At 38.9% G+C, this 1,127,446-nt stretch overlaps 4 protein-coding genes, 1 long non-coding RNA gene and 1 pseudogene across 16 annotated transcripts; 3 read left to right on the forward strand and 3 right to left on the reverse strand.

Moving 5' to 3' along the window:
- Positions 1-20,740: 20,740 nt before the first annotated feature.
- On the reverse strand, positions 20,741-21,135 carry LOC119825388 (annotated as a pseudogene).
- Positions 21,136-169,746: 148,611 nt separating this feature from the next.
- On the forward strand, positions 169,747-903,556 carry Zbtb20 (zinc finger and BTB domain containing 20). Of its 10 annotated transcripts, XM_038344647.1 has the most exons (12): positions 169,747-169,894; positions 277,552-277,600; positions 345,937-345,981; positions 462,367-462,440; positions 565,762-565,806; positions 737,994-738,033; positions 847,755-847,855; positions 849,856-849,907; positions 855,233-855,395; positions 855,765-855,952; positions 888,671-890,275; positions 898,097-903,556. In XM_038344647.1, exons 9-12 carry the CDS (start codon positions 855,385-855,387, stop codon positions 898,516-898,518), a joined length of 2,226 nt encoding a protein of 741 aa, XP_038200575.1. In that variant the 5' UTR covers positions 169,747-169,894; positions 277,552-277,600; positions 345,937-345,981; positions 462,367-462,440; positions 565,762-565,806; positions 737,994-738,033; positions 847,755-847,855; positions 849,856-849,907; positions 855,233-855,384; the 3' UTR covers positions 898,519-903,556. The 10 variants fall into 10 exon arrangements, with proteins under 10 accessions (XP_038200575.1, XP_038200567.1, XP_038200577.1 ...); XM_038344639.1 differs by lacking the exon at positions 855,233-855,395; XM_038344649.1 differs by lacking the exons at positions 849,856-849,907; positions 855,233-855,395.
- On the reverse strand, positions 343,472-354,506 carry LOC119824495. Its single transcript, XR_005287101.1, has 3 exons — positions 354,462-354,506; positions 344,310-344,733; positions 343,472-343,843 (listed from the first exon to the last, which is right to left on the reverse strand). It is a non-coding gene; the product is annotated as an uncharacterized LOC119824495 (long non-coding RNA).
- Positions 903,557-927,751: 24,195 nt separating the features above from the next.
- On the reverse strand, positions 927,752-942,831 carry Tigit (T cell immunoreceptor with Ig and ITIM domains). Its single transcript, XM_038344390.1, has 4 exons — positions 942,704-942,831; positions 940,803-941,132; positions 935,864-935,961; positions 927,752-927,979 (listed from the first exon to the last, which is right to left on the reverse strand). The coding sequence occupies exons 1-4, from the start codon at positions 942,765-942,767 to the stop codon at positions 927,752-927,754; spliced, it is 720 nt and encodes a 239-aa protein (XP_038200318.1). The 5' UTR covers positions 942,768-942,831.
- An 89,981-nt stretch (positions 942,832-1,032,812) lies between these two features.
- On the forward strand, positions 1,032,813-1,036,671 carry LOC119824235 (olfactory receptor 2AE1-like). The gene is made up of 2 exons (XM_042055812.1): positions 1,032,813-1,033,313; positions 1,036,477-1,036,671. The coding sequence occupies exons 1-2, from the start codon at positions 1,032,813-1,032,815 to the stop codon at positions 1,036,669-1,036,671; spliced, it is 696 nt and encodes a 231-aa protein (XP_041911746.1).
- Positions 1,036,672-1,047,797: 11,126 nt separating this feature from the next.
- On the forward strand, positions 1,047,798-1,100,175 carry Drd3 (dopamine receptor D3). 3 transcript variants are annotated; one of them, XM_038345963.1, is made up of 7 exons: positions 1,047,798-1,048,067; positions 1,068,793-1,068,905; positions 1,083,874-1,084,016; positions 1,093,177-1,093,373; positions 1,094,460-1,094,537; positions 1,096,986-1,097,331; positions 1,098,099-1,100,175. In XM_038345963.1, the coding sequence occupies exons 1-7, from the start codon at positions 1,047,798-1,047,800 to the stop codon at positions 1,098,293-1,098,295; spliced, it is 1,344 nt and encodes a 447-aa protein (XP_038201891.1). In that variant the 3' UTR covers positions 1,098,296-1,100,175. The 3 variants fall into 3 exon arrangements, with proteins under 3 accessions (XP_038201891.1, XP_038201893.1, XP_038201892.1); XM_038345965.1 differs by lacking the exon at positions 1,094,460-1,094,537 and having other exon boundaries at positions 1,097,049-1,097,184; positions 1,097,284-1,097,331; XM_038345964.1 differs by lacking the exon at positions 1,094,460-1,094,537 and having other exon boundaries at positions 1,097,049-1,097,331.
- Positions 1,100,176-1,127,446: the final 27,271 nt, after the last annotated feature.

A 1,127,446-nucleotide genomic window follows, 5' to 3' on the forward strand; every position in this document is an offset into this window, starting at 1 on the left:
ATCAAATCGGCTGCACCTTAGCCTCAGGAAGTACTGTCATCATGCAGCTGGGGCTGTGAAGTTCTGAAAGCCAGTTTGGTGTCTGAAAGTGCACAGTAATTCTCAAGGAACCTTCCCTACCAAGTCCGAGTCTCTTGAGCTTGAAAATGTATCCTCTTTATCATAAAACTTTCAAATCTGTTTGTCTGACAACATCTTCAAAAAGGTTACAGACTCTCTGTGGGCAGAAACTGTATCTTATGTTTGCCTCCCATGCTGATGCTAAGACAAATTATTTGGACATCCTAGTTAATAAATATTTTGATTTCGGAGTCTGTAGAGACAAATATGTATAAAACACTCCCTGGCTGCTGTGGGGAAATGGGCTAGGAAAATCATTCTCTTTGGGCAGGAGCTTCATTTGTAGTCTTCCCAGTGAGTATGGATTGTGTCTGGTTCTCCCAGGAATCAAGGCCCCATCCATAAATTTGCCTTATCTTTATGGGTATTATTTAGGCCAGCGGGAGAGATGGATCAAATCCATCCTAATTAATCAACATCTAACAAGATGTAGTAGAAAAAGACTTTAAAGATGAACATGGACGACCGTTTGAGAAATTAACATTATCCCTAAGGTCAAAACAAGTATTATTTCACATTCAGATTGAGATTACTGCTTCCAGGTAGCCACCCCAGGTGCAGTGACACCCTCCACACTTGCTGTAGACTCCTCAGAATTTTAGATAAAACAAAACTATATCAACCCAAAACCCCAGATTGCTAGCAGCCTAAAACCTTCATGGTTAGTCTGAGACCTCTGCTTCTGGGAAGCCGTGTACAACACGCATAATCAGGAGAAAAAACAGCCAAAAAGTAAGCTTTCCCAGGTCTCAGCAGAATCTCAGCACACGGTCTTCTGCTCTCATAAGTGAACTCTCATCTTTCTCGGGGAAGAATGAGCTAAGTTTTGGAGTGCACGTTCATTGATTTAATAACCCGAGAAAAAGAAAAAAAAGGTAGCAAATGACCCCCCCACACACACACCACAGTCCATGCTGCCACAGTGTTTAAAAAGGGTACCAGAATCCAGCATCCACCAAGACCGAATTCGATATAGGAGAATGATCCACTCCTTCCTCCCTCCCAAATAGCAAGAAGCCTTACAAAATTGAGAAAGGGATGAGGGATGTATGGGTACCTCCAAACAGTAGAAACCCTCTATAACCACCACCCTTCTTTCTAATTGGCATTTGAAGCATTTTTTGATCATTAGGTTTAAACATTAATAGCCATTAATAGGAAAAAAACTGGGAAACTATGTAAGTCTGCTGTTTAGAACCTTGCTAACAAATGCATCCCATCAGTTTGCCTGATTTTCTCAGTACATGTACCTCTATACATTTCTGAAATAAATTCTGCTGCTTCTCTCCTGCCCCTCTACAGTACAGTCCTCTGTCCAGACACTCGGTTTAGCATCATTTTGTAATACTGATATTGCCCCTGCCTGATTGACTTGCAAAAGGACTGTAAATACAATAGCATTGGCAGCTTTAGCATTTTCTAATCTTCCCAAAAGAAGAAAGATTCTATAGTTTTCACTAACATTCAGTTGCTGGAGAAAGCAGCTGATGCACTGGCTATGCAAGGCTTGTAGTATATACACTCCCACCAAGCTGCTATCACCTTCCCATATACATTTTGGCCATCAAGAGCAGAGTTTAGGATTTATGAAAATCAAGCCGATTCCTTTTCAGATCATAGTGCCTGTAAGTGAGCAAATGTTGACACTTACCTAATCTTTACCAAGTCAGCAAAGTTAGTAGCTGTTGTCCAAAGGACATGCCAAGAAGCTAAGACAATACTTGAATGCCAACTGGCCTCTCAAGCAAGAGTCTGCGAGACCATGCCCTGCTTTCTTTCTGTCTAATATTTACACATTCGAACATGACAGCATAATGTATGTTTACTCTGATTGCTAGGTCATTTTCTCTTCCCAGCTATTTGGTTGATAATTGCTCTTCGCTATGCTTCTTACATTCTAAATGAGCAACATGCTAGTGCTGATGGAAGTTATGTGTGCCATTTTTATGCTTTGCCATGAAAAGAAGCCATGGTTTACGGGGTGCCAACTGCAAAGGCTGATTCTGTATTGACCAAATCAGAAGCTGCCATGTTTTTGTGTAGCATTTCAGAAGTTGTAGCTGTATTTGTACAAAAATAATAATAGTGATTTTGCATGATGCACTCATGTTACTGGTTAGCTGACAAACAAAACTATCTGTTCTAATTGATTCTTTATAACGAATACATGATCTAAATAAAAGACAACTGTTTCTTCTCGGCTGTAAATTTATAAGCCTAAACTTTGGTTATCTTTCATCTGGTTTCAAATGTCTGTTCCAGCTATAGAAGCACACTGATACCCTTTAAGATGGAGTGTTTCCTGTCTAGTAAAACCCTTTGAGAAAAAGCATTCCTCCTAAATTCTAATTTTAGAATATACCCAAATGGCAACTTTTCAGCCCTAAGCATCAAAAGAAAGATAAAAGCTGACAGTATCATACTAATTTCTGTTTCCTGATGTTTAGGGTAAAGCCCAAGAACAACATGAGCAGACCAAGGTGCATTTCATCACTCCTGGTTTCAGGAGAGCATGTGTTCAAGCTCGTGTTTGCAGAGCTGTCCAGAAATGAGCCCACACCCACCCTCTCTACATAAAGCTTGCCTCCATGTGGACGACACCTGCCACTAAGGCAGAAGCACTGTCCTATCCTAACAAGGACCAGAGAGGAGCAGACAGAACCCAAGCATTGTATTCTGCCCCAGGTTGGCTACAGAATGGATAATTAGTCCTAGTGCTTGCCCCATGGGTTTGCAATTTAAATTAGGCAGACATTGCTGGGATTTAATTACAGGTGTTCCAGCAAAACCAACAGGGAAGCCTGGTACTTGCTGATTGTGGATGTAGAAATGTAGCGAGAAAAAAAAAATGTAAGGTTTAAAATCATAAGAGAAAATAAGAAAGAAGTAAAGAGCTGCTTTTAAAGAGTATCATAAATTTAAGGAAAAGTATTGTGCTCTGCATGCAGTTTAGAACACTAAAAGCAAAGAATGCCACTACCAACGACATGATAAAAGTCATTCTACAATGCTCTTGTACAGTTTCCTCTATCTGGCCATGTTTCTTACCTCCAAATTTGTTCCGCTGGATTGCACTACCTTAATGTAAACATTAAGAGAGCATATCTACCATTATTCACTCTGTTTTGGACTCAAAAATTTCCAGGTTTGACCTTTCATGTGCGTTTGTTGGCGGTTGGTCTTTTGAAACATTAAGGAAAGATACCTAGGCTTGAATGATGGTGTCTTACTCACCTTTCTTTCTTAAACGCTAAAGAAGATTAAAGAACGCTCTGTGTTTGCAAAATAACATCTGGTGTACCCAACTCACCAGAGGACTTCAAAAAAACAAAAGAGATTGTTGGAAAATGTAATTAATAAATGCAAAGCATTAAAACATTGAGAGTTGAAGCTCATTGACATTTTCTGATCTTAGAAAATTTTGAAAATATGAATTACAAGAATATTTATCTTATAGCTCTAAATTATAACTAAAAGACTCAATTTCTCACTCTCAAGCAGCCAACACCCCAGGATAGCTCCCTGCCATTAAGGCAGCAGCACTTTCAAAATCAAATCTTAATTTGATTCTATAAATCCAGAGACTACATGGGAAATTGCAGTTCCAGAATAGCTATAGCCTAGATCCTTCTTATTTCCCTTTAAGGCCTCAATCTTCCGTGATAGAATGCGCTTCAAATAATGTCTGTGCTGCTTTTCAGTTGATTGGGGGATATTTGTCTCAGAATGCATGCCGGACTACTGGTAAATTGTGGTGTCAATAAAATTGTCACTTGGCTCTCTGGTCTCCCTTTAGTTCTCCTGCCCTTGTGATCATCCTCAAAAGAATTCAGATGAGACAGAGTATAATGTAAAAGAGTTTATTACAGAGTTAAGTGGAACACTAAAAAGGGCAGAGAGAGAATGATACCCAAAGAGACCATTACATCGCACCCAATCTACACTTTAGACAGGTTTCAGACTATTTGTAAAGGCTCTGAATCGAAGAGCTTTTTGAAGGACATTTTTCCTGTCTAGGTGATTGACAAGCTGACTTGAATTAAGTGACTGTTACAGAAATGGACCATGTTGTGTCTTTGGTTTTGTTTTTAACAGAAAGTCTCCTGCTATACAGAAATCTTGTAAGGCGTAAGGATACAGTAGTCAGGTTTAGATAGTTACCAATTCATAACCTTCCAAGAAGTTCAAGATGTCACATTGCCTCTTAGAGCAAAAACTATGATTGAGGTTCAATTCATCTGACCAGTAATTAGAGTATTGGAGTCCTGCAACTCCAGTCTTTGGTTTAATAAACTGTTGATTATGAGAGACAGGTCCATCCCTGGTGTCCTTTAAGCCTACTAATATCCAACTAGACAGCTAACAAAATCACCACCCATAAATCCCAGAAAAAATCAACATCCACAATATTATGGTTTAACTATGAAGAGTTCTCCCAAAGACTCAAAAATTAGAAGCTTGGTACCAGGGAAATGATGTTTAAAAGTGAGTTTTTTGAAAAGTGATTGTTTTATGTGTTAATAGATTCATCCATTGATGGATTCTTAATCTGGTGGTATTACTAAGAGGTGATAGAAACTTTAATAGTATGCATGTAGTGAGGAGCTGTTGGGCCGCTTCCCGCCGCCCAGCTCCTGCCCAACCGGCTCCTGCACGGCTAGCTTTACACCCGAAATAACAACACACAAATTGTATTCTTTTAAATACTGCCTGGCCCATAGTTTCAGCCTCTTATTGGCTAATTCTCACATCTTCCTTTAACCCATATTTAGTAATCTGTGTAGCACCACAAAGTGGTGCCTTACCGGAAAGATTCTAGCGTACGTCCATCTTGGGCTGGAGCTTCATCGCTGTCTGGTTGCAGAGGCAGAGCAATTGTCTGAGCCATCTACCTCACTTCCTTCTTCCTGTTCTGTCTACTCCACCCACCTATTTTCTAACCTATTAGGCCAAGCAGTTTTCTTTGTTAATTAACCAATGAAATCAACAGATTGATAGAAGACCCACCTTCATCACTATGCAAGCTAGTTTTTATGTCAACTTGACACAGACTAGGATCATTTTGGAAGAGAGGATATTAATTAAGAAAATGCCCCACCAGATTGGCCTGTGGGACATATTTTTTGTTTAATGATGGGGGGGGGGGTTCCAGTCCAATGTGGGTGGTGCCTTCCCTAGATAGGTGGTTCCAGGGTTGCTTAAGAAAGCAGACTAAGCAAGCCATGAAGATAAGTCTGTACTCTTCCATGGTTTCTGCTTCAGTTCCTGCCTTCAGGTTCCTGCCTTGAGTTCCTTTCCTGACATGTCAGTAAAAGACTATGACCTAAGAGTTGTAAGCAGAAATAAACCACTTCCTCTCCAAGTTGCTCATAGGCATGGAGTTTTATCACAGCAATAGAAACTCTAATTAAGACAAGAACGAGGGGCCTATGGAGGAAATAGGTCACTGGGGACATGCTTTAGAATATACCTTGTCCCTTCCTAATTAGTCTCTTTCTCTCTCTCTCTCTCTCTCTCTCTCTCTCTCTCTCTCTCTCTCTCTCTCTCTCTCTGTCTCTCTCTCTCTCTGCCGTCAGGTGACTTCTTTGCTCTACCATGCTCTCTGCCATGGTTTTTTTAGCCTCACACAAGTCCAGAAGCAATGAATCCACATGACCATGAACTGAAACCTTTGAAACCACCATAAAGTTGACTTTGTCAGGTTGTCAGGTGTTTGTGACAATAATGGGAAACTTATTAATGCACATTAAACAAAATAACTTGGATTTTTGGTGGGCCCAGATCTCAGTGGCCACTGGTATCTTTCTTCAGGTCCTTCCTGGTGTAGATCTGCCATCCAATTTTTCTATCAGAGTTATAGGTAGTAGAGATTTCATCATTAAGACTTTTACCAGTCTATGTATGTGGTTGAGCAGTGTTTCCAACCTTTCCTGTACACTCAGTATTAAATCATTAAATTAGGAACTATAACATTTTAATTAACTAGAAAGTGTCTTATATATTGAGCGATAGGAAAAGTTTTATCTATTGGCTTCCACTCTAACTTAGTTGCATCTGTAATGTCATACGTTTGTCCATGTACATCCTCCATGATACCTGGGCATATTACTAGGAGGCATTCTTGGAATGAATACCCTGACACATGAAAGAGTAGAACAAACATCAAAGCTCAGGGAAACTTCTGATCAATTATTCAAGTTCACGAACACTGTAGTGAATTTATTAGCATTTGTTATGCCCATATCATGGGACCCCCAAACAAGACCACCACAGATACAGTATCCAATGCAAATACATTGGGGTTTATCGATTACAAATCATAATCCAAAACACAACCGCAGTGGGGGAGGGGGTGACACAGACCCAATTCTTCAGGGTAAGGGATTTTATTAAGGGAAAAACCACAAGCAGGGTGTCACAAGTCTTGGTGTTTTGGGATTGGGTAAAAGTATACAACTTTGAATTTGCTGGTTGGGGCATAGGGGAATTTCAAAACAGGTTAATTGGGTACCTGCAAGGACATTTGAACCAAGCAGATGTTGTTTGGACACTCTGGTGGGTCACTTTGACCAGGGCAAGCACAGTTTCTTGGGAATGTTTATGACTTTGCTGGGCAGCATTCAGTCCCCTAGTAAAGTGGAGTTCTTTCTTAAAATAGATTTTGTTCTGATCCTTCACATTCAACTGCTTTTTTCCCTCAGCTCCCTTTACTTTATTCATCCTGATAATAAAAAACACAGAGGCTACTCAGCTGCCCACCAATTCAGCATCCATCATAAACTCCTGGCTACCTTCCAGTGTGTCTTAATCCTGAACACTTGGCTTCACTTGCCACACATATCTCTATCAGACTTTCTTGTCAAAATGAAGAATTTTAAAATAGTGGAAGTAGACTATGAAAGACTGATAATTATGCAGAGTCCAAGGTTGGCTGTGGCAGGGAGCCAGCTCAGGACAAGCTCTTCTGAACACTTCTGTCTTTCTTGAGTAGCAGAAAGAGTTCAATCACATTCATCAAAGCTTAAAGTGCTTTGAGCTGCCCCTCCAGAGCCCTTGGAACAAGCCGTTGCCTTTTTCTGTCTCATCCAGAAGCAGCCTAAGTTGTTCCATCCATCTATTAGTTTTCTACATCTGGTACAGTTTTTCCAACTTTCCACCAGGGCTTTCTTTTAAGAACCAATGGTTGTTCAGAGACTTCCATTTCTCTTTCTCCAAAGAAACCTGGGAATGTTTGATGGGCACAGGAAGGGGGAGATGGTAGAGTTGGAATATGTGAGACAAGTTTTATTTTCAGAAACTCTAGTTTCTTGTTCTGAGCCATGTATGGAAAGAAATTTTTCTGAAAATGAAATACAAGCAGCTGTGAGAGTAAACCAAAAGAAAGAATGGGTCTGGATCAGGTTCAACTTAAGTATTGATTGACGGCCTAGAATGTGCTATCACAGGGTTAGCAAGCAACAAGATAGAAAGCCTGTAGTGAGGAAGGGATTAGGGCTCTACCATCTATTGTTCTTGGTGGTACCTATCCTGTCCGCTGACTAAACAGCTTACATTGTGAATGTAGGAAATTTTTTTTGTGGGGAAATTTTGCCTTCACAATACCCTTTTCTTTACCCCTGGAAATAAAACACTGACTTTCCTTGGGAAGCATTCTTTCTTATTGCTAATCCTCTACATTCAGATAAAACTGGTTCCCTCACCAGCTATGAGGAAAGACCAGAGTCTCAGGCTGAGGTAATTAGAGCACAGTCTTCTCTGGCCGCAGTGAATAGCTCAGAGAAAGGCATAAGCCAATATGACAACCAATCTAAACTAGTATGAATGTTTTTTGGAGCTACCAGTGTTTTCTAAGCTATAAAATAATGACCTGGACCTATTGGCAACTGTATTACCAATGAAAGAAAAAAATACTCAATGCAGAACAAGTCCGGAAAGAAAAACAACCTTAAAGACATCGTTTGAGTCCTAAGATCAGCTTTCCTGTAGCCATTCTTTTCAAGATACTCTGTCGACTGAATCAATAATACCCCATTTTTCAGTTTGAACCAAAGTTATATTTACTGAATTCAAAGACTACCAACAATCTTTTGTAATAAAAAGGAAAATTGTAGTTAATCTAAAGGATACTTTCTTACCTTAAAGAAATATAATTTTATGAAATCATATTTGAGTTTTATATATAATTTTACACCTTTTATCTTAATATGCTTCCCAATGGAAAAGAACCTACAAAGAGACAATGTGTGGACTCATCTGGTAATTTAGAACGAAGGGGAAGCTGCTGATCATTCATGAACGGGAGGGTGTGTTTATTGCGCTCACAACTCTTCTTTCGACTTCCTTTATCTTCTGCCTCCTGATAAAATGAACACAGGAGTATACTCAGCTGTCCACAATTATAAGCAGTAAAATATTAATCCAATTCTAAAATAACTTAGCAATTCATTTCAGTTTGTCTAAAAGATACGGAGACACTAGAAATCTCCTATGGAAGTAGAATAAAATCACAATCTCAAAGCATCTACGCCTTTTAAGAGTTCTGACAATGGATGGGACTTTGCGTAGTTGTTTTGTTTTGGGACTACTTTTGGGAGGATGGGGTTTGTTGTTGTTTTGTTTTGTTTTACTCTTTGGGGCCTGCCACTCAGCACCCAAATAAATACACAAAGACTTATTCTTACTTACAAATGCACATTCTTAGCTTGGCTTATTTCTAGACAGCTTCTCTTAAATTATTCTGACTACCTTTTGCCTCTAGTCTATGTATCTTTCTTTCCTTCCTATTCTGTGGCTGATCGTGTGGCTGGGTGGCTAGCTCCTAGCATTCTCCTTTCCTTTCCTTCTCCTTTTCTCATTCCTCTTCCTCCCATTCTTCCTCTTTTTTCTTTCTGCATGCCAGCCCCATCTATCCTTTCTCCTCCCTAGCTATTGGCTGTTCAGCTCTTTATTAGACCAATCAGGTGTTTTAGGCCAGGCAAAGTAACACAGCTTTACAGAGTTAAACAAATGAAATGTAAAAGAATGCAACACATCTTTGTATTGATATATAATATTTGTTGAATATTAACAAATATTCCACAGCATAAACAAATGTAACTAATATTCCACAACAAAAATACTAAGAGTTTAATATGTCAAATATTTCACAAAACCTTATCCTACTATAAACTTTATTAAGAGTAGGCAAACTAAGCCCCCTAAAAAGCAGCTTACCAAAGGTCAACTACAGATGAGGGCTTGGATTTGAAGCCATGTCCATGTGATTCTAAAACCTCTTACCTCAAACACCTTGTCATATCTTAGCTCACTCTTATCTTCCCGTCCCTTCCCTACCATTATGGTTACCAAGAGTTTGCAAGATGATCTTCAACCAACTAACTCAACACAGAATCCTGAGGTGCTCATCTGCCCATCTCCACATTCCTGGCTTTGCTCACTTTAATGTGAGGATTCTCCACTCTCCAAGCATTAACAACTCAATCCCTCTTAGGAACCAGGGAGACTCAGGATCTGTATAGAGAAATGAAAAGAACACACAAGGAGTCCTGAAATCTTTTGTAAACAACACATACTAATACAGACTCACTGCAGTCCTCTTTATACCAACCCCAACTCTAAAATTGGTGCCAAATTTTATTGAACTATATAACAAATGCAGTAGCCACATTGTTATTAAATTCTTCCATTTCCTTCTGAGCCTCTAACCCTACCACAACAACTCTCACAACAATCTACCACGACAGCCTACCACAACACCTAACACAACAACCTACCATGACATCTACCACAATAACCTACCACAACAGCCTACTATAACACCTACAACAACAAGCTACCACAACACTGGCCATAACAACCTCCCATGACACCTACCACAATAACCTACCACAACAACCTACCACAACAACCTACCACAACAGCCTACAATTCACACCTATAACAATTACCTACCACAACAACCTTCTGTACTACCTGCTCTCCTCTGATCTTCCTACCTGTAACCCCACCGGCAGGGTCAGCTATTCAGGGTCCTCTGAAGGGGCGCTAACCTGCAAGACATGGGCTGAAGAAGAGGAAGGAAACCAAGCAAGATTCTATTGTCAAGGTCTCCGTTTATTGGGGTGAAAGTTACAGCTTATATACCCTTGAATGGGGTGGAGGTAGGGGTAGGCAGGAACTTTGCCGGGGTAACTGAAGGTCATCAGCCAGCACCTGGTGTAAGCCGAAGCATGTGATTCATTAACATTGGAGTAAGGGGAGGGTTCCGTTAACAGATATGATCCATTAGCATTGGAGTAAGGGGTGGGTTCCGTTAACAGATATGATCCATTAGCATTGGAGTAAGGGGTGGGTTCCGTTAATGGATAGCTCTCAAGATAGTGGGATGAGGGGTGGGTTCTCTGTAAACATCCTTAGGGCAATGACCTCTGCTATCCCTGTAAGGACTTTGGTCCCTGACAAATCTATCCTTAGGAAAATGGTCCCTGACACCTACCCACCTTTTCTGCCTCTATTTTCTCCTGCTCTGAATGTTCCTTGAGACAAACATAAAAGACTCTTTCTATCCTATTATTTCCCAAAAATGATATCCCATGGTCCAACAAAATGCATCTCTTCTTGTTATTTACTGAATAGTTCAAGAAGATTTACCATGGTCTCCATGGTGTGTTGGCCTCTGCCTACCTTTTTCTCACCTTACCTTTTTTCATGCACTTTTTATTATAAAGCGCTCTGATTGCTAGCCCCTGAACTCAGCTTGTGTTCTCAACTCCGTGATCCTGTGGGCATTGTTTACTCTGCATGAGCTGCATTTTCCCCTTTCTCCACCCACAGGACTCCTATTTCACCCTGAAAGACCCAGATTATATTCTATTTGTTCTGAAACACAAACAAAAATTTACTCCTCCTCTCAGCACTAGGGAGTTTACTGACATCATGACTTCCATGATGCTTATCCCATATTACCTTCCACTAGTTATGAGTGGGTGTTTCCTCCTTCCCACTGGGTAGTAAGCTTGTAAGAATAGGACTTCCAAATTAGACTTTAGTACTCCACTCAAGTGTCTGCCCCACTGCCTTGACTAGAAGGGATATTGACCCAATAAATGAATATATGAAATGTGTAAAACACTGTACATTCTGAATGCAAGCATTTTTGTCCCGTAGTTATTCTACTCTTGTGAAGTCCCTCCTACACTGAATATCCAGTAAGATATAGTAGAAAAGGTAGAATGTGACTTCCAAAGTAGAGTCATGAAAGACACTACAGTTCTTTAGCTCTCTGGAGTAGTTTTCAAGGTGGGGGACCAAGATTTCTTGCCAACATCTAGTACTGATTGGCCTACTACGTGAGAAAGTCATTTCAAAAGTGGATCCTTCTGTCCAAACCAAGATTTCAAATAATGGCATCTACAGATGACTTCTTAACTACAGTCTCCTGAGAGACCCCGATGCAAATCTGGCTGGAATAATGAGATGATGTGTGTCTATTACAATTTTAAGACCCTAAATTTTAAGGTGATTTGTTACACAGCAATAGATAATAAATAGAGTCCATTACAGTGATATAAACACAGGCAAAAGAAAGTCTAAAATTTTATGCTGGCTTTGAAGAAAAAATTATAATATAAATGGGAAGTAATAAGAAAAAAAGAAAGAAAACCCTTCAGAAATTTAAATGCTTAAGTTATAAACTCAAGATTTTTTTCTTTGCTAACAAATTACTAAGATGTTGATTTGAGTCTCTGATTCTCTTTGTATAATTCTGATCTGTAAACCATTATCTCTAATTCATAATTTTTTATCTCTAGTTTATAATTTTAATGATCAAGCAAGCTAACATTAATAAGTATCATTTGCTTTACAATGTTAAATTCCAGAAGTGGTTCTAAGATATTTCTGGCAATCCTAGAATGTAGATATTCCTATTGTTCTCATTCTACTGAAGAGAGCACTAGTCCCACAGACATGAAGTAACGTACTTGATGGTTCAGAGGGAGAATTTGACAGACTTAGTTTCACATAAAGGCAGATTTATAGACCAAATTGGATCAGGATGCTGTATGAGATATCATGTTCCCCATAAGAACTGACATCCTTCATAGAAGTCAATAAAAGAATGAAAAGTACGTTTATTGAAAATTAGTCATTATGATTAACTCATATGGTTACAATCTGGTCTTATCCTGTTTCTTTTAGTAAGTGAAATTGTAAAGCAAAGCTGAGTGACCGCCTCATTCTGAACACACTCCAGAAACACTCTTCACTTCTTGAGTGTATTTATCTCCAGCCTAGTGAGATTTGAAGCTCCTTCTATTCTAGTTGGGTGCCAAAGACTGATGTCTGAATCTAGATTGTAGCTGTTGATTTTCTAAATAGAATAAAAACCCATGTACTCCTTTGTTGAAATCTAGACGGAACGTGGTCAATCAAATAGCTACAAATTGAAGGAGATCTTTATTCCGTCTTTGTATTTTAAACAAACACTGTTCCCAGCTCTGAGGAGGATATGCGGTCTGTGAGACATACCTTTAAGAAGCTTACAAATTCCTTACCCTCCTTGCATGTTTGCCCTTTTAAGATATCTGGTGTAGTTACCAACACCACACCTCTCTTCTCCACATACAGACGTGTACAAACACAATCATACAATGCAGTGTGTGTGGAGGCTGTTGCTGTTAGTTTTATAAAAGCAGAATTTCAACAATTACCCTATTGTTCCTAAATAACAGCATGTCAGTGGATAAATTTGTTAACTCATTCCTGATAAAGTTTACCAAATACTCAAGAATATTTTAAGTTTTTCTACTCTTATTCTACTGATGGTCATTTAACCGTTTTGCAGAAGTTTTTATCACCACAAATAAAGCACCACAATTTAACATACTTGTGCACATGTTCTACAACAGTAGTTTTCAACCTTCCTGACGCTGCAACCTTTTAATAGAGTTCCTCGTGCTGTGGTGACCCCCAACCATAAAGTTATTTCATGGCTACTTCACAAATGTAATTTTGTTACTGTAATGAATCATAATGTAAATATCTGATATGCAGGACATCTGATATGCAACCACCAAGGGGGTCCAGATCACGGATTGAGAACCACTGGGCTACTCCATGCTTCTCTTTCTGAAGGATGAATTGTCATAATGAGACTATTGAGTCATGGATGTATGTTTTAAATATTTAATAGAAATGTCTGGATTACTCTTTGTACAGAGGGAGTAATACTTCATGTTGCTAAGGGCCATAGCAATCTAGGAGGGTACTGGTTTTCCCATATCCTCACCAACACTAGATCTTTTAATTCTGTAGTTTTTGTTAACTGGTTAATTAGGAAAAAAGGTATGTTCCTGTTGCTTTAATCTTATTTCCCTACTGATAAGGAAATATGTATTTTAAAATGTTTATAGAACACATAGTTTTTTTCACAATTACATCTATTTTTATCATTTTTAAAGGATCTTTTCTTAGCAATATGTAGAATCATGAAGGAGTCTTCTTAATGAAATAAATAGCAACTCAACACATAATATACAGAATCAGAACTTATTCACATTTTTTGTTATAAATGATAGTTTCCAATCGATCCATTTGGTTTTTTTAAGTCATATACCATCTAAACTTTTATAGAAAAAGATATTAATATTTTCTTTTATTGTTTCTGAGCTTGATTTCTGAAGGGAAGGTTCTTGCAACCCCAAAATTATATAATATTTTTATAAATTTTGTATTTGGCTCTTTTTGGTTTTTACTATTTAACAATCATTTGCACCTTAATAGGGTAACCATTGTATTAGTCCAAGTTCTCTAGAGTAACAAAATTCCCAGAATTAATCTATCTTCATACATATAGAAAAAGGATTCATTAAAGTTACTTAGAGGCTGTGGTCAAGCTAATCCACAATGAAAGGTCCAAGAATCCAGCACCTGTTCAGTCCACAAGGCTGGATGTCTCAGCTTATCTTCAATATATGCTAGGATTCCAAAGAAGTAGGCTCTAATATGATGAAAATACTTGTTTTTAAATTGAAGGTGAGGAATTATATGCAGTATTGGTTGCTTTTCTAATGAACTGAATAGTCATATATTTATTGGGCAGATTATATTATTTGCTTCTCTAATATACTGCCTGATATCCTGAATAGTTATTCTGATTTAGTAAGCCTACCACAGAGTTGGAGAAATTACTCAGTGATAGAATGCTTGTTGGGTATATTAGAGACCCTTGGTTCAGCATTGAAAATAAAGATCTCCAATCCTGGGAAGGGGGTGGGTGGGGATCCCTCAAAGCATATCTAGATCTATGCTGTTTCTATTAACCTTGGGTTTCAATAATCCTTTTCAATTTACAGACTTAAAAAAAATCTGTGGATTCAAAGAGCTCAATAAGCAAAGTGCTTGCTATATAAATATAAGGTCCAAGTTTGGATCCTCAAAAGCAATGTAAATGCCAAATAGGCATGGCAACCTGCTTTTAATGCTGGTACGTGGAAGATAGAGACATGGATCTAACTAGTAAGCTGGCTAGCTAGAATAGTGAAATCAGTGAGCTCTGGCTTCAGTCAGAGACCTTGTTCAATACACAGTGTAGAGAGCAATCAAGCAAGACATCTTGCATCAACCTCTGACCTTCACACGCATGTGCACATATGTGCCCACACATATGTAAAAATAAGCACACATACCACACCTAAGCAAAATAATATCTATTATTGTTTGAGTCTTCAATTTTCCCCTAAGTCTATTCTCCTTCCCTTCTTTCTTTTTTCTTTTCCATTACCTACACATGCCTTATCTTCTGGTTGCTTATAGCTATTCTGCTAGATCCTCCACATCATGAATCCACTTTCAGAAAGTAGCCCATCTTTAGACTTTTCTGTTTGTCTGCCTGCAACATTTTTTAATGTTTTAAATCTGAAAGATATCGTGTGTGATGTTGCCACATTTTTTTAGCATTTTACTCTCTTCTTTCTAAAAGCTTTTTTGAACTCTTCCTCTCCCTTGGTGGAAATTATTGATAAGAAATCCTTGCCTAGGAAGTCTCTCTGTGAGTGCCTTGACATGGGGGTGACTTTTGTTTGTTCCTGAGTGTGTTCTACACTTTAACCTCCCTATATGTTAAGTTGTATGAATCATTCGTCTGGGACAGAACAAAAACCGAAACTTCAATTAAGAGTCAAGGAAAAGTAAATACCAATTTATTATATACGGTGCCAAAGGTATCTCTGACGGCATATCTTGTTTTCAAAAAGGAGTATGTTGTTAAGTCATTTTGAAATTTAAAAGCAGTTTATAATACTGAGAATCTAGGAGTTTTAAAAAACTATAAATGCTGATTTTTAATAGGGGTATATTTAGCATCTAGATATGAGTCAGAAGCAGGTAGAAAGTGTAGTTGAGTCATTGTAGCTGACATCATGAATTAATGTAACTTGTTTAGGATATTGTTCACATTTTTAAATATCTAAAATATTCTAGCAAAATTTAAAAAGACATTAAAAGCAAGGTGGTGGCATGAAGAATGGGGGCAAGTAGTTACTACCCTTTATCTTCACAGTATGTGTTGGAAGGAGAACTTTATGTTCTTTCTGGAAGTAACCTCTAATAATCATTGATGAATTGGTATCTGAGAGGAAAGACAGCAATGAAGAAAAATGTAATTCTTCAACTAGGAAAAATGTCTCCATTTCTACCTCAGAGGCTATCCCAGTCTGGCTGTGGTCTGTGAGGTCATGTCATTTCCAACAGGAGCAGTAACTAGGCAGAACTGTACCTTATCTCCCATTATGCTAAAAAACCAATTATGGTAAATACTATTGCCTGGAGGGGTTTTCTGAGTGACTGGGTAAAGATCAATGCAATAACCTCGGACCTTAATATCAATATTTATCACAATTTTCAAAACTAATCTATTATTGAAATTTATCTTTCAAAACATAGATTGAACGGTTAACGTCTGTAACGCTATTCATATTTTGATCCTTTGGTGAAAAGAAATTGAAGAAACATAGCAGAACAAGTAATAAAATATAAATGCCAAATATTTACTAAAATAATAGTCCATGGAAAATGTGACGCTCTTATCAGATCAATCCAAGGAGACTTATTTAACTGACTATAGCCTTTAATATAACTATCAATCAGATGCACTGGATATTCAGTGCTTCCATTTCCCACACACTTCAAAAAGCTACACGTTTCTGCAATTCACATAAATAATAAATTGTCCTTTGTACAAAGATGAGCCTTTATTGTTCTATCAAGACGGAAGCCAAATGGAAAACTGTATCCCCAGGCACAAAGGGGCTGTGATCAGAAGATGGAAGATTTAAAATGAAATTAATGTTGTAAAATAACAAAGAAAATACTGAAATATATACTGAGAAAATAGTATCTAAACAACTGCATTAATAAGAGACGTGCCCACAAATAATGAGCTATTTGAAATAAATGCAGCATTTATCACAGGCAGTGTTTCTTCAAAAGAAATGGAAAGTTTTGGGCCAGTCTGTCAGGGCAATGATGCTGGTGGTGAAATATCTCACTTTGATGTCTCATTTTATCAATGACATTTTTGGGAAGAACTGGGCCACACACTGTGTTTTAGTTACTTTTCTATTGCCATAATAAAAGACCATAACCAAAGCAACTTATAAAGGACAACATTTAATTTGGGGTTTTCTTACAGTTTCAGAAAAATACTTCGTAATCATCACGGTGGGAAGAATGGCAGCGGGCAGGCAGGCATGGCGCTAGAACTGTAACTGAGGGCCTACATGTTGAGATAGCAATCACTAGGGGGCGGGGGGCTTGGCAGAGAGAGGAAATGGCCTGGGCTCCTGAAACCTCACATCTTATCCCCAATGATACTTCTCCTCCAACAAGGCCACACTTCCTGATCTTCTCAAACAGTTCCACAAACTGCCAAACAAGCATTTAAATATGTGAACCTATGGGAGCTATTTTCATTCAACCCAGAAGACACTGTGTTTGGGTCACAAGGCCCCAAATATTTCCCACCCCAGCATGCCATTGGGAAGTGATTTGTTGCCTGAGTCTTTATCACAATAAAGCTCAGGGAACGCTGTAAACACAAATGCTTTAATAGCAGACTTGCTTATGGGAGTGTTGGACAAATATGGTTGACTTCTTAAATTTAACTGTGCCAAAAACACTCCCACTTGCTTTCTCTGCGCCCTCAAATAGTTCATAGGCTGACCAATTAAAAGAGCACACTGAGCCACTATTCCAGGGACTGAATGTTTCAAAAAAAATTAGTGGACTTCTGGTTCTTTTTTGGACATTATTATTACCAAGAATTTAAAGATTTAAAAGCTTCACTCCAGTCCCTGGCATCGATATAAACAAAGAGTCTGGAATGCTTGAATGAAAACTTCACCCCAGCTCCTGAATCCATATGTCCAAAGAGTCTGGAATGTTCAGGTGAAAGTTCTACCCTCCCCCAAGTTCCCTCCCCCATTTCTCTCCAAACAATGACTGCTCCCCAGAGATACTCAAGAACACTCCTACAGGCTATTTAAACTGCCCCCCAGAAAACAAATACATGGTTTTCCAGTCTTTCTTTCCTGTCTTCTCTCTGGGGGGCTGAAAAGCCATCCAGAAGCACTGTATCCTTTAAACCTGGGCTTTTTCTAATTTGGTTTGATTTGGTCTGGTTTGGATTGTTGTGTTGGTGGAGAGGCTAATTGGGGGCAGAAAATTTTTAATCACACCTTCACCCACCTTATTTTAGGCACTGAGGTAAAGTTGATGTGGGATTTCCCTCTGTATGCTGTGATTACCATTGGTTAATAAAGAAACTGCTTTGGACCTATAGCAGAGCAGAATTTAGCTAAGTGGAAAAAAATTAAACTGAATGCTGGGAGAAAGAAAGGCAGAGTTAGAGAGAGAGAAGCCATGTAGTCTGCTGGAGACAGATGCTGGGAACTTTAGCCGATAAGCCACGGCTACATGGCAATACACAGATTAATAGAAATGGGTTAAATTAATATGTAAGAGTTAGCCAATAAGAAGCTAGAGCTATAGGACCAAGCAGTGATTTAATTAATACAATTTCTGTGTGATTATTTCAGGGCTAAGCTGCTCAGAACAAACTAATGGCCTCCTAACTACAAAAGTCTTTAGCTATTTCATTCTCTCTTACTCTAATGGTGTTTGAGACTAAAGTTGTAATATACAAATTCAGGTTTTAAGTGAGAAATGAAAATAAGCAAGTAGCCTTTCAACCTAAATTTAAATCATTAAATATGTTGATCCTGCTGCTGATAAGTAAAAGATTTCAGAGTTTTTTCCAAACAAGAGCTCTTGCTTGAATAGCATTTTCAACTTGTTGATTCAAGAAGTTTAGATAAACTGGCAGTATATCAGTCAATACAAAATTTCTAAGAGCTGTGGGTCAAATCTACTATTTAATATATGCTCACTAGCAATGATGCTAGTGAACACATAATAAATAGTTACTACCTGAATGAAGTGCCCAAGTTTCTCTGAACATTCTCTGGAAATACATACTACCAGGACATGATTTTAGCTAAGGCCATGGACCTTAAAAATCGTTTTAGGATTGAGATTAGGACCAGCAAGGTCTCGAGAGATTTACTTTAGTATTAATGTCAGAATTTACTCCATATACATTTACAGATTCAGTGGCCTAGATTGAAGATGATTACCAAGGACCTTATGAAATTAAGACTATGCCTCAAGTCTGTTGCCACTCTGACTTTTTGAGGGTTGGTAAAGCCTACAACTTTGCATCAGTTTGTTTTAAACGGAAACCGTTGTGACATATCTCCTAAAATTATTCAAACTGTGAGATAGCTTTCTAGGCACCAGAGAGATTCATAAACCAGTGACAGCAGCAAGCATAGCCTTCTCTAGTATATAGTTGCTGACCTCTTTCTGGTACTGTCATCTTTTCCAGTTTTTAAAAATCAGACTACTGTTCAAAATCTGCATCACTGAAGGACCAGTGTTAATATAGCAGCACTGCAGAGTCCTCAGGTGGGAAGCCACTATCTCCTCCACCTGCATGGGTTTTCTATAACTGTTGTACCAACTTTCTATTTATGGCAACTCATTGTGGCCTCTAAACTTTATCAGGTAAAGAATATTTACTTTGTCCTGCTTCTAGAAACCTAATGTTACTTGCTTCTTCTAGTTTCTTGCCTGAATGAAGACTTCTGAATTGAACCCACAGCATGCTAGCCTTCAGAGTCTGGAGGGGACAGATCAATGGCTCCCAAGCTTATTGTCTTCTACATTTCATGTCTGCCCATCAGCCTTTCATATTCACATTCCAAAATTTCCCACTATCTTCATTGCTTAATTTCCAAATCCATGGCAATTTCTCTTTTTTCCTTTAGTATTATTGTTATTATCACTATGGGAGGGGTCATTTACCATGTCAAAACCACAGTGTGTACATGAAGGGCAGAGGACAACTTTGTGGAATTGATTCTTTCTTTCCACCTTTAGGTGGGCTCCAGGAATGGGATTCCGGTCATGGGGCTTGCTTTTACCCCTGAGCCATCTTGCAGGCCCCTTTGCTGGCAATTCCTGTTAATAAAGTTCTGGCTTCTTTAGCTCCTTCTGAGGACATGCATAGCCCTTCTAAGCCTTCTAAAAGAGTTTTGGTGTGACATTTTATAGCATCCTCTCAGGAGACTCCGGGGGATAAAGTTCTGCCTGTTCCCACATGCCTTTCCTGTGTAGGTGCATCTCCCCAAGAAGTGACGCAGGCACATATATCTTCCTCTCCTCCTCGAGGGAAGAGTGATTCACTGAGGCTCTAAAGGTCCTTGCACTGTAGTAGAATCCTCTGCTGTCTCTCAGCAGCCTCCAAGCCCATAGATCTTTTAAGGCTTGGCAAAAGGTTTGTGGAAGACTTTTAATTGTCTCTCCTTTACTTGCAGAACAATCAATAGTTTCACTGAAGTAAACAGTTTCCTGACATCCTTCTCAATCCCTCACTGCAGTTAAAAGCATCCACAGCACTGCCTAATTAGTTGGATGTGAGAGGAAATGACGTGCGTTTCTTCTGCATCTTGCTTGTGAAACAATTGGGTATAGGATGCTCTAACTCCTTTTCCTCTTCCCTTTCCCACTGGTTGCCTAGGAGATGGAGAAAACTGAAACTGCTCTCTTTTGAACCCAGATGAAAGCCTGAGGTTGAGATTAACAAAACACATCCTGCCACTATGCAGAGAGAGAGAGAGAGAGAGAGAGAGAGAGAGAGAGAGAGACAGAGACACAGAGACACAGAGAGAGACTATTTTATTCAATCCACTGGATTTTAGGCTCTATTCTTGACATTTCTTTTGAGCTATCATTCACATATATTATTCAGATCTTAGCAGGCTTCACTGGGAGGAATAAATACCTGAGTCCCTAATAAAATCCTTGATTGTAAAATTTTGTTATGAAGCACCTAAATGGAAGCTAATAATAGCTTTAATGTCCTCTATGGACAATCAGAAAGGACACTGTTTGTGGTGGCTGTGCTCCTGATTCTGCTTTTCACACTCAAGAAAATTCTCAAGAGTTTAATACTTTATTTTTTTTTTTGGCAGTTCTCCAACTTTATTTGAGATTCAGTAGGTTAGTTCTCATCCACATTGACTGTCTGTAGATTTTTGAATGTGGTAACAAGCACGTAAGTTACCGATGTGTAGAGTTTGTTTGGTGAGTCCTCATCCTCATTACATTTTCTGGACAAACGTACCCGGATACGGTATGGAACATTCCTTATTCCTTTGGCCCAGAAGGTTTTATTAAGCCTGGTATCAATCCGCACATCTGAGTCCCCATCTCCTTCTTGGCAAATTTCCAGATTTCTTTGAGTGCCCTAGGAGCACGCTTCTTGAAGCCCACACCATGGATGCGCTTGTGAATATTGATAGTGTATTCTCGGGTCACCACCTCGTTGGTGGCAGAACGGCCCTTCTTCTTCTGTCCACCCTTTTTTGCGGGAGCCATTCTGCTGGGCCCAAGCTGGAAAGGACCGAGTTTAATACTTTATATCTGCTCTAACCCAGCAGAAATGCCCAGCAACTTTCTTTAGTAGATGAATTTATCTAAAGAGAGAGGTGATTATGTCTCCCTTCAAAATGACTGAAGGCATGACAACCAGTCAAATATACTCCAAACAAAATCTGAGGAAAGGATTTTTCCCAACCATTATGAAAATAAATGATCTTCCCCAGTCCCTTCTAAATTGTTATTTTGTTGAAGGCACCTTCCTCACCTTTTAAGGACCAGTGAGTTAGACACAGCTTGAACCTGGAGAATCTTCATTTCTTGAAGTTCTGTGAGCATCCCCACTGACTTCTTTTCCATGTAGCAGATCACCCCCACCAGCTCTGCATATCATGCCTCATGTCCGCAAGCCTGGACCTTGATCCTTCTCAGGTTAATAACATCTCCGCAATATTTCATTCTTCTCACCAGACTAAATTTTAAGGTTGACCTCTAAAGAGAGGCATGCTTCAGTGTTGCTCAGTCCATCTGCTGAGGGATAATATTTATGTCAGCACATAAGGGGCTTTGGTCTCATCCACAAAGGTAATCAAAGTGTCATACTATCAAATATCACATTCTGTCTAAGAAAGCAATTTCACATTTTTTTTCCTGTTTAGTTCATTCCCAAAGATCCTATACCACTGTACCATGTCAAATAAATCATTCGCCAAAAGGACCAAAAACAACAGAGAGGTAGTCTCTTCTGCAAGGGGAATAAGAAAGTACGAAGAGATCTTTGCAGCAATTGTGAACCACAGGTTATTATGAAGACACCTCTTTCAACATCTGGAGATACTCTCCTGGAACATTATAGACGATTCTGAGAGCCACTTCAAAGATAGCCAAGCAAAGAGTAGATGTTCTTTGTTGTCATGACTACCAGGAAACACTACTGTTAACCATGGTGTAAATCTCAGTGTCATCATATTTAAAATAATAACTAGAGAAAAACAGAAATTCTTCACCAAGTGGGTTTCGAAATGTAAGAAATGACATATAAAAACTTTTTCTTCGCATCTCAACATCTGCTTTCTAAACTTAAGACTCCTCCTAGAAACATGTTGGCTTCGTTTTATCTCCCTTCCCAACTGACTTAGTATCTCAGAACAACCTGGAATTCAGTATATGTCATTCCACACATTCCTCTAAGGAAGCCACCCGTCTTATTTCTCTCAAAAGCATCTGTATTGTGCAAGCAATATCCTATAGATATGAAATGCATCTTTCTGCTCCATGCCATTCAGTCTGTACCAATCACGACCAATACACATTGATTCCAATATGCTTCACAATCTGCCCTGCATATGCCATTTTACTAAACACATACAGTAAATGGAAGAATAAATGACGTTTTTAGCATTAAGTACGGGGTTACAACAAGCATTGTCCCTGGGTTGCCTGCGTTGTGACTGACACAAGAAATAGATCGCTAATATTTCACAGAATGTTAAGACACATTAGGATCATTCTGAAGAGACACAAAATAATTCAGTTTGCTTTTCATCCTGGATTGCTATTACACACTAAACCTTTGGGAAGGCATTCTGACCTCTTTGATGTACCATCTTTACTGACTCAATTGCCCCACCTCAATTACTGGAATGAAATGTTCTCTGTGAACAAGAGATTTTGGAAACTGTACCTTAACAAAAAAAATATATTATTGGACTCAGTTCATATTCCCTCTTCAACTCAACTGACAAATATTCAACTCCGTAAAGTAGATGGAAGCCTATATATTGGTACCTACACTTATAAAATGTACATTTTTAATAATAAAAATGTATTATTTACCTAAGAAGTAATTACCGAACATTAACTGTGCCCACTTCCTCTCTTTCCATCTACGCGACATAGTCTGTTAGGTACCTACAATGCTCTTTTAGCAATACCAGAGCACTGTCAGCAGCTCTACGGTGTGCTCTTTTATTTAGCTTCTTTTTCTTTCAGTGGCCTCTGCACAGCTCACTAGTTGACACTGGGAGATGAAAAAGAGAACAGCAAAATCCTTGGAATTGTTCTCATAGCTGGGTTTCTGTAACATAAAACCTAACAATCCTAAAAATGTATATTTTCATACATTACAATGCCACAGTACGTTGTTGCTTAGCAAGCTAAGTAGATTGGAATATAAAGTGCTTCCGGTGGGAAATGAGACAGACAGAAGAATGTCTTCCTGCTTTCAAATAAGCTAGTCAAACAGCTCAGTCTGAGAGGCAGCCTGTGTCAGTGTGAAATAATACCTCCCTCTCCCTCTCCCTCTCCCTTCCTCCCTGGCTTCTCCAGGGAAATGAGTCACACCTGGCCATTGCCCTTCATAAGGTGTTTGATGTTCTAAATTCCCATCAACCCTGCGCAGCTAGATGATGTCAGCCCAGTTGACACTGTTAGATCCCTGCGCTGCTTACATCAACTCCCTGTCGTTCGGGCGTCAGATGAGTGCAAGGGATGGAAGGGGGGGCAGATCATCTTCTTAGCAATGAATGCCACCGAATCCCACATATCTAGAATCCTGAGAAGACATCTCGCACTTTGTGTTGGGGATTTTCAGTGCTATCCAAAATTTCAGTTAGATTAAAACACTGCCACTGTGAGGCAAAAAGAAACCACTCATCCTCCTCCCGTCAGGGTGTGTGTGTTTTTACAGTATTTCACATCCAAATGTCTATCACCAAAGTACACTAATATCCACATCCTCATGCCATAATTCCCAAATTCCTCTGGGATGTACTTTCTTGACTTTCTAGAAACAATCTTACTTCTGCTTAAAAACAGGAAAAGCTAAAATGAGATCATTTTACCATCCCTTACTAGGCAAAAGTCAAAGATAGGTGTAGGTACATAAAATATACAATTAAGTTAGGAGGAAAAGAAAGATGGTTATGCTAAGAAGAGAGAAATCCAGATAAAGAAGTATTTCCTGGACTTACTTGCAAGGCTAGAAGCATTAAATAAGAAATATAACAATACGATGAACTCAGACAGTTGCAACCTTCAGATTCGTCCATGTATTGATTATCCTGGGGAAGGCAGAAAAGACTTTAGGAAAGAGATCTAAAAGGTTACTTTGGAAAATGTTACAGAGCAATGACCAATAGAACCTTGCTCCCTGTGCCATAGCTGTCAGAAAACCCAACAATGAAGATTTAATATCCACTCTTCCAGAACAATCGCTCCAAATTATTATATCTCAGCTCTTTATGCAAATGCTTTTTGTTGCTTCCTAGCTCTCTTTATGCACACCTACTTACTCATCTTAGTACCATTTCTGGGTACAGCATTACAGAATAGCTTCCCCTATGGTACTTAGAGACACAAAAATACTATGTGATAAGTATTCTTATTAGAAATATCCCCAGGGTGCTGAGACAATAGAAAACCAAAGGGAAAGGCAAACCCAAAATGGGAGTCCTCAGGAATGGCATGCTGAGTCTTCACTGTTTCGTTTTGTTTTTATAATTGCAATTCAATGATAATATTAAATGCTAATACGTTGTCCATCAAACACAACTATAAATTTTTGGTAAGTAGTTCCACGCGGTACAGAGAGTGCATTTGTCTGACAACTTACCCAGGTTATGCAGACAATTCCTTTGACTTCCATGGTAGGGGAAATCTGTCGTGATCAGAGAGGGGCTCTGTCTTCAAATCCCAAAATTTGAATTGGTGAGGCTGGTGCCCGGGGCATACATAAAATCCATGTTGCTTTTCTCTCCCCAAGCAGATTCCCTTTTGTGCTGTATTCTGCTTAGCTTTTGTTGGTCGCTCACCAACAAAAGATAGAGCCCAGACTAAGTGGTAGTTCAATGATAGAAAGCCTGCCTCACACTGGGGTACCCTGAAAATGGTCCTCAGTACTACATACACATACACACACAAAAAAAAAGGCCTCTGAAAATCCACTTTTACATTTTTGTTGCTGTGTACTCTACAGAACGTCCTAGCCGTCCTTGTTCACTGACCTAACGCCCAGGTGTTAGGACACGCTTTTGGACCAGGAATGGTGGTGCATGCCTTTAATCCCAGCGCCACTCAGGAGGCAGACTGGTGAGTATCTGGGAATTAGAAGCAGCCTGGTCTATACAGTGAGCTCCAGGCCAGCCAGGGCTACAAGCAAACAAACAAAAACCTGGGAAGAAAAAAAAATATCAGCTTTTGCTGAATGAGTATTTTATGTCTTTATACCTCCTGACTTGAATTCCTATTTTATATCTGTCGTTTTAGATCCTTGTTTCATAACCCTTTCCATGTACGTAAAGGCCATCATTTTGTAAAGCACACTGGGGTACATAGGAGAGTCGATTCCAGTCTATAGGCGCCTCCTAGTTCCCCAGACACAGCACTCTAGGGCAGGAGCAACAAGGCCTGCTACTTGGGAAGTTCTTCCTGTTTCAGTCAATTAAAAGGGAGAAGCCACTTTCTTCCACTCTTCTTTTGGTAGCTCATCTTTGCTTCTCAACATTTCGTGCTATTTTTCTATTAACTTCCAGGTTTTTTTTTTTTTTAAAGACACTCCTGTTTGGAATACTTGCATGCTGCTTATGGGAATGTAAAGAGGAACAGATGCTATGGAAAGTAGAATATGAGGCTCTTCCAAAAACCGAGCACAGAGTTATGTAACCCTGCAATTCCATTTCCGTTTATATATTCAAAAGAATGGGAAAGTAGGCACTCGAGCAGGTGTTATACACCCATGTTCACTTCAGCATTGTGCACAATAGCTGAAAGGTGGAAGTCACCCAAATGGATAAATAAAAGATGCCATATATATATATATACAATAGAGTATTATTCAACCTTGCAAAAAGACTTTGGTAAATACTACAATATAGATAAAACTTGAGAAAATTGTGCTGAGTGAAACCAGTTAATTGCCAAAAAGTAAATGAAGCTTGTATGATTCCGCCTTATGTGAGATCCCTAGAGAGTCAATTACATACAGGTGAAAAGTAGAATTGACGGATTCCTGGGGTTGGAGGGAAGGAGCAATGTGAAGACAGTAAACGTCACATCCATAGTCTTAAAATTAGCCAAAGTAGTAGATTTTCTGTTATGGAAATGTCACTCTAATTCTTAAGTGTATCCTTTTAAACTGTATTCAAAACAATTAAAATTATAATCATTTTTCCTGTAACTACTTTGGGGATGACTAATGGAACGTCACACATTCTGATTTGCTCAGACATTTGAAAAGATGGAGTAGAGATCTGTCAACAAACTCTCAGTCTCTCTCTAACCCCGGGTTAGCCTTGGCACCACTGGTATGTGTTGTCTAGATGGGCACCTAACATTCCAACATCCTGACCTAACATGAAACATCCTTGTCATTTCAGAACGGATCTCAACTTGACTTCTTCGTCACAAGCACAGCCTCGTACTCCTTTCCATTCTCACTTGTGCCTTAAATTTTTAATAAAATGTGATTGATTAGCATGTAAATGCAAAGGCAAAACCTTTATCGACCTGCACTTACATTGATCAATGCTTCTAAGAAATGCAAAGCTCTAGTCCCTTGAAGATAGACCATCATTTTGGACTGGCAGGCTTTCATGGTGTGCCTAGCATTAGATTAACACATTTTGTAAGATGTGTCCCAACAGCATAGCACAGACTTAACATGACTCAGTGACCTGCTCTGCTGTTTCCACACCTTGCCTTTCTAAGGTAAAATTATACATTGTTTTTCTCTCACTCAACTTCCATGCTGTCTTTCTCACCTTCATTTTAGATGCTTAATTTAGAGCCCTACATCTCATTCTTGGGCAGGAAATCTAAATTGAGGATGGGTTAAAGAGACAGCCTATTGGGAAATGAGCATAGGCAGAAAATGCTGTATGAAAATGGTCATTTTGCTGTTACAGAGACATGGATGATCAACATAAAGAAAATAGCTAGAAGCATGACTATTTCAGATCTAAGAACAAAGTTTATTTACCAGTTTGATCCTTGAAGACTCAAAATGCAATTATGATAGAGCAATTTTAAGTCTTGTTTTAGTTTCCTCCTCCATGGAGCTTACACTATGTCAAATTCCCTTTCACACAGTAGGTCTTCAGTTCCAGCCCACGGTACCTTTGTCTTCCGAGTCAATAAATGATGTCAGCGGTTTATCAGTAAGCTGCTTATGGGAGGAAAATGCGGGTGAATAAAGTTTGATTATGTTATTTTCCACACCACTGAGGCATGGCCTTGAAGAGTTATGAAACAGCCTCTGGAATCAATACCTACATTGGGTAATAACAACAACTTGGACAGGAAGAAACAAACTTGGGTTTTGTCTTAAGGAAATGAAAAGCTAATAAAGTATCTGAAACACAGAGTGGATAAAATGAAATTTGTGTTTAGGGGCATCAACAGTTTAGAGATGAGATCATATTAACTACCTTATTTTTTTCAAATATTAAGTCTTGGGTTAAGTCATGAATAAATTTCGGCCATAGGGCTGGGGAGACAGCTCAGTCTGCAATGTGTTGGCCACACAAGGACTAGAACCTACATAAAAACCCCGGCAAGATGACATACACCCTAGACTCTAGCACAGAGGAGGCTGAGGCACAAGCCTCCCTAGGGTTTGCTGGCTAGCCAGTTTAGTAGAAACTTTGATATGAAGTCATAGACTGGACCCTATCAATAACTTTATTATTATACTAGCTGCCATCCAGAGTTCACGGTGTCCAGTTTCCTTATCAGGAACTCCCACACACATTGTTGTTCCATTGAACTTTTTCATGTGGAAATCTGATCATGTCACTCACCACTTTGAAATCCTGCAATTTTAAATTAACTCCTTCGTATGAGGCCCTTTGGCTCTGACCTATTAGCCAAGCTACCCTTTTAGCACCATCTCCCATCACGTCCAGTGTTGACATGGTAGCCATAGTCAGCATCTTTGATTGGTTAACTCTTAATCAAAATGGCAAACTTCTTTCAACATCATTCACTATAGAAAAACAGACCACCTTTTTGCCCTGTGCTCTACTACCATTTGGTATATGTTTGATGATAACTTAGCACATTAGATTCAATCATTCATTTACATACCTTCTTCTTTCCTCTAAGTCCAGGACTTAATACTGTTCCCATTGACATCAAGATGAATTTTGCACATTTAAAAACTTAAATTGCATACAAAATTCTGTGCATTGGTATGGACAATGTAGGAAAAATGAGTCTACAAACATCAAAAGGATCCACAACTCCCTAAAAGGTAAATGCCATTATCACCCCAGGCTGTGGGCTTTTTTTCCCCTAAGCATAGAACATAATTTTATCCATCATTGTATAACCAGTTTATTGAAGAGTCTGATCTCTGTGGGACATAAACATGAAACAGTTTTATTTTTCTCTAATCTTTACTTTGAACTATGTTCTGTCAAATCATCCTGTCCTGCTCTTTAATGACATCTCAGACAAAGCTCATAACTTTTCAGTCCCTTTCAGTTATTAAAAAAGACCAGTTCACATGTTTGGCTCCCAATTCAAACAAGCCAGTTCTAAAGAGCCCCCTTTGAAACAATCAGGAACTTAAACATGGACTAGTATTAAAGAAAGACATGAAGTCACTGTTAGGATTATTTGATATGATGAAACTGGTTCTACCTTTACTTTTTAATGCCTAAGCAATACAGACACACATAGAAGTTGTTTTCAAATAAAAACTATGTGATAACTAGAGCTTGAATTATATATAATATTTTAGAGAAAACATAGGAACAAGAGGAAAGCAAGATTGACAAAGTATTGATAATTATTGAAGCTAGAACATAGGTTTATGAATAGTTAATAAAATATTTGCTATTTGTATGCTTATTTGAAATTTTCCCAGACAAATGCTTTTTTATTTTCTTACAGCTATGTTTCAAACAGTATTCTCACTCATATCCGGTAGCCTGTTAGTGTCAACAACTAGTTCTGCAGAAAATGTAAAGAAAAAAAACCCCTGATTTCCAGCATTTTGCAACATAGCTGGTGTAAAGTATCCCTCCCATGGTTAATTTCAAATAAGGTGGTGCAACTGATGCACAGAGCACATGGTGGCATAGGTTTTCTGCAGACATGGTAGACCTAAATGGCAGCAGAGAGTGAAATAGTTCACAAGTGCTGAATTAAGTGCTTGCTGCCTGTGTTTTAAGATAACAGAATCTACTCCAGTTTCTCTTCACATCAAACTGATCTTTTCAACCTAACACATTCATGTGATGGCATGTTAGGAGAATTTATTTTTCAATGGTGCCTGTATAACAATTGGCACACAAGATTCCTGAGCATTTCACAACCACCAGTCACGGAATACTGCTGCAACTGCCCAGCCAACCAATCCAGGCTATAAGTGAAGGACACATCCTTTTCCTTATGCTCTGCTCTGAGCACAGTCAGGCCATCTTACTCAGGCATAAGAGACCAGATGTGGAGGCCAAAAAATGTGGGCCCATTTCCACCTAGTATGTGGATCAGAGAGTTGGAGGTTGCTCAAATGATTGGCAAGCGTAGTTGCATGTCCCAACTCAGGATGTGATTGCTTGATTCTTGTGACATTAAGATAGCTCCATTCAAGCCGGGCGGTGGTGGCGCACGCCTTTAATCCCAGCACTCGGGAGGCAGAGGCAGGCGGATCTCTGTGAGTTCGAGGCCAGCCTGGTCTACAAGAGCTAGCTCCAGGACAGGCTCTAAAAATAAAGCTGCAGAGAAACCCTGTCTCGAAAAACCAAAAAAAGAAAAAAAAAAGATAGCTTCATTCAATCCTAACAGATGGTCAGGATATGCAAACATATTTCTGCTGGGGAGTGGCTGTCTTCAGGATACCTGGTCTAGAGCAGCTACATTGCCTAAACAATGCCAATGATATGATATCTCGGAGTGTTAAAGCCATTGACTGTTTGAGTTGTCCTTTGAATCATGTTAATAAAGTCTTTTGTCACTCCCCCCCCCCCATTTACAGTGGATATAAAAGCTATGGAAAAATAAACACGGACAATTTCAGTATTCACTAGAAAATCCTCCAGGTACTGTTCTATGGTTTCTGTCTTATCATTTTTCATGAGTCTTCATATTCTTTACTGATATTTCTAAATTCCCATGCCCCTACCTTGGCAAGAGGTATTTTTGTCCAGGCTGGTCCTCGACAGCCAGGGAAAAGGAAGACAAGGAAATGACCTCTGCTTTTTATGCACTCTCTTCTTATGTCACCCTGAATCCTTCAATCAGGTTTATCCCTTGATTGACATTCCAGTTTGCTCCCGGTCTCCTTCCCCATGTGTTTGCCTCAAAAGACTTAGATACACAACTCTACAGTATTAATAAGTGCATCCATCTCTCGTATAGGAATCAATTTTTCATGGATTATATTTTGAAGCAAGAAGATGAGAGATACATTTCCCCCTCTTAATAAACACTGCTATGATATTGACGCTTTAAATTACTGAGTAAGCACCCTCTTGGCTTTAAGTATAATGTATCTATCCATTATGTATAGCTGTTTGAAAATTCTAAGTAGTCCAATCCAGGCTGTTAGTTACATATGTCTGTTCTGTACTCTAAATCATATGACATCAACTTAACAGTTAGAAACAATGCGTATTTTCACATTCCTATTGAAAAGACTAAGTCTATTTTGACTATTTTCATATTTGCTTTCAGTAGATGAAACAGACATAATAAGACACCTAAAAGTTTTACTGTACTGAAGAGATTTTAGAAATACTAGTCAGTGCATAGTCCACTTATCATCTTTATTCATCTGAAAGAGCACAGGTTTATATGGATTTCCAAAGTACAAATCAATTCTAAGATTGAATCTTAAGCCACTTGATTTGTATGGTAGATGACTCCTTTATATTTATATTGCCAAGGTCATGCGTTGCCATGCTGAGAGGATATTAGCATATTCAACCAATCTCTTACTGTCCTGAAAACTTGAAATTTCTCACACATATGCACATACAAATTACCCAATTAGTAAACATCAAAAAGGAAGGAAGGAAGGAAGGAAGGAAGGAAGGAAGGAAGGAGGGAGGGAGGGAGGGAGGGAGGGAGGGAGGGAGGGAGGGAGGGAGGAAAGGAAAGAGAAAGGGAAGGGAAGGGAAAAGGAAGGAAGGGAAGGAAGACAAGGGCAGAGATAAGAAGAAAATAGAAGGGAAGAGGAGGGAAGGAAAGGAAAGGAAAGAAATGGTACACTACTAAGTAGTGGACACATCTCTGTAACTCTTATTTAATAATTATATATCAATGAGGGAAAATGCTCCTTTTCAGATGAGGAAACCAATATGAAGCATGTTGAAGTAATATGGTCACACAGATAGAAAGTCAGAAAGCCTGACTAAAAGAGAATATTTTTGTTCTGAAACTTACGATCTTCACTCAAAACGCAGAGTCTTCTAAACAAGAATACCTTTCTGGTTGACTCTGTCTTCCCATGACAGTCCAACACCACCTGCAAAGCCACATTTAAAGTTTCACAGGTGCAAATGTAGAAAGAGGAAGAAAACAAGTGCTGGTATCTAGAACACAATGTTCAATACGACTTCAATCCCCTCCTCTCTGCCAGGTTCTCCTAAACCAACACATAGAAACAAAAAAGCACCAAGTCCCTGGATTGCTGGCTATTATTACAGCATGTCTGAAGGAATCTATTCACTAATTTCCACACACAAGTGACATGAGAAGACATATCTGCCACTCACCCAACCTATGTCTGTTGTGAAATATTACTTTAATTAGGCAAAGACGTGTTAACATTTGTTTATGCTGTGGAGTATTACTTTAACTGTGTAAAGGTGCGTTTCTTTTCTTTACACTGCATTTGTTTGATGATGTAAGGATGTGTGTTTAATTATATAAAGAAGTATTCCATTTGTTTCACCTTGCCTGACTAAGGCACATGATTGGTCCAATAAAGAGTCAAACAGTCAATAGCTAGGCAGAGAAAGGATAGGCAGGGCTGGCAGGTGGAGATAATAAATAGGAGAAATCTAGGCTGAAATGGAAGGAGAGAAGGAGGAGGAGAGTGAGGGAGAAAGGGAAGAAGCCAGGCAGCTGCAGCCAGTAGACGTGAGAAGCAGTGAAAGTAAGATATGCAGAAAGAAAAGTAAAAAGTCCAAGACAAAAGACAGATAAAGAGAAATAGGTTAGTTTGAGTTAAAAGAGCTGTCCCAAACAAGCCTATGCTGGGCTGAACATGCATAACTAATCAGAAGTCTCCATTTGAGAGCTGGTTGGCGCATGCTCCTGTATTTGTGGGTAAAGACAAGTGTGTGGAGCCCAGTGGGGAGGAGGGCAGCCTCAAATGTTGTTCCTCAGGAACTGGCTACCTTTATTTTGAGACAGATTCTCTCACTGGCCAGAAACTTGTCAAGTAAACTCGGTTAGCTGACCAGAAATCCCCAGGGATCTACCAGTCTTCTCCTCCCCAGGGCATGGATTATATGGTTTAAGGGGAGTGGACTCATGTCAGCATGTTTGTACAGTAAACATTTTACCAACTAAGCTATCTTCCAAGCCCTTAACCTTAGCTTTTGCTTGTTTGTTTGTTTGTTGCCTGCCCTTATACCAAACACAGTGGTTCAAAAGGAAAAGTCTGGTACCTATATCAATGGTTCAAGCATGGTTGGTATAAACAGGGAAAAGACAAGCATCCAGTCATCATCACCAAATCTATTGAGCTGGAATTAATCTACCTTTTTTGATGCCAGTGTACATAGCCACACCCAGATTGTCTATAATTCTTTGTGTTGTTTAAGATCACGTTTGATTATAACCAATCAAGAGAGTTTTATTGGGGAGTGGTTCTTCTTAGTTAGATATACTATACATTGATAAAAGAGAGAAAAGGGTGCAATGATGCCCGCACAATAAAGTACAATCAAGGGTGGATACAAACACAAAAATCATAGCACTCTGGTAATAACAGAGTGAAAGTGAGCAGCAGTGGAAGCCCAGATGGCCCCAGAGGCCTCACTGCTTTGCATAATGATCACTGATGTGCATAATGATAACCTTGAGTCATCAAGAAAAGGTTAAATAATGTTCAAGCCTCTGTAATTAAGGAGACAACTTAGTGTATAATCTACTTTAGAAATATTTCCCTAATAAATTCCTGAAAACTTACTTGAAATATTAAGTAAATAAAATTTACATTCTAAAGCAGGGATTCTCAGCTTTCTTAATGCTGAAACCCTCAGGTGGTGGTGATCCCCCACCCACAAAATTATTTCATTGCCACTTCAAAACTGTAATTTTGTTATTGTTGTAAACTGTAAAATAAATATGTGATATGTAGGATATCTGATATGTGACCCCTTAAAAGTGGCATGACCTACAGGTTGAAAAACCACTATTCTAGAGTCATATATTTCCCAATAGCTTAGAGTCTTTGAGACTTGCCTAAATTCTTAATCTTAGTTTTTTGTTTTTTTTTTCTAAATGGGATATCTAAGCCTAAGCCTAACCATACCCCACTTAGATAAAATCATGAGGGCATGATCCTTGTGATTAGATTTAGAATCATTAGAGAACGTCCCTCTGTCTGTCCTCACCATTGGAAAGCACAGTTAAGAAGGCATTCAAGAACTAGTCTCCAGAGCTCAGTTAGATGGACACCCCAGTCTCAGGATTCCCAGGCTACAGCTTAAGTCCCACACACAGTCTATGGCATTTGTGATGGCAGCCAGCACTGCTATGACACAGTTGTACCACAGAACCATGCTCAGAATTTATCCTTTCCCACTCATTGTCAGGCCCTTAGGAAAGGATTTCAGAATTTTACATTTCCATTTCTAGGACAGTGTGGGAAAGAAACAATCTCCCTAAGGAGCAGTAAGAAAGAATTCAAAGACGAAGCTGGCCTTTTGGAATCTATTTTCATCAACTCTTTTTTTACAGCAATCTTTTGATCCACCAAATTTCCTCTGAGGGCACACCACTAGCAGTCTGGTCTCTTCTGCAGTAAGAGATGGTAATGATTATCTCTAAATATCTTAGGGGAGAGGAAAAGCATAATTTAAACCATAAAGATAGCCAAATTATAGTGTTATTAATCAGATGAATTTGTACTACTAATACCTTTTTTTCTGACATAACCATATAATCAAAACCAATTTCTGAAAAGAGTTCTTTATTCTAATAAAGGGGGAAAATCAAATCTCAACATTTAAAGATCTGATTGGAAAACTTGTGAGAAAAGGATCCACGGACTGTCACTCTTAACTATGATCCACTAAGATATTGATTAGTTCTAACTACAGGGTCTGGAGAATACAGCCAGACACTTTCCTCTAACAGTCTTATTCACTCAAAGATCAGATTCCCCTGAAAAACACAAAACTCCCATTGCAAGAAGGAAGAAGGCATGCTGCTATACTCAGACAGAGAGCATCACAGAATAATCACCTGTCCCTCTGTCCCCAGCTTCAAAAGGACCCATTTGCCGTGGGAAAGAATAACTCACACTAGAAGCCTTTTTGAAAAGCCATGTGAAAACCCACTTCTTCAGAAGCTTTTAAAAATAGATCCCTTACATGAAATGAATTTAAACAGAGCTGCTGTGTCAGTGTCAATGGTATCCTAACTAGACATCATACGCTACCAGATGAAACCCCCATCGAAGTAATAACTTATAGCATTTTTAATTGTTAGTCAATGGAGTTTCCTGGATGTCCAAAAATATTAAAGGCTTGGCACAGTGTGAAAAGGCCAGAGCCCTGGAGAGGCTCCTGGTGAAAGTACAGCCCAGCTGCAGCAGGAAACCCTGGCATTTTGGAGATGCCAGTACCATGGGATGACCGTTAAGAACAGCACCAGCTGTGGAGTAGAGCCAACATGAGGCTAGGAGACAAGCTGCGTGTGCTGTGGCAAGCCTTTGGGGGCCAGATTGTGAGTACTAAATGTCTGACATGCTGAGCTTCTCAGTATTACAGGACTTTGGTTCTGCTTTGATCTGATTGTGCCTGGGTCCTGGGTCTTCCCTTTTGGAATAAGAAGTCCTTTTATTTTGCAAGAGTCCATAGTCAAGAGAATTTGGAGTTTTAGGACTGTGGATCTTTTAAAAGTTGTATTGTTTTAGAGAGCCTTGAACTTCGAAAGAGACAGCAGACATTTTAAAGAGATTGGAGTTTTAAAGTGTTTGACTGTGTAAAGACTGTGGGACTGTTGAAAGAATGCTTTAGCAGCATGGTATTGGCATAAAAACAGACAGGAGTACCAGTGGAATTGAATTGAAGACCTGGATATTAATCCACACACCTTCGAACACCTGATTTTTGACAAAGAAGCCAAAAATATCAAATGGAAAAAAGGAAACATATTTAACAAATGGTGCTGGCATAACTGGATAACAACATGTAGATGAATGAAAATAGATCCATATCTATCACCATGCACAGAACTCAAGTTTAAATAGATCAAAGACTTCAACATAAAGCCAGTCACACTAAACCTCATAGAAGAGAAAGTGGGAAGTACACTTCAACTCATTGGCACAGGAGACCACTTCCTCAATATAACCCCAGTAGCACAGACATTGAGAGAAGCAATTAATAAATGGGAACTCATGAAACTGAAAAGCTTCTGTTAAGCAAAGGACACAGTCAATAAGACAAAATGGCAGACTACAGAATGAGAAAAGATCTCATGAACTCCATATCAGACAGAGGTTTGATCTCCAAAATATACAAATAACTCAAGAAATTGGTCATCAAAAGAATAAATAATCCAATAAAAAAGTGGAGTACAGACCTAAACAGAGAACTCAACAAAGGAATCTAAAATGGCTGAAAGACATTTAAGGAAATGCTCAACATCATTAGTCACCAGAGAAATACAAATCAAAAACTCTGAGATTCCAGCTTACGTCTGGAAGAATGGCCAAGATCAAAAACCCTGATGACAACTTATGCTGGAGAGGTTATGGGGTAAAGGGAACACTCCTGCATTACTGGTGGGAGTGCAAGCTGGTACAGCCCCTTTGGATATCAGTATGGTGATTTCTCAGAAAATCAGGAAACAACCTTCCTCAAGACCCAGCAATACCACTTTGAGATATATATCCAAAGGATGCTCAATCATGCCACAAGGATATATGCTCAACTATGTTCATAGCAGCTTTGTTTGTCATAGCCATAACCTGGAAACAACCTAAATGCCCCTCGACTGAAGAATGGATAAGGAAAATGTGATACATTTACACAATAGAGTACTACACAGCAGAAAAAAATAATGGCATACATAGATCTAATCTACATGGGAAGTAGTAAAAGACAAGATCTCCTGAGTAAATTGGGAGCATGGCGACTATGGGAGAGGACTGAAGGGGAAGGGAGAGCCAGGGAGGGGATTTGAGAAAAATGTATAGCTCAATAAAATCAATAAAAAAACAATTAAAAAGAAAGCATGTTTTATGTTGTGATATGGATGTTAATATAAGATCTTGGGGGATGAACAAGAAAGAAATAGTTGTGATTTATCAGCCAAGTGCTCATGTGTCAAGTTCACAAAGGGTCAGTTGTGCTAATTGGTTTTTATATCAACTTGACACAAACTATAGCTATCTGAAAAGAGGGAACCTCCGTTGAGAAAACTCGCCCATCACATTGGCCTGTGGGCAAGCCTAGGGTATATTTTTGTGACTGATGGTTGACAGCGGAGGAACCAGTTCACTGTGGACAGTGTGACCTAGAACTGGCAGTCCTAGGTCTTATAAGAAAGCAGGCTGAGGACAACATGAAGAGCACAGTTAACAACACTGCTTCACAAACTTTAAAAGAACTCCTGCCTCCTGGTTCTTACCCTGTTTGAGTTCCTTCCTCAGTTAAATGAGTTGTGTGCTGTGTTATTGTAAGCTGAAATAAACTCTTTCCTCCCCGAGCTGATTTTGGTTATGGTATTTCTATCACAGCAACAGAGGTACAAGACTGAATGAAAATGAGGTGAGACGAACACAAACATGCATGACCATCTGCTTCCTTACTGTGGACACAATGTGTCAGCCGTCTTTTACTCTCGGTGCTATAACTTCCTCGCGATAATAGACTACATTATCCCCTAGAAATGTAAGACAAAGCAGGCTCTTCCTTCCCTAAGCTATTTTGTCATAGCAATGAGACAAGCAGCTCACACAAACCCATAACTTGTTTATATGAATCTACATTGTAGATAAGAGGGTCAGAATAACACGAAACTGGTGTTACCAAGCAGGATGAAATCTAAAGTCCATAGCTGGGAGAGTGAAAGCAGGCCTTGCAAGTTCATTTCAATGCTTACATTTTCAAAAGAATACCCAGGATTCAGAACAACAACAACAACAACAAGGACTTAGTTTTATTGTTCTGGCTAGAACTGGAAAGAAATAAAAGAGAATGAATGAATGAATCAATCAATCAATCAATCAATTAATCAATCATTTAAACCCAAAGCTCCTAATTCCTCTTTCTCCTATAGTATAGGAAGTTTTCAATTTACAGGAAAAGTGAAATAAATTCCAGGAAATGTACATATTTTTGCTGAGAGTCAAGAGAGGCTGTGAAAATTTTCTGGAACACTAGTTCCTTCTTCTCTAACACCAAGGACGCTGTGTGAAATCTCTCAGCATGGGGAACTTTCCACCCCTAGGGCCAGGAGCTTCACAACTCCACAGGGAAAGTTCTAGATTGGGCAGTACAAAAGGACAAGTAATTGTTGCTTCTTGCTGGGGTTGTGAGTGGGGTGGAGGATGCTGGCCACCTGGGGCTTGAGTGAAGCTTTAAAATGCCTTCAGGAATGTTGAATGGTTTGTCTCAAATTAGTTAACCGATTAAGCTGATTAAGTGCTCTTGTTATTCTCCCATCCTGTGGCCCTTATAAATAAATTTAGGATATTTCAGAAATATTCTGAATGTTCTCTTATCAGTAGACACAGACAGACAGAAATTTTGAAACAAATAGTTCTGTAACTTGAGAGGATTAAACTGTTTCAGACAGTTTCTATTAAAGAGTTGGTGGGTCTTTCTGGAAGCTTCTAGAATGAGCCGGAAAGTTATTTGCAGTTTTATCTTCCAGGGCTAGAGCTTACTGCTATGGGAATGCAATCCTGATGGCAACAGTGAATGACAAAGCAGAAGACATCACAAATGGCTCACATTCTCATCCTGTGTGCAAGCCTGTTTCCCCAGTAATTTAAAAACCCCAACTACAGATTGCACACAATGCTGAAATATGCCTCTTGAATTTTCTGTTCTCATTTTTTAGCTTCAAAGTCATCATCTTTATATCAGATCATATAATCTTCCTCCTTGTGAAGTTTCATTACAATTTCTAAGTCTTTGCTAAGTAAAAAACAATCCAAATAAGGTAATGAGAAGCAACTAAAAGTTTTTCTAAATTAGAAAGAAAAATAAGCAACGTAACAACGTCTCTAAAGTCATCATGGATTTCGTGAGTATTTTCAATATAATTCATTCATAGAGTATATGTTTTGAGGTTTTTTTCTAACATGGGTGATTGTTAGGCAGTCTCTGTTGTTTGTAAGACAGTGCTAAAATAGGATGGCTTGAATATATAAGTCTATTGTATCTTTTTTCATAGCAGTGCTAAGTGTTTAAGGATCGCAATTGTAAAAAAAAAATCCATTTTAATGTGTCTTTATTTTTATTACACCAGTTTGTCATCAACAAAACACTGTGAAGTTTCCTAAGGAGAGAGGAGCTCCCTGCATTTGAAATGTCTCTGGAAGAAATGTTTTTAATTATCACTGGTGTTATTTCAGATGCTGTGTTAGTCATGGTGCCGCCATTGATGGCCTCCCCTATGAATCTGCTTTGATTGTGAGCATGTAAAAGACATGACGCTTTTAGAAACCATCTTGCTCTTTGTTTTCTCACTTTCCTTACATATTGTTTGTCGCCTCATCAGATGTCATAAGGAAGGGGATTTGAGGTAAATTATAACTCAGCAGGAGGCTTCATCTCAAGCTACAACAGGAATTCTCTGTGAAGAAAGAAAGAAACAATGGTTGGATCTGTTGTACTTACCACATCCAGTCTTGAGCCAAGCTTCCTGGCTATTTTCTCAGTTACTCATAGATTCTATTATGTCACATTCCAGGTTTTTATTTGGTTTTGTTTTTTTGTTTTGTTTTGGTTTTTATTTTATTTTTTTATTATATTGTACTTTATTTTTGTTTTCTCGAGATAGGGTTTCTCTATGTAGTTTTGGAGCCTATCATGGTACTCACTCTGTAGACCATGTTAGCCTCAAACTCACAGAGATTCTCCTGCCTCTGCCTAAGGAGTGCTGGGATTAAAGCTTTGTGCCACCACTGACTGGCTCACATTCTAGGTTTTAAACTTGTGTAAATGGATGTTTCCTGTCCCAACTGCATGGTCCCAAATAACCAACTTAGAGGCTGAATATAAATTATAAATGCTCAGTTGATAGCTCAGGCTTGTTACTAACCAACTCTTACACTTAAATTAACCCATATTTCTATTTATTCTTTGCCATGTGGCTTGGTACCTTTTCTCAGTACAGTATGCCCATCTTGAGCTCTCTGCGTCTGCCACAACTCTTGACTCTGCATTTTTCCTTCCCATCATCCTTAGTTTGGTCACCCCTCCTAAACTTCCTGCCTGGTTATTGGCCAATCAGCATGTTATTAAACTAATTTGAGTGACAAATCTTTACAGTGTACAAGAGGATTAGTCCACAGCAAACATGTACCAAAGAAATGAATTTGCCTCTATCCTACATTGTATGATGTAGCTCTTTTCTTTTTTTCTTCCCCCCACTCTTAGTGTTTTGAGAAAATGTATTATTTTGTACATTTCAATACAGATTGACTTTGAACTTGGGACCTTCTGTTTCCACTTAAGTGCTAGCATTGTAGATCTATTCTACTATTCGCAGTCTTTCTTTTTAAGTTGTTTTCTCAGTGCCCCTTTGGAGTCTGAGGCATTAAGATAAGTCAAATGTGATATTAAGTTTTCTAGAATTATCTTAGTGCCATTAAATGTTATTATGTGGGAATGCAAAAATTCAAATGAAACAAAAATCAAATGAAATAAGCCATCACTGACTCTTAACACTGAATAATTAATTCTCAAATCATAATCTGCATCTTTATAAGTATTAGAGGGGAAAGGTTGGAAACTGTAATCTCAAAACGTGGGAAGATGAGCACTGCTATTTATCTTGATTAAAGTCTTGAATGATTTAACTAAAATTAGCCAGAGAAGTGCTGACAACTATATTTCCCCAAAATGTGGTAGATAATGTTCAAGAAGTTTATAAAAATATCATTGAGAAAAATAAGTTGATTTTCTTGGGGTAGTTGAGGAACTTGTCTATTTCCATTCACCTTTCAAGACTGCAAAGGATACAAACCTTCTTCGAACTTCAAATACTGAGATTAAATTTGAACTGTCCTTGGTCACTCTACTAATATATGGAGGGTATTCAGGATTTTTTTCTCAAAAGCAAATGAAATAAATGAGTCATCTTTTAAAATCGCAGAATGGCAAAGAGTAGAGAGATACATGGAGATTTCTGGGAAAATATGTAGTCACAGAACAAGAGATAAAAAAAAAACCCAAAAAACCACCTACCCAGGATTCATTTCAAACAGTTTCTATCAATGGGGTTTTCTTTTTGTGAGACATATATACTGAGGTAAAATATGAACACAGGAAAATAAATCCTTTCTCAGAAACCACTCCATTGATTGTAGCAAATATATACAGTTGTGTAATATCTGTCAAAAATAGGACAGAGAACAATTTTATTGTCCTGAAAACCTCCTCTGTTGCTTTGTGGCCTGACTCTCCCTGCAAGTCCAGCCAACAATGTGGTTTGTTTTCTGCCCTTATCATTTTGGCTTTTCCAGAGTATCATACCAGGTACACAGTGGGTAGCCTTTTGAATGATTCCTTTCACCCAGCATAGTGCCATTGATGCTCAACCACATTGCCCCAGTCATACAGTTCCTTGCCTCTGGTTTACTGCAGCAGCCAGAAGTCCTGGTGTAACACAAAGTGATGAGCAGATGCTGCTTTTGTTTCCTCTTAGGAGAGAGAAGCTTCACCTTGACACAAGCTCCGCAGTTTTCATACATGTCCTGAATCAGGTTGAAGAAGCTCTGTCAATTCCTAATTTACTGTGAATTTTGCTGCTGTTTCCGTTGCTGTTATTTTAAACTATGAATGGACACTGAATTTTTTAAAATGAGAAGTTAGGGCATCTATGATAAAGATTGTGATTTTTCTCCACTATACTTCTGATATGATGAGTTATGCTGATTGATTTCAAATGCTGAACCATTTTTACCTTTTCAGAATAAAACCCATTTACTCATGATGTATTATTTTGTTTTTCTAATATTTTGTTGATGACTTTAGCATCTCATGTAAGATATATATTGACTGTTGGTTTTCTTCATTGGTGGTGCTTTTTCCTGTGTTTGTAGCAAGGTAGAATATGTTAAGTCTTCCCTTTATTTTCTGAATAAGTTTGCATAGACTTGCTTTTTTCTTAAAATTTTATTAAATAAAAATTATTAACTCAATTTATTTCATAGACAAGATTACTTGTATTATATATTTTTTACTTATAAGCTATAATCATTTCTGCCTTTTAGGAAATATATTCATCCCCCAGCAATCAAATATGTAGGTATTTATGGAATTGTTGCAATAATCCCTATCCTTTCCCTGCCTGTCTGAAAACATCAACAATGATGTTTTCCCTTTCATATACAATATTAGTAATTTATGTCTTCTATTTTCTTTCTTTTCTCAGTCTTGTTTAAATGTTTATTGATAACATCAGTCTTTGTAAGCAACTAGATTTTGGTTTCTTTTGATTTTTTGGTTGTTTTTCTATTTTTGTTTTCTGGTATTAATGTCCTTGATTTCTACTCTTGTCTTTAATTTTCTTTTTGTTTTGTTTTCTCTGAAATTTAATTTGTTCTTCTTTCTTCCCCCTCAATTCTTAAGGCTTAGAAAATGACTTTTGCACTTTTTTTTTTGTTTGGTGTTTGGTTTTCTCAAGACAGGGTCCCACTTTGTAGCCCTGGTTGGCCTGGAACTCACAGAGATCTGATTATCTCTGCCTCTCAAGTACTAAGATCAAAGTGTGTGCCACACACCCAGTACTGCATTTTTAGTTTTTAGTTTTAATTGTTTTTATTGAGCTATATTGATAGAGGAGGGTCATCTGTCTATGTACTTTCATTGGTTAATAAAGAAACTGCCTTGGCCCTTTAATAGGACAGAAAATTAGGTAGGCCGAGTAGACAGAACAGAATTGTGGGAGAAAGAAAGCAGAGTCAGGCAGACACCTCAGGCAGACACCATAGCTCTCCTCTCTGAGATGGACGCAGGCTAAGATCTTTCCCGATAAGACACCACCTCGTGATGCTACACAGATTACTAAATATGGGTTAAAGCAAGATATGAGAATTAGCCAATAAGAGGCTGAAACTAATGGGCCAGGCAGTGTTTAAAAGAATACAGTTTCCATGTAATTATTTCAGGTAAAACTAGCCGGGTGGCAGGAAGCGGCCCGCTGCTCCTAATACACTATATTTTTTCCTGCTCCTCACCTTTTCTCTCCCCTCCCCTCCTACCCTCTCCCATGGTCCCCATGCTCCCAATTTACTCAGGAGATCTTGTCTTTTTCTACTTCCCATGTACATTAGGTCCAAATATGTCTCTCTTAGGGTCCTCGTTGTCTAGGTTCTCCAGGATTGTGAATTCTAGGCCAGTTTTTCTTTGCTTTATGTCTAAAAGCCACTTATGAGTAAGTTCATATGATATTTGTCTTTCTGGGTCTGGGTTGCCTCACTCAATATGATGTTTTTGAGATCCATTCATTTGCCCACACTCCTCCATTGCTGACGGGAGTATAAACTGGTACAGCCGCTTGGATTTCAGTATGGCGATTTCTCAGAAAACTAGGAAATAACCTACTTCAAGACCCAGCAATACCACTTCTGGGTATATACCAAAGGATGCTCAATCGTACCACAAGGACATGTGCTCAACTATGTTCACAGCCGCATTGTCTGTCATAGCCAGAACCTGGAAACAACCTAAATCCTCCTCAACCAAAGAATGGATAAGAAAAATGTGGTACATTTACACAACGCAGTACTACACAATAGAACTTGACACTCTTGTATGAATTTTCCTGGTGAGATAAAAAAGAAAAACCTGCACAGCCAAGATGAAGCAGTGACCCCAAAGAAATGTGCGTCCACACTCCTCACAGTAAAGCAGTGAGTTCTTAGGAGTTAGCTACAGAGAGATAGGCAAAAGGGTTACTAACAGGACTATGGCCGCCTCAAGAGCAGTTGAATCACTTAAAAGTCCCAAGCCAACACAGGTAACAACCCAGGAAAACCCACGTGCAACTTTCAGGCAGATGTGCTACTATGAGGTTTGCTAGCAATTATTTACAGTTTATATTACTTTAAGAGGGGACTGTGTAAGTCTTGTGAGTTCCATGAACCTCTCCCATCTCTCCATGAAAGAATGTTCCAACCCAGAAAAAACAGTCAACATCATACCTCTGCATCTGTTTCTTAAGTGTTTGCCTGTAACGCCTTCGTTACTCTCTACGAAAGGTACAGATCATGCTACTGTACCGTTCGGGAGCCAGGTAAGGGCATGGAGATTAAAGGAACACACGAGAGACATGGGTTATTCTTGAGGAGAGAATGCCAAATGCCATTGATTCAAGCTTAGGAAAAATCTTATATACCTAGCTGCTGCACAATAGAAATCCCCCCCAGGCAGGTAGAAAATTACCAGGCCCAAGATGAAAAAAACAAGGGCCCTACAGCTAACCACTATGGGGGGCAGAGGGAGCACAGGAACAAACAGAAATTGCAGTAAGATGCTGGCTAGAACCTGTCCTCAAGAAGGGTAGACCTGTGGGCCCTACATTTGCCCTTTTCTCTTCAATACTCTCCAAGTACTAGAGGAGATGATACATATGTATGATTATTTTCTTTCATGACTGAATCCCTGGGCTGCTGTGTCACGGCGACCGTCACTTATTCTTAGAAGTGTGATTAGTTAAGAGTCTCTACAGTAACAGTCACCCACTACACAAGGAAGCTGCTCTTAACAACAGTAGCGCCAATCTATAGGAGTAAGCATAGTAAGGCTTAGAAGGAATTTGACAGACACATTCTATCTATTTAAATAGACAATCACAGCAATCTACCAGCTTGGGCATTATCACTTCCTCAGATGTAGGAGTTTTGCTGTTGCTTTGCTTGGTGTGTGTGTGGGGGGGGGGGGGGGGGGGGGGGGGGGAAAGACAAGTATGTTGAAGCTGGAGAGGCAGCCCCAGGTGTTGTTCCTCAGGAACTGGCTACCTTTATTTTGAGACAGAGTGTCTCACTGGCCAGAAACTTGTCAAGTAAGCTTGGTTAGCTGACCAGAAATCCCCAGGGATCTACCCGTCTTCTCCTCCTCCCCAGGGCATGGATTATATGGTTTAAGTGGAGTGGACTCATGTCAGCATGTTTATATAGCAAACATTTTACCAACTGAGCAATCTTCCAAGCCTTTAACCATAGGTTTTTTGCTTTTTCGTTTGTTTGGTTGTTGCCTGCTTTAACAATACCAAACATGGGCTCCCTCCTGTTGGGAAGACCTAAAGCCCAATCAGGAAATTATGGGTTGCCCTCATAGTCATTGCAACACTGTTGCCTCAGTTGGGCCATTTTGTCTCATATGCTGATGGTGTTGACAGAAAAGCAGCAGAGCTCAGAAGGAATGCTGGTGGTAATCACTTCCCAGAATCCTGCAAAACACCCTTTAGGACCATGACCACTCACCGACAAGGGTGGACAGGTCTCCATATTGTGAAATCAGGCTCTGGGATATCTTGAGCAGTAAGGACTTGCTGTCTAGTTGGAACATGCAACCAACAGCAGTGGCAATGGCCTGTATCCCGTGAAGGTTTCTTTAGCTTTTCTAATCACTAACTCATAAGGAGATATCTTACACGTGACCCTGGGGTTTTATCCAACAAGCTTATGACTCAGGAAAGTGTCCTTTTCTACTCATGTGTGGTGTGCATTTACTTAACTCCCTTAACTGCCATGTTAACTATTCTACCAGAAGCTTTTTTTCCAAATCTACAAGACAGTCAGTTCAACATTATATACTGAAACCCACTGATAGACAGTATGCAAGTTCTTTCAGGGTCCACTGCTATCTTTCTAAACAAGCAACAATAATCCTGTTATTTAGTAGCTAAGAGGATACTTAAAAAAAAACTATCAAGGCCAAATACTACACAATAAGATCTCATCACTTATGTCAACTCTTAGTCAGATATCGTGGCATATATCTTTAATCCAGCACTTGGGAGACAAAGGCAGGGGGATCTCTGTGAGTTCCAAGCCATCCTGGTCTACATAGTGAGTTCCAGGACAGTGAGGCCTACACAGTGAGACCTAGCCTCAAATCAATACAAGAAAACAAAGTTTCTGCTGATTGTTCCATCCAAACAACAAGGGCAATGTTATTCACATAAGCATGGGTGGTGGACACCGCCCTTGCTAGCTCTCCATAATTCACAATAATTCTCCATAGCCATCTGGCCTATTCATACTGGGTCACTGCCATAGACCACTCTTCATCTTCCAGATAGGTTTGGTGAGTCAGCTCGCACTGCTTGTCCTGCACTGGCAACAATAATAAGCGTAAGACCATGCATTCATGGTTTGCCCTGCTGGTTGAACAGGGTGACTAGATTTGACACCATCCAAGCCAGGTCCATGGCCAGCTTCAGTGTCTTTCTTCCTCAGTGACATCTGAATGCTGAATGGACCCTGGCTGTGAAGATCATAGAGACTCATATTTACTTGAAGGAGGGAAATATACACAATATACTCTGGATGAAGGGTTATCGCCCAGCCCTTACACCCTGGAACAGCCGCCTTTTTTTTTAACCAAGGAAGTCAGTCGTTCACACTTTTGTGAATTGTTTCTTAAGCTTTAAAGACTCCCAAATGCTTCTCATCTTTTAATTCCTCTGGGAATTCCAGCTTGACACAAATCTTATCACATTTGCTTCCAAATTTCCAAACAGGTCCTTAATCCACTTCCCTTTTCATCATCCCTTACTTAGTATTTTAATGTCTTACAAACATTATTTTAGGCTGATTATGAAATCATTCAAACCCACCACAGCCTTACCTACCTCCTAAAGGCCATGTTCCACCATGCAGTTTAACAAAGCTATTATGACTCCATATTATGTCCAAGGTCCCCATTGAATTAACTTCTTTCTAAATTCTCTGCTGAACATAATCCTACTGGCTTGGTAGCAGAAAACATTGTCTCTCCATGCAGAGCTCCCTCAAGAACAATTGTTCTTTATATACTGTGTTCTAGTCTCTGATATTCGTGTCTACATGGCTAGTACAACCAAGTGTCCATAATGGTGAGCATATGTGAATCCAGAAGGACTGGTTTTCCTCATATTACCTCAGTTTATCTAGTAGTTATATCAAGGAAGAATAAGCATATAAGCTAGTGGGTTGCAAGGCACATAGGGTGATCTTACTGACATCCATTTCTCCCAATTGCAAAACACAAGTCATCTCTTGCATTAAAATCATTCCTGAGTCAAGTAGTCTAGAAGGAATGTATTTCCCCGATTGTTATAGTTTCCTATATTAGGCTATTATTAAGTTTCTCATCTACATACTGAATCATGGATTTTCCTTTCCTCTGTATTAAAAGTTGAACCTGACGTATTGCATCTATCATTTCTACCTCATTCTCAAAGTCAATTTCTCAGGGATTCCAAGTTGTTTTTTTTAATCTCAAGGAAGCACAGATCTACTTTGTATTCTCCTCTGCAACCTAAAAGCTGCATGAAATGGCAGCCAGCACTGCCATCTTACCTATACCTTTTCCTCACCTTTCCAGTCAAAGCAGAGGCTAGTGCAAAGGAGAGTATCACACAGTTTTCCCCATCTTAATTCTTCCCTCTCGTGGGTAAATTCACATGGGAAGAGAGCTTAGCCTCAGCTACAAGTCTTACTACCCAGAACAGGGCCTATGCAAATACCATCATGGGCTGCTTACAAACCTATCTTATTTTTGCTATTTTCAAAATAGTATCTTGTTTCCCCTCTGTTTTCAGAGCATCCCCACACTTACAAAACAAGAACCCATTTACCAAGATTTACCACCCCAAACATAGAGAAAAATGAATAGTTTGGGGTTCCCCCAAGTATGCTCTTTCCTAGGATTTCAGACTCCATTACTAGTCTTATCACCCATGGAAGGGTACTGTAACTGCCACTATAGCAAGAAGGCATTCCATCCTATCCCATAGCTACATCAGGATTTATTACATGGATACTCCACCCTCAGAAGAATCGGCCTCAGTTGCATGCCTTCTTTCCCCTAGCAAAAGCTATCTAATCTCTCTCCAGAATCATCTATGGCTCTCTTGGTCCCTGTTCAAGCATCGGTGCACTACCATTAATTCACCTTGGGAGACATTTTAAAGTTTATTTATCCCAAATGGGAAGCCTAAAGATTAAAGAAATTATTCCATCCAAGTCCTGATTAGTAAACCAATTAGTTAGTTTCAGATATTTACAAGACTATAGGTAACTCAAATACAGCTACATCTCTAAACTGTTCAACAAAGCATAAAGAATACCTTGGGCAACTAGAAAGAAGTTACACAGCTGAAGAGTCTGTCTCCATCCCTAGTAGTTTATTTAATTTTTCCCCAAAATTTATTTATTTTAGATATGTGTTTGTGTCTAAATAGGTGTGTGTGTGTGTGTGTGTGTGTGTGTGTGTGTGTGTGTGTGTGTGTTTACTCAACGCATGCATGCAGACGCCCTCAGAGGCCAGGAGAGGGCATTAGACCCCCCTGGAACTGGGTGAGCCACCTAATGTGGGTTCTGGGAACTGAACCCTGATCCCTGAAACAGCAGGGAGAGCTCTCAACCACCGAATCACCGCTCCTCCTGTTCTGTTTATTTTATATAAGGTCAGAGAGGGCCCTCACAAGACCTGAGGGTTTCATGAGCCTCATAAGCCTCCCCTCATCAGTGAGTGTTTCAGCACAAAGTAAACAGCTACAAAACAACCTCTTCTTTCCTAACATAAAAATATAGTCGCACACCATGCTTCAGCAAAGGCTTACATTTTGGTTTATTTTGTTCTTGTTTTATTAATTTATCATATTTTCTAATTTTAGCTTTTGCTACTTTGTTAGTTTATAGATTACTTAGAATTTTATTGTTTAGTTTTCTCAATGAATGTAGATTTTCCAATATAAATGTCTGGTTTAATTCTGTTTTTGTTGTGAGTGTATTCTCTGTGACTTCAGTTCTCTTTCATTTCTATAGGTTTGTTGTTGTGGTGGTTTGAATTAAAATGGCCCCTATAGGCTCATAGGTAGTAGCTTTGAGGTTTCAAATGTTCAAGTCAGTCTAGTCTCTCTCTCTCTCTCTCTCTCTCTCTCTCTCTCTCTCTCTCTCTCTCTCTCTCTCTCTCTCTCTCTCTCTCTCTCTCTCTCTCCTTGTTGCTTAAGGATCCAGATGTAGAATTCTCAGCTACTTCCCTAGTACCATGTCTGTCTACATGCTGCCATGCCTGGTGCTGTCACAATAATGGACTCAGCCACTGAACTGTAAGTCAGCTCTAATGAAATGTTTTCCTTGATAAGACTTGACATGGTCATGGTGTCTCTTCACAGCAACAAAAATCCTAACTAGACATAAGTTGGTACTAGGAATAGGCTATTGCTGTGATAGGCAAGATCAGGCTTTTGTTTGGAGGATCTGCAACATATTGGGGATTTGGATTAGGAAAGTAATTGAATGCTTTAAGTGAGGCTTAATGGGCCATACAAGTAGAAGCATGGAAACAGTAGTACTAAGGGTAATTTGAACTGTGGGGTCCCAGCTCAAGAGGTTTCAGAGAAGAAGAATTTTAATATCTGTCCTAGAAACTGTTCTTATGACATTTTGGTGAAGAATGTGGTTGCTTTCTGCCCTGTCCAAAAAAGTCTGCCTGAAGTTAACTTGAGGAGTTATGGATTAACAGCTTTGGCAAAAGAGATTTCAGCACAGCCTAGCATTGACTGTGTCATGTGGTTATTAATGGCCAGTCTTACACAGATTTATAATGAAAAGGAGCAAGCTGAACAAAGAAAAATACAAAATATGCAGTTTTAGGAGAAAGGGGGTACCATGAAGTTTAATGGAGCTAAATTCTGTGTTCAAGAAGATAAAAAGAATAAAGAATAAAGAAAAGCCTATTGTTAGATGAAATAAAGAGAGTGGTGATGTCACAACAAGACCTCACCCAGCTAAGCTTTCAACTTGTACAAAAATATTAAAGAAAAGTTTGGGGGCAGGCATGGTGGCACAAACCTTTAATCACAGTACTGGGGAGGCAGAGGCTGGTGGATTTCAGAGTTCATTGCCAGCCTGATCTACAGAATAAGTTTCAGGATAGCCAAACTTAGGCAGTAAAGGAAGCTACAGAAAACAGAAAATATATTTGAACAAGGGGGGCCATGTTTCAGCCCCAGCAAGCAGCAGAACTTGGCAGCTTCGGCTAATATGGCTTTAGAGACAAAGATACAAGAAGGAGGTTATGGAATCTCCCTCCACGAAAGAAAACCACCGGGGCTAGGCTTGTTTCAGGTGTATTCCTGAATAGAGGGTTAGAGAGGCCAGTGTGTGAAACTGCAAAGGTAAAGCCTGGTTTGCCTTGGAGACTCCAAGATGTTGGAGATGCCAGAAGTTTAGGATATCAGCTGAGGAAAACTGCTAACAGGGAGTGGAGTCAGCCCAATACTACAGTATTATAGTCAATAAAACTGAAAGAAATTGGAAATCTGAGGAACATTTTAACATTAAACATGGAGATGCAGAGTTTTATGTTTCCAGCTGTTTTTCAGCCTTGCTTTGGTCCAGTATTCCTTCCCTTTTGGAATGGTAATATATATCCTATGCTATAATATGTTGGAAGTAAGTGATCTGCTTTTTAATTCTGATTTTATAAGGGATTACAGTTAAGAGATTGCCATGAGTCTCAAAAGAGACTTTGGAATTTGGGACTTTTAAATAGGGTAAACTTTTATAAACTTTTAGAAGACCATGAGGACTTTTAAAGAAGGGTTGAATGCATTTCTGCCTTATGATGTGGTGGTTTGAATAGGCTGATAGTGAATGGCACTATTAGGAGGTGTGGGCTTGTTGGAGGAAGTATGTCACTGGAAGTGGGCTTTAGGTTTCAAACACTCAAGCCAGGCCCAGTGATATGCTCTCTTCTTGTTCCTGGGGATCCAGTTGTAGAATTCTAACTACTTCTCCAGCTCCAAGTCTGCCTGCATGCCACCATGCTTCTTGCCATAATGATAATGGACTAAGTCTCTGAACTCTAAGAAAGTTTTAGTTAAATTCTTTCCTTTATAAGAGTTGTCATGGTCTTGGTGTGTCTTCACAGCAATAAAAACCCAAACTAAGATAGTAATATATCTCAGAATATGGGTTACTGTATCAAATGATCCATATGAATTTGTACTTAACATATATTCTGTTGGTGCTAGTCTTCTAATAATGTCAATTAGTTCTGATGATGCTTATTATCTTACATCCTAACTGATTATCTGTCTCGTTTTTTTATATTACTAAGTATTGAATTTGTGAATATACTTTTTTCTTTTATTTCTATCAACGTTTGCACCTTGTAATCTGAAGCTTTATTGTTAGGCACATGTATGTTTAAGATTATTATGCCTCCTTAGTTAATTCTTTAACATTATATAACATTCCCAAATAAATTTTGGTGTCCTTCATTCCTTTCTCACATATACTTATGAACAATGCCTTACAGTTTTTGATTTCCGTAACTACCCATGTGGAGGAGGAGCTGGCTGCTTATATGTCCCAGCCGCCTGGCTAGCTTACACCTGAAATAACCGCACAGAAACTATATTAAGTAAAAATTGCTTGGCCATTAGCTCTGACTTCTTATTGCTAACTCCTACACATTAGTTTAGCCCATCTTCATTAATCTGTGTATTGCCACATTGCAGTGGCTTACCAGAGATTCTAACTGGCATCCATCTCCGGCGGAGGATCCATTTCTCTCACTCTGCCCTTCTTCCTCCCAGCATTCAGTTCTGTCTTCTCTGCCTACCTAAGTTCTGCCCTATCAACTAAGCCAAGGCAGTTTCTTTATTCATTAACCAATGAAAGCAACACACAATAGAAGGAACTCCTACACCATTTCCCCTTTTCTGTTTAAACAAAAAGAAAGGCTTTAACTTTAATATAGTAAAATTATATATAACAAAACAGGTATTAAGCAAGGATTACAGTTACAATATTTATATCTACTTTATCTCTTATCATAACAAAGGAAAGCTATATTATTACTGTTTATTCTTCAACTCCATCAAAGACTCCAGAAGGATATAATATTACCTAAGTAAACAGAAAGCACATTGTAAGCAATTTCCAGAATTCTAGAATTGACAGAGACATCTCACTGCCTGAACAGTCACACAAAGTTTTTCTGTAGTATTGGGGCATCCATCTTCAGCCTACAGGTCCATAATATCCAGCAGACTTTTCCATGAATCAGAAAATTTTAAAGCCAGTTCAGTTATTTTCTTCTGTATCCTGCAGAATGTCTCACAGACTCTTTCATGAACCAGGAACCACGAAGGATCATCTCACATTTCGGCAAGTTTAGCAGTTATCTCTCTGTGGGTTCTTCATGTCCAGTTTATGCAACAGTCCAGGCAAGGGCAGTTTCTTGCCCAAATGCTAACCAACTCCATGAGGAACTTCTTTGATGCCCATCTGCCTCAGGAAGTAGGTCGGTGCTGCCAGGAGCAGATGTGTCTCATTGTCATGAAAAGCCCTAAGTTATTAAAACATTTTAAATGCCATATTTTAAATGCCATAGTCTTTGAACAATATGTTTACCAATGGAGGTCAAGAAACAGCTAAATGATGGAAGGGCAAGAGACTTCAAAGAGTGAGACAGCCCAAAATGCCACAGAAAGCATATCTAGGCTTTTAGCCAGTAACCAGATGAAAAGGAGCTAGACAGGAGAAATGGAAAAGGTTTGCTGTTTTCTGAGTTACCATGCAGAGAAGCAGACAGGTTAAACACTACTACCGTAAAGAAGTATTGTAAGTGGCTATACCAAAAAAGTTTCTGGGGATCATAAATGCATTATCTTTTACTGAGAGGATTCTTTGTCTTCCTTAGCATGTCAATCGGTTTTCCTGGAATGGAGTCTCCTGGCCAGGTGATAGATAGACTCAACCAGATTGACTCTTAAAGGAGGAATCAATAGTTGATAATGTTCTAATCTTTGGACCAGATCAGAGTTCTATGTTCTCCACACCAGGCCAAAGGTATTCCATTCTTTTAGATAGAATGCTGGGGGTGGGGGAGACAACTGTGCAATTGCATTGGTTTTGATTATAGTGTAATTGGGGGGAAATAAGTGATGGGTCTAAAAATGACTACAAGCGAGGAACCTATCCTCAATGACCTCCAAAAATTTCTATCTACCTATCTAACATTACCCTCTCAAAACTTTAGGACCTAAAATCATTTAAGAGATGGATTAAGTTGGGGAATAGTCACTGTTTATCCCACCACTCAAGAATAAGACCACTATCATAATTTAAAGCCAAATTTGAAGCAAGCTTTAATTAAATACTGGCCAAATGGATGGTCAAGTTCATCTCTGGGTTTCCAGAAAATAGCCTTGAATCAAGTTTTGCAGAGACTTGAGTATTTCCCATCAGGTCCTGTAGAAGGAGCGGCTGGGTTCGCGCCACCCGGCTAGCTTTGCCCAAAATAATTACATGGAAACTGTATTCTTTTAAAACACTGCCTGGCCCATAGTTTCAGCCTCTTATTGGCTAATTCTCACATCTTTCTTTAACCCATATTTAGTAATCTGTGTAGCACCACGAGGTGTGGCTTACCAGGAGAGATCTTAACCTGCGTCCATCTCGGAGAGGAGAAGCATGGAGACTCACTATGGCAACTGCCTGAAGCGTCTCCCCACTGCCTGCTACCCCTTTTCCCACAATTCTGTTCTGTCTACTCCGCCTACCTAATTTTCTGTCTCTTAAAGGGCCAAGGCAGTTTTCTTTATTAATTAACCAATGAAAGTAACATAGACAGATAACTCTCCTCCATCAAGGTCCAATCAGGGGCAAGCTTACATCCTGTCGTATTTCCTACCTGTGAACTTCTCACCCACATGTGATCAAGCACATCCTGTACAGATGCATCAAACAAACTTGTTTAGGGGAATGAAAACACATAGCTTGTTATCTCCCATAAAAAAATCACTTCCAGCATTTCAGGAACTATCTGTCTTTGGGCAAGGGGCTTGCCGATCAGGGACATTTTTGTTTCATGGATCACTTAGGCATAGTAATTAAAACTTGAAATGTAACTTTGGCTCTCATAATCCCATTTCTACTAGTAAAATCTCAAGATCCAAGCCCAAAACTGCTCACCAGAAGGGATTAGTGCCAAGACTGGGGTTTGGCCTGACCTCAGTAAAGCTTCCAGGCAGGAGTGATTCATTTAGGAGAGGAGAGAGATAACAAGAAAGCAGAGATCCCTTCTGGCATTCCTGGCCTTGGGCCAGGACAAAAAGGTGTATTTAGCTTCAGGCTAGGGATAAGAAAGGAAGTACTGCTTTCAGGGTCCCAGTCCCTAAAATTACCTATCTCCCATTTTCATCAGTATATTACAGTGATCTGCTGGTCTAAATTTAATACATTTCCTGAGAACGTAGGAAAATACATTGGCAATAATTAGGAGGAAAATTAACTCCACATAAATCTTAGAATGTGCATAGGCCTAAGTTTTCCACATTGTGAAATTAGGCAGTTAGTCTAGATGTACTCAAAGATCTCTTCCTGTGAGGGTAGCCTGCTTGAACCACTTGCCTGATGTAGCCTTTATTTTACAACCAAAGCATTCACATCCTAGAGAGATTTCCAGTCCCTAGTACCCAGGACAGGATGATCTACATCATCACTTGCTACACTTATTTGAAGTCACTATTCAGTTTAAGTAGCAGTGGTTTTAAAATCCTGAAGCTTTCATTTCAAAAGAAATGAAAATATTTTTGCTTTATGTCTCAAATGAGCTAGAAATTTTATATATATATATATATATATATATATTGCTCAGTGTTTACGTGAGACAAATGGATGCCGAAGGGGTTAAAGGTCAGAGTTTTTTCTCTTCCTCTGTGAGCTCCCTGGATAGGATCTGCTTCTTGTTCTGACCTCAACTGTGGCAAGTGGCAAATGCTTTGTGGCCTCACATAGCAGCTGCATGATGTCATCGGCAATCCTTTCAGGAGCTGCAGTCCCAGCTTCTTTTCCTTGAGGGAGTAAAGCACTTCACTTGATCTGGCTAAGATTTGGCGTATTTGTAACTGCTGCACAAATTATCAGTTATTATTTGGTATTCATATTAATGTCCTGGTTTTCTATGATTCATTCAATTCAGTCCTTTCTATTTAGAAAGAAAGCAATGACCTCATTCTTTGCTGGATCTGAAATCAGTCGTGGTGACTAAAACCCCTGTTCCACAGAAAAGAAAGAAATCAGATGACCTATGCTCTGACCCTTGACTTGATATTTACAGAAGCTAATTATGGGGAGGGCCAGCCCTCCTTTATCTCTCAAGGACATTTGGTTAAGGTCTACTTTTTAAATAAAAACAGAAAGTTATTCAGAGGGCTCCTTAAGGATGTAAACAGTATGAGGGCGTCTACTGTGAGAGTTAATTTGGTGTTTTGGCCATCAACATCGATTTTTCTCAAAGTCAATCAAGTAAAATATGGGAGGGGTTATATGTCTCTCATTAAAACCAGTATTTCACTAACAAAAGAGAATCCTTTATCTGGTGGTGTGGCATTAGAGGTCATAGAGACACAAGTCTAATAGCTTCTGCGTTAAACCTCTCTCGGTTTTCACTACCACGCCCCTGCCACTGCACCTGCAGGAAAAGAATTGCATGCCACTGTGCATTGCTTAAAGTCTAAGGTCACTGGGGTGATAAAGAGAAGAACGCTCCTAAGACAGAATGCAATCACTTATCCCCACGGTGCACATAAATTACTTATTTGCCTTTAGTATAATTTTAATGCTTACAAATACAGGTTTAAGAAAGGTAAACAAACATTCAGAAGAGGGGAAAGAAAAGCAAAGCATCAAGTAATTAAAACAATAATGGAAACACGCATTCCTCTTTCTTCCCAGGCTTTTTCTGGCTAGCCTTTCTCAGCGTAAAAGTAGAGGACTGAATTCTTTTGTTCATTCCAGACACCGCCCTTTTGCAATCTGAGTCTGAGCAAGACTGCCACGCCCAGTGAAGGGACAAAGGCAGAAAAGGGGACACCCTGGGCACTGGCACAGCTCCACTCACTTAAAGAGGAGTCATGTGTTGGTTTCACTAGCGTGGCTGCACACATCAGCTACCATCTCTATAAACAAACAATTAAAACAGGAACTTAAAATATATGTATGCTCTGAAATTCTATCTGATTAAAGTATTCTTTTCCTAGAAAGATATGGAGCCAGAGGTTTCTACGAGTTTCAGAAAAAGGGTGAATGCTGCCCCCTTTTGACCAAGCGCTGGATGCACTGTGCAGTCATAAACTAAAATGAAATCTAGTGGCCAGCTAGTGGGAATAAAGATCCTACTTTTATAATGAAAAATCTTGGAAGCTGGGAGGCTAAAAGGAGCTCAAAGTTTAGCTAGTAAAACTCTCAATGGAACTTTTATAGTTTTCGGAAAGATTGGTCATCCTTCATTCATGCTTCTGTATTATCTCAGCTGTTTCTTTCTCTTTTGTAGACTCTTAATTCTGCCTGGAATAATCGTTTGAGCTTACTGTTCTGTTCTGCAAACAGTGACAATTCGATACTCCTTGAGAGCACGAGCCACTGCCACCACTTCCTCCTTGCCCCTCTTCCTCCTCTTCTTGCCTCTATAACAATCAAAACCTTGTGCATAGCGGGTGCTCAAATATAAATGTTTTTGAAAATTAATGTCTAGCTGACATCACTATAGTGTATACCTTTGAACAATTGGTTCTTTCTGAACTAATAAATTCAGCTTTGGTTTAAAGTCAAGAAATTCAAATAAGTGGTGTTATTCTTTAATCTAAGAATCACATAAACTTTGAAACATACATAATCAGTTGATTTATAGATTATATACACCGAGCACTAAAGTGTATGTTATATGCATAAAAGCTTTTAAAAAATGAAAAATTCAAAAAACAGTCACTTTACATACAGACATAATGTTGAGTGTAAGAAAACTGACTTAAAAAAGAAAAAACCTGATATGCAAAAAATGTGTGTGTGTGTGTGTGTGTGTGCCTGAATAATACCTTGTTCTAAATCCTCCAAAAAGTGAAGTAATGTGCAATGCTAGGAGCATCTTTGGAGGAACATTGGTTAGAAGAGAGCATGCAAATGACTTCTAAAATGTTACTGTTTTATTTTTTAATTCTTGAATCTGGAGGAGACTCATTAAGCTATACACTTATGATATGTGCGCTTGTGTGCATTATGCTTCATTAAAAAAAATTTAAGCAATATTTTTCTCAAACCCCAGGAAACAGACTTGCAAATGAGCTGGGGCACATTCTCTCCATTTTAGACCTCTGCTTTAATTAATGACGCTAATCAAATTCTCTTAGCTATTGATCAGACAGCAAGACATCTTCAATATGTGGACATTTTCTAGCAGGGATATCTGTACATCAGTTTCCAGTTGCTATGGCAACTACCAGGCGCGTACTCTCCTTGAAAACAAACATGTTCTTCCTGCCCTCTCAAGCCACTGATATATTAATGCTCAAATGAGAACGTTATCTCATGCATGAGATCCTATTCTGGGGGGTAAGGTGGGTGCTTTCACAGTGAAATTTCATTTGTAGTTTCTCTGCAAAATGGCCTCATGGCCATGAATTTGAAAGAAAGCAAGGAGATGTATATGGGAGGGTTTGGTGGGAGGAAAAGAATGGGAGACAAGATGTAACTACATTAGAATGTCAAAAGTAATAGAAACAGTGTTTTTTTTTTAAGTAGCCTCATGAGTTCTTGTGAAGAGTATTTATTACATTAAAATGTGAAGCAAACAGGACCTGTCAAACTGTTGACACTCAATAAATTTCCATTACTGGGGAAATGTCCTGCCTGATCTAAGTCAGAAGACCCATGTCCTAGGCATAGCTCTGCCTGCCTTTAAGGTGGAACTTGAAGTGTGGCAGCAAATTTCTTTTTGCCTTAGTTACTCCAACTGTACAATGATCAGATGGCTTTGACGTCACGAAGGCTCTGTTTAGAAGGGAATAGTGACCGAAAGTACAATACGAACTCTGCAGCTGACTGGGGCTCAATTTGTCCCTGCTACATGATTAGGATTTTATGACTTGCAGACCAGTTACTTCCTTGGCTTTTCACTTTATTACTACAATTTCCTGTGAGAGTATAATTTCCTGTTTTTCTCTGGCCTTCCTCTTACTCTGCCTTCCCACATTGTGTTGCTGGATCATGACGTTTTGAGGAAAGATTCTGCAGAGTCCTTTGTGACCAGCCAGTTAATTCTAGATGAGTCCCCAGGCACGTTGGATGAAATTTTTGGTAATAAGGCCAAAAAAAAAAAAAAAAAAAAAAAAAAACGGATTGGCTTCTGTTGAAAGGCACAGCAGGAGGAGAGGATATTTTAAAAGGAGGATGTTCATCATTAACTTTGCAGAAGCAAGTAAGAACAATGCAAAGCAATTGCTATTAAAAATGAGCAAGATGATTCTAGTCAAGGAAATTCTGTGTCGTATTTTAAACAGAAGACGCACAAGCTAGAAAAACAGGACAAATCTTAAAACAAGAGAAGACATTTTTAGAATTGGGCACAACTCCAGAAACTATATGAGTGCTGGATCTTTGACAGTTAATACCTATGGATGTAGGAACACACACACACACACACACACACACACACACGAGGTTGAAAGATAGGGAATGAGGTCATGCACTATTAAGGACCCTGTGACGTTTGAGCAGAACAAATGAAGAAGCACATAATGAAGAAATCGATTATATGCAGCCTTCCTGTTTATCTCACTAAAATATTCCTGAGACAAGAGCTGAATAAAAACTAAGATGGGAGTCTTTGAGAACAGAAGAATAGGTGAATATGATAATAACAAAGCAACATGAGAAAGGAAAAACGTGGAAGGCTGGAGTTAACATCAAAGATAGCAAGAGTAACAGAGAGAAGCAGCCCACATTGAGCGTCTGTGGAGAGAAGGATCGATAATAGAAGAGTGTCGTCATCTGTAAGACCAATGTGTATGCCGGGACTATCCATGGGGAAGTCCAGGATTAGTGGGACTGACCTACACTCTGAGGATGGTTGCTTTAAGCTCCTCTTAGAGAAGCTTCATGTCAACATGCAGATATACAAATCTCTCTGGCAAGGGTGAAAAGTTTTTTGGAGACTTATCATTGACTTGGTCACATAAAGTGAGCTCTTTCTGACTGGGTGGAAAAAGTTTATAGTCTCCTGAAGCTATGTAGTTTCATTGTATGTATGTACTTCATTACTTTACATGCAGGAGACAATGATGAAGCATTCTTCACTGTCTTAAATGCAACTATTGGGTGGCATTTCTCCTAGACCTATACTTCTACATCTGTATCATAGGTAACAATCACTGAGAATATTGTTATGGTTCAGATTTGCTAGATCTCTAGCCTGAGATTCTGAATTCAGGCGCCATTGAAGATGCCTATACCCCGGTAACACTCATACCGCAATGATGATACACTATTTATATCGAAATAAACTTCCAGTTTGTAACAGTAGAAAGAAGCATTAAGGATAGCAGACACATGCTAGGTTATCATTAATTGTAGCTAGACTTTGAATTCTTTATTTAACAGCAAATATAGTTATATGTAAGAAATTCACTGCCCATGTGGAGAAGCATTGCAATATGCTGTGGGAACTCCTTCAGTCAATAGCCTTTAAGATACCGGCCCACTTTGGGAATGGTCTCACGTATTATAAATGCAGATGAAATGCATATATGGGCCTCCCACATGACAGGCAGAGATACTCACTGCTGGGTGGTGATAGTGCACACCTTTAATCCCAGCACTTGGGAGGCCGAGGTGGGAGGATCTCTGTGAGTTCAAGGATAGCCTGGTTACAGCGATACCACAGTCCACAGGACTCAACTCTATAATAAAAGTTTGGTTGAGTAACTTTGGGACCTAGAGACAGATAAGCCTCTAAAAACAAAGGGAAAGAAATGGGAAGTCAATTTTTACCAAAACTCAAGAGACCAGACAAGTAGTTAATATTATTTCAGTGTAAATTTTACATAGAGGGGGCAAAACAAACCGACTTGGTAGGTAAATAGAGGACTTGGTTCTCCATCCTGAGGCATTTGGTCACTATCTAGTACACATGCTAAACTATCGAAGACAACAAAGTGAAGTGATTAAATCTATGAATGTATTTTAAAAATCATCCCTGCTAACATGGAGAGTGTAGGGTGAAACCAGAGTGCAAACCAAGGTGCCCTATGAAGCGAAGGAAGGGGAATTCTTCCGTGTTTATCCTCCAGAAGCTCAGTTAACAGATGACTGTGCTTTCTGTTTGGTTTTGTTAATTTGTTACTTTATTGTGCCTTTTCCTGTCTTTTATTTTTTTTCCCTAGGACACGGTCTCATTATGTTGCCCATGTTTGCCTCAAACTCCTAAACTCACACAATCCTCCTGCCTCCGCCTCCTATATAACTGGGACTACAAGCCATCACACCTGGCTCTAGATCATGCATTTTAATTTGTGTAAATGTAATCATTAATTTTGACCAAGAAAATAACAACGGAGTAATACGCTAAGTGGATTAGAATTTCAAGATGAAAGTCTTAGATTAATCCATGTTTTCTTACATGTGAAAAAGAACGTGAAGCAGCCACCATTCTCGGCATTCTGAAAGAAATTCTTTGTCCTAAATATGCAAAAAGACATGTTACTTGAGCATGTGAATTAACCACCAATCAATGAGCAGCTTGGAAAAGATTTAGAAAAAACATTATATTTTTTCTTATATTTTTATATTATGCTCTGTTAGATTCCATTAATTTGAAATATGGAGGGTTTATTTATTCATTTATTTATTTATAATTTATTTATTTAACTGAGATGTATAGGTCATAACAAACCAAATTAGTTTCTTTTATTTTGTATTTTTTATTAATTAATTTATTTATCTATCGATCGATTTATTTATTTTTGAGACTGTATGTCTCTATAGCCCTGGCTTGCCTCAAACTCACTGAGATACACCTGCCTTCAAACTGCTTTCTATACCAGAACCTCATTTAATATAGTCCATGAAAACCATTTCTAGTTCCCTGACTGCAGGCGCTCAGCAGATTTCCTAGCCAACATCACTGAATTCACCATTTGTGGATATGGGCCTAGACTCTCCTTTACGGCTGTCTCCTTTCTGTTAACATCCCATCCCCAGCACCTCTATGGTACCAACACTGACCATTCAATTATTCCCCACCACCACCACTGGCATTCCAGTTACTCTCTCAGGAACATTTCCTTTCCAATCATGGTTAGGCACTGCTCCTCCCTTCAACTGCTCTGAAAACTCAAAACCTACCCCTCATAGCCACAATTTGGTAGCAAGTGGGCCAGTCCCTGCCTCTGACCTCTTGTAGGCTGTGTGCACTCTTCCCTGTCGTGGTGCTTTTGCTCCCGATCATGTTTTGCTGTGTTTTGTTTTGTTTTCCTATCCTCACTCTGAAATTTTACTTCTAAACTCTGTGTTATCCTGCTTTCCATCACAAGCTCACAAAACAGAAAGCCACGTGTTGGCTGCAGTCTCTGAGGCTCTAGAGAAGATTCTGCCTTCAAACTCACCGTGGCTGGAGGAATGCAGTTCCCTGTGCTTTCAAGATTTCATTGCCCTGTACCTTTGATGCATGGTCCCCTTTATCTTTGAATCAATCATTTCTGGCTCTTTGAGATTTCAGAGGTCTACTATCAAACAGAGAAAGATGCTTTCCGAGGCTCGCATGATTGCATTAGTTCTCCCTGGATAATCCAGATAAGTGCCATAGTCTAAATTCTGATGACTAGCAGCCTTAACAGCATTGTCAAAGCCCGCTTGTCACCTGAAGTAGCATATTCAGTAGGATAACCCCAGAAGTCAGATTATGGAAACCAAAATTCTTCCCAACACATTGAATATCCTGTTTGGACTCAAATGTTAATTTTTATCTGTTAAGATTTTCAACTCTAATTATGCATTATGACCAAGTGGAAAGCATTATCAGTTGATGCCCAATGCTCTCAAGACTATCTAAAATTGAATATACAAGATTCAGGTCCACCTCCATATATGTGTTGTGTTCAGGGAGGGGTGCCCATGTATGTGAGGTGAACATGTATTTATGTAGAGGGCAAAGAACAGTCCCATCTGTTGTTCAGGTATCATTCCTCTTGGGTTTTGCAACATGATTTCACACTGGAACCCCCCAGTTAGTCTAGGTTGGCTGACCAGCGAGCTATAGGGAGTCACCACATGACACTGGAATTTTAGCCACATAACACCATACCTGGATTTTGCACATGAACTCTGTGAGTCAAACTCAGGTTCTCCTTCTCGCATGACAAGCCTTATGTTTTTAACTAATACCAGATTCTAATTGTAACCCAGCCTGAGAATCATTGTACCTTATTCGGCCTGGATAGTTACTTACTTGGCAGATATACTTTGGATTATCCCTCTTGTAGTACTAGGTCTCCTGTCCATGTCTTCATCCCTGATCTGCCTTGTTGCCCTTTCCTACCCAATCTCTAAAGTGTCTGCAATGAGGAAATGAATCCTTCACAATTATCAGACCTTCAGGTCGCATGTTCTAAACATTTAAATCACAGTTCTAATGTGACAGTCCCCTCTGTGTGCTATGATTACCATTAATGAATAAAGAAACCGCCTTGGCTTGTTGATAGGACAGAACTTAGGTAGGCGGGGGAAACTGGACTGAATGCTGGGAGAAGGAAGGTGCAGAGAGAGATGCCATGGATCTGCCTCCAGTGATAGACATGTTGAAATTCTTCTGATAGGCCACGACCTCATGGTGATACACAGATTAATAGAAATGGGTTAAATTAATATGTAAGAGTTAGCCAATAAGAAGCTAGAGCTAATGGCCCAAGCAGTGATTTAATTAATATGGATTCTGTGTGATTATTTTGGTTCTGGGTGGCCAGGACAAACAAGCGGCTCACTCCCTCCAACACAGTTCAAATGTGTCCTTTACAACATTCATCTCCTGGGAAACTTTTCTAATCATTGTATAGACTTCAAATATTTAGACTGCTGTATAGCCACTTTTGAATTTATGCTTCAGTACTCTTTTCAAAGGGATATTTGAAATTGGCAAAAATTTCTTCCTCTGCTGCATTTGACTTAATTTCCTATTTCCTACCCAAGTATCATACACAAGACCTTTTCTTGGAACACAAAGCAATTCTCAAGGAAGTCTGTAGTTTAGTATGGGGGAAAAAATATGCGCTATGACATTTTAAAGAATTGGATGTGACAGTCCCCAGACATTGTCTGTGAACACTCTTTTCCTTCCTTGCTGCAATGCCTACTTTTAAATAATAGTCTTTTTTTTTTCTACTTAGTATGTGGTTTAGCCCATTATGTTTATAACCTACAATAATTCAACATAGATGTCCTGTAATGGCTTCAAGTTCAATATACTTCAAACAAATTCACCAGCTAGTGAATGGATTACTCAACTGTCAATTTATACTTCTTAATTATCATATTTTCATACAAGCTAACCCTATACAGGGCTCTCAGCTAAAGTAAATGCTACTTAGACACACACACACACACACACACATATGACTATAATATATATGTATCTTTGTGCACACATGAACACATGACTGCACACACACCTCAATGCCATATATATACATATATATATATTTATATATATATATGTATATATATATGTGTGTGTATATATATATATAATTGTCGAACAACACATTGAGCTGCCATGTCGGGAGCCTCCTTTTTAGGATGACTTCTGCCATGGTTCTAGCTGCATGGGTTTCCTAGCTGTGGTGGGTTTCATACATTCCAGGGTAGGAATGTGAGGATTAGAAATATCAGGTGGAAGGAACAGAAATAAGAAAGAAACACAGAGACACAGAATACTAAAAAGGAGGGAAACTCAGCAAATACTGAATGCTGAGTTTTCCTGAATTTAATTTGTATACGCTTTTATACCCTAATACAAAAGGGGGAAGAAGACAAAAGACTGCTTTAACATGACATGAAGGACAACCAGAACAGTTACTTGCTCCAGTACCTGAGACATCAAGCCATTAATTCCTGAGAAAAGTATTTGATATTTGGAGCAGTAAAACCACCCTAGACCAAGTATCCTGCAGGCAGCCACTCCCTAAGTCAAACCTCCTATTTCTTTGACCTTGGGTCAGTGTGGAATGGATCAACTTCTATGGATCATCTTAATGTTCAAAACACCAGATAACCACACCCTAGGTCATGGTGTGTAGCCACACCTGTTGTCAACAACTTTGAGTGAGCAAAATAAACTCAAACTCTCTGACCTTCAAACAAGTATTAGAAAAAAAATCCTAAAACAGGCAACTCTGCCAGAGCAAAGAAATCCAATTAGGTCAGATCAAAGCAAATTAAAATGCCCATCATTTTATTAAATACGGTGCTCTCGGGTGGCTGAGCACATGGCGGGGAGACAGGAAAACGGGGAGCACATGCAAACCTGGAACCACGCGTTTCTCCTCTGGGAGCCCACTTAAATACCTTATGGGAGTGGACCTGGCATGCTGGGATTTGGAGTCCAGACCAATGTGACTCCCAGGCCAGCAGGCTGGGTTTTGGATGCCAGGAATTGGGGCTACACTCCAGACGTAACAAGGTGGAATAGGCTCACATTTTTGGGTCTCCACAGATTATTTCTCAAAAAATAATAGATTTTCTAAAAGGAAATCAAAAAAAGGCAAAATATCCTCATCAGAGGTTTGTGACTTTTTGCTTTACAATTCAAAATCTCATCCCATTCATCCCTTTCTGTTCCTTTCTGTGGTAGAAAGTTAAAACATGTTAACACATAGATTGGTATTTATTTTATTAAATTCTAGTGGTGCTGAAAATATAAACCATTTACCACAGCCTTGAGACCCTGCAAATATTGACTCCAGCCCTCCCTTACAAATCATATTTAGGACCATTACCATGCTTTCATTCCAACTTCACTGATCCTTCAGTCCCTAAAATGCACCACTATGACGATATTGCTGTCTGGATCCTGCCCATCAACTTGTTAACCTCTGCATCCATAGCTCAAATGATGCTTCTCCAAAGAACTTTTCCTTACCCCCTTCTGCATGAAATCAAATAATGAACATCACATTGCTTTTCTATTAGACTCTGTTGTTCTGATGCTGTGCCACTGTTCACAATGTTAATTATCATAATTGCTAATCTTTAATGTGCATTAAATGCACCACTAGATTATAATCAGTAACCTGTCAGGAACCATGTGATTTTACTTTCTTTTATATGTAGGGCTTACTACAATTTCTAGTACTGAGTAAATAGTCTCCTTGCTAAACAAATAAATAAGCATGCATTCATAACTTTATTTGATTCTACAAATTTTTTAAAGAGGGTAATATAACTTGCTGTGATATTGTTCTGGGGTTCAAAAAGACTAATTTTACTTTCTGATAATGGAGGAATAATAAAGCTGTAGTAACAGAAGAGTATACCTGTTTAAATCCCATCTAATTGCAATTTTAATTTATGTATAATATATAATTCATATGTACATATATAATTCTAAGGTTAGAAACACCCCAATTAGTAATTTGATTACATTTATACATCTTTACTATGTTATGATAAAATGTTGGTCATTTTCATCTGATCAAATCTTAAACACTATTTAAGGAAAGAAACAAACCTTATACACTGATAACTGGTTTGATCTCCTCATTTCCTGCTTGTCCACATTCCAAAGAGTAAACATAGCCTTCCAAATGGCCCTTCATTCATTCATTAAGAGTGACAGATACTTCTTGATGATAGTGATTTCCTGAAATCCAGCATTAACTGATAGTTTTCCTCTAGGGAAAATAAACATTTTAACATTTTACAGTTCTATTGAGTTTGAAAAGCACACGCCCTATAACTAGCTCCACTATAGATTATTATACTTTTTCCAGCCAATTATTTTTATTTGTATTATCAACTTTACTCTTTGTTAATGTCCTAGTCTATGTGTATAAGTACTCTAGAGTTCTGTGTAGGATCTCAGAAGAGAGTTTCTATCAAAAACTGTCCTTCCTTGCCCTCTAATTGTTTGTTTCTCCATGTTTTTGTTGGTAATAAATTGATGAGTCTGACTTTACCATAATGGCCACACTGCTATCTTGTCCAACTGAGAAAACTCTCGAGTACAAAGTACTTACTAGATTGAAATCTTTTGATTAGTATTAAAATAGATATTAGTCCTGTTATCATTCTTCTACAAATATTACCATTTTTAATTCTGTGGTGGCTTGAATGAGGACAATCCCCATAGGCTCTTGTATTTGAATGTTTGGTTCTCAGTTAATGAACTGTTTAGGAAGGATTAGGAGGTTTGGCCTTATTGGAGGAGGTGTAATACTAAGCCCAGTAGCCCAGTTTCTCTCTCTCTCTCTCTCTCTCTCTCTCTCTCTCTCTCTCTCTCCCTCTCTCTCTCTGTCTCTCTGTTTGTATCTCTCTCTGTGTCATTCTCTTTGTGTGTGTGTATGTGTGTGTGTCATGATTGTTTCAGAAGGTAAGCTCTTAGCTACTACTTCAGCTTCAGATAACTGCCTACTGCCATGCTCCCTATCATGATGGCCATGGACTCACCCACCAACTAAATGCTTTCTTTTTTTAAGAATGGTTATAGTGCCTCTTCACAGCAATATAACAGTAATTAAGACAAACTTCAAAATAAAAAAGTAATGGTTTTAGTCAAACAAGTGAATTCCTAGACATTCCACAACTCTACATTGTTACTTTACACAGTGGAGGGTAGATTATGTTATGATTTTTATGCTGGCCTGCAGTGTCACTTGGGTACACTGTCCCTTTAACAGACAAGCTCCACCCACTCCCAGTCTGTCTCCCCCCCCCCACTGAGGCAAGCCTGCCTAGGCCCCCCCCCCTCTCTCTCTCTCTCTCTCTCTGTTCCTCTATTTCTCTCTCTTTCTCATCTTTCCCATACCCCCTACACTCCCAACACCCACTAAATAAACTCTCTATACCCAAGCTTTCTCTGCATGATATATCTGTCTGTCCCTTACCTGCCATGGTACCCACACCAGCAGTGGAACCTACCAGGGTCAGTAGCACAGTAAATCATAACAGACTAATCTCTGTTAAAAATCAATCCACTTGTAGCAAGCCAGGAGATAGCTCAGTGTACCTTGAACTTCTACGAACTTCTGAGCATAGCCATACCTAACTCTAACTTTTGTAAAAATTTTACCTGCTTTCTCAGGTCATACAGTTTTCTAAAATTTTCAGAAGTTCTGTGATTCAGTAGCACACAATTATTTTCATTATCTCATTCCATTCCCAGATATTTGGATGTGTCCTTACACGTGCAGATTCTGCACTCAGGGTGCTGTGCTATCATACTAGGGAAAAAGAGACAATAGAACTGAATCGGAGGTAACTATTTGACAGTAGTGTTGCTCCTTAAGAAGGGATATACATTTGATCAGTTGAGGTTTATGCTAATATTCAGGGGATAACACCTAAGAGGACAGGTTACTATAAGAAGAAACTTTCAGTAGTACTACTATAGTAATACTATATTCCTATTCTTTTTTTTTTCAGTGTTTCTTTTTTGTTGTTTATTTGTTTGGTTGTTTTTGTTGTTGTTTTCTGTGTTTTTGTTTTTGTTTTTGCTTCTTATTGTTGTTGTTATTGTTTTGGTTTTGGTTTTTTCGAGACAGGATTTCTCTGGGTAGCCTGGTTGTCCTGGAACTCATTCTGTAGACCAGCCCTGCCTCGAACTGTCAGAGAGCTTTCTGCCTCTGCCTCCCAAGTGATGGCAATAAAAGCATGCATCAGCACCACCTGGCTATGTTACTATTCTAAAGGCAGGTTAATACAACTTGAAATGACCCTCAAAATAAGGCCCAGTTCTCAGGGAACGCAAACAAAGAAGGTGGGGTGGTGTCAGGGACCATTTTCCTAAGGATAGATTTGTCAGGGACCAGCATCCTTGCAGGGATGGCAGAGGTCATTGCCCTAAGGATGTTTACAGTGAACCCACCCCTCATCCCACTATCTTGAGAGCTATCCCTTAATGGAACCCACCCCTTACTCCAATGTTAATGGATCACATGCTTCGGCTTACACCAGGTGCTGGCTGATGACCTTCAGTTACCCCGGCAGAGTTCCTGCCTACCCCTACCTCCACCCCATTCAAGGGTATATAAGCTGTAACTTTCACCCCAATAAACGGAGACCTTGACAATAGAATCTTGCTTGGTCTCCATTCCTCTTCTTCAGCCCATGTCTTGCAGGTTAGCGCCCCTTCAGAGGACCCTGAATAGCTGACCCTGCCGGCGGGGTTACAGGGTGGGATGAGGAGACGACAAACTACCAGGTAAATGGTTTGGAGATGAACCAAAGCAATTGCCTCAGCAGGAAGCTGGATGGCAAGCCAGAAAGGAAACATAATCTGGCACATGAACAGGCTACATATGTTGAACATTACTGGGCATATTGCTCCTTACTGTAGAAGCAGGTGCAGAGATTTCTGCCTGGGACACTGAATGACAGACAGGAAACCATAGGCTATTTCCAGATCCTTCTTCCCTGAAAATCTGAGCAATTAAAATAATGGCAAGTTTAGTTTTCTGTGGTCTGTAGGGCTGTAGAATTAAATAGATAGGAGGAAGATCATTAGTGCTTAGGTCTGGGTAAGTGTCAGGGTTTCTATCGCTGTGAAAAGACACAACGACCATGGCAACTCTTATAAGGAAAATGTTTAATTGGGGTGGCTCCCTTACTGCTTCAGGGGTTGAGTCCATCATCAGCGTTGTAGGAAGCGTTGTGTCATGCAAGAAGACACGGTACTAGAGAGGTAGCTGACAATCCTACATTTTACAGGCAACAGGAAGTCGACTGTCTATCACGCTAAGCAAAGCTTGAGCAAAAGAGATCTCAAAACCCACCCCACAATGACACACTTCCTCCAACAAGGTCATACCTACTTCAGCAAGGCCATACCTCCTAATAATGCCACTCCCTTTGGGGGCCGTTTTCTTTCAAACTACCACAATGATATAATGGGGAAAAAAACCAAAGGACTAAGAAATATATACTCCTGAGACTATGAAAGTCAAATACCTAGGAGATACTCATGCATTTACAACTGTACTATCCATAGCTGCTACTCCACAAAACTCAGAATAGTTGAAGTGTGTTGAAATATGTATAGATGATTGCAGGTGGCACATGAGCACGTGAGTGTGCGTGCGTGCGCGCAAGCATGTGTGTGTGTGTGTGTGTGTGTGTATGGTGGTTTGAAAGAAAATGTCCCCCAAAGGGGATGGCACCAGCCTTGACAAAAATACCACTTCCCAGGGTAGGGGTGTGGGGATCAGAAATATAAGAAAAGAGTATAAAGATGCAAAAATAATAAAACAAAAATAGAATAGTATTGGGAGTGAGTGCCAGTGAATCCTGAAATCACCCATATTTAATTTCCAGCTGCTTAAAATACCCCACCCCAAGAGATAGGAGTAAGATAAAAAATGCATTAACATGATACAAGGAAATGAACAGACCAGTTGAAGGTTGCAGGCTACAGCCTTAGTGAAACATTCTGTTGCTAGAACAATACAAGTCACACCCACATCCTAGTCCAAAACATTCTGTAGGCTGACCACTCCCTGGGTGGAATCCAATGCTATCTCCTTAAGGGAACTGGAACCTTAGTTGAATCCTTAGAGTTTTGTTTGAGGTAGAAACATATCTACTTCTCTATTCCTGAAACACAAAATCTGCATATTACCACACCTGTTGGTAATAACCTTGAGAGAGCAGAACTCTCTGGTCTAAATCTAAGTAGGACCTTTGTTTGAAGTAGAAACACAATAACACAATAGAGGTAAGTTTCCAACTCTCTGACCTTTGAAGAAGGAGATAGGCTCTCATTTTTGAGCCTCCTTGGCACTATTAGGAGGTGTGGCCTTGTTGGAGGAAGTATGCCGCTGTGGGGGCAGGTTTTTTGGTACCTTTTACTCCAGCTTCCCTCAGACTATCTGTCAGTTGACTTCCTGTAACCTCTGAGTCAAGATGTAAAGACTCTCAGCTCTAGCACCAAGGCTGCCTTCACACAACCACACTCCCTGCCCTGATAATAATGGACTGAACCTCTGAACTGCAAGCGAGCCACTCCAATTAAATGTTTTCTTTATAAGAGTTGCCGTGGTCATGGTGCCTCTTCACAGCAATGAAAACCCTACAACAGGGATATAACTCAGTAAAGTGTATGAGTATATGAGTTTAATTCCTCAGAATTTATATAAAAATGCTGCTTACCTTAGCATCTCCAACATTCTAGTGTGGATCACCTGAAGGTCACCCATGTTCATTAGGTTTGGGAGTAACTGAGATGACGAAGTAATATCCAATCTACTTTCTGTGACTCTTTCACTTGTAACTTTATGATAAGGACTTTTAATTTCAAAGTCAGGGTTCATTGTATCTATTTGATTTCATATTCTTTTTTTTCCTTTTCTTTTTTTTGGTGCTGGTGATTGAACACATACTTCTCCATTCATGCCTTTAAGAATGATTAACTGATCCGGGCGGTGGTGGCGCATGCCTTTAATCCCAGCACTTGGGAGGCAGAGGCAGGCGGATCTCTATGAGTTCTAGACCAGCCTGGTCTACAAGAGCTAGTTCCAGGACAGGCTCCAAAGCCACAGAGAAACCCTGTCTCGAAAAACCAAAAAAAAAAAAAAAAAAAAAAAGAATTATTAACTGGGTTGGAAATGCAGTTTGTTTGTATACCAGCCTAGCATATACAAGATTCAATCTCTAGTACCTCATAAATTAAGCATGGTAATAGCACACTTCTGCAATCCCAGCACTTAGGAGGTAGAAGCAGAAAGATCAGGAATCGAAGGTCATGTTTCATTATTATGTAGTTTTCTTAGTGAGTTTGGGGCCAACTTGTGCTATGTGAGGCAATGTCTCAAAAAAAAGGGTGAAATAATTGATGCCTGTTTTGTGTTAGGTATTGAACTGGATATTGGGAAATTAGCAATGAGTAATAGCATTCCCTTCCCTGTGTTTTTATATCCAGTTACAAATATCCCAGGGAGGCTGGAGAAGTGTGTTAGAGGAATATGGAACAAGGGGAAGTAGTGTTACCGAACTAGGGTTCTTTTTCTCTACCTTTATGAGAATTGTGGATAGCCTAGAAGAAGCTTGCTGACAATCCCAAGGCTCAGTGTAAGGGTCGGGACAACAGATCTACAGGCTTATAACTCTATGCTATGGGCTTTAGAAGGTAGAGCTCTAGGCATTCTGGTTGGAGGGTTATATCATTCTGAACTTTAACTACCAGTGACTCCAGCATTTCACAGGTAGTATTCTTAGCTCCCAGCCACAGGGAGGGGTGAAAGTAGATAGGAGCATCTAGAAATTCTTTCTTATATGACATCTCTCAATAAATTCCTCAAACGCCAGAATCTTCAGCCATATAAGGATAATAGTTTTCTAGCCCAGGGTATTTGAGGCCATTTGCTATTAAACTGTGGCAGCTCTTTACAACACTTCAAGGTGACTAGGAGCCATTGTTTCTCTTCTTTAGCACCTCATAGTCCTTGTCTTCATTACATCTACTGCCAACCATTTCTAAGCCTCCACTCTCTGGAATTCTCAGCTAACCTCTGGTATGCTTACAGTGATGCTGCCATGTTTGTTGTGTGCTGCTACAGCTTTGATGCCAGCCACTTCTGCCAACTTCTGCTGATGTTACCGGGCCCCATCCACATACCAATGATAAAGACCAAATGTGGAGAAGAAAAGACTAATCAAAAGCATCTTTTATCATGCCCAATATTATAGCACCAGAGGGGGTAAGGTAGCAAGGGAGGGTGCCTGTTTATACAGCTAGAAGGAGGGTGTGGCAAGAGTGTCTGAACCAATCTGTCAGTCATTCACATAAATGAAGGACTATGTTTGGACCAGTCATGGACTGTTATCCTTCTGGTTTCCATGGAAACAACTACAGAGTCTATTGGGGTATGATGGCCAAAAGTATGGGGAGAGTGTGGCATACTATGGAATCATTGTAAAGGTCTTCTTGCACATTCCATGACCCTTCTTTCCAGAAAGTTCAAAGTTAATATTCAAAATTCTACTAAGGTAGCTGACAGGCTTGCTTTATTTCTTTTATCTCTTTAAGATGCACAGATTTGATATTCTGATGACACCTAAATGCTCTGCAATGGTGGTTTATTTACACTGTGTGGCTGCTTTCATTGATCAAGATTCTGCAGCTGGGGCACTCCGCATCTTCTCCTTCCATTGTCGCACTTTTATTACAAGGTTCCTGGGGACCCATACTACCCACCCACTATTATAAAATAACAAGAGAGAGGAAATTTATAAATATTAATGCCGTTCTTTGGAGAAAAGGCATGCCAGTTTTTATTTGATGGAAGTGAACATTGGTAGCTCATTAAAATGTTGGCTCAGAGTTGTAGTCCAGGAAGTCAAAAGGTCTGGAGATGAAATGTAGATCTGCTTCTAAACTATCCCCTCTTCCCAAATAACTCCCAGGACTCCTTCAATAAGCTTGTCTTAGAAAAAAAAATCCTCCTAGAAATGAATCTAGCAGGTATGGTTTAAGAAAATGTAGCCGCTACAATAAAAAAGTGTGGCCCTTAAATGTCTGTATGGAAATCATCCCTAAAGATGATTACAACTGATATCTATGTCTACTGCAGACCTGACAAATAAGAACCCTGATGTCCAAGAATCTGTGCTGGGAAATAGTTCTTTATATAAATCTTTGTATATTAAGTTGTAGTAGGACTGACTATACTGAAGATTTTAATTTGAACTTTCATTTTTCTTGATATCAGTGCCAATTTCCAATGAGTAAACTAAGATTCATATTTATTGATTCAGATTCCCTGAGAGTATCATTGCAAAGACATTCTGACAAATGCAGGGCTTAATCTTAGCACCACACCCCATGTTTCTAAAAGCTTTAAACAAATATTTTTTTGCTTGACAACTCATTAAGACAAATATGTGCTGAAGGGCAGAATTTCTCAGGTGGTCAAGAAAATTGCCTTATCCAGGATGGGGAATTAGCATTTGTAGAGCAGCGCTGACTTATGCTGTGAGAGAGGGGAAAGAAAAACAAAAGTATAAAAAGTTATCAGTATTTAATATTTCAAAATAGAAAAAAAATCATTTACCTGACTTAAAATTTAACATGGCACCATAGAGATGGTTCAGTAGTTAAAAGGCCTGACTGCTCTTCCAGAGGACCCAGATTAAATTCCTAGCACCCACAAATGACTCCCAACTTTCTATAACTCCAGTTCCAGGGAATCAAACATCTTCTGGTATCCATGGATATGGGGCACACTCGTGGGTACATACATGATACACAGATATATCGGCAGTTAAAGCACCTGTACACACTAAATAAAATTTGAAAATAAAAAATAGCAAAATAGTTTATCAAACTAATATGAGTTTCTTATCTTTCCATAATACTTGCTTTTTAAATCCAAAATAATGAAAAGGCAATTGTTTTATCTAAGTGCTATAGAAAATGGTGTGAATATCTATCTATAGTGCCTGTATAATACTTGGCATATGGTTAATGAAAATATTGCTTGATTAAATTATTTGCATTTTACACCCATTTGGTTATCAACATACTATGGAAATAAATTTCTCCTAGGATCAGTAGAACAGAATTTCTTCAACACTAGATCCATAAAACACCATATTTGATATAACATAACTTGCTTGTTCAGTGTCCCACTAGTAGATATTTACTTCCAGTTTTATAGTAATAACAGAAAGATTGAAATAGCCAGTGGTATCTTTTTCTAGTTATTTCTTGGGACTAATTCCTAAAACAAAATTGTTGAGCAAAAGTTTGCATATACTTAAAATAATGCCTTCCTGAAATGTTGAGTCACTAGGACATAATAAATTCTATTAGAACTATTTTTCCATAATTGATACTTCTAGCAATCAGATATATAATATAATTTTCAATATTTTAATTTAAATGTACTAAATTAACATTGAAAAGGTGTCTATTTTTTACTCTTGTTAGCTGATTTGTATTTTCTCTACATTTCTTTTGACTTTAATTTTTCTAATAAAATAAAGTAGAACAGTTTTATTTTTTAAACTTTGATTCAGAATTGACTGATTTCTTTTTCTTTTCTATGTTTATATTGACAAGTAAAAATCATATTTATTTGTGATATATAAAATGCTGGTTTGCTATATGTACAATGACAAACCATAGATTCTAATTAGAAGGTATGATATGACATCACATAAAAACCCATGATTTGTATAATGAAAGAAGGAAGAAAACTAAAATCAAATAAAAATTTAGAAAGACTGTAGTCAGACTTTCCCTGTTCTGCCAGTCAACTGCCAAAAAAACACATGGGTACTTCTTATTAATTATAAAAGCTCAGCTGATAGCGTAGGTTTGCTGTTAACTAGCTCTTACAACTTAAATTAATCCATTTTAAGCAATCTACATGTTGCCACATGACTTGTGGTATTTGACAGTCTGCTGTGGGACAGTACCCTGTCACTTGTATTTTAAATAAATGCTGATTGGCCAGTAGCCAGGCAGGAAATATAGGCAGGGTGACCAGATAGGAAGTAGAGGCAGGGTAATGAGAATTCTGGGAAGAGGGAAGTTTCAGTCTGCAGTCAGAACCCATGAAAGAGAGGAAGCCAGACACAGAGCAAGCACCCTGTACGTTGTGAAGATATGCTGTTCTCATCGGTTTAATATAGAGCTAAATGGCCAATAGCTAGGCAGGAGGAGGTATAGGCAGGGGAGAGAGACAGAGAAAACTCTGGGAAGAAGAAGGGTGGAATTGCCAGACAGATGGAGAAAAAGCAAGACATGCAAGACAGGTGTTGACTGAGGTTTTTGTCCTGTCTAGTCCTGCTGTCATTAAGTCCCAAAGAATCACACAGAGGTCTACATTAATTATAAACGGATTGGCCTAGTAGCTTAAGCTTCTTATTAACTCTTATAACTTACATTAGCACAAAATACTTATCTGTGTTAGCCATGTGGTTTGGTACTTTTTTTCAGCGAAACAGTCACATCTTGCTTGCTCTGTGTCTGGCTTCCTCTCTTTCAGAAAAAGTCATATGAAAATTACTACAATTACATAAACATTATAAAATATAAACACATACATATATAAAAAGAATTTAAATGGAGTTACCCCATAATGGTGCAACAATGCTCCTATTATACTCACCAGGCTAACAAACAACAAGCAGAAAGTCAAGGATGGATGACTTTTATTGGAGTTGTTGGACAGGGACATCCCATAGATTCCCAAATATTTCAGGCTATTACCATTGCTCTTGGCTACCCTCTAGAACTTGCCAGTAAAGTTCTATTGCTGAAGATATCATACATATACTTGAATATAGAACATGGAGAAATCAAGCTGGCACTGACCTAGAAGCTTTATTCCTATTGGTTAGCTTTCATAGTGCTAGAAGGAGATATGTATACTACTGGAGGAGAAAAGTCACCACCAATTTTACACAGCTGTGAACTTTGCAAGCTACAATATTGATCAGCCTGGCAAGATATGCCCTTTGGTGCAATAGTGGCACAAATGCCATGGTAATAACAGAGCACCTTCTGTTTGGATTTAAGGTCCACTCCAAAAGATGGAACCAATACCTGGCACAGCTATCTGGGCCAAGAACCTGTGTCTAGACAGGTTATAGGCTTTAGAGGAGAAACTGCCACTATTATTTTGTTGTTCTACTAATGGGACATAATATTAAAACAACTCTAAACCCCATCTCATTACATTTATAGGTTAGTGAATTTCTGCACCCTCATCATAGAAGCTTCTTTTTTTACAGTACATGGAAACTAACGCAAAGACCCAAAGTCATGGTATAGAGAATAAATGACTGTGGATTGCTCAGCCCTAAATAGAACTTCTGTACTGCAACCCTTACCTCCTAAGACTCATGAATCATTTCAAAGGAGGGAGCGGAAAGATTGTCAGAGTCAGAGATAACACACAAATACAAGGAAACATTATTTTCCAGACACAACAGAGCAGTTAAACATATGAACTCACAGCAGCTGTGATAGTGTGAACAAGACCTGAAGAACCTCAAGTCAGACAAAACCCAAGCATGGAATGGGAATGTGGGTATTAAGCTAAGAAGTTACTGGTAATTAATAGTTACTGGGAGAGATGGGGTGAGGGTAGGGGAGAGGAAGAGAGAGAGGAAGATTATTTTTTTTTTGGTTGAAGTTCCTGGTAGGACTAACTTTCTCCATTAGATGGCAAACACACCCAACAGGTTTGTTTTCTTTCTTTGTTTTGTTTTCCTAATGAATGAGCATACAAAGTTGGATAGGTAGAATCTGGAAGGAGATAAGGAATGAAATAAATATGATCAAAAATAGCATATGAACAATTTTTTAAAGTTGATTATTTTATTTTTATTTTGTATGTGTGTATATGATGTACATGTTGCCTGTGTAAATGCAAGTATGTGTGAGAGTGTATGTGCATGTGTGTCAAGATGGTGAAAGGGCATCGGATGCTCCCCTTGAGGGTCAGTACTCACCTTTCACAATGTTGAAACAGTCTCTCTACTGTTCACCATGTGTAGTCAGGGCTATCTGCTCCCCAAGTTTACTCCAGGGATTCTCCTGTCTCTGTTCCCAATCTTACCACTGAATGAAAATGAATGAAATTCAGGTCTTCATATTTACAAACCATTATCCATTGAGCCTTATCTCCATGAATAATATGCACATAAAACACATACCACACACACACTCACACGCACAATGTAGTGATATTTATTTGAATTTTAATGAATACAGCTTGCCTGAAGACCAGAGAGTAAAACAACCCCACTGGTCAGCCTTACAGACCAGACAGTGGTTGACACACACCTTTAATCTCAGTAGCCACACTAGTTTGCTGTAAAAACCAGGTGGTAGTGGTGCACACCTTTAATTCCAGCCCTAGAGATGAATATAAAATGGGAGGAGACAACTCTCACACACAGTTTCATTCTGAGATTCCTGGAGGCAGGATTGCATTTCAGTAGAGGTAGACTTAAGAGCCAGTGGCTGGATATTTTGCTTTTCTGACCTTCAGGTGAAACCCCAATATCTGTCTTTGGGTTTTTATTAATTGTGCCACACATACACAGTCTCTCTCTCTCTCTCTCTCTCTCTCTCTCTCTCTCTCTCTCTCTCTCTCACACACACACACACACACACACACACAGTATAGGAAGATCTTCTTTCTATGTGTTGCTTTCATTGGTCAAATAAAGAAACTGCCTAGGCCTTTTGATAGGGCAACCCTTAGATGGGTGTGGTAGACAGAACAGAATTCTGGGAGGAAGAAGGCAGTGTGGTAGATGCCATGGCTCTCCTCTCCAAGATGTACACTGGTTAGACTTGTGCAGGTAAGCCACAGTCAAGTGGCAATACACATTAATGGAGATGGGTTAAACGAATATGTAAGAGTTAGCCAATAAGAGGTTAGAACTAATGAGCCAGGCATCAATTTAATTAATACAGATCTCCATGTGATTATTTCAGGACACAAGCTAGCCGGGCGGGCCGGAACAAGGGGCCCGGGCTCTTAATACTACACACACACACCAAAGAGAGTTTCAAGAAAAGAGAAAAGATGGCCACAAAGCAACAGACTTAGCCACATATGATAAACAAACTCATAGAGAGGTTTTCAGGAATCAAAACCTAATAATATGGCTAATATTTTATCATGATGACATATACTTACTAATGTCTTAAAATCATGTGACATTGTAAACTCTAGGAGCCAGAGTTAAAGTAAATATTTCTTTCCATGCCTTTGAAAATCAACTAAATTAAAACTGAGGCTCAGAAATAATTATAGATTTGTTTCTGTCCATAAAACTCCCCCAAAAGTTCATTTGGCCATTCTGCAGAAATATACAGATAAGTCATTCATTTTCTTTCTTTCTTTAGACATAGTTATGTAAATTTTTAAATCTTTCAAAATTAGCAAAAGACCCATAGAAAGAACCACAGGTCACACTAGAGTTACATGTTACTAAATAGTAGCACAAAATAACAGAAATGAATTCATTACTTTATGAACTACCTTTGGGGAAGAGAGGGAGGACAGAGCTGGACTAGCAATCAAAAATCCATCATCTGTCAAGATTTTGGGAAAATTAACCCCATGTGTCTATTAAATTCACATCTCTGAAAAGAAAGTTCCCATTTCTTCCTTTGATAGAACCACCTTAGTGTTTGAGCTAATCAAGTCAGCAGTGTGGAAATTCTGTGAAGCACTCATCAACCAACTCTAAATGACCAAAGCAAACAAACAAAAAGACTGAACTACAGAACCGCCAATTTAGCCTCACACTGCAGGCACCGCCAAAGGATTGCAGGGACACATAAATATTTTGAAATATGTTTAAATAATGTGTCCTGACTACTAGTAAAAAAATTTTCCAAGCAAATGTTATTTAAAAAATGTTTGGGCTATCCACAAATGTTTTTATAAGCATTCCAACCAGGCAAATCCTGAAGCCTCAGGAGAAAAAAAAAATATATCTGGCCAACAGGAAAACTCTTAAAAAAAAAAAAGCTTAATGTTGAAGAGAGTGTTACCTGTGAAAATGTAGACAAAAATATTTGAGCCATTGGGAGGGTCTATAAACAAATGTATGCTTCACCATGAAAACACAAAGTCAGAAACCAGAATATACATGAAAAGACCAGTAAGGAGCAAAAACAAAAAAAGCCCAAAGAAATCATTATGAGACAAAACTCCCAAAGTGCCATTGAGTTCATTTTGCGTTGGCACCTACTGCTGGGCGTAGGGCCTGCCTTTAAGTGTGGTTTGTATACCCAGCGAGACTCCATCACAGAAAACTCACTTTCCCTTTGCAGGCAGCTGCAATTGGAGCTAACTTCTGCATTAGGGATGGGGTTCATGCCCAATTACCTCCTCAGTCCTGGACCTCTTCCTACTTCTTTTTGATTAATTGTAAAAATCTGAGGGCAAACGTGATTATTACTACTTTGTAGGTTGAACTTATTAGTTAGTGTTTTTAGAAACTTATAGCACTGGTGCCTCTGACATTATAAAATAGATTTTGAAAACACAGTATTCTTTCATTCCTTAAAAAATAGAATATATCAATGACTAATATTAAGAAAATGTGTTATGTAGTACAGGAGCAAAACCAAAAAATGTGGGGGAATATATAAAAGTCTATTGATGGTTTGTTTTGATTTGATTTGATTTTTAGATGGATGTTTACTGTCTGACTTCTATGTAGATCATGCTGGCCCTGATAGAAATATGCCTGCCTCTCCCTCCAGAGTGCTGGGCTTCAGGCTTACACCACCAAACACTGCTGATGTGTTTCTTTAACGACATTTTTTTGTTGTTGTTGTTGTTTTCTTAGACAGGGTTTCTCTGTAGCTTTGGAGCCTGTCCTGGAACTAGCTCTTGTAGACCAGGCTGGTCTCGAACTCACAAATAACCATTTACTATTTTTTTATCCTGTATCACTGTCTATATCATATTGTATCTGAAGATACAGCTCTTTGTTCCCAGTTTCTTTCTTACTTTCCCGACCTAACTAGTACAGATTTGAGATGTCAGATACTGTGTAAGTCACAGCAAGCTTCTTGCTTGAGTTCCCTAAACTTCCAGATCTTTCACTTCTGCTTCTGGTCCTCCTCATCCCTCAAGTGCAGACAGTGTTGAAAGTTCTGAGGTCAGTCTGTCCTTCCATGCTGACTCCTTTGCTAACTCCAACCATGTAGACAATATGATAAGTGCATGGTGGTTTGGGAGGACAGGCTATTCACCTTTCTTTCTGGCCCTACTCCGCTTCCATCAGTACCATTTGCAAAAGCTAAGCAATAGGAACAATCGCAATGTCCTTGAATGGATGAGTGGATAATGGAAATGTGGTAATTACACACCATGGAACCTTGGCAGTCGTAGCATAGATGAAATTCTGTTATTTGTTACAGAGATGGAAATGGAGGTCATAATATTAAGTAGAATAAGTAATACACAGGCATAAACTACATGATATCACTTACATGTGGAACCTAGAAAGGTGGATATCATGGAAGTTGAGAGGAGAATGGTGGTTCCTAGCAGCTGGCAAGAGTAAAAAGAAGTAAAGAAAGACTGAACAATAGGGAGTAGTTCATAGTGAGATAGGAGAAAGAATGTCTGGTGTTCCATTGTATCCAGTGGTCTGGAAACCACTGGGGATGACTGCACTGCACCTTTCAAAAAAATGGGTTTTCAATGTGTTTACCACTAAGACGATAAAAGTGGTCCGTACTCCTGCTGAAGAGGACTACCTACAGCAGCAATCCTGAAATTTTTATGTGTGTACAGCCCAAGGAACAGGGGCTAGCTACCCTCAGTAGGAGGTCTTTGTAGGAGAACAGTCTCAGACTGCAGTCATTCCTAAGGAAGAAGACAGGCTGCCATAGCTCGTTTTCATACACACTGGTCAAACTTTTGTAAATACTCACATTTGAATCAAGGGAAAGCTTTACCATTGCCTCTGAGCATCACCTGGAAGAAGCCTTTGACGGTACACATGGGTTTGGGTCTGAAGTATTGGTGTCCTGGACATGACTATTCCCATGGCAGCAATTCACACTTATTCAGGACTTTAGTCACACCTTACACATTCACTCAGGGGTTCCATGGCTGCCAAACCTGTCGAATTAAGTTTGAAACATTTTTTTTTGTCATTTTCTAGGTTTTTACTCCATCCTCACGATGGTTTCCTCTGCTGTGAAGAAACATTTTAATTTGGTGTAATCTTGTAGAAGGGGTGGGTGCTCACAGAGAAGCACTGGGGAAACCAGGAATGTCAATCACTCAGGTTGTCTCCTCAAAACCAGAAGGCTGAGAGTGGATGTTATTAATGATCTTAAGACCTTTGCTATCTACAGAGCTAGACCTCATCCAAATCCCCAAGAATATTTATCTCAGACTCTCCCTACCTAGATTTTTATCTTTAGGTTTGTTTCTCAGTGTTTGAATCCATCCTAAAGTGACCTGTACAGGTACTTGATAGCCTGCTGACCTTTACACTATCGGTATGAGTGAGACAAGGCCAGATTCTTCCCTAGACCCTTAAGCTAATAGAAGCCGTCCTCTTGGAGAAATGACAGAACAGTACTTTGAGTTGAATTTCTATATAATTATGCCTCCTTGTGCACCTGGAATTGTATTACACCCGGAAACTTTTTTTTCCCCCAAAATGTACTGTGTTTAAATGTACTTAAAAAGAAACTGCCTGTGAAGAATTTTAATGGGACCTTGATTGGGATTGCATTGAATCTATAGATTGCTTTTGGTAGAATTGCCATTTTTACTATGTTGATCCTCCCAATCCACGAGCAGGGGAGATCCTTCCATTTTCTGGTATCCTCTTCAATTTCTTTCTTCAAAGACTTAAAGTTCTTGTCAAATAAATCCTTCACTTCCTTGTTTTGATTACTAGACTTTTGAAGTATCTATTTGAAGTCAGCTAGTGAATCGTCATTTGTTTTTCTCTTTTTGGTTAAAATAGTTTTGGTTATTTAGAATTCTTTAGTGATTCTATACAAATTTTAGGGTTATTGTTTCTGCTTATGTGAAGTGTGCCACTACGCTTTGATAGGGGTCTGTGGACACCAGACATCTTTTTAATTTTTTATGTGTATCCTCTAAAATTTCTTTCATTGATGTTTATGTTTTTCAATATGTAGTTGGGCTAAATTTATTTTTAGGGTTTTATTTCTGTGTCTATTGCAAGTTGTATCCTTGATTTCTATGGCAGATAATTCGCTACTGGTATGTGCTACTTATTTGTGAAGGGTGATTTTCTATTGTACAAGCTTGTCAAAATTCATTAATCAATTCTAATATTTGGAGGCAGAATAAAAAATCTTGACAGACCAGTCAGTAGAAGTGCACACCTTTAATCCCAGCACTCAGGAGGCAGAGGCAGGTGAATCTCTGTGAGTTTGAGGCTAGTGGGGTCTACTGAGTGAGTTCCAGGACAGCCATGGCTATTACACAGAGAAATCCTGTCTTGAAAAATAAATAATAATAATAATAGTAGTAGTAATAATAGTAATAATAATATAAAAGATAAAATAAAAATCTTGACATTATTAAGGAAACCAAGAATTTTAAACTTCCTTTTGAACTTGCCCAATTTCTTTTGCTCTTCATGATATAGAGCACAGCACAAGATTTTCTTCATGTATCCTGTGTTCATGAACTAGAATAATCAATATTGTTAAAAAGTTCACACTCCTACAGGTTCACTGCCCAGGTAGGACTGTCCTAAAGTATGTTTTCCCAGAATTATTTAACTTTTTAAATATATTATAACCCATAAAATGTATGCATTTCACCTCTGCTATGGGTTCTAGACAGAGCTTTTATCTTTTACACCATACTGTCAAAATTATGGTATAACTATAGTTTGCTAAATAGATGAGTAAAAGAATGAGAGAGCTGGAACAGAGATGAGATTGTAACTAGAATAAGCAAGGAAGTGTAGTAAATGACTTCTCAACACCAGTTTCAAGAATCATTAGTTTAATAACCACAGAAATTGACCGCAGGTTAATTGTTCCCACTTGGTTTCTATTCTTCTCATGATGCTAGGCATCTTCCACCAGATGGCCTATATTCATAAGCTGTCTACTTTGACTATCATATTTTTCATTTTCATTTTAAAAGTACCTTAATTGACTTCTTATGTAATTTGATGGTCATAGCAAAAATTATTGGTAGCTGCAGAAATGTTATCCTCTTCCGCTTCTTGAACAGCTTCCCCCTCATCAACATCCTCCACCATATGATAGAATCATTGCAACTAAAACCACGCTGACATATTTTTATCACTCAAAGTCCAGAGATTTTAGGGTAAAGTCATTTTACGTTTTATTAATTTAGAGAAATAATCTCATTTATTCACCAACAGAATATTATGTAGAAATGAAATATTTTTATTGAGCTCTACATTTTTCTCCTCTCCCCTCCTCGCCTCTCCCCGGAAATGAAATTTTTTCACTGCTTTAGCAATACTCTGTGTTCCTGTTTGCCCCTCTTCTTGTAACTCCTGAGAGTCATAGGTTATTTTACTCTCTTCTAGTTTGCCCTTCTCTAGAAAAATCACATGGTCAAAATTGTACAATTTTTACATGTACTGTGGCCTTTGTAATAGATCTTCTGGTTTTCATAGATTGAAATTTCTTTTATCACTGAATAATATTCCATCATTTGGCGTCTTAGTTATTTTTCTACTGTTATGACAAAACACCATGACCCAGGAAACTTATAAAACAAAATGTTTAATTGGACTTCCGTTCCAGAGGGTCAGAGTTTATGATAATAGAGCAAAGGTATGGTGGAAGGAACAGCTGAGGGCTCACATCTTGATCCTAAAGCAGAAGGCAGAGAGAAAGAGAGAGAGAGAAAAATACCAAGAATGGCACAAGTCTTTTGAAAGTACAAATTCCCTCCAACAAGGCCACATCTCCTAATCTTTCCCAAATAGTTCCACCAACTGAGGATTAAGTATTCAAACACAGAGCCCTACATCTGGAAATATTGTAATTTTTTTCTCTCATTTATTAAAGAATATGTTAGTTGATACCAATTTGGGTAATAATGAAACACCTACTATAAACATCTATATGCAGGTTTCGTGTGAATATAAATTTTTAATTTCTCTTGACAATTTACAAGAAATTAGTTCCTGGATAATATATTAAAAATACCTTTAGTTTTGTAGGAAACTGTCCTTATTAAGTTGGTTATGAAAACTGCATTCTGCATTCTGTTCATCTTTCTGGGCAAAAGAAAAATTGTCCCCCATCTCCTCAAACCAAGCAAGAAAGAAATATTAACCATATTCTATCACAGGTTAATTGGGATGTATCTGACTTCTCTTTATTGAGCTGGGGTCGTGTGTTTCAGGGGAAAAGAACACTGCAATAAAGTACTATTCTTATTCAAAGTTACCTTCTGCTACTGTGACTCATGAAGGAGTTCTGATGGGCTTTGTTCAGTAAGATAATAATGCACTACTCATTTCATAGAGGAGAAAGGACCTGGAAAGTTTGTACAATAAAGAAATGATAAATGTTAAATGATAATCATTTTACTTGATTTTACCATCATATAACATAGGTGTACTAGAATAATAGATAATATACCCCATTAATATGCAAAATTTTTGTGTTTTATGTAGGAAGTTTTTTTAAGTTGGTATGCTGAAGAGTTGGTCCAGTGGGTTACTATTCTTCCAGACAACCTGAGTTTACTTTCCAGCGTTCATATCCGTTCCAGCTCCAGTGGATCCAATGCCCTCTTCTGCTATCTGTGAGCAACCGCATGGCAAACACTCTTATACACTCATATACACAAATAATAAGTAAAAATAAATCTTATGAAAATATTTCTCACTACATTAAAGTTTAGTAATTTAAAAAGTTAAACAAAAAATGTGTCATACAACCTAGTACTGTACTCTCAGTGTTTCCCCAAGCTAAAGAAAACATGCCAGCCTTCTTGTGATAGCCAGTATCTGAAACGATATGCTTGGATATCAGTCAATGGATAAAACTATGTATGAAGTGAGCTAATAAAAAGTGTACATGGTGTGATAGAGACAATGGGTCAAAATAATAAGATTCTGACTCTCTTTCTTCTCAGGAATACACCAAATAAGCATCTTCACAGTTGACTTCCCTCAGAGTGTCATGATCAGTTCAAGCTTTTACCAATGGTGCTATAAAATAGGGGAAGGAATATTCAATAACCAAGTCGGTTTCTGACTAGAAGATGAGTGTTGGCTCATCACATATAAAGCTTCAGTTATAAAGTCTCCAGTGACTTGGGTTACAGTACACCAATTCTATGAGCAGAGGGGACTGGCCATATACAGGTCTCTCTAGACCATAATAGAAAGTGGCTTTGTGTATATATGAGAGCACTTCCAGGGATTTATATATTAAAGTAGTACAGAAGAGAGATTTTTTTTAAGTAGCTCTGTTCCACTCTATAAGGGTTTCCTGATATGTTCCTCCAGTGGCTACTTGGTAGTTTGACTTTAATTAACTTGCACTGGGGAGTTAAAGGCATGTGCAAATACTGACATGCAGACAGCTGAAGAGGCATTTATTCCAATACCACAAGTTCCACTTACATAACCTTTACCAGAGGAATGCAGATTAAGCTTACAGCTCTGGAAGCAGACGGAATGCCATTTTTGTATCTGTCTACACTGGAAAACAAAGATGTAGGTTTAGACAAGGCTGCACATACTTCCAGGAGTTTGGCTTCTTGGAGCAATTTTAAAAAACAGGAACAGGAATATACATCTCCATTACTCTTTTCAGAAGGGGTTTATGGAATACACAGTAGTCTGACCAGCTGGACACTAATGGATGTGAATCAGGGAACAAATTAGGGCTAATAAGCAATAGCTTTCTGGCAGTCTGAGTTCACAGAACTCAATGGCTGATGTTTTTTTTTTTTTTTTTCTCAGATGCACCCAAGGGTTAGTTAAGGGCCTATCTGTTTTTGTTGGAAAGAGGTGGCTATCACAAAGTTTTACTACTACATATATTCTACTCAAGGGACTAATTCCTTAACTTTTTTCCCCTTAGTGTGGAGGGGACTTTGGATTCCAAACTGACCTAAACGTGCAAGGAAGAAAAACCCAGAACAGAACAGACCAGGTTCTTTTCTAGTATATTTGTCCCTGGGACCTGAAATTATAGCAGGAACTTAGGTGTGTACATTTGCCTTGAATGGAGAAGAGTGAAAGATAAATGTTCATATTCAGACCCACTGTGGGCACAGAACTATAGCACCATCCAGCACACCAATATACCACTGATCATGTTTAAGCTATGCCTAGCCCATCTATCTGGATCAGACCCTAGCAGTCTCAGGCTCCAGACAGGATGTGATATAGCTTGAACCCAAAATAGTCTCCCAAACAGACAGCAATCTGAAAAAACAAAAAGATTTCAGAGGCATCCCAACACCTAAACTAGGTGAAAAAACAAAAAAATTTCAGAGGCATCCCCAAACCTATGAGTAGGTGAAGTTCTGCCAGCAGAGGTTGACATGATAAAGGGAGGTCATTGCCTTTCCAAATATGCAGAAAACAGTAAAAAGACTCAAAGAAATGAAGAGGCCATGGAACTTATTCCAAACAAAATAAGATGACTCTCCTGAAACAACGGAGAAGATGGACTTACATAATTTATTTGGTGGAGAATTAAAAACAATGGCCAGAAATATGCTCATCAAGATCAAGATGGCAAAATAAGAGTGAGCTGAGCATCCCTAGACAGATAGGCAGTGCTAAAGAGTATCCCACAGAAGCTGCACAGCAGAAGGGCATGACAACTGAATTGCAGGTTTAAAAGACATGCTCAACAGCATATTAGACTATACAGTAGAAAGGATAAGTGAACTCAGACTGGCCCCTGGAAAATCTTCCAATCTGAGGAGCAAGAAAAACAACAACAGCAAAATAAATAAATAAATAAATAAATAAATAAATAAATAAATACATACCCCTCCAAAAGGAAAGCAGTGATAGTAGTTTAAGAGATTCACAGGATGCCAGCTAGAAGAAGAGTTTATGCATTGCTGATGTGCCACAAGAAGAGAATGTGTAGAAGGAATGGCGGAGGGCCACTTCCCGCCACCCGGCTAGCTTTATCTGAAATAATTACACAGAAACTGTATTCTTTTAAACACTGCCTGGCCCATTAGTTTCAGCCTCTTATTGGCTAATTCTCACATCTTGCTTTAACCCATATTTAGTAATCTGTGTAGTACCACGAGGTGGGAGCTTACCGGAAAGATCCAACCTGCATCTGTCTCAAAGAGGAGAGTCATGGCGACTGCCTGAGGCATCTGCCTGACTCTGCTTTCTTTCTCCCACAATTCTGATCTGTCTACTCGCCTACATAATTTTCTGTCCTATTAAAGGGCCAAGGCAGTTTTCTTTATTAACCAATGAAAGTAACACATAGACAGATGACCCTTCTCCATCAAGAATGAGAAAGGAAAATATATTTTAAAAAAAATAATGGTACAAATCTTCCCAAGTCTGAAAAAGAAAATGGGAAGTCCATAGGGCATCAAATGTGACAGATTCAAACAGGACCACATCAAAATACCTTAGAGTCAAAGTGTCAAAAGAGACGACTTAGAAAGAAGCAAGAGAAAGCAAACTGTTACAGATAGAGGATTCTCCCTTAAACTATTAGTGGTTTTCTCAGCAGAAACCTTGAAAGTCAGTAGAGAGTATGATGAGATACTCAAAGTTGTAACAGTGAGAAATACTACTAAGCAAGGCTACTGTACCCAGTGATTTTGAAGTTCAGAATGGAGATGTGATAAGGCTTTTCAGGAGGGAGAGAGGGGAGAGAAGGAGAGAGAGAGAAAGTGAGCTGCATTGATCTTCAACTTTAAGTATGCTAATTGGCACTTTAAAAACATACAGTGTGGGGCTAGAGAGATGACAGATGACTCAGTGGTTTAGAGTATTTGTTGCTCTTGCAAAGGACCCTGGTTTGGCTGCCAGCACAAGGAGGCTTATAACCATCTGTAGTAGTTTAAATGAGAATGGCCACAAGAGGCTCATACTTAGTCCCCAGTTGGTGAACTGCTTAGGAAGGATTAGGAAGTATGGCATTGTTGGAGGAAGGATGTCAATATGGTTGGGTTTTGAGATTTCAAAAACCCACACCAGGACCAGAACCTCTCCTCCCTCTCTCCCTCCCTCCCTCTCTCTCCCTCTCCCTCTCTCTCTCTCTCTCTCTCTCTCTCTCTCTCTCTCTCTCTCTCTCTCTCTCTCTCTTTCTCTCTCTCCTTCCCTTCCTCCCCTCCTTAACTCCCCTGCCCCCCAGCTCTATCTGAGGATCAAGATATAAAGCTCTTAGCTACTGTTGGAGTACCATGCTTGCTTAATTATCACCATCCATGATTATCATAAACTAACCCTCTAGAACTGTGAGCAAGCCCCATTTCTTTTTAAAATTAAGTTGCTTTGATCATAGTGTCTTTGCACAACAATAGAACAGTTACAAAGATACCATCTGTAATTCCAGTTCCAAGGTAGCCAACTCCTTCGAGTCTCTATAGGCACCAAGCACACACAAGGTATACATATATGTGTAGGTAAAATGCTTATGCATATAAAAGAGATATAAATGTAAAACATTCAATATGAAAACTACTAGTAACAGTAAAAAATCATTGTTAAATTCCAACATCTGTAACATGAAGGTCAACAAGCAACCCAATTATGTCTCTAGTATAATGGTCAAAAGGCAGAGCTACACAGAACAACGAAGTGACAATGATTTGTTTTTTTAAAAAAATACGTGTGCCGGGCGGTGGTGGCGCACGCCTTTAATCCCAGCACTCGGGAGGCAGAGGCAGGCGGATCTCTGTGAGTTCGAGGCCAGCCTGGTCTACAAGAGCTAGTTCCAGGACAGGCTCTAAAAAAGCTGCAGAGAAACCCTGTCTCGAAAAACCAAAAAAAAAAAAAAAAAAAAAAAAAAAGAAAAGAAAAAAAGAAAAAAATACATGTGCTAGAAAAATATAAAATGTGACAGCAAAAATATCCATGTGAGAGGAGAGACAGTGAAAATGTAGGGTTTGTATATGGAAAAGGAAAAAGAATCTTCTATCATCTTTATGCAAAGTCTTTTCCATTTAAGATGATTTATGTTGGCCACAGTGTAATGAGAAAACAGCAACAACAAAAACCCAATAATAAATTTTTAAAAGCTGATGATGCACATAGGTTTGAAAGGTAACAAAGTACACCACTATAGAGAAACGGCGAAACACAGAACAAGATGAGAACAAATAGCTGGGCTTAGTGGGACAGCACCTTTAATCCTTACCTGCAGCTGGAAGCAAAATCAGGTAGTTTGCTGTGAATTTCAGGCCAGTGTGTTTTAGTTACAGGTCACGTGGGGCTACATAGATTGGAAGGGGAGAGGTGGAGGAAGAGGAGGAGGGGGGAAATGAGGAAGAGGAGGGAAAGGGAGAGGGAGAGTGAGAGTGAGAAGTAGAAGGAGGAAGAGGAAAAAGGAGAAGGAGGGGAAGGAGAAGGAGGAGGAAATGACTCATAAACAGAAAACAACTATAAATTGCACTACTTAGTCATTTTCTACTGAAAACAGTCTTAAATATGGGAAGCCTAGGAAGATGGATGAGGCACTTAACAGTACTTCTTACTCAAAGGAAAAGGTTTGTTGTTGTTGTTGTTGTTGTTTTAATGGAGAATGAAACAGCTCCTGTTCGTGTAGAGTGTCAAGGAAGCATGCTGGGATACAGTGAGAACGAAATAAAGAACCTTTGGAACACAGACACTGCGGACCATCTTGTTGAGGAGTAGTGGACTGTCTTGTATTGGCTGGAACAGTTTTAGAAAAGAAAACCCTCTCAAAATGGGGAAAATATAATGGAGGGTTCTCAACAGTCCATAGTGGCACCAGGGCGCCCTATAGTTTTCCTATTGGAGAATCTCAGACTGCCAACATGCTGTAAGCACAGCTGGAATGATGTCAGGAAGTATGTGTCCTTACCCTAGTGCAGAGGGGAAACCCATTTCAGGTGACCTGCTCCTACCCAGGCTTCTGCTGCTGCACAGCGCTGTTTTCAAACCAATGATGACTATGTTCCACCTCTACTGACCCATACATCTCACTCTTCTGTACTGCTGAAAACGTTCCAAATCTGTGCTCTTCTCCAATCCCAATAAGTACAGACTACATGAACATTATAGTGACTGCATTCCTCATAGTCCTGGAATATTAAAATGTTCTCTGTGCACAATCACCTAAACCTAAGACCCACTATTATACAAAATTGCCACATCTTCCTGGAATGCTGGAGAGAATCCAGCTTTGCACAGTTCTTAGAGACACAGGTACACAATCCACAGGAGAAAAGCCACACAGTGCACTATTCTGAGCTAACTGGAGTAGTCTTACCCTGTAGTGATATATTATTTGTGTTTTAATAAATAAAGCTTGTCTGAAGCTCAGAGGGCAAAGCAGCCACATTAGTCAGACACACAGGCCAGGCAGTGGTGACACACACCTTTAATCCCAGCACTAGAGAGGAATATAAGACGAGAGGAGACAAGTCTCAGGCTCAGTCTTCAGTCTGAGGATTCATGGAGGCAGGATCACCCATTTCAGTCTGAGGGAGAGGTAAGAGTCAGTGACGGGCTACTTGGTTTTTTCTGATCTTCAAATTGAATGCCAATATTTGTGTCTGGGTTTTTATTATTCATGCTACATCACACTTTTATGGACAATGAAGATTAACACTGTGTGACCATAGATGTGTGTGCTGTACCACATCTTCCCATGAATATGATAACAGTCCTACCCCTAGACTGACATGTAAACTGACATATAAAGTCTTTATTTGTTGAGACAGGGTCTCACTATGTAGCCTTGGCTGGCTAGGAACTCACTATGTAGACCAGGCTGTGGTGTGCCTCTGCTTCTAGAGTGCTGGGGTTAAAGGCAAGTGCCACCACACTCAGGTAAACTCTATCCGGCCAGGCATGGCACCACCCCTACCTGGGCTAGTGGAATAGACACACAGCAAGTATCTCACCAATATTGCTGTATGGAGCAGAGTTTCCTGGGCCATAAGAGGGTCTCTATACCCATGAAATCTGTAGAGACAGAGAGACAGTTTGATACACCACTGCATACATTATATCCAAAGCCATGAACTAGAGTAGACAATTATTTATATATACTTCACTAAAGTATTTATGTGGAACAAGGGCCAACATATCCTATCAAAATAACAGTCAAAGATACAACTTCAGAAGAAAGTTCTCCTAAAATGGGTAGAGACGAGATCTTCCAGATATGTGAATATATGCATAGGGACAAACAAACAAACAATAGAACAAGGCAACTCAAAGCCTTGCAAGAGACCACAAACAAATTAAAATTAATGAAGTACTTGAAATTCAAAAGAATTGTTCCAAGTGAATTCAATGAGATACAAGAGAATGGAGAGAAAATTCAGTGAAATCAGGAAAGAAATTTATTATGTCAAGAAAAATGTCAGCAAAAAGATAGATATAATTAAGAAGAACCAGCAACAATATATGTATTTCTTTCTATTAGTACATGGAACATTCCATGGAATAGAACTTGTATTAGAGCATAAAATGTGTCTCCACAAATGTTCAAAAAAATGAAATCATACTATATATCTTTTTCTACAACAGAAAAAAACTAAAGTTAACAATAAAGGAATTCTAGAAATTATACAAATACATGGAAGTCAACCAGATAGTTTTGAATAAATGACTGGTTATTTAAAAAATCTAGCCTGGTGGTAGTGGCACACGCCTTTAATCCCAGCACTCAGGAGGCAGAGGCAGGCGGATCTCTGTGAGTTCAAGGCCAGCCTGGTCTAGAAGAGCTAGTTTCAGGACAGGCACCAAAGCTAACTTTGCTTCAAAAAAAAAAATCTAAAAGGAAAGTTTAAAAAATTTTTGAAGAAATTAGAACAGTGCAAAATGGATGGAACATAAAAAGAAGTAACAATATTATGTAGTAATAAATGGTTAGGTCATCAAGGTTAATTTGATGCTCTTAAATATATGACAGAAACATTTGGATACCTGAAAATAGCTAGACCACAATGCAAGACCACTGGAATATTTTATAACACTACTTAAAACTTTTGACAAAATCCAGCCAGAAAATAAATGAGGAAACATTAGATCTAAGCTACTTAAAATGGAGCAGAACTCACAGACACATAGAACATTATACCCTATATCAACAAACACATGTCCATCTAAAGAACACATGAAATGTCATATGGTAGGTCACGAAACAAGTCTTAACAAACTTACAAATACCTAAGCTATATTCAGTATATTTTCCAATCATTATTATTTAAAAAGTGAGATGCAGTATCCAAAAAAGTCTTGAGCAAAAATAATAAATCTGGAAGTACCATACTACACAGATTCACATGTATTACAACACCATAGTAGTTAAAGCATGATCAGTTACAGAGATGTGCATCTGTCCCCCAGCTACAAGGAGACTGAAGTATGGGGGGTTGTTTGAAACACAAAGTTTGAGAGTAAGCAGACCTACTTTAAAAAACTATCAAACCACAACAAACACATACGCAAAAAGAAAATTTATCTTTATCTTGGTTTTTCAAAAACCATCAACTTCAAAAAGATTAAAGACTTACATGTAGTATTTGACACTGTTAAAACATACTTTTAAAATGGCAAAAGACAAAAAGTCTACGACATTGATATAAGAAGAGATTGCTTGATCGGAACTCCTAAAGCATAGTGAAGAAAATAGAAATAAGTAGATAGCATTTCACCACATAAACAATCTCTGCATAATAGGAAAGAAAACCTGAATCAAGTGACAGCCCGTTTATCTTAATAACTTTTCTATTGCTGAGATGAAGCACCATGACTAAAGCAATTTATAAAGGAAAGCATTTAATTGGACTTACATTTTCAGCAGGTAATGTCCATGATGATGGAGCAAATGCATGGTGGCAAAAACAGCTGAGAGTTCACATCTTGGTCCATAAACAAGAGGCAGAGAAAGACACACTAGGAATGGCACAGGTCCTTTAAAACTTCAAAGCCTGACCTTTGTGACACACCTCCTCTAACAAGGCCACATGTCCCAATCCTTCCCAAACAGTCCCACCAACTTGCAGTCAAGTATTCAAATATGAGCCAATAGGAGTCAATCTGATTCAAACCACCACACTATGGGTTAAACAAAAGACTTGCAAATCCTATATAGAACAAGAATACAAGAAACTCTAACCAGTAATAAGAAAATTAAATAACTGCATTTAAAAATGGCTACAGGCTGGCCAGATGGTGGTAATGTATGCCTTTAATTCCAGCACTCTGGATACAGAGACAGGCAGATCTCTGAGTTCGAGGCCACTCTGGTCTACATAGTGAACTCCAAAATAGCCAGAGCTACATCAAAAAACTCTTTCTGAAAGAGCAACCCCCCCCAAAAAAAAGCAGGCTTGAATAAATGTTTTCAAAAGAGTAAATAAAATGGGCAACAGATATTTAAAACTGTTCAACATCCTATCAATAAAATATAATCACAATGTAACTTCACCTCAAAACTTTTAGATTCTACAACAAAAGAATGAAAGATATACGTTAGCAATGACATATAAAAAGATGAAACCTTTATATACTATTAGTGATGTTATAAAATGGTGCAGTCATTTGGGAAAACATAGAAAGTACTCAAAAAACTAAGAATCATCCTGCTATGATCTAGTAATCTCAATACTGTCTGTATATACAAAGGAAACAAAATCAATATGTTGAAAGGTATCTGTGTTTACATGCTCCTTGCAGCATGTTTTATGATAGCCAAGAGTCCATCAGTAAATATATGCTAAATAAAATACAGGATATAGACACAGAAAGTGTTCAGCCTGAGAAAAAGAAAATCCATCATTTCTGAAAATATAAGGTGAATGAACCTGAAGGTTATAATGTTAGGTCAAAGAAGCCAGGCACAAAGAAATAAATGACATATTTTCTCTTATGTGAAAGCTAAAATTGACCAAACCTGAAGAGAGTAGAATAATGGTTACCAAAAGGAGTTGGAGAGGAAGAAAGAGTAGAGAAATTAGCCAAGGGTATAAAGGATGAGTTTGGGGAGAGGCAGTTGGAGGGATATTAGGAGTTGAGAGCACTCTTGCAGAGAAACCAGATTTATTTCCAGCACCCACATGGTGGTTCACAAACATTCATAACTACATTTCAGAGGATCCAGTACCCTATTTCAGATCTCCACAGGTACCAAGCACACACATGGTCACACACACACAGGCAACACTCACATATAAAATAAAATGAATACAACTAAAGTTTAAAAATGAATAAGTTCTGGTGTGTTATTGTCCTGGAAGAGGTCTATAGTTAATAATGTGATGTGGGATTCCTCTCTGTATGCTGTGAATACCATTGCTTAATAAAGAAACTGTCTTGGGCCTGTGCAAGAAATAGAGGTACGTGGAAAAATCTAAACTGAATGCTGGGAGAAAGAAGGGTGGAGTCAGAAATAAGCCATGAAGCAGCCACCAGAGACAGACATGCCAGAACTTTGCCTGTAGGCCATGAGCCTTGTGGTAAAATATAAAATAATGGAAATGGGTTAAATTAAGATGTAAAAGCTAGCCAATAAGAAGCTAGAGCTAATGAGCCAAGCAGTGATTTAAATAATATGGTTTCTTTGTGATTATTTTGGGGGTTTGGGCAGCCAGGAAATGAACAAGTGGCCTCCTACTAGAATAATGGATTGTAAGTTTCAAAATAATTTTAAAAGATGATACTAAATATTTTTAACACAAGAAAGCATTGCATTTGAGATAATAGGTATGCTAAATTCACTGAATTTCCCATTCTACAAAAAATGCACATAACAGTATCAACCTTCAGCTTATAAATACATTACATTGCTACTTATCAATTAAAATTAAGGTTGAATTTAATAATATGATATATCTGTGAAGGGAAAAATATTCAGCAACCAAAGAAAGAATGTTGACAGAGGTTTCTGTTCAGCCTGGTCCTGCAGCCATTCATTCCAAACAAACACACAGAGGTATACTACATTAATTAAAAACTGGTTGGACTATTAGCTCAGTCTTCTTACTAACTAATTCTTACATCTTACAGTACCCCATAATTATTTGTGTTAGTCTCATGGCTTGGTACCTTTTATTAGCAAGGCAGTCTCATCTTGCTTCCTCTGTATCTGGATGACAACTCCTGACTGAACCTTTCCTCTTCCCAGAATTCTCCTGTCCTGGTTGCCTCACCTATACTTCCTGCCTGGCTGCTGGTCAGTCAGCATTTTATTAAAATACAAGTGACAAATTTTTACAAAATACAAAACCATTGTCCCACAGCATCCCCCTCTTTTTTCAAAACAAGAACTCTGAATCCCTTGTTTAGCTTTCTTCTTGATCCTTATCTATAACAACTTGTAAATGACATTCTAAACAAAGGCAAACATCCATAATCCATTTTTTGGGGGAATGTGGGTATAGTTTTCTGATTGAGAACAATGAAAATCTTAAGGGGACCTGAAGAAAATTTTGAATTATAGTCCAGTACTCAATGGAATATTCTGTGAGTCTTGATCATCTCAACCAGCAGTCTTGAAACTTTTGGATGCAGAACTCAGAGGAAACTCCAGCAGAGGTCCTCTGAAATGTTGGATAATCTGGACCATCTGCTTTTATTGGAGACTCTCCAGGGGGTCTTCTTTGATCACACCTGATTTTTCTTAGATCAGAATGAATCCACAGCCTCCCATTTCCTGTGCAAACAAAAGCAAAACCTTTTCTCCAAAGTAATATACCTTTTGACTTCAATTTTGAAGTTAAGGCATTTTAAAAATACATATGTTGGATTAATGCAGCAGCATTTACAATCAAATGTCTTTTAGCATCTATTGCTCCTTCCTCAGCAGTCAAGCAATTTGAAGACAACACAGTAACATACAGTATCCAGACTCTGGTATTTTCCAGCTTTACGTGGCCTTATTTTAAACTCCATTTCTTTTATTTTTATTTTTAATTGTTGGCTTTTTGAGACTAGGTTTCTCTGTGTACCTCTGGCTGTCCTGGAACCCACTCTGTAGAGTAGGTTGTCCTTGAACTCATAGAGATCTGCCTGCCTCTGCCTCCCAAGTGTTGGGATTAAAGGTGTATGCCACCACACCTTGAACTCAAATAAATCTGCCTGCTTCTGCCTCCCAAGTATTTGGATTAAAGGTATGTGCCACCACACCCAACTACTTATTTTCTTTCTTTTTTACTTTAAGGACTTTATCATTTTTCTTTTCTCTCCCAAGCCTATATATATTTTTAAACACACTGTAAGTCATTTAGAGGTTTTCTTCATCTTTGAATCTTTACTGTATATATCTCTTTTTCTGACTACATGAGTTTTTAATTTGCTAAGCGATAGGGCTAGGATTAAAGCCGTCGTGGCTTTGATAGCTACATCTACCCCATTCCTTAGCTGTCTGAGAGTTTAGCCTCATGGTGAAAGTACCAGTCAGAGCCATGTTTATTGCCACAACTCTATGGAGTTTCGAGATCTGTGTAACCACCTAGAAGCACACTGTAGGCTACTCATAAACACCATTTAAATGTTTTGTGGCAGGACCTCTTAAAAGGGCTGCAAAGTTTTTTCAGCTAAAGCTGAGTCAAGAAGCCTCTCATAAATGAGACATGCTTGCCTCTAGTAAACAGAGCCCACCTGAGAAAATGCTGCTACCAAGAGCACCAAGTTTTAGAGCCTGTCCTGGAACTGGCTCTTGTAGACCAGGCTGGCCTTGAACTCACAGAGATTCACCTGCCTCTGCCTCCCAAGTGCTGAGATTAAAGGTGTGTGCCACCACTGTCTGATGTGATAATTCTTACATTTTACAGTACCTGTAATTCTTGTCTGTGTTAGCCACGTGGCTTGGTACCATTTATCAGTGAGGCATCCTCATCCTGCTTCCTCTGTGTCTAGATGACAACTGCTGACTGAGCCTTTCCTCTTCCCAGAATTCTCCTGTTCTGGTCACCCTGCCTATACTTCCTGCCTGGCTACTAGTCAATCAGCATTTTACTAAATACAAGTGGCAAATCTTTACAAAGTACAAAGCCATTTTCACACAGCAAAAGAAAACTACCAATACATGCTACAATTAGGATAAAGCCAAAGTACATGCTAAGTGGAAGGCATCATACCTGAAATGTTCCATATTGTATATTAATTGCTATTTAATATCTATACAGGTAAATTTTACATGGATTTTACATAGATCAATTATTTTATAGGGCTGAAAGTATGCATTAAAACAGTGCAAGTGGACACAGATGTTTCATATATTATAAACATTAATTGTAGCAAATAGTTACAAACCAATCTAAATGTGATAAAGATCACCGAATGGTGTACTTTGAGTGAATACATTTATACTACAAAAATTATACTTCACTACAGCTTTTTAAAGAAGATAACTTTTAACTAGGCTTGGTGGTGCATACCTTTAATCCCAGCAAGGCAGGCAGATCTCTGAGTTCAAGGCTTGTTCGTTCTACAAAGTGAGTTCCAGGACAGTCAGGGCTACATAGAGAAACCCTGCCTCAAAAAAAAATAATGATAAAAGATAACATTTGCCAGCTTTTCCTTCTCTGCTTTTAGATGACACACATAGTAGGGGCTATTTTTATTTTTATTTTTTTTCAGCTTCCTGTGCTTTTTAATTTTTTTCCATTTTTTATTAAAAATTTCCATCTCCTCCCCTCCTCCTCCCCCTTCCCTCCCCTCCCTTCCACCCCTACCCCCACTCCACCCCTCTCTAAGACAAAGAGCCATCAGGGTTCCCTTCACTATGTTAAGTCCAAGGTCCTCCCAGCTCCCCCTAAGTCCAGGATATATAAGAAGGTGAACCCAAAGAAAAACATATAGTTATCCTCCTGGATACTGGAAGTAGACAAGATTGCCGGACAAAAAATGGGAACATGGGGGTGGGGTGTGATGGGGGAATGGGGGGATGGGGAGAGAAAAGTGTGAAGTGGAGGATGGGAAGAGCTTGGGGGAATAGGATGGTTGGGGTATAGGAAGGGTGGATATGGGAACAAGGAATTATATATCTTAGTTAAGGGAGCCATTCTAGGGTTGGCAGAGACTTGGCTATTTTTATTTTTGAGAAATAAAATATGCATTTGTATATTGAATTAAAATTCTTCAGGCAAGATTTTGTAGTATTTCTATTTAAGAAGTAAAATTATCACTAAATGTGTTTCTTATAATTTTATAACATAACTTCACAGTTCTTTAAATTTAAGACACCAAAGTGTGGCAACTTACTATGCCATACAATCCTGAATTGTATGACAGAATCATTTATACATATTTTCACAGTATCTTAATTAGTGATGAATTATCTTGCTTCTTAGGAAATATGTGACCTATGATTTCATAAAACTTAGTCTAATAAATCAACAATGTTTGCTTTGTATAAACTTCTAAAAACACCTATCATTTGCTTTCATGCTCCATAGACATTATTTCTTTAAAATAAATGGACCAAATAGTTGTTCTTTTAATTTAAAGTTTTAAAATTATCATTTCTGATGAACCAGATAATTTTTTAATGTAGATTTTAATTTGGAGTCATTTTTTAATTCTGCCAGCAGGTGGAACCCTTTAGATTTATTTTGTCTCACAGCACCAGATTAAACCAACCCTTTGTGATCCATTTTCAGTTTTCAAAATAGTTGGATTTAATGTTTGTTTCTGGAACAGAATGTGTATGCAAGAAAGTCAATATATATTCCCTACAAAATTTCTTTATTTATGGAACACACATTAATATATTTAATTAAAGTTACAATTTTATAGACACTTGGTCAAATTATACTTGTCATAGAGTAAATTCTCAAGATATCCTTTGTGCCTTTAACAATAAAGAAACACATAACCTAAAGGAATCTCCATTCTATGGAATAAGGACTTTCAGATGCTTTCTGTAGTCAGATAGTAAATGTCTAAGATTTGAGGGACTTGGTTTGTCTATCAAAACTGTCCATTACTATAGTGGTGCAAAAAACCCTACAGATAATATGTGGGCCGGTTTGGTCTTTGAATCATGGTTTTAACTTACCCCAGCCCTTGGTCAGTACCTCCTAAACTTGAATGTTAATCTGAATTAGCAGAATGTGTTAAACTTTAGATTGTGAGGTCAGTTCTCCAGAGCAGATGATTAGGCACATCACTAGAAGGACTTGAGGATACACTTTACTAATATGGTGCTGATGTAGTTGGTTCCAGGTAAGACTTTATCCTGGAAGTCAGACTGTAGTCATATCATCATTTCTGCTGTTTTATTATTTGCTTTTAACATTTTCTAGTTTTTGCTTATTGTGTGTGTATAGTGGTGTGTGTGTGTGTGTGTGTGTGTGTGTGTGTGTTTTACATGAGTGCTGGTATCCAGAAGAGGGCATTGGATCCTTTGGAACTAGAATTATAGGTAGTTTTGAACTGCCTGATGTAGTACTGAGAACTGAACCCAGGACCTCTGGAGGAGCAGCAAGCTCTCTAAATCATTGAGCCATCTCTCTAACCCCCCTGCTGCTTTATTTCTAGAACATTAAAAAAAAAACAGGTGAAACAGATATCAAAACATGAACTTGTGATATTTCCTAAAGAGACAATTTGTAAAGAAAGAGATTGGGTCAATGGGAAGTAAGACTTTATATTGTGACTTGCATGGTTCAATTATCACCATCTATTAGAGAAGAGTACTTTTTTTTTTGCTAGGGATGATGCTATAGAAAATACCTCTTGCAGAGGCTCACAGGCTGAAAATGTGTTGACATTAGTATGAGAAGGTGAGAAAAGAATCACCCACCACTGCTTTCATCCTGACATAATCCCTATATTTTAATGCATGTTTTTACATAGCTAAAATCATATTGCACATTTAACTTTGAAATACAGTTTCTTAAGCATAGTGATCAGAATTGCAACCCTTGTGATTAAATACTATTTGTAAACATCATTTTTAATAGATATGTAATTTCCATTACATATAAGTATATTTTAGCAACTGTTCCTACCCCATCCATAATTCTTGGATATTTCTGTCTCGGTGTTTATTAGAAATAATCTTTCTGTGAATCTCTTGGTGCATAAATTTGTCTTTATTTCCGATTTCTTTCAGAATGCACAGAAATGGTATTACTGATATTTTTAAGCAATATGATGCATATTTGAAGTATCTTGATTATAACCTTAGCCTCAGTGCATCACAGGGACAACTACACTACACCTGTCCAGCACTGGCCATTTTCACTATGTTTCTTTGTTACATACACACACACACACACACACACACACACAGAGAGAGAGAGAGAGAGAGAGAGAGAGAGAGAGAGAGAGAGAGAGAGAGAGAGAGAGAGAGAGAGAGAGAGAGAGAGAGAGAGAGAGAGAGAGAGAGAGAGAGAGAGAGAGAGAGAGAGAGAGAGAACTGTGATTGGCTTAATGGCTTAATTTAAGGGAAAACTCCCTCTCCCTTTCTGTGTCCTGAGCCAAACCCCTACTCCATTGTTTGTTCATCACGCTGCTATAGCAAATGTCGTAAACTGTATAAAAACAACAGAAATTCCTGATAGCTCTGGAAGCTGGAAGTTTACAATCAAGGCACTGCCATGCTGTGGGTCTTGGGAGGACCTGTTCTCTTGGTTTTAAATGATGGCCTCTTCTTGTGTTCTCATAAGGTAGCACAAAAACAATAACAAAAAGTGCAGGATATAAGACAGTTCCTTGGGTCTTGTTTAATAAAGCTCCAGTCCTATTCTTGAGGCCTGTGATGATTAGTTTTAATGTCAAATTTCTACAAATTATAATCACTTAGGTAGGGAATCTTGATTGAGAAACTGTCCTGATTGTCTTACCTGATATGGGAAGGCCCACCTTAAATGTGGGTGGCTCTTTCTGGTAGCAGCCCAAATAAAAGTGCAAAGCAGAGGAAGATGACTACGTTTTGTTTTCTTGACCTTTCCTCTTGTCGTTGAGTTGATTTCCCGTGTTGCTGTGGCCAGTTCCTCCACTGATACCAGAACCGGTGTTTACAGGCCTAGGGAACTAAAGATCAGCATCTTGCTAGAAGCCCTCCAGGTTCCCAATGCCAGTTTTGGACTGCTGAAGCACAGAGCCTCACGGACTGGGCAACTAAAGGGTTCTTGGCCTCTTCAGTGTGAGATAGCCATTGATTACTATGACAACTGAGACACCCAGCCTTAAGATCCAAACAACTACTCAGCCACTCACTCAGGTGTGAGACAACTGTTATGACTATGTCAGCATAAGATGATTGATAAATTGCACATATATTATATATTGTGCACATATATTCATATATATTAATTATGTGTAATATATTATGTATAATATATTAATATATCATATATATCACACACACAATTGATTTATTCTATCAGTTCTGTTCCTCTAGAACCCTTAGTAATTCAATGCCCTGGAGACTTATTTAAAAGTGCACCTATAGCCGGGCTGTGGTGGCGCACGCCTTTAATCCCAGCACTCGGGAGGCAGAGGCAGGCGGATCTCTGAGTTCGAGGCCAGCCTGGTCTACAAGAGCTAGTTCCAGGACAGGCTCTAGAAACTACAGGGAAACCCTGTCTCAAAAAAAAAAAACCCATAAAAGTGCACCTATAATACCATTATATAAAGAATTCTGTTTCAACATATGAATATTGGTAGGACACAAAAATTCAGATCACAATACCCATTCACTCTCTCTTACAGGAGACTCCCTCCAGTCTCTGTGCGTGCACACACACACACACACACACACACACAAATGCACTTTCAAGACACTTGCCTTCAGTGGCAAGCATGACATTCTTGAGGTGGTTTGGTGATTGACAGAAGAAATACTTGTATGCTCATCTACAAAGGCAGAGAGCAGAAGCCCTTCCCAGAGTGCTCCAGCAGCTTCTCTCCCTGCATACAGCATGACTTGAATCAAGCCATGTGTGCTGGGCTGAGACAAAACAGAAGAAAGGATGACTTCACTCTGGAAGAAACCGCAGATGTGTGGCTGTCACTCTAACACTCCTTGCCTCAGGAAAATGCCCCCAAAAGACCACAGGGAAGAGAGAGGAAAAGAGAGGCATCACAAATCTCTGCTCCACTTGACTGTGAACACATGTTTTGATGACTGGTTTTTCTATACCTGTCTTGGTTTGGGCTAGAGTATATTTATGGATGAGTCTGTAGCTCTTTCCTTGCAGAATGTTTCCCCCAGGGGCCTAACCAAGATTATCTCATAGAGTCACAAGTTCAATAGAGAACTCAAAACCCATCTGTCTTCATTAAAATTTATTATAGGGGGGGATGATAGAAAAGAAGCATTATTGACTATACTAAAATAAAAATTGGTGACCATAATCATAAATTGTAGGACTGTTCTTCTCTGCTTTGTACTTCCTCCCTCAAATTGTTTTCAGTCAAAAGTTTGAGGAAAACTCATTATTATAAAAGAAAAACAGCTCTGACCCTAGGAAAATTCACCCTACAGTGTCCCATCCAACGTATTTGACCTTGCTTTCCACTATTTCCCAGTAGATGCTAACATTATAAGCACCCTAGTCCTCTCACTGTCCTGAATCAACAGCCATGCCCATGTCTCATTGTATCAGCCTCTACTTCTTGGATCCTGTGATTTCTGCCCCTGGAGCCATTCTTAACACCTCCTCATATAATGTACTCATTTAAAAACCAATATAAGCTTTAGACATGAAAGGAAATGATCTTTATCAGCGTTCTTGGGGCCTTCTACCTAAGAATAAGGCTTTATTCCCAGTTATCAGGCATTAGCTAATTGTTGAAGACACTTGTATAGCCCTGGGTGAGAATGGGAATGCAAAGGAAGCCTTAGTTGCATGCTCACGTAGTCTAAATAGACTTAGAGCTCCCAAGTCTTTCCCCTATCAAAAGAGTGAAGGGAGTTCTAACATGCACAAAAGAACTAAGACAGTGAATATTAAACTACATTCAACAGCCGGGCAGTGGTGGTGCATACTTTTAATCCAGTACTCAGGAGGCAGAGGCAGGCTGGTTTCTCTGAGTTTGAGACCAGCCTGATCTACAAAGGGAGTTCCAGGACAGTCAAGCTGTTACAAAGAGAAACCCTGTCTCAAAAAACCTCTATTCAGCAAGTTTCTTAAGGAGGTGTAATGTTGAAGTACCACAGCCAACCCAAGTCCCCAGGAGGCACTGGAGTAAATTAGCACCATGACTCAGATCTATTTTATCATCAGGAAAAACAAGAACCCAAGAGTATTTCTCTTTACAGAATGCTAAATATCAGAGGGGGAAGAAACTGCCTCTGATGATGCCAGGGCTGGCACACGCAGCCTCTGAAAAATTCTCCCTTTACCCAACTACTAGGTTTTGACAATTTAGAAGCATTACATATGGACCTTGAGCCGAACATTGCAAGAACAAGGAAGTGATCCCACAACGATTTGACTGGGTTTCTGCACCTCAGCAGAATAGTTTCATTTCAAACTAAATTTAATTGAAAAAAATCAGTTATATTTCTTGCAAGCTGACCATATGGACTGAGAATCAACACCAAATTTTTATTATTTTCTGATAGTCTATTCCCAGGTATGACAGCCTCCAACTTCCGTTAAAAGGATATTCAGAAATGAAGCGACGTTTAGGCAAACATATCTACATAGTGTGAATGTTTCGAACAGTTGGTGAAAATACTTTTGCATCATGTGTTTAATTAAGTTGGTAGTCAAAGGAAGCCAAAATAGTTGATCGACTATGGTTATATCATTGATAGCGTCACCAAATTTGTGGAAAGAATAACAGCAGCAGACACAAGATTCTGTATTTATATTTCTTCTCGAACTTCATGACGAAAAACATAAAACTGTTCAGAGTTATTTTAACATTAAACACATTCATCCCCAGAACTGGAAAATGCTAATGCTTTCCTATGCCCATATGCTGAATAAAATTCAAAGTAAATAGAGCTAGCATATTTTTGGAATTGCTACTATAGTCATCAAAGCAATTAAAAACTCATCTCAAGGTGGTTATTATAGAAGTACTTATTGTTATTTATATGTCTGAAGAAGACATGCTTCTGTAGTGGTTTTATAGTACACACATGAATAATATAAAAAAATAAGAAAATATATTTATTTCAAAATTTTCTGGATTGGTTTTAAGACCCAGTTTTCTGGTACAATATTTTAAAAAAGAAGTATTTTCTATACTATGACATGTTTAATATTTTAAAAGAAAATTACATCTACAGACAGAGAAGAATCATTGGATTAATAATAATAATGTTTAATTGCTTGACTAACACCTATGAGTTTTAATTTATTTGACTAGCTTGACATGGCATTCTCATAAATTAAATTGCTTTAAAGAATTAAACACACAGTTCATCCTATTTTATCACCTAGTTTACCTTTTCTGATATATTTACCAATACAGAAAAAACACATTTAAATTCTGCTGTAGCAACCTTATCTCTATTACGCTGAATATTATCCTAAAGAATAAGAATTTTCTAGAATCACTTTCATAGTTCTATAATTATTCTCATATGAGATATTTTGGTGTTTAATCACAGATTAAACACATGTCAGATATAGAAAAACATCTCATAGTGACTCTTATATTGCTATGTGTTATAGGTTTGAGTCATGTTATGTGCCTGGGGAATTTTTGTTATTATCTTGAGAAGGTTTCTAAGCGGCCTCCCTCATTTCCTTGAAACATGTATAGTTTACTGCAGAAACATGTTAACTAAATATAAATCAGGCTAAAACTACTAAATAATAGACACACTGAAGAAGTGGTTGCCATGCTTATGAATGCTTCCAGCATATTAATGGTAGAGGTCATCTACCTCTGTGCCGTGAGAATATAACTGCTGTGGCTGTGAAAGGAGCCTGTGTTCCGTCTCCACCTCCCCAACACACTATAATAATTAGGATGACATTTCTGGCCACCCTCTAAAGCCAGGATTTTTCCCTAGATGGACTCTTGATCTCAGGTCTTGGGTTTTGACCTATATCACTCAACAATCCGCATGTACTTCTTCACTGTGGTCAAGCATCTATGCCACCCTGCTCTTTCCATGGTGCCTGTGAGTATCACTTGACATTACAGAAAGAAGGCAAGGACAATCTCAGCTACCAATAGATTTTCTCTTCCAATACGTGCTTGAAACTCCTTGTTTTCTAAATATTGTATTGGATTTAGCAACAATACTTGGAGCCTAGATCAACAAGGATTGACATTGTTATGCATGAACTTAAACGGGAGAAACATTTCTTCTTGGAGTTGGACTGGATCAGCTTTTTTAGCTTGAGTTGTGGTGAAGCCATGACACTGAGTGCCTGACATGTCTACAACCCCATCCTGGAAAAAGTAAAAATATCTGTAGTCTCATTTTGAAGACAGCTGCCTGTTTCTATTAGTTTTTGCTATGTGACAAAAACACAAAATAGAAACAACAACAAACCTTTATTTCTTAGTGGTATTGCATTGATTTAGATCATATATCAATAGATATATAGGATGGGCCCACCGAGGTGCTCAGTTGGGACACTTCTACCTTTAAAGTAGCTCTCATTACTTTCTTGGGCTCTATCAACTGGTCCCAGCAATGGTGAAGAATGCAAAAGAAGGAACACAAGTCCCTTTAACTTTACCCGAGGCTCCACAGTAGCTTGTTGACAAGTCTATTCATTCATTTAACTAAAAAAGGTTCCATGGCCAGGCTCAAAATAGGAAGAAAGGAAAAAAATTCTGCATCTTCAAACAGGAGGAAAATGAAGCCCCATGGCAAATGGTATTGATTTGGGAGAGTATTATGATTTTCTGTACTACCTTGAGCTTTCCTTTTTCTATCAATCATTTGTTGTGTACCATGAACTCACTACTTTTGTAACACAGACTGGATTAAGAATCAATGTTTATTATTTATTTTTTATTTTCTTTCTTTCTTGTTTGTTTTGGGTTTCTCAAGATAGGGTTTCTTTGTAAAGCTGTCTCAAAAACCAAAAGAAGAAGAAGAGGAAGGAGGAGGAGGAGGAGGAGGAGGAGGAGGAGGAGGAGGAGGAGGAGGAGGAGGAGGAGGAGGAGGAGGAAAGAAAAAGAAGAAAAAGAAGAAGAAAAGAAAAAAGAATCACTGTCTGAATGTTTGATTGCTGAGCAGTAATCTTGCAGCTATCAATTTTCAAGGTGATGAAAAGTAAGAATTCTGTACAAAAGAGAACTTTGGCTTGGGTTATAACTAGTTGATATGATTTGATATTTTTGGCAGGTGGGAAATTCTGCAGCACACACAGAATTGAGCAATCAAAGCAGGCAAACGCTGGGGGACACAGAATGTAAAGGCAATGGGCAGAGAGCATCAGGCACAGAGGATGTTGGTCCCAAATATGTCTACGTCTTAATCACCAGAGATCCTAAACATTACTTCCTGTGGTAAAAGGCTTGGTAATTCATTATAGCTGTAATCAAGAAACTAATGCAGAAGCATGAATAACTAAAGCTGTCTGTCAGAAGGAAGAAAGCACACAGAGGAAAAGAGCCCAGCAACAGGCACCAGTAGTCACTATAGAAATGGAAGTAGGTCAAGAAGGGAGTAGCTGAGTCTCCACAGTGAACTGATACCACAGACAATGGTTTTGGCTTCTATTCCAAGTACTCTGCAGTCTAAAGTGTCTAGCATTACTCGAAGGATCATTAGCTCTGCTACTAGTATTATATTAGTTTTTCTCTAACTGATCTATGTCCTATTTGCACATTTGAATACCTACAAAGTGGGGTAAATTGAGTGAGATGGTATTTTTTATAACACAGAAGAGGCTGACCTACAGTAAGGTATTACTCTGTAGCTTTGGAGTTAGTCCAAAAGCTACAGAAACTAGCTCTTGTAAACAAGGCTGACCTCGAACTCACAGAGATTCACCTGCCTCTGCCTCCTGAGTGCTGGGATTAAAGGCGTGAGCCACTACCGCCTGGCTCAATTTAATTCATCATAAATTCTTTTCCAAGCAGTGGAGGATTTTTTTTAGCATCACCCATGGCTTTCATCCAGTAGAAACCTTCTCATTTACAACCCTACTTATGAAAATCATAAAATGTCTCTAGATATTGCCCAATGTACCCTGGCTGTCAAACTCACTCCTGGTCAAGAATTACTGAGTCTTATTGTATTAGTTAGATTTCTGTTATTATAACAAAACCCATGATTATTAACTTTTAGCAAAAGAGAGTTATTTGGGCTTACAGTTTCAGAGTGTATCTGTAATTAACCAGGTCCATGGCTTTTGTGCACGTGGGAAAGCAGCCTGTTAAGACAGGGAGTGTGTGACAAAGCAAAGCCAATCACTTTGAAACTAAGAAGTGAAGATAAGGATGAAGAAGGGGTTGGAATTCTACTATTGCCTTTAAGAGCTTACCCACAGTGGCATGAACACCTCCTACATGGCCCTATGGTTATTGGTTCATAGCACCTACTGGGAATTAAGCCTTTACCACAAGGATTTTTACAGGACTTTAAAGTTTCAAAATGGCAAACATTAATTTCAGCCTTCTTTATTAATGGTGATTATTATTATTAGGATCTTAATTACTTCTGACTAATGTTCAGAATTTTGATAGAGAGAAAGAGAGATGATCACTTGCTTTGTGACTCTGAGGTCATTTTCAATTCTGTTTGCTCAGACATTGCTATCAAATAGTAATGGAGAAATGTTATCTATTCCACTAAATTACTACATGCATGTGTGTGTATATATGCACACATATACACATGCACACTCACACTCACATGCTCTCTCTCACGCACATACCACACACACACACACACACACACACACACACACACACACACACACACTGACCTCAGAACAGGTGTCAAAAACTTTTCCTGTAAAGACCAGGATAGTAAATATTTTAAGCTTTGTGGACCATAAACTCTTCATCTCTTCTCAGTTCTGTTGTCACAGTACAAAAGCATTCATACTCAACATGGAAACAAACTAGAGTAGTTACCTTTTTAAAAAATGTATTTACCAAACTAGATAAGAAGCTATATTTGGCCCAATAATATTGTGTTGGCCCATGGTTTGGAACACGCCTGTCACATAGTAAACATTCAGTTAAGCGTTGAGTACTTTTACCACTTTCTACACCAGTTCTCACTCTCAGCTGAAGAAGAAAAACTTCCCAAAGACCTTTACTATTTGGTTTTAGTGATTTTCTTCAATAAGTGGTCAGACATTATGGTTTTCAATGGCAGCTTATAAAATCCAAAGACAAAACTTGGAATGTATACAGGCAGCATGCCCTTAAGTCATGTCTTTCTTACAGAAATCAGGATGGATTAGAATCTTGCCTAAAATGTATGCGCTATTTTTTCTTTTAAACTGTTTTTATTGAGCTATATTTTTTTTCCTGCTCCCCTCCCTTCCTCTCCCATCCACTCCAACCTTATTTCATGGTCCCCATGCTCCCAATTTACTCAGGAGATCTTGTCTTTTCCCACTTCCCATGTACACTAGATCCATGTATGTCTCTCTTAGGGTTCTCTTTGTTATCCAGGTTCTCTGGGATTGTGAATTGTAGGCTGCTTTTTTTTTTTGTTTAAATCTAAAAGTCACTTATGAGTGAGTAGATATGATATTTGTCTTTCCGGGTCTGGGTTACCTCAGTCAATATGATATTTTCTAGATCCATGCATTTGCCTGCAAATTTCAAGATGTCATTATTTTCTTCTGCTGTGTAGTACAGCGTTGTATAAATGTACCACATTTTCCTTATCCATTCTTCAGTTTAGGAGGCTGTTTCCAGGTTTTGGCTATGACAAACAATGCTGCTATAAACATGGCTGAACATTGTTTTTGTGGTACAATTGGGCATCCTTTGGGTATATACACAAAAGTAGTACTGCTGGGTCTTGAAGTAGGTAGTTTTCTAATTTTCTGAGAAATCAGCATACTAAAATCCAAAGCAACTGTACCTACCAGTTTTCACTCCAACCAGCAATGGATAAATGTTCCCTTTACCCCACATCCTCTCCAGCATAGACTGTCATCAAATGTTTTTGATCTTGGACATTCTTACAGGTGTAAGATTGAATTTCAGAGTTGTTTTGATTTGCATTTCTCTGATGGCTAAGGATGTTGAGCATTTCTTTAAGTGTCTTTCAGCCATTTTAGAGTCCTCTGAGAGTTTTCTGTTTAGGTCTGTACTTCATTTTTTTTATTGGATTATTTGTTCTTTTGATGACCAATTTCTTGAGTTCTTTGTATATTTTGGAGATCAGGCCTCTGTCTGATGTGGGGTTGGTGAAGATCATTTTCCATTTTGTAGGCTGCCATTTTGTCTTGTTGACCGTGTCCTTTGCTTTACAGAGCTTCTCAGTTTCAGAAATTCCCATTTAATAATTGTTTCTCTCAGGGTCTGTGCTCCTGGGGTTATATTTAGGATGTGATCTCCTGTGTCAATGCATTTAAGTGTATTTCCCACCTTCTCTTCTATGAGGTTCAGTGTGGTTGGTTTACGTTGAGGTCTTTGATCCATTTGGGTTTGAGTTTTGTGCTTGGCCATAGATAGGGATCTATTTTCATTCATCTACATGTTGATATGCCAGCACCATTTGTTGAATATGCTTTCTTTTTTCCATTTGATTTTTTTTGCTTCTTTGTCAAAAATCAGGTATTTGTAGGTATGTGTATTGATATCTGGGTCTTTGATTCAATTCCATTGGTCCTCCTGTCTGTTTTTATGTCAATACCAGGCTGTTTTCAGTACTGTAGCTCTGCAGTAGAGTTTGAAGTCAGGGATTGTGGTGCCTCCAAAAGTTCCTTTATTGTACAGGATTGTTTTGGCTATCTGGGTTTTTTTTATATGAAGCTGAGTATTGTTATTCTGAGGTCTGTGAACAATTTTACTGGGATTTTGATGGGCATTGCATTGAATCGGTAGATTGCTTTTGGTAAGATTGCCATTTTTACTATGTTAACTCTACCTACCCTAGAACGTGGGAGATCTTTCCATTTTCTGGTGTCTTCTTTAATTTCATATTAGTCACATTTAAGATTTAAAGTTCTTGTCATACAAGTCTTCCACTTGTTTGGTTAGAGTTACTCCAAGGTTATTTGCAGCTATTGTAAAAGATGATGTTTCTCTGATTTCTTTCTCAGCCCATTTATCATCTGTGTAAAGGAGGGCTACTAATTTTTTGAGTTAATCTTGTATCCTTCTACATTACTGAAGGTGTTTATGAGTTGTGGAACTTCCTTGGTAGAATTTTTGGGGTCACTTATGTAAACTATCATATCATCAGCAAATAGTGAGAGTTTGACTTCTTCTTTTCCAGTTTGTAACCGCTTGATCAACTTTTGTTGTCTTATTGCCTTAGCTAGAACCTCAAGTACTATATAGAATAGATATGGAAAGAGTGGACAACCTTGTCTTGTTCCTGATTGTAGTGGAATCACTGGGAGTTTCTCTCCATTTAGTTTGATGTTGGCTGTTGGCTTGCTGTATATTGCCTTTATTATGTTTAGGTATGTTCCTTGTATCCCTGCTCTCTTCAAGACATTTATCATGAAGGGATATTGTATTTTGTTGAAGGTTTTTTCAACAACTAATGAGATGATCATATGGGTTTCTTTTTCCTCTGTAATGTTTATATGGTGGATTACATTGGCAGATTTTCATATATTGAACCATCCTTGCATCTCTGGTATGACGTTGACTTAATAATGGTGCATGATTTTTCTGATGTATTCTTGGATTCGATTTGCCAGTATTTTATTGAGTATTTTTGTATTGATGTTCATGAGGGAGATTGGAGTTAGTTATACTTTTCATTAGTTGTGATGAATGAAAAGTAGATATAATATTATAACTGTAATTCTTGTTTTATACCTGTTTTATTATATGTAATCTTACTATGTTAAAGTTAAAACCTTCCTTTTTATTTAAACAGAAAAGGGGAGATGATATATAAAGCCCTTCTGTATATGTATTGCTTTTATTGGTTAATAAATAAGAAACTGCTTTGAGTCTACAGCAGGGCAGAACAGAGGCAGGAAAAACTAAACTAAATGCTGGGAGAAAGAAGGTGGATTCAAGGAGATGACATGTAGCTCTCAGAGGGGAAAGATGTGAGCTGTCATGTGGAACCTTGCCGGTAGGCCACAAGCCTTGTAGTAAAATATAAAATAATAGAAATGGGTTAGGGCTAGAGAGATGGCTCAGAGGTTAAGAGCATTGCCTGCTCTTCCAAAGGTCCTGAGTTCAATTCCCAGCAACCACATGGTAGCTCACAACCATCTATAATGGGGTCTGGTGCCCTCTTCTGGCCTGCAGGCATACACACATACAGAATGCTGTATATATAATAAATAAATAAATAAATAAATAAATATTTTTTAAAAAGAAATAAAGAAAACTTAAAAAATAGAAATGGGTTAATTTAATATGTAAGAGCTTGCTAGGAATATGCTGTAGTGATTGGCCAAGCAGTGATTTAATTAATACAATTTCTGTGTGATTATTTTGGGAGTCTGGGCAGCCAGGAAATGAACGAGTGGCCTCCTACAACAGGTTTCCCTTGTATTTGGGGCAAAGATGTTCAGTATTGAGATTTCCTTTTGATGAATTTTTCCTGTGACTAACATGAAATGTCCTTCTTTGTCTCTTTTGATTGATTTCAGTTTGAAGTCTGTTTGTTAGATATTAGGATAGCTACACCAGTTTGTTTTTTAGGTTCATTTGATTGAAAAAAATTCCCCAACCCTTTACTCTGAGGTGAAGTCTGTCTTTGAAGTAGAGGTTGTTTCTTGTATGCAACAGAAGGATGAATTTTGTTTTCATACCTAATCTGTTAACCTGCATCTTTTTATAGGTGAGTTGAGTACATTTATACTAAGGAATGTTAATGACCAGTGATGCTAGTTCCTGTTATTTTAGTTTTTGTTGTTAATGCTGTTATTGTCTATGTTTCCCTTCTTTGGGATTTGCTGCAGTGAGGTCATTTATTGTTTGTGTTTTTGTGGATGTAGCTTACTTTCTTGGGTTGGAGTTTTCCTTCTAGTACTTTGTGTATGGCTGGGTTTGTGGCTAGGTATTGGTTAATTCTGGTTCTGTTGTGTAATATCTTGTTTTGTTCGTCTTTAAAAGTTTTGCTGGGTATAGTAGTCTGGGCTGGCATCCGTGGTCTCTTAATGTCTGCATAACGCTTGACCAGGACCTCTGGCTTTCAATTGAGAAGTCAGGTATAATTCTGATATGTTGGCCTTTATATGTTACTTGGCCTTTTTCCTGCACAACTCTTAATACTCTTTCTTTATTCTGTATGTTTAGTGTTTTGATTATTATATGGCAAGGGAACTTTTTTTTAATTCAGACTATTTGGTGTTCTGTAAGTTTCTTGTATCTTCATATGCATATCTTTCTTTAGGTTGGGAAAGTTTTCTTCTATTACTTTGTTGAACTTCTCCTTCTTCTATCCCTATTATTCTTAGGTTTGGTCTTTTCATGGTGTCCCATATTTTCTGGATATTTTATGTTAAGCTTTTGTTATATTTAATGTTTTCTTTGATCAATGAGTCTGTTTCCCGTATTGTATCTTCAGCGCTTGAGATTCTTTCTTCAATCTCTTGTATTCTGCTGTTCATGCTTGCATTTGTAGTTCCTGATCATTTTCTCATATTTTCTGTTTCTTTAGTTCCCTCAGTTTCTGTTTTCTTTATTGTCTCTATTTCAGTTTTCAAGTCTTGAATCATTTCTTTCATCTGTTTGATTGCCTCTTCTTGGTTTTCTTTAAAGGATTTGTTGATTTCTTACATTTTTTTCTTTCCTTTCCTCCATTTCTTTGAGGGAATTTTTCATTTCCTCTTTAAGGGCCTCAAACATTCTCCTAAAGTTATTTTTTAGGTCATTTTCTTCTGCTTCATCTATATTTGGGTGTTCAAATCTTGCTGTTGTAGGGCCACTAGTTTTTGTTGGTGTTGTGTTGCTCTTTGTGGTGTTGTGTGTATTCTCACCTTGTCTACCCATCTTTTCCTCTGATTTGTATATTTGGGACTGTGTTTCTGGTGATTAGTCTTCCAGATGCCAGTGGATCCAAGGCTTAGATAGTTACTCCTCATGGTGCAGTCAGGGCCATGGTTCCAGTCACCCTGGAGGTCATTTGATGTTCCCAAAGGTCACTTAGCACTCCCAGGGACCACTCTACAATCCCAGGCATATTTCAGCCCTGTTCCCACAGAGGTTGCTTGCTTGGGGCTGCTCTGGCAGAGGTCACTGGCTCAGGCCTGCTCCAGCAGAGGATGCTGGCTGGGCCTTCCTCAGAGAAGGTTGCTGGCTTGGGCCTGCTCTAGTGGGGGTCGCTAACTCAGGTCTGCTCCCTTGGAGGTCACTGATTCACATTGGGTCCTGCAGAGGTTTCTGACTCGGGTCTTCTCCCTCAGCAGTGGCTCCCTTGTATCCGCTCCTGTGGAGGTCCTTGCCTTAGACCTACTCCAGCTGAGGTCACTGGCTCAGGCCTGTTCCCCAGATAAAGTTGAACCTGTTCCCATTGAGGTCCCTGGTTTGAGCCCAGTTCCAAAGAGGTCTCTGGCTAGGGCCTGCTCCCTCAATGGTCACTCCCTTTGTACCTGCTCCTTTGGAGGTCACTGCCGTGGGCCTGCCCCTGTGGAGGTTGCTGCCTCAGGCCTTCTCCAGTGGATGTTGCTGGATCAAGTCTGCTCTTGTAAAGATTGCTGCCTTGAGCCTGCTCTGGCTGAAGTTGCTGGCTCAGGCCTGTTCCCACAGATGTCCCTAGTTTGGGCCTGCTCCAGCGGAGATCCCTGGCTTGGGCCTGCTTTCTCAGAGGTTGCTTCTTTGTACCTGTTCCTGTGGAGGTTGCTGCTTTGGGTCTGCTCTGGCTGAGGTCATTGGCTCAGGCCTGCTCTGGCATGTGCTAGTTTTTTTTTTTTTTTTTTTTTTTTTTTTAAAAAAAAGCCACCCAAGAGCAATTCTACAGTATTGGTCTTCCACAAAACCAACAAAAGTGATAATCTAGGATAATCTAAGTTTCTTCACCAATGTTCTTTCTTTCTTTTTCTTTCTTTTTTTTTTTTTTTTGTTTTTTGAGAAAGGGTTTCTCTGTAGCTTTGGAGCCTGTCTTGGAACTAGCTCTTGTGTTGAGGACTGACCTCATCAAAAATTCCTCTTGCAAGAGTAGTGGCATGGGGTTTTAGAAATATAGGCAAAGAATATGGAAATGTGTGAGGAATAACAGAACAGAAACGATAGGATACTACCTGGAGGGCATTCCAGTGATTACTGCAATTGTCCACATTTATTTTGCCATTGCTTTTATACCCAATGTAAGGGGGGGGGGGGGGAGAAGGTAACAAAAGACTTTATTAACATGATACAAAGGACAACTCAAACAGTCAATTGCTTTATCACTCTGAGACATCAAATCATTAACATTTTGTTGTTTAAGCTGGGAGCTGCTCTAGACCACATAAGCTGACGGCAGCCACTCCACAGGTGACTTCATAATTACAAAAGAAGGAGCAGAAGTTCAGTTGCATATCCTGACCACTTGTCCGGATGGTCTACTTGAATGAACTATTTTAATGTTAAAAGAACCAAGCAATCACATCCTGAGTTGGGATGTGCAACTATGCTTGTTGATCATTTGAGCAACCTCCAACTCTCTGACTGTCAGACAAAGTGGAAATGGGCCCACATTTTTGGGCCTTCACACTCTTGTAGACCAAGCTGGCCTCAAACTCACAGAGGTCCACCACGGCCCGGCTTCACCAATATTCTTAACTATTAAGTCTTAGAGAACTTTGAGTTAGTCACAGTTGCACTTGGATTTTAAATGATGCACATTCAAAACTAAGCCCCCAATAGGAGAAAAACAAGATAATTTATTTGGTATGAAATGCATCACTAATAACTTTTCTGTTTGCTCAATACACCTTTTACAAGTGTTACTCTTCCTGTCCCAGCCAACCAATAGTTTGCGGGAGAGAAGTCTTGCTTTAAAATACGACCCATCTTCTAGATACTGTTCATTTGCTTCTGGGGTGAAGTCCTGGTCCTGCTTTGGCTGATCTTCCTCTTCCTTTTCATGGGAGACACTCTGGGTCTTCCTCCAGTTTGTTTTAGAATGTGAAGCGGCACTATAATCAGCTTATGCTGCTCTCTGAGACCATATATGTGTATAGAGACCCACTTAGTGGTGAGGAAGGAAAGAAAACCTATTTCCAGTTTTATCGCCACAACCAGAAAATTAGCCTTTAATTATTGTAATTAAATGCTTACACATGGTTCTGGGCTTATAGTCAAGTTTTTTAAAAGTTTTATTAAAAATTTGTCTCAGTTACTATGAGGAATGATAAAGGAGGTTTGTAGCTATTATTCAGGCCAACGCTTTTATGTTAGAATTCTGTTCTGTGTGTTCTTTAGAACTGTACTGCCCATCACTCATCTCACAGTCCAGATCCCTCCCTGGCATGGGGTCTCACTTGGTGTACTGGTTAATTTTCCTTTATAAAATAATTTTATTATTCATGTGTGTATGGTGTGTGTGTGTGTATGCTTGTATATATGAACATGTACGTGACTACCGGTGGAAGTCAAAAGTGGGCATTGGATCCCCCAGGGCAAGAGTTATGGGGAAGTTGTGAGCCTCTGGATGTGGATGTGGAAGTTAACTTTGGACCTCTGCAAGAGCAGCATGTGCTCTTAACAGTTGAGCTAGGTTTTATAGCTTAGTTACTTTTCTTGCTAATGTGACAAAATACCTTCCAAAAGCAACTCAAGGATGGAACAATGGTGTCATAGCTTTAGCTGTCAGCTTGACCCAAATCTAGAGGCATCTGGGAAGAGGGGATGCCAACTGGAGTTGCCTCAGTAGGAAAGGCCTGTGGTCATGTCTGTGAAGCATTCATTCTCTTGGTTGCTGATTGGTGTAGGAAGGCCAAGCCCACAGTGGACAGTTCCATCCCTGGGCAGGTGAGACTGGTTAAAACAGAAGGTAGCTGAGGAAGCCAGAAAGGGCAAACTAGTGAACAGCTTTCCTCCAAGTCCCATCCCCCACTGTATGAGTTTCTGCCTTGACTTTCCTTAGTGAAACCTTTTTCTCCTCCATGTTGCTTCTGGCCAATGTTTCTTATCACAACAGATAATAAATAGGACAGAAGGTTTAATTTGGTTCACAGTCTGAGAGTCCAATCTTTTATCCTAGGGAATTTGAATCAGGGGCTCGGAGTGGCAGTCCGGAAGTAGAAAGCAATGAACATTAGTGTTTATTTCTTTCTCATTTTTACCCACTGCCCAAACCATACAGAATGGTGCTGCTCACATTTAGGGGGAGCCTTCCTATCTCAATTAATTGAGAGTAGGAACCTCCTTTACAGATGTTGCAGAGAGGTTGTTTCCATGTTGATTTAACTCTTAGCAAGTTGACAGTCATGATTGCTTATCACTCTTGGCTTTACAAAGCACTTACTAGCTCTATGCTTACTGCTCTACTCACACTGGTTCTGGTGCCCCATAGGACATACTAATTCAGCAAAACAGCCCATGAAGGCATTATAGTCTATCACAGATTATGCCTGACTTTTCCCAACTCCATCTAATATTCCTACCCATTGGTCAATGCCTGAGTGAAGAGAAGCCAGGCCTAAATGAGGTTTGAATAATAAGCTAAATTAAACTGTGGTTTCTTTTTTAATTGTTGCTGACGGCTACCCTAGTCAGCAATTGCAACTCCACCACTACCAGCGGTGGTTAGGCTGCAAAAGCTGCAGGCTGAGGAAATTGTTCCCTCGGGTATTGACTCTTTCAAAGTTACAAAAGGAACTTATCTAAATCTCTGTCACTCCCATTAACTCAAGATTCAAAGGTGGAGGTAGAATCCTGCTGCCCAAAGAGGCTGAATAGTAAGCAGCTCATCTCACCTTGCACTGGTGTCTCCCAAGAAGCCCTCATGCTTCTCCTGACCCCTCCTTAAAAACCCTTCTCCACCTGGCTCCTCCCTACAACTTCTGGTCAGCTAGTGGCTGATGTGACCTTCTGACCTGTTTGTGGTTTTCTGTCCTGCCCAGTTCCTGCAGCAGTTGTTAAGTCCCAAAGAAATCACACAGAGGTCTACATTAATTATAAACTGATCGACCCACCCATTAGCTCACACTTCTTATTAACTCTTACAACTTGTATTAGCCCATTATACTTACTATGTTAGCCACATGGCTCAGTATCTTATTCGGCGAGGCAGTCACATCTTGCTTTTTCTGTGGCTGGGTCAGGACTGCAGAATCCTCTTCTCAGAATTCTCCTGTTCTCATTGCCCCACTTCTACTTCCTGCATGGTCACCCCACCTATACTTCCTGCCTGGCTACTGGCCAATCAGCATTTTATTAAACAAGTACAAGAAACAAATGTTTACAGGGTAAAACCATTGTCCCACAGCACTGACCACAGGTGAATTTTATTTAATCAAACACATCTGTGTCATGAAATGTTACAAAATTTTATAAAATGTAACACACCTTAAAATAATATTCTACACATTAACAAGAGTTTCTCTTAGAAATATAAATTACAGGAGCTTCTCAAAAGACAGAGATAAAAATAAACTCATGAAAGAGCTCTATCACATTAATAATAGAAGCCTCGTACTGGGTATTTCTAGCTGCCTTGAATCCAGAACAAGCTGCCATCCTACCACAGCATAGAGTTTTACCCCTGAACTCCAGGAGAGTTCACCTTTTGCATTGTGTGAGTTAAGATGAAAACTATCATTGAGTCTATTTGACAAGGAAATGGAAATACCTTTCTAAAACAGCTGTTATTGCAAGCTTACTTGTGTTTTGTACATAACACGTACATCTTTTTATTTAGTAAGATTTCAGTCTTTTACCTTTGTTAAGGCCAGGAATATTATGCATTCTCCCCAAGGAGTTAGCTCAGTTTTCCAACACATTGAGATCCTCAGAAACAGCCTAATAAATTGAACTGACAGCAGTCCCAATGTGCCCTCTAAACTCAATTTTTTAATTATACCAAAATGTATTTGCTATCTATTACATATATATATATATGTATATATATGACAGCTAAATTTTACTTTCATATGTGAGAAGTCCTCCAAGATGTCTTCTCAGACTAAAAATGAGCAGAACAGGTTATCAGTTATTTCCTTCTGAATTTAATTTACTTTCTGATAGAAATCAGCCAGTAACTTCCTCAAGCAACAACTATGTATTCATAGAAACAAATGTCTGTTGGAAAATCTTTATAACCCTCAGTTCTTTGTAGAAATAAAAATCATACCTGAAGAAGTTTTTTTAAAAAACTATAAAGCATTATAGTGAGAAATTGGAGTGACAGAAAATACGAAGTAATTGTATTATTAGCTATATAGATACCCACCCATCAGCCACACTCACTCTCAGAATTGGGGGCGGGTTATTTATTAGACTTCAACCCTACCCACATCATGACAGCACACCAGCAGTTCATTATATATAAGTATACAGAGTAACTCTGCAAGGTTTAAATTTTTCCTGTCTGTGCTGTTTTGACATTTTCAACTATTAATCTTTAATAGAAAAGATATATCAAAGGCAGGGTACCTTGAAAATACTTTATTTGGCAATATTCTTAAATTGTATTTCATAACTTTGATTCTTTCCTGGAAGATCCTTGAATCTCAAACTTTGATAATATTTTAAGAATAAACTTTAACTTAAAAATTGCCCAATAAGTTCTTAGCAAAGCAATCATATAATAACATGTTTTAGAAAGCTTGCAGTATCAAATTACTTGCAAATACTTTTTTTCTGATTAAAAATTGACCTAAGTGTTCCCTTAATTCCAGAAACCAGCCATGAGCACGTTCCTATTTCTCAGACTTCTCAGACCTTATGTTCTTTGAAAACTAGACTAAGTCATACACGATAAGAAAGGATTGGAAAAACCTTTCTTATTCAACCAGTGTCTCCTACACCATGATTTTTTCTTTCACTTTTCATTTCCAGAAAAACAGGTATCTTTGCTTTTGCACAGCAGTATTGTTACAAATCCCAAGTTTTACCTCCCACGAAAATACCAGTTAATTATTTCATAATCCAGATAAAAAATCAGCTTTTACAGTTTAAAAATTCTAAAATGTGATTATTTTAGTCAGCATGTCCGTGGCAGTAGAGAAGAATAATTTCCATTGAGGATATAAAATAGGACAATTGCAGATGTGATCTAAGAGCTCATTACAGGCTTTTACAGCATTTTACATTTTCTTTGTGTGCTTTGCATATACTGATTAAAAAAACAAACAAACAAACAAAAAAAAACAAATTGGAGTTTGCAATACCCCTGCCTCAGGTAGGTCTTGTGATGCCATAGTTTGAACAGTAGATGTTGACATATGTTTTTTGTCATGCTTTGGTAATTGTTGGAACATTGTAAATATTTTCATTATTGTTATAATATCTGACATGATCTCTTTGATATTGTTATAGAAATTGGTTACCTCACAAATGGGTCCTATATTGGAATGGTAGACTTGGCTAACAGATATGTGTGCCCTGACTGATTGTTCCATTAGCCAGCATTTCTGCATCTCTGCATTTCCTTGGCCCCTTCTAGCCTCTGACATACAACAACATTGAGTATTGGCCAAGGAATAGTTCTGAGTGCTCAAGTGAAAGCAAGAATCATGCACGTCTAATTTTTAATCAAAATTACAAATGAGGATTAAGGAAGGGTGTAGTTTAGCAGTTAGAAGGCTTGCCTGGCGTATGTGAGGTTCTAGGTTCAAACCCCTGTGTGCGCACACACACACACACACACACACACACACACACACACACACCCCACAAAAACAAAAATGAAAAGATTAATAACATTAAGAATCTGAGGAGAATACATCAAAAGCCAAGAGTAGTTACCTGGTATCAAAGGATTAGTCAAGCTGTGACTGCAAATGGCATGTTTCTGGAAGAAATTAGAGGCTCTACTTCAGAGAGCACGCATAGTTGATAATAAAGTAAAACAATGCCATTACAATTGCAGATGTGGAGAAAGGGTTAGTTGTCTAAAGAGATCATCCAGCTACAGATTTATCTTAGGCCAAAGCCAGATCAGAGAAGTCCTGACTAAAATTCTTTGGTTTTATGGAAGGTGGAGAATTAAGGAAAGCACAGAAGAAAACTCTGAAGCTAGCAGACAGAGGTAGGGCTCTTGGGGGTGTAAGGGAAGAGGCCTTTTCTCAAGGTAAGAAATGCAAGATGACCCAGCATACACTGAGATGTTAGGCTCAGAATCTAGTTGGGATGACAGAAGGCGGCTACACACAACCGACAGAGTTGACTGTAAACAAGGCACCCACATAGAGGAAGAAGCCTTTAGCTGGGACTACTTTCTCCTCCTAAGAGAACACTCCCATTTTCAAATCTTTCAACATGGGCTGAGTGTTGGTCTGGGCTAATGCGGCTGTTGACTTCCAACTGAAGCCAGCGCTCAGTTACGGGCGTGAGAGGCCTCCAGCCTTTAAGAATGTCTACTCTGCCTGTGTTCTATAAGTGGAACAACAAAGCCTGGATGACAGCACATCTGCTTACAATATGGGTTACTAAACGTTATAAGCCCATTGTTCAGACCTACTGCTCAGGGGAAATAACCAACCACACTTCTTTCAAAGTCTTAGTGCTCAGTGACATCAAGCTTTGGTCATCTAAGAGCTCTGAATGAGATATAAAATGGGATTAATTTTATTTCTTCATTTCGCTAATGAAACATCTAATCTGCATCCCATAGATAAAGGGATCACTTTGAATTTTACTTGCATTTTTCTTTTCTTTTCTCTCCTCTCTCTCTCCCCTAGTTACCATCCTTCTTCCTTCTTTTTCTTCCTTCCTTCCTTTTTTCTCTCCCTCCCTCCCTCCTTCCCTCCTTCCTTCTTTCTTAATTTTTCTGTTTCTTTTTTTCCACCTTACACAAAGCCTCACTTTAGCCTAGACTGACCTGGAACTCAAAGGAATCTTCCTGCTTCTACCTCCTAAATATAGGGATTTCTGGAATATGCCCCCAACCTCCACCAAAAAACAAAACAAAACAAAACAACAACAACAACAAAAAACCCAGTTTCTTAAAACTACAGCAATTCAGGTCCCCAGCACACACATGAAATACACATGGGTGTGTACACGTGTAATCTTAGTGCTGGGTTGCTGCAGCCTCTCTCTCTCTCTCTCTGTCTGTCTCTGTCTCTCCCTGTCTCTGTCTCTCTCTCTCTCACACACACACAGGAGTACACAGAAACACATACACTACACGTACACACACAAACTAGAACTTGCCCCACTGATATGCTTCAGGAAAGATTCACCATTCTAGATCCCATTGAGATTGCTAATTATTGATAAGAAGAGGTCAAAATAGGAACATTAATAGGCATTAGGAAGAGGTTGGTACTGGTCTTTTTGAATGACAGAGAGATTCAAGACTATAGGTGAAGAATTAATTAGTGATGTGATAGAATATTAAAGAATAGAACTAGAAGTGGAGTCTGCAGATTTGGCTAAGTTGCTATAATTCTGTGATAGAAAGTTAACAGATATTGAGTAGCTACTTACAGATAGACAGTGGATGCTATTTTTTGAGATTGAATCTCCTTGTAAATATGCTGTGATTGTTGTTGAAATGACAAATAATTTGTGCCATTGAATCAATTTAGTTGACAAAGTAGTGCTAGAATTTGCAAAGATTTTCTCCTATTTTCAAAAGAAGTTTGATTGAGGACAAAATACTATCAAATTTCATCACAGGCTACCCAGAAATCTCTTTATGGAATGGTCAGCTGATGAAACAAACTTCATTACCGTTTTATTTTATGGTCAAAATTCTTCAAAAATCAATGTTGTTCTATGAGTGCCCATCAACACGGAGCCTCAATCTCACAGTAGCTAAGTGACTGACTCACTGGAAGCTCCAATGGCCATTAGAACTTTAGCAGCCAAGTCTTTTTACATATGTTATTTTGTAGACATGATGCGTAACAAATAACTTTTATATATACTGGTACAGGAAACGAAAACAATTTGTGACTTGTTTTATTGAGAAAGGCACTTTACTCTAGCAGTGTGGAACTGAACCTAAAGTGTCTCCAAACTGATCCTCTATAGTACACAACTATTGTTTGGATTCACTTCCAAACACCTCTCTGCCAACAGAGCTCCTTTCAACCTTTCCTCTCAATCTGATGGAATCTTGAAGAACCCGAGGCTCGAGCAAGCCTTAGCACAGGAACTATTCCTGTGCCGACTTGCAAACTCAGGACTTCGGATGAAACAACTGAGATACATTCTGGTATCGTGGGCTGTTACTTTCTCCTCATTCCATCTGACCTTTCATCTGTCATACAGACACCATTGGGCTTGGGACACACTAGTAAAACTCCTACTCTCGAGGGTTCTCCAGCTTAGTAGAAACCAGCCAGCAGAGTTCAAATACTCCTTTCCGAATAATGCTAGATCCAGGATTGGTAATGGATGACATTGGTAGTCACAGAATAAAATATAGAACTGTCTTAGTTAGGGTTTCTATTGCTGAGAAGAGACACCATTACCAAGGCAACTCTTGCAAAGGAAAATATTTCAGTAGGGCTGGCTCACAGTTTCAGTTTTCAACCTTTATCTTCATGGCTGCTTGCAGGCAGACATGGTGCTGGAGAAGGAACTGAGAGTTCGAGATCTTGATCTGCAGGCAACAGAACCAACTGTGTGCCACACTGAGTGTAGCTTGAACATAGGAGACCTCTAATTCCACCCTCACAGTGACACACTTCCTCCAACAAGGGCATACCTACTCCAATAAAACCACACTTCCTAATAGAGCCACTCCCTATGGTGAGAATTTTCTTTCAAACCGCCAAAAGGACTACTGACCAGTTGTTCAAAGACTGGTCATTTTGCTCTGGTGTCATGTGCATCCACAGGGATGTGAAAACTTACAACAGCTTCAGATGGTACACAAAGACTATGCAAATGTGTCCCAGAAATTTGCTCAAACCTCATCCAAATCATCACTACATCTGGATTTCTATCTATTGCATGAACCAATAAACTTATTTGCTATTAATTAACATTTGTGCTGAAGATCACATAGCTAATACCTGAAACTTTTTTTTTTACCATTTTTGCTATTATATGATAATCATGTCAACTGAAATAAAACAAAGCCACTGTAAAAGAGAACAAGAGCATTTGGTTGCTCTTGACATCTCTTGAGGTACCTACTTTAGTGCAAATCAATGTAGTGTCTTTTTCATTTACATTTGTACAAGGTGGGTTTATTCTACTTGCAAAATGCAGTCCTTCCTATTTCCCTATTGTCTCTAAGTTGTATGATACAGGGACTATGAGAAATTATTTGTGTATTCTTTTACTGAAAAGCCTATCATGAGAAATAAATTTGAAAACAGAACAGGAATGAAGCAAACAGCATGTTCTTTCAGAATTGAATAACTACTGGTCAGAAAAACTCTTACTTTTTGCTTCAAACAGTAAATTGCCCATTTTAACAGCTAGCACTGACTAAAATGTTCATGCGAAGTTAAAAACTGACTTGAATATACTGTCTTCTTAGTATTTGCTTAATGATGCTTCTGTTTTATCCCATCAGGTAATTATAGGTTGCTCTAGACTCTAGGCTCCAAAGCAGGCTTAAGGCCTCCCCTTTCTAAAACCACTATCAAGACAAAGAAAGTCTCTATGTATTAGTATTAAGAGCTTTGAGAGGCTTTAGGGCTAAGAGCTAAATCTCATATAGGTTTGGCACTCATGAGGCTTCATTTTTCTTTCTTGCTTACTTTTTTAAAATCTCCTCTCTGGAAGCTTTCTTTTGAAAAATTAAAGAATTACTTGTTTACATCTATCTATCTATCATCTATCTATCTATCTATCTATCTATCTATCTATCTATCTATCTATCTATCTATCTATCTAAATATCTATCTATCTATCTAACTATCTATCTATCTATCTACTGGTGTGTGTGTGTGTGTGTGTGTGTGCGCGCGTGTGCGTGTGCGTGTGTGTGTGCACAGTATTCCATGTTGCCTATGGATGTCAGAAGACAACTTCTGGGAACTGGTTCTCTGCTTTGTCAGCTGCAGGGACTGAATTCAGATCATCAGGTCTTGGTGGTCTGTGCCTTTACCTACTGAGCCATCTCACCAGTCTCCCTTCTATAAAGAAATTTTCTTCTTTATAGGAAGATACTGCTCTAGACTTTTCTTCCACAAACTAATTGCTAGAGGAGTTTTGATACTATTGGACTAGCTGCTTTTGTTTCCTATGACAAAATTTGCTGTCAGGAATAACTGCAGGAAGAAAGAGCTTATTTTAGCTTATGGTTCCAGAGAGATTTGAGTCTATCATATGAAGAATGGAGTGATTGTGGCAGTAGGTGTCTGCAGCAGTGGGGGTGTGAGACAATGGCTCTTCACATCATGGCTGAGCAAGAAGTAGAAATGGTTGGATTGGAATCAGGGGTAGGTACAGCCTCCAGAGCCCCTCCTGACCTCCTTCCTTTGACGAGCCAGGACCTCATTTCCCAAGGCTCCACAGCCTTTAAAAAGGTACCATAGGCTGGAGAGTGATCATTAATAAATGAACCTATTTAGATTTAACCTATTTAGATTTAAGTCATAAGAATTTTCTGTGTGTTTTTCTTCGCCCTACACCCTGACAAATGAGCAGTACAAACAAGCAGACCATAAATACACTGACAAATAGAGAATGAAAATGAGAGCATCTATAAAGGGGATATTCCCATGAGATAATGGGGAAGATGTTGTAAGATAATTCTATCACATACCTTATATGACATTCCATGGTGAATATACGAAATCCATGGATTTCTCATGATTTTAACCTGTATCTAGCTTACAAAGTATTTTAAAAACTCATTGCATATGTAACCACTGGACACCTAAGAAAGATTGAATGGGATTATTAATTTTTTTTACATTAGGCTACATGTTCTGCAAGGCAAGACAACCTAATTTGTCTTAATACACCAAACATTCAGCAACGCTAGTTTTTCAGTAAACATTTGTTCAATATATATAAAACCTGTAAGAGTTCAAACTTCTGTTGTTCCTGAGGCACAACAGAAAAAATTTTTCAATTTTTTTATGCTTTAAAGTATACAAATCACATTTAGATCATTATGTGTATATATATGTATAAATAATAGTAACATAAACTGATATTTTAAAGATGGTTTCTGCATTCTCAGTACAGAAAATGTTATATTGCTTATATAGTGGAAGGCTAAACAGGACAAGCAACAACAGCAACTAAAGGCAAACACTCATCTAGTATGTACAAATTCAAGGAAACCGGTTGCTCACAGTTAATCAGGAGGTAGATCTTGGGAATTAGTCTTAGGTCTGCCCTTTGATTTTCTGTTTCTATATGGAGGAACTCAAATTTGTTCACTTTCATTACAAATATGGAAAGCAATAAAATAGTTGAGGATTAAAAACTACTAGGGGTTCTAGTGAAGATGGTTACATACTCCTAGACATAGTTCCCAAATATAAACCATCCTAGTTTCCCAAGAATATACTTTCCACATGCTTTAGACAGTATTAATTTTTAATGAAATCCTTGGACATTTTAAAACCCTGGGATCCAAAATCAGTCTTCTGCTCCCAAATGAGTTTATTAGTAGCAATCATAACAGATTGTGTGTGTATATGTATGGATGCATGTATGTATATGTATGTATGTATGTATGTATGTATGTATTCAATGGCATTTTTCATTCAAAATTACAGTGGTGTAGTTGCAGAATTTCCAATACTATTTGTACAGTATGCAGCAGGATTTAAAGAACATGCTACATTTAAAAAGCAAGGAAAAAATGCCTAATTCCTTGTGTATGACCAGACAGGGGTGGACATGCCTTCTTAATATGCTAAGTAGAACATATTTACAACTTGTGTCTCAGGTAGGCATCCTGTTTAAAAACTTTAAAAGAACTTGGCATCTGAAACAATCCTTATTTAGGTATACTTCATGAGCCTGGAAACATTAAAATTCAAACTAAGGTATTAAAAGTTGGAGTGACTGAGGGGGGTGTGTTTAACAAACCTTCTCTGGAAAGCAAATTGAGAACGGATCAAGTTTCGCTAGGATAGTTTGGGCTGCATCATTTAAAGACAGGAACTAATCTCTCAAATGTCCTCTGTGCTTCTTCTTCCCCAGTGATAGCCTTTACTGAGAAGTACAATCTGTCTTTGGTGCAGTTCACAGGCTTTGTGACCTCTGTCACCACGTAAAATCATGTGTGTTTTTTTTTTTTTTTAAATCTACCTGCCTCTAAACCCATTACACTGATATCACAGAGATAGATCTGGTTTTAGCACATCTGGGTCCATGGATTCGAGTGGTTTCCTCGGTCTTCCCTCATGCTGGAAATTTATTTCTTGTTTTTGTTTTTCCTGTGTGAGTACTGATCCTCCTCCGTTGGGCAGAGATTTCTGTTTCGCCTGGTCCTGCAGCTGTTCATCCCAAAGATACACACAGAGGTCTACATTAATCATAAACTGGTTAACCCATTAGCTCAGGCTTCTTATTAACTCTTACATCATACATTGACCCATAATTCTTGTCTGTGTCAGTCACGTGGCTTGGTACCTTTTATCAGTGAGACATCCTCATCTTGCTTCCTCTGCTGTCTTGGTTACAACGGCAGACTGAGTCTTTCCTCTTTCCAGAATTCTCCTTTTCTTGTTGCCCTGCCTCTGCTTCCAGCTGGGTTTCTCCACCTATTCTTCCTGCTTAGGTACTGGCCAATCAGCGTTTTATTAAAACAATACAAGTGACAGGGTACAAACCATTGTTCCATAGCACTTCTCCCCACATCCTCTTGTGCATTTTAAATAGAACTGTCAATCATATTCCCCACCTCCTATCCATAATGGCGTTTCCCCCCAGTAAATGTAATCAGTATACCACACCACAAATATCTGTATCCATATTGCCCTTCTTCCTCTTCTCCTGGCACCACATTCTTGAGTCCATTCTATCCTAATCAGGTGAAGTTTTGTAGGAAACTGCTTATGGTTTTGGCATAACTCTTCCGTTTACAACAAAGCTCGAAGAGAACAAAGAACCAGCATTGGAAGGAGAGACTGGGTCCTAAGCACAGCAGGGGAAGCTTCTGCAACTCCAGGAAGAAACAGCACGAAGAGCTTCACATTTCTACCACATCGTGGGGTTGCTGGTTCAAGATTTTATATAAAGTGTGCATGGGCAGAACTTGTTTCACATCTGGGGTGCATGTGTGTTTACAAGCACCCTCCTCAAGTGGCTTTGCATATGAATCATCTAACCTTAATGTTTTGCATATTGTCCTGACAAATTTTGCTGTCTAGTTCAATTTATGCTCCTAGGAAAGGAAGATTTCTATTTTCATATTTTCATAGCTGTTAATGTGCCTTTTAAAAAATATAGTGAGGTCATGTATAGAAAAGCAGTGCCTATTCACAAACTCCTACAAATATTAAGTGATTTGTATTACATACAGGCTTGTAAATTCCCTAATGGATCTCAAAACCATCTCTAGTTGACAATAAGAGCAGCCATCACAGAGAATGGTTGGTTTTAGGAAAAACTGGGTCTATGGGTTCAAGAAGTTCCTGAGACTTTCATTATATTGTACATTTACTGCTTTTATCCTGTGCTTCCTTTGAGTACTGGTGATTGAGGGTCCCTTAACTCTCTCTCATATGTAAATATTTTATAATCTCTGAAATTATATGGCATTTTATTTGTCACATCATTGAGAGTGTGTTTCTGCTACTGGTGTTATTATTTTAATGTTATATAGCTTATACAATTATGATATATAGGGCATTATATATTTTTTGCTAAATATATTAGGTGCCCTCTTTAGAGTCTAAGTCCTCTGAGAGCAGGGACTGGTCTGCTCTGCTTAACTTTTGAATTCAATATAGTGATAAGTTGAGTGAATTCTAGTTATTCCCAACTTTTAGCAGGGTGGTATTTTATATACTCCCATGTTGTATATGCTGCACATATACACAGCATAGTAACTGGTTACTCCTTTTTTCTTCTAAGAAGCAGAGAACTCCGGAGAAAAATGCCAAGTCTTAGTTTCCATATTCCTCTCCATTTAAAAATTTATTCAGTGTGATGTACATACACTTAGTGTTTGTTGAATGAATTAACAAATAGCCCACCAAAAATCTCTCTTCTTATCATCAGTTCCGTTACATGCTAAAGAAGAAAGCATCTCATGCAGCACCATACGGCTGGGCTGTTTGCATCTAGGGAGAGTAAAAACACAATAGTCAGAATAGCTGGGCAATGTGAATATGAACACAGCTACTCCTCGGCTTCAAAAGCATTTTAACAACAGAGCTGGGCATTAAAACATGCAGGTAGTTGTAAGACCCAAGGCCTTACCTCCTCACTGTCATTTGAGTTTAGGTATTGTACAGCCTTGTCCTTATGCCTCTTTATCAAAATCATCACGTTTCCAGAACACTGTAAAGTGTCTCTAAATACTGCTAAGAAACGACGTTTTAAGAATTCGCAGCAGCCAATTCCTATTTAGAGTTATGGGTTTAACTACTTGAACACTTTTGTTAAATTTGACCTAATTTTCTCATGTAAAGTGGACTGTTCTGCCCGGACTATTTACTGAAAAACGTTTAAGGTTCACACAAATTTAAGAACATCTTTCTACACTCAGGTAAAGTCCTTAGCTTCTCTTATCTTTAAAGCATTTTCTGGATTCTGACAGCCACATCCATAATCTTCAGGACGGACTTAATGTACTAATGAAGTCAAGGCCTTGTGCTTTTTTTCTTATCAGGGCTGGTTTTGCTAAGGTCTACCAGACTTCTACTTAGTCAAAGCAAGCGGTTGGTGTTAAAATTATTTGGTATGTGTCAAGAAATCCTAGGTTAATTCCAGATCTAAACTTACTTCAAGTCTACCGGAAGCTATGTATCAAGTCCACAATATAACACTGTTTTCTGTACTAATAACTAATATTACAAATAACAGTTTCTTTGTATGCCTGTGTTTCTGACAAATCCCTTTAGTGACAATTAAGCTCCCTAAAAAGTGCTACTTTTTTATTTCGCCAGGAATGCTTTTTCTTTGTAGAGTGAAAAGCTATTCTTTTTTTCCATCTTAGTCCTTTTAAGGAATTCTTTTCAGGAATCTATCCTTGGCTTCCTGCTGGCCTCGGGCCTCACCCCCCCCCCCCCTTTCTCCTCCACCCCGCCCTTGCCTGACCAGTATTTGTTAGAATTTGGCTCTGGGAAGTACTGAGCTGAGTGACAAATGGATGAAGATGAAGGTTTTATTGGAGCATCTGAACTGCATTTAATTTTCCGTGTTGCTTTTATTCCTCTTCGCTCCCAGGATATTGAATTTTGTGGGCTCCAGTTGGGTCGTCAGTACTTCAGGCGTTTAGTAATAAGAAACATAATCTGCTTTTTCCGGTAGGATAATAAATCCTCAATGATATTAAAGGCGGCTCTGTGCAGACTGTTTTACATGGTATTTTCCTGTAGGAACATACTCGCTCGGAGTCTCAGCAAGGCTCCGGCCTCTGGCGCCCAGGGCCACTGGTCCCTCCCACCGCTGGGAGCCTCCCGCTCGCTCGCACGCTCGGACTTCAGCGGCCGGCGACCACGACACCCCTCCTCCCTGCCCTGTATCCCCCCCCTCCCCCCCACTTCTCCCGCCCCTTCCCGGCGCGCCAGACAGCGGGTAACCGCCGCCTCCGCTGGGGCATCCCGGCTCCATAGGCGGCGCGCGGCAGACACCTGCCTCTCACTGGCCGCCGCCGCTGCCCCTCACCCCGCAGCCCCCGCGACAATTGGCCCCAGGCCGCCGCCGTCATCCGCTAGCCACTCTTCGAGTCCCGCCTCTATCCTCGGGTCATTTAAGTTTATCACAAATAAATAAATAAAGGAGGAAATAGAAATGCGTAGAAAGTAAAAGCAGTCGGGAGGGGGCGGGAACCTGGAGGAGGAGGGAGGGGAAGCGGTGGAGTAAACAACCAAACTTGATCGTGTCTGTCTCGACCAATCACCGGTCACTACAGTCCGGTCTGACGGCCTCTGTCAACCAATAGTATCCCAGCTCTTGGATCACTGAACAAGGAGGGACGACTGGCCGCTCTCCACAGGGCTCTGGTGGGCGGCAGGGGTTGCGACCGTTGACCAATAGGCTGTTAAAAATGTTCTGAATGAAGCTTCCGCCCACCAATCGATGTCTGAGATAGCGGATTGGGTGCCTCCTAGGCCAATCAAAGATGACAGAGATGAGGGAAGGGGCAGTTAGGGGCGGGGCCGCGGAGGGGAGGAGGAAGAGTGCATTTTGTTTATGGGCGGCAACCTCACGAGGGCCGTCCAATCATTATTGGACCGTTGAAGCCCAGAGTGGCATGAGTTCCACCCAATAGTTGTCCAAGCTGGAGGTTCGCGGCTTCAGGCGCCCAATGTGGGCCTTCAGCCGAAGAAGTAGGGGCGGGGGGAAGTTTAGGAGTTGAGGAAAGAAGATTAAAGAGCGCGAGGAGGTAACGCCAAAAACTCTAATTTGTTGTGGGGCGGGCGGGAGGGAGGGGTGTGTGCCTGCGGAGCGCGGCCGGGCGTCTGCGAGTCGCCGGGAGTCGGGGGTGGCGGGCCTCGGAGGAGGGGGCGGGGTGGGGCCGCGGCGCGAGTTCCGAGCCGCAGCCCGGGGCTTCGGCCCCGCCCCGTCAGCCCTCCCGCCGCCCCTCCTCGCGCCCTCCCCGCGGCCTCGCGCGACCCTGCGGGGAGGGTCGGCGGCCAGCTCGGGCGGGGCGTCCGGTCGCTGCCACGGTGTCCTGTCTCTCTCCTCTCCTTCCCGCGCCTGGAGCCGCGGCTTTCCAGAAGAGGAGCTGAGGGGCACTGGCCGGGGCTCCGGAGCTGTTAGCGCCGCCGGCTCCCGCCCCTCTCTTCTCCCTCCCTCCCTCCCTCCTCCCGTTCGCTGTCCGCCAGCGCGGAGGACCGGCTTCTAGTGAACCCGGGGCGGGACGGTTGGCCCCGCCTGCTCGGCTGGCTCCGAGAGGCTTGGGGGGCTTGGCAAGAGACGAGCCCTGTCCTCCTCTCGCCTCTGGGCTACTTCGAGAATAGTTAGGAAAAAATGTTAACGGTCTTTTATACCTTGAGACACAAAACAAATAACAAAAAACAGCCCACCCCCAAATATTGGGGGGGGGGGGGGTTGAAGTTCAAACGTGGTCCTCTTAATTGTTTTAATGCATTTCTCTGTGTGTGGCTCTCTGGGTCCCTTTCAGCCCCTCCTCTTCCTAAGGGGATGCAGAAGAGGCAGGAGGCAGGGATTTCGTAAAAGTTATATTGATAAACACACTTGCACAAGCATATGTTAGGCGCACACACAGACTATAAACATTAGCGAAAAACACAATATGGCGTACAGCTACGCTACCTAGCTCGGTAATCCGATGATCTCTTACTCCTAACCGGGTCAAATGAGGTCGGCAGAGGGATGACAGCTCTCTAGCAGAAAGCTGAATGGGATAGGAAAAAATTTGGAAGCCTGTGGGTGTGTAGTACTGTCTTCAGAATCATTGACCCAGACTTAAGTTGAACATGTTACCTTTGTAGACAGTGATAATTGCCTTTACTATTTTTTAAACACTAAAAGTACCAAAATGTGACTAATGTGGAATGTTCTCACTCTGGCCACATGGGAATCTCTGCTGATCAGCATCTTAGAGTATACAGTGTTTTCAAGTGAACAGTGTTCTGAGTTACTGCTGCAACTTGTTGCCTTTGAAAAACTTTAAAAAAAAAATACAAGTATCGTTTCGTGGAAAATAGTGTGAACTCTGAATTTGAGGAGTAACTGACAAATTCACAGATGATTTACTTTTGTTTCTGGTTCAGCTCCTGTCTCAAGGACCTTTTTCCATATCCTGGGAATAGACCTCACCCTCTCTGCCTGTCCACAAATGTGTGTGACATGTCACGATTAGACTGCAGTCTGTAGTTTTACTTTACAATTAAGTATGACTCGACTCAGGAAAAGGAGGAAGAAACAAGCCAACAAACAGGTCACTGAGTCTCATTCCCTTGCTCCATGGAGTTCTTACTAACTCATCCCAGTCCATACACAGGTAGTACATGGTGCTACGCCAGTGCCATCGCCTCTTCAATCCTCCCTAGCAAGGTTTTGAATAGTTGTTGAATCCCTGCGGGTTCCAGTCTGTCCTCTAGCGTAAGATCCCAAGATTGGGGTTGCAGAGCTTTACATTTGAGGACAAATGGTACTGAACAGATGAAGAGTAGAAAGTGGAGTTTTCTGGAAACGGCTGAGCTGCTTAGTGAGTCAGGCAATGAGGTATTTTGGGCTTTGATTTCAGGTCTTACAATGAATGACATGCACACCTTTAGACGTGATCAGGTGACAAGTATACTGCTTACTAGACTCCAAAGCAATAATGCCCTTTCCAGATTTACTTCTAATGTTGTTGGGCTACAGAAAGAAGCTTAAAAATGATTAAGAATTACCCATTTCATGGAAGCTGCCTTTATATTTATCTGTCTAGATAGGCCAACATTTTGGGACTATCACTATACCAAGAAAATAGAGATACAGATCTGGTGTTTATTGGCTAGGTACAATTTGAAAGTATGCAATGATGGAGGAAGAGAGGCATTTTATACCTGAGAGCTAGAGTGGTGGCTTAGGTCTGTTAGATTTGATGCCTGCCTTTTTCTTGTTTAGGTGGAAAAGTTTTAAGACACATCGCCCATTCCCGTTTGCCTATAAGAATTTGATTCCTTGATATACGAAGAAAGTAGAGGAGAAAAGTCATTTTAAATGAATTATTTTTGTGTCATTTGTGAAAGTTTTCAGGAGACTTTATAGACAAATTGGACTTCCTAAATAAAAGCCTAGACTGATAACGAAAGCATTTTAGAAAAGCGATAAAAGCTACAACTAAATTCATGTAAATGATTTATAACAAATGCATTTTAAATTATTTCAAATCTCTTCAGGATAAGTGGTAAGGAGAAACTTCTCAAACATTTGTGATACGAAAGTGAAAATCCTGTTTTTCTTACACGGGTGGCGGTAGTATCAGCTCGTGGAAGACAGTTCTGGATACTTGAGACAGTGAAGCAAAGGGGAGATTGTTGGTCCCTGTGGAGCTTCATCATCATGCCCATACCACTATATACTCCACATCGCTAGAGATTTTTTTTTTCAAAAGTTAAACTTCAGAAATCTAGCTGCTTTTGTGTTTTACAAACTAGAGTTTTAAAAAACTTACCAAATCTGAAGGTGTAGAACGTGTTTACGATTGCCAAATAATAGAGGAAGTACTCAGTTTATTTAAATTATTTATGGTCTTTGTTATTGTGGAATATTTTCATAAAATTTCAGCAATCTTTGACAGATGGGGTTTTAAATCCTTCATAATTTTGATCATGTCTTTGGAATAAATGGAATTTTGCTTTGTAGTAAAATTTTGTGATTTCACATTTACTGTAAATTTCGTATGTAGCACTGTCTTGTTACCAAAGTGATAAAACAGATCCTAAAGTACATGTTAATTTTTTGCATAGGATTTATTCGAGGAATGTACTTGAAAAATCAAGTATATCTTTTGTAGTTGTAGTTTTAGCAAGGGAATATAAAGGTTTTATATAAAGGTTTTAACTAACTATAGATGACTGCTTCTTGCTGTATATGTACAGACCCTTGTATATACTTGGCTTGCATAAGAGGGCTGAGGGAAAAAAACAGATTTTAAAACTAGTAGAATCACTTCAGCTGAGTTTTCTTGTAGAAGAGTGGTGGAAAGAATGTTAGAAACTGTTTTCCTCATTCTAGTAGGAATGGCTGATGAGTGTGTGTGTGTGTGAACATGCGTTTACAGATGAATGGTTTATGAAGAAAGACACAGTGTAGTGCTGGGTAAACCCTTTCTTGCCCTGTGGTCCTTGACATGGAATGTTTTCAGTGTTATCAAGTGATTTTGTTTGACACAGTTTGTTGGTTACCAGAACTTTCTTGTGAGCAACATAGAAACACAAGCTAATTAAATCTCTGTAAATTTTATAATCCTTTGGGCTAAGATGTTATTGCGGAAGTTTTAAAAGCATGACTATCAGGCAGTGCATAAAATGAATGAAAACTAAGATGAGAAGCTCGTGGAACTGGAGTCTGCATAAGATGATTGGGACAAAGTGAGATGTCCCTAGTACAAAAGATCCTGACATGTGTCAAGTTTTTATGATAATAAAATCAACACGACTAATTGTATTAGAATTTGAATTTCTAAGGTAAGTCTGAGTACAGTGCATTTTAAGTCAAAATTTGGGGTGTTATTGGCTAGACATAGTAATTTCTTTGCCAGAGATACTAGGCTGTGTGAGGGCTAACCATCTGTCAAGTGATAGAGACAAAGGGAGGTTTTAATATACTAGTCTAAAATCTCTACAAACTTGTTTTGAATTGTATTGTCACTTTGTTTTGGCCTTCATACTCTGTGTTGAGTGTGTACTGGGTCAGTGACCCCACTTTGTTTTATGAACAAACCATTCAAGGCCAGATAAGGTTATTGTCACAGCTGATGAAATCTAGAGGCAAGATAAAATATGTTTTGATTTTGCTTTCATGTAATGATCAAAAACTCACAAGTGGTTTGGCCACCCGCTAGCAATTATACAAATGATTTCAAACATGCTTATTTTCACCCATCCAGTCTCAATTTTGGGTGTCTTTTTTTTTTTTTTTTGCTTTATAGAGTCAAGCTTTATATTTAAGCAAATTCCTGAGCTGTTTGGAAGAAAAAAAAAGTAGCAATAGGAATCCAGATTGCCTGTTTTAGGTACAATATGGTGTGATGTGAAATTGAAACAGCAGATTGGTGAGAAACTTCAGTTTCAAACAAATATAAACTAGTTTGTTTAGTGAAGTTATACACAAAACAGTCTCTATTGACAGGGCAGCATTATTATTTTTTCCCAGTAATTTCTATATCTTGAGGTCACCTTGGTTCTTTAGGTCAGCAGCCTATTTCTGAAGTATCATCTAAGGAAAAGATGTCTTAATATTGCTGCTTATAATGATATACTTAGATATCGCAGGCAAGAAATTATTTATAGCAGTGCTGATTATATCAATAAAAATAGCAATATTAATACTGAGTGTCAAAATCTACTCTTGACAGTCTGAAGTAAATAGAACTATAGTCAAACAAAGCAGCCAGCCTGTCTTTATTGTCAGCTCATGAATATGCACTTCAGGAAAAATATACACACAGTTTAGAGTTGAGTATACCAAATCTCTTTTCTATTACTTTGGATTTTTATTTTTAAAGAAAAAAAATTTTGATTTAACAAAAGACTAAAAAGATTAGTATTTTTAGTTTTGCATTTCTTGGTTTCCATTATCATGCTGTCATTGGTAAGTATCTTGAGATTTGCCTATTTCTACTTTGGGGCTTTTTTATATATGATCAGAAATTTATTTTTTCTGTACCTTCATTTTTAGAATTCTGATTGCCATTGCAAAAGGAGCCATAAGAGCCTCTAATGATTGATAAAACTAAATCAAACTGGCCATTGTATTTATATCTCATCCCTCCTTCCCTCCCTCCCTCCCTCCCTCCCTCCCTCCGTCCTTCCCTTCCTCCCCTCTCTCATGGTACCTCCCTTCATTATTCTCCCCCCATCTTGCTTCCCCTTTTCCTTACCTTCTTCCTTACCCAGCCCTCTCTTTCTGATGCTCAATATATCTCTGGCTGTAGAAGGAGCTGCGGCCAGGCCTGCTTTTCGTCCCACCCGGGGTTCCCGGCCACCTGGCTAGCTTATGCCCCGAAATAACAACACACAAATTGTATTCTTTTAAACACTGCTTGGCCCATTAGCTCTATCCTCTTACTGGCTAATTCTCATATCTTGCTTTAACCCATATTTAGTAATCTGTGTAGCACCACGAGGTAGTGGCTTACCGGAAAAGACTCAGCATGTCTGACCTGGTGGCTGGCTCCATGGCGTTTGTCCGAGGCATCTGCCTCACTGCCTTCTTCCCAGCATTCTGTTCTGTCTTTCCCACCTACCTATGTTCTGACCTATCAGGCCAAGCAGTTTTCTTTATTAATTAACCAATGAAACAACAGATAAACAGATGACACTCCCACATCATCTGGCTTTCTTTAGACATTAGAGATGTCCTTTTCTGTGGTTTCTATTCTATTTATGTGGTTTCTATTAAACATATATACATATATATGTATATATGTGTGTGTATCTATATATACACATATAAGTTTTCATTAATATATGTATATATGTATATATATAGATACACACACATATATAAATTTTCATTAATTATAGCCAATTTTGGTCTTTTAAAATTATTTCCCTGGTAATAGATAGTTAAGTAAAATATCTTAAATCCAGAAGAGGGTTTTATTTTATTTATTGATTGATTTTATTGAGCTATACATTTTTCTCTTCTCCCCTCCCCTTCAACCCTCTCCCATGGCCCACATGCTCCCAGTATGCTCAGGAGATCTAGTCTTTTGCTACTTCCCATATGGATTAGTCTGTGTATGTTTCTCTTAGGGTCTTCATTGTTGTTTAAGTTCGTTGGGGTTGTAGGCTGGTTTTCTTTGTTTTATGTCTAAAAGCCACTTATGAGTGAGTACATATGATATTTGTCTTTCTGGGTCTGGGTTACCTCACTCAATATGAAGTTTTCTAGATCCATCCAGTCGCCTGCAAATTTCAAGATGTCATTATTTTTTCTGCTGTGTAGTACACCATTGTATAAATGTCCCACATTTTCCTTATCCATTCTTTGGTCGAGGGACATTTAGGTTGTTTCCAGATTCTGGCTATGACAAAGAGTGCTGCTATGAACGTAGATCGGCACATGTTCTTGTGGTATGATTGATTGAGCATCCTTTGGATATATACCCAAAAGTGGTATTGCTGGGTCCTGAGGAAGGTTGTCAGAAGAGGGCATTAAAACTTACAAAATTATCTACCTTTTCAGTCCCTCTCATATTAAACTTTAATTCTTTTACATTTTTGCATATGGTAAAAAATCTGGATATAGAGTTAGTAGAGGCTAATTGACTAATTGACTAATTGTATGACCTTTGGCATGTTCTATTATATGTAATATGTCTCAATATAGTGATACTTGCTTTCAAAAACAGCACACTATAAATGTAAACACAATATTAGTTACTTGTTATCTTTTATAATTAGTAAGAATAAGTTTATTAGTTTGCATATATTTTTCTACAAACTCACTCTAGTTCAGGAAGCTACTTTAATAATAGAATTTATTGATTATTCTTTGTATCCAGCATGAAGTTGTTTAATTGAAGAAAGATGGCAATAATAGAATGAGTTATCTAACACTCATTTTCTAATTCTATACAATAAATGTCTTGATGAATAGATACATATCTTCAAGGAAGAAAGGTGAGTTTGGCTTTTATACCCCTACTCTAATAATTGAGTAACTAAGCTCCATCTCCATGTTGATTTTACTTAACTTGTAATGTTTAATTATTGCATTTGATTTTTGATCCTACATTATACCCATCCAGGAATAGATTCACATAAGAGGAATGATAATAAAGGTAAAGAAATCTGACTATTTTTGGTGTAGAATAGTGGAAAGAATCTGTGCTAGAAAAGGCTTTGAAAATACTACATTGTTGTATACTGAAACACATAACTGCTTGTAATTCATGTGAAAAGAATTGATAGATCATTGTTTCATAATAACCTTGGGGTTTTCATTTAAAATTTCAGTCAGTTTCTTTAATTGACACACATTTCTTTTGCTGGTATGAATGGTTATGAGAACTTAAAGCTATTAAACAGCACCTATTCACAAATGCAAACATTTGCAAAAGTACATACAGTTCTGAATCTTTCCTCTTTCCTGCACCTGTCCACAGCCCCAGTGTTCCTGATTACTAATCATGTAACATTTACAGTCACTTCATAGGGCCATTTAAAGTAACTTTTCTAATAGGATCTTTAAGAAAAATTATGAATCAACCATGAGGTTCAAAAACTGGTATGTTTTGATGTGTGTAAATGATGAAAAGATAATTGTGATTGAGAGAAATATTTGGGAACGTTAAATGAAATTCTACACATGTATTTAGAATTATTGTAGATGTGCCTGAAGAACATAAGCAGAATTTTTAGTGGCAGTCAATCACATTGAAAGGAATATTAAGTTGTTTTTTTAAAAATATTTATTTATTTATTATGTATACAACATTCTGTCTGTGTGTATGCCTGCAGGCCAGAAGAGGGCACCAGAACCCATTATAGATGGTTGTGAGCCACCATGTTGTTGCTGGGAATTGAACTCAGGACCTTTGGAAGAGCAGGCAATGCTCTTAACCTCTGAGCCATCTCTCCAGCCCTGAAAATTAAGTTTTTATTCTCATATTAAATGTTGTCAATAAAAATAACCACCATAACACAGACCCAGAAGGACAATTATATATACTCATAAGTAGTGTTTATACATAAAGCAAAGAAAACCAGCCTATAAATCACAATCCCAGAGAACCTAGACCACAATGAGAACCCTAAGAAAGACATACATGGATTTAACCTACATGGGAAGTAGAAAAAGACAAGATCTCCTGAGTAAATTGGGATCTTGGGGACCATGGGAGAGGGTTGGTGGAGGGGAGAGGAAGGGAGGGAAAGAGAGAAAAATGTAGAGTTCAATAAAATCAATGAAAAATAACCATCATATCAGTTGGAGTCCACATTATTGAATGTTTACTTTGAGCTATGCATGGATTGTATCTGCACTTTTTTCACATTAATTCCACATTTCTATGAAACAAGAACCTTTATTATCTCACTCATAAATGTAACTAAGGCTAAGAAAGGGAAATGATATCATTCAAAGTTACATAGCTAGTATATAGCAGATATGATTTCAAATTCAAACATCACTCTAATGAATGTAAGCCATAATCACCAGTCTCATTCTGAGACCAGTGCTTGCCTAGATTAGTGCTGGTAACTTTATGAAAAGCATACTAGGTTTGGAGAGGGCTCTTCAGAGAGACTCAAGGGACAAGACTTGTAAGTAGGAGTAATAGCTACTATGGTAGACTCTAGCTTTACATTTAAACTCTGTAGAATTACGTATTTTGAGAGTGAATTTATCCCATTTGAACAGTAAATGAATTCCATATATACTATCTGATTTGGTTTTATGGCAAACAATGAGGTAATTGCATATTAAAGCAGGCTGTAGAAGCAGGAAAAAGGAAAAACGGAGTAATAGGTTGAAAAGAAAAACTAAATAAACCGTTTTGAGTAACCAAGAACCAGTGATCATGGATACATAAGGTCAAGGAAGAACAGAAATATACATTGAAACTGACAGATCCTACTGATTTTTAAAGGTCTTTGTGTTTATTTTTGTTACTTTTATTCTTAAAGTTGCTTCAGAAATCAGTATCTACCATTAACATGGGCCACCAAGAGTTTGTAATACAAAGATATGTTTTATTTTTTATTTTCCTTTTGGGGAGTGGGTCTTAATAACACTAGCCTGGAGTTAGGCGATAAGTTTAATTGCACTGCAGAAAAAGACATTTTATTACAGTAAGCGGTTTGGTTAACCACCTATTTATTCTTTAATCTCTGTCACCCAATTTTGAACTGTTTCTGGAGGAATCTGTAGGAGTCTGGTTAGAATCCAGTTTTCAAAAACACTTGTTAACTTCCGAGCGGTTTTTATGGCTATGGGAGGTGAAAGATCTGATATGTTAATTTTATTTAGTTCATTATGAAATTTAGGTTTTGGTCTTTCATCTTTACGTTCACAGAGTTAAACCAGGCTCTGCCAAGCATGTCATCGGAGAGTCTAGAAGTTTTGTATGTACTTTAGTTTTTCCTTGATGCCATTAGCCAAAGGGAGGTTCAGTTCTTTTTGACAGTATAATATATATGCTAAATGCAATTCATATTATCAGCTCAGATAAAATCAGTGTACATGAGTTTGGATTATTTTGAATAGTCAATGCCTGTGAATGAAAAGTAAAGTACTTACATTATTTTAAGACAGATTTTCATTATGTAGCCACTGACTGGTCTGAAACTTGTGTAGACCAAGTTGTCCCTCAGTTAACAGAGATTTGCCTGCCTCTTCTTCCTGAGTGCTATGATTAAGATCTGTGCCACCATGCCTAGCAACATAATCTTTTAAAGTTAATTACTGTTTCAAATTGTTAATTCAAACCAGCCACTTATGTATCCTCTGTCTGTAAGGTACTGCAGGCATCACATGCTTTTCAGAGATGCTGTGCTTGTTCTGATAAGTCTACACATGTTAAGCTCTAGCTTCTGAATACTGAGAGAATGAATGGCTGAAGTAGCTCCTCTGTGGTCTGACTCTTCCTTGTGACAGTGTTTCAGATGTTTATTTATACTCTGACTTTAGCACATTATGAAATAAAGTGCAACAGTAATTTTGTATGATTTAAATAGTTATATCACTGAAAAGGTACTGTACTGCTAACATTTTTTTTTAAACATTTAACTCATGCATGGCAGCTTTTCTCTTCAGGCTCACTGTGAATGGTACTTTTGTATTTGTTCTTTTGACATACTGTGGTACCTAGTCTTCTTAATGGCTGTGTTGTTTGTATTTTACTATCCTTTATGTAATGAATTTTTAGAGAAGCACCTTTGAAAATTTGGGCTTATAATAAAATTTCTTGTTCTGGAAAGGGGTTACGAACAAAGCATTATTGGGAAGGTAGGCCTTCTTAGCTAAAAGTCAGTATAGGAAAAGTGAACAGATATTCTTTACAGTTTTGATGTTCATTATAAAGTAAGTCATTCAGATATTCATGATGCTCATTTTAAAGTACACCAAAGAGTATAAGAGCCAAAAGAAAATGGTGATTCTTTTTCTGTTCTTCTAGGTGATCTCTCTCTCTCATTCATCTTAGTGTTTTGCTATCCAAAAATGGACAGCTCTTGTGTAACATAAATTTTATTTAATTTGATGTTTCAAGTATAGTTTAACTCCTACCTAACTTCACTTACACCATTTGAGAAAGGTAACATTTAGAGTCACATCACATCATCACATTGAGCTGCAGCCTTTTTTTTTTTTTTTTTTTTTTTTTTTTTGGTTTTTCGAGACAGGGTTTTCCCTGTAGTTTCTAGAGCCTGTCCTGGAGCTAGCTCTTGTAGACCAGGCTGGTCTCGAACTCACAGAGATCCGCCAGCCTCAGCCTCCCGAGTGCTGGGATTAAAGGCGTGTGCCACCACCGCCTGGCTGAGCTGCAGCCTTTTAAGGACACGTGGTGTTTTGTTTATCTTGATACCTTTAGTGCTGTATTGGTACTTGTCACACAAAAGGGACTTGTTGGTCAGAATATTTTACATCTATTTGATGAATGTCTTGCTTAATAGTTATCCATTTTCTTATTTTCAGCTGATTCTGGCTCAAATTTAATTTTGTGTAAGTTGTCGTTACCTCCTATAAACATCCTCAGCTTTTCCCTAGCCAGACAACTTTACACATGCTTATGGTCCCTCATCCTTTTAACTACTTAATGAAATTCTATCATGGCAGAAGTTCCAATAAAAATTATATTTACTGTGATTCAGAAAAGAAATATATCAGATATATCAGATACCGCCATCAATGGTAAGGCAAATCTACTTGGATCAATTCAGGATATTGTGTGGGACAGAGTACACAGCATTATGTTACCTACCGATTCAAGGATGAAACCCAAATTTCATATCCTACATGCTTCCTATCTAGATAGTAGGAAATAAACCACAGTACTTTGTGCCCTTCAGAGATTACAATTGATATTTTGAACATTTTATATGCACTTTTAAATTCCTAAACAAGAAATGGCTACAAACTTTCATATAATTAAAGTTTCTCACTAATTTCATTCTATTGTCTAAGTTACTTAGAAACTGGGTCTAGTTAGACACCTGATTATTTGTGATATTAAGAGAGCAAAAATGTAGTTAATCAAAACAATATGGAAGGTGAAGTCATGTGCACCATGTGGGGAACGTTTGAACATCTGTATAGTGAGTGGTATGCTTTTTCACATATGCAGGACTTGCTAAAGCATTCGGAAAATTTATCTGATTGCCCAAAGTTAAAATTTGTTTTTCTTCTAACTGAAGTCACAGAAAATTGATTTGAAGTTGTATTCAAAACAAAAGATAATTTTGTTCTGGAATAATTAAGAGTGGGATTCCACTAACATTCACATAGGATGCTTAGTAGCTGTACTATATTTTGAGATCTGTTTTGGAGAGCATATGGAAAGCACATCATTTTTTTTTGTTGTTGTTGTTTTATAGTGTATTCAGGAATGTGCTTTGCAAGGAAGCTGCTGATTTGAGGGAATAGTTACAGCACTATTCAAATACTTTTCAGGTCTGTAGACTCCACCTCACTCTCAGACTTCTATTTGTGGATATTTAAAACGAGTTGACCTGTACGTGCTTTTCTCCCTTTTCACCTCCAGTACGAGATGCTTCTTTCTGAATGCACAACTGACATGACTCTTTGGGCAGAGTAACAGTATTTTAAACATTTTTTTTCCTTCAGTGTGTGAGCAATTAAGAGAAACATGCTCAACTGGGCGGTGGTGGTACATGCCTTTAATCCCAGCAATTGGGAGGCAGAGGCAGGCAGATCTTTGTGAGTTTGAGGACAGCCTGGTCTACAAGAGCTAGTTCCAGAACAGGCACCAAAACTATAAAACTACACAGAGAAACCCTGTCTCAAAAAAACTAAAAAGAAAAAATAATAAATGAATAAATACAGAGAAACCCATTTCTGCGCTCCATTCTGGTGGGCATGCTGACTGGTACTTGTCAACAGAGCAGCAGCAGCAGGAAAGGTGAGTCTCTGGGCCTTTTCTATATAACTGAAGTGGGAAGATCCCCTCCCCTCACGTCAGTGGTGCCATCCCACAGACTGTGATCCCGTACTGAATGAAAAGAAGACCTTCGCTGCTCGCTACCCTGACTGCAGATGCTCCATGACCAGCTGCTAAGAATATAAAATAATAAACATAGAAATTCTTGTTTCATTTGTGCCCAACATCTCCTCCACTCAAGCCATTAATTATTGAAAAGCAAATCTCAGACATGCTATTTCATCTGCAGCCAGTCAGTGTGAATCCCTATCGTTTTTTTGTTGCTGTTGCCCTCAGACTGCCACACATGTGGCATATCACATGCTACACCACACACTAAATAAATAAGTCTAATAAAAAACTAAATTAAAAACAATGAGCCCAGATAATAAATTGCCAAAGGCATGGATTTTTTTTCCTATTTCAAAAATAAACAAATAAATAAATAAATAAATACAGAGAGAGAGAGAGAGAGAGAGAGAGAGAGAGAGAGAGAGAGAGAGAGAGAGAGAGAGAGAGAGAGAGAGAGAGAGAGAGAGAGAGAGAGTTGCTCAGTGTACATATCAAAAAGCAGCAGACATTGGAAGGAAAATTTAGGCTTCAGAATCCTCTGGACTGCTCTGATCAATCTTTATTCATGTTAAGTATTCCAATCTCCCACCCTTCAATAGCCAAATGGTATCTTTTCTGTCCCCAGTGCTAAGCAAGCAGAGGTAGAAGAGCAGAGATTGTCTTCCATGTGCTTTGGCAGGGAATTGGCAGAATGTCTGCTTTTCATCCTTGTGCTATTTCTGCCATTTAGGGTATTCCAGCTACCAGAGTTGGGAGCCAGTGACATCGCAACAAAGCCTAGCAGATTGCAGCACATGGTAGCAAGTACAAGGGGGAGGTTAGGTGGGACAACAGAGCACACACCTCAAGTTACTGCTTCCTGTTGGCAAAAGTAAGTGAAACTCGAATTTGAAAAACAACAGCAACAAAAAAGACCATCAAAAAGTACTCAAGTAATGAATTTTAGATACTAAGAAACATCTCAGTTGAATAAATCAATGAATGAGTCAAAGAACAGTGTCGTTTTAAAAATAGGAATTAGTAAACTAAAAGGGCAAATCAGGAGATGTATCAAACTTAGAGAACAAAGATAAAATGTGGAATGGTGAATAAAGATGGTCAAATGTGGAGGCTATTGAAATACAGCTTGTGAGCACTAAGAACTACAGAGGGGAAGTTAGAGCTGCTAGAGGAAGGTGCCTAGGCAGCACCAGAGTACTGAGCACTAAAGCACTCAGCAGTCGAGAGCTCCAGGCACCCTGTGTGGTCGAAAGGGCTTACTGATTTGTGGTCTTACCTGAAAGAAGTGTGATACTTTAAGGGCAGTATGGTAAAAACACTACATTTTAAAATGTGTGATGTGACTGCTAAAGAGAAAGGGCAGATTTTTACAGAGGGGAGAAGTAGCAGAGTCTATAGGACTTGAAGCGGCAGGACTAGTGCAGTGTCATTTCCAGACTGAGAGTCACAGAGAACACTTCTGATTCTATCCCACCTGGAAAGCAATGGAACAGAAAATATCCTAGGCAAAAGAAGAATGGTGCCAGACAGAGTAAGGAAGTCTTTAACACATGAAATCAATAAAATGGTAAAGAAAACAGGAAAAACTAAATTCTAAAATTGGCTGTTTAGAAGGATCAGTATGATATAGAAACTCAAATTGCTTTAGTTCACTGTAAACTATGAACATTGATACAAGAGTAAAAACCAGATATCAGCTGGAATAAAAAATGTGAAATGTGGCAAGATTATAGGAAATAGGTAATTTTCATTTAATTTAAATTATTTGAGGTTGTTGAAAAGTATTTGAATCTTTTCATTTCATGTACTACTTCATTTTGATAAAGAATGCAAAAATTATAGTTGAATTGTAGTTATATTTTCTTATAGAATTTAATGTAAAAATCTAAGTAAGATACTAACAAGTAATACCAGCATCAGATCAAAAGACTATTAGAGTGGGTCTTAGAAGATTTTTAGGTAGAAATAAAAATATGACTAAGCAGTGGAAACATCATGCTAATTGACGACACTGATAAGAATAACACCTTTGCCGGGCTGTAGTGGCGCACGCCTTTAACCCCAGCACTCTGGAGACAAGCGGATCTCTGTGAGTTCGAGACCAGCCTGGTCTACAAGAGCTAGTTCCAGGACAGGCTCCAAAGCCACAGAGAAACCCTGTCTCGAAAAACAAACAAACAAACAAACAAACAACAAACAAAAACACCCCCGAAAGAACAATATCTTTAAGAGAGTGTGTTATTGTTTACTTTTTGTCTTCCCGTGGGAGGACTTTAAAGCTATTAGTTGTCCTTTGGTAACCACGTTAGCTATATTGTATAAGGTTTTAAATAATTTTTCCATTTCAGCGATTGCTAGGTTGCTTTTTATCTGGGAGTATATTTTCAAATATGTAGTTCAGTTTTTAGCTGTTTTGAAAACAAAATTTTAATTATGACATTCTGTAGTCAGAGAACAAAACATTCTCTTTTCTAAAATAAACACAAATATTAGGATATTACTCCTCTCCTAATTTGGACATATTGATATGAACAGGACAGTATATGAATATAGAAATTTTTTTTTTTTTATTTTTCGAGACAGGGTTTCTCTGTGGCTTTGGAGCCTGTCCTGGAACTAGCTCTTGTAGACCAGGCTGGCTTACGAACTCAGAGATCCGCCTGCCTCTGCCTCCCGAGGGCTGGGATTAAAGGCGTGCGCCACCACCGCCCGGCTAGAAAAATATTTTTAATGTTCTTTTATTTGTCATTTAGTTTTGGTGGGGCAGATTCTTACTCTGTAGCCCAAGCTGCCCTAGAACTATGTAAATGAGCCTGGTCCTGAACTCATGACAGTCATTCCACCTGAGCCTACTAAGTGCAACACCATTCTCGGTTTAATGACTAACCTAAAATTTGTATTCACTTATCTGTTGTCTTTTTAAAGGTAAATTTTTTTCTTCTTTTTGGTTTTACAAGACAAGGTTTCCTCTGAGTAGCCCAGGATGGCCTTGAACTATGAGATCTTCCTGCTCCTGTATTGCAAGTGCTGGGATTAAAGGTGTGTGCCACCGATGCCTTGCAAAAGTCAGATTTTGTAATTACCATTTATAAATGTAGGCAAAATCTTTACATCATGCTGCATTTTTCTTGTCACTATTTTGCTCAGTATTTAATTATTGAGATTGATCTACACTGTGCATAATTGTAACTCAAAAGTTTGCTTTCTCTTGAATATAAAATGGGTGACAGGTTCCCAGTGTACTTATCACCTGTCTTGTTTCTTGTTTCTTTCCGACATTTTCAAGTAATTTTCATTGTTCTGCACTTAGACTGGAGATGCTGTTCTTAGGTGTGTAATGCTTGATGTTAGAAGTGGTTGTCATACTGCTTTTCTGAGGTCATGTCAATCATTTGTATGGCCACCATTGGTACACATAATATTCCGGTTCATCTTTATTCTTTTTGTCTTATAGTCCTGTCAGAATTTAAAATTTTACCACTTACATGAATAAAACACATCCATTTTGGTCTTAATTTGAATTTTCTACTTACCAATTTGACTGTGAACACGTTTTTTTTTGTTTTTCTCCAAAAATGATTGTTCATATTTTCAGCTGTTTTTCTTGTATGTATCCTTCCTACTGATTTGTGTGAGTTCTTTATATTCTAGATACCCTTTCTATCTCTTAGTTTATATCTTGTCTTTTTATATTCTTTAGCATATGATAATTAGTAGAACTAGGTTATCATACTTACGGTCTTTCATGGTTGATGCATTTTCTGCCTTTTAATAAATTATTCCCTGAAGTTGATTTTTGTACATTATATAGAAATTAAATTACAATAGTTTTCTAAAGGGAAGCACATCTCTGGCTACATTTGTTGTTGTAGCCTTAGTGAGTTGCCTTACTATCTTTTGTGAGTGTCTGTTCAGACAAGGCTTCTTTTTTTGTGTTCTTGGTTGATTGACTAGCCCTATACCAGCAATACATTTCCTTAAGTCAATAAGCGTTTATAGCCAAGCTGTAGTGGCACATGACTTTAATTTCATTATTCCAGAGACAGTGGCAGGCAGAATTCTGCGTTCAAGGCCAGCCTGAACTATAGAGTGAGTTTCAGGAAGCTCAGAGAAACCCTGTCTTGAAAAAAAAATTAAATAAACATTTGTAATAAGTACTTATGTATATAAAGACAAATGGCTCAGACTTTTTAAAATTTTCTTTTCCTTGAATGTCAGTGTTTTCTTACTGCATTCAATAAACTGTAGTTTTAAAAACAGGTATATATGCACATCCATACACATGTATACATACATACATAATAGACATATATTTTAATATCTGAAACTTGTTGAAAGCAACTACTTATTTTGGCTAAGGGCTTAATGATACTAGTTTATTAGATTTAAAAGCTAAAAGAAATAACAAAATGTAGTATAGATTTTATAATACTCAAACTAATTCACTTGAAAATCCAAATTCAATCCACTTATCCTGATTTGAAGCTTGTATCATAATCTCTTATATTGTATGTATATATTAATTTAGCAGTTGTTTATTTAAAAGCAAGCTAGTGAATTGGATCATGTTCAATTTGGATCATTATTATAAATTGAATTCATATTATAAATTTAGGTCTTATCACTATGTGACAAACAGTGTTTAAATGGTTGACATACTTAGGGTCATTTGTTTCATAAGGATCCTAGTTAATGTTATTATATCCATTTTAAAGATGAGAAAGGCCAAGAATAGTTGAGTAGCTTGGTTCCTGTGTATGATGAGTTCCAATGGCATATGTTTATAGTGCTAATCAGCAATGCCTTGAGAATTTTTCAGTTATTCTTCAGTAAAAGTAGCTTTATGATACCTGTCGACTTCAGCTTTTTACCTATCTAGTCTCAGTACCAGATAATTTTATTCTGGGGAATCAAAATGACCATTAATATCAAAGCCAATTTTGGAAAGGAGTAGAAAAGAAAAAGCTGATAATATTGGAAAAATCTGGAGATTACCTTGAAAATTGTGGGTTGAATAGATGGTTTCTGGGTTAGTAGTCAGTGGGTTGTATATGTGATATGCATCATATCTTAGCTGATATTTAGCTTTAGCCAATGGAACGTGTCTCACTCATTTACTCCTGCTTCTTTCAGGTGTCCAGAACTTGTATAACATTATATTTATTAGAGAATTGACAAGTGTTTCTGTGCACTGTTTCTTACAATGAAACCCTCTTTGACAAGGTAATCTGCCTCCGTTCTTAATCCTTTTGTGTTTTTAGAATGCTTACCTCTTTTGTTTTCTATTTTGTCTATTTTGATTTTAAAATAAATCATATGGTCAAATAGGCAAACACTGCTTTCTTAGAAAGTTACATTTAGTTTGCGATTAATCTACTGCTCTAGATACTGATTGTTTAGTTTCTCAGGATAGAGAGGGGTCTGGGTTATAAGAAAAATGGATGGCCCCAAAGGCATTAAGTAGTCATGGCAAGGAACTGACATATGAGGAGTCTTTAAGAATGTCTCCTTTTTGCTTGTTTGGTGTCTTTGGGGAATGAAAATTTGAAGAAGTAGAGAGAGGAAGAGCCTTTAATAACCTGGACTAGATGTCACAGACAGAGAAGTATGGTGCTCTGACACACAGAACTACTGCAGAATGCAGGTCATTTGGAATGGAACAGTGAAAGGATTTTAGGGAAAATCATGCCTGTTTTCAGTGATTGGAATTTTAAGATGAATTTACTAGGTTTTTACATTTTGATTGACCAATTCAAGAGTAGGTAAAACTTTGAAATTGGAAATTAGGAGGCCAGGCCAGGCCACGGTGGCACACGCCTTTAATCCCAGAACTCGGGAGGCAGAGGCAGGTGGATCTCTGTGAGTTCCAGTCCAGTCTGTTCTACAAGAGCTAGTTCCAGGACAGGCTGCAAAGCTACAGAGAAACCTTGTCTCGAAAACAAAACAAAACAAAGAACAAAAATGAAAACAATAAGAACAAAAGAAATTAGAAACTGGAGGGGTAAGCAGTAGTTGGTAGGTGATCCAGGTTTGTGAGCACAGGCCTGTGGTAAGGTTATGGTGAGGAGGGAATGAGGGTCAGTGGACACTCAGGTACTTAATCAATAATGCATTAGAGGTGTACTTAATAGAAGGCAATAATATATATCATGTAGACATATTAACCAGGATATTCAGCTATTTTATGAACATGTGGTCAGTAGGGTAGAGGAGATCAATACACAGGAAATGTTGATGTATAGTATTCATCAGAAGAGCAGGAACACGGATTTTATGGAGAATCAGAAAAAATTAAAGGCATAAAAGGGTGGTGGTGCCTTTTGATTGAATTAAAGTTCATGGAGAGCCAAGGAGCTCAAATTTAGGATGCACACAGTAGTAATTTGATTTGATTTACATGAAATATGCAAAGGAATAATTTTGATTAGTTTTTTTTATCATTTAAAAGAGAATTGTGACATCTGGAGCCATGGCTCAGCTGTTAAGAATACTTGCTATCTTAGAGGACCAGTATTTAGTTCCAAGCACCTATATGGGGTAGCTCACAGTGGACTATGACTACAGTTCTGGGATGTCAGGCACCCCTTTCTTGCACATACGTATACTCATGCACACACATACATGTTACTAAGTAATTTTTTTAAAAAACAAAAGAGACTTTTGAGCAAGAGACTTGCTAACATTTTGGTTAGGAAAATAGAGAAGATGACTAATTTTCATCCCTCGTATTTGCAATCAAGTTACTAATAAGGGCCAAAATATGAGAAGAAACATGTTTATATTTAATTTGATGCTTTAAAACTTCAGTTGGGCTTCATTAGTTCTTTCATGTTTAAGTCCCTATCCCATTATAAATTTGTCTGTTATCTCTACCTTCCAATTTTTACGTTTTCTTTCATGATGAAAATCGAGATAGTTCACTGTAACTCTTTTTCCCAATCCAGATGTTTTAGGTAAATATGTTTTCAGCATAACCAATTGTAGTAGTCTCTGTCTTTACTATTTAGACTGGAAACTGAAATGAGATTCTGAAAGCTCAGAAGAATCCTCCAAGGTCCAGAAAAATGTAGCTTTATAAATATTTTAAAAAGAATTTGATATTATTTACTTTATATTCTAATTTAAAATTCCAGAACCTAAAAAGGGGAATGCTTTCTTAAGCACATAAAAAGATGGACTGCATGGGTCATAAAAATAAACTTAGACTTGGATATACTCTTTTTTTAAAAATACATAGTATCAGTTCTTTTTCATATAGGTACTTATTGAAAATTTGGCAGATTAGTGATTTTTTTTAAATTTTAAACTTGATAAAATTAATCTTTATGATCTTTAAATAGTCCATTTTTACTTATTTTGGAGACAGTTTTACTATATTGCACCAAGTAAATTCTTAAACCTTGGAGTCACTTCTGGCAGTAATTTAAATGTTTTCTTATGTTACTTTAAGACTAGGTGTACTGGTTACTTTTTAATTTGACACACTCTAGAGACACCTGAAAATTCAATTGAGCAATTACCTCTATTGGATTGGACTATGGGCATGTCTTTGGGGGCATTTTCTTGCTTCATGGATTGATATGGAAGGACAAAGCCCACCGTGGTAGGTGTGACAATTTGTCAAGTGTTCTGGGGTGTAAAAGAAAGCAGACTGAACAAACTTTGGGGAGTAGTCAGTAAACAGTGATCTTTCATGGCTCCTGCTTCAGTTCTTGCCTCCAGGTTCCTCCCTTGCTTTGGCTTTCTTCAGTGTTGGACTGTATTTCTTTCCCCCCCACCTGCTGAGCCCCTTCTCTCCAGTCACAACAACAAATAGCAAACTAGCATACTATGCAAATAGTCTACTCATCTTTTTTATATTCAGATTATTCTTTGTTCTGGCTGTGATTGGGTTGTGTGAAATTATTAAACAATAAAAATATTATGTTGGAAGAAACCGTAAGATTTAAAAATTTTATTACGTTACACATTTATTTTTGTTGTGTGTGTGTGTCTGTATTGGCATATTTGTGCTGCAGTGCAGGTGTCCGGAGGTTAGGTTTGAGGACAACTCTTTGGTGTCTGTCTTTGGGTCCAGGAATCTACCTCAGATCATCAGCTTTAGCGGAAAGTTCCTGTGCCTGTAAGACCTATATAGAGTTAGGAAGTATACTTGATGGAATGATGCGTGTACTAGTTTCATTTTTTTTTGCTAGTGTTGATAGTTTTATTAGAAATTAAGTAGTTGATTTACAGGTCCTGATTTTTTTTTTTAAAAAGTACATTCTTTCTGAAGAAGGTATCTTTAGTGGGGTTTGTAGAGTTCACACAGATTGTGTTTGTTTGCTTGTTTTTTTTTTTTTTTTTTTATGTCCGTGTGTTTGTCCAATCCTAGGTTTCCTATCTGGCCTCTGGCTCCTGGCCATCCAGGCAGTGTAACTTTTTATTTGGAAGATCTCATAAAAAATGTTTTAAGTTAAATTCTTTCATAAAATTATGGAATTAGAGTCGTGACTCAGTGGTTAAGAGCTCTGACAGCTCTTCTGGAGGATCCAGGTTAGATTCTCAGCACCCACGTGGCAGCTCACAACCAGTTTTAACTCTGGCTTCTGGGGGATCTGATTCCAGCCCTTCAGGCCTTTATAATCACCAGGGAACTGACATACAAACATATGTAGACAAGGACCCATACACACAAAATAAAATAAGAATAAACAGTGGCAAATAACTTCACTGGTGTTAGTGAGAATTAAGTTAAAAGGTTGTTTTAAAATTTTTGGTTTAGCTTTGTTTTGTTCCTGAGATGGGGATGTAGCTCAGGCTAGTCTTAAACTCACTACAAAGCCCTGGCATTCCTCTGTCTCCACTTCCCTAATGCTGGATGACAGGTATATGGCACCATGCCCAGCTCACATATAACTGCAATAGTTCTGTAAAGAACTTTCAAAACTGTTATGTGATAGACAGATATAAAGTATTAATATAAGTCATTACTGGTTAGAAGAAGTCCAAAATATAGTAATTTGGGGAATTTCTGTATCAGGAGGAGGAAGGATTATTATTTAATGACGTGTCATGGGTTACACTGTTTGTATTGAGAACAGTTTGTGGTTGAGAACATTTAGTCCTATGAAGAAACCGAAATTCAAAGAAAATGGTAGCTTGTTTTATTCATAGCTAGGAAGTGTGGATGCTTGAGTCAAATCCAGGCTGGTTTGACTTTAATGATCATTTTGTTTTTGCAGATTTACTCTACTTCCCATGTATCCTAGGATGTAGTATCTGCACCTGAATAATCATGACAATGATGAAAGCTAATCTTTCAGGTCCTCAGTCACATACAGTCATGCCTCACACGTATTATTCTTCCCTTTTCTTTCAAACATTCCATGTTGATCTGCCTGCCCTTTCCTTGTGAAGGCAACATAAGTTAGATGGAAAACACGAGCTGTCAGATATGACCACATAGCTAAATATTGCACATCACGAGCTAAGTCTTCCCCATCTCAGCTTTCTTACCTGAAGGAAATTGCAATCTCAAAAGTAAAATAATTCTTCATAAAGTTAAAATTCTTAACTTTAGCTAAACAAATGGTAGACTTCATAGTTCCATTTGATTTTCTTTAGAATAGGCAATTGATTTCAGGTCAGTTGACTAATTCCCTACCTTATACAGAAAGTATCTCAGTAAAGCCACCATGGAAACATTTCTTATCTGAGGTCTGAGTAAGGGCACACTGCAAATAATATAAATAGCCACGGGATGCTGCGTTTTCAAAAGGTCTGGAGAGTGTTACCTCTTCCTGCAAAGATATAATACAGTACAGATAAGAACAGTGGCATGTGTTGTGATATCTGTGTAGTTAATTGCTTACTCCTGTCAACAATTGAGTTGCTGTAATTTTTGTAGACAGTAAACAATGTTATAGTAGCACCCATATAGCTCCACCTAACACTTCAACAATGATTGAGAACACAGTGTCTGCAAAACATTGTACTTTGTGAAGACACGATGGTCACAGCAACAAGGCTTTGCCTCCAGGAGCCTTAACGTTTTCTGAAGGACATAGTTGTGGAAACAGCCAACTCTCTGTGCCTTAATACATTTTAAAATTCTATACAACTAATCTCTTATTTCCTGTAATATTCAACAAGTGGTCTTTATGTATCCATTTCAATCTCCATTTCCTTGTAATTTTCACAAATGTTCTTTATCAACACTATCCTCAGGAATTAGTAAACTGCTTTTTTAAAAAAATTCCTTGTACTGTGTGTGTTTATAACACATGTTAACTCATTATCAGTTGAATGGAGTCTTCATTACAACTCTGATATAGCTATCAGAGTTATTCTTATCCTCATTTTTATAGATGTGATCTGTGTCATGGTTAAGTAACTTGCTTTTGGGTAGCCTATATATATTTTTCAAATTGGAGCTAAAGGCGTTTGAAAATAGTGTTCTAAAACTTGGAACATGTACTCTAGGAAACATGCAAGGTGACTTTGAAAATAAAACAAAACTTTTATGTATATTCTTATTTGTAAGAGTTTAAAGGTTAAAGTCTATTAATATTTAGTACATAGTAGATGCTGTCAGTATCTGTTATATGCATAGTAAATTATACAAATCATCCTGATTGGGAAAAATTTATTTGATTGAGATTGGAACTGCTAATTTTTATTTAATTTTTTACAAAAATTTACTTTGATTCTTAGATCATATTACCTAGCTTTAACCGAACTAATTATTTTTATTTGTGGGGTCTTAAGATAAATTTATTTTTATTTAATTTTTAAAAATTGATTTTTTTATTTTACATTCCAACTCCAGTTACCTCTCCCTCTGTTTCTCCTGTCTTCCCCATCTCACTCCCTATCCACTCCTCAGAGGGGATAAGGCTTCCCTTGGGAGTCACCAAAATTTGGATACCAAGTTGAGGCAGGACCAAGCCTCTTCCCGTTGAATCAGGCTGTGCAAGGTATCTCACCATGGGTAATGGGCCCTAAAAAACAGTTCATGTACCGGGATAAGTGGTCCCACTGCCAACCCCCTCCCAACCCCCTCCACGCCAAACAAATTAAGCCACATAACCATTACTCACATTCAGAGGGCCTAGTTCGGTCCCATGCAGGTTTCCCAGGTGTCAGTCCAGAGTTCATGAGCTCCCACTAGCTTGTGACAGCTGTCTCTGTGGTTTTCCCTCTTATGATCTTGATCCCCTTGCTCATATGATCTCTCCTCCCTCTCTTCAACTGAACTCCAGGAACTCAATCAGTGCTTGGCTGTGGGTCACTGCATCTGCTTCCATCAGTTACTGGATGTAGATTCTATGATGGGAATTAGGGTGGTCACTAATCTGATTACAGAGGAAGGCCAATTCAGGCCCCTTCTCTACTATTGCTAGGAGTCTTAGCTGAGGTCATTTTTCTGGATTCCTAGGAGTTTCCCTAGCACCAGGTTTCTCCCTAATTCCACAATAGCTATCACTATGTAATTGCTTCCCCCCTCTGTCCCTCCTTCAACTTGTCCATCTTGATCCCTCATGTTCCCATCTCCCATACCCTCCTTCCTATCCCCCTCCCAGTTTACCCAGGAATCTTAACTACTTCACCTTCCTGGGGCCCTCCTTGCCTGTCCCTCTTAGGGACTTTCTTTATACCTAGCTTCTCTGGGACTATGGACTGTAGCCTGGTTATCTTTGATCTTTTGCCTTACGTCTTTTAGCCTCTCTAGGTCTGGGCTACCTTACTTAGGATGTTCTTTTCTTTTCTAGTTCCATCCATTTGCCTGCAAATTTCAAGATTTTTTTTTTAACAGCTGAGTAATACTCTATTGTGTAAATGTACCATATTTTCTTTATCCATTATTTGGTGGATGGTTATCTAGGTTGTTTCCAGGATCTGGCTATTATGCATAATGCTGCTGTGAACATAGCTGAGCAAATGCCCTTGTGGTATGCATGCACTTTCTTTGAGTATATGCCCAAGAGTAGTGTTGTTGGGTCTTGAGGTAGGTTGACTTCCAGTTTTCCCGTCATACTGATTTCCAAAGTGACAATACAAGTTTGTAATCCCACTAGCAATGGAGGAGTTTCCCCTTACTCTTTATCCTCTCCAGCATAAGCTGTCATCAGTATTTTTGATCTTAGCCATTCTGACAGGTGATGGTATCTCAGAGTCATTTTGATTTACATTTTCCTAGTGGCTAAGGTTGTTGAGCAGTTCCTTAAGTGTCCTTCAGCCATTTGAGATTCTCCTGTTGAGAATTCTCTTTATAGTTCTGTACCCCATTTTTTTATTGGATTATTTGGTATTTGGATGTCTACTTTCTTGAGTTCTTTTCATATATTTTGAAGATCAGTCCTCTGTTCGATGTGAGGTTGGATGAAGATCTTTCCCCATTCTGTAGGCTGCCATTTTGTCTCATTGACTGTGTTCTATGCCTTACAGAAGCTTCTCAGTTTTAGGAAGTCCCATTTATTAATTGTTGCTCTCAGTGTCTGTGCTACTGATGTTATATTCAGGAAGTGGTCTCCTGTGCCCATGCATTCGAGGCTGCTTCCCATTTTCTGTTCTATCATGTTCCATGTAACTGACTTTATGTTGAGGTCTTTGATACACTTGGACTTGAGTTTTGTGCATAGGAATAGATACAGATCTATTGGCATTCTTCTACATATCAACAACCAAGTATGCCAGAACCATTTGTTGAAGATGCTTTTTTTCCCCCGTTTTACAATTTTGTCTTCTTTCTCAAAAAATTAGGTGTTCATAGGTGTGTTGATTATCAGGGTCTTCAATTTGATTCCTTTGATCCACATGTCTCTTTTTATGCCAATACCAAGCTGTTTTTATTGCAGTAGCTCTATTGTAGAGCTTGAAGTCAGGGATAGTGATGCCTCCAGAAGTTCTTTTATTGCACAGGATTGTTTTGGCTATCCTTGTGTTTTTGTTTTTCCATATGAAGTTAAGTATTGTAGCTGAATCAATTCTTATAAAACATAACTGACAGAAAAGCAGAGTAAAGATAATACTGGTAAAGATAATACTGATAATTCAGTCACATCTGGAATAAGAATATCTTAGCATATACTTACGAACACTTTGTCAGTTACATTATAAATTAAAAATAATTTAATAATATTTGGCAATGTGTCAACCAAATTAATTCTCAAGAAGTGTCTTTGAAATGTAGATTTACATTAGCCATCACTACAAATGAATCTCAGTTTATAGTGTACCTTCAGATTTTTTTTAATGATGTTAGACTACCATCTCATTGTAAGACATTAATATCTAAGTATCCAAGGCAGACTGGGTGGCTCATTAGGACCAAAGCAATTTCCATGTGAGCATGATGATCTGATCCCCAAAACCATCTGAAAAGGAAGAACCCTGGCTCCTGAGAGTTGTTCTTTATCCTGCCACATACTGCATGACACACATGCTTACACACACATACATATATAGACATACACAATAATAATGACAATAACAATAAGTATTCATGTCACAAAGTTACACATGTGCTAGGCCATTTAATATTTTAAAACAATAGTTTTTCTTCAGTAATTGAAAATTTTTCACATGTATAGAATTTACTTGCTCTTCCCTACCTCAGCTACCAGCTACCAGCTACCTCAGAATTCACCAACTTGCCTCCCTCCCAACTTCATGTTCACTTTTTATTAGTATTGTTATTAATAACCACTTGGATCCCATTAACACTGAGCACATGTATATGAGCATGGGATCATCCACTGTGCCACGGTGATCTACCAGCCACACCTACAAAGGACATTGCTTCACTCTTCCTTAGTGTGAACCAACTACTAATAACTCCTCAGCTGGGGTGGGGCTTGAGGATCCTCCTCCATTTGTGCTGAAAATTTAACTTTTGATATTGTACAGTTGTATTGCAGGCAACCACAGATGCTGAATTGATGTGTGTATCAGGCATCTAAAATTTAATATGAAAACCAAACATCCTCTTGAAACACTGTTCATAAGAGCAAATATGGCCAAAATAATGTGTAGCAAATTGTATGACAAGGTATATCATATTTTGTCAGCAGATGCTGTAACAAGATGCATAGGGAACATTTCTTAAAACTTTGAGGAATTTCAACAGATTATACAGTATGGAAGGCTTACTTGATAGTTAAATGACAGTACTAGTGTTTGTCACACTTGAGTTGAAGGTATTTGCTGTGTTCAGTTTTAGTAAGAATACGAACTATATATCTCACAAGTAACTAATGCTAACTGCTGAAGGCATCTGCTAAGCAGAAAAGTATTGTCAGTAAAACAGTGCATTCTGGGAAATTTATAAGTAGATTTAAACATATTGGAGAGGTTGGTCATATAGATTTTTTTTTTTTCTGGGTTAGGTTACAACATGACATCTGAATTGATTCACTTGTAGACAAGCTATTTTTGCAAAGATACTGTAATTAAAAGTTTATCTAAATGCTATAAGATGCTATTTAGTATGATTAATTTGTTTTTTAACTGTCAAGCTTTAAATATAATAGAAAATATACTACCAGGTATGGAGATAAAATAATATTTTAATAGAACCATTGTGAAACTTTGAAGGAAGATGGGGACTGTCCATGAGTTTTATTTTACAACTTCAGACATATTAGTTACTCTGTGGCAAACAGTTGAGAAACAGTACTAAACTTACGGCTGTTGTGCAGCTTTCTTTCACAGTATTACGAATGTTCTGTGTTGACTACAGTTTGTAATGTCTGTACTGCCCCGTCTTTCTTACATTTTAGAAGTAATTATACTTTTTTTTTTTTTGGTTTTTCGAGACAGGGTTTATTTTTAAAGTATATTTTTATACTTTAAATAAAATCTATTCTTCAGTATTTCATATTGAATGATTATAATTACTTTTATGATTGTGAGATTTTGTTGCCAAAACCAACATACTTGTAAAAGTACTTACTGTGTTTATTAAAAACTGTACAAAATGCATCTGCATAGTATTATAAATTTGGAACACATAACTCACTTTAAAGTTTTGCAAATGCAGTATTTAATATGTTTAAAATTTTATTTTTAAAAATTTGAAGTACATCTCATAAGAATTACTGACATCAGGAGAAGATAGGGCTTTCCTAGCTATATTCAGGCTGTTCTTGGAAACCAATCATTGTGAATAGTGAGCACAGTTAAAGCCACTCTTCCTCAATTTGGTCTACTGCTTTGTGAGGCTTTCTTTGCAACCTCTGTAATGTAATCATTACAGTTACTGACACATAATACCATTTTTTCTAATGACTATTTTGTAATATGTAGAACTACGCCAAGATGGAACCAATGTCACCTTTTATTTAGTTAAATCTGTTTTATTGTTTTTAGTGAAGGAAAATGTTTAAAAATATTGATAAAATTTAAAAATCTAAAATGTTATTTTTCATTTAAATAGACAGTAAATTACTGTCTATTGTTATCCTATAATATATAGAATATGGTGGCATATGTTTGTAACATTTATCAATAACTGAGTATACTGGGGTGTGGGCGTCTTTTAATCAATGCCACTACACTGATTTAAAAAACTCACAGTGGAGGAACATAAGAATGTTGAATTCAATTGCTAGTCTGTTGGAGAGATGAGGAGATGGTTTAGTGGGTAGAGTGCTGCAAGGTTGATGACCTGAGTTTGTATCTTCAGGACTCATGTAAAAGCCTGGGCAGAACAGCGAGGTGGGTGGACAGCTGGATCTGTGAAACTTGAAGACAGCCAGTCCTCACAGAGTCAGTGAGCTCCAGATTTAGTGAAAAACAAACAAACAAACAACATGGAGAGAAAAAAAGGTGGCAATCTTTCTTAGCATTGTCTGTCTGCAGCTAAAGCAAGACAAAGATATAGCTAGCCAGAGTTTACAAGTTCTGCTTCTGAGCAGCAGCTGCACCCCTAGTGAGGGTAAAGAGCCAAGAAACCCAGAGTTCTGTAAGTGCCTGGTGGGCTGGACTTTGCAGTCACTTTCTTGTGGGTGCTGCTGTTCTATTTCCATTGTTGCCATCACTAGCAGCCCTGAAGGCTAGATCCTAAGAGCTCCATATTGAGGAGGCTGCTCAAGCACCATTGTTGAAGCTGCCAATGCCAAAAAGCAAATAAGAAAAAAAAAAAAAATAAAAACAAAAGTAAAAAACTTTCCCTTTAATATTGTGAAGGCAATGCTCTTTCTTGCAAAGCATTCTGGGAAATGTAGTTTTCAAGTTCCACCACAAAAAGCATATAAGAAAAACCAGACTCATCCATTTGTAGACAAATAATTTTAGCTAATAAATGTAAGTCATTAGCATACACTATGGTGTGATGGTTTCTATTTTTAAATCTAAACTTTAAAATTTAGTAGAAAATATGTAACAAGGTATAAAAGAAACTTAGCAGAATCTAATTTTAGGCAAGAACCAGGAGTCCAAAATAATTTAACTGGTAGGGAGTACTGTTTCTAAATTTGGAGAATTGATTGCTCCAGAGCATAGAAGAGGTAAACGCACTGGTCAAATTACATTAATTCAATTTTTGTCATTTTATTTTAAAAATGGATTTTGGTTTGTTACTGAAAGCTTGTAACATGAGGGGCCAGGCCTGCTTGTTTGTTTTTCTGTCCCGCCCAGTACCCCACAGCCGGCAAGCCCCAAAGAAATAACACAGAGATCTTTTTAAGTTATAAAGCTGATTGTCCCATTAGCTCTAACCTCTCACTGGCTACTTTCACATCTTAATTAACCCATTTTTCTGGTCTATGTTAGCCATGTGGCTCAGTACCGTTTTTCAGTGGTTGCAGATCTCATCCTGCTGCTTCGGTGGTCTGGGCAGGAGTGGGAGGAATCAACTTCCTCCTTCCCAGAATTCTCCTGTTCTCATTACATCATTTCCACGTCCTGTCTGGCTTTCCCGCCTATACTTTCTGCCTGGCCAGTCAGCGTTTATTTAAAACATGATTGACAGATTACAGACAATTCTCCTGCACCAAAAGCTAGAGTTGATATTCAGGAAACATCAAATATTTTATAATGACTACTATCTTATTGCAAACACTCAATTAAACTGCTAAAGCACAAACAGTTATTGAGTGAGGTGCTGAGACAGTGACATTTGTTGGAGAAAATTTGTAGGAATTTTGAGTTTGTTAGGCAAAAGCCATGAGACTCATTAAGATGTTAACATGTTTATTACTCTTTATTTGCTGTTTATTACTATTCTATACCTTTATATGTGACATGACAAGAAGCATGTTCTAGAGTCCCAGGTCATTAAGTTTATAAAGTTAACTTCATTATAATGATGCTTTCTTCCTTCCTTCCTTCCTTCCTTCCTTCCTTCCTTCCTTCCTTCCTTCCTTCCTTCCTTCCTTCTTTTCTTTTCTTTTCTTTTCTTTTCTTTTCTTTCTTTCGTTGTTCCCTTGTTTCATTGTTTGTTTTATGACTCCTTTCATAATGATTCCAGATTTCATAACCATCAGTGCTTTTTCTTTTTCATTGACTGCTAAAACTGCTTGTCCTAGTGCCTTGACACTTGATTTGTGTTATTTGGCACACCATTAAGGATGTAGGGACTATTCTTTGCAATGTGGAAAGTTCAACTAAGTAAGTGGTTAAAATGTCACCAGTTCAAAATAGAATCTTGTATTTTATTTAAATTAGTGATGAGTCAAAATTTAAGGATATTCAACATGGCTTGAATTAAAAATAGAATTTGCTTTGTACAGAATACTCTAACTAAGACATTATTGACAAACTACTTAAAGCTAAGAAAGTGGTAATTTTGGGATACACAGAATAATTAAAATATAACTTAGTGTAATTTCAAATTTTCATTTTATGAGAATTATGTTAAAGTGTTTAACATGTGTTCTGGATATTTGACAATTTACTATTCAGTATTTTTTGTTAATGATGGTCAAAACATTTTTTAGATTGTTCTATAAAAATTTTGTATTTAATAATTTTAAAAGATTATGACTATAAATTAATGATTGTCAGAATTGAATGAGTTTTGTTGCACAAACAGTAACAACAATAACAACAAATACTGCTTTTTTACCCATTTGGATCATTACAGTGGCCTGTTGCCTCAGAGGACTTAGCAGGTTACTATTATGCAGACTCTATTAATAACAGACTTCATAATCACTAGACATGTTGCCACTGCTTTTTCCAACTCTAAAATCTGGCTTATGGTATGTTTACTTTGAAAGTGTCTGTCTGTCTATCTATTTGACTGTCTATCTCTTTCTGTTCTTGGAAAGGAACCTAGGGCCTTATACATTGTAGTCAAGTTCTGTACCACTAAGCCACACTTCTAGTCTTTGGAAGTTTATGTATGTATTTTTAAAATTTCCTTATTTTATGTCTATGTGTGTTTTTCTTGTGTATTTCTGTGAATCACATTATGCCTGGTGCTCGTATAGGCTAGAAAATGGCATCAGATTCTCTGGAAACAGAATTACAAATGACAGTTGTGGGTGCTGGAAATTGGCCATGAGTCCTCTGGAATTGCAGCCAGTGCTCTTGACTACTGAGCCATCTCTCCAGCACTTTGCAACTTTTTCTTTGAAAAATGCTACTTTTCATCATGCTTTCTGTAAATTTCACTTTGAGAAATTTATTAAGCTCTTCCTTAAAAACATGCAAGATAAGTATTTTTCGAGTCATTTTGTCAAGCCCTTTTTATACAAATCAGTGTCTTCCCTCCCCCCTCCCTACTTTCTTCCTTTCCCCCCCTCCTCCCTCCCTCCTTCTGTTCCTTCCTTTCTTTTCCATTTAGGTTATTGTTAGGCTTGACTTATGTTATTTAATAGATACGTGTCTTTGAGATTTTATATTTTTACCTATAAGATTGGGACATTGACATTACTTTCTTATAAGGCTTTGGGGAGATTAAATAAGATAGTGCTTGTAGCCTAATTATAAGTCTAAAGCTTATAGCTGTAACACTCAAATGTGTTGGGCGCCATTCTGTAACATGTGGGTCCTGCTTGTTGGGGTTTCTGTCCCGCCCAGTACCCCACAGCCTGCAAGGTCCCCAAAAAAATCACACAGAGGTCTCCATAAGATTATAAAACTGATTGGCCCATTGGCTCAGGCTTCTTATTAGCTCTTATAATGTCTATTAACCCATTTTCCTTATCTATGTTAGCCATATGGCTCAGTACCTTTCCCAGTGGGGCAGGTCACATCTTACTTCTTTGGTGTATGGGCCAGGACTCAGGAGAAATGAGCTTCCTCCTTCCTACCATTCTCCTGTTCTCATCGCCTCACCTCTACTTCTTGTTTGGTTGACTCACCTATACTTCCTGCCTGGCCAATCAGCATTTATTTAAAATATGATTGACAAAATGCAGACAATTCTCCTGAACCATATAGCAGTGTTAAAATTTATTCTAAAACGTTACTTTCTCTAGACTTTCCTTCTAAGTGGATATCGAAAACTATTGAGTTAAGATGCTTTTCATGTCTTTCATGTGTGTTTAATGTTTTCTAGAAAATTCACTGCTGTACTTTTCTGGTATTTCTGACATTTAGTATATACTGTACATATGAGTACATATATATTAAAACTCTAAAGATATCCTAGCTTTTGGCTTTGACCTAGTTTGTTGAGTAGGGAGGACTGAGTAGAAAATGGGAAGCTCAGTTCATATGTCCTAAATGCTTTTTCTAGATCCAGGTATATATTATTGCAAATGTCTTTTGTATGTTTTTTATTATATTAGGTCAGCATTATTGATTTTTGTAATGAAAATACTTTATTCCATTCATTTTCTGAAGATAATCATATCATTTAATGTAAATATATAAGGTATTAGCTGCATTAATGGTATAACAATCCTGTAATTCAGCATTAATCTCTATAGTTATTGTTCCCCATGGTCTGAGCTGTCCTGTATTTGGAAAAGGGAAATTGACTCATTTCCATATGTGAGTCATTCTACATTAAAGATACTTTTGATTTCTTCTACTCAGGATTTACTATTTCCTAGCCATTGTTCACTCCAGTAGTTACTCCACGAAATCTTGAGGGGAAACATGCATATTGCAAAGCTTTTAGTATGTGGGTGAGTGAGAATTGACTTCTCTTCTGATTCTTTTGCTTTTCATTACACTATTGTGTAAGAATATAGACACCATCAAACTTTGCCAGAAGTTTTCAGAAAAGAAAAACATTTATATTGCAAAATTACTCTTAGAATTCTAGATCAAGCTTCACTCCTGAGGGGAAAAAATTCACCTTCATTGACGGAATTTCTCATTGCTTGCTCGTTCATGCCATTCTCCACTCTTCCTCCTCCATTTCATCTGTTTCCTAACTTCAGATTGTTGCTTTTTTTTACCTAGTACAGTTTAATCACATGAGAAGGTTATCCAAGGTGTACCCTAATCCTTCTAACTTATCTCAAAGTGTTTTACTCAGGTACAATTGTTTCATTCCTATAAAGAGACTAGCTTCAGATTTTTTTCTGGAACATTTTCCATGCTTGAAGAAAATAAATAATAGATAAACCAGTTGCATATGGGGGTTGAGTTTTCTTCTTCAGTAATGTGCAGTCTGCTAGCGGGCCAATGTGATGACTGAATAGGTTAAGGCACTTGCTCCCAAGTCTGACAACCTGCGTTTAATAACAGAATCCACATGGTGGAAGAGAACCTACTTCCCCAAGTTGTTCTTTGACGTTCACATCAACATACTGTGGCACTTGTGTGGGACATACAGACTGGCATAGTATACACACAGACACACAGATACACGCTAATAATTGTAAATAAATACTTAGAAATATATTAGAGGACAATATCTTTTTTCAATATTTTATTGTGTATTTGTCCACAAGATCTTAAAATAAGGATATTTTTATATGTGAATTATTAAATTTGAAAGTAATACTTGCAGGTTTTTTTTTTAAATATCCTTATAACTCAAATTTGTTACTGATTTAAATTACTATTATTTGTGAAATCTATGTTCTGTTGTTTGTTTAAACATTTGTCTTGTTTGGGGTTTCTATTGCTGTGAAGAGATACCATGACCATGGAAACTCTTATAAAGGAAGACATTTAACTGGGTGACTTACGGTTCAGAGGCTCAGTCCATTATCATCTTGGTGGAACGTGGCAGCATGCAGGCAGACATGGTGCTGGAGAGGGTATCTGAGGCAACCTGTGCAGGCAACAGGAAATGGTTTGAGATACTGGCATAGCTGGAGCATATGTGAGATTTCAAAGCCCACCTCCACAGTAACACCTTCCTCCAACAAAGCCACACCTCCCAATAGTGCCATTCCCTTATGGAGGCCAGTTACATGCACAGTACCACAGCATTCATGTGTGCTTGCACTCATTCAAGAAAACTGTTTTTCTTCAACTATGTATCAGCTGCACTGCCAGGGGCCAGATCAGAGAAGTGAGTAAGTGATCTGCTCTGTGTATGGTTTCGCATGGTTTCAGTCCCATGGAGGAGAGAGTCATGTAAAATCCTCCAGTGCTGCAACTTGCCATAACAGAGATATTCCCAGTTGAATAGTTTATACATTATGGCTTCAGTTTTTAGGTTGAATATTTGTTGATTATAATTGAAATTAGCTATTTTTCTTCCCTTCAAAAGTTTATACTGTTTGGCAGTATTAGAAAACTGACTTATCTACAATCTCTATTAAATTTTCTTGGTTGTAATATGATATAGTTTTATTCAGATGTCCAAAATTTAGAATTATTATAGAATTAGTACATATAGAATTAATTTGATGATGGTGGCTTCAATGACAATGTCTTCTGTTTAATGTAACAATGGACCGTTTTGTCTGGCTAATCCTAAACATGCCTTTTCTACCCTTTTACTCAGGTTTCTGAAATTTTCCATTTCTGCATCATGACTCCAGTTTCCTCCTCTCTTCCTCTTTATAATAAAGGTATCTTTGGAAGATCCCACGTATTTTCCTGTTAAGTCTGTAATATAAAAATATTAATGACAACCAAGGAAGAACTCAGGAAACATATGATTTTTATTAGTAAATACCTTTCAGATTTGTTTTTTTGATTTTGAGAAATTAAAAAAACCTGCACATTTTTGAAGTGCTTATTTATCAAGATAATTATGACCAAGATGTATTGTAACTGAAAACAATGAAATTTCATATTTTACAGCAGTATTTACCACTCATTTCCCTTCATCTATGTACATATACTGTTCCTTAGAGAATTCACTAGACATTCTGAGAAATAAATAAGCTATATGTATAGATCACATTGTATGTAAACAAACTAATTGTAATCTCAGACTCTACCTCTTCTCTTTATGTATGTACTCATATGCTTTCATAAGCTTTATTTTAAATTTAGATTTTTAGAGGCTTGTGTTTAGCTTATTGAGGGGTTTAAGGTACTATTATATAAAATACCACATTTAGCTAATGTTATTTGTGTTAACTAGATTGTTTACATGCCCATTCCCTATTGTTCTGTGAAGTTTTCAAGGGCAAGAATAGTGTGTCATATTTTAAAATCTTTTCATCTCCAGTACATAGTATGTAGACAATATGTTACATCAATGCATAAGGATCAGAACAAGGGTAAGTAATTTATTTAAGAGTGAGTCACAGTATAAAAATTTAGAATATATCTGAAAAATTCACAGTTGAAAGAGATTTTATAAAATCTCAGACTTTTATTTATTCATTGTTTTCTTCAGATTTCTTACAATCGAACCTTACATTTCTGTTCCCTTAGACTACAGAATATTGGAGTTGTTTTATTGTACTGTATGTATTTATTTAATCCATTAAATACTTGTAGCACTATATTAAGTATATGATGTTTAGACTACACAACTTTAAAAAATCTTTTTTGGTGTATGATGTATGTGTGTGTGTGTATATATATATATATATATATATATATATATACACACATGTATGGGGTGTGTGTGTGAATGCATGTACACACATGCTTTCATGCTTGCTGATTGCAAAGTATGTCACTCAGAGGATAATCTTGGGCGTTGGTCTTCTACTTCAGTCTTCCATTTTGTTTGAGGCAGGGCCTTATTTGCTGCTGTATATATGAGGCTAGCTGGCTTGTGAACTTCTAGGGAATTCTTCTATCCCCACCTGTCATCCTACCTTAGGAACACTGGGATTACAAAATTGGCTTGGGTTCTGGAGATTTGAGCTCAGAGTCTCACATGTGTGCAAGCACTTTATCTACTACGGATCCATCATTATACAATATTCAGGAATACTGGACAGAATATATTTTATAGTTGCTATACCCATAAGCCAGATATATTGAGAACTTGAGAACTCCAGATATTGAAAAATTTACTGTGTTGTATTGATAAGCAAGGCATGATGCATTGAACCCACAATCAATGTGCTTTATGGCTGGGTGAGACATTAGCAATCACAAAATATTTGGGAACACTGAAGTACAGGAATTAAACCATGAGATCTAAACCAAATAGGCTCAAATCCTATTACCACTAAATTGTGTGATTTCAGGTGATTATTTAATCTTGTGTTTCTTTATCTTGAAAATATGGTCTAAAAACAGTTCTTACCTCATAGGGTCATTATTAAGATTTAATGAGTTAATAAATGAAAATGACTTAGAACATTTCCTTATACATAGTTAGCACTTAAGTATGGGCTATCATGATAATTGCTAGGATTTCCAATCCAATTATTTCCCTTAAATTTAATTTTCATTATATAAAGAAACCTAAACTGTACAGTTACATGACTTTTCAAGATATGCAAAAATTAGCAGTAATTCTGTGTCCTGAAAACAATATTTTTGTTTTAGTTGTTATTAGTGTGTATGCATGTTTGTGTGTGTGTGTGTGTAATGCTATTGTGTGTATGACAGCATATGTTTGGAAATCAGAGAACAACTTTTGGGAGTTGATTCTCTTACCCTGGGTTCTAATAATTGAAGTTGGTTTTTCAAACTTGTGCTTTTGAGTGTCTTTATGAACTGAATAATTATGTCTGCTCCAGAAACAATAATTTTTAAACTTGATAAGTATAATAGACTTTCTTCTTATTTTTAATCATGTATATATATGTGTGTGGCATAATTGCATGTGGGCTCTGGTGGAAAGGCCAGAGGCATAGGATCTCTCTAGAGCTAGAGTTAATAAGCAGGTTTGAGCTTTCTGATGTGGGTGCTGGGGACTGAATTCTGGTCCTCTACAAGAGCGGTACACACTCTTAACTGCTGAGCCATCTCTCTGTTCCTAATAGTTTTTATTGTTTTTAAAGGACTCTTAGGCTTGTAGGAAATTAAAGGGAAGATAAGAGATTTCTATCTTGCCTCGTGCCTACCTTAGTATCCTCTCCTTGTCAATCATGGTCTTTATTAGAGTGCTGCATTTGATATAATGATTCACTTTGTCCAATTATTATCACTCAAAATGCAGTCTGTACATTTATCATCCTTGATGTTGTACATTCTGTGGGTTTGAACAAAAGTATTGTCACATCTATCTGGTCACTTTTACATCGCATTGAGAATAATTTTAAATCCTTAAAAGTCCTCTGTGTTTCATTTATTCATCCCCTCTTCACCATAACCCCTGGCATCATTGCTTTTTTTCATTATCATTTACAATTTGTCTTTTCTAGTATGTCATACAGTGGGAATCATGTAAATTGTAACCTTTTCACATTAGCTTCTTTCACTTGGTAATAAGAATTTAAATTTCCTCCATATCTTTGCATGGCTTTGTTCTTTTTAGCACTGGAAAACATTCTGTTGTCTTGATATATCACAGACTGTCCAGTCATAAAATAAAGGACATCTTGGTTTTTTGCAAGTTTAGGGAACTGTGACTATATCTCTCTTAGAGCAATATTGATTTTGAAAATAGATTTGTCAGTAACTGTCAAGTAGTTGCAGTATTTTCTACGTTTGACATTAGTGAGAGAGTTCTGGTTGCTCCCATCCCCACCAGCACTGGTATCAGTGTTTTGGGTTTTGGCTATTCTAATGAGTGTGTGGTGATATGTCCTTGAGGTGTGTGTTAAAGCTCTTTGCCCAATTTTTAATTTCATTGCTTGATTTCCCATTGAGTTTAGACATTATTTCATATTTTAGATAATTGTCTATCACAAAATTTGTCTTCTGCAAATATTTCCTAGCTTTTCATGGCAGGTATTACCACTTTCTCTTCTGTATCCTTCACAGAGGAAAAATGAAGTTTAGTTTACTAATTCTTTACTTGTATCATACCATTAGTATTTTACTCAAAAATTTCTTCTTATAGTTTTGGAGTCTTCAGGTTTTGCATTTTACAAATATTTTTCAAAGCATTTATGGTTTGTGTTTATGACACTTTTTTTAATGTTGTGTTGTTCCTGCACTATGTGTTGAAAAACTGCTTTTGTTCCTTTTTAAATTTTGTTAAAGATCAGTTGACGTAAGTTTATGTGGATCTGTTTCTGGCCTCCTTTTAAAATCCATTGATGTATTTATTTATATAGCCAAAGCCACACTGTGATGATTATATTATAGCTTTACAATAAACATGGAATTACCAGGTAGAGCAGCAAGGGGCAAGATGTGTACTAATATATTGGATGACTTTGAACTTGTTAGGCTTCTAAGGGTGACCATTAACTTGTGCTTCATCTTTTCCACCTCCTCTAAATGTGGGATTATAAACCTAAAACACTATGCCCAGTTTTAGGAAGTGCTGGGATTGAACCCAGGCCTCTGTGTATGCAGGCAAGCACTCTGGCAACTGATCTACATATACCCTACCCAGCTCAGCAAGATTGTTTTTGTTATGTAATGAAATCCGCTTTGAAGTTTTAAGCACAGTATAAACTAAGCCACATAAAAGAGTGGTTTTACACTTAGTATATGTAACATCATTGGTACCAAATCTAATGTTGAAATAAGATGCATTCTCTTACCTTTCATTTCTTGTGTGAATTCCTTTAGAAAGATTTACTCTTTTTAATGTTTTTTTAAATGCATGCAAATGATATAGTCAAATGATATAGAACAGTATTAAGGAAGATGGTTGTCTGCACAGATACGGTAATCAGGTATGGCATACTGTAACAGCAGTTGTTTCAAAAAATAAGGGATAATAAGAATGACTTGCAACCAGTCCTGTTTTGTGATGTTGGTCATTCTACGACTGAAAATACATTACCATTTTGGAAAAGGCATCTGGGATTTGGCAAAGGGTGTGGGATGTACATGGTGGGACCAGTAATATAGTTAGCACTGTTTTCCTGGAGCTAGTGTGTGTGTAAATTTGGTTAAAGATACAGGGTAAAGAATTTCCTTTTTTTTTCTTTCAAGGAAGATTTATTTAAAAGCACCAGTTTTAGTTTTTATTTCTAATAAAAGATAAAAGGTTATTTACCATAGTTTTAGATCCATATTATATGGAACTTTGTCCTGCTTGAGTGGTAACTCCCAGTGGGTTTGTTTCCCTGGTATACTGTGTGTTGTATGCATTGCACCTGTTCATACAGACTGCATTACATTGTGGTGTTTGTATAGCTGGATGCTTCAAACAAGAAACCAGTCTGCATTCTTCTCGGGCACTAGCCTATTAGCAAGTTAATTGAACTTAATTCTGTTCTTGTCTTCAATTTTGTGTATGGTCTTGGTTTATTTACAGAACAGTGATTTCTTCTTTGCAGTTATCAGTTTTGTCTGAGATCAGTTTTCCTATTGTATGAAGTCTGTTTTTTACAGTCTCCTTTAAGACTGCTCTGACTTTAAAATCATTACTAGGCTTTTGTCAGAGCAGATTTGTTGACATTTTTCTCACATTAAAAAAATAAATTTGAAAAATTGCACAAATAAGCTATGCAATTCCCTATTTCCTGCTAATATGCAAAAATGTATTTATGATAATTACACACGTACTGTTGTGCCAGAGCTGAAACAATACATTCCTCATAATGGAGCATAAATAAAGAAGGTGGAGCCAGCTGCTCTTAAACTGTTTATTTGCAAGCAGCAATGCTATAGAGAATGTACCTTTTTCACTCTGTTAGTCTGAAATACTGAACCTGTTGCTGCATTAGACGAGTTGCATTTTGCTGGATAGGGGAAGGAGGGCTGTCTGCTGTCTGGTAGGAGGGCTTTGTCTGTGCCTCTCTCTCTCTCTGTTTCTTTCTGTTTTTCTTTCTCTCTCTCCTCTTTCTCACTGGCTTGCTTGCTCTGTCTCTGTCTTTCTCTTTCTCTCTCTGCCCCCTTCCCCTCCCTCTCTCTTGCTCTCTCTCTCTCTCTCTCTCTCTCTTCCCGTCTCTGTGGTTTGTAAGGTAGGTTGCAGTGTGTGTATATACACAACATCAAGAGCAGGAAAATGGACTCATTAGGGAGGCAGGCAGTCATTACCACTCACACTGTACTTCCAGGGAGACACCGATTATGAGAAGAGAAACTCAGCGCTGGGGAAGAAGGTAGGGGCAGACAACTTTCATAAAAACAACCCTGCCTCCTCAGTCCCCCTGTATTCATCATCTTATTTAGTCCACAGTGCTTTTATGCTTTCTTTGCTTGAATTTTAATTTCTGTATTTAAATTTGACAGAGCTAATGCTAGCTTAAAATTTGGAACATCTATAGGAGGCCTACCCTTTACTAATTTTCCTAATTATTTAAGGGTGTGACCTTGTGATTCAGTTTTATTAGTTTAAAAAATAATTACAAACAAGCCTATTTTTCTTACTAAAGTACCAAGTAAATCAGAATCTTTCACTCTTTTAAAACAAACTCCTCCGTATGTTTTCTCTGCTTTTCTTGTCTGTTTATGCAATTCCATCTGTCTGTCTATATATCATGTTGTCCTTATTTATTGCTAACTGGTTTTTGTTAGTTATTTGCCAGTGAGTTTTAGCTGCAGTGCCAGTGTGATTACTACCAAAGTGAGACTCTTGTTCTTTGTTTTACATTGAAGTTTAAAGTCCATATTTACAGTTTAAATCCTTGAAGCAGGTTGCATACTTTATACCAGCATGCTTGTTTGATGACATTGGACATAAGGTGAGGGGTAGTCCTTTAAGGTGTGCAAGAATCAAGTAACTATTTTTGCTGTTATATACGTAGAATTAATGCAACAGGGGGCTATATCTTCAAAGGAATTGGGGCTCTTTTCTAACTTTATTTTAGAGATGGATTGTTGCATTTATATTGATACTACTGTCGTTAGTAAGAATATATACTTTCTTAACAAGCAGTTTTTTATCCTGGGACAGTTTTCTTTTGGTTTGTTTATTTATGCTTGAGGAGGGAGTATTGGGGGCTGGCCTTTTTTTTTTTAAACAAAGTAGACGCTATGGAGTGTATCAGGCCATTTTGTGCAACAACTGTAAGTATTCCCTTAACAATTTTGAGACTATAAAAATGTACTTGTATTGAAAATTTGTATTTGAGGGATTCTTTTTCTTTTCTTTTTCTCATGGTGGAAAAGAAAGTTATATTTTAAACTAGCTTTCATTGTTGAGGAGTTTTCTAGAAAAGTGTTTTTCAAAATTTCAAGGAGTAGTTAGATAAGATCCATTTGAAGAATACTTTAAAATAGACTTTTATTTGCGTTTGTACGAAAGTAAAACTTTTATTCATCTGATAAAAATTAAGTCAGACTGAGAGATACATAAATGTTTTCAGAAAATAGGCGAGCGGTAATAGGAAATGGATGCTGATCTGTGGAGATCTTTGATAATAACAATCACCTTTTTGTAATACATTATTTATTTACTATAAGTGGCAGACTTTCCCCTGTTAATTCCATTAGGCCTCTCTGACAACACAAAGAAGTCCATAAAGCAATATTCTTAACCCACCTGGGACACAAGAGCAGACTCCTCAACACATTCTCAAGGTTCAAACCTAGTAAAATGTTTATTAAAAACCCATTATTATGGAAGGGTAGTGAACTTTTGCTACTAAAAGACTTTTTTTTACCTCTTCTTTTAAAAAATTTATACTGAGACTTTTTAATTTAGTTCTTTTTCTCCACTGTCTTTTCAGCTGGAAAGGGCAGCTTTGACCAGGAGCAGTATAAACCTGAAGTGCATTCAGTCAGTCCTTCCAGAGGCTGTTTTCTTCCAGGGTCCAAGGAAGTTTAGGGGGAGTCTGTAGGAAGTATGTGTTAACATTGTGCATGATAATTGGGGTTTTGATGAGAATTTTTCCCAGTTTAGGCTGATCCAAAAATTTGATTTAAAACAAAAAGGTCAGAAGTGTGTCTGTCCCATGCACCTGTTATTTTTGGTATTATCACTGAGAATTATCTGAGAAGCTCTTTTAAACAAAAGAAATCTTTCACATATCTTTTGATCAATTGCTTTAATGTTCATGCATATTTATGGGAATATTACTGTATATTTATGTACATAATTCATATTTATATGGATCAAAGAATCACAATTCCATTGCTGATATAATCTAAATATTTCACATTGTGTTTTTACATTACCCACAAGTAAACACCAAATGCAGCAACTCTCAAAAGAAAATGGAAAAGGAAAATTTTAGTCATTTCTGTAGTGGTTTTAATTTTTAGAGTGTGTTTTCTTTTGCATTATAATTCTTGGTTGGCCTTCAGTAAATTGAAAATATTTTTAGTATGAAAAATAATCTTGCCCTTTTCTGGGAGGAACTGTCACAATCTAAATACTGCAGGACATTGTAAAATGTGCATAAGTAAACTTAAGGCCAGTACCCTCTGCTGCACAGGGATTTGGAAAGCTGAAAGCCTTGCGTCACAGGAGGGCTATAGAGTGCCAGAAAAATTCATTAACCAGGCTTGCTGGCTTTGGTGGGCTCATTCCTGTTTAGGTCCCAAAGCCTGACACTGTCAGGTCACATTGTGTTTCATTTTATGTTGGAGCAGACAGTTATCTAACACACCCACATGAGGAAGTGCTCTAAAGCAGTTATTTCATGCTTTGCCATGCCCTGTAGCTAAAACAATTTGGTATTGAGTGACGAGTGTGTGCTTTTTAACTCCTATCCGATGAAAATCAGCTTTGGTCTTTGAAAAGCACCCAGACAGTGGAATGCCAAACAGTATGATTCAAATGCTAAGCACATGCCAGTTTAAACTTTTTAATTTTTTTAACTGAGGGACGAATCAGATTATTTTTAATAGAAAGACTGTGATTTCCTGCATCATACTCAATAGGGTCTCAAAAATCGCAGATACTTTTTCTTCATATTTTTTTCTGCAGAAGCCTGTATTCGTCAGAGGGAAGCAGCTGCATACTTTCTCCCTGAAACGTTAACAAATAAATGGCATTCCTGTTTATTTATCTATTTTTGAATTTTAATGATTAGTCCTCGTGCTAATTAACAAATTCCTGTATTCATAAAATCTGGCACTATATAAATAACCAATTGTGTGATTATCTACACATGTTCTGGCTTTCTATAAATATAGAAATTATTGGTGGATGTGTTCATGGACTTACCCAACCCTGAGTAGTGGCTGGTTATGCTGTCTCATAGAAAGTCAAATTCAGGCCCTGAGCAACGTGTTGCTCCGAGGTTGGCAAGGTGCGTGGAGGCAGCATCTGGCTCCTGTGCTCATTGTAATCTTTTCTGGCAAAGGGAGGTCTGCTGTTGACATTCTTTGAATGCTACAAGTCCAGCCTTCTTCAGCTGCAAGGGTGACCTCTTGAGAGTAGCTGTTGATAATGGGCATTGGAGCTGCCCTACCTTGGAGCTACTTAAAAATATACAAGTTACATTTTTTGTTCATTTGTTTTTTGTTTGTTTTTGTTTTAATTTCTATTAAAAAAGCCCATTTCAACTTTTTTGACTGGTAAGGAGCTAAGCTAGTTTAAGTCACGTAGTATTGAAGAGAAAAAAATCTAAATAGTTTCACTTATTGACTTTATAAATTACAAGCAAGTTTTAGAAATTGCTTATCACAAAGAAACAGGTTATCTTACATACTGTCCACACTGTCAGTTGTGTAAAGTGTATATGCAAGTGCCCCCCACTTAAAAATAATTTAAAAAATAATTTTAAATTAGCTTACATAGTAGCAGGTTTCCTTATGATTTTTTTGTTCATACTTAGTTTTGGTTGGCTTGTGACTCCATCAACTTGCAGAGTTCCTTACCTAGTTTTTCTGTGTGCCTATGTATTCATGTGCCAGTGCCACAGTTATAATTAAGCAATCTGTTCTTTGCTTAGATTTTGAGGCCTTTAATTTTTTTCATTTTATATAAGACATTTTGCTATTTTATGTAATCACTTAATTAACAAGCCACTTTTCATTTGTGACTGAAAATCTAAAGACTACATGCATATTCTACAAATTATAGAAAATGTATGACTTCTGTTGTCCTGTTACATAAATATTTATATACCAATATTGATATGAATTGTATTTATTTAATGTACCAAGAATATTTTTGAGCTATTTTAGAAACAGTAGTAGAGGCGAATTTCTGATGGTGTGAGAAGAAATAGTGCCACCTACCTGTTTTTAGTGTCATGCGTGTGGAAGCTACTACAACAGGTGTGTTCAAAGCAGCATGTAGGAGCTTATCAGAAGTGGGACTTTTCTGTGACTCTGCCTCTTCCTACAGTAATACTGTCATGGTCAGGTGTCCTACTGGTTGTGCACTCAGCTGAGGGAAAATTATCTTTGACTTTGGTTTCATAGCCTCTCTTCTACTCCAGGATCAAGCTCTTTGGTGATTCTGCAGTTCACTTGAAAGTAATCATCTTGAGGACATGGAACTTTTGCCTTTTTGGAATCTTGACACTCAACTGAAACTCCAGGCGGGTGTTTTGTAGTTCTGTTAGGCAATGAAACTCTTATGTAAGCACTTTAACTCAGACAAACTTAGTTACTGACTTCCAAGTTAGAAAATGAAGAGAAGGAGCAAGGACAGTTGATCAGTTCATACAGTTGTCAGATGGAAACCAAACATATTCTAATTATTTCTGAATATCTATGCTTTCATTTGAAGCTGACTGTAAGGATGCTGACTATTATATCCTGTTTGCCTTTTTGATATTAGAAGTAACTTTGGTATTGAAGACTTCTCTGTCTCCAGATATGATGATGAATTTAGTGTTCATATTTCATGTTATACAATTAAATATCAAAAATTTATTTGAAACATTCTTATATTAAACTACTAATGTCAAGAGTTATATTGAAAATACATTTATATATAGTAGAATTGGAGTTTTTGAAGGCTAAAACAATGCTCAATAAATTGAAACCATAAAGGTACAAATGGTAACAAATATAAATTACATATAGTATTATTTTGCCCTTAAACTCACTGTGAACCTTTTTTGAAACCATTAAATTTGTTACATAAATTTTAACAGTTAGAAGGTTTAGTTTTCTCTTTTTATTAGATTATCATATGCTTTTGTTTTAGTTCTCCTTTAAATATATCCTGTAAATTTACAATCCAATTGTGACTTCTTGTTGTGGATTCGTTTTGGAGTTTGAACTTCCAAGCAAATTAAATGTAATTGACAAGAATTAAAGGAGTGTTTCAATTGGTGTAGGCATGCCACCTTAGCATTTAGTAAATAAACAAAAAGCTAGCAGAATATTTATTCACTTTATATAACTTTTTGGTTCCTGTATACATGAATGAAAACTGTATGACTGTCATTTTAAATAAAAACACTTTTCTAGACATCCTTTCTTTTGTTGGCTAATTAAAAGTTAGGCAAATACTGTTGGAAGGGCTGGGCTGCTTTACACTATTCGTTGTTAGTTTGTTTTCTTTTTAAATATTGGACACACTAAATTTCCTCTTGATTCAGTAAATACACTCCTTTCCTGTACATACTTCTTACTGTCTTTATATTCCTGGTTGTATAGTCTTACTACCATGGTTTTAGACAGGATAAAAAGAACTACATACAATACTTGTAACATTTTCTGGATTCTTACATCAGCAGTGAACTTTATTCCCTTATTTTATCCCTACAAGGGAGAGAAATAGGTGTGATTAAAAGTAAATGAAGATAAATTGAGATAATATAGGTAATACTGCTGGTGGATGGAGTGGGTGGAAGAAAAGAACTCTGTGTCCAATTTTGGTAAAAACCATTTGACCCATCCCTGCAGCTTTTGTTTTTGTCCTTCTCAAGCAGATAGATGTAAATATTCCATTTATCCCAGGACAGATTCCAATGGTGCCACCAAAACAAGGTCATAGAAGAAGTCAAAACATCTCACATTGCAGTACTCTCAGTGCCATGCTTCTTTTTGCCCTTTAATCCTTGGGTTTTGAGTTGTGAGCAGATTTTTATATTGGTGAACAGATTCATTTGTTTTTGTAAGAAGTCTTCCTAACAAAGCCTTTTCCAAGCCTGTGCTGAAGCAGTACCATGAGCTGAATGAAGTTGAGGGAACTGATCTCGTAAGTTTGTGTGTGCTTCCTCTTAAAGTCAAAGGATTTTATATAAAAGAACAACAAAACACCCTCTAAACTTTGCGGACCACAAAATGGGTTCAGGTTTTGTTTTCCATAATAGCTTTATGAAACCAATTTTTAATAGCTCATACTACCTTGTATCCAGCCCGTTTGGTGGTTTTCTTTGTAAATATTGAATAGATATGAATAATTCTTTAGTTTTAATAAAAATTATACTCTCATATTCTCATTATACCCACCAGCAAGAAGATAATCGAGGTCTTACAATAGTTTCATTCTACTGAGTGAGCTTGAAACATATGAACAAGAATTTGGAACTGATATTTTCTTGGTATGTTGAGAGAAACTCTACAGTTTCCTACAAAAAGCTTTTGCTCAATAATCAGGTGGTATTAATTAATGCAAAAAAGAAGATTTAAAGTGGCTGAATCTGGAGGCCTTGTTTCTGATCCTGACTGATTTTAAAGAGGACATAATTTCTGTTTTGAAGTTTCTTTGAAAGTAAAACAGAGTAAATATTTCTCTAATTTTTTTAGGTAGCTATGTCTTTAAGTCTATCTGTTCATATTTTCTGTTTATAAGTTAAAAGTGTATGGAGGAGATTTGAGTTGGTAACGAAGAAAGAATAAAAGAAGCCTGTGTGGTCTCAGAGAGCATAGCACTTTAATTTTAAGGTGGTGGTTATCGGGGTAAGTAAGTGTCACAATATATTATTGATCTTCTTTAATGATTCAGTGACTGCAATAAACCAAAAGTGTTTTTTGTCAGGCTAAAGGACTTAATAGTCTGTGGGTGGTTTGATAAAAGACAATTTTTAACTAAATGAAGTGCAACATGGCTTCTATGGCTCCACTCCTTCCCACTGGCCACTAGATGGAGAGACGGTCCGTGTCCACAGTTTGTCCGTGGTAAACAGCTCAGTCATGAGTTTCTATTGGTAAAGCCGAACTGTATGCCTTTGGACATTTTTCTGTACTCAGACATGACATTTTGGAAACGCCATCAGAGAGTATGTTGTCTTCTATAAAAGCTTGATGTGATTTTCGTGAAATTCAAAATGATTTGCTCTTCTTTAGGCCCCTGTAAATGCTGACAGACACAGGAGGCTGGCCAGTATTACAACTCTGGTTTTAGCTGCCACAATAGAGCCTTTGCCTCTTTCAAATTTGTCCATTTAGAAAGGGCCCTGAAATGAATGTCAGCACGACAGTGCCACCTTGTGTCCCCGTTGCTGTGAGAGTAACTAATGCATGAGTCAGTGAAAAGGAAAGAGCTGGACATTCACAAAAATTTTGCAAAGTATTGTAAGCTTAGCTTTTGCATTGATACAAAAATCCTTGTAAAGTGTTTTAGTATGCTTGAGAGTTCTTTTCTTTTCTTTCTTTCTTTCTTTCTTTCTTTTTTTTTTTTTTTTTTAAAAAAAACCTTTATTCTTCTCTCATACATTGCATCCCAACCGGTTTCCCCTCCCTCTACTTTCCCCAGTCCCTCCATGCACCTTCCCCCTTCCCCACATCAACTTCTCCTGTTTCCCTTCAAAACTAAACAATAAAAAAAGCAAACAACAACAAAGCCAAACAAAAACAAAAAGTACAGGTCTCCTAGGGACATCCACGGAACATGGCCTAACAAATACAGTAAGACTGGGCACACACCCTTATTTCAAGTCTGGACATGGCAGCCCAATAGGAGGAAAAGGGTCCCACATTCAGGCATTCTTAAGGAAATGTTAGTATCTGTGTGTTTCCCCTCCCTCATACTAGTGTATATTAAAAATTCTTTTAAAATGCTGAGTGCAGAGAGGGATGTGCTGAGAATTAGAAATGAAGAAGATAATGCATAAGAGATTTTCACTTAGTTCTTACCACTTGTAAAACTGAAATTCAGCATACTGGACAGTGAGATATTTTCTCCTTTGAATTCTGATGGGAACTTTTATATGCGCCACTTTTAATACTACTCTTCACATTGGATTGCCGTTGTTTCTAAGCATATATGGAGTATAAGCCCTGAGTTGGAGATTGAGGCTTATGTATTAACTGTCATTTTTATGGCATACAGAATTGTCAGTTAGTTACTTAAGATCCACATGAATACTTACACTGGTTAGTTTATGACATATGCATATCTTTCTCTGTCTCTGTCTCTGTCTCTGTCTCTCTCTCTCTCTCTCTCTCTCTCTCTCTCTCACACACACACACACACACACACACACACACTACTCCCTAAGTTTTAAATGATTTTCTTTTTTGGAAAAACACCTTTTGTCTTACCTCCTTTTCAAACAAATTCTTTATAACGTTACTTCCTTTTGATATTAAAATGACCTTTTATTTTTTTGCTTGGGAAAACTACTCCGGACTGTGTGTTGTAGTTGAATGTGGAGTCAACACTCAGTTTCTAATTCTAGCTTCACCACTGACTTACTGTGCTAATGTCGATGAGATTGACCCTCCTATGTCAGTTTCCAGAACATAAAATCAGTGATGATTTTATTGGCTGGCCTGGTCTTACCTTTGCATTATCATTGTACCTCTGGGGTCTTAGTTTTTGGATTAATACTTAAGCTAAAAGTTGAAAATACTGTTTGTTATCTCATAATTTAAAAGAGAAAACTCTTATAGGGGTTACATTTGATATGAACAAGGCAATTATAACTGAGTGATATTCCAAGGTTTTGCTTTTTATTAAATATTTAGTTTGGTTGATTGGGCTACCACCGTCTTTCTGTGCATTAGTTATAAAGTAAGTCAAGTAGAATAAATTTTTAAGTCAATTTATTTTTTTAAAAATTTATTTATTTATTATGTATACAATATTCTGTCTGTGTGTATGACTGCAGGCCAGAAGAGGGCACCAGACCTCATTACAGATGGTTGTGGACCACCATGTGGTTGCTGGGAATTGAACTCAGGTAACCTCTGAGCCATCTCTCCAGCCCCAAGTAGAATAAATTTAAAGAGCAAGATAAACATGTTGCTATAGAATTATAGACTACTTGTAACCTATGCATTATTTTTATGTTTTATTTATAATATTTAAAAGTCATTGTTAAGTTTTAAATTTCACATGTTTTTGTATGAATTTTACACTTGGGTTCTCAGTCCAAATATCTCTGAAAATACAAACAAACTTATGATTGGATAATTTGCTTAATTTCTTATATTTGACTTTATAATTTTTTAAAAAAGTAATAGTAGATTCTGCCTTTCCTCTAACCCCTCATAAGATTGTTGTGAGAGTTAAATGAGTTCATGCTATAAAGTTTTTGTAAGCAGTAAAAGGAGTGTAAAGATACTAGTGATAGTCACTGCCATTACTGCTGTAATCAAAGAAGGGCTAGATAATAAAATCTAAGTCAAAGCAAAACACACACTTAAGAACTTTAAAATTTGTGGTATTTCTTAGCCGGGTTGCTTCTCTGAGGCAGCAGACGCTTTAAAAATGTTCTTGAAATTTTCTATATTTAATTTTAATAACTAATAATTTTTATATTTAAGATAAGATTATTTCCTTAAATAACTTTTTAAACCTATCATTCACAAGTTATTTTTGATCATGTTATTTATTAAGTATTTAAGCTAATTTTTAAAAATTACTATGGAACCAATTACTATGGAAAATGTTTTCGGTATTGCATTATTATGCTATAGTTCATAGGTTTTTAAGTATCAGTGTGCATAATAATTGCCCTAAGGCCTTTCTTAAAATTTAGCTTCTCGTTGGTGGTGGTGGAGCACGTCTTTAATCCCAGCATTTGAGAGGCAGAAGCAGGTGTATCTCTATGAGTTCAAGGCCAGCAAGAGCTAGTTCCAGGTCAGGCACCAAAGCTATACAAAGAAACCCTGTCTTAAACAAAAACAACAAAATCCAACCAACCAACAAAAAAAAAAAAAAAAAAACAAAAAAAAAAAACAGAAGAAAAAAAATTCAGCTTCTTAAGCTCCAGTTCCAATAATTAATTGTTGAGTAGAATTTGGGGATCCTTCATTGTAGCTGTTCCAAACACTTTAGGAAAAGGTCAGTTGAGTTTTATGTCTTCTGCATATAGCCATGTGTGCATCACTTTCAGCAAATGTGGTTTCTCTAGATTTCTAGACCTTGTTCTCAGATCCCATTAAGCAGTATTTGGATATATATATATTATATATATAACATATATATATATAATATATAATATATATAAAATATATTATATATAAAAGCCACTCCATATATACACCCATATATATGGTGTATATATATATATATATATATATATATATATATATATATATATATATACACCAAAGCTACTCCGTCATTTTTTTGTTACAAACCTTGAGAATGACTGCTTCTTTTAAAGGTATGATGTTAACAGTATGTTTATGGTTGCATCAAATTTATGATTCTTTAACTAAACGCAGGCATATTTTGCATGTAGAAGACTAGAGTCAGTACTTCCATGTATGAAACATGTAGTTTTGCCTTATAGTCTAAAAATTAAGGAAGAAGGGCAATACTTACTTTTTTTCACACAGATTGCTTAACCTAGTCTTTACCTACAAGTCTGTGTAGGCAACGATTAAAAAACCTACAGTGATATTCTGCCTATGCTTCAGATAAAAGACTCTGTATAGAATGCATTGCAAAGTTTGTTGACAGCTGAATATGTCAAAGTTAAGATTCAGAGTCAGTGTTCTTTCCACCATATCACATCATTTTTCCCAAATCCATGAATCTTTATCAAATTCCCATTATGGTAAGTGTTAGTGTCTAATTTTGGGAGGCCAAAAAGTATATTAATTAAATTTTTATTTTTCCATTGAAAATGATTTCTGGCTAGAGGTAGAAATAAAGTGCCAGTAGTCAAAAGGAGCCTACTTAGTTCTACTAGTTGTAATTATTGAGTTCTTAAATAGCCTTGCCTATAGGCTCTGTAACCCCTATACCTTCATTATGAAGTGTTTCCTAATAGAGTAGGAAAGATAGACTTGTAATTGTTAAGTGACTCACACACGATTGCGTATCTAATAAGTGGCAGAACTTAGTTTAAATACTGGTTCAATGTATTGTTGGTAGCAAAGTTAGTGCTCATAATATATCATTGATGACTTTACAGTTACTTCCCAGAATTAGGTTATACCTCCATTTGTCAAACACAAGTCACCAAATGCTAATAAACTTTGTAGAGTGTATGTTTGTTTCCTTTATAGGCAACATACCATCTTGCCACATTGAATGAGTTCAGAAATTTCTTTCTTTAATCTGTAAAGTTTGAATTACAATGTAATACTATAGGGAAACCAGTTGAAATGAACAGCCTTTTGTTTATTTTTTTTTAGTGTTAAATTTCTTTAATGGTACATTATTTGAATGAAAATTTAAATCTTTCCCAATATAATAAGCTAAGATACACACAAAATCTATAGTATAGCTGTTATTGTTAGCCTTAAAATAACTAATTTATCTTTAAAATACAATGTGTTAATAGAACCAGTGTATTAACAGCTCTATACAGTTAAAGTATCTGACCATGGAACATTCCAAATGTTCCTGTTTGAAAAAGAAAGTCTCTGAATAAGTGACAGCCAGAATGCACAGTGTGACATACAAACTTGTATATTTCACACTTACCTTTGTATAAATTGCTAAACGTAGTGTTTATTCATTTTTATAGACTTAATAATACTTTGCATGTGTTAGAATAGTCACAGTGTAAAGAAACTCTGGTGTATATCATCTGTGTTTAACCATAATTTTATAAATTAAGATACTTGTATAATTTGAGAAAATTTTAATGACAACCTAATTTGTATATTAAAATTTTGCGTATTTATGTATATAAAGAGTCACAGAAATACTAAGTAGGGGAATGTAATCTTTTCTTTAGAAGACTTTCAAAGTTTTGTTGAGTTGCATTACCTTTGAATTTCTAAGAGTGGCCTTTTCTCAAATGCCATTCTTCTAAAGTATCATCTAGGGAAGAACAAGGGTGAGATCTTAAAATTAACAAGTTTACCTACTAATTTTTTCAAATATAAATATTAAAACCTGATTTTGTAGAAAGTCAAATTTAGCAACAGAGCATGATTTGGAAAAATTTGTCAGTGATTTATTTAAGCTCCACAGGGAGAATCATGTAGGGTCTTTGAATATCCTAACTTTATTTTGATTTGAGACCAGCTTAAAGGCTGTGTCTATCCTAAAACAGTTCTCCATTTTTCTGAGGAAAATTCCAGAGGAGCTAGTAGTGGGAGGTAGTGTACGAACAATGACCCTTTTGGGGCCAAATAAGCACTTTAGCAGAACTCACTCCTTCCCATTCCTTAAACCAAAGCATGTCTTGCCCAGTGGGTATGTTTAATTTAGACATCTAATTTTATTTCTTTGCAAACACACAGGAGTCAGAAAACTTGAGGTGGGTAGGGTACTACTGATAGCATGGCGGTGAGGTTTTGGCTCAGAATGAAGAAAATGTCAAAGATTCTAGCCAGTATAGGGATGTGGGAAGCAATTGGTATCTGAAAATGCTTCACAGATTTGTTGCTTTACAGATTATGAAAGAGAAGCTAAAATAGGTAAAATTACTAGTTACAGTTATACACAGCAGTTTCTGTTTAGCGAGAAAATCGCTCAGCCTAGTTCCTCTGTTGGTCAAGAGATGTTAAATCTCTGCACCTCCTTCCTTTCCTCTGTTTCTCCTATTGCTGTACTATCTAAACATTGTTATGGTGATAGTCCCAGGCTTAGAGGTTGGTTGCAGATACATATGGAGCACTAAGGGTATTGATAGCAAGCTCATCTGTAAAAGGGCAGTGTGCATCCTTTTAAACATGTGCTTCTCTTTTATTTGGATCATATATGTAATAATCGTAGAGCCAGAAACTAACATGTTGTTGAATAAGTAGATTCTGTGTACATGGCAGAGATCTAAATATGGAAAATGTGATGGCCACATATTATAAGGTTTAAAAAGCAGCTTCCTAATCATGGGTGATGACAGGATTTTGAAGCAAACCTAGAGTAGAATTTCCTATTAATTTGATATTGTTATATGGATTTAGGGTAGAAACAATCAAACTACCTCAGATATCTCGTCTGCTTAAATATTGTGGGAAAATTTCTTCTTGGTTCTAGTCTTACCTGTTAAGGATGGATCTATTAGTCAACTTCTCACTGTTATAGTGTGTTGGGAGTAGTGAGATCCCAGATCCTGAATTTCTTGTAATCCCCTGATCTGAGTGCCTACAGCTGCTCTGAGCACGAGACCTTCAGGAGTTCCTGATGGCAGGAGAGTGGTTTCTGGTGGGTTTGGCTGGGGCGTGGCTATCTCTATATAATCTGCCCCTGAACATAATAAAGGGGGCATTCTTGGGGGAATTCAAGGATGATCCGTGTCGCTGTCTCTCTGTCTGTGTGTTTCTTTCTATTTTAACCTCTAGTCCCTTGCCGGAATCGCGAACTGGGTGCTTGCGCACTGAACGCAGACATGGGGGGTGCGGTGCGCGGCAATAAATAGTGAATATAAAAATCTGTGGATGTTGTAGGGTCTGAGCAGTAGCATCATATTTAATTATAATGCCACTTTAGTTTCTGTGTACCAAATGAAACTAAAAGCTGAGTTTTATCTGGTCACCAGAAGCTAATAAAATAACTGCATGGAAGGACTTAGAGGGGGATGGTTCACACATAGTCCAGTACACTCACCAGACTTCAAGCTTTGATTAGTGAATGTATGAGTTATTCCCGAACTTTAATGCAAATCAGGTAGATGACTCCTACTGATACATCCACAGCTGCCCACAGCTTTGTATTCTAGTCTAAGAATTGAAATTGATTACTTGAGGCCAAAAGCAGCCATACATTTGATCCACCAAATGTGTCCTGTTCGCAGATCCCTCCTAGTTTCTTTGTGGAGCCTGCTGAAAAGTTTGTTGTGTTTTCCTGTCACAGCAAGAGAGTCAATAGCGGCAGCATGCAGAGGCCAATGGTTAGGATGGAGACTTTGTTAGAAGTAGAACACAGTCTTCCAACGTTATGTTTCAATTCATACCAACTGTTAGGAAATCAAATGTGGTTCTGTACGAAATATTGCAGAATGCTTAAGCTAGGAGCAGCTAAACTAGAAGTAACCACATAATATCTTCTAAGAATTTTATTTTCCACTCCCAAGACATTTTCATTTAGACTTCATCCTTTTAAAACCTTCAAAAAAAAAAAAAGATGAAATTGACAGCCTTAAGGTGACAGTAGCCTAAAACTATAAAATTATAGTTGGTGCAATTGGGTATTCTCGGGGACAGATAAATATGCTTTTGTCGACTGCAAATAAATTGTTTAGTTAAAGTTCCTGAGAAAAATAAATACTTATTCTTAAGAAGTTATTATGAATAATTTAGGATGGAAAAAGAAGTAGTAGTTCAAAATTTTCCTTATACAGCTTAAAAAAGTATGAGTTCAAATTTGTGTGAGGGAGGAGGAGAATATTTTATTAATTGCCATCTAAATATGCAGCTCCAAGTTTGTAGACATCTTTCTAAACCAGGATATAAAGACTGTAGAAAAAGGTTCTTGTTTGGAAATTACATTTCATATGACTAAAAACACTAAAGTTTCTTGTTATAATAAGGTAAAAATGGTTACCAAAGAAACAAAAGTTTCTTATCGCTTGGCCTGAGGCAAATGTGACATATTAAGCTTAAAATGAATTCTCCTCTCAGGAGTGCACACAACTCTTATTAATGTCTTGGAAATTATGCACACATAGGAAAAAATGAATACCATTTTAGAGATACATTTTAGAAAGCAACCATTGGGGTGCAGATGCTGTAAAATATGTAATGTAGATATGTTAGCCTCAGTGAAATTTTGCTATTTTACCTTTTACTGAGACTTAACATTGTGCAGAACGATTTGTTTTTGTCTTAAAAGGGGTCTTTCTTTTCATGGTGGCTAGGTTCCCGATGGCTTGAAAGAGTTAATGTAGTTTCCAAGAGTGCCCAACTTCCTTCCAGGGAGTAGTGAGTGCATGTGAGCTAGTCTGGCTCCAGGATATTTGTTCACATCCCAAAACCAATTTGGCACAACTTAAAATGTCTGCTAGGCAGAGGAGGATTCAGTGTTGTTAGGCCACGCAATTAGTGCTTTATTTCATGAGCACCAAATTCATCCAGTAGTGTTTTGTTTTAAAGAAGAGCCTGAAATTCACAATAACGGGTTTCATTTATCAGAGCCATATGGGACTCACCATCTTTGGATATATTTATAAGGCTTTCACAAAGAAGAATCCTGAGGCATCTCAGATTTCACGGATTGGAGGGCAATCTGGATGAGGATCGGTTTTGGAAATGACGAACTATCCTTTTATATGTACTCTCCAGTTTCAGTAATCCTTGAGAAGATCCAAAAAGCCAGGAAAGAGTTAAGTAAGCCTCAGCTTATTAGCTTTATTGGACAATAAAGACTATGGTTTTTATTCTCAGATCTGGTTCAAATGCCAAGTGTACCTTTGATGTCGAAATTTGGCCACCTAATCTCTGTAGTTTGTGATGTGGCCTCTGTGAGTGAGAGGGGAGGTGGGTTCTAAGTCTCAGCCTGTTTTTTTTTTTTTTTTCCACTTTCTGCTGGTTTGGTCTTGGTTATATGTCAGTGGGTTGCTGGGAAGCTCTAAGTAATAGAGTGAACTGGAAGTTTAACCATGGTGCTTTTGATAAGTTATAACTCAACATTATTTCTGTGCTGCCTCTTCCTTTCCTTAACTGTAATAATTGAGGGGGTAATACAAGGTGTTCCTGAAAGTGTTAATGTAAATTGATTTTTAAATAAGTTTTTTCGTCACTGATATGTAAACTTAGATGTTTTTCATAAGATATTCCTTCTGTGGTTCACTTGCCTATCATTTTATGGTTTCATATTTTATTTGGCTACTGATGACCTGTAAGCAAATATGTAAGAATTCTTTAGTTAAAATAAATGTTTTGAAGTATTGAGTACTAATATGTAATAATGACAACCATTAATTTTATTATAACATTTTTGGATTTTTAAAATTTTTGGTTCTTTTAGGCTTATTTATTTATTGTTTCGGAGTACTCTTGGTACTGACTGGTAAATTTGGACAAATTTGAATATGTACAAATAGTGAATAGTACTGTCACCATTGCTGCTGCCTGTTGAAACCTATATAAACTTTATGAGAGTGGTGATTTCAACTTTTAAGTTGTTATTGTAAATTGGCCATCACTTGGAATGATTTTTGTTCATTTTAAATATTATTTTATTGCATTTGCCTTTAGTTTTCTGTCATTGAATTTATATTAATGATTTAAATACTTCACTAGTTAACAGTCTTTTTATTGACATGCTTTTGGTTTCTCAGAGAATGATCACTAATTTTTTTCAGTTATAAGCATGTTGAATACAACTAACTTATTAACTCTTTATTCATATTAATTTACATCTTAAATACTATTTTATAAGAAGCGAAAAAGCCTCCTTCCCATTTTTTTGCTAATGTGTATTATATTGGATAAGCATAGTAGTTAGATTTTTATGACATAGCACATCTGGGGTGGGCACACATGTTTTGCTGTGGGTTGTTTACTCATATAGGCCAATGAGGCTGCTGAAAAATAGATAGAAAATTGGAATCATATAATAAATTATAAATGCTAAAATCAACTGAAGCATTAATTGTGCTGAATGTTTGACTGTCTCCTTTTTCCCTCTATTTTATTCTTAGTCAGATGTTCTTAATTAGAAGTGTACAATGAATTATTAAAAATTCTTAAAATTAAGCTTTATAATTTTTCCTCTTTCAAAAAATGATAGGTATTATGAACCAAAGAGACACTATTTTTCTCACTCATAATTTTATTATGACCTAAAAATGAACTCTGTTGATGCTTGGAATTTTATATAAGGAATTCTGAATATTCCCTTTGTGAAAGCAGTAAAGGATTTGGGATAGTTGTCAACAACAACGGGAGTTAAAAATGGTACAGAGACTCAGGTTGGAATATACAGCTGTAGATAAATGGTGTTTTACAATACTTTGGAGTTATTGCAGTACAGGTTGAGGGGATCAGATAGGCACTTGGGACAAAAAATATGTAGATGTAGTGTGGTCAGAGATCTATTACTGATGAATCTCCCTAGTGAAGGACACAGAGGATAACGAGGAAATTATTCAATGGAGTATATATGTAGTTGATAAAATATTTGAATGCTGAGAAGACAGTGTTAAGCAAAAAAATAAGGATTTATACTGTAATGGCTAAGTTTTCTGCATTTATTTTGAGGTTCTCTGGTAGAGATGAGTGACTCTTAGATGTAATTAATGCTCATCATATAAATAGGACCACAAATCATTAGTATTAAATATTTTTTTTGCCTGTGATGGCAGACCTGTTGAAGTTTAACGTGTGGTCAGTTTCTGTTCATACTTTATAATAAAAGTAAAGTTTGTCATTTTATTCAAGTTATGTCTACATGGGGCAGATGTGTAGGACGCTTGCCCATATGGACATATTTATGGAATGGTTACCTCTGGCTCCTAAGTCTGTTGTCTTTTTTGTCTAAGTTTTGCTTTGTCTCCATCCCTGTTACTGGATTTCTTCTGTGTGGAAAGTGAACGCTTGACCTCATCAGTTTACATTTTTATTTATTTTATTTTATTTTTTTTTTGCTATTTTGTCCTCAATTTGTTTTCTCTTCAAGAATTAAGGCTCAAATATGATGAGTTTTAGTTCTCACACTCAAGATGTCTTCCTTTTTCTTTCCTGTCCGTTTGTCCATATGTTTGCTGATCCCCGATAGGCTGTTCAGTGATACAGCCGTTTACTATCTGTGTGTGTGTGTGTGTGTGTGTGTGTGTGAAATTAGCTAATTGGTGTTAGCAGAAATATTTTCACATGTTTTATAAGCAAAGTGCAGCAAGGTATATAAATGTAGATGTGATCCAGACACGCGCACGCTCACGACTGTCACTGCTCATGCATAGGCGCTCAGAAGTAATTAATGTTAATAAGATTTTAATGTGCTTGTGAGATCATAATGAGGAGAAATGAATGCTCTGATTAGGAAAAGGTAACTGTGTGTGTGTTTTGGCTTAGAACAAGATTTCAATTTTTATAAACCGCAATTTTAGAACTTGTTTGTGATTGCATCAATTGGTTTTTATTTTCAAATTAGAGGTCTGTTTAGCCATTTGAATGATTAACCAAATAAATGGGTGAAACCCTGATCATAAGGAATAGTGCAGGTTTTCATTTGCAAGGCGGTGTAACTGTGCAGCAAGGCTGTGTTGTCTTTTGCCACTGCACCAGTTTAACATCACTTAAGAAAAACAAAACAAAAAACCCTTTTCAGAAGCCACTTGTGGAGACAGTGCTTAGCTTTATAAATGTAGATGTTGTCTATATGCTCCAGAGGCACCGGTCAAGCACTGTTAGCTATTGTATCTGAGATGCCCCCCTGCCACTTGGTTGGTGGTTCTCAATCATATATATGATGTGGCTCAAAATGTTTAATTAGAAATTTTCAAAACACCCAATATTTTTCTTCCTAAACATAATCTTTACAAATTTTATAGACTTATTGTCTTCTATGGTAAAGTACAGTATTTCAAGGTAGTCAAGATTCTGTCCCAAAATGGACTCAAATACTACACAGCCTACAGACAGATGATAGACTGGCTTAAAGCAGGATGGACACTAGGGTATTTCTCCATAACACTGCTTTGGAAAATATTATTTACAGAGTTTTAAAATACATCTGCATTATTATTACTTTTAATTATAGACTAATAGAAATTCTTTTTAAAAAGCTCTGTACTGTGCCTGTTATAAATCATATATGTATTCTATAATATGATTAGAGATAGAAATACTAAAAGATAAAATTTGTCTTGAAATTTAAGAATTTTTGGATATGATTTGAGATATAGGGTGCAATAGTTGGTATCCAACTAGATTACAGACACAGCTCAGGTGCTGAGGTTCTCTTTATTTTACAATACTTTTGCTTGGATTTAAAAAGGAATAAGCACGATCAGAATTGGTTGTACCAAACAACTGTGAGATTTCTCTGATTCTCCAATAACGCTAAAGTTTTACTTCCTATAGAATTATGAGAATGATGATTATTCAGCACAACAAAGCATTTTTTTTTAAAAAAATTGTGAGTTTACTTTCTTGGGTCTTATGTAGAAGAACAATTTGGAATAGTTTTCTTATTGTCCTTATGTAAAAACTGACTGTTTAGTTTCCTAGTACTTGCAAGATATGGTAAAATTTCTCATAGAACCAGAATCATTTCTAGATTTTTCCCTCCTGGGTTTATTCCTATGCCAGTTTCACATAATTTTAACGATTATCACCTTATAACATGTTTTAATATTTAAGGTGTTAGTTATCAACTCATTACTTTCCTTGTTCAGCGTTTTCTTACTCAGTTGTTATTCAAATGAACACTATAATCAGCTAGTAGAACTTGAGGAAAAGAAGAAAACACCTTGAAAATGTTTGATGTAATTTTTGGTGTCCCTGACTTGACACAGGGCTAATGATTATCTTCATGGTGATAGGCTCTCTTATACAGAACCCAACTTTTCATTTATTTAATAACTTTTGTATCTTTGTAAGTGTTCTGTGGTTTTCCTCATGTAGATTTAAACATTTGTTATTAGTTTATTATATAGTATTTTGTTTGTTTTTCTGTTTTTAAACCCTGTTGATTTACCTTCTAGATATTCAATATCCTATGCAAGGTCTTCTCTCCCATTATATTTCCTACTACCTTTGTGTTTTAACACAGAGAGACTCTTGTTTGCATGTTCACTTTGTGGCTTTCTACATGCAAAATTATTTTATATGTTTGTGGTAGCCCAGGGTAGATTTGAGACTGATTATAGTACATAATATTTGTGAAACTATGGCAAGTTATTTTGAATGTCCATTTGAGTTACACCACAGATTTCCATAGATTGAGTCTATAAGCAACAAAAATTTATTTGTCACAATTTTGGAGGATCAAAGTGAACAAACTAACTCTCTCTGGTGTTTTCTTTTGTAAGGGTGATTCTCAACTTCATTAACACTGAGGTGTGTTTTCTTCATTTGCCAAGTGTATGTTATAAAACAAAACTTTTGAAATATTGTGGGAAAATAAGATTATATGGTAAAGTACCTAATATTTTACCTGACACATAGTAGGCATTCAGTAATTTCCAGTAACAATTACTGAAATGTTATATAGCTTATTAAGATTATTATTATGCATGTTCAGGCATGTGGCAGTTAGAGGACAACCTCCAGTTCCTCAGGTACCATATACCTTTTATTTTTTGATACAGTCTTTCCTTAGTCTAGAACTCACCAAGTAGGTTTGGCTGTCTGGCCAGTGAGTCCTAGTACTCCAGCTGTCTTGGCTGCACTAGTACTGGTATTCCAAGTATACACATAACCAGCCACCATTCTTGTCCTTTTTTATTCTGTTGTTGTTGATTAAAATGAAAACATTAAATTCATGTTCTTATGCTTACAAGACTCTCCAGATCCTCAATATATTTCTTAAAATATGGCTAATATGTTACTGAATTATTAGTTTTTTCAATCAAGAACAGAATGGATAAAACAAATTAAAAAGTAAAGTTCTTAAGGAACATTTGTGATTTAAATATTCAGTATTTTCATTTCCATTTTTCCGTTCTAATTTTGACCATAGCATTCAATAGTCCATACTTCTCTGAAGTGAAAGAGTAAGTTGAAGAAATTTTTGATCACCTTCAGTGTCTACTCAAGGCAGTTCTTACAGGGCATTGATTAATCAGTTATCAACTGTACAAATACAGGTGATCATTGGGCAAATTTACTAATATTTTTGGTAACCTTTAAATGAGTGTCTGAGAGTTAAATATCAAACACATATGAACTCATAATGGTATCCATACAAGAAGAATAGTTTTTTTTTCTAGAGTATTATATAAGACTTTTTGATTTGCTTAATGAAAAATCTACAGTTGGCACTTCAATATCCCAGTGTCTTTTAATCTTCTACTCTAATTTTCTAAAATGGATATTGTCTTACAAACACATTGCTTAAGTTCATTTGATATAATCTATTGCTTAAAAAAATACCAACTTCCAAGGTTCATATTATTCCCATTTCTTGGTGTGTCAAGGGTTGAGTATGATAATTCTTTATTAGTTGTTAGTTGTTTTTATTCACGTTATTTTATTATTAGCACTGTAAGCTCTCCATTGGAAATGTTCACACATATTTTCACTTACATATATTCATGCTAATAGTGTTGTTCTATGCTTAGAATAAATGAAAGATCATTTGTGTGTGTGGTGCTGTGTATGTGGTACATGCAAGTATGTTTGCAGATGTGTGTACACATGTATGTGCATGCACAAAATCCCAGTTCAACAATAGGTATATTTCCTCATTTGCTCACCATTTTTTTTTATTCTTTGAGATAGGGTTTCTCATCAAATCTGAAACTCATATGTTCAGCTGGTTGCACAATGAACTTGAAGGATCCTCCTTTCTCTGTGTTCCTTCTAGTCAAGGCTGAGATTACAGGCTCATGACATCCTGACATGTTTATTTTTTTTAACATGACTTTTGGGGACTTGAACTCAGGTCCTTTTGCTTGCATGGGAAGCATATAACTCCCTGAATCATCTCCCTAGACCGGGAACATTTTAGTTATTCACTAGATATACACGCAAAGTGACAGATAAAGATTACTAATATTGAAAAAATGTAAAGGTGAAGTCTAATTACATCAGTGTATATGAAATTTTTAGCTGCTTTGGAGCAAAATTTCTGAGACGCTGTGGGAATGAAGAATAATTCCTTCAAAGAATTGTGGGCACATTTTGCCAGACTTCTGGCTTAGCACTGAGTAAAAGCATCTCCTACAGCTTCATTTTGCTTTTTTATTCATTCATGTCAGAAACAACATAGAGAATCTGAGGCACAAAGTATTTTTATGTGTTGAAATTTTTTATGAACAGAAAGAATATATAGATGAATTGTTGCATAAAGTCCCACAGATAATTAAGGCTGGAAAGTAATATATTATGTTCATAGAGTTTGGAGCAAGGTATTAACCCCCACTCTGAAGTTTATTGATTGTATGACTGTATGCAAGTTACTTAGATTGGTTGTGTTCCATTTTCGTTCTCTAAAAAGTGAGGTTCAAACTAGTGCCTGTTTTCTATGGTTGTTGTGAGGACCAATGATTATCACAGCAAACAATTCAGAGGAATAGCATCTTGAGCTCTCTGCAAGATCCAATGTCAGTCGTTCAGAGTGAATACCCAGAAGGTGAGATGCTGTATCATCTGATAATTCTATTGTTAAGTTTGTTAATTTGCGGACCCTCCATACTGTAAAATGGAGACACTATTTTAAACCTTTAATAACAGTATGCAGGAGAGCCAGCTTCCCTGTTTCCTTACCTACGCTTGGCTTTAGTTTTGTTAATAACCATTATAGTTTGATTTATCTTGATGAAGACAGGTGGCATTGAATATTTTAATACTTTTTATTTTCAAGATTAAATATAATTATATTATTTCCTCATCTCCTTTACTCCCTCCAAACCCTCTAATGTACCTCAGTGATATTCTCAAGATCTTAGGCTTTATGACTTAATCAATCACCAAGGTTATTCCTCTTATTACTAGTGTATTGGAGGTAAGTTACAACAAGTAAACGTTTGAGTAACTTATTCATAACCTAAAACATGTAACATAGTTTCAGTCCATTTATAAAAATTGTATTATTGGTATTTATATTGCCTTTTGTTGTTGTTATTATGCTAATATAAGTTTAGATATTAATCTTTTATCAGGCATCTGATTTACAAATATTTTCTCCTATTCCACAGATTTTTTTTTACCCTATTGTTTGTTTCCTTGGCTGTGTAGAGATTTTATTTTAATCAGGTCTACTTATTTGCTGTGTAAGATTTTTAGGTAGAATTTAATGCTTTTGTTTTTCTCTCTTTGCTTCTAGTGTTAGACCCATGATATCATTTCTTTGATTGTAGTGATGAAGCTTTCCTTTATATTCTTCTTGGAATTTTATGCTTGATGTAATAAGTTTAATTTTTAATCTATATAGAGTTTATTTCTGTGTACAGGGTAAGGGCCTACTTTTATTCTTTAATTTTGTTGTGTGAATATCCGTTTCCCCCAGCACCAGGTATCTTAAGAGACTGCCAGTATATGCTTAGTTTCCTTAATCAAGACGAGTTGAATCTATATGTGTAGTAGGTGTATTTCTGAGCATTCTGTTTTGTTGCATTTGCCATATGCTAGTCTTAGGCCAGCATGAAACTTGATTTCTATTGCTTTCAAAGTGGGTTTTGTGGTATTGATTTGACTATCATGATATATTGGTCAGTTCATGGTATATTAATGATATATCAGTTGTAAGTTTATAGAATTTACTCTGAAGGTCACTTTGTGCAATTTATAATGTATAATATTTAGACTCCCCGTTTATAAACAAGGTATATCTTTCCAGTAGATGTGTTTTTGTAACTTTCTAGTAAATGTTTTTGTGTCTTCTAATATACGATCTTTCACTTTAGTTAATTACTAACCTTTTTTCTTTTTGATACTAGCTTTGTGCTTTTTAAAATGGAAATATTTTTCATATTTCCTTTTCAGAGAGTTTATTATTAATACATAGAAATGCAACATATTTTTGCGAATTGATTTTGTGTCCTGAAACTGCTAAATATTAGATTTAACAGCTTTTTTTTTTCTTTCGGGAATACTTTAAGGTCTTCTCTAAATAAGATCTTGCTGTCTACAAACAGGGCAGTTTTACTTTTATTTCTAAATTAATTGTGTTTGTTTCTATTTTTTTTAACTACTCTGGCTGTTGGGGAATGGTAAGAGTAGAAATTTTGGAAAGGTTTTTCATTTCTTCTGGTGAGAACTGATCATCGAATTTTCACATGTGGAATGTATTTTTTTGAGATATTTTCCTTCTCTTGTTTGCTGTTGAATCCAAATTATTGAAATCAGGGCCTTGCATGAAATAACAGCACTTGTTGAGTCCACTGTACACTGTTGACAACAGCCACAGAACGGGACAGCCTAAAGACCCAGCTGATGATGGATCAAGAAAATGGGATACACGTATATGGTAGAATATTATACAGTATTTAAAAATTAGAAAATTCTCTTATCTGAGGCAACATGGATGAAAACTGAGACTGTTATGTTAAAGTACGATAGCCAATCACAGAAAGACAAACAGAACATGACTGTACTTACATGAGCTATCTAAAATAGCCAAATCACTTGAATTGACAAACTGAGTGGTAGTTTGCTGATTGGGAGAGAGAAGGAAATGGGGACTTATTAATACATGGTTATAAAGTTTAAATTCTTTAAAATAAAACAGTACTAGAGATTTACTCTACAGCGTTGTACCTGTGTAGTTATGACACTTAAAAATATCAAGCACTTAAAAATTTGCTTAAAGGATAGCATTCAAGCGGAATCTTCTTAGCAAAAAAGGCTAAAATAAAATAATAAAATAGAATAAGTTCTCAATAAATGTTAAGATTAGTAATGTTAGATAAATCAGAATAAAGTTAATAGCATATTAATAGTATTAGATAACCAAGTAATACATACAGTATTAAAAAGGATGACCATGTTGTCATTATGCTTGCAAAGATCTTTTCAAATTGAAATATTTTTTAATTCTAAGGAGAGAATAAATTATGGGTTTTGTTACAAGTGGATAATCTCCCGTTGCCTTCATATACTTTTCTTTCATTATTATCCCTTTACTTTATTGTATTTATAGCTTTTTCTACTCGTTAGTTATAGGTTATTCTGAAAGAGTAATTCTTTTTTTTTGGTAATGGACTTAAGGATCAATGGTCATTTTGTATAACTGGTGATTAACTTTTCTGAATATTTTTGAACATTGCTTTGTAAACTCAGTTTTCCTTCATGTAATCATCCTTTTGTTGAGAGATGATAGAAGAACGGCTGAGAGGGCAGCGGGTGCTGGAAGTAGGGAAAAGGATCAACAGTTTTAGAGCCCCTGCAATGCCAGACATTTATCTGCAAGAGAAATGCTAGCATTTTAAAGTTTGGATATTTGTAATAAGAACTTGACTGGGTTCTGATGGGGTTAACTAGAGCTTGTAGAATGAGATGTGGGGAGTTCTTTTCACTTTGCCATCTCTTTTAAGGAATTGGTCATCTCTTAAAGTATTATCTGACCCAAAATACACAGTACAAAACGTTTGGATCACTAATAGCATCCATGGAAATATTTTTGTTATTATATACCATTTCACTTCAGTTCGTTTGTGAATTTTGTTATTCCTCTTAGAGTTAACAATGTAAGGAATATCATTTATTGAGTTGCCATTTGTGCTCATATCAAAACAGTATGATAAATATTAATATTAACTTACTATTCTTAAGAGTAGCCCCACCCCCACCCCCTACCTGGGAGGACTCAGGGTAAATGAGATTAATCTTTGCAAGGCTACCTGTCTAGTCACAGTAAAGTTCACTTGACCAGTGAGATTACTTTAAAAAGTGATTGATTAGTCTAACATAAATTCCATTATGAGTGATTAAATAAATCTTTCCCTTTTATTCTGTAAATAAAGATGGTGTTTTTAACCAATGTATTATTCTGTATGGCAATTAAATTTATCATCCAGTATGCCCAGTGTATCAGACAGAAATGACCAACACCTATTCCTTCATAGTGCTTTAAACTCCAGAGTAACATGGAACCTCAACTTAAAAAGTAAAATAAATCAATTATAGTATCATTACCACAAATGGAAAACTCTGCAAAGTATAACCAATTAGAGATCTCCTGTCTGTTTATTTTTAAGAATACTCATGCCTGGGTATCAGTGGAGATACAAAAGTCCAGCTTTCCCAAGTCCTGCTTTAAGGAAGCCTAGTTGCATGTCTTAGCTTCAAAAGAATACTTTCCTAAGTATTTCAAAATGTCCGGCTGGCTGCCCCAGCCATTCTCTTTGGAAGTCTCTTTGTCATCCTCATGGCATATCCCTCTGGCATGCATGACCAGCTGCAAGCTAAACCCTGTGGAATAAGAACTCTTTCATCCTTTTGTGTGATGTGTTTCGTTTTCGGAGTTTGGATGATCCTCTTCGACTGCAGCAGCAGCAGGCATTGTTAATTTCAATAGGCGGTATGGATGCACAAGAATAGTCATCATAGAGAGACAGGCTCTCAGACCCATCCCTTCATGCCATGGTGCTGTGTTAGATCACTTTCCCCTGCTGGATGAATGGTCAGAGAGAAGGGATGCAAACAGTACCCAAAATAATCCAATTAAAATTCCTTGAATATTACTGATGTTCACCTATAGTTTTCTTAACTTCCTAACCTATGATTAATATCTCTGACTGGTAGAAAGTGATAATGTAAACATAATAATTATAAGTTCCCTATTTATTTGTAAATGCACCCACATTTTGTAACCTGAATACTCATTTCTATTTGGTATGGTAAAGTTGAATATGAACAGTTTTGATTATTCTCTCGGTCTCTTTGCTAATATCATCAAAGCCACTGTCAGGACTTGCTATGGGACACTGTTGAGCATCTCAACTTCATTCTCTGTTTACAGTTTGAAGTACATTAGTTCATCCTGTGCACTTTAGTTTTATTGAGTTTCTAGTGGATCAAGCTCTTCTGCCTACATTGTTTTGTTCCTTATTATCAAGAAGCCTCTATTCCTGCTTGTTGGTGATACCACTATAATCAGGAAAGTAATTTAAGCTTTTTATTTCTGTCTTTGTGATTAAACCCAAGACCTCACACATGATATGCACATGTCCTATTAATGAGCTATACTCACAACCTAAAATTCAGGCTTTATGTTTCAGTATTGTAATTTTTAAAATAACTTCCCCTTCCTCTAGTTTTATGTGCAAAATATAAAGAAGGGTTTCTTGTACTGATAATTTCTATGTACATTAGATGATTGATAGTTTTCATCTATATTATATATTTCTAATCATATATCTGTGAAGTAGAGACAACTTCTCTGTCTGTCTTTTTGCTTTCTCTTTCTTCTGATAAGACTGTATAATTCAAGGAGGCATAGTGAGATATCCTACATCAAATAAGTTCTGACTGGCTGCACCTGAAATTTAAATTCAGATGTTTTTCCTCATATAATGTTTGGATTCCTCCTGGGAGGTAGAAAGTTTCTCTCTTGGAACCTAACTTCATTTATCAATGTTTAATGTGTGAATGAATATATACTTCCTTATATTTTATGTATTTAAGGTGGAATTTTGTGATTTTAGGTTTTAATTGGTGTAGTCTCCTAGAATTCCTAATTAAAGATAACAAGGATTTTGTTACCTTTGCGTGTAGATTTTTGATGTCACTATAGAAAAGTTACTACTATTAGTTGTAAACATACATTTTAGAAATCACGTTTCAAATAGTAATATTTGCAATTGGAGGGTAATAAAAATACATGCAAAGTCCTCTGAGCAAACCCTTGTCTTTGAGCAGATACTTTGGAAAAAAGGTTCATTTTATTTGTTTATTCACTGATATGCATACTCCAAGTGATTTATGTTTGTTTTAAAATTTCTTCATACCAGTTGAATGTGCAATTATAATTTAATTATGCAAAGTGAAATATGAGCATAAAAATAAAAAGTTTGTTCGTTTTGTGAAATTTAAGTTAAATCTTTTGGGAAATATTTTTAAAGGTGATTCACTGCAATAAATTGTATTTTAAATAGGTGTAGACCAGGTAACGGTGAAAGACAGTGGAATTGTTCTATAGTGTCTGGAGAATGATCTGTGGTAACCATACTTTACATTTTGAATGCATGTCATTATTAAGTGTGTAGTAAGCCAAAGTAAAAAATGTAAGTAGCACGTTATAGGTAGCAAAACTTCAAATTAGGCACTTAAACACCCAGCAGAGATTCACTGGAAGCTGAGGCAGCCAGGTAAAGTTCTTGATAAAATTCTTGGCAGAGCAGTGTCTGGTGTGGGAGGTCCTTCTGTCTATGTGCTGCTTTTATTGGTTAATGAATAAAGAACTGCTGTGAGCCTATGGCAGGGAAGAACAGAACTAGGTGGAGAAAGCTAGGCTGTATTCAGAGAGAAGCCTTGGAGCTGCTGCCAGAGATAGACACTGGGAACTTTATTTGGTAAGCCACACCCATATGGTGATATACAGATTAATGGAGATAGGTTAAATTAATATGTAAGAGTTAGCCAATAAGAAGTTAGAGATAATGGGCTAAGCAGTGTTGTAATTAATAATAATCACAGTTTCTGTGTGATTATTTTGGGTAAAGCTAGCCGGCAGCTGGGAACCAACAAGTGACCTCCTGCCAACAAATTGGTGTCCACTTGGCCAACTAAAATCCACTTTAAACCTGAGAGGTCTTGAAAAGGAATTCTAGACACAGAAATATAGAGTTTAATACAGTTCTTTGCTTTTTGCTGGCAGTGTGCAGCATCTCCTTTAAGAGAGATTTTCCTGACTCAATTGTAGCAAAAGAAATATGCTGCACTGTTTTGAAATGCTGGCCTTCTGGGCCACACTGCCAGTGTGAACTCTAATTCTTTCTCTGGCGGTCCGGCTATGGAGCATTTAAATGGGGTTTGAGAGCAGACTGCTACAACTTGCTTAATGACAACATAGACATGCTGTGTGCCTGAAAATGGGCTCCCCGAGCATAGCTTGCACTAAACAGACCTCTGAACAGACCTCTGCCCCACCACTTTGGTCTGGTTGGAGCAAACAGGAATTACCGTATTTCCCTTAGCAATGGTGCAGCTTAAGTTTTTAAGAATCGCTTAGCATTTTAAGAAGTGCTCCAAGACAGTAAAGAATTACAGATACACAGTAGGACAAATTCAGACATAAAAGAGCTCTTAAGGCCGGGCGGTGGTGGCGCACGCCTTTAATCCCAGCACTCGGGAGGCAGAGGCAGGCGGATCTCTGTGAGTTCGAGGCCAGCCTGGTCTACAAGAGCTAGTTCCAGGACAGGTTCTAAAAAAGCTGCAGAGAAACCCTGTCTCGAAAAACCAAAAAAAAAAAAAAAAAAAAAAAGAAAAAAAAAAGAGCTCTTAATGGGTCACAATGTTGGAAAAGTGTACAAAGGCTTGGGAAAGAAGAAAAAGAGTATAGAGAGCTGGAAAAGAAGTAAATAGTTTTAAAAAATAAAACAAAGTCTTTAAAACGAATAAAGAAAAATAAGCCACATTTAGAGGGAAAATTCACAGTGAGTCTGGATTATGTATATAATTGTGTTTTCTTTAATTTTTTTTAACTGTAATGGAGCTAAGTACAGAGACATTTCATTTTATGGGCTGCTAAGATAAATCAGCATGTATATTATACAGGCATCTTGACTTCAGAATTTGGGTCTAAGTATATGTTGCTTTGGAAAAGAGGTTCTTTTGTTTTCACAGAGGATGAGAACCTCTGGATTCATTCAAGGCTAATATGGTTTGATGGGCTAAGACCCCATGAAAGGTTGCCTTGAACACCCCTCAAAAATTAATTTGTCCAGTAAACAGCAGGAAGCAGTTTGGAGAAAAACTATGGCCATATTTCTAAATATTGTTTGTAAATGTTTTCTTTACATTTAAAGGGGGATATGCTATAGAGATTTGCAATGGTATGGATCTTGGTTTATTGATAAAAATTTAAGGTCAATTGTGTTATACTGTTTAAATGTATTTCTGATCTTGATTAAGGTATTGTGTTTGTGCAATTCATTTAAAAATATAATGTATAATTAAGAAATATAGGCCAATAGATATTCATCTATAATAGTCAAGTTTGTAGTCATGTTAGTTAGGTTTTCTAGATGTATAGAGATATATTTCCGTTAGATAGGTATTCTTTAAATCTTTCAGAGACCTTCAGAATATGGCATTTAAAATGTTTAAAAACTTAAGACTTTTTTGACAATGAGACACATATGCTCCTGGCAGCATCAAGCTACTTCAAAAGGAAGATGGGCATCGAAAGGTTTCTTATGGAGTTGATTAGCAATTTTGGCAAGAAGCTGCTCTTGCCTGGACTGCTTAATGAACTGGACATACAGGACCTGCAGAGAAATGATTGCTAAACTTGCCTAAAGGTGAGATGATCCTTCAGGGTTCCTGCTTCATGAAAGAGTCTGTGAGACATACTGCAGGATACAGAAGAAAGTGACTGACAAAGTGCCAATATAAGTCAAACTGTCTTTGAGATTCCCTGATTCATGAAAAAGTCTGCTGGATACTATATGGGCCTGTAGACTGAAGATGGATGCTCCAGTGTTACAGAAGAAGAGTGACCAGGCAGTGAGATGTCTCTGTCAATTCTAGAGTTTTGGAAGTTGCTTACAATGCATTTTCTGTTTACTTAGGTATTTTATCCTTCTGGAGTCTTTGATGGAATTGAAAAATTTATAGTTATTTAGTTTTCCTTAGTTATGATAAAAGATAAAGTAAATATAAATATTGTAACTAATTCTTGCTTGATAACTGTTTTGTTATATATAATTTTACTATGTTAAAGTTAAAGTCTTCCTTTTTGTTTAAACAGAAAAGGGGATATGGTGTGGGAGGTCCTTCTGTCTATGTGTTACTTTTATTGGTTAATGACTAAAGAACTTCTTTGAGCCTATGGCAGGGAAGAACAGAACTAGGTGGGGAAAGTTAGACTGTATGCTGGGAGAAAGAGGGCAGAGTCAGAGAGAAGCCATGGTGCTGCAGCAGATACAGATACTGGGAACTTTACCTGGTAATCCACAGCCACGTGACGACACACAGATTAATGGAGATGGGTTAAATTAATATGTAAGAGTTAGCCAATAAGAAGTTAGAGCTAATGGGCCAAGCAGTGTTCTAATTAATACAGTTTCTGTGTGATTATTTTGGTTCTAACCTAGCCAGGCAGCTGGGAACCAACAAGCTCCCTCCAAAAAGTGTCCCCTTGTGAGGCTTGCACTGAAAGTAACAAACAGCAACAGCTAATAGATAATGTCAAGTCCTTTGCTGACAACATCCAGCAGAAACTAGCTGGGTAAGTTTAGGCAGTCAGCTGGATTTCCTTTCTTTCTATGTATAAGCTTCCCTTTTAGTTTCTCCTTCTCACTTTGGTGCTTTTAATGATGGAATTAACAATAGTGACATCTGTATGAAGTGGCTTACCTTCTAGTTGTTTTCAAGGACACAGTTTTTCACTTGGCCTGTTTTGTTGTTTTCTTTTCACGGGGTACAAGCAAGTCCCCTGACAGTGGTTTTGGAGGAAACTTTGCGAGAAATATGTTTGTGTCTGAAATTGTCTGTATAGGAATTATTCCCATTTCATTTCCTGAACCAGCTTCTTACTGAGTTCAAGCAACACATGTTCCAGGGCAGCTGCAGATTACAAAGATGAATGTAAGAAATCTGTATTGATCTTCCATTTACTTTGCTTTTCAGGTTTCTTTAAGTTTGTATTGACATAAAATAAACCCAAACTGGAAATCTCCATGACTTTATTATCGTATAATTTAAGTAGGAAGAATAATTTAAAACTTCATAGAATACCAAAAATTAGTGATAGCCATTTGTCTTATTATAAGGTTGATAAATGGGGACAAAATTTTATATTTTAATTTTATATAAAATGAAAATATTAACTTTATTTTTATACTACTTGTCGTGTTCCTGGGTATATAGGAATAAAAGAAATTTTACCTAGTTTTGTTGTTTGGATTAAAATGGTCCCCATAAGTTCATAGGGAGGAGCACTCTTAGGAGGTGTAGCCTTGTTGGAATAGGTGTGACTTTGTTGGAGGAAGTCTGTCACTACAAGTAGGCTTTGAAGTCTCAGATGCTCAAGTCAGGCCCAGTGTCTCACCCTGTTCCTGTTATCTACTGATCTGGAAGTAGAACTCAAAGCTACTTCATCAGCACAATGTCTGCCTGCATGCCACCTAATAAGATTTTATTAATATACCTAATAAGAGTTTTGTTTTTAGTATATGAGAATTAATGAGATCTAAAGCATCCAGAATAATACCTGACTTTTAGAAAAGTTATTTGTCATCAGTCATCATTATCATCTGTTACTGAGACCATCTACTTTAATATATACATTGATGTTACAGACATAGTATTCTTGTTCATTGATTCCTGTTACTGAACCACTTCAGCAACAAGACACAACTGGTTCTGCTTGGGTTATCAGAAGCTTAATTGTTTTCTATAACCCATCTTATCCCCTCCCTGTTCAGTAGCTATGTACTCAGTCTACCTATTTGTTAAGTCTGATATTTTATGGAAGACTCCTTCCTTTTTCATATGAAATTCCTTTGCCCAACATGATATGCAGAACTCCTTACTAAGTACTTATAATGTAAAATATTATAGCTATAAATGAATAATGTTACAAAATTTTAGTTTTCATGCTTAATATTTTTATATTATATTACTGTCTTTCTTTTGATTTGTTTGGAAGAAAAGAAAAGAAAATGTAATTGCTGTCTTATAGAAAAAAATCCAGGGTCAGTAGAAATCCAACATCTTTGAAAAGATGTATTTATGTGCATGAGTGTTTTATTTGTATGTATGTATATTTACTGCACTTGTGTCTGGTACCATATGAGGCCAGAAGATTGTGCCAGGTCCCCTGAAACTGAAGTTACTGATGTCTGTAAGAAATTATGTGGGTGTAGGGCACTGCTAAAACATCTTTAGTGCCCCAATAGATTTTTTAGTTAAATTTTTGGCTGATTTTTAGTTCAATAAAATGATTAATATATAACCATAGGAGATCACAGTGAAGAAATATAAAGAAAGGCCTTGAAGTATTTTATGTGTGACATACTAAGATGGCAGAAATAAGGTGTGATCCACTAATGATTTTTAATTAAGAAAATGCTTTTGTTATTTGTATTGAGACATATTTCATAAATTGATTAAGGAAGAGGGATAAAAAGAGATGAGACTAGAATCTGTGAGTAAGAAGACAGAAATTACCAGGTTTAAGCTTGATGAGAAATTGAACGAAAGCCATGACTCCTAGGACTTTAAGACCTTGTTGGAAGGTAGAGTGGTAACTGGTTGGAAGAGCAGGAATGGAATGCTGCACAGGAAAGGGAAAGCTTAAGATGGTTTATCAAAGTGTGACTTAAGTTACCGAAGTGGTGTTACTTATAGAGAAAAAGACCATTTTAAAATAAGGTATAGGGCAGCCATAGGTCATAGAGTAGGAATGTGTTGTATATGTGTGTAATGTGTATAATTTAGCTGTATTTCAAATATAAATTTACTTTGAGAAAACATCATTTGACCCAGGGATTTATGAGACTGAAACTTAGGGTATGTGCCATGCTAAAACAGTTGATTTGAGTTTCCTGGGAGAGTATGGATTAGAAATTTTTGTTAAAAGAAGATGGTCAAAATCAGATAATTCTTCTTGGTGTCGTTCTTTCCCATATTTTTCAGTGGAAGATTTCTTCTGTTTTGTTTTCTAAAAGTTAGGATGATGAATATAAACATTTTATTTAAACTTAGCCTGCGAATCTTGAGCAAGTAGTTACTTTAAGGACTTATTTAGATGAGGTTCAGTATAATGCAGCAAAATAAAATTCCAGGTATGCAAGTTGATTTTTAAATAACTTCACAGATCACACATCCTGAGGATTTTCATTTTCTCATTTCTAAAATATGCATATCTGAGCTTGAGAGGTGACTTAGCTGTTAAAAGCTACAACTGCAACCACAAATATCAAATACTCACATAGATAATTTCAGAAAATATTTTTACAGTGAAAGTTTTGATTTAACACCTAATCAATAGCTTAATTATATCTATTGAATTAACTTTTTCAGAAGTGTTTGCAGAAGTTTTCCAGGTAAACTTAGTGATTAAGCAATTATTTCCCTGTATTCCTTCACAGTAAGGGACTAAACATCTAAATAATAAAAAGAAAACTGTCATCATAAGAAAGTGGAAACAACATATGAAAGAGATAGAAGATTTGGAAAATATAAAAGTAATTACTACAGTGAGAAAGCTGAATGACTGGAGGGTATTGTATCAGTTAGAAGCAAGCCAGTTCCCATTCTAGAACTGAAGAATTGGAAGCACTATGTCTCATGAGTAGCAGGAGCTGAAAAAAATGTAATTAAAAATATACCATGGTAATTCCATGAAACTAATAGGATAATATAGGAAAGGATATTCAATTAATGAGCATTTAAAATATACTTAAAGAATAGTTGGCTTTTTTGAAAATGGAGTGAAAATTTTAGTAGTAGAATATAGAGAAGATAAGATGAAGTCACAAAAATAATCCATCAAGCTGAAAATCTGACTAAGATTTCTAGACAACAGAGCCTAGAGAATGATAGTAATGATAGTAAATCATCAGAAAATGATGGAAGTTTTTGATAAGAAAATACTTGATTTCTACTTTGAAAGTGTTTACTGAATATCCATAAAATATGAAATAAATAACCACAAAAGTATATCACAGGAAACTTTAGAATGTCATTAATGAGTAGATAGCAGAAGCTTGTAGAGAAAATAATAAAATCATACATCATTTTAAATATCAGAATGTTATCTGACATCTGAATGGGACTAATCAAAGCTCAAAATCACGCCTTTAAAATTCTGACAAAATTACATATAACATGTAACTGTATGCCCAGTAAAACTTCTCATCAATGCTAAGGGTAAAAAGATATTTTAGGTACATGATTTACCACATATACCTCCTTTTGTTTCTAAGAAATAATTCCAGGATATGCTATATACAGCAAGGGATAAATGAGGAGAAAAGAATAATATAGGATTTTGGAACTTAAAAAATGAGATAAAATGGTAAAGTGAGGCTTTTGAATACCCAGCTGTAAGTTGCTTTTAAGAATATGGCATTTATTTGAACTGGAAGATGGAAAACTCCAGGAAAGTTTGTCCTCGTGAGACAGATTGGAATAGAATTTTTCATGCTAAAGAATATGAAATATTAAAAGATATTTATGTAGATCTTGGGAATGGGGGTCAAGTTACAGTATTAACTGTGGGAAAGAGGAATTGATGCTCAGGTAGAAAAGCTTTCAAAATGGATTGCTGTTGTAAGAGGCCACTTGTTCATTTCCCTGACGCCAGACTCCTGAAGTAACCACACAGAAACTATATTAATTAAATCACTTTTTAGCCAAATACCTTAGCATATTGCTAGCTAGCTCTTACATCTAGAATTAACCCATCTCCATTATTTTATATTTTACCATGAGGCTTGTGGCCTACCAGCAAAGTTTCAGCATGTCTGTCTCTGGCAGTGGCTCCATGGCTTCTCTCTCATTCCGCCTTCCTTCTCCTAGCATTCAGTTTAGTTTTCCCCACCTAACTCTATTATTTTGCCCTATCACAGGCCAAGATAATTTCTTTATTAACCAATGGTATTCACAGCAGGCAAAGGGGAATCCCACATCAGACTACTTGACTAAATATTGAGAAGATGGTAGGAAAGGAAGAATGAAAGGAAGGAAATTATTCATTTTCCTTGATAGGACATTAATATTTATATTATGTTGAAATTTTATAAATCTAGATAGCATGCAGTATAAACATGATTGTAAGAGTCAGAGGGTTAGGGACTTTGCTATAAGATTGTCTCCTAACAATACCAAAAACTTAGCTGTAAAACGTCACAAACATGACGACTCACGAACGACAAGGACACCAACAAACATACCAGGCTGCATGGGGAGAACCCTATAAAGCCTCAAATTCAAACAACTCTAGGTAAATGTGAGGCTGGGAGCAGAAGAGGTGATCCTCCCCAGGGAAGATCCCATCAATTGGTTGTCTAGTGCCAAATGGTCAGCCCTAAAAACATTTATGACCATACAAATAAATACATACATGTGTGCATTAACAATTAGCGAGAAAAGAATCATATTTGAGGAGAGTGGGCAGGGTTATATGGAAGAGTTTAGAGATAGTAAAGGAAAGGGAGAAATATTGTAATTAAAAATACAATCTCAATGATAACAGCAAAAAAAAAAGAGATAATACAATGAATTTGGCACATTCTGAAAAGTTGGCTTATGCAATATTTCTGTTTGTTCATTTTTTTTTGAAGTTTCACTTTGTAGCCAGGTTGACCTGGATTTCCATGTATAGACCAGGCTAACCTCACACTAAGAAATCTATCTGCCTCTGCCTCATGAGTTCTGGTGTTAAGGGAATATGCAATCATGCTAGGCTTGGAACATTTTTGTATAAGTTATGTGATATTAAATAATAAGCTTTGTAAATGTATTATTGCTTTGAAAACACCGAAGAAAGGAAAAAATTAAAAATTCAAGCAAAATAGGGCCAGGAGGTGAGTGAGAAGGCGTGGGAGGAGAAACGAGAAGGGTAATGATATAATTTGTATTATAATTTCAAGGAAATAAAACTATTAAGAGTGCCTCATCTTAAAAAATTATTTACATTCTACTTCATTATTATTATTATTATTATTATTAATCTTTCGCAGGCTGGGAGAGGGTGCCCATGACTGTGGAAGTCAGATGATAGCTGTTGCAAGTCAATTTTCTTTTTCATCATGTGGGTCTGGAGGTTGTTAAGCTTGGGCTCAAGCATGTTTACTCACTCAGCCATCTTCTGCCATTCATTCAACCTAAGATTCGTGCATGCTGAGTGTTGGCAATTTGTGTCCTTTATATATTACGTGTTAAAATCGTAATCTCCAGTGTGGTAGTATTTGGACAACGGGCCTTTTGGTGGTAATTAGGTCATGAATATGGGACTTCTGTGCTGAGTTGAGTACTCTAATGGAAGAGTATACTCCTTTTGTCTTTGCATTCTCTATCACTTGAGGAAACAGCAAGAAGGTGAGCATATGCAAATCAGGAAAAGGCAGCCAGGACAACCCGACTGTGCTGGTGTTCTGATAGCAGTCTCTCAGCTTTGGAACTCTGAGAAATGAATTGCTGCTTACCACCCAGCCAGATAGAAGACTAACTCAATGAAGCGTGTGTGAGTGTGTGTATATTTATCTGGAGCAATAGATTTATTTGCTGGCATTGCTGAAATGTTGGCATTCTGTTATTGCGAGTAATATTATTTGTTAGAGGTTCCTCTTATGCAGGAGTGGTATATAGCCTTAAGTGAAAACCCATATAGAGGAATCTAAGAATTATTGCTACAATTTTCAGACGTTAAGCTGTGTTCTAAACAAAGTTATTAACACATGAATGTACAAGGCGAAATATAAAAGACAGAATCCTTAATCTTATTTGATAGATCAGTGCATTTATTAAATGAAGAACAGATTCCTCACATTCTGATTAGTATTTAAATAATTAATACCTTTTTTACACATCAGCACCCACATGTTTAGTGCACAAATTATCATGGAATGCTTTTATCTGTTCACTGGATCATTACCTATTCATCTATGGAACTATAAGGCACTATTGTTGTGGCTTACAAAATGTGGAGTTATGCAATTCTGTGCATGCAGTTAAGAATTTAGATTATCCTTCAGTAATCAGAAGCATGCTTTGCCAAAAATCCAGTATGAGTGTGCTCAAACTATCAAGTGCCTTTTGAAGATTTTATATAAGAACTCACAATAAAATCTCAACAAATAAACAAACAAACAAAAAGCCCATAGCAGGTTTGATAGACAAAAGTGTTTAACAGACATCTTCAAGCCTTCTTGAGAATTTTTAGAACTTTCGAGAGGGAAAGGCAGAGAACAAGGTTTAAAAAGGAGGGAGTAGAGCCCTTTCCTTTTTTTTTTTTTAACCAAGGACATTTGGTATTGAGAGGAAAAGGGGAAGAGGAGGAGAAATGAAGACAGGATAAGATTTGTCTCAAAGATTTGTTTTGTAATTGATTGCAGCTTATAAAGGTTTTCATTGATGGAGAAGAGTAGGGAGAATTGTAAGTTTCAATGCTGAAGCTTTGAAGAGTTGCTCTGTTGTTGCAGCTGCTTGGGCAGGCTCACTCAAACATCAATGGTGCATTGTGGCAGTTCGTTTTGCTTCCCTGTTTCTAATGGACATTCTCCAGGCAATGAAGGGCAAAAGGGCTGGCAATGCTCGTAACCGGCATAATAGAAGTCGTTGGACCAGTTTTGAGTATGTGTGTAAGCAGAACACTTGATGATAGATTATCTATGGCCAGTGTGCACTGATGTTCAGAAAGCATTTTCTGGCAAATTAGTTCAGGCAGGCATATTGTACTATCTTCTTGTAGTATGGAAGGTATATTATTTACTGTTTCTCTAGTGGTCAACAAAAAGAAACAATGGGGGTAGCTTAAAGAAAAAAATAGACTATATTTAGGACCTCCAAAATCTTTCCCTTATAAGATAAAAATTAAAATATTAATTTCTGCTGTTCATAGTCTCATCTTTAAGAGGATAACCATATAGAAAATAATAAGCTATATTAAAATATTCTATTGTTTTCTTCTTCCTTAAATCAATTTTTCCAAAATTGTAATTTATGATTTTATTTGTCCTTTTATTAACATGAACTTTCATCAGATTTGAGAATTCGCCTGCTGTTTGATAGGTAGAACAGTTACTTAGGATTTTTGCCTGTCCTAAGGAGGTAATACAGAGAAGACAAAATAACACTGTTTATGTCTTTCTCTGTGGATAATATAAAGTAGGAATAGAAAAGAATGGGTGGGGCTGTGCAGTTTTGTAAATTAAAATAAAAATTCACCGTGTTTGGCAGTTCTTTCAAGGATAATGCTAACAGTTTTTAACTGTGCATTTATATACTGTATGTGTTTTTAAAGCATTGCCTCTATATATTTTTACTTGATCTTTGTTGATCCTGAAAAAAAGGAAGAATGTTTTTTTTTTCAACTTATAGTTGAGGAAATAGACCTAGAAAAGCCAGCAATTAGTTTTGAGTTATAGATGAAGGAATTCACTTTATTTGATCATTATCTATTCCCCAAGAAAATGTTATTACCTCCATTTTTACATGTTTCAGCTGAAATTAAATATTTAAAATACTGCCCTTTTCCACAGCGCTCATGGAATCCAGAACTGAGAACTGTTGCTCCAAAGCCTTTTCTTTGTTTGTTTTTTTGTTTGTTTGTTTCTTTCTCTCTCTCTCTCTCTTTTACTGAATGTTATAATTTTGAAATATGGAGAGTTGAAAAGTATAACATAATTCATACAGACCAAATGTGTAAATTCTTAAAGATAAAGAATTCTACAACCTGCAGTATAAACTTCATCTCCTATAATATTCTGAACTGAGGTAATGAATGTGTAATTAGCACCATGTAGAAACCAAGATACATCATTATTTCACCAAGATCAAGTCATGTCATGCTTCTAATACTGTTGTTCATTTTCTGATAAAGTTATCTAGATTTTTAGATAATAAAATGTTGTAAATATGTGCTATAGTCATATAATGCCAAATAATGATAATATATTTAGATACATTTATGATTTATTTTGATAATTTCACATAAGTATTTTTTAAATTTTATTTTCTGAGTCACTTATCTGTTAATGTCTCACCAAATACAAAGGTATTCATATCCACTGTGAGATGTTCTTTTACCTTTTTTGAGATTATAATATAATTACAATGCTTTTCCCTTCCCTTTCCTTCTTCTTCCAAACCTTCCTATATGCCGCTCCCACTCTCCTTAGGCAACTGAGAAAAGCCAATTTCAGAGAGGTAGAACTTGCCAGGGTAGAAAACGCCAATCGGTTGTCCAGTGCCATTGATCAGCTCTGAAAACACACACATAAGCAACATTATACTGATTAAGCAAGTTTTTGATTTTAGCCAATCTGACAGGAGTAAGATGGTATCTCAACGTTGTTTTGATTTGCATTTCCCTGATTGCTAAGGAAGTTGCGCATGCCCTTAAGTGTCTTTTGGTCATTTGAACTTCTTCTGTTGAGAATTCTCTGTTCAGTTCAGTGCCCCATTTTTTAAATTGGGTTAATTAGCATTTTAAAGTCTAGTCTCTTGAGTTCCTTATATATTTTGGAGATCAGACCTTTGTCTGTTGCGGAGTTGGTGAAGATCTTTTCCCAGTCAGTAGGCTGCCTTTTTGTCTTAGTGACAGTGTCCTTTGCTTTACAGAAGCTGCTCAGCTTCAGGAGGTCCCATTTATTCAATGTTGCCCTTAATGTCTGTGCTGCTGGGGCTATATGTAGGAAGTGGTCTCCTGTGCTCAAGTGTTGTAGAGTACTTCCCACTTTCTCCTCTAACAGGTTCAGTGTGTTCAGATTCATATTGAGGTCTTTAATCCATTTGGACTTGATTTTTTTTTTTTGCATGGTGATAGATATGGATCTACTTTCATTCTTCTACACGTTGACATCCAGTTATGCCAGCACCATTTGTTGAAGATGCTTTCTTTCTTCCATTGTGTACTTTTAGCTCCTTTATCGAAAATTAGGTGTTCGTAGGTTTGTGGGTTAAGATCCGGGTCTTCTATTCGATTCCATTGGTCGACTTCTCTGTTTTTATGCCAGTACCAAGCTGTTTCCAATACTGTAGCTCTGTAATAGAGTTTGAAGTCAGGGATGGTAATGCCTCCAGAAGTTCCTTTATTGTATAAGATTGTTTTGGCTATCCAGGATTTCTTGTTCTTCCATATAAAGTTGATTATTGTCCTCTCAAGATCTGTGAAGAATTTTGATGGGACCTTTAAAGGGATTGCATTGAATCTATAGATTGCCTTTGGTAGAATTGCCATTTTTACTATGTTGATCCTCCCAATCCAAGAGCAAGGGAGATCTTTCCATTTTCTGGTATCCTTTTCAATTTCTTTCTTCAAAGACTTAAAGTTCTTGTCAAATAGATCTTTCACTTCCTTGGTTAGAGTTACCCCAAGATATTTTATGCTATTTGTGGCTATCATGATAGGTGACACTTCTCTGATTTCCTTCTCTGCTTCCTTATCCTTTCTATATAGGAGGGCAACTGATTTTTTGGAGTTGATCTTGTATCTGGCCACATTACTAAAGGAGTTTATCAGCTGTAGGAGTTCTTTGGTGGAGTTTTTCGGGTCGCTTATGTACACTATCATATCATCTGCAAATAACGAAAGTTTAACTTAAGCAAGTTTATTGTTTAGTAATGTGTGTGGTGTGTGTGTGTGTGTGTGTGTGTGTGTACACGTACGTGTGCTCGTGCACGTACTCGCATGTGTGCATGCACGTGAATAACGGTGCACAAGAGGGGCCATGTATTTGGAGCTCTTTTAGAAGAGAATGAAGCATCAGCGTTTTCCTTGATTACTATCAGTTGGTAAAGAAGCAAGAAAAAGATTTGAATATTAAGTGGCAAATATATTATTAAACATGCTTTCATCTTGGATTAGAGGAAACATACCATTTGCAGAGATGACATCTTAATTGGATCTTAATTAACAATCAGGATCTTATAGAAAAAGAGGAAAGGATCACAAGTAGTAATATTTGCTCACATCTGCTGAGTATTGTTTTTGTTACTTTTCATGTCTCTATGACTGAAATACATGTCATACAATGCCTACAATGATTACTGAAGGACGAAAGGTTTATTTTGGTTCACAGCTTTAGACTCTTCAGTCCATGACTAATTGGCTCCATGTATTTGGACAGAACATCTCAAGACAGTGGGAATGCATGCCGGTAAAGAAACAGGAAGTGACTAGGGACCAGAATAACCATTACATTCATGTCCCCAATGATCCACTTCTTCCAGCTAAGTCTGCCTCTTCATGTTTCCACCACTTTGCAAAAGACCACCATCAGATGAAGTCTAAGACACATAGGCCGTTGGGGGATGTTTAAGAGTTAAATCAGAGCATTTTGCCCAAGGCCTCAAAGGTTCATGGCCATCTCAAAATGAAAATTATGTTTAGCTCACCTCTAATAGTCCTTTTAACATTACACCATCCAAATATCCAAGTCTGTTTTGAGACTTTAGGTGGGCTCTTAGATACAAACTTTATCAAAATACTAAATAAGTTCTACTCTTCCAATGAATATGGCATAGCAAACATTGTTCTGTAAGAGAGGAGAGGGGTACAGTAAACATTGAGGCTCTGAAGAAGAAGATTGGACATGGAATACACAGGATCAAAGCAAATGCAAACCAAGAAAAGCATGAAATTTTATATGGGTTTTCAGTTTGCAGAATATATGTTTTCTTTCCATAGTCAATTTTATTTGTTGCTTGCAACTTTTCTCATCAGGTGTTTCATATTTCTGACATCTCTACCACTTGGGGTTCCCATTGCAGCTTAGGTGTACACTTCCACTTTACATTTTCCTCTCAGGGATTGCCTACACAGATGTTGACCCTGGCAAACATTCCTCCAAGGTCTTCCTCTGAAATCTTGGCAGAAATCTCTGTGGCTCCATAACTCTTGTATTGAGCATGTTTGCAAAAGTAACATCACATGGTTAATACCAAGTTTTTCCATCAGTTTGAAAAGTAGTCAGACCCCTCTAAGACATGGCTGAAGAAGGGAAGTCTGATGAGACAACATCCTAGGCAGTTCTGTGCTGCTGACAAACCTTGATGGTACCTCAGAAAGACCACCGCATTTTAATAAAACCCAACAAGTCCTAAGGGCAGTATATCTAGGCTTGTCCTATCAGATTTTTGAAAGGAGATACACAAGGACCAACCTAGTCTGCAAGTTATTAAACAGACTTAGACTTGCCATTGCCTGAAGTAATTCATCAAAATTTCAAACACAAGAGTCGAAAGTTTATACTTTAGGGATTGACACCTAACTAAAATTTATAATGCATTAAGTGCTGAAATATATAATTTTTAAACAGAAGCAAAACCACCAATAAAAGTAGGCCTAGAAAGAAAGATAATGGTATTGGAATAGAAACATTTTGTAACAGCTTTTATAATATACTAAAAGATTTAAAGGAAAACATGATTGTAGTGAAGAGAAATGAGTGATATAAAATAGGACCAACTGGACTTTTTATAACTGAAGATATAATTGAAGTAAATTGTATTTCACTCTGAGAATAAGACATTTGATACTTAGAAAAGATTGTTAATTATAAGACACAGCAGCAGATAATGTCCACTCTAAACACTCTGAAAAACAAGATTCAGAAAAAACCCACAGGATATACAAAGTTTCAGAGTTTATGTCTGCAATACCATGAAGCAGTTTATAACACCTAAAAGTGAATACAGAGAAAAGGTGAAAAAATATTTAAACAAATAATGATGCCAACTGAATATGAAAGATACAAGGATCTTAACCATAGATATTCTAAAAGCAATGGAAATCACATTAAGATAGGTTATACTGAAACTGCTGAAAAACACCAAGAAGTGGGTATGGGAGTATAGGTCTGCAATGCTGGCACTGAGTAGGTAGACATAGATAGATCCTGGAGCTTGCTGGTGAGCCAGTCTAACTGCATCAATGAGTTCCAGGAAACTCATATCTTAAAAAACCATATCTTAAAAAAACAAGATGGAGGGGAAAGAGATTGTTAAGAGCAATTGCTCTTTTTGCAGAGGACCTAAATTCTGTACGTAGCTCCCACATGACACACAGCTATCTCTAACTTTATTTCCAGGGTATCCAAATCTTTTTCTGGCCTCAGAGGGCACTAGACACTTAGGTGATACACACATATACATGCTTGTGAACTTTCATCCACTGAAAATGAAAATTAATCTTTAAAAAATAAGGTGGAGAAATTGAGGAAGCTATATGATATTCTTTTTCTGGTGCATCACCCACATCTGTACAAACATGAGCACATCACACATACAGAGAGAGACCGAGGAGAGGGAGAAAAAAAATCTCAAAAGGTTATAGAGATAATAAATATTTGGCATAATTACATATAGAAATAATTATCAAAAATATTTTTTTAGAAACCATATAAACTAAAAACATTGTAGTGGTGTTAAAAGAAAAAAATCAAGATACAATTTTAAAATATTTCTTTTTGACGACAGAGTCACATCTGTGTCCTACAAGTGTTAAAAGAAGTATGGTGAGAGTAAGAAAAATGACACCAGATGAAATGGAAATTTTTAATTTGTAATAACAGAAACAAGTATCAGCAATGGGAAATATATAGATAGCATAGTTTTTCTTTTGAAAGTTTAAAGATACAGTCAAATGTTAGTGGCAGCATATACACACAGCTCACACACACGCTCACACCAAAGTTTATGGTGTTTTTATGGATTGTGTAATGACACAATACAGAGATTGATGAATGTTTCCTGTTTTTCTACTATCTATAAACTTATTTGCTTAAATTGTTGGTTATATCTGAAGGACATAAAGTGTTAAACATGCAACATGATTGTGGCACCTTCAGGAATAGTTATAGTAGTAATGAAATCTATAGAAGACATTCTGGGAGATATAGTTTTGTTTGTTTGTTTTTAAGATTTGTATAGATCACAGTGTCAAAGCAGCCAATTTTCAACTATACAACTAATTGTTTCTTGGTAATGATAGGTAACCTTAAATATTACTCCTGTTTTGATAAATAATACATACTGTTACCTTTCATTTCAACTTATGAATTCTTGGAGTAAAATAGAACATTGTACTTGACTCATAATGTTTGGCTTTGAATATACTTAGATAACTGCAGTCCTCTGAGGTGATTCTCATAATCTCTCTGAGCCTAACTCCTAGCTTATAGTATCAAGAAATTAGTTTAAAAGCTCCCAGACACACTAAGATTTTGACTTTTGAGCTTGAGTAGCAAAATTTGAGAAATAAATGATATTATATGGCTTTTGGAAATTTCAGCCCTTCCTTGGAAGACAAATGAGAACTACCATGTCCAAGCTGAGGTAGTACCTGTGACTGGTCTTTGTGAGCAGACAGTGCTCAGTGTCCTTGCCATTGTGAGAGATACTCTCCTTCACAGCTACTACTTTCCCAAATTTGTTTTTTAAGGTTGACTCAGGATTTTTTGTGCTGCATATTTGAAAAGTGCTGTAATTTCTCATATGTTAAAATTCTAAATATTTAAATTTACTAAGCAAATATTGACCAGGGAGCGGCAATAGGTTGTTATTCTGCATACAGAGTAAAGAAATCATTTAAACAATATAACATGAAAGCTCAATTTAATTAGAATTAGAATTATTGATAGTTTATAGGAAAATACATGGCTGTGCAGAATGGGGACAAAATGACCTCAAATTGAATCAAATGAAATTGCAATCTACACTAATACTGAAACATTCCTGTAGCTCGTTTTAATTCTTTTGCCCTTTCACTTTGTATTATATTTTGTCTCATAGAAGTTTGATTCAGAATTTAAGAAAATAAATTGGTTTACAGGGCATTGAGATAAACAGGAAAAACTCTACTCAGCTTTTAATATGAAAAATTTAAACTGTAGAATGAATAATAAAGGTTAGATGAAAATGTAGACTATCATAACATTAAGTTTATAAGTATATTTAGTTGACACAAACATAAATTTACTTACAACCAATTAAAGTGAAATGTATCTCTAACTATTTAGTCATGCTCTCACAGTTCCACATAAAAGGGCCAGTCATGCAGAGCAATGACAGCTAGCTACTTTCAGTCTTGTGTAGCACGATTAATAAAAACCCAAAGACAGATATTGGGGTTCAATGTGAATTTCTTTGAGACTGAACAACTGCAGAACCAGGTGGGACAGAAACTTCCATTTAAAGCCCTGTTCCCTTTTAGGGTGTGAACATTTTTTGCCATTCTGAATGGTTTCTACTATTTGATAAAAGCTTAGAAAATATAACATACAACCTCAATTCAGTTGAACTATGTTCTGTGATACTTAAATGAAATTAAAATGAGGCCAAATGAATCAACATATAACAAATAGTTATAGGGATTAAAGAACAGAAAATCTATATTAGGTGTGCAGAGAGGATACATAGTTTATAATGTGTCAGTATCTTTTGAAGAGATAGAGAAATATTTTAGAACAGTATTTCACTTGTTTGAATTTCAGTGAAAACGTAGAATCTGTTTCATGTTTACGTGTCTGCACTAATAATTTTTATTTCAGGGGAAATATTGGAAAGGGAACCGAAGAGACCCATATGAGACCCAAGGTTGAAGTTTCAGAATTTAACTTGACTTTAACTGTCAATCTGACTATGGGGAAAGAAAGATTTCTTGACTGCAGAGATTTTAAAAAGTAATTTAAAATGAATTAATGAATTACATTTTTTATCGGTAGGAATCAGGTTTATTTAAATACCAAGTATTTATAGTGCCATTTGATGGACTTCTGAATAATTTAGTCTAAGGAAATTTTTGCTTTTTAGTCTTCTAAATTTTCTCTTTAGTTGTATATAAAAATTTTAGTATACAAATTTATACTAAAGTGCCAAATGACATAATTTTTTTGAGTTTTTTTGCTTTTTTAAAAATTTTATATTGCTTTATAAATAATATCATTCAAAATTTCCACTTCTTCCCCTCCTCCCATTTACTTCCTGCTCTCCCACTCACCTGCCCCCTCCCCCTCCAGTCCTAAGAAAGGGCAGGGTACCCTGCCCTGTGGGAAGTCCAAGGCCCTCTCCCCTCCATCCAGGCCTAGGAAGGTGTGCATCTGAACAGACTAGGATCCCAAAAAGCCACTACATGCAGTAGAAACAAATCCCAGAGCCATTATTGTCTTCTCAGTCAGCCCCTGTTGTCAGCCACATTCAGAGAGTCCGGTTTGATCACATTCTCATTCAGTCCCAGTCCAGCTGGCTTTGGTGGGCTCCCATTAGATCAGGCACACTGTCTCAGTGGGTGGACCAACCCCTCGAGGTCCTGATTTCCTTGCTCATCTTCTCCCTCTTTCCGTTCTTCAACTGGACTTTGGGAGCTCAGTCCAGTGCTCCAATGTGGGTCTCTGTCTCTATCTCCATCTGTCGCCGGTAGAAGGTTCTATGGTGATATTCAAGATATTCATCAGTGTGACTATGGGACAAGACCAGTTCAGGCAACCTCTCTACTGCCCAAGGACCTAGCTGGGGACATCCTCATGGACACCTGGGAACCCCTCTAGAACCCAAGTCTCTTGCCAGTTTTAAAATGGCTCCCTTGATTAAAATATCTTCTTCCCTGCTCCCATACCCGCCCTCCCTCCATCTTAACCATCCCACTTCCCCAAGCTCTCCCCAATCCTCCCCTTCTCCCTTCTCTCTCAGTCACTCCCTTTCCCTCCACTCTACCCTCAGCCCCCATGCTCCCAACTTTTGCCCAGCGATCTTGTCTGCTTCCAATTTCCAGGAGGATCTATATATGTTTTTCTTTGGGTTCACCTTATTATTTAGCTTCTCTAGGATCGCAAACTATTGGCTCAGTGTCCTTTATTTATGGCTAGAATCCACTAACGAGTGAGTACATACCATATTCATCTTTTTGGGTCTGGGTTATCTCACTCAGGATAGTGTTTTCTATTTCCATCCATTTGCATGAAAAATTCAAGATGTCATTCTTTTTTTCCACTGAGTAGTACTCTAATGTGTGTATGTGCCACATTTTCTTTTATCCATTCTTCCATTGAGGGGCATCTAGATTGTTTCCAGTTTCTGGCTATTACAAATAATGCTGCTATGAACATAGTTGAACAAATGCTTTTGTAGTATGATTAGACATCTCTTGGGTATATTCCCAAGAGTGGTATTGCTGAATCTTGAGGTAGGTTGACACCCAATTTTCTGAAAAACTGCCACACTGATTTCCAAAGTGGCTGCACAAGTTTGCATTCCCACCAGCAATGGATGAGTGTTCCCCTTACTCCACATCTTCTCCAGCATAGGTTATCTTTGGTGTTTTTGATTTTAGCCATTCTGACAGGTATAAGATGGTATCTAAAAGTTGTTTTGATTTGCATTTCCCTGATAGCTAAGTAAGTTGAACATAACCTTAAGTATCTTTTGGCCATTTGAACTTCTTCTGTTGAGAATTTTCTGTTCCATTCAGTACCCCATTTTTAATTGGATTATTTAATTTTAGTGTCTAGTTTCTTGAGTTCTTTATGTATTTTGGATATCAGACCTTTGTCTGAGATGGGGTTGGTGAAGATCTTCTCCCATTCAGTAGGTTGCCTTTTTGTCTTAATGACTGTGTCTTTTGCATTACAGAAGCTTCTCAGTTTCAGGAGGTTCCATTTATTCATTGTTGCTCATATTGTCTATGCTACTGGGCTTATATGTAGGAAGTGGTCTCCTGTGCCCATGTATTGCAGGTACTTCCCATTTTCTCTTCTATCAGGTTCAGTGTGGTTGGATTTATATTGAGGTCTTTAATCCATTTTTACTTGAGTTTTGTGCATGGTGATAGATATGGGCTGGCGAGATTGCTCAGCCATTAAAGGCTAGGCTCACAACCAAAAATTCTTTGAGTTTTTAAGTTAGATATTTTGTTGCTTTGTCTGGGACAATCAATGGTATGAAAAAACTCTGGTAGAATTCTTCCTAATGGACAAGTAGATCATTTTTTTTTCACTTTAAGACCATTTAGGAAGAATGATAACTTTCTGAGTACAGAATGTAGTTAGTTCTGGATGATTCTGATCTGTTGACTGCCTGGTTTTTAGTGCATTGTATAATATTAGATACTAGATAGGTGCTTTCAACTGAGAAACATCAGGCCTATCAAATGCAGGTTAAGTTTCATCAGTTAAATTTAACTTTGCAAAAAGTGGAAAAGAACTTGCTGAAATTTGTATCAAAGGAGAGACACAGTGTAAGGTACATTGTAAGGCATATTAACAGTGATAGAGAGAATAGTTTTATTAACCAATTTAGGAGAACAGACCATCCTTGTGATATTAATTTAGCAGCGTTAATATGTATCTCAGTAGTCAGTTTACAATTGTTGCTAGCTCACACAGTTACTTAAAACAGAAAGTCATAATCATAATCTTAGATCTCACTAATTTTAATTTATGGTCCCTAAACTTTTACCTATAACATTTCAATTTGAAAACATCACCTCCTCAGTAGAATCCTAGGCATATGCTATATTCAGTCTTTCCTTGTGTGCTATCAAGAAATTCTTATTTCCCCTTCTGATGTTCATGAAATTATTGCTGTGAGTATGGATGTAGATAATGTATTCTCACTAGGACTAATTTTATGCAAACAAAGCTTCTGTCTTGTTTCTTTTCTTTGTCAGTGAGGTTGTCAGATGATTCCCCAAATAAAAACTTGCAGTTCTTATTTATTCAGTTAGTATTTGAATACCTTAATACTGTCTTCAAATATCGTTCTTTTTTGTTTTGTTTTTTTATTGATTATATTGAGCTCTACATTTTTTCTGCTCCCTCCCTCCTTTTCCCCTCCCCTTCAACCGTCCCCCAAGGTCCCCATACTTCCAGTTTACTCAGAAGATGTTGTCTTTTTCTACTTACCATGTAGATTAGATCCATGTATGTGTCTCTTATGATCCTCATTGTTGTCTAGGTTCTCTGGAATTGTGATTTTTAGGCTCTTTTTTTGCTTTATGTGTAAAATCAACTTATGAGTGAGTACATATGATATTTGTCTTTCTGGGTCTGGGTTACCTTAGTCAATATGATGTTTTCTAGATCCATCCATTTGCCTGCAAATTTCAAGATATCATTATTTTTTTCTGCTGTGTAATACTCCATTGTGTAAATGTATCACGTTTTCCTTATCCATTCTTCACTTGAGGGTCATTTATGTTGTTTCCAGGTTCTGGCTATGACAAACAATGCTGCTATGAACATAGTTGAGCACATGTCCTTGTGGTATGATTAAGCATCCTTTGGGTATATATTCAAAAGTGGTATTGCTGGGTCATGAGGAAGATTGTTTCCTAATTTTCTTAGAAATTGCCATACTGATATCCAAAGGGGCTGTACCAACTTGCACTTCCACCAGCAGTGCATGAGTGCCCTCTTTACCCCACAACCTCTTTAGCATAAGTTGTCATCGTTTTTTATCTTTGCCATTCTTACAGTTGTAAGATGGACTATCAGAGTTGGTTGTATGTCTGACTTCATAGATGATAGGATCATTATAATATCAAAATATCGGACACTCCTACATGGTGACACATAAGAAAATATGTTGCTTTCAGGGTTAACCAGAGAAAAATGTTAAAGAGACTATAGAAAAAAGACACCTTGTCTAAAAGTATAAAGATTATAAAAATGTCATAGGTAAATTAATTCTCAGATGATTGGGCAAGGCTGGTTAATGTCTCTTTACAGTTCACCATGTCTAGTGAACATATATGCTTTATACCTATGAAGGATGAAGATGTAGAGTTAAGTTAGGACATGCATGGATTAGTGTAAATCCTTTGTAAGATAAAAATCTTTAATAAATACTCTTTTGTACTTCATCTAAAAAATCATGGTTTTAAGGCAAATGTTAAAGAAATGCTTATTTAAATGTAAATAAAAATTCAAAAATAGTCACATCTTTATAACCAGGAACAAATTATTGGTTTCTCTTCCTATGTGTGAAAGAAAGACAGATGGATGACCTTTTGGAGTAGTCCTTACATAAACTTCGTGAGAATTGCAATTGTGGTTTTCATTCATTTTGTGAAGCTTATGGTTGCTTTGAAATGTACACAGTAATAATCACCTCAACATTTGTTTTAATTCTGCCAAGATTATTTATCTTACCTGAAATGACAGACACCTCTGTTGGGATATTATTATGAGTATCATTATAATTTATCAATATAAATCATACGAACCCAAGATTCTGACTTTAGCGTAAGTTTTAACCCATTATAAATAGGCAAATATTGAGATCTCAAAGTGGATATTGCAAAGGCTTTTGTAGAAATTTTTCCATTTTGGAAAAACCATCACAAGATACAAAGCTATGATGTCTCTCTGTGAGCTTTTGTGTACATAGTCGTGTCTGTATGTGTGTATATATACATGTGAGCATGTGTGTCAAAATCTACTTCAAAAGAAACCAGAATTCATATTTTATATAGAAGATTGTATCAACCCTTTGTGATTACTAGTTTTGTTTGCTACCAAGTCAAGATGATAATATCTCTGGGATCAAATAATTGACACAATTTTAACTCACTGTGCTTGGAACAAACCTCGCAGCATTTAAATTATGATAATGATTGTCATGTTGAATAAATTTTAGCAACTTTGGGATACAGCTTCAGATTCTTTGCATTTCTATGCATTTCTTTCAAATTTTTGGAAATTTCAACCATACCTGCAAATAGACTTTAATAACTATAAAATTATCATACTCTGTTCTTTTGAGAACATTTTATTTTTATTTTTAAATATTTATTTATTTATTTATTTATTTATTTATTTATTTATTTATTATGTATACAATATTCTGTCTATGTCTATGCCTGCCGGCCAGAAGAGGGCACCAGACCTCATCACAGATGGTTGTGAGCCACCATGTTGTTGCTGGGAATTGAACTCAGGACCTTTGAAAGAGCAGGCAATGCTCTTAACCACTGAGCCATCTCTCCAGCCCCTTTTGAGAACATTTTAAAAGTAAGTTTTGCAACATTTATAGAGTAAGAAAATCTAGTAGAGGCAGAGAAATGTCCTTCTTTCTACGTTTGTCCATCATGCAAGGCTGTAGAAGGCCCATAGAGGCAGAAATACCCAGTGCTAGAAAAAAGAACCTCCTTTCATATGTCATTCATGGTTTGGGAAGACTAAGTATTTCAACGTTATATAAATGTAGTACTAGAAAAATAAAGTGAAGAAAGTTGATAGAACAGAAGAACTTAATTTATATAAATTTCATAAATGTAAGCTTCATTTTTCTTTTTCTGTTTTTGTTTGTTTTATGGTTTTCAAGACAGGGTTACTTCCTATAGCCCAGAGTGTCCTGGAACTTGCTGTCCTGACCATTCTGGAGTCCAGTCCATAGAGATCCGCCTGCCTCTGCCTCCCAAATGCTTGGATTAAAGGTGTGCGCCACCATCACCTGGCCATTTTTATTAATTCTAATTTAAAATTTCCTTAGCCTTTTTTTCCCTTTTGTATTATGCTTAAAGGGTTTGAGGAATAAGTGTTGAGGAATCGGAAGGGTAGAGCAACGCTGCTGTGATACAAAAGGAGACTATTGGAGAGGGAGAGTGCAGGGAAGACATGGGTGAGGGAGAAGAGGGAAGAGAAACCACAGAAGAAACTCAATATGAAAACGCCATGGTGAAAACTAATGCTTTGTCTGAATAAGAAACAAAGAGAGTGTGGTAGTAGGATGCCCACGTGTGCATGGCTGTTACCAGGTAGAAATTATGTAGGATGCCCATGTGTACATGACTGTTACCAGGTAGAGATTTATCTAAGCATTTTCTATCTAAAGTGCACATCCATACTTGAATTTCCTGTAGTATAGTGAAAATTTGAGGTGGGAATGTTCCGACATTATGCCTTCTGTTTTATACTGCTTTGCTCATTGAACTGTTTCTGCAGAGATCCTTTTCCTGTGGCAGCCACGGCATCTGATACCCAGGAGGCACACCCTGCTGTAGAGGTAGACTCTGCATCTCAGGTCTGTTACCCGAGAGAGACAATGAGTCTGCTCATGGCTGATACTTTTCTGATAATGTTTCAGAGTGAAGTCTTTGGAATAAGCATTGTTTTCACTCACATAAGAAGGGGATTGTATATTATGAAACCCGATTTTTACTTCCGGAAATTCCTCGACTGCCATGGCAGTTTTCTTTTTTTTGTCTACCTTTTTTGGTACTTTAATTATGAATACAATACAATCTTTATGTGGTCCCCCATAGTTTCCTCCCAAATTATAACATGAGATTTTTTTTGCATTAATGATACTATCAATTCCACAAAATAATAGAATAATAGTAATATACTCAGAGGGCACAGATAAAAATAAGGTAATAGGCATAGAGAATCACTAAGCTTCAGAAAGTCAAGCGATTATTTCCACTTTTTAATGATGTTGGCAAGCTACATGATTTGATAAGAGTTTTCAGGTTTTTTTCCTTCATTGCTGATGTGTAACCAACAGTATTTTTTCTCACATTCTTGAAGTTCTAGAAGGGTCTAGTGTATCTTATCTGTTGCTCAGGCTTGGGAACCCATGTTCCAGCATGGTATCCACTTGAATGTTAAAAATTTGTCGAATTTTGAAAATTAGAGTTATGCATGGCTTAGGATTTTATGCCCATTACTGTCAAGAAGCTTCAAGTGTTAAAATAAGGGCTTAGATTTTGGGTGTGATGGGTCTGGTGTTGGCAGTTTTCTTAATAGTAAAGCTCTGTGCTGCATCACGTGTCCTGGGACTTCCGCGTTCTGTCCGTTATAGCAGCATTTCTCTCATTGCTGTCTGTAGTCTTGTCACCTGTGGATTTGCCATCTTTGTAGTTTTGCAGAAATAAAAAGACAGTGAAATAAATGTTCCATTCTTACAGCATTAAAATGAGAAATTATATTTTCGCCAACTTCCACTCTTGAAATTCACACAAAAATTTACACAGATTTATCTTAAATAACAGTATGCTAACAGCATTTAATATGTATATCCTGGCTAATACTTTTTATATAACTTACAGATCATATAAGTTGTTACACTTGTCATTTTTCATTGTTACATTTTTGTTATATACTCAATTCAAAAATATCAATAGAAAAATTAAATTCATTTAGTATAAAAATGTTAATGAAATTCTTAAATACCAAAGTATCGCTAGTATAAACAGTGCACGTTGTTGTGGAGCAATAAATGCACGTTCAGTATTGTCCTGGAGGAAGTGAGTTACAGGTGTGAGGGTTTTATACACACGTTGGGAAGTGCTAACAGGAAGCTCAATGATGAATTACAAAGCGCATTCCCGCTTTGTTATTACTCTGTTGTTTTTCCTTAGTCCTTGTCAAATAATCAAAGGAAGCTATTGAAGCTTTTTTGGCCATTTTTTTTAATGGTTTCTGGTATGAAATAGATTACTTTTGTTGCCAAAGGTGAAAGATCAGATCTACAAAGGCTTTCTTCAGAGTTGCTCTCCTTATAGCAAAACTAACTAGCTACAAGTAATGCTTAGAATTGCTTTGAAACCAGGATACCAAGCTCAGGGTTATGAAGATGTATTCAGAGAGGAAGCAAAAGAAACGACTGAGATTTTATATACCACACCGTCTGTTGTATCACCTAATGTGTATGCTGTTTACTCTTATATTGTAATTGGAGATGCTTAGTGAGCTCCTAGCATTTATGCTATGGACAGCTGAGGCAGGAGTGCTTGAAGACTTTGATTCAGCTTGTTACTATAACCCCAAACCAAAGCAGGTATTTGTGTTGAGCTGTGATGTTGACAGGCGAAGCTTCCAGACATTATAGAAACTATTCATGCCAATAACAGGGAGGGAGGAGGGATCATATGCAACATAATATGTTTTTGTTGGAAGTTACTTCCTAAACTACATCTGCAAGTATGAATGAGAGATGAAACAATGTTTTTACATAAAGCTTGAATAAGTTCTTTTCTTTTAATTTTAAGTACCCTATCAGTTCATATCATATATAAATCATATATATTTATATGTATAAAATCATACATGGAGCATTATATGCAATGTATATATTAAGAATCCATATTTTATATATATATATATATATATATATATATATATATATATATATATATATGCTGCTATCTTCAACTAAATCATGATCACCATATTAGCTTTAGGCTTAACATATGTGTGTGTGTGTGTGTGTGTGTGTGTGTGTGTGTGTGTGTGTGCCTGTGTGTGTGTGCCTGTATTGAGGATAGCACCTTTTGTCTAGAATATAAAATGTTTGTGCAAATGATTAATTGATTTCTAAGAATTTGATTTGTTTTCAATATTGATATATTTATTTAGTTTGGGGTAAGGAACTGACATTACATTGATGGTCCCATTTAAAAGGATTTTCAGGTGTCAAAAAGTGAAGAAATATTATTGTTATAATGGCTTTATAGTTCTGGATCTTACCTAAGGTTGGAATGAAAAACTACTTTTATCTAACAAGTTGAAACCTTTAGGATTTTAGGTTTGAGTGTGGCATAGTTATTGACTTAACTGTTTGACACATATTGAAGGTAGTCTTCACTGCTTCAGTTTTCCATAGCTCTAGCTAGTGTTTAGACAAATGGAAATGTATGACAGAGCTCCTCTAATTTACTACTGATCCAAAATATTTTTCATTATAAATCATGTTATTCTGACTAAATGAAAATAAAAGCAAAAAATAATTTACTCTGGCTAAAATTTTTATGTGTTCATTTATTTGTGTGCAGCTTCTCATTGAGCTCTAGTGTGATTCACTGAAGGAACTGTCGTACTGGACTGGGAGCAGTTACATTTTTTAAATATTGGTAATCCTTATGTTTTTTTCAGGTGTCATAGCAGATGCTAATAATCTGAGAAAGAACTTTTGGGTGATTACAAAGAAAGTCTGGAAGAGAAAAGGAAGTGATTCAGTGCTGAATTAGAATTTAGGAAAGGAATGTAAAAGTATAACAGAAAACCCCCTATTCTAGGGTTTTCCTATCATTTTAAAAAGTAAGGTTGAATATTAGATTCACATGTTCTACCCTTGTAATAATTTTTTTGAGAATTTAAAGCACTTTGAATTTAATTTAATTATCTTTTTAGTTTTTTGCTACTTGGATTTCTTTGAAAAAATATAAGGTCAGTCATTAAAATAACAATATCAGTAGATACATTTCTGTATAAAAATTAAATTTAAACTTTTAAATTTATGTAACATTATTTAATTAAAATGAAAAGAATTATATAATATAGACATGATAAACTGATAATTTTATCATTTTATGATAAAATTCAGCCCCTGAATAAAAATATTGAAATAGAGTATAAAAAGAAATCATCCACCTTCCTTAGTTTTTATGTATGATCTAAAATATGTATTTATGTATATATATATATGCATAATAAGAACGTGTGATACTTGTAGTTATTGGAATGAAAAGGAAGTCAGGAAGAATGTTGACTAGCTGACTTGATGAAAGACATCTGAAAATTCTTATAAGAAATTGCCTATTGGGTTCCACAAAATCTTTTGTGGTTTTGTTTTTGGCTTGAGAATATTTCATTCAGGTTTCCATCTGTGAGAGAAAGTCAGGGGAAAGTTTCTGCATATATAGACATTAGCATGTTAACATATTTACTTTCTAGAAAATGTTAATGTAAAGTTTTAAATTGGTGTTTCCTTTACTCATAGAAGAGTTTTTTCTTCTATGTGATAGGGTATTAAGCATTCGGGACATTCAGACTAGCTGTAAGAAATTTTTGGGACCATTTCCGTTATTTTTTAAATCCTTTGTAAAATTAATGCTTATACTGTTTTCAAATCATTAAAAAGTTTTTGTTACAGAATACTACAACGCTGCATCATTTGTTTTTATTATTTTAAGTGTGTGTAAGGTGTGTGTGTCTGTGTGGATATGTGAATATGAGTACACATCTATGTAGAGGCCAGAGGCATTGGCTTTCCTGGAATTGTAGTTATAGGCAGTGGCTGCTCTTTATGTGAGTGCTGGGAACTAAACTTGGGTCCCTCGCACAATCAGTAATTGGTTTTAACTGCTCAGTCATTTCTCCAGCCACTCTCTGTTAGATTTTTGCCTTCTTTCCAGTGGTTTGATCTTGAACTATTATATACTGGATTTTTGGTCATAAAGGTGGGAAAAAGAAGGAAAAAAACCCAACCTTTTTGTGTATTATTCGTGTTCCTGTTAGCCCAGTGAAACCCAATTGTAATAAAAAATAAAAGCTCAAAATCCAGCCATTGGTGGCATATAATCCCAGAACTGAGGCAGGTGGATCCCTGAGTTTGAGGCCAGCCTGGTCTATGGATCTAGTTCCAGTACAACCACGGCTATATAGAGAAATCATGTCTTGAGAGAGAGAGAAAAAAAAAACCAAAACAAGAAAGCAACAAAAAGTTAAAAAGCCCAGCTCAAGTATCACCTCTGTGACATCTTACTTGGTTGTTCTAGGAATGTGTTTCCAAAGGATAGGTTTCTAGAATCAGGCTCAGTACTTTGAAGATTTTAATTTTGTGCATGTCTTCTTCCCCCCAACAGATTATAAGCATAGGTCATGCCCTTTATGCCTTTGCAGTCTTTGACATGTACTCTAAATAAACATGTTGAATGAGTGAATGAATGATTTAGCCAGTGAAGTCATTTAAAGTTTCATACAGGAATATTTTTTATGTTGAGCATATTCTTTCATAGCCTGCCTATATCCCCTCCGCCATCCTCCTCTGACTCCCATTAGTCCCCATAGATATATTTGTTTCTACATGAGCGTGTGTGTGTATGTGTATATGTATATATATATTCGTGTATCTATATAAAATATAAGAAACACAAATGAAAGATAATATATATGTTATTCTGAAACTGGCTTAGTTTGCTAAATATGAATATCTTCAATTGCATTCATTTTCCTGCAAATGACATAGACTTGTTTTCTATGGCTAAAAACCCCTCCAGTCTGCCCACCTATCATATTATACAGTACACTCCTGACCATCATAATGTAAGATTGCTCTTAAGAGTGACCTAAGGCAACTTTTCTTTTTATATAAATACTTCTGGGCTCCTTCTGAGAAGGTGAAACACCATCCAGGAACAGGCTTTATATTAAGAGTTAATATTCACATCATCTCTCTAGTGGTCTTAACTCATTACCTTAGCATATTTCTTAAAAATACACAGTGAATCTAGTTTCAAAGTTTCAGATATTTGCAAGTTTTACCAGTTTTTCCACCCAAATCCTTAGTCAGCTTGTAACTCCCTTGGCTGCTCTGTCCTATCCTGTGTGTTGTAATTCTAGTTTTGCACTCCCTTTCTTAGAATATTATCATATTTCTGGGTCATTCTGTATCACTATATTGACCATGTCATCTGACAGCTGTAGATTGGAGTGAAACCCATCTCCCTCATCTCGATAACTGTTATTTTGAGTATGCAGTTCTAGACTAATCTCATCTTTCTGTCCTGTTTTACACAGTTGACTCATACTGACCTCACTGGAGATGCTGTTTTTTTTCTATGCCCAGATAAAGTAACAGATCACTGAGATACTAACTGGTCATCATGTCAGAAAAGTGGTTAGTAGCGTCTAGAGAGGGAGAGAACAACGTTTTAAGTTAAAAGGATAAACGATTGTTGAATTAGGTATAAACAATCCATTTACTAAAAGATGGTGAAAATATAATAAACTGTTTTAAGCTTTTAGATACTGACTTTCATATTGTAGCAATATTATTCAAATGTTATTTGTGTACACTTTGGAGCTACAATATAATTAAATTAAAAAACACGAATTGTTTGAGAGTTTCATATATGTTTTGATCATATTCACATCTTCCACCAACTTTCCCTAGACCCATCCTGCTTCCCTATCAACCCATCTTTGTGTGTGTCCTTTATTTTTCACATCCTTCAAGACTAATTTGTGCTCTTCAGATGTTTTTGAATGTGTGGACTTCCATTGGAATGTGACAGACTTTTTAGGGACTACATTCCTAAAGAAAATGTCATTTCCTTCGCCCCGTGGCTAACCATGCTGATAGCTTCTTGGTCAAGGCTAGGCTTCCCAAGCCCAACTCATATCTCCAAGCTGGGATTTGGTCTGTGTTGGTTTTGCACAGGATTTGTGCACTTAAATTTGAATGTTTTCTTTAAATTTAGTATAATGATATAATAGATTATTCAAACATATTTTTGAAATATATGTTTTACATTTACTGACAAACTCATTTCTCTAAAACACATTTTTGCATTTAAACTATAATAAAAATGCAAGGTAAACATGACTTATAATGCAAAATATATATTAAAGAAAACTTTACTGGAATGAGCTTAGTCTTTTAAACAAGTAATATTTGTTGCTTTTATTCCTAACTTGGATATTTAGTAATTGTCTGAATAAATACATGTAATGATTTATTAATATGATTGTGTTTCTGTCTATTTATATTCCCTTTAACTCTATAAAATGTATACGGCCAAGTATGTTGTCCTCTTGTGTAGTTCTTTTACAATGTTTTATATTGTTATTCACACAAGGTACAAGTTTTGTTATTGAAAGTTGTTAATTGGTTTATGGGCACCTACAAAATAAAGGGATTTTAGTATTTGCTTTGTTATTATTGTTGATTGCTAGGTACTAGTTAAACCACATTAACACTTACGTAGACTTTTCTTGTAGGTCCTTGACCCTGTTACATTTATAATTACACATTGGTTTGAGATTCAAAGTTTAACCCTGAAACTCTGTTCTAATAAGATACATATGACTGTGTTTGGTAATTTATGACAATGGAGAAAGTGGGAGCATCTGTGTGAAACTTCATTTTAAATAGTTTTCTACAGGTAACACAACCAAGTTCATTATTTAATTACATTTTTACCATTTTTGGCTATTTATTTATGAAGGTAGAATTCTGTTAATATTAAAACCAAAAATAATGTATATCTTGATGTGGATATATTTATTTAAAAACAACACTCAAAACAAGATTTAAATGAATGCATAACTATGTATGGTTTATACTGTTTAGTTTTTAATTTTCACTAATCATCACCTACTGATTATTCCGTCTACACCCCAGATTAATTCGTCAATTTCTGCGCAAAACCCTTAGCTGTCTACAGCTGTGTTGGCACTCTTAAGATTACTGTCTCCTTCACTACTCCTGTAACCGTGCTTTCGATTGACTTGTCTGGAAGACTTACTACCTGGCTTGTATTCCTTGATTTTGGAGTTAGATGTTGAGTTCAACAATTATTTTGCTACTTTTTCAGTGCTTAGGATTTTGTTCATTGTTCTTAATCTCTTGTTTGTTTCTAAAAAGGTTGTTAGGTGAAGTGATGGTGGTATTTTTATGAAGCTGCTTCTCTTCAACAAGAACTCAGTAAATAGTAATTACAGCTTGCATTATTGTTAACTGTATTTCAGTGCATTGCTTTTGCATCTGTTCCTTGACAGGTTTTCTGACCATAGCCCTAGCTATTTGTATATCTCTGCTGATGGAGCTGAATCTTAGTTTGGAATGCTTTCTGCTAATCTTGAGGATTGTTTTTAGTGTACTTGGTGTCTACTTATTATGACTTCATAGAGAGGTATAGGGGTCTCGCTGAGAATATTTCTGTGTCAAGGGAAATATATAAAAATATATTTCTTTTTAAGTTGAATCATTACCACAGTGAAAATTCATAATGCTTTTCTACCAATTTCATCTTAATTGTAAAAATTTACACATATCAAAATTTACTATACTATTTTTATTTAATGTACTTTGACTAAAATATGGAACATTTAAAATTATAAATTATTATGTTATACAACCGACTTAAAAATCAAACATTTTTAGTGCACCATTCAGTGATAACTCTTTTCATATCGTGTAAAGATCACCAATATTGGTCTTTAGAATTATTTTAATCCTGTAAACTGAAACTCTATATAGAACCAAAACTCCATTTTTCTCCTTCATTCCTTGACTAACATTCTGTTCTCTGTCTTTATGATTTTTAACAGTTCTTAATGTTACATTACATATAAATGATTCATAAAATATTTGTGTTTGCTTTCTTTTATTTAGTGTGATGTACTAAGAACTCACCATGTTCTAGTTTGTGTGGGAATTTTCTTCCTTTCTAAGGCCAAATAGTATTTTTTATTTATATTCAACATTTTAATCATTTATTCATTACTTAACACTGTAACTTTTTTGAATAATGATACCATGATTATGAATGTAAAAATATCTATTTCATACCTTGTTTTTGGACATATAACCTGAAGTTGAATTGTTCGATTATATGTTAATTCCATTTTTAAATTTTGAGGAGCTGCTCTATGATTTTCTGTGTGAGCTGTACCATTTTAATTATGATCACAGGTTTTCTGTTTCTCTATATTCGTGTCCCAGACTACTTTTCTGCTAGTGATTTTGGTGTTAGGCATTCTTCTGGGTATGATATTTGATCTTACTGGAGGTTTGATTTACTTCCAAATAGCTAATGATGTGGCACATACCTTCAAATGTTTTTGGTTTTGTTTTTGTTTGTTTGTTTGTTTTGAGACAGGGTTTCTCTATAGTTTTGGGGCCTGTCCTGGAACTTGCTCTGTAGACCAGACTGTTCTCAAACAGAAATCCACCTGCCTCTGCTTCCCAAGTGCTGGGATTAAAGGCGTATACCACCACAGCCTGGCTACCTTCAAATCTTTTTTTTTTTAAATAAAACATTCAACTTTAGGACTTACAAAGCCTGGGTTCCAGCGAGGAGCGCAGGAAAAAAACAAAAAGGAAACGGGAAGCACACCTGCAAGTTTTATAAGTAAATCTTAGCTTAAGGGGAGCATACCCCACAAACAAGGTGATTAGCTGAGGTTCTCCTTCATTTCCCCCTTTTTACTAAATAAGACAGAACCAATCCAAATACAACTATATACAATAGGAACAAATAATAAATCTTTACTGACCATTTGTATATTGTTTTTGGAGAAATGTCTGTTCAAATTATTTGTCCATCTAAAACCTATTTATTAGGTATATACAAAAATAAATATTTGTACATAATATGAATGTAAATGAGATTTGTATTTTTTATATGGTTTATTTTTTTATATTTAAAAATTTCCATCTCCTCCCCTCCTCCTTCTCCTCCCTCTTCCCTCCCCTCCCCTCAACCCATACCCCCCTCCCTCCCTCTCCAGGCCAAGGAGCCATCGGGGTTGAGATTTGTATTTTTAATGTCTAAATTAGAGTATCTTTTTTTTTTTTTTTTTAAAAAGGGTCTTGGTACCTGTAGTGAGGAGCTGCAGGCTGCGTTCCTGCCGCCTGGATCCCGGCTGCCTGGCTCCCGCACAGCTAGCTTAAAACCTGAAATAACAACACACAAACTGCATTCATTTAAAAACTGCCTGGCCCATTAGTTTCAGCCTCTTACTCACATCTTGATTAACCCATATCTAATAATCTGTGTAGCACCACGAAGTGGTGCATTACCGGGAAGATTCTAGTGTAAGTCCATCTTGGGCCGGAGTTTCATCGTGTCTGACCCAGAAAGCAGAGGCATGGCGATTTATTAACTTCCCTCCCCAGCATTCTGTTCTGTCTACTCTGCCCACGTAAAGGCTGGCCAATCAAATGGGCCGGCCAATCAAATGGGCCAGGAAATTTCTTTATTAACCAATGAAATCAACTCAAACAGAATACCCTCCCACATCAGCTACCCTTTAAAAAACTCATTTGACCATACATTGTAGAGTTATATCTGTTTCTATTCTATTGACTGTGTCAGTCTTTACTGCAGTTCCTTGCTGTTTTGGTTGCTCTATCTGAATAATAAATTTTAAAATCAAAAGTGTTACTTTTGGAAGTGTTACTCATTTTCAACATTGTTTTGAATGTTCTCTGGTAATCCATGGAAATTTTTGTATAATTTTATCAGTTTTTTAAAATAAAATGGCCTTAAGAATTATACAGATTGTATTAAATATATAGATCCCTTGAGTAATATTGACAAATTTGCAATATTAAGGCTACCCATCCATGAACCTCAGGCATCTTTCCAGTGATTTACCTCCTTAGTTCCTTTTGTGATGTATTTTAATTGTTATTGTGCATTTCTTTTATTTTCTGGAGCAAGTTGATTTTTAATTAGTCTATTCTTTTTGAAATTGTTAAAATAGAATTTCCTTAATATCTCCTTCCTATTATTTACTTAAAATATATGTAAATATAGCTAATGTATGCATTACATATTCTGTATTTAATCTTCTGCTTTTCATTCAATCTTTAGTATTTCTGTATATGTATTTATTTCGGTTCACATAATCTGTTGAGAGCTAATTATTCTTCTTTGCTGAATTAAATACCTCTGTCTTTCTTTTTAATAATTCCCAGTACTATTTAATGGAAATGACTACTTGTATTTTCACTCTGTTCCTGATGATAGAGGAAAAGACTTTGGCCTGTTATCACTGAGGCTGAACCTGGCTGTGGGTTCTTATATAGCATTATGATGCTATAAGTTATGTATATATGTATGTATATGTATCTTTTCAATCTATTGACAATTTTTCTGTGAAAGATGTTGAGCTTTGCCAGTTTTTCTTCCTTAATTGAGGTGACTTTCTGGGATTTCCCTATTTGCTTGTATTACTGTGATCAGTTTTCATACTATAATTCATCCTGGCACTATGATGCTAGCCATTTTAGTAGTGTGCTGTTTCTTTCCTATCTTGTAGTTGTGATCATCAGTGCAGAGAGGCACGCTTGTCTGTACTTACCTTTTCTAATTTTGCTTTCATGATTGAAGTAGATCTCCACAAGTGTCTGGGAATAGTCCCTTCTCTACATCGCTACCTCTCTAGACGTCTGGTGGTGTTTGTCAGTGTAGCTGTCAGGAGTAAGGGTTTAATTTTGACAATTTCATTATTAATTTGATCTCCTTACTAGTTTCTGTATTTGTTTATGAATTTGCCCAATTTATTTTGTCTTTTTAAAGGAATTTTTCCATTTCTTCAAAATCATCGAAACTGTTGGCATAAAGTTGCTTATACTATACACTTAGAATTCATTTCTGTTTCTATAGAATTGAATCCTCACACTCATTTTCATTTCTTAATATATCAGTATGTAATTTTTATGAAATTGTTGTTCTTTAAAAAAAAAACTGGAGATAATGAGTGCTAGAATTAACCAATAGCTAATAGACCAGCAAATGAACCTGTTTCTACTTAGCGAGTCAGCAGAAATATTGTGTGAGAAAAGAACTTGTAGGGTAGAGATGAGTGGACATATGTGCCAGACACATACGGGAGGACGCCGTGTATAATACTGACAAAGTACAAATTTAATAAAAATTAATTAATAGCCACTTTGGATTTTTCAAAGTTCCCTAGTTACTTTACTGATGTCTGTGTTGGGGCTCATTTGTTTTATTCTATAATTCTTAAAGTTTTGAAATTAAGTTGTTAATTTTGATTCTTTAAAATTTTTAGTTTTTATGTAAATGTCTAGCCATAAAATTCCCCATAGCAGTTTTTGTTTACCGTATAAATTTTAATATGGGATAAACTTTTTTGTTTACTTGTTTCGAAGTTTTTCTCAAATTCCCTTGTGATTTTTGTTTGGTCCATTTGTTATTTAAGAGTGTCTTTGTATTTAATTTTCAGAATTTTTTGTTTTTCTTTTGTCACTGATTTCTAACCTTACCCAATTCCAGCTCTGGAAGATACCTTGATCTTGATCTTTTGAAAATCTATGGGTACTAAGTTTGACCTAATATATTTTATAAAATACTACATGTTCACTTGAGAATAATGCATATTTTGTTAGGTAGTATGATCTATAGTTATTTAATAACACTGAGCATTTTTTACATTACCAGCAATATAATTTTATATAATCCTATACCATACAAATCCTTATTTGTATGATTTATTATTCTTTTAAATTATGTATGTGTATGTGTGTTTTTCAAACGGGAGGTGGTATGTATGTGTGAGTGCAGGTGCTTAACGAGGCCAGAAGAGAGCATCATATCCCCTGGTGGTGGAGTTCCAAGCTGTTATGAACCATCTGCTGTTGGGGCTGGAATCTGAATTCTAGGACTCTGCCAGAGCAGTCAGCACAAGTTCTTAACCATTGAATCCTACTGTCAGCAGATATCAGCAACATTCTTTGCAATTTGCTGTCTTTATAATAACTGTGTAGTGATCTATTAATACTTCATTCTTCTTCCCATATCTCCTATGTATATTTTCTTTTTCCTTATAACCCAGATTCCACAATATGTATTTAAACACCAATGAAGTGATTGTTTGTGATTTCCAGTGATATCACTCATTCAGTCAACCCCTTTATTTGCTTATGGGCAGGACTTTTTTCTAAAATGAGTTCAATCTAGACCACATTAAAGAAAAACAAATGATTTTATTTTGTCTTCTTTTCCCATCAGAATTATTATAAAACATTTTTGAGATATTAGCATCATCAAGTAGACCCACAAAGTCATGGTACTTACCAATGGTTAATTTAATCCATTTAAACAATTAGAATTTTCCCATATTTCTTGAAAGTGCAAGGGAGCACAAGTTTGTCATGATAATATGACACTAACTTATCCTTTGATAAGGGTGTTAAGAGCAAGCAGTTACATGTACTCAGGGTTGGATGGCATGCCCTGATTTTTGTTGACTAGTGACCTCTAAAACTTATTACATTTGTGTCCACTTAATATCAAGCCACCTAATGGAAGCACATTTTTTCCACCAAATCATTTTGTACTAATTCAGTACAATTTTGCCCATTTAATATCAATTGACACTAAGCGATTTCCTGTGCAATGTCAATTGAAAATCACTGATTTCCTGCTAATACAGCACTTAGTGTCAATTTCTTTGTGCAGGAAAAGCATTTTTTCAATTAGTTACACCATGTAATTTTTTGTTTTTAGTTGTTTCCATGGACGTCTGATAATAATTTTTTTAAACAAAGGCATAAGGGAAAAATGACTTTCCTCTTGGGAATTAAGTAATATAAATCCCAGGATTTTATTCTTCATCTATAAAAGATCAGATTTATTATTGGAAACCTTTCAAAACATATCAGACAATATGGGAACAGAATGACATTTGAGTTAAATAGGAATGTGTGGCTTTAGCCATTGCACATACTCAGCTGACGGGAGAAAATACTTTGGCCAATAAAAAATTTTCAGTGTGCTAATTATATTAGAAGACCTACAATTTCATTATTAATTAAAATTAGTCTTTTGTGGTAGAGGAATGAATTTTAAAAATTATTACATGGTCTTACAGAAAAACTGGGACAGCATTATCTTTTCTATTTTATGAAAGTAGGAAAGTTTCATAGATTTCCCAACTAATAGAAACATTGCTAGAAATAGGTCTTAATTCCAATTGCTTACTAGGTTTCTTTGGCAAAGTAATAGCCCACACATATCTATTCTTCTCCATGGTGATAGGGAAATGATAAAACTGGAGTTGACCACCTTTGTCTTAAAGAGTTATGACCCATGAATATAAAACCAGAAGAAATAAAGATTAAAGATGTTTGTGTGTGAAATGTTTATTAGCATACTAAGCTGTTATAATGTTGGCATATGTAGTAAACTACTAGCTAGACAAAGAAATAATGTCAGTGTATAAAACGTTCTTCTGATGAGAGAGGACAACATGCATGAGAAACAATTAAACATCAATTAAATGGTAAACTGGTAGTCTGTAAATGGTATATGTCTTTAGATTATTGGAAAGATTACTGTGTATAATTGGGATACTCATTGAGTTCTGCCCTGAAGGAAGCTTCTGGTGTGCCTTGACAGAAGGCCAGATGGATTCTCATGCAATTTCTGTCTCTCCTTACCTTTCTGTTTTCTTACAGAACATGAGCATTCTTAAACTATTTGGCTCGGTGTGAATATAGTTCCATTCTGGAAAACCCAAGAAGAGATTTTGGAAATAATTTGAAATAATATTTCAAATGTGTACTATTTGACAAATACTGTACCAGAGTTTGGACATACAATGAGAAATAACCCACTGTCTTTTCAAAGTATATCTGCATCTATATCTGTCTATAACATTGTTAGTGTAAAGTATATTTGAAAATGTGTAACATTTTCCAATCACTGTGGGCAAGGTAAGGACACAGTGTCTATCTAGTCTGGTAATTTAAGAGAAACTTGTTTTTATTTTAGGGTTTTATACATTAGTAATGCATACTGCTTTTCCACTATTTCTACCCATTCCTGTGCCCCTTCCAAACTCCTCTGTATGCCCCCACTGCTCAAATTATTGACCTCTTCTTTAGTTATCATTGCTGTTTCATGCATGCACACCTTGTTTGTATGATTAGAAAGACCTCTAAGTTAAGATTTAAAAGTCTCCTATATTTACTTCTAGTTTTTTTTTATGGTTTCATTGTTTACATATAACTCCTTAAACCATCTGGATTTGTATTTTGATATACAGTGTTAGATGGGCTCTAAATTTACCCTGTTCTAAATATTTAATCAGTTGTCCCAGCACCATCAATCGAAAAAACCTATGTTTTCCCCACTGATTTAAAATGCATTATTTATCATATGCTAAATACTTAATTTACAAATGGGTTTCTTCCTAGCTTTTGTGTTTAGTTTCCAGCCTTTCTGTTTTTTCTTTTCATTTCTACCAGTTTCTGTATTCTTCTGTTGGATTATGGTATTAGTTATTATGACCCTTACCATATAGATAAAACTTGCTAAATACAGTTTCATTTTTCTATTTTTCATTTAAAATGTTATTGTCCATTCTTATACATTAATTTTAATTAATAATTTAGTCACTTCTTCTCTGCTTCCATTTGCACTTGACTTAACAAGAGTTATATTGTGAATTATTTTAGGAAGGATTAAAGTATTTTTCTAACTGATAAATATGTAAAGAAATATATATCTTAAACATATATTTTAAATATATATTTTTAAAATTATACATTTTCATCATTGTTCAGAAAAGGTTTAATAGTTCCTTAAGTGTTCATCTCTATTTCAAGTTTATCTTTTCTGACCTTGTATTCCCAATACTAAGTTTTTGCTTTGTGATGTTGCAAGACCTGAATTACACAGTAATTGGTAGGTGCCAGCATGTTCTTTCTCTTTGCTTCATTGAGAAGCCCTCTAGTGCCTCACCATTTAGTGCTATGTCAGACATTTTTGGGGGAGTGGATGCTTTAAATTATAATAAAATGAATCCTTCTAATAATTTCAACACTAATGTAAATTTACAAAAAGTGATTTTTTTTCATGGTTTTTTTTTTATTTAAAAATTTCCATCTCCCCCCCCTTCCCTTTCCTCCCCTCCACCCATATCCCCCCTCCCTCCCTCTCCAGGCCAAGGAGCCTTCAGGGTTCCTTACTCTATGTTAAGTCCATGGTCCTCCCAACTCCCCCTAGGTCCAGGAAGGTGATCAACCCAGCTGACAAGGCCCACACAGAGCTCGTCCACACCATAGAATCCAAGCCCATCGCCATTGTCCTTGGCTTCTCAGTCAGCCTCCACCATCGGCCACATTCAGAGAGTCCGGTTATGTCGCATGTTCCATCATTCCCATTCCAACTCGATTTGGTAATCTCCCCTTAGTTCTGTCCCACTGTCTCCATGTGTGAACGCACCCCTCACGGTCCTGACTTTCTTTCTCATGTTCTCCCTCCTTCTGCTTCTCATCAGGACCTTGGGAGCTCAGTCTGGTGCTCCAATGTGGGGCTCTGTCATTTTCTTCATCTATCGCCAGGTGGAGATTCTATGGTGATATGCAAGAAATTCATCAGTATGGCTATAGGAACTGGCCTTTTCAGGCTCCCTCTCCTCAGCTGCCCAAGGAACTAACTGGGGGCGTCTCCCTGGAAACTTGGGAACCCCTCTAGGGTCAAGTCTCTTGACAACCCTCAGATGGCTCCCTAAATTAAGATATATGCTTCCCTGCTCCCATATCCACCCTTCCTGTATCCCAAGCATCCCATTTCTCCGAGCTTCCCCCATTCTCCCCTTCACGCTTTTCTCTCCCCATCTTCCCTTGGCCCAGTCTCGCCCAACCCTCAAGATCCCAATTTTTGCCTGGCTATCGTGTCTACTTCCAATATCCAGGAGGATTACTATATCTTTTTTGGGGGTTTACCTTCTTATTATCTTCTCAAGGATCCCAAATTATAGGCTCGATGTCCTTTAATTATGGCTCGAAACCGATTATGAGTGAGTACACCCCATGTTCATCTTTTTGGGTCTGGGTTACCTCATTCAGAATAGTGTTTTCTATTTCCATCCATTTGCATGCAAAATTCAAGATGTCATTGTTTTTTACCGCTGAGTAGTATTCTAGCATGTATATATTCCACAGTTTCTTCATCCATTCTTCCACTGAGGGGCATCTAGGTTGTTTCCAGGATCTGGCTATTACAAATAATGCTGCTATGAACATAGTTGAGCAAATGCTTTTGCAGTATGATTGGGCATCTCTTGGGTAGATTCCCAATAGTGGAATTGCTGGGTCCTGGGGTAGGTTGATCCCAAATTTCCTGAGAAACCGCCACACTGCTTTCCAAAGTGGTTGCACAAGTGTGCATTCCCACCAGCAATGGATGAGTGTTCCCCTTACCCCACAACCTCTCCAGGAAAGGTTATTATTGGTGTTTTGGATTTTAGCCAATCTGACAGGTGTAAGATGATATTTCAAAGTTGTTTTGATTTGCATTTCCCTGATAGCTAGGGAGGTTGAGCATGCCCTTAAGTGTCTTTTGGTCATTTGAACTTCTTCTGTTGAGAGTTCTCTGTTCAGTTCAGCGCCCCATTTTTTAATTGGGTTAATTAACATTTTAAAGTCTAGTCTCTTGAGTTCCTTATATATTTTAGAAATCAGACCTTTGTCAGTTGCAGGGTTGGTGAAGATCTTTTCCCAGTCAGTAGGCTGCCTTTTTGTCTTAGTGACAGTGTCCTTTGCTTTACAGAAGCTGCTCAGCTTCAGGAGGTCCCATTTATTCAATGTTGCCCTTAATGTCTGTGCAGCTGGGGTTACGCGTAGGAAACGGTCTCCTGTGCCCATTTGTTGTAGAGTACTTCCCACTTTCTCCTCTATCAAGCTCAGTGTGGTCAGATTAATATTGAGGTCTTTAATCCATTTGGACTTGAGTTTTGTGCATGGTGATAGATATGGATCTACTTTCATTCTTCTACAGGTTGACATCCAGTTATGCCAGCACCATTTGTTGAAAATGCCCTCCTTCTTCCATTGTGTACTTTTGGCTCCTTTATCAAAAATCAGGTGTTCGTAGGTTTGTGGTTTTAGATCTGGGTCTTCTATACGATTCCATTGGTCAACTTCTCTGTTTTTATGCCAGTACCAAGCTGTTTCCAATACTGTAGCTCTGTAATAGAGTTTGAAGTCAGGGATGGTAATGCCTCCAGAAGTTCCTTTATTGTATAAGATTGTTTTGGCTATCCTGGGTGTCTTGTTTTTCCATATAAAGTTGATTATTATTCTCTCAAGATGTGTGAAGAATTTTGATGGGACCTTGATGGGGATTGCATTGAATCTATAGATTGCTTTTGGTAGAATTGCCATTTTTTTTTTTTTTTTTGGTTTTTCGAGACAGGGTTTCTCTGTGGCTTTGGAGCCTGTCCTGGAACTAGCTCTTGTAGACCAGGCTGGTCTCGAACTCACAGAGATCCGCCTGCCTCTGCCTCCCGAGTGCTGGGATTAAAGGCGTGTGCCACCACCGCCCGGCTAGAATTGCCATTTTTACTATGTTGATCCTCCCAATCCACGAGCAGGGGAGATCCTTCCATTTTCTGGTATCCTCTTCAATTTCTTTCTTCAAAGACTTAAAGTTCTTGTCAAATAAATCCTTCACTTCCTTGGTTAGAGATACTCCCAGATATCTTATGCTATTTGTGGCTATTGTGAAAGGTGATGGCTCAGAGGTTAAGAGCATCGCCTGCTCTTCCAAAGGTCCTGAGTTCAATTCCCAGCAACCACATGGTGGCTCACAAAAAGTGATTCTTATAAGTTGCAATTTCAAATGACATACTTATGTCATCTATCTTTATATATGAATATTCATATAATACACATATATGTTAATAGTTCCCTAGTAGTGAATAATTTTTAAAATTTCTTAGAGTGAATTATTATCCATTTATTATTTTTCTTGCTAATAATTTATTTAAGAAATCTAAAAATATATAAGTGATATAATTTTATTAAAACTGTTCAAAAAAGTGAAATATATAATTAACTTGAACTTATAGTAGTCACAATTTAAAATGTAAAAAGAAAAAGGTAAGATGAGTTTTAATGATATATTTCACTTAATCCAATATAATCAAACTATCTCATCATAATATGTTAGCAATATAAAAATATTGTATATTTTAGAGTTTTAAAAAACTAAGTTCTCAAACTCTGATCGTTTTATACTTTCATCCTACCTCAATTCAGGAGAGCCACAGCATAGTGCTCAGTAACCAGCTATACTGTGAAGTCACCTGACCAAGCACATAGTAGGTTCAAAAAATGAATTAAGAAATTTCATATATTATTCTATAGGGTTTTTTATTCTTGAAAATTAATGAAGTTCGATTTTTCATTTAAATTGGGGTTTTGAGATGTTGCTCAAAGGATATAAAATTTTAGTACAATCAAAGGAGTCAATTAAAGAAATTTACTTTTCAATGTGATAACTATCACTAAAAGTGTATTATAATCTTGAAAAATGATTATAACATGTTCCCAGTATACCAGAGATAAACAATTGGGGCACTGTGATTTAGTTTTGTTGTTGCCTAAGAGTTTCCTAAAGAAGCATCTCACAGTTGAGGGATGCAGTTTATCATTGGGAGGTCATGGTAGGAGCATGAGGATACTGGTGACATTGAATGTGGATGAACAGTTGTGTTTAGCTCAGATTCTCCTTTGTATTCAGTCAGTAACCTAGGTCATGGATTGTTGTCACCACGTTTAGGATAAGAATCTTCATTTCCATTAACCTTGAGTTGATACTTCTTTATGGATATGCTCAGAAGCTTGTATATTCAGTGATTCCAGATTCTATTGAGTTTGCAATAAATATTGTCATATAACGTGAATGTTAACAGACTAGACTTAGTAATTCACACCCACCCACCCACCTACCCTCCCACCTACCCTCCACCCTACACCTGTATGTTTACATATGTATATACATATATGCATAATATATTACAGTATACTATACATATACACATATATGGATGTAATTTTTTGCTATATGACAACAGTAGTATTTTTTGATGTTTTATACTAATGATCTTAAAATTTCCATTTGTACTGTCAATTTTGAAAGCTTTAGATTTTTAGAATGTTACAGATTTTATTGAAATTTTCAACTTTATTATGTATTTGTATCTAATAATACATATTTCAGTATTTTCTGAATATTTATAGTATATGTCTTCCTCTTCATTTTTTATATTTATGCATATTTCACATAACAGAAATTTCTAGGGTTGATTTAATTTAGCTTAATTTAAAAATACTTTTATTGTATATATTTCTAAATTCTTATGTTTTAACTAGGTAAAACAGTGTTTTATAATTTATGTTTTAAATATATATTCCTGATAGCAGTATGGAACTAGCAATTTAAAAGAACATTGGCACCAGGAACTTCCATAATGCATTATTATTATCCATATTAGTTATCATATGAAGTAAAGTTAGTAATTTTTTTTTTACTTCACTGGTGAAACAAGGGGGAAAACATAGTGCATGATAGACCGCAATTTTACAGCCTGCATTATTCAGAGTTGTTAATATGATGATTTAGAATATTGACTATTGTTTTGAGTATTTGGAAAGATAAATATGGGTTGCTTTCAATTATCTAGAATATGTCATGACTGTATTGCTATATAGTACAATCAAACCATATGAACTTAGAACTTTGAGTTAGGATTAAGTTCATGCTATAAAGAAATATTTGGAAGCCATCCTTACCTTTGGAAGAGTTTGTAAAATAAGTTGTTGAATAGGAAGGGAGTGAATATCCATGTAAACACCTAATTAAGTACCACTTTAAAGCAACTGTTTTATTTGTATTTTCTATGAATTACATGGCATTTGATATATGTGCAAATGAGCAACTTTCCTTTAAGAAAACAACAGAGTTTTATCTTGTGCCAAAACCAGATGAAATTAGTTTGCATTGCTCATCTTTTTCCAGATAGTAATTTGGAGATTATTTTAGATTTATTTTATTCTATGTATGCGAATGTTTTGCCTGCATGACTGTCTATGTACTATATATGTTGCCAGTATTGGTGGTGGTCATAAGAGAGTATCAGAACTGCTTGGACTGAAGTAATGAATAGTTAGTTTTTGAACTATTGTGTGGATGCTGAAAACAAAATCCTTGTCTCTTTTACAGGAGTAACAAGTGCTCTTAACTACTGAACCATCTTCTAGCCCACAATTAATATTTAGATATTTGCCAGAAGTCATGTATAAGTATATTTATCAAAACCAATTTTAATAGAAAATGAAACAATACAAATATTCAAATGTTGGAATAACTAGATTAAAATTTTCATCCATAGTATATTAAACAGTTATCAAAATACATATTAATGCTTGTTTTTTATAGGATAGCATTACACTAAGTGAAAATACTATGTTTCAAAACTTTGGAAAGCGGTTCTATTTTACATACCATTATAACTGGAATTACATGTTTTGGGTGACAAGACACACTTTAAAAAAGATATTATTGTTGCTTTTTAGTGTATTTACATTTTAAAGTCACAGTTTTTGGTAATATACAAAATATCCTGTGTTCATTTGATCAGTAAACACAGATGACCAAAGGAAGGCTTGTTAAAAGCTAACACAAGGCAGGTTGTGTGTGTGTGTGTGTGTGTGTGCGTGCATGTGCGTGTGTGTGTGTTAGGATCAGGGTGATTGCAAATTTGGAAAAATAGCGAGCCAGTAGAGGACTAAACAGAATCTACTGGTTCTGCTTTGAATGCATAGAAGAAAAGGAAAGTCTATAATCAAATGCTACCAATTTCATTTTTTTCCTTTGACTGACTTTGCTTTTTCCAGAAGGAGGTCTAGGATGTTGTTGTAGTCTTGTGAAAAGTGGTCAGTTACCAAAAGATTTCAGGTCTAAAAATCCCACTGTGCAGCATGGTGGTAAAGTGCTCTGAGAGTTTTCAGGCAACCAATGGCAGCACTGGGGCTTTCTTTAGAACGTGCCTCTGTAATGTCATGAAAATCTTTGGCAAGAAATCTTGTTATTGCCAAAATTAAACACCAGCTTAGTGACCTGACAACACACACACACACACACACACACACACACACACACACACACGGACATGGACACACACACGGACACACATCATAAATGAAGAGGACATGCTTAAAATCAGCATTTCTGTGGTTTAATATGATTAAAAATAATTCTTACATATAATCTTCACACATGAATAATGAATACTGCATGGAACTATTCTGTGATCAAGAATCTTAAAATTTTTTAAAAACGTTACCTTTTTTTTAAAGAAGTTGTACATAGATTTCACTAGAAGAAAATGATTTGGTGTCTTGGGTGGCAGAGTTTGTCAGAGCTCTCAGAAGTGAGTTTTTGAGGTAGAGTCGGCTTTAAAGTTGTTTCCCTCCTACCCTCTTCTTTCCTTCCATCTTCTTTCTCTTCCTTCTCTTTTCCTTTCCTCCACCTCTGTACTTTTGTTTGAGAGACATATGTACAATATAATTTTGGAGTAGATTTTAATTTACAATTTCATAGGTGTTGCCTTTAAAGTTTTTAGCAAAAGATATATGGCTTATACTGTAAGTAGTCACGTTTATCAGTCTTCAGTTGAAGATCTCTGGAGTACTAAAGTTTTGCTTGGATTAGTTTGATTAACTTGAACAGTACAATTTTTTTTTTTACAGTTTATGCTTCTTATTTATTTATTTTACTTCTCAGCTACGTTCTTCTTTCCAAGTATTGTATAGTTGCTAGTAACACACTCTCTAACTTCTGACCCAAATATTTTGTGAGTTAAAACTCTAAATGCTTTGCTGTGTTATTTTAGAAACTATATGTATGTTTGAAAGGCAGTTTGTTTATATCTGAATATTCAGGAGTTATTTTTACCATTAAGTAGACACTACTTTGAGGAAAATTATTTGTGATGACATGAATTTATTGTAATTTACTTTTATATCAGGTACTTACTGTGTTTTACATAACATAATGTTCTGTACACAATTTTTCACTAATACATTTTACTCCAGTTTATACAAGGCAAATTAGCCCAGAGACTATAGAATCATTAAGATTCTTGATGTAAGGAAAAATCTCTTTGGCCCCCATCTACACTCACACATAGTGGTCTCTCCTCTGGCCTTCTGCAGTTTTGGATTTTTTTTTGTTCTTTTAAGTCACAGCTAAAATATAATTACTTAAAATCAAACCTATGATGGTTTTGTCAGATAACTTAATTTGTAATACACTGTTTTTCTTTTTTTAACCTTAAAAGATTGCATTTTAATGGCCCTCACGTTATTCCCATTCTTATATTTTTTTTATTAAAAATTTCTGCCTCCTCCCCGCCTCCCATTTCCCTCTCCCTCCCCCACTCCCCCCCCTCTCTCCAGTCCAAAGAGCAGTAAGGGTTCCCTGTCCTGTGGGAAGTCCAAGGTCCTCCCCCCTCCATCCAGGTCTAGGAAGGTGAGCATCCAAACAGGCTAGCCCCCCCACCCTCAAGCCAGTATATGTAGTAAGATCAAAACCCAGTGCCCTTGTCCTTGGCTTCTCAGCAGCCCTCATTGTCCTCCATGTTCAGGGAGTCCGGTTTTATCCCATGCTTTTTCAGTCCCAGTCCAGCTGGCCTTGGTGAGCTCCCATTAGATCAGCCCCACCATCTCAGTGGGTGGGTGCACCCCTGGCGGTCCTGTCTTCCTTGCTCATGTTCTCCCTCCTTCTGCTCCTCATTTGGACCTTGGGAGCTCACTCCGGTGCTCCAATGTGGGGCTCTGTCTCTATCTCCATCCATCGCCAGGTGAAGGTTCTATGGTGATATGCAAGATATTCATCAGAATGGCTATAGGATCGGGTCATTTCAGACTCCCTCTCCTCAGCTGCCCAAGGAACTAGCTGGGGACATCTCCTTGGACACCTGGGAACCCCTCTAGAGTCAAGTCTCTTGCCAACCCTAAAATGGCTCCCTTAATTAAGATATATACTTCCCTGCTCCCATATCCACCCTTCCTTTATCCCAACCATCCCATTCCCCCAAGCTCTCCCCATCCTCCCCTTCACACTTTTCTCTCCCCATCTCCCTTTACCCCCATATCACCCCACCCCCAAGTTCCCAATTTTTGCCTGGTAATCTTGTCTACTTCCAATATCCAGGAGGATAACTATATGTTTTTCTTTTGCTGGAGAGGTTGTGGGGTAAGGGGTGTAGTGTGGAGCTGATGGGCTGCGTTCCTGCTGCCCTGGCTCCTGCACGGCTACCTTTACACGCGAAATATCATCACACAAATTGTATTCTTTTAAAGACTGCCTGGCCCATTATTTTCAGCCTCTTACTCACATCTTGACTAACCCATATCTAATAATCTGTGTAGCACCACAAAGTGGTGCCTTACCAGGTAGATTCTAGCGTACGTCCATCTTGGGCTGGAGCTTCATCTCGTCTGGCTTCTCTCTGAGGAGAGGCACGGCGGTCTGCCTAACTTAGGAGAGGCGTGGCATCTTACTGATCCTTCTACCTCACTTCCTCTTCCTGTTCTGTCTACTCCACCCACCTAAGGGGCGGTCTATCAAATGGGCCAGGCAGTTTCTTTATTAGCCAATGAAATCAACTCAAACAGAAGACTCTCCCACATCATTTCCCCTTTTTCTGTTTAAACAATAAAAGAAAAGCTTTAACTTTAACATAGTAAAATTACATATAACAAAATAGTTATCAAGTAAGAATGAGTTACAATACTTATATCCATTTTATCTTTATCATAACAAAGGAAAACTTTAACTATCTATCCATTCTTCAACTCCTTCAAAGACTCCAGAAGGATATAATATTACCTAAGTAAATAAGAAGTAAGCAACTTACAAAACTCTAGAAATGACAGAGACATCTCGCTGCCTGGACAGTCACCCAAAGTTCCTCTGTACCGTTGGGGCATCCATCTTCAGCCTTCAGGCCCATAGTTTCCAGCAGACATTTCCATAAAGCAAGGAATTTCAAAGACAGTTCAGTCACTTTCTGCTGTGTCCTGCAGAATGTCTTGCAGACTCTTTCATGAATCAGGAATCCCGAAAGATCATCTCACTTTTAGACAAGTTCAGCAGTCCTCTTTCTGAGGGTTCTCTATGTCCAGTTTATGCAATAGTCCAGGCAAAAGCAGTTTCTTGCCCAAATGGCTATCAAACTCAATAAGGATCCTCTTCGATGCCCATCATCTTCTTGAAGTAGATTGGTGCTGCCAGGAGCAGACATGTCTCATTGTCATGAACAGTCCTAAGTTATTAAAACATCTAAAATGCGATATTCTGTAGTCTTTGAAAGATATGAAGAATGCCTATGTAACTTAAAATATCTCTATATAGCTAGAAAATCTAACTAACATAACTACAGGTTTTAATATTATTGATAACTATCCATTAACAACCTATATACATTACATTTTTAAATGAACTACACAATCAAAATACATTAATCAGTATCAGAAATACACATACATATAACAAAATTTACCTTAAATTTAAATCACTAAAGCAAAATCCATATCAATGCAAATTATTCATCTCCATAACAAAGGGGTACACTCATCCATTGCTGGTGGGAATGCACACTTGTGCAACCACTTTGGAAAGCAGTGTGGCGGTTTCTCAGGAAATTCGGGATCAACCTACCCCAGGACCCAGCAATCCCACTCTTGGGAATTTACCCAAGAGATTCCCAATCATATTACAAAAGCATTTGTTCAACTATGTTCATAGCAGCATTATTTGTAATAGCCAGAACCTGGAAACAACCTAGATGCCCTTCAGTGGAAGAATGGATGAAGAAAGTTTGGAATATATACATATTAGAGAACTACTCAGCGGTAAAAAAAAAAAAAACAATGACATCTTGAATTTTGCATGCAAATGGATGGAAATAGAAAACACCATCCTGAGTGAGGTAACCCAGGCCCAAAAAGATGAACATGGGATGTACTCACTCATAATTGGTTTCTAGCCATAAATAAAGGACATCGAGCCTATAACTCATGATCCTAGAGAAGCTAAATAAGAAGGTGATCACTGTTTTCCTTTTGTTTTCTACACTGTGCACCCCTTTGTGTGAGAGTAAAGTCTCCACAGGGATAGAAAGATTCCACTGCTCTTTATGTCTAGGCCCTGAGTGAATATCTGATGAATAAATAAATGGAGCTTTTCTTTCTCTAATCTCATATGGTTTCATCATTATAGTGACAGATTATCTGCTTGACAATATAAGTTTCCTTTAAAAAACATTTCAGTGCTTTTTAAATGAAAGTGTGGAATATTGAAACTACATTAAACTTAAAAATTATTTTTATATTATGTATGTGGTCATGATTTATACCTGGGCCTATGTGCCACTGTGTGCATGTATCAGGGGATGACTTTATAGAATTGTGTTTTTTCCTTCACCTTTAACAGAGTTTCCTTACTTTGAGCATTATTCTTTGTTCTGAACGTATTTTATTTCTTAATCAATCTAAATATGTATGTTGTATGTTTTAGCAAGTATATTAAGCATAAATCACAGCATCATGGAAGTAAAGGGTACTTTTTTTAGACTTTAGATATTTTTGTCATTCATCTGTGTCTACAGTTCTGTTTCTTATGGTCAGATTTCAGAAGACATATAGAGACAAAAAGCAACTCATCTAGTCTGAGATATGTTTTAATAGTCTATTATCAATTTTTAAAGCTTTGATATTAATATATTCCAAGTTTATAGTATTTATCGTCTTAGAAATGTTTGGCATCTTAGCAGTTTCACATTTTGTTGCCCTGAAAAACTTAGAGGCAAACAGCAGTATCAAAAACTTCTTTTGCATTCAGTCTTTTCAAATGTGAACATATTTATTTGTTCTATGAAATCAAGTAAAATATCAGTCATTACTTGAACTCCTAGAAATATCTCACCTGTATGTATTTGATCATTGAGTTCACCAGATATCTACTAATTTTGAATAAGGGAGATTATATTTCATAAAATTAAAAGAAAACAAAAAAAAAGAGTTTGAGAAAATAAAACTAAAGAAACTTTTATGCAAAAGGTGCCAAATGAGCTTGAATGGCATAGACATTATTTGATCTAGTTTGCTAACTTCAAACCATTCAGCATTTCTCTGTGTTCTTTTTTTCCTACAGATTCAGCCTTTTCTTTTTGCTTTTCTTTCTTTTAACTTGCATGCATAAATATACATCTATCTGCCAATCCAATCTGCTGTTATACATTTCCATTTTATATTGTTAAAGTAATCCATTTGGAATATTGGTCTTATTTTCTTCTCAAAACTTCAGAAACAGTTTTTCTTTTTCATCTTCTCAGCCCACTGAAAGATGCCTAATACCTAAATAAATGAATAAATAAAAAATAGCTTCTTTTCGTCCCCATTCTTGTCTTCACCCATAGGCTAAAGTTTCAGTGCTGCAGAACCTAGGGTGTTATGTTTACTATGCAAGCACTCTCCTTTGCTCCTAGGTCTTCAAGCCCCATGTATATTTTTAAAATTCTTGCTCCTGAGAAGAGATTCCTTGTGAAACACGTAGATTACTACTTCTTTTTATCTGAGGTCATTTTTATGACTTACAAAGCTGCAGAAGCGGAGGACAGAGAATGTTGCCACCATTGAAACTTCTTGTCTTGCTTAGGTCCCAGGTCTAATTGTTACACAATTGTGTGCATAAATTCCATAAAAACATACTTGTTATTTTCCTGTAGAACACATAGTTCTCTAGGCCCTTGTCTGCTTAGAAACTTGCAACAATGAGAAAGTTGCTGCTGGTGTGTCAGTGGAGTGCACTCACAGTCTGGTGTGTCAGTGGAGTGCACTCACAGTCTGGTGTGTCAGTGGAGGAGTGCACTCACAGTCTGGTGTGTCAGTGGAGTGCACTCACAGTCTGGTGTGTCAGTGGAGTGCACTCACAATCTGGGGTGTCAGTGGAGTGCACTCACAGTCTGGTGTGTCAGTGGAGTGCACTCACAGTCTGGTGTGTCAGTGGAGGAGTGCACTCACAGTCTGGTGTGTCAGTGGAGTGCACTCACAGTCTGGTGTGTCAGTGGAGTGCACTCACAGTCTGGTGTGTCAGTGGAGTGCACTCACAGTCTGGTGTGTCAGTGGAGTGCACTCACAGTCTGGTGTGTCAGTGGAGTGCTACTTCAAGACTCAAAGTGTCTGTTGCCGAAAATGAACCTGTTATGCCTAGTGTCATTTCTGGTTCATGCCTTTTTTGGTTTTGCTTTTCATTTGCTTTTTTTTCTCATTAAAATATTGACTTAAACATCATGTCATGGGTTTTGGCAAAAACAAACCAAGACAAGAAAAGACAAAACAAGTTCTTTATTATACTGTCATTTTCCCAAACTTAAATGTTTGTTGTCATCATATAAGAGCTTGAGACAGAAAAAAGATATTCCAGTAAAACCCTGTTGAATCTTATACTGACATTGTTTCTGGTAGTTCCAATTTGAGGAAACAGCATGAGAAAAGTAGGGAAAGCTAATTGTTACCCCTCTTGTTTATGCCATGCGATAGCTCTCAGATGTCCAGTACTATCTTTCAGGTAGATCTCATTGCTTATTATTTTAATGGTAACTTGATTAGAATGTGGCAAATTACACAAGAGAATTACAAAAAAATAAGAAAACAATGATATTATAGGCCTTCTATTTAAAACAAACAGTGAAGTGGTTTGTGTTTAATTAAACATACCACATTCTCACAACATGATAGGTAAATAAAGTCATTTTTTTGACCTTATAGTCAACATAGTTCTCAAGAAATATGATAGAAATTAATACTTTGCTCTGGCCTCTTTCATTGTAGTGGATCAAAAAGCACAGATATAGTGTAATATACTTCATAGAGATATTGAATGTAAATTGAAATACTTGTTGAGGATGTACAAAAACACATTCTCACTAGTGCTTTCCCATGACTACTTTCATAATAAGGACTCTGAGTTTTTGAACTATTGAGTATTTTGATTAATTTATAAATTCTTTATGATATATCTTGTGAGTAAATACCATGTTCTATATATTTGCTGTAATTTGGGAATAAAATGATGTACAGCTTATGGATATTATTATTCTAAATTAGAAAAGTATCTTCTATAGAAATGTCTGTCTCTCCACCAATATATCTAGGAAGGTATGATCTATTTACTAGTAATCTATCTTGGATTGTATATACACATATATCAATTCATCTGTATGTTCGCTATGTATCAATCCACATTTATGTACACATAATGCTATGTATTTCTTCAAATATATGAATATTTACTTTTAGATAGCGCCATTAATGATACTTTTAATTTTGTACTGATAGGAAATATTTAGTTCAGTGACATTTATAGCCCAATAATTTTACCCCAATTAAATTCTGTTTATTATGAAACTTTTGTTTGGGCTTTTTCTTTAACCGTTATCAGCCAAAAATTAAATAGTTATCAATCCATTTATAAAAAATTTGGGGAACTTGTTATTTTGTATGAAGTTTATTTCTACTTATGTAATTCACTAACGGAGATGTCTCAGTTGCCAGGAATTTCTGCCAGCAATTGAAAGTAGCGACTGCTGAACTAAAAGTGTGGATCATTGGGTTATCAGTGTACCATTCCCGTCCTTTAAAGGAGAGGAAAGGGCTGAGTTATAAAGCTTTCAAAAACCGACACTAACCAGAGGGTATAAAAATAATTTCAGCAAGACTGTTGTGTCCTTAAAGTTTATGAAAAGCAAACAGAGAAAATAATTGTGTGTGTGTTATCTCATTTTTTAAAGGTTATCCTTTGCATCTTTTGTTCTTTGATCTCCACATGAACAGAGACACATGAAGTGGCAATGAGGCCAAGGTTGCTAGATGTCTTGGCACTGATTAACTACTGCAATTAGCACCATTTAGATTGATAGTTTTCCAAGATGAAACCATGATTTGGACAAGAAAAACAAAAAATTATGACACTTGTGAAAGTGACATGACACTGTCCAGGAAGAAACAGAAAAGAAATAGAGCTCACCTCAAAACTCTTGAATATTTGAGAAATTGATTACATGATAAGACCACTTCAATGTAACTATAAGCCTCTGACGACTTATTAGTGCTTTGGTGGCATTAAAGCAAAATGAAAAGACATCAGAGCAGCCTGCCTTAATAGCTTACTGGCTTGAACCCTGATACATAATGTTCATGTAATAGTTTATGGGTGACTGCAGTAAATTGGTAGTGAATGTTTTCCAATTTTTTGGCTCTTCCTATCTGATCTGCTCTCAGAGAACATTTTGTTCTGAGAGTATTATGAAAGCAATTGATCTACTTTAGAAGTTGCTTGACAGTTTTAATGTAGTGATAACTTTTCTCCCCTCCAGATTGTGTGAAGTTTTTTTTTCTTTTTTAGTCTTTGTAACTTGAGTCAAATTATAGTCAGGTCATATTTGAGTAGTTTGGTGTTATATATCAACAGGTCTGATTAAATACTTCTAAGTAGTACTACAAAAGAAAAATCTAATTTTCCAATGAATTTGTTATCATTGTCTATTTAGATAGAAGTTTACCTTTACTATCCTTGACAGACAGTTTTAGAGGACTAATTTTGAACCTGAATAGCTTGCTGAGAAATTGTTTTTTATCATATTGAAGGATTTTAAATTTTTGTAAAATAAAAATTCGGGGCATTGAACTAGTTTCGTTTCTGTCACTGTAATAAAATACTGTGACAAAAAGATATTTAGGGGATAGAGTATTTTAGTTCACAGTCTGTCATAACAGGGAGGTCAAGGCAGCAAGAACTTAAACCATCACCCCAACAATCAAGAGCAAGGAGAAACAAATGCATACATACTAAGTGCTCAGAAAGCTTTCTTTACTCTTGGACAGTCCATACCAGAGCAGCAAACCAGGGAATGGTGCTGTCCACTTATAAGGGTCTTCACATATAAATTAAAACAATCAAGAAAATCCCCCTCCACATTCCCATAAGTTAATCTGATATTGACAATACCTCATTGATGCTATTACATATTTCAAGTAAAATTACAGTATTATAAACAAAGATAGAGTGAGGATTGCCTGAGATTTATTAATGAAATTATGTAATATGGAATTTTCTGGGCCATTTCATACCATCTCTGCTTTGGTTCTTTAAGCAATGTATGTTTCTGTAATGGATACAGTAAAATAAGAAACTATCGAATGAATAGAAATTGAAATTATCTCTATGCTAACATTAGAGCCATGTAGAATTAGAGTTCTTTGAGATTCTTATTCATTCTTCTACTTTTTCATGTGCCTAAGAACATTTGTTTCATAAAAATTTTATTACTCTTTTAATGGAATAAGGGAAAATGGCAATTTAGAAGAAGGTGAGATAAAATCCTGGACATATGAAACAAAGGTAGATGGTGTTTGAGCACTATAAGGGTAGTAAAGTGAAGCCCAGTCCTCAGTGTAGAACCATGCAAAGCAACAGTCATTGTGATTCTATGAAACTATGAAGATATCTTAGAAATAAACCTCATAGGAGGGGACACCCCAAAGAGAGAAAGGGAAAACATGAACAAGTGAGAATCAATGAAAATAAAGTTAGAAACAATTAGAGAAGAAATAAATATCATACCAAAAATAGCAAAAGATCTTAGGAAATGTCAACTAAGAACAGCAATCTGAGTTAGAGAAAAGCACATACAAGTAGAGTGTTCAAGAACCAATAGGAATGGAAATGACATTGTGGCTCTTTCCTGTTAGGGGTGAAGCAAAGCACATCTAGGCATTCCAACTCTGCAGTAAGATTAGTTGCTCCTTTTCAAATGCAGTTTGAAACAAAGAATTGAAAGCCAAATGACTTCTGCCTTTTGAGGTACCCAGTTTTTTTGATAAATTAATTTGTTTATTTGCTTGTTTATTTTACATCCCAGGTGCAGTTTCCCCTCCTTCTTTGCCTCTCAGTTCCTCCCTCCCACATCCCCTTTGCCCAGCACAATCCAATCCTTCTCCATCAACCTGTAGAAGAATGAAAGTAGATCCATATCTATCACCATGCACAAAACTCAAGTCCAAATGGATTAAAGACCTCAATATTAATTTGAACACATTGAGATTGATAGAGGAGAAAGTGGGAAGTACTCTACAACAAATGGGCACAGGGAACCGTTTCCTATGCATAACCCCAGCTGCACAGACTTTAAGGGCAACATTGAATAAATGGGACCTCCTGAAGTTGAGCAGCTTCTGTAAAGCAAAGGACATTGTCACTAAGACACAAAGGCAGCCTACTGACTGGGAAAAGATCTTCACCAACCCTGCAACTGACAAAGGTCTGATCTCTAAAATATATAAGGAACTCAAGAGACTAGACGGTAAAATGCCAATTAACCCAATTCTGTTCCAAAAGGGGCAGGCTTCCCTTGAATATCAAGAGAGCATGGCATATCAAGTTTCAGTAAGACTAAGCACCTCGCCTTGTATTTAGGTTTGGAAAGGTGACCCAGTATGAGGATTAGGGTCCCAAAAGCCAGTAAAATAGCCTGAGACAGATTCTGCTCCCACTGTTAGGAGTCTCAAAAGAAGACCAAGCTACACAACTGTCAAATATATGCAGAGGGCCTAGGTTAGTCCCATGTAGACTCCTTGGTTGTTAGTTTAGTTTTTATCAGCCCCTATGTGCCCAGGTGAGTTTATTCTGTCAGATTATGCTGTTCTTAACTTCTCTGGTTCCTATAATTCTTTCTCCTCCTCTTCTATAGGATTCCACTCTGCATAATGTTTTGCTGTGGGTCTGCATCTCTTTCTATCAGTTGGTGGACTAAGCCTCTCTGATGATAATTAGGCAAGGCGCCATTCTGGATCACAGGAGATGGCCAGTTCAGGCTATGTGTTTAATGTTGCTAGGAGTCTTAGCTAGAGTCATTTTTGTAGATTCCTGGGAGAGTCCCTATTCCAGGTTTTTTACTTGGCCCCAAAACACACATCCCCTCTCTATTAGTCTCTTTCATACTCTTCCCCTCTGACCCCCCACAACCTGATTGTTAATATTCCCTTCCCCACTCGCCCTCAGTTCAAGAAATATTTTCTATTTACCTATTCTTAGGTTGAGGGATATCTAGGTTTTTCCAGGTTCTGTCTATTATAAATATAGTTACTATGAACATAACTGAGCAAGTGTTTGGTATGATCGAGCATCCTTTGGGTATATATATGGTATAGCTAAGATATTGTGTCAGATTGAGTTCCAGTTTTCTCAGAGAGTGCCACACTGACTGGCTGTCTTGGTTTGCACTCCCATCAGCAATGGAGGAGTGTTTCTTTTGTTCCACATCCTCTCCAGCATGAGCTGTCACTTGTATTTGTGTTCTTGGCCATTCTGACACGTGTAAGATGGAATCTCAGAGTTGTTTTGATTGTCATTTTCTTGATTACTAGGGATGTTGAATGTATCCTTAAGTGTATTTTGGTCATTTGATATTCTTCTGTTGATAATTCTCTATTTAGATCTGCACCCTAGCTTTTAATTGGATTATTTGGTTGTTGATATCTAGTTTCTTGAGTTTTATATTTATTTTGGGAATCAGCCTTCTGTTGGATGTGGGGTTGGTGAAAACCTTTTGCCATTCTGTGGTCTGCCATTTTGTCATATAGACTGCGTCTTTTGCCTTACAAAACATTGAGTTATATGAAGTTCCATTTATTAATTGTTTATCTTAGTGCCTGTGTTGTTAGTGTTCTGTTCAGGAAGTTTTCTCCTTTACCAATGTGTATAAGATTACTTCCTGCTTTTTTTTCCTATGAGGTTTAGTGTGTCTGCATTTATGTTGAAGTCTTTGGTAAGGTTGTCCACTTTCTCCATACCTATTCAATATAGTACTTGAAGTTCTACTTAGAGCAATAAGACAACTAAAAAAAATCAAGGGGATACAAATCAGAAAGGAAGAAGTCAACTATCATTATTGTAGATGATATGATTGTGTGTGTGTGTTTGTATAGACCCAGAGGTATCACCATTTTTGATTTCAGGCACTACTGTGAACTATAGTAATAAAAACTACATGGTATTGGCATAAAAGCAGACAGGTGGATCAATGGAATTTGAAACAAAGAACTAAATCTACACACCTATGGACACCTGATATTTGATAGGGAAGCAAAACATACAGTGGAAAAAAGAAAGCATCTTCAACAAATTATGCTGGTCTAACTAGATGTCAGCATGTAGGATAATGAAATTGATTCATATCTATCACAAAACATTTCTATAACCACATAATGTTTATATAAAATGAAATTTTAACAAAACTGATAAGTCTATGAACATGGTTATGTTTATATCTATGAATTATCACCAATAATGCCTCCCTTGTGACAAATTCATATATATATGAATATATAAGTGTATATATGAATATATAAGTGTATATGCATATTATCAAAGAAGAGTCTCACAACTTGAGTGTGGGTGTACGTATGGGGGAGCTTGAAGGACGATAGCTGGGAGGTGCTGGGTGGAGGAAAGGGGAGGGGAAAATGATTTTATTCTATTTCAGTTGAAACATGTTAAAAAAAAAAAAACCTCCACAACCAGTGAAGATCAATTTAGATCCAGTGGTTTCAATGTGCTTCAGATGTTTTGGTAAATCACATGAAAATAGTTTCAGTGAGAAAGTTCCTGATCTTTGCAAAGAACAGTTTCTTAGAGGAGTAATGTGAAACACCATAGTCAGGTATAGATACATTTAGATAACTAATAGGCCAGCCAGATGGAAGAACGAGTCTTGGAGTAAACAGATCTTAAATTTTGACAAATATTTTATTTTTTTCCATTTTCAAACATTGGTTGGGTGATCAGGAGAATGGAATTTAGAGACTTTATTTGGACAGTACTCACATTCTTCTGTGTAAATTTTCATTTTATTTGAAATCTTTTGCATTTTTAATGCATGACTCTTGGTTTCTCTTTATAACAAACCCACTGAAATTAATATTAACACATGAAACTATGTCTAGTTTCTATATGTCTTTCATTTTTTTCTTATTTCTATATGATATTCAAAGTTTCCTAGAATACATTTATAATACTTCTGTTTATTAATAGCTCTTGTTTTAATTTTGGCACCTTTTTCTGGAATATATTCTCATTTAATTTGATATGTTTCAATGACATATATTTCTTGAAGGTGAGACTAGTCCTTACCTCTTTTAAAAATAAAGGGCAAAGGCCAGCATGATGGCTCATTGGATAAAGGCACTTACTGCAGAAACCTGGTTCCTATGTTTGATTTCCAGACCCCATGTAAAGATGAGGGTGAGAACCAACATCACACAGTTGCCCTCCTACCTCTACATATGTACCATGGCATGCCTCCTCCACTATAATAACAAATACAAATTTAATAAATGGTTGGAGGCTGGAATTTATTTTGCAATACTTATTTTACTTTCTTTTGTAGTAGTTCTTTAAATGTACATTTAAAAATATTTTTATTCATTTATTTTGTGTACGTGTGTGTGTGTGTGTGTGTGTGTGTGTGTGTGTGTGTGCCACAGTATGAATGTGGAGGTCAGAGGACAACTTGTAGGAAGGAATTTTCTCCGTCCACTATGTGGGTTCCCAGGATTAACCTCTGATTCTCAGGGTTGGTGGTAGGCACCTTTACCTGCTGAGCCATTTTACCACATCCATTTTAATGCTCATATTTATTTATTAATTTCCTAATTTTTAATATTTTGAAAATCTTGTGCAAGTATATAATTTATCATGATCAATCCCCCTGACACACACCCACACATACACATGTGCATGTGTGGACAAACACACACACACACACACACACACACACACACAGAATTCTTGCAAATTTGTTCAGTCTCTTTGCAACATATATTCCATACAAACTCATATCTTCTTTTTTGTTTGATTAACCCAACAAATGTTCATATAAATATGAGTGTGGTGTCATCCATGAGTCATAGGCAGCTTGTCAGTGGCCAGCTCTTAAATACAAGTGACTTACCTTTCTGCAGCAGCTGTTAATTGATAGTAGCCTCTCAGCTAGAGGCTGGGCATTGGATGCCCTTTCCCTTTTCCTGCTGAAAACGTTAACTGGTTTGAACTTGTGCAGTCTTGTTTAGCTGCTGTTAGTTCATGTGTGCAGTAGTAGTCATGTTCAGAAGACAGGATTTCATAGTCTTTCTTTGCACCCTTCTGTTCTTTCTGCCTCTTAGGATATATTCCGATTCTTGGAGGAGGTGAGTTGTAGTAGAAGTTCTACATACATAGTAGCACTCAGTCACTTCTTGTCAATTTGTACTACCCTCTGCAATAAGAAGATTCTCTAGCCAGAGTGGAAAGCAGCATAATTCTATGGATGTAAACATAAATATTCAGAAGGCAATTTTACACCATTACCATTTAGAAAATAATCTTTTGTTTCTCTGTTTGGCCCATGAATTCTTCAGCTGTGGTCTTTGACATTATTAAAAAGTACCAGAGAAGAATTAAGAATCCTCTCTTGTGGCATTGGACTGTAATAATAATAATTAAATAAATTAAATATTTAAATTAAATAATAATTAAAAACCCAATGGTTACTTCATAAACTTGATATTTTTACATCAGTGAACATATCTCACCTAGCTGGCCTGGTGGCCAGTATTAGAGCTTGTAGGGTTCAAGTGGTGGGTAAGACAATTGATATCTTTTCTCCTCCAGGAGCCTGCAGCACGTCTCTACACAATAAAAGCTAGAAACTTATGATGAGCTCCTGGTTCAGTTTGGAAATTGATTTCCTTATACAACTGAAGTGTGTGTCTTCAACAATAGGACTTACTGTTTAGTTATGTTGGGCAGCAAAGTTAATGATTACTTTTTAATGAGTCCAATTAATGTATAAGAGTATAAAACATTCATCCAGATGATTACCATAATAGTTACATTTTATATGGTATTTTGTATGTAGGTGTGTGTGTGGTGACATCCGGTTTAGGAAATGCCACTTTTTTATTTTATCTCAGTAATAACTTGGATATCAAGATGAAAGTTTGTGGTAGCTCACCTAAATATTGACCCCTGTTTCCCAGTACCGGGACCAACACAGATCTCTTTTTACTACAGAAGGTGGCTAGTGTGGGCAGTGCCAGGGCTTTTTAGATTGAAGTCCAAAGGTTTGCCAATTATTTCAGAATTGTCAACTAACTAGGGGAGTTACATTTTCCTTTACAAATATACAATTGTAGTGTTCTTTGAGAACAGTTTACATTTGGATCTAGCATTTTTGGTGCTATACCCTTTAGTGGCGCTTAATTGAGAGTGATGGTTATCAGTCTCACGGGAGGTAAAGTTATTTCAAACACGTCTTCAGTATTCTCCACAAACTTCAAAAACTTCAATCTTGAGAAGTCCTGACATGCCAGTTTTTCTTTTTGTGGGGGGGGGGGGGGGGATCAATTTTTCTTTTTCTTTGGAACTTAGCCAGTCTGCAGGGAAAAATAAAACTTGTTGAGTTTTTTTTAATATTGTGGAAATAGGAAAGATGTTAAGTTATGGTGAAAAAAGACTCAAAAGAATAATCCATTGGGAGATTGTCAGTCTACTAAGCTAAGAATAACACTCTACTTTCACTATTTATTAAAAATTGTATTTTTTCCTTTAAATATTCTTTTGAATACTTCTGGGGTACTAGAGTACTACAGAAATACTTGATTTTGTAAACATAATGATCTGTTAATGTGTATTTTGTAACATGACGGGCTGCTTGTTGGGGTTTTCTGTCCTGTCCGGTTCCCACAGCTGTTTAGTCCCAAAGAATCACACAGAAGTCTCCATTAGATTATAAACTGATTGGCCCATTAGCTCAGGCTTTTTTATTGGCTCTTATCACTTATATTAACCCATTATTCTGTTCTATGTTAGCCATGTGGCTCAGTACCTTTTTCAGCAGGGCAGGTCACATCCTGCTTCATTGGTGATAAGGGGAGGAGTGCAAGGAATGGGCTTCCTCCTTCCCAGAATTCTGCTGTTCTCATTGCCCTGCCTCTACTTCCTGTCTGGTTGACCTACCTGTACTTCCTGCCTGGCCAATCAGCATTTATTTAAAATATGATTAACAGAATACAGACAATTCTCCTGCACCATTTCCCCCTCTTTTTTTTTTTTAACAGAGGAAAATATCCATAGTCCATTTTTTGGGAATGTGGGTGTAGTATTTCAGGCTACTTTCAGCTGGTTGGGGGCGCTGATAATCTTATGGAGACCTAAAGAAAATTTAGAAGTATGATCGAGTCCTGACTGGAGTATCCTGTGAGTCTTGATCATCTCAGGCATCATCTTGAATCTGTTGTGGGTGTAGAACTTAGACACTGGGCCATCTCTTCCTACTAGAGATTTCTCAGGTGGTCTCCCTTGATCAAGTATGATTTTTATTAATTCAGAATGAATCCACAGCCTCTCATTTCCTGTGGAAACAAAGCAAAATCTCTTCTCCAAAGTAACATACCTTTGACTTCAATTTTGATGTCAAGGTATTTTCAAAATACCTGTCTTGGATTAATTCAGCAGCATTTATCAGCAAATATCTTTTAGCAGCTGTTGCTCCTTCCTCAGCATTCAAACAATTCAAAGAGAGCATAATAACATACAGTATCAAGATTCTCTGTGTATTTTTCATCTTTACATGGCTTTATTTGCAAATTACAGAATTCCATGCCTTTAAATGTCTGAAAACTATTCCATTGTGTGCATATATTACATTATCTTTATCAATTTATCTACTGATAGGATCTGGACATTTCTGGCTCCCTCTCCTTGGCTGCCCAAGGAACTATCTGGGGGCATCTTCCTGGACACCTGGGAACCCCTCTAGAGTCAAGTCTCTGCCAACCCTAGAATGGCTCCCTTAATAGAGTAGGGAACCCTGATGGCTCCTTGGCCTGGAGAGGGAGGGAGGGGAGGTATGGGTGGAGGGGAGGGGAGGGAAGGGGAAGGAGGAGGGGAGAAGATGGAAATTTTTAAATATAAAAAAAAAACCATGAAAAAAAGATATATAATTCCTTGTTCCCATATCCACCCTTCCTATATCCCAAACATCCTGTTCCCACAAGCTCTCCCCATCTTCTACTTCACACCTTAAAATTTTTAACTAATTCATAATACTTCTGTGTGCTTTCTGTGTGTGTGAACCTGGAGCTCCCAGGGATGTAGAGTGGAAACCTTAAAGTATGGGGAGACATGTTTATATGGATCTCAAATATACAAAACTGCTTGACATGCTTATAGACATATATGTATCTATATGCATAAACAAAATAAAGATAACCAAGATGTGACTAAATGCATACACATTAACGTGAGGAAAGTGGTTATTTCCAGGGGAAAAAGAATGGAATGGAAAATGTAGGGGACTGTTTTACATAGAAAAATCTATAAAAATATCTCAAGAAAGCATGCCAAATGGTAACATTTAAAAATATAAGTGATATGTATTTGATAACTTATTACATTAATTATGTCTCTTTATATTTTTGAAACATTTCCAAATAAAAACAAATAATGACAAAAATTGTGTGGGTCAGTTGTAATCTTTTTTTTTGTCTTTGATGTAATTGAGTCCTTTCTTTTCCTTAATCTAGATGAAAGTTTATCAGTTTGGCTTTATCTTTTAAGAAAAAATTCATTGTCTAAGTACCTTTTTTGTTTTATGTTTTGTTTCCTCTCTCATTTATACTTAGCTCTTTATTTTTTCTTTCTCTGCTTATGTTGCTTGTGTTTTGTACTTGTTTTCTTATTTCTTGAGGCCTAGTGTTAGGTGGTTGTGAAACAGGATTTTTCACTGACAGGTACTTTCCCAGTTGAAAATAATATTTTTAGATGGGCATTTATATAGCCATGTTGTTCAGACAAAAATTCAGTTGCTTAGAATTGCCTACTTTATAACTTATGTGAAAACTCTAGCTAAGAGAAAGACAATAGGTGTGCTCTGAACTGAGAAGCTGGCAGTTTCAGTAACATATTTGAGTTTATTTTGTATCATAGTCATTCAGAGTTATCAGTTATTACATACAGCCCTCCAGATTCAGCTGCTAGAGATTCTACTGTGTGAATGGACTTACAGTTTTCCAGTTACATTGTTGGATGTTAAATATGTCTTAGTCTGCTCTCCTGTGCCTTGCCTTTCCTTCCCCTCCCCTGTTCTTCTGTCTTCTCCGTTGTGCCCCTACTTCCTCTCTCCCTCTTCTCCTTTATTATTTTCTCTTTTTAGTGTTTCTATTACAGTCAGTTATATAAACATCCTTGTAAACATTGCTTTGTGTATATGTAGGAAAACTTGCATTTCAGCTGATGAGTTTAAACTTTGAAATTGAATGGAAAATAACTCTATAAATGTCTCCCAGCTTCCTTTGTTTCATCATTTCTCAAGCTTTAGTTATTGGCAGATCTTTAAATTTGGGGGTAAAGAAATGGGAATAAAAGTATATCTATTTTGTGCTTCAAATTTATTTCTCTAAGGATTACCATCTCTTAATACTCTTTTGACTAATTAAGTTTAATTTCCACTAATATCTAAATTATTTTAAGCAGTTTAAAAATTATATTGAATAGCCTTCATTTTTAGTTGTTATGTAATATGAATATAAAGCTTTTGCTTGTTACCTATGTTGCATACATATTCTCATATCTATTGCATGTATTTTATTAATACTTATATTTCTTTTTATTTTAAGAAATGGGTGTTTTTTTCTACATAATTCTTGAAGGTACATGTAGCTAGTTTTGTTTTTAATTTTTTAGTCTGTTCTTGCTATATAGATGAGGCAGACCTATCTATGTACTCTAGGTTGGTCTTCAATTGAGCAGGACTCTGCTGTCGCATCCTTACAAACGCAGGACTGCAGGCAAATGCTCATATACCTTTTATGTAGGATCATTTTCTAGTGAAGATTCTTTCTTGAATCCTTGCAAGGTGCTTAAACATTTCCTTCAACCATTTAAAGCAATATCTTCCTCTATGTACTAAGCAAAAACAAGTTGTGATGTTTGATGTTATCCTTGAGAAATAGTTAAATGCTGATTTGTGGTCCCTCTGACGTGTTACTGGCTTTTACAGTTCGCATGACTGCTACCCACAGCCCAAGGTAAAATGTAGCTTTCTGCAGTATTTCCAGACTGTTCTACATACTTTCTAACGTAAAGCTTATGGGTGGTAATGTACTAACCTAGGGTGTACTTGTTCTTTCTAGCCTCTCAGTGGCCTCAGGCTTTGTTGGTCAGTATGTCATGTCAGTTATTTGGATATGTGGGCATGGTGCCTTCTGAAGCCATCAAGCCTTCAGTCTCAGCCTGCTTGCTGTTCCTAAAACCCTTTTTAAAATCTTTCTTACCAACTTGGTTCACTGTCATTAGCGAAATTATGTGGAATATCTCTGTGTTTGAAAGGAAAGTGACACATCTGTATCTTTGGAAGCAGCCTGTCTTCACTTCTGTTAGTTTCATTGAGACTTTTATGCTAATTTTTAAGGTTGTTTGTAATTATTGCCTTATAGAATATGTATCGGATTTATGTACATGACACTTCATTTGAATCTTGTTACCATCATTTTTTAGTGGTTGACATACTTGTTTCTGTATTGTCTTGCCAGTAGTCATATGCAGTTTTTAGAAGATTAATATCATTCAAGTTAACTGATAACATTATGTGGTGTGTGTGTGTGTGTGTGTGTGTGTGTGTGTGTGTGTGTGTATTAAGGACAAAAGCAGAGAGAAGGAAAATGGGAGGGAGGAAGAAAGAACTGTTTATGAGAAGAGAGCGATAGAGAGCGAGAGAGCGAGAGAGAGCGAGAGAGCGAGAGCGAGAGCGAGAGAGAGAGAGAGAGAGAGAGAGAGAGAGAGAGAGAGAAAGAGAGAACAGTTTAGGAGAAGAGAGAGAAACTTATAGAGCTTTGGGTGATTAGACAGACTGTACCAAGAGCACTCAAGTCTTCAGCAAAGTTAGTTTTAATCTTTTTAATCTTTTCAGTGAGGCAGATGAGCTGGGGCTAAGGCAGATAAATCACTGCAATCCCTTTGTACTCTCCCCTCAGCTCATGGCACATGGCATTTTTGTTTTTTACATGTAAATGGGTGCTATTTGCTGATACTGGAGTGAAGTTGAGAGGTTTGCACTTAGCCTTAATTTTGGCACTTTATGATTTGTGCTCTACTTTTGGCCTTTCTGAGTACAGAGTAAATGACTGTCAGTTTGATTGTGTGTGAAAGCTCCTCTTCTATCATGGGATATTAGCAGGAACCCAGGAGCAGCAAGGCTATGTTCTTTGGAAAATGCTTTTCTTCACCATGATGAGTACCCGTATAGCAAGAGCATAGCTAATAACACCATTCAAGTCGCACAGTGAGATGCGAACACTTCATCCTCTTTGTGAATATCACAACATTTTTTATTCCCCTTCATATTAGGGAAAATAGTCTCTCTAATTATTTCTTTAATGAATCAGTTAGTATATGGAGCTTTTGAAAATGTTATTTTCCAGATAGATTCAACAATCTTACCATCTTTTGTGTAATTTAGTGGTAAGCTTTCTGCATTCATCAGACCTGGGAAGGTCGAGCATTTTATGACCTCAGAAAGCTTGATCCTTGTTTTGAACAGACAATCACCTAAACGCTCCCATTATTTAGACCAGATATTTCAAACGTCTCAAGGTTTACTTTTACTAGGATTCTCAAGTGTTTTCTTTTACTGAATACAGAATTCAATTGAATTCAGTTCTTTTATGTTATCCAAATTTTTACTTTATGTTTTCCTCATTTTATTTTAAAAGATGCTGTTGTATGACATGCTGATGTAACTTAATGTTAAACTTTGCATTTAGATGTTACAGCTTTGGCATTTCTGCAAGACCCTAGTTGAAGCTAAAAAATATATTTTGACACTTTGTAGTTGAGAGATTTATGTAGCTAGCACAGATAAAACTGGATGACAGAAATGTAGAGTGAAATTTATTGGTTATTCTGAATGTTTGGGTTGGAATCTTCATGAAAACATCGGCAGTGGCATTCACTACAGAGGCTGTAGGCATAATGGAGAGTAGAAAATTGTTACCAATTAATAAATTGACTACTGGATTAGTTGGTAGATACAAAGGTGCCCTTAGGGGGTCATGTACCACATAATTTCCTATATCTCCAGTATATATAACTATATATAACTAGATATCTATCTATCTATCTATCATCTATCTATCTATCTATCATCTATCTATCTATCTATCTAGTTATATATCTTAAGTATATATACACACATATTTTTATATATTTCGTATAAAAGCAGTGTGTATAATGTGAAAGTTGAGCCTAAACAACTTATCTTCCTTGCACTTCATCTAATTAAAATATGATTCTAAATGCTCCTGTCTCTATTATGGATTGCTCACTGGTAGGTTCACTCCAAGTGTTTAAACATACTCCCATCACTTGTTTTTGTATTAGGGTACAGCTATGCTCATTTATCTTCATTTTTCTGTACTTTGCTAAGTTTAGACTATCATGGCAGTTGAGTAGCTAAGAAAGAAACCAAATGACCTAAAAAGCCTAAAATTGTTATTTTGCCTCTTACAGAAAACAACTGCTATTTCATGGTGGAGGAGAATCACTTTTTAGCCTGTTGAAGTATTTGAATCATAATAAAGTCTGGAGGAAAGTGGCATGCCTGTGTGCACACAAGTGAAAGACTGAATTTCTGTTACCGCACTTAGGATTTAGTTTCACTCTGAGTCCTCCGTGTTTTGTAGGAATTGACCTATCGTTTTTCAGTGAAGGTATGAAATGATTGTCACTGTTACCTTCAGTTTCATTCAACAGGTTTTGGCATCATAAAGAATGTGGTGACATATTAGTAGTGTGAAAGGGAATATGAAAGGGATGACGATGGAGATAAACAATGCCTGTTCTTTTCATATGTCAAGTCATTTGGCGTTTAATTCTATAGCATTCTCATTTTCCCTTCAAATTAGTCTTGGATTTTTCTATCATATTTAGTTATATTAGGGATAGAACATTCATCAGTCTAAGATTAACTTTAAAAATTACTTTGTGCATTTTAGGTGCTTAATAAGTTTTTATGACTTGAATATTAATGTCCTAATAACTTTTATGTATTCATTTATTCATTATTCAGGTATTTGAGTGCTTACTATGTGCCAGGCATGACATCTAGGGGCCAGTGGAATGGCAATGAACAAGACAGATAGCATCTCTAATAAGTGAGTTGGACAGTGAATAAGTTTATAATTTAAAAAAATGGTAGTGATAATCTAGAAATCAGAGAGTGAAATTGGGTCAGGAAATTTCAGTGAATTAGGTCAGGAAAATCATATAGCAAGATAAAGTTATGTCATGCTGTTTGAATTGAGAAATGAATGTTGAGAAAGGGAACCCTTTAGGGAATGATCATGAAGGGCTGTCTTAAAGAGCAAGTTCAAAGCTATAAAAGTGGCTGATAAATATGATTCTATGCATGAATTATAGAAAAATATGTTTTGTGTGTGTGTGTGTGTGTGTGTAAGTAAATTTAAGATCTTACATGTTGGGCTGTGTAAGAATGTTAGTGGCAACAAGGCATGAGAATAGGTTCTTGTATGTTTTTCTAGATTTCCAAATAATTTATCAATAGTCTATAAATAGAAATGTTGATGTATCTGAACTAAAATGAGAGTGACTAAATTAATTACATATAAATGAATTATGAATGAAAGATAAGTACCTGCATAGTGTATATAAAATAAGGAAGAGTGAAAATAAAAGTATTGAAATAGAACTCAGGAAATTCACTATTAGTACTTGTTCTTTTGCCCCAAGACCAAACATTGTTGTAAAGCCACTATCTGGGTTGTGCATCCTCTTGAAGCAGTCTGTTACTGAAAAAGTAGGGAATGAGCAGGAAAATTTAAAAGAAATGTGGATTCAAGTAAAGCTGGAGAGTGGCTATGAGAATATAGATTTTAAAAAGTTGCTACAGAACAATTAGGACAATTTTCTAAGAGGAAACCATAGGTGTGAAAATGTCATCATAATGGCTTTGTGGGCAAGCCTGTGGGGTATTTTCTTAATTGCTGACTGATGTGGGAAGGCTCAACCCATTGTAGGTAGTGGTACCCCTGGTAAGATGGTCCTGGGTGTATAAGAAAGTAGGCTGCACAAACAGAGGGAAGCACACCCACTAGCCACATTCCTCCATGTCCTCTGCTGCAGTTCCTGGCTTGAGTGTTCTGCCTTGAGTTCCTGTTTTGATTTCCCTTAGTGGGAAGAGTATGAACTCAGATAAGCCTTTTCTTCCTCAACTAGTTTTTAATCTCAGTTGAAACCTTGACTAAGACAGTATCTAACAAGAAAGTTGGGACTGGAAATGGGTCATATTCAAAATGGTTCAAAATCATTCCAAAGCCCACATTCTCAACTAATGTCAGCCTCACAGAGTTAAACTTATATATCGGTTGTAAGAAGACAGAATAGTGTGTGGGGGGGAAACGATATGTTCAAATTAGTGCTCCAAGAAGTGAAAGGACTAAGCTCCACATTAGTAGAAAGAAAAGGCAAAAGCAGAGAGCAATACTAGATCTGGATATGAATGAATGTTATGATACTATAGGGAAGGAGACTGTACAGAAAAGGAATACAGAAATGGTGGAAAAACTGAAAACTGAGTGCATGTGAAGGAAATAAATTTTGAACCAGAAAATATTCCAAAGTTTTTAACATAAAGAAATATAGAAAATTATTAAACCTTAAATCATTATAAATGAAAATTTAATTAGTTTTATAACACATTACCTACAGTTTTTCTCTGTTACATTTTGGCTTAAAGTATGAAGTTCTTTCCCTTATCTACTCCCTTAATGTCACTAGGTCTGATGTAGAAAATCAGCCTCCTGTATCAAGGTTCTTTGTTACTCTCTTTTCCATCTCTCCATTTGCTTTCTGCCATCTCTTCTTTCTGTGTATCTAATTTTTTTAGGGTTTTACAGACCCTGCCCCATTTTTCCCATTTATATTGTTGCTTGCTAGTATCTTCTTGTTTGCATTTTTATGTAGTGAGGAAGTTAAGTAGGATGAATTTTATAGCTAAATCCTTTAAACCATAAGTATGTGATTTATTTATTTTTTGGTATCAGCCTCTGCTTTTCAGGAATCTACTCAGTAAACAAAGACTAGCTCACTCCACGCAAATCCTGGTCTACAGATTGGTTGTTCTCTGGTAGCAATCTGTCAGGCAGAGTATATGCCAAAAAAGTACTTACATTCTGACATCCTTGACCCCTGAAGCAACTTGTCTGCTCTTACTGAACATGCATATCTCTTTAACATTTTATTTCATTGATGCTATTTATGACTAGAAAAATGGAAAAAAATTATACTTTGTACCTTTCTCCAGACAAATTAGTAATAGCAGATAACTTTCATCATGATAAGATTGTACATTTAAAGCCGGGTGGTGGTGGCGCATGCCTTTAATCCCAGTACTCGGGAGGCAGAGGCAGGTGGATCTCTGTGAGTTCGAGACCAGCCTGGTCTACAAGAGCTAGTTCCAGGACAGGCTCTAAAGCTGCAGAGAAACCCTGTCTCGAAAAACCAAAAAAAAAAAAAAAAAAGATTGTACATTTATTTTATTCCTTGGTCAGTATTTAGGATGTATATCACTTGATAACCCAACCCTCCAGAACAATTTCCAGAAAAGATATTATGTGGTCAGTTTTATTATATGCTTCCAGATTTATTGAGATTGTATCTTATTTTTCCATATCGACACTCTGACAAATTTATAATGGTATACAACTGTCAGTGGTCAAATATGGTGCCAGTTTTTTAACAATTTACAACCCCCAAATGAATTTACCTGGAAAAAAAAGGCTCTGAATGCTTCCTGTATTGTAGCAAAGAGGTGAACTTGTGTTAAATACAAGCAAGTCTGTAAACCCTATTAGTTCATAAAAGTTGGAAACTTGTCATGTAGTATATACTATATGACTCATAAGAGTTGACTTTGCAGTCAGACTGGGTAAGAATCCTGGTAGAGGAGGCTCCTTCAACTGGTTGCTTAATTTCTCTGCTTTGTTTACCACAGTAAAGTGGGAATAACAATACTATCTTCCTCCTAGAGCATACTTGTGCAGACCTTACAGAAGGGAATGCTTATGTGTTTGCTGTTATCATTTAAATTTTAGATTTAAAAAAATTACAACTTGGCAGCTTTTTCTCTGATCCTGATCTCTCTGAGAGTTATGAAATTATAAAGATAGTGTTTTTGCCCAATCTAAATTATGTAGTGATTTGAAAGTGCCATTTTGTTCTAAATCTCAACTTGTGGTACAATTTTTCTAAAGGAGAATATTTAAGATTTACCTGGGCCTGATCGAAGCAAAATTTACACACCATGTAAAAGGCAGGAGTGGTGTTAAGATAATAGCTCATTATTAAGAGCATCTTCAGAAGGTAAATTTGAACAACATTTGGATGTTATGGGTCATGTTTAGCCAGCCAAGTCTCTGTGTCTTAAGTATTTAGAGCTCTGAAAATTGGAAGGCAAAATGCTTTCATGTGTGTCCCTGGACAGTGGAGATCTTAAATACAATCTTATGTTTATCTTCACTTTTCTCCAGAATAATGCCTTTGTTTTTTAATTATTTTCCCTTGTGAACCCCCACCCCAAAAGACTACATAATATATGCTCTGAAAGCAATGTATGTATTTCGAAAAGGCAAATTTACATACCGTAATTACCAAAGCAAACACGTCAACAAGTATATCTTAGACTTTATTAGAAAGAACCAAAATATACCTTTGTCTCCTCCAAAATAACTAGAGTATTTAAGCTCATCTCAGGTAACCAGTGTTTCTGAGTGCCTAGAAGTGGTCAGTCTTTAATCTATTAGCTAATATGGCACATCCAGAGAAAATGGTGATTTTGTCTGCTATTCATTATTTTTAATCTGTTTCATAAATTATTTTAGCATTCTCTAATTTCATAATTGTTTCTTACAGTATTATAGGAATTATAGGAGTGTTTTCCCATTCTGTAGGCTGTCGTTTTGTCTTGTTGATGGTGTCCTTTGCTTTGAAGAAGCTTTTCAGTTTCAAGAGGTCCGTCCCATTTATTAATTGTTTCTCTCAGTGTCTGTGCTTCTGGGATTATATTTGGAAGTGGTCTCCTGTGCCAATGCGTTAAAGTGTGCTTCCCACTTTCTCTTCTATGAGGTTCAGTGTGGCTGGCTTTATGTTGAGGTCTTTGATCCATTTGGACTTGAGCTTTGTGCATGGTGATAGATATGGATCTATCTTCATTCTTCTATTTGTTGATATCCAGTTATGCCAGCACCACTTGTTAAATATGCTTTCTTTTATCCATTTGATATTTTTTGCTTTTTTGTCAAAAATCAGGTGTTTGAAGGTGTGCGGATTATTACCTGGGTCTTCTATTCAGTTACATTTGTTCCTGTCTTTTTATACCAATATCAGGCTGTTCTCAGTACTGTTTGCAGTCCGGGATTGTGATGCCTCCAGAAGTTCTTTTAGTGTACAGGATTGTTTTGGCTATCCTGGTTTTTTGCTTTTGCTTTTCCATATGAAGTTGAGTACCGTTCTTTCAAGGTCTGTGAAGAATTTTGCTAGGATTTTGATGGGTATTGCATTGAATCTGTGGATTGCTTTTGGTACGATTGCCATTTTTACTATGTTAATTCTACCTACCCAAGAGCATGGGAGATCTTTCCACTTTCTGGTGTCTTCAGTTTTTTTCTTCATGGATTTAAAGTTTTTGTCTGATCTCCAAAATACACAAAGAGCTCAAGAAATTGGTTGTCAAAAGAACAAATAGTTCAATTTTAAAAAATGGAGTACAGACCTAAACAGAGAACTCTCAACAGAGGAATCTAAAATGAGTAAAGAAATGCTCAACATCCTTACTCATCAGAGAATGCAAATCAAAACAACCCTGAGATTCCATCTTACACCTGTAAAAATGGCCAAGATCAAAAACACTGATGAGAACTTATGCTAAAGAGGTTGTGGGGTAAAGGAAACCCTCCTGTATTGCTGGTGGGAGTGCAAGCTAGTACAGCCTTTTTGGATGTCAGTTTGGCGATTTCTCAGAATATTAGGAAACAGCCTTCCTCAAGACCCAGCAATACCACTTTTGGGTATATATCCAAAGGATGCTCAATCATGCCGCAAGGATATGTGCTCAACTATGTTCATAGCAGCATTGTTTGTCATAGCCAGAACCTGGAAACAACCTAAATGCCCCTTGACTGAAGAATGAATAAGGAAAATGTGTACACATTTACACAATAGAGTAGTATACAGCAGAAAAAAATAACATCTTGAATTTTGTAGGCAAATGGGTGGAGCTAGAAACTTCATTTGGAGTGAGGTAACTAAAACCCCAAAAGACAAGTATCACATGTACTCACTCATAAGTGGTTTTTAAACATAATGCAAAGAAAACCACTCTACAAATCACCTTCCCAGAGTGGTTTTTAAACATATTGCAAAGAAAACCAGCCTACAAATTACCATCCCAGAGAACCTAGAAAACAGTGAGGACCCAAGAGGGACATACATAGATCTACATGGGAAGTAGGAAAAGACAAGATATCCTGAGTAAATTGGAAGCATGGGGAGCCTGGGAGAGAGTTGAAGGGGAGGGGAGAGGCAGGGAAGGGAGTAGAGAAAAATGCAGAGCTCATAAAAATCAATAAAAAAGATAAAAAGAAAAAAGACGTGTGTCACCACCTCCTGGTTAAAGGGAAAATAAAAGAAATGAGTGTTTTGCTGGGTGGTGGCAGTTCATACCTTTTCTTTCTAGCCTCTGGGAGGCAGAGACAGGCTGATCTCAGTGAGTTCAAGGCAAATCTGGTCTACATAGTGAGTTCCAGGACAGTAGGACAGTCTCACTGATTCACAGAGAAACCCAATCTCAAAAAAGAAAGAAAAAGAAAAGAAAGAAGTGTTTTTTTAAAAGATTGTTTCTAAACCTTTGTCAGTGAGTTTAATGTAACATTTACATTGAATACTTGTACTCGATCTGCTCAGCACTGTTGTGAAACAAATTATATGAGAGAGAAGGGAAAGATGGAGGAAAAGAAATTTTAGTAATATTTGAAATGTTAAAATGTGTTCTACTTATGCACTTGTGAAAGTAGTAATCATATTTGATGTATTTAAGTTTGTATTATTAAAATGATTTAAATATTTTTCAGTAATTATTCTTTGGCTACTTAGGAAGGACAAATATTCTAAATTAAAAAAAATTAGTTGAAGGCAATTAAATAAATAATTCAGTAGTGTATTCTGTTTACCTCTTAATAATTAAGCAGGTTAGACTCTGTACTCTTTATAGTCATTGAATTTTAATTTATTAATTTTGTTGGTGTGGTGGCTTTTAAGAATTTATTTAAGATATTCTGCTATTGGAGAATAAACGCAAACAGTAATTCTGTTTAGTGAAACAAAGGGAACTTTGAAAGGAACAAGTATGAAAAAAAGTCAGTTGGACTTGAGGGTTTAAAAATTAGTGTTATGTAAACAATCCCTCTGAACTTTCTCCCCCTCTTCACATAAAGTATGGTGCCTAAAAAATAGTAAGTTTAATTGACTCAAAGGCATCGCTTTTGGTATTGCCCAAGAAGTTCCTCCCAGTGGATTTGTTATGATTTTTCTATAGACTTCATGCAGGGCTCAGCGAGACCTATTTTGAAAATTTTTTTGTAGTCACCTCTATGGCTTATCCCATCTCAGTGGTGTTGCATATTAATAATGTTCAAAGCCAAAATGATTGCCACCACCTAAGGGACCACCGTTATGGAAAACTAGAACTCAGTTGACCTTAAAATTTTTTCAGTGTCTTAAAAGTTTGAGACTCTTATACTTGAATACACCTCATATTAATAATGTGTGCCTCTTCCCTCTTCATCTCCTTCCACATCCTTACCCTGACACCCATCTCAAATTCATGTGTAATTATTGTTATACACACACATGCACACACCTTTACTGATTTCCATTAGTTATTTAAAAATTTATCTTACTTCTTTAAATAGAAAACAAGCTATCTTTTTTTTATTTTACATACCAACCCCATTTTCCACTCCCTCCCCTTCTCCCATCTCCTCCACCTACTCCCTCCCCACCCCCATCTACTCCTCAGAGAGGGTAAGGCACATCTCTTTGGGGAAGGTCCAAAGCCTCTAAGCTGAGATAGGTATCCATCCAAAGAGAATAGGTTCCCAAAAATCAGTGCAAGCAGTAGGGGTAAATTCTTGTGTCACTGTCAATGGCCCCACAGTCTACTCAAGCCATACAATTGTTACCCGCATTCAGAGGGTCTAGTTTGGTCCTATGCTGTTTCCTTCTCTCTCCAACTAAAGTTGGTGAGCTATTAGCTCAGGTAAGCTGTTTCATGGATGTCCCCATCATGGTCTTGACTTCTTTGCTCATATTCTCACTCCTCCCACTCTTCAACTGGACTTTGGGAGCTCAGCCCAGTGCTCTGCTGCAGATCTCTGCCTTTGTTTCCATCAGTTGTTCAATGAAGGTTCCATAATGATATTTAAGAAATTCATCAGTCTGACTACAGGGCAAGGCCAGTTCAGGTACCGTTCTTTATTGCTTAGGGTCTTACTGTATGCACATGACTGTAGAGCTGGTCACTTAGGCATGTCCCTGAAGACACCCAGCTCTCCCTCTGTCTCTCATCCATGCTGGAATGTTAACTGCTGTAGCCTTATACAAGTCTTAGATAGGCAACCATAGCTATTAAGAGTTTCCGAAGACAATATCTTGCATCAGTCTTTCTGTCTCTCTGATTCTTACCATCCATCTGCCATCTCTTTCAATATTCCCTAAGCCTTGGTGTACGCATTGTTTAATAGATGTCTTGTTTGAGGGTGGATACTCTACAGTCACTTATTCTTTGCCCTTTTACCAGTCGTGATTTTCTGTAATAGTTCTGTCCACTAAAAGAAGAAGCTTCTTTAATGTGGGGTGGGCGCTGCACCAAATATATGGGTATAATGATAAGTATTAAAAAGGCAGTTTTTGTCTTATGCAGCAAAATTGATACATTTGTTTCCATACCACTATGTGCCTAAAAAAGTCCTCACCATGTAGTTAAGTAGATGATATACACATATTTCTAAATATCACTGATTATTTTGTTTACTATATTTAGATATATCAACTTTATTTCCAAATGATAATTAATAGGTAGAATTTGTTTCTCCTTGTATGTCTTTGGAAATACTGCCTTTAATCAATATGTTGTAATTGCCATGTGCTTTGCTTTTCTAATACCACTGTTTTCTTTCCAATTATTCTTCAGTCTTTGTAAAAACTTACTTTATTCTATACACGTTTGCCATGGAACTGAGATATTTATTTCATTGAAATTTATATTTTAAATTTATCCATCTTTTGACTGGTTGTTTGAAGCTCATAACTTTTGCTAGGTTTAGTGGCACAGGGCTGTAATCTTAGATACCTGGAGAGTATGACAAAAGACCCCGAGTTTAAGGTCTGGGCAATTGAGTGGCACTCTGTCTAAAATTAAAAGTAAAATAATAAACATGGATACAGCTTAGTGATAGGTCATGTATCAAGTCCTCAGTTTAGTTTCCAATATTGCAAACAAACAAATAACAGCAAAAACCCAGAATTGAACATGATAATTTCACATTAGTTCAACAAAGATTTTTTAAAAATATTCATTATAAGAAAACTTGTGCTAGTGCCATGAATACATAAATGAAGCAGATATTGTTGTATAGAAGTCCTGTGTTAGAGAAAAATGGTGTCAATCAGATAAAGGCAGACAGTACTTAGTCAGGATACTGGCTTACTTAATATTGACAACTTCATTTTATCTTTTCTGATTAACTGTTATTATTTGGATTTCTAATTTACTGGCCCTAGGCATATTTTTCATTTTTTCTTTGTATTTTTATAAATCTGTGGAAGATTAATTATTACTTGATACCTGTTAGATTGATTCAGGCATATGAAATGTGGTGACTTTTTTATATCTTCATAGTCTGTTTATGTTTCTAATTAATTAAGTGATAATAGTTGTCTTCTTTTCAGTTCTGTAAATGTTTATTGAGTTCTTGTTAGGCACTATTTAAAGAACTTCAGAGAAGATAAAAATTAATACATTCGACAGGCTTATCTACTGAAGAAATCTGGAATTGATAAAAATAGTAATATAAAAATAATAGTTAATGAGCAGTCAGCTTGTTGTGCACTGCTCATGGTATTTAAAGAAGATAATGTTTGTCACCATTCAATCTGGTGACAACCAGGATACTATTAGATACGTGTTTTTAGTCTTTCACTTTATCATGTGGGTTTCTTTCTGTTGTCACCTCTTGTAAGAAATGTTTTTCCCAAACTTATGAAGATAGCAGTTCATGTAGATCTCTCAGCACTGTTATTTTGTGTTGTTCTACTTCACTATCATAAATCTAATAATTTGCCTGCTTGTTTATTTTTCCTTTGTTTGAAAAAATAATACTGGTAAACTATATTGTAGGAATTTGAGGTTGCTAAAGGAAAAAGTTTAAATTAGTATATAATGTGTAATTTCTTCGAGTTCTAGATTACTTCTTTGTATTCTAGATGTAGAGATGAGTGGTTGGTTCATAGATTGGTTAGTTTGTTCATTCTTTTATTCAAGAAATGCATTTATTGTCTAGACCCCAACAGACACTAGTGAAGATAGTGCGAAGAAGACAAAGGGCCTGTCCTCTTTACTCCACTCTAATGAGGGAGAGAAACAGTAAATAAAGCTCAGACTTACATGGTATTGTGTAATGGCGAAATTAATTTTCTCTAATGTCTTTCTCTGGACCACCTTATAATCTGATTTACTCCTCTCTTTTGTCCCTGATCATCCTTTTTTTTTTTTTTTTTTTTTGCTATCAGTGGTCTTGATTCTGAATCTGTTCTCCTGTGGCTCCCTAAGGCATGCTGCAGCAGAGGAATTGGGATATTGTTCCTGTTCTTGCAGTGCAATGGCGCTGTAGTTTTCCTTTTCTGGACCCACTTGTCTGTCAGCACAGCCTAGATTTAGGTATCTTTTATTTTGCTGGTGTGGTTTCTTGCTTGCTTCTTTGTTTCTCTTTGCAAGAATGTTGTTGAATATATTTATTAAAGATCTAGCCAATTAAAATCCTCAGACTTTTTAGATGGGGGTCTTTCATTGTAGATATACTGGCTTATAGGATTAGCTTATGTTTATGTATTGCATTTCCATTAGCAAAACTGTTTTTGAGATTGTAAATGACCAAATCTCTGTGGAGATTTTTAGTAAATATGACAATAAGGTCATCATAGAAATTTTATAGCAAATTTAGAAAGATCACTTTCCAAGGACATCAAATATTAAGATCAAATTTTAATGGGAGAATTGATGGGGCTAAATCTTCTTATAGTGAAATTTATCAAATTGTTTTCTGAAGCCTTTTTAGCATCCTGTTTGTTTCAGCTCCAGTCTCAACTTTGATTTTATATTCTCCTAATGTATGTGGTTAGAAAGGAATCTAAAAGGGTCTTCTCTAGGTGCTTGGGAGATGGCTCAGCAGGTAAGAGTACTTGGTATACAAACATGAACCCAGTTCAAATCTCTGGCACCCACATGAAAAAAATAGATACGGACAGTTATTACTGTAGCCCTCAGCACAGTTCAGGTTGGTGAGACTGTGGATTAAAGGATATTTCTGGCCATCTGCCCAGCTCTTAAATTCAATGAGAGAATTCAGGAAATAAACCGGAAAGTGATAGCAAGGACTCCTGATGTTCTCTGGTCTCTGTACACGAGTATGTATACACCACACATATACATTACAAACAAATAATTTCACACAGATAAATAGAATGGAATAGAACTGTTTAAAAAAGGAACAGCTCAACCATTTGTGTCTCCATTCCTACCCCAGTTCTTGATCAGCCTTGCTACGAAGCTCCACTGAACATGTTACTTTTGCTGCTTTGTATCTTTCTATCCTTTTTACTTTTCCTTTTAATTATCTGTGCTTATGCAAACATTTTAACCTTATCTATCATTTTTATAGAATCTGTATATTACCTTTATAGATAATGTGCCCTCACCGATTTGCTGGACATTGTAGCTCTTCACAGAGTGTTTAAGTATTAATATGCAGAGCAGGAAGAATTCTTCAGTTGGTAAAGTGCCTGCTGTTCATGTACCATAGCATAACTGTACAAAGCCAGACATGCATATTCTTGAAACCCTACTGCGAAGGAGACAGAGACAAGACAGTCACTGGGGCCTTGCTGGCCTGCCAGTCTACCCTAATTGGTGATGTGTAGGTCAGTAAGAGAACCTGTCTCAAAGGAGGCAGATGGTGGATTTCTGAGCATAATTCCAAAGCTTATCCTGCAGCCTCCAAACACAAAAATGTACATATGTGCACATGAGAAAACATGCCTGCACACACATTCAGAAGCATAAAATTTGAAAGTAGTAATATGCAAATAATTGAATATGGAGTATATTGAAACCTAGAAATCCTTGTTAATATCATTTAGGAAACTTATTGCTACTCTGTCCTTTCAGAAATGTACACATAGTGCTTGGCATTGAATGTGACACGATTTTCTGAGAATCTCTACTGCTTGTTTTCAGGACTTGTAATGACTTAACTCAATTTTTTCTTAAAACTAGAGATATTACCATTCATGAAATCAACTACATTCTTTTCAAAGCTAATCCTTAAGACATTACTGTAAATGTAAATGGGTTCTTGACTGATTTCTAATTTTAAGTATTTACTTTTTTTACAGATAAATGAGTGGAGTGTTTGAAGTGCCCTTTGAGACTCTGAAGCTGAAGGTAATGTCCAGTGATGTTTGCCCATAGGTTTTATCTTCATGAACATGCTTTATTATGTTTAAGACCTTGGATTTACTACTTAAACTATTTCTTTATTGCCTTTTAACAATTAATCTCTACCTCAAAATAATTTATAATTACAAGTAAAACAGAAAAAAACCCCTGGCATCTCACAGTATTTAATCCTAATTGGTTTATGTTATACTTCTTTCTACAAAACTATGTTACACTTTCCACTTTTCCTAGTTTGAATTCTTATTTTAAACCTTGCCCTTTCTTCAAGTGGGCATATTGACTCAAAAGCAGAAACTAATTCATGCCCAGGAATAGCTTTACAATTACTATAGGAGGGATGAAAATGCTTTCATTGGAGGCATCCAGACTATTCCGATGACATTTAATAGCTTTAGATACAGAAGTCCAGATTGCGGGCAGGAAGATTATAATAGACTTGGGTTCCTGCATTGTATAGAAAGAGCTCATAAGGCTTAAGAGAGGCTTCTTAGACAAGAGGGTGCTGTAATTACTTTGCTTCTAACATGCATGGTTAGGTCTTCCAGAGAGAATAACATGCTAGGGCAATTTAGTATAGAAGAGTAAGTCACAGATTTCATTGTAGGGGTTGGGGCGGTGTGACCCAACCAGCAGTGGTGAGTACACACAGTTAAGCATGTATGACAGCTTGTTTTAATTCCTTTACACCAGTGCACACCTCAAGCATTCCATTTAACAGTGCGATGTGCAAACTGTTCCAAATGCAGCAGCAGTACTATCACCTGAATGTCAAAACTGTCAGACAGCTTTAAATCAAATCTTTATAACATCTTACAGAACCATCCAGCCCCAAGACTGAGGTAACAAACTCTGAAAAAACTTGATTCCCATACTTCCAAATAGCTCCTGTATGTCAACAGAGTAATGTCAAAGTTCTAATTCATCTGCTTTCTAATTTTAACCTTTTAAGGATTTTATTTTATTTGGCTTAATTATGGTATTTTCTACAAATTAATGATAAATGCCTTGATTAATAAAACCAAATGTCAAGGAAAATGACAACTTGATGAAAAATTAATACTAGGCAATATTTTAAGATACAGAGGTAATAAAGATGTATTCTTGAACCTCATATTTCATCGTCTCTTTCTTGAAGGTAGGTAACCAGAATTCTCTTGTAAGTTTCCACAACAACATATGTCTATGCATTTAATTATATAGTTTCAGGTATCTTCATTATGTTATTAGAAATAATTTATGTTTTGAGAAATATATTTCTAATTTATCTCTTATGTTATTAGAAATATATTCCTAATTTATCTCTTGTACTACTGTATCATTCATTTTTATTTTCCATACTCCAAGTAATGCATATTGTGTAATATTTATAGTAATGAGGTTAGCACAATGAGAATTCAGTTTTAAAGTTTGTGTTTGTGCCTCTCTCTCTCTCTCTCTCTCTCTCTCTCTCTCTCTCTCTCTCTCTCTCTGTTTCAGTTGTCTCGTGGTATAAAATTTATCACTTTTGACATTTGTTTAGTTATCACCATTTTGTCTAATGAATCACCAGGTCAGCTGGCCTGGCTGGCCAGAGAGCCCCAGATCCACTGTCTCTGGCAGCCTAGTCCTTGGGCCACAGTGCATGCTTCCATGCCACCTTTGTGTGGATGCTGTGATCTGTACTCAGTCCCTATGACTGCATAGCAAACAGTATTTGAGTATTTGTCTTTCTGAGACAGAACTCTTTCACATAATATCATTATTTCCATTTTCATTTATATTCCTGTAAACATCAAAATTTTGTACTGTTTTCATTTCTTTTTCTATTTTCATAAATTTAGGAATTTTATTGTGATCACTTAGATATTTTAAGTGTTATATAGAATGGCATTATGCAGTATTAATGTCTGTGCTATGACTTTATATTCATATTTCACCAATAAAGCTTTACATCAAACAAAGGAGGGCACAGTAACCGCTTCAGTATTTTTTTGTTTGGTTGTTTGGAACACAAAGACCCACATAATTTATTTATTTTTTTCTTTATTTTTTCCTCATTTTTTTTTTATTAAAGATTTCCATCTCCTTCCCTTTTCCTCCCCCTTTCCTCCCCTCCCTTCCACCCATACCCCCTCTCCACCCCTCTCCAAGACAAAGAGCCATCAGGATTCCCTTCACTATGTTAAGTCCAAGGTCCTCCCAGCTCCCCCTAAGTCCAGGAAGGTGAGCAACCAAACTGACAAGGCTCACAGTGAGCCCGTCCATGCTGTAGAGGTCATGTTCATTGCCGTTGTCCTTGGTTTCTCAGTCCTCCTCCACCGTCAGCCACATTCAGAGAGTCCGGTTTGGTCCCCTGTTCCATCAGTCCCATTCCAACTGGACTTGGTGGTCTCCTGTTAGATCTGTCCCACCGTCTCAATGGGTGAACGCACTCCTCACGGTCCTAACTTCCTTGCACGTGATCTCCCTCCTTTTGCTCCTCATGGGGACCTTGGGAGCTCAGTCCGGTGCTCCTATGTGGGGCTCTGTCATTTTCTCCATCCACTTCCAGGTGAAGGTTCTATGGTGATATGCAAGATATTCATGAGTATGGCATTAGGATCTGTACATTTCTGGCACCCTCTTCTCAGCTGCCCAAGAACCTAGCTGGGGGCATCTTCCTGGACACCTGGGAACCCCTCTAGAGTCAAGTCTCTGCCAACCCTAGAATGGCTCCCTTAAGTAAAATATATAATTCCTTGTTTCCATATCCACCCTTCCTATATCCCAACCATCCTATTTCCCCAAGCTCTTCCCATCCTCCACTTCACACTTTTCTCTCCCCATCCCCCCATCCCACCCCACCCCCATGTTCCCATTTTTTGTCCGGCAATCTTGTCTACTTCCAGTATCCAGGAGGATAACTATATGTTTTTCTTTGGGTTCACCTTCTTATATAGCTTCTCTAGGATTTTTTTTACGAATTATAGGCTCGATGTCCTTTATTTATGGCTAGAACCCAATTATGAGTGAGTACATCCCATGTTCATCTTTTTGGGCCTGGGTTACCTCACTCAGGATGGTGTTTTCTATTTCCCTCCATTTGCATGCAAAATTCAAGATGTCATTGTTTTTTACCGCCGAGTAGTACTCTAATATGTATATATTCCACAGTTTCTTCATCCATTCTTCCACTGAAGGGCATCTAGGTTGTTTCCAGGTTCTGCCTATTACAAATAATGCTGCTATAAACATAGTTGAACAGATGCTTTTGTAATATGATTGGGCATCTCTTGGGTAAATTCTGTCAGCCTGTAGAAGAATGAAAGTAGATCCGTGTCTGTCACCGTGCACAAGGCTCAGGTCCAAATGGATTAAAGACCTCAATATCAATCTGAACACACTGAACCTGTTAGAGGAGAAAGTGGGAAGTACTCTACAACATTTGGGCACAGGAGACCGCTTCCTATGTATAGCCCCAGCAGCACAGACATTAAGGGCAACATTGAATAAATGGGACCTCCTGAAGCTGAGCAGCTTCTGTAAAGCAAAGGACACTGTCAATGAGACACGTCTGCTCCTGGCAGCACCAATCTACTTCGAGAGGAAGATGGGCATCGAAGAGGCTACTTATGGAGTTTGTTAGCCATTTGGGCAAGAAACTGCTCTTGGCTGGACTGTTCCATAAACTGGACACAAGGAACCCACAAAAAGAGGACTGCTAAACTTGCCTAAAGGTGAGATGGCCTTTTGGGGTTCCTGATTCATTAAAGAGTCTGCGAGACGTTCTGCAGGACACAGCAGAAAGTGACTGAACTGTCTTTAGAATTTCCTGCTTCATGGAAATGTCTGCTGGATACTTATGGGCCTGTAGGCTGAAGATGGATGCCCCAACAGTACAGAGGAACTTTGGGTGACTGTCCAGGCAGCGAGTTGTCTCTGTCATTTCTAGAGTTTAAAAGTTGCATATGACTTGTTTACTTAGGTAATATATCGTTCTGGAGTCTTTGATAGAGTTAAAAAATAAATAGATAGTTATAGCTTTCCTTAGTTATGATAAAAGATAAAATAGATCTAAATATTGTAACTGTAATACTTGCTTGATAACTGTTTTGTTATATGTAATTTTACTATGTTAAAGTTAAAGCCTTTCTTTTTTGTTTAAACAGAAAAAGGGGAAATGATGGAGGAGTGTCTATGTGTTACTTTCATTATTAATAAAGAAAACTGCCTTGGCCCTTTAAGAGAACAGAAAATTAGGTAGGCGGAGTAGACAGAACAGAATGCTGGGTAGCAGTAGTGGGGAGACGCTTCAGTCGCCATAGTGAGTCTCCATGCTGCTCCTCTCCGAGATGGACCCAGGTTAAGATCTCTCCTGGTAAGCCACACCTCGTGGTGCTACTCAGATTACTAAATATGGGTTAAAGGAAGATGTGAAAATTAACCAATAAAAGGCTGAAACTATGGGCCAGACAGTGTTTTAAAAGAATACAGTTTCCGTGTAATTATTTCGGGTGTAAAGCTAGCCGGTGGCCGGGTGGTGGGACGCAGCCCCGCCGCTTCACACTACAAAAAAGGCAACCTACTGTCTGGGAAAAGATCTTCACCAACCCCGCAACAGACAAAGGTCTGATCTCCAAAATATATAAGGAACTCAAGAGACTAGACTTTAAAATGGTAATGAACCCAATTAAAAAATGGGGCACCGAACTGAACAGAGAATTCTCAACAGAAGAAGTTCGAATGGCCAAAAGACACTTAAGGGCATGCTCAACCTCCTTAGCAATCAGGGAAATGCAAATCAAAACAATGTTGAGATACCATCTTACACCTGTCAGAATGGCTAAAATCAAAAACACCAATGATAGCCTTTGCTGGAGAGGATGTGGAGTAAGGGGTACACTCATCCATTGCTGGTGGGAATGCAAACTTGTGCAACCGCTTTGGAAAGCAGTGTGGAGGTTTCTCAGGAAATTTGGGATCAACCTACCCCAGGACCCAGCAATCCCACTCTTTGGAATTTACCCAAGAGATGCCCACATAATTTATTGTCAGTGACGTGGGCTCACTTTGGCCATCTGCTCATGTAGTGGCATTCTGGTCATACCTATGAAAAGCAATCTTTGCCAGCTAAAGTTAGAATCACGTCTGTGTGCAGTAGACTAGGATCTTTTAGTTTGATGTTTTAGTTGCTCTGCATAGTAGGGTAAGTAAAGGTAAGTACTCGCTAGTACGCAGTGTATGCCTTTTCCAAGTGAAAAAAAAAATACTTCAGTTTAGGGTTCCTGGAATATTTGCAGTAGGAAGTGGATTTTGTTGAATCTTCCATTGTTTGGCTTCAGGTTTTATTGTTTTTATGTAGTGCTTGGTTTCAGGCATCCAATCTGTACTAGCAAAGCCTTTTGATGGGTAGTGGCTACCAACATTGCTACCTTTGGTGCTTCCATACCTTTCATGTCTAATAGCTCTGTCAGCTGGTTCATCACTTCTTAGTAATCAACAGAAACATTTCCTGTCCTGAGGAGGCTTTTTGGTTTTTGTTTGTTTATTTTTCTTCCATTGCAGCACAAGGCTTCTATAATGCACTATCTCGATACCTGCATTTATCTATAAGCAAAATCATTCTTATTTCACCTATCAGTAACAGGTACCCCAATTCTTTGACAGATCTTAAATTACATATTCTCCACTGTGTTGTGTCCCCTTATTATTTCTGTTTATCCTTATATCAATTTATTTCTGCATATCAACCAAGTATTTATTTTTCTTTAGTTATTCATTAGTTATAGGATTTGATAAGGATCTGAAATACTACACAATGTGTAAGATTATGTTTTCATTAAGATTCTAGCTATTTAGGTTTTATACTATAAGAAATTGTTGTCTTTCCTGAAACATCTATGAACAAGTGAGCTAAAGTGAAATACAAAATAACTACTGAAAACTTTGCTTGGTGTCCCATCTTTTAAGTTTAGAAATGAGGCTGTCTGTCTGAGCCTACACAGACTCGCTTTAAGGGAGTTGGGGTATAATGCTCTAAACCTGATGCTTGAATTAACACACAAAACAATTAGCTGATTTTCTGTGAACAATCTGAATCTTACAGAAAATTTAGCAGTTAGTCTCTTATCTACATAAAAATGTGCTATAAATAAATTATAATGGGTCAAAACTATATAAATTCTCGGTTTTGAAATATATATGAGAATTAATTTTTTTTCTAAATGTCTTTTTTAGCATCTTTTGGAAGGGCATTATTTGTTTTAAGCCTAAATTGTATTCTGGAAAATCAAATTATTTAGAACTTTTGTATGGAAAGATTAATATGGATCATAAAAATTTTATTCTATGGTGCTAGAGAGATGGCTCAGTGGTTTAAGAGCACTGCCTGCTCTTCCAAAGGTCCTGAGTTCAATTCCCAGCAACCACACGGTGGCTCACAACCATCTGTAATGAGATCTGGTGTCCTCTTCTGGCTTTCAGGCAGAGCACTGAGAATACTGTATACATAATAAATAAAGAAATCTTTAAAAAAATATTCTATATAAGTACTAGTAAGAATAATCATGATCTAGAAACAAGAGCCACCCACCTTATTTGTCTCATTTGGAAACCTGCATTTATTAACTGACTGCAACGTTCTCATTAAATACACTTTTATCTCAGCCTTTCCTTTTTGTCTTTTGAGAAGACAGTCTCAATACATAGACCATGCTGGCTTTTAATTTATGGTGACCATCCTGCCTTTATTTAATGAGTGCTGAGATTACAGTCATGTTCCATTCCCTAGCCTTGAGTAATACTGTCTAATCAGGAAAAGAAATCAAGAAAAAAATGTAGATTTTTCCCCCCAAAATTCTACTATCATTCTTTTTCCTTAACTACCTACTATCCTTCCAAATGCTCTGGTCTCTTTTTAGATTTCTTTAGTGTTGACAAGGTGTTTTCCATTTCTTTAATGAAGTGAGAAATAAATTAGCATGCATTCGGGTGTATTTAAATTACTTACTGTAGTAATGCTTAACATGTCTTTGTAATACTCTTGAACTCCTACCCACAACTAATTAGTGACTTTCAGAATGAGAGAAGATGTTAGTTGTGCAGTAGCTCTATATTTACTAGTGATCAAAGGAGTGTTACTAATGTGCTTGTCAGTATTAGAAAAGAGTTAAGTAAATAAAGGGCCAGATGGTTGCGCCCAGAACCTATCAAGAGCCCAGTATGTGTGGGCTGGTCCAGCAGAATGACAGAAACATTTCCCAGGCCAAGTGGAACTAGAGTTTAGCTTTTGCTAATATCAAGAAGAATGTGTTTCAGATGTTTTTAATGGTGTGGTGATTCACATCTGCAGATCTCATTGACATTAGTTACCATGAGAGCCACATACGCCTTGCATCAAATTCAGGCAGTTCACAGGTCTCAGCTAAGCCTCTTGCCATGAGTCATTTTGGCATACAAAGTAAAGTAATTACCCTGGAAGCATTTTGTAGGTTCAGAAAATATTTTTATTTATTTGTTTGTTTGTTTTTATCTTACAAAACTCTATCTTTTCCTTTTCCTCCCCCTTTTCCTTTTCTACTGGCATGATGTCTCAGTCTTTTAACCTGCTCAATGCTGGGTAATTATGCACAGAAAAAAGAGAGTTCTGTAGTTGTGTTTTTAATGATTCATTTTAGGTAGATATTTGTATCTTCCAATAGATTATGTGACTCACGACACCATGGTACCTGGTAATATAATATGGTACCTGCCACAGTGCAGGGCTCCAAAAGGAGCTAGGGAACATTTGTTTAGTTCTTTGTGCTGCCAACTCAGACTGATTAGGATATAAGGAATAGCAGAGCCCTGTTCTGCCTGTGTTGCTCTCTCTTCCATAGCCCATGTGTTGCACATACCATTTCCTTCTCAGGCACGCATCCTTATACCTTTTCATGATATCAATTTTATTTCATAAATACTTTCAAAATCCTCCAAGTTTTTGAGTTTCTAGGATAGATTTTTTTGGATCTGTTAATTGTTGAGCAGGTAAGATAAAATAAAACGTGTATTTTGAAGCATTTTCTTCTTAAAAGTCACACCAATAATGCTTGAGGAGATTAGCTAACTTTAGGTCCCTGCCTTTTTTGTCTCCATCTATTCTTTCCATTCTCTCAACATTTGTTGAGTGTTAGCTCCATGTCAAGCACTTTATAGATGGCAAATACGTTATTGAGCAAAAGAGGCATATAATTATTACACCTAAGGAGAGTATCTTCTAAAACGGAAATATTTTAAGACATAAATAGAAATTACAAATGAAGATACTTAATTAAATTCCTCATTTTACTCATCTCTGTACTCTGCCATGGTTTCAGAAATTTGATGTGTAGTGGAGGCATTATCTCCAGTAGCCTGCATTTTAAACACTGGACTACATCTGCATTGAAATGATAGAAGAGCCATATTTCTTTTCACCTTGTCTTAACACAGTTTAGGTGGTTTGAGTACAGACATAGATACAAACAAGTATTTTGCTCCATGATGAATTCTAAGAAAAAAAAAGTTTTTCAAAACTACTTATACTATCTGATATAGACAAGCTGTAGGTGTGTTTTCAAACCTTAGAGCTTGCCAAGGAATTTCAATTTTTTTTAAATTTAAAGTATTTCTTTAAAGTAACTTTTGTTAATGACATATTATTAATCTCTGAGGCAGGTTTAGTAATGGAGAAGAAAGAGCAGGTGATAGAAGTATTAATATTTTTCTCTTATTGGTCATGTCATTTTTGTGCTCTGATGAGACTGTCCATTATGCTTCTTGTTGGGTTTGTACACCACTTGGCTTTCCAGACTGGTTTCTCATTCAGAAGTCATTGCTCTGGACTTCAGCCTTACTCAGTGAAAAGAGGCCATTTCCTTCATCAGCTGTCCACTTGGACATGCATTCTTTATACTCTTAAAATATTTTGTATGCATCCAGTGTTTATTAGATGGATTTGTCAAATTACTCTTAGATAACCAGTTTTTTAAAGTTATCATTTGGGCTGTGACCTTTCAAACTGTGAATTATAAGGTTTGACCGTTTGGTTCACATTTTGACATAACAGCTATTAATTATAGTTTTTAAAGGACATTTTATTTCAGTTATAATTTGTGTTATGAAAACAGTTTAAGTGTTTTCCCCTTTAACTTTCAGGAATAACTACTCAAATACAAATCCATATCTATCTATAGACCTATAACTATGTAGTATGTATATTCCATTACTGTGAGTCATTGAACTACACATCAATATTTTTTTGAAATATATTTGTGCATTTTATACCGATTCATTGTGACATATACCTGTGGATATTTTTCATGTTCTAATTCTTGAGTTAACACTAAAAGCACCCTTATTTTGTATATTTTATATTATTTTATATAAGTCTACTATGAATAACTATGACTATCAGGATAAAAAAGCCTTACCAATAAAATCTAAGTGCATCCTTTTACTTTTCCTTAAACAGAGAAACAAAGTTTAGGTGTCTAAGAATGGCCATTATCAAGTGAAAATTTGAGTGTTCTGATGATGATTTGAAGTAGTGTGGTATAGGCAAATATAAACTGTGAAGTGGTGGCTGCAAATCTCCAGAGCTGAGACTCTGAACGGGAAAGGACATGGCAGAAAGGTCAGTGTAGGTGAGCTCAGAAGTATGTAGATTTCTGAGCATTGATATCATCCATATTGTAAGTGGAGAATTTAGTACATTTAATTGAATCAAAGGAAGATGATCATATAGCTAACAATAATAACACACTTTTATGTTACTAGTTAATATTATTTAGATTATTTGTTTTTAAATTTGTCTCTCACATTTTGTATACTAAACTTAGTTTCTATTTCACACAATTAAATTTAAGATATTTTAGAAAAATAAATACTTAAAATCTGATTAATCTCCATAAAGACTCATAATCACCCATTTGTATTTTAAATATATCTGAAATAACTAGCTTGGTTTTGTTTAAATTATTGTCTGCCATAAGGGAAGTGTCTGGTCTCTTACATACTGGATATTTTGCCTCATGGAAGACATTTCTCTCTGTGCTTGACTATGCACTTCAAGATGGTTTGTTTCTTAACATTATAGAAATATGTTCATTTGAATTCCAGAAATATGTTACTGTCTTAGTTGACTCTAGATACGCAAGCAACTTCTTTCATTAACAGACGGACATGATTTGAGAGTGACTTGTTGACAGCTATGTGGGAACGTTTGTTTATTTATTTATTTATTTTTTTTTTTTTAAGGGTTTAAGAGATAGTTTATTCTGAAGCCAAAATGAATGACCAATAGCCAGGGTGCACAGATAAAGATTATCCAAAATTAGTATGTGTGTTTTGTACTTCCTATCTTGAAATAGCACTATACTTGGAGTTTAAATTGAGTTTTAGCCTTAGTTCCACTGCTGCTTCTTATTAGGGTAAGTTACTTCTTCTCTGCACTACTCTCCAGAAAGGAAAATAAAGAATGAGATCTCTTTCAAAGAGTTATGGTTAGGATTGGAGATATTAATAAAAATATTGAATTCAATGGCTGACACACAGAATATTACTGATAACTAATGATAATTTAAATTGGAACATTGTTCACCATTTTTTCAATCAGTAAGGCATTTCCTTTAATAGTTTCTATTTTTTGATACGTTTATTTCATTTTTCTCTTTACCTCATGAGCTTTCTTTTTTCTATGATTACCTAGGTTCTTCATGTTTCCCTTTGAACATGAAGTTGTCATATCTCCCAGTGTGAATTTTAAATAAGAGACTTATTCTTTAAACAGAAGTCAGGATACTGCAACAAGGGAGTAATGTTCCAAAAAGAGGAGAAAATTTTATCATAGGCTAGGTGTTTATTTTTTTCTGAAATAATAAAAAATCAGAACTTATCAGCAGCAAGTAGCCTTTTCTGATTGAGTATATAACTGAGATTGCATTATTTACCTCTTAAACCTAGTAGTTGGAGTTGCCTTTGCTTTGTTTTCTAAAAAGGAAAAAAACAACAAAGACTGTAGAGATAACCCACCGAACATGAGATTGTAGTTTCAAACCATACATTAGGTAAAGATTAATATTCAATGAGCATAAGGAGCTCAATGTATTGAACAATGGCAAAGGAACTTGATATTTTTTAAAAGAAGACAGAAATAATCAAGAGATGAATAAAAGAATGTCAGACATAAATAATAACCAGAAAAAGACAAATTGAATTATAGTAAGCTAATATTTTATACCTGTTAAGATATCTTTTATTTAGACGCTAGAGAGGTATATACTGCTGGCATTGTAAAGACAAGGAACTCTGTACATTGTTGGGCATACAGATTAGTAACAATTGAAAATATTGTTGAAGTCACTCAAAAGACTACAAATAGAATTGCCATATCATCTAGCAATGTCACTTCTATTATAAGTTCAGATGTATGGCAGAGCACATGGAGGAGGCATCTGCCTCCAAAGTTCAATCCAGTGTTGTTCATGGCAGCCAAGATACATAAAAAACCTAAGTGGTCGTCAGTAGCTGATACTGGAGTACTGATACTCAAATTTAGATGTGTTCTATCTTTCCATCTATCTATCCATCCGTCCTCTGTCTGTCAGCCCGTCTGTCTGTCCGTCCATCCATCCATCCATCCATCCATCCATCCTTCCATTCAAAATAGGAATTTATTGTTTATATAATCACCTTGTAATTTTTAAACATTATAAACGCTGGGATATCATATTCAGTGAATACTGTAGGTACACAGCTGCAGATTCTGCATTATCTCACTGATAGGTGGAATCTTAAAAAGCTACACACAAAAGCATAGTTAAATGGTACTCACTAGAATCCCTAAAGTGCTGGGAAGTGGTGACGAAAGAAGATGTAGGTAGTTAATAGGTCTTTTTAGATATCACCATGATGGTATTTAGTGCATTACAATTTTTAAAGTTGTTACAGAGTAGAGTTGCAGTTTTTTTTTTACCAGAAAATTGCCCAATGTGACGTATTTTATGTATTCATATGTTTTTGGACATTGTGTTATACACCATATATATGCATATGTATTCAATTTTAAATTGCTAATAAGTTGAAATTTAGTAAATTTAAGGCAAAAATATATCATGGTGTATTCAGGTAGAATTTTCCAAAAGTAAATAATTTCTGAAATGAATTGCAAACAGAGTTTTGTTTCACCAAATAAATATAATCATTTGTAAGGTTCCTTATAACTACATGGAATATATATCCAATAGCTTCCTTTCATATAGCTTCCATTGCTGTTATCCATTTTAGGAATTATTTTTTCCAAGGTACAAGTATTGAGGTTTTTTACCTGAATGAACGGAGTTCTAGTAAAAGATGCTGGAAGACTTAACAATTTTAAAATAGTTGTTCACAATGGGTACAGTGAAACTCAGTATAATTTCTAGATTTAAGATACCTTGTCCCTGGCTTTTCAAAATACCTAACTTTACTTTTTTTTTACTTCTCCCATTACGTAAAAATCAATGGAGGATGACATTGAAGTTATTAATTTGTTTTCAGTCTACTCTTCGAGTCCCTAACTTTCAAATTTCTTTCCTATTTGCCCATCATCCCTTTTCTTGGCACACAATCTTTGCTCAGTTTATAGTTTACTGTCTTTTAAACATTCTTTTCTAGCACCTTTACCCTTCCTGCTCAATGAGTCTCTCATGGCCCTCATATGATCAAGAAACAAAATTCTATTCCATTAGTTGAGTCCTTGCTCATTTTTCTAATGCAGAAGGAATCAATCCTGTGTCTCCTCAGCATTTACTCATGAACAGTAAGACTGCACATTGTGTTACAGTTTGTCTTGTGTTTTCTACATGGTAAGCTTGTTGAGGAAAGGGACTGTCTTATCATCAGTGTCTTTAACATAGAAAAGAAACCCAGTAATATTCTTTAAAGAATTAATTAATCAATGAACAGACTTAGAGAAACTAAATTGCCAACCTCACACACAATAAGAACTTAGCAAAGGGGTTCCGTAAACACACATATTCTGTATGTAAACACACATTTCTTTGACTCTTTACTGGATTTCATTCAGGTTGAGCATTTGTGCTCTTAAATTTCTATCTTCAGTAATGAAAAGAGTTTTACTCTGCAGTGAAGTTTAATGTAATTAAGGAAAACTCTTTTTAGGTTAGGGAGAGGACTTACCCATTTGCTTTAGATCTCAGTGTTTGCAATGATGTTGAAGGAGTGACAGGACATTTTGAAAGAGTTTAGCTCTCTATAGTTTTATTATATGTACCACTGATGGTAGTTTGAAGCTTGAAACAGTTTTATATGTATAAATGTACTCAGAGACTGGAATTTAGGCAAAAATTAGCCTCTTAAGTGAATCTGTTTGGAAAGCATAAAATGACATTCTTTTCCCAAAGAAAGATGTGGTTGTTTCGAGACTGCTCTCACCAGTTTAATGGTGTCTCAGCTGAACAGATGCCTTCCTTGCTTTCTTCTTTAGAAACTGCTTCATAGCTTTAAATGCAGCATATACAGCACACACAGGCACTATTAACAAATCAGAATGAGGCCAGGGGAAAACTCATCTAGGATCCACACACCTAAATGCAGTTAGTAAACAGAGACACTAACTCTCATTAAGCATAATTAAACCTAATATTGACTGTAAACTGTTACTTACCTTAAACTTCTCTGTAGAGAGAATGGAAAGGGATTAACCTAGCAGACTGGGACATTAATTACTACCTATTTCACATTAAAGTTACCATCAAGAAAAGCTATATTCATAAATAAAACATAGGAGGGATTGAGAGACGGAAAATATGTAAATTCATTTTTAAAAGGAAAGAAAGTGTATATAAAAAAACAAAAAGAGGACTGTGAGTGATGCCAGCCTCAGCAAAGGGAACACTAGCTAATTACTACAACAAATGGACTAAAATAATCACAGAGGTATGTATCTTTGCCTCTGACTGACAGGACCTGCTTCCTAGGAGACTTGGCTCAGCTCAGCAAGAGGTTTTTCATGTACCCTTCCTGCCACTTCTTCAGGCTACTGAGGGTTTAGGAGAGGATGTAGGGACTTGGGAGAAATACAATCCTCCCCCCCCCTTTGCAGTCATTAATAGCAGTTTATTTATGAAATTTATTATAAAGACTAGAAATGTTTGGTTTGTCAGTGAGAAAGCACAGTGTATTTTGCCCCAATCAAAATGGTCTGGCAACTGGTCTCCTGCTACTATTTAATAATCTCCTTCTTGGGTGCAATCGAAAGAGTGTGTTGTGAAGAATATAAAAATGTCAGCTAAATTTAAGATCTACTGTTAAGTTTTATATTATGCTGTGGGCTCAAGGGGGTGGATTGAGGAGAGAAGAATTTGAAGAGGAAGCAAAGTGAGGACAATACAGACATCTACTTGCCTTAGAATATTCTTTCTAGTACATCAGGCTGTTTAGGCTGCTACCGATGACCTGGTTTCTATTTTCTTTCCACTGAAGAAGAGGCATGCACTGAGGATGGAAATTCCTATACTTCTGCTGGGTGGGTGTTTTTTTTGTCGCTGAACCCTACATATATTCTTGGCTTAACTGTACTATTCAATCATAGTTTAGATTTAACTTGTTAGGCTCTTAATCAGGTTTTGGAGCTATTGTGCTAATCTTTTTCTTTCGGATTCTCATAGGCAAGCACCAGTGTAATGTAGTAGTAGTGACTATGAAAAACTGAGCCTAGGAAGTAAGCCTGTAGCATTTCTTAAAGGGGATGAGGAATTCAGTTTAGAATAAAACTCCTGATTTTTTCATCATGAATTTAAAGTAAGTTTCACAGGTTATGTGTTTAACTAATGCAACAAAAATAATTAATGGACAAAAAAGTCTATCCTTCATTTCACCCATTGAACAAAAATTCACCAACTGATTGGATGACAGAGGATGAACAAAAACAGTGAGTGTGAGAGTACTTCTATCCTCTGCTCTTGTAACAATAGTGACATTACGAAATAACCATAACAATGGCATTCATATTAATCAGACATATTTATACAGAATTAGTGTTGGCTTCTGCTCTATATTACCTTTAATTTTACATGAACTTTTATTATCTGAGCATATCAAAAGAGACATGGTGAATGAACAAAGAGACCCTGTTATGAGACGAGTATTATTTGACATTTTGGGAAGCTCTTATTATAGGGTTTCCTCTTACATGAGAACAACGGGAAGGTTGTCATAGTTTCTCTATTAGAGACACTGTGGATTTTTAAAACAGAAATGGAGCCTATTTTTTTTTCCTTGAAGAAAATCATCAATTAAGAGAATTGGAATTATCCAAGAATTCCCCTGGAGGTTAGCTACCCTGACCTTGTTTGATCGTTTGAAATCTTGACATTACAGGGCATATCCTGGTGTCATGGTTTTTTTCCTTACAAGCCTGATAGCTAGCGGTTCAGTTATCTGGAAACACCTGGTTATAACAAAATAAAGAAAATTTAACTTTCACTCTCCTGCAAACCAGATGCTTTTTGCTTATTTGTTCATTTATATGCCAAAAGAGAATAGTTCAAAGTAAATTATCTTGAGGTCTTCCCTGGCATATAAACAGGTCTGACTGGGATTTATGGTCATATATAAAAAAGTGTCAACTTGGTTCTTGTTGAATTTCCTATTAAAACCACCGAGCATACATTTTAGTCTCACCAGTTACCACACGTTTATTTTGTCTGCAGCTTGGGTTAAGATTTTAAGTCCAAAGAATAAAGGTAAGACTGTTGAAAGGAAAATAGAGGAGTCACTACAGCTGAAGCAAGTCTATTCTTGCAGCTGCCTGTGATTTTTCCAGTGGAGAAAGTAGAGGCCAGAGCTACCACCTGTCATTGATCTTCAGTTAACCCCCACCCCAAGATGACAATCATTGGGGAAAGTTGTTTAATAGCAAAATGCACCAACAGTTTGACCAATTGATAATTTATCCCTCTCTAACCTTAGACTTGTAATAGCATTTATAGGGATTAGGATTTCTTTTTACTCCCATTTTGTTTTCCTAAATTTCATGTTAACAGGCACTGTGTTTGATGTTTAAGTAAAAACAAACACCACTCCTCTATGCAAAAATGTCTGCCAGGGTTGGAATTTAAGCACATAAAAACAAACTACAGCTTTAAATCACACACGCATGCACGCATGCATGCTTACCCACACACCAGAAAACCAAAAACATGTTAAAATCTCCAATAAACTACTCATGCAGAATAGGAAAAAAAGAGATTTCCTTTATAATTTTAAATATGTAAATCAATTGAAATACTTAAATTGAATTATTTTAAAAACTGTTGTTCAATTTTGAGAGAAATCTAATATTTTCTATTACGTTTTATGTTTTAATTGGGTATTAAACAAAAAGTGATTTTCTCTGTGGCTGTTCTGCTTCTAAGTAGATGGACACTTAAAGTTGCCTTAAAATTGGAGGGAAGATTCTTTTGTTTTGAGTTTCCTTGGCTTGCATTTCTCTGCCTTTTCACTTTGAAGACATTAGCCCAACAAGTTATCTAAGAAAAGTCTTATGTGGTTTCTGTGCAAAAGCAAGACATTTAAAGCAGTTTACATTTCTAAGAGTTAATAGTATAACTTTGCATTCTTCTTATTATATGTGTTTTTAGGAAACTTTGTTAAATGTGGAGAAGTTAGGTTGAATGACAAGAGTCTACACATCCAAAAAAAGTTCAGTGAGCTTTTTAACTTCAGAATGTGTTAGTTTTAATTTTCAGAAAATAAATGTACCTGCAAGTTGCAAAATGTGTGTGTTGTGTGTATCTATCCTATGACCTAATTTAAGAGGTACTCATATTATAGGTATATACCTTGTTTTTAGTAACAAATCTATCTTTTCACATGAAAACATTTACTAACGTTTATTATTTGCTAAACTTAGATATATACAAATAAAATTACTTAATATGTATTTTGAAATGGTTCCACAGGCTGTGGTTATCTGAGTAAAGGACTCAAAAGAAAATACTGTGGGAATGTAAATTTTACTTGGGGAATTAATTAAGTTTTTGTGAGATAAATTAGTGTTTGCATGGAAATTGAAAGCAATTTGCTTGGTGGAGGGATGGAAATGGCTGCATTGGAAAAGAATATTCTAGAAGAAACTAAGAGTACACATAAAAGGTGAGGGAAATAAGATTAATAATGCCTGGGTTGTTCAGAAGTATTATGTATATATAGTTCATTATTAAGCGGAATGTGGCTATGAGAGGACTGAATAAAAGATCATAATCATATTCTAAAGAGGTTGTTTTGTATTCATTTTGAGTTTTTGAGTCATTGGAGAATGTAATTTAGGTTGTGTGACTGAAGATATAACCTATATCCACAGTGGCTGAAGAGGTGTGAAAATGATGGCAGACTCATGACTGACTCTTCTTAACATTAGTGAGATGTGAGATATAGTGACCATTGTAAAGATAGAAAATACTTGCCTACTGCCCACTGTCTCTTTTCGTATGTTCAAGTTTCTCAGAGAGATATTTATACATTCTATTTATGTTTTCTGAATTATGCATCAATTCATCTCTGTCTGCATCAAGGGCTTCTTCTCTCATGCCACCAGACTACTGCTCATTCAGCTCTCATTGAGCCTTTGGTTTTGAAACGTCTGAATACTTTCTTCCTTTATTTTAAATGATCTTGCTTTCTTGGTTTTCCTATTACTTGCCATTCATTCATTAAGTCTTAGATGAGCATTTTCTTCAGCAAATAACTTTTGAACATACTCAAGATATATATAGATATATATATCTATATATCTTCTGATGATGCATATAATTATATAATTCTTGGTTCTTTAGCACTGTAGCACTTTAAGATATCCTAGGTAATGCTATGTAATACTTTTAAGAATTGTTTTAAGTCTTAGAAATGAGAAGTAGCTCCTACATTAAAGCTGGTGACTTTACTTAGATACCAGATCTACACTTAAAATAATACACTGCTTGGGCATGACTTTGTGATCTCAGCATATGGGAGGGTAGAGACAATACAACAGTTTATAATATCGAAAATACTCTACTTGGTGGGTCTCATTCCAAGAAGTGATCCTGTCTCCAAACCAAACCAAACAGGTGGATAGCACCTGAGAAACCACCCCTGAGGTTATCCCCTAGCTTCTACATGAACACATACACATATGCAATCCCCAGACACACCCTACACATTACAGTCTTGAGTTATCACTAGAGATAACTCAATATCTGCATCAAGAGCTTCAACACAATATAAAGGGAATTGTATTTTCTTCTAATTTGTAAAATTTAAGAATTCATGCTGTTTGTGTTTTACTTGAGCAATTATTAATCTTCCTCTAGTCTCACTTTCTTACTGTACAACATAAGGGAAATTGTTTAGTCTTTCAAAAATCTGTGATGCTGTCATTTACTACTTTGCTGTCTGAAAAGAATGTACAGATGACATTTGAAATTCAATAGTCAATATTTATCAAAGCAGTTTCCCATCTTTCCACCTTTCCACTTTACTCTTCATATTCCATTTCTTGTATCTAATGCACTTTCATCTTTGTTAAGTACCTGGTCCTAATTTCCTGTTGCTTTTGTGCTGATTTTTTTTTATCATTTTAACAAAACCCTGAAGAACATTTGTTTTGGCTCATATATTCAGGAATTACAGTGAGGGTCAACTTGTTTCATTGCTCTGGGCTGTGGAAAGACAGAATACAGCAAGAGCACATGGTGTTTACTTCATAGTAACAAGAAACCGAAGTAGTAGGCAGGTCCAGGTGTAAGACAGACCTTTCTAAGACACATCCTCCAGTGTCCTCTTCCATAGTTGGTCCACATTTTAGTAATCTGTTCAGATTTCTAATGTCTCAGAGAATCAGCCCATTGATTATATTTAAGCATGTTTCATCAAACCATCTCTATAAAAGCATTCACAGACATACTCTGGAGTGTGATTCTAATATCATAAGGTATATCAGTCTATTCAGCATTTAAAAAGTTAAATGAGCCCTGCATTGGTAGTACATGCCTTTAATCCTGGCAGTTAGGAGAAAGAGGCAGGAGTATCTCTATGAGTTTGAGGTACAGAGTTAGTTTCAGGATAGCCAGGCCTGTTAGAGAAACCTTGTATTGAAAAGCAAACAAACAAAAACAAAACAAAAAAAGCAAGGAAAAAAGGTTAAATAACATGTATATATCCAGAATTTTTGGGTATAGTTTTTATTGTGAAGCTTTATTTCAGACTTTTTGAAGACTCCAGGTAGATTATGCATAATCATTGCTCCATTTATATATACTTATTTAATGACACACAGATTCTAGACATGAAAGGCTCATTTTCCATGTTGGTATATAGTTTTCCAAAAGTATCTCTGAAAAATAAATTCCTGTTTTATTCATATTCATACTGGCTACCTTCGGATATAAAGGCCTTTACTGTAAAGCATTTTCTTTATTATTTGGACACAATGTCAGTTTTTAGTTTATCAATTAAGGATGACTGTAATATTTGTCATTATTCTGAATCTGTAACCTAATTTGGATGCTTCAAAAATATATTTGAGTTGTAGAATGCTATTGTTTTCAGTCTCTCAGTCTCTTCTCAGTCTGCATTTGTCTGCGCGCATGCATACTATTTTTATTAAATATATACTAATGATGAAATTCCTAAGATTTTTCTTGGAAAAGAAATCATACAATTTAAATATCTTTAAAACTTAAAAGATTTTATTCCTAAATTGCTGTGTATTGAAAAAAGATTTTTTTTTTGTGGAGATAGTCAGAGATGAGTGTGTTTTTAGTACATTTGTGGCTAGTGACATGCATGAACTTCATTAATAGCAATGTATGTTGTGTCCATTTCATTTTGCTAATGAATTTGGAATCAGATTGACTTGTGCTGTGCAGATTTAATTGTCAGAATAAGTATTTAGGGTATTATACACATTTTCTATAAGGGCTTAGAAAGCTGACCTCTGTCTCAGCTTTGAAGACAAGCTCTAACTACAGGACACTTAGATACATCCACCTTTCCTTAGGTATAAACAAGACTAGTTGTGTGTGGGTTCATATTTTGTACAGAGGGTGACATCATCTCCCACATAGTATTTCAAATTTGTGGTCATCAGGGAAGCACTACTGAATCTATAGAGATCAGAGCTGTGCGAAGTCCTGCAGTGAATGGGTGACTTAGTATCTATATTGCAAAGAAGAGATACCATGACCATGCAACTTTAATAAAGGAAAACATTTAATTGGGTGGCTTCCAGTTCAGAGATTCAGTCTGTTTTCACCATGATGGAACATGGTGGAACACAGTGATCTGAGACACTGGCATGGTCTGAGCATAAGTGAGACCTCAAAGTCTGTCTCCACAATGACACACTTCCTCCAACAAGGCACACCTACTCAGACAAAGCCACACCTCCTAATATGCCACTCCTTTTGGGGGACCTTTTCTTTCAAACCATGACAATGGGGGATTTACTTAAATGGAAGCTAGACCAAAACTCAGGGCTCATAACTGCCTATATAGAAATGCAAGAACAGCAGCAAAGAAGTACTTTTAAGACAAGCGGCATGCTCAGATAGCCACAAGTAAATACAATTGAAATGCAGATTTCATGAGACTATATTTACTCTATGTATGATACACAAGGATACGCTATATTCTATTATCTTTTAATTATTTCAATTCCATTTCATTTTGTTGTAGTCTAGCCCATTCTAGCATGCCTTTATTTTTCTTTTGATGCAGCAAGTAGGGATAAAGTAGGGCACATAGAGTACTAAGGACTGACCTTCTTTTGCATTAAAGTGTCCACCAATCTTAAAAGTGTTGATAGTATAACTTGGAGTTTAAAAAAGTTTTATAGCTCATTAAATGTCCTGGTGAGAACAGAATATAAGTGATAATTTCTGGGGCAGCCTTTAGTTTGATTAGGTTTCCTTCTCATCCAAGCAAAGTTCCTGATTTTCTTGTGAGACTACAATCTAAGAAAGATCCCCCCCCCCCAAGAATTGTAGATTCAGATGTTAGTGGTCCAGGCATAAAGTCTCACTGCCTTTTGCCCTTTATTGCCATGACAACAAAGGGAGATAAGCAGAAAACTCACATCCAGTTTACCAGCAGATGAACAAGGTTCATGAAGGTGACACAGAAGCAATATGTGATCTTCGTGTCACGTCACTCCTGCACTATAAAATGACAATTTAACATAGCTGGTTTCCTGCTTGTATAATGCTGGTTCAAACATATGTGGAGCCAAATAATCTCCATGTTTGGGGGTAACAGACAATTTATCTGGTGGTATAAAGGGTACCAAGTTTCTTGTCTTGTCAAAATCAGAATAATGAGAATACTAGATTAGTGTAATCATTTTAAGGTGCATAGTTGCCAATGGCAAGTCTATCATTATATTGTAATTTTCTTATGTCATTCATCTACTTGGGCCTAAAATGACTATACCAATTAAGTGTAGTCCATGGTTCTCATTTGAGGGAGAGAAAGAGGTTAATTTGAACAAAAGCTTCCCTGGTGATTTCAGGATGTCTTCCTCATTCTCTTTGTAGATAACTTGTATGTTCTATTAATATCCAAGTCATCAAATGACCTGTAGAACAGGTCACCATAAAGAGATGAACTGAGCACTGGGGATTTTCTGCTGTCATCCTATTTGCTCACGTGTTATTCTGGGTACTGGTCCAGTTGTTAGGGTGAAAGGTCAGTGTTTAACTTCACCCCTTCCTTTTTAGTGTTGTTCTAGTTACAATGTTGAGTTGAAAGCTTATATTTGGGAGGTGAGATCACTACAATAATCTTCTATGCCTAAGTTTCATTAGGATCAATGTGCATTTTTGTAGTGTGGCCTATACTTAGATGGTAGTTCATAATCCTTGGTCTTACTTCTGTCCTAGACACATTTAGTACTAAATGTTTATATGCATATATGTAGTCTAATTATAATGTAAATTTGGAAATATTTGACACTAGACTTTAAAATGGACTTGACAAATCTTTAAATCAAATACACTGTAAACCTTTGTCTAGTACAAATTTCAAAATCCTTCTCCCAGTTACTCTCCACTCAGTCCATCTTTAAAATAGGACACTTCCCTAATGAACTAAGCACAATAAAGTACTTCTAGAACTTCCAACCCTTTATTAAAATATATTGCTTAGAACAGAAGAGCTATTAGACTAAAGTCAAACATGTGCTGGAGCAGTGAATGCCGCCTCCTTTCCCTCTTGGTACCATCATTTCTGTTGAATGATAGTTAACATTGACCCATCCTCTTACAGCCAGATATGCCTTTCTTTTTGAAGGAAATAACTGATTTCACAATTTTGTAGAAAAGTTAACATTATGAAGACAAGAACTTGTTCTACTATAGTTGTACAGTGCAAGAGGAAAATTTTGTTTTTGGATCAAAGTCCATAGAGTAGTTTTTATTAAGTCAGAGAAGCCCAAGATCAGAAGACTTGACAATAGTTCAACCAAAAAATGAATTCTTTCCCAGGGGTTAGGAATGAAAGCAATGGAATATGCAGATAAAAGGTGAGAGAAATAAATTCTCTCTCTCTCTCTCTCTCTCTCTCTATATATATATATATATATATATATATATATATATATATATATATAATCTCAGACACTCACATTTTGTTTATATTTTTTATAACCACTTTGAACCTGGATACATATAAATGACTTTTAGGTAGAATGAATAAGTAGACTGTGAAAGGCATGGTCGTCCTGTTCCTGTCTATTAATATTTAGGAACTTCCCCAGAAGTTTCAGAGTTTATTCATAGTCATGGGAGAGATAATTATATTGATGATTTGGACTGCAGAAGAGGTGGTAGGTAGACCTTTATCTGCCAGCTAGCTTTGGCAGTAATGATGCTATTCACCTCAAGGGCCATTTGTTCTGTAGGTTGAAGCAGACTTGACTTTTATTTGACTGCCAAGTAATTTCATGTGGAAAAACTATTACTCTTTTGTAGGTAGGAGAGATTGATCCTTAGCAATGATAGCTATAAGCAGAGGGAGCTTTGTTTACCAAGTTTCTGAGTATCAGCCTGGGCAGATCAAGGTTATCTAGCTTTATAAGATGCTGTTATAGCAAATATTCTGAATTTTTCTGAGATGGACCATCTTCTAAAATACTGCATCTCAACCCTCATCTGAGGAGCATCAATTTACAGTAGATGTTAATAAGCACAGAAACTCACAACTGGCTAAGAATCAGGGAATAGGAGACTAGAAAATGTGCACCTCCAAGGGGAATTTATATTTCTCCCTACTGCCCTAAATGGAACTTGTATACCAGCAACACACACACACACACACACACACACACACACACACACACACACACACACCCTCAGGAATCATTATAAAAAAAGTGGCAGAAAGAGTGTAAGAGCCAAGAAAGTAAAAAAAAAAAATAATAAGAAACTTTGTCTTCTGAATATAGCAAGGGAGCTACATGTAAGAACAGTTGTGACAGGATCCACAAAACCCATGTAAGCCCGAGGCAGTGGAAATTCCAGCATGGAGAGGTGAGCTGCACATACAGTTCCACTCTGCTGTGAGCTATTGGGAACTGTTAACTTTTGGGAGATGGATAGACAGTTTTCTCTCGGTTCATCCGTGGTTAAAGTGACCATACTCCATCTAAGAAGTTTTGGAAGTGAGGGGAGAAGAGAAAAATGTATAGCTCAATAAAAAACAGAAAAAAGAAAAAAGAAAGATGGTCATTAAGTTAACTATAGGGAAGAGTTTTGAGTTTTAAAATTATGCTCTATTCGGAGCCTGGCACATCAAGTTGAGGCAGAACCAAGTCCCTCCCCTCTCCAGTGAGGCTGAGGAAGGCATCCCACCATTGGGAGTGGATTCCAAAAAGTCAGCTCATGCATCAGACCCCAATGGGAGGACTTACCCTTTCTGGGGAGTGGATGACGGGTGGGGTCGGCATAAATAGGGGGAGTGGGAAGAGTGGAGAGGGACAGGGAAATGTGGTTGGTATGTAAAATTAATAAAAATTTAAAATAAAAATATTATGCACTATTAATAAAAAATTGGACAGCACAAAGTGATTTGAAGAATTTAAAAAGAAAAGAGTCATTTTGATTTGCATTTCCCTGATGGCTAAGGATATTGAACATCTCAAGTGTTTCTCGTCTAGTTGAGATTCTTCTGTTGAGAATTCTCTATTTAGATCTATACCCTATTTTTAAGTGGATATTTTAGTTTGTTGATATCTAGTCTCTTGAGTTCTTTATATATTTTAGCAATAAGCCCTATGTTGGATGTGGGGTTAGTGAAAATCTTTTTTCATTCTGTGGTTTGCCATTTTGTCCTATTGATGGTATGCTTTTCCCTTACAGAAGCTTTCCAGCTTCATACTGTTCCATTTATTAATTGTTGATCTTAGTGACTGTGCTATTGTTTCTCTTCAGGAAGTTGTCTCCTGTGCCAATGCATTCTGGATATTTTCTCACTTTTTCTTGTATCAGGTTCAGTGCATCTGAATTTATGCTGAGGTCTTTGATCAACTTGGACTTGAGTTTTGTACAAGATGATATATATATCATATATACATATACATATACATATATATATATATATATGGATCAATTTGTATTCTTTTGCATGCCAACATCCATTTAGACCGGCATCATTTGTTGAAGATGCGTTCTTTTTTCAGTTGCATTATTTTGACTTCTGTGTTGAAAATCGGGTATTCATAGGTCTGTGGATTTATATCTGGGTCTTCAGTTCAGTTCCATTGATCAATCTTTTTATACCAGTACCAAGCTGTTTTTATTACTGTAGCTCTATAGCAGAGCTTGAAATTAGGCAAGGTGGACCTCCAGAAGTTCTATTGTACAGGATTGTTTTAGCTATAGTGGATTTTTTTTTGTTTATCCACGTGAAGCTGAGTATTGTTTTTTCAAAATCTTTAAAGCATTGTGTTGGGATTTTAATGGGATTGCATTGAATCTGTAGATTGCTTTCGGTAAAATTGCCACATTTACTATGTTAACCTACTGATTCTTGAGCATGGAAGATCTTTCTGTCTTATAATATCTTCAGTTCTCAAAGACCTGAATTCTTGTTATATAGGTTTTTCACTTGCATGGTTAGAGTTACACCAAAATATTTTGTATTATTTGATGCTATTATAAAGGGTGTTGATTCTCTGGTTTCTTTATCAGCCCATTTATCATTTGCATATGGGAGGGACACTGATTTTTTTTTTTAGTTAATCTTACAATAGACCATTTTACTAAAGTTCTTTATCAGCTGTTTGAGTTCTCTAGTAGAGTGTTTGAGTGTCCTGGTAGAGTTTTGGGGGTCACTTATGTATGCTATTATATCAACTACAGATAATCCTACTTTGACTTCTTCTTTTACAAATTGTATCTTCTTGATTTTTTTTAGTTGTGTTGTTTCTCTAGCTAGAATTTCAAATAGTATATTGAATAGGTATGGAGAGAGTGGACAACCATGTCTTGATTATGGTTTAAGTGGGATGACTTTGAGTTTTTCCCCATTTAATTTGATGTTGGCAATTGACTTTAAAAATGACTCTGAGATTCCATTTTACACCTGTCAGAATAGCTAAGGTCAAAAACACAAATGACAGCTTATGCTGGAGGATATGGAGCAAGGGAACACTCTACCATTGCTGGTGGGAGTGCAAACTTGTACAGCCTCTTTGGAAGTCAGTGTGGCAGTTTCTCAGAAAACTGGCAATCAACTTACCACAAGATGCAGGTATCTTGGGCATATACCCAAAGGATGTTCAATTATACCACAAGGATATTTGCTCAACTGTTTTCAAAGCAGTTTTATTTGTAATAGCCAGAACCTGGTAACAACCTATATGTCCCTCAGCAGAGAAATAGATAAGAAAATGTGGTACATGTGCACAGTGGGGTATTACTCAGCTATTAAAAACAAGGAAGCCAGGAAATTTGAAGGCAAATGAATGGAACTAGAAAAAAAAATCATCCTGAGTAAGGGAACCCAGACTGAGAAAGGCAAACATATATATATATATATATATATATATATATATATATATATATATACTCACTCATAAGTGTATATTAGCTGTAAAATAAATGATAACTATGCTACATTCCACAGTCCCAGACAGACTAGGTAGTAAGGAGAATTAATGTGGGACACCCAGATCTCCCCGGGTAGGGGAAGTATAAGAGATTTTGTGAGTGGACTGGGGGCAGGTGGGGGTGGGAACATGAGCAGTCAGGTTGGAGTCATATGGAGGGGAAGAGTGCTGATGCGGACTGCTGTGGAGGTGCTTCAGGGTCATGTGGAATCCTGTCACAGGGGAATCTCCCAGGAGGACGCCAGCTTAGACCCCCTAATAGTAGCAGATGGGTAACCTGAACTAGCTCTCTCCTCTGTCCTGATTGGTGCCTGGCTATTGTCATCAGAGAGGCACCATCCAGCAACTGATTGAGGAAAATGCAGAGACCCACACCCAAAAATTATGTGGAGTTCGAGAATCCTGCAGAGGAGGAGAAGAAATAATTGTAGAAGTCAGTGGGGTGAAGGACACCAAAGGAAGGCTCATATAGTCAAGTAACCTAGGCTCATAAGGACTTTCAGAGACTGAAAGGGTAACAAAGAACTAATGAATTTAATATGTATATACACATTATAATATTAAAATTATATTATAAAATTAAAAATTAAAATATATATTATATTACATTCATTAGTTCTTTGTTACCCTTAGAAATATGTATATATACATATCTATATCTATATAGATATATGCTAGAGAATGTACTTATCATGCCCCAAATCTTCTTTAACTTTGAGAAAGGTCTGTGGTAATTTCCCTACTTTTAATGTGTTCTTTAACACACTGGTACTGCCAGTCTAATTCATACTTATTTTCATTAAAATGTATAAATTATACAGAGTAGTGTGATCCAGTTTGCTATTTTTGTACATTCATGCAACATAAAGTTTGTCCTTTTTACCATGTGCTGCTATTCCCCTGCTCCCCTCACATCCCACCCAATATTGAGTTTAACATTTTATTTTTACATTCTTCATGTGTAAGAGTACATCTAGTACTTGTCTTTGCTGTGCCTTGCCTATTTCACTTAATATAATGTACTGTCATTTTATCTAGTTTGGCTTTAAAATCAAATGGCAGGATTTTACTCTTTTTTTATTCTTTTTTATGGACAAATGGTACTCCACTGGCACTAGTACTTATTTTACTTTCTTTGTTCTCTATGTACATAATTTATACTGTCTTGAATCTGGTTTCTCTAATCACACCTTGATCTCTGTGGTTCCTTGTTATCCCAATCAGGGTACCATGCTTACTCCTGAGTAATGACAGCACTAATTGATAATACTCAATCCCTAGATTAAGAGATACAGGCAATTAGTAGACTATGAGAATCAGTCTTCTTGGGCGAGCCTCCCACTTGTTATACAATTGCAAGAGATTATTCCTAAGGACATACAAACAACACTAAATGAAAATATCAGGGTGTGTATGTGCATGTGTGTGTGTGTGTGTGTGTGTGTGTTAACAATAATAATTCAAGAGGACATAAATTTGAAAAGGAGGGGGACGTGTGAATTTAACAGGACAAATGGAAGGATAAGATGGAGGAAGAGGTAGGAAGGAATTAAATACAGTACTTACACATGAAAATTTATAAAACTAAATATTTATTGGTGTGCAACAGTGGTCTGTATTCTGTTAATTATATTTTAAATAACACTGATTGGCCAGTAGCCAGGCAGAAGGTATAAGCAGGACAAACAGACAGGAAGTAGAGGCGGGCAAAGGAGAGCAGGAGAATTCTGGAAAGAGGAAAGCCCATTTCTCCAGAGTCCTGCCCAGACATAGAAGAAGGAAGAAGTGACTGCCTCACCGAAAAAGGTACCGAGCCATGTGACTAGCATAGATGAGAATAATGGGTTAATATAAGTTATAAGAGTTAATAAGAAGCCTGAGCTATTGTGCCATTCAGTTTATGATTAATGTAGACCACTGTGTGATGTCTTTTGGACTTAACGATTGTGGAAACTGAGTAGGACAGAAACCTCAGACAACAATACATAACTGGTGTTTGATTCTTGTGCCCTTTCTTGGACTCTTTTCCTTCTGTTGGTTTGTCTTGTCTAACTTTGTTTTGGTAGTTTTTATTTTATCATATTATATTTTGTTATATTTTTTTAAAATAATAAAATGAATTAATGAATGAACAAATGAAAACCTGGCCAGTAGGGTAAAGGTTGACAACTGAGCTGTCACTTTCCCTGCTGGAAAAGGAAAAATCAGTTTTATCTAATAGGGTGACACTGTCCAAGACAGGCTTCATGTTCAGAAGTAGCTGACCAACATATAAATGGACTCTACAGTTGTTTTTGTTTATGTATTGTTTTGTGTGTGTGTGGGGGGGGGTGTGCTTATATTTGGTTATAGTTTTGTGGGTATTTTTATCTTTTTTTCTTGAATGTGGTTTTACTTTGTTTTCTTGATTTGGGGAGGTTTTGTTTTCCTACTGAAATTTTGTTTTGTTTTGTTTTTGAGAAATAACTTAATACTGGGTGGATAGGCAGGGGAGAGGCACTGAGTGACTTGGATGAGGGGAAGAATATGATCAAAACACATTTGAAATTGTTCTAAATAATAAAAAATACAATAAAATTCAATAAATCCCTTTCATCTTTGAGTTGAAAAACCAAAAAGAATGAATTAATATTGAAATAATTTATATAGCCACTTACCTGCCACTTTACTGATAATATAAGAAAAAACTGCTTATTATATATAGGATAATTTTACTTACTAAAATATAAATTTCTAATTTTAGATTATTTTTCCAGATAAAAGTCACCGACATTTTTATGTAGGGTTCTCAGTGATTTACAAATGGATTTTAAAAGACAGATATTTAAAGAAAATAATTCTACTTCATTGCAGTGAGAAGTAGTTGTGTTATATAAATGTTTAAGCAAAGTTGTGAATCTATTTTCTCCAAGTGTGGTAGACTTTGCTTGCACCCAAGGCCGGTAGACCCTCACTACTGGAAAGCTTCATTTCCGTTTCTTTTCCGTATGGTCTCTTTCACACAGCTATCTATCTGCCTTTGCTGCTACAGATCTTCTCTCAAAGCAGTTTACCTTTATTCCCACTGAAACTGTGCTTACCCTTAGTAACATTTCACTAACCGTATTTATATTTATCTAAACTTTTATGAATGTAGTCAGTTAAAATCAGTGGGTTTTTTTTTTTGCAACTAGCCATATTTTTTTGTAACTCTAATTATTGGGTTCATCAAAGTCCTCACTGATTTCCTATCTACTTTTCCATTAATGTGAAAAAAAGCATTGGCAATTTAATGAAGAATTTCCTTATTTTTTTTTCCTGTTTGTGCTTCATGTGTTTTGAGACTATTGTTAAGGACATATCCATATAGAATTGTTACCTCCTATTTACTTGTTAACTCTTTATAAATTACACAATGTCTTTCTGTATCTCTGGTGATATTCACTTTGAAACCTGTTTTTTCAAATTAACATGGCATATCAACTTTGATTATAATTTTCTTGAAGCATATATGCCTCCAGATGTGTGACTTCTGCACCTGCTGATTCAGCTACCTGCAGGAAAAACAGCAATAGCAAAAACATCACAGCTTTACAGGACATGTAAAGGCAGTTTCTAGTCATAACCTCTTAAACCGTAAGGAATAACAATTGCTTAGAAGCATTTAAGTTGTATTAGATATTACATGTAAAGAGAGACCCTCTAAAGTGTATGGGAGTGTATGGGTAGAGTACATGAGAATTCTGTACCATTTTATCTCATAAGAGAGGTCCTGGAAGCAATTCTTTTGCAGATAATTAGAGAATACTAACCGTTCTGTCCTTTTTCTTTTAAATTATTTATACCATTATATTTGAATACATTTTCTGATTAGTTATGTATACTTGGTTCATGTTTTCACCCCTCTGGTAATTGCTGCCTTTAAGTGATATGTTAGTTCATTTACATTTTTTGTTATTGGTAGGTTTCATATTATGTATACCAGTTTGTGACTTACTTTGTTTATTTTGTTTTCTTTAATCATTTTGGTTAATTTTTAAGTTTCACATACAGAGTGATGAACACTAGATTTTCTTATGCACGAGTCATTATATTACATTCTTAGTCACCCTCTTGCCTTCATGTACTCCCATTTCCATTCCTGTTTTTCATATCATTCTCCTCCTCATAAATCGTTCTCCCTTTTGACTTCATGTCTTATGAATTCTGTTGTCCTTCCTTTGCACACAGCCTTCATCCCTTAAGGTCTCTTCCTCTCCTTTCATACTAGTCTTTCTATGTTCTCTTCCTTGTATTTTGGCTCATTCATAATGGCCAGTCTAGCATCTTTGTCAGTCAGTTGCAGCATCTGTATTATTTCATTTCTTTATATGTCTCTTGATTCTTTTCCCATCAAAGTTTGTTTTCTTAGTGCTCGTATACAAGGTGATTTGGGATTATGTCTCAGGTACCTTGAAATTGTGTTGGGTATTGTAAGTCTTGTTTAGATTCTTTAAAGAATAGTGATAGGTTTATATTAGTGAACAGTTGAGATGGTTGGAAATTAAAAGATTCTTTCTATGGTTTCAGTATCAATTTGATTTTCATTGGTGTTCAGATATGTCCTGCGTGTATATCAGTGGGCTGTCTTAGACTTTGACAGTAGACTGTTGGTTTATGTAATTCTCAATTTCTTTTATATGCAGATTAACACCAACTTCGTACATAAGCAGCTGAAGATGAGGTTGGATTTCATAACAACTTTATGAGATCACTTTTTTGACTTCTTTTTTTGTGTGATCTTTTTTTTTTTTTTTTTTTTTCTTTTTTTTTTCCCTCCTCCTCCCCCCTCCCTCCCCTCCTTCTCCCCTTTCTCTCCCCTCCTTCTCCCCCTTCCCTCCCCTCCCCTCCACCCATACCTCCCCTCCCTCCCTCTCAAGGCCAAGGAGCCATCAGGGTTCCCCACTCTATGCTAAGACCAAGGTCCTCCCAACTCCCCCCAGGTCCAGGAAGGTGATCGACCAAGCTGAGAAGGCTCCCACAGAGCCCGTCCATGAAGAACAATCAGACTTTACTGGTGTTTTTTTTAGCTATATGAAGCTCTCTTTTATGGTTCTCCAGCCAGTAAACTAAGGCTTCATTTGCTTCACTAATCCTCATTTCTATCACTTTGTCATGTTTTAGACCAAGTGGCTAAAGAATAAATATATAACCAGTGGGAGTTCATTCAACTCTATGTTAATTTTATATTGTTCGAGTGCAAGAAAAACTGCATAGAAAAGCTTGTGAGATAGATCACTGACTGAACTTCCAAAGAATGTGGTTCAACTCCCAGTACCTGCGTTTTGGCTAACAACCATCTGTAACTCCAGTTCCAGTGGATATGAAGCCCTTTTTTGGTCTCTGTGGGCACAAGACATACACATGGTACACAGACATACATACAAGTAAAAGACCCATACACGTAAAAGTTTTTGAAAGGAAACATACATATAAATTTAATTTTAGATATAAAAGCAAAATAAACTTGTATTCAATGGACATATTCACATATGTGTCGCCCAGACCAAAAGACAAAACACAACATGATGATACAGATTCTTCTTTCTAGTCCCCACTTCCTCTAGATAGTCATTAATATAATTTCTAATAAGTATGTTAATTTTTGATCGTTTGTGATCAATGTTAAAACAGTATATATTATTTTACATTTGATTTGTGTATATGTGTGTGAGCATCTTCCTCTGTTACTCCATACTTTAGCCCTTACAAGGAGTCTCATTCACACGGAAGTTTGCCATTTTATCTAGACTGGCTGGCAGTGAATTCTCAGGCTTTGCCTGACTTAATTTGCTATATCAGGATTAGAGGCATAATTTTTCATTACTTTACAATATTTCTGTTTATGCACATTAACTTGTATCATATCATGTTTTATCTCTTCTAAGATAAGGGAATTTAAACATTTTTTGTGACCCCCTTTACCTTAGAAATATTTACATGACTTTGTCATATGGATATATAAAATAGGGAGAAAAATCAAACATTAATTAAATAATTCATTTAAATTCTTTGCTGTAAATATAATCTTACCATTTATTAAAGATAAAGTAAAATTTATATGGTAATGAGCCTGACATGCTTCTTTATTTTTGCATAAAGAAATCTTGACTGAGTCTGATGCTGCAGGATGGAGAGCATCTTCCATGTATTCCAGAGTTGAGCAGTACTTTTATTTTATAATCAGTACTGAGAAAGCATTTCGCATAAATAAGATAGTATATAAATTGAAGAAACAGTTTTGCTATTTAAGAAAATTTTAAAAGTTCTGTACTAATCCTTACCTTAAATCCATTTAACCCTGTTTGTAGGAGACTTACATTGCCAAATGAAATGTTCACCTTTAAAACTCAACTTTCTAATGCAAATGTCATTCAAATACGTATGAATTTTATCCATTCATATTAAAGAATGGCAGTAAAAATATTAAAAGCCATTTTATTTAAACCATTTATGTTTCTAAACAGACTGGTATGTCATGTACAAGAACAATTCATAAAATCTAGTAGTTTTGAATCTGAACTCTTTCAAGTAATGGTTGTTGGCATTGTGCATGGGACTGGGCATGTAGTGCAAAATGAACATGTTATGTGTTCAAAACCAAGGCTGCAGTGACTTCAGATGTGGCAACTGGGCCAAGTGCTACCAGAAACACCTCAGATCAAACCATCTGAGTTTGAATTAACATTCGGTGCTTGTGTGCTCAGAATCATTTTATTTCTCCCAACTCCATGAAAGATTTTGACCTTCAGTTTATAAAGGTGTATTGTAGATATATATGTAGCTAGTTTCTAATTTGGGACCTATCACTTTCTAGTACATGTGGCCTTCATTTCTAAGTATTTTTTTTTTTTTTTTTTTGGTTTTTCGAGACAGGGTTTCTCTGTGGCTTTGGATCCTGTCCTGGAACTAGCTCTTGTAGACCAGGCTGGTCTCGAACTCACAGAGATCCGCCTGCCTCTGCCTCCCGAGTGCTGGGATTAAAGGCGTGTGCCACCACCGCCCGGCATTTCTAAGTATTTTTATTAGATAGGTACAAAAAGTATTATTCTCAATATATTTATATTTATCTTTAGTAAAAACTGTTTCCTCTATGAAGCCCTATGACACTTCCAATACATTGAATCCTTGCCTATCTTTTACATCATATCTTTTCTAGTATGAGTTTATTTTGATTATTTATGATTTAGATGTCCTCTTTTGTAATCTGCATGCATTAGTTTGTTGCAGCTTTTAATACCTTTTGTAGGCATTACTTCCTATTTGTCTGTTTGGATTTATAGTTGTGACATTACATATACAGACTATATTTGCAGATAATTTCTTTTACTCCCAGACTCTCTTTTTGCTTTGTCTCTTGATAACAAAAGGATTTTATTATGATGAACTTGGACTTATTTGCCCCTTCTTTTACAGTTAGCATATTACCTCGTATTCAAAAACAGAACAAACTGCTCTGCCTACCCCAGTATCATGGAGACATTTTTCTCTTATCTGGAACTATATTGTCATGAAAGTTAATTAGTTCATTTTACCTGCAATTCATTTTCTGTTATGTGTGTGACAGGGTTTGAGATGGGAAAATTCATATCCTTTAGGACATTTGGCTCATTGATTTAACACCATTTGTTACAGAGGCTATTATTTTTTTCTGAGTCATGCCAATATGTTTAACGTAAGTGTTTGGTATTCGTGGTCTATTTCAGTCTTTGTTTTGTTCTCTCTCTCTCTCTCTCTCTCTCTCTCTCTTAAGGTTTTGCAAATGTTTCCATCCTTTATTTTTTATTATTTATTTATTTTTATTTAGAATTTCCACCTTCTCCCCTCCTCCCATTTCCCTCCCACTCCCCCTACCCTTCGCTCTCCAGTCCTAAGAGAAGTCAGGGTGCCCTGCCTTGTGGGAAGTCCAAGGCCCCCAACTCCATCCAGGTCTAGGAAGGTGTGCATCCAAACAGACTAGGATCCCAAAAAGACAGTACATGCAATAGAATCAAAAATTAGTGCCATTATCATTGGCTTCTCAGTCAGCCCTCATTGTCAGCCACATTCAGAGTCTGGTTTGATCACTTGCTCATTCAGACCCAGTCCAGCTGGCCTTGGTGAGCTCCCATTAGATCAGTCCCACCGTCTCCGTGGGTGGGCACACCCCTCGCGGTCCTGACTTCCTTGCTTATGTTCTCCCTCCTTCTGCTCTTCATCTGGGCTTTGGGAGCTCAGTCCAGTGCTCCATTGTGGGTCTCTGTCTCTTTTTCCATCCATCACCAGATAAAGGTTCTATGGTGATATGCAAGATATTCATCAGTGTGGTTATGGGATAAAGCCAGTTCAGGTACCCTCTCCACTGCTGCCCACAGACCTAGTTGTGGAAATCCCCTTGGACACCTGGGAACTCCTCTAGAGCCATGTCTGTTGTCAACCCTAAAATGGCTCCCTTAGTTAAGATATCTTCTTCTCTGCTCCCATATCCACCTTCCTCCATCTCTATTATCCCACTCCCCCAAGCTCTCCCTAATTCTCCCCTTCTCCCTTCTCTATCCCCATTTCCTCTTCCCCCCAATCCACACCCACCCCCTGCTCCCAACTTTTGCCCGGCGATCTTGTCTACTTCCAATATCCAGGAGGATAAATATATGTTTTTCTTTGGGTTCACCTTCTTAATTAGCTTCTCTAGGATCATGAATTATAGGCTCAATGACCTTTGTTTATGGCTAGAATCCACTTATGAGTGAGTACATACCATATTCCTCTTTTTGGGTATGGGTTATCTCACTCAGTAAAGTGTTTTCTATTTCTATCCATTTGCATGCAGAATTCAAGATGTCATTGTTTTTTACCACTGTATAGAACTTAAGTGTTTATGTGCCACACCTTCTTTATCCATTCTTCTATTGAGGGGCACCTAGGTTGTTTCCAGGTTCTGGCTATTACAAAGAGTGCTGCTATGAACATAGTTGTTGTATGATTGGGCTGTTTTGTTCTCTTAACCTACATGTTTACACTTCTACCAACAATGTTTTGCTGAATATATCGAAAAATCTTTATATATGGTAATATACAACTTTCACATATATTTTCTTAAAATTATTTTTGCCTTAGATTTCTTCTGTTTCCATACAATTTTATGATTTGCTTATTTACTTTTACAATTAGTGTAATGTCTTGTGGTTTAAGATCATGTCTCTGAAATATGAATATTCAATCTACAGATGCCTTACATTTCCTATTTTTTAGTCTTTCAATATTCACTTTTTAAAGTTTTTTTCATATTTTCACAATTAATTATAATTTTATTTTCTCTTTTATGCATTTATGTTATTTTTAAATTAATGAACTTGTAGGAATCTCTACATTGTTAACAGAGAGAGACAATATTCGCTAAGTTACTTTTATGCATTATTTTACAAACATTGCAAATACCCTGTTTCAGATTAAAGTTGATCTGTCTGTAGTTCCTGGGATAGCTGAATTGTTTATACCAACAGTAAGTTCAGTTAATTTTTTAATGTTAATCAGTCCTTACATACATTTTTTTAAAATTTAAATTGAGATGGGTTTGTCTGTGTTTCTCTGCCTATCCTGGAAGTCTGCAACTTGCTCTGTAGACTAGATTGGCCTTGAACTTGAGAGATCTACCTGGCTCTGCCTCCCAAATGCTGGGATTAAAAGTATGGTCCACCACCACCTGGCCTAACCCATTTATTCTTAAAATAAACTGTTTGACATTGATGTCTTGCACTTTTTTCCATAGGGAACTGTATTGGCCTTGCTATGATGAGATATTCCTGGCCTCTCAAAGGAATGACTGTTATATAATTTACTGTATCCAGTGTTCTGGTTGGCTGAGCTTAGGGTTTGTAGCTGCACTGTTATTTAAGTATGTTAGAAAGCATCCCTTTACTTCCACCCTGGAGTTTATTTGTAATATTTGATGTTCTTTTGTTTGTTTGAAGGTTTTGAAAGATTTTAACTTTGAGATATTTAGGTCAGAGAGTTTCTTGTAGAAGGTAAATCTCTCTGCAGGAAAAGCCAAGTAGATCTTTGTAAGGTTGAAGCTAGCTTTGTCTATATTGTAGACCCTGACTCAAAAAAAAAAAAAAAGGAAATAATAAATGGAAAAAGACATTTTTTGTGGACATGCATAAATTTATATAGAATTTATGTAGGCCAGGTGGTGATGGTGCATGCCTTTAATCCCAGCACTTGGAAGACAGAGGCAGGCATATCTCTGTGAATTTGAGGCCAGCCTGGTCTACAAGAGCTAGTTTTAGGATAGGCTCCAAAGATCCAGAGAAACCCTGTATCAAAAACGAATGTGTGTGTGTGTGTGTGTGAATGTCTGTATGTATATATGTGTGTTGTGTGTTAGTTTCTTTTAAAGATAATATTTCTTATTTCTTCTTGTAGTCATTTTAGTAAAATATGTTTCTAAGGGATTTGATCATGTCTATGAGTTTCTAGACTCACTAATATGAAATTACTCTTTCTTTCCTTTGATTATACTTTATTCATTGCATAGACAGGAATGTGTCACTTTTCATTCATTATCAGTTGTTTTTTCACAAGACCCTATCCCTACCTAACTCAGAAGCTTCTCTAACTGATAACTGTTTGCAGGGGAAAAATGCATTTTCTTCAGTGGAATCTCAGTGGGCATACACACTTCTCTTAAGGGCAAGCCCCATGGTGAGCAGATGGCCAATACAATGTGTTCTCAGGGTCTCTGTGAATGGGCTTTGTCTCATACTGCCTTAAGTGGGGATTTTTAACCTCAATCGTCTTTTGCTTATATATTATGTTTAATGATTTTGTACTTTTATGGGTTTTGTATGCATGCATGAAAGAACACACATACACATGTGTATGTCGACATATGTGTGTTTTTCCCGTATTTTTACTTTTATTTAATTTTTAAGAAAATTTCCTGTTTGCTTTCGAAAGAGAGAAGGTGTAGAGTTGGATGGAGGGGAGAGAGGAAGGATTTAGTAGGAGATGAGGGAGGGGACACTGATCACAATATATTGTATGGAAAGAAATTGTACTTTCAATTTTAAAACACTGTCTTTAAAGCCTATAATTTTAGAGAATTTTTATTTTTGTCTTCCCTGAATTTATTTTTTTTGTTAGCTTGAGTCTATTTTTTTTACTTCAAAATATTTATGATTAACATTTAATTTGTACTTTTAGAAATTTTGTTAAATATTAGTAATTATAATCATTAGGCAACTTAATAGAACTTTAAAATTTATTCCTCTAGCTTCCTTGAAACCACACTGTTTAAACATCAACACATGGCCCATCACCACATAGAAAATAAGAGGAAGAGAGAGCTTTTCTTGCCTCTAGTCACTACCATTTTACCCTGTGTCTTAGTGAATTTTCTATTGTTATGTTAAACATGATGGAGGCAACATTTAGAAGAAGAATTTAATTGTGTTTATGGTTCTAGAAGATTAACCATAATGGTAAAACAGAGTATAATGGCAGGAAACAATTGAGAGCTCATATCTCAACCAGAACAACAAGCTGGAAGCAGAGAGTTCTACAGGTGTTTTGAAATCTCAAAGCCTCACTCCTTGCTGTGACACACTTCCTCCAACAAGACAACACCTCTTAATCCTGTCCATACAGTTTCATCAACTGAGTAGCAAGTATTTAAGTATAAGAACCTCTGGGGCCATTCTCATTCAATCCAATACATTCTACATCCTGGCCCCTCTCGGCCACATTGTAATACAACTAACATTTAGTCTAAATTCAAAAATTCTCATCGTCTTCATATTCTTAACACTGCTCTAAAGTCCAAAGTTTTTTTCTGAGACTCAAGCCAATCTGTTAGTTACCAAATCCTCTAAGAAATAAAAATGCAAGTTACACATTTCCAACATACATTAGCACAGAATACACACTGCTGTTCCAAAAGGGAGAGTAAGAGTATAGTGTGATACAAGATTGAACCCACAAGTCAACTCCCAATCTTGTAGCTCTGTGTGTGACTTCAAAGGCTTAGATGGCTTCTCTTTTCTTACTTAACTGCCTGCAAAGCAGTCCTTTCCCAAGCTGCTTCTACTCCCTGTATGCAGTTCTCCTTGGCAGATGTCTCCCAGGTCTGACATCTGTAACATATAGGGTTTCCCAGTTCAACTCCGGCTTCACTTACACAGATTACCACTGTGATATTACTCTTCTTCTTTGAGGATCTTCATACAGGGACTATGCTGCCACACATTGTCTGGTAGCAATGGTTATTTTTAACCTTGGAGGAAGATTCTACAAACCCTTTACTTAACAGTCTTTTATGACTCTAAAGCTAGCACCATGTGGAAGACTCTGCAACCTTTGGCTGCCCACTTGGGATGAGCCCTTAGCCCTTTTGCACATTTGCAATGGATTTTGTGTTGTATCTTTCTAGGAGCAGAAATACCCTGAGCCATTTCTTCTTTGGCATCAGAAGCTTTGCTGTGTGGGGTCTTGCTGTGAGGGTTGCATGTCCTTTTATTTCATTGCATGTCAGCCTTCCTTTTAATGTCTTTATCTCTTTTAGAACAAATCTTGGCAATGGTGCTTTTCTCTTCAAACTGTGATTTTTGTATATTTTTTATGCCCCATCTGTTCTTTTAAGTTGTACACCTGCCTGGGAATGATCACTAATAAACATACAACACAGTCAATATTAGGGTATCTTGAAATCTCCTCTGCTGAAAATGTTTCCATTACTTTTTACTTTAGGCTGGGGGTAGTCTTAGGAAGAAGGAAGAAAGCAGTGACATTCTTAGCCACAATATTACAATAATGGTCTCCTGGGCAGTGGGAATATTATCCCCTCTGAAACCTCTTGAGCCTGGGTCTTCATAGGTCTTAGCATCACTGTCTTTTAAGCTCCTACTGTAATGTCTCATTAAATTCTTCTTAGAGTGTTGAACCCCTTTTTTAGTCCAAAATACCAATGCCGTTCAATTTCCTGGTACTAACTTCCATGTTAGCTACATCTCTGTTATTATGATAAAATACCATGACAGAGGCACTTATAAAAGCAGTACTTATTTAGCCGTATAGTTACAGAGGATTAGAATCTATGATGGCAAGAATAGCTGAGAGCTTATATCTCTAACAGCAAATAGGAAGCAGAAAGAAAACATTGGGCATGGTACAAGTGTTTCAAAGCCTTAAAGAACACACCCTGACACATCTCATTAGCAAGGTCATAATCCTTCTCAAACAGTTCCACCAACTCAGGACCAAGTATTCAAACATATGAGCCTATATGGCCATTCTCATTCAAATCACCACACTTTCTTTGAGTATGACATTTCTGTGTTCCTCATAAAGACAATGAGATCATGTAGGATTGACACTAACTTAATGTTTTCTTGTTTTATCTATGTTGTAATAAGGAATTCTTAAGTACTATACATTATTCTTTTTGGTGTGTTTTTAAATTTTTTTAACTGACATTTATTACCAAATCACTTATGTTAACCCTATATTGTAGATGGAGTGAATATTTTGGTAATGATAATTTGACCCATATGTCATATCTTAGCTGTTCTAACAACTCCAAAGCATAAAAATTTGTCTTTCCTCTTCATAAAACTTGGTACCCTGATTTTTAGTTTTATGCTCAATCTGTCATCTGTCAGTACTAGTTAGGAATCTCCAATGTCTACTGTGAGATACTGTTTTATAATATAAAGGTTACCAAAGTATTTTGCCTTCTTTACACGATGTTGATTTTGCCATGAAATTTTGTTGCTTGTTTCCTAGTACCTTTAAACAGTTCTGAAAAAGAACTTCATTTTATTAAGCTTTTATACCCTTCTTTTCCAGCAATGAGGTGGTTTTAAGCTATTCCATCAAAACAAAACTGGAGGCCTTCTTGTGATGTGAAATGGATTTACACAGCATTTAAGGAAAGGTGGTAGTTAACTATGGTATGTATCTTCACATTGTAATTGTGAAGATATTCTACTCAATTCATATGTATTTCATACTCATATCTCTATGAAATTCTTACCAATATTTAGATATAAATATTTATAATCTTGAAAACCTTTGCTATTAAAGTTTATTTACTTTAAATAAATGGATCCATCTACATAGTTACATTCATTTCTCAAGCAAAAATTTTGTTTTTCTGAAGTTGGAAAACTATCCAGAATTAAGCTTAATTAAGAATTAAGTAACATGCATTTTGTATCTAGGAATTCAGCCCAAGGAAATAATTTAAATACAAAAAGTAAAATACAATTTTTAAGCATAGTGATTCTTATTACGGTCTTTAAAATATAACCAGAAAAAAATTTCTGAATTGGTCAAGCACTTGTGACTGATTTCTTCATTAGAGTAGTGTAGTAGTGTAGGAAAGAGCATAATAGCATACAGTATCCTTCTGGAGTCTTTGATGGAGTTGAAGTATAGACAGATAGTTTTAGTTTTCCATTGTTATAATAAAAAATAAAATAGATATAAATATTGTAACTGTAATTCTTGATTGATAACTGTTTTGTTATATGTAATTTTACTATGTTAAAGTAAAAGCCTTACCTTTTTGTTTAAACAAAAAAAAGGAAATGATGTAGGTGGGTTTTCTATCTATCTGTTGGTTTCATTGGTTAATTAATAAAGAAACTGCTTGGCTTGATAGGTTAGAACATAGGTAGGCAGGGAAGACAGAACAGAATGCTGGGAGGAAGAAGGCAGTGAGTCAGTTGCCATGAAGCCAGCCACCAGGTCAGACATGCTGAATCTTTCCCGGTAAGCCACCACCTTGTGGTGTTACACTGATTATTAGAAATGGGTTAAGCAAGATGTGAAAGTTAGCCGGTAAGAGGCTAGAGCTTGGGAGCTCAGTCCAGTGCTCCAGTGTGGGGCTCAGTCATTTTCTTCATCTATCGCCAGGTGGAGGTTCCCTCACGGTCCTGACTTTCTTTCTCATGTTCTCTCTCCTTCTGCTCCTCATCAGGACCTTGGGAGCTCAGTCCGGTGCTCCAATGTGGGGCTCTGTCATTTTCTTCATCTATCGCCAGGTGAAGGTTCTATGGTGATATGCAAGAAATTCATCAGTATAGCTATAGGAACTGGCCTTTCAGGCTCCCTCTCCTCAGCTGCCCAAGCTCCCAAGGTCCTGATGAGGAGCAGAAGGAGAGAGAACATGAGAAAGAAAGTCAGGAACGTGAGGGGTGCGTTCACTCATGGAGATGGTGGGACAGAACTAATGGGAGATCACCAACTCCAGTTGGAATGGGACCGATGGATCATGCGACCAAACCCGTCTCTAGGAATGTGGCCAAAAGTGGGGGCTGACTGAGAAGCAAAGGACAATGGCGCTGGGCTCTGATTCTTCTGCATGGACGGGCTCTGTGGGACCCTTCTCAGCTTGGTCGATCACCTTCCTGGACCTGGGGGGAGTTGGGAGGATCTTAGTCTTAGCATAGAGTAGGGAACCCTGATGGCTCCTTGGCCTTGAGAGGGAGGGAGGGGAGGTATGGGTGGTGGGGAGGGGAGGGAAGGGAAAGAAGGACGGGAGGGAAGGGGGAGGAGGAGGGGAGGGAAGAGGGAGGAGGAGGGGAGGAGATGGAAATTTTTAAATATAAAAAAATAAACCATGGGAAAAAAAAAGAGGCTAGAGCTAACGGGCCAGGCAGTGTTTAAATGAATACAATTTGTGTGTTGTTATTTCGGGTATAAGCTAGCCAGGCGACCGGGAGCCAGTTGACAGAAAGAGGCCCAAAGCTCCTTCTACATGTGTGCATTTAATATTGTATTAATTTGCAGCATATAATTCAATAATTTAAAGGAATCACCATATTTTAGTTCTTGTGTAAAAAAAAATCAAGTCATAATGTGATGTGACAAAATGTGCTTTAGTGTTCTAATCTAAATATAATCTAATATCATTTATGGGAAATGCATATTTCAAGCTCATATGCCCTATGTCCCCATACTTTTCCTTGAATAAAAAGTATCTGTTTGCTGTTTTAGACCCTCTTGAATACATCTATGATTAACAGAGTCTGATTATAATATGGTTAATTCGGGTGAACCTAGAAGAAGGGACATTATCTATTCTTTTCTGACTTTGTTTGGACCATAGAAAGAAGCCATTAGTGCCAAACCCTTTCAAGTTTTTTCAACTGCTTCCATGATCCCCAGTTAAGCAAACATTTCTCCAGATCTAGTTAAATGACATGTATGATATACTGCAAACTATATTCCATATTGTTATTCACATATAGCATGTTCATATTTCTTTTTTATTTAAAATTCATCAACAAATGATCTGTGGAACAAATATAAGATAATAGGTGATATTTATATTTTGCTAGTTGCTATAAGCAATAGCAGTAGTAGAATCCATGTTACCTGCTTGTCTTCTCCTAGAAGGCAAAGAGTTTGTACTTAGCTGAAATCACAATCATTTATATTTGCTCATGGAGCTATGCATTTGTATATTCATTAGTGTGAGCATGTACATGAATTTATGGTTTGTTAGGTGAGAGATAAATCTTACTGTTTCTTCTCTTTTGAGAAAAAAATTTTACAAAATGTTTTCTGTTAATAATCTTCCTACTTTCTTTTGTTTTTCATCAATTTTATTTTCCCTCCTTCATTTCCAAGGTGTCCCTGATCATCTGATTCTTATTAGATAGTTAAATTATGCACATGCCAATCTCTGTGTCCCCAAACACACATAGCTAATCAAGAGTAAAACCATTTATTGTAAATTTACTTCTAGAATGAGTCCTCCTTTCTCTGATTTTGAGGATGGATAGATGCTCATTATGATCTGGTAGACAATTATCACATGCACATTTAGAGTGTAGGTAGACAGAAGAGTGCTCTGTGCTAGGTGTTGAGACATTTGATTTTAGTCATTTAAAGACAAAGATTTAAATGTGCTTGTTTAAATTCAACAAGCCCTGAGAGCCATGAGGCCTTTGGGGTAAGAGGTGCTTAAAACCAAATAGCATAGGAGCTGAAGAAGTAATTATATGTCAGATTGAAGGTGGAACTGAACAAAGTGTGAGCAGATATGGGAAAAGGGAGATGGCAAACTGAATTATCCCCTAGGTATCTACAGGCCAATAAAGCAGGCAAGAAAAGATACATGTTCATACAATTTTATCAAATTTTACAAAATACAATTCTTCGCAAATGATTAGCTAGTCTGATTTCATCTTTACTATATTTTTAATTTTATACAAAATGATTTTAAAAAATCCTACTTTCAAGGATTTTTTAGTAAAGAATACAAAGTCTTTATAATGCATTGTGTATTCTGAATTCAGTTTGGCAGAATCTAAATATAAAATAATTAGAGTGAAATTTCAATATCCTTATTCTCTTGAAAACCAACCTTTTGAAGCCCACTGCTCTCTTCCAAAATGTTGTGTGATGGGCAAGATGGATGGTGTGAATTGCTGAGGAAAATCTAGGCTTTTTATTAATTATATAATTTTTCAAATTTTCACCTCCTCCCCCTCCTCTCATTTTGCTTTCCCCTCCCTCTCCAGTCCAAGGAGCAGTCAGGGTTCCCTGCCCTGTGGGAAGTCCAAGGTCCTCCCCCCTCCATCCAGGTCTAGGAAGGTGAGGATCCAAATAGACTAGTTTCCCACAAAGCCAGTACATACAGTAAAATCAAAACACAGTGCCATTGTCCTTGGCTTCTCAGTCAGCCCTCCTTGTCAGCCACGTTCAGAGTCCGGTTTGATCACATGCTCCATCAGTCCCAGTCCAGTTGGCCTTGGTGAGCTCCCATTAGATCAGTCCCATTGTCTCCGTGAATGAACGCACCCCTCGTGGTCCTGACTTCCTTGCTCATGTTCTCTCTCCTTCTGCTTCTCATTTGGACTTCGGGAGCTCAGTCCAGTGCTCCAATGTGGGTCTCTGTCTCTATCTCCATCCAACGCCAGATGAAGGTTCTATAGTGATATTCAAGATAATCATCAGTGTGGCTATAGTAAAGGGCCAGTTCAGGCCCCCTCTCCTAAGCTGCTCAAGGAACAAGCTGGGGACATCTCCTTGGACACCTGGGAACTTCTGTAGAGTCCATCTCTTACCTACCTTCAAATTGCTCCCTTAATTAAGATATATACTTCCCTGATTCCATATCCACTCTTCCTCCATCCCAACTGTCCCATTCCCCCAAGCTCTCCCCATCCTCCCCTTCTCACTTTTCTCTCCCCATCTTCCCATACCCACATCCTACTCCCACCTCCAAGCTCTCAATTTTGTCTGGCAATCTTGTCTACTTCCAATATCCAGGAGTATAACTACATGTTTTTCTTTGCGTTCCTATCTAGCTTCCTATCTAGCTTCTCTAGGATCATGTAATATAGGCTCAATTCTATGACTAGAATCCACTAATGAGTGAGTACATAACATATTCATCTTTTTGGGTCTGGGTTACCTCACTCAGGATGGTGTTTTCTATTTCCATCCATTTGCATGCAAAATTCAAGATGTCATTGTTTTTTACGGCTGAGTAGTACTCTAATATGTATATATTCCACACTTTCTTCATCCATTCTTCCATTGAGGGGCATCTAGATTGTTTCCAGGATCTGGTTATTACAAATAATGCTGCTATAAACATAGTTGAACAAATGCTTTTGTAATAAGATAGGGCATCTCTTGAATATATTCCCAGGAGTGGTATTGCTGCGTCCTGGGGTAGGTTGATCCCAAATTTCCTGAGAAACCGCCACACTGCTTTCCAAAGTGGTTGCACAAGATTGCATTCCCACCAGCAATGGATGAGTGTACCCCTTATCCACATCCTCTCAGCAAAGGCTGTCATTGGTGTTTTTGATTTTTAGCCATTCTGACAGGTGTAAGATGGTATCTCAAAGTTGTTTTGATTTGCATTTCCCTGATTGCTAAGGAGGTTGAGCATGACCTTAAGTGTGTTTTGGCCATTTGAACTTCTTCGGTTGAGAATTCTCTGTTCAGATCAGTACCCTATTTTTAATTGGGTTAATTAGCATTTTAAAGTCTAGTTTCTTGAGCTCTTTATATATTTTGGAGATCAGACCTTTGTCTGTTGAGGGGTTGGTGAAGATCTTCTCCCAATCAATAGGTTGCCTTTTTGTCTTATTGACAGTGTCCTTTGCTTTACAGAAGCTTCTCAGTTTCAGGAGGTCCCATTTATTCAATGTTGCCCTTAATGTCTGTGCTACTGCGGTTATACATAGGAAATGTTCTCCTGTGCCTATATGTTGTAGACTCTTTCCCACTTTCTCTTCTATCAGGTTCAGTGTGTTCAGATTGATATTGAGGTCTTTAATCCATTTGGACTTGAGTTTTGTGCATGGTGATAGATAAGGATCTATTTTCATTCTTTTACAGGTTAACATCCAGTTCTGCCAGCTCCATTTGTTTAAGATGCTTTCTTTCTTCCATTGTATACTTTTAGTCCTTTTTCAAAAATCAGGTGTTCATAGAGGTGGGCATCATCAGTTTTATTTAAAATCCTAACTTGCCCCACTGCTCACTTTTTGAGAAGATAGGAAGGAAGCAAAGAAATAGACTCTGGGGGTTTGAATCATCTCAGAAATTCTCACCTCTTGTTAGGTAACTCCTAGTGCTAGCAGCAGGCCTTAGAAATGACAGGAAACCCGATTCATTCCCCTTCCTTTTTTCGTATTTTTTATGAAGGTAAAAACTATTAACATAAAAGCCAATATTGTTAGATTCAGCAATTTTCTATAAAAAGACGGTGTTTTCCATTTCTGCAAAGAGTTCTTAAATAAACTAACTTTCAATATGTAAACAAGTACTTTTGTCTATGAGGTTTTAAAATTACTTTTAAGGTATCCTGCAAAGGGTGGATTTCATTATAGCATTTTTATGTATGTGCATCATACTTTATTTGTCCCCTCCCCACTATATTCCTCTGTCACAAGTACTTTTGCTGGTCATTTTTTTTAATATAAATAACTCCGTTTTCTTTCCTGTCTCATATATTCCATTTTAAACTGAAAAGTTCTCAGTTTTGAGGAAAAAAATTATTTTAGATTTTTAAAGACTGCTTTGTCGTAGTGCTGTGATGATGAGGCGATCCTAGAGTTTCTAAATATTGCAGTCTGCTCAGTTATTTTGTACCACATAGTATGCAAACTGAGGATGGTCTCATTCTGTCCTGACCTGTCTGTGTAATTCACTGGAGACTGGGTGGAGAAAGAGATGGAGAGAGAAAAGGACATCCTGGATACACAGTTTTTGCATATGTCCTCCATTGAAGCCATGCTTTAATGTGAGGAAGAGGAGTGCAGGTGACTTCACTTGTTTATTTATTCACTAAATATTTAAAAGCACCAATTCTTGTCCATGCATAGAGATAAATTTTGGCTCAACGTTTGATAAAAACAATACCTGCTTTAATGGAGGGTCCCAATTTGAAGGTTTTTTCTGTCTACCAGGGCACTCGAATAAAAGAGAGCTGTGGTTTGCATCCAGTAGGAGGTAACAGGATGTCAGACAACTGAAGGAACAGATTTAGTGCAGTGTGAACTTCTATACTGGGGAAGGCGAGAAGCAATCCTAGTTGGAAGAGTGTAGACACCCAGGCCGGTGAAGCTTTTCCTGAAAAAGTAATGGCTAGTTGAGCTCTGTAGGATAATAGGAAGGAGAATTTGTCTGAGAAGTGGCTTAGAGTGCCAAAGGGAAAAAGAGGGTTCATTTTAGGTGTCAGGCACACTGCAATACTGTAGTAAGGTTTCAGTAGATCAATAGATACATCACATTCACATTTTAAGTGCTTTAAAGCTACTCAGAGGGCAACGGAGAAGGGCATAAATGCAATCTATTTTAAGTGTGGCAGGAAAACTGGATTTAATGACCATTAGACACGCCTTGAGGTAGACAGATTTATATGCTGACACAAAGATGGTGTGGTGGGACAGAAAACTTAAGGAAAGAGATGGTTTGAAGTAGACAGCAAACACAAAAGTAGAGAGACAGTTAACTAGGGAGTCTCGGAAGATTTTAACTAACGTTTTGTGTCCAGATCAGTTTGGAGGCTGAGTGTGGGCTGGCTACAGTCTCTAAGTTTGTGTGGCTCACCTTAGCTTTTGCAGAGTCTGCTAGTGCAAAAGGCAGATCCTGCTTGCAGATTGAATTTTTACCTGGATTGCTGCTTTTCTTTTCCATCTCCAACTCACTCTTTGTCTTTAAGACTGTTTGTTGCTAGCCTCAAGATTCTACCTCTCTGAAGGCTTTAATTGCCAGGAAGCTATTACAGGCTTAAATAAATAGCCTTTTCCAAGTTAGTGATTAAATGCCCTAACCATATTGGCCTTCAAAGGGTGTAACTGCGAGGGAATGGTATGCTCCTTCCTAGAGGATTCTACTAAGAAACACTTTTAGTGTGGACAATTGCCACAGCCTGTTTGATAGTGTTCCCTTTATAATCCCCTTCATTTATATCTCATTAACAAGCTACTTTAAATTTAGTGGCCTAACCACAAACACTTGTTATTTGGTACATTTCTAGAGTATGGCAAGTGTCTTAGTTATCATGTCTATGCTGTGGGGAAACACCATCACCACAAACAACTTGGGAGAGCGAAAGGTTTATTTCACCTACACTTCCCACCCCAGCTCCCTATGGAAGGAAGTCAGGGCAGAGACTAGGCAACAGTGTGGAATGAGGACCTGATGCAGAGACCATGGAGAAATCCTGCTTTGTGGCTTGCTTACCCTGCTTTCTTGTTCACACCAAGGCCACCTGTGTCCACCCACATTAATCATTAATGAAGAATATACCCCCACAGGCTTGCCTATCTGGTGGTGGCCTATTCTCAGTTGAGGTTCTCTTTTTCAAAGTAACTGTAGCCTCTATCAAGTTGACAAAACAAACTAACCAGGTTAGAGGGGTGTGACTGGTTAGTTTTGCTTTCCTTGGTAATAGTTGGGTATACCATACAGCCTGACCCCAGTTGATACATCAGCAGTGCAACCCCTAAAGGGCCAGAGAACATTATGGAAGATGATGACAAAAAGAGTCTAAGAGCCTGAAGACCAGGGTGCTTTCTCCAAAATAATGTCTTTTAGACATGACAGGGATGCTGATGCATGCATGAAATATCTACACTATTCTTTCCTAACAAGACATTCATAATGATCATATCAGTCATCATACTAATGGGGATGGGGTAAATTTCACAAGCTCTGCTACCAAAGGAAGATCTACAGGTAGAATCAGTTTTCACTGGAAATTAGATTCCCCATAGGTTATCTAATCCTAAATAGTCAGCTTTAAACACAGGTATATATGAGCAAGTGTCACTAAACGGACTTAGACACATACATTCTTAAGATGAATCTAGATTTATGAGTTGTTATATATATATACACATGCATATATATGTATATATATATGTATATATTATATGCAAGAAGCAAGGAAGTATTTTGGGAAGGAAAGGACAAGCAAGAGAGAAGATGGAGGAACTTAGTGTATGTGTGAGCATGCACAGTGTACTATGATATATCTGTGTGTTGGTTTGAAAAAGAATAGATCCCTATAGATCCATATATTTGAATGCTTAGTCATCAGGGAGTGGCACTGTTTGAGAAGGATTAGAAGGATTAGGAGGTGTGACCTTGTTGGAGGATGATGGGTTTTTGAGGTTTTAAGAGTCCATGCCAGGCCCAGACTTTTTGTCTTTCTCTTTCTGCCACCTGTAGATCAGGATGTAAAATTCTCAGCTCCAGGGCTAAGCCTTCATGTATGCCACCATGCTCCCTTGTATGACAGTCGACTAACTTTCTGAAACTGTATGCAAACCCCTGGTGAAATATTCTTTTATAAGAGTTGCTGTCATCCTGGTGTCTTTTTACAGCAATAGAGCAGTGACTAAGATAACATATATGAAAATGTCAAAATGAAGTACATTACTTGGTATTAAAACTGAAAAAAAAGAAACAAGAAAAATGTAGGATGACTACTGAAACACGCATTAAACTCAACATTGAATGCAATACATGTAGCAAATGTAGCTGATAACTCTTGCTGCTTGCTACCTTTTCTGAATGGTTTTTCTGGCATAAATATCTTTTACTCATTATTGTGAATTATTTCCTCTCGTAATTTATTTATCTGTTTTTGTCTGTCTGTTTTTGTTTTGTTTTGTTTTGGAATCAGAATCTCACTGCTTGGAACTTGGAGACCAGGCTGACCTTGAACCAAAAGAGATCCTCCTGTTTCTGCTGGTATGAAAGACATGCATTACCACTCCCAGCCCCTTTATGTGGTTTTAATGTTAATATTATGTGGGTTTTTTTTTGTAAGAATACTGTGCTTTAATGTATTAAGTGGTCCATTACTATACATAGTATCAACCTTAACCAGTTTTTGTACGTTCACCAGAATTTAAAAGTAATTACTTTGTACAGTATAATTTACCAACATATAATTATATGTTTACATTATATCATTGTTTTTAGTTCAGGCTTTTGGCTATATTTTAGCCACTTAAAATTTCCGGTAAAACAGTTTTCATTTTAGTATTAAAACAGCTTGAATATTTAGTTCAAACAATGGAGGCATGTTTATAGTTTATTCATTTAATTTCCTAAAAGTTTTGTTTATTTTCCCCCTCATATGTATCTACTTTATTCCTTTTTTTTAAAAGTCGAATGTTGACTGAGGTTTCTTTCTCAGCTGGTCGCACAGACTTTTAGTCCCAAATAAACATACAGAGGTCTACATTAATCATAAACTGTTTGGCCTAGTAGCTCAGGCTTCTTATCAACTCTTATAACTTATATTAGCCTATAATACTTGTCTCTGTTAGTCATGTGGCTTATTACCTTTTTCGGTGAGGCAGTCACATCTTGCGTCCTCTGCATCTGACTGCAGACTGACCTTTTCCTCCTCCCAGAATTCTGTTCTCATTGGCCTGCCTCTACTTCCTGCCTGGTTGCCCTGCCTATACTTCCTGCCTGGCTACTGGCCAGTCAGCATTCATTTAAAATACAAGTGACAGAGTACAGACCATTATCTCACAACAGTTGAATACTTTATTTTGTGGATTTTGTACATTTGTTGTTTTCATTCACTTGACTCTTTCTGCTTCTCCATTTCCTGGTGTTCCTTTACTGTAACTTTTGTAATCTCTTGATAATTTACTCCTATAGTTCCTTTTAACATAAATTTAATGCTACATAGATATATCTTTGCCTGAGATTTGATTATCTGTGTCATGTTAATCTTTATATATATATACATATGTATGTGTGTGTATATATATGTATGTGTATATATGTATATATATATATATGATCATTGTCATGCTTTTTTATAAGTGGTAAACTTTCATATTTTCTTTATTCTTAAATCTGTAGATTTCTCAAAGTTCTGATTTTTAATATGCCCATTATTGTAGTTTTGGTAAAGGACATACTTCAGAGGTCCAAGGTTAATTGCGCAAAAGGGATGATCAAATACTTCAGCTCTTTGTACTCAGACTCACTTTGTGCTTTGACATAAGGTCAGTTCTTAAATGTTCATGTGTGCCTTGAAGGCATGTATATCTTATAATTATTAGATACAAAGCATCATTAGAGCTTTAATATTTGTTAATTAGATTATTGAGTTGTTAAATTACCATTACCTTTATTGGCCACTTGGCAATTGATGATACAAATAAAGTAAAAAGCTTTATTATGATGGAAAATTTTGCCCTGTTTGTTATATATGTGCTATTAAATGTTTAGAGAAGTAATATACTTGTTGATGAATTATTTCATTTTTATTATTCAATAACTGTTTTTATTCCTAAGAATGTTTTCACTGAGAATGTAGAGTTGGACATTAATCTAGTTACCTTGGGTTTTCTACTTTTTCATGAGAACATATTGTCTAATGTTTTAGCTGTGATTTTGTCAGCAGTGTGCTTCAGCAGTTTACAATTCACACTAGTACGCTATCAGAATATGATTGATTTTTGTTTATTTGATCACTTGTATGCTTAATTAATTGCTAATAAGCTATTTTATATTTTATATTCCTATCAGTTTAAAAAATTCCATTATGACTTATGAGAAAACATTTTGGGAGTTTAAAGGAGAAATGGGGATAGATATGATCATGTTTCATTGTATACATGTATAAAACTCTCAAAACAGAAAATTAGATAAAATTTACTCTGTTGTATTATCTGAATTTTCTTAGTATTTTTTATGTTAAAAATTGTACAGTTCAATTTAATTTTCTATCTGAAATTAATTACCTTACATATTTTATAATCCTTTAAGTATTCTACATTGCTTTGCTATTGTGTCATTCTTTCAAACTATATAAAAATGTGGAAGATTTCATCTTGAGTACATGCTTTTGTTATATAATGTTTTATCTGTTCCTTTTATCCTGCTTTTACACTGACCCTTGTTTAAGGTTCCCTGGTGGTGCTCCTTCCCTTGTGGTTTTCAGGAACTCGTGTTCATTTGAAAGTTGCTGAAGGTGTGTGTATTTTTCCAGTTCCACACTCTGTACTATGATGCTTAACTGTTAGATACAATGAGAGTGTTTACACCATGAGCATCAGTAAAGAATAGCAGTCTATTGCCTTTTGATTTTAGGGAATAAATCATGAATAATTAGCAAGATAACACATTAGTATCCTTATTTTTTTATTATTTCTCATCCACTATTCTGGATTTCATTCACTTATTTTAATATATACCTTTATATTCCATTAATGAATGGTTGATAGGAAACTGTAGGTCTTTATTAGAAACTTGACTTCTACTTGCTTTTAATGATAGTATATTTTAGTTGAGTATATAATTTTGAAGTGCTTTCAGCATTTCAGAGACGTTACTCTTTTATATGTTCCAGCTTTGCTGTTGAGGAGTCACTTACCTGATTAGTTGCATTTCCTCTTTAGCTAACCTGGTTTTCTCTTTGCTGCTGACATCTGTAGAGGTCTTGCATATATACCTCTAAGATTCTTTCATATTCTGTTCGATTGCTTTCATTAGTGCTGACCAAGATGAGGCAAATTCTCTTGCCCCTCAAGTCAGTTTTCTTCTGTTGGTTTCACCAGGGGGAACCATTGATAATTAATTAGCAGTTAACAGGAAAGAAGAGTGAAATATTTCATTTCTAAAATTTTATTTTTTTATTCCCTGTCTTCACGGGAGACAGCTAATGCTATTCTGTCAAAAACTTTGAAGTTATATTGTTTTCATATATTTTGTTCATGTGTTTCTCTGCTCCAACTCCTCCCAGATCCTCTCCCCTCCTAATCCCTCAACTTCAACTTCATATTCTTTCTCTCTTCCTCATTCTGTCTCTCTCTGTGTCTCATGTGTGTGCCTTTCTTTCAACTTGCCTAAAACACACACACACACACACACACACACACATACACACAACACCTTAAAACCATTAAGCTTATTTTTGTTGACCACTATTCCTCAGCACAGGGCCTTCCATGTAATGTGGTTGATATACCCAGTAACAGAACATTGCAGAAACTTACTTTCCCTTTATAAGGAAACAATAAATGCAAATAGATTCTTATTTATGGCTAGAACCCTATATCTGTTCTACCTCTCAGTGCTGGAATATTATGTGGCTTGAACTTGTGTGGATCCTATACATGCTTCCACAGTATCTGTGAGTTTATATATGCATCAGTGCTGTTGTGTCTGGAAGACTTTTTCTTTGGAGTCTTCCTCTGCTTCTAGCACTTTTACCATCATAGATTCTACATAGATCTTTCTATAAGGGGTTTGATGAAGACATCCCATATGGGTCTATGAGCTCCAAAGTCTCTCAATCTCTATACATTGTTCAGTGTGGGTCTCTGTGTTAATGTCTATCTACTGGAAGCTTCACTAATGAGGGTTGGGGGATTCACTCATTGTTGGGTATATTATTTGGGGTTTCTATTGCTGTAAACACCATGACCACAAAAACTCTTATAAACTAAAACATTCAAATGGGGTTGGCTCGCTTACAGTTTCATAGGTTCAGTCCATTATCAACATGATGGGGAGCATGGCAGCAAATGTGGTGTTGGAGTAGCTGAGAGTCCTACATCTTCTGGGCAACAGGAAGTCGACTGACTCACTGGGTGGTATCCTGAGCATAAGAACTTAAAAGTCAGTACCCACAGTGATGTTCTTCCTCCAACAAGGCCATACCCACTCCAACAAAGCCACACCTCCTAATAGTGCCACTCCCTTTGGGATTATGGGGTACAATTACATTCAGACTACTACAGTGGCTATAACACTGTATCATTGGGAGCCATTTTATTGTTGTTTTCCTTTAACAAAACAATAATTTTAATTTTCCCTAGGTATGTAACCTATTTAGTCTCAGGTTCTTGGCCACATTAGCACTGCCAGGTATGGGTTCCATCTCATGGAGTGGGCCTTACTCCAACAAATAGTAATTGGTTACTCCCAGAACATTTGTGCCACTTATTACACCAGTAAATCTTGCAGGCAGGTTGCTGCTGTAAGACATGGGGTTTGTTGTTAGTTGATATTGATAGTTACTTTTCTCCCACAACAGCTTTTTGAGTACCTTCTAGAACCATGAACACTATTAGTAGGAGGTGAAGCATCTAGTTGGGCTCGACTTCTCCTTGTTGGATGACATAAGTAAGTGTTACTCTCAACCACAGGGCATTACCATAATGCTTGTAGAGAGTAACCAATACCCTTGGCAGTAGCTGCTTATGTATGAGGAGTTCCGTGGGATGCCTTTCGCTAACAGTTCACAAAATCTACACCATATCGGCACTGGAGATTTTTCTTGGTGGCATAAGATGTCTACTTGGGGTATCAACTCCCCTATTTTATTAGTGTAAAGTGGCAGCCAATATATCTGATAGAGGATTAGTGTCTAGACTATATAAAAAACTAAAAGAAAATCTGAACATTAAGGAAATGACCCAATTAAAAAATGGGGTACAGAATTAAGCAAAGAGTTCTCAAAAAATGAAGCATAATGGTTAAAAAACAAAGAAATATTAAGCATATTTAGTTATCAGTAAAATGCAAGTTAAAATTACTTTAACATTTTATCTGTCTTTAGCCAGAATGGCCAAGGTCAATAAAGCATGTGAAAACACATGCTGGTGAGGACACTGGGAAAGGGAGCACTTACTCATTTCTGGTGGGAGTACAAACTTGTTCAGCTACTATGATTATCAGTATGATAGTTTCTCAGGGAGCTGGAAATAATTCCTTTTAAAAATCTTGTTATACCACTCTTGATCATACCCAGGGTCTCTACATCTTATGGCAGAGATACTTGCACATTCATATTCATATCTTCTGTATTATAATGTCAAAAAGAAAAACAAAAAAATGTCAAAAAGTTGGAAAGCACCTGTATGAACTGATAAGTGGATAAAGAAAATGGGGTAAAGTTATACAATGTAATACTGTTCAGCTGTTAAAAATAAATTTATGAAATTTTCAGATAAATGGATAGAGCTAAAACAGTAATTTTGAGTAAGGATAGCCTAGACCCCAAAAGGCAAGTATGCATGCTTTTTCCTTATACATATTGATGGTAGCATTTTATCCTTTGATGTGTATGCAAAAGAGGTTATGTGCCTAGTAGTGGACAGGGTGGAAAAGAGGATCTCCCAAGGAAGGGAAAGCAGAATGTGCTATTTTGGAAACAAATAGGAGAGGAACTAGGAGTAGGATTAAATGAGAAAGGAAGCCAGAAAGGAAAGTAAAGGAGGGAATTTGGGAGGTGAGAAATAACAATAAAGCCTTTATCATATGAAACCTACTAATGCTATTTCTGATTATAGGGACATCCTGTTGCCTTTCACTGTGTCTCTATTGTTAATCTCACATCTATGTCACCCTTTCTTGGTTAATCAGTCTTTTCTACCATGTTCTTAATATTGTCTACCTCTAAAAATTGAGTAACTTACACATTTTGCATTTGACATTTAATGTATTTCAAGTCTGGAAAAGATTAATCACTTCAGGTATTGTCATTCTTTATTTTATCATTTTCTGTTATTAGATATATGATTGGAAGATAGTCTTTTAATCATGAAAGGTTGAATCTTGCTTATAAGATACAAACATAAATGTGAATTTTCCAAGTTCACTAAAAAAGCAAGTCTTTTTATAGAACATTTTCAAATAATTAAAAAAATGTTGAGATACTTTAATTTTCAAAAATATAATTGGATTTATTGTTTGTTAAAATAAATATTATAACAACAGCATAATGTAATAGTAACAGTAAAATAACAAGCAACCCAATTCTCTTTTAGAAACAAAAGAAATAAATGTATATATCAAAACATATTTGAACTACCTGTGCCATTGACTTTATAAAAGAAGAATAAATATCAAATGGTATTAATAGTTTGTTCTATTAGTTTACAGTTCGTTTGTTCAGATACCTAGTTTTTTTGTTTTGTTTTGTTTTTTGTAGACAGAGAATGCACTTTCGTTTCCCATCCACCCAGACGTAAATAATGACACAGAAACTATACTAATTACAACACTATTCGGCCAGTGGGTCAGGCATTTTCCCAGATAGCTCTTATTTCTTAAATTAACCCATTTCTATTAATCTATGCTTGCTGGTAGTGTTCTGGCATCTTTCTTCTTTAGCAGGTGCATCTCTTTAAACCTACCTACTCGCTCTCTCTTACTATATATAATATGTATGTATGTATACATTATATATATATAATATCTGTCTGTGTGTCTGTGTGTGGGTGTCTGAATGTGTCTGTGTTCAGATTTCCTGCTTGGCTTTATTCTGCTAAACCATTGGCCAAAATAGCTTTATTCATCAACCAATAAAAGTAACATATATACAAAAGGACATCCCACATCATCTTTCCTTTTCTGTCTAATTAAAAAGAAAAGTTTAAACTATTTTTTTTTCGACACAGGGTTTCTCTGTAGCTTTGGATTCTGTCCTGGCATTATCTCTTGTAGACCAGGCTGGCCTCTAACTCACAGAGATCCACCTGCCTCTGCCTCTCGAGTGCTGGGATTAAAGGCATGTGACACCACCACCCTGCTTAAAAAGTTTTAATGTTGATGTGATAAAATTACATATATAAAATTGTATCAAGCAAGAATTACAGTTATAATATTTAGTCCATTTGCATTTGGTAAATGTAAATTTAGAAAAATACTCTGTCATCTATTCTATCTCTGTGAGTCTAAAATTTATATCTAAATTATCTTTTATCATAACTAAGGAAAACTATAATTATAACTATCTAGTCTTCAGCTTCATCAAAGTCCCCAGAATGATATAGTGTTACCTAAGTAAATAGGAAGTGTATCATAAGCAACTTCCAAAGTCCTAGAAATGGGAGACATCTCGCTGCTTGGACAGTCACACAAAGTTCTTTTGTAACATTGGGGCATTCATCTTTAGCCTATAGGCCCATAATATCTGGCAGACTTTTCAGTCAAGCATGAAATATGAAGATCTGTTCTGCCTTGTATGGCAAAGTTTGTCCTGCAGAATGTCTGGAAGTTTCTTCTGTGAAGCTGGAATCCTGAAGGACCAGCCTGACTTTTGTAAACTTCAGCAGTCACTTTTCTGTGGGTCCTGCATGTCCAATTCCTATAGCATATCATCAAGAAGTCCAGGAAAGAGAAATTTCTTCCCTAAATGGCTAACCTTGTCACATTGAAGGCAAATTCCATAACAAGATTTTTCAATGCCCATCCACCTCTTTGAAGTAATTGATGATGCCAGAACAGACAAGTCTCACTGTTGAGAAAAGTCTAATTTCTCAAAGCACTTTAAATGCCATATTCCATAGGTCTTTGAAAGTTTTGAAGAATACCTGATTAATATGACTACAGTTTGACTATTATAGATGACTATTAATCCATAATTTTTAAATTATACATTGCATTTTTAAATGAACTATATGAACATAATACCTTAAAAAGAATAGAAATATATATGTCACAAAATTGACCTAAATTTGTCTCAGTAAACCAAAGTCCTTATCAATGTATTCATTTCTTTTCTTTTTTTAATAAAAAGTAAATAAATACATTATACATTTATTGCTTAATTATAGTACATGATTTCAAAAGGAAAAAAATATAAAAAAGTATAATTTTAGTGTATGAATCTTGATATCAGAGAAATATTTCTATTCGCTTTTAAAAAAGCATAAAACATTTCTTACAATGTATGAGCAGATGAAATATAGAATTTATCACTTAATGTAATAAAAATTTTAGAAATTTCCAAAATGAGAAATAATTGGTGAGAACTTATATTAGTCATTTATAAATATTAGATGGAACATTCATTATGATAGGAGACTTCAAAAGTTATTAACAGTATGACAGTTTTTTCTATTTTATTATTATTTTTTATTAAAAATTTCTGCCTCCTCCCCACCTCCTATTTCCTTCCTCCTCCTCCTACTTCCCTTCCCCTCCCTCTCCAGTCCAAAGAGCAATAAGGGTTCCCTGCCCTGTGGGAAGTCTAAGGTCCTTCCCCCTCCATCCAGGTCTAGGAAGGTGAACATCTAAACAGGCTAGGTCCCCCCAAAGCCAGTACATGCAGTAGGGTCAAAACCCAGTGCCATTGTCCTTGGCTTCTCAGCAGCCCTCATTGTCCATCATGTTCAGGGAGTCCCGTTTTATCCCATGCTTTTTCAGTCCCAGTCCAGCTGGCCTTGGTGAGCTCCCATTAGATCAGCCCTACCATCTCCGTGAGTGGGTGCACCCCTGGCGGTCCTGACTTCCATGCTCATGTTCTCCCTTCTTCTGCTCCTCATTTGGACCTTGGGAGCTCACTCCGGTGCTCCAATGTGGGGCTCTGTTTCTATCTCCATCCCTCGCCAGATGAAGGTTCTATGGTGATATGCAAGATATTCATCAGTATGGCTATAGGATCGGGCCATTTCAGACTCCCTCTCCTCAGCGGCCCAAGGAACTAGCTGGGGACATCTCCCTGGACACCTGGGAACACCTCTAGAGTCAAGTCTCTTGCCAAGCCTAAAATGGCTTCCTTAATTAAGATATATACTTCCCTGATTCCATATCCACCCTGACTTTTTCACAACCATCCCATTCCCCCAAGCTCTCCCCATCCTCCCTTTCACACTTTTCTCTCCCCATCTCCCCTTACCCCATTCCCACCCCACCCCCAATTTCCCAATTTTTGCCCAGCAATCTTGTCTACTTCCAATATCCAGGAGGATAACTACATGTTTTTCTTTGGGTTTACCTTCTTATTTAGCTTCTCTAGGATCACGAATTATAGGCTCAATGTCTTTTATTTATGGCTAGATACCAATTATGAGTGAGTACATCCCATGTTCATCTTTTTGGGTCTGGGTTACCTCACTCAGAATAGTGTTTTCTATTTCCATCCATTTGCATGCAAAATTCAAGATGTCATTGTTTTTTACCGCTGAGTAGTATTCTAATATGTATATATTCCACCCTTTCTTCATCCATTCTTCCATTGAAGGGCATCTAGATTGTTTCCAGGTTCTGGCTATTACAAATAATGCTGCTATAAACATAGTTGAACAAATGCTTTTGTAGTATGATTGGCATCTCTTGGGTATATTCCCAAGAGTGGCATTGCTGGATCCTGAGGTAGGTTGATTCCCAATTTTCTGAGAAACCGCCACACTGCTTTCCAAAGTGGTTGCACAAGTTTTCATTCCCACCAGCAATGGATGAGTATACCCCTTACTCCACATCCTCTCCAGCAAAGGCTATCATTGGTGTTTTTGATTTTTACCATTCTGACAGGTGTAAGATGGTATCTCAAAGTTGTTTTGATTTGCATTTCCCTGATTGCTAAGGAGGTTGAGCATGACCTTAAGTGTGTTTTGGCCATTTGAACTTCTTCTGTTGAGAATTCTCTTTTCAGTTCAGTGCCCCATTTTTTAATTGGGTTAATTAGCATTTTGAAGTCTAGTTTCTTGAGTTCTTTATATATTTTGGAGATCAGACCTTTGTCTGTTGCGGGGTTGGTGAAGATCTTCTCCCAATCAGAAGATTGCCTTTTTGTCTTATTGACGTGTCCTTTGCTTTACAGAAGCTTCTCAGTTTCAGGAGGTCCCATTTATTCAATGTTGCCCTTAATGTCTGTGCTGCTGGGGTTATACGTAGGAAGCGGTCTCCTGTGCCCCTATGTTGTAGAGTACTTCCCACTTTCTATTCTGTCAGGTTCTACAGAACCTGTGTGTTCAGATTGATATTGAGGTCTTTAATCCATTTGGACTTGAGTTTTGTGCATGGTGATAGATAAGGATCTATTTTCATTCTTCTACAGGTTGACATCCAGTTCTGCCAGCTCCATTTGTTGAAGATGCTTTCTTTCTTCCATTGTGTACTTTTAGCTCCTTTATCAAAAATCAGGTGTTCATAGGTTTGTGGGTTAAAAATCCGGGTTTTCTATTCGATTCCATTGGTCGACTTCTACTGCCTGTTTCTCATTAGAAAATAGGAGGCTTCTAAGAGATAACTTTTATCTTAGTTAGGGTACTGTTGCTGTGAAGAGATACCATTGAAGGGGCGTGGTTGATCGGCAGTTATGATTCACCAGACTAGCTTTAATATATATAATTCAGCTTTAATAAAGGAAAGAAAAGGGAACTTACAAATTCAAGGGTCCAGCGAGGAGCGCAGGAAAACAAAGAGCAGGCAGGCAGCAGGCCCGCAAGATTTTATAAGTAAATATTAGCCTAAGGGGAACACACCTTACAAACAAGGTGATTGGCTAGGCTTCCCCTTCACACCATGATCATAGTACCTCTTATTAAGGAAAACATTCAGTTGTACTGTCTTACAGTTTTGGAAGTTTAGTCTTTTATCATGGCAGAAATTATGGCTGCATGTAGGCAGACATGGTGCTGGAGATGGAACTGAGTTCTATGTCTGGATCCACAGACAGCAGAAGGAGACTGTATGCCAAACATAGCTTGAACATATGAGATCTCAAAGTCCTACCCCACAGTGACACACTTTCTCCAACAAGGCCATGTCTCCTGTTAGTGTCACTCCCAGTGAATGAAGCTCATAAACACACTAGTTTGTGGGGGCCATTTCTATTTAAACCACCATAATAACCAAACATGACAAAATAAAATGTAATAAGATGAATCAAAAAACCATCACATTAAGGCAGACAAGGAAATCTTCAGAAGGAAAAGAGTCCTTCAGAACAGGAACAGGAATCAGAGATTCACTTGAGGCATCCCATAAAATACTAAAGCTGAAAGCTATAATATCTGCAGAGAGTACCTGCCACAGACCAGTATGGGCTCTGTGATTGATGCCTCTGTCTCTCTTCATTTGAGCCTTGTTTAGTTGATTTAGATGGCCTTGTTCTCATGTTGTTCTCCTTCCGCTCCCCTCTGTTTCTTACACTCTTCCTGCCTCCTCTTCCACTGGGTATCCGGAGTTTCAAGAGGAGGGCTCTGATGGAGCCATTTCATTTAGACTCTCTCTTCTGCAATTTCTGCCAGTATCTACATCTGTTCCCATTTGCTGCTTAAGGAAGCCTGTCTGTTGGTAACTGAATAAGGCACTGATCTATGCAAATAGCAGAATATCATCTCGAGTAATTTTATTGAACTTTTTTATGATCAGTAGTGTTTCATTTTATCTTTTATCCTAGGTCTCAGGCTGGATTGTCTAGTTTCTGGTTCTTGGTTATCCAAGCCTTGAGGTTCCATCTCATGGTGTGAGCCTACGTCAAATCAGACATTTATTGACCACTTCTATAAGTTCGTTGCCACCATTGCCCTATCTCTTCTTGCAGACAGGACAGATTATAGGCCAAAGGTTTTGTGACTGGGTTGGTTTTTGTTTCTTTATTGGTAGCCTGCAGAATACCTTCTTACACCAAAGACACTACAATATAGAGGATAAAGGCTCCATGTAAAAATATTTTTAGGATACTTAGTCATGAAGGTAATAGTTTATAAATTTAATCTCAAAGCTTTTTTTGCAAGTCATAATGAAGACACTTCTCCACGAACCTAGATGATACTATTTTTAATGACCTAAGTGAGTTAGCAACTTGATTTCCTAATATCTAAAGAGGCATCTGTAATAAAACTCAACCCATAGGAAGCTAATAACTTTTCTGTACTCCATAACATAAAGCCAGACCTGTTAAATATCAGTTAAGAATGCAGCTGTGCTAACTAGAAGTCACTAAAATGACATAGTAAGAAAATATCTTCTCTAGGTGTAATAGCTAATTTTAGTTGTTAATTTCACACACCTGAGAAAAGTAAACCTCAGTTGGGGGATTGCCTCCACCCAACTGGCATGTGGTTGTGGCTGTGAGGTATTTTCTTAAGTGCTAATTGATATAGTGGGCCCAGTCCACTGGGAAGTAATAGCCCTAGCCAGAGGTCCTGGTCCATGTTAGAAAGGTATCTGAGAAACCAGCCAGTAAGCAGCACTTCTCTATTGTCTCTGTTTTAGCTTCTGCTTTCTGATTCCTACTTTGATTTTCCCTGATGGTAGATTATAACATGTAAGCCAAATAAACCCGTTTCTCTCCAGAATTGGTTTTGGACAGTATTTATCATAGCAACAGAGAAATCTTAACCGGTACATAGATCCCCAACTCCACTGTTGTTCATAATAGTTTGACTCCATATGACCCAAATTGTATGAGAATTTGAAGACAAAACACTTTTCTCAGGATATATGTTGTCTTTCAAGCCAATTTAGAAATGAAAGTAGAAAATTAGTCATTGTGCACTCTCTTTTACTTTTAAGCCATGATCAAGGAACTAGATGTAACTAACTTCTCACAATTATATTTGCTCCTTATTGCAACAGCTGGAGTCATGTGATTCTCTTTAGCGTATATAATAACAGAAACATAGGAGCCAGAGAAATGACTCAGCATTTAAGAGTACTTGCTACTTTTCCAGAAATCCTGAGTTAGGTTCCCAGAACCCACATCACATAGCTCACAACCACCTGTGATCCAGATACAGGACAGATCCTTGCACTCATGTACTCATAGTCACATGCAGAAATAAACACACATAATTAAAACGTTTTCCAAAAGAAAAAGTAGCAAGGCTTATGTGTGATCCTTAGGGATGCCACAATACCTTGATTTAATTCCATTTGAATGATTATTTTGTCCTTTCTTATTGTTGCTGTTTTAATTGAGTATTTGGAACTTTCTGCCCAGAAATTAAATAGTATTGAGACACAGTAGACCTTACTCTTTCTCTTCAGTAATATGGATAGTGCTTATGATGCTGGATAAGGTATTTTGTGTTATTAGTATTGTTATGTATCATTTCCTGTCAAGTGTTCACTGAGCATCCAGCCCAGGGTGTAATGCATGACCAGTAGGCTTTCTTTACCTCTTGACTTTCTGTTTAGTTACAGTAAAGTAGCCTCTCCCTCCTCATGCACCTATGTTGCTACTATATATATATATATATATATATATATATATATATATATATATATATATATTCATATATTCCCTGTAAGGAAATGCTTACTTTATGGCAGACACTGCTTGTTTCGTTATATGCTGATGACAGTAAGCACTGTAAATAATCCTCTAGGGTCGGTATTATGATCACCATTTTAAATACAGGAAATATGTAGCTTGCCTGAGATCTAATGGTCTGGTGGAAAATTCTAAGTACTTAGTCATCAGCCTCCCTGGTAGCTTTGTTGCTGCCCAAAGATTCCTTAAACTTTGGCCAGGGATCAGTGATCACAGGAGTCGCTGTTTTATACTTGTCACCACTTCACAAGGATGGACTAGTTGACCTCAGCCTTGTAACTATTAGGGCACTGGCTTCAGAGGGACTAAAGTTATGACTGTAGACCAGAGAGAAACCTTTCAGGTACAGAGAGAATCCATTAGCTGTATCTTTTTATCTGTCCAGTAAAAATGGGTCTACCCTATTTTCCTTTCCCTTGTGATGTTGTCATAACAGTGTCTTCAAGAACAGTTAACAAGTAACTAACTTATTTACTTAAGTGGCTGATAAATAACTCTATTCTGTTAATAATTGTCTGTGTGTTTCATGTAGCTCTGTGTAATCTGAGACAATCTTACATGCCTCACATCGCAAATTGGATCAATATTTCTTTGATCTTCTTATCCCCAGCAACATGAAGCAAATCACATAAATAAAAATTTAAATATTTAACATAATTTATGACTACATTTTGTAAGTGATGAATACTAATAAGTCTGGACGTTTAGCCAATGTTACCTATATGTAAAATTTCACTCCACTATATAAAATAATAGATGTAGCATACATTTTCTTCTTCTAAAATTTATAAGTTCTCAGAAATACCTTGAGCTGTGTTCTATTTTATCTGTGTTTGAACTTTTCCTACATATGTTTAGAGCTTTTAAATGGTTGGCACTGTGGGGATGTGTCCTTCTCTATCTTTTAACACATGATGGTGATAAATGCATCACCTTGCACACAGTAGATGCTCACTGAATGTTGCTGGCCTAGTGGATAAATTAGTCTATACTAGATACAACAGATTTTCAGTCCTGAGTTGTACTTGCCATCATTTCACTCTGCATAATTTAAAAAGTTTTACCAAGATGATTAAAAATGTGTTACTGAATTACTGTGTAGATCCTAGAGTAATGGGATGAAAAAGACCCTGTGTACCCTGATGAGGAGGCAGAGTGTGCTCTCTGTAGGCACACCTAGTGGGTTTTATGTGTGACTGAATTAATTTATTTCTGAAAGTTAGATTTATGATTTCCATATGGTACTTTACAATTTTTCTTTCACTCTACTTTACCAGTTAATATTTTATTAGTATAAAAATAATGTTTATTGTTGTTAATTAGCTGCCTATGAACCTCAGCAGAACAAAATTTAAAGACTTAGTCTTATTCAGATCTAATATCTTGGTATTTATATGTATTTATTCCATTTTTATAATCTTCAGTGTCATACTTTCCATGCAGTTGATATTATAATGCTTATATAACTTACTGCTATATCATACATTTGAAGATTTACATAAAATTTAAAATGTTTAAAGTTCACCTTGAGTTGCAAAGAAATATTTGTATGGGTATGATATGCCTTACTTATTTTGTTAGACATTCAAATTTCTTATAATTTTCCAATACCATACAATTATCTTTTACATTTTATTCATTTACTTACTTACTTAGGTCTCTCTCTCTCTCTCTCTCTCTCTCTCTCTCTCTCTCTCTCTCTCTCTCTCTCTCTTTGTGTGTGTGTGTGTGTGTGTGTGTGTGTGTAAGTTGGAACTGAAGTCAAGAAACTTGTAAGTCAGAGGACAACCTAAGGAGTCAATTCCTTTTTTCCACTATATGGATCTCAAGGGTCAAATTCTAGTCTTTAGAACTGGCAATAAATGGCTTTACTTACTGAACAATTTACCAGCCCTAAGTTATGCTTTAACATAGATTTCTATTTGTTTTCTATAATGTGAGGAGATGCCTAGAACTATTGAGCCAAACTTTCAAACTTTGACTAGTGACTTTCAGAAGCTTCTTGGCAACTCATGCTTGTTGTTGTAGGCTGCTTGTTTGTTTCCCAGCCGCCCAGACCTGAAATAATCACATAGAAGCTGTACTATACAATACTGCTTGGCCTATTAGCTCTCACTTCTTATTGGCTAGCTCTTATATATTAAATTAACCCATTTTTATTAATCTCTGTATCGCCATGTGGTTGTGGCCTACCAGTAAGGTTCTGTCTGGTATCTGGCATCTATTTCCTGTGGAGGCCACATGGTTTCTCATTGGCTCTACCTGTTTTCTCTCTACATCTTTCTGCTTGGAATTCCTGCCTTTCACCATTCTGTGCTGCATTAGGCCCAAAGCAGCTTCTTTATTAACTAATGGTATTCACAGTATACAGAGGGGAATCCCACATCACCTTCATTTTTCTATCAAAACAAAAAGAAGGTTTTAACTTTTTTTTTTGGTTTTTTGAGACAGGGTTTCTCTGTGGCTTTAGAGCCTGTCCTGGAACTAGCTCTTGTAGACCAGGCTGGTCTCGAACTCACAGAGATCACCTGCCTCTGCCTCCCGAGTGCTGGGATTAAAGGCGTGAGCCACCATCGCCCGGCAAGAAGGTTTTAACTTTAACATAGCAAGATTACATACAACAAATCAGTTACCAAGCAAGAATTATAATTACAATATTCATATATACATTATCTTTTATCATAAGGAAAACTATAATTATAACTATCTAGTCTTCAACTCCATCAAAGACTCCAGAAGGATATAATATTATCTGACAGACTTTTCCATGAAGCAGGAAATTTCAAAGACAATTCCACCTATTTTGGCAGTTTGTTGGTCACTTTCTTCTGTGTCCTGCAGAATTTCTGGCAGACTCTTTCATAAAGCAAGAACCCTGAAGGGACCATCTCACCTTTAGACAAGTTCAGCAGTCAATTTTTTGTGGGTCCTGCATGTCCAGTTTATACAGCATAGCATTATGCAGTTCAGGCAAGAGCAATTTCTTGACCATATGGCTACCTAGCTCCATAAGGAGTTTCTTCAATGCCCATCTTCCTCTTGAAGTAGATTGGTGCTGTCAGGAACAGATGTGTCTCATTGCCATGAAAATTCCTAAGTTCTTAAAACATTTTAGATGCCATATTTTGTAAGTCTTGAAAGGTTTGAAGAATAACTATCCATCTGAAATATTTCTCTGTACATTTAGAAACTATAAGCTTGACTATTATAGATTACTATCTATTAACTTGTATTTCTTAATTATAAATTACATTTTTAAATGAGCTTCACACAAATGCAATACCTGAATCTAAAGCATAAATATACATATAACAAAATTGACCTTTAAATTTGTATTAATAAAGCAAGATCCATACCAATGCAAAGTGTTCATCTCTATATCATATCCCCCTTACATTTTTCACAGAAATTGACTGTGACCATTAATCACTTACAATTAACCCTGTTTAAGATAAAACAATCATTTATAAACAATTTTTGGGAATTTGGGCGTAGTTCTCTGTAAGCTGTAGTTTTTCACATTCATGGAGACCTTTCAGAGAATCTTGGTCCATCAAACCACATTAGTCTGGAAAGAATCCATCTACAGGAAATAAAAGAGAACCTTGTTTCCAAAACAACCTATCCTTAGAACCATATTTTGACGTCAAGATACCTTTAAAACATATATATTGGTTTAGCTTAGCAACCTGTACAATGAAATGTCTCTCTGTACTTAACTCATTCACAGTCAAAAAACTCAAAGAAATCACAATAGTATACATAATCTAAACTCTCTGTGTATATTACGTCTTTACATGGCTTTTTTTTACTCCTTTGATTTTTTACTTACTCTGTCTCTTTAAAGACTTTCATTTTTAAAGCCATTTACTTCTTTATATAACTAACTATATTCTTTTTCTAATTTCAAGCCTATGTACATTTATCCAACACTGTGTGAGCCATTTAGAGGTCTTTTCCATCTGAACTGGTCTTTATTGCATGCTGTATCTGTAATTATTTTTTAATTGCTAAGAGGGCGTGACCAGGAAAAATTCTATGGTCCTTACCTTTGCCTCCACCCAGTCCAACATGGCCTCTGAGAGCCATGCGTGCTTCGCCAGCTTCAGGGTTGCAGAGGGTCTATGTCACCATTACACAACCAGTAGTGTCCTACTCACAAACCCCATTTAAGTGCCCAGCCTCCTGAAAGAGTCAGAATTCATGCTTCCAGCACAAACCAGGAAGGCACTGTTTCTTATACTGAGTCAGTAAGTCTTCTGTTAAATGAGCTGAGGTACTACTATTTGCAGTCAGCAAACAGAGCCCATCCGGGGAAAAAAAATGCTGGCTATCAAAAAGCCATGCTTAACTTTGTTCTTTTGTGTCTTAAATTCCTTTCCAAGCTCTCTTAGGTTTTATGTGGATGTAGTCAGCCCCACTTTGGCGTACCAGTCTTTTGACAGAAGCTGCACAGTTCCCGGCCACCCAAACCTGAAATAATCACACAGAAAATGTATTAATTGCAATACTTTTTGGCCAATAGCTTAAGCATATTTCTATCTAGCTCTTACATATTAAATTAACCCATCTCTATTAATCTGTGCATTGCCATGTGGATGTGGCCTACTGGTAAGGTTTAATCTGCGATCCGGCGTCTATCTCCTGCAGTGGCTACATGGAGTCTCAATGATTCCCCCTACTATCTTTCTACATCTGCCTGGAATTCCAGCCTTGCCCTACTCTGTGCTTTAATAGGCCCAAAGCAGATTCTTTATTAACCAGTGGTATTCATAGCATACAGAGGGGAATCCCTCATCACATGCTCATGTCCATTTTATGTATTTTATTGAACCATCATAAATATCATTACCTATACACACCTTTGAGCAAGGTTTACTGACCTTTATATGTTGCTTTTATCAGCTGTGTTTAGACATATACATTTTATACTTTATTTTATATTTTAAAAGAATTATTAAACTGTCACTAGTAGCCTTTTTGTTATAATGTTCTACCATCTAAACTCAGTTTTTTCCAAGTGTGATTATCAGCTGCAGTTTTAATGAACATTCATGGTTTTCTTTATGAATCCCTGCTTTGCTGGTAGCTATGTGTGTTGGGCTGAGGTATTATGCATACCCCATGTGCTAGGATGACTTCTAAGGGACTCAGTCTGGAATAGCACTGCTGTAGCAAAGTAAAGGAGCATTCAAAATTTTCTTTATTTCGTGTGTGTGTGTGTGTGTGTGTGTGTGTGTGTGTGTGTGTATGTACAGCTCTATGGAAGCACTTTGCTTTCTCACCAGTGTTCCAGCAGCATGAGTACAGATGAACTGGAGGAGTTTTGTTTCAGAGAGCAGCAGTCATATTTGTATTAGCAAGGCATTAGTCCTGGAAGAACACCAAGCGAAAAAAAAAATAGTGTTTTTCTTGTCTTTTAGTGAGAACATTTGTATTGTAGGGGCCATGGTGAAAATTAGTCCCTGAGTGACCCTGCTGAGGTACTCTGTACATACATTTAGATATATGAGTTAGGGTGGACTGAAATGCCTATAGACACATATACATATAAGCTACTCCACCTTCTTTATGCACTGCAGTCCTTCCTACTTTTCTGCAGAAGTTGTCTCGCTATAAATTCTAGCTTTGGTTCATTAATTTTTACTTAGATGACTTCTTTGTTTTACATTTCAGAGTATCTGATACATTGCAAGTCTGTTTGTGCCTCACCCTGCACAGGTATGTGTATGACCTACCTATGACTATTTAAATGTATGTATCAACTGTGGATATATCACATTTTCTATATTGAAATTGTTTGTTGAAGTCGTAATATGCAAATGTTAAATTTTTGATCTATTGTCTTATTGACAGTTCCAAAGAGCTGTAACTTTGTACATACGTTGCATTGCAGTTCACAGTAAGAATCAGGTACACATTTCTAAGATTTGATGAGGCAGAATAATTTTAATTACAAAGCATTCATCTGGTGAAGATTACGCAGTATTTTTATAGAACTGTACTGTTAAAGCGACTGACAATATGAGGTCAGATCATTGAAGAGTCAGCCTTTGACATCTCTTTTTTATTTTCAAACTTTATTGTTTTCAATTTTCTCTTTTTGTAGAGGTTGCTTTGAGTAGGGAGTGCCTGCAGATCCACTTTCTTTTGCACTCTCTCAAGCACCAGATAAATAGAGAAGGGGTGGGAATATTTGCACCTGTTTAAAATTTCAGCCATGCTGTGTTGTGGTTCCTGGGCAACAGGCAGGAATTCTCGAAAGCTTGGTTGCACCTGCTCAATTGGTGCTCACAGCTGTGTCATATGCGAAGGAAGCACAGATAAGCTTGTCAGCAGTTTGCCTGTGCTGTTGTGTGTTTGTGGTTTGTGTACTCTTGAGTTGGAGAGATAAGAGATATAGCCCATGGACTGTTACAGTGGTCCACTATAAAACTCACTGGTTATCATGTCCAAATATTTTTACTTAATTCTTTGTTTTGTGTCTCAAATATTTTTGCATGTCATGTCTGCCTTAGATAATGTATGTGCTGTGTAGCTCAGAGAATGTATCTCTCGAGAAAACTGTGTTGATAATTTTTGTCCTAGGAGAGATATTTTGTGTTTGGCTTGATTTTACCATGTTGGCAGCCCCACTATGTGGGGCTGGATGTAGTTATTGATCCATTTAGCTGAACAGATTTGAAAGCATTTGGCTATTAGTGGACACATGGGGCATATTCAGAAAACACAAGAGTATATTGTTTTTCTTGTATGTAAGTCTTTCCTGCAGTTGGGGTTGAAGTGGTTGGGGAAAAAAGTGAAAATTAAATAGTAAATCCTAGAAGAGGGGCTAAAATACACATGAAGTTTTAAGGCAGCTATATTATCATTTAAGCAAATCATGTTCCTTGGTGTTTTCCGAGAATTCCTGGTAGTGGTATTAAGGTTCTTTTGTTAATGGCTTTATGTTCTGACAAATTAGTATATCTTTAAGAGACTTGAACTGTTATTGAATTTACTGTAGGTAACGTTCTATAAGTGAAATAAAAACAGCTGGAATTTTATATAAAGGTATTTAATTAATTTATTTATTTGTCCCAGATTCCTGATATTGAAAATTTATTCATATGGCTTATATTATTCTCCTAGAAATACTAGGGATTTTCCATGAGAATTTGATCACACAAATTTTAAGTCGTAGAGCTGCTGTATTTTTCCTTCTGTTAGCATACATGGAATCTGGTTTATAAATAATAAATCAGTGTAATATGGCCTGAGCTAACCTCATGGGAAGTAGGAGAATACACATAAAGAAGTGGAGGCACGCCTGTGTCTCCTTAACATAGTGCCTTGTCCATAGCAGTTGGTCAGTGTGTGTTGAGTGAATGCATATGGAATGACGCATGCCTGGCTGACAGTGTATTAGAAATTAGAGCGACTGTGCCCCAGAGACACGTGGCCTGTTAATGCATTTTGGATGAATATTGATGGGCTTACTTAACTTTTCACATTGCTTGTTAGATAGAAACAAAAATATAGATAAATCTTGTTTCTAAAAACAAGTGATGATGTAAAATCAATCCGTTGTCATTGTTATAGATCAAGAATTAAAATACCAGTATTTTCTTTATCCTGATTTTTTTGACTATGAGGAAAGTAATTTTTCCTCCATTATACACACAAATTCTGAGGCATCCATACTTAGGTTCCATGGCACCTTGGAAATTCTTTGGAGCAGAGGGATAAGCAAACCCTCTGTTAGATTATCCGGGACTTAGCCTTCCACACTAATGATGTTCCTTCCATGCCTAATTCTAGCTCACCAGCTTCCACAGAAATAAAATGTGTCTTGACTTTCGTTGGGTAAGGTAAGATCAGGACATATTAAAAGCGTGTGTAGTTGTCTTACTAAGCAGAAATAATGGAGCCTGTATTTACTATCTACATATTTATAATTATGGTTTCTATCCACCACTAAATCCCAATTGCAAATACATAACAAAGGTCATATCAAAACAATGCAGCTAAGACTTGCTCTGGGCCCTTCTAGGATTACATTGTGGAGCTTGAGGTAAGCACTTTAGAATGATTCCAGGTCTCAAGCCAGTAATAAATGCTGAATATGTCCTGTTTAGGCTTCTCAAGTTTGATGAGACTTGGGCATTTTTTTTCCTATGGGGACAGTTTTTTCCCTTTAATTACTGGGTAAAATTCCGGTATCATGGACCTGTTTTATAATCCCTATCCTTAGTGTTAAGCTATACATTTCCATTACTCTCAAAATGAGAAACTAAGAGACTAGCCATAAATATGTGAGCTAGAGAGAGCATTAGTCACAGTGCAGACAGATGTCAGCATAGCAGTGATTATGTAAAATCTCAAAGACAAAATGTCAACCATAGGACATTCCAGGGCAGAGACTCAGCTTCCCTGTGATTTCACAGGTAAATAAAGGAAGAAAATCTATACTTATTGAGAAGATAGCCTGACTAAATGTAATTCTATCCTTCCTACCCCTTCCCCTCCTTATTTACTTCTTTTATTCTATGTAGCCATTGAGTGCCTGCTCCTTGCTTGACTCAGTAACAAACAAATCAACATCCTCATCTTGAAAGGTCATAATGACAAAGAGGAGAACATGGATACATCAATAGGATTTTTTTTAGTTTCACCACTTACTATTAAAGGGACCCAGTTGAATCTCTGTTCTTTTGTTCCTCATTTGTAAAATTAGAAGAATATTTAGATTGTATTAATGCAGTGAAAGTTAGATAGGTCATGTAAAATATTAGTGCAATGGTAGCACACAGCACATGCTTTAAAAAACCTTTCTTTTCTGTGTGCCCACTTCTAACACTACGGCTGCCACCATCATGATGACTTTTGGATATTGAAGGAAGACCATTTAATTAGCAGGGACCTGGCATCTTGGTGTGGAATGGCTAGTAGATTTTCTCAGAAGTAATAGCTAAAGATAAATATGCTTCTTTGACTTTAAGGGAGATTTCATAAAAATCATCAACCAGTTTACTGAATTAAAAGATACTAATGTTCATTTTTTTACATTTTTATAATTCTAGAATATTTATACATAAAATTTACCCTCCTTGCTTTTTTTAAGGTGTCTAGTTGAATGTTTTTAAATGTGTGGATAATGCTTATTCAGCCACTACAGCAAACTATCCATAAAACCCGTTCATCTTAGAAATTTGAAATGTTGGAAACACTAAAAAGAACTTCACATTCTATCCTTCTTTCACTTCTTGAAAATCAGTTATGTTTTGTTTTGTTTTCTTTCATCTCAATAATTTGACAACCCTATAGGTAAATTAACAAAATATTTGTCTTTCTGTGTGGTTAACCCATGAATACACATAACTCCTCAAGAACCCACTTTCTACATTTTTAAAGTCCAAAAGTGGAATTGGTGGATCATACGGTAATTCTGTTCTCATAAACTTTTGTGAGATTACAATCAAAATGGACAGAATCATTTTAGTTTATGCTTATGCTTGTGGATGGCCTTGGATTCTTTGTATGAGGAATTGTTGGAAGAGTCAGTTTCCTCATGAAAGAATCTACTGCTTATGTGAGTTCAAACGATTTAAGATGTCTGTGAATACCCTAGATACGATATGTAGTGGGAGCCAATGATGATTTTAAAATCATGGGCTGTGCATCTCTTGCTCATGTTTGAATATAGGATAGTCAGATTCAAAATAGCTGGCACGGAAATTCCAGTTTGTTTACACTTTATTTTTCACTACAGAATATAGAACTTATATGTCTTGAGTCACAGACAGTTCTGACCGTGACGGATCAACGTTAACATGGTATTAGTAGATGTTTATTCCAAGGTGTACAAATTTACTGTCATAAGTGAATATTTGTTTCCTTGCAGTTTTGAAGTATGAAATCAAATTTTATAAACAGCATTGATCACTTCTCTTTGCTGGTTGACATATGAATCGACATCTTTTTTCTATATCTCTCCACAGTGTCTTCCCTCTATTTATGATTGCCTAGTGTTCAAATTTCTCTTTTAATAAAGGACAAATCATATTACTTATATCTAAATAATTTTACATATTTTAGTATTAGAAGTTAGGACTCCATTATCATATTCATTTTTTTTGTTTTTTTGTTTGTTTTTCAAGACAGGGTTTCTCTGTGTATCTTTGGAGCCTCTGTCTCACTAGCTCTGTATATCAGGCTGGTCTTGAACTCACAGAGATCCTTCTGCTTCTGCCTCCCTAGTTCCGAGATTAAAGGTGTGCACTACCACCCGGCTGTCATATGCATTTTTGATAAACATTCGTGTGTGTGTGTGTGTGTGTGTGTGTGTGTGTGTGTACCACATACATGCGGGTGTTTACAGATGCCAGAAGAGAATGTCAAATCTCCTCGAGCTAGAGTTACAGGTATTATGATTCACTCAACATGGTTTCAGGGAACCAAACTTTGGTCCCCTAGAAGTGCTGTACACCCTTTTAACTGATGAACCATTTCTCCAGCTCCCAACAAGATTCTTTTGTTTTTATTGACAAAATTAACTTGGAATTGTTTTATTAATATTTGAATGGCTTGGTATACTCAGTCTCAAATATAGGTCAATGTTAATTTCCCTCAACAGAAGTCAGTATGTATGTGTGTATACACAGGCATGTGTAACTGCTAGTACTTATAGTAACAGTTAGGTAAATGTTATTTTTTTCCATTTTATATGGGATAAAATGAATGTCTGAGTAGAATACCAGCTCTTGGTTAACACTAAACAGCTAATAAATGTTAGATATGAACCTATTGAGATGATATTTTTAAAAATATTTTCATAACTGAATCAAAAGTATCTCACATTCTTAGAGCATTTTTAGTGGTGCTTTGTTGTGTAACTAGGACTGAAGGTACTCTGGTCAGCTCAAGTGTGGCAAGCATGGCTCTGGCAGGCCTTGCCCTTCTCCCCTATTCCCTCTGCTGTACAAGGAGCTGTGGAGCTGCGCCCGCCACCTGGCTAGCTTTCCACCCGAAATAATTACATGGAAACTGTATTCTTTTAAACACTGTCTGGCCCATTAGTTTCAGCCTCTTATTGGTTGATTCTCACATCTTGCTTTAACCCATAATTAGTGGCTTACCAGGAGAGATCTTAACCTGCATCTGTCTTGGAGAGGAGAAGCATGGCGACTGCCTAACTTTCCTTCTTCCCAGCATTCTGTTCTGTCTACTCCGCCTACCTAATTTTCTATCCAATTAAAGGGCCAAGGCAGTTTCTTTATTAACCAATGAAAGTAACACATAGACACTCCTCCATCAATCTGCCTTGCTAAAAAGTGTTAGATTATATTTTTAAAGCTAGTCACAATGGTTTTTTCTCTTATTTGGCCACTTCCTCATTCTGAGGGCGACTGCTAAGGTCCAGCTACCAAAGTATTGAAGTGCAGCAATCAAAAGCCCCCTCGGCTCACCTAATTAACATGCCCAGTTAAAATTAAACAGTTAATCCTAACATGGCATTTCCCCTTGTACCTTTATATACTTTGGCTTTTGTATTTGCCACGTTGTCTGTCCTCGGTCTAGAAGCAGTCCTTTGTCTCCCTGGAACAAATATTTTCTCCCTTTCCTTGTCCTTTCCCCCTTCTTCCTCTTCCCCTATTTCCTGTCTTTGTCCCTTATCACTGCTCTCTCTCTCTTTGGGGCAAATAAATCTCCTTTGTGTTAATAACTTGGTCTTGGGTGTTCTAAGATGATACTGATCGCTTACAAGGACCATGCCAAATTGGAACACTATGTTATTGTGTCGATGGCCAACCATTGTCTGCCTGTGTCTTCACTCCTAAAATTTGTTGATGGTTATCTTTAAAAACTTAGTACCTTAACTCTCCCATATTTTGTGAAACATTTGGATAAGTTGGATTCTAAGTACATGCTTTGTGAATGTATTCTGTCCCCCATTTGTGTGGTTATGATTGTCACTGTGAACCAGGACATACCTTGACTCTCTTACCCTATACATTTTCAGCCTATCTTGTGACATTTTCCTCCTTCCCTTCCTCCTCTCTTCTCTCTCAAGCTCACTCTTAACCCCTCACTCAGTCTTTTTCTCCCTACCTTCCTCTTTTTTGTCTCATTTTTCTGTTTCATCATTGTTTTCTTCACTTTTTACCAGGTACCATCTGATTTTTCTCTTTTATGCAGTATCGCTCTGAGTGATAGACATTGAAAGGAGTTGGTGCTTCTGTGCGAGTCTTTGCCTTTGTAGGTGCATGCTGTACCCTGTCCATGGCCTGATTGTTACTCATTCGCACTAAAGCACAAGGAGCCTATGTACCTTCTGTAAGTTTCCCATCTTACCACTGAAAACATTTTGTTTCTCACTTTGAAATTTCAAAACAGAACTAGCTCATGGCCCAGTTTCACTAATAATTTTCTTAAGTAACCATTGTACTCATTTATAAGATTGTTTTCTACCCACTGTCTGTCTAGCCTGGATTAAAATTTCATATATGTACTTTTAAAAAATTGATTAGCTGGAGAGCTGCCCATTCCTCTGTTCTATGTAATAAGGATTTAAAAAGTGCATGCTGAATTCTGTATAGTGTAATTAAAACTGACCCACATTTGGACCTGAGTACACCAGGACTTAGCCAAACTTGCCATGAGCTGAGTTCTGGTGGCAGATGGGAACTAATGAGGACACACTCCACTCCAGAATTTCCCAGCTGCTTGGCCCCTTTTTGTACAAACAAGGTTTGGAGCAAAGTCTGGATCCCAAGAGCATGTTCTGTAAATGTGCTGTGCCCAATGGTTGGGAAATGTTCTCACAAAATTATGCTGCTTTGAGGGACCCTTAAGACTTCAGCCACTGTCCAGTTTAAAACCTAAAAATTCCAAGGGGCCTTTAATGGTATTGCCACCCAGTTTTTAGTTTTAAATGGAATAGAAATTAAACAGACCCCATTTTTTTCTCCTTTTCCTAGCAATGATGGGGAAACCATTTCTACCAAAACCTGGATATTTGTAAGCCCCTACTTCAGGGACTGTTGTACCTCATGAGAGGCTATGTCGCTTTGCAACCTATGGATCTCTTCAACTGGTTTGATGTCCTGGGACTATTCAGGCAGATGTAATTGAATCAGTTTGAAGCAGCTGTAGCTGGCATGTGGTCTCTCAGATTGCTAGCACCTGCTTGGTTTTTGCAACTCACTGGAGTGAGAGAAGTGCCAAAACCAGCATTGGTCTTGGAGCAGTAGCTCCAGCACTCCAGCTCTTAAACATCCTAGCCCTTCCAGCCTCGCCACACAGTCACCGGTGCCTGAATTAATAAAACCCTTTTGTATGATTATGTCTGAGGTAGATGTTTCCTTCTCATTCTTCTCAGTATGCAGATTCTGACAGGATTGACCACGAGTCCAAAAAAATCAGGCCGGATAATGGTGATCAGGTGGCTTTGGGTCTCTCTTATCATTAGACCACTGGGTAGCCTGTGGTTTGCAGAATCATTTAAATGAACAAACCAAATTCATTTACTGTTCCAGTATAGTCTTATTGGCACAGAGAATGAGCAGTTAATGTATAACAAACTCTGAGCTGTTGTGGAATATGATAAATATACTTTCTTAGCAGGGGGAGGGGAGAATGGGACTCGTTGTATAATGTAAGAAGTAAACTAATTGACATGGATTGTTTCAGTAATCACTCTGTACAGGATAATACACTATGCTAAAGTAGAGATCAAAATCCTAGGATCTCAGGAGGTGAGCTTTTTAAAAAATATATATATATATATAGATTTGCCATTTTTAAAAGTTGTATATCGATTTTCAATATATTTATATAACCTTTTCTTTGTTGCATTTAGTTATTTTGTCAGAATATACTTAATCTCTAATCTTGCTGGATCCTGATGTTTATTTGAGTTGAGATGTTAATTTATATTTTCTTAAAATGTATTGTTTTAAAATTTTATATGTTTTAAAATTTTTCTAAAGAAGATTTAATGTTGAAGTATGTTGACTGAGGTTTCTTTTGTTGACTGAAGTTTTTGTCCTGCCTAGTTTCTGTCCTACCACCAGGTCCCACAGCTGTTTAGCCCCAAAGAAATCATACAGAGGTCTATATTAATGATAGACTGGTTGGCCCATTAGCTCAGGCTTCTTATTAACTCTTATAACTTATATTAGCCCATTAGTCTTATCTGTGTTAGCCACATGGCTCAGTACCTTTTTCAGCAGCGTAGTCACATCTTGCCTCTTCTGTGTCTGGACAGGACTACAGAGGAATGGGCTTTCCTCTTCTCAGAATTCTCCTTTTTTCATTGGCCCACCTCTACTTCCTGTCTTGTTGTCCCACCTATACTTCCTGCCTGGCTACTGGCCAATTAGCATTTATTTAAAACATAATTGACAAAATACAGAAGTGTCCCACACGGTAAGTATTTTACAAGAAGCTATGAAATAGAATAATAACTAGGAGTAGGAAAAGCCTATTTCATTATTATTAGAATGTTACCACGTTGTAACACATCGGAGCTGGGAGAAAATGTACTGTGGTCTTAACCAAAGGTAATATTTGTATTTGAAGACAAATAGCTTAGATTTTTAAATGACAAAATAAGGCAGGATCAATGTCTAAGGAATTTCTTAGAATTGTTATACCCTTTTCTCTTCTCTACTGTCCATGGAATGCATCCCTATTCCATTTTGGTTCTCTTGCCACTGACCCAGAATCCTCCTAAAGATAGCACTGTAGACAACCGTTGCCAATTGATGGAAGCCGTGTGTAATATGAAACCTGCGTACAGTTGCTGGGAAAGTATGACATTATTAACTGCTAAAGCTGTTTATGGGAACAGAGATCTCTGTGATCTTGCTAGGGAGAAGCTAGGAGTTGACATGAGTCTTGAATAAAAATAAAACATAGAAATTGATTTTCTGAAAATGAGAGGGAACATTGTGAAACCAGGGAGTAATGTGTGCAAATGAGTGTGTATGTGAATTTATTAGCAGAATCAATGATGATGATAAGACCTCAGTAAAACATGAATGCTTAATTCTCTGCTAGACTATCAACTGTGCCATGGTGTGTTATTCATCATATAATATGTCTTCACAGAGATTATCACTGACTCCTCCTATCTACGTTTAGCCTCTCATATGATGTTTCTTTAAGGGTTTTTATTCTTTTCCTCCCATCTATGATTCAGCAGTTTGAGAAACCTTCTCACTCATAATCGGGAGTATTCAAAGAGGTCTTTGTTCTCTGTAAGTTCATATAAAACAGTATTTTTTAAATAAATAAACAAGTAGTCTTATAAACATTGAAGCACATTATTTCATGTGGGTAATTTCTGTTCTACATGTATTGGTTCATTTTACTGCAAATCTCAAGTTTCACAAGAAGAAAATAACTTCATGTAGTAGGAAGAGTGCAGGGATTAGGAATAGATCTGGGCTTGAATTGTCTGATGCCACTTCTCCAATGTGGCAATGGGCAGTTCTTCATGTACTCTTGGACTGAGTTCCTCATCTGGACTATGGAGTTGTCAATAGACTAAAGCCCTCTGAGATGGGTTCTCCCTCTTGCCGTCACCCCTATAACTCTAGTTGATTATTCAGTGCACGTTGTTTGAACCATTACCCAACTGTATTTGTTTTTCCTCACTGTGTTTGAATACCCCATTGTTTATATCCACATGTTAACTGAACTTATAGTGTGGAAAGATCTTTGTTTCAGAAAGAAATCAAATTTTCAGTCTAGATTTGTAAGTACAGTTTGTCTACATCTTTAGACTTGATGAGATTGGATCAGAAATTTGGCTAAAATTTATAAGCCACAGAAACATTTTGATTTTTTTATTAGTTCCTGAATACCAATTAGTATTAAAAAACTAACAACATTTGTGGTTTTCTGGCTAACTTCCTTCAATATTTCTTTGACCATGAAGAGATTAATCTGAATGTCTTCATGTATTATTTTGAGGATCTGAGGGAGTTTCTCAGTTCTGATATTCTGGTAAGATGTATGAACAGCAGAGCAGAGCAGTAGTGGCACACACCATTAGTCCCAGCACTAAGGAGGCAGAGGCAGGTAGATCACTGTGAGTATGAAGCCAGCCTGGTCAACAAAGCAATTTCCAGGATAGCTAGAGCCCTTATACAAAGAAAAAAACTATTAAAAGATATTTTACCCCCCCACACACGATTTTTTAACCATTTTCCTGTTGTTAAAATCATAAAAACAGGTTTTTAATGTAGGTTCTGACTTTTTTTAAAGTTACAGAATTGAAAAATTTGGATCCTCTGAATTTTGAGCTTTAAGTGATTATATCTATGTAGCACAATTAATAAAAACTCAAAGAATTTTTGTTCAACCTGAAGGTCAGAGTCAGCCACTGGCTGTTATCTCTACTTCAGTCTGAAATAGTGATCCTGTCTCCAAGAATCTCAGAATTAGAGTGTGTCTGAGAGCTGTCTCCTCCTGTTTTATATTCTTCTCTAGGGCTGGGATTAAAGCTATGCACCACCCGGTTTCTATAGTAAACTAGTGTGGCTGCTTAGACTGTTTTACTCCCTGATCATCAGGCAAACTTTATTAAAATACAAATGAAATGTCATGAATTGTGTATATAATGCTAGTGTGTGTATGTATGTGTATACAAATATATTTATACACAAAGATATATATACACACACAATAAATAAGTAAACTAAAAATGGACTAGAAGTATTTTTACTGTGCCTTAAATTTCTAGAGCAAACAGGATAGTTGACTTCAGTGTTACTTAGGAAATAGTTAACTTTGTGTATCAGGAGACATTTCAAGCATAACCTTTAATCATGCTAGGCTGATGCCCCTAGCAAAGCAATGTATACTTATTAGAGTCATTGCCAGTATCAGGATAGTATATACCCAAGGCCAAAAGAAAATTGATTTTTCCCCCTGTAAATTTGTCATTTGAAATCATATTCAAATTTTCGTCGATCAAAAATTGGTACATTTACTCTCTAAATTCAGTCTTCAGCAGCATAAACAATTTTTCATTAGGCGAAAGACTTGAATTATGTCCAATTAAGTAATTTCAAACATAACCTTGGTATTAATTATATGTGATAATACAATATTCATTAACTATTCACCTCAGTATAACTTAGAATTTAAAAATACAAATCTATTAGTTTTATATTTTTAAAAGATGAATAATAGTATTGGACTGGATTCTGGCTATGTTGAAAGGGTGATATTATCTCTCACCAAGTACAGGTAGTGTAGCCTTTGTTAGTTAGTTTGACTTGCTACTTTAGAAACCACTGACAACACTTTCAGTAAGGTCTCCAGTTGATTGGTCTGTGATCTTCTGTCTATTGGGGACCTTGCAGTCACCAACTGTATGTAAGATGTTTTTGTCTCTCCTCTTTCTTAGACTTGAAAACTCTGGTGACCATGTACGACATACCTGACATTGATGTAATACATTGCTACAAAATGTGTGGCTTAAAACCATAGAAACATACTTTTTATAGTTCTTAGGTCAGAAATCCATGTGTAGATGCAGCAGCACCACATTCCTTCTGCTGGCTCAAGCGGGGAATCTGTTTATCAGAGTTCAGATGGCCCCCTCTTTTCCTCATCTATTGTTACTGCCACTTTAAACTTCATGCATCTGTACGTGGCTTTCTCCTCTGTGTGTGTCTCTGTGTTCTTTCTCCTTTTCTTATAAAGATGCCAGATATTGGATTTAGGTTTTATCTTAAAACAAGAATGATTTTCCCATGATCCTATGCATTCACTTATTAACGCCTTATTTTTCTTTCCTCTAAGATTAGCAGTGTGCACCTGGAACTTAGCACCATTGCCTCTTAAAAGTACAGGACAATCTGATGAATGTATTTAATGTTTGCTATCACTCTGTTTTAAGACTATATCTACAAAATATACATTTGTTAAGCGATCAGGACAGAGAGGCTAGCATTGCAGGAGAGAATTGCAAGGCATGGCCCAGAGGGGTCACTTCCTTTTGTGGGGGTGTTGAGATAGGGTTTCTCTGTGTATCACTGACTGTCCTAGAACTCACTTTGTAGACTACATTGGCCCCAAACAGAGATCCACCTGCCTTTGCTTCCTAAGTGCTGAGATTAAAAGCTTGTGCCTCCATGCCCACCAAGAGGTAACTTGCTAATATTATGTAGCCAATGAGTGATTGGGGGAGGGTTTAAACAGCTCTTACCACAGAACAGAAACCTGTGTTCTTTCTACTTCTCCTAACTGGATCCTAAGAGAAGGAGGCAATTTTGGGTCTCTGTAAATAAGGATCAGACTATTAGTGTGAAGGTAGTCAGAGACAGTGAAGTGTAGAGTTCAGTCATTCCAAAAATAATTGAAAACCACTGGAAGCATTTATTAACCCTTCCTACCTCATAATTAGAACTTTAAGTCAATAATTTCAAAATTTGAACTTTGGAATAGACAATTAGTGAAATGATTATATAAATATTACTTGCATTAGCTATTGAACAAAATAGTTTTCTTTGTGAACTTTTGTTCTCTGCAAACATATTATAGGACAAAAATTTTAGAGATAAACATTATACCTCCTTGCTATAGAAAAGAAGTTAAAATGAAAATTTGAATTTATAAATACAAAATTATGATTTTTATCCAAAACATATTAATTAGGTGAATATACCCTAGTTTATCTCTTCTTCTAAACCCAGTTGGAAAATATTTTTCTAGATTATCATTTTCTTGTTTCTTTTGGGCACTGGTGATTAAATCTAGGCCTTCATTCATGCTGGGGCAGGCACCCTCCCAGCGAGCTATATCCTTGCCTCGTTTTTTAGTTTTTATGTTTGTTTGTTTTAAGACAGTTATTCAAGCTGGTCTTTAACTTGCTGTTTTTCTGCCTCAGCCTTTCATGTAGCTGAAATTTCAGGCCTTTCATACCAGTTAGATTGCAGATTTCCTCCTGGTATAGGTAAGATTTGATCCTGGGCCCCAGAGAGTAAGAATAATAAGAGAATAGTAATAGTCTGAATTGTAAGAGAACCATCCTGTGTTTTACACAGCAAACATGATAACTGGAATGGGTATGTTTAGACTGCTAAACAAATAATAAACTGGCAAAGAGGATATATTTACGAAGTCCTTGGTGATATTCATGACATACAATGGGAAAAAATAGTCTAAAGAATGGATGGAAGTGGGGATAGGAGTCGTGAATAGCCATTCAGAGAAAATAGCACTCACTCTGCACACGGCGTGTAAAGGAGCCAGTTTTAGGAAGGGCTGCAGAAATCTGACATCTAGAGACTTAGAGGTTGCCAAGGGCTGCATATTGACAGGTGTTGCAGGAGGGGAGATCCTGGTGTTGACTTGTCTGTCACAGGTTATTAGATCTTCTCTTTCTCCTAGTAACAAGCAGGACCATAAGAAAAGTGTGTGAGAGGACTGAATACTCGCAACCATGTCTCTGTCACATGTGACAGACTTTGTGTTGTAAAACAGAGTGGATTTGGCCGCAGAAGGAAGGATCTGATCTGTGTCTATTATAAGCTCTTTCTAGCAATTTCACTGTTGGTTCTGCTAACAGATTCCAGAGGACTCAGGGATTCTTGAGTCTCTTTTTTTTCCTCCTTAGGTCAGTCATCATTTTTAAAAGATATATTTACTTTTATTTTATGTATATGAGTTTTTTGCCTCTGTGTGTGTGTGTGTGTGTGTGTGTGTGTGTGCTATGTCAAAAGAGTCCAGAAGAAAGTGTCAGATCCCCTAAAAGTGGAGTGACAAATGCTTGGGAGCTAGCTACCTTGCGAGTTCTGGGAATCAAATCCAGGTGTTCTGGAAGAGTTCTTAGCTCCTGAGCTATCTCTGCAGCCTGAACAATTACTATTTAAAGTAATATTATCATATTTTGTTTTCTTTCTCTGCATACAAGACTGAAAATTAGACAGAAGGCCGTACGAAATAGACTTGAGTGTTTTTGTTGCTAGTATTAATGTCATGACAGATAGCCCATGATTTAAGACAGAAATTTTTGGGAACATATACTTACCTTCCCAGTAGTTGAACATAGAGAATCTTTTAGTCTCACCTACATTTTCATCTTGAAATAAAAAATTCTACCAATTGTTTGTTCAAAATTAAATTATTACTGTGTAAGAAGATTAAGGTATTTGGTGATGAGCTGATGACATGTATTGTTACCTGAGTTTCATAAGTGTAGTCAATATTCCGTTCACCTCATTGTTTAGGTTTTCATTGCTTAGTGGCACAGCATGAAATGTGTAATACTTGTGGGGCAATTCAGAAGAAAGTAGTCAGTCTGCTGTAAGAATTACAAAAGCAGATTAAAAACTTAGTTCACAACTGATTAAAATCTTAAGTATCAGGATTTTTTTAAACCAGCAAAACTAAAACTCATTCAGTGCAGTCTTGAAGAGGATCCAAATATCTCACTTTGCAAAATAAACTGTCCTGTGATTAATATCAGCATTGTTATTGGTTAAGCCCTCAAAACTACTAAGGAAATTCACATGACTCTATTCCTGTCTCAATAATAGAATCTAAAAAGGAGTAATGGAGTACTTGATTTTCCAAAAACACTATAATACATAATTTCCATTATATTATTTAGTTGGCCCTGAAAATTGTCATCCAACTCATACCTGAGATAAGAGCCTTTATAAAAATCTGTTTATATGTCCAGAATGTTAAGTCACTGTGATGAAAGCCATTATTGTACTGAAAACGTGTATCATAATTTAAAAGCAAGATAGAGGGTGTTTCTTATAAGTTGGAAAAAAACATATTTTGTCCTGTTGTAGACTATAGCTTTTATATGAGTGCTTGTGAAAATGCATCTATGACTTAAAAACTAATTTTGACATTTGTCTCCTTGTAGTGAGGAGCAGACGGGCTGCGTTCCCAGCCACCCGGCTCCCGGCCACTGGCTAGCTTATGCCCCAAAATAACATCACAGGAATTGTATTCTTTTAAATACTGCCTGGCCTATTATTTTCAGCCTCTTACTCACATCTTGACTAACCCATATCTAATAATCTGTGTAACACCACAAGCGGTGTCTTACCAGGAAAGATTCAGCATGTCTGCCTGGCGGCTGGCTTCATCACATCTCTCTCCCTGAGAAGAGGCATGGTGGTCTGCCCCAGAGAGGAGAGGCAGGGCAACTGTCTGAGCCATCTACCTCACTTCCTTCTTCCTGTTCTGTCTACTCCACCCACCTAAGGGCTGGCCAAGGCAGTTTCTTTATTAACAAATGAAATCAACAGATAGATAGAAGACACACCTACATCATCTCCTCGTGTTGTGTATGTAAGAGCATTTATGGGGTACATTAAGAAATAAACCTGAGTTGTGTCCGTGGGTTGGCAGGCAATAAGGAGTGCAATCAACACTCTTTAGATCAGTCTCCTTTGGCAAGTTTTTACAAACTTTGTTTTAAAACAAAAGGTATCAGAGCCAAACTGAGACCTAGAAATACTGCTCATGCAGGCAGTGATGTAGCATTTAAAGTAATATTTAATATATTCAGTTTTCCACATTTTTCAACAGCTACATTACTTGCTTTTGGTACAAAAACATGGTTACAGTCTGCATACAAAACACTAAATAGATACTTGTTCATTTTAGTAGATATAGATACTCAAAATTGATATTTAAGTTTCCAGAGTATTTTTCTACCATTCCCTATCAGATTACAGGCTTATAAAGAGCATAAACTGGGGAGCTGTTAGGTAAGGTGCTGGGTATGTTATCTGCTGATTCAGTTGTTCTACAGAAGAGGGAACAGCCACAGCAAGCTGAGTGTTTTGCTGTAAACAAGTGTGGTATGGGAAGTTCAACAATCTTTTACTTTTTGAGTACAGTATTCTTTCAGTTTTGCTGTGGCACTAAACAATTTGCTTACTCTTTCTATTTTCTAATGTATACACATGTTTCCAAAGGTTGGGTGATTCATAAAGATATGCAAAGAAAATAATGGCTTTATCAACTTACCCTGTTCATCCAAGAATATAGCAAATCTAGCAAAATACACTTACTGAACTTAATAATAGAAATGAAATCAATGTTCAATAAATGAAATCAATATTCAAATATTTGTAATTTGTTTCTTCAAAGTTTAGTTTCAAAGGTAGTCACTTAAGGCAAGTTGTGGTGGTACATTTTTTTAATTCCTGTCTGCTCCGGAGAGGCAGAGGCAGGCAGATCTCTGTGGATTCTGGCCAGACTGGTGTGTGTGGGTGCTGTGTGTGTGTGTGTGTGTGTGTGTGTGTGTGTGTGTCTGTGTGTGTCTGTGTATATTGTTTTACAAGTTATCCAGAGTAACATGGTAAGATACCATTACAAATAAATAATTAAACAAATAAATAAAAACCTGGCACTCTGGGGGTTGGGGGAGATCTCCACAGGAAATAATAAAGAAATCCTAAAAGAAAAATAATTGGTTTTGTGCCTGTTAACAGCATATTCCTGGTTTCCTACAACCTCCTCAGTAGAAGATATTAGCAGTTATTTATTTATCTTATTGGAAGAATGAAAATTATATTTTATCATTGTTTTTGTGCAATTTATATCAGGTAGATTACATGATATTTTTAAAAGTTATTGCACATTTACATTTCTTTTTCTATGCTCTGAATATTAAAAACTTTGTTCTTTTCATTGAGTTTTCATTTTAGTTTTCATTTTTTATTTTTTTCCAGAAACCTTTTACCAATTTGTTTAGCTTCTTTGTATAAAAGTTAAGTTTTAATGGTGACTTAGTAAAGCTGGGAGCTAGAGAGGTGGTCTTCCATTGGGAAAAGCATACCAATTGGTTATTCAGTGCCAAGCCATCAGACCTGAAGACATACATACAAGTGACATTATAAAGAATCAACAAGTTATATTTAGGAATATATGTATATATGTATATATATATATATATATATATATATATGTATATGTGTGTTCTAACAATGAAAAGAGAGTCTGTGATTTGAAAATGTGCAGGGAGGGAGTATGATGTATGCATGTATGGAGTGCTGGAGGGGAGAAAGTGAAGGGAGAAATGCTGTAATTAAATGATAATCTCATTTTTTAAGGTACTTAGAAAAAAAGTGAAGTTTTGTATTCAAATTTTTAGTTATTAATTTTTTTAATCCCTTAATATACTTGTGTATCTGTACTTACCAGTCATTTACTTTTTGTTAGAAAATCTTGTATGAGGAGAAATTACTCATATTTTCTTTAGCACATTTGTGGTTCATTTTTTAAAATATTTATATCCTTGCTTTAACTAAAATTTTCAATATATATGCTTTCACAAATGCATTTACTCTTGTTTTTTAGTGGAAATAGCAGTTTTATTTTTCACTTGAAATGAAAGAAACCCCTTTTGTCCCGTAGACTTCTTAGGATGGCAGAGATTAGCACAGAGACAAAAGAAAAGAAAACCAGAAATGTCAGAAGTGACATACAGTTTTTGAATCCATCACTGATGTCTACTGTTTGTAACATAGGAAGTCCCAAGAAATTCTTTCATTTATAAGAATAAATTATTATATTTTGATTGTCTAAGCAATGATTAAATCAGCAAAAGCATCATAGAGTAAATCAAACCCCTAGTGAGATTCTTTCAACAGCAAATACAGTTCATATGGTAATGTTAATTTTACTTACTTAAGAAAAGCACTTATCAGTAAAACCCTGTAACTGAACAAGTGAATAAAAACGTGAATGTTGTAATTTGAGCAAGATGCAATAACCACGTGATAACTTTGTGTCTTGAAAAGTTGGCTCCACGTAGTCATCATTATTAAAAGGCAATTTTTTCATGTAATTTTATTTAGTTTTCAAAGGAGCTTAGGCTAAGGATTCTGATAGCTTGCATCTTTATAATGCTTTATTTTAAAAAAAAAAGCAATTACAGACGTTGAATATTTCGCAACCAAAGAATCTTATAGTGTTAAATATTTATTTGGTGTTAGAGAAGGGTAAATATGGCTGGGGCAATCAAGAATGTTTCTCTTCTACTTTCAACTTAAAATTTTTCATTATTATTTTTGTGCATATGTGTGTTTTGCCTCCATGTATATTTGTGTGCCACACACATCCCCATTGCCTCCAAAGACCAGAAGAGGATATTGGATCCCCAAGATTTGGACAGTTAGAATTATAGACAGCTGTGAGCTGCCATGTGATACTGGGAATCAATCCTGGGTCTTCTAGGAGAAGCAGGAACTGCTCTTAACTGCTGACCTACCTCTCCAGCTCTATTTTTAATATCTTTAAATCATATGTAATCATATAGACTTTTTATATTCTTATAACACACCTAAATATAAAACTATTTGAGAAATTCAAAATGTTAGAATAAAGATAATAAAGTCATGTTTGATATATTTACTATCAAAAGAAAGTTATTAATGTATTTTTAAAACCATGGGCTATGCTCACGATGTATAGTTATAGTTTGCCATTTTTTTAGCTAGCCATGTGATATGAAAATATCTTTTTGTTAATAAATAATTTTCCTTGAAATATTTATGCAGTCCATAAATGTATGCTATGCCATCTCAATATCTCTTACTTGTGCACGTGCAAGTTGCTTCCAATTTTTCTATATTGAAGGTAGAGGAATATCTTTGTGAAGATACTTTAAAGGACATCCCTGATAAATGAAACGAAGGCTGTGATCTTTTTAGCCTTTTGATGTGTTTAGCAAGGCCATTTGTGTGCATGCACACATCTATGGCTGATCTGTACCAGCATTCCGTAAAAGGAGCTGTCTGCTCATATCACTGTCTGTTGGGAGCAGAAAACTCTGTGACCCAAAGAAAGTTCTCAGTGGTTTAAGAAAGGAGAGAAGAGAGTGACAGGAAGAGGTCAAAGAAAGTGGACATTTTTGGTTCAAGACTTGATCCATGCTGGTAAAGGCCATAAAGTATAGCTTTCCTCAGAGTGAGCTTGTGTTTTACAGGCAGGCAGTCCTGACAGTGCTAACTTGGCATGATTGAATGTCCCTGTTTGCTTGGAGTCAGTAACCTGACCCTTCAAGCATACCCACACATTCAGTGATTGAGACCACTTACTCATACTAATCATTGCATGCAGAAAATACATAAAAGATTTGTATTCATCACTCAATATGTTTTGCTGCTCAAGTGTCATGAAACATTCAGGGTATATTAACTGGCAAATGCACACCTGGAGTATGTTCTTAGCTTTAGAAACTGCTAATTTAAAAAAATCAAATATTTAATTTTGAGGGAAAAATCAGTTTTGGATTTTGAGCATATATATCATCTTTCATTTTGGCCCAATTAACCCAGCAGGTGTGTGTAAATTAGGTCACTACTTTGTCACCGTGGTAACACGCATTGGGGAGGTGGATCTTAACTACCTCTAGCACAGGTGATGTTGGCTGAGTTAGTAATAAGAGGTGCTTTTAAAACAAACACCATGAATTTAATATGTTACAGTGTAAAAAAAAAACAGTCTGATGCTGCGTATCAGCAAATAGTTCTCTATGACACAAAGCAAGTACTGCCTGAAATCTCCATTAACGAGAAGGTTTAATGAGCCCGAGAATCAGAAATGTCATGTAAAATGTACTGAAAGTGTCTGAAAGGACAGATGCTGCAGCACCATGAAGTGATGGGCTCATTTCTCATGGAACAAGGGATTTGGGGGTCGGAGATCAGTTCTCTAGAACTTAAAACTGTTTTTAGAAATAAGTCGTGATTTTCAGAAGGCCTGTGACTTTCTGATTATTTACTAGTTTGTCTAGAATCTAGTCAATGCTTAGTTAGAGGTGTTTTTTGATTTTCATTTGTAAGGACTGTGCCTAATACTTTCTTTTGTGTGCTCTATTTTAATCAATATTCATAGTTGCTCATGGGGTAAAGCGTTGGCAGAGTTGGTTTCTGCCAGCACTCCAGCACTGATACTGTCTCTAACTCAGGCTTCCCACCAGGTGGAAAATCAGACATGCCTCAAGATCGCGTGTAGCGCCTGTGCAATCTGTTTGGCTGTCGAAGGCTCCAAATCATGTGGGCATTCTGCAGCCCTACAGAGTGGTAGAATTTCCTCACTTATCACTGACAAGTTCACACCTCTTTTGGTCATTAAAATTGTAAATGTGCATTATCAGATGCAAAAACACAGGCCAATGATCTTAAATCTACTTCTAAGGAGAAAAGTCTCAGGCTGTTTCAGCCTCAGACATCGGTGCTGTTGTTTCCACTGTGCCTATGTTGCTGGTTCATAGACAGTTCTATAGCTTTCAGTTGTCTGCATGTCCTCCCTAACATCTGTATTACTTATTGTAATTTTGAAGCAGTTTTATTCCTTATTTTTCAATGTCCTTTAAGAAACTTGAATTCCCCTCATGTTTATTTTCACTTGGTTGTGACCGCAGCTTTATTACTTATTTTGTGTGTTTTCAGTAGTTAATATTTACAAAACACTGAACAAACTTTCTGAGATTGCTTTCTATAATCTCTCTCTTTGTGCATCAAGGATGAGAGTTACTAAAGGAAGAGGCATAGTGAGTCACCGTGTGACAGTGTGCGTGTGTGTGTGTGTGTGGGGGGGTTACTTCCTAGGACAGTCAAGGGTCCTGGTTTTCAGGTTTATTTCTCTTTTTCATTACCCAAGAGCCCTGCAGGCTTGGAGACTCACAAAGGGACACCTGAGTGGGGAACAGTTGACTCAAGTGCTCTTTACTTGTAACTTGCCTTGTGTGGCCGTCCTCTTTATGTTCAAGTCTTCATCCCATCAACTCCCCAGTGGACCTGGAAAAGCTTTTATTTTGAAGAGTGGTTTATTACAAAATGTCCTGAAGTCTCAAGGAAAATCTATGAACCTAGTGCGGGTGAGAGTATGCTTTGTTCACTAAAGAACAGCAGCCAGCATGAGAAGATCTGGTCTGTTCAGCAGTGAGGAGAATAGCAGCCCAGATTAGTATTGGAATGAAAAATTTATCAAAGGATCCGAGGTTGTTTTAGAGATAGGACACTAGGAAAAATAAAGGGGTTGAGTTATCAAATATAGTAAAGGAAGTTATGGGAGAATCAGGGAACTTGGACCTGAATTGTGGTAACCATGCTGTGGGTGGGTGCAGACACTTAAACAGAGTAGTTTCTTTCATTGTTTGATGAAATAATTTTTACCCGTTTTAAGTAGCATGTTAAAAGAGAAAGAGGTTGGTGTGACTGAGACAAAGAGCTTACACAGTTATAGAACTGGTTGGGTTTTATACCTTCCTTTACTGAGTATTGTCCTTCAGTACAATACAGAGCCATTTCTTTGTTCTCACAAGCTAGCAGTTAAATTGTATGTAAATGTATGCAAATTAGATGCTGTCTAATAAAGAGAGTCATTAGATGGAAGAAATATTTAGTTTAGGGAAAAAAAGCAGGTGTATTGTGTAAAAGAAAATGTAACACTACAAAAAAGCCCAAACTTCTGTGGACAGTTATAGAAAAAATTATTAAAATAGATTTCTAAAGACTTACATCTTCTTGACCTTTCCTTTGTGCTTATATATATGTGCTTGTTTTAAAATATTTACATATAAAACTAGAGGATTGGCTTCTTTCCCAGAATTACTGGAAGCACCTTCCCAGGAACATTTGGACTTGAATAATCTCCACAGCAGCATTTTTTGAATTAAATGAAATGTAAAATGAATGATTATCCCAAGAAGAAGCTGTTCTTTAGGTTGGTAAATGCCCATGGTCTCTTGACAGAAATCCTTGCATCGGGTCTTCCTGGTTACTTTTAGTTTACCTTTGAGGAGGGAGGGTTCTGACTCCATTCCAGACTCTTAAAAAATTCCTTAAAAGATATATAAACTGTAAGTTTCTTGAGAGAAGCTTGCAATTTGTCATGGTCAGTGCCTTGTTCACTTTGTAATGTAACCACTAGCTTCTTCTAGACACTTCCATCTTGCTCTGAGTGACTACATGTGACTAATGCCTTTTTTGATCAGATATATGGTTATGGGTATGTCAAATAACCTTGTAATCCCAGGGATTAAGGTAGTGAACCAGTTCCCATGTTTGTTTGTAGCACTTATATAGTAAAAGCTTATTTTTTTCTATTTCCAAATCCTTTTATTAATAAACTTCAGTAAAAAAGGCTGTAAGGACAAACAACAGACAGGCCCCATTTCTCTAGAAGGAGGTGTGCTGAGGAGAGAGGACGGTAACTGGGGTGGAGTTCTCTTACGTTCCTGTCTCCTCAGAGGGAAGAAGTCAGTCAACAGACAGTTGAAACAAGGATTTACTTAGGAAAAGGAGGTAAAACTCCAGAGACCTGGAGTGGGTCAGCCCCAGGGAAGGCAGGAGAGGGTCAGCCTTGGCAGGCAGTAGAGGTCAACCCTGGGCCAGGGCTGCATTATTGGATTATACATCATGGATTTGATTTTGAGACCAAGTCTCATTATGCAGCTCTGTATGGCTGGAAACTTGTTATGTAGACCAGGATGGACTTGAACACCGATCCTTTGGTTTTTCCTGTTGTTATCATGGTTATAGGCATTGCCTCCATACCAAGTTCTATACTGTGGATTTAAAGAATTTCTTATGGTCCCTGCTGTCTTATGACAGCATCACTAGTTTCTCACCTTGCAGTCCTGCCTCCGTTTTGTACCACACTTTTGCTCATGTGCCAGCCTGCCAGGTTTATTACTTCTCACAAGAACTTAAGTGAAACTTGGGTGGAGGTGTGCAAAAATGGCTCTGCTAATGAAATGACAATAATGGTTTGATGAGCGAGACAGGTTTCCTCCTCACTGGACGTAATTCAGGACAGAAGAGTCCCTGCAGTTTTCAGTTGTCTGCCTTTTTCTTTCTTTCTCTTTCTTCCCTTCTTCCTTCCTTCCTTCCTTCCTTCCTTCCTTCCTTCCTTCCTTCCTTCCTTCCTTCCTTCCTTCCTTTCTTTCCTGTCTGTCTGTCTGTCTGTCTGTCTGTGTCTCTCTCTGTTCCCCCCCCCCATCAGGATGCTCATTCATGCACAGGTGGCAACTGGGAAAGTGCCCTGCTGCCATTGCCTTGGTTTCTGATACAGTCGAGGGAGGCTAGCTGTGGCTTCCAGATACTTCTCCACAAAGGTACCCATCTGGCAGCACAGCTATCAAATACAACTGGGCTTTCCTATGTTACCTCCTGCCTAATCTTTGCCCAGCCTGTTAGATCTAACAACAGAAGAGGTAGATCCAGGAAGAGTTTGGGTGAGGGCTTTAATATACTGTATTGCTATTCAGCTTCCTCAAGTCAGCCATGACAAAGATGTGGAGTGCCCATCGCATGTGTCTCTCTTGCAATGTTTGTGGGAGCAAGAACAGGTTTACCAGCAGCTCTGGGAGTTCAGAGTCCACAAAAGGAGCTGTATATACAACCATTTAGTACACAGAGGTTTGAAAAGTTACAAACACAGTTTGGGAAAATGAGGCAGAAATTCTGACCACCTACGGGGGTCTCAGAGATGGTTCCTTAGAGGGAAGGGAAGTTGAAGTAAGAGCTGGCAAAGAACAGATGGTTGGCTATGATGGGGTATAGAAAAACAGGCTCTCAAAGTTCTTCACCTCGAATTCCCAAATTAGTAGAAAAATACTAGATTTTCTTTTATTCTCTTGTGAATTTCTAGGAACAGCTTGACTTTAACCTCTGTGGAAACACAAATGAGAGCCGTGATGGATACAATAATTACTACAGTAAAATTATAACTCTGAGTCATATTTATAATCATATTCAGTCATTGACTGAGAAATATGAAAAATTAAGCAAAAAAGACTTTATAACTTTTTGATTTGAAGACATTATAAGTATAAAATTGTATTATTACTCAATCTGTGATTCTGTCTATGTTGTGAAGTCATGTTTGGGGGGTGAGAGGCTTAGGGACCTCTAATAGGATGCTTCATTTATGTCTGCTAGTATACAGACATATTTTACAATATATTTGTTAAACTCTTACTTTGTTTTTATGGCAACCATTGAGATATCATAATTAGTGTTACCATTTTCATTATCAGTATGAAGGGTGTGAGGTCATAAACACTGAGTCACTTTGCTGGGATCACACAAAGTAAATGGCCATACCACGCTTTCCTGATAAGCTGTCTAGTTCCTTTTCATTGGAACAGAATCAACATACATCTTGGATTCTAATTTTATTCTAAGTGTTTTCCATTGATTTGGTGTTATATTCTCATTTTTCTACTGTAGTAGGCATGGCATATCAAAGATTGAATAGAGGGAGACATATATATGAAAAAACCTGAACATTTTGGTATCTGAGAGTGTATATAAAAACCGTAGTGGGCTTGTGGACTGAAAGAATTTGAATTTGCTTTCTTGACTTTAGAGTTACAGAAAAGATTTCAGTGTGAGGTGCAAGATGTGCTGCATTGAACTCATCTTGGTGTTAACCAAAGGGATGAGGGACTAACAGCTTTTGATATTACTTAGTGCTTATTATTGTTATTATTATTATTTCTTTTTAATTATGCAAAGTGCTAATCAGTTTGATTATGCACAGTGCTAATCAGGTTAATTATGCAAAGTGCTAATCAGTTCTTCTTGAAGCACACGAGGAGAGCAGAGGTGCTGGCGGTGAATGGCGTAGCTGGATGGGGGTGGTCACGGCAGTCATTCTGTATTAAGATAGGAGAAGACAAGATAGCAAATGGGATTTATCTATGAAGGTAAAGAGGAAAAGAGAAAACTATGGGCACATGCAAGATTATGGTTTGCGCAGGACAGTGTTTAGAATGCTTTTCCCCCTGTTGTATAGTTTGACTGGATAGTCTGATATATTTGAAGGTACTCATTTGAAGCCAGAAAGTCTGCAGAGGGAAAGAAACAGAGTATTGTATAGCTAGACAAGTTGTCAAAGCAACTTATTGTAGTTGGCAAGCACCAAGTCCTGGGAGGACAGTAGAGGAAGTAGAATCTAATAGACCTATACATGAAAGAGGGCATCAATAAGGAGAATTGAAAAATTAGCAGAGTGTCATTCTGATAAGATAAATAGGGCCACCTCACTACTGTCTTGTAATTGGGCCGGCCATCTGTGCAACATATTTCCTGAGGTGAACTGAGGGCTGGCTTCTTAGTGCTGGCAGTAGTCTCTGTTGAGAGTGCTGATGACGAATATGACAATAAGGGTTTATGGAATAGCTCCTAGTTGGATCAGCTTGGTTGCCACTGGAATCAAAGTGAATTTTAATATTAACTTGCTGGTCTGTGCTTATTAAGCTGGGTAACTTCCTGTGAAGATGAGCATATAGCAATATACTCACATGTTTTTATAGAACAATGACCAGAGAGTTCCCCTAGGAAAGCGTTTTTATTCAGTCTTGTTCTGTTTGATAAGCTATCGATGAAATGTTGCAATACCTGCTTGTTTAAATGAATTCACAGAACAGACACCATTTCAGGTTGCTAAGTGAATATTCACATTTTAGAGAACTGTTTTCAGTCTGTTTGACTTTTCCTTAACTTTAGAATTTGAGCTGGAGATTTATAAATTATTTGGAAAGAGGAAGGTCTGATTCCCCAATTATTATCTGACAGTATTTTCTTTTTTAAGCGCATGTCCAAGCACAGCTCTTCTTCACAAACACCTTATGTGAACTGGATTTCTGTCCGTCCAAACAGTGATAGCAGCCCCACAGAGACGGAGTCACTGGTGGATCCTCCATCCCAGGGCATATTAATGACTTATTTGTCCAGACAGCATGGATTCTTTGATAAAAATAAGCTTTCAATTTTTATTTTTTCTTTAACCACTACCAATTTCCTTTTCAAATATGAAGAGAATGACATAAATCTTTGGTTTCCAAGGAGAGTCTGGAAAGAAATAGGTTGTTAGAGGACAGTGCCCACAAATTGAGAAAGCCTGTTGGGGGCCCTTTGGGAATTTGGCTGGGAAATTCTGTAATAAGTAGTCCTTCTGCTCTGCTTTGTAGGAACTTGGTTTTAGAAATGAAACATTGCTTATGTTTTCCCCACTCCTAAAAACAAAGAAAAATATGTAGTATCCATATTAACACTTTAATAAAGTATTTTGAATCATTTCTTAATAAACCTGAAAACTAACTAAAGGGTACCTTATAAATAGACTTTTGTGGTATATACTAAACCCTTGATTCCTTCTGAAGGCCTTTGAAACCAACAGCATTGTGACATAGACATTTATAATGCCACTTGAAAGTTTCAAGGAGAAAATTATGTGATTCAAATGGCAAATGAAAATGAATTTAGTAAGACAGCAAATATGGCCTATGCATTTATTATGTATTTGTACTCATATCACAGACATACTTGTACATATAGACCTACTCATTCCTTCATTGAAACCAATGTTCTCTGAGTAAACAATTTGCAAAAAATATATGCACTGTGCTAGTTACAGCACCCTGAATTCTCCTTGGTACTGGAGACCCTGTCAGCCAAAAACAACACAAGTCCTTGGCAGGAGGGTGCTTAGTGATAGGATTAAATGGTATTTACCTCATGATTTTCAACTCTAAGAAATTGATTGTCAGAGAACAGTACCCACAGATTTAGAAAGTCTTTTGGGGACAAAACTTGTATGTTTTACTTGTTCTCAAATTTTCTCCTCACAGACGGCGTATAAATCAGGTACTTGGCTTCAATATTCAGTTATGTAAAATTAAAATGTCCTACTAAATTATTTTAAGGTGAACTCATCTTATATACCATGTATATATTGCTGACCATGAAATTAATTTGTACATTACCATGAGAAAAACCTTAGAATTATATGAATTTCTTTCAGACTCTCATCATTTTGCAAATAAGTAATTGTTGCTGCTTTTGTTGTTGTTGGTAATCCCAGGCATACTCCCAGTGTTTGGGTTTCTATTGCTGTGGCAAAACAACATGACCAAATAACAAGTTGGCGAGGAAAGGGTTTATTTGGTTTATACTCCATATCAAAGAAAGTCAGGAGAGGACCTCAAACAGGCCAGGAACCCAGAGGCAGTAGCTGATGCAGAGGCCGTGAAGGGGTACTGCTTACTGACTTGCTTCCCATGTATTGCTCAGATTGCTTTCTTACTGAACCTAGGACTCCCAGCCTAGGAATGGCCCCACCCACAATAAGCTGGGCTTTCTCATATCAATCACTAATTAAGAAAATGCCCTACCTCTGAATCTTATGGAGGCATTTTCTCAAGTGATATTCCTCCTTCTAGATACCTCTGATTTGTTGAAAGAAGTTGTTGTTAGCATGAAAGTATCCAGAACACCTGGCTTGGATTTCATGTTAAATTGAATATAGATATATTTGCATTTTGAAATATTTTTGTGTTTCAAACCTAGATTTCCCAGTTACTGCTGAGAAGGTCATAAAATATTTGATCTCCCTCAAAGTTTGGTTCTCTCTGTTAGTCGAACTAAATCATGTAAACCACGGCATTCAATGCCCAGTGGCCCATAGGAAGCTATGACTCCTATCTCAGTTCATCTTTATTTTTGACAAGAGTAGCTTCCCTAACTCTGCTACCCAAATACCACAGACCAATGCAGTTCCTTTTGTCTGGTCTGCTTTTTTTTTTCCATTAAGCTTGTTCTTAAATTTCCTACTTTCTCTTCCCTTATAACTTTCTTGTTCTTCTTATGTAATTTGACCACTCCTCAACTTAATCAGTTTTTGGTGGCTTGTGTTTATTGTATGTGACATAGTCTGATATTAGCAATAAGAATTATATACCTGTAATTGAAGCCAATTAAATAGAAATGTATTGTCTTAATCTGGACTGTATCTTAATTGTTTGTTGTTTTATCTTAACTATACTGGAAAGTTCTTGAGTGTGAAAGTAACAATTTACATTCTTGTAGATAACCATAGCCCAGCTGTCAGGGATGGATAGGCTGTAGTGGGATGGTAAGGGAGAAAGGAAGAACAGAAAGATTTTTTTTTTTTTTTTTTTTTTTTTTGGTTTTTTGAGACAGGGTTTCTCTGCAGCTTTAGAGTCTGTCCTGGAACTAGCTCTTGTAGACCAGGCTGGTCTCGAACTCACAGAGATCCGCCTGCTGGGATTAAAGGCGCGCCACCACAGCCCGGCTGGTAGAAAGATTTTTTTTTTTAATTCTTTATTTTTTTATAAAAAATTTCCATCTCTTCCCCTCCTCCTCCCCCTTCCCTCCCCTCCCTTCCACCCATACCCCCACTCCCTCCCTCTCCAAGCCAAAGAGCCATCAGGGTTCCCTTCACTATGTTAAGTCCAAGGTCCTCCCAGCTCCCCCTAAGTCCAGGAAGGTGAGCAACCAAACTGACAAGGCTCACAGTGAGCCCGTCCATGCTGTAGAGTTCAAGCTCATCACCGTTGTCCTTGGTTTCTCAGTCGTCCTCTACCGTCAGCCACATTCTGAGCTCCCAAGGTCCTGATGAGGAGCAAAAGGAGGGAGATGAGCAAGGAAGTCAGGACCGTGAGGAGTGTGTTTACCCATTGAGACAATGGGACAGATCTAACGGGAGACCACCAAGTTCAGTTGGAATGGGACTGATGGTAGAAAGATTTTTAAAGCACCTTTTAAAAATGTTTAAAGTGATCAACACAGAATGGGGATTCATTTCTTTTTTAAAATTTATTTATTTATTAAAAATTTCTACCTCCTCCCCTCCTCCCATTTCCCTCCCACTCTCCCAACTCCCCCTCCTTCTCCCTCTCCAGTCCTAAGAGAAGTCAGGGTGCCCTGCCCTGTGGGAAGTCCAAGACCCCCCCCCCCATTCCATCCAGGTCTAGGAAGGTGTACATCCAAACAGACTAGGATTCCAAAAAGCCAGTACATGCAGTAGGATCAAAATAATGGCACATGCAGTGCCATTATCATTGGTTTCTCAGTCAGTCCTCATTATCAGCCACATTCAGAGAGTCTGGTCTGATCACATGCTCGTTCAGTCCCAGTTCAGCTGGCCTTGGTGAGCTCCCATTAGATCAGTCCCACCGTCTCAGGTGGATGCACCCCTCGCGGTCCTGACTTCCTTGCTCATGTTCTCCCTCCTTCTGCTCTTCATCTGGACCTTGGGAGATCAGTCCAGTGCTCCAATGTGGGTCTCTGTCTCTATCTCCATCCATCGCCAGATGAAGGTTCTATGGTGATATGCAAGATATTTATCAGTGTGGCTATAGGATAAGGCCAGTTCAGGTACTCTCTCCACTGCTGCCCAAGGACCTAGATGGGGACATCTCCTTGGACACCTGGGAACCCCTCTAGAGCCATGTCTCTTGCCAACCTTAAAATCGCTCCCTTAAATAAGATATCTTCTTCCCTGCTCCCATATCCACACTTCCTCCATCTCTATTAATCCACTCCCACAGGCTCTCCCTAATTCTCCCCTTCTCCCTTCTCTCTCCCCATCTTCCCTTACCTCCACCCCACACCCACCCCCATGCTCCCAACTTTTGCCCGGCCATCTTCACTCTACTGGATGCTTTCTTGAGAAACTGGATGAGAATTGGAATGTTTTTCAGTGTGTGTTTCTGACTGGCTGCTGGTCTAAAGTAGGTATTATGTGAGACACAAGTTCATTCTCATATTCCCACAACCACCAGCACAGAGAGTGAAGAAACGAGTTGTAGATGTGTGTGATTTATGCTATCACTTATCCCTGAATTTAAAAGTTTAAGGAAATAGAAGGAGAATGTCAAACCAGAATGGACCCTGACCCTGATTCCATGTGTGTTTTCCTAATGCAGTTTTTACTTATGTATTTTCACTTTTTACTAATCAGATAAACAAAGTTTCCTGTTAACCATACCAAACTTGTGTGTAGGTGAGAGAAGAGACTTGGACTTTTCAGGCATTATTTGTGATAGCCATAATCTTCACAAGATTATATGGTTAAGTAATCAAGACATTTAGCAAGTAAGACACTATCAATTAGAATACTATTAGCCATTATTGTTATGTAGGAATTAAAGACCACCTTGGGTAGCTCTTGAGCCATGTAACTATGCTCTGTACGATTGACTAGCCATCATTTATATTTGATATTACTTAATTGATATGTCTGGAAACTTGATACTATCCCAGTACTAACGTCAAGGACTCTGATGATTTCCTAACACGCACTACACATTTTTTTTTTCTTTTTTTGGTTTTTCGAGACAGGGTCTCTCTGCAGCTTTTTTAGAGCCTGTCCTGGAACTAGCTCTTGTAGACCAGGCTGGCCGCACTACACATTTTTATGCAGTACGTTTTATCCAAAATCAAATGTCCATTTTGGAGTTCTTTCTTAAAAATATCTTCGTATTCTGAAAATGATACTTTTTTTCTTATACTTTCATTTTCTTAATGTTTTAGAAAGGGAATTCTGGATGGGTAATGTAATATTAAGCATATGTCTACACAAAGTTTAGAAAAGCTGTGGCCATCAAAAATAAATATTGGTAATAACGCTGATGCAATTTCACACTTGTAGTTTATTGTGAGAAAACAAAAAGATTTGCACAGAACTTAGATAAGAAAGCAAGCTTGCTGATTAGCAAAAATATAAATGAAGGCATCTGCTGGTGGACTTGTCTCCTTGCTTCCACTTCAGAGAGAGCACCGTAAGTCAGATGCAGTTTTTATATCGTCAGCAGTATTGGCTCTAATATTATTTTAAAGGGAAGCAATCACATATTTTAAAACAATAAAATATATAATTATATGAACATATTGCTGCTAACAAATTTACCATAATATAAAAAAGAGGTAACGATATTTCTAGTTACAGAATCTCACAGTTTGGAGGCTCCTTTATGCTTTGCCTCTTCACTGTTGTGTTTAGTTTTAGCTTTATTATCTTCTGCCCAGTAGGAATGCAAGCAAACATGGAATCTCTGAACCATCAACAAAACTACATGCTCTTAACTCTGCCTTACCCTTAGGTGTATGCTGAAGTCACTGTGAGATTCTTCTGTTTGGGTTTGATAGGCACAGTCTTTGGGTAGGAATCAAGTTGCGCTTTTCCTTTTGTGCTATGCTCTAGTCTAAACTAGAGACACAGAGTCTGGTTGGAGAGCAGTTTCAGCAGCCATCCTCTTTTGAGTATTTGAGAAGAACTCTGGAAGGTTCCTGCTATGATCTATAACAAAAATGGAAAGTATGCCTGCAAAACAGTAGAGAAGTGGTAGAAAAGTCAGGGCAAAAACACGTGAGTGGATTCTGCAGAACTCAGTCGACAATTTTTAAGTTGGCTATACATCTGTGAGTTCTGATATTAACTCTGTTTATATAAGGAAGTTGAAGAAAATAAAAAGCCTTAAGAATCAGCTGCAGATTATTGTCAGGAAGTAGCAAATGATGAGATGATACTCATAAAAAAGAAGTTGAAAGTCTTTGGCTTGATTTAATAGTTATGCTGGTTAGTTTTTGTCAGCTTGACATAAAGCTTAGTCATGGAAGAGAGAACCTCCATTGAAGAATTGCCTCCTTCAGATTGCATTCTGGACATGTCTTGGGAGCATTTTCTTGATTAATAATTGATGTGAAGAGCCCAGCCCACTGTAGGCAGTATTAACATGGATAGGTGGTCCTGGATTAGACAGAAAGACTGGGAGAGCAAGCCAGTAAGGAGAGTCCCACTGTGGTTTCTGCATCAGTTCCTGCCTCCACTTTCCTGCTTTAATTCCCTTGATGGTGGCCTATATCCTCTAAGCCAGATAAACCTTTCCTCCCTTGTTGCTTGTATCCATGATGTTTACCACTGCAATAGGAAGCTAACTGAGACAATAGGCAGGGAAATCTGTGATGTATGAGTGGATGAATGAAAGGCAGTGTGTTAATCTTAATAAAAATAAAAGTCTTGGCAGATATTGAGGAAGTACCCAACAAAACTTCTTTTGTATTAAGTAGACCTGATAAGCAAGCTTTTGAGGCAGAATCTGAAGAACACAGGGGAATCATTTTCTTCCTAAGTACATTAATTCAGTATTCCAGTGAGTCTAGAACTAGGGACTTAAAAATCTTTCTTTCTTTTTTGACACTGACATTACTCTAGTTACCTCCGATGTTTCATTCCTATCACTAGAAAAGATGGAGAGGTGCTAGTAACTCCACAGAAGCAGCTTGGATAGATACCAGAGGATGCACAGAAAGGCCATGGCCTGGTAGGAATGTTTAATCAGAGCACTCTTATCAGTTGGGTTGTTTTGCCTGCACAAAGGTGACTGACTGTTAAGGTAATTAGACTGGTTATCTGCAGTGTCTCAGTTCCTGGGTTCCCTTTCTGCCTGGGCAGCATTTCCATACTGAGTTGCTACAGTTGCTACTTTTATAGTGAAAAATAATTAAACCAGTCTAAGTATATTTTATTATAAAACTGATGAAATGTCTTGGTACAAGCTAATGGAATATGATAATTATTTATTTAAAAATGTTTTTATTGTCCAGTTCCATTGACCATGTGTATCAGGTACAAATGAAGATCCTCAGTATGGTAAAGGACTTAAGTTTGCATAGCTCTGCTTGTTTGGACATCCCTAAACAGGATTCATTTCTTCTATTTATTGACAGTACTCTTTATTCCTTTGTAAAATTATAATGTACACATCACTAGCATATATTTGGTTGCATAATGAGAGTAGGTTTTTAGTAAATGTAGCCAGAAGGAAATATAAAAATTCATTGCACTAGTTTTAAGGCTTCGGGTAAAAGAGGTTTGTTCTGTGAACCTTGAATTACATAAGACAGAGTGCTGTGTTTAGGAGACATAAAAGCAGATTAAAAATCAAGGAAAGCAGCATTGCTTCTCCTTGGAGAGTGCTTGGCTCTTTATCTGCTAGAGGAAGAGGCAGGAATTACTGCGATTCTCCCTGCTCTGATACTGAGAAGTCTGTCAGTTGTGGTTACTTGGAGAATTTTGGCAATGATACACAATTTTCCTTGAGAAAAATAAAAATAGATGCCATATATTGGAATTGGACATGATTTTTTATTTGCTTTTATTTTCATTTTCCTTAAAAATCATTTTCCTTCCTTTCCCAGCAGTTGTAGCTTCTTTGGTTTTTAGCCTAGAGGGTAGGGGAAATATAGGTCCCCCGAGACTGAGTAAATGTCACTTATTTTTCTTTTTATGTGTACTTGTTAAAGGCATCACACCGACCCTAACCTTAACTAAACAAAGATATTTGGGAGACTTGGCAAAGAGTATGACTCTTATGTGCTGAGAAGCGTTCCAAGCTTGCAGTGTAACCCATGTAACTGAAATGGAATTGTCCACCCTCAGCTAAAACTAAGGGTTTATCTGAAAAGTTGAGGTGCCCATCTTGTTGTGTAGAGAAGTATTTTTAATCTTGAGTGCCTTAGAGCTGGGATTAAAGTTAGCAGACAGAAATTGGATTGGCTGGATAGAGCACAGTGAGACAGAAAACAAGCCTGAGCTTTTGTGTTAATTCCTTCATTGTCTCGTAATCTCTTACTTCCCAAAGTGGAGGGCCACCTCTGTCATGTACCTGGCTGTCATGGTGAATCATGGCGATTCCCTACCAGTCAGGAAAGTAACTTTTAGTCATCTTGTCTAGGACAATCCACCTGATGGTGGTTGCTGTCTTTACCATTTACTCCCCAGGAACAGTCTGGGGGTTTTGTTTTCAATTTGTGTCCTTCTTTTCTTCTAAGATTCCAGTGCTCTTAAAATGTCATGCTCCTCTCTGGCTGTGGTGGGGCACAGCTTTAAACCCAGAACTCAGGAGGCAGAGGCAGGGTATCTCTGTGAGTTCAAGGCTGGCCTGGTATGCAAAGTGAGTTCCAGTACAGCCAGAGTCTTTACAAGATAACCCCGTCTCAAGGAAAATTTAAAAACATCATTTCCATTCTCTGGACCTGTTGTTTTTGCTTTTGTTAAAGGAACATGCTTTCCATGCTGTGTTGTATTATCTCCTGGTTTTCACTAGGAAATATTTAAGCTGCATTCATGGCTGGGTTTGTGTGCATATGTGATGTATTTACATGTTGTATTGATCAGAGTACTTGAGAGAAGAGAACCTTTAGCATCCATACACTTATAGAAAGAGGTTACACAAGAAAATGAATCACAGTGTTATGGAGTCTGTTTAGTCCCAAGGTCCACAGATGGGTGAGCCAAAAGATAGAGGCCTGAGCATGGAAAATCGATCAGATGGCATTGCTACAGTCTGAAGACCACCAGGCTTAGGAAGAACCAGTGTTACAGCTGGAGTCAGAGGAAGGAGAGAGGCCCTCTCACTTGCCAGGAAGTCACCATTTGATTCTGTTCATATCTTTGCTTGATTGGATAGGGCCCATCCATTTAATCCTGACAGAGATGCAACTCACAGTTCTCTGAAGTAGATTTCATTGCTTATTATTTAATATTTGTTTATATTTTGTCAAATAGAATATCTCTCTTTCCTACTCACTGCTTAACAATAGATAGTTAACCTTACTTTACTCAGATAATACTGACTAAAGCCCATGTTCAGTCTCAAAGCTGGTTCCAGAGGTTGTTGGTTTGACTTCTGCAAATAACACAAGCTGTGGACACTAAATTTTCTTACATAAAATGACCTACTGTTTGTGTATAACCTACACACATCTTGAATATTTAAAATCATGTTTAGATTCCTTTGAATATCTAATACAATATAAATGCTATATAAATATTTGTTTTACTAGATTGCTTAATAATGACTAAAAATGTACATGCTTATCAGATAAACATTGTTTTAGAATTATTTTTGATCCATGGCCATATGAATCCTTGGATGCAGAACCCAAGAATATGAACAAATCATTTTAATTATTAAGTGAAACAATTTGTGTAAAATACTCAATAGTGACTAATGTTTTATTTGTGTACACAGAAAATTAAGGTCCATAGTGATAAAGATCTGGTCCAAAAACCATAAGTGAATGGTAAGAATGAGCTTTGTACTTATGCTGTCTTCTTCCCAAGTCAGGTGTTTAGTTATCCTGTCTTAGGCTTTGAAGGGAGCAATATAATGGAAGGGCTGAGCTTGTCACATTAGCCTCCCTGAGTTAAAGTCCTCAGTCTCTCACTTGCCAACAGTTTAGAGAAGTTCATGTGCTTCCTCATCTTCAGAACAGGGATAACAACATTCATGAAGTAAAAGAGAAGTTAAATTATTTCTAGGAGTAGTACCTTTATCCATGAATTTTAAAGAAACAAATTCAGACACAAAAGGGAAGGGCTCATGGAGAGGTTTCTGCATTCATCCTCAAATTATGATATCTGGCACTTGGATTTAGGGACAATGTAGGAAATCAATGGAAATATTCAAAATATGTTAATATTCTTAATGTTACAGATAGCTTTCTATTGCAATGAATTTGGAAACAGTTTTGAGATGGTAAAAATCATGAGTTTTGTTCAGAATATTTATCTTTAAACTGAAATTGAAACTAATAGATAAGAAGAACTTGTTGTAGAATGCATTGTGCCTGTGAAGTGGGGGAATGGTGGATACACCACTTCAATAAGAATTTGCTCTTTGAAAGGTGCATAAGAAGATACAGAAATTGAGAATGTTATATATGACTTTCAATATGTCAACCAAAAATAGCTGAAAACATAAAAGCCATGAAGAAATACTTTCCTACATCTCCTTGTTTTCAGACAAATATATTTGCTTGAAGATCCAAACACACTGGAAATAGACACCATGGGAAATCATCGTTGTGTTGGTGTAGGAGGCTAGAAGTGTTGACTCAGTACACGATCCTTTTTGTAATGAATTTAATGCCACATGCTTCAGTTTTCTGTGTTCTTTCAGCCCTGTTACAATAAACACGATTTTGTAGGAAGAATAAGAATGTTATTAATGTTTATAAGAGATAAGTGAGAAGTTCTGGTAGAATTCTGCATTCAAACCATCGGGATGGAGGAGGGGGTGGATGTGGGAGCAGGGAAGTATATATCTTAATTATGGGAGCCATTTTAGGGCTGGCAAGAGACTTGACTCAGAGGGGTTCCCAGGTGTCCAAGGAGATGTCCCCAGCTTGTTCTTGGGCAGCAGAGGAAAGGGTGCCTGAACTGGCCTTGTCCTATAGCCACACTGATGATTATCTTGCATATTACCATAGAACCTTCATTTGGTGATGGATAGAGATAGAGACAGAGACCCACATTGGAGCACTGGACTGAGCTCCCAAGGTCCTAATGAGGAGCAGAAGGAGGGAGAACATGAGCAAGGAAGTCAGGAACGAGAGGGGTGCGTTCACCCACTGAGACCGTGGGACTGATCTAATGGGAGATCACTAAGGCCAGTTGGAATAGGACTGATGGAGCATGTGATCAAACTGGACTCTTTGAATGTGGCTGACAGTGGAGGCTGACTGAGAACCCAAGGACAATGGGGCTGGGCTTTTATTCTGCGCTATGGACAGGCTCTGTGGGAGCCTTGTCAGTTTGGATGCTCACCTTCCTGGACCTGAGGGGTGTTGGGAGGACCTTGGACTTCCCATAGTGGAGGGATCCTTGACTTCTCTTTGGCCTGGAGAGGGAGGGAGTTGGGGTGTGGGTGGAGGGGAGGGGAGGGAAGTGGCAGGAGGGAAGGGAAGTGGCAGGAGGGGAGGAGATGGAAATTTTTAATAAAAAAAATAAAAATAAATATTTAAAAAAGAGATAAGTGAGAGGTTGAGTTTCATTTGGTCATTATGAAACAAAACTCCAAGAGAAAAAAACTTTTTAATCCTTGGAAGTGTATTAAAAATAACATTAAGTGCAGGCTATTAAGGGAACCATAAAGTTCATATGTAGACTAAAGGGAATGTGTCAATAGAGAGGAGAAAATTGTGGGAGAAAAATTTAAGAAAAGTATATATTATGTTACCTTTGCACTTTGATATAGTCCTCAATTTCCTGTAAATTTTGACATATAGTAATAGCTACAAGTTTGACTTCTGTTATTGAATTATCTGTAGTCCATTTGCCTCTTGAAATTTGGGAGTTTTTTCAGAATAGGCAACAATTATGGTTGTTATCACATGAAAGCTATTAGGAAACAACTAGAATTGTATGCTAAATATCATATGAAGTCGCTACTTTTTATGATTTTATTTTAAGAGAATTACAAAACTTTCATATATATATATGTATATGTATATATGTATATATATATATGTATATGTATATATTGGCAATTGACATGAACTTTAATCAAAGGGAAGAATAATTACTAAGAAGCCAAGGACTGGAAAGATGTTTCAGTCAGTGAAGCACTTATGTTCAGGCCTGAAGACCTGAGTTCAGATTCCTAGCACCCATACAAAAAACCAACCATGGTTTTGCATGCCTATAATCCCAGAACTGAGACCATGGAGACAAGAGAATACTGGAGGGATTGCTGGCCATCCAACTCACTAAATTGGTGAGCTCCATATTGAGTGAGAGATCCTTTGTCCAAAATAAGCAGGGGAAGGGGAGTGATTGAGAAAGATGATGGCCTGTACGTATACATGCTTCCACATGCATGCACACATATACAAGCACATATGCAAACACTTGTGCATATACAAAACCACAAAGTTTTTGAATAGGTTAAATAGGAATAAAGGAAAGAAGATATATTTGATCTTGAAAATCTTTTTTGCTTTGACTAAATAAACAAAATGAATAAAAATGTCAAATACAGATGTTCAAGAAGGTTCTGATTGAACTCCAATGAATCTTCTCGATTGTATAGCTAGAGACACTGTCAATGGACAGGTACATTGAGTGACAGTGGAGTGCTTGGGGTGGTTTTATCACTGCCAAGAAGGTACATTCAGGAAAGTAATGTGAAATAATTCTGAATGTGGTAATGTTTTACATGTAAATTTCAGTGTACAACATCATAGAGCCAGGAGGTAGAAGCAGATTCTCCTAGTTTCTTTTGTTTTATTATTATTATATTTCTTTATTTTATATACGTGTGTATATGTATGACATGTGCATGCCAGGGACAGTTATGGAAATCAATTCTTTCCTTTGACCATATGGGTGTTGGTAATTGAATTCAGGTGATTGTGCTTGGTGTCAGGCAGCTTTACCAGCTGAGCTGTAACATTATTCTTTATATCTAGTTTCTTATTTTGGTATATTAGAAATACAATACCATGTCTTAGCTTATTTTCCTTTATCAAGGAGTGGTTAGATTGCTTTTCCTAACATTGCTGAACTCCTACCTCAAAGGTAACATTTTCTGCTTCTGATTTAGAAGAATAAAACTTAAGGTTACTGCTAGTACCAATGGTACATATTAAACTTAGATACCCTTCACTCCTGACTTTCTCATAATGTAAGAAGTCTGTAACATGTCTAAATAATCCATTTTCAAGAAGAGTTAACTACAAAAGCATATTTTTCTGGTCTAAATGTGAATTGGTCAAAATTGAGATTATTTTCAAGTAGCTAAGTAGATTATCAGGGTGTGATATTAATCTTGAAAAAACTAAAGAGACAAATCTCTGCTGTGTCATGCATAAGAGACTTTTCTAGATAACTGAGATAGGAAGATCCACCTCAACTGACTGATGTAAAGAAGCAGGTGACCTGAGCACTGATATTCATCACTCTCTGCTTCCTGCCTCTAGATGCAGTGTGATAACTGTCTCATGCACATGCTGCTATGGCAATCCCTCAACTATGAGCCAAAATAAACTACTTCCTTAAGCTTCCATTTTCTGTTATTTTGTCACAGCAATGAGACAGGTAACTAATATGCAGGGTAAAATATGTTCAGATGTGCATGTATCTCTGCAAGTTAGGATTTAGTGTGTTATTCTTTAATGTGTGGTGATTTGAATGAGCATGCCCCATAGGCTCATGTGTTTACATACTTGGTCCACAATTAGTAGAATTGTTTGGGAAGGGTTAGGAGGTGTGGCCTTGCTGGAGGGTGTGTGTTGCTGGGGATGGGTTTTGAGGGTTCAAAAGACTTAGGATGTTCCCAAATCACTTGCTCTCTGCCTCCTTTTTGTAGATCAGGATGTAAGCTTTCAACTGTTTCTCCCACCATGCCTTTGTTTCTCCGTCATATACCTAACCCTCTGAAAACTGAAGCCCAAGTTAAGCACTTTCCTTTATAAATTGCCTTTGTCCTGGTGTTTTAGCACAGCAAATGGAAAGTAATTAAGACAGGGGTATTATTTCTGAACTTCTGTTTTAGTTGTAGGTATAACCTACTTTGAAGTAGTCCAAATGAAACCATATTTGTGTAAGGTGAGAACTACGAAGAATAACGATTAATATATAACTCACATCCTTCAGAATCCATTTGGTTGTATGAATAAGTCTCTCAAAACTTAATCCAGTTATCTAGGTAATTATCACTCATCCATTTTATGGGTATTTGATTCAATTAATCATTATTCTTACATTTTTCTATAGTTTCCTCATGTATTTTTTTTTTTTTTTGGTTTTTCAAGACAGGGTTTCTCTGCAGCTTTAGAGTCTGTCCTGGAGCTAGCTCTTGTAGACCAGGCTGGTCTCGAACTCACAGAGATCCGCCTGCCTCTGCCTCCCGAGTGCTGGTATTAAAGGCGTGCGCCACCACCGCCCGGCTTTTCCTCATGTATTTTAAACAATAAACTCGATTGTTGAATAGTCTGTAATTTAGGGAAGAAAATGTTAATAGCAAACAATACTAACAGATTCATAGGCATAGCTTGCCTACAATTGTACTTTATACTTACATACTCCTCCAGACTCACAGAAATGGTATAACCTCTAAAAACAATACTTTTTCTTCCAATACTTGGCACACAGTATGTGATCAATAAATCTTTGCTAAACAAATTCATACTTTTGTAAAGGGGATCCCTGTTCTAGATCCACCCATATATGATCAAATCAAATCTTTTTGCTTTATTCCTAATGAGAAAATTATGATGTGGTGTTTCTAGCTTACAAACATAGCCTGTTCCACAACTCAGACAGGTAGTATTGAGTGGGTGGTTGTTTTCTGACTATTTATTTGGGAAAATCATTGATTCGTACAACACTTGCTATGGCTTCTGGTCAGATCTAGGCTCTGGAGATTGACATGGTATTAAACAAGACACAGAGTTTTATTTACATAGACTCAACACACTGGTTCTTAGAAGTATATCTCTTAGAATTGTGTCTAACACATGACATAGATCAATATTTGCCAAGCAATAATATTCTTAGAGAGTGCCCTAATATTTTCAAGGATGTTCATTCATTCATTTGGAGCTCACAGCTTCTGGACTAAACAAAATTCATGTGGAACAAGTAGGTAAGAAAAATACAATGCTTTAGATATATTCTCATTACATTTCATTAATCTTCCTGGGCACCTACTTCTAAAACAGAATCATCTTTCTACTTGCTTTTATCTTTGTTGTGTGGCCATGATAAGCTAAGGTCATGTGATTCTCAGCTAAAAATAATGAAAATGTGATAATATTCTAATTCTCACAGAGCACAGCATAACTTAGTAAATTAATGTTTGCATAGTGCTTAGAAATCTGAGGTTGAAAATTGCTGAGAGAAATGTACAGAACTATTATTGCCACTAAAATTATCATAGACAATTTTTTCTCCACCAAAAATGACCTCACTGAATTGGTGTTTATACTGTAAAGCTGTATACCACATTAAAAAATAAATTAACAAATAAATAAATAATAAGATGTTCAGTATATATCTAAATGGAAAACAAATAATGATCTGTCCTTTCATTATAATATGATTTTTAAAAATTGCCAAGGAATCACTATTGGGGGAAGTAAATGGCATTTAAGACCTGATGATTCACTAGTCTGGACAGATGGGTGATAATATCTTGTTACATAAGTGACAGGTGGCACCCCAAGTGTAATGGATTCCAAAGTTCTGATTTTTGCCTCTTCTTATTAAATAGTGTTTGGCTTGGGGCAGTAACTACTCACTCTGATTCTAAGTAAAAGAATTAGTTGATGGGAGGGCGAAGGTTTCGTTTTGGGTATGTGGTGCTGCTGGTGGCTCCTTAGTTAATCCCATCCATGCTTCAGCCTGACTAACCTGAGAGGTTGCAACTGTTTCCTATCAAAAAGCTGTGATTTCGGAACAGGTCTGAATGTACTCTTCCTAGAATGTGAGTTCTTCACACAGCTTTCTATACCATTGAGAGTGTTAAGGATTGTTACTGTACCATGCTTTCTCATATCCTTAAAGGATGGAGTTTAAGCTGCAAAATTTAAAGAAGAATAAATTAACACTATTTTGTTCACTCAACAGATTTATAGTGATCACCGACTACCCATTCCGTCTACTAAGAGCAATTCACAGTACTCATAAACTATGAAGAATCAAACAAAAAAGTACTTGGCTTCCATAGTACTTCCTCTGTTTTAGTAGGGAAGAGAGGAGATAAATAATAAATATATAATTTTAGTAAAGAATAAATGTCATGAAAGAAACAAAATCCAGTCATTAAGGGTGGCAATGACAACCTTCTTAGCTATGTTGATAGAGTGAACTGGAGAATAACAACATACTTTACAAAATGACTTCTAGTTTCAGGTTTTAAGATGCTTTCTTGATATTTGTAATTTTAACAGGAACATAAAAGGTGCAAATATTTTCAGTCAGGTGTCACAGGACTCTGTCTCCTCACAGAACCCAACTACTCACTCTGTTGTTGAGAGAGAATGCCACAAGACAGTGTGAAGAGACCCGCTTGGAGAGTCATATGTTATTGTGGAAATTGAGGCCACACCTCAGGGTTCTTACTCTTGTTAATAAGAGAATTTAAGAATTGAATTAGGTGGAACATGAGGATAATTTTATTAGTTTAAAAGAAAAGTGCCATGGCAGGACAGAAAGTGAGAGGAGAAAAAAACCATGTTATTTGTAAGCTAGTGCATGGTAGAATGGTGACAGGGATATGGATTCAGGTAAAAAGAGGGAAACCTGAGTCCAGAGTGAGGAAGCATTTCTGCTCAGACTGACTAGCATCTAAAAGAAAGAGAGAGAAAGAAAAAAAGTAAAGTTCATTTTCTGAGTTAGAAAATACAGCTGTATTGTAGTAACTCTCAGTACTGCGGGAAGCATGGAGTTTCTGGGATGGAAAAGTACATTTATCTCATTAAAGAGTTGATTCTTCCAATCTCTATAGCATAGTAACGGGTGAACCATTCTTACTGAGTGGCGGTCTCCTTGCCAGGTGATTGACACGCTAGTCTTCCTCGTAGGTACTCTGTTGATCAGGTGAGTGGCAGTGGAAAATGGATTAGCTCTTAAAGGAAGGGAAAGTAGTATGTGATGCTTTAATCTTGGAGCTGATCAGAATGTTTCGTAGTAGATTCCTTTCTTTAACCATGAGGATTTAGCTCTGCCTTATTAAGCTGTAACAAAGCTCTGGGGGAAGACTCCTGTAACATTCTCCCCTGGTGATATGCTAACCTTCAAACAGTTTATGAGGTAGCCTGAACAGGACGTAAGTACAGCCCATTTTCAGCCTGAAAACCTAAACTTCCAGTTCCAAAGCTGTTTAGCAAAAGTCCTGTTTTTGGACTGAGCATTGCTCACCCTCACAGACAGTCTCCAGGCAGGGTGCTCAGTTATCAGAGATAGGAAGTCAAGGCTTCCTCTAGGCAATCCTGGTCTGAGAACCAAGGACATTTCCTGCTTCTAGCTGGGGAACAATAAAGGAATTGTTCCCTTTGAGAATCCTTGCCTCTGAACTGCTTAGCTAGTTTCTGACTCCTGTCCTCAGCATTGACTCAGACCCTGAGGGAGGCTCCAGGTCAGTCTGGTCTTTCTTTTCAGCCTTCTCCACTGGTTATCCACTCCAGCAGCCATGAGGACTGTATTTTGTGCTATTGTAATTCTTAATTCTATTCTGTCTTGGAAATCTCTAATTTTTCTGAAGAACTGACATTTCTAATAGAATGGCAAACATCCTTGATTGATTTTGTGAAGTTGAAAAACTTAAATCATAGTATTTTTCTTTTTCCTTTGATTGAAAAAAGCTTTTTTTTCTCACATAATATATCCTGATTATGATTTCTCCTTCTTCTACTCCTCCCAATTTCTCCCAATCCTCTCCCATCTGGACCCACCCCTTTTTATCTCACATGAGAAAAGAAACAGGCTTCTAAGAGATAATATAATAAGGTAAAGCAAAACTTAATACACGGGAATAGGAAAAAACAGACAGATATAGATGCAGAGACCCATTTGTTCACACATTCAGGAATCCCATAAAAATCCTAAACTGGAAGTTATAATATATACGCAAAGCACTTGTGAGGTAAAAAAACAGAAAACATATAAGTATAAATAAAATAAAATTTTAAATTTTAAAAAGAAACTTAAAAAAAAGGCCCTGACATGACATTATGAGACAAGGACTCTACAGTGTTGTTACTGAGTTCATTTTCTGTTGTCTTCTACTGTTGAGCATGCAGTCTACCCTCAGTAGTTTATTTCTCCAGGAAGACTCCTTGAAGAACACTAAGGGTTTTTTGTTTGTTTGTTTGTTTTTGTTTTGTTTTGGTTTGGTTTTTCGAGACAGGGTTTCACTTTGGAGCCTGTCCTGGAACTAGTTCTTGTAGACCAGATTGGCCTCAAACCACAGAGATCTGCCTGCCTCTGCCTCCTGAGTGCTGGGATTAAAGGGGTGTGCCACCACCGCTGGTGAAAACTAAGTTTTTTATTTGTAAGTGGTTACTAATTGGAGATAGCTTCTGGGTTAAGGATGGAGGCATGTGTCTATTTCTCCTCTCAGCACTACGACTCCATCTAATGCAGATCCATTCAGGCCTGTGCATGCTGCCTCATTCTCTGTGAGTTCACATGTGTATCAGTCCTGTTGACTTAAAGGTCACTATTTCCTTAGGGTCCTCCATCCCCTCTGACTCTTACTCTCTTTCTGAGTCTTCTTCTGCAGGGTTCCCTGAGCTGAGAAGAAGGATTTGATGGATATACTCCTTTAAAAAGGGCTAAGTGTTCCAAGGTCTCTCATTTTCTGTATAATGGTCTGCCTGTGGGTCTGTGTATTTATTCTCAGCTGCTTAAGGAAGAAGCTTCTCTGATAATGGCTGAGCAAAGAACTGATCTATGAGTATAGCAGAATGACATTGCCATTTATTTTCTTAAAGACCGGTATTATTTGGTTTTCCCCTAAGTCCCTGGGCTATTTAGCCCAAGTTCTTGGTTACCCAAACAGTTTTGAGTATGGGTTCCATCTTGTGGAATGAACCTAGTCAAATCACATGTCAAGTAGGGTATTCCCACAAACTTTGTGCCACCAGCCTGTCTCACCCGCAGCAGCACACCATTATAGATCAAAGGATTTGTTGTGGGGTTGGTAGAAAAACTTCCTCAGTTTTAAAAACATTTTGTTTCTACCTCTTCAATGGAGGCTTCTGGCAAATTACTTTGTAAGACAATCAGATATTAATTTTGTTGGAGTTTCTGAGTGTTTTGTAAATGTTAATTATAACATAAACACTATAGTAACTGTAGTTGCTTGAATAGGAATGGCCTCTACAGACTCATGTGTTTGAATGCTTGTCCCATAGAGAATGTCACTATTAGGACTTAGAGCCTTGTTGGAGTAAGTGTGGCCTTGTTGGAGGAAGTGTGTCACTGTGGAAGCGGGCTTTGAGGTCTTAACATGCTCAAGCTAGGCTTAGTGTAGCAGTTTTTCTCTACTGCCTACAGATCAAGTTGTAAAACTCATCTTTCTCCAGCACCTTGTCTTCCTGCATGCTGGCAGTTTCCCACCATGATGATAATGACTAAACCTCAGAACCAGCCAGCACCAATTAAATGTTTTCCTTTATGAGTTGCCGTGGTCATGGTGTCTGCACAGCAATAGCAACCCTAACTAAGACAGGAACTGTAGTTTCAGAACATAAGCATGGATTAGTCCTTAACTTCTTTCATTTGTGAAAGAGTATTTCAAGCCTGAGATTTGAACGCGAATACAGAGCAGTGAGGAAGAGCATGTGTGCCATGTCAGTGGCACTGCATTTGTGAAGTGCCCGTGCACACATGTAGACTCCTCTGCTCTCCACCCCATGTCTTTACAAAAGCTTTTATAATCTTTTCTAGTAGACTGCTTTTGTTTAGAGCGTACCACGAGCTGTAATATAGAATATTAGGCATGAGTATAGGAATCTATAGTGATGTTCTGGTATCTGAAGAGTAGATACAAACTTATGAAAACAGTCATATAAAGCAATTTATTGCTCCCTGAAATTACAAACTTAAGTTATAAAAGTGCATGGATTTTGAAACAAAAATAGGATTTTTTTAATGCCTAAATTTTACAATCTCCTCCTCCAAATTAATGGTAGAAAGTGTAAGAGGAAAGGTTGGGGTGGGGGTAGGAGAGGGGAAGAGGAGGTGGGAGACACAGAAACTGAGAAGCAAAGAAGAACCAGCAGGAAAGGAAAGAGACGAGATGAAATGCGTCTTAGAAACCCATGGATTTTCTGTTTTTAAAAATTATCAGTTTATCTCATACAATCTTGAAAGTTTGAAGTTGACTGGTTTACTGTAAGAAGCATTTAGTAAATGCAATTTTTATTTTTAATAACTAAGGCTCAAATTTCATGTGAAATCTCACACCAGCCCTCCAATGTAATTAAGTTTATGGTTTTCCCAGGCACTTCAAAGACCCGTGATGTGCTGTTAACAACATTTTCCCCCTCCGGGATAAGGAGTAGGACACCACAGCAGTCATGCTGCAGCTGGCTGTGTGTCTCAGTAAAGCAGGCACCGAGTGATGCAAGGTACTAGATATTCTAGTGTAATGTATCTCAAAAGACTCGGGACAAAGAAGTGTGTTTACCTGGAAGTCTAAAATGATAAGATGCTGGTTCACGTGTTTGAATAATAAAGAATATAAGGCAAAGCCTGTGTGTCCAGGCCAAGGAGGGCATTTGCACTGCACAGGTATTGCTGAGGGCTCAGTGTGGCATTGTGGCAGGGATGTATGCACTGGAGATTATAGTCTGGAGTCTTAAGAGTAAGGCAAATTGATGTCCTATGATTTCTTCTAGCATCACACACACATACACTCACAAGTAGAGACTGCAGGTGCTCCTTTTTTATTGCACGATGTAAAGAGAAAATGTAAAATGGACAAGCTTTCCACAATCATGTTCTCTTCATCAAGCTGTTATTGTTATTTTAGTGAGTCCACTAAAAAGAATTATCTAGAGCTTCTTGTTTTTGCTTCTTTGTATACTTGATGAATATGATTACCATTTTACCTCCTGTATTTAAACCCCTCTGCTTAATCCCACATTCTGTGTAAAAGCCATGTCTGTGAGAGCTTGTTCCCCTTCCTGTGATAGATTTTAGAAATAGGACTGCATTTATGCAGGTGCAGTCAACACATTTTGGGCTATTTCCACTGACTTGTGCAAGTACAAAATGCCCAACGTAATTAAACTAAGATTAATAGAGACTATTAGTAAAATAAATTTGTTTTATGAATGAAAATCCCATACTAATTCAGCACAGCCTTTCTTTGACAAATGTACTATACTCACTTATGTAGCACATCATTATATGCCTAGGAAGCAAATAAACATTTGTCAGGCTCTCTTCCAGAATTTTCTATTAACCATCTTCTAATTTTTTTCATGTGGCCTGCAAAGGGAATCAGAATTTACTTTGAAATGGAACAAAAGATTGGCCTAGTACTACAAGGCCCAGTGATTTTCAGGATCACAAGAAACCTTTACTTAATTTTCTTCTGGAATTGTTCTTAGTCTTCTCTTTTCTTCACTTTAGAATTTAAAGCATACTATTCAAAATGGCCACCATAGAGGGGAGGGGAGGAGGGAGCGAAGGAAAATAATAAAGAACAGTAGCAACCGAGTTGATGCTATATAAATAAGCACATTTGCTGTGTCTCTCTTCTGCAGTTTTTATGTCCTACTGATGAGGGGACTGGTTTGAGATGTAAATTGCTTCCCTTTGATTGAACCAGGGAGGAGATGTCATGTAACTCATCTCATCAGCATAGAGCATTGTGCGCCTTTGGTGAATTATAGGATAACAGAGCTAGGAAGAATTCCTTAACCTCCTTCTGCGGCTCTGGTCCAGTGTTTAATAATCACCAAAGGGAAGGTCTTTCCCTCCATTTACCTGACTGCCTTCATCATTTTAACTCATCTATTCCTTTCCTGTCCTTAAATAATTTTTGAAAGATCACTGGAAAGTACCACTGGTTTATTTGCTGTAAATAATGTGCAAATGAAAATTAGGTTGTGAGGAGGGGTTTTGTTGCTGCTGTTAATTTGTTTTAGGTAGACATCACTTAAAAGATTGCTTTGGGAAAATGAGAAAAGTGATGAAGAAATGATTTCCTGGAAGTATTTACCATGTTGTCTGGCTCATCTGGGTTTAAGAAAAGCCAGTAGGGATAGCTGCAAAGAAAACAGGCTCTCAGCATGGTGGGTAGGCTGGAGCAGAGGATCGGGTAGGGGTTGGAATGCCTTCTCACATCCTCCAGGTCACATGCTGTATGAAAGAATATGAAAGAAGAATCCGGGAAGGGGGCTTAGAACAAAAGAACTGGAAATGAGCCTGCAGTCTAACTGCCCAGGCAGTGCTCAGAAAGCCAGGGACTTTTAAATATATATATGAAATTCAGGGTGGATATCACAGCCCTATTAGGACAGCAAAGCCTTTCTTTCCTCCCTTCCTATTAAATCTACATTTTGAAGGTGGATGGTGCTGACTCATAAATTAAATTGGAGTAATACATACAGTGTATATATATTTCTGTCACTTTGTCTCAAATTAAACACGAACCTTCTCCCCTGACAAGATGATAGAAAAGTTAATTGCTCGCCCTGGCTTTAAATTGGAATTTGAATTTGCAAAATGCTAAAGGTTTATGAGATCTAAATCATGAGGAGCTTAAATTACATTCCTGTGATAAAATATTAATAAATCAATTAAAACATAAGCCGAGTATAATATTACTTTTTTGTCGGAACCTTGAACACAATAATTCATTAGGGTGTAGTGCAGTAACAATTATTGTATCTTTTTTTAATTTTCTTTTTATTAGTTTTTTTTGATAAATACATCATCAGATAACATTCCACATGGTAGATTATCATCCCCCTATGCAGCAGCTAGAAATCACTGTACCCCTAAACAAGAGCTATGCTCTAAATTATCTGGTGTTAGTTGTCCTTGTTAGCATCAGCTGCTTCCTTTACTGAAGGGGTATTTTCCTCTTGGGAACATCTGTTCAATGCCAGCTCTACCATTTTGCGGTTTCTTAATCTCTCCTCTAAAAAATGGGTATAATCATCATAATATTACCTCAGCGCTGGCACGTAGAGACAATCAGTCAATGCATATCGAAATCCTTTCCACATGGTAAAGCTCCAGATAATGTTTATTATTATTATTATTATTATTATTATTATTATTGATTAGGACTATTGTATCTCTAGGAGGGCTCTTAGACATCACTGAACAATCAAACCCTTCATTTTAAGTATGAAGGACCAAAAATCCAGAGAGGTTAAGTCATTTGGGTAAGACCACACAGCTAGACAGGGAAATTGCAGAAACTAAAATCAAGACTTAAAACTCATAACTCAGGGCATTTCTCAAGTCCTGTTCCAGTGCTTCACTCTTTAAAAATACTAGAAGATTTGCAACAAGGTTCATATGCCATTCTAGCTACATTATTTCTAATCTAAAATTATTTCCCTTTGAAACATTGTGTGTTATAGTGTGTGTGTGTGTGTGTGTGTGTGTGTGTGTGTTTGAATTTTATTTTTGTATTGTATTTTTGGACTGATTAAACATTAGTCATTTTAGGCATAATTTTCTAAGGGACCTGGTGGCACAAGCATGTATTCCCACAGCTGTCAGGAAGGGGCTCATTTAGCTAAGGAGAGAATGCCTTCTCCTGCTGCTCCCCAAATGAAGACTCAGCAGTCACCTTCCTTTCCTACAGGGTTCTGGAGGAGGCAACAGAAGAGAGGAGGTCTTTGTCTTTAAGTAATTATCTCATGTGGTGATGGACAAAGATTCAAGGACCACAAGTTTATCTCCTTAACAGCTGTCCTGCTCTCTAGCCCCCACCTTGGCTTTTTTGACCTGCCTCTCTCTCCCTCACGTCCCAGGATTCTCTGTAGCTTGCTTTTTGTTTATTACAAAAATAAAGAGCACTATTGCTATAATACTGATTAGAGCTACCTCAAATAATCACTGCCCAATTCCCCGCCCCACCAGTGACAGTAGAGAAAGTCAGGCTCAAAAGACTGTAGGTCAATCTGAAAATAAGGCTGCCTGTGACTGTATTTGTTCTGCTGGCCAGGGATAGGACAGCCTGACAGTGTTTTCATTCCGTTTCGTTTTCTCTAGCATTTTTAGTAGCAATAACAAGATCAGCATATGCTAGTGTTTTGAAGACATATATTAGAAATGTGAAATGTTTGTGAATGATAAGGCATTATATAAACTCTACCTAAAATCTATAATACTCTTCAAAGCTTCTCAGGCAGAGTGGGAAGTTCTGTGAAGTTCATAGCAGCCTCATAGATGTTTATTACTCAGTGGTGGTCTGGTTTTATAGAATATTCAGTCCATTATGGCCAGAGGAAGTATGGTCTCTGTCTTACAGTTTTAAGACTAGAATCTATTATTTTATGGGAGAATTGAAGATGAAAAGTCAATAGAAACAAAATGTTGAAATTAGGTGATTACTCAGGAGAAACAATTAAAAATTAGGTCTTTAGAAAAGAAAATACCATTTTTTAAAAAAGCATCATGATTGGGAATGAATAACTGAATTAAGAGCTTCCATAAATTACACAGCAATGTCTCAGTCATGAGTTTTTACTTAATCTATATTTGGAACATAAAATAAGCTAACTGTGTATTTAAGAAAACAAAGGAGATTTGTTAAAGCCCGAGAATTATACATACTCTGTAACCCTATGCATTATCTTTGATTTTGTGATCCATTGATTGGGCCCATATTATATAACAGGCATTATGTAGAATTAATCTGATATTTTCCTCCTGATATTACTCATTCAACCCAGGGATATTCAACAAGAAGCACAAGACCCAAGACCAGAGCCAGAAGTCAAACATGTCTAACTGCCAGGTGTTTTCTCCTTTATTAATTACTTAAGACTTAAATGGGGCAAGTTACAACAAATGGAACAGAAGGCCTATGAAAATATATGGGAGAAAAAGAAGCAGCAAAATATATTGTTTCTCTTAAAGGGTGCACTGGAAACAGTTTCATATTGTGTAGGATAAACTTCTCTAGATGTTTCTGTTATCTTCGATAGCATCATAAGTGTTTCCTATGGATCTTTCTTTCTTAGTAAAATACTGATTTTGTTCTGCTTTACAAATCATTTTCTATCTGTTTCTCCGTTGTTTACACATAGAAAACATGTGGAAAGAAAGGAAGTATTGCTCCTCATGTTTCTACAGACTGGAGAACTGAGTCCTTGTAGATCCCTTTGTTTGCTAGAGTGTTCCAAGTGACAGAAAAGCTTTTCCTACAGTGCTGTGTGTTGGAGGACAGGGGCATGGAGTAATGTTCAGTCAAGTCCCATTTTATGTTTTGAGGCAGGTCTCTCCATGAACCTGGAGCTTGTTACCAGGCAGGTCGTAGGAATGTTCCAGCAGTAGGATTATATAAACCCTCAGCTTCCTGCCAGGTCCCTGGGTCCTGGGGTTGAACTCAGGTCCTGTGGATACAAGGCAAACCCTTTACCGATCGATCAAATCCCCTCCTGAGCCACTTAGTACAATCTACTTTTACAGTATCAGCTCACTGTATTATTTTAGAAAACAGGAAATCAGAGTAAAGCTTTCCAGTTTAATGACTTAAAGCATGTTGAAGCATAAGGTCTGGGGAGAGAATTCAATGGATAAGAGGACTGGCTGTTCTTTCAGGGCTCCTGGGTCCAATTCCCAGCTCCTAATTAGAAGCTCACAATTATCTAACTCCAATTTTAGGAGATTTGACAGCCTTTTTTGGTCTCTGCAGGCATCAGGCACACAAGTGGTGAACAGATATATATGCAGGCAAAACACATATATTATATACATAAAAAAGTAAAGGATGTTTAAACAGTTAATTAAGAAATTTACAAATATGCAAAGCTTTATTTCTCCTGTTAGAGGAAAAGCAATGGGGTAGCCAATCTAGAAAGTAAGGCGGTGAGGTTCGTTTCTCATAGGCCACGACTTCCTGATACAGATTGGGATGCTCCAGCTTCTTTCCTCCATCTACTTTTCTACCTGTCTTTTTACAACATGACTTGATTTTACAGCGTTGTTTGGAAGCCTGGTAGAACATAGGTTTTAAAGAGTCTCCTACTTAAATGCAAATATGTTTATGAAAGCAGTAATACAGTATTCCTGGAATGTGGATGCTAAAGTTGACAAGAAATGACCAAACACTTACTTGAGAAAAGGGTTGGAGAAGGACCAGTAATTAAAATTGTTTTTACCAATTAAGAGGAAATAAACAGGAAATGTCATTCTTTTCATCTGTTCCCATGCAACAATCAAACACAAATGAGACACATACAAAATCTTTTTCATTTTTTTAGAAGACAGGCTCAATCAAAGTGTATAAATCACATAATACCAAGTAGCTCTTCTCTCCTGTGCCCTCCTCTCCTCTCCTGTGCTCTCCTCTCCTCTCCTCCTCTCCTCTCCTCTCCTCTCCTCTCCTCTCCTCTCCTCTCCTCTCCTCTCCTCTCCTCTCCTCTCCTGTGCTCTCCTCTCCTGTGCTCTCCTCTCCTCATCTGTGCTCTCCTCTCCTCTCCTGTGCTCTCCTCTCCTGTGCTCTCCTCTCCTCTCCTGTGCTCTCCTCTCCTGTGCTCTCCTCTCCTCTCCTGTGCTCTCCTCTCCTCTCCTGTGCTCTCCTCTCCTCTCCTGTGCTCTCCTCTCCTCATCTGTGCTCTCCTCTCTTCTTCTGTGCTCTCCTCTCCTCTCCTCTCCTCTCCTGTGCTCTCCTCTCCTCTCCTCTCCTCTCCTCTCCTCTCCTCTCCTCTCCTGTGCTCTCCTCTCCTGTGCTCTCCTCTCCTGTGCTCTCCTCTCCTCTCCTGTGCTCTCCTCTCCTGTGCTCTCCTCTCCTCTCCTGTGCTCTCCTCTCCTCTCCTCTCCTCTCCTCTCCTCTCCTGTGCTCTCCTCTCCTGTGCTCTCCTCTCCTGTGCTCTCCTCTCCTCTCCTGTGCTCTCCTCTCCTGTGCTCTCCTCTCCTCTCCTGTGCTCTCCTCTCCTCTCCTGTGCTCTCCTCTCCTCTCGTGTGCCCTCCTCTCCTCTCCTTGTATACTTATACCTGTGTACATGTGCCTGGATGTCATTGGATGTCAGAAGAGGGTATAAGATACTCTGGAGGTGGAATTATAGACTGTTGTGAGCCAACCAACATGGGTACTGGGAACTGAAGTTGGATTCTCTGAAAGAGTAACATGTGCTCTGAACTATTGAGCCATCTTTTCAGTCCCAAGAATAAACACTTTTAATTATGATTTTTAAAGAAACATTTAGAATTTACAGTGACATGAGGACATTTAGAAGTAGATAAAACACTGTTCAGAAGAAAATCTATAAAGCTAGGCACTGTTCCTACTAGAACAAAATTATAATGAATACATTATAGTATTATATTGTATTATATTATATTATAATACTCAGCAACATGGATAGGAAGAACAAAAAAGTCTGCAAAACAGGAAGAAGGAGTTTGTAAAAATAAACCTAAAAATTACAAATAAGAATTTTTTTAAAAAGATAAACTAATAAATCAGAGTTAATTTTTTCCAAGAGAATAAAATCTATAAACAAGCTAGTTTCAAGTGATTTAATTCCTCAACAAGAAAGCCACAAATGCACAAGTAAATAGTAAACAGAGAAACAATTCAAGAAATGAATTAAATTAAAGCAACTACATTTCCCCATATAAACTTAAACCTTCAATGTGATAGATGAATTCAAGTAAATATAAATCACAAAAGAGATCCAAGAGAGATAAGAAATTCAGATTGGAGAACTATCGCTAAATATATAGACGCATGCATATATACTCAGGGTGGCATGGTTGTGTTAGACTAATAAGATAGTAACCTCTGTAAGACCTCTATAAGATACATGTTTATTTTTTTTACCCCAACCTCTTTTTGTAAAGATGTGTGTGTGTGTGTGTGTGTGTGTGTGTGTCTTTCCAGAGAGGGTGTCAAAACTCCTGGAAGTGTTGTTAATGTATTTGTGAGACACCCTGTGTGGATAAGACTGTGACCTCCTGTCTTGTGGAATATCAGCAAGTGTTCTTTACTACTTGGCTACCCGGGCAGAACTACCTCTTAAATCTTAAATTTTTCGCCTCCAGAATACATGCTTAAGAAATGAATTCACAAGAATTTCTGCTGAATCTGAGGTACATACCACCTTTGCTTTACCAACTTGTGTGAGGTCAAGCATCAGATAGGCTCTTTATCCCCCGCCCTAGTTTCTTTTCCTTCTAAGGACAGAATGAATCATGAAAAGAGCATTGCCTTTTTAATTTGTTACTTCTTATCCTTTGTTATAATCTACCATGTGTGCCACCATTGCTCTGTGGGTTTTTTTCATCCCTTAATTGAGGCCTTTGGGCTAGATGTATGGTTCTTGTTCTTTTCCAAGGAAAGTGTGTATATGTAACTAATTGTAGGTTACACAGTCTTTAAATTCTCTCTTTCTCTGCCTGAGTTCTAGAGCACACTAGAACTCCTTTTCCCCTCATTTTAAATACTGACCACAGTTTCCCCTCCTTTCTCTCTTCCCATTCTCTCCCCTCCGCTCCCATCTACCCCCTACCCATCTACCCACTTCTCCATCTCCATTCAGAAAGGGCCAGGCCTCCCACGGAGTTGGTCACAGCATGGTGCATCAAGTTGAGGTAGGACCAAACTCTTCCCCGTATAAAGACTGGACAATGTAATCAGCATTGTCAGTTAAAAGCCATCTAAACCTCAGGGACAGGTCCTGATCTCACTACTAGGAGCCTTACAAACAGACCAAGCTATACAACTATTACACACATATAGAGGGCCTAGATAGGTTCCATGCAGGCTCCCTAACTGTTCCAGAGTCTTTGTGTTCCCATAACATCAAGTCAGCCGTTTCTGTGGGTTCCTATGTCATGACTTTGACCCTCTGGCACCTACAATTCCTCCTTCTTTTCTTCAGGAGGTCTCCCAGAGCTCAGCCCAGTGCTTGGCTATGGATCTCTGCATCTGTTTTTCAGTTATTAGATAAAGGTTCTGTGATAACAAATAGGGTAGTCACCAATCTGATTACAGTAGATGGCCAGTTTAGGCACCCTCTCCACTATTGCTAGGGCTCTCAAGTTAGCTTACCTCTAATATTTCCCAGCCTGAGGACCACACTCTGAAACCCCAGAGAAAGGTTTTCACAGTGAGAAGCACAACAGAGATGGAAGATCCTCTGGAAGCAGCACCGTAATTCCTTACTGTAGGATCTTGACATGTTAGGGAACCTCTCTGGACTTCAGTTTCCTCATCTGTAGATGGGAAGTAGAATAGTATTTATTTTACCTAATTGTAAAGATTACATGGATAGTACATGTCTTAGAAGAGTGAACTGTCATAATGTCTGCCCTTAGGATGTAGCATGATAGCATGTAGAACAATATGCTTATTTTCCTCTCTGTTTGTTTTGCTCATGGCTGTAATACCATCTTTGCCTTTGTGACTCTGTGTTAGGGCTTATTTTCTGCTAAGTGTATAAGTATTGTTATAAGTAGGCAGTTTGGAAATTCCTGACTAGAGTTAACTAGGTTGCAGAAGGAAGTGATTAAACTAAGGATAAACTCAGTACTAGTTATGGGAATTGTTTTTCTAAATTTCCTGATTATTGTTTTGTTTAATTTACAAGAACATATTCTGCAACTGAGATATAACTAATGTCTTTGAAAACCACAATAGTGTGAAATATAAAGTTATATTTTTACTTAATGATAAATATTGTTTTCCTTAGGTGGCACTTAAAATCTAGAAATTAATAAAACCCAACCATCCTTTTGTGAGTCAGCATATACATGCTAATTGTAATTAAGAAACAAAGAACAAACCATATGACAGTGGTGCTTACCTTCAGTCCCAGCACTTGGGAGGTAGAAGCAGACAAATCTCTCTGAGTTCAAGGCCAGCATGGTCTACAAAGTAAGTTCCAGGACAATCAGGGCTACATAGAGAAGAAACCTTATCTCAGAAAACAAACAAAAACAACAGCAGCAGCAGCAAAGAGAGAGAGAGAGAGAGAGAGAGAGAGAGAGAGAGAGAGAGAGAGAGAGAGAGAGAGAGAGAGAGAATCTATACTATTATAGTCATGGGTAAGATACATGCTTCATCTTTATTTTCAACTTTAGAAGCATTTTGGTAAGATTTAATCATGGCAAAGGAGAAAATTTGTTCAAGGTATTATTCATTTTCAAAATATTGAACTAGATTTTTTGGAGTCAGTTTTATCTTGAATTTATAAATAGTTATATGGAAACAACTCGTATAGTTTCAAAGACTGCATGGGTTGTATATAGAAGATAAAATCCAAGGGTCTTATACTTAAAAGAAATACTGATTTTTGTTGAATTTCAAAGAAAATAATTAGATTATTCATATTGCTTGGCTATCATAGTTGTGCTCTGGCTTCAGCTTGCTTTTTAAAAAATGCAGTGAGCTCTTTCCTAGTGAGTCAAGAACTCTAAGTTCTTATGATACATATATTTTAGCATCAAATTTAATATTTTGACAATGTATGAACCACATGTGAGCACTTTCTCTACAGGTTTTCTCTTGGGCGGGTGCCATCTGTGGTTTTGAAGCCAAGTGCTCTGCTGGGGCAGAATAATCAAATCAGAGTTAATGGGGTGACCATCTAAGCAGGGCTCTTTGTCATTAAGGTCCACTCTTGTGATAGTAGAACATTATCCCGCTGATTGGATTTGTAGGAAGGCATCCACCTGTGGCCCGTGTTGGCAGAGAAGAGATTGACTGCAGAGGCAGCCCTGGCGAAGAAGAAGCAGGAGGTAGCTGTCCTGGACAGCAGAGCTTTGGCTGGAGAGCCACACTTGTAGGATGGCATAAGCAATACAAGTGTTGGGTGACTCACATTATTTGGTTGATTTAGGTCCCAAAGTAAAACAACCAAGAGCAGACGGTTAGAATCTGTACCATTAGAACGGAAAGATTTCTCTTGAGCAGGGGAAAAGCAAGTCCATGGGGAGATGCCGAGCCAGCTGATCAGACAAGATTTAAACACATGGAGCCCTTTACCTCCATGTCAGGGATGATTTTGTGTTTGGATGAGAGCTATTGTAAGAATTTCCATGTCTGTTGGGGGCACTGAGGTTCTCATAGACTATGGTAAACACAATTTGGCTCACATGCTCTCATAATCAGGCTGACTTGCAGTGAAACAGAGAGTGCTCTATAGCTGTGCCAGGCCTCTAGCAGTACCAACTGTTAAATAATAAACAGGCCCTGTTTGTTGGCAGCCTCTTCCCCTCCTGCCAACATGGAGTGCCCATTTTCTGGGTTTACCTGCCTGCATGTGTTCAGACACTCAGAACAGTGTGTCAGTTGTGAGAGGCAGTGATGGCGTGGACACATCAGTCTACATCTAATCTGCTTAGTTCATTATTCCCTCAGGGCAACGGGCAAGCTAGCAAACATGAAATGCTTGGGCAGCACAAACAATGGCCATGCTGTTGTTCTAGTTAATGGTACAGGCTTTGTAGAGTGCACTGGCTAATTGTTTTTCTTACGTTTATTTTCTCTCTCTATTCTTTTCCTTCCTCTGAATTGGTTTGGTAGGAATAAGGAGTATGGATTGGGGAGGACGAGAGTAATTCTGACAATACAATGCTTCACTTCAGGAATTTAGAATGTATTGGGCTACTTCTTTTATCTTACTGGCAAGATATGTTTGGTTGATGCGCACTGATGTGTACTTGAATGCATAAGTATTTTCTGAAGGTCCACAAGGTACATATAAGAGAAGGTGCACACACTTGGCTCAGTGGACTTGACACACTGTAACGAAAACATCACACACAGTCCATGGTGAGGTCAGCATTCTCCCTCATAGTCCATCATCATATGCCTGTGGTAGAGCTGCGTAATTAAGATCCAAGTTGGAAATAAGATATTCACTCATTCTCATTTTGATTCATTCTCAACCCCATCCCTTTCACTGAAATAAAAGGAGTCCTACAAATACTTCATGTAGTCACTACCATATCTCCTCCTCTCCACACCCCACAAGAAAAGTTCCCTTGATAATCTTAGTTTTAAAATGCCCAAGAAATTTCATATGTATCACAAATGCAGTGTCAAAAATAGACTCTTCAAATTCCCACAAACCCTCCCCAAGCCCCAGCAAACCCAAGATAATCATGTCTAGGAATAAGCTTTGGGTTGCTAAGTCTAAGTGAGACACATTCAAGTAGGAGTCGCTAAGCATCAAGGGTTGCTATGAAGCAAAAAAAAAAAAACAAAAAAAAAAAACCCTTTCTGCCTGCCTGCCTGCCTTCCTTCCTTCCTTCCTTCCTTCCTTCCTTTCTCCCTCCTTCCCTCCCTCCTTCCCTCCCTCCTTCCCTCCCTCCCTCCCTCCCTCCCTCTCTCCGTTCCTCCCTCCCTCCCTCTCTCCGTTCCTTCCTTCCTTTCTTTCTTCTTTCCTTCCTTTGTTTTTGTATGCCATTCTTTCTCATAAGTTAGGTGAAAGGCATGCCCTCAACTGTTTAATGGTAATATCACTATGAAAAATAGCCCTTTTTACAGGTTTCTGTTAGAATCCATTTGTTTAAAATTTCCATTCACATTCCTTTGTAATGATAGCTCCCACGTGATGAAGCTGTTCGTTGATAGGGATAGCAAAACCATTTGCTTACATGAAATGAAATTTCATTCTCAGATCACTAAATATAGGTTAAACTGGGGTAATAATTCAGTCTTTTTGACTAGGATATTTTTAGATAAAGAGTAAATATTTGAATGAGGGACTCTACTAAAAGCCCAGCCAGTAGTGGTTCAGAAAGTTAGGGTGTCTAGTCTTTTCCTGAATTCATTTTCAGCAGTGTGTAGTTGAAGCTGATTTCCATTTTCTTTTCATGAAAAACTCAAGACCCCCTTTCTTACTATCTTTTGAGAAAGACCTTGTTCATTCAAAGTAAAAAAAAATATGTTGTCATTTCCCTTAAATTTATGTTAATTTTTGAGATTTAATTTTTTAAATCTGTAGGCAGAGGCTGTTTGTTCGTCCCGGCCACCCAGACCTGAAATAATCACACAGAAACTAGAGTAATTAAAACACTGCTCAGTCTATTAGCTTGGGCTTCTGATTAACTAATTCCTACATCTTAAATTAACCCATTTCTATTATTTTATTTTTTACACGAGGCTCGTGATTTACGGGTAAGGCTCTGGATAGTGGTTTGCATTTTTCTCCTGTGGTGGCTACATGACATCTCTCTGACTCCACTTTCTTTCCTCCTCTATCTTCTTTGAATTCCTGCCTTACTCCAATCTACCCTGCTGTAGGCCAAAGCAACTTTATTCATTAACCAATAAAAGCAACACATACACAGAAGGACTTCCCACACCAAAATCTAATTAGCATAGTCTCTGAGTGCTGGGATAGAACCCAGAACATCTTGCATGTGGGATTAGTGCTTTTGTTATGACTTATACCTCTGCCCTTTATTTAGTATATTCTTGGACAAGATGATTTATATGGAATTAACCTGGAATGGTTCAGAAACACTAGCACTAAATTCATGCAGAAACCTTTATTTAAATGAGGGGGAAGAGGCTCAGAAGACTAGAACTGTAACTGAGGAGCTGGTGGTTTCTAGGGTATAGGAAGTCAGTTTTCTTTAAGGGTGTGGCTTCTGCTTTATTGACCTATGGATGTCCCCACAGCCATGACTATAAGGGTAGTATGAATTTGATGAGGTGAATTATCAGCATTATATATATATATATATATATATATATATATGTGTGTGTGTGTGTGTGTGTGTGTGTGTGTGTGTGTGTATTTAATATATATTTATTTATAATATATAAATATAAGTTTATATTTATAAATATATAAATATATAATAATATATTAAAATATTGTATTATATATAATATAATATATATATAATTTCAAAAAAGAAATCAAAGTTAGAAGTGTGTGTGGGAGATCTGGGAGGAGTAAATTTGATCAAAATGCATTAAAAGATTGTTGTTTTGTTTTTGTTTTTGTTGTTGTTGTTTTGTTTTTGTTTTTCGAGACAGGGTTTCAATGTGTAACAGCCTTAGCTATCCTGGAACTAGCACTGAAGACCAGGCTGGCCTCCTCAAACTCTCAGAGATCCACCTGCTTGTGCCCCCTCCCCGACTGCTGGGATTATAGGTGTGTGCCACCACCATCAAGCTGAAAGAAATTCTTAATGAAATAATAAACATGTTTTTAAAGATAGAACAACTTTATAACAAATAATGAGTTGTGTTCACCATATTTCCTACTGCATCTTCATCATCCTTGATATGAACTTCTCAAAAGTTTCACCCTAACAAATGAGGCCCAGGTTAACTTTCCTTCATATAAGCCATTTTTCTTGTTTCTACTAGGCCTTCTCCCAGTCATCTGATCTCTGTAAGCCATTAAAATCCTCCCAGGGAGTACTCTCTGCTGGAGCATTTCTCTGATCCCACATTCCCGAGTTCCAATGTCTAACCCATTGTTCACAGAAAGGGAGATAGCCCAAGTTTTTAGGATCACCCCTCAATGAATAAATAAGGTCTAAAAGAAATTTCGTCTTCATTAGAGTGTATCAAATGAACTATGATTTCATATGTAGGCATGCATGGTGTAGGTAGATATGCATCCAACACTATCTATTCTACCCTGTGATATGTTGGATGTAACACACATGTCACACATGTCTATTGCGTGTCCTTAGCTGTGGTGACCGTTGTTCTCAGAGGGTTAGATTCTCAGCCCCACGAACACGAGACTGGCTGTTTCCATTTCTTCCTTTCACTCACTTGTTCATGTGTCTGTGCTCACTTGTTCATGTGTCTGTGCTCACTTGTTCATGTGTCTTTGCTCACTTGTTCATGTGTCTTTGCTCACTTGTTCATGTGTCTTTGCTCACTTGTTCATGTGTCTTTGCTCACTTGTTCATGTGTCTTTGCTCACTTGTTCATGTGTCTTTGCTCACTTATTCATGTGTCTTTGCTCACTTGTTTATTTTCTTGAGCACCTACAAAAGCCCCCATGTATCTAGAAATTATAACGTTTTATATGTTTTCACTAGGCCCTTACTTCGTAGAGTCAGAGCTTGTATAGCTGCACATTAATAAACTACATTCTCTTATTGCTCATAAGAAAAAAATCTTTCACTGCCTGATTTAGTTTTTTATAAGAATATTTTTGGTGTACTTAATAGAAAATACATACATGGTTACAATTGACTTTGGATGTTGGGAAAACAGGATTGCTGGAACAGCACTTAAATAAAGGGAATAGTGCTGACCTACTTAGAGAAATTAATTATGAAAGAAAAATAATGGATTATAGTAGCTGATAATGGTTCTGGGGCTGCTGCTGGTTGAAATCCATCCTGAGGCTTATTTATAATTGGCACAATTAGAGTTTTTGAGAATTGAGCAGCCTTGATTTATTTACAAGGGTTCACACAGGACTTGAGTCAGGGGGAATGAAAGGGACAAAGGTACAGAGGATTTACTCCTTTAAACTTCAGTTCTGCAGAATTTCAAAATCACATGGTAGGATAGGAAATCTATCTCCAGAGAAATAATGCCAGGTTCTTAAACCAGCAAGATTTTAAAAAATACAGGTCCTTGTATCAACCAGACTTCATATTAGATCTGATTAAAAAGCTAAATCATACTTTAAATTTAAGATCATTTTGTTTTCTAGGATTCTGGTGACTAAGTTTTTATAATATGCATCTCATAATTGTAATGGTTCATTTATTTGTATGATATTTATTAATATTGAAACTTAGTATGTGCCAGGTGCTGCTCTATATACTTGGAAACTGTAGTAAAAAAACAAACAAACAAAAAATTATGTGATGGGTAATCTTTGCCAACCAATTATCTTTAAGAGGTGAGACCAAGTTAGGGTGTGACTTTCTGGGACCCGGGAAAAAAATGTCATGTGGCCCAGGTGCCCTCTCTCCCTCACAGCACAGCCAAGCTTGGACTTCTTGTTCCTGTTTCATGAATTTTCCCCTTACAATAAATAAAAATATAATTGTTTATCTTTTAGCTAGCCTGTTTATTTCCTGAATCTAGTTAACTTCTATAACTATGTAGTTTTCTAAGAGTTGATTAATGTATGATTTATATAAAATAGAATAAATTGATAAGGTATATTTCATCAAAATTAAAACTTTTTATCAGGCAATGGTGGCACACACCCAGCACTTGGGAGGCAGAGGCAGACAGGTCTCTGTGAGTTCAAGGCTTGCCTGGTCTAGAGAGTGAGTTCCAGGACAGCCAGGGCTGCTACAGAGAAAAACACTATTTCAAAAGATAAAAACAAAACAAAACAAAAAACAATAAAAAAATTCCTTTTCTCATTTGGAATTATTATTAATGCAGTAAAAAATAAGATACATGATATACAAAAATATTTGCCAATAAAGTATTTACTAGAGAATTTTTAATATTTGGTACATTAAGAAAACATACTGTGTTCATTGATCAGAAGATTTAGACTATAAAAGGCATAAACACATTAAAAATATGCTCAGCTTTCCAACTCTTAGTCAAACTAAAGGCTTGAGCACACTTTTTGGGATGGTTGAAATTAAGTAGAGTAACCACACCATTTGTGAGACTGTGGAGAACTAGTCAAAAGGTGAAATGGTATATCTGTCTTCTTTGAAAATAGTCTGATGTCTTTAATTTCATTTAAACTGAAACAAATTTATATGTGATCTATCAATTCACTCCTATGCATGAGGAAGGAAAGCTAATGTTTTTATTAGAGTTATACACAGATGTTTCTAACAGCTTGGTTTGTATTAGGTAAAAATTGTAAACAACCTGTATGACCATTGAGAGGCAGGGCTAAACAGATAACAGTGTAGCAGATTACTACAAAATAATGAATCAGAGTGAATTATTGATACATGGATACATCTCATCTATGGCATATAAGGAAAGGAAAGTAAGTTCATACTGTCTGATCTTACTTATATATGCAGTTTTAGGAACTGGAGGCTAATGAGTAATGGATGATAAGAAGTCAAAAGTTTCTAAAGCACACTTTTTTAGGGGTGACGAATAACTGTTATCCCATTGTGGTAGTGGCTTCCTGGGATAATCAGTCTGTCAAAGCATCTAAAATTTTATACTTTAAATGTATGTGTTTAACCTTTATTAAGTGCACCTCACTAATACTGTTTCTTGGAGAAACAAGAGTGAACGAGATGTAGAGCATGAGCGAGGAGAGGGTCGGTAGCAATTCCAATAGGGCATAAGCATCCCCATTTAGTGCTGAAATAACCTCACCCTCATATGGTTTCCTGTAGTGCTTACTCATCTATGGGAATTAGGTTCAATACCTCTATACCCTTATACCCAAAACCATGGAGGGAAGCCTACATCTGCTATAACCCTACATATACCATATTTCTTCCTATATATCCCACAATCATAATTAAGAGTCAGAATGAATGAAAGTGAGGATGTTGAATTGCAGTACAATTTTACATCATTAGAAGCTCATATTCTAGGAAATCCCTTATAGGCTCCCTGTCCACTTTGGATCCCTGAAACACATCACTTTCTCCCATGCCTGTATTGTATTTGAATGATTACCATATCTTTTTTCCAGCTTGGACTGTCTCTCTGTACTGCCTTCTAGAGCTCTTTCTTTGAATGACCCATAGATTGCCAAACTCACCAGTGTGACAAACTAAACTCCTCTCAAATATAGTCTTCCTCCTACGATTGCCATTAAGTTTTCAAATGGTGATTCCTACTCAAAATCCCCTTGAGCACCACATCACTGATCCCTAGTCGTTGATCTTTTCCATAAGCCTGTCTTTAATAATATCTAACTATATCAGAACTATCTCTGTAGTTCAGAGAGCCATCTAGTTTTGCCTAAATGTTTGCAATAGTCACTTTTACCCTTAATATTAATCTTGCAGTCTAGCCGCTGTCTCTTGCAGAATGACTCATGTTTTTCCCTCATAGCAGCCTCCGATTTTTTTAAACATTCTTCATTATCCTTTCTTTCCTTTCGTGTTCACCTCACTGAGGTAAAACAATTTCTTAAGTCTATGTTACAACTAATTTTCTCTGGGATGCCTTCCCTGATTCCCTAACTAATTAAATTTTTCTTACAGTATATTTCTGTAAATGTATGCTTTGTCTATTTATTTGTTTATGATAAAGGTCTTATAAATCTCTGGGTGACCTCACACTTGCTTTGTAGTTGAGAATAACCTTGACACTCTGATGTTCTTGTCTCTATCTCCTAAGAGCTGGAGTCATAAGCCTGTGCCGCTATGCATGTTTGTGTAATGCCGGGTGTCACACCCAGGGCTTTGTGTGTGGTAGGTAAGCATTGACCAACTGTGCCACATTTCCAGTTTGCTTTGTTTTATTTTTACTGGTTATTTTACCTGAAAAAAATTTTTTCTATTTTTTTAAAAATACATCATTTTGCAAGCATTATCCCTAGTACCAAACATGACACCTTCACATGGAAATTGATGAAACATTTAATGAAAGCTAATTCAATGAGTGAATAAAGAAGTAATTTTTATATGACTTTTTGATATAAAAGATAATTTGTTACACTTTTGTTTGGAAGCTTGTTAGAGATTTTTAAAATTAAGTTTAATTTTCATTGGAAATGTGTATGTTAATAGAGAATGCAATATTTATGTATTTCCCATTGTGTAATGTTTAATTATGCTTAAATATTCTTAAACATTTATCATTTCTTTATGGTAAAAACTTGAAAATCTTTTGGATTGTATAGATAACATGGTTATTTGTAGCCTTTCTGCTGTACAGTTGCAAACCTCTTCTAATTCCTGCCTAATAGAACTTAGTGTCTGTTTCTCAACCCCTCCAGTATCCCCTCTTCCTCATTAGCTTCTGCTTTCCTGCACTTACAGTGGGATGGCATTACATTGTTTGTATTTACTAGACTTTCTTTCTCCATTCAGCAGTTCAGAGACTTCCTGTTTGTTTCTATTTTGTAGCCACTGTAAATAATGGTATAATGATCATGAGAATGTAGATGTCCCTTTACCGTACTAATTTCAAGGCCATAAGTGCAAAACTTGCATACTGTTTTCCATAGTGATGGTGCTTCTTTACATTCTTGTGAACAGTGTACAAGGCTCTCCTTTTCATGAAATTCTCACCATTATTTGTTATCTTTTGTCTTTTTGAGAATAGCTGTTCTTAATGGAGTGATATGCTATCTCCTTGTAATTTAAGAATTTTTTTATTTATCATTCTTGTGTTTGTGTGTGATGTCAGTGTATGAATGTGGACACATATGTGTCATAGCATACCTGTGCAGGTCAGAGGACAACATTTTAGAAGTTGGTTGTCCCTTTCCACCACTGGATGCTGGGATGGAACTAGGGCTAACAGGTGTGCCGCATGTGCTTTTACTCACTGGCCTTCATTGTGGTTTTGATTTCCATTTCCTGATAATTTGTGACATAGGATATTTTTTAATAAACTGTTTCCTGATAATTTGTGACATAGATATTTTAATACAACTATGAACTCTTTATCATCTTTTGAGAATGTAAATTCAGGTCTATTGCCCATTTAAAAATTTTGGTGTTATTTTCTAGTGTTTCTTTTGGGGTATGAATATTAACCCCCTTAGTAGATATATATTTAGCAAATCATTTTATCCAATTTTTGTTATTTTTTTCTCTCTATTGTTTCTTTTGCTGTAAAGAAGCTTCTAACTTTATTTATCTGTATTTTATATTGTTTCTAGTGCTTTTTTTTGTCTTACCCAGAATATACTTGTTAATTCCAATGCCTAGAAGTATTTCTCTGTGTTTTCTTCTAGTAGTTTATTTTAGTAGTTAGCCTCACATTAAGGTCTGTAATCAATTCGGTTAATTTTCATAACTGACAAAAGATTGGACTGTATTTTCATTGTTCTGTGTGTGTGAACAGTTTTCTCAGCACAATTTATTTCTCCAGTGAGAACATCTTTGTCAAAAATTACCTCATTTAGATGTATGAGTTTTCTTCTGGGTACCCAATTCTGTAACACATACTTACGCTGGTACAGTTCCGTGAACTTCTGGTCAGTGCAGCTTCATACTATGTTTTAAATCAGATGATGTGTTGTTTCCTGCTTTGTTCTTTTGATAAAAAATAACATTAGCTATTGTAGTTGTTGTGTTTGTACATGTGTGTTTGTATGTTTCAATATGTTTTAAAGAATTTTATAATTCTGTGAAAAGTGTCATGAGTATTTTGTTAGGAATTACACTAAATCTCTTCATCATTTTTGGTAATGAAGACATAATAAAAATAGTGGTTCTACCAATCAATGAACATAGTATATTCTCCTGTATTTATGTGACTCTAATATCTTTCTTCAGTGTTCTGTAATTTTCATTATAAATATATTCAATATTTTTGGTTATATTTGATCGGTGTTATAAGTTGGATTGCTTTTATGACATCTGTTTCAGTGATTTGCCATTGATGTAAAATAATGAGTTTTGATTCTTACATATTTATTTTCCCTTCTGAAGTTTGTTATCTTTTTATTATTTCCATACTTGGGAGGTTTAGGATGGAGTCCTTTCCAATGTATGAAATCACGTCACTTATAAATAGTGACAACTTTAATTTTCGTTGTGCTTCAGTTCCTAACAAAATAGAAAATCCTTAGTTCTTAGAATTTTGTTTTACCTTTGTTATGTGTATTTTGAATAGCTCTTATTAGAGTCTCAACTTTCTATAATTAAGGAGTTATTCTAGAAACTGCAATACCTGAATTGCTTAATTCCTATATTATTTTTCTGAGGAAGTTTCTGCTATTCCATCCTTATCTGTTTTCATTAGGGTTGACCAAAGGTACCATGTTAATTTTGTATCTCTGTAGAGATTAGTGTACTATTTTCAGTTTTATGATGGTAACAACTAGGAGAAATCTGTCAACTACATTTTGTCTCTAGATATAGCTACCTTATACGCAGGCCAGTAGCAAGCATTCTCTCATAATGTTCTGATTTATTATATTATAAACTATGTAGGATTTTAGGAATAAGACAGGAAAAGTGTCATACATATTATGGTTCAACTAACACCTAAGGAATTACTTTTCAAATGTCCTAGGTACTCAGTTTGGATAAAAGATCCAAACATTTGGTGAACAACAGTGGTGGAGCATTTGGAATTATGTAACCAAATGCCAAATAAATCAGCTTCTGAAGCTCTAGTAAATACTTTACTAAAATGTGTGTTGACTCTCAAAAAAGTTGTGTGTGTGCGTAAATTTGTATTGCATACTTTTATTATTAATAAACTGATGGAATGATGGGCAGAAAGCAGAATGTTTTTTAAATATTTAAATTAATTTTTTTATTTATGGGTCTATTTGTGTGTGTGTGCACGTGTGTGTGTAATATGTGTAATGAGTGGAAAGGCCTTTGGAATCAAGAAACAGGTGTTATTTCATCTGGACCTGCAGATAGAGGCTTTGGTCAGGCACTTTAATTAGGTGTTTGAGACTGAACTTTGGTCTTTTCTAAGAGCAATATGTGCTATGAACCACTAAGCCATTTCTCCAGTCTCTGAAGCAGAATATTATTGGAATGCCTATTGTAATCTGCTGGCATGACCTGTCACCTGGCAAGCCCCGCCCACTCCCAAATCTCCCCCCCCCCCCCCACCCCCCGCCTTATTGTATCTCCCTCTGCCTCTCTAGCCTGTTCTCTTTCTGTCTGCCCTGCTTCTGGAGAGGCAGCTTCTGTCTCTCTTTTCTCCCCACCTTTTCCCCTCCTTTCATTCTACCCTTTTCCTCCCCTCCATAACCCTTTAAAAAACTTTATACCCTAGCTCTCTCTGCATGGCTTATCTGTCTGTCTCTCATGCTTTGTGGTCTCCCACCTACAAGGGGACCCATCAAGGCCTCAGGTCACCCCGATTTATAAATGATAACAATGCCTACAGTGAAGTACATCATGAATAACATAACCCACAATGATCTGCAAGGGAGTTCACCATCACTTCACTAATTAGAAACTTGAAGATCAGATATAAAGAGTTGTTCAAAACATACAACTAGTACAGAGAAATCCTAGATCTAAACCTGAATCTGTTTCCCTCAAATTTTCCTTCTTTTATTTTTCCAGATTATAATATAATTACATAATTTATTTTCCCCTTTATTCCCTCCAAATCATTTCATATATACCACTTGCTTTCTTGGAAATCCATGCCCTCTTTTTTATTAATTCTTCTTACATGTTAGGAGTGTGTGTGTTCTTGTTTTATATGTGTGTCTGTATGTGTGTACGTATAATGTAAATTGTATTGCTAACATGTAAGTCTATATCATTCCTAACATGTAACAAGAACACATATATTCATAACTACACATGCTCAGTCTGTGTAATGTGACTTGTATGTATGTTTTAAGGGCTGACCATCTGGTACTGGATAGCCAGTTGGTGTGCTCGTCCTTGGAGAAGACTGTTCCTCTCACTCTCAGCATTCCTTAGTTGCTTGTAGTTCTCTGTAGAGGTCAGGTCTCCTGGGGTTTCTCCTTTCCATATGGATTGTTGTTGTCCTTGTTAAGCTCACATCAAGTGTTCTGTCTACTGCATTACTTTCCTCTTTCAGAGATGTACTTACTGGTTTGGACTATATTATTTTCCTATGGTTGCCTTAATAAATAAAAACATATTTAATGGCTGAAGCCATTAGAAGCTTATTCTTTCAAAGCAGTGAGACCAGAATCTGAAATTAACACATTGACAAGGCTGCACTTCCTCTCACAAGTGTGTGAGAATCAATCTTTCTTGCTCTTTCATCTTCTGGTGTTGCCAAATATTTCTTGGTTTGTAGTTGTATATTATTTTAGTGTATGCTTCTGCTTTCTGCCATTTGCTTGTTTTTTCCTCTTCTATCACTTATATGAATGATCATTAAATTTAAAGTACACCTTAGTAAGCCGGGCGGTGGTGGCACACACCTTTAATCCCAGCACTTGGGAGGCAGAGGCAGGCGGATCTCTGTGAGTTCGAGACCAGCCTGGTTTACAAATGCTAGTTCCAGGACAGGCTCCAAAGCCACAGAGAAACCCTGTCTTGAAAACCAAAAATAAATAAATAAATAATAAAATAAGGTATACCTTAGTAGTTAGGATAGTCTCATCTAAAGATCCTTAGCCCAGTTACACCTGAAAAGACTTTAATTAATTGAATTTTTAATATTTGTCTATTTTGTGTATCTGAGTGTTTTGCCTTTGTGTATGTACATATACCACATGCATTCCTGGTACCTGGAGAAGTCAGAAGAGTGCTTCCTATCCCCTGAAAATAGAGTTACAGGTGTTTGTGAGCCATCATGTGGGAGCTGGAAACCATCTTGGGCCATCTACTTGAAGTTAACATTTGGTGACCACCTCTCCAGCCCTAAGCAATGGCCCTTTTTACAAATGTGATCTCAGTCACAGATTCTGATGGCATTATGACTTGAGCATTTCTTCTTTAGTGTTACCATTCTACCCACTACACTTAATGTTCTAAGAACTACTTGGAAAGATTCCTGCACTGTAGGTATGCCTTTGGAATATTGAATAGATAAAGCAAAGGAAAACACACTTTGTAGTGAGGAGCTGTGGGTTGCATTCCCGCCCAGCTCCCAGCCGCCTGTCTAGCATATGCCCCAAAATAACAACACACAAATTGTATTCTTTTAAACACTGCCTGGCTCATTAGTTTCAGCCTCTTACTGACATCTTGACTAACCCATATCGAATAATATGTGTAACGCCATGAATGGTGTCTTACCCGGAAAGATTCAGCATGTCTGACCTGGTGGCTGGCTTCATCACATCTGGCTCAGAGAGGAGAGGCAGGGCAATTGTCTGAGCCATCTACCTCACTTCCCTTTTCCTGTTCTGTCTACTTCACCTATCTAAATCTTGCCCTATCAAAAAGCCAAGGCAGTTTGTTTATTAGCCAATGAGAATCCTCCATCAACACTTTTTGCAGAAATGATGAAAATTTTGTAGGTTAGTAAGTGAGTACATAGACAGAGACAAACAGATCCAAATGATAGGTTAATGCTATTGACGCTATGGCCACCAGTAGAATATTGGTGCTACTCTATCATCATTAGGACAGGAATAGTGACATCTTGTTAGGAATGCTAGTAATACTTTCAGAGTGGTTTCATTAAATTAAGAATCATTTGCCTGTTTGGTTATAATTTGTTCTAATGATACCCCTGTTTTCTATATGATGCAGTCCCCAAGTCTAGTATAATCTATTTTGGTATTTCTCCTATAAATATCTCAACCTCTAATCTTTGTTGACTTTCAAACATGCTTCCTTCCCTATCCGTATTTGTTCTTTTGTAGATGTGTAGTTTTGTACCTGATGTTAATATTTTAGGATTTAATGAATTAGATTTTTCATTATTCTGAGCCTAGGATCCACTTCTGACCTTCTCTAAACTGTCTGAGTCTAATTGTAATTGGGTGCTGGATCTCCAAATTCCAAAGTCATATAGTCCCTTTTTATTTAAGCCTTTAAGGATTACAGAGACTACAAATGCATCGTTATGCTCATTCAAAGTTGTCGAAATTTGATGATAATAAACCTTTCTAGCTTGTTGTCAGTATACTAAATGAATCAGAAAATTTTAATTATCTTTTTAGTTAAAGGTTCATATTAAGTTAGTATAGTTAGGAAATATAAGTTCCATTTTGAATTGGATATGATTTATCAAATAGCATTGACCTAAAAATATGATGTACCTTATTTTCTCTAAAAAGAAAAAACATTTTTTATATTTATTTGTCATTAATAAGAGGTACAGTTTCCTCAGTGAGATTCTCACTAAATTTTCCTTTCTAACTAGTTATTAATTGGAGATAGTTTCTGGGTTGAGGTGGGAGTCTGTGTCCCCTTCTCCTTTCAGCTTTAGGGCTCCGTCTGGTGCGAAGCCGTGCATGCCCTATGTGTGCATGCTGTGTCAGTCACTGTGAGTCCTCATGCGCTTGTCTCATGTTGATTTATGTTACAGTTTTCTTGATGGACTCCACCCCTCTGGTTCTTAAGGATAGAATGGCTCAAAGAAAGCAAACTCCACACATCTTTGGAGGTTCCTTGTTTCCTGAAATTTTGTCAGTTTTTTGCTTGGTTTTATTATTCTTTATCTATTTATTTTTTTACCCCCTTTTTGCATATACATTATGGCTTCTGGGTTTGTGTTTTTATGGGATTTCTAAACATGAGACTGCGTGTTTCTCTGAGACTGTATTCCTTGTGCCTTTTCTTGGGCTTTTTTCCTTCTCTGTGTTTGTTTTCTCCTAGTCTGATTTGTTTGTTTTTGCTTTATTTGACTCTATTTTAATATTATCCTTTAGAATCCTGTTTATTTTCTAATGAGAGACAGAAGGTGAATCTGGGTGGGAAAGGAGAATGAGAAGAACTGGGAGGAATAGATGGAGGGGAAACTATAATCAGAATATATGGTTTGAAAAAAATCTATTTTTATTAAAGGAAACAACAAAATAAATAAACAAAAATCAGTGTAATTGTTGATATTTGTTTGCTGCCTTCATTTTTCAAGACTCTAGATGAACTATTTCTTGCAAACTGTTTGATAGTTATTCACATGGTGCTCTTAACATTATCTAACTCGTGAAGAAATAGGCTATGCTACTATTAGTACTCTGCTTATGCGCTGCAATTGAATTTACTTGTTACCCTTTTGTTTTTATTGGCTTGCATGTCTCTGTTTTAGTGAGCTTTTGTTGATTAGATGGGTGGCTTGGAAAAGACCCTAAGTTTTGACAGGTTACTATATAATACTAATAAGTAAAAATGCTTTTCTAATAGCTTATTTACTGAATGCTAGAAAATATCCTGTGCATAGGTGAGCAGTTGTGATAGGCATCTTTCAAGGTAGTATATAATGGTCTCTATGTCCTGTGTCTATACTTTCATATATAATTATCTTTCTTTTGTTATTGACTGGGGCTAGTGTGTTGCTTCTGACAATGAACAAAAGCAATAGAGTGTCAGGATAAAGAAAATATTTTGAAATGGCTGAGGTTTTTATCATAGCACCTCTCTTTTTGCTGGATAAAATTGCATGGAGAAAGGCCCTTGTCAAGAGGTCATCCTGTGAAGAAGTCAAGGCTGCCAACAAGTTAGTGAGTAATTTGGAAACAGCTTCCTCATTCAGTTAGAGATATAAGGTGCTACCTCATATTGGGTGATTGCTTGATCATAACCTCATGAGAGACTTAGACTCAGAGGTACCCCCGTACACACCCATATTCCTAACTCAAAGAAACTTGACTAATGCTTGTCCATTTTTTAATCTACTATGTTTTGGAATAAATTCCTACAAAGAAATAGAAAATCAGTGTAGAAATTCATCTAAGGGATACACCCCTTGTAATTTACTCTCAAATGGGAACAACACCCATGAACTTAAATATAAGATATTTAGGTATAGATAAGGCTGACACTAGTACTTACTTCATAAAGGAAAATTGTGTAGGGTAAAATAAATTGAGTATGCTCTGTATATCATGATTGGAGAACAAAAGACTTCTATGTAGAGGTTCTAGTTGATCTTAGAAAGTGGGAAGAAAATAAACCATATGAAGATCTAGTAAATGACATTACAGGGCAATATTTATAGTTATCATAAAGTAAGTAATAGTTGTATCTTGTTTTAGGGACAAAACAAAAGGAGCAAAGTGGTAAAAGAAGTTGTGGCAGGAGATCTGAAAAGAGAGATGAACACGAATGATGGAGACATTAATATTTTATGATTTTGAATTTTAATTTTATTCTTATTGCAGCATAAACTCACTATGATTTCATACAGTGGAACAGTGTAATGTGCCCTGTGTTTTAAGACTACTCTAGCTTCTGCTTTGATACTAGATTACAGAGGCTCAAAGTGGAAATGGGAAACTGGAAGGAAGGGAATTGTGATTTGAAGTGCTGATGGCCGAAGTGGGGAGAGGTGGCTGGTTTGGGAATGTGGTTTGGGGTGGGTTAATAGAGCTTATTGAGAATTATGCAGATGCTGGGGGTAACATGGATGAGCCCCTGGACTTTATTCTGATTGACTAAGAGGATGGTGGTGCCTTTCATGAGAGACAGAGTGAAGCTTAATTGGAAGTTGGTGATGAGGTTGATGTTGTAGAATCCAGAGTTTTGTTAGGTATCTGTTTTTCTTCAGTATGTAGAACTTCAAAAATGTGCTCATTAACCTCTATTATGTGTTTTCAGCTAGTTTCTTTCTTTGACAAACCACCTGTGGTATCCCATAATATGTTGTTTCGTGAGGGTTGTGTGTGTGTGTGTGTGTGGCAATTTTTTTCAGAGACTATTTGAATGCTGAAATAATATACAATGACTCTCTCAATACACTTGAGTTAATCAGACATATTTTTATATATAATTCTGTAAAATACTCTGAGGGGAAAAATAATTTTTTTCATTAAAGCTTTATTAAAGTGTAAATATCAAATACAAGATAACCCTTGGTCTCTCCCTGATTCAGTATTTGTTATATCTTCTTATTATGTTTTTCCTATTCATTAGTGGTTAATTCATTCATGTTACCTTACCCACCTTAGCAGTTTGTGTAGCTTTGAGGGAAGCCCTACAAGTGGAGTCAGAATTGGGGTTGTTACTACTGTGAAGTCTATAGTAAGAGCCACCTATGCAATTATGGTTACATAGGTGTATCTACTCATTCTATAAAATCAGAGGATCCAGAGAAAATGCAATTAATATTAATAATGCTTGATAATTATAGAAAACAATTCATATGTCATATAGAATGTAAACACCCTTGAGTGTCTGTGGACTGCCAAATATGAGTTATGCTGTAGTTCACTGGAGTATTTAGATACCAAGATATGAGAAAGTACATAGCTGAGATTTGATCTGCTAAATTTTGATCCAATGCACTGCAACTCCTGTGCATTGTGAGATACTTGTATGAACTCGTGTATTATAAAATTAAATTGTATTGTGTAGTTCATTGTATTGTTCAGTCAGATTTTGATATCCTCATTTTAAATAATTCATGGGAAGAAATGATCACTTCATAATGCCACAAACTCACAGCAGGCAAAACTAATTTTACACAATATGAAAACAGATTTTATTTATTTAAAGGGAATATTAAAAAAATACAACAACAACTTTTTTGACACCAGCTGCTAGGAAATAAATAGAATACTTTATGACAAATATCTAAATCTATAAAAGCTGTTCCTGGGAGAGCAAGTTGTAGATTGTAAAGATACATTTATGTGCTCTGGTCAGTACTGGAAACCATATTTTGAGTGAAACAAAGCTTCCCATTCTGCTTAAATCTGTGAAATATATTATGATGGTGGATCAACCTTACAAAATCTCTCCCTGTTCTAACCATGCTAGTGAAGGGGTGAGATGTAGTTTTTACACCAGTCACCCCTGTTAGTACAAATAGTACTTAGAAGAAATTAGCAGTGTTCTTGTTTATAAGTGCTCTCTTTAGGTAGGTAGGTAGATAGATAGATGATAGATAGATAGATAGATAGATAGATAGATAGATAGATAGATAGATAGACAGACAGACAGACAGACAGACAGACAGACAGATAGATAGATAATGTTATTTATAACAGCATCCTAAACAGACTTGGACTGGATCTGAGAGAATAGAGTGTTTGAGATGACCACAGCAACCTTCCTTCCATGGTGACTTTAGGGAACTATAATAAAACAAGGTAAGAATATAAAGGGGCCATTTTCTCTGGGACAGTTTACTAGATGAACATTTTTAGAAAAGCATGACCAGTAGTAAATAATCTAAGCTTGCTATATAATGTGACAGTAAGTCCTGATCTGATTCAATGAAATTCCATTTGCAGACAAATAATGGAACTCAAGCCATGGTCATCTGGGCTTAATCTAGGTAGCATGAGGATCTAGGGCAGTAGGTAGTTTGTAGCACTTCCAGAAGCAACAGTAAGAGAACAAATGTGGAGAAGGAAAGGTGCTGTGGTTAGAGAACAATGAGATAGACACAGGAGGGAAATGAAAGAGCAAAGTCTAAAATAAATCAGTTTACTACTTGTGATGAAAACACTCTGTTGGTAATGTACATGTTGTTTATTACACTTTATTTAGAGCAGAAAGACTTTTAATTTAAAAATTCTTGCTGATAGTGGGGGATGTTGATATGAGGCTAAGAGACTGACTCCACACAGAAGTTTATTATTATGTGATAGCTGCTGAATTCCACACATCTTTTTGTACTGTAATATAGGGCAGGCTTATGCCATAGTATAAGTGCTTGCCTCTGGTTGGTTACACATTTCCTTCTTAACAACTTATAAGTTAGTTAAGAGTGAGTATTTCTTACAGTTTTGAAAGGTTACAAATTTTAATTTACCAAAATATGGAACTATTACCTTTAACTTTTCAATATATAAAATAAAATAGATGGAAAATGCTCACTGGATAAGAGCATTTGCTCTACAAGCATGCAAACCTAAGTTCTAAAACCCATCACCTATATACAAAGCAGGATATGTCTGCACATGTCTGTAATCCTGGAATTGGAGGGTGGAAACAAGCAGATATCTGGAGCTCACGGGCCAACCAGCCTTGCCAAAAGAGCATGCTTGCAGTTCAGTGAAAAACCCTGTCTCCATGTCCTGTGCCTCCATGCTTATGTGCATGCACCGTGCACATATATCCCATACACATATATAGCCCACACAGCATACATACAAACTGTAATGTATCTTCAGGTTGGAAATCATCTATAGCATGATTAATAAAAACCCAGAGACAGAAATTGGGGTTTGACTTGAAGGTCAGAAAAGGAAAACAGTCAGCCACTGGCTCTTTCTTACCTCTACCTCAGTCTGAAATGGCGATCCTGCCTCCAAGAATCTCAGAATGAGACTGTGTATGAGAGCTGTTTCCTCCCATTTTTTATTTCTCTCTAGGACTGGTATTAAAGGTAGTGTACCACTACCATCAACTAGTGTGGCTACTGGGATTAAAGGTGTGTGTCACCATTGCCAGGTCTGTAAAGCTGATTAGTATGGCTGTTTTATTCTCTGAACCTCAAGCAAGCTTTATTTATTAAAATAGAAATGAAATATCACTACAAGTATTAGGGAATATTACCAGACTGTTGGTGGGTGATGTATCCAGTGACTTTCTTTGTTTTCCTTGGGTGATGATATTTAAAGTTAAAGGACTTCCTTCAACCTCCGTGTGTTAGTACATTTTAATATATCCTTTAGCAAGGTTGTACTGAAAATAATTGAAAGAACATTGGGATTCCAGCAATGAAGGTCTAAGTTCAAATACTTCTTTTTAGAATTGGTGACCTTATACAGTTCATTTCAAATGATGGAATCTTTCTGGTTTTAATCTGTGAGATGGGGCTAACAATACCCATCTGTGAGATTCTTTGGATATTCAGTGAACTATAGAAAAATTTGGGAAATGATAAGATGTGATTAAAATGATGATTTCATCCTCTAATGAATTCTTGATAAATTCTGTTTCTCAAAGGCAGCAACCTTGCATTTTGAGGGATGACTGTGCATTTATAATGTAATATGTCTGAAGTGACTCCATTTCTACTGCACATTTCCTGCAACCCACCTAGAATTATAATGCAAACATTAGTAAAGCAAAGCTGCCACAGCAGTGCTGGTATCAGGAGACTTGGAATATATTGTAATAATATTTGAGCAAATCATTGCATATTTTATATATTTTTATATTCCTATTTTTCTTAGATACAGAACATATATAACTTTGGGATCTTAATGAAAATGAAGATATAATACCAGAGATCTCCAAATTTCTACTTGAATTTCTCTGATTTTTCTATGATTCTTTCCTTTCAGAATATAAAATTCATAATCTATAGGTTAAAATCGTTTTTATTGAAGATAGATTCTTTTCTTATATATCTTGATTGTACTTTCCCTTCCCTCTCTTCCTCTCAGTTCTTCCCCACCTCCATTCTCCTGTGCCCTTTCTGTCTCTTAATAGCAATAAATAGGTTTCTGAGAGATAACAACCAAACATGACAAATAAAATATAATAGGATAAAGCAAAAACTGTTGTATTAAAGTTGGACACAGCAACCCAAAAGGAGGAAAACAGTCCCAAAAGCTGGCATAAGAGTAAGAAACCCACTTGCTGTCATAGTCAGGAATCCCATAAAAATGTTAAGCTAATACCTAAAGTATGTACTTAGAGACTTGTGTAGACCTGTGTAGATCCTGTGCTTTCTGCTTCAGTCTCTGTGAGTTCTTATGCACATTTCTTAGTTGATTGAGAGGGCCATATTCTACTGATGTCCTCTTCATCCTCTCTGATTCTTGGTTACCCTAGCAGTGTCAGGTATGGGTTCCTTCTCATGGAGTGGGACTTACGTTAAGTCAGATATTAGTTGGCTACTTCCACAAGTTCTATGCCTCCATTGCCCTAGCATATTTTGCAGGTAGGACAGAGTGTATGTAGGTCAAGGGTTTTTGATTGAGTTGTTGTCCACTTTTCTCTTTCAGTAGCTACAGAGTACCTTCTCATACCAAAGGCACTAGAACATAGGGATGCAGGCCCCATGTAGGCGTAACTTCCACTTCCCTATGTTCAATGAGTTGTATAGATGTTGTTCTCAAAAGTGGGGCCCTGCTGTCAGTTTTTAGAGAGTAACCCTTTGTCTTAGCATTAGCCTAGGTTGTTTGGAGATTTCTATGGGACCCAATTAAAGGCAGCCCAGTCTTGCCACTGGAGGCTATGACTGGCTACAAAAGATAGCTAGTTATACTTTCTATCTTCCATGACTAGGCGTCTTCATTAGGATCACGTCCATATATTCTAGGAAGATTCCACTGCACTAGTTTGCCACTTCAACACTCTCCAAATGCCCTCCAGTTCCAGTCACCTCTGGATGTACTCTCTCCCTCCACCCCTCCCCCTACACATGATCCCCACTCCTGCTTCCATTCCCATACACTGACAGTCTCCCCTAAAATTTATTCTATTTTCTGTTCTCAGGGAGATCCTGGCATGGCCACTAGATCCCTCTTTACCTTACCTCTCTGGGTTTACAGACTGTTGCTTGGTTATTTACTTAATGGTTAATACCAACTTAAAAAATGAATATATACCACATTTATCTTTCTGCATTCACTCAGAATGAGTTTTTCTAGTTCTATCCATTTGCTTGAAAAATTGGTGATTGTTATTTTTCTTAAGAGCTGAATAATACTTCATTGTGTAAATCTACCACATTTTCTTTATCCATTTTTTTGTTGAAGGACATTTCGGTTGTTTCCAGTTTCTGGATGTTATGACTAAAGTTGTCTTGAATATGCTTGGACAATTGTTCTTGTGATTGGTTGTAGAATCCTTTGAGTACAAGCCCAAGAGAAGTACAGCTGGGTCTTGAGGTAGATCTTTCCCCAACTTTCAAAGGAATCAGCACATTGATTTTCACAGTGGCTGAACAAGTGTGCTCTCCCTTCAACAATGGAGGAGTGTTCCCTGGCTCCATATCCTCTCCAGCATAAGCTGTCACTTGGTGATACTGGTCTTAGTCATTCTCACAGGTATAAGATGGAATCTCAAAGCAGTTTTGGTTTTCATTTCTCTAATGACTAAGAATGTTGAGCATTTCTTTAAGTGTTTCTTAGCCATTTTCATATCCTGTATTAAGAATTCCCTGTTTAGATCTGCACCACATTTGCTTATTCAGTCATGCATTTTTGTTTATTCTATTCTGAGTACAGTTATTACGTTTAAGTATGTCCCTTAGTTTCTAATCTCTCAAGGAATTTTATCATGAACAGATTTCGGATTTTGTCAGAGACCTTTTCTATACCTAATGAGATGATCATGTGATGTTTTTCTTTCAGTTTGCTTATATGGTGGATTATATTTACTGATTTTTGTGTATTGAACTATCCTTGTATCTCTGGTATGAAGTCTACTTGATCATGGTGGATGATCTTTTTTATGTGTTCTTGGATTCACTTTCAAGTATTGTATTAAGTGTTTTTCATCGTTGTTCATAAGGGATATTGGACTGTAATTCTTTTTTGTTGTCTTTATGTCATTTGGGTATCAAAGTAACTGTGGCCTTATAAATGAATTGGACAATGTTCCTTCTGTTTCAATTTCATAGAATAATTTGAGGAGTTGGTGTTAACTCTTCTTCAAAAGTCTAGTAGAATTCTTCACTAAAACTCTAAGCCTGGACTTTGTTTTGGTTGGGAGATTTTTTAATGACTACTTCTGTTTCACTGGGAGTTTTAGGTCTATTTAAGTTATTTAAATCTGATCTTGATTTAACTTTATTAAATGGTAGCTATCAAGAAAATTACCCATTCTTTTTAGATTTCCAGTGTGGTGTAATACAGGTTTTTAAAGTATGTCCTTATGAATCTCTGTATTTCCTCAGTTTCTATTGTTATACCCCTTTTTTATTTCTAATTTTGTTAATTTGGATATTCTTTCTCAGTGTGTCATTTAGTTTAGATAAAGATTTGTCTATGTTGTTTTTTTTTCAAAGAAGAAGTTCTTTGTTTCACTGGTTATTTGTATTCTCTTTGTTTCTATTTTATTATTGATTTTGGTACTGAATTTGATTATTTCTTGTCATCTATTCTTCTTAGGTGTGATTACTTCCTTTTTTTCTAGATCCTTTAAGTGTGTTGTTAAGTTGATAGTATAAGATGTCTTAAATTTTTTAATATAGGCACTAAGTACTATGAAGTTTTCCCTTAGCACAGGTTTAATTATGTCCCATAAGTTTGAATATGTTGTGTATTCATTTTCATTGAATTCTTGAAAATCATTAATTTCTTTCTGTATTTATGTCATGATCCATTCTTCACTTAGTAGAGAGTTGTTTAGTTTCCATGAGTTTGTAAGCTTTCTGTTTTTCACTTTCCATGATGGTCTAGTAGAATTCATATAGTTATTTCAGTTTTCTTATATCTGTTGAGACTTGCTTTGTGTCCAAGTATGTGATCAATTTTGGAAAAAAAAAATCATGTGTACCAGAGAAGAAGGTACATTCTTTTGTGTTTGGGTGAAATGTTCTTTTAATATCTGTTAGGTACATTTGTTTTATAACATTTGATAGGTCCAGTATTTTTCTGTTTAGTTTTTGTGTGGATGACATATCCATTGGTGAGAATTGGATACTGAAGTCATCTACTATCCGTGTTTGAGGGTTATAATCGTATGATTTAAGCTGTAGTAGTGTTTCTTTTACACACTTTGGTGATTTTACATTAGGGGCATAGATACTAAGCATTAAAATGTCATCATGGTGGATTTTTCTTTGATGAGGATATAGTTTTATGTCTCTTTTGTTAAATATTTAAGTGACTACATCAGCTTGCTGTTTAGATCTATTTGCTTGGACTATATTTTTCCAATTCTTTATTCTGAGACAATAACTATCTTTTATGTGGAGGTGTGTTTCTTGGATGGAACAAAAGAATGGATTCCATTTTTATACCCATTCTGTTAGCTTTTTTATTGCAAAATTAGAGATAATTGATATTGAAAGATTCATTGATTTCTGTTATTTTGTTGATGGTGGTAGTTGTGGTGTGTGTATTTGTATGTGCATGTGTGTGTGTTTCTTCTTTTATTTTGCTGCTGGTGTGAAATTATTTACTTCCTGTATTTTCATGGGCATAGTTAACCTTCTTAGTTTGGTGTTTTCCTTCCAGCATTCTCTGTAGGACTGGGTTTGTAAATAGGTAGTGTTTAAATTTTACTTTTTCATGTAATATCTTATTTTCTCTGTCTAGGGTGATTAAAAGTTTTAAAGGTTATAGAAGTCTTGGACGACATCTGTGGTGTCTTAGTGTCTGCATAATGTCTGTCCAGGACCTTCTGGCTTTTAGAGTCTCCATTGAGAATACAGGTGTAATTCTGATGGGTCTGATTTTATATGTTACTTGGTCTTTTTCTTTTGAAGCTTTTAATATTCTTTTTGTTGTTGTTCTGTATGTTTAGTGCTTTGATTATTATGTAGCGAGGGGACTTTCTTTCTGGTCCAATTTATTTGGTGTTCTGAATGCTTCTTGCACCTTACCTAGAAAGGCATTTCCTTCTTTAGGTTAGGAAAACTTTCTTCTATGATTTTGTTGAAAACATTTTCTGGGCCTTTGTTCTGGGTTTCTTCTTCTTTCTCTATACCTATCATTCTCAGATTTGTTCTTTTCATATTGTTCCAGATTTCCTACATGTTTTGTGTCAGGGGACTTTTAGATTTAGCATTTTCTTTGATCAGTGATTCTATTTCTTCTATTATATATTAAGTGTCTGAGATTCTCTCTTCCATCTCTTGTAAATTTTTTTGGTGGTATACATATGTTGTTTCTGTTTGAATTCCTATGTTTTTCATTCCAGAACTCCCCCAGTTGAGAATTTCTTTATTGATTCTATTTCCAATTTCATGTCTTGAACAGTTTCACTTATTTCCTTACACTATTTGTGTTTTCCTGGATTTCTTTAAGGGATTTATTCATTTCCTCTTTAAGAACCTCTATCATATTCATAAAGGCTATTTTAAGTTTTTTCTTCTGCTTCAGCTATGTTAGAATATTCAGGGCCTGCTGTGGTAGGCTAACTCTAGTGGAGACATATTGCCCTGACTGTTACTGTGTTTTAAAATGGACATCTTGTCATCTGGGTTTGGAATGTCTATAGGTCTAGTTGCTGGATTTTTCTTCATTGGGTGGATGCTTCTTTCCTTGGTTTCTGTTTTCTTCTTGATTTTCTGATCAAATGGTAGGTGTGTGATGCCTGTTTTCCTGGTCTGTTCAACTGGTGTGTGCACAACTAATGCCTGCTAGTGTTGGAGGCTGGGGTACTGGGATGAGTTGGGGGATGGAAGGTTTGTGATCCATTGGGGATGGGGTCAAACAGGAAAGAGAGACCATAGCAGGTTTTCTGCTACAGAGATAGGGGTGAGACTGGGGGTGGAAGTGGATTAGATCTCAGGAGCAATAGGAGAGATGTGGGTCTGCCTTCAGCCTACTTGCTGCCCTGGGAGGAGCAGACCTTGGGTTAGCATGTGGTGCCTGCTAGGATCCACATTAGATGTGGGCAGACAAGAAGGAAGACTGCAGCTGGTGTTGTTCCTGCCCTGGGGTCGAGACTAGGACATTGGGTCTGTGGAGCAGAGAGAAAAAGGTCTGCTGAAAGCCTGCCTGTTTTTTTGCCAGACAAGCTCTATATGCTAAAATCTGGGCTTTATGTTTGCTTCAGGCTGCTCCTTATAATGCAAAGGCTAGAGTGAGAACTAAACATCATTCGGAGGCCTTCTTATAGTTAGGAAATTGTGCATATTCTAGAATGATCATAATCATCTTTGCCTGTTCACTCTAAGTCTGCAAGTCAACCGTAAAACAGAATATTGAACTAAAATATTGTCAGATTTTATGTGGGGACATAAGCAGCCCACTTGGAGAATTTCAAGTCAATGAAAAACCTAGGCTCTCAAAAAATGGTGGATAGCACGTAAGGAACAACACCCAGTGTTGTCTGTACTCTGACATCCTCACATATTTTCACACACACATGCATTTTTATAGGTAGAAACAGACACACACACATCCTCAGAGGTTGAAATACACACATACACACGCAATTATCCCCACAGGTAGAAATATGTACACATACATATACATACTCACGGGTAGAAGTACACGCATACACACATTCATGTTCACATGTAGATATATATACACACATATACATACATGCATATGCAAACACAATTCTCTTTTAATGTTGTCTTTGAATATGTAGAATTTTAGAAATGATACCATTTATAGACTAAACGAACATAGAGTTGTCATTTTATTATAGAATAATGTCCAGTGCTTGTTTAGAAGATGTCAGAGAATTGTAATTAGTGAATTTGGGATGGTATCTCCTTAACTTATTATAAATTTACTTTTTTGAATAAATTGTGATATATTTAGTGATAACAGTCTTGGTATTGATATCAGTCACATGACTGAAGATCTTTCAGTGAATAATAAGTCACATGGGAAACAGTGGCACATTCAGCCATAGCAAAATTAATTTTTTCATTAAAATAAAAATATATATGCATATATTACCAAAATATGATGCGAATTAAAAGTAAGATGAATTTGATAAGAAAGACAGCTCAAACTAGATGCATTTGTTAAATTGTTGAAGTGTTTTTAATCTTTAAAACATTTTGTATATATAACCTTTTTAATCTTTAAGATATGTATATGTGTGTGTGTTGTATATATAATCTTTTCCATCTTAGAGTCTCTCTCTATAAATATATATAAATATATATAAATATATAAATATATATAAATATATAGAGAGAAATATATCTCAAATATATCTTTATATATGTGTGCAGTGTATTTTGATCACATCCATACCCCACTCCCACTCTCCAACTCTTTCATCCACTCTTGCACTCACACAGTGTAATCCCTTCCATACTTTATGTAGTCTTTTTAATGTTTATTTTTAATAGCCAATTGAGTTCAATTATTACTGCATGGATGTGAGGTTGCCAGCTAATGCACGGGCAACCTACCAGTAGCCATTTCTCAAAGGAAAGCAACTGCCTTCCTTAGTAGTTGTCAGCTCCTTATCTAAGAATGAGAACCTGTTAGCTCCTCTGTCCTTAATGCAGTAATTTTGACTGGCTCAACATTGTGCAGCTACTACAGTTGCTGTGTTGTTCATGGGTATAATGACAATGTTATATCCAGAAGACAGCATTTAAAACACTCCTTCTCATCTCTACCATGGCATTCTTTCTTGCGCTTCCTCTCTGGTGTTTTCTGAACCTAGGGGTAGGAGGCAGTTACATGGTACACATTTCCCATTTAAGTTGGTTGTTTGGATTGGTTGGTTCATTGGTTGATTGGTGTTTTTATTTTTTATTTTTGTTTTATCTTATTTTATTTTATTTGAGACAGGCTTCCTCTGTGTGACAGTCCTAACAGTCCTGGAACTAGCTCTTGTAGACCAGGCTGGCCTTGAACTCACAGAGATCCACCCTCCTCTGCCTCCCGAGTGCAGGGATTAAAGGTGCGTGCCACCACTTGTCCCATTTGGGATAAGCACTCACAGTCACTCATTATTAGCACTTTGTTTACTTGGAAGTCCCAGTATAAACTGCTCTACAATGCAAAAAACATAAATGTTCTCCAATCAAACTGGAGAGCATCACAAATCTACAAACCAAACCATAAATATTAATTAAGAATGTAGTTTGATAAAAAAAATCACTTAGAAGACAACAATACCGTATAACTTACCCAACATAAGCTTTCCTATGCTTACTACAGACCAGGAAAAAATTTTCTGCTGTGGGATTTTTTTAGAAGGTGGATGGTTACTCCTGTAGCAATGGTGCAGCTATTATATCGGCCACATCTTGTCTGACAGATCGGTATTACAGAATTCAGGGTAGAGTGTTAAGTAAAACCTATTTCTCTACTACCACTATGCATAATATTTACTAGAAATAAGAATATTATCCAATAAGAAGAAAGTTCCCCAATTATAGATTGATTTCTATATGCAACCAGAGAGTATATATGGTACCTTCAGAAATAGAACAATGGCAATCAATATACTGTAATGTTGTAGAGGGTTCTGGAGAAACCTCTTGACTTGTAACCTGTAGTGAGTTTAGCATGGTGACATAATTAGGCCAGATGTGACAGAGGGACAGATTCTGTGGATTAGTTGGAATAGAACTTTGGGTTACTATCACAGATGTAGTGGTAAATTTCCCTTCATAAAACCACAGTGGCTTTTGTTTTTCAGGAGACCCATCTATAGACTCTCAGAGGCTTATTCTCTTTAATGGAAGTAATGCAGTTAATCTGTGTGAAACCTCAACAGATTTGATATTAAATTTCACATAAAAAGTTGGTAATTAATAACAGTCTTCACACATAATTAGCAATGAACTTTGAACAGGACCTGCCTAGGGGAGTAGGATCATAGAATTCTAGAATCATTTCATTCTCGCAGGAGAGACATAGGCCCTTCCTTTGCTGAATAGATAAGAGTATATAAATTTAGTAGCCAGGAATCTTTCTGCCACGGACTGTAGAAAATATGGAACTAGAAACAAGTGTCTAGTTCCAGTATAAAATGCCATTCACTATGGAGTTTGAGTCATTCATTTTAAACATTACGGTCACTCTTGTACAATGATTTAGGCCATTCTTTCTTAGCTAAGCATTTAGCCACTCTGGTAACATCAATGACAAACATTCATGTAGCATTTCCCTAATTATTCACTGTAGTCTCTCTTTTAGATATTAAGGCCTTTACAAACTCGATACTATGTTTATATCAGAGTTTTCAGATAGAGCTAAAACACAGTGACTGGGAAAATAATGGAAGGAAGCAGAATCAGTAAACGGTAGAGCCTGGTTTCGAACCCAGGGCAAAGGGTTCTAGACTTCACACTCTGTGCTATGCAGCTTTGTAAGTGTTTATTATGTAACCACTTGGAAATAACATGGATAAATTCTCTGTGCTCAAAACAAACAAATCAAAAAAAAAAAAGCAAAATTCACAAGAATTGAAGGAAAACCCATTATTTAAAAAAACAAAGTTGGGATAACTGGATGTCTACACAGAAAGGAAGGAACCGTGACAGAGATATGGTTAACTGTGGTGAAGTGAAACATTGCTTGCTCTCAGTGAGTGTGAGCAATGTTAGATCTGAAGGGTGGGATTGAAAGGACACAGTCATGGCTGAGTACTGCAGCACGGTGTATCAGGTAGACAGCCTTCATTGTGTCAGGCTGCTTGAGTGACACTAATGCTAGGGACAGGATTGGTACTCTGAGGTAGTTCATTGGCCAGAGTTAAAGAGCATCATTAAATTTATTCTGAAGCTATATTATAAAGCATTTAAGGACCAGAGCTGCAGATAGTTCAGACTTTGAATCTTCACACTGTCCTTTAATAGTATCACGTATTTAGTTAAGTTACCTGATCCTTGTCTGAATTCCAAGTTTTTCATCTCTAATTAGGATAATTGTACTAATCTAGGTTCAGGGTGAGGAGGAATACGTAATATCAGTCTGCAAAAGCTTAGCACTCTACCAGGCACATAGTAAGACTGAACATTTTAGGAATGTAAATTTGATTTATTTTTCAAATATGGACTATAATTCCAATTACTCTCTTATATGGAAAAGAAAGCATGGCCTAGCAGGTAATAATAAGTAGGGCTTTATACCTATCAATCTCTCACTGCTTTTGGATAAGGGGCCTTGAACTCTGAATTGTGAAGAGTGCTTATAAAGGAAGCTTTGTAAATCAACTTATTTAAAATGCAGTAGAGCAGCTTATGATTTAAAAGCATCCTGTGGTGTATCCTTTTATAATGCGAATAATCATCTCCTAATTTATCTGTTCTGTAAGTTCAGTTTGGCTTAGTGTGTCTTCTTAAAGCAGAGCGTACACCTGCACTCTTGTTCCGACAAGGTAAGCAGTCCTTTCATGCTGGGAAGACTTTCAGAGAAATACTAGGTGCCTCTTGGATTCAAGATGGCATAGGGCAGTAACTGCAGAGGCTCACAAGGCCCCTGTTGTCAGGAAGAGCATTAATTATATTTTGTGAGGCATCCATTTTTAATGAGCATGCATCCTCATGTAGGTCAGTAGACCTAGACTGTCATGAGGATCCCTGAAGCCTAGGACTGTTGCCTGGACTGAAGTTACAGAAAAACAATTAGCCATACCTCCTTTTTCTGAAATTTCACTGGAACTCAACATGAAATTGTGACATGCCACACAAATCCCTATGAAAGGACGAGTAGCGTGGGAAGCTGTGTGGTAGAAAAGGCAGTGGGCGCTATGAACTGGGAACTCAACTATATACTACTGATATGTAGCAGTACAGATACCGAGAAGGTGTCATTCACTCTTCCTGTGTGCTTGCTTCCTATTGTATATTAATTACATTGGATTTACATCTCATATGTAACTTTTAACTAAAAAACTTTACTAATCTGATTCATAAAATAAGGTGAACTGTTTCTTTCTGTCCAATAAAAAGAAGAAAAGAATCATAGAAAGAACACTTATGACTAGTTAAGAGGTTTTCTTATCCCAATCAACAATGCTTGTCACTCTGCCTCAGCTTGATCCCTTTTTTGTAGATGTGCAGATTTATAAAACATTTTATTTAACCACGACGTAGAGCTGAATATCGAAGTGGGCAAACTCAAACCAAATGAGTCTTTTCTACCATTAGCCAGCAAACATTGACCTCTGTTTGGAGACACTTGGATGTATTTGAGATAAAATGACCTTTCCCAGAAATTAATTATATCTAGGACTAAAATAATTACATCTTTTCATTGATTCTTTTTATTTCCACAGTATCCATGGGAATTTTGCCAATTCTTCATAGAGCGATTTAAGCTTATTCATACCTAACTTGGATGAAGTACACTTTAAATATATGCCTGCAGCTCTGTTGTCTGCATGATGAATGGAACAATACCATGCATCAAATTCATGAACATAAACTATGTGGTACTTCTCAATGCCAGGTCCTTAAAAACTCAAATGACTATTTTATAAGAGCTTGGAGAGCAATTCAAACTTTCTGAACTTTTCATACTTTCTCCACCCACTCAGGATGTTGAGTGGAACTGTAAGTCATACATGACAGATGTATCTGGTATCAAATTGAGAATTTAAGATATTTCATGCAGATTCAGGAATTATAAATTATAAAAGGCTACTATATAAGCCTTGATTTTTTTTTTATTTGTCAAAAAAATTCAAGCAGATTTTAAAGAAGCTCATGAACTTAACTCAGGTCAGCTAAGTGGTAATAAAACTATAAGTTTAGCCAAATTGGAAATTCTGAGAAAGCTTAGTTTTTCCAAATCATTTTGAGATTTAAACTGCCAGGCCTAAAGATGTGAAAGCCACCATATCTGACAATAAGTGTGACACAATTACCATGGCCATAGTGACCATACTCAAAGCATAAAAATCTTTGTATTACAAAGATGAAGAAACAGTTTACTCATTTATTTGTTTCAGTTCTCCAAAACAAAAATATACTCTTGGGTATGACATTCTAATTTTAATAAATAAAGACAAATCCTTTCACCCTTCCAATGGAACAAATATTAAAAATAAATTGTGTAGTAACAAAACCATTTTGGTTTTCTTAATATATGTTAGGAAATGATTTAGCCTATTGAAAGCAGCTATCATTAGTGATAGAGGATAATAGAATTCTTAAAAGTCAAAAATGCAAAACCACATTTATAGAGAAATTATAGTGTAAGAAGTATATTTTAAATTTTATGATATCATATTAAAACATATGACCTATATATAAAGAAGCGTCAAGAAATATGGAGTATATATTTGATCTTATTGGGGTATCAATCTGTAGACATCCCTTAATATCTCATGGCTCTTATGTTTCTGAAATCTATTTGTACAACCCACAGAATAAGATGATTACAAAGAAATTTTTAAAAATTATTTACCTCTGTATTGAAACAGAAGATATGGGATTCCCTAATGGAGTCCAACTAATGCTAGGGCAGAATGTATTTTCTAAAAAATACCTAGTTTTATTTCTGGAGAGTAGATAACTCATGAAAGCCCAAGAGCACCCTCTAGTGAAGCTTCTGTAATAGACCTGAGGGGGCTTTCTCCTGACCTCGCTGTCCCTTCCCAATGACCTTTGGTTTTCCATATTTAACACTGGATTCCTATTATCACAGGCCTAAGGGGGCTTTCTCTTGACCTCACCGTCCCCTTCAAATGACTTTTGATTTTCCATATGTAAACACTGGATTCCTATTATCTGGCCTTAGCAATTTGAAGATCACAGAGGTAGTGTGCTTGGAAAGTACATGTAGTGATAAAAATACTTAACTCCTAGGATCTGCTATTCATTGTTCTCATGGCTTTGTTTGTTTCCACTCATACAGTACCAGTCTATGACCAACAACTCTAGTATCTGTTAAAACAGTTTTCAAAACTAAAGAAATATAAGCAGTACAAGTCTGTAACTCATTTGAACTTTTGGGTTCTTTGTAGTACATCCAGGGACATTTTTATATTTCCAATATTAGGAAAATGGTCAGGGATATTTAGGTGATCTCTGTGGGTTTATAGGGTTGTGAATGGGTAGATAAAGGAACTCTAGATTTGACCAGTGTACACTGTATGCATATATTCAATTGAACTTTATAAATGTGTACAATTGTCGCACATTGATCAACAATTAAATAATTAAATAGTTTGAATATGTAGGAAATCATTAAGTGTTTTACATATGTGTTTCTGTATTTTAGAAAGGTGATTATAAAGGGTTTCTGTCTTAACGGAAGTATTTAAGCTGTCAGTATATCATTCACATAGATTAATAACTATACATAACAATTGAAACAAGGTTAATCATTACTTGATTTTATAAACAAGCTGACAAAGTGCAGCAGTTGGAAGGGGACTTAAAGATTTAAACCTCTCCACTTCAGACAGAGGAAAAGCCCTGGTGTACCTAAATTTTAAACCACTTGACAAGATGATACAAGTGCGTAATGAAAGCATTAGGGCACACCAGAGACTCCTTGTGCTCATCCCAGTGCTCCTATGCTCCAATAGCCTCAGTGTTAAAGCATATGTAATCTGATTGCATAAGCTCATTCTCACCGATTGTGGACAGTTCTTCATGTTAGAGTCAAAGTGTGTATCTTACGAATACTTCTCTTACTCTGTCTGCACTCTGTCATATAAAGGAGTAAGTTGCTATCTGGGTTACTTCCAGGCAGAAGATGAATTAATTGTTATTTAATGAGTCCCGTTTATTCTTTAAACACTGTGCCACACTGTTTACCTTCTGACTTACCCTTCAGTCAGATAATATTCTAGCTTTACTAGTAATCATTCCTGTGAATCTCCCTTCACATTTGTCTATGTTCCAATGTCTTTACCTCTTGGTGCTCACAGAACTATTTTATTATCATATAAAATAATGTTGAACATTGTTAGTGCTCATTAAATTCAGTATCAGTATTGAATAGTGGCATCTAAATTTTAATGAAAACAGGGTATTCTTGTGAGTATCCAATAGAAGTCATAGCAGTAACTCCATTAAATAAGACTTTTAGATGTATTATCTGATTTCTGGAAAATAACCAAGCTATTTCACATGTATTTTTTTTCCTGGAAAATAACTGAATTTCTACGTATTTATACTTGAGAATTTCTCTATAAGAAATGGTATTTTGACAAGACAAATTCCCTATCAGCTCAGCAGAAGTATATGTTTCAGTCATGTTTTAGTTCAATACCATGTTCTTAATCTTGGCTTTAACTTTAGTTAAAAAATGCCTTTTATTATTGTTAAGGTTTGGGATGAGATGAGATGGATATTTATGACAAATTAAGTCGAGTGTCTTAATTTCAATTATAATTTTAAAAGTATCTAATGTAGTGGATTTTATTTCCATTTCTTTGCCTGCTACACTATTCTTTAAACACAGCCTGGTTATTTTTGTTTATTTTAAGAATCATAAGGCCAGCAAATTTTGGAGTTGGAAGTGATCATGGCTATCAAGGAGGCTGGCATTTTTTAGATGAATAAGTCAATACTTCACAAGAGAAGGAAAATGGAAGTATATGATTTATAACTTGACTTTCACGAGTAAGCCTCTTTCTTTTGCTAAAAATAGTTGACTCTAGAGAACAGCTGTTCAGTTTTACAGGAGTTCTGACCCAAAAGATTGACCAACACTGTATTAGCTAAACATGAACTACTCACACTGCATTAGAACTTCCCATTTAACAGCACAGTGCAGCATGTCTGCCTGGCTAGCTTTCTATTTTCTTCCAACTTGCAATGATGTAAAAGACCACATTGAAACCCATAAGTGAGTACTGTTAAATCATTTTCTTCTTTAGCTGTAAGTCTAAACAGTTTTAATAATGAGGCTGCATGGTCTCTGCATGGTCTACTAAATATTTTTAGGAAGTGGAAACCCCTTCTGGAGTTCTGAGAGAAACATCACTTCTAAAATGCCTTTAAAAGTACTCCAGCATAAACATTACAGTGGAACATTTCATTAGCTTTTTGAGAACAATAAAGAAATGTGGAGCATAATAGGCTAATATGTTTAAGTGGCCTTGGTAGAACCCTACTTAACTCAGTGGGATTTTCTGCAGCATGCAGAGGTGGAAAACCATTCCCTACATACGTATTGTGTAGGGCTGCTCCTTTCCCTATTCCATGCAGTGTGTATCAAAGAGAGGTGACTTTCCTCCTGCAATTCTAAATGAAGAAAATCTCAAAATACAAGTTTTAGAAGCATCAATATTTAGATGGGATGATCATTAGCCAACAGTGCTAGTCTTTGGCATTCTGGATTATTGCAAGCTAGAGGAAGGAATAAATTAAATATTAGCATTTCCCAGGCTCTTACAGCTTATGTTACCATTAGAAAATTAAGATTCTAAAATGCCTAAGAAAAAGTCATGATGTAAGCCAAATCCTATTGGTTACAAATTACAAAGTCTAATTCAACTAATGAAAAATTATTTTGCTACTTATGCTAAAAATCTATCCTGCCAAATATTTGAATGAAGTAAAATGATAATTTAATAAAAAACAAAGTGGTAATTTTTAGTGATTTTTACTAGAATTCAAGTAACTGCACTGAGTACACTGCTGGACGTGCAGTGTGGTCTTTGCCAGTACTTCTAGGTCTCGGGGCTTCTCTTTTCTCTGATATAAATTGGGACTCATTAATCCTAGGGACACTGTGATCCTTGTAATTTACTTAAGCTTTTAGGGAAAAATGTAAATTAAGTGTACAATTACAGTGTTTTAAGCAAGTTCAAATAGACTAAACAGATAGCAAATTAAAAGTATTAAGTATTTTTCTTTATGCAAATAAATTGTCATCATCAAAATTCATTGGAAAGTCTGAATTCATGTTCATGTGACATTGAATTAATGATACAAAGAAAAAGCCTTTTTGAATGGCAGACAACTCTAGTGGCTGAAGTAGCATATTTAAGCCATTATGTTTGTTTGTTTCACTTACTGTCAGACCCTGTCTTCAAAATAGTATAAACTAGTTATATTGATAGATGGGATCTGTCTTTCAATTCCAGGATGTGTTTTCTATCAAATTTTCTCTTCATTGGTTTTTGGAGTCTATATGCAAAATAACATATAAACACAAATGTAAAACTCAGCTGTAATTGTTCCTTAGCAGTTGGGGACACGTGCATTCCTTACGATGTATACTTAAATTGTAAATATCAGCAGAGCCACTCAGTTGGCGTGTGAAAACTCTCACATAACTTATTGAAAACAATATATATGCTTCCTCCTCACCCAAAGGATCGTTTCCTAGCTACTCTACTTGCTCCAGTGGAATCTCAAAAATGCTCCTGACTCTCCAAGTTAGTCAAACAAAGAATCAAGTGGGTTTATTTTACAATTTACCCTTAAATATGTTTGCTAGTTTTGAAATTCTGATTTTGTGCTTTGCTTGTGTAATTCAAAAACAGCTTTAGTTTAAAAACAAAAATTGGCAAAAATACTAGTGCATTATGTGTTCTAATCACGTATGGTGTTTTGAAAAAGACTCAAAATTGACAAAAGTGTTTCACTGTAATTACAGTTCAAGTGCATGGATTTTCTTTCTCATAAATTGTATAAAAATAAAGACAACAGACTTCTTATATGTTTAGTATATGAATATTAAATTGTATAATTGTGCTATAATATAAAATATAAAACATGTACAGATGACATACATTTTCATGGTATTCATGGCATTTTGTACTTTTTAGTTTATGTTCAAGTCTATAATGTAACTTAGCATCAGTTTCTAAAGTTTGTGGAGTTCTCAGAAGATTTATCCAGTGACATGGTTAACACTCAAACTCTAGTATCAGTGGGCCAAATTTTCCCCTTTCATAGAGTTCTTTGGTTTTTCTAAGAGAACTTTTTTTTCTTGATAATATATAAACATAGAAAGAAAAGTTTCTTTGGCTCATATTGTACTCATGAGACAATGATAATGGTGAAATCCTTTTCATAATCAGGACCTTTGTAGAGATTGCCCAGGTATTCTTAGCCAAAATCTCTGTCTCATTGTACACTACTCCAGGGCAACATGTGGTGTGCCAGCTGGATGCCCTCCCTACATGCCTCAGGTGGCCACATTTCAATGGTGCTTATAGAGAACAGGCCAAATTCTCATTCTCTGTGTTAATCAGTGGGAGAATTCCCATAGAAAATGCGATGGAAGCATATTTCAGGCAAACTCTAAGAGATCAGCCATGTGATTAGGCCAGGACATTTTACAGTTTTTCTGTAGAATTTCTATGGCATTATTTTAGTTGACCAAAGAATGCTAGAAAAATTTAGAGATACTTGGAATTTGAAATATCTTTTTATTCCACTGTGAGTACTTCAAAGAGAATTCCACATTATTTTTCTTAGATACAATAAGAGTTTATCTTGATTTATAAACTCAAAGACAACTGATAAAACTATTAAATCATTCTGATGGGATAATTCTCCAATAATTTTGAAAGGATCTGAAATATATTTACTGAAATATCATTGTAATATTCTTTTTATTTAAATTCTGGTCAGTTCTACAAACATTTAATAAGTGTGTACCATGTGTAAAATACAATAGTAGATACTTTCAATAGTTTTGTATATAAGCTTATAGTTTTGAAAATATGTTCATATTTATTTTCTTGATTGCGGTGAGGATTTGCCCTTTAATTATTTCTTACATAATTTGCCTAAAGTTTCAGATGTTGTACTTTGGATTTGGGTAGGGAATTTGTTTTATGTTTCTTTATTTTGGTTGAGCCTGGAGACCATGTGGACATTTAGTTTTCCTTGAAGGAAAAATAAAGGCTTATGACTTTGTCATATTATATTGATGAGGGTTAGAACTAGTACATTTTCTCAGAGTCTCTGTTGTTTCACCTGACATTAGGCTCAGTCATGAGTGCATTTTTAATTACCTAGTTGAAACTTTTTAAAATTCAGTTAAACACAATAATTTTATTCTCTACACTTAAGGAAATATTGATTTAGTCCATTCCATATATTTTCCTAACATAAAAATGTGACTTTTTCAGAAGTTATTCATTCCTGTTACTTACCATTCTATTAAATATTCGTGCTCTCCTTGAATACTATAAGTGCTCTGCAGTTCTAGATAAAAGGTATAGATGTTGTTTTCCACTTGACATATACAATGCCTTCTAGTGTTCTTGCATCTGATTCACCTTGGCATTTTCTACTCCTGTGTTGCTGTTACTTTTTTTTATAATTTCTAGCATCTTTCTTTCAAGCCTACACTGAAATATTGAAAACAACCTAATGTTTACTTTGATCCATCAATTTTATTTCGCTTACATTTAATGTCGAAGTAGAATTTATCTACACTTTATCAATCAGATTTTCTAAGAATTAAAAAATCAACTTCACTAGGCATTGAGTATTATTATTATTTTCATAAACTCAAAATTTAAAAATCTTGTTGGATTGATTTTTTTATAGTATCAAATTTGCAGAAAGATGTTCTCTAGGAGCCTCATCATTTATGTCATTTGGGGAGTTTGGCCCAGAGGGCAGTCATGTTGACCCCATCTGCAAAGGCTGGCTAAACTAGAATCTTGGACTATGTAAATCCCATTCATCAAGGTCCACATAAAGTAAAGTAGGTGGGGAGCAGGGGGACAGATGGTAGGGTCGACAGAAAGAAAGTTGTTGTTGACATTGATATAGACCCTTCTTCTTGCCAGAGTGACTCCATGGACTTCTTTTGGCATGAAAGCCTAAGCCAAAGCTATCATATTAATGGAAGGTGAGCTGCAGGCACACTGGAGAGATCTAGACACAGTAGGTATCTAGGATTGGCTTAGATTCTGTCTATCAGCTTGAGTGTCACATGTAGTTGATTGATGTGCAGTGGCGCCTGAAAGTGCTGCTTTGATGTTGAGGACTGTGTCATAAGGTTCCTGATATGGTGCACATGTCTGGATGGAATTGGACATTGACAATCTATGCCCATGCCAAGCAACACCAGACTTGAGAGCATTATTTTGCGGATCTGTAGCAGATGGTGAGTGCAGACGTTTGGAGGGGGTGTGCCTTCAAACACAATATAGAGCCAACAAACTTAGAAGGTTATTGCATGTCTTGACTTTGGCAGCTAATTTTAAACATTGACAAAAATTTCACATACTACCCATTGTTACTTTGAAAATACTAGATACATTGGTGTTCTGGGCAAAAAAAAAAACTATACAAAACAAAAAATACTATTCTCTGTGTTGGTAAAGTTGGTTGGAGACAACTCTTGGTATTGGTTAAATGGACAAAGTAAATATTTTAGATTGTACATTCTCAAACTTGTTACCAATATCAATAATCTTACTTATAAGTAGACTGAGGAAGGGGATTCAGAGTACTAAAATGTCCACATTCTATGGTCCAGTGTGACACTTAAGACTGATTTTATTTTCTTTGGCTTTCAATTTGGACTGAGTACTGTGTTCTTTAGAAAAAGAAAAACTAAGAAAGTAAGGTCAATAGAAGCATCTTATTGGAAAATCCCAGATGAAGTAGCTTTATAATAATTAGAAACATACAAAACAAATGATTTTTCCTAATATTTGCTGTTTTGCCTTGAGTGGAGTCTGAACATATATAAATCCATTTTCATATCACTTCTTTTTAAAAAATACAAGCTATCGAAGTAAAATATGCTCCTTAAAAAGAATTTGAAAGCAAACACATTATAAAGCAACTAAATCTTAAATCTATTTTCACCATCAGCAAGGTGTGACTCTAGGATTTTTCCCTACCTCCTTCTAACACATGCACCACTTCAAAGTATATGTGTTTGCATGTGAGTTTTTAAATAAAAATTGGGTGATATGGTATGTATTGTACTTTCTTATCATCAGTAATTAGATGACAGTTATGAGATACCTTCAAATTATTGTGCCTTGTGTGCTAACAGTTTTCAATCAACTCCTCCATATTTGGCACTACCGTGATTTTTTTTTACCATGATTTCTTCTACTCTGAGGATCCATCTTCCCTTAGGGGTGAATTTCTGGGTTAGAGAATGTGCACTTGAGGTTCTTTGGATACCATTCTCCAAATTGGATGTGAAAGGAGATTTCTCAATAATTTTCTCATCTGTTTTGAAGAGTATCATAACTATTTATCAATTTGGCAAGGAAAACCAGGTTTCTTTTGTTTTGATTCACATCAATTTGATTAACACAGAACTAGCATGATTTTCCTATACTTCTTTGCCATTGTTTCTTTCTTTTAATAAAGTGTTTGCTCTTGTCCTTTGCTCTTGTCATCATACTGATTTGTAAAATTCTTTAAATGTTTTTAATTTTGTCAAATATTGTTCAAAAATGTTTTCCTTTGCTACATCATTGTCTTTGCTATTGTTGTTGTGAGAAAATTAAGCATTTATATGGGCAATTCTGTTTTTATACTGTCCTTTGTTGTTATATTGTCCAATAGCTTGAAATTGAGTAACTAGTCTACATTTTTATATTGATGTTTTAGCTATTATGATAGCTCTGGTTTATTTTTTATTTCTTTAAAGCCACTTTACCATGACATGAATTGAGTATCTTATGTGTCCTTGGCTGAATATTATTAGTCTTCCCAACCCATCACCACCACTCACACACGTCATAGCATTGCTGCATAAGATGACAGCCACATTAGATTGACAGTCTTTCTTTGGTCCTCTCACTTTTTCTGTGTTGTTCCTTACACCTTCACAGTTTATTCATTTATTAGGTCAAAGCCTTCATTGTTCTGTCTAATTTTCTTCTCTCTTCTTCCCTCATGTCCCTTTATCACTCTCTGCTTGTTTGTGACAGAGTCTTATATAGTCCAGTCTGTATTTGAACTTGCCATGTCAGTAATGATGGCATTTAAACCCTGATCTCGGTGTCTCCCAAGTACTAGCATTACAGGAATGGATGCAACCCCTTTAGCTGTTTTCCTCTGTTCAAAGTTATTTTTGATATTTTCACCTACATATTATTCATAATTTTTTTCTTCACTAAGTTCATAAAAGGTCACAATAAAATCTTATTATACCTATATTAGTGTCGTTGCAATATTTAACATTCATATTCAGAACTATACAGTATTTTCATCATGAATTGTTTTGTTCACAAGTCAGTCTTGTCGTCTTATTTGTCTGCATTCCCAAATTCATCAGTGTAGATGTATCATATTCTTGTCATGATGGGATTGTTTGAATTCTGTTTTCCAAAATTTCAGTAGAAAACCCATGTCTTCTCTTTTTAATAATTAAAATTAGTTCTTTTTACCTAGCTGTTAATAATTCCCTTGAAATTATTTTGAATTTTCAAGGCAATTAGCTTATCAGTCAACAATAATAGTTTAGCCTTTTGTCTTAGTTATATGTAAAATCCAGCTTTATTAATTAGAATTTCTCAATCATTTAAGTGATCATTGTGATAAGAAGCATACTTCTTGATTATATGTGTAGTAATGCCTCTATCATTTTTCATAGTAAAGATTAAAATAAATATGCTTTGTTATGTTGATAAAGTAAATGAAAATTCTATTTTATTTGAGTATTAGAATTGCTTTCAAGTTTATATACCAAGTATTGATAAATATTGTGAAACTCTAACTGAAAAACATGGAATTTTTCTTGCCATGTATTTTTAATTCAAATCAATTTATTGCACATTTATTCCACACTTGCTTTGTACCAGAAAGTTTTCACTAGGCATTAGAATTTAAGTACATTGGCCTATCCCTTAAAAATAAGATGTGATGATTTGGAAAATGAGAAGAAATAACTTAAAGTAATTGTTTTCTCATTGTTAAATAACCATTGCATTATTAGAAAACAATTTAGATTTATAATTTATTAAGAAAAATTCTAAATAAGAATAGTTATAAAATTTCTTAGTGCCCCACTAAATTTATAAACTCAATAAATTATTCTATATAATTAGAAAACTGAATTTCTCATAGTCAATCCCTGTCTCATGTAAAATGACATGTGCTCTTTGAGGAAGTCACTTTTGCAAAACTGTGAATGGGTTTTAATGATCCTAGAGTCCTTTGAAACACTTGTGACATATCACTAGGAATTCAAACAATTGATGTATTTTGGTACTAATTTTATTGTTTCAATTTACTTTATAAAATGTATCCTACTTTTCCTTTCTTGTGATATAACTTATCATTTGTTTTATTTTATATTTAAATTTATTTTATTTTGCTCATTTAGACAGTGTTTGTAAATATTTTTTGTTTTTAAGCTACACTCTTTTGACTATATTCTTTCCTTACAATTTAAACCAATAAAACTGCAAATCTTTGTAGTATCAATTTTTATACATTATGCTTGTTATTATTAACTATAATACTGGAAAACTCAGTTCACATACTTTCAAAGAGATTGCTTTATTTAGTTAGATGTAAGAAAAAAATAAAACAAATGGCAATGAAATATTTGTACTTTACATTAACTAATATATCTAATCAATTTTTGATCTTTTAGCAAAAGTAGTAAAACATGCAAATTACCTGTTGCATATGTACCTTCCTTTGAAATAACCATTATTTCCACATAATTATTATTTACAATTATTTAATCCCTTGTTACTTGTAATTTTATAATGTATTTCCAATATTTTATTTTTTTATCTTTTACTTTAGAACTAACTACACTGTCTAGAAAAGTGCCTGTACATGAACCCACACAGTATTGTTATTAGTGGTGATAAGTCCTTACAAAATGACAATACTTTTGAGTTCAACTGAAATGTATATTTCTTATTTATATAATGTTTCTTATTTTTCATAATTGTAATCTTACTTACTGTTAAACACTATTATATATTCCTAATTAAACAAAATATAGCTTTTTCAAAATAAAAGGTGATGTTGCATAGAAATAAGATTAATGTAGAGTAAAATCTTTGCTTTCTTAATCTCTCCTTTCATTAAATAGCTTCTCCAGTTCAAAGTAGGAGAGGTCTTTGTGGCAACACAAAGTTAATGTGTCTGCCAAAGGGGAGCTAGCAGGAAATGTTGGCATTTATTAAAGGAGACTATTTTCATCTTTCAGACTTACATTCATTTTTTTATTCTATAGAGACTACCATTTTAAACTTTAGCATTCTTTATATATTCTTAAAATATTTTATTTTGTAAGATTTTATCCCTTCTCAATTTTAAGTACTGGCATCAAATGATATTTGTCTCAAACCGCAATACTTGTCCCTGTGGAACCGTTGTTCTCTGTTAGTACATAAGTAATACTATTGATTAACAATAGACCTTCCAGACTTCTAGACCTTTCTCAGCCACCAATTCCCCGAACCTCACTATGAGCCTCTTGTGCGGTATCATTTGTGTGAGGTCTTCATAAATGTAAATAAATTATACACAGCACACTTCCTCTATTTACCCAATTTACTATATTGAAGCAACTGTCTTCATGGAACACAGATTGATATATTGTGTGTTTCTGTACTAAACCAAAGTGAAGAAGGCGTTTTATGAATATTTAACAGAACCTACTTCATAACAGTTTTTAAAGTATTTTATGAATTGTAGATAATCTGAGCCATGGGATATGATGTAATTCTACATAACCGAGTTCATAGAAGATAACTCCTCAAACAGAATTGGATTAGACTCCTGAGAAATATGCATTGGGGTGTTTATAGCACTTTAACTTTGTAAGCATATCTCACATTTAATTGTGCATATTACTTTTGTAGTATTATAGCAAATATAGCAAGAATGAAAATACAGAAAAAGAGGATACTTTCTAAAACAATTTGTCTTTGTTGTAATACACATTTTTTTGTCTAAACATTTTAGTTCCAAATACGCCACTTTGTATCTTTTCAGAAGCAATTGCTAACTTCCATATTTTCAGAGAAAATTTGTCGTATCTGCATGATGGTCAATTTCTCCCTATACAAAATTAGAATTCCCTACTTGAAAAGATTACATCAAACAAAATCTGTGCTGTAACAAGTTTTAATAACTTCTTAAAAGTTGATAATATCAAGCTTGTGGAACATAATGCTACTTGATTATTATATTAACTTACTCAAAAATAATACTGTAGAAATTGCTCATTTTTGAGCACATACAAATAGTAAGATGAAGAGGCAATTCAGTGATTTGTAACAAGTTAAACTTGGTAAAATCAAATTGGTACTGTAATTTTCTCACTGGTAGCTAAAATATGGTTTATTAGGTAATCTGCTTACCTCATAATCCGGAGGGTCTCCCATGTTATAAACCTGATATGTCAGTCTCTGCTTGAGAGTCAAAATCAGGAGGATCCCTTTAGCTTTCTGGCCAGGCCAATCAGCAAGCTCAAATTTTGGTGGAAAACATTGTCTCAAAAAATAAGATGGAGAATGATTGAGGAAGATACGTGATATTTACCCCTGGGACTGTGTTCACACATATACAAGCACATACACACACACAAAAAATGTATCCCATTGAAATAGTACCTTAGATTGCAATAGTGATGATTATTGTTGTGCAATCAGATTATTGATGCTTGTAATTATTTCCTATACATGTCTATATTTTCTATCTCTTTCTTTACCTTATAATTATTATAATTAATTTTCTTCTTTGACAATGGTATGCATTCATATAATGCATCCTAGTTGCCCTTTCCCCACCATCTTCTCTCTCATCACTATCTCACCACTGCCCCTCACATTCATGAAATCTTTTGATTTTTTTTTAATGAACCACCGAGTTTAACAAGGGCTGTCTGTGTGGCCTTGGGTTTTAAACTGTCCATCAGAGCCTTCTGAGCTTACCTGGAATACACTAGTGAAGTCAGTTACTACCTCTCTCCATTATTAATCAATAGTTCACCAGGGTCAGGTGTGACACAGGGAATCTCCTATCTTTGATGGACTGATAACAGGCCCAGACCCAAGAAAAGGCAACTAAACCTGCTTTGAGATCATGATTGCAATGACTCTGTTCTTTTTCTGAAGATGTTCCTATTTTCCTTCTCTTATATTCTCTCCACCCCAGTTCTGCAGTGCCTTGGAGTGAACCTTTGAAGTGTTTCGTTTAGGGCTTGGTATTTAGACATTACTTATTCAGCATATGAGCCTCTGCATTCTTCACAGTTCATTGCAAGGAGAAACTTGTCTGGTGAATCTTGGTATAGCATTTATCTATGCATATAAATATGAATATTTAGAAAGCATTTTAATACCATGACTCTTTAGCTAAGTTCCCATCTGCACCCAAGATCTCCTCTCCTATGGGGTTTTGAGTGGGTATACAGTACCCAACATGAATGCCTTCCTGTGGCTTGACCTGATAATAAGGTGATTGGTTATCACCATCATAGTCAATATTGTGCCAATAGATATATTTTGCTGGGCAAAATTTGTGTTGTTTGCAGGATTCACGGTAGGCTAGGATCTTGATGACTTTCATCTTGGAGCAGCCCATACAGTACCTTTTGTAACTATAAAAACCTGCAAGTAGGAAGGAAGCTTCCAGATCAGTTCCCACTTGACTTCTCTATATCTTGTAGCAAAGGTGTATGTTTAGCAATAGAGTCCTATCATCCAGTTCTGATGGTCAAGAAAAGGAATGATAAGAGCTTATATAGTTCAGGGGCAAGATACAAGTTCAATGAATAACCTTTGTCATGAAAACAATGAGGTGAAGGTCAAATGGGGCAAACACGAAATGTCAGCTTCTAGCCTTCCACACATGTACATGTGCAAACACACATACACGCACACACAGTACATATATACAAACAAAAAAGAATTTTGTTTGTAATATGTACATTTGGAAGCACTGAACTCTGACCATCTATGTTGAAACTTGTGCAGAAAGACTGCTTGTTTGTCTCAGCTGCCGAGAATCGGAATAATCACACAGAAACTGTATTAATTAAATCATTGCTTGGCCCATTAGCTCTAGCTTCTTATTGGCTGACTCTTACATATTAATTTAACCCATTTCTATTAACCTCTGTAAAACCATGTGGTTGTTGCTTACCAGCTAACGTTCCTGCATTTGTTCTCTGGTGTGGCTACATGGCTTCTCGCTGACTCCACTCTTCTTTCTCACAGCATTCAGTTTAGTTTTCCCCACCTACCTAAGTTTTGCCCTGCTATAGCTCCAAAACAGTTTCTTTATTCATTAATGGTTATCACAGCACACAGAGGGAAATCCCATATCAGAAACTTGCACTATAAATACTAAGGCTGAAAGAGATATATTTACAGAAAGTTTTTCAGTGTATGAAAAGGATAACTATACAACACTGTGAATATTGTGGTAAATCTTTTCCATGAGAAAAAAGGAATATTTTGTATGACTATTTCTTTTTTCTCAACATAACCTAATGATATCTGATTATAACTTATTATTTTCAGTGTTAAAAAATATAGATCAGACAGATATTCCACTCTGGATTTTCTTAGAGTGTATGTAGGGAAAAAAACACAGAAGAACCACAATTATTTTATGAAGTTTTTAATATATTCTGTTCCTTAAGTTATTCATTTGGCTGTCATTTGATGACTCTAAAATTTATCTATTTTGTTAATATTAAAAACAACTATAATTTTGGGATTCATTTGAGTCCTCCAATACAAAATGCAAAGCCTAACAAAATACATAGCCGAAAAAATACACACCTATTTTACATGAGAGACCAGCCACAAACGTTCCAATCTAGAGGACCCAGAATACATTTAAGTATTTGTCTCCATGGCCTCCCAGGTCTAAAGGTAAATGGGAGGTGGACACTCTTCAGTTTCATTATAATAGTTAGGATATTGACTAAGTGATAACCATATCACACAGGGTAATAAATTTCCATCATATTCCATGTTCTAGCTTACTCATATTTTGAGCAGCATATGTGGTGTTTCAGGGTCTTATGAATTATATTTCTGATTTTTCAATTGGAAACAGCAATCCTTATGGGTACAGGTTCTTAGAAAAAAAGTGAATAGCTATAGCTGTGACATCTTCATGAGTCAAGGCTTAGTGAGGATTTTTCTCTGACATTTTGTAAGTGTGAAGCATTATTTTTGGCCCAGAAAAAAAAATCAGATTTCAGAACTAAAATTTTATACATTTTGTATTTCTCCTGCACTGAGTTTAATGTTTTCTTATTCTTCTTGGTGTCTTTGAAGGACAAATTTTGAAATTTTCTAAAAACACATACTACATGTTTATTTTATCTTATGTGATATCAGTGATTTTTTAAAATCTATTAATAAACATAAATGCACTATATAAGTCTATTCTCAAAGTGAACTTTATTGTGGATCTTCACTTAAAGAGTTACGTTTATAGTAAATATTATTCTGCCTTTCTATAAAGGAACTTCATAATTTACCAGTTTTTAATTCAAATGGAGGTTATCCCCTTAATATTTTCATTAAAAGTTTGCCTTGAATGAGAACAGGAAACCAAGAAACAAGATAGTATGGTCATCCTCTGATGAGGCAATATAATTCTAGCTCTTCTCAGTAACTAGATTCTCTCAACTACGTGTGTGTGTGTGTGTGTGTGTGTGTGTGTGTGTGTGTGTGTGCAGGAGTGCGTGCATGCGCATGTGTTTACATTGTCTTTTGACTTAGGTTATTGATTTGTTTTCCCTTTTATTGAAATAGATTCTTTTCTCGTGCAGTATATCTAGGTTAAAATTTACTCTTACTAATTCTTCCAGTTCCTTCCCACTTCCTCTCCCATCCCTTTCTGTCTCTCATTAGGAAAAAAAAACAGGCTAGTAATAGATAACAACAAAACATAACAAGATAAAATATAAGATAAATAAGAAATTGCATTAAAATTGGACAAGGCAACCCAACAAAAGGAAGAGTCCAAAGGCAAGCATAAGAATTAGAGACCCACATCTTTTTTTTTAAATATTTTTATTAAAAATTTCCACCTCCTCCAACTTCCCTCCCTCCCCCCACCCTTCCTTCCCCTCCCTCTCCAGGCCAAAGAGAAGTCAGGGTTCCCTACCCTATGGGAAGTCCAAGGTCCTCCCGTTCCCCCCAGGTCCAGAAAGGTGAGCATCCAAACATACAAAGCTCCCACAAAGCCCATCCATGCAGTATAATCAAAACCCAGTGCCGTTGTCCTTGGCTTCTCAGTCAGCCTCCACCATCAGCCACATTCAGAGAGTCCAGTTTGATCACATGCTCCATCAGTCCCAGTCCATCTGGTTTTGGTGAGCTTCCATTAGATCAGTCCCACTGTCTCAGTGGGTGGACGCACCCCTCACGTTCCTGACTTCTTTGCTCATGTTCTACCTCCTTCTGCTCCTCATTTGGACCTTGGGAGCTAAGTCCAGTGCTCCAATGGAGACCCACCTCTTTACTCACTCAGGAGTCCCATAAAATACTAAACTGAAAGCTAGAATATATACACTGCTTACCTGGTGCAGATCCCTGTGCTTGCTGTGGTGCCCTGTGCTTGCTTGTTCAGTCTCTGAGCTCATATGAGCTTAGCATAGTTGATTTAAAGGAACTTGGTGTCCTCCATCCCCTCTGGCTCTTACACTCTTTCTGCCTCTTCTTCTGCAAGCTTTCCTGAGCTCTGATGGGAGGTTTTCGATGGGGACATTCCCTTTAGAGTTATGTGTTCCGAGCTGTGGGTCTCTATATTCATTTCCATCTGCTGCAGGAGAAATCTTCTCTGATTATTGCTGAATAAGGCATTGATCTATAAGAATGGCTTAGTATCATTAGGAATCATTTTATCACTACTTATTATGTATTTATCTATGAACAGTAGTATTTGATTTTACCCTAAATCTGGTCTATCTAGTCTCTGTTCCTTGGTTACCTAAACATTGTTGCACGTGGGTTTGATCTTTTGGAATGGGCCTTAAGTCAGACATTGGTTGTTTACTCCTACAGCCTTTGTGTGGCTATTGCCCTAGCATATTTTGCAGGCTGGAGAAGATTGCAGATTTAAAAATTGCTGACTTGTTTGGTATATATGTTTCTCTTTTGGTAGTCTTGGACTCATTGGCATAGGACAAGACTTTCTAAAATAATCCTGATAATGAAGGCACTAAGATCAATAATAAGTGGGACCTCATGAAACTGAAAAGCTTCTATAAGGCAAAGGATACTATCATTTGGGTAAAGCAGAAGAGTACAGAATGGGAACAGACTTTTACAAACTCCACATCCAATAGAGGGCAAAATATATAAAGAAATCAAGAGCTGAGCATGGTGGTGTACAATTTTAGCACTAGTACTCGTAAGGCAGAGGCAGGTAAATATCTGTGAGTTAGAGGACAGACTGATCTACAAAATAAGTTCCAGGACAGCTAGGGCTGTTATACAGAAAAACCCTGTCTCAAAATATAAGGAAGAAGAAAGAGGAGGAGGCAGAGGAGAAGAACTACTCAAGAACTTGATATGAAAACCCAAATAATACACTTTAACAATATGGTACCAGATCTAAATAGAGAATTCTCAATAGTGGAAACTCACACTCTGGGATATGTACCCAAAGGATCCTCATTCTACCACGTGGACACTTTCTCAACCATGGTCGCTGCTGCTCTATTCATAATAGCCAGAACCTGAAAACAACTTAGATGTCTCTTGGCAGAACAGTGGATGAAGAAAATGTACTTTTACACAAAAGAGTATAACTCAGCTATTTAAAAAAAATGACATCATGAAATTTATAGGCAAAATGATGAAACTAAAAAAAAAAGTCATCCTGAATGAGGAACCCAGATCCATAAAATAAATATATTTATTTGTTTATATGTGGGTATTAGCCTTTAAGTAAGTGATAACCATGCTATACTGTGAACCTAGAGAGGTTAGGTTTAGAGGAAGGAACTGAGGGAGCACATGGATCTCCTTGGGAGGGAGAAATAGAATAGATTTTAAAAGTGGCCTGGAGGTTAAGGGGACTGACACAGGGGAATCAGATGGGGACACAGAGGAGAAATGGGTGGGGTTGAGGGAGGGAATGTGGAGAGAGACAGCTAGAAATGAGGGGCATTTCAGCAGTAGTATGGAAACCTGAAATATATGAAGGCTATCCTAATGAAGTCTCCATAAATAATGGAAGAGATGAAGTCCCAACTGACCATTTCTTGATACTAACAAACCTTCCAGTACTGGGACTGGGTTATATCCAGTTGAGTTGTTGGCCAAAGGGGTACCATGGAAACAACCAAACAAACCAGGCTGTTGCCAAGACAATAAGCTACTTTCCACAAACTGAAAGCAAGTTCCCCTTGCTGAAGACTAGATCCACATGACTAATTGAATATGGAGAGGTTTATGTGGTGACTAAACCAAACCTTCACTCTATGTGCTAGTGTCTTTGGTATAGGAAGATACTCTTAGTTGTATTTTTAAAAAGCAACTCTTGATCTTTCATAAGATGTTTGACAACTTCATCATTTCATCATTGTGTGTTCTACTCACATTCCAATCCAGACCCACCGTAACTGTTTCAGAGTTGAAAGGCATTTAGAGTGCTTGTTTCCACAAATTTTTTAACTCTTTAAAGATTTCCAGACCATGGATGATTTCTTATACAAGTGTTACTATATTAAAATTTTTATTCATGCTGGTATAAATTATATATACACACATATTTTACACACACACACACCACACACATATGTGTGTGGTGTGTGTGTGTGTGTGTGTGTGTGTGTGTGTGTGTGTGTGTGTAGAAAATATAGAGATATTTAGGTCCAGCTGGACCTAAATTACTGAATTGCAAGGAAAAGATTAGGCAATGTACAGATATTGAAGAATGCCAAAATTGTTTATGTTTGCTGTGAAAGTCATAAAATATAGAAAGGAAGGAAAGAAGGAGGGACAGGAGGATGGAGAAAAATATATCTCTAACCTCTAAAGTGTGGTGAATAAGGAGGTTCTGTATTTGGAAAACTCACGTACAGAATATAGGAGAAACACAGTAGTTCTAAACAAGCTCGCAAAGTTTTTTATTTTATTTTATTTTATTACTTAAATACCAATCCAAATTCCCACTCCCCCCCCCACTCCCCTCCCACTCCCTCCACAGACCCTTCCGCCCCACTCCCCTCCAATCCTAAGAGAGGGCAATGTACCCTGCCCTGTGGAAAGTCCAAGGCCCTGCCTACTACATCTAGGTTGAGCAAGGTATACATCCAAAAAGAATAGGATCCCAAGAAGCCAGTACATGCAGTAGAGACAAATCCCAGTGTCACTGTCAGTGCCCCCTCAGTCTGCCCCAGCTGTCAACCCACATTTAGAGGGACTTGTTTGTTCCCATGCTCCTTCACTCCCAGTTAATTTGGAGTTGGTGAGCTACCATTAGCTCAGGCAAATTGTCTCAGTGGATGACCCCCTCATGGTCTTGAATTGCTTGCTCACACTCTCACTCCTTCCACTCTTCAACTGGATCTTGGGAGCTCAGTCCAGTGCTCCAATGTGGGTCTCTGCCTCTGTTTCCATCTGTTGTTGGACGAAGGTTATGTGGTGATATTTAAGATAATCATCAGTCTGACTACAGGGTAAGACCATAAGCAATAGAGGAGAGGGTGTCTGAGTTCACAAAGTTTTAAAGTTAAAGCAAAAAGAAAAAGTAAAGAAGTTTGAGTACGTGCAGCAGAGACACTCATTAATGCCTGAATTCTAAGTAGATACAATGCCAGAACTCAAAGCAGTTCTAAAACAACAAAAAAAATAAGAATTTTATATCTAGCAAAACTATCTTTAAATATCAAGATAATATATTTCTCAGATAAAGAAAAAAGATTAATAATCTTATATGTACCTACTAAAGAAAAAATTAAGCTAAAAGGGATTGACACTAAACTGATTAAAATTATAAATAATAATAATAAAATAATATATTCAGCTTTAGTAATTATGTGGTGCCATTGCTTGGATGAGTCACTTGTTATAGATGATAGTTCCCAGCGAGGATCTTTGGAGGAGCTTAGTAGGATGGCTTTATGTCTCTGAGGTTGTTGTCTTGTAAGAACTGCTGGGTTATTACTGGTCCTCAGTTTCATCATGTTTCCTGGCCTATGAGATGAATGATTTGCTTTAACATAGCCTCTGGCTGTAATATGAAGCTCACTCTAAGCCCTCCAATCAGGGAGGAACTCTCAGAATTTAAGAGAAATATCCAATTGCTTTATTAGTTACTTAACCAGAGTGCTTCATTATAGTGACAGTAAGATGAATAGCATTTATAGGTAAATATATTTATAAATATATTTATAGAAATAAATAATAAGCTTAAATCAAAAAGGAAGAAATTTAAAAACAATAAGAAATTAGTACAAATTAACAAAATTAAAAAAAATAAAAAAGAAAAAGTTCTCTATTGTTAGTATCTGATGTCCAAGGAGTAAGGTGATTAATGTGGCAGAAGTACTTTGTGCTGCTGGTTGGATTTCAATAACATTTTTTTCATTGTCAAAAAAAAAAAAAGAAGAAGAATTAAGTTGAAATGAACCATTCTGGAAATACTCAGGTTAACAAGGCTAATCTAGGATAAATATAGTACTTTGATAGGCCTGTAACTATCAGATAAATAAAATCGATAAGGCCAAGGTGGAAGAGAAAAGGGAGAAGGAGGGAAAGTAAAAGAGACAAACAGACCCTAAATATAGATGATTTTCTTGATAAATTCTACCAAAAATATAAAGAAAAATAGCACTCTTTGACACAATTTCCATAATATATTAAGAAAATGAGGTTGAGGATGATAACTTGCAGTCAGTCAACAGACAAAAGTATCACAACAAACAAAAAATCAAAATCAGTAATTATAATGAAAATAGACACCAAAATCTTCATCATACTTTTCAAATACAGCAATATGGGAAAGCATTTGTGAACCCTGATCAAGTAAGATTCTTCCCAGAAGTGTTAGGTTAACTTAAAATCCAATAACCAATTAGTGTAAAATATCACATTAATAGAATATAAATTGGCCATCTTTTTTTTAATAAGTACTATTCATTTTTGTTTGTTTGTTTGTTTTGTTTTTACATCCCAACCAATTTCCCCTTTTTCCTCTCCTCCTAGTTCCTCTCCCCTACCTTTCCTGCATCCACTTCCCCTTCTCTGTTTTTCTTTAGATATGTGTGGGACTCCCATGGATAACAGCTAGCCTTTATATCAAGTTGTGGTGAGACTAGGCACCTCCTTTTCTACTGAGGCTAGATGAGGCATTCCAGTAGGAAGAAAGGTCCCAAATGCAGTCAGCAGAGTCACAGACAACCCCCACTCTCCCTTTTAACAGTCCCATACAAAGACCAAGTTATACAGAATTGTAACATATATGTAGAGGGCCAAGGTCAGAATTGACCATCTTAATAGATGCATATTAAAAATTTTAAAACCCACTATCTGTGACAGAAATCTTAACAAACTTGTAATAGAGGTGACTTCTGAACCTTATAAAGGCATCTATGAAAAAATCTATATTATAAATTTAAAGATGAAATCTTGCTGCTAAGTTTGGGAAAGAGGCAAGGTTGTCAGGTTTGAACTATTGTATTTAACAATATAATATAAATGTAACTTAAGTTCAGAAATATGAGAAAGGGAAGGAAAAGAGAAAAGGGAAATGGAAGAAAATCAAAGACCCAAGGGATGGAAATCAGCAGAAAACTGAAGCATAAAAAGATTTTTATTTGTAGATAGTGTAATCTTGTATATAGAGGATTAAGTAATGTGCATAAACAACTTATGAACTAATTAGGAGTTTGGTAAATTAACTAGATGCAAGTTCACTCTAGAAATCAATTTTCCCTTTGCATACCATCAACAGTGAAATAACAAAAATTCCATTTGCAATGGCATCAAAAATAATATTTTTTTCAAAAACTGTTAAGCTAATTCTAACAGTTGAAATTGACACAATAGTTATATTCCTTATTAAAAAGAAAACTAAATTAGATTATATGAACTATGTTATCTAAAACTTATTATTCAAATTATAGAAAGAAGGGGTATAGTACTGGTATGTAGAACAATGGGGTGACATTAAGTGTCTAGAAATTTAATCTTAGTTTTGTTCATTTGGCTCTTTTCAAAGGTACCAATACAATTTGGCAATGCTAAGTATTCTCAAAGACTACATGACTACTTATATTTTTTACATATGTCTCACAATCACAAAAATTAGCTCAAATGCATCAATACCTAAATTCAAGTGCTAGAATTAAAAATTTCAAGATGTTTTGGATGAAAATCCTCATGCCTTTGTTTTAGGCAAAAAAAAAAAAAAAAAACAAAAAAACAAACAAAAAAAAAAAAAACAAAAAAAAAACCCAAAACCCTGATTTTTAAAATAAATAAATCTCAGTAATGATTGGACTGGCAAGATAGGCCGGCCCTCTGCTGCAACAGTGGCACAAATGGTATGGAAGTAGTCAGTCACTGTCTTTTGAGTTAATACTCACTCCAAAATATTGAATCCATTCTTGGTATTGTTAACTAGGCCAAAAATTCATGACTCAGTAGGTCGTAGATCCTTGCGGGATCCAATATTTTATTTTTCAAATTGAACGTAGTATTAAACTGTCCCATAAGTTCTTATCTTTATACCCATAATAAAGCATCTCTCAGCTGTTGTTTTAAAGTTTCTTTTGGCAGTAGATATGACTAATCCAGAGAACAACAGCTGGTCAATGTATCACACCTTTTCCTCCCAGATTCAGGGTTTTTCAAAGAATAGAGGGCAAACAGATTGTAAGAGTCAGAAACAGTAGACATCTATGGTGAAACTATTTATTGAACATGTTGGACACACGAACTCACAGACATCATGACTGCATATACAACCTGCATAAGATTATCCAGACAAAATCCCAGCCACGATTTTCATCCCTGTCTGAGAATCTATTGATAGAGGCTGCTGAAGGAGGTTAAGTTTTCTTCTAAGATACTGTCCCTGAGAAGCTACTCTATGTTCCAGTAAATGGTTCAACATCCTTGCATATACAACCAGCATTAATTAAACTGAGTGGGTTCATACAAAGAAAGAGAGCACATGAAGTTGGAGGAAATAGGAGAGAAATTGGAGGGGAGGGAATGGAGAGTAAATTTGATAAATATTATATGCATGTATGAAATTTTCAATAGAAATATGCCTACAAAAAAGAATGAATCAATAACAAGAACTTCAACACAATTAAGAACTTTTGAACTTCATGATAGAAGTGAAGTGATAAGCCATAGTTAAGAAAATCGCTACAAGGTTTTGAACAGATCATCAATGTATCATAATTGTTAATGTTATTTATAAATCATAAACTATCTTCAGAAAATAATATTTCATAGTATGATACAGAATCCAATTTAAACTGTGAATATTTTGAATAAATATTTCATGCAAGAAGAAATAGGAATTGCTGAAAACACAGGAAAAGATGCTCAACATGATTAACCCTAGCGAAAAGTAAACTTAAATCATAAGACACCACTTCATATTTCTATAGTAGTTATAGTTCTGTTTTTTTAAAGGTAGTAATAAATATTTGTGAGGATTTGGAGAAATGGAACCCTCCCACATACTGGTGTCAATGCAGAATTGAATAATCCATTTTAAAAAGGCTGGAAATTTCTTAATTAAAAATAAGCCAAGCCTTAGGACCCAACAATTCCACTTCTAAATCCTTCCAAAGAGAAATGAAAATATACATCTACACAGGGGCTTTCATAAAGCAAATGCTCATGGTGGTATTATTCACAGTAGCCAAAATATGGGAGCTGCCTTACATACTTTAAAAATGGGGTGTACTATATAAATTCCATTCATCAGAAAAATATATAAAGGCAATTTGGATTATGACAAGAATTTTGTCACACTGGATTGTGCTTATGATTATATTACTCTGAATTTACTCAAAACCATTGATAGTAAGGATAAATACATTTATTGTCTTCTTGACACAATGTATGATTACTTGAAAGTTAGTCTCAATGAGGAACTTCCTAGATTAGCTGTGGGCATTAATGTGAGGGATTTCTGAATTGGGTTCATTGAGTTTGGAAGACTTACTATGAACTTGGACTATACAGTTTTCTGGGCTGGGCCCCAGAGTGAATGCATTGGAGCAAGGGAGCTTAGTTCTGGTATGCATGTATGGATTCGTTGTTCTTGTCTGGGGATGTGCTGTGATTAGCTATTTCAAGTTGTTTTCCTTTTGACTTCCCTGTTGATAATAGAATGTAACCTGGAATTGTAAGCCAAACAGACCCTGTCTCTCTTAAGTTGTTCCTTTTTTTCTCAGAGTTTTCTGTCACAGCCACGGGACATGAGACTCAGACATATTTTCTTTAAGTTTTCTACCATGTAGTGCTAAAATAGAAGTTTGCTTATTAAGACTATAAGAGTCTGATACCACATAACCAAGTAACCAAAGTCAATATCCTCAGTGATGTGCCATGTTGACATCATATACTGCCCAATACTATAATAATACATCTTTTTGTATACATCTCTGGAACTCATAATTCCAGAGATTTATGAGAAATAAATTTATTTATAAGAAAATATTAGACAGATTCAAGTTTAGTAACAGAACACAAAGTATTTTATCTTTTTCAAAACTGTGAAGGTAATGAAAAACACAAAACGTTGTCACAGACCAAAGAAACTGAGAACACAGCCATGCAGTTTTTGTCATTCTGAATGGAATTCTTATAACAGAAAAAAAGATACTAGTAACATATATTCGACATATAAAAAGAATTGATAACATATATTATTTGACATTAACAGAACATTAAAATTAAAAATCATTTCAGGTGTGAAAAAAGCCAACTATGTTTATTAAAAGTTATATTTTAGTGACCCATACTAAAGTCTCTATGGTTGAGTGCTGTGTTATCTGGGATTGTCTTTTAAATGAACTGGTGGAAGCAAAACTGGGAAAGAGAGTCAGTGGCACTCACTCACCATACATTTTACCATTCCACATGTTTGAAAGTTTCCATAATAAATTTTTTTTTACTTTATTTTTTTTTAATTTTTCTTTTTTTTTCATGGTTTATTTTTTTTATATTTAAAAATTTCCATCTCCTTCCCTCCTCCTCCCCCCTCCCTCCCCTCCTCCTTCCCCTTCCCTCCCCTCCTTCTCCCCCTTCCCTCCCCTCCCCTCCACCCATACCTCCCCTCCCTCCTTCTCAAGGCCAAGGAGCCATCAGGGTTCCCCACTCTATAATTTGCTTTTAAAAATTTATTATGGATCAAGGGGAGCCTTCTCAGCTTGATCCATAATAAATTTTTAAAAGCAAATTCAATTGAAAAACAAATTTCACTATTTGCATTCTCTGTTGACCACAGTCACGTCTTGTTTTTTAAGAGTCAAATATGTGCATCAAAATTAGTAAGCCATAAGAAGACTTACTGAATGTGCAGAAAATACCCTGATCAAGATAAAATCAGGGCTGAATACTTGGGAGAACATTAGGAGAAGTGCTTGAGTTCACAGACTCCTAAACTGCAGTGCTTCTTGTTCTTTCCTTGGAGCTCTGTGGTCCACTGATACTCTGCTATCTCAATTCCTATCTGCGTGAAGATTTTAAAATGAAGTAGAGTGTGGTCAGAAGCCACTCTTGTTCCTACTCAGTGCTTTTAGGATCTAAGCACTTCGCCACTGTGTCATAGTTGTTTGATTCAGTGCTTTCTTGGTGGCCTTGTGACTTGTAGCATGTGTCACTGTGAAATACCACATGTACTGCTGCTCTGGCGTCCATACAGAATCTAGTGCAAAGTTCAGAGCTGCCTACAGAGAGACTCCTTCTCCAGGCTTTGTAATTTATGGCAACGTCACTGTATCATTGAATATTGACTATGATCTAGAAATCCTTGCAGTTTTGTTCTGACTAGATCATCTACCACTATTGTTAATTTTACTACTGCCTAAGATTAATTTTTAAAAAGATTTTAGAAGTCTGGTGGTGGTAGTACACGCTTTTAATCCCAGCACTTGGGAGGCAGAGACAGATGTATCTCTGTGAGTTCAAGGACAGCCTGGTCTACAGAGCTAGTTCCAGGACAGGCTCTAAAAGTACAGCAAAACCCTGTCTCAAAAAACCAGAAAGAAAAAGAGAGAGAGAGAGAGAGAGAGAGAGAGAGAGAGAGAGAGAGAGAGAGAGAGAGAGAGAGAGAGAGAGAGAGAGAATTAGAAACTGATACATAAGAAGAAATTTATTCTTAGTCAGGACATGAATAACAGGTCAGTTTTCAAGGTGGACTCAGTGTGCAGTTGTGAGCATGAGAGTTGGAAGCTGTGAAGCAGAGAGTATGGCCATGATAAGGCCCTGTCCTGATTTTCTGCCCCTCACAGTATTTCACTTTCCTTAATGACCTGCCTCAAGCAGTTCCTACCTACCATTGTGCAGGAGGCGGACCAGTGACAGAGTTAATGGCTTGTTCAAGTGCAATGAAGAGTAGCAGTGTTCATATCGAAGACAACTGGTCCCACTTCCAGGTCCATCTTTGGGCCAAAATATGTAGTCGCCAACAGTGAGTTGGCGACTGTATTTTTTGAGTTCTGGCGCAAAGTAAGATCCATCTGTTTTGCCCAGCCGTTTGCCTGAGTGCCACAGAATGGTCCTGTTATTAAGCTTATTTGTGGTCCTATTTGAGGTTAGGAATAATGTAAATAAACCTCAGTCCTCCTTTTGATGAATACAGCCCAGGAATTAAAAGTGGTGGTGTTGGTACTGTAAGTGAGGCTGTGTCTATTTTCTCAATTGTGCTGTTTTCTTTGGATAGAGAAACAGACATTTAAGAATGAGTTTGTCATCTGGAAGGATAGTTGTGACCAAGTTTCTCTCAACAGGATACAAGATGTTATTTTTGAGCTTCATTACCCTTACCAGAGAGAGGGAGAGAGACAGAGACAAACAGAGAGGGAGAAGCCGGCAGAAATGGAGAAGAAAGCAAGTCACAGCACAGGGAGGGGGGTGTGTATGACTTAATGGTGACTGTTCATAATGAACTTTATATTTTTGAATAGTTGTGTTTACTGCGCATCTGCTGGTTTGAGGAAAAGGAAATCTGACTGAACTGAACTGATAGTTAATACTTTCTATGTGTGTATTCAATCTGCTTCCTCTCACCTTTTGAGCCAGACAGTGATTCACTGACCACATGTTGTTGGTGAGAACAACACCAGTTGCAATTCAGATTTATCTACAAATGGACTCTTTTTCTCTTTCTTAATCATTTATCAGGGGTTATTGTTATTCCATATAATTTTTGGGCACAGTTATTTTTGTCAGTGTCTTTCATGAATGTTTGGTTGCCTTATAAGGATATATGTGCTCTCCCCTCCTCTCATTCAGTTGTCCCTGGTGACGCCTCCATAATTTCTGTCTTTACACTGGTGCATTTTTAGGCTAATTCAGGCATTTGAGAAGCAGAGGGAAAGTTTAGTAAGTCAGTCAGTAATTTTTTTTCAAAAATCTAATCCCATTCATGGCTGGATTTAATATGAAATATGGGCAAGTTTGCATTTAAAATGTATGTACTTCAAATAGACACATTGCCTAAGTTATTATTCCATATATTTCAAAGGAAAACAGGATTTGCAAGTTAGAACCAGATGCATTTTCTCATAATAGGTACAATTTCAGGGGTGATTTATGATTATGAGCTCATATGTGGAAATATTAAAATATTACTTTGTATTATGTGAGGGTCAGACATAAACCCAACACAATCAGTGCAACAAATATATATTAAAAATGCTGTTTTAAAGTAAAATAAGGAAGATAATTATACTAGCTCCATTTTGTATTTAAAAGTATCTTTTTCTAAACACTAATGTGTTATTTATTTGAAGCTAAAAATAGGAATGACTTAATGTACTGTGTTGTGATTCTTTTATTACTATTGTTTGTATTTGAAGAAAAGATTGAAAAATAAACAAAGTGTTTTAAGCCCAAACTTGTGGGATACAGTTGGAGAGCTGAATGCCTGGACTCTTAATTTGACGCTACATAGAACCAGAGAGTTAAACCAGGATGTCTCATTCAAATCCTTATGATTTTTCTGTCTTACACTGATAATATGGAATAGGAAGTACAGTATGACATGAAGCAGGGCACACAAACATCCTATAATATAATTCCGTGACCATTTTGTATTTTGTATTGCTAACTATGCTTGTTTACCTCTAGTTTCCAGCCCCTCCCCCACACTCAGGCATTTGTAACCATAGATTAGTATTTTTCCCAATGTATTGCAGTCATAGTTTTTCTTCATCATGGATATTCAGATCCATAGAATTTTTTCCTATAGATTCAATATTTTCCATATTCTTTGGATTGTGAAATTTTTCTCTAGGATGTTTTTCTTTAAATTACTTAGGTTGTTACTGAATTCACTTTGGAAGTTTCTAGCCATACCACTATGAAGTCCTCAGTATGGAGGGAGGTTTTTTTTTTCTTTCAGAATTACCTTTGTTTCCTCTTTAGATTCTATTATTTTCATTAAGAAACTACTCTGGGAAACGGTTTTTTTCCTCTCTCTCTCTCTTTCTTTCTTTTTCCCCCTTAACAGGAATAAAAAAGCTCCGCTTGACTGGTAATGCATTGCTTTGGATGGGGAAACATTATGAAAGTTTAATTTTTAATTAAATCTGAAATACCAATTATAACTGAAAGAGATTTTAACCTGTTTCTTTTCAGACTGCCTGAAGTTACATTCTGAGACTGAAATCACTGCACCTTATAAACAAAAGATTGAGCGGCACTGTGTCCCTGTGAGTAGACGCTTCCCGTCCCTTCCTCAGTGCTTCTGTGACCAACCCACAAAGGGACAAAACCTATCATAGTAACCGACAAGAGGGAAAATCTGAATGTCCCTGAAGAAATCTATCCTTAAATGGTTTCCTTTAAAAAAAAAGTTATTGAGCTCAGTGTTTCTGGGTGTCTTTTCTTCACTCGAAATTATGAAACCTTTCTTTTGAATTTCATTAGGGAGGGTGTCGCCCACTGTGCATCAGCACAGTGACACACACCCTCTTTGGAGAGCTTTGTGCATTTTATACCACACTCTTAAGAAGTAAAAGAATTCTTTTGAATCAAAGTAGATTCCGTTTTCTTTAGTGATGTTGCTAGAAATTTTTAGTCTTTGTGTCAATGGAAATGAAAAGTTCATGATGACATCACAAGATTCTATAGCCTTGAAGATTTTGGGGAAATCTAAGTAAAAATGCATAATTCCCTTGTGTGCGTGTGTTCCCCATTCTGCTATGAAGCAGTCAAAATAGCACATCTTATGTCTTCCCGTGAGCTACAAGGCTGTCTCTCAGAGCCCCATTGTTCCATAAATGCATGTCAGAGTCTACCACAGTCTGCTCTACCCTTATTTAGCTGCTGTTTTGTCAATGTACTTGGAAGAACAATTAACATTTGGGATTTCAATGTCTGAAAAACAGGCAGTGAATAGAACTGGAGCAAATAAAAGATTCAGATGCCCAGGGTAAGAAAACAGAAGCTCATAGTTGGTGGAAGAGAGAAAGAAAATCACTTTAATGCTGCATTCAGAGTTGGGGAATACTGAAAGGAAAGATCTTTTTCATATTTTAGATCAAAATACAGATTTTAGCAATAAAATCCAGGTTTATTATGCCTTGCTAAGTTTTACAGTCTGATGTTTTCTGTCGAAGTCTAAAAGCACCATCTCTTCTGTTGTAGTGCTGGGTGTGGGGTCCCCTTACTGCACCCCGGCTTCCTCAGCGCGGACCATCTCTTCCGTTGTAGTGCTGGGTGTGGGGTCTCCTTACTGCACCCGGATTTCCACAGATGGGGTCCCCACGCAGAGAGTAGGACTACTTCCTCCATTTTCACTTTGCTTCACTACAGTCTGTCATTACTGACTGAAGACAGTCCTGAAGCTTGCATGTCTGCATCCTTCGTTTGAGTTCTGTTCTTTTTTGTTTATGTGTTTTGTTTTTGAGAGAAGTGACGCAGGGGGCACTTTGGCAACTTGGGTTTGTTGACAACCTAGACTAAATAAATAAGTAACAGTTGCTAATTTTGTCATAATTTTAACAGTTCAAGCCTACAGATACTAAGGACTCTAAAAGTAAGGATTCGTTCAGGTTTTTTCCCAATACTTATCACAGTAATTGATAAACACACACACACACACACACACACACACACACACACACACAAAACCCTCAAAAAAACCAAAAAACTATTTTTTGCAGCACAATTATACAAGTTTTTTTAAAAGTCAGAGATTTGAGAGTATTTATTGTGTAGAGGAATCAGGTAAAGGTTTTTGTAGGTAGAAAAACAATTATTAATAATTTTCCATAGACCATGCTTCCATTCATATCAGGCAGGGCATCAGCCTCTTGTTCTTTCATCACTGTGCTAATTTACACTTCTTTTCCTGGCCCAGAGAAGAAGTATCCATTCATATACATCCTATTGGTGTGTGAAATAGTCTTCAGTAATTTTCTCTCTAAGTCCTGTGTTATTTCTGATGTAGTAGAATTGACTCTGATCTGCCTGGTTTGGGGTATTGGCCACATGGTCTCGCACGTTGACTGTATGTACAGCAGACATTTGAGGGAAGTGAAGCAAGTGTTGCAGTGAGTGCTGGCTTAGGAGGACAGGGTCTTGAGAAGTGGCTGTGAGCAGATCTTTTCATTGAGGCAAACATCAGAACCCAATCACAGTCCCAGTAAGACTACAGTATTCTTTACAACTCAGATCTGGCTAACTAACATTTCCAGTCACCTCTCCCTAACTCTATTTAAGATTTTTTTTTCTGAAAGGAATTCTTTTTTCATTTTTGTGCAGTCAGCTTTCAGTGATTCAAATTAAGGCTCTCATAAAATTTAAACTCTGGGGGAAAACTGGATTGATACAATTTAGGCCTAGTCAATTCTGCTACCATATTAAAAACCATTTAAGATTATCAATATTCCTTATAAATTATTACACATTTTTTAGGGTGGAAACCTGAGGTAAAATTGATGACAGGGAACAAACTGTCATAAAGCATAACAGCAGCAAGGAATGTAAAGGAATGGAAGTCTAACCTCTCATTCTGAACAGTAAGTTGAGGCACAGGTAGTGCATTGAGGCTATGACAGCCATACTGACGACAAAGATAGATCATTCCTCAACATGTAGACCTGACAGAAGACCACACCTGGATGCCGAGCTTCCAGCATTCCTCTGAAGCAGCGTAAGCAATGCTTTCGGAGAGACAGATCTCCTTTTGATAATTTTGAGAATTATTAACTGTTTACCAATTAACCTAAAATTAATGAATAAAGCAGTGCTCTGTAACTATTATCAAAACTTTTTTTGTTAGCCCTACACATTTTGATACTAAACCCTTGGTTGTGCCCTGTGGTCTCTATAGACAAAATTTATTGGTTCACTTAATATTCATTTTAGTGATTGATGAAGATAGTTCACTAGAAATTTCCATAGTAATTTGGCCTATAGTCTTGAGAATGAAGCCTGTATACCAAACATCAAATTCAAAATTGCCAGCAGTGTGCATGGTGTCAAAGGTTGCTGTTGTCAGGTACCATTCCTCTGAAAGAAAGTTTGTGGTAGGAATGACATAAACTTAAATAATTTAAAATGAATTAATTACTATGGTAATTTATGTCACCATGCTCTTATTAATTCTATAATTTAACAATCCAGACAGGGGAGCATCAGGACTTGTTTTACCCAGAGTCAGCTCTTCGACCCATATTTTTGTTTCTTAATTTCATTTTACCACACCCACACTGATGTGGGAGAGTCTTCTGTTTGAGTTGATTTCATTGGTTAATGAAGAAACTGCCTGGCCCATTTGATTGGCCAGCCCTTAGGTGGGCGGAGTAGACAGAACAGAATGCTGGGAAGGGAAGTTAATAAATCACCATGCCTCTGCTCTCTGAGCCAAACTGCAGTGCCTCTCCTCAGGGAGAGAGATGGGATGAAGCTCCAGCCCAAGATGGACATACGCTAGAATTTTCCTGGTAAGACACCACTTCTTGGTGCTACACAGATTATTAGATATGGGTTAATCAAATGTGAGTAAGAGGCTGGAACTAATGGGCCAGGGAGTGTTTAAATGAATACAGTTTGTATGTTGTTATTTCGGGGCATAAGCTAGCCAGGCGGCCGAGAGCCGGGTGGCGGGAAGCAGCCTGCAACTCATCACTACACCACGCCTTTTACTTCTGGCCTTGAAGTTGTTCGAATAACTGGGTGCAAAAAGTTAATGGCCTAAGCTTTGTGTCCCAACAAGATGAAACAGATGTGCTTTTATAAGTACCCATGGAAGCTTTAGCATACAAAGAAAAGGATATCATGGCATGAGACTATCAGAATAGAGTTCTAGATATGCTTATCAATAAACTGCTCTCTTCAAACTTCTCTTGCTTCTTTATAATAATTAACATTTATTATATGCATCCTGATAGCAAACATGTTACCAGGGTCATTAATACCTTTATTGTATAATTAAGGGGTTTTTTAATCTGTTTGGTAAATCTCCTAAAAATGGAGTCATTAATTCATTTGTCAACTATGTTTGATGTTAAGAATATATAAATGAGCCGGGCGATGGTGACACACGCCTTTAATCCCAGCACTCGGGAGGCAGAGGCAGGCGGATCTCTGTGAGTTCGAGACCAGCCTAGTCTACCAGAGCTAGTTCCAGGACAGGCTCCAAAGACACAGAGAAACCCTGTCTCGAAAAAAAAAAAAAAAAAAAAAAAAAAAAAAGAATATATAAATGAGTTCCGAAGTCTAAGGTAAATTTCTAAACTCTTAAAGAATCAGACATTAATTTAGTACACAGATAATAACAAAATTGCAGATTTTCTCCATAAAAAGAACAATTTATTTAAGGAGAATATGGGTGAAATAAATCTAATTTTAATACCTACTAAAGTTTTTTTTTTTCCTGAGTTTGAAGAGAGTTTGAACCTCTAAAATTTAGGACTAATAGCTTAGGCCACATTTTCCATATGCAAAAATCAAGAAGAATGTTGACAATCTTCTGAGATAAGGTCAGGTTCATTTCTTTTTAGTTAATAATTATTAAAGCCCTGTTGCTGGTTAATTTATTTTTCTGTTCTTTACATATATAAAGAATATATGCCAACAATAAGTTTCACTCCTAGACTCCATTTTCACTGATAAACCTTAACCTTATCTTTAAATATTATTTATAATTTATTTTATACAATTACGAGAGGCCTAGAAGCAATGAAAGCCTTGAAAATTGTTACTTTCTACAACTATGCTAAATTTCTAGATTGAAGAACCAATCAGATAGTTTAGAAACAGGTTGCATTAATATCCTAGGAAGTCAATAAGCAAGAATAGAGATACCTAACGTGTTTTCAAAATGTTGTATATCATCCTTTTCAGTTTACACATAGAGAGAATGTTAATATTAACCATAGAAAAGTAGGTTATACTCTAAAAAAAAGAAAATCTATCTGTCATAACTCAGAAGGCATTATCATTAGAGAATAGTACAACAGCAAAGAACTTTAGGGATTTTTTAAATAAAAATCAGGCCTAGAATTCTTATAACAGTAAACTATATGGCCATCTAATTAAACAATTATTAGTGGGAAAACAGGGCCTGTAAACCCTAATTCTCAGCCATATTACTGCATCCAAGCCACCTAATAGATGATCCAAGTCCTTCCTGTAATCCCTTCACAGTCTTGGGTGAAAGGGGATCATTTATACAAGAGACAAGTTTATGCAGAAGCCTCAGTTAATAAATAAAGGAATAGTATAGGTGACTCCCATTCTCTTCACTTCTTGTACTAGATGCCTTCTAAGAGTTGACTGTCACCATTGCTACCCACACTCTGCAACTGCTCAGCAAAGAACCCTTTCCATGTTTTAATGAAGAAACTTAGCCCCAGGAAGTTAAGTAAATGCAAGAACACAAACCTAATATGTGAGCCTAACAGATTCCAACACTGGGGATCTCTTACTTAATATTTTTATCTTGTGTGCTTTGGTATCACCTCAGCTGATGTGATCTCAGAAATCATTATATCCTTAGTGGTCTAAATGCCTTAAAATCTGAAAACTGCTAAGAAAGTAAAATGCTACATTTACAAAGTATGTCCATTCCACATAAAACTGTCACATCAAACTCTTCCATGGCATCAGAGCGTCATGTCAAAGTAAATTATCTTCAGAAATTATGCATCATAGTGAAATCGTGAGCCAACATTCACACACAGACTCCACTTGTTTGTTTTTCTGCTTGTGAAATAGTGTTTCATGTACTCAGAGGATGTCAAACAATTTTCTATGTAGACAAGACTGACCTTTAAAACTGCCTCAGTGTTCCACAACTAGAGTTACAAGCATGCCCCTTCCTGACTGACTTTTTCATCATCTATCCCAACACTATGACTACTTTTCTGTATGCTCTTTAGTTTTCTATGGTCTACATAGTATGGCCATTTAGGTTATAAAGAACAATAGTCATACATTTTTTATGTACTTCCCAAGAAGAAGGAATGTTGAGAGAATGTCTTTAAAACTGAACTATGTTATCATGTTTTCAAACAAACATAATGGCTTTATGTTTTCTTCATTGGGAAGTGAACTGGTAAGACTGGCTGGTACATCTCTGAAGTTTCTTAACTCAGTCTTTGTTTTTCTGTGTTCAACACCCTAATCATGTCATAAAAGATGGCGCCAGTAACCTGGAGCCCATGTAAAATACTTTTGAAAAGTGAATAAGAAGCAAAATGACTGTGCTAATTAAAATAATAAAAAGGAATAATTCAAATGATTTAATATTAAAATTTGTTTTATTAGATTTTCTTTTTCAGGATTAGCTTTATAGCATGATGAGAGAGAGAGAGAGAGAGAGAGAGAGAGAGAGAGAGAGAGAGAAAGAGAGAGAGAGAGAGAGAGAGAGTACATTTTACAGTAGGTATAAGGTTAAACATTATAAAAATGTGAAACAAAACACTGAAGCATCACCGAGAAAAGAATATCATGAGAAGTGATACCAGAACTGAGGAAGTTGAGGTAGGAAGACAGTAAGTTTCCAGTCAGAATGGGTGAGATGTATAGTGAGATCCTGCCATTTAAAAGGGAGGAAAGTGAGAAGGGAGAGAGAAGGAGGTAAAAACATTTTTAAAAGTAGGACTTCCAGAAGAGCGTGCGCACACACACACACAGACACACACACACACACACACACACACACAGACACACATGGCACTGACACCTCATATTCATTAAACCATTATCCTGAATTTCCTTTCGTGTACCACTTTAGTAGCAATGCTTATTCTTGTTTCTGAGGAACCCATTTGGATTTCTTGATTTGAGCGACTATTCTAAAACCATTGTCACCGGTCAATAACAGCAGATCAGGGAATGATGTGCAGCATCAGATGTATATAGTACTGTATATAAATATATTTATATAGTATAGCCATCTGTAGTACTCTGTCTCCCAGAACTGCTGCTGTGCTCACTGCCTGAGTCAGACCTCTGGATCTGTGTTTCTATGAAAGCCCCTGAAGATTCTTTCCCTCCTCACAGCGTCTCAGTTAAAATCACCCTTCCTGCTTTGCAGAAATGATCGTTGTTATTTGTCTCAGCATCTATTTTGTGATGCTACTATTAGGCCTACATCAAGAAAGTATAGTGATTTCAAATTACAAAAACAAACCAAAAAACAAAAACAAACAAATAACCAACTTATTTGGTTTCCTCCACAAGAAAAAGAAACTTTACAATAACTTTATGTTTTGCTAAAAATCTAATTCTGGTTCAGTATTTTGTTCTCAAAAGAATTTTAAATGGAAAAACAGTTTTAGTAAGAGGAAGAAGACAGGTTACCTCTTCATGATTGAAAAGAAGCAATTAGGAAAGAACTTTTTTACCCTTTGAAACAGCAAATTTCCAAGAAATTAAGCACATGTATTTTCATAAGGAATAAAGCTCTGCATTTCAATTCAGGTTGTCCCACATTGGCTTTAAATGTGTCTCCATGTCCCACAAGGCAATCTGAAAACTCCATTCTGAGTCACCTGAGAGAGACAAAGCAGGTCTTGCTGAATCTTGATTCTTCCTGGGGAAGACTAATGCAGAATGAAGCTTGTGCTTATGTGGATTCCCAGAGCTATAAATTATTTCCCAAAATTGCTCCAAAGGCATTCAAGAATATAAATAACGAGGTATCAGTATTGGAAGTATTAGTACTAGTATTAGCAGATCCAGATATTTACCAAGGTGCTTTACTTTGTGCTAATTTAACTATATAAATTTTGTGAAACTGAGTTGTTGCTTTTTCTAAATTCTTAAATATTGTGAATACTGTAGGCTTTGATTTTCTGATTAGTAGTCAATACTTGCATAAAATTATTGTTGCTCTCATCTTTGTGGATTTTTGGTGTTTTTAATTCTTACAGATTGGGGCTGGTAAAAACATCATTCAGAAAGTTCAGGGCCTAAATAGACCCTGGCAGTTTAGTAAGTTCACTTAGACTCATTTAATTTAGAAAGACTTGTCAGTAAATTTTCATACACTGGGCCTTGGAGAAAATGGGAAAATATTTGGCATAGTATGAAATGTTCTTGTGTTGAGTAACAACTGATTCTAGCAAACTACATGAGACAATGACAATGTGATGCTCTCTACATCATCACTGCACAGTTACCGCTGTGGAGGCAGCAGTTGTGACCCAAAGCAAAGCGTGAGTAGACCGTCTGGACACTTGTCTCTGTCTTGCCCTGCAGTGCTGTCTTTTCCTTATCTATAGAGGGCACTTTCTAAGATGGGAAGGAGTCAGATGACATGGCTGAAATATTTAGAGTTCTAAAGGATGAGCGTAGTTAATCAACGTCACAGATAGAAGTAGAAGTAAAGATCACTAAGAAGTTTTAGGAGTAAGTGCTTTTTCGGATCCTTTAGTGGTTTGAAATGCCTTTGTGTTTAGGCAGCCATATAAGGAAATACTGTGTTGCTACTAAGAGTTGTTCACACATTGGAAACAATGGCTAAGTTGAAGTAAGATATTACTTCTTTTAAATATTTATTTTTAAATGATGCTACAATAAACTCTCTGAAGTTTTTCTCAAATTAAAAAAATTACAACTGTTTACTCTCTTATTAGGTGCTGATTTTCCTGAGTAGAAGTGAAGATCATGAACTGATTTTTCTTTCTCAGTCAGTGATAGGACACTGGTTAAGTCTCCAGTCTGTATAAAATTTTTGCGTGCCAAAGTAAATTTAATAAGTATTAATTTCATTAATTAACTACACATTTAAATTATTAAAGATTACACAGACATAAGAAAAAGAATGAATTCTATATAGACAGCTATTGACCTTCAATAATGATCACAGTTTATGAAAAGAATAAATATTTTGGGCAATTAATGTTTTAAATAAATATATTTTATGCATATATGTCCCTATGAAAAATGGTACAGACACTTCCCAACATATTCTTTACCTTGGTTGTCACAGAATTCACAACAAAAAAAGGACTTGGAGAAAATTGCTAAGCTTTATTTTAATATTTTATTGTTTAACTAGTTACAATGAACATCTATTACTAAAGAAACACATATTTTATATTACTTCATCTTTAGTTTTTTAAAACGGGGGATGAGAAAAATAAGGTACATTCAGAGGTTTTAATTTCACTTGTGTTTTTTCAACTTGTTTAATACAAAATAAAATAATCCTGCAAATAGATTGATTCTTTAATTTAGCAAACATTCCCTGAATCTAGACTGGTGCTGACTTTCTTGTGATCGAGTATTAAAGGCGTATGTGTGTGTGTGTGTGTGTGTGTGTGTGTGTGTGAGAGAGAGAGAGAGAGAGAGAGAGAGAGAGAGAGAGACAGAGACAGAGACAGAGAGACAGAGAGAACAACTGAGTATATTTTTGTTCACAGTCATTTATGGAACCACAAAAACTAATAGTTGCTCAGTCAAAAGTAAATAAAACTAATTTGCTTCCTTGGTATGATTTATGTGACGAAATGACTAATTCAATGTGCATGGCAATTTAAAAGTTGTTGCTCATTTTTCTTGTACACTGATCATCTGTCCATTATAGCCACCACCAATCTCTCTTTCTTCCCTTGTCTCTAAGGCGACATTCAATGCCCCCCTGAAGTCTGGCTAGTCCACTTCCCTGCCCAGTTGAGTTTCTTCCTGGGCCAGTGTTTTTTTATAGTTTCTGCTGTAAATTTTGCTGAATTTTATGACATCCTTTATGTCTATCTATCATTAATTAAGAAATAAAGAAGAAAATACAAGAAAAATCTAAACTATTAAATGTTAGATACAACGTGGATTATTAATAGTAAATCTATTTGCCTTGCCCAGATATTTTGCTTGAATTGATCAGGTCTAATAGGGTCTAGCTGTCTAATAGACCCATGTAGGAAGCAAACTCTCATGTGAGATTTTCCTCTGTATGCTGTAATTACCATTAGTGAATAAAGAACTGCTTTGAGCCTATAGCAGAGCAGGGAGGGCTAGAGCAGAGCTAGGCAGGGAGGACTGGACTGAATGCTGGAAGAAAGAAGGGCAGTCAAAGAGAACCCATGGAGCCACTGCTAAGAGACAGATGCTGGAAACTTTACCAGGTAAGCCACAGCCACTTGGCAATGCACAGATTAATGGAGATGTGTTAAATTAATATGTAGGAGTTAGCCAGTAAGAAGCTAGAGCTAATGGGCCAAGCAGTGATTTAATTAATATGGTTTCTGTGTGATTATTTCAGGGCTAAGCAGCTGGGAACTAACTAGCAGCCTCCCTCCTACAAAACTCTTATTCTAAATCCAGTTAATTCAAATTTAGTATCCATCTCCATTTAAGAAAATGATTTCCCTGAGTGATGACTTCCTTTTCCTACAGAAACTAACATGGTTTTATCACCATAAGCTGTATATTTCTAGGTATCATAACATATATATTCATGTGACTTACACACCAACACACTTAGCTAAAGACCAACTAGAATATGTAATTTACTAAACATAGAACTTACTGTTACTGAAGTAACTAGTTAAATACAAAATATGACTGACCAAACATAAAAAGTCATCTTTAAACTATTGTAAATAAAATGTATTCCTAAAATATGCCTTAAGTTTGGCTAGTAGAGTTGATAGCCAAAAGATAGAAACAACCCAAGAGTCCATCTGTGGGCAAATAGATAATCAAAAGGTATACACACTAGGGCAACATTTAGTCTTAAGCAGAAATGAATTCTTCCCTATGCTACAACATGAGGAAATGCAAAACAAAGTGCTCAGTAAGTGTACAGCTTGTGAGCCAGCCACATAAAGTCAAATCTTAGATGATTCCATGTACATAAGAAACAATATGCTCACATTAATGGAAAGGAAAAATAGAATACAGATTTCAGAGAACAGGGATGGGGAAAAGGATGTTTTCATGTATGGTTACAGAGATTTAGTTTGGGTAGTTAAAAAAAATGGACATGAATGTTTGAGATGGTTGCATGACAATGTGAATATGTTTAAGGCCTCTGAACCACTTGTCTAAAAACATTTAAGATAACAAGCTTTATGTTATGTTTTTCCATGAAGGAAATATATTTGAAATTATTTTGAGTTTTAGTGAAAGTGGAATGTGATTTCATAGTTTCGGAAGAAAACTGAGCTGTGTACTATGGAAAACCACTAGAAGAGTTTGGGAATATAATAATTTATTAGCTTGAAGAACAATCTCTACTTTGCTGTTGAGACTTGCTGATTTAGGAAATAGAAACACTGGTATTCTCCTCCATTCCCAATCAGTAATGACTGTAATAAACTGCAAGAGACTCTAGTTTAAAGAAGCAAAGAATTCTTTCAAAATGTTTACTTTGGTGACCTGATGGTAAATGCATGGAGGTTTCTTCTTCAGTTTTTTACTTCTTACCAATTTTTACCAATTTATCTTGTTGCTAGGGAAAGCCGAGCCTTATTTGTAGCGGGAGGCCACTTGTTCGTTCCCAACTGCTCAGCCCTGAAATAATCACACAGAAACTGTATTAATTAAATAACTGCTTGGCCTGTTAGCTCTAGTTTCTTATTGGCTAACTCTTACATGTTAATTTAACCCATTTCTATTAATCTTTGTATCGCCACATGGCTGTGGCCTAACAGCTAAAGTTTTGGCGTCTTGTCTCTGGCAGGGCTCCATGGCTTCTCTCTGACTCTGCCCTTATTTCTCTCAGCATTATGTGTAGTTTTCCTAGCCTAGCTCCTCTCTTCTATAGCTCTGCTTATTGCTATAGGCCCAAAGCTGTTTCCTTATTCATTAATGGTAATCACAGCATACAAAGGGAATACCATATCACTTATTGAAGTTCATATTTCTCCAGAAATTCCATATGCTATCAATTGATCCTTTTGTTTCCTAGATATGTCGAATGTTTTCTATTCACTTCAGAAATCACTTAGTAATCATTTAATATAGCATTTGTTGGAATTCAGCACATATATATTCACACAATAACCACCATTACTATCAGGATACAAAACAGTTCTTTTACCGAAAAGAGCTCTCATCTCATCTCCATCTTTGCTCCCACCACTGACCTTAGACAACTGCAGGTGTCTTTTTATCCTTGTTGTTTTTTCAGTAAGAGAATTATATGTATGTGAAATATAGCATGGAACCTTCTAAGAAAGACTTACTATACTCATTATGTTGTCAAATGCCAGCAGTTTCTGTCCTTTTAATTTCTGAGTAGCATTTCTCTGTAAGGACGGACCTTAGAATATTTAGTCAAACATTCATGAAAGACAGTTGTAGTTTTTCACTTTGAGCAATTATGAATAGAATTGCTATAAATATTCTTACATAATTTTGCATGAAAACTAGTTTTTGTTTGTTTCTGAATGGTAATATTCAAGGGTAGGATATTATATTTATGTATGTATGCCTCAATACCATATGTTTTTACTAAGTGACTGCACCATTTTTATTCCCACCAGTGATGTACAAATTCCAGCTCATTCATATCCTTGTAGCTCCTTGTTATTGTCAGGATGGTTTTCTTAGTCACTGTAATATGTGCAATAGAAACAGCTTTTTCTTTTAGGTTGTAAAAGATAATGTAATTTAAAGGATGTCATCTTACCTACCTCCCATCCATAGAACTTTCCTACTCAGGTACTAATAATATATTTCTGATACCATTTTCCGTTGCACATACACACTCTTCTTGTAAGTAATGTTTTTCCTATGAATTTTATTGATTTAGTTTTTCAACTTTTTAAAAAATGATTACCTAATAAGATGGCCTCTCTGTATTTAAATTCCAACGTATTATATATAATATATTTAAATTATTATTAATATACATATATTTATGTGTGTGCATACATTTATATTATAACTGATGTAAAAATAATGCACTAATTTAATTATATTTTTATTGAACATTTATTTACAGCATTTCACCAAGTTAGGTGAAAAAGACATAGTAAGAATATAGTCTATACAATTATAGTTTTTTGAACTTCTAATGATGAGGAAAGTTTTGTATAGTGTGTATTCATGATGGTAAAATTCTTTGAGTTCAGTATATGCAGTGTTTAATGAGTTTTATATTTTTGGAAAAGTGAAAACATGTTTGTGGAAGTGAATACAACTTTTGCTGAGGAGTAGAGGATAGTGGTGGCAGTTATAAAATCTCTATCACAGTGCCTCATGACTAATAGATGTCTATGTGTTCTTAGCAATTTTTTCCAAGTTGAAAATTTTAACCTTATATTGTATCTTATTAGGATTTACCTCTATCTACCAATTTTGGCAAAATTGTTGTTTTAACAAGTACTTGACTTAGCAGTACAACATGATATAATAAATTTGATAATTATATTTATTGCTATAGGATGCTGTACACTGACATAAAGTTCTAATTTGATCTTATAATCTCTAAGAGAAGTATCATATTGATATACTCTATTTATATGGTAGTTCCAACTATTGATGTTCATAACCTTCTAAATTTTCTCCTAACATACTGATTAGTCTCTGGTTAGCATCACTTCTAGTGCTCTGTTTGCTTCCTAGACATGCTGATCAAATCCAATAACTTTATTTCAGGATGTTGACTTCAAGATTTTTATCACAAAATTCTACCATAGCATCTTAACTAACTCCAAGCTTATGAAAGCAAAAATGAGCTTCATACATGTTTTCTTACACTCTATCCAGCCATTACAAAAATAAAATGCATCAAAAATATGTATTTATACTACTAAGGTTTTCACAAGATGTTAGTTATTATGGGAGGTTGCGGACAGTGGTCTCATCCTATATTGATGGAGTGGATGAGGTACAGCAGTTCACAAGGATTGGAAGAACTCATGGGAATTTGTTAACAGTGCTTATCTAGGGGTGACAAGAATATTGCAGAAACAGAGAGGCTCTTTACGTTGAAAAATTGTAGCTTTGTGGTTTTTTAAACTTTGTGTTTGGGAAGGGGTTTTAGTGTATTTTGTCTGAGATTTGATTGACAAAAACACACCATTTAAAAATATATAAATATGATGTAGAAGGTATCAAAATCAAGCAAATTGACACATCTATCACCCCATTTTTGTGTTGTGCATGTGTTACGAACAAATAAGACATTATGTCTTAGCAAATTTAAAGTAAACCATCCAATATTATTAATAAAGGTAAACTGATAAAGGACTCTTATTGGTTAGTAAAGAAACTGCCTTGGCTTTTTGATAGGGAAGGATTTAGATAGGTGGAATAGACAGAACAGAATGCTGGGAAGAAGGGAAGTTAGGCAGACGTCATGCCTCTCCTCTCTGAGACACACGCCATGGAGCCAGCCGCCAAGTCAGACATGCTGAATCTTCCCGGTAAGCCACCACCTTGTGGTGCTACACACATTAATAGAAATGGATTAATCAAGATGTGAGAGTTAGCCAGTAAGAGGCTAGAGATAATGGGCCAGGCAGTGTTTAAATGAATACAGTTTCCATGTAATTATTTTGGGTGTAAAGCTAGCTGGGTAGAGGGACACAGCCCGCTGCTCCTTCTACAGTAAACCATCAAATATTATTAATAATGGTCACCAGTTTGTACTATAGGTCCCCATATTTTATTCCATCCATAATTTCTATGAAGTCATCAGACTTGTTAGTTTGTTATCTATCACTTTGAGTTGTAGGTGTGTTCAATTTATCTAATTGAGAAAATATGACATTTGGTGTCAAATACCATAGAATTTCTTAAAAATATAAAAAATTTGAGTATTGTAAAGTAGATAATGTAATATTTTTTCCTTAGTAAGGGTAAAAATAGTCTGGTTATTCTTATGTAGAAAATATAGTCTGTGTGGCTATAAGCTGCTTGCTTTCCCCACTCTCTGAGAAGACTATTAGTGAATCTACAAGCTATTTGACAAACCCCCATAACTAGCCATAGGGGTTTAGTAATAACAACAACAACAAGAAAGCAATTTAAAAATCATATTTCACAAATTCACCTCTAATTTATGTGGCTATTAGTTTATGGTGTGAAATATTAGAGTAGACTATAAAGTTAAATGAAAAAAGTTCTCTCATGTGGGGAGATTCTGCTGTCGACTCTTGCTTTCTTCCATTGCATTTCTGAATTTCTCTCTGCATCACACCATCTAATGCCTTCTCAGGAGAAAGATTTCCTTCTGTGATGGTATTTTAAGGCCCCGTGGAACTACAATAAAATCTAAAATAGTCTAAGAAAATAATTATATACAGGAATAACTATTTGCTGCTGCAGTTATTAGGATTTATGAAACATAGAGTATGTGGAGGTCTTTATTTCCTAAACTAAATAATGACAAGTTAAGATGACCATGATTGAAAAGACAGTCCATCAAATCCCTGAAGTGGTGTGAATTCTAAGAAGCCACCCAGTATTCTAGCTTTTATTTCTAGATCATGAGGTTAGAAATTATGAATCACATTTGTTAATCCTGTAGACTAAGAACCATTTCACAGTGAACATTTGAGGTTGACTTGATGACAGGGACTGTCTTTGGTTTCAACTTATTATTATCTTTTCTAGAAGAATATCATGTTCCTCACCAGCAACAGTTTGTTGCCAAAAATGTGCTTATTGTTGCATTTCAAATTTTATTTTAAAAATCATATGATTTGTTTTAACTCTTGTTATGTACATACTTGCAGATTATAGCATCTCTGATTTTGCTTTCTGTATACAAAGTGTAAAATACTTATTGTGTTTTCTGTGATAGAAAATGTTTACCAATCCCTTATAGATAAGGAATCTAAAGCCCAGAAAAGTTAAATGGTGCTTTAGAGGTACTAAATTCCATTGGTTACTGTGCTTTCTACTTATCATGGTTCTGGGTGCCTTGCAAGTAAGTTAGCTGCTCATTTCATTAGCTTCTTAACCTATAATACTGTTGTGAGCATTAAATGAGGAGGTGATACATGGAATGATTTTAAAACTGCTATTGTTGCAATAATTGTTGCCTATTGTTAAATCGAGTGTCAGTGTGTTCAATTGATGGGATGTCCTAAAGAGACTTAGATTATCCTAATTTTTATAAGTGGGTTGGAACCATCACATTTCAGATATGAGAGAAAAATTTTATTTATTTTTATTCTCATTTTTGTAGTATGGTTTGTTCATACTCCTTTAAGTCATCTAAAGAACAATAGAAAGACATTTTATACTTCTAAATTACATTGATTACACCTACTATTGAAGGGAAAACTTAAACGTAGAACACTTAAATGACAGTCCCTAGAATAACCTGCCCTGAGTCTGGAAGATGGGACCTGTGGGTCTCTCATCTTTCTACCCAGAGGACATTCTTATATATCTAAAGCTCCTTGAACAGATTACATTTTTAATGATTAAGCTCTTATTTTTAATTGTATTTTATGCAATAGTGCAATTTTGAGTCATTCCTCATTCTTCCTGTGTTATTCACACAAAACATATTTTTCCCAGATTATTGATATTCTTCATCTCAAACTACAAAACTATCATCCTGAACTACATGGAACCGAGTGAGGTAAAGGCCCTAAACATTGGATCCCTTATTACATAGACCTGTTAGGTTTTTTTTTTTGAATACTCATATTTTTATGTTTTGAAAGGGCCCCCCACCATTTTATTTTTCCCAAAGAGTTAGAATAAAGAAAACCTATTTTTTGCTGTAATAAAATCCAGACATCTAGTTTCCCAAGAAGATCCGCTGCTTGGTTGACAATTTCTAGGAAAATGATTGTTAAAGGCTATAGGTTATAATGAATTTTCAAAAGTATCACAACTAAAAGACCGTCTCTAACCTTGACTTATTAAAATGACAAGAATTGGTGTAGCCTATAATTGCTTCCTGTTTGACTCCTATCTTGTGTTTGCTTAATTTACTGTCCCAAACAAGATCTTATTCTTCTCAGACCTGTAGATTTAATCTCACAAAAGAAAACACTCATTTATTTTTATTTTTTTTTTGTTTTTTGGTAACTGTTTAGTACATCAGTTTCCTTGACTTCCTGTCATTTATAATAAAAATGTCTCTTAATATAAAAAAGAAATACTTAGGAAAAGTTGCAGGGATGTTTACTTTAAAAGAAATTAACAAAAATTTATTTGTTGTTGATGCATGCAGAATTAAATATGCAGCCCAAAAGGCAAGATTTAATCACAGATAAGACAAGTAAGACTCTTATGCAGTAGACTATTCTGTAGATAAACAAGATTGAATCAGAAGAAATCCTAGGCCACAAGTAACCACTAGCACTTTATTTTTGCCTAAGTGTAGTCCTGATAGTTTTATAATGAGTTTAAGAATAAATAGGTTACAATTATTTGTTCTCATACCATCTAGTACTTCACTTAACATAACTTTTATTACTGTGATATTACTAATTTGATTGTTTAATTCCCAGGCAGGTTTCACATGAGATTTAAAGAATTAATGCATAAATAGATACTCAGAAATGAATGAATTTGTAAGGGACATTATTATTTTATTTATTAAACTGAGTGTTATTACTGGGCCATATGCATCAACTAATAGTAGGCCTTTCAAATATATCAGGAAAGGGCATGTCTTTGATGTTTATGTCACCCATTCTCAGATCTTTCCACTTATCTCTGCATATCACCCAATTTTCACATTAAGGGTATAATGCTGTTTTCACAGAGATAAAGGATTTGCATGAAGACCTTGCACAGATATTACCCCCTACTAAAATTACCTTCATTCCCCCAGGTATGAGTTATTGCTTCTTTTATGAAGATCTCCCACAGCACATTATTGAGGACTCTTTAGACTGAATTTGTTTTTAGAGTTTTCAGTGGCTTATTTAGTTATATCTGTCCCACACTGCACTTCACTCCTGTGCTTTGCAAACTGCCATGCAGTGGATTCTTAAATATTTGTGCATTAAAACAGACAGTTGTTAAAACAAAAAAAATAATTTGTATGTTATAATTCAAAAAATTTTATGCTACCTTAGAGTATTAATCCCAAGCAGAGAGATGAGAATTCCATTCCCAATACCACAGGAAGTCAGTTCAACCTCGACACTGTCCACAACTGAATAGGCGTACCTATGAGAATCTTGTGTCCCCCTCCCCCAATAGCCACTGTTATTAACTAACTAGTTGAAGTTTTCATACAATGCATTCTACTCAAAATTTATAGAATAATAATTAGTGGGATAATTTTTGTTGGTAGGATATGTCTGGATAATAGGGCAAAAGGAACATGTAGATAAATGCTTGAACAGCAGTGGGTCCATGGCAAAGATATTGGGGATTGGAGAGGCTCATGTAAGTTGGGCATTGCTTGCTACAGAGTTGGAACCTTCATTTCCCTCTGTGAGTCTTCTCATATGTTCTCCAGATGAAAGGTTACACACATGCTGGCGAGTGTCTTCTCCACCCTTGGTTTCATCTTTGCCTTGTTCTGTTTTGAGATGGTATCCATGCTGTATCCCAGGCTGGACTATGAATACATCACAGTCTCCCTGCCTTAAAAGAGACATCTCCAGTTGCTTTCAGCCAGGCCTGAGTGTAGCGTTTCAGTTTACACTCATTTGTTGTTTGATTTCTTTCTAGTTTGGTTGTATTTTTCTCTTCCTCCTCTTCTTCCACTTTACTTCCTCCTTTCCCGTTTTTCTTCGTTCTCCTCCCCAGTTTTGTTCTACTCTTTTTTTTTTCTTCTGAGACAATGACAGTGTTTTATTCTATACAGTTTATGCTGGCCTTGAACTCCCTGTGTTGACTAGCTGCCCTAATCCTGGGGCTGGAATTAGAGCCATGTGCTAACATGTGCAGTTCAAAATTATGATAATCTCAGACTCAAATCTGAACAAGGCAGTCTGGATCTTTTCCTCTCATCATTTTATTATTTATATTACAGCAGAATATTAGTATGAATTAATTTGAGAGTACATTGGAAAACAAAATAATTTCAAAAGTCTGTTTTTAATGAGAAAAGCCTCACTTCTGAAATAGTTAACAAAATTAGTAGGGACAGCTAACATTTATTGATTTCTACATGCTAGGCCCTGTTCTAATAGATTATATGCAAAGTTATATCAACTATCTTCTTATTAACACTTGGTAGAGAAACTGAGGGATAGAGAGGAAAATCTTTGAAAATGTATTTTTATTATGTGTATGTGTTTGTGCATCTCTGTGTTGGAAAGGATATGCGGTTGAGTGTTGGGGCCAGAGGCATAAGGATGCCTCTGGAGCTGGAGTTACAGGCAGTTGTAGGTACTGGAAACCACACTCAAATCCTGTACTAGAGCAGCATACTCTCTTTTTTTTTTTTTTTTTTTTCTTTTTTCTTTTTTTGGTTTTTCGAGACAGGGTTTCTCTGCAGCTTTTTTTTTTTAGAGCCTGGCCTGGAACTAGCTCTTGTAGACCAGGCTGGCCTCGAACTCACAGAGATCCGCCTGCCTCTGCCTCCCGAGTGCTGGGATTAAAGGCGTGCGCCACCACCGCCCGGCTCAAGAGCAGCATACTCTCTTAACCACAGAGCCAACTCTCCAGACCTGAAATGGGGGGAAATGTTCAAGATTAAAGTATTTGGCAAAGTAAGATTTAACCTCTGAAAGTCTGATCTGAGAGCTTTCAAACAATACATATAGTCCTTACACCAACTCTTTAAATCACAATTTATGTTTAGATGATTTCTTCAAAATATTCATGCATTTCTCTGCTTTTTCCTTTAATCCCAGCACTCGGGAGGCAGAGGCAGGCGGATCTCTGTGAGTTCGAGACCAGCCTGGTCTACAAGAGCTAGTTCCAGGACAGGCTCCAAAGCCACAGAGAAACCCTGTCTCGAAAAACCAAAAAAATAAAAAAAAAAAAAAAAATTAAGAAATGGTCTTTATTTTGCCTGGTGGTGGTGGCACATGCCTTTAATCCCAGCACTCGGGAGGCAGAGACAGGCAGTTCTGTGAGTTCGAGGTCATCCTGGTCTACAAGAGCTAGTTCCAGGACAGGCTCTAAAAAAGCTGCAGAGAAACCCTGTCTCGAAAAACCAAAAAAAAAAAAAAAAAAAAAAAAAAAAAGGAAAAAGAGTTAGTTTTAGGAGAGCCCCTAAAGCTACAAAGAAACCCTTTCTTGAAAAACCAAAAAAAAGGAAATAATCTTTATTTTAAAGCAGATTTAAATCATCATCATCATGTTTCCCGTTTCCCTTCAGTTTACACATGCTCAGAAAATAAGAGTTGGTATACAATATAAAGAAATGGTCAGTTATCATATTATAAATACAGGAAGTATGTATGTGTTTAAGACGAAATACACTGTCTAAGCTGCCTGTGTGTTTAGGGTATTAAAAATTTTTTCAAAATAGATGTTACCAGCTTTCCAGCAAGAAGTCAAATTCAGATCAGAGTATGTGTCTCCACTTAGAGCGGTTCTCTTTTCTTCCCTCCCTCAATAATTTTCTTTTTCTTAATTTTGTTTTTCTCTCTTATTTTTTAATCTTACAGCCATTTCATCTCAGTAAAATCTTAAAATGGCCTCTATTTAAATGCTCACATATTATCTTTAAATTTACAAAATGACAGATTGGATTAGCTGATCATAAATCACTGGGGAAATTTTATGATCTGTATATTTGATGGATTTCCATGTTATAGAGAAAAAGGTATATAGTAATCTGTAAATAAGATACATAAAAATAGTCATTGATATAGAACATTTTTATTAAGAAATTAAATTCTACTTTTATTCCTTATAGACTTTTATTTTGAAATTGACTAAGTTGCTTCCAAAAAAAAGGAAAGAAAGAAAAGAAATTAGTTCTGTTTTTTTTTTTTTGTCTAATTTATCTATATGAAGGGGGCTCTGCAAATCTATCCACTTTGAAGACCTCAGTTCATAATCAAGAAAATTTGAGCAAAGTTTATTGGAAATTTTACCAGAGTAACTAATAGCTTGAGACTTTGATTAATTAATCTCTTAAAAATACAATGACAAAGATATTTAGAATAAATTCTTGTTCATTTATAGGGAATGCAAATATGTTTTTCATTTTCTTAAATCTTGGCTCTACACTTTAAAATCTTTATTCAACTCACCCCCTTTTTTTTCCTACAGCAAATTTATTCCACTAAATTCCCCTCCTATACTGGCCACACAGAGTAGAGGTACTTTTCAGATTTTTACCTATGCTAAAGAAACTAAAGAACTATAGTATTGGGATTTTGTTTATTCAGTTGGTTGGTTGGTTGGTTTTTTTTTTAATTGTTTTGTTTTTTTGAGACAGGGTTTCCCTGTAGTTTCTAGAGCCTGTCCTGGAACTAGCTCTTGTAGACCAGGCTGGCCTCGAACTCAGAGATCCACCTGCCTCTGCCTCCCGAGTGCTGGGATTAAAGGCGTGCACCACCACCGCCCAGCTGGTTGGTTGGTTTTTTTGAGACAGGATTTCTCTGTAGCTTTGGAGCCTATCCAGAAACTAGCTCTTGTAGAGCAGGCTAGCCTCGAACTCACACAGATCCGCTTGCCTCTGCCTCCTGCCCAGCTGTACTAGGATTTTTAAAACTTTTGTATGTTTGTTTCTTCAGCATCTAATGGTCTGTTTAAAGACTTGCAAATCTAAATAGACCAGTCCCAACAGATCCTGGGCCTTCTGTGTCAGTTACTTACTCCAAACACATCCTTGGTATAATAGGTCTAAAAGAAAATAATTAAAGGAAGAACAATGTTCCTGCCCTCAAGGAACTTGATAGGGTTATGATGATGAATGGAAATATTAACAATTACCTCATAGGTTTTTGTAAAAATAACTAAGTTTATGCTACTGTGGAAACATGGATAGCTATTTCATACCATGAATAGGTATTGCATCCTATCCAGTAAGGAACACATAGTGTTAAAGCAAATAAAGTCATGAAGCCTCATGAGTGTGAAGGTGGGCTTTACAGAGACTCTTCACAGCACAGGTGGACCTCGAAATGCTTCTCAACTCTTGACACTTAATCTGCCGTAGGTCAATCTGTTAGTAACAGGAAATGGAAAGGGAAACAGGCTGAAATTCGTATTCTTCATGTTACCTCCTTATTGACGATGTTGGAAATAAAGACCAGAAAAGTGCTTGCTGCTTTGAGACATCTTTCTTTGGGTACAATAGTTAGATTAGTCATAAGTCAATTATTTATTAAAAATAACCTCTATTCTTTGTTTTAAAATACAATGTTAAATTAGTCTTCTCTGATAATAAGAATGTAGTAAATCAATAAACAACCCTCTTACTCATGTTCAGTCATCAGACTGTTTACTTCAAGAATTTTATCTATAGTTGCCTTTCAAATTATAGAAAATACAGTCAGCATTTCTTACTGTTTTTTTCTGTTTTTTTTTCCATTGGTAAATGACCTACAATCTTTTAAACTTCCCAGAACACTATTCCTTCATTTGTACTATTAATCTAGGTTTCATATTGATTCCAAAGACTAATGATTTGCTTGTTGAAATGCTCAGTACCTCAAAAGAATCATGGGAATTTGTGTGCCTTGCTATTTCTTTAATTTTCTTTTATTTTTTTTTCTCTTTTGCTCTTGTATGTGGAGTACCTGTGTGGTGAGTGTGTGTGTGATGTGTGTCTCTGTGTTGTGTATGTGTTTTGTGATGTGTGTGCTATGTGTGGTGTATGTGTGTGTGCTGAGTGTATGCTATGTGTCTGTGTGGTATTTGTGTGGTATGTGTCTGTGTGATATGTGTCTGTGTGGTGTGTGTGTGGTGTGTACGTGTGGTGTGTGCGTGTGGTGTGTGTGTGTGTGTGTGATGTCTATGGTGTGTGTATGTGATGTCTATAGTGTATGTGTGTGTGCTGTGTATGTTCTTTGTAGTAGCAGGCCACTTGGTTGTTTCCGGCTGCTCAGCCCCTAAAAAATTCACACAGAAACAATATTAATTAAATCACTCTTAGGCCCATTAGCTCTAGCTTCTTATTGGCTAACTCATACATACTAATTTAATCCATCTCCATTAATCTCTGTATCGCCATGTGGCAGTGGCTTACTGACAAAGTTTCAGCATGTCTGACTCTGGCGGCAGCTCCATAGTGTCTCTCTCTCCACCTTCCTTCTCCCAGCATTCAGTCCAGTTTTCCCCGCCTACCTAAGTTCTGCCCTATCAACAGGCCAAGGCAGTTTCTTTATTCATTAACCAATAAAAGCAACACATAGACAGAAGGACCTCCCACACCAGTGCTTTGTGTGTATATGTTGTGTGTTCACATGTGTATGGATGCACGTGTGTGTGCAGGTATGGTGCTTTTTTTGTCACCTGTGTATGGAATTTCCAGTGTTGATAGTAAATGTCTTTCTCAGTCCTCTTTATTGAAGCAGACTATTTCACTGAACTTGGAGCATACCAGTTTGGCTGGCCTTAAGGGCCAGTTTGTCAGGAATTCTGTCTCCTCTTCATACACAATGGGGCTACAAAAAGGCCACTACACCAACCCACATTTTACTGGAGTCTAGAGATCTGAATGTATGATTGGGCAACAAGCCTCTTTCCTACTTAGTCATCTCTCCTGCACTTGCTTGAACATTTTGTTGCTGCAAATGCTACAGATTTTTAATCATAGAGTAGAGAAAGTGATATACTAAGTAGTGTGGTTAAGCAGCAGTTATTCTGCTGCTGTATTTTCTCAACTAGTTTTAGTGTTTTAACATATTTAAGTATTGTTGAATTTAAGATATTAAGTAAAATAAGCCAAGCCTGGGCAGTAAGTAGAGCATGCTCTCACATATAAGTGAAAACAAAAAGAAACAAATAATATCAATCAAACCAAAATAACTATCAATTTCACAAAAGAGGAAAGAGAAAGGGAGGTAAAGACATGAAATATTGGATGCTAAAGTCATATAATAAAATAAGTCATCTATCATATATAAAAATTATATAATTATGTAAGAAGAGAGGATTTGAAGGATTCTAAAATACACATACACAAGATAAAGTTTAGGCTCAAATATGAATTACCTTGTTATTTTCATAGCTTCTGTGTATTAACTTTTGTACCATATTCCATGAAGTGAAAAATTGTTGCATGGTTTTAAAAATAAGAATTTTAAAAGAGTTGCTGAGTTTCAGGTATAAATTATCTCATATAAAACATTAAAAATAGATATCCTTTGATTAGCTAAAGGAAGTTACCAAAGGTACAGGAAGAGGACCTTCAATTTCATTGTATAGTATGTATTTATCAAATATAGTTGTATGAGGTTATGGAGATAGCTTAGCAGTTAAGAGCACTGGCTACTTTTGCCAAGGACTGTGTTCAACTCCCCGCACCTACATGGTGGTGATCACTGCCTGTAACTGCAGTCAAGGGCATCTGATATCCTTTTCTGGTCTCCATGGACACCTGGCATACACAGACATACATGTTGGCAAAACACCCATATACATAAAATAAAATTTACTTTTAAAATTTAAGTATATATAGATCTTTTCACTAAAGTTCAGTATATTGACAATTGAATTTTGAAAAATGGGTGGTGGTATCTTACATATAAATGGCCAGTATAAAGAAAAATATAAAAGGTTTGTGATATTTCATGAAATACTCACACTACCTTAGAAAATTTAATCCTTTTCATTCTCAGTCTGTGTAATCTTCTCAAATTCCTTCTGTGCTCTCATTGCCTTGTTTATGCTAGTTCTCAACTTGATGTAGCTTGGTTATTCTTAAGAGTTCCTGGACAGCCACGTGGAATTTTGTCTTCAAATGTTGGCACTCTGTTGTTTGTAGTGTGTTTAGCCTGAGACTTGGATGACTTTAGAGATTCTGAACAACTAGGTTTGGAAACAGTTACCACCTGTGCTCATTTCCTATGGCTACTGTATTAAGCTACTACCTTCTTAGTGATGTAGGACATCTGCACCTTATACTCCAATAATAAATGGCCTCCTGTTCTGCAGACGACAAGTTTAATGTCGGCACCAAGTGTCCAGGTAAGGACAGTGATGCATTCTTTCTGGATGCCATAGTAGATTATCATTCCTGCCTCTGCTGACTGCAGATATTTCTTGGTTGTGCACATAATACTCATCAAAGTAATATCTGGTTCCATGGTCACATTGACTTGCCCTCCTGTCCGTAAACAACCACCTTCTGTCAAGTATTCGTGTGATTTATGTGGTTGTATTTAGGGCCCACTTAGAAAATTCAAGAAAATATCTCTTTGAGAAAACCTCAGAGTCTCCTATTTTAGCCATATAAAATAGTATTTATAGATAGAATTATTAAGATTTGTGTATTTCTGATAGAAATGTTCAAACTAACACATTGTCTTTATCTAAGTACCTATTATCTAACTCTTGCCTTGACTCACATCCTTCACTCTCATTTTAGGTCAAGTGAAGAAGAGAGTGGAAGGAGCCTAAATGGATGGAGGAAGGAGCTTGTAGAGAAAGAGATAGATAGATGATAGGTAGGTAGGTAGGTAGGTAGGTAGATAGACAGACAGACAGACAGACAGACAGATGTTAGGTAGGTAGATAGATGATAGATAGGTGGATATATAGATATATAGCTAGATAGTAGGTGGGTGGAGGGAGGGAGGGAGAGATGGATGGATGGATGGGTGGATGGATAGATAAATAGATGATAGATAGATAGATAGATAGATAGATAGATAGATAGATAAATGGATGTCAGTCCTGACTTTGTTGTTTGCACTGTGTTCTTTAGTTGAACCAGTTAAACACATGACATAATGGATCCTGGCATGAAGACTTTCAGGATTAGATGAAGCTAGCTGCCTTAACAGTGGTCTGCAGATTGGTTTATTTCATGTTCTCTTTGACCTGATTCCCATAATTCTCATCTTAATAATGAAGATATCTCAAGAGACTCAAACTTGTTTCTGTGTTCCGCGGTATTAACCGTCCTCCATTACTGCTGAAAGCAAGGCAAACACACCAAAGGCTGAAACCGAGGTCAGTCCCCTGTCCTGATGCATTCAGCAAACCTGCGTGCCATCACAGTTGTTCGTGAGCATTTATTCTCCTGCTACATGATGCGGAGGGACACTGCAGAAAGGTGGCGGGGGAAAACATCTGGAAGAAATCAATTTTCCAGGATCAAAGGGCTCCCTGTGTAGCCCAGAGGGTCCTCAGAGTACTCCTCAGAGCAAACAAACAATTCTCCGGATGAGTCACTGCAATTTTTTTTCCTGCCAAAAGCCCATATGTGTTGCAAGAGCTCAATGAAAAGAGATGGAGAAAGGAGAAAGGAGAGAAAATGAAATTAAAGGAGGCAAAAAAAATCCCTTAAAAACTTTACATATTAATAAGAAAAAATGTAAAATGATTATAATCATTTCTTATATCTAGCATTCTCAACATTATGCAACTTACATTGCCCTAGCCTAGAATAAAATCATGTATACATAAAATATATTTAAAGTCACAAAGAAATGTGGCAAAGGAAGGGTAGTGGAGGAGACTACAAGACTTTGAAACAACACATCTCTAATACAGGAAAATTGGCGGAGGGGAGTGAAGCCTAAGTCAGTGTCCCAAACTCTAGCCAGTGGCATTTTACTGAGGAAAAAAAGTTACTTATGAATCAGTACAGCCATGCTTTGTTCTGCATGAGTGTTTTAATAGAGCGAGTGTAATATAAGGATCAGGTGGGCTCATGGGAATGGAACAAAAGGTTTTGTAAAATTAAAGCAAAATAATTATAGCTCTAGGTGCAAAGCGAGCATACTCCAGCAGTTGATAGCAAGGACCTGCTCAGAGCAGAGAAGGGGAGGGGCACTCTGGAAGGTTTTTTTCTTTTTCTTTTTTTTTTACTCACTAACAAAGGCTTTTAATAGGTAACAGTTGTAAAGCATCTTTGAAAGTAATTAATGCACCCACACAAAAATTTATTAAAATGAAAATTTAAGGAATTGTCTAAAATGAATTAATTAACAAAAAAAGAACATCATGCCTTTCTTATTTTTTAAAGAAGGAGAGAAGGTTAAGCGGAGCAGATTTTTGTGAGATTGCATTTTAAAATGTTCTTGGTTTATTTAGTATCTGAATAGCCCTTAAAGAGAGAGTTGGCGGAATTTATTATCCACCCCTTTTAGAAATACTAAATGGGGACAGTCATAAAATGGGGATTAATTAGCCACATAGGAGCTTTACAACCCCTCGATATTATGATATCTGTTTACAAAATTTCCAGAGTTTTAATAAATTTTCAGAGACCTATAGGAAACCGAAAAGGACATTCAGAAATGGAGATAGGTTTGTGCTGTTCCTCACCTGGCCTACTCCTGTGCTCTGAGGCCAGAACTCTGCTTCCTGTGGCCCTCTGGAAAATGAGGGCAAATCTGCAAGGTATAGGACTTATCAGTTTTACCTCAGAGAATTTCTGTCTCATGAGGAAAACATTGCACTGAACCCTTCTCTACAAAAATACTTAGCCGTGGCATTTGCTTTCTATTCTGCTTTCTTTTGTACTATCCCATACCGAGATACATTTGCAAAGTCAGATATGCGCCACCCAAGTGAGCATTTACTCTTTGTTGTGAAAAGATCACTAGCTGATGACAAAAGTTCCTACTTTAAGGCTATTGTTGTTCGTTATACCTCAAAACATTCAGAGCTGAGCTTGTGTAAATCCTTGAGGATAGTGGCCTGCTAACCTCCCGTGCTGCAAGTCATTGGATATCATAGCCTTTCTTCCAATATTTTCTTATTCTACTAAAGCAATATTCTGGTGATTTCCTTGAGGAAAGTATTTCTGAAAGCCAGTTCAGGTAAAATATGGAGTTGTTTGGGGGGATATTCGATCACACCAAACCCCAAGTTTGCATTTGCATTAATGAAATAAACTTAACCTTGAGTCAGGAGGCCGCCTTTAGCAACTAGTTAACAGAAAGTAATCATAGAGCATCAGAGGGCATCTGGAAAAGATAGAGAAACACAGGAAGTAGTAGGGTGGGATTTGGAGTGGCTCAGCTTTTTCTGGTTTGGCTAAATTTGGGTCTTTCTGAGAAGCCAGCAAAGAGAAAAGGTTAGCAAGTTCTGACCCAGCCTCTCTGAGCTGTCAGGTTTTTACCCCAGCCTTTGACTAGTGCTTCTTTTATAAATAGAACGATAGAGATTTAGTTAAGACTACCTTTAATGGCAGTGACAGAACTGATGTAACAGAATTCCTACCAGGCTATGACCTGAGCTGCCAGTCCAGGCCATTGCCAGAGAAGCATGCTGAAAACTGTGGAGTGACTGAAGTAGCAGTGGATTAAGACACAGCTACTGTGTCCAAGTTAAAACAACAGAGTTGTGAAGACAGCCTCCACTAGATACATGATTATCACACGAGTTTTGTGATGGCAAAAGCACACTGCGTTTACATACCATATGCATGTATTTGAGTTTCCTTTGTCTTCAGTAGTGTTAAAATATCCCTTATCGTGCCTTTGTAGTCATTTGGACTGTCTTCAGATTGTTTATTTTTAAAAGACATTTTATTAGTGGTTATGACATTGTAGCACTGCTCTGATATCTTTGCTTATGAAAAAAGGCAAATTTATAGTACTGATAGAGAACATTGAGCACTCCATCCTTTCCTTATGGTCTGTCCATAATCCTGGTAGAACTCCACTTCCTCTGGAATGTGATTTAAAAACAAGTGAAATTTAAAAAAAGGCATGGGACTAGAGAGATAGCTCAGCTGTTAAGAGCAGTGACTGTTCTTTCAGAGGAACAGAATTCAGTTCACAACACCCACATGGGACCTCAGAACTCTCTATAACTCCACTTCTAGTGGCTCTATCCCCTTCTTCTGGCTTTTGCAATTACCGGTCCTTCACATGGTAAACAGACATACATGCAGGCAAGACCCCTACACATAAAGTAGATAAACAGATTTGTATGAAGATAGACATACAGACATACAATTTTAAGAAAGAAAAAAATGATATATAGTGCCAAGAACTACCTGTCTTCATAGGGTAGTACCTGGCCCAACTCCGCCATGTGAATTGAAGCTAATGTATCTATATGGATCTGTGATCTGGGATAATATATCTTTCTGTTCATGCTATATCGAATTACCATCAACTTAGCATTTACAACAGATCTGTTATTTCACTGTTCTCTAGCAGTTTACCTTGGCTCTCACCAGTTTCTTTGTTCTTGGTTTCATGAGGCTGTCATAAAGGTCTGCATTGGTTGAGTTCTTTCTGGGTCTGAGAAAGATTCCAATTCTGAACTCCTGTTTTCATAGCTCTGAAATGAAGCTCCCCCTTTCCTCGCTGCTGACTGGCCGAGGCCATCCATAGCTCTGTGAGTGCTGTCCTCATATCCTGTGGGATCCCTCTGACTTCCCCTTTTACTGAATCTCTTTTTAAAATTTTAGTCCTAAAAGTTATCTTTGTTTAGGTTGACTTGAATGAGCCCATCTGCACGGTCTGTAGTAATCTCACTGTTGAATGATCATAACGATAGCTACACCTGTATAGTTCCTCTGACATATACTGTGACAGGATCATGTACTAGATATACTGGCTACTGATTTATAGGAATTTTGGAGGTATAATTATTTTGCTTATCACAGAAAATTGTAAGAGTGTGCCATTTCAATGATGTATATTTCAGGTAATTCTGAGTGTTGGAGTTGAGAGTGTTCCCAGAAGTAAGTCAGTTTACTTAACGACTAGTATACTTTTTTCCTAATATAGCTTATAGTACTTGGTAAAACTGATAGTCCAACTTGAACAATAAGGTCAAGTAGAAACATGGGCAATAAGAATAAGGCCAGGAATTGGAGGCGACATTCACATGCATCTGACAGCATTGTTCAAGATTGACTCTGATGTTTGGGATATGGGGTTTCTTTGGATATTAAGAAAGAAATTCCAGCAATTCCACAGGATTATGGTTTCTCTTATACTGTTTTACTAAGGAATAACTGAGCTTGCCAGCAACTTAGAACCTAGTATAATTTAAAAGAAAATGTCCAGAGATTAGAAAGATAAGGAAGGAAAGTTTCCAGTAAATAAACAGAATTTCCCAAGTAAAAATGGAATGATTAGCACAGTCAAATTGTAAAACTTGAATACTAACTACAAATTTTAGTCTAATTGCAAATAAATCATAAAGATATATTTATTAATGTTTCAAATGTCAGAATCTAGTTTTAATTTAATAAATCTTACTTACATAGTCAATTATCCACTAAAAGCAAGGATAATTATAGGTAAATATGTGTTTATATTTTTCTCAAAATATATTCGGTTGTGCTATTCATGTATTTATGTTGGTTTAATTTATAATTGATTTCTGAGTTCATAATTGTATAATTAATAATAAAATACAGACATAACGAAGCATTATTGTTGTTCTCATAGGACAAATAAACTCACAGTAGCCCCCATGCATGGACACATTCATAGGATATGTGCAAATCTTCTGAACATATATAAAGTACATGTAGTTCATTTAGGTATATCTATTATATCTGTTTCACTTCTTAAATAGTGACTATACTCTGTACAGAATACCTCATAAGAGAACATATTTTATACCTATAAATTCACATGAACGTACATAGCATCCTCCTTTGTTTCTAAAACAAGAAAGTGTTGGTGTTTAAACAAGTTATATGTGATGAACACTGAGTGAAGTATAGGACAGCATAAACTTACTATGTCAGAATTAATTGTCACCTTCACTATTTCACATTAGATATATAATATTAAGAATGTCAGTTAATCATTTGTGGCCTCAGTTTCCTCACCTATTAAAATAAGAACGAAACTTCTCTCATTTATATTGTACAATTGATGTTCCAATAAAATGAACTGAAGTTAACTTAAGGCACCGAAAAATTATAAATTCCTATGGAAAACATTTTTATGAAATGATTTCTGTTATTATGGTTAAAGAATGGTCTGCATCTTCAAACATGAAATCTAGATAAAAATGGAAACTAATTTATTGCTCTATTTTTGTGTCTGTTTTAGTTATGGTTTTTTTGTGTCTGAGGAGTTTGTAGTTACAGTTAAGTAATTAGTAAAGAAAACAATTTAGTAAAGAAAACAAGCAAATTAGTATGTAGTTGGTTTTAATGTTGTTACTTGTGCTAAAGCTAATCAGGACAGTATTAGTTATCACTGAAGTGACTAAAAGGGAAGACTTTAGAATTAATGTTCAAAATATATAGAATTGCTATAATATATCTTGCTTGATAATTTTCTCTATTTTGTTATTTAGTTCATTAGTAAAGCTATATCTTACTTAATTCTAAATTTTAGTAACAATAAATTACAAAACTCAAGAGCATCCTGGTTAAATGGGAATCATGGTGGCAGGTGTGTGTGTGTGTGTGTGTGTGTGTGTGTGTGTGTGTGTTTGTGTGTGTGTGTTAGCAGCAGGCTGTTTTCATTTTCCATTCCTTGTCTCCAAATCCTTGCTCTCAGGCATGTATTTTGATTTGACAGAGATAAATAAATGTTTTTTCAGCTAATGGATGATTGTAAGGTATTGGGTTGAATTTTAAAGTTTGCTAAGTGCTTTGAATACATACATACATGTATGTATCATTTATGTGTGCATATTTGTGTGTTTATATGCTCACCAGCATACATGTGCATAACTGTGTGCATTATCTACAGGCATTTGTAATGCGCTTTCTCTTTATCCTCTCTTTGGAGATGAGGTTTATCATTATTTATTCCTGAAGGAGCCACTGGACCTTACAACAACTGAGCTTTGTAAATTAAAGAGCTGGGTATCCAGTTCAGTTGAAAGTAACCCTTCTTCTGTCTCTTCCTAACTATTCCAGTTATAACCCAAACATTTGAATTGGCATGGGTGACAGAAGAAGAAAGGGCTAGCCAGAAGGAAGGGCTGACTCTTCCTTCCTCTCGTCCCTACTGTTACCCCTGTATTCTCTCTTTCTATAGTCCTTTTTTCCTTCCCCTTATCTCCATTCTACCCTCCTTCCATCCTCCTTCCCCTCCTTTTTTCTTCAACTTTCTTTCCTTTCTTCTTTTATTTCTTGTCTTTTTTCCCTTTTTTGACCTCTCCAGAGCCTACTTTGGGTGATGGTCAAACTTTATTGAATGCTATTATTTTTCTTGTCCTCATTGATTCAAACATTATCACTTTTCTTACCACTTCAATTTTCAGAACATTCTTCGCTGTCTTCTAAGAGTGCCTCTGTTCTGAAGAAATTATTTTTACATAAGAAGACGGAGAAATTAGGGGAAAATTAATAGCTATGTGTCATTCACATTCATTTTCAACATTTTGGCTCTCTGTTTGATCTTCATCTAGAAAATATTTTCTCATTGAATACAATAAATAATTGATTTAGGAATAATTATTATATTAAATAGATTAAATGAATGTGGAATTATTCTATTCAGTAGTATAACTGATCTCTTTAGAAGACATAGACAGGACCATCTCCAAGTTCTATGGAGAACAGAAAATGAATTCACATTACAGGTTGAAACATGCTATTACTGTAGAAAGGAACTACATTTTCTTTACACCCAACAGTATATTTGTATCGTAGCTATTATTTTTTAGTAAAAATAAGTTTTAAAAATTAAGAAAGGTTTCTCAGTCCTCCTCCGCCATCAGCCACATTCAGAGAGTCCAGTTTGGTCCCCTGTTCCATCAGTCCCATTCCAACTGGACTTGGTGGTCTCCCGTTAGATCTGTCCCACCGTCTCAATGGGTAAACACACTATTCACGGTCCTGACTTCCTTGCTCATAATCTCCCTCCTTCTGCTCCTCATCGGGACCTTGGGATCTCAGTCCGGTGCTCCTATGTGGGGCTCTGTCATTTTCTCCATCCAATGCCAGGTGAAGGTTCTATGGTGACATGCAAGATATTCATGAGGATGGCAATAGGATCAGGACAACGGCAATGAACATGACCTCTACAGCATGGACGGGCTCACTGTGAGCCTTGTCAGTTTGGTTGCTCACCTTCCTGGGCTTAGGGGGAGCTGGGAGGACCTTGGACTTAACATAGTGAAGGGAACCCTGATGGCTCTTTGTCTTGGAGAGGGGTGGAGTGGTGGGGGTATGGGTGGAAGGGAGGGGAGGGAAGGGGGAGGAGATGGAAATCTTTAATAAAAAAAAAGAAAAAAGGAAGAAAGGGATGATTGCATTATCAAAATGTTGCTAAGCAGAGTTTCTTGTAGAATTTTATTTTTCCAGGTGGACTGACTTACTGTCAAAAAGTCAAGTTGATTATTCTTTGAATTAATTTGATAATTGGCTGAATAACATGTTATTGCCAGTTAGAAAAGGTAGAGTTTTAAACTGTGTAGTAAAATAGTTGCTAAGACTATTTGGTCATTTTTGTTTATTTTTCTTAAACACTCCAGTGGAATAGTTCATGTAGTTATGACGTCCTATTTTATGTTGTATTCTTCCTTGACTTATCTGCTGTATGTGCATAAAACACACACACACACTTCCTATTCCACCATTGACTCTTTTGAGAAAAGTAAGCTTTTTACGTAAAAGCACTTAGAACATTACTTTTAGAAGAGTTTATTTCACTCATTTAATTCACAACTTCTTTGTTGTTGCTATATTTTGAAGAACGTTTAAAAACATTATGTGTCCAGTGTGCTCTGAGTATGTGTGTGCGCGTGCGTGTGCATGCTCATCCACATATGTGGACGTCCATAAATGTGCAGTTACCATAGAGTACAGATTACTTAGAGCTGAACTTACAGGTAGTCACTTTCCTATTTGAGTGCTGGGAAACAAATTCAGGTCCTCTGGAAGAACAGCAAGTGAACTGAGCCATCTACCTAGTTCATTGGAGAACTTCTTTCCTTTTTTTTAATGCTACTAGGGACTTGAACCCAGGGTGTCATGCACCTCAAGCAAGAATTCTCCCAGTAAGGAATTTGCCCTGCTTGTGCAAGGCTTCTTGGAAGTTTTTTAAGCTCACTTCCATATTATTTCCACTCCTACCTTCTCTTACTCTTTTTTAATCTCATGACTTTGTTTCCAGGAGTCATTACACTTAGAATCATTTCCAACTTCTCATCTAAACACTTACCTTTGAATTATGGTATAGTTTCAAATCCTGCTTATGCGAATTCTTTTTTTTTTATCATATAATTGCTTTTATTTATGTGGTAGATCATTGATTATGGAGTTTACCTCTTACCCATTTTTGCCCACCCCTTCCTACTACAGTGATGTTCTTAGAGTCAGTTAACAAATCATTATCCAGGTGGTTAGCTACGTGAAAGATTTTAATACATAGAGGAAATGACATTTCTTTTTTTGATTTTTCTTTTTTTATTAAAAATTTCTGCCTCCTCCCCGCCTACCATTTACCTTCCCCTTCCCCCTCCACTCCCCCTCCCTCTCCTGTCTGAAGAGCAGTAAGGGTTCCCTGCCCTGTGGGAAGTCCAAGTTCCTCCCCGCTCCATCCAGGTGTAGGATGGTGAGCATCCAAACAGGCTGCCCCCTCCCAAAGCCAGTATGTGTAGTAGGGTCCAAATCCAGTACCATTGTCCTTGGCTTCTCAGTAGCACTCATTGTCCGCCATGTTCAGGGAGTACGGTTTTATCCTGTGCTTTTTCAGACCCAGTCCAGCTGGCCTTGGTGAGCTCCCATTAGATCAGCCCCACCATCTCGGTGGGAGGTAATACCCCTCGCAGTCGTGACTTCCTTGCTCATGTTCTCCCTCCTTCTGCTCCTCGTTTGGACCTTGGGTGCTCAGTCTGGTGCACCAATGTGTGGCTGTCTCTGTTTCTATCCATTGCCAGATGAAGGTTCTATGGTGATATGCAAGATATTCATCAGTATGACTATAGGATCTGGCCTTTCCCTGCTCCCTTGCCTCAGCTGCCCAAGGAATTAGCTGGGGGCATCTCACTGGATACCTGGGAACCCCTCTAGAGTCAAGTCTCTTGCCAACCCTAAAATGGTTCCCTTAATTAAGATATATACTTCCCTGCTCCCATATCCACCCTTCCTATATCCCAACCATCCCATTCCCCCAAGCTCTCCCCATCCTCTCCTTCACACTTTTCTCTCCCCATCTCCCCTTACCCTCATCCCATCCTGCCCCCAAGTTCCCAATTTTTGCCCGGCAATCTTGACTACTTCTTTACACCATGATTCTTTTATAAGGTAGCCTTTTCTCTACCAGTAATGTTTGTGAGTTATCCCATCCTCATTAAGCTGCCCATCTTAAATAAATGTCAGTAGCTCCATATTTACCTTCCTTCCATAAATGTTTCCTTTTTGGTTTTTTGAGACAGCATTTCTCAGTGTAGCTTTGGAGCCTGTCCTGTAACTTTTTCTGAAGACCAGGCTTTCCTCAAGCTCACAAGATCCACCTGCCTCTGCCACCCGAGGGCTGGGATTAAAGGTGTGCTCCATCACCGCCCAGCCCATAGATGTTTCTAAGAAGCTGAAGACTTGCTGTTCCCTGTGCACTGACTATAACTTTGTTTTTAAATCAGTGTCCTGTAGAATAACTTAAAACTAAAAGTCTATGTTCTATGTATTAAATCATCTAGATGCCATTCAAATCCAATACTGTTTTGTATTAAGGAAGAATGAACTGGTCCCGAGGAAGAGTTCCTGACAAGTGAAGGGCCATGTGGAAGTGCCATGCACTTTTTGCCATTTGTTTTATTTACCCCAGGAATCTGCCCATATTTTAGGTTCTTAAACTCTTTTAAGATAAGCCTATAAGTGATCATGATAATATTGGAAAATTGGCATAATATATGAGGTTATAATTAAACTAAGAATATAGCAAATGTTCGAAACTGACTGTCTTGCCTAGTTCTTGCCTTAGAAATTACCCACTATTTTCGAATTGAGTAAGGTATGAAATCATATTGGATGATAAACTAAGTATTTATCTACAGTGTCTGCCAGACTTAGGTTATTCAATAAATAAAATACTAGATTACAGTTGAATTAAGATCAAAGGCTGTGAGTGGGTGAGGATATGTGGACTTTTAGTCTTAACAGGTTGTCCTCCTGAGCAGGATGCAGGGCCTGTAGCCCCACATGCTAACCAACCAGGGGGGCCCTGTGCTTCTCAGGACACCATGCTGTTGAGCCTCCCACTGTGGCTCTGATTTTGGCAGCCACACCAGAATCAGCTCTTTGATCCTTGGAGTGGCTCCTGCCACAGTAAGTGGTTCTGTTTGTTTTGTCCTTCCTTTTGGTCATTACTCCCACCTGGCAGTACAAGACAAAAACTAGGAGGTGGGAGGGAGTAGTGAGAGGACATTTTTGGAACATGGTATGACAAGCATGAAAGGCTGCCTTCACTGACCTGGTTCTAAGACCACATCGCTGTCATGTCTGCCAACTCATTAATGATGAGTTTATTTTGTATATCACACAAGAGTGCTGAAAAGAACATTTTCCCATTCTGTTTTCTCGTTACTGGGGTCTTAGATCCACCATAAAATGCATCCATCCATACAAAACAAAAGCAGCTCTACCCCTTGCATTTTTATAGTCTTCCTCCGTAAGTGTCTGGATATTTTTGTAAACATCTACTTCATTTTATGCTTTCTTACTAGAAAAAATAGTATCTCCAAGATATTTAAAAATAAATTAGGATGTCATCTTTTCATATAAATATCTTGTTTTAATATATATTTTGTTGAAAAATAATTTTATCAAGTACAGTATGCTATGCTGATCTATGTATATATTTGTGAAAATATTTAACCAAGATTATTTACATATCCATAAATTTACTGGCAGGACACTTTATTTATATTGTCAATAATTTTGTAGTAGTCGCAGTTTACATCAATACACCATTTGATAAAGAACATAAAAATGATTATACCTATTTTATAGTGAGGTGCTGAATGCAAGATGGTTCTACAAAGCCAGAAGACATACTGAAAAGGCATCAAAGTGTCCAGGGTTAGAGAAACACTAATAGTAATATGGAGGATACATGTGATTATACTAACTGGTGACTTCTACATGTAGTCCCAGTTAAGCTATTCAGTCTCTTTTAAATAAAATTTAGCCAGGTAGTGGTGGCGTATGCCTTTAATCCTCAGGAGACAGAAGCAGGCAAATCTGAGTTCAAGGCCAGTCTGTCTACAGAGTAAGTTCTAGAATAGACAGGGCTATACAGAGAAATGCTGTACCAATCAATCAATCAATCAATCAATCAATCAATCAATCAATCATATAAATAAAAATAAAGCAATGTTATATTAATTTTAATTACAGAGTAAACAAAACAAAAGGACAAACAGGCAGAAAAAAATTCTTTCCTAAGATTAGAAAATGTCTCTCAAAGCAACTATGAACTCAAGCATATTAATATATTCATAATAAAATTAAAAAGGCTCACAATCACTTGATGAAAACAAAAATACGAAAGAAATTTCATTCATGTCCCTTATCTTGTGTGTGTAATGGTAACTTTATTAATTGATTTGATATATATTTATTGAGAATCTATTCGGTTTCAGAAACTGGAAATACTAGCACCAAGAGATGAACAAGGCATAGTTTACAAGAAGTTTATAATTTAATCACCAGAGGCTAAAGGAAAATATCCACCTCTAAACAGAAAACTATAAACATAGCACACATATTCAGAACAACATGCAATGGGGTTCTTCTCTGTAACACAGGAACTGTTTCTGAAGGTAGAACTGGAGTACAGGGGTGGAAGAACATTCTACGGGAGGTATCTATATTCTGTCAGCTGTTTCTTACAGACAAGTATTGCAGAAATATTAGAAACATTTTCAAAGAAAAACTATCAGACTACAAAATCCAGTTTGTTTTTAATAACTTATTTATATTTATTGTTTAAAGCAGTCTTTAATAGTGTTTTGTGTCATTTGATCCAAAAACTATTCAACCTTGATTCTGTGCATTATGCTCCATTCTGAATTGTTAAAATGCCATATACTATGCGCTTCTCAATGAGCTTTAATGCTGTACATCTTCAGTATTTTTTTATCCATTAATAGTTGTTTAGGAATGAGGGAACTGAGAATCAGAGAAACTAAATATTTTGACCCTGGGCATGTAACTAATAAGTGAAAAATCTATTTTTCAGGCTCAGATATTTCTGACCCAAAGTCTCCCTTCCTCTTTTTAAACTACTCTTTTCTTTGTCTCATGGTATAGATGACTTTGCATTGGTTCATACAAGTATATGTGGTTTGAATAAGGGAAGTGTGTCACACACTCTTGTGGGCTTGCTAGCTTGCTTTAACCACTTGAACCCATGTCCAACACTATCAGCTTTCCATTTTTTTCTCCTAATGCATCCTACTAGCCTGGAGATAGCATCATATTACATTCCAGTTTTATTTGTGAGGGTACATTTACATTCACTTTTAAACAACTCAAAACCATCTAAGTTTCTTAGATTAAAGACAATATGAGAAATGGTATATGTGACTTTGTAATTATAGTATAATTAGGCTACTTTTGTTAGGTATTTGTTACAGAGGTCTTTATACTTAGGGTTTTACTATCCAGTTTTACTACATGTGAATTTTATTATTTTTTAAATTAAAATAGAAATGAGACCTTCCTCAATTTTTATGGTGATAAGTGAGATGTTTATGTAAACATATGTTTATATAAAATTCTTACATCAGTCACCAACATATAGAGAGTACTCAATAATCTTAATTATTATTATAAATGATTGGTATATTAATAGGTAATGCAAGCTTAATAAATATTTAGTGAATGGATAAATGAACTATATAATTTCTTTAAATGGCTACATATGACCAATGTATTAGTTTGATATTCTGAATGCTTCTTTACACTTTGCATATCATATAATACAAATGTTCAATAGCCCTAAGAATGTCATTCAGTTTCCAAAAGGACTTAGTAGCTCTGAAGGAGCCATGTTAGGAAATAACATTTCTTTCCCCACTTACCATTTGCAGCTCTTTGTACTGCATAGCCATTCTCTGTCAGGAGCTTATGTGTGGCCACTAAGTAATATATACTTTCCCCTTCTTGTAATAGTCATGCAAATATGATTTATCTTTTAGCATAATATAAATAGAAGTGATCATGTATGCATGTGGTGAGCAAAAGATAAATGGTCAGGAAAACACAAAAAGGCAGCGTGTACTTCTATACTCTGTACTTTCCTGAGACACCCAGAATACATTGAGAACCAGAAGGGCAATGCACATCACTTTCTGAGCCTGGACTAGAGATGCCGCATACCTCCCTGAAGAAGGCAAGTCATTATGGTTTGAGAAGGACTTTGTTTCTTAATACATTTGCTTTTAAATCCTGAGCTGTTTACTGTCTAAGGCATTTATCTGATATTACTATGCACTAAATCCCTCAGTTCCTAGAACTGCTAATCTGATTCTGATAATAGTTTTAGAAAGGGTTCAAAGGTTTACCTCCCGTAGAATGTTCTTCCACCCTTGTACTCCAGTTCTACCTTCAGAAACAGTTCCTGTGTTACAGAGAAGAACCCCATTGCATGTTGTTCTGAATATGTGTGCTATGTTTATAGTTTTCTGTTTAGAGGTGGATATTTTCCTTTAGCCTCTGGTGATTAAATTATAAACTTCTTGTAAACTATGCCTTGTTCATCTCTTGGTGCTAGTATTTCCAGTTTCTGAAACCGAATAGATTCTCAATAAATATATATCAAATCAATTAATAAAGTTACCATTACACACACAAGATAAGGGACATGAATGAAATTTCTTTCGTATTTTTGTTTTCATCAAGTGATTGTGAGCCTTTTTAATTTTATTATGAATATATTAATATGCTTGAGTTCATAGTTGCTTTGAGAGACATTTTCTAATCTTAGGAAAGAATTTTTTTCTGCCTGTTTGTCCTTTTGTTTTGTTTACTCTGTACGTATATGTTCAGCAGGGCTCAAGTGTACTTTTGTGAGTGATTGCATGATAGAACCACATGGAAAGTGATAGTAATTCTCACTTTGGTGTACATGCTACCTGATTTAGTGCTTTGTTCAAGCACTTCTATCTATATGCTTTTAAAAGATGCATGGGTAGTGTCCGTGAGCTGGGAAAGTCTTAATTTCAACCAGAATTCTTAGACCAATAACTGTGACCTACCTGAACAAATCCCCCATTGTTGCTTCCTGTTTTGAGGACTGGACCTGAGAATATTTATAGGGACTAACTGAAATGTCCAGTCTCATACAGCCTAAGAGAAACCGAGACACTTACAACTCAAACTTCTGTGTTCCTGGCTGTTACACAAGCTCACTGAGAAGTGCTGTATATGTCTGATTTCTCAACTTCACCATGCAGTAAACTTTTGCAATCCCGAGGCAAGAGACCTCCTTTGTAAATGTTGTCTGCCCAGGGACAGTGTTGGCACCCAGGAGGCCCTAGCAGATAAAAGTGGAAGAACATATGGCTTCCATCTGAGTACAAATTGGTGAGCATAACATGGTAATTCAGCTGCAGTGTCCCTACACTGTAAACTGAAGGAGTACGCTTAGAGGTGTTTATAAACGGCGTCTGAATTCTCCCACTCTGCCCCACCCCCATTCCACTGTATTTTTATCGGCCTGAATCATAGCCATTCTGCGTCGCAGACTCACTGTGTTATTTGTGAAAATGGCCAGCATGTGGAATTATTAATTAAAGCTAACAAATCACCCTGACGAGCTGTGCCCTGGCATGGCTGAAGGTTGATTGGCGAAAGTGTTCTCCTTTAGAGAAAAGACTTTTTGTGCTTATGACGCAGTCAGGGACGGATTATTGAATATGCAAGTTAGAAGAAAAATCACAGGACAAGCAAATTGAGTATTTACTGGCAAATAATTGCTCTCTTAAGCTGTGGCTCTCTTCCTAAATTCTTAACATTCCCGAGGGTTAGAAAGAAACACAGAAAAAATGCATCGGTACAGAGTTCATTTTAAAAAAAACCACATAGACTGATGTTTGAGACTTGTTCAGGTAAGTGTGATTGTGTGTGCTTGGGAAGTGAACGACCAAGCAGAAGATGGGAAACATGGCTGGGAGTCTGGTGAGTCATTATGGGAACATGCTCAGCATATTTCTAAGTTGAGAATTTAGTTTCCGTGCTACATTTATTGTGAAAGTTAGAATCATGAAAAGGAAAAAGTGTTTTCTCAAATTGTTTGTCTTTATTAGCAGAAAAAAATGTGGTAATGTTTTGTCCCAAAAATAGTTTCACTTTTGCTCAGATATTTGTGTCCATGTACAAATAATGATTTGATCTAAAGATCTGTTGTTATTTTCAATGTTGTTAATTATGATGCATCTTAACAGTGTCCCAGACATGTGTGGGGATAGCTATTGCATTTATTTTTTTAACGTGAACACTCTTTTACATTAGAACCTAGCTGGTACTTGTTGAAATTTCTACAGGAACATGAAGTTTTGAAGTAGTTGTTTAAGCTTTGCACTCCTATAATAACGAAAGTGTTCTTATTGTCAGTATGTGTGTGTGTGTGTGTGTGTGTGTGTGTGTGTGTGTGCACATGTGTGTTTTATCTGGAATCTTGATGAGACTCCTGAGTTTTGAAGATACTGTAAGATACAGGAAACAACTTTAAAATCTTTCAAAACTAAACACAGTGCATAGAAATATAGAAGTATGGAAATAAGGCTCATGTATAAAATGACGATATTAAACAGAGACCCTTTTTAAGTGCAGTTAGACTATGTGAACAGCACCACAAAAATGTGTGTATGTACTGAGGATGAATTACATGTTCTTTGAAAACCTAGAAAAGGTGCTGTCATCGACAACAGACTGTTTTTGAAATGAAAATAATTGGCTGGCGAAATAGCATTTTAGGCTTATATTAACTCCGAATAGCATGGATTTAAAACAAAGACATAAATATAATTTAGACTAAATTAACTAATTAATAATTGCAAAGTGCTTTAACAATAAAACATCGACATGATAATAATAATAGGAATAAGAATAAAATGGAAAAATCTAACAGTTACACAAAAATTAAACCATAGTCAACTACATAAGCTTTCAGAAACTCAGTATTTTCTAGTATAAATAAATGAAACAGATGTTTTTTGGCCTTCTAATCTGTTTCTTTTGCCAAACATCATTGTATTAGTTAGGAGTCTTTCCTTACTATATTCTCTGTTTCTTGAAGATTAGTTTGTTTTAGCATGTAGGCTAGAGCTCAAAAGAAAGTTTAGAAAATGTATTTTTTTAAAGACTGAATGAATCCCCACTGGATCAGTTTTCCTCAGATCATGAGACAGCTTCCTTAAAGTTTCCTGTGAGTATTAGAGAGCAAATTTGGTCCGTTATTTTGAAATAGCAAAGAGGGCATTTAAAGCATATGTTCAGAGAGCAAGCCATCTGCCTTCTTTGTTATAAGTATCACAGCATTATGAGGACTTGGAAAGGCTTGAAAATTGAGCCAAAGTCCTGATCAAGATCTTAATACCGAGCACTCTGATTTATGTAAGTGTTTAGCTACCCCATCCCCCCTTATTTTTAGAAAATACTGTTATTACTTTATGATACGTACTGCCAAAGTGTTATAGAATGATATGATCCCATGGCAAGTTAATGATGATCTGATCTCTTTCATTTAACCCACTAAATATGAATATTTTGTCAAGTTTTGAGCTTGTTATTGGTGCTGAAAATCACAGTGACTTAGAGAAATAGAAGGTGTTGACTATTGGAACAAAAATGAAATCCAGCTGCTAACTTCTGAACTATGTGCAGAGAAGTTGTAGAAAGCATGCATGGGCCAGATTCAAGCACTACTGTAACCCAACTGTGTTGTAGTGAGAATATGGATCAGTTTGAGTTGTCTATAAGAAGAGGGGTTGACAGCAACAGAAAACAATACAAGTGTAAATTGGAATTATTCCTAGAAGGCACTACTATATTTCCTTAGCAACTGGAAGGATTTGAAAATCAAAATATAATAAAAGAATCAAAAATCATATTTGGTTCTAAATGTAGTAATACTTGTAGTGTTATCCTGAACATTCTATAGTGGTCATGTAAGGACAGACCAAGATGAGTGCAATTATAGGATATCTAACTTGCAAACAGAACACTTCTCCCTTACCTAAACTGTACTCACATCAGACCGGCCTGGGTAGTTCTTTATCAAAGGGAAGCAAAGTCAGATTACAAATTCTCAGTGGTTTTCAGGAGCATGCACTTGGATATGTTGATTGTGTCAATGACCTTTTTTAGTCTAAAAACTAAACAGAAATACTCTAAAATACCTACAGTTGATATTCATATCAACAAAATTAATGGCCTGGTGATAGAAATGATTCTCTAGTTCCTATAGATCGTCTACTAGTAGAATTTTAATTTTGTACCTCTACAAATTGCAGAACTACAGGTGAATGTACCTGGTGAATGTTTCATTGAGTAGTCTTTAGCATATGAGAAATCTGTTATTTTTAGGAAGTTAATTTTAATAAAGGAATTTGTGTGTGCTTGATTTATATACCAAATGTACATGCATGCACAGATACATATTTTAATTTTGCTATTTTTAATACCTTGTTCCAATTAAGCAATTTAGATGGGTTGACAGAAATAAACAGATAGTAAAACAAAGTACATGAATTATAAGAATGTAATAAAGATAAAACAAAATGATAAACCAAAATAGGTATAAAAGTGGAACCTGACATGAGGTGAACACAGACCACTCACTGGATAACTCAGCCTTTTGGCAGTCAAGTAAACAAGTGTGACAAGTTATGCATTCACAGCATCTGCGAAATGAAATAACTTTTCTCATTCATCACTTTTTTTGTAAAATGATGTACTCAGAATTTTAGAAACAACAGTGCTAAGATGTCAGGAAACTTCCATGAAAAGAATTATGGGTTAAAGTCCTAAAAATTCATCTTATAAGTAAATGCAGCCTTTCCTTGAGACGCCGACGTGTTAGTAATCTCTTCTCTTTGGATAAGAAGATGTGTGGAGTTGAGGTGAGGGAGGAGGTGAAAGGAAGAGAGTGAGAGGATCAGGACTGGAATGGGGGAGAGGGGATGTGAGTACTGTCAAGTGGACCAGACCAAGTTCTTATGGACTGTGGGGAGTTAAGAGGAAAGGAAATCTTCAAGCTATTAAGTGTAAATAACTAATTATATATTGTTAGGACAAGTCAAACAGACTACTTTTGTTGTAGCCACTGAAGCACATTTTCCCACATAAACCTCTTGAAGCAGCGTCGCTGTCCCTAGTTGTGTATAAGGCGCTGCTCTGTGGCAGCCGTTGTTTTCCACTTTCACTTTAAACATATTTGGAGTCTTTTCAAAGGTTTAAAAGGTTTATTAAAAAGTCATTTCTGCCTTAAAATTTAGCATTTTTCACCTTTGCCTTCTCTCGTTCTTCAAAAATTTTAACAAGCTGTCTAGTCTTCTCACAATTTTGATGATTAAGTCACATTCGATGGCTAGTCATCACTTGCAAAGGGTGACACATAGTGATTTCTTTATATACTGCCATGAGGCCAGGCCCTGGAAAGCCACACAATGACCACCTGTAGCAGGAACACTAAGGCAGTTGTTAGAAATTTAGAATTCCCAAATCAAAAGCTGTGCTTATGGCACTTGAGCATCTACAGTATAGAGGATTTTCTAAGTTAGTCATGTACATTAGAATTTGAAAACAAGGGTTTTAAAACTGACCTTAAACTTTATAGTATATGAACCACAACTGGCGAATATTCATTATAACATGAACTAAACACTAATGCATATTCAATATTGTGTGATAAGTGTCTCCTAATAAAACTGAAACAGTGTAGCTCAGAACAAAACTGACGTGTTTGAGGCCTTTAAACCACATACCAACATTTGAAAAAATTAAAAATATTTTGCTCACCGATTGAGAACTATTATATACTAAGTCACATGTTGGCTTTGACTACTAAAAGATGGTCTGTCTTTTGTGTAAAAAAACTATACAACTAGAATAACCTTATGTTATTAGGATATTATTTTATCTAAACTAAGATAATTGTAAATTTATATATAAACTTATCTTGAGATCAGGTGGTACCTTAAGAGTCTACATTGTATTACATCACACTGGTCATATTTTCAAATAGTAGGGCCCTGGCACCACTTAGAAGATGGGAAAACAACAACTCTGCACTCTGTGGAGCCCTTCATTTTCCTCAGTGGGAGACTGTCTCCTAAAACTGAGTTAGAAGAAAAGGAAACATTTAATTGAGGGTGCTTGCTAACAGCTTCGGCGGACCAGTCCATTATCATCACGGTAAGGAGCATGGTGGCAGACAGGCAGATTTGGTACTGGAAAAAAAAACTGAGAGTCCTACATCTTACAGGCAAAAGAAAGGTAGTAAGAAATTTCAGAGCCTGCCCTCACAGTGAGGGACTTCCTCCAACAAAGCCACACCTCCTAAGAATGCCACTCCCTCTAAGATTATGGGGATCAGTTACATTCAAACTACCACAAGCAATCAGCTCAGAAATGGAATGAGCTTTTCTGTTTCATTGGTGGTTTGTTTTCTGGAAGTTTTGTGGAAACTTCCTCATTATTTACTGGACAACAAAGAAACTATTGTATGAATTTTACCTCTACTACTACCTCTTATGTTTTACTTTTAAGCATATACTTATTGGAAATTTCTTTCTGCCATGACCTTTCCTGGGAACTAGAGATGACAGCCAAAATAATAAAATATTGACTTCAAAAGGGTTTATATTATATTGGACTAGAAAGGGATAAAATGACTCAACAAAATGTAAAGGAATATATGTACAGAAAAAAAAATGTGCTTTTTGACATGGCCTTCTCTGTTCCCTATGATTTCCATTGTGTCATAGTGTGGGATTTCTTTTCTTCTCTGATGCATATACAAAATAGTCCCGTGGATTCAGGAGACTTCCATGTGGGAAACATCTGCCTAGGAAGTCTGTGTATTATTTAGGGAGTCAACCAGTTGTTTTCAGTTCTGGGTTCTTAGAATCTGTCCTCGGGTTTTTCATTGAGCTGATTGGTAGGTGCTCAGGACGCATTGTATTTTAAGAGATCAACAGTCTATATTGGAAAACTTAGATACAGTAGAGACTGATGATTAACAATACTATGTGACCTCCATAAGGTCATCCATGGAACAAAGTAAGAAACACAATGCTAGAAAAGATTGGAGAACAGAGCAAATTTTAGCCGCCTAATAATAATACTAAAATGAAAGAAATTCCGCAAGTGAAGTTCTAAGTTTCCCTTTGTTCAACCACTGTCATGTGCCCATAATGAAAATATTTTAAATAATAGGAAAGTATATTGAAGGACAAGAAGTGGAGGGGGGCACTGTTAATTTCCTGCCTAGAGATGCCATTTTTTATTTACTTTTATTGAGCTATACATTTTTCTCTGTTCCCCTCCCTGGCTCTCCCCTCCCCCTTTAACCCTCCTCCAAAGTCCCCATGCTTTCAATTTACTCAGGAGATCTTGTCTTTTTCTACTTCCCATGTGGATTAGATCCATGTATATCTCTCTTAGTGTCCTCATTGTTGTCTAGGTTCTCTAGGATTGTGATTTATAGGCTGGTTTTCTTTGCTTTATGTTTAAAAACCACTTATGAGTAAGTACATGTGATACTTGTCTTTTGAGTTTGGGTTACCTCACTCCAAAATGATGTTTTCTAGCTCCATCCATTTGCCTACAAAATTCAAGATGCCGTGCTGTGTAGTACTCCATTGCGTAAATGTACCACATTTTCCTTATCCATTCTTCATTCGAGGAGTATTTAGGTTTCCAGGTTCTGGCTATGACAAACAATATTGCTATGAACATAGTTGAGCACATGTCCTTGTGGCATGATTGATCATCGAAAGAGCAAATAATCCAATAGAGATGCCATTTTTAACATTCATGGGGTACTTTTTCACTTTCCTCGTTCTCTTTGTATGAATGTTTTGCCTGAGCGTGTGTGTGAGTACCATGTGCATGTGCCTGAAGCCTAGAGACGTCAGAAGAGAGCTCAGATACCTGGAACTGGATTTACTGATGGTTGTCAGTGGCCATGTGGGTAATAGGAAATGATCCCCAGCACTGGGGCCTTTGCAAGAACATTACAAGCTCTTAGCCCAAGCTATCACTCAGACTCACTTCAGGCACTTTTTAAACCATGTATTATGTTCTAAGATTTGGCTAGCTAGTCACACCTTCTCAGAAGGGAGCATTTTAATTGGCAAGTGGTATGAATAACAGCATCTCAGACTTTGACTTGTTAGCTATCTTCAAGTTTGAGCATATAGACCAAGTGGGTCACAAACCCAGTAGTATAGCTCCATCAGCCAAAAGATGTGTTTGTGTGTGTGTGTGTGTGTGTGTGTGTAAAACCCCCAAATCTCAAATGAAAAAATGAACTAATAGTAGTATCATAATTGGTCTGTATTTATGGTCTCTAGTAAAGTTCCTGATGCATCTTGGTACATAAGGTATACTCAGTAAATGGAACCTGCTACTTAGTGTAATAACCACAATAATAATAAGACACAAGCCTTTTAGACAATAATCATAAGCTCGTTAATATATATTAATATGAAACATCCATTAATGTATGAGTATATATGTTATGACATTTAAAATTGCTTTGCCTAATATTTGACACACAGGAAATCTAAGATGTAAATTTGATATATTTACATTCCTTCACAGGAAAAGTGCTATAGTTATTTTAGTTAAAGGAAAACATAATTCAAAATTCCCAGGCCATCTCAATCTTATGAAAATAGTAATAAAAGCAAAAACTATGCAAGATTTTTTTTTGCTGAAATTACTAATTTGGGCTTAATGCAAATAAATAGGCTATATAATGTGATAGAAAATAAAAAGGGAAATACTTGAAAAATTCTTAGGTGAATCCATGATCCAAATAGTATTAATTGGAAACATTTTAAAGATAAAAAGGTATTATTGCTAGCTGCAATAGATACATATGGAAAATGGTTGCAGAGATTCACAACATAAAAATAGTTCATTGCTAAATTCGAAATTCTGTTAATGTCACCAACAGTGGGATGTGAAACACAAATGAATTGTGATGACAGTTGAGTACCAAGCTGCTGGTTTTTTCCCTCTCAGAACTGTCCGTATTTGGCTTTATATTTTCCTCATCCTGATTTAACCCATCAATATTTGTACTTTCTGTAACTAACACCACCTTGGAACGTACACACTAAGGATTTCATTTCTAAACCTTCTTGCTTCCTAGTAATCTTGCTCTAGCTTTGTTACCACTGACTTCTGTTGGTCCCAGAGTATTTTGGCCCCTCATTTTAGAGTCTGGCTTTTGAGCACTTTCTTACTTGGCTCTTTGCAGGCCTCTGTGTTGTGCCTTATTCTTCCATTTCTCTTATCTGCTTAAAGCCTTTCCGCTCTTCATGAGCTGCAGGCTGTTTGTTTAGAGCATATTTCTTCTCACCACGGTTTTAATTTTGGGCACTTACTGTTATCCTAAGAATCTACATTCAATTTTTATTATAGTTTTTAACCTAGTTTTTCTAAAATATCACTCTTCTCCTTTATGACAGGTTCTCTATGATCTTGGGTTTTGGGAGCAAGACTTATTTTCTGAATCAAATAAAATTCCCTTCAAATGCAGCAGCTCCACACTAGCATAAGCTAGCCTGACCTTTGGGAAATGTCATTAAAAGAATCTCTGAAGAGTATTTTTAAATACCCAAATCATTTAGGCTTAATGGCTTTTGTAGCATGGATATCAGACCTACCTAACTCACAGAGCAACAGGCCTAGGAATATTTTTATGTGGCTTTCACTGTGCATGATGTCTAAGCTGACATTTATTGAGTGCCCGCTCTGTTCTAACCATTATAGTCTTAAAGCAATCCTCTGTAATACTTCATGTTCTCTTCACTTAATAGATGAGGAAATTGTAACCTCAACTTTCTAAATGATGGAAGTCAAGGTTCCAGTATGCTAAAGATGCGCTGTGAATTGAGAACAGGGCAGTAAAGTAGAAATTATCAACTTTGATGTCTATTTTTATTCTTTCAATTGAAAGTGAAGTATGTATGTTTTTTAAACTGAACATTTAGTAAAAGCTTAACATTGCAAAGGATCTTCAAAAGGTAAGAAAAATACTGAGCCCAGTTCCCACCCTCCAACACTGTTTCAAAAATAGATTAATATTGATACATTTACAAAACTCAATATGACTTAGTATTTCTACCTTTCTCTTAATCTCATGTCTTCTACTTGTTTTTCTGTTAATACATTCAGTACTTACAGAATATTTGCTTTGTAAGAGTCTTTTAAAGATGGATATATCATCCTATTTACACTCATCTTTTTCATAGATGTAAACATTACAAAGTTATTGAATCATATTCATTTAGAGTGTTAATAAAAATATGGTGAAAATAGCACATATGTATGCTATATCTTGTTCTGCCTCCCCGCCAAACACAAAATTTGTTGACATGAGCAAATATCCAAGTGAAAACAGGACATCATTTTAAGTTTTAACATTTGTGTGTAGTTGTATTCATGCTTGTGAAAAATATAGAAGAGTTAAATATTTTCAATACAGATTCACTATAGATATAATCCAAATCATAATATATTTGTAAACAATGTTTGAGTCTTGTGTTTCTCTGGTAACGTGATTCTGTGAGGAAAATGAAACCAACCACAACAAAACTCTCTTTCTCACAGAATAAAATGAGACTTTCTATCACTGTTTTGAAAAGTGGTTGAACAGTGACTAACCACTCATTTACAAATATTGTTGTGGCCATTTTAAGCTGTCGACTGGACAGAATATGAGAAAAGTCAATAAAATGGTCTGTTGTGGATGAAACTGTAATATACCATTAAACTATAATATATCATTAAAACCAATTCCCTCTCCTTGTTTTTATTATTGCATTCCACTAAGGTGCTGGAAAAAATGAGCCAGCTTCTACTAGAATGAAGTGTCCAGACAAGGAAGTCTGTGAATAATTAAGAGAATAAACTAGAGTAGAAGAGAAAGACAGGCAGAGAGACAGACAGAAGGGAAGGGAATGGAATAATGGAATCAAGTGGAAAAGATTATGCACTGAAATATGTTGAATATTTCAAAATATAAAATTAATGGAAGGGAAGAACTTTTCTTCAAAAGGAAATACTTTCCATCCTTCATCAGCAGTGCAGAATTGATGGCCTGATAATAAAAGGGCTTTTTAGTGAAGTTGCTGGGAAGAACATGGTCATCACAGAAGCTTCACTGGGTGTTCAGTTGCCCTGGGCAATCTGATCAGCATGTCCTTGTTTCTAGAACTAAGTAAACCAAATCAGGATGAACGACACATGGTTTAATAGTTAACTTTCAGAACAAGGGGCAGGGAGATGCTTTTATGCCATCATCCAGCCTTCATTCCAGTCTCATTACTGAAGTCCGCACTGAGCGTATTTACAGCTTTCCCGAGAGCCTAAGCTTGGCTGAATCCTGAAGATGGAAATATAGCTTAATGATCTCCTTGTTCTGGAGTCTTCCTAATGCAGGTGAATCCTTCTGATCAATCATTTTCTACAATCCAGATTATTGCTATAAATGTTATTGTTGTGATTTTTTTTTTAGCATTTTTTTATCATGGGAGGTGCCTTTCCATTTTTCTGTTCTTAAACTATGTAAAAGTCTTGTGACTGCACTGAGTTTTCTCTGAGTCTCTGAGGAAATTAACGTCCTCTCCATGTTGGAAATAATTTGAGATAGTTTGAAAAGAACTTGGATATGCAAGTCCAATCTTGCTTTTTCACAGACCAGACACAGAAAATATCATAGAAACAGGCTTTTATTTGACAAAAGGACAGAACAAATGAAATAAGAAGATTGTATTTCATGGTTTATTCAGTCTATGAGGTTCAGGTGAGTTTGACTCGTGATCTTTTACCTTTTTCTCTGCTTTCCTGGAATCCAAAGTAGACACTTCTTGTAGACTTGATAGACTTTCCTACTATTAGCATCTCTTTCATCTGTCAAAAGGAAGCTGCAACCATAGACTAGGTCTTACCATACTTAATGAACAGGTGTTTAGGTTTTCTGCACAAATATTCCAAATAAGAGAATGGGGGCAGCCTCTTGTTAAATACCAAATTCATGGAAGTTATCGAAGAGTCTGATATGGTTTGATATTAAAGAATAATAACTAAACTAAGTAATAACAATAACAACAGTTAACAAAGCCATGTTTCTTAATCTCCTTTTTCAATTGTATTTTTAAAAAAACTATAAATATCCTCCAGCAAACAGACTGAGCACATACCTATATTTTTGGTATGTGATCATATATTTTTATTGTAGTTCCTGCCACACATTGACATCTCCGATGTTTAAGAATCATCATGTTTGTGTGTGTGTGTGTGTGTGTGTGTGTGTGTGTGTGTGTGTGTGGCTATTCTATTAGTGTTACCATTTTTTTCATTCTCTGCTTTTATATTGATCTTTATGAATACTAAGTGACTCCTTTTCTAGCCTCCTTGTATACACTTGGACATATGGGTGTTGTCTGTATAGTGTCTTTGAAAGGGAGAAAGCAGCAAGAATAAGTTTTGAACAATATTTTACGAGTATTATTGAAAAATTAGCTTCTGTATATTCTATATACATACACAGCAGCTGCATAAAATGCAAATTCTATTCATATCTACTCCCTTCTGCATTTATTACAGTGACTACTTCTGTTACAGCTAAGCACTTTATGCGATCCCTCTTACTATTATTTGCCACCTGATCATTCCAAAGTACTTTTGACAATCAGAGAATTTCATTAACAATCCATTCTCTTGCTTTTTGTTTTTCGGCACCTTTGCATGTAAAAGTATTCAACATCTTAGTAGCTATCTCAGATAAATTACAGAAAAGTGTTGAGTACTTTAGACAGGAGGGGGATGGCAGGGGGGAACCATCCCAAAGCATTTCCTATCATTCAATTTGTGTTTTAGATGATTCAGATAGTGCTATAGAAGTCTATATAGTCAAGAAAAACTCAATCCTTCATAACTACTTTTGTTTATTATATTCTCCACCATTGTAGGAATCAGAAGTGTTACATGAGGAACATATATAATGCCCACACTTTACATGTAATACTACCTTCTCAAAGCAGGATTCCTATTGACCTAAATGCCCTTAGCTCAGAACTATAGGTGCCAATCTGTTTTTTAAAAGCTAGTGCTATTTTTTTAACTAAAAAGGATTAAAACTTATTTATTAAAAGGTTCATTGTCTTTCTAGTGGAGGGTGCGTGGTCGGTACCTTAACAGTTTGATTGAATTAAAATCAAGTTCACGCTGGGGTTTCTTTTGCATCTCTACTCCTTGCTTTCTCTTTGACTCCAGGCTAATTGCATAACCTCTGGCTGACTTGTGCCTCGTCTACACATTCAAAGTAAAAATCAGAAATGAGGCTGTTATCCAACTATTGTAGGCTCAAACATTATTTCTCTAAATATTTCTGAGAGAGAATTTGAGATTCCTGATACAAACCAAACCAAACAAACAACCAGTTTTATGAGCATTCTCCTGTAGTCTTAGACAACAGTCCTATTGGAGAGTATCCAATATGATCATACTCAGATGAAGATCATTGAAATAATTAGACTACAGATAATGCTTGCTCCCCCCATCCACCAAGCTTCTGATTCTGACTCAAGAATATAAACTTACCCGTTTTATTTCTAGCAAGTCCTTAGTGTAATGCTGAACAAATGACGCTTCCTCATGCATTGCCCTAAGGGAAATGCAGTTCCAGTACTAAAAATCTACATAAAAACTCAGTCTCTTCATGTCATGGCAGTAAAGTGTTGGAGTATAGACACAAACCTAGACCTTTCAACTTCGAATCTTACTGTCTTCCCAGGACAACCGGTTTCCCTTCTTTGACTCAGTGTTTTCAAAGGCTATTGTCTGCCTTGAAATACTACATGAAACAGCACTGTAAAGCACAGACATTGGATCTTCCCCTCCATCTTGTTAAGTTGTTCTTGTTAAGTTTGTGAAAGAGTCCATTTTAGTTATTAACTTTGGCCCAAGAGTGTTTTAAGGGTAGACTTGAACTCCTACTTGGATAATGAGAACAATAAAGAAATGAGTCATCTTCGTCTTCACTCCTTTGTCAATATGTAGAAACGTACAAGCAGGTTTATTTACCAATTCAACTGTGACAATGTTTCATTTCAAAGTTCTAAGACATTTTCTTTCTTTACATAAACATGACAGCAGAGAGTGGCAGGGTGGATGGGGGAAGGCAAGGGAAAGCTACAGCAAAGAGACTGAGGATATGGGTTCTAGACTACCTCACTCCTCAGGAAACATCTGAGCTTCAGGAAAGCTTGTACTGCATACCAGGGTGCTTCCCTAATTGACTGGGTATTATGGTGATGCAGGAAGGCCTCATTTCATGTCTGGATTGTTGTACAAGAAATTCAGATTTAATTCTTCTGGACTACCACTTGATTGTTTATAACATTTAAAATATTTGGTAATTATAATATGTAATTTGAGTAAGGAATTACTCTTATAAAGTGTGAAAGCTTAGGTTTTAAAACCAGACAGATAGGAGTTCATATCTTGACCACTCAGCAATTTTAAACAAGTTATTTCATGTCAGCTTTTGCTTTCTCGTTTGTAAAATTCAAACAGTAATATTCTTGTAAACTGTTTCAAAATTAAGTGAAGTGATAAATTTAAAAATTCGGTATCATGGTGATTGTCTTATGATATGAATCTATCACATTAGCTGGAGCTAAGCATCTCACTTTCTTTATATGTAAAGTAGTGGGAAATCACTTTTTGAAATGAAGAACAAATATCTTAAAACTCTGTATGCACTGGCTGGTGGTGGCAGCACACCCCCCAAAATCCCTCGTTATGGGTACATGAATGCTATTTTGTCCACAGTATCGTCTATAGCTTCATTTTCTCCTTACTCCTGATGTAGAAATACTAGTTACTCTGATTTCTTTGTAACCATGGTACTTGAAAGAAGTTACTTGAAAGAGGATGGATTTATTTTATCTTGCAGTACTATCTGGTTCATTCCATTATGGTGGAGAAGACATGGGAACGCACCCAATTGAGGGGAACTAAAAGCGTGTGATAAAGGCTTTTTCACATCATGATAGAGCAGGAAGCATAAAGAGGCCAGAAGCAGAGGTAGGCATAGGCTCCAAAGGCTACCATAGGCCACCAGTAATGTACTGCAAACAATAGGCCCAACCTCTTCAAGTTTCTACAGTCTTCTAATATCAAGCGAACTGGTATGGTACACGTCTTCACAACGTGAGCCTATGACAGACCTTGAAACTCAAATTATAACAATTCTGTAATTATTAGGTGAAATCTTTAACAGGTTTAGGCTTTTCTGTGGTATTTTGCCAAGTATGGCTACTTCCAACTAAGACTGGATACTGGAAAATAATATAAATTCACTAAAATTCTCATAAAGATAATTGAAATATTGTAGACCATTGAAATACAGTCTTAAATAAGTAGAAGGCAGAGTTTTGAAGGTGTGTCTAAATAAATGCTAGCATGCCCCTGGAGTTGCTGGTCAGCCATCACCCACTTGCTGTATAAACTTAATCATTTGTAGCTTTCATCTCAGAGCATAAATGATGCCTTTAACCTGCTAGTTGAACATGATTCTAACTTAAATCCTTTTCAAATTCCCTGAGTTTTTACTGTAAGTCCTAAATAATCATGAAAAAGTATTTATATATGTGAGTAGGTTAAAATTATGGTCATCGTGACTGAAAAACACTATTTGCTTAGTTCTACCTATGTTTGCTAGGGTAACTGTCAATCATTTTACCTAATAACTTTAAAAATTAGATCATTTTTGAAAAAACCATCCCATGTGTCTCTTGAAGTAAGATGTTTTTGGATGGACTGAAGGGAATCATTTGACTGTCCAATAAAAGTGCAGATGGTACCATTTTCCTTGACTCATCCCACAGTGCATATGAATCAAGTCACATGCCTAAATTTTGGGATTTTTGTAGCACCCTGTCACTATGTTTGGGGGCATATAAAATACTATTTGTCTGGCTTTTAAGTTTGTGGATCTTACACAGTGCCTGGCATGGAGATAGGAAGGACTTTTTTTTTCCATTAAACTTTTACTCTGTTTTGAAAGGAAAAGTTGAAACAGAGTCCCTACTGAGATTTTAACATGTTCCATGGTGGTAACCATAGGAAATAGGGAAACAGGAAATTTCTGGACATAAGGAAGCCAAGGAGTCCTTCTCAGCCTGTCCTCACCTCTCAGATACCAGTTGGGCTCTATAAAAGTATTTTTATCTAGATGCATACTTAATGATTTATATTTCTATAGTCTTATGCAGACAGTAGAAAGAATATTACTGCTGATAACCAAAATGCTTGTTTTCAGAACAAAACTCAGTTCTTACATTCTGGAGGAACTGATGGAAACATTCATCCAGATTCTAATAAGGTCAAATCGTGGGAGTTTGCATTTGAAAAAGTCCATTTAGCGAAGTTAGAAGAATTCTCAAAGGATGTCATAATAAAAAATGTATATAAAGTACAGCTATGAATAAAATACTTTTGGGAGGGCACAAACATGGACATAGCATGATGACACTGTTAAATTTAGGACAGATACATGCCACAAACACAAATATTCATATATTTATCTCTATCACGTCTCATTCTTTGACCCAAGCTCCACATGGCAAAACTGAACTCTACTCAGCTTCCCTATTTGAAAGTACTGTATCACTTAAATCAGTGTGTTTATCAAACACAGTGGTGTTCTTCCCTAAAAGTGGAAAGACACATTTCAATGACTGTTTATAAAGTGTCTATACATTTATTTGTGTGTGTTTCCTACCTATAGGGAACATGTTTTAAATTCACTGTCACTTAAACTCTGTTAAAGGTCTGCCATCTCAAGAACATTATACCTGGTCAACTAGTTTCTATTTTCTTTCATCATGCTGTAGGTATTATGAAAGCTATCCTAAAGATACCACTTTCTATTCTTGTTACATTTAACTGTTGAAATATAGAATCCAAGTAGTGGTCATAGCTGCTAGCTGTGCTCAGATATGTGGCTTTTCTTATATCTAGAGTAGCACCAAACTTTTAAGGGCTTTGTACAGTCCCGTAATAGTAAATTAAAAACAAACAAACAAACAAAACAGCCTCTACCCAGATCAAAAATACTGCTTCTGATAACTCGCACTAACACCACTATTCTCATTCTTAGCTAAACCACCCAGATTTTATAATCTTAGATTGCCACATTATATAGTTAGCTTCTTCCATAGAACATTTTTGAAAGATGAATACTGTGTATACATAACCATGATAAATCACCTAGCTACAGAGCTTGTACAGTGAATGTGTGCCCAAAGGCAGGGAGGGGGAGGTTTGCTCAAGAAACTGGTGGGAAAGCACAATGATGCAGCAGCATGCTTGCGTTGTGACTCACACTGACAGCCGATGAGCTGTCACTCAGTGATGTCACTAGATCTTAACATTACCTTCTAGATGCCTTCTAGATCTTAACATTACCTTCTAGATGCCTTCTAGATCTTAACATTACCTAAATAATTAAAGCAAAAACAGTTTTCAAATGTTTGCAACTATATAAAAATTTCAATCTGTAAAGAATAGGTTTCTCACGAGAAACATATTTATATTATAGGGCAATTTTCTTTTTGTTAAGCTCTTTTTTTCCAAATGCTGGAATCTAATTTAGCCGAGTCAAAGGCTCTGGTTGAAGGGGCCAGTAATGGTTCACTGTGGTAGTTAAACTAATAAAAGAAACGAAGACACAAGAATCTTAGAGAAGTATATAATTTAATGGCATATGCTGTGTTCCCTGAATTCTCTAATGTTTGACATGGGATGAGCTGAAAGGATTTTTCAGACAATGGCAAACCCTGGTGAGCTAGACGAGTTTTTCTGTAAAAGTGTAGTTCTCCAACTTCATTGTACCTCGGACACTGGTGTACATTGGAAGGACATGTCCCTGCAGATTCTCGTTTGATGGTAGTTCCTAGGTGGGCCTGTGGGTCCTCGTTAGGACCAGCTCCCCTAGTGATTTTCTAGCTGATATTCTGGAAACCATCTCTGAATTTTCTGGCAGTCGATCAGCGCTCTTGCATTCGGGATATGTGGTGACTGTTTATGGGCAGAATTGAAGAGATTACTTAATGTTCTATTCTGTAAAGCCCCACAGACAGAACATTTTATTTTTTTCAGTCACATATCTTCAGAATTTTTTCTGTTTGTGCCTACGAAATTTGCATGTTTTGGCTTAGGAAGGAATACAAATAGACCAGCTTGGTCAGAATTTTTACTTAATTGGCATTATAGGATCTATCAGAATAGGAAATCTTTACATATTTTTATGCATATGCCCAGATATCTTCACAAAACTAAAATAGATTTTTAAAAAATAAAATGGTTGTATTTAATGTATTTACACAGCTTTGTCAAGCAACAGCAATGACATCTAATCTGACCTCTCACAAATATTCAGGCTTATGAGGATAAATAAGAAACACCCCCATTACTAAGAAAATATTATTTCATGAAAGACAATCTCTCTCTATTCCACATATTCAATTCCCTTGTCATTTTACATTATAAATAAATAACAAACCAATTTGGCACATGCCCACCGATTAAAAATAAAAGTTGTCAGAATGAGAGGGGAAAGACAAAAATATGAATTATTAATTATAATATTAAGCAGCACAAAAAGCCTAACATAAAATGATACCACCTAGAAGAAATTATATCAAAATAAAAATGAGACAGTGGTTTAATACTCATCATAAAATTGCATTGTTGTAATTTTAGGTATTTACATATCTAGTACTCATATCAAATTTGATTAAAAGATATTTTCATTATTGTAGAGAAAATTTACTTGTAGAATAGTTATCATAAATGAAAGTATTATTTTAAAATCATATCCTGACTAAATTATCTTACTGACCTAGTAGCTATATTCACTGTAACGTCACATTGCTGCATATTATTTTTCAAATGTTCAACATTTTGGAAAACAAAGAATGCCTAATTAACAGAAAGCATGATTAAAAGAAAGCTTTTCTGGATGTTGCTTAGAAGTTTACACCATTCATTATGGACTGGGAATTAATATTTTCCATACATTAATTTGAAACAAATATATATTGAATACTGGTTAATAACATAATACAGACTTTAATCAGCAGACACTGATGGACAACAAGAAGTGCCAATATTGAGGAAGGCTGGAAGTATTCTTCTGTGTCTTAAGAAGCACTTTGGCTGTGATGCATGTGTGTGAGTGGGAGTATGTGATAGCACACACATATGAAGGGTGATATGAGTCATGAGAAACTTAGCCTTTGCATTTTGGTACTTTAAATGTTTATTTTTGATTATGTTTCTTTTGTTTCACAAACTACCTTAAAATTACATTTGAAAACTAAAAGCAGTTACCAAATAATTTGCCCACATTACCACATATAGAATAATCTCACAAAAGTTAATATAGATGAGCACTTTGTTCCCATGAATAACAATCCTGGTTCTGTTTAGTAGTGTTTTTAATATTGTAGGAAAAACCTCCTTGACTTGTGATAAGTTTGCTTGTTCCATTTCATTTGGTTTTGTTCTATCTTGATAGTTTATTCTTTGAAGCGTGATGTTACATTACAATCTCCATGTCCTTGCCAATTTCTTTGTTTTTAATTTTAAGTGAATCTAGTACTCACTGAAGAGTCAGATCCATATCCAAGCAAAGGACAAAAAGTCCTCTTTTTTTTCATTTTTACAGTAAACCAACAATTTTGTTTTTGTTGCCTCTATGACTTTTTTTTTCGAGCAGCTAAATGCTTACAGTCCTATTTTAGAAAAAAATTTTTTGTCACATAATACATTGGCACTATCTGTCAACATGGGTTCTTTTTTGGGGGGGAGGGTTCTAATATTAATTTACATTCCCTATGAGTTTCTAGCATTGACTCTTAGAAAGCATTATGCTTGGGACAGGACAGTTGGCTCTGTGGTTAACAGAACTTTTTGCTCTTGCAGAGGATCCAAGTTTGATTCCCAGCATTTATTTACATGGTAGCCCACAGGCAAATGAACTTCAGTCCTAGGTTCCTGATCTTTCCGTCTTCCTTAGGCACCAAGGGTGGCACATGGTGCACATATACACATGCATGTAAACCACACATCTAAAAGGAAAACATAGAAAACCTCACCTCACTGTTATTACTCTAAGCATTTGCCTGGCCCCTCATCCACAGTGGTATAGCCACAAATTGTCCCCACGATGTAGATCATGCACTAAAGAAGTCTTATAAAGCAAAAGTTTAATTTCCATTACACTCTCAGCTCCAGTGCCTCTGTGATCAGAGGACATCAGTCCTTTCAGTGTTACTTTCTTGTCCAGATTGTTATGCAGAACTGACTTTTCTGTCTCCTGTAGTCTTCAGTGCGTCAGAGTGTTTATTAAGCTTGGTCTTCTTTTGTTAATCGTGTAAGTTTCATGGCCTTCCATTTTTCTTAGTTTATTCCTATAGGATTCACTGATTTTCACTGTGAATAGCATGTCACAGCTGCTGTCATCAAGTGCTCTCCTCTGCTGTGATTTTTCCTTTTTCAAACAGGGTCTCCCATAGTCAAGGCTGACCCCAAATTGTTGTGTAACTGAAGGTAACCTTAAACTCCCACTATCCCAGCCTCTGCACCTCTGTCTCGGGGATTGGTCATGCGCCACTGCACCTGGAGTTGATGTGCTTTATTTTAGGAATTCTTTGTTTGCTCAGTTTTGGTAAATGTTAGTCCCAATAATTGTTCTTCTTTTAATTTTAGTTATTAAATTGCTGAGTAAAGTGAAAGTAGCATAAGCAGTGCCAGAAAACTAAGTGCAGGATGAGCGGGTGACTTCTCGCAGCTCTGATGAATGAGGCAGAGATGAAGAGATTGTAGTTAAAGAACATTATAGAATCAAAGAAAAAACACTTTAACAAGCATCATCACAGAATAGAGGAACATATTATCTATAAATGATTATTAAAATCTAATCATAAAAAATAACCCAAAGAAAGCAACTGGCATATAGATGTGTAAATGTGGAAATGCTTACCTTTGATGTTTATTGCAAGTTTTTCATCTGCAAGGTAACAATTAAGAAACATGCATTCCTTACCTCAATTATCTTTACTCCAAATTCATGAGAATAGGTATTTGTTACTTTATTAATCCTGGGATTGTGAAATAGTTTGAAAGATCATTTATTAGAATACATTTAGGACTTAGTATTAGTTATTTTGCTTTCCTGATTCTTTATTATTTAGAGACAGTTTTAGACATTTTTAGACAATTTAGAGACACAGCAATAGTGGATGTATTATCTTGAAGTCTTCAGTTTATTTAAGTTACTTTTCAAACTTAGGTTCCTTAAGAGCAAAAACCTCTTTGTTTGCTTTCTCCATCACCATATGACCATAAGAATTGCTGCAAAGTGTTTCTTCGGGTCCTTTAACTACTATCTGTGTGTGCTAAAGAATTTGGAGGAGTTTAGTTCTAGGTACTGGTGTCATTTCGTCTCCTCCACAGTTCTACCTCCACTTACCACTGTGTGTTGCAGATAGCAAAAGCAACCCGGTGAATGGTGAATACCAAATCTTTGTGTTTCACACTAGACGTATACAGTTCACAATCCAGAGGCTCTTCTTGATTATGCTTTTGAAAACTCCCCTAATGCAGGAAGGAGAGGTCTAAGAGTGACAAAAGAGGAATAAGGGAGCTAAGTGCTGCAGTGGAAGAAGAGAACAAACCACTTTCATGAGCAAAACAAGGTACTTCTGGCACCATCAGTCCCTTCCTCAGAAAGCATTCAAGTACAATAATAGTGACCAGGAATCAGAGCTGCAAATGAAATGTCAAGCACCCCCAAAATGAATCTGGCCTGACGCTATATCATATCACCATAAGAAAGAACTAGGAAGATTTTCAACCCTCTATTGACTTTTGTGTCCATGTAGATTTAACCATAAGGAAACCAACTCTTGGGAAATCCAGACCTTATTGAGCTCTATGTGATGAGCCAGTGAGGTAATGGGAGTAAATACACTGTACTACGAATGTACACAACCTGACTAAGTCTGTATTTATAAATGGGTAACATTTCCTAGCAACTTATTTGGAAAAATCATTTTTATAATATATGTGTTTACACAAAACCAATAAAATGTCTTGTGTGTGTTGGAACATTTTGCTTTTATGTCTGGTAGACCATTTACTTTACCTCCTCTTCAGTGTCTGTTGGAACATTTATTTTATATTCTCCATTTCATTCCTGTTGGAGCATTTATGTATGATTTGTTTGTTACTTTTATCTGTTGATCTTGCCCTCCCCATATGCTCATGTCTGACTGGCCTAGTTTCCCACATTCAGTATGTGATCTCTAGCCCTTCTTAAATATTAATTAGTGTAATTGAATTCCCTCCAGTATTTCTAACCCCAGGCACCTGAATCTCAGTGTTTTTATTAGAACTGATTTGCGCATTTAAAGCCCAACCTGCTTCCCCATCCCCCATTGCCCAAACAACTTTTCTTGATTAGGTAAAGGTCGGGGTACATGTTTGCCTCAGAGAAAGTCTGCATGGAAAATAAAAGCATTATATATTACACCTTTTTCAGCTAAAGGCTGAAAAATACAAAGCTGTTTTGGATCTTTGGCAAAGGAAATCATCCAGAGTAAATAGGAAAAGGCTGTAGCTCTCTTTAAGTACACTAACGGGGTTTAAGAACTGCCCTTAGACAGAGCCATGTGTGGAGAGATGACATCTGTTTAAAGTCCCCTCTACTGTTCCTGTACCCTGGTCTCTCTCTGATATTTAGGGTGCTTTGGTAGTTTCTCAGAAGTGACACTTTCCTGGGAAAGTAGCAGGGAAACAGAAGAGATTGTGAAATGTGGGATAGAGTACCCCTGAGGAGTGGGAAAATTCGTCAGTAAGATGCAGTTATTGCCTGCCCTATCTCAGGACATAGGTTGAAAACAAACAGCTGGAGATAGGAAACTGTCTCATTTGTAGTAAGTTTGCAAACTCAGTTTGGGAGAACAGTTTGGTGTTAGTGTGGAGCAAAAGTCTGGAGTGGATCACTAAAGCAAGGAAATGGAAAGGTGTGTTGTGTGCCCCTAAAATAAGTGCTTGCTAGAAAGTAGAAGGGCTTCAGTGAAAGTTCATTCACAATGTGTGACACGGTCTCTCCTGAGCTTGCAGAAGACAGTAGCAACTCCAGTAACTAGAGACAGATTAGCAACTCCCTAAATGAAAAGGCCATGTTTGTAGACTTTTAAATTTTATTGTAAGTATATTATTGTTTTGCCTGTGTGTATGTTATGCACCATTTGTGGGTTTTCAGAGGTCAGAAGAAGGCATCAGATACACTAGAACTGGAGTTACAGATAGTTATGATCTGCTATGTGGGTGCTGGGAACCAAACCTGGGTCCTCTGTAAGAGCAGTGAGGGATCTTATCCACTTAGCCATCTCGCTAGCCCCAGTCATTTAATTTTATTTTTTAATTATCAAATTTGTTGATAATTTCTTGCATGCGTATAGTGCATTATGATTGTTGTCACCCTTCCCCACACCGCTCCTCATTCCTCACTCCCATTTAACCACCCCTTCCGATACTATGAATTGCTTTCAAGTCATTTTGTTTTGTTTTGTGACTCAGCCCAGTTTAACCAGGACCATTTGTGTACCCGTGGCTATCCACTGGAGCCGAGTGGGCTCCATTAGTGGGTCCTTAATTGAAAACAGTGTCTGCTTTTCACCCAGAATCTGTCAATAGCCAGTCCTCAAGAGGGAGGGTAGCCCTTTGAAGCCTTCCCTGCTCCTTGGTTGACTGCTGGCAGGTCTAGTCTGCTGCAGGCAGTGACAGCTACGATGAGGTCATTAGTGCACTGATTGTGTCGTGACTAGAAGACAGCATTTCATGATTCGCCACATCGTTCAGCTCTTTCATTCTTTCCACTCGCTGTTGGGATGTCCCTACCTCTTAGAAGGACTAGACAAAAAGTCCTGTTCAGGGATCAGAACTCAGCTTTCATCTGTTCTCTACACCGTGCTCAGCCGTGGGTTTCTGTACTCACTGCACAGGGAGGCTTCTCTGATTAAGGCTGAGGATAGCCTTTGTCTATGGATATGGACATACAAATTTAGAAGTTAGCTTGATGCCATAGTATTTGTCTAAACAGTAGCCCAAGACTTCCTTAGCTATGGAATTTTTGATGGGAGCATTGGGTACAAACAACTTACTTATTGTTAACAGAAAGATCGTTCTTACAGAATCATACAAGGGTGTAATAGGATTTATCTTGGCCCCTGAGGTGTTGGATTTTGATGTTGTTGTAATTGTTGTTGTTTGGTGGTTTAGGTGATTATATGTTCACCATGTTTGCAGCCGATTGGACTCCACATGCAAAGAAAAGTTGAATAAAGTAACTAGGTTCCCAAAGTGTATTGAAAAAATACAGTGAGCCATATCTAACCATATAATATTTAAAGTAAATAATAGAGGATTCTGTGTTTGCATTTTAAGTCTACTCGTCAATAATATGAGGCAAAGATGTCTTAACTCTGCACAAGAAATCTAAACAAACTGAAACATCTTTAGAAGTGAGTGACCAGGAGATTGGAAGAATGAATTGAATCATCTGAGGAATAGTTAAGGGAGTTAGAATTGTTTGAAAATCTGAAAGGCAGGAACAAAGCTATCTTCATATATGTGAAGGGCAACTGGAAGTTGTCTACAAGGTAATTTAGGTTGCTTTCTGTTATTCCAACAAGAACATGAGAAGTGATAAAACCTTCAAAAATACAAAATTCCATTCAATATCAAAACTAGTACAGTAACACCCTTCTATGTTCAAAGGTTGAAAACAGAAAAGAGCAGGAAATAAATTAGATTACAGGATAGATCTAGTTCAACCTCCAAAAATGGCATTTCCTGACTCTTTGTTTAGGGACATTTCTTGAACCGCTCATAATCAGTCAAAAACATTTTAAGCAGTCACTTTAATGTGACTTTAAGAATTTCCCACTGTACACAAAGTGGAGAGAATTTTAGTGTTGTTAGTCAATTAGAGCTGTCAAAAGAGACCACCACAGACTAGAAGTTTAGACAGGAGAAATTTATTCCTCAGTTTCAGTGACTAGAAACCTAAGGGGTCAACAAGTTTGGTTTTTTCTGGGGACTCACTCCTTGCCTTGCAGATAACCATCTGCTTGCTGTGTCCTAAATGACCTTTTGCTGATATGACTGTGGGGATATCTGTGTCTTCTTCTCTTTAAAAAGACAATTCCCAGCCGGGCGGTGGTGGCGCACACCTTTAATCCCAGCACTCGGGAGGCAGAGGCAGGCGGATCTCTGTGAGTTTGAGACCAGCCTGGTCTACAAGAGCTAGCTCCAGGACAGGCTCTAAAAGCTGCAGAGAAACCCTGTCTCAAAAAACCAAAAAAAAAAAAAAAAAAAAAAAAAAAAAGACAATTTCCTGTTGTATTAGGGAACAACCTTATGGCATTGTTTAATCTAAGATACTCTTTCAAAGGTCCAGTCTCCATAGAGAGTGACATTAGGGCTTAGAACTTCAACATCGTGGTTGTAGAAACAGATAGTTAATAACAGGATGAGATAACCTGAAATCATAATTCCCTAAGTCCAAGGTAGTTCAAGCAATTAATTTAGTACTTGTACAGTTGTTATTTCATTGTTTAATATTAATGACTCTGCTGATTCTGGTAATTTGTCAATAAAAATAAATCCAACTTGTTTAATAGTGGCACACTCTTACAATCCCACTGCTTGAGAAGTAGAGGCAGGAGAATAGATCAAGATCAGACTTAACTACATTGTAAGTTTAAAGTAAGGCTGGTAAACATAACACCATTTTAAAAAATACCAAAAGTAAAATTCAGAAGCCTCTATAAACCAACTCTAAAATTGTTCATTGCCCTAAAATCTCATCATAGCATGATGCTTATCCAGGATATAGAGCAATCTTCTTTCAATAAATGTTTCTTTTAATATCCAAAAATTCAATTTTAATTTACAAATATTTACACTTTGATACACCTCCCTTGACTTCTGCTGCCCAGTTTACCAATGTGGCTTCTGGTAAAACCTCTGTCTCATGTGGAGGACCTTGTTTTCCCATTTTTAAATGCCCTAAGACAGAAATTGTGTTGTAAAAAAATCAGTAAGGATAACATAACTCTCAAAGTAAACAAAAAAAAAAAAAACAAAACACTGCATCACAGATCACAAATAAATGCATCTAAAGAGTAAAACTAAAAAGTGGTGTTAGTTTATCAATGAGATTTTAAAGTCTGAATTTATAGCTTTGAGACTGTTCAGAAGAGTATAAAGATTTGACTTTGTCCATAGATGTCCTGTTTATGCTTGTTTTACTATTTATATATCTCTACTAACATAAACACCAGTAGCTTAAAGTTAAGACTTGGTCAGAATTTAACACTTTAGGTTGGCTATTCTCTTGGTTCATTTTTCTTGCCAATAGTGCTATGCTGTGAACATGGTTAGATTAACTTGTGTCTGAATATTTGGAGTGACTTTTCAAAGTTAGGAATGGAAATCAGGGAAATGACACATCCTCTCCCTTGAATGAGCCTCCTTGTGCAGTCTAAGTAACATTGGAAAGAAATGCATCTTCACAAGGAAGAACCCAGGAAAGCTGCAAGTGACAGCACAGCTGGTAGAATGCTAGCCTAGCACACAGGAGGACCTGCGCCATAGCACCGCAAAACCAGGCAAAACCCCAGAATACTGCAATTCAGTCAGCTGCCTCTGGGGAACCATTCCTGCAACTTCATGCTTTCAGTGAGAATTGAGTCTGTAGTGTGCTGGGAAGTGTATAGTAGCACCTAGAATTGGGGCATCTACACTCAAACCAAGCTTGTTGCCCTCAGCAATCTCCATATTACTGTAGGAGATTCCATGTAGCATAGAGCTCTATGGGTGCTTCTTGTTCGAGGTACTTTGCTTGACACAAAATACATATTTAGGAAAGATTAATTTCTTTACATTTTTCACCAGTTCTTAATTCTGGCCTCCTCTGGTGGGAATAATGTTAATATTATTAATATTATATAATATTAAGAAACCTACAGGATTCTTGGAACAATCCAATAATATGATGTGAGACTATAAACAGAAACACTTTATAAATACTATTTTTTCTGCTAATGAATGGATGGGGGCTTAGCTAGAAATGGAATTGTGACTAGCCAGGATTTTACATTCATGCTGCTTCCTAAGAGATGTTACAGACCTCATCTTGTTTTCTTTTAAACTACCTGATTTTCAGAATGAAGTGTTTAGCAACAGGTATCAAAAATTATGTCTATTTTCTGTGGAGGATAAGAAAGAAAATTCGTTGCAGTCCCCCATCCCACAATTACTGCTACTGCATTCTCTTTCCTTTAAATACAGAAAGATTATTACCTCTTTGTGTCCATAGGCCTCTGGGACCATGGTGGGTACTGTCATTATTTCTATTGTATTGTGATAATTATTGTTATTAGTATTAATTATACTTTGTAATTATATAGCATATTTTAAAGATGGATAAATGGCTAGGAAATAAGCTTGTTGTTATTGAAATATTATTATGGTTTAGACATTTCTATATCTATCTTAGACTGTTTTTACTAACAAAACTTTTATATGAATCATCAGTTACAACTTTATTAAATCCTACCTTTGAAAATAAAGTACTAACCTGAAAAATACTGCATTTTTATACAAAACTCTTTATTTTTAATTTCTGCCCTTTAAAATGGTTTTTACAGTATGGTTGCTATATAGTAAAATTTCTCTTGAAGAACATTTTAAAGCAGAAGGTGGGGGTGATTAAACAGTGACCCACACCTAAGAGGAAAGGCCTTAGTCCTTCTAACTGCTGATTGCCTGTTGAAAATAAGGGCGAAGCAAGGTAAAGTGAGACTTGTGATTTTTAAGGCTAGTATCATAGTGTTGTCTAGCACTAACTGATAGAGGCTCTTTTGAATAGAAACTCCATTGTCTTTGGTCTCATGATACTGTTATTTTCGATTCTTAGCTAGCATTAGAAGTAGTTCCCAGATTGGTTGGCCCAGATTTATTCTCAGCATGGGTCTCCTTGTTGCCACAGTTTGGCACCTGTGCCAATAAAAAAGGAAGGTCAATGTAAGAAGTTTGTCCCCAATAATCTCCATGGAAGTTCTTCTCTGACTTACTTAGTAAAACTTCAGAGGAGGTGAAAGAGCTACTGCTATTTGTTCATTTACTACTTTGGGGGAATTTTCCAGGTTTGGGAGTGATCTTACCACCTTCTCCACCTGACTCTCCTTAGGAAAAAAATACCATCTTTTCCTCTGCTGAAGCAGTGGGTGTCAAGAGTTATTAGTGGCATTAGCATGGCCAAGGAATGCCTTAGAAATGAAGAGCCCCTGATCTCACCCTGTTCTACAGGATGGAAATTGTATGTTGCATGTACAGTGTGTATTGAACAATCTACCTGAGTGATTCAGATATTCACTACAATCTGAGAACCAATGTTCCAAAGAGATGTTGAATTCCACTAAGAAAATGTTTTGTCAAAAGATATACCAAAGATATACAACTCATTTTTCAAAACTGGCTATTATACTCTAAGCTCATCTTATAGCTTTATCCTGAAGTGTTCAGTAGCTTCCTAAACTCTTCTAAATTCTAAAATGATCCTTGTGCTGTTCTGTAACCAAATGCTGTTCACTCTGGATTATCCAACTCAGATCCTCCTTGCAAAATACTCACCAACTGTGCGACTATTCTCTTAGTTTTGTCTTCCTAAATCTCTTAATGCCTGTGCAGTTCATTTCAGGCTTATCTTGGAATATTGTATATATGCTGCAAAAATTCTGTTTTGATGATCATTGGTTGTATTTCCAAATCACCAGAGTTTCCTTAAAAAATTAATATGACCGCATTTCTGACACCTTCAGTAGCTAACCCTAGCTCACATGGTGTACTGAAAAGATTCTCCTTCTGACAGACCCTTGACCATTAGGATACTTGCCGTCTAGTAGTCATAAGTGTTCTCATGAGGATGTCTGGTTTGCCCCCAGCAAAATCATGTGTTCAATGACCATCAGAGAGCACCCTTTACTTGTGTAATCATTTTTTAGATTATTTTAAATTTTTAAAATGTTCCTCCCTCCTGCTTTCCCTCTCTCCCTCCCCCACAAGTGTGTGTGTGTGTGTGTGTGTGTGTGTGTGTGTGTGAGAGAGAGAGAGAGAGAGAGAGAGAGAGAGAGAGAGAGAGATTCTTTGTGGTTTGTGCACATGACTGCAGCAACCGTGGAGGCTGGCAGAGGGCATCAGATCCTCTGAAGCTGAAGATATAGCTGGTTGTGTTACCTGATGTGAGTGCTGGGAACAAAACTTGGAACCTCTGCAGAAGTAGTGTATGTTTTTAGCCTTTGAGACATCACTCCAGTACCCCTCCCTACATGTTGCACCATATACAAGAACTTTGAAAATACAGAATTAATGGTTATTTTTAGCATGATATTATATTGTAATGTCTAAGCACATTTCTAAACTTTTTCCATCCCTTTTTTTTAGGAAAGTCTTGGAATTGGAAATGTTTAAATTTCTCATTAGATTCAAAACCGTCTCTAGCCGGGCGGTGGTGGCGCACGCCTTTAATCCCAGCACTCGGGAGGCAGAGGCAGGTGGATCTCTGAGTTCGAGGCCAGCCTGGTCTACAAGAGCTAGTTCCAGGACAGGCTCTAGAAACTACAGGGAAACCCTGTCAAGAAAAACCAAAAAAAAAAAAACCATCTCTATTTAAATTTAAAAATATTCACTGTAACAAACTAATTTATCAGTTGCATTTAAAATGTCCAATTTTCAATTATACATTGATTTTATTATTAGTTACCATTAATGCATTTTTAAAATACTTTGTTCTCATTGCCTTTAAAAGAAGAAATAAATGATTTTGTTTATTTAAAGAACTTACTGATTTTCAGAACGCTATTCTATATTCTTATAAAAGTTAAAAGAATGAGTTGGTAATGACTCCAACCCATGCTTGTCTACTCACATGTACCTAAAGGATAATTATTCAAGAACTGTGTTTATGTGAAGAAAACTGAATTTTTTAATGTGATGAGCATAATGATACTCTGAAAATATTATATTTGCACATGACTTTCATGTAACTAAATTCTGTACCTAGAATGCACAGGCTCCTCTGGATCAGGTCACACACCATAGTTACTTTAAAAATAAATATCCGATACAATACTGAAAGTCCTCCCAATCCTGTCAGGATCAACCAGATTGTTACAGAAGTGTGTATTCCTAGATTCTACACTACAAACTGAATCAGCACTCTGGGACTGGAGCCCAGCAATTTGCATTTCTAAATGATCACTTCCAGGTGACGCCTATGCTCAGTAAAATTTGAAAGCCATGTCTATTTGGATTCATTCTCTACTTGCCTGGTGAATGAAATCTTGCAGAAAATGGATCTGTGAGTTTTAAACTGTTTGTTTTAGGCAGGAAGTCTAGGTGACAACCTTCAGCAATTACTGTGTTTGCCTTTAACAGGCTGTTATTGCATTCTGACATTTTTTGTGTACTGGGCACTTTTATCTAAATTAATATAAAACCCCAGTAGTTCTGTGAGATGCATATTCTTGATCCCCATATTGAAAGGATGTTCATTGAGGCTTAGAGAAGTAAATATCTGAAGACAGCCCAACAAGTTAATTGAATTCATTTTGACTCTAGAATATGTTCTTAAAATCTGAAACAGGGCTTAGAATATCAAAGCCAAATCTTTTCAATCATCCCTTTCGCTTTCTAAAGACTCCTGCATTGAGGGCTTAAAATAGATGACGGCTAATTTCAAGTTTATGTCCAGACTCGGAAATTCTGTGTCAGGCAACACAGTCATCATAGATGATACAGTTGTAAGTGATGTTACCAAGTGATTGTCTCAATCAGTAAACATCACCTTCAAGGTTATAACCTTGAACAATGGAAGAAAAGGCACTATACATCTGGCTGTTTCATCATCTACCTCCTTCTCTACTGCCCTTTGGAGACTGGAATATGTATTTTCCTATGTAAAGGCTAGTAGAATGAGCTTTTTATTTTCTAATTAAGAGATTTTCCACAACAACATCAGGCCTCATTTCCCTTAACAATGGCTTGTTTTGATAAATCTTTTGCAAATGCAGCTGGTATACTGTCTAGCTGACTCAACGCTTCTTAACTCTGGCTACACTCACATCACCTACTGACTTGAAGAATATACAGATTTTTGTTTCTTAAGTCTACAGATTCTGAATCTTTTGTTCTAGAATGGGGACTAGGTGGCCCATTGTTTATAAAGCCTCATCATTGCATCTGTGAGAATCGCAGGATTGACAATCATTGATCCAATACATTACTCTATAAAAATCCAGAGTTAGCAAATGCATCAAAGGAATAAGTATAGGAAGGAAAGCTTCTCTGGAAGTCCTACAATAAGCTCTTTGAAGCAAAAGTCGATCCTTTGATCAAAAAGAAAGGCTATTGTTTAAGCCAGGCATGTTCAGATTGAGTCTGGAATGATGAAAAAACAAAAGAGAACAAAAAAAAAAAAAGATGTCATTAGGACGTGATAAGTGGAACTATGGCGCATCATTTTTAAAATGCCATGCAGGCAGATCATTAGTAGCACACGCTACTAATCCCAGCACTCAGGAGGCAGAGGCAGGCACATCTCTGAGTTCAAGGCCATCCTAGTCTACAAAGTAAATCCAGGACAGCCAGAGCTACACAGAGAAATCCTGTCTTGAAAAACCAAAAATAGACGATATATAAATAAATAAAATAAAATATAATGACATTTGAAAAGACCTGCTCTCTTGAACAAGCATTCTGTAATAGAAAATGAAACCATAGAAATCGCAACATGTTTGAGCCTATTTGTACTTCCTTTAGAAAAAGTAAAATAAAAGTGAAGGGCATAACCTTGTAAATGTATCTCGATCTGATGTTATTTTTGCAAGTTAGACAGATATGGGGCCACCAGTCAGACAGATTAGGAGCTAGCTATCATGCCGGAGCCCACTCTTCAAATCCTAGCACTAATCGGAATGATAAAGAGCCACCTTTAGATTAATCCTGCGCTGGACTCTAGACGAAAGAAGCTGCAGTTTAATTACTGGATGAAATTCACTTTGTCTGATCTGCCTGTCTTTGCTGTAATGTCATAATATAATCAGCATCACCCCTATTTGAAACACGGAGCTGTGAAGTCCAAGGACCTGTGTGATTGGAAGAAATAAAATGATGCTCAGACAACAACCAGCCACGGTGCAGTAATTACTCAAATCTTGTTTTCATCTGTATGTCATTTTACCATTGGCTTGTCATGACAGCAACTGAGAAAAGGATGGAAGAAAACCTGATTGAAAAGGAGGGTGACCCACCCGTTGGAATCAGACAAGGTGTGGGAGGAAAGAGCCTTGCTGTATAAAATCTTAAGGCTAATTAAACTTGCTTTTTTTCTTTAATATATGTCCCACTGGCTGCTCAGAGTCCAAGCTAAACCATTCAGCTAATGTCTCCCTGCAATTAAAATCTCCTTTTTAGCTGGAACTGTAGTTTCTGGGTTTCTGAAAATAATTTATTTTTTCTTTTAAAACTGGCAGTTTTGGCAGACCCCCCCCCCCCCCAACACACACACTTAGGTTTCCGTGTAGGTTTTGCAAATTTTTAAAGAAACAGAAGAGAGTTATAGTTTGTCTTCACTCAGATAACAACAGTCTTTGGGCTTTAGTTTCTAGGTTTGTATGGACCCACTGCTATTACATAGTACCATTCAACCTACACACACACACACACACACACACACACACACACACACACCTGAGTCATTTCCCCATATAACACAAATGCTTAAAGTAACTAGCTCTGTGTTATATAGTTGGAATTATAATTAAGTCATGATTTAAACAAAAATTCATTTGACTCTTCAACACTGCTCCCCTTCATTCTCACTTTTGACTACAAAATCCATTTGTTATACCAGTCCACATATTATTTTTAGTAGGCTCTATATGCTAAGAAGTGTACTTTCCTTCAAATGTACACTGGTGCAACCAGAAAAGAAGAATCTGTTGTACCTTTTGAAGAACTTTGAGATTTTCAGGTTTCAGTTGTTTTTGTAACTTCCATTGTAAAGAAATACTTCAACTCCAAAAACAATTGAACTATTGAAAGCAAATGTTCAAAATGAAGTAAAGACAATCTTTTACTTCCAACCAAATTCTAACATCAGGAATCCCAAGGATCCCTGGGCCTAATGACTCATATGAACAGGCGTTGAAGTCTGTGGAATCTAGGTACCTCCCCCATCACCAATACTAATACCCTCACACACCTATGACTGGAACAAGCGGCACTCATAGGTTAAGAGAGTGGGCTGTAGAGGCAGATGGCCTGTGTTTAACTCCTAATAATATAAGACATTGCTTAATTCTCATCTATAAAATGAGAACCAGTGTTTTTTAACCTCTTAAGATTCACCATGCAGATGAAATGGGTTAATCTATAGAAAGTGCCTAGCACAGGACCCTGCACACAGTAGAATATTAACATCATTACTTCCCCTGCAGTATCTCTGGAGTATATTATCACTTCTCTCTTGCACTGACACCAATAAGTCAGATCATATAATTCCTGTATTATTAGAGGCATGCTCTTCTTGTGCCTCTTTTGTTTCCAATTTCTAAGTATTTATAACAAAATTGGACTTTGATCAGGCTGGCGCCCTACTTACAAGCCTCTAATTCATGTCTTTTGCCACAGGACAAAAATGTGTCCTTCAGCCCAGTGTTCAAAGATACCTTCCCCATTCCATACTCAGCTGATCACTCAACACCATCTCCTGTTACAATCCCAACTAACATGTTTACTTGTTTCAAAATGAACCTTCCAGCTTTCGGCTTTTTTGCTCTTACTCATGCCTGAGTCTCACCTGAATCTCATGATCACTACCCAACTCCTACACATTGTTTTCAAAGTTCAACTTAATGTTTTCATCACAATGAAGTTTTTCATTGTCAGGCTATAGATATAAATGATAGTATTTGTTGTCTCTAAATCCCCATCTTGAACACCTAAATTCCCTTGTATTATAATTGTCTATCTCACTTACCTTAAGCATAGGTCAGTGTCTCCATGCACATTAGTGTTTATTCAACAGCATCTTTCAGAAATCCCAGAGGTACTTGGTCCAGGATTAATGAACATCAAATGAATAAGTACTCAGAATATGGAGTTATTCCTTTGTTCTTAACCTTTTCTCTTTTCCAAAATTACTTTTAATTTTGTGCTTTCTCTATGTCAATTCTTTAATTTTTAACATCTCTTTTTCCTTAGTCTTCTTAGACACTAGCACATAAAATCTTTGCATTTTCAGTCATCCTGCCACTCTCTAAGCTGGCATGTTCATATGGACTCTTAGGGTCATCTTGCATCCTCCATCAACCCAGCAGGGGATACATATTACCTATAGAGAACAGATATAGGATATTTAAAGAAAAGATGAGTTAGGTTAAAGTATCTTATAAACTGTAAAAGCTTTACAAAGACCAAATGTAGTCTATATTAATAAATATATCTCTAATACACATGTCTTTGTGTAGTAAATGTTTTTTTTAATATTGGGCATAGTGGTACATGCTTTATTCCCAGCATTATACAGACTTAGGAGGGGGAAGTTCAAGACCACCCTGGTTGGGCTAGACATGACTCCATCTAGAAATAGAGAGAAGGAAGGAAAGAGGCAAAACAGAGAGAGGAACCCTCATAAGCTCTATCATATTTGTTGAATTTAAACAAAATCCACATCATGTTGAAGAATTTTCTAATACATTTCTACCTTTCTCAAAATTATCCTTTTCAAGACACATACTGTTTGCCCTTGCTCTCTGTACACTGTGACTTTCCCTTGGAATTTATGGAGAAATGTCTCTTTACCCTACATAGGGCCCCAATAGACCAAAGAAGTGTTTCCAACCATGTCAAGCTTGGTGAATCAATGACTTATTGGTCACCGTCAGGAGTGTGACTAAAGTAGTTTGCATTACCAAAAAGTGCCAGCCTAGCATGGGCAACATCTCAGCAAAACTACTTCGCTGCCATCCTCCAGGCAGCCTTCTACTTCCTAAACACTCTAGTTACCCCACAGGTCATGTGCATGTACCACAGGGTACAGCAGCTGGGGCAGGCTGGGGCAGGCAGATGATAGAATCTCAAGTGACAGTGTGATGTTTCCTCTTCCTTCTAAGAGGAAACATCTGCAGCAGAATTTAAGCAGAAAAAGAAAGCATCTTCTCCTTGTGAAAGTCGCTTGCTGGTAATCACAGCCCTGCTATGATGGAAGGTGGTGGTGGTGGTTATGTCCATTCTAGGAGAAATAGCTCTTCACCTACATTTATGGGGCAAGCAGAGGATTTCCTTAAGATACCCTCTGGAATGTTGCATTTAAAATAAGTTTTTTAAGTCAGAAAGCAAATTTATTTTTAACGACTGACAGGAAGACTCTTAATAGTTCCTAAATGTTCCTGAAATAGCATTAAAAATAAACCAACTTTATCCCTACACCTCCGGTATCAAGATAATGCAGTGTCTTTGACCATGTAGATTTTCTGCATGGATATTTTTGAGTCAGAAATCCCCTAACCATAAGATATTATTTGTGGTAGAGCTAACCAGGTACAACAAGGGCATTTCTGACTTAGTCTAATGCCTAGATCCACTTCTCCCTATACTAGTAGTTTCATTAATTGGAGCTGAATCAGTGGACAGTTAGAAAACTTAAAAGCACTTTCTTTAACAATCCAGTACTGTGGAGGGTCATTTTATTTTTGTTTTACTATTGGTAGAAACAGGCCAGGCAGATCAACCTTCATTATATTGCTTCTAATTAAAGACTGACTATGGGAAGCCTCAGGTGAGATTGAATAGCAGCCTGATAATATGTATCATCTAGTCTTTGTTGGGGATCTTTTTGCTGTTGAAAGAATAGAGGGGGAAGAAAGGAAAACTTATGTTTTGTGCACATCCTCTCTGCATTCTCCTGAACTTGAGCGGATTCATAACCCTGTGAGTTTCCTTTCCCGTGAGGCAAGAATTCATTGTTCTAAGTCTTGCTATCATAGTGATAAGTACCAAGTGGCTCGTTTATTGTCTTTGCAGCCCCCATGCTCCTCTTCCTTACTGTGACCTCTTCTCCTAATCAAACCTGCTTAGGACAGAGAAGAAATCTTCACTCCTTCCTTCTGACCTTTTGATTCCTCCTACGTGTTTGGAGTTTTGAGTTAAATCTTTCAAGTTAATATTTAACCTATGAGAAAACTTTACAAAATTGCTAGTTGACAATCAGAGATTCTTCTCAACTCCAGATTAATATGGTTAAATTTTAACACAGTGGAATAGCTCACACACCAAAATAATAATAATAAATAAATACATATATAATTAAAATATTAACTCTTTGGATTATCCTGGCATGATCTCATGGCTCAAAATAGAATATGTGTTTTACTCTAGATAGAAGAAAAAATCGTTAAGGACCTGAGAGCCTGACTCTGTAGCTGAATCCAAGTAGAAAAGAGAGCCAGAATCTCCTGGACAGCATGAAGCATGCAAATGGCGATGACCTCCTCCTCATTCTTTCCCTCCTCCCTGCCCCCACTCTTCTCCTCTTAAAAAAATAACCTTTATCCAAAGTACAGTGGAATATGACTTTAATCCATTTGGGGGGGGGGTAGACAGAGGCAGGAAGATCTCTGAATGTGATTCTAGCCTGGTCTCCAGAGTGAGTTCCAATATAGCCAAGGCTCCGCAAAGAAACCCTGTTTCTAAATCCAACAGAGAAAAAAAACATAACCTTTATTCATTTTCTTGGCATATCTCATCAAATGGAAGACTTTTGAGTTATTTGTTAAATGGCATTTTTGGATAATGTTTAGCTTTGGTCAGCCTTAGGCTATTTTGTGGTACTTTATCATGCCAGTGATCAGAGGTGTTGCTAACCTTGTAAATGGGAACATTTCTTCTTCTGAGCCACCAATGAATGTAAGCTACACTGAGAGCAGAAAACAAAGCTAGTTCAGGAGGATGTTGGGTTCCCTTAAAACAAGTCTTCATGCTTCCCCCTGCTAGGATTCAGTCTAGTACTAGAAACATATTAAGGTGACTTCAGCTTACTTGGGAATGGCTTTCATCTTTACTTCTCGCCATGTATCCATCAAGGAACAATTACTAGAAGAACCTGAGTAGAGTAATTAATTGAATCAGGTAGACCAATGAAGGAGTACATGTGTCTTTCAAGTCCTTTGTGGAGGTCTCTGTGAAATCCTGTCATGAATTGGAAAGAAAATACCTGCTTGGGGCTTATATAAAATGTATCTGTATGGGAAATTTATAGATAAAGCATGAGTTGTTGATATTGTGAAGCTGGCAGTAAATTTTACCATGAGATATGATATGTAACTCATAAGGTTCAAGTTAAACCCAGGGCTGGATTTTTAGTTTTTTTTTCTATTTCAGCCTGCATTTGAAAATCATAAAGTCAAACATTCAAAACTCAGATATCTCAGAAGTACCTTCTCATAACTCATTGTTTGGCCAAATGTGTTATTATTATCTCAGTGTGCAATTTGAGAATACTGAAAGCAACAGGTGTTAAATATGACAAGATTTCAGTGGATTCTATGTGCCAACTAAGGTGATAAAAAACACTAGAAAGCAGGTATCCTAGAAGAAAGCCCCGGTGCTTCGAGAGGGGACATGGTTAAACAAGGAGCTGAGCGAGATGAGAATATGTGACCAGAGGAGCTGACAGGAGTGAGTGTGCTGGAGTGAACAAAAGGACGATTGGAATAGTTTGGGGAAAGACCGTGAAGTGAACATATGTCTATAGCAAAGATAATTATTTAAGTAAATTTTTCTATAAAATAAAGAATGAAAGTGAAAAATAGCTAGAAAGAGACATGGAATAAAGATATTTCATATGAAAAAAACCTAAATTATGGTGGCTTTCTGCATTTTTTAAAGATGGATTGTTTGTTGGGTTTTGATTTTGCCTCATTTTGTATTTTGTATTTGTTCAAAACTTCACCATTTGAAAAATGAGTAAGGGTCAAAACCTTCAATCTGGAATGGAAAAACATATACAAGAGTCAGAATCAAGACAGCAAAATGTAAAAGACATCCTCTAGATTCAACAACTCTTAACCTAGTTGAAACTCTTCCATCTTCCATGAGCTTGACTAGAAAGCATATCTGCCAACCTGCTCCTTCGACTGGCAGCATGAGTGTACCAGGGAAGAGGATGAGCACACCCACATCTTCAGAGGACAGTGGAGTTTCTTCTCACCACATTCCACACCCCACCCACTTCCCCAGTAGCCATTGTCTTTCTAATTCTACTAAAACAGAACCAGGATCTCAAGAGTTGGGGGTCTGTAGTTAAGTGTAAAGGAACAACGGTCCAACACCAAAGCGTTTACCAGACTAGAGAAATTGCATATCAGTCTCATTTCAGCCTATAGAAAACCAATATTTTAATCACAAAATGTTAGTGGTGGAAACTCCTTCATAATATCCTGTCATTGGGTTTACAGGCTTTTAAAAGCAGAGAGAATGGAAAGAGATGATCAAAAAAAAGATAGAAGGGGAAGTTAGGGAAATGGAAAGTGAGAGAAGCGATGGCAGAGGGTACAAGTGTTGCTTAGTGTGGGCCCTGCAGACCAAAAATTATTGTGTTTCTAACTCTATTGATTTTTTTCAGCAGCTGATATTTCAATCTGGGTGCAGTGTGTCTGTGCGTCTACGCATACTGTCAAGAAGAAATATGATAGTGTCTTAAAAGATTAATAATATCGCTGGTCCTCTGGAGGCCTGTCTTAATTCACTGGCCTGTTCCCTGGCATGTACTGTAATTTATCTAGTCTGATTTGAATAGCAAATGGCAATCGGCTGCCATTAGGGAAATGGGCATCATTCTTATTGATCCAGCATGGGTTGGATTTTATTTAAGGAGAACTGCAAAATGTTACTACCTTCAGGAAGAAAGTCTAAAAAGGGAGCTTTTTGTAAGTGTGTTTTAGAAATGTTCTACCTTAAAAGGAAGGTTTGGATTGTAGATTTAGGAGAATAGATGAAGATGTATAAAACGCGACATGTACAAGCAATTTTCAGCATAATTGTTTACCATCCAGAAAGAGTTCTCTGATTACTAAAGGGAGGCCACAGGTCTCAGAGGTGAGAATGCCATAGGGGATGCCCAGATCTTAGCTAATTCATTGTTCAATTCTATGTGAAGTTCCTAATTCCTCGGAATGTTTGTCAGTCAGTAAAATGGGCCAAAATATCAACTGATGATACATAAGTCTTGTTCAGTGCCCTGGAAAACTTAGATACTATGATAAGAATACTATGATATGAAAGGGAAAAAAAGATCCTATTTGGCACTAGTGGGTTCAGTATTTTGGCGTTTATTGCTGCTTTAGAAGAGACAGTTCATGTGCTGTGTGGAACAACTCAAACTAGTCGCCTCAAATTCTCATTAGCTCTTGTGTGCATCCTTTAGGTTACCACTGCATATGTTGACTTTTGTGTTCATCTGTTAGTGGCAGACCTAGACCTGCAATTTTATCTTGTTTCACTGCATCCAGGAAAGCTGCCAGGATTATGGTGGCAAATGTAGGAGTTAGTGAATCCCGGGTCTTTCTGCCACTGGGTGCAGAGGCTGATTGTGCCATTCCTGTTAGAGCTTGTTGGAGATTTACTGGGAAGGAGCCCTTACATCCCCTACCCAGCCCACCCTTCCTTTGTAGTCAGGAGCAGAGGAAAGGTGTTTGCGACAGAGGTGGCTGGGGAAGGCTCATTGCTACTGAAATTCTTCTCCATTTCACCTCCGGTTGTTATGGAAAGAAACGATAATGTGCTACAGGAAATGGCCAAGTATAAAAGCAATAAAATAAATTGAAAATGACTTTGTTTTTTTGAGCGGCAGTAATTGCTATATGTTGTGATGTTTGCATAAGGAATTAGTTAATGTGTAGCAGAATGGCATGTGATACTTTTTATTTGCCTGATGACTATAGTCTCTGAGTGAATGACTTATTAAGGTTAATAAAGAAAAATTTGCTTGTGACTTGTAATGATCCAATTGCTAGAATTTAGCATCCCCTTATGCATTGTTGCCTAAAGGGGAGAAGAAAAAAACCCACACACATTAATGGCCGACTGGCTATGATTTTTTATAGTGGTGTGAGAACAAACAATGTCTTCTAAATTGTTGGTCTGTCTATCTTTCTGCCTGCCTGGGCAGGAACGTTATGGCTTTCTTAATTCTCTTGTGTGATTTATCATCCTAAATTCATTGTTTTGCATAACTCTGCTCAAAATGAAGAAATGTCATTATTTTGCAGCGAAAAAGTTGTCATTTGCATAATGCCTGCCATTAATTATTGTGAGACTAATGCAGTTGTTGATATTTTTAGGGCACAGTGGTACAGCCTGCACCTTGTATAATGTCATTCTGAAAACATTGGTAGTTAATAGGTGCCACAACATTGCACAAATGGAAAAGAAGATGATGAAGAAGAAGGGGACACAATGGAACAGGCTGTGATCTTTATTTAGCTTTTTTTTTTTCTTCCCCTGAAATGCTTAGTGAGGGAAGACTATAAAAGGAAGCGAATAGAGCAGGAAGCTGTGACATCCCAGAGAACAAAGGGATTGAAAAGCAGAGGTTTTCTATTTAGGCTGAATTAGTGTAACCTGGGTTCCAGCCAGTTTAATGGAGGAAGTCCTGTCTCCACTGTTTTGACTTACCTGCCTAACCAAAGTCCTAAACAGAATGCAGGGTTGGGCTTTTAAAACCATCAATTAGGATAAGAGTTTGCTCTGAAACATGTTCATCTTGTGGAAGAATTCTCTCAGCTAGGAATTTGGCCAAAGTTAAGAGGACACACCAGGGTTTTATGAAGCAGAGCGCTAAAGGATGATTTTTCAGGTTTTCATTGACCAGTCTTCTGTATTTCACCTATTTCACTATTTGTACATAGGACTTGCAAAAAGCAGAAAAATACAGTGGTGGTAGTGGAAGGACAATTTATTTCCTCTCTATTCCCTGCCACAGAACTCTCTCTTATATCTGATTTTTTTAGGGCAATACCTACTAAGACTTTCTATTACCTACTTCACAGGTAAATGAAAGTCAGTTATAAAAATTCAATCAGAGATGAAACTCATTACCCTGAGTCTGGGAGGCATAAATATTATAAATGTAGCTAACTGTTGATCTTTTTAGTCATGGGAACTTAAGAAAAAAACAGACATACATCAAATAGAATTTTTTTCCTAATTTCACTGTTTCATGTGTATTATAAATTTAGATGTTTCTTTTTATCATTAAGTTTAAAAGACATAAAAGAAATGAAACTTCAAAAGTAGAGTGAGTTGCTAAGACTGACCAGAGATATTTAGGAAAAACTAGTGCCCTTCAAGGCTTAAAAACTGCCATTCTCAACTCTTTGGAAGATGAAATATTTTTCCGGCTACATAATACAAACTCTGATGGTTATTGTGTGCTCCAAAGCCAACCACTATTCTGGAGCTCCCAGAAAGCCAGATGTTCCTCGTGAGGTGGCAGTCGGGCATAAGCATCATAAGGCCTCCATTTGTCTCCTGACAAATAGCTGAGCAGAATTCAGGCTGGGGTGGCTTTGTAGATCCTGCCCTTTGTAGCTCAACTGCATGTGTTTAATCATGGGATATGCAGAAAACATGTATTCTGAATTGGAAACTTTTAATTGCTCATAGTGACATCACCATCATAAATTACCACATTTGGGGCTATAAAAAATAGATGAGTCCATGTGTCAGTTGAGTAGTCTCCACTGCTAGTCTCACTTTTTCCTGTTTTCTGAAGTAAAAAAAAAAATTGTCCTAACACCCTGAAATTAATGTCCTTGATTATAATAAAATCAATATAAACATGCACTCTTAAGACCCAACTAAGAACTCTAAAGTGCAGGGGAAATCAAAGAAAATGAAAGGAAAGGAAATTTATGTGTTGTATGTTGTACTAGGATAACTAAGGCTGATTAGGTCTTAATCCTCTGGCATTTCTAACTTAGTACTGCCAAGATGTCTACCATGTATTCTAGATACATCTATAGAACATGTATAAGAAGAGCACATATAGCTAAGAACTGAATTATTGAGATAAACCATGATAAATGTGGTCAACTTGTCTGAAGCCTCATAATTTTTCATCTCAAGAAAACCAAAGCTGTTGGTGTCCCTAACTATGATGGATACTCACAAGGTGTATTGGTTTAATAGTTACATTTTATGTTTTGTCATGTCTGCTATTGCTTCTGTATTTGAAAATCCTCACATAGTTCATGAACAGGCTGCTTTCAGGACCCACTTTTCATGGCATCCATTTGTTAGACAATTTTACCTTACTCTAAGAGGGTTTGAGGAAAGAGGTAGAGATTTTTATGCATTGAGTATCTATCACTTCAAAAAGCAACACTCCTAATAGCAGCCTCATAGTAAATACAGTATCATCTCTGATTCCTGGCATTCATAAAGCAACTTCAGAACTCATCTTACAGGGTAGGAAACAGGGTAGGAATCCATATGTTAGTTGGTATGATTTTAATTATCTAATATCTGAAAATGATGCAGACTGGCATTCTCTAATATGCACTGATTGCTGCCAGGTCTTCTAACTTAACTTTGCTTTAGAGGTTTTTCTCCACTTATAGTCAGACTCCAGTACTAAAAACCACATATGCAAGATGTACTATGTTGTACTATGAACTGTATGTACAGTTGTACATAGATCAATACAGTCTATGGAGGAAAACTGCAAGAATTAATTCTATATAGCATCTTTCTAGTTGAGCGCTTTGTTTTAGCAGTGAGATCGCTTGACACTCATAAATTTTAGGTATAGAATATCACTTAAAACTATTGTTTCATAGATAAGTTTATGTTTAATAAGTATTTATTGAGGTGCTATCCTACTCAGTGGTGTTCTAAGTAGGTAGATACAAAGATGAACTGTAGTTGTTACTTTCATAGAGTAAATGCTGCACATAGATACATTATTCCCCCTCCAAATTATTAGTTTCTGGAGCTCAAGATCCTGTTGTGTTAGGAAAAAATCTCAGTCACAAGCCTGGAGGAGATAATATCTTTAGCCAGCTGTCTAGTTTGACTTTACTCTTCTAAGAATTGCATTATAGAACGCTAACTGCAGCGTGTAGGTGTTTTCCCAGACTGGCCTGAGCAGTCAGGTGTAACGAACAGAGGCCACCAGGACTCTCCAGAGTTTCACTGTGCTATGAAGCATAAATGTTTTCTATTTAAAGTTTATATGACTGAGATGGGATTTATAAGTACTGGAACACTTTGTTCTCCACTTCCCCATTCAGTCATTTAGTAGGCATCAATCACCTGTTCTATTTCAGACATTGTTCTGACTATTGGGAGGACAGTAAGAAATTGAAGGCACTCCTCCCCCATACACCATGAAGCTTATCTTGAGGTAGGAGAGACAGCCAACAAATAAACAGAAAAAAATATATTTTAAATAATGAGATTTATGGAGAAAATAATGACGTATAAGTTAGAAAACAGGTAAGCTGTAGAGAAAATGCTACTTGGAATGGGCATGTAGGAGAGATCTCACTGAGAAAGATACAGTTTGAAAAATATTTTAATAATGAGAAACTTACCATATGGTGACTGGGGGAGATTTTAGTGAGAGGAAAGAGCTATTGTGAATGCTTTAGAGCGAAAACAATTTCAATATTTCAAAGAGAGCAAGATGAAATGGTTAGTTCATATGAAGGGAGAGTGACCATGTAGATAGACAAGGGCTAAGTCACAAAGGTCAATATAGAGACTGACAAGTAGCCATCTAGTGGTTTTGGAAGGGATTTGTACCCTTGTGTGGGAGTTAAAAGAGGTCTGACTACCCTGTGGACAATTGTCAGTGGCAAGGGTGGGGAGGAAGAGTGATGAGAAGCTACAAAGGCTGCTCAAGGATGTGATGGCAGCAGAGCTGAAAGGGAACTGTGAGAATGCTGGCTAGTTTTACGGCAACTTGACACAGATGGGCGCCTCAAATGAGAAAATGCTTCTATAAGATCAAGCTCTAGGCAAGCCGTGAGGCATTTCCTTAAGTGATTAATGTGGGAGTACCCAGTCCACTGTTGGTGGAGCCACCTCTGAACTGCTAATCCCAGGTTATATGTGTTCCATAAGAAAGCAGGCTGAGCTAGCCAGAGGGAGCAAACCAGTAAGCAGCCATCCCATTGGCCTCTAAATCAGCTCTTGCCTCCAGGTTCCTACCCTGCTTAAGTTACTGTTCTGACTTCCTTTGATGACAAATTGTGATATAGAAGCATAAGCCAAATAAATCTTTTTCTTCCCAAATTGCTATGGTCATGGTGTTTCATCACAGCAATAGTAACCCTAACAAATACAGAGAGTGAGTAACTCAATTCTGCCAACATGATAGTAGGGCTATAGGAAGAGACAGCAAATGCAATGAGTTCCAGATGTTCTACCTAAGCCACTGGAGAAATAGTATCATTAACTTTGGGGAGTTGGAAGCTATGAGGGTTATGGAGGAATGAGAGAATTTAAGGGAAGAAAAAAATTGTTTTAATTAGGGGGTCTATTGACTTTAAGATCCTCATACAAGTGAAGAAATGTTGTAGGTGTTTAGATACATGACATGGGCTAAGACAAGAGCATTGGGCAAGACACTTAATCTATTTTTATTTCTATATACATATTTTCTTTATAAGACTACAACAAGGAAGGGATGTGCTCTTAACAATTTTTGAAGATAAATATGCATATCTTATATGATTTCAAGTGCTAATTTTATTTTACTATTCTTTGAAAGTGTGATATTTGTGGAAAGTATAGCAGCAAACCAATATGAATACTTACTGAAGACATATGTAGTTTCCAATCATACTGAGAATATGACAAACATCAATTATTATCTGCATTAAAATATGGAGTAGAGAAGGATGAATATTCTGTGTTCTTTTTTGTTGGGTTTCTTAAAGTAGGGAAATCTGTGTGGCTTATAAGGGATTGAAACTTGGAACTTGGGCCCAATTTCTGAAGTACAGAGGATTTAAATGGGCAGGAAGGGACTGCAGGAAAGCCATGATGAGAGAAGTCACAGGAAGATGTAGACAGAAGCTAGCTTTCCCTTAGTGGGAGAGCAAGGGTGAAGAACATGAGACCAGTCAAGGATGAACAGAATTTGTTTTCATGATTTGGAGAGATGAATGTAGAAAGGCTAGCTAGAGCTAAAAAGCATCAACCACCCTAATAGTTCATTTGCCCTCACCTCTAGTGTTGCTTGTGGAGCTTAGAATGTGGATGTCTACCTATTATTGGAGACCTTGGTTATAAGCCTTGAAAGAGAACTTGTATTTCCCCATAGAGAGCCTGTTTCAGAACATTGCTCCTTCATAGGGCTGCGGTATTAATCAGAGGTACTGTTTCTACATGGGCGGATTGCTATGCTAAGTAGAGTGTTTTCTCTTTGCAGCATCAGTTCTTCAGTATTCACTGAAACTCTTAAGTATCATGACTCAGCCTTTGTTCATAGACCTACATATTTTTTTCCTTTAGTACTAACATACTTTATTCTTTTCCTGTCTTATCATTTTGGAATACTGTGGCTCCTCCATTTTATATCTGCTTTATGATTGCTTACAGATCATGTGTGGCTGGATGTGGGCATATGAGTAAGAGTCACTGAAGGATGGTCACTCTTTAAAGCAATTACAAGCAATTTATAAACCACAGAGAATAAAAGGATTGAGTTGTATGTCTGATTAATAATATCATGGACTAATACTAGGAAGCCTGGATTTAAAGTAAATTTAAGTCCAAACTTAAGGGCTTAAGAACAAAGGGGCTCAGAATCCCTATCCTTAACTTCACCCTAACTAACAGTACATTGGGAAATTTTCTATAAGAAACCAATGATTAAAATCACATAGCTATTAGTAGTGTCTGATTTATTTAAGGGATAGAGTATCTATTACAACTATGTCTCCCCAAAGCTTAATGTTTTAGAGTATGACAGTCTATAAAGCTAGGAGAAGGAGAACACCTAAACTGATGCAGTTACTTCATGACTTGAGAAGGAAGGTTTAGATAGATTTACTAATACTTATTAAGCAATATTTTAATAATTACAAGCATTATTTTACCATAAAATAAATATGCATTAATTATGAACATTTCAAGAATAATAAAAATCATTTGTAATTCTTTCAACAAGAAACAACCAGCGATAATGTTTCCTGTTGGTTCCATATTTTTTAGATATACTTTTCAAACATTTAAATCAATGGTATTTAACTAAGGAATATATTGATACAAGAAATTTCCTTTTATGTTATTTGGTTATGCTTTTTCATTTGTTTTTTTATGCCACTAAGTAGTATCCAAATATTTTTAATATTTGCATGGCATACCAGTAAATGGATATATTATCATTTATTTAATCAACACTCTATTGTCAGATAAGGTTTCCTATTCTTCACAATCATAAGTAATATGACAAACCTTCTTGCTTCCAAATTTGTATGTAGATTTTTGATTACTTCTTTTGGATTGTAGACACACACTTTCTGGAATAACAGTATTCATATCGTTTTAAGTTTTTGACACATATTGCTAAGATGCTTAACAGACACTGGAGCATTCTTTCTGTGGTAACTTCCTAAGAATTCCTTTCCAAGGGTACATTGCAAGCCATGCAGTTCCTCTTTTCTGAGTCCTGTCTCTTCTATGGTCATAGCAAACCTGTTTCCTCCCATGTCAGGTTTATACCCAGAACAACCAAATTGTGTCTGTAGTCACTGCTGATGCAAATAAGACAATTTAAGTAGTATAAATTGACAATAGGATTACTGTGGATTCCTTTTGTCTGCCAGTGCTGGACAAGCTTTGTCCATCCTGGATAACAAACCAGAGAAAATAAAGAAAGGCACTTTCATCTCTTTGACTCAGATCACTCACAGTGTACTAGGCACTAGACTGCACTTGCATGAGATGTGCGTCCTGCCCTTGGAGAACCTATAACCCTATGTACCATGAGTCCCTAGGCATGATATGAATGTAGACTTCCAGGATTGTGACATATGGTAAAGGTACTTAAACGACTCTGCAGACTGCAAGACACCTGTGATGTGTGCATTCAGGTGGGTGGTAAGAATGTCTTGATATTCACGCAATCTGGGAAAGGAACTGTGAATATACTCATACTAACACTAGGATACTACAGAGCACTCAAAGGATTGGACAGGAATAAATGGAGACAAGTATAAACTAGAAGAAATAGCCAGTGTTACTGAAGGAGAAAAGCCTGCTTGTTTTCATGTTTCCCACTGGGTCTGGTCCAGGGGCATCTGTGCTGCTCTTAGGATGTAGTGTTCTTCATATGGTAGCTAAGCGTTCCTGAGGTTTTCTTACCACACAGGGAAGAGCACAATGCGGGTATGCAGACCATTTTCGTGTGAGGACAATGGGAAAGTATTTGGAATCAGGCCTCTTGTGAAAAACCCGAAAGGTTGCTATGGACCTAGGACCTCCTGCAGTGTTAGAGCACTGCCAGGCAGCTTGTGATTCTGCCCAGGGGCACAATGGGGAATGGGAGCTGCCTGACTGGGAGTTAAAGAAGTAGGAGTGATGATTCTACTGCTTGGACCAAAAAATCTGTCTGCCATATATTTGCTCAGCTGAAAGGGCCAGAGTTAGCAGGACAGCTGTAGCAGTGACATAAAACTTCCAGTAGTCCTTAGAACATGCGTAATAAACGACATAGAGTGAACATGAAAGCAAGCTATTTAATAACATTTTAATGCTTGATTCTGATCTCTTAATTAAAATGTGCATAAAAGAAAACAATGGCGAGCATCTGTGTGTGTTATTGGGATGGCACGATTTATGCTGCTCCCTGGGCTTTTCTGTTCACTCCTCAGTGTGTGAATGTAGGAGGGTTTTTGCTTTGAGGCCCACAGGGTCTGGGTCCTGGCTATCTCCTCTGGGTAGTGGTTGTGTCTTCTATTTCCTCACATGAAATGCTGTATAGCTTGTTCTCTGCCTAAATTAAACTGCTCTCATCACTTGATCTGAATACCACCCTTCACCCCACCCCCTAACCTGAAACCCTGACCTAACCCTGACTCACCCTCATTATCTCAGGAGACATACACAACATTACCTAATGTTTGGAGCCTCTGCAGATAATCTCAGAGAGCTCTTGTGAAAGCATAGCCCTTTTGGAACTGTGACCTTGCAGCAATTATTACTCTGCTGGACACTGTGGGAATTTAATGTCAAGACACAGGAATTCTACTTTCCCCTGATTGTGAGATTTTTTTTAATCATCATCATCATCATCATCATCATTATCATCATCTTCACCATCATTATTGTTACTGATGTTAAGAATGTAACTCAGAACTTTATTTTGCTCTATTGTTTAGTAAAAGTACCAGCTATCCCAAAAGCCAGGAGTGTTTTGAAACACCTGAGATCTTTCACTGGAAATGTGACACTATGAAATGCTCTAATTATTTCTACCTTTACTTGGGCTCAGTCTAATCCTGAAAAAGTTAATCTTTAATTAAAGAAAATGTTACTTCACATCTCTGATTCCCAAGAGAGCTCCATGTCATGGACTCAATAGAAGGTCATGCCCAAATGTCCTTCTAAAATACATAACGTTAATACTTAGTGTTCCACCTCATGAGAGGGACTTTGTGCTGGGATTGTCTCTAACCTAACGTTGTTCCTACAAACAGGGGCTTATAGTTAGGGAGCCAGATTCAGAGAAGTTTTTGTAAATATTGGAAATCCTGAGGTTCAAATTCAAATCAAGCTTTCTCTTTCAAGGCATAATCTAATTATAGTAATCCCTATAATGTAGTTGTTCCATATTTTATAGACAGGGACTATATGCTCCAAGAGCCCAGTGAAATCTACCATTTTTGTCAAATGTCTTAAACTTGTCTTGATACTATGGATTTAATTCACAAATAAAGAGCAATTATCAATATAATACATGAAGAAGTTCATGTGTGGATTAGGGTAACTTCTGAGTGTCACCTCTGTAGTGTATTGTGTAGTGTGTTGTGTAGTGTAGTTTAGTGTGCTGTGTAGTGTGCTGTGTAGTGTGCTGTGTAGTGTTGTGTAGTGTGCTGTGTTGTGCGCTGTGTCGTGTGTTGTGTAGTGTGCTGTGTAACTTCTGAGTGTCAGCTGTGTAGTGTGCCCCAAGGAGTCTCCACCCCACATGAAACTTCCCCATACAAAGGTCTGTGTCATCAGCAAAAGTGTGAAAATCTGTTTTGGAAAGGCTCACAAGTGGCTAATCTCTGAAGGTACTTAGACAAGCTTGCCTGCAGTATACAGACATCACTTTAGTTCTGTCTGTCTTAGTTGTTGTGAGTGGGGCAAAATACAGTTTGGAAGAATTAACCTTGTCCTTTTAATGGAGATTTGTTTGAGAAACGCTGTTCCAGCAGATGTGAAGAGGTAGGCTTTGGTTCTGCGTCCTGTTTGCCTGTCTCTGTCAACTTACAACTGCTTCTGTCTGATTGCTGTGATCCTTGGATGAAAAAGCACAAAAGGTTGCTTCGATTTTAAACTGCATAAGAACACCCTTTGGAATAATTTTTTGGCCTGAACTTTGAATACTTCAGTCTTGTAGATGAGGACACAGAATTGACTTTATCTGGATATATGGTCCTTATACATCCTTTCCCTCCCTTTACTGTTTTCTCTGAAAAACAAAACAAACAAACAAACAAACAAAAAAACCTCTGCCTTCAGTTCATTGTGTTGTCTAAAACAATGATTCGATTTATATGATCACTGGTCTGTATTGGTGGGACTGGGTGGGCAGCGAGGTGATAATCAGTGTAGAGCAATAAGCTATCTGGGTCTGCTGTGAAGCATGGAACTTGAGAATCACAGGAACTCAGCCTTTATGACTTCTAGCCTGGGCTGGTTGTTTGGGTTTCAGAGCCCAAGACATTTCAATCTGTAAAATGAAAAATAACCAAAATATCTATTTTATAGGGGTAGTCTATGGATTAAATGAAATAATATGTGTAAAATGTTTAGAGCAATGATGGTTGCTTATACTTTATGCAGTAAAGAACAAAGATGGGGAAGAGAAATAGCCCAGTGCTTATGACCTCTCATTACTCTTCTAGAAAACCTAAGTTCAGTTCAAAGTATCGTGTCAGGCAGCTCACAACTACCTATAACTCCAACTCCGAGAGCATTTTGTTCTGGCCTCCGTGGATAGCCACACTCATATACACACAGATAGATACATATAAACATAATTAAAAATAAAATATATGTTCTTTAAAAAGACAGAAGGAAAGTGTGGTAAAGAGGATAATTTTGCTGACCTTAAAATAAAAGTTCCATCACTTCAACTCAGCACAGTGCAAAGGCCACTTGACTAGAAGATAGCACTGGGGTTCTCACTCCACCTCTGTCTCCTGATAACTCCCAGCTGTCTTTAGCATAATACCTGTTTGCTCGTCTCTGACATGAGTGAGAAGGAATGCATGATCTCTATTTGTCTAAGTGGATTTGACCTGAAGACGGTCAGTGAGGTGCCTTAGAGCAGTGCTTAGTCTCAAAGGCCAACAGTCAAGTGTGGCAGTCGGCTCTACGGTTAAGCTGTGCTTTCCCTGAGCCACTGTATCCGCATGTATGCTTTTGCTCTTTGTATATTTGTTGCGTGTCTGAGTATTTATGCACCTCCCTGGCTGCTGAAGGAAGCGCACTAGAATACATTCTTCTGGTATGTGTGTTTATATTTAACACACACACACACACACACATATATATATATATACAGTATGTGTGTATATATATAAATATATGTCTGTGTGTATGAGAAACAGATGCACTGTAGGCAGATAAAGCAGATAAATATAGATCCAAATAGAAGCATAAGCATATAAATATAGACGTTATATAGTGTGAAAGCAAGCAGATCAGCACCATTTCATTACTGCTTCAAGTCTTTGTAATAAAGAGTTGAAAATCAGTTAACGAACGTTAAAATGTTTGACTGAATGACACTGACAGATCAGAAGGCACAGTGTAAGGTAAGAAAATAACCTTTCTTTCAACTCTGAGGAGAAATTAGTAAGAAGCTTTATTACTTTTAATTAATTGATTTATGAAAGTTTTTAGATAGTAGGCAGTGTGGTATTTTTAATAGTACAAATATGCCACTTTTCCCACCAAAGAATGAAAAATAAGTATGAATAGAAACACTGCTTTAATTTTAAAGATTTAGCAAGGTGAAACCTGGGCCCTTTTTGTCCACAGGCTTTCGCTTTCCCTTGTTCCTGGGGTTAGGCAGGTAGGTTGGTTCCATGCTACATTATTGTTCCCAAGCCCCTCTGAAGTCTTTTAGAAAATGTTCCCAAAGGAGATATTTGAAGCACAAGGCCAGAGTCACCATTGTTAAGCTAGAGTCGTGGGGATGCTTGCAGTTGTGTTCAGTGAGTGTGTTGTGAGAGTAAAAATGGCCTTCCATCTGTTACTTTCAGATCACTGTCTGTTCTCACCAGTCAAAATAATTGGTTGTGAGTTTTTGCTCTGTTTTACTCTGTTTTATGAGGAGGATGTTGTAAGTTATTTTCAGCTGGTTCAAGTTAACTGAGTACATTTTGCTGTCAAAAGTTATACATTGGTTATGTGTTTAAATATGATTTTAAAAAGCAGTATCTCCATTTTTCCATAAACAACATCCATTTCCCTCAGAGATCTCCTCTCTTCTCCAGATTTGTTGTAAAAGCAGTTCAAAAAGCTAAAATCTGGGGTCCTCTGGACATGTGCAGATTCACTGCCCACTCTCCCCAGTGTCACAAAGCCGTCCTGGCAGCTGCGGCTGTATCCCCACTGTTTATTATACTGGGAAGGGGAGCACGGTCCAGCTTTCTCCTCCTGTTACCCCTAAGTGAGGAGTTAATGTCCCCTCCTTCTCCCTCCACTGTGATGTCATATGTGAGGGATGCTCTCGGCAGAGAGCAGGAGAAAGACACAGTACCGCTGCAGAACGGATAGTGCTCCTCCAGAGCGCCGTCCTTCGCTTCTTTTTACTTAAGTTCTTCATCTAATTATGATATTAGATATATTTTTCTTAAAACATATCCAAAGGTCCTGAGAAGCACTCATCCCCAGCTTGTGCGTGCATGTGTATGCACACATGCATGCATACACCACACACACACAAACACACACACACACACCACAAATTCATGTAAGCCCCAAAAGTCTACATTGTGGGGATAAAGTAGATATATTTTCCATTTCATACATAATTTTAAAGAATGCTTTATATTATAATGTAAACATAAACTCTACAGTGGTTCAGACTGCAGTCTTTTAGAATGTCTCTATTTGTTACTTGATAAGCTGTAATGTTATCTTAAAACAGTAATTATTTGTAAAGAAAACATCGGGGCTGGAGATATGGTTCAGTGGTTAAAAGCATGCACTCCTCTTCCAGATGACCTGAGCTCAGGGCTTAGTATATACAGCTGGCAGCACACAACTTCTGGCATCTGTGGGCAACTGAACTCATGTTCACATACCAATACATGATCACACAAGTATACAAAAATTAAAAATAGGAGCTTGAAAGATGGCTCAGGGGTTAAGAGCATTTACTATTCTTGAAGAGGACAAAAGTTTGGTTCTTGGCACCCATGTGATAGCTCACAGTCTTCTATAACTCTACTTCTTGGATCTAGCACCCTCTTCTTGCTTCTGTGAGTGCCTGATTGCACATCATGTACAAAATCTCACACAGGCTCATAAACATAGACATGATAAAAAGTAAATAACCTTTAAAGATAAAAATGAATCTTTTTAAAAAGAAATTAAAAACATAAAAGATTATATCCACTTAAAAAGATGCAGTAAAGACTGGGGAAAGGAATCATTTATTGAAAGAACTGCACACACAGCCATACTAAAGCTATGTATGGCCTCTTCTACCTACCAAATATATTAATATTTTAATTTTGAGGAAAGCTATGGATGTATACTCTCTTCTTATTTTTCATTTGTTTCCTTTTCTACTGGATTAATATATGTAATGTGTATCTTTCATTAATTATTTTATATCAGTTGCCAGAAATTTTGGCAAGATGAAAAGTAATTGTATACATATATGGAAATACTAATATTGTACTAATCATCTGATTATCTATGTATTGTGTTTTTAAAACTCTCATTTAGTATAAATCCTTTACTGAAAATTTTAAGATAGTAAAAAACTTGATCACATTTATTGAATCATATGAAAATGTATACTTGTTTTCTAAGACCGTGATCATTTCCATCATACCAATCGCATACCAATCGCATAAATATGGATTCATTAATTCTGAGAGTCAAGCAAGAAATGTAGTGATGATTTGTAGTGATGGAGCAGCGGGCTGTGTTCCTGACACCAAGCTCCTGGCTGCCTGGCTAGCTTATGCCCCCAAATAACAACACACAAACTGTATTCATTTAAACACTGCCTGGCCCATTAGTTTCAGCCTCTTATTAGCTAATTCTCACATCTTGCTTTAACCCATATTTAGTAATGTGTGTAGCACCACAAGGTGGTGGCTTACTGGGAAAGATTCAGCATGTCTGACCTGGTGGCTGGCTCCATGGCATCTGCCCCAGAGAGGAGAGGCATGGCGATTGACTAACTTCCCTTCTTCCCAGCATTCTGTTCTGTCTACTGCACCTATCTAAATCCTGCCCTGTCAAAAAGCCAAGGCAGTTTCTTTATTAACCAATGAGAGTTTTCCATCAAAGAACTTACCTTTTGGGGAAATCATTCATTTCCCACCCCTTACTTGGAGCATAAATGAGTTGGCTTTTATCATTAACGAGAAAGAATTTTTGTTTAGATGGCTTCATATTCTGCTAATGATTCATTGTGGTGTATGTGTATGTAGTGTGTTAATCCAGTTCAGGACTCACTTTACAATGTTTTGATTACCTCTGCCTCCTTAGATAGAATAATAACAACTCTGTAACAAGATTGCTTGCTAATTTGTAAGTCTTTGGCCAGTGCTAATTCAAAGTAGGCTAATATTAAATGAAATAACAAAAATGAAGTACGTAGAATATGCTCAGTGTTTTAATTGCTTTTCTGTTAACTTCAGTAAAACACCATGACCAAAGCAACTTACAAAAGAGTTTGTTTGTCTCATGGTTCTAAAGGCTTAGAGTTCATAATTGTGGGCATAGCATGGCTGTATGTGGCATGCATGGTGGCAGAAACAGGAAACCAAAGCTCATATCTTGAAATGCAAGCCCAAAATGGAGAAAGCAAACTGGTAGTAGGCAAGACTTTTTAATCTCACAGTCCACCTCCAGTGATTTGCTTCCTCGAACAAGACCATATCTCCTAAATTTCCCCAAACAGTGATACCTGCTGAAGACCAAAGTGTTCAAATGTCTGAGGCTATGAGGGGTATTTTTCATTCAAAACCACTACACCCAGTAAATCCTAGTTTCCTTGGGCCTAGTGAATTAAATGGATAACTACAATTTTTCTCTCTATCCTTCAACACCACTTTGACTTGGGAGACAATGTTAGGAAAGCAAGATCAAGGGAATATTTTAATTATCATCTTATGCCCACTCTGAGAAGAGATCTGAGGAAATCATCAGAAATTCTTTTCTGTGATTGTAACCATAAAACAGAGTTAGCCAACAGAAGTGGGAGACATTTCCACACAATGTTGCTGAGCTGCTGTTCACAATAAATGAAGCGATATACATTAAGCTTCTTCAGTTAATAGACAATCCTGTTATTCCTCATTTTTGTACCAGGTTAACAGCCTTTATTGCGGAGTAGATGTTCACCTTGGCTCCTGGAGATTAAGGATGTTGATTATGAACTACCCTTATTAAGAAAACTCGCAAAATTTGAATACTAATGCCATTGAGATGACTTAATAGTTGATGTATTTTTAGGGAATAAGAAGGAAAAAAAGAATTTTCCCACTGTAAGGTATCTGAACTGCATTTCAGCCTAGAATTAATCATCACAGCTGAATTATAAATCCCGTAAGAGTAAGGTTCATAATGGAAACAATGACACAGCCTTAATTACAGGATTCTGGCAGCCATTCCCTTAATATCCAGAGACCTCCTTCTCATGTCCAAATTTCCTTTTCACCTTCTTAGACTTCATTTGCTGTGTAACTGGAATTTTATATGCATCTTCCCAGATTCTCTAGGAACTGAGAGAATTTGACCTGAATCATTAGCTACGTTGAGCTATTGGGATTTCTCTGGACCTCTTCCCATTTGTGTGTTAATCAGTCTCGATATCTATATCGCTGGCATGGAAAGAACTTAAAGGGGAGCGGGGAAAGGCAGCCTGGTGTTGTAGAAAATCGGTGGTCTAGAGATCAAGATGCTTTGCTTTCCATCTTTGATGAGATACTTTATGCAGACCCCAGTTCTGAGGTCTAGACAGTGGTATCATTCAAGAGGGAAGCCTGTCAGCTGTTGATTACCCTTGGTGCCTACTAGCTTCAGCACTTCTTAAAAATTTTAAGTTTTTGCACAAGACTACATATATTATTAAATTTATAGTTTTTTCTTCATACTTTTTCTTTAGAATTTCAGAGTATTTCAGAGCTTTTTAGCAAAAAAATGACTTCTATGTGAGAAAAGAATAAAGAGAAAGTGACTAAACAGAAAGTAAGAGAAGAGAGAAAACTGAAGTCAGGAGAGATCTATCTGCCAGACACAGAGGGGAGTAAGCAGGATCTAGTCAAAGATTAAGATAATCAGAGCAGGACTGAGAAGGAAAGTAACAATTTCAACAGTAGCCTCACGTTTAAGATGAAAAAATAAGTATGAGATAGCTTTGCGGTGAACATTTTACATAATGTAGGGACTTTGTGTCATATAAAAGAATCTTTGAAATCATCCTCTATGGCACTTTAAATAAGTTTCAGTTTATACACTTTTATTTAGTCTGGGAGATTGAAAAACTACGTGTGAACTTTTGATACTAGGACTAGGTCTGTCTCAAATAATTGTTCCTCAGAAAAATTAATCTCGAGCCTTTGAATATATATATATTAAAATATATATATATATATATATATATATATATATATATATATATATGAAGCAGAAAGGCAAGTACTCATCTGCTCTCCAGATCCACAAACTGAACCATACAGCATATGCCATTGGCACAGACTCAGCTACTCCCTGGAAAATTTGTTGAATTTACTTACATTAAAGGGATGGCCAAAGTCACAAAAATGGTTTTGGAAGTGTGACTTAAGGTTGCACCGAAATTTCTGGAGAGCTGACAGGATGATGGCCCCTGCCTCAGAAGCAGCATGGCTACCATTCCAGATGCTTTTAGTCGAGTCTTAACTGCAGTTCTGGAGAATTGCAGCTGTATTTTCTTTCCTAAAGGTCTTATTCTCCAATTAACTGTGAGATTGCATTTCTGTCTTCCTAATCCAGAATTTATTTTTCTCATAAAACTCCTGTTTAACCAAGAAAATGAAAATCAGTATATTCTTGGTTGCCCTTCTGTTAATTTAAATTTGCATAACCTAATCAAAACTCAACCTGCTTTGCCCTTCAACAAAAAGCCATATTCTCTTCTGTTACTAAGTGGCTACATTCTTCTCAGTATTTTTTGAAAGATGAATTATGTTGATATCCCATGACTTTTCCTTTAGAATATGTCCATGAAAATTAAAATGGACTTTTTTTTTGTGCCCAGGAGTGAATTGAAAAACTAGACTGAAAGAACAGGTGGAAAACTAACACAAAACTTTGCTGATGTTATCAGTATTATAATTTTTGTAAAGCCTTTTTTTGTAATAAATTGGAACTGAGGTCAACTGACCCCAAGCTAACCACCTGCTATTTTCTTTACATCATTATTTTGCCTGTAAATAAAGGATACAGTAATATAGGCTAAGATTTCATAGAAAACATTGAAATGTACTTTCGAGACTTTTCTATGTTCTTTTCCTACAGAAATGTTTCATCCATAATCATTTTATTGTTTCAAAAAATATTTACTATGCCCAGAGATGGGATTAATGTATTAGGTACTAGATCTACAACTGTGTGTTATTGCCTCTTGTCCTCAGTATATCTGACGACAGGACAGAGTGGAGATTCGTTTGACCGTGTGAAAAGGAATGACAGTAGGATGAGCAGAGATGCTCCATCTCGTCTTTTCCTCTGATAAATGTGATTTTCCTAGTCCCCACTTAAAAACGTGTCCAGGAAACAAGGCCGCTGCTCATCTATCTAACCCTGTGCTTAGTCAAGAGAACATCTATTTCTTTCTCTGTCTTTCTTATCCTAGTGGTTGATCTCAACCTCGGGAGAGTCCACAAGTATTGGACAGTCCTGTACCTACAGGAAGAGTGAATGTCATGGATACTCCTGAGTATAAACTTTGGGAACTCATAATCTAGCATGGAAAGCACTAAGCAATAGTGAAGGATAGAAAAAGCCTTTTTCCTTATGCTCCAAAGTTAAATGGTCTCTATACACACACTATAAGGAATTATTCCAATTTATTCTGCAACTGTTGTGCATAAGTTTGGGTTCTTCCTCACTTTGGCTATTTACTTTTTATTTGGGGCTTTTCTGTTAAACCAAATAACCTGTGCCCTATTACCTTGCAAAGTTGTATGTGGCCTCTTAAAGGATTTTTAAAGAATTTGGCAAAACAGAAATTATCTTTGTTTTAACAGTAAGCCCATGAATCTTCCAAAGAATGTTTGTAGCAAGAAAAACTAGTGGGCCCTCACAGTAGTTATCACAGACACAGATTCAGAAATGCATCTGGAGGTGGCAAACTGCTACAGATGGAGAAGTTTAGTCAGTTCAGTGAGACTGCTTTCAGTAAATTGAAACATTAGTACTTTCAAACACTGACATGCCAGTAAACTTCGTTAGAAATAGCATTGGGATACCAGGGTTGCTTTCAGGGTCACCAGCTCAAACACATTTTCCTGAGACCTGAACAATAGCTGAAAGTCAGAGCCAAAGGAAATAAGGAGGGGGTAAAAAGAAACAACCCTCATTTCAAGCATTAGGATTGCCTCTCTAAGTACTTTCAGACACCTCTTCTGGCCTTCTTTCCCCCATTCCTGTCCTCCACCTTCTCTTTTTACTCCTTTCCCTTCGTGCCCTTTTCTTTTTGAATTCTTTCTGAATTCATTAGGTGTCATAGAGTAAATCAATAGTAAGCGTTAACCGCCCACTCCGTATTCAGTTACACAACATCGCGTAAATGGTACACAGACAGAAAGGGAAAAGCACACACAGCTTTACATTCAAACACTCTCACAGAATCTACTTTTCCACAGCCAAAAAGGAAATAACAGATGGGGAAACTTACAGTTTTTTCCCCCTTTCCCAGACTGTTTAGAAAGGAGTTAGTTAACATCCATGGCCATTTCTACTTACCCTAGGCTGCAGCAACATCCCCTAATTGTCACAGCCATAACTGGCCTTAAAACGGATTTTGTGAATTTCAGTGGTGTATTGGAGTTTCCAGGTAATATAAAACTAAAGTTATTCTAAGGCAATTTTACTTATTTAATGAAGAAAATTAATTGTAAAGTGGAGATAAGGAAGATGACTGTGAGCTTACATGTGCTTCCACTTGCAATGTATTCTGGTGTAGTATTTATGTAAAAACAACTCAGTAAACTCCTGTTTCTCTCCCTTTTTAACTGTAAGTCTCTAACCTTTTTTTCTCATTACAAAGTACATTCAAACCCCAAAGTCTCAATAAAAGCAAATATCTAGATGCTACAATAGGATTAATTCACACTCCCTGTAGACTTCCTCCTCTAAATGACAGTTCTATGTATGAATCTTAGCTTCTGGAATTCTCATTTAGTACCCCGTGCCACACTGCTCCTTGGAAAACCTTCAGATTCATTGCATCACCTTCCTTTAAGTCTCTAGTATTTAAGAATTTCTCTCTCCCCGTCCCATCTCCTCTTTCTTCTCCTCTATGCTTGTTATTCTTTCTCCTCTCTACTTTCCCCTTTCTCCTCTCCTCGTCTGTCTTCTTTTTCTTCTCCCTTCCCTCTCCTCTCTTTTCTTACTCTTCTTTATCTTCTCTGGTCTCTTTGTGTCTCTGCACCTCTTTCTCTTAACTCTCTCATTCACTTTGAAGAATACTGTTTCCCAGCTTAAATGGAAACACAGTGGTGTTTGTATGTGCTTTATCAGACTTTCTTCTATCCTGAAATATTTTGTTTCATTTACCCTAATGAGTTCTCTGAGAACCAGGCATTTCTGTCTGATAAGGATGGTGGAAAGAATTGAGGGTTTGTTTTCGTCTTCCTTTTTAGTGACTGACCATCCATGCTTCTAAAGGGATATAAAGTGATAGGAGGACAACACTGGACACTGTAGATATCTGTTAAACCATCTGATAGACTGTGCTAGTTCTAATCAAATGAAGGTTGGTGAAGGCTGAGTGGGAAAGAGAAGGCATGGTCTTTACAATACAAACACAAACTATTGAAGAATTGGCTTTTTATATTTTTAATCAGTGTCCTACTTTCAGTTCATGCTTTCTTTCTGGATGTTACAGCTGTGACGTAGCAACGAGTTTGGTTTATTAAAGATCTGAGGCATGTTTTTCTTTATTATTGTGGGTTTTTTTAATTCATACTGTGTCATGAAGTATGCTTTTCCTTGATTATTGTGTTTTACTTTTTAATTCATACTGTACAAAATTTATGCATTTTCTTATAGGTTAGCTTATAATTTAAAATTCCTTTGTATGGAAAACTGGAGCATGCAAAGATAAAAATCAAAGCAAGCATATTTTGCCTGGTTTTTCAGGTTTCGTTATGCAAGTATGGGGATTTTTATTATAACAATTGAATGATCAAGATTATTGGCATTATTGTATTTCTGCATTTATTATTGCATAGGGTTTTTTGTTTTAAAATGAGTCATGACTAAACGAGTAAATATCTTAAACAGTATCATATATACATTTCCTTCCAACTCTTTTTCTTCTGTATAATATCTGTAGCTCAGTGAACTGCTTATGGAAAAATATTGACATGAAAATTAATCAGAACACTAGTGTTTAGCCAGAAAATTATATTCACACATATTTTCTACATACCCCTCTAAGTCTATTATAGCTGATCTTGAATTCCAATATGCAATTATGCATATTTGTACCACATTATAAAAAATATCCAACTTTATCTCTATTTGTTGCTGTTGGCAGAAGTGACAGTAATGTTGCAAGAACCTCAGCCATTAACTTAGCTGTCCAAGCAGAAGTTCTTCCGTTGTGCCTGGGACATAGAGCAGCTTCATAAGTATTTTCTGATATCAGAAAAATATAAAATGCATTCCTTAGAATTCAAGTTTTGCATAATTAATAATCTATAACCAATATATTAATCTATATATGCAGTTTTCTATATATATAGGAATTTATTCAGAATACCCTAATTTTCAAATGAATTTTTAAAAACTGAAAAACCAGAACTCTTAAGGGAGTCAGCATTTCTTCATTATCAAAAATAGTTGTAGACATCTGGTTAGGTGGAAGGAGGCAGAAGGAAAGACCTAACATGTTCCTGCCACCTTGTGTCAGATAGCTTCCATATATATCCATCTTGGTGGGTTTTCACACTCTGAACCCTAGGTAGTCAGGAATGGATTTGAAAGTTCACTTTATGGCAAGCAAGTCTTCTCAGGCCACCCTGTCAGCTGTCATCACAGTCCTGGGAATACAGAGGCTATGTGTACTTTCTCATTTGTAATGCTGGATCCACGTGGAGGCAAGGCTGCCAAACTTAAACTTTCTCTTCCTGTGCCATGCAAAGCAGAAGAGAGTTTTGACTTTTTTGTGATATCTCTTAAATCTACACAACCCTTTCAACTCCATTTCTCTTCTCAGTGTTAGATACTTTCTAATTTTGAACAAGATCCTCAGTCACCAACAGCTCTTCAGACAGTACACTTACCTAGCTGTTCCTTTTGCAAAGTAGCAGCTTTGTAAATACTTGTTTTGGTGCGCTGGGGAGAGACTCACTGGCTCTCCCACAGCTCTGCTCAGGCACGGAAAGGGTGACAAGAAATTGGAAGTGGAGCCTCAGTTCTAGCATTGGAGACATCATCGTAGGTAATAAGGAAGTCCTTATTGCCCACTCTTACTCTTCATTAGCACTGCAATCTAACCAACTGAGCTGACTGGCTGGTTGCTCTCATTCTTTATAAAAGCATCAAATCTCAGAAGTCAATTTTACATCTCTCCTAACTTCCTTTCAGTGGTCATTGTTGCATAGACTCATTTAAAAAACTAATTTTTGTCAAGCTACCTTGGTGATCTTCATATGTTAGGTGTTAAATATTTAATGTTTTGGCTTTTCAATATACTCTACCACAATCTCCCCTGAATTTTGGCTTTTCTTATGTCCTCTGAATAGTTACTTTTCTTTTCCTTTGTATATGTAGGTCCTTTCATATGAATGGACTCTGTCATGTAAACTTTCATTGCTTGTGGCTTGACAAATTTCAGATCTTTCTGAGTCATGTTTGGAGTAGTTTAGTTATGTTACGTCTTCCTTCGGCTGTCATTATGGTACTTAGTAGGTAGGGTGACCTCTGGGAAAACCACCTGTGACTTCTGAATTCTTAAGGCAACTGATAAGAAAAACCATGTGGAAGGATGAAGACAAGCCTACTGTTAGACAAGCAGTTTCTAAAATGTAGATTACATAGCACTGGAGACTTACCTGCTTGCTCCACGGTTGAAGATGTTTAAATGTTCATTTGCATTCTATGATTTTATAACTTAATATAAAAGTTTTAAAGCTTTCACTTCACATCTGTGCTTATCTTACCTAGCTTGGAATTGAAAACCATACATAAATTTATAGGCATGAAGGAAGTAATTCACCCCACAAAAGCATGAGTGTATGGTCCATCGCTCATTTTCTCATTACTGACACAAGACTTACATTGAGAACATGAATAACAAGCACCAAAGCAAGAAAAGACTGATTTGCTTTTATTTATAAAATGTTTTTTCTTTTATTCTTCCTGTATACATTACATCCCTCCAGTCCTTCCAGGCCCTCTTCCCACCTCCCCTCTCCCCCAGATCCACTCCTCCTCTGTTTCCCTTTAGAAAAAGAGCAGGCTTCCCAGGATGTCCATGGAACGTGGCCTAACAAGTTACAGTAATGCTAGGCACAATCCTTCATACCAAGGCTGGACTAGGCAACCCAGTAAGAGGAAAAAGGTCCCAAGCCCAGGCTAAAGAGTCAGAGACATCCACTCCCACTCCCAATGTCGGGAGACCCACAAGAACATCAAGCCACACAACCATAACATATATGCAGAGGACTTAGCTCAGACCCATACAGGGCCTTAGTTTTTCTTCAGTCTCTGTGAGTTCCTTTGAGTCCCACTTAGTTGATTCTATGGGCCATGTTCTCCTGGTGTCCTCCACACCTCTGACTCCTACAGTCCTTCCTCCTCTTCTTCCATGGGTTCCCTGAGCTCTGCCCAATGTTTGGCTGTGAGTCTCTGCATCTGCTCCCATTTGTTGCTCAATGGAGCCTCTCTGATGATGATTGTACTAAGCACCAAACTATGAGTATAGCAGAATATCATTAAAAATCATTGCACTGACTTTTTATTTGCTTATTTGTCAGTCATGTTTGGTTCTATCCTGGGTTTCTGGGTTGTCCTGCCTCTGGTTCCTGGCTATCCATGACGTATTAGATGTAGGCTTCCTGTCATGTCATGGGCCTCAAGTTGGAGAAATCATAGTTTGACTACTCCCACAATTCTTTGCTACCATTACCCCATCTTGCAGGCAGGACAGATTATAAGTAGAAAGTTTAGTGGTTCAGTTGATGCCCAGTCCCACTGATAGGAGCCTTGCTTGGTTATAGATGGCCAGTTCAGGCTCCTTATCACCCAATACTAGGAGACTTCACTAAGGTCACTCCCTTAGATTCCAGGAATTTCCACTGCACTTCTACATCATTCCCCAAATGCCCCCCAGTTTCACTCATCTCTTCCAGTACTCTCTCCCTTTATCCCTTCCACCCTACAACTGATCCCTCCTGTTTTCATCTCACCTGCCCCTAGTCCACCTGAAAAATTTATTCTATTTTCCCTTTCCAGGGAGATCCTTGCACCCCCTGACTCAAGCCTTTCTTGTTACTTAACCTCTCTAGGTCTATGGTGTGTAGCAGGATTATCCTTTACTTAACAGCTTCTAAGTGAGTACATACCATGTTTGTCTTTCTGCACCTTGGTTAACTTACTCAGGATGATGTCAGGAACTTTTCTAGTTCCATCCATTTGCCTGCAAATTTCATGATGTAATTTTTTAACAGCTGATTAATTAATTAATTAATTTTTTAAGTAGCTGTGTAAATGTACCACCTTTTATTTATCTCTTTTTCAGTTAAGGGACATCTAGGTTGTTTCCAGTTTCTGGCTATTTTGAATAAAACTGCTATGAACATAACTGAGCAGATTTCCTTGTGGTAGGATGGGACATCCTTTGGGTATATGCCCAAGAGTGTTATAGTTGAGTCTTGAGGTAAATCAGTGCCAAATTTTCTGAGGAACTACCATATGGATTTCCATGGTGGCTGTGCAAGATTTCACTCCTACCAGCTGTGGAGGACTGTTCCCCCTCCTCCACATCCTCACCAGCATTAGCTGTCACTTGTATTTTTGATCTTAGCCAATCTGACAGGTGTAAGATGGAATTTCAGAGTAGTTTTGATTTGTATTTTCCTGATGGCTATGAATGTTGAACATCTCTCTTTAAGTGTTTCTCAGCCATTTGAGCTTCCTCTGTTAAGAATTCTCTGTTTACAACTATACCCCCACTCTCTAATTGGATTATTTGGTTTGTTGATGTCGAGTCTATAAAATGCTTAATGAAAAGTACAGTAAAATTCAAAGAGAATTGCAAATTCTTGTGGTTCACAATAGTTTGATTATTTTTATGCAGACCAAATAATTAACTATGAACTTAACCTTCTCAACACGGTACAAAGGGTTAGCAGACCTCTCATTTACTGACTAGCTCTGGTTAGTAATCATCAAGTTAAAAACATCCAGGCACTCAACAAGTCACTTGTGATCGAGACATAATTTTGCTTTTATTCCCAAAGGGAAGTATTCTCTACTCTCTGTAAAATATCAGCAACCTGGGTCCCGGAAGAGTGACACATGTATTATTTTGTGTGATTGCCATGTTTGTCATATGTTAAGATACGTACCAACATTTACAGCATCCTTTTCCATTTCAGACTTTTACCATCAACAATTGAATATTTTACTAAGATTGCTGCCTGGTAAGTGAACTTTCATTGTCTCTAAATTGCTGTCCAAAATATTGAAGTCCAAAGAAATAAAATGTATTCATACCAAATTTGTCAACTTCAAACTAACAAAAAGGAAATATACCGGCTGTAGTGAGTTTACCACAAGAATTAAATTTGAACAGAATGTATTTGGAAATTGGTAAAATATAGAGGAATACAAGCCATTATCACAGTATTGGTAAACATTTTGAATTACTTTGGCAGACATGGGTGGAAGTATTGAGATGACTTGTTTAGAAGTCTTTCCAGAGAAATTTTTTTCCAGCCATGAGGTGAAGCTAGCCACTGATGTCTCCTATGGAGAATGCCATAATTTTGGCATTAAGAAAATACACAGAAAATCTTTGGAAAACATTTTATCTTTCTTTGAACTTCTGGTTTGTATTTTAATATTCTGTAAGTCTGAAATGTATTTTCTTCTTTTGAATATTAAAAGCAAACATAGCCACTCTTGTATCTATCTATCCGCAGAAAGAAAGGGGAAAGACTCATTGGTATATGAGTAAACAAGTCCAACTCTAGTGATGAATGGCCCAGATCAGAGCTCAATGTAAACATAGGCTTAAAATTTGGCTCTGTCTTCTGGTGAGACTGTAAAATTTCTAGAAGGGTAGCGTTGTGTCCTCTGCACAGTCATGGTAGTAGGTGTATAAAGGAGAGCATGGCAGGGCAAAGGGTACAGTTGCCGGTCATCATCAAGTCAGAGTCCTGGGAGGGCTGAGTTTGCTGGAGGCTGGCCGCAGTGAAATTCACTGACAAAGGATTATGGCCTTGCCTGGCATCCCACCCTTCTGCCTGGCTCTCTAGCCTGTGTAGTCATGAATGGCATAGTCACCAAACCTTTAAAAGTTGCACTCTTGAGTTCACTTTACATGAATGGGCACAAAATGAAGAAAATTGTCTCTTGGGGTGATAAAGATAGCTTTCTAGTGGGAACTTTCCATGTCCCTTGCACATAATCCATAGTTGTCACTCTGTTGTTTCTAATTCTGTTGCCCATCTATCTCTGTCCCTGAGTGTATCCAGCTTGCCCCTGAAGGCCACAGCCTTTAGCACTGTAACTCCCTCTCCCTCCCTCCCTCCTGTTTTATATGTTTTGCTACCCAAAATAAACCTCCATCCTATCAATGTGAGCTTAGTGGCACAAGGGACAGGCTTACTTGGAAACTAATTTGTTGCTCCCTTTCCATTCATCACAAATGATGTCATCACAGAAGAGCCAGAGTTTCACACTCTGGCTGACTTGTAAAAAAGCAGCTTCCTCCCCTATTGCTCTCCAACCCAGAGAAAGTGTTTTCTGGTTTTGTGATCAGATACAATGTGTATTGATGATTTTGTGCCTTCAGGTGTATTTTACTTACAGGCAGGAAGATGTAAAATACAGGACAGCGCTGTGTGTTTGCAGTTTCTCTGTTTTAGTAAAAGAAATCTCCTAGGGAAAGAACATATCTTTCCACTAATGAATAAATATTTATTTTCATTTTAAAATGATACATGTTCATTAAAAATAATTTGGAAAAATATATAAGACTAAAATGAAGAAAAATTAAAGTAATTATTTCTATAATTTAAATCAACCATTAATAATTATTTGATATATTTTCTAACTCTCATTTCCCCCTGAGGACATATTTTTTGAATATGCAGTACTCAGAATGTCTCTATAATTGTTGTTCCTTCTTTCAAAATTTAACTTAAGAATTTTGCATTTAGTTAGAAAGTCTTTATAGACATTTTAAATAAATTCTATTCCTATAATCAAAATACCCAGCAAAATCATTGTATTTTAACTTTTTGCATCTCCATTATCTCTTGCATATGAATAGTGAATGAATCAGTCAGTAAATAATGGATAAATGATTGAAAGTTCAAATGAAGTATATATTTTTTAAGATTATTTTGTGAAATATTTCAAATACAGGAATGTAGGTAGATTACAATAATGAACTCCCATGCCTATATCATCTAGTTTATTCAGTGGCTTAACTCGTGGCCTAGCAGTTTCCAACTGTATTGTCTTGTTGTTTTGAGGCAAACCTCAGATATCATGGCAGTTAACTAGTTAACTAATGTTTCAGGTTCATCAGGATGCTTGTACATGTTGATGTTTAAAAAGTTTCAGATAAATAGTTCTCAACATTATATGGAATACTGTTTTTCTTCTTAGTGTCTTGGCCTCACGTTTTCTAATATATAACAATTGATTGTAAAAATCTTTGTAGCTTGTTTTATAACATCCTCAGGCACATCTGCAAACCAAAGAGCAGTTTAGTTGATGAGAGACAGTTCGTACAGTTGGATAGATTTCTGGGGCAAATGTTTTTCTTGGGGAGATTTTTCTTTTGTTCTTGCCTCAATTCTTAGATGAAAACTTGCATGGCAGACTTACACAGGATTAATTATCTACATTATTGAACATATGCATGTAATGTATACAATTATTTATCTGAAGTTAAAAAAACTTCATCCTCTGACTACTTAGACCTCCAATCTAACTGCTTTAAGCACATACTAGATAAATAGAGAAAAACTACTTAAACCAAACATAATACTGTTCAAACATTTATTTTTTAAATCTTTTTGGACAAGTGTAAAGCATCTAATAGTTATGTGGGATTCTTAAATCTGAAAGGGGGAGCTTTTATGAGTCCTGTTTTATATATATATATAAAACAACTATACCCATACACGCACAGCTCTGTGTCTAGGGAAGAAACAACGCACTGCAGAGCAGTGCTGTGTCTGTTGCCCCTGTGCTCCTAAAAGCATCCTAGAGAAACTTCTACAAGCCAGTTTTCCAAAGACAGACCAGATCCGCCACTAACGGGCTCTACAGATGCAGAATGGTCTCTTGGGACTGGGCTTTCTGTAGAGAACCTATTTATGAGTTTCTCCTTTCTTGCTGTCTTTGAATTTTCAGCCAGAGGCTGTTTGTTAGTAGTGTGTTTTCCAACAGGTGTTTCATACTCATCAGATATTCAGGATGTATAACTAAGTAACACACTGCCTCTGTAAAACCTGAATTTATGTGTTACTCTGGTCTATTTAATCTTAGGCGCACAGTTTCCATTGGCCTCGAAAGTGAGTAGCTAGAATATTGATGTGCCTAACCCTTCGAGAAGAAATAAAAGGTTTCTCCACCACACTAAATCTCTAGTCTAGAAAAATATGATGGCTTACAATATGGACACATACAAAATATTTTCAGTCTGAGCTGCTAGGAAAGGCACATGGGAAAAAAAGAAAGAAATAACACAAGCAATAAACTATGCAATCCCACAGAACACCTGTAGACATTGCTTCTCTGCATGTAAACAATACAAATTCTTTTCCTCTTCCATCTCTTTTCTGAACATTGTTTTTACTCTACTCTGGCTTGGCATCACCACCATTACAATATTAGCTAAAGAACAAAAACGTGCCTGGTTCATTCAGGCAGGAATGACAAGGGAGGAACAAGCCATTGTTCCTATATTTTATAGCAGCTCACTTTATCATCACTGCTTGAAGATAACATACTAACAGGACAAAATTATCATTTACTTACATCCTTTCCTTACATGAGATGCGTACTATGTGCCTATCATAAACCTGAACTATTGAAAGAGTAACCACAATTCTTTCTGGTTTGTGTATTATACCATACATCCAAGTTACCGACCAAAGCTTCACCATCATAGCAGCTGTAGTAATAATTATCACTAATAAAATGATAGTATTTTCTTCCAGAAAGAGCAGGAGAAGCCATCTCAGAAGTAACTCGGGCTTCCAACAGACCAATAGGCTCACCACATACTGATAAAAGTTCTGCTCTCTAAAAGCCTGGAAAGTAGCTGGTGTTTCTTCCTTCTGTGCAGCTGTTTGGGTCCTGATAATCGGACACTACTGTTGTATTTGTGATCTTGTATGTCACCAAGCTACAAAACAACATTCTGAGACTAACATAGCAATCCATACTTCTTACCTCATATTCTGAATTAAGTTCAGTATTATAGTTGAATGATTCTGCTTATTTTAAGGCAGGGACTCCATTGTCAGTACCCTGCATCATAACAGGATTTTCATTGCAAATCTGAAGATGCTGCTAACCACAGCAAAAGGAAGTGGAAGGGTTTGTTCATATTACTAAATCTATTCCATGAACCTGCCATGTTTTCTGGGAAGTCTTTATTGAAAATATATTATACAATTGTGAGCAGTTGCCATGAGGACAAAAATTGTTATTCCCTCATCAAGATAACTTTTCTGATTCTGTTTCATGTGGAAGAGAAGGGAACAATGAAGTGTCTACTAAAGACAGATATTCAAGGAGATAATTGCATAGTCAGCTCAGTCCTTTGGAATGCTAAGGAGGAATCCTGTCTCTTCTTGACTAAGATCTCCAGTGTGAACAGGAGATGGGAGATGGGTGTGGAGATGTCTTCCATCTGAGGACTCCTCCAAAGGGACCCTCTGGGCTCCTATGGGAACCACTGTGGAGACACTCCTGCTTTGTTGGTGTTGTCATCCTGTCACTGTGAGTCCATCTCACGTGTGTGGCATGGACTTCTGTAACCTTTGAGGAGTGAGTGTACAGACTCTTGTGATTAATTATTTAAAGAAGTTTTAGCTCTTAACTATTTTTCTTACTTTGTTCACACAAAAGTTGATTTGTAAATCATGTCTTTGTTTGTTTTTGTTGTTGTTATTGTTGTTGTTGTAGTCCACAATGCTCATAAAACAAAAAAAGAGAGGCTGTTTATAAAAGAAATTACAATGGCAACCTTGTACTTTCTCTAGATGGTCTCACTTTTTCCTATTTGACTACATCAAGGCCTGTCTTCTAGAAAGTGTGTTTCAGTTTTGCTAGAGAAATGATAGAGAAAAATAAATTCATATTTATAAAATATTGTCAAATACAGCATGTTAGTTATGTTAGAATTACAATTATCACAGTTCCATCAAACCCTTTTCTACTAACAAGTCTTCAGTATCTGGTCAGTCCTCCAAGATAGAGGCAAGAACAAGGAAGAAACAGCAGCTACTTTTCCTGCTCTTGAAGAACAGTTTATCACGATGAGATGGGTAGATGGTCTATTCGGAGCCATGGTTGTTCTGGGGTGGCTCATCCTGCCTTCTCTGAAATATATAAAAAAATTCACAGTTTCCTCCAATTAAATCAAAACCCAAAGGCCAAGGGGGTCTCTAAGATTGTCTCCAAGTCATTCTTTCTATAAAATTTACTGATTTATTTGTTATTATTTCAATAAAAAAATTTTGTTAAGGAAATGTGAATCATTTTTTCTGTTCCAATTCCTATTATATATTAAATGTTGTTTTATTCATTTCAGTATTAAAATAAATCCTGATGGATCGCTGTGGCCTGTGCATTTAAGAGTCAGTTCCTTGCAGGGACTCTGTTGTCAACAGGTGCTCTTGCCCTTGTCTTTTCTCATTCTGCCTGTGGCGCCTGTCACTAGCAGTCAAATAAGGACAATTTTACCATTCTCTCCTGCTGCTCTAATTTTTTTTTTTTACTGCCGGTGCATGAATTTGTTATTCTTTATAATTCCCTTTGAAGTTGGAAATCCAAGGGGAATCTAAAACCGACCAGATGTTTCTACTGCTGGAGAGGGAAGAGAGTCAGGATTAAGTTTAACAAAAACTTGGTCTCTAGGAAAAAAAAATCATTTCAGCTGGAAATTACCTTTAAATGCATTCATTTGCTGTATATCTGTATTTAATTTACATTTACTAGCCTTGTGTAGGCAATATCACCTATCAATTTAATTCGAGTAAAATTCATAAATTTTGTGAGCAAACAGATTCCTGTGGTTTGCTCAGAGCTATTTCCTTTATGGAATTTCAGTTCTACGACCCGGGGTGTTCCCGTCTTGTGCTTTACTGTGAGGCTTTGCTGCTGCCGCTCCTGATGTTGCTAAAGGATCATTATTATGTCACATCAGATTTGGAGGGTCAATTCTGCCAACTGTTTCAGAGGCTGAGGCCAGGGAAGCCTGAAATTATGGAGAGAAGGAAAAAAACGCTGCCCAGATGGCTAGCCTTTGTACAGAAAGCCATTCTTTTTAGCCGTACGGTGATCAGCGCGGGAGTCAGTTTTGATGATGAGGAAGCGTGGGGGTGGAGAAGGAAGTTTTATGGTCTTTCAAGGATTCAGTTGACATCACAGGCAATGCGAACAAACAAAAGATGGGAAAGGGAAAAAGAATAGACTCTGGACACAGTAAAGTACAAAGACAGTAGAGTCGATGAGAGATAATATTTGTGGGTTTTCACTGTGAATAATCAAGACTTCCGGCACCCGTCCATCGTGGGGTGGGGGAGGGGAGAACTATCAGTAACTAAATTGTACACGAGTGTCAAAAACCAGTCCAAATAGCTGTGTGGTTTGTCTCAGGCTTCGCAGGGCATTGGACGGAGGAGACGGATGTTACTTGTGGGCTGCAGGAAGGCACTGCTCACGCCATCCTCTCCCTGCTTCTCAGTTCCCAAGGCTTCCCAGGGTTTTCAGGATGCTAAAGAAATCCGAGTCACTGCTCTGTGCCCTGACCTGCTGCATGGGCTGAGCTCTGGAAATGTGTTCTCCAGCTCACCACGCAGTTTCCTTCACTCTCTAGGCGTCAATGATTATGTTACGTTTATTAAGTCACAAGTATCAGCCTGTAGAAAGAGTGTAGAGGGAAAAGACAGAGAGGAATCACTTTAGCAGCTGATTTTGCTTATTTTAAGCAGCTTTCCTCATTTTAAAATATAAAAAATCCAGGCCCTGGAACATTGGGTGATTTGAATGTTCTGTAAGAATTTGAAAAAAAAAATAAAAAACATTTTTTTTTCTTCTTTTTTTTTCCTTAACCATTTGTTTGACATTCAAGGACTTAAATTTTCAATTTAGTTCTTTAAAAATAGGTTGAAATGAGGGTGTTTTCAACCTAAACAGTTTGTCTTCTTCCTCTTTTTTTCTTATTATTTATTTATTATTGCTATTACTATTCTTCTTGGTCAAAGCAGATGGTATGAAAAGCATTTATGTTGGTCTCACTGCTGACAGAGCTTAACCTAATAATCCAAGACTTGGAACTTAGTCCTTCAATAAAGGAAACACTGTTTGAGGTATTTTCCATTCAAACCAGCATCAAAAGTTTTTAATTAACACCATCAGAAATTAATGGGCTGAATACAGGACAAGGTTTCTACAAACCCCACGACCGGGAACAACAGCAAGTGGGCTCCATTGTGCCTGTTTGTATTTCGTGGTGTATTTTTATGGATTGACTGAAGCGCAGTCCCAGCTGCACATTTGCCGCAGCGCCTCAAGAGAGACCTGCAAAGGCCGCCTCCCTCCAGCAGTCTCATTTTGCTCACTGATTAGTGTCCTGAGTTCTTTGTGATTGTAATTGGTTAGAAAGTTTGAAATTAGCAAGTCCTTGTCAGCCATGAAAGCTTTGAAATCACAAGGCCTGATCCAGCCATCAAGCCTGCTGAAGCCTAATGGCTGGCAGAGTAAGAGCCTCCCGAGTGGTGAACGTTCTCAGGCCACAGGCTGGATCCCGGTCCCCATTCAGCCGCCCTTTGGAGGGCCTTGTCTCAGATGGGGGCTTTGTCTAGGGCCTTTTCTTTTGCATCCGTGAAGGCTGTTTCAGGATGAACAGATTTTGGACTAATAGAGGTGGGGCATTGGGAAATGGGAGCAAATGGGTAGAAGAGTGAAGTAGGTTAAGGGAACAAGGAGAAAGAAAAGAGAAGGAAGAAAAGTGCATGAGAGAAAAAGACCGGATGTACAATGGAAAGAGCTTTGTAAATATTAACATTTTGTTTCTTTGCAACTGAGTTTAATGTCTCGGGGTGGAAAACACTGAGGGATCTAAAGGGCTCCTGGGTGCAATCTATTTGACACTTTTAAAAAAAATTATTAGCCTACCCATTGTCAAGGAAAAGCCACTTAAGTTCATGTAACGACTGTAACCTGCCCCACACTGCCCTGCTGTTAGTTTTGGAAATTAAGAATATAATCCTTTCCTTTATACATTATAACACAGGAATGATTGATTTATCAATCTTTTAAAACCACCAAAGTATTTATTGTCAACCATAACATGAGCCTCCAAACCAGTGTGTTCCAGAAAAGTCCTCTGCTGCTTAGTCAGTTGTGAAATAAACTTAATTACCTCCTTATAGCAAGCTGCTTGGGTACAGCTGTAGGAAGCAGAGTACGTCAGCAATGTTGAGACAGCTCTAGAAGCTTACAGACCTTTTAATAACTTTCTATAAAGTACTCATTTATATCTGAAACCTTCAAGCTTAATACATGTAGATATAACTCTTAAACTTTCAATTTTCTTCCATTTTAGTAAAATCTTATAAAATATGAACTGAAAAGCATATTGACATGAATTCAAAATGTCAGGACAATTTTCAATACATCTTGGCAAGATGATATAAAATATCACCATTATTTTTAATTTCCCAAAATTGTTCAAACATTTTTTCCCAAGCACAGAAAGATCAATACATATCAGACTTCTTTAGGATAATAATGAATGAATGACTCCTAGGAACTCTGCTTCCTACCTGAACACTTTAGGATTTATGTAGTTGGATTTTTGTTTTTGTTTATGTTGTTGGTTGTTGTTGTAGTTTTTCCTCTTTGGGGGGTGGGTGTGCCACCAAATAAATACATGGAGACTTATTCTTACTTATGAATGCTTGGCCTTAGCTTGGGTTGTTTTTAGCCAACTTTTCTAACTTAAATTATACCATTTCTCTTTATCAGTGTTTTACCTCTGGATTTTTACCTTTCTTTATTCTATGATTTTTTTTTTCTTCTTACTTCATGGCTGACTGTTGGCTGGCTGGGTGGCTGACTGGGGGGCTGGCTGGGTGGTTGGCTGGGTGGTTGGCTGGGTGACTGGGTGGGTGACTGGGTGGCTGGCTGTGTGGCTGGGTGGGTAGCTGACTGGGTGGCTGGCTGGGTGACTGGGTGGCTGGCTGGGTGGTTGGCTGGGTGACTGGGTGGGTGACTGGGTGGGTGACTGGGTGGTTGGCTGGGTGACTGGGTGGCTGGCCCCTGGTGTCTAACTCTTCTTTTCTTACTCCTCACTCTTCTCTCAAGCCTAGATTTCCCCTCCTATTTATTTGCTCTGCCTGGCAGCCCCACCTGTCCCTCTCTCCTGCCAAGCTTCTAGCTATTCAGCTCTTTATTAGACCAATCAGATGTCTTAGGCAGGCAAAGTAACAGAGATTTTCAGAGTTAAACAAATGCAATATAAAAGAATGTTACACATCTTTGCATCATTAAACAAATGTTCCACAGCATAAATAAATGTAACACATCTTTAATATTCCACAACAGATTTATTTACTCTAAGATTTGGCCTGTTGAAGAGTTTAGACATGCCCTATGTGGAGTATAATTGAGAAAAGATGACTGTTTTACCTTCCTTAAGGGTACCAGATCAGAATGTATGTGTGTTATGCACCTACATTTTTTCCTTTGAGAATTTCATACATATATTTTGGTATTTATCTCCCTCTCCTGACTCCTCCCACCCAGATTCTTCCCTGCCTTTCTCCTCCCCCAGTACTTCATAGTCTCGCTATCACCCTCTTTCCTCCCCCACCTCTCTCTCTAATGAGTGTAGCTTAGGTTGGCCAATAACTGTCTAATGTGGGGCCTGCCTCTGGAGTGCAAGGTCAGCGCTGGATACACCAACTGTCATTCCGTTCAAGAAAACAGGCTTTTTCCTCTTCCTGCAGCAGTCAAGGGACAAAGTCAGCTAGGGGTAGACTTCTTGCCTACCACCTCTCCCCCATGATGGGATTTCATATGCTTTGTACAGTTCTTGTGCATGCACTCACAGTTTGTGAGTTCATTTGTGCTTCTCTCTAGTTGTGTCTGAAAAACACTGTTCTCTTGAAGTCATTCATCAACTCTGGCTCTTACAAACTTTCTAGCACCTATGCCACTTAGATCCATGAGCCCTGAGGGATGGCTTTGATATAGACTTCCCATTTAGGGCTGGGCACTCTGAAGTCTTTTATTCTCTGAATTAATTCCAATCTTCTGCAGGGAGAAACTTTGCTGATGAGGAGTGAGTGGTGCATGAATCCATTGACATATCAGTGAATGATTAGAACTCATTTTATTGTTATGTATATTTAGCTGAACAGTGTGATTTGTTTACTCGGGGTTTTTGACATTATTGACAGTATCAGTATGGGCTCCATCTCAATAAGTAAGCCTTAAATCTAATCAGAGTGATTGGTGACTCCAATAACACTTGTGTCACTATCATCATGCCAGTGTCTGCCCCTAAGTTTTATAGGCTAGTATGTCATCTTTATCTGCTATTTATGCTTAATCCTTTAATCTACTGACTCTAGCAGTCCCTGAAGCAATTCTCTTCAGCCTAGGCTCCTCCTGGCTGAAGTATACTCTACATGCTCTTCTTCCGTATCTTAGTTCTTTGTTATTGCTATGATAAAATGCCATGACCAAAGAAATTTATAAAAGAATCATTTAATATGGCTTTGGTTTCAGAAGATTAGAGTTGATCAGAGGAAACCTCATATCTTGATCCACAACCATAAGACAGAAAGAAAGAGGATGATGTGGGAGGGTCTTCTGTTTTAATAAAGAAACTGCCTTGGCCAGCCCTTAGGTGGGTGGAGTAGACAGAACAGGAAGAAGTGAGGTAGATGGCCAAGTCAATTGCCATGCCTCTCCTAAATGAGACAGTCGCCATGACTCTCCTCAGTGAGACAGATGCAATGAAGCCAGCAGCCAGGTCAGATATGCTGAATCTTTCCCGGTAAGACATCACTCGTGGTGCTACATAAATTATTAGAAATGGGTTAAAGCAAGATGTGAGAATTAGCTAATAAGAGGCTGGAACTGATGGGCCAGGCAGTGTTTAAAAGAATACAGTTTCTGTGTAATTATTTCGGGTGTAAAGCTAACCATGCGGGAGCCAGGCAGGATGAAAAGCATTCCTGCCCGCAGCTCTGCTCTACAAGAGGAGAACACACTGGGAATGGCATGACTCTTTGAAACCTCTAAGCCCACCCCAGAGACACACTTGCTCCAACAAGGCCATACCTCTTAATCCTCCCAAACAGTTCAGAATACTTGGTCCCCAGCTGATAAATGAAAGAACATATATTTTGGTTGATAACCTAGAAGTTGTAATTGACTCAGAGGAATGTGTGAGGACCTAAATATTTTTCTCCTATATAAGGATGGGAGAACGATTGTAAATCTAGTCATTTGGTAATAATCGCAAAATCGGTATATTTGAAGTATCAGTCAGTTCAATGGATTTCTGAGCATTGCTGAAAATCCATGAAGCCAGGGTCTAAAGAGAAATGGCAAAGTCTTGGTGCCTTCTAACAGAAATATAAGATTGATTCTTATATTTCTGTCTGTACTTACCGCCAAGGAAGAGTCCACTTTTCATGAGGCACTAATGAAGCTTGGAATACAAATGGCAATAAGGTATAAAGAGGATTGCTTCAGGGTGTGATGACCAAGATAATCATTTGATACTACATACATCCTTCCAAGCTACATCCAAGAAGTAGGTTTAGAAATACTCCAGAAGGAGGCTTCAGATTCTTTAAGTGGCTTATTTTGGGTCCAGGTTAGTACAAAGAACATGATATGTTATGCTGGTTATAGTCTTTCATGAAAAACAATTCTTCAATTTTAAACAGTTTGCTAACCTTTACTATGTAAAGATAAACCATTAACAATTTTAGAATTTGTCACCCTACAAAAGTCTCTCGTGCCTCTACTCATTTCATTTCTTGTAATACTCTATCAGTCACCTCAAATTACTAAACTCATTGCCAACAGATGTAGACATGTACTAAGCCCACACATGATCACGTCCATTGCTGGGAGTCACAGGAAAGTCATGTGGTATATGGATAATGTTCTGTTACAGAGAGGAAGTAAAGAATTTAGGTGCCATTACAGCCTACCTCTTATAGTATGGGTTTGGACTTAGAAACATGTAGCCTGAATGAAAACGCTAAGAAGCAACAAAGGCACTCCTCAGTAGAGGCTGGCAGCGCATTTTCAATTGGTTCATCTCTAGCCCCTTCCGCAGCTTTCTTCCGAGGTTTCCTTTGAATCTCAGTAATGATAACAACTCAAGAGAATTAGAGGTCAGAGAAAACACACTAGTTTGAAATGAAAGCATTAGTTTCTGTTCAAGTTCTATCACTAAATAAGGGCAAAATTACATACGATTCCTATTGATCTTGCCCTCAGTATTCTCACCTCTAAAACAGGACTGTGACTTGCTAGAGCTATTCTTTTTACTTCATATGAAAATCATTTATTGGTATTGTCAAATATATAGATTAAACTACAAGAGAGTAATTAAAATCACGTGGTATATGGAAAATCATACTAAATAATCTTTCAAAATTTTGGATACTGTTATACTTATTTTTCTGTATATATAAACCATTTTTTTTTAAAAAAAATCTGTGCAAACATACATATCCTACCTTTGTTATCTATATCCATAGTGGGAAAATAGTCAACACCATTTTACTCTGTTTCTTGCATTACACATCCACTATCTTTTTAAAAGTAACTTCTTTAACTTTTTTGAGATTAATATAATTACATCATTATTTCCTTCCTTTCACCCTCTACAACCCTCCCATGCATATCTCTTGCCCTCTTTCAAATTCATAGCTCGTTTTCTTGAATTATTGTTACATATATTATATGTCTATATAATATATGTGCATGTATATTTATATTTCTTTTTTTTTTTCTCATGGTTTATTTTTTTTTATATTTAAAAATTTCCATCTCCTTCCCTCCTCCTCCCCCCTCCCTCCCCTCCTTCTCCCCTTTCTCTCCCCTCCTTCTCCCCCTTCCCTCCCCTCCCCTCCACCCATACCTCCCCTCCCTCCCTCTCAAGGCCAAGGAGCCATCAGGGTTCCCCGCTCTTAATGCATAAATACCTTTCTGTTGTATTTCTGTGTATTGTCACTTTTGTGTATATGTTTTCAGAGCTGACCCTTTGATTTTGGATAACTTCAATTTCCTTTACTAAGGAAGACTGTTTCTCCACTCTCAGCATTCCTTAGTTGCTTACAGTCCTTTGCATAGGGCTGAAGCCTTTTAAGTTTTCCCCATGATGTTATCATGTCTAGTCACGCCATCCTAGTTCAACCTATTGAAGTATAGATGTTGGTAAGTCTTCATAGGTGTAGTTTCTGACATTTCTCAAGACACAATCTCACAGTAAGCTCTATTCCTTTGGCTTTTACTATCTCCACATTCACTGCTCATTTTATAAAATGTAATATCTAAAGCCTTCAAAAAATGAAATATACATTAAAACTAAATTATTGTGATAATACTATGCTTGTTATTATAGCATTTTATAACTAAAGAAAAGGATAGAAAGTAACATTAATGAAGGCCAACTTTGCACCTTTGGAAGCGTGTTTGGAACCCCCTTTGTCTTTAATGTCTTTTCATTCTAATGGGGGAGCACTAAAGACAGAGATACCACTCTGAGGACATTGGTCTCTGAAGTCCACCTGCATAACTGCTGACTAGCTTTAGGATTCTGTGACACTTTGTTTTTGTCTGAGTCTCTCTCCAGAAAAGTAGTAAAGATCATAATGGTAGCATTCACCTAAAAAAATTGCTTTGAAGATTCAGTCAGTGAATATAAGCAAAATGCTTACAATGGTAGTAGTAAATATTATCTAATATTTTCTGTTGTTCAGTGTCTAATGCCATACTTTCATAGTTAGCCCTTCTGTTAATCCACATTGTTTCAACTTCTTTGGTCTAGAAGTGGATTCCAAGAAGAAGCAGAGTGATATAAATGCAAAAGACTAAGGGCTTTAGTTTTTTCAAATTCTTTTTCCACAGCTTTCAAATAACGTGACCTCCAGGAAATAGTTTATATTATGTGGTTAGTTATGGCTTTTTTTAGAATGAGCAAATACTAGCTATCTTAGTGTTTTGATGAGGATTTAAATGAGAAAGTATGTTTAGAATCTGTTATCTTGCCTAGATGATAAATGACTCAGTAAATGTTAGCCATTTATCCCTTGCATTGGTATTAAATTGCTTTGTTTGTTTTAAAAACTAGTATCAATGGACAGATTAATCATGCATTTTTATAAGCACCACTCACAAAGTAAGGTGGTAAAATATATACCTAAAGACTGTGTTGGCAGCGATGCTCAGAGTGAGCTGGTACATTTCTCAGCTTTCTACAGTTTATCACATTTTCCTGACTCTATCATGGTTGTACTCAGGTAGATGTAAAAATGTACCCATTGTTTGTTTGATCCAATAACAGTCTTTATCAAACAATAGGCTTTTCTTTTTTTCTTATTCTATTGATTTGATTTGAAAGATTTTATTCAAGTGAGCAGAAAACATTCTATAAAGCAGCCTTGTAGTTCCTTTGGTGAGCATACAAAATTATTAAATGAATTTAAAATTAAGGCATGGCTGATCAAGTGAAAAACTCCATATTATCTATCTAACAGTTACCAAGCATTGGTTCTGGCATTGTAGCATTTGAACATCATTACTTAGTCAAATACATCAATACACCATGTTTCTTTGCTGATTATTATTTGTCAAGTTCGGATGAAAGTTCAAGGCCAATACCCTCAGGCTCTAACCATCTTGAAGTTAGATAACTCTTGAAGGAGATAACAGAAAATATTACATCCATATACAGCAGAGAGAAAGGGATGGTGGTCAGGGTGCTATAGAAAGTCAGAGAAAAAGGTAGATCCTCGGGGGAGTGAAAAGAAAAACTTTGAGGAGGAAGTGGCCTTTCAAATAGATTTTGCAAAACAAATGGGATTCTTTATCCCGGGGGGGGGGGGTAGGGGGGACCAAGATCACCTACCCAGGGTGAAGGCAAGTCAGGAGAAGAACACACTGGGGAGTCCCTGTGCCTAAGAGGGGAGGACTTAAGTGTGAACCACTGGGGTATGGTGGAATTTCATAGGAGAAACACCTGGATTTCGGGGCAGATTCTGCCATAGGCTGGAGTTCTGTATAAGCAAGAGAGTGGGGTGCTCCAAATTTGCCTTTGTGAAATCAGAGGACAATGACATGTCCGGGTCGGGCTTCCTAAACACTTTACTCATCTAGGAATCCAGTGGTGCCCAGCTCTGAATAGCTTAGAGATTTAGACAATTTTATGCCAAACCATATTCTTTTAGGGTAGACATCTTAGCCAGTGGAAGAGGTATTCTGTCTGAAATAGATTGAGTAGTGAAGTTAACCTCTGTGAAATTAAGGGGGAAAAAAGCCTCTGGGTTTGATCACCAGAATTGCAAAACTAAAATAAATAAATAACTTTCCGAGTATATAATTTCTCGTCTTTAAAATAGTTTTTTCATAAGTATGTAAAATAGTATCTGAACTTGAGTTTGGAAATAAGGTCTTACTGCATAGTCTTAGGCCACGATGACCTTCACAAATACAAGCCTGTCTCTGCCTTCTTAATGGTGATGTTAAGGGCATATGCCGCTATGCCCAGCCTGAATTTCCTTTTATTTTATTAGAAAGCCTTTAAAAAATCAATCAGCACCAAGATTAGACTACCTATCCTGCCAAGTTGGAAGTATCTTGTGTCAAGCACCTGTGCATTTCCCCAGCAGCCTCATCGCCTCTGTTCTCTTGCCAGCTACATTCCCACAGTCTTTCTCAGGACAAGTTTATTCACGCAGTCTCATTATTTACTACAATAATGGATATATATATATATATATATATATATATATATATATATATATATATATATATATATGTTTCTCTTTAATGTCAAGATTTGGGGGGTTCTTTTTATTGAAAGTCCTTTCTGAAATTATCAAGTCATTACAACTTCCAGTCAAATGTAAGAAGTCAGGGTTCTTCAGAGCATCCCAGTATAATTCAGGCTCCCACAGTACCCATCTCAAATACTTTAAACAGACACTGTTGAAGATCACAAACAAACAAACAAACAAAAAACAAAAAAAAACCCACTCATGCCACCGATATGGAGGCAGAGATACTGTGATCTGATGGCTCCTGGAGAGTCTCAGACAGCAGTGTGGTAGTCCTGTCTTGCCCTCTGTTCTTTTCTTCCTATGGTGCATTTGACTCTGTGTGAATTCTACCTGTGCATCTTTTAGCTCTTGACAGAAGAACGGAAGCAGTTTGCAGAGTAACGCTAGCATTAGTTGGCAATGCCAAGGCTCCAGTGAAGGTTTTTTTTTAAGTTGAATATGTTCTTGTTTTCTTGTTTGTTAATTTGCAAAGTCAATCCAAAAGTGAAGAAAAAAATCAAATTTTGCCAATTTGAAAAGAACAAAAACAGCTAAAACCTCCTTTTAAAATTTTCTAAGCTATTATGAGATTACAGACAAAAGATTCTACATGAAAGATTGTTTTGAAAAAAATCAGGTGGTTTTGCCTTTCTTTCTCACTTCAGAAGTCTTTGTCAGATATGAAAAAGAAACATACTCAAAATGAAGAGTAAATATAATTAAAATGGTTCCTTGACTTGTCATATAAGCTTCTTATGGGCAAAATCTGTATAAATCTAATACTATGAAATTTGGGCAGAAAAGAATAAGAAAGAGTGGGCAGGGAGAGAAGTTTGATTTCATAAGAATATGCATAAAAATGATAGTAGGAGAAGTGACATTAAATCCCTAACTGCTTTTGATGAGAACATTTTGATGTATTGCTTTATTTCTCCTACAAGTCTTGCCATGTGACTGGCATACAGTGTCTCTTCTTCATAGCTAATAATGAACAAATGATAGTACACAGGCCACATTAGTGTGCTGTAAGCGCGAATTTTCTCGTAACAGGAACAATCAACAGGGCAACTGTTTTAGCATAAAGGTCTCATAGTTATTAAATATCTACCTTAAATTTATCATTTAGCAGGTAGTATGGGGTTGTGATTAAGCATTTACATTTTGAACACTTATTAGCTAGGTGAATTCTGTAAGCCTAAATTTCCTTTTGTACAAAGTAGTGATTATTAGAGTCCACTAATCAGAACCTTATAAAGAGAGGCAAATTTTGTAAGATAACACCCTAATGCAGTTTGTAGTATTCCCGGCACACAGTAAGTAATGTCTGTATTCATTTTGCATAATATATAGTAAAGATAAACGTATTACACATAGAGTCTTTATACAAATTAAATGCATTAATATATGTTATATATATTTAACATTCAGGAAGCTGTATACAAAATAATAACCATTCATATTGATTATTCTCTCAGAAAAGAAACATAATCTTCCTGGGGAAAGAACATATGTATTAATAGATTAAAATCAATAATAATGAAGTTTATTAATCATTGACCTCCCATTGAGCCTTAACATTCACTGTCCTGTTTAACATAATGGCTAAATGAAAAGTCTATTACTATTCTAGACACAGGAGGAAACTAAGGCACGGCTGAGTTAAGCACTATGAATACCTGAGCTTGACCTTTCCTTCTGACCCCAAGCTGTACTTTTACTTAAGAAAAGGGAGGGGCTGTGCACAATGGAGTAAGTGTTCAGACCAGAAGAGGAACAATACAGATGAATCAGCTGCTGCGGAGAGGTTCAGAGGAGTAAGAAAGGCTCATCTTCAGGCACCAAAGTAACATACCCAATTACACACAATTATTCATCTTCTTCCTTTCTGTGGTCTCAGTTACCAGGATTCATCCATAGTCAGATAATATTTAATGAAAAATACTATAGGTAAGTCTACATAAATTTTCAGTTTCCTGCTCTTCTGAGCAGCATGATGAAATCTCACACAGTCTCACCTTTCCACACTAAGTACACTACCCAGTTACTACTGGTAACTGTCTGGGTTATCAGATCAACCTTTTCTGCTATCTCAATTTTTATATTAAAATGACCTTTATTTTACATAATAATAATTCCTCTGAGTAAAATTAGTGATACTAACAATTTGGATGTGCTAGACATACCTTGTATTTTAAATTAAAGTGAAAAGCTTATCATAGTTATGTATTACATGAAAATAAAACAGTATATTATACTGGGATAAGTACTGTCAGTAGTATCAGCCATCCTCTGTGAAGTTCTCTAACATATTCCCTATATGTAACTCAGTAAATATAATCATCATGTAGCTGAGGCTAGCTCCATAGGTTTAAACTTTGGATCTACAAGTTGACTGTGTTATCTTGAGAAAGTTTCTAATTCTTCTGTTCTTCTGTTTTTTCATCAATAAATGGAAAAATGATAATACAACCTGGTAGAGTTGCTATGGAGGTTAAATGAGTTAATACATATGATAACCATGGTGCTTAGGATGTCTAAACCTTAAATAAGTGTTGACTACTGTTGATACTACTATTCCTATTGTTGCTGCTTTTGTATGTTATGAATGATGGGACTACTTTCAAACTTTTCCTTCTTGCAGTGCCTTTACAATGTTAAAACAAACAAACTAATATTTTGCAAGTCTGGAACATCAGAACATCAAAAGCATTGTTTTTCTTCTGTATCTCAAGAGCTATACTTCAATAGACCATGACGAGAAAGGAAAACACATGTCAGAGGATTCTATTGTATATTTAAAGAAAAGAAATTCAGTAAGAGTATGTTGCTCCTCAAGTGATTTTTCTTCCCCATGTGTATTCCCATTGATATTTCTCACTTAGCTTTTTTTTAGAAGATAGTAATGTCAAGTTTTTTTTTTAAAGAATATTGTTATTTTTACTTTTCTGGACAAATAAATATATTTTAATGTACAGAAAACTTTTAAAACACTATTGACAATACTGTGGTATAGCGTGTACTGTCACATGTAGTCTGTTTTGTTAAAAAGCATAGTAATGTGCTTAGTACTTAAATGAACAGAAACCCCCTTTCTACACAGTGAAAAGAGGACAGTATTCATTGACAGGGATCTGAAAGGAAGAGCATCCCGAGCTGTGCCTTTCGCACAATTCAGACGGCTTTTCTACTTTGATGAGAACAGCTAGTTTGGCTATACAAGGGCAAAGAATACAAGATGGCTAGAAGGCCAGGGCATTGGCAGTGCCATTATTGTCACAGAGCGACGAGTATCTGTTTAGGAAAGATGGGATTTTAATTTTAAAGTGCTTGTAATCTAGCTCTTGGGCAGCACTTAGCTGGGTATGGTTGTGTGCTAGTGACCCCCACAGAAGCAATTCAAAACATGGCCCTTGCTTGTGCCCATTTCAGAAGCCCTTTGAAGTCAGGCAGCTATACCACAACTATTATATTTTCATGTTTTGTTTCTAAATGGATTATTTAAACACAGATCACATTTAAAATGCTCTGCAATGTTAAGCAGTACGTGTCCCAGGCCAATATTCTATAAATCAAAAGCATTTCAAGTTTTTACTACTTCATACAAAGTCAATTTTGCCTCTGTTTCAGTTCTTTAAAATTTTCTCATTCATTATTTCATTGATCACTCTACCTTATAGACAGATGAAAGCTTAGTTTAAGATTTTATTAAACAATTTGATTTTATACTGATTTAGTTTATAATCCATTCACTTGGATTATACCCACTCTTCGTGCTGGATATTGAACAATGTCAGTTAATGATTTAACCTAGAGCAAGGTGCAACATGCTCTTGTTTGGGTTTTGTTTGCGGCAGATGTAGTTGACTGGTTGGCTGATAAATTGGTAATTTTGTGTGGAGGAAGGGATTCCCTGTTTGTTTCAAAAGTCTCACCTTCCCACTTTGCTTTATGGAAGTACACAGCATCTCTTTATACCGAAACGATTTTTTGTGTGCTCCATAAACGGAGTTAAAACTTACTCAGGGCCTCAAAGCCTGTTCATTACCAAAGACCCTTTCTAGCTAATTGTTTGTCTTCTGGATGACACCTGACCCAGTGCAGTTGCTAAGCCCAGGCTCTCAGGCATTCCGAGCATTCCTATGAAGGTTTCTATCGCCTTTTTGTTTTCTTTCCTATGCCTTAATAAGAGATTGGTGTTTAGTATAGAAAACTCCTTGGTTCAACCCCCTCAGGTTTTGGTAGGAAGAGCTCCATGAAACTAATGTGTGGAACAGATAATATCAGAGCCGAGCTCAGTGAAATTCCCTTGAGTCTCTACACAAAAATATGTTCTGAGAGCAAAGGTATCTCCTGGACATTTAACTTGCCTATATTTAAAGGTAGCTTATTCTTCCCTACTGTATGTTTTAGGGTATATCCATGGGGAGTCAAGTTCACAGCAAACTTCTAGTTCACAGATTACCTGGAACTTCATGCAACCTTTATCACTGTTCTTCACATAGGAAAGTATTACCGGCAATATGAATAAATTAGGAACATATTCTAACCAAGCCAAAGCATAGTTAAGCATTTTAATAATGCTAAATTTGAGATGTTGTACTGATGAGATATTTTCCATACAAATAAAGAACAAAGTATATAAAACCCCAGGACTGGAGCTGAGTTAGAATTACAATGCAGCTGTCATTTTTGCATTTCCTGCTTTTCATGAAACATTACTAGTGATCCTCTGTCATTTAAATCAGTTGAGACTGTGGATTTATCTTAATTTTCACCCTTTGTTTCCCCTTTTTGTGATAGCAGTTATGAGATATGATGATGTAGAGTGTTTCTGCTTATAATGGTTTCAGCCTTGTCCCTTGGCAGACTAAATCTTCTGGCTAATTCACTGATCAGTTAAATAGTTGAGGTTATTATTATTATAATTATTATTTTACATTTATATAGCACTTTTCTCCAAGGGTTTCAAGGCATTTTACACACAGTAAATTACCAAATAGAAATTAATCCTTATATCATCCTGTGGGGTAGATCCACTCACATTAATGAAATTCTATGAAAGTCCCCTTGTGTCACAGCCCTACCCCACTCCTCAGTGAACCTGCCCTTCCTTCTCAGAAAGAAAGTAGAAGGCTCATGGCATTGCAGAAAAGGATAAAAGAGAGATCCTTAGGAAAACGATCCTATGTCTTGACTTTAGGGTTCTGAGCTTCCTGGAAAATAAACTAATGGGGGCAACCAAACTGTAGGGGAACCTCTCACCTTGTAGTTCCATTTAATTCTTCAGAGGACAAGCTGGGGTGTTATCTTGAAGTATTTGACTGTCCAAAACTACATAGGGGTGCAAAATTCAGATTCCAAGACTTTCTAACCCACAGAGGTTCTCATTAAATTGGCGCAGAAGAACTCTGGGTTTTAACTCCAGTAGATTTGGAGGCCAGTGGAGCTTAGTGAAATGAGAATGACTAAGGGAGAACTGTTACTACCCAGTGTACACACCAGAACTGTTACTACCCAGTGTATACACCAGAACTGTTACTACCCAGTGTATACACCAGAACTGTTACTACCCAGTGTATACACCAGAACTGTTACTACCCAGTGTATACACCAGAACTGTTACTACCCAGTATATACACCAGAACTGTTACTACCCAGTGTATACACCAGAACTGTTACTACCCAGTGTATACACCAGAACTGTTACTACCCAGTGTATACACCAGAACTGTTACTACCCAGTGTATACACCAGAACTGTTACTACCCAGTGTATACACCAGAACTGTTACTACCCAGTGTATACACCAGAACTGTTACTACCCAGTGTATACACCAGAACTGTTACTACCCAGTGTATACACCAGAACTGTTACTACCCAGTGTACATACCAGAACTGTTACTACCCAGTGTATACACCAGAACTGTTACTACCCAGTGTATACACCAGAACTGTTACTACCCAGTGTATACACCAGAACTGTTACTACCCAGTGTATACACCAGAACTGTTACTACCCAGTGTATACACCAGAACTGTTACTACCCAGTGTATACACCAGAACTGTTACTACCCAGTGTATACACCAGAACTGTGTAGGGGCCAAACGTACCAGCAAATGCCGGCGGTACCGGCGGTTGTAGGAGTTAGAGAATAACCACGATAGTCCTTTTATAATTAATCAGTTTTAATACAAGGGGAGATAAGGGAACTTACAGAACCAAGGGTCCAGCGGAGCAGAAGGTACGCGGGGGAGAGCAAAACGGGGCTCCTTCCGGCGCCCCATCCTATTTAAGGGGAATGCTACTCCGCTGGCGCAGCCACGCCCCTGAACGCAGGGATTGGGCCAACTGCCCCAACATCTCCCCCTTTTGTCTAAATAAGACAGATTCAGAAACCAAATACAACTATATACAATGGGAACAGATCATATAAAATTACAAGAAGTAAACAAGGCCCGGAGCAAGGTAGGCCTTTGTCTGAGAGCTGCTTGGCCTGCAAGGGGACCTGAAAGTCTGCAGGAGGATCCATCGTGCTTTGGGGTGAGTGAGGAGTGAGTGCCCGAACCGCGGCAGCTGCCCGGAGAGGGACCACCGACTTTCCACAACTCCCCCTGCCACCAGCACACTTCCTGCTCTTCCTGCAGGGGTTATTCTCCCCGGATACTGCCTCTCTCTTCCTGTCCCTTCCCAGCTTGCACCCAGAATCCTCCCCCCCCTCCCCCTGCCTCATCCTCCCGTCTTTGGGGCCACAAAATCCCACAGCTCAGCCTGTTTGGGCTCTGGGGACCTGGAATTGAGTGCACCCAGGCCGGTGGGAGGTCCCCTCCTTCATTTGACTGCCCGGAGCAAGGTAGGCCTTTGTCTGAGAGCTGCTTGGCCTGCAAGGGGACCTCACAGTCTGCAGGAGGATCCATCATTCTTTGGGGACACCAAACACCTCCGCGCTCCTTTTGAAGGAAGAGATGGGCAGGCGCCAATGCAGGAGCTCCTCCAACAACATGAAAGGCAACATGACATCACCACAAGCCAGACATCCCGAAACAACAAGAATTGAACACCCTACCCCAGAAGATATAGAAGAAACCGACATTAAACAGTACTTTATAAAAATAATAGAGGACCTTAAACAGGAGGTAAAAAACTGCCATAAAGAAATGGAGATGACAAACAAAAAGGTAGACGAAATAAATAAATCTCTCAAAGATACCCAAGAAAAACAAGAAAAACAAGAAAAAGCAATCAAACAGGTAAGGGAAACAGTACAAGACCTGATAAATGAAATGGAGGTATTGAAGAAAACACAATCTGAGGGACGACTGGAAATGGAAACTCTGAGTAAACGAACAGAAACTTCAGAGACAAGTATTTCCAACCGAATACAAGAGATGGAAGAAAGAATCTCGGACTCTGAAGATACTATAGAGGAAATAAACTCACAGATTAAAGAACTAAACAAATCTAACAAATTCTTAACACAAAACATTCAGGAAATCTGGGACACCATGAAAAGACCAAACCTAAGAATAATTGGGGTAGAAGAAGGAGAAGAATTACAACTCAAAGGCCCAGAAAACATATTCAACAAAATTATAGAAGAAAACTTCCCCAACCTAAAGAAGGATGTTCCTATGAAGGTACAAGAAGCCTACAGAACACCAAATAGACTGGATCAAAAGAAAGCATCCCCACGCCATATAATAATCAAAACACAAAACATACAGAATAAAGAACAGATATTAAGAGCTGCAAAGGAAAAAGGTCAAGTAACATATAAAGGGAAACCTATCAGAATTACACCTGATTTCTCAATGGAAACCATGAAAGCCAGAAGAGCTTGGATAGATGTGCTACAGACACTTAGGGAACATGGATGCAAGCCTAGACTATTATACCCAGCAAAGCTTGCATTCACCATTGATGGAGAAATCAAGATATTCCAGGACAAAAACAGATTTAAACAATACGCAGCCACAAATCCAGCCTTGCAGAAAGTAATAGAAGGAAAATCACAAACCAAGGAGTCCAACAACGCCGACAATAACTCAGGCATCTAGCGACCCTTCACCAGCACAACTAGAAGAAGGGAAACACACAAACTCTACTACTAAAAATGACTGAAGTTAACAACCACTGGTCATTAATATCACTTAATATCAATGGACTCAATTCACCTATAAAAAGGCACAGGCTAAGAGACTGGATACGAAAACAGAATCCAACATTTTGCTGTTTACAAGAAACACACCTCAACCACAAAGACAGGCACCTACTCAGAGTAAAGGGTTGGGAAAAGGTTTATCAAGCAAATGGCCCTAAGAAACAAGCGGGTGTGGCCATACTAATTTCCAACAAAGTTGACTTCAAACTAAAATCAATCAGAAGAGATGGAAAGGGACACTTTATACTCATAACAGGAAAAATCCTTCAGAATGAAGTCTCAATCCTGAATATCTATGCCCCTAATATAAAAGCTCCCACTTATGTAAAAGAAACACTTCTAGAACTCAAGGCAGCCATCAAACCACACACACTAATAGTTGGAGACTTCAACACTCCTCTCTCACCAATGGACAGGTCAATCAGACAGAAACCTAACAGAGAATTGAAAGACTTAATGGAGGTAATGAACCAAATGGACTTAACAGACATCTATAGAACATTCCACCCAAATAGGAAAGAATATACCTTCTTCTCTGCGGCTCATGGAACCTTTTCGAAAATTGACCATATACTTGGTAACAAAGCAAACTTCCACAGTTACAAAAAAATATTAGTAACCACCTGTGTCTTATCGGATCACCATGGATTAAAATTAGAATTCAACAACAATGCTACCCCCAGAAGGCCCACAAACTCATGGAAACTGAACAGTCAACTACTGACCCACACCTGGGTCAAGGAAGAAATAAAGAAAGAAATTAAAGTCTTTCTTGAATTCAATGAAAACAAAGACACAACATACTCAAACCTATGGGACACAATGAAAGCAGTGCTAAGAGGAAAGTTCATAGCACTAAGTGCCCACTTAAAGAAAACGGAGAAAGCACTCATTGGTGACTTAACAGCACACCTGAAAGCTCTGGAAAAAAAAGAAGCAGACTCACCTAGGAGAAGTAGAAGACTGGAAATAATCAAACTGAGGGCAGAAATCAACAAAATAGAAACACAGAAAACAATCCAAAGAATCAATGAAACAAGAAGCTGGTTCTTGGAGAAAATCAACAAGATTGACAAACCCTTAGCCAAACTAATCAAACGGCAGAGGGAGAACACGCAAATTAACAAGATCAGAAATGAAAAGGGGGACATAACCACAGACACAGAGGAAATTCAGAAAATCATTAGATCTTACTACAAAAGCCTGTATGCCACAAAATTGGAAAATGTAAAAGAAATGGACAGTTTTTTAGATAAATACCATATACCAAAGTTAAACCAGGACCAGGTAAATGCTCTAAATCGTCCTGTTAGTCGCGAAGAATTAGAAACTGTTATCAGAAACCTCCCTACCAAAAAGAGCCCAGGACCAGATGGTTTCAATGCGGAATTCTACCAGAACTTCCAAGAAGACCTAATACCTATACTCCTTAAGGTATTTCATAATATAGAATCACAAGAGTCACTGCCAAATTCCTTCTATGAAGCTACAGTTACCCTGATACCTAAACCACACAAAGACTCAACCAAGAAAGAGAATTACAGGCCAATCTCACTCATGAACATGGACGCAAAAATTCTCAATAAAATACTGGCAAACCGAATCCAAGAACACATTAGAAAAATTATCCATTACGATCAAGTAGGCTTCATCCCAGAGATGCAGGGCTGGTTCAACATACGAAAATCTATTAATGTAATCCATCATATAAACAAACTGAAGGAAAAAAACCATATGGTCATCTCATTAGATGCTGAAAAAGCATTTGACAAAATTCAGCACCCTTTTATGATAAAGGTCTTGGAGAGATTAGGGATACAAGGGTCATTCCTAAATATAATAAAAGCTATTTACAGCAAGCCGACAGCTAACATCAAATTAAACGGAGAGAAACTCAAGGCTATCCCACTAAATTCAGGAACACGACAAGGCTGTCCACTCTCTCCTTATCTCTTCAATATAGTGCTTGAAGTTCTAGCAATAGCAATAAGACAACATAAGGGAATCAAGGGGATTCAATTTGGAAAGGAAGAAGTTAAACTTTCATTATTTGCAGATGATATGATAGTATACATAAGCGACCCCAAAAACTCCACCAAAGAACTCCTACAGCTGATAAACTCTTTCAGTAACGTGGCAGGATACAAGATCAACTCCAAAAAATCAGTCGCCCTCCTATACACAAAGGATAAGGAAGCAGAGAGGGAAATCAGAGAAGTATCACCTTTCACAATAGCCACAAATAGCATAAGATATCTGGGAGTATCGCTAACCAAGGAAGTGAAGGATTTATTTGACAAGAACTTTAAGTCTTTGAAGAAAGAAATTGAAGAGGATACCAGAAAATGGAAGGATCTCCCCTGCTCGTGGATTGGGAGGATCAACATAGTAAAAATGGCAATTCTACCAAAAGCAATCTATAGATTCAATGCAATCCCAATCAAGGTCCCATTAAAATTCTTCACAGAGATTGAGAGGACAATAATCAACTTTATATGGAAAAACAAGAAACCCAGGATAGCCAAAAAAATCTTATACAATAAAGGTACTTCTGGAGGCATTACCATCCCTGACTTCAAACTCTATTACAGAGCTACAGTATTGAAAACGGCTTGGTATTGGCATAAGAACAGAGAAGTTGACCAATGGAATCGTATAGAAGACCCGGATCTTAAACCACAAACCTATGAACACCTGATTTTTGATAAAGGAGCCAAAAGTACACAATGGAAAAAAGAGGGCATCTTCAACAAATGGTGCTGGCATAACTGGATGTCAACCTGTAGAAGAATGAAAGTAGATCCATATCTATCACCATGCACAAAACTCAAGTCCAAATGGATTAAAGACCTCAATATTAATTTGAACACATTGAGAGTGATAGAAGAGAAAGTGGGAAGTACCCTACAACAAATGGGCACAGGGAACCGTTTCCTATGCATAACCCCAGCTGCACAGACTTTAAGGGCAACATTGAATAAATGGGACCTCCTGAAGTTGAGCAGCTTCTGTAAAGCAAAGGACATTGTCACTAAGACACAAAGGCAGCCTACTGACTGGGAAAAGATCTTCACCAACCCTGCAACTGACAAAGGTCTGATCTCTAAAATATATAAGGAACTCAAGAGACTAGACGGTAAAATGCCAATTAACCCAATTAAAAAATGGGGCCCTGAACTGAACAGAGAATTCTCAACAGAAGAAGTTCGAATGGCCAAAAGACACTTAAGGTCATGCTCAACCTCCCTAGCTATCAGGGAAATGCAAATCAAAACAACTCTGAGATATCATCTTACACCTGTCAGATTGGCTAAAATCCAAAACACCAATAATAACCTTTGCTGGAGAGGTTGTGGGGTAAGGGGTACACTCATCCATTGCTGGTGGGAATGCAAACTTGTGCAACCACTTTGGAAAGCAGTGTGGCGGTTTCTCAGGAAATTCGGGATCAACCTACCCCAGGACCCAGCAATTCCACTATTGGGAATCTACCCAAGAGATGCCCAATCATACAACAAAAGCATATGCTCATCTATGTTCATAGCAGCATTATTTGTAATAGCCAGATCCTGGAGACAGCCTAGATGCCCTTCAGTGGAAGAATGGATGAAGAAACTGTGGAATATATACATGCTAGAATACTACTCAGCGGTAAAAAACAATGACATCTTGAATTTTGCAGGCAAATGGATGGAAATAGAAAACACTATTCTGAGTGAGGTAACCCAGACCCATAAAGATGAACATGGGATGTACTCACTCATATTCGGTTTCTAGCCATGATTAAAGGACATCGAGCCTATAAGTTTGGGATCCTTGAGAAGATAATAAGAAGAACCTCCACCTGACGAGAGATGAAGAAAATGACAGAGCCCCACCTTGGAGCACCGGACTGAGCTCCCAAGGTCCTGATGAGGAGCAGAAGGAGAGAGAACATGAGAAAGAAAGTCAGGACCGTGAGGGAACCTCCAGCTGGCGACAGATGGGGAAGGTGACTGAGCCCCACATTGGAGCACTGGACTGAGCTCCCAAGGTCCCGATGAGGAGCAGAAGGAGCGAGAACATGAGGGAGAAAGTCAGGAACGAGAGGGGTGCGTTCACTCATGGAGACGGTGGGACAGAACTAATGGGAGATCACCAACTCCAGTTGGAATGGGACTGATGGATCATGCGACCAAACCCGTCTCTCTGAGTGTGGCCAACAGCGGGGGCTGACTGAGAAGCAAAGGACAATGGCTCTGGGCTCTGATTGTTCTTCATGGACGGGCTCTGTGGGAGCCTTCTCAGCTTGGTCGATCACCTTCCTGGACCTGGGGGGAGTTGGGAGGACCTTGGTCTTAGCATAGAGTGGGGAACCCTGATGGCTCCTTGGCCTTGAGAGGGAGGGAGGGAGGGGAGGTATGGGTGGAGGGGAGGGGAGGGAAGGGGGAGAAGGAGGGGAGAGAAAGGGGAGAAGGAGGGGAGGGAGGGGGGAGGAGGAGGGAAGGAGATGGAAATTTTTAAATATAAAAAAAAAATAAACCATGAGAAAAAAAAAAAATAAAAAAAAATAAAAAGGATCATTACGGAAAAAAAAAAAAAAAAAAAAGAAGTAAACAATATCAGGCGAGGAGTATATAACGAAAAAAATTTTTTAATCACTCTACTTTGGGAAGTCTAAATAATCTAGAAGGTAGCTACCATTATCTAATCTTCAACCCCATCAAAGATCTGAGAAGGAGAGTAAAATTACCAAAGCAACCAGGAAATACAAACGAGAAGCTTCCAAAATGTGCAACACAAGACAGAGACAATTGACTACCTGGGCAACCACACGAAGTCTTGATAGCAATGTTGAGGCAACCAACTTTGGCTGAGGCCTGAAAAAACCTGACATACCATTATACAATGGCAAGGAACCTTTAGTAGAACAATCCTATCCTGTCTTGGCAAGATAAGACAATTCTGTTTTATCCACTTATGGATATTTTGTAGTTTAGTCAGTAATGGAGGTATGGGCTTTTCTTTGCCCCAAGGCCAGTTCTGCCAAGTAGAAGACAAACTCCCAGTGGAGTGTCTTTGGTGCTCAACGTTCTCTCGGGAGTAGAGCATTGTTGCCAGGAGTGATTGTGTCTCATAAATACAAAACTCTAGGTTAGATTAAAGGCCATGTTCTACAGCTCCTCAAAGAGGTTGAAGATTATGCTATCTATACTAAATACAACCTCTATGTGTCTAAAAAACCTGATTGTCCTAAATATAAATATGACCAACATATAATTTTTAACACTTATGTAACTGTATGACTAATAGAATAGACAACTGTGCAATAAATGAAGACAATGATTTCCAAATGTGAATAGGGTCCTTACATAAATAACATCTGAGGTAGAAATGTACAGTGCAATATGGTAAACAATGTCATTACATAAATAATATCAGAGGTAGAGATGTACATTGCAATATAGTAAGCAATGTCAATATAACAATTGTTTCAAACAGAGGTAGTATCATACTCTCATACAATGTTCAATATATCAATATACAAGAATCAACACTCATATAGTTTTTTTTAAAAAACAATAACTCACAAAAATCAATTATTCCTTCAGATCACCAGTTAATCCCTCCCTCCCCCCTTTTTTTTAATATATATATATATATATACATGTAGATATACATATAATTTATACCCCTGAGTCCATATAAAGCCTTTCACAACCCGACCACCCTATACCAGCCACCAATTAGTGTCCCTAAATCTGAGGGTAAACTTTGTTGGGAGGGGGGGCGTCGTCATCCAAGATTGTTTTTAGCTGACATAGGGGCGACTTTTCTTTCCAGGGGTTCCTGTGAAAGCAAATACACCAGAACTGTAACTACCCAGTGTACATACCAGAATTGTTACTACCCAGTGTATACACCAGAACTGTTACTACCCAGTGTATACACCAGAACTGTTACTACCCAGTGTATATACCAGAACTGTTACTGCCCAATGTATATACCAGAAAATGACGGCTCAGGTAAGCAACATGTCACAATATTTGGCAGACCCAAGATGAGATGCCAAGTTGGCAAATCCTCAAATCTGTACTTTTTATTATATTAATACTTCAATGCTTCCAGGAAAGGGTACGCTGGGAAACAAATATAACAGAATTTAAATGTAAAGAAGTGGAGAGGGCTAGAGATACAGGTGCAGCTCATACCTAGCGTATATAAAATCTGTACTGGCTGGTTTTGTGTGTCAACTTGACACAAGCCAGAGACATCAGAGGAAAGAACCTCAGTTGAGGAAATGCCTCCCATGAGATCCAGGTGTAACGCGTTTTCTCATTTAGTGATCATTGAGAGAGGGCCCAGGTCATGGTGGGTGGTGCAATCCCTGGGCTATTGGTCTTGGGTTTTATAAGAAGGTGGATTGAGCAAGCCATGGGAAGCAAGACAGTAAGCAGCACCCCTCCATGGCCTCATATCAGCTCCTGACTCCAGAATCCTGCCCTGTTTGAGTTCTTATGCTGACTTCCTTCAATAATGAACAGTAATATGGAAATATAAACCAAATAACTCATTTCATCCTAACTTGCTTTTTAGTCATGGTTAGCAATAGAAACCCTAAGACAAGGTCCTAGAAGCAGTGCACAGTACTGCAACAACATAAATCAAAATAAAATAAAGGAGAAAATAGCACATGAAGAGTTGTGTTCTTATGGACTGGCATATACTGGCTCCTTCAGAAACTCAAGTTCATTTGGGTGCCTAGGCATGGAGAACTATCTCCTATACTTTGGCATTGTAGCTCTTCGTTTCAGGGCCCTTGATCCCTCAAACAAGCTACTCAGTCAATTAACTATAACCCACTGAGTACCTGAACTATTTGTAGTGTTGAGTTGTTCACCCTGTGTGTGAAGTGTGTCTTCTGTTTAGTGTCACCAGGAGATAAGTGTAATCATTTTTTTTGTTCATGGGAGTAGACTGTTTATGAGGTTGGATAGATTTTTTTTTGAGGCAGTCTTATTCCACAAAAGTGGAGGGAGTATCTGACATAAAATAGATATAACCATTTCAACTATTATTTTTCAATTTAATATTTAGGACAATTTCATTTTTTATTTACCAAATTAATTTTTATTCTGTTTTCTTCAAAAACTGGGCCAAGGCATTATAGTAAGAAATGTACACAGACATAGTAGATGCAAAGCTCTGAATTCCTTGCTCAGAGGTGTGGGCATTTCATGGGGAGGTCCAGAGGCACTTGTGGGATATAGTTAGGGTTTTTAGAAACCAGAAATACGGGAACATGGAGTTGCTTGTGGTAAGGATTCCCACAATACTTCTTTTCCGTGAGTACTAGAGTCAATTGGATTGAGAGAATCTGTAGTCTTTTTCTCAAAAGCATGTATCACTTAGCTATGGATAGTAATTATTGTTGTCCTAGTGAAAAGTTTTGAGTCTCGCTAACATACTTTCTATTCCTGGAATCTGGCTTCTGCATCTACACTTCTCATCTCTGTTCATGTATATGGATGTGTTCATGTTTGTATGCACCTGTGTGCCAGTGTGTGCGCATGCATATGGAGAACAGAAGTTGCTATCTGGCATCGTCCTCAATTGCTTTCCACCGTATGTTTTGAAGCAGGTCTCTTGATGGAGCTGGGGCTCGAGATTCAACTAAGGCTGGCTGTCAAGCTTCAGGGGCATTCCTGTCCCCACTCCCCAGCACTACGATTACAGGCCCAAGCCCATTTGGCACTTGTTTTTTTAAACATGGGTGCTTGAGATGTGAACTTAGGTCCTCATGCTTGCAGTGTAGTACTTTCCCTATGAAAATACATTCCTAGAACTCTTCCCATCATTTTCTCTTTAAACACTGTGATTATTCTCAGTCACTGAAAGGACAAATTTCATTTAGAGTTTAAGGAACCCAGGCAATGCATAAAAACAGCATTTCTAAGTGGGTGTCAGTTGCAAATGAAGATGCATTTATAGACAGTAAACAGTATGCTCCTTATGAAAGTGTTGTTTGTTCCTGGGCCTTTCAGGTTTGCTCTCTTCAATATCATTTTATGCCCAGGGTGGGTCAAGATTTCTCTGTGACTATGTACAACACTGCTTTAAGAAGAAAAGCATAAAAAGTCTGATTACAAAATTAAGCACAGAGTCTTGAAATAAGCCAGGCAAGTGAAGGATCCTTGAGTTTAATCCATTAAATTCAGTCAATTCACCTCTGAGTATCCCCATTTTGGGCTTTACAAAGATACTTTTAATAAATATTACTGTTTTATATAATAACAAGATAAGTTAAGGATAAAGTCCTACTTTATATGTGTAGTCTTTAGGTTAAAAACAATAAAACATTGTAAAAAAAATACCATGACTCTACTTACCAACAATTTAGCTGATTCCATGTCATGTTTGTCTTTGTTTATTCAGGATAACTTCAACATAATACAGGTCAATAAATACCATTAGAGCAGACATCTCTGTGGAGCCTGGTATTTTGCACAATACTTACGACAGTAAACTAAAAGTCAGCAAAAATGTCAACAGTTGCTTTAAATTCTTTGTAATGGGATTATAACTGTATTGTAAAACTAATGAAGAAACTAGCATAGATTGTGTTTGACTAGTTGTCTCCTTTCTCAGAGTTGTTAAAGATATGAGACATGGCAAGCTCACAGCATTTTGCCTCTATCACCCATTTTTAAACTTAATTATTTCATTTTCCCCCTATTCTTTTGGGTATATTAAGTGCAATCCATAAGCATATTACTAGCTAGCTCTTATATCCTAAACTAACCCATCTCCATTAATCTGTGCATCACCACAAGATCATGGCCTACCAGCAAAGTTTTGGAGGGCTCCAGTGGAGAGGTCCATCTCCTGTAGCAGCTACATGGCTTCTCTCTGACTCCACCTACTCTCTCTATATATCTTTTCCAGCCAGGCTATATTCTGCTAAGACATTGGCCTAAAGCAGCTTAATTTATTAACCAATAAAAGCAACACATATACAGAAGGACTTCACACACCATTTCCCCTTTTCTGTTTAAATAAAAAGATTTTAACTTTAACATAGTAAAATTACATATAACAAAACAGGTATCAAACAAGAATTAGAGTTACAATATTTATATCTAATTTATCTTTTATCATAACTAAGGCCAACTATAATTATAACTATTCTTTAACTCCAACAAAGACCCCAGAAGGATATAATATTATCTAAGTTAGCAGAAAATACATTGTAAGCAACTTCCAAAACTTTAGAATTGACAGAGACATCTCGCCGCCTGGACAGTCACCCAAATTTCTTCTGGAACATTGAGGCACCCATCTTTAGCTTACAGGCCCATAATATCTGGCAGACTTTTTCATGAAGCAGGAAATTTCAAAGACAGTTATACCTATATTGGCAGTTTGTCAGTCACTTAACATTTTAATTGAACTGTTGTAGGATCTAAAACAATCTCTACCATTTTGCTCTAGTTTCCTTTCTGGGAAGGAAGGGCTTATTTGGCCTAAAGGTTTAGGTTACAGTTTGTCACTGTGAGAAAATTAAGGCATCAGAAACATAAAGCAGCTAGGCACAACATAGTTAAAAAAAATAAGGAGAATGAATTTAAGTGTGCTTCTGCTGTGCTAGGTATTCACGTTTATACATTTCATGATCCCCTTCCTAGGGAATGGTGCTACCCACAGTCAACAGGTCTTCCCACCAAATTAAACTCAAAGTAATTAAGATAACACCTGCAGACTGCTCAAAGGCCAAATGTGTGCAATCCCACATAACACTTTCTTCCCAAGAAGTTATAAATTATATGTACATTTCCCCTTCTCCAATCCTCTGCTATTAGAACATTACATTAAAGTATATAGACAGTGTGTTTTGGAATACAGTATAGAAACTTAAGTGGAAAACAAAATGGTAATAGCATCTCAAAAATTATTCAGTTTTCATCTTCTTTGTGGCTAATCCAGTTGTTTCATTTCTGTAGCGTCTGTACTATTACATGTACTACATAGAGTTCTGTAGCAACTGTACTATGTGTATTACGGTACTACACCTGTAGCGTACTCCCTGCACAATAGACCACTTGCCAGTTTGCTAGCAGGGAAAGAGGCTGGAGATTTAAACACATATACACAGAGACAGAGAAACAGGGACACCGGTCTTCCTTGAAACAAGGTCAACTTAATTGTGCTCCAGGGAAGCTTTTATAGGGACCCTTAATTGATAGCCATGCATGACCCAGATCTTGGGATTTTCAGCTGTAAAACCCACGAGAGTTCACTCCCTACCATCAGGAACTCAGGAGGGTCTTGTGCTCAGAGCAGCTGCAAACACAGGAAAACAAGTTGTTTTGCTCAGTTCACTCCAACAGGCAAAGGGTCTTAGGCAGGCAAAGAAAGTCAGGGGTCCAGGGGTCTGCAGCCCCCAACACATTTCTGTTTTCATCTTTATTGATCTCCATACTGCCCACCTAAGACATAAATTCTCAGAATTCTAAGTAAAAAGAAAGAGCCAATCTTAAGGTCATCAATACAATTTATCGCCTGAACCAACATGAAATGGGTAGATCTGTGCAAGACCGCACTGTACCCAGGAGCAGATGCTCTCTGAGCAGCAAGTTCAGGCAGCCTTTCTCATCAGGAAAATAGACGATGCCTTTAAAAAGAAAACCTCAAGAAAATTTAAATGTCACACTTTTAATTTTAGCATAATAATTATTGCAAGTTGTAATTTTTATTTTTAAGTTTTATTTACATTTGTTCTTCCTTGCATAAGTAATTGTTCCTCTTTAACAGAGTACTGTTGGGTTCAGTTTTTGCAGAACAGAAGTGGCTTACTTAAAAAATGTTTTTATACCTGTTTAGAGGTCTGGTTTGCTGTCCTATGTGAAGATGACTTTTGTAAAGAAAGGTAGCTTTAGCTGCATTTGCTCTCAGAGAACAGTGGGGTTTGAAGCGATTGTTTGATGATGCATAGGGAAAATGCTTTGTGTGCATAGAAAAAAAGCAGAATTGTAACCTTTCATAATTGACATGGCTATTTAGAAAATATATTCATTGCTTTTTATAAACTGCTTTAAAATATCTCCATAACAGATAGTCTATGAGTTCAGATTTTACATTCTCCCTTGAAGAATTCAAAAAAAGGATATTAGCATGGGTGGTTCAGTAATATAAAAGTAAAAAACAAACAAACAACAGGTGCTTCAGTCTGTTTTATCATTTGGCATAATTATTTACCAAAAGATACTTGAAAAAGTAATTTTGACCAAGTTTAATTAGCACTGTGTCCATATTTGTTCACATATATATTTGAAGTCGTGTTGCCTGTTAGCCACAGCTTTCATCCATCCCATTGACTGTGAAATTTAATGTTCATGTGGCTTTCAGTTTAAGGCTAATCACTGTGCGCTTTTAGGTTCATACAGAAGTTCTCTCTAGCATTATGACTGAGATTTTGGATCAGATCATTGTTTGGTAGAAACTCTAAGCATTGTGGGGTGTGCAGCAGTGTTCCTGACCTCTGGTCACTAGATTCCAGTAATACCATTAGCTATGGGTATCAAAATTATCTCCAGACAGTACCAATTGTCACCTAGGAGAGAAGATGGCAATGTGTCTGTCAGCTGAGAGCTCCCGAGTTCCTAGCATGCGCTACTGGGATGAGTGTGCTGTTTGCTATAGTTACTCCTTTTTTATTTGCTCATTTATAGTGGAGCAGAGAATACATTTTCATATGAACTGAAGAAAGTCAGTAGTCCTCAGCTGAGACAAAGATAGATCCTTCTGTATAACTCTGATAGGTTATGTTTTTAAGAGTCAGTTACATAGGTGCACCTCAGAATTTCATTAAATGACTTTCATTAGAGCAGTGAGTCTAGGATTCTTCATAGATGTATATTTTATACTTCTTATTTATTTATTGACCTTCTTATTATAATAATATTTCTGAAAAACACACAAAATTGGCATACTGCTATTGATTTAACTAAATCCCCCTCACAACATTTACCCGTCTCAAATAATTTGGGGGTAGAAATTTCACCCTCGTAGCACCTCCCTAAAGAGAGACCTAGGCAAAGGTGAGACAACAGGGAAATCCGTGGTGGCTTTGAGGCAGGAAGATGGCAATTACACAAATGGAACTTCACTACACTGATTTCAGGTTCTGTGTCTGCAAGTGAAAACTGGAGATTACTTGCCAAACAAAGAAAACGAAATCTGCTTAACTTTTGAATTAAGGTACTTAGACTGAAAAAGAGACTTAACCGTGACTGTGAAACTCGTTTGTCCCCACAGTCTCCAGGGAATAATGTGCTGCCACCATTCCCACAGACAGGAAACTGGGGAGTAACTGGCTCAGTACCTGCTCAGAATCTCTCAACTTGTAAGGGTAGAGGGGGATTCTAAAGCAGCCATTTCTCTTCAGCCCTTGATCACTTACGTCCTTTTAGATTTAATAGAACTTGAAGTGAAACATTGACTGGATCTCAAGCACTATGAGTCAGGTACTTCTTCAAAAGAATACAGAAACAAAATAACCGACTCCTTCAAATGAAGGGAGGGTAATGGTCTGAAAGAAAGCCCCCATCCCTTCACACACACACCCAAATTATGTAACTGTTGCATGCACTTGAAAGCAGTATCTTGCCATTACATTTTTTCATGTAATATCCCAGGTCTGTTCAGAGTTTCTAAGTATTTTGTTTGGTTTATTTTTAAGTCTTTTTTTTAAAAGTTGTTTATGGCATTATCGAACTATAATAAATGAATTCCCATTCTTTATTAACTGTCAGATAATACTGTCATTAATATTTTTTCAATAAAAAAAAACAGCTAATAAATTGTTTAACACTCTAACTTGCAGTGATACCTGGGAGAATGGAGCCTAAAAATGAGGCAGACTAAAGTCTCATGCAATAAACATCTTTATTCAGAGGTCAATCTGTATCCTAAGGGTTTAGAAAGGTCACCTGAGTAAAGTTCTGTTGAGTTCAAGCTGTGTATAATCCCAAGGACAAGCAACATGTGGCAAAAGCTTGTTTTCCACAGAGGCATGTAAACAAATAACAATAGCCAGTTGTAATGAATAATCTAAAGCCAACCCTCTCCTATCTGCTACTCTGGGAGGGGCATGAAAGCACATTCCAAGAACAACTCTGGGTTTTTAAAGAAACTGAGATCACAAGATTCTTGTCTTGTTTCCTTGGCGTTTCCTCACAAGTACTCAGAATTCTCCTCATACGACTCCATTCTTGGGCCATGTTCTGACAATAAATAAATTAAAATTTATTATTTTCTTTCATAAAAGGGGTCATAGCATTTTAAAGCTCTATCTGCTAAAAAAAATTCCTAAGTCTGTAACGTTGTGGTTGAAATACCATTTGAATGCTATCTTCTGTAAAGCTATAAGGAAACTAAATAACTTATATAGTTTGTATGTAAAGTAAAGTGTCAAAGTAACCATCATTCTTTATTTTTTTTAATTATATGTCCAGAAGATACTTATTTTTAATGTTTGCATTAACAGAAAATGGTTTTGGTGGTGTCTTTCTCAGTAAAAGAATTTCCGTGGGATTTCCACTCATAAAATGGCTCAAAGGAAAGAAACACACTTTCCCACCTGTCTGTTTATTTCTAAGAACTCAGTGCAAGTTTTCAAACAAAAGACAAGCAGTTTGCCGTGTATACGGTACTCTCACACCCTTTTCAATGTGCCTGTTTCTTTCCTTGCAATGAAGGAATAGCTCTCCTCTCACTTAAGACCATTTCAGCAATTTACCAATCCCTAGTGTTATAAAATCTCAGAATTACGGATTCACTGTGTCCAGATTCTGAACTGTACTCTAAAACTGAACCACTTGCCAAGTAAGAAAGAGGTTGTAAAGCTTGTCATCATTCACCCAAGTATTTATAAGCAAACCCAAGTTGCATTTCTTTCTGTCTACATACAAAAAGAAGTTGCTAATATTCACTGTTACCTGGTAAATTGCCAAATTCACGGTGAATAAGCAAATTATAGGAAGAAAGTTTAACAGGTATTTTGTCTTTTGTAATGCTATAGAAGTTCTGTGGATTACAATATTTCTATGGACACAGAGAAATCAAAGTATTTCTTAATTGTATGAAGTGTGTTACACTTCTTCAAGGCAATGTATTTGGCACTGCTGGCTTTCCAGTTTAGATAGTACTGTGATCATAACCTCTTGGCTCCTTGCTGAGGATCTAGAGGGGTGGGGAAAAATCAAGACAATTGGGTGAGATAGGCTTAAGATGAAGTTTGCGTTATGTGGTAGTTAATCCCCAGCAAAAAAATGAGAATATGATAAATAAAGGCTATATTTAAGAGTAACAGTGCATCCAGGATCCAGACTGAGCTGGATGAGGCAATCAATGAAGTGTGCTGGATTGATAGATGAATATAAAGACCCAACATCACAGGTTCGCTAGTCCATAAGCTCAAAATGGGGGAGAAATTATGCTTGTTTTGAAACTTCCAGGACAGGATAGTACTAAAAAATATCAATATAATGTCTGTTAAGTAGCATTTATTAGCAGTTATGTTTGGATTCTTATAATGAATTGTTATGATAGCACAAAATACTTTGTTCTCTACTAACCTCTTAGATTTAGCTGGAATTCTTTAGTGAGGCTTCTGTGTAAGAGACAGTGGGCTGTTAGGTTTCAGGACCAGAGTCCTCCTCCATTTCCTGTTGTTGTTGTTGTTGTTAGCATAACTGCCAAGGGCTTTATTTGTAAAATACTATAAATTTTATATTATTTTCTCTATTGACAGCCAAAATTTTAAATGTCTTTTTGCATACAAACTCCGTGGTTTTCAAATCCATCTGGTTAAGATTTTAGCTGTAGCTTTTCATCCCTCCTAAGCTCCTAACATTTTGGTTGTTTACATTTAACCTTCTTTTTCCCGTGAACTTGAACAAAAACTGTGCCCACACCAGCTCAATTCTTCCCTGGCCCAAAGGCTCAACTCAGCCCACACCCACAGGTAGTTCATGGTACCCTCCTTGCACTGGGTGCTTTTCTCATTTCTTCAAGAAATTTGTTGAGTTGGTACTCTATGTGAAGCATGGTGTGAGAACCTGCAAGGAGCCAGCCATTTGTCAGGGTGTTTGACTGTGTTTGTCCTGTTACTAACTGCAGAGAATATTGATTTGTTCTCTGCTCACCATGCTCTGTTTACCTTTTCCTTGCTCTGAGCTTCCTTTCTTTTTAAGCTACTCCTAAAACACTATGGCCATCCAGGTTTTCTCATGTTTATTTTATATATATAGATATAGATATAGATATAGATATAGATATAGATATAGATATAGATATATGAAGCAACTATGCACTGACTGACAGATAAAAATTTAATTTAATTCAGGATCTGGGCTTAGGCTAGTACTATGTGTGTATATGTGAGTGTGAGTATGTGTCAAGTAATATGAATAATACATCTATGATAAGTGTTCTCAAATGACCTACATCTAGCACTATTTTAAGAATTGTGTACAAACGTATTTCTGTGTCTACTGAGGCTGTCCTTGGGCTACAGTTATTATAATGATTATACAGTGGATCGATAGAGTTGTTTATTCAGTTTTCTTTCTTAGATCTATCTAAAACATAGGAGTAGTTTTATAGTTTTCCATCTAACTATAGTTTCCAAGAGGTTACCAGCACATCCACAAATAGTGTTTCAAATTCTCAGGTTTTTCTGGGATCGTGCGACAGGGTATGTATCCACAGGGAACTGCTGCAATGCTCAGATTGTCTAAATACAAGTTCACAAGTTCCATGAATATTTACTGTAAAGTTAGAAGGAACTCTGAAATCACTAAATTGCTGTTAAGTGTCAGGATAAACCACTTCATTTTCCTGAAGGAAAACGGCATTCTTTTACAGAGCAGATGTCTGATACCTAAGATGAAATAACAGCACAGACCCATGCAGTACCCATGGAACCCTTTCTGAATGACTAGAAGCCCGTGGTTAGTAGAGTGCAGTGTGGGCAGCAACCAGAAACAAAACGTGTCTACAATGTGACAGCAATGTCGGCCTCCATGGAGTTTAACTCACAGCTGCTCTTTCTCTTCCAAATTCACATTATAAGCAAGTTTTGTTTACTCACAAATTCATGAAACGGCTCCAAACAGCAAATGGTTTCGGGAGTCAGGCAGAATGAATTAATGTTTGGCTTATAATGTGCTGTGTTAGTAAGGGAGTGGCTACATTACCTGGCTGCTTACCCAGCAGTCCAAGTGCTTAAAGAAGACAGAAACTCAAGGTAGATAAGAATGCCTGGACCAAAGGTATACCTGAAATGTAAACTTAGTTTGAATGGAGATTAGGTAAATCATTTTAAAAATAATGAGTGAAGGAGCAAACTTGTGCGTTAAAAGGAGTTAGTTGTTGAAGGAAGGTTGGCAAACTGAACTTTAGGCTTAGTTTGACAGAGCATTGCTAAATGTGTGGATGCAGGGATCGATGTCCTCTGAATCACATCTTTTGGTGTTTATGTTACGCCAAGCAAAGGTCACAGGAAAGTACATTCTCCTCCCTCAGCAGTGTGTTCCTTCCTGCCTGCCTTCCTTTCTTTCCTTTTTTCCTTGTTTACTCCCATTTTCCCCCTCCAATCTGTGAATCAGTTACTAAGCAAGGACATTTTTATGAGCTTTCCTAATGCCAGAGACATAGAGTGTTGAGGTAAATTGGAGACAAAACATATTAGAAGTACTGAACTTTTTCCTAGGACCCTGAGCACAATGTGACCATTCTACTTAGCTTTGGGCCACAAACTAAGCATTTCACACAGACCTGATCAGTTTCTTGGGAAGTTCTCCCTGTTGCTTTTCATAGTTTAGATAATCCACTGAACAATACTGATTAAATCAGTTGCCTGTAGGCAATGGCAGAAGCCTAAATGGCTTTCAGAAAAGAGAGACCTCAAACCTTATGTTGTTCATTCTTCCGTCTGTCTCTCCCTTTTTTCTTTATTTTCCCTATTCTCTTCTTCTACGTGTTATGTATTTCCTTATTTTTCCTGTAATATTCTCTCCATCCAGTGCAGCTGGAAGACCCCTTTCCCTCCCCTTTCCTTCATCTCTCCCACCTCACTCCTCCCATACATCATCTGTGTCCTTGTTTGTCTTTAAAATTCTCTTACCAATGTAGTTAGATAGACTGAAGTCGCTCTGTCCCTATTCTCTTCATGATACAAGTTTTGATTTTAAATTGTATGTTTGTGTTGTCGTGCTGATTTGAAGATTTTTTTTTTTCTTGAAAGTTATCCAAAGGGTGGTTATACAGCAGTGTTATGGAAGGTCACTTGGCATTGGTTTCTTGAATCTGCTTTTCTAAAACCAGGCAATTACACTATCATTTAATAAACCTTGCTTTCAGAGTTCACTTGAAGAAAGCTCGTAAGATTTAAAGTGGGGGGAAATCCCTAAAAATAAAAGTTAGGCTAGGCTAGGCCAGGGTGGGAAATTCCATTGTGGCTAGAAGCCCATGGCAGGTAGAGTGGAATTTAATGAAGGAAACTGCTGTGTTTTTGTGTCTTTCTGTATGTTTTTCCTTTAAAACCAAGAGCTGGGCAGGCATCCCATTCGACCTGACGTGACCCAAGCAAATTGCTTCTTATATAAAAACAACTGCAGACTTTGAGAATGTGAAAATGCACTGTATCCTTCTCCAACTGAGAGAAAGGAAAGCCTGAGAAACAGGCCAGCCCTGTCAATGTGAGGCAAAACTACCACTCCAGCCTGATAGAGGAGATTAGAGCAAGCTCCCTGCTGCCAGTGGGACTTATTATGTTAGGCTCGCTCTTAGTTTTCCTTATTTTCTTAAACAAGCACAAGCAGTAAATGGAAAATATGTTTTGTAAAGGCAAGTTTTCTCTCTGAGAAGGTACTAATATTCATGGTATCTTAAGCTTTTGCATTGAACCATCATTTTAAAATTTGTTCTAAACTAGTATTTAACACGAAGACAAAGAGAAGTATTTCCCTTTTCCGTTAGTCTTGGGCAAGCACAGAAGAGGAGTTCAGGGTGTGTCCACTGATATTGCATTCAGATGTGTTGCCTTGGCTTGTGTACTGACAGATTTATTTAAAAAACAAAGTTTAAAAAATGCATTGTGTGCTCTTGAAGTCTCTTCATAAATCTTTTCCTTTATGAATTATTTTGATCACAAAGCTGCTTGTTTAAGTCGCTGAAGGACTATTCTCCATAAAAGAGAATGCCTTCATTTCCAAACCTTCAGTTCAGAAGCCAGCAACTTCCCCCCGAACAGCATGCAGGGATCCAGAGGCCAGAGGAAAAAGGACTGTAAATGTCCAGACTTGAACCTTAAAGTCATAATCCAATTCAGAGTTCCTGCGGTTCACATGTTGTTAAATTGTGGACCCAGAGTCCATCCTTTCCTAATGGATGATTCAGTCTGAAATGGTGATTCTCTTTCAGGAAAAACACAAACAAACAGGGAACTCAGCCTTTGATGCAGCTGGTCTGTCAGAGGGCGGAAGGTTGGAATTAGAATACTCTTCAAGCTGTTGCTGAATAATGAAGGGTAGGGCTTCCTTGTTGGGCAGCTACCTCAGTCCCCTGGGAGTTCAGAGGACAAATGTTACCTAATGTGTATAAAGACTTTAAAAGTTAAGTTGATTACAAGCTGGTTTAAGATTGGATGAAACTGTAAGAACTAAGGTCCACCAGAGGGATCAGAGAGTACTGATCACTGCCAGGGGTCACAGACTCCAGTGGACTCTCAGAACTTTTCACAGCTAAAGGGTGGTTAAGAACCAACAGGACAGAGTCAGGTTCTTAAAATGGCTAACTTTTGTAAAATCATACTAAAGAACCTTCTACATAGAGCAGCATGTATATGCATAGATGAGCTTGATGACTGTCATCTATGAGTTAGGTAAGATTCTGCCTAACTAAAATGTAATGTACCTGAAGACTGAATGTCACTGTTTGTTTGGTTACCATTTATCACCTACAATATTGTTGAGAAATAAAGGCAAATAATTAACAATTGGTCTGTTACACTGATTTTCTGGGGTGATTGGTCTGGTAGAATGGTAGGTACGTTACAGGCCAAAGCTGGAAGAGATTAATCTGAAACAGAGTTCTAAAGGGCAAGAGAGATGGCCAGAATTGGACAGGGTGTTTCAGGTTCACTGATTCGAGAAATATTTTTGGTCACTCATTGCTTCAGTCTTCGGTCTCCATTTTGCTACCTCTTAATAAAAATGACCAAGAATTATATGAGAAGATTCAGCAACAAATTGCTAATATGAGAGATGGAGTAGGATATTACCTGGGGATGTATCCCATCAGAATGGGTGCCATGTGCCTTGGATATGTTTCATCTCAGAGTATATACTTATTGAAAATGCTTGGAAGTCGACTCTGGAGCCTGGCATCTAACTGTGTTACCTTGTATTTGAGATGAGATTCTGATAGTTTTTAATTGTTTCTTAATAAATACTTCTTTAGATGTTTAGAATAAGGCCTAAAAAGATCAGTGAGGCTGAAGATACACATTTTTGTACTGTCACCACCTTGTCCACATGCTACTGATCTACCAAGCAAATAAGTCCCCAAGGTAGTTTTCTTACTTATAACTCTGTCTAATTTCTTTTGTACACAGTTACAGTTTGTATTCAAAAGTAGGACACAGCCGGGCAGTAGTGGTATACTCCTTTCATCCAAGCATTTGGGAGGCAGAGGCAGGCAGATCTCTCTGAGTTCGAGGCCAGCATGGTCTACAAGAGCTAGTTCCAGGACAGGTTCCAAAACTACAGAGAAACCTTGTCTCAAAAAAAAAAAAAAAATCAAAGTAGGACACATAGCATGTTCCTATCTACTATGACTCATTTGTTAATGTGAAAAAATTCTATTTTTCATAAGGAAATGACATTCTACTGGGGGAAGGAGAACTATAGACACTTAAATTCTATTCAGTTCTTCAAATGAATGTAAATGTTATAAAGACCTAGTGTAAAGTCATGACTAGAATCCTAGAGGAGACCAGGTTAAGAGATGGAGTTTTAAAGTTAGAAATGTTTGGTAAATTTCTTAGGCTTACACTTAGCAGCATAAGTGTAATAATTTAGAATAATAATTAGAATGATAATTTAATAATAATTTAGAAATGCAGAATTTCTACTAAAAACAACTGAAACATATAAGGGTTCAAAAACTGTAACACCAAGCAGCCACAGTGTTAAAGTCATCTGCCAGTAATGTCATTATCTACTGTGGTGAAAGTCTGCTCCAGCAGAGAACCGGTGTGATACACCCAGGGATAGTGTTCAGATGCAGCTCAAGTATCTCTGGTCACCTAGGCAAATAAACCACATACAGTTGTGTTCCATAAAGAAGCCAGTAGAAAGAGATACGTCGATGATTCAGAAGATGGACTTAGTAGATGAGTACCTTAAAGCAAAAGTTAGAAACATATTCAAGACAAAGAAATTAAAAAGGAAAAAAATGAGAAAATAGACAGAGAAATGGAAAGAACCAAAAAACTTAAATCATAATATCTAATTTTTTTAATCTTTAAAGATATGTAGAGATTTGAGATAACATAAAAAATGTAACTAAACTTGAACATAGTATAATAAAAATTAGGGTAAAGACCTAGGTCTTGGACATGAGGCACAAATAAATAAATAAATACCCTGAGAGGAAAAGGGGCTGAAAATGCATCAAGTGACTTAAGAAGCAGTATCAATAACTTTCATATAATCTGTTCAGAAGAAAGGGGAGAAATGGAACAACATTTTAAGGTACAATATCTGATACAAAAATAACTTGTTAGATATATGTAACTGCCTATTGCAGTTAGCATAAGAATGTATGGTACTTGAATGATAATTGAAGCAATCATAACTGAAAATGTCAAAAACTTTGTGAAAAAATCATTTATAGGTATAGGGTTCAGTTTCTAAAAATCAAAAAAGAGAAAGGCCACGAAGTATCCAAAAGGGTGAATGTTGCCAATTAGGGGAATAATTAAACACCAACTGATTATTTATCATAAATGAAATTTCAACTTAAAATGCCTAAAAATTAATAAACAGGAATTGTGTTTGCAACAAAGCGATTGTCTAATAATAAATACCTGTTGTCAATGCATGCTCTGCAATAATTTTGAAAGACGATGCGTGTGGCTCTGGAGAAATAGTACTGCGGCCCTAACTCTAAACTGCAAGCAAGCAAAATCACCAGTGTCATAGGCTTCCATATTAAGAAAGAAAAATATATTACTTTAAAACCCTGTGTAAGAAGTAGGGGATAAAATTAACCAAAACATGAGTCCACCAAATAAAAATATCAAAAGCAATAAGGCAAGAAAAATAAAATCAAAGCTATAAAAACAGGAAATGAAGATGTATAACTCTTTTTTCACGTAAAACTATGATTACTAAATTCAGAAAAATCTTAGTGGATATATAACCACTAGTGCTAATAAACACATTCACATCACAGACTCAGTATACAAAAGTTTTATATTCATATATTAGTATAAAATAATATAATTGAAAGGTTTAAATAAATTTGCTACAATATATCTGGGCAGTGGTTGCACACACCTTTAGGATGTGTTCCACCACTTAGGAGGCAGAGGCAAGTTGATCTCTGTGAGTTCAAGGCCAGCCAGGTCTACAGAATGAGTGCAAGGACCACCAGGACTATACAGAGAAAACCTGTCGGAAAAAAAAAATACAAGAATTTAAGACTATAAAATAGTCGTAATGTCTTTAACCCAGTACTGTGTTGTACCTAGATTCAAAACTACTAAAAAAGACTTAAAAGAAGTATTCATGATTTCTGAAGATACATGGTTTTAAGATAGCATTTTCTGCCATATTGATTTAGAGATCCAAAACAATTACAATTGGGCCTGGAAACATGGCTAAGCAGTTAAGAGCATTTTCTGCCCTTCTCGAAAACTCAAATTTGGTTTGTAACCCACAGATACCTGTAAGTCCATCAATAAGGGATGTGACACCCAGTCCTGGACTCTATAGGCACCTGCACACAAGCACATAAACACATACAAAGCAAATCTTTCATCTAATGTTAGAGAAAATTGTGAACTATATTTTACATTTTATATAGTATCAAATAAAAACAGCGATATGCAAAAAGGGACACAGAGAAGAATAAATGGAAATGACTCACACCACATTATTTCAAATTCATCTATAAATATAGTAATTGGGTAACACGATGTCTATCACCAGTCTCTTCCATGACAAAGTAGGTTGTGACAGCAGACTATAGACTTCAAAGAGCAACCTCAAGCATAAGTAACCAGTTGTTGGGGGGGGGAGACAAAGTAATTTAGTTGGAAAGGAAATTATTTTCAACAACTACTAAATTATTAAAACAACTACTTAGATGTAGAGAAAAACTTTGACAGCTAACTCTCATTATATCCTAAAATTAATTTGATATGCCTGTATTAAATACCTATACAAAACATTATGCTTCTAAAATAACATGTAGAAAAGTAAAAATCTGTCCTTGAAGTGACAAATATTTAGAGGCAACAGAAAGCCTTATACATAAAAAGAATAACTGATAATTGAACTGTATCCAAATTCAAATTTCCTCTGAATAAAAGAGACAGCAAATGTTACACCAGTGGATGGGCACAGAGAAACTGGAAGACACTCCAGTGCATGTGTCAGTAGAGCATTAGTGTCCCGAACACAGGAGGCTACTCCCTGCACATTACAGAGTCCTCTATTTACAGTGGCGGAGAACTAGAAAACCTCTCTCATATTTGCTAGAGAAATTGCACAATAGAAGAACCACTTTGAATCAGCGAGTCAGTGTCTGATAGCTCAAACACTTATGTGTCTCATAATGTCACCGTCCTATAGCTATTTATTTACCAAGATGTTCAGAAAAGTATGCCCTCAAAGAGACTTAGACAGAAATGTGTACATAGTGACTTTATTCAGAATTTTCTAGAGTTGGTGTTGTGGCTGATTTTGTGTGTGTGTGGGGGGGGGGGGTTTTGTGTGTGTGTGTGTGTGTATGCACACGCGCTCCATCTTGGCACAAGCTAGAGTCATTTGGGAAGAGAAACTCTCAATTAAGATTGGCCTGTAGACAAGTCTGTGGGGGTATTGTCGTGATTAGTTATTGATGTGGGAGGGTCCAGCTTACTGGGGGCCGTGCCATCCTTGGGCATATGGTCCTGGAAGCTGTAAGAAAATGGACTGCACAAGCCCCAAGGAGCAAACCAATAAGCAGCATCCTCCATGATCTCTGCTTTAGTACTAGCATCCAGATTCCTGTCTCACTTCCTTCCATGATGAATTATTATGTGTAAGTGTTAGTAAAATCCACCCTTTCCTCCTCGTGTTACTTATGGTCATGCTGTTTTATTACAGCAATAGAAACCTAACTAAAACAATTGGAAAGATGCAATGGATATACAAAATAGGATGCCAATAAGCAAATAAACTCAAATAGAATAGATTATACACAATATTGATGGGAATCGGAACTGTCTACAAACACAAAACAGAACATGAGGAGAAAAACTATTATTTGAAAGTTTACAAAAGCAAAATAATTTATGGTGACAAAAATTAGAGTGTTGATTTTTTTGTGAACTGTAGGAATTGACTGGCATCTGGCTCAGGGAATTTCTATATCTCTCTCTTAGGATAGTAGTTATATGGTAATCATTTATCAAAATTCTTATTACGTGTTTTAAAATATTAGTTTCAGGGTACAAAAGCAAAAATAACAAATAAGATTACATCAGATGGAAAGGTCCTGTTGATTGATGATCCATTACTGGATATATAGCCAACAAAAGCAAAACCTGTGTGCTGACCAGACAGACTCACCCCGTGTTTATTGAAGCACACGTCACAACAGCTCAGAAATGCAAACAACATTCTGTCAACCAGCTGATGAATTAATGGGTTAAAAAACATGGAGTATTTGTACAATGAAATAATATTCAGCTATAAAAGAATGGAATCCTGTCAATTGTGGCAGCATAGAAGGAACTTGAGAGCAGATAATACACTAAATAAAATCAACTGTTCAGAGACAAGGACTTCGTGACTTCGTTCATGTGACATCTAAAGATGCTGTTCTAGAAACTGAGAGTAGAGTAGTAGATATCTGACACTGGTCAGAGTTGATGGGGGAAGAAAGAGGCCAGTTTATTCAATAAATTTCTCATTTACAGTTAGGAAAAGTATATTAGAAGATTCTGAAAAACACTGTTTTTTTAATTTACTGATTTTTATGTGTATTGGTGTTTTGCCTACATGTATGTCTGTGTAAGGATGCCAGATCCTTTAGAACTGAAGCTTCAGACAGTTGTGAGCTACCGTGTGGGTGCTGGGAATTGAACCCAGGTTCTTTGGAGGAACAGCCAGTGCTCTTAACCACTGAGCCATCATCTCTACTGTAAACTTTTTTAAAACAAAAAGAAATAATTTTGAATGTTTTCAGCATGAAGAATTGATACATTTTTGAGAAAATAAATGTTTATCCTCAATTGACATATATCAAAACATCACATGACATTCCATAAGCACAGATAATTTTTGCATCAATAAAATGTTAATTCTTCTGCATAGAGTTTTTACCTTGATTTTTGACAAACTCATATTTGACTCTAATCAGTGCTCATCTAAAAGGGCTTTAAAACCATGTCCCTAGACTCTGTGTTAAACATTTTTTTCTGCCCATGATTCTGACTGCAAGAGATGTGCTAGAACATAAATTGTCAGGATTCAAAACTTCATGGGACATTCAGCGTTGATGAGAGATAACCAGTACCAGGTATAGATACGGGCTTGCAGTATTCCTACTTAAGGCACATTCTCTCCAATAGTTCTTCGTGCCCTCTCCTGTCAACGATGCTGTCTCTCTAACTATGCTCCAATTCCTAGTGGAGTGGGGAATTAATCCAAATTTACCTTCTTTTAATTGCAACTTATAAGACTAATAGCAAACTGTAGTTTAAAAGCATCAAAAATGTCTGAAGTTTAAAAATTATTTTTCCTTTCTACTATCCAAACAATGCTTTTATTTATTTCCTGGTTTCTCTATATTTTTAGTTAGTCAGAGCCAAAAAAAAAAAAAAAAAAAAAAGAATAATTGAATACTCAAAGCTGATAGCAGGCAGGATTTCAGTTCTTTTCCAAATGTAAGCTTCCCTCTTTTCTGCACCTAGCTGTGAAGCTCATGTTCTTGCAACATGATTTTTAAGACTGAAAATTCTGCTTTACCTAAAACAGCTTGTGTTTAGCTTATTCAGTATGATTGGGTCTTATCTGACCCAGTCTTTTACTTCTTGATATGCACTTCCAACATTACCTAAGACTGACTATAATGGGAGTCTCTCTTGCACTCATAGTGAATATTTATTAAAGCACTTAATACCTGAATTATGAAATGCAGACACAAGCACATTAACCTGGCTGAGTTATTTCCTTTCTCGCTTTTTTAAGCACATATTTTAGCCCTGTCTATCAACGCCAGATGGCAACTACATTTTGATACACTGAATATTTACCAAGTCATGTGGTATGCTTTTGAAGTATTTTTTATAGCCCTTTCTTCAAATGAGCTGACTCATCCTTCATTCATTTATTCCTGCTTTTAACAAGTTGTATTTTTAGAAGTTTGACCTCAGCTTTATCAAACTGATGAAGGGTGTTTTAAAGCGATGCGTCCGTAGTTCTGAAGGCCTGACTGCACCTTCCATCTGTTATCATGGTACATACTCAACTTTTAACATTAATAATTATTCATTCCTCTCATTTTCATAAAACTTGATTCTAGTTGCATAATATTGTTAGCAATGAGAAATATATTTGTGCATAGATAGCTTTAAGATATTCAGGAAACTAAAAGTGTTTATGATTAAAATGACCATGAAAATAACAACTTAACAACTGATGATTTTTTTTTCCATGGCCTACATAAAGAGCCAGTGAGAAATCCACAGTAGAGCTAATGCTAGGACAATAGCAATCATGACTGTAGTAGTGCCAGGAAGAGGACGTACTACGAGATTGTGATAGTATCTAAGGCCCTCAGAATACTGACGTTCACATTTCTTTGATCTCCATGAAAATACGCTTTTATGGGAGCCAATGTTAAGATTTCATATAGACACTAATATTTCTTAATCTAAGGTGATATAGAGTTAGGAGATAAAACGTACATAGCATTGAAAACTATGGCTGGAGGTCAGTACATATTTTAAGAACTCTTTTCAATTGGGCTGCAAATACACTTTTCACTTACTAAGTTTTATGGCTTCTGGTCAGTATAGGATAATGTGTATCTTTATTTTTACATATCTAATTTATGCACTGCTGATTAGTCAAGAGTATAGGCCTGCATAAATTGCAGTATTTACTTTCATTTTAAGGGACAGTGCTCTCTGTATCTTCGTGGTTTTAGGTCATTGTGTTGGGAATTACCAAGCCTCATTCTTGACCGTGTCAGTGATCTTCTATTGCTACATTTTGAGCTTTAAAATGCATTTGCCCAAATTCTAATTAGACTCATGGGTGTTGTTTCTCCAAATTTTCTCTTTATTTTTGATCAAATTTGATTCTTCCATTAGGCTGTTATTCTAGATTACTGTTACAACAAGTGCTGCCTTTTGGAGAGCAGCCTTTCTAGTTTGTGAACTGGAACATTAGTATTTCATGCAGCATAAGTGAGAAATACAGTTCTTACCAGTATGCTCTTATGGACAGAAGATATTGTAGCTGTGCTCTAGCAATGCTTTAAAATCTGGACACAGAGAGCTTCTCTAACTTTGCTCATTGAGCCTTTGAAAATATAAATCGTTAAAGCATAAAATGTCACAATGTCTTAGACAGCAAATAAGTGGTTCATATTACACAGGATGATTATATGTGTTAGCAGTATTGAAGTAGTAGTAAGAGAGTGAAAAGTAGACTTATTAATGAAATAAATAATTATTAATTGCTAATACATTTCTTGGTAAATTTTCAGCCAATGATAACATAATAATGAAAGAAATGTCAAAACAAATTAAGATTTTGATAGTTTAATCAAAACAGCACAAAAAATATTTAATGTAAATTTACTTAGTTAAAAGTACAACTTTGTTTCCTCTCTGATAGACAGCCATTTCAAAATATAAGTAGAAAAGATGTTCAAAATTTTATCAATTAGCAAATAGAGATTTCAGCAAGATGCTACCTAGTCCATTACTAAATATTCAAAAGCTTAATACCACAGGATTCAATAATTTTCCTTTCTCTCACATAAATGTCATAATTACAAACCAAACGCAGATAATAGAGGAATATGGAGTACTCAGTGAGTAGTGACACCATACATCTTACACGAATTCCACAGGTAATTTCTGAGTCAGAGATGACCAAGCTGAGGGTGACTTGTTCAACGTCACAATGATAACCAGTGGAGATGGATTCTGAGCCTAGATGACCGTGATTCTAGCATCTTATAACACCTTTCACACAGCCTCAGTAAATTAGTGGGCAGTCTTTCCAGAACCTCTGCCTCACTGTGGATTCCTGAGCTCTCGAAGCTGGTCTTGGGGCCTTTTGTTCTTGGGTTCTGTATTTGAGGATGCACTACAGAGACAGAGGGAAGCAGGAAGGGGAGAATGAGAAATAGAATTGACAAACATACCTTTGCAACTCCCTTTTCAGATAACCCTGTGCTTGTTTTCCAAGAGTGGAGCATGAAACTACCTTGTCTAAGCTCCTTATAATCAGCTAATTTCGAGTAGTTTTATTTCTTTATTACATATATTTTAAGTGAGATACCTGTGTGTATGATGTGTGTTATATGTATATATAATCATATTTATATACATTTGAGCATGGGTATATGTACATGTGTGTGCATGCATGTGGAGATCAACATTCTACTTCAGTAGTCATTTTCAATCACTGTCCACTCAATTTTTTGAGATAGAGTCTATCACTGAGCCTGGGGTTCACCAATTTCACTAGACTGACTGGTGTTCAAGTCCCAGAGATCCTCGTGTCTCTACCTACGCAGTTCTGAGATTCCAAGCATGCATCATTAATTTTTATGTGGGTGCTGGGGATCTGAACTCAGATCCTCATACTTGTGCTACAGCATGTTGCTAGCTGGTCCATCTCCCTAGCTCTATAATCAGCCATTCATTAGTAACTCTAATACAGAATTCTGAGTCTTTTCTTTCTGAAGGTATTTCATAAACCTTTTCATCTACCTAATCTGCATATTGTACTGAAGTTATTTACCTTCCAATGTTTTGCAAGTTCCCTTAGGAATACCCTTAGCAACTGCCTTTCCATACAAACTGCCTGGGAAAGTTTAAGAGGATCAAACCCCTTGTAACTAAACAAAATAGACCTTTTGGATGGAAATTTAATAGCAAATTATATTGGCAGCATTACAGGGGGATGAATGAAACTTTTGTTTTCTTTATATTTACAGTAAAAAAAAAAAGTCCACTAGCTCTCTGTCATACAATAGGGTGGATGAAAAAATTATTTTTTTTGTTTTTTGTCTTATTTTACAGTATATCTTGCTTATACCACATTCTATCAATTCACCCTCCAAAACAAACCTTTAACCTGGCCTGTCCGCAATTGCCTTTGCCAGTTGCACTAGGCCTTGACTGGAACATGCGTTCCTAATGGAAGACGACTTTTCAATGGAAGAAATGGTATGTCCACCAAATATATAAATTCTGTGACAAGAGGAAAGGACGTACCTTTCATTCTCATCAAATGAGGCTACATGAGGCCGTCACAAACTCCCTGTACCCTCATGGTCCTGCTTTGAGAAGGCATTTGGGAGGGGGATTGACAGAGAGACTCGACCTTCCTTCTTATTCTCTGCTTTCCAGATAGTTTATCTTTCTAGTGTAGATGTTTTATAAAACTGAGAAATCAGGGGGAAATGGTCTCTAAATTATATATGCCCTGTATTTTAAATGAATGGCCCCAACCATTGATAAAAGGTAACTCCCCATCAGAATTTCCTGTCCATCTCAATAATTCTGCTAAGTCTTTTTATTCTGTTAGAAGTTTTTTATCATTATTTGGGTTTTAAGGCATAATTCATTCTTTTTAATCAATCTGTTTTCTCCCTGTATCCCTCAAAACTCACATATTTTTTCAGTGAAGAATTAAAAATGAAATTACTTTATCTATATGGATTTTGTGTGTCTGTGTATGTTCCTGTATATAGGTACATTTGGAGGGTTACATGTATGTGTGTGTGCATGTACATTTAGAGAACAGAGGTCAACTTCTGATGTCATTCCTCAGATGACAAGTAGCATTCATTTCTCTTTTTTTTTATTTTTTGAAGATAGTCTCTCACTGTCCTATAGCTCACATGTAAACTAGTCTGTAAATAGAGATTTCTCTCCTGCCTGTCAGGTTCCAAATAAACATTCAGAGTCTTATATTAATTATAAAAGTCTGCCCAATGGCTCAGACCTATTACTAGCTGTTACTTTTAAATTAACCTATTTCTATTTATCTATGTATTGTCACGTCATTTGTGGCTTTCATCAAGCTGCAAGTATGTTGTTCCTCGGGCAGCTGAGTAATGCCTCCCAGAGTTTGTATTTCCTCTCTTGTATTTCTACTTGGATTTCCTGCCTGGTTCTATCCTGCCTTGCCATAAGCCAAAGCAGACTTACTTATCAACCAGTGAGAGCAACACATATATTCACAGCATACAGAAAGACGTCACACAGCACTAGTCTGTCTGTCTGTCCAAGGAGCCCCACACGCCTTCTGGTCCTGTCTCCGTAGCACTAGGATGGCAGCTATGTATCCCCTCCTGCACCTTTTTGATAAAGGGGGTTCTAAGGACTGAATTGAGATCCTTGTGTTTACACAGCATGAACTTCACCAGCTGAGCCTTTGTCCCCAATGCTATAAATAGTCTTAGTATAACATTCTTTGTAATTGTGTCAAATCAAAGAAAGGTGTTGTGTCCCATGCAGTTGCCTAGTAAAGCTATGGTAAGTAAATCCTCAGTTCATTTGGTTTTTCAATAATGGAAGTCTACATATATTAAAAGTATATTTAGTTTAAGAATGATTCGATTTTTCTTCTCAAGGCACCTGAGGAAAATAGCCAAACTAAATAACTGACCTTTAACAACACTATCCATTGTAAACTGATGCCAGCCAGAAAGACAGCAGGAAACAACTGGCTGCAACTGTGATCATCTCTCATATCAGCAAATGAGGCCAGTCTCCAGGTTGTGTCATCAGCATAAAGCAAGTAGTCCTGGAGTGATTGAGAGAAAGGTGTGACGTAAGGTTGCAATCATTTGACTCTGTCATTAACTAAGCTAGCAAGTTTCTAGAGTATGATCATATACTTTTTGATAAACATTAAGCAATCATATATGGTGATTCTTTCTTACCTGTGTGAGAGAACAATTAATATGTTTGTAATATATATATAATCTTCCATGTGTGGTAGCACACACCTTTAGTTCCAGTAGAAGCAGAGGCAGGCTAATTTTTATGAGTTCCAGAACAACCTGGTATACATAGCAAGTTCTATCCCAGACAAGACTACAGAGTGAAACCATATGCTTTCATAAAGAAGAATAGAATATATTTGATATTCAGTCAACTCACAGTTAATTTTCTAAGCAATAACATCAAAATTAGAAAAAAAATGAACTATTTTTCAAGTAACAAAATTGATGAATCATGAAAATATATTTTAATAAAGATCATTGAATCTCAGCTTACTATATATTACCATAAGAACATTTTATAAATTATGTAACCAGTTTACACATCTGAGTCCAATATTATTATTCAGTACATATATGTAAGCACACAGTTTATATGTGGTTTATAGAACTGTGTGAAAAAGAAGGCAAAGGAAAGATGAAAATGAAAATCAATATGGCTGTTATTTCAGTTGGGTAGAAACAAAATATAAGGTAGGCGTAATTATCTGGTTAGTTGACATTATTGTAAAGTTTCTAGTTTTTGTTTCTAATTTCTTAGTGTCTGATATATCATTAGAAAATAACAGTATGAGTTTCTAGAGAAACAGTCCCTCTTTGGTTAAGAGCACTTACTACTTACCACTTCCAGAAGACCTGAGTTTTGTTCCCAAAATCCATATCAGACTGCTCATAACTGGCTTTAAGTCCAGCTCCATGGAATCAAACTTCCTCTTCTTACCTCTGCAGTCAACGGTACACATGTACACATACATATCCACCTTCCCAAACACACTCCCCACAACTAAAAAGAAATTAAAATACTTTAAACTAGCTATATGAGTGAATGAAAATACACTGAACATGGACTAATGATGAGTATATGACAGGTATCAAAATAGCATTAATGAAATTCAAATATCAAACATGCTAATACCACTGGTACCACCCTACTAGACATACTTTATACATTATCTACTGCTGTGTAGATTACCCCAAAAGCTTATGGCTTAAGAGAATAAGCAATTATTGTCTGTTGGCAGAACCTGCTCCAGTAAGTCAGCTAGGGTACCTGGAGGAAGGCGAGAAGATCAAGGAAATGGCAGATAAAAGAAACTGAGACAGAAACACAGGATAGATCCAGGAGGTCTGTTGACCAATACCAAACATCCCAGAGTTTATTTCAGAACTTGCTTTTATATGGATTAAAGGCAGAAGGCAGAACAAAGAGCAGTGCAGTCAGTTAAATACCTCCCTGCACTGTCCTTGGGAGAAAGCACAGGCAGGCTCGCTATCTATCATTTGAGTCCTGCTAGCAGCAAGCAGTTTCTTTTTCTACTTGGATGTACCCTTAACTGGCACTCACCAGCCTGTGTCTTAGTAGATATTGTCTTCTTTCTCATGGGCAAATGCTCTTTCCCATGGGCTTAATCAGAACATTCTCACAGCCGTCAAGGATATTGGAACAGGCAGATCAGGCAAGCTTGAACTCAAATGATTTTTAAGTCAGAATGGACTCCAGCAGATGGAAACTGAGTTACTTGTGGGCTACCAAAGGCTCTCAGCAGTCTCGTATCATTAGGAGGTCAAGAAATGGATTAATGAAGTAGTTTAGGGTCTGTCATGGTGTTATAGTCATAATATCACCAAGGGCTGAAAAATGTCAAGCCATGGTATCTTGAGTTGGAGGAGTCTTGTAAGGTTTCTCACTCACTTGGTTGAAAAGTCAGGAGGACTGCTTTGGTATCCTTATGGGAGGTTCTGGCTTACCCTAGAAGGTGAGAGCTAAGTAATAAAATAGAAGCGGTAATTCCTTTGTAGACAGAAGTTTCTGTCCTGCTGGGTCCCACAGCCGTTCAGTCCCAACAAAACAGATGGAGGCTTATGTTAATTATAAACTGGTTGGCCTATTAGCTCAGGTATATTATTAACTAGCTCTTACAACTTAAATTAACCCATGATTCTTATCTGTGTTTAACCACAGGATTTAGTATCTTTTATCAGTGAGGCACTCTTATCCCCATTCCTCTGCATCTGGCTGATAATCTTATGGGACCAAAGAAAATTTAGGATTATAGTCAAGTCCTGACTGGACTGTTCTGTGAGGCTGGATCACCTCAACCAGTCCTTTGAAGCTGCATTTATTTTATGATTGAATTAGTCACAAAGTTCCATGATGTTGAAAACTACCATCATTGGAGTTTTCTTAAAGACTTTCCAGTATATCTTAGAATTCCATCTTGTGACCTCTGGCAGGAATAACTATGAAACAATATAAAACAATTAGACAACATTTACTTTTATTTCTGGAATTTGTTGAATTGATGGTGAAACCTGGGAGCTTGAATTGGGTGAGTCTTAGAAGGCAGGGTCACCGAGGTGTAGTACTAAAAATTAATTAGAAATAGATTCAGAAAAAGAGTAAGCTCAATTAAGTTGTTATGGTTAAATATTTAAGAACTTAACTTTCATAGGCTTCTAGACTTGTTCTATCTCAGAAAGATGTTGGCAATTAGGATAATTTTCATTCTATGGTACCCTAGCTACTGTCCCTCTCCTAGACAAAATTTTAAAATATCTGTATATTCTCATTTCCCAAAAATGAGTGATTATACTACCCGCTGGCTCTACTCCACCCAAATTTTCCATTTTCCACCCTGAACTGTTTGTTCATTCCAAGATTGCCAATATCAGTTAAGTGTTGATCATATTCTAGAACACCAAAGTAATTAGCAATAAGGTGTGAATGAGGTTTACAGGTTCACAAGGAAAATTTGCATTTTAAAGAGGGGCTTGTTAAACACAAATGAACTCCTAATAGATGGAATGTGTGAGAGAGGATTTCTTTCTGCAGGGGGTGGAGGAAGATTTCTCTTGCTCCTTTTCAGTCCAGAAATAGATACCCAAGAATGGGTGTGTTGGTACATGCCTTTAATCCCAGCACTCCCAGAGGCCGAGGCAGGTAGATCTCTGAGTTTGAGGCCACCCTGATCTGCAGAATGAAGAGAGAGAAACCCCGTCTCAAAAATCAAAGCAAAACAAACATACAAAATCCAAGTCGCGTTGGCATTCTCCAACTGCTGCCTCCATGCAGCTTCTTAGCAATTACTGCCAACTTCATCCATCCTAACCCTAGCAAAGAGAGAATTATCTGTTAAAGATACAGTTCATTGATAAAATTGTGTCTGTTCCTGAAAACCTGTTGCCTGAAGGTAGGCCTCATAGCCTTAAATTTTTAGAGTAGTTACTTTAAATAGAAAGAAATGTCATAAAAAACAGGATGGGCTTTAAAAAAAATCCACTAACATATTCAGATGAAAGATAATTTATTCCCCCCAAATTCTATAATTAGTAAAAGTTCTGAAGAATTTATTTTTAAATACGTACAAAAGAAAACCTCTGTACAATTGTCCAGTATTAACTATTTTAATTTTTTTTTTACCAAAGCTTTTCCTTTAAGAACCTGCCTTTCATTCTCTGACCCCCTTACACAGGACTGACCAGTTTCCTCTTTAGAGCCTGTGGGTGCCAATATCCATGCCAGGTGTGACCCCTCTGTTGCTCAGGAAGGCAATAGAGACAGCCTGCTCCCATGAGCTTGTCTGCTTGGGTCAGTCATGCTGCTTTTCATAGAAGTATCCTGGAAATTGAAAAAGAAGCACTCTGTTCATAAAAATAAAGTAAGAAGAGCTATTAGTAACTTTGAGCTTTAAACAGTGTTCTCTATTGGTTTTTTAAATGTCCTTACAGCCATTTTAGAATTGAGTTAGCAATAATGATGTTCGCAGAACTAATCTGAATTTGCCAACAAAATAAATAGTGGAATTAGGATTCAAATCCAAGACTCAAAGAGTTTCACCGCAAAGCTGTGGTTTTTTCATTAGCAAATTTTAAGGGAAAATATACCTTTTTGTAAATTAAACTAAACATGCTTACTAAAATCAAAGCCCAAGACAGTTCACACACTGTAATTGATCAGATTTTTTGTTCTCATCTTAAACTTGTAGATAGAAAGATCCTTCTGGGTAAAGCCCCAGGGATAAAGTAATGGATTTAATTTCTATCTTCCTCTTCATGAACATTGACCAATATTAATTTAAATTTTCTCTGCAGAATTATTGTCAGTGTAGTGTAAATAACTCTTAAGCTCATGCTCAGGCAGCATCCTAACTGGAGTGCTTTTGACAGTGAAAGTGGACACTGGTAAAATTTGCATTTGAGCAATCATAGGGAAAATGGAACTCTCCTGAGTCAGTGGGGGATATGATCACCCAGCCTAAAAGGCATCGTTCTAAGTAAACTAGTCACAAACCGAAAATCCTGTGAGTTAGCTGGTACTTGCAAGTTTTTGCAGTGACTAGGGATCAACTACATGGGAAATAGGAAATCAAGGCAAGTAACATCAAATTTCATTTTGGGTGTGGAACTATTCATATCTTAGAGTAGCATGGAAACCAACATTTTCCTTTTGAAAACAAATACCCTATTGCTACATGCTATCTATCCATCCATCTATATGTTGCCTTAAATGTCTGCCTATGAAGTGTTCTGTTGTAAGATGGCCCTAAAGTATCACACCTATTATCAGGTTCAGAAATGGCAGAAAGAGAATTGAGCAAGTGTTGCTAACCATTGCCGAATTGTTGGGCAGGCCTTCAAATAAGATTACTTCCCATCCACCTAACTTAAGTGTTCCCACAATCAATGAAAAGTTCAATTTATTTTTATTTGTTCCTTTAAAAAAGGGGGTGAACACATGTTTTTCTGGTAATTTTAACTTTTCTTTGATGTAGGAAGTTTCCCTTCTGCACAGCAAGTTGTAGCCTAGAAGTGGTAAAATTGTCTAGGGGCAAAATAATGAAACTTTTTTGTGGAATAGTTCACAATGAAATACAAGATGCATTACATAATGCAGTCTTTTGTTTGTGGAGCCTTTGACAGAATCCTCCGATTTTGGCTGACGGTAAATACTGCCACCAAAGTCTTCCCTAACTTTAGGCAACTCTGTCTTTTCCTCTACCTCCTGCCATGATTATTCTGGCTTCTGATTAAATCACACCTTATGTTTAAAGTCACTAACCTAAAATGACCCGAAGCTACTTATTTCTCTCCTCAGCAGGTCCCTGTGACTGGTAAGATTTGGAATGCCTGAAAATAGCCTCTGCCCCAACTTAGGCAGTCCATACTCCAAGCAAATGCTACAGCGGGTTCTCCATTCCGATTTTCAAATCTCAGGTGAGAGATTTTGGAAGCTAATTAGCATGCTAAGGAGTCTGTGGCATTTAGGTGATTCACAATCACACAATCTAAGCAACAGGGAAAGAATCTTGTTGCTAGGAAGACTGAGGAGAATAGCTATTTGGTAGGCAACACTCTCTAATCTGACTGTAATGACAAAAAATAAAAGGGAAATTAATGTGAGCTGTAAAAACTAAAATATAATTTATGCAGAAGGTAGGCATAAGGTGCATTACAAGATAACTAAAGCAATTAGATTGATAAATGAATACTGATTGGATTCTGCCAGGGAAGAGCAGAGGCTGGAGAGCAGGAGGAACAGCCAGGCTCTACAGGGTAAGTGGCCACCGCCTCCCCACTTCTTTATTCTTCAAAGATAAGAGCTGAGGCTCCTTTCTCCCCTACCAACTCCAACGTGGTCAGTACTTTCTATATCATAATAAATGGGCGACTGTGATTTGAGTGCAACATTCAGGCATGACTGAAGAAATCACTGAGATACTAGAAAGGAAAACTGAAATTGAGGGTCCCCTGGAACACTAAGATTGAAACATATTCTAATATGGTTGTTACATACAGGATACTTTTTAGAAACTACAGACACAAAGGATGCCTTAGCAAGATGCAACAAGCAGTGGCAGCTAAAGTACCAAGTTAGTAATTAAAGCTTGATATTTGAAAGCCAAGTTGTATTTCTGGTACTGGGCTTTTGTAATACACAAATAAGTGTCAAGTGCCATCTGAAGACTGTTGCTGCCACTTGCTCCCCTTCCCTGTTTTCTGTTCTCTACAGTCTCCCAGAATTTTCAGTGTTAAAAAGAGCTTTGCAAAAATAAAACGTCATTAGCTGGAGATTTCTAGTTTACAATAGTAGAAATTTATACTTAGCTAGTTTCCGTACTTGTCATGAGGATTCCAATCAAGACGCTTCTGGTCAAGCAGATTGTTAATTTCCATAATGAATTGATCCTTTTATCAGGTAATGACCTTCTTTGCTGATAATGACAGTCTGACTTAATCAGTCTAACGTGGTTACGATTTCCATGGAATACACTCTGCCAGCCCTGCCTTTCAGTCTGTGTGTGTCCTTCAAGCTAAAGTGAGCTTCTCTTAGGCAGATACTTGTGTGGATCTTGGTTTTGTTGTAAATGCCCTTTCCTTTTTAATCCTTTCATGTGCTCTGTGTCTTTTGATTGAGGCATATAAATGTTTATTTCAATTTTAGGTAAAGATTTATTGTGTCATTTTGCCCATTTCGGTGTATTTTGTATTTCCTTACTTCCTGTTTTCCTATTTTCCACTGTGGTTTGATGTTATGTTGTTCTCTTTTTCTATTGGTTCCTTTCTCTCCCCCGCTCCCTTTTCAAAGTGATTCATATTCTTTCATTATAGTCTTCGTGGTGTCCAGTGTTTGGCAATTTACCTTTGTCAGTGAGTTCTCCCCTTTTCTATGTTCTCAATGCTGCAAATTAGCACCCTTTCATTGCTCTTCTTTGATGGTATTCTTTTCCTAGGTGTATCTAGTTGTGATGAACCCCCTCAACCTAAGTTTGTCTGGGGAAGTCTTCACCTTATTACCTCCCTTACAATTCAGGACAATCTTTCTGTCCACAAGGTTTTCAGTTAATGGTTTACTTCTAGTCTCTTTTAGCCTGCCAAGTCCTATGAGCAAACTTCTGAACATCTTTCTTAAACTCAATTGTTTTTCTCTTGCTATTTTTAAAAATTCTTTTTGCTTTTAACAATTTGATTACATAATGCCTTGTACATACCTCTTATGATTTAGTTGGATTTCTATGACCTTTAGGAATATTTGTTTCCCTCCCTGGATTTCTTTTCCCTTCTGTTTCTTTAAATCACTCCTCCTCTCTCTCTCTCTCTCTCTCTCTCTCTCTCTCTCTCTCTCTCTCTCTCTCTCTCTCTCTCTCTCTCTCTCTCCTGCTTTTAATACTTCCATTAATATGTTTATGGTTCATATCTTGTGAGTAAAACTAGTTCTTTTTTTTCTTTCTTTTCTTTCTGTTTGCTTAACTGCATAATTTTGAAATATCTGTTTCCAAGTTCACTGATTCTTTATTTGAATCTTTGTCTGCTTTGGAACACAGCACCCTAGTGAATATTTCTGACCAGTTTCGTTTCTTCAGCTCTAGTCATTCTTGCTTATTTCTGTACTGTTGCTGTTGTCTCCCTCTTTATTAACTTCTCATTTTGATCTTGTTTCCTTTTCCTGATTTTGTTCAGTTGTCTTAACTGTTGGTATATGCTCTTTTGCCAATCACCTAGCTTCTGTAAGACAACTGCTTTGAATTCTAATTCTTTGAATTAGTCAATTCACAGTTCTCCAATGCTTTCAAATTGGTTGATTTGTTCTCTTTGATTATGTCATGTTTTCTTGATTCTTTGTATTCCTTACAAATTCCCTTTGTAGTCTGGAGGAACAACTGCCCCACCACCCCCAGACTGTACAGAGTAGAATTGATGAGAATAGCTTACGGGTGATCATTACTTGATATGAGAGAACTTGGCATTGCTGGTTACTCATGGTCACCTATGATATGAAATGGAAATGAGCTACACAGAATAGCAGAAATTTTAGGAGGAGGCCCTGCTTCACTTCCTTCTCTCTTTCATGGAGGAAAACCTCAGTTCTGCATATTTTACAGATCTTTCAGAGAACTAGATAGAACGACTCACTTCTCCCTCACCTTTGTTCCTATGTCCCACAGACCTGGGGTCCTCAAGTGAGACAGGGCCCTCAATGGGGCTAGACAGAAGCAACCCCACAGGAGTTTTCAGGCAAAGAGCTGCACTGCCTAAACTTACTCAGTTGTCCACAGGGGAACACATGGCCTATCAGTAGTTGGTATTGAGTTAAGCTAGTTTGGAGGAGGTAATGGCTCAGTACCATGAAATTACTCACATTGCCACATAAATGTGCCCTGTGTCTTCTCAGTACTAGTGTGCTTCTACTTCTTAACTAGATTCTGATCAGAATATTGGGTTCCAATAGCATTATTAGAGCTCTGTTTATGGGTCAAGACGCTAGGTAAAGTTTTATAATCTGCCATCACACTAACTTCATCCCTATTTGTTGTTCATTAGACCTTAATTTTGCCTGGAAAATATACCAGTGACTTTCCAAATATGTAGAGTGTTAAGATGTGCAGCATTAGTAACTTAGCATGGCCAGCACGCCTGTGTAGCCATTTAATGAAATTTACTTGTTACTTTAGATTCTGCCTTCCTTAGTTACATTAGAATATATCAGGTTATTTTAGTTAAATAAGTCTTCATTGTTTGAAATTATATGTTAATTTTATATCTATATCTATATATCCATCTATATAGATATATCTATATATATAGATATCTATATAGATAGATAGATCGATAGATAGATATAGATATATAGATATGTTTATCTGTGTGAGTATATGCAGATGTGAGTGCAGGTGCCAGCAATGTCCAGAAAAAGGAACAGGATCCATGAAGCTGTATTTGGAAGCAGCTGTGACCATCCATTGTGGGTGCTGGGAACTGTTCTTAGGTCTTCTACAAGAGGAGTATGCACTCTTAACTGCTGAGCACTCTCCAACCCCTAAACAGTGCTTCATATTTTGACAAGAGATCTCCTATTTATTTTAATTGGTTGAGCAATTTTACTTTCAGTAGTAGAACCTTAAAACAACTCTGCCAAAGACTTATATTATTAATATTGACCTTTTTATAAGTTACTGTGCTGCTTAGACTTTTGTCCACTTGATATAAGCTACAGTCATTTGAGCCAAAGGAACCACAATTGAAAAAAATGCCTCAATTAGATTGCCATGTAGGCAATTCTGAAAGGTGTTTTCTTGATTAATTATTGTTGTGGAAGGCCCCAGTCCTCTATGGGTGGTGAGACACCAGACAGCGGGTCCTCAGTTGTAAGGAAAGCAGGTTGAGTAAGCCATCTAAAGAATCCAGTAAGCTGCATTCCTCCATAGCCTCTAATGTAGTTCCTGCCTTGAATTCTCTCCATGATGGACTGTAAGATGAAATAAACCCTTTCCTCCCCAAGTTGCTCTTGGATTTATCACAGCAACAGAAACTAAACTAGGACAGTTACTTTTTTTATTGTTCACAATAAGGCAACATTATCAGTAGTTACTTTCAGGTTCAATATTTTATGTTATTTTTCAGTTTAATTTAACATATATTAATTAATGGAATACTTATATAACACAAACTAATGAGGTGCAACCTGAATGGATGCAGAGATTGAACAATGTGATGTTTTTCATGAAATAGCTGATAATATGATAGTCAAGACTGAGATGTGTATCCTCAATCCATCCTAGCTCCTTGGTTTTGGCATCTCATTTGTATATATGGTTTATTCCAAAAAGGAGAGAAGCTCATTCCTGTAGGAGGAGGCCAATAGTTCGTCCCGGCTGCCCAGAACTGAAATAATCACAGAGAAACTGTATTAATTAAATCACTGCTTGGCCCATTAGCTCTAGCTTTTTATTGGCTAACTCTTATATTAATTTAACCCATTTCTATTAATATGTATATTGCCACATGGCAGTGGCTTACTGGGAAAGATTCAGCATGTCTGACGCTGGTGGCTTCAATGGCATCTCTCTCCCCACCTTCCTTCTCCCAGCATTCTACCTAGCTCTCCCCGCCTACCTAAGGTTCTGCCCTATCAAGAGGCCAATACTTTATGCATTAACCAATGAAAGCAACACATAGACAGAAGGACCTCCCACACCACATTCCTTTAGAGTTGTCAAACAAAACATGGTCTTTGAACTATCACTTTACTATATATACATTTCTATATCACTTTCCTTTGAAAGATTTTAGAGCAGTCCAGAATCATTAGATCATCCATCCACAAAGTAGTTCAGTGCAATTAGAAAACAACAAGAAAAATGTAATTATTCCCTTTCTGGCTATTGGAAAGCTGGATTCTGAGTTTCTTGGAATTCTATAAACCAGTGAGTGAGAACAGCCGCCGAGGATGTACAGCTTCCTTTGCATATCGCACATTCCACTTCACTCATTACTCACGACTTCTACCGAGCATAGCCATCTTCCACATCTGAACATCCCTTATTCCGTATCTAGGGGCAGATAGCTATTCATTTCAGTGCTGTCACTAGAAAAGCAAAAAGTATAGTGCACAAATGGAATGCCTGCAACAGCAGACATGCTGCACAAGTTGTAATGCAGTGGAGTGCATAGTTTAGGCCTTGGTTTGCATTAAAAGTGAAAGTAAAAGAAGTGAAGAAAAGATGAGTATGCTTCTCCCCAACCAGTCCGTGAGCCCCATACTATGAGCTCAGCAGGTAGAAAGAAACCAGCAATTTGGGGAGGTGAGAAATCATTCTAATTATGGCAACCTAGAAACTTGTTTTCTTGGTAGCACTAGAATTTTCCTCTTTTGAAAGGTATCAGAAGGGAGAACAGATCTTTATAAATCTCAAAAGAGGCTCTCTAGCAGTGGCCAATTGTATTTCTTTCTTTACTTAAGCCTTTCTGAGTCATAAGTGAGTTATATTCATCTCTCATCCCATGATTTTCGTAGTAAAAATAATTTGCATCTGAAGCCTAGGAAAATGTTTGACCTGCACAGTCGAATGTTTAAACAGGTGTGTGCTGCCTTGGTCCAGCTAAGGAAGGTAGTCCTCTCCCTAGAACCCTGCTATTAGGAGAATGTTTCTTATGCCAGCTTTTGGGAGCTCATGAAGAAAGGCTCAGGTGATACTTAAGTCTTATTACCTGGTTACTAACCCACTTTCTTCCTTCTGCTCTGTGTTCTCATGAAGAAATTGGTTTAATAGTTTCAAGATATTATTAAATACATTCTACATTAATATTATATGTCCTCTTTGAATCCAAGTGGCAATACAATAGAATTTCATTTTATAAATAACACCTTTCAAGCTAACACCACAGGGCACAGTACAAAAGAATCAAAATAGAACACAAATGCTGTAATCAAATGCAGACCCCAGGAAGGCTGATTAAAAAGGCATGTTGCTAGTAAGAGCAGCCGACAGGGTAAGTATAGTGGGTCATAGCAGAAAAGCCAGCTGAACAGAAGGGCAAACTAAAATAAAATGGACTTGCCAGGCCATTTCATAGGGATTTACGATGCTCTGTTTGCATCCTCTCCTTTCAGCTCAAGAACTGAATGTGAGAGGTATGTGAATGTGGTCTGGAGGGAGGGCTTCAATATGGGGACATTATGTTTCCCCTCCGTATTTATATGTAACACAAACAAAAGAAAATCTTAAACATATCTACATGCATCTGAAAGAGATGTGAACAACCTGATTGTGAGAGAGGATTGTGGGAGTATCCAGAAAGCCTTGCCTCGCTAGATGTTACTGTCAGTTTTCAGAAAGCATGACTTGAAACAAGATCTGTTCCACTGAATGAAATGAGTATGACTTGTGACCAGGCCTAGGGAAACACAAGTGTGGGGGTGAGGTGTGTGCTTTTTGTGCTGAGCCTCCTGAAGTATACTTTGTTTAGCACTCTACTGCTCCGGTTAGAATCTGTGATCCGATCTCTGTAACAACCAAACAATTCTCTCATGTCAGAGGTTTCTGTTTCTAAACTCAACTTCTATTTAAAATAAAAATTTCTTTAATGAATTAAGAAATCAAGCCAAAAAAAAGGGGTTTGGCTTGAGTATGCATCTTACCTACATGTAAAGCTAGTTCTAACAGCAATCCATGTAGGGCTTCTTCCATGCACTGCCTGTATGTATTTAAATGCTTATCGTTTACTTAAGGAAAAGGGCATACAGAAATATTAAAGTATTGCTCTAACTCTGTGACTTCAGGATAGTGACCCTTCACCCCACACACACCAGAATCTCAATGGTATGGATTGTTAGCATCATTACATACTTTATCATACTCCGAAGTTCGATAAAGGCAAAAAAAAAAAAATAATAACCTTGATTCTCTCTTTTTTTCTCTCTCTTCTAACTGCAAGTCAGTATGTTTTAGGTTTTTCCTGTAACTATTCTTCTGCATTGATATACTTTCAATATTAAACAAAAAAGCATCAATAAGAGACCAGTTGTGTTCATTAGTTAGGCTTCTGGCTATGGCCACGTTAAGTATTTTTGTTTGCCCACTGGCCTAGCATACTGCAGAAGAAAGGATTTTCTTACTGGTTCCCACTCCTTGTGCATTGTTCATAATTTCCCCAGAATTTGCCTTCTTTCCTTTGAATAGCTTTTTTCACATTCTTCGGTATGACACACACCAATACCCTGGTGCTCCAAATGAAAACAGATAGCAACCCCACTACCTGGTCTCCACCCACTTGTATCACATACCAGATAGCCACACAGCCATCCCAGGAATATCTTTTGTTGCCACCCAAGAGTACAGGTACCCAACAATTCCTATTGAGAAATCTCTCTGGCACTTGTTTGGCATTCAGTGAGTAGTGTCTAGCCCTAGTTGAACAAAGTCTATATCCAAAATCAGAAAGGGATTTGTGTGTGGTGTGTGTGCACCCAGCCAGGCCTGAATCCTCATCTAAAGGTCAAAACAACTTTTCCTTGAGCATGCAGTCTCAACTCTACAGTAGCAACTATTTCTTATGTTTGTTGTTCTTTTGTTTTTTAGAGTTATCGTTATTTCTTATAATGTCCTCTTCCATTATCACAACCACCTTTTCTGTTGATAGTTCTTTACTGTAATGTGACTTTTCTCTTCTAATGGACCCTGCTTCATACACACTGAAATAATATTAAAATAATCTGTAATACTAAGGGCTAGAGGAAGTCAATATGTCCATAGAGATCAGATTACGATCGGGGCTACATGTTAGATGAACAAAATGTTTTAGGAATTCTTTGCTTTAGATATAAAGGCAGCAAAAAAAGTAATGCTGAACATTATGGCTTTACTGATCCACACTTTAAAGGATTTTATTATTGTATGCTATAGATAAAGCCACAGAAACATCTGAATTCAGATATAATTTGTTGACCTTAGAGAAGGTGTCAAAACCCAATAATTATATAGAGTGAATTTGTAAATTATTAATAGTGGTAGCCATCATTTATTGAGCATTCAGTAATCTTCAACACTAATTTATTGGATCCTCATAGCAATACAGATAGATACTCAAACTCTTTCTTGCACATGGAGAGAAGCACTGGCCTTCCAGGTGATACTGCTAACAAATTTTAGACAAAAGAAAACTGAACCCAGCTCTTCCTGTGATCCCCAGCGCTTAACAATCACTCTACTTCTAAAAATTAAGCCAATTACAGGTTACCGTGGGAAATAAATAGGGCATCTGCTGAAGGCAGAGATTTGGGGAGGAGATGCCTTAAGAATCAATAACATGTTTAGCACATCTTCAGATATTTCCTACACAGACAACCTATTACTTTTACTTCACCAGACCTGGACAAACTGAGTGAGCACTGGCGATGAAATTCCCAGAACCTCAGTGTTAGCAGAGCTTCTAAAACGCAGCAGCTGTACTCAGGGCCAAGTTGAAGGCAGATGAAATATTAACAGCAGTTCTAGCAGCAGAAAATGAAATATGAGATCCTGTATCAGAAATTATTAGTAACCTGTTAAAAGAAATGCTGAAAAATGGCAGTTACCAAATTAAAACTGGGAAACAGAGCCCAAATGGGAAATTTCAAAAAGTTTGGAGGAAAATAAATGACAGATTGTCCTCTTGGCTCTTATTACTATGCCATCCTAAATCCTGCTTGGCAGTGGATGGTGGAGGTGAAATAAGAACTGCATCACTGCCAGCACTGGTCCTCAGATTTGTAGTCCTAAGTGTCTGTGATAGTGTCTGGGACTGATTGGAAAAGTAGTTGGAGGTTGATAGCATTTGAGCTTTATCTAAATTGAAGAGCCTGGAGACTCTTATTATGAAAGGCTTCCTCTCATTTGTGAATTGGCCCCTTTGCTCCACTTTTGGATGGCTGGCTTCCTCCATGCAGAGCTACACTAAATGTTCTACATGGGAAAGCTATTCTCCTTAAATGCCTTCAAATTTAAAGTATCTGAATATGTTCATGTTTATGACTCAGAATATCTAACGTCAAAAAGAAAGAGGGGAAACAAATAGAAAATATTCAGCAGTAAATAAAGAAGACATTTTTTCTTTAGTAACTGAGAGCAGAAAATTATTATATGCAGAGTTGTTGAGCATTTGCTGCCAGAGGGAAGAAAAAGGGAAATGAGCTATAGAACCATAGAATCTTAGTGTTGGCAGAGACAACAGAGTTCATGCAGTCCTACCCTATCATTTTTCAATGAAGAGACTGAGACACAGGGAGTTAAGGGACTTGACTTGCCCAAGACACAGAGTTGTTTACTGACAGTCATGCCAAAAACATTTCCCAACGCCCCATACAGAACTCTGTATTTCAGCATGCTGCTACCATTCTCTACTGAAAATTAACACTAATACAGCCTGAAACATAAGAGGAATTCAGCATCTGTGGAAACCAAGAGGCAGGATGATTTCAAGGTGGAAATCAGGATGGGAAGAGGAAAGAGAACGAGGATGATTGTTGTGACTCCTCAGACACGTTTTTTAAAAGAAGGCATTTGGTATCATTTTGCTCTCTCATCCTCTCCTCCAAACAGAATGGAAAGAAATGAACTTGTTTGTAATAACTAAAGTTTACATGGGTTCGGATCTGATTAGCTTGGGGGATTCTGCATACATGTTATCTCCAGATGTAGATGGCTGACAGGGCGCATGCTTACTGATCCTGTTAGTTTTTTTTTTTTTTTTTTTTTTTTTTTTAAGCTGGCTGACGCTCTCTTACTGTGAAATGCTTCCGTGAATCCTTAAGTTGGTTTCTGGGGAAGGATGGTCCCTGTCTGTGGAACACTTCTGAAAATCAGAAAGAACTTTGAGATGTAAAAATTATCTTCTCTTAATCCATGTACTTCTTAGAAACCAAATGCAGGATTGAGCCATCGTAGAACTTTTACTTGGCTTTGTGACTTAAATGAAATAATTTTCTGTTTTGTAAACATAGAAAAATTTATAGTAAACCAGTACAGAAGAAATAAGGAAAATGTCTCCTTAAGCTTTGCTATCAAACAGCAGTACAAGCCTTTTAGAGCAGTCTGATCCTTTTCAGAATAGAGCAGCCAGAGAGGGGAGAGTCGGCAATATGATGAAAACTACAGATGGAATGCTTTGCAGGAAAAACGATTGTGTACAAGAGGGCTCAGGAGAGGACAGGAGTGGAGTTGGAAAGGAGGGGCACTGAAACAAGAGAAGATCGGCTTGACCAGATCTAGTAAAATATTCCCTGCCACAACCACTGTTCCATGAAGAGATTGAGCCAAGAAGCCTGAATAAACTAACCTGAAGTTCACTGCTGCCATTATTGTGGGAGGCATCATGGAGAGCACATCCGGACTTGTGTTACACAGTAATCACTGCTGGGTGTCAGCATTCATCAGCCAGATGGTCAGACCCACAATTAATCAATTAGGTTGGGACAACCAACCGGACTAAGTTTTCCCCTTTGGTAAAAAACACTCATCATGTGGTCAAGACCAATAGCGCTTTTATACTGTTGCTTTTGGAGTAGCTTCTAAAAATTCCTCTTCTTTTTTAGGCCTCTAGTTACTGGACACTGTCAGGTTTTGACAACATAGATGCCCCAAATCAAGGTTTTCATATAACAGATCATCAGCATTCTCTGTGTTCACATGTAGCGCTTAACATCCCACGCGAAAACAAGCTCTTCAGAGCAGCATGCTAAGCCATACACTCAGCTGATTTGACTGTAGATTTTTCTGCTGGTTCTACTCAGTCCAGTGGAACAACAATGCCAGAGTTTCTTTAGTGGACACTCACAGATGTGATATAGTGATCTAAGACTAGTAGTAATAATAGTAGTCTCTGGTACATTCACCATTGGACAGACACAGCCATGACCAAAGTGGATAAAAACCAACTCAGTCTTTGTAATGCTTCAGTAAGGATGATACTGTCACCCCCCTTTCAACGGGAAGGAAACAGACTAGGAAATTCATTGAATATGTGATAGGATGCTTGAAGTGATATGCTTCTGTGGGATAAAAGGTCTGGAGATAGTCTCGTGTCAATGTGAACACACACTTGGGCATTAGAGATAAAAGCTAGGAATGTGTTCTAGATCTTCATGGCTCCTCTTCAGACTTCCATAAAGTTGTCCTCTAGTTTCTCTGCTCCACTGACTCATTCCGTTTTTCATGGCATACAGTTCCAAACCACCACACTTGAGATAGCCTTCTCCTTCTGATGCTGATAATTTTCAATATCCAGCTCAGTAAGCTTATCGAGATACAGTGGCTTGGTATGTTTCGGTTTGTTTTTAGGAAGTTTTTATCAGTTGACTTGCGGGACAGTTTGCCTCTGTGTTGCTGATTGACTTTTTTAACTTAAATTTTTCCTGTCCTTTCATTTTGACTTACCTCTAGCTATTTTAGAGTGTACAGGAGTGATGTTTCAGAATCCTGGGGGTAGGGATGGCCACTTTCTAGCAGAGCCCTATTTACTAAATAAATTTCTACACAAGCACCTGTTGTTTAGAAATACAGGCACAAGGCAGCATCCCCTGTGTGCGCACCATTAAACTGGCAGTGTCCTCTATTCTCTAGGCTTTTTTCTGCTGTCAGTCTTGATGGAGAGAGTGCTTCTCTTTAATGCTCTTTGGGCAGCTTATATAAGGATACAGTCAGTCCAAATGTTCACCCTTAATGTATCAGTTATATACGATTACATTGTTTTATGAAATATACTACTTCTCTACACACTGCTGTGCTTTGCTTTTGTTTTGTTTTGCTACTTAGCAATTGGGAAACCATATCAAGATGCTGAAACAATATAATATAAAACTACCTGTTTTTACTTGAATTTACAGCGCATGGGATAAGTAGGTGCTCACGTAGTAATAATGGCCAGAATGCTTTAGCCTTCAGAATCTGTTTTGTTCTTAAGAATCTGCCATTCTTTCTGCAGTTCTGTATTCTTTACCCCAGAGCTGATGAAACTCTTTCATTGTGGCCTGCAGTGCCCTGCATATTGCACAGTTGAGTCTAGGCTGCTTTTCTGCTTCATTTTGCTCCTGACCTGCCCCCCCTCAACACACACACCCCAATGCTATTCCAGGCCTGGCCTCTCATGACCAGAGACTGCTGACTCATCCTGGCCTGTGCCAAGCTGTGCAGTCGCTTAGTGATGTGGACAGGAGTCGAAGGACTAGAATGAGCTCACAGAACTCAGTTCACTTGTTGCTCACGGTACAGTCCAGCATGAGCTGGAAATGTAGGAACCTCAGCCTCCCGAGCAGAAAGAGTAAGTAGATTAAACACAACTGCATCTTCAAGTCCTCAACAAGCAGGGGACGGTGGTGGGTGGGGGCTTGCTTAGCATGGCTCATGGCCGTGGCAAGGGTATTCCGGGTCATCAGGAGTTTCCCTTTGTCCTCTTTTCTCCTCTCCTCCAAAGTTGCACCCTCCCCCCCTTCCCTGAACTTCCCTTCTGAAAATGTCCGGATGGTAGAGCAATGATCTGGGCAGAAATGAAATTTTGTTAATAAGCAGCCTCCGCACGAAACCCTGGAACACAGACTGCTGAAACTGCTCAGTGTAGCCTGTCTACTGGGAACTCACATGAACTTCCCAACAGAATTCAAGGACACGAGAGAAGCTTCCCCACTTTCCTTCTTGATTCTCTTTTCCTTTCTGTTTTAAGAGAGGTAGTTTCAGGAGACATGGCTGCATTCTGGTGTGGTGCAAAGTTTTCCGTCGGGAGACAATAATGTACATTCCTCTGGCAGGACGGGATAGTTTTTTTTTTTTTTTTTTTTTTTTGGTGTGTGTTTCTCTTGCTGTTGTTTATTTATAAGACATTTCCTCTCAGTTAGTGGAAGTTAGATCGTAAGAGGCTCCAGTGATTTTCCTTCCACCACCCCCCCTCCCTAATTTCTGTGCTTCAGCACTCTGGAACACTGTGAACTCACCAAACTAATCAGAGCAGGGAGCTTAACAGCCAGGCCTGGACACTCTCAAGAGACTGTGCTGCTTCTCAGCCGTCACTCCCTGGATCAGGAACCACAATCCTGGTGAGTGGTGAGGCTCCAGAATTTGATGTAGCAAGTATTCTATTCTTGGTGTCTCTGAGACAGGCAGGAAATAAAGGGTATTTAATTTTTTTTTTTTTTTTAAAAAAAGCCTGACACACAATCAAACAGTGATGGAGATTTTTAGTGTGTACAGTTGAGCACCCTCTGGACAATGGCAGAACCTAGAGACTCTGCTCAGGAGCAGCCTGCAGGTATAGGTTTTGCGCTGCCACATAGGGCTGTCAGCCTTGACGTGCCTAGCAAACATGCTTGTGGGAGGAGGAAGGTAGGTGAGTGACTGGGGCAAAGAGGAAGAGCTCAGGGTGGTGGGAGGGGGAAGTGAAAGTGGGAATAATTATTCCTCTGAAGTTTTCCTCTGTTAACTTCTGTTCTGAGTAGCTGTGCCGTACGCACAGTACTCACATACCTAGCCAAGGCAGAGAGAAAATCTGTAGTAGTTGTAAGCTACAATAATGTTGCTCGTGTTCTCCCTTTAGAGATCACCTTTTCAAGTCCTGGTCGCTCTTAACTGTTAGGAGCCTCTCCCCATCTGACCTTAGGAAAACGTCATGTGTCACGCCCTATTCTTTATTTCTCTGTTTTCATGCTACTGAGCAGAAGAATGCAGTGAGACGCCGTATATGGTTCCAAGGAAATTTATCATCTTGACAAAGGAAACTGATGATTGTCTTCACAATGTTAAACCCAAATATAGTATTGTCCTCAATTTAAGAGACCAACTGAATGGGCTCTGGGAAGTTGTCAAAGGAATGGAATGGGGTAGGGGTGGGGTTGTAGCCTGTCTGATATGTCATAGTCAGTAGGGACCTTCCACATCCTTCTTGGTGATGAATACCCTCCCTGGAAGGGATATGTGGAATGAAGTTTTGTCTTCTGCTTTCAGGTCCCTACTTTAATTGCTATTCTAAAGATATTCAGTTTTACTGTGCTTTCTCATCTTTCTGAATTCAAGAATCTGACATGCTCTAAAAGATTGAATGGGAAAAAAGAGAAAGCCAAAACCAAAACAACATGGTGGTTATAAAATTATTTGACGGTGGGGCATCATCTGAAGTGAATTGCTCTTGGAGGGGGAAGGAGTCTTTGGTGTTCCCAATATAGTTCTCATAGGCTAAAACTTCCCAGACCCACAGCTCAGCCTAAGGGCCACTTACTCGATGTCCTTAAATATTTGGAAAGAGATGCCACTTCATTGTTTTCACTGTCTTTGCTGTTAACAGATTGCTAGTAACACATTACTACGGGCAAACTGCTTTAATAATAGTTGACTTTACAGATATGTGTCTTGCAAGTCTTTATGTATTTGTGTATATACCTTTGTCCAAACCGGTACAGTGATTCCATATAAAGTATTGATACTTACCCTTGGAATTTTGTTTGCTGGTTTGGGTGAGTTGGATTTTTAACCACAGAACTCGTGCATGTTCATATGCCCAACTGCCCTGCAGATACCATGTGCTGTTACAATGTCATACGAGGATTTGTCAGTGACCTCTTGAACAAACCCAAGTTCTAGCACAACTCCTGTAGTTTCCAAGGCTCATCAAATTCCTTAGCTACTTTGTAAAAGGAAGCTACTTCAATTAAGTTAGGGCCAGAATGGGAAAGCCTCGTGTGGTATAGACTCCACTTCTATTAGCCCATGTTAGTAACTGCTACACTACTTATATGGACAATCTATTGTGAGACATTTTTAATTTATTTGTCATTTTCTAAAATGGTGAACAACAAAATGGTGTTAAAAAACTTTCAAACATGAAGTTGGGTGCTGGTGGCGCTGGCCTTTAAAAGGGATGTGGATCCCTGTGAGTTTGAGGCCAGTCTGGTCTACAGAGCAAGTTACGGGACATCCAGGACTGTTATGGACAAAAACCCTGTCTCAAAAAAAACCAATAAGTAAATAAATAAATATTTGAACATGACTGAAGAAATGTAAGGAGCTCTTAGTCCATGGCCACCCAGAGCTACCTAGTAGTCTGTGACTCTCTCTGCTATGATTCCCAACAGACTTGAGAGAGAAACTTAGTCTCTGTGGGCTACACTGAAGACAATTGGGTCTGATAACACCTGGAGACAGTTTATTCTCAAAAAACTATGACTGTACATAAAAAATTTGTAAGCAACTTTAGGCAGAGAGTGTAAACACATTTACCTAACATTATGTCCCAAAAAATTATATTTTATAAATCTAATCTGCCAGAGATATTTTCTTATAGCTGCTAAGATCTAGAGTTGTATATGGTTATAAAAAATTGTCTTAGTGAGTTGATAAGAAGTTAGAATTTGATTAGTACATATTTTGTTGGAGGGAAAATGATGTTTTTGCATAAGCTGACATAGCATAGCCGTATTCATATTACCTGGCTTTTTCCAGTCCTATATAAATAAGCCTTTAATAACATACTATAACTAGGTCAGTTTTCCAGTGTTCATTTGGAAGTTTTAATTTCATTAAATTTATGAAGATTCATGTTTCAAAATATATTTTTTCTTGCATAAAAATTTTAGATGGGATCATCTCCTATATGTTATACTCATTTAATTAGTCAGTAACAACTATACACAAGTGAAATTGCTAAATAACCAGATTATGATTGCTCCATTAAGAAATTATTCTATCTTTTCTTATCTTTTTGGCAAAATTAATACTAAATGAAGAAGTTGTTCTATTTGTACAGAAATGGTTTTGGGTATTTTCTGTGATTCCCTAGGAAAGACACATGCTCTATATGTTATAACAAGTTTTTGGAACATATATATATGGTTGAGTATGTATGTTAACATATAAATATAAGCCGGGCAGTGGTGGCGCACGCCTTTAATCCCAGCACTCGGGAGGCAGAGGCAGGCGGATCTCTGTGAGTTCGAGACTAGCCTGGTCTACAAGAGCTAGCTCCAGGACAGGCTCTAAAGCTGCAGAGAAACCCTGTCTCAAAAAAAAAAAACATATAAATGTATGTATATGTGCAAAACCATGTTCTTATATTTTCAAAGTAAGATTTTACCTAGTTTTTCTTGACTTTGAATTTCACACAATATTTTTAAACTGGCCATAAACAGAGCTAAGTTGACATTTTATCACATTGATAATACAGACAATTTATGTAGTTATTTATGAACAGTGTCTTCAAATGGGATGATCTGATAACTGGTAAATTTAGTAATTATCCTTGATTAAATATGCATGACAGATTGTAAACCTAAATTCTATTCTGCAGAACTTCAAAATATTAATTGTTGTGTTTAAGAAGTAGCTTTAAAAAGTAGAAAGAAATTAAATAGCTAATAATTAAAATCGAGTATATTTAATGAATTCAGTTTTGTAAAACTTAATACATATACAAATGACCTAGTTTATTCTTTTATTCCTCAGCTATCCAGTTGTATATTAAAAGCATTAATACTGTTCTTATATATTAGCATCAGAATATAATTTCCCAGATATCCTTGCAAGATATCCAGTCAATCAGGTCACATTTTCCTTGTGAAGCTTTCCATGATAAGCCAAGGTAATGATGATATGTTACTGATAGCATTTTTAAAGGCAGCAGCCGTCACTTATCTTATGCTGCCTTGGATTAGAAATCTCTGTATAGACAGAGGGTATTATATTTTATGTTTGTGTGTTCTTCCCCTTCTAAACAATGTCATGGTGCCTCAGTCATAATGAAGGAGCTGGAAGATCAGTGGCTAGCTAGTGGATGAATGAATATGTGTATTCATTAGCAGTGAGTATCTCTTGCTTTCCTTAATGGCAGCATGTCTAGCAAACAAGTCAATAGACTTTTCTGTCTGCATCCCTTACTAGATCTGAGAACTGCAACTGTTCTAGCCATCTACTGAAGTAGTTTCTCTAATCCCATGAAGATTGGGCCATTTCTAATGGGACATGGAGGTCTTCAATTTACAGTAGTTCCCTTCATTTTCTGGGACTCTTGTTAGGTCAGATACCTAACTTGGTTAGCTCATGAAGTCTGAACATACCTTATTACTTGTAATGTTCCATGTTAGCTGGAGCTTCTCCAGGTTGTGAATGTGACTCTCCCCTTCCTCAGAGTCCACAGCTGAGCAGCCAGACTGGTGGAAATGCAGAGGTGCATGAACAGGTTCTGAATGTTGTGAACTAGACAGGAGATAGGTGGAGCAGACGGGCAACACAATAAAGAGCAGGGGCAGGAGGACAGGCAGCCAAATCATTTGCACTGTCTTAACAAGCACTAATTAAATGCCCTGTTTGAGGTAAATAATAGCTGAACATAGCCAAGTTCAATTGTTTCTGATCGATGAGGAGAGAAATTGGTAGATTCACTTGGTGCTGCTTCAGTTGTTAAGCCACAGCCCACTGAGACACCTTCAGAGAAGGGGCATCAATTGAGTCAGCCTCTAGTGTGCCGTTTGCTGTGTCCTCACTCCAGTGCCCTGTATGATGCCCTGATATAATAAACCAAACAGCAAGTGTACATACTATGAAGAAACATAGTAAACAATAATTAAAAGAAAAATGTATGACGTGGATTTTAATCTAAACTGTTGGTGGTCAATCAGCATGACAATCTCCAAGTATTTGATCCTACTTTCTGAAAATGGTTTTCCATTTCTAAAAATGATTGTCATTGTGTCCATGTGTGGTATATAAGTGAGATGCTCATTTTTGTATTCTTTTAAATTTTCTCTCTGCACTCTCTAGTAAACTGAATTCCTAGATGTAAGCAGCCAGGGGAGGAAAAGAAGATATTCTCATAATGAATATTTAACCCTTGAACAATGGAATGTTAACTCTGCAGATATGCCAAAAACTAAAATGTGAATTTGTTCTCATTTGGGAGTTAACATGTAGAGGACATTTCCAGTAGCACAAACTTGGCACCAAATAACCTGTTCATCCTCAAGCTACAAATATCACATTCACCTTCCAGTTCCTTCTGGCAGGATTTGTAGTCTGATGGCCTCTCGGGTAGTGTATACAAATCACTCTGAGGGACAAAATTGTATGAGTGCCTAATCCACTTTTGAAAATGAAAGAAAAGGATCTATTTTATGAAAAGCAGCAAATATGGAAGGATATAAATTGTAATAAAAGATATTAGCACCTTCACCTCCTGCTAATTGCCTACCTAGTCAAGAGAACAAAATGCTGTAATAAATGTTATAGCTACATCATGATCAGAGTACAAAAAATTGTCTACATTTCAATAGCAAATTAAAAAGAGAAGAACAAACCAGGTAGACTTAATTTAGGCTTCTAAATTAAGGGACTCATCTGCTTCATTTTCCTAAGAAAGATAATGGTACCCATTTGACTGACTTGCCAGTGTTTCTGGAGGATGAGTACAAAGTCTGTTTCTCCATTATAATCACTAAACATGCTTTTAACATTCATTCTTTTTTCATTCACAAAATACTTTTTTTGGTTTTTGGAGACAGGGTTTCCCTGTAGTTTCTAGAGCCTGTCCTGGAACTAGCTCTTGTAGACCAGGCTGGCCTCTAACTCAGAGATCCGCCTGCCTCTGCCTCCCGAGTGCTGGGATTAAAGGCGTGCGCCACCACCGCCCGGCCACAAAATACTTTAGAATCTGTATTCCATCAGTTTTTATTATAGAAGCTAAAGATTGGTTGATAAACATATACTCATTGAGGACCTCAAACTATATAGCCCACACACTTCCAGGGCTGGGGATTCTAGAGTACATAAACAAAGAGAAGTCCCTATTCTCATATTATAGACTGTCTGGGAGAAACACATGAGGAAATTCATATAGAAAGTACATGACTTGTTAATGTTAAGTGTTGTGGAGAACAGTTAATCAGGACAGAGAAAGATGGGACTTAGGTTGTCCTTTAAAATTGCATGGGGACCACATTTGAGACAAGGTTCATTGGAAGCAAAATTTTGTATGATTCTGTACAAGTGCATCATCAATGGAACTATCTAGTGCAAAGGACTTGGACAAGAATAGTGTGGTTGAGTATAGAAGTTTAAAGTTTAAAGTCCCTGGAGAACATGGAGAGTGGGAGAGGAGTGGAAAGGTTGGTCAGTTTGGAGAAAAACCTCCAATGTACAATGTACTATTAGAACAATAGGTGACTGTAGTAAGTTACTATACATCTCTGGAAACTAGATTTTTCTGGAAACTAAAGTTTTCTCACCATAAAGAAATGATAATTATTTAAAAGATGAATATATTTAGTTTGATTTAATCATTGTATGTATGAATTTATGCAACATATATACATATATAGTTACTGAGACATTACATACTCTGTTAGTATATACAGTTTTATATTTTATGCAGATTTTGAGAATAAATTAAAAAATGAAATCATTAAAATTTATATCAATAAAATTACATGCAGTGTACAAAAATGAATATACCAGGCAGCCTGAGTGATAGCAAAGATGATTCTATAGAGGGATCGAATGGAAAATAGGCAGTGTGAATCTGATCACTTAGCCTAGAAGCATGCTGATGTTAAGATGATAGTTCTGTTATCAACTGTACAAAGATTAAATAGGGTATGACCTTAAGTTCTCATTACAGGGGGGACAGATGGAGATTGAGCTTGAGATAATGTCATATACTGATAACTTTACTGAAGGATGTTCAAAGAAACAGGCTCCAAATATTGTACAGCCCAAAATACCCTGGAGTAAAGCATCAAGGAAACATTACAGAGAAGGAAGCAAACCCATGCTGGCTGTGAAGGATTCTCCCAGAGGGCCAAAGAGAAGGAAAGAATTTGGTGATAGGAGCAGCTGAGGCAAAGGCTCTTAAGTGGGGAACAGGTGACAGATAAGGAAGAGTGTTGGTGATGTTTACTTGTGTGGTGGGGAGAATGGTGCTGTGTATGTAAGCAGGGAACAATCATGGTGGCCTTGATTGCCTTTCAAAGATGCTTTAACTTCTTTCAGCATTTGGGGAGCCATTAAAAGGTTTCAAGTAGAGGTTAATAATCATTGTGTTACAGAAGATCACCCTGGCAGCAGAAAGGAAAGGATAGATTGTAGGAGTGGGACAGGAGAGGCAGGAAAATGAGTTAGGGGGCACCTTAAATTGTTCAGGCAGGAAACAATGAAATAATGAACTAGGACAATAACTGTGGGAATAGGCATAAAGGAGGAGACTTGTTCCAGAGATAACTGACAGAATGGACACAATTTAATAACCTCTGGGCCTGGCATGAAAAGGAGGAGGAATTCTGGATTGCTCCCAGGTTCCTGCCTTATACAACTAAACAAGAAAAACTGTGAGGAGTAAGTCATGTAGGATGGGGAAGATGATAAACTTGCTTTTGAATGTGCTTAATTGTTGGGGGAGCACCAGACTCATGTCCAGTAGGCAGTTGGGTTTACTCAGGAATACTGGAGCTGGATCAGCGACAAAGATACATGCATAGCTGCCTTCTGAATCATCAGTATCATGGTTGAAGCTCAAATTATAAAGTGGATATTTCTCAAGGAAAGTACGATGAAGTAAAACAAACTGGATCAGACTGTTGGACTACACCATGTTTATGAAACAGAGAAGAAAGCGGAGCCATTAGAGATTATCACACACTTTTATCTATGTGCCTGTCACTGTGCTAGCTATACTGGGGAGGGGAGCAAGATGAACAGCCCCAGAGCCTACCCCAGAAGCACACACATTTTGCACAAACATAAGAGGTTAATGTTATTATCAGCACCAACCATAGGGCAGTACTAATAGTAAACATCCAAGTGTAACATAAAGTCATATAGAATCTTTAATTAGACTATTATAAATTATAGGCAAAAGTTTGCTGCCTGCAATTTTGCTATAGAGTTCATTTCTGATTTCTCTAATGCTTGTATGTGTATGTTCCAGTGTTAGCATGGGTTCAAGCTATTGGCAAAACAAGCCAGGTGTAAATTATGGTAGAATTGAAATCGATAGTGCTTTGAAGCACTGGAGTGCCCAGTTCACATCAGGGCGTGCGTCTGTGTTCACTGAAACATGGCTATCAAGTGCACCCCGAGTCATTAGATGTGTTATCCAGTGAATAACAGCATAATGATATTTTAGCAGAGCTGCCTTATGATAAATTCTGCTTTAGTGAAACCCCATATACAGAGCAATTTCTTCTGGCCGTGTATATTGCATGGCAAAGAAAGGATATCCTGCTGCGTATCAGAAGGCTGTAATTTCATTTAGGGGTTCTATTGACATCGTAAACTGCAAGAGCAGAGCTCAAGTGGCTATTTAAGTCATAGGGACTTCAAGCTAAAATTACTGCCTAGTCCTAATCGCCACCTCCAGGGGACTCTTGCCTATACATATAGGCTTTATGTTTCTATCTTTGTGTCTATAAATACTCAATCACTTCAGGGGATGAAGTGATAAGCTGTTCTAAAATATGACAGGTATCTGTCACCTTTGCAGCTGACACAGGCTTAAGGGCTGAAAACAGTTTTATTATTCATTGAAGGTCAAATGATAAAGGGGACCCACCTCTCTCACAAACTACACACACACACACACACACAAAACACACAAGAGCTCATTGTCTGAGCAGCTGGCTTTTCTGTTTTAAGACATAGATACCTAGTTCAATATTAGGCTTTTGCACACAATCACGCTAGAAAATGAGGGATTTCTAGATGATCATCTCCCCCAGCCTACAAGACCTTCTCCCCTCATAGCTCTTCCAGTTTAGCTCAGTAAGGAAGAAACATGGGAGCCATCCATAACTCCTTCTTTTAAGGCATCCCTAAAAATTACTAAAATGTGTTCCTTCTGACTCTTTTTAAAATGTGAGTGTATGTGTGGTACATGTACACATGCATATGTGATTGCATGTGTTTGGGTGTGAATGCATGTGTGGAAATAGGAGGTTGATATCAGGAGACTTCCTCCATTACCCTTTACCATATCCATTGAGGTGAGGTCTCTCAGTTGAATCTGGAGTTCAATGGTAAAGGACTATTCTAGCATGCTCCAGGACTCCCCAGCCTCCACTTTCTAAATGCTAGTCTTACAGACAGAATGCCACACCCAAACCTGGTCTCTCATCATCACACATACTGTTTGAGTGGTGAGCGACTTGACTGCTGAGCCATCATTCCAGCCCTTGGCTCTGTTGATGATTAGCATCCTCCTCATTGCCACCTATTCCTGTTGTACAGGATCATGTGTTAGAAAAAATACAGTATGTTCACAAACAACATGCATACTCCTTACCACCTGGAAATACCTGCTTGGTCCAGCTTTGAGCTTGCATTTTACCCAACTTGTTTATTTCCAAGAGCATATAGAAGGAATTCATCATTGATTGAGGTGGGCTAATGATTGATTTTAGCTTTAACAAATTTCTAATATATCATCCCATTGTGGGCCTCATTCCTATTATCTACTTGCTGTGGCTTGGTTTCATCCTTCTAATTCAATAAATAAATATAGAATAAATAATGTTTGAATGGATACCCTTCTGTTATGAGTCTCATGACATAAATACTAAGTCTGTTTGCTTTAACATGCTAAATTCTGACTTCACTGTCTACCTAGGCTATTCTGCCACTTTCTTTCTTTTTTTTTTTTTTTGGCCTTCCAGTCCAAATTCTTCATTGTTCTTGTGTTCTTATCTAATGTGAAGCATTTAATAGACCCAGTTAAAATAGGAGGCCTGACCCCTTTGTGCTTCTCTTTCTTCAGAAACTATGAACGCCACCCTAGAGCTGTACTCCATATGTATGTTTCTATCCCATTCGGAACTTGAATCACCTTACAGGTGGTTCATAATTCATTTGTATTTTGATCAGATGCCCTTGTCTCTAACCTTGATTCTGTTCTTTATATCATGTTATCCATATACACCTTTCTGTATTTGTTACATTTTCAGGAAAATATAGCAGTAATAAGTGGATAAAATGGATATTAGCCACATGATGAGAAACAGCATTTAACCACGTGGGTAGACTGTCATATCATTTATTTGCCACCCACACTGATTCTTACCTTGGATCTCTGATGAACATCAGAGACCTTTGGCCCTGAACCTCATCTCAGGCTTCCTGTACCTACTACTTCCATATGCTAGTGCCAACAACATCCAGAGGTTTACTAATGTCAAGTTCAAATGAACAAAATCAACATTAGCATAGCAGTGTATCTAAGAGCAAACAGCCATAGGAGAAAGAAAGACCCATCATTGTTAACCATAAAGTCACTGGCAGTTACATTCTGATATATATTTATTATATTTCCTTGATTGCCACTGTTTTTGGATTCATGAAAAATGTGAGAAAAGATTATAGAAGAGGTAAAATTTGAATTTAAAAAAGTACTATGTTGAACTTAATTAGTAATTGTCACAATAGTTAACAATGCTACTGATTATCAAAGACACAATACCTGCTCACAAGGATAGTAGAGCTTTTATAGTTTTAGTGCTAAGATTAGCAATTACTTCCTAGAAATATCTTGATGGGATTGTTAGTCTGGTATTTTGTATCAAAGGAGCACTAAAGAATGGCAGTGAGCGCTCTGGGACTCTGATGATAGCAGCCCACAGTATGTGTAGAAGGCTTGGTGGTAGGAGGAGGACTTCTGCAGGAGAACTAGAAGGTAAACTAGGTGAGTAAGACGTGAAAAGTCATTTAGAGATAAGGAAAGATGGATCCAATGTTATGAGTTGTGAACACATGTTAGTGGAAAGGAAATTCAACCAGCAAGAAGAAGGTGGTGTTTAGAAGCGAGGAATTTAGAAAAAAAAGGTCCATGTTATTGAATGTTGGAACCTAGATTAGCAAAGTCAGATCGAGTCTAGTATGCTTTATTTGTGTGTGGTGATAGCAATGACTCTTTCACAGAACACAATAAGCATTTTTTCAATAATAATCCTTTATAGGCATAGTCGAAGAGCGCAAAAGCAATGTTCAAGGAGTTAACTTGCCTGCACTGTAAAGTATAGACTGAGAAAGTTGAAGCTAGTTAGAGACTCTGAATGAGGAGCCATTGCAATAATTAAATTGTAAAGCAGTCAGAACTTAAATACATTCACAATTGGGAGATGAAAAAATTAGATATTTCAGAAAACACAGCTCTTTACATTTTTTACCTTCTCTAATCTTCGTCACACCAAACTCTAACTTTGACACTATCATACTTCTTAAATTCTAGCCCTTTTGATAAGATTTTCATCAAGTCTCTTATTCCTCCTGGGACAGAGCTAGCTAGATTAGGAGTTAAGCACCCAGACTTACTCAGACTTCCAACAGATAGTGACTCTATTCTATCATGCTCTTAAACAACTCTTGAAGTTTGACAGCTTGGAACATAAACTCAGAGGCAAAACAGGTTCCTCTCCAGTCTCCTTAATGATTTTTCTGGGTTACTTCACAGATCATAGACTCCTGATCCACAAAGGAGGTTCTGGGAGAGCATTTATTCTAAGTTCCTAATTATAATCAGTGTAAGTTTTTTTCCTTCCTTTCTTTAGTTCTGCTAAGTAAGCAAGGAAAAGAAACTTCAGGGAACTATATTGCAGTAAGGATGTCAAAACCACCTCAGACTCTTGCTATTACACCTTAGACACGGTTAGACATTCCCAGGGCTTTCTGGGATGTAACACTCATTGTCTTACTTTTATTGTGTTCACACATCATGACTTGCATGCATCCAGTTGATGTTTCTTTGTACAGGTCTCACATTTTTTGAAAAAGAATGATTTGGTGGATGTATAATTTTTATGTGGAACTCTCAGTTGCCCAAAAAATGCATATTTGTTTCTAACTTAAGGCAAGAAGCTGATTTTAAGTTGGTTTTAATAGTAGTCATTCAATACTTTCCTACTCTGAATCCCATGTAGATATGATCGTGCATTTTCTATTATCGATGGATCTAGCAACATATGGCTCATAGTAGAGCATGGAACACATTTGTTGAGTTTTTAATTTCATGTATTTTGAACACGGACAGACCTCTATGAATTTCTGTTTTAGGTGCTGAGTTCCTAATGTGGAAAATGCTTCCTTCTGTATCAATTTATTTCTCCCTAGATGTTGAGTTGCAGATATGTACTGGGCCTAATTTTGTCCACCAGTTGAGGCATGGAATTTGAATATAACTTTGCTTGTCAAATATGTTTGTCTGCATAGTGCAGAATAGCATCATATATAGGAAAACTATTTGCAAAATTAAAGAAGGACTTATGAATAGAAAACTCATGTGCCTACCATGGATTGACATATTTCTACCTAAAACTGATATTAAAATCTGCATATTGATATTTTTCACACACTTGTAAGTAACAATTCCCACTCTTAGTTTGATATCTATTTAATAACAGTGTTAGCTAAAATATACCAGAGGTAAGCACATGTTAGTATTTCTTCATGTTTCTTCCTAAAGGGTAAGAAAAGAGCCTGATTTGCCAATTAAAAGAGGTGGTGTAATGGGACTTTCAAAGGGCGAAAAACAGATTTTCACTAAGGTGGGCAGTTCCTTTTCCTGCTTACTTCTATTTGGTTTGTATCATCATCATCATCATCGCCATCATCATTATCATCCATGAGATAATAAAAGGCAGGCTGGTTTTCCTGTAGATCACCTCTAGCAGCATAGAAATGATTAATCTGATCAGTGAGATGACAGTGCCGTGAAAATGGCTAAAGAACCTCCCTATGCAGTTAAAGAGTATTGACTAAGCAAATACTTTTAACATATTTAATTAGAGGTCAATCTTGGGAATTGTAGGTTGATGCTTCTATGGATGTAATCCTTGTTTGATATTTTGTTATTGATAAATTACTAAAAGTGTCAGTGAATGTTTATCAAGCCATTTTAAAGCAGGCTGAGTTTGTGGTTTACTGTGAGTCTGAACCAACTTCAGAGGCAACAGAAGCAGTAAAATGAGGTCACTGGTGAGGAATGAAGGGTCTGTGAGCTGATGTGACCAAGGTTTGTCTGTGGAATTATTTCCCAGATATTCCTGACCCCTATTATTCACAAAGTCACTTGTGAAGTGTGTATAGTTCTGAGTCTCCCTGTGGTGGTTTAAATGAGAATTCCTTCCCCCAGAGGCTCATATACTTGAATGTTTGGTCTGCAGTTGGTAAAACTATTTGAGAAGGATTAGGCGGTGTGATGTTGTAGGAGGTGTGGCCTTATTGGAGGAAGTGTATCACTAGGGGTGGGTTTTAGGTTTCAAAAGCTCAAACGAGGGCCAGTCTTGCTCTCTTTCTGCCTTTTACCTTTGGATCAGAATGAAAGCTTCTAGCTTTTGCTCCCGCACCATGCCTGCTGTCTACCATGCTTCCCACCATGATGTGCATGGACTGACCTTCAGAAACTCTAAGAATTACATGCTTCTTTTATAAGTTGCTTTTGTCCTGATGTCTCTTCATAGCAATAGAAAATTAACTAAGACACTACCTTAGCCGTAGAGAACAGGAGCTTTCAGTGAATACTCTTGGCCTTAGCATCTCAAATCCAGGATCCATCTTGCCAGCCCAAAACTGATCGCTTGTTCTAGGTTCAAACACTTACACATCCAGAGAGGGAAGGAAAATTATACTTTGGCTAAATACAAGGGACATAGATAAAGCGTTAACATACACAAAATGGCCATGGCTGAGGATCACTACAAAGCTATATGGAAACTGCTTGGCTGGTCATAACAGAAGACTGCCCAGGCATCTAGTCCTGCTCCAGGTTCACAGGTAAAGATGGAGAAGTGTCCTGGTAGAGTTCATGTTTCTATTCTCCTTTGTCGGCTCAGCATGTCTCCTGTGTAAATACACATGTGACTGTGGCCTCTGCACTCATTCACACTTCAGGAAAGCCTGTGGTTTCCTTTCCTCCCTCCATTTTAGCAGTGGGCTGCCTGCAACCTTTTGATCAAGATGACTTTGTACGTTCCATGACTGAACTCAGCTGTGCCAAACATCCTTGAGGAAGTTGACATTTGTGTGCTTTGAAAGAAAAAAAAGAGAAAAGTGAATCCCAACTGCTTCCTCCTGCCCTTTTGATTAAGAGAACGGTAAGTCAGCAGGAGAGGTGGTGCTTTTCACAAGCAGGGGTGTGCAGCAACTGATTGGTATCTTTCTTTGAAAAAAGTGGGGAAGATTGATGTTAAACAACACTAATCAAAGTTGATTACGGGACTGAATGAATTCATTGATGGGAAGGAGCCATGCTTACAGAGACAACAAAAGAGATTAGATAATAGTCGGGGGGATCGTATTGGGAACAGTCTGCTCATTGCTGACAACCAGGAATTCATGCTCCTAGCTCCTTAGCCATTTCTTGAAATAGGCATTTGAGAGTAGTAACTGCAGTTCTCTGTCGGGAACATTCCCTACACTCTGCCTGGATGCCTCTTACTGTTCATTTGGGTCTTGTCCTCCCCGACACAATGGCTCAAGTGCTTCTTCGTCCCAATGATGGCGGGCATTAAGCCTTAGCTCTAGTCCTTTAAGACATTGCATTGGCTATCTGAAACCACCTATGGTTTCCTTAGTGGTCACACTCTGCCTTGCTCTGACCCATTTTAATATTTTCAGTTACACTTACCTGGTGTCTCCTCCACCCACTGTGATGTAGATCTCCTTCATCCTTCAAGTTTCATTTAAGCCACCATCTCCTCAAAACGTTCCATTGCGTTTCTTCATTAAAAGGTGGAGCCTCACACCTCTGCTCTCCCCAGGAGATTGATGCTTAACTTAATTACAAGTGCTTATCGCTCTGTGTTCTAATTAGGTGGATATTTATTTTTCCTTTTTCTCACAACACAAAAATATTTTAAAACAGTAACTGTGTCTTTCATCTTGTTATTGTAACTACTAGCAAGATGGATGTTCAGTTAGTATGAATGAATGGATGGATGGATGGATGGATGGATGGATGGATGGATGGATGTTTCCTTTGTCCCTCTTTCTCATTCTACAGTCATCTCCTAAATAAAAACAGAACTCAAAGGATGAGATTCTTTGATGACATGGATAACTTACTGGTTTCCTTTTTGTCAAAATCGTAAAAGAGCAAAGTAAATGGACAGTCGAGTATAGGATCGCTTACTCCTGCTCTTTCTCATGGCTTCTACACCATTCCACAAAGTACTCTGACTAGAACATGAGGAAAACTCTGGGAACTGATAGAACGAGTGATGCTGTCATTTCTAACCAGTGAATAAACATGTGGCTTATCACAAAACTTGGGCTGCTGCTATGTGACAGTTAATTACAACCTGTCAGTTAAGGCGATTTCTCCTCTAGGATCCCCTCGAGTACTTGAAACACATCATCAGCTGAATGTTACAATCTGCCCACCTTAAAAACCTTTTTCACCTACTAAAACCACCACATGAGTGTTTTAGGAGATTGATGAATATTATCTACTTAATAAAGAGATACTAACCTTTAATAGTCTCATAGGTTTAAACTCAAGAACTGTGTTTTCTTCTTATATATGTTTTTGTAGCCCCTTTAGCAATATCCAGAAGTACCATTTTACCCCTACTTAAACAAGTTGTATTTTCATTAAACTCCATGATTTGTGACAATTGTGTTGACAGAAAATGGTATCTCTGAAGTGTTCATTTTCATTTTTCTGTTATAAGTGATGCTAATCATCTTTTGATATATTCTTCTATAGGGTAGCTCAGCTCATCACTTTTTCTTTCTATTGATGTATATAGATCCTTTGTCCTGTTAGCATCTTGGTATTTATATAATACAGTTAATAACAACTATGTCTGTTTTAAAATTTTTGCTTTTGTATTTTTTGCCATATAGAAGTTAGTTTTACTTATTACTGTGTGTGTGTTTTAAAAAAAAAATCCATGAAACATGGTGGTACACATTCCTGTTTGTGGGAGGCAGAGGACAGTCATAAATCTAAGACCAAAAATGTGGAGAATATGATTGTTATTTCAGTAATAATAAGCAAAGTAATAATTTTAAAAATATTTAAACTCTATAAAAAGTTACTTCATGAGTTAAATTAGTTGGTGATATTTTCAAAATATATATAGTAATAAGCTTAGGGAGAGAGGTTTATGCAAAATATTTTCCCCATACACATTAAATGTTTCTTTATGCTTCTCTAACGTTGCCTTTTTGATTGGGCAGTGGTGTTGCATGCCTTTAATCCCAACACATAGGAAGCAGAGGCACATGATCTCTGTGAGCCTGCTCAACAAAGTGAGTTTCTGGACAGCCAGAGCTGTTATACAAAGAAATTCTGTATCAAAAAATTAAATTAAATTAAATTTAAAAACCAGTCCTCATTAACAAGTATTATAGATGCTACAGATACAATGGCAACTAAGACGTCATGGAGATACAATCCCTACTCAGAAAGCTAGCATTTGGATTGGAGGGGCAGAAAAATTAAATAGCGCACACATATTTTATCAGAAATAGTAAGTATAATAGAGAACAATAAAGGGGGGAGATCTCTCAAGAGTATTGCAGTGAGTCTGAGACCAGCCTGAGATACATAATGAATCTTGGACCAGCCCGGGGTACTGAATGAAACTCTTTCAAAGAGGCAAAACAAAGCAATGCATAGAATAAAGGAAGCAAGCAGAGAAGAACTGGGAAAGGAGCATTTTTTGCAGTGACCAAAACAAGAAACTCCTAAACATTTCACAGTGACCTTCAAGAGGTGTATGAGAGGATCTCAGAGTAGACCCTGTAGTGGAGTGACTTTTTGTGTCACACAGGGTATGAAGCTGGTGACAGCTTTTGTCAGATTTGTCTTTGGCTATCTCTCTTGTTCTCAGAATTCCCATTTAGCCAACCTCACTACCTATCTTTAAGCAATACTTAAGAATTTATCATTGATAATGAAGGACCAATGCTGATATGATTAGGAGCTGGCGAGATTCTTGTCCAAATTCTGTGACATGATTAACCTCGGAAGATGAATCATAGTAATCAGCTGAGTAGGGATCGTTGCATAGGACTTTCCCTTCCTGCACTGATGTAGTGGTGTCTCCACTGTGGAGCCTGGAGAATCAGAGGTCAGATGCAGTGTCCCACTGTCTCCTAAAAGGGGAAGCAGTGCAGTTGCTGACTGCACTTTCTTAGTCTATGATTATTGACAATATTCTTTGATTGACACATTCTTCCATAATCTAGAACTGCTTGTATCTTCAACTGTTGTCCCACTATTCCCTTTCACAGAGCAGATGGCTGACTCTTCCCAATGTGTGATAACCTTTGTGATAATGTTGTTTACTTAAAACGACTTTCTTAATCTAAGATTCTGAAATCCTCCAGTACTTAGCGTAAAGTATCATCCATCTGGAATCTCCATGTACTAGCCATTTCGTGAAGCCGCAAACCATCTCTTTTATCTAGGTGTTTATTTAAAGTATCTAGCTATTTTGCCATTAGTTGTTGCCCATCTCTATCTTTATAGAGAATAGAACATGGAAAGAAACAGAAAGAATACAGGGAAGAGTAAAACAAAAGTAATTGTGAGTATATTCTGCTAAGTGCTTAGGACAAAGTCCTGAAAATAGTACCAGTGTACCTTGTTTGGATTTTCTAGACACAGAAGCTGTCTGGTGGTTTCCTGAACTGCCAGAGTGTACAGCATTTTCAGGGAACATGGACCAAGCTCTTCTTTTAGAATGTATGAGATTGTTTTTAAGCTAATGACCCAAGCTGGCTCATAAAAGTGTGCCTTATAGTGACCTCTCAGTATGCCTCTTGGCATACTGAAGTTGGATCTTGTTTCCTACGATAATTCTAAGGATGGTAAACTGCAGCTACGGATATGTCAGGATCTACTGGGTAGAGTACCTACCTAGTTTCTCAAGGTCCTGGGTTTGATTGCCAGCACCTGTAGTATCAGAACTAGATATATAATCAGGAGGATTAAATGTTTAACGTCATTCTTTGCTACATAGTGAGTTAGAGACCAGCATGGGCTACATGAGCCTCTGTTTCATCTCAACCCACTCCAAAGAAAAAAAAGATAACAACATGAATACATTTAATTTCAATTTTATACCCCAATAAGTTTTATTTGCTATTTTAAACATTACTTTTTCCCAAGGTCTAGGCAACAGATGGTTTATTTTGTAAATTCCATTTTTTCTGGATATTTTCCACAAATAAAGGGGTGTGCCGAGAGAAAGAAAAGTTAAGGAATTAACTTATGTGAAATTCTAGATACTGCAAGAAAAAAGCAAGCTCTCAATTGCAACAGGTTGTTGACATCTGGTGCATTATGGGAGTATGAGCTTCACCCCAGTCAGTAACCTGACACACTCATATCTGATGAGACCAAAGAGAGAAAATAGCTCTTCAATCCCAGAGTCAGGTTCAGTTATGAGTTGAAGGTGAAGTCAGAACTATTTAAGGTTTTGTTTTATTTATAGGCCTCACTATTAAGTGTAGGGTTTCCAAGAAAGTAAAAGACGAGTTTCCAACCCTGAAGCCTTCTCACAGAATGAGTATAGTGAAGCTAATACAAGTATCATTAGTACATATGACTGAAAGTTGTAACAGACTTGCAAAGTGAGCATGTGGGATCTCACCTAACAGTTATGCTTACATGAACAGAGGAGTTCCCAGTGGGGCGAGGGCCTTCGTGAAACACTGCTGATGCATAACTGTCCCTCTGGGCCCTGCAGCTGGACAAGAGGGAAGGAAATTACCTTGGAAACTGCTGGAATAAGTCAGGACTTACCAGACCAGGGAAGCTGAGGAAAGGGAACAAAGAAGACCTAAAAGTCTCACCATCCCATGGACTAGTCCAGCAATCCTCCAAGACCCAGCCTCTACCTGAACCCTGCCTGCCACCAAGAGTCATCACAATCCCAATTGTTGTACCTTGTAATTGCTCTGTGATTTGAAAATAGAAGTTCGGCCTATACATTTTCGTAATCACCTCCAGAGAACATCCATTATGCAAGAGGGAGCTTTATGATAATGATAATGCTTTATTTTAAACATACTAAGTACTGTCATCAAATTAGCTCATTGGGGTCCCACAGTAAACCTCTGATGGATACTATCCATTGTAGAGTTGAGGAAAATGGAATGCTAGAAATATTTTACATTGTACTTGAATCCTGTATGCTGTGCTGTTTCTCTTCTATATCTGTTTATCTTACACACACACACACACACACACACACACACACACACACACACGAGTAGGGGGGAGAACATACGTGCCATAGGAATGGTTTAGACCTCAGCACCACTGTGGTGATGAATGTGCATGTGGAGCTCTTTCCACACACCATACCACCTATGGAATATAAAGACTTTTCCCCTGATTGAGAATATAATTTACAAGCTAACCACTCCATACCACAGAGTCAGGATTATTATCAGATGAGAAATTACAAGGTATTTTTTTATTTTTTAGATGTTATGCTCATTCATTACTTTCATCTTTCTTATAATTAACAATTGCATTTAGATAACTTAATTTGGAGATTTTCATTATATATTACATATTTTCCAACATAGAGAAAATAATGAGAGAAAAACATACATCATGACCTTGCAACCAAGTACCTATGTTGTTTGCCTTTCAAGCATATGATTAAAAGCAACAGAAGAAAAAATACATAAGTAGAAGTAAAATTCTCCTTTTGACCCCCCCCATGTGTTTTATGATACAAGTGCATTCTATATCCCCTGAGTAAAATGTTTATGTATTTGTCAGTATATAAATGTCCCCTTGTTTTATTTAAACAAGAGATTATCCCATCTATAATATCTTGCAATTCTATCATATAATGATTTTTTTGTCTGCCTCCAATTACATAATGAGAAAATTAACAGCCATTATAGAGGAATTGCTAGATTTTAGTCTAAAATCACCCCAAACCTCCTTGCTGTATGATCACAGAAGAAAGTACAGTCCATGAAAGTATGTATTGTGCATATATGTGGCACATCACAAAAGATTACCTTGAGCCTTAATGCTGCAGGGTAAAGCTTAGCACTGTAAAATACCAGGGTGGCCACAGGCAAAGCAGATAATGTGTCTTTGTGATCCTAGATGGATTATGGTCTCACATGGAAGTTAGCATAGTTCTGGAGACTTTTAATGCCTTCGCTGATTACAGTGTCTGAGATTTTACTGCAATTTCCATCTGAGTTAAAACTGATTTTGTCTTCAAAATAAAAGCCCTTTTAAAGGGGGGAAATAACTATTTTTCCCATGTCAGAAAATCTGAATCCTTCCTTTTTATCTCTTAACATAAGAAATAAAGGCAGTAAGAAATCACTGAAAAGTTGACGCCAAAAACAAAACCGTTACTGAGTGTTCCAGCTACAGACATTTGTTCTTAAAGTGCCCAATGTCATTTCTCAAAGCAGAGAAAGAGAACCAGATGCAGAAAAAAATACTTATACCAAGGCTTACTGTAATTCTAGTAAAAAGGCAGTTGGAGCTTTGTGAAGCCATTTTGCTGCATATTTTTAAAAATCTGCCCATAAACTTTTAAATAGGGAAGAATTTTGTTTGTGGGCATTGGTGTGATTGATCTGAATAAATGTGGAAGTTGTACATCTCTAATACAGAAAAGTAAATGAACAAGCAAGCCACATTCTAACCTTGAAAGTGTGACTGCTTTTAATGACACAATGTATCAAGGTCAAGAGAAGATGCCCTCAGCAGATGGAAGACTTTGAAAGTGAAAAACCTTCATTTCCATTTCTAATGTGTTGAGTTGCACATGGTTTCCAAGGAATACTTTGTTGTTACAGTTAAAGCCTTGCCTCATTTCTGATATTGTCATGTGTCAATTCATAGCTTTACCTAATGCATTTCCCAACAAATATTTTCCATGGGAAGACAGGGGAAAACTGAAAAGGTAAACCAGGTAGATGTCACTACTCTCTGTGGGACCCCAGAAAAGAAACTAAGGACACAACTGAGGCTTGGCAAGGACCAGCCATACCACCTTGACTTCTAACCTTGAATCTCTGTTAAGATCTGGACTAGCCATCATCCTACCTTGACTTCTAACCCTTAATCTCTATTAAGATCTGGACTAGCCGACATACCACCTTGACTTCTAACCTTGAATCTCTATTAAGATCTGCTTATGGAATGATTCCTGTGATTATCTGTATTTGTGGTTCCTTACTTTATTTTATTTTGAATTTATTTTTTGGCTGAATTAAACATTATTTGTATTTGAACCACACTTCATTCAAGAATAGTTTTACAAAGCTATTCTGCAACATGCATCTCACTTAACTTTTTAGATATACACAATGAAATGATTAAAGGTGCTGCATTCTTAGGTAGCACAATGCATCTGGAAGGTTTGCTCTTATATTCTTTGTAAAGATCTCTGAGCTTTAGAGATGAGATACCATGTGCCTTCCTGTCAGCCTTATGGAAGCAGGGTTTTTTCCATTTCTTTACCTACTTCTCATTCTGTGTTCTTTCTTCTTGCTCTTCCATTCTTTCTCAGTTTCATGAAAATTCATTTATCTGTGACATTTAAAGGCTCTGTCTGAGAGGTGTCTGGAGCTGTGGCCGGCTGTGTACATCAATAGCTTCTTAGGATCTGGCACTCTGTCAATATTTGGGGGCCTTGATAACCGCACTTAAATGCAGAGCCTGCCAGCCATCAGGCTCTTAGTGCCTCTGAAACAAGTCCGAATGAGTGCATATTAGCATGTCAGAGCTTTCACAACTGGCGACACAGGGTAGTCAGTATGCAGGCATCTTACATGTGTCTTCTGCACCTTTCAGTGTTCCTTGTTTACATGATGTCATTTTCTACTATATATTAAAAATATGTCTTCAAAGGATACTCTTGTGAAAACCTAAGTAAAATATGCCATTGTACAATCTGGATTTGGTATGTTTTATAATATATGAGACAATGATATATTGGCATTATATTTTTAAACTATATTGTATCACCAAATTGTATATTACTTAATTTTATTATATGTAAATAACACTTTTTAAAGATTAACTGTAAAACCAAAGAGAAAATTCTGTGGCATTTGGTCCAGAGTTAATTGCTATTTCTAAGGCTGATGGGACCTTCTAATGGAGAAACTATCCTTATTTTGTGTTTTTAACATGTTTTGATAGAGATTTATCAACATGGAGAAGGGGATTAGTGAATTGAGAGATAAGGCTGTTCCATAAAATACAAGCTATTTACAATTTCAAATACTTCACAGTTCCCTTCTGTATTTAAGTGACATGGTGCATTTATTTACTTATACATCGAATCATGAAGCTTTCGTCATACTTTCCCATGACCTCTCCTAAGTTGTGCATTGGCCTTTCAAGGTCTGTGAGAAAGAACAATATTAGTAGGACATCTTAATTACTGAACTATTATGTAATATTGGTCCATTTTGTAAATGTGTCCATTGCTTGATATAATATTACATTTGGAATCTGAAATTTAAAGGGGATGAAGAAGGTGAGAGTTGAACAGATGTCAGTCTTTTCCTAGGTTCTTATTTACAATCTAAGAGAAGTGTAATTGACTTTGCCAAATTGCAAAAATTTAAGTTATGCTAAGACCATAATTTAGGTTTCTAGATATCCAAGAGAATAATAACCTTAAGCCCTTAATGCTCTTTGATGGACTCATGAAAAGACCTCTTCCTTGGACTCATTTGGCCACCATAACTCCTAAATTAAATAGATTCAGGTCTTTCTCAGTTTTGACTTTTCAGTTCAGATCTTTATGTAGTTCCCAGATCTGCTATAATAACCCTATATTTTAAAGTGTCTATTAATAGTACTGAGAAAAGAAATACCCAAGAAACATCATTAGTGCGGTTTCAATACAACTGAAGATAGACTTAGGACCTCTAGGGCCTTTAGTGTTATCTCAGGATGGGAAGTTTCTATACCTGTTTTGTAATTATGCGTCTTTTAGAGGTCTAAAAGTTCATGTCAACAGCTGCAACATTTACAAAGCCATCATTGTGTAAGTCCAGTTAGCTTTTATTCTTGCTAATAAGAAGTTCCCTCAGAAGGAAGTTGTCGTCGTTAAGAGCGCAGCAAGGATGGACAAAAGAAAATCACAAGGATTCCAGACACTGGAAATATGGCAATATAAGAAAATACCCCCAAATGAAGAATGTTTTTTAGACTCATCTCTATTTTAAATAAATTTTTGGCAAAATTTTGATGCACTTATTGCAAAAGTAGAGGCCTCTGCCCTTGTTTTTGAAGAAACTTTGCAAACAACTGTATACTTCTACATAATAAATGTCTTCTTCTGCAATAATTATATACTTTGTAGTTTCCTCATGATGTCATGGTGGCCTAGATGCTACCTGCTCAGCCAAAAATTGAAGGTACTCTGACCAGAAAAGCAGAATATGAAGTTAGCTATGTGAATCTCTTAGAATTATAAGCTAGGAATAGAATTGGTTAGGCATTCACAAGAGTAAATAATATTGATAGAAAATGTGCAATGTCTTATATTCTTGTTATAAATGATAGGTTTTTATAGAAAGAAACTTTTTAATATATATCACCCCAATATAAAGCAGAGAAAACAGTAGATCAAAATAAGTAATCTCTTGTCTGTAAGTGAAACAAATAGCTGCTTATTAATGACATTGTTTTTATATCCAGCACAATTTTAAATGCTAGTCTAAACTCAACCTCTTGCATAAATGGTACAGTATGGTGATTACCCAGAAAAATTGCTACAGTGTCCTCGTTCGGCTTAGCATTTGGAGATGATGGTATTTCACATTCATCATCATTGTCTCCTCTCCACCAAAAACAGAAAAAAACCTCCCTTTTGGGAAACATGCACCTGAACACAGACATTTAATACTTCTAACTGCAAGCTAAAGACATAGAAATCCAATTCCCATCCTATTTGACCTCTCCCTGGAGAGTTCTGGTAAAAACCAGTTTACCAACCATCAAGTCATAGTAGGACAAGGGACTTCATTGATATGCCATCTTATTTTCTTGTTGGGGTTTGGCTTTGATTTGGGGTTTTTAGTTTTGTTGTTTTATATTTTTATTTTTTTTCAGAAAGAGTCTTCTCTTAAATCTGTGTTTGTTTGGAGTTGACTTTGTGACCATAATAGCCTCAAACTCATGGAAATCCTCCTGCTTCAGCCTCTTAAATACTGGAATTACAGACATGAGTCCAATACCTACCTTGTTGTCTTCATTATTGGCCCAGTGAAAGCTCTTATGGACCAAGGGTTATAATACACACAGCATAACTACCCGAGCTTTTATTGAATTTTGCCTCTGATGACAAGGAAAGATTTCTTGCACATTTATTTTATGCCAATCACTTTGAAATTCTCAAGAAATAACTAGTGAGGAATCGGAGTCAATGTGGAGAAATGGAGAAGTGAAGAATTGACCCATGCAGCCAATGCTGAAGTCTGGTGCTCCTCTACATGATCTGGAAACATGTTTCCAGTATTGGCAAGACCAAAATATATAAACTATTGCGAGAGTCAAGTTGGGTTTTCTTTAAAAGTATATTTTAAGAGATAGATATAAAAAAAAGATGCAAAATCACATCAACCACAGAATACTATAGTTTCTGAAGGTTTATAAATTACTGTTCCATTAGGGTTGAAGCATGAGGAATGTTTATTTTCAAAACTCAGTGTTTCATGCAGAATCCACTATTATTTGGGGGTTGGGGAGCCAAAAAAACACCAGGACTTTTAAATGTACTTTACCTGGGTGAAGGCAGTGCGAGCGCCACCAACATTTGAGTAGACCTGAAATGACCACATGTTAACCCTCATTTTCTGTAATAGCTGGGATACTACAAACAAAATTTTTAGTGCATTCCTTTGTATATATAGGGATTTGTTTTTGTTTTTAAGTATGATATACTTGTAAGGGAAATGGGATCACATTTCAACTTGGTTTTTGATGTCATTACTCAAATTCAATGACCCACTATCACTACGTTCAAACCATCCTCTCCCTATGATAAAGTATTTTTAATTTATCTCCCCAAATACAAAGCCAACGTTTTTTGATATATTGACGATGAAATAAGGAGAGTGTTCTACAAAATGTAATATGGAGAAAAGATGTCCTTAATTCAAATATTTCTATATGCCACACTTTTTCTACCTCATTATTACTTTTCTAGAAACTAAAAATAAATGGGTAAATAAGTCATCATTACTAAAGGATGCTCGCAGATTGGTTAGGTAAACATAGAAGCAGTAATTACAGTATATAGGAGATTGACTATGGAAGAAATTCATGTTAAGGACATGGACAGTCCTTGTTAAGCCCATAGTATTAATATAATTGTTATAAGATCCTTTATAGGATCTTCAGAAGTATCCCTATCTGAGCAATAAACTATATGGTCACCCTCTAAATAGCCATATTAGTTAAATCTACCTGTTGTTGCCTGGAAGATTTTTCTACAGAATAGGAAATAAGCTAAAAAGATTAAGGACACATTGTCATGGGCATCACCTGTGTACAAATGAAAAGTTACAGAGGATAACTCGGTACAAATGAAAAGTTACAGAGGATAGGCTAACCAACCTTCATTCCTCTCAGGCTTGTCATGGCACTGGAGTGGAATTTAACTCATGCTGGGTGAGGGAATGACAAAGCGGGACAGTATATACCCAGTTGTAATTATGTGTACAAGGGTTGTTGAGCAGAGTCTGAGTGTCTTGTGAGCAGGCATGGCCACCAGATGATGAAATACACTAGTTGCTGGCTTCCTAGCATCCACAGCCATATTGTTTTCTTGTAGCTTATGATTCCACAACACAGGGGAGTCTTCTGAACTAAACTGTAAGAACTCTGAAGTGGTAAATGGAGAAATAGCATTAAAGAAGAAGAAACACCAACCACTTGTGGCCCACTTTGAACATAGTTTAAAAAGCCACCAGGCCGTGTAGTATAGATGTCACAAAGCTCATTTTTTGCAGTACAAAGAAAACAATAACGAGAGTGTGATATTTAGGAAGCATGCCTCGCTCATTTGGGCACACGCTCACTTTAAGATGAGGTAGCTGTAAAGTCTTGCTCATTAGTTTGAGTTACATAGCTCTAAGTCAACAATTCTCAACCTGTGGGTCATAACCCCTTTGGGGTCACATATCAGATATCCTGCATATTAGATAATTATATTAAGATTTGTAACAGATTGTAATGTGCAGAATTACAGTTCTGAAGTAGCACTGAAATAATTTTATGGATGGGGTCACCAGAACTTAAGGAACTGTATTGAAGGGTCACAGCATTAGGAAGGTTGAGAACCACTGATCTAAGTTACATTCAGATGAGAAGGAGTCGAAGCTGTTGTCAAGAGACACATAGCAGACAGCCAAATAAAGAGACATTCTGTGCAGTTTGAAGTTCCACTGGTCCTCGTGTCATCGTAATGGTGAGATGAGTGTCCACCCTTCCCAGTACCCAAGAGGTGTCAATAAGAAACTCCTTAAAGCTGACCTGGGACTGTACATTGGAAGCAAACTGAAGCTCTCTACATGCAGCAGAAGAAAGGAGTTGGTATGAACACACTGATGCCATGGAACACTTTGCATTCACAACAAATATGTGATTAGCTTAGAGCCAGTTACCTCCTGCCCAGAGTGCAGAAGCAGGATTCAGCGCTGGAGAAAGAATGGCACCAGGATGCAGCTCAGCTTCCCTAAAGCCTAAGAATGGTGACAACATACCAAAGCCAGAGTTCTCTGTTCACCTTTCTATCTACAGTTGTGATTTCATTTTTAAATTTAGAATGGTTTCCGGTGAACCAAAGAGAAGTTTTGTAAAGATAGTAGAAATGGCCTTAGTTCTTCAGTGATTTGGAGATAAAGAAAACTAGCTATAGATCTCTGCAGCTTACATGTTTATAGTAAGGTTTAAATGCTTAAGTTTTAATTTCCCCATTAAAAACTGGGACTTAAATACTATTGGGTTATGAAAAGATTAAATACATACATATATTGTGTAACATGTGTCAAAGGATTGTTAAACAAATTTTTTAGGATTTATTTCATTTGGGGGGGGGTTGAGAAGATGCCCACAGAGGCCGGAGGAGAACACTAGATACCCTGCAACTAGAGTTACAGGTGGTTATAAGCCACCCAATATGGGTGTTAGGATCCAAACTCAGGTCCTCTGCGAGAGCAGTCCGTGCTCTTAACCATTGACCCATCATCCGTCTCTCCTGCCCCAACAATAAATGGTTTACCCAACAGGGATCACTATTATTTTCTTATCACTGTTTGTAGCTACCTGGTTTAAGGTCTGCTTCCATTTATACCATTACTTCTTAATATATCACTTTGTGTTCCACCTTTGACCTCCTTCCCCAGATACTGTCTGTGTCTCTGCTTGAAAACATATTGCTATGTTCTTTAAGAGTTACACTCATATTATTTATAAATTCAATCCCAACTCAGACCACATGACATTTAGGGAGGAATTATTCGTGAGTTGTAAAGGAGAATACTAACACTGAGTCTTGCATGTAAGAGGAGTAAGGGCTGAGGACTCTATTATTATCACCAGCCTCTTCATGGGAAATGACTTGCCAAAAAACCACTGGGAAAGCCTCGGGTGAGAAATGTTGAAGTTTTTATGAGAATCTCTAGAATTTTTGAGTCTTAAGTCAGCCAAGCATCCATTTACTCTGAGAACGGCAGTACAGGATGGTCCCTTGTGCTTTCCCGCCACACAGACAGATAAAATGTTCCCCAGAACTGCACTAGTCCTCCAGTTACCTGTGGCAAGAGGAGGAAGGCGCTGTAAATTCCCTGCTCAACAGCCAAAGATCTCCTTGTCACCAAAACTATCATATGTTAGATCACATGTCGGTGTCTGAGGCAGAGCCAGGCCTTGGTGTCTCAGGGTCTACTTGTTACCAGTGAGTTTATGTGCCTTGAAGCATATGGCCTTGATATATGATCCCAGAGCAAAGGAGCAAGGTATTTCGAGCTGGCCACAGTTTTATTGACTCTCCCAGGCTTGCTTTGTAGTCATTCCAATAAACTAGATGAGAAATTTCTGATGTTCCAAGCTATTCCATCTTCAGGACTCCATTTCATGATTCAGAGTCCAACAAAACAACTCCAGTGCTTTTGTGTGACACTCTGACCACAGGGATAAATAATTGCTTCGTAATTCTCTTTGAGGCAGAAAATTCTAACATGGAGGAACCATTTCCCCTTAATAGGAGCCAGAAATCCTGTAAGTGCTTGAAATGGCATTCACAAGTCTGAATGGTAAACAGATAAAAACAGGAGCGTAGCAGTTGCACAAATGACTTGCTTGTCACAAACTTGTCATTGCAGTAATCTAACATTTCCTTCACAGAACCCGATGAAAAGTATGGAACAAACAGGCCCTGCTGACGTTTTGGCTCCACTAAGCCTTCCTCCAAGCTAACGTGTCTGCAGCATCTTCCAGTTCTAGACCCTTTATTTGCTGAAGTTAGCTGATGCTGTACATGTGAAAGAAATGTTTGACTATTGCATTAACAAGTCGATGACAAGCAAGTTATTCCTGCAATTGAAATACTGCTGCTTTTAGCAGGCTACCATTTTGACCTTCACTTTATAAAGTGAAGAACCCTAACAGAGAAGAGCACCAGCAAGATATCAGCATTCTTGCCTCAGACCTGTGCAGATTAACAAAGACCACCTGACTGGGAAGTAGGTACGATGGTATCATGGGCCTAACAGACAGCTCCATGAGAGTTAGGGAAGATGTTTTCTAGTAGAACATTAATGCTCTGAGCACATTTGAACTATCCCAAGGATTGCCCTTCGGGGATTAAGTGTACTGAAGAAAATTAAATTCACTGTCTCTTGCATTCTCTCCCCACCCACATATTTGTGCACACACAAGTGTATGCTTTGTAGAATGTTGATGTTTAGGAAACTATTGTATACCAGCTTTTACACATACTGTATGCTGCTTCTTGAGTTCTTTTTCTTAACCTCTTTCTCATTCATATCTGCAGGTATTTAAACCTAAGCAGAGCCACACTCATATCGCCTAACTCATACGATCTTACTGAACCTCTTTTAGCCTCTCCACAGAAAGATTGCATCGCCCTCCAAGCTGTCGCCAGTTCATTTACAACATAAGCTACCAGCAGGGAGTGCTCATACACTGTGCAGCCTCCAGTCCTGTCTGTCTGAGGAGCCCTCCTCCTCTGGGGAGCCCACCCAGAGTGGTTCCTGTCAAGTGGACCCAGACCCATCTACATACAGAGCCTGACTGGGGTCTATGGTAGAGACCTGCCTATCCCCTGGTCCCCAGGGTTCTGCTTTGTTGGTGTCACAGGATATCAGCACTTAGGACAATGACACAGTTGCCCTAATACTGTCCACTTATTCAAACAGCTGAGCTTCTCTTGTTTACCAAGGTGTCAGGTGCCTTGCATTCCATTTAGGTTCTCTGAGTGCATTAGGGACATTCATAGTGTCTGATGTGGTTTAAATATTCCATTCTCTGGCTTAGTTTCTGGCTGATGCCACGAGTGCTTTTATTTTCAGAAGTCTTCTATAAAACGGTTATCATTGTTCAGCCATGAGAACCAAATTTCTTGCCAACATCATGGTGGGTCATAACTTTCTTATTACTTGGAAAATTGACCACAAAGCTGTCTCCCAGGTGAACTATTTCGAGCTCATCCAAATATCTCCTGCTGTAATCGATACCTCTGCTTTATGAACCTCCTACCTCAGAGGACAGGTGTGTTGGAAGTGTAAGCAGAGGGCCCTTTGTAGAATTCATGATACTGTCCCTGGAAAAAGAAGTGGGGCAATAGATTGAAGCAGTAATTCAAAGTCCCTGAAAGAAAATATGTGAATGAAAATTTAAATTTTAAATGGAGTTTTACCTTTTGTTTCTTTTTTAAAGTTAATGCGATTTCCATAATGATTTTGTGTTTTCTTTCTTAATAGAACTTAAATGGCAGAGAAATGATATGTTGTATTTAATTCAGAAAAAATAAAAATCTTTTTATGGGAACTCTTTTTACATGTGCATTAGAGAATAGATAGATAATGGGAGACAGGAAGGGAGAGGGAGGGAGAGAGAGGTATGTTCTCTTCCTATTCAGAGAAAGAACTCACTAGTGTAGTGTATGTGTGCACTTGTTTCACTGTGCATATACCTATTTGGTTATTTTAGCAAAGAGAAAAAAGAAGAGAAGAAATACCTCCTGCACTGGATAATGCCTTTGCACTCACAGAACTTTAGGACAAAAACGAGTTTTTATTTGGATGACTTTGTGTCTCACTCCCACTTAGGGTGTGCTCATAGATGTTAAGGCCCAAAGATACTTAATAAAGTGAACCATACACACACGATAATGAGCAAAACAGGGCCCCAAACAAGATCTAATTTGTAGTCTAGGCAGTCACCTTCAGAGAATATGTATTTTTAGTTTTATTTTCAGCAAAAAGTTTCCTTTTAATTATATGCATGATTGTGCTTAAATGGAACAGGACATTTGCTAGTGTGATAACTGGGACTTCATACAAGCTGTGCTACCTAAGGAACATACAGGAGCAATCTGAACATCTTTATTTCAAAGTTCTACTTTCTCTATGTAGTGTAAAAAAAAAACCTTTGTTATTTCCATTAACTCCCCCCAACACTTTAGTAGAGTTCACAGAAGCACTATTCCCATCTTATACCTGGAAACAGGTTCCAAATGGATATTTTTTTAATAACTAAAAATAACTGTTCACCTTAAGTAGGCCATAGTCTCCTATTCCTGGAGATTTAAAAAAAAATCAGACTAATGGAAATCTAGTTTATATCTCCACTTTCAGCCATGTTTGAGTTGATCTTTGTAATTGTTAGTTTTGGCAAAACACTGATTAAGTCAAAACATGAGTATTTTTGTTTGCTTGGGTTCCCTGTGTTTAACAGAAGATAAATGAAATGTGCATTTACCTTTTTGCAGTTACGATAAGTATACACTCATTATTTATGCAAAACTTATTTTTTAGGGTTTTTTGTTGTTATTGTCGTTGTTTCATTTCTGGTTTTGCATCTCCAAACATCTGTCCTGTAGCTGGTGATGAGAGTAGCAGTAGTAGCTGGCAGTTTTCCTCCACGTTGTGAGAGAAAGAGAATTGGCTGAAATAAAACCTTGCTTTCCATATGGTCAGCTTGCAGTGCAGCGTTGAAAAGGTATTGTGTCTTGTTTTCTGAAAGCGAAGGTGAAACTTGTGAGCAAATAGCAGTACTGCTGCCAAATCACCTGTTGATTCGTATCAGAAAAGCGCTTGGCAATGCAAACCCCTCTTCATCTGCTGGATGGAGGCCTTTGTTTGTTGGGAGCATTGGTCTGTATCAAAAGCATATGCTTCTGGTCACTCACTTAAGAAAGCCTAAGATTCTCCATGTGTATAGAAGTAAACGGAAAATTTTGCTCATGATTCAGTGATGTGATCACTGTATAAAGTGCTTCTTAATTGGTGGAATATTGGCTTCCATTGAAAGAAACAGAGAGAAGGTGATACTTTTTCTTCACATCCATTTAGATTTGGGAAGACAGTTTTCTCAGAGTTACACTTTTGTAATGTAAAGTATTTCAAATACATAATAGTAAAAAGAATAATCTGAAATAAGGAATCCAGAACCCAGGTTAGAAAACTCTTAAAAATTTCTAATATTTGTTTCTGAACTTGTTTCTATGTCCTTAGTCTGTTACTAATTACAGAAAAGTAAACAACTCAGTGTGTAGCATCTATATATGTGGCAGGACCTAATCCACAGTAAGCCCCATTCACAGAGCCCAGGAAGAGCCCTTGCCCTTGGTAGTGTCCCCATGGCTTTAGCAAATGGCTAAGACAAGCAGAACTCTTTTGTGTCCTATTAGCATGACTTAGCTTTCTGTAAGTCATACATTACAGCTTCTATAAAATGAATTCTTCTGTATATTTTCACTAAACATTGCTAAACAATGTTTTTAATGTTTCCCACTGGCAAACAAGTTCACGTTTTTATGTATATAAATATGGAAATTGTTAAACTTAAGAAAATGTGTGTCAAAGCTTACAAGCAATATAAAATGCTCTTCAGAAAGTGCTGGTGCCTGTTCATACTGTCCATAGCAAGCTCAGAGACTTCTCGGGAGTCACAGCTAAAAGAGTCAGACCTTTAAAAGGTCTCTAGCCAGTAGGGACTTAAACAATATCTCCTTTAGTTTCGCTTTCTTTATAAGCCTTCGGCATTTCCTTTGTGTGTTGCCTGTTTGTATTCTATGCTCATTTTTCTATAAGGCCGTTCATCTTGCTTTTGTTAACTGTAGTGAACTCTGTGTTGTCGTGGACTTGGTGGTGTTGCAATAGTGGTGTCCAGATTTTTGTTCCTTTGACTTGTAAAGATTGCAGATATCTTTGTCCAATTTGCAATTCATCTTTTATGGCTGTAGAAACTTTTCTAACTTCTCATTTTGATACCGTTATTCTTAGTGGTATTTTCCCTGGTATTTGTTCTCTGTGTCACCTAAAACATCCTTCCTGTCTATAGCCAGTATAAAAAAAAAAAAAACACTCTGTTTTCTTCTACCACCTTGTTCTTGTTTGTGTTGCTTTTCAGAACAGGTCTTTTTCTGGAGGCCTCCACCTGAGATTCTCCTGCCTAAGCGTCCCAAATGCTATAATCACATGCATTTAAGTCCTTCCCCAGCCTTTGTTCTAACCGTTTTAAAGTTTTTTCTTTTTTATATTTAGATTGTTAACTTCCAAGGACTCTTTTTGTTTCTGATATATTACATGTAGCCTAGTTTATTCTGTTTTCATGTGCATGATTCAGTAATGTCAGCATCATTAAATAAGGTAGTCTTGTTTGATGCTGCTATTTGATCTCATCTTTCTCCAACAGCAAGTTTGTCCTTAGGCTCTGTTTCCTCCAGTGCACTTTTTCCCTCACTGGCCAAATACTGCAGTGACTGAGTCACCATGATTTGGTGATATCCTTGCTCCTTAATGCGAATTCTGGGGCTGGTAAAGTTGGTCAGTGCTCATGCTGAATTTATTTATAATTACACTAACTTCAAAAAATAACCTACAAGATCATGGCCATTTTGTGTGTTTGTGTCAATTATATATGTCCCTATATTTATTTAGATCTTCCTTCATGTTGTTAGTAATAATTTATTAATTTCCACAAAGATGTATCTAGCCTATTATATTTAATTTTTCACATCTGACAGGGTTTGTTCATTATTCTAGACAGACTCAATTTTCCATTTCATTGTTTATTTGTTATTATTGGTACATATTCAGCAAGCTTGCCAAATCTCCTTTTATTTCAAATAACTGATAATTCAAGTTTCCTACATTACCATATATATCATCAATAAATAATGACGCTTTCTTATCAATTCTAAAATATTCAGTTTTCTTTTCTTGTCATATTACATTTCAAAACTTCTATTTGTTATTAAATAGAATTAGATTGGGAATGTATCATGTTACTTGCTTTGGTAACGTATTTTGGAAATACAGTGTTTGCATGGGATTTTGATAAGTATTACTTTGTTACAGATGCTCCCATCATTTATAGTTTGCTAAGGAAGTTTAAATCAGCAATAGTTAAACTTCTCTAATTCACTTTTTGAAACAATAATATGAAAGTTCCTTTTAATGTTTTAATATTTTATATGATGTTAATAAATTATCTTATTTTAAACACTACATTTCTGGAAAATTTATACTTAACATATTTTTAAAAGGTTAAAAATTTTACACTTAAATACAATGTATATTTATCATACCCATCCCTCACCATGCCTCCTGTTCCTACCACACCACTCCCAATTTCATGTCCTCTTCTTACATCTTTAATGACATACTAAGTCCAATTAGCTGCCCCTGTGCACATGGTATGGAGCCATCCCTTACAGCCTCAGCAACATCGCATGAGCCTGAAGACCACAGACTCATCCTCCCACGGCAACTATGGCTGCAGCCATACCACCTTTAATGTTGACAAACTTACCTGTCAACACATTTTTAAATGATAATGTTTTAAGACTGCATATGAAATATTAGGTTTATTTTGGAATTCTCATTATTTTTGGTCTTTATCTCTATCCCCTCCTATCTCCCTCTTGGTTCCCCTCCGTGTTCAATAACGTCTCTTCTGTAATCTTCCATAAATGTTTTATTACCTTTCTTTTTCCCAGGGTGACTTCTTTCCCTATGATGATCTTTTTGTTTTTCTAGTTTCATGCAAACACACACACCCACACACCCATTTTTTTTCTCTTGTTACACAATGTTGATATATAGCCCAGCTGGCCTGGAACTTGCTAGGTCAGTGCTCTTCCTCTTAAAGTCCATGCTACAGTCATACTGCAGCATACCTGGCTGCTCTCTGTAGCTGGCGGGAAGATGTTGTCACTCGCTGTCCTTTCTCATGGCTGGTAATCTCTTCTTTCTGTCTGGAAGCTGTAAGGAGCTCTGTGTTTTGTAGTTTCTTTCAAATGTCACTAATAACAGATTGATCTCAAATTTCCAATCCTGAACTCGGAGTATACACTTAAAATTTAGGATCAAATTTGGAAAAATTCTAAGCTCTTCTTCAACTGATCATTTCATTACAGTTATCTCCATTTTCTTCTGTAATTCTTACAAAACATGTGCATGCCTCTGGGTCAATTTACCTTATCTTAACTGCTGTTTTTAGTTTTCTGTGATTTATTTTCCAAATGAATTCCTTAAAATTACCTTTCAGGTCATTTAATTTTTTCTTTAAAATTGCACTATCTTAAGTTATCCAAACTAATGAATTTTTATCGTCAATGAATGTGCTTAAAGTTCTTAATATTTTAGTTTTCAACTTATTTACCTATTCATATTTTTTCTTTGTTTTTATTTAATGCTTTACTATTTCCTTATACATTTTACTACATTATATTTAACACCTCAACATATTTATGTGAAATTTATTGCTATACTGTTCTTTACAATAAAATTCATTGTAAAGAACTAAAGATAATTGATTTTATTGGTTGTTCTCCTTGGTGTTAGCTTTATTGATGCACGTTAGAATTTTGTCTTTAAGCTAATGCGTATCATAGACTTTTCTTTCTTTTTTTTTCCTTCTTTCTTTGCCTCTTGTCTCTCCCTCTCTCCCTTCCTCCCTCCTTCTCTACTCCTCCTTTGCCCTCCCCCTCTCTTTTTACTAATGCCTGCATGGTGACTCTGCAGATAGCTCTGTCTGGGTCCTTGAGTTCCTGCTGCATATACCCATCTTTACAGTGAGAGGTCAGTATCCCCTCTGAAGGAATATTTTATCATAAGGCTATTTCATCATCTCCTCCTCCCAAGGGTTAAAGTCCTATTTGATAGTTAGGTGACAATTGGACAAACATCTGGCACCTTCTTGTTGCAATATGGCAGAATCAGGCCTACTTCCTGTGTGTGTCTTTGACTCCATCACTGGCAAGAGCTGAGCATCCTGCCATGTGTCTGTGCTTCTTTGTTTCATGTGAGTATGCCTGTGGCTTTAGAACTGTTCTCGTTCACTGATTTTATTTCAAAAAGTAATAAGTAATCATCCTTTAAAAGCTATGCTTCCTTTTGTTTTCCTTATACTGAATGGTTTTTTAACAGTACATATTAGAAAACAATTTTTTTAGTTTTCCGCCTACTTTTGTGCATGTAAATATGTAATTAATTTATATTTTATGTATTTATGTTACTTTGTCATTGTTTATGATTTTATTTACATATGCACTTATTTATTTGAAGTGCTATTGGTAGAGCCAAGAGCTTCATACATGCTAAGCACTGTATCAGAAACAATATCATGCTTTTTGTATATGTGCACTGATATGTTCCGGTGTGCTGGCGTGTGTATGCGGGGGACAGAGGTCAACAGCAAGCAGCTGTTTCCATTGTTCTCCATCTTATTTATTGAGACAAGGTCTCACCTCTTTTATACACATCATTTAATAATGATATTGTAAATTACAATTATTATTTAATACTAATTGTACTTAGCATATAACCATATTTCTTTCTCTGTAGTTGTTATTCCTATTCTATACAGTAGGAAATTGAGACAAATAGGCTAAATAAACTGCACTTAAGAAAAAAATTTTAACTAGTTAACAAATATTTGAATCCTGTTTTGCCTACTATAAAACAAGTATCCTTGAAATATTATATTATGGTGAGATTTTGTTCTTAAATTTGTGAATATTTATTTTTAATAAATAGCTTGAAATAAGTAATTTCTAGTTTTGTAAAGAATATATTTGGTCTTACCTCTAAAAACTTGTTTCTTATTTCTGTTCGTGCTTTTATAACTTCTTGGTTCATTCTCTCTCTCTCTCTCTCTCTCTCTCTCTCTCTCTCTCTCTCTATCTCTCTTCTCCCTCCCTCCCTCCTTCCTTCTCTTTCTCTTTTTAACTGTAACTAGTTTGTATTGTTCACTATCAGTCTATCAGTTTTCTGATTTTTAAAACATAGTCTATTGTTCAAGTAAAAATTACTCTTATTTTTTCAAAAAAAAAATCCAGAACTGTTTTTAGTTATCAAAATTGTTAAAGTTATACACAGCATGAAGTGAGAAATTTTAGATTATCTTTCTTCATTCCTCTTCTGTCCCTAATCCTCGTTGTTGTTGTTGTTCCTGCTTCTGCTGCTGCTTCTGTAGTACACTATGTCAAGTATAGAATATTAATTTTTATTAGTGCATCAGTAGAGAGATAAACAAAATGGCTAGGTCTTGTATTTGGGGTAGTAGAGAGCCTCTAATACAAAGTAGGTGCTTAATATTTAGTGTTGAATGAGTCGAGTTTGTTATGTGTGTCTGTTCACACAGAAAGAAAGAAAAAATAGCTTAGATATTAGATTCTTCCTTTGCTATAGACTCACTCTTTTCTTTAAAATTGAATTTTATAAACTATCTTACCATCATATAATTAATAAATACTTTTTATTGTTATTTCTTTTGTTAAGCAAACGCATGCTTTATGATTGACTCTTGTATAAGCAATGGATAGAAGGTTATGTGCCCCTTGAACCTTGTTCCTTCATAACTTTTTACCTATTAGCCCCTTTCTTCCTGTACCTCTGCCCCTCAAATAACAAATCTAGTTGGCAAATCCTGCTTTCAAATTAGTAACTGCTGTTAAGTTTTCTTGAATGTGAGGTAGTAATTAACTAGCAATAATTGTATCATATTAAATGGCTGTTAGCCTGTGACCTTCCAAAATAGTTCATGTTGTTTACCATTTAAATGGAAGCATTTTAAAGTGCCTCTCATTTATTTTTAAGTCTAAGCCTTTAAAATCTCTAGATATACTCAGTAGTTCTTAGAAAATAGGCTTTTTTTTGTCGTTATTGCCTAGAATCTTAATAATGATCTACAACACGCTAGAATGAAACTACCTAACTTTTGTCATAGCAAAGCAGGTTACCTACAACAATGCATAATTGCAAGGCAAAAGCAAAGTATAACCGGGTCATTTGTTGATGTGCAAATTTTATGGAAATTTTAATGACATGTTTCATTGATTTATGAGTACATATTATTTGTGTTGTTATAAGAAAACTCACACATTCTATGTGGCATGATTTTTAACTATTTTTTAAACATTACAACAGATAAAAATTAAACTGTCTTCTTAGCTGCTTCTATTCTTTAAATTAGAAAAATGATTTTTGTTACTCTCTAAAAGCCAATGAATTAGGACTCAGAACACAGTTTGTAGTCTCAGTTCTGTCACTGAGCTCTCTGACCATGAGTAATTCTTTGAACTCTTTGGGTAATTTTTTCTTGACAAACGATGAGTGGTGGAAATGGCTCTAACATCTCTCATTAGCTTATATGTTCTAGTGTTGTGTCTTGTGTCTTCCTGTGCATTATATATAGAAGTACCCACATGTAAAAACTTAACTCATTTAAATTCCACTTAGCAATAACATAAGTTGGTCAACCAGACTCATGAAGAAATATCCAATAATGTGATGAACCTTCCTCATCACAGTTAGCCAGTTAAAATTGGGAGCTACTGTAGGTTCTTCATCAGGACAGCACTACTTTCAAAAGTACTTTATGGCATTGGAGTGCAGAATGAGACACAGAGGAAGAAACCTAGAACACAGGCTTTCCTGGCTTTCCGCCATGGGTCTGGGTAAGATAAGAAGAGTTCTGAACACAGTGAAATAGTCAATAACAAATCAGAAGCAAAAATTATAAAGATGCTGAGATGTGTGTTATTTCCAAAAAGAACAGCTAAGAACAGTTTTTAAAAGAAAAAAAAACAAAGAAAATGAACATACAGATGTCTAGTCAATATGACAAAGTATATAACTTACTAGTACTTTAAGGCTTGACTTATTTTAAAAAGTAAGTCTCCTTGCTGGTAAGTGTACAGCAAAGCAGATGTCCATATAGTGATAGTGAGCTAGTGACAAAAGCTCTGTGGGATGATATGACTTATTACAAGAACCTTTGATCAGAAATTCCTCTGCTGACTCTTCAGTCTTCCGTCAGTCTAGCCGTCTGTCAGAACAGACTTCAGACCCAGATCTGTGCACAAAGTGTCCACCATAATGGCATATAAAAGAAAGGGAAAAGCCGGGCGGTGGTGGCGCATGCCTTTAATCCCAGCACTCGGGAGGCAGAGGCTGGCGGATCTCTGAGTTCGAGGCGAGCCTGGTCTACAAGAGCTAGTTCCAGGACAGGCTCTAGAAACTACAGGGAAACCCTGTCTCCAAAAACCAAAAAAAAAAAAAAAAAAAAAAAAAAAGGAAACATAATTTTAAATATTCAAAATCTAAAGATTATTACATAAGTAATGGAAAGTTCATATACAGCTTGCATATCAAATAGATATTTGTTACATTGTTTTTAAAGCTGTTTTAATAATTTTAAACAGGAGAATTCTTATGATGTAATGTAACTGAAAGTACTCATTCCCAAAGATACAAACTTGTATATACAGTCCGTCTCAACTTACAAAATAAAAGTCTCTTATTAGGATGGATGTGAAGAGCAGTTACCTTTGTATGGTGGAATTAAGTGATATTTTATTTGTTATTTTTCTTCAACTTTCCTAATGTTCCAAAAACATGGTAAAATAAGAGTTTTAAGCAAATGGCAAATAATCTAAATAGCAAATCACAAATCTGATAATTCAGTTTAAAGAAAGAATACATGTCTAATTTCAGCTATTCATCTTCTGAAATGTATGATCAGCCTCTACTTTGGAATTCTTGTTTATTTGGAGGCGGGGGTGGTACACAAGTGTGCGTTCACCCTGGGGCAGGCACAAGAGTCCCTTCTCTCCTTATATTTACCATGTGGGTTCCCTTAGTATCAAGCACCTTTACCAACTGACCCATCTGGTGGGCCCCTACTATGACATTTCAAAACTTAGTTTCCTATATAACCTTATTGTCCTTGGTAACTTATGCATTTAATGCGCCCAATTTACGTGCATGTAAAATTATCTTCTCTTACACAAAGAAAGTACATAGCCTAGATTACTCAGTGTGTCTCCTGTTGGCCTCAGCTTCTAAATTTCTAAAAAAGTGTTAACCTAATAATAGCATTTTGAGTAATTGAGACAGATGAAAATGAAGTAAAGGATAGTCAGTATGTCACTGTAGAATAATTTTATTGGGTAGAATAAAGTACTGCTGATAAATTTATTAGGCACACTCTTCAAGAATAGACTCTCAACCGACTTCTCTCTATAAAAATGAATAAATATAACAACTTAGTTGGCTCTGTACCCAGAAATTTGGCCGGAAAAGAAACCCAATTGGAAAGAATGAACCAGATAAAGTTTTATCAGTTGAAAATATACAAGAAACTTAGTCTGCCTCTTTTATGACAAAATTGTATAATTATAAATGCCATCTTCTTTAAAATCCAAATCCCTTACACTAGCCAATGACAAAGTATTAAAATATCTAAGTTTCCAGAGCTCACCCTCCTTCCCTTCTGCCTAGAAAATGAACCACTCTTTCTCCCTCAGGCCTTCCATGGCCGTTCAAGTTGACTCAGGACCATTTGCACCAAGCTCTGCCTATTTTCAAAACTATGAATCTAGGGAAGGCAGAGACTGTCTTTTTGCCTCAATTTCTGACAAACTACATGATTAGTGAGTATACTGATGAGGGACTAACATTGGCGTTTTTATGATTTCAGTGCCAATAAATAATCTAAGAATAAAGTCACTATATACAGCCTTGAACTGTGACTAACTTCAATAAAATTTAGGCCATTGCTTTCAGTTAGATGATAGTAAGTTAGGAACATCTTTGTAAGTGAATGTCAAAATAACATATCTTCTTGCAAAGCTGTGGGTTAAAGTAGTGTAGTTCTTAAGAGCTTTTATAATTTTAATATAGTAACTTCTGGGCGTCACAAGTTTTTAATTGTCGTGACACCCAGAAGGTACTAAATACCTCTGAATCTCAAGTTTCTCATTTGAAAGATGGGAACAATAATAATTCTATCTCACAGCTGTTCCTGTGGCTATCAGATGAGGCAGTGCTTATCAAAGATTATACCTTGGCCAAGCCATTGGCCCCTAAGCCAGGATGTACTGGCACATGCATCTTGACTACTGGATCTGAGCATCTGAACATACAACCAGGGCTCTTATTTAACACTTATTGGTATTTGGTTTTGCTAGAGAAACATTGCTGCCTCACCTTTCAACTCCAACCTCCTAAAGGCAGGAGAGAAGAATAGGGAAGACAGGGTCAATTGAGAAAACTGAGTGGCTATGGCAAATTATCAGTTATTTTATACTATTTGGACTAATGATCTGCATTCGTCCAAGCTGACTTGAGAGGACAGTTGAACTTTACAATAGTTCTCACATAACTGGGAAGGCTGGCTATGGTAAAGTCTGTCTCCTGTTGTTTTTTCTTATGGAATTGCTATCTATAGAACTGAGATGAATAAGCACAATTGAAGTGCAAAAAAAGCAAAAAATAAATAAATAAAAAAGCAAAAAAAAACAATTGAAGTGCAAAGTGTTAAACGCATGCTTCGATTTAGTCAATGCATTTGCACGTTGAAGTAATTAGGGTGTATTTAAAAGCATTCTGCTTGCAATACTTTGTTCTCCATTTCCTACAAATCAAATTAGTGAGGGGTAGATTTGATTTTTACATCATTTTGAAAATATTTTCTTTTTCTTTTTTTAATTTCCTTAGTATTACATTTTTACAAAGTTCAAAACACAACCAACTGTGACTAAATTCATAAAAACAAAATAAAAAATCCAAAGGACAAGAAAATGAAAAACAGCACCAAGTTATATACAGTAGAGCAATGTTGATCATACCTCACAAATGTAACTGCAATAATATACCTTATCCATGTCTGATCAATTAATAACAAATATTTAGGTTGCAAATAGCTCTTTTACATTGAACGAGAACCTCAAATTTAATTATTCATCTCAATGCAAATAAGTATGAAAAGAAAGCCAGGTCTGCTTTGAAAATTCTGGCCATCTCCTGTTTTCACTGTACTGTATGCAGTGTCGTGAACGAACGTGAAGAAAGAGTAGAAAGGCTGCTTTACTTGCTTGTTGAAAAAGCATTCAAGCAAGATTATTTCTTAAATAAAGTTTGATTTTTGGAGCCATCAAACAGTTATGGAACTGTGTAGCATAAACAAAGACAGATAACTTAAAGCACCAGCTTAAATAGAGTTATCTTTGGTAAGTTATTTTACCTCTCTGAGCCTTAGTTTTACCCCTGTAAAATGAGGGTGACGGTGACTGTAATTGGAGTTGTGGCAGCGTGTGATACTGTATAATGCATGCTTAACAGGTGACAGCCATTAGTTCAGAATGTAGAGACTAAATGAGACTACTCCAAGTTGTGCTTCCAGAGGCTATTTTCATGGATGGCAGATTCTAGGGTGAGAATTTACAGTATTCCTGAGGAAGCAGGGGTTGTTTTGTTATCATCTCTCCTCACCCCCGGATTGTTTTCCTTTGTTGAAAATTAAAAATTTCAAACAGTATTAAATGATATCCTTTATATTATTGAAGGAGTAAACCTCACCAATACAATTTATTATCATATTATTCTATTGATGGTGAACAGTACTTTGGACTGGTCAGATAAGTGTAGTTTCTACTATAATCTTAATGCCAGTGTAGTCCAAGAAGAAGCAAATAAAGGAGAGAAAATAATGGATTTTCCCCCCTTAGGAAACAGAGATGGTGCCCTGTTTAAGCCTATGTCAAATATAGAAAATTTTAATTGTTTGTTGAATGAATTAGGAGAACAAAATACCAAAAAAATATTTTTACAACATAAAGAAGCTACTAAAAACAGTATTCTATGCATATCATTACAGAGCACTCAGAACTTGCCTGTGTGTATGAATCTTCCCTTACCTTAGCCTGGGTAAAATGGCAGCCATATTTACTGAGAGCTATTCGTTCTTAGTTGGAAGTAGATAAACCAGAAGAGAAAGCTGACCTTTTACTCAGAAAGAGCCAAGTGATAACAGCTAGTAGAAACCATTGGATTTTCTAATCCCAGGGCCTCATTTCCCAGCTGAACAAACTAAATGATGCCAAAACACTGGGTGGCTAAGTTTGTTGGTACTTAGACTTGAGTTTCCTGATTCTGGTCCAGTTCATTTTAAAATGTACCATGCTCCATTTATGTTCCCCAACTGCCTGCCTCCTGGTGGTTTCCATATGCCCACAATGGTGGTTGCTCCTGTGAGCAAAGCCGTACAAGGGAGCATCTAGCAGTATCTCCAATTAGAATCACCTCATGTATTATGGTATTCTCCATGCAGCCTAAAAGGTTACAACAAAGAGATGTTTTCATTCTTAAATTCAGAATTTCTCATTAAACATTAAAGAATATTGGGTTATCATTAATAGTTAACAACTGATACAAGTTATTGCAGGTCCTTTTCAGTGAGCAGTAGATGGAATTAGAGGGGATGGAAAACAAAGAACATTTGTCATTTAAAAAAAACTGAAAGGAGAGCTCTATTCTCGGGACATTACACCAGGGAAGGCAAGGTCAGGTAGGATGTGGCACTGGGGGCCAGAAGCCCCAGAAGCTTTTCTGTACCTTAGAAAACCGGATAGGACAAGAGGTAAACAAGTAGGAGTGGGTGGGAGTGGTGGAGTACTACAGGGAGACAGCCAGTTGGTCCTTGGTGCATTCTTTTTGGTCTTTGTAACTCCTTTGCTCAGTGGCGAGGTTTTGTGCTCACATTGTTGTGCCCTGTTATATTACTACTGTCGTGTTATTTCAAGAATTCCTTGAATCAAGTATTAATGACATCCGTGAGAAGAGAAACACAGTGTTTGCTAGGTAAACATCTTCCCTCCCACCCGAAGAGTTGGGGGAGGTGGGGTAGCGTTGATGGGCTCTTGATGGTGAGAACTGGCACACCAGGGATTTTTATAAGCGACTTTCCCATGCGCCACTGAATCTGTGCTTTAGACTTTACTTGTATACCAGCTGTGCATGCAAAATCTCATAATTATTCTTACTGTATTAAGCATTTTATAGCAATTTTAGCTCTAAAATGCTATGCAATAGTTTTTATGCAAGTGTACCAGACATGTAAGCTGTTCCAATGAAAACATTTCCTTTCTTTTAGACACATGGTTTTAGGTTTCCAAACTTAGCTTTTTGCATTGATGGAAGAATCTTTAAGACAGACACCAGGTTTTTTCTTTTTCTTGTCTCTTCTGGGGGGTTGCAGTGGGACGTGGGGTTGGGCGGTGGGGGGGGGGGAGGGACAGTTGGATTGTCTTGCACATATTTTGCTCCTTCAAACAGCCTCATCAGAAAAGGGAGCATGTCACAGATTATATAATGCTGGTGTTACAGTGTTGCTGAGAAGTGCTCTCTCTTCCACAGGCTGCCCTGTCTGTGAAGAAAGGCACTAAGAGAGGAAGCAGATGATCTCTGCATCCTTCCAGGATACAGTGGCAAACAGGCAGGGAGAGCTTGGACTTAACCTCTGTGCAGAAGGCTGAGCCCTGTAACACTGCTGAGCATGCTGCTGAGCCCTGCAGTGGCAAGTGTTGGGCCTGAGCCCAAAGCCTGGATGGAGTTTGAACCCTTGGCATTCTGGCCCAGGGCCAAGTACTATCAATGGAACCCCACTGACACCTTTAGTTATTCTTCCTAGATTAGGATAGTAATTTACTTGTCTCTTTGATTTTAAGTGTCTGGTTTTGTTTCCAGATGCCTCCCAGCTCATCTGTATTCCAGGGGTTTCAAAAGACTTTAACCTCATTGGTTCTTTACTTTGTCAGTTCCATTTGGTGAACACGGGAGGGATATAGAGATTAGAGAGGGCAAGGGAGGGCCGTGCGTGCGTGCGTGCGTGCGTGTGTATGTGTGTGTGTGTGTGTGTGTGTGAGAGAGAGAGAGAGAGAGAGAGAGAGAGAGAGAGAGAGAGAGAGAGAGAGAGAGAGAGAGAGAGAGAGAGCATGTGGGGAAAGGCTTGGTGAGGCTGCATGAGTAAATGAAAGGCATATTCACTGTCAGCATATCAGCTACTATACTAGAGCAATTCGACTGGAATTCAGGTTTAAGAGGTGATGCATAGGACAGTGTGGTAAAAATGCTATTCGACAGATTCATGTGGAAAAACCCTCTAACCAACCGTTGTCTCAGTCTTTCTAAAATGATTGCAGTATAGGAAAAAAATGGAGAAACCATAGAAATTTTATCCTAAAGCCAGTAAGGTAACAGCACTTGGATTTTAACATGCAATAGTCAGAAAAGGGATCTATGCATGGGTGTCATTCCATGTTTACAAGGGCCTGTCTAGCACTGTTTATTGATTTTATTGCTGTTTTTCCCCAGGACCCTGTAGATGGATAATTGCTGGAAATGCCCATCATTATCACAACAACAAATACAACCATTGCACTAAGAAAAATATGCACATAGGTCCCTGCGAGCAAGCATCAAATGGCAAGGAGGAGAATCACACAATAACATGTGCAGCTATAACTCCAGGCAAACACACACACTCAACACCCTGTGTAGCCATTGCACTGAGAAAATACACACGGCCCCCTGTGCAGCCATCACACATCAGGAAAACACACACGACACCCCTATGCAACCATCACACCAGGCAAAAGCAGGGACATAAAATGCTAAGTCAATAGGAATGAACAGCTCATAAAAGCCTACTGGAATATATCACATCACAGCCAGGTACATCTGTTCTCAGCACTAACCATTATCGTTAGCTTCAAATGCTTAAAATCACTGCGCATCCTCAGGTCTAGGGACAGATTATTCCAAGAAGATTCTGCTAAATAGATTTGGCAATGCAGTGAAGGGGACCTCTACTACATTAAAGTGATGCATTTTGCATCTCAAAGGCTGTCAACTGTATTTAGAGGGATTGTGTGATTGAAGAACAATACTCTAGGACAGGATAGCAATTTTTCTGGCCCTTCTAAATCTGAAGGTGATTTTTACCCCAAGTTGAGCTAAGTGTGCAGTTGAATTGGGTAGCTCTCAAACAGGGAGGTGACTAATAAAAGCAGAATTGAAACTAGCTTTCAAGTTGTGCTGCAAAGGAAGCCACTGCATCCTGTTTTAAGCTGGAACTCTCAGGTGGAATGTTCTATGAAAGGTCTTCGTAAGGTCAGACTTCAAGCCATCAACCAGAGCTAAATAAGTAGTAACTACTGTCCTTGCTTCACAGGACTGCATGCCCCTCAGGGGGAAGAAAGGAACCACCTACTTCTTCTTTTGCCAGTGCCTTCTCTTTATCCTCTTGCCTTGGTCTGTGATGTTATCCAAACCGTGTGACACAGGGTCACCACACAGCAAGGGAAATGCTGCATGTCCTGAAGATTAGCCCAAAAGAACTGGGGAGGAAGGGTTTCAAGTTTGCAGTTCTGTGTTTCAATCACGGTAGCGTTTCGTGTTTCTGCGGAGTGAGTTTCTACTGAGAAGTTTCAAACTAGCTTGTTAAGAATGATTTACACCATAATTCTAGGAAAAACAAATGTGAGTGACTGAGATTTGAAAGGAAAGAGTAGGGGGGAAGTGCCAGACCAAACAAATCCTAAGTAAAGAGGGTGGCTTTTCAGGGGTGGCATTGGGAGTTTTGCTTGTTTCCTTACTTTAAAAAAAATGAAAATGGATTATTGGTAATTGCATCTTTTACCTATCAAGAACCAAGCAAAGGACAGCAATTGCTTCATTGGCTCTATGCAAGAGCAGATTTCCAGGAAGACAGGTGTTTCCCTAAATTCGCATGACAACATCTTAATGAGAATGAACAGAACTGAAAATGAGAACTAAGAATTCTACTTTTATTTTTTTTTCCAACTGTGGCAGAAAGGGTTTTGTTAGGGTGAGAGAGAAGCATTTTCCATAAAACAATGCCCCAGTGACATGAGGTAATTACATGGTGACTGGGACACACCGCATGGTTTACTGGTGAAATTGCATGATACCTACGTGATGACTATAGTGACACTAGTTACCGCTGCCGCATTATCTCCTGATAACTATATAATTAGTTTGTGTCATCAAAGCCCCTAAACGTATGCCTGTTCCAGCTACTCTGGTAGGAAAAAAAATAAACTTTTTTGCAAAGGGAAAAAAAGCTAATGAAGAAAGTTGCCAAGAACAGATATTTTGTAATCTGTGCTAAATCTCTGCTGGAAAACATGAACAGTAACGAAGCTGAGAAGACAGTAAAAGAAATTCGGGGCAAGGTGCCAGACGCCCAGACGGAAGGAGAATGTGGACCAAAAGATTGCGACAATCGGGTAATTATGGTTTATGAATCTCAGCTTTAATCTGTAGTTCAGTGAGTCCTGATTAAATATCTGTTAAACACAATTAAAGTTTGTTTTTGTATTTCACCGTCTTGATCAGAATAATTAGAGACTGCGTGTTTCATGTCAAAAGTAGCAAGAGGAATTTTAGTGAATGAACATCGTTTTTAAAAGCCATTTGTAGCACCAGCTGTTGGCATTATTTTATATTTTAGTGTTATCAGCATAAAGATGGCCCTCTGGATGCTGAACGGTTTCCAGCAGGACAAGGATGGTGTGCAGTTGAGATGGGCCTGTACTGGTGAAGCACGCATGCCTAAGGGCTTGTGCTCTCTACAAACAATGCAGGGGAGATGGAAACCAGGGAAGGGTTCAGGTGAGAGGAGAGGGGAGCCAAGCTAGGCACTAAGAAGCAGGGGAACTTCTTGTGGGGTAGTAATCGTTTACATCGGCATCCACGGGCAAGGTGGCTTGTTGAGATAGCTTGTATATTGTGGCTGAAGGAAAGACTCAGGAAAGGTATGTTGGAAAAATACTAGTACTCTTTCCTGTCCGTGGCTAGAGATATGAGTCTAGCTCCTAGAGTTGATAGAGGAAGGTACAGAAAGCATTTACCATATTAATTCTTTGTGGGAAAAACTGAATTCTGCAAGAAGGCCACGTTTAAATATAAACAGGATTAAATAAAACTAGGTAAAAAAGAGGGAGGTGTATACAAACCAAAGCTGAAAGTAAGATCCCCACGTTCTCGTGCCAATAGAGAGGCTAGTGAGTTATAAGTTACCATCTCTTTAAATAATTTGAGGACACCTTAAAATATCTGTATAGCTTACCATGGTATGAGCTTAAAGAACTGATAAGATATTATCCAATTTGTTATTTGAGATTTGGGTACCTAGAATATTTTCATTCCTGTTGTAGATCAATGGCCTCCAGAGAAATGTATACACTAATGTTAAGAACCTATGAATATGTTGTCTGACATGACTAAGGAACATTGTGCAGACATGATTAAAGGTTTGAAAATTATCCCAGATTATCTGGGTAAGCCTAACTTAGCCACAGAGGTCCTTAAAATAAAGAGTGAGGCACAAGGATCACGTCCAAGAGAGGCAGGGGTCAAGGAGGATGTGCTGCCAGTTTTGAAGATGCAGAAAGGAACCTTAAACCAAAGAATATAGGCAGTCTTTAGAACCTGGAAAGGTTAAAAAAAAAAAAAGAATATAGGCAGCCTTTGGAATGTGGGAAGTCAAAGGAAGTAACTCTCCCCCAGGGTCCTTCAGAAAAAATAAGGACATGCAGAAAAGATCATGATTTCAAGACTTCTGACCTCCAGTGTGGTGACAACTTTGTTTTGGGGAGTTTTGGATGTTATTGGTTGTAGATTATTTATTTATTTTGTTTATTTGTGATGCTGAGGATGGAACACAATGTCCTATGCAGGCTAGGCAAGTGCTTTACTAATGAGCTGCATATACAACCCAACAAGTGTGTGTGTGTGTGTGTGTGTGTGTGTAAGTGTAATTTTGGTTTTTTGAGACAAGGTTTACTCTGTAGCTTTGGAGCCAGGAGCCAGTCCTGGAAACTAGCTCTTGTAGACCAGGCTGGCCTCGAACTCGCAGAGATCCACCTGTCTCTGCCTCCCAAGTGCTGGGATTAAAGGCTTGCGCCACCACCATCCAGCTCAAATCTATATTTTTAAGACACTAACTTTGTGTTACTGTGTTGTAGTGACAATAAGAAACTAGTATGGTCTCATGAGCCTGCTTCATAGACGTGAAATATCTTGTAAAATTATCTAATTAAAAGAATAACTTAGTATGAGAAAAATAACAAACTTCTGAATTTACACGGCTAGGGACCATTTCCAGACTTTCTTTGTGGCATCATTTTTAGGTAGCACATATGATAATGTGCACAAGAAAACCTGCACAGTAAAGTCAAGGGCAAGTTTAATCCCATCCCTCTACCACAGCATAGCAGAAGTACTATCGTCTCAGGAAGAACTAAGAATAATTAGTTTTTCAATGGCATTGTTTATAGAGATTCCTACCCTCTCCTAATTAACAATTTCTGTTGATCATCTGATGAAAAGAGTTGACCCTCTCCTAAAAGAGTAAGTCACACCCCTAAACCCGCAAGCCTGTGGGTTTCAATTAATTATCAATGGGTTACAATTGTCAGCCACAAAAACACTACAGGAATGACTAGACTTGTAGGATTTGAAACCAGAATTATGTAAGATTTATTTTTTTTTCCTTTTTTTTTTTTTTGTCCTTTTTTTTTTTCCTCATGGTTTATTTTTTTTTTATATTTAAAAATTTCCATCTCCTTCCCTCCTCCTCCCCCCTCCCTCCCCTCCTTCTCCCCTTTCTCTCCCCTCCTTCTCCCCCTTCCCTCCCCTCCCCTCCACCCATACCTCCCCTCCCTCCCTCTCAAGGCCAAGGAGTTCTTAACAAGAGGAATTAGTTGAGCCATTAATGTGCTCTGAGGTCCTGGCTTTTAATTACGAAAATAAGCACTTTTGATGCTAATATACTAGGAAAGCACCTTTTTCTTTTAAAGCTTTTAAAGGTGTGTTTGAAGACCGATGAGGGCAAAGGTGGTGCTGTTGTCCTTGGCTCACATCATTTAGTCATTCATTCATTCATCAAATATTTGTTGAGCCCTGTCTGTTCTATTAGAGACAATGGGACTGTATTAGTGGGCAGGACTCTAGGTCTTCTTTCCTTCTGAAGCATTCTAATTAGAGAAGATAGGTAGTGTGTACAGCCTGAAGAGGGAAATGAAGAAAATAAAGTGTAGACTAACAGAGATGACACCTAAAAAGAAATCACTCATTTGGTAGTTGAATAATGCCAGAAATAGCTATATGAAAGGGAACCATTGCAAAAAAAAAAAAAAAAAAAAAAAAAAAAAGCTGAAAGTAGAAAATACAGATTCAAATAAGGCAGGCATGTGAGTTATGAAAAGTCACTGAATGAGAAGTAAGTTAGAGATGTGGTCAGAAGAGGAGTCAGCTAGCAGGGTAGGCAGGTGTCTTGGGAAGAATTTTGAATTTCTAGTTGTGATGGGCAGCCCCATTGATTTATGTAGAAGAATATGAGTTAATACTTTAAAAAACATTTTATTTGTTATACTGAGATCAGGGAGCAGAGAACCAATCCCAGCTAATAGTTTGGGTTTTGTTGGTTCTGTTTCCTTGGTTTTTGTTTGTTTGTTTGTTTTTTGAGTTAAAGCTGAAGATAGAAAGCCATCTCATAGAAGTATAATATGATGCCTTGTGGAGAATTTTGGGTTCTTAGTTTGAGCAGCCACCAAAAGTAAAACTGGTTTATGGTGGGTAATATTCCTTGCCTGTTTGGTCATGTGAAATTTGTGTTTAGGCCTTAAAATGTTCTTCCTGAAAGGAAAAGGAAGTGTGTGCACAGTCCAGTGATGTTTCCAGTGAAGTTGTGCTATTTGGGAGAAGGTGGGTGGGTGGGTTGTTTAAATAACTGGCAAAGTCATTGGGAATCCAAAACCTCAATGGGTGAGGGAATTACTGAGACTGGGGGCCCATTTTATTAAGACTCGCTACAAGACTGCCTTTGTTTTTGAAAACTAACCAAAATAACAAGTCATTTAGATCATTTTTCTATCATTTTAAGAGACAGATTTCAATGACCTGTTCCTTCACCAACCTTCAAAGTAGTCCACAGAAAAGATTGCTGCAGAAAGTGGTGGGAATATACAGTGGAATTGAAGGAGCCTCAGGAATGGAAGGGATTCTGTTGTGTTCATGAGTGGTTCCCAGTCGAGTTAAAAGGTGTTGAAGTCTAAGGTCAGGTATTACTTCAATACTTGGGTCCTTTGTGAGTCTGGGAGTCACTGGTACTGCTTGAAGGGAGTCCAAGTCAATTTGTCTTTGTCATCTCACTAAAACACTTTAATAAGAGGAGAATCATTATGAATACATCCAGGAATAATGACCTGTGTGTAACTAGTGATTTATTGATAATTTATGAACAACTTAGTTTCACTAATACTTTAAAAATCACATTAAAAATTTCTCAGTGGTAATTCATAAACAACACATGTTGGCAAAGTACACGATTCTATATGGCAATATAGGTAGATGATCATTCAAGAGAAAATGACTTGGAGCCTTTGAGGCATTGTTGAGATTGCATATTACCATGTCAGGTTGGTATGAAGAGATGAGAAGCTTCAGTAGCTCTAAGTGTAACTGACTTAAAGTTGATGTTTAGATTTCATTGTCAAAGTACCTAGAATTACCTTGTAAACTCCATGAGCATAGCAGTATACTGTCACGGATTAGGCTTATTCTATAGATCAAAACCATTGACTACTATATATGGAAAGTATACTGTAGGTACCTAATACACTTGGCTTAATTTAAATGAGGTGTTAACAAGGGGTTTTTGTGAGGTGGGTATCCAAATTGGAAAATCCTCTAATAGAATTCCCTACCCTCCAGCTTCCCCAGGCTCTCCTACTATTGAAACACTCATCCTTCCTCTAGGGAGCAGAATACAAGCTATCCTACCTAAAGTTCAAGAATAACCCTTCCCACATGAAGTCATGTCAAAGCTGAGGAGATAATACAAGAACTCCTTAAAAACAGTACCCTTCAAACTAGTCTGTCTGAAAATTCCTAATAAAACTGGTGGTTAATCCCCCCTGATTTGTCTATATCTTTAGGGTAATAAAAGTGTCTAAATCACAATGCGTTCTTTCAGAGAGTATTATCAGGTGACTTAATATCTCTCTGGTCAAAGACACAATGTGTCTTTGTATACAACCCTGAATTGGATTGACATTTCTAGCTGACACTTTACATCAAAGGTCATTTTGTTCAGCTTCATTATCTCATACTTCTTATTGTCTTCTAGAACATTCCTAATGCTCAAAAAGATTTTTTCCTCCACACCAGTGTGCTAAGAGCTTCCAATTTCATTATCTCATTGGTGTATTTCATTAATTATTAGGATCTACCCAATTATGAGGTTTTTATTCCCAGGAAAGTGTCTAGTCTCCTCATTAAAGGTATTAAATAATCAGAATATTGTGAAAACTAAACTAAAGCTAAGGTGGGCAGAACCCTGAACTGACAAAGGCATAGACCATTTCTAAATGGAAAAGTCTTTCCTAACCATAATAATTTCATAAGGGTCATCCATTAGTAAATTTTGTTGAAATGAAATGACTCATTCTAAAACATTTTATTTCCTTCATTTATGTATCAGGTTGAAAGACAGTTTCCACAGCAGAACTAGCAGATGTTTAGATACCATGTCCTAACATGTACTCTTTAATTTCCTACAGTCTGTATGATCATTATGCCCTTAAAGGAGAAAACAGTATTTTTTTAAAAAGTGATTAAAGGAGTAACAGACTTTGTAAAAAAAAAATAGGCTTAGTCATTACATGTTTAATGTTATTCAGTTATTAACAAAACCAAAATTAAAATGATTAGAAAATAACTGTAGAAATATGAAATCTAGGAAGATGACACCATTGCTAAAAGTTCTGAGAGGCACAGGCTGATGTTTGGAATGGAACTGTCACAGTGATAGAGCAAATTCTGAACAATCTACAGAGTGCAAGGATCCTATGTGAAGATATTTGACAATAAATGAGATTGCAAGGAAGATAGGGAGGATTTAAAAGCAAAGGTCAGAACTGATAAATGAATAAGTATTTGAAAACTGTGAATCTGTGCCACACTCTATCCTATCTTGTAGAAACTAAATGCAAATAACCCTGGTGATGAAGAGAGGCTCAAGGGGAGAAATAAGTAGTTACCCTTGTACTATGTGTTATTCTCATCTCTTCATATGCACTTATATAGATGTGGGATAGTGTTGCCTTCCATTGATGGGATTTAAAAAAGAATAGGGAATGAAAAGCAGCAATACCTATAATATCTGCAATGTAACTTTGAACAACTGTGGTCCAGCTTCCAGTTTCAAGCTGCTTGAATCCTTCTCACCAACAGGTCCAAATATAATGCTAACATGTTTAGGACAATTAAAGTCAGCAGGGTCTGTGGCTGCCTAACCTAGGCTTTATTGTGAGCTGGGTAAACAGCCACTTGTAATTTAGTCAGTAAGTGCAGGTCTTTCATGATGGGCATACCCACCCCACTGAAAACCGATCTGTTTCCACACTTGGCAGTGGCATTCACAAGTCCCCTACGGAGCGTTATCCCATGCCTGAGGGTCATTACTCTTCCACAGAAGCACTGACAGTTGTGATGAATGGGGGTACCTGGGAAGAGAAGTGTTTGGATATTTAAACAGATTACACTTTCCTTTTAGAGCAAGAGACATTAGATCACATTTTCGACTGTCTATGTATATGGACAGTGAGGATTGTAGTCAGGGCAGCTCACATGTGAACTTCTAAGTTCCAGATGTTGTAGACAGAAATCCTGTGCGGAAAACAAGCTGGATTTTGTTTGTCATAGTATTGTGTGTACTGCAGAGCAATTGGTGATAGCCATGCATAAATGCTGAGATGTGAGGATGACAACAGGCATGAGATTCTGTCCATCACCATTATCTACAACGGGACGTATTACCTGCTGGCCAGTAAACACCTTATTCATACCATCTGCAATGAATTAAGAAGTGACGAGAAGAATCAGGATCAGTTTGGGTTGCACTGCTATTGTCAAGTTCATTTTCTTCTTTCGTGGCCCTTTAGTTATTTGAGAGATGTTAGGGGAAAATGGACAATGATGAAATCCAGGAATAGCCCTCAGTGGCAGATCTGATAATTACTAGGTTTTTGTCTAGAAAAAATTACAAATATAATTTTATTTCAAAAAAATATGTTTTATTTACTTATTTGCTCTGTGTGTGTGCACACGTTCATACACAAAATGATGATGATGATAATGAGGAAGGTTAGAGAACAACTTTTGGGAGCTTTTTATTTCCTTTCATCATATGGGTCCCAAGGATCCAACTCTGGTCATCAGATTTGATAGTAATCATCTCTAGCCACTGTACCATCTTGCTGGTCCACAGCTACCTTGTTATGGAATATGAGAAAACACAGGCCCTTATCAATTCTGCTTTTTCTGTTTTTCCTTCTCTTTAATTTTTTTTTAAGCTGGAACTAGAAACTAGTGTTTGCTTCTTTTAAATTGGTGCTGACAATGGTGGGGACTCTTTCTTAAGAATGTATGTTTCGACATCAACTCTGAGGCAAAGCTGCCACTGGGTCCTGAGAGACTGTGCTGACTACTTTCCAGTTTACATGTATACTGATTGCTTTGGCAAATGCAAACTCCCTTTGTAACTGTTTCTACTTGAAATGGGCCTGGAGTATTAAAAAGGTACAGAGGTCTATTGGTACTGGAAGCTACTAAATTAATTTATAGAAGTCACTTGGTTGTCTGTCCAGATTACACACCCTGTTGCAGATACTCCAGGGCCATGATCAAGTAGAGATGTGTACTAACTCAGAGGACACAGCAGGAAGATTTGCCTTTCATCCGTGTGTTGCCTCTTACCAGTAGCACCTCCTTCCTTCATCTTCCTTTTTCTTCCTCAGACATTCTATCAGTGTGGAAGTAACTCTCTGTTCTCTTACTGTGAAGTTGAAGAGTCTTGGTGTGCCCATAGTGCTGTTCTGAGAAGAGACCAGTTGTGAACTGAGAATATTGAAGATCCATCCTTCTGAATATTTGTGTATGCAGTGGGATTTCACTCTCAGAAACACAGCTCATCCTCCCCCCGAAATTGCACTAGTGGGTAGCAGCATAGGAAGGAGATTATATATTACTTCATCTCCTTACAGAGAAAAGGACATGTGCTGAGGGAAAGCTTTGCTTCTTTTAATGATTTCAGGCATCCCTTGTCTTTAATATTTCACTAAAGTGGTCCTTGGTTGGCTTTAGAAAGACGCTCTAGTGAGAGAGGAAGAAATAGAATAATGAAAATGATGGCTTCATCTATGAAGGCTTTCTAACCAAAAGGGATAAACTATCTGTGACCCTCATCCTCAGATATTAGTGACCTGACAAAGACAGAAACATACCTGAAGCTATGACTACCTCAGTATTTCCTTGAGAACTGATGTGTACCATGCTATAGTTTGCCAGGAGATACCAGTGCCTGTGTCACAAGCTCATCTCTGTGTTTCTAATAGGAAAGACATAACCCTTTTGGGAGATGTTTTGGGGGACTTGCTCTTGTGGGAACAAGGAAGATGAATCATCACACTGTGGGAATAGGGAAGCTAGTTTGCAGAACTTCCCAAAGGAGTGAATGAACTACATTCTCCTTTCTCTTCTCATCTATCCAATCCTGAACTTGCACATTGTATTAATTCTACAATGATAAATGTATTCCTGATGCCGCCGTGGTACCTAAGAAATATAGACCTTCCTTCTTTCAACTATAGACATTTTTTTCCTAAGGCCAAAAGAAAAAATGTTTCCAAAAGTCCTAGTCACAACTTCCTGGTTTACAAACTGTAAGTCTCCACCATGGTCCTGAATAGACAAACAACAAGGACCATGAAGGAGTTCTTGACTGTCTTACTAACCCTGTTTTAGTAACCGTGTCTTACTCCACCAACCTCCAGAACTTGTACTGTTTGTTTTGGTTTTTACTTTTATGACAAGCATAAGTCACATTGCTGAGTGTAGAAACCAATGACCACAACAGGAACATATTTGGTGGGGAGGGAATACAAAATGTAAAACTGAGGAATAAACCATAAATACCTCATTTAGATATATGTATTTCAGAGAAAAACTCAGTATTATTATTTTCCATTAATTTGGGGCTATTAAGAAACAAAACTAGGAAGATTTAATTTGCCTATTATTATAGTGGCTATGAAATGGGATTGGTTGCTGAATGACTGAAGGAAGAAAAAATTGGAAAAGTCATGCAAAAAGTTTTCAAAAGTCACTATTTTCTGATTCTTTTTGAACTGTTCTTAAGTTCTTAGTGTTATTTCTCTTGGTAAGAGTTCCCAGAGAACTTTGAACAGAGACAAATAGTAAGAAATACAGTAAGCCTGTGTGAAGTGACTGGATGCCTGGATGTCTAGAAAAGTCTTTGTTTTTAGCTGAAGATGATGCTATTTATAGAATTTAAAGTGTTCCTAAAAAATAAAATGTTTGGGAACTTTCTTTCCTTGAGGATCATATGAACAGTTTCCAGAAATGTCTAGGTCACAGTCAGTGTGCATCTGTTCATAGCAGCACATCTCCTTACAGGCTTTCTGACTTACGGAGCTATGTGTCTTAAAAGTGAGGCACATAGTTTTATTGATTACTACATAATAATTGGCAACTTGTCCCACAACTATTTGTAAAAATAGAAACTGAAATGTTATCCTTGATGTTCATGAAAGCATATTTATCTGGATATGCCACTTTAAGTTTTTAAAAATACACTTATTTGTTTATTCTATGTATGGTCTATGTATTCTATCTATTGCATGTGTATGAGTGTGCCATGTCCCAGGGATCAAATTCAGGTCCTCAGGCTTTGTCACAAGTACCATCATCCATGGAGCAATCCAATCCCCCGCCCCTCGGATGTTGCAGTTTTGATCAGCAATCCTTTCTTCTAGATGATTTTTCTTATCTACATCTGTATCATCATTTGCAACTGTCAAATAAGGTCTTCCTTACAGGCACCTCTTCCTTGAAGCACTGGCTCTTCACTTCCCTATGAAATGAAATCCATCAGTTCTTTCTCTAAGCTCCCTCACCAGACACTTCCATGCACTTCCTTTATGAAACTTGAAGCTAAATTCACATCACTGCAGCTTTGTCTAATCCCTCTGATCTGGATGCACTCTCTAAATTCAAGAACTTGATATTGTGTCTTAGTACCCAGTAGGTACTCAATAAACACAGACACCAAACCAATGTTCTCTTGTTGTGAACAAGAATGCTGCTTCAGACTTTCCTGTGTTAGTGGCCAAATGATGATAGACTGGTAAATAAAAAGGTGCTGCTCTATTCAAAATTAGAAAGCCCGTCAGTGTCATTTGTAAATCCTGTGACTCTGTAAACCTTCTTTGTTTCAGATACTGAAGTATCTTCTACTGCAAATTATCTTTCTCTTTAAAAATTATTTTAGGCTTTTTGTTTTCAAAGAATAGCCCGTAAATTATTTCCTTTAAAAGAAAGAATAAATTCAGAAACCTAAAGAAAATAAAGAAGTCAGGATGAAACCATAAAATAAGAAATCCAAACCTTTCCCTATGTAGTAAATGAAGCAGCTAAAGGCACATCAACACAAAATATTACCCAGAGAGCAAACCACACATTTACTGACCATTTGTCCTCCAGACTTCCTCTAGAAAGGAAGAGGAACTGTCACTCAAGAATGGCAGTCTTGTCTAGCATCATGGTTACTCAAAGCTGTATACAAATCAGCTTGCATTTGTAACTTCCCTTTATTGGTAGTAAACATGGGTCAGTTTGGTTAATGTATATATTCTATTCAAGTCATCATGGAAACTATGAAAAATTATGTCAACTTATCACTGAACCAGAATATAATGAGGAGATATTCTGATCACATAAGGAACATAGATTCAAATGTGATAAGAAAGGAACAGGAGAATAATAGAAGATAAAGTTATAGGAAGGTAACTGAGGAAGTACAGTCTAATGACGCGGCATAGTATAATAGATTGGTGGGGGCAACTCCGCAAGCAAGGTAGCATTTGGTATAAAGTGGACTTAGACAGGGTTGCCGAGAATATAACATCACTACAAACAAAAAACAAAATGTTTTGAGAGGTCAGCTTGTAACTCATTGTGAAATAAATACTGTCTGCAGCTTTCTGGGAAAGAGTCTTCCTACAGTAATGATTTCAAACATGAGTAGAGGGGAGAGAAAAGTCTCAAAAGCCATTAGTAAATTGTGTCCTAACCTGGACAACATTCTGTGTGAAAGCCAAATTTTTGTTTACAAAAATCAAATGGAGTAAAGGAGAATGAACTATACTGTCTAGATTGGAGACAGTAGGAGCCATTGTGGTACTGGTAGCTTCGTGCTGAAAACATTTAGCAGCAGGATTACATATTGAACATTGAAAACATTTTGCCATTAATTTGCTATCTTAGAAGTAGAAGTAGAAATACGAGACTTGTAAGATCTTACATGCAGTTACCCCGTTTACTATGCCACACTACAAAATAAGCACTAAACCCATTGCAAAGAAAGTATTTAATCATAAGCAATACATAGGATGACTTGCTTAAGAAAGGGTCTCATTTAAAATGATAGGGACTACTGAATGAGACTATATAAAAATGAACACAAAAAATACCACTTAGTGATGTCTAGTGCAATGTCATGAAGGATTTCATTTTCTTCAGCTAAGAAGAGCATCTGCCATTAATAAAATGGCTATAGAATTGTCATATTTAATATTTTCTCAATAGCCAAAGGTTAGAAATAAATATAGTAATACCTTGGCATATGAAGTGTTTTGTTATTTCTTTTTTTTTCTATAACCTCTGTGAGAAAATTATTATCTTATCCATTGTAACTTCACTTTGCAGTATGTTTTAGGCCTTACACATCAAATAGACTGCTGCACCAGGTTTTATCCCTTGACTTTGCTTTTTATTAATGTATGCAAAACAGCCCAGCCATGTTTTTAAACTTGGTATATTTTAGTGTCTTCATAGATAAACCTATTTCTAAGACGACGTGATCTCTGGACTCTTTTTTTTTCTTAAATATGAGTCACACAGCTGGACAGGGAGATAGAATGAGAGATCAGTTCTGAGTTGGTTCCTAGATTTTCATTTTACCTCAAGTGAGGACCAACAGGGACCATGCCACTGGGTTCCCACATGGTACTTGTACAAAATAAGTATGTTTTCCTTTCTTCTCTCACTCATAAACATTAAGGGATCCAAAATATACCTATGGTTCAGTTAGCACGTCCCTAAGGTCAGAATCTGAGTGAAGCATAGAATATGCACCTGCACAGTGCTGCCCTGGGATGGGGTGGGGGGTTACTCCAGTTAAGGACTCCAGTTAAGGTGGAACTGCACAGAAACAAACACACTGTAACCCAAAGGCATCTTATTCACTGGCTTCATCCAAATGCATAAATGCTAATTAAGGAAAAAAATATGCAAGTACACTAAGAGAAATTACTTGATTTTCAGTCATATTGAGAAAGCACATCTGTCACTAATGAAAGCACTACTGTGTCAGTGGCCTATGAATTACAAAAAACAAAACCAACATGAAAAATGAAAATGAAAAAAAATGTAGTTTTAAAGTATTTTACATTCAGAGATAGAACGTTTTTATGTTTCCTTATTGTAAGCCTTACACATGGTCTTCTTGTATACCATAGACAGAAAAGACAATAATACACATCTAATAAAGAATTGGTCAAGTGAATAAAAATGCAGGCTGTTTATAACATAGCAAAAGCACCAGTCCTGCATGTGTCCTCTTTTCTAGTTCTTGTCTGTGGTGCTCTTTCCTCTGGTCTCAGCACTGTGGCTATTTTAAAGGTCTTTCTTCTATTTGTCTCTCATTTCCTTTCAGCCAACTACTAATTCTGACAGTTCTCTCCCAACAATATCTCTTCGGTTGGTTTCTTCTCTTTCTTTTCAAGGCGGGCCTTCAAAAGAGTAGCCCTTAACTGCATTCCAGACCACTTGAAATAGGCTACTCTTCTCTTAGGCTGTTCTCACAGACCTCTGTTTTCAATGATTTTTTTAAAAAAATTGTTCCTACCCATCATTCATACTGTTCTTTTCTTGATCTTGGTCGTTGTTGGACCTTTTCTCTGGTTTTAAATTTAAAGTCCTCATCTGTCTGAACACCTTCTCAAGTACCCCGCTTTCTCTTACTCCATTCCAAAGTCCCCATCAGCGTCTGCTTCCCCTACAAAGGAATGAATGGGACTTTAATGAAGCAATCGTGGTGATCTCTGGGAATCAATTGAGCTGGTTCCTCAAACAGCTCTGTCTCCCTGTAGTCCTCTGCTCTTCACTTCTGAGGCTTTAGCCAAGTCATTTGGCTTTGTCCTTTTCCTTTTCCATGCTTGTTAGGCTCCTGTTCCACTCTGTACACTCTTCACCTCTAGAATTTACTCCATTAAAGATTCTTTTCCTTATCCTATTCTCTATGCTGACATCATTGCACACTCTTTGTATCCCTTTGTATTTTGACCTTCATTAAGCAATTTAATCAGTGTAGGTGTCTTATTTCCTTCACTCACAGCAAGAATTGTAAACATCTTCAGAGATCAGAGTTTATCTCTTAAGTATGGTGATGAATTCTCCAGAGTGTTTCTTTAGTAAATGTTCACTTACTTGTCTGGGACTCAATGGCCACTGAATTCTCTGCCCTTCATTTTTAAAATGACAGTTGTACGTTACAAAGGAACTCATTGTATCTGTAGCCTGTGAGTACAGAGCAGGATATTGAGAAAGTTGAAAGACCGGTGACACATTCAGGACTTATGCTGAATGTTTGACTGGGAGATCTTAGACATGCGACGAAAGTAACATATGTTGTCTGAACAGGCAAGAAATTTCAGACAGTGAACGTTGTTCATGACTCAGTGGAGAAAGGTGGCTTTTTCTAATTGTTTTGTTTTATTTCATTTTTAACAACTCGATTCAAACTAGAGCTAACTGAAAAGGGGAACCTTTGTTGAGAAAACACCTCCATAAGATTGGCCTGAAGGCATGCCAGTAGAAGCATTTTCTTAATTGATGTGGGAGGGCCCAGCCCATTGTGGATGGTACCACCTTGGACAGGTGGTCCTAAGGTGTTTAAGAAAACTACCCAAGTAAGCCATGGGGTTCAACTAGTAGGCACCATTCTACTATGGCCTCTGCTTCGGTTCCTGCCTTCAGCTTGCTGTCTTTAGTTACTTCCTTGAGTTTCCTGCTTTGACTTCTCTCAATGATAGAGTGTGACCTGAATGAAGACTGAAATAAACCCTTTCCTCCCTAAGTTGCTTTTGTCATGTGTTTTATCAAGGCTATAGAAACCCTGAGACAGTTGCCCAATATTGTTATACAATCCAAGTGAATTTATCTGTAAATGTAGCCGCACATGGGCTGGAGTCTGAAGACGTAGGTACACAATACGAGCTAGTGTGACTAAATTAGCTGTCAGAGAGTGACCTGAGAAACAAACATGTTCCAGTGTGCTCCAGCTGTGGCAGCCTAGTGTTTAAGAATTATCAAAAAATCTGTAAGAGAAGGAAGAGACCCAAAAGATATTCCCTGTTTATGAACTGTAGAAACTCAAGGTTCCAGAAGGGCAGCAATTATGTAACAAAATCTCCTTCCAATCTTCTTTGAGCCCACCAAATAAACTCCGATGGAAACACACAGATTGCTGCAGGGGAATTCGTTTCAGGACTAAAGAAGACCTAGAATTAAATTTTACATCTTGTTCCAAATCATGGACTCTCCTTGAAAGTGTACTAAAGGCTTTCTTTTTTGTCATGAAGTAAAGAACCATTTTAGGAAGATGGTTTGGATTTAAGATTTGAAGAGGCCATTTTTTTAACTAGAAGCTTGTTGCATGTACTCTAAAGTAACTGTGGAGACCCTCTTCTTCCAGCCTGATGAGTAGAAAGAGACTACTGAGAAGTCCTTATTATCTCTGCCATGGGTTATTAATGACATGAGCACTCTAACTGCCATTGCTAATCACTACCTTATTGCAAGGTAGGTATCAGTGCCTGTTTACAAGTGAGAATAGTTGGTGCTTAAAGTGATAAGTGCCTCCTCCATAGTATACAGCTTGTAGTTGCTTTGGTAAACACTCTGGAGTCTTGAGTACCAAAGCTAGTCTTCTTAATCTCCATACACCACTGCCTTCTAACTAAACAATGTAATGCATGTGAAAGCACTTTTACAAACTATAAAATGGAATACAAATGGTACTTTATGAGGGAGACAGCAAGTCTTGGGAAGGGCAATTTTCAAATCACCTTGAAGAAATAATGGCTTTTACCCTGCATACCCTAAAGGCTGTAACAGCTCTTTTAGTTATATGCAAAAATCTGAGGATTATTCTTCTATGGTATCCAGAAGCTGAGAGTTTTATTCTTATTTGACTATACTAACCAGAAGCACAAATACTCAAAGTAGGTTTTCCCCTTCTTCATATACAGGGATGTATATCAGTAATGCCATACCAAGGAGGAAGAAGCAATGCGAGAAGAATTGTTATATCTCAGTATAGCATCAAATTCATGAGCCATTTCACTTTAGTTTTCTTACAGGGTTTCTCCATGACCACCATATGAAATAGGTAGTCATTCTTATTCTTATTTAAATAGGTAGTCATTTAAATTTATTGTTAGAGTAAAATTAGTTCCTAGAGATACTGTCTTCCATATTTTGGTAGTATGTAATTAAGAATGAATGAGGGCATCAATGTTGCGATAGTTCACATAGCTGAGGGGCACCCTTCACATTGAAAGTCGGGTTTAAACAGCAGATAGGTAATGTTATTGTTCTTAGGTATTTTGAGCCTTTTTCAACAATTTTGTTACTGATTTGTTTTAATAATTTAAAAAATGACTCTGGTTGACTAATTTTGGCATTTCAAAAAGAAGCTAATAATGTGTCAAAAAACACCTAAGTGATTTAAATAAACCACTGTTTCTAAAGTTTTGAATGAAATGAGATTTAAATGATCATGTCTAAATTTTATTAATCTCTATAACCAAATTCACTAAGCCCAACTTCAGGTGGTCTTTACCTAAGGGTAAGAGAAGGAAAAGTATTATTGATCCTGTGAGAACAGAAGTGAGGCCCCTTGTTCCCTGCGCATCTAGCACAGTTCCAGAAACATGAACAGTGCTCAGTGCATAGTTACTGCGTGCCATTTCTCTTGATTTCAGGATGTTCCCCCAGAGTAAGAAGGAAATGCTAAACCAATAGTATTTACCTATTTCCAGAGTTATTTTCATCCTTCCTCCCTCTTTTCCCCCACAGCCCCTCCAAGTTTTTCAAGACAGGGTTTCAGGGATTCTCTGTGTAGCCCTGGATGGTCACTCTGTAGACCAGTCTGGCCTCGAACTCAGAGATCCACCTGCCTCTGCTTTCCAAGTGCTGGGATTAAAGGTGTGACCTAACACACAGAGCATTTTTACTCTCAACGGCAATTTTTGTATGAAATCTTTAAAGAATTCAAAGCCTTTGAGTTAAAACTATTATAGAAAGCAACCCCCCTCCTCAGAAAACAGTCATTGTTCTTGGTTTGATTTCATTGTTACAACCCTTAGTTTCGCTGTCTTCAAAGTGTGTCCTAGGCTAATACATAGTGAGATAAGCTTGGAGAATAGAAGTCCTCGATGTAGGATTTTTATTATTATTCATGTTGTAAACCAGTTATTTCCTAAGAGAACTCATGCGAGCTAAAAGTTCATGGTTGTCCCACTTTGATTCCCTGTTGCTGTGATAAAACACTGACCCCAAACAACTTGAGGAGGAAAAGGTTTACTTTAGCTTACAGCTCATCATTGAGAGAAGCCAGCAGGAACTGAAGCAGAGACCATGGAGGAATGCTGATGGCTGGCCTATTTCTCCTGGCTTGCTCAGCTCTCTTTCTTATATAGCCCAGGCCAAGCTGCCTAGGAGTGACCCCACCCAAAAGGGAGTGGGCCCTTCCCCGCCAACCAGCAATGAAGAAATGGCCACACTCATCTATCTGATGGAGGAAATTCCTGAACTGACATTCCCTCTTCCCAGCTGACCATAGTTGGTACCACGTCAACAAAAAACAACCAGCATAAATCACCTTAGGAATTATTCAGAAACTGAGCCAGGCGGTGGTGATGCTCATCTTTAATCCCAGCACTTGGGAGGCAGAGGCAGGCAGATCTCTGTGAGTTCAAGGCCAGCCTGGTCTATAAGAGCTAGTTCCAGGACAAGCTCAGAGATACAGAGAAAACCTGTCTCAAAAAACCAAAAGGGAGGGAGGGACGGCGGGACGGAGGAAGAGAGAAAAATTATTCAGAAACTGAAGTATCAAAAGGTAGGCCCCTTGTTCCAAGTTACAGAAAAGGGGCTGCTACTTATATCACTGCATGTAGTTCTGACTCCCCTATGTGATGCCCAGCACATTGGACCAGTTGTCCCTGTGTTTTCAGAGAAGCCTCATCTACACACCATTGAATTAACAAGAGAAACCAACAGGACTCGGAAAAAAAATTAGCTGTGTACGTCTTTCTGGAGGTCAGATGTGTGAGGTTTGTTTGTTAGTTTCTGGTTTTGTTATCAGCTGTATTTCATACATATGTAATCCGTGTATATGGCTCTTTTTACCGATCTCGTTATCACTGCAGAATTTTAAGATTCCGGGGAACAGTTCGTGACAGGGAATGTGCTGGGATCAGTGCTTTAAATGACCTGTTAGTTTCCTCAGAATTACTACTTGGTCTTTGGGAGGGAGTTTGTTTTTCTGAGTGGATGTGCTTCAAGCCACACCTGTGCACCTCCCAGCGAGAGAAACATCAAGTAGGTAGAGCACATGTAACTTTTGCGTGCCAGTCTGCTGGGCGGCAAATGAGATCACTGTTACAGGGCGAGCATTTTTCCTTTTCATTCCGCAAGCTAAATTCTTTGCTTTCATATGAAAAAGCCCTGCTCTTTCCCCCACCTGCATCCTCACTCCAGACACCCCAGCACATTGATTTCCTCTGTGGAGTGGATTCCTCTCAAGGAAGGCTGATCCTGCCTCAGCTGCTCACTCATATGGATACTCCTGGGCTCCACACCGTCCATCCATGGCAGACTTGGCCATTTTTATTCATTCCTGCCAGAATGCACTTAGGAGTCTTTATTATAGCTATGGTTGAGGTGGCATTTTAGCTTTACACCCTTAAATGTATGATTTATAGCTTTCTCCCTAAATTGCATGTTGGACTAGAATTTCTCAAGCATATTTTCTGCTTAGACAAAAATGTTTCATAAGACAAGGAAAATATTAGCCATGATACCCAATATTCAAGCATCCATTTAACTCACCTTTTTTAGTGTCAGCTGATGTACTTGATGTGTCGTGTATTGAACATATGTGGCACTCAGTAATAAACCATAGACTAATGTGTGCCATATAAAAGAAAAAGTCCTCTTTGTACCTTTCAATGAAATGAATATTAAATAGTCTAGTTTTTTCCCCAGAAACCTCTGGAGACGACCAAATGATAGTTAAATTGTGGGTGTTCCTTTTCTAGTGCTGATAGTTGATACTATAGCATAAATCCCAGAAGAGCTTTGTAGAACCTTTATGACATACATTACTTCATTTAATCTTTGTAACAGCCCTACAAAGTGAGTTGTTTGGTGGCTTTCCTGTTTTGTGCTTGTTTTGTTTTCCTGATGGCATTGAAGGCAGTACTGTTACATTAATGATGCAAGGTGGTTAGCTAAGCAGTTTGCTAGGAGTCACCTTGGCTCACAGTAAGTGACTTTAATAAGAGTTGTGTCCCTGTCTACCAATCGACAAAGCCTTTGGTTTTCTGTAGGATGTACCTACAAACAAAAATACATAGTCTTAGTTAATCTCTCAAGTATTATTTTCATATGGATATCCTTTTGTGGTGTGTTGCAGGAACTAGCCAATCTATCATGGAGCACAGATTGTTTGGTCTGTTACATAAATGTCCTTTCCTTTTCTGTAGAACGGCCAGTTTTAATCAGAAGGACAGGTTGAAGAATTTGTAGGGGGAAATGGGCAAATTCTTGAATAGAAATATGGTAATTACTCAACTGGGACATAATCTAAAATTGTATTGCTCCTTATTGTTAAGTATGTTATGTTCTAAGCAGACATTCACAAGTTCAGTTCTGAACTGCTATGCTTTACGTTTTCCCCCAGGAAGTGTAAGTCACATGTGTAAATTACACATACATTGTAGAAAAGCATTTGAGGACTGTTGTTGAAATGGGAGGGTGGCACCAGAAACCTTGATTTTAAATTTCATGACTTTCGTACAGTTAGAAGCTCAACCTTAACATTACATTAACTTAGCTTTTTGCATTTAATTATAGATATTGGGCTAAAGCAATGGAAGTTAATATTTTAAGTCTCCATTAATGGTTATAATCAATTTTTTGTATTTTTTTACTGTGATAATGAAAAGGGCATTTAACCTGGACAGGAATTAAATCTGGGATTCTAAAGATTAGCATTAAATCTGATAATGTGTTTTCCTACTAGTCCCCAGAAACCAGGTAATACACTGCTATATCAAGAGCTTCCAGGTAACAAGAATTTGAGCATGTCCTGGGGTTCAGTAGTCCTCTTTGAATCGTCGCGGTAGCATTGTGTTTTTAGTTTCACAGCAGGATGGATTTTAAGCAAATGAAGGTAGAGATTCAAAGATAAAAGGAATTGACATAAAAAACTAACTGAATTGCTTAATTTGTGAATTTAACCCTGGACCACGATTCTTCATTAGGGATATTTGCTATACTGATTCAGTACCAAGCACAGGGGGCAAATGGGACAGAAAGGGCACTAACTATTTTGAAGATGACACTAGGAATTTGGAGGGCTCTTAATAATTAGGTACTTAAGCTCACCTAGAGGAGTGATTAGTGTGCAGAAGTGGCGATGTGCTCCAGGAACACAGATGTATTAGAACGGAACAAAACGTCCAGCGTGCAGCCTGACAGCGATGTGGAAACATGGTTCCCGCTGCTTACTCGGCCTCCTGCAAGAGCCACTTTGGTCCCCATACACGTGATCACTGTGATACACATATATCCTGACCATGATGGGCCTTGAGCTTGTCTCATATCTTTATTGCTAACAGTTAGTTTCAGTTTCTCTCAAATAACACTCCTGATTTTCCCACACCTCTTTTTATGAGTGAAATACCTTTATCTAAAAATACCTATGAATATTTCTAATATATATTCTTTAAAAGCTTGTTTGCAAGCAAAAGAAGAGGAACATCCATAGCATAAGAGACGTGGCGAACACATGGTAGGGTCTCATTAGGGCCTATGTAAACAAAGATGGGTGACTCATTGTTACTGATGTAGCTCCTAGTCTCAGGAGGGCTATGAGGAACTGGGTGGGTGGATATAGTCCAGTAAAGGGATAAGACCAAAAGTGATGGTAGAATGGTAAGGAGGAGGGGTAAGAGTCACCTGTGCAAAGCATCATGCATAAGTATGGAAGGGTTAGTAAACAGCAAGGATGTAGCATCACGGACAGAACCTTAGAGGGGAGTTTGTTCTGGCCTTGCAGATGACATGTGATTAAAGCAGTGCCCTGTGTCTACAAAACAGTTGTTGCTTATACCATAACATATGCTGGAAGTCAACTATGCACTGTGTGCATCTGGAAAATCCACAGTGCTTTGTAAAACTCAACGTTATCACTTCTCTGTCACCAACAGTGGTGGAAAATCCACCTTGTTAACCAGGTAATTCAGACCAAAATTCATTTCACTAACATATGCAAGAGACTGTGGAACTAAAATGCTGATGCATAAATTGTGTGAATAATACCTCTGACCAAACTTTTGTCATAAGATTTGATATATTCTGGCCATGGACTACCAGAATAATTGCAACTTTCCAAAATTACAGTCTTCTGAAGCTAGGAGAGAGAAACTTAGAACTGGAAAAAGCCTGGACAATCATACATTAAGAAATGACAGAATGAAAAAGGAGAATTGTGCTTTTCAAATGTCAAAATTTAAAATGCTAATAAAATCCAATAAACAGAGTATTTACCATGGCTATGGCAACTAGGAAAGGTTAACTTGGGCAGGGATTGGAAAGTGTTAAAGGTGCAGACGGACAGCTGTCGATGAGGACATCCAGCACAGGCTGAGACTCCGTCGCTGGCGTGCGCTCCAGTCATGAGGCAGCTTCTTTGAGCCTGCACCGACTGTAATGATTGTTTAGAAGAGATTTGCTTAGCACACATATTATTTCATAACTGTGCCTTTTGTGCATAGCAAACGTTACATTTGACTCAAAGTGAGAAAACTGTTCTTAGGTTTAAGAGTACCAGTTTGAAAAAGATGACAGAATGCTCAAATACAAGCAGGACCTGTCTCTACACATCTCAGACAGAAAGCAGAATATTCAAACATGTGTATCTTGCACTTAATTTAAACTGCGTGGTTGGTTACCTGTCTCTCTGGCAATTCAGTATAAAGTTTTATTACTGTGAAATAGAATAGGGTAGGGATTTATGTCACACAAAAATGAATTTCCATGGATGGGAACACACATGAAATAATTTAAGTAAGCAGTATGTCAAATGAAAATAGAAGACGTTAGAGCTGTGGCACACGGTGAAGAAGGGAAAGAAGAGGTTTGTGCGGTAGATGATAAATACATCACAGTGAGGAAAGAGAAGGGACCACGGCTGCTCTAGTAGGTTAGGACTAATGTTGAAGAACGTGGAAAAAAAAACACTAAAACTGAATTTTAAGCCTAAGAAACCAAAGCAAATTATTAAATAGGGCAGTTTCATTTGTATGTCGAAGAAAAATATATCACTTCAGTATGATAGTTCCAAAATGTTCCATTTCGTTCCAAAATGAACAACACCCTCAAAACTGGAATGTGGTGAGGTATAGCTGAGAGACATCCTTGAGTTCCTTTTGCCTCACAGGACTCCTTTCTTTCCATTAATTCCTTTGATTTCAAATTGCTAGAACTGGAAAGTAAAAACATTTGCTTCAATCGTGAAAGAATGGATCTATGAACAGCCTCCCTTACTAGCAGTGTTATGGTTCTATGTAGGCTTATAATAGAGCTGTGGCATTATAGAAGGGTATGAAAAATTCATATATATGTGTACAAAATTCAGAGTAGTAGATATTTGACACAGAGTTTAAGAATCCTTTTTTTTAATATGCCTTCCACTTCTCTAGTCCTTAAGCTTAGACCAGAAATACTAAAAGCATTGTAAAATGACTGTAGGATTTTAATTAGCTAGTTTCAGTAAGAGGCACAGCAGAGGAGAGGAATAGTATAATGTCCTACTTTGCTTTCTCTTGCTGTGATAGAACACTGTAACCAAAAGCAACTTGGGGAGGAAAGAGTTTGTCTGTCTTACATGTCCCAATCATAGTCCATCACTGAGGGAAACCAAAGCAGGAACTCAAGCATAGACCATGAAGGAATGCTGCTTAGTGGCTTGTTACCCATAGCTCGCTCAGCTTGCTTTTCTCTACAACCTAGGACCACCTGCCATGAGTGGTACCACCCACAATAGATTGGGCCCTCCCACATCAGTCATTAATCAAGAAAAGGTTCCACCTACAGGCCAGTCTGATGGGGCATTTATTTTCACAATTGAGCTTCCCTTTCCAAGATGACCATAGCTTGTGTCAAGTTGATAAGGAAACAAAACAAAACAAAAGCTACCCCTAACCAGCATGGTAATTGCTTAGAAGTAATTAGAAGTGATACTTCGAAGCTGATGTCATACTCTGAGAAAAGAAGACATAGGAAGGAAGAAGAGCTGAGCCCTGGAAGGGCAGAAATTCTCCTGCTTTGGGACTTGAGCTTAAGGTGCCAGATGCTGAGAAGTCCCAGACTACCCAGGACAGCACAAGTCATGCAGAACTCAAGCTCTACAGCAAGGTCTTGGCTAGAGCTGGAGAGTCGGCAGTTCCCTTTGAACACATGGTAGGTCCTGATTCTGGGTGAGATGACTCAGTAGAGGTTTACGGGGGAAATTCCGGGGAATGATACTAGAACATTCCAATACTTGGGAAGTAGAGAGGACAGAGGAGCCAAAGACAAGATCAGAAAGGATCAGAGGGAGAGAGAGAGAGAGACGGAATGAGTGAGGCACTGTTATTAAGGAACCAAAGGTTAACTGTCTCGGGCACAGCACTGGTAAGCTTAACTAAAACTGAAACTAGAAATACCCAGCTTGGACACAGAGAAGCCGATGCTGACACAGCATGCCCAATGTGCACTGTTCTGCTTGAGGACACAGTTGGAACTGTGATCCCATAGTTGGTAGAAGCCCAGTGTGAGTAAAAACTTGTTAATTTTTGTTTATATGGTGTGTGTGTGTGTGTGTGTGTGTGTGTGTGTGTGTGTGTGTGCGCATATGGGCATATGCATGTAGGTGCAGGGCCCTAAGGGATCCAGAAGCCTTGGATCCACCATGAGCTGGAGTTACAGAAAGTTTGTATGTGGATGGAGGAAACCAAATTTGGGTCGTCTACGAGAGCAGCGAATGCTCTTAACTGCTATGCCCTCTCCAGCCCTGAAAGCCCTTTTTATACACTCCTAGTTCTTATCCTCTTTACTTGATATTGTTCTAATTTTTAGAAACAATTCCACATATGCTTTTAGACTAGCTGTTGTTAGGAAGACAGTGCACAAAATATATTAGAGAGCTTTGGTGGGCACAGTATATTTCAAAACCAAAAGTAAATGTAAAAAATATATTATCGTCTACCTACATAGAGTAAGTCAAAAAGCTGTGACACTCTTTAATCAAAACTATTTTTATTGCCTGTAATTTCCAAACCAGCTATGTTCTGCTTTGAATTCATTGAAATAACTATAGAGTTTGAAAAGAATGAATAAAAATACATTTATTATACCCAAAGCTCTTACATGTTAGTAAAAAAATCAACACACGATAAAAAAAACATAGTGAGACTTAAATGGTCTCTTAGAAGAGAATCAGTGTGTCTGGTTTGGGGGAGCTCTTACTTTAGCTAATATTACATTCTGTAATATATAAACCTGCAGGGCTTAGTGGATTAATATAGTAGAAGTTTCTGTTTTGCTCATGTAAAAACTCATCATGGATTCAGTTTGGCAGAGACTCAGTCACCTCTAGGACATAACTTCTAGGGTCACCCTTAGTGTCACATACAGACAGAAGACTAGAGAGGAAAAAGAATCAAAAACAGAGACCTTCTTCTGAGCCAGACTCAAAGGAGTGTGTGTCATTCCACCAGTATCCCACTGGCCAGAGTGTGCTCACAAAGGCTCTGTTTTCATAGAAGGCTGGGGGAAGGAGGTTAGCTGCATGCTGAAGACGAAAGGTAAAGATCTTCTGAATAATTAGTTAGCACCAGCCTAAAGGCCAGAACTCTTGAGTAGGATTGACTGCAGACAATAGAGAACATGAGGGTGCTACAGAATGGGAAGAGAATAGTGAAGGAAAAGTCCACTCCAGCACCCACCCCCTTAGGCAGACAGTGCTGTAGGGCCATGCCGGCTTTCATAGAAGCACCATACACCAGTGCTCTCTCCCCCGAGAATACCACCCAGTTTCAGAAAAGGGACTCTGCCATGCAGAGAAGTTTACTTAGCTGGATATTAAGTTTATTAAGGCAGAGAAGAATCATGGGTTTTTACCTTAAAATACTCCTGTTTCAGAGGTGAAGTGCCCAGGGAGGTCCTAGAATTCACACAGTGAGTCATTGTTGAAACAAGAACAAACCCAGGCCTCTCAGCTTCTTCTCAGTGCTTTCTGTAATCAAAGTAAAAGGTTGGCATTTTTTACCACAATTATGCAGAAATAACCATGGAATTTTGTCATAAATTAGCTTGGACTTATTTTAATTACTATTTTCAAATTAAAAGAAATCAGTCAGTGCTGTTATGAAATGTCTTCTAAGGATAAATAAACAGAAGACATACTTATTCTTAGGGGGACACATCATATATTCTATTCTGAAGAGCAGTATTATATGCCTTCTTGTGTGTGTGTGTGTGTGTGTGTATGTGGTGTCTCTTAAAGACATTTAATGTCCACAAAAAGATAGATGAAATAAACATGTTATTGTTATTCTTTTACCCAAATTTTAAAAGAAAAGAGAACAAAAGGCGAATGACAAGTGAGATAGATGGCTATAATTGGGTCAGTGTTACTTTTATTATTATTAGATTTTAATTGGCATGGATGCTTAAATGTATATCAAAATGCATGTCACAGCTTTTATAAAAAATAAATTTGACTTTAGAAAGCATTTTCTTTAGTGAGAATAATAAATTATCTTGGAGCTTATGAGTCTCCACTTTTAAAAAAAAAAGTAAGGTCATATTTTAATTAAAAGATAAAGAGAAGTACTCAGTGTCCAAGTAGTTAAAATCAGGATGATGTAAACAACAACAACAACAAAAAAGTTCAAAGGGAAATACTCAACCCAGCTTCAGAATAATTGGCCCAAGGATACTTCTTCTAGAGACTGAGAAGGGCACCTTTGAGGAACCTGACATCACAGTGTAAGAACATGCACTACTACAACAAAGAAGTTCCCTACATTTACTCATTTCATCTAATCAGGATTATGATTGTATTCTTCTATTAAACAATAGGTGTTTTGTATGTAATCATTCTTTTTTGAAAATAACAAGAAAACTGGGTGGTCAGCCTCGATTATATGAAACATACATAATAATAAATTAGAGCCCTGGGTAAATAACATATATATTCTTAAATGCAGTGCAGGTGTATGCAACCTCACCACAGCCTGTCAGTCTTGTCCATCTGTTTTTCATGAGGAAGTTAGGCAACTATTTTTTATATCCTAGAGGCAATGACAAGATACTGCAAAGACCAGTAAAACATTTAGAAAACCGAGCTCTGAGACCACCTCCTAATGAATATCTAACGATCTGGCTGTTTCTGGGTGAATGTATGGTGGCAATATTCTACAACCCTAAATACCAAAGAACCTTCTTTACTTCTGTCCTCAGAAGCAGTTTGGAATTGCCTTATCTATGCACTGGCTTATGATAAACCAATGTTTCTGGGTTGAGGCCAGAAACTTTGTCGACCCCGTGGACTGCTTGCCCTCCTGTGAGGCTCCAATCAGGTTCTTGGACCTGCCATCTAGTGGCCACTACAGAAACAGGATGATCATAACATTTTGGACTTCACTTGAAAAAAATTTAAGTGGGGCTGCAAAGACTCGGGGACTCTCTCTGCTCTTTCAGCATAGCCCCCTCCTCTTTCATTAAACACACTGGCGGTTTCATACAGCAGCTTCAGTCAGACCATTTGTTAGAGGCACAAGAAAAACAGATTTTTCATGCAAAACGATACACTTCCCACCTGGAATAAGAAAAAGAGAAAAAGAAAGTCTTCCATTATTGCAGAAAGATCTGGAGTGGGAAAGGGAAGTGGGGAGGGGGAAGGGAATGTGGAGGAACAGACTGGTACTCTGTCAAGTAGCTCTACTTATGAGACTAATTCTTACAAACTGTGCACCCAACAGAGTAAACCTCTTATTTGCTGCTTTTCTCTGATCCCCTACATAGCTGTAATGTTCTGCTTGTTTTTCCCTGTCCTGTAAAGCACATAGGCATCTGATATTATACATAGTGTTTGCAAAGGAACAATTTGCAAATGAATTAAGCAGGTAATCATTAGAATAGAGGTCCTTGGAAGTGTGTGTTACTATAACAAAACCCGGTAAGAGGCCAGTTTTGTTTCATTGTTTCTACTATGGTTCCTGCTTGTTAGTTCTCTTTTATCCAGGGATTCCTGAATAGAGTGGAGAAATGCATGGCGGGCTATCATTATTATTTATTATTTGTCAAAGAAACGAATATACAGAGCAAAGGCCAGTTTGCAAACTATTCCAGGCAGTCCACAGGACCTCATGCACTAATCTTCGCAGGTCCTGTAAAATGTGAGACAGAATGAAGACAGATGGGTGAATGGTACTTATTCAATATCTTAAATATAGAACTCAGTTGTACAGGTGCGTCTTCAGATGTTATTTGAAAGAAGAGACAGAATATCTTGGCATTGTGTCATTTATTCATAAATATTATAAATTTTATATTATTTGAGAAACTATTCTAAATATACAAGGAGGTTTAAAAGAAGGTGTGAAAGCTGATTGATTTCTTCAAGTGAGACAAAGAGCAAATTGAGAAGCGGTGACTGATAAGAAGAGAAAGAGAAAAACCAGGCCAGTAACGAAGCCAGGAAATAAACACCAAGAGGACACATGAAGTTTGACAGACAGGAAATTGTATATTAAAAATAAATAGAAACTAAAAACCAAGGGGGAAGATGATCTTGGCAACTATGTTCTTAATATGCTAAGAATTGCCGAGAGAATCCAGGAGCAATAGTGGATGAACAACAATTTAATAAGGAAATTGCAGTGCCAGGAATTCCGCATGGCAGAGGACTTAGTTCTGAGCTTGAAGAAGGTATTGATATAGCAGGAAGATTACTATGATTTGGGTAAGACAGAAAGAAAGGCAATAAAGGGGTAGAATTTGTCAGAATGTTGAAAACATACTGGGAGGAACTTAACCAGTAAAGCCACAGTAGGTTTGTTTTGCTTTTTAGCATCTATAATATACCGACATTGTGTGCAGTTCTTATTGGTTGTACCAAAAAGGTGAAATCATATCTCTGAGCTAAAAAAATTAAAAATATTTTCAAAATTAAAGAGATTAGCAAACCTGAATCAGCTGGGAATGAGAAGCAGCAGATATTAGGGACAGCAGCACTTTGGAATCAGGAGAAGTCAGCGGACCTCACAATAGGGCCGGGAAGGCTATGCTTGAAGAACTGGTGTTTAGGAAACAGACAACATTAATGTGATGAAATTGATCGAGACAGAAATTAGCAAGCTGGGGATGCAGTGACCATTGAGTGGGATGGGGGCCAGTGGGAGAGTACAGTCTGCTGGTCAAGTGAGGCTGTTGTGTGAGAAAATACTGGCTGGCATCTTAGTAAGCTGTGGGTCATTCATTCTTGGAGTACTTATTGAGAGCATATTGTATTCCAATCCTGTAATGGAACTTATTTTCCGAGAAGAAAATAGAAACTGCCTCCCCAAAGAAAGAACAAAGCAACAATTGCATGGGGAAGACTCACTTCAGAAGGTAATGAGTGTCACCGAACAGAGCAAGCTGTGGCAGTGAGGAGAGAGATGGACGGCTGGAGTAGTGATGAAGTCAACTGGGGAAAGAAAGGAGGTACTTGAAAATGGAATAGAGAGAAGAAAGGATGGAGTCGGTGTTTACAGCTGTGGACTCTAAGGAATTCAAGTTTTTAGACACCAGAAAGATGGGAAGTGAGATGGAGAGTTGAGGAGGGTTATAGAGGCTCGGGTTCCCATCAGCCCCCCTTGTTATAGTAATGCCCTAATGCTTAGCCCCTACTCACCAATTCAGTAAGTTTCTTGAACTCTCTTGATCTGCCCTCTGCCCTACTCCGGCTACTCATTGCTATGGTTGTAATTTTGACATTTTAATTACTAATAATTACAACTGCCCATAATCTCAATTACAGGCATCCACTCTCCAATTACCACCTAACATCTTCATAGCCCAATCTCTCTGTTAGCCCTATTACAGCAATTTCTGAAGCCCATAGGCCCCCTAATTTATTAATTTTTGTCCATAGACTCTCATATTCTCACTTGATTATGTAGTTTAGGTTCCGAATAATATGCACCTCACATCCATCCTCCACTCTTACCACTCTGTGCTTTTCACTGTAGGGATCCTAACCAGCTACCTGCCCTGACCCAAACCTGCATGCCAACTGAATCAAAGCAAGCACATTGACAACTCTCCCTTGAATTTCATGATAACAGCAAGAGGCCGTTGGTGCTGCCCACAGCACCTTTTTCCACATCTCTGCAAGACTATTTCATGTATTTCCTTTTTTCTGACTTCCAACACGTCCTTCCTCATGCCTTCCTTTCTCCTTCACTGGGAAAGAAAAACAATCAAAAAGGAACTTCAGATGTACTTGCTCCCCAAAAACCCCACCCTGTCTACATTAGTGCCCAGTGCATTTTGTCCCTGCACCACAGACAAGCTATGCACCCCTGCCTCAGTGTCCTCCCTGTGTGTTAAACCCACCTCTCCCGTACTCGTGAATAATGTTTCTGAAAAGGCCTGCTTCTTTCGCGTGATTTATCCATTTCCGTATCACCACTAAATAATTCTTGTCATTATACAGACATCTTGTAATACCTCTTGTCCTAAGCATTCTCTTGGCACCCACCCTCTCTGACAGCTTATTCTCCCAGGTAGTGTTAGACATTTCCCAGAAATGTCTAAGACCTTCCTGGACTCTAATACTGTTCTTTAATTTTCTCTTGATATTTCTCCTATTAGCTTTTTCTCCAATAAAAATAATGAAACTGGTCCCAGTGATTTCCATGTAGCTAAGCTCAGGACCCAAGTCCCAGTCCCCCTGTCCTCATCTTGGCCTTGTTTCACCCACAGAAGCATTTCCTGCACTGGCTTTCAGGTCATTCAGACACTCCTTCTCCCACTTCACAAGCCTCTCTCTCAATCTCTGGCATCTCCAAGATGGCAACATCAAAGGGTCTTAGGACTCTGAACTACTTCCTTCCTTTTTCTCCAATCACTCTATTTCACTATATTCATACTGGCTTCGGCCCTAGCTTGTGTCTCTAGTTCAAACTTTGTTCCTCCTTAACATTTCTGTTGCATGTCTGATGAGCATCTTAAAGTTAACATACTAGGAATACATATTTTATCTAAAAAATATGCAATAATTTTTCTTGGTAAATGGTATCTCCATCCTTATAGTTGCTCAAACTGAAAAATATATTTCTCTGTCAGTCCTTCATTTCTGTTACAAATCCAACCAGCAAGCAAATGTTGCAGTTTTACCTTTAGCATACCTCCACATCCTTACCTTCTACCTTCCGGCTCTGGCTGTAGCAGATCCAGGCCGTGCTGTAGAGGAGGCTGCTCTACTACGTGCACTGTAATTACACTCCAGTCACGTCAGTTCTCTGCTCAGAACTCTCGCTGGTGGGAGACTTAGCTCACTAGAAAGAGAAGGCCAGATAAGTGGGGAACTCCACAAGCCCCTCTCCATTTCGTTCCCCATTGCCTCTCTATTCTCAGCTAGGGGTAGGTCCTTCTCTCCCTCTTCCCAGCCTCCCAAACGTGTGCAGTGCAGGTCCTTTGCATGTGCTTTTCTTGCTGTCTCAGATGTATTCCCTGGATAAAGCCTGTTTAATCATCATTAGGCTTGTACTGAATCTTCCCTTCAAAGCAAAGCCTTACACAGCCTGCACAATGCATCCAGACTCTGACCACTCTCTCTACAACTACCATGATTCAAACAGCTGCCTGGAAGCCCACCATTAGCTTCATGGCACTTGAAGTTACTTCCTTTAAACATGTGTTTGATTTACAAAGTGATGTCCACTTGTAATGGACTATAAGGCCCATCATCATGAGGCTTTTTGTTTTTTGATTTTGGTCTGTTTTGCACTCCAAGGCATCTCCTGCGCCTAGAACTACACCACTGCATGCAGTGCTCAGTAAATATTTTTAGATGAATTGTAGGAAAGGGTAGGCCTTTCTTGCACTGACTTGAAAGAAATTTTTATTAAATGCAAAAAATAATATTGTGGTCTGGGACCCTTTATTCTCCATGGCAAAATTTTGAGATTCTTCAAAATTAATTTTGAAAATAAGAGTACTTATGCAGGTTTATTTGGAACATTTGATAGGCTACTATTTCTGTTCAGTGCCCAAAGCAGCAACATTCAAAGCATTTATTTTTCTTTTTCATTCAATAAATGTTTGTCAGGGAATACGGACACTCTAGACAAGGCGTACCATGTGTAAAGACTCAGAAACATAGGAGAACATAATATGCTGGGCCTTTGAAGGAAGTGGCAGGCAATGCTAGCCTGAGCTGATGTGGAATAGGGATGTGAGAAGGATTGGGAGAGATGTGAGGCCAAAAGTTGACAGAATCCAGGACATGGTTAATGATGACATCACACACAGTCTCCCTTTACCACTGTGGAAGTTATTTAACAGATTAGATAAGAGTAGAACTCCGACATACAGGAGGGCATGACTGGAAATTTCCCTAAGAAAGCATAGACTTAAAACCCCTCATTGTCAACTGACTCTAAAAATTGCCAACATGCTTATTGGTGCCTCTACTGCCTCTGACTAATGGTTGAAATAGTTTGAGGTTCCAGATTTTCTGTCTAATAAGTAACTTCATTGATATTAAAAGCATTTCTTCTTTATACAAAGAAAAATTTAAAGACATGGATTAATATGTATGTATATTCATAAAAGGTAAAGATATAAAGAAAATTAGGCTTATAAAATTTGTAAGTTTGAAAAGTTAATGTTGGTTTTTAAACCCAATTAGCTGAAAGTCTTGCTTTCTCTGCACAAAAGAGTCTTTTAGTTATTTAAAAATTGCATTAGATTTGCATGTCTATATGAGGTGATAATTATTTGAGGGTGATTGAAAAGCAACAGATAAGATATATTAGTTGGGCAAGTGGGTGAATAGTTAATGCTGTTTACTCCCATGGGGAACAAAGGAGAGAAAAAGTTTGGAGAATATGAATTAGCTTCAGACATGTAGAATGAAGGATCCTTTTGAGACATCCAATTGTATTTTCTCCTATATTATATATAAAAATGTTAGTGTTCAAGAGAAGACTAAGGACCCGAAATGCATATTTGAAAGGCATTTTTAAAACAGGGAGAAATGAATGTCCAATACAGAGTGGACATATTACTTTGAAGTGTTATAAAATATTACAAGACCACACATCAAAAAATGTGCCTGATACATTTCTCCTAATTAGCTCTCACCCATCATGACACAACATACACCCTAGCTTTAGTTTTCTTTCTATTTAAAAACTTCAGTAACTTGATTCCTGACCTCTTATATTCCAGGCATGCCTTGATTTCTGTAGTTATGTACATCAAAATTGTATGGACAAAAAAATTGTATGCGCAAAACCCTCATTGCCTTTTGGAACTATGCATGAGTTTGTTTACAGATGAACAACACCCACATTACTTATCTATTGTATTTTCAGAGTTCCTTTCTGTGCTACATTATATCCACTGGCTATGATTTCAAACCATGAGGATATTAAAGGACACCTCTGTCTTAAGCATTGGGAGGAAAGACATCTTTATTCTAGAAACAGCCACTAAGAACTTGGGTAATACCCAGGCCAGGCTCACATCTTTAATCCCCAGCACTCAAGAGGCAGAGGCAATAGGGGTCTGTGTGAGTGTGAGATACACCTGGTCTTCATAGTAAATCACAAGATAGCCAGGGCTATAAAGTGAGGCCCTGTCTCAAAAATAAAAATAAAATAAAAATAAAAATGAAACTTGCTATATGGTATTTCTGTTGTTGCTCCTGTACCTTTCAAATGTGTGTTCAGTGCCCCATATTTGAGATTTTCCAGAGCAGTCGATGAGAGGGACACTCGTGGTAATTTTACCATAGTTGTAATTTCTGTTGTTTCCACTTCCTAGAATCTGTGATCATCTGGGAATTCTCTCTGACGTGCTTCTCTCTTAGAATTCTCTTTTTTTTTTTCTGGTGTCTTATCTGTATATCTTTTAAAACTTCTAAAAAAATGTGTCTTCAAGTTGCAGTGCTGTACTCTTAATGTATTCAGTCTCTATGGTAACTGGATTACAGGCCACAACATCATGATTATTGGAGCTGACCTCATAGTGGAGACACTGGCACATGCCCTGCCCTGGCAACTCCCAAGTTTCTCCATTGGATTAGAAATCAGATCCTAACATTTCGATATGCAGGACAAGTAAGGCAGCAGAGGACATGCTATAAACACAATCTCTCTAAGGAGGTGATATTGTGATTTGATGGACTACCTTCTCATGATAAAGGTAGCCTGGAGTGCTGATCCTGACAAGACATCATTAAACTGGATTTGAGAAGGAAGTTCCTTTTCTTACTAGTGTTTGAACAGTCTGGTTTTACTGAAATTAGACAGTCTTCTCTGGTAAACTCAGAGAAATTAACAATATTCTATAAAGAATTATTCACTGGTATTTTGGGTACAATCTTTCATGCATACTCCCAGCAAGTACATATTGCTCTAGTAGGGGCAAAAGGCAACTCTGATTTTCTCCAAGCATGCCTTAGTGCAGGGTTAGTTCTGTTTGATTAGGAGAGGAATGAAGAAAAACAGTGTGGCCCCTCTGGAGTGCTTCTTCCAGGACAGCTTCCTCCCAAACGCAGGGCAAAACAGATTCCAGTGTACAACACAGTAGAAAGAAAGGTTCTAAAGCAGGACTCTATAGACTTGGCCCAACTAATATTTAGAGTTAGCTAGATCTGTGGTGTGCAGTGTAAGATACTTAGCAGCATTCCTGTGTCAGGAGCAACTTCTTGAACCTTAACAAATAAAAAGACATATGTTCCCTAATGAGGACAAAAATGGCACCAGACTGCAAACCACTGTCCTAAAGCAAGATGAAACTCCAGTAAGAAACGAGATGGAGACTCCCTTAAAACCCCAGAATATTGGTTTAATTCATCATCCAGGGTATTTTGCAGGTTCAGAAGAACCTGAGTTCAGATCCTAAGCTTCCAGGTATAATTGGGCTTAGCTTTGTACGTCTGTAACCCTAGAGCTGTGAAACTAGAAGCAGGTGGTGGAGACAGGCGGACTACTGGAGACCACTGGCTGCTGGCCAGTGTAGGCAGATTTCTCTGTCCCACCAGCCAGCTCCCAAATAATCACATAAAGACTTCTTATCAATTGGGAAAGCTGATGGATATCTTAGGCTTGTTCATAAGTAGCTCTTATAACTTAAACGAACCATTTCTAGTAACTTACTTCCTGTCTCATGGCTTTATTACCTTTACTCTCTGCTGCCCATGCTGCTCCATGCCTGACTAGCAACTCCTCCTGCTTCTTCCCAGGGTTCTCTCCACCCTCAAAATCCTGCCTAGCTATTGATTGTTTAGCTTTTTATTAAACCAGTCACAGTGAGCTATCTTCACATAGTGCAAAGGAATATTCCACAACAGGCCAGACTAGCTTGGGGTTCAATGAGAGACCATGTCTCTAAAAAAGGGGGATATAGAACAACTAAGGAAAATAGCAGCATCTACCCCGACTTCCAAATAGGCACATGTGCACACACCCACATAAATACAAACACGGAGAGAGTTATTTATTGATCCTCTGCTGTCTACCAGGCCTTCTTGTACTTACCAGAAACATAGCTGCAAGGATGGAACCTATGAAATGTGTGTTCTGGAAGATGTGTGTACTGTGTTTCCAACCAGTAAGATTCCTTTCCCTCCAAACAGCCTAACAGTAAATGCTTCCAGCCAACTAAGGGCCAAGGAAAGAAAATACAAGTTCATATTTGAAGATTCTTTTCCGTTTATGAACTTCTAAGTGGCTTTGGGTTAAAATGAAACTTGGCAAGTGATTAATTCACATGTTTTAGCTTATAAGGTGTTTTGATCATTTTGGGGTGTTTTCAAAATAAGTGGTGAGATTAGGGCTTTATCCCCCTTCTATTTTTAGTCCCTGTCTTTTGGAGAGTCCTTCACTTTTGATTAGATTTGGTGCTCTTAGAATATTTGAAAAATGCTTTCAAGTATTTGAAATGTGTATGTGGGTGAATGAGATGAGGAAGGAAAAACTCAAGACTTTGTGATCTTAGCTTAAATAAATAATACACACCTCATCCCCACAGTAGGTTCAGGCACCATGTCCTCAAGAATCTCTACTCTGAAAGCACTGGTGGGCAGTCCCTGAACCCAGGGTCTTCCTAGCAACCTTCCTATGCTCTTAGTAGGGTCATAGGGAAATAACTGTGACATTCCCTGCCCATGTTTTTTCCAGACTGTATAAATACTGTGGGAGCCAGCACCAAGTCTTCCCTGAGTACAGTCCTGACATCTGCAGCACACAGGCATTGCTTAGCGTGTTGAGTGTCTCACTGACTAATGGAGAAAGCAGCTGTGGAGGAGCCCTACCTACGCATTTCAAACCTGTACACTCACTAGCACTTACCCGACCCTCAGTCTGGAAATTCACTGGGCTGGTCATTATGGTGGAGACTTTGGAGTAACATGTTTGCTCTAATACCAGTAAAACTGTTTAATCAGAAACTCTTGAGAATAGTTAGAGTTCATCAATCTTAAGGATATTTTAGGTCTATGCAGAGATGCAAGGATGTGAGAGCAATAATAAAGATGTATGATTTAAGAATATTCTTAAGTGTTGCCAGTGGCCTGAGCATTTCTCAAGACTTAAAGGGTTTAGGTAATAAGTTTGACAATAGTAAAATTGTCTGCGTGAGACACAGGATAAAGTTACATGACTTATTGCAGGTTTTCTTACTTAATTTCTGTTTCCTCTTGTAGAATTTAAGGTCCTAGAAGGTATAGAACTTGATCTGTCAATGCTTTTATCCTCTGGGCCTAGAAGAGTGTGTGGCTTATCACAGTTACTCAGGAAATGTTTGTTGAATGAATGAGTGGTAGACATTCTGTCAGTAGTGTGTGCCGAGTGATTCCTCACTTTTTAATGAACTGCACATGCAGTAGGATGGTGACACTCTTGCTCAGTCATTCAGCATTCTAGAACAGTGCCTTGCGCAGTAGACAGTGGGAATCTGATGAGGAGAGAAGCTTAGCTTTCCAGTCTGCTCAAGGATATTTTTAATATTATTTAAATATACATTACTTTAATATATTATACATATATCACATATTATATTTATATTCTATATATTATATAACATATGTATTTATATGTAATATATAATTTGCTAATAGAACTTTGCTAGACCAAGTTTCACGAAGACTGGTTCCTTGGCTTCTATCCAGCTTTTCCTGATTTTTCTGTTCACCTTTGGTGTGCATACTGGAACTTAGAGACGCTTCACCCAGCCTCTACCATATCTCCATTTGGCATTCTCCCCTTGTTTGTCATTGTTCAAACTCCCCCTTTCAAGTAAGGACATCAGTCTAATTACTGTGCTCTTTCTCTCTCCTCTCTCTCTCTCCTCTCCTCTCCCCTTGCTCTTCTCTCTCCAGCGTAACCTCCCCTGGGTCATAACTGCAGCTGTGTTCTCAAACTGCAGTCTGAAGTACCAGGCAGGGAAGAGGGGTTGTACTAGAACCTTAATCTATGAACTTAAGGAAAACACATTTAAACATTAGCTTCTCAAAAGAAACTTTGTTTTATGAGTCTGTATAGAAATAATTTGGTGATCTCCAATTGGACTGTTTTGTGAAGTTTATAGATAGTAAACACAAGTAGTCGAAGGGGCCTGATTTTACAAAGCCTATTTCTTGAACACCAAGGAACCTAATATGACAAGACAATGAGTAATGTAAGAAAAGCTGCTGAAAGGTTTCAAAGGAATTTGCATAGGAAACAAAGGAGTTTATTGGGTGCTTTATTTTAAAGACGTCAGAGAAAGAACATGGGAGTTAGGTTAATTATTTCTCTCAATGTTGTGGCAAAAGTACCTGACAAAAGCAACTTCAGGAAGGACACGTTTTGGCTCCCAGTTTAAGCATACAGTCCGTCATAGCCAGGAAGGTGCGGCAGCCAAAGCAGTTCCCAGGCAGCTGGTCACATTGTGCCACGGTCAGGAAATAGAAAGAGCAAATGCTGGTGCCCTGGGACTCCAGTCTGTGAGATGGGGCCTCCTGCATTCTCGGCAGGTGTGTCCTCCTCAGGTAAACCCTCTGGAAACACCCTCAAAAACACCCTCCTGAAGGCTTATCTCTGTCAGTGATTTGAAATCCTGCCAAGATGACGAGTAACCATCCCAGAAGTCAAAATCTATTGAATGGTAAAAATCTTAAAAGGGTGAACTGCATTGAATATAAATTACTCATCAATGGCAGGCAGTGGTGGTGCACACCTTTAATCCCAGAACTCGGGAGGCAGAGGCAGGTGGATCTCTGTGAGTTAGAGGGCAGCCTGGTCTAAAGAGTGAGTTCCCAGACAGACTCCAAAGCTACAGAGAAACCCTGTCCCTCTTCCCCAAAAAAATTACACATCAATAAACTTGACTTTAAAAAGAAAGAAATGGTAATAAAGGATGAACTTTTATAAAAGCAACTCAGAAGTTTTTGATGCTCATCACAACAGTTCTGATTCACAGTTCAGCCAGAAAACTTACTTCTTGGTGGCTGTGATAAAATACTATGACAGAAAGCAAAATGGTGAAGAAAGGGTCTGTTCTGGCCCATCATAGCTACAGCCTTCCATCTGGTTAGGCTTCTAAATGGCTCATCCATGTCTCCCTCTGTGAAAGAGGGCTGTATTGGGAAGGGAGTTGATGATCAAAGATTAGCAAATTATCCTCCAGTTTAGGACTCCCAGGGCTTGATTCCAAAGAATATCTTAGCAAACTGTAGGACAGGTCCAGAGCAAGTAGAAGGTATAGTCATTGACAGATGCTATTATTAGCATAGCTCTGTGCATCATCCGTAACAAATGTATGCCCTGCCCAGAGAAGATACCCAAGATCTAAGAAGATGGGCCACCATCTGGATCACAGCTTGTACCTGAAACTGAAGGAGACTGGTCAAAAGCACACAGACTCCCATGGAATCCGTCTATAAGATGAGAACAGAAGAGGCTAGCAAGTCCAGATAAACCCACAAGTGACAAAGGTAGGGAAACCAAAGAATAAAGCTGTGTGCACCATAGTCCTTGTGCTTACATAGGTCAAACAGCACAGTAAAATAAGCCTTTTTCTGATTATTAAAGAAAAAAATTGATGAACTTGGCAAACAGAATGTGTAATTAGAACACAGCTAGATAAATCAAATTTTCATGGCTGACAAATAAGAGTAAGGAAACTTGAAGTTAGTACTGAGGAGGGAAAGAGCAGGTCCACAGAAAAAAAAGTGCCTCATTTATTAGTTTGTTATAATTATTGTCCTTCTTGGTGACTTAAGATGATAGCCACTAAAGTATGTTGGCAGCAGTTGCAACGACAAATGTAGACCGTTGTAAAGCAGAGGCGTAAGTGCTACAGTATGACACTGGAGTAGGCGGTCAGTGGGCTCTTTGATGTTAAGGATGAGTTCAGTGTCCAACATGAACCATGGCCTCTGCTTCCATGGTGTGGAAAAGGGGCTTGGCTTACTGCCAAAAGCAAAGAGTAGCAGGTCCATCATAAGAAATCAAACGAAATGATAGTAAAACTAGAAAATCCAAACAGAAACTAAGTAGAAATAAAGCATTGCAAAGTAAATTCCCAGTTTCAGCTGGAAACCATACTTTTTGGTAACTGTGATAAAAATACCATGGCAACAAACAAAATGGCAGAGTCTGTTCTGGCTTAGTGTTCTTGAGGGCATATTGTCCATCATGGCAGGGAAGGCATTGCAACAGGAGCATGAGATTAGCAGATAAGTCAGGTAGCTGACTGGTCACATTTCATCAACACATAAGAAGCAGAGAAAGAGAAGGCCACACTGTAAAGCCTCACAGTCCAGGCCGAACCTCTCTCAACAGGGTCTGCCTCCTGGAGGTTCTGTGACCTACCCAAACAGTGCCACCAGCTGGAGCACCCTTCAAGAACATTGGTCTACAGAGAACATTTCTCTTTCGAATCATGTCTCCAGGACTTGGAGAAGTACCAGGCTATGTGGTTTTCTGGTTTGTGCTCAGCATCAGTCAGCAGCTTAGGCGATAATGAAGAAGTACAAGGTCAGGTTCATGTGAGCTCAAGAACTAGGAAGGCACAGCTGGAAACCACAGACACTGGGACTGAAGGAGCTGGGAGGCCTTGAACTCTAATGATGGAGAGGAAAAGAAAATGAAGATTCATATTTTGAGAGAAAAAGGGAAACCATTAAAACCAAAAACTGTGGTGAACAAGTAGAGTTCTTCTTATCTGAAGCCAGAGATGTCCTAGGAAGGAAATCTTCCCCTGCCACACATATATTTGACATAGACCTCAGAGAAGCCACAAATCTGTTGGAGGGATTAGAGTCTGTCCAGAAACATAGCTGTGCCCAGGCTTCTTTCCCACTCTCTACTCTTTGTCAGCTTTGCTGGTCTATGACAGAATCCAGGGGTAACTAGATTTAAGACAGGAAAGGTTTCTCTTGGATCATAATTTTGGAGGGTTTTGTTCCATAACCCATTTGCCTATTGCTTTGAACCTATGGGAGCACACAGTATTATGGGAGACATTTGTGGTGGAAGAAACCCATTTACCACAGAATTGAGTGCAAAAAAAAAGAGAGAGAGAGAAAGATAGGGGCTGGAATCCCACTGTCTCTATCAAGGGCATGCCTTCTTGCTAGCAGGCCCTACTTCTTGAAGGTTATGCCACTTCCCAGTGCACCACAGACTAGGAACTAAGACTTTACACATGAGCTTTGGGAAGATATTCATGGTCCACATTGTAGCATCAGCCATATTCACCACCATTATCACAGAACGTTGATCGTAAAGGAAGAGCACTGTGTCTGAAAGAGAAGAAGAAATAGAAACCTGTCATGAGTCAAAGGTGATTATCTTCACAAGAGGCAAATGCAGTGCTGTACGCCAGTCTCACATCCTACACTTCCTCTTTGCTTCCTCATATCAGATGTTTTCGAATATTGCTGCATCTTCCCAACCTAAGGTTCAAATAAAGAAAGCCCAGAAACTTAATATTAATTTGAGTTTTGTGGCATATTTCAAAACAGGTTCTGTTCTCACTGTGTAGCTAAGGCTACCCTCAAACTCACACTATCACCAGCTCTGCCTCAGTATTGCTAGGAACACAGCGGGTAACACCACACCCATCTCATCATACTAAATTTTCTCCCAAAAACAGTGGCCAAGGAAGTTAGTGTTTGGTTAAATAAAACTTTCATTTGCTTTGTAGATAATGCTGTGCACTAATCTCTTCGGCCCTGTACATTCAGATAAACCTGAGCCCCCCCCCCACTATGTATTTTAAGGATGGCTTTGTTCCTATGGGCCCTGTCTCCATATGTCATCCTAGCAAAGTAACCAACCATGTATTCACTGTGAGATACCATGCTCTAGTTATCCTAATTGCTTGAGTGGACTGAAATGAGCATAATATGTAGGCTTCAGTAGTTTCCTAAAGCCTGTGAGAGAATTCCTAAGCTTTTTCTCTTGGTCCTGTCTATATATAAGTTAAAAAGAAAATAATTGGGGGGGGGGGTGTTTCAATAGGCATTTCTAAAGAGGTCCTTCTTCCTCTGAAAATACAAATCCTTGCAGAATTCCATTTTTTCCTTGTTTTTTTCTTTCCTACTCCTGATCCTGTTATAGCCCTCTCTAGCAATGCTGAAACCCAGCTGGTCTGGAGATTAATATGACCAGACATACCATGAATTTTTTAAATCTCAAAAGTCCCAGTTTCTGCTTCTTCATCAATCAAATATAGGTTATATATGTGTGTGTGCATGTGTGTATGCAATATATTATCATAAATCTCTAAATTCTTCTCTTTTTGCCTCAATTCCTCTTAAATTATTCCTGTTACTTGTTATAAATAGGTAGGGAAGGATGTGAGGAGCAGAGAGACAAAGGGTGTGAAGAGGTAAAAGACCGAAGCAGTGGGAGGGCTGGGAAAGGGATCCAGTGCAGAGGTGGGAAATAGAGTGGCTGCCCACTTCCTTAGTCTCTTCAGACCACTCCCTGTTCTCCTTTCTGCCTAATGCCTTCATATAGCTTCTTCTAACAAATGTTTCCTACCTTCCTCACACATGGAACACATGGAAATCTCCAGGCCAGCATGTTAACATACTTCCCAGGCTAACTAAGCACCTTGCTCATTGACTCCAGGGACTGGACCTATTTCTACTGGGTCCACCAACTCCCTGCCCTATGTTGGCATGGACAGTGTTAATGGCTGATGTAAGATTGGAAAAACTTAAGCAATAATTTGTTTTTAACTTCATTAACATTCAAAAAATAAACAAGTAAACTACATGTTGAATTCATTAAATTTCTCTTCCACTGTTTAGGAATATAAAAACTGCATTTTTTAAAGAGGGATTGATTGGTGTCATGTACGTATTTGTTCACTTCTGTTTATGCAAGATAATAAGAGTATTGCCAGGGAGGAGGAATAATGGTATTTATAATTCGATCACTGCTGTTTATGAGAGATGAAAATGTGTGAAAAGAAACTAGAGGGAGCAGTGATGCTCTTTGCACACATTAAACTCTTCTATTGCTGTTGATAAGATATGGAGGAGGAAAACTAATCCAACAGCTGTGGGAAAGTTAGTGTTCCTAGCGTGTGCTTATCATTTGACTCAGTGGCTGGGTTCAAAGCACTAAAAGGTAATGACAGAGGCGCCCCCTTGCATAGAAGCACACGAATGTGTACTCCATTAGGTCTTGAGATCTAGATTACCTAAGAGTATGGTCCTCTGGTGAATACTCAGATGCTTCTGTCTAGGAGAGTGGAAGATGTCATGATAGGGAGACCAGTGACTTGAAATTTGCCTATAATTTCAGGTGTTCTTCTTAGGGATGGGCTTGAATTCATTGTTCAAAAATGGAAGAAAATTTCATACCAGGTTGTAAAGATCCATGTCAAAAACTTTAAAAGTTCTCTGTAGACTTTAGGATATTTTTCATGTCTGTTTAAGAAAGAAGGAGAATTAGAAGTAGGACAGATTAGCTGAGTTGCTAATGTAGGCCACAAAGAGTAAAGCCGTCCATGAGGGGTTAATGGTTGTCATGGAGCAAGTGCAAAGAGCAAATACAGATGACAAAGAGGGCTGGTTTGGGTCAGGCTGTGATAGTCACGATTACTCTCTAAAGTGAAGTAACGGTAAAAAAAAAAATGGAGACACAGAACTCTCCAAAGCAGAGTAGAAGATTCTCCATGGCAGGATTCAATCTGAGTAGGCTTTGAGAAAAACATCTGTTGGGCTAATGAACAGATACAGAGTTCCATCTGAAAAATGCTTCTCACATTCTCTTCATCCAAAACTAATTCTCAAAGTTCAGAAACCTTAGCAGACTTAGTTTTGAGAGTTGAGTTTTAATAAAAGCATAAAGTCACTAATTTTTCAATTTTATTCTTTGTAAGCTCCATTCCTCACCCTGTCTCCCCTCATATTTTTATTGTCAATTGGAATAATTTTCCATTAAAGTGATGGGTGATGGATCCAGGACAATAGTGAAGGTGTACTTTTTTGGGCCTTGAAGACCCTGGAAACTTCTAATGGGCAAGAGGGTGCTTTAAATCACAGTATAGCCCTGTTGTTGCAGGAAGACCAGCTTTAGCCAAAGCCTGAAGATGCAAACATAAGAGTTAATGTAGGTTGCCTGTCAATGGTGCAGTGTAAATAATTGTGCCTTGCTCAGCTCCGGGCGTTGTTCCTAATACCAGTTTCTCCCATCCAGCACTCTATGTGGCACCCTTACTTAAGGGTGCTCAGAGAGCAGGGTAGGATATTGTAGAACTTTTGATAAGGCCTTTAGTTCCAAAGCAGGACTGGAGACACTTCTGCAAGAATTTTAAATATTAGATTGTTTCTTATTGGACCATGTCCATTATAGGCAGAAATGTAAATTTGTCCGTATTTAATGGTGTGTGCATAAAAATCATTTTCAGAGGAGGGAGAATTTGAAAGTTCACACAGATTGGCATCCTCTCTAGCCGGTGGTACCAAACTGAACCAATTTGGAGAGTGAAGGAGATATGATAGTTTGTCTCAGGTACAATATTCAGAAAAAGATCATCTTCTTCTCTATTTACATCTAAATTTTTATAACTCTGAAGCCATGTACTTGGTAGAATTCAAGAAGATAGCACAAAATTACTCTTGTTAGTTAGAGAGATGACAGATCTTAAAATCTGTTGATTTCTTCAAATAGTTTCCTCCACCACCTAGAACCTGCTTGCTTTGCTTCATCTGGCCGAAGTGTGTTTCTATGATTTTATCCACAGAGATTTAGCAGAACCTTACACCTCCTGTCTGAAATAATGATGTTCCTTTCTTTCGCTATGACAAAAGACACTCTACCCTCTCTGTCCATTATGTTAAAGGTGGTTTTTCTGCAGCACGTGGACATATTCTGTTAAAGCTTTTTCAGTTCCATCACGTTGACCAGCTGACTCCATTCAGTCACCACCACCATCATGTTCAGCCTTTTCTCCTGTTCTGAGAAGTTAGAAAACAGTTATCGTAAGAATTTTAAAGGCATTCACTTTGGCAAAAATAAATCTGGAAAACATGAGTCTGTTCCTTGAAATGGAAAAAAGATGAGTTATTTCGTTCTCTGCGCAGCCCTCCTCTTGACACTGTTCAGAATAGGGAAGGAAGCTGAGGCCCTTCTTCCCGTTTTGTTTCCAGTAAAGTGCAGTACCTTTTCAGTGTTCTCTCTAGAGGTCAAGCTTCTCTGCCTCCTCACTGGGCATTGTTTGGTACTGAGAGTGGACACTGCAAGAATCTCAATGATTGAGAAGAAGGGTTTCATTCAAGGATTTAAAAAAAAAATATTTCCTTACCGTTGGACAAAATGCTATTTGAAGAGATTTTAGGGTTCTGTGACTGTTTTGATGTATTAGGACAGATATAGTCCTTTTCCTCCAGTGCTAAGCTTTCCTACTGACAAGGTAAAATTCATATGATCTCACTGCTGCTGCGTCATTTAAGATACTGAGGAAATGTGTGACATGGGATACAAATGCTTAGTATAAGGGTTACTAGCTCTGTGGAGCTGTGGTAGGTCACTTCCCAAGAAGTAGATCGTGGGGTCACAGGAAAGCTAGGATGACTGGAGATGAGAAAGGAACCCTTTTGTGTGCTGGGTCGCTTGGGCATCATTGATCAGAGGTAAATGGACTTCCCTTGAAGTCTGGCGCAGGAAACTGACAGACGCTGAAAGTGAATGTTGAAATTTACCTCTGCTTGCACTTAAAAATCCTGTCTTCTCGAGTTCTTCTCTTTTGCCTTATTTTTTTTTTTTTAGGTCTCATCTTAGAAGCAACATAATTTCTTCCTAAAAATGTGGCTGAAACCCTTATATTTTCATAATTTTTTCACAACTTGCTATGGGTTCCCAGGTAGCAGAGCACAACTCAGCCCTGTTTTGGTCTGGAGGATTCCCACTAGGTTGTTTACGATCTAATCCTTTCAGAAGTGTGAGGGTAAAGAGCAGCCAACAACCACTTGTCACTCCCACACCCTTAACAGGTGACTGCAGGAATCCAGATAGTGACAGGGGGATGGGTTCTCCATGGTAGAAGAGATAGATTGTAAGGTCTTCTGAGATTATGCTAGTGAATAGCTAGAAACTCATAGAGACAGGCCATGGGGGGTGATGAATATGCTTATGAACTTCCAGTGCAAACCACTGGTGTTGTCTCCTTTCTGAATAAATTGCTCATAAGTTACTAACAGCAAAACTTTATTTATAGACTGTCTGAACAGAAGATCAAAAAATGCTTATAATTTGAAGAGAAAAACATGTATGTATCTGTCTTAAACATTTTTACTTGAAATTTTGAGCTATAACGAAAGTTGTTTTTTTGAGGTAGAGCAGGTGATAAATCGAAATTTTGAAGAGTGCAGGATAAAGGCTAATATCATCGCACATACACGGGGAGGGGGAGAGAGAGTGTGTGTGCTTAATACCTCTTTTATTACCTATGAAAAAAACTAAATTTGGATCTTGTAGAGACAGTTAAGAAAATGCAAATTTCCCTAAGAGGAAGTATTAAAACAATCACTGAGTAAAAACTGTTGTGGGGAGGCTACAGTTGACTGGGAATGTCCACAAAGAGACAGTCCCTGTCCACTCGGTCATTTTTCTACAGCTGCCTAGTGATCAGAATATGGATGTGGAAATCAGAAGGGAAGGAGGGAAGGAGGCGGGGAGCAAGCTTTATGAATCTAACAACCTGCATTAAGCCTATTGTGCCACAGCTTTTCAAAATCCAGGCTGCTGGCAAGCTTGACCCTTTGCTGATCAGTTCATTCCTGGTGTTTGAAACAGCCAAAGCAATGGCTACATGTACTAACCATTACACTAGTTAGGTTATCCAAGGTAGCTGAATGCTGACTTTATTTTCTGCACTGATACTGAGCAAAATATCTCTTTTGAAAGGTCCTAGACCTCTCTCCTCCCAGCTCCTGATCACAGCAATAAACAGTCTCAAGAAGTCATTAGTGAGGCAAGCACAATCTCCCCTGACAAGTCAGCTATGAAGAAATTGGCATAGTTTGTCTCTTTGATTCGTGTTCTTATGAAAATAATGGGTTGGAAAAAACTACATTTCCCTCTCTCGGTCTCTTTTTATTTCTCTTTACCAGTTACATTGAAGTTGATTTGGGGGGCTGGGTGTCTAGGTTTGCATGTTTCTAACAAAAGTTAGGAACTGCTCAAAAGTTTTAATAGTCAAAGTCCATCTTTAGAAATAGCGTTCTTCTATACTGTGCACTGCTAATTTCTTATATGTGTATATTTTGACCTTGCTTGAATCTGTGCTATGGACTGCCTGTTGATTGGGACGTGTCATTGTTTTGCTTCTAAGAGTTGGGCAGTAGTTCAGGGAGCCAGTCCTAATCTGAGCCATAGATAGAATGGGCTCATCTTCTATTTAAGAAATATGGCAAACTGCTTTAAATGAATTTGGTTCAGACAAGGTCATCAGAAGCATTTATCTGACCCTTGTGCTGTGTGTAATGGACACTTCTACTGAGTTCCAGAGCTGCAAGGTTAAAGACAAGAAAGCCAGTGACCTACCCAAGCTCTCGGGGAGTCAGTCAGTGCATGGGAATTCCAAAGCATATGGGACCCTTTCGTCATTTACAGGACCTGTTCTCTGGCTCTCCTCATCTCTTTGAAGTTAGATTTGGGAATAATAACGTTGAGCATTTATATTATATTCTGGACTTTTGTTCTATCTTTTTCTTTAATTGAAAATTTAGTTAATATGCATATTCAATTCCAGACTTATGTAAAAGTGAGCTAAACTTCTGGGATGTAAAGAATAAACTGTTAGAATGTTGTTGGTCTCTAGCTCACCATTATGCTAAAACTGAAGTCGATTCTAAGACATTTTTCCTCGATTTTATTTGTGTCATGGCACTTGGTAAATTGAACCAATACCTAAGTACCACATATACTATTTTTATTTTAATAACTTACTATCTGTATTGCCTAATCTCGGCTTAAGTTTAGGATACATTTTATTAAACTGTATTATGGTTCTGTGTAATTTGTAGGGTCATCATTTTATCGGATTTTGTTGTCATCTAAGGCTAAGTAGAGCTAGTAGGGTTATTGAATTCACCCCCTGGCTGGAAGCAGAGCTGCATTTCTTCAATCCAGAATAGATGAGGATCTTTCCTATTTAAAAAAAAGCTGTGAAGAAAGAAATTTCATAACTACTCTTTACAGTCTATATGATTATTTACGACTTAGCATATTTAGGGTGTTCATCTTGAAGTCTTAAGCTCTTCACTCAACTATTTGATATCATTTGGCCCAAGGACAGAAATGCCAATCATTATCCTCTCTGTAATGACTCTTCTTATAACCAGAAAACTATGAACATACAGTTTGGACCAGCTACTTTTATTTCTGTAGCTCTTTTTGGGACAAACAGGCCTGTTTTAAAAGCTCTGTCATATATGTTTCTGAATCAGGCACTGCATATTTTAATTCCACTGTACTGGCTTGGAAGTAACCACAACTTTTCATTTTATCTTGATGGACAGAGCATTTGTGGTCATTTAACCTTGAGGTTTAAACTTGGTCCCAAAAAAGTAACTGACTCATAGCATTGGCTAGACCCAGGAATAAAGAGCACCAGTCTTCCCAGTCTCAAAGCTCATCTTGCCCCCACTCCTCAAAAGCACTAAAATTAACTTTTCCTTGACCTCTCTTTCTAGTGCTATTTATTTACTGATTTAACGACTTTTTTCTATCATCTTTGTCTCCTAAAATAGACAGATGACATTTATTCAACAAACATTGGACTGTCATGCTGTGTTTAACACACTTTGCAAGGTTTGGGAGATTCAAGTGTGAACTGTCAGCAAAGGCTGGGAGACATAGATGTTTTAGGCATGCGCAGGGAAAAACAGAATAGTCTGTCACAGTATATAAAGAAACCGTGGAGGAGAAAAACAGAGATGGGTTTGGGCCAGATTACAAAAGGTCTTGGATGCTTTTAAGCAAATAGTTGTTCATGTCAAGGACAAAAGTAACACTTTGCAGTCTGCATTGCAGAAACTGCTCCAAAGTCCTTAAAACACAGATCTTGTTTATGTTGTCCCCACGGCTTAGTCAGTCATTGGGTCCATATACCTGGTTCCTTTCTATCTCTTGATATGTGTGTCATCTATTTTCTTTGTATTTTTAACCATTTGAGGGAACCATCTTATCAGTGATTCCCCTCTGTTCTCATTGATCTGGATACTTCTCTCTGCTTCTGTGTGTTCGTATTTAGTCTATGATCCACTGCACCACTCACTTGTTATTCTCTGTGTTTCTGGATAGAGAACTATTGGAGTGTTTGCCTTATAACAACAATCTCTATAGCAAATGACATTAATGGTAAGCTAGAGCAGCATTGTGTGCCTCTAATAAATTGGCCACATGACATCAGTGAAAGACCTATTAAGGTCACACAAACACACCGAAAAAAAGTCAGATTACTATAGGGTAAAAACCCTAATGCCCAGTCCATTTAGAAACTGTAAAAGCTAATATTTCAGAAATTAGAAAAACACACAGAGAGCAACTGGAATTCGATTATAAAATGTACCTAAAATCTACTTTTTGGGGGAGGGGAACGACTTTTAAGTTGCCAGGATGAAGGGGAGGGGAAGGAACTGATGATGGATATGATCATGTTTCCTTCTATATATGTATGAGATCCTCAGAGAATAAAAAATTATAATTAAGATAGAACCCATCTTACATACAAATTCAATCCCTGTCACCTCTCACAGAATCACTGCTTTAACTATTTGTTTTCTCAGACTCTGTTCCATAAGCATCATGAAGAGTAAGAGACTTGTACAGGGAGGGGCAGGTATTTAACTGTGTCTTGGCAGAGACTCCATAGGCCATACTGTGCCGACTACTGAACTTCAGTCTTATGTCCTCTCTTTTCACCTGTGTTTACCTTATTTAAAAAGAGATGTTCTTCAGTTATGTTATGACATATTTATGATTCTTTTATTTCTTGAGATAGATACAAAACAATACAGTCTAGTAAGTCAGGCTTCAACATATGAGTGAGTATTATAGCATTTATGATGTTTTCTAATTGACCAAAAGAAATGGAAACACTGCAATAACTGCAAAGGGCCTAGAGTTGCAAAGGATCAGTGTGCATCCGTGCTCTGTCTTTAACTTGAAAACCTTTCTGCAGGTTTATGTTTAAAACAAAATTTTTTTCTAAGCTTGAGAATTAAAAACTCCCAAATGCAGGGTGCATGAAATGCCATTAAACCTAGCATAAAACTTCTTGAATCTGTCACATAAAGAAAATGATGTATCCAGTGTGAAGATGGAATATCAATTGACAGGAGTCTATGGAGCTGGCACTCATTCTTTGAAACACATGTGTCTAAAATTCCAATAGCCCCTCAGCCTTTGGAAATACTGGAAGTCAAATGATATTAGCAAATATGGGGAAAATCATTCTACTGTTTGGGATGACTCCCACATATGAATTACTTAATACAGTATTTCGAGAGCACTGGAAGAGTATTTAAACATTATCCCTATCCATATCCTATATGGATATCCATCCTATAAACCCACCCAAGTTCTAGAAAGAATATTGAAAAGACTAAGTAGATTAAAGACGTGCCTAAGAGGTCATTCCTGTCTGCTTGTCATACCTTTTACCCTCCTTAGCTGAAAGGATGAATGTGGAACTTGAGTTCATCTGAATTCTTCAGCTCTGTCATCAGAGCTGTGACACATTCTAATTTTCTGATTCATCTGTGATGAATAAGCACTCCCTTCCCTAGTCACAGTCCTTGGAGTAACCAATTTTGTGAGTTATGATGACTTATTTTTTTTCATTTCATTACTGAATTATTATTGTTCCCTCTTAGCAAAGCTGATTTCCCTCTTTGTCCCCCAGCGTTAACCCCATATGCAGAAGAGCCCACTTGGACGGTAACATCGCCTGAGCTCCAAGCTGGTTCAGAGTAAAAAACTGACAACCAGACTTCTGTTTTTAACCCAGCCAGATACCTCAGCTGGCGAGCAGCTCAGCTTCCTCACCATAAAATGGGTATAATAATAGCTTTCCTTTACCGCTGTGAAATATTTAGAATGCAAATCAAGCCAAACCTACCTCCTTCCAAAGTGAAGCATAAACCAGCATGCATAATCCTGAATGAGGCCAGATTTCAAGGGAAAACCAAGTGGGAAGCACCTAAAGGTGGTATAATTTAGTGGTAAAAGTACGTGGACTTTGGAATGGTGCAGACCTACAGGCCAGTTGATTTGGGGTAAGTTTCCTAATTTCTGAAATCTCCTCTTTTTTCTAATAAGTGCAGGGTAACGGTATTTCTTCCTTATAGCGTGGGTTCAGGGATTCACTACCAGTGCTTCTCACCCTTGCACTCAGGCAGGCCTCAAGAGTGGTCCAACATTCAGGATGCCTGCTGGGCACTGCCCAGTGTGCCACAGGCAGGACACGTCAGGGAGGTCTCAAGTATTACCCCTGAAAATACATATGTTTTTTTTTCCCCTCCTTGGTATGTTCTTGCTTGTTTTGCTAAAGTAGGAGTAATGCAAGGCCAAGAGCATCTGCTTTGTTTCTTCCAAAACATCCAAGAAAAAGTTAATGGGGAAATGGATACATGCACAAACAACGGTCTAAGTTATTTACCCTCAAGGGAAACCAGCCGTCAGGGAAGACTGCCATGTCTTAGTATTGGTGGTTCTGCGCACCCCATATTGCTTGCTCCCTGCACATCCCTGGGCTGACACAAATACAAACTCGAGAAGCCTTTCTTTACCAGATGCCTGAAAGACATGGGGTCCTTTGCACCACTCTCATCTCTCCACCCCACACTCCTCTACCCATTGTAGTAACTATGCCATGGACATTTTAAAAGAAATTATCCTGGCTGGACAATGGTCAAATTGCATTATATGAATCATAGAAGTATTACAATGAGGTCAATTGTTTCATACAATTAATATATGCTAATAATAATGAATGAGGAAAATATTATAAAGGTCCAGGCAGATAGAGGTCTAGGGGACCTTAAAGGTGCTTGTATTTCTGTAATCACACATCTTTACCTACTTACAGAGCTCGTTTTTAAATATTTTCTTTCCTCCCAGCATCAGATTATGCTTGTTTTAAACTTTCTGAAGGCAATTTAAAGAAACTTTTCTTTGCTTCCTCCCCCAGCCTCCCCCAAGCCATGGGTAAGCAGCCTAGAGGGGTCATGCATGGGCTCATTGAAATCTGTTGGTTTTGAACTTTCTCAGACAAGGGTTCTCCCAGGAGCCTGCACCATCTCTAAATGCTAAAAGGCACTGCCCTAGAACATTATGTAAATTGAAATTAGGTGAACTAACCATTTCAGTTACAATTAAATTACAACTAGGTCCTCGGAGATTGACACTTTTGGTATCACAAAACTAAGATTAGACATCAATACACATCACTCCTCCTGCCCCTCACTTGGTGAGTGCACACACTGCTGTGTTTTAATGTCCTGAATTATTTGGCCTTCAAAGTTTTATATCCTTTGCTACACATTTGTGTGTTGAACCTGGAATGTTCAATGCAAATGTTTTAAATCCTATGCAAAACTATTCTACTTAATTCTTTGCATTTCATATGAAAACAACTTACAGACATATAAGGTACATATCACTCAGGTGGAAAGGGCATGTATCAATACAGTTTCAACTGAGCAGAAGTAAATCTATGTAGATTAATACATATTGTAAAATCACATAACAGATTGTAATTCAATCAAGAAGGAGGGACCTCTTTGACAGTTATGGACACTTATGAATTTTACATGAACTGTGAAATTAAATTTTTAGCCTTAATATTAAATTTGGGAATGCTTTTATTGTTTTGCTTTAATATACCAGGACAAACTTATATCCCCAAAATTTGCAATCTAACTTTGTTTTCTCTTAAACTGTAATACACACTGTAATTTTTCTCTCCATCTTAGATTTTTGTCATTGGCAGCCTGTGTATCATTTGACACCAAGGGAGATAGTTTGTTAGTCTTCACATGTGTTAGTCAAGCTGATAATGTTCTATCATCAAAATTTAATTTTAACTAATGTTGTGAATAATTGCTCCTTAAAGTTCAAATGTAAACCTTACCTGCTCAGATGTAAGAATAAAAACACCTGATACAGTTTTCAAAGCTCATAATCCATTTTTGAACGTTATTTGGTTTATAACATGTAACAAATAAGTGCTAATTCAGTACGTTTTATAGAACAATCACTAATCATATTTCCCCTTTCCCCCCCAAAATTAGAAATTGTGCTCAAAGAATGGGGGAAGAAGAAAGAAAATTGAAGATAAGGGATAGGGGAGGAGGTAAAATGGCAAAAATATACACAGTGCAGTACCTCAGTGTCTTGGCTTGTAGAGAAGACATGAATATACAAAACTATAGTCTTTGAACACTAGCCCCTTTTTGTTTTGTATTTCCAGTTTGTAAAGACTTTTAATAATTCATACATAATCTAATTTCCTGCAGTTTTCATTAACCCTCTCAGTTTTGTGAGAAAATGTTAAAGCACAAGAGCCCCAGGTGTCCCTGGCACTGGTGCACACTGTGAGTCGGGCTGCAGGTTTTCTTCTCAGCTCCTGCTGCCCTGCTGGGATCACCACCATTCACAGCTGCATGGGCACAGACAGATTTCACGCTGACCACGCGGGGAACATGTTTCCTGAGAGCAATCTCTACCATGGTGCATTTGTCCAGAAAACCTGGGAAGTGAGGGCTCTTGAATTTAGTTTTCTGCTTTGGCCTTTTTCAGGATCATCCTTCAAGTTACTATCCTTTAACAAACTCATTTTGATACTTTTGGAGGCTTTCTGTGGAGTGATTAAGAACGTCCTGTCAGGTGGCCACAGTTTGGCAGTACATAATCTCATGAGATATGGGGTTTAGTGGAAAGGTTTCTGTTATCTTGGTTTCTTTGTCTAGAACAGGATCTGTCACAACTCTGGTGATATTCCAGTAGTAATTGGTATTTGTTGTGTAGTTTGAGTACTGTAAGGGAGAATAATTAAACTTGTAAACATAGGATGTGAAACTATCATGGCGCATTTCCCCCAAACCTGAAAAGTGTCATCATGAGAGCCGTGTTTGGAGTGCCGAAGTTTTTGTTCCAACCACGCTGTCACAATGTCTCCATAAACAATAGAGCTCTCTGCAGCACAGAAATGTTCTGTGTGAGGTAAGGCCACTGAAAGCCACACGTGGCTCCTGAGCACTTGGAATATGACTGTGTGACTAAGGATCTGAATATTTTGCTTTTAATTAAAGTTAAAGAATTTAAGTACTAAGAATACTGTACTAAGCAGTATCACTCCTGTAGAAAAGCTGTCTGTTGGGGATCTGAGAAAATGACAGGAAAGGTCGTGGCAGTTTCTATACTAGGATATACTGGCAGCAGTCAGAGCAAGGAGACTACAACTCTTGAAAATGTCTGAAGCTGGATATTAATAATTTTGTGCCTATGGTGACAAAATTTGGGAGCAATAAGTCCCATCATTATCTCAAGGTTTTGTGTTCCTTGCTGTATTCAGTTTTGTGTTTAATTCCTTGTTTTTTCTTTCATTTTCAGTTCCTTGACCATCAGTCTTTTGCCTGTTCCTGCTCTTTATGTAAGTAAAAGTGGTTTTTCTACCTTTAATGAAAGTGTTGGATTTGCGAAGCTCTGGGCTTTGGTGTCGTATTTCCTCGTTGGCTTTCACTGTGGTGTCCAGCATCCATTTAGTATGCTTCAGTGTTTTTCCTGCTTGGAGCTATTAGTGTACTGGTGAGTTGTCCTCTGTGAGAGAGCCCAGAGCCCAGCCGTTGCCTTCTGAAAAGACTGCCCTTTCCCTCTCTGCAGCTGCTCTTCTGAACTGAAGCTTACAGTCCACAGCCAGATCTCAGCAACAGTTGGGCTTTGCTCCACTGTCAATCAGTGGGCAATTATTTATTCTCCAGTTATTCACTCATCCCTAGGTCCAACCATTTTTAATTTTAATTTCTAGATCAGAGCTTTCATTTATTGACAAAATTTATAATATCCCTTTACCAAGAAGTACAATACTGAAAAGTAAATAGGCTAAAAATTTGTGCAAAATTATAAAGTCTAGGAAGAAAAATAAAAGAAATCCAGGATTCACATGTGCCAGAAGGTTCAATAGAGTGTATCATTTCTTTCCAGAAAAAGAAGGGACAATTTGGGGGGAGAAATGTGGGGGACCTTGATTTTAAATGAAAAAGAGAACATTTATTATTTAAAGACCAAACTGAGTCACACTGAGCAGATTTGGATAAATATTACTTTGGACTGCTTGGAAGAGGTTCTGGGGCAATGAAACCAAATAATCAAGTCACTACCAGAGGCACCACCTAAGAAACCCTACTGGGAGAGGCAGTCAGCTCATAGCCTAAGTAACCATGGGTGTCCCTGTAGCTGCATTTCCCTCTGTCCCTTCTTCACATTGTGTCACCGACTCTTCACTCTGTGGTAGTTTATGGGTTGTAATGATCTGCACCAAAAGAGGTCTCTGGTTCCACTTGTGTATGGCTTCTACTAACATCCTAGAAACTTGTGGCAAGCATATTTAAGAAAGTACAATTTACCAAAAGATGCTGAAGTCGAGTGTGACATTTTATCGGATGTAGAAAGGAGATTGATGGATGGATGGATGGATGGATGGATGGGTGGATGGATGGAGAACACCAAAGAGGGGTGCTGGTGGTCTACAACGGACAAAGTCCTACCTGCCCCTAAGCATTCTTACTGCCGGTTCTGTGTTGATAGAGTTGGTCTGCTAATGTTTTGGAGGATGTCAGTGTGCACGCTCATGGTTTACCACAGTGTATCTTCATACCCTTCCCTCCATTGTTATCTAGCACTGCATATTTCTAGTCCTCTGACTGGCAAATCTTTCTGTAACAGTTCTTTTGTGTAAAAACAATTCGCATAATAGCTCGGTGTTAGACAAGGCATTAATCCTCACATCACCAGAATGAGTCAGCACGATATACTCCTGCCTGCCTGGCTCAGCTATTATGACATCAGTGCTTTAGGACAAGCCCCAGACACAAACCATGTAGGAGACCCGTGTCACTTAGTAGAAACTGAGGGGAGACCTGTAGTTAAAAGGCTGTGTCCAGCTCATAGGAAAGTGTGAGGCTGATTCTGGGCTGCATCAGTCATCAGCAAAGCAGCTCCAAGTAGATCCTTTTTCTTTCCTTCTTTCTGTCTTTCTTTTTAAATCTTTAAAGCAGAAGTAAGGCGGGGAAAAGAAAAACCTGTAACAAGCTAATAGTCCATTCATGTACTCATGACCTTGTCCCACCCCAGGCCAGGCTTCATGCTTGCTTCACTTGTTAGAAATCCTCAAGTTGCCTTTATGCCAGCAGGATGACAGGGCCAGTAACAGTCTTGTGTCCTCAAGTGCCCCAACAGACACAGCTGATGGCTCCGAAGGTGGTGCCTTAGAGGCCCATCAAAAGCAGAAGAAAAGTTCCTTAGGAACAAACCAGAACATTCCCCCCCCCCCCCCCCGCAGTGCCTTTAGTCCCAAGTGCCTCTTCGATGACCTCCCTTGGACAGGTGCAAATTTCAGTCCCTTTTCACTTTCTGTCCTTGGCACTGCATCCAATGTCCGAAACTGGAATTGACCCAGATTTAAATATGAGTTGAATACATGCCATTCTTTCTTGCAAGGGTTTTCTGTCTCGTTATTCTTCAGCAGAAACAGAAAGGAAACGCTACAACCTGCCATGCCGCCTTGATGAAAAAGACTAGGTGTGTTTGGGAAGCCCAGTTCTTGTAAGCTATCCCTCCATGCAGACGCAGACATGTTCTCAGGACAGTACTTTATAATATTAGCAGTTAATCACTGGAACAGTGGTCATATGTGCCCTTACTGACATTCTCTGCTAAAAAGAGATGCTGCATCGCAGCCTCCTTCCCTCTGTCTTACTCTCATCCCAGCCGCTGTGATAACCATCAGAAAATGCTTCACCCCTGGGATTTTCCACCTTCACTACATTGCTGGTAGTCGCCTACCATGCTTTGAGAGCTACTGCTACTGCATGGCGTGGATCTGATTAATTATTCACAGTCCTTTATTTAGTTTTCAGTCAACAAACGTTTATAGAAAGCTTGTAACAGTGCTCGGTTCTGGGAACTCTGAGATAAATGAGAAATACTACATTTCATTACAAGTGGCACAGTCTGGGGCTGGGGGTACAGCTCATGCTAGAGTGCTTGTGGTAGAGCTCAGTGAAGTGGAACAGGAGCACAGGCCTGGGCTTGACCCACGACAATGCAAAAAGAGAAAGACAAAAGCCCTCGCAGTCTCCACGGGAAGACGGGCACGTGTGTGAAAGCTGCTCTGTGACAGGCCCTGGACTGCAGGGATTTACAGGTGCCTACCCATATAGGAGGTGCAAGCTGACTCACCAACTGAAAGTAGTGAGTAGGGGTTTACCAAGTGAGCACAAGAGAGAAAAGAAACGGGCTCATTGTCAGGGCAAAAAGCAAGCATATTTAAAAGTGTGGAGGCGTAAAGTACCTGCCAGATCTAGGCATTGAGTACTCTGGTGTACTAGAGCATGGAGGACTAGCAATTAGGCAGGAGTTAGGCCAAAGGGTCTCTGACACCAAGCAAAGGAGTTTAGACTTGATCTTAGAGCCTTGAAGATATTTTCTAAAAATCTAAAGAAATTGCTTAAGATTTGACCTGTGCAGTAGATAGAGTGGAGAAGGGAGATTACTTAGGAGTACTGGCGTAGGCGTTAGTAATTGTGTAATTCCAGCATGTCTTTATCCACTGAATAATCCTCGCCTTCTGGGAGAAAGGATGATGTGATGCAGTCCCAAAATTAAAGCCAAACCATCCTTATGGGTGCTCCACCGAAGATCTCAGTGTGTGCCTCACCTCCATCTGAGCTGCTGTCTATTGGTCTTGGAATATAGGAGGGTCTTCTGCCCATATTAAGAATGAGATAGGAGGAAAGAGAATATAGAAAAGACAAAAGCATTTCTTAATAATGGCTCTCTAAAGTCAATCAATCCCCGATTTTCTGTCATCTTTCCTTTGCTGCCTTTTTCTAAGCAAAATTTCCAAGCCATTGAACTGAATTGCAACTTATGCACAGCCGGGTGTTGAAACAATTCAGTATATTCATTCCTTCTCTCTGAATTAGAGTTCACCATAAGTGTGCTTTTCTCTTGTTCACTTTGGGCTGCCAGGACAATTTAAAGGAGAATTTCAGCAGCTTGTGTCTCACGTACCATGTTCTCTTTGCAAACTGGAGTATATGTGTAGGCGTGTTTAAGTTGTCTCTATATTGCTTTCTAGAAAGGTTTGAGAAGATGAACAAGACGAGGAGTAGGGACCTATTAAAAGCCCAGCTCCCCCAGTGACCTGAGTGCAGAACGTAGGCTGGTGATCAGATGGTCAATTATGTGTTTGTCAAAACACAGTGGGCTGCATTCCAGACTGCCAGCTTTGGAGGCCCAGCTTCTGCCAACCAAATGTCATCTGGGAACATGCAACACTGGGCACTGTGAAGGAGTTTGAAATAGACCATGCCACAGCCAACCTACTGCCAGTCTTATAGCACCAATATGGCATGCACAGCCGGGCCCCATGTTTCAGAGCTCAGGAATTCACTGTACTCAATTCAAGGGGTCAGATGGGTTCATGTTTTCAAAGCCTATGTTCTCTGCTTTGAACACTGTGACTTGTTCCTCAGCAATTTCCAAGGGATTTTTCGAGTCACATCTCTGTGGAAACCACTCTTTTTGCGATGGTTTTGAGAGCCTTGTAAAATGTCCCGGAGGATGGGGGGGTGGCAAACCTGCTCTGACAATGACTGTGACTCCTATGAGGGATTCCAGCTCCAAGGAAATCACGTTAAAGGTGCATAGCTTTTAAAATATCAGGAACCACCTTGGCAACTTATAAAAAGCAGAAGGGCTTTGCCTATTTTATAAAGTGATTTGCATATACCTGCATAAATAATGTCCCCACCTGTACTTTTATGCATTTAGGTTGAATAAATTAAATTCAGTGATCTTTAAAATATTCTGTGTCTTTCATTACTGAGGCACCATTTTCAAGACCCTTCCTCTTCATTTCCCCGCCCTGTGGTTGTAAAGACTATTTAATTTTTAATCTTTTGGCTAATTCTGAAAAGTAAAGTACGCCGCAGACCAGTCCGCCACAGCCAGGGACATCGCCTCCCTCTGCTTGAGTCTCACTTTCCTTTCTGTCACTGGACCGAGAAGTCGATTCCCCCAGAGAAAACGAAGGAGTATATTATTAATGTTAAAGCAAAGCCCAGGAAAGGATTAATACTCAGCTCAGCGATCTTAGCTTTATATTAATTTTCTATTAGCCTTTTCTTTCCTTTCTTTTCTCCTTCCTTAACTCTCTTGCTCCCCAGCTGTTTCTCTCTGTCTCTTAACAAGGTTGTTATATAGCACAGGGTTACAGACCTGTGCCACCATAATTGGGTTAATCTTTGCTTTCTTTGGCCATTCCGGTGCCCCTTCAGAAACTACTTGTCTGCTAACTCCTAACAAACAGTTATGACTTGGGTTTTCACAACAGACACTGTTCAGTAGACTAGCCCCAACCACATTCATTCTATAAGATATTAGGCATTTGCCATGTTTTGTGAAGAATCATGTATGTTTAATGGAGTTGAAATCTATAGTTATTACCCTTGCTTGTTCTAAAGGAACTTAAAGTTGAGTTAAGAAAAGATGTTAAAACTGTTGAATATTTTTATATGCACATTAGACAATAAGTGACAAAATTCCAAATGGAATACTATAACCCAGAAAGTACAATAGGATTTCATTCTTAAAACTGCGTCCTGAGAGCTGAAATTTTTCATGTTAAATGTGATGCAGCTGAATCTTGAAAAATGTTTTTTTCTTTAACCAGGTTTAGATCTTAAATGAGGAAGACCAGTGTTACTTAAGGACCACTCCAAGATTCTAACACTTAGGTTATGTTTTGCTTCAAGTATCATCATCTTACATTTTAAAAATGATTTTTAAAAAAGACCTGAGAGGTAACTCACCAGGTCAAAGCATCATTGGTAATACAAGCTTGGCTTTGTGACTCAATCACCAGAACCCATGGAAAGGTAGAAGGAGAGGATCTCCTCCACAGTGTTGTCCTCTGACCCATATACACATCATGTACACAATTCATTCATTAATACAGAAATAAATCTTCAAGCAATAGGAAAAATGGTAACTGAGAAAATAATTTTTATGGCTGTTGGTTGGAAGATGTAACATAACATAATGGTAAAGGCAAAATGAGCTCCATGACCCTCCTGCCTCTGCTTTACATGCTCAAAGCATGAGAAGTGTATGCAGATGTGAGCAACACCTTGCCAGGTCACTAATCTTCACTAGTCTGAGTAGAAAGAAAAAGAAAGAAAGATAGTAAAATTTTGCTAATAGACAGTGTGACAGATCCATTGGACTTAATTTGAAATACAGACCAAGGGCTATCTCACCAACAGGATATTTCATCTCTGGATTTCATCTACCTGGAGAGCAAGAGGAGGATGAAATGAGATAAAACTGGAAATGGAACCAGTAGGACAAACTCGCACTTGTCTAAGGGGACATGCTGGGGTCAGAGTCAGTAGTGCTGTGGTTGTTCTAGATCCCTTCTGGTGGCTTTTCAGAATCTCCAAATTACTACAGTTAGAACTTGAAGGAATCAGACAAAAATAAAATTGATGAACTAAATAAAACCTATGGGAAAAAAATACAATGCTCATATCTCTGATTAAATTAATAGTAGCAACATTTATTGAATAACTGCCTTGCTCTGGATACTGTGCTATTTAAAACAGTTATCTGATTTAACTTTTTAAAGTACACTATTAAGAATATGCTCTTACTATAATTGTGCAAATGAGGAAACTGAGATTTACCATGTTGATTAATTTTTCCACAAATACTTAATAAGTGTTAGAGATAGAACTTTGAATTGGGACCATCTGTTCTTAAAATCCATGGCCAAATTTCATTCAACACAGACAAGTGTCTACTAATGTTACAAATATAATGGTGAAGAAAATAGGCATTGTCTCTCCTCCTGGATCTTATAATCTGAGGGCTATAGGGCAGATATTAATTAACTGGTCAGACAAAGAGCATATACTTTCAATCATAAGATGCTTACACTTACTATCATAAGATGGAAGTACCAGGTACTCTAAGAGCAAAAGAAGAGCAACATCTACGTGAGTATGGAAGCTTCCAGAATCTTTTCTGGGGAAATAGCATTTTTATCTAATATCCGAAGATATAAAGCAAAACATTAGGTTGGGTAATAGGAAAGAAGTGCAGGCGTGGGAGAGACATGCTTGAAGGCCCTAAGTAGAGTTGGAAGAAAGGAGTGAAGAAAAGAACAGCCCAGTCTGAAATTGAACACATGCATAGGGCCTGACAATGCTAGGTCTTCTGTACCCATGTTGTAAGGATATTTGGAGAATGTTTTAGAAAGGTGTGGTTTGGGGTATTTATCTTAAGAATTGGAAGCTAGTTCACATAAAAACAAAAAGCAATGTATTGGTAATTATGTATTGGTAATTATCCCCAATAGGAAGCAGCCTAATTACCTTTGGTGGGTGAGTGGGTAAACAAACTGTTGCACATGCACATCATGAAATGCATTCATCACTAAAAAAGAATACACAAACTTGAATCAATTTCAAGGGAATTTCACTAATAAAAATTAAAATGGTCCATTTCAAGATTGCAAACTGTTATCTATATGTAGAACCCTTGTGCTTAAAAGAGTATGAGGCTAGAGGACAAAGTTGTGGTTGATAGAGAAAACAGAGTAGAGGTGGAGGTGACCAGTGCTATAAAAGAGAAGCATAAAGATGTTTGCAATGGAGGGGAGGTACCAACTAACGGTCATTGTGTGTGGTGGTAAATGATGCTGTTGGCATGGGTAAAAGTGCCCAAATACAGGTCTTGATGGAGAATCCCAAGACTGAGATTTAAGCAACTTTCACCACTTAATAAACTGGTAGAGAAAATGAAATCTGTAAATTATCCTGGAGGAAAGAAGGAGACAGCTAAAATTGTTATAGGTCAATCAGAAGACATGAACACAGAAGGCAAGAGAAGAGTGTTTCCTGAGAGAGAGAGAAGAGCGGAGGTGAAACCTATACATTCTGTGGATCTATTTGAAGGGTGCAGTTGACCTTTGTTTTGGTGGCCAAAAGATAACTTGCTTAGACTGCAAGTGTGGACAACTAGTAGATGCTCTGCTGCGACAGCAAGGAAAGCGAGCTATGTGACGGCATGAGCGCAGACATGGGCCAAAGGCGTTTTCCAAAATGAAAACATTGGTGCGTTTTTGCGCACATATGGGAAGCCCACAGATGAGAAGAGAGATTTGGTTCACGAGAGAAAGAGGAAGACACTATGTTTAGCAGTGAATGGTTCGGTTCTTGATACGACTCAAATATGAGCATAAGAGGAAGGGCACCTATCATTTGAAGGAAGAGGGAGCAAGAGCAGATGCCAGCCCTTATATAGGTTTGAAGCTGACAGATTATGAGGTTTCCCACATGATGGCTCCTAAGGGGGTGAGAGCCTGCCAAGACTAAGTGGTAAAGAGATCTGATAAACGTTGAGGTTTGAAATAGTTCTGGGCACAAATGGGTTTGCAGTCAACCAAAGAAACATAGCAGGAATCTCCTTGGCAGTTCAGAAGACACACTACATCTATTCTCTCTCCCCCTGCTCTCCATACCCAGTCATGATGTGTTCTCACGTTTTATAATTTCCCTACAACCACATTAGCTGCTTCTGGAGGCTCCTTACAGAATTCATTCTCTCAACAACCTGATTAAATGCCAAGAGTTCCTGCCGCATTGCCATGCCTCTAACGTGCACCACACAGACAGGATTTCTTTCATTATCATTTTGTTAATATATAATCAATTATGAATAAGTAGATAATCTACTTGAAGTGCAGTGAAATGTGAATTTTCTCTTAAGTTTTAAAAGCTGGCATCTAATGACACAAATTGCTATTTAAAATTAAAAGAGAGGAAAGAGAAACTAGAGAGAGGAAAGAGAAAAAAGAATGAAAACATAGAGGGGAAAGTAAAGAAAGCTAGGTCTATAGAAGAACCTGACACAAAACTCATCTTATTATTCAAGGGAACTCCCATTTGAAAGAAATAAATGAGCTTCTATCCTAATGGTGATCTACACTGGTAGTTTAAATGAGAATGCCCCCCCACCACGCGCACCCAAATTTGAATGCTTAGTCATCAGGGCGTGGCACTACTTGCGAAGAATTAGGTTTAGGAGTCCTGGTCTTGGAAGAGGTGAGCCACTTTGGGGGTGGGCTTTGAGGTTTCAAAAGCCTACACCAGGCCCAGTGTCTGTCTGTCTGTCTCTCCCCTCCCATAGATCACGATGTAAAAGTCTCAGCTACTGCTTCAGCACCTGTCGAGTGCCACCATGCTCTCACCGTGACAGGAATAAGCTAAGCCTCTAAAGCTATAAGCAAGCCCTCGGTTAAATGCATTCTCGTATAAGAGTTGCTTTGGTCATGGTGTCTCTTCACAGCAGTTGAATGGAGACTAAGATCTAACACCTCCACAAATGGCCTACAGACCTGGAGGCATACCAAGTACCGTAGATCATTTGAGCTCCTCCTGCTAGAAATGTAAGAAGACACCAACAGCATCTGAGGGAAGGCTCCTTACTCTCAGAAAGCAGAGAGTTCTCAAACTACCCTTAGGAAGATTGGTGGCAACAGTGACCTTTCCCATATGAACTCGGTCCACTATACTAGCTTCCCTTTAGGAAGTGACATTAGGACCATTTGACTCAAAACTAAATTGCAAGTACATCTGGGTAAAATTTAGCAGCTGTTGAGTGAAGCAGCTGTATTTTTTAATATTTACTTCTTTGATGATTCTATAATTCACATTTATCATAAAATATTAAGAAAGTATGATATAAAGAGAAAACATTAATAATCCCACTCACTGTGTAGAAAAACTGTTATTAACATATTCTGGCACCTTCTTGTCCCTTCTCTATATTTTAAGATATAATGTATAAAGTCCTGTAATATTTTAACTTATTAGTATAGAGTAAATACTTCCTTGTGTAGTTATAAGCTCTTTGTAATCTCACTATAATATCTGAATAAAATCCTACATTATAAAACTCCCAGAATTTACCTGAGTGACCTGCAAATATTTAAGTTATTTGTAGAAAACTTTTAAAATTTTTTTTAAAAAAATCCTTTATAAAGTGAAACTGCTCTGCATTGCATCAAGTTCTCAAAATGGAAAGTGGAAACCAGAAGCAAGGGGCAATGCTGCAAACCAAGGAGGTGGTCAGGGAGTCTCTTCAGGTAAGACAGCAGCTATTAACTGTGAAGGACTAGGAAAATCAGGCTGGATTTGAGAGTAGTTGAAGGATTTACCTAAACTTTTCTTACCCCCAAATTAAATGCTTCAAATTTTAATTCTAAGAATTATACACATTTAGGCATTTTTTTTTTTACTACAGTTGATCTTAGTTAAAAGGATGAGAAGACATAGGCATTTTAACTAATTTGTACAAATTTGTGCCACACATATATATATGTAAAACCTTTCACAATCTCTCAGCCCAGAGGCAATCTCTGAAAATACATGGGAAGTATACTCTCATGCATATCTATTTGTCTGTTCTTTTTTCTTTCTTCTTGTTTCTTTCCAAACAAAAGGAAAAAGAACTTGCTTTTGTATAGTCTGCTTTTCCACTCAGCATTGTAAGCTGTTTGCCATGTTAATAAATACAAAGCTGCAAGGTAGAGACAGCAGTATTGTACTCCAGTTTATGGTTAATACGTTGACTGAGTCACATGTTGATGAGCACTTGTGATAGAACTGTTTCCTTACTTTTAAATGCTGCTATGATGGTTGTCTTTATATGCACCCATGCATGCATATTCTTCCACATACTTTTCTGATAGTTTTCTTAGGATAAATTTAAAGTGGAGGAATTATTAAAATAAAGTATGTATGTTGCTGCACTGTTCTGCAGTAAAGTTCTATCAATTTAATGCTTCAATCATCAAAGGAAGATACTACCCATTTCTCTTTATCTTCATTAATTTTTTACTCTCAAGTATAATTTTGCAATATAAGTAAAGCTTTCTTATTAGGGGTATATAATATATTTTCCAAGCATTAAACTCAAACCTGGATACTTTAAAATTCATTAAATTATATTACATGAAATTAAAAATTGCTATAGAGAAAAATTTTTAACCTGGAAAATTATTTCTGAGAATTGTGTAGTACCTTAAGAGTGACTATAAACAACAACAACAAAAGATAATTTTTAATTTTATTAATGGTGTATATGTTTTTATATTTTAATGATTGATTTTACTTTTTAAAATCCTTATCATTTATAGTATTTTAAATTATCTTATTAAATTCAACTTTTGTCCTTTAAATTAAAATTTGGAAAAGACAGTTAATGAGTCTAACAGCATGTGGCTTTTGATTCTCATTCTTTATTGCAAAATGGTGCTCCCTAACTCCCTTAAGGTCAGTCACTTCAGGCCCTGTTTCTCATACTCTGTCAGCCACAGCCACCCTCACTACTTTCTGGGCAGTGCTGTGAAGAACAGAGCATCAGTAGGGAAACTAAAGGTGTTTGGGGCATGGGGCTTAGCCCTTCTTGATTATGTATACTCCTGGGATTAGTTGGCATCCCCGTCCTTCGGTTGTTCATCTGGGCTCTCCTGTCAGACTCCAGAACCCTAAAATTATTGGAAAGGGAGAAATACACAGTAGCAACCTTGCCTGATCTCTGTCTCCAAGGCAGGATTGTCACTGTTCGCCCACCAGATGTAGATAGAGATTTCTGGATATTCTCCTAAATAACATACTAGAGACCTTATTTTCAGTGTCCTCACCCCCACCTCCAACTCTCATGTGTGTTGCTGCATGCTTAATGAAATAGAATGTTTTCCAGCAACTTCAGGGAAAGTGAAAGACGCTGGGAAAGCAGAAGTGGCACACTGACAGTGTGACCCCAGCATCCACAGTGGGAACTGTGACAGGTTGCCGTCCGTGTTCCATCTGGGCTCTCAGGGTGCATTCTCTGGGCTTTTCAAAGGAGCAGGAGTTGTACAAAGCTGTTGTGAGTGATAATTGGAACATTCCTTCTGCACAAGAAGCACAGTTGCAGATGATAGATAGAGGGGTATGTGTTCCAGGGTACTTTTTCTTCCTTTTCCAGAATATGTCTGTGAAAGCATCATGTCTTGAATCCTTACACAGTGTCCAGAAAGGAAGCAAAGACAGAACAGTGTGTCCCTTCAGGCCAACCTCAAGCTAAGGTGAATGGTGGAAACAGGAAAACTAAATCAGTCTGCACTCTATCTCAGCATCACGTGTCCTGAGAAGTGAGAGCTGTGGTTGTGGCCCAGTCTTCGGTATTGCTAGTAGCTTTTCCAGAGCATGAGGCTGACTGCAAGTCCTTAAGATCTCATTTAATTGTGTTCTTAGAGCCATCATACATGCTTCTGTAACATGACCTCTATTCAGAAGCCAAATAGTGGCACAGGAATGATTGACACTGAGTGGCATTGATGTTATGTGTGTTCTTCATGTTCTCTTTCACCGTTTTCTCCCAGATATGGTTACCTAGTCAAAGTTGGTTCGGGTTGTATGAGACCGTGTGTCTGTGCACTGTGAATTCGCAGCTTACTTGTTCGAAGAGTCTTTCTACTAGGGCTCTTGCTGACATGAGTTACACAGTAAGTCTCTGTAGTGGTGAAACCAAGACCTTGGGTCTCCTTGTACACTGTCTGTCATCTCAGGGTCACTCTTCATTTCCTTTGGTAAAGTGTTGAAAACAGATGAGGCGTCAGGCATCCCTTCCTGACCATTACCTAAGATTAATTTCCACACATTTGTTTAGAGCAAGCCTCTCTGCCTTCTTATGTGGTAGACCGCTAAAGTGGGTTCTTCTTTAGTCCCTCCTTATACACATCTAGGCTTCGTTGGTATGTGGGGCACAATTATCACCTCTGATTTAAAACTCATCCTTTAAGTGATCAAATCTGGTGTCCTATAAGCGAAGATGAACAAAGGGTGTGCTGCAGTCCTTTGATAGGACCCTTCAGGCTGGTCTTTACACACTGATCAAGAGCACAGAAGGAGTAGTGGAAAGTCTCCTGTCAGAATATTGGGGAGGGTGTCTGTTTTCATCCATGGCCTTGAATCATATCCACTTGGTTTACTTTCTGTCAGTATCTCAACACACTCCTCCATCAGGCCTACTGCACTTTCCGGTAAAGAATAGAAGGAATCTAAATAGCACATAGCTTAACTAGTCTAGGGAAAGTACCTTTTGGTCTTGTGTGTATGTCCCTCCATCCTACTTAATGAGAACTACTTTCTAGAACAACACTCAATAGAATATAAAGGGAGGCCAGGTCACTCATCCCTAGTCCTTTATCTATCTAGAAAAAAATGGGCAGGGGGGGCAGATCAAGCATATAGACTCTTATCTGAAAAACTGCTTTAGAGATCGGAATCTGAGAGAATCTTATTGACTACTGTTATTTGGAATGTTTCCCTTAATCCAGTCCACAAAGATAAATACTTTGAAGAGTTCCTTGTGGATTGTTCCTGACTTCTTCCTAGAAAATAGTGCAGAGTGGCTGGTTTCATTCAAATTCAAGAAAAACCCTTTTCCCATCCATGTGTCTTAATTCACTATACTGAATACCCAAGTCTGGGTAATCTAAAAGCATAAGCTTATTTTTCATAGTTCTAGAAAATAAGATATACAAGATCAAGGTTCCAGCAGATTCATTTCCAGATGTGGGCTTCTACAGTGCAGAGATGGTGCTTTTGTCATGCTTTTAGCAAAAAGGCAACTGCTGCATCTTTATGTGGCCAAAGAGAGAAAAGCAGCATCCTTTACATCTTCATACAGATGCTGTCAGTTCATGGAGGTTCTGCTCCCCATTCTTCTCAGCTCTTCAAGATCTCACTCCTACCACTATCACATTGGCTATTTCATTTCGATAGATGAATTTAGGAAGCCACTCTCCATCACTTGCCAAGGATGAATCTGCAGTCATTTGGGTTAGCTCCAACCTCTCTTAATAAAAGATATGTTCTTGAGAGAAAATGTTCACAGGCTTTGAAACAGGAAAAGATGCAAATAGAAACCAGAATAACAAATATGAGAACTGTGTGTTTTTTAATTGCACCAGTTACCCTCAAACAAGTTAGGCATTAGTAAAGATACAATCAAATACCTGTCCTCTACCCACACCTCTGATCCCAGCGCTTGGGGGTAGAAGCAGAAGGTTCCCAAGTTCAAGGCCAGCTTCAGTCTGGGCTACCTGGGAGCTTAGACACAGATGGTTTTCAGAATTCAAGGCTACCTTTAACCTGGGCTAACTGGGAGCCTATTTCAGAAAGTGAAAACAAACAAAGTATACACTCTAAATACTCATTTGTTAGGACAGTATCAGGTTTCAAATTGTTCTTTTACCAAAATTGTTTCTGTAAAAATGACTTTCCCTACAAAGAATAGCACATTAATATTATTACATAGGAAGAGTATACACCTTGGCAGTCACGGTGACTTGAACAGGTAAGCTCAGGGTCCAGATACCCAGAAGTATGACGTCAGAGCTACGAATCTTTGCTATCTCCCCCAACTATCCTAGATTGGTCATGTAACTTCCATTTTCAGCAATGCTAATTGGTAAGGGATCTTTATTTTGTTACGATGGTATTATTCCTAGGTCATCTGCACACCTTCATCTGTGTGCCAGGACCTCAAGAGACTACCATAGTTGAATGCACATGCAGGCACACACAAACACACACACACACACATTCTCTATTGATCTGGGCTTTTCTTCTGCCCATTAGATGCATTACAAATCTGCTTTTAATGGGCCTCTCTGTATCCCAGCAGAAATATTTCTGGTGCTCTCCTTGTTCCCACAACATTTGCTGGGTGCATATTTAATATGTTTTAGCTTACTGCCTGAAGATGGAATCAGGGACATCTACCTGCACATGACAGTGCTTTGGCTCTTGCAGTTGCAGAACTTAATGTATGTATCAGTAATGAAAATCTTAATTAAGAAAGCTGCATCATTGTCCACGAACACTCGTTTTTCTCCCCCTGCAAAGCCCTTTGTGTATTGCAGTATATACCTGGTCCAGACAGACAGAGCCCTCGAAGAGCTTGTCTGGCAGATCTTCTTTTGATTATTAACAGCTAGCAAATGACAAAGTCTCACTTCCTTTTGTCTTGAAGCCGAGGCTTGAAACAGCAGAGAACACAATGTACTGTAGAGTTTGTTTGTGTTTTTTGAAACTTGCCTTTATTACGCTGGTGAGTTTAAAAATCCGGCAGTGTTGATCAAAACTAATTTAGGTAACTTAGAGTTGCCAAAACACTAGCAGATGCATATTTACACATGTACTCTCAGAGAACTAAAATGTTCCGTATAGAAACAATGCAAAGCACGAAAAGGGACAATTTCAAGCTATCTGCTCACGTTTTGGGGACCTTTGGTCTCCAAAGCTGGAAAGCTGCAATGTCCCCATTTGTGTGAGCTTAGCAGTGAGACCTTTGCCTGTGCCAGTGTGCATCTGCCAATTTGCCACTTGGGCAGAAAGTAAGAAGTTTTGGAGGTGGGGTAACTGTGTACAGACAACAATAACTATACCCATAAAAAACACAGACAGCTTCAAGAAAACCCTATTGAAAAGGTGGCCTAGAACTTAATTATCTTTATGAAACAGTGCTCAATTGTATTTTAATAAGCCCAAATCATAAACTCCAAAATAAAAATTAACTTATGTTAAGCTGACTCAAAAGCTTCAAAGCATTTTATTTTCTTCCTGTTAATTCTATGATCTTAACCCATGGCCTACATGGCAAGAACTGAGTCTCATGTTCTCACCCCCTTACGCATTCTTCAGCCTTCTACATTCCCTAGGCTTGTAGCTTGCAATGTTAACCCATTTCTGGAAGACTAATATAAGTAACTGAGCTGGGCTCCAGTCGTAGACTAGGCCACTCCCACCTAAAGATGGTCAGCAGTGACTATTTAGGACCTGTTGTCTACATGCTGTACATGCATGTCTTTCCAGTCTGGGTGTGAATGGGCAGCCACACTGTCTTTGATGGTACTTATGTGCTCTTAACTTATCCTGGTCTTAGGATTTCACATGCTTTGTTTCATTTATTTTCAAAATCGCTGTAATTTTGAAGATAATGGTCAGTTTTTCAGGTTTTGGAATCAAGGAAAACGTGTGTAAATTTTCTCTCTGTGCCTCATGAAAAATGTAAGGAAGCTTCGTTATGGGAAAGTTAGTTTCAAGGAGTATGATTTATTAATATCTCAGAGTTACAGTCATAACATATTTAATTAAGGTTAAATATGAAAAGTAAATAAAAATCAAATTACACTTTTTGTAGTTGGACCACACCACAATAAGCGATAGAGAAGAAACTCATCAGGACTCTTGATTACCAGATAAGAAACTGTAGACAGATTGTATTAATCTGATTGATTTCTATTTTCACCAACTATTAGCAAATGCCACCAGAAATCCTAAAATAACTGGGAAGTACTTGATATAGGATGATAATGCAGGTTCATGGTCTAAGGTATAGAAGAAGCTCACTGAATGTATGAGAAATAAAACAATGAGTAATTTTTGATAAATAATTGAAGGATAACTGGGGTGCTTTTAGAGAGACTCACTAAATTTTCAATTTTTCTAAATTTTTCAATTATTCCTAGAGTTGGGTCATGGTGATCCACAACTCGTGTATTGAGGTCAGAGGATGGTTCAATGAGAATTGGTTCTCTCCTCTCAGCATGTGGTCCAAGGGGACCAAGCTCAGGTTGTCAAGCTTGACAACAAATGTTTTTGTCCACTGACTGAGTAATTGTCTTAATTTTAGAAAGTGTTTGATTAGTAGTTAGAATTCCAATAAATTACTCAGTATTGGTCCTCAGCTTGCCAAAAAGTACGTATTTGAAAGAATATGAAAATTCTAAATATTTGAAATTTAGGTATATTTATTACAACCTGCCTATGAAACATACACACATATAATCACAACACAGTGTAAAATATATTACCTCTTGTGAGTCATCAATAAAAAGGCTTGAGAATAAAAAAGATCTGTCAAGGTAAGATCTTCTCACACTGGCCATATATTTACAATTTGCTCAAAATTTAAGAGTGACTAGACTCACTAACAGTGACAGCCTTTTCCTGACTCACCCTCTGCTGATCCTCTCCACTCACATCTCTCTTCTTCTTCTTCTTCTTCTTCTTCTTCTTCTTCTTCTTCTTCTTCTTCTTCTTCTTCTTCTTCTTCTTCTTCTTCCTCATCATCTTCTTCTTCTTCTTTCTCTTCCTCTTCCTCTTCCTCTTCCTTTTCCTCTTCCTCTTCTTCTCCTTGTTCTGTACGTGTACGTGTACGTGTATGTGTATGTCACAGTGCACATGTGAAACTGAGAAGACAACTTTCAGGAAATAGTTTGAGCTTGGCAGCAAGCACTTTTTCCCACTGAGCCATCTCACCGCCCTGTTTCCTCATCATGGCACTGCCTGAAGTATTATATATTGGATCAGCTGTGGCCCAGTCTATAAGCAAAGGGATCAAACTGGCTTAGGGCAAAGACGTGTCCTGTAGCTCCAGCAAAAGGTCTTTAGAAAGTATGTTAGCTGACTACCAGGGTGCTTTTTGGTTCAGACCTGGCTACCCTTTGCTGTCACATGGAAACTCATCCCTGTCTGTGCTATAAATGATCCTTGCAGCAAATGTATGCATTGGTTGTCTTGGAGCATCAGCTTTATGTTGGTGCTTAATATGACAATCGCAGAGCAACATACAGTTAGGTATATTTAAACGCCTGCTACTTCCTTATTCCAAAAGTACCTTTAAACATAGTAATAGCATTTCTTTCTATGCAAACCTCTGTACATAAAAAGGTTTACATTTTAAACAAACATGTTCTTTGAGATTTATCCAAATTCAAAAAAAGCATCTGAAAATTTTAACAGCTGAAAAACACTTTCTCCTTGCTGAGAAAACTTAAACCTTGCTAGGCTTTATACAACTAAAAAAAAAAAAAAAAAAAAAAAAAAAAAAAAAAAAAAAAAAAAAAAAAACTTCTGTGCTGAAAACCAGCGTGAAAAATCTCAGCATGAGAGGTTGTTGGAATTGTTTTTTTTTTTTTTTTCATAGAGCTAAAACCAATCCTTGGTTTTAGAGTGATACCACAATATACATATGCTTTGTCAGAAACAAAGGATTTTTTTGTCAAATCTAATTTCAAGGGCATCTTGAATAAAAAATAAAAGGGCTAGAGGCAGGCTTCTTCAGCAGTGATCCAGCATCTGGAAGCACAGGTTGAGGGCATCATTGTATCAACAAGGTCTGGAGACACTGCTAGCCCTGGGCGCTTTTTGCTGTCCACAAACCCTGAAGCTATTTATTTTATTATGGTCTCACTCCGTCCTTAGCCCAGCGTGTCTCACAGGGGAAGCACTGCTCTGTGATGGTGCCCTGGACTTTGTTTCTATTTGTTTCAGCACTTAAGTAAATGGTCTCATAAACGGTCTGTTACCTGCCATTATGACCTACATGCATTTGCTGAACAGTTTTTCAAATTAAACAAAATTATGTGGTAGTTTCTAGAAACCAGAACAATTTTCAAGACAGTATCCAGTGAGAAACATGCAGAGACACGTCCATTTGAGTGGACGTTTAGGATATAGATGCTGTGCTGGGTACATAAGCTCAGGACAATGAAAGAGGCTAGACAGTACAAACAGGAAGGTCTAACTTACTTCTGTAATTACTGCATGCTCTTATTAGTATACCTATGTGGAGCTGACTGTAAAATAGACCCACATGTGTGCTTAACACAAGAGCATATTCCTCTTAATAGTCTCAAGGGTATAAAATATACAAAGCAAGTTTGGGGTGGTTTGTTTGAGTTGGGAAGTGGGGATGTTATTGTTATTTTTTTCTGGGTTTTGTTTTTTTTTCTGTTTTTATTTTCTGAGATAAACTAACTCTGTAGGCCAGGCTGACCTGGTACTCATAATATAGCTTAAGCTAGTCTTAAATTCACAGTTATCCTCCTGCCTCAACCTCCCCAGTGCTAAGATTAGAGCAGTACACCATCACACCTGACGCAGAGCATTTCTTTACCATCCCCCTGGTTACTTTTGGAATATGCCAGTAGGGATAGTGACAGGGGTCACAAAAAGGAGGCATTGTGCAACAGCCGACCTCTAACACAGACATGGTTTGTCTAAGGCCTTACTTGAAACAGGTTTAGCTATTTCCAGACCTCGTCAGAAAAATCTTCAGCACCATGCTTCAGTATAACAGAGTAGAGACTGTCAAATTCCCTGCCTTCCTATTCACCAAAATCCAAAATAGAACTCACAATAACTCCTTCCATCTCTTCCCTCTAAAAAATAAAAAGAACCCACTGTGACCCCCCAGGGAGAAAGAAGCAAAAAAAAAAAAAAGAATCCAGTAAATAGAGCCAGCCCTGAAAGACAAATCCCCAGCTGTAACTCTAGCAAGTTTGCTGAGTATCGTGAGCTTGCTAGAGCTGGCACATTTTTTATAAGACAGATGCATGAACCTGAGGCAGAGGAATCGCAGCATCCCTGGTGCCTGATGCCTTGGTCTAAGTAGATCGCACAACCTAGAACGAAAGGTCCAGTCTTCCCTCTCGCTGTCTGTGTATTTCCCTAGTTTATAGAAAACTACCTCTTTCAGACTTTCACAGCATTCTTCTAAACACAAACTTTTAGATACTTAAAGTCATGTATATAAATTTGGGCTTTTAAAAAATGTGTGTGCTTAATAATGTCTTATTTCAGAAATAGTTATAAACTAGCTATAAATACTTGGTTAAAACCAAGTTGCAATTAATCTTTTGTGACCAGTTTTTGAAGGCCTTCCATGAAGTCAGGCTTGATATTTGAAAAACTCTTCAGAAAAGTGTTGGGCACCTTCTGTGCTCCAAATTGAATTGAGCTTGTATCATGCTTCATTTTTTTTAAATGAATTAATTTTTTTTCCAGTTTATTTATTTTTTATTAAAAATTGCCATCTCCTCCCCTCCTCCTCCCCCTTCCCTCCCCTCCCCTCCACCTATACCCCCACTCCCTCCCTCTCCAGGCCAAAGAGCCATCAGGGTTCTCTACACTATGTTGAGTCCAAGGTCCTCCCAACTCCCTCCAGGTCCAGGAAGGTGAGCAACCAAACTGACAAGGCTCACACAGAGCCCGTCCATGTCGTAGAGACCAAGCCCATCACCATTGTCCTTGGCTTCTCGGTCAGCCTCCACCATCAGCCACTTTCAGAGAGTCCGATTTGGTCGCATGTTCCATCAGTCCCATTCCAAGTGGACTTGGTGGTCTCCCATTAGTTCTGTCCTGCCGTCTCAGTGGGTGATTGAATTAAATTTTTTAATTATTAGACTTAAAAATATTAAATTTTTCAATTAATGTGCATTTTGAAGCATAGCATATTTTATAAGTGCCCGTTTTGTTTCTGTAAAATTCTTTTCTAGAATAAACACTTTTAAATGGGTAACACTGATGAAAGTGAAAGAAAGAAAAAGTATACCATTTGCAGAAGTCCAACTTAATATCCAAAATTGGGACAAATTTAGACTAAACTTTAAAATCGTTTCCAAGGATAAAGATCCTAACTCCTGAAGCAGGATAGTTAGCACACACCTGTAATCCCAGTATTAGGCAGAGTCCGGAGACTGGGGCTCAAGTCCAGCCTTGTCTGCATGGCAAGTTGGAGCCTAAGCTTCAGGAAGCTCTAAAACAACAACATAAAATTAGAAAGACCCAAGTCTTTGAGAAAAAGAAGAGTGCGACAAAGTCCATTTGCACGCACGGGGTGGGTTCTGGGACTCGGGTCTGTATTTGAGAAGAGCCTCTGGTGATTCCTGTTCCTTTGTAAATTAACTCATCTTCCAACTTCAGATGCTTTGGCTATAAGAATAGTACTCTTATGCCAGTACTCCACAACAATGCAGATTATTTTAACATTCTTACTATCTTTAGAATAAATGTTTAGCCTGAAAATAAAGATGAAGAATACTTAAAGTACATTATTTCTGGTATATTTACAAGTTTATATGTTACATTGCTTTACAACACAGAATCCATTTCTCAGTAATAGTATAGAAGTATTCAATCCAGATTATCTCTTATGATCCCTACAATGGTCCTGTAAGTTACCATTTTATACCATCTTTTAGGTAAGGAAACTGAATCCAAACTCACACAGCTTTGGCTGCTTCCCTGTTTAAGTAAATAAGAAGTGTTGTGGTCAGATTTTGAATAGAAAGTTTAATTCTCAATTCTAGCCTGTGGAATTGAACACACATAGACTAAACCTACTATACACAAGATGTTCATCATATTCATGCAATTTTTAACCTTTTATAGGCATTTCAAACATACACAAAAAATAAAAATAATGTCATAGTGAACCATTGCAGGTCAGTTTACTATGCTTTTATGGTTACTACCTCAGGCTAAATTTATATATATTTGCATATATAACATGTATGAAATAAGTTAACTGTTAAAATACAGAGGACTGTGTACACATAGTATGACATGTCCATTAAGTATAGTTTTTGACACATTAAAATGTTTATAAAAATATTTTAATGGCATGGACTATGCTGCATATATTTAATTAAAAAGCAACTAATTTAATTATGTATATGTTATGGTCATAATAATTTTCTAAAAGTAAGAGATTGTGAATCGTAGATTTGTGGGAAGTTTTAGATATTTCTTTTCTTACTTTTAAGTATATTTTTAAATTGTATGCCATGAGTAGATTTTATTAAGAAGGATTAATACTTCACTAACACTTAGAAGAATATATACACATATTCAACTATAAAGAGAACTTATCTACCTGACTTCATATTGTCAATTTGGTTTATGTTGTAGGACATCTCATGAAACAGAATTTTATCACCCCCCCCACATTTAAATAAATATTTCTTACCTTACTAATTTTAAGTTTTGAGATACAATCTCGATTTTATATGCCTGTAGATTTTTTCAGAACATGCCACAATTCAAAATTTTCTAAGTGTTTTATGTTTATTATCTTAATATTATATATTCTGTTTTTGTTTGTGCTAATGGGGGTATGGAAGTATAAAAATGATGCTGTACATTTGGATATTATTTGTGATCTGCCAGCTGTTCCATGTGGCCTTAACCATGTGCTCCTTATTCTAAAAGATTGCTTGCTTCTGTGTTACTCACCCCTGAACTGCAGGAATATTTTTAGTCCTAATGTCTTCTTTTTATAGTCTTCATTTCTCATCTTTGGCTATCAGGTTACTTCTTGAGCAGGCAAGCCTCTGAGAGCCTCGTTTCTTCCTTGTGTCCTTACTTTTAATTTGCTTTGGTCAAGAAGACAAGCAGGCACCTATGTGTAGCCTGCGTCTAGCCCCATGCTTACCTTTTCACTGGACAAGCACAATGAACTTGTCTGCTAAGTGCTGGAGAGGATGAGCTGACCAACCAGACATAAACCCTGCCTTCAAAGAAGCTTTCACCTAGCAGGAGAGGAGGCTGTGTCCCTGTGAAGGAAAAGCATTTTTGGAGTTCAGGGGAGGGCTGAGCATGAGCTTACATGAAAATGGGTTCAGACCCGAAAGGTAAGGGTTTGAACAAAGATTAAAGGAAAGCCCATCTCTGAAGCCATAAGCAATGTGTGGAGGGATAAAAGGGGTAAAGAATCTGCAAAGAAGTGGTTGAATTTAACTAGAGCATGAAGTGTAGGAAGGTGAGTAGTGGGAAATAAATGGCCAAAGCAGACTGGGCCCAGAAGTTAAAGGACTTGATTACCAGGCCAAGGAATCTGAATTTTATTCAGTGGACAATGGGGAGCTATTGAAAGTTTTCCGTAGGAGACTAGCACAGTCAGACCTGTGCCTCCAGAAGATTAATCTGGCAACAGTGAAGCAAAATGGATTGAGGTAGAGAGAGACCAGAGGACAAAGCAAAGGTGGGAGACTCACAGCAGTCCAGGCAAAAGGCAATATAGGTCCTAAGTAGGGCATGGGCAGAGGGACTGAACAAGACAGCACTGATTTATGGCACATGGCAGAAGAGAATTAATCCATTATATTTGGAAGCCAGGGATAGCCCGGGACCAAAGATATCTCTGATTTTGAGCCCGAGTGGAGCCATAAACAGAACCAGGGCAGCAGAGCAGGAGCAGACCTGGGAGGGGAGAGCACCAGTTTAATTTCCTACACACTGAATGGTGCTGAGTGGGTATCCGTTAGCTGTCTACTGGGCTTCAGGAGACTGGAGACTGCAGGGCAGAAGGAAAGCCAGGATTGGGTATAAGTGCTTTGGAGTCATCTCTGCCTCGCTGGACCGAGAGGCAGAGGCAGAGGCAGAGCTAATTGCTGCAGCTTGTGGAATTTGTGGGTGGCCTATTTCGTGCCAGTTTTGCTGCTTGCTCTTCCTTTTTCCGTTCCTTCCTCCCTTCATTCCTTCCTTCCTTTCTCCCCTTTTCTCTGTTCTTGGGAGGGAAGTGCCTAAGTTGCTTAAAGAGAAGTGAATCATTAATTCATGCAAACATAAGCTATATTCTAAAATAGTTACAAATGTATCTAATGGAACCAGTTCCATATCATCCGCAGCCTTTACTGTCTCATAAACTGTATTCCCATGTGACTATAGAGAGGTTTGTAGATTGCTCTTAAGACAGACAAAACTGGTAAGACCATGGTCCTTCTAGCTGACCACATGTAGCCAAAACCGACATTATGTCAGCATAATTTGGAGAAGACAGGGGAAAGGGCCAAGGTTGAGGGATCTATCTGTTTTAAACCTTCTGGAATAGTTGTGATATACAGCCTGGGCTACATAACCTGCTAGGTTAATCCCATTTCTTGTATTCATTCTAAAGCTTTATCAATATTTAGACAAAATGTGCATTTTCCACAGCTCATAAGTGAGAAAACATCCAAAATGCAAATTTACTGTCAAAATTCAGTTCATGTATAACAAAATACTCCCCCCTCTCCCCTTTAAGTTAGAGGATGATATACATTTGAAATGTATGTGAAAGGCACTGTAATTTTTTTTCTCATGGTTTATTTTCTTTTATATTTAAAAATTTCCATCTCCTTCCCTCCTCCTCCCCCCTCCCTCCGCTCCTCCTCCCCCTTCCCTCCCCTCCTTCTCCCCTTTCCCTCCCCTTCCCTCCACCCATACCTCCCCTCCCTCCCTCTCAAGGCCAAGGAGCCATCAGGGTTCCCCACTCTATGCTAAGTCCAAGGTCCTCCCAACTTCCCCCAGGTCCAGGAAGGCACTGTAATTTAGAGCCCTCCTGGGACAGCATGAACTGGGGGTTTGGAAAAGGAAGAAAGCCAGGCAAGATGAGCTGCAAGCTCACATGCTCATTTCCAGCCACACCCAGGGACTGTCTACATACCTACAGTTCAAGGGTGGCTGGGCCTGCAGCTGATTTCAGTGCTTTCGCAGTTCTTGTCGAGTCATGTCCTTGTGCTGCTTCTGACTGTCCCTGTCACAATTTATATATACACATTTCAGAAGTAACTCTCCGCAGGCCCAGTGCTGGTCCAGAGTAGAGGCCAGTGTCTTTAACACAGCCCTGTCTGTGTGCTACACATTCCATATTTCCTAACGTAACTTTCCCAGAGCTCACACGGTTCCGGCGTTGTTTTGGCATTCACAGTGTACCTTCTAATGGTGCCATGAAAACTGAGGCATGCAAAACTGGCCACACAGGAAGGCAGGCCAGGATAGAGACATCCAGTCCTTCTCCACTGTCCAGATTTTCTTTATTCCAGAGGAGACTCAGTTGCCAAATGACACACTGGGCTGACTGTCTTTTAATTTAATATGTTAGAATTTGTAAATCTGAAAATTACCAACTTCTGAAGTCATTTTGACATCTCATTTTCTCAGTCAGTGTTTATTGAGGAGGTACTCAGTCTGGGGAATTTTATTCAGTTGTTAAACCTAGAACTAGCGGCTAGCGGAGTGATTCTGATATGTCCTACCTACCACCAAATGTTAGACCTGACCTAAATTCAGAGCATCACCAAGTCGTATCACTTCCTTATCTTTATGGAACCCTGAAGAACATTTCTCAGCATCCTGTTTTTCTGGGCAAAGCCTTCTGTGGTCTTCATCTATGTTGTTCCCATCACTCTTCTTCTCTTCTTCAGCCCCTTGCTTCCCATTGCCTTTCCCCAGGCTGTGCTTCTTTTGCCTTAATTCCACTCAATTAGGTAAGCTAAAGGCTTCATTAAAGTCATTTATCATAACGTATGGATGAGGTTCCTCTTAGAGAAATTTGTGCTTCAAAAAGTATTTTGCTTAAAAATTAAGTTTGCCCTTCTCCTCTTCTTCCTCCTCCTCATCCTCAAGCTAAAACATGTAAAGACAGAAACTTTTAATAAGTCCTTGTGACATATTCTCTTTATTTTCTGCTACCCAATTAAAAAAATTTTTGAAGAACATGAAAATTATCCAAGCATTCCTATGTTTAAACCACCACTGATAACTCAGTTCTCCCTCTCTGTCTCAGACCTACATGCCTGAGATGCAACAGGATTTCTCTGGGGTTCCTTCAACCATGCTGGACCCACTTATTCCAGATCTGTTCCCAGTACAGTTCTTTAGACTTGGATCCATCTTCCACTTATATTAAAACACTGTTTCTTGATTCTACCTCCTTGGACTTTGTTCATGTATAGTTAACTATTGGTTAGTGAAGCAGAGAAAATCCAAGCTATTGAGTCAGATGTGGTTACTAGACATGACCTTTAGTCAGTCATTTATCTTCTCTAAGCCTATTTCCTAATATATAAAATTAGGGGCATGGTAAAGATTACACATGATATGTGGATAGGTTCAGGAACATTTCATTATTAACTCAATATATGTGTTATTGTCATTAATTACTATTTCTGTCCCCTCCAATAACTTTGATTTGGAGTTCTCCTACTGATTACCTAAGAGAATCTCATTCTTGACTGCTACAGGCTGGTCAGTACTAGTGTCGTGGGATACATTTTATAAACAAAATAAATAAAGTCAGAGACCACATGTTTCCTGAATCAAGACTTAGGACCCAATTTTATCAAAACAAGCATATTCATAGGTATAACAAAGGACACAGTTTGAGGGTTAGGGATTCAGTCCCATTGGTAGATTACTTACGTGGTGTGTGCAAAGTCCTGGGTCCAATACCCAATTCTGCATAAACCATGTATGGTAGTGCATACCTGTAGTCCCAGCACTCAGAACGGGGAGGCAAATGAATCAGGAATTCGAGGTCATCCTTGGCTACATAGCAAATTCCAGACCCTTGTCTCAAAAAAAAATAAAAATAAAAAAAATTAAAAGGCAAAATATCACCAGGTAGTGGGAGTGCATACCTTTAATTCCAGCACTCAGGGAAGCAGAAGACGGCAGATCTCCATGAGTTCAAGGTCATCCTGGTGTACTGAGTGAGTTCCTGGACAGCTGGAGAGACACACAGAGAAATCTTGTTTCGAAAAACCAAAAAAAAGTAAATAAATAAAAGACAAAATATAAAACCATGAGTCTTCAAGAAAATCAAAGGTCTCTTGTAGCTATCCTTAAATATGAATTCCATATAATAGACAAAGGCAAATTTTAGTCCCAAAACAGTGCTAAATACAGTTAGCATTGTCTCCCAGTAACTCATTGTATTAAGAAAGGAAAGCTGATCACAGTGGGAAATGTTGTCAGCTTTTCATGGAGGTATTTTCCCAGAGAAAGAAGACTCAGAAGGCATTGGAGAATTGAGTACAAACTCTACCACTTAAAATGCATAGGCAAAAAGACAAGCTAAATTGGTCAGATTCTTCAATTTATCCAAGTCTTAGTTCCAAGTCTTAGTTCCTTATCAGTAACAGATTGATGATACCCATCTTGAAGGCATGTTGTGAAGATTAGAAAGCGTATATGGAACTCTGCCTTAATGTTTGGTCTAAATAAGTGTATTTCCTGGAAATCTAAAGCCAGATTTCTCTTCAAGATGAAAAAGAAACTGTAATTATGCCCACTTTCCACACATAACCAAACTCTATAATATAAAAACAAACAAAACTTATCTAACTGCTGTAGAACATGGAAATAAACATTTTCTGTAATTACTTTTTAAACCCCAATTTTCCCACTAAGTATACACAGATAATCAGATTGACTATAACTTAAGTACCTTTCAACATAGATTTCTAAAAGGGATCTTTCAAAGGCTTCCTCATATACTTTAGGAGAGGAATCTTCTGTTATTTTGTAAGAAAAATCACATACTCTGAGACAGTCATTATGGTCTGCTGACATTTTAGGGCAAAGCACAGAGGAACCTAGTGTCCTCTCACTTTACGGGAGTCCCCATTCCCATGTAGCTAATGCCTCATTTCCAAGTAGAAATACTACTTTCTAAATAGATCTTGAGCATTTTAGATAAGTTGAGAAATTATGTGCTGAATATTTTTTATTTCTTATTTCTAATGAATCAGTAATTTTGACCTTCGTTCCATATGCCTCTTTAATTTATGGTGAAGAAAATAATACTGATATTTCAAAAATTAATACACATTCTCAAGCCACCAAGTTTCCAAATTATGATATTTCCAATGGCAAATGAAATAGCATGCTGTCCGTGCAGTTAGTGATTTGAGGCAATTTGAACATCATGATAAGAGAGGGGGAATTACAAGCAGTGTTATAATTAAAGGTCTGTTGATTCTTCAGTTTAAATGCCATTGTTGAAAGATTTTTCACTCAGATGTCAAAGTCTGTGGCCAGCCAAAACTTGGCATGCTAGAACCGAGCCTAGGGAAACATTGTGTTCTACAGATTGAAAAACCAAAATCTGTTAAGAACAGAAATGTTGGGCTTGGTCTGATTTCTCATGAATCAGAACCAGAACATAGCCAAATACCACCTCCTCTTTATGAAAGGAAGTAGTGCAGGTGGATCCTAATGGGAAATGTTTGTTCCCATGGATAATGAACGGAAATTATCATTTGATATCAACATACAGTGCCAGGGTTACAGTCATATTATTAAAGCATGTTTCTTCGAGAAGTTCAAAGTGAGTTAGAAGCTGCTTCTGGTTAATTCCTTGTGGATGTGAAATGGGTAGCAGTATTTATATGCTTCCCAAGGTTTGCACTGAGGTTCAGATTCTCCATATCTCATTCCTGTTAGGAGGAACACCTGAAATATAGCACTATTTGCTTAACTTGCTTCCTGGAAATAGATTCCCACATGCTATGTTTCCCTAGAAAGAGATTTCCAAATACCTTGTTTCCCTTTCAGTTTGAAAGCTATAAGCCCATGGCCTGGAGCTGCATCTAGCTAGCCTATAATTTTTGTTCTTAATTTATATTTGATCTGTGGAATATTTTAAAATAATTAGATCCAGCTTTTAAACACAAAGAGATTTCCAAAATATCCAGATTTTTCTGGCTTCTCTCGAAAAATTGAAGATCTGGCAGCATTAAACCCGCATCCGCACGTGGCACCAGTACTGGAACAGAGTGGCAGCTGCTCCCTTCAGACAAGCCGCGTACTCTCCAGCTTGACATCCCCATGGCTCCATATTTCTGTCACACCCACTTCTCTCATTTTCTCTGCCACCATGGCTCAGCTCTGAAGGACCGAGACTTTCCTTTCATTGCTTGTGGTAGTTATGTTAATAGTCCTTGCTTACCTGGCTATAGTCCTGTTAAAGCTCTCAAACTTTTTCCCTCCATATGACCAATGCAAAGGCTGTGCTCAGTGATACTCACAAAAGTATTGATCAGATAGTGAAAATCAGATGGCAAGAAAATGGCTACAAATAGGGCTTGATTTACTATATATTAATACATTCACAAAATAGAATATTGTTCAGGACGTTCAGTATATGCCTCAAAAGAATGCAGGTCACAAAACAATGTGTACAACAATATTTTTTGTAGGAGAACAGTGTATTCAAAAAGGCTGAAGAGATATGTAAAGGCAATGTTAGAAAAGCATGTGTGTATACAAAAGTGCTTATGCACATAAGTTCATAAGGAAAGCCCAATAATAGCTCTTGGAGATGTCCCACATGGCTTCCTTTCTCCATTTTGACTCAGGGTTGAAGCTGTTTCCAGTTCTCCATCTAGAAGTGGTTTTCCTCCTTACCTTTATTCTGTATACATGGATGCAATGAAATTAAGATTCCTGTAGTTGTTTTAAATAATAGGAAAGTCATTCTTACTGGGCTACATGCTACATTGCCAGCAAGAACCCCTGTTCCTGTGCTGGCCTTAGATCTGCTTATTCTTCTGAAGCACCTTTGGATGTCACAAAGAATTACTCAAATACTAAAGAACACACAAAAAGAACTTGAAACAGAAACACATACAGATGAACTTAACACAAACTCTTAAAGGCCAAAACCTAAACTTATCACAGCAAAGATATGCCAGTGTGAAGAAGCAAAGCTCCCAGGCAAAAGGCTGCTAAGTGTTGGAAATTCTACTGATCCTAATACTTAGCACAATGTCTGGCAGATAGGAGAGGATCAAAAAATTGCTGAATAAAATTCAAATAAGTTCACACTCCCACCAAGGAATAATTTTAACCTTCGTATGAAGAATCTCCGTTGTCTTTTAAATAAAAATAAAATAATGATGTTTGAATTTTACTGGTTGCTCTTAAAACATCAGTATCATTTGTCTCCCAGCTAGTTTAATACAGTATTTTTCAAAAAAGAAAAGTTTAGTTTATAATTTTGTAGCTTCATGAACCTAGAGAAAGAATACAAAAGAATAAGAGTCTTTTCTTTCAAAAACAAAAAACAAAAAAAAACCTTATTTAAATTTTTTTTCATTTTACGTACCAACCACAATTGCTCCTCCCTTCCTCCCACTCTCCCCCTTCCCCCCACCCAACCGGAGACAGTCTTTTCAAAGATGGGTTCTATAAGGACAGCCCTAGCTCTTAAATATGCCTGGGTTTGCCAGCTTCATTGTTTCAGACTTGGCTCTTGACATCCAACCTCTGTTTCTGGAAGCATTCTTCCCTTTTGTCTTCACAGCCTCTGTTCTCAGAGTTCACCAGTTTATCTCATGGTCCTTCTTGCTATTTTATCCGCGTTCCCTTCATCTTTCTGTCAGTGTAGGCTGCCTTTCTTTGCTTGTCTCATACTCCTGGAATCTAATCAGTTTTTTAAAAGTTCTCCCTAAAGATCTGAAACTGATGCTGCCCTGTAGATTCTGGAACCTTCCTACAGAAAATGAAATTATTCTTGTTCTGCCCTTGGTGTCTCCAGTTCCAACGACTGTCTCTTTCAGTGTCACAGAAGCCAGCCAGGTAGATCCCAAACACACTGTGCTTCGCTCTCGCCATGTTCTCACTTACCTCATACCCCTAGCCTAAATCACATCCTTGCAATTTCAATTGTTGAAATTCTCCCATATTCTAAAGTCCATCTCACACACATAGCCTTTTTGGTTGGTAGTCCTCGAGCCGCTGAACCATACAGAGTCTTATTAGCAACTCTTATGATTCCTCCCTGGTGAGTTTTAATCATGTGATGCTTATATTCCAACTATAAGGTTATTGACTTCTTAATCATCTTTGGAGCTATGAGGTCCTAGTAGGTCCCTTTGCTCACAGCAGACATGCATTAAATATATATTGAATTAAATTGAATTTATAAGCATGTTAGGACTTGAGTGATATAGAAAGTCCACCTTGCCCCAAACATCTCCTCTACTTTTCAGATCATAATAACTTGTTGGGAGCTTTCTTTTCTCTAGATATGGGGATTTCCTATAAGTTTTTTTGGGCCTGGAAAGTAAACTGTTGGCTATGTAATTTTTGATTTTGCTTTCAACCAAGAGACAATGATCATCTACTAAAGTAGTAAAGAATAAGTCAAAGTCAAATACATGGTGGAGGGTGAAGACTAGGAAAGAGACCCAGAAAGAGGCAGGAGTTTAGGTATGTTACTTAACCAGTTGAGTGCCTTCTTAGCTCATCTGTTAAAGTGCATGATAACAGTAATTTATACCTTGTAAAGATGTTATTAGGTCTAGCCAAATAGATGTAAAGTATTGAGGATAATACCTGACATGTTGTAAATGCTAATAACTGGTAACTGTCATGAAATAGCTAAGTGTGGCTTACATATATATACTTCAAATATACTCATATATAGTAACTATCCGTATATGATAAATAGATAATACATATACGGATTTTTATATAATAATTGTTCTGTTATTCCATTCATGGCAAGAAACCTGTGGATAATCCATGTGGGACCTTAAGCTCCTGATGATACTGGATATAAATAAGAGACCAAATATTATCAGACAGGGCCCAGTTCTAAGCACACTTCTGCCACCTCCTAACTGGGCACAGCATAGAGTCACTGACCCTGTCTGAAATCCAGCTTCTCACCTGGAAGTTGGGGTAACTCTCTTTGTCTTTCTCTTCTGATCCGAAGATTGAGAGAGTTTCTGCCCCCTATTCATCCTAAGACCAGACTTTGTTCTTGCAGTGAATGCTGTCCTCTTCTTGACCTTCACCATTTATTTTCTTGACAAATTAGGTTGCAGACATTTTGTCCTGAACAAACTTAGAAGAAATGACAGGCACTATTTCAAAAAAGTGGTGGCTGTACTGGCTACTAATTTCAAATCATTAATAATTTAATATAATAGTGAAAAGTTGAAATGTGTACCAATTTATATGTTCCAAGCCTAATGAAGAACAAATATGTACCAAACTGTAGCTAAATCCTTAATCTAGAGCACACTTACTATCCAGTCAGGGTTGTTTTTTTTTTTTTTTGGAAAATGTCTTCTACCTATACAAATCATTAGTTGTACCAATGAAATTTTACAGATGATAGTTTATTTTAAGCAAGGGAATTTAGAATTTTATTGAAAAAAATTATATCCCAGTTAGTCCTATTTGAAGAATATATAAGGGTTCAGGAGGGGAGACAAAACCAAAAAAAAATACAGTTTTGAAAATATCTACAAACTCCAGGCCATTTGGATCTGAGAGAGAAAGAACCTTATAGTGTCCCTTCTTGCATTTAGCCTTGTTCTTGTAGTGCTGTGATGTGGCACTTAATGCTCCAGGGGACCTAGAGCAAGTGTGACAAATGCAACCAAAAGTATCATGAAAATGAGCCCCTTAACAGCGTCTGAGCTGGTCTGCAATGGCCTCCGGAAATCCCCCCAGCTATTCTCGTCCTTTTTATCTACTACATTCTCTGACTCAAAGGGAAACCTCACTTCACCTCCTTGACCAGAATTGAGCAGACGTTGATTTGGCTACCTGGTGCTTTATTTATTCATTCATTAGTCTTCACCATTTGTATTCCAGTAGAACAAAGGAATATGTCTTTCTTTGCATTAATTTTAAGGATGTGCAAATATATGTCTGCCAGAGTATGCATATTTATATTTATGTAATTTATTTATGTAATTTATTTATGTAATTTTATGGCTTTAACTTAAAATATTTCCAGTCAGAATTGAAACAGCGGCTTGTGATATTCAGATGTATTCTTTGCACAACTACATTAATGATTTATAATAAAATATACTATGTATATGTATATGTAAAATATACTATGTAGAACCTCATGGTCAGTGTGATTGTGCAGAATGCCTGTACTTGACACATTAGCTGACTTCCTACAAGTCTTGCCCATAAAGGGAGCATTTTAAAAGAGAATCATGTTTTCCATTCACTTCTATAATTAGTCAGATTAGGTGTCACATGGAAAAAATAAGAGGCCCAGTGCATAATCTTTTTAAAAAATTAAGAATTGCAACTTTCACTTCAGTGATAATGATGCATTTATCTATAGAAGTTTTATGTGCATTAATTGCCCCCCAAGAAAAGCCAATAAGAAGTGAATCCAATTAAACAGCAGATAGTTTAGACGCAAATGTTCTTTATAAACCACCACTGGACGCAGAAGGAAACTTAGAGAGTGTTAAGTCAGAGCTTGTTCTCCTAGTTAAGAGTGCATAGCAGAAAGGGTAGGATTGAGTTCACAAACCTTGAAACAGCGGCTTGTGATATTCAGATGTATTCTTTGCACACAACTACATTAATGATTTATAATAAAATATACTGCAAATTCCCCTCTGTTTACAGGACTCAGAGTGGGCACCACATCCTCATAGCTGCTTAAATAGCATTAATATAGGAGCTTTTTCTCTGAACACAGAATACAGATTTCTTTAAGCAATTTGACTGTTCAAAGCAGTAACTGTTTGCTTTGGGGCAGAATGCATGTTCCTGTTCTTATAAATCTTGAGCCAATGTCTTTGCTACAAACTTTCCTACAGGAACACTTGTTGAACTAATGAACATTTCTAAATAGATCCTTGGGGTTAAGCAAGTAAAGAATGGCCTTTGAAGATATTTTTAAACCCTTAGTACCAGCTGTATGTGCCATGCTTTTTTCAAGTTCGTAATTCTGAATTTATTCTTACTTAGGGAATCTTTCCTAAGTCAAGTTGGTCAAAACGGAACTATAATAAATTCTACATCGCTATCTGCTTAGTGTGCAACTAATCATGAACAAAAAGAGATCATGTGGGGAGTTAAAGAAAATTCATCCTTAATTACCGCTTTAGTTATAAAGTGACATATTAGAATTGCTCAGTGGGGACACTGTGGATATATGTGCAACATACATGTGAAAACACATACGAGCTACCATCCCCAATGTCCTATACAATTCACTCTCCTGCTAAGAGTAAGTAATCAAAATAGCACCACCAGTCAGGATCCTTAGTTCACAAAGCATTCTCATTCGTTTTAATTCTTAGAACAATGTGTTTGCCAGGGCACACGTCATCCGCATTTACAAATAGTATGTGAGGTTTGAAAGGACAGATGACTTGCTTCAGGACACAAAGTTCTTAAAGGGGACAGCTGCCTCTCCTGACTCACACATTATGAGCGGCTTAGCAGCAGCAGGAACCCAAACTGAACCTTTGCATCCCATAGCCATCCTGTAAGGCACAGAGGAACTCCAAAACGTGATGTGGAGTCTTTACTCTCCAGAGGAAGGAAGATTCCCTCAGGCCAAAGGGATATATACTACAATTCCATGCAAGAAGAAAAAAATATGTTTCACAGTCTTCTGTGAGGTGTTTTTTTCCTACTAGCAAAGAGGCCTTTGTAAATACTGAATTTATATTATTTAGATACCGAAGAAATCCTGATCATTTTCTATTAAAATTGTGATTATATTTAACATGGTTGTGTTAGTCCTTTACAACCTGTGAGCAATGTGGACTTCTGTATCTAAAAAGGATCTCAATCTTAATTTGAACAATCCTTCACACCTTCTAGGATTTATGCTTTTTTCACTAAAATTTAGGTGAACATAATCAGTTTGGGTTCCGGGAATACCTTGTTTTAAAATGTTGTCTGGAAAGCCCAGTTATGATGAGTTATGATGGACCACCTTTCTCAAAGGAGAGGACCTGAATGCTGAGAAAGAATCGTGGTTGTGAATCCCACAAGCCACAGACTTTTGTTGTCAGTACAGAACCCAAAAAGTTGTCACTAAATTCTGCAATCCAGTGAATATGGAGATTTTCAGATAAAAAAAAAAAAAAACTCAGTACTTGGTTCTAAAGCCTAACAATGCCAGGGACTCTTGTTTCTCTCTATCACACCCTTCAGCTGTGTACAAGCATCCGGTCAGCATTGGAACTGACTGCTTGCAACTTGACGGTTTCTCTGTGTAACCCTGACTGGCCTGGGATTCATTTTGTAGACCGGGATGGCCTCCCACTCACCGAGATCCACCTGCCTCTGCCTTCCACCTGTGATTAAAGACATGTACCGCCACCACCCAGCTGAGAACTTGAAATTTCTGAAGCCTTAACTGTTACTATTTCAGAGTCTCTGTCAATATAAAATGTCATGATGTCCCCAATACCTTGGTCTTAGAACACTTGCAGTCCAAACTGACTGTTCTTCCACAATAAGTAATGCTGAGTTGTGATTTTTATTATTTACTATTTTAATAAATTCCTTTGCATAAATGTAATTTGCTCTATCTTATAGGTAATGAGATCAAGATCATGGTCTAAGGTCACATAGCAAGTTTTAGAGCCACAGTTATACCCAGGCTAGCAAATAATCTCTTAGTTCAGCATGCTTTTTCATAGCCTTGTTTAACTTCACAGATTTACCCAGTAACAGAGGTTCTTTAGAGTCACATAAAGGGCTTGCCAAAATATAGATACTGCGGCATCTACCTCGACGTATCTGATTGAGCAAGCCTAGAGTAAAAGCCAAAGATTTACAATTCCCGCAAATTTCTAAGCAGCATCAATGTTACTGGTCTGAGGAGCATTCTTTTAGGAGCACTGATCAACAGACTGCATGTGCCAACAGTGAGACAAGAGGTTTTCTGAAAGAAGTTAGCTCCAGAGATGGTACCTTGAGCTGCTTATTTCTCCATTTCTAACCTCCATTGTGAAAGAACACTATGGACTGAGGACTAGGAAAAAAAGACTAGGATTTTGAAAGAATTCAGACCTTCTGGCAGTAAAACATTGGATACTAATGGCTGGAGAGATGGTTCCAAAGTTAAAAGCACTTGCTGCTCTTCCATAGGCTAGGAGTTTGGATCCCAAAACCAACATGGCAGGGTCAGAGAGTCCCAACTTCCAGAGGTATCTGATGCCGTCTTGTGGCTTCTGTGAACACCTGCATACATATAGCATACACAGAGACACATACACATAAATAAAAGTAAAAAAGAATTGGACACTGAGATTCTTCAGCTTCCTTCTAACTAGAATTTCTGTTGTGAATTAACTAATGTGTCATCCCTCAGCAAGTGTCAATATATGGATCTTCAATGGACCCCTTCACAGCATGATTTTTTTAATTTTTATTTATTTATTTTATTAAGCTATACATTTTTCTCTGTCCCCCTTCTCTCCCCACCCCTTCAGCCCTCTCCCATGGTCCCCATGCTCCCAGTTTACTCAGGAGATCTTGTCTTTTACTACTTCCCATGTAGATTAGATCCATGTATGTCTCTTTTAGGGTCCTCATTGTTGTCTAGGTTCTCTGGGATTGTGGTATGTAGGCTGGATTTCTTTGCTTTATGTTAAAAAGCCACTAATGAGTATAATATGATATGATAATTGTTCTTCTGGGTCTGGGATACCTCACTCAATATGATGTTTTCTAGCTCTATCCATTTGCCTGCAAATTTCAAGATGCCATTATGTTTTTCCACTGTGTAGTTCTCCATTGTGTAAATTTACCACATTTTCCTTATCCATTCTGCGGTCGAGGAGCATTTAGGTTGTTTCCAGGTTCTGGCTATAACAAACAGTGCTGCTATGAACATAGTTGAGCACATGTCCTTGTGGCACGATTGAGCATTTTTTGGATATATACCCAAAAGTGGTATTGCTGGGTTTTGAGGAAGGTTGTTTCCTTATTTTCTGAGAAATCATCAAACTGATATCCAAAGGGGCTGTACCAGCTTGCACTTCCACCAGCAATACATGAGTTACCTTTACCCCACAACCTCTCTAGCATAAATTGTCATCAGTGGACAACATGTTTTAAGAGCATGGCTTTGTGTGAACCTAGGAGGAAGTTCTTACAGAAAGAAGAAAAGACTCATCCATAGTTTGTCAGCCAGACACTGTGACTGATAAAGGCTCTTGTAACATGAGCCCAGTTAGAACCAACAAAGTAATATATCTGCCGAAATGAATTTTAAAAAAAAAGCTAAGAAATTTTAGTTATAGCAAAAGATAATATCCAGACAAATGTAGATGATGGTGCCAGTATTAATTTCCTGGGCTTTTATGACAAATTACCACAAGTCTGATACTGTAATACCATGCATATTTATCCTCATTACAGTTCTGAAAGCAGAAGTCTGAACCTGTTTTACTGCACTAGAGTCAAGGTCTTCCTAGAACTCATTCGTTTTGGACATTCTAGAAGACAGTTCACCTTCTTACCCTTTCTGTCTTTGAAAACCTCGCACTCTTTGGCTTGTGGCCCCTCTCTTGGACAGCTCCAGCTCCAGCTTCTTCTGCCAACACATCAACTGACTGAGCCTCCTACCTCTTTCTTAGAAGAACTTGTATTTATAGCCTACCTAGGAAATCCCAGATAATCTCCCCATCTTAACAGTGTTTGCTTAATCACATCCACAAGACCCCCTTGGCCATATAAGGTAACCTACAGGTTCTGGGAGTTAGGACATGAGTGTACTGTGAGGCTATCCATCAATCTGCCTAGCACAGTTCCTTTGCAATATGTTCATAAAACTAAATGTATAGTTACCCTTTATTATCATCAGAATTTAAGACTTATTTTAATAGAGTTTCTCCAAAAGGACAGAGAGCAGAATTGTGGAAGCCAAGAATACGAAAGACATCTTGCAAAGTATGGGCATGGAGAGGGATAGCGGAATTTGACTTTCAAAATGGGTGCTTTTCTTCAGTTGTTTGACCTTAAGCTTATCAGATAAGCCATGTCTACAACTTAGCTTTCCTAGGCTACCAAGAAAACAAAGCATCTGCTGAAGACCTTTTTCTTCTATTATATCACTGAATTGCATTTTAAAACCAAGGTCTTGCTAGCCATCTCCAATGTTCCAATATTCTCTTCTAATTAAAAATTCACTTGATTTTAGAATATGAACTCTAAGGACTTTCTGTAAAAATAGTGGTGACACTATAAAAATAAGTAAACTATAAGTACTTTCATTGGCTAATTTTGATTATTCATTTGTTTGTTTGTTTTGTTTTATTTGATTTTATTTTTGAAACAAGGTTTCTCTGTGTAACAGTCCTGTTTCTTTGTCCTGGAACTCACTTTGTAGATCAGATTGGCCTCAAACTCATAGAGATCCGATCCACCTGCGTCTGCCTCCAGACTACTAGGATTAAAGGCCTGTGCCTTCACTGCCCAGTGACTAATTCTTAAACATCCTACTGAATAATATCATTTAGATCATCAAATCACTAGTGTTAGGGTAATATGCACACCTATTTTATGCATTTAGGGCCTAGATAAAAATGTGGTCAGGAACTGTCAAGCTATTTGGTACTTCTGGCTTTTATGGGATGTCGCCTACCAGTGTGAGCAATAGTCATTTGAGACAATACATTAAATATGCTGGGCAGTGGTGGTGCACACTTTTAATCCAAGCACTCAGGAAGCAGAGGCAGGTAGACCTCTGTGAGTTGGAGGCCAACCTGGTCTACAGAGCAAGTTCCAGGACAGGCTCCAAAACTACAGAGAAACCTTGTTTCAAAAAAACCAAAAGAAAAAAATGCAAAACAAAATGGAAAGGCCTTGTTCCCATAGAGGTCAGTCTCAATACATTAGTGACTAACAAGAAGGCAGTCACTGAGAGATCACTGAGCAGTGCCAAAGAAATGGGGACAGGCTGTTTGTTTATTTGTTTATTTTATTTAGACCTGTTTGCAGATAAGGTCATGGAATTAACCTATGATTTTCAAAAGGAAATAGGACTGGTTTGATACAAATCTCCCTATAGCATGAGGGTCACCCCTTAAGCACCGACTTTTAAGTGATTAAGTGATAAGAGGACCACAAAGAATCATTTGGAGGAAGTTTGTAAGAAAGGAGACTTTCAGAGCTGAACCGGAAAAGGTGCTTGACAGTAATATGTGGAGCTATGGCATTTATCAGTATGTGCAGAGTATGCATGGAATTTTGAACTAAAAGCTGGAGAAGCAAAGGTCTAAAAACTCTCATGCATAGTAAATAAATTAACCCCTTTCTCTGTTTCCCATACGCCTTACATTTGGTGGTTTATTCATGTAATGTGTTCACCAGTAAAGTGTCATGTACTATGTGTGAAGTTGTTTGTGCATGTGATTAAGATATAGGCCTCTGGGAGCTTCTTGTGGTGTTGTGTGCATGCAGCCAATCTTTATAGACCAAAAGTTCTTCAGGAAAAGGAGAGGGTGTGTCTACTTTTGACTGTCAAGCTTCTGAACTTGCTAAACAAGGCTTTCTTGTAAAATGTTTGAGTGTTTTATAAAGCAGCTGCCAAGGAAGTCAGGGTCTGTTGGCCGAATTGCTAGCTATTCTAAATGAGACTTATATTACTATGCTATATGTAGTACCTCATCTTTTTGTCTACTCTAAAAAGAACAGAAATTTCATTGACATATTTATGCTAAAAAAATACATAGAATAAAGAAATTATTTTATCATAATCAGGTCATCAGCTCTTGAAATACCTAACCGTGTGTGTATGTGTGTGTGTGTATTATTAGAATTCTGTCACCAACAAAATGGTTTAATAATCTGTTTATTTTTTTAAAAAAAGAAAGAAAAATAAAAATCTGTTTGAGTGCCAAATAGAAATCTTAGCTTCAACTAGTTCTCTTGTTTTATGATGACTTTCATTCTTTTCCCTATTTATTTATTTATTACATGTCCACTATACACTAACCATTTAGTGTGGAGGGGGAAGTAGCAGCCTGAGTGATTATGCAAACCTTAACAATAACTACATGTTTGTGTGTGTTCACATGCTTTTTAAAAGAGCATGTCTTTGACAGGGAGTGAAGGATAGCATTGTCAGGGGACAAATTAAAGAGACACGATGTAATTATCCAAACTGGAATTAAGCCAATTAATAACCTGTGTGCTAACACTACCCTCAAAGTGCTAAAAATACCATCAGATACTTAAATGCCCTGGTGGTCATGGTCAGCAGTCTTCCCTACCCCCAGTCTCAACCCTGTGCCAGGTGCATGCACCCTGGCTTCTGACGGAGGGCTGCACCTGAGAGGCACCCAAGAAACAGTCCAAACTCCCAAGCTTCTCTAACATAATGATGAGATTCATTATTTCTACTAAAAATTTTTAAATGCATTTTATTCATTTACTGTTCATTTAATCTACTAGCTTGTGAAACCTACTGGATGCCAGCATAACTCTGTTGTAGAGAATGCAGGCTTAAGGTCATATTGCCTAGGTATAATCCTAGCTCTGTTTACAGCTCCGTAATTTAGCAAATCTCATGAGTTCACTGTAGTTGAGTCTCCTCTGCTTTGAAATGGAGACACAATGTTGCTGTGACAGTAATTTATAATAGAAGTGCTGAATCCAGAGCAACTGTCCCAGAATGTACTGGCTCTCATGCTTACTGTGAGCCAGGAAATATTCTTGAATTTGGAAATAATGAAATTTTGTGGCCTTCAGATGAACTAACATCTTGTAAGTTTAGATTTTATAATTTTAGGGTTCAAAACTTCATTGATCTCCATTGCCATCCCTTTTAATATAAGTCTACATCTTCCATCTTTCTTTCTTGTTTGGTTTTATGTCCTGAATTGCCAGGTTTCAGATAGAACACACTCGGCACACCCATAGTTCATAATTGTGCTTATTTAACCTTTATATTAAGCCCTCCACAATAATTACCAGGCAGTTACAAGTCTGTGTATTTCCCTTATATTAACTGTCTCTACTATCTTCAGCTGGGTCAGTGCCATCACTTTTAACAGATGGGAAAACTGAGGCTCTGAGTAAAGCTCTGTCTCATGAAGTGTTAGAAAGCTGAGCTGGCTGAGAAGCCTATGCCCTCCATGTGCAGCGTGTCAGCATGCATTTATAAACACCTCCCTTCCCTGCCCTGGGCTTCCCCTATCATATAGTTTGAGACCTGCAGGAGGTTCAGCCAGTGTCAAAATCAGCCCTTTCTCTCTCTCACCTCCAGACTGGCTGTGGATCTTGTATTTCTGGCTAGTCACAGCAGCTATTGGTAAAGAGGTCAGTGTGCAAATAAACTAAATCACACTGGCTCTGACTTCTTTCGGGTGCCTTGCTCTTGAGTGGCTTCTAGGTGCCTGACATTCTTTCGGTTTTCTCCTTTCACCCCAAGTCGCACTGTCGTTACTGAAGCATGACTGGCAGGTTTTGCTTTTATATACATCATGATTCTTGTTTTAGGACGAGAGGCTTAATCTCTCCAGTAACATCTGATGGCACTGTTCTTTTTAGAAGCACCCCCTCCTTTTAAAACGCACACCCTCAATTTTCTGTTGTCAAGAGAGACCTCCTTACTAAATGTGATCATGTGTCCCCAAAAAGATGTAATCAAATTCATGAGCAAATAATACAATTGCCCCCCCCTTTTTGGTGGCTAGTTTTCAATTGAAATATATCAGAAAAGTTGCCCATTGCTAATCATCAGGTAGAAAATCTCATTAGTAATCTAAAACTCTGTCATAAGCTTGAAGACTCAATCCCTTTCACCCACACTGTGCCCGTATTTTGAAAATGTGTTGTCTGAAAAAGCCACATCTTCTTACATGGTGGCACGTAGCAGATGATGTTCACCGAGGAGATTGTGAAGTCTGGGCGAGGTTTTGGCAGATCAATCTACTGCCTGTATTAGCTTGAAAATGTAGCACAAGCCACCCCTTGCTCAGACAGGACCTTATAATGTTACATTTGTCTGCTCTATTCTAAGAATGAACAGAAAACAAACAAAAAATATTTCCCCTTGGATATAGACATTTGGGGTGAAATGGAGGGGTTTGCACTATTTCTTAGATGGAAGAATCTTGTTATCCTGGAGAAAAGGGTGATTTTCATATCCATGGGGCCGGAATCTTTAACGAATTCTAGTGGTTTGGTGATCCATGAAACAGCTTTCCAGCCTTCTAGAACTCGGGGTTCTAGTATTAACACAGTTGCTGCCTTTGTGATTTATTGCTCTGAGTTTCTGGGCCTCAGTTTCCTCCCTTGCTGAATGAAGGATGGGAGAGGTTCATGTCTGTGTCTTCTCCCAGCTTTGTATTTTCTGAGTCTGCAAATCGCCTTCAGTGTCTGCCATAGTCTGCCTTGCCAGCTATGTTTGTCACAAAGATTAATCCATTTTAACTGTACCTTGGAGTGCACCCGGGAGAGGAGGATGGATGGATTGTTTTGCACCTATTATTGCATCAGAACTTTTGCCTTTTTAGACAAGATCGTGCCATACCTAAAATCCGTCTGCCTGTCTGCCCACTGACTTTGTCTATACTGATCTCTTTCCATGGTGCCTCTTTTTCCAGCATCCATCTCCCTCCAAGATCTAGATTCGGCATCGGACTGTACCTGTCTTGTTCTCTGCAGCATCTGTCTGCTACACTCCTAGGCCATCATTAATAAACTTTCACACATGACACACAAACCCCCAATATGCTGGCACCTGCTTACAAATATCTGCGATTCATAAAACTAGGGGAGAAAACTGCATTTTTTTTAAAAAGACCTCTGTCTAGTGCCATTTGTATCTGCACTTTTTGTTTAGTTGTAAGTTTTAATAGTTCCCCCTTTGAGGGTTTGTCAGTACGAGCAGTATTGCTTATCAGAACACACCAACAGTCTTTTTGTAATATTCGCTTTCCCCTCTGGTTCAGCCGAGCCTGCTGACAGATCATTCAAATTCAATTGTTTTATGTCTAAGCCGAACAGCTAATTAAAGTAGGGATGATTAACCTGACTGGCAGTGTCGCTCTCCCTCTCGCGCTCTCTCTCCCTCTCCCTTTCTCTCTCTCCCTCCCTCCTGTTCCAATCAGTCTTTTTCTCACACACTCTCTCTCCTTCTCGGTGTGTCTCTGTCTCTCCCTCTCTCTCTCCTCCCTCTCTTCCTCTCTCTGTCTCTCTCCCTCCCTCGTTTGCGCTCTCTCTCTCTCTCTCTCTCGCTCTCTCTCGCTCTCTCTCGCTCTCTCTCGCTCTCTCGCTCTCTCTCGCTCTCTCTCTGTCTCTTGCTCTACTGTTTTTTTTTCCCTCTCTCTCTCCTAAACGTGGTCTGCTTGCTGATGGCAGAATGGCACTCGGAGATTTGTGCATTGTGTCTGGTTTCCTACGGGCAGGCTGACCCAGTGCCTCCAGGGACTTATCAATAGACCACTCAGAAGAGACACAGACAGGAGAGAGGAGGAGGGGTGGGGGGAGAGAGAGAGAATCAATATCAAGAATAGAAGGAGCTCCGAAGCCATTTTTTTTTTTAAAGAAGTATCGGGACTTGGGAGAGGGTGACAAAGAAGGTTTTTCAAAGAGGCAGTGGAGGAGGTTCTAATAAATTTGGAAGGAAACAGTTCCCTGTCTTGGGAAAAGGAGAACTCCTGACTGATTAGCATTCACACCAGGTATGAGATGTTCTACCCCTTATCACTGTGTCGCAACCGAGGTGGAAAGGCTTTTTTTTTTAAGGAGACTGAGCGAGCATGTATTTTGCTGTGTTTGTTGTTGGGGGGTAAGAGGGGCGGCGTGAGAAGCTGTGGGCATTTGTGTATGGGAGCAGGGAGAATGGAAGCAGTACACGGGGGTGGGAGAGAGTATGGAGTGTGTTACTGTCTTCCCTGTCTTTGTGCACCCCTGGGGGGTACCCAAGTTCATTTCTAGCAGGTGGATTTAGACGGGAGTTACTTAACGCTTGACCGCCAGTTTTGAAAAAAAGAAAAGAAAAGAAAGAAAAAGAAAAAACGCTGCTTCCTAGGGTCTGTTAAAAGGAAGCTCCAATTTCTCTCTCCTCCTCTCTCTCTCTCTCTCTCTCTCTCTCTCTCTCTCTCTCTCTCTCTCTCTCTCTCTCTCTCTCTCTCTCTCTCTCTCCCCTTCCCTCCCTCCCTCTCTCTCCCTCTCCCCCATCCCTCTTCCCCTCTCTCTTCTTTTTTTCCTCTTCTAACCAGACAGCGGGAGGGTTCCTGGCTCCCAGCCAGCCCAAAAGCCTCTAAGTGTTTTGCACTTGTTTCAGGGAGTAGCTGCCCGGGGATTTTTCAGCATTTTCACTGGAGAACAAAGAGTTCTTTACAAAGGGAGGGGGGGGCTTAATGTCTGATATATGTTTTTCTATTTTTATTAGTTTTTTTTTGCCTGAAAAAGAAAGAGACAGGAACAGAACATTACTCTATAAAGACACAAAGACAGTCAAAAGAAACATAGTTATCTTTTCTCTCCATCACCCCACATATATACATGAAAAATTAAAAGGAATGACTAATTAAGTTGGCTGTGTTGCTCTTTTCTCCTCTTCCAATCTTTCTGAATTCAACTGTTCCTCTGTTCACTCTGCTGTTCTTTCCTCCTCACAGTAAAAGTTGCTCAGGGTGTACCCTCTCCTAGCATGTCTCTACCATTTTTGTGTCCCTAAAATCTTGTAGGAGAAAGAGCAAGAGTCCATCAAATGATCAGTTTAGTTGCAAGAACATCCTCTACTTTTGCCACTTGGGTAAAAAGTTAATTATGGAATTTGAGCTCCCAAAACAGCAGTGGGGTCCATCAGTTCATTTGATCTCGCAAGTCTTTGCCTCTATCTGTTGAGAAGGCATCACTGTGTCGCTTGTCAGTTAAAGAAAGGTAGTAAGGGGTAGATATTTCTCTTTTCTGTTTTGTTTCTATGACATAAATGACTAAACCTCCAGAGACATTACTTGTCCGCTTTATGATATATTAGTTAAAGAAAAATGGAGCCTGGACAGAGGTTTTTCAACAATTCTGATAGCTACGTAGTTTTGTGTTCTGTTTGATGTTTTGCCTATGTGTGTGTGTTTCCACTATGAATTTGTGTTTGTAGCAAACATTCCAGAATTCTTATCATTTTCAAATTAGTCCTCTAACAAAAGAAAAGAAAAATCAGGATGTAAACTGTATGTGCAAAGTGTAGTAAACAGTTTTATGTTTTAATACATGCTGTACACTTATATTTTTATACTAATATCCTTGAATTATAATCCCAGGGAAATGCTTTCTTTCCAGAAGTTCTACTCTTAATGCATTTATATTTTAATTGTTGTTTGATATCTTTTGAAGGTTCATAATGGACAGTAAACTGAGCAAAGGGTAAAAAGCCACAAGCGCCACAAAAACCGAAAATACAGATTAGCTAAGCACCTAACTGCACATAACTGTGGCTCAGAGGAAGCAACTACAACAGTTGTTCACGAATCAGAAACTCTCTCCTTTCTTCCTCCCATTTATGGAAAAAAATATAATCTCTTCGTTATCCCCGGGAGTGGAAACTCTAAGAAATACTACAGACATACACATTTTCCCATATTTATGAAATGTGTGTCTCTCTGTGTTTCTTAAGGGCACAGTGTTTCAGGGGCAGAGGGCAACGCCTCACTAGTCAGCCCTCCTGACTGGGAGGTCCGAGTGCCTTGTGTTTGAAGTAACTTGATAACAAGGAGTCTTTTCGGGAACCCTTCTATGTGTGTGCTCCTTCAGTAATGACCCTCAAATTAAACCTGGCACTGGGTGGCCGAGCTAGCACTTGACCTCATGGAAAGATACTAGAAGTAGGGAAGTTTGGGCAAATCCAAAATTTCTAGGGTAGATCACTTGTTACAGTTACATGTTTTCTTGAGGAAAATTCTTGGATTGCACTCAGATGTCTATATTGTTGTAGAATTTGTAATGCTTTTAATACTGCTGAAGGAGTAAATGATCCTAAAATGAAAGTCAGCCATCAAAACTAAAAGAAACTAAGTCTTTAAAAAGTTTTAGATTGAAAGCAAAGAGGTTTGGAAATTTTTTTCTCCCCCCCCCCCCGACTTGCTTTCTTTTTTTTTTTTCTTATGAACCTTATTTGTGGCTGCAGCTGTTGTACCTGCATATTTGGGTTTGTGTGTGTCTCTCTTCTCCCTACCCTTCCCCTCTCTCTCTCTCTCCCTCTCTCTCTCTCTTTCTGGCTTTTGATGTGACCAGATTGTTTTCTCAGAGGGACAGAGGGACTAGGAAGAGGCTGTTGCTGAAGGCAGCAGTGGCTCTCCTTGCTCTAACGCAGGCAGGCAGCTCCCATCAGCTAGCTGCACCGGCAGAGTACACTGAAAGGTGATAGCTGCCATTCTGGGATTCTTCGTAGATCTGACCTGAGAGGAACACATTCACAGTCGAGGAGAAAGGGGAGAAAACTAGAGGAGGAGGAAAGAAAAGCTCTTTGAACTGGAATACACTGGCCCTTTCTTCCTGGAGGCAATCCGCTCTGGTGCTTGGCGACGTGTCCTGCACTATCAGATATCATATGACTTTCTATTTAGATTTCTTTTTGGAGAATGGCCTGTTAGGACTCTGTTTGTTTTCTTTTATTTAATTTCCTTCTCCCTTCACCCGCTAGTTTTGTGTATGTGTGTAGTGTGTGTGCACGCATGCATATGTGTGTGCAATTTTTATCTTTGTTTTTGTTCTGTTGACCTGATGTTTTATTTAAGGACAAAGCTTTAATTATTTCAGTATAGTGGTTTAATCACTTGCCAAAAAGAAACCTCATTCTGTGCTTTTTTGGGGGTCCATTTTTAAACACATCCATTATTACCACAGGAGGCTGCAGCTCCTAAATGCCTGCTGGTCAGACCTTGGCCCACTCCCTCACCTTCATATTCCCCTCCTCCTCTGCAGCACGCTCAGCAGTGTGAGTTAGGAAACACCTGTGCGGAGTTGGGAGGGAAATAAAAGTAGAGGCAACTTTTTCAAATCTACACTAGTAGTTTCACTTTAATAAACTTTTTTTCAATCCTTGATTCCCCCCGGGCACCCCCTCCCCCGCACTTTGTTGAGCTGGAAAACATCAGAGATAGTTAAGGACATGTCTGTGGAGCTTTTGTGAGGCCAGCTGAGCACCACTGGAAAGTGGAGCAGGAGATGCAGTCCATTCAGAGACTTAAGAATTAAGTAAGAGGTTTAAATACGCTCTTTGAGATCGGTGGGGCTGTTCGCTCAGGGTTTGGTGAGAGATGGTAAATGGGGTATTTAGGGCATGCAAGGCAGAGGAGGAGAAATTGCCAGACAGGAGAGAGACAGGCATTCCTGCTGCAATTAGGACTTTTAAAACCTTAACTCAATCAAATTTTTATTTTGTATATCTCAAAATTTAACTGATCAATGTGTGATCGGTTACCTTTTCATGCTAGCAATGAAGAACAGTTATACAGATGATTATTGCTGGATTTACCCTAAAATTTGATGTGTTTCTTTTTTGGTTTTGAAGAGTTCAGATTTTAGTTAGAAAAATAAAAGTATAACTTCTCTCAATATGTATAAGTTTGTCTATACATTATTCTTGCCATACAGAACATATCAGATCCTGATTGTGTGTGAATGTGTTTGTATTACAACACACGAGACTGCCTTAAAGGTTCAGGTGACCGCTACATGCTTCAGACCTGTAGCTTTTAGTTTCTTGTTACTTGCTCTGAAATTATTTTTTATGAACCTTTAATGTGCAGTGTCTTTTCATAACTAATGGTGAATTTTGTTGAAACTCGAAGAGAAATTTATTCCACCCCTTTAAGACTACCCAAAGGGGAAGGGAGAACTATTCTCCTTCGGCTCAAAAAAAAAAAAAAAAAAGAAAAGAAAAGAAAATTTTTTTAGAAACCTTTTTCTCCCAATGGAAAACTCCAAAACAGCTCTGTCTCAGAATGTTAAACTTGGCATGGATAAGAAATGTGAGTTTTGCTTTGTTTGAAGAAATTTGTTTTTGAGACAACAATGTTATAAATATTTTTAAATTGCCTGCTGAGCATGCGCTGTCTCTGACTTTATTCATAGTTTTAAATACACACCAAAGTGCAGTCTTCTGAATGGCCACAGGTAAGGCTGTCGATTTGTGTGATCCTTTTCTGAGGCACCTTCAGTGAGTCTACTCAGTTTTCCAGAAGGGAAAGGGGCAAGAGCTGAGTTCAGACCTGGATACCCTTCTAACTCTCATAGAGAAAAAGTGAATTGCCCACTAAGGCTTGCACACTGTACTTAGGGTAAGTACTATTCAACTTTTCTTTCCTATACGAGTTGCCTGCCTTAACTTTCTGGCTTATTACTAGTAGAGTAAATGGAGAAAAAATTAACTCAATGAGGAATTAGTCTGAAACATAAGATTTGCAGATTTTTAGGAACATCTATTGTGCATAAATTCAGGGATACGCGAATTTGCCAGTAAAATGCTGGAAGCTCAGTGCTTACAGAGCAAAGATGTGCTAGTCTGAACATGTCTGATCTCATCTGGAATCGAAAGCTAAATCTAGGTGGGCCTGTAATAATACCAGAGAAGGAACACATGTATCTTTTGTGCGAGCTTTTTTTTTTTCCCTTAAGCCAGACTTCCAAAGGCAAATGACAAAAGAAGTAGATTCTCCTCTCATTGCCTTGGTCCTCTACTTTCCTTCTGCAGTTCTGCAGAGACATGCCCAGGTGTTCTTGGTTGTTGTTGTTGTCATTGCTGCTGAAGTGCAGGCTTTCCTGTCACTGATGGTGACTCTTCCCGTTTTCCAGGGACCTTTACCTCCGTGACTCGGTGTGATGGTGCTTCATGTAGTCAGCTCTGTCAGGTCTGCAGTGCCCTCTCAAGCTCTGTAATTCTGACTGATTCTTACTAGAATGTAGCTCTTCACTGGCTGTTTGTGATAGCTGTGGTGGAGCTCTTTTTTTCATTTGTGGGGCTTTCATAACTACCCAAACAGGTCACCCTCTAAGATGAAATTTCTCATACTTATTTGTGATTCAGAACTGAACTTGTCTTAAAAACATTTTTTAAAAATATAGTTAGCCATTTGGGTTTTTGTTTGTTTTCTCTTCGTATTTTCGTTTTATTAATTTTAATAAATTCTAAAAAATGTAAATGATCATATTTTTCTAACAAAATAAATTTTGATATGCAATGCTTTTCTAATTCGGTTTTCTTTAAGTGGTTTAAGATTAAATTTGAAAAAAATAGTGTATTAAAAAGAATATTAAGACGCCTATAAGTAGCCTACTGATATTTCCAATACCCAATTTGAATTCATTTAGAGTTTTATTTTCATTTGTCATATTATCTTCCATTGCCAATCAGCATTACTATATGCAAGGGTGTGTGTCTGTGTGTGTGTGTGTGTGTGTGTGTGTGTGTGTGCGTGTGTGCAGGTATGTTTTAGCACATATGCATGCATACTTGCATATACAACAAAAGATACACAAAGCCACTTAACATTTATATTAATTCTGTTTTTACATAAAAGAAAAAATTAGAAAACTTTGGTTATTTTATCATTTTTCTGTAATTTGAAAATCCAATAAACTGTTGCCTTTCTCTGATTATTATCCACATATGCTTTTAAACATCTGTTTATGTTCTTATAAGTTACCTTAATTTCTATTTCATAGGTCTTACACACTCCTGCATTTTATGAGATGTATTAATGTGGAAGTTTATTCAGATACCACTTGCTTTATTGCATATCTGTTAGTGTGTTAACAAGTGGTTTGGGTTTTTTTATTTTTTTTCTTTTCTTCTAATTAGAGAGACTATGTGTTTCTAAATGTCACTAGTATTCTGAGGAAGAAACTGTTAAACCTGTGATCTCCTAGAAAGCTTTCAGACAAACCGAAGATACCATCTTTACCTTGCATTTGTCCAAGCTGTACCATTAGCAACCCAGAAAAAAAAAAAAAAAAAAAAAAAAACAGTAATAAGTATTTCTGACCATAGAACTAGGAACTACTACCAAAGAAAATTGTGGCATATGTAGGGAAATGCCAGGACCTTTTCCAATAAAATCAGCTGTTTCATGCTTTTTCTCCCCCCTCCCTTTTAAATTTTGTTTGTGACTTTTTTGGCTTGCTGAAGCATTTCCCTATAATCTTAGGAAGCCACAGCAAATTTTCAATGCCACAGCAACACTGTAGCCAAAAGGAACCAGGGAGCTGGTCCTGGGGGCTGTAGCCTTTCTCAGGAATCATACAAAGTAGGAGGAGTAAGGACGCTACTCTTTTTTTTTTTCCCCCAAGTTTATTCAACCTGCCAGGGACAGAGTTTTTCTTCGTGCATATTTCCTTCACCTAGCTAAGGCTTCTCCTTCATTGTCAATGACTTTCCATTGCTTCCGAGAGATGTTTCACATAGCAAAGCATTCTGTTTTCACTTTATATTGAAACATGGAAAGCTTTGAAAACAGGGAACGACAAAAGAAAGGGGGCTTAGGGCATCTGGGAAATATCTAAAAGAGCATTGGGCTCACAACTAGTTATTTAGATGGTCATGTCTGTAACTTATCTCTTCTCTCCAGGGCTTCTCAGGGTTAAAGGAAAGAAGGGGAGAACTATAGGGTTCAAACTGTGATCTAACTGACTCAGTAGATGGAGCTCTTCCCCCTAAGTCTGTAGTTAAATTAACGTCCCACTGCAGTTTGTGGGACTCTGTTTTAAGGTGTGTCATGATACACACATAAAATCAAAGCCTGTGTATCTGGAGAAAGAATTTTCTGGCACTTTTAAAGACAGAAAGCATTTGTTCAGAAAACAAGTCTGCAGGGGAGCAGTAAGGACAGGGTGGGAAGTGAGGTTTACCTAGCTAAATTTCTCCCTCTCGTTCTTGATACTCCTAAGTGTGAAGTTAAAGCCTAACCATTTTCCTGCAAAGGACTATAACCCTAGGAAAACATATAGCATGCACAGTGTTTGGCTGTGTTCGTGACAAGCCTTTCAAGCTATTTGAACTGTACAGCTCTCCTTTCATTTGTCTCCGCAAAGGAATCTTAATGCTGTAATGCAACTGTTTCATCTAGTTAGTGGAGAGAATCTGGCTGAAGTGCTACAAATTCTGAACTGTGACAGCACTGTGGATGGCAAGGCAGACTTGTAAGGTGTTTTTATAAGAGCAAATATACCTTCAACAATGACTGAAAATAGATCTCTACCGTCTATTTTAATATAGAAAGAAATACTTGTTTATTTCTCTTTAAATTAATCAAAGTGAGTAATTGCCACAGCATTCTTGTCAGTTTGTATTATCTTCAGTACCAATAATCAGTTTGATCATTGCTCTTCCCTGGTGCCAGGAGGGAAAATATATGCATGCAAGATGTAATAAGTTCTCTTTCTTGGTCTGTCTTCTCACAGACTGGAGGTGTTATTGGGTATTTCTTGTTAAATCACGATAAGAGCATTTGGACAAAATAGAACTGGCATTGGCCTTCCTAGCAAAAGAAATAGCATTTTTAAAGGACTTGGATTTCCTTTGCACACCACGTGTCTGCGTTTGATACACTCCAGGAAAATAGAGAGGATGAGACAAAATTCTTCCTAAGCAGCCGCCGTAGGCCAAACACTGAAACAGTGCCAGCCCGGACCAATCAGGCGGGCTTCTCAGAAGATGCATGCTTTCTGAGTACTTCTGTAGAGAGAAGAGGGAGGAAGCCCTTGAAACTGCATTCACATGAATGAGTCTTCCCTAATTTAGGTGAAGTCCGTGGTAGTAAATTCGATAACTTTGCTTCTGTAAAGCAGAATATCTGAGTTTCCTGGGCCAGCTGAGGTTCCCTGAGTGTTGTTCTCTCACATCTTTTAAACAAAAGTATCTCTCTGAATTTAAACAAGTGAAAAACTTCTCACAGAGAGCAAAGAGTAAAATTAATGGAAAATCAAAATCAATTCCAAACCCATTTCTGGCATGATGAGAATAACATTTGTGCTGTGTTTAAAGCAGTTTAACACAAGAAAATGATAAAATGATCAATATACTTAAAGCCAGAAATAACCAGGAGAGAGCAACCTGCAGCCTGTTCCCAGTTCTGAAACCCTACACTTCAGATTAAATGTGAAAACAAATGGCTGTATCTTTTATAAGGCAGCCCTCGGAGCCTTATAACGTAAACAGGACTGATGAGAGGCCAGTTATCCAGTGTTCTATTAAAGCTGTGTTTTTAGAGTTTAGGATAAACATTTCTGTAGCTACACTGCTGTGCATTTATTTATATGCATGCACATACCATGACCATAAAAAGAACAGAAGTTAAAAGACATGGGCATTGTCTGTGAAGGACATTACCACTCCATAGTCTTTATACTAGAAAAGAAAATTTAAAAAAAAGGCTTTAAGTAAAGCAAAGAAATGTTTTAGGCCACATCAGAAAGTCAGCAAATGGTCAATGTGGATCAGATTTAATATTCCTTTTTAAAAAATACTTGAATTCAATGCATACATAGATATGCATATTTTATATTTGTTGTTTTAATTTACTCTGAAGGATTTAAGTTGACATTAAGAAATTCTGAACCTGTGGATTCAAGGTCACTGAATGCCACTATCTGAATTTACAAAATTCACTCTAGTCTTAAGATTTTTTTTCTCCCAATTAGCAATCTGTTGTCACTATATCAGAATCATTTCACTGACAAGGTATTTATTGATCATGTAAAATAACATATCTACTTGAAAGTATCTGAAGAAATAAAGACGACAAAGTCCAAACACATTTAATTTTGTTGAACTAAGGTGCAGTAGGGATGATGATAATTCTAACAAGCACCATGACGAATGTAACTACAGAGAAGCATGTGTGATTACATCAGTAAGAGTGAACTCATCGAGCAAGGTCAGGAGGGGCAACTCAGAGGCTGTGACAGGGTAGGGACTAATGATTAGTTATTGGAGATGCTTAAAGCTTGTGGCTGGGAACAGTATTAACTGATATTGAAAAGAAGAGTCAATTAATTTTAAAATGGATAGAGAGGCAGTACTTTTCCTATAGGGTATAATCAACAACAGAATTCAACTCTTCCAGGGAATTACAATAACATCATAAGCTTCGGTTGTCCAGGACAATAATGGTTGTAAGGAGATGTTGTGCATATCTGCTTAAAGAGTCATAGGCATGTAACTTCTAGAACCAGTTGTCATGCTATTGATTAATTTAAAAAGCTCAGCTTTAAATGTCCAAAAGCAAATATCAGTGTCATAGAACCATGATCATCATTGTATCTCAAAGACTGAATGAGCCTGAAGTATCTCAGTAAAAGAATATTTGGCTATCAGATGCAAGGCCATGTAAATTTTATTCTTTTTATATACATGTATATGTGTATGTGCATTTGTACATGTGTGTGGGTGGTTTGAATTTGGAAAATAGAATTTTAATGGGAAAGTTTAGAACAGAGAAAGTGATGCTGTACTGATTTATCTGGACCAATGTGCTATACACATACCATGTGTTCTAAACAGGGAAAAGCAGTGAGCTTTTCAGAGAAGAAAACTCACGCATGGCAGAGTGACAGCTTGTTCTTAAACTGAGAAAGGTAAAAGTGGGACATGAAGGGAAGTTCCCTGGCCACTGTGCGCTCCCACCCAGGACAGACCTGTAGAGCTGGAGAGGGTTGATATCCAGAAGCAACTGAGAAAGAGAACAAAGGCACCAAGCCTTCTGGGTTCCTGTCTTGGCATCAATCACCTCACCTTAAGTGGGGCACAGGTTAGCCTGTGTGGCAAGGATACCTTTGTATTTTGGAAAATGGTAGAAAAGCACCGTCCAAGTCCTAGGGGCTCTCTAGCATTTACACTGCCCCCCCACCTCACAAAAACAAGACAAGGAGAAGAGGAAAAGGAGAGGGAAGGAAGGAAAGAACTTTGTAGTCACCACTTTCTTTTCCGAAGACAAAGCCTTCCTCCTGATGAGTCTGTTCAGCTCGTGCATTGAGTCCCCAGAGTCTCACAGGCATTGCTGATTCACCGAGCTGACACATGCTACAGCCCGAGCTCCTCCTTGTCTCCTGAGCATGCTCCACATTCTCTACCCCTTTCTCCTCAGAGTATAGAAGCAAATTCTCCCTCTTTAATATGACACCTTGTATATTTTACAGACTCTTGTTATATTGTTTCATAGATCAGCTTCTAGTTTATAAAGTGAAAAGCAATTCTATATAATTTGGGGCAATGTACATAATTTTACTGAGCTTTTCCATCTTTGTAAGCAAGACAATAATGGTCACCTTGCTTGGATATTATAAAGATTTTTAGGACGTGCCATCATAAGGTGTTCAGCATAGTGAGTACCCCATTGTTACCACTCAATATCAAATTTATTAGTACTGTCACTACTATTGCCCTGCTTCTAGGTTTTTCCCTTATATTAAAAGGGAAAAATAGAGTTCAGCATCTTATCACCCAATGTATAGGAGCTGGATAAAAAGTTGTATAGAATATCCTTATGCAAGCCCCTATTAACCTGTTCCTTCCTCACAAACCTCCTTAAATTCTCTCCCAGAGGTTTAGGACAGTGGTGGTCTTAGCTAGTGCTGGCTCACATACACCATAAAAGAGTCAGTGTTGTCCGCTGTGGACTCTCAGCGCCACACTGTCTTTCAGCTTCCCCACAGACCTCACTACTCAGGATGGCTCTTTGCAGCAGCCCCAGAAGTGTCTGCTTGTCTTCATGGTTTATGTGATTGATGATATTGTTATCACTCTGTCTGTAACTTGGTCTAGAAACTTTCACTTTGGAGAGCTGGTCAAGGTCTCAAATTTAATTTTGGCTGCATTGGTTATAAACCAATTATGTATTCGTTACATTTATAGATTCCCTCTTCAGCTATATGTTTTCATGGCCACTGAGAGCCCCTGACTCTGTGCTGACTGTGCTAGATTTTACTTTAGAGACCTGAAAACAGCAGTGAGGCTTGGTGATCACTAGCTGTCATCTTTGGCTTTTCTTCCCTTAATGGTCTAATCTTAGCTAATTTTGAAGAGTAGGCAAGAAGGGAAATTTTAATTGTTCAAAATATGGTGTGGTAATTCTCTATTAATGAGGTTTGTGGTCAATATAGTCTTCCTATACATTGTTGTTTTTCCAAACACATAACACATATTTTATAAGGGGAAAAAACACTAAATACATGAAAATGATTTTCTTAAGTAGAAGTATATAAAGGCAGATAGAGAACTAACTAACATTAAATGCAAGGGTTCGGCTGTGGGCAGAGCAGCATACAAGGGAAACTGAGTGCATATGGGTGCTAGTCCTTCGAGATGTTGGTGAACAGTGAGAAAGTGAAAACGAAGTCAAAAATGTGGGCATGTAAAGGATGGGCTGACATCAGGTTATGCTGAAGTCAGGAAGAGTGTTGCCTTTTAATCTGCCAGCGTTACACTTATGTGAGACAGAGCTGGTATTTGTGAGGGAAACAAGGTCACATTTAGGGGAACTGGTAATTCGATGAAGAGCTTCGATTTTGCCAGAGTAATAATGTTGGCATCAAAAGAAGAAAGTTTTGCAGTTTTCTGTGTGTGCACTTGCTGTTCCTGGTGTTCCTGGTGGGTGGCTGAATCATCCTGATGGCATTCAACAGGAACCAGCTGCTGGGAATATTAAAATGCATGCATTTAGTCCTCTAGAGAGACAGGAGCATCTGCAGAGTCTTCCTATCTTGATGGTACAGAAAATCCCAGGGCGCATCCTCTAGTGGTTTTCACTCTATTCATTTATACATCTTCTCCTCATGGTTCTCATCAGCGCCCAGAGTCCTAACTAGAGTTAGCTGGGGTATCGGAGTCCTAAATTCACACCAGGTTCCAGAGTCAGACAGTGAACTTGCCGTCAGGCTCTCCGGATTGCAGCCTCAGGGGCTCCTCTCTCTTGGCCTGCTTGTCTCGCGAAGACTCAGCCATACTCAGCCCTCTGCCTAGGTAAAGGCTGAAATTCCCCTCTCCTACAGCTTTGCCAGGATATAAGCCTCTGCATTCTCCTTTGTACTGATAAAGCCTGTGCACCTTCTGCTTTCCTTCTGTGTCTTTTGTTTATTTTATTTTGTAATTATTGGAGGGTTTTGGTTTTGGTTTTTGAGCTGGTATCAACAATTGAGGAAAAGGAACGTGCAAAGAAGAGGTCTACACTCCATAATCTACTAAGTCTTTCCCATCTCTAATATTTATGAATAATGTATTGAACTGATGGAAAAAATGTTGAATATGTTCATTATGAATTATATTCATCAGTGTGTTGCCTGGAATATAAAAGAGCAAAGCAGTTGCAGTGTCGCTACTCACTTACAGTACACGTGCTGGTACAACAGAGCTCTGTACCTTGTGCTAGTCCTCTGTGTGCCTTCCCCAAGTGCACACGCGGCATGTCTGAGTAGTAACTGCAAAGGGGGTACCTGATGGAATGACAGACGGCCAAGGTTCAGCCCCATTAGGAGTAGAGTCTGAGTTCCATGCAAAAGCAGCTCTGGAGAGGGATTGATAGTGCAGTGTCCTGTAAAGAGAGTGACTTTCACATAGCAGGCATTACTCAGATATTGTCATGACTCGGAGAACGTCACAGTCCTAACCATCAGAAAAGAAGCTCACAATTTTGATCTGGATTTTTCCAGATTAGCACAAAAAACTAATTTGTTGCCATTTGGAAATCGACAAGAAATAATGGAAGAAAATTCAGAATTGAATACTTGTTTATTAGGTGTAGCTTCAAAATTCATTCTGCATTTTTTCTCTACTAGTTTTCCTTCATTATTATATTACATTTAGGATTTATTAAAGTAAAATTGTATTTCCTAAGCACTCACTAGATGTCATTAGTAGACACTAACCAGAAACATGACAACAGGCCAGAAATTTGGGGTGTTTTTTCGTTTTGCTTTTTTGGTAAGACAATCAACAGAAGAGGTAACAGAGTTAACGTAATTTCAAAATAGCCTATCCCTGCCTTCATGAGGGTTGAGCCAAGACAAACCATGTAGGATCAGGGACTGATCGGACACAGCCATAATGTTCAGGTGAGGACATTTCCTAGTAAAAGCAGTTCAAGTGAAAGGTAGGACCCAGCTTCAGCCTTTCTGGGGCCCTCAGGAGAACAGTAGGCATTGTTGAACACAGACTGCCTCAAAAAAGCCTTTGCTCCTGCTTCTGTCACTTCGGAGCTCTTAGGAGGAGGAGGAGCTGGAATACATCTCGGGAACGAACTTTAACGTTACAGTGACCATTACCTCAAACAAAGTGTCCCAACATTATTTATAATCACACATTTTAAAGATGTTCTTTCTCTCCTATGGTCTCTTCAAAAGCTAAAATCCATAACACCTCATAAAAGTAAGCATAAACTTAAGAACAAACACAATTACCAGTAGTTTATACAGTCTCAGACAGGAAGAAAGAAAGAGGGGAGAAATAAATAGTAAAATACGCTTCCAGGGAAATTCCACCATCCAACATTTACATCAGGTCAGGAGTACTGATGCTCCAATTCCAGAGCAGCGCTTGACCCAGAGGAGCCCAGACAGCCCAGTGTGGTAGGATTTACCCAGCTCCACCCTTCCTGTCCACGGGAGAGTGTGTGTGTCAAACAAATAGAAAACCCATATCCCCATGTACTTCACAGCAGTATTGCTAAGGCCGATTATACGTACATATATAAATGTACATATTACAACTTCCTGTTTACAGGAGGGGAGAATTGTCTTAAACGAAATGAATCAGGGTTTTATGTATGCTTCTGTTGTGAAGGTCAGTCACTTTTTAAATATTTTTAAGGCCTCCTCTGCTAATTACCAATTTTTAAAACACTTGAAAATGATGAGTGAGCCTCTCTCACCTCACAAAAGAGAAGGCTTTTGAAAGTGAGTGTCAGTATAGAGATTTAAACATGTTTCCCCAGACAGAAGAGTCCTAATGATCTTACTGAATCCAGTACAAACCCATTGAACAAAATAAAAGGCAAGCTGTGCCAACAGATATCTTTAAAAATCTTAAATCCTGGATATAGCAGTTGATTTAGTACGAAAGTCTAATTGTGGCTGTAGAGGTAAGCTAGTTGTATGCTATACCCAGGTATGATATAGCCTCTGCCTCAGTGAACTCTCAGCAGCTGAGATTACCCACAAAAGACCTGCACACGGCTGGAACTGCTAACTTTCCATCACAGAGGGAAGAAGAGGTTCATGAGGCTGCCCTCCTCCCCAAGGATTGATGGACAGTTGATAGTTCCGGGGCACACCATCCCTTCCTGAGAATGTATAGACAATCCCCAGTTGCTGAGAATGAGGCATTCTCTTCAATGAAGTAACCACTTCTAAGTGGCCCATGCTCCTGTGAGTAACCATAATTAAACACATTCATGTACGAAGCTAGACTTGAGTAAAATCTGTTCTTTGTTTTGTTATGGATGTCCTATTTGGAGTGAATAGACAGATAGACATTTGTTTATCTCCCCAGGAAAAGTTCAGATAACATGTTTTAGAAAATGAGATAGAGGCATATATAGAAAGAACAAAAGTAGTCGTCAGTTCCTAGCAGCATCTGCCCAAGCTGTTGGTCTGTCTGACAACAGTCGGGCTCAGTATATGTAAGCCTGCTGTGATGACCGGGAACGAGGCTGTGTTCATCATACTCGATACTGCAATTATTCTTTTGATGTTGGTCTTGGGTTTTTAATCTCTCTTTTCCCACTTCAGTCCTCACTGGAATGTTAATGACCTGAGGAGGGCAGGTGAAGATAAATAAATGTAAATTATTTTTTTAGTCATCACTGCTATCCTCAATAGCATGTCCTCTGGCCTCTTCCAAGCATCCAGGAAAGAGCAGTTAGCTTCCATGGAGAATGAAGTCATAGCTCCAACTTAGAATAAGCAGAGGAGAGTAAGGGAGTATAAGCACAGTGGTAGTGAAACAAGTAAGTTTCTGCTGGGCTGGGAGCAGGTCTCCTGTTTCCTATATTTTTTCCAAACTGAAAAGGATTATTGTAGTAACGCGCCTATGCTTCTGAACCTGTGTGCACATGCCTAAGACCTGCTCATGGTAAGGCCAGAAAGAAATCACAACTTGCATCCAGGAAACCGCCATCCTTTGTAGTAACTTCTGGCTGTTTTGGGTTCTGTTTTTGCAAAATGTGTTTCAGTTCCCAGACATTGCTGGCCTGGGTATGCTGAGAGCATGGCAACGTAGGGATTGGTGGGTAGAACAAATACAGCAGAGTTCAGTGTATTCATAATCTACCAGGTCTGTAGGCAGGACCCCAGATTGTTATAGTCCGGGTCGGATAACTCGGCTGGGCCCTTATTCTAAGAATGCAGGGTTAACTGAGAGCTTTGAGGACAGTGGTAAACGTTTTTTAAGTTTGACTCTTGGTGACAGTGGAAATAGAAAGCCTTGGGACAAAACGATAACTAGAACCGGAGCCAGCTTCCTGAATGCCCAGCCTACGCTGCTGCACAGGGCCACAGTTTGAACAAACACCATGCTCAACCTCATGCTTCACTGAGGCTATCTTGAAATTCTTAATAATTTCTAATAAAAGGCCCCATATATTGCATTTATCCCTGAGCACTACAAATTATGTAGCCGGTCCTGCCTGCTTGGAATTTATCTTTTCCTGGCATGCCAACTGAAGGTATCAGTCACATGTCTTCTCTTACTGAAAATGATCCCCTCTTTTGATTCCTCAGAAGCTTATTCCCCTATTAAACTCTTTGAAGATTTCTCTCCAAGTTATGTGGTTCAAAGAACCCATCTTTCTTCCTTCCTCCAAACACCTCAAGATGACTATGATCAAGGTGCTCTTGGTTTATAATCAAAAACTCTGTAGTTGCATTAGCCAACTTATGTGCTTGCTTGCTTGCTTGCTTGCTTGCTTGCTTGCTTGCTTGCTTGCTTATTTTTGAGGTTTGAGCTGTTTGGTTTTTGTTTTACTAAAGGCTAGCGCCTGGAAAAATAGTTATATCATGATACTAAAGCATTTACCCCACATTGTTATTAAAATGGGCATCAGCCATCAAACTGAATATTTAAAAACTGCATCTTGCATTTAGGTTAACTTACCTGTGGTATTGCTTGGCCATCATATAATCAAATGCATCAATCTTACGAAAACAAGTTGATCTTCTAGTCCTGATCTTGGGCTGACACCCTCTTACCTCCATGCCACCGCTAGTTATGTGTTCTCTGCCATCCTCACCATTCCTCCTGCCTCAGCTCTTAGTAAGCCCTGCACCACTCTCATTGAAAACAATAACAATGGCATTATTAAAGGATTTTGTTCTTTGGCCTAATGAGAATAATTGTTCCTGACTGTGAGACGTAGACAGTAATCCTAGCTTCTACCTTAGTTTGTGTCAATTACACGACCATAATGTCTGGACCAGACCCTTCAAAGTACAGGAGCCTTTTCACAGTAACAGCCTTCTCTGAATATACAGGCCTCGTCTCTTCCAGTCAGGTATACACATCCCATTTCCCTATTAGGAGGAGGGAAAGACAGGTTGACCAAATTCCTGAAACAGAGTACACATGTCTGGCTCCTAACCAATTTCCAAACATCCATAGCTGAGAGAAAAAATAGCTATCAAAGCTGGGGGAAAGATCCCGTTGGCAAAGAAGTCTCCTATCACCTCCTATCATTTCCAGTCAACCTAGTTAATGCCCACGATTGCTGGAGGACCCAGAGTGGCACTGATGACCTAACCCCAAGCTTGGAAGAGCTGCTTCTTCTCTCTGTCCCTCCCCCTTCTACATCTCCTCTTCCTTTAAAAGGAAACAAGAGGAGTCCAACAGAGAGATGCCAGACCAGGTAGTTTTTTCTAGTTTAAATACGAAATTGGGTTTGCCTGCCCTTCCTTGAAGTTTGCAAACATTTTAATGATTAATGACTTTTTTAGCTAGGAACATCACAACCAAGTCACCACAGGAAGTCCAGATGCATAGCTGATAGATAACCCATGGTTTCCCCAATGAGGTTCTCCTTGGGTCCTCAGATCCAGAGAAGCTCCCACCAAGAACTCAAAGAATACTTCAGTCCTTCCTGGTCATGACCACCCTGTCACTCTCTTCTTTGCCGGCAGAGCCCAGGGTCCTATGTTAATTTGATTCCCTCCTTCAACCACCCTTATCCCTAAACTATGTTTATCCCTCTCCCCACCCCCAGTTTCAATCCAAAACTTCCTTCCACTGCTGTAATTATTGGGATTGAAGTGGCCAAAGCATGGAGACATGAGTGGCTTAACCACACGATGTGATGTTTGCATTTCCAAAGTGCTGCAAATTAAAATGTACTTCACTAACAAGGGGCATCGCAGGCATCTTGCCTGCAGTGGGTGGTTATTCCTTCTGAGCCAAACTAGACTGCCTAGGCTTAACCATTTTCCTCAGTGGGAGTAGATGTGTTCTTCACTTCACCCCACTTCACTATAGACAAAGAGAGGAAGTGAACTCAGAAAAGCAATCTTTTTCTAAGGAAGAGATAAAGAGGAAACGTAGGTAAATAATCGATCTCGGGACGGTTGCTGAGGGTCTCCCATGAAAAAGAAACCACAATAGTACCTTTTGATTTTGCAGAAAAATAAGTTTGTATTTTAGATAGTAGGTAAGGCTATAAGAATAGTACAAATAAGTTTAAAACCTAAATACTTTGTCAAGACTCTGGCCTCCAGCAAACTGTAAGCAATTCACAAATCAGAAGTCAGTCATTTTGGTGGCGGGGGGCTGTTTACATTTGAGAGTGTAATTGGCTCAGAGGGAATCCAGATTTCCTTCAAGGTCACCAAATTTAGCAATAGAATTGAGTTTGGGTCCATGGGCTCCTCAGACAGCCTAGATTTTCTCCGTAGTTGCAGGCTCTGCTGAGAGGAGGGCAGCCTTCCCTTCTAGTCATTTCTCTCCACTAGCTGTTCTTCCTGTGATTCCAGAGAAAACGTTAGCAGAGAATTAGAGGGAGACTGTGGGGCATTAGGGGGACATTAGCAACTATTGAAAAGGCATTCTGACCTATTTCTCGAGTTATCAATGTAATAGTATTTGTTGCCAGGAAATGCACCGTTGAGGGCTGGGAGGCTGGATTGCACTAGCAGCCTGTTCTCGGGGGCCCTCCAGTTACAGGAGGTGGTAATTCTAGTTAATAAAAGGGTGAACTTCAAACACATTTTAACCAAATCAAATTGTAGCAGGAAATATCGTATTACTGATGTTCAGGCCGGACTCACAGCTGGTAACATAGTCAGTTCATAGGCCCAAATTCTGACTTTTCAGCGTTTTCAGATGCATTTCTGGCTGCTAGAGAGTTCCCCAGGCACATTGTTATGAAGGAATAGGAGATTTTTAACTAATGTAAAAGCTAGGATAAATGAACATTTTTTATTCTTGTTAGACTTTTTATAAGATTGTCAGATATTCAAATAATATGTAACCAAGCCAAACATCAGGTGGTTGATATGAAATCTAGAGCCAGAAGTTTAAAAAAAAATTTTTTTCTTGTTTTGTTTTTTTTCCATGACATGTTGGCAAATGATAAAAGCGATTCACTCTGCTAACCAGAGATGCTGGGCAGAATTCCCCCAACACTGATTTCATGCCATGAAAAGCACATGGAGTCTGGCCTGGCAAGGCACAGCGTGCAGCACAGGCTTTGTGTCCTGTGGCTCGAATTTGAATCCTAGCGTAGCCCCTCCTGGTTCTATGGCCAAGGAAGGTCACACAACCTGTGAACCTTAGGATTGCCGCATAGAAAGTGGGCATCATTCTGACATCGATGAATCCGACCTTCATTGTTCAGGAGGACCAAATAGGGTGAGAGAGAAACCACATAAGAAAACAGTGTCAGGCAGGTGCTGAAGTGTTCGGAGGTGATGGTAGCTATCTTCTTCAATTTTGCTTTTAGAACGGTGATTTTAAAAGACTTATTTCCCCAGTAAAACATATTTTGCTGTGATAAAAATACTGCTGCCTACCCTGAAGATCGACCAGGCCAAGTCCTGTGAGACTGGGAGACCTCATCTTAGACACAGTTAGGCCTGAATTTCCCTTTAGTGGTCTGTACTGAGTTCTCGCAGTCAGAACCTAGAAGAAATTATAACCAAGGCCATTGACCCATGAGCACACAGCCCATACTGCATGTAAGCAGAAAGTTCCTAGGACCTTCATGGCTTTTGTTTGTCCTACCGCACAGAATTGGGAGACCTGCCAGACACCTTTCTGTGGATTGTCTACTGCCTGGATTTTTTTTCTAAACTTCTTCTATGTGCCTGTGTCTCCATTTTCAGAGATTAATTTTGATTTGGTTTGCCTACACTTATCATGCTTTAAAAGCTTCCCATTGTGGGTAGATTGTCTCAAATTCAGGATTTGAGGGTGGAAAAGGAAAATTCTGCTCAAATGTAAGCACCATGGAATCAAAGAAACAGTAGGATTTTTTGTTTTTGTTTTTGTTTTCCAATTTCATTCTTTGAAAATCCAGACAACCTTGAATTCTTTACAAAAGCACATCAGCAAAGCTGTCCTCCCTTCTCTTACACACGCACAGACACATGCACACACACGGGGCGGGGGGGGCAGAGGGGCTAAAGCACATCAGCAAAGCTGTCCTCCCTTCTCTTACACACGTACAGACACATGCACATGGGGGGGGGGTCTGTTCTTGAAGATGTTCAAGGACAAAATGTTCATGAGGAATTAAAAAATCTAGAAATATGGTTATTATGTTTAAAAAATACAAAAACAAACAAAAAACAGAACTAGAAGCCAGGACATCAGAATTCTGTTTCTTGCTGCCCTTCTTGTTTGGATCTCAGCCTGTTTCCCTCCCCAACCCCACTGACATTACCTCCAGGGAACATGGGTTCTCACTCATTCTCTTAGAATGGATCAGGGGAGAATTCATTTGTTACTGTTTTGAAAGACATTTTGATTCCTGTACCAAGGGCAATGTACGTGGGCACAGTATTTGCCTCGTTTGAAAAGATGAAGACCTGAATTATTCCTCCCATCACTCTTCAATGGGTAAAAGAATGAACTTTTCACACCAGCACAGGAAGAAAACGATGTCATTAGAATGTCGGCTTCTAACATGGTATTAATAATTGTATAAATATCTAGACTTGATGCAGACACACTGGCCTTGGCCGGCCTTCAGGTGACTTTCACTTTATCCATGCCTGCCTTTGGTAAATGTTAACTATGGAGTCGCACACAAGAGGCTCTTGTTGCGCCTGTGTATCTCTCCTATACAGCCCACCATGTGCGCTGATGGCTAGTTAGCATAGCTTAATATGGAGGCCTTCCTTTTCTGTGCATTGACCCATTTAGTATGTCAGCCAAAGGGCTGGCCCATAACCAAAAGGGCTTACTTCTTCTATCTATGCCTCATAAGCATACGTAGCTGCAGCTCCCTGGACCAGAAGGACAAGGAAAGGTCTGGAGAGATAGCTCAGTGGTTAACAGCACTTCCTGCTCATGCAGAGAACTCAGGTTTCCATCCCAGCGCCCATGTCAGGCAGCTCCAGACTTTCTATAACTCCAACTCCAGGATTGAAAGCTTCTGCAGGCGCACACACACAGCACATACACACACATATACACATACTCTTCAAATACTAAAACTAAATAATTTTTAAAGAAGTAATAAATATCGTGAATGTTGTGATTTGAATAAATAGATTTACCAATGACATGTGAATTTTAAGAAACATGTTTCCTTTTCTGAACTCCGTAAATGCCTATCCAGAAACTAGCTAGCCCACAGAGATCATAATTCAGTTGTATCTGTAAAGTGTAAGGATGTTTTTCATTTCCGTTTCCTTTCTAATTTATAGCTTATAGATGTCACTCCTTCCCGCTACTGCATGCTTTGTGTCTTTGTTGCTGAAAGTGATCTTAAATACCTGCACTCATGGAGCTCTCCTGCCTCAGCCAATGTGCCAGGCATCCTTCCCATCTTGATATTGTCACATGGTAAATTTTTAAATGACTGGCTGTTGATTTTTTAATTAAAATACCATAATAAAGCAAGAATTTCTCCCACTTCTTTTCATTATTACAGTCAGTTGAGTCTTTACCTTCAGACTTTGTCTATCCTGTAACACAGAGGTCCTAGGATTTTAACTTGAGCTCAGAAATAGTCTTGAGTTATAATCTGGCCTCCTCCTCATGGTTTCCATGGGGCTGATGAAAAGTTACATTCTCTTAGTGAGACGAGGGATCTTCTCTTTTTCATAGGACTGTTGAATAGTTGGATGACACAGCTATCTATATAAATAACCTTTTAATTCCTAGAAGAAAAAAAGACACATAAGACTCATAGCTCCAGATTGAGGAAGCTTTGGCATCCTCACACAAATAATTTTGTACATCCTACAGTTCAAACCTACAGGTGAAGGTTTTATCCCTCCAGGCTTTTAGGGTAGGTGCAGACAATTCTGTAATGCCTGTCATTAACTGTGACCTCAGTCCAAATGAAGCAGCTGAATTAAACGAAAAGCTTCTTCTTTGCTCTGCAGCCTGACTGAATTCCATCTGCACAAAGTTATCTGAAGCTAGTACCCCGGTATTGGGTCACAGGAAGTGATACAGCAAAGAATTCCAAACAGACACATTGTTCTAGTTTGTCGTAGGTTCTGCCTCCACAAGCCTGTCTAGCAGGGAGCTAAGAAAGCCAGTCTCTCCTCAGCTAACATTCTGTTGAGTCATGTTTACTGTCCCCCCTCAAAAAGGTTCCAAAAGCAAATGCAAGAGGTTACCGAAGGCAGGGCCATGTGGCGTACGCACTACTGAAGTGAGAGGCATAGCGTGCACCTGCCTTGTGGCTGTGGCGGGCCATCTTGACTGCGCCATGCCACAAGTTAGCATTTTGGATGAGCAATTGCCATTCTGTTGTTTTCTTCTCAACACATGGTGTTCAAAAACAGTTAAAAGAAAACTGTACCCATTTGCTCATCCCAGAAATCTAAAATTTCAAAGACGCATGCCAAACTAATTTTCACATAATATTTTCCAAGCTTCCCCCCCCCCCCCACTGAGAAATGATGCTTCACTTTTTGAACTCTTGGTGTCCTGGCCTGGGGTAAATGAGTGTAGTTTCTCTTTAAATGGCATTAAACATATCAAAGCAGGATTATATCTGTCACTGTCTCTCTCTCTTGTTTTTTCTAATGGAATCAAAATCCTTCAGGGAGTGTCCCAAATCCACATTAATGTCTTTGAGTGCTAATGTCTCCACTGGGACTTTCACGTTAGCAAAATACAAGCGTGTGGTTCCCCTGTGCTGTCTGTATTATAAAGAGATGAACTGCTCATCCCTCATTGTCCATGGCCTTCAGCTAGTCCATGCACCAGGGTAGAAGATGAGTTCGGGGAGGGTCTGGGTGCTGTTTATTCTTTCTTGGCCCCTTCTCTCCCTTGTGCAGTTTGCCCAGATAGCTTCTGTGAGTGCTGTTTCTAACGTGGGTGAATCTGTGGAATGCCAGCCATGAGTTTTATCAAAAAGGCTAAGCTGCATATCTGCCAGTCCTGTTTTTATCTCTGTTCTGATGGTGAAAAAATTGTGCAAATACCCAGAATCATGGCTGTTGACATTTTGTCACAGGGTATCTATCGGTCATGTGTCCCTTTGATGGCTAGAGGGTAACATGCCTATTTATTTACTTCACTCCCTTTTTGCCTCTTTAGCAAAGCAATTGGAATGATTTCTTTTTTGTTAACTTCTGATTATCAAGTATCAGTACTCCATCATGGTATCATAAGTAGATAATAATTATAAATAGTAGACTCTAACATTACTAATAAATAATAAATAGTTCATTATATTTCATCTTAAAATGGACCTTTTACATGCATTTAATTATGCCCTGTAAATCGTAGTATTTCTTTGTTGCTGTTGTTGCTTTGTTTAGTTGTTGTTTTTGTTTTCTGAGACAGAGTTACACTACATACCCTGACTGGAATTCGACTTACTATGTAGACTAGGATGAGTTCACAGCAGTCCTCCTGCCTCAACCTCCCAGGTGTTTGGGTCATAGGCATAAATCTGCTCATTCAGCCTTGGTACTCCTTGGATAATTGTGAATTAATTCTTATATGGTGGAGAAAGGACTGTATGGCTCTTTAGAACCAGCCTCAGCCCCTGTCCAGTTTCCTTCTTTAGCCCACAGAAGGCTCTGTTGTGGTCCCAAATGGGACAGCCATCAGGATTGAAGCCCAGGGTACAACTGTCAAGTCTGCTTGAAAGTGTTTTGTTTTTTCCATCTTCTACTCCCCATTCTTTTTTTTCTATCCTTTCCACTTTCTTCTTCCATATCCTTTCCAGTGTTTTTCTTTTCCTTCCTTTCCTGCAGGAAACTAGATAAGGACATTTGAAACTGTTTGTATGTGGACAGGCTAAGCAAGGGATCTAAGGTTGTTTTAGATGACCGCTCTCTGTAGGCTTTACGTGTGGAAGGATACACAGATGTTTCTCTTTTCTATTCTTTGCAAAAGACAAGATTAGTCGATAAGGTGAAAAATGTCAGCCCTGGGTGGGACCAGCAATGTACTCACCTTTAAACATTTTTTTAAAACAAATCCTTATTTACTGGTATTGAATGCAGAATTAACCAGGCCAGAGTTTTATAGGGTTGGCTCAGGTATTCTGTTACTAGTTTTGAAGAGTTATGTTTTCATTTTGGGGGGTGGTTTGTTTGTTTTGCTTGTCCTTAAGCACTGATTTCGATAATAACTTTGCAGCGACTGATAAATTATCTATTGAAAAAAACTACCTTTTAAACATGAGTCATTTGAATTTTCTACATTAATATTTGGTGGGGTGGGTTTAATGTTAGTGTCTTCATGCTAGTTTAAATGGTAAGATGGTTGAAAATGTGAGTTTGTACATATGCTAACTTCTGCATAAAATTAGCATTGTGAAATAAATGCTCACTTAAAAGATCACCAGTGGTATTTATATATATTTTTTGATCTTTGGGTTTCCTTTTTAGTAGTGTTTGGCAAAGAATATAAGATCAAATGTTGATCGAAATGTGAGTGCCATAATTTACCTTTTAGATTTGTGAGTCTAATCAAAGCACAGTCTTACCATGCCACAGTTTGTTTGCCTGAAGAAAGAAAAGTGACCATTGCTACTCTGAAAGGTCTTTATGATGATTAAATGAGATGGCATGTATATCAGCCGATAGCACCTGAAACATGGTAGCTATTCACATACTGTTTCATCCTTCTTGCCCTTGGAGGGATACTTGGGGAATGTGGTCATGCCTTTGATCTCAAGTTTACCACTAGTAATTTTTCTCATTAACTAGATTGAGTTAATGATACTCATTAGGTTTTAGCCACTGAACTTTTGTTCATCACAAGGAAGCCATTGTTCTCTGCCCTATACTACAGTGTATCTGGAAGCAAACTGATTTGGAGTCTGGCTGCAGCCAGGTTCCTGCTTTGTCTCAAGTCTTTCTCACCTTGACCTACATTCCCAGGGCAGAAGAGCAGCCAACCAGTGAGTCCCAGAGACCTCTGTTCTGGAGCTTCTGGGGGGGCGGGGGGGCAGCGAATCTGGGTGGGATAGCATTTCCAGTGTCTGAGTCAAATACAAGCACAGTTTATACATTCTCTCATGAATCTAAAGTAATTATCATGACTGGTATTAATCTAGTGGAAACTAATTGTATATAGCTATTTGAAGTAGTTACAGTGCAGAAATAAAACAAGTATATTATGAATTCTTGTTAGACAGAACAAAATCTGTCTAATTGTGTGTTTTTGCTTTCATAATACTTGCACAAGTCGGGGCTCGACAAATGTTTATGGAACAAACAAATTTATTTAGTCAGAAGTTCCTGGGCCATGATAATAACAATTATAACTCAGTTTCCAATGGTTACTGCCTCAGAAAAAAAGTATATATATATATATATATATATATATGTATGTATGTATGTAGTATCTACATACCTCTCCATGTCTACATATTGGCGTATATATGAATACTATTGAAATAAGGAATTATTTAGACACAAAGTCATAGGAACTCAATTAAACCAGATCTCTCATAACTCCTAATCCATCTTCGAACTCATTGCTGCTGAGATTGCCAGCTGCATACTTACCTTTCTGACCACTGGCAAGTCCTCCATTTCCTCATTATACAGTGACTAAATGATGACGTCATCTGGAAACCCTTTCAACTCCAGAATTCCATCCGTTATCCCTACTGAGAGATGGTGTGTGCTTCTGAGAAGTGTGCTGTCGTTGAACATAGTGCAAGTCTTTTCTTACTGTTAAAAATCACAAATGTACTCCACTAAGAGGTTAGAAACTAATATTGGTGTATGGTGTGGTATGGAGTGTGTATGTGTGTGTATGAGAGAGAGAGAGAGAGAGAGAGAGAGAGAGAGAGAGAGAGAGAGAGAATTATGTGTGTGTACATGTCTGAGTGGGTGTGTGCATGTATAGTGCATACATTTATATATCTGGGTATATGCAAGATTACATATAATGAGATCAGTTGTCTTCTTTGCTCTCTCACCTAGAACTAATCCATTAGACTAGGCTGGCTGGCTACTGAGCTCCGGGATCTGCTGGGTTACAGCACTGGGTTACAGATGTACTGCTGCACATATCTTTAACATGAGTGCTAGGGATCTGAACTCTGCTCCTCATGCCTGTACAGCAAGCACTGTACTGACTGATTCAAATAGCTAAGTGCCAGCTGCAGATACTTAGTTATTTGTGTATGTAGTAAGGTACATATGTGTGTACATTGTATGCACATACATGTTCAAGTGTATTCAACTGTCCTTGTATGTGTTGAAGTCAGAGATTATCATCATATGTCCTCCTCCATTGCATTCCTCCTTATTTATTTGTTTGTTCGTTCATTCATTTATTCATTTATTTATTTATTTATTTATTTATTTATTTATTTATTTATTTATTGGGGGCGCCTGTGCCAAAGTACGAGCATGGGGGTCAAAGAACAACTTCCGAGAGTCGGTTCTCTCCTTCTACCATGTGGGTCTCAGGGAGCAAACTCAAGTCATCAGGCTTAGAAACAGGTGCCATTTCTCTGAGCCATCTTGCTAACTCCACCTTGCCTTTGAGACGAGGTCCCTCCATTAGCCAACAACCCCCTGGAGTCCTTGTCAGTCCCCAGCCCCAGAGCTGAAGTTATAAGTACATGCCATGAGAAGAGCCTGAAACCTAGCCCTGTAAATCCCTTGCTCTGGCCTCCACTGGGGCAGTGCTTCTCTGTAGGAAATGAGGTTGCCAGTTCCTATCTACCTCAGTCACCTCGCCATGTCCAGAGTCGTTCCTTTCTGGTGGCTTGCCTTTTCCCTTTTGATGCCTGCATATTTAATGCTGTGTCTGACAGAGCCTGATTGTGTCCGTCATGAAAAGGGTTTATGTCATTAATATGCTGATCTGGCTCATGAAATGGAGAGTAAACTGCCAGTGTGGCTCAGTGCTGGAGTTGCCCCTTTTTCTGCTCTTTTTACAAGGCGAGAAAGACTCTAAAGTGTGCATTTTGGAATATCTTTTTCTCTTTTTACATTTGAATTTGGAAATCCTCGTTAAAGGGACAGTTCTGAAATGTTCCATTTCAACATCTGCCTTTAGATGTCCACATGTCCCCCTTGCTAGATGACTTTATGGCTTTGAGCACCATTTCCTTTTAGTTTCTGTGAGTATGTTGTGCCCTTGTCTTCCCTCAGAATAACTGTGGCATCCAAAGGATAGTGACTGCCCTGGATGGTGCTTTTGGATAATCCAAATAAGCACTCTGTCTCTGTTGCCTTCCCTCTCTCCCAAGTGCTCCCCCACATTCCTGATAAGAGTCTTAACATTTAATTCCTTTATGATAAAATTCAGTATTCACCCGGACCCTAGATTCTGATGAATGCTAAGAGGAGACTCAGAAAACACACACCCAGTCTCATTCTGGAGACCACTTTACAGTGTAAATGGACAGCCCTTGGGGGAAGCCAGTCTCCCACATGTGATTGGAAGGGGAACAGAGGTATTGCCTTCTCTGCGTCAGGGCCTCCTCTTCCCCGGGCTACAGTACAGTCCTGCTCTTGCTTAATTAATCCATTAAGGTCTATCTTAACCCTAGTCAGTAATGATCGAGGGGCTCACCGGAGCCATCCAGAAGGGGGGAAATTAGATGGATAATGATTTTTGTGCTGATGATGTGTTCTGTCTTTTTATATAGTTGATCCCGTGAGAAACATATTTCTTTGGTGTATTCCTGATGATGTTCTCAAGACAGATATATTACAGAGGAATAAATCAGGCTATTAGACATTGCTAGTGTCTAATTCTTCATGTGTAAAATCAGTGTTTTAAAATCAAAGCTTTGTAAGAAATATTTTTAGCAATACAATGGCAAGCAAGGAGTAAGCTAACTTTGAGAAATTTTCATTTCAATATTATTTTTCCTGCACTCAGATACTATTATAGAATATTTATGTTAACCGCCTTGTTCTGATTGCTCCCTCCTACATCAGTCAGTAAACTGTTTAAGAGGATTTCTCCTCAATCCAACTCAACAAGTGTTTACTGATACCTGAAGTGTGCATAACAGTTGACAATTCTAAAAAATCAGGAGGCTTAAATGGCTTTATGTAGCTTAAAATATTAAAACAGGACAGGTTGTTGTTTGCTTTAAACAGTAAGTTGAAACCAAGACTAAAATAGCAGACCAATAGTTGAATGGTATTGGAGGCCACTATATATTTTCCTATCTTCATTAATTTATAAGCAACACCAATGTACATTTAAAATGCACTGTGTATTTTATAAATGCTATGTAGAAAGACAGATGGAGTAGTTCTTACCTTGATTTAGAGAGCTAGCGGTAATCATGGAAATCTCTGTGCACAAGTGCAGTTTGAGTTGTAATTTGAGTGAAAGGAAGATATTCTTCAGTGCATGAGGGATTATTCCATAGATGCAGGCTCATGTGAGAAAAGTTCAGAGATGGAGAGAACAGGCTTTCAGAGAGGAGAAGCTAGAAGGCACAGTGACTCACCTATTAGATTGAGGTGGACCCAGGTGGCACCAACTGATGACAGGTTAGAAGAACAAACAAGCTTATAGGGGACTTTTGGCACAGAGAGTCTAGAATTCACAACTGGGCTAAAGTAGCCTAGAAATCCACTGGAGGACTGAAGACAGAATGACAACAGTCAGAACGTGGAGCATATGTTTAGGGTGAGGGGGCAGTTTCCTGTCCTAGGTAGAGTGTGATCAGAGCTAGCCAAGGATAATAGTGAAAGGGTATATTTTAGTTAAGATCAGTCTAGGAAAATTTCTAGATTTGATAGCTGGCTATATATAAGTAATATATTTTCAAATGTAAATCTTTAGCAAAATATTAGGCCATTGGGTATGACATGGACAATCGTTATACATAATGTGACAAAATAATTTAAAAATAAAGATAGATGATCTTTATTATTTGGAATTTGAGGTGCTAGCAACAGCCATTCTAAAAAGAAGGCATTAACCAACTTAGTTAACCTACCTGAGCTATGAGAAAAGATTAAATAAAATGGATCTTTTAATGTATGAATATAAGAAGAACATGCCATGGTCCTAAGATGGTGCTGTGAGGGACAGCACATTCAGGAGATATTAAGGGGATGTTGGGGGAATCGTTGGAAGAATATTTGATTCTTCTGAATAAACTGCAGAAGCCAAGGATAGAGAAAGAAGCCATTTAAACTTTTTCAGAAGGAAAAGCAAAAAAGAGGAAAAGGGAGGGAGGGAGGGAGGGAGGGAGGGAGGGAGGGAGGGAGGAAGGAAGGAAGGAAGGAAGGAAGGAGGAAGGAAGGAAGGAAGGAAGGAAGGAAGGAAATTCAGTCAGGCCAGCTAGAAAGGACATTATAGGATCAGCTCATCTACTACCTGAACTATATATGGGAGAAAGGAAGCCTACAAAGAAGTGGTAGCTTGGTCCAAGAAAGTAGAGCAACTTACAGAAAGGCTAGGGTGTAAGGTTAGAGCCTTTGATCATAGCTAAGTGCTCCTTCCACTGTGCCGCTCTGCCTCAGTAAAGAACTCCAGAGACCACTTGCGCACATCACAAGTCAAGCAAAGGACTGAATCTGAGTAGAAAAGGCTAACACAATGTAGTAGAAATGTTTCAGCCCCCTCTGGTCTCCTTAATGAGGCATTCACCATGCTTATAGCTATGATTGCTTGTCTCTCTGTGCATCTTTTCCTCTCCTGAATCCATTGCTGAGAGCCAGGGAGAAATATTAAAATCCCTACCACTGTGGGCAGAATGATTAGCAGCATAGTAAATGGTTTCAAGTAAGTCAGAGAGTCCTTTATTACTTGCTGCTATCTGAAGCACATGTGTTGAGAACACTCACAAACACAGCTATGTAGTTTTACCACTGTTTTCAACTTAATATCAAGAAAATGCGAGAGTCCTTGTTGAATAAAATAATTTTAAATGAGCCTAGGTTTAGTGGGTTTAAAGGAGAAAGAATGAAACTGGAGACTCCCTCACAGTAATCAAAACTGAGAAACTGGTTTGCTTTGGACCTTGACTGCCTTTCTTCAGCACCGCAATGCAAGGATTTAGCCAATCTGTGGTCTAGAAAATGTGCCATGCTTTGCTTGCTAACTATCATTAAATTGGTCCCTTTGCTTCAGGAAGACCTCCTAGGTTTGCCTGGCAAGAGCCATAAACTTGAGCCCATGCTAACTGTAACTGTAAGGTCTTGCAGGGGATGGGAGAGATGCCGTGCAGTTGTGACATGTTGAAGGGGGCTCCCCTGCATAATGTGATCCCTGTCTTTAGGAATAGAGCTTTGCTCCCATGTTAATACATTCTGGAAATTGCTCAAGAGGCAGCTTTGGCATTAGAATAGCAACTTTCAAAGCAGTGAACGTCAGCACTTCTATTTCTCCTTCTTCTTGGCGTGCACTACGTGAAGTTGGAAGGACTAATTGGCTAAATGAAGGGACTCAGTGTGGCAGAGTTGAAATCCTGGCATGTAAATGGAGAGGTGGGGAGAGACTTAGCATGCATATCTATATGGCCTCCCTTTGTGAATTATCATAATAGAAATGGTTCTGCCCCTTCTGTAGTTTCCCTGCGAGATGAGTTGGGGTGTGAAGTGCATGGCACAGAAATTCAGCATGCTTTGTATCTGTGATTACTTGTCTCTGTGTGCATCGTTTCCACTCCTAAATTGCATGTTTACCTAAGGTTGCTGAATAATACATTGTTTTAAAGGATGTGTCTCTGAATTAAGGTTTTCATATGACAATTAGAATATAGTTGTATACAGCTGACTGCTGATTTTAAAAATAAGTAAATGACACTTGCAAAAGCAAACAAAGAAATCTCATACTTGTTTCATAGGTGTTAGGTTTGCTTCCTTGACCTCTACCAAGCATTTGAAAAGCATGGTCAATAAGGAGACCAGGCAGTTAATATGGCATTGACTCCCTGTGACAACAGTCAATGTAGCATGTGGGGTGGAGCGACCCTAGCGTCCTCCACGGGCTTCTTATGAAATTATTTCAAGAGACGCTCCATGGTTCATTCTTTAAGCCTTGGTGAAAAAGCCACAGTCAGGAACTCAAGTGGTTCACTGACTCTGACTTCCAACAGCACTTGAATTGTCACAGTGGGGACCAGGTATATTTCACAAAATTTACAGTGGAGCATCACAGTGTTTTGTATGGCTTGACCTCTGAATTATGACAGAATACTAAATTCATCACATTCTCAAACCCTGGTTTAAAATGCTTGATCTGAGTTACGTGTGAGGAGAGTAGGGTAGCCAGTGCCTCATCTCACAGATGGCTGCTACCAACTTACCCCTCAACATTTGAGGCAAGAAAGGAAAGTTGTTTGGCCTTTGCTCTGAACATTCTCTACTAATCTTTTCCCATTCTTATGAGTTATGGAGCTTTGAGTATCAAGGCTGATATCAAAAGGAGGAATTGGATTTAAGTTATACACTCCTAATTTTTTTAAACAAGGTTTTATTGTGTAGCTCTGGCCTGAAATTCACTCTTTAGACCAGGATGGCCTCCTACTCAAAGATCCACCAGCCTCTGGCTCCTTAGTGCTCAGATTAAAGGCATCTGGTTGGTTGCATCATTTTATTAAAAAAACTAGTACATTTATGAAAGGCAAGTCTAATACATTGGAGTAATTGTCCACAGTTGAGTACCTTACAGTTGGGTCCTTTTGACATACCCTGTAGATCACTGATGAAATATTTGTAGTCATTAGGTACCATTGTATGAAATGTTGGGGTTAAAGTGTTCTTTGGAAGTGTGATGTTAAAGGAGGGACTTAGGGGATCATCTACAAGCTAAGTGAACAGTAGCTGCTTCGATCAGATTTGAGGGTGCTGGATTTGGTTTTAAGATTCAGTTTTAAAATGTTGCCCTTTGGCCTTAAACCATAGTGGGGGTGGATCTGCCTAGAGAATAACATTGGTATGGCTAAACCACAACAGCCAAATGATAGAAAATGACCTTTCCACATTGGAGAATATCCAAGGGGGTGAAACACACTTCTGATTCTGTCATTGGTCAGACTGCACTAAAGGTCAAGGAGATTGACCCAACATATGTAACCCCATTTTCCAGTAGCTTGTGCCATAATTTCATCACCTCCTCGGTAAGTAAATAGGAATGTACAGACGTTGTTCTCCACAAATAAGAAACAGAAAACACTGAGGCTGTGGGCGGTTTGAGTACCTTGAGTAGAGCCATCTACATACTCAGCACTAGGATTGAAGCAGGGCTGGGTCAGTGATGGGATCAGCAGAGTGCTATTTTCAGGACCAGGCAGAACAAGTTATATTCACTTCAATGCATCTTAAACTCTAGGGGAAAAATGCTGCACAAATACGTGGTTGTTTCATGTTTTCTCTGTAGATTTTAGAAAGGGAGCTGCAGTTGAAGGTAGAATGTTTTTGCTTTTACAATCTTATCAGCTAAATTACCAGAAAATTCATATTCCATGTCAAGCTCACATACAGTAAATAATATCAGTTAGAAATTGTTCATAAAATGAATCATCTTGCTGTGTTCTATGTTCCTCATACATCAGATTAAAATGAGTTTTGTAAGCACTTATAGATTACTTCATAAGGTCCTACTTCACAGGCGCAGGTTTATAGATCTCTGACACTAGGGAGGTGACAGCAGCTATTCCAAAGGGGCCTCTGCCCTATTTTTTCTTCTTTTTTTTCTTTTTGTCTGAGTACAGCTGTTAAGTGAGCTTTATACCCATTGCAAGAAATCCCAACCCTCATCATCAAGACAGGTAGGAAAGTCGGGTCATGTTTTGAGCAGAAGTTTGAATGGTCTGTTTCTTCTAGACCCCATTGCCATGCCTAAAGCAGAAAAAAAGCAGATCCTGAGAGCAGAAATTTCACCCAAAATGTTGGTTTGAACATTCACAGGGCTGGTAAGAGGCTCGTTATGCCTTGCTGTAGAGTGGGCTTCAGTCATTCTGTGCATGTACACTAAGATGAGCCAGAAACTAAGAATGGCAGAAGCATGATATGTTCACAAGGTGATGAACTTTAAAAAAAGGGAGTGTTTCCCTGAGATAATAGTCTACCAGACTCAAAGAGATTTTCATACACACGTGCGCATGTGTGCGCGCATGCACACACACACAGAGAGAGAGAGAGAGAGAGAGAGAGAGAGAGTTTTATATCTTACATTTTTTTCTTTCTACAAGAAATTAGCATTCAGAAAGTTCTGTTTCTGAATGTGTCCTGATGTGAATCTAGATCAGGAGTGCATCTTTATGACTGGGTTATAAACCATCATAATAGTGAAGGGTTGAAATGGAATGCCTTCAAAAGATAACCTAGACCTACTGCAGGCTTGAAACTCTATTAGCCTAGCTATTAAAACCAGGAGGACAAACTGTTTCTTCCCTGGATACAAAAGCTGTTAGGCTATGGCATGACCCAGTACAAAACTTTTCTGAATCTCTCTCCACTTTACAAAACGTCGGCTCATTGCTGCCGTCTGCACTGAAGCTGTTTACAGCTCTGTGCTAAGTGGAAAGTTCAAATCAATTATTGTCCATTAGAGTTTAGGTATAACTGATGAAATATCCCCAGAGGAGTATTGTAAATGTATCAAGACGTCCTTCCCCATTATAGAAATGGGGACGCATAGTGAATTACTTACCTTCTCTCTTGCCCTTAATGCCTCTGAAAGGCTGCTGGGCAGACAGAGCTCCTCTTGTCTTGCTGGGGTTTTGAATGAGGACTTCACCATTTGGTGAACATGTGTCCTGAGCTGGCAAAAGTCTAGATTTAAGCTTACTTTCTATTCTTGCTAAGCTTTCGTGTGGATATAAGAAACTAAAAAATAAAAGATTGATAGACCATTAAAATGTTAAAAAGTAAGTTCCCTGGCAGTCGCATTCCTTTTGCATGGGTAGTGTCTTGCTAACAGTCAAGTGAGAAAAGCTTTGACTGGATGTTTAGCAAGTGACACTGAGAGTCAGTGCTGGGTGACTGTGCCAGGAAGCTCGTTCCTCACACTGGTTCCTTGCCTTAGTCTTCTGCAGCACAGAAAAGGGAGATTCGCTCACAGCTAAGCTGAGGGGTGGGGACTGGCTCCCCAGACACTGCTATGTAGCTACAGGACCTAACAGTGATTTTCACCCTGTAAAAGCCAGAATCCAGAGGAAAGCAAACTCTATTTGCGGTCTGCTCTAGTGGGACTTGCTTTGAAAGTATCTTTGCTTATTGTCTTTCCTGTTGGTGCCCCTCAACAGTCTCCATGCTCCAGAGATCCCAAGGCTTAAATGGATGGACTCCTCTAGTCATAAGAAAGGCTGGGTATTGCTCCCTAGAGGGCTGTGATTGTTCAAACACCAGAGAAGTGATAGAGGAAGATCAAAGAAACATCATTCTCCTGTGTCAGCCATCCTTCCCCTGTGTGCACAGGTAGAGGGAGACCTTTTTCTTCAGAGTTAGTACTATTTGTCACCAGTGGCCACCTGGAGAAGGGGCAGCAGAACACAGTGCCACACTGGCTACAGTCATAATGGGGATCAGATTTGTGTTTAAAATAGAACGCTGATTTCTTTGAGTTGAACACCAAGGAGAACTCCAAGATGTCTCGCTTCTGACAGCTCTGTCCGTGGTGCTAAGCAGGAAGGGGCTCCATTTCCTCCTTGTGACCCCCAAACTGTTTACCCGCAGCTCTGCTGGGGCTTCCATTCATCTCGCTATAGAGACCTCAGTGGATACACAGAAAATCTGATTAGATGAGAACAGAGATTCCAAAACATTTCTCAGGTCATATTAAAGGTTTGCTTTTTTTTTTCTGGTATACCTTTTTCTAAATCTACCACTTTATTTATCCATTGTATATGAGTATGTGCCCATATGTGCAAGTGTATATGCGTGTCAGTGCACATTTGCCATGATGTGCATGTGGAAGTCAGAGAACAACTCACAGGAGTCAGTTTTTTCCTATCGTGTATCTTCTGGAGATCAAACTCGGGTTTTCAGGATTGGCGATGGGCCTCTACTCCTGAGTCCTCTTGCTGGCCCTGGTTTCTTTGCAATGGACCAGGAGTCCTTGGAATCCACTTTGGATTGCCAAACCATTGCTTCTTTACCAAATCAGAGACTGTGAAAATTGTCACTCTCTGATGTGTGCCTGCCGTAGATACCTCCCCTGAGAGGTATAGTTATGGAAAGAGCGATTGCTTTGCTGCACTCAAGAGGTACAGGACGTGCTCCTCTTCACTTGAATTGTTCATTCTACTTGGTTTATCAGTCATGGGGGCAAGAGAAGACTGTACAGTTGTTTCCACTTGATATTTTAGAAGACTTCTTTAACATTTTAAGTATGGGGCTAAAAATAGTGACTAAACTGTAAATCTTTTCGAAAAAAATTAATATGATACAAAGAGAACTGCCTTCCCATCTCCCCTGTGTCATAACGACAAAATGCTAAACATCTCTGCAGCTCTGTAGCTCTCCTTGCTGGAGGTGAAGCCTCTGGTTTCTCTACCTGAAAACAGCCTAACTGGGAAGGCATTAAGTATAGGCTGGAGCACCAATGTGGGTTTTTATTTCTTGTCCTGCCCGCCGCTGGGAAAGCGTGTTTACTCAGCCTTCTCTCCAGCCAGTGTCCCTGTTCTGAGAGCCATTTGCCTGCCGTCTTCTGAGTAACAGCCAGCACACCCTGGAGATTACTGATATGCTTGCTCAGATTGAAGGAGCAGGACTGATTTTCAAGTTTCTTCTAGCCATTATTTGTGTTCCAAATTATCTTCCTGAATCTGTATTAATTTTCTGTTTCCAAAAGTAAGCTCCATGTATTTCAAGGCAGCAAGTTGCTTTTTCACATTTTCCAGGGAACTGGTGTTTTTAATGTCATGTGAGGACAACATTACACAATGGGTCTTTGGCAGGGACACACAGAAATGAATACCGTGTGCGAACAAACATTAAATGGCAGTCTTAATTACAGAGTTTGACTCTGTTGTTTTTAATGCCCTTCAATTTTATAATTTGATGGAAAATGCATCAACACAGCTATTTTCTTCCTACCCTAAATGATTAAGGATTGATATACCCCCAAACTGTAGTAGCTCCTCAGATCAGCTAATCAGGTAGGCCTTACATTTTATCCACTAGAGGGCAGTAGGGATACACAGCCATGCCAACCAATATGTGCAACATATGGTCATTGTGGAAACATAGTAGCCATAGCTTTCAAGTGTATGAAAAATTCCCATTGCAGTGTTGCTTCACTTATAATTATATTGAAAGTAAACACTAATTCACAGACAGACTACGCATATTTCAACATACCCCTCTGGTGTTTTGTCTATTCTAGTTTAAAATGCTCTGAGTAGTGAAACTTCTCCTACTTCCCTTGGGAAGCTACATCAAAGCACACTTGTTTTAGATACCTGTTCTTTTAAAACCATACACTCATATTAGTCTTCCTTCAGGTTCATTTAGAACTCTATTGCATACTCCATTTTCCCTTGTAGCAAAGCCAGTTCCATCCTGCAAAGGATGTTTACTGAATACCCATTGTGTGGAAGGCATCACTTAGTGAGGGGATATCCACAACTGGCAAGCATTGCAACACTCGGACTGAATGATTTCATGACTTTAAGATACAGAAGAAGCTCTTCCAAACCAGATATAAGAAAAAGATGTTGACCTAAATTATAAAATGAGTGACATCCATAAAGCTGTCATAACAGGAAAAACTTTAGTTGCACTTAGATTTCTGTATTGAAATTCAGAGTATCAGAAATTAGAAATGCATTGTGGCATCTAATATCACCTGTAGAACTGTGAGCTTTACATTTGACTTGACAATGAGATCATGCCAAGGGAAGGACCTGGATGCTGACCAGTGAAGGCTGATCCTTTGGCACCGAGGTAGAATTAGCCGAGAAGTTTAGGACCTATTTATAAAGCAGAGGCGATGGTTTGTAAACCTCACAACAATGTTCCATCATCCGTTTTCTATTATTGGCTCACTGGCTTCAGTCCCAGTGCCGCTACACACATTGCATGATGGGAAAGTAACCAAGATGACGCACAGTACCTTGGTTTGTATCACCAGTTCCTTAGTGTACACTATGACCATTACCTATCTGAAGGGAGGGTTGGGAAAATCCAAGAATTCACGATTACACTGAAACTAGAATGTCCTTTTTCCCCCTTTACATTAGAGACAGGTCGAGGTTATTTGCTAGGTTGAGCCTTTTCCTCTGGAAGGATTTCCATGAGGCTGTCCTGATCTCCAAGGATAATCCTACACATATACACATATGCAAGGAAGAATGTTCCACCTCTGAGAGTAGAATGGAACTTTGCAGTTCTTGAAATAATACTGGCTTCTCTTTGCTCTTTCACATCCTTAGAGCCAATGTAGAACATAACCTATTCTCCAGGGTCTTTGAAATAAAGGGCTTTCTTTTGTCAATTAAAGAGGGAAAGAATGTGCTTGCATAGGCTGGCTGTTCTTTAGAAAAGGAGTCGAGAAGGATACAGAATCTTCATGGGAATCTACACAATAGTCCAGACTTTCTATCACAAACAAAACTTACATCTGAAATTTGTGTCACCTGTAATGAAATCCACAGGAGTATTTTATATGGAAGTAATTAACTGCAAATGTTCAACAGCCATTTTTGTGTTTTTGTTTGTTTCAAAATACCAGAGGTGATTAGGCCATATTATGAACTAATTGCTTACTTAATTTATTTAAGTTGAAATGAGTTCTTGAGTTATACAGGGCCCAAAACAAGAACTCATTACTCCATTCTGCATACCACTGAAAAGAACAAAACAAAGATGTTAGCGCCTTTATTTCATTATATTGCAACACACCAACGTTTTGAGCACTGATGAGGACCCAAGTGGTCAAAACATCTGTATTTGGTAAGAAAGTAAAACAAATAAATGTTTCCCCCATCATTTACTTCTTCCATTGATGTGCTGAAATTCAAAATGAATGGCCAAAGGTAATAAAATGGTGTGCCTTTTTTAGTACACTTTCCTATGGAAAGTTTAAACGACTCCTCAAACATATTTGAAAACAGTAAATAAATAACCTACAAAATTCAATATTTTCTTAAATTTGGAAGTAAACCGCAGTCATTCCTGGGCTGGAGACTCTGTACACCAAGTTCAAACCAAAGCATATTTTGGTATTTTGATGGTTGAGTTATAACCCCCTGAAAAGAGGACCTCATTGTGTGCAGTGAGTGAGGACAGCTGCTCCTGCAACTACAACCAAGCTACTAAAAGAAAATCACTGCATGCTGGTCACTGCTGACCAGGACATGTGAGAGTTAGCAATCCACTCCACCAGCAGTGAGGGGAGCTCTCTCAGTGCTCTGATTGCCTTGGCCTGATTCTACAAGAGAAGAAAAGAGGAAACAGTACACCTTAAAACCAAACCGAAGCCCCAAATGTTAAAAGCAACTAAAGATGCTAACAGTCTTCTGGGTTCTAATTCTCCTTTTTAGTGTCTTTAAGGTGTGACTAAGGAATTCTAATTAATGTGTGCCTGACCACATTAGCTAGGTGACTAGTATTATTAAGCATTCCTATATTTTTGTATGTCCCTCTCCTGCGTGATTGTAATTATCTGAAGCAAAATTCAAGGAGGGGTTATTGCCACTTTGATCACTGTGCACCCCACACCTTAGCAAACTGTATGCAAATGTTTGAAAAAGATAGTGACTCAAGCTATATTACTGGTTGACTACTTTGGTTCCGACCCCTCAAAGGATTGGGGTGACTGCAATAGAAGCAAATTTCTGTTTCCCATGTGAAAAGTGAGGAAAATGAATCTGTCATTTTCGTACCCCAGCTAGATGCTGTGAGCATTTGACGGGTTGGTAATATAATCTTAATAAACTCAGGGAGTTTGCTGGTGATTAATTATCTCTTTTTTGGAAGAGGTTGCTAGGAGGAGCGCTCTCAGCTGGTGAGAAAAGTACCAAGTGATCATTGTCTTGTTGTGGCGTAACTAGTTTAGCAAGACCACAGCCTCAGCATAAGTGAAATGGTACCTTGAGTTATTGTGCTCATGGCCCCAGACAGCCTAGTGCTGATCCTCATGCTCATTTTTGGCAGCTATCCATTTTAGTTTAAATTAGAACCTGTGACTATGAAAGCTTTTTCTTCTCAACCCCAAGACATTTAGTCAGTGACTAACTGTATTAAGAAGGTACTAAATACAAAATACTATACTGGGCCGTCTTATTTGCTTGGGGTTTGAGTCTGTGATGTTAACCACACTAAATCCATGGTGTAATCAAGTAAACCAGCCAGGCAGCACTCACAAAATCGGGACTTTCTATTCACAAGGAGCCCCTCACTGCACAGAGGAAGCCATTTGGAGCTGGTCAGTCTTGTTAACTCTTCCCCCTCTGCACATGTGGTTCACATGGAGCTCCAGAAGCAGAGCACGAAGCCCCCAGTCAGACTTGTGTGCCGTGTTCTATCCTCAGCATGCCTTGTTTATCAAGAAGTTCTTCTCTGGGATGGTGTAGGCAGTCAGCGCTGACATTTTCCCTGTATTATCTTTCTTCTTTGATGCTGATCAGTTAAGCAACTGGCATAGCTTTCTGAGTTCAGTAATGACACATCCCCCGGCCTTGTTTGCAGTATGATCCATCACATTGGTGTCTGGAGAATGTGCGCCTTTCTATGGACATAATCTTAAGCAATAAAAGGGTTTCTCAAAGATTCATCTATTTTTTTCTCTTTTTTTTCTTTCTTTTATTTTTTATTGGTTTTCTGAAACAGGGTCTCTTTGTATAGTTTTGCTGCCTGTTCTGGAACTAGCTCTTGTAGACCAGGCTGGCCTAGAACTCACAGAGATCCACCTGCCTCTGCCTCCCGAGTGGTGGGATTAAAGGCGTCACCACTGCCCGGCTCATCTGTCTTTTCTTAATGATGTCAGACTATATTAACTTTTCCCCTATTGGCCACTGGCACTCTCAGAGTGATTCACCTCCAACTATTTGTGAAAGTCATGCATTGCTTCACAGAGTTATGAAAACCTGCAGTATCTGTGGATAAATATTTAAGGAAAAGGAAAAAAAGAACAGAAATGTTCAGGAAAAAAAGAGACCCTGGAAAAGGTTTAAAGAGGACTTTGTTATTAACTGGACCATTAGTGACAGATCCTAATTACTTGTAAACATATAATTCTGAATATTTCTGGGCAGTACTGATACATTCCTTTAGTCTCAACACTCTAGAGGCAGAAGCAGGCAGATCTCTGAGTTTGAGGCCAGCCTGATCTACAGAGTGAGTTCCAGGTCAGCCAGGGCTACACAGAGGAAACTCTGTCTTAAAAAATAATAATAATAATAATAATAATAATAATAATAATAATAATTAATTCTGAATATTGAAAAATAAACCATCTCTGTTTGCATGAATGAAAATTAAGGTGTAGATATTCAGTAACATAAATTTTAAAAGCTCATTAAAAACTCTTAGGACATTGATTGTCTCATAACTCTAAGTTAGCAACATCCTTGTAACACAGGCGCCTAAGCAGAACTGCACTGTCTTCAAAACAGAAGCAAGTCAAACCCATTTGGTTGGACCCACTAAGTCTATGAGAGTAAACTCTGGACTTTCTCTTCCACCTTCTCTCCATCCTAATATTTGGGTGTTTTGGGGGCAGTGTTTGTTTCATCTTTCGATTTGAAAGACACTAATTCACCATTAGAATTACTAACACAAAATTTATGAAGTCTGGTGTTTGATTACTTCTTAGATATTATGTCTATTCAACTGCATGAGTATAGGTCAGAAAATCTATAAACACTTAGTAAGTGGAGAAGAATCAGTTGCCATTAATAAACACAGACTGCAAAACTTCATTGTGATGCTTAGCTGTGTGTTACTAACCATATGCTCTTTCACTTTACATCGTGTTTGCTCCTTTTCTTCCTTCTTAATGGGATCTAGAGCTGTCATTACTGTAAGATGTAGACATACGCATGGTCTGCTAACAAAAAGGTACAGCATGCAGTTTAGATAAAGGGAAAATAAAGAAAAGGACCAGATAGCTCTCTCTGAAAGGTCAAACTAGTCATCTCAAACTGTTAGCACTTCAAGTCTCTGGTCAAAAAGGCAGCAAGATGAATGGGCAGGTAAGGGCAGTTGCCGTGAAACACAGCAGCGTATGTGTTCACACACACACACACACACACACACACGCACACACATTTATATATTATATAAAAAAAAAAACAAGTATTTTTTAGCACTTTAAAGCCCCAAAAGTTGGCAGCAGATTTTTGGGAACAGATAATCGTGAGTTCAAATCTCAGATCTGCCTCTTTGGAGCCCTGTGACCTTCTTCTCCTCTTGGAAGGTCTCTGATTCAAATTCTCTCACTTTTATCAGGGAGGTAATTACTTCAGGGAAGCCTGGCATGGTGTGGTTCAGGTAATAGGACGTAGATGGCCACAAGTTTGAGCATTTGCAGGCTTTCTGGCCCTCCTGTGCCTGCTTTAGCATCATAATTGCCCCATAGTGTCTTGTGAGCAGGTGGTTTTAAGTAAACCCCCGATGGATCAGGCTCATGGTCCTTTCAGATTAATATTCAGTTTCAGCCCACAGCCCCAGGAAACTGTTAGGTCCTTGTTGCTGACTTCAGGGATTAATTACCTTCCTTCACGAATGTTTCTCTGAATAACTCTAAACTTATTACCCATGAATTTAGCTAAACTTCGTGATACTATTTCTGTCATCGACCTTTAATGAATTTTCAAGTTTCCAGCCTTGTGTGTAAAGTGCTTATTTGCTTAAATACTAGTAAGATTTTCTTCCTTGTGTAATGGAATTTAATAAGGGAATACATTTTCCCCTTCCCAGGCTCTTCATCCCTTTATAGACTATTATCAGATCCCTGCCTTGACTTGACCATCTAAACAGAAGGCTTCATCTCATATCATGATCAGTCTTATCCATTTTGTTGTTTATCTCGTTTGTTTGTTTGTTTGTTTGTTTTTGTTTTTGGAGCATTTTATCCAGAAAGGGTCCCACACATAGCTTGCCATTATCTTCTGCTAGAATTGTTGTGATTTAACTCCCCTTCCCCTGTCAAAATTACATTCTAAGTATACTAAAGGCTCCAAGCAAAATGGTCTTAATATAAATGCAGTTGCATCTGAGCCAAGGTTCAGCTTAGAGACAGCTGGCAAAATGTTCAACAAACTGGACCAAAGAGAAAGAATCATAACAAAAACATGATCTGTCTGTAGCAAAGTGAAAAACGTGCCTTAAGGAAAAGCAGGAGGCTGACACCCCACACGCACATACACTGCCAGAGAACCTGAGAAAGGAAGGCCGCAGAACATTGCTCCGCACCTTGTTCCTCTCGAGCTGGTCTTAGAGCACCAGAGTGCCCACAGCAGCACGGTGAGGTTGGGGTCACTAGACTGTGCTGCAGTCAGAGGCGGGGGTTGCAGTCTGACAAGGGAGCAGGAATCTGGGACTAAAGAGCCTCCACACGTTAGCATCTTCAACACGAAGATTTGAAATTGAAATGACTCATTAGGAGTGGGTGGCAACCTACTGTTGAGGTACTTTGTGAACCCAAGTTCAACATCCTAGGGAGAAATCCCTTCAAGTAGTGAATGATACACACAGGCAGCCTGAGTCCAGTCCTCCTGAGTTTTGTCAGGACTGCTGACACACCAGCCTGAGCTTGGCACCACTGCCTCTAGAAGTAAACACGCTATCTGTCTAGTGCTTCATAGAACATGCAGACAAGGTATTTCACGCGATTTTTCTCCTGTTGGTGGACTGTTTATGTTCTCATCTCATGGATGAGGAAAACTAAATTATGTGCACAAGTATAGCTGAAAACTGAAGCGGGACTCAGGAACAGTATGATCCCGAGCCTTATGTTCTTGCCATGTTGCTATCATGAAGATAACAAGGTCATTTCCAGACATTGTCCTGAGATTAATCTGGCCTCCTGTAGATGACAGCAGGACTCATGAGATCATCCTGAGACTTGGCTTTTTTCAAATGCTAATGACGCAGACTTCCTTAGCCTCCTCAGAGATTGCTAGGTAAACCTAGCACCAACCTTGTGTCTGGACAGACAGACGGTTGAAGAAGTCATTAATTGGATCTTTTCTTGTTGATTTGTTTTAGCTTCCTTTCCACGTTAAAATAGTCTTTCCACTCCTTAATTCAAATGTGTGTCCATATAATTTTAATAACTATACCCCACATCTCTTGGGCCCTTCTCTTCATCCCTGAATGCTCATGGTACATTCTGAAAAACTTTTGCCAAGCAGATAATGGGTGAAGATCATTGTATTTCAGCTCCCTGATCCATTACACTCCTGCCTTTCACCAGCATGCAGAGCACTGTGTTGTTTTTTTTCTAACAGAATAAATTAAATATGAAAGGGAAGGACTAATGTAATTCAAATAAACATGTTAATGACCCTATTTTTCCATTTGGTAACTAGACCGGATGTGGTGGAATGCCAGGGTTTTTTTTGTTTTGTTTTGTTTTGTTTTTTTACTGAGCCTGTAATTTAAAACTTCGAACAAGGACACTTTTTTTTTTTTTTGCTTTTATTTCCATCCTCCACCCCAACCTCTTTCATTCTTACAGACACTCCTCACTGTCCAAGTAGGGAACACGAAAACTGTCCCCATTGCTGCCTGGAGTCATGGGCGACCCCGGTGGTTTATCTCTATGGGGTGGCTCGTGAGTCTGGAATTTGAGTGGGCATGGGGAAGGAGGCCACTGGCATATGTTGCACCTCTTCAAAGGCTTTGTGGCCGAATTTTGCAGATTTTACATGTGCGTGCTTGTGCTCCAGGCAGAACTTCAACACTGAGATGTGGGGACAGATGAGCTTTTAACCTGGGAACTAGCCATGCATTCCAGCTACATTTTAGCAAGAGTTAGCTCCATGACTTAAGAACTTTTTATGACTGAAACTGAAACCCTAGCTAAGTCCAAAGGTCCCAAATAACCTCTATCCTCCACTACCTCTCTTGTCTCCCTTGCATCCAAAACAACAACTTTCCACAACACCCTCACACACACACACCACATACACACATACCACACACACTGCACACACACCACATATATATACATACCACACACACACCACACATACACACACCACACACACCACATTCATACACACCATATTCACACACATTGCACACACACCACACATACACCGCTCACACAAACCACCGGAAGGCTAAATGCAAAGCTCGTCTGTCCCTCATGCCACATGTCACCTGTCTGATGCAGTCATCAGTGTGCTCAGGAGCCTGAATTTCCCCACACTGTGCACGTTTAGTCTATTTCTCATCCACCCTGGAATGTTCTGTCCCTTTGGCATTTTATAGGCTAGAGCCCGTTATCTTGTTGCCTCGACTTTAGTCACTTTTCATTGTGTGAAGGAAAACTTTTCCATGTGAACAAATTCTGTGTGTGTGTGGGCACGCGCATGCGTGCGTGCGTGCGTGTGTGCGTGTGTGTGTGTGTGTGTTTTCCTAACTGACGCTGGCGGGAGGAATGAAGGGGAGAGGAGGCTCTGGCCCCATTACTTCCTGTTTGGTTTTGTTCTGGAGAATGCAGACCATCTGTGTCTCTCTGATGCTTTTCTTCTGTAGCCACTGTTCTCATTCTGATAGTTAATGTTGTTAGTTTTCCTCAGTTCTCACTAAACAATTTCCTATTCCCCTTCCAAAAACTCCTAAGCCCCTCATTAAATCTTTCTTCCTGAAATTTCTTATCTTAATAGCACCTCTGCATGCTGTTCTGTCCCCATTAAGGCCAGGATACAAATTAAGTAAATGATAATGGGAGAGAGGAAAACGGAGAGAGGGAGAGAGGAAGCCGTAAATGAGAGGGGAGAAATTAACCATGCTTCTTAAAATGGAGTCCGACAATTCTCAGACCCGGGTCCCAAGTCCTAACAGACGCTGTTCACTAGAGCTTGCCTGTCAAGAAGAGGGGCATTTTTTTCCATATTGGAGATGCCTGTGGAAATCAGATCCCCCAATGCAGACCCTGAGAGAGTTCCTCCCAGGGTTACTTTCGTGGCTTCATAGAATGGTTGAGATTGTCCTTTCTTATGGCAATCTGATGAGCTTTCTTATAGTTATCAGAATTTGTGGAGATATTTTTCTGAGATGGCCATATTCAGGTTCTGTATACTTGAGGATTTCTTGTTTGTCAAACCTGTTTTCCTGTACAAAGTCTCTAGGCAACATCCACTTCCATACCTTATGGGAAGCTGACTTCTGTGTATGCTGGGTAACTCCACGCCATATGGAAATCTCCCTCTGTGTCCACTACTTGAGGCTGTTTCCTGAATACCATCTTCATGTCAGATGTCTTTTCAGTTTAGAACACAGGATTTTCCCATTCGTGTTTAAGACAAAAATCAAAGAATTCCCCTCTTCTGTTCTTAAGGTCAGGATTAAAAAGCTAAATAAATTCCAGGTTTCCGGCTTCCAGAATTGTATTTCAGCCAGTTTGAGCCTAACATGTGTTCCCAACAATCCACTGGAAAGTGAGGGGTAGCCACGGCCTTCCTGAAGAGCCAGACAAGGGTTGGCGAGGCTGTCCTGCTCGTCCCTGCTGCAGCGCCTTCAGCCAACACATGCCATTTAATCAGTGATGTAGTAAAATGGGCCTGGTACAGTCAGCAATAGCTAGGCCAAAATCGATCGGCTATTTTTACAAAGAAAAAAGAGGGTAGAAAATTGCTCTTTTAATCAGGGTAAATCAAATCGTGCCTACTTGCCTTCCACCTGTAGCTAAGTGTGGGCAAGAGTGGCCTGCTTGATGTTAGCACTTCCATGTACTTCCTTTCTCCTGCTTATCCCCTTGGGTGGAGCACCAGGGTATCTTCAGAACTGAGCTTTCCCATCCACATGAGAAAAGCTGTGCTGTTTCTCTCAGGGGAAAATATACCTCCTCTTTGCCCCTCTTAAAAGATTTGAATAAAGTCATAGTGCACCCAGCCTCTCCTGCCATTTAGCTTTTTCCGCCAATCGTGAAATCATATCTGACTGTGACATCACAGTGTGCTGCTCCAGGCTGCTGTGTGATGTATTAAGGCGAGGTCTGTAATTGGGTTAGCAGGACGCACTAGGGGCACGGGGTGGAGAGTGAGTGCTGTTCTCCCAGTAGGCGCTGCTCTAGGCAGTGTGAAAGAAACTGCCAGGCTAGGAAGGGTTCCTCTCCCCAGGGACTGTGAACTCCGGTGCTCTGTCTTCCTTTCATATATTACCAACCAATGAAATTAATCTTTTCAAAAGGAAAAATGTAAACTGTGCTTTGTTTTTAATCTGCAAGAGAGTTGGGGGTGGGATTGCACTGGTGGGTTTGTTCTGCAGCATTGATTTGTGACCAACAAAGGAAATGTCTACTTATGAGACACAAATCAATGCAACCAGACTGCGAAAGTGCAAACAGAGATGTGAGAAAATTATTCAATCGTTAGTCTTCTGTGGAATTTAAAAACATAGTCTTTTGGTTGCTCTGAAACCTACCCACACCCACCACCACTTCCGCCAAAAAAAAAGACAAATGTAAATAGAAGACAAGAAAGGAGGCCATCTCGTGATTTTAGAGAGAGGAGACAAGGTTATGAGATTCCTGAAAGATCAGAAATGTTATGAATGAATTTCAGAACCCATTTAGTGTGGATTTCAAGCTTTCGAGTAACTGGGCCTCTGCTTTTGTGGGCAGCAGCTTTGGCTCCTGTAAAATTGACAGCTTCTTCTTGCAGACTCTGCTTATCCTAAAGTAACCCACCTTAAAAAATTAACAGACATTATTAGTAAGCATATGGAAATGTAGGCAAAGTGCTAAAAATTATTTTAAGAAATCACCAATTTTGACAAACTGGGAAAGGGACAAATGACATGACTTAGCTGCAAGTATGAGTTGTGTCCTATCTGTGTAGTTTGCCATTTTGAGAGTGCCAACAGGTGAATCCCTTGAATGCTGACTTCCAACTAAGAGTTATACCAGCAGACCTGATAGCTGTGGGTCAAATGTGGTTACCTCTTCCCCTGCACCCACAGCCTAACATTTCTAGTCTGCTTAGAAATCCTATTTCCAGAGATAGCAAAAGGTAAATTCCAATACTTTCCCTATCCTAACTCTCACAGACTGTGAATTATGCTAATGTCCCCTTGTGGGAATAGAAGAAAAGATGGTTCGATTACATCGCTCAACACTTACTATAATAGCTTTCTAGTATCTTTATGTCCGTCAGTGTCCAGACAGGCCAGAGCCTGGAAACACCAGGCTACTTCTACTCCATTTTTTTCTGCCTCCGCTCCTCTAATGAAGTCAGTTCCTGCTGACTCTCTCACCTGATCCAACAAAAGCACTCTTACTTCTCCTTGACCTCATGTTAGTCCGTTGCCTGAGGAAAGCAACGAATGGAAGGGATCAGATACCTACCAAATGAAGTAATTAAGGATGAGTTTCTGGCCGAGCCAGAAACTGGCTGAAATAACCCTTCAATAAAAGCACATAATTTTTCAACTCTGTTATACTCTAACACTTTGCAATCCAATTCTGGCAGTGTAGACCTCTGCCTTATACCCCTGAATCAGAGTAAAGAAGGACCTTCAAGTGTTCAAATGGGTCTCCACCAAATCCTGCATTCAAAAGTGGTATTGTAAAAAATAAATAAATAAATAAATAAAAAAAAAACAAAAGTGGTATCGTCTTATAAGCCTTGTATATCTGCTTTTCCAACCCAAAGCAGTTTAGAGAATGCACTTACAGGAGGCTGAGAGGAGACGGTTCTGAAAAACTGTGACGGTGATGGCCCGTGGGCCTGGCAATAAAGACCTGTAAGAGAAGAGGCGAGTTCTCCAGAGAAACACGAAAGTCTGTCCCTGACAAGCAAGAGTGAAGATAATTCACAAGGGTGACCTTTATCATAAGAAACAATTAGGTGGTAGCAGCGTACTCCAACAAGGACAGGAATATCTGAAGGGTCTCTGTTTTTGTAAAAGTTTAGAATATGTGCCACTGCTCATAGCTTATGTCATTAAAATTTAGGTGGAGATTTTATACTTACATTACTTTTGTTTATTTGGTAATTTTTTAATTTAGAAAATGTAGAAATGGTTTTGTGATGGCATTGAAGAGCAGGCTAGCCAAAACTGCTCAGCATGGACTCCTTGAAAGGCTGTTTACTCTTGAATATTTTTTTAAGTCCAGGTATCTGGCACTAAAGTCTCTCCTTCCCATTGACCATAGCTCTGTACTGTACTTTGTCATCTGGGGTAAGACACAACTGCTCATATTTAGCTGATTTGCTCTGTTAATGTGTCATTATAACTGACCAGAAACATGGTACAAGGAGTTGTTTGTGTGTTTTTTCTTTGCTTGTGCAACTTCCAAGCAGAAAGTGTTCTTGAGACCAGATGGTAAAGAACAGTCAACTGAAAGTTCTCCTCTGCAGATGGATTGATGTTTCATGTCCTCTTGAAGCCAGTTCAAACATATTTGTGAATGCAAGTCTTGATTTAAGTAACCCTTACTCTTCTGCTAGATCCTGTTCACCTGGCAAGGAAAGGGGCTAGAACATTTAGTTACATGATCTCTGAGGCCAGCTGGGCAATGCAGCGGCAATGCCACCATCGTGTGTAGTTCAGCTTTCAACCAGATGAAAGTTCATCACATTCTGGACACAGTAGATCACCAGGCTACAGTGACCACCTTGTGTTTATGACCAAACCGATTTTCAACACTGTTGTTTCAAAAATAGTATACTTTCTTAGTGCTTTTCTTATTTTTTTAATTTTATTTACCCAGCGTTCAACTTGGCATGTAAGTTTTGTTGGGGTGGTGGTTGTTGTTGTTGTTGTTTAATCTGCTCAGCAATTTGGAAGTTTGCTTGGAACACAGATGAGTTAAGATAAAAAGCTGTTTTTCAAAAACTGCCTCTAGTAAGTAAAAATGAAGATACTATATCTGAATGAATGTGGAAAGTTGTCCCTCTGTATATTTTTAAAGCTCCTCAAAACCATCCCAGTTCTCAGCCAAATGCAGCCTACCCAGATTGTCTTTAGGAAAGTAGCAATTCACAGAGACTGCAGTTAGCTGCATATCAAAGCACACTCTCACTTCAGCCCCTGCTCATAGCTCCACCATTTTAGACTATGGTGAGAGATGCCAGAGACCTACCATCTGTTTAATGGGCTAATTATGTTTAGCACATGCCTGCTTCTCAGTAATACCATGAGTGAGGTTGCCAAACATCATACAAATGTATATGCTTGTATATATTTATATATAAATACACACATAAATAAAGTTGTATACATATATAGTAGCATTCAGCATTTCTGTGCTTTATTCCATATTTTCCTTCCTAGACATATCATGGCCTTCAGTTAAGCCTAGCTGGGTATTTTCAGAGTTTGTGATGATATATGGTGGGTGGCTCAGACCGAGAGGAACAGTAATTGAGGTACTTGAGGAGGTAAATTTGTGTGTGTGTGTGTGTGTTGTGTGTGTGTGTGTACACCTCTGTCTTTGCCTGTGTTAGCTGTACTCTATATTCTTTCTCTTAAAATCTTAACTTACCTCTATAGTCAATGAAGCCAAACTCATGACACTGTTTGTTTCTGTATCAAATATTTTGCTCCTCCTTTTCAGAAACTGAGACTTATTCTGCTTAAGCACACAGCTACAGCTTTCCTCTCAGGTACTCTCTATATTGAGTCTGCTGTTAAGGCTGGCATATTTCCCCCTTTATGATGATTGTACAACCTTTGACACTGTTTCTAGTGGTCTCAGAACTCTTCCTAGGTGTGTGGTCTCCAGGACTCTAGTCACTACAAGAACTAGTTTTCAAGTGCTAGCCAAGGAAGTTATAACTGGGTCCCAAGTTGGGCCAGTCTTAGCTGCCTCTCAGAAATGAGGACCAGACAGTGTCCAGAGGCTTTTGAGCAGGAAAAGAGAGGCAGACAGGGGGCATTCTAGGTGAAGGGAATGAAAGCAGCAATGAATAAGGCAGAGATGGAAAGGAGCGAGTCATGGGTAATCAGAGTTCCTGCTCAGGATATGATATAAGCTCTAGGTGCTGGGCTTTCTGTGTGGCTCCTTTGTCTCTGTAAGGCTAGCTCTGCAAGCTCTGGACCCGCTTGGCTTGGAGGATGCATTGGCCTGAGAACTATTGGGAGAAATACTCACGACTGTGTACCAGACTCTAAACCCAATATGTAGCATTAATTTTGAAAGGGAGAAAACAATCACCAATAGGAGACTGTCGTGGATGCATTTCGTTTCGTCTCTCCTGAGATGGAAGTGTCTTTTTAAAGCTCCCTGCACCCCCACAGCAGTAGAATGTTTTACTCTACTGCTTTAACTAGGACAGATTCTTCAAACAGAGCTGGTTTGTCTTATTTGTTTTGCTTTTGCAGATTTATGCTTACCAGGGATTTTTATAAACAAGTTAGAAGGAGGAGAAATAGCCAAGATGTAAATAGTCCAATCAGATAAGCTTGCATGAGCTTGGTGGTGGCTTTGTGGGGATGGAGCCTCTTCATTAGTACACGAATGATTGTTTTCACCTCAGGCATCAGTCTGATGTGAAAGGAGACATTGAAAGACAAAGAAAGGCAAAAAATATTACTGTTTTTTTTCCCTTGGATAGATGAAAAATACTCACCTGGGTATATATTCCCTGGCTTCTTCACCTAACAACACAACAAGCACCGGACACTGATCAGAAGCAACTGATGAGCACTGCTTACCTAAACAAAGAGGGGGAGCTGCTGCCTCCTTGCTCCTTTTACAGCCCCACAAAATACTGTGACTGGAGGGAAGCCTAAGAGCAGCCCTCCTAATGCCCAGTTTCACATGCGGGAATACGCATTTCCATGCTGTACCTGTGATCTACGAGAATTTAGACACAGATAGGGATTCAAAATCTTCTGAGGTACCCAGGTACCATTCCGTCACACCACCCTGTAGTTTCTTCAGTTCCTCTGCCATCACTTTAGAGAATTCTAACTTGGCTTCTTCTAGCAACACTGCTTCTTTGTATCTTGATTACCAACTGGCTTCTCAATTAATTGCCCTGGAGAAGTTTATTTTATAATAAATAATTACCGGGTTCCTATAAATGAATCTAGTAGTTAAGATGGGCTCTCAGATGTATCCTAAATATTGCACAAATACAGAGAAGCTTACCAGATGGACATCTACATCTTCTTGTATGACTGCTAGAATACCTATAAAACTGCCTCAGACCATATTAGGCTTTTCAAATTTCCAGAGCTTCAGACATTTGTTAGGAGGTGTAAGCAGTGTGCTGAGAGTTGCTCGTTTGCCCCATGAGTTCAAACTAGCAATTCCCACTATCATCAATGACCCCACTTCCATCATCAGACCAGTTACTACTAACGGATTGCCTACCAGCCTCAAAACCAACTGGACTTAGTATTTTGCTGGTGTTTTACTCAGTGTAGAAGAGAAAGAACATGGTGAGTGTCTGGCATGGTCTAGCTCCCTTTTGTGAATAAGGAGTCCATAACTGACAGCAGACAGTCAATAAATGGTTATTGAAAGGGGCAGGAAAAAGTATCAAAAAAAGACTCACGAAATCATTTGGAAATATTAGTTCCAAGCTTCTGATACAATGCCGTGTGGTTTGTTGCCCACATATGGTTATTGTGATCTACTTGTCAGCAATGATCCAGAAATACTTTGCTGTTGCAATGCAAAGTAACATCATAATCCATTTTTACACTGTAAGTGTGTGTGGCCCACCAAGTCCTTGCTTAGATGCCAGACTCACCACTGTGAAGAAACTGGCTGACATAGTGCCTAAAATCCCAGGTACGTGTAGTCATCTCACACAAGCATGGATTGAGCCTGGTATCTGAAACCAAGAAGACAGGCAAAACTCTGTTCTTCCCTAAGTAGGAACCATTTGGCAATATTCACGATAGTTAGAGGGAATAGCCTTTGTGAAGAAAATTGTGGTGTCTCAAGGCTGTTTTTATTAAAACATTTAGTCCACCAGCATACCAATTTTAAGAATAATTCAATTCACACAGCTTATGAAATAAACAGAAGAGTCTAGCCCCAACAGCTGCATCCCACCACTGCAATCCTGCGTGATGCAGGGCGAGTCAGTGGTCAAGATCCCTCCCACTGCTCTGCATTTAGATATTTGTGAGGGGGGAAAACTAGAACTCATTTCCTTTAATATCCATATGGCATGTAGCAAAACCACCAGAGAATACTAATCAAGATTTTTTTGGTCAGCTTTAGCCAGATGTTCAGGTAGCAATAATAATAGAGCTCTTCTCCTCCCTCTTCTTTTCTTTTATTTGTTTTCTTCTCTAATCCAAAGCTTTCCTGCTGTTACGGATTGGGGTCACTCCTAAAGGAAGTAAGCAAAGTTCATCCGATTTGCAGGAACACACTCTACTTTGACAGGTGACTATCTCATTGTGCCTTTCAGTAGCCGGTGCAACTGAGGAGCTTGTGGAATAGCCAGGCACTGGTCCTCCAAGGACAGTGCTTGGTTTGAACTAGTCTAATCCACTGTTTCAGAGTACAGAGCAATCAAAGGAGAGAAGAAAGTTTTCGTCCTGTGTACTTAACCAAAATAAGTAGCAGGATATAATCTCTCTGTCTGTAATTCTCCATAAAGTTTTCCATGATATATGGGGGTACTGACTCCTGGGGGTGCATACAATAAAGTTAGATCCTAGGTGTGACTTCCCATAAGAGGAAAATATGAGGCAGTGAAGAAATACAAACGTATCTTTGTAATATTTTTCCTCATAAGTGTTTTAACTCTCTATCCAGACCCCATTTGATCCTCAATCAATAGAGTGATCTCATTTAGTAAGATTGCTTGCTTTGCAATCATGAGGACTTGAGTTCAGAACCCCAGTAACCCACATAAAATGCTGGACATAGCTGCATGCTCCTGTAATCCCAGAATTGGGATGCAGAGTCGGGGAGATCTGCAGGACTCACTAACCATCCACTCTTGCTAGTTCAGAGTGACCCGTCCTCAAAGGAATAAGGCAGAGAGAGTGACACAGGAACAGACAGGACATCTGTTTCTGCCTGTCAAATGTGGGTACCACTTAGAGATAAAACATACATACACACACACACACACACACACACACACACACAAAGAACTTATCGTTGTGACATTTTTAAGTCATGCTTTCAGCATTTCCTATTACTGGGATTTTGGTTAATCATCTTAACAGGTGGCTGGGAGGAAATCACGTGTGAAAAGTCCTCCTAGCTTATAGCAAAACAGAAGATAGGCTCGTGAGAGAAGTGCAAACCCATGAATGTAGATAGCCCCCCACCCCACCCCCCCCACACACAAAGAGAGTAGTCCAGGAACACTGTGTGATGCTATATGTCCTGCATGGGGAGACACTGGTGCCCTGTTTTCAGTTCCTTTTCACTCCCTGGAAATTTATACAATAAATAGAGCCAAGAAACTTTGGAATATACTCTGGTGAAACATAAAGGAGATGAGAAAAAGTCCTTTGAAACTCCAATTTAACCAGTGCAAGCGAGCAGCCAATACAGTGAAATAACTGTCTCCTTTGTGCTTTGGGTTTGATGTTTCTGTACACTAGGAAGGAGTCAGAGAATATATCTGCCTTGTGAGTTTAGAGCCTTTACTGTTTCAAATACTTTTCAGATGAATGCTTGTTTCCTGCACTTCCTTAAACAAGTTCAGTTAAACATATTGGTTGTACCACGATGCATGATTATTCAATACATTACAAAATACAGGAAAATCAATTGGGCCATCCTCTTTCTCCCTTCACCCCCTCCTGTCTGTCACACTGTGTGAGGAATTGAGAGTGTGTGCATATGTGCATGCATGTGTGAGTGTGTCTGGGAGGTAGACAGATTCCCTACCTGGAAATGGCTTGCTATTATTAGATGTTCAGTTACCAGGGGTTATGTAAGACAATTGAAGCTCTGTTTTTTAACAGAGACATGATTCATGCTGCTTGTAGTAACAGTAACCACCTCCGAACGAGACAGAAACCAGACGCAGACAAAGGCTGGAGAAATCAATGCCGACTCCGTGCACCATTCTCCTGATACCCTCTGCCTTTCAGTCAGGGCACTTAGGTTATCAGGAAAGGAGGCTTCTGCTAATTCTGGACCTTTTCTGTCTCCGGAGACTGCCGGATAAATTCATGTGTCTGGAGCTAGGCACAGGAAAAACCGGACTTCAGGAGCAGTGACATCCCATCTTCCTCCCTAGGACCTTGCCAGGATTCAGACACTCCTGGCAAGGAACAGTGCCTGCACCTGTGCTAGACACAGGCCTCTTCGTGCCTTCAAGTTAGACAGCATAGAACTTGAGTGTTGGGCTCCCCCACTCTCAGAACTTCTCCAGGCGATGCTTTCTGCATGCCGTTGGAACAAAGAATGAAGTGGGTATTAGAGTTGGTTGGTACCCCTTTAGTACAGCATCTCCCCAACTTATAGAAGACACAGACTCGCTTCTCAGCCCTCACACAGACTCAAGACCCTCCCCCTGGTCCCTTCAGACTACACCAACTCCACACTGCTCATAAATTTGCACGTCAGCCTCACAACTGTGTGGGACAGGCAGTGTGTGTCAAGACCACCTTTCAGGTGAGAACCAGCTCAATGTTTAATGGTAGTTTTTTCTGTCCGTGATTTTATATGCGTGTGTTTGTGTGTGTATGTGTGTGTGTGTGTGTGTGTGTGTGTGTGTATTCTTAGCTGTAATTTTATATATATCAGGTTGGTGACCTGACTAGGGTCACGCAAGTCCTCTTTGCAGATGCAGAGAGAATTGCAGATCTTGTTCTTAGTCTGGGATTCTCAGGTTTGCTACAAAGTTTGGTGGTAACCAGAACATTTTTGAAGAAAAATTAAAAATTTAAAAGAAAAAGAATTTTCTGCTGAAAACTGTGTTTTAGATTACACTCATTTGCCAGGCAGCTGAAATGCCTCCCCTCCCCTCCTCCCTACCCCAGGCCTTAAGTGTGTCATCTGTGGATCATGATGGGAACTCACTCTTAAAGAAAGTAACCATGCAACCGTTCCTGTGTCTGCCCCAGTGAAGTAGAGCGTCCCCAGCAGTGTCTCCCGGTCCCTACCAGTGACATCTCAGAAAGATGCTAATATCCTAGGCTTCACTCAGACCCTGGAAATAAGTTACTTTGGCTACAAAAAGAAGCTGATTTCTGATTGCCAAAGCCTCCCAGGACTCAGGAAAGAGCAGCCCTGCCCAGCTCCAGCCCCACGGGCAGGCTGCCCTTCACTCCCTCTCACCTATGTAAGCCACCCCAAAAGACAGCTCGGAGTATAGAAACGACAGAGAACTGTCTAGCCATATAGTCTCATCAAACCAATAACCCCGCAATAAAATTTCATTTTAAGAAATACTATTATTGATTACTAGTCATGACCAAAATCATGATACAGCCTTGAGACTTTAAACTATGGACTATACAGAATTTCATGAATATTTCTGCTATCTCACATGCTCTTTCCCTATTTTAAGTTAAAACATTATTAAACATTCTCATTTATAAAATAGTTTTTAATTAAATCCTCTGTATACCCCTTTTTTAATTGAGAAGGGGAGTGAAATACTTCATAGACTCTATTTCATGAGTACTTACTCTTCTTATAAATTATGAAAGCCGTCTGTTCCCATAGTTTTTGTCAGGAAGAAAGCTGTACTCTTCCTTCACACAGTCAAACTCCCTGTTCATGCACCAGGAACTGTGTTTCTAGCCCCAGCCTCAGCACAAACTTACTATTAGGAATTAGGTTAAGTCTCTACTTCAGATAACATCTAATCTGCAGAACTCAGAGTCCTTTGCTATCTGGTTTCTCTGCACTGGCCTCGGAAGGCCTGCCCTGGGCTATCTGTGTGGTGGCAGGAACCAGTTTTATGAAAAGACAGAACTCACTCTTTGGGGGTTTTGTATTGTGTAAGTGACTGCCTGGCTGCCTTAGCTTGCACAACCCAGTGTGTCCCCAGACTGATTGGAGGTGAAGGCTAGTATATGGGTGAAAGGTGGCAGGGAATTCCACAGACATTTGCTGCATGCCCTGCCTTTTATTTTCATCAGGTTACCATGATTTAATGATTATAAATGGAAATTTTCCTTGGTGTAAAAGCATGTTCCAGGGCTTCCCTTCATGGCTTGTTTGCTGTTCCTTATTCTGTTATCCTTCTCTCTGTTTGGTATCAACTAAGGCAGAGTCGTAGAGCCAACAACAACAGGGCAGCCTTTTGTGGGTCTAGTCATTTTCAAAAGCCTAAGAGACACACAGTGGCATTTGTAGAGGCAATGGCAATAATAGTAGATGGTGTTTCTTTTCAACAAAGTATACGTTCTACCTGGGCCTTTACCATCCTAAACAGTCCCTGAATGTTTAGGCCTCCAATAACTGTGGCAACCAATAACATAGTTATGACATCCTAATTTGTGCAGAGGCCTGCAGAAAGTGTTGATGTTTCAGTAAACTTTGAGGAGGCCTAGAGGATTGACACACTTCCAAATGATACAGAAAAAAGACAGTAAACAATAACTAGTTAAATGCTAAGTCAGTGTCAGAGGTCAATATTGGGCAAGGCATTCCTAACAAGAAGGTTTTATAAGGAACATGTCACTTCTTACAGATCTTGTGTAGGAAGAAAGTTGTGGTACACAAACAAAGGTGACAATGATGATATACTGTTAGTTCCAAAATGGTGTGTTCAGAAGCTTAGGGATACAAATGTGTTTATCTTTTTGACTCCTAAAAATTAACAAGTTAATATAAGTGGAGTATTAACAGAAAGACCCTATTTTATAGTCACTCAGTGACTTTCACCATAAGAACAAAAAAAAAGCTTTCCCCTAGTTTTTCTCAGGCATTTTCTTAGGTGAAATAAAATTCTATTAATCTAATAAGCTTGGGTAAATATGAGTCCTCAGCACCTGTCTCCGTGTATTTGGTGAGCATACAAGAGAGAATAAAGCATTCATGGCTTCCTAAATTTCTTTGACCAAAACATTTTTTAAGATTTTTTAAGTAATTTTTGGGTGTGTCCTTGTGCAGGCTTGGAGGCTGCATGGAAAAGCATAAGCACAAGTGGAGGTCAGGCTGTGGGAGCTGCCCGTTCTATCTTTCTAACCCAGGGGAAGCTTCCTCGGAGTTGGCAGGAGTTGCTTTCACAAACTAAGCCATCACACCAGCTCAACTTTTAATTTTAAAAATGAGTTAATGTGTGTACATGGGAGCTTCGTCTGCCTGTATTTCCAAGCACCTTGCGTGTGGCTGACGCCAGCAGAGGTCAGAAGAGAGTGCGGGATCCCCTGGAACTGAAACTCCAAATTTCTATGATTGGACTTGCAGAGTCTGGGACTCGAACCAGTGTTCTCTGGAAGAACAGCCAATGCTTTTAACATTGGAGCCACCTTACAAAGCTTCCCTCCACACACCCCAACATTTTTCTTTCTTATGATGCTTTTTACGGTACTAGTATTCTGTAAACTCACTCTAAGGCATACCACCTTAAAGGATTTGAAGATCCTTTAAAAGAAGTGAAAATCAGATGAGAAATGATGTTGTACTGGTCAGTGCTGTTGAGAATGAGCACACCATTGACAGCAGGGAAGTGTCAGTGATGAAACCAGTAGGCACAAGTGAGGACTGGAGAGGAGAGCCTGGGAGGGGAGGATCAAGTGTGGGGAAGAAAACCAGAGGTGCTGAAAGGAAGCTAGAGCCCATAAACTTAGCCTGTTGCTGTATGTGATGCCATAGCAGCCATGCCCATCAACTGAGAAAGAAAACAGAATGAACAGGACTTGGCAAAAGTCCGATACACTAAGGTTTGCACATGGAAACAGTGGGCAGGGTTGGAGGTCCAGACGGGAACAGGTAGAGGGGCCCCTGCACCAACGACATCAGCAAGCAACAAGTGGTAATCTTGATTCACATGGTGAAGAAATTAGTGGGAAACCCTGCACATCAAAGTTGAGGATGGGAAACCTGAAGGTTACCAAGGACAGAACTCAATGGTCAGTGATGGACTGAGGTCAAATTGAACAAAGATGCTTAGTGAAAACAGCAGGAACCAGCAATTAGCATCCTGATGTCCTAAAATGGTGAAAAGTGGGCTCTTTACACGTTAAGAAAGGCAAGTTTAAAGCTAGGGTTGAAAGAATTGAAGTGACATGTGAGACCTCAAAAAAGTAATTTAAAGAGAGGATGAGGGCCAAGTAGTAACTGAAGAAGGGTAATGAAGGCCTATGGAAAAGAAATGGTGTGGTGGGCCAGAGTATAGCTCAGTGGCAGAGCATCTGCCTAGCATGCCAGAGGCCTCAAACTCAGTCCGCAGCATGTAGGGCAGGGATAGTGGTGGTGATTTAGATTCAAGTGTTAATGTAGGGAGGGCATGAATCAAGTGTGGAGGGTTTTAAAAAGTACAGAGATTCAAAAGAAGACAGTAGAGGCCCCTGATGGAGTTTCTAACAAAAGTCTGGTGAGGACCCAGATGAAGAGTACAGGAGTGAAGGCAGGTCAGTGGGTTAGTAATTACAAGCTGCTACACGCTGTACCTCAGGGCAGTGTGATTAAAACCTGATATTACATCCTTTGCTCCTGTCAGCTTTGTGGCCTATGGCGAATAATCATCTTTCATAAACAACCTCAGCTTCCTTGTCTATGTATAAAATACTTTGAAGAGTAATTGTAAGACATGAAGTTAAACAGTGAATGAAAAAGTATATTTACCATGTGATAGCATTTAGTTTGTGGTACCCAAAATTGTCTCCAAGGTGAAGGAACAGAAAAGGGAAAGTGAAATTCTCTTAGAGTGTGTAATCTGGGCCAAACCTACTGTGATGCTTCCCCTTACTTGTTTTTCCAGAAAAGTATAATGGTTAGTTCAGGAAATATACAAGTGACAATATATAAAATGATGATATACCAGAAATCATTCCGGACAAAAATCATGCATCTGTTAGGATCCTTATTTTAGAATTTAAAGAAACCTTAAAGTCACCGAGGCCTGTGACAGGCTCTCTAGACAGGAAAATGTCCATTAAAAATGACTTAGGAGGAAAGGGATGGGTGTGCTATAGCTAGGTTTTCATTTAAGCCAAAAAATATCATGATCTATATATCACCTGATCCTATATATCACCTGATCCCCAGCTTTCTTGTTTAAATAAGAATCAACTACCTGGAATACTAAGACTTTGGTGATGTATAACTCTTATTAACAGTTTGTAAATTATCAAAGACAAATCAGGGGTCTCTATGGAAAAAAATTAACATAGATTTACTGTGACAAACAGTCAGACTGATTTCACTCTCTCTTGGCAGGGCCATTCCTGGGGTCTTTGAGCCATCCGAGGTATTTCTCTTGGGCACAAATATTAACCGGTGGTTAATTAAGGAGCTAAACTGTAAAACTGGAAATGGGTCTCACAGCATCAAAAAACTGAAGCTGGAGTCCCTGCTCAGATGGCTATGCTGTCTTTTGTGCCTTCCTTGTTTAGTGGTTGTCACCGGTTTCCATGAGGAGGGATTACTAGTAGTAACTTGGGAATTCATTCCAGGTAATTAGTTAAAAAGTTCAAAGTCAAATAGATTTCTTAAACAGGTTTAATGGCTTCCCAGGGTGATGAGCTATGTAGTTCCACCTTTTCTTCTCGGGAGGCTATTACACTTTTAAGAGATCTTGAAATCATAAAACCCATCCTTTCTTTTTACAAATGGAAAGTTCATCCACCTAGAGGTCAAATATCTCACCTAAGGTCATCCAATTGAGATTTTTTTGTTCCCCTCTCCTTTGAATTCTCTATGAATATCTCTCTCTCTCTCTCTCTCTCTCTCTCTCTCTCTCTCTCTCTCTGTGTGTGTGTGTGTGTGTGTGTGTCTGTGTGTGTGTGTCTGTGTGTGTGTCTGTGTGTGTGTGTTTCTTTCCCACCCCTTCCACCCCCCCCCCCACACACACACACTGGACTCCTCACTACTGACTATCTCTTTTCTTGCATTTCCCCTTGTGCTGTGAACTCTCGTGCCTCAGAGTCTGAGCTCGTGGGTCTGTGCTTTAGTAACCCTCACCACTGACTCACCACTTCCCTTAGAGGGAAGAAATGAGGGAAGTAGAACAATTTTAAATTTCCTGTGATCTTTGAGACAGTTTTTTCTACACCTGGGAATTGCTGTTAGACAATTAAGGTTAGTAAAGCTCATTGAATTTCTCAGAGGAAAGGTGTTCTTTGAATTATTACCAGATAATTATTGTTAAAAATAACAATAATGTAAAAATGGGAACGTGGCATGTTTGAGACATTATCATTTTGAAGTTCCAGAAGTTGAGAGAAGTAAATGGAGATCTAGAAACAATTGTTTGTTGTTGTTCACAGAAACCCCTGAAATTGTTATGTCTGATGACTGACAAACTGGCCCAGAATCAGAAGCCATGTTGTTCAGCTGAACTGCCCCCTCAAAAACAAGCCCCTATTAGAATAGAAATGTCAGATGTAAGACCTGTGGTACCCAGACCTGTAGCATCAGCATCTCCTGGGAACTTGCAGAAATGTAGAACTGCAGACTACACTCAGACATGCTGACTCAGAAATCCTGGTGATTTGTGTGCCAGTCAGAACTTGAGATTGATAGAAGACACTCCCATCTCTAATTAGAAAGGGATTAGAAAGGAGCACTGCATATTGGTAGTGTCAAGGCCAGTTCCTCACAGTGACTGGAGACTCGCAGGGAAATGACTCCCTGTGGGGTCATAGCAGGAACCAGCAATGCACTTGTGCTCTGTGGAAACTAGTTTCGAGTGACAGGAACACGGAGTCCAATGAGGTGCCTGCAGAGTCTAGCCTCGCTATCTTCAGCGTTCTCATCAAAGACTTATTCCATGAGCTCACTGAGTCATTGTCCCTCCTCCGTACATGGGGCATATTACTCAACATAGCTGGGAAGGTCAAATGAGAATGTTTTCATATATGCAAATGGGTGGTCCCTGAGAGAATATAGATGTCCAGGAAATAGTCGCTATTGTTTTCACTGCCGTTTATGTCACCTTCCACCCTGAAAGTACTCTTCCATTTTACATTAATTTGGGGATCTCTGAGCAGTGAGGAGCAAAGGCCACAATGAAATCAGCCCTCAGCAAACAGTTCCATAGGTGACATGCGGCACTGTGTTCCATAGCTGCTCTGAGCCGGCTTCCAAGGCAGGTGTGCAGAGAAGTGACCCTCTGTCTGTTCTGCATCTGACACCATCAAGAGACATGCTGGGGTCTGAGTGTGGACTCTGGAGCCCAGTGGTGACGCAGAGGCAGAGAGAACAGCTGGAGCCCAAGCGTCTGGGTGGAATCTGTGGCACCAGCCCTCAGAATTACCTTTTAACTTAAAAACTAACTGCGCTGGATATGGAAGTCATTAAAAGGGAATAAATATGAAACCCTATGAAATCACTTTCACTGAGTCTTTTTTAAAGTCTAACTATCCTTTAAGCAATCAAACATGATGGACCACGCAGCAGCACTGATTAATAGACCCTCAACTGTGTTCAGGCACCTGAGTGGGGAAATAAGGAAATAGGGGTAGAAGGTAGTTTGCCAAAAACTGGAAGATCATAGCAGCAGGATGTGAAGGAAAGTGGTTTGATTAAAGGACAGGAAGATGATGCCTCTGTTTAATTATAAATTTCACACTTTTTAGTAAACTATTATGTGTCCTGAACATGTACATTTAACTAATTACATAGAGGATATCTGTGTATTGCCAGGTAATTGTTCACTGCAGTGTGGGAGAATATTGATCAATGATTTTCTTTATTACCATAATGTAGTTGCCAGGAGATGAAAAAGACGATAGTTCAGTGTGGCAAACTGTTAATAATCTCTAGCCAACAGTTTGATAGAAAGAGCAGTGAACAGTTTCTGGGCCCAATTTTGCTGGTAATGTAGCTGCTAAGGCAAATGGATCAATTCGTTGCACCTCTCCACTGTACAGCCAAAAAAGGGATTGATGGATATTACCGTCTTCTTCCTCTGCTGGGCAGCAATGAGTTGGCAAGGCCTTGTAGTACCACAGAGCCTATAGTATAGACTGATGTTTAAGAGGAAGATCTCCTGACCAGTGAGAATGAGGGCTAGCCCCTAGGAGCCCTAATCTGCTTGCTATGGGAAGCACCACTATCCCAAGACAGTTGTTTTTGGTTGTAGTTTTAGTTTGGTTTGGGTTTGTTTGTTTATTTGTTATGTTTTAATTTTTCATTTAGAACTAAGAAAAAATGATTCTGTTTGAGGTCAGGAGAAATGGAACAAAAAAATATTTCTTCTATTCCTGGAGGGAAACAAGGCAAGAAAATGAGAAGTGACTTAGGGCAGCCATCTGCACATTTCCAAGGAGAAAAATAAGTGCAAATTTCAGCAAGTCCAGAGCGCGAAGAGTGAACAAAGCTAGCTGGGGAAAGAAGTGTTAATGCAGCAAGACTGCCAACCGGCCATAATGAATTTAACCCTAGAGTTACTGTAGCCTGTTTCCAGCAGGACCTTAGCTGAAGTGCGAGGAGCCTCATCCTAGTCTTCAGTCTGCATTTATCACTCCAGTGGTATTTTCAGTATTAACATAATTATTACTGCTGGTAATATTAGAAAAATCTGCTTCTTCGCTTTTATGAACCACTTTCATTTTAAGGTGTTATTGAACTATAAAATGGTATTTATTTGCTCCGCTTGTTGAAGCTAATAACTAAAACAAGTTTGTTATTTTTGAAACATAGTATACCAGCAAACTCTCCCTGTCCCTGGTCTGGTCTTTTGGTCTGATCATCACTCTTGATGGTCTGGTGGGCTTATTGGTATTTATCAGGCATTGATAGATATTTAAAGACACAAGACCTTTTATATCAGTTATCTTTGCTTAGTTGCTAACAAAGCTAGGGCCTTGAGAAGTTGTCTCCCTTAATCTCTGCATAGGAGCATGAGGACAGTGGAATAGATGAGCTTCAAAGCCTTTTCAGTTCATCTCCAGTTTCTATGCCTTCGAAGCAAGATTACTTATTCTTTTGGAATTCCACTCAGCCAACATCAGTGGAGCACACATCCATATGCAAGGAATTGTACTCTGGAGGTAGGAAAAGAGAAATGGTCCATATTCTACACATGATAAAAGGACATTGCCAACACCCCTATAGCCAAAGACAGAGTCACAAGAGCAAAGCTCAATAAATGCATTGGACCACAAGTCTACCTGATAGCAGAGACTTCAGGAGAAAGACCCAAGGATACACGGATACAGGACGAGCTGTACATGTTTCAGCTGGCTAGAGAATGGACAACCGTGTGGAAATATGATTGGTCAAAGGAGTGTGACCTAATGGTGGTAGACTAAGCACAGAAACCCAGTAAGAACTGCCACACCAACTCCAGTGTCGTCTGTGTGACATGACATATGTCATTATGCCGGACGGGAGCTACGTATCCCATGGGACTAGGCTTCCTGGAGATCAATGGCAGAAAGCCCGGTATTGGCCATCCTTGGGGCATAGACAGGTTTCTCGAGTAACTGGCTATGCAGGATATGGGCTTTGCACAATATCTTTTTAATAATGATAGTCTTTATATATACAAGGCAAGAATTATCTCTTCAGGAACAGCTCTGAGATAGGGAAGCACAGTATGGGAATGTATAAGACTATATCAGAACCTTTGTCATACACGGGGTGTATGATGAGCAAGGGAATAGATGGGTTAATGTTGATGGACAAAGACTGTTATAGTATACTTTGAACTTTATGGATAGGCTTGCTAGATCCCAACCCCATGGTGTCTGCTGCATAAGAAGGTACTAAAAAGTATATTTCAGCAGGTGCAGAGAGCTGATTAGGCATATTTGGTCACTAGATGAGATTTAAAAAAAGGGTTAGAAAGAGGAAAGGCCATGATAGCGATAATGAGACAGAAACTCTCTATTCATAAGATGAAACCACTTGACTGAGGTTTACGTTCCCAAGGACAAGATTTCCTCTTCTAAGGATGCTTTATGTCTAACACCTGTCCCTGATAATATGCTTTTCTTAAATATCGCTGATGTGACTAAAAGAAGCTTTCATACTGTGCCAACCAATGACATATGACCTTCTGATTTGTTCTTTGTTTGAATACTACATAATGAAAACATGAATTCAGTAAAATCACAGCAGATTCCAAGCACTCTCTTGTGTGTTGTGTCTCTGTCATTTGCCGAACTTGTGCCTTCCTGTGTACCAAGACCCTGCTTCTCCCACGGTCTGAGTGGCTCCCCTGAGCCAGTCCGTGGCAAAGGCCTGTCTTTTCAGATTCTTGCTGGCCTCTCTGTGCAGCATTCCTTCTACTTGGGTATGGACAGGACCATTCCTTAACCTGAGGTCTGAAATCCACTTCCAAACAAGGTACGCCAGAACATTATGCCCTGTTCCTACACAGAAAGGCTAGGGAAGATTAGAATGGTATTTTTAAGCTTTGTGATCTGCTCTTAGGAAACAGGTTCTCATTTCTATCTTCTGCTCTGCAGAAAAGAATCTCTTACTTCTGTGACTTGCGTTACGATGAGAGGAGGCAGGACAGAGGGGGACAAGAAAGGGTCAGAGAGAAAATTTGCTTCTAAGGCTATTTCTGAAGCATCCACCCTGAGATATTGTCTCTGATTTTCAAGAGTAGGGAGAGAAATGATACAAATGGTGATTGGAATCAGTAGAATGTTCCAGGGGATCCTGCAAATCAGTGCTTGAGGATTCAAGGGCATTTATTTCCCTTTGAGAAATGTTTCCTAAATGAGGTGGCATCTAATGGCCCATAAGGAAGCTGTATGTAGGCACTGGAATGAGAGAAAAAATGGCATGAACATGTGGGAAAGAGTGGGGCCTTGCTGATGTAAAGAATGAACTAGGCCGGGCGGTGGTGGCGCACGCCTTTAATCCCAGCACTCGGGAGGCAGAGGCAGGCGGATCTCTGTGAGTTCGAGACCAGCCTGGTCTACAAGAGCTAGTTCCAGGACAGGCTCCAAAGCCACAGAGAAACCCTGTCTCGAAAAAACCAAAAAAAAAAAAAAAAAAAAAAAAAAAAAAAAAAAAAAAAGAATGAACTATCAGAACAAGAATTGAAAATTGGATCAGGGCCTCCATATAGCATACTCAATGTCAACTTGAGACACTTGAATTTAATGCAGTAAACAAAAGAGTTTTGCACACAGGAGGAACACATTTTGGGGGAGGTGCTCTAGAACACTAATATAATCAAGGTAGAAATGTCAGATGCTGGTGTAAAATGAAAAGAAACTAGCAGAATGGAGGCATTCAGGAAATGTCCTCTGACGTTCTGGCCGCAGGTGGTAAAGAGGTAATGGTGTTGGATACCAAAGAAGTAGATTCAAGAAAGTTGGCCAGAGGAAGAGCTGCGGACTTGGCAGCTGATTGGATATGGAAACGCAAAAACATCAGGATAAATGCTCAACTATAGACAAGCCATGGAGTAGAGGTTGCCACAGGTTTGGAGGAAAAAAAATGAGGTCTATTTTAAAATTTCTAACTTTAAAGAGCCTGGTAATACTTGACAGAGATATTAATTTTTGAAGAATTCGAGACCCTGAACTGCTCATCTTTTCCAAGGGTCTCCTAGGTACAGTATGCACAGTGGGTCAGCAAATGGTGATTGCACTGGGCAGTGGCTGACTTAAGAAATAGGTCTGGAGCGCTGCAGAAAGCAAGAGCTGGAGATAGCCAGCGCTGTAGACTCTCGGGGAAAGTGTTTGTTGAGGTCCAGGCAGGTTTTCTAGATAAAGCCTGTGGGGTAAAATGTTAAAGAATTTACCTTTCAAGGCAAGAGGAGAAGGAAAACAAAGTACTGGACACAGAGCAGCAGACTGGAGACAAGAAGACAATCAGGACAATGGCTTGCCCAACCACAAAAGTGGATCAGTTTCAGGGACAAAGGGGACCCTGAGCAGGACAAAGGCAGGAATGTCAGGGTTGAGGGGGCAGTGAGCTAGAGGCCCCTGCAGACAGATCATAATCTACATCTTCTAAGACTGTACTCCCTGGGGTTAAAGATAAAGAAGGGAGACTCTTCAGTTCCCTGCAAAGGGAACAGAGAGAAGGCAAGAATCCAAACCAGGTAAGTGGCTGTCTTCAGGCAAAGCAATGCCTGACTAGTAGCAAGGAAGAGACTGAAGGGAGTCAAAAATACAAGAGCTGGGATACACAGGGACACCATGCAGTACTGCTCAGCCTTTCAAAAGAAGGCAGTCTTATTGCCACAACATGAGTGAACCTGGAAAACACTAAGTGAAATAGTCCAGGCCTAGAAAGATAAACATAGCATGCTCTCTCTTAGAAATGGAATCCAAAAAAGTCAAACTCATAGAAGTGGAGACTAAAATGGTGGCTAACTTAGGCTATAGGGATGTTCAAAGAATACTAAATTTCATTTAGACATTTTTCTAGTCTAAATAAAAAATTTATTCTAGACAAGACATAAGTTCAGAGATTTTTTTCCCCCTCTTCTCCATTCTCTTCCTCCAGGCAGCTGCTGAGATTTACAGTTTACTGCCTACTCTAGGATAATTTAAAAAAAATAAAACTATCACCACAAAACATAATATGTGAGGTAATAGATATGCTAATTACCTTGATTTGTCTATCCCACAATGAACACAAACCTCAAAACATCATGATAGTGTTATGTTATATGTTCCACAAATAGGTATAATTTATGTCGGCTAACAATCAACCAGTATGTGTAAAATGTCAGAAGAGTTGACTGGGCCAACTTGGAACAAGGCTGTCCTCAGTCTCTCTGGTCTAACCTCCACTCAGTTTCCCAAAGCTGCTTTGCACTGTAAGGATACTCCAGTGTCTCAGACCATACCAGCAGTCAGCAGAAGCACCATAGGAGAAAGATGCAGAACCAGCCCAGTCATGTTTCTTAGTTTATTTCTTTCAAAAACCGTTAAATAAATGAGCAAAGAATGCTGTAATCATGACCTACTCATTTAATGACCTTGTTTGGTTTTGTTTTTTTGTTTGTTTGTTTGTTTCTGCTAGATGCAGACGCTCTCTGTCCCCTGCCCCAATGAACATCTGCACTAGGCCCAAACCTTGGAGTGACTTACCTGAAGAGTAACACCATTTGTCTGAAATCTGTTGTAAGTACCTTACGCCTCCAGTGAACTAGTTTACTTTAATAGATGATGGTGGTGGTGGTGGTGATGATGGTGATGACAAACCACACAATTACAAAAGCAGGTACAATTACAAGTAGCTTCAGCCTTTAGATGCACCTTCATCTCTTAGGTGACCAGTCCCACTACCCGCAGCTGTTTTCAGCTACCAGCATTCATTGCATGCATGCCCAGGTAGTGTCCTCTCCCATCTCTCTCCTGCCTCCTGGTGGCTGTGTCATGTTTGCCTCTCCCAGGATGGTGGTAGCTAGCTACCCTCTTCTGTTTATGCTCATCGTTTGCCAGTCTATTGAACCTTGCAGTTGCTTGTCATTTCATGTCACCCTGGTCAAACCTCTGAGCCAGCGTAGCCTGGCTATACCTCCCTGATCTCTAGGACACACCCCATGTTATTGTCTCCTTGCAACTGTAAGCAGCCAAGGCTTCCTTTTGGGACTCTAGGCTCCTTCCACCGTATTTCCAACCCATCAAGACAGGTCTGCTTTGCCCTCTGGGTACATGGCTCTGTGTAACTGATAGGATTCCTTGTACACATGGCATTTCTGTAGAAATATATCCCTCACAAGGAAATAAGACAGGGTAGGAGAGTCAATATCCACAGGCAACTAATGAAAATCTACTAATCATATTAAAACTAATAGATGAATATATGCTTTTTTTCACGAAGAAAAGCCAAAAATTTGAATTGTTTAGATGCTCTGCATGCAAAATAATTATACATTTAAAAAAGAAATCTCCTTTTAATTGTACTTATTAGTTTTCCTGTACAATAGAAGGCAGGTAATGGGATGGTGATTTACCAAAGTCTCTGTTACTGGAAAACGCTAAACCTGAGAGGCTTATACTCCTCTTAGGTCCAGGTAGGACATTTCACATTCGTATTACCTAAGTCTTTAGCTATTCTAGCATACCTCAAACCCAAAGAAATGAAGCTAGAGTTTTGTTTTGAGTCATTTTACCTGTATTGCATTTGGTCTCTTGACAATTGATGACAGTTGATGATAGCTGGTATGTAGGTGATAAACAGGCCTTTCTAGCCAAGATGGGGAATGAAGGCCATTGAGGAACTAGGGCTTACAGACATGAGAGAGGACCATAAGTTGTTTCTTTTGCCTATAATCACACAGGGAACTTAATTGCATAATTTATCCTTATGTTCAAGCACAAGGAGTCCCTTAGAAAGCCTCACATCTGAATAGTTTCTCACATCTGAGTTTTGCTTCAACACAAAGTGATGCCCGTGCCAAGAGCACAGTCACGCTAGCGTATAGAGTGGTGTCGAGGTTTGCGCGCGCGCGCTGCGACTCCTCCATCCTTGTGCTGCAGAGAATGCAGACCTCGACCTAAGAACTAGTACCTGATCTCTCTTGGGATTGCAAGGAAATGCCCAGTCAGCTGTTTTTTGCCTCAGGGAGGTGTTTCATCTTCCCCTGGGCCCCGGGGCATGGGCATGTTGGCTTATAACCCTAGCAGTGTCTGCTCTTCAGAGACTGCTTCCCTACATACATGAAAGAAAATAGTCACCAAGGCGGGAACAATATAAAAACGGGAGCTTTACAAAAGTGGGTCCCTTCCTGAGAGGGTCCTGAGAGCTGCCAGGGCTCTGCACCTGTTCCCAAAGTTTGAGAGGTGATGGTTGAGGCTAGTGCTGGGTTTTCTCACATTACCTGCACACATGCTCAAGCCTGCCGACTTCCCCCTGCTGCTGTGATCCCGAAGTGAGAGGATGTGTATAGAGGGCCTGGCATGGCAGAGATGAGTGTGTCTACACCACTAAAACTTGCTGAGCCTTCAGTGGGTGCCAGACACTATTCTGGGCACTGGGATACATCAAGGAACACAAACAAATCCCTACTTGTGAGCTTACATTCAGTTTCCCTGCTCTATAAATGACAAACAGACAAAATAGGTACATAGAAGCTAACCAAGGACTGATTTGATTTTATTTTCCTTTTTCCTTCCAGAAAGTATAATTGAGAGGAAAAGTGTGAAAGAAATGCAAAGGGGAAACAATAGGTATGCAAATGAATCTTGCCACCCCACCTCCCAGTCCCGGTCCTCGCGCATGACCCAGAGGCTTCTCAGGACTCCAGTACCCAGGCTCACCTGTTCTCTAGCTTCCCTGAAAATCAGGCCTAAAGAAGACTTCTGTAAGAGTGTGAGCGCCCACCCTAGTGCCATCCTGACTCAGTGCAGAAATGTGCCCCGCTCTCGCCTTCCAGTTCCAATGCGGTAAAGATGAGGTCAACAGCTCTCCATTGTTGCTGGTCTCTGGTGCTTCACCATCGCTTGAGAGTATCCCTTGGTCTCATCTACACCTTGGGACACAGCTCCTTCAGCAAACTCCCTTCAGTTAGAAGCTTTACCTGTAGCTGGGCAGTAATGACACACACCTTTAATCCCAGCAATTAGGAGGCAGAGGCAGGAGGATCTCTATGAGTCTGAAGCCAGTTACAGAGCTAATTCCGGGATAGTCGAGGCTGCACAATGAAACTCTGTCTCAGAAAAAAAAAGAGGGGGGGCTTTACATGTACCATTTATTTCCTGTCAGGATCTCAACTGCAGTGAGGAAAGACACTGAAAAATATTGTAAATCAGCCCTGCTAAGAAGAAGGGGGAGAAAAGATTGAGATAATAAAATGCTTTAATCATGAAAACATTTTAAATTAATGTGAGAATACTGGGCCAAGTTGTGAAAGGATAAATTGTAAGAAGGCGTGATAAGCAAAAGTCCTGTAGGTTGGTTTCATGAATAGCCTATAGTGTTCAGGCCAGTGGGCCACTGCAGGCCAAGTGCAGCTTGCTTGACCCTCAGCTCCAAGGAGCCCTAAGTGCAGCCGCAGCAATGAGAGGCATGTGTGAACAGAAGAGAGGTGGGGGCAGGCAGTGAGGCCTGGGTGGAAAGAAGAGTTTGCTCAGTACAACAACAATCCTTTTACCCTTGCCCCTGGCCGGGAAATTCAAAAGATGACTGCAGTGGACATGCCTTACTTACACAGCTAACTGAACACCACAGAACTAATATTTTCCAAAAAGCTTTCTCATAGACTACTCGCTCCTGGGCCAGCGCTGTGCTAAACACAACCTGGCTCTTCTCCTTTATTCTTACCCACACCCCACAGCTGGAAGGTATCGCTGTTCCCATTTTACGGATGGGGAAGATGGAGACTCTGAGATGCAGACTAACCTGCCTTGGGCAAGTGGCTGCTAGCTGGTGGAGCTTAGTTTTCCTAAACTCCCCTCCCCAGGTGGCAGTAGTCCTTTACTTCCACCCCAACCCCTCCCCAGACACTCTCCAGTGTGAAACAGAGGAGGATAATAGTTGCCACTCCAAAAAGGCTGATCTAAAAGACTGAGTGATTATTTATGAAAGTAACCCTTTCCTAGCCACACAGGCTGCTAAGTGAAAAGCTGTTCATGTGCAGGAGAGAGCGGTAGCCCACTGAAGGGAGAGAATTGGGAGAGAGAGAAAGAGAGGAAGCACTTGCCTCTCCACAGACCCTGGAGACTGATAAGAGCTCACGCAGATAAAATATTTATTTTTCCATATGTTGCAGAAAGCATTGCCATCACTGTATGTGTGCAGTATGTGTGAAGGAGTGTGAACTATATACATCCAACAGCACCATTCTGCCTAATTTCCATGCATTTAACATGCTTAATACCTAGCAGCACATCCATATGTTTTAATGCATATTTCTTTGCACAAACAATATGGTCTAGTTAGGCAAGAGCCAGCATCCACCACAGCCTTACTCACTGCTATCTTTCAGCCTGAAACTTTCTGTCAGGACCAGCACAGGGAGAGTTAAAACACAGAAGGTTCTGCTGGCTAGCTCGACTGCCCTTCACCTTAAACCGCCTTCCTATTTCTTGAAGCAGCCTTTTTCTCATAACAAAAATGTTCACAGTGGGGAGATGAAAATGTTTTTGTTCTCTTTGGACAATTGGGACATGTTCAGTCAGAATGTCAGCACTGACCGTTGAAAGGCGGGTGCCTGCGGCCACACTTTTTTTTTCTTTTTCTTTCTTTCTTTTTTTTTTTTTTTTTTTTTTTTTTTTTTTTTTTTTTGAATGCAGAACTCCACCAGTGTGGCGGGAGGAAGTGCACAATGATTGGCCTGTTTTTCTGTGGAAGTGTTCTGGGTACACCCAGTTTTGCTTTGCATATATTTACGAAACATCTGCCCTTTTCTTGTTCTGAAGTCTTTCTCCGTCACAGCCCCCTTCCCCTTTCCCCCGGTTTTTCTTTGTTGTTGTTGGCCTGTCTGACTTTTTCGTTGAAGTTTTCATTTTCCGGATGAGGGGCCACCTCATAACAGTGTATAATTTTAACGGGGGGGGGGGGGTGGCGGGGAGAGAGAGAGGGGGGGGGAGAAAGAGAGGCTCACAGCAGGCGGGGAGAGAACAAACTTGAAAGAGACTGAGAGGCCAGAAAGAGCTTGGCAAACCAACCTTTGGCATGGTGACCAGGAGGAAGGTTCTGGTAGGAGTTTGTTCTCTGAAATGCTGCCTGGACTCAGCCAGTGTGCTGCTGCCCTCTACAGGTTCCAGGGGATAGTACAAGCTACAAAGGCTTGTACAGACACATCCTCAGATGTGCCATGTTTATACAATCCTTTGTATGCAACCAAAGAAGGCATTTTCAGTTAATTACAAGAGAGCTTGCTCTTTCCTCCTTAATAAACCACAAACTGAAAAAATGGGTCATAGAACAGCACCTGTGCGTGTCATACAGATTGGTGTTATGTGTTGCTGTTTCTTGGCTTCAGAAAAAGGAGTCCCAAAGAATTGTGAAAGAGGTTAGGGTGGGAGAGGAAATGCTCAATGGACAGTATTCCGTGCTCTTGCTATGGCAGGGAAACAGCCATGGTAAAAGAATAACTATAGTGATACTAAGCAAATGAGGGAAGGAGCCAGGTAGGTTGGTCTTGAATGTGTCCTTCTTGCAGAGGAGGCTGCAATGCCCCTGTGCCATGGACAGATGCCCAAGGTGATCGTAGACATAAGGTGAGGCACAGATATCAGGCAGGTATCAAAATCCAATTCAAGACAAGAAGCAAAAACGTAAACAGTGCAATTTCTCCAGGGTTAATTTAGAGTCATTGGGTGGTTTGGCAGCACTGGGGCTTGGAAAAGAGCACCCTTAATTCTCCAAACCACATGTCTGAAACTAGCTCAGGCCTTGTCTGTAAGCACCAGAGGTCATTTTCTTTTCTGCTACATGATAATGGTCATTGGTGTTTTGTCCCTATATTTAGATGAATTGCAAGGACCAGCCACTCTTATTAAATACTCTTCATGTAATCAATGAAAAAGCAACCAATCCAGGTTGATTCCACTGCTGCATAAAAACTAGGAAACTTAATTGAGATTCAGACTGGGACTAGTCTCCAAGTGTACTTGAATTTCAGCTCTGTTTAATTCCATCAGCAAACAGCTATTGAATAGCTGCTGTGTATAAGTTGCCCTTGTTCACAGTATAGACTAAAGAAAGGGTAAACTCTGGGAGGACAGGACCCACACTGCTCAACCCATAACCTGTATAACACATCGCAGCCACATGGTATTTGTAAAGTGGATGTGTGAATGAGTGAATGAATGAGCTGGGAGGAGCAGAAAGGCAGAAGGAAAGAAAGGATGAAGAGCAGGACTATATCAATAACTAAAGCATTCCCCTTCCCACAGGGAGGTTATTCTCTCATAGAAGTAATAGCATATAACTAACAATGAAGTGAGGGTTGATGAGGAAAACACGAATCCTGAAAGTACTGAGAGATTTCAGGATGACACAGAGAAGAGTCATCCTTTCTGAAAGAGGGGACACACAGCAGCATATCGTGGAGCTGGCATTTACTAAGTATGAAGGCTACATCTCTTTTCATCAGGCAGAGAGGAGAAAAGACTGGTCAAAGAAAGAACAGTGATGGATAAAGTTGAAGAGCCCAGAAAGTACATCCCAGAGCTCTGGGGATGATAAACAAACCATGAAACAATGTAGGGCAGATAAGGAATTGACCTTGACTGCCAGGCTATCAGGTCCTGCAGGATTTACTGATTGGAACGCAGCAGGACAAGGGGGCTAGGGGGTGGTGAGCAAGATAGTGGACACCAGCATCCATCCTGGACAGGGAACAGACTTGAGAAGACTGCAGGGTAAGCTGAGGCTGAGGAAGGTGAGCGCTGCACCTGGGGCTTCTACAGCAGACCACACTGCAGGAAATAGACACCTGAGCAGAAGCATGGCTCTCCCAGGGGAAACAAGGGGGGAGGGGTCTTTGGAGACTTTGATCTTGGATGCTTTCTTAATCTGACAAACCAGAGTAGCAGATTCTTGGGGGTCCCCAGGTAGGCATAGGATTCAAGGGTTAGTCCCAGAGTTGCCCCTTCAGCAATGAGACTTGTTTTTTAGATGTTGGCTTTCTCGACTTTGAAAAATATATCGGAAAGCCCCCCTCCCCCAATTCTAATCTTTACCATACTATTCTGCCTCGTGCCCTCTGAAGAAACAGATTTGATTTCACAACCTGTTGGACTGAAAACACAGCATACTAATCATAACACCATATTCTGCGAGGGCAGATTTGACTACCCAGTACAACACATTTCAATACGAAATATTCTGTATACAAGTCCAATGCCATGCTCATAGAAACAAGGAGAACATGGAAACATAGCGACTTACAACAAATTATGTCCCACACATAATCTATCCAAAAAAGAAAAAAAAGCATACTCTCTGGTTACATAGTGATAGAAAAAGACACAAAGCCACAGAAACTGGGGACGTGTTCAAGGAGGAACTCATAATCCCTTTTTTCTGGGGTCTGGGGTCCATCTGCTCTAGATGTTGATTGCTAGTTACTATCGTTTGCATTGCCACGGGGAAAGGAGCCCTGAACTGACTGATAGCTGAACTGTTTCCCTTTCTACTCCTGACACTAAATACCACCACCACCTTTCTCCTGCCCCTGAGGCAATCTCTTTCTCACAAGGCAAATGCCACTGGCACTCCTGAACTCCGGGAGCCTGGACTAAACCAAAGAACAAAGAGCATCTTAAGTCCTGGACAATAAAGAGGAGGGTGGAGAGTAATGTGTGTCCTCTTTCCCCCTTAGCTGCAGGAACCTGAGCTCCTCCTAACCACTCTCCACTCTTACACCACCCCTCTCATCTGGACAGCCTGCAGATAGATCGAGGTTCTGATTTGAATTATGAACTGACTTAAAATAAAACTAATAGGAACAGGAAAGTGGGATACTCCACAGTGTGCTCCAAGAACAGACTTAAAGCTAGAAGGAACCTTGTAGGGCCCTCTAATCTAAGCCCTTTATTTTGCAGATGAGGAAACTGACGCCCAGAGAGGTGAAGTGAGGTGCCCAAAGCCACACAGCAAGTTGCAGGCACAGCTAGTACCGTAGCTCAAGTCTCCTGACTCCCAGTCCATTGCTCTTCCCATTACTCCACGGGCCTGTCTCTAAGCTTCCCGACAAATGCTAGAACGGTAAACCTCCACAGTATTTTTTCCAGACCCTGTTAAAGCTCTAAGGGGGACAGGATGCTTTCTTGGATAATGTCAGCCATACGTAGCTCAAGCTGTCTAAAGTTCTGGGACAGGGTCTTTTTATACAGCCAACAGAGTCCAAATGTGGTGCTGTTTGCTTGGCCCATATGCTTTCATGTGTTCCCAGTTAGGCCATTACTGGAGGGAAAAAAACAAGAATCAGCTTGTTTTAAAACAAGGGACATGCTGGACTCCCTCCCATCCCCCTTCAGAAAAAAAAAAAAGTCAAGTTATCTTTAACAGATTCTAAAAATGCCTTTTCCCAAATATGCAGTCAGTTCCTTCAAAGGGCCCTTTGTTTATTCTCAGGAAGAAACCCAAGACAGCTGAAAACCAGAAGGCATCTGAGGAGAATGAGATTACTCAGCCGGGTGGATCCAGCGCCAAGCCGGGCCTTCCCTGCCTGAACTTTGAAGCTGTTTTGTCTCCAGACCCAGCCCTCATCCACTCAACACATTCACTGACAAACTCTCACGCTCACACCGGGTCGTCTGACTGTGAGTACGCCAGTGAGGTGACCCTGTCTCCCCAGTGTCTGCATGGGGCTTCTTTCCTGCCCCGGGGTTCCGGCTGTTTTGTATTCAGAGCAAGCTGTTTCCATTTAGTCTTCCAGAGTAGTCAAGAGTAGCATGCCGCCATTTTGATCCAGCCAGCGTCTATATGTTCTCAAAGCCAGAGTATCTTTTAAAGCCACGTGACTAGGCATTTGGCCTCGAAATGCTGATTAGTTACATGGGTCACATTCTCTTTCACGAGAAACTCACAAAAAGAAGTTGTATTGCGGCTTACTGATTATTCTTGCTCTCAGTAACAGCACTTCTACCGTTACTAAATGGAACAACCAAATATGGACCTCAGAAGGCCAGTGAGACACAAGGAAACAACCATTTCCAAATTATATAACCCGAGTCAGATTTGCATTAGTTATTGGAGTCTCATGTAGCTTGGCTGAATTTCGGTCTTTCCAGTTTTTAATTTATTTTGAAGTGGTTAAAGGATAGCATACATTTACAGAAGAAAAGAGAATGGCTTCCAAGAATTCAAAAGCCACCCAGACTTCTCATAGCCAATAAGAACGCAGGTTAAAAATATTTTTTAATTAAAAAAAACTGCCTACGGGCTAAATTTGGAAATGGGCACTTAATGAGAATCGTCACTATTGAAATCACTTCTTTGGTGTTTATTTTTGCCATCTTCTCACTAATCTAGAAGTCACTTCTTAAATTCTATTTTAAGAAAGTTGATAAATCACATTAGAAGGCTGTTTTTTGTTTCTCGAGTGTAACCCAGTACTTGAGAGAGGAACACATGTGTTGACAATACCAAACTGAAAAAGTATTCCTTTTAGCTTCAAGATGCCCAACAAGTCTTCTGAACTGATCTCTCCACAGGGTGTCTGGTAACAGGCAGAGAGCTGGCATAATAGAGTGAGTTAAATATACCAGGAAAGCTTTATTTCCCAAAAGGGCTCCATTTATCCTGTTCCTCCAAGACAAAATTTAAAAAAAAAAAATCTCCATTAGGCAATCTCTTGCTGTTATTTCTCTCCCAGCAGAAATGTAAAATTCTGCAAGGAGGACAAAGGGTGAATCTGGGCGATCCCTCCCCCACTCACTTGGCCATCATGGCCTCTAGACAGGGGATGTGAGCTGGGACAGGGGTTGGGCTTCAGCCACACTCCAGCTGTTAGATCTGAGTCACTCAGTGCCACGTGATCTGTGCAGCCAAACTTGCAGCTTCTGTTTCTAGTAGAGGGCGGAAGCAGGGACTTTATCCTGGGGACCATCATCATAGTCACGTCCATGGCTTTCTTGCCTGGAAGTCTCCTGCCTAATAGTAATTACAGGAAGAACTTGAAAATAGCATGGCACAGTGCCCCACAGACATGTGTCCACTGCCCCTGCCCACTAGGAAGGTGGCTTTCCCTCTGGTGAAGCTGGAGTTTCAGTGTACACCTTCATCACCTGGCTTCCTGCCATACCTATGGGGAAGGTTGCATGGGATGGCCAGAGCCCAGAAATCCAGTACAGTCAAATGAAAGCTTTGCTGAGTAGAAAAGCCACTGTGCTCCTCACACTGTAGTAAGCATCCTCTGGCCAGGCCTCGCTTGCCCTACTAGCCTGGCATATGTGGAAGGAACAGCAGGAAGGTGCTGTCAGTACAGCCCTGTGGAAGCCGACAGAGTGGAGCTCAGTCGGTGTGCGAATGCAGTTGGAAGGAGACTGAAATAGGAGGAGAAACTTCATCTCCGCTGTCTTGAAAGTCACTTTGATTTTGCCATTAAGATGTGTAAGTCCTCTCCACACCGACCTGTTGTTGAAACGGATTCTACTTCTCTCTAAACATATTTAGATTGTAGTTTGTCCTGATTTGAGCCTACACTTAAAGGAAGATTGTTTTTAGGAAAGATTCACAGAAATCTGTCCATTTGGAGATTGCCTGAGAGAAGACAGGAAAGGAGTTTATTTTAAGCTGTTAAATTTTTTGGATGCTCTTCTTGCATTCAAGAGGATTTTTTTTTTTTTTTTACTTTCAAATGTCATTCTTGCCATAGATTAATTTAAAAGCCTAATTTCTTTAAGGTAAAATATTCAGTTCCTATTTAGAATGAACAGATTTGGGGCATTTAAAAATAGTGTCCTTGACTTGTTAGTCTCTTTAACTTCAGGAACATTCTACCAGTCTGTGGTGTTCCAAGCTTTCACAAGTGCTTGAGTTTTCATAGCACCTTTTTTATTTTGTTGTGTGCTTAGCAAAATTATTCTTAGTCATGGCTTCCTGTCCGTCAGCATGATTCTTCCCAACTTACGGATGAGAGAACTGAGAGAACTGACACCTCACTGAGGAAGGATTTGCTGCCGTGTGCTCACGTGGGTGCTGACAAGAGTTTACCAGTTTGCTCTCATTCTGATTGTCCAGAACTCTCTGCTCAAAGCGCAAAGATGGTATTCCTAGCTATGAACCGGCATCTTGGAAGTGTGTGGCTACTCATAATGGTGATGTGATTATAAAAACACAGTAGATAAATCATCCCTGCAGAAGAGAAGTCAGCTCTGCTGTAACTAGGAGAGGTGACGAGCCATGGTGCTTGTGCATATACCCATGGAGAGATGACCATTCTAGCACCTTAACTGATCAGTTGGCTATGTAACCTGCTGTGCCATGGCACTTCCGCCTTGGCCAAATATACTAGTGATGTCCAAAAGCAGAAGTCACATAGTCGGATAGGCTTTGCTTCAGCGAGATGCTGTTGTTATCTTGCCACAGAAATGCATGCTGTTTGGCAGTGCACTCCCCAACACAATTTCCTCTCAGCAATACTCTACCATTTCCACGGAGCTTGTCACCTCTACACCATTTCTGAAAGCATAATGGTAAACAGCTTCAGATGACAAAAATAGAAGGCATTAAGCTGAATTTGGGAAGAGAAAGGGTACAAGAGCCCTCAGTGTTTGATAGAGCAGTTAGCCCACCAAACAGGCTGTGTACTTCAACAGGACAAAACGTTGTCAGCAGCACAGATGAAGGCCTCCATATGAAGAGCCTGTCCTGACAACTGTCAAGCTGTAACCCATCACATCATACTTGTGAGATAGAAGCAAACAGAATTTTTCCTTGTATATCTCTTCCATCTTGTTTCCCCGCCCCAGACCAGGCTCCCTTCCATGGAAGGGAGAAGCACTTCTCCCTTTGGTGGCCCTCCCCGCTTCTACTGGAGGTCTGCGCTAGTTCCTCTCGTCGGAAGCTGACATCCATGGTCACTCACCTTCCAATGTTTCTGTGTTGGACTCATCAGACCGTCTAGTTCTTGTGTCCTTGCCAAGATGCATTTATGCATTAACAGTTTTTATTTATTTTTAATTTAACCTTTACACATTACCAAACTGTTGCGTGGGTGGGTTTAAGTTTAGCTGTGTAGGTAGCATGGTGCTGCTGGGGCTGCCTGCTGTCGAGGAGACTGTGGGTTCTTCTTTTCCTGTCTCCTGCCTGCCATCTTCCCTGGCCTTCTCGCTTTCAACTCTTCCCTTCACTCATCCAAGGCCCTGTGATTAAATTTTTAGTACACTTGGATCATTTTGAACTTTTAAGCAATTTCTGAGAGAACAAAACAAAGAGGATTTTTATGGCAAACTCCATTAATGCCACATTAAGGCTGACATTTTAATTACCCCCAAGTCAGGAAATGCAAAGTTCAGGTTCCCACAGCAACAGAAACTGTCCCCTTGAGTGCCGAGTGCAGCATCACAGCAGACTCTTTCATTGCGTGGTTACACAACACCGGCAGGAGAACATTGTTTTTAGCCATGTCTATGGAAAGAAGCAGCCTTCACCCTTTGTGGCTCGCTGGAACTCCAGTTGAGGATGTGAGCCTTTAGCGCCCCTCCCGAATCCATCTCTGTGCATTATCCTGTAACGGAAGACATGCTCTCCATGTGCACACAGATAGGATTAAAGTTGCTGTGGGGACATTAACTCTGGTTTCCGGACTTCCGTGCCAGTCACATTTAAACCATAATGTTGTAATTTTTGGCATGTAATAAATGTGCATTTCATGTACACAGACAGAAAGAAGCATAAAATGTATTTTAAAGAGCAATTAATTACTAACTTTGTGATTAAAAAACATTTGGTGCATGTTCCTTCCCATTTAGCATCAGCTGCTGGTCTTAGCCAGGCCTAATAGATGACATACTGTGTCCCATCCTGGATCTCAGATGTACTTACTGTATGTTCCTGTTCTTCTAGATAATTAATTCCTTAGAAACGCTGTAGGGGGAAAACAAAATGGAAGGAATATGCAAGCATGTAAATAGGGTAAGGGAGACTTTGAAGGAAATGATTCATTTCTGCAAATAAACCTCTGAGTCCCTGATAAAGAGCCAGAAATCTGCTAAGTGGGTGTAGACAAAGGTTTCTGGCCACCTTGGAGCATCTGGTCTTGGGCTGTAAGAACAACTTGAAAGCAGATTTTCCCTCATGAATTCCAGGCTTGCCCAGTAGAGGAGTGACTTCCCTAACTCCTTAGGCTTCAGAATTTATTTCATTCTCTAATGTCCAGAGTGTATTTTCAAACTAGTAGGGGTGGGGAGTTGTAGGGAATTCAGGTAAAAGGTGGGCTTTACAAAAGAACCTCTCATTTAGAGAATAGTGTTTTCTTCCTGTGCATATTAATCTGGTTGACCCATTTGTGTTAGAGAAGGGCATGTCTCAAAATAACTGAACGGGATTGTGAATAAAAGGGATCATTAGCAATGTGCCGCCGTGGCATGGTCTTTGAAATGCAAGTGCTTGGTTGTGTAATGGAAATTAGGAGACATAAAAATTGTTCTGGAAAGGTGTGTGGCTTAAACCCCAGCCCAGCCTTGGGGAGGTGGGGGCATGCTCATTGAGGATCCTCCTGCTACTTGCTCATTCTCTCCTGTCATGCATTCCTTTTTTGCTCAGTTTGGTTGCATATGGTATTTAACCTTTAAGAAAGAAACTTGAGTTTTCCAGGGCTCTGATTTGCTGTTCTTAGGCTGTCTCTAAGTGTGAATGTATGTCTGTGTGAGTGAAACTGCTCAAGCAAGTTTGAAGGGCTCTCTGGCAAATTTGACTGCGTGTTCAGAAAGTTTCCAATCGGAAAGCTGATTCAGTGTAAAACCTTCCAAAACCTTCCTGAGGCACCTGTTCACATGGAAAGATTGGGTTTCTGTTGGAGGTGCTCAGAAGGCAGTGTTTGTAACTGAAGATCTCTGGGATGCCAAAAAAAATGAAAACCATTTTGGCCCCAGAAAACCTCTATAAATGTTCGAAATGTATAATCAAACAAAGACTTCATTTGGATTCTGATGCGTGTATCTCAGCAGATGTGTCTAAACTAACTGGAATCCCACGGGGGCAGCTGAACTGGATTTTGGTATGTCTTGATAACTGAAAGAGTTATTCTTAGACTTTGGAAGGACAAAAATGGTCCATCTGTGAAGAACCGTAATAGAGACATGGCAAAAAAAAAAAAAAAAAAAACAGCACCCTCTGACAGAGTTATTTATGGAATTTAGGACAAGTTGGACAATCCTGAAAACATTTTGGGGTCACACTAATCTGCAGGAGAAATGCAGCCCAACTGGGGAGAGGGGAATAACAAGCACAGATAGTTACCATCCTATGGCATGGCTAATTAATTTCCTAATAAATTATGTATCAATTAAGTAGTAAAGAGAGCACTGGTAATGGAAGTAGGTACTGCGGCCGCCTCCAGAGTGCCCAAGTTCCCTTCTCTTCCAAGTTCCAAAAGGAACCTAGTGTTTATCTTCCTTTTCTTCCTAACAGTGTAAACTGATTTTTTGCTCTTCTATTAACCAGTACGTATGGATTTTATTTCTTTAAAAGAGTCTTTCCCTTTTTAAAAAGTCACTTCCCTACCTCTGAGTTAGTTGACATATGATGTTTTGGGGATTGTTTTTGTTACCTTGTATACCCTCCTTTTCCGAGATTTTAATGCTGAGAGCAGCACTTACCCATTAGAAGGCCAGTTGTTTGTTTGTTTGTTTGTTTGTTATTGCTCTGATTGTCTATTGCTTTTATTTATTGTGCTTAGGGTCACAGTTTTTCTTTCTAAGACATCTTTGTAGGCTCTTGTCTTTCGCTCAGTGAATGTGGCACTGGTTCTGAGTCAGTGTGCCTCTTGGAGAACTCACTGTGAACAGCAGACTCAGGACTGTTGGTCAGTCGGTCAGTCATGATGTTTGCAAGGCAGAAGGCCTCAGGCCTGGTGCTCTACAGGATGCTGTTTGCCAGCTGGGTTCCAGTGCTTGGAGACTTAAATTTGTGTGAAAAGGAGCAGATACTGTCAGAAAGGGTCATTGAAAATGCATCCCCGGCACCATGACCCTCGGCAACCATTCACTCGCTCAACTTTTGTGTGTAGAGTGCATGTGTCCATGTACTTTACTGCATTCTATGGGTACCCAAAGGTCTGTCATCAACAGTCTTAGAATTTAGTCTATGTCTTCAAAACACCATTATCTTAGAATTCAGAGTGGTTATGTAATACACTGGAATCCATTAACATCTAGTTAAGTTTATTGAAGAGGTTCCAACTGACCTCTTTTGAAAGGTGAATAAAATTTCATTGAATGTGAGGCATTCAGGTAAAGTATGACAAGTTTGCACTCTAGTTCAAAACTTTAAAATCCTCAGGAAGGGTTTTAAAGAAACTTTTCACTGTCAAAACTCTGCTTAGGGAAGGCCTAACTTAGCAGCCGGTATGTGGGGCATACAGGGATGAGAGAGGCCAACTGGAGAGAGGAGAAAGCTCAAGAGACATTGTCAGTAGTTCACACTATTGGTAACCTGAAGGGAGCTAGGGATAAGAGGAGGAGGAGCAAATGGAGGTCCCAGGAAGCCAGACTTGTCAGACTAACATAGGGGTGAAAACTCTGGAAGACTAAGGCTACTAAATAGATAAGGGAAATTATCATAGGTAATACCACCAAGATACCAAAAACAGGAGGTTTAGGGATCTGGGCCTAGTGGAACAGGTCTACTCCAGTCTTAACCACTCAGGAGTCTACTGCAGGAAGATTACAAGTTCAAGACCTGCCTGGGGAGCAAAGTGAGTTTAAGGTCAGTTTGGTTATCTTATCAAGTCTCTTTCTCAAAAAAAACAAAAGAGAACCCAAACAAACGGGCAAGCAAGCAAAAACCACAGAAGAAGAGAAATATGGCTAAAGATACAGCTCAATGGTGGAAGTTTGCACGGCATGCCCAGGGCACTGGGTTTAAGCCCCAGCAAGGTTTTGGAGAACAGAGTTCATTTCATGCAGCATAAAGCAAGGAACAGGAGGTATCCCCACTGGCAGCAGGATAGTGAGTTACAAATGGGGTCCCAGATTACACAGAAATATTTGAAATTAGGGGTAGGAAACCCTTTGGCCAAGAGGCCATAATTTATACCATAAATACAGGAAACTTCAAAGAGGACTTTGTTGAAAGAAAAAAAGGGGGAAATAGAACCTGGGGAATGTTTACATTGAGTGATAAGAAGAGAACAAAGAATCTTCAAAGGAGGAAAACAAAACAGAAGAAAAGATCTGAGAGATAGGAGAAGACCAGGAGAGTGAGGGATCCTGGGGAGGGGATGGGTCAGCCACAGATAGCAGGATGGCAGCAAACTGGGCAAAGGTCACCTCAGAGTGGCTGTCCTGAGAGCAGAATCGGGTGTCTCTCTGTCTCACAAACACACACACCTCTTATGATCCAGAGGTATTCAGGGACAAGCAAGATAAAGCAACATTTGCTAACAACTTTTTAAAAGAAATTTAATGATTTAAAGAATGTCAAGTAACTCAAAGATGGGATCATGAGTATTTTTAAGATGCCAGACTCCCAAGCCCTGTTAGGAGCCCAGAGTGGGAGTAGGAGGTGGGCAGTGAGTGAGGGGTTATGAAGAAGGACTCCTTTAGTAGGTACAGTGAGAGAGAGAGAGTTGGTCTCGCCCACAGGACAGTGCTGATAGGAAGACTGTGACAGGAACTGAAGGCCCAAAGGATCCGGCGTGGATGGCACCATTGCACTGGTTCCTCAACTGCCACTCTCCTGTCCTTTGGCTTAATGAGAGCGAATGTTTTATAAGCATTGTTGGATGTCTTCTAGGATAGCTTCACTGACACCCATGTCACCTGAGGACAAGCATCAGATACTTGGAATATGTAAATTTTCTAACAATGCTATTTGAAACATAATCCTTTAAAGTACCCCTTCCATCTTCCTTGGCTGAGAGACCCCATAAAAATAGCTGTGTAGTTACTTGGAACAGCAAACAGGCCTCTGTATCAAACATCAGGAGGCATCCTCAGCTTTATTTTTCAGACCAATGAGTTTTAAACCTGACTACTTAAAGTATTTACTTTTACTAATAGCTAAACACATTTCAAAAGCCGTTGCCATCTGGACAGAGTTTCTGACATTGTTTCTACTTCAAGATGGTGATCTGGAACCAGTGTAATCAAATATTACTTTGTTATTAAGTTACCTGCAAAACTAAATGAAAACTATTTTATCATCACTGGAAATTATTTGAACAACCACAAGGAAGACTCTTGAACATTCTACACAATTTCTCAAGGCAGAATGACTTTAAACTTGATAGTAAATTGGCCATATGAAGGTTTTCCTGTCTTCCCCAGTCCCGAAAGCATCCTCTTACTTACCTTGCCCAAGCCATCTCAACATTATTCCTGTCTTCACCTTTATATCACGATCAGAAGTCAAGGCATACAGAAATTTTAAGGACACTTGGTAGAACACCAATTAAGGAATTTCAAGAAGTGATCACCAGATGAGCTTTGCCATCTAATCATTTGCTGTCTCTATTCTCTTCATACCACGGCCAGGAATTATATGGAAAAGAGACAGTGGAACAGAGAGGCCCAAGCATACCCGAGATGCTGAGTGTAACTATCCGATGAAAATGCAACGTGCAGACTCTGAGTGCAAACCCTTAAAGGAAAGAACGCCTGCCTTTTCCTGAGCAGATTCTGAGGGTCTGGGTGTGTTGCCAGTTTTGAGAGAAGCTCCAGAAACCAAGCCCATCCCATCTTACTGCTGACCTTTAGTTCTTGTAACCTGAATAGGACCTTGGGACTGCCTGACATCTTGAAAATCTTACCTTAAGATACTGAGAGATGGGGCCAGAGAGATGGTTCATCAGGTAAGAGCACTTGGCTGCTCTTTTAGAAGACCAGAATTCTGTTCCAAGCACTCACATTTGGCAGCTCCAAAACTCCTGTAACTTCAGCTCCAGTGGCTCCATCACCCTATTTATCATTCACTGGCTCCCAAATGCATGTAAGTGCATGCACACAGTGCACGCGCACACACACTCCGAATAAAGAAATGATCTTTTAAAAAGATATTGAGAGATGCTCTCAAGCAGACCTGCCTCCTAGAGAGTAATACAAGCAGACTTTAGGCAAAGCATAATTCTGGCTCCATCCCACTCCACAGTAAACTTCTGACCCAGAGGCCTTAGTCTGGTTGCAGGAAGTGAGCCTCTCTTGGGTGTGTGAGCTCCCAGAGAAGACGATGCATGCACATATTCACTGTTTGTCTGGACAGTTGAAGCTCCGACCCGAGGTCAGAGGTGAGAAGGAAAAAACAGATGCCTGTCAGCATCTCCCTCCTTGAACCTGCCCTCCAAAAGGAAGCAAGATCCAAGGAGGAAAGGTTCCACATTTATCCAAATTCAGCATGACTTCTGATGACTTTCAGGGTCCTTCACTCTGCCCAAGAGGCAGGACAGCTGTGATAACAGACTCTACGCTGTAGAATTTCTTGGTTCATGGGCTACAGCTTTGACCATGGGTTGTTGAGGAAAAGTTTTCTCACTCTCAGGGTGTAGTTATACATAAATTTTAGCCTGTAAATGCAGTTTACATGCTTTTAATGACTATTCTCTGCTTTTGTTTCCTTGTATGCATAGTATCTATTCCATAAATTATTGTCAAGAAAGATTAGGTAGAGTGCTGTTTGTAAACTTCCCAAAACATCATTAGCACCAGATAAACAGCCAATCCTCAGTGGTTTTGACCACCAACTAATAGCTGCTCCTCTTCCTCATCTTCTATTATTTTTATATTTTGGGTCTCATAGTCCAGGCTAGAGTTGAACTTGGAATCTTCCTGCCTCCTCCTCTGGAGTGTGAGTATTACAGACAGGTGCTACCATGATAATGTCAGTTTAGATGGTTCAAATTAGGATGACAGTTGTATCAAGTCCCATACTTCCTGAGAACCACTGGATCTCTACATCCTCAGTCTGTAGAAGAAAGCCTGCCAATTCCCCTCTTCTTGTCCCTCTGAATTCAGGCCAGGAAGCCTCTCCACTGATGTCTTTGCCTTTTTTAATCTCTACATTGTTGATTTGCTTTCCTAAAAATGAAAGAGGACTAATATTTAGTAAGCATCCAGTGTGTCAAATACATTGTCATAGCATTGTTATAAAAGACCACATTTATATAAGATAAGGACATTATCTGGTGGACACTTTCTCCTTGTTTGGAGGAAGGGTGAGAATAGGACCTTAGTGCTGGATGGTAGCGTTCTCAAGAATTTCTTACGCACCCCTGCATTCTCATCAGTGGGAGGTTTTCAAATGATGGAGAAGGGAAAGCCCTTTATTTTCTCCCAGATGTCAGATCTGCGCATGCCCCGTGTAAGCTTTCCAAGTCCAAATACATGAAGAGAACAGAAGTCAGACCTTGAAACAGACAGACCATTGTTCCTCTACATCAGAGAGCCTTTTGCAAAGAGAAATACAAGCCAAAAAAAAGTATCTCTTTGAAAGACAGTCTTCAGTTTTCATAATGGCTTTAGAGTATCTTGAGGTCATTCAAAATCAGGTACCGTTAGAAAAGTAAATGTGTTTGAAGGAGTAGAGGATTACTCTTTGTCACCTGACCTGGCTACCTTCTTCATTTCTTTATTTTTCTTTCTTTTTTCTTTTTCTTTTATTTATTTTATTGTTGTTGTTGTTTTGCTTTTTTTCATTGTTGTTTTTCAAGACAGGGTTTCTCTGTGCTGTAACAGTTCTGGCTGTCCTGGAACTCTTCTTATACCAGCATGGCCTTGAGCTCACAGAGATCCACCTGCCCCTCCCTCCCAAGTGCTGGGATTAAAGATGTGTGCCACCACTGCCCAGATGCAATTTTTCTTTCTTTCTTTCTTTCTTTCTTTCTTTCTTTCTTTCTTTCTTTCTTTTTTCTTCCTTCCTTTCTTTTTTTTAAGATTTGTTTATTATGCATATACAGTGTTCTGCTGGCTACAATGCCAATAGAGGGCACCAGCTTTCATTATAGGAGATTGGGAGCCACCATGTGGTTCCTGGGAATTGAACTCAGGATCTCTGGAAGAGGAGCTAGTGCTCTTAACCACTGAGCCAACTCTCCAGCCCTGCCTTCTTCATCTCTAAAGAAGTTTCCAGTAGTTAAAAGGAAAATGCATTTAGGCTCGTTGGCTTTGTCCCCTTCTTGTCCTCTGGTACCCACATAGTTTTGGGTAGTATGTAGAGATGGTTTTGGACATTTGCTTCTCTTGCATCCTGAGTGTTTCTGCTGCTGGGTGTAGAAATGCGAATTGCAAGGACACACATGGAGGAACTTGTTCTTCAAGTCTTCCTGTAATAGCTGCAGATTGAAAGCCAAAGCAGATTATGTGCGAGTCTGTATACATCCCAAGTCAGAGCTTTAAGACATTAACTTCCTGAGTCATGATTTCTGCATCTTGTGTGCAGAATTCCTTAAATCACATGTTGATGGCTAATCAGCGGAATCCAAAGACGCAAATTAGATGGTACAATATTTACAGAGAAAATATATGTGTAGCTCAAAAGATAACGATCTTCACAGCTACCATCCCATCCAAAAGGAAAAAAAAAAAGTAGTAGTGTTGCGTCTGAACTCTCAACATTGTAGCCAAGAAAGGAGTCCATCTAACAGGAGAAGGAAGCTTAAGACAACATTTTTTGGTAGCAGGGGTCCAAACCCTCAGTAAGAATGTTTGAAGATTCAGAAGGAACACCCTGCAATTCCTGTTATCCAAATAACATTATTATCAGCACATATATATGTATATATATAATATAATTTTGTTATTGAGAATATATAATTAATTTTTAACAATATAATAATATATAACCATGAAACAATTTTTAAAATATATATTTGATAGTTTCTTACATGTATGTAAAGAATTTTAGTTATTTTCACACATATACACACTATCTTCTCATCCCCTTCCCTCTCCCACTGAAACCCTTCAATTTCACCCAGCAATTTCACTTCCTCCCTTAATGTGAGTGTGTGTGAGAGGGTGTGTTTGTGAGAGAGAGAGAGACTCAGTGAATTTAGTTAGGGTTGCTTGTATGAGCATTGGTGACAGGTTATGTCACTGAAGAAAGTGACACCACATTCCCCAGTCAGCATTAAATGTCAGTAGTTCCTCAGGGAATTATGGGACCCCTCCCCTACCATGAAGAAAAGTTGAGGAGTCTAGTCTTGTGCAGGACTTCTGTGTGTAACCACAGTTGCCCTGGGTTCATGAATGCAATGGCCCTGTCATTCTAGAGCACCCCTTTTGCAGCAGCCCTCCCTACCCTCTGGCTCATCCCTTTCACGATGTTCCCTGTGTCTTGGAGGGAGTGGTAGATGTCCCAGTAAAGGCTGCGCACTCTTCCTTCCCTTATTCTCAGCACTTCAACCAGTTATGAGTTTGGTTAACCACTGCCTGCTGCAAAACAAATCTCACTGATGAGAGCAGCACTGATCTGTGTATATAAACAGGACAGCTTAGAAGGCAGTTTGACCACATGACCACATGTCCGTTTACCAAAGTGATAGTGGTGGGCTTCTCTAGAACCTGTGATCTCCCACATACAAGCTCTTGACAAGGTTTATTGTACAAGGCTTGAGTTCCTGCCTGTGGAACAGGCCTCAAATCCAATAAGAAAGAGGTTAGTTACAGCCATACCATTCATGCCCTGGAAGCTTTAATAAAGAAGAAAAATTGTGTGTGTGTGTGTGTGTGTGTGTGTGTGTGTGTGTGTATGTGTGTGTGCGCACACGCATATGCCACAGCATATGTGTTGAGGCCAGGAAACAATTGATTAGTTCTTTCCTTCTAACATATGTGTCCAGGATTGTAACTCAGCTCATCAGGCTGAGTGGCAAGTATCTTTGTCCATTGAGCCATCTCAAAGGTTCCTCTGCTAGCTTTTGTAACTTTATATGTTAATATTTATTTATTTATTTATTCATGCATTTATTTTTGTCCTGCTGTGAATTGATTGGCCTTGGTGCCTTCTGTGTGCTAAGTAATTGCATTGCCTCTCAATCTTCAATCTTCAGCCCCCTCCCCCTGCTGCAGTATTGAATACTACTTAGTACAAGCAGAAACCCCATGTACAGAAATCTGGTCTTGTCCACTCTTAACCTCTATGGTCCAGTGAAGTGCTTAGCCATAGTAGGTGCTCATGCTTGCAGACTGGATAAATAAAGGCAGTAGGGAGAGCTTAGGGAAGGATGTTACTGAGCATATTGCCAGACTATAAACTGAATTGAACTTAGCCACTCAGCAGACCTACATAACAAATTACATTACAGATACCCTCAGGTTTGTATGCTGGGAAAACAGAACACTTTCCGTTGGGTGTAGACAGCTACATATTTTGGTTCTAATAGCAATATGGCAGGGTTAAGGTCAGCTCTGTAATATAATCTGGTGCCTGTTTTTTCATAGATATCATGGAAATAGATACTTCTTTTCAAGATATTCAAGCAGATGATTAAGTGGAAGCTCTAGAAAACCTTGCAATAACAAAACGAAAGGTTTCACCACTTCCATGTCCCCTCACTGCTGCATGGTGTACAGTTTTCTGCAGCCCCAATCATTCTGTCTTCTGTCCCCTTCTTCCCAGGTCCAGTCTTTGTCTGAGGAACACAGCATGTAACTGTTAGTGTAGCAAGAAGACAGTTCTTGAGAAATCCAGTCCCCACACACAGAGTGCTCCCAAGCTCCTCCCCTGGGAATGGCATGATTTGATCAGCAGCAGGCAGAGCTGGCCCAAGGAAAGAAGAGCTTGGCATGAAATCTTAGTGCCTTCCTGCTGGAAGGGCCCTCAAGAGAGTTGCTTCACGCCCACCCTCCTTCAACTGGCTGGACAGTAGAAAGATGTGTAGGAAAACAAATTCCTGGCTGAATGACTAGAGGATTGAGTGAATGAGAGATGAGTTCACTGCTGCAGAAGTCTCTGCCATCCCCCTTGAATAGAAAGGCTAACTTTGAAGCCACTCTGCTCTCCACGGCACAGTTTTGTACAAACTCAGCTGTGGAATATGGTTGCCATCTGCTGTGAGCACGTAAGACTAAGGAAGTATTGGGGTGGGTAGGAGGAGGCTGGGAGGAAAGAAAATAGGCACTTAAAATGAGCTAATAATCTCCTTTGTGTTGGAGTCTGGATTTCAGAACATCAGTCCCGTATTTTAAGAACAAAACACCAGTGTGTCTTAGGCCACACCAGGCGCCGGCACATCAGATAAGGCCTGCGCTGTGTAGTGTTCAGCCACAGAGCCTCAAGAAGTTCTGAAAGTGAAATTAGAGGAGCAAACCAAGGAAGCCAAAATGGGAAAGCACTTGGGGTAAAATACAATCAGAAGGACTCTGCAGATATGTGTCTTCAGGGTTACCGTAGTTCAAACATGACTCTACTAATTAAAGACTCGGAAAACAGTCTAAATCCCAAGAACATAAAGATCTCTAGAGTAAAGGAGAGACTTCTCCACACACTGCAAAGGAATTGTAAAGCTTCTGTGCAGTCACAGGAGGAAAGTGACCTAGCTATTGTGCATTGTTGTGCACTTACCCATTGATTAAGAGCCATAGACTGCTGCACTGGCAGCAGGAGTGGGTGGTCCTTTACAAACAAAAAGCCTAGTAAGCAGAGCCGGTAACGCCAAGAACATCTCTGAAAAGCAGTGAATAGCTCCGAGAGCTTCCTCTTTCCCTGATATTATCTGTATAAATTACTGGTTATGGCACAGAGTCATGTTGATAATTTATATACCAAAATGACATGCCAGAGAATAATAATTAAGCTGAGATGTACACTAGTGAAAAAATTATCCCAGTGAAGTTTACTTTTGAGAAAGATTAGCTAATTAGCCAAGTATGACATTTGAAGGCAAGTCCCCTTCTACCCTTAATAGTGGCTCTGTCTCCACTTGGAGGAATTAGCAGGATAGAGAGTCAGACGTATTTGCTGCTGTGAAAAAGAGAAAATTCCTTCAGAAATATAAGTGAGGAGACAGTGACAACTGTAGAAAAGCAGAAGATGCGGTCACCACGCATGGAAAGTGACCTTAGGGCCCTGGAATGACCAAGCCAGGAAATATTTGTTGGCTGTACAAGCATTGGCCTTGATTCCTATCTGCCATCAGAGGCAAGTCATACACAGCTGTGATGCAACCACAAAATATTATTAATGTCCTCAGTCCCTCTCGTGGACAGATTCTGATCTGAGGAGCCCAGGGTGCCTGCATACTCTATTTGCCTTGTCCCATGACATCCCCATGAAGCATCTTCATTTATAGATGAAATAACTGATTCTCTGTCTTTAAATGTGAAGTGATTAATAGTCATGATACTGACCCAGCATACTCTGCTATTTTTCACATTATTCTGGGTTTCTCAGACAAAGGACATATTTTATCTTTCTCATTATTATTTTTAATTAGTTTTCAGAAAAGTCAAGATAAAAACAGAATCTAACAAATATCCCATAGAGATATTTGGTGTTCTCTTTTCTCTCAAGAATAAATTAAGATCAGATCTTTCCTGCTTCTCTGGGCTGGATCTCTGTAGATAGTCACACTCCCATGCCAGTTTGCAGACGAATAAGGGTTCATTCTAATGACTGGATCACAGTCCCTTCTGTGAAGAGCCTTTTCAGTTTCTGTCTGGACACTGAATACTTGTTTTTGGTTAAAAACTTTAACAGTCTGAACTGAAAACTTTTTAAAACATTCCTAATATACAGCCTGGCTGTGAGCTTAGCAATAAATTTAGACCCAGTACGTGAAAAGCCAGAGAGAAAACTAGTGGCTTTTATTCTCCCTGGTGACCTGCTCTAAATGCTGCATATTTACTTTGTAAATGAGGACACCCAGTGGCCAGCAAGTGAAAATATTCTAAACAACCCCTGACACTTAACAGAAATATAAAGACCAGTTGTCAACACTCACTGATAAATCGCTCCTAGCATCTACTACCAAGGGCATTGGCTTCCCTGAGTCAGGCAAGAGTTGGGCCTGATAGTTTTCTATGCCATTTCCCACATTGCTTGTCTCTTCCCATTTCATGTAAGTGTAACTCAGCTTTGCAGCCCATCAAATCTTCGGTGACAGAAGGACCTGGTGAGCTGTGTCTTAGGACAAATGGAGTCAGGAGGATAAGAATAGCATGGCATATATCAGAAATAATAAACAAATGAGTGTAGTTTTAAAGACGTGAATACATAAACTAACTACATTAAACCTTAAGTTCATATTAAACACAAAACTGGGTTGTTAACTAATAAGAGAAGGTACGAAAATTACAAACAAAAACCCACCCAAGAGGAAGAGCAGACATGGGCCATCGGGAACTAGAAGGACCCCCTAGAACAACTAGTAGGAACACCTTGGATAAAATAGGCCCTGAGCATTGCCACTCCCTGTCAGCAATACCTATACAGTGTCATGGAGAGCTGTCCAAAGAGGTACTCAGAGAAGACAAACCAGTTTGGAGGGAGTGTGTCAGACAGTTTTAGGGATCCAGTTAGCTATATTTGTAGTTGTGCTTGTGGTTATAGTTGGAGTTGCCGTAGGTTAGGCATAGTTGTCTTACAGCAGTAAGAGAGGCACAAATGAAAAGGGAGGAGGCACTAATTCCTCAGCATTCAAGTGTGTGAACCATTTCCTTGTTTTTCTCAAGGAAATTAAACCTAAGACTCCTGTGACCAAGTTATGCAGAAGTCTAATGTTGCCTCAAGACTCTCTTCCCCTCTCTAGATCTGTTCAAAACATGGAAAATCTAGGGAAGGGGCCAGATCCTTTTCCACAGTGAGCTATGGCGTTGGTATTGCTTGACTCTTTGCAAGGATGCAGTTGAGTATAATTCTTTAAACTTCTAGGAAGTACTTTACTCGCTGTCTTTATAGATGTCAGCAACATTGAGCCCAAGTCCCAGGAGATCACTATTTCTCTCAAATCAGCCAATGCCTTTTTATGTCCAGTCTCCAAAAGTGTGACAAGCAGTACCCTACAGAGGGTTGTGTACAAGTTGACTTCTTCCAATTTGTTTTGTTTTTGTGGCTATTAATGAGATAGGAGCTCATCTCACAGCTTGAACTGACGAGTCTCCCACCTCAGCCTGTGAGTCCTGTGATCACAGACATGAGCCACCATGCTTGGATGCCTTTAATATTATAAAAGAAGTTGATGGGTTTTCTTCCCAGTAATATTACCTCAATCTAATTTCAAAGCACCAAACTCCCACTTCACATCTCAGAAAGAGCCCAAATTAATTCCTTTGAGAAAACCAAATTGAAAGAAATAAAACCCTTCCTTCTATGACTTAATAAGTTCTGAAGCCACAACTCCCTGGGACAGAGGAGCCCATATCCATATACAAACACCTAACACTTCTACCTACAGGCGGAGGAAGAGGAGAACTCCCATAAAAAGTTTCTTATTTATATGATAACAAACCAGAAATTAGTAACTCCACTTAGAACTCCCAGCCAGTGGGAGGTAGGAAAAGCAAGAGCTCAGTATAAACTCTAGGAGTCTTAAGAAACATCCCAGAAAAAGGACAGTCTTGAATAGGTGTCATGGAGGGTATATAATGTTTGGTAAGTAGAAAAAGCCTAGTAACTTCAGAACTCGTAATGAGTGGAGCAGAAGAGAACAAGGAATGAATGTCGTCTGGAGAATGTAACTCGGTGGTACTTAGTTGGCCTAGCATGCCCTAGACTCCATCATACAAGCTACCATCCCCCAGGTGAATGATGACCACAGTATATGTGGGGATTGGCAAAATGACCAGACTCTTGTGTTTGGGGGAATGCCATGAAACTCAAATCAAACCAGATTGACAAAGTGAGACAAGATGCATGGCTATAAAGATTCATAGAACTCAATCCTTTTGCTCTAATCTGTAAGTAGATATTGTAAATATTACAGAGTAATCTGTAAGTAGATATTGTAAATATTACAGAGTATGGTGTGCAGATATAATAAAATTAAAGCAAGGTGTTCCTTGTGAGTGTAATTGTGAAGTATGTTTTCTGCTCCATTTGCTTCCTGATGCTTCCCAAGGCTTCTGAGCTCTGTCAACACTTCAGCACTTACTTAGCCTAATCTGCACCACAGCACAAGAAAGGACTTACATGTTCTTTTTAAATTTCTTATATTTTGCATTTGAAGATAATTTTTCCTCATTTGTATGTATTCATTCGGTTATGTTCCTGAATAAGACATGGCCATTTAAATACAAGTATATAATATACATGAAGCCCATTCTATAATGAGTCACCGTAAGAGGGCATATGACTTACAGCTACTTTGTGTCTCAAGATGGCCAACACAAATCACCTCTGAGCCGCCATGAAACCCTTCATCTAGCAAAGTATTGGGGTGGAAGGCCTGCACTGCTCAGTAAGACAATGCGTAACAGTTCCGGTTCACAGCTTCCATAAAGAGAGATCCTGCCTATTACTGCCAGCAGTGCTCCCATTAATTCTCACTGTCATATTGGAGGTGGCGTTGTGTTTTGAAGACCCAGCAGAGCACATCTCTGCACGAATCTGAAGTTCTGCTTGAGAAACATTCAAAACAAAACTGCACCTAAGTTTGGAAGAAAGTTCAGTGTCTTGGAAGCTGTGTGGTAATTTCAGTAGGAAAACATTTACCTGACACTATGGGATCTTATTTCTCACTCACTGAAATCTAGACCACAGGGTTTCCTAACTCACAGATTAATTTTTGTAACTCTTACCAGTTGACAATTTCTAAAAGAATGGTATTCTACAGAGTTGGGCTGTCTCATTACAATTACTGAAGTGAGAATTTAATTTTCTCCTGTAAAGTAAGTGCATGTCGATATGGAGGTGAGAAGGAAAACAGACAAGTAAGAAGGTGCTAGCTTTTATATAAACACATTTTAAATCTTGAACTTCTTCCCCAGAAAAGCAAAAGCCTTGACTTCTCAACTATACTTGACTATATAGGCACCTCTTTAAGGCCTATCCAAATCCAAGCTCAGACTGGATAACTCTGAATTTAGGTACATTCTTCTGTTCCGTTTTGTATCCCACCCATGGATCTAGCATCTGTGTATTTTTGTTCTCCAGATTTTGGGAACAATGGAAAGGGTTACAATAGGGCAGCTGCTAAATTTGTAAGGAAAGAGCTTTAGGGGAAAAAATGCAGTTCCTAAAAGGTGCTTCAAAGGTTTACAATGTAGGAGGATTTAAAGACATCAACCTCAGATTTCTTTGGCTTTTCTCCATAGTCCCAGCAGGTGTTTCCTCCTAAAAAGCCATTTCATTTCAAGTCTGGACAGAGGGCAGAGGTGTTGTTCAGAATGTCTGGAATTCTCTGTCTGCTTTTGTTCTGAGTGAGAGTTTAAGCTCTCACAAACACACACTGAGACAGTTAGCATCCACGTTTTACTCCACTGGGATCAGAAGCTCAAATCGTAGACATCCATCTTGCCTGCTGTAATAGTTAATCCTAACAGTTACCTTGGCTGGATGAAGGACTGCCTAGAAACACAGAAAGCATTGTTTTCAGGGATGGCGGTGTGTGTTTCCAGAGAAGCACAGCGTGTGAGTCTGAGTGGATTCTCCCTCGGTGAGAGTGGGTTCCATCAAATAGCTTGGAGACTCGAAAGAACAGATACAGAAGGCAGATAGGGATTAGCATTCCCACCTGAGAGCTAGGTAGGGCTGTCTCCAGCTTTGGACATCAGAACTGTAGGCTTCCTAGCATTTGGAATCCAGGGCTTATACCAGGAGTCTTAGTTCTAAGGATCTAAGGCCTCTCCACTCATCCTGAGCACCACTCTGAGCCCTCCAGTGTCCTCAGCCTGCAGGTGACATGCAGAGGACTTCTCAACTGCCACAACTGCATGAGCCAATTCCCTTGATAAATTCCCTCTCATATGTCTATATTACATATCTTATTGATTCTCTCCCTCTAGGGAACTCCAACTAGTACATATTTCAGTATCAAGAATGACTCTAAAGGAACTGAATCTGAAGGATGAGTTTCCTTAGTTGATTTTAAGATTTCTAGAATTGACTCTCTAATCTGATGAAACTGAAAATGTTAAGAGATCTGCTTAGTACAGAGAGAACCAGGAGCCTACGTGTAAATTGAAGGGGTACACAAGATAAATGTATTCCATATTCCTGACTCACCACTCATAGGAAGCAAGGAGTTTAGTGGCTCTGTCTATTGTACTTTCAAACATTCTGGAGAACCAAGGAATATGATGCTGGTCAGTTGCAAATCTTCGAGACTAAGACGCCTTGGCCCCTGTATAACTTACTGAAGCATGTCCAGAGTCAAAATTTCTCTCCTAACATCCCAATGCACAAATTGCTGAAAAGTATACATGCCCTCATCATGAAGTTAACTGAATTATAACAGAAGTTGAACACAGCCTTTCATGATATCTACTGTTAAAGTGAGAAGGACATTAATTGGAAAGGTATGGCTGAAACCAAGGGAAGAGGGGAAGAGGGGATCCATTAAGTCGGAATAGAACTGTTTGTGAAGACTAATGGGGCATGAGACACTGAGCTCCTAAACTCTGATGAGATTTGTTTGCCAGTGGAAGTACCCACTGTCAATGTCCTCCCCTTTCCTGTGCCCTACAACAGAGTGGTCTTTGTACTCACTACCATGCTGCATGGCTGCTGGTTCCTCTCACCTCTTAAAGGGACTGCCCGCCTACACAGGTTTTGAACCTTCCCTGTCTGTCTGCAGACACTGGCTGTCCTCATTGCCTAAGAAAAAATTAGTGGTCTCTCTTAAGGTGCCTCAGGGAGGATAATGTGACCTCTCCTAAGGCCCCACCCTTTTTGATTTCTAGACAGAGAATCAACTTCAAGTTTGATCAGAATCCCTAAAGTATTGCACAAAATAGGCCCATGAGAAGGTATGCTACAAGCTACAAGAATCACCTGAGAGACTTACTTTCTGCAAGCAGAATTCTAGGGACCATGTGGGGAACAAGTAAGAGAATAAGATAAGTCAAAGGGAAATAAATTTAGATCAGCCTGAATGTATTTACTTATTTACAATTGAAATTTTTTACAGATTGTGTTGGGGACCAGTCACATACATTTTGGTTTGTACACAATTCTTACCACACATGTGAAAGATCTAAAAGTCACATATTGTGATTCATTATTAGCATATCTTCCAGTGACTTTCCATCTTCAAACGTGGAAACAAATTTTTGCAAGAAGATATGAAGTACCAACATCCTCACATGCTAATTCATCATCCCAGAAGTCACAGCAGGTCTCGGGCCTGTACCACATGCGCTGCACACACAAATTGCCTTTCACAGCACATTAACAGCATCATCAGGAAAAGAGATGCTCACTACCAAGGGTGCTGCACAGCACACACATGGTGACAAGACAGTCGTCTAATGCAGACATGTTAAATAGGTAACTATGACACCAAATTTCCATTTTGTGTGCTTTGTATTACAGGATATAAAATTAACATCATATGAGATGTTAAACTGAAAGCCAAGACAGTCACAGCCTCCCCTAATTAGATGCCCCACAACTTTTTAGTTGTATCAAAAGTAAACAGCATCCAAAACAAGACTTTTCCACTGGTGCTGCACCATGGCTTTCTCCTCCTCTTCCTGTTCTTTGCCACCACCCCTTCCCACTCGGAGTAGGTGAATATACTCTACCCTTCCAGTTTCCCTAGGCCTTTGACGTTATTCCTTGGCACTCCAGAATGTTCATATCGGCCCTCTTGATCCATGTTACAGCTAAATGAAAGCGTAGTGTTTTTCTTTTTTTATTGATTTTATTGAGCACTATATTTTTCTCTGCTTCCCTCCCTTCTTCTCCCCTTTTTTCTTAATGCTCTAAGCTGCAAAGAGAACTGTGGTACCACCACACCTGGTTTGATTTCTCTCACCTATTTAGAACTGGATAAATGGCTTTTCTCCTTCCTACAGATGTTATTAGGACCACCAAAAAACTTTGGTTTACAGGTATACATAAAGCACTCTTATGGTATCTGAGAGACAGCTCAGTACCTAGGTGCTTCTGTACAGACCTGACAACCTGAGGTCTATCCTCCGTTCCATAAGGTAGAGAGCCCACTCACAAGAGTTGTCCTCTGAATTCCACATGTGCTCTGTGGCGCACAGAAACACACCCCACACCCACAGGCAGATGATAGCCAGATGAAAAAATTTTTTAAAAAATATGTTTAAGTTGTACGAGAAGGGAGTCGAGCAGCGAGGCATGTGTGGGGTTGGCTTCTGTCTTTCATCACAGCCAGGGTTCTCCTCATTCTTAGCTCCTCCGTCTTCTACAGATAAACATGGAGTTTCTTGGTTAGCCACTTGTGCCATTTTTCTCTTTCTTTCCCTTTTCTCTGTTGCTTGTATCTTTAAAAAAAAAAATCTGAAGATTTGTCTTTTCCCCTTGCTCTTTTAGCTTTCTTTCAGCTCTTGCAAAAGTAGACTCAGCTGACAGCCCTGATAGTCTTATCTGGTTCTCTTCCTTCACGGAACCCAACTGGCTGTCCTTCATGGATGTCTTAGCTGCAGGAAGGGTGTGTGCTGGGTACCTGAAGGCAGAAGCACACTGAGTGCTTTCTTAAACCCGTGCTGCCTGCCAGCTGCAGACAGAGTTCATCAGTACGGGCCCATTAAACAGAGAAGGTACATTTTGTTGCAGTTTAGAGAGGGAAGAGAAGCACATCTGTTCGGTTTGTTGACTTCCACATGCACTGAAAGAGCATCAATAAGTGTGACGTGGAGAAGTCCAGTGAAAGACTTCAGAAGCTTAGGGAGCTTGGGTTGGTAGAGTGTATTTGCCTACTTGTCCAGAAGGTAGGCCTTTCACCAGCTAGTGCTTCAAAAGAAGCACTTCCTAAGGGGCAACCCAGGGTCTTTGAGGAGCTCTGTGAAGGTGTGTTTCTGTAGGCCCACCCATAGAATGAGACTACCTGTCACTCAAGTGGAGAATGTAAATGCAATGAGAAGAACTGGCTCTGGGAAGACAAGGGCCAAGCAGCAGCATCAAGGTGGATGTTTACAGTGCTGGGCAAACAGGCAGAGCGGCAAGCAGCATAGTGTAAAGTATGGAGATCCATGGCCTTGGCTGATTAATCCCGGCATTTTTTGTAGAAAGACACTAGGAGGCCTGCCATGGTTTATATAAGCAGAAGAGTTTTAGAAAACGTGAAAAAAAGCTCGAACTCAAATTCTACAATCAGAATAACATCTCCTAGTCAGTTCTAAGAACTGAGCTGAATGAATGCAAGGCAGAGCCATCACTTTATCCTACCAGTAATGTGTTCTGTTCATCTTTTCCCCATCCTCTCCAAAGAGACTGACAGCCCTTAGCAGGGTAACTATGCGGTGGGAAAAGGAAACAATCACACTTGATGGGATGAGTTGAAATGAGCTCTATAACACCGATTCCAGGAGACCACAATGTCTCTTTAGCTGCCCAGTCAGAGGTTTACAAAGATGAGGTGATTAGTAGGCTTGGGCTCCATCCTGACTCATCGTGGGTTCTCACATCTGTGCTATATGTGTTCCTGCAGCTCTGGAATTCATAATTATGACAGGAATACTTAGCACCTGGCCCAATGGAAGAGTCAGAGCTGCCTTTTCCTAGGAAAATAGTAAATAAAATTCATATGTCCCCAGAGGGCTTATGAAGATTAAAGCCACCATCAAGGACTTGAAAGATGCCAGTGTGGTGATTTCCACTTCAACGCCACTCAACTTTTTTATTCGGCCTGCACAAAAGACAGATGGATCCTGGAGAATGTTAATAGACTATTGAAAGTTTAGCCAAGTGATGACTTCAGTTGATTAATTTACAAGATGTAGTTTCATTGGTTGAACTAATCAACACTTGCCCTGTATTTACCAAACAGCTATTGACCTGGCAAGTGACCTTTTCTCCATACGTGTCCATAAGACCCACCAGAAGCATTTGACTTTGTGCTGGCAAGGCCAGCAGTGTATCTGCCCCACAGTTCCCACCTCAGAAGCGTATTAGCTTCCAAAGGTCTTGATCACACTTCCTTTTGGTGCTACAGCACCGCTCCTTTACATAGATGGCATAATGGTGTTATGCTGGTTGGACCTAGTGAATGTAAAGGATCAAATACTGTGGACATATTAATAAATTATTGTCAAAGGGTGGAGAGGAAAATTCAGGGCCTTCTACCTCAGAGAAATTTCTATGGCTCTTAGGCTCTTCCCTTCTAAGGTAAACCATGAACTGCTACAACTGGTATTTCTTACAACCAAAAAGAAGATGGGAAACAGCACAGTGCACAGTGCCTGAGTAAGTTTTGACTGGTGAGCATGTCCTAAAAGCACAAGTAAGTTCCATGAGGGAGTAAATGGTGTCTCTTCCTACTATTTCTCATTGGCCCTCCCAGCCTACATCTCTGATTCTTAGACATGATCTGATCAGATGAGAGAGGAAGAGAAGATGAGGACCTGATCCATAGACAGTTGTATACAATATATGGGCAACAACTGAAGCAGCCAGCTGCCCTTCTGAGGGATTCCTGAAGAACAATAGTAAAAGGAAACCTCAATGGGCAGAACCTTGAGCAGTATTCCTGAATGCGCATTTTGCTTGCAAGAAGAAGTAGGTATTTAGTAATGTCCTGTTCCCTTGTTTATGACAAGAGGACATAACAATGCAGAGCTGCCCCCTCATGGTGGCAGAAGATCTGAGAAAGAAAGGAAGGTACCTCAATCAAGGTCTACCCTTCACAGATGCACTCTAGTGACCTCCTGCAACTGACCCCACATCCTAATTTCTTCCAGTAACAAAAGATGTCTAGTGTTAAGGTTGGTTTAATTGTCAAGGTGACAATCTAGACTCACCCAGAAAGGAAGCCATAATAAGGGCCTGTCTAGATTAGGTTGACCTGGGGACACATCTATGGGGATTTTACTTTGATTAATGGGAAGACCCACGCACTGTGGGTAGCATCATTCCCTGAGCAGGAAACCACACTGTATAGGAATGGAGAGAGTGAACTGAGCAAAAGTGTGCATTGATTCTTTCTTCTCTGCTTCTTGACTGTAGATGCAATGTAACTAATTGTCTCAGGCCCCTGCCTCTGTTCCTTACCCACAGTGATGAACTGTAATCTGAATTGTAATGTACAAAAGACCCTTTCTCCCCTAAATTGCTTTCATCGGGGGGTTTTATAATAGCAACAGGAAAGGAACCTAGTACAGCTAGAAACCTCAAAAAGCAACTGTGAGCATCTGCCAGGGTATCTCCAAGTTACCAGGGTAAGCATGTACAATTGAGAAGACGAGTGAGAAAGACTCGCCCTCTGTAAGGTGGGTAACATCTAATTGATTGCTGATCTAGAGAAAATAAATACAGAAAGAAATTGACATTGATATCCCTACTGACAGCTGGAACTTCAAAACATATGGTTTACTGCCAATTGGGTTCCAGAACATATACAAGCCACCCCCTCTCTGGGTCCCTGGATACTAACTCAGCCTAAACCTGAGAGTCACACCATAGGTCTCCTTTGTTCTCAGATTTTCAGACCTGGACTGAACAGTGCCACCAGGATCCCAATGTCCCAGCCTAAGATGACCTGCCACAGGACTTCTTAACTTCCATAATTACAGGAGCCAATTTTCTTAATAAATCCCCCTTCACATGTCTATATTAATATCCTACTGATTCTGTGTCTCCAGAGAATTCTGATAAGCATACAGATGATGTGGTAATACTAAAACTGGGTTTTTAGTTTATGTTTGGAATTGGTTCCATAAGTTATTGATTAAGTACTTGCAGACTGATTTTTTACTATACTTTGCTGTGACCTAAGGATTTAGGCTGACTTTCAAAATTCAATAATTATTAAGACATATATTTTTATATAACTGGAAACAAGAAATCAAAGTTGAGGTAAAATAAATTGCTAATAGAGTAAATTTGGATGAATTTTTATATAGGACAGCACATACTGAAGCCTACTCAGTTTCTATAGTGTGACCTAAATCTTGACTCCAAGCTCCTTTCTAAGCAGAGCCAAGAGAGGAACATAATCAGTTTTTTAACCTGCAGATTACAGAAAGATCAAAGGAGAATGCTGTTCCCCGAACAACGTGGGTATCCAGGCTGACTGGTTAATATCCTTCAGATATGTTTGGGTGGATATCTTCTTTGTTTTAGATTTCAATGCATGTACATTTGCTCTGGGGTATTCTCAGTAAATGTTTCACTAATGAACTAGTAAAAATCCAAGCAACGCTCACAGCAGCTTTTACCATAAGTCAGTTATATTTATTTATAATTTTACCATGTAGCCAGCAAAGTTTCATTCTGTCTTGGGCTCACAGCAGACTTGGTTTAAAGTTGGCAAGCCAGAGATTTAGGCTAAAAGGAAGAAAGAGCCTATGAGAAACCAATAGGCAAGCTGCCTGGGATTGTTTCTTCCTTTGGACCTATGAACTCCAACAGTGAAGTATATCTAGTTTCAGCCTTCAAACAAATTTCAAAGGAAATTAGACAAGTGGAAAAGGAAATTAGAAATGAAATATTCTGCTAGAGTTTGGGGTTGGCCTTAGTGTCATAGAACAAGAGTTTTCCTAGCTCTCAGCTTTGCTTCCCAGTTGCCCATACATAAAACTTAGTAGAACTTAATCAGAATGGAAATGAAGGGATGCAAGAGGGGAGGAGAAGAGAGGAGAGGAGAGAAAAAGAAAGGGGAGAGGGGAGGGAGGGGATGAAAGAGGAGAAAAGAGAAGAGAACAGAGAAGAGGGGAGGGAAGGAGAGAGAAGAAAACAAAGGAAAAGGAAGACAGGAAGGGGCGGGAGGGGCAGAAAGGAGAGAAGGATTGTTACAGAGCTTTCAGCTGACCCTTATTTCAAACTTCATTTTGTTGAGTGAATTAGAAATGTATATTCGGTTTGCTTTATTCATTTTAACCTTCAAAAAGTTTTCAAAAATATCTCATCCCCTTATTCTTCTATAGATTTATATAAACTGTCAAAAGAAATATGTTCTGCTAAAACCCAAAAATCAAGTCAAACTTTGGGAAACAAATGCCTTCAGCAGCTGGAAACAGCATAGCCCGGCTTCACCTACGAGGTGTCCACCTGCGCTAGTAGTCGGTTATCTCCGTGTCCCTGTGCTTGGAATCTTATATGGCTATCGTGGACTATCCTTTTCTAAAAATCAACTTTGACTGAAGATTGTCTACCTTCTTGTATAAAATGTTACCGACTTTGGGCCAGGAGATGAGTAAGTGGGGACCTTGAAGCAAATGCCCCAAACCCAGGGAAAGCCTCATGCCGCAGCACAGGTCTGTACCAACAATGTTCCTGGAACAAGACTAAAATGAGCACATTGTTTGAGGCTGAGCTCTGGAGACCTGGCCGCCTCTGCGGGCGCCTAGTTCACGTGCTGAGTAACTGGTCTTCCTTTGGTACTACTTTGATTTAGACCTGTCGATTTGACCAAAGTTCACACTAGCTTTAATTTGAAACCGTGTATTTCCTCTTTTTGCGGCCTTGCCTCCCCTTCCCCCACTTGCCCAGCCCCCTTCCCTGCACCTTATACTTGCACTCCTCTCTTTTAAACGTCCCTTTGCTCTCCTGCCTGAGAAAGGACTGGATTTCACACCTAATTAAAAAGATTGCATTGCCTGCTGTTCCCTTTCTTGTTCCTTTCTCTTATTCGCAGGCAGCTTTTTATTCTCATGCTAAGTCTTATCCGTGGACCCCTGCGGCTTGCAGGACAGGCTGGGGCAAAGTTCCTCTAAAGCTGAGCACCCGGCCCCCTCACCACCCATTTCTGCAGGCAGATTTCACCTTGGGGACTCAGCCCTGCTCCAGCCCCATCCATTTGTGTGCTCACATAACCGTCACTTAAGAGTAATGACAACCTCACTGTCCACAGGACATTCCTTGAATGTTCCCACTGAGTGTCATCACAGACTGACTTTCTTGCTCTGGTAGAAAGCCAGGTGGGTAGGTTATTCTTTAAAATGTATGAAGAGACCTATTTTTAATAACACTCTTCTCTTTGCCATCAGTTTTATTGTCATTCCACTGTGGGTTTCCTTAAGGCAATGTGGCATTTTCAGATACACAAAAATCTATGTAAAGTTGTGTAGTTTTGAAGAGTTGGGATTTCCAGGGGAGAGAGGTTAGTTGGTTTGGGGGTGTTGGGGGGTTTTGTGGGGTTTTTTCTTGGTTATTTTGAATAGCCCAAATGCCTATTCAGTGTCAGTCTCGAAAAGAATGGAGTTAGCATTTTCACACCATTCCTTCCTATACAGTCCTGAATACCATCTAATCAAGATTTGTTTTCAATGGGGGGGGGGAGACAGATCTACAGTAGGCTATTTCAAATTTATCCCATTGGAATCTATACATTAATGCCCATTGGATGAAAAGGACGTGCTCACAAAAGCCTGGACTTTGCCTTACTGTGGCAGAAACTTTCCCACTGTATTCGTGTTAAAAATAAAAGCAAGCCTGGGAAAGGAATTGCCTCGGCATTGTGTGCTGGAGGAGTGAGGCGTGCTTGAATGGAGAGGCAGCCTTTCCATCACATCTGTACCACTATCAGCAAAAGAGAAGTCAGCCTTTCATGGCAGCTCGCTGCGGTGGGGGCCCAGTGTACTGAGGGAGATGTTTAGAGTCTTGTCCGTAGAAATCCAGAAGGCTGATACAGTCAGCTTGTATCTTTGTAGCTTGTAGCTTGTATAGTTTTCCTTTTCTTCTGTGGTTCTTAGTGAAGTGGCTGAAAACAGTAATGTAATAGTCATATTGGCTATATAGCAAAGAACTTCATTATTTAGATTTGCTAAATCTTCACGACAGCTTTGTCAGAGTTTTCTCATGAAATTGTGTGTGTGTGAAAATATGTAAGATAAAATAGACTTTTAGTACTCCCTCTCATCTCTTAAGCAAAGTCTGTCACAGCTTTTAGTCTCTGTGTCTCTTTTTCAAAGGAGAATGAGCGTAGTCCTAGATTCTTAGTAATTCATGTGTCACTCCTCATAGAACCAAGAAGTATGGGTTCTAATCCCAACTCTGCTACTTGTTTGCTTGATGCATACAACTTTGATCAAATCAGGAAGAAACCTTAGAACTATAACTTCCTCTTTCCTCACAGAAAACAGCAATAATATCCTGAAATTTACCACAAAACCTGCGAAAACAAAGGAGGTCTTACGTAGAGAATTTCATACTGTGTAAAATGCTATAAGGGCATTAACAAGGGTAACGTTTGGGAAGGGAATGCTCCTTAGAATCGGCTAAAGGAAGTCAGCTGGGTCATCTACCTCTGCAGTGCAATCCCTGTGAGTGGCACCACGGTCACATATGCAGTGAAAAGATGTCTAATAAGCCCACCTTGCCCAGAGATGGCGATCCTCCTGCCATCTGTGTACAGCCAGCTAACTTTAGCTTAAATGAGAGAGAGGCTTCGGTGACAGTGAAAGCATGTGTAGAAAGTAATACATTTGTGTCCCAGGACAGATTGGTTTATTTCTCCTAAATAAATAGACATATTGTACACGCTGACATGCTTACGGGACGTGTTTAAGTTAGATGGCTGCAGCTACGGTGAAGTGCCCAGGCCTAGAAGCAGGAAGGCTGGAGGAAGTCTTTAGCTTTCACTTGAGAGCTGAATGGACCCCTGATGTGGCACACAGGCCAATTGCTCTGGGGTTGTTTACTACAAGATACAGAGATCTAGGCTACCATCCCTGTGAGGCTGCTCTGTTCTGAAAGCCCACTTCCTTGGCCTCTCTCAACCTGAGAGCTCGGTTATGGATTCATGCTCTTCTCACCGTTGTGACCAAATTCATGACAGAAGAAACCTCAAGGGACTGTCCTAGCTGGATTTATGTTCCTGTGTTAAAGACCGTGTTCCAAACTAACTTGGTAAGCAAAGGGTTTATGGTGTTTTACAGGTTAGGGTCCATTACGGAGGAAAGTTAAGGCAGCATCTAGAAGGGAAAACTGAGATCTGAATATATTGTCTATAAAAAAAATTTTTCAAGAAAAAAAATGGAGGAAGGACAGAGGAAGTGAGCCTCCAGGGAGAAATGAAGCAGAACCTGCAGGAACACTGTGTGGTCCTTTGAATAAGAATGGCCCACATGGGTTGAGGGATTTGAATGCTTAGTCCTCAGGGAGTGGCAATCCTTGATAATGATTAGGGGCTATGGCTTTGTTCGAGTAGGTGTAGCCTTGTTGGAGGAAGTGTCTCACTGGGGGAGGGCTTTGGGGTTTCAAAAGCCCTAGCGGGGGGGGGGGGGGGGGGGGGGCAGTATCGCTCTCTTCAGGCCTACGGATCTAGACGTGGAACTGTGAGCTGGTTCTCCAGCACCAAGTCTGCTTGTGTGCCGCAAGGTCCCCACCATGATGATAATGGACTAAACTTCTGGAACTGTAAGCCAGCCCCACTTAAATGCTTTATTTTTAAGAGTTGCGTTGGTCCGGGTGTCTTTTCACAGGTATAGAGCACTAAGACAGCGTGCCTCCCAACTCCTCAGCCTCGTTTTTCACACTACCCAAGACCATCTATCTTCCCAGGGCTCTCCATCAATTATTAGCAATCAAGAAAATGCCCCTGTAGCAACAGGTTAATCTGATGAGGCAATTTCTCAATTGAGATTCCCTCTTTCCTGGTTTATGTCAAGTTTACAATAACTAAGTAGCCCTGGGAGGAAAGATTTTTCTTGGATCGTGGTGTCAGAGGGTTAAGCCCAGGCTTGCTTGGCCCCGGTGTAATAATGGACATATATGGCAGGCGTGGTTCTTCACTGCATTATATATAGGAAGCAGAGAATTCGAAATGCCACAGCAGGATCCAGCCCCAAAGGGACCCTTGACCAGTGATTACTTCCTCCAGCCAGGCCCGCCCTCCTACCTTTAACCACCTCCCCAAATAGTGTCTTACTTTTAATCTATTGAGGGCTTAATCAGCTCAGTAGGCCAGACCCTCATAATCTAGTCATCGACGATAATTCCCTTTCAGACAGAACCAGAAGTGTTCCTCACTAATCTTTCAGGTACTTCTTAATCTAGTCATGTCTTCTGTCCAAAGGGAGCATTGCAGATTTTGAAGTGACTGTGTGGTTTTGGCTGAAGAATGACTTATAGAAAGGTATCTTGAGAGACACCCGAGAGGTGGGGTAGAAAATGGGGCGTCCTGCGACTGTGCGGTAGACGTCTGTTTTCTTCTCAGCATGGAGCGATGCTAACATTAGCACCTGGCTAGACAGCCTGAAACATAGGGATGGGAGTTGGTCAGACGCGCAGAGCTTCCACAGAGATTATTTTCTTACTCCTGGGGGCTGTTTAATACTTCTACAAAACATCATATTCCTCAAAGTAAGCTTGTATCCCACCTCTAGATCCCTTCCTGCTCTCCTGGCCTAATTATCAACAGTGCTCTCTTTCACTCTGAAAGTGGCCATTTTGAATAATAAATGTGATCGCCTAGTGTGACCACACTCAGCACATCCAGCTCCGGCCTTTTAAGACATTCTTACCGAGTACTTTAATTCCAGTACTTGGGAGGCAGAGGCAGGCAGATCTAAAGGCCAGCTATGTAGTGAGTTTCAGGACCACCTGAGTGACATAGTGAGAACCTACCTCAAAAAAAAAAAGGAAAGAAAAGAAAAATCCTTAATTAAGCATCAGCAGCACCTGTATCACAAAGAACCATCCTTGAAAATGCTCAGACTGCCAGGGACTGTAAGAAAAGTGCAGGTACAGAAAGCAGCCAGAAAATGCCCCTTCTGCAGGCAGATTGCTTTCTGCATCTCTCCCGTTACCTGGAAAGGATGGTGGAAGCTGTTTGCTAAACATCTTAGTCTGGGTTGAATTTTCCTAGAATTTTTACTCATATCGGATATGATAACTTGCCATGTATACTAGGAAGGGATTAATTTTTAAACTATGACTAATGATACTGCCTATCAATAAAAGTAAGAAACTTCAGTAGTAACTTGAGGAGAGGTGAAATTAAAATTTCCCAAAGGACTTGGGATTCGGCCTGGCCAAAGTAAAGTGGAGTGTTCCCTAAATTCAAATACATCTCGGTCCACTCTGTTCTTCATGCAGTAGCTACAGAAATAGCAGGCAACAACCTATCTGGTTATCCTTTGAGAAGACAACTTTGCCTGAATTTTTTGGGTTCCAGTATGAATGTGATATCCCATATAGCTGGAACACTAAAACCAGAGGTGGGGAGAAACTCAAGGTGTTGGTTGCATAGGCTGTGTGAGCAGCCTGACCAACTTGTGTGCATCTACAAGGTTCTGGCTACGAGTGTTAGAAATACAATCAGTGAAATCTGACTATGTGCCCTGTCTTGTATTTGCCTCACTGTACTGCAGGTGACATCAGTTGCAAGGGGATGACCGAGCGCATTCACAGCATCAACCTTCACAACTTCAGCAATTCCGTGCTCGAGACCCTCAACGAGCAGCGCAACCGTGGCCACTTCTGTGACGTGACGGTTCGCATCCACGGGAGCATGCTGCGCGCACACCGCTGCGTGCTGGCGGCCGGCAGCCCCTTCTTCCAAGACAAGCTGCTGCTGGGCTACAGTGACATCGAAATCCCATCGGTGGTGTCAGTACAGTCGGTGCAAAAGCTCATTGACTTCATGTACAGCGGTGTGCTGCGAGTCTCACAGTCGGAAGCTCTGCAGATCCTCACCGCTGCCAGCATCCTGCAGATCAAAACAGTCATAGATGAGTGCACACGCATCGTGTCTCAAAATGTGGGCGATGTGTTCCCCGGCATCCAAGATTCTGGCCAGGACACACCAAGAGGCACACCAGAGTCAGGCACATCTGGCCAGAGCAGTGACACGGAATCAGGCTACCTGCAGAGCCATCCACAACACAGTGTGGACAGAATCTACTCGGCACTGTACGCTTGCTCCATGCAGAATGGCAGCGGCGAGCGCTCCTTCTACAGCGGTGCAGTGGTCAGCCACCACGAAACTGCACTCGGCCTGCCCCGTGACCACCACATAGAAGATCCCAGCTGGATCACACGCATCCATGAGCGCTCGCAGCAGATGGAGCGCTACCTGTCCACCACCCCTGAGACCACACACTGCCGCAAGCAGCCCCGGCCCGTGCGCATCCAGACTCTGGTGGGCAACATCCACATCAAGCAGGAAATGGAAGATGACTATGACTACTATGGGCAGCAAAGGGTGCAGATCCTAGAGCGCAATGAATCTGAGGAGTGCACGGAAGACACTGACCAGGCCGAGGGCACCGAGAGCGAGCCCAAAGGTGAAAGCTTTGATTCCGGGGTCAGCTCCTCTATTGGCACTGAACCTGACTCAGTGGAGCAACAGTTTGGGGCGGGAGCCACAAGGGACGGTCAGGCGGAACCCGCCCAACCTGAGCAGGCAGCAGAAGCTCCAACTGAGGGCAGTGTCCAGCCAAACCAGCTAGAAACAGGTGCCTCCTCTCCAGAGAGAAGCAACGAGGTGGAGATGGACAGCACAGTGATCACTGTCAGTAACAGCTCCGATAAGGGCGTCCTGCAGCAGCCTTCAGTCAACACATCCATTGGGCAACCATTGCCAAGTACCCAGCTCTATTTACGCCAGACAGAAACGCTCACCAGCAACCTGAGGATGCCTCTGACCTTGACCAGCAACACACAGGTCATTGGCACAGCTGGCAACACCTACCTGCCAGCCCTCTTCACTACCCAGCCCGCGGGCAGTGGCCCCAAGCCTTTTCTCTTCAGCCTGCCACAGCCCCTGACAGGCCAGCAGACCCAGTTTGTGACAGTGTCCCAGCCCGGCCTGTCCACCTTTACTGCACAGCTGCCAGCGCCACAGCCCCTGGCTTCATCTGCCGGCCACAGCACAGCCAGCGGGCAAGGTGAAAAAAAGCCTTATGAGTGCACTCTCTGCAACAAGACGTTCACAGCCAAGCAGAACTACGTCAAGCACATGTTCGTCCATACAGGTGAGTGCTGCTTCTCTCAAGACTTGGCAACAGGGTATTTAGGGCTGTGGGAGGGGCAGAACAGGACAACTGGTAGAAGGGGAAGGGTTGGAGTCATCTTTCAAATTTCAAAGAAACCCCACTGTGTACCCCTTCTAGAAGTCTAGCTATACCCGACATAAGAATGAAGTACCCCAAACCATAAAATCCCTTTATGGGAAAAGGATGTCATAGGAGTATGCAGCCTGCAGAAGAGAAGAGTCAGGGCATCATATCCAATACCTAAGTATTGACGCCGTATAGGTCCCAAAGCTTGCTCGTTGGAGACAGATTGCTCAGGCTGGCCCAGTTACTTACTACTAAACTGTGCCACCTTAGAAGAAATCACTTAACTACTTGAGAGAAAGAGAGAGAATAGTAGTGATGTCCTTGTGCTGCTTGGAGAATTAGATTAACATGACTTGCAGGTGCTCCTAGCATACTAGCACTGTGTAAGTTGTAGCTGTTGTTACCATTATTAAGATGGCTGCCAAGAGGAGACATTAAGTTTGTTCTATTTGGCTCAAAAAAATAAGATAAAATGGAACTGGGCAACTGAAAGCTCTACAGAGAATCTTTCAACTATGTAAAAGAAAAAGTTGAACAAGCTGCTCAGAGCAGTTTGCTTCTCCAAAGGACTGGGCTTCTGTAATTTAAAGAGAGAATGGATTGTTTCATAAAGATACTGTCCAGAGTACTTGGGAAAGATAATGGTTCCCTGGACTCTACCACACCAGAGACAAAGATCTGCAGACCTCCGAGGCTGCCCTTTCCCTAGCTCTATAATAGGACTCAAATAGAAGTGTCTCCATATAAGAGATCATCTGTGTGGTTATGGCTTCACATAGGTTCTCTTAGAACTAAAGTCACCATGCACAGCAACAATCATATTTGAAATTCTTACAAGAGTCATTCTCTTGGCAAAAATTTGAGTCTAGAATAGTTAAATAAAATCATTTGTCAAGGAATACTTACATACTTGAATTCTAATACAGAGGAAATATTCACTCCCCAGAGCAGCCTAATTTCTCACATCAGGCTAGCATAAATCTAAGAGATAGAGTATAAAGCACATTTATATATATGACTATACATGTAAATATATATATATATAGTACATTAAATATATATATATATATATATATATATAGTACATTTAAGTAGAGGACTAGAAGAAAAGGGAAGACATAGATAAATAAGCACACTCCATATGCAGTTGAAAAACTTGAAACAGCACAATGCCTAAGCTGAACTTTGCCCTCTTTGTAGTTCAGTCTAACTCAGGACATGATGGTAGGTGTTGTGTGGCTGTATGCCAGTCACTTGTGCTTGAGTTTTAGTTTTCACACTGCCTAATACACACAGAGATTCACTGCTGAACTTAGACAGAAAATTAGGTAGTGGTAAGCCACTATATTTACTTAGGGCAAGGGCTAATGCAGCGATAACCTGAAATCAATCGAGTTAACCAAACAGCATTTTTTAGTAATGGAGTATTGTATTGCAAATGTGCTTTCAAGTAGTTTTATTCTTTTCATCAGAAAACAGCTGATTTAACAGCCATGAAAATTAAGAATTAGCACAAGTGGGAGAGCCGTTTCTGCAAGTATCTCTTTAGCCAAAGTTGACTTTGTTAATCTTGGACCATGTACATATCTTCTCTCCTCTTTAGTGTCTTCTATAGTCCCATCAGATAGAAAACATATACATCCTGTTAGATCATGTATTGAAATAAATTTGTAACATAAAACTCACATCCTACCCCAAATTGTCCTTTCACTGTATAAATGCATTTCTCCAGTAGATTCACCAAGGAACCCTGTAGTTAATCCAAGTAAGTGGCTTTCCCTGTGATAAAAATCAGCAATGGTTTTACACACCTATTTATTACAGAAGCAAAAAGCTATAGGTAAAGTCATTCTTATAAACCTGAGTTGTATTCAAAGTGTGGTCTGCACAATGCAGTAAATGATTAAGGTCCTCAGTAAATCGGGAGCTGTTTGAGTGTGTGTGTATACATATGTATCTACATGTATATGTTTGAGTGTATAATATACATACACACACAGGCACTACTTCTGGAAACAATATTGTACCTATGCCAACCAGACAATTAGTTCTTTTTTTTTAAGATTTATTTATTATGTATACAACATCCTGCGTCCGTGTATGCCTGCACACCAGGAGAGGGCACCAGATCTCATTACAGATGGTTGTGAGCCACCATATGGTTGCTGGGAATTGAACTCAGGACCTCTGGAAGGGCAGCCAGTGCTCTTAACCACTGAGCCATCTATCTAGCCCCAGGCATTTAGTTCTTTAAAAATAACTTGCCCTTTCATTCTAGAGTCATTTGGCACTGGCAGTTTAGAAAGTTCATCTATATTTCAATATTGAACATGGAAGCAAAAGAATTATAGAAAAAGAAAGCTAATACCGGTCTTCTTTCATGGGACAAAGTCTCCCTTCAAGAGACAAAACAGAGGTCAAAATAAAGAAGTGAGAGAGATCAGAAGACAGAGGTGGAGGATGTTAGAAGGATGAGCCTTGGTGTTGCCATGGATATCGGCAAGCAACTTAGCAGGGTATCATATATTTTATCTGGAAACTCCAGGTGGAACTTTCTTTTAAGATCCAAACTTAGGGCATTTTACTTTAAAAAAAATCTATAAATGAATATGGGCTAGCGTATGTAGTTTCTTAGCAAATGTTTGTTGAGTGAGTATGGAAATGAATGTTCAAAATGTGGACATGCTTTCCAGGAGAGCTTAATTCAAGGAACTTATACATAAATGCATTCTTTTCTCTGCACGACTTTTAGATTTCTTTCTTTTAAAAAAAATAGCTTTAGAATATATTGTGGGGTATCTATATTCCCACTTGTGGTTTTTTAACCAACAAATTATAGTTCTTTGGGTTTTTTTTCTGAATCATATTATCAGCAGCCCTTCCATTGGTGATGCGTTTTAGCTCATTGATATCCTTTGCACTTAAAATAATTCTGCTCATTTCTTTGGGAGCACAGTTTTTCAGCCATGAATTCAGTGTGGAAAGTAATAGCTGTAACGTATCAGTGTTAGCAATAGGGTTTTAGGAGAGCACAAGACAGTGGTTTGGCCATCTGTATAGGAAGTGAACTATTAATTCTGTCAAGACAGCGGATATCTTTTTAGAGGAGGAAAGCCACGTTGTGAGTGAGTGACTTTAAACAAGTTCTAGTTTGAACCTGAATCACAGTTTTTCAAGTCTTAATAAAAGGTTACTCTGAGGATTAAGTAATGGATACAAAAGCACTAGACTATAAATGCTGTAACATTATCACAGCCACTTAGGAATATATATTACAGAAACACCATGCATTTTCCAGCATGTTCTAGGGGGAGAGAACTGCTCAGGGTGGAAGGAGGAGTCAGCAAGGGTTAGGCACTTACTTACCTTACTCTCTCAGCTATTGTTCATTCGCTGGCTGATCTTTAGAATATTAGCACAAAAGTAACAGAAGATAGCATTTTCTGGGGTGTTAATACTGCCCCACTCATAATACCACTTTAAGAGGTCAGGTGATGTAGATCATGTTCCCCAGGTATTTAAAATTCTACTTAACTTAATCAGACTACCTGGACTGTCAGTGTGGCCACAGATGTTTGTGAATGTGTGGGTTCCCAATTGGCAGTCTTTCTTAGACAGTCAGCAGGGACCAGGCAGAAAGGCCAGCAGGTGATCGTATGAGCTCTATCCTGTTGCTACATGCCCTCCTTCACCAGACACCTCAATGAGAGCAGCTACGCAGCCCACTGAAATCATGCTGTTGGGCTGCAGCTCACTCCCACTTAGTACCATGCTTTTTCCCATTTTCTGGTCCAGTCTTCATTTTCCCCATTCACTGGACCTGCACTTCCCAGAACACCTCTGCTCCCTCGTCCTCTGCGTTCCTTACTGCTTTATGTCTTACCAAGATTCATGCCTTGGTTTTCTCACCCCCTCCCCCACTATCCACACTGTGGTCACCCAAAGAGTAGTAGGCATTGTGGTACAGCAGAAGATGGAAAGGCAGAGACACTGGGAGACATAGGTAGAGCTGAAGACTGCATTTACTGTTCTTTACACAGCCCAGGAAAAACCCTGACAAGAATAAGAAATAATCAGTAGAATAAATGAGTTCTTGCTGAGCCCCCAGTGCTAAGATCACAATGCAGACTTGGGGTGGGTGGACCTGTTATGATGGCTTTCACTGAAATGGTGTGAACCCTCTATACCCACTTACTAATCATTATCTTTCTTTATTTCTCTCCTTGTCTGTCATAATAGAGTTAAGTATCAGACCTGACCCTTGAGGGGTTAAAGAGCAGGCATTGAAAAATTGAGCAAAACATAAACTTTTACCAATCCATCCTTGAAAAGCCAGGATAGGACTCTGCCCTGGTTCTTCCCTTGATGGTTGGCCTTTCAGCCTCCAGTGCTCAGTTGCTGACAGGCAGGAAATTCCCTGTCTATGTTTGGGTTGACATTTTGTTCTTGGTACCACTTGTTCCATTAACATGAGTAAGTAAGAGTAGACTGTATGCCTCGCTTTTAATTACTAGCTTCACTAAAACAGCCTGCTTTGGGGATCATCTGAAAATGTGTTTCTTTCTTTCTTTCTTTTTTTTTTTTTTTGGTTTGGCTTTTGTTTAACTCAGTACTCACTTTCTTTTGCAGTGAAGGGATTTCTCAGTTGGTTTACTTTATCCTCATTTCCTGCAGGCTGAATGGAACAGTTTAGCTTTCTTTAAAATGACCTGTACTTTGTACTAAGTGCCTTCCCAGTTTCCCAAACAAATCCACATGCATATGCTTCTGGAACTATTAAGTATCAATAAGGAAAATGAGGCTTAGAAAGCCTAGATTAACATGCCCTAGTCACTCAGTCAAGAAACAGAATTCATATCTGAGTCCTCCAGAAGGGAGGATTCTTTATGCCCGCTGCCCTTCGTGTTGTGGCTCACATTTCCTCTTTGCATTTTGTGACCCTTCCTAACCGTCCGGACTTGCTGATGTGAACCGCAGGCTAAATCTGGAAAGCCCTCTGTGACTGTTTCTCACTTGGAGAGGCACAGTCTCCAGATCATTCATTTCGTGATTACTGCCCCGTTTCCTTTAAGGTTTGCCATAAGTGATGTGTAGGGATGGAACATGTAATGATGCTAAATGATGCTGTTTGAAATCCTTTCACAACAAGAAGAGCAGTCCAGGCAGATGTGAGGGGAAAACACACCTCCGTCATCAGGCAGACCCTGGAATGGCCAGCTCCAGCATCTCAGTGCTGGAGTAACTACAGAGAGTACCATCCTCAGAGTAGCCCCCAGGCGCCTTGTGTGTACTTTTCTCACTCACAGGCACTCCATTTCCTGTGGCAGGCTAGAGAACCGAATTCTTTGTCCTATTTAAAAATGGGCTGCCAAAGCATTGAGTGATTAAGCAGGTTGCCCTCAGGTCATTTGCTGACAAGGCCAGGACTAGAGGCCTCAGGGGTTGTGGACCACCCTGAGATGAAGATCAGTAAATCCACAGAGCCCTAGCAAGTGCTTGGTCCAATCTATCACTCACAGAAGGCAAAACAAACCCAGAGAGATGAAAACACTTAAAAAGCCCAGGGTCACACAAGTAATTACTGGCATAACCATGCTACATGCTACAAACAATGGGCAGACGTATGAGATGGAGGGAAAGATGGCAACTGTGAAGAATCCGTTTATAGTGGATTAGAAGGGTGTGAAAGGAAAGAGCCTTGGTGACCTTGCCTAGAGGAAGTGCGCAGTCAGAGGTGAGGGCTGTGCACCGCAAGAGCACTTTAACAGGGAGATTCACCTTCCCACCAGCAAAAATGCCATCTGCAGTTTAAGGCACGCTTCCCATTAAAGGTGGCAGGTGGACATGTTTGAAGAGCTAGTTGGGCAGCTTCTCGTAGCCACTGTAAATTGTACCGAGAGTACAAGTATAACAAAGAGCATCTGAGTAGCAAGCGTGTTTACTGCTGACAGAAATGCCTCAACTAAAAATAACATGCATGACTGTCCAAGGGGATCTCTCCTTTACAGAAACTTTACCAGTGTAAACACTGTGCGTAGGCTGAGATCTTTAGCAAGCTGGATGTATTAGTAAGAAGTCTTCCCCCAATTCTACTATTTTAATCTAAAAATTATTCTCTTAGCCCTAGGAGCCTCTACATCATGCATCCTCATTAGAATGAGGAATTCTAATTCTTTAATTCAAACCCCCTTATTTTAGACAATGCCAAGAAAATTGTCTAGTGAGAGAAAGTTCCCCAACGTGAAGCGTGAGTGTGAAGCATTCAGTCCAGACTGGCCTGATATAGGTGCAGTGAATAGGCCTTTGCTTTATTGCTCTCATGCCCGTGGCCTCCTTCAGAATGGGAAAGTGAGAAGACCGCTCAAGGCTCTGTGGAAATGTGAGCTAACTCAAGTTATATTTCAGATATTCAGATATTCAAGCTGATATTTCAGATGTTGAAACCTTACCTTAGAGGATCTCGAGCTTGCGGTTTTGCACACTGTGGAGCAAATGCTACTTCAGGCTATCGGTAATGAGGTGGAAGAGGTGGATCACACACTTTAGAGAGTTCGTGTCAACCATCAAAATCAGAAAGCAGCAAGTGCTGAGAACCAATACTACTAATAAAAGCTGGTCTTTAAGCAGTTATACAGTGTGGTGTCCTAGACCCATAGACTTTACTTCTAGAAGGTCACTCATGTGACTGTTCAGTGACTGTTCTTACCTTAAGATTTTTAACTAGCGCGATCATTTAGTTTCAGAGCCAATGTTAGACAAAGCAGTAAACACACAAGAAAGAAGGGCTTGTGCCAGCTGGCTAAGGAAAAAAAAATAGAAAAAAACTATTTTAGAAATTGACCTAAGAGTTCAAAAAACATATGGAATCATTTAATGGGGGAGGATGTAGCCTTGTAATAAGAGTGCCATGCAAGTATTCCCACACCGCCCTTGGTGGTCTATAGAGTGATTCCATATGTATTTCATGTCAACACCGTCACATGAGGTAAGTGGGACTGTGTACCTCGGAGGCTCTTGGTGATTTGTTATAATGGTGCACAGTGCATCCATGCCTGTGCTTGAATAGGGCCATGTGACTCAGAGATCAGTAGTTGGCCTCCGCAGTCAGTGAGGCCAGTCTGCAAAGCAGTGCAGTCAGCACAGAATAGCCAGATGACTAGATTTCAGTCCAGGAAGATTTTGTGAGACACAGATATACTGAAAGTGTAGACCAGCAGCCCAGGCCTACCGTCAGTAACAGGTGTATACCAGGTCAAATTGTGGAAATGGAGACTTTCCAAAAAGAACCAAGTTATGTGACCAACATTCTCACTTCCCAAAGGTTTTACTGCCTCCAAAGATATTCTCTTCGTTCTTCGTTCGCTAATATTAACCGGAAATATGTAAATCCTTAATAATGGCCCCGTGAATGATTCCTGTGGCCTTTTTTCCTTTTCGGGTGACCTTTGAAGAGTTCGGTTGTAATATGCTGTTACTTTCCAAGAGAGCCAGTTTTGGTCTTAGAAATGGAAAACTCTAGGCTTTCCTGGCATCCTTGAAGCAAACTTCCTCTGTGTAAGAAAGCCAGGAAGGCCTAGATCTTTCCAACCAGGATGATCCTTGAAACAATCGAATTTTATTTTATTTTTTAATGTTTTTGTTTTTCTTTTGTGTTGTCTTGTTCTTCTGTCTCTCGTTCTCCCACTTTGGCCGTGTCTTGTTCCGTCCTGCTGGCTGTCTCTCGCACATCACCAGGTGAGAAGCCCCATCAGTGCAGCATCTGTTGGCGCTCCTTCTCCTTGAAGGATTACCTTATCAAGCACATGGTGACGCACACAGGAGTGAGAGCCTACCAATGCAGTATCTGCAACAAGCGCTTCACCCAGAAGAGCTCCCTCAATGTGCACATGCGCCTGCACCGCGGGGAGAAGTCCTACGAGTGCTACATCTGCAAGAAGAAGTTCTCCCACAAGACCCTGCTGGAGCGACACGTGGCCCTGCACAGTGCCAGCAACGGGACCCCTCCGGCAGGCACGCCCCCAGGTGCCCGCGCAGGCCCACCAGGCGTGGTGGCCTGCACGGAGGGGACCACTTATGTCTGCTCCGTCTGCCCAGCAAAGTTTGACCAAATCGAGCAGTTCAACGACCACATGAGGATGCATGTGTCTGACGGATAAGTAGTACCTTTCTCTCTTTCTTATGAACCAAACGAAACAACAACAAAAGAAACAAACAAACAAACAAAAAGCTATGGCACTAGAATTTAAGAAATGTTTTGGTTTCATTTTTACTTTCTGTTTTTGTTTTTGTTCCGTTTCATTTTGTACTCCACGAAGAACTGTATTTTGCCTGCTGGTACATTACATTTCCGGAGGCTCGGGCAAATAAGACTTTTCCCAGTCTCCCTTGGATGGTGGCCTTAAGGCCTGGTAGTGCTTCAAGAGCTCCACTGGTTGGATCTCTAGCTACTGGCCTCTAAATACAACCCTTCTTTACAAAAAAACAAAACAAAACAAAAAACAAAACAAAACAAAAACAAAAAAAGCAAAAAACCACACACAAAAAAAATGCAAAACAAAAAAATCTTTTAAAAAAGTTAAAAAAAAGTTTTTAAAAAAAAAAGACAAAGTTGTTTTTCCACTCGTGAAGAGCACTACAAAGTCTATAAGGAGATGTAAAGGCCTGCTGTCTGTAAGTACACCGCTCACAGTGTTTCAGTGGAATTTCACAGTTCTGGCCACTTGGACTTCATAGTAACCAGTTAAAACTGTAATATCGCTTCTGCTGAGAACCCAGAAAAGGCCCTGCTGTTTCCACCTACCACTTATTAAAGGGCTGTGGGATGGGAGGGGGGCAGTGAGCCCAGTGGTGTGGGGAAAAAGTGGCATGGCAGGCTTCTCCCCCAATTCTGCCCAGTCCACACACCCTGGCCCACCTCCGCCACATCCCCCGCCCCTTTCAGCAGAAGCCAGAAGACTTGGACAAGCAACAGTGGCTATCGTATTTATTCAGTGTCTTCGCTGAGCCTCAGCCTCAGCGCAATCAGGAGGGACTTTCACGAAAGGCAGGAATGCAGAGAAAATGGTAACAGATTCGCACCTATGTTTCTAGGTACAAGAGAAGGATTATTTCCAACAACCTTTGCAAAAAAAAAAAAAAAGTGTCAGGATATATTCTTGTGGAAGAGAAAAAGAAAGAGAGATGGAGGGTGGGGGGAACAATAAAAGTTCTTGAGGCTTTTTTAATTCAAAATTTTATAGAGGGGCAAAAGTGATGTTTACCAGATAGAATGCTGATTTTTTTAATATATTTACAACAGTATTTGTGTAAAAAAAAAACAAAAAAGTGAGATTGTTAAAAGTAATTTTTTTTCTCATTTTGGTTTTGCATACACTGCCACCAATCCCTTCTCATTTACTTTGTCTCACACACACACATATATATATATATATTTTTTTGGTAAGTCAAGACTGTTAAGGTTAGCGATACTGCTTCCAGATAGAAAGAATTAAAGGCAACTAAAGTTATATTTGAAAGAGAGGAAGGATATTTTCTTCATATTTTTTCTTAAGTTTTTTATTATTTTAAGTATTGCCTGGGTTGCTGAGGGCCTCAGAGGCCCGCCCACCCCTGCTGTAATTTCAACTGCTGCTGTGTTTTGCTGTGTAGATCTTTGACTTCTGGCTTAAGTTGCTCCACTGAATACCCTTCCATTGACCCATCTAGAATCCTGCCCTTTCTCCTGGGAGGGACGTGATCCTTTAGCAGATTTCTTACTTCTCCAAAATTTTCACTGAGCTCTTCGGATACTAGAATTTCTTTGCTTTTATTTCTTTGATGAAACACTAGTAGTCTAGAGATCTTGACAGAGGGGGGTTGTTTCGTTTCTGGTCAGCCAGGAGCACTCCACAAAGTTCTCCCCTCCCACTGTGTGAACATCACTATGAGAAGCCTGTTACAGACCACAATGCGTGGATGCCAAAACTCTTTCTTCCTTTCAGATGTCATCCCTAGACTCTTTCCACCATGGCTAAGAGGGCTAAAAGATGATCTCTCTAGCTGATTATTAACCCTTGCTTTTTGGAAATTAACAATTTCCCAAGCTAACATCCAGTGAAAACTGGCCCTGAATCTCTGGTGTCATCCCAGATACCACTCTTTCTAGTTGGGATTTCTCTCTTTTGTCTTGATCAAGAAATCATAAGATTTTGCAATTATATACAGTATCTTGAAGGAATTCCAGCTCAGAAATATAACTTTTAAACCTAGCTAATACTCACAAAGTAGTTTCATGACTGGGCATGTTTTAGCATACTTAAAAGGAAAAGTAAATATTTCAATAATGCAGAAACACCAAACTACATTTTTAAAAATAAGAAAAGAGGGTATTTTTGTTTCTAAATTAGTCTACATTTTAATTTAACTTTCCTCCTAATTTTCCTGTTAGCATTTTATTTACCAAAAAAAAAAAAAAATGCAGCAAACTAGGGAAAATCTTCCAAGGCAAGCAACTCTATACTGACTACATTGGTTTTATTCATCCATTCTAGACAATTGGCTACATTAGATCTTTTCCGGATGTTCTTTGTGATGTTTCGTAGTTTGTACAACTGGAGTGTCTGTGCAGTCTGAGTCGTCTTAGGGTGCTTCAGTCAGTGGATATTTTGCTAGGAGTTGTAATGGAGATTTGGATGGTTAGCTGACTACTGGGGATCACTCAGCGTGATTTCTAAGAGGACAACCAAGAACATGTGTGGCCTGCTTTAAAAATGAGCTTCAGAAATGCAGAGGCCCTCTCCACCCCACCCACCTGCTGGTTTTGCTGTTGAAAGGGTCAGTAGTGACCCTTGCCACCTTACCACCAATAGAGGGAGCATTAAGTAACTACATCATAGAATCATTTTGATATTTTGAAAATAACCCATTAGAAAAAAAAATGACGTTGTGATAATTTTTCTTAATCTGGAGGAAAAACGACATAAAATCACTCATTGTATAAAACAAATGAGAAAAGGTCAAACCTAGTTTTAGTTATTTTCATTGTTGTCAGGGGTACATTTTAAATAGTGTCTCTGTTCAGTGCTTAACAAAGCAGGCAGAATTCATATTGTTTCTGGTAAAACTATATTGAGTGCCATTGGGCTTCCCCATCCTCTCCTTAAATCTGAAAAGACCCATTTGCCTTAATGCTGTTTTGCCACCGTCAGAAGCTAAGAGACTGCGTTAAAAATCCCATGTTTGTTGTAGGGCATGTAAGAAAAAGAACAGGCGACTGGAAGCCCTGATACACAGCCTTTCCTTAATAAGGGAATATCTCCTTTAAAGAGGGCGGGAAGACCCCTAAAGAATTCTCGGTAAGGTCCTCCTCCCTAGGCTCATTCCTACTGTATTTTTTTTTCTCCCAAACATCTCACAGCCTAAAATATTTGACCTTGTTCTCTAGAACTGGGAGGACACTAAACTGGCTCTCAAGCAAAGACACATCTACAGGTCCAGTGCTACATATTCAGCCTCTAAAGGGTGGCCCTTCCCGCTAACCGACAGTTCAGGAGATGAGCCTGTCTGCACCTCCTCCAGGAGATGCAGGTGCCTGATTGTCCATGCGCCATCCCTGACTTACAGCCACAAGTGGGGGGGGGGGGGGGGACTCAGTTATTGGTTTCCAGTCCTGCAGTTTCTATGATGGATGCTGTCAGTGCTTTTAAAACTAGAAAAGAAAGAAAGGTCTTTGTAGTATTCAGGAAAACATACAGAGAGAGAGGGAAGCAGATGTTCCAGACTGGAGGCCTAAGGGGAAGTTTGAGGAACGAGAGCCGGTACGCAAAAGCACACTAGTAGAATTTTTTAAACAGAATTTGATAAAGAGTCTGAGGAATATTTGTCTCAACACGTTTATATAGAAATTATGAAAAATAAAATTCCCTAGCATTAAAAATATCAATAGTGTCTCAGCATGGTGGGTCGTGTTTCCTATATTAAATACCAACATTTGTACAAAAAAGAGCTCCTAACTCTAAAATATACCCCCCAAAAGACAATAATAATGGATGTTCAGTTCTACAATTAAAAGCAAAGAATTGAGAAAAACTCTCCCCTCTCCAGTAATCTAAAATGAAAATCTATATCAAAGTATTTTCATTGTAAATTTGCCCTCACAGTCATTTTGCAGGCTTTCCCATCCCAGTTCTGTTTGCCAGGAATGAGGGTAGTAAGTAACCCTGACTACTGCCTCGTATCCTGGCATTCCTTCCTCCCCGTATCTAGTAGATCCCAGGGGCCTTGGCCTTAGAAAGACGTGGGTTTGCCTTCTTTCTCTAATAATCAGAGAGCTTTATCTTACACCGTGATATCATGTAAGAACCAAGAAAACCCTTTCCAGCCCATGAACAGGGATAGTTTGGTATCTGAGGCTAAAGAGTGAAGGTTTCCTCTGGGCGAGCTGTTCCATGCCAGTCTTCCTGTCCTGATCTGTCTCCATGTGCTTCCATCTCACACAGTGGTGTGTGTCCTGCCCGTGCCCCAAAGCAGTGTTTTCTTTCTGCAAAGAAGTTAGAAGGGAAGCGCTGCCTCCTAAAACCTTTCAGGTCCCCAGGAAAACACAGTCCAGTTCCTTGTTGCTTTCCCATTGCGGTCCTCTAAGATATCCCAACACCTTTGCCCTGAGCAATGATGGAAGTGAGATGGCCTGGCCAGGATGCATGGCAGATCTGCCCCTCCTGAGCCTTCCCCAGTGCTGCCGATGGGGTCGTTTAATTAGTTAGGGCTGGCCATGGGGGGTATATGACCCCCCCCACATCAGGTTGGCTCTGCTGTGGCCGGTGTGGCAGCTGCAGCGGAGTGAACACAAAGGTGTAGCCAGGAGCGGACAGGACGCGCCCTGTGGGGAGAGAACAGGGTGGGAGGGGCCTTTTCTGCTGTGACTTGACTCTTAAAGAAACCCTCCAAAATGAATTCTTTAATTTAGTAATGAGTTGAAGTCCAGGGTAATGGAAGCTCTGGGGAAGAGAACAAAAGAATTGCACAATGTATTCAGTACCCAACAATACCAAACCAGAAAACATCCAATCACAAAGCTAGCAAGTTTGGCAAGAGGTACTTAGGGAAACCTCCAGCCTTTTCCATGGGTAGGGTCCGCAGACTTTCTTTTGAGTGATTTCTGGCTCGAAGAAACCTCTTTACTCACTAGAAAAGAACTTTTATTTAAATGACCAATTTTGTCCCCCAGGGGAAAAAAAAGAAAGATTTTAAAAAGACAGAAAAGAAAAATAGGACACTAAAGACAGAACCATGTGAGTTGGTGACAAACAAAAGAAAGGGGACACTAGAATTTCAATAGACTCCCCAATTGGTTGGGGGGGGGGGTGCGGGAAGCAAAACTACCCAAGGGCCTCCAAGCTCCAGACTCCCAGTTTGCTGGGAGGGGACAGAGTGCTTGATCTGACCCAGCTGCTGCCTTTCTGGGGCTGAACATAACTTCCCAGCTGGGACCATGGCAACCTCCTCCGTTCTATATTTTCATAAGGAAACAGGACTGGTCTCTTAGGTGGCATGGGGCAAACATCCCAAAACAAGCTCTGCCCTGTGCCCAGGCTACTTTTCTGCTTGACCATGGAATCCACAGCAGTAAGTGGTGTGCATCATTAGGTCCCAGGAGTGGGCTGTGGGACTTCCGGTCCCTCAGCGGAAGAGACAAAGATGAAGGCTGGCAGTTCACACGTTCTTTTTTAGAACCGCATGTCTCCTCCTCACTGAAGGAGGAGTAGAAAGGCCCAAGACAAGAGTCTTAGCACATGACTGCCTGGCAGCTGCCCTTCTCCCGTGTTTCTTTAGGCCCCACAGGCGAAATACTGAAGTAACCTCAGCTAAGGAATTTTCACAAGAAACCGTTAGGCTGTAGAATTATTGCCTTAAGTTGGAAACCCTGGGGGAAAGCAGACAAAAAAAAATTACAGAAAATAGAAGGCTCCGAGGATAAGAACTTTTGCTTTTTACTGGTTCCACAGTCACAAAAGTAAGCTCTATTCATGCCTGAAGACGAAACAGTGACTTCCTGGGGAGGCACCAAACTTGTAGGGGAACCGGCTGCTTTCAGGAAGCAGCTATTTCCTGTCTACTCTGTTTCATTGGTAGGTCGAGGCTGAATGTAAAATAAGCATGTTGCTAAGTAGCGAGTCCCGTTAAACATAATCACAGGTGCCTGGATGAGTCTTAAATGTCTCCCTAACAGGGAGAACAATCCCAACATCCAGCTTTCTTTTTATATATAATCTGGTTTCTACAGTCTGCACTTTGTTCCACCTTGGAGTGCATTTGGTTTATCTTGTGGGTCTTTGTGTAAATGCAGAATCAAAACTTTCAAGTCTTTAGTGAGGAGGCATATAATCTGCATATCACTGACGAAAGTTAGCCCTCGTCCATGAAGTCCCAGCATCGGCAGTGCCTGAAGACAGTCAGGCTCCCCTTGGATCTCTCGCGAATAGAGAGGTACTTTCACGGGATTCTGATACACCCGCAGCAGAGAGAAAGGAGTTAACCCCACAGGAGACATCTGTTTCTACTGCTGTTGTAACAGTTGTTGTAGCCCGAAGCATCAGTTATTTGCACACAGATGCCATTAACAAAAGTGGCTTAACCCATCCAGTTTGTCCCAGCTGCTGGCCAGAATGTCTGCAGGTGAGTGCACCTTATACATGTGCATGCATGGTGTGAGGTGCTCCTACTATACCAGGAAACTTCATTCATATTCTAAAGAGACAACAGTGTAGACTTAACTTGGGAATTTCCAGTAGAGTCAAAGGCCCGACACCGTGCATATACCTGCTTTTTTGCTCCATCACCTTGGTTGTTGCATCAGATGAGGCTTTTAGAGCATTGGGATGTAGCCCAACCATCAGTAGTTGGTATATAGCCTTTTAAGGAGAAACTTGAACAAATGCTACACTTCTGTGGATTTACTGGTGAATGTGTGTGTGCGCACGTACGCGTGCGAGCACACGACTACGCACATTTGTATGTTTATGTGTATTTATGTTGTCTGAGTGTGTGCGTATCTCTCAAATGAAGCCCACACAGGCAGAGTTTCTGGTGCATAGATACAGTTGCCTCTCCTACCATTGTGCTCAGACTCATGGCTCTCTTCCCAGGAAGCAGTCACCTGCCCACTCTGTTGCTTTTTGTAGTATTTCAGAGTTGGGAGAAACAAAGGCAGCTTGTTGGCTCTACAGCAAACCCACAGGGACAGGCTGTTTGCCTCCAGAAGAGCGTGGAGTACACATTTTTCAACCAAGGAGCAGAGGGAGCCATCCGAGACACCCCACAGGACTCCCAGAGGAGAGGCACCTACCCAGGCAGGTAGCACCCAAGCATCCCAAGATGAAGTGGCCCTGAGCTCACTCTTGTCCTCTCTGGAACCTTGGAGACTTTAGAGAAGGAGCACGGTCTGCAGATCATAGATAAAGACTAGCCCCAAGCATGTAGTCCCAGCTTGCAGCGTGTGCACACACTCAACACAGGAACTACATGGGAGTCCTGCTCTCAGACTGAAACTCCCTGATGCCGCCTGCCCCTGCAGGACATCCTTGTCATTCACAATCTGTGTCTCCTGAAACCAGTGTGGCCTTCACCAGTCTTTCCAGGATGGGTTGTTTGCCAGTCTAGCAAACCAATAGAATACAGAGGGATAACTTGAAGGGAATCAGGGGCGCTCGCCCACGTCAGGCGTTAAAGTAGAATGCTCCTCTAGTATTGTGTATTGAATGACTGGACTTAGCTCTCATAGGTAACTCTGGATGGCTTGATGACCTAGAAACAGTTGGATTTAGTTTTCTCACTCCCATGCCCTTCTTTTACTAGATGATTTCTTTCTCCCTGTCCCCCACCTTTTGTGATATGTAGATTATTTCTGCTTTACAGAATTCAGAGGGCCTTCTTTCGTCTTCTGTTTTAGTGACATTTCCCCTTCCCCCAGGCAGTAAGGCTACTTACCGTTACAAATATTTTTTTGGTTTGTTTATTATTTCTTTCAATTTCTTACATATTGTCTTTCTGTAGCCAAAAGAAGTCTGTGACTGTAACCACAGGTATTTCTTTTTACTGGAAAAAAATTCATTTCTTGTTTTTATTTGTATTGTTTTAATTAACTACTAGTGACTTTGTGGAAGACTATGGTTACTATTTAGGTATGCTTAGTTAAGTACAATACACTACATTGCAGTGTTTCTGAAACCTAGAACATACACATTATATATAACAACTCTATATTGAAATATATTACATTATATTCATTTTAACTTTGAATCTGCCAATGATCATGAGTTGACTGAAATATTATTTCTTCACATGTATCACCCATCACCACCTGCTGCAGTTACTCTGGTGCATTTAATGACCGTTACGGTTCTAGTTTGCTTTTTATATTATCAGCTTCAGTATTGTCTTTAGAAGATTTTAGGATTTTTTTTTAAAGCTCAGACTTAACACATGTAGGAAAGTGAAAACTGTTTAAACTTTAAAAAATTATTTTGCTGTGGCTAATACAAAGAAGTGCATATTCCATGTGATCGTGTTTAGCTGCCCCGTCAACACCTGAAGAGCAAAGGAAGTGAGAACGTGTCTGTGATCTTCCCCTTTAGGACGGCCGTTGTCTGTATTTGCTTTAAAAAATAAGACCACGGAGCTGCTTGTCCATCACATGATCTGACCAGCTATCATAAGCTGCATTTCAAAGGGCTGCTTTGGTGAGAAGCAAAGACAGGGAAGTGCCTCACTGTCCTGACTATATCTCTCGAAACATTGGGTTTCACTTTTGATCCTTCACCATCTGCCCTCTCTTTTTGATATGCCTGCCATTATTTTCATTGGTCTTCAGCATTTCCCTGGAGGCATCTTGGCAATATACCATTCATTTCCCCAGGAGATTTATTTTTAAACTAAAACCACATTTCTGGAAACTTTTTGCAGACAGAACTCAAAACAGTATATGACATTTTCCAGTCTGCAGACCCCATAAGTTAGTGGCTCTTGGTTACCTGGCCCTTAGCATCTCTACTTGCTTTCTTCTTTAGCCAGGCCACCAAGGGGACATTTAGAAACCAAATAGCTTGTCTTCTAACAGAAGCACTTTAAGGTCAAAACTTTCTTCAGCTGCCCCCAGGTATTCTACCAAAAGTCTGGACATCAGAATCAAGTCAGCTGAACCCCATCTCATCCTTCGCAGTCTGTATTCGGGACAAAATGAAGTATAAAACCTCCCCATGGCGGACCAATATTTAAGCTTCTCAGTGTGACTACACCACCTTTTCCTCCAGTCTTCCATCGCCACTCCGTATCTCCCAGTTCCATCACATTCTGCTGTGCCTACTCAGTGTGTCTCTGCCCCCAGCCCACCCTCTCCTTAGCATCTTCCATTTGTGAAGCCTGGCATTCATTAGGACTTTCCTTTAGGCTCCTTTGATGATGCTAAGCTGGAACCTAGTAGGAAACTACTTACGTTTCATCTGTTTTTAATGAAAGACATGTCAGCTGAAAAGAGTGATTATGAATTGAGTGGTACTGAGGTTGTCCCTTCAGTGACCAGGTCTGAGGTGAACTGTCCTAACTCCATTATTTAGGCTTCCCTTTCTTTGCCAAATTCTCATCATGTCTTCTGGTTTCTTTTTAAAGGTAACTTTGAGCTACCCAATCATTTCTTCAGTGCTTCCCCCCAAAAAAATTTACATTCTGAGCCCCAGCTGTTCATGTCTTTCTTCTCCCTCCCTTCTTAGCATCTTTCTTTAAGTGAGTTCATAAACTTGGGACTCGTAGGCAGAATGAAACATGTCTTCATTTCAGCTTCAGATTTTAAAGGTTGTCATGTCTTTTGAGAGTAGGAGGACCTGAGTCACAGTTCTAAATGTCAACTGTACTCGTTGAGATCATTAATTCCTCTCACCTTTACATTAAACCAAAGAGAAGTATTTTCTTTTCTTTTTTTCTATCTTTTTTTTTAATACCATGGTTTTCAGATTCTTGATATGAGTAGACCATTTCTGAGGGAGGAAAAAGCCTCCCATGTTGATTATTTCTGCCTGTGCTAATATTTAGCCAGTGACATGTTTGCCAGATACTAGATTCACAAGAATCTGAAGAAAGAGGTAACATTTCAAAATAACTTTGGTAGCTATTTATGCCAAAAGCCACTTTTCATTTAAATACAACATAAGAAAAGTTTGAGAGAATTTCTTCATGTATTACATTTTTGAAAAGCCAAATATTGGTTTGTCTGAAACTTTGAAGGGTAATTTATTAAGGAATAAGAGGATCTATAACGTTTATCAAGTGCTTGTTTTATAAACAAAAATTGCCTCAGCATAAACATAATATATTTAAAAAAAAAACAAGAAGAAGGATAACTGGATCCTATATTAGATTTGATGATCAGGACTCAGTTTATAAATACACAATATGTTATTTGGCCATTGTTCTAGAGCTCATTTCAATTACAACTTTCTGGTCTCCAGAACACTGATAAAGAAGACTAAAGGCATTGTGGGCGTAGCCCTTTGGGGATACTTGTAATATCATTTCACAGTGACCCTTTAGCACAGTGTTCTAACTTGCTATGATCCCACATTGTCTCTTTGCTCATATGAATATGGAGTCTGAGACAATTTGGAATGCACAGGCACTTACTTCCTGCTCTACCTTGACACTCAAAATCCATACTGAAAATGAAAAATGTAGCATCACTTGGCTTGAGGCTTGATCCAACTTTTGTCTTAAAACAATTTATAACATCCATTTGCACAGAGAGCAGTGAGATAAATGGCAAGTTCAAAAACCTTCTTGAGGCAAGCATCTCTCAGGAAGTCACCACGTCTTGAGGCCAGTGTTTACATTGCTAAAGACTTTGACCTTTGCTTGGCATGTCCTCCAACTTAGTCTTACCTTTGGAGCTCTTCCATTTCAGGCTCTTGCTGTCTCTTTTGAAAGTATTCTGTATTGAAAGAAGTCTTGTTTTCTGGCATTGCTTTCTAAAGGCCTAGAAGACTCATTCATATTACTAAATACTGTCTGTCATTTCAAGTGCAGTATGGCATGGGAGAGGTCTGGGTCAGAAAGATCTCATTCGATCCGCTTGATCCAGGCTGCCTGCTTGCCATTGTTTCTTCAAGGTCCCCAAGAGATCCAACCTTAAGATCCAGGCTTTCTCACCACAGCCTCTTAAGTTCATCACAGATGAATGTCCAAATCCTGTTTAATATTCTAGAGGCTCCAGGGTGTGAATTCTTATTGCTCAGGAGCCTCCTGTTTTTACAGGCTGGCATCTGTCAAGAGCACCGACAGCCCCAACAGTAACTAATGCAGCACAATAATGGTCAGAAATGCTAGAGTGTGGATTTGAGAGATTAGCAAGTGATTTTTTTCTTCTTTTACCCGTTTTGTTTAGTTTTTTTTAAAGCCTGCATACTCCCCCCCCCCCCCCCAACGTATTTCAGAAAACCTGCATCTCATTTTACAGTTAGGTAGTTTTAGTTTTGTGAGTGTAGATTAGGAAATGTTCTGGAATTGAAGCTGGTAGCAAACAAGTTTATTTTCTGCACTGGACGTTAGGACAAGTGTGCATGGATGCGATTCCTTCAGAGAAAGTGAAACATGGTACAGCAAAAGGACAGAACTTCTACACACTAAACAGTTGTCTGCTATCTGAAAACCTTGATGTAAGCATAACTATACCTTCATAGAAATCTGAAACTGGAGGAATGTGTATTTTAGTATTTTTTTTATTGTTTTCCTTTATGTCTTCTCAAACTAGGGAAATGTTTTGATTCTCTGATTTGATTCTGTCCCTGCATATCAGGTGACTGTCCCCTGCCCCACAGTAGTCTTTTGCCCCTTAGTGAAGGTTTTTCTTCACTCTCCCAACAAGAAGTCCTTTCTCATGAAAGTCTTAGGCTCCTCTTTTGCTGTCACTTAGAGCTTTGAGGAGAGAAATTCTGCCTGCACGTTGAGGGTAGAATAGTTAGAATACATTCCTTGAAGAAGAAACTCTCTTTACTTAAACAAACAGGTCTGGGCTGAGGACTGGGACTGAGTGCTGCTGAAAGTCAGCTCCGCCTAGTGCAGGTCAGCATGGCTCCTCAGGCCTTTCTTGGAATCAAGCTGGGGGTAAATTTACTTTCTTCCACTGGGCTGTTTCTTATGAATATCTAGTACAAAATTCCTAGGGAAAAATAATGAGCATTAATAAAATGTCATCTGATCTGTCCATTTTCATAAGGCAGGATTCCAGTCCTGCTCATTTTAAGCTGCCTGTGTTCATAAGGTCTTACACGTGGAAGCATGCCCTTGTGCTTCACCCCTAACCCTCCCTGTTGCTGAGATGGACCTAAGCAGGAAGTCTTCTCCACACTGTGGGTGCTTCTCCTGTCCATGCCCAGCATAACAGAAGAGAAAAAACACCAAATTAAAAATGGGGAGGGGAGGTCGTAGTACTTCATCTGAAGAATATTTTGTGAAGCTCAGCTTAACTTACCAATAGCTTGACAACCTTTTTATAACCTGGCTTTTGTGCTATGATTTACTTTCTTGATTCAAACTTGGGAAATAAATGCAATTCCAATGAAGTGAACAGAAGGAAAGCAGGGGGAGGACAACGTAAGCCAATGGAACTAAACTGATACAATTCTTCATTCTTAAAACCTGTTCTCAGGGTTACCAAAGAATGATGTCACCCCGGTCCTGTCATTCCTTCCCATCTCTCTTTTTGATGGTTTTGAGAATTAATATAACCATACTCTTGTGATTCATAACTTCTCTTCATGCTATCAGGACTTTAGGTAAAGAGTGTATAGAAGTCCTTGCCTGCTCTGCACCGAATCTGCTTTTCAGGGCACATGTGACGTGTGTATACAGATAACCAAAAATTGACTAGTGTTTTGATAAGGTTTTGCAGTGGTCTGAAGTGCTTAGCTCACAGCTTGGAGATCTTTAAAAACAAAACTAGCTATTCTCCTCTTGGCTCTTCATGGGACAAATCTTGCCTTGGAGTCAGCAGTAGAGTCAATGGAGAAAATGCCCAAAGATGCTTGAGCAGTAAAATTTCATCCTTACTCCCACCGATGTAGACTTCAGGTTTCTAGAGGAGCCTGCTAAAGTACACAGATAATTTGCTTAGGCATATCTAGTTAAGATCCATTTTGTACCACTGTTAAAGAATTGTGGTTGTCAGTTGAACAGAAAGTCCTAGTAGTCCACATCCTTCACAGGTGAAGGTAAGAAGCCAATGACAGAGAAAGTCTACAATTGCTTTGTTTTTAAAAGCCCCACTGTGCCAAACGGCCTTGTTTCTTTCTATCTGACAGTACACATTGATTCTCCTGAAATGCCAGCGTGTGTGTGTGTGGGTGAGAACAGTCAGGCAGAGTCGCATGTGCAGAGGGAGGCTCAGAGACACTGGAGACAGATTCTTGAGGGTTACCACGTGCCAAGTGCTTCTCCAGATTCACCCTCGTGGTGAATCCCAAACTGACTCGTATCAATTTTCAGCTCTATAAGCATCCCATTGCAATTGTTTTTTAACTGAATAATACAAGAAGAGTTACAATGCAGAATCTGCATTTTAGCATAGTAATTCACTTTGTATTAATAGTTCTACGTTTTGCTTAAGTGTCACTCAGTTATGTGTACCAATTTAGAATCCATCATTTTGAGAGAGGCCTTGCAATCTGTGGATGTGGATGGATGTCTGTATCTCTGTGTAACCAGGCAAAAACAAAACACAACAAAAAACAAAGAGGAATGACATGAGAGAAAAGTGATCAGTGCAGAAAGCGGGCCTATTGATGTCATGGAAGGTGGCTGCTGCTTGTAGACCTTGAAGAATAGCTGATTCTGCTACGTAAAAGGAGCGCTGGACTGTTAAATTTAGGAAGCCGAAAGGTTCTCGCTTTTCTCTCTGTACTCATCTCCCTTAGTACCAGTCACCTGACATGAGAAAACCATGAAGAAAAAGCACTACTGACCTTTGCATTGAGTAGCCCTTTTCCTCCTCTAATCCCCTTGATTGCAGCTCAATGATATGACCCTCCCTTCTGCCTACCAGCTCCATGTTTGGAAGCATAATACAGAGGTACAAGCTGGTGGTTCTCTCCTTTGAGCTGAAACAAACAGGAGCCACAAAAGAGATGAGTCACACAAGTCTCTATTCCCTACTTTCCTGCACTGGTACCCTTTAGTAAGAGCTGCTGATGGTTGAGCTTTGAGTCTGTACTCATTTTTAGTAGGGCTTTTTCTTTTTCTTTTTTCTTGCTTTCTTTTTTTTGGCTTGTGGGATTTTTTTTCTTTCTTTTCTTTCTTTTTTTTTTTTTTTTTTTTTGCACTAAGCATAACAGCACTGCGTTGCACTACTGAGATGTATTTATTTATGCCAGAAGAGTGTGTTAGGAAAGGGAAGAGAGAGGGAAGCTGGGGGACTGGGAACATCACAGAATGGGGGAATATCTCCATTATTGTCTGAGCAGAGCCGGAGAGAATCTGTGGAATTTTTTGCCAACTCTTGATGAAGTCTAGAAACTGCTATGCTGACAAAGCCTGCTTCTTATTGTATAGAAGTGGGTTAGTGCAGCAAATGGAGAATATTTCAGTAGAAATGTATCCAGTTTTGTTTCCAAATAAGCTTACAATAAAAGCCACAAGAGTAAGAAAGCTGACTGGGCTGACACGAAGCCTTCATCTTGGCTCACAAAACACCATGACACCTCTCACTACAGCACGCCTTGGTGTGCCTGAGGGCCATGGTGTCCATGTTCAGATACCCTTTCTATCCATGGCAAGACCTAGATCTGGGTAACCAAAGAGGAAGGCCATGCATGTGGTGACACTGTAAGGTGACAGTAAGGGAACGGTGCAATAAACACTGCCAACCAGTGAGGTAAAAGGCTTATTCTGAAACAAGGTAGGCCAACTAGAAAACTGGAGGAAGGGTTGGAGGTGTCATCCGAATCCACAAGCTGCTCTATTCTAGACTATCCTTAAGCAGAGACCTTGATAGTGCCTAAGAGTTGAGAGTTGTTGCATCCCCCCTAACTTTTCAATTTATTATTATTGCCTTTTTCAGTCTCAGAAGCAATCGGAGTTTGACAGCTCTTCAGTAATTATTAACGAGAGGGTCTTGTACCACAGGACATGCAATAGACTGTGCTGGGAGTAAGCAAGTGTGGGGAGCCTAAGGATGACAGCTTCTGACAAACGGTGGTCACAACCCATACTGAGTTTCTTTGAACACTGCCCCCCCCCCCCCCGTGAGGGCAGTAGTTTGGAAAACTCCCGGTTGAGTCACTTTCTCCTCCCTCCCTGTCCCAGTCTACCTTTCCAAGTCAAAAGTTTCTTCTTACATAGACGGAAGTGGCAGCCTTGCTAGTTAAACCCCACGTAGAGCATTCCAAACTCACTTAGGCAGCCCCGTAGGCACTCAAAGCATCACCTGTATTTCAAGTAGAAATTCTAAATAAAAGACCTTAACATACATAGAATGCATAATGGGGAAGCACTAAGAGGACATGGAGACACCCACCCAAAGCTATGAGAAGAAATAATTAGCCTTTTAAAGAATATCCTCACATTGACTATTCTTGGATACCTTTCTTGAGACTTTAGGGCACAAGTTTTTCTTGAGACTTGGATATCCACTCCAGTCTGTCACCAAAGATTTTCCTCTCCAGATCCCAGCCTCCTCTGTCCCAGGCAAAAGTACCATAATAGGCCTGGGGATGCTTTCAGTGGTCAGCGAGGACACCCTCCTTCTCTTGACAGTTGTAATTTAGATCATGAGAGCGGAGGGGCTACTCAACAATCTCTATGACTTGGGAGTTAGTTAAAAGGTTAAAAAATACACAGTACTACTTGGCACTGTAAACTGTGTGAAATACATCTGTAACCTGGAGGCATGTGGAGAGAAAGGAATTCCCATGGAAGAAAGTGAGCTAAATCATTTGGAACCAAGCAAGGATCATTAGTGAGAGAGTCCTTTGGCAATACGCAAGAAACAAGAGCAAACCATGGCTCTGTGTGTCCAGGGCCAATGACAGTGGCATGTGGAGATGTAGACAACAGCCCCCTGGACTCAAATACCGAGAAGCTACAGTGTTGTGGGATTTGTGGCTGAAATGTTTATGCCATAGCAAGGGAACTCCATGATGTGTTGTGATAGTGCCTTTCTTGATGTAGCAAGTGACGTATTCAGTTAGGCTTTCTGGACCACTGCCCCCATCTTCTGAAGAGCTCTGAGGGATGAAGGGATAGGATATTGATTACCCCTGAAATGCTGTGATTTGAAGATATTTGCACTAGATTCTAAGCTCTCCTTTAATGAGAGAATGAGAAAAATAAATAAAGACAACTCGAAGTTAAAAGAAACCCAAAGCAATGTGTTCTTCTAACATATCCCCCTTCACTACTACATCTTCTCTCCTCCCCTTCCCTCCTTTCTCTCTTCCTTCTCTTTCTCCTATTAAAGGAAACTTCACATTTGTTATTACCAAATCCAACCCATAACACTTCTTTTTCTTTGTTTTTCCCGCAACACTAAACCGTCAGCTCATCCGTCAGTCATTGGCTGGGGATAGCTAGTCAAGAGCCTTTGTCTGTACTCTGCTTGCCTTCTCTGCCTCATCAATGGTGGACAACAGTGAGTGATAGGGAGGAGAAACAAACTAGACCTATCCAGCCTGTATGGAAGCCAGTGAGTCTGGATTTATAGCTCATCCAAAAGTATGCTTAGAAAGAAAATGAAGCCACCGTGTTTTCAGCACCTGATGAAGGTAGTGCCCGAAGTTTACCTGCTTCTTCTCTCTTCTCTTTCCTGCCTTGTCACCATGTCCTCTCCACCAGAATTTTACTTCATCTCAGATATGTCACCAGAAGAACTATTTGATTCCTTGGTTTCTCTCTTTTTCAGTAGGATTAAAACCAAGCAAATACTGTTAGCAACTCCCTATGGTTGGACAGTTTCCCAAGTGATATCTACTTGATCTTGATCATCAATTCTGATAACGGAAGTTTTGGCTGGCTCAAACATCTGTCAACTTTATGTTCATTTTGTTTCCATTTCCATTTGAATCTCGAGTGAGAGTGGAAAGGTAGACTCATGGGAAAGATTTGGAGGCTGAAATTCTAGGGTATAGCTTGTAAGAAGTCTGTATTATCCGAATTAGAACTTTCTACACTTGTTTCCAATTTACTGTTACCCTGAATATAATTTCTATTACATTTATTGTTATTTTTATAAAGATAGAGTCCATTTGCTATGTCTAGTTGAGTGCTCTTTTTCTATTTCCCCACATGGATGCAGTACCAACCTGTTACTTAAATATCTTTTTATTATATTGTTAATATGTATTCTACTGTAGACCAAAAATATAAAAACAAATTTGCCCATTTTAAACATATAAAGAATCTAGTGAGTAAGGATGAAGAGAAAAGAGGAAGAGCAGTGGTTAACTGTGTTGTTAGAAATCTAATCTAAGAGTAGCCTTACCTGTTTTTAACCAGTGCTTGCCAGTCACACCATAGTTGGGATTATATTATCTTGACTTCTTCATGCTTATGTTCTACAAATCTTGTTTGTCTGTTTTCTTTGATGTAATTGAGGTTGCACATGATGCTTTTTTTTGGGTAATGCCTGATTTTATTGTACTTTTATCAGTCATTTCCTTTGGAAGAATGAGGGGGAAAGTTTTATTTCTTCTTTTAATTTAAATTTTGTTTAATGCACTGGAAATAAAATTGGACACATTTCACTGTTTAAAAATCAGAAACAAAACAAAACCCCAAAGAAAGAACCAGCAAGCAAATAAGTAAGCAAACACAAAGACAAAAGCCACAGAAAACAATCTGTGCTTATGAAATATACATATAAGCTATATCTCACATGAGAGATAAATACTGTCAAGTAAGAAAAGAATCATGTAAGCTACACTGCAGAAAACTATCAGAGGAAATTGAGTTCACAGTGTGTGGAGAAAGCAGGCCGCTCCTTTCTGAGGAGAGATGTCATTATTCCAGTGAGAACCAAACAAGCTGAATGTGGATAAGATGAAGGAAGGAGTAACTCCGACCTTCCTTATGCCACTGGAGCTCTGGGTTACTTTTTATCACGTGTCTCAGTGACACACACACACACTGCTTGAGAAGGATTTGTATCCGGTGCACGTATGTGCGTGTGTCAGTGCTTGGTTGGTCCTCGTGCTAATTCATATGGTTCTCTGAGACTTACCAGTACTGGTCCCACAACATGGAAGCCCGTAAGTGGTTCACTGAAATAGGTGTGTGCTAAGAAAGCACTTAAATCCAGCCTGTTCCCTTCTCCAGCATCGCCTAGTACAAGGCCAGCTGCCACACACGAGCGCACGGTGAGAGCTCAGGCACAGGTTACTTCTCTTAGCCAACTGGCTCATTATTTGCTTCAATATTTGCTGGGTTTTTCTGGTTTTGTTCTGTTTTAGAATGGGGTGGGAATGGATGTAACTTCACAATCCTAATACAGTAAAGTTTTGCATCTTCCATATCTTATGCAAAAACAGACATTTAAATCAATAAATAATTGTGCCCTAGACTGAAAGTTAATGTTTAGGAGAAGGAAAAAATTGTTGGAATTTTTTCTACATTTTTTTGTGAAGAATCTTTTTTGGAAAGGAAGGATACATATTTTTGTTGTGTAATATTTTCTATTTTTGAATGCATTTTATTGGTACAAGACTGTTTTTTTGGTGAAGACATTATTTAAAAAAAGAAAAAAAGAAAAAAACTAATCGAAAAGTTTGCCCTTAAGGATATGCTGCAGTTTTGAGGTTAAAAATAATAACTGATTCAAGATGCGTGTTAAAAGTTGGGATTATATTGTTGTTTTTTGTAATTGTTACAAGAAGTTTGTACCCACTGCTGTTTATTTTGTTTCAGATGAGTAAGTAAAGGGATTGTTCTTGTTTTATTCTTTTTTTAGAGAAAAAGCTATTTATGAAATGTCAAAAACACTGGACTGTGAGTTTAAGTGTGGAAGCATTTTTACCACCCTGTGTCTTCAACCAATTATGGGAAACCCCTTTTCTCTCCCCCCCTGCCTTAGCCTTGCCAAATGAGGAAAACATAACAGCTCTCAGATGACAGAAGCCTCCGAAGCCCTGCTTTAATTTTTATGGTCTGAAAAAGTCGGAAAACCAAAGTTAAATTTGTTTCTGGAATCCCACTGTCCATAGTCCCTTTTTTGTATACCACAGCCGGTTGGCTCTGCCTCTCTATCTTGGATCATTGCCTTCTTAGGAACCTGGGGTCATCTCTGCAGAGAGGCCTCGAGGCGGGTGAGGTCTCCGGTAGTGAAGTGGGAATGGGACTTCAACCTTCCCAGGGCAGCCAAGCTTCTCCATGCAGAGAAAGGCTGCTGAGAGCACACACAGCTAACTGTGTCTGGAGGGGCTGCCTCTGTCACCTTCACCTTCGGCTTCTAAGACCTTGCAGTCCCAGGGCTCTGCCTTTCTCAGCAGCCCACGTTCCGATGATGGGAGGGGCGGGATCCAAGTAGAAAACCCGGCTCCGGGTTCTGTGAAGTCCCGGCCCGCAGGAGGTAAAGCAAGGGACCACTCAGCACAGGGCCCTTGCTGCCCGCCCGCCCACCTCCTTTTTGACTTTGTGGATTGTCCATCCATCTGCTCACTGTGAAGATGGAGAGGCAGTGTTTCCTGAGGCTGTTCAATAGCTTTTCCATATTTTTTCAACATTGAAAAAATAATTTTTAAAAACTGTGATATTTTTAAAAAAATCATTTGGCTGGAGGGAAGGGAAAAGGGAACCACCAAAAGCTGTAACATGATTAACTGGAGATATTTGTAACTGGGGCACTTTTCAGACCAAGAGAGATCATTCTTTTCTGGACCCTAAAGCAGCAAACTCTTGAGATGTCAGCGACAAAAAGCTGAAGAGAGGCTTCCTCCCCCCCCCCCCCCACTCCTTTCCTCTCTGTCTCAAAATCTCTCGCTGTCTTTTCTAGCTTCCCTTGGTAACTGTCCAATGGGCTTCATACTTCAAAAACACGTGTACACACACACTCACGAACACACAGATACACACAAACAAAAAAATTCTATTTTTCTGGAGGATCGTGGGACCGAATTAAAATCATGTGCCTTCATTTTTTTTCCTTTTATAGTTAAATGAACCTCTTCCTTTTTAGAGTGCATTGGGTTTGGTATTGTTTTTAGGAGAAGAGGGGAGGCTAAAGTGTTTATGGAAGATTTTAGGCATCATTTAGAGGAGATTTTTTTAAAAACACATTCCCCGCTAAATGTTAAACGAGAACATCTCAACCCCTTCACATTGCACTGTGCACACTTAGGAATCAAGCAGACACCTGACAACCTAATCCCCGGGATTTTAGAGCAGTTTCTGAAATCTCTAGTTCGGTGACTTTTTTTTAACTGTTATTTTATCAAAATGAGGTGAGTGAGGCAAGTTGCCTTGTTCTCCTAACTTGGTGCTTTTGCTTGTGGGGGTGGGGTGGGGTGGGCGTGGGGAGGTACAGACAAAGGGTGCACTCCTACAGATCTCTGGTGCTGAAGGGCCTCTAGTTCCTTTCAGAACAGGTGTTTGACACGCTCTGAAGTCCACAGGTGAATGGTACCACACGCAATATTCTGATGGAAGAGGCAAGAGGCTCTCTGAGGCGGGGTTTTGCTTTTTTTCATAACATTTGATTTCGCTGGTGCCTTATTCCTACTCGATGCTGGCACTCACATACCCACAGAACAAATGCTGATGTCGGCCTCAGGAGTGAGGCCCTCTAGGTGATCCTTGATCGTGTGGGGGCCATGGGACATTGGAGTCAGTTAGGGAAGGAACTAGATGGCATCTCTTAGCTGGAACCACACAGGGGCTGCCCAAGCCCAGCACAGCCAAGATGAGCAGTGTGTGTGCAGATGTGCACACACAAGCACGCACAGACACACAGACACACACACTCACACTCACCCAGTACCCTCCTCCTCTTCTGAACTCCCCATCCTTCTTCATTTCCTATCTCTGCCTTCTCGTAAAGGTGCTGCTGCTGCTGCTGCTGAGGTGCCCGGAGTCCAGAATGCCCAGTAATCACTCAGGCACAAGCCTGGCACTGCCACGTCAGCCCTTGGCATGACCAAAACCAGGTTTCTCTTGCCTGGGGCTGAAAACCATCAGATTTTTCTCATCAAAAAAATGTTATCCAAGAAATCAGTGGATTACAGTTTCTCTGCATTGAAAATGCACTTTAAAAATTCAGAAATGCTCCAGACTGTTTGAAACACACGGAGGGAGCAGGGAAAAGAGAATCATGTGCTAGTGTCTGAACCCAGTTCAGCTTATCTCCAGTTGAAACCATATACACTATATTATGTATAGATGTATACACAGTTCCTATATATGACCACATATATATGGTGTATATATTATACATGTACAGCTGTGGGTACGTGTGTGTGCATACACACACGTGCACATAGCCTATCAGATGCTCATTATTACACAAACAGCAGCAGAGGAAACACGGTTGGACTCTTGCAACAGATCACAAAAAATAAAAACAGCCACTAGCAGTGACTTTGGTTATTTCTGTATGTTCATAAGGAATGGATTGTAACAACGAAAAAAAGGAACAGTGTTAGCGATAGAGGAAAGCTGGGCGGAACCATCTTGATCCAATGGGAATGCAGTAATGTTCTATGCCATTTCACCAGTTATTTCTTTCAGTCATGATGATTTGAAGTTTTGGCTATTAAAAATGTCTTAGACTCAAGTGACTACATCCAAGTGAACCAAACAGCTACAGTGAAAGCCCTTTTCAGTAGGAAGATGTCAGAAATCTCAAAACCCTTGGCCTGGCTCAGAACTACCATGTGCAAACCAGAACTCTCTCAGCGTTTGAAATAAAAACTTTCAAACTCTTTTGAAGCACCTTAGCGTGGCCATCCATTGACGAGTGGGTGCCACTTTTTCCTTGAGCACCTTATTGACATGTTTGCTCTCTGCTGTCTCGCTGTTAACGGTTAGCCGAATAACTAGCTGTTAACACACACGCACGCGTGCACAGACCAGACATCTGGGCACGCGTGTTCTCAATGAAGTTTACTGTGGTGACTGCTGAAAGGCGAACTCATGTCCTGATTGTCCTGCCACAGTGCTGTGATAAGACTAGAAGAAACCCTGTCCCTGCACGACAAAAATGTTCCTTATCACGTTGTATATTAGGGTGGGAAGGAATATGGTCCCTTTTTTGCAATTGCTACTGTGTATACACACGTGCACACACACACTGTATAGTCAGACATAACAAACACATATACACATAGCTCATTTGTCCAAGTGATAGTTCAGATGTCTCTGTGGGTGTCACAAGCTGTATGCAGTTTTCCATTTCCCAGAGAATTTTGAATGGAGGGCAACTTTTCAGACTGAAGAATGGGCACTGGGGAAGAGTTTGGGAAGAGGCAAGGAAAGAGAGAACATTAATTCAAAAGAATTAATTTCCTAGGAGTCCGGAACCGGGTGAATGGCTGTCCTTGCAGGTGGGTGTGGAACACTGTCGTCTCAGTCTGCGCTGTAGAAACCAAGCACACATCAGCACACACATCCTCCCACAGGGGCATGGTCTGGGATGAGCAGGTCAATAGTTTTGAGAGGGAGTTTGTTCCTTTTTTTTTCTCTCATTATACTCTTGTCAGTTATTAAACAAACAAACAGAAAATTGTTTTGAAGAACCTTGCATACGCCTTTTCTATCAAGTGCTTTAAAATATAGACTAAATACACACACCCTGCCAGTTTTTCTTACAGTGACAGTATCCTTACCTGCCATTTAATATTAGCCTCGTATTTTTCTCACGTATATTTACCTGTGACTTGTATTTGTTATTTAAACAGGAAAAAATTCAAAAAAAAAGAAAAATTAACTGTAGCGCTTCATTATACTATTATATTATTATTATTGTGACATTTTGGAATACTGTGAAGTTTTATCTCTTGCATATACTTTATACAGAAGTATTACGCCTTAAAAATACGAAAATAAATTTTACAAGGTTTCTGTTTTGTGTGGAAGAGTAATTGATGTTGCTAAGAATGATGTTTGTTTTTTGGGGTTTTTGTTGTTTTTTTTTTTAAATGTTACCAGCACTTTTTTTGTAAGTTTCACTTTCTGAGGTATTGTACAAGTTCACACTGTTTGTGAAGTTTGAATATGAAGGAATAATTAAAAAAAACAAAAAAACAAAAAAACTCTTCTCTTGGTCTCCTCGTGTCTTCTTGGGGATGTGTCTTCTTCAGCCAACTGTCCGTGTACCTTCTTCACACTTCAAAGTCTGTTGAGTCTGAGATTGTCCACACTGATTGATCAGAGAATCACACCAGCCCTCTTGATACCCAAAATGGGGATTTCAGGACCTCTGATGGGAAAATCACTTTAGAGATGGATAGAGCAAGATCTATATGGTGGAGCTCATAGTAGAGGTCTATAATGGAGATCTATAGTGGAGACCTATATAGGCATTGTTCTGTGCCTGTCTGAGCCTCAGAAACAATGATGTGGCTTGTTACTGCTTAATGAATGAGCTCTCACTGTGTCCTCCCCATCTGAAAACTGGTACCTAGTACCTACTTCCATTTCCCATGGAAACAACTATCTCATATGATGCTGTATCCTGTGAGTCTGCCTCAGAACCACGTTTTTAATATTCTGGACTTCTGAGCTCTAGCAAAAAAAAAAAAAAAAAAAAAAAAAAAAAAAAAAAAAAAAAAAAAAAAAAAAAAAAGGCGGGGGGCAGCTCCTAGCAGAAAATGCTCTTTGGAAACTGCTAAAGGACTTCTGTGGGCTTCACGAATCATTCTTGTAGAGTATACCACCTGAATATGCTCTCCTAACCTTGCCATTCTCACAAAAATGGCTAATGCAATAAGGAAAACATAGGCCTTCCTTGTCCATGATGAGGTCACCCAAATTTAACTCCTTGAGCCTTTGGTAAGTGTCTGTGTTTCATTCAATACTGTGTAGAGCGTGGATGAAACAGAAGGAATTATTTCAGCCCTGGTAGGCCTTTAGATCCAACAGCTGGCAATAGATGGTCTCTGAAAGTCAAAAGCAGGGTTCTACAGTTCCAGCTGTCTCCAGTGCTGTGGGAATCAGTGAGCTAACAAGCGGTGGTGAGGGAGGGAGGTAGGGAAGGGTCCAAGTCTAGTCTCCAGGACCCAGAAGGACGTGAAGCTTTGAACTGGGTGGGCACTGTAGGCAGCCATTTGCTCTCATGTAATGAACACAAAATCCCCCAGACACAAGCCTGCTGCGATCATAGAGACTTCTGCCCTGGAAAGTCATTGGTAAACCCCAAAGATGTCACAGTGCCATTAAACATTGGTATCTTGAAACTCCATAATTCGTCTAAGTTAACCTAATTTTCTAGAAAGTTCAAAAAAGATGAGGAGATGCTGAGATACTCAGGAGTTAAGAGTGCTTACTGCCCTTGCAGAGGACTCGGGTTTAGCCCCCAGCACCCATGTGGTGGCTCACAACACCTGCAGCCCTAGTTCCAGGGGACCCCAGTGCTCTCTTTTCGGCCTCCACAGGCTCCTGCGCACATATGGCACATGTGAACTCATACAAGCGCACACATACACATAAATAAATAAATCTTTTAAAAAGTAATATTTTTAAAGCTACTTCATGCCTGTCTGGTATCTGTGAGCACTATCAGCTTCTCCCAGGGCTTCTGCTCTCTGCGCCGTCCACAGACTGGCAGGCCTCTGCTGCATTTGTCCCCACACAGTGGTGTGGTTTTTGTGTGGGCTGTCACACTGTGAACAGCAAATCCATAACCCATATGGCATTTCCTGGTTTATGCATTCATCTCTCCTCAGTTGCACCATGAACTGTGAGGGAGCTCTCACTCCACCCATGTATAGTGACAGACTCGCCAATAGAAGCAATGGAACACGCAAGTTGAGGTTTTCCTTCATGTTCATACATGCCAGCATTTCTCAAACCTGATTAACGGATTTATACCTTTAAAGGAAAGAAAAGATTCTCACAGGTCCCCTTCACAATAGAAAGTCTGAATACTTTTACTGTGCTTACTAACAAATTCCCATATACATACATATTTTTGCTGCAAGATTTCTAAATAGGCTCAGACATAACTTCCAATAAGCCTGTTTGCCTTATAGATTCAAAACCAAAGTTACACAGTAAACACAAGTAAAGCTATGAGATTAATTAGTTTTGCAACAACAATGCTGATGAGCTGGGCATTGCTTTAGTAAAGCTGTGTCCTGGCCCACCGTCAAGTTCACTGCTGATGTTTCCGCCCTGACCTCAGCCTCACAGTGGTGCGGAAAGAGAAGACAGTCCTCTCTGCTTGCTGGTACTGCAGTCTTCCCTTGTCTATTCACCTGGAGCGAATCATTTACAAAGGAAGCTTTTGTCCCTTGGAATCAATGTAATAAACACAAACATGGGAGGGGGGAGAAACAATGATAGTGCCCTACTATAAGATCAGCAGCAGCTACAATTTTGACTTTTTAAAGGGTTATTTGCCTAAAAAACACAAAATTTGTAAAGGAAAAAAAAAACCTCAAAGGAAACCAGTGGACCTCAAAACTATATCAGCAACTCATCATTCCTCAAATCCTGATTTCTGAGGACATTCGTAATCCCAGATTTCTTGGTTTCCTCCCGACAAGTTCTAGTCCTCCATCGGGAACCCCTGTGACACCGTCAGCAATATCAGGCACGCATGCTCAGGGGGGCGTAGCTCGAGAACAGCTTTAACTTAGCCTTTCGTTATGAACTCAGCAGCACCTGCCCCGACCTCACTTTGAAGCAAATATTACTGTTACTAATTTACAAATGAGATATTGGCAGTGAGGCAATGAGAGGCTGGATAACTGGCCATCGCGCAGCTGCGTCACGGTCATTGATAGTTGGACCGGTTAGACCAGCTTCTACTCCACACACTTCTCTTTCCGTGGCTATGAAACCTGTTGCAGTTTCCGTCCCAGAGAAGGGCATTTCACAGTTTACGTGAAATCAAATGACTGTCGTTCTGAATAAGTCCTGTGATGAAAGTCGATTCCTGCATAAACCTCTTTGAGCCGCAAGCTTCTTGACAACCCTGGCCCTGTTGCTGTCAACTGGACCACTTGGGGGCTTGAGATCACCTTGGTAAGAGCTGGAGGTAAGGAAATGCGCAGCCTGCTTTTGACCTCGTGGTTTGTCTGGGTTAGAGGAAGGGCAAAGCAGAAGGAAAACATCCATGTTTCTTCCTGATGGCAACTCTGTCGAAAGATCCACAGAACCATCAATGCCGAGAACACAGCAGCAACTTGAATTAGGAGCTCCAGCCAGTTAAATTCCACTGGATTCCCTTTGCCACATTTGCCAGATTTCCAGAGCTCCGTAGCCTCTCATCACATTTGGACCCTAGGTAGAACATTCTCACAGCAAGTTCTATCGCATCCCGTACACCACCTCCCCAAATAAATTTCCTAGTCGTTGGGCGTAGGCTTGACTTTGAAAAAAGCTCAAATTCTTGTTATAAGTAAGGCTCCCTTGGGCCTATTGACAGTTGTGCTTTGAGGTGACAGAAGAGATTTTACTACTTTCTGACATGAAGCAGGACTGGGAAGAATCCAGACTGAAAACTGACTCCCCTCCCCAAGCTGGCAGACCCAATCAAGCTGCATGTTAGATTTTGTGCTGAACACCCACAGCCCCCCTGCCTGCCCAGCTCAGCCCTCATGGGCTCCCTGTAAACATAAGTACAGGCCCGTTCATTCCTAAGGCCCAGAGGCTGAGAAAGGACACTTTTCTCAAAGAAGATTGCAAGGTAAGGTGTTGTCCCCTCATGAGGGCTCAGTGCTCTGCCGCTCAACATTTCTCGGCATAATCTCCTGGGTTGTGGCTCTGACTGTAGTCCAGAATCAGAGTGCGGGCAGGAAATCAGTGAATGCATTCTTCCCTGAACTCCGGCTCCTATCAGGAAACTCGGGGAGGCACCCAGGAGAACTTGGAATCCCTTTCTCTCAGCGCTTAGGGGCCCTGACTTCAGTTTCTCTGTGATCTCCGCCTAAGTACTTCTCACCAAATATGATAAGAGGGAGAGACTACCCTAGACATTCCTTTAAAAGAAGGAGAAAGACAAAGACCAACAGTAGGAGGTTCACACCCAGGTTCCGTCTTAGCTCAAGCTTAGAGCAGTATAATGGGGCTCCATATGCAAAATTAAATTTCCAGGAGCCATGCTTAAAAAGCAAAAGGAAGAGGAGAATTCGTTTGTAATTATATATTTTATTTAGCCCCCAAATATCTAAAGCCTCATTTGGAAATGTGATAAATACTTCTAAATTAGACGAGATAGTTTACATTTTACGGTTCACATTGTCTTCAAAATTTGGTGTGTGTTTCAGACCTAGACCGGCAAATCCCACCAGGGATGAGCCTCAGGGCACCAGCGCTGCCTCGGCCACATGGGAAACGTGGCTACTCTTCTGGGAAGCACACGTCTCCAGGAGTCTGGACCTTCGGCTCCTGTCTTCTGTGGATCTCAGAAGGGAATCTAGTTCACTTTCCACTTTGAAATTTGTTTTCTGTCGGATTGAATCTCATTTTAGCAACCTGACCCATTTCCGACATCTATAGGCTCCTTTGTATTTTCTCTCCATCCCTGTGGTATTTGAAAATGTTCCCAATTGCCATAATTATGTTAAGTGACACCCAGATCTCAATTCAGCCTCAGCTCAATGTCGATCTCCCCCAAATCAAGTCACGGCTCCTTTTTATCATTACATTATACTTCATTTCCAATCTGTAAGCTGTGTTCTACTTTCAATCAATTTGCATTAGTTCCTAAGACAAGTCCTATGGACTGCCCCAGCAAACAACAAACTCCATTTTACCTGTACCCATCCTTCTCCCAAGGGCTCTGGGCCAGTCTTAACCCCTTATGGGAGGAAAGCGAGGTGGGGGTGGGGATTCCCAGGAGGCACAGGAGTTGAACTGTCTTCCTGCAGATGCTTAACTTAAGCCTTTGGAGAGAGACAAGCTCACTTCTTTCTCTATTCAATCTGTGCCTGTAAAAGAAAACCACTCACAGGTAAATCCAACCTCCTTATTTCTCCAAGAGAGATGGGCAGAGGGCAGCGTCTTTTTAGATCCAGCCCGAAAGCAGTCCTGCATAATTTAATCGCAGACACACCCCATCCCCAGCATGAAGAGCTCAGGCGATGTGGAAGGAGGGTCTTATTTTTTAAGACTTCGATCGCACATGTGTCTGCTCACCCTATTGTTTTGTTTTCAGAGGAAGTCCTTATTTTAGAAAATGAGACCTTACTGTTAGTGGCAAAATGTTTCCATTTTCTAAGGCCCAGTGGCAGATTGCTCCAGAAGAGGAAGGTATCTCTCGGTCTAAGTGCCAGGACGTGGCTTCCCAGGCGGACAGGAGTTTCCTGAGGGCTTCCGCAGACCACAAAGTGTGAGGAGCCTGGCATTCTCTGAACCAGCTGTCCTGACGGACTCTGAGCCCAGCAGACCTGAAATGGCCAGCTAAAAAAGGAAGACTGACATTCAATGGGCTTCAGGGTGCCAGGACAGTTCAGCCTGTACTACCTGGAATTCTTTGGTGTCGCTGGGAAAATGTCTCCTCCCACCGGACCAGTCCCGTCAGTCCCATTGTTCGCTGTGGAGTCTTCACCACGCCCTGACTGGCATATTTTCCTAGGGGCCCAGATCATGAACCTAACTTCCTAGTATATCTTATTATACATGTCATCTCACTTTCTGAGACTATCAGCCTTGAACTCCACATAGAAGTCGGTACTTAGTCTTGTTGGTAAATAAATGCCACAAGAGGACTGGGCAAAGGACACCCCTCAGATCACGCAGTTCAAGGCCAGGTTAATGGGAATGCTGGGGTTGTTTTTATTGTTTTGTTTTGTCTTTTAAAAAATATCCAGGCTGGAGATAGCTGGAAACAGCATTTGCTGCTCCTGCAGAGGACCCGGGTTCGATTCACAGCACCCACACTGTGGTTCACACCTGTCTCTTAACTCCAGTTCCAAGAGGTGATACCCTCTTCTGACCTCTGCAACCATGATCTACGTGTGGCACACATGCATGCAGACCAGACAGTCATACACATAAACTCAAAATTCATTTTTAAACTTCCATTTATATTCAAGTTACAAGCTGTTTACCTTGGGTCTCTCACAGAAAAACGGAAGAGGAGGGTAGGAGAAATCAAGTTTGAAAAGCAGTCTCCTTTCATTCACTGACTAAACACAGACAGACAGACAGACACAAACACACACACACACACACACAGAGGAGAAGGAGAGGAAGGGAAGGAGGGAGGGAGGGAGGGAACTGTTCTTAGACAGTCTTTGCTAGGACGCTGAAGCTCTCTAGGCTTCGGTAACTCAGGACGTTAAAGTAGTCACGTGGTTCAGCATAGTCATCTTCCTCTCCACAGAGGCCAGCAGGGGCAGCTTCTGTCTGGACGGGGCCTCCAGGGGCTGAGAGACACCTGAGGCTCGCTTCCTGTGGCTCGGCTGCCGTTCTCCCAAGGCCACTTCCCATAGAATGGATTCTGGGAGACTTCTGGAGTAAATACAAAGGGATGTTATGCAAAAGCTGCTTCACAAACAGACAAATGTAACATCGTCAAACACTTCTTCCTCCCTTACATGAACGCACACACACACATACATACACAGGAGCAAACTTGTGTTTTTGATTTATTTATTTATTTATTTATTTATTTTTTATTATTTTTTTTTTTGTTTTTGTTTTTTAAGACAGGGTTTCTCTGTGTAGCCTTGGCCGTCTTGGAACTCACTCTGTAGACCAGACTGGTCTTGAACTCACAGAGATCCACCTGCCTCTGCCTCCCAGGTGCTGGGAGTAAAGGCGTGCACCACCACCACCCAGCCAGCAAACTTGTGTTCTTATCAGTACACAATCCTTAGCCTTTAGCCCTTAACTTCCCTGCTTTGTTGTAGCTTTTTTCCTTATTAGTATTATTATTTTTAAATTATCATACAATTTATTTTGATCCTATTCTTTCCCATCCCCTGGTTCTTTCCAGATCTTCCCCGTCCCCTACCCAATCAACTGCATGTTTCTTCTCTCTCAAAACAAACAAACAAAAGCATTAAGACCATACCAAACTCAAACAAAAAGCAGGCAAAAACCATAGAATTCATTTTATGTCGGCCAGCTCCTCCTGGACATGGGGCCTGCCCTGCAGTGTAGTTGACATATATCTCCAGTGTCACTGGTTGGAGCAGATAGCTTCTTTAGGGGTGGGGCTTTGTGTCCCCTTCCCCTTCTTGTTCTAACTCGGTTTCAACAGGAACAGCTGTAATGAGCGTCATCCTGCAGCCCCTATTTCCTGGTCTCCTAACCTGGAGAGCTACCTTGCCTCCATCTTGTTTTCCCGCTCCTTTCTGTTCGTTTCTTCCTTCTCTTTGGTCTTTCTCCTCCCTCTTCTCCTCCTTTTGGCCCCCACCTTCAGCCAGCCTGGCGCCTTTCCCTTTATAAACTGGCTCTCCAAGCCAGGGGACTCCCCAGGATTCTGCCCCCTGGCTTTCTCACTCTCAACACCCAGAGTCATGTCATCCGCTGTAAGACTCCAAACAGGACCTGTCCTCTAAAGGCCCACCGACTCAGTATGGCCCATGAGAGAACTATAGCAAGCTTAAACTCAACTTGTCTCCACGGGCCCTGCCCCACATCTCCTGCCCCACAATCTACTCCTGCCAACATCCTCCCTTCTGGCTAACAGCACAGCCCCTTCAGAAACATGGATGCCAATACCAAGTTCCAATTACCCGCAACACCTGTGACAGCTAGTCTTCGTTGTCAACTTGCCTACATCTGGAATTAACTAAAACTCAAGTGACCGGGTACACGTGTGAGGGAATTTCCTTAATTAAATCATTTAAAGTGGGAAGACCCACATTTAGATCTGGGTATTTTGAGGTGGAAAGTTCCACATTTCCTCCGGGCTTCATCTTCTGGTGACAGCCTATATAAAGGCATGGAAGAAGGAAGCTTACTCTCTTTGTCTGCTTGATCTTCCTGTTGCTGGAAAGTCCATTCCTTCCTTGGCCTAAGAGCTACTTTGGGATTCTATACGCTGAAGACCAGCTGAAACATCCTGCCTTGTGGATTGGACAACTGCATTTTTGGACTTTCCTTGGTAGACCACTATAGCTGGACTAGCTGGACCACAGCCTGTAAGTTACTCTAATAAATCCCACATACATACATATATTTATATATTACATATATGTAAATATATACATAAGTGCTATTCCTCTAGAGATCCCTGATTAGTACACACGCACCTAGTTTTACTCTATCCCGGCTTCATTCCATCCCTCTCTCCTGCGAAGGGGAAGAAAAAGTCCTCTTTGTTTTGGTCTGGCTCACATTTCCTCTATCTGCTAGACTAACTTTCCACAAAGATTTTTCAAAAATAAAAATTGAATCATCATACTTCTGCTTAAAACCTTTTAATGGCCTCTACTGTACACCAGAGGGACGCTCAACCTAGAGTGAGCTATGATGAACACCTTGGAGGATTTGACTTTCAGGTGATTTAGGAATGATCTCAAATTATAATTAAAGTTTTATATAAAGGATATTCTTGCGGGGAGCAAATAAATACTTCATTCCCTTTTCCAAAGGAATCCGTGATAGCCCAGACCGTGTGCCCCAGTCATGCCTGTCTCTCTGGCTGCAGCTTCCTCCCACTGTGTCTCACAACCCAGACACCCAGCGTCTGAGGCCCAGAGAGCTGCCACTCATCGCAACACTGCCGTGAGAGCGCCCAGTGAGCTCTGTCATCTCCACAGCAGATCTGCTGACGTGTCTGGTTTGGGATGAGCTGAGAGGCATGGGCAGAAGTCCCTGAACCAAGGACACCACCACCAGTTTCTCAGGTTTGTCTCACTCCGCCTACACTCTCCTGTGACCACAATGCCTCTGCTCTTGCAGCTGCTCTGTGAAAGCCAATTGGTCTGTCTTTCTGTCTTCACCGGGCTCAGAAATCCAAGTTCCCTAAGGGAAGTGCTATGTTCTTCTTTGTAACTCAGAACCCATATCAGGTGTTCAATCTCTGTCATGGGACTGGAATAGACATACATATCCAGTTGGACACACACATTCATTTATGATACAGTCCCATAGAAAAGAATCTGATTTTCCAAGTCAAGGTATAATCCAACACCCAGGAAACTAAAGTTGCATTCATTGAGACCAGACAACAGCGAAGTCTGTTCAGTGACATCAACCATAGAATACATGCTAGAATGTCATACTTGAGGGTTGTAATAGTACAGGGAAGCTGGAGAACATCAGTTACAAGTAGGGTGGCAGAAGAAGTGCTTAATCACATTTCAAAATTGTCCCACCTTCTCTATCTAAATGACAAAATCACAGAGATCCAGGGACTTGGAAAATAGGAACAACCAAGCTCATGGAATCTCTTTTCACTCCCATGGCTCCCAAGACAGAAAATGCTACCCGACTGGTGCCAAGCCCAAATGTACACCAGTTGAGGCAAGGAGATGGAGAAGGGAGGTTAGAAGGAATCTGTAGATGTGTCCAGTGAACAGATATCAAAAACTAAGGATGCTGCATCACTACAGGCCTTGAGAAGTTGGGCACTGAGAGACACCGTAGTCTTAGAACAACAAACATGCCATTGGTCTCCTCCCATTCCTCCTCAGTAGAGGTGGCTAAACTTTAGCATGAGTGTGAAGAAGAGAATGGCTGCCATGACTCATGCTGGTGCTGGGTTTAAAAGAACTCTGTCGGGACTGGAGAGATGGCTCAGTGATTAAGAGCACTGGTTGACCTTCCAGAAGACCCTGGTTCAATTCCCAGAACCCACATGGCAGCTCCCAACTGTCTGTAACTCTAAGATATGACACCTGCTCACAGACATACTTACAGGGAGAATACTAATGCACATAAAAATAAAATAAATACGAAAAAAATTTAAAAAAGACTCTGACATCCCTTGATACGATACAACCCATTTTTAATATGAATACTCAATTATTTTTCAAAGAGCTAATTATGACTTTTTGTGCTTGTGTGTTCTTATTCTCATTCTTGGTAAGGCTGGCCACTCTTTCTTTTTAATTTTAAGACTATTTTGAGCTCTAAAAGTCCTCCGGGAAATGCAAATATTCCTGAGACTGGTCCCTAAGCTGTTCCATTTCCATTCTACCCTACATGGAGACTCTATAATTGTAACCAGCTTAAAAAAATAGGTCTGAGATTAATGTACTAACATTGTCCTAGAGAACCAAGTGAGACTACAGAAATTGCAACTGAGTCCTCTTGGGACAAACATTGCTTTCTAGTAGCAAAAGAGGAGAATTAACATTGGACAACGGGGTTTACAGAGTCATTGTCCAGTGTTTGACACATGTAACTTGTCACCATATCTGTTTGGAAAATAACATTTATTCATTTAATGCATATACATAAATAATAAGCACTTGCTTATACTATCTTAAGATATGCTCAGAATATCTCCAGAAGAGATGGCGTTCATGTTGAGCTTTCTTCCCTCCAACCTCAACACAATAGGTGTTCTCTACATCTGTCCTAAAAAAGTCAACATGATAGGGTGATGGAGTTCTGAAAAATGCAGGGATGATCAAAGTCACTCCTATCACCAGCCCTGTCCTTATAGGCTGCCTTTAGCATCATTCTCAGCAGCTGTTAGTTTAGAGCAGGTCCCCAGAATAGAGGCAGACATGATAATTCTGGTGCAAGTGACCTGGGTTCTCAGAGGAAGGCTAGTGAGGGAGCCTAGAAGCAAGGGAATGCAAGGCTAGCACCAGCATTACTGGCTTCCATTGTGTCTCTCCTCCACAGACTGATGTTGAAGTAGGAGATGCTTCTGCAGAATGGGATCCCTAGCAACAGCCATGAGAGGGGACCTCAAAATAGTAGAGAGAAGATGACAGTGTTTAAGAAACACAGTAGATACAGCTACAATGATGGAAACTAAGAGCACCTGCCCTGTGGGCATCTTAAGACAGTTCATACAGCACAGCACTCCTAGGGTAAATACAGATATGCAGAGAGAGAACCTACTGGTGTGGGATGTCCTTCTGTACATGTGCTGCTTTTATTGGTTGATGACTAAAGCTGTTTTGGCCAATGGCTTAGCAGAGTAAAACCAGGCAGGAAATCCGAACAGAGATATATATATAGAGAGAGTAGGCAGAGTCAAAGAGACACTATATAGCTGCCAAAGGAGACAGACACAGAACAGAACCTCACCCAGTAAGTCAAAGTCTCATGATGATACATAACTTAATAAAAATGGGTTAATTTAAAATGTAAGAATTAATTAATAAGAAGCCTGAGCTAATAGGCCAAAGAGTATTGTAATTAATATAATTTCTGTATGATTATTTGGGTCTGAGCAGTTAGGAAACAAATGGGCTGTCTCCTTTTACAAAATGGCACCTACCATCTGAGGCATGGATCCACATAAGACCTAAAAAAGCTTTAAAGTGGGAGGGGGGCTTCTAGACCCACAAAATGGTAGCCAAGTGCAGCCTCTTGGTAGCTGCAATTTTTCAGATAGGCCCTGTTTGCTGGTGGCAAGCAGGGTTATGACTCCTTTAAGAGAAGGCTTCCTGGCTCAGCCAGCATTAGCAGTAAAAATTGCACAGCTTCTTTGAGAGGCAGCTTCCTTGTTCATGCTGGCAGCACAAATGGCTCTGACTTTTTGGGGAGGTCCTGTTATGGGGCATTTAAATGGAGTTTGTGAGCAGAATGCTACAAGTTGCTTAATGGCAACATAGACGTGCTGTGTCCCTGGAGCTGGGGTGGTGAGCATGGCTTGCAGGGCTGGCGGTGAACATACCTCCACCATTTTGGACTGGGCAGAGCCAAAAGGCAAAGCAGCCTTAGTCCTTGCCACACTGCTTAGCATTTTAAGAAGGACTCCTGGTCAGAAAATGGTTAGAGATATGCAATAAAGATAGATTCAGACAAAAATAAACCCCTGAACAGGCCACGGAATGTTTAAAAAATATACTTAGGCTTTGGAGAGAGAAGAAAAAAGTATAGACAGTCATAAAAAGAAATAAATAGTTTTAAAAATAAAACAAAGTCTTATAAAGAGACAGTAAAAGTAATATAAAAGAGAACAGACAGTTATAGATTAAAAGAATAATGAAAATACGCCTCATAAAGATGGAATATACTCAGAGAGGCTGGGTTATGTATATTATTGTGTTTTCTTTGAATTTTTTGGCTGCAGAGAGACATTTGATACCGGGGAATGCTAAGTTAAACCTACATAAAGGTATCTTGACTTCAAAATTTGGGTCTAAGGATATGTTTCTTTGAAAAAGAAGTTCTGTTTTTGTTTCCACAGAAGATGAGAACCTGTGGATTCCTTCCAGGCTAATGTGGTTTGATAGAACAAGACCCTCTGAAAGGTCTCCATGAACCCTAAAAATACTTCACCCAACAAACAGCAGGAAGCAGTTTGGAGAGAACAATGCCCAATTCCTAAAATGGTTGTTTATAAATGATTGTTTTCATTTAAAGTGGGTTGATTATAAATGATTAATGGTCACAGTCAATTTCTTAAAAAAAATAAGGGGGGTATGATATAGAGATTAATATTTTGCATTGGTATGGATCTTGGTCTATTGATACAAATTTAAGTTGATTTTTGTTGCACTGTATATGTATTTCTGTGCTTGTTTAAGATAGTGTGTTTATGCAGCTCATTTAAAAAAATAATGTATAGCTAAGAAATACAGATTAATAGTCATTTATAATAGTTAAACTTATAGTCATGTTAGATTTTTTAGATATGCAGAGATATAATTCTTTAAACACTTCAAAAAATTATAGAAACTCACATTTAAAAGATTTTAAGAACTTAGACTTTTCTCAACAGTGAGACATGTCTGCTTCTGGCAGCACCAACTTCTTTAAGAGGAGCATAAAGAGGATCCTTATGGAGTTTACTAACCATTTGGGCAAGAAACTACTCTTGCCTGGACTGCTTGATGGTATGTTGTACAAACTGAACATGCAGGACACACAGAAAAGTGACTCCTGAACTTTCTAAAAGATAGAAAGTCCTTTAGGGTTCCTGCTTCACAGAAGAAACTACCAAACATTCTGCAGGATACAAAGGAAAGTGACTGACAAATGGCCAATATAGGTTAAAGTCTTTTAAATTTCCCATTTCATGGAAAAGTCTGCTGAATACTATAGACCTGTAGGCTAAAGATACAGAAGAAGTTTGGGTGACTGTCAAGGCAGTGAGATATAGCTGTCAATTCTAGAGTTTTGCTTACAATGCACTTCCTGTTTATTTGGGTAATATACCCTTCTGGGGTCTTTGATGAAGATAGACAGTTATAGTTTTCCTTAGTTATGACAAAATATAAATTAGATATGAAACTTTAGAATCACACAGATAAAATAGATGATAGCTTTATTTTTGCCAGATACAAATAGACTATTTACATATTATAAATATGTGATATTTATATTAATATTTATAATATTACATATTTATACATATGTAAATAGCTACAAATTATAACTGCAATTCTTGCTTGATACATGTTTCATATATGTAATTTTACTATGTTAAAGTTAAAACCTTCCTTTTTAATTAGACAAAAAGGGTGAGATGATGTGAAATGTCCTTCTGTATATGTATTGCTTTTATTGGTTGATGAATAAAGCTGTTTTGGCCAATGGCTTAGCAGAGCAAAACCAGGCAAGAAATCTGAACAGAGATATATAGAGAGAGTCAAAGAGATGCCATATAGCTGCCAAAGGAGACAGACACAAAAACAGAACCTTACCCTGTAATTTACAACCTTGCAGCAATAATAGATTAATAGAAATGGGTTAGTTTAAGATGTAAATAATATTTTCCATGTGCTAATAGAGAATACTGGCCAACACAAGATTCTGCTACACCTAGTAAGACAAACACTATATTTACAGCCATGGGTAAACAAGTTTTAGGTGAACAACAACAGTCAAAATAATTCTTTGCCTTTGTTGACCTGCACTGCAGAAATACTGCAGTATATTCCTCGGGCGGAAGGAAAATGGCCCGGACAGGGAAACTAGAGAGGAGAGCAATAGGAGGGGTGGCCCTAGAGTCATGTGGAAGCACAAAACAATCACATCTGTGGGTCTAAAACATGGAACGGACCAAAGAACAAGGGGATGATGGAGCCATGTGGTGGAGACCGGTAAAAAAGGCTGCTACCATCTAAGGCTCTTGCCTATTCCTGGAAGTTAGAGGTCATTGACTGATTATTACTAATATAATGGAACTTGAATAAATCCAGGTACGTTTTGTAATGCCTAATATAGCCACTAAAGGAATAGCAGAAGTTGGCAGGGTGGCAAGAATGGAGGTGACGTGGTGGGACTGAGACAGGCTGTCCTATCTCCTACCTGTCTAGCTCTTACAGCCACCCCTGTGATCATTAAGCAGATGATTCCCAGCACAGCAGCCATGTCTCCTCCAAGTGATGCCATCTGGAACTGAGGCCCTACAGGGAAAAGGAAACAGAGGTGAGTGACGGAGGTGGGGGTCTAGAGCAAGGCTGCCTTCTCTGGGGAAACCTGGAGTGTCTCAAAAGCCAGTGCCACTTGTGGGGGGTGCATGTCTTTGATCTCAGCACTTGAGAGTCAAGAGGCAGGCAGGCCTTTGATTTGAGGCCAGCCTGGTCTTTATGGAGCTCAAGGCCAGAGGTGGGGTGCTCTTCTAACTGTCCTCTGCTTGAATCTTTAACCTTAACTCTGGTCAGCAGAGCAACATCCCGGTGCCCAGTGGAGTCAGCAGCAGATCTCTCGAGATCTGCCTTATGTACACCTTGGACCAGTTTGTAATCCTTTCCCCTAGTCAACAGCTTGTTTCCAGAAGTCATGAAATGAAACAAATAGTAGCATCTAAAAGGAAACTCGGGGAGGGCTGGAGAGCTGGCTCAGCGGTTAGGAGCACTGGCTGCTCTTCGAGAGGACCCGGGCTTTATTCCCAGCACCTACATGGCAGCTCACAACTGTCTGTAACTCCAGTCCTGCTGGAGCCCACAGGACTATATACAGTGAGTGTGTAGCTGACAGACCAATAGACAGATCCACAGGAAGTGTGTAAAGTCCATGTCCACACGGAATAACCCGTTTTGCAGAGCTGCGGGAACACTTGTCTTTTGGAAAAGTCACTGTCATAACTGTAAAAACCTTGTGAAGCCATGATTCTTCAAAATGGGATTCATTCCCAAAACACCTCAGCAGGCAAAGGAGTAAGCTCCATTCCCCACACCACGAGGCCTGAGAGTGAGGGCATTCATTCTTTGTTCTAACATTCAAATTTACATAGAGTCAATCCCCTGCTAACAGACCACATAGAATTTCTAAAGAAGACAGGCACTGAGCAGGAAGGCAGCATGCCCCACCTTTGCTAACAAACAAATCTGGGCATCCCCAAAGCTGGTTATCACAAAAAAGATTAGATGAGGACAGTGGGTGAGTCCAGGATTCAGGGACATTTAGTAACTTTATCTAATGGTTTGGGTTGTCAGGTACTTCCCCTTGAATGCTGGCCTTTCCCTGGGCTGGGCCACCTGTTCCAGAGTACTGCTTTGTCAGGTTCTACCTGCCCCTCTTTGTGATTGTGATATACATATTATCATGGTCCTTGCCTATGGAATTTTGCAATTTTGTCTGTAAAAACTAGAAACCTCGCCGGGCGGTGGTGGCGCACGCCTTTAATCCCAGCACTCGGGAGGCAGAGGCAGGCCGATCTCTGTGAGTTCGAGACCAGCCTGGTCTACAAGAGCTAGCTCCAGGACAGGCTCTAAAAGCTGCAGAGAAACCCTGTCTTGAAAAACCAAAAAAACAAAAACAAAAACTAGAAACCTCTGGAGATGAGCCCTGACTCTTACCCTTCTTCTCCTCACTCCTCCTCCTCCTCCTCCTCCTTCCCCTTCCTCTCCTTATTCTTCCCCTTCTGTGCCCCCTTCACTTCATTTTCCCCTTGCACGAAAAATAAAGAAGATGCAGAAGTCATGTACTTGAGTTAATTTTTTACCCTCAGATCCTCGCCTGCCATAGACATCCAATTCTGAGCTCTGAGGGGGTACTGAGGCTGGTACTCAAGCCCCAGTTCCCAGGGTATCCAAATTCTTCTTCTGGCCTCCAGACTGAAATTACCTGGCGCAAGTGAGAAGGAAACACGGAACACACAACAAACCCACTTAGGTGTTTATTAGAGGGGGGCATGTACTGGCCTGGGGAATCGGTGTAAAGAGAGAGGAGAGGAGAGGAGAGGAGAGGAGAGGAGAGGAGAGGAGAGGAGAGGAGAGGAGAGGAGAGGAGAGGAGAGAGAGAGAGAGAGAGAGAGAGAGAGAGAGAGAGAGAGAGAGAGAGAGAGAGAGCGCGAGCGCACAGGGGGGTTGGTGTGTCTACGTCAGATGATGCAGATGATGGGTTTACGCATGCCCACAAGGGCTTAGCTGGGTCATAGTGGATGTAACCATGCAAGGGCTTAGCTGAGTCATGGTGGATGGAACCATGCAAGGGCTTAGCTGAGTCCTAGTGGATGTAGCCACGAATGCGCACAGGTGTGCCACGTGGAGCCCTTTAACATTCAGGCACCTCTGCCTGAGGGCTTGTCTGCACAGGCATGGCTCTAGAACCCAAAACTATCAGCCTTATGTGGCTGAAATCATTACACAGACACTAGAACCAGGTGTTGCATAGGTGTATATGCAGTCAAGACACCCATACGTTTAAATAAACAAATATCAAATCTACAATAAAAACAAAAGAAAACTCAGAAAGTGAATTTTTCATCCATAATTCACACACACACACACACACACACACACCCATAGTGTTAAAACTGACTAATTCAAAATTGAAACTAAACTACGGAAAGAAAAAGGATGTAACTTTTCACCTTGGCCCTATAGCCCAGGTCTGAAACCCCGGAAGAAGCGAGTCTCTTGCAACTTTACTCTCTGCTGTTTCTCAGTCCTTAGTCCACAGTAGACGCTGGAATACATTGAGGAATGGTTTCTAGGACACCTTCTCCACCTTTCCCTCTTCTTCAGGACTCAGGCAGGACACCCAGAGTCCTGGGAAGACTTGAAACAAGAAAAGGCCTGGCCCCACTTCCCTGAACTCCAGGTTTTGATTGTAGGAAAGGAGGCTATGTCATCTGATCTCTCGGGATAAGGACCCTGCCTGCCAAGTCCAAGGCCCCGGCACACTCCTGTTCTGAGGACTTAGTCAGTGGAGGCCAGGCTGGCCCCTTGTGCACATGGCCATGGCTCACTCAGGAAGAAAGGGGAGGGAAGACCACGGTCTGGATGCTGCAGGGGTTCAGAGGGCCTGGAAGGAGAGTGTGTGTGGACAGAAGAGGAGGGCAGAGCCGCCATGCAAGGCGGGGTTAGTGCTGGGTTCTCCTCAAGCTGAAAGGTGAAACAAGCAGCAACTAAACACATCATGAAATTTTAGGGAAGATTATGATAATGCATGTGGTCAAATTTAAAGGTGAGTGAGTTAAGTCTGGTTAAAGCAGACTGAATTTGGAATATTAAAACACCAACTAAACTAGTAATTTTTGGTTTAAAATGAAAGCACTTAACTCTTCCATCCAAAGCTAAGGTTTCTGAAAAAAGAAACTGAAAGAGCCTCAGGGCAGTCAGGACAGCCTGCCAATGTGCCGGGGGGGTGGTGGTGGTGGTGGTGGTGGTGGTGGTGGTGGTGGTGGTGGTGGTAGGGATATATTCTACGTTGGAGATTTGGTATTGCTTGTGGCACCGGAGATTGAACCCAGGGCCTTATGCATCCTAGCCAACCACTCTACTGTTGAGCTACATCTCCAGCTTTGGTTAGACAACAGTTTATGGAATACTAGGTTACCAGGGGCTTCGGTCCATGTTTGAGATCAGTGTAAGTAGGAGAGCAGGGATGGAGCTGATGCAAATAATTAAAGGAGGGTTCATTGCCTTAATGTAAACAACCGACTTCCTGAGAAGCAAGAAGGTCCTGCAGTGTGGTGAAAGAGGCTCTGGGAAATATAATACAGGAGTAAAGAGCCCACAGTTGTCACAGCCCGCACATGCTTAGGGCTTACTGTGACCTAGATCTCCTGTGGACTTTATTTTCCAAGCCTCCCCTGAATAAGTGCAATGCACAACACTGTCCCAAGACCTTATTTGTAACAACTCATGAGATGATTCGCCATTTATCATAGGACAGCAACACAAGAAAATTGAATACAAGAAAATTTAAGTACCACAATTATCCAGGATACATGACAGCATTTAGTTCTAGGTGGTGTGATTCTAGAACCTGGGCTCTTGGCTACTCACTGTGTTTAATCTATTATGGAGCCAGCCAAGAAGGGATGTTTGAAAGGAAACTTTAGGGTGAACTTCTATCACTTCAATGTCCACAATGTTCTTAAGATTCATGAAACCTAAATTGTGACATAATTTCAATGTATACATGTTTTTAACTTAAACTCTGGTATAACCAACAACGAGCAGTTCTGAGTGTGGCATGCCATGGAGCCTAAACGTCTGTGTTAACATCAGCTTTGCCACCCTGAGCAGTTCCAAACCTTAGCTTCTGCCGCCATCAATCAGATGGGAATCATACTCATGGTCAACATCTACCATGGCACTTGCTATGTTCCGGGAGCTGGGCTGAGGGCTTTTTCTTACAGTAGGTTGTTAAATGCCCCCCCCATTAGCACCTCAGAAAGCCTTAGCACCATCCTCATGCACAGATGAGAAAAGGGTTGCACAGAAGAATTAAATTCCTGTCTGAGGCCAACAGCAAGGTTTGAACCCAAGTTGTCTGATGTCCAAGGCAGAGCACCCTGCTAAACTATCTCTCAGATGTGATTTTAATAATCCTTTCCCTCAGTAAAACTGTCTCATATTTGCCCAGAAATGATCATTATGATTACATTTAGAAGCTCTGAAGCTTCATCATACAAAGGTGGATGAGTGTTATGCATTCACACTCAGCACGGGCTATACGTTGAGAGTGGTTCTGTGTGACTGATACTCAATCATTAAATGATCACCTTTCATGTATAACCTCATCCATGGGTCTTGTCAGTTTAGATAAGATGTGTTTGTGTGCAAAATCAGTGGTTGTACACGAGAATCAGCTGGGTGTTTCCAGAACATATTAGATGCTAGTTCTGCCCGCAAGAGGCTCTGATTTCATTAGCGAGAGTTGCCCTATCTTTACAAGGCCCCAAAAGTTCCTCCAGTGAGTTTGATATGTTCCAGCTTCCCAGAATGTCTCAGGATGGAGTTTTCTATGTGAGAGAAAGTGGTTCATTGTCTCCCTGCTTCAAAGAACATACCTGAGCTTCCTTGGACCTTCAGGAATATTCTCTCCTTGTAAATCCCATCAGGATAGGTGTGATAGGTGCAGGAGTACTCCCCTGTGTCATTCATTGTCAGCGACTGGAAGGTGAGGCCTAGGCTGGGGCCTGGGATCACCCGCTCACTGAAGACTGAAGGGACATGCCATCCCTGGTCAGCACTATAAACTGCCAAAATCTGGTCCCGCTGCTCCCAGTTGACTTGGGTTACTTCAGCTGTGCTGGAGAAGAAGTGACACTGTAAGATGACAGAGCCACCTTCCTCGGCAGAAATGTTCCCCTTTGTCTGTATTGTGCCTTTTGTGGCTCCTATGGGAGAGGAAGAAGCACTCATGAGTCTCTAGCCAGCAGCAGCCGTTCAACCTTCCTGAGGAATCCCAGGATGTTGAAAGGCCAAAAGTGGCTCTAGGAGCCGAAGTCTAACCTATGGAGACTATCCTCACTTCCTTCACTTCCTCTTTCCTTCATTTCCAGAGACTTTCCTTACTATACCTGTCCATCAAGGCTCCAAATTCTACCCAATCTTCTTGCCCCTTTCTGTGTACCCAATTCCAGCCTGTCACTGCTACTGCCAGAACGTCTGCCTTACTCTGACTCATTCTTACCTGTTTGTCAGGACTGTGCCCCCTCCCTCCGTGAGGACCCCAACTAATGAGACGGCCTTTCTCACCCGTGTCGTAGAACACCTTATTAAATGCCTGGTGTATTACAACATGGCTCAGCACTTTGTTCGCTCAGGATACTCTGTGCAGCTTCTTGGCTAGGTGCTTGATTATTTTTATGAGTTTATTTAGTCTTCCCACCTAGAAAATCTGCCTATCCTTTGAAATAGAACTGGACCACTTAATTGCCATTTGAGATGTCAGGAAAAACCTTCAAGAGAGAAAAGGGAAAAAATCCTAGGCAAAGGAGACATGGCAAGAAACCCTGCTGCTTAGCCATGGGTAGTAGTAGTTGCTTTTAATCTCAGCACATGGGAGGCTGAGGTAGTAGGGTCAGAGTGAGTCCCAGGCCAGTCTGGACTACATAGAAAGTTCCAGACTAGCTTTAGGAATGTAGTGAGACCCTGTATCTGTCAAAGAAACAAACCAAAGTAAGAGAGAGAGGAAGGGGGAAGGAGAGAAAGGATGAGGAACAGGGAAAGAAAGGAAAAGGAAGAAAGGGGGGACAGGAAAGAGGAGAAGGCAGGAGAGGAGAGGAGGAGAGAGGAGAGGAGATGGGAAGAGAAGGGAGGAGAGGAGAAGAGGAGAAGGCAGGAGAGGGCAGGAGAGGGCAGGGCAGGACAAAACTTCTCCCAGAGAAAAGCATCTTCGTCAACCGCCCCACCCCTACCCCAGCTCCTCTCTACCCTCAGAATGTTCTAGGTTCAGTCTTTAAACTACTTTGCAGTATAATCTTTAAATATTTTGTTCCTATCCCTTGGGAATGCTTCTCTGCAGTTTCTAATACAATAGAAACACAACTGAATTTAGCCAGTGGTATCAATGGGAGACCCCGAAAGTCTGGGAAGTAGGTATTTCTGATCAACAGAAAACCAACTGCAATATATTTCTAGAAGTTCTTTAGAAAGAGAAAGGAAGATGGAGGGGGAAAGGAGTGGGCTTTCAGGAGACGTCTTGGCTTCCACCTTAGTCCATTCCCCAGCGTCCTTTCGTGTACAGCTGGCCAATCAGGGTCCCACCCCAGAGGACCTATCCTCTGCGATCCCAAACACACCTGCATCTCCTTCCCAGTGCCTGCCTCTTCCCACGTGGTCACAGAGGGCCCCAGAACCACCCGACATACATGCACATGGCATGTACTCAGAGCCTCCTCTACCCGAGCACCCTGGTCTCTGTGCCAAGCCCACCTCCCTGCTCTGCTGGGCTTGCAGGCCTTACCTGAAGTGAGGAAGGCAGCCAGTATTAGCCCCTGGACCCAGATCAGGAGCAGCCAGCCATGCATGCTTCTGACCAGAGGACCCACAGGAAGCAGATGTGGCCTCTCCTCTGACTAAAAACTGGCCCACTGCAGGTGTGAGGCAAAGCGAAGCCTGAGAGAAGGGGTCTCGGAAAAACTGAGTAAGGGAAGAGCAGCGTCGAAACTGATAATGTTCTTATAGCAAGTACACAAGCTGTATAGAGTGAGCCACAAAAAAAGGCGGTGAAGGAAACACGGTGAAAAATAAACAAACCGTGTGGTTAGAGGTATATAGCTTGGGTGACTCGTAGCCAATCTGTTGCTTTTACATTATCTTGATGCACATTTTGAAACGTCAGCTTTTATGTAAAGCGTTCAAGGGTGTCTAGGTGATGCATGGGACTCTGGGGAACTATTTCTGATGAGTCAGGCCCTTCTGACAGTGTGCTGTTGAAGAATGTGCAGCTACAGGAGAAACTTAGGTTTGGGCGTTTACAGAACCATCACTGGATTTAGACTCCGGTGACTAGGGACAACTCATGGGTGAGACAAAGGCCCAGCGACTCTCTCTTCCACGAAGCCCTCTCCTCAGCTCTTACTTCTTTTGTGCTGTTCTTATCCAGGTTTGTCTTTACTTGCATTTGGGGTCAGCTTCCCTAATGCAAGAGGATCAACAGAGACTACAAAAGTAAGTTTTCCTGCAAGCTGCTGACCCCATAAGAGTTGAGGTATAGAAGAGTAAGCCCCAGAGGTGACCAGGAAAGGCATTAACCATGCTTACCTAAGGCTCTTAGCTACTCACTAGGCCCAGTTGTTGACCTATATCTACTTGGGTTATGTTTGTCAATTTGACCCAATCTAGAATCACCAGGGAAGAGAGTCTCAGTCAGGGATTGTCTAGATAAGGTTGGCCTGTGGGCGTGTCTGTGGGAGAATATGCTGATTGCCTTAATTAATGGTGGGAGGACCAAGCCCAAAAGTGGTGGCCCCATTCCCTGGTCTTGGGCCCTGCACTGTGTAAAAGCGGAGAGCTAGCCGAGTATTTAGACATTCATGCATCCACTTCCCTCTGCTCTTGACCGTGGACATGATGTCAACAGCTGCTCCAAGTTCCTGCCACCTTGGCTCTGCCTCAGTAACAGATGGTTACCTGGCATTGCGAACTAAGATAAACTCTCTCTCCTTTAAGTTGCTTTCTGTCAGGACAGCAGCAACAGAAGTGAAACAAAAGCAGCATCTTTCTTTTTTTTCCCTCCTCTTTTCCTTCATTTAAAAGCTCCTGAGTGCCCAACGAGTATCAGGCTCTCAAGGTACAAGAGTGAGCAAGTGTTGGTTAGCAATCAAATAGTTGACAAAGCTTGGTCTCAGTAAAGCCATTATGAAGAGGAGATAAAGGGACACACTTATCTGCTGCCTAGGCTCTTGACAATGCTATATTGGCCATGCCTCATGATGTACTGAAAATCTGCATTCCCACCAGGGAGACATCCAAAGCCCCACGTCCTGCTCATTCCACTCAGTGCACAAATCTTTCTCAGCATCTAGGCTTCTGTCCTCCTCTGCATGCAGGGTTCCCTATCTCAGACCAGTTTCTTCCCTTCCCTGGGTTCCGCACATCTACACAGTGACTCATGCCTGCCTATGGCCCTTCTCCTGACCCTCAGACAATATTTGCCTTACCAGCTTCTCCACACCCGCTCAAGTCCAGCCTTCAAGGTTCACATGAAAACGTATCTCCACCATGTTTTGTAGTTGTTTTGATTTTTCGAGACAGGATTTCTCTGTGTAACCCTGGCTGTTCTAGAACTTGTTCTGTAGACCATGCTGGCCTCGAGCTCAGAGATCTGTTTGCCTCTGCCTCCTGAGTACTGGGAATAAAGGTGTGTACCACCACCACCTGGCTTCTCCACTACATTTTAACATCTGAATGCCTTTTAACTGAAGTAGCAGTAAGATTCAATACGTGTCCAGGGTAAGATGCTGGGACTAGACAAGGTGAGTGACTAGACAAGGTTACCCAGGCAGATGAACCCCAGACACAAAGGCGGGTAGTAGGAATACACAGAAAATGGCTACAAAAACGAACAGCCTGCTTTGTATAATGGTGTGGGTAGAAGCCAAAGAAATTCGACTGGCCCCATTTGAGAAATGCAAAATCTTAAGAGTTGGTTTTTAAAAAGAAAAGTTTTTAAAGACTTTTTCTTGTCCTGGAGAGATAGTTCAGTAGTTACGGGTGAGCACCACCAAGTATGACCAGCTGAGCTGGATCACTGGGACCCACATGGTGGAAGGAGAAAACTGACGTCCACAGCTTGTCCTCCAGACTCAGCTCATGGCATGTGTATACCATCATCCCTATAACCCAATCACCCGCACATAAACACATACATGCAGAAATATATGTGAAAATGTTTTAACGACTTCTCTGCTGTGGCTGGAGGCAGGGTTCAGCAGTTAAGAGCTCGTGCTACTCTTTCCAGAAATCAGAGGCTGGTTCCTAGCACCTGTTTCATAAGGCTCACAACTGCTTGTAAGTTCAGCTCTAAGGGATCAAATGCCCTCCTCTGGCCTCTGAAGGCACCTGCATACATGTGGTATATGCTCACACAGTCACATGCATAAAAAGATAATAACCCTCTTAAAAGATTCTAAAGCAAAATGTGACTCTCTGAGGCCCCTCAGGGGCTGACTCCAATTCCATGTTGATTTCCAGGCAAAAATGGAGAGCTTGGGGGTGGGGGTGGGATGGGGGTAAGGGGAGATGGGGAGAGAGAAGTGAGAAGGGGAGGATGGGGAGAACTTGGAGGAATGGGACAGTTGGGATGGAGGAGGATTGGATATGGGAGCAGGGAAGTATATATCTTAATTAAGGGAGCCATTTGAGGGTTGGCAAGAGACCAGACTCTAGAGGGGTTCCCAGGTGTCCAAGGAGATGTCCCCAGCTTGCTCCTTGAGCAGCTGAGGAGAGGGAGCCTGAACTCGCCCTATACTATAGCCACTCTGATGAGTATCTTGCATATCACCATAGAACCTTCATCTGGCGATGGATGGAGATAGAGACAGAGACCCACATTGGAGCACTGGACTGAGCTCCCAAGATCCAAATGAGGAGCAGAAGGAGAGAGAACATGAGAAAGGAAGTCAGGTCTGCGAGGGGTGCGCCCACCCACTGTGATGGTGCGGCCCATCTAATGGGAACTCACCAAGGCCAGCTGAACTGGGTCTGAAGAACGTGGCTTACATGGAGGGCTGACTGAGAAGCCAAGGACAATGGCACTGGGTTTTGATTCTACTCCATGTACTGGCTTTGTGGGAACCTAGTCTGTTTGGATGCTCACCTTCCTAGACCTGGATGGAGGGGAGAGGACCTTGGACTTCCCACAGGGCAGGGAACCCTGACTGCTCTTTGGTCTGGAGAGGGAGGGTAAGGGGGAATGGGGGAGGGAAATGGGAGGAGGTGAAAAATTGTAATAATAATAAATAATAATAATAATAATAATAATAATAATAATAAAATGTGGTACAGAAAAAAAAGAAAGATCTAACATAAGCCCTGTGCTGCCTTTGTCTCTCTTGACTATTGGACAGAGGACTGTGTGGATCTCATTAACCTTCATGCAGCTCCTGCAGGGGGTGTGTAGGTGCTGGGGGGGATTTCATATTTGTCTATGAAGGGGCAACAAGTACTTACTTGCCTAGCTGGTCAGTGGTGGCTAACACCATTAATCCAGCATTCCAGATCAGATCCAGGCAGGCAGATCTCTGAGTTCAAGGCCAGTCTGGTCTACAGAGTGAGCTCCAGGAAAGCCAGGGCTGCACAGAGAAACCCTGTCTTGAATAAATGTAGCACCACTGGCACCCAACATGGGTAACTACATCTACATAAAAACCTGAGACAGCTTGAAAAGGAATTCTAGACACACACACACAAAACAGAGTTTAACACAGCTTCTTGCTCTGTGTGCTGGCAGCATGCCACAGCTCCTTTAAGAGAGGTCTTCCTGATTCAGCAGTTAAAAAAAAAGTGTAGTTTTGAAGAGGTGGCTTCCTGAGCTGTGCTGCCAGCACAAACTCTGGTTCTGTCAGCAGACTGAACATTTAATGGAGTCTGTGAGCAGAGTGTTACAACTTGCTTAATGGCAACATAGACCCACTTTGTGCCTAAAAATGGGGCAATGTACATGGCTCTCAGAGGCAGCAAACATGTCTTGGCCATGCTGAACTGGGCAGAGCAAGCAGGCAGGGCCCTATTGGCCCTAGCCATGCCCACTTAGCATTTAAGAAAAGGGGAGCACTTCTGGTCAGAAAATAATTACAGATACACAATAAAGACAGATTTAGATTTTTTTTAAAAAAAAGATCTCTAAATGGGTCACAATGTTGGATAAATGTAATAGGCTTGGGAGAGAAAAGAAAAAAGTATAGAGAGTTATAAAAAGAAGTAAATTGTTCAAAAAACAAAGTCTTTAAAGAGACAGAGTACAGACAGTCATAGATTAAAAGAATAAAAAGAAAGAAGCCATGTAAAGATGGAAAATACACAGAGACTCTGGATTATGTATATTATTGTGTTTTATTTGAATTTTTTGACTGTGAAGGAGCTAAGTACAGAGAGACATTTCATTTTATGTCCTGCTAAGCTAAACCAACATATAAGTTTTAAAGATATCATGACTTCAGAATTTGTGCCTAAGGATTTGTTGCTTTGAAAAAGAGGTTCTTCTTTTGTTACCACAGAGGATGAGAACCTGTGGAATCCTTCGAGATTAATGTGGTTTGATGGACCAAGACCATCCAAAAGGTTGCCATAAACACCCCCAAAAGTTACTTCACCCAACAAAAAGCAGGAAGCAGTTTTGAGACAACTATACCCATATTCCCAAATATTGTTTATAAATGTTTGTTTACATTTAAAGGGGCTATGGAGATTTGCATTGCTATGGATCTTGGTTTATTGATACAAATTTTAGGATATATATAGTTCTGCTCTTGATTAAGGTATTGTATTTGTGAAGCTCATTTAGAAGAGTAATGTATAATTAAGAAATATAGGTTAATAGAGAGTCATTGATAATAGTCAAGCTTGTAGTCATGTTAACTAGGTTTTCTAGATGTACAAAGATATATTTCAGATGGATAGATATCTTGAGATCTTTCAAAGACTACAGAATATGGCATTTATAATGTTTTAATAACTTAGGACTTTTCATGTCATGAGACACATCTGCTCCTGGCAGCTCCAATTACTTCAAGAGGAAAATGAGCATCGAAGAGGCTCCTTTTGGAGTTTGTTAGCCATTTGGGCAAGAAACTGCTCTTGCCTAGATTGCTTGATGTTATGCTGTAGAACTGGACATGCAGGACCACAGAAAAATAACTGATGAAGTTGCCTAAAGAAGGTAAGATAGTCCTTCAGGGTTCCTGCTTGTTGAAAGAGTCTACCAGATATTTTGCAGGACACAGAAGAAAGTGAGAGACAAACTGCCAATATAGGTGGAGCTGTCTTTGAAATTTATTGCTTCATGGAAAAGTTCCTGGATACTATGGGCCTGTAGACTGAAGATGGATGCCCCAATGTTACAAAAGAACTTTGGATGACTGTCCAGGCAGTGAGATGTCTTTGTCAATTCTAGAGTTTCTGAAGTTGCTTACAATGCACTTCTGTTTACTTCTGGAGTCTTTGATGGAGTTAAAAAATATATATTTAGTTTTAGTTTTCCTTAGTTATGATAAAAGTTAAAGTAGATATAAATATTGTAACTATAATCCTTGCTTTGATACCTGTTTTGTTTTATGTAATTTTACTGTTAAAATTAAAACCTTCCTTTTTATTTAGACAGAAAAGGAGAGGTGATGTGGGATTCCCCTCTGTATGCTGTGATTATCATTGGTTAATAACAAAGCTGTCTTGGGCTTGCACAGGGCAGAATAGAGGTATGTGGGGAAAACCAAACCAAATGCTGGGAGAAAGAAGGCAGAGTCAGAGAGACGCCATGTAGCTGCTGGAGGGAAAAGATGCAAGCTGCCAGTTGGAACCTTGCCTGTAGGCCAGAACCTCTTGGTAAATATAAAATAATGGAAATGAGTTAATTCTAGATGTAAGAGCTAGCTAGCAATACACTTAAACTATTAGTCAAACAGTATTGCAAATAACATAGTTTCTGTGTGATTATTTCAGGAGTCTGGGTGGCTAGGAAATGAAAACGTGGCCTCTAACAACATACCACCACCCCAAAAGAAGAAGTAGTACTTACTTGCCTAGATATAAAACAATACTCAGCCATGTGGTCAGAGCCCCTACCTCTCCCTGAGTGAACTCTGAGCCCCAGCCAGTTCTCTAGGACCAGACCTAAAAACCTGCGGATGCCACCTTTCTGAGGGAAAGGGAGCCCAGAGTGGCCATGCGTTCCACAAGTCTGGTGACTTGTACAAAATTCACGCGGCAGGGTCTTTGGGCTTCAGCTCTCAGCAGCCCACCCACCCCATCCCAGCCCTAGCTCAGAAAAAGTGACAAGAGTTCCAGATCTCTGCTAGCTGTCTAGTTCCTCAGGTCCCTGCCTCTAACCAAAGGAAATAACCTTAAAAACACAGGGGCCACTTTCCCTCCATGTCTAGGGGACCTCCTGCTAGTCCCTCCCACACACACCCCAATACCCAACACCCATACCGTGCGTTGTGCCCAATACCCCACACCCATACCCTGCATTGTGGCGGAGGGCAACAAGAAGTTCTACTTACCCTGCCTCTGCAGGAGGCAAAGAGAAAAGAGATGAGAACAAGCTGCTCTCAACCCTAGGAAGAACGTGCCTTGTCCACCCACAGCCATTAGGAAGCCACTTCCCAAAGGAGATTATCTGCCCAATGGAGGAGACCCGAAGCTGCAGCAGAAAATCAGAGACTCAATCCAAAAGAAATGTTTTGGATCTGAGGCTTACAAGTAAGCCTGTGGGCCCTGGAGCCTATGACTAACAGCGACTCACAGCGAATACAACTGGGGATTTCTGACTTGGTGGTGCAAGTGCCCTCGGGAGGGGTGGCTGGAGCTCTCATAAGCTGCCAAATTCGGTGGACTCCCAAGAGATAGAAAGATCTTTCTTTGCCTTCCAGGCTGCGGAAACACGACAGAAGGCCCTAGAATTGACAGGCATGCAGAGTCAGAAGACAAGTTGCTGGGAAGAAGCAGCTGATCCTGCTTCCTCAGCTCCAGCCTCTTGCCCCAGATCTACTTCTCACTGACCGCCTTCCCTTCTCTTCCTGAAATTGCGTGACACTGTAGTACAGTGAGAAAAACTACTCAGCGCCCTTACCGAGGTAAGGTCAGGTGCACTGTATCAGAACAGCGTCATAGATATCGTCACAGACAAACAAATGGGAGAGTCGGGATTAACTCCAAATACAGCATGGGCAAATGGGAGGAGGCCAGGTGCACTGTATCAGAACAGCGTCATAGATATCGTTACAGACAGACAAATGGGAGAGTCGGGATTAACTCCAAATACAGCACGGGCAAGTGGGAAGGAACAGCCAAGGAATCGAGGCCACAGTGCCTAGAAAGCTGCAAAGAGGCAACCTCAGGTTAAGTGGACCTCTTCCTAAACTGGTGTGACAGGATTGTTGCAGGTGACAGAGGAGGAGACAGGTCAGACGAACAGTGTGACCTAGGGAGGAGGTTCTTGGGTAACACCGGGTTTCACAGGGGAGCACATGGAAGTTTAGAAGATTCACAGTCTGCTCAAATTTGGTGAAGCAAATACTCGTTGTCACTGTGGATCCTTACACTAACAAGTGTGTTATTAAAGGACACTACCCACCCCTTATCCCCCCCACCCCGTCTGCCTTTGAGATTTTTACCCCTGGAATCTAATTCCTACTTTCTACTCCACAGTTACCCAAGACAACTAGTTCTGGGGCTGAGGCACAGTGGGCATACCTTTCCAACAACCCTTGATCACAACAAAGAGAACGGCAAGCCTGGATGACTTCCCAAGGAACCAAGACCTTTAAAAGAACAGGTATTTCTCTGTTGCTTAAAATCTACCAATGTAAGCATAGAGGAAATTTTCCTAATTAGTTCAATGAACTGAAAATTAATACAAAATAATTAAGGTTATAAACAATAAAAGGAAATAAGATTTAAATCTTTCTTCAATATAATGAGAGGAAAATTCTTTTTTAAAAAAACAAAAGCAGACATTTTTACACAGACTCAGGAGCATATTAAACAAAACATGCAATGATAAGGTAAGGTTCATTCCAGGATGTTGAGAAAGATTTAAAACCAGGAAATACCTTAATATTAAATATTACATCTGTATTTTGAAGCACATGTTCATTTCTTTTTATTATGATAAAACCTAAAACAAAACAATAACCATGACTTATTTTATAATGCTCAACAGAATAAAAATGAATGGATTCGTTTTTCTTTCGCATAATTATGCACACTCAGTTAGCGCTGAGGCTAATATCTCTTTTGATGGCAAAGCACTAGGTATTTCCACTAAAATCAGGAATGAAATACCAGGAGTACTAGGCAATCTAATTAAGACCAGCATTTGGAGGTATAATTTGAAACAAGGAAATAGAATGATTTCTAGTTATAGCTGATTGTGTATGTTAAAGACTCAGTGGTAGAAAATACCATTAGCACAACACTTTTATAAGATGGCAGTATATAAAATTAGTATAAATAAACAGTCTCTCCACATGCAACTATTAACTAGTTAGCAGCTATTTTGAAAGAAAGCTCCTACTTACCTGAAATAGCAGAGGAAAACCCAGGAAATGTACAAAAGTCACATAAAGAAAACTTTGCTCCAGTGAAGTTTCTATCCACATATAGGGAGTGGGGTGCACCGAAGCATGGGTGTGGAGGTCAGAGGACACCTTGAGGGAGTCATTTCACTCCTCCTACTATGTGGGTCCTGGGGATCAAACTTAGGTCATATGGATTGGTGACAGATGCCTTCATTCACAGAGCCGTCTCACCAGCCCAAAGTGTATCTTAAATACATTGAACACACAGATAAATTCCTTTAAAAGCCTGTAGCCACAAAATGTAATCACAAAATTTGCAAAAAAAAAAAAAAAAAAAAACAGATGGACTTAGAGATGGAATAATATTAAGTGAGAGCTCATAATCTCAGGAAAAATACTATGTTCTCCTTTATAGTCAGACTCTAACCAATGGTGTAGCATGTCAGATGTTTGGGTGTGTCTGAGTTTCTACATTCAGTTAGTTGAGGTAGAAAGAGCCACTGTGTCTGTGGATGGCACCATTCCTTAGGCTGGGATCTTGGACTGAAGAAAAAGGAGAAAATAAACTCAGCCTCAGCGTTCATGGCTGTTTGATTTCTGACACCAGATGCAGTGTGAACAGCTGCCTCTAACACCTACCACTGTGCCCTCCTGACATCAGATGCAGATGATGGACCTAGAGCCTCAGTCTGAGCCAGAACAAATCTGTCCTTAAATTGCTTTAATCAGGTAGTTTGTCATAACATTGAAAAAGGTGACTGATGGTCCTTAACAGAAGGAATTCCTAGAAGTCAAAATGAAAAGGCCAACAACCCCTAACATATCTAAGTAGAGGGCTGACAGTGGGTCGGAAAAGTAATACCAGTGTTTCTCAACTTCAGTCTTAAAGGAGAGGTGAGCATCAAAGATACACTGAAATGCCCATTTTCCTCTCATCAAATTGGCAAAATCAAAATTGATAGTGGGTTCTGTTGGTAAGGCTGTGAAGAAATATGTATGTTGCTAAATGATACAACTTCTTCAGAAATAAATTCATTGACATCGACCGTTCGGAAGAGACACCATGACCAAGGCAATTCTTACAACATATACCGTTCGTTCGACTGGGGGTCCTGCTTACAGCTTTAGAACTTAAGTCCATTATCACCAGGTTAGGGACCATGACCTCCTTCAGGCAAGGGCCAGAGCAGTAGCTGAGAGCTTTACATCCTGATCCATAGGCAGCAGGCAGAGAAACAGATCCTTCATGGGCTTTGGGAACCCCAGTCAACCCCCAATGACACACTTCCTCCAACAAGGTCACTCTACCCCAAAAGGCCACACCTTCTAATCCTTTCAGACAGTTCCAGTCTCTGGTGACTAAGCATTCAGAAAGATGAGCCTATAGTGGCCATTCTTATTCAAACCACCACACCCAGCCACGTTCTAGATTGCTTTTGTATTATTTTAAAGTCTCTGCAGCAGACAGCTTGGTGAGGGGTGTTTTTTCTGTCCAGGTGATAGATAAGCCCATAGGATTGACTCTTCCCAAGCAGTGGTTTGTTCTTGTTCTTAATCAGAAAGCCTCCTGCTGCAACATAATCTGATATCAGGGTTAGGGCTTTAGGAGCATGATTTAGATAGTTATCAATTAAAGACCTTTAGGGCAGTTCAGGATGTCATGGCTCCTGCCAGGGCCAGCGACCAGACTGCTCTGACCACTAATTACAGTCTGAACAGATTTAGGCCTTGATCTTACAAGATTTTAATTCAGGGGGTCGATCCTAAATGCCCTCTAAGCCTGCAAGTATCTAAGGAGCTGCCCAATAGTTTCAGGGGCTTTAGTCCATGTGTCCCCTCACTTGGAGCGTACAGTGAGTCAAAGCATGGTGGTGGGAGGGAGAATGTGGCAGAGCAATGTTCAGTTTGGGGAGAAATGAAACAATAAATGCATCTGAGAAATGGGAGCTGGCCCAAGCCGTCTCTAATATTTCATTCTTGTGCTCAGAGCTTCTTGATTATGGTCTCCTTTTCAGTTAACCCCTCCCCCATTTTCTAATTAAGCAATTACCTAATTATCTTGCTTGCTTTTCATTCCTCAAAGCCCTTGCTATAGGCTGTAGTGGCGCCTCAGTCTCCGGCTTCAGGGTTCTTAGTGTTGATGGAGGAGCCAGCCAGGTCTGGGATTTGTCCAGTTGAGGGTGAGAGGATGGTAGGTCATGATAGAAGTAGCCAGGCGCACCTTGATAACTCTCAGTACCTGCCGTGAGCCAAGACACAGACCTCTGTGCAAACTCACTCATCCCACGTAAAGCCAGGCTGCAGTTGAGCTCTCTCCAAAGCTGTGTTCTTTAATTCCTACTGAACTGTCTACATCCTGTTCCCTCTTTCACCTCAAGCTCCAAACCTGATAGTCATGAGTGTCCAGAAGCTCTTGAACTTTGAAGACAAAGTAGCATTTAATTAATGTCTTAGTTGGGTTTAAATCTGCTGTGATGAAACACATGACCAAAAGCAACTTGGGGAGGACACCGTTTATTTGACTTACTCTTCCGTATCACTATTTATCCCTGAAGGAAGTCAGGACGGGAACTCAAGCAGCGCAGGAACCTGGAGTTAGGAGCTGATACAGTGGCCAGGGAGGAGTGTTACTTACTGGCTTGTTCATTATGACTTGCTCAGTCTGCTTTCTTAGAGGACCCAGGACCACGAGCCAGGGATGGCGCCACCCACTGTGGGATGGTCCCTCTCACATCCATCACTAAGAAAATGCCCTGCTGGCTTTCCTATACCCTGATCTTATGGAGGCATTTTCTCAATTGAGGCTCCCTCCTCTCTGATAGCTCTATCAAGTTGACATAAAACTAGCCAATATAATTAATATAAGTATTTGCTGCAGTGAAATGAATACTTCTTAGACATCAAACATTGCTCCAAGCGCTTTGTGAGACAAATCGTATTAATGTTCCACGGGGCAGTTGAGGGACCTGGAGTGGAGAGGTTAGACAACGTGGCCTAGATCCCATTGTTGGTAAGAAGTAAAGTCTAAATTCGAACCCACCCATAATCCCGCATTCACCTGTGGTTCCTCATGGTAGGCTGTTGACTCCTGTGTGTTTGGGGTATCTGTACTGAGGGAAGCTCTGCCCCAAAACAAAAATGGAGACACATATCCCTGTCCTCATGATGCTTTCAAAAACCTCACAGGTTCCTTGAGAAATCAAGACTAATGCAAATGAAGTAATTAGAAACTCTTAGCAGACAGCCTGTAATTAGCTGTAATGCAATATCCCCCATGGCTAAGAAGAAGTGCTTCCTGGTGGAGGCCCTGAGACCTAACCCCCACCTCCAGAGCTATAATCACTCTTCTAAAAATCGGGAATCTGGGTCAGACGGGGCCCTGGGCCTGCAATCTGCTGCTGTAATTTTCTCTTCCGAGGAGTCCCACCTGACCAAATGGCACATCGGTGAAATGGCTCTATAAAGCCGCGTTGAACATAAGTTTTCTACTTTCCTCGAACAACTGAGAGCATCATTTTAAACCTACATTAGTGGCTCTCAAGCACCACACGCCATAACTGGGGCCCTTGGCCTTCAACCCCGTCTTCTCCACAGGCTTCTCTCAATTCCTCAGGTCAACCCGGTGCAGTTCGTCTGACACAGACAACGTGGAAGGAAAGCAACTCCTGGAGCAAGAAGAATTTTCCAAGTTCAAGCTCATTGCCATAGCAGTGTGTTAAAGTGTCCCAAACTTATGATTTAAAATAAGAACAGCGTTATTACATTTTTTTGCAGGTGGCGCATGGTTAGCTGAATGTGTGTGCTACTTTATCCAGGCTGCATAATGGGCCATCACAGTCCTGGAGGCGAGAGAGCCATGAACAGTGTACTGGCAGAACTTACTGCTTCCCAGGACTCTCTCCCTGACCTGTAGATAGTCACCTTTTCTGTCTCTGCATACTCATTGCACATGTGTGCATGTACGTGTGCATGTGTGTGTGTCTGCCCCCATTCTCCTTTTCCATTGAGAACTCTAATCAGAAGTATAGGATTTCTGTGTGTAAGAATATGTGTACCTCTGTGTTTATTGTGGGGTTTTGGGGGGGGGAGGAGTCTTTTTTCTGCTTTGTTTTGTCCTATTCTGGTCTATTTTTATTTATCTTGTTAATATGACTTTTTTAGATGGCAACTTGCTTTCTACTGAAAGTGAAGAAAGGGTGTAGATTTGGGTGGGTGGGGAAGTGTGGAGGATTTGGGGGAAGGGAAACTAATCAGAATATATTGTATGAAAAAATCTATTTTAATTAAAAATTTTTAAAAAGAGAAAGTTGTATCGGATTGGGGTTTACCATATGGCCTCCTTGTGCTGTGGTCCACCTCTTTAAATTGTTTCTCTGGACATAGCAGCATGCTGAAGCATTGGGAGGAAGGATTTTTAACACAGAATTTTGGGAGGAAAGAAGACACTAGTCCTCTTATACCAGTGCTCCCCCCTCCCCATGTGACATACCCTGAAATCCTTCAGTGAGTCTCAGTTGACAGATGAGCTGCCAAGATGGTCTAAAAGGGCTTTGATCTCACTGTGTCTCAGTTGGCTGTATTAGCTGCTTTTCTCATCACAGTGATAAAAAGGAAAAAAAAAAAAAACTCCTGAAGAAGCAAATGAAAGAAGGGAGGATTTCCTTTGGCCGACAGTTTGAGAGTACACAATGGGTCCTGACAGAAAAGCATGGCAGGAGCATGGTTTGGGCAGCAATGGTTTGTGCCAAGGCTTGTTACATTCAGTGCATCAGGAAGCAAAGAGAAATCAGGCCCTGAGCAGGGCCTTATTGTAACCTCTAACCCCTACCTCTCAGTACCTTTTCCTATTTCTTCACCCTCCTCCTAGGGAGTTCCTCCATCTCCACAACCTCTCATCATCTGGAGGTCAAGTGTCCACCACATTCACGAGCCCGTGGGGGAATAGTTCAAATCCAAGTCATAGCAGTGGGGACAGCCACAGGCTGTGCTTGGTTATAGCCATTGTTCAACAAGGCTTCTCTATCCTGGCTGTCTGTTTTACACAGTGACTGATATCCCATTAGAGCTGGGTATGACCTTTTCAGACCTAGCCACAGAAGTCACATACCCACACTTCTGCCGTGCTTGAATTCAGTGAAGTTACAAACCTGCCCAGGCTCGGAGAGAGACCTCCAGGTGAAAGGAATCTGAAAGAATTTGGGGCTGTTTCTTAAACTGTCATCGGCTGTTTCCAGTTTAGCTATGCCATCCATGAGTTTCCTGACCCCTAGGCAGCTTGACCCACATGAAAAGAACTTAGTGGCTTCCAGAGGGAGAAGCTCTGGGTGCCTCTCTCTTCACCAGGGCTGGTGGAGGTGGCCCAGGCCATAACAACTGATGGTCCCCTCAAGACTCTTACAAGACCTGGCTTCATTAACTCTTTCCTGGTAGTTCATACAGTCCAACCCTGGCACAATTGGACACTTCCTTTCTGAACTAGCTGTGGAGTCTGGTCCCAGAAAGCCCTGAGTTCACTGTCCCCAACGCTAACCCTTTTCTTTACCTTATTCTAGGTCTTTGGAATCTCTTTTGTCCTCTTTTTTTTTTTTTTTTTTTCTGGGCTCAAATTCCACTCTCCTGGAACTTAAGCAACGGTGGTGCATCTTGAAGCCACCTTGCCCTTCCTCTGTCTTGGGCCCTTTTGCTGAGTGAGGTTTAGGTGTCTGGTACACCTGACCAGGTTGGCTAGGCCTGCTGGAAGCCATTCACCAGAGTGACTGCAAAGTCCAGGGGAGGAGTCTTCCTAAGAGTGGCCCGTGTGAGACTAACTGCGACAGGCTGTTTTTATTCCGGGAACAAAGCCCAGGCTCTCAGAATCTCGGCCCCTGTCACATCCTGACTGAGCGCCCGCCACCTGCCTCCATCTTTATTCCACCTCTCGCGCACAGCCTGGATTTTTAAAGACAGGGCTCTAAATAAAAGCAAGTGTCTCGCCCCTTGCCCTGTTCTAAGCCTTTTAATAGCTGGTTTATGGCAAGAGCGCGCGGCAGGGATGAGGGTAAGGGGAGGGGTGTTTCTTCACCTTCTTTTCACGAAGGCTGCTCCAGGGCATCGGTGATGCAGAATCCCTGTTCTCACAAACATGCACAGCCTAAGAAGACAGCTCTGCCTTCCGATGGAGGAACAGAGAGATAGCAGTAGCTGTTTCTAGAAGCCAGACGCAGACTCCAACAGATGGAGGACAAAGGACTGGGCTTCAAATTATTAATTAGCCATCCTGATGGAGGAGGGTCATCTGTATGTTCAGGGAAGGCCTGGCAAGCAGGGACCGCAGTGGGAATGCCACCTTCTCACTTCTGCTTTGCTGTCCTTTTCCATCCCGGGAAAAAGCCTGTGGACAAGGCCTCTTCCCACCCAACCCTTTCTTTGCATATTAATTACAGCAAGTGAGTTCCGCTGGTCATGGAGGAGTGTGCCCTTGCCCGGACATCGCCAGATCTCACATACTAGGATTTCTCAAATGAAATTCTTCATCTGTAAAATCTGTTCCATAACCTCAAATGGTTGCTTTCAGAACCAGAATTTTGGATGAGTTGAAATTGATAGAACCACTACATAAACATACATCTCCTAACTATCCTGTAACTCCATGACCACAGAACAATCTTAATAGTAACTTCTAGATGTCAATTCTATGTGTATGAACTATTAAACAGTAAACTTTCTGAATGTAGAGGTGGTGGCCTGTCTTCCTACTACCCAGTGTACCAACGACACTGGCCAGAAGTCATCAAAGCCTCCCTACTCCTATTGATCCTCATTAGAAAACATCCTTTTTTTTTTTTAAATCAAAGTTACCATACAAAGTAGTAGGTGTCATTATGTCATTTTCTTTATATTTTGTCATATTGTCATTATATTTTGTTCTTATTCATTCCCATTCCCCATTCCTTTGTAGCGCCCATCTCTGCCACTTTTGTGTAACATATTCCCATCACCCCCACCTTTTCCCACCCTCTCCACGCCTTGATGATCTTTTCCTCCCTCTTAGCCCCTTTCTACTTTCATCACATGTATGCCCATGCACACACACACACACACACACACACACACACACACACACACACACACGAACAAATACAGAAAGACAGAGAGACAGGCATGGGAGGGGGAACATGCATACTTATTATTTAAATCTAGCTTTTGAATATGAGAGAAAGCATGTGTGTTTCTGTCTCTTAACATCATCTTCCTAAAAATGCTGTGGTTTTATTTCTCTTATAGTCTAGCAGGATTCCTTTGTCAATCCATACCGCATTTCTTTTCTTCAGTTTATTTGTTGACATACATTGAGGCTGGCTCCATCTCCTAGCTCTCAGGAACGAGCACAGCAGTACGCACAGATATGCAAGGGCCTCCGCAGTATGTTGGCTCAGATACCATTAAGCATATACCAGGGAATTACCATTTCTAGATATTTATTAGGGTAGCCATAGGGTGCAGCAGGATCATATGGTAATTCTATCTTTAGGATTTTGTTTTGGTTTGGTTTTGAAGGGGGGATTTCCACAATGGCTCAATCAGTTTGCAAACCCTCCATAAATGCAATGAGGTACCTCTTTCCCCTATGCCCTCATCAGCATTTCTTATCTTTGTTTTCTCAATGATAGCCATTCTGAATGGGATAAGATACAAATCGTAAAGCAGATTGATTTATATTCTTCTGATATCTAAGAAGACTCAACACCTTTTCACATATCTATTGGTCATTGCATTTCTTCATTTGAGAACCTGTTCAATTAATGAATTTTTACTGACTAGGCTGTACTTTTGTACATTTAATTTTTACAGTTCTTTATATATTTTACATGTTAATGCTTGCTGTGTAGTTGGCCATGATTTTATTTTTCCATTCTGTAGGCTGTCTCTTCAGTCTGGTAGTTGTTTTGTTTGCTGCACAGAGGCATTTCAATTTCACATAATTCCATTGTCAAGTTTTGGTATTACTACAAAGCTATTAGAATCCTTTCATGGGGTCCTTGCCTATGTTGTTTCTTACCTATGTGCTCTTCTAACAGTTTCAAAGTCTCTGGTCTTGCTTTCAGACTTCTGATCTATTTTGAATAGATTTTGTGCATGGTGAGAAATATGGATCTAATTTCATTTTTCTATATGTGAATTCCCAGTTTTTCTAACACTATTTGTTGAAGGAGCTGTCTTTGATCCAATATATGCTTGCGATGACTTTTAGGAATTAAAACAGACAAAATAAGTGGCTATAGTTGTGTGATTCATTTCTGTGCTTTCTATGCAATCTCATTCATCTACATGTCTGTTTTGTGCCAGAACCATATAGTTTTTGGTACTATAGCTTTGCAATGTGATTATGTGAATATTGTGACACCTCCAGAATTTCTCTTTCTACTTAGGGTGGTTTTGGCAATCCAGGATCTTTTGTGTTTCCATATAAATTTTAGGATTGTCTTTACTAGTTCTGTAAAGAATGTCATTGGGATTTTCATGGGGATCACAATGAAACTGTATATTGTTCTCAGTAATACAGCCATTTAAAAATATTTCTTAGTGTGTCTATGTTTGTGCATGTTCATATCTAAGTGCACATGCCAATGGAGGCAAGAAGATAACCTCAGTTGTCATTTCTCAAGCACATTTGTCTTCTTCTCTTCTTTGAGTCAGAGTCTCTCATTGGCCTGGAATTTACTAAAAACATGACTTGCCAGAACACCTAAGATATCGCAGGCAGTACAATTCACAATCCCAGAGAACCTAGACAACATTGAGGACCCTAAGAGAGACATACATGGATCTAATCTACATAAGAAATAGAAAAAGACAAGCTCTCCTGAGTAAATTGGGATCATGGGGACCATTGGAGAGGGCTGAAGGGGAGGGGGGAGGATCAGAGAAAAATGTAACTTGAGGGGGCCAGGCCTGCTTGTTTGTTGGGGTTTTCTGTCCCGCCCAGTACCCCACAACTGTTTAGCCCCAAAGAAAATCACACATAGGTCTCTAAAGTTATAAAGCTGATTGGCCCATTAGTTCTAGCCTCTCACTGGCTAACTTTCACATCTTGATTAACCCATTTTTCTGATCTATTTTAGCCATGTGGCTCAGTACCTTTTTTCAGTGGTGCAGATCACATCCTGCTGTTTTGATGATCTGGGCAGGAAAGGGAGGAATCAACTTCCTCCTTCCCAGAGTTCTCCTGGTCTCATTACATCATTTCTACTTCCTGTCTGGTTTTCCCACCTTTACCTCCTGCCTGTCCAATCAGCGTTTTATTTAAAACATGATTGACAGATTACAGACAATTCTCCCACACCAGAAAAATGTATAGCTCAATAAAATCAATAATTTTTTTAAAAAGGATATAACAGGAAGTTCTACAAAGAAAGTTTATAACTATGGGAGCTTACATGAAAAATTATATGCATTGGAAATATCAAATAAATAACAATGATATACTTTAAGGCATTATAAAAATAAAAATAAAGAAGACTCAAAAACAGTAGGTAGCAAGAAATAATAAAGACCAGAGCAGAAATTAGTGAAATACAGACAAAAGAACAATATATAGAATCAATGAAGCCAAAAGTTGGTTCTGTGAAACCCATAGCCAAACTAATCTAAGGGAACTGAGAGAAATCCTAAATTAATAAAGGTAGAAACAAAACAATGAAATGTTACAATAGATTTCAACAAAATCCAGATGATTGATGAACATTGATGAACTTGGAAAATTTGTATTCTAAACCATGGGAGAAGCTAGAAACCCTGTTTACACTTTTATAAAAATATAAGCTACCAAAACTAAACAAGAAGACATAAACAACATAATTGACCCATAACAAACAATGAGATTAAAGCAACAAAATAAAAAAAGTCTTCCCGTAAAGAATAGCATAGACTGGACAGATTCACTGCTGAATCCTGCTGAACCTTTAAGGGACAGAGAACACTGATACTTCCCAAACTTCCATAATATGAAAAGAAAAAAAAATTACTACCATGCCAGATAGACTACAAAACCACACACACACACACACACACACACACACACACACAACCTAAAAAATAATTTCCCCAATATATATATAGTCATAAAGTCTCAATAAAATACTTGTAAATCAACTTCAGAGCACATTGGAAATACATTATTATCCAAGTTTGCTTCATCTTACAGATGCAAACTTGGTTTAAAATACACAAATCACATCATTATCTCAATAGATATAAAAAAGGGCCTTAAAGTTCAACATGATTTTTTAAAAAATCCCTAAAGAAACTAGGATAAATGGAACATTGCAATTAACACTATAGATGCAAATCTATCACTAATATGCTAAATGGGAAAAACTCAAAACATTTCAAATTCAGGAGCAAGAGGACAAGGTTATCCACTTTTACCTTCTTATATTCTTATCCAGTACAGCGTTTGGAGTGTTAGCTAGAGTAATAAGACAAGAGAAAGAAATCAAACAGACACAGATAGGAAAGGAAGAAATGAAACTCTCCTTATTTACAGACATGGTTCTGCATTAAAAGAAAGGCCCCTAAATGCTACCAGAAAACTCTTAAACCTGATGAACACTTTCAACAATGTAGCACGATACAAAATTAAAACACAAAACTCAGCCAGCCTTTCTATGTATACATACATACACACCAGTAGTGAACGTGGTGAGAAGGGAATACCATTCACAGCAGGAAGCATCTTTAAAGTTCAAAGCCACCACCAGTCTCTTTTCTAAATTAAGATGTAGCTTTACTGCTTCATTGATGGGCTCACTTCCATGAACAAACAAGGGGAATTTTCCACTCAGCCTGAGCCTGTGTCCTTTCCCAGTGGCCTGAAATCACACTTGCCCTGCTTTTGGGTTTAAGAGCAGTCCAAAAGTTTGGAACCAGAATTCCTAGGCTGTTCAATTAAGGCCTGCAGGTGTGTAGGTCTGGGTGCTACAGGCTGCCACCGCAGAAACACATGGTCTTCCAAGCTCATTTAAAATGATCCCATGAGTGAACCAAGGTCTTCAGAGCAAGGCACATTGTCAAGGCTGTCCCTAGCCATTTGCAGTGGTTACAGTAGTGGGTTCACAAGGTGGCGGAGGTTGAAGACTGCCTGTGGGTGCTTTTCTTTCACACTCAACTCGCTGTCTTTTCCCAGGCCTCCTTTAAGATGCCCATAACAGTAACTCAGTCTTTCCCTGCCCTGCCAGTAATCAAATAGGTATTTGGGAGGTGGGGTTTACTCGTACTAGGAAGGTTGTTGAAATTCTTTACCCAAAGGGTTCAGAACTTATAGTAGCAGATAACCAAGAGCTTAATTTGATTTAATCAAATGTACTACGCAAGTAATGACTGCCCAAGTATGATAACACAAGCCTTTAATCCCAGCACTTGAGAGGCAGAGGCAGGTGGATCTCTGTGAGTTTGAGGCCAGCCTGGTCTACTACAAAGCGAGTTCCAGAGCTGTTACACAGAGAAGTCCTATGTCAAAAAAAAAAAAGCAAATAAGTTAAGAAATCCATCCAGACAGTTCTAAGATGTGCAGCCATGATCTCTGCGTTCTGTCTGTGCTCCAACAAACTTAACTGGGTGGGTGCTGATATGTCCAGATAGCGTCCCTTGGGCTTATACGACTGATGACATGGGGTAAACTCTTTATCCGAATGACTCACAGTTGGATCAAACTCACTGTATTCAAAGCTGAGCTCAACACTGCTGTCCCCAAACCTTACTCCCCATGCTCTCGATCCTAGTTGGTGATGTTCTGTCTAACTCAGAAACATACAAGTTACCCTTGAAACCTTGGTCATTCATTACCGCCATCCCTGATATTTAAATTTCCAGAGTTTAGCCCCCACTTTACATCGCCAATGCCCCCACCCAGATAGAAAAATTGCTTTCTATCATTTTAAATACACAATTTGCCCCCCTAACTCTGGGAGCAACATATCTAACACTCAAATCTGAACTTTTTGTTTTTCCCTGAATCAGATTGGCAGTTCCTCTGTATTTACAAAACAAACCCAAACTTTTCAATAAGTGTGCTCCATCCGGTATCCAGGGTTCCATGAATATACAAATCCTGCCTAACTCTTTAGTCTCATTTCTCTTCATTTACTTTGAATATTTTTATTGCATTTAATTTGTTTATTTTGTGTATTTTATACGTATGGGATGGTTTACAGGTTCAGGGCAGAAGACAACTGGAAACAATCAACTCTCTCCCTAGGGCCTGAACTCACGTCATCAGCGGCTGGTACCTTTACTTGCTGGGTCGTCTTGCTGGGCCCTTCATTTATTTTGTATTTCATACACCTGTCACCATTGACAAGTTGGTCATTATAGTTTTTTCCAAAGGTAATTGCAGGGAGGAAACCAAATGTTATCAAAAAGGGTTTCTTCTCTTAGAGCTACTTTTATCTTTGCCTATTGAGAGTCCTGAACTATAGCTTTGCCTTGTACCCAGCAGCTCAGGATATATAGGAAGCAAAAGAAAACTGGAGAATGCACCACCCTCCCCCCCCCCCATGTAACCCACCACATCTGCAGGGCCGAGGCTGTATTCCTTTTAAGGGACATCCTGCGTTAGTACAGGATTTTTTCTTTAGGATGCAAAAGGGAAGGCTAGTGAGAAACAGAGTTATTCAAGATTAGCCAGAACCAGAATCCACCAAATAAGTTCTAATGAATAAATAAAAGAGACTGTGGCCGGGCGGTGGTGGCGCACGCCTTTAATCCCAGCACTCGGGAGGCAGAGGCAGGCAGATCTCTGTGAGTTCGAGGCCAGCCTGGTCTACAAGAGCTAGTTCCAGGACAGGCTCTAAAAAAGCTGCAGAGAAACCCTGTCTCGAAAAACCAAAAAAAACAAAACAAAAAAAAAACAAAAAAAAAATAAATAAAAGAGACTGTTTAAGAAATACTTAGAGACAAGAGCAACTGGGTGTTTTGAAAGATGTGTACTCCTCTTTCATGAGGCAAGTTAAAAGGGGGGCTCCTCAGGGGAACCTTGCTCTGAGTACCATCAGATGATGAAGAGTTATGGGACATCAACTCCTAGGAAGAGTTTCAACCTGTGGGGCACAATAAACATGTACACACAAGAACAAAACCAAAAAGCCTGGAGGAGCATCAGGGTGGAGAGAATGACTTGGAATAACTCAGCCTGTTATGTATCAGGCCCAGAGGCCAGCATTAAAGCAGTCCTATCTTTACCCAAGTCATCTTCAAAGGCACACTGTTTGCTCCTTTTGGGAAAGAATAGTCAAAAACTCCCCAAAGGGACCTCATATAAAGTCCTTAAATAAAAACATTCGTGTTAGTGGGAGACTCCTATAGTTGACAACTGTGGGACTTTTGGACAACCATCAGAACAGCTATTAATGGAACAAGCAAATAAGGAGCTGTGATCAAGGCCTAGGACAGCATGAACGAGAAGTTGTAGTTTGGGAAATCCCCTACCTGGGCATTAGTATGAGCCCCTTCTTCCCCACTAACTCAGTCGGTAAAGCATGGGATTCTTAATCCCAGGGTCGTGGGTTCAAGCCCCATTTGGGCGCCATTCTGTAGAAGGGAGCAGCGGGCTGCATTCCCACCCGGCTCCCGGCCGCCTGGCTAGCTTAGCCCCAGAAATAACAACACACAAACTGTATTCTTTTAAACACTGTCTGGCCCATTAGTTTCAACCACTTATTGGCTAATTCTCATATCTTGATTTAACCCATACCTAATAATCTGTGTAGCACCACAAGGTGGTGAATGGTTTTTTGGGAAGGAAGGAAATAGGAAGAGTGAGTCACCAAGATCTTAGCAACAACACGATCATCCAGTACTGCCAAAATGGGATCTGACTTTAGCAAATGACCTGCTGCTTTGGAGGCAGAGAATCCATGGCACACTAAATTCAACTGAGTGCAGAAGTCTATATACAACAGCTGCCTTTAAACCTCAGCTGAAGTTATGAGTGGAATCCCGTTTCCATGAATTCTGCTTCCATGGGTCCTCTTGAAAATTCCCACCTGCCCTGAGATTTGCTAGATTTCATGACATTGTGGATCTACGGCCTCAGTATGGAAGCGAAGTGTAGATCCTTTCACGGGTGGGACCCTTCGCTCCCTTCTGTACTTTATACAGTGTGGTAGGCCGTTGTCGCAAGTGAAGAACTCCTTGGCTTGAAAGTTTCCATCACATAGATCTGAAAGAGTCTCCAGGCCTTCAGCATAAAGGAGTTCACGAAGAACATAGTACCAGGAAGGAAAGAATTTTACAAGCACTCTGAGATGATAGGGTCAGCCCCGATGGAAACGACCTGCTCTGGATCGTTAGAGCCACTGACTGGAATCCTTTGCGGGTGTAGCTGGCTTCAAGGGCCAGAACCTAAAACTAAAATAATGGGAAGTTCTGTTCCTGCTAACGTTCCTCAGGACAGCTCTAGAGCACAAAGCACATGCTTTTATATTGAGTTTATCCATGTAGAATGTCTCCTGAGGGCGTGGGAGTAGATACTGATGAAGGACAGCTGTGGTTCTTACAGGGTTTGCTGTGATCCTGTGGGACTTGATCTGCACAGCTGAGTGGTACCTCAGCTCCCACCTCAGTTCCATTAGACCCAGTCTGGAATGGGTTTAAAGACCAAGAAGATGGCTCACCAGGTGAGGTGCCTACAGCAGAAACACAAGGACTCTTTCCAGACTCCCAGCAGCCAAGGAGGGAAAAACCGAGTATGGTAGGCCTCACCTGTTGCTCCAGCTCTAGGAGGCAGAGACAGGAGGCTCCAAGGGTCCTGGCCAATTCAGTGCCTTCTCAGAAGTGACCATTACCACAAACCAATTTCAGAACTTGTTTTTATTGAAAGAGAAGCCTGGGGTATAAGTCACTCTCTGTGTGGAAGTCCCTCTGCCATATCCAGCACTTTGCAAAGCCTTATTTAATTCTCATTCTGGTCTAATGTTAGAGAAAAGGTCTGTGTCTATGTTCTGTGCTAAAGGGAGACAGAGAAAGACAAGGAGCATCCTGATCATGAATGCATCCAACGGCCCTAACCTGCAGATGGTAGTTTACAGTTATGGTGTTTAGGTCACTTGTGATGGCTTCAGTAGTATCAGTGATGCAGAAGTCCTGTGAGACGTCTCTTGAGAGCACTCACATAGGAGACTTGGGATACAGCTATTGATGAGACCTAATTTGTACCAACTTCCTGCTGAACTATTCAGGAGACTTTCAAGCATTAAACTGCCATGAACTCCTGGCAGTTCAGACGACTGAAAATACTTACCAGCTTGGAAGCTGCTATTTATCATTTAGAAACTCTATGTTGGAATAGAAATTAATCTAAAATAGCAATTATTTCCACTAAGCAAAGCTAAGTCTTTTTGTGGTTGCCCATTCTACACAGGTATAATAACCGGTCTTTCTGTAACTCTTAAATATGAATGCACTTGAGAGCGGGGACCAACTGTGCCCACTGCCAGAGAGCTCTTCCATCATCCATGTACCATCCTGAGATGTCAAGACAGACCAGCACATGTGAGCTGTCTAGGTCCTTACTATGCACTGACTCCCATACAAGGGAGGGTCTTGTTTGCAGTGTGATGCTGAGCCCTCTGTCTTGGATCCTGACTGCTCTGATTTCGGGTGGGAATACACTTGGCTTTTCCACTTTGTCTGTCTGCCTGATGCTTCGTTTCTCAAAGCCTAATATTTGCATACGTTGTGACAGTGATTGAGCAGGTAATGCCAATAAAAATCCCACCGTACATGATCTCAATTATAAATCATTAGACTAATACTACCTTAAATGAGTAAATAAAATAAAAATTCAGAGGTTATCGGCAGCCTCTTGACACTTCTTCTCCACTTTGGAGATAGAAGTTCAAGCCTTCTCAAAAGATGAGACAAATTTAAGTATTCACTCTAAGTCAACCTGCCAGTCTGTCTCACTGGGAGCTTTTCTTTCAATGCCAGCAGCCTTCCACTGCCTCCCCTTCAGTCAGTCATTGTATTCACTAGGGTTCTCTACATAGCAGAACTTATAGAATGCATCCACCTGCATCTATACAGAAGAGATTTATTAGAATGACTTGCAGGATGTGCTAATCCAACAATGGTTCCTTATAAATGGAAAGCCCAAAAATCCAGTATTTGCTCAGTCTCAGTTGGTCTTCAGTAAATGATGGAATCCCAAAGAAGTAGGCTCTAATGCCAGTGAAGGAATAACTTGCTAGCAAGGTAAGAGCAAACATGCAAAAAGCAAAAGCATCCTTCTTCCATGTCAGGCTTCTAGCAGAAGGCACAGCCCAGGTTAGATCTGGTTTAAAGATATATCTTCCCACCTCAAGGTCTGGATTAAAGGCTATCTTCCAACTTCAAATATCTGATTAGGCTGGGTGGTGGTGGTGCACGCCTTTAATTCTAGCACTCAGGAGGCAGAGGCAGGTGGATCTCAGTGAGTTTGAGGCCAGCCTGATCGATAGAGCTAGTTTCAGGATAGGCTCCAAAGCTACAGAGAAGCCCTATCTTGGAAAACAAAACAAAAACAAATATTCGATTAGATGTAGATATTCTCACTTCAGACTCAGCAGAAATTCTACACAGGTGTACCTTCTACTTTTGGATTTTAGTTTATTACAGATGAAGTCAAGTTGACCACCAAGAATAGCCACCACAGTCATAGTCTCAGAGATGAACATTCTTTTTATTTTTATTTTTTGGTTTTTCAACATGCACATTTGAGGGCAAGGAGGTTCAAGTTTCTCCCTACACAGTCGGTGTGAGCTTTCTTCCACAATAACAGATAAAGCAATCTCCAAAAGTGTAAAAGGGGGGGTGTCTCTGGTACTTTCAGTGCAAGGTATTCTCTCAGCAGGCACTGTGTGGACTTTTTCTCATGTTTCATTGCAAAGTCCATCTAGAAGGACTAGGAGGGGGAGTATCTAAAGGACCCTAAACTTAGAGGTACCAGGAGATCTATAGACTTCTAGTGCCCATAGCATACAAACATGAATTAATCCACCAGCAACTGAAGCACACTGGTAAAATTCAAGAAGAGAGATTAACCAAAGCACCTGTCTTGGGGACAAAGCAGAATGCAAGAGTGGCCAACCTTGTTCTAGAGAGAGTTGGACACCAGGGAAGATGGACTTATGGAGGAAAAGATCCTCAAGTTGAGGTGATGCAAGAACTGGGAAGGGGGGTTAGAAAGGCGGGGGGGTTGAGCTACTCTCATAGCAGCTCTCATGTGGGGGACTCTCCTTAGGACACTGTTAATACATGTCACTGTGATTGCTTTATTAAGGAAAATGACTAGCCATTTCTGAAAAAGGATAAACTTAGGCAGGAGAGCTAAACTGAGAGTTCTGGGAGGAAGAAGAGTCTCCAGAAGGCACAGAGAGGAACAAGATGGGTTTGTTGTACTGAGGAAAGGTACCAAGCCACGTGGCAAAACATAGATAAGACCTTTAAATCTTTGAAGAAAGAAATTGAAGACGGCAGAAAGATCTTCCATGCTCTTGGGTAGGTAGAATTAACATAGTAAAAATGGCAGTCTTACCAAAAGCAACTACTGATTCAATGCAATGTCCATCAAAATCACAGCAAAATTCTTCACAGACCTCAAAAGAACAATACTACTCAACTTCATAAAGAAAAATAAAAAAAAAACCCAGAATAACCAAAACAATTCACAATAAAGGAACTTCTGGCTTCAAACTCTACTACAGAGCTACAGTACTGAAAACAGCCTGGTAATGGCATAAAAACAGACGGGAGGACCAATGGAACCAAATCAAAAACCCAAATATCAATCCACACACCTATGAACACCTGATTTTTGACAAAGAAGCAAAAAATATCAAATGAAAAAAAGAAAGCATATTTAACAGATGATGCTGGCATAACTGGATATCAACATGTAGAAGAATGAAAATAGATCCATATCTATCACCATGTATAAAACTCAAGTCCAAATGGATCAAAGACCTCAACATAAAACCAACCACACTGAACCTCATAGAAAAGAAAGTAGGAAGTACACTTGAATGCATTGGCAAAGGAGATCACTTTCTAAATATAACCCCAGTAATACAGACAGTGAGAGAAACAATTAATAAATGGGACCTCCTGAAACTGAGAAGCTTCTGTAAAGCAAAGGACATGGTCAACAAGACAAAATGGTGGCAGCTTACAGAATGGGAAAAGATCTTCACCAAGCCCACATTGGAAAGAGGGCTGATCTCCAAAATATACAAAGAACTCAAGACAAAAAGAGGGGTACAGATTTAAACAGGGATCTCTCAACAGATGAAATCTAAAATGGCTGAAAGACACCTAAGAAATGCTCAACATCCTTAGCCATCAGAGAAATGCAAATTAAAACAACTCTGAGATTCCATCTTACACTTGTAAGAATGGCCAAGATCAAAAACACTGATGACAACTTATGCTAGAGAGGACATGGGGTAAAGGAAACACTACTCTATTGCTGGTGGGAATGCAAACCGGTCAGCCACTTTGGATATCAGTATGGCAATTTCTCAAAAAATTAGGAAACAACTTACCTCAAGAACCAGCAATACCACTTTTGGATATATATCCAAAGGATGCTCAGTTGTGCCACAAGGACATGTGCTCAACTATGTTCATAGCAGCATTATTTGTCATAGCCAGAACCTGGAAACAACCTAAATGCCCTTGACTGAAGAATGGAGTACTACACAATGGAAAAAAATAATGACATCTTGAAATACGTGGTCAAATGGATGGATCTAAAAAGCATCATAATGAGTGAGGTAATCCAGACCCAGAAAGGCAAATATAATATGTACTCACTCATAAGTAGCTTTTAGACATAAAGCAAAGAAAAACCAGCCTACAATTCACAATCCCAGAGAACCTAGACAACAAAGAAGACCCTAAAAGAAACATCCATGGACCTAATATACATGGGAAGTAGAAAAAGACAAGATCTCCTGAGTAAATTGGGAGCTTGGGGACCATGGGAGAGGGTAGAAGGGAAGGGGAGAGGAGAAAAATATATAGCTCAATAAAAACAATGAATAAAAAGAGCTAGTAACAAGCCTGAACTATTGGCCAAACATTTATAATTAATATCAGCCTCTGTGTGTTTATTTGGGAGCTGTTGATGGGACAAAAACTTCTGCCTACTATTCTGAGTCCCAATGCAGTGGGCTGGGAACAGATTAAAACATGCTTAAGGGTCTAGGAGGACAGGTTTCTGCCACAGATACTCTCTGAGTGTAACCTGAAGACCATGGAGAAGAACCTCCACAAATATGGGGAATGCGGGGAAAAGTTTAGCAACAATCACCAGCTTTACGGTGGACTCAGGCCTGTGGGTTGAGGTCAGGAGCGTGGAGAAGCCCTTTGTGAAATGGCAGACTCTGTTCCACTCCTGCACCCAGGACTCCAAGGGGAAAGCCCCGTGAGTATGTCGGGGCGGGGTGGGGGGTGGGGGGTGTTGGAAACACAGTCACATCAGATAACCCAGAGAAGAGCCAACCATGCTGCAGATACAGGAAGCCCTTCAGCTACCTCTCTGCTCTGCTCTGACACGGTGTGGCCCAGGGTGCAGGAAAGCCATGGGAGTGTGAGGAATGTGGGAACAACTTTTACCATCCCAGTTTCCTCACTCAACAAAGAGCCCTGCTGGAGATAAGCCCTGTCCTGTGAAAGCTTGTCCAAGTCTCCACTTTTGCCTGGAATAATAATATTTCTACACTTGATGTGGGAGGCACACAAAACCTTTGAGTATAAATGACTTGGGAAATCCTTCCAGAGACCCCCCTCCTTTGACAAATAAGGAGCAACCAAAAAGAAGGACATTAGACTATAAGAATGGTGTCAAATAAAATGATTTGATTTCCAAGGAGACAGGAAATCTCATAAATCACACACTTTATTTCATTATATGAGGTTATGAAAGGAGTCAGGAGTAAGGAGGGGAAACTCTTTTCATCCCATAGTTTTAAACACTCAGCACTCTCGTTTTCACTCGACTCTGAAGTCCTCCTTTTCTTCTGACTCATTTTCTCAGGCCGTGAAGGCAGCGGTACAGCAAGCCCCGTGGCCTTCCCAAGTGAGCACTGAGTCCCCCTCTATGGTTTGAGCTTCTTCGGTCCTCTGTCAACAGCTTCTCCAAGCCCAAATCACCAGGATTCTAAAGGAGATGAGGCCAAAGAGGAGTTTACAGTAATAGAATCCAGCTCTCATTAAACAACAAGGAAACAATTTCCATAAAAATACAATATATATTAAGATGTAAGATATATAAATTTTTTGACATGTTAATTAAAATTTTAGAAATCTAGAAAAATATTCTCACAGATATGCAAAGCTGTATGTAAAAGAAAATCTTCATGTCTGGGCTCACATATAAGACATTGAAAATTGCTTAAGTGTGTACGGTTATCTCCCAGATACAGAGTTAGGTAAAATAATAAATAAACCCACATTTGAAAGGATGCCCACAAGGCTGTTGATGGGAGATGGAAAGGACCAGAACCTAGGGAACGTCTATATATACTTTAGGTAGTTCACTATTGTTTGCTGTTTAAATAAATAACATGTATTGATTTTGTAATAAAAGTTTCAATATTTTTATAAAGCTGTGGCTTAGAACAAAAATTTCTCTATTTACCATAAAACATGAATTTTAATGGATTTTGTTAAATCTTAGTCTTATTATGCCCTAAAGAATTATGGCAATGGATGGAGATAGAGACAGAGACCCTCATCAGAGCAACGGACTGAGCTCCCAAGGTCCAGATGAAGAGCAGAAGGAGAGAGAATATGAGCAAAGAAGTCAGGACTGTGAGGGGTTGGTCCACTCACTGAGACAGTGTGCCTGATCTAATGGGAGCTCACCAAATCTAGCTGGTCCGGGACTGAACGAGCATGTGATCAAACCGGACTCTCTGAATGTGGCTGTCAATGGGGGTGGACTGAGAAGCCATCGATAATAATACTGGGACCTGTTTCTACTTCATGTGCTGGCTTTTTGGGACCCTAGTCTATTGGGATGCACACCTTCCTGGGCCTGGATGGAGCGGGGAGGGCCTTGGACTTCCCACAGTGCAGGGTTCCCTGCCCTCTCTTAAGTAGGGAGGGGTAGGGAGGAGAGGGAGTGGGGGAGTAGGAGGAGAATGAGAGGAGGGGAGGAAGTGTAAATTTTTGAATGGAAAAATAAATTTAAAAAAGAAATAAAAGAATTACTAAGACCAAAGATCCAGAGTTCCTCTGTCAAAGTTAATAAATGATAAGGTAGTTTTAAAATGATGAGCCAACACATGTAAAGAACAATGCATGTTAAACAATGAGAGTTCAGCACAGACTACTCATTTCCTTTTAACTATTAATTTATGATTGACCTTTGCAGATGGTTATGATGGGTTTAGGTGTCAAGTTTCTGTATTTTCTGATCACAGGGAACGTACCCTGAGTTTCCTATGTTAGTGTCAATGCACACACAGTCGTGGCTACAGGGCATTTGTAGATGCTTTTCTCTGGATGGATGTGATCTTGTAATACCAGCTCTGTTTCCTGACTCTGTGACATATGCTAGCATTCCAAAAGCATACATTTTTTTCCCCAACATAATATTCATGTTAAGCTATCAGGCCTATCCTTCCAGGAAAACAAGTTTCATATCAACAGATCCTATCTTACATTTCTCCCTCACAAATGATGAATATGTATTAAAGTATTTATTAGCATCATTTCATGGGAAATCACATACTGTCAGAAAGAATTCCCCTAATTATAAATAAAGGAATGGGGTTTTTTCACAAAGAAATCTATAAAACACGAGCAAATGTATTTGGGTGAGAGTCATAATGTACTCTGAGTTACTACACAGAAGATGTATTTATTTGTGAGTTTTGCTTTCTTATTTAGCAAAAGAAGTAGGTATCCGTGTGATGACAAAAGTATAGTCTGCCTGTTGGGGATCTTTTCCAGAAAATGAGCTGTGAGAATCAGTGAGCCATCAACTGGAGAGAGGAGGGGAGGGGAGGGGAGGGGAGGGGAGGGGAGGGGAGGGGAGAGGAGAGGAGGAGAGGAGAGGAGGGGAGGGGAGGGGAGGGGAGGGGAGGGGAGGGGAGGGGAGGGGAGGGGAGGAGAGGAGAGGAGAGGAGAGGAGAGGAGAGGAGAGGAGAGGAGAGGAGAGGAGAGGAGAGGAGAGGAGAGGAGAGGAGAGGGAGAGCACATGTGCCTCGGCTGGCAGATCTCCTTCCCGGAAGAGTCATTGGTCCTTGCACCTGGGCTGGATGACTGTTGACTGAGCACGTCTCACCATCCTGGGAAAGGGGACTACATGAGTGTTGGCATTTCCTGTGGTTAAGATCTGCCTGCAACATTGAAAAGGAAGATGGCCACCCTAAGAATTAAGGACAATAATTCTACATCTGAAGGTGGTAGTGGGTGCTGGTTGTGACCTTTTCTTTTATAAGTTCATGATAGTCATTCAAGAAAGTTATCACTTAAGAGATCAAAGATAGAGGGAAGGGTCTGACTGTGGTTCTGATTATCTGGGCTTCAGAAACACTGAATAGCCAGGGAGTATTTCAAGGCATAATTTATCAGCCATACAGATGAGAGCAAAAAGTTAGTTTCCCATGGCCTGAACTGGCCAAACTTCTCCCTCTAGTTATGCCATTACAAGGGAACAAAACCATTTGGGGACATGACCTGAGTCTTTAGCCAATTCAATTAAAGGTGTGCAGATTATTGGAGGAAGGTATGTGTAGTGAGGGGCTGCGGGCTGCGTTCCGCTGCCCTGCTCTCAGCCACCGGCTAGCTTAAAACCCGAAATAACAACACACAAACTGTATTCTTTTAAACACTTCCTGGCCCTTAGTTCCAGCCTCTTATTAACTAATTCTCACATCTCTTGACTAACCCATATCTAATAATCTGTGTAACACCACAAAGTGGTGTCTTACCAGGAAAGATTCAGCATGTCTGACCTGGTGGCTGGCTCCATAGCATCTGTTTCCCTGAGGAGAGGCATGGCGGTCTGCTCCAGAGAGCAGAGGCAAGGCGATTTATCTCACTTAGGAGAGGCGTGGCATCTGACTGAGCCATCTACCTCACTTCCTTCTTCCTGTTTTGTCTACTCCACCCACCTAAGGGCTGGCCAAGGCAGTTTATTAGCCAATGAGAATCCTCCATCAGGTATGAGGTTTATGCGCACAAAGGGCAGGCTCTAGGGAAGAGCAGCAAGCACTCTCGACTGTTGAGCCGGCTCTCCAGCCCCTAGCTATGCTCAAGTGTCTAATATCTGAACTTTTAAAAAGATTTTTTTGTTTGTTTAATGTGTGTATGGGTGCTTTTGCCTGTCTGCCTGTGTATCACATGCATCTGGTACCTACAAAAGCCAAAAGAGGGTGTCAGATCCGTCAGAACTGAAGTTATAGACAGTTGTTAGTCACCATGTGGGGGCTTCGAGTACTTCCTTCGGAAGAGTGGTCCAGCTCCCTCTGAACGTTTTACAGTTCTGTTTCTGTTTCTTGGTTCTTTCTCATCTATTTTGTAATTTTCTTCATTTTGTACCGTTAATTGGAATGGTATTCCAAAAATTCTTTGAGGCCTGGAATCAGTGTGCCTGCCTTCAGGGAGAATTGGCACCTGCTTTAACCAGGAACCTGAGGCAGTACCCAACCCAAAATGATTTAAATGCTCAGTTTGGGATTTCTCTGCTCATATTAGTTGTGGGAATGCTAGCCTTAATTCCAGTGAGAGCAACTCCCTAGCATAAAGTTCTCAGGAGAAATTTATTTTTTTGCAGCATCCCAAGAGTACTACTGACACTTGTATTTACTGGGATTTCTTTTGGGGGTCACCTTTCCCCTAGATCCTACTTCTACCAGATAGACTCACCTACCTTAGGCAAGTCAGTCACTTCCCACCTTACTCAGAGTTTACGATTGTCTCCTCCCGCCTAAAGAAGGCTTTCCCATTGGCTTTGACCTTTAAGAATTTTTCTGTCTGGACAACAAAGCTATACAGTTTTTTTTTTTGTTTTTTAAAGTTTTTTTTAATTAATTGATTTATTTATTATGTATACAACATTCTGCCTCCATGTATGCCCACATGCCAGAAGAAGGCACCAGATCTCATTACAGATGGTTGTCAGCCACTATGTGGTTGCTGGAAATTGAACTCAGGACCTTTGGAAGAGCAGCCAGTGCTCTTAACCGCTGAGCCATCTCTCCAGCCCCCAAAGCTATACAGTTTTAATTGTTTTCTAATCTCACTTTCTCTTATTCTTTGCACCAGAAAGATTTTTTAAGTATCTAGTATTTATACTGCCAGAAGCCAAACCTCTGTTATTTACTTATATTATTTCCTTTATCTCCCGAATTAAACCAAGCACTACATTTTGAACACACACACACACACACACACACACACACAGAGGAAAAAGAAATAACTTCTATGTGTAAAGTAGCAATTCTCCCTTAAACATCAAAAATAAGAAAAAGACCTGTTGTAATAATCATTTCTCTTTCCTTCCTTCCTTCCTTCCTTTCTTCCTTCCTTCCTTCCTTCCTTCCTTCCTTCCTTCCTTCCTTCCTCTTTTTCTTTCTTTCTCTCTTGTTTTCCAGACAGGGTTTTTCTGTGTATCCCTGGCTGTCCTGGAACTTGCCATATAGACCAGACTGGCCTTGATCTCAGAGAGATCTGTCTGCCTCTAATTCCCTAGTGCTAGGATTAAAGACAGGTGTCATCACACCCTGCATAATAATCATCTCAAGATGGAAAGATAGAGAGATATTTTAACTTAAATTTACTTTATATTTTGTTGAGATCGATAACGGCTTTCAGTCCAATTAGCCCATGGGTTGCCATTTGAAAACCTCTAACACTGTCACATACCAGTTAGTCTATGTAAAAGTTTTTCCAGGGATTTCCATATGTGGTGACATTTTGTTTGTGATCTAACACATAAAACTTGCCTAAAGATCAGAGTATGGAGCTAGCTACCCTAGATAGCCACAGAGGCCAGGCAGTGGTGGCACACACCTTTAATCCCAGCACTTGGGAAACAGAGGCTGTTGGATCTCTCTGTGTTTAAGGCCACCCTGGGCCTCACAAGACTGAATCAGTCTGAAAGAGAAACAGAGCCAAGCGGTAGTGGCTCACACCTTTAATCCCAGCACTAGGGAGGTGGAGACAGGAAATGATGTGGATGGGCGGAGAGAGGAGGAGGAGGTGGGAGGGGATAGGAGCTCAGAATTCAGTCTCAGGTTTCATAGAGATAGTGCTTAGTCTGAGGACTTGTAGAGACAGGATACCCCATTCAACCTGAGGATTTCGTAGAGGTAAGAACTAGTGACTGGCTGCTCTGCTTCTCTGATCTTTTAGCTTTTACCCCTAACTATCTCACTCCGGGCTTTTATTATTAAGGCCAATTAGAATTCACGCTACACTCATCCACCAATGTCAAGCAACTAAAAGCCAGTACCATAAAATCTGTATTCAATTGAGTATAGGACTCAATAAAGAAATAAAACATGAGGTGTAAGGGCCACTGTAAGGGAGGGCGACCCCTGACACCAAATTCTCAGCACAAGAATATTATTACCCTTGATGGGTGAGGGTAGGGGGCTGCAAAGGCAGACAATGAACAGCAGCAAGCAGGTATTTTCTTTTAGCTAGGGATAAGGTTTTAAGGGGAAAGGGGGAGTCTGTATTAGAGTGAGCTGGCACATCCTGATTGGACATGTTAGCCAAATAATGAATTTTGATTGTTGGCTCTTGATGTTTAGTCTCGGGAATGAGTCAGTGACCAAATAAGGGAATAAACCTTGGGGATAGCTTTAGAAATATTATCTAACAATTTTTAGCAAAGGGGAGAAGGGTAAAAGGCAGAACCTGACAGTGCCGTGTTTATCACAAAACTTCCCGGATCTCCAGTTTCAGGAGATCTGACTCTCTCCCGACCTTTTAGGGTATTTGCCGCACATGTAGCTTACGTCCACACAGCCACACATGCACATATACAAAATCAATATTAAAAACAAACTTGTCTTTCTTTAGGTTGTGTCTGTTGGGTCTTTTGTGACCGCAGTGAGACAAGTAATTATTACAGATTGCAGCTCCAAGCTGTGACAGTGGCAGTAGGCTCTGTGTCAATGGTTTTGTGTTTACTACCTCACTGAATTCTTAAGGAAGCCCATCAAGTCAGATGCCAGTTTGGCCCGGTTTTCTAGACAGCAATTCTATGGGTCGGACACGTGAGACAGCCGCCTGAGCGGAGACGCTCATCATTCGCAAACCTGCGAATTCGCGCTCCTGCGGTCTTTTCCATGGATAATAATGTAAACACAGTCACACCGTGCTACAAATTTTTCTTGAAAAAAAAAAAATTTCCAATCACTTTGATTTTCTCACACTGGGGTGTATGGTGGAAAGATAAATAAGAAGAAAAGAAAGAAAGAAAAACAAATCTAAAAGTGGATCCAGAGCTCGGAGCGACAAGAATGTAGGAAGAAAAGAGAACTGCCATCTTCCCACGTCTCCTCCCTACGTGTCTCAGTCTGGCCCAGCGCTCTCTCTTCTTTACCACCACCACCACCTTGTGTCTGATTTTCTTAAAATCATTTCTCTCACCTCCACTACTGCAGCACAGCCCCTGCTTTATCTCCCTGAATCCACTACCAGGTACTCCCACCCCACCATCCCGATCTCAGTTCTTCGTGGAAGACACAAAGCATGGGCTATTTTAAATTGCCACTGTTTTTTTAAAGCACTTATCTCTTTACAGCCCCCCACCTCCCCTAACCCCCCCCCCCCCCCCCCCCCTGCCACAAACCCTTGTCGGTGGTTCCCTCTTCACTTACCAGGAAGGCGGAAGTCCACAGTGGAGCCCACAACACTCTTCCGGTCCAGCCGCTGTCTCTCTAGCTGCGCTGTGGCTTGTCAGGTTTTTTGGGGTTTTGGTTTTTTGTTTTTTTCTTTCCACTGTTAGCTTTGTATACACCCTGTGTTCTCTGCCTGGCCTGTCTTCACTCATCTCTGCCTAAGGGATTCCATCACCCTTTTCCTTTTTCCTTTTTTCCTTTTTTTTTTGAAACAGGTTTGCCTCAAATTTGTAATTCTCCTGCCTCTGTTTCCCTAGGATTACAGTTCCATGCCACCATGGCTGGTGGGGTCTCACTACCTTGCAGGTTGCTGCCATCACATTAGCTATGTAAAGCCTGCGAGTTCCTGCCCCTGAACAAGGGTTCAGTAGATTGGCTAAGTAATAGAATAACAGATGTATAGTTGTCCTTACACCAGGTCTGTTGGCATCTAGTTTTACCTCACTCTTCTGAATAACGAAGATGGAGTTAGATTACAAACTGGGCATATTTGACTTCCTAGTACCTGCTGTTATGCTGGGCATACAGAGGGCACTCAAGAGTTCCAGAATTTCTGAATAAACATCTAACCATGTGACGTCAACATGTTTCTTGCTAAAATGCCAGAGCTCTTCTGACTAAATCTCAAGGTGATCATCAAAACACTACTACGGGGAGGAGGTAGAACTGCCCAGCATCTACCGCTTAGACCACTGAAATATGACGTAAAAACCGCATGTGGATAATGCAAAAATTCTCTACAGGGAAATTATTGCGTAGTCTTTCAAAGTCCTTTCCCTAGTGACATTTTTCCCCTGGGCCTTAGCTTAAAATTGAATATATCTCAACAGTGTCTATTAACATACAATGCTAGTGAGATTTCTGAAATCCTAAATAAAATCATTGGACCAAACTCATCTTTGACAGCATCTTCTCTTGAAGATTGGCATCCCCACATCCCCAGTTACACCCGTCTTCCTGCCCATAGCAAACAACAAAAAAAATAAATAGCCTCTGGTGTCAGAAAAACAATCCCAAACACCTGTGTGCCTGCTTGCTTCTGGCATCCCATTCCACTGCTAGCTATAAATGAATTATTCCGGTCAGAATTATTTCCCTCCTCTGTTGCCCAATAGTACACTGTACTCTGCCACTATACCTTGGACATTTTGTGTGTGTGTTGAAGAAAAAACAATGTGTGCTCAGAACTTTACAGTCTGGAAACTATTTCCATGTATTTAAGTCACCCGAGTCCACTGCAGCCCTGTGTTTCCAACAGAGTCAACCTTAATGAGAAACGAGAGGAAGAAACAACTCAGAAACCTAAAATGCTGGACTAAACAGGTAGCTTACAGATAGAGCTGGGCTTGTGCTCGGGATCTCTGCCTCAAAACCCTTGCATTTCCCACAGCTACTTTGTGAAATGAGCATTAACTACAGTGGCTCCTCCTGGTCCCCTATGCTTCTTAAAGCTCTGGACAGAAGGAAGCAAGTTTAGCTTCATTTAACTTCTTTAGTGACTCATCTATTAACAACCTCCTGAATCAAAGTTCCCAATGTGATGGTTAAGAAGGAGCTGTGCCTCATATTTGAAGATGGATTCATTGATTTTTTAAAAAAAATGTATTTCTTTTATCTTATTTTTAATTGTTTAGATGCCCAGTTTTCTAAGAAAAGGGTGTGGATTCTGATGGGAGAGGAGGTGGGGAGGATCTGGGAGGAATTAAGGGAGGGGGGAGTCAGAATATACTGCATGAAAAAAATATTTTAGTAAAAGAAAAATAAAACAACAAAATGCCATGACTCTCATTGAGATGAGATGAGGTCCTGCATGGACAGCTAGCTGCACTCATTAGAAAACCCACTGCTTCCCACATGCCAGGCTCAGAGCTCTTGGAGTCAGATTTACACTGCGGTGACGTTGTAAATATTGTATTCACCACGTTCAGACGAGCTGTAAATCTACAACATGGTTATCTGGGAGGAAGAGTATGTCTCTGACCACCCAGACCAAAGACATTAGGCCACAATCAAATAAAGCACGCAGCTTTTCAGCCTCCTGGGTAGAGCTACCAAACCCGAGGTCTCACCTTGAGGAGGGGACACAACAGTGTGAGGTGCCAGGACCTTGTCTGCTTAGCAACTGTTTTCCCAGCCCCAGCCTTGCACATTGCGGGCCTAACAGGCCGCTGCCGCTTCTATTAAATTCTTACTGACCAACTACATATATTAAACCTCGATGAGGGAACTAAGTATAGATAAGATAAAGTGGCTTTGAAGGGGGTGGGATATATAGGAATAAAGTGTTAGAAAGGTCCAATAAGAAGATAGTTTGTATGGAGGGCTCTAGAAAGACATTTTAGAGCATTTTGTGAGGTAACTGGGCTGTTCAAATTGCCTTGGAATAAGTCGTTCGGAGAAGCAACACAAAGGGATGTACATGGACAGCGTGAACGGGCCTGGGGGAGGCACCCGTGTCTCAGCTGTCAGGTATTAGCATCAGATGTGAGGAAGAGCTCCCCTGCAAGTCTGGAGGCCAAGGGCAGAGGGCAGAAGGGAGGAGAAGGGAAATGGGCAGGCGGCTCTGCAGGCTGTAATGACTGCAGCCCGACCATGAATCATCGTGAATGGTGTCAGCGCAAGCCTTGCACCTGAATTCTCTGAGCTGTATGGGAGCTCCAGAGGCAAACGGGCATAGAGCAGTCTCACCGAGCAGGAGGGAGGGCCACTGCCAGATGCGGAATATCCCTTATGATTGGTTATTTTTTCAGCATGTTGTCCGTATATGGCCACCAGGTGACCCCTGTCAGTTACGTGGGGCCGCTTCTGCTACATTCAACAGTCACGTCAAAGGGCCTGAACACGCTGACAACGGAATTGGCCACTGGGACTTTCAACTACGTCAGGTTGCCCGGCCTGTGATTTATTTGAAAAAGAATCATAAACGGACCATGAGTCATTTTCAGCAACCACAGCTTCAGAGCCAAACAGTAAATTCTGAGAAACCAATTTCCACTGTGGGCAGAGCCCGGTTCCTAGTGTCTGATCGGCTGGCAAGCATCAGATTAGAGAGAGCGGATGAGAGAGCAGCAGGTGCAGCCAGGCCACAGCTGGTCAGAGGCCTGCAGACCCTGGGGGAGAAGAGGGGGGCTGCCTGGGCCATGCCCTGCCAGTGCAGAGAAATCAAGACAGACTCCACATTTGCGTTCCAGAAAATCAGGCAGGATCAAGGAAAAGATTGCTAGACCGCACAAGTGGCCAGCACCACAGTGAAAGGCTATTTGTTTTGATCAACAGACAAAAGAGTGTCCCCAGTCAGTTCCTCATCAGCTTGTTCCTGCCTTTCATTACTGAGTCTTTTCCCTCTAGTCTCTTAAGAAAAGGAAAGCACAAGCTTTGGCTAACTGTTGTCCATCTTCCTGGGTCCGTAAACTTGGTCTTTTCTCATCATAGTGGTCAGCACTTCCTAAGTCCTGGACACACAATAAGGTCATATCTGACCACCCCTGTCCCCAGAAATCTCCCTGACTATATCCTGTTATTATTGTTATAAGACAAAAGGGTACCCTACAGCACAAAAAGGTAAAGTCACCCATCCACGCTACCCGTCTACTGCACAAGCACGAAGCAAACGTGGAAGCCACGTGTTTGGCCTCTACTGTGCTGCCTTCTAGGCAGAAGTGAAACTTGATCCTAAAAGCAATACAGGCTCCTTAAATGAAATTTGGAAAATAAAAGCAGGGCATTAAAAAAATTAAAAGCACCCATAATCCCATTTTGGCTTTGGGGAATGTCTTTAAGGTATGGTGGTTTGAATGAGAAGGGCCCCCATAGGTGCATGTATTTGAATAATTGGTCCCCAGTTGGTAGAACTGTTTGGGAGGGATTAAGGAGGTGTGGTCTTGTGGGAGAAGGTAAGTCATCCAGGCAATTAGCTTTCAAAGGAGCTACACTATTCCGTGTGTGTGTGTGTGTGTGTGTGTGTGTGTGTGTGTGTGTGTGCGCGTGCGCGCACGCGCGCACATGCACTGTATGATTGTGGATCAAGACATAAGCTCTCAGCTTTCATCTTTTGCTCCACCACCATCAAGGACTCTAATTTTCAAAAACATAAACCAAATTAAACACTTTCTTTTTTAAGCTGCCTTGGTCATGTTGCTTTATCACAGCAACAAAAATGTAATTAAGAGATAAAGTAAGTTATTTTTCACCTATGCTCTCCAAGGTATACACTGCCTTCTCAGATACTGTCCTTCACTGCTTCCACAAATACAATGGAGGCACATTCCTGCCAATACACAAGCAGAACAACACATTGTAAAACATGATTATTTTTACCTCTCTTTTCATTACTTAATTTTCAAAACTTTTAAAAATGGTTGTAGGTAATCTAGTATCTGCTAAAGTCATAATTTACTCAGCCTTTGGCATAATAAAACATCTTATCCATATGTCTATATGTACCCATGTTAGTATCTCTTAAAGAAGCCCCAAGTAGCTCAGAGAACAAGCTCATTTTCATCTTCCCTACTGAAAATGACCCAGGGTCTCCTCATCACTGTATGATGCTGATAAAAACTGGGTATGTTGATTATGGATCTACTGCCCATAGATTATTTAAGAATAATGTTCTACCAAACTGAATAATGATATAAACAGGGTTCCTTACCTGCATTCCAAACCGGTTCCCCATTCTAGCTGGACACAGGTCCTCACCTGTTCTAAGAAGGCACAGCCTTGTAAAGGCCTTTCTCGGATTCACCTGTCGCATCCTTTCTCTCTCCCAGAGGCCCAGCTCTTGTGAGTACCACTTCCCATCGGCTATCTCCTGTATATGGGACTCTTGTACTATTTTCTGAAAATGTGTATTTTTCAACACTTGCATTTTCTAGAACACCTCAAATCCTGGCTATGTGTTCTCATCACATAACTGCTCCCCGCTGCAGCCAGCAGATTCTGACTGTTCAGCTGGCCCTGCACCTTTGCTCTGTCGCTTGGGACTCTGAGGGTGCTGAGTCTCCCTCATCAGCCAAGATGAGGGAATAACATTATCCCCCCCCCCCCGAGAAGAATGACTTCCAAAATGAGCTGCAGAGAAAAACATAGCTTTGCTGGTTAAACTCCAACTTTTTCCAGAGTAATACCTCCCCTCCATGGAAGGGCATCCCTGTACACAGCTCATATCGTGCCCTATCGGCTAGACGCCCACTTCCTGAGCAAGGGATGGGGGCTGCCGTCATCCTCTGGTGCCACACACAGCTCTGACCTCTGTCGTACCAGTCCTGTCACACGCTGATGCTGTCCAGGCCTGAGGGGTAGTGGTCTGGAACATCAAGCACAAGGGCACTTTGGAATCAGAAAGCATAGGGTTCCAATCCTCATTTTTACTCCAGCTGGCTTCACGATTTTAAACAAAAAGCCTTTTGACCTCTTTTGCACTTCAAATTCCTCAACTATGAAATAGGAACTATGAAAAAAAAACCTATCTCAGGACTGTTGACAGCACCTGGTGTGTAGTGTCTGGCTCACAAAGACATAATAATTGTAGCTCTTCTTAATGTCACTCTACAGCCACCGTCTCAGATGAGATGTTATCGGTAATGTCATATACCGTTCTAAAGCTGCTTCAAATCTGAGAATTCTATCAAGTTTCTTTCGTAAGTCTTGGGAGAGGGATTGACTGACTCCTAAACCTCATTAGAACCTCATTAGCCTTAAAATAAATCCCTGTTGGTGTGGCTCCTGGTGATCTGGGACACTGGTGTGTGGGTGGAGGTGTTGCGACAATTTCTTCAGAGAGGGTTACATCCCTGGGGACAGCCTGGACCTGCAGTCTCTAAACACTATGTGGTCCTGAGAGATCACTCTGCCAGTCTCTCCTATCCTCAGCGAGGAATAGGAAACTGACCCATAGGGTGTGGACCAGCTTGTGTGAAGGTGTCTTTGAATAGAGGTGTGTTTTCCCTGAGGTCGTGCAAGATGTCTTATCACACTGAAGTCCTCATCCTAGGGGTGACAAGAAATGTGTGCGGGCTTTCGAACATTGCGGTACCTGTGAGGTAGGATGACAGTAGCGGTCATGGGCTACCGTCAGAGAGCAGTGATGTACATTCTGACCTGCCTGGGAGTCCTGCAGACATGCCTAGACTGCTCCTTCCTAGAACCACCAGAGGACGTGGCCTTCAACAAGGCTTCAGCACCGTTTCCCAGCTTGGTGAACTGGGCTTGAGCATGGAGTGAGCCATGAAGACTCTCGGCCCGGTAGATGGGACACATCTCACTGCAGGCCTCCTTGCCTGGGTCCCACTTCTGTCCTCCCCTGGCTTCCAGGGCAGTTGGGGTAGAAGGCAACTTGACATGATCTGGTTTGTAAATAGCTTTGATTTCCAGACCCAAAGCAGAAATCTCAAGACCCCAAGCCTTTTGCCTTTCCAGAGAAATACACCATGGTCTAATAATGCTTTTGATTTTCCTCTAAGCCCTCACCCTGCTGCCAGGGCTTAGAATGGGCCCCCAAAGGAAGGACTTTGCCAGGAGAGCCTTCAATACAAAATAATAATAATTTAGTGAGTATTGCTATGTTCTAAGAATTTTGTATATTTTTTCACAATACTGAGTGACATAAAAAAGTTAATAATATTATTATTTTTTTAAAAAGCAGCATCTTAGATGCTAAGCCAGAACCTCAAACTGGCAGGTGAGTTTTAGAAAGAAGTATGGCGAAGCTGTGTCCAGGGCCCACTGCGCTCCCACAATTCCTCCAGTATCTCAACAGCTAGGGAAGAGAAAGCTGTCCTGTTCATGAGTGTGCAGCCCACAGAGGGGAGGATTGATTTCTCATAGGTTGGCTGCCATTAACAGAGATAAATCTAGGTATTGTCATTATGGTAATGGCCTCTGTGACTTAGAAAAGCTAAAAAGAAAGTCAACAAATGTCAAGTCCCTTGAAGAATCTATTCACCATGAAGTTACCTTCTAAGGCATTCTTGGCAAACAATAGCGCCCATTTCTACTCCAGACACCGCTTTCCGTGGTTAATACAATCACTAGGTGACTCTCCTCTGTGAGTCCCCAGAACTTGTTTCTAATTCTCGTCAGAGGCATATCAGTCGCGAATAAAGCCCCCAGGCAGCCCTCCTGGTGGCTCTGATTGGAAATTTGCTCTATTGCCATTTCTTCTGCCGGTGTTCTCCGCCCTCTGCATAGTCAACAGCTGACTCTTGTCTCTGGGCTGCTCCCTCACCCTTCTCTCATGGTCAAGGCAGCATCATCACAGCGCGGCCCTGTACCTTGTCTTCCTTAGGAAGCCCCTCAGCACCTACCAAGGGCTCACCCACCCACCCCTTCTGCTGACCCGGATAACTGGTGAAAGCTTCAATTATACAGACACATTTATACTCATACTGGAATAGACAGACATTATGTCATTGAACCGAGAGAACAAATCTCTGGAAGGAGTATAATTATAATCTCTTCTTTATTGGGGGGGGGGGAGAGAAATGAGGTATAGGAAGGTTAAATAATTTCCCTAGTATCATATAGTTAGCAAATGGAGAAACTTGCACTACTCATAACTCAGTTTCCATCCCCTAGAACCCTTGGGGGTGATTTAGGCTTCCCAGCCTCTGTTCTTGATGACTTCTACCTCATTTCCTTGCCCACAGCCAACTCCACTCATCTAACACCCTCTTCTCACCACTGATTACCTGAAGATGTTGTCCTCATAATCCTTAATGTCTTCAACATCCGTCTAGACTTCATGAGTTGAACTCCAGGGGCCATTGGCCATTTAAAACATGGCATGGACGGTGGATACAGAGATACGTGGGTCCTACAGAGAGATGCTCCTTCCAGAGTGTTTACTAGGACCCACCATGTGAGACCAGAGCTCTCCTGTGGTGAATTGAATTCTTCTCCTCCTCTACGGGTCATGCCAAGTCCACTCCCTGCCCAGTCCACCAACTAAAAGTGCGTATGTGACAAGGTTTCCCCATCTCTCTCCCAGACTACCGCCTCCTTTTCCCCCAGTTCTTCCTCCACCTTCCAGTTCCTGAAACTCTGGTACCACCCCAGGATTTGCAAACACGGCACCTGGCACCTTTTCTTTCAGCCTTCTCCGCCATCTTCCTTATCTAGTTTCAGTTCCATGGGCCATGGTGAGTTCCTGCCAACACCTTCAGTGGCTTCAACCTTCATGTCTTCCATCCTTCTCAGCTGACAAAATCCTGCGCCTCAGTAAAGCCTGTCACTCCTCTCCATGCCTCCGCCAGATCACGGAAGCAGCACAGAAGAACACAACCCCGCAGGGTCGTCTCCTCTCAAAGTCATTGTCATATGTATCAAAGCTACCCTGAGTGCTTCCCATAGGCCTTCTGCATCTCCCAGTTCAACATGGCTTGCAGAATGGCTCACACCTTCCTCCCTCCTCAGATCTTTACTACTTTCTTTTCAGGGTGATTCTGAGCAGACAACCCTGTGAAAGGGAAGTCCAGCCAATCACCTTATTTGTAAGGCGTGTCCCCCTTAGGCTAATATTTACTTATAAAATCTTGAGGGTGTGTGGCCCGCCTTCTCTTTGTTTTCCTGCGCTCCTCGCTGGAACCTTGGCTTTTGTAAGTTCCCTTTTCTTTCCTTTATTAAAGCTGAATATTTTATAATAAAGCTAGTCTGGTTAATCATAATTGCCGATCAACCACGCCCCTTCATTTTGGCACCCAATGTGGGGCTCGAACCCAGGACTCTGAGATTAAGAGTCTCATGCTCTACCCACTGAGCTAGCCGGCTTCCTGCATCCCTGAGAAAACAGAGTGACAAGTGTGTCCCATCTCCCTGTTACATCTTCTCATCCTTTGGTGTCTGCATTTTGTATTACGTGTCCCACGAGGTCTCTGGAAACACTCATCCCCGCATACAGCCCAAGGGTACTGCTCTGGCATTGACCTTCTCTACTGAATCCATATACAAACATGATGCTGCTTCCCCAACTAAAACCACCAAAGCAGCGGCAGCAGAAGTTTCCTTGAATCTTACATATGAATTAAATGACTGTGTTTGTCTTCCATTCACAGACAACCTCTTAACACTATCCAGAATACTATGCATTTGCTTCTTGCTTTATATGTGTAGACCTGCTGCCAAATCCTCAGCACCTTGGAGAGTATTGGGCTCCTGGTGGGCACTGTTTACAAACGTATATGGTATAAATAGCTAAGTTCTGGTTTTGAATCCTTGCAAGGTGACATTAATGTCCCCTTACGGGGGACCTTAATCGTCAAGGTAGAGGAGGGACCGTTTTCACCACCAGAGCTGAAAATCTGAAGGTTTGAGGGATTCACCTATTAAGACCAGAGCCAGAAAAACAAAAGCTATTATTATTCGTTTACATTTTTTTTTCCACCACACACATCCTGGGGTGCAGGGATCAAGGGGAGGGCTGAGAAACCCAGGTTACAAGTTGGTGTTACCGAGATGAAAAGCACGCCTGTCCCCGACAGGGTGCAGTTTAACCTGACATGTGGCTGCATCAACTGGTCACAATGAGCTTCATATAAGTCCTTTCTTTTTCAGCCACTAAATTCTACCCGAAGTGCCATGTGCTCACGCCACTTGCCTGAAGTCCCCCTCCTCCGCCCCCGTCCAAGCATACTTGTTCCCATCCGTGCATCATGGGTAAGTCTCTGTCTTTGCAAAGGGCTGTGACACCCTGCTCAGTGAACAAACACTTCCATGGCACAGCCATCAACAGCTTCTGAGCAGCGCTGGATAGAGCACACTGCTCACTGGTCTGTTGATAGAGAGCTAGGCTTTGCAGCCCTGTGCTCTCAATAAAGGGCAAAAAGCTAGCCTTACATTCATTTTTTTCCTTCATTTACCTAGTCTATCATGCCAAGACTTGCATGAGAAAAAAAACACTTTTTTTTTCCTGACCCCTGGAGTGATCAACTGACGCCTTCAAGCAGGAAAATGTGATTGCTCTGTCTCAGGCTGTCTCTCTGTTTTCACCGATCACAAAATGATTCAGCCCCCTTTGAAAAGCCAGTGACCTCCAGGGGTGGTGAATTCAGTATGAAAAATAATAATGATAACAGAGGTTATGGAAGCTATTTTGCTTTGGTGGTAAACCTTTGGGGGGCTTTGGGAAATAAAGCAAGCTGGCTAGACCTGAGGAGCTGGCGGTACACATCCCCCTCTCCTTCAGAAGCCTCTCATAATTCCCACACCAGCGGTGCCTTCTCAGTCCGACTTCTTCCTCCCTGCTGATCCCCATCAGCAAGAGCTCACTCATGCGCAGGCTGACGAGCAGCTCGGAAACTTATCACCTAGTGTGTCCTTTCTGCCTCCAACCTCGTCACCTGTCACCAGGCTCCTGTTCATTTCCCCGCCACTCACACTGATCTAGATGATCAAAGAGAAAGGTTTACGGATCCTGACTCAGCCCAGCCTGGCCCAGCCTAGCGACTGGTCAAGAATGTGCATGAACTATTACTAGAGTCTCATGTATTCTTTTCACCCAGCTTGCTAGTTTGCTCTCTCTCTCTCTCTCTCTCTCTCTCTCTCTCTCTCTCTCTCTCTCTCTCCCGTTCTCATTTTTTTTTTCAGAAAAATAAATAGATGAGTTCTGGGTTGGCTGGAGATTTCGGCAATGTAACTAACTGCTGTTCAGATGGATCCCGCTGAAGCTGGGGCTGGCTCTCTAGGGAGCAGCATGAGATGCTGGTTTTCAAAACCTGAGCAGCGTGTAAATGGCAGCTAAAAAGGAAATGCAGATTGGTGCTGAGTGTTAATTGTCTCTTCCTCTCTTCTTCACACGCTTCAGAGGCCCGTGTGGTGGCAGCAAAGCAGGCCTGCCCCCTCGTGGGATGGGCTTTTTTTCTTTCAAGCTGGACTGCGAGAATAACACCTAGAGTCCAAGTCAAAACATGGAATTTTTTTTCCCTTTTTCTGTTTTATTTTTTTCAAGTTCTCATCTGATGAAAGTCAGGGAGGTGGCATGGAGCTTGTAATGAAAGTAAGAGTCTGCTGAGAATGAGCCGATGAGATGTGACACGGGAAGGGGAAGCAGGATGTCTTTGTTTTGAAATGACAGGCGATAAGCTATGGGGTGCCTGGTGAGATTTTAGTCCATAACTAGGTAGCAACCTGTCAAATGCAAGCCCCTTAAATGCATCACAAGAATTCTCACTTGAGTTGATTTCAATTCTAGCTCTCCGTGTGTGTGTGTGTGTGTGTGTGTGTGTGTGTGTGTGTTCTCCTTGAACGGTGCGTGCGCAAACACACATACAGCAAAGTATAATTGAATGCCAAAAAGCATTGCCATGTCCTGTTAAAGGTTGGTTGTAATTACACAAGTACAAAAGCTGAAAATCCAACCATCACTTTCCAGGCCTAACTGGCAGCAAGGTTGGCTTGGGAGCACAACCCAGCCTCCGAGCTGTTTATTTACCTCCCTTAAGACTCTCGTTCATTCTCCCAAGATGTTAATCAAGCAGAATCTTGATTGACTGTCATTTCTCTTTATGCTTTTTGTCTAGATGAAATGGGGGTGGTTTGGATTTGTATGGTTTCTCATAAGACAGGGTGAGAGAGAATCAAATGGGAAAACTCAAAGAAAAGCAGAGTCTGGAATCTTGTTTTTAAAAAGTCATCAATTCCCTGTGCCCACCTGAGCCACCATTCCCTTTGCCCACTGATGCCTTCTCCCTCTTCCACACACATTTATGAGGAAACCATGGCCTCTGCTGTTGCCACTGGAGTGCCAATTTCATTCTATCTTGCCAGTTGGAGACAAAAAATAAATGATCACAAATGAGAACAAGCCATTGTCTGCATTCATGATCTCCTTTGTGAGGGGAGGGGAGCCAGCCCCATCCTGTTAGTTCACTAGTATGGCCAGGAGGAATAGGGCAGATATTCTCCAGAGAGGTGACTTTCTGTTGCTGTTGCCCCCACCCTCACAGTCCAGTTTCTCTCAGGATCTTTTCCTCACTGAGGGAGGGAGGGAGCGCTCAGCCTATGACGGGAAATGCTTGACCCAGATCGTGCAACAAGAACAAAATGGACTCATTTGGGGCTCCGTGTAAAAAGCAAGAGTGTCTCAAGGAACTGTCTAGAAAGGCAACTGGGGAAGAAAAGGGGTAGGGTAGACCATCCCTGCTGTCCCTACCTCTGAAATAGGTTAATTTTGGGTACAGAGCAGAATTATCTATTGACTCTGAGTCCAGTTATCCAGACACCCTGGGAGGTAGTTCCGTCCCCAAATCTAGTCCTCAGGGAGGAGGCCCACATGCAAGTAATCTTGGCAGACTCTCCATAGACTAAGGACGACTAACAAATGAGAGTAGCCATGGGAACTTCTGAAAGAGATGCTGATGTTGAGGACTTCAGGGCCCGGTTGTCTTTCCTAACAGTGTGCAGGAGATAAACTAAGACCTACTCTCCCCAGAGCTAGCACACGATGAAGCTGCTGTCTTACTCAGTGTCAACATTAACTTGATTCAAGCGTAGCTGTGTGAAAGCCTCAGGCAAGGTCTCAGAACTGCTTAGTGTCACTGACTAGTCTCTGAAAGCAGAAGGGAGCTGTTGTCATAGACACTACCTCTGTTCAGGGACATCAGTTGGCAGAGCCACCCATGAATCTCATATGTAGACTCAGTCCAGGCTGACTATGGCAACTGTTAGTTTCCTCATATACTTAGAGATGGAAGCTTCTGTCCCACCCAGTCCCACAGCCATTAAGTCTCAAACAAATACACAGTGGCTTATATTAATTATAAACTGTTTGGCTTATTATTGCTCAGGCTTATTATTAACTAACCTTTACAACTTAAAGTCACCCATAATTCTTGTCTATGTTTAGCCACTTGGCTTGGTACCTTTTCTCAGTGAAGCATTCTCATCTTGCTTCCTCTGCAACTGGCTGGTGACTCACTCTCTGCCTTTCTTCTACAAAGAATTCTCCTAGTCTGGTTGTTCCACCAAACTTCCTGCCTGGCTACTGACCAATCAGTATTTTATTAAGCCAAAATGAGTGGCAAATCTTTACAGTGTACAATAACATTACCCACAGCAAATGCTGAAGGCTTGGTCCCAGTGAGTGGTGTTACTGGGAGGTGGCAAAACTTTAGGAGGTGAGAGGAAATGGGTCGTGGGGATCATGCCCTTGGAAGGGACAAGACTCCAGTCCCTTGCTGTCTCCCACTCTCTCTCAGAGCTGAAGAGCTTTGCCCTACCATGCCCTCTCTGCCACCTCAGACCTAAGTGCTATGATAACAGACTGAAACCTCTAAAACCATGCACCAAAATCAGTCCTCTCTCCTCCAAGTGTTTTTCTCAGGTGTCTTAACACAGTGACACAATTTTTACTAATATATCAAATTTAGGGGTATGGGGAATGAGAGCTGGAGATGTTGCTCAATGATTATTTACTCAAAGAGTGCTTTCTGCTCTTCCAGAGGACTCAGTTTGGTTTCCAGTACCCAGGAGCTCACAGGCTCCTGTAACCTAAGCTCCAGGAGAAGCCAATGCCTTCTTCTAGCTTCTGAGGGTGCCTGTGTGTGCATGGCACACACACAAATACAAACATGAATACATACATAAACACATACATACAGAAATATGCACATACACGCACATATATACATACACACATAATACATACATGCACACACATATAAATAAGAAGTAATTAAATGACACAGTAAGTTCTGCCTATAAACTGAGGTCACTCATTCATTTCCCGACAGCTCAGACCCAAATAATCACACAGAAACTATATTAATTACAACACTGCTTGGCCTCTTAGCTAAGACTTCTTATTGACTAACTCTTACATCTTAAACCATTTCTATTAATCTGTGTATTGCCATGAGGCTGTGGCCTGCCGGTAAAGGTTCTGGCATGCTGTTCTCCTTCGGCAGCTACATGCCATCCTTTTTACTCTGCCTACTTTCTCTCTCTATCTCTCTTTGGATTTCCCACCTGGCTTTGCTCTGCTAAGCCATTGGCCAAAACAGTTTTATTCATTAACCAATGGTAAGAAAATATATTCACAGTATACAGAGGGGAACCCCACATCAGCTGCCACCTAACCTCATCCACAGGCAACCCAGAAAGAAAAAAACACAGTAAACCAACTCTACGCAACTGTCAGGCTTGAGGTCTGAGCAGAAGTCTCCTGGTAGAACAAGAGACAAGAGAACACAAACTGAGATGGGCCATGAAGCAATAGAAGTATTTCTCAAGCATTAGAAATGATCTTGATCAAATGTGGATTGAGTATATATCTGCATTTTATCAAAGCTCATCAAGTTCTACACATAGTGTATATACACAATACTATATGTAAATTATACTTTCATTTTTTTGTCATAGGATACTAGTTCTCATGGTAGGAGGTCTTGAGAGGACAATTCCAGCATTGCTCATTACCAACCTACCTTTCTGAAGGTAGGTGAAAAAAAGACAACCCTAAAGTTCCTTTCCAGGTGTGCTACATCCCCACTGTGTGAAGAAGCAGATTACATCTGCATCTAAAACCCTACCTACCACTCCCCTGGCCCTTCAGAAAAGCTCTACCTATAAATCCCAGACCTTCGCAAAGATCCCTGGCCTCTCTAAGGTTCTTTCTTCATTGATGAAGTGGAGGCTAATGGATATATAGCCTAAAAGTTCACTGCAGAAAACAACAAAAAATGTTTTTATAAGATGGAAGGAGTCACAGGAATATAGCTTCTACACCGTGTCAAAATGAATATAACTGTTTAGACACATGCCTGAAAGGGCTGAGCTCCTTGGTGTAGTGTTAAAACTCTAATTGGAAAACCTGCTATGAGAATATCCATAAACAAGTTATTACTAAATAACCATAAGCAATGGTATGAATTTTCCTCTACGGTACACAGGTATGAAATAATACTGCATTTCTTTAATTATACAATCTATTCTAAGCCTCCCCTGGTCTGAAGGGTTGGGCTCTCAGATCAATTTGGGTTTAAACTGATCAACTCTTAAGTGTAGCATTATTATCTCATAACCTCAGATTTATCATGGATTAATCATGTTCTATGCAGCTACAAAATAAAAATCCCCTGTTTTCCCTCCTATCGGCCCTGTGATGTGCAAAGATGATGAAGACAATGGTGTATGTTTGCATGTGTGTGTGTGTGTGACACTGTCACTGCTGTCATATATGTTCATACATGCATAAATAAGCATTTTATACAACTCATCTGTATATGTATGTGTTTCAGACATTCCGTGACTTTGAAACAAATATAAGCAAAAAAAAAAAAAAAAAACTTACGGAAAGAAAGGTCACTTTTCTCACAGTTTCAGAGGATTCAGTCATGGTGGGAAGGACATCATGGAGGGCTCCCCTCGTGATATCTAGGAACAGAGAGCTAGAATGTGTGTGCTGGAAAATTGCCCTTCTTACTTAGTTTCTGTCCTAGCCTCCACACTTTGAGATGGGACACCCATGTTGAGAAGTCTTCTCCTCATGGATAAAAAGGTCTTCAAAAACACAGACCTATACTTTCCTAATTTTCTGGTCATTTGTAAATAAAATTAACTTGAAAATTAAAATTAATGAAGACTAACATATGACTAATATACATATGTGTATATTAAATGCAAATCATAAACATTCCAGCAACATCTCATGCCCCTAAAGATTCTCACTCAAAAATTACAGTTCTACCAAGTGAAGAGAATAGACTTACTGGGTGTAGTTCATTTCAAAGGTCTTCTGTGATAAAGAGAAAAACGTTTGCCTGAATTATGGACAATGAAGTACTCTTGGGTTAAGGGAGATGAGAAGCTTCAAAATCATGACATAAATCACTCTTAAAGTAACTTGAATTAAGAACTATCTTCGGTGTCAAAACAGATGCCCCTATGGAGGAAGAAGTATAGCAACCCATTGTTGAAAGGGAAAACCAAGATTAATATATAGTCACAGAAAACAGAGAACATAAAATTATAGAAGATATTTCCAAAGTGAAAAAAAGGAGATATTTTCAACCTAATTGCCCTATAGACGAATGGATTCTTTCTGAGGATGGCAGAAATTCTTCAGTACCTGAGAGACTGGCTGTGACAAGATAATGTAAATATTGGACTAGGAGTCTTCTACATTCAGAGCTAATTGCTCATCATTCTGACATCGAAGAATATATTAATTTGCCAGAATCTCTGCTCGGTATTATCAGGTATAAACAAAAGTAAATTATCCTGAGTCAGAGAAACAACTTCACAGAGGAGCCCCATCATGGGCCTGCAAAGAGACAGACTCTAGTGGGTGGACACGGGGTCCATCCTCAGTGCACAACCTTGAGAGGCTGTCGTTTCCTTGAGCCCAAGGTGACTTACTGTCAGTATACAAAGGGCCCAATATGGTGATCTGATGAGCAGCAAAAGGAGACCCTAGATAGCAGAAAATGTCCATTTCTGATCTGAGATTCCGAATTCTTACAACCAAGAGGAGGAGTAAGAGTGGTAGGACCCAATCAGTAGACTGCCAACTACTTTAGGTCCCATTTCCCTTTGAGAATCTATAAACTTTACCACCACTGTATGTAGGAAAATGCATAGCATATCATAAACTATCATGCTGATGCCTGTAAGGGCTTTCTTTGAACCCCCTTAATCCACTCAGCAACTCTGTATAACAAACAGCAGACGCTGACATCACTTGCCTCTGATGTACTTGATGATGCACTGGCTTTCTTAAAGCTCAAGCAGTTTTGATAAATGAACATTGTTATTTCAATCCAGAAAATTATAAAGTAGGAAAAAGTAATAAACTGTCTCTCAATTTGATGCTGTATTTTACCTAATGGAAGAGCAAGGTAAAACAAAGATAAGGTTTAGATGGCACCTTTTCTTTACTCCTAGAAGAATCTACAAAGCATGTTGATCTCAGTGATTTGCCATTGCATCCTGAACCCAAGAATCATCCAATATACATAGATTCATTAGCAAAAAATTATAATCATAGAGACATTGATTATTTCTTCCCCCGAATCTAGCTCTCTCTTTAGGCTCAAATGCTCTCAAACAGGTCCAGTAAAAGTACTTACTCTACTATTGCTTCTTTAAATATCTTTGTCTTACATCCAACCTAGTTTAATCAGGGAACGGTAAATGTGGACTATTAGTTACCTACTTTTCCATATTAAATTCCCTGAAGTCTTAGGAGCTTAAATCAACAGATGTTCATTACCTCAGTTTGTCTATGAGCACGATTCTGCAAAATGATTTTGTCTCACACTCACTCACAAAGCTCCACCAAGGTGTTGCCCAAGGCCGTGCTCTTACCTGTAGGCTCAAAAGAGTGAAGATCCATGTCTAAGCGCTTCAGAGAGTTGTTGGCATAATTCTGTTCCCCAAGTCTTCTGGACTGAGGCCCTCACTTTCTGTTAGTTGTGACCTCCTTCAGTCACTTGCCACATAGGCCTTTCTTTCACACAGCTCTCAGCATGGGGCTCTAGCATCCCTGAGAGCAACGGAGCAAGAGAGTGAAAGACAGCAAAGCAGAAAGAAGGTCATAGCTTTTCACCGCCTAATCTCGGGAGCCTTGCATCTTCCTTGCAGTAGCCTGTTTATTAAAGACAAATCTCTGTCATCTGGCTCACACTTAGAGGGAGAGGTTGACATAAGGGCTTGAATAAAAGGAGGAAGCAGCTTGCTGAGCCATTCTAGAAACTGCCTAGCATACATTTCACCTTTTAAAGTATATCCAAAATAGCTGAAAGAGAGAGTCAAAAAGATACTTCCGAGTCAATGTCTATAGTTGCATTATCTACACTAGCCAATGATAGAACTGTTGTCCATAGAAAAATGGATAAGTGAAGCCGGGCAGTGGTGGCGCACGCCTTTAATCCCAGCACTCGGGAGGCAGAGGCAGGCGGATCTCTGTGAGTTCGAGGCCAGCCTGGTCTACAAGAGCTAGCTCCAGGACAGGCTCTAAAAAAATGCTGCAGAGAAACCTTGTCTCGAAAAACCAAAAAAAGAAAAAAGAAAAAAAAAGAAAAAATGGATAAGTGAATGTGTACACATATACATACAGTAGAATATTATTCAACAGTAGAGGGAAATGCAGCTGTGATATAGGTTGAGTATGAATAAACCTTGAGACATGATTAATATAATAAGACAGACACAAAAGAACAAATATTATATCATTCTCCTTATATGCAATATCTAGACTAGGCAAATTTAGAGATAGTCCATTAGTTAGTGACTAGCGTTGACTTTAAAACAGGATAAAGAATTGCTGCCGAGAGTGGGAGGCTGGCTTTGGTCAGTCAAGTGCCTACCATGCAAGCATGAACGTTTGAGTTTGGATGCCGAACACCCATGCTAAAAGGACCAAGTGTGGCTATGCACCACTATCTTTCTAGTGAAGGGGTTAGATAGAGCAGGGAGTAGATGCAGGCAGATCCCTAGAGTTCACTGACCAGACAGCCAAGCCCACCAGTGAGTCGAATTCAGTGAGAGATGCTGTCTTAAAAGATAGAGAGCAACCAAGGAAGATGCTTGATAGTGACCTCTGGCTCCCACATCACCTGAATGTGCATGTCCTTGCACCTGTGCATGTGTGCAAACACACAAAAAATCTTTTCAAAATAAAAGGGACCATTGTTTAATGGATACAATTTCTGGATGAAATGATAAATGTGTTTTGGAAATAGCCATAGCTGCCTCCAGCCTAGATTGTGATTAGCACCACTGAATTATATGCTTAGGATGATTGATGTGCCACATTTTATGTTTCTCCACAGTTTTCTAAGAGATAATGAATATAGTAGGTGCTTGACAATTAGCACTAATAAGCACTCGGCCATCAGCAGATTCACATAGGTGGTAGTTTGTTTGCCTTGGACTACGGCTTTTCCATCTGGGGTGCTAACAAAATTGTGGATGGGAGGGAAAAGATCAAATTTGTCTCACTAACAGTTCCTTTCTTGGTTGCTATTCTGGGGCACCACATTTTCTGCAAATTCTCCATGCTAATAATCTGCTAAGAGAGACTGGGCACGTTCAGGAGGGTACAGTCACAGGCTCAGTGCCAATAATCTAAGAGGGAGCTATGGAAATCTACTGCACTTCCTGCGGCAGTTTGGGAGATGCGTTTGGAGTCGTGAGCATAGCACACAAAAGCAGAATCCTCTTCCCATCTCAAGTCCCTCCAAGACCCAAAGCAACCTCACCAAGTATTCTGAAGTCTCACATCTGTCCATCTGTCACAGGTCATTTCCTGGTGCAGTCGAAACCACAGTTAAAGACTCAGATCTTGAAGCCAAGAATGTCGGGGTTCAGACCCTGCTCTGCCAACCTCCCTGGGCTTCAGTTTCTTCTTGGTGAAACTGGGAAACAATGTGTGCATGCTTGCAAGGCCCTTTAGCTTACGACAAAATAATGCACATAAAGGATTTTCCAAAGCACCTGGCCCAGACAAAGGTGTGCAGCAAGTGGCCTCTGATGTCACTTTCATACATTGCCACTTCTCTGCCAAAGCTAATGGACACAGAAGGCCTGCTTCTGGAACTTTCACTGAGGCAAGAACTATTGTCTGATATCTTTTGAGGAAACTAGATAATTCATTTCTCCATTCAGATGTTGAGACATGCCCTAGGAGAATACCTCTATACCATGATAAATGCTCAGATTTTTAGATACTCCCTAGGAGAATGCCACTATTACCATGATAGACTCTCAGATATTTAGACACTCCCTAGAAGGATACTTCTATACCATGATAAACTCTCTGTCGTCTGAGGTTTCTGTCCCAATGGGTCTCACAACCATTTAGTCCCAAATAAACACACAGAGATCTACATTAATCACAAACTGGTTGGCCTAGTAGCTCAGGCTTTTTATTAATTAATTCTTACATCTTACATTAACCCATTATTCTTATCTGTGTTAGCCACATGGCTTGCTACCTTTTTGGTGAGGCAGTCACATCTTGCTTGCTCTTTGTTTGGCTTCCTCTGTGTCTGGGTGACGACTATAGACTGAATCTTTCCTCTTTCCAGAATTCTCCTGTTCTTGTTGCCCTGCCCCTACTTCCTGCCTGGTTGCCCCACCTATACTTCCTGCCTGGCTACTGGTCAATCAGCATTTTATTAAGCAAGTACAAGAAACAAATCTTTACAGGATAAAACCATTGTCCCACAGCAACTCTCGGATGTTTAGACACTCCCTAGGAGAATACCTCTATACTATGATAAACTTTTAGATGTTTATTAGACACTCCCTGGGAGAATGCCACTATACCATGATAAACTCTCAGATGCTTAGACACTCCCTAGGAGAATACCTCTATACCATGATAAACTCTCAGATGTTTAGATACTCCCTAAGAAGACCTCTATACCATGACAAACACTTACTCTGTTAGGGTGATAAGGTAAGGGAGCAGTAGGAAGTGTGAGCTGGGCAGTAGTCACAGCTGGAGTCATTGTCATAAACATTTCTAAAGTGATCAAAATCTTCCACGTGGCCTCTAACAGGCAGCTCACTTTATATGATGAGTGACTTTGAAAGGCAAGATGACGGTGTTAGCATCTTTAAATATAGCGTATTACATCCTGAGTATGACTAATTATGAAAAACAATACTATCTGAAACCTCCTTGGTAAGAAAAAAGACTCAGTTTCATGCTCCTAATGACTATTTAGTACTGAGGCAAGAAAACAAAGGAACACCTGTTTGAATGTTCTTACTGTGTGACACTCATGCAAATGTTGCGGGAGTTACCCACCGCTTCCTGTTCAGATTTAAAGCCCTATAACAAGATGTGATTCATCTCTAGTACCATTAACTGGGCTAAAACAAATGGCTGTCCTGGAGAACAACCTACTACTATTATTATGGTAAATGGACAGAATCATAATTGCCTCCTAAGTTCTCATCTCTGTACCCCTAAGTTAGAACCTTGCTCAGCCTTCATCAGAGAATATTCTTATTGCAGAAGATGTTGATAACTACAGAGACTCACAACTAGTCAGTGGGTAGAGAATAAGAGACTGGGGCATGCTTAGCTCTAAATGGGACATCTCTATCGCATCTCATACCTCCCAGGTCTCGGGGATCATTGTGGAAGAAGGAGAGGAAATAGTCTAAGAGCCAGAGAGAGTGAACAAGGGCAGTGGAACAGTGTTTGCCAGATATAACAGGGCTGTGACTTCGTGTACGAGACCTGCATACAATCAAGCCAGTCCAACTCCCAGCAAGGGTGGGAGCTCTTGAAGCCCTGCCCGGCTCAAGAGCTATTGGCAACTGCTGGCTGCGGGGCAGGGGGGTGGATGAGGGAGAGGCAGTTTCTTCAAGGATGTGGCACTGGGAGGCTACCTGTGCCTCAGCAGATGGCCCGACACCCAGGTGCACATAGGTGACACCAAGTAGATTCAGTGAGCTTGAAAAAAAAAAAGCACAGGAAGTTGAAAGGGAAAAGTGGTGGTGGTGGAAATCAAAAAAGGAATTTGAAGGGAGGGATTGGAGAGTGACCAAAACAATCAAATCTTCTAAATTAAAGACATTAAAAAATATCTACCATAACTCTTTAATTCTTATTTTTCAGAATGCAAAATCTACCCTTACATAATTCAAAGAAAACTCTTTTTTATTTATTTATACAGAGAATAATATAATGAATATTTGTTTATGCAGTCTACAGTTATAGTCTACCGCATGCCACACTGTTTTCCCCACTAGTCCTCATAGTAGGAGAAGAAATAATACAAAAATTAGATGGATGGTCATCAGTTCTCCACATGAACTGTCCCAGTGACAGAGCTCAGTATTAGGAAACCTCAATTATTAGAAAGTTATTTCAAAGACTTAGCTAACTATAGGCAAGGCTTAGTTCCACTATAACATCTGGAATAGGCTGCCCTGCCAGGTGAAAATCAGGGACACTGCCAAGGTAACCACATTTCAAGTACACAAGAGAAACTCTTTGGCACAGAGATGAAATCCTCTGTGGCTTGCACTGCTGTCTTCAGTTGCCTCCCACTCCCTGGAGACCCCAGAGCTACAATGTAAATAAACTTCTCAATTTGCACTTCAGATTTTGACTGAAGGATATAGAAATGGAGTGTCCCCGCCTTGTAAAGAACCAAGTCCTGTTGCTTTACACCAAGCTGATACTTATGGTGTCTACTATAAGGATGAATAAACTGAAGAAAATCCCTAGAACCTTATGTTTCTACAGCTCAAATTCTGATGGTCACTGGATCCGGTGACATACACACTCAGGAGTCTGAGGCAGATCAGGAGTTCAAGGCAAGCCTTGGCTACATAGAAAGATCCAGGCCAGCCTGGGTTACTATAACAACAATCAAAGTTAATGACAAAGTAAGGTCTAACAAGACTGATCTATTTACCTACGGATGATAGTGATGAGCTTTGCACAATGGGTAAACAGTAAACTCCCCGAAGGTGCTGGAGAATCAACCAAATCAGGTAGGTTCTGGAGCAATGTTGGAACTTGCAAAAAAGAATAAGCATATGGGGAGGCTGTCTTATCTTTATAGTACTTACCTTGAAGGTGAGCTGCAGTTAGTAAGAGTTCAGAACAGCTGAACTTCCAAAACAAAACTATGCACCACTTGGTTGGAAGAGCAGAGGAAAACAGCAGGCACTGAGAAATTGAGAGGAGAACCCAAAAGAAGTGCCACAGTCACTGAGTGAGATCCCAAGTACTTTATTTAAATACTGTCCAGATGTCTGGTTGATTCCTAAATCCAATCCAAAAAGGCAAAAATCTGTGAGCTTGATTTTAAGTTGCCACCTCAAAGATAAAAATGATATTTTGAGTGGAGCCAAGTCAGCTGCCTCGTAACATAAATCTTTGAAAATCATATGCCAAAATTTGCACCTCCCATTCATAATGTCCAGAGTAAAATGAAAAATTACTGATCGGAGAACTAAGAAGGTGTGACTCACTCTCAAGACATAAAGAAGATAAGGGAAACACTAAATGATGGACAAACAGCCACGCAACTATGCTTGATGTGGTAAAGAAACATGCTTGCAACAAGTAAAACAATAGAACAGTAGAATGTAAAAGCTATGTTTTTAAAACTACAAATAAATTCAATGATTGGAAAAGGTTAGGTTAAAAAAATCCACTACATGGAATTAGTGGGGGTAAGGTAATAAATGAAAGAATTCATCTATTTTAAGAAAAGCTAAAAAAAAAAATCCAAGATGAAGAAGAAAGGGGATAAAATGGTTATCAAATACGGAAAGATCTGGAGACACACGAGACAAAAAATATGTGATCTAACATGCATATAATTGGAGACCTTAACGGAAAGTTATAAACATGAGAACATATAAATGTATTTTTTTTTTTCAAGACAGGGTTTCTCTGCAGCTTTTTTAGAGCCTGTCCTGGACCTAGCTCTTGTAGACCAGGCTGGCCTCGAACTCACAGAGATCCGCCTGCCTCTGCCTCCCGAGTGCTGGGATTAAAGGCGTGCGCCACCACCGCCCGGCATAAATGTATTTTTAAAGTAATGGCCAAAACATTTTAAGTTTTGGTGAAAAACAAACTTTAGACTATTAAACTATAGACATAGTGAACATAAGAAAGAAAAGCCATGCCTGGCAGTATTCTAGGCAAAACATTAACTACCAGATACAAGCAGAGATTGCTTTAAACTTCTGAAAGAAAAAACACCATAAAAATATCCTTTAAAAAGGGGGGCAGGAGGCTAGCAGGATAGCTTGGTGGGAGAAGGTGCTGGTTGTGCAAGCCTGTTGTCCTGCATCCCACTCTCAGAACCCAGGTAAAGGTGGAAGGAGAGAAGTGACCCCACAAAGCTTCCCCTCCCCCGACCTCCACCCATGCATCGCGATGCAAACAACCCTCCTCCCTGGAATCTCATACACATACACAGAATAATGAGAAATAGAATAAATTGTTAAAACACAAAGGCAAGGGATGTAGCTCAGTGGTAGAACACTTGGCTAGCATGAGTTTAGTCCCCAGCACAGAAAACAAGCAAAAACATTACTGAAGACCGGTAGTGGGACATACCCCTGAGGTCACAATGCTCCTAGGGCTAATGTAGAAGAATCCCTTGAGCCTACGTGTTTGGAACCAGCCTGGGAAACAAAAAGAGATGTGTTTCATAAAAGGAGGAGAAGGAAGGCTGGAAAGATGGCTGAGCAGGTAAAAGTCCCTGTGGTGGACACCTGAGATCCTATATTCAATGACCCTGTCCCCTGGAGGGAAAGAGAGGACCAGCTCCTGAAAGCTGTCCCTGGTCCCTACATGCACAGTGCAGCTCCAGTACACCCATGGTCACAAACATGTGATAATGAAAAATAAAGTACATAATAAAAACAATGAGACAAAGGGAGAAGAACTACAGTAGGAGGTGAGCCATTTTTTGAAAATTATTAAATAATTTTATGGCCAGCCGAGGGAGAAGGCATGAAACTATCTACAAAGTTCTTCTGCTGAAGAGAAATTGAAGTCAGTGGAATGGACACAGAGCAAGAGGAGCGAGCGGTAAATACAGAGGACCATCTACTCTTTATTTCTTCCGAACACAGGCAACAGCTTAAAGCAAAGACAGTGACCTTACCTTATCAGGGCTTATGTTGTGTGTTATGCTAATCTCCCTACACCCCCATGAAGAAGAGGGCTGAGGATAAATGTGCCCACACAGTTAAAAGTTTCCCACATTTCAAGGGAAGTGGGACAAGAGTAATTCTAAGTAAACAATAAAAAGCTACGCTTGTGTGTTATAAATGCTATACAAATTATTTTAAAATTTAATACAAAGCCAGGTAATTAATTTAAATAGATTTTTAAAATATAAATAATCCCTGAGAAAGATATCAATCTAACAGAAAAAAATCTTTGGAGGAGAACCCTCACCCCCCCCAATAAATTCTTATTTCTTACATCATTGTTAAGAAAGAACATTGTGTCTGTGAAAGTAAAAATAATTTTCAAAAAGCAATATAACAAGAGAAAATGTTTCACAGGGAATTAAAATAAGCAAATTGTTGTGGTGAGACTTAAAAACGATCACAAAACGAATGAGTTACAGAGTGCATACTACAAGAAACTGAAGAACAGAGCACGAGAACGCTTCCCTCAGAAGGAAGATGTGCCAGTGGGCAGTATGAGCTGGCAGAGAGGAAGTCTCTTCTGGAGACTCTCCTGGAGAGAGAGCAGGAAGACCAAGGGACGAGAGGGACTGAGATGCCTCTCCGTCCCTTCACCTAAAACAACGTAAGAAACAAAACAAAATCTGTCTTGGGAATGGAAAGGTGCCTCCGCAATTAGGGCTCAGGCTTCTCTTTTGGAGTTCCTTGGTTCAATTCCCAGCACCCACAAGGCGACTCACAAACCCCTGTAACCAACCTCAGTCCCGGGACACCCGACTCCCTCTTCTGGCCTCTGAGGGCACTGTGCTCACCTGGTGTGCAGACATAGAACATAGGTAAATACTCATACTCTTTAAATGAAAATTAAAAAGAAAAAGCGAAACAATAGTGTCTACTCTTTAAAAAGTATAATTTGAACCAAAAAGATGATAATCAAAATAATTTGCATATGGAATCTGGTTTTCTTTATAAAATTTTGGTCTTGGAGAGGAGACAAGAAAGAAATGACAAATTTTTTTGCCCAGCACAAAGACCATTAATCCTCCTTCTCTCTTTAAATAAAGCTATTAGGTGAGTATTTGAATCTGGTAAGAAAAACTAAAGAAAAGGAATCATAAGCCAAACTTCAGAAAGCTGTATTTTAGAACTAAGAACAATTCTGATCCAAATTTTTTCTTTGAGGCTAGAAAGAAGATTCAAAAGAATATTAAGAGGTTTAAGTGATGATGTGAGAGTTTTTCAATTTTTGCGGCTTAATGAGCAAAAGTTTACATTTGTAAGAAGTAATAATGCTTCATCAGCTGTCTGCAGCAGTCGGGAGACCATTGGGAGCAAAAGCAACAGCAAGGGTGCTTTTTACTTTGTAAGAAAACAAAGTTTGAAACCCCAGGAAGGAAGGAAGGCGCATCAGTGGGAGGAAACACCTATCTTTTGAAATGACATCACAATTTCAAAGGCGAAAACATAGCCACAGATAGCACGCACGTGTGTTTAAGTCTGGTGATTGTGGCACCCTTAAGGGAAGACAATGAGAATCCACAGTGCCAGTTGGTGCTTTTCTACCCTTTTCATCTTCCCCAGATAGCTGAAGTTTTGGTTCATTATTTCAGAAATAACCGCTCTCTGTCACACCAGTTGCTCAGCTCCTACGGTGTCATTTACTTCATCTGCGGAACATGGCTTTCTCTGTGCACTTGCAGCTTTCGCTCAGCGTTTCTAATTGTAGCTCTTTGTTGCTGCTACCACTATTACTTTTCATCCATCGATTATTTTTTACCTTCCTCCCACCAGCAGTACACTGCGTTTCCAGATATAACGATCAACTTAAAACATGTGGATGGGAGCTAAGCCCCTGGAAAGATGCTCAGCTTTCATTCATTAGAGAAAGGCAAGTGAAAACCACAAGATAGCACTGTTAGCCATCAGCAGGACTAAAATAAAAAGTACTGACAGCACAAGCGACGGTCGTGTGACAATGCAACAAGCCACAGGAAGAGCTGGGAGGACCCAGGGACTTCACATACCGTGAGCATGACAACCAGCATGGTTACACGGTGCTGCGCCAGCCTGTCACACGGCCCAGCCTCTTCTCTATGGGTAGAGGGCTCTTACCCAGTGCCGAAAAAGAAATGGATGATGATTAAAGCATTTTGCATACACATATGAAAATATCATAATGAAACTTCTTTTAATTTATATAATTGATATATACTAGCAGAAATGGATAGATAAAAATGAACTATTTATATAAACAACATATTCGTGTGCAAGTGTGAGCATGTGCGAGTGCATCACCCCAACACACACACACACACACACACAGAGAGAGAGAGTAACCAACTTGGTGTGGTAGCACACAACTGTCTTTCCAGCAGTTAGGAGGTAGGGAAAAGAGAACAGAGGTTCAAGAACACCTTCAGCTGTCTACTACATAGTGAGTCTGAGCTCAGTCCAGGCTACATGCGACTCTGTCTCAAAAAACAAATGAAAAACAATTAATAATTAAGCTGAGTAAAAGCCAAAAAATACAGAATACAGCATTTCATTTCAATAAAATTCTTAACAGTGCAAGTTAATTGGTAGCAGCAAAAAGCAGACTGGTGGTTGTCTGGGTACCAAAGTGGGGGGGTGGTTGGGAGGGATTGCCAGTGGGTACAAGGAAGCTTTGGGGATGATGCCAACTTGACTGGAGTGATAAACTTATATAAAAAGTTATGAAATGGCATACTTTAAGCACGTGTGGCTCATTGTGTACTTTCCGTATTTCAAAATAATCTAGGAGGCAGGTGGTAGAGTGGTTATGGATTGTTTTAGCAGATGATCAAGAAAGTAGCAAGAGGCATGGTTTGCATCAGAGCCACTGCCTTAGCCCTACTATGGCTATGATCCTCTGACATAGCTTTGCTGCTCAATATGGGCTCTAGTGTAACAGTCTGAAGTAGGTGGAGCAGCCAGCAGTTCAAGAGGAATGTCCCTTACGCTGCGTGCTTTTGCTTGGGGCTTTGAAGTTGTGTGGATGCTTCCTTCATTTTAATCAGACTGCTAAATCTTTAAGCTTAGAAGCTAATCACCCATTCCCTCCGAAGTCTTTCTCCCATAAGCAATCTTAAGCAAAAATCTCCCCAAGTTCTACTTATGTGAATTGGTGTTTTATATGTGAATAAGATATTTTATAATTTTAACTCATTTGTGGTAGTGAAATACAAGTGCTTTCAGCTTAAACTTTTTTCTATTCTACTTGTACTGCCCAATATTTTTGTATATTAACTATCCCTCCCCACTTTGAATTAACTTGAAATCTGAAAATAAAGCTACCTCTATTTTCCACCATAACATCAATACTTTCAAAAGTCAGTGTCTTACTGTCTGTGTTTATTATTGCATGAATAATAAAAGCTGCCTTGGAATTTAGTGTCTTTGTTTAACTCATTTGGTAATAATTGGAATGTTGACAAAACCATATATATTTTATTGACTATGTGATTACAAACAGTTACCATTTTCTCATTTTGACGTTCACGTTTTTGCCAGGACATGTCAGCATCCTTGGATGTGCTGGTACATCAACAACACATGCTCAGGATCCCTTAATTAGACCAGGGATGAGCATACGTAACTTTCATGTTATGGAGATTTTTGAAGGTATCTCCCAATTACTGCAAATGAGACAAAAATAAATCCAAAGTAACACACAGAAAATAACACTCTCTCCCTGGAAATCTAGCCACTTCATCTGCAGGAGAGGTTGCACTGGGCTTTAGGAGCAGATGGGTACGCTTGTCCACAGGCAGCCCCTCCCCGCTGGCTCGCCCACCGCTCTTCCTTTCTCTCCGTTCCCCAGAAGGCCTCAAGCTCTTGACAAGCCTCTGGCTCAGCCCCGAGTGGTTCCTTTTGAGAGAAAACCACTGAAGAGTAGATTAGAGCTGATTGGAGATACCTGCCTGCGGGAATTTCCCAAGCAGTGAGCAGACAAGCTTTCCCGTCTTGAGAAAGTTGCCCTGCCTTCAGCATAGTAGGTGACAGGATGCCGAATTGGCTGGGAACGTGCGCGTTAAATGACGAACTTCAAAGGTGATATTGTTTTACTTAAGAGGTTTAAAAAAAATCCGTGCTTCAAGATGTCTGTCATTGTGTTTCAGGGGGCAATGGTGGGAAGTGCCACTGGTGAGATGGGAGTGCATACTTGTCTTCAAAGTAACAGAGGCAAGCAAACCCAACCATCACACGGAAACTGATGAGAGACTAGAGCGGGCTTTTGTGAGGTCCCTGGTCTTCTGGGATGCAGAGGTGCTGTGGAGAGGCGCCTTCTGAGACAGCTAGAGCAGGAAAGTGCCAGCTGACAGAAACAGGAGGATGCTGACCCTGAAAGGTGGGTGTGGGAGGACTAGAGATGAAGGCCCTCCTGATTGTGTGCTCTTGGCATATCTAGGGTGTGCTGATCTCAGCTCCGGGGGTGAGCAGAGAAGGAAGAGACTGACACTTTGACCATTGCGTTTCGAGCTATCCTTTAAATTTGTCTCTGTGTGTGTGTGTGTATGTATGTGTGTGTGCATGTGTGTATGTGTATGTGCGTGTGCATGTGTGTATGTGTGTATGTGTATGTGCGTGTGGATGTGTGTGTCTGTGTGCATGTGTGTGTATGTGTGTGTGTATGTGTGTGTGTATGTGTGTGTGTATGTGTGTGTGTATGTGTGTGTGCGTGTGTGTTTGTGTGTGTGTGTGTGTGTAGGTCAGAAGACAACTGGCAGGAGTTGGCTCTCCCTTCCATCATGTGGGTCCTGGGTCAAACCCATGTTGTCAAGCTTGGCAAAAGTCACCTTTACCTGTGGAGTCATCTCATTGATCCACTTTGACAACATTTCATAAACTGAAGATTAGAATATTTTACCCACCAAATGTGAATTTACTAATAGAATGGAATTTTTAAAATTATCTCTGACCAAAATATACAGTACCAAAAGAACAGGGCACAAGGAAGTCTCAGTGAGCTATAATTTAAAAAAGCCACTAGAATTTTCCATACATTCAAGTTATGTGTGTGTGCTCATTTATACTCAAATTTCAATAAATGAAATTAATATAGCTAATAATATAAAACAGAAGGATAATATATAATTATAATATATAATATTGTAATAATATATAATTAATAAAGATTTCTTCTAGACTTTATTAATATGCTATGATTTTGATGCGTAAGAGAATCTGAGTCTTATTATCAGATAGATACACATGAATATAAGCAGGGGAGGTAACTTTTGAAGACAAGAGTCTTGTTACATGTGCGCCCCACCCCCAAACATAGAGACTTTATAGTATAAGACAGATGGCTACTCTGCACCTGTCCTGGTGAGACAAAGGGCAGCATGGCCTCAGTGATGGCAAATCCCCTGAGAAGGGAAACCGAGTCACCTGGCCTGGCAAGCAGCATTTGCTCTGCAGTCTAGTGAGCACTGCCTTGTGCCTGAACATACACAGCAAAATGTTCGCGTACACCTCACTCCCTTCTCACTCCAGAAGGTCTAGACTGCCCGCTCTTGGGAATCTAGCACCGTGCTTTCCCAAACCATGTCTGGTTGCTTAGTTGTTATGTTTTTTTTTTAAAAAAAAAAAAAAAACATGGAGAGAAAGAAGGCACGTGAGTCTGAAATTTAAATATTAACTTCAACAGATAAAAAAAAAATAGTTTGTCAATGTGTCCAAAACATTCACAAATGCTTTATTTTCGTTTTCTGTTTTTATCTTGTACTAGACAAGCTCGGTATCAAGGTTAGCTTCTCAGCACCTATTGGAAAGCCATACTTTGTTGTAGGAAGAATAGGGTGGAGAGAGACCTCACAAAGGACAGAGGAGATGACTGGAAACCCATGCGCACCAGCAAGGGAGAGAGGAAGAGACAGTCAGAGCAAGCAAGCAGGAGACAGCCCGTGAATACTAATGCAGGAGAAAGTATGTGTTACAAAACCCATCTAGAAAAGATTGTGACCCCCATGGCCCAGAACCAATATGAACCACTGTTTTCCCAGCTACTGGTCCACTTCCATTCTCTGGACGTTCTTCCTCTCAACAGTATCTTACATATGCAGCCTGGAAGTCTATGCAGCAGGGAATAACCTTGGATTTATAATTCTCTTGCTACCACCTCCACAGTGTTACAATATACCACCATGCTCAATATATGCAGTTTGGTCCTCAGACCAAACTGAGGACCTTGTATACTAACTAGACAAGCACCCTACCAACTGAGCCATATCTCCAGCTTGCCTCTTTTTTTTTAAAGTTTCTATTTCCATCATTATCCATGTGTCGCTGGCCCAGTTGTTAGTACTGGTATATAACAGATGTAGAAATTCTAGAGGATGCCCTCTGAACTCCAATCCACAGTGATAACATGTCAACAAGTGAACTGAGTGGGATGAATGACATTAGGCAATCCCAATCCTAGGAGACACCATGACCACAGCAACTCTTATGAAGGAAATATTTAGTTGTGATGGCTTTCTTACAGTGCATAGATTTAAAGGTTTAGTCCATTATCATCATGGTAGGGAGCCTGACAGCAGGCAGGCAGACATGGTGCTGAAGAAGGAGCTGCCACATGTCAATATGCATGCAGCAGGAAGTAGACTACATCACTGAGAGTAACTTGAGCATATATGAGACATCAAAGCCTGCCACCACAGTGACTCACTTCCTCCAACAAGACCAAATCTGATCCAACAAGGCCATACCTCCTAATAGTGCCATTCCCTTTGGGAGTCATTTTCTTTCAAACCACCAAACCAACCAAATCAAAAAAGTAATTTGAGTGAGGTAAGGGCTAGTGAGCCACTGAAGGAAAGTCTAACAACCAGAGAAAACAAGATTGAAAAATAAATAAAGGTGGAAAAAAATACATGATGAGAAAAATGGATTTGTAAGAGCTTAGATACAGAAATATACAGAAATGTTCAGAATAAAACAAGCAAAAACAGATATCATCAAGACATTGGGACATTGTATTCATAAAGGGATAATATGTAAAAACAGAACTTTGGTCTGTAACTACATGTTCAGTACACTACTCGGTCCAGAGCAACCAGAAAACCAACCCAGGACAGCTCAGACTTGCGGGGAAGTGGGTTGTTATCCCTAGCGCCCCCCCCCCACAGGGAGCTGAACAATAATTTATAGAACATCACCCTCAAATGGCCAGGATGTTAATAATGGTGGTCTCCCTATATGTTGTCTCCTCTTCCTGTAGGCCAAATATGCACCTGCTGATAGAAAACACAGTTCTCATCTCAAAGGACAGAAGACAAGTTTATTCTTAAACCCATGAACAATGGTGGCCCAGAAATACAGATTCACATTGCTCCCAAAAGTGTGTGACAGATGGAAATGATTTCCCAAAGTTTTGGAGTTATAGAATAAAAAGGCAATGAATGAGGGAGACATTTCTAAAGTACATCGGCGGAAACCCTAGGTAGAGGTTCACAGCCAAGCAGGTGAGTCTCCACAGTAGGTCTCAGGCGTTCTCTGAGGACATTCTTAGCTTCTGGGTAGTGGAAATTAATGGTCTGTTAATACATCCCCAAAAGGGTTTACTATAAAATCACAAGGATGTTAAGTCAGACACAGAAGTATGTAATAAGTAGCTATTATGGAAGTTAAAAATAGTTCAAATCATTTTGGCTCTAGATCTGTAACATTCCAGCCCTCAGTTAGTCTCATAGAATCCTTAACAACGGTGTGGCTTGTTTTCTGGAAACTTCAAGCCATACACCCTTATTCAAATGTTTAACAAAATATTCTGCTTGTAGTTAGTGGCCCTGTAGCTTCCCCATCCCCCAGTCTTCAACCAGGGTGCCCACCATACAGATTCCTTCTCCTGTGTGCCTTTGAATCTCTCAAAACCATAGTGACAGGGACTGGCCCCCCTGCACCACCAAGCTCAGGAAAAACAGCCTTGCTGGCTTGCTTACTTGTCCTTTGTTTATTTCCACAGGAAGCCTTACTTGTATTTGCAAACTCATTGCTCCCCTGAAGCTTGCTGCAACATTTCAGAGAAGCCAGCACAGGCTTGATAACTGAGTCCAATTCTGGCGCTGTTTTGACAAGTCGCTTTCCCTCCTGCCCACAGCCGATCCATCAGCAAATCCTGTCAACTCTGTACCCACCTCATAACTCAAATATATGTTCTCTCCATCTCCAGCAACACCATTGGATGCCAAGCAGGTCCCTTGCTTCTCCATCACTGCCTCAATTCCTCTCTTGCTCTCGCTCCAACTGATTCTCAGACAGCAGAGGGATCAGCGAAATCTATCAGTTCCAAAAGGTTTCCATCTCCTGTAGAATAAAAGGCAAACTCCTGCATCATCTGGCTCTATCGTCGCCCACCTCCCTTGTCCCACTCTCCTGTCATCCACCATGCTGGACAGCAATAACCTCAAATATGCCAGTGCTATACCCTACTTCAGGGCCTCTCTACAGCTGTCCCCTCCCCTGCAAATGCTATGACTCCGACCTCCGCTTGGCTGGCTGCTTCTTGATTTTGCCCTATGAGCTTAACCTTCACCTCTTCCAAGAACTGAAGAGAGCACCCGGTCTAGCACAGTCACTCATTCATTGTATCCACCAGTCTCAGCTCTCTGGAGAATACTCACCATCACACACAATTCCTTGGCAGCTGGCTGTGTTCATCTCCCTAGGCTAGAGCAAGGTCCTCTCTGTCCCCTTTGCTTAAGACAGTCCCGACACAAAGCCAATCCCCAAGAAGCATTTGCTGGGTGAGTGAAAATACCAACTGTCTAATACTTTGAACTATGATGGGTGAAACCCTCTTCTCTTAAATAATCTCCTTTAATCCTAATTTCCATACACTGGGAGGCCCAAATCAATTCCTCACTTTTCTCCCAAGTATTCCTCTCCCACTCAGAGGGCAGCCCTTTCCTTCTTCGGTCCACACAGCTCTAAGTACGTGACGGGTCATTTGTAGTTGATAGTAGTAGCTGCCGTTGGGACCTTCCTCGCACTGGTTGCTCAGATCCGTTAAGTTCCTCTCTCAATGTGCACAGACATGTTCTGTCCATCCCAACGCCACTTCGTGCCATCTGTAAAACAATGCAATGAAGTGGGAACTCAACAACTAATTTTGGAATAAATTTTAAATGCATATCAGAGTAAATTAGGGTAGCGTATTGCTAAGTTGAACAGAACCGAGCCAACAATAACACGAGCCTAACAAACAGAGCTCAGAACAGTTCATCACGCCCACATGGCTTTCCTACTGGTGGCAACGAACCCTGGTCCCCATTGCCCATACATTGGTTTGCACTGTATGCAATCCACCAGTCTCTTTTCCTCCCCAGGGGACATCCCATGCACTAAAGGCAAGAACTCTTACGGGGCCAGGGATTCTCTATGGGTAGGTTTAGATGTGCCATGGGCAGCCAGCCAGCATCTGCAGCTTGAATGGCATTTTTACACTTGGCAGAGTGTAGTTGCTGTCCCACCTCAGCACTCAAACACCAGTTTGCCCAGTTGGTGAAGGTGTCTTGCTACTTTATTGAAATTATATGGCTGAAAACTCATACAGTACTCGCTCCCCTAGTGTTCCGTTTGAGATAACGGCTATTTCTAAAGCCTGCAGAAGAGCTAAAATTATGTTTTTATGAGTGAATTTTTGAAAAGGATCAGCAACTCCACAGGTTACTACGGCTTTTTTCCCCATCTGCCGAGACAGCAGGTGTGATTTCACAAGCCCACTCCCATCAATCATTCTCTCCAACCTGTCTCTGGTGCCTGACAAGGTGTTTATGTGCAGTACATGGAAACCATCACTAGATCTTGCGAACAAACGAGGCTGCCTCTCAACAACACTCCAAAGAAAGGGTTCCATGGAAACCCAGGTGCCAGGTTCAGGTGGGTGAGTGGTTTAAACCTCCCGGCTTCACCTTTTCCCAGGAAGGCACAAACTCCAAGCTCCTCTGCAGGAGCATGCCGGGTGTGGCACAGGTGTGGTGCCTCCTGGTTGCAAACAGTAGACAGGTTCAACCACAGTGGATAGAACACACTGGCTAAAAACTATTCCCGTTTGCTTTCCATAAACATGTGCTGGCTAAACACGGCAAAATGTGGCCACTCGTGTCAGACAGAGCTCTTCACGTTTACTGTTAATAGACGAGCCTCTGGCCCAGGCAGTAATTCCTTCCAAAAGGTCTTAGAATTCATCAAACTGGGGACAGTTGCAGCTGAAAATAATCCTGAAGTTTATTTATTCTAACTTCATCATTTTCAAGTAAGGAAACTGAGGCCAGGAAGACCAGCAAACTAAGTATCAAAATCCTGCAGCTGTAAGACAGAGTGCCAGGCACCCAGCGCCGGAGTAATGACTTTGCAGCTGCCTGTCATGGCTTCTCTTCGTGTGAAGGGAGCTTGAGCTATTAATGTAGGTTTTACACAAATGTTCTCCATAAGGGCTTGTAACAGTGACATTCGTAACAGTAAAGTTTCAATCGACAGAAGCTAGATCAAAATGTTACATCAAATTCAATGAGAATTCAGTCATTAAAGATGCCGTCGGTGATGTAAGAGACATGCAATCCTGTCCTCGATTCTTTTTCTCAGTAAAGAGTGGCTGTATAGTAAAGGTTTCACCATTTTTCCTATTGAAAAAAAAAGTGTGCACACCGAGAAACACTACCAAGGAGCTGTAAGATGCAACTGCAGTGGCGTGGCTGCTGCTAGTCTTCTAGATTCATTTTAATACTACTGCATGACTCCAGGTGTGCTGAATGATTTTAATAACATCAATAGGGGTTTCAGTCCATCTCAAGGTAGCAATCTCTCAATTATTACCTCTACCAGGAGGGGAAATAATTATTTTCTATCCCAACGTCTGCTTCTTTCTGTCTAAGTTAGAAGGGCGTGTTGTCCTTAAGTTGCAGAGTTCTGATTCCCTCTGCTGGGGACTGGGTCGAGCATGTGTATATCACACAAATTTGGCACATGAAATGTAAAGGAAATTCTCTGACGTGTTATTGGAAAAGGCTTCTTCAATCTTAGAAGCAGATCTCCATCATGGAATGTTGCTGTAGGACCGTGCAAGCCAGAGCGGCTGCAGCCATTTATGACCATGAGGCGAGTCAGACTGGAGTCGTGTGCTGAGCTGCGAAGAACAGAAGAAGAAGAAGATGGCCTCAGACAGATGAGAGGGAAAATCATCCACTTATGGAACGGTTGTATAAAATAATCTGGGTCGTTGCTCCCTACAGTTCAACTCAGTTAAAAGAGGGTTTGTAGCACAAATACTAAAAACCCAGAGACAGATGTTAGGGTTCAACCTGAAGATCAGAAAAGCAAAGCAGTCAAACCACTAGAGAGCTCTTACCTCTAAGAAATCCTCAGACTGAAAGAGAGTGAGGTCCTGTCTCATCCCAGCTTATATTCCTCTCTAGGGCTGGGATTAAAGGTGTGAGCTACCAGCACCTGTATCTTTTTCTGCATTGATCTTGTGTAGCCCAGGGTGGCCATGAACTCACAGAAATCCATCTGCCTCTGTCTCCCAAATACTGGATTAAATGTGTGAGCCATCACTGCCTGGCCTCCAGTGGCTTAGTTTTACCTTCTGATCTTCAGGCAAGCTTTATTTATAAAACATAAATAAAATATCACTATAGGAGATTTTCTAAACAGGATATCTATATCACACATCTTCTTCCCAAGGCTCAGAGATCAATGAGGAAGAGGGGTCAGGAATACTGTAGGAGGCAGAGGTGGTGGATGACTCAGTATTTTCCAGATACAAGACAGTTGCATCTGAGACCTCACAGCCTGCACAAACTGAAGCCGGACAACATCCAGCATGGAGTAGAGGGCTGGGTTCGAAGTCAGACCCCTGGCTGAGGACCTGTTGGCAACTGATACCTGCTGGAAAAGGGAGAGCTGGTTCTCTTTAAAGATGTGGCCCCTTATAGACCTACCACACTGTAGGGGTTGTCCCCATACACAGGAGTGCATGTGTAACACAAATAGGACTCTCTGAGTTATTTCAAAAATGACAAGGACATGTCGTTGAAGAACATGAGAGGTGGGAGTGGATCTGAGGGAAGTTACGGGAAGATAAAGGATAAGTATGGTCAAAATACATTGTATACAATTCTCAAAGAATTATTAAAAGTATTTTTCAAAGTAGACAGTTTTCTTCTATTTGCCAAAGCCCCAAACAAAGTCATAACTAGCTGTCCCCTTGCATTTTGGAAGGCGGTATTAGAAGATGGGGATGTCCCAGGTGTGCTGTTCCTGTCTTCTCATTAATACCCAGGTAGCAGAGCTATGTGGAGTTCTATAGTGGCTCATCTTATCACATCCGGGTGAGCTAAAGTCCCCAGGAAAGACGCATCACACTACACAGGCAGATAAGACCCAGGTAGCAGAGCTACATGGAGTTCTATAGTGGCTCATCTTATTACATCTGGGTGAGCTAAAGTCCCTAGGAAAGACGCATCACACTACACAGGCAGATTAGACCCAGGTAGCAGAGCTATGTGGAGTTCTACAGTTGCTCAAATCCCCAGGAAAGACTTATCACGCTACACGGGCAGATGAGAACTGCAATGACTGGAATTGGGGAGATGGTTTAATGGCAAAAGCACTTCAAGTCTGCTGATGTGAGTTCAATCCTAGGATCTCATTCAGTGGAAAGAGAATCAGCTCCACAGGTTGTCCTCTGACCTCTGCACGTGTGTGCACACACATACTGAATAATTAAATGTTAAGAAGTAAAAAATAAAAAGAACTTCAAGAGCTCTAACATGGCCAGCCCTGTAGCTCAATGCCTGCTCTATATGCCACATGCTACAGTACGGTTCACAAGTTGGGCAAGGGGCTGGAGACTGAAACACACACACACACACACACACACACACACACAAAGACATGTGTCAAGAATGCCCCTTTATTACATTCCAGGGCAGCTAATATAAGGTCTTCTCCTTGACTATTGGTCATACCTTAACTCTCAGCTGTAAGCCCACCAGAAACCACTCCCCTGCCATCAGGACCTCCTGAGGGTCTCATGCTCAGAGTAGCTGCAAGCATAGGAAAACAAGTTGTTTACTCTGGCAGGCAGGGGGTCACAGGAAATTCAGGGTCAGGGGGTCCACAGTCCCCTACACAACCTCAATAAACATCAGCACCTAATACAGCATCTTTGAAAAATAGATGTAGGCCAGGAGCGATGGTGCACACCTTTCATCCCAGTACTTGGGAGGAAGAGGCAGGAGGATCTCTGCGAGGTCCAGGAAAGCCAATCTAAATAGAGAGGCCCTATCTCAAACAACAGCAACAACAACAAAAGCACAAGTAGGAGGTGGAACCATTCTGAGAGCAGAAAAAGATCTTCTCTTAATGATAACGGCAGTGCGCACACCTTTACCATCAGCACTCAGGAAACAGAGACCAGCAGCTCTCTGTGGGCGCAAGGCCAGCTAAGGCCACACAATAGGAATAAATAAAACAGGATGGGACGTGAAGAAACCAGCATTTCCGAGAAGAATGATGCCATTCAAACAAATCTGAATTTTCTAAGTTCCTCCAAAATATTAGCGACACCAAACTCCCTTCTTTGGATAATCCTATTTGTCCTTTATCAAACCAGCTGTGTGTTTCAGCCTATCACTTTGCTTTAGATGCAGCCGTATTTCTGTCCGAGTCGTGTGGTGGGCTATCAGGACATCAGGACACTGTTGCACAGGGACTGCAGACCGGCCAGAATCTGCACGGAATTCAAGACTCTTGTCATTAGCATACAAAGTGCTCTAAGCCCTGTCTGCTGGGAAAACTGAACTTTTGAGGACTAGAAAATGTCACCCCTGGAGAATGGGCTGCAGATATACTTTACACATGCTGAGAATCTTAAAAAACCAAATAGGAAGATTTAAAAAAAAACTCCTTTGTGCTCTCGGGCAGGGATCAAACCATTTTGACAGTACTTACCCAAGAGAGGCCTGGTGAGTGAGCATGCGGATCCTAACTATGGCAAAAGTAATAACAGTCAATTTCCCACCTTAGAGAACATTTCCTCCCCGGAAAGCCTAAAGTGCTTTAAATCTGTTTACTTGCAAACTAAACATATATTACCATATATATTTAGCCATTTGGAAAAAAAAAAGAACAAACCCACACACACATAACACCACCTATTTGATGATGGAATGTTGTCAGCTATGAAAGAATTATGTGGGCTGGGGCTGTAGCTCAGTGTGTTTGCCTGACACATAGAAGATGCCGGGGTTCTATTCCCAGCAACATAAAAAAGAGGAGGGAGGGAAGAAAGGAGAGAGGGAGGAAGATATTTTACCATTCTTTATTCTTCTTAATACTCATCTGGGATGGGTAATTTTGACCGTCGACATGACTGGATTAAGAAATGCCCAAGGCAATAGGAAAATCTCCACAATATTTTGTCTGTGAGGACATTTCCAAAATAATTAACCAAGGGGAGACCTGCACATATGATTCTAGACTAAATAATAGGGGAAAGAAGAAAACCAGTTGAGCATCCCACCTCACTTTCCCTCTCCTCTGCTCCGTGATCTGTTGAGATGTGAGCCAGCAGCCTCCTGCTCCCATGGCCACCTGCAGAAGCCAGTCCTCCGGCCATGCTTTCACCCCAAACTGTGAACCAAAATAAGCTTCTCTCTGCCTAAGTGGTTTATGTTAGTCTGTGACAGCAAGAAGAAACAACTGGTACAGATGCCTCTCCTCTACCTTCCTAGAGGAGAACAACTGAAACAGAAACCCCTCAGCCACCAGCCCCTGGCTTTCCCAGCCAGGAACACACCTGTCTAACGCCACCCCTCCAGCTCTCTCGTTGCTCCCGCTGGGCTACCACCACCATAGCTTTTCAGTTCTCAGAAGGTATTGACGGAAGAGAGAGGACAATGGGCGTAGGACAATCTCTGTTGGCAGGACCCAGAGTGCCTTGTCCTCTAAGCCGCTGGAATTGGTGTTCTGCTCACTGGGTGTTTCTACTTGTCATCAAAGAGCCAGCAAAGAGGCACACAAAGCAAACCCATGTGGTGGCTCACGTGCATACTGTCAGGACTTGGGAGCCGCAGGCAGGAAGACTATGAATGAGACCCGCATGGACTATGTCTGCCTCAAGCCTTTATTTCCCATCTCTGCTTGTTGCAAGCTCTGCTCTCTAAGTGACTTTCAGGGGACTGAAACGTCCAGAGTCCTTTTCTAAATGACCTCCATCCATTGTTCTTTTGGGAGGCGGACATTAAGGACTGCGACATTCAGAAGCAGCTATGTCTGCGGAGAAGTTAGAAGGGGACGAAACACAAGTGTCCTAGTGGGCGTTAGCTGTCAACCTGATGCAGCCTCGAGTCACCCGGGAAGGGAGTCTCAACTGGAGGATTACCCTGGTCACTGTAGGCTGCACCATTCCGGGACTATAAGAAAGCTACCTACATACACAAGTCTCTGCGTAAGCCACCCAGCAGCATTCCTCTAGGGTTTCGGCTTGAGCCCCTGCACTGACTTCCATCAATGATGGACTGCGACCTGTAAAATGAAATCAACTCTCTTCTCTCCTAAATTGCTTTTGGTCAGAGTGTTTCATCACAGCAACAGAGATGAAACTGGAAAAATAGCTGAGGACGGCCTCAAGTTAAAAGACCTAAGAAGCCTGAAATGCGTGCTATGATCTAATCCCGACACGAGAAGAATTCAACTGTCATTGTTTAAAAATAACAGCATCCACTTGCCAGGCCTCTGCTCTGCAGCCTGCCTGATTTCCCAGTTATTCAGAAAAATATAACTTTCCCTCTCCTTCTTTGTAGTTCTCTTTCTTTGTGATACTGGCCAAAGCTTTAGCTCACTCTCCTGCAGGCTTGGCTTTCTCAATCCTCTGAAGCCCCACCCCCACCAAACCATGCTGACCTCTACTGCTGAACCTCCCTGCCCTACTGGACCCTAACTTAAAAGTCCTGGGTCTCTCTCTTTCCTCACCACCACCCATCCCCCACCCCTGGCATCTACCAAGAGTTTTACCTTGCCTACTCTGTTGTTTTTCTCTCAAATTCAAATCAAATTGTCCTTGAACTTCAAAAACACCAATTTTATTTTAAATAATAGTAATGAATAGCAACTCCAGTGAAAACAGGCAATGTGAAGAAAGAAGAAATTCTGTCGGATTTCCAGATTTATCACAGTATTAAATTCAAATTTCTAATATAAAATTAATGGAAATTTTGAATACAAACATTTAAAATTTAAATAAATGTCAAGTAAGATGAACTCAAAGACACAAACAAGGCATTAGGCTTAAACTGAGTTGGAGTGGTGGAATTTTAATATTTATAATTGTCTGTTTGCTTTATTGTTTGTTTAGACAGTCTTAATATGCTGACCTAGAACTTAAAACAGAGACCATGCTGACCTAGAACTTACTACAGAGACCGTTCTGTCCTTGAACTTACAGGTGATCCTCTCACCTTTTGAGTGCTAGAATTGCAAACAGGCACCACCCCACCTAGCCTAATGTTTATCTTTTTCTAAGAAAAAATATGAATTTGTTATTTTCCCCTTTCAGTTGACACATAATTTATAACATCTGTGGGATATAGTGTGGTGATCTGTTATATTATAATTAGCATTTCTAGCTATTTGTGCATTTATCATTTCTTAGAGTTTGGAGTCTTCAAACTCCTCTGTTTTAGTTCTCTATAAACAGAGTGTTGACAGTCACCACTGTCTTACTGTGCTATAGAACGCTAGGACTTTGCACCTCATCTAGCTGTATTTCCTTATTTGGGTACCTGCTGTCCAAACTCTCTCAGTCTTTCCTAGCTTATAGTGGTCACTGTTCTACTCTCATCTTCGTGATCAACTTCTTTAGATCTCCCCGTACGAGTGAGAATGATCAGTGTTTGCTTTTCTGTCCCCTTCTTATTCACTTAACAGAAAGTCTTCAGTTTGGCCATATTCATTCTGCCATAAGTAATGAGATTTATTCCTTTTAATTGCTAGTAGTTCATTGTGTCTCTATACTACATTTTCCATTCATGCTTTTGCCAGTGGACAACATGGTTAATTCTAAATCTTGGAAATTGTGGGAAAGACTGCCATAAACAAGAGTTCTTTGGTATGCTGACCTCATCTGGGGGCTTAAACACCGAGCAGTGAGAGAGCTGCATCATGTGGCAGGTTAATACTCAGTTTATTGAGAATCTTCATATCTCTCTCCTTAACAGCTGCCCTAAATTTCATTCCCACCAAAAGCATGTATGTGTTTTGGTCCTCCACCCCTTTCCTGCCATTTATGATCATACCAATATAATGAGGGGAAGATCGTGTCTTACACAGTTCCAACTGACATTTCCCTGATGGCTAGTGATATGTTTTTAAAGTGTGCATTGACCATTGTATGTCCTCTTTTGATAAGTGTCTATTCAGATCATTTGCTTTTTGTAATTGTATTATTTACTTTACTTTCATCCTTCAAATTCTTTATGTATTCTGGATATGAATTCTTATCAAATAAGCAATATGCAAATATTTCCCCTATAGTTTGTATTGCACTTTTCTCTTTTAATTATTGCCTTTATATTATTTCTTAGTTTTGATATACCCTTTCTAGTCTAATTTTGCTTTTGTTACCTATGCTTTTAGGGTTTATATAAAAACAATCATCCCTATGCCAACCTCTTAAAATTCTTTCTCTTGATTTTCTTTTAGAAGTTTCTTTTGCTTTATTGTATACTATAGATTTGGGTGTATGGTGTTTCCCATTTGTTTTAAGAAGTTTTGTATTGGGGACCTCTGAGTGTTAGCCTCAGAGTCCAGAAGAAGACTTACTCAGGGTCCCCTAAGGTCCAGAAAAAGACTTACAGCACGTGCAGGACTTAGATCTGAGGGCAAAATGAACTCTCCACTACATGCTTTTCTGCATCAGTTTCTTTCTTCCTCTCCTGCTGATCTCCTCCTATTCTGTAAAGCTTCCAGTTTATATACATGCAAAACAAAGGCAATTCTCCGAGCTTGGACATCACTTTTTCTTTGAAGGTCCCAATGTGATCTATATGAAAGACTCCTTTCCTGCCTACATGTCCTGCCAAAGGGAAGACAGTTGCATGGAGGTGGATTCTAATGTATCTCAGGGAACAAAGTGAAGATTAGACTGTGGGAACCAAGGTTATTGATGCGCAACTGAACTTCCCACTGGAGGTCTCACAGAGTGGGGGGGGGGGCGAGATGACCCAATATACCAGTACATGGGAAAGAATTGTGCCCCACAATCCATACGCTGATCAATCTTGCACCAAGAGAGTGCTTATGGCTTCACATAAGAATGTGAGAATCAGTCGATATGTAAAAGGTCGATATGGACCCAGTGCCTTGCGGACTGGGTTTGCCTCCATCAGAACCAATGGTTCTGATGAGTCAGCCTTCTGCCTTATCAGCTAAAATCTCACTGCATGATTCCTGCAGACTACAGCAGTTTTGTTTTCTTCTTTTATTGTTTTTATTGGGCTATATATTTTTCTCTGCTCCCCTCCCTTTCTCCTCTCTCCCATGACCCTTAAGAGGTTTCGTATTTACTTTTGTTCCATTCACCTGCTGTTCACTCAAGGACATATTATTTAGTTTCCACTTGCATAATTAGTTTGTACTTGTGTAATTTCTAAAGTTCCTTTTGTTGGTCTACAGTTTTTGTTGGTTGTGGTTATGGACATCATATGATTGATTGCAGCCTTTTCTTAATTGGTTGAGACTTGTTTTATGATCCAACGTAGGGTCCTCTTTGAAAAATGTTCTGTGACAGTTAGCTTCAATTGTCATCTTGACACAGCCTGGATTCTCCTTAGGAGAAAGCCTCAGTAAAAAATTGTTTGAATCGGGGTGGCCTATGGGCATGTCTGTGGCTGATTGCCTTAAACAAATGTGAACGTGTCCATTTCTTTCTGTCCTTGATTGGGAATCAGATGCAGCAATCTCTTTAAGCTTCTGCCATTGATTTCTCTGCTGTGATGGACAGTAACCTAGAAGTTTTGCCTGCACGTTTGTCTGTGTGAGGGTGTCAGATTCCCTGGAACTGGAGTTACACATGATTGTGAGCTGCCATGTGGGTGCTGGGATTTGAATCCGTGTCCTCGAAAAGTGCAACCAGTGCTCTTAACCACTGAGCCATCTCTTCAGCCTGTCATCTAGAATTTTGTACAAAAGCATTTGTTCAGCTATGTTCACAGCAGCATTATTTGTAATAGCCAGAACCTGGAAACAACCTAGATGCCCTTCAGTGGAAGAATGGATGAAGAAAGTGTGGAATATATACATATTAGAGTACTACTCAGCGGTAAAAAAAACAATGACATCTTGAATTTTGCATGCAAATGGATGGAAATAGAAAACACTATTCTGAGTGAGGTAACCCAGACCCAAAAAGATGAACATGGGATGTACTCACTCATAATCGGTTTTTTTTTTTTTTTGATTTTTCGAGAAAGGGTTTCCCTGTAGTTTCTAGAGCCTGTCCTGGACCTAGCTCTTGTAGACCAGGCTGGTCTTCATAATCGGTTTTTAGCCATAAATAAAGGACATCGAGCCTATAATTCGTAATCCTTGAGAAGACAATAAGAAGGTGAAACCAAAGAAAAGCATATAGTTATCTTCCTGGATATTGGAAGTAGACAAGTTTGCTGGGCAAAAATTGGGAACTTGGGTGTGGGGTGGGTTGGGGCCAAGGGGAGATGGGGAGAGCAAAGCGTGAAGGGGAGGATAGGGAGAGCTTGGGGGAATGGGATGCTTGGGATATAGGAAGGATGGATATGGGAGCAGGGAAGCATATATCCTAATTAAGGGAGCCATTTTAGGATTATTAAGAGACTTGACTCTAGAGGGGTTCCCAGGTATCCAGGGAGATGCCCCCAGCTAGTTCTGTGGGCAGCTGAGGAGAGGGAGCCGGAAAAAGCCAGATCCTATAGCCATACTGATGATTATCTTGCATATCACCATAAAACCTTCATCTGGTGATGGATGGAGACAGAGACAGAGACAGAGCCCCACATTGGAGCACCGGACTGAGCTCCCAAGTCCTGACGAGGAGCAGAAGGAGGGAGAACATGAGAAAGAAAGTCGGGACAGTGAGGGAACCTTCATCTGGCGATAGATGGAGATAAAGACAGAGCCACACATTGGTGCACCGTACTGAGCTCCCAAGGTCCAAATGAGGAGCAGAAGGAGGGAAAATATGAGCAAGGAAGTCTGGACTGCGAGGAGTTCTCCCATCCACTGAAATGGTGGGGCTGATCTATTCGGAGCTTACCAAGCCCAGCTGGACTGGGACTGAAAAAGCATGAGATAAAACTGGACTCCCTGAACATGGTGGACAATGAGGGATGCTGAGAAGCCAAGGACAATGACACTGGATTTGGATCCTACTACGCATACTGGCTTTGGGGGGCCTGGTCTGTTTGGATGCTCACCTTCCTGGACCTCAATGGAGGAGGGAGGAACTTGGACTTCCCACAGGGCAGGGAACCCTTACTGCTCTCTGGACAGGAGGGGGGGGTGAGTGGAGGGGGGAGGGGGGTAAATGGGAGGCGGGGAGAAGGCGGAAATTTTTAATAAAAAAAAAGAAAAAAAATAGAGTTTTGCACTGAAATAAACTCCTTTTTCCCCCCAGTGGGTTTTTGTCAGTGTATTTTATCACAGCAACAGAAGTGAAACTAGAATATTCTCCATATGCCAAGGAGGAAAATGTATACTCTGCAGTGACTGGGCAAAATGTTCTGGAAACGTCTGTTGAGTCCATTTGTTCTGCAGTGCAGCTTTACTCTTAATCTCTTCTCGATGTTTCATCTAGACGATCTGTCCAGTGATGAGAGTGGATGTCAGAGCCCTCAACCAGCATTCTGTTGAAAGTTTCTCTCCCCTAAGATCTAATAATGTTTGGCGGCGGCTTACATAACTGGGTACTCCAGGATTGGGTTCACACTGGCTTAGAATTGGTTCTCTTGTTGAATTGATCCCTTAATCGTTGTGTAGTGACTTTGTATCTTTTTCCAGCTTTTTACTTAAAGGTGTTTTAGCTGATGTAAGTATAGCTAGTGCTGCTTCCTTTACTCTCCATCTGCATGGACTACCTTTTTTCAGCCCCTGTTCTCTCTCTCTCTCTCTCTCTCTCTCTCTCTCTCTCTCTCTCTCTCTCTCTCTCTCTCTCTCTCTCTCTTTCTCTGTAGTGATGGGAGCAGCGGGCTGCATTCCTGCCCTGCTCCCATGGCACCTGACTAGCTTTACACGAAATAACATCACACAAATTGTATTCTTTTAAATACTGCCTGGCCCATTATTTCTAGCCTCTTATTGTCTAATTCTCACATCTCTTGCTTTAACCCATATCTAATAATCTGTGTAGCACCACAAAGTGGTGCCTTACTGGGAAGTTTCTAGCATACATCCATCTTGGGCTGGAGCTTCATTGCGTCTGGCATCTCTCTCAGGAGAGGCACGGTGGTCTGACTAACTTAGGAGAGGCGTAGCATCTGACTGAGCCATCTACCTCACTTCCTTCTTCCTGTTCTGTCTACTCCACCCAAGGGCCGGTCTATCAGATGGGCCAGGCAGTTTCTTTATTAATTATCCAATGAAATCATTAGATAGATAGAAGATACACCTACATCATTTCCCCTTTTTCTGTTTAAACAAAAAAGCTTTCACTTTAACATAGTAAAATTACATATAACAAAACAGTTATCAAGTAAGAATTACAGTTACAATATTTATATCTACTTTATCTTTTATCATAACTAAGGAAAACTATAACTATCTATTTATTCTTCAACTCCATCAAAGACTCCAGAAGGATATAATATTACCTAGGTGAACAAGAGGTAAGCTACTTCCAAAACTCTAGAAATCACAGAGACATCTTGCTACCTGGACAGTCACCCAAAGTTCTTTTGTACCATTGGGGCATCCATCTTCAGCCTTCAGGCCCATAGTATCCAGAGACATTTCCATGAAGCAGGAAATTTCAAAGGCAGTTCAGTCAGTATCTGCTCTGTCCTGTAGAATGTCTCGCAGACTCTTTCATGAGTCAGGAACCCCAAAGAATCATCTCACATTTAGGCAAGTTCAGCAGTTCTCTCTCTGTGGGTTCTTTGTGTCCAGTTTCTGCAACAGTCCAGGCAAGAGCAGTTTCTTGTGCAAATTGCTATCAAACTCCGTAAGGATCCTCTTCGATGCCCATCATCTTCTTGAAGTAGATTGGTGCTGCCAGGAGCAGACGTGTCTCATTGTCATGAAAAGCCCTAAGTTATTAAAACATTTAAAATGCCATATTCTGTAGTCTTTGCAAGATATGAAGAATGCCTATCTAACTGAAATATATCTCTATATATCTAGAAAATCTAACTAACATGACTACAAGTTTTACTGTTGTTGACTATCCATTAACAATCTATATACATTACATTTTTAAGATGAACTACACAATCACAATACCTTAATCAGTATCAGAAATACATATACATATAAGAAAATTGACCTTAAATTTAAATCACTAAAGCAAACTCCATATCAATGCAAATTATTCATATCTATATCATATCCCCCTTTAAATGTAAAAGAATATTTATAAACAATATTTGGGAATATGGACGTAGTTATTTCTCTCCAAACTGCTTCCTGCTGAATGGGGATGCTGTTAATCAGATCTTTCATGGTGTAACCTGTGTGCCAGGTTCATCTCAGTCGGCAGTTGAGCGAAGTAATTTTTTGAGGGTGTTCACAGCAACCTTTCAGGAGGACGTGGTCTATCATACCATATTGGGATAGAAGCAATCCACATGGTCTCATTTTCTGTAAAAACAAAAGAATCTCTTTTCCAAAGTATCATATCCTTAGATCCAAATTCTGAAGTCAAGGTATTCTCAAGATATCTTTCTTGGATTAGCTCAGCAGCATTTATAAACAAGTATCTTTTAACAGCTGTTGCTCCTTCCTCAGCATTCAGATAATTCAAAGAGAGCATAATAGTATACAGTATCAAATTTCTCTGTGTATTTTCCATCTTTATGTGGCTTTACTTTAACCTCTATTTCGTTTATTTTTACTTTTTGAGACAGGTTCTCTGTATATCTTTGTCCTGGAATAACTGTAGACCAGGCTGTCTTTGAACTCACAGAGATACACTGTCTTTGCTTCCCAAGTGCTGGGATTAAAGGTGTGTGCTACAACACCTTGAACTCACAGAGATCTGTCTGTCTCTGCCTCCCAGGCATTGGGATTAAAGGTGTGTGCTGCCACACCTTGAAGTCACAGAGGTCAATCTACCTCTGCCTCCCAAGTGTTGGGATTAAAGGTGTGTACCACCACAACAAACTACTTCCTTTTTTTTTCTTTTTCTTTTTTTTTTTTTACTTTTAAGAACTTTAACCTTTAGCCTGCATATATTTTTAACACAGTGTAAACCACTTAGACATTTTCTTCGACTTTGAATTTTTCTTTTACTGTATATCTCTCTTTCTGACTACATGAGTCTTTACTTTACCAAACAATACCAGTAGGACTAAAGCCGTGACTTTGGCGGCTAGATCCAGCCCATTCCCTAGCTTTCCAGCCTCATGACAGAGGTACCACAACTCTTTGGCGGTTCATGGTCCCTGCCAGCAAGCAAGCTGCAACAGTTAAACAACACTCAAAAGCTCCATAGTCAGGACCACCTGCTTGAAAGAGTCAGAGTTTGCCCTGGCAGGACGGCCCAGAAAGCTGGCATTTTAAAACGACACAGCTTTTTTCCTGCTACAGCTGAAAACCAGAAAGCATGCAGTTAATTTTCATCAACAGCATTTAAGTGTTTCGTAGCCGAACCTCTTAAAAGAGCTGCAATGTTTTGCAGCTGAAGCTGAGTCAGGAACCCTCTCTTAGATGAGAGTGCTTGCTTGCCAGACCCAAAAAATAGAGCTTTATTCTTTCCCAAGCTTTCTCAAGCTTTCTGCGGATTCGGTTATCCACGTGGGCGCCATTCTGTAGTGATGGGAGCAGCGGGCTGCATTCCTGCCCTGCTCCCATGGCACCCGACTAGCTTTACACGAAATAACATCACACAAATTGTATTCTTTTAAATACTGCCTGGCCCATTATTTCTAGCCTCTTATTGTCTAATTCTCACATCTCTTGCTTTAACCCATATCTAATAATCTGTGTAGCACCACAAAGTGGTGCCTTACCGGGAAGTTTCTAGCATACATCCATCTTGGGCTGGAGCTTCATTGCGTCTGGCATCTCTCTCAGGAGAGGCACGGTGGTCTGTCTAACTTAGGAGAGGCGTAGCATCTGACTGAGCCATCTACCTCACTTCCTTCTTCCTGTTCTGTCTACTCCACCCAAGGGCCGGTCTATCAGATGGGCCAGGCAGTTTCTTTATTAATTATCCAATGAAATCATCAGATAGATAGAAGACACACCTACATCATCTCTCTCTCTCTCTCTTTCTTCCTCCCTCCCTCCGTCCCTCCCTCCCTCCCTCCCTTCCTCTCTCTCTCCTCTTTGTTGAATTTAGCATTCAGATTGTATTGATCAAGGTTTTCCAGAAACACAAAACCATTAGCTATAAAGACATAGTGGATTGGCTAACACAGGTGGAAGCTGGGTAGTCTGCTATCTGTTTACATGTAGGAGAGGCAGCAAAACCAGCAGTCATTCAGTCTGAGAACCTGGAATCCTCAGGACAAGGGGGACTGATGGTGCAGTCCTAAGATGACACAGAAGGCCTGGAAGCTCCCTGAAGAGTTGCTAGTGTGAGTCTATCTATGTGTGAAGGCTGACGATGCCCCTTTGCTTCCTGGGGACCTGATGGGTCCTATGGATGGGTCTAATCACTCACATAAACTGCCAGGCTACCTCTGGAAACTGGGAGTACATGGGTGTCACCTTTCTGGTTCACAGAGCTCCTGGGGACAATCATCCTCTATCTCACAGAGTCTCTGCCAGGTAGATTTTATCTCAGGATGATGTTGGGAGGTAGGAATTTAACTAGAAGATACAACATAGACTTGGCTCCTTCCTCTTTTGCCACAGCTCCTCACACCAAGTTTGAGGACTGAGAGAGTCACTGACGTCGCCAAAAGCAATACATTTATGTATGTGACTTCCTACATATGCTTTTTCTGATGTGCAAAATGGTTCTCGGTTCAGTGTTGGTATCAGCTAGAAAGATGAGGCGGTTTATATTGTATAAACAACCCCCTTCTTGACAAGGCCATCAGGAGTCCCTGAGCTACCTACCCATTTCTACTATGTCTCCACTATGGTCCAGCTCAGAGCCCCAAACACTCGAGTGGAGAAGTAGTTGTTTTAGTTCTATTTGGATCTTCTTTTATTGAAATGAAGGGCACAAGGCACTCTGATCGCCATCTGCCATCAACTTTCAAAGACAAAGAGAGATTCCTGGAAACAGCAAGTGACTTGGCACATGCAAGGGACCCTCCATACGATTAACAGCAAACTTTTCACCAGAAGCTTTGGAGATGAAAGACAATAGGCCAATACAGTCACAGTACCAAAGAGAAGAGAGTTATCCGTCAAGAACCCTATTTCTGCTAAAAACTGTCCTCCAAAAGTGAAGACAAAACTAAGACATTGAAAGATAAACAAGAGTTGAAGAAGTTTTAGACCTGCCATGCAAGCAATTACTGACACTGGTGTCCTGCGCGGTAAACTGAACAGGCTCCAGACAGTAACCTAAAGTTGTATACAGAAATGAAAAACCTTAATTAATGTAGCTATAAGGGCAATTATAAGAGCTTGTATCAGTGAAATAAATTATTATACTTTTTTGTTTCTATGATTTAGGAAAAGATTATAATTTTCTAACAACAATCATTAGCCTAACCAGACGCATTACTATGGCTTTAGAACTCCACATTTGGTTTTCTACATAATTTAAAAGATGATTCATTTATGTTTTGGGGCATACATGTAAAATATAATTTGATAATGTCAACAACTGGAAGGGACAGGGTCGGAGCTATAAAGGAGGACAGTGTTTATATGTTATTCGAGTTAGACTGCTGAGCACTGAAATTAGAGTTATGTAATTTGAGGATGTTAAATGTAATTCCCATGGTAACTGCAAAGAAAATAGCTGAAGATATACACAAAAGGAAATGAGAAAAAAGTTTAAACATTTCACTATATAAATCAACTAAACACCAAAGGAGATAGTCACGTATAAACCAGGGATTAAAAAGCCATGGCTTTTAAAGATAGAAAACACATAGCAAAAATGACAGAAGTCTTTCCTTATCAGTAATTACTTTAAATGCAAATAGATTAAATGATTCAATCATAAGATAGTGATTAACAGGGCTGGTTTAAAAAAGAATTCAGCTATGTGCCATCTACAAAAGATTCATTTTAGACCCAGAGAAACAAAGAGGTTAAAGGGAAAAGATGGAGCAATATGTCATAGAAATAACAAACCAAAGAAAACAAGACTAACTGTAGAAATACCAGACAAAACAAATTTTAGAACTGTTTACAAGAGACAAAGGACATTTTATGTTGATAAAAGAAAAACATAAAAATTATAAATACTCATAAACCCTATTGTCTCTTTGATCATCTCTTTACCATCAAACATATAAAGTAAAAGCTGGAAGATTTGAAAAAAAAGACATCAGCTTTTGTATACTTTACTCGGAGACTTCAAGATCCTACCCTTAGGAGTAGATAGACTAACCAAGTAGAACCCGAGTATAGGATTTGTCATAATGAGCCGGCTACTTTCAGCAGACAGAAACAGTTTTCCCTCTGGCCAGTTTTCCCTCTGTTGTTGAAAGAACAAAACTGAAAAATTTACAAATTCATATATATATCCCTTAGCTGACAAATGAAAAATCACAAGGGAAATTGGAGAATCTTTCAAGGCAGATGAAAATGGAAGAACAATATAACTATTTTATGGGAAACAGTGGGAACCATGCTAAGAGAGAAAATTATAGTTATAAACACTTCCATTAAAAAACTAGAAAGGTTCCAAATCAATAAGCTAACTTTATGATGTAAGGATTTATAAAAATTAGATTGATTTTACTTTATGTATGTGAATGTTTTGTCTGCATGTGTGTATATGAAGCACACACATATCTAGCATCCTCCAAGGTCAAGAGAGGGTTCTGGATCCCCTGAGACTGGAGATACAGGTGGCCATGAGGCCTGTCTGGGGCTGAGTGAGACCCAAACCCAAATCCTCCCCAGAACAATAAGTATTCTTAACCACTGAACCAGCTCCATGGCCCCACCTGAGAAAATTTAAAAGAACAAACTAAATCAAATCACATATTAAATATTAAATCACATATAAAAATTATAGAATTATTTTAAAGTTGAGAAAAAAATCTATTTTTATTAAAAATATCAACTCTAGACGGGCGGTGGTGGCGCACGCCTTTAATCCCAGCACTCGGGAGGCAGAGGCAGGCGGATCTCTGTGAGTTCGAGGCCAGCCTGGTCTACAAGAGCTAGTTCCAGGACAGGCTCTAAAAAAGCTGCAGGGAAACCCTGTCTCGAAAAAAATCAAAAAAAAATATATCAACTGTAGGAAATGGGTAATTTTTATTTAAAGCATATAACTTTGGCTTTACAGCATGAGAAGAAGTAGAGTAGTGATATTTATGCATTATAAATTTTTTAATACCATCAAGCCATGCATTTAAAATGATTAAGATGACGAATTTTATGTTGTGTATATAGTAACGCAATAAAAATACTTTAAATAAAAGAAGATTATTGTCCAATGCCTACAGATAGATCTGTTTCCCAGGCTTGTTCTTCACACAGCTGTTAGAATACAAACTCTGCATTCAGGAAGTTTGGAGGAGAGATCAATATTTCCTACTACTAACAACTTCCAGAGTGAAGTTGATCTTGTTGGTCCTGGCTCATGACCCATATTTTGAATAACAGGAATTCATAAAATTTGCAAAGGTCAAACTGTCAGCATCTGAAATATAGCCATACACCCCAAACAGGTAGCTGGCGGTTGCCTTAAAATAAGACAAGGTGCAGTAGAGCATAAAATATGCTCTGAGTGCTGAATGCCACAAGTTCTATAAACAGTGGCTCTCAAGTTACCTGCTAACTATCCCCACAAGACAAAATTAAATAATATCAATATCAAATAATTATTTTGCTCATGAACTTGAAATTTGGGCAAAGCTGTACAGGGTTACCTTGTCTCTGTTCTGCACAGCACCAGTTTGCCACAGCTCAACTGGAAGCCAAAATAGCCACTTTAGCAACACTTTGTTCATATTTTGGATAGGCTATGGGTCCTCTCCACACAGCCTTCCAAAGTTGCTTAGGGTTTCTTGTGTCATAGTGGTTGAGTAGGAAAACAAACAAAACTGCATGATATTTTTACGACCTGGCCTTGGATATCATACAACATCACTTCTGCCATGTTCTAGAAGTAGGAAAGACTGTAGAGACCTGCCCCTTCCAGAAGAGAAGCCTGGCTTTTCCTCTTTGTGGCAGTAAAGTCTGGAAGAACATGACGGATGAGGCCATCTTTGCAAAATATGATCTGCCATACCTGTCAACTGCAAATTAATTTGGATATAAAACTTAGGGCCTAGAGAAAAGACAGCTTAATGTATTGCTCTTGCAGAAGCCCCTAATTCAGTTCCCACCACTTATACTGGGCAAGTCTCAGTTTCCTGTAACTCTAACTCCAGGGGATCTGATGCCTCTGGCTTCCAGGGGGCACCTATACACACATACATGTGAAAAAATATATTTGAAAAATACACCAAATTTAGTACCAGTGAGATTGCTTAGTGGGCAGTGTACTTAATTAACAAGCATGACATCCCAAATCTATATCTGAGAGCCATGTGAGTGTGGAAAAAGACACTGAGCCCACAGTGTTGTCATCTGACCTCCACACATGCTCCATGTCACATGTGCACGCACATGCATCTCACACACACGCGTTCTCTCCCTCTCTTGCACATGCGTTCACACACACAAATAATTTTTAATTGTAGGGAAGAGATACAAATGTCTTTAACTCTGGCTTGTCCTCATTCCCATTTCTGTTTTGTTTTGCAGAAGAGTAGACATTAAAAAAATCGAGTAGAAATCAAGGGAATGTTAGAAGAGTCATGGATTGCCTCGTAGAAAGGAAGGGGAATGGGTTGAGAAATGGTGACGTGATGGCAGCAGTAGGAGGCAGAGGTGAGGTTTAAGTACATAGGAAGTTAGACTTCATAAGGACAGTCATCATCCACTCATTTCCTGCAATTCCCACTGTTCCCTGCTCTAGTTAAGGGTGAGGTCATACGAAGCATCCTGACTAAGAAGACTCCAGCTGCTGTTTAATGCCAAAGAAAGACTGACACTCACTACTGGACAATAATACATGGCTTGAATGAGTCGAGCTAGCTTTCTTCAAAGAACTGGAAGCATTTAGTAATTATAGTCACAATGGATCCCAATGTGAGACATAAAGTTTTCTTAGACAGTTCTGTCTTAGTTAGGGTTTCTATCGCTGTAAAGAGACACCATAACCACCTTATAAAGGAAAGCATTTAATTGGGGCTGGCTCGCAGCTCAGAGGTTTAGTCTGGTGTGGGAGGTCCTTCTGCCCATGTGTTGCTTTTATTGGTTAATGAATAAAGAAACTGCCTTGGCCTGTTGATAGGGCAGAACTTAGGTAGGCAGGGAAAACTGGACTGAATGCTGGGAGAAGGAAGGCGGAGTCAGAGAGACGCCATGGAGCCACCAGAGGGGAAAGACATGAGCTGCCAGCTGGAACTTTGCCAAGGTTGAGGAGAGGAGCATGTGGAAGTGGAACCAGACCATTCTGGAAGACTTCATCCTTCAAGGGCTCTTTGATGACTCCTTCAACCACCTTTGTCTTTTCCTCCTGATCATGCTGGTGTTCCTTACTGCAGTGAGCGGCAACAGCCTCACCATTCTCCTCATCTGTGCTGACCCCCGTCTTCACACCCTGGTGTACTTCCTGCTCAGCCAGCTGTCCCTCATGGATCTGATGCATGTCTCAACAACCATTCCCAAAATGGCAACCAACTACCTGTCTGGCAAGAAGTCTATCTCGTTTTTGGGCTGTGCCACCCAGCACTTTGTGTACCTGTCTCTTGGTGGTGCAGAGTGTGTCCTCCTGGCTCTCATGTCTTATGACCACTATGTTGTCATCTGTCACCCCTTATGCTACACTGTGCTCATGAGCAGAAGAGTGGGAATGATGATGGCTGTCATGTCATGGTTGAGTGCATCTGTGAACTCCCTAATCCACACATCCCAATTATTATCTACAAATGTTTGTTTACATTTAAAGGGGGATATGCTATAGAGGTTTGCATTGGTATGGATCTTGGTTTATTGATACAAATTTAAGGTCAATTTTGTTATATATATATATATACATATATATATATATATTTCTGATCTTGAGTAAGGTATTGTGTTTGTGCAGCTCACTTAAAATGTAATGTATAATTAAGAAATATAGGTTAATAGATAATCATATATAATAGTCAAGCTTGTAGTCATGTTAGTTAGGTTTTGTAGATATATTTTAGTTAAATGGGTCTTCTTCAAATCTTTCAGAGACCTTCAGAATATGGCATTTTAAATGTTTTAAGAGTTTAGGACTTTTCATGACAGTGAGACACATCTGCTCCTGGCAACACCAATCTACTTCAAGAGGATGATGGGCATTGAAGAGCCTCTTTATGAAGTTGGTTGACCATTTGGCAAGAAACTGCTCTTGCCAGGACTGCTTGATAAACTTGACATATAGGACCCACAGAAAAATGACTGCTAAACTTGCCTGAAGCAGAAACGATATTTCTGCTTCATGAAAGAGTCTGCTAGACATTCTGTAGGACACAGAAGAAAGTGACTGACAAACTGCCAATATAGGCAGAATTGTCTTTGAATTTTCCTGCTTCATGGAAAAGTCTGCTGGTTACTATGGGCCTGTAGGCTGAAGATGGATGCCCCAATGGTACAGAAGAACCTTGAGTGAGTTTCCAGGCAGCAAGATGTCTCTGTCAATTCTAGAGTTTTGGAAGTTGCTTACAATGTACTTTCTGTTTACTTAGGCAATATTAAATTCTTCTGGAGTCTTTGATTGAGTTGAAGAATTTATAATTATAGTTATAGTTTTCCTCAGTTATAATAAAAGATAAAGTAGATATAAATATTGAAACTGTAATTCTTGCTTGATACCTGTTTTGCTATGTGTAATTTTACTATGTTAAAGTTCAAACCTTTCTTTTTTTATTTAGACAGAAAAGGGGAAAGGGTGTGGGAGGTCCCCCTGTCTATGTGTTGCTTTTGTTGGTTAATGAATAAAGAAACTGCCTTGGCCTGTTGATAGGGCAGAACTTAGGTAGGCAGGGAAAACTGGACTGAATGTTGGGAGAAGGAAGGCAGAGTCAGAGAGATGCCATGGAGTCACCGAAGATACATGTGCTGAAACTTTGCTGGTAGGTCACAACCTTGTGGTGATGCATTGATTAAAGGAGATGGGTTAAATTCAGATGTAAGAGTTAGCCAATTAGAAGCTAGAGCTAATGGGCCAAGCAGTAATTTAATTAATACAGTTTCTGTGTGATTATTTTGGGTCTAAGCTAGCCAGGCGGCCGGGAACAAGCGGCCTCCCTACAACATTAGTCCATTATCATCATGGTTGGTGGCAATGGAGGCAGACATGGTGCTGGAGAAGGACCTGAGAGGTCTACATTATGATCTGCAAGCAGCAGAAGCAACTGTGTGTCACAGGGAACATAGTTTGAGCAAAGGAAACCTCAAAGCCAGCCTCCATAGTGACACACTTCCTCCAACATGACCATACCTCTTAATAATGCCACCCCCTACGGGGACCATTTTCTTTCAAAGCATTATGGTTCCTATCTCAAGGTCTCATCGAGGAGGACAGGGGAGCTAAAGTTGGGGGGAAGTAATTGTAATACCTGTATCACTACCTACTTTGGACAATTTCTCTTCCTAAAACTTCTGAAGCCAGGCATGGTAGTACATGCCTATACAATCACAGGGTGTGGGAGGAATAGGCTGCAGTACTTTCTGGCCAGACCATGTCTCAAAAAAGCAAAGCAAACCAAATCAAACAATATAGGATCCTCTGTTGATGTCACAGCAAAACAAAGAGGTAGTCCTTCAGGTCTGTGCTCCTCTACTTAAAGTCACCATGCTGATCAAATCAGGTTCACACTGAGAAATGTTGCTCGTAAAGAGATATAGACAGATGGTACCCTGTGTTCATGTAGGATCCTCGCACTCACCCTGCTTCAGATGGTCTCTCCAGTGTCCTGGTGGGTGTAAGTTCTGCACAGGTTTAAAGACATGGGAAAGTCATGTGGAATTCAGTGGTTGGTGCTCAGGGCAGTGCTGCTAAATTGAGACCCTGCAGTAGCATTTCAAAGACCCAAAGGGTATTTTATCCTAAGCCTTCCCCTCTTTCCTTTGAAACACCACTACTGCCTGTGCCCATTTAGCAGAAGCACCCTGTGTCCTCGCTCTGCTTTTGACTTCTCGACTTCCAAAGTGCCCATTTGCTGGTTCAGGAGAATGTTGTAGTCATGCTATTTTGAATGTTTCCTGGAAGAAAGATAAGAGAAATGAGCTTTGTTTTCCCTGATTTCTGCCCAGGCATATCTGTTCTGTGGGCGGGCGTTCTGGAGTTCTTCCCAGAAAGAAGATCTCAAAACCTTTGATGCCAATCATGAATAAGAGTTTTATTTATTTTTTTTAAAAAAGTAAGTAAAGAAAAAGAAACCTGTTCAGTGCAGTGATGTGAATGAGAAGTACCAAGTTGGTAAAGACAGACGATTGTTTTATCTTCACCTCTGCTGAAGACCTGAGAGAAGGAACCACCTCATTCATTTCCTTCCCCTAGAAATTCTTGCACCGATTCCTCCTGTTCCCTAAGGTCACCTGGCTTGAGATGGAGCTGTCTGCCTGGGACTACAACCTTGGGCCCATCAGGGAATTTCCCTGCCTTGTGCATCTGTATAGAAATAGAATGAGAATTTTTATTCATTTTTATCTTCCATTCAACTTACTGAAGAGAGTCACTATGGACGTGCAAAGAAAATTCCCTTCTAGTGAGGATATTCTGTGTTCTCAATGAAGGTCTCAAAGTGAGGCCTTTCCTTCTACGTTCGTACATCATCGGGGCAACACTACCATTATGCAGAATATGTACAAATGTTAAAAATAAACACAGGTGACTTAGCGACCTTTGGGGGAGGGCAAGCTTTTCTCTAGGCTTGACGGTCCCAGAAGTCATTACGTAGCCCAAGCTGGCCCCAAACTTAGGCTATCCTCCTACCTCAGCTTCCTAAGGGTTAACACTATAGCTGTGAGGTGCCATGCCTGACTTACCTGTCTTGCAGCTGAGACAGGATTACCTGAATTAAATAAGAGAGAAAAGACTCACTGGGCTCATGGTTCAGGGAACACAGTTCATTATTCTTGTTAGACATGATGGTGGGAGCTGTCATGGGCTGGAGCAGCAGGATCCAGAATCAGCTGACTACAGCCTGTCAGCAGCCAGGAAGGAGATAGGACTCTGCGCAGAACTGGGGATAAGCCCTTACCAGCTTACAGCCCCTACCAACCTAGTTCTTCTAACAAGGTCATACTTCTAAAAGTCTCATAGTCTCCCAAAACAGTGCCACAAGCTGGGACCAGTGTAGAAACACACAAGCCTATGGAGAAAGTTCACATCCAAATGCAGGCTACTGGAAGGCAAACCTATAATGGTACAAATGAACAATATGAGATGCTGAATTCTTAAAATGTCTCTGCTTCACTCTGCTTGTGCACAACCCTGTTAAGCCCTGGTTTCATGCATCAGACAGGCCAACCTGGGTCTATCCCTGGCTTCCTGGTAAGAGAAGCTGAAGGTCCACCCTGCAGTTGAGAGTTGCAGGCTCAGGGCAGTCACAATCTAAGCATGTTACTTCAGTAATCGCGTGAGCAGCCTTGCATACAGCAGCAGCTCTCTCTACAGAGCCTTTTGTATGTTCACTGAAGTCACTTCAGCAAAATCCCACAGACTAAATTGCTTAGACAAGAGCCATTTATTTTCTGTTTGGAGGCTTGAAAGTCCAAAGCGGCATACCATCAGGTTTGGGTCCTCCTGAGGCTCTTTTCCTTGGCTTCCACACCTGTGTCTCATTCTGTCTCTCTTCTGTCTATTTCTTCTGTCTCTTCCTCTTCTCTTGAGGACACCAGTCCTACTGGGATAGAATGTGCACTAAGACCTAATTTTAACTTAGTGAATGATTTGAAAAATCTTATGTACAAATCCAGATACATTCCAAGGTCAGGGCTTTGATACACCAATTAGTTTATAGCAGAACCTGCCAAAGTAAGTTTGTGTGGAGGATGTGGACAGGAACATCGCTTAGACAATTATTTTCTGTATAAGCCACCATTCAAAGGTCCTATTGTCAATATTGTGTTTGCTACTTTTCTGTCTGTCTGATAAAACACCACAACCAAAAGCTACTTATGAGAGAGTTTATTTATGGCCCCAAAGAGGTAAGAGTCCATTGTGGCAGAGAAGATTAACAGCAAGAGGCGGGCCTAGCAGCAGGAGAAGGAAGCTGAGGGATTACATATCAACCACAAGCAGAAAATAGACCTGGGGCCCTGGTGGCTCCAGACAGCAATTTTACAGACATATTTACTCAGCAAATAGTATATGTTGTGGCCACTGACAGAAAGATAGCTTTTTCCGAGAGTGACACTAGCTATCTTTTTGTCTTAGTTAGGGTTACTATTGTTATGATGAAATACCATGACCAAAAGCAAGTTGGGAGGAAAGAGTTCATTTGGGTTATTCCTTCAGGAAGTCAGACAGGGCAGGTTATTAGCTTGCTCAGTCTGATTTCTTATAAAACCCAGGACCATCAGCCCAGGGATAGCACTACCCACAATGGACTGGGCTTTACCACATCAACCACTAGTTAAGAGAAAGCTCTGCAGGCATCACCAATCAATCTTATCTCTGCAGGCACAACCAATCATTCTTAACCAATCAATCATCTTCCGGAGGCATTTTCTTTACTGAGGCTCCCTCCTCTCTGATGACTATAGCTTGTGCCAAGCTGACATAAAACTATCCAGTACAGCAAGTGAATTTGCAAGTCAGACACGAGCTCTCAAAGCCTGTCTCCAGGAACATATTTCCTCCATCAAGGCCATACCTTCTAAGCCTCCCCCAAACATCATCACCAACTGGAGACCAAGTGTTCAAATATCCAAGCCTATGGGGGACGTTTCTCTTTCAAAACAGCACAATCATTATTACATCCATTATAGTTACTTTTTCCCCTGAAATATTGTCACTTACCCCAGAAAACTAAATTTTCCATCTGAAAAAAAGGTATACCATAGTAGTTTAGAGAATTAAGATGTCTAAATCCAGATCCCAGCTCCATTTGTTAGCTGAGTGACCTTCATCAATCATTTTAATTTTTGTGTGCCTCAGGTTTTTCAGTCATAGTAAGGAAGGAAAAAGTGATATCTACTATGTAAGGTTGTTGAAAGGATTAAAAGAAGCCATGAATTAAAATGACCAGCTAATAGTAATTGCTCAATAAATGATGGTTACTGCCATTAATGCTGTTTAGATTTGCTGTGGCTCCATCTCTCTCAGCCAGTAGAGGTCTCCATCATATCCAATGGGGACTCATTTGATAGTAAGCACTCAGTGCACATTCCAAAGCACAGCGGCAGAGAAACTAATAAAAGAATCCCAGCCCAGTCTGAAGGTAGAAGAGACCAAATAAGAGAATAGGAAGTAGTTAGGCTCCCATGGCAAAGAGTTACTTGAACAGGTGAACATGAATGAAGATGGTCTAAGGTCTGGTACTGATGTCCACTGATATTGACCCTAATTATATCTCAATTTGCTCGTAAATCTAGAGTTTAAAATTAACGGTAAGAAAATAGGAAGGGAAAAACATATGCCATGGACAAGAAGAAAGAACAAATTGACAAGTGTTTGTAAACGTCTGTGGAAACAAGAAACCCTGCTAAATAAACATTTAATATTGCTCATAATATTAGTGGGTTTCTTCTTCATCGTGAGCTATAGCCATGCCTCAGAGTTGCTTCTACTGCAGTATATTTCCCTTAACCTCCTGTACCCAGACTGGCACACACCTCCAGATTTAATGATTCTGCCAGTTGTGTGTTAAATTGTACTGATTTCCATTAACTGCTTGTGGTATCCATTTGTTGATCTGCTCCATCTGAACCCTATCTTCACACCCACCAAAAGCTGGTAAGACAATTAAAGCGAGGACGGTGAGCGTTAGTCGAGAGAAATCAAACGTAAAGGTAAAGGGAGAGTAACGCTGGGATTAAAAAGAGCACTGAGGGGAAATGCACGCGTACTAAAAAGTACAGTACTGAAGCAGGTAGAGCCACGGAGAGAAGAGAGGCAAGCCGGAGAGAAATCCAGCTTGCGGCTCTCCCCTCTCTCTCAGCACCAAGGACAGAGCTCTGAGCTGCTAACCCAAACAACGTTCAGTGGGGTCCCTCCCAGATCCTCTAGGGAACACCCGTGCCTTGGGAAGGCAGCTATGAAACCTGCCGTGAGGTCTGATAGGAACGCTGCAAGAGTTGTTCACAAGTAATTTCCACCTCAGAGGCAAAACCAGGTGGTTTTCTTTCTGTATGGAAACGACTCCATAGTTTCTGTGTCCCGGGAAAGGCAAAGTTTGCTTTGCTTCAGTGTGTCTGCCTTCAGTAAATGGCTTCAGGAACTGAGGTGCTAAACTCCACAGTCTCCAGACACCAGAAGAAAATTTCAGGGTAAGTGAATTTTTCTTTTCATTTCTAATTTAGTGGAAGATTATTTTATTAGCTTGGAATTCTTTGGTTCTCTAAGAATATGCATTAAATCTCCGAGCTACTCTAGGCTTAAAACATGAAACCCCGAGGAAGCTGAGTTCATTTCATTAAGTGGTTGGAGCTTTTTTTAACCCCACCCCCACCCCAGCTGTGTCCTAATGGGCTTTAGAATCTATATCAAGGCATCCATAAAAGATGGAAAATAAAAACCTGCCATTATTCCTAGGAGTTGCAGGGAAGTTGACTGTCTTCCTTTTAAGGTTTGTTTTTTTTTACTTAATTGTCAGAGTCTGGTATTTTAAACTCCCCAATTCAGTACCCTGAATGCAGGGCCCAGGGTTTAGAGAGACACTGTTTCAATCTATTTAAAGTCAAGCTGCTTCCAAGTCAGAATGCAATTATCCCAACAGATATGTAGTGCTTGAAAGCATGACTGTGTGTTTTCTCCAATGACGGTGTATGATTTTGAGGGTTTGTGGTGTAACCATGGGACTTCCATTTCTTACCATGGCTTATTGGGGCCACAGAGTTCATGCAATTAGGCGCCGTGCCACACACTGCATCTAGTTCAATCTAACGCCATACCAATGCATGCACAAACAATCATGTAGCAATGGCAAGGTGGAACTCGGATTCTAAACAGGCTCTGCACGCCCGTTTGCACTTTGCAGGTTGAGCCCTTTGTTTACTGACACTACAAGGTCAGCAAACTGTCTGCCCTTGGGCATGTAGGAGAGACAGCTGTTTGGTCTGGCCTTGGGACCTTGCAGAATTCAAGAGAAGGACAGGCGATGTGAGATTTTCCTGCTCAGACTCTTGTTTATGCATACTTGAATGTTTTCAAGGATCTGAGTGGCTAATGATAGACAAGGGTGACAAGTAAAGAAAACACTGATAATATCCTAGCAGAAGGCTCCTTATAACTGAATAACCAATATGTAAAATATCAGCCAGAATCTACCCAGTATTAGATTTGATTTCTAATGCACTGAAGTTTACTATCAATTAATACTCACTTATTAGCTACTTGGTCTACTGTATTTCTCCCATTTTATCTCGGGTTAGAATGCCAACATAATCTGTTTTGGAAGACAGGGAAAGTAAGCATGCTTTATTGGTCAGGTTCAATGAGAAAAAAAGGAACTGTATTATGCTAGCTAATGGATCTCAGTAAAACCAACCATGGCTTGGCCTCTGCATATGTACCAACAGGGTAAATATATCCAAATCTATAAATATGCTATATACTTCAAGGCACTTGTGAATTTTCATTACAAAATGAATTAGAAAGCAATTTGCAAGAATAAAGCACCATAGAAATGCTAAAGACTATCTCTAATAACGATGACAATATACCTCCCACCGGCTCCGTGAGCAGTGCACACCTGCACTGACTTTGAAAAGCTGGGTAACGAGATGAGCAGAAGATCCTCTGAACAAGCAAGATCTTCACATTATTTCCCACTCCAGGTTTGTCTGCTTCACCTCCATCATGGAGGACTTCGGAACAGAAGTTCTGGACTCGGGTCTTGGGTTAAATCAACTCTGCCATGCACTGGTTTAGGTCTCAGCTAGAAATGAATCTCTATGTGAGCCGTTCTCTTCATCTTCTAGAATGGGGATGAGACTAACACTTTATTCTTCATATTGTCAGGGAACTTCAGTATGGTAAAGCTTATGAATGTTAGCTGTTAGAATTACTCATTTTAGCAGGCAATTGGAAAGTCTGAGTTGAAGCAAAGACTGGAAAAACTGGACACTGGAGATCAACGTGTTTGTTAGTAAAAAGATGATCGAGGTCAGGGACCTGGACCGTGAAGGAAAATATGTCATGGAAGCCTCTAGCTCATTCTGGCTTGGAGAAACTCCACCTCAACCTAGGAATGACTCCCAGCATCAATTTGTACCATATAGACATAGTCAGTTGTGAGTTTTCAACTTGAGAAGCCCTATCAAAGGTCGGTGCATACCATACACTGTGCAATTGTAGTGTGAAGGAACACAAACAAGAACTCATTCCTCCTGGTTTGGGAGGGATGCCCCTTTTCTGTGTGTATAGCCTTGTTGCCTTTCCTGGGTGTGTGGGTTCTGAAGGTTTTGCTCCATGGTCACCATGCCCTATTGCCATGGGTGTGTGGTGAGAGAGAGTCACACCAGAGGGGATGTGACGGAGGAGAGGCTCATTCTGTGGAGACCAGATAGAGAGTCGCACTGTATGTGCTTAAGAAAGTTGCTGACCCTCTCTGTGTCTCTGTTTTAATACTTAAAAGGAAGAGGTCCATGTCTTCCCTGGGGAGACACCGTAAACAGTAACGGATGTCGCCTGGGAAGTATTAGTGTCTGCCTGGCACAAGAAATACCCGAGAAGTGCTGGAGTTTGGAAGGAGGCTAAATACTCAAGGGGTCTGGGTTTATTATATTTGTGGTTTTATTACTTCAGTTTATTTAAGGAGAAGGAACAAATAGTTAAATCATATAGTTCCTTTTTTAAAGCATTTCTTTTATTTTTTGAGATTATAATATAAATGCATCATTTCCCACTACCCTTTACTCCCTCTGGCCCCTCCCACTTCTCTTTCTCTCTCCAAAATTCCCAGCCTCTCTTTTCACTGATTATTGTTCTATGTATCTATGTACATTCATATGTACATATGTGTATTCATATCTACACTTCTCTACATAACCTGCTCAGTCTGTATCATGTTTCTTGCATGTGTGATTTCAGGACGGACCGTTTGGTATTGGATAAGCAATTGGTGTGCTCTTTCTTCCCTGGGGAAGACTATTTCTCCAGCTCTCAGCATTTCTTAGTGGCCTGTAGCCCTTTGTGTAGGGTTGAGGCCTCGTGGTCTTTCCTTCATCACTTCAGCATGTCTAGTATTGTCCTCATACTGCTCCTGTTGAATAGTTCTCTTAGTGACACTCTGTGGGCTGAACATCCAGGTGCCCCGAGGAGCCGAATATCAGCAAAGCAGGATGTGTCCCAGATAACAAGAGCTTGTCCATTCTGTCTTTCTGGCTTTTCAACTAGATCACACAGGCATCCTAAAAAGGCTAGGACACACCAAAAAGAGCAGAATGAATCCATACTTTATATGAAATTTAATCTTCTTAAAATTCGTAAGCAATGTTGTATGTAGTATGTCTTAAGAGGTCGAAGCTAGCAGTATTCTTCTGGCCTTTGACTACCCCACCCTGCCCCATGGTGTCTGCAATATATGAGCACACATGTGTGCCATGCGTTACAGAAATCAGAAGATGTCAGACGTCCTAGTCTGTCACACTCTGCCCTATTCCCTTGAGTCTCTCAATGACTCCAGAGCCACATAGGCTGACAGCCACCAAACCCTAGCCTTTATCCAGTCATACATATGACTTCATCCAGTCATGCACAGCTTTTTACCTAGGTATTAGAGATTTGGACTGAAATTCTCACGCTTGCCTGGAAAATGCTCTTCCCAAGTGAGCCAACTCCTTAGCCTCCCTTCTTTACTTTCTCGCCTTCCATACACACTCTGAACTCCTAACATTCTCTGTTACCAGTGGTCTCCTGACCACCAAGTCCATCAAATGATTGGCAGCTGTAACTGGCTTCTCTCCTTTGCTTTCTCACACCTTCCCTTTAACAATAAAAGCCAGGCTAGGTCTTACACTGGAGCAACGCTTCTCCAGGGGGAGAGAAATTTTGGTCCCTCCCCCATTTGAGATTGAGCAGCGTCCAGGTATTGGTTATTACAGCTAGTAGCTTGAGCAGGGACACTGTTAAACATCAACAATGCATAAGACGCCCTTCAAAACAAAGAATTGTTGGCCCAGTTATTCACAGTGTGGAGGCTTTAAGCATATATAATTGCATTTGGTCTTCACCATAACCCTATGAAGTGGACATGATTTATCCTCTGTCTGATGATGAAACAACTGGCCTATTATTATGAATTATTTGGAGAGTGATTATTAAGTTAATAAATTCTTCAGACTCCCAGTTTCATCCTGAGACTAGTTCTCTATCCATTAGCACATCTATCAGAAGGCTAAAGAGTGGGGAAAACAACCCAGCTCAGAGTTATAAAAAAAAAAAAACTCATTTAAGAAGAAAAAAAATCAAGGAGGAAATAATTAGCCGAGAGGCAGGGAGCACTGCAGCGTATCTCCATCATCTCTGATTCCTTTTATATCTCACACCCAGAATTCTGGAACTACCACGGTCTACCCACCTGCTGCAAAGAGGAATCTAAGAAGGGAAACCATACCATGTGAAAGCACAAGCCAGAAACCCATGTAGCTGTGCTTCCAACGTCAGGGCCAGAACGGATTTGGGAAAGTGAGCACTGCCTGTCTTACAATGAGCCCCTGACATTCCCCATTCCGTTAGGTAGCTGCCAACCCTCTGGGTGGAGCACAAACCCTGGCAAGAATCCCATGGCTTTATGCTTTCTTTCTTACCTTTCCTTCTTACTTGACAGGTGAGATGAGGCTAGGGTTTCATTAAGCAGCTGCAGACTCCAGAAAGGGAGGAGATGCTGGCCCCTGCCTTGAAGGTGGCCCAGCCGTGAAAGGAAAGGTATTGTGAGCCTGAGCCTGCCTCCAACGGGGGAATATCTTTGAACAATCAGAAAGTGCTGTGTTTTTCCAAAAGCTCTTGGCAACCACCATGCTATCTCCAAGGTAGCGGCTGCCCTTCTCCTAATAATGAGGAAATTATAATTATTACCAAGAATTATTATTATGTGTTAAAAAATATATTGACTGCAAACAATGTGCTGTGATAAAGAACATTTTTAAGTAATTTCCTGAATGTGTTCCAAGTTGGTCACCCTTTTCTAACATTGGTTCATTTTAATACTTGCTTCAGACAGAAGTGTTTCAAAGTGAGGTGTAAAATGATAGCCATGATTAAGTCAACCTTTTAATTCTAGGAGAGCTCTAGGTGGCAAGATTTAGAATAAGCGCTGACCACCACCAGCTTCTGCTCTCACTAAACTCTTACCTCTCAACACCATCACCATGTGGGGATTTAAGACTTCAACAGACAGGTTTTGGGGGCACACAAACATTCAGACTGTGGCAGAACGCCAGTGTGGCCATAGAGACTGGAGTAGGAAACACTTTTACCTGGGCACATGTTGACAGTGGTTTCTGTCTTGCTTGGTCTGGCAGCTGTTCAGTCCCAAAGAAACACACAGAGGCCTACATTAATTATAAACTGGTTGTCCTATTAGCGCAGGCTTCTTATTAACTCTTACATCTTAAATTAACCCATAATTCTTGTCTCTGTTAGCCATGTGGCTTAATACCTTTCATCAGTGGAGCATTTTCATCTCACATCCTGTGTCTGGGTAACGACAGCAGACTAAGCCTTTCCTCTTCCCAGAATTCTCCTAGTCTGGTTGCCCTACCTATATTTCCTACCTGGTCATCCCACCTATACTTCCTGCCTGGCTACTGGCCAATCAGCATTTTATTAAACCAATACAAGTGACAAATCTTTACAGGGTACAAGACCATTGTCCCACAGCAGGCACAGACTCCAGGTCTTTTTAGCACTGATACCCTCTGCACACAGGCCTTTTCTTCAGGAGTGAGGGCTTTCATGTCCCATTAACACATGAAAATCTGGTTTTCAGAGCCCAGAGTCCTTTCTATATGTCTGGTCCCTACAAACTGGTATCATGGGTGAAGCTAATGGACTCAGGTGTCTTTGCCACTCTGAACCCAAACCTCCTTGATTTTCATTTTTAAAGCAGAGTCTCCTTATTTAACTCCAGCTGTCCTGGAACTCTCTATATAGACCAAGCTGTTCTGGAACTCACAGAGATTCACCTGCTTCTGCCTCCCAAGTGCTGGGATTAAAGACTTGCGCCACTACTGGCTCAACCCTGCATGATTTGAGCGTTTATTTTCCCCAATAGGATGGTAATAAGACAATCACTATGGTTTCCAAATGCTAAAAGGCAAAACTGAAAGAATTAGAAGACCGTAGTAAGCATAGGACTTAGGATACATTACTCATGTCTTTGTGGTTGATCTCCCTGTTTAAAAAGCAAGGACATCAAGCTGGGTTAAAAGAGATTGGAAATCACTCATTATTGAACCATGGATTTTGGTGGGTACTGGGGGACTTTATAGAGATTAAACATTTTCAAATGGTAACTAATGTTTTAAGATTAGGAACTTTCAAGTAAAATTCTACACGTGGAACTTCCATGAATACAAAAACCACTCTACTAAACTCAGATACTCAACATTTGCTCCTATAATCTAGTCTCCAAAACACATTACTCCCTATGTAAAACATGAGAGAGAATGGGCTATTTAAGAAAGTTATAAGAGACTAGCAGAGATGAGGGAGGTAAATTGGATTGGAGGAAGGAAACCAAAAAAGTGAGGCCTGGAGAGATGACTTGGTGGCTAAGAGAATCTTCTGTATAAGCATCAGGACCTGAGTTCAGATTCTAGTACCCACATAAAACACTGGATGTGGCCATGTGTGCCGTGAGGGGCAGAGACGAAAGGATGTCTGAGTTTCTGGACCCATGCCTAGCTCCAGGTACAGAGAGAGAGAAACCCTGTCTCAAAGAAATAAGGTGAAGAGAGACAGAACAGAGGTTCAGCATCATCCTCTGGCCTTCACATACACACGTAGATGTATGCACTCACACATACACAGGTTCAAACATCACACACACAGAGACACACACACCACACTATACTCACCTACACACACATACACACACACACACACACATGTTTTTATTAAAAATTTGAAAAGAAAGGGAACTAAGATGAGCAGGCTGATAAGGAAAAAATGCCAACAGAATACTTGCACAGTATTTGAAGTACAGAGCATGGCTTCCAAAGTCTTAACCCACAAAACAGTTCTTTTATAACCCAGCCATGGTGACTCATGTCTGTGATCTCAGCATTTGGGAGTCCGAAGCAGTAGGATCACCTTGAGTTTGAAGCCGGCCTAGACCACATCCTCTTCCAAGCGGTTCAGGCTACAGATGGATCCCTTCCTCAAAAAACAGAAACGAATAAAACAGTTCTGCTCTTTCTTATGGGGCTGAAGTCAAAGTCAGAGCTTTCATGTGTGTACACGGCCCCTGAGCTATCATCCCACCTGAGAATTATTTCCACCAGTGCCTGGAGTGAAAATCTTAGGAAACAGGCTCGGGCTCTATCACTCCTCCATTTCATAGAGGAGATAACCGGAGCTCAGAGAGGATAGCACGCTTGTGGTCCCAGAGTTAGGAGATGACCAGGAGAATTCTCACACGGCAGCAGCTGCATCCCACACAGAATAAAGCATGATTGTTTCAGTCCCCCACAGGAGCCCTCAGAGCTCACATCCCACCAATTCAAAGCTGCCTCCTTGGACTCCAGCTGTGCTGGCCTTCCTGCCACTCACCCCACGCCCCGCCTCCTCGAGGCACCCTGCTCCTTCTGCTTGGACCACACTCTACCAGGTATCTGTGTTGGTTGGTTCTCTGCCTCTCTCACCTTTGACTTAATTGCTAATATATCCATGAAGGCTTCCTGATGATACCAGTTAGAAATTGTTTTTCAGATACTCACCCCCACACACACTATCCTCAACCACTCCCCAACTTCCAATTCTGTTTACTTTTCTCCAAAATGCATGTCGTCATTGAACAGGAGTTATCTTGATGACTATATCCCCCCATAGACACTTCATAAGGGAGGAACTGCTTGTCTATGTTTTATTCCTATCTCTAGTTCTTACGCACTGCCTGATGCTATATAGAAAATGTTTCATAAATATTTGCAGACTCAAATTTTAAACTGCATCTACATATTATATCCCAGCCTCAAAGACTGATTTGACCCGCATTGTTTTTGGTCTTTTCCTAGGGACATTCTGGAGTCACATTCCTCCGTCTGGGTTATGGCACCTCTGAGCCAGATAAGCACCCACATCAACTCCACCTGTGGGGCAGAGAACTCCACAGGGGTCACCCGGGCCCGCCCGCATGCCTACTACGCCCTGTCCTACTGTGCGCTCATCCTAGCCATTATCTTCGGCAACGCCCTGGTGTGCGCAGCTGTGCTGAGGGAGCGCGCCCTACAGACCACCACCAACTACCTGGTGGTGAGCCTGGCTGTTGCAGACCTGCTGGTGGCCACGCTGGTGATGCCGTGGGTCGTGTACCTGGAGGTAAGTGGGCTCATGGGCCATGCTGTTCTGGAGTGGGTAAAGATCAGGATACCCCTTGGAGTGCTCAGGCAACAAGGGAGGGAGGGAGAATTTCTGGCATGCTCCCTTTAGTGAGGGAGCTGACACTTGAGGAGACTCGTGAGAACCAGGGTCCTGGGAATGAAGCTGTGCCTGTGACTGGGCTTGAGAGATGGGGCTGTTCCTAAAAAAAAAAAAAAACTCTCTGTGTCAGCCATGTGTTATTGATGGAGTGTGTTCTGATGAGCATCTTTACCCAGATTCAGTGCATCTGTGATGTGGTACAGGACAAGGGGGAGAAAAAAATTTCTAATGAACGAGAGGAACATTAGAATGGTCAGTAAATAGACCAGTTCTCTTTTTTCTCCCCCCTCCTTTCTCCCCTCCTTTTTCTTTTTTCCTTCCTTCCCTTCCTTCCTTCTTTCCTTCCTTCCTTCCTTCCTTCCTTCCTTCCTTCCTTCCTTCCTTCCCTCCTGTTTTAGCTGCCCTTCAGCTTGGCTCTTTCCTCCTGGTGCTGGCTCTTCATAGATTCTGCTATCAGGCTAAACCTTCAAATATAAATTTTCCATGCTTCCATTAGTAGTACAAAGCCCTTGCCACTCCAATAATGCAGCAGACTCTAGAGAATTAATCTTTGGAGGAACATTTCTTAAATTTGGAAGTATTTTCATTTGAAGGTGTAAAATAGAGTCAGAAGGTGATCAAGACAAAACATCCATTTGCTAAAAAGGAAATCGGGGTGCCTACATCTGTTCAAGGAACACACACCCTTACCAGGAAAACATGCAATTATTAAAGAGATGTTTTAAACGCCTTAATATGCTATTAATATTTCTCCTCTGCACTGAATGTCACTCTAAAGAGATATCCAATGAAGGATCAAAATGATGCTATGATTAAGAGAAATTAAGATTCATCAAATTAATATTTCAGTTAATATTAATAGTGAAGGTGACAGTTAATTAAGTATGACATATCACAGGAGAGTAAAAGCCTTGAACACAGACTGCCGATGCTAGTACCCGCACTAAAGAGTGACTGGGTACTAAAATTAGACTTAGGAGTGCAAACAGGGGGCACATGAGAAAATAAATGGGTAGGTATAGGAAGAACAAAAAAGGGAGAAAAACAAGCAGGCTGATTGAGATAGTTCTAGAGGGGGAAATATGTATTTCTTTCTCCCAGTTAGGATAATCTTGATGGAGAGAGATCTTATAATTATCTTGACTTTTCTGTCAACCCAATTACGCCAAGTCATTCTTCATGTTGAGGCAATATCTTGCTCTTCTGGAATCATGCTACTTACTGGAAAGGGGATGAATCATTTATTATTTGATAGTCAATGATAATTAAAGAGGAGTTCAAATCATGCCCTATTTCTGTCCAAAACTGAGACTCTTCACATAGCGCAACCCAGTGCTTCCTGGTAGCAACTGTGCTCTGCTAATCAACCCAGTTCGGTGACTCTTTGACCTTCCCACGGGATGATTGACAGAAAGAAATGGAGGCAAAGAAGTTTCACTCTCATAAACATTTCCATTTATCTATAACAAACTGAGGCATTTGATGTCTGTAATAAAGTGATGTTGAGGGTCGGGTGGTGGTGGTGCACACCTTTAATCCCAACACTCGGGAGGCAGAGGCAGGAGGATCTCTGTGAGTTCGAGGCCAGCCTGGTCTACAAGAGCTAGTTCCTGAGTAGGCACCAAATCTACACAGAGAAACCCTGTCTCAAAATAGATAAATAAATAAATAAATAAATAAATAAATAAATAAATAAATAAAGTGATGTTGACCAAAGAGAAGGACTCTCGGGCTAGCTGTTTGTGATTGCTTTCAGAAGTCTGGTTGAATCAAAGTAGAAAATTTCTGTGCATGCTTGTTTAGAAAATGGACATTGTGACTTTTCTGCACTGGAAGGCCATGGAAATCCCCTTCTAACCACAGCTGCCAATATTAGTGTTATCCCTAATCTATGTTTGAACATAAAAAAAAAAAAACAACTAGGACTTGAGAAAACCATGAGAAACCTGACCAAAGGTGCTAACAGACTCTGGGGTGGCATCTATGGAAAGAGACTCTGACAGAGCTCTGAGCCATCCTCCTTCCCAAAAAACCAACGAGAGCAAAAAGCACCAGCAGACTATACGGGGCAGTTTTCAGAAAGCCAGGGCAGAGTCCATGAAATCAGCACTCATCTAAATCCATGGTGGAGCCAAGGCACAACCCGCTGGGAAATAGGTTGGTTCTGGAAGCCAGTTTCTGCTCTTACCAACTTGCCTCAAAGCTCTAGTGACTAGAGTCTGACCAATGCAATTCAATATCTCAGAGAAGTTCTCCAATAGTCAAGAGTCTATCCTTTTTTTTAAACATTTATTTATTATGTATACAACATTCTGTCTGTGTGTATGCCTGCAGGCCAGAAGAGGGCACCAGACCTCATTACAGATGGTTGTGAGCCACCATGTGGTTGCTGGGAATTGAGCTCAGGACCTTTGAAAGAGCAGGCAATGCTCTTAACCGCTGAGCCATCTCTCAACCCCCTCAAGGGTCTATCTTGCCGAAGCCCAGGGTGAGACTTAAGTCAAACTTTATCCAATTATAATATGATTGTGTCCCAGGAAAAGCCAACTGCATGCTTATTAATGAGTCCTGAAGATGATGCACTTTGAGCACTGGTCTAGTAATTATCATTCACACCTAAGAGCAAAGGGTGTGGTGTGGACCAAAGATACTGCTGTTAGTTTAAGGGCCAATTGATTTGAAAGCCCTCGGAAGACAGGACACACATAAGAAGGAAACTTATCTCAGAGCCAGGAGCCTCACAAAGTTCGTAGTCTGACTTGAATATATTCATCTTTTTTGAAGAAAACTTGGCCGACTTTCTCATAGTAATGTGTGCTGTCGATATCAGAAAGCTTGACTTGCCGTGACTTAAACAAAAGGGGTTAATTTTGTCACATGCCAGAACTCTGGAGGAAGCTGGCTGTTGGTGTTATTAGCTGCCCTGTGGTGTCATCAAGGTCCATGCCCTTTGATCTGTCCTCTTGGCTGTTTTGGCAAGCTACCCAGTTCTTTATACTATGACAGAGCAGCTGGCAAAGCCTCAAGCATCATGTCAGTGACCCAATACAAGAAGGATGGGGATGGTAGCATGGGTGGGGAGGAGGTGGAGGGTTGTTCTGAAACAGCTCAGCTTAAATTATCTCCCCAAGGCGTTTCAGTCTAACTGGCCAGAACTGAGTCATGTACTAGACAAGGCCAGAAAAGAAAAAGTTAAAATGTAAGTTTTGTTTTTAAGAAGAAAACACAGAGGGTGACAGATTGCTATGAAGAGGGCAATAAATTATCATCCAACACTGCCTCTGTGGGAATTCACTGGAAAGAGTGTCAGCCCAACTCAGGGTCGCTTTATGAGGGAGACTCAGAAGAGGGCATCCGAAGACATGAACTTCCGTGATTTAGACGGGGACAGCGACACTTTTTATGCTGGGCTGACGTTAGTCTCAACTGTCATCGCCAAAGAGGGTACCATGGTAGCTAAAGAACATGATCTACAAGTACATGCATCCAGAAATGTTTACTTGTGAGTCAAAGAAAACTCAACTACACTCAGCTTAAATTGTAAGCGCAATGAATTGGCTCCCATCTTAAGGAGTCCTGTGGCAGCGTGGGCTGCAGGCATACTATCAAGGGTTCCAAATCCATCTCTCTGCCATTCTTTCTGCTCCACCTTCTTCCATTCAGACCACATGCACAGGCAAAGTGATAAGTATAAGCCTCACACGTGCACACTGTACCATCCACACAATGAGGACATCCATTCCCCCAGAAATTCTGGAAGTATCAAGAGGCGTTCAGTTGGACTGGCTTACAACACAGAATTTCCTCCAAACTGATCACCAGTCCACACTGATTTAGCATAGTCTAAAACTGTGCCTCTTCCAAGGAACACATCAGTAGCTCAGGCTTCTCGTGGGTTCCCAGTGGAATCCAGGGATGACTGAAAAGTAGCACCGGTCAATGTGAAGCACCGTCAAGCTGTCGTAATCACCATCCTCCTCACCAAGACACACAGGCCTGTGCCCTCAGGAGATGCATGACAGGAAACTCACAGGGGCCAGGTACAACGTTCTGTCCTCTGTCCTCTGTCTGTGTAGGGATATTCAGAACAAAAAAGGATGTGGGTGACCTTACAAGTTGGATTTCAGAGAGTCCCTGGCTTAGCTGTTCCTTTAATTCAGTTTTCATCATTTTCTGGGACAGTCTTTTCAGTGAAGTGCTCTGGCGCTCTGTCTCAGATTAGCTCTCCAGTTTCTAATTTCCTGCTTTTCGACACTGCAGTCTGGCGTGCTCTCTTCAAGCACAGACATCCTCCTTGGTTCTACTTGGTTAAGCGCCTTTGTGCTACTCGATGCAGGTATGTAAGGATGGAGAGGGAAAGGAAGAATGCAGAAGGATATTTGAAATAACAAACAGCTCCCACCACCAATGGTGCGACATAATTTTTTCATCTTTAAGATGGCATGAAAGCAATGCACGTTCAATAGAAAGCACACTTCAGATTTTGGGTTCCAATCTTCTCCCAAGTGAGCTGTACACAGCACAATATCCCCAAGTGTGCAGAGAAACATCAGGGCTCACAGTTCCCATTCAGTCCCATGACCCCAAAGGGAACCATTACTGCTCTGGTCATGTGCTGCTGAGCTGTGCTTAGCATTTTCAACTTACAACACTTTCTGTTAGGGTTGGTGAGAATTAAACCTCATTTTGGACAGTCGAAAGGATTCAAGGAGGAAGAACTGTAGACAAGCAGGAAAAGTGACCCATCCCTCTGAGGAGTTATAGATAATTGTTACAGCGGGGTGAGACATTTTCTTCAGTGCCATAGTCACTGGGAAAGTGTCCATGCCCCCATAAATAACCCTTTATCCACACTCTCATAAGCAAACTTAATAACACTCATTGAGTCATACAGAGAGAGAGACAGACATACACGACATGACAGAAATATAGACAAGCCAAATAGAACAGGGTGGGTTCGGGCAGGGACAGAAAATGATAAAAACTGAATTAAAGAAACAGCTAAGCCAGGAACCCTCTTAAATACAACTTGTAAGGTCACCCTCACACTTTTTTGTCCCGAGTATCTCTATAAGAGATACTCCAAGGATACACCAAGGGAGGGGGGCGTAGTAGCCTGAATGAGAGAGTAATTCAGAAATGAACAGGAATATGTAGAAAAGAAGAGTCAAGTCTTTGGACCTTGAAACGATGTCAGTTGAACTAAAGTTTTGAAAGAAGTGTTGAACCTTAGTTTTAAAAAAGAGATAACAATTGAATTAATACCTCCCACTGGAAAACAAAAATAGGGGGTTCTCATGGCCCCTGGATTTGGTAAAAGTGATAGAATGTTAGAGCTGAAAGAGCCTGGAGATGGCCATCCTCTCTGATGTGTCATGGAAACTCAAGAAATTCCCGGCCATATCTGAGTGGCAGGCGGGCCTTGGAGCCTGTGTTCTGAACATCTTCTCCATGATGCTACACGCCTCCACTCTGAGCTCAGGTTTAGCTTCAAGCTAAACCTTTATTGCAGATGCAGCTTCATGTCAATGAAATTCAGTGTTGGGGTGAATTCAGCTCGGTCACACAAGACTTTCCAGGAGGTCTCCACAAATCTACAGTCACTGTAATAAACCTCTGCCCCCATCCCCCCAATCCCAAGTGACCTGTGCAACACCTGTCATCTTCCCAAGCAACATCTGAGAAGGAGCAATTGTTAATCTCCCGCATTACAGATGGGGAGAAGTATATTCAGAGACGAGAAAAGTCCTCATTTATAACCTTATTTTGCCCCCCCCCACAGCAAATCCACTTAAAAAAAAAAGTGAGAATGAAGAAATGGCCCAGAGATTAATAGCGCATAACACTGCTGCTCTTCCAGAGGACCTGAATGTGGTTCCTAGAATTATTTGCGAGGCTCACAGCCACCAGTAACTCCAGTTCAAAGAGATCTGATGCCTTCTTCTGACCCCTGCAGGAAAGGGCTCATACTAAGGTGCATGCGTGCACGCAGGCACGCACAGTTTATTTTTTAAAAGATTATAAATATGACAGTAGAAAGAAGTGAAGAGGATAGGTAGAGCAGTAATTTTCTTTTGCTTTCTGGCTATTTCTCCCAAACAATTAAAAACCTATCCCTCTAGACCCACTGACAAGTTTCTCTGTATCCCAGAAGAAATTTAAATATAAGGAGCAGTGAATTTATTTACGATCTGGCCAAACCCCTGGCAAAAGAACCTGATTTCTTTCCAATGTCTGTGAAAGTCTTACAACTTGTACAGATCCATGAGACAAAAAGCCCAGAAGGAACAGATGTAGCAGTGAGACAGGTTAACTGAGCCTTTCCTGACAGAGGGGGACTGAGTCCCAGGCTGCCTTCATCCTCTCCAGTCTCAGCAGACTGCCTGTACTCTCTGTGTGAGGATCTGCTGTATAGAATATATAGCTGTTATGTTATTGCAACCCTCTCTCCATCGCTTTCTCTGCCCATCTCTCATTCTTCAAGGAGCTGAGATGCCATAGCATTATATTATTATTATTATTATTATTATTATTATTATTATTATTATTATTATCTGTACAGGTATCCAAATTTCTTGAAGTACCCCCAATGCTTGGAAGACCTATAATGAGCACAATGATTGTAGAAGCCAAGCTAATGTCAAGTAACCTCCATATAGACCTTTACCACCTCTTGGCTTTAGTTCTTTTAGAAAAGCTGGTTTACATGGTTCCAGTCTTTGTTGGTCTCTTCATTGTCCAGGCTGGTTTTGTCTCTAGTCTTATACAATTTTAATCCTGGCAATTTCTTCCTGATTCTGCACAATTTTGGAAAACATCACAGATATAAGGTCCCTTCGCCAGGATGAAAGTCATTTCCGGACTAGCCAGGAATGAATCTGTATCAGAAACTCAGAGAAGATGTGGCAGGCAGCATCCAGTGTCAAAGACCAAACTCAAGCCACTGAGAGCTCAGGAAGGAAGGGTTTTTAGAGCAAGGTTGCTTGCAGTGTTTTCTTAAAATTTGAAAATTTGAGTCTAGAGTGGAAAGAATCCTTTTCATTGTACACTCAGCAGAGCCATCTGCAGATCCATTTAAGTCTCTCCTTTGACAGACTGTGGGGTGGAAGCATTTTCTCATCTGTTTCTTTGAAGGTCAGATGTAAGCTTGGCCCCCTGTGGTGCCTGACCATCATACCAGCGTTGTAGTAGAAAAAAAGTGAGCTTTTGCCCAGTGTAGTGGCACATGCCTTTAATCCCAGCACTTGGGAAGCAGAGGCAGGCAGATCTCTGAGTCTGAGGCCAGACAGGGAGTTCCAGGAAAGTCAGGGCTACAGAAAGAAATCTTGTCTCAAAAAATGAAAGAAGGAAGGAAGGAAGGAGAGGGAGAAAAAAAGAAAGGCAGAAAGAAAGAAACAAAGAAAGAGAGCTTTTGACTCTCCTTTTGTAAAGAAATATCAGCAGACCACAGCTTTGAAAGAGAATTACAAACCACAACAGAACAAGGCTTAATGAGTTATAGAATACCGTACATCTACTTTGTGTGTGCGCGCGCACACATGCATGTATTTTCCTTAAACAGCCTACATTTAATCTTCTAGTCTGTTAGAGCAGCCCAGCTTGGAATGGAAAGTGCTTGGGTACATGTGTTCAAAATGACGGTCAAAATGACATCAGTGAACATCAGTCAGGCTTTGGTGGGCAGCCTTTGCGATTTCAAGATTCTTGTATCCTGGAACAAGGAATTGGACACAAATAGAGGTTAGTTATAGATGCAGGGACGGTTTATTAAGATAGAGTCCACTTGGGAGGGAGGAAGCAGACCAGAGCTCAGAAGGTTAGGAACTCATTGACAACACTGTATGAGAGGCTGTACCAAAGGCTGGGACTTTGACAGGTGATATTTGCATATTGAGGGCTTTCTCGAACATTCGTACAGCAGAAGCTTTCTCTCACACGTTCTATCTGTAACACGCTGGCTTTGAGGTTGGTTTCTAGTCCTCCTTTCTGCTACCTTATGTCTTCATATGTTAATTCATAATTCATGGGCAAAGCCCTTCTGACCCCATTCTCTACCTGCTCTGCGTCAACCGTGTAACTAGCCAGGAACACAAACATGCATAGGCCCCATAAAGGGTGTCGTTATTTACAATTAACAATTTCAGCTCTGGGGTTGGAGAGATGACTCAGTGGTTAAGAGCACTCACTGCTCTTTCGAAGGCCCTAAGTTCAATTCCCAGCACCCACATGGCAGCTCACAACTGTCGGATGCCTTCTTCTGGTGTTTAGATGGACAAGCTAACAAAGTACCCATATACGTAAAATATACAAATAAATAAAATTAAAAAAACAATTTCGGCTCTGATGACATCAGCTTAATAAAGCATTTTTAGGCTTAACATTCTAGAAAAAATGGATTCTGGAGAATCATAGGCATAAAAAGAAATAAATACCATATTTACACAGAATTTCTTGCTTTTGAAGCAAATCAGACTCTACAAATTTTACAGGCATCTTACAAGTTTTGGAAAAGGTTGTCAATGACTACAAATAGACGTATTATCTGGTACACACGTGCACCTCACATACATGGCAGCCGTGTTTATCCAGAACCGTAAAGCAGTCATTTTAAAAGGTCCCAGCCAAAAGCCAAACTTAAGTGAGTGCTGATTCTGTTTAAAATCTGGCACAATGAACAGGGAACACAGAACATCAAATCTGTGCTTTTCAACATCCCCTTTGGAAAACATAGTAAACATAAGATATTCTAGAGAAATTTCTTTGTTTTGGATATAAAGGACTAGAAAATTCTGTAAAGAACCATTCTGATATTGCTAACCAAGTTACACACAGTTTCTTATAGTATCCTTGGAAAGCTTCTCACAGCTGTGAAAAGCTGTGTGTAACTCATCTAGGTTGTTGTGTGGTTATACAGTTCTTAGCTTTTCATTAGACAGTGGTAGTTCAGAAATCAGAAAGTTTATGTGTGCCATCAACATCCTTTAAATCACATGATTTCTTAAGATATTTACCTTTGAATGAGGAAAAAAACATAAAATTGGGCCCTTTTTTCTGGTGTTGTAAATTGAAACCCTGAACCCCTCAATCCTAGGGAAGAGTTTAAGAAGTCTGAAATTGTCTCAAATACACTTAATTGTGAAGTACTTTTAATGTTAGTTCATGTCTAGAGTTCATGTGTTGTTGACAGAGGTTTCTGTCCTGCCCGGTCCTGCGGCCATTCAGTCCCAAAGAAACATTGGGACTACATTAATTATAAGCTGGTTGGCCTAGTAGCTCAGGTTTCTTATTAACTCTTATAACTTGTACTAACCCATAATTCTGCCTGTTTTAGCCACATGGCTTGATACCTTTTATCAGAGAGGCCTTCTCATCTGGCCTCCTCTGGGTAACAACTGTAGACTGAAACTTTGCTTTTCCCAGATTCTCCTGTTCTCATGACCCGGCCTCTTACACTTCCTGCCCGGCTGCTGGCCAATCAGCATTTTATTAAAATAACACAAGTGACAGGATACAAGACCATTATCCCACAGCACTTCCTCCCCTCTTTATTTTTAAAACAGGAACTCTGAATCTAATCTCCTTTGTTTAGCTTTCTTCCTGACCTATCCATACAACTTGTAACCAACATTCTAAACAAAGAAAAACATCCATAATCCAATTTTTGGAAATGCAGTCATAATTTTCCAGGCTACCTCCTGCTGGTTAGGGATGCTGATAATCTTACAGGGACTTAAAGAAATTTTTGAATTATGGTCAAGTCCTGACTGGAATATTCTGTGAGGCTTGATTATCTCAGTCATCAGTCTTAAAACTGTTCTGGATGTAGAACTCAGAGGAAACTCCAACAGAGGTCCTTTGAAATGTTGGATCATCTGGACCATCCACTCCAATTGGAGATTCTTCAGGGGGTTAATCAAACCTGGTTTTTCTTAACCCAGAATGAATCCACAGCCTCTCATCTCCTGTGGATCCAAAAATAAAAACTCTTCTCCAAAGTAACATATCTTTTGACTTAAATTTTGAAGTCAAAGCATTTTCAAAATATATATGTTGTACTAATCCAGCAGCATTTGTAATCAGATGTCTTTTAGCAGCTGTTGTTCCTTCCTCAGCAATCAAACCATTCACAATAACATACAGTATCCAGACTCTCTATGTATTTTCCGTCTTTACATGACTTTATTTTAAACTCTTTCTTTTATTTTTATTTTTAATTTTTCATTTTGGGGACTAGGCTTCTCTGTGTATCTTTAGCTGTCCTGGCACTCACTCTATAGACCAGGTTGTCCTTGAACTCACAGAGATCTACCTGCCTCTGCCTCCCGAGTGTTGGGATTAAAGGTGTGTACCACCAACTACTCTTTTTCTTTCTTTTTATTTTAAGGACTTTATCCTTTTTCTTTTCTCTCCCAAGCCTACATATATTTTTAAACACACTGTAAACCATTTAGAGGTTTTCTTTATATGAATCTATCTTTACTATATCTCTCCTTTTCTGACCACATGCGTCTTTAATTTGGTAAGTGATATGGTTAGGATTGAAGCCGTGACTTTGATAGCTGGATCCACCCCATTCCTTAGCTTTATGGCACAGGTACTGGCCAGAGCTATGTTTATTGCCAAAGTCTTATATTTAACAATTTTATGTTTAAATGTATTCTTAGAAAAAGGAACCCATAGCAATAATAAGATAAAAGTTTGGGTTTTTTTGTTTTTAATGTCCCTCATTTAATGTACTCAGACTTGGTCACCTCTGCTTATCAAGACAACTTCATGAAGCAATTATATTTAGATATTTTGCATGTTGCTTCCCAAATGCATTTAAAGCCATGTATTTTTATTAACATACAAAATCATTTTATGTTTTCTTGCCTACTATTTCTCTTGACTACTCAGGGGAAAAAAAGCAAATGTAAAATTTAATTTTTTAAGTATCTCTTTTGGAAGAAAATTTTTATCAAAATCTCTGTAGTCAATACAAAACTGTGTAACGTAGCAAAATTTTCATCTTAAGATTTAATGAATGCAATTTTTTATAAACATAAACTGTACTTCAAATATCTTTACCACCCCTCTGAAAAACTAAGACTAAATGTCTCTTTTTTTCCCTTTAATTGAAAATAGTTTTTTTTTCCTCGCATAATATATCCTGATTACAGTTTCCCCTCCCTCTACTCCTCCCGGTTCTTTCCCACCTATCTCCCTTGCATCCAGATCTACTCCCTTCCTGTCTGTCATTGGAAATTGTGGGAATAATAATATAGGAAAAAATCCAATACATCAGAATAGGACAAAACAAGCAAACAGAAGGAAAGGAACCCAAGAAAAGGACAAGAAACAGATGCTGCAGAGAAACTGTTTTCATACTCAGGGAGCCCTAAAAACACTAAACTGGAAATATATGCTCAAAGGGCCTGTAGGCTAAAAAGAGTGTCTATATTACAATAAAAATTAAAGTTAAGGTAGAACTTTTGTTTTTAAGCCTGATATGACATTGTGACCTAGGGTTTTATCTAATCAGCTATAATTCTACCTAATATACTCAAGAAAAATGCTCTGGTCTCATTTAAGCTCTTTGGCAAGCCTTTGAGCTGTAACTTTAGAAATGTGTTTCCGCGGCTCCATCAAGCATCCCAGCTTGATCTGACTCAGCAAAGGACTCTGCAAAGAGCTGAGACCCCTGCCCGAAGCAGCATGGAGCTGCAACCCACATGCAGTGCCTCTGACCTCCCAAAGAGAGCAAAGATGCAGTTCACTGAGGAAGTGCTTGCTTGGTACATGCAAGGCCTTGCATTCAATCCCCACTACACACACACACACACACACACACACACACACACACACAAACTCCCCAAATCACAAAACCAAACAATCAGAGTACTAGTCAATTTCAAAGCCTTTACCAATCCGTCAATATACATTTACAGGTAGCCAATGCCTGCACTTATGGGAAAGAGGAGAAAGGGCCCAGCTGCTGGAAGTCCTCCACACGCCAGCTCTGTGGCGATGCCTTGTTTGTGCTCTAATAAATAAAGCTAGTTTGAAGATCAGAAGATCAGAAGGCGGAGCTAACCACTAGTTCACCATAGAGATGGGGCGGGGGCTGTACAGACAGGAAGTGATGTGGCTGAGCGGAGAGAGAAATAAGAGGTGGGAGGAGGGGGGCTGGAGAGATGGCTCAGAGGTTAAGAGCATTGACTGCTCTTCCAAAGGTCCTGAGTTCAATTCCCAGCAACCACATGGTGGCTCAAACCATCTGTAATGAGATCTGGTGCCCTCTTCTGGCCTGCAGGCATACATGCAGACAGAATGTTGTTTACATAATAAATAAATAAATATTTAAAAAAAAAAAAAAAAAAGAGGTGGGAGGAGACAGTAGTTCGGGCAGGCTGAGGAGTGAGCAAGGTAAGAGCTGCAGCTTGCTCCTTTCTCCCTCTGATCATTCAGCGTTTGCCCCGATATCTGGCTCCAGGTCTTCATTAATAAGGCCAATTAGAACTCGTGCAACAGAGCTGTGTGGGGGTAAGCAGCAGGTTTTCTTCCTTAATGGCCGAACCCGAAACTGTTACCGGATATTTCGTCCGCAACTCACCACTGTCGGTTCCCTCTGTTCCAAAGGAAATTGGAAAACAGAAATTGTTGAAGGAAGAGGGATTGATTTACAGTTTGACCAAACCAGGGACAGAACGAACCAAATTTCTCTCCCCCGTGGTCTGTGGCAGTCTTAACACTTCACAGCAAAGAATGTGCTAAAATTGAGACGATATTGTAGGTTTAGCCGTGGGTCTTTTCCGGCAAAAGGGTCACAGCCCCACATTGACTCCCTTGTCTCACAGCGGGGACAGTCAGTTACATTTTAATAAGTTGTGTGTGCTGCTACCTGGAGATTCCATCAACACGAATGAAAATAAAATCACTCATTTTCACTAAGCCGGCGTTGAGCATTTTCCTTCATTTGTGAATATCGGCCTCGGCCCTTAGCAGAGAGCTACTGTCATGGTAGAAACCACAGACGCTTACATTTCCAAACTGCATCCTGGTTGCTGCAGACGTCTTGAAGTAGTAAGTTGTTATTTGTAATCCCTTGTACCTTTACCCTTTGTGCATTTAAAAACATTCTGAGAAGGAAGACATGAACCCAAACGGATTGCCTAAAGAGCCAAGCAAGGTGACTTACGCCATTAGTCCCAGCACTCAGGAAACAGAGGCTGACAGATCTGAGTTCGAGACCAACCTGGTTGGTCAACATAGTGAGTTTCAGGACAGCCAAGATTACATAGTAAGATCCTGTCTCAGAAGACCAACCAACCTAACCAGAGGTAGAATGGTCAGGGCTATTTTGAATAAAGTTTATTAAAGTATTTGACTTCGTTTTTTGAGGAAAAGAAACACAAGAATTACAACGGACCTGACTTGTAACCTTGTACAGCATCCAAAACTTGGACTAAGTAATAGTGGTAAACTCTCATTGTGAGGCAGATAGTTCTAATTTGGATTTGAGTATATAAGAAATTGAATTGATTTTCACTATCAGTAAATGAGGGATCCTATAATATGTCTATTTATTACATCCTGAACTATGGCTTCAAAAGACGAGGAGGGTTTTTTTTTTCTCATGTAAAATTGGTAAAACTATTTTTTCCCTTTCCCAACAATCATTAAATAGCCTTAGCCGAGGCTAAGCTGGTGGTGGTGCATGCCAGCGCTCAAGAAATGTAGGCAGAGCCGGGCGGTGGTGGCGCACGCCTTTAATCCCAGCACTCGGGAGGCAGAGGCAGGCGGATCTCTGTGAGTTCGAGACCAGCCTGGTCTACAAGAGCTAGTTCCAGGATAGGCTTCAAAGCTACAGAGAAACCCTGTCTCGAAAAACCAAAAAAAAAAAAGAAATGTAGGCAGACAGATCTCTGTGAGTTGGAGGCCAGCTTGGTCTATGTAGGTCCAGGCCGGCCAGGGATACACAGTAAGGCAGTGTCAAGTGTTCAGTAAATTGCATAACCTTGGTACGTTTTAAAACCCAAACTGTTTTCTTCACCTACTGGCCTTAGTTCTTAAAAACCTAAGTATCCTCTTCCTTGCTTTAGCATGCCAGATGGCCATTAGACAAATACACCTACTTTTATTTAAAAAATCAAAACCAAAACCAAAAACCAGTACACATAACAAAACATAAATCTCAGAGAACTTGGTTGTTCTCAGGTGATAGGCATGGATCAAATTCAGAGTGTACCCACTGAGACTCCCAGGATCTTGTGTCCTAAAACAATTAGACAAGGGACATATGGGTACTGATAGAAATGAGACCTTTTTATTGAGAAAAAGAAAAATGCTCCTCAGAATGGGGGTGGACCAAGAGACCAGGAAAGGTCTGAGACTCGAAGGCCCGGGCCAAGGAGCACATTTACACAGCCCCCAGCTTCTCTGGCAGTTAGGGATGGCAGGGCTTTTAATATGTACAGTTTTGTGATGTATAGAATGCAATTGGAGGTGTTTCCAGTCTTCCATTTGCCGCTGGAACTTCCCATCCTCCAACCTCGCTTCTCCCCCATCCTCAGAGCTTCAGTCCCCAAACTCTTTGAAGCGCTAAAGAATGATATCTATTTTCTGTAACTTCCAAGCTAATGAGGGGTGTAATCTTTGTCAATGGGGGACCTCAAAATTCTCTTCCAGTTCTATCAACTGGTTGAAGAGGAAGCTTTGGAGTTTTTGTTTTAGGAGTTGACCTGAATCCCTGTATCATAATGAGTTACGTTTAAAGCTGTCATCTCCTAGGAGACACAGATTTTACTCGCTTTGGGGGGAAATAAAAAAGGAAGAATCTGGGCTAGAAACAAAGAAGAGTGAGACCATGTTTCAGAAAACAAACAAACAAGGAATGCTTAAAGAAAACTAAGGCTGTGACTCGGTAATTCAGTGCTTGTCTGGATTCACGAGGACCTGAGCTCGTTCCCCAGCACCACCAAAAATACAGGAATAAACCGTGGCACACACCTGTAATCCCAGACTCGGAAAGGTGGAGCAAGAAGGCCAGGGAAATCCTGTCTCAAAAACTCATGTCTGTAAGACAGTGGTTTCTGAAGATAATATTATGCCCCCAGACGGTAAGACTCACTTGAGGGCCTTATTATTTGGAGTGGGGCCTGTGGGTCATTTGCTTAGCAAGAGTTGTAGCTGATTTGGGGACTGCCACTTATAATCAGTAAGTTTGGGAAATGCCGTCTTGGGCCTGGAAATCAATAGCCAACTTCATACCTGAAGACACTGTCTTGCTTTCTCCCGCCCCCCACCCAGTTCCTACAGGGAATTAGCCATGTTCATTAGCAAGTGAGAGTAACACCACCTGGCTGCTTGCGATTCTGAAGTGAGTTGTTCATCAGAATTTGGGTGAAAAACATATCTCTAAAGAGCCTTAAATCAATCAGATTTTTTAAAAGTCTGCCTTAATTTCAAAATTACCTTGCCTTTTATGATCTCTCAGCACTTTGTATTTATCCCTCTGTCAGCACTAATCACTAGGTATCAGTTCTTCCCTAGGACTTCCGGTGTAGGTCCTCCATCCCCCCCCCCCCCTACACACACACACCCATTTACACATTCCTCTCCCAACTCAGGCGGGCCCTACCGTCGGAGCCGCTGGGAACAAAACCAGAATTCATCTCAACACACCCTCCGGGCCACGTAGCAAACAAGTGAGCAGTCCATCCAACAGTGACCTTCTGGGTAAATGGATGGACAAAGGTCAAAACTCCTCCCTCCAATGCTAGCTGGGTGGAATTGAACTGTGTGCTTCTGGGAAGTGTGGTGCTAAGATGAGAGTCTTTGAGGACAGGAGTCATAATGGTTGAGAGGAAGAGGTTAAAAGTCTGGCTCTTTTTGCTAGCTGCGTGTTCTTAAGTAAATAACCCCTCCCGTGCCCCAAGTCTCTATTTACCTACAAATTGGGCATCATAGTTGCCTGACTCAGTTGTCCTGAAATGATGTGAGCTGGTTACTTAGAATGGTTTAGCACTTTAGATTTTCATCCTTTACTGTTATTTACATGGTGTGGGAGACCGTAGTATAAACATTCACATGTGATATGTGTGTGTGTGTGTGTGTGTGTGTGTGTGTACCAGCTACCGATTTATTTTAATGACTGAGCTCCCAGAAAAGTTAAGTGATGGCACCTTAGTGGGAATCACTTCAATCAGCTAATCAGGTTGTTTTCTTCTTGGCACTCGGCTGAGATCAAGGAGAGAATGGGATTTCTGATAGCAGGTTCTGGAAAAGGGAAACATAGACAGAATGGAAGTCTCATTCCAGGGGGACCAACTTGTGGGTTCAACAAGAAGGCACTGTGTTGTGTCCTTCCACTCAGGACCCTATACAGCAGCCCCATGCCCCACCTCGCGGGTCTTTTCCATTGCTGCTTTGCAGTCCTGGGATGGGGTAGTCAGAAAGGTGCCTGTTCCCCAGACCAAAGCCCCACCTGGTTCTCCTTTTCCTTTGTGTCCACTCGCTCCATCCCACAAGCTGCTCCTCCTGTGTGATTCTCTACAGCAGCACTGCCTTGTCCGTATCCAGTGTCCAATCTGCCTCTACCAACCATGTGACCTGCGACAATCGGCTTGACCTCTCTAAGATGGCTTCCTGCATAACAAAGTTAGTAATAGTCCCGTCAATGCAAAAATAACAACTCTGCTTTAAAGAAAATAGTAAAAGTCCTTTATCCTGAGGCAAGTGTGAGTGACCCTGTTCTCAGAACTTGGATTTGATTTGTGTCATGGAAAGAGTGGCATGAACTTCAATAGCTAGAGAAGAGAGAGTCAAAACAATACATGGGAGAAATAACTTTGGTTGGGACAGCAAGTTAGGTGAGCTAGGGAGGTAGAAGCCCTTTTCTGTAGTTTAAGAAAACATTTTTAGCTCTAGAGTTGGTGGTTGCTGACTTCAGCAATACATTCCAAGAGGTTTATCCAACAGTCTTGAGAACTTTCGGCCAGAGATAATTGTTAAAAGTAAAAACAAGAGAATGTGTTTATAGAGAGATGACTCAGCAGTTAAAAATGCTGGCTGCTCTCCCAGAGGATCCAGGTTCAGTTCTCAGCACCATCAGTGGCTCCAACCATCTGTAACTACAGTTCCAGAGGATCCGATGCCCTCTTCTGGCTTTCATGGGCATCACACAAATGTAGTGCACATATATACAAGCAGGCAAGCACTTGAAATAATTTTTTTTGAGACAAGGTTTCTCTGTAGATTTGGAGCCTATCCTGGAACTAGCTCTTGTACACCAGGCTGGCCTTGAACTCACAAAAATCCATCTGCCTCTGCCTCTCAAGTGCTGGAATTAAAGGCCTGTACCACTGCCTGACTAGATTTATTCTGTGTTCTGCCTGCATGTACGCCTGCAGGCCAGAAGAGGGCACCAAATCTCATTACAGATGGTTGTAAGCCACCATGTGGTTGCTAGGAATTGAACTCCCAACCTTTAGAAGAGCAGGCACTTAACCACTGAGCCATCTCTCGAGCCCCCGAAATAAATATTTTTTTAAAAAATAAAGTAAATGGGTTTTTTTCCACAGGCACTAAGCCTGGCTAACTCTCCATCCCTCAATAATCCCAATCTTCTACTCCACCAAGGTCAAACAGCAGAGGAGAGGCCAAGGAGCTCGTGGGGTCTTTAAGACAGATAGGTCCTCTGCAGATAACCTCCAGCTTCACAGTCTTTCCCCCAGGGGATTATAATCAGCACTAAGAGGCCACGTCTGCAAAAGGCTTTGCAGGACACCGGGCACTTAGCAAGCATTCAATAAATGCCTTTTAGTATGTCGGAGAGCACTCAATCTTGATGGAGGTATCTGCATGCCTAACCTGCTCCAGGAGCCCCAGAGCAGCAGTGAGCAAGTAAATAAATGTCTTTGCCATTATCGAGTTGGTTAAGTAACAGTCGTTTAATCTCCTATCAAATTATACACGCCTCAAAAAGCTGTACTAGGACATATGGAAAAAAAATCCGTTTTCAAAATCTGAAATTTCAAAGTTGTAGAAACTCCTAGAATGGGTCATGTGGGTAGGTGATAATAGTAGGAGAAATCCTCAGTAAATGTTAGTTTGTATTAATTGTACCAGGCATTCATACCAATCTCTAGTTAGTGTGTTCAAGAACGCCTTGTACAGGCATGGTGAGATGGTTTTCCAGGTAAAGGTGTTTGCCCCATAAGCCTGGCAACCTGAGTTCAATCCATGGAACCCACACGAAAAGGAAAAGAGAGAAGCTGACTCCCCTAAGCTTTCTTCTGACTTCCACACTCATGCCATGGCATGCATGCCCATATAATCAGGCACACATACATACATGTATAATGATTAATAATAATAATAATAATAATAATGAGGAATGCCTTTTTTCTCCAGTTATCACATAAGTCTTCAAGGATAGACCCTGTAGTACATTTTACAAAACCTTTTAACAAGCATTCTGTGCCTTCCTTCTGTGGACTATTACAGCCTCACAAGTCCTTGTTTGGTAAATATATGGATGGAAGAATGAATGAATGAATGAACGAACAAACCACCAGAAAACACTCAGGCTGACTGCAGTCCCAACTTTTCTGTCTCCTTTAAACTTCCCACAACATGCAGACACACTTACTCAGTTATAAGGGGAAAAAAAGTAGGTTTTCCCCAAGTCACAACTCCAGTTGCATGGTAGACATATGTACAATGAAATTAGTAACACAAGCCGGGGGATGGGTGGAGACAGGTAGATCTGTGTTAGTTCAAGGCCAGGCTGGTCTACAAGAACGAGTTCCAGGACAGGCTCCAAAGCTACAGAGAAACCCTCTCTCAAAAAAACCCACAAAAAAAGAAAAGAAAAAAAGGAAGGAAGGAAAGAAGGAAGGAAGGAGGAAAGGAAGGAAGGAAGGAAGGAAGGAAGGAAGGAAGGAAGGAAGGAAGGAAGGAAGGAAAAGAAATCAGGAACACAAAATTCAGTCAGTTTGGGGCGGGAGAACCTTGCATACCATGCAATTGTCCTGTGTGATCAAAATCATCTTTCACTGCTGTCTCTCTGGAGTCAGTGTGTGGTGACTCTGTAGATTAGAATCCATAAACTCTCCTTCTGGAAAGATGTTCATTCTCAGCATCCCTATAAATTTATGCTGGGCCTCTTTATACAGAGCCAGGCGATCTAGCTGAGAGGAAGTAAATCAAGAACCAAGTGAACAAATATGATTACTTCATTTGTTTTAACTTTTCCTTCTTGCTTTTAAACAAAGCTTCTTTGGTCAGCGCTTCTCAAAATACCCTGAAGATGACCAAACATAGAGATTAAACGGGAGGCTGAGAGGGAAATAAACTCCAGAAGGTACTAGAGGAGGAGGATGGACCCTTCAGGGCTTTAGGGACTCGACACAGGAAGTCTCACCCCACCCAGGTCTCAGATGGAACCAGACAGAGGGCAGCTCCTCTTTCATTCACATTGGCCAGAGTCTGCTGGGTTTGTTTGTCTATGTCCCATCTCTTAAATGAGCTCAGAAGAGACACCAAAAATGCAGCAACAACCAGTAACACAAACCTTCACTGGGAGCCATGATCCCCCAGAATTGCAGCCCACATGCCTCAGAGCCTATAAGTAGCAGTGTATGGACATTCAAAAAGTGGCATTGTCCCTGATGCATCTTGCTTATTAAGTTAGGTTATATAAACATGCAAAAATAAAATAGAAATATGTTACCATATAATTCGCCTTAATCCCAGATGCTTTCTGTTACTCGCAGGAAGCTCTGGAGGTCGATTCCATGCGCACAGGCAGCAGGTCACAGCTAGCACCACCTAGCTGAGGGACATCCCTGTTTTGCTCTAATCCTCTGGGTCCAGCCTTCTCCCACCTCTTAGAGGTTGGGACAAAGAGTTGGTGGGGGAGGGTCAAAGACAGTCGCACGGATTAGTCTTGTTCTCATAGATGTCTTACAATGTTTCCAAGCTTTACAGTCTGATGTCACAGAAATTTTTGCTTTGGAGTCATGTTTTATGTCAAATGTGTTCTTAGCTTATTTTCTTAGCACATGGTGAGCTCTCTACTGGGCAGAGGGCTTCAGAGAGGCAGTTTTGGCACAAGGCTCACATTGGGCAGCCACCCAAACTCTGTTACTAACAGCTGTGCATCTATGGGCTGAGATGTATCTATGCGCACACCACTTAACTATAAGGAGCACCCCTGAGGTTGAACCTCATGTTTGACTGCCAAAACCTTGGTACAACTGGGGTGTGCTTATTTTAAGATGAATGTCCATGAGCTCCCATCCGGGGACTCTGAATCACTAGGTCTATGGGGTATTCAGATATTTATGTTTTTAACGAATATCCCACTGTGAGCCACTCTGAGAATCCCTGCACTAATTAATCTTGATGATCTCTCCTAGCTCTAGCGCTCTGTCCCATCCCTTCCTTAACAATCAACCCCAGACATCCTGGCATACCCTCTGTGCCTGTTAGCCCTCTGGTACTGATGGCACCCACCGTGGGGAGCCAGGAAGGTGCATTGGCATCTATGATGAACATCTTAGGGAAGACAAGAGAGTTGATTGGGTTATTGTTCCTTCATGGGGAAAACACTAACATCCCTCTTGTCTCCAATGTCCAGGTGACAGGTGGAGTCTGGAACTTCAGCCGCATTTGCTGTGATGTTTTTGTCACCCTGGATGTCATGATGTGTACAGCCAGCATCCTGAACCTCTGTGCCATCAGCATAGACAGGTAAGGCTGGGAGTCCCCTTCCAGGCTTAGGAGACAGATGGCTGTAAAGGGGTACAGAGATATTCACTTGAGATATTGGGGTCACTTTCAAGGGGACTTGCCACTGACACATTTTCTCCCCTTGTTTTTTTCTTTTAAAATATAGTTTGTGCGTGGGAGAAAAAAAACTTGTGACAGGAAATAATTGCTCTATAAGGTTTATTGGGCTTTTTACTCCTCCAGTCAACCTAGTCCCACCCCTCCCCACACCCAGGATCTGAGGTTCATTTTCCCATTATCCTTATGGACTTTTGTGATTCCTAATTGGAAGGAAAGGGGAGAAAATGGAAAAAAAGACATAAAGTGGGTTGATTAGGAAATCCTGTAGTTGGTTTTATTGCTGATGAAGTGATGTTAGAGGTCCTTTTGTCTATGTGTTTGCTTTTATTAGTTAATGAATAAAGAAACTGCCTTGGCCTGTTGATAGTGCAGAACTTAGGTAGGCGGGAAAGATGGACTGAATGCTGGGAGAAAGAAGGGTGGAGTCAAGGAGACGCCATGGATCTGCTGCCAGAGATAGATGTACTGAAACTTTGCTGGTAGGCCATGACTTCGTGGTGATGCACAGATTAATGGAGATAGGTTAAATTAATATGTAAGAGTCAGCCAATAAGAAGCTAGAGCTAATGGGCCAAACAGTGATTTAATGAATACAGTTTCTGTGTGATTATTTTGGGTCTAAGCTAGCAGGGCATGGCTGGGAACCAACAAGCAGGCCTTCTCCAACAATGAAGGCTGGGGAGGTCTCAGAGAGAGACAGAACAGATTGGGATCTCTAGTCAATGTATCCAAGTGCTTGTTACCTTCAGAGAAAGAATTCATAAAAAACAAAGGAAGGAATAGAGAGGAAGTTTCATTTCAGGGCAAAAGTACACAAGATGAAGTGTTGTACCTACAAATTGTATAATTAATACCCAATGATAGGAGGGAAAGAGTGTGGACTCCTCAAGAGAATAATGCCGCCTGAGGTCTAGGATAGCATCTTATGGGAAAACTCTAAAGTGTGTGGGGGGGGGGGGCGGGTATCATTGAGTCAAAGTTGAAAAACAAGATCTATTCCAAATTTGTTTCTTTCACTTTTCTGTTCTTATTTGGGGCTTTGGGATATGCTGTGGTATCAGATGCATAATGGGAAGTGGAGAATTGTGAAGGTAATGATGTGGAGATAGCATCATGGCAAAGCAAAGTGAAGCCAGTTGGTTATGCTGGTCTCGGGCAGTCATGACATATCTCGGTCTACACTGTTTGCAGATTCCCATGCTGTGCCGCATTAACCTATAGCTACTAAGCATCTGGCTTCTTTCTTTTTGGTTTTCATTATGCTATCCCTGCCTACTTCAGTCAGTTGATTGGTTTGCTGGTTGGTTGGTTTTAGTGAGGAGAGTGAAGGAGGAAAGAAAAAGGGTAAGAGAGTCAAGCATGGCTGTATTTCCCAGAAAAGAGAGAAGAAGGGATGAAGAAGAAAGGCAATTTTAGAAACCATGTGATCTACACATGTCCCTTATAGAGTTTTTAAAAAGAGCAAGTTGAGACTAGACAGATGGCTCAGTTGCTTAGAGCACTCCTGCCCTTTCAAAGGACAGGAGTTCAGTTCCCAGCACCCACATTGAGCAGATCACACTCCAGGTTCAGGGAAGTCTGATGCCCTCTTCTGGCTTCCTCAGGCACAGACAAACGCACACACACACACAAACGCACACATGTGTGCGCACAGATGCATGCATGCTCACGTGCACACACACACACACACACACACACACACACACACACACACACACACACTCAATCCCCAGTGCACAAGGAAGCATAATTATATCAAAACTCAACCCAGGGCACATGTCATTTCTTCCAAGAAGATGGATTCTGGAGATAGGCCACCTGTACTAGATTAAGGATCTGGCCTGGTCTCAATCATACAGATGGCATAGAGGACATCTGGGCTATCAGCCACCTTTGGTCCTGGTTGTAGGAGCTTTGGGAAGAGCCTGGCTATACAGATAGTATAAGGGTCATTTAGACTGCCCTTTACAAAAATTACCATTTTGAGCTAATTGCCTATACATTAACTAATTCCATCTTCCCAACTCCAAGGTGCTATTACTACCTTCACTTCCGCATACCAGATAATCTGTTAGAGTCCTACAGCTTGAATGCGGCCATGTCAGAGTTTGAACTCCCGTCTACACAACTCCAAATGAGCCACCCTAAGTTTAGTTGTGAACCTCACCAGGTTTCCAGCTATACCCCTCTTTCCTCCCTTAATTCTAAACAGCAAACCATCTTCACTAATAATCTCTCACTGGTGCCATCTCTATCCTTAAATCTTGGATTTTCTCTGCCCTGTATCTCTTCTACCTACCGCTCTCAACCAATGTACCCTTACCAACTCTATTTTCATGACTTTTCTAATTTGCCTCTATTTGTCCTTCCTTGTTGCCCTTGCTTACTTGAAGTTCCTGTGACCTCTCACCGATCTTCCCCAGCTCTCTGCCTGGCCCTTCAAACCCTCTGGAGAACTCCCCAGAAGTAGAGCTCTGATTTCACTGCCTGACTCAAAACCTTCAGCGTCATTTTGATCTATACAAGGATTCAACATGGCCACCCCCACTCTCAAGTAATCCACATCCACTTTTCCTTTCTTATTTTTATTTTTTCAAGGTTACTTTTATGTGATTGTGGCTTTGCCTGCACGTGTGGCTGTGTGGCATGTTCATGAAGTACCCCCGGGGGGCCAGAAAAGGGCATCAAATACCCTGGGAATGGTCACACATGGCTTGGGTGCTGTGAATTGGACACTAGGTCCCCGGAAGAGCAAACAGTACTCGGAACCACTGAATCATCTCTTCAGCCTTGTTTTCTTTTTTTTTCACTAATTTCTGTTTATTCTCAGAATTTTCACACATGTATAAAACATACTTGATCTTTTCTTGCACCTCCACATCCCCCAAAGTATGCCTGTCACATCTTCCCAACTTTATGTCATCCTTTTAGAATTAATTATTTTAATTCACTGAGTTCAATCAGTGCTACCCATACGCCTGGGTTTGGGGTAATCCACTGGGGCCTGGAGAACCTAACCAGTGGTCATATTCCTAAAGCAAAATTACTTTCCCTCCCTCAACTGCCTCCAAGGCCCTTCTTCCTCCATTAACTGACTTGATCATAGGCAAATCTTGTGGGGGTAACCGATAAGTGAGTTCCTGTACCAGCAGCCACACCAGGCCCAAAGGAGAGCATTTCCCGGCCTTCCTCCAGTCCTCCAGCTCCTACATTCTTTCTGCCTCCTCTTATCCAGTGTTCTCTGGGCCTTGAGGTAGGGAAGGGGGTTTGATAAAGATGTCCCAGACATCCCATCCACAGCCGAGGACTCATAGCCATTAGTTTTCAACACTTTACTCAGGAATGGGTCCCTGCACTAACCACTACTTCTCTGACTGAGGTTGAAAGCAGCACTGATCTAAGGATGCAGACATACGTCTTTAGAGGGTAGTTTGACAACATGACCACTAAGAAAAACAACATTGAGGCAGGCTTAGTAGTACACGCCTTTAATCCCTGCTCTTGGGAAGCAGAGGGAAGCAGATCTCTGTGAGTCTGAGGTCACCCTGGCTTACATAGTGAAGGTGTCTTATTTGTGGGAGGAGCCTGAAGCCAGGGACCATTGAGTTCAGCTTAGTATTCTTGATTCAGGCTCTGTAATAGGCATGGTAGAGAAAACCAGAGGTAACTGGGACCTAGTCTCCAATATAAGTGTTCGGGCTAAGCTGCTAAGGCTATAATACTTAGGCAAACCCACACTTCGTATAGTCTCTACAACATAAACTAAATGTCCAGAAATTATGCAACAGACTTGTATGTTAGAGCTAAAAAATACTATAAAACTCTTACCACTTTATTTTTAACAGTTCTGTGGAAAAAGAATTCACATGGTATATAATTAACCCACTTAAAGTATACCAAAACATATCAAATTGTATACAAATAACGGGTTTGCCTTAGTAAGATAGAAAGACAGGAGAAATTAAGAAGACACAAAATTGAAAAAGTCCCCTCATTCTTGAATTCATTGGTTAAAGTCTCAGCAGCTCAGAGTCAAGAATTTTGGCACACCTTTGCCATGAAGAGTGCCTACCGGCTTAGTTGGTGTTTCTATCCTTACAATAAAACATCACAACCAAAAGCTACATGGAGAGAGAGGGGTTTATTTCACCTTATACTTCCAGGTTGCAGTTTATCACTGAAAGAAGTCAGAGCAAGAACTCAAACGGGGCAGGAATCTGGGGCAGGAACTGAAGCAGAGACAGGGAGGATGCTGCTACTGGCCTACTCCCGGATTGCTCGGCCTGCTTTCTCTTTTTTTCCTTAATTTTTTTTATTAAGTTTTTACAATTTCACTAATTAGTTCATTTGTGTGTGTGACTCAGGTGGAGAGCAGTGAACAACTTTGGGGGTTGGTTGTCTCCTTCCTCCATGTGGGTTCTAAAAAACAGATTCAGGTTGTCAGTCAGTCTTGGCAGCAAGAGCATTTACCCACTGAGCAATCTTGCCAGCCCTCTCTTTTAAAAACGGATCTTGAAATTTTTTTAATGCATATGTTTATGTTTTAATGCCTGCATGTTTGTCTGAGCACCACTGTGTGTGTGTGTGTGTGTGTGTGTGTGTGTGTGTGTGTGGTGTTACAGTGCCCTTGATTGCCAAAAAAGGGAATCATATCAGAACTGAAGTTATAGACTGTTGTAAACTGCTATGTGGGTGCTAGGAATTGAGCCCAAGTCCTCTAAAAGAGCAATCGGCATTCTTAACCACTAAGCCCTCCACACATGCTTTCTTACAGCACCCAGGACCATCACCCCAGGGTGGCACCACCCACAATGTCTAGGTTCTCTCACATCAACCACAATGCGAGACGGTAACCCCACAGACTTGCCTACAGGACAATCTCATGGAAGCATTTTCTCTATTAAGATTCTCTCTTCCCAGAGAAGTCTAAGTTTGTGTCAAGTTGACAAAAACCAGCCAGCACACCTACGTAGAGATAATAATATTCCTGTTTTATAGTGCTATTTCAAATAAGAATGCTAAAGTAATAATAGCCTATGCTTTAAACCAAACAAAGCATATAAGACATTTGAGATTAACCTTATTCCCTCCCCAGGTATTACTGAGAATCTTTAAACAAGCTCATAAATCTGTTTGCAGTTAAGATGTATTTCATAACTCCCTTGTAACTGATTATTATAAGAATCCCTTTGACCCTTCTAACCTATTGTATTAGTTCTTTCTCTTGTTGCTATGGCAAAATACCAGACAAGAACAACCTAAGGAAGGTTTGTTTTGGTTCACAATCTGAGGCTACAGTCTATCATGTCAGAGAAGGCACTACAGCAGGAGATTGAGGTGGCTAGTCACATCGCACACACAATTAAGAAGCAAAAACAGAAGAATGCTGGTCCTCAGCTGATTTCCTATTGCTTCCCCATTTTATTCAGTCCAGTACCCCAGGTCCCGGGGATACTGCAGCCTATATTCAATGTAAGTCTTCCCTCTCTGGAAACACTTTCCCGACATGCCTGAGGGTATGCCTCCTAAGCTGACCATTGGCTTATTTAGGATTTCTATTGGTATTAAAAGACACCATGACCATGGCAACTCTTATAAAGGAAAGCATTTAACTGGGGTGGGCTTACAGTTCAGAGGCTTAATCAGTTATAATCATGACAGGAATCATGGAGGTATGCAAACAGACATGGCTCTGGAGAGGTAGCTGAAAATTCTATATCCAGTTAAGCAGACAGCAGGAAGAGAGAGTGACACTGGGCCTGGCTTGAGCATCTAAAACCTCAAAGCCTGACCCCACTGACACACTTCCTCCAACAAGGCCGTACCTACTCCAACAAGTCCACTCCTAGGAAGCTATGGTGATTGTTTTTCATTCAAACCACCATAATCATGGATATTTTAAAACAATGTTCTTACTCTTTCAGAATTTCTTACAGTATATTTTGATCATATTCATTCCTACTCCTCCATCTACCTTCTCCCAGACCCAGACCCAGTTCCCACCTCCTCACCCCTTCCCAACTTCATGCCCTATTTTTCCCTTTTCTTTTTAATAACCCTCTGCTTCCAGTTTATGGTGCTCACATACTAATTTGTGGGGAGTCATCCCCTAGAGTGTGGCCAACCTATGAAAACTAACTCTCCTGCCCAGAAATCAGCTGTCAATAGCTCCTCAGTTAGGGGTGGGGGCTCATGAGCTCTTCCCCTCTTGGTGCTGTAATGTTGACAGATCTGGCCAGCATGTTCATGTGCTAGTCTCATCATGTCCTGAAAATGCTGTTTCAGTCCTGTTCTCCCTGACCTCTGGCTCTCATAATCTTACTTTCTTCTGCAGTGATACTCAAGCTTCAGTGTTGAAAGAATACAGCTGTCCCATTTGTCCTGACTTACTCGCTGCCCTTTGACCAAATGTAGGTTTCTGAATTAACTATATCCACTGTGCAAAGAACCTTCTCCAATGAGGTATAAGGGTTGCACTAATCTGTGAGTACAGAGGTATGACTCTAGAGGACAGTTTGATACTGTGTCTATTTAACAAAATACTAGTAGTAGATTTACCCCTAGGGCCTGTGAGCCCGCAGCTATGGGTCAGATTTACAGTACCAGGCCTTCATTTTCTCCTGTGGAGCAGGCCTTAAATCTAATTAGAAAGCATTGGTTAGCTCCATAACATAAATACCATTATTGTATTGTATGGACATATCTTGCCACACCTGTCATTACTGCACACATAAGGTTAACAGTTAGGTAAGAATGTTGAAAGCTCCCTACTTCTACCTCCAGAAGCCTGCAATAGCCTCTTTCTGTATTCTGAAGAGTAGCCATGAGGAAGAAAGTTTCTGAGTCAGTACCAACTTGACTTCCCTATGTTCTGTGACCTAAAGTATATAGCATCTTCAGCAATGGGGTCTTACCATCTAGGGTACCAGGGTACCCTTGATCAACAATTCAAGGGAGGTATCCCACACCTATGACTTTCTGTGATAAACATTATCTTCTATATACAGTAACTCCAACCTTTTTATATGTGACTAAATATGTAGATACATAAATATGTGTGTATATGAAGCTTATAAAATAGGTTTCTATTATATAAATTCTAATATAGATTTTTATATTAGTCAGAGTTCTCTAGAGTAATAGAACTTATAGAATAGATCTCAAGATATATCCAGAATGGGGATTTATTAGAATGACTTACAGGTTGTGGTCCAGCTAATCCAACAATAGCTGGCCATAAACACAAAGTCCAAGAATCCAGAAGTTGTTCAGTCCATGAGGCTAGACATCTCAGTTGGTCTTCAGTAGATGTTGTAATCCTAAAGAAGTAGGCGCTAATGCCAGTGAAGGATTGGACTTGCTAGCAAGGTGAGAGCAGTCAGGCAAAGAGCAAAAGCTTCTTTCTTCAATACCCTTTCATAGACTTCCATCAGAAGGTGAAGCCTGGATTAAAGGTGTGTCTTCCTGCCTCAAGATTCAGATTAGAAGTGGATCTTTTATGTCAAATTAAGCAAAAATCCTTCACAGGTTGTAGAAATTAGCTCGATTAAGGAAATAACCAGGTGAGCTAGGAGATAAAACAATTATATTTTTATTTATTATAAGGGGAAAACTCATGAAAACAGAAATGAGAAGTCCAAGCTCAGCTGTGCCATGAGGAAATCACAGAGAGAGAGAGAGAGAGAGAGAGAGAGAGAGAGAGAGAGAGAGAGGAGAGAGAGCGCACCTGGGCCATGCACCTGTTTTTTTTCTCCGGGTCCCAGCAAACCACACCCTAACTTGGCCCCACCTCGTAAAGATAATTGGTTAACTTAGCTTCCCCATCAACAGGTCTGCCCTCCATTTGGGGATTTTAGTTATTCCCAAACATAGTCAAACTGACAAGCAAGAATAGACACCACAATTTTCAAACATCCTTTGTGTTAGTTATCCCTCTTCACACCCCTCCTCTGCCCAGCCCTCTCTTTCTCTCCCTACTTAAACCTCCCTCCCCATTATTCCTTTTTCTCCTTCATACCACCTGTGTTGCTAGCATGGCGGCCCATGCTGGTAGGATATGCTGAAGAGACAAAGGCAGATGAATCAAGAGTTTGGAGCTAGCCTGGATGATGAATGTTGACCCCATCTATGGTTTTATCTTATCAGCTGTACTGCTCTCTAGTGTAGCCCAGAAACCGCTCTATGACCTCATTTACCAAAAGAGGGAAAGGGGAAGGGAGGTTGCTTTTAAAACCTTTAAACAAAGTAACTTCAGAAGCCATCCAAATCACATAAAGGCATTTAAATGTGGTTCCTGAGAAGACCATTCCCATGTCTTGGGTATACACTGCCCTTTTCCTAAATCTCTCTCTCTCCCCCAGAGCCTGAATTTAAACCCATTACTACTTTTTTCCTGATGAACTCCTACTGAACTTCGTACTGACCCAACCTGAAGTCCTTTTCTGCAGAACCCAGGCTGCGCCTGGGAGGAAGTCTCTGAGAAAACTCCTCAGGTCCCTGCAGGCTACAGGGTAGAGCTGAATCGCCTAGGACCACTGACAAAATGAAGAGTATCCGAGTTCTAGAGTCTGGACTAGCCCCTCCCTCCTTCCCCAGCTTCTGACCCTCTGAGAGAGTCTCTATCCCCATGAGAGTACACCTTACTCTTCCATACAAACACATTCACACACAGAGGCCGGTGAGTGACCGATATATTCAACACACACACACGCACGCACGCACGCACGCACGCACACACGCTGGATACTGAGTGAGGCCAAGAAGCTTGGCCCTCAAAAAGGGATGTGGGAACAGAACGCAGCTAGTGCTTCACTGAACCGAGTTGGCCAGAAGAAGGTATCTTTTTTTGCAATTTGTCTTCCAGGCAGGCCCAGTATTCTCCAGTTTCCAGAAGGGCATCATTTTGCTGGCTACAGCCATATTAACACACACTTCACCTTTCTTTCCTTAAAAACTCAACCAATAAGAATAAGCTAGCATAAACTTTGAATCGTCCTCTGTCTCATATAAGCAAGTTCCCAGAATGCATAGCGCTCCCCTAAAAAGCTGAAGGAAGAGCTGTGCCTCCAATCTCAATGGGGCAGGGGCTTACATTTCATAATGGACTGTCCTCAGCAAACCTTAAAACAGAGCTCCCCACCCCCATCCTAGGAATGAAAACGGGCTTCAGAAAAGCTGTCTCCATTCTCCTTCCCAGCAGTGTGCAATACACAGCATTAAAATCTGTTCATGTGATGCCAGATAGCTGGTCAATTCATTAGAAATGCAGTTATTCACACAGACCTTTGGGCTTCGTACAATGGCAGCCATCAGCCTGACAAACTTGACCAAATGGATTCAGTACTTTTTTTGGTCATGAAGCCCTGGACCATAATAGCAGGGTGGTAAGAGATAGGAAAAAAAGAGGAAATGATAAAAGGGATTTTGAAAGCAAGTAATAAATACTATTGTCATTAGATTCTTAGGCTTGGCTCTGGGTGCTTGGATTAAAGCCGCCTTTTTCCTTTTATAAAAATCAGTGTGGGGAGTCTTCAGATCACAAGCCCCCTCCCCACGGCTCCTGCGTCTTCCCAGCAGGTCAGTCCCCTCCCACCGTATCCTGGGTCAGTGCTAACTCAAGGAGGCCGCTGAGAACGTGTCAGAAAAGGAGGACACAACCAAAGCGGTGAAAATTAGAGTCCTCGGAGAGGAGCCCCGGAATAATGCAACCAAATTCATTCACCAGAGAGTTCTTTAAGTGGCTCTCAAATGGCACCCATCACACAAGCTAGCCTCCGCGCCTTTGCAGCGAGCACAATAGGTACCAGATGAGTCACAGGCACCTTGGATTTTTAGTTTGCATCTAAATAAGCACTTTATATTTGCAAAGGGCTTTCTAGTCATTTGCAAAAAGCTTTCTCCTTCAACAACTCCACCAGGGGAGTCCACGGAACTAAAGATTTATTGAGCCCCCTGTCTGACCAAATAAAAGGTAGTGAAAAGCGGCCCTCGGAGCTCTGGGCTCATTAAACCAGGCAGGGAGTTAGAGTCAGGCCCTCCCACCCAGGCCGGGTACCCCTTTCCTCCCGCAGTCACTGTGAGCGTTTCCATCGGTTCTACCTGCACCCCCACTTGAAGATAGCAATGGCCTACGGGGGAGGACAGCCATGATATTAAGACATTAGCGAACACGCATCCGTAGACTGAGGACTGGAACGTGCTCCGTGTGTGACGAGGTCCAGCCCCCCAGTCACAGGTCCCAAACTGGATCCTGCTCTCCCATCTACCCCAGAGTCCTCTCTAAACGGGAAAAAATAGGCCCCGTTGTTGACAGAAGTTAGGAAAGGGGACCTAGGAAGGAAACTTAGGTCACACCAGCAGCCTTTCCTCTAGAAGTAGAATTTCCTATGTTCTCAATGAAATCGGGTTAGGATACACCGTCAAGTTGGGGATTCTCCTGCCTCCACCTTCACCCCCCCCCACCCCAATGCTGACATTACAGGCTTGTGCCACCCCAAGCCTGTCCAGTTTCTCCTACAGCAAACTGCCTTGGAGCCTTACTCTGGGTGCCTAGCTGTGAAGTCACACTGCCAATTTCAGTATCTAAGCGACTTTAGGCCAATCAGTCCCCCTTGCCAAACCGACAGTGGTCCACACAAGAAAGTGCTCAACACTTGTCTGATAGATAAATAAATTTAATGTCCTGCCTGACAATCAGGAGGAAGAGAATGACAATCATAAAACCTAAAACCACACAGACATGAACAATCGTGGATCTCTTAGGCTAGCATAATAATGATGGTAATAACAGTAAGAACCGCCTTTTGAATTTTAAATTGTACTAAGAGGAAAAAAAATACTTCACCAATGTGATCTCATTCAATAGCTGTGAACACAATCCGGTTCGGCGGGTTAACCCTCCTGTACGGATGAGAAAACTGAGACAGAAAATTGAAGCCACCTGCCCGCTGTCAAACTGCAAAACTGGATTTCAGACCCCAGTCCTGGGCTTTACCACAGTGCACACTGCCTGCATTAGAGTCAGCTGAGTTTTCCACGGAAGAGAGGGCCCAGAAAGGTAGATACGGAAACACAGAGGGGGAGTGCGACGGGTAATACCCCAGAGGGAGGTGGCCCTGTTCAGGCTTCCTCGGCCGAGCCAGGTCATGCCTTTACCGGCGCTTTGGCCTCCGCTTGCCTGCGGTTGGCCTTCAAGAATCTCTCTGAGAAAAAAACAGAGGCTAAGCAATCTCCCTGGGTGGGAATGCGGGGTCCTCGCAGGGCTCCGGGAATGAAAGGGGGCGGTTCTCCCACTCTGCTCCCCACTGAGCCTGGAGAGCCCCCAGGTGAGCCGTGAACTTCTCACCCCGGCGGAGCTGGCGAAGTTCTTGCTGCATTTTGGTGCCCTCTAATGGTGGATTCTGGAACAACCTCGAGCTCTTAGCCGCCCACCTATGACATGCTGGGGGGCCTCATTTATTCCACGGGCTTGATCGTTTAAAAAGAAGGAAGAAAGTGTAATGTGACAGAGGAAGATTGTAGTCTTGTCTCTCATTTCTTCCCCAAGTGAACAAGAAGCTTTGACAGAATTCTCCCTAATGCAGTCTTTCTCAGACTTGTCTAAGAAGATATATTAGATGTTAAAAATACTCATTTCTGGCTTGCACTTTAAGTACCTCAGCGACACCACTAGAAGCATGGCCTGGGAATGTGCATTTTCGCAGCACACCCCGCACGCGCACACACACTCCCCTGAACCATCCACACCCCTGTACACTGACAGTTAGTAGAATCAAGTTCCTTGGGGGAAATTCAGTTTCTGGGTATCCACACTGGTCTCCACGGACGAACCAGTGGGCCCCTTTCATACCCCAAACCCTTGTCCCTGCAGGATTAAGAGCTACAATGGCCCCTGAAGAGGGAACAGGACCCTTGTTAAAGACACTGGCCCTGGAGATAGGAGAGCTGGCTGACGGAAGGATCACTCTGTTGGGAAAACACTGGGTCCATTCTGACTTTCCTGAAGTTACAGCGCCTCTCTATAAGAACGGAGCCATGTTCTGTATACGCCCTTGCTTGCTAAACTAATGGACCCTGCACAGCTGATGAGCATACAGCATGATTAAGACTGCGCAAAGCTCCCATTGGTGTGCTGGAACCGTCCTGGTGAGAGCTGATCCATTGGTAGTATCCTAGGAATTTTTTGAGTTGGTTATTGAACTTTTGGTGATGGCTTAATGTGAACAGTGGTGGGAGTATTAATGCCACAGAAATGGATGAATGTTACAAATTAGGGCTGTGTGTGTGTGTGTGTGTGTGTGTGTGTGTGTGTGTGTGTGTTTGTAGAGAGCCAGTTGGTAGCCGCTTGTTAGCTCATATGTAATCTCTTTGGGTTCTTTTAACATCTAAGGATTTGGCCTGACTAATTTTTGTGTGTGATGTTTTTATTTATTTGCATTTTTAATAGTAAAATTTATACAATAAAAACTAAGTGTAGCTAAAAAGGAGGACTGAAAGTTTGAGCTGGAGAAAGTGGTCTGATCTTTCCATCCCTAGTCTTCAGTAGCTGTTTGTCCATGACAGCAGCAGAATTTAAGTCTCAGCCTCTCCTCCGAGGGTCACCACAAACAAGGCCCTAGTGACCACTTTTGACTTGGAGTCCCAGCAGAAAAGACATCCCCAGACTGAGAGGCCTGGAGGAGCACCAGGTAAAGCGCGCTGTGTTCCTGCACAGCCCAGGCAGGGGCTCATGGAAGGGCTTGTAATGCGTGCTCCAGAAGAAAGGAATGGGATGCAATGGCCTCCCTTAGAATCGATAGGGACTCTTAACAGGATTTTGCTAAATCAAGAACTCTATTTCTCCATCTTCAGAAGGAAGCCGCCTTTGTCACTGTTATGTTATGGACCAAAGTCAGAGTTAGCTTTCATCTCAAAATTCACAGCAATCTCTACCCTGTTCTGTTAGGAACACAGATGTCAACTCTCAAAAACTAGCTGCATAAGAGGCACAACTGGAGCACAAGGAGATGGGCACACATGAGAAGAACAGAGACCATCGCCCAACCCCTTCTCACCCAGCATGCATCTTGCTCTTCCTCAGCTCAAGATTTGAGATGCACAAGACAGATTAAGGAGATTCCTGCCCTAAATCTGGAAATTGTTCCCTGGAAATTGAAAATACAAAAATTGTTGATCTACACTGAGGCCCATACCTAAATTCCCATGGGCCTACCTAGGATTAAAACATTCTTTTAAGAGGAAGGAAACCTCTCATGGTTCCTGAGACAGACAATAGCTTCTTACTTGCTTTGTACATGGATCTATGGGGAATATTAAGCTATAACATGCTTTGACCTAGTGGTCATCTCTCCCCAGGGGGAAGACAAGCTCCATGATGAATCAAGACACCTACACTCAGGATGCCAATGCCACTGGTTGGCATAAGTGCAAAGTTCAAAGTTAGAAGTATCTAGCTGGAGAAGCCCAGGGAGGTTCATCCCAAGCTCAGCTGGGGTGCTAGGAAGGCAAGACGGAACTCTCAGGGAGGAGGAAGGATAACAGACTAGACAAAGACTGTGGGAAAGCATCTACCAGGCCAGTTTAGCTGGAGCCATGAGTTCATGCCAGGAACCAGCATAAGATCATGTTCACAAAGGGAGTCAAGCTCACGCTGAAGAAAATCAGTTTTGACCTGTGCTTACAAGAGGAGCCAGTGACAGCATACTCATTTCCTGTCATGGTGGAGCAAATTATCACACGTTTAGAAACAGAAACCACAGCACTTCAACTGCATGGTTTCTGTAAGTCAGAACACTGCGCTTGTAGTCGGGGGTCTCGGTTTACAAGGCAGAACCCACGTTGTGCGAGGGACCATGAACAGTCGTTCTGACATGTCAGTAGGATTCGGTTCCTTACAACTCTAGCAGTGTGGTTCTTAACTGTCTTGTGGATGTCAGCCAGGGCTTCTCTAGGCATTTTGCCATTCCATGCCAAAGAACGAAGGAGAGCAGTTTGCTCTTCGAGGCAGGATAATTTCTCATGCTTTGAAGCTCTTTGAATTCAGGAACATCTAAGTCTCTTAAGGTTCACTTTATCATCATGGTGGTGAGCATGGTGGCATGTAGGCAGACATGGTGCTGAGGACATAATTGAGAGTCCTACATCTTGCAGGCAACAGGAAATGGTCTGAGGGTCACACTGAACAAAGCTTGAGCAAAAGAGACCTTAAAGCCCGCCCTCATAGTGACACACTTCCTCCAACAAGGTCACACCTACTTCAGCAAAGCCATACTTCCTAATAATGCCACTTCTTTATGAGATTATGGGGGCCAATTACATTCAAATGACCACACAGACCAAATATAGAAATATATTTATAGATAGACAGATATTTATAGATAGATTACATATTATCTATAAATATCTGTCTATCTATAAATATACTCAGTGCTTTCTGTTGGAATGTTGACATATTTGTTGGCTTGATCTTTTGCAGGTCTGTGCAGGTAACCATAGCTGCAGTAAACTAATACATGCCATGGCCCTATTATTGGAGGAATTCCTTATTGGAGGAAGTGTGTCACTACGGGGGTGGGCCTTGAGGTCTCTTCTGCTCAAGCTTTGCTCAGTGTGACCTCCAGACCACTTCCTGTTGCCTGCAAGATGTAGGACTCTCAACTACTTCCCCAGATACCAGGATTCCATAGCACTCCTCCCCATCATCCAGCTCTTCCATTTTTCCTGCTTCGTCTTCTGGGATCAAACACTTTTCTTAACTCTCTTCAACGAATTGACTTTTCTCTCATCATCTGCTTCGGTATGGGTCACCCTCTACGGACCTCTTTCACCTGGGGTTCCCACCCTGCCTCACCCCTGCTGGTACTCTTTACAGGTACACAGCAGTGGTCATGCCTGTTCACTATCAGCATGGAACCGGGCAGAGCTCCTGTCGGCGTGTGGCACTCATGATTACAGCTGTGTGGGTGCTGGCCTTCGCTGTGTCCTGCCCTCTTCTCTTTGGCTTCAACACAACAGGTAAGACTGTTGGTTCCACTTCTGAACTCATGGGGTTCGCATCAGACCTGAGTGGTTGTGCGTGGTGTCCTCCCTGGTATTTCCATCCTGTTCCGTGTGATGAAGTGGGTGTGCTGTAGTCTGCACAGCACTGGCCTTTGTTGGGTATAAAGTAAGAAGAGAGCAAAACCTCACTAGTTATTGTCACGAAGGTGTGGGTTTGACCCAGCTCATGAAAAGTCTGTCTCACCCCTATTTTGAAAGAAATGTCATTGTAGTCACTGGAAGAAATCTAACATAAATGTAAATAAGACTCAAAGCTATGTTAATAATTCAAGTGAGATCTGCTAATGAAAAGATAACTACTCATAACCAACCTACAATGCAAGGTAACATATCATAAAGCCTGGAATAAGTTATATATTTCTAACTTTTACTCCAGTAAGAATCATTTCTGACATTTGAGAACAAGTTCTGAAATGCATATTTTTATTTTTAATATGAAAAATTGTGGCTATGATAGCAATGGCTCATCTCCTGGATGGATGGACGGATGGATGGATGGATGGATGGATGGATGGATGGATGGATGGATAGGCAATGATAATGTTTGTATCGGAGATGACTTGTATTTTAACCATAAGACATTAATCCACATTTACACCTCACACGATCTATCTTCTGGGCTCAGGAAATCCATATGTTGGATGAAAACTATTGAAAATGTATGATGAGAGGAAAGGGAAGGGAGAAGTGATATAACTATATTATAATCTCAAAAATAAAAAAAATTAGAAAAATTGTATAGTGAGAGGAAAGAAAAGGGAAAATTTTGTAATTATAATCTCAAAATTAAAGAAATATTTTTTAAAAAATTTAAAAGAAAATATATAATGATGAGCATGTTTGCTAAGAAAAAAACCTGAATGAATAGTGCTCCAGAATCATGTAGAATTCTTATTTTCTCCACCTGGATTGGCTCATTCAATTCCTACTAGACTGCAGGCTGGTGAAGTCCTGATCTATATGTACTTATTCGTCACAAAACAATATGTTTATGTACATGCAAATATTATTGAGACATTGTTATGTGTAAATATAGGAACATTCCAGCATGTAAACAATCATCCAGGCGTCGTGCCGTGGACAACGACTTTGGAAGTCAGAGCACACTGAGGAAGACAGGCAGAGGCTCCAGAATCAGGAAGCCCTAGGTGAACTCCAGCTGCCCTATTTACCAGCTGTGCCTCTGTGAAGCAGCTACTGAGTTCTTCTGAGTTCAGCTTCCTCACTGATTCAATACAGTAATATAGTGGGCACAAAGGAACAACTGCAAATGTGTATTCAGTCAGCATATTTAGTTACAAAGTTTTTAACACTTACTTTTATAAATGGCTCCCTACATTTAAAAAAAAAAAAGCCCAAAGTATCATCTCTGGAGCTGCACGTTCCATGTGAGCTTTATAATATATGACATAGTAACATATGTATCCTTCTTATAATTACTGCTCAGAGTTACAACAAAACGGCATGTATCTTTATATGTGATGCAGGGGATTTTTCAAAGCAAATATTAGCAATGTAGAAATTGAATGAAGCAATTCAAATGGACAAAATGAGAAATCTAGACTTGATTGTTTTTAGTACATAATTTTTTTAATTTTAGGTACATGAGTGTTTTGCCTGCATGAATGTCTGGTCCTTGAACCATGTATGTGCCTGATGCACACAGAGGCTAGGAGAGGGCACAGGATCCCCTGGAACTGCAGTTAAGACTGTCGTGAGCCACCATCTGGGTGGTGGGAAAGGTGTTCAGGTCCTCTGGAAAGCTCTCTTCAGTCCGCAGATATTTCTTATTGTGTACGTTAACTCTAAGCTCTGATCCTACATCTCCTGTAACTCCTTTAACAGGAATTGGGATAACATGTGTAGATGTTGTGTACACACTACCTTCTCAAGACCACTTTTCTTTCACTGATACATTAAAAGTTAAGAAGCCAAGTTATCAAGAAGTGCTGTCATAATATTTGGTCTGTGTGGTTGTTTGAAAGTAATTGGCCCCCATAATCTCATAAAGAAGTAGCATTATTAGTAGGTATGGCTTCGCTGAAGTAGCTGTGACCTTATTGGAGGAAGTATGTCACTACGGGGGGCGGACCTTGAGGTCTCTTCTGCTCAAGCTTGGCTCAGTGTGACCTCCAGACCACTTCCTGTTGCCTGCAAGATGTAGGACTCTCAACTACTTCCCCAGCACCATGTCTGCCTCCATGCCACCATGCTCGCCATCATGATGATAATGGACTGAACCTCTAACCTGTAAGCGAGCCACCCTCAATTACATGTTTTCCGAGTTGCCATGGTCATGGTGTCTCTTCACAGCCACAGAAACCCTAACTAAGACAGTCTGTTCCCATCTTATTCCTGTGTGCCACAGTGGGACTCTCCTGTGGGAGCTGTGTGCCACAGTGGGACTCTCCTGTGGGAGCCATGTGCCAAGGTGGGACTCTCCTGTGGGAACCGTGTGCCACAGTAGGACTCTCCTGTGGGAGCCATGTGCTACGGTGGGACTCTCCTGTGGGAACTGCGTTCCACTTCTTGACAGAGGCGCTGCTCATCTGCTGGCCTTCAGCCCATGTCACCATTTGCTGGATGAGTGTAGTTCCCCGGGCTAAGCTTGGTTCCCCCTACATGTTCTGGGATGTTGGTGGAGGAGGTCCTACTCCCTCTCCCAGGCACACACAGATCCTGAGAGTAGCTGAAACCATCTCCAATTTGACAGTAGACAGAGTTCCCAGCTGATGTTAACATTGCAGGTGAAGAATAATGAGCTAATTGCAGCATGTTGGCGCCAGTGACATCATTATTGTTCTAGAAACAAAACCCAGGAAAATCGTCCCAGGATTGTCAAATTGAGAATCAAAAAAAAGACTTTTGACCTAGCTTGTGTGTAGCATAAGACCCCACTGCTTCTCTCGGGGTCTCTCTCTTACTTTGTGTTTTATGTTGTTATGTGCATGATGGTTGGTGACTTTTACATTTGGAGGTCATCTTATCTGTCTTTTTGAGACAGAAGCTCACTAAGTTGCCCAGGAAAGCCTTGAATTTATAATCCATCTGCCGTGGCCTCCTGGGAATCTGAGATTATACACTTCTGCCACCAAGCCAGGCTTTCTCTTATGCCCAAGTTTCTTAGCAACATTGTACTAAACCCTCCAATTATTCTCATATTTGTCAAATGCAAGGTCCATTATAAGGGCCCAGTAGGTATTAGCTGGTGTCATTGCTGTGATTATGTAAGAGAAAGGTTTCTGTGCCTTAAATTGCAACTAACCATCTGCTCCAAGGAAGATATAAACAGTGAAGGTTCTCTGGGTGGTCACTGGGAAGTCCAGCTGTCCCTAGAACAGTTCAGGGAATTCATGAGCAGAGCTCAGGCATAAAGAATCTAGCCTTGGTCTCTGACACAATCTGACCCTCATGATGTACCTTCATTATCCTGATAGATGTGGCCTGTCTTGGTCAGTGTCTTATTACTGTGATGATACCCATGACCATGGCACCTATTATAAAAGAAAGCATTTAATTGGGGCTGGCTTACAAATTCAGAGATTTAGTCCATTCTCATCACAGCAGGAAGCACCAGACAGGTGCAGTGCTGGAGAAGAAGCTGAGAGCCACATCCTGATCTGTAGGCAGAGAGCGGCACACTGGGCCTAGCATGGGCATTTGAAATCTCAGAGGCTTCCCCCAGGGACGTACGTCCTCCAACAAGGCCACACCTCCTAATCTTTTCAAACAACACCACTCTGAGTGACCAAGAATTCAAATATGAGCCTATGTGATGCTCATTTAGAGCATCACAGGGCCCTTCCAGCAACTTCCCAGTTGACAGGTTCATCCAAAAGCCCACTACAAATGACTCTCTTCTACTGGTTTGTTGACACTCCTCTGACAAGTAGAGGTGGAAAGGGCCTCAGGTGTTTCAGTTCCACCTGATTTGGAGCACAGCTTGACTTCAGGAAATGTAGCAAGGACTTTTCACTTAAGGCTATGCCTGCCCCTTGTCTTGTTGAACTAGAGACCACAGAGGCAAGCTGGACTTCAGAGTTCTCTGAGAGCTGCTCCTGTTCGTTGAACGGGAGCAGCAGGAGGCAGGATCTTGCTTGGGAGAGAGTTCCAGAACTGCAGGGCCTGGCTGACTGGTAGTGCCCCAGCTCCACCAGAGGCCTAGAAGTTCAGTCAATCAAATCAACAGTCCCTAACGATGCAAAGGAAGATGTGTGTTGGAGCGAGAGGACAACCCTAAAGATCTCCAAATGAGCTCAGGTCCTTTCATTTCACAGATAAGAAAAACAATATTTGAATTTCTGTTAAATCAGATACCCATTGTGTGGTTTTCAAAAGAGAGTTCTAGAATGAATAAGCAATAACCAGTGATCAGATTTAAAAATTCTTCTGGGTAAGGGACTCGGAGTTAAGAAAATCTTATCAACTGGCTTGATTTTCCTTTAGAAAGGAAGAAAATTGTTATTTATTTGATTTTAGCAATAGAAATGTCACTTAGCTTTCAGAACACTGGAGACAGGGGAACGTGACTGCTCAAAAGTTAGAAAGAAGAATAAAAGCACAGTGTTTGAAGGATAGTGACTCATCCTAAATCAGACTCACTCATCAGCATCTCCTGTCTTTGCAATTGAAGTGAGGTCAAATTCTTCAACAAGTCTAAAGTTCATCAGTCTTTCAAGTCAACCTTCTCTTGACCTTGCTGTTCACATTACAGCAACTGCTCAGCCTAGCTCACAGAAGCCTCCAAACTCCCCTTGGTACAGCTGTTTGTTGCTTTGTGTGTGTATGTAGTATGTGTGTATATGTGTGATGTATGTGTATGTGGCGTGTTGTGTGTATGTGTATATGGTGTGTGTGTGTGTGTGTTTGGTATGTGTTGTGTGTGTTATGCATGGTATATGGTGTGATGTGTATAGAAATGGTATGTGTGTATATGTGGTATGTGTGTATGTGTATGTGGTGTGTATGTGTGGTGTGGTATATGGTTTGCAGTGTGTGTGTGTGTGTGTGTGTGTGTGTGTATGTGGTATGTGTGGTATGTGTGTGTATGGTGTGTGTGTGTGTGTGGTGTGGTGTATAGTTTTTGTAGTGTGTGTGTATGTGGTATGGTTTGTGGTTTGTGGTATGGTGTATGTATGTGTGTGTCACACGTGTGTATAAAGAGCAGACGTTTGATTCAGGGTCTTCCTGTGTTGCTGTCCACCTTATTTTTTGAGTCAGGATCTCTCACTGAATCTGGAGCTCCCTGATTTGGCTAGACCAGCTGGACATTGAGTCTTAGAGCTTCCCCATGCCCACCCCCACTTCCTCCCCAAGTACTGGGGATACAGGCATGCTTGTCTTCATGCACGCATGCTGAGGATCCAGATTCACATCCTTGTGCTTGCACAGCGATACTCCACCCACTCAACCATCTTCCCAGCTCCCTCTTTAGTGCCTTACTGCCCAGCACAGGAACTCTGAACCTAACAGGTCCTCCATAAAGCCGAGCAAGTAGTGAGTCTTTGCCCTCACCCCGCCCCTTTTCTTTCTCTAATTTTAGAAGGTGGTATAAGAGCCTGCCCATGCCTATCTGGCCTTGTCCCAGCATCCTATAGTCATGGATGCTTAGGTGCCTGGATAAAATGCTCCTTTGTACATTTTCCTTATTTGTTTTCCTCATTTGCATCGCCATCCAGTAACTAACATGCTCCCACACAGCACTGATTTAGATCAATCATCCGACAAAGGCGCCTGCCGTGTCTCCTGAGGGGGCCTCAGCTGCCCACAGCACCTCCTGAGGACTCAACAGAGAAGCCTTCAGGCCTGCTGTGGCAGGAGGCCTCCCACTGCCCTGATGACTGGATGCCCACTCCCAGCACGCACGCATCATCAGCTGACTCCAGTGTCTCCCTGCCCGCTGTGCAGCCGGGAGACCACATAACGCAGTGGTAGGGCTTCTGGCAGTGGTTGACTTCAGCGGAAGTCATGACAGCGGAAGGGATGCCGAGGCAAGTTCAGCGACTGAAAGTGAGGCCCTCACGGCCAATGACCCTGAAATAGCTCCTGGCTCTAGCTTCATTCTCTCTTTCCTCCACGTACACAGTTGCAATGTTTTTAATGGAAAAATAAATGCTTCCACATGATAAAACATTCATAAGGTGTAATGAGATACACACAGACTTCCATCTGTGTCAGAGTACTTCCTACCCCAGATTGTCAGGGCCCCCACCGCCTCCCCTGCAGCAAACACTAATATTCTGAAGGACATTGTTTGTAACAAGTACACCTTTATATGTATGCATGTGTGTGTGTGTGTGTGTGTGTGTGTGTGTGTGTGTTTGAGACAGAGAAACATACTATACCTCCTTTTGACTCTGTTGTTTTCAAGAATAGTTCTGAAAATAACAAGGAGCACGGACAAAGGGAGAGACTGTGTGCGTGGGGACAAATGAGGAACTCAGCTCAGCAAGGCCAGCAGTGAGCTAAATCTTGGGAAAGTAAGTCCTCTGGCCCTGCTGACTAACAAATGTTGAGACTCCTCCTCACCACAGGTGGCACTGAGATCTGGGCCAGCCCAGGCAGCTGACTTCAATGGCAGGGCTGATCATGACTATGTGGCTCCCTAGAGACTGAGAAGGCCCACCAGCTGCCACCCTATGCCTGCCCCCAACTTCATTGTCCCCAGAACAGAAGATGTCGGTTTGGTGATGAACACTACTCTGGGCCATATGTGCTGATTGTGAAGGGATGCTGATGCAAAGTCTGGTGAGATAGCATCAATTTCATCCCATCTCCAACAGAAGGAGAGGATTGGGGAGCGGTCTGTGAGCATTCTGGGCCAGGCTGTTACTGAAATGCCTTCCTGTCAGAGACCAGCTTCAACAGAAATGCCACTTACCAGGGTAGGGGCATAGGGATTAGAAAAATAAGTAAAGTATACGAAGATGTGAGTAAAAATAATAAGACAGAAACATAGAATAGCACCAGGAGAGAGTTCCAGTGAATACTGAAATCCCTGCATTTAATTTTCCATACACTTTTAAACCCAATACAAAAGGGGGAAAAAGGCAACAAGAGACTTCTTTAATGTGATCTTCTTTAACATGATACAAAGGACAACTCAAACAGCTAATTGCTTCAACACTTTGAGACATCAAGTCTTTAGCATTCTGGGGTGTAGGCAGCAAAGCCACCCTAGACCAAGTATCCTAAAAGCAGCCACTCCCCAGGTTCAACCTCCTGATACAAAAGAAGGAGCAGAAATATTCTTGCATATCCTGACCATCTGTCAGGATGGAGTGGAGCTACCTGTATGGGCCATCTTAATGTCAAAAGAACCAAGTGAGTCAGGATGTGTAGCCCTGGTTGTTGTCAACAATTCTGAGCAACTCCAAACTCTCTGACCATCAGACAAGGTGGAAATAGGCTCACATTTTTGGGCCTCCATGCCTCCCTGGGTCCTCTCTCTTTTCATTTTGGTTCTCTTCTTTCTCTCTTCCTTTCCCCACAAATATTGTCCTTCTCCAGACTTTTATTTCAATTGATACTTCTTGTCTTAAGTCCAAAAAACACTCAGAAGAAGTAAACAACAATGATATAACAATTTAAAAATGGTAATAATCATAGCAATCATTTATCCTCATTATTTCTCATTGCTATTATGCACGCAATACTTTTATCCTTTTGTGGATGATGAAGCTAAAGCTGGGTGCCTCAGGTGACAACACTAAGAGCACACAGCTAATAAGCAGCCGCTCCGTGTCTTGCACCAGGCCATTTCAGATGACCAAGAGGCAGAGCACCAAGTAGCCACTGCCCTCTCTGCCATCTCACGTCTCAGGCCTTGTCTCCCAAGGTCAGAATTGGGTCTGCGCTGCCACTCTTGTGTGAAGATTGGAACAGTTATGCCAACAGCTATTGCTAATAATGTAGACTGAGACACAGAGTGTCCTGGGAGCAGAAGGAGGTGGAAAGTAGACGTTACAGAAGGGAGGTTGGTTTGGGGTCAGGCTGGCTACAGAAAAGTATCTTTCAGGCTTTGTTGCCTTGGACCTTAGTAAACCTTCCTGAACTCTGTATGTGTATCCAAGGATAGAGATAGTAATGTCCCCTCCCATTGTGCTTGGGTAAGATCATGTTTATGAAGCCTTTGCTCTATTGCCTGAGAGATGTTAGCTTGCTTTCCCTTCTCCGTTTCAGGATGGAGCAAGTCTCTGGCCTGAGTCTGGGTACTGGATGACTCCCCACATCTTCTAGTGAAGAAGGCAAAACCACAGGGCTTCCCAAAGAGAAGTCGGAGTGGCACTCTGGTCCAAAAATTAGGAACAAGAACTCTTTATTTTTATCTTTATGTGTATGTCTGAGCACCAGCATGTATGCATCTGCATAGTGTGAGTCTGGTACACAGGAAAAAAGTGTTGGATTCCCTGGATCTAGAGTTACAGGTGGTGATGAGCTGCCATGTGGGTGCTCAAAAAGGAACCCGAATCCTTTCAGAAAGCGGCAAAGGCTCCTAACAACTGAGCCATCTCCACAGCTCTGGGGAATAGGAACCCTTTTGAGTTCAGTCTCCTTCCCAGCTCTCTTTCCGTGCAAGGCTGGGATTCCCTGATTCCCATCTTCTCTTCTGTCACCGCCTACCCCACACCCTGGATTCAGAAGAAGCCTTTCCCTGTCATTGTGCTCAGCCATCTGTTCTTGCCTCCACACCAGCAGACTCTTTCCTAGATGTACCATCCTCCCAGAAGCCTCTGCTCTCCTGTTCTGTGGTCCTCTTTATCTCCCAGGCTACATTCCTGTGAGTTACAACTGACCATTTGCATGGAAGAGATCGTCTGTCTAGCTAGACTATCTGCTCCTTCAAGGGCAGACACTACGTCTTATCCATCACCACAACCCCCATTCAGGTCAGTGTCTGGAATATAATCACTGGGAAATATTCTTCTGAAGCCAACTGCGAGAAGTCCGAAGATGAATTAGCTTTCTTCCTTCAGAATACTAAAACACCGACAACAGGCATGCCTGAAACCACCCCTTCCTATCCACACCCCCACATCACGTCCCACTCAGCACCCCATACTGAGGATGAACACTTGGATAACGGTGTCGCCTTCTCCCCTTCTCTCACCCGCAGGGGACCCCAGCATCTGCTCCATCTCCAACCCTGATTTTGTCATCTACTCTTCAGTGGTGTCCTTCTACGTTCCCTTTGGGGTGACCATCCTGGTCTACGCCAGGATCTACATGGTGCTGAGACAGAGGAGACGGAAACGGATCCTCACTCGACAGAACAGTCAGTGCATCAGCATCAGGCCTGGATTCCCGCAGCAGGTAAGCGCCTGGCAGGAACTAGAGGACAGCGCACCAACCCCCAGCTTCCGGTCACATGTCCATCCGTGCAGGCAGTGCCAGGATCAACACATAGGAGACAGATTCACATCACCTTCTCACTCAGCTGGCGTTGTCTGTGCTTGATGGGTAGGAGAGCCAATATTGAGAGTATATCGGGTCTTCCTAGATCTCTCTTACTTAGTAAGCTGATAGCATACTTTCTAGATTGTTCCACTTCTCTTTGTCGTGGTAGAGCCTTCCACAGCGGCAGTTCAGATGTCCTACAAGGTTTGATTTTACTGAACTGGGATGGGGGCAGGGTAGCATTTCACTCTACTGTACCATGCACTGTTTGCCCAGGGCTTTTTTGTTTTCCTCCTGAAACCACTCATTCCAAGAATTGTCCACTGACGCTTGTCTTCCTGATCTGTCCCTGTGTCGAGGCGCTGAGCAGCTGGTGGGTCTCTCTAGACTCTACAAAGGATGTAGAGTACCTCCGCACTGATCTTTAGTCCCTGCAGTTTAGATTTTGCTCACATTACTGCCTGGCATATGGTGGCCTCCCTGCCATGAATACCAATCACTTCCAAGCAACTAGCATATAAGGACCGTTATATCAAATGTCCACTGTCTTCATGGAACTCGGTCTGGACATGAAAATAGACCTCACCTCCACTCAAAAAGCAATGAAACACTCCAAACTGACTAAGATGTTTGCCAGATGTGAAGTGAAAGCCATGAAGTGCCCAAATAGAAAGTACCATGGACATTAAGAAAATGACCAATATGCTCAAGACAGGGTTTCGGGGGGAGAGAAAGAACTGAGTGTAGTCTTAAAGACAGAACTAGTTTGAGTGTCTAGAGCAGTCTCTAGTTTGGGTGTGTAGAGGTCAGACTCTCAAAGTCCTAGGACTTAAATAGAAAAAGGTTATTGGTCCCCTTTAACCAATAGGAGACCGTGACCTAAGGCTTAAAATACAAGCATAGTGCATTCCAAGTACTGCCATGCTACAAAATTGCATATGATATGGTTCAGTGTTGTAGAAATTATCCCACAACTGATTGCTTCTTCTTCAAATACCCCAGTCTTCCTGTCTGCGGCTCCAACCCATTCGGCAGTTTTCAGTAAGGGCCAGGTTTCTGTCAGATGCCACGGGACAAATGGTAAGTTGGCCATGTCTTGGATTAAAGGAAAAGAGTGAGAGATCTTTTCACTAAGATGCTGTGTTGTCTGGGTTTCATTCCTACCACAAAGTGGAATGTCTCACTGACCTCACACATGTATTTGTAATATATGCCAAGACCCCGGAGTCTGTGTGATTAAGGTCTCGGAATGGCTTTCATCCAGTGACATTCAGAAATCATGGAACTAGTGGCATAAATCTCAGTGACTAGAGTCAGTAACTTTCAGATGTCGTGTGAGGATGCCATCTAGAGCCACCTGCCGTAGAGGGAATGAGGTGTCAGTGTAACGGACACCTAGGAAGAGCCAGAGAAAGAAAAGTTTCAAGTTACTGACTGTGTACAAAACCGTGACAATTTCATGGTCCCCCTAAACCTATCTTTCCAATTCAAGTCAGTTCCTGGCATGGCCCACTAGCATAATGCAGAGAAGAACCTAAAGATGTCAAATACAAGACCAGGGTTCCTCTTCCCGAGCTCACGTTACAAATTAAACTTGAAAAAACAGATAACGATGAAGAGTTGAGTCTTGCCCAGTCTCTCTCTAATTAATTAGCAGCTCTGTGCCCAGGCCTGATGTAGCAATTAGAGACTCTTGCTGAAAACGAGAACAGACAGAGAAGCAGTTTCAAATCGACATGACAGATTCATGGTCTGAGGAGATGCCAAGGCTGAAGGAGAAGTGTTGACTTCACAGGAAGGCTTGGAGAGTCATGAGGCTGCAGTGCCAAGAGTATAGAGAATTAGGTTCTGTCCTACCATCTGGGAATGGAAGTCTCTCTGCCAACCAGCCATCTACACAGAAACCCGTGTTTCCCACATCAGCTATGGAGGTAGGACTAAGGATTCACAGAACAAACTGAAAAACACCGTCACCAGCATAGAATCTTGGAAGAGTCACTTTCTTCCTGTAGGATAGAATATTCACATTGGTGACGTGGAAGTGGGATGTTCTTCAGTTCTGTAGACACTGCCAAGAACTAATCCCCAATCCCAACTAGAACACCAACAAGTAACTTTCAAAAGAAATGCACTAGAAGTTAAATATTGTGATTTTCAGATAATAGGTGCCAGCTTAATCATAAATATTGTCTTTATTATAGATTGACTTCATATAATATAGTTATATTAATTAGGAAATTAATTAAGAAATCCTATCAAAATAAAAAACCAACTGTTCTGAAATCTCCAACTTGAAGACTTATGTGTGACTCTCCCCTTGTCTGGGCTTGGTTCACGTACCAATGCTGCTAGTTTAGTGGAGAGACAGGAGAGAAGAAGGGTAAAGAAGGAATAGCTGGCTTTATGACCTTTGTAGTAGGAGTTGCAGAATCCTATTTCCTACTGAAGATTGACACAAGTGTCTAATCTTTCAAATATGGAAAGTTAAAATGTCAAACACAGACATTTTGACCCCCTTCACCAGGCAAAAATATCAAAAAAAATCACATTCTATTTTTTCCTAGTTTTTTTTTTCTATCTTACATTGAAGCTTAGAGACAGTTAGCTAACATCCTGAAGGAAAACATCTACTAAGTTGAAAAGTTATGATACAAATCTTAGGTTTTTTTCTCCCCCCTTTTAAATATTGATATTTCAAAAATAAAAGTATGGCAACTATAACCCAAGTATTTGGGAGCTGGAGGCAGGAAACTTCATGGCAAATTCAGTGCCAACCTGGGCTATATGATACCCAATCTTAGAACAAAGTGGTATTAAATATTTAAAAATTTTTAAATGAAAAGAAAAAACAAATCCAGAGTCAGCATCAGCTAGCTCTAGCAGTTATCAATTTGTGACCAATCTTACTTATTTCATCTGTGCTCCAACCTACAAATCCACACACCCTAAGAGTCAAATCCCCAGACTAGAGAGATGGCTCAGTGGTTAAGACCCTGGTTCAACTCCCAGCACCCACATGACAGCTCACAATTGTCTGTAACTCCAATTCCAGGGTGTCCCCTCACACAGAGAACATACAGGCAAAACACCAGTTCACATTAAATATATACATACATGCATGCATACATAAATCTTTTTTTAAAAGAATCAAATCCCAAATATCTAAGGCCCATACACTTACATCTCATAGGTGCTTCTTACTGTCATTTGTTTGTTTAAGAACTCCAAGCGTTTGTCTTGTAGGGTTTCCCACATTCCAGATTTTGCTGACTACTTCCCAGTGATGATGGCAGTTAATATGTTAATTGCTATAGCCAGGTCTTTCAGACTCAGAAAGGCAAGACTAGGTGCCAGGGTGCCTTCCTCATGGGTTGCTATGGTGATGGGATATGTCCTGTGGGGTTGCTGCTTCCCAGTTGTAAAGTCAGAGATGGATTTCATGTCCCTAACTTCTCATGGTCCCACCCCACCCCCTGTAGGTTGTACACAAGGAGGGTACCCTCCTTTTTCATTATCTTTCCATTTCAGGAGCACACAGAAGACAAACAATATCCCCAGAAATGCCAGGACCCTCTCTTGTCACACCTGCAGCCCCTCTCTCCCGGCCAGACACACGGAGAGCTGAAGCGCTACTACAGCATCTGCCAAGACACTGCCTTGAGGCACCCGGGCTTTCCAGAAGTAGGAGGAGGGATGAGCCGGGTGGAGAGGACTCGGAACTCCTTGAGCCCCACCATGGCACCCAAGCTCAGCTTAGAGGTTCGAAAACTCAGCAATGGCAGGTTATCCACATCCCTGAAGCTGGGGCCCCTGCAGCCTAGGGGAGTGCCACTACGAGAGAAGAAGGCCACCCAGATGGTGGCCATTGTGCTTGGTAAGTCCGAGTTGCTGATTTGGGTCGGGTTAGATGGTTTGTTGAAGCTAGTGCTGGATGCTGCAGTGGAGCAATCATAAGTGCATTTAAAGAACATTGGAAATTCAAGTATAAAATATCTATATCACAACTGAAAAGGTTTCTGTATGAATAGTAACTCTTATGAAAACTCAAAAGACCAAAATGAAGTTTATAAAGTCACTTAATTTAGGTTATCATATAGAATGATAATGTATAAATTGAGTGATAATGGTTTAACAAAAGTGTCTGGCACTCATTGAGTATTTAATAAATATTTACTTATTTTAAAATATAAATGAGAAAATAAGAAGGCAAAACTCAGCTGTCGAATGATATGATGATACCTAGATCATCTTAGATAAGAAAAAAAGAACAAAATAGATCCATCAAGATGTCAAAAGTGATTATCTTTGAGTAGTGGGTGGTTCTTTCCTTTCTGTGTTCCTGTATTTACCAAGTTTTCTACTATGTATATGGCCTGTTTTCAATTTTATAGTTAAAAAAAACTTGAATTCTAACATCTAATTAATTAAAGTTTGGTAAATCACAGATGCCACATAGCATTAGTGAAAGAAAAGGCAAATCAATGAATGGAAGCCAAGCTAAGCAAACAGAAAGTAAATGGCATATAGAACTCCCAGCATGGTGCCCAGCAGCACCCAGAGATGGCTTATGGGCTGTTTTCATACGTGAGGAAAGTGGCGAGCAAACCCTTCACCCGCATCCTCTCTTTCTTTGCCACCCAGGAGCCTTCATTGTCTGCTGGCTGCCCTTCTTCCTGACTCATGTTCTCATTACTCACTGCCAGGCATGCCATGTGTCCCCGGCGCTTTACAGAGCCACAACATGGCTAGGCTACATGAACAGTGCCCTTAACCCTGTCATCTATACCACCTTCAACGTGGAGTTCCGCAAAGCCTTCCTCAAAATCCTGTCCTGCTGAGGGAGGAGAAGAGGCCGCACTCCCTTTACCCATGTCAAGATGCCAGGCAGGTTGGATCCCTGCCCACCAGGGTCTGCCTGAAATGACTACACTGTGTTCTGGCGTGTGTGGTATGAAGATTCGGGAAGGAGGACAGCCCTGGTTAGGAATGACCAACTGTTTTATTCCGCAATAGAATGGTCTACCTCCCCGGCTTACATCTGACTTCATTCTGCCAGGCTTCAGATTGCTAAGTGCTGGGCAATAGCTCAGAGAGATGCTGGTAAGAAGTGTAAGGGACACACACAGAGAGTTGTCACTGGAGACATGATGCATCGGAGTGAAAGAAAAATGAACAGGTCTCGGCAGGCTCACCCTGCCAGGGGTCCTTGAAATCACAGCCAGGAAGCCAGCCGTCTCGTAGACAGTCGGTTTTTCTTCTTTCAGACCCGTAATTAACTGTCAGCACAGTTAACCTTGTGCATCCGTGGGACCCATTTGCTGTTTTCCTTCACTCTATCCTGAAACACAAAAGGCAAGGCCGATGTTTAAACCTTTCTGTTAGGATGGAATTGGCTGCATTTGGTGAGGGTCTGCTTACCCCAGAGCAGACACCGTCCCACATTGGGACTTGGGTTTGTTTCCACCCTTACTGCCCTTACCTGTTAGCTCTGGCTTGGGGAGGGGGTCCTATGCTTTATTCCCTGACTATCTCAAGACAATTGTAGGGTCTTGATTTCCGGAATCGTTCAAGACAAGACGGTTGAAGAAGGTAAGTCAGTTTCCTCTGCAGTATCATGGCTGAGCTTGGTGGTTTAGAAAGTGCCTTCTCTATGCTATCCATCACTAGGTTTTCTTAGCCAGGAACTTCCATCTGCTCAACAGAGGCCCAAAACCTTCAGGCCTTGATAGCCACCAAGTGTATGGAAAGTGCTAGTCGCCTCCCAGATTCTGAATAGATGACCCTGACTGAGGCAGTCTCTTCTCAAAGACTTTACTCTCCCCTGGCCCTGACGTTTGCCCGTGTGTGGTAGTGACTTGCCTAGACTTGCGAAGGGCCTCGGAACTGAGGGTGCTAGGGGACAGCCACCCCAAGTCATCACATGCTGATCTATAAAACCCAAGTCAGATCCTAGCCACTACCCTTACAACTGTGTTCAGAGTATAACAGAAACCGGGTGTGTCGACTCAAGGAACAAAAGCACCAGAAATAATAGGTAAATGGCATTCAAAATTGTATTTAGATGGAGCTATAATATGTACATCATTTACCTTCGCACCTACAGAACTTATTTTTTTATTGATTTCAGAATCAAGGTCAAATTAATAGATAATTTATGAAATGTTGTCAGCCTGAACTTCAATAAATTTACCTTTCAGAGCATTAGTATATAGCATGATAGATAGTGGCTGGCTGGCATGCTGTTAAAACTTTAAAGAGCCCAAGAACTTCACAAAGGATTCAAGGCCTCACCCACCCCAGCTTTATTTGTCTGACCCTAATGATTAGTTGCCTGATAGTCGTGCATGCTTTGGTGCCAGCACTTCAAAGTCTTATTAGCTATAATATTTGCTATTGTAACACAGTATGAAAACCCAAATCCTCTCTGTCCACGACCTCTTATATTGAGTGCCATAAAGTATGATTGGTTTTTGTTACAGGCAAAGCTGATTCCTGGACACTTAAATCTGCAAAAATAAAGGTTTATGATTTCTAAATTTTCCCATTCAAAATAAGTAAAAACAGATGAGCCTGTGAGGTAAAATATTATAAAGTTCAATGTAAAAATAATAAGAATCTAGAAGCCGAAATATAAGCATTGGTATCAATACCTTTGTGAGGAAGAACGACAGCAGTTAATTTTTTATTCCATTTCATTTTATTTTATGCATATAAGAGTCTTGCCTGTCTGTCTGTATGTGTGCCACATGCAAGCCTGGTGTCTGCAGAGGTCAGAAGAGGTCCTTGGATCACCTGGAACTGGAGCTGCCATGTTGGAACCAGGAACTAAACCCAGGTCTTCCGGAAGAGGGGCAAGTGCTCTTAATCACTGAGCCATCCCCCCAGTCCCTTTTATCTTTTCATGGTATCAGATGACTAACCTTTACAATAACCTTAGGTAAGATGAAGATACTGAGACAGAAGGAGGTTAAACATTTGCCCGTAGGTCAAACACTGTCAATAAGTGGCAGGGATTTGAATGTGCATGCCTGATTCCCATGCTGGGACATGGTTTCTCGCCAAAGAGGAGAGGTGGAAGAGATCCTAAGATGAACTTAACCCTACCTCACCAACCATCTACTGTATCCAAATAACTTTCCTACATTTTAAAACTATGTCTCAACTCTGACAGTATGTGTCCATGAAACCATCTCAAAGCTGAATTGGGAGCTATTAAACACTATGAGTCTTATTTTTTTATAGATAAGGAGCAGATATAAGCACTGTGTACATAAATTATCTCCCTAGTAGACTATAAGCTTCTGGTGGGACATAGAGCACTCAGCCAAAGTATCTCAACTTCCCGAAATCCAGCCTAAGATATTGATTTCATTCTTCTGCCATGTTTAAGTCTTAAAGCAGTAACACAGGCAATTCACACTCTAGAGAGTGATTGGTTCTGCATTCTCCTTACTTACATAAAAAAGAACCAAGGCTTGGTTGGAACTGTGGCCCCAGTTGGTTAATGAAAGCCACTTGTACCGAATCCCAGCTCATTGTTCATTCCACTTTGCCACATCCCTGAAAGGACTTGTAAGAACTTTTAGCTCCATATAGCTGCAATGTAAATTCACACTGTCACTTCTACCATTAAGCTGTGAAGCTCCTATTGGCTCCACAGTCTCTGTACAATTGACTCTAGTAGTCTGTACAGTGTCTATGTCCCAGAATTTTTTGGTCTGGTCCAGGAAGAACTTCCAAGAGAAATCCCAAGCATACCTCCAAAATCCTCACTGTGTCCTCTTCATCTTAAGACCCTCTTGCTGCTCCTCTCTTCCTCCCCACCATGAGCCAACACCTTCAGTCTTAGGGCTTATTATTTTCATTGCCAACATGGCCACAAGACTCAGAAGAATGTTGAACCGAACAAATCAGGGCATAGTTCTTGGGGAAACCTCTTCCAGAACCCAAAGAAACAGCATTCTTTCCCAGACTGTTTGAGTAAACTGCAGACAGTACAGAAATCAGCGTATTCCAGTCAACATTCGACTCAGGGCCATAAGCAAACAGTTCCCTCTTCTAGAGCATCATCCTTTAATATTTCATTACTCATTTTCTTAAATCAACCACTTATTAGATAAATACAAGTTTCTCACCTTATGTATCAAACACTGGACTGGGCACCAAGAAACATGGTACAGGAAGGCATAGTCATTGCCCCGCCTCCTCAAGGAGCCTCTAGTCTAGTAAGGAGGTTATTTATGTACACAGTGCTTACCTGTTTATTGTCTATTTAAAAAAACAGGATTCTAGGTGTTTAGTAACTCCAAATTCAGTTTTGAGAATACTTCCTTGACAAATTCTATCAGAATCGAGATGATTTTAAAATGTAGAAAAGGTATTTCAGAAAGAGTAGTCCCCCAAAACACTAAAAATCATAACAAGCAAAGATCATTGAAGCAATCAGAAATAATGATGTCTGACTATATAAATGACGCAGTAGGGATGGGATGTGTCCTTCCATCATTTCTCAATATCTCTTGTAGCTCTGGATCAAGTAGCAGCCGAGCTTGATCACAAAATACACCTAGAACTTGGACCCTAGATCTCCATGTGTGCCGCACACACTGTGGAGAGTCCACCACTGGTTTGATTGCCTATTTGGTTGCTACCCTGAGTTTCAGCAAATGCAGGCTTTAATCTGAATTCTTATATTCTTACTCTGAAGGAGAGGGGATGCCTAGTTGAATGGACTTGATATCAGAAAGGGTTCTCATTAGGCAACTCAGAGGCTGGATCGGAAATCAAGGGAGGGCAGTCAAAGAGATTTGTTTTTTTGTGAATGTTTGGGTCAGAAACACACGGAGAGGCAGAGAGGTTAAGAGTGTCGCTTACAAATAGTTATTTGCTGGAGATCCTGACTCCCAGGTCTATGCTCTTCATTTGGTATCTGGTGACATTAGACGACTGGAAAGGCTTAATTTGAATCAATACACAGGGAGCAGAGAAGAGATGACAGGCAATTAACTTGATTCCTCCATTCTACCTAATTGTCTACTCATCGGCTGAGGAAGCAAGTGAGTTGCCATGACTACCTCCTGACACAAAGACTCAGTGCAGGTGATGCCATTGTCAGCTCATCTCTGTGGCACATGTTGGCGGAGGCAGAACCTGAGAGTCCAGGCCAAGCGCAAGACCTAGGCTAACCACTCATTTCTTCAACCCCCACCTCAATTAATCATCGGTCTCCACCACTGCGCAAAGAATGTCTGCTTTGTGGAGAGTCTGGCTCCTGGCAGGAGAAGCTGCAGACTTCTGAGGATGTCCGTGCCCCAGGTGGAAGCAGAGATGACTCCATGTTGGCTTTAACACTCTTAAGGGAAACAGTGTTCAGACATGAGTGGCGGGCTGAAGTTCTAGGGCTAGCATGGACATGTAGCTTCAGGCAAGTGCTTTAACCTCTGAGCTTCACTTTACTCATGAGAAAAATGGAGACCTGAAGTCCTAGTCTTTCTTAGGAGACCATTTGAAGATAAAATCACCAGCTAGTAGTTCTCTTTGTCTATGCCTGTTGCTATAGCAAAAACCTGCAGACAGGATCATTTACAAGTGATAGAAATTTATCTTCCCACAGTTCCTAAGGTTGGAATATCTAAGACCAAGGCACCAGCAAATTTGTTGTCTGGGTGGGCTCAGTATCTGTGTCTAAGATAGTGTCTAAGGTGTGATGGGGAAGGGCCACTCTAGTTCCCTCTGGTCCATTTGTAAGATATTAATTCCATTTATAGGGGCAGAACCCTCACGGCCTCATTACTTTTTGGACACCTTACTACTACTACTACTGAGATATAACCCTATCTCAGCATGGAGTTTCCAGGAGACATGAGTGGTCCAACCGTAGCAGAAAGGCTTCATCAACTATAAAGCCCTAACAAATGCAAATGGTCACTCTTGTCCTTTGTTCTGTCATTACTGTTTACTCCTCAGCTGCCATGCCTACCTGGCTCATCTCCTTTCCAGATCCTCTTCCTCAAGTTATTTGGTGTAATCTTTCCAACTTCCCCTGACCACGACCACACAAGCTGATTTTCCTTGTCTTTTACTCCTTTAGTATACCCAGGACACCTGGCTATCTTTGTAGTCTGACTGCTGGACAAATGTTTAGCACCTAACAGGGCCCCTTTCCTGCTCAGATGGCCACCTTCTCCAGTAGGCTGTGACAACACCCAAGTTGACGATGCCAGAAACTTACTTGCTAAGTCGGCTTTGTGTTCCTGTTCTTCTCCTAATCCTTGATGGGGAACAGACACTTCTATTCCTCAAAACCGCCTGGCTTTGTCGCTCATGGTGCCCAGTTCTGTCAACCCATCTTCTCTATCTCTTCCAGCCTGGCAGAAGTGCCCTGGGTATGGAACCTTATTCAGGTCTCCTGTAATAAGGGAACCACATGTGGGACTGTTGAAAACAAGAACTGCTCATGGTTCAGAAGTATGGGGTCAGGACACTTAGAGGGTTGTGCTCTCTCTGAGGACCCCAGGGACAGATCCTGTCTATAGAGATTACTAGCAACCCCCTCGACGTGGTCCTTAGCTTTTGGAAACATAACTCCGGTTTCCATCAGCACGTTCTTGTAGCATCGTGTCTGGGGCTAAATTTTCCATCTATAAATCATTGGATTAGGGCTGCCTTCACCCGATATGACCGTATCTTAACTTGATTGCACCTGCAAAGACTCTTATTTCAAAATCAAATCATTTATAGGTCCCAGGGTTTAGGACTTTAGCTTTGTTTGCTTGTTTTGTGTGTCTGTGAATCTGTATCTGTGTGTCTGGGTAAAATGCAATTCAACCCATAAAATATGATGAGAGTGGTCTGAGAGGAGGAAGATGGGATGTGGATAAATTTGGGTATAGGTATGGAAGTTGAATTTCATCCCTGGCACACAGTCCCTTCGTGGACCGGGTCAACTCTGTAAACTCCCTCAAGTTCCGCTTTATTTTTAGTAAAAATGTCTAGCCTGAATTCCTAGGCGATGCTAATACAAGCTAAAGTTATTTGTAGCAGGATATAAATTATCTGTTGAGCCCTTTAAACTTGTAAACATGCATATTAATAAAAGTCAGAGCTAATTCAAAATCAACCATTTGCTTCTCTGTGTCTTAAAAGGGAGAAGTGAACAGCAAACTCATTGCAGGAGGGGACGATACATGACAATGTCCTGTTTCTATCCTGTGCCATGCCATGTCACTCCAGACAGGCCGAAAGTGCTGCAGGCAAACACTGAACCCACCCCTCTAAGAAACATTGACCACACTGAGTCTTGCATTACAATTGAGCAGATTCCATACGTCTCCACATTAAAACCCTTAAAAAGCTTATAATTTATCACAAGCTATAACCATGAGATTTGAGAATTGAAAAGGACTGTATCTCAGTTCTTAGTGTAGAAATCCCCTCTTGAACGTTTTGGATCTGTCATCATCCACCTATAATAAGGAGCTGGCTCAATACTTCCCAAGACTGGAGGTGTAAACTGTGCGTGATTGCCTGGGACATGCCGGGAGCCACCTTGTTGGTGACTTTTACCGGGCTCCTAGCCATGGCGGGTTTGTACATTCCCTGGCAGGGGCGTGTGGTGGAGGCTGACCGAGAAGCCAAGGACAATGGCGATGGGCTTGGTCTCTGCGACAAGGACGGGCTCTGTGTGAGCCTTGTCAGTTTGGTTGCTCACCTTCCTGGACCTGGGGGGAGTTGGGAGGACCTTGGACTTAACATAGTGTAGAGAACCCTGATGGCTCTTTGGCCTGGAGAGGGAGGGAGTGGGGGTATAGGTGGAGGGGAGGGGAGGGCAGGGGGAGGAGGAGGGGAGGAGATGGCAATTTTTAATAAAAAATAAACTGGAAAAAAAGAAAATTTAGGAAGGAGGAACAGAGATGAGAAAGAGTCACAGAGACACAGAGGAGAGTACTGGGAGGGCAACTAAAGCGGGTTCTGAGTGCTGAATCCTTCTGAATTCTGGGTTCTGAGACTGTCCATATTTATTTTTCCTTACACTTTTATACCCTGATACAAAAAAGGGAAAGAAGACAAAAGGCTGCTTTCACACGACACAAAGGACAGCCAGAACAGTTATTATCTAATACTTTAAGACATCGAGTCATTAATTCTTGAGAAGAGCATTTTCTTGTTTAAGCAGTGAACCCACTCTAGACCAAGCATCCTGAGGGAATCATTCCATAGGTCAAACCTCTTAATTCAAAAGAAGGAGCAGAAGCACGCTTGAACTCTCTGCCTTTTGGTCAGGGTGGAGTGGATCCACCTCTATGGGCCATCTTAATGTCCAGAACACCAGGTAACCACACCCTAGGTCAGGGTGTGTAGCCACACTTGTTGTCAACAACTCTGAATAAGCACAAACTCTCTGGCCTTCAAACAAGGTAGAATAGGCTCCCATTTTTGGACCTCCAGGTGGAGAGGTGCTTGGCAGATAAGAACACTTGCTTCCTTTCCAGAGGACCATAGTTTGACTCTCAGTATCCACACAGAGGCTCAGCATCATCTGCAACTCTAGTTCCAGGGGACCCGATACCTTCTTTTGACCTCCACAGGCATCAGACATGCAACTTATACACAGACACACAGGCAAACGGGCAAGCATCCAAACATGTAAAATAAAATGATACCATGTTCTTAATTTATAAAAAAATATCCTGATGTTTTTCAACCCAAATCTGCCTCCTTTTAAAAGCAGGCTTTAGGTTCATCTTCCATATGTGAGGTTAAGACAGTCCTCAAAGTTTCGATTACTCTATCTCTAATTCAAGAAGCATTCTTTTGCACTACCTCTGATTGATTTCCTCTGAATATAGTCATTTCATTAGTTTCTCTTAAACTACAGGACCTCAATAGGTTATGATCCTTTAAATGTTGTTGAATCAGCTCAGAGTGCCATAGATTCATTATTTTCCATGATTGGAATATTCAATTTTTAATGACCCAGCTCAAATTGCATTGACTTTGTAGGGCTCATATTGAAATTCTAAAAAGGAAATTTGCATAGAGAATGGAGATGTTTAATGGGCTATGACTTAGGGATCAACACATCCAAGAGGGATGGAGGAAGCAGGAATAAAGTGCAGAGTATAGCGACACAGAGAAGAGTCCCTCTGGAACTACGAAGTAGGTGGACCATTTTGGTTCCAGCCAGTCACTGGATGAGAACCACCTCTGGGGAGGAGGCATGACTTAGGCAAAGGCTCTCTTCAGTTGAAAGCTTTTATTCCACTCTTAACAACTACAAGAATATATCCCCCAATGAGATCTAGGGGGCACATCCCAGTATCTACTACAATCTACCCTCTGGGGCACTTTTTTCTACTTTCTTCTAGAAACATCAACAACAGGAATCTTACTGGTGTCTCTTCCTATGGAAGCTTAGTAGGATGGTCTATAATCTCTAGCTGGTTGCAAAGTAATTTTCATCTTTTCAGTACAAAGGAATAAAATATTGGTTCACAGTACAATATGAATGAACACATTACACTAATGCAAGAAGCCAGACACACAAATCACATCTATTATGATTTTATTCTTATGAAATATTCAGAATAGATAAATTCACAGTGATAAAAAGAAGATTGTTTATTCCCAAAAATGGAAAAAAAGGGGGGAATGGGGGCTAACTGCTTGATGGGTGCCAGGTTTTCTCCTATGATAATGAAAATGGAACCATCTAGAGGGAGTGCTTGCACAATATTGTAAGTTACTAAATACCATTGAGTTATTTATTTCCAAATGACTAATTTTATATCATCTAAAACTTTTAATTATGAAAAATTAGCAAATCAGAAATGACATGTCATATCCTCAGACTGGAAGGCTCGATATGTTGAGATGACAGTTTTCTCCAAGTTGGTATGTACACTTATGCAATATCTTTCCAAATTCCAGGAGGCTTTTTCTTCCTTTAAAAAACAAAATCTCATGAGCAGATTGCAAATTTATATAGAAATGCAAAAATCCCAGACTAACCAAAGCACATTTTAAAAAGAAGAAATATCCAGACTAGGTAAATCCATAGAGACAGAAAGAAATTAATCATTTCCAAAAATGGGGGAGGGGGCAAGTGTTGGAGAATTCCCACTCCCTGATATCAAAACTTACTGTAAGTTATTAGCCAGACTGGCGGTACATGCCTGGAAACCCAATGGCTGGGGATGTATGCTGTGTGATCATAGAATGCTTTGCTAGTGAACACAAGGCCCTGGGGTTCAATCTGGACACTGTAAAATAATAAAACTACCAGACAGATGGTATTTGCATACAGATATAACAACTGAAAAAAGTGTCAGCTGATTTCAACAAAGACAACTTACAGGTAAAAGAGTGTTTTAAACAGCTTTGAGATAACCCGGTGCAGGATGATAGACTTTCACTGAGTGGGAGATGGAAGATGTAAGAATGCACAGGTGCTAGACTTGGCAGAAAAAACTTGGAATCCCAGCACTCAGGAGATTGAGACAGGCAATCATATGCTTGAGGACAGCCTGGGCTACATAATAAGCTCAAGACCAGCCTTGGCTGCATAGCAAGACCTTGTATCAAAACAACAAGCAACAAAAAAGAAAAAGAATACCCAAGAGCTGGGGACATAGTTCAATGGTAGAGTGCTTGCCTGCTATGCAAGAGGCAATGACTTCCCCTAGCAGAAGCTGGGAGGCAAATTACACAATCCCATTTGTATGACATGTACCAAACCAAAAATCTATAGAGACAAACAATGTAGTAGTAGTACATTGGGCATGAAGTAGAAACTGAATTAACCATTAATGACTATAGAGGAATGTGCTAGAAACTCAGTTGTTTCTCCCCCAAATTCATATTTTAAGCCCTTAGCAAAAATCTAACCAAGCCTGGATATAGGACCTAGAGGGACATAATTGGGGTTAAGTGAGATCATAATAATGAGGTTCTGATATGGTAATGTTAGTGTCCTTAAGAGGATGTTTTTGCGGCCAAGAAGTATATAGTAGGGTCAGATTCCATGCGGGAAGCCCCTGAAAAGGGGGAAAAATAAGTTACCAGTGTAAAGCCTAAGTTGTAATGGAAATTGGAGGATTTTAGAGATTCTAAAAATCACATGATATTTGCTAAAAAAAAAAAAAAAAAAAAAAAAAAAAAGCTATAGTTACTGAGAGAACCTAACCTAGGTGAAAGGTCATGAATGTTACGGTAGGAGGGCCATAGAAGGGATACCCAAGTCTATTGAAGCCCATTTAATAATATCCTGTTCCCTAGATGCTAAACATGGAGACACAGCTTCTGATGTTTGCTCTTGGAGGTGTCGGTCTTGCTTTGTTCTAATTTCCCTCCATTTAGAATGGGAATGCTTGCTTCACTTGTGCATCATTGTATATTGGAATTATGTAAGTTCTTTTTTTGTGATATTGGGACTCACAGAAATGTGCCTTGTTGGGGCTGGAGGAATGGGCTCAGCAGTTGAAGGCACTTGTTGCTCTTACAGAGGACCTGGATTTATAACTTCACTTCCAATGGATCTGATGTCCCCTTCTGACCTCCATGGGTACCAGGCACACATGTGATGCACATATATACAGGCAGACCAAACACTCATCCACATTAAAAAACAAAAAAGAAAACACACACACACACAACTTTTAGGTGTTGCTGGGACCGTTTAGGTGGTGCAATCTTGAAGTTGGTAAATGCTTGTTGAGTTAGGAGATGGTTGCCATTCTTGGTAATCAGGAGTGGACTGCTGCAGTTTGGAACTTAGATGACCTCTGCCAGCTTCTGACGTGAATGCTTGCTCATCAGCGGGTGGCACAGTTTTAGGAAGCTGTAGGATTTGTAGGATGCGAACCTATTTTGCTATAGGTGGACACTAGGGGCAGGTCTTTGATGGTTATCATTTCCCACCCGGTTCCAGCCCAACTCTCCCTCCATGGTTCACTGTCACGGGAGAAACCTCTGCCACGGGCTCCCATCGTGCTTTCTCCACCATGATGAACATAGACCTTCTGAAACTGTGAGCTAATATCAATCGTTCCTTGTTTGCGTCTACAAGCTGCACGAGCCAAAGTAACACGAGGGTAACTAAGAGGTGCATCTTCAATCTCGTGGTCCCTTGTGTCCCTTTGCTCTGGCTACTGCCTCAGAGACTTAGTTTACATCTTTCCCAGGTTCCCTAAGGGAGCTGAGCTTAGTTCCTTCCACTCACAAAGAAATCCACCTGTACCAACCTACTGACGATAAGATTTAGCGGAATCATCGAAGCTGTGAGCAGAGGGACAAAGATGGAAGAACTGCGGGTCACCGGGTCACCATATCCCACGTTCTCTCTTTTGTGACTGCCCTTCACCACCTGCACCCTGAGCTTGGTCTGGTAACACCCAAGCTTCTATCTTGCATGATTAGATTCCAAGGACTTCTATGTAGTGACATTTCATTTGTATTTTAATGAATAAAGATTGCCTGAAGATCAGAGAGTAAAACAGCCACACTAGTCAGCCTTACAGACCAGGCAGTGGTGACACACACCTTTAATCCCAGTAGCCACAATAGTCTGCCATAGAAACCAGGCTGTAGTGGTGCACGCCTTTAATCCCAGCCCTAGAGAGAAATATAAGATGGGAGGAGACAGCTCTCACACACAGTCTCATTCTGAGATTCGTGGAGGCAGGATCACCATTTGAGACTGAGGTAGAGGTAAGAGCCAGTGGCTGGATCTTTTGCTTTTCTGACCTTCAGGTTGAACCCCAATTTCTGTCTCTGAGCTTTTATTAATCATGCTACACTCCAATCCCTTTTCCGACCGAGTTCATATCAATGTATGCCATCTGCACAAAGACAGTCAGTCCCTCTAAGAGAAATTCCATCTTCGACATTTTGTTAAAGCCATCTTTTGCACCTTGGAGTATTCATAAGCAAAATAAACAAATGAAAATGTACAAACTCTTACAGTCTATTGACAGTACACTACTCACTCAAAATGTGAGTCACTCCATGTTTGGGCTCTCCTTTTCCCTAAGCGAAGCAGGTCTGTTCTTAGGGCTCCCTGACTTTACCCTCCTTCATTCTGTTCTTGAAGGTACATGATAGGTTTTTGAGTTGAAGCTTATCTATAATCGCCCCCATCCCGCCTTTTGTTCACGTCTGTTTGAAAGCCCACGCTCTGCAGAGAACTCCCTGCACTACCCCGTCTTTCTTTATGAATGCTCCCCTTTATCACTGGAATTACTTCCTATTATATTATAACCAGGGGTTTATTGTTTAAATCTCCCACCTCTCCCAACTCACGTTCTTTTCTAAGAGTCTCACATCACAGAGTCACACCTGTGGTAAGTACTCTTTTGAAGTGAAAAGTTAATTTGTAATGCAAATAATTACTTCTTTAGTTATCTCATTTTCAAGTGAGTATTTTCACATAGCATATTTTCATAAAGATAAATTGGGGGCAAATGGTTTCACACTTTCTCCCTCCTTCTCCCTCCCATCTCCTTGCTGTCCTTCTCATCTCTGGTTGTCTCCAGCCTCTCCTGGGACTGGTGAAAACCCCTGGCTTTTTCTCCCAGGCTCTGCTTTTCTTAAGTGAGAAACTCTCCACTTAGTTAGGGTTTCTATTGGTGCAAGGAAACCCATGGCCAAGAGGCAAGTTGAAGAGGAAAGAGTTTATTTGGCTTACACTCCCACATCATTGAGGAAAGTCAGGGCAGGAACTCAAACAGGGCAGGAACATGGAGGCAGGAGCTGATGCAGAGGCCATGGAAGGGTGAGGCTTATTGACTTCCTCCACATCACTTGCTCAACCTGCTTTCTTATAGAGCCCAGGACCACCAGGCCAGGGATGGTACCACCCATAATGAACCAGGGCCTCCCCCATAAAGCTAATTTAGAAAATACTCTACAGACTTGCCTATAGCCCCATCTTAGGGAGGCATTCTCTTGACTCCTCAAATGACTTTAGCTTGTGTCCAGTTGACGTAAAACTATCCATCACACCATGAATTAGAGCAAATCTTTGTTGTACAAGGAAACCTCATTCGAACCCATCTGCTTCCAGGGAAATTCCTGTGCAGAGCCAGGTGAAGAAGGTTCTTTTGCATGGGATTGTCTGTGCCTGAGACCATGGCGACTTAAAACTTCCCTTTGCTGACTGTCTGTTTTTATGAACTTCAATTAAAGCCTTCCTTCTGCCGCTGAAAAACTCTAAGAAGTGGATGTCTTTATACCATGGTCTCTGCAGGAGTAAATGAGGACAGTAATTTCTGTTCCATCTCATAAAGTCGTTTGAGCGGGGGAGAATGTGGAAGATAATGTAGATTGCAAAGCATAACTCACATATAAAAGAATATAGTCTCTTTATATTTAATCACAGGTCTGTTTGTTGGAAATATCAAGGGCAGAACTTTTGAGTCTGGAACTGGGCAGAAATGAAAGGCACTCAGGGAAGACAGCGAGCTAGGAACACTGAGTCTTTCACATCAAGAATTGCCTGTTCCACCCACATGGACGTGAGAGTGCTTTACAGGAGGACAATGCTATTGTACTGTGAGCTGAATTGTTTCTCGTTTGAAAATATGATAAGGATAACACTGCTCAGAACAGGAGAAGAGGAGAGTGGGAACAAGAGCAATCCTGTTCAGACTTAGCAGGCGAAGGTCAAGTGAGGGAGCAGAGACCCTGTTTCTGTGCCAAATAAAGTTCTACACGAAGTTCTACACATAGAGCAGAAGTGGGGGGAAAACTTTTACAACTGAGAGGATATTTTACAAATATCCTCAAAAACGGGACCGAGAAGGTGTAAGGTACAAGTCCTTTCTCACTAATCTAGCAAAAGATTCAGGAAAAACACTTGAAAGAATTAACATTTTCAATCATATAAACAGAAATGTCATCAGTAACTCCATGCCACAAATCTTGCCATCCCCTATCCACTCTTGACCATAGAAAACATGTCTTAACTTCTCTCATTAAATATAGTGTGTTCTGGTAAGTTTCTGTGAAAAACAAACCAGACTTACCCAAGAAGAGGGCTCCTCAGTGGGGGGATTTCCGTTCATTGGCCTGTAGGCATTTCTATGGCGCATTTTCTTGACTGATATGGAAGGGTGCAGACCAGTATGGGTTGTGCCAGCCTGGGAAGGTGGTCCTGGGTTGTGTAAGAAACTTCCTGCCTTGAGTTCCTGCCCTGGTTTCCTTTGATGACGGACTGTAACCTGCAAGCCAAATAACTCCCTTTCTCCTCCAGGGGCTTTTGGTTGTGGCATTTATCAAAGCAAACTAGTAGATTGTAGGAACTTTCAAACGGCCATTCTGTTGCTTATGCAGCTATGGCCTCTACCGAACTTCCAAGGAAGAGATAAAGAACCAAGAAAGTTGAAGTGTCCAACTGGCAGAAATGCTACTTTCTGCAAGCCTGAGTGTGACCTATGTTATTTAAAAAAAATTAGCTTTTCTAGATGATTTTTTTTCTTGTTGGAAATATATCAAACACTCAGAATACTTCAAAAATAATATAACTGTGTAACAGCTTTATCAAACATTGACATTTTCTCATACTCATTTCAAATCATGTACAAGAATGAAATATATATTTCCTTATATGTATATATATACATATATATATATATATATTCACAAAGGCCCTCCTTGTGTCATTTTCCTCCTCTATGCCCAGAAGGAATTAGCTGCTGGCATTCAGTGTTTATCACTTTCCTCTGCGATGCTTTGTTACATATGCATGTGCCTACACAGCACTGGAGTGCAGACCGTCAAAATGTTCATTAAACATTATTCTCTGATACTTTCTTTCCTACAGAAACTGAAGCTTGTAGATTTAGTTCATCCATTCGTTCTAATTGCTGTGTAAACATACCATTCTCCTGCCGATAATCATTTACTTTGCTCTCAAATCTTTATTGCTGTAAGAAGATGCAGCGGCGAATACTTTCATGTGTGTACCCTCGAGCATGTCTACTAAATTTCCTCTTGCACGTCAACCTCCAGGAGAAATCACTGGTAGTGAGACTTGCACGCGTCCTCTACAGTAAATGTTATCAAATTGTTTTCCAAAACAGTTGTATGCATTTGTTTTCCCATCCCTAGTTTACGGAAGTTCCTTCGTATGTGCATTTTCAGTTCCTTCGAGCTATTCACTACTGACAGCTGGTCCCCAACTAACAAAAATTCTAGTTATGATTTCCCAGCTTCGCAATAGTATGAATGTGATATGCCTTCCGCAAAAGCCATGCTTTCCATGTTGGTCTTTACCTGGTCAAGCACTATGCAATCCACAACACAGCACTTTCTTGAGGTGTTGGTAGCAGCAAGAAGCCATGCATCTAGGATCCATACTACCGAGAGAGCAAGCAACCAGTGTTCTTCGGTGTACTGCATTGTTAAGCCATGATGCTTGTATATGGAATGTATTTTCAGTCTACAGTATTTTCATCTTCACAATGGGTTGACTGGAATATAAACCTCAAAGTCAGTTGAGAAATATCAGTCTTAAATTTGCTGATCTAATGGGTATTCTTTTTCCTCAACTCTATACAATTTTATAGCCATTATTGTGTTATGATCGTTTCCAATGTCTATTGCTTGAACGTAAAGATGGGATTGATTTTTATATTGATCTTGTATCTAGCAGCATGGAAGGTCACTAATGAAGTATGCCTATGGTTGCTAGAGTCTCTTAAATTTCCTGTGTACTCAAACATGTTGACTGAAAACACGATTTGTTTTGGAAATTTTAATTTTTCTAACTTCTATTCTGTTTTCATCTTATTGAATTGTCTAGAATGTTCAATAGATGATAAATAGTATGAAATAGCATTGTAGTTTAATAAAAATTCATCATTATGGGAAAGTTGGGGGAGGAAAGGGAAGGGAGAAAGAATGTAATTATATTATAAACAAAAAAATTCATCATTAATTTTCTGATTTTTTGGTAGATACATCCTCTCAGCAATTTAGAGTATTACCTTCTATCCACAGATTTTATGAGCTTTATTTGTCTTTTTTTAAATAAAATCCAACATCTGTATCTTTAACATTTCCCCAAATATCAGCATGGCTGGCTTCTTCACTTCCTTTCCCTCCTTTATTCAATAAATGTTATATATGATATGTGCAAGTGTTATATATAAAACAGCAGCTTTCTATGCCTAAAACATACTCTGCAAATTATTTTTTTCTTAAATGAATGATTATGATAATGTGTGAATGTTTATCAAAAGTGCCTTTTCTGGATCTAAATTAATCACTTTCTCTTCTTATTGGTTGTATGGATTTTCCAATAGGAAATAATTTTGTATTTTTGAAGCAATTAATATTTTAATCTTGACTGGTAATAAAGGAGAATGAGGAAGAGAGGGAGAGAGGGGCAGGGAGGGAAGGATGGAGGGAGAGAGGAAGGGAGGAAGTTTCCTTTGTGTATATGCCCGAATGATACAACCAAATCTTTTTTTTAAGATTTATTTATTTATTATGTATACATGTTCTGCCTGCACATATGTTTGCAGGCTAGAAGAGGGCGCTAGATCTCATTACAGATGGTTGTGAACCACCATGTGGTTTCTGGGAATTGAACTCAGGACCTCTGGAAGAACAGCCAATGCTCTTAACCTCTGAGCCATCTCTCTAGCCCCAACCAAATCTTGAGGTAAATCGATCCCCATCTTCTAAGGAACTACCACACTGGTTTCCAGAGTGGCTGTATGAGTTTACACTCCCACCAACAATGGATGGGTGTTCCCTTATTCCACATCCTCACCAGCATGAGCTGTCATTTGTTTTATTGATCATGGCCATCTGGCAGGTAAAAGACAAAATCTCAAATTAGTTTTGCCTTGCATTTCCCTGATAGCTAAGAATGTTGAAGATTCCTTTAATTGTTTCCCAATCATTTGAGTTTCCTCTATTGAAAATTCTCTGTTTAGATCTGTAACTCATTTTTAATTGAACTATTTGTTTTCTTGATATGTATATTTTAGTTCTTTATATATTTTGGATATTAGCCCTCTGTCAGATGTGTAGTTGGTAAAAATCTTTCCATTCTTTAGTCAGTCACTTTGTCCAAATGATGGTATCCTTTGCCATGTAGAAACTTTCCTGTCTCATGAGGTCCTATTTATTAAGTGTTGACCTTAGTCCCTGTGCTAATGGTGTTTTGTTCAGAAAGGCTTCTTCTGTGCCACCAAGTTCAAGGCTATTTCACACTTTCTCTTCTAACAAGTTTAGTGTGTCTGATCTGAGGTTGATGTCTTTGGTCCATTTGGAGTTGAATTTTATGAATGGTGATAAATATGATATATTCATTTTTTAACATGCGACCATCCAGTTTCACCAGCATCATTTGTTAAAAATACTGTCATTTGCCGGGCGGTGGTGGCACACGCCTTTAATCCCAGCACTCGGGAGGCAGAGGCAGGCAGATCTCTGAGTTCGAGGCCAGCCTGGTCTACAAGAGCTAGTTCCAGGACAGGCTCTAGAAACTACAGGGAAACCCTGTCTCAAAAAACAAAAAAAAAAAAAATACTGTCATTTTTCCAGTATGTATTCTGGCTTCTTTATTAAGAATCAGGTGTTCATAGGTGTGTGGATTTATGTCTAGATCTTCAGTTTGATTCCATTGATCAACTTGTCTGTCTTTGTGCCAATACTATGCTGTTTTTATTACCGTAGTTCTGTGGTACAATTTGAATTCAGGCATGGTGAGGCCTCCAGCAGTTCTTTGGTTTTTCAGGTCTGTTTATACTAAATTAATCCCGGCGATCCATGAGTATGGTATGAGAGAGCTTTCCATCTTCTGATATCCTCTTTGATTTCTTTCGTCAGTCTCTTAAAGCTTGTTTTTTTTTTTAAATCATACAAGTCGTTCATTTGCTTGTTTAGAGTTAACCCAAGATATTTTCTACATGTTTTGAGGTGATTGTGAAAGCCACAGCTGACATCGACTTTCCTGGAGCAGACGTGTCTGGATCCATAAATTGGTGAACACCCTCAAGTGATAATGTTAATGATTGGAGACTGGAAAATGGGCAAATGGGCTGGTGTGAATGTGTGAGTATCTTAGGGTCAGTCCTTTGGGGTTGGGGGATAAAGAACCAGGAAAATGTCTCTCTATCAGAGGGAGGGAAAATATAACCATCTTACCAAATTCGAAGGGTTCTCCATTGCAAAGACCTGCATTGGAAAGACTACCTCATGCTCCCCCTTGGGGAAGGACTTTTACCCAGATCCAATTTTGTATCCCTCTTCTGTCTGATCTAAGAATGAGTGCAGGTAGAAGCCAAGAAACACTTGGGAAAGTTATGATTTAGAAACAGCCACACTGAAAGGCTGAGATTTAACGATAATACTATAGAACCCCTCTCCATACACACACCACTTCAGCAAGGCTCCAGGATAATTATTGTGGATTTTAGTAGAAGGACGCAGACTCCACTCAAAAAGAAAATTTTCAGAAAATCCAAAACACTGCTAACACTGCAGGAATTTGAAGACACCAAGGACTAGGGCTAGGGCTCAACTACCAGATTAGGATACAATTTCACAATAAACACAAGATACATCATGTCCAAGTTTCAAAAAAGGCCATAAAACACACGAAAGCACAAGAGAAAAGAAACAGTCTAAAGTGGCAAAGGAAAGAGAATATGAGTTCTGGAAAAAGCGCATAATATTCAAGAATAGATGCAACGTGTAATCAGAGAGGCAGAATGAAAGGATGTGCTGGAGCTAAAAAGTGCCAAGCAGAAATGAAGAATGCCTTTGTAATGGGTTCATCATGGGCTGGACACAGCCTGGGAAAGAATCATGGAAGCTGAAGATATCAGTAAAGCATCCAAGCTATAATACAAAGAGAAAAGGAACAGCTTAGGAGGAAATGGAGGGGCTGGAAAGATGGCTCAGTGGTTAAGAGTGCTTGCTGCTTTTGTAGAGGTCCTTGGTTCAGTTCTGAGCACCGCATGGAGGCTCCCAACAATCTATATAATTCTGGTTCCAGGTGATAAGACACCCTCTTTTGGCCTCCATGGACGCTAGGCAGGAACATGGTGGACACACACACACACACACACATATATATATACACTCATACATAAAATAAAAGAAAGTAGAACAGAATAACTTAAAAGTACAGGACAGAAATCTGTTTTTTTTAAGCTGTAACTATGAAAGACTGGAATAAAGACGGAAAGGGAAGAGAAAATGGAATAGAAATATTTGAAGTAATAATGACCAAGATTTTTCCAAAGTAACCATAACAACTAAGCCAGAGATCCAGGAAGTTCAAAGAAAACCAACCATCCTAATTATCTGTATCTAGAAATCCATTAATTCTATAAATAAATATATATAAAATACCAAAACTATCATTTGGAGGCATATCATTCAAACTAAAGGAAATCAAAGGACTAGGAAAGGTAAGGGGAGCCCTCCATATAGAAGACAATGACATGTCTGAATTAAATCAAACTTTTCTTTGGGAGCCGCCCAAACAAGAAGAAAAAAGTGGAATATTGAAAGCAGTGAAGTAAATACCACTCGCCCTTACCTGAATTAAATATTCATGATAACAAGCAACCCTTAAAAATCAGAAGCAGAACGAGATGAATGAGCCTTGTGAATAGAGTTGATGGCTTAATCACAGAGCAAGAAATCATTTCAAGTGATATTAAAAACACAGCAATTTCCACATCATCTCTGAGATGTGCACATCTCCCAAAAACCAAAGGATTATAAAGAACCGCTAAACTGTTATGAGCTATTGCACTGTTACTCAGAAAATTCGCTTTGTTGTTGGAACACTACCACATATGTCTTTGTGCATGGGAGAAACAAAACAAGCAACGATGCTGATGTCATTAGGAAGAAAGGTTTTCAGTTAAAAATAAGATACAAATGTGAAACTAAAAAAGTCATTAAAAAAAAAACCCTCCCTCTAAACTCTATTTTGAATTTACAATGTATTTTCTTTTCTCAGGATGTGCAAATTTTTTGTCCTGCTCACTAAAAGGAAAAAAGAAAAAAAAAACAAAAGAAAGAAAAGGGAAAGATCTGGAAGCAATGTCAATAAATACAGTAATAAGCACTCTTAGAACCAAGCATGCCGTCTCTAAAAGACATTTCCCAATTTAAAATACATGAGAATCTCTTGGAAAATGGTTGGTTCCAGATTGGAGACAGAGATATAAAATATGACCCTGGAGCATAGTATTCTAGAAAGAAAGCAACAACAAAAACCATGGGATTGTATCAAAGGGGCTCAGAAGTCAGCGATAGGATTCACAACTGGGCAAAGTTGGACAATGTGAGGATCACAAAAGATAACGATAATAGTTTCAAAATGCTAAGCAGGGGCCTGGAGAGATGGCTCAATCATTGTTAAGAGTATTTACTGCTCTTGCAGAAGACCCAAGTTCAGTTCCCATCACCCATGGCATATAATGTAGTTTATAGTGGCCAGTAATTCCAGTTCCATGGGATCTGATGCCCTCCTCTGGTCTCCATAGGTACTACACCTACATAACCCCCCCATACATGTAATTTAAAATTAACATAAAAACCCTTAAGATGCCAAATAGCTTAAAATACTTAAAATGCAATGTACAAACTCGGTTACTTTTAAAGGATGCTAAGAAATCAATTTATTCCTTGGAAAACCGGGAAATATAAGAATCAAGGATCCATCCTGTAAAAGTTGAACCTCAGTATACAAAGATCATTGACAAAGGAATGCTTTTTTCTTCCTTCAGAAATATCCCTACTAAAAATTCAGAAGGAAGAATGTTTTATCACCCAGAAGACCCACCAGAGCCATTTAAAACTGGAGTAACAGGACACTGGAGACAGTGGCTTGAACAATGTTTTTTTCACACTTCTGAGAGTTAGGAGAGCCAATGCCAAGATCAGGAAGTCTGCAAACCCCGCGGCTGATGAGTGCACCTCACTATTCTGCAGAGGGTCCCTGCACTAGTTAGTTCTCCTCTACTTGCCTTGCAAGAATGTATGGATGGGCACCGCATCCACAGCTGGCGCCCACAGAGGTCAGAAGAGAGCACTAGATCCTCTGGAACTAGCTTATAAATGACGTGCACATGGAGAGGGTGCTGGGAATGGAACCAGAGCCTCACAGGGCGACCCGTGCCCTTCACTGCGAGCCTCCTCTCCAGCCCCGCTTACTTTTCTTCTTACTGTGATGAAATACTCAACAAAAGCAACTTGGAGAAAAAAAAGGCAACTTTTCCTTTTAGGAAGGAAGGGCTTCTTTTGACTCAAATTCAAAAGCACAGTCCACCCCCGTGAGGAAGTCATGACAGCAGGAACTTACGACAGCTGGAGACACTGTATCCAAAGTCAGGAAGTTGCTAGAGACGAATGCTTTACTTCGCTCTCTTTTTCATTCAGTGAAGAGTCTGGACCATGGAATGGTGCTGTACACATTCAGCGTTTTCTTTCTGCCTCAACTAACCCTACCGAGAAACTGTCTCACAGACATACCTAGGGAGAAGCTTGTTTCCATAGTGACTATAACGCCTATCAGGTTGACAATCAAGATTAAACATTGCAGGCACCTTCTTGCTAGACCCTCCTAAGACAGAGAGCAAGAAGCCGTGAGCACTGTGTGCTCTCTTAAACACATCCGTTCCATCAGGAGGGCTCCATCTGCACAAACTCACCGATACCCACTCACCCTCTGAAGGTTCCACCCCTTAATACCTCAGTATTGATGTTAGAGTTTCGTTTTGATTCACACGATCACTGCTGCTGAACCCTTTTTCTTTCTTTTTTTTTTTTAAAAAAATATTCATTTATATATTATGTATACAATATTCTGTTTGTGTGTATGCCTGCTGGCCAGAAGAGGGCACCAGACCTCACTACAGATGGTTGTGAGCCACCATGTGGTTGCTGGGAATTGAACTCAGGACATTTGGAAGAGCAGGCAATGCTCTTAACCTCTGAGCCATCTCTCCAGCCCCACCCTTTTTCTTTCTAACGACCCCTTCTTATCTCCATGCTTTTTGTTTGCTTGTGATCTGTTTAGCTTATTAAGGGTTGTTTGTCTGACTCTACGTGGGAGTTAGTTACCGGAGTGTGGGCAGTTTATTAATAGGTATGCTACCGAGGGAAATGACCAATGCCCATTAAGTTCCAATAGCACCCCGGGGAATAGGACCTCATGAGCCCCTCCCCTGCCAATGAGAGAATGTTGGTGTGCGAGCAGCTGTGAGCTCACGAGTACCACGGTCATCTCGTGTCCAGAAGACAGCATTTCATACACCAGCCCTCCCATCTTCCGGCCCTTTCTTGCTGTATTCTCTTCTCTCCCTCCTTCACAATGTTCCCTGAGCTATATAGGTGTCCAGTATAGGGACGCATGCTCGGTTAGTTATACCCATCACTTTGACCAAGTATGAGTCTCTGCAGTAACCATCACCCACTACGAACCAAAGAAGCTTCTCTATCCAAGGCTGAGAGCAATACTAGTATGTGGAGATACACATAAATATTTAGAAAGCAGTTTGAAAACATGCCCATTTAGTAAAAACAAACAAACAACAACAACAACAAAAAGCAAAACAAAACAAAAAAAACAGTTCTCAGCTTCCCCTGGGGTCTATGACCTCCCTAGCCAATTGCTTTTGGCCCAGTGTGCAGGAGCAGGCGTGAATTCCCACCTGTGGAATGGGCCTCACATCCGGTCAGAAAGCAGTCAGTTATGACCATAACAGTCATGCCAACATTGCACCAGAAGCCATAGCTTGCCTGGCAGGTTGGTGGTGTAGTTTCCAGAGCTCCCAGCTGGTATGACTGTTGATGATGTCTCTCTTCGTTACTACGGAAACTAGCCAGCAACGGGAAGGCTTTTAGCTCCGTTCCAGCTCGATTTCTCTACATCCTGCAACGGAAGCACATGGTGTCTTTAACAGTAACTTCTGATGGGCAATCACAAACAACGACAACTAGGTTTATGTGTAATAAAATGGTTTTTTTAATCACCACTTAGCAGTGATATTAAAAGCAAAAACCCTGATATTGTCACCTCTGAATTTTACCCATTCTGAAAATATGGGGCATAGTAAGAGGTAAATGTTTGCGGAATAAGTCAGTAAGTGTTATTGAGAAAGTTAACAGCATCAAATGACAGCTTTAAAAAAATTATTCTTGTCTCCAAATGGACACTCTAAACATGGCTTTCTTAGCTAGTATGTTTTCCTTGCCTTAAAAAAAATCACACCAGTGCTGGAGAGATGGCTCAGAGGTTAAGAGCACTGCCTGCTCTTCCAAAGGTCCTGAGTTCAATTCCCAGCAACCACATGGTGACTCACAACCATCTGTAATGGGGTCTGGTGCCCTCTTCTGGCATGCAGGCATACACACAGACAGAATATTGTATACATAATAAATAAACAATAAATAAATAAATATTTAAAAAAATCACACCAAAACAAAACACACAACCAAAAACAATAAATTAGGGGCTAGAGACATTGCTCAGTGGTTAAGAGCATTGGCCCACTCTTCCAGAGGATCCTGGTTCAGTTCCCAGCACCAACATGATGCTCACAATTATTTGCAACTCCAGTTCTTGGAAGTTATTATTCCTTCCTTCTCCTGACTTCTACAGGTCCAGACAGACATATGGTGCACAGGCATATATGCAGGCAAAACACCCATACACATAAAAAATTTTTAAATAAATTATATTACAGCTACTCTAATCTATGCCTGAGTCTCTGAAAATGTTATTCACAGTACTAATTAGCTCAATCCTCCTCAGACATTTTAAGAAATTGTTCTGTTTGGTGTTTGGGATTGAATTTAAGGCCTTGTCATTGTTATGTATATACCCTATCACTGAGCTAAAACTTCCAGTCTGAGACAGATTATTAGTCTATCTATCTGTGTCTGTCTGTCTGTCTGCCTGCCTGCCTGCCTGCCTGCCTGCCTGCCTGCCTGCCTGCCTGCCTGCCTGCCTATCTATCTATCTATCTATCTATCTATCTATCTATCTATCTATCTATCTATCTATCTATCTATCTATTTATCTATCCATCCATCCCTATCTATCTATCTATCTATCATCTATCTATCATCTGTCTGTCTGTCTGTCTAATCCATCCATCTGTGTCCACGTGCATTCCACAGTGCATTTGCAGAGATCAGAGGACATCTTTCTCACCCTCTGCCTTGCTGAAGCAGGGTCTCTTCTTACTTCCACTGTGTAGCACACTGGCTACTTAGCCTAGGAGCTTCTAACTGATTCTCTCGTCTTTGCCTGCCATCTCACAGTAGAAGTGCTGGGACTGCAGGTGAGCATCGTGGCCTCTGGCTTTTTAACATAGGTTCTGTGGATTAAACTCAGGTCTTTAGGGGTAGGCAGCAAGTGTTTTTGTCCATTGATCTATCTCCCCGGTCCTAGATATATTTTAAAGATTTTTATTGGCACATATTAATTACGTGTGACAAATAGTTTCATTAGGACAGTTTTGCATATAAAATGTATTTTGATCCTATTTGATTCTCTCCCTTACACTCCCTTGTCCCCTATTGGTCCCACTGAGTCTGTCTGTCTCCCCAACAACTGTCTCTTCTACTGTCATGTCTTTAAAATGCCTACAGTGCAGGTCTTTCCATTCCCTGATAATGAATAGACAGAGATAGCTAAACCACACTAAGAGAAACGTTTGGATTTTCTTTATCTATATAACTGGAGTCTAGACATCTCATTATGATCTGCTAGGTTAGACAGGTGGATCGAAGCTCTCTAACTCTAGGCAAAACACACAGGATTTTAGAGGTCCCTATGGTCTGTAAATTCTAGAAAAGCGAATGTGTTTTGTGTAGTTTTTGTAATTTAATCCCGAGTGTCTAGACACTTCGTTGGAAGTCATCACAGCCTGAATATGAAAATGCCATCCCTCTCCACATCAGGCTCAGATGTGTGAGTCCTCAGTCACCAGCTGGGTGGTACTATTTTGGGAGGTCGTGAAAATTCTTGGAGGGTGGGTCAGTTGAGGGTCACTGGATGCAGGCCTTTGAAGAAAACACTTGGCTCCTGGTTCCTGCCTGGCACTCATGTGGTAAAGCAGAGAACCTCCATCACAAGATTCTGCTGCATTATATCCTGCCTCTCAACACTCTTGGAAACGCGAAACCAAGTGACCAGGAATGGAATCCTCTGAAATCTTAACCCCCCCCACCCCCAAAACATCTCTTTGCCTTTACATTGTCTATGTCAGGTCTTTTGGGCACAGTGCTGCAAAAGCTGATACAGACGTGACAGAGTTTCTCGTGACGGGACAAATGAAAGAATGAGGATTACAGGTGCGTATGAATACGCAGTAAACCTGTGCAAAGGTAGTGGGACCTCCCTGATCAAAATGTTGGTTTTTATGACTGATTAGCTGGGGCAAATTTAAAATACCGTCAAGACTCTATGAAAGATTTTTTTTAAAAAAAAAAAAAGATTCATCTGATGGGATCTAAAATTATTCCTTCCTGTCTCCTGATAAGAGCCAGAAACTCACCAAAAGTATGAAGAAATCATAAGAGGATGGAGGGACTGAGCCGGGGAAGAGTTCATAAGTCGTATAATGCACAGGAAAGGATTGGTCTCCATGGTCTTCGTGGAGTAGACTTTGAGGGACATGTCAAATCCCATGATGACTACAGCCTTAATCTGAGACTTCCTAAAATGTGTCGACAACAGAACAGTCCCTGCATTTAAAAATCACTGTTCCCCGGGGGCATCGGATAGGCTACGAAACTGCTTCAACTGCTGCAGCCGCACCAGGGACGCACGGGAGCCACCTAGTGCATGACAAAGGAGTTTTGGTTTAAAGAACGTGGGCTACATGGGGGCAGAAGAGACAGAATGTGCAGAAGGGCTGAGGCAGAGATGGAAACCCTGGGCACTTCTTCTGCCTCTGTCTCTCATTTCCTGCTGGACCTTGGGTCGTTCACCCTCTGGGCCTGATTCTGCCTCATTTAGGAGAGGATCGTGTTTGATGGTCGGTAACATTTCTTCTGCCTCTAAGATCACATTCTGTGTGGCGCCATAGAAGGCTTATTCTGATGAGGAAAACTACCCCTTTTCCCCTTTCTACAATCTAAATGTTCCCTTGCCTTTCATTTATATGTAAATACATGAGCTTTTGACCAAAATAAAATTATCATCTCTGGGTCATGTGAAGTCCTTTCATTATTAAAATGCAGTGCAGGTTTCTGAAGCTAAATAGGGACAAGGAGACAGTTAATAAACCATCCTGACCTCTTCACTGCCTCTGGCCTCTGTTCTTTAGAGAGAGCATGCTCTGCCTACATACGAACACACAATTTAAGGATGCCAAAGAGTGAAATGGGGAAAAATCTGAGCTTCTGCATTATGGGGTTGAGTGCAAATTCTGAGTTTTGTTTTGTATCCTGGAGCAAGTCACTAAAACTCTGTAAGCTTCAGCTCCTCTTCCATGTATTGGAAAAGATACTCTTGGTCTGGAGCGGTGGTTCCCAATCTGACTAACTCTGTGACCCATTCATACAGTTCCGCATGTGTGGTGAGCCCCAACCATAAAATTATTTTTGTTACTACTTCGCAACTGCAGTATGCTACTGTTACGAATTGTAAATATCGATGTTTTTCCATGGCCTCAGGCAACTCCTGTGGAAGATTGATTTGACCCCTTCCCCCTAAGGGGTCATGGCCCACAGGTTGAGAACCATTGCTCTAGATGGTTACCATGAGTAATAAAGGAGACAGTTGTGCTGACGTTTAGGAAGTATTGAAGCAGGTTTCATGAAAGGGAAATGTGGCAAGCAATGAGTTAAGAATGGAGAGCTAGCTCCAGGATAGGCTCCAAAGCTACAGAGAAACCCTGTCTCGAAAAACCAAAAAAAAAAAAAAAAAAAAAAAAAGAGAGAGAGAGAATAACATCTAGACAGGAGGAAAAAGAAAATTAGTCAGATATTTCCTGTCTATTTTGGCGGACAGTATATTACAAGCAGCAAGCATTTTGGAGGTGGGGAGCTAGGAAGTAGAAAATATCTGGGAATTCTTTCCTCGTAGAGCTGGCCAGTCATTTTGGGAGGCCAAGCACAGAGCTGAAGTCCTGAGCATGTGTCATGTGACAGGTGGCTGGTACCCGTAGCACACAAGGAAAGCCAGAAGAGAAGCCTTCCCTTTCTGAGTCTGGACTCTCTGTAAAGGAGGGTTCTGGGGGAGGTCTGCTCTTAGGCTGGCCACTGAGGAGTGGGAAGGAAGGGTAAGAAAGAGGAAGAGAGGAAAAGCCTGTGGCAAGTGGGTGAAACCAGATTACGGGAGGCCCAGAAACTGAGATTCCTATCTTAACTCTGGTCTGGGTGGCACTGGGAGCCATTGAAGGCTTCTCGTGTGGGACAGCTCGGTGAAGATAACAACTGTGAAAGCTTAGTCTGGGAGCGGAGACTGAAACAGGAGGGAGAGATGGGGAGGGGCAGGACGGACGGAATCCTAACTGCATTTCCTCTCCCAAGGCACCCGGATTGAGAAAGCAATTTAAGGGAGAAAGATTTTCTTCTGGCTCACGGTTCAAGTCCCTCATGGTGGGGGAGTCATAGCATCAGGAGTGAGTCAGCTTTACCATACCACATCCAATCAAGCCCTCAAGAGCTACGCATGCTTGTGCTGGTCTCATTCTTCCCTTTCTTTATACAGCCAAGGATCTCAGCCCAGGGAATGGTGCTACCCACGGTGGGTAGGCCTTCCCACCTCAGCTAATCTAACCCTGATAAACCACCACAGGCATGCCCAGAGGCCCACATCCCAGGTGATCCCAGGTCTCATGAACTAACAACTGAGATTAGCATTCCCACATGGGGTAATCTTCCGGTCCCGTGTTACCTCAGAGCTCATCATTAAATCGCGTGTCTTGTACCTATCCCTTATGGATACTGCATTACTCACCTAGGGGGATAACTTTTCCATCCGGACTTGACTGAAAGACAGGAGCTATGCACGTGGGCCAGGAGCCTGTGTGAGCAGAGGAACACAGACATGGAGTCTGGCTTTGGGCATGCTGGATCTGTGGAATAGAGGCGAACTATTCCAGCGCAAAAATAAAGCAAAACCGATCCGTTTCTACATGACTGGAAGAGACTTTTTAGAAAACAGCGTGAAATTGGAGAGTCTAACCAAAATCAGATAAAGAGTTTAGTAAAGACAAAAAAATGGAGCGCACTGCCACTCTCTTCTTGTTTGATGTCTAATTACTATGTGGGAACAGAGTTGATTTGCGTCGTTTGTATTTTCTTCAGCTGGCATCGTGGGGAACAATAAATGATATTGTGATGGAAATGTTATTTAAGTTTGCTAAATGAAAATAAAAATAAATGAGTAGGGAATAGAAAATGCTAGGCAATATGGGTAAATATTTCAGCTGTGGTGGGGGATGCGATGCGCAAAACTCTTATCATGCAATTGTATTCCGTGGAAAGATTTACGGCCAACATGAAGGATACTGGGAGGATTCTAAGACAGAATTTTAATTATCTGGAAAGAAAACAGGTCCTCAGAGGAGAGACCACCTTCCTCTCCACCCATAAAAGTTAAAGGAAAGCTTCACCAGACCACCAAGCTTGCAGTTCGTAGGCTTGAAGACTAAGGTCCCCTGGATTCCTTCACAGAAGCGTCCAGAAGACGCTAGCCTGGTTTCTCAATTAGTGGAGAAGCCCTCACCTCTTCAGCTTTTATTTTATTTTTTCCTCCCTTTGCTTCTTTTATCTTCTTCTCTTGTGCTTTTTTTTTTTTTTTTGATAGCAACTATAAAGCCATGGTTATGAAATGGCTATAAAACTTTATTTGAAGCAGAGATGATTATGTGGTTTGGGAGGGAAGGGGGGAAAGACTAAATATAAAAGAACTGACTCTAAGCTGTTAAAAAACGAGAAGACCGTTAATGGCAACATCTTGATTCTGTTAAGAGATGAGCTGAAGCCATTCGCAG

Source organism: Arvicola amphibius, chromosome 10 (genome assembly GCF_903992535.2).
Source record: "Arvicola amphibius chromosome 10, mArvAmp1.2, whole genome shotgun sequence".
NCBI lineage: Eukaryota > Metazoa > Chordata > Mammalia > Rodentia > Cricetidae > Arvicola > Arvicola amphibius.

Excerpts from the sequence above, each read along its gene's own strand:
- LOC119824235 (XM_042055812.1), top strand. The coding sequence starts at position 1,032,813 with ATGTGGAAGTGGAACCAGACCATTCTGGAAGACTTCATCCTTCAAGGG. Across the intron at positions 1,033,314-1,036,476 it reads CCCAATTATTATCTACAAAT|GGAACACAGTTCATTATTCT; the intron begins GTTTGTTTACAT and ends CTCATGGTTCAG.
- Zbtb20 (XM_038344639.1), top strand. The coding sequence starts at position 849,888 with ATGCAAAGGGGAAACAATAG. Across the intron at positions 849,908-855,764 it reads ATGCAAAGGGGAAACAATAG|GAAGAAACCCAAGACAGCTG; the intron begins GTATGCAAATGA and ends GTTTATTCTCAG. Across the intron at positions 890,276-898,096 it reads GCACATGTTCGTCCATACAG|GTGAGAAGCCCCATCAGTGC; the intron begins GTGAGTGCTGCT and ends GCACATCACCAG.
- Tigit (XM_038344390.1), bottom strand. The coding sequence starts at position 942,767 with ATGCATGGCTGGCTGCTCCTGATCTGGGTCCAGGGGCTAATACTGGCT. Across the intron at positions 941,133-942,703 it reads GGCTGCCTTCCTCACTTCAG|GAGCCACAAAAGGCACAATA; the intron begins GTAAGGCCTGCA and ends CCTCTCCCATAG. Across the intron at positions 927,980-935,863 it reads TGGCTGTAAGAGCTAGACAG|AAGTCTCCCAGAATCCATTC; the intron begins GTAGGAGATAGG and ends TATTTACTCCAG.
- Drd3 (XM_038345963.1), top strand. The coding sequence starts at position 1,047,798 with ATGGCACCTCTGAGCCAGATAAGCACCCACATCAACTCCACCTGTGGG. Across the intron at positions 1,048,068-1,068,792 it reads CGTGGGTCGTGTACCTGGAG|GTGACAGGTGGAGTCTGGAA; the intron begins GTAAGTGGGCTC and ends TCCAATGTCCAG. Across the intron at positions 1,097,332-1,098,098 it reads GATGGTGGCCATTGTGCTTG|GAGCCTTCATTGTCTGCTGG; the intron begins GTAAGTCCGAGT and ends TTTGCCACCCAG.